Here is a 906,296-nt window from a genome sequence, read left to right as displayed (position 1 = left end):
GGCTTGTATTGTACTGCCGTCTTGTATGGTCATTGTATCTTCCGTCTTGTATGGTATCTTTCCACATCTTTTTTTTTTTTTGAGTACCAGCCTTTTTTTTCAAGGTGAGATGATGATGGTATGGGATGGTGGATGGCCGGGAAACTTTGGGGTCGAGGACACACCACACAACTCTCTTACAGTCTTACTTAGTTCTTCTCTCTCTGTCTCTCCGTGCCGCCGGGCCCAGCTTGCTCAATCTCGGTTCTTCACTCTCTATCACAAAACCAACCTCCACTATTCCCTCACCCCCCATCCCCTCCCCCTTCCCTCTCTTTCTCTCTCTCTCTTTCTCCAATTTCCCAACCCGTTTGGGGGAAATTGACAATGGGTTGAGTAAGAGTATCACATCTCACCCTCAATTCTCACCCGTGTTTTTAAAATTACATCTAAACCCCGAAAATAAAAAAAAAAAAATGAAATAAAAAAATAAATATAATTAAGAAAATAATCATTTCTTATCTAAGATAACCACCCATCATAACTACTTACTATGCAAAGCATCCGGCCATCCCGAATTCGTGATGTTCATCATGTGCAACCCAAATCTGGCGAATCGCCCTCGGGAATCAAACCTGTATGACCCAAGGTCAGCTCGACCAGCCACCCCCCATTGGTCCAGCTGGGCTTTCTTTGGTTTTGTTTTGCGAATCATGCTTTTACATAAACCAGATGGCTTATGTGACTGGCTTCGATTTGCAATCGCTGTCTTTCATCATTTCTTCTATTCTTACTTTTTCTCCTACTTGCGTTGTTGTTCGCCCCACTCTGGACGGGAAAAGCAGTAAGAAAGGCTGTTCTTCTTACGCAGATTTTTGTGCTCGGCCTTACGGAGTAGAAAACGAAAGAATAAGGTGAAACGGCTCAATGCGCAACAAACGCATATGCCACCTCGAGACGCGAAGCATTAAAGAAAAACAAAACAGGGAACGGGCTGAATAAAGTGGACAGGTAGGATTGGAAGATATTATAATATAAAATATAATAAAATAAAACAAAAAAAAAAGTTCAAGATGAAATTTAAAATTAAAAGAAAAAGAAAAGAAAAGGAAGGAAGACAAGCGCCGTGCTATCACACTGACTGACACTTTACTAATGCACAATGCAGTTTCTTGCCATGGGATCACATTGTTGTTTCTACGCAGGAAGCGCGGCTCGATTCTTGCTTTTCTTACGTACGCGTTGAATACCCCCAAACGTCAGCGGAGTCAATCGAAGCCACGGCCAGCCTCGGTTATATGACCAATCTAGGTAAGACTCCCTGGGAATCTCCATTTCCCTTGTGGCAGGTAGATAGCGGGCAAATATCAGCCGGTATGAAATGAGCGACATTGATGTCTTCGACTCAACACAGTAATTGTTGATGCTTCTCTGCATAACTTGTGAATGGAATAAAGTCACAGTGGCCAGTCTGCCCATCTTGCAGAAGAAGATTAGCCACCTCTAATTCATTTTCCCGAGATTGCGACCAGTGTGGACTACATATACTTTTAGCGGGACTCATCAACTAATGTAGGTGGATGACTCGATATATATATTTATAATCGTATCCGACATCCATCACTACTTAACCACCATTGTGCAAATCTCTTGGCTACTGATTTAGTACTACTAAACCTCAGCTGTTTACTACAAATGTTGAACTAATACAGAAGCTGGAAAATGAATGAAGCGACACTAGTATCCCTCTTCGTAGTGTTTCTGAGGTCAAGTAGTCAGGATATTCAGTTGTCGCCGGCCGAGGTCAAGTGACTTACAGAGACCTCTCATCAAGTATTAGCGTTATTAGATTTACACAGTGAAAATGGTATATTACCCAGATGTACGAGTAGCCTACCGCAGATTGAATACTGCGGATTAAGCCGCCTGTTTTCTTTTTTCGGGTTGTAGTGAACTGGTATCCATGTCCCAGTATATTTAAGGTGAATTCGAGGGACTAAGCCATTGAGTCTGCTTAATTTGAAGAGAGAAAGGCAGGCGAAATGGTATTTGACCGTCACAGTAGATTAGATCGAATAAAATTACCATGGCATTATTTAAGTCATAAGTTGCATGTTGTACAAGAAAAGCCTTATAGACGCTACTAAGACCAAGGGCCTTGCACGTGTCGTAGCCATGACGAAAGTCTCTCTTTCTTCTTCCGAGATACGGACTTCTTATCCATCCCACAGTCATTATGGCTGTCAAGAAGTACGTACAGATCTAAGCGAAAGGAGGATCTATAGAGTAGTCTACTATCAGAATGGGTTCCCTTCTTGAAGACTGACCGGCACGATGGCAAAGCAGATTGGGCGTCGATCTGTTCCACTCCACGTGTTGGAAGCTTGACCGCTTGGGTCTTCGGATGGAGACTCATCAGTCTCACAATTTATCTGTGCACTTTCATGATCTTGCCTCAACTAAACCATCACAATAGACCTTATGGAATTCTTTTAAAGCCCGAGGAGCAGGTTCCTCAGAATGGCAGGTTATATAGCAGCAACAATAACCTCCAATTGCTTGTCTTGCTTCAATCTCTTGCTCTCTCACCTGAATGGACTGCGCGGAAGGCGGCAAGTACCGGCGTATCTAAATACAGCCCATCGCGTATGCGGACCGTACAAACATACGTGAACGGAAACGCGATTACGGCATGTATATGGAACGTCCGTAATTTGGGTCGGTCGAACTCTCTCAGCACTGACTGTCATGGGGGAAGCTCGAGCCATCTGACGTCAAAGTCAACTAGCCTTTCCCCGCCACACCGCTCCTCGTCGACATTTCAGTATGAATTTAGAAATTCTTTTATTTTCTATCCCCTCCGGCAGGCTCGTTTTGATGTGCAATGTTACAGGAATGCGTCGGCGATCTGATCTAGAAGGATATCCTCGTCTCTGTCGCTCAGAGATGTTGCTTTAGCCTGCTCTATACTTTCTTAAATGACCAATTACGTATTTCTTGTGTCAATTCTCTCTCAGATTTTCCGTAAAATTGTAGTTGTATCGGAAGGCAGTGCGGTCCGTGGAAGTACCATGTCACAGCCTAAGGCACTAACAGGCGCCGAGGCTTTGTGAAGATCCCACTAACCATTCCACCGGGAACTTCTATCTACATATTCATCTACGAATGAACTCGCTTGCCTCCCCTCGATGATGGGGCATCCTTATGGTAACTTATATGTCTTCCGTGTGATGAACTGCTTCAAGCAATATATCCTCTCGTCAATTGTTATGTGCTACAAGCTAACCTCTCTCAGTGAACAACTAGGCGGCTGCCTTTTGATGTGTACATCCTCCAACCTGGTAAGCGTTGCTTTCGAGTTCCTGCTCCTACGGAGTAAGTATAGCTCGTTTGTATCATCTCTTCTGGCCTTCTACTTTACTGTCCAACTTAGGTGACTGTATGGTTTGCAGTTAAAGGACGCATGAAGACCGATATCGACCGATTTTCTTCGTGGCTGGAAATTGCCTTCCACATAATTCCTATTGCAACCCCATGCGAGTGAACTCAGTGTTGCACTAAGTGCACCAGGAATATGTATGACCCTTAATTCAGACTTTTCTAGCAGTATCATTCAACCCGAAGGCGCTTGATGTGACAGCTAACGATCTCAAGTGCCATAGACTCGGTCAATCACTACTACAAGCTTACTGATCCGTACATGAAACTCATTCTCCTGGCAGCCAAGAGCATCTTGCCACTTTGGTTCTAGGGTATGTGGGAATGTCCAGAGCTTGAGAGACCTAGGGTAGCATTCGGGGCCCCTATACTCACGTATGCGCCATGATCAACTATGGAGAAGCAGATTAACCAACACAACAACAGGGGTGGGTTGCAAGCGCACTTAATCCATGACAATACAAACGGGTTGTTTGGAAAAACAAGCCAAGAAGGTATGGTTATCGACTTTTACTGAAAAGTTGCTGTCATAATGATCACGGGGCATACCTGTGCTCCGCCAGCAGCTAAAGGACATTACACCCCTTTTGAAATGTCCTGCGACATGCTCTCACAAACGGTCTGTGAACGTCATTTACCTCCGTGGGATACATCTTCTCCAAGACAATCATGTGCAGATCTCATGATATGGCTTGCTCGGCTGTCCTCCGAGGTATAAGAGCATTCTCAGCATTAACCGGCGACTGATCAATCGAATAAAGAACCGAAGATGGGACGCAAGGAGAAGCAGATTCTTCACGGTCTTTGGTTGCGTCGGGGTTGTAAGTATCAAAGTCCGTCGCAAAGCGCGGGGCTTTACGATAGCTGTTGTCCCCTGACCTTACGTTCTGTGCCGTCCCATCCATAAGATCAGCGGCTACGCAGTGGACGACGTGGCTTACGGAGCTTGCCTAGACCAGTTGACGCTATCTGCGGACTGAATACCGGTTACAGGTCCTCGAATGAAACCAATTTTACGCCAACCCAGGTTGTCTCATGTATGCAGTGGAGGCCTCAGAAGCACGGCCTGTGAACACTCAAAGGGCCCCTTACACATTGCTATCATCAGACCGATGTCATAACATCACACAGCGAATGGCCAGGTTAAACAGCGGTAGCCCTGGCCTTTGCAAGGGGCAAAGGAATGGACAGGAAGATCTCGTCAAGTGCGAGCACCCAATAAGACATCCGTACGCCCTCTTGCTCCTCAATAGGGCAATTTCTCAATGTGACGGATGCTGCTACTGCACCTCGTTAATTGGCTACCGTGGCCTTGATTCAAACCAGGCCATGCAGTCTCGGTCCTTTTGGGGCGTATTCCTGCGTTACGATCTGTCACCACCAGCTCTTCTGGGAACCCCATTAGGCAGCCTGGAAATTGATAGCAATCTGTTTTTCAGATGAAATCCAGTGCGCCAATTTCTTGTCACATGGACGGCCACCTCCTTAAGCGCTGTATTTCGTGATTTTCTCTGAGCTGGCGTTCGGATTTCATGACACTGTTGTCGGAAACCCCGAAATTACAGATTGCTCTAATTCACTCACTAAACAGATTCCTTCGTGACAATTTAATCACTCACCAATCTCGATTACCTGCTGATAACAGGGCAGGCTCCCACTTTTTTTGCGTATTGCTCGGTAAGATTCGATAGGTATACGCTCTTTGCGTCCATGCACAACAGGTATGACGGACAAAGTACCCATGGCTTGGAGAACACAAATCTGTCGCACATTATAGGCTTGACATCAAGCCAGTAACGAGTAATAAACGACACACTAATGTTGAAGTCAAAAAGAGAGCGGGAGAGAGTCCGTCGCTATTCCTACTGCTGGGCCCAGCCGGCGGATAAAATAAGAGAAGAAACCATATCAACGATGTAACAAGGAATCTTCCAAAACAGACACTCCGGCCTGGGATAACTTTATCTCATTCAAGAAAAGACTTTAACGGCACTTTTCCTGCGGGACAAGCGAAAGTCTTTTTTAATGTACACTGGCAGTAGTAAGACCGTGGTGGTCCCATCCCCCAAACCCTCCCAGTTGGGCACTTAGGTACCAATGTACCTTCCTACCTATGAGATACATATTCTATGGCCTATGTACACCCGTTAACAAAGAACTGGCACTGATTGGGTACCAACACTGTCTTTCGTCATAAGTTGATTGACACCGACACTTTCCGCTGGCTACATGGCCATGTCTTACAGGTCCATCTTCCGGTCCACCGCAGACTGCCAGTTGTTCGTGCAGTTCTCGACCAAAACCTACCCACCACCATCATCACCCAATATACTAGGCTATTCCGTCGTCCGGTACTCGCTATAAATTGCTCAGAAGTACCAGAATACATTTTAAAGAGGTTTTGTGGCAGACTATTATCGGCGATAGTGGGATGCTGTATAAACGCAACAATCAACGAAATACTACGAAACCTCGGCGAGAGAGAAAGGCTAACACTCAAATAACTAGGTTCCCCGACATGTGAACTCCATACGAAACCGTGGCCTCACGCGTGACATCCTGAGACAAACGCAAACGCATTCGAACGAAACCAAGCTAAAGTCAGAATCCTATTCTTCCAAAATGGGCGTCGATTTTCCTTGCCAGATACAGTGCGATTAGAGATGTGGCAGTGCTGGGGAATCAACTGGGAATTTCATGGTCGCCTGTGCCATACTACTAAGCGATGTCAGCAGGGTTCCGGGTAGCTGCTCCTCGTGTATGCAGATAGGCCGATTGGGCTCCCATCCACCCTTGGTTTTCCAGCAGTGGAAAGTTTATACCGATTAATAATACATGGGTGGTGCCCGAAGAACTTTCGATAATGCGGGGTTATTTGAAACATGGGCTATGCAAACGCGTCTGGTCGGGATGGATATTAGAACTACTGTGTGGGTGTGAGAGAAGGAATTTGGATGGGTTAATCAAATGGAGAAGAAGTTGTTTTGGCTTAGGAGCTGGACTGGTCTAGAGGCCCCTATTTAGGAAGCAAATGATCGCTCAATAATATCCTTGTCTCGCCGTGTGAGAATGGTGGGCAGACAAGAACATGTGGCTTTTCTCGCGCTCATATTCTTATCTATATGACAGCGGATGTGTACCATGGCTCTGGACGAGGGGAGGCAGACTGTGCTGGAGAGCGGAATAGGCTATACCCCGGTGCTATGGACACCGGCACCCGCATGTAACCCCGTACTTATATAATCTGTAGCGAAGGAGGACGATAGCCGGCAGAGATGTTCCAGCGTTAATGTTTGGATCTATCAACTCCTATCTAAGAAGTACTAGACTACCTTACCAACCTCTGGCCTTGCTAATTGGGGGATGGAAACCCTGGAACCGGGCGGAGAAGCTTGCTGCAGAACCACCACCGGGGGACCTATTGCAGAGCCACTGCTTCTTGAATCTCAAGATCGATCAGATACTTTAAGTCCTCTGAAGCGAATCAGGAGCTTGAGCAGGCCGATGGAGAAAAGTGTGCCTGCATAACAGTGCAGGGTGAATGAGGACCGAGAGAGAGAGCATCCACTCAGTGGCAGGAAAGGGACCATGAAGAGGCTTGATGAGTCCGGAATAAATACCGGGGCTACTGATTGGCTGACCCGGGACACGGGACTGCTTACGTGATCCGCCTCGAACCCGCCCTTTCGATCCCTCATGTGGCTTTTCCCCGTGCTTGGGGCAAGGAGAGAGCGAGAGCGACCGAGTCGGCCTATCTTCCGCCTCCTCATTTCCAATCCCTTCACCTTCTGCTTGACCCAGACGATCCTGGCAACCTCCTCTAGCGGTCTGGTTGCGCTACAGACGACCGTCAACTCCCACCGCTCCCGTTATCATCGTGATTTCCCCCCTTTAGAACGCGCCGGATTGTCCGCCCGCAGAACCCCCCCGATATACATGACGTCTTTGTTGACATCCGTTTCAGACCGTCAATTCGCCAGTAACACTTTACTACAATAACTCAACTAGCATTGATCCAACTGCCGCGAACAAGGAACACATCAGCTTGCACTATCCGATAGAGCGGCGCTCCTCGTAGCGTTCGCGACTCGCGTTTCCCGCTGGTGTCGGTTCACCCCCTTGCGATCCTTCTTTTAAACACGCGGAACCAGGCGATCAGACCCAGGTGTATGGGGAGGAAGCAAACATGGCTGGTGGAGGAAATATCAAGGTGGTGGTGAGAGTGCGGCCTTTCAACAGCAGAGGTGAGTGACTTGTGGCATTGGCAATGCGACCAAGCCCCCCCTCCTAGACTGGACTGACCCTGGTGTCTTCTTCCCGCATTCTAGAAATCGACCGTGGTGCAAAATGTATTGTTCAAATGAAAGACAACCAAACCGTCCTTTCCACTCCACCGGGCGCCGATGATAAAGCCCGCAAGGCTGGTGGAGGGAAAGGCGGGGATGGAGGACCAAAATCATTCGCCTTCGACAGATCGTATTGGTCTTTCGACAAAAACGCCCCGAATTTTGCGAGCCAGGACAACCTCTTTCTCGATTTGGGTGTACCGCTATTAGACAATGCCTTTCAGGGTTACAACAACTGTATCTTCGCCTACGGTCAGACCGGTTCCGGAAAATCGTATTCCATGATGGGTTACGGCAAGGAGTACGGTGTGATTCCGAGAATTTGTCAGGATATGTTCGAGCGCATTCGCACAATCCAGCAAGACAAGAACCTCGGCTGTACGGTGGAAGTCTCGTATCTTGAAATCTACAATGAGAGAGTCCGTGATTTGCTCAACCCTTCGAATAAGGGCAACCTTAAAGTCCGTGAGCATCCGTCGACTGGTCCCTACGTCGAGGATCTGGCCAAGCTTGTAGTGCGCTCTTTTGAGGAGATTGAGAACTTGATGGACGAGGGTAACAAGGCTAGAACGGTTGCTGCCACAAACATGAACGAGACCTCCAGTCGTTCCCACGCCGTGTTTACGTTGACCCTCACACAGAAGCGCCATGATGCGGAAACGTCTATGGATACGGAGAAGGTGTCGCGCATTAGTTTGGTCGATCTTGCAGGTTCGGAAAGAGCAAATTCTACTGGCGCGACCGGTGCGAGACTGAAGGAGGGTGCGGAAATTAACCGTTCGCTGTCGACCCTTGGTCGTGTCATTGCCGCTCTCGCTGACGTGGCGGCTGGCAAAAAGAAGAACGCATCAATGGTTCCGTATCGTGATTCTATATTGACATGGTTGTTGAAGGACTCGTTGGGAGGTAACTCCATGACAGCAATGATTGCTGCGATTTCACCCGCCGACATCAACTTCGAGGAGACTCTCAGTACTCTCCGTTATGCAGACTCGGCGAAGCGAATCAAGAACCATGCCGTTGTGAACGAAGACCCCAACGCACGAATGATCAGAGAGTTAAAGGAGGAGTTGGCCCAACTCCGGTCGAAACTTGGGGGTGGTGCCGCAGGTCCTGGAGCAGGCGGCGCTGCTGGCGCTATACCAGCAGAAGAATATTACCCTCCAGATACTCCTCTAGAGAAGCAACTCGTCTCCATACAACAGCCGGATGGTTCAGTTACGAAAGTTAGCAAGGCAGAAATTGTCGAACAGTTGAACCAGAGCGAGAAGCTTTACAAGGATCTGAATCAAACTTGGGAGGAGAAGCTGGCGAAGACTGAAGAGATTCACAAAGAGCGAGAGTCTGCTCTGGAGGAACTTGGTATCAGCATCGAGAAAGGTTTCATTGGATTGAGCACGCCGAAGAAGATGCCACATTTGGTCAATCTGAGCGACGACCCGCTGCTCGCCGAGTGTCTCGTTTACAACATCAAACCGGGAACCACCATAGTCGGAAACATGGACCAGGGCAGCCATGTCGAAATAAGATTGAACGGCTCGAAAATCTTGGACGATCACTGTAGGTTTGAGAACGTGGACAATGTTGTTACAATTATTCCCACCGAAGGCGCAGCAGTCATGGTGAATGGATTGCGGATCGATAAACCGAAGCGGCTCAAGAGTGGATTCCGCATTATCCTGGGTGATTTTCATATCTTCCGTTTCAACCATCCCCAGGAAGCGCGTGCTGAACGAGTTGAACAGAGCTTGCTGCGTCATTCCGTTACTACAAGTCAACTGGGCTCGCCGGCACCGAACAAAACCCATGATCGAACCCTGAGTAAAACAGGCTCGGAGGTGGACGGCGATTCGAGCAGAGCGGATTCTCCGATGCCCTCCCAGCGTGGTAGGGAATCCGATTGGTTTTATGCTCGCCGTGAAGCTGTCAGTGCGGTGCTGGGGCCGGATCAAATCTCCCATATGCCTGACGATGAGCTGGACGCCTTGTTCGAGGATGTACAGAAAGTGCGGGCTACTCGTCGTGGACTAATGGAGAACGAGGAAGACTCCGATTCGCTCAGTTCGTTCCCTGTGCGGGATAAGTACATGTCCAATGGAACAATCGATAATTTCTCGTTGGACACTGCCATCACGATGCCGGGAACTCCGCATCCGAACGACGAAAATGACGGCCAGAATGGGGGCGAGGCTACTCTGCAATCGGTGCGTCAGGATATGCAGCGCCAGTTGGACCGACAGAAAGAAGAGTATCAGGACAAGCTGAGGAATGCTGAGGCCTCTTCCACCCAGGGAGTCGATGACCTACGCTCCGAAAAGGCTCGAATGGAGGAAGCCCTGCGAACTGCAAAGGAAGAATTCGAAGAACAACTGAAAAAGCAGAAGGAAGCTTTTGAGTCTCACATGAAGGACCTAGGCCAACCGGTACCCAGAATCTATGAGAATGGTTTTGCCAAGTTGGACGACAGGGAGCTTGAGGTCGCCAGGACAGTCTTCCGCCACTGGTCTCAGCAAAACTACGTTCGCATGGCCGAGAAAGTGCTCCAGCATGCGTCTTTGTTGAAGGAGGCTCAAGTGATGAGCCACATAATGGACAAGAATGTGGTATTCCAGTTTGCAATCATTGACCACGGGCATAACATGGCCTCGTCCTACGACCTTGTACTGAATGGCATTTCCGGAGACGAGGACGTTGTTCTAGATGAAGCCAAGAAACCATGTGTCGCAGTTCGTGTGATTGACTTCAAGCAATGTGTCATCCACCTATGGTCTATCGAGAAGCTCCAACGCCGTGTTCAGGCTATGCGACAATTGCACCAGTATATCGACCGGCCAGACTACATCCAACATTTCAAGCTTGAAAACCCCTTCTCGGAGCCATGTTCACCTCATTACTCGCTGGTTGGTGACGCTGATATCCCTCTCACGGCGGTCTTTGAGACCCGAGTCCAAGACGTTTCAGTCGAAGTCACCTCGCCATATACACAAAATGTCATAGGCATCATTAGGCTGTCCTTGGAACCCTCTTCGGCTCAGGCGCCTTCGTCTACTCTCAAGTTCAACGTCGTGATGCGTGATATGATTGGGTTCGCTGAATGGGAAGGGTCGGATGTCCACGCGCAATTATTTGTACCCGGAATTTCTGACGAAGGGGGAGCTACGACCACTCAAATGATCACCGGCTTTGATGAAACACCTGTGCGGTTCGAGAGCGTCCATAGTATGAGTTTACCGCTGTCAAGTCCACGGACTGCCGCGCTGAAAATTTGTGTCTACGCTAAGGTGACACAAATGCATTTGGACAAGCTCCTTAGTTGGGATGACATGCGCGACTCTGCCGAGCCGGCTCCCAAGAAGCGGAAAACACCGCGTATTGCAGAGACCGAATTTTATTCTGAAGAGAGACATGATGTTTTCGCCCGGGCGCAGGTACTCGAATTAGCGGAGTCCGGTGAATATCTCCCCGTTGAGGTTGTCCAGAGCAACAGCCTCGATGCAGGTACTTACCAGCTCCATCAGGGATTGCAGCGACGGATCCTGGTGAACCTAACTTACAGCTCGACTGAAAGCCTGCCGTGGGATAATATCACCAATATCCGCGTGGGCTCAGTGCGATTGCTAGATCCCTGGGGCAAGATCCCTGACCAGGACTTGCAGACACCGGACGTTGCGCTGAAGTTCGTCCAGGAGCCGAACGTGAAGGAAAACGCGGATGGGACATCAAATATCACCATCATAGGTCAATGGGACTCCAGCTTACACGGGTCTCTCTTGCTTGATCGAGTCACTGCAGACAAGTATCGTGTCCAAGTGACTCTCCGATGGGATTTGTTGTCTTCCCGTCTGCAGGATCCCGTTCCTTTTGAGATAGACCTGACCCTCCAGATTCAAGGCCGAACATACGTTCGGCCTCAATCCATGTTCAAACAATTCTTCAATTCAACGCGTATTGTGCACTCCACAGTTCGCATGTTCTCCCTAGTCGTCCGCCCGGTGTCCGCCAAACGCGCGGCTGATCTCTGGCGGATGAATACGCAAAACGACTATGTGAAGGGCGAAGAGCTCCTGGTCACCTGGGCTCCGCGCAAAGTCTCGCTTGTCCGGGATTATATAGCCGCCCGCAAACGAAGGCGACGTGTCGCGGAGTTGAATGCAGCTAAAGGGGCTTTGAGTGCCAATAGCCTTGTTGCATCACCTCCACGCAGCGGACGGTCAACTCCCCTGCGTAGCCAGGAGCGTGCCGACCGCAGGGCTAAATTGCTTCAGAAATACGTCGACCTCTGGGGAAAGAAGACCGATCCAATCGAGGCAATTCTGGTCCGAAGCAACACCGAGCCCCCTGCAGGAGGGGCGGCTTTTGCCTCGCGGGCGAAGCAGTCATCTTCAAGCGATGATGGAAGTTCAGTTCAGGACGAGGCATCATTGAAGCCGCGATTTGTTGCCAGCGTCCAAGCTCTTCCGAAGAACGATTCGTCTCTGAAGTCGGGCTATCTTTTGACTCCTGATGATACCAACAGCCACTGGGTGCGGCGTTTTGTTGAGCTTCGTCGTCCATATCTCCATATCTATTCTGTTCCCGACGGTGATGAGATCAACGCTATCAACCTGCGCAATTCCCGAGTTGACCATGCACCCGACTTCGCACGGCTCCTCGATGGCCCAGGAGCAGCCGGATCTGACCGGGGAACGTCTCCACGGGGTCGTCCGAATGTCTTTGCAGTGTACGGGGCACAGAATACGTTCCTGTTTGCGGCCCGAACCGAGGCCCAGAAAGTGGAATGGATCCTGAAGATCGATGAAAGCTATTTCAGCAGCCCCGGTGCCAGAGCAATGGCAAACCACAATGCATAACTTCATGTGACCCAGCAAGCGCTGACTTTTTCACCTGTCGAACAGGTCTCATGGAGATCCGTGATATGACGCTACCCCAACCAACCAACCCTTTGTTTCCGCCCTTGCATATAGTACCCTCTCGGTGGCTGTTAGCATTTGATTTTTAACCATACACTTTAGATTCTACGTTTATTTCTTTTTATCGCGTTTCCCATTGGCAGGCCTGGTGTTCCTTCGTTGAGCCATGACATACATCATTCATCCCTTTCCACTCCACACCCGTTCTTGATTGATTTTGAGATACCCCTGAATAAATTTGCCTCTTACGGCCTCTATCAACTCCCATGTACATACTTTTTCTTCTGGAAAAACTTTTCAACTATAGATACAGATACACACACCAGCCTGCATGCATGCTATGATACAAGAAAGGGAGGACCCGGCGTTGTCCGCAGGCGGGCAGTAGGTCATTTGTTTGTTGATGATTGCTCTTGAGAGTGAGTGAGTTAATTGAGAAATATATACAATTATTCTCGAGTGTCATATTGTGTTAGAACAGTGATACAGCATTTCGAGGCGTGACTGAACAGAAGCGGGGTGAGCTGGAGACCAAGCTCTCTTGAGTCTGCTTTTGGCGCTCTATCAATTTCACTATTCCACCCTCAATCCTTGCATGACCAGCCGATGACTCTAATATCGGGAAATCATAATCGATTGAGTGGTCAGTACTCTAGAGTGCAGATGGATGGCTTCCAGGTAGAGTCAGATTGGAACTATAGCATCAATAGTATCGGCTTTCGTTGCCATGGCGACAGGGGTTCCAGGACCACCTTGATGTCCCGCCCGATGACTATCCCAGTCCATACATACATTGTCCATCGCACAGGTACCAAGTGGGAGCACCTAAAGGGATGCAGTAATGCAATTACTACAAAGCCAGTCGTTAGGCTTTCGCTTTATAGCCACCGGGGCCGTTCTCTCCCTAATCATAACCACATTCCTTATCTTCGGCACACGATACTCCAATGACGTCGCCAAGTATGCTCTGAAGACCTCCCTCAAGTCAGCCCCGCAGGCATGCTTGCATACCTCGTCGTCGTTTGAAAAAAGTAATGCTACGACGTGGGAGTTTATGGTCGAGCGCGATGGCGACAATCACGGACTTTCAGATGAGCAATGTCGCCTCGCGTTTCCGAAGCTGTTCTTCGAGCTGGACAAATCTGCATCGCTGAAAGAAAGTCATCGCATTACGTTCAAGGAATTGGATAGTCTGCAGGTGGAGGATGGAATGGTGCGGGGCATCATTCATCATGGTGAGGTATGTGTGTGTGTTGGAACCTAATTCATCTACGATGGTCCGATGTGTCTGTCTTCTAACAACGACTTGATGCAATATAGCTATATGTAGTAGATTTCGGCGCAATGCCCGCGACATTCACACGCGGGAAAGCAACATTACACGCGCTTCATCGTGCGCTTGCCTCGTTTCCGGACCGAGGCAGTCTACCAGATGTTGAATTCGTCCTGACGACGGAGGATTATAGCACTCATGAGGGGCCAGTCTGGTCTTATTCCAAACGGGACGAGCAGGAGAATGTTTGGTTAATGCCCGACTTTGGATACTGGTCGTGGCCGGAGGTCAAGATCGGTCCCTACAAGGATATTCGCCGCCGCATTGCTGCCGTCGACGATGGCGAAGTAACCCTGGATGGGAAGTTTATTCCAGGCTTACCATTCCAGGATAAGAAGAAGCAGCTCGCCTGGAGAGGAAGCGTGGCTACGAACCCAGAGATCCGGGGAAAGCTGTTGAAGGCAGCGCAGGGCAGGAGCTGGGCAAGCATCCGGGTGATTGATTGGGACGATGAGAATGATGTCCAGTTCAATCTCCTCCCGATGGAGGATTACTGCCAGTATATGTTCCTGGCACATGCAGAAGGACGGAGCTTTTCAGGCCGCGGAAAGTATCTTCTGAACTGTCGCTCTGTGGTGGTCTCGCATAAGCTGGTCTGGCGCGAGGCACATCATGCTGCCCTCATTGCGTCCGGACCGGAGGCGAATTACGTCGAGGTCGAGCGTGACTTTTCAGATCTTGATCGTAAGATGGAGTTTCTCATTGATCATCCGGAGACTGCGCAACGCATTGCGGAGAATTCGGTGAAGACGTTTCGAGACCGGTATTTGACACCTGCTGCGGAGTCGTGCTACTGGAGGCAATTGATTCGACAGTATGCTGCATCGTGCGAGTTTGAGCCCGTTTTGTATACGCAGGAGAATGGCAGGAGAGAGCCTCGTGGTGTTCCTTTTGAGAATTGGGTCCTTACAGGTTTCTAAATGTCGGTTCTATGTGCATGTTATGGCGTTGGTAGGTGTAATTATTGTGATTTTTAGCGTTCACGAATTATATGAGTAAATATATGAATGGTTAGTCATGATAAGAATGGAAACTTGTGTCAAAAGTGCTATCATTATACAAGGAGCTGGATTACTGTGGGCGAATCTGCAAATAATCCCTCTGGAGCTGAAAAGGGACTAGGCGCAGCTGACCATCACAACCCCATTCTTCTGCCTTCTTCACCATCTTCACCTCATCCTATGGCATCATTCCGCATGTCGACCCAACAAAGCCCTCAATGGAATCCATCTGCCCGACTCTTTTCCTGCATAAAAAATCAAAATCACGGCAACTCCGGTACGAGGAGGAATCTCAAGCACAACTGGCGTCTTCGTATCCGAGACTACCCGCAGAATCTCACCTCTCACTGGCACCTCCAATATCTGGAGTAAATTACACACTACCCGATGTCGATCTCTTGAAGTCATCGTACATGAAGAAAGACCCTTACTAGCACTAATCGGGCTACCCCACGCTTCCATGAAGAGTTAGTGAGGGATATAGTTTCCTACCATCACGCCCCTCCCGGGATCTGAGACGGCCACGAGAATCTGCCCAAGAGCCGTTTCGTGATAAAATTCCTTCAATCGGGTAATACGTGCGGGGTAAGTCGAGGAGAGATTTCTAGGATTCGGTAAAAAGGTAGGATAGGATCTCACGAGGCCCACTTGTTCACCTGATGGGAACACGAGGTAGCCCTGCAGATCTCCCTGTACATCGGGTCTCAAGGGCCCAAGAGGCTCAAGCCTGGGACCAATCAGTGGATTGCCGACCGTCGACTGTTCACCGACTAAGTTGATTTCCTTGTACATCATGGAAATCATGGAAAGAAACTATTGCCCTAAATGAGGCAGATCATTGATAATCTCGTGGAGCATTGTTAGGGTGCCTTTTGCGGGAATAAGCGGTCGAAGGTAACAACTTTCCCCAGGCAAGGGATGAGGCGCAGCGCGGTTGCCATCGTATCTGTGATGTCTGGAAAGCCCAGTACAAAGCAGTACAAGGCATCGCTAAGCTCTTGGCCTGATGAGGTTCCTACACGTTGCATGTGAAGGATGAAAGTTGGGGTGCTACGTTGAGACCTGCCCGGCCGTTAAGGTTGGGACTTGAAAGAGCACCCGATGTATGCCCTTCCGGCTAAGAAACCTACCCAGGCTTGGCGGACGACCAACAAAGGGCACCAGATAACTCATACGGCAGTCAGTTCTCCTGCCATGTGTCTGGTGTCTTCTGGGCAAGTCCACTCGATGGGTTACTCGGCATGAGGTAGGTGAGCGAACGGGAGAAAAGATGGGTCATGCATCACGAAACAACTCCCATGTGCCATGTATTTGAGAGTAAGTTGGAGAAAGGAGATGAGAAATGGTGTGAGAATACACCAATGGACCGGTTGACATGAAGACAGGAATTGCACCTGCCCTAAACGCCGCCGGATATGGATTTTGGCCTTGAGTAATCGGCCATGAAAGAGATCTTGTACAAGGTTTGGGATGCCGTGTCCCAAAATTTCGATCTATGGGAATAACTTCGGGAGCGGCTGAAGCCAATAGCTGACTCCACATCCCTCCCAGGAACAGGAAGATTGAGTCATGGTGATGAGGGGCCGCAGCCATGCATCATGCTGTAAGACCAGGCCAGGGAGAATTATGCAGTCGGTTTAGAACATCCACGGGCAATTGTGTCAGCCTGCTTGAGGCACAACAGTCTACTCCAAGATCGGTGGCATGATCATACTCTCACCCCTTGATGATCAGTGCTGCCCTTGCGTCTCCGCCTCATCCGACTCTTCGACCAATGTTCCTGGAAGAATCGACTAGGTTAATCACGGTTTATCTGAGCATAATTACCCCATGAAGTGGGTCCACCCCCAGATGATCAAATCAAGACTAACGACGCTAGTAGAATATCCAACGGCCCAATAGTTGCTGCTGTACCGAGGCAACTGGCCAAGCTACTACTGTTTCCGTCACATCCAATGCCAACCGATATATCGCATTCGCCCGGTTGGGTGAACATGTCACTATGGACTGCCTGTCAAAGCGAGTCATCTCTCGAATTCTAAATGCTCTGTCCTAGTGACCGGGGGCAAGTTCAATGGCATCTATTGGCTGGTGAATCAGAGGCAGCCTTGCGGCACTTGCATTTAGATGAGAGCATCCACTTGCCACATCAGTCCTGACGCCAAGTCAATACAATATTGTCCGCTAGTCTACCTGGAAGATCCACTAAATTCCGAATATGCATATAGACGCACTTCGAGTCCATGCTAGCACCTGCCCTAGGCCAAGTTCAGCTGGGCGATGTATCCATCCCGTCCCCCCAGACCAGCAGACCAGATTTCACCCGCAACGCTGGGCATCAAATGATCGATGCTTTTGTACAAAATGGGGAATAGCACCTCATCGATCATTGAAAGCGGTCATCAGCACGGGTGGGCCCTGCTTACTGCCCTGCTCTCGACACTCAGATATAAAGCAACGGCGAAGCATCCCAGTATATAGTAACATTGCATATACATTTCTTCCATCGCACCTGAATATAACAGAAGCAACACCCCCAGCCGGGTCTGCAGACTCCTTACAGCAACACTACTACTACATATCCATTCCTCAATACCTACCTTCCCAAACAAAGACACCATGCTGTGGACCCATCATCTCCCAGCCCTCTGGGCCCTAACCCTCACCCTACTCACATGCGTACTATCCTCCCCCATCGCCCTCCGCACCACCGGACCCTGGCTAGCCCTAGACACGGACTTCCCAGACCCAGGCTTCGTCCAAGCCGACGACGGCACCTGGTACGCCTTCGGCACAAACGGCAACAACCGCACGGTACAAGTAGCCAAGTCGACAGACTTCAAAACATGGACCCTACTGGACAAAGAAGCCCTTCCCACACTAGCAGGCTGGGAGACGCAAATCGACCACTGGGCCCCAGACGTAGTCCGCCGCGTAACCACCCCCCATCCCCTCTCCATCCCCCCCAAAACACTAACAAAACCACACACAGAACGACGGCAAATACATCCTCTACTACAGCGGCGAAGCCCAATCCGATCTCCGCCACCACTGCATCGGCACCGCCGTCTCCACCACCACGGACCCCAGCGGCCCCTACATCCCCAACCCCACCCCTCTCTCCTGCCGTCTCGACCAAGGCGGGAGCATCGACGCATCAGGCTTCCTCGACAAAGACGGCACGCGGTACGTGGTATTCAAAGTCGACGGCAACAGCATTGGCAACGGCGGGGACTGCAACAACGGGATTGCGCCCTTGAAACCCACGCCCATCCTGTTACAAAAAGTTGATACCGATGGGTTTACACCCGTGGGCGACGCAGTGCAGATCCTGGACCGCGATGATAGTGATGGGCCGTTAGTCGAAGCGCCCAATTTGATTCTCCATGGGGATACGTACTTTTTGTTTTACTCGACGCATTGCTATACGGATGAGAAGTATGATGTGCGGTGGGCGACGGCGTCGGAGATTACGGGCCCGTATACGAAGACGGGCAAGCAGTTGGTTAAATCGGGCGATTATGGGTTGGTTTCGCCCGGGGGTGGCACGGTTTGTGGGTGTGGGGATCGTATGCTGTTTCATGGGTTTTGTGCCGAGGGGGATAGTAGGAGGTGTATGTATGCGGCGGAGGTGAGGATTCAGGGGGTGGAGGTTGGGTTTGTTTAGTAGTGAACTTTTAGTGAACTAAGGGTTAGGGGTTGGTGTTTGGAGTTTTGGGAAGGGGGGTTCTGCTATATATCATATACTTACATATACCACGTTCGCTTTTGGGTTTGTTTATATCGCGGACTTTATATGGTTCGGATGAATAGTATCTTCTGTTGTGTGAAGAATACTAGAATTTTGCATGTCACTCATATTAGTATGGGGCTTTCATTGAGAGTAGGGTATCTCTACTATCTATAATCATCATCATCATAACTCTCGAACCTGGACAAAGCTACAAAAAGAACACAAGAAATCTATACCTTCCCCTCCTTAGCCTTCTCCTTCCTCTCCTTCCTTGTCTTCTCTGTCCGCTCCAACCACCCCCCAATCCCAGCTATCGCAGCCTCCGGATCATCCTTATAATTCAACAGGTACCCCTGCACCTCTGCAGCGGTGAACTCCCCAGCCGGAATACCAGCCGCGAAATCCTTCGCCAACTTGACAATCATATCCGAAACAGGGGGCCGTTCTTCCATTCCATCAGCAATGGTCGTCTTCTTAACACCATTGGCTTTGCCGTCGTGGCTGGTAATAGCGTTCTTCCTCCTGTTCGGAGAAATAGAGCGCAAATCACCCTCAAGCGTGGAATAAATGGATGAGAACAATTCCCTGATGTCTTGGGAGTGAGCGTACCCAAAAGTGATGGTCATGTCCACGCGGCCGGGACGGAGGAGCGCGGCATCGAGCTTCTCCGGATGGTTCGTAGTCATGATGAGGATGCGGCCTTCGCTTGCTGCGACGCCATCGATAACGTTCAGTAGGCCGGAGAGGGTAATCCCCTTGTTATCAGGGGTCTCCTCGGAGGGCTTCTTGTCTGTGGACGAGCCAGCGGGAGTGTTGGCAGCAGTGTTGGGCGCAGCGGCAGGGTTGGCATTGGCGTTGTTGGGGTCGTTCTTGTTCTTGTCGTCTTGGGTGCTGTTGGCCGCGCGCTTGGAGGTCATGCCGGCGCAGTCGATGTCTTCCAGGAGGACGATGCAGCGGCGAGGGAGGTCTTGGAATAGAGACATCAAGTCGTCTTCGTCCAAGCTCTTGGAGCTCAGGTTCAGCAGGTATAGAGGGAGGCCGAGAAGTCCTGATGCTGCAAAGCAGAGACTGGTCTTTCCTGTTCCGGGAGGGCCGTGGAGGAGGTACCCCCGTCGGTAGGGGATGCCTCTGTTGGAGTACCATCTCCTCGTGCGGGGGTGGAGGTATTCCTTGATGTCTTTGATGAAAGACTGCTTCTGGTTCTGGTCTAGCACGACGGTGGAGAGAGGCCTGGGGTGGCGTGCCATGCAGCGTACCCAGTCAGTGTATCCGCCATTCTTCTGGCCGCGGTAGATAACTGTGCTGTTTCCGTCTCTGGCTACCCATGCCCTCTGAGCTTCCGCGAGAAGTTCCTTCAGGATAGTGGGGTCACGACCGAAACATGAGATGAACAGTCGCTCAGGCACGTATCGCATGTAGGAGATGGTGTTGTTGTTTTCCTCTTTAGCACGAGTGAAGGTAAGAAGACGACCACGGAACCAGAAGTAATGGCTTCCTTCGGCTGGGGTAAAGCGGAGGCGCTTGAACTTGTCTCGTGCAACAGTCTTGGCCCAGTAGTCGTCAAAGTCGGAGACGACATTGCCGTTCTCGTCGTATTCATCTTCGTCATCCAGGTCACCCTCGTCGTCGGAGTCGTAGTATCGTGCGCCGCTGGAGATCTTGGTGCTAGCTACGAACTGAGTGGACTTTTTCGTAGAAGGGTGTTGTGCCATCCAGAACATCAGGTAGTTGTACACTTCATCCTCGAGGCGGATCTCAGCAGTTGAGACACAATACTCGGTTAATAGCTCATGTGAGCGGGAGAACACATATCGCAGCGAAGCAACAAAGGCGACAGCCGTCAAAATCATGGGAATATATTGAGAGAGGTCGATGTGTAAATATGATATTAGGAACCGGGATATGAAGGAGTACCCCGGAATGAACATGTCCAGCATCGCGCTGTCGGAAGGATTCATATACTGTGAGGAAGATGTTGCGTTCATGACTGGTGTGTTGTTGATGGTGTTGCTGAGAAAAGCGCTTGAAGCCATGATGAGGGTTTCGTAACTGTAGGGTACTGATATATAGAAATCCAGCAATGCTAACAATGCCGGGGGCGCGGAGTTGACCTTGGAATTAATAAGTGATCTTTAGCGGCAAATAACAACAATATGCAATTATCCGGCAGCTCTATAAGAGAAAAATGGAAATTAACGCTGAAGGAAAGGTGTAATCAATTGGCATGGAAGGCTCCTGTTGTCGAGAACGAACTCTTCTTTTATACTTCTATCCCAGCCATGTCGCGCCAGGCAGGAAGGCTGACAAGCCGTGGCATCGTGGGGTTGGTAGGCATCCATCTGCGCCGAGCGGTAGGAGCAGGATCTAGAGCGAGCCTCTGACCCATCGTGTAGGCCAATGTGTAACTGACGAACGGCGCCCAACGAAGGAAGTGACTGGCGCAGTGGAATGCGCAGCTGACGGGGAGCCACTTGAGTCATAGTCCGAAGCAGGCGGGCGCCAATCCCGGCAACTCAGCCGGCGATCCTGTGGATTCTTCCTTTTCAGCCGCATCCCCATCTTCCTCGAGGCATCTCCCTGCGAACCAATAATGCCTTTCTTGTATTCAATCCTAGTCTGTAAAAATCCAAATGTGGGTATCTTGATTATGACGTATTAATGGGCCCATTATGGCCCCCCGTCCTTTGAAAAAGCCGCGCCTCGCAAAAACAACCAACAGTAAGACCACCAGAAAACCAACAAGCAAAGAAAACAATGTCACAGCCACTCGTTCTATGTCTATAATCATGATCCGGTGAAATTGTCTTTCACGGTGTCGAATATGTCGGTCGCCCACTCCTTCGCTTCCTGGAGTTTGTCCCAAAGGGTCCCCCACCAGGTAGGACCCTTCTCATCCTCGCTTTCCGGGTCAGGCTCGGGCTGAGCTTCAGGCGCCGTTTCCGTCGGGGACGCAGAAGAGGAAATCTCTGCCGACGGCATCATCGTTGGCGTCATAGTGGCGGTCGTGCTAGTAACTGGAGGATCTGGAACACTGGCCAGCGTGGGTGTGTCTTCGTCAGAGTGAAGGCCTATCGTCTTGAGAGGCAGACGCATGGTCCCATTGTTCGGGTGGGCGGTGATGCCGAGTGAGTCGCAAATAATGTTGTACACATTGATGTTTTCTACCTTGGTTAGCTAAAATCCAACTCCGCCCGACAAAGGGTCGGGGATGACTCACGAAATGCTTCCAAGCGACTGTTTGGTTCATGGGGGAATGCGGGTCCCCTGGCGATAAAAATTGCCCGCATCAAGGGGTGCTCGTGGTCATATCCATGAATGCCTCTGGGGTGATAGACCTCTCCATTCTCCAGGGCCTTCTGGGCATCAAAGTCGGCACGCTCGACGACTGCCCACCCTGTCTTTGGAATTACCCACAGAGGGGCGATGCGATCATTGTTTTGGAAGTGATAGCGTTCAGGCATGCCCTCACGTGTGTAGATCTCGACCGCATGCGAATAGTTCGCGGCCACGCTCTCCAGCTGATCCTGGAGGATTTGGAGATCCTCTGGCCGTTTGGGACGCAGCCCGCGTAACGGCCAGCCGTCGATGCGCTGGACTAGATCAATATCGACCAGGTCCTCCAACTGAACCAATCGCTCGGTCGCGGTTGTCGCCATGCCATGGTCGGAGACAATCACGATGTTCACGACATCCGTTAAATTGCGTGCTTCGATACCGGAGAATAGACTGCCAAGCATGTCGTCCACCTTAGCGATTGTGTTGCGAGTTTCAGTGCTGTTGGGGCCATAGTTATGTCCATCTGCATCAACATTCGGGACATAGGCAGCGATAAACTGAGGCCTTTGGGGCGCAATGTCTGACTCCGCTTCTACTCCCGGCATATCCAACAGTCCCAAGATGCGTTCCACTTTCGAGGAAAGCTTTTCGGACCCGTTGTATTCGTCTAGGTAGGTTGGATCTACGCCTCCGATATGTGCCTCGGAGCCCGGCCACATATGAACAGCGGTCCTCACGCCCTGATTCTCGGCCGTCATCCAGAGGGGCTCCGCGTTCCACCATTTTGGCTGCATGCTGACGGACGGGTGGGTATAGTAAAACTCTTCCTGCAGCTCCGGGTCCCAGAAGGTATTTCCAACGATTCCGTGGCTCTCGGGATATAGTCCCGTAACAAGTGTAAAGTGATTCGGGAAGGTCACGCTCGGGAAACTGGGTAGCATGTACTGCGGCGAGACGCCATTTGCAATGAATGAGCGAAGGGTTGGGGTCAAGCCACGAGTGAGAAAGTCCGCTCGGAAACCATCTAAAGAGATCAAGATCGTCGTGGGGGCGAACAACGCAGTGCCATTAGATAGAAGTTGCCTCGAGGAATGAGGGGCTCGATACTTTATAGATGCTTTATATGCGCCCAGTAGGAAGATGAGGAGAAGGATAAAGATAGCGGAGAATACGAGGGCGAGTCTGCGCCATGGAACGCGCCGTGGCTGGTTACCATAAATCAGTACCGGAGCTCCCGCAAAACCCATGAGAGGTTATTGTGTGACATCCATACCTGCATAAAAGCATATTCCTTGACCCGTGTGTCGAAGTCGGACGAAGAAGGGCTCAGGAGAGAGTGCTCATCGTCCCGGTGACCCTCTTCCATCTCGAACATTATCTCTCCGGATCCACGCGCCTTCTTACGACGCTCTTTGCGGGCCTCTCTTCGGGCCTGTTGGCGTTGTCTCCTGCGTTCCTGCTTTCCGATTCGAACACTACTACTGCTGGGGCTGAAGATGCGGCGAAGGCCATGAGTTGGACCGGTTCGGGTGAGCAGTTTCTCTGTTTCTTCTTCCTCTTCCAGTACTGTGCGATCGTGCTCGGCAAGCTCTAATGTAGTGCGTGATCTCCGAAGAAACTCGTCGTCCTCCGAGTCAGAGTCCTGCTCTGACGGGGAACGTAGCGACTCGGCATCTTCGTCATAGTCGCCAGGAGACAGCAGGGCGGAGGTGGGAATGTTGCGTCGGAGAGGCATGAGTGACGGGTGGTGGCATGAGGCCGGAGTGCAGATGCACGGAGGAGGGACCGACCGACCTTAGAGCCGGTATGGCGACACGTATGAAGTGTTGGTAAGGGAAATAGTAAGGGTCTTGGGGAATGATAAAGGATGGCGGAATCATGGATTAATTGACCTCGAGGGGGCGGCGATCGGCGGATCTCCGGGCCGGTGCCGACTGAGAACCACTGGTCCAGTTCATGTCTGTCCTTCCCCCACACCATGGATATGCTCGAGTTTGTATAACTATCAAGACTTACCTCTTGAGTTGACGGAGGATTTTGTCCATGTATGAAGCTTGATCTATATTATATCTTGACCACCTCCTATTCATCTGGTTTGAGGGATGTCTACATGTCGTCTATTCCTCGCCGCTCTGCCAAAGGGGTCCTGTTGATAGTAATCAGTGGCCTCCATACTTGAAGCTTCACCAAGAAGTCATCCTTCACGACATTGGCATCTGACTTGAAAACAACTGACTAATCTGAGTGCTAAAGCCATCATGTCTGGATTATGCCTTCGCTCCCCTGATGGGATGACAGCTTGCACATGAGAACCAGACAAAGAACAGAACTACAAAGGAGCTATCGAGCATTCAAAGAGACAGACAAACAATGAAAGGCTAGCTAACACAGGCAGAAGCCTTGAACGAGAACCCTGTTGTTGAAGAGTCTTTAGTGCATGTCTGTCGCTAAGTCCCAGCATTGGTAGTACTGAAAGCTGCAGTCGCAACGATGTCCCCAACAATCGACAACTTGCGCTTTGAATGACTAACATGACTAACGAAAGACGACCAAGTCACAAGTTGAGATACACCAAGAAGCAGCTAGATTGAGCTACTAATCGATCGACATTTAGGTGTGAAACCTCCAGTGGCACATTGCTTGCGAAACATGCCACAGTCGAGACTGCAACGTGGTGAGGTTGACGTAGCAGCATCCTGGGGATGCTTCCGTCTATTGAGAGGTTACTGCATCCTCATTGCGCTTCCTAAATGCGTTCAAAGATACTGTTCTCTTCGCAGGGCTACAGATCGTCGAGGAATGGATCAACATTCCTCAGGTGGCTGATTCCGGCCACTCGACTTCCCTTTTAGGAAGCCCTGGGGTGGCAGTTTCAAGTCACATGACACTGGGAAGAGCCCCAGTTGGATCTGCTACCAGCAGAAGTAGTTTATCTAGATCCGGGTGGCTGTCAATGCTTTGGGTTGCAGCTGTGCTATTTTGAGATCCAATCTGTTCGATCTAGTCCGGAAGCAGTGCCTGGCTTCCCACGTTCGTTCCCACACTACGGCATCCGGATCCCTAAACCTCTTGCGATTCGTGGATAATACCATGAAGAAGCACTTGTGCCGGAGTTTAAACCGACTGTCAAGCAAAGATGGTGGTACCGGAACGGTACATCAAGGAAAGCTATAAAGAACCTCAAGATCCAGCTCGATCCGTCTGCGTTGTCATGCTTCATTCTCTACCTTCCAATCCTTCTTCTTGACGCTCAGTTTTGCTGCTTGTACCGCGATAGATCTCTTTCTTCTTCTTCCTCTCCCAAGTCTCTTCCATTCACAATGCGTTACTCAACCCACGTTGTGACCGCTCTGGCCTTCGCTGCCGGCACTGTCCACGCAGCCCAGTCCGCTAGTGACGACGGCAAAGTGACAACAGTGACCGCCCAAAGTACCGTCGAAGCCACCGCTGTCGTCACCGCGGAGCCCAGCAGTGCTGCAACTGAATCCGCCGTTCAGCACCCCCCTCCCATTGCCGCATCCAGTGCCCCAGCTTCTGCCTCCTCCGAGACAAGCGTCCCAGTCATCAAGTCCAGCGCTACTGAGTCTCAGCCCGCTGTCACTGAATCCAGCGCTCCAGTAGCCACCAACACCGAGCCCGCCGCTGTTGGATCCAGCGCCCCGGCTACCCAGGCGATTGGCACCGCTGCTCAAACGAGCGTCCCGCTCATCAAGACCTCCGGAGGGGAGACACAGGCCGCTCAAACGAGCGCTCCAGCTGCTGCCAGCGTCCCACCAGTACCGATCGAATCGAACCCCGCTGTGACCAGTGCTCCTCCTGCCAGCATCCCCCCGGCCGCTAGCGGCAACGCCAGCACCACTTCATCGCAGCGGTTCTCCAACTCGACTACCTCTTCAGGGTCCTTCTCTACCGGCACCTCTGGAGGCGGTGGCGGTGGCGGCGGCGCTGCTACTGTTCCTGCTGCACCCACCTCCACGGGATTCATCTCGTCCAGCTCCGGTGCCAAGATGGTCCTTCCCGGCCTTGCTCTTGTCGGAAGCATCGCCATGGGCTTGCTTGTCTTGGCTTAGATCAGCGCTACTTTGCCTTGAGCCAAATATTGTCTCTTTCTTCTGAGATTATTCCTTCGATATCATGCATCACTAGACTGCTTGATGACAAAACGACTGCCCCTGAAACCAATACAGAAAAAATAATGCAATACAGCGAAGTGGGGCAGACCTTTTTCTTTCACACCCAGAAACTTTCAAGAAAAACACTAATACTATTGACGAGAAGTGGATCGCTTCGCTCACTTATGATACATCTATTTCTGGCTTGCTTGTTAATTCCCGGTGTTTTGTCCTTCACAATACAAATAATATATACTATGCTCTTGTTGAATTCCGATATTGTACTCTGGATGAGAATACCAGATGGTCAATCTGTTGGATTTATATTATAGAGGTATATACGGCGTTTTATCATGTTTTCATTTCTTACTTCGGTTTCTGGAGTACTCAGGTTTCATGGATTGTGTATTAGACTTTGGTGAAATTCATTCAATCATGATCCAATAGGAACATGCATTCAGCTAGATCGTAATTCTCAAGAGAATAAACATGGAAACAAGAGAAAGAAACTTTTTCATCTATTTTATTCATATCTCAGCATCTATATTAACTATACTGCATCTGCACGTGATTTTCAATCATCATCTTCGAGTCATTACTCCCCATAACCAATACAACCATACGTTATATGCAATCATCATTCAGAAAACAATCAAAAGTCAACAAATCATTTCACCTTTTCCCTTCCATCCTACGAACTCGATACCCAATTCGCCCACTTACAAGAACACCCCCCACTCCCACCATCAACACCCCCATAATCCCCCGTGGCATCCGTCGACGCATTCCCATAGAGGTCAAAGATCCCCGGGGCCGGATTCACCAGCGTGCCACCGTACGATCGATCCTCGAGCTGCAACTTGACTTCCGTCGAGTTGATTTGCTCGCCGCTCTCCATGCCATAACAATAGACCATTTTCTTCATAGCGTCCCCGCCATGGCGGTCTAGAGTTATGGTGATGGGGTAAGGGAAGGATCCGGGGCGGGTCCAGTCATTGGCGGAGGAAGGCGTGGTCGTTGCTGTAGCACTTGCGGTTACTGTGGATGCTGTTGCTGTGGACGTGGAGGTTGTGTTCTGCAGGAGGGTGTCGTTGGAGCGGGTCCAGATTTGGACGAGGAAGCGGGTCTGTGACCATGTGCAGCGGACGCGGGCGTCGGATTCGTTGGATCCGCCGTTTTGGTCATTGGCGTTTGTGTCGGTTGTATTGCCGTCGATGGGGGCGAGGGAGGAGAGGAAGATGGAGCGGTCGAAGTAGGTGTAGAAGCCGTAGTGTTCTGTGCTGAGGCCGCGGTTGTAGAGACGGACGGGTTGGGAAGAGGGTAATGGGTATAGGTCTGCGGCGGTGGCGGTTCCGTCGGAGTCTTCGTCTGGGGATGGAATTATTGTTGCGAGATTGGGGAAGGAGCTGTCGGAGGATCTTCGCGCCAGGCGAAGGGTGGATGTTGATGTTAGGGTGCTGGCTGAGAGGAAGGTCATGTGGAAGGGGGTTTCTTCGCCGGCGTAGGGCACGGTGTTGTTGTCTGTTGTGTTGCCGAGGAAGGTCTGGTCTTTCATGCTTGGTGGGGATGGGGATGGGCTGTAGGGGTTGTCGGAGCTCCGTGAGGAGAGGGTCTTGCTGGATCTTGTGGCAATCGTGGTGCTGTTAGGGTAGGTACCGTTGCGGAATCGGATTTCCACACGGAAGTTCGGCTCGTTGGCGGCGTAGGGCTCGTTGGCAGATTGTTCCTCTGGTGGTAGAGCACAGCTCCAGAGCGTGGATGGAGTTATGCATCCTGATTGCTGGACCTGAGGCTTTGGTCCGGCAATCGTTGCGATACCGGTGGGCATCGGTGGATAGCCGGTGAGATTGAGCCACTGTGATTCCACTGGAGTTGAGTCGCCTTTCCCTGTCAAGGTCATGACTAGGAGGAGGATGATCGCTATGATGATGAGGAAGGATGTGAGGATAGCCAGGTACCACCGACGTTTGACCTTCTTCTCCTTCTTGTCTTTGCTACCGAAACAGCCGTTCTTGTGAGACCGATCACCACCGCAACAGCAACAGCAGAACAACAAGCCAAACTTCTTTTTCTTTTTCTTCTTGTCTTCTGTCTCTAACGTTTTCCGTCGTATCTCGATTATCTCTCTCTCTGTGGTGGTATGTGCCACTTCCTCTCGTGAGAGTGGATGAGGCTCCATGCGATGTATAGAGGAGCTAGTGTAGTGAGAAGTATATGTAGGCACTGGTGTAGATGAGCTGTTGTAATTGGACGTGTATGCAGGCGCCAGAGTGGTATGCATGTCGGATAACGGGATTGATCCAGCCCTCTCGGTGGCTTGCTGAAGGCCAGGAGACGTAGGGTTCGGCGGCTGCGGCTCAGCCTGCTGTTCCTGAGGGAATGCTGGATGCTGGTGTCCATTGGGTGCTATGAGAATTGGCGATGGGACAGTAGCGGGATGGACATGGATAGTCTGAGCTGGAGGCGCTGGTAGTGCAACCGGTTGGGGAGCTTGCACTATTATGGGCTGAATGGCTGGCTGGGGTGCTGGCTGAGGAGCTGGTTGGACCACTGGTTGGATGATTGGCTGAAAGATTGGCCAAGATGTTTTCCTTTCATATTGACTGTCTGGAGGCGGGGCCAATTCTCCTGTTTCTCCTCCGGCATGCGGCGTTGGAAATGTTTCTTGAGGCATCCCCCGTGACACTTCATCAGAAATAGGCTGATTTGGAGTGTTGCCAGGAGGTCCTCCAGCCGAAGGGTGTTCACTTGGAGGATTTTCGCTGGGAGGATGCTCACTGGGAGGGTGCTGACTAGGAGGATGCTCAATTGGGGGATGCTCGCTCGGAGGATACTCGCTCAGAGGACGCAGGGTTGGAGGAGGTTGGATTGTTGGATGCTCAGACAGAGGTATCCCCCTTGAGCTGGCTTTCCCAATTGGATCATTGTCCTGGAGATTGTCAAGGGCGGCCTCTACTCCCTTATCCATAACACTCGGTTCATACACAGTGCGTGCCTCTGAGGTGGTGGGAACAGCTGTCGAGCCAGTACCTTTATCTTGTGGCATGTCTCCCACGTCGATCAGGAGATCCCTACTGTCTGTGGAGCTCACAGCTGTACCCTCAGTATAGCCGGGGATCTTGTCTTTGGGTGTTATAGAGCAGACGTGGTTGACGCATTCGAAGTACGGCCGTCCGCTGAACAATTCGTGGGCACAAGCTTGGTAGTATTCAGCTGCAGAGCCCTGGATTGGCCTTCCCGGGAACATGAATGATGTCGCATCTCTCGCTCGTTCGACAGGTTGGTTTTGATCACTCAGTCTTTTCTCGTCAAAGGGATTCAGACCAGCGTCTGGCCAATCGGGTGTCAATTCCTTATGGTGAGGTATTATGGCTTCTGGCGTGTCGGGCGAAAAGCTGGATACTTCCTTTTCCCACCACTCATCACTCGATGCCCTTGACTCCGTTGCGATACTGGGAACTGGTGGTCTAGCAGTCTCAGTTGGGGTGGTGGGACCCATGGCTGTGCTGTAGCGACTCAACAAAGGTGAAAGCAAGTAGGTCCACCAACCCTGGGATTGATGCCTGTTTGTTTCAGTGTTGATGCTTAATCTATCCGGAATCTTTCTGGTATTCCCGCTAGAAAATGACCGAGACCGGCTCTCCCGTCGCACATCATCTTCTTCAAACAGAGTGCCAGTTGAGAGCGAGCGCTGTCTCCCTGTTGCAAATACAGATTGCCTTCGTGTCGATTCAGTGTTCATGTTCATGCTCGGATTCTCATTCTGCTCCAAGAAGGCAAGATTCGGGATAGCAGGCACAGGCGGAATGTTAATATCACTGTCATTGTCATCGGGGTACGGCGTTGGTTGAGAGTAAATGCTAGACGCTATCCTAGGACGAGGATGGGTCGTGTCAAGGCTCGTCCAGAATGTGTCTTCCTTGGCCGGAGTCACAATTATAGACGGGGTCAGTGCCGCTCGTTGGGCATGTCCAGTGTTTACTGTTAGCCCTCTTCCTTGAGTGCTTAGCGATTCATCAGATGGCATGCTTAGTCCAATCATAATCGGCCGATCGGATGGCGACAGATCGTCATTTCCCTTCTTTTTTCGCCTGATGTTGAAGTAAGACAGTCGTTTGCTGTCGAATACGGACGGTTTCACGGACGATCGGTCATAGTCCTGACCGGGAACTTTCTTCAATATCCCTTTCAAAGTATGTGCGTTCCTTTCCTGTTCTCGCACCTCAGAGAGAGCTTTTAGGTCATTCAAATCCATTAAAGTTGGCACTGATCCATCTTCAGGCGCATTTGACGTAGAATGAGAGAAGTCAGTTACCAAACTCAACCCGACAGGCCGTTCTGAGCTCTTTCCCGTGTAGAGTCCAAGATTGCTTAGGTCCTCTTGGTTCGGATTCGTCTGATAAGAGACCCCCGTCCCATCCACTGCTTCCTGTGACTGCGTGTGCTTGTCATAACTTCCCTCGCGTATAAAAGGATTGTTCCTGCGTGTTGTCTTATTCAGAAAAGCAAAAGGTCGATTTCTTTCCATGTCATGATCCTCTGGAGAGGATGGCACCGGGCTCGGAATCTCCTCTGTGATAGGAGACGACAAAGGGAAAGTCGGAGCTGCAGGAATTCGTAGTCCTGCCGTCGAATCCTGCATCTCGGGGGCCGTATGGCCTGCGAGGCCCAAAATCTGCCTTATACTAGACCAGATCATCAGTTGGCTGGTTTCAGTAACACAGCATTCAGGGGGTTGGAGTAGGCTAAGTTACCGTAGACGGACTGGTGTAGCAGATGAAGGTCGTTTCGGTATAGATCAAGCAAGCCAGCTGCGAGATTGTGAATCCTTTCCTTGTTTAGATCGATAGTCTTTGATCGTGCAAGTGCAAAACAAAGGACGCTTGGGTTGGTATTGTTGTGATCAAAGCATCCAGGTGAGACAATCGCAAACCAGATGAAACAATGACCTTCAGAGCACAAAGCAGCTTCAGCACAACAACACAACAACACCGGCTGTTATTCACACATTCCACTCTTATGGAAAAAAGGATACAAAGAGCACAAAGAAAAACGAATAGGTCCGAACCCGTAATCTAGGTGGACAATTCAAACACGACCAGCTGGAGTGGGAGAAGTAGCACATGGACAAGCAAGGCAACAGAGAGAAGAGGAGAAACGATGGAAGAATCATTACACGACCGGCTGATGCCAGGAAGAAGTCCAAGCACCCGGTGGGTGCTAGGAATGAATGGGAGAGCTCATGTATATCATGCAACAGCCATCCTTGACCTGGACACTTTGCGGACCCGCATGGTCCTGGCTACTATTTGTGCCGAGTGCCAAATCCTCCGGCCTCAGACCGTCGAGCCGGACGGGTCGACACCATTGGTCACGGTTGCTTGGATCAACTCTGCAAGATGATGTTTGGCAGGTAGCTCCAGGGGTGGATTGGCTCCTGAAGAAGCCGTGGGAGCTCTGTAGCCGCCGATGGGGGGCACGCGGCGCTAACAGAAGCATATCTACGACGCCGGTGAGGTTGCAGAACATCGCCGGGCACCAATCAGCAGCCACGACGCCCAGGGACAAAAATAGCCTGCATCAACACGGCAGTCCACCAGATGCCCCCCCCAAAGCCAAGTAGCTCTGACCTCCTAACTAACAATATCAACAATCAACGGCGGTTTGAAGCTACAATGTCATGAGTCTCTCCGCTTAGTCGACTCAATCCGGAAATTACCAGGACGGAAACTGAGGTGAAATAGGTTCTCGATCGACATCCGTGTCGACCGGTATCAACCGATGCTTCGACATTTGATTTCCAGGTATCTGTAGAGCAAAATACACATAATAAACAAACCATGGGGATATCAAAACAATGCCACACATACACACACACTCCTTTTTCCAAACAATTGTTGTTCGTGTTTCCTTTTTGACCTTCTTCCGTGCATTCACGGTACCTTTAACAAACACCGACAATACATGATGAAGGGCGAATAAACACAGACCCCACGCCCTCAAGTTTCCATTTCTTGGGGAGGAGTAAAGAGGAGAGTAAAAACGGGTAGGGGTGAAATGACTTTGGGGAGGTGGAAGCCACCTTGACCCCGAGATGTTATGTAACGGGACATGACCAGGGGAGTAATGCGGGGGAGGTAAGAAATATAGAGAAACAGGATGAGGTATCGGTTCCCCGCCATAGGCTAGCCAAGAATCGCTGTCATGCCGACCAGAGTGATGGGTAGGATGATGAAATAGTCAAGCAAATGGACGCTCGAAAGGACGATAGCCACCCAAAACAAATCTACAAGCCAGAGAAAGAGAAGTCGGATATCACGTCTAGAGCGCGGGGTGATGTGGACCGTGTCAAGTAAAGCAACCGTCACCAATGCATTCATCATGGGCTATATCATGGGTGAAACGATCGGTGGCCCTCGATTAGCTACCGCCGTTCGTCGGTGTATTGCACGCCTTGCATTGGAGCAACAGTCCCGTTCATGAGAGGAGGAAGCGTTCGCGGTTGCTCTTGTGGCATCGCAGTTCCAGGAGCATAACCGGAAAACATAGCGCCATGCACTTGCCCATTTGGCTGTGGCGCTGTTATGGGATGATGCTCGAAGATCGACGGCTGTCGAGATTGGCCGTTGGCTTGCTGCTGACTGAGTTGCGCGCGCATCTCGTCAAGTTCGCTCCTCAACACGTCATTTTCTCTGCGAGTAGTAGTAACCATCTTCTCAAGATGTGAGATGTATTCAATAGCTACAAGTATGTTAGCACAAGAAACAACATCTAGGGCTGTGGTTGTGATGGTTTAAATTACCTCTTGTGAGAGTCTCCCATTTACTCGATTTATTGTTCTGACTTTGTGGGAGGCGGACGCGTAAAGCTTCGAAGCAATCCTTCATCTCACTGCGGCGCTTTCGCTCCGCCAACTTGTGTGTTACTCTCAGCTCGGGGGTCCTGCTGTAAGGCGTACTACCGCTATGTGCGTCTGCTTCTCCAATGAGACCGCGGACTTGTTTGTGCTGTAAGGAATGGTGATGCACATTTTGAGGGAGTTCTAAAGAAACGTCAGGAACGGTGGTTCGTATATCTTAGGGACCTAGAAAGACATACCATGCTGTCCACGAGGCAACCGTGCATCAGAGAAGACGCTACTGGCAAGCGACTCAGCTGTACTTCCTTTGCGGGAGAATTGATTGGTTGACTTCTCGGTGGTAGAAGAGACAGAGTTGGATCGCGCAACGTCGGGATCGGGGAAAGCGTATGCAAGACCAGCGGTAGGTGCCTCCGCATTGTAGATCTCGGAGCGAGGATTCGATGAGATGGCAGGTGCAGTGCGACCAGCTGCAAATCCGCGATGTTCGCTAGCCCGCGGGCCAAGTGGGGAGAGTGGTTGGCCCCCAGAGTATCGAGGGCCGCGATAGGAATTGTTCATATTCACGTCCATGGAGATACCGCGCTCTCGTTGAAGACCCGAAACAATCGACGTTTGCGAAGCATTCGTGCTATGGTAAGGAGATGCGGGGTTAATAGCAAGCGAGCTGATTCCTTGGTTCATCCTGCTATCCACACTGCTCCGTCGAGACTCAGGGGGCTCCACCATACTGCCTCGTTGAGAAGGCGCATCGTAGTTCTGGTTGATCGAAGGTAGGGTGGTGTTCGGCTGAGTCGAGCCGAAATTCGGAGAAGGCTGCGCTCCCGCAGATGAAGGCGTGTTGGTGTTAGAGTGGTCGTTGGGGTAAGGGGACCGATCCGAAACGTAGGATGCGCGATTGGGAGAAGGTTGGGAGGTGAGGAAGGAGAGAGAGGGATAGTTGCCTGTCGCATTTGTCGTGGTTGAGTAGGTAGACGACCCTAGGGGACAATCAGCCTCCGCAGGTGGGAATGAATAGGACGAAGCCTTACTGGTACTCTGAGGCATGGACCAATTCCCCGAATCACGCTCTATCGTATTTAAAGAGGCATTTCCCGGTGACTTCTCGGCCTGAGTAAGCATGCCACCGGCCATACTTGCTGTCAAGGTCGAGATAGACGGGAGAGTCTGAGTAGACGACACTGGAGGGGTTTGCGGTCCCGTGGTAGCGGGCTCCCAAGGTCGATGAGCAAGAGTAGTCTCCATGACAATCTGTTGACTGGTGTACCAGCACTCTAGAAAGGTACAAAGGAAATGGATCTCAGGGGAGAAAAGGCGTTAGAAGAGGCAATATCGCAAGGAGTGTTCTGAAGTGTTTCGAGAGCAGATGGTGTAAAAGTCAGGGTCTCTCCGCTATCTCATGTTCGGATATCGGCTCAACACGTAGTAAGACAGTGAACGTTTCAACGTTGACTGACAGACCGACTTTATGTAGTATAAATTTAACCAATCGTATGTGTTCCAATGGCGAATCCGTGGGGTGCGCGCAAGTATGACTATCCGAAAACCGAGGTAACAGCCTGGCGCGTTGATGGGATCTCGATGGGGGGGTGGGGGCAAATCCCTAATCCAACTGATTCTGAAAGACCTCCGATTCTGGTGGAAATAAATGCAAAGTGACAGAATCCAGCAGAGTGATAGAAATCTGTCTCCACTTGACAGTCAACACCGGGGCGTATAACCAAGAGGGTGGTATGCGTCAACGAACCGTCTTCGCACGGTATTGGCGAATCGGCAGACACGGAGTCAGAGGCAAGGGCGAAAAATGCTATGCGAAAATCGTGAAGGGCGCAGTGACGTCCAGGTCGCAAAGGTATGCCCGGAAGAGGGAAAATGGAAAAACTGCCGGAGAGGAGAGGAGGGCGGGAGGAGCCGTCGTGGTGAAAGCGAGCGGAAGACGGAGAGTGAGAAGGATAGGAAAGAGAGGCGGATGGGAGAGAGGTGTTAAGTGACGATTAACTGGGATCGGCGAAGGAGAGAAGGTGTATGATGAAAATCGACTTTTTTTTTTCCCCCAAACAAAAAAAAGTAGAGGAAGAGTAAGGTAGGAGAAGAAAAAAAGGGAACACTAAATGTTAAGTAAAGGAACAAATCGTGTCAGCTTCGGCCACATGGGGGGGGCTGACGGAAATTATGTACGGGAGGGCCAATGGTTCCGGGGCATGGGTTTGCGGTGCAGGACTGGATGGAGCTTACCAGATGGCGAAGGTGCAAAACGCTCGGGCGGCGCAGCGGAACGTGGCACGAGATTAAAACGACGAACAATTGGGCAGGAAGCTGTGTTAGGGCAAGGTCCCCGACCGATGGCCAGCAGAACCTTAACGTGACCGGCTAGAACGAAGGCTTGCGGGGAATGAGAGTAGTAGGAGTAGTAGTAGTGGTGGTAGTAAGTAAGTAGTAAGTAGTAAGAGGGAGGGGAGGGAGGGGGGTGGGTGGGAGAGAGGGGGCAAATGATGAGCCGGCAAAAAATGAGAGGAGCAGAGAGAAAAGAGAAGAAGGACTAGAAGGGCACTTGACTGAGGAAGGCAAGTCGTGGGACGGGCAGGCTGAGAAGTAAGAAAATCGGAGCAGAAGGGGGGAGGCAGAGAGAGGGAGGAGGAGGAGGGGGGGGGGCCGCGGTTTGAAGAATGGATGAGAGCGGGTAACAGTAGTAGTGAAAAATAATAATAAAAAAAAAAAAGTGGTGAGTAGTAAAGTAGTAGTAGTAGTAAAAGTAAGCCAGCCCGTCAGTTAACTGCAAGCTTCTTTCTGCTTTTCCCTTCTCAACTAACACCAGATAGGTGAAAGCAGTAATAATAATAGTAGTAACCAGTCAACGCCGTCTCTTCTCGTCTAGTTCGCAGGAACCAGACTGTGGCACTGGTGTCTCGTCGTTTTGGAAACCTTGATGGATCGGGCGGGAAAATGTTAAGGGAGATGGGAACTTTGCTCTTAGTTGCGGGAGCTATTCGGACTAGTTTGGAGAAAGTTGGAGCGGGTCTGGATGAGAGACCCAAAAGAGTCTTTAGAAGAAAATGAAATAGTAAGAGAATGTATGTGTCGTTTTCTTCTAAGCAAGAAGGGAAGGAAAAGTCAGATATTGAGATCAGTTCGGATTTTGACAGTGGAAAAGGCCGATTATGGGATGGACCAGGAAAACCAAGGCACTCAAGAGAGAGAGGGGAAGAGGAGAAGATTAGAAGAATAAGCACTACCACTTCTTGGTTGAAGATGTTCCCTCCTCACCTTGGGGTAAAAGGGTCAGAATGGAGTAAAAGAACAAGCAGTCTGTAAGTAATAGTACCGGGCGGCCCTGAAGCGCAAGGCAAAGGTACCGATGCTGCATAGCAAGCAAATAGAAAATGACGAGATCGAGTGACAGATGCAGTTTACCTAACGCCAAAATAGAATTAAATTAAGGGCTGGATGAGAAAATAATAATAAAAAAAATAAATAAATAAAAAATAATGATAATTCTCATGTAAAGCAAAAATCGAGGTGAGACTCGGCGACTGAAGGACAATCCAGAAAGGGAAAAAAGAGAAACTGATTTTCTTTATTTTATTTTTTTTATAATACTATTCCCGAAAGAAAAAAGCAAATAAATAAAATAAAAAAGAATAAGAAGGTTAAGAACAAAGTGGTGCCGCCGCCAACTTCCATTTCATCCCTTCCTTCCTTCCTGCAGCCTCCCTGGTAGTAGTACATGTAATAGGAGTGGGAGAAAGGGCAATAAATCTATCGATGCTGATTCAACACTTGCATCCAAGATCTCTCTCTCTCAAATCATTTCGATCTTCTTACAATATGCCTATTGCCTGTTTACTCTAATTCCATTGTCAAAGTAGATGATCAAAGCATACATTTCATGGCTGGCTGTATTGAAATGAAGATAACTCTTTGGGTCTTGTCTCTTTCGGCCTCTCTCTCAGCCACATGAGACAACCACTTCTATACGAAAGCAAAAAATTCCTCGATGGGTATAATAGACATGACAAGTACAGTCCTGTATGAAAGTAAGAGAGACATGAGCGATAAAAGGTCGCTTGGCGCTGCGTACTTGAACCGTACGTGGTCAGCAGTGGCTGCCAGCAATTGGACAGGAATTGAAGCCATCCCAACAGGATCAGCCACTAAAGACAACCATTTTCTCCGTGGCTCAAACATAGTACAGACTATTCAATTTTCCATATGACAGATAGCCTCAGAGGCGCACCGCAAGTTCGGGGACAAAAAGAGAGGAAAGCCGGCTAACATAGGTCATAAGTAGAAGGGGAGGCCGCCCGGAAAGCAGCCAAGCATTAGAAAAGGAAGGAAAATAAAATAGTAAAAACATATAATAGAATATCGAGTAAATGGAATAAAAAAATTAAATTAAATTGACCAGAAAGGAAGGGGAGCAAATTAGTCATACTAAGACTGCAACTAACTAACTAACCCAACTAAAATAAAAATAGTTAATACGACATCCTAAAGCGATTGAGTCCACCGCCACGAGGCGGCCATTTCGCTGAGGGTCCAGCTGCTCCTCATTCCGTGGGTTGCAGTTCTGCCACATTTTTAGGAGGCGACCGAAGAATGGTCGATTATTATCATCAGACTTTTCCATCATGGCTTTTATTTTCTTTTCGTGTCTCCAAAACTCTGACTCTGACGGCGAAGGTCCAGCCCAGTCATATTATCAGTCGGCTAGCGATCAGTGTAAGTGTAAATGTCAGGTACCAAACTTGAAGTTGCTTAGTCCTCCACTAGCGATTTAGCGCATCGGATAGCTCTGCTGGAGTCGAGAAGAAGGAAATCTGCTCCTCTTTCCCTTTTGTCGGCAGGATCAGAGCCACGTTTGACAGTTCCCCGGCCATCGCAGGGAATTATTGGTCCTGATGGCGCCTGGTGTCCACCCATGTCCGTGTATCAATATTGCAGCTTATCAACCGGTCGCTTCTCCCGGGCCCTGGCTCATGATACGTATACGATTACGATTAATATCTGGCAAATCACGCCGATGGGGATTATGTGGTGTGTACTTCTGTCGGTCGTTCATGATCGGACTTGGACATCTCCCGGAAACGAGCAGAGATCCGTCGTTCTTTTTTGGATCCTGGATCGTATCCGCGAAGGAGAGCTCGAATGAGCCTTGTCCGGGTTGGGTAATCAACGTTGAACCTAACTGGGGCAAAGTTGACGCAGATCGGGACCGAGGTTGCCTCACACATCAGACGCCCCATTTATTTTGCTCCCTCCCAGTCCCGTGAGGTATCTCTGGAGTAAAAAATCTCCTTTCGAAAATACATTCATCCGACTATCGGGGAGAATCTTGGTAATGTTAATGGTCCAGGACGCCTAAGAGCATTTCCTTATTCATACTGTAGGTGCAAGTCTTTTTTTTTTTTTTTTTTTTCTTTCATGGGTTATATCTAAATATCTTCGGTTTAGGAGTACTACTAGTAGTAGATACTATCCGGGTAGAATAACGAAGAAACAAGACTGTCATCGACCGCCCCACTGGTCGAGTCAAGCAGGAGCGCCTAGGCAAGTGGGATCCATAACTTTCCCATCCAGCGGGAAAACTTTGTGTCTGCCTGTTGGTAACGACTCATAACTCATATCTACTGTAGTAGTAGTGAGACGCGATGGCCCAACAGGGACAAACTGCTTTAAACCTCCACCTGGTTGCTCTCTATCTACCCCTTTGGGCGCTAAGCTAAACCAGGTTGGGGAAAATCGTAGTTCAGACCAGCCGGGAAGTGGGGCCCAGAATGGATGGGGAGTCGATCCCAGCGCGGGTGGGCGAATCAGCATTGGGGCCGCTGGCATGGCAAATGCATCCTCCACGCCTGCAAAATGTCCCGTGGGCTGAAGAATTCCCGGCCTTACTTAGCACTCGAACCATGACGGGAGAACACGTTGTTGAACGCCTGTCCCAGGCAAATCCGCGGGGGGAAGGGGCCGCTATCATGCCAGGAATATTTAACACAGTACCAGGGGTCTTTTCGGAGCAATGAGTTGCAGCTGGGCCATTACATCACGAACCAGAGTCTCTGCATCATTGCTATTCAACGCCTGTCATCCCCATCGGTCGCATGGCCTTGTTATGGCTTACACCTTCAAAACGAAATTTGAAAAATCTTCAGGTAGAATTTGAGCAACTAAGTATCTACGTTTTTTATTTATCTTTTTTATTATTATTTTAGAAGGTAAAACGGCGGTTACTCCAAATCCTTGGGCTAAACTGGATTTAAGCAGCCGCGTCTCTGACTTTTTTGAATCGGATAAGCTTTGTCGTCAATTTTCATGGTTTTCACCTGACTCGCCTTTACTCAATAGTACCCGTCTACAACAGCATATGAATCTGCCCACCGGGAGTTCATCCTGCCAGACATTTTGAGCTTGCACTGATTGGGATTGCATATCCGTTCACATCCGATACCTGAGACTCAAGGTGAGAGTGGGACAGATGGCAATGGTGTACTGGATGGGCCATCCCACGAAAGACAGGCGGTGCATCCAGATCATCCGCCTGATCCTTTAAACAAAGCAGAGGCCATCCTCGGTCGGCAACGATCTCGATGCGAACTGCCTTCACGTGGCTGCACTGGACGATCGGCCTCAGGGGTCCCACGACCGGCGAACTGCCGTAAGCGGCGTAAGCGTACCGTATTGGGCTTCCAGTGAAGGCTCCATCCACCCACGGTACCATTCCGTTCGCGCCAGAGCTGTTGGCACTTAGCCTTTTTGCTTGCATTGTCCTCCCTTGCAGACATTGGTTCAGCTTGAGATCAGGGTGAGGGCGGCAAATGCGACAGATTTCATGCTCGCTTTTATCCACAATCTATCTACAGGTGAGGAGGTTCTGAGCTCGAGTGGCCAGGTGCATGGGTCTGCTGTAGACCCCCTTTCAACAAAAGCCCCGCGGCGTGTTATGTCAGTTTGACCTTCAAAGCCCATAGGAGGAAGCATTAGGACCGTCGTCCAAGCTCCGTAGCCACGATTACTAGTCTTACTACGTGGTGCACAAGCCTAAGTGGCTGCAGCTGTTGGTTGGGACATGGTAGCAGGGGGGGTAATGGTTGTCGGTAATGGCCAACAATACCTGCCCGACATCTAGTTCACAATACCTACCACATGGCCTGATTCCAGCAAAACTATGCCATTGATTGATAGGAAACGAAAACGATGTTTCGAAGCAAGGGCAGCAACAAATTCAATTTACAATAAGATACAAGAAGAACCGGATATGTCGTCACACTTCGGAGTAGTATCATATTCCTGTTCGCTCACAGTGTCAGCGCGAAGTCTAAGTCTAACGCCCAATAAGGCCTAACGCACAACTCATTTGGCTTTCCAGCGCCCGACACATGGCAACCATGGTGGAATGATCGCCGCTAAAGAGGGGGGAGGGGGGTTCTGGACATGCGACGGTTGAGACTGGTTCAGCCACACGACGCCAAGCGTCCATGGTGTCCCCAATACACCTCGGAGGACCTCATCCTGGAAAGCACCAGAAGGGGGCAGTCAGGTCATGAGTGGTGAAGTCAGACAGCATGATAACAGCCACTGCAGCATGGGTCCTGGCTGTCTGTAGCCAAAGAGCGACCACACCCATACACCAATTCTCTTAGATGCAGGGAGGCACCAATAATCAGACACTCAATACTTGGTTTTGCTCTTGGGGGATTGGGAAGGCCTGCACGCAGCATGTATTCCCCCCGCTCCGGTGGAATGTGACCAGCCGACATGCGCATCAAGGTACATGTGGACAATGTGCAGCGTCCGCGAATAGCAGCAGCGCTAAAGCACTACGTAAGTAGCATGCACAGTTGTATCTCATGTATGATCTGCTTGGCCTTTTTCTTTCTTTCTTCCTGCCCTTGCCTGCCAAGTGCTGTATGTCGATCGCCCTCCGTGCGTTGTCTGATATGATCCCCTTTTAAGTAATCGCCATGGCCAGTGAGCTGGCTGGACGAGTCAGTCTCCCCGGAGTTGAGGTACTTTGCCAATTCCACCAGCCAGATTTATCCCTTCCTTGTCACCCACACCTTTCTGCAGCATGTCAAACTGCCTTCCACACATGGAACATGAAAGAATGTGGCGTCTATTTTGAGTGCCTGAAGCTTCACCGCAGACCTAGAATTGGTGTCACTCGAAACCCTTGCTGCTTCTGTCTTTATTTTGTGTTTTGTACTTGGACAATACCGCTGTTCTGTATTTTTGGCCCTTTGGGGGTGTTTTATCTCCATGATCAACTGTACTCGACGGGATCTCCACCCCAAGAACCACCAGGCTCGATACCAAGTCAATTAGCCGAGAATAAATATCGTCGCCTTTGCTCGCTAAGACGATGGAGGGGACAGGCACTAGTGGGCAATTAATCTGGTTGGCAGGGCGATTTTCAAGCCCCCAACATAACGGTCGATCTTATCACCGGAAGCTCCCACCTATTCTGTTCGAAGGATGACATGGAACCTGGCCGTAATGGACTATTTGATGACGGTACAAGAAATGGGTCTGGGGCCATCCATGACAGACACAATGCAGCTGTGAGGAGAACAACACTACGTACGATGATTACCATAACCTTCTTTTTCTTCTCCTTACTCTCAAAGTTCACAACATCCCCAGATTGCCCCATTGCAGATCTGGCAACAGCATTTTGCCGTTAGCGTGACCTGGGAGCAATGAAGCTAGTATGTGATGTTTGAGCGCCAAGCTGGGGTGTGTCAACCAATATCAAGGCCACCTCTCTGAATGTGTCAAACCCCAACGATGACGGCATGAACTTTCTTCCTACCCCCCTCGACACTCGCCCGATTGTTTCTGTAACCCAAAACAGAGCAGGGTTCAAGCCCGGGTGACACCAGCAACAACGGACTCTAGATACTTTTCCCACTAAGACAGGCACCTTTGTCACAGTGCCCATTAGAAGGCAGGCCAATGACGATCCATGCCGCCCAGCAGCTCCGCTTTTGCAGGACGACTAGAAGGCGCACTAAAACGGACGGCTTCAGCATCGAGCCAACCGTCAAGGGTTGGAGAGTGGAGGGCGCACGCGAGCGCCAAAGTTAGCACAGCCGGAGTCGGAGGCGGAGTCGGAGTCGGATCTGGACCGGATGGGGACTGGATGAATCCTGGCCCATGCAATGACCCGCTTCAGATGGTATTGTTATGGTCGTTGCTATTATCATTACTATCATCGTCGTTGTGATGACCGGGGCTGTTAATTTGCACTCATTTTCTTGGTGTCTTTCAAATGTGATGTTATTTTTTGATTTTTATTTTTTTTTTCCTGTTGGAGTCTCTCATCCCTCCATTAGTTTTGACTGGCTTGCTCCCTCCGTCCCTTCCCCTTCTGACCAGTTGTCCCGTGGTTACGAGGACAGCCCAATATATTCATATCCATCATAAGCATTCCGGGCAAAAGACAAGGTCCTTGACTGAACTCTCTTTAACAGCGTCAAATCTGATCGGGGATTAACTGACTGACCATCTCAACGGCTGATGAGAGATGACACACAGCGCCGCCCAGAGTTTTGATCTGATTAGCCTATACTGACAGACAGTACGGTCCTCCAATTTTCCTCCAATCTCACTAGTACTGAGAACTATTGCTACTCGATACCTGAGTAGGGACAAAGTACCTACTCTTTCTACCGGTCTAGCGCTCTTCAAGCCTGGCTAGATAGATATTCATCTACTACCAGTCTACCACTGCCGCTACTTGCCCCCGTCAGCCATATTCGACCCGCTTCCTGCAGCGTGTGCAGTGCTGGGCCGATGTGACAGGACAGGGGTCTTGTCTCCCCCATCGGGTGGAGCCGGACGCCCAACTAATCACCGGGCCTCGTTTAGGTAACACGAAGCCAAAAGAATCCTTGTATCACCGCCCCGGCCACGAGACTAATTCTAACCATCACTACACCATGCATCTCAATTCTGCTAGTTGACAGGGATGCATTGGGCCTGACCGGGGTTGCTCGTGCAGTATTGGGCCATGTGCTTTCATTTACCTGACACCGGCGGCCCCCTTTAGCACCTGCCTGTCCCGGTATAGATCCGGTGGTGTCCCCATCCATCACGGCTAGACTTGAGGCCTTGGACGCGGCCATCTCGTTCGCCTGGAGCATGGGCCATGAAGCGATCTTTCTTCACCCCGGCGCCAACTAATCTCGATGAAGAAGTTCAATCACAGTTCACCCTCCTTCTATCTATCTAGCCCCATGCCTGACGAAAGCCGCCCCTGCAGCTGCTGAATGATGTCCTCCCCGATTGCTGTCTGCCTCGACTAATCCTAGTACCCTCGGATGGATCCCACCTGCCGCTCGTGGGCTAGACCTTGGGAAAGCTGCACCGTGCTCACTCGATTAGATTAATCCCCCGCTGACATCTCAATCATGATAACAGTAAGCCCGGACGGTTACATTGGCCTTGCTCGAAACCCGTGTCAGGCTGTCAGCACCTAGTGTTGAATATCTCTCCATGCAAGGCTCCTGCTTGCCCCGTCAAACACTTGCCCACTGGTAAGGTGGATTCCTTACAATTCCCTGTCTATACCGTGGTCTACTATATGCACATCCTTTTGCCACATCTGGACTAGCTATTCTGGCATGGTTCAATGATAGAGTACTGAGTAGAGGGCTAGGCATGACGGTAAGCCAGTCCCAACCGCTGGATCCCAACATGCTCGGGCTGAACCTGCCCCATGGCACACAGCCTGGGCGTCCATGTCCCATGCAGATGACTGGACCCCACGGCTAAAGTGCGTCGTGCATACATTAATATATTAAAAGGCAACACACGCGCCTCAGCACTGGTGTCCCGCCGCCCATGAGGATTATGTCAGCTCAAACTAGCGTCGCGTGTCAAAGGACGAGGCAGAAGAATGCCGTGACTACGGACTTCTCCGATCAGCTTCGTCTCCATCTATCATCGAATTCCTTGGGTAAAAAGTAATTTATTCTCACCAATGACACATCTCACTCAATATTGGAAAAGGGTGATAACAGACCGAGGCATCCTTCGAGGGACACCAACTCCCTCCGTTCCTAAATGGACACCGGACAATGAACTAGCCGCCACGGCCGTCTTTTTGGGCCGCCGGCGCATCCTTCAGCACACTAAGCACAGGAATCGATCGATCCACAGGCCCAATAAGCTCTGCAGTCCGAGGCTAAGTCCCCAACTCGGTTTTCTCGCCTCAATAAGCATGGTTATTGAGCTTACTCTATCTTCGGAGCGACAAGCGGAACTTGTCCGGTTGCCTCATTTGCAAGCGAAGGGGTCGAGTTTGAACCACGCCCGCTGAACTTGATACAGCGCTGCCTGCAGTAGAGTATCCACGACTGAGAAGCCATGAGAAGGGCTGAGCTGGATTAAACCACCGATTTGCACCGCGCGGGCAAGAGAGACCAATTAGGACGAAATGTATCAATCATCGCCCGCGCAAAAGCAGGGGGTGGGCTTGACGCCCATGCATAGAGGGCACCTGTCACAATCTCCGACCCCAACTCCAGGCTGAGTGGGAGGGGCCGGCGACGCTTTCGAACGTCCAACGCACACCACACACACACTCAAACCCTCCCTCGCAAAGAAAAAAAAAACACTGCAGGTTTCATTTCCAATCGAACTGATCCTCCCGTCCACAGCCTCACGGAATGTGTCGACAAGTAATCCGATGCGTCCACTTTCACGCACAGAGAACCAGGTTCCTGACCTCCGAGTATACGCGGGCCAGAACCACGTGGGGTGGCCCCCAATGCTTCAGCCATTCCAATTCCTTCCCACCCCTTAGCCCTACGGAGCACGGCTTCCAGTGTCTTATTAAGGCAAGTAGGGAGTAGTTATTGCGGAAATGTCACTGATTGGCAGACTCAGCCTCGTCCATGAACCCCAAACCCGGACTCCGTTGAACATTCCGTTTCAAGCAAGAAAGCACGTCCCACCCCGCAATCCTTCGAGACGTTAACCCTTCCTCATCAACTAGGGAAATGTTGCCAAGATAGGACAAAGTATGTGAGCCCCAAAAGCCGAACTTTGACACCCAAGAAACCATGGGCCACGGTGAGGCTCTCCGGTGATAGGGTCTCAGCTCAGCTGGGATCCGCAGTTTGTGCCTCGAAATAAGGCACAGGCTGGATCTCTGAAACGCCTCCTGGTTACAGCAATCCACCAATCAGGTGTCAATGTAGCCCTACGGAGTCGTATTCAGCACATCTTTTTCAAACCCCGATGCATGCTAAATTGAATAGTTGGGATTGAATGAGGAGTCTTAATTTTGGGACCGTTCATCACAAATCTGCGGCATAAGTATAAGTCGGCTCGAATTTGAAATTTTTTTCTCACGAATGATTGGTGGTATTCCAGTAAATAGTTACTTCCCAAGTGACAAACGAACTATGCAATATGGCTTACAGTATGGCTTGCTCCAAGCAAATGCAAGATCTAGATTCCAAAAGTCCAATGCCCGGGCTTGGGAATCAGAAACAAAAAGAAAAAGAAGGTTTAAATAGCTCCTGTGACGGATGGCCAATCAATCTGCAGCGGACTTGATTCCGCGGGTGATTTGTTAGGAGGAAAAAGTATAAGTGTATAGAGGAATAAGCAAGTATACTTTAGTTGGAATAAATCAATCAGGGATAGAACGAAAATTGGGGAAGTGGGAGTGGTCTCATGATCGTGACTTATTTGTGATGTGTATCATTAGTAGATTTAAGGATTCTTTGGCGTATATCCTTGTACCCAGGGGAATGAATAGCTCGGAGATCGCTACATCCGATCATTGAAAAGGAAAATATACACTCCGTATACGAGGTAAATTGTTATGATTTTACCTGTATTTGCTTCCTTTGGTCCAGACTTCATTAGATATAAAATAGTAAGTAAATTGTAGATCGGAAAAGTAGCTACAATTGCAATGAAATACCCACAGACTCACACTATCAATAAACCCCTTCTCAGCATCGCCAAGTAGAATTATAGACTTACTCTTTCTTACATTCACTATGAGGATAAAACACCAAAGATCCCTCCCTCCTCAATTACTGTCCATTACTATTATATCCAACCAAGTGACAGAAATAATAACCTGAAGACCAACAATCCACTACACCACCCTAATGTACACATACTACAACATATTCATTAAAGGTCGATCCATCTAGTATGTATTATATTAGATACAATTTGACCATAATACTGCCAGACATGAACTATCCATCCATCCCCTGCATCAATTTCCCCCCCTCCCCCTTCTAGTTTCCAAAAATATCACCCACCGACACTACCTGTCTAACAATATATCAATAACCACTTTACTACTATACTACTGTATACTAAATATATATAGAACTACTTATATACCCTGCGCAAATCACCGCAGGATCGGATCATCCGTCCTTACTACTTACTCCGTACCAACTACTACTTAACTACCCCCACATGCTCCTCTACCTACTTACCAAATAATTATAATAGTATATGACGAGTCCACAAAACAAATAAATATTGAGTGTGCGTATGTGCACTACTCCACCAGGGAGATATAATGCCATTTCCAGGGTACTCTCGTAGAAAGGCATCGAATCATTCCTTTTTTTCCAAAGTAAGTGGGGTGTCGGGCGTTCATTGTTCGTAAGTGTTGTTTTCGAAGGATCGATTGCTGGGGTGGCGGTGCGAAACAACTAGGATCGTATATCGTACAGAGTATGTACTTAAGGTTTAGGGATCAATCCTGCGGTGTTTTGGGTATATTTCGTTGCTGCCTATCTACTACTTGTGGTTTCATTGTTGATTGGATTGAAATCGGTGTGTGGGATGCGATATGGGTGGCTGTGTGTTTCGGGGCGTTTACTGTAGGCAGACAGGAGTAGATCCTACGTAGGAGATGATTGTATCTATTTTTGTGTGTAAATTTTTGTTTTGGGGTTCATCATGTTGCGTAGTATGTACAATGGGGGAAAATATACGACTTTTTTTTCCTGTTTCGGGAAGATGTTTCGTTCACTCATCCTCCTCTTCTTCAACGTCATCATCATCCACATCTTCGTCGTCTTCATCTTCGTCATCGTTATCCTCAAACTCCACCCCCAGGTTACCCGTGATATCCCAACGGTCGCCCTTGGCAGCCTCGCTGACATACTTGACGAACTTCAGGGTACCGCTGTCCCGCAACACAATGCTGAGTCGGTTCCATCCGGCGGCAGTGCTGAAGAGAATGCCGTCATCGTCATCGTCGGCGCCTGCGGACCGGTAGATCGCTGCATCGCCCTCATCCTCGTCGTCGCCGGCCATGTAGATCTCGTATCCACCCACCGAAGGCTCCTCGGCGTCGCCGTTGGCGACGGCTCCTTCATCCTTCTTCTTCTTCGGCTTGACCGCCTTCTTCTGCTGCTCCTCCGATGAGCCCTCGCCCATCTCCTGATCCTGATCCTGATCCTCCTCCTCCTCCTCCTCCTCGTCGTCGTCGTCCTCCTTCTCCCAGCCCGGAGTGGGCGTCAAGCAAAGCGACAGCTCCAAACGGGGCTGTTCTCCATCATAGCCACTGGCCAGGGTGTAATCCTGGCCTCTGCGGAAGCGACGCGCCAGGTAGTCGTAGCTGGTAATACGGTCCGCACCGGTGATCAGAGCGAGCCACTTGCGGAATGCCCGGGAAGGGAAAAGGTCGTCGAGGAGTTCCTGGATCGGAGATTTCTGGTCCTGGGTCGCGGTGCCATGTTGCTGGAACAGGTAGCGCTGTTTGTGGGGAGGACGGGCGACCGTCCATCCGGTCTCGGCGAGGATCTCGTCGGAGGAACTGGGCAGGCCCTTCTTCTCCTGCTCTTCAATGTAGGTCCGAACACGGGTCGCAAACTTCTCCGAAAGGAATCGTTCCAGACTGAGACACGACTCGTTTTGGAAGGTCTCGGACATTTCCTCGGCGATGTCGGGGGTGAGGTAGGATGGGGCGATGTATTGGATCAGGAAGGCGAGGTCGGATTCTGTGAATTCGGGCGTGGGCTCCTCTTCTACCTTCGCCTTGCCCTTGCCTTTACCTCCTTCCTCGGGTTGTTGCTCGTCCTCGTTCTCGCAGTCGACGGTCTTGGGCTGGGGGAGGTCGTAGATGTCGCCGCGGCCCTGGAGCTGGGCCAGACTACTGCGCTCAGCGAGCTTCTCTTCCAGACCGGCTTCGTAGCCGTCTTCGCCTTCCTGCGGGATGTGGAACCAGCCGCTGATAGCCATGCGCACGCGCTTCTTGGACTTGTCTTCGTTGTCTTTCGGGTGGTAGACTTCTTCGACGTCGTGGAAACTCTCTCCGGGCTGGACGGTGAAGAAGCTGAGCTGGTTAAACGCGGGAGGGATGCTGAGAGAGTAGTCCGGGCTGGGGATCAGGACGTCGTCGCCGTTGGCATCCTTCTTGGTTGTCGTGGGGTACAGACGCAGTGCGCCACCCCATTCGGCCTGCCAGGGTTGGTCGGGGTCGGTGAGGTAGAGAATGTAGGACAGACGTCGGCTTCCGATGACATCGTCGTGGCAAAGCAAGTGGCAGCCCTCGTTGTAGACGTTGATGGCCATGTCGGTTTTTTGTCCGCTCAGCTTTCCAGAGCCGGTGACCTTCGAGAGGAACTCACGGAAGCGGGCAGAGTACATGGCGTCGCGCAGCTTGAGGATGGAGGGCAATTTCGCAAGAGAGGCATCGTCGAGACCGTCCAGGTTGGCCAGGTCGCCGGATTGGAAGATTTTGTAGATATCGGTTTCCTTCTCGGTGAACTGCACCTGGGCCTGAATTTCGTCGCGGACGGCGCGCAAGAGGGAGGGCTCGATGAGGGGGTGAATGACACCATGCTTGTACCTTTGGACTTGGGGTTAGCTTCGCTCATGTTGTCTGCCAGTCAGGATGTATGATGGGCAGCATACGGAGCAGACTGGGCATATTGCTCGGTATAGTCCTTCAGGACCGACGGCTCGAACAAGCCGTCACGGAAGCGCGCAGCGGCTTCTTCGCTCGACAAAGCGCGCTTCTTGGACTCGGGCTGGTCTTTGCCGCCGAGGGATTCTCTTCCATCAGTCTTGCGCTTCATTGTGAGAAAAAGGGGAAGGAATGCGAGTTTGAATAGACTCTGGAGAGGGTTCAATCTTAACGGAATGCGGATTTTGCCTTTAATTTTTCGAATAAATTTGGCGGTGAAAAATCTGCAGGCATCAATCAGGCCACTAGATCAGGCCATATGGTTTCCTAAAATAGACACATTCACTAAATGGATTCATTTAACTGTTTATTTATTTACTTCTTATTGTCTGCTGCTGAATAGAGATTCACTGGTTATTCATTGAGAACTATACAAGAATAGTCGATACAATAAATGTATTGTGGAGATGCACTTTCCAACCAACTGCCATCAGCATGCATTTCCCAGCCACCAACAAGCAAAGTGACTGGGGTTGATTGACTCCGCACTGGAGCCCCGATAATCGCCTTCGATAAGCGCATCCAGCACCTTCCATCGCTCTTCTGACTCAAGCATCGCTTCGTCCAACATGAACTGTCATTGACTGTCTCATACGAGCAGTATTCTTGACTTGTCACTTTCATCAGACTTGCTTCTTGACCGTCACCGCTATTACCATCCCTTAAACCTCTCAGTTGCAGGCACAGACGTCATTGCCGTCGATCATCGCATCGATCCAGCCAGCAACCCGTTGGATCAGGTTATCCTTCTGTTCCTACCACGTATCATTCCTCAACAACCCCTCCGGTTCCTGCTCTCTTCAACTTTGCGCAATGCAGCCTTCGCAGGAGAACCAAAGCAACCAGCCTGATCGGCCAGGTACTCCGCCGCGCCCGCCTTACTCGCCCGTGACTCCCGTCTTTGCCCATCTTGTGCCTGTCACGAACGCCGCCGCGGGGAACGGCGCTCCTCACCCTATTGTTCCTCCTGCTGCGTCGCCTTCGCCAACAACAAGAGTGCCCCCGTATGGTTCATCAGCGGACTTTACCCCGCCGGCTGCAGCCCCCGTGTTCGCGCCCGAGCCGGCCGCCGTCCCGATCTCGGAGAGCGAGAACCCAGATGCCATTGCTCTGCGATCCGCGATCTCTATCCTTCAGCTCCAGAAGCAGCAAAGCATGCGGGATATTCAGACTCTAGAAAAGTTCAAGAAGGCCGCAGCTGAGGATCCAGAAGGGTTCGCCCGCGAACTGGCAGCGGGAAATCTGTCGGCGAAGGATACAGGGGCTTTCATCAACTTCACTCATGACAAAGACTCGGAGGACGAGGAGGTAGAGAGTCCGAAGAGAGGCGTTTACTCTGGGCTAGGGACCCTGCCCACGCCGCAGAATGTTGTCCGCATGCCTCCCATCAACTGGAACAAGTACCAGATCGTGGGCGAACCGTTGGATAAGATGCACGAGGAGCAGCGGAGGCGGCCGTCGTCCGGTGAACCCAGACGCGACGATAGTTCTCAAAGAGCGCCGGAGCATGTTCTGGCTTCGCCGTATCGGCCTCTAGTAGACAAACTAGAGAGTCCGGGAAAGGCTAAAGGCACCAACAGAAACAAGAAAACTTGATAATCAGTGATTATTGGAAAAGCTAGTTACAAGAACCGTCCAGTGAACCGTCAAGCTTTGGTACATGAGTGGACATTCATCTTACTACGTAATTCAAAGAGACAGAATCAGAGGGTACGTCCGCCGCCTACTGACATGTGCCGGCAAAACTGACGGTGTGACAGGGAATTGCTACCACAGCAGAATCTCATGCGCAAACACCTCAGGTTCACCCATCGCCTTTCGAAGTCTGTCATGAGCTGTCAAGATTCTTTCCCAAGGGGTAGCCTCATTTTCCTGGTTTTCTTTCCCATCATCCATCACTTGCGCGGACTCCTTGGCCGCCTTCTGCAGACCAAGATTCCTCTGGTACATGTTATGGAGCGCCTTCTTTCTCAGATTCTCATGTCCATAGTGCCTCACGATCACATTAGCACGCATGAATCTGCTCATCTCATGGCTCTTCAACCACGCCTGTGCCTGGGGACAATGGCCCTTGGTTTTCCAGAGGATACTTGCGATGACGTCGTAAGAAAGAGGAGGGTTCTTATCAGTGATTCCATTTGGAGGGAATTCCGAGGATGCAGCTTCTTGGTCCACCTACTGCCCGTCAATGATTCGCCCACCACAACCGACTTCTCGTCCATGTCCTTTCTTACCTCATCACGTTGCCAAACCTCGATCACCTCTGGATAGCTCGGCAGCGGCCCGAAAGGCCTGGAGAGCTGTTGTTCTCTCACGGTCCAGTAGTTCTTCCACAGTGCCTGTCCCTGCCGTTCCAGCCACTCATCCTTTTCTTTGCGTCTCTTCTCAATGTAAGCGGCCATGGCGGGATCAACTTTGGAAATTCCATCAGCCGTGATGGGTCTGCCCCCAGGGACGCTGTCAGCAATAGTGGGTTCAACTTTAGGCACGCTGGCAGAAGTGCTAGGATCGACCTCAGGCACACTCCTAACATCATCAGTACTGGGATCCAGCTCATCCGCCTTGCGTTTTCTGCTCTCCATGTTGAAATCAAGCTGTATCTAATGGAAAGATTTAGCAAACTTTGTAATGAAAACCGAAGATAAAGATAAGTAGAATTACCTAGTACACTTGTAGATACTATGAAGTCAACAACGAGACAATATCTAAATGATGTAGTAAGCGTGATCGCCTGCCAAACCGGCCATTAAAAAATCTTGTATAAGTCTCACTTTGCGAGGGCAAGGCCCCATCCCAGCGCGGTGAATTGAAGTTCACTAAAGAAGGCAAGCAAGCGAGCGAGCGAGCCCATCATGCTGTGTTTATGAAACAAAAGTGCGTGAAGTCAGTGTGGCGGAGTATGCATACAATTAGTTCACCTTGAGCTCACTGTGTTGTGATATGTTACCGAGAATGAGGTTAGGGAATTGGATATGGGGTTGGATTACCTTGGAGAAGATAGAATAATAGAGAATAATACTAGAAGTCTACTGGGTGAGTACTATTTGTATTAGGTATGCTCTCTTCAATAATGTAGGTTGGTGGGGATAGTATAGGAAGTTGAAGTGATTGATGTGAGACAGCTATGAAGGAAAAGGAATTAAAGGCACTTTGCCATTCTCTCTCTCTCTCTCTCTCACGAGTATCAGAAGTTAGTTCCTGGCAATAGCAGTTCATCTCTTATAGTATTTCCTTAGCTGTTGCCTTTCTAGGGAGCATGTCTCACATCTCGTATTTCTCATCGGCTGTGGTCAGCCTTGTAGATTCAATATAAGTCAGCCTGGCAGTAACTCCAGCCTCTTAGAGAATGAGTAAATACCACCATTCCCATCACCCCATGTTCTATATAGAGCCTTAGCATAAATCATCTATATATCTAGCACGCCACATGCAATAATACATCACAACTTCGCCCCCTTCCTCCCCTCCCAAACCTCCACACTCTTCCTCCCAACATCCTCCATCTCGCCCTTCCTCTCCTCCACCCTCTCCCTCCACTCCAAATTTCCCGAATGATCATCCACCACCCCCAACAACCTCCGATACATCTCCTCCTTCATGACCCCGTAAATCTCCGTCTTGGGCATCAACACCAACTTCCTCTCCTTCACGAACTTCACCGTCTCCTCCACACCTCCCAGACCATCCACAATCCCCACCCGCAGCGCCTCCGGCCCAGGAAACCTCTTCGCCTCGAGCACAACATCCCGACAGACGTTCGGCGTCAACTTCTCCCGGAAGACATGCATCATGGGCGCTTGCAACGGAACCCCGAATTCGAGCTCGTTGATGCACAGAAAGCCCTTACTCGGATTCTGGATCCGGTAGTCGTGGTACATGGCCAGCATGAAGCCGCCGGCGAAGGCGTGGCCGTTTAGGAGGGAGATGGTGGGCATGGGGTAGCTGTATACCACATATAGATATATATATATATATTAGTACGGTTCATGTTTGTTAGTGGTAAGATTAAAGGGGGATAGATCATCATACGTTAATAGTCGACGAAACAACTTCCACAGCCATTTATCCAGAAACCCCTCTGTGGATTGCGCAAGTTCGAGATCTAGTCCATTGCTGTAGAACTTGGGAATCCCGCTGGTGGTGATTAACACACCCTTTTGGTAGCGGTGTTCGATGATGTCGAGGGCCAGGAGAAAGGTGTCGATGAAGGTCGGGGTGAGGCGGTTATCTGGGGGCGAGGTGAAGGTGAGGAGGTAGATTGTTGGTTGATCGGGGGATGGGTTGGTGCAGGTGATGGAGCCGGAGGTGGAAGAGATGGGGAGGGTGAAGAGTGGAGATGTGGTGGTGGACATGATGCTGGTGGTGGTACAGTGAGCAAGGGTTGTTGCTCGTTACTCGTTGGTGGCTGTGTACGTGTGTGACATGAAGCCGGGAGGAGAGAAGATGGAATGGTGGTCTTGTATACTTTGAGGGTTGGTTGTGATCAGTAATCGTTAAATTGTAATGTTTGCTAAATCCGGGGAAAGTAAGAATAAGGAGTGAGTGATTCCCGCGGTATCACATGCGCTTGAAGTATGTTCCCGATTGGGTTTATTGCATGTGGGTTATGTTTTTGTCTAGATTGTATACTTATGCTGAGGGGAGTATGTGTATATTTGCTTTTTTTTGGGGTAGCACTCATCTGACTGCGATGATCCCATGCAAATAGTTCGTTAGTCATAGTAGTTAAATCCCAACGGCGTAAGCTCCATCCATCACAGCTGTATCCGTCATCCCCACATACCCTCATCACCCATCCATCGATCAGCTACTGTGAAGCACTTTTTCGCTGTATACCAAATTTGACATCTTCAATTCCACTAACCGCTTTTATTATATAATAACATCTTTAAGTTATTGGTTGATCCCGCAGTCCTATAATGGGCCCTCCAACCCAGCCAGATGGGAATATGACAGCTAACGGCCAAGTAACAGACCACTAGCAGATCCCCTAGCGAAATCATCAATTTCTTAATCACCTCCAGCGCGAACAATACCACTAACTCCATAGAATAAAACAGTCCATGCAGTTCATAGAACCTATCTACACTATCTACTCAAGAACCAATTATTCTTCACTCCCTTAAAATTGACATCACATCATCACTGACGTCATCCCCTTACAGCTCTCTTATACTTAGTTACTTACCATCACCACCATCACCATCACCACATCCCAACTCCTCCACCCCAACCACATACAGTCACACAATAACATCCATCCATTAACTCCAATCAATCACTCAAACCAATCTACAACCCCCAATCCAACCAACAATGCAATCAACCCACCACCAACAACCCCCCCAACCCCCCAAACAAGCCGCCTACAACCAACCCACCAACCCCGTAACCCACACACCCTCCGAGCAACGCACTTCCCAATCCTCATCCCAAAACCCATCTCAATACGACCACCTCCCCCGGCACCGCGGCGACGCCCTGTCCCCCATAACCCGCAACGCAGCCTCCCAGCCCTCCTATTCCAACTCCAACTCTAACTCCAGCAAACACCAAGAGTCCATGCGCAACGCAGCCTCCACCCTCGACACCGAGTACGGAGTCGAGCAGCAGCCCGCAGAAGGGGACATCGCGCGGGCCGTGCAGGGCAAGTCGGCGGATGCGAGAGCCAGAGCACAAGCGGGGGCGCATGCGGGCGCGGTAGGCAGTGCCGAGGGGCCGGGGGCGCCGGGGTACGAGAAGGGCGAGATGGCGGATTTGGATCAGAAGAGGGAGATGCATGATAGGATGTTGGGGGATCGGGTGGGACAGAGTCCGGCGGAGCCGGAGGAGGTGAGGAGTAGGAAGTTGAGGCAGGATGAGGAGGTGGATGTGGTGGGGGCGGCGAGTAGGGGGTCTAAGGGGAGGGTTGTTTGATTGTGGTATTATTATTTAGGGTGATTTTGGTAGATTATAGGGAGGGAATAGGATAGGATAGGATAGGATGTATAGGATAATGGAATGGAATGGATGGTATGTAATGGGGTATCAGAAATCGATCAATAGCTATTAGCGTGCAGACATATGGGTAAGGTGTTTGATTAACCATCAGCATCATCGCCCTCACCGATAGACACCTTCTTCAGTGATAGATCTTGTTTCAGATCGTGAATGCGCTTGGCCAGTTTGCCCTTCAAAATGGCGTTCTGCATCTTCTCCCACTTCGCCGTCTCGGCCCGGATCAGTGCTTCCAGTTCGGCAATCTCCTCGCGTTGCTGCTGCATCTGCCGCTGTTGCTCGAGTTGCTCATCGTCCAGCTCGTCTTCCGGTTCGTCGCCATCGTCAGACCCGTCACTCTCATCACCGGATGATTCTGGCGCTGGCGTGGACGGCTTCGTTGCCATCGGTGTGCCCGCTTGGTATACTCCAGCATCTGATGGTGGCTCTGCTCCAGATGCTGTGGCCGCAGCGCCTGCCTCGCCTTCGTCGCCGGCAGCCAAGGCAGCCTCCATCTCGGCAGCGAGAGTGTCTTCAAAGTCATCGAACAGACCGCCGTCTTCCATGCCTTCCTCCATCTCACCCTCAGCATCCTGCTCATCATCGTATTCGTCTTCGTAGTCGTAATCTCCACTCTGGACCAGTCCCTCAGCCCGGTTCAATGCTGTCTTATCAACCAGCTCATAGCGGATAGGTGCCACGGCAGCCTCATCCTGGGCGATGAGATCCTCGACGGCCTTCTCGACCTGCTCGATAGTCCGCGTGCTGATTCGTTCCCGGAAACGGCGCTTTCTCACCCATCGCAACGGTGGTGTGAGACCATGTGGGTATTGCAGTGTCTTGTCATCTGGGTGTAGAATGTCCGAGGGGAGTGGGTAGTCCATGGCCTCTTGTTCATTGGCAACCGGGCCAAGGATCAGAAGCATCTGGCAGATATCTGCAGATTTGTACCACCCACGCCGGTCCCAACTCTTCATACCTTCGATGATACATGGCAAGTCGACCAGCGCTGCGGCGTATTGATGATCGCGGATCTTGAAGACGGCACGTCGTCCCTCACGGGTGAGTGGTTTGAAAGAGATCTCCGAACGGTCGAACCGGCGTTCAGCAATGGCGCGTTGTAGGTATTCGCAATCCTCTCCGGGCAGCATGCGCAGAATGAATTGTTCTTCGATCGAGGGGTCGATTTCCGTGTCGGATGCCTCCGAGTCGTAGCCAACACCCACTGGTCGGTTGGGGACCAGCCCCTTGTTCTTGATACGGAGCGACTGGACCCCCGGCTTCTTCGAGGGGTTTAATTTTAGGCGTTTAGGTCCAGACGGCTGGGCTGTCGCGACCGTGGTGGATGGTTCCTGTAACGCGGGTCCCTCTGCTGGGCGCTTCTTCGAAGTCTTCTTCTTTTTCTTGAGTTTATCATCCTCGGGCGGCGCTTCTGGTGCCGGTCTACGGGCGATCTTGAGCGTGAGTTTGCGTTGAGGGGTCTCTGTTGGCGGAGGAGGTGCAGCAGGTTGTCTCTGGGGTGTTTCCTCGGGCGCCTTCTTTTTCCCGAAGGTGAGCTTGAGGGATGGACGGGGTGTGTCCGACATGGCGAGAAGTGACCACCAAGTCGGTGGAGATGCGATGTGTAAGTGAGCGAAATCAGGTCAAAGTAGAGATGGTAGGAGGCTGGCAGATGGATGGGGTGAAGTGAAGCTTGCTGTGTTACAGCGGAGACGAAGACTCGAGGGCGGAGCCAGAAGGCGGAAGACCCCGAAAAGGCAGTAAGAGGCCCATCCATTCAGCCATTGATCCTCTCTTTGCTTCCTATTCATCTCCTAACACTCGACCTCAACAATAGCGACGCAGTGAGCCGCTCATATTCTTAGCTATATAATCCTCGTCTGCGAGCTGAAAAGCTCTTCTTGACGTCTCTATCGTTGTTCTTCATCTACAACCCATACGCCAACATGTCTGGCTCCAATCTACACAACGCTCTTCTCCGCCCGCCAATAATCCAGATCCTGCGCGCAGCAGGCTTTCATGCGACACGACCGTCCGTTTTAGACACCCTCGCTGACCTTACCGCTCAATACATCATGATCCTTGCTTCATCTACGACTGCCCATGCTGCAAACGCTCATCCACATGACCCTGTTCCGGTCCTCGAAGATATCTACCAAGCGCTGCAAGACGCAGGCGCGCTACGACCCCAGCTGCGAGAATGGGAGGAGGACTGGCAGGGAGAAGAAGATATGCGAGGTTTAGAAGGCTTTCTGTCGTGGTTCACTGGGCCGGCCAACCGGGAGATTCGACGGATTGCTGGATTTGTGCCCAGTGAAGGGGACATGGTTGATGCGGACGCTCTCGAGAAAGAAGACTTTTTGACGGCATTGAAGAAGAAACACAGCAAAACCGGCGAAGAGTCGAGATATGCGGGCACCGTGCTCGGAAAGAGCGCCGACGAGCATCCTATCATCATCGAGGGTGGCGCGCCCAGTCTCCAAGACTGGGGTTCACAGATGCGGTCGCGGGCGCCGTACATGGCTGACAGCGATTCGTCTGGTGTCAGTAGTGCGCCGAGCAACCTGTCCGATGGCGAAGGGATGGATGTGTGATGAGACGCAGACAGGTTGTTCGAAAGCGAGACCACTTCACAATACACTGCAATAAGGCTGTCGGTTGTCTGCAGCCCGACAAGCCAGACTCAAGACGCCTAGCTGCATCACAACGCCTACACCGTATCTGGCATTGGGACAGCTGGCCGGCCCAGCTTGACCACAATGACCAGCGGATCGTCCACCAGCTTGGGATTATCAACATATCACTTGCTATTGCTACAGACGGGTTGTCACAATTTAGGGCCAGAGCAGGCTGGATTTATCATTATCCACCGAGTCAGAAAACAGCATCTACGCCTTGAAACATGTGCGAAGAAGGCAATCGGGACGAATGAGGGATGGAAAGCCATCCTGCAAGCGAAATCATGTATCTACAGCATAACAGCGTATAAGCCACATGAGTTAATGAGTTCGGCCAATAGGCCCGAATTGACCCCGACGTGCTTTTCCCGTAGGTTCCAATGCAAACGAGCTTCTTGGCTGCCGCGGAGATCTTCACCTCCAACTCAACTCCAGCTCTCCCCTTCCTACTCCACTCCAGCTTCAACACCCCAATCACCACCACCATCACCATGGTTTACGCCTTCACACTACCCTCCACCTCCCATCTTTCCTTCCAGACCTTCCTTACCTCCAGCACCCACCCTTCTCTCCCCCAAGCAGCCACCACCGCCCGCCATGCTCTCCGACAAGCTCTCAAAGCACACAAGCGTTTACCCCGCGGTCCGCAGCAAGACGCCCACCTGCAGACTCTCCTCACCACCATAACCGGTTACCTCCCTTACCTCCTCGCTCTCTCCAACGGCCTCAGCAGCAAACCCGGCGACACATCTCCCACCGAAGAAATTGAAATCACCCTCCGCACCGAGATCACATCCGCCTGGCGCCCGACCCTCACCAACCCCACCACCACGCTCTCCCTCAAACAGCGGCCCACCACCACCCGCATCCAAGGACAGGGTCTCGACTTCGAAATAGCCTTTGTCCTCTCCACCCTCAGCTACGTGCTCAACTCCCTCGCCCGTATCGGCGTCACCCGCACCCTCTACGCATCCACGACCCCGACACCGGAACAGCGCACCGCCGCCATCCAAACAGCCACCAAACACCTCCTCCAAGCCAGCGCCGTACATTCGCTCCTCGCTTCCTCGCCCTCCTTCGCAACCGCAGCCCACTCTATCTGCAATAACAACAAAAATGGAACCTCTACCCTCCCGGACCTCGACCCCGCCACGCAAGCGGCCCTCTCCTGTCTCGCCCTCGCGGAAGCTACCCTCCTCGCTGTGTTGAAGGACGATTCCTACGTCGCCGCCTGTATTCAGGCGCGCAACCCCAATGACAAGGACTGGATGGTCCGCGCGCCGGAGATCCCCAAGGTCCGCGCGCACCTATTCGCGAGATTATGTATCCGGGCTGCGGAGTACGCGGAGCAAGCTGCTGCGGGGCTGGGATCTGTCCGGTCAGAGGGGCGGACGGGGATTGATGATGATCTGCTAGGGTATACACGGGTGCTGGGACGGGTTGCGCGGGCGAGAGCCTGTCGGTTCTTCGGGGTGGACGCGGAGTTGTCCGGGAAGATCGGGGAGGGAATTGCATGGTTGAAAGCAGCGAAGGGGGCATTGGGGGTCAGGGGAGCTGGGACAGGTGGAGCGGAAGCGAAGGAGACGAGTACGAAGAGCCGGACCGGGCTGTCGAGGCTGAAGCAGGGATGGATGGAGCGGCGGGAGGAGAGACGGATGGAGAAGGATGCGGGCAGTCGGGATCGGACGGAGAAGGGCGAGCTCGGACCGGGGGATAATGCAGGTCGGGAGGAGGAGAGTCGAGTGATTGAGATGCTGGAGACGAAGTGGGTGCGAATGAATGATACGGTTGGTGATATCCACATCATTGGTTTGGACTGATGTTGCTAACTGCTGAGCACAGATTAATACTCAGCTGATTCCACCCTCTGCGGACCTGCTAGCAAACTTGCCCTCCGGTCGAGATATTCATTCCGCGCCAGCGCCGTACAAGATCCCCTCTCTGGATGAGGAGCAGTTGGTGCGCATGCGTGCGCCGCCGGCGGAGGACGACTTTGGACCGGGGAGTGATGTCGAGGATAGTGATGAAGAGGCGGCCAGTGTAGCGCGTGTGTATACGCCGGGAACAGTACCGGAGCGGAGTGACAGTGCCTATTATTGATCTTGAGCTTTTCTATACAATACCATACCATAAGGCATGCCGCATACGTAGCACCAATCCAGACAGCAATCCAGACACAGCAACCCGTATAAATCAAGAGATAGAGTCCATACCCACCCATCTCAAAACATATCATACAATCACAACTCCCCACACCCCAACCCAAACCCAGAGAAAAGAGTATGAAAATAAAACACAATGCATATATTGTATATCACATAACATAACACAGAAACCAATCCAATTCAACCCATCCTCAACCCTCAACCCTCATCTAAGCAGACTTATTTCCCTCCCCAGCAAAGTAATTCTTCTCCTGGAACAAGTAACCCTTAATCTTGCGCTCACCCAGCAACTCGAAGTACTTTTCTGTATCCCCAAAACCCAAATTAGCATATATTCATCCCCATCATCACCACACCTCATCCTTTTTCAAAAAGGAAGGAAAGAATAAAGGATAAACTCACCCCTCAAAACCCCACACTTCTCCAAATGATTCACACCCTCACGAGCATAACACTTGCCCAATTCCTCTCCAACCAGACGAGACATCATACTGCGGACCCATTGTTCACGGATAATGGCGTCGCGGGCGTTGTGGACAGCGACGTTGTCTTCGAAGTCGACGCCCTCGTAGGTAGGCGGCACCGTGGGCTTTTTGGCCAGGAAGGAGGCGGATTCCGGGGTGGGCATTTTGCAATTTATTTCTCTTTCTTTCGTTTTTTTGGTTGGCGAAGGTTTGGGACGTAGGTCGGAGGGAGGGAGTAAGGTGATATTCGGAGGTCGGATTGTATCAAGTTCGATTCCGGAGGTCGCGAGAGTTCCAATTGCGGTGGTTTGATTGGCTGGGGGGTGTGGGCGGTCGGATATGCTGCGTTGGTCACGTGCGTTGATTATTATTAGTAAGCGGGTTGTGAGTGGGTGGTTGTGCACTGCAATTACGGTTGTATACTTGTTTGTTAGAGATTATGAATCGGTGAGAGTACAGTAAAAGGTCATAGATGAGCTACTAAGTCTAGATAACTATCGCTAACACCAAACGCCTCGCCAAGTACACAAATCAGCAATCAGCATCAGCCAAAAACATAATATCCTTCCATACGCCGTCACAGGTCATTATTAGTCCGCATTTTACATGGTCATTGCTCAGACCAGTCATCATCTGCAGTAACATCAAAGCAAAGCAAATGTCGTATCCAGCAACGACTATTCAACTTGTTGCTCCTCGCCAGGGAAAAGCTTCTCGTAAAGGCCGTTCAACTTGTCCTTCATCCGCTCCCACCATGTCAGATTCAGCTGCTTGCTGATCTCACGGTACTGGTACATCTCGGCCCAGCAGTCGCGTCCATACTGGCACCCGGCCATGTTGACCAGGAAGTCTCTTTCATCTTCCTGGTAGTGGACATTCGGGTCAATCTCGTCTCCACATGCCCCCTGGGGGTACGAGTTGATATATCGCTGGGGAAGGAAGCCAACGTGGCTGCGAACCCACGGCTGCGTCGCATACAGATATTCCATCGCATCCTGCTCCTTGTGCTCCCACTCCATATGTTTCTGTTCATACATGACTGGGTCCCACCACGCGTCCAGCAGGCGGTCGGCCCAGAGAGAGCGCCGAATGAAGAAAGAGCCGAGGTTGAAGCCCCCACAGTCCTGCGACAATAGCATATGTACCGATGACGGATCCCCGTCTCCGTTTGGCGATCGAGACACCTCGTCCAGATAAGCGTCGTCTGGCGGATGACTGATGTTCAACGGGTTGTAGACATTGATGTCCCGGTAGATAATTTCATCCAAGCGGTCGAATATATGGTCCTGTAACGAGTAAGAGTATTCCATGATCCAAGTGCTGAGGTCCAACCACCAAAACCTGCACATGTCAGTGACGCTCACCAAAAGAATACGGCAAACATACCATTCAGCATCAGGGTGTTTTCGCATCGTCTCCCGGATAAGGTCCACCTTCTCCCAGCTCTCGCGCCATTCGTGCGAATACCGCTTCTTCGCCAACATGTTGACGGTTTCCAATTCGTAGCCCCATCGCTCAACATAATTCTTCTTGTTCCACACGCTGTTGCGCTCGATCGCCCATTCGCGCGCTCCCTTCCACTCCATCACGCCGCCCTCTATGTTAGATTCTAGTATGATCACGAACTTGCGCCCACCGCCTAGCGGAGAGCGCCGATACTTTTGAAGAAGAGCTGCAATTGATTAGCCACCTACAGGCTTCATTCCATACGTATGCGATTCACTTACACGCTCCGAAAAACATATAGCCCAGCAAAAGAAAGATCAGCGCCACGAGCAAGCGCGATCGTCTGCGCCGCAGAACTGACCTGCCAAATCCCAAGCGCCAGCCCGTAGCTGGGGAGAGCGGCCGCCCCCGGCCAAACTCATCCTTATCGACATAGCCATTCGGAGACCCCGAGCCTAGACGAAAGCGCGGCAGAGTAGCAGAGAGCTGGCGTCTTGAGCGCGAGAAGAACCCGCTGTTCTTTGTCGAGAAAGACGGGTAGCCTCGTACCTCGTCGCTTTTCGCTTTGGCGGCGGCCCAGGAGATGCCGCTGGCACCTATAGGATTTGGCGACAGAAAGCCATTGTGAGGCGTCGTCGAGCCACTGGGCGAGGTGAGTCCAGGACTAGACCATCCTGCTCCCGCGGGGTGGGGAGAGGGTGATCGCGACAACGACATGAGCGGGGAGTCGGGACCGACAGGGATGCCGGCAGGAAGGGCAATGGCGGGCGAGCACAACGGCCCGCGGAGCAGCCACAGGCGGGCGTGATTGGGGAGTTCGTGCTCGGCAGAGGGCCGCGGTGGAGGAGGTCAATGGGATATGTCTTTCTTTGAAACAGGCGCCCGCAACTTGGGGGGAAACAAGAGCGCAGTAGAAAGGAAAAGGATGAGGTTTTGGAGCGGAGGTGTAGGAGATACGTTAGTGAAGTAACAGATCGCTATCGAACCAGAAAAATCAAAGAGAGCTAGAAATTAAAGTAAAATTACTCTTCGGTTCAGGAGTCACCAGCTCGAAACGACGGAAGAGGAATAGTATGACATGGTCGTTGATAAAAACTGGATCACCAAGTCGCCAAAAAAGGCCGAAACAATAATCCAGGAACAGAGGAACCCATCCGCGAACGGGTCTGTCCGCTTTCGTTTGGGGACTTTTCTCTTTGAGGGCCACTTGTCAGGTTAACGGTACAGTTCCAAGGGCGCGCTAGGGGGTGCCCCGGAGAACTGGTTGAAGAATGGAAGGAATGGGAGGGATCCAAGGGTCAACAACCCCCATGAGGCAGCGATGAGGGCGCGCAACTCCCTCCTCTCCCTACTCCCCTTATCATCAAGTAAGACATTCCGCGCGAGGACCATGGATAGAACCCGAGCCCTGGCTATCAGGATGACCACCCAATGCGTCGGACATTGTCATCTCGTGTGTGTGAGAGAATGAGGTGCTCCGAGAGAGCATCATTCGTTGGTGGTGGGGAGGAAGGAGATTAAACTGCAAAAAGCAGATTAATTTAATTAAATCCCAGCAACAGCCCCGCCCCCTCGCTTGAGCTTCTCGCGCAGACGCCGAAACGAACGGTTGGAGCCTGGCAATTTGTTGAGAGGAGCTGCTCATTTCGAAGGTTACTTGCGAGTAAGTAGTGAGTTGGCCACCCTGGCTCGAGAGACGGTTGTCTCACATCCGTCAGACCCCCTAATGCGACAAAGAAGCACCTTAACGGTGGAACACATTCAAGCTATGTTCCAGTTCGGAGAAGATGGAAGAACAGCTAGAAATCCGAGAGACCAGACTAGCAGGAAGAAACTAATCTCCAAGATCCACATGGAAAAAGAGTAGGACCCACTCGGTCTTTCAACTTTAGCGGTCAGGGTCACATGTGGTGCTGGTGTTGCTTTGGCTTCCTTCGTGGCTTTTTGACGCATTGGGAAACCTCCCGATTTCATGATTCGTGATCTTTGACAATATCCAGATAATGTGTTTCTCAAAACCTGTTGGACCTGGCTGCTTCCGGCGTCGCTTATTCAATGTGAATAGATACCACCTTGCGAACCAGGGAACTGCCCTTCGTATCGTTGCCGAGAGGTACAGACTTCACGGACCCAGTTGATTCCAGACCCTGAGGGTCGCTGCTAGTCTCTTCGTAGGAAAGTTTTTAAATATTATACGAGCTACAGTCTATAAACAAATGTAATTTGAGAACTATAATGGCCTGCTGTTTTTGGCTGTCAATTTGCCGCCACTGACGCAAACCCTTGTGTCCATGCACTAGCATCACTCATCTACAAGCAACTAGGCACTCAATCACCATTACTAACCTCCAGCGATACCTTGCTATAACATATTATGCTGCTGTTTGACAAGGCACTGAGAATGACTGCTTTATGAGGTCTTAACATAAATGTATGCTCTCTACACAGCAGCTTGATTTTCGTCTTCTTCTAAACCAGCTGTACTTGGCAATCTATGATCAATTATAAATAGAGTTATACTATCTATGTTCAGATTGTTTAGCATAACAGATGACCGTATGGTTTCAGAATATCGAAAGTTTTCCATTCTTCGTTGCGAAGTAACCTCATCTGATGGCTTGTTGTTCTTCAAACAGACTACCAGTCATCCAACAACAGTGGCTGTCCTGATGGAGAGACCACTAAAAATAGTCGATAATACACTAATTTTACGGACTTAGTCAAAGAATGAAGACGTCCGATTACATGATGCCGTGATCCGGTCTTACTCTCAAAGACAATTAACATCCATTAGAGTACTATGTTCAGCAACTAGCAATTTGGACGAGATAATCAACATCTAAGCTTACCCTAAAGTCACTATAGTCAACCCTGACCGAGTTGAGGAAATTAAGTTCTAGATAAGTCACACTATCTCAGAATTATTTATCCTTTCTGGTGAGCTTTTTTCCATAGTAAATCAAAGCCGTCAGATTAATTGTGTCTTCGCAAGATTTTGGATATATCATCCCACTTTCCTTTACTTCATTCCCATCCGCAACGCAGTAGAGATCAAAAGATGGCTTCCCGGTATTATGTGCAAGGAATTGTTAAATATCTTCAAGAAAGTATTCAGTGACTAAAAACTCCCAATGAGATCGGAAACTATGTGAACCGCCAAATCGGTTGAGTATAGATAATGATTTTATCGCCGCATGGCTTTATGCCGGTAGCCACTATGCCAGCGTTAGTTCTTAGCTGACCATATAACTAACCTATACCAACTGTGTAGGCAAGAAGAGACCACTATCAGTGCTATAAAGATCAAATGTAGGCACAACTCGCCCATTCATAGAACTCACACTATTTTTGCAGCTTTACTACAAACCATCCCACAACCATCTTAGATCTTAAAGATTGGAAGGTTTAATTAAGCTTCCTCCACAATCCTCAGACTGAGCCACATTGCATTGATAATAAATTCATCTTCCAATTCACGAAGAAGTGAGTGGTCCTAAGAATATCCAAGTCATACATCACTCCTCATGCTCAATCGAACCAGTATCTCAGAAACACGTATATACTCCCCCAAATATCGTCAACCTTGTTCTCGTTCTCAATCCACATATATCCCTGCAAGGCCTTCTCATCGCAGAGCATTTGACCATGTTGACATACAAAGACCAAAATACATACGAATCACAAAGCTCTTAGCGAATCCCACTCAAGCCCTTCTCTCCTCATCAACCCCCCTCCCCATGGTGCCTATGGAAGGGTACATGCGCTCGCCAATCGCCCTTCGACGATTCATTTCCTCATTGAGTCTCAGCTGCATCTGCAGATCTTGTTGGTCGGCATCACCTCTAGGAGCTGGGAAATGCTCTGGAAATCCCATCTCACACTGCTCGTGGAGACACTGCACTTGGGTGGTGTTACAGCCTTGCGAGTAGAAAAGGCGTGAGATGGCTTCTTTCATCGGCTCGATCTGAGCGATGAAACATGAACACTGTGTATGGGTCCATCCTTGGGAGTACAAGAAGTCGTAGAGTTTCTTCTGGTAGGTGGTCAGGCTCGACGGGTCGATGGTGTGAGGCTCATTTGCATCCGATATTGCGTTGGGGGCAATAGGGGGAGTTTGGCTAGTAGCAGACAGAGGAGTCTTTGCATCTATATCTGACATGGTTTGGCCGTTTTGTGAACTGTAGAGATTGGGCTGAAATAGGATTCAAGTTGGACAGGCTGGCGAAATAATGAGTAATGACCAAGACGACGTATAATGAAAGGAGAGGTGGTGGTGTTGCTTTATTTAACTTATCCGCTTAGATACCCTTGCACTTTACTCTTGCACTAACTAACTAGCACAACGCTTACAGTAATTTACTGGTAGTATTTGTACCATACGGAGTAAAACCACTTGGCTTTGGCAAAGTTATATATAGAGGACTATATGGCGTAATAGCGAGTACTCTGATTGATGCGCCCTAGCTACATCCAGGCTAGGGTTCAACAAGAATAAGAACTGGTGATTCAGTGCATCTGATCAAGACTTATTTCTCTCTCAAGTTACTCTTACTCAGCGTGCTCCCTTCATACGAATCCACGAAAATCAGGTGCAAAATGAGACTCTGGACGAACACTATCGTTGCCCTTCTGTTCAGAGGAGCTGCTGCGGCTACCGGTATTGGACCTTGCTATAACCAGTACGTCCTCTTTCTGTCTTCATTCCAGACATCTTGTTTGATCACTTCGAAGTGCATCCTAAGTTTGTTGTAGCGCAGATCCTCAACACAATATCGGCAACTACTGTTATTGTCAAGGAGATGTTGTGTCTTTTCACGTCTCTCGCTCTTTACTCTACCATCCCTGGGAGACTCGGCTTAACTTATCTCTTCTACATCACATATCAGGTGTCTGTTACTTCGAAGGTATACATAATTCATGCGACCCCCCTGGGAATGCTATCCCTGGTGGTTGCCCAAGGAATATGATACGCAGTGGCCTACGCCTGGGGACAGAAGGATGAAATGAAAGGGCCGATTGTATTTCGCCATGGTGCCTCCTAGAAATAAAGTACAGACTGACTAGAATAATGATTATTCTAGCCTGGCAGAGTTTGAATTTATATAGCGAAGACCTGTCTCAAATACAAATGCTCTTCCTGACTATCAGAGCGCGCGGGTGCTATCTAATTCTAGCCAAAGTAGCAGCAGCCTTTACTTACTACTTCCCCCTGAGCAAGGAAATAATAATGTACGAAGGTATCGACGGCACTGGGTAGGACCATGGCACTACGTTACTTCATGTATTCTGCAGTGGTCTGTCTCAAGACGTATCTCAGGTGAGCCGGTAAAATATAGTGGTATCCGTTGATAAATATCCATGCAATTGATGATCGTACATGCGTTGACGAGAGTAGTCTTTTTTCCTTTTGTTCCCCTCCAGACCCTATCTTATCCAGATCATTATGTATATGCACAAACGCCAAAATCAATACTGAGCCACCCCAGTTGTTCCCCCAAGACCAAAGGAAGATGCAACCCATACATAAGAGATACATACAACTCCAAACCACACCAGGGACATTACACCATACCTCATAGCCATTTCCAACTGAGTCAGCGAACCAAGTGCCACCATGCCGACACCTACTTCTTCCCATGCGGTACTTTCCGCGCAGGTTGTCGGTTGGCAGCCTTCTCCTTGGGCATCAAGACTTTGCGCACGGTGAAGCCTTTCTCCTCATCGGGACGTGAGCGAGCACTATCTCCATGGTAAAATTCGCACGCGAACTTCAAAAACTTGTTCCGATGCTGATAGACGGTAATGACATCGCCGGTATACAGTTTGCCGAAATGGAAGCCTTCTCCGCCATTGTCATTCTCGGGCCCACGCCGCAGCTCAGTTCCATTGACCCAGATACACTTTCGGGTTTTGGTCGAGAGAATAGCCATCACGCCAGGGACCGTCATCCAATCGTGTCCAGCGGCAATCTTGGTTTCGATGGCTGGTGCCCAAAAGGTAACTTCCAATGCATATGCAGGTATCCGTGTATCCATTGGCTCGGGATAGCATACGGTTGCTTGGGGGCCGCGGCCCCAGGATGTCATCCGAGCTTCCAGCGGAATAGTGAGCTCAAAGATGGACCCGGGGAGAGTGGTCAGCTTTCCAAGGAGGGGGCGTGATTTGCTAAGCTGCGTCACAGTATTGAGGATAGGGCCTGGAGTCTGATCGAACGCAGGCTGTAGGGAAGGCTCATTGTCTTCCCTTTTCGGCAAGTCAGGAAGTCGCTGTCCGGTTTTGGCATCGATAGTATTCGCCAACTCAATGTCGAACACCTCTTCAGGAGCAGCGTCGGGCTCAGCATGCCCATCGTTGGTCTTTCCCGTTGTCGTTTCGGGACTAGAACGCTCACTGGCGGTATCAGGTATGGGGAGTTCAATCCGCCGGTTGAATTTCGAAGCCTTAGGGGTTTCATCATCGATAGTGGTCTGCGGGGGAGCCTCTGGGGCCTTGTCCTTCGGGACTTCTGCGGCCACGCTAGTTTGCGGCCCCGGCACCTCGACGTGACGGGGAATGTTGTTCAAGCCAGGGTGCGACGAGTTCATGTTCAGCTGCCCAACAAGGTTCTCAGCTCCCATTAAGCTAGGTGCAGACCCCGCGACGGGGTTTTCCGGCAGGGAGAGGATGGAGTTCAGGCTGTTGCCGTCGCTGATTATCGACTCACCAGTGGAAGAAACGAAGTCATGGAGGCCAAAGTCGTCGCCCTCAAATGCATCAACCTTGTCGCCCAGCGCGTGAGAACTTCGAAGTATCGATGGCGTAATCTCACCGAAAAGTCGTTTTGGAGTTGACTGGGAAACTGGTTGAAGAGCCGAGAAACTGTCGAAACTGGGCAGCGATGGATAGCGAATTTCCTCCGGCGGATATTCAAGCTTGATTTTCTTGGCCTGGGCCAATTCGTCGTCCTCCTCAGCCGCGACTTCTGCTGCCGGCTTATCATTCAAAGACAGCTGAGATGCGTCTATTTCGTCCTCGAGATCCTCGCCTATGTCAGAAAGCTCATCCGGGACACCCAGAAACAAGTCCTCATCATCATAATCGTCAATGTCCGCAACTCCTGCAATCCACGGGTGCCTAAAACATTCTCGTTCGTTCGGGCGAGACTGGGGGTCACGGTTTAAAAGTCGAGCGACAAAATCTATTCCATCCTCTGAGACGCCTGCTTTGCGGAGTTCACTATAATCGGCATCCTCAGTCATGATGATTCGCAGCATCTGAGCACCACGATCATCTCCTCGAGGAGCGAAAGGGGGAACACCCGAAAGAAGATGGAAGAGAACGGCTCCAAGCGACCACATGTCAACAGATTGATCGTATGGGGATGTTTTTGGAGGCCTAATGATCAGTATAATTTCAGCAGGGCATATGTTATCAGGAACTTACGGATCACCCAGCCTGCGCCGTTTCCGAACCTCACCACGTCGGTAAGTGTCATACTCGGGGTAGACTTCCGGGGCGCAGTACAGCAATGTTCCACAGAAGGTCCTCAAAAAGGTCTCTTCCTGAACTACTTTTGAAAGACCAAAGTCTGACAATTTCACTCGGAGGGGATCAAGAGACGAAATCAAGATATTGTCTGGCTTGATATCTCGATGCGTGATCTTCCGTTTATGTAGATAGTGGAGTGCATGCAAAATCTGTCGCGCCATGGTCCTAACCTGGGCCTCTGCGATCCTGCCATGCGACTGCAAGTAAGTGGACAGCTCTCCACCGGGAACATACTCCATGATAATGTATATCCATCTGTCGTGCTCGTGATGGTCGACGTATTGAACAATATTGGGCTAAAAGTCATTTGTTATAAGTGGGAGCGTCAGAAAATTCATTTGAGGTTACTCACGTGTTTCAGATCTTTCATGATCTGCATTTCATTGTCAACTTTCTTGTCGAGTATGCCATTTTTCATCCAGCGGCGCTTGTCGAGTTCTTTGGCTGCATATACAGAACCATGCTGCTTCGTGGCGAGTTTGTAGACCGTTGCAAAGGCTCCCTTGCCTATTTGCCCCGTCACGTTGTAAATCGATCCTCCAGACCAGTGCATGCCGTACGTATTAGGTGAAGCGATCTGCAGAGTGGGCGCGGGGGTAGTACGAGCTCTGGGTTGCGCTGCACCTGCTCTTTGCGTCTCGATCTTTTCGAAGTAGCGAAGCATATTTTCGGTGTACTGCATGACAAAACCTTCCCGGGACGGCAGGCGCACAATGAATCTGACTTCCTCCGAAGACTGCCCCTCACCATTTGGCACCTGAATGACGGAACCATTGACTAGCATGCGGCTCTTCTCACGTTGAATCTTGCGAAGACGGCAGTTGTCTACGATCGTTCCATTGGTGGAGGTGTCCTCCAGCATTATGATCCCATCTTGCGTAAGATAGATGCGGAAGTGCGTGTTCGAGATACGTTTCGAGTTAGCATCGGCAATGAGAAGATCGCAGCGAGCCCTGTTCCGTCCGAAGCAAAAGCCCGTGTTTGCGTCATACACATTCGATGACAGTCTAAGAGCGAAGTCCAAAGCTGCTGTATCTGAACATTCATATTCTAGCGCATCCCTTTGTAGGATGTGCTGCGGGGCGTGGCGCGCAGTTGCGGCTACAGCATCATGGGCTGCAGGTGAATTTGGGTGTAAGATACAAACAATGTCCGTCAGATCATCCTCGTGGAGGGCCGAATTGTTGTAGCCCATGCGGCGAGGGTCCGTGCATGGCTGAGTGGACTCCTGGGTCGCCTCCATCTGCACGGATATTGATGATGACGTCGAGGGCTGACAGGAACAGTGCGACTGCCGGGAAAGGTATGAATATAGTAGAGAAAGACAGAAAAATGCAAAAGCAGACTATATGACAAGACAAACACTGAAGGGTATATGTGCGGGACTCAAGTAGAGAAATGGGAATAGAACTTTGCGTAGCCAAGGCGATGATCAACAGGACTCCATATCATAGACCTATTGGGGGTATAAGCCTTGCTAGCATTAAAGTTGATTGCTTGTATGCTCGAAAATTCTTGCAGCGATGCAGGAAGGTATGAATGACCTTACCTGGCGAGCAACCAAACGACAGCACCAGCCCGCGCAATGTTCCAGCAACCTTAGAGAGCGCACCCCGAAATCACACCCAGTTTATCCAAGGCCTGGTGTATGTGATGATAAACTGGCAGGAACGAGGCCAGTAGATGTACCAAACAAGACTTTATACAGTGTGCCTTCCAGCGATAGGCAGCGAGGTCTCAAAGTATCTCAGTCGTGATGGATAGCTCCAGGCTTGAAAGCCAACCAGATTGGGTCCTAAACTGCTCAGGAATTCGTAGTGTTGGACCATTGAAGCAAGGAGCAAAAAGGGAATCCGTCGAAGGGGGTTTGTGAGGGAGACTGGGCGTATTTCTATAGCAGGTTCCTGGTATTAGTCAAGGATGCCCATGTAACTAATAACAGTGCACAGAGAAACGGAAAGTTAGACTCACACAGTTAGCAAAGTCTCCACCAACTATCTACTGCATTGCCAGGCTCAAGAGATGCAATAGAGGGAGCATAAAAGGTGGAGCCAGAGACGGAGACGAGACAAGAGACCGTCCGACAGGAGTCGTCGTCCGAGAAACATGCAGCAGCAAGGCTGGGGTGATAAACCGCAGCTCTTTAATTTGAAAGTCCAGCAGAGCCCCAGGCACCAACAAGGCAGAACCCCGGATGGCCGCACCTGAGCCAATGAGAGTGCGCCTTGCATAGGCGGGCGGGACACACCGCATCTACCGATTCCGTGGATCCAACGCGTGACACTCGATTTCAGCTCGATTTACTTCCTAGCAATTCAGATCGTTCTATCCTATATCCACTAGTGCGATTATCCAGCGACTTCCTTATAATTTACTTCAGTCAATACTACGCTCAAACTTTTTTGCTCAAAGCTGCCTCAAACACCTGCTCGAGTCGAGAGAGGGACTCCTCGGATACCTCTGCAGTCATGTTAGATCAATGTGGGAGAGTAGTTCCCATGGCAAAGGAATACTTACGGTAGTGGACGACGATGCGACTGCCCCCAAGCTTCAAACCCTTTTCACGTCCAATCTCGGCCAGATCATCAGGCCCCAATCCCGACCCCTCAACGTCCAACCACACCATGTTGGTCTCTACAGGGTGGGATAGCTTGCCTCCACGGCTAATCCACATATCGGCAACCTTCTTTGCTCTTTGGTGAGACCCTAGAAGCTTCCCTTGCTGTCCGTTGGGGTCGGGTCCAAATGTCTCCTCAACTGCGACGCGGGCCGCCGCAGAGATGACTCCAGCTTGACGGACACCACCACCGATGGACTTGCGAAACCATCGAGCTTTCTTGATGAACTCGTTCGAGCCAACAATAATACTTCCAATGGGAGCACCTAGGCCCTTTGAGAAGCATAGGCTTACGCTGTCGAACAAAGTAGTGTAGTCAGGCAAACTACCGGCACCGGACACCACTGCTTCCCAAAGTCTCGCACCATCCAGATGGACCTTGATGTTATTTTGATGAGCCCATTCAGTGATGCGCCGAGCCTCAGAAAGTGGCATAACCAGACCATCCAACGTGTTCTCAAGACTGATGAGCTTCGTAGGACAGTAGTGGATGTTATCACTGAGTACCGCATGTTTCTTGATATCCTCCAGAGTAAGGTGGACACCATTCTTCGGGATAATGGGCATGACCGTGGCGCCCGTAAGGGAGCTTACTCCACCAGCTTCGTAGCAGATGATATGGGACCGGTGATCGCAAAGGACAGAATACGGAGGTTCCTTTAGGTGAGTGCGGATGGCAACCTGGTTGCCCATTGTACCGGACATGACCAAGAGAGCGCTCTCATGTTGAGTGCGCTCTGCCACATAAGCTTCAAGATCATTTGTCACTGGATCTTCACCGAAGACATCGTCAAGGAGTGTGGTCTGGCAGATTGCCTCCAGCATTGCCGGAGTTGGCTTGGTCATTGTATCACCTTACGACATATGATTCTCAGCAAAAGTGCACATCACAATGGCAGCATTCTTCTGCTATGAGTCATACTCACTTCTCAGGTCAAACTCAGCTGCACCGGCACCCTGCCACGTGCTGGGTCTGCTCCCATTGGAAGCTGTTGATACGCTAGCCATGGCGATCCTGGAACGGTATGCGAATCTTGGAATTGGGAGGGATGGCCTTAGAGGAAACAAGGATCGAAGAGAATAGCGGGCCAAGGATCCCATCGAGCCTCAAAACTGGAATGATGACAGGGCTGAAGCAAAAGCAAGTAGGCAGCGGCAACGAATTGGCTGTTAATCTAACGGGCATGCGGGGGACATTCCGAGGGGAAGCAAAAAGTGACTAATCACCGATAGGAACAATGGAGGAGATTCTCCGGAATGATATGATTCGACAATGAGATGTACCCCGGCGGTGCATGGTTTATACTGGATTCGGCCTAGTTTCTTTTTCACGATTAATTATTGGAGTATATGCGCTTTTCTAGTAGACTTATCACGTCTTGAGCACCACTACAGCTTGATGGATGCGGCTGGGACTATAAACTTAGATGCTAACAAACATATTGCTCAGCAATTTGCATCGTCCTCCAGCTTTGATATCTCTGACGTCTCCACAAGCAGACCTTACAGTACCATTCACCATTTGCAAGACTTCAGCAAAGCTTCACCAAGCCATGTTCCACCCTAACATCTTCTGTACATGCGAAGGATCTTAGAGAGACTTCGATCCATCCACTTAATTCAAGGTTGCGATGACAAACTACGCGCCCACTGTAGAAGAATCATATGAACTATGACAAGGCTAACCAAAAACCCCGCATGTCAAGACTACTACTAGTTTGTTTTCAGCAGGTAAAAAATGTTATAGTTCATACTCTCCTGGAAATTTAACTTCTCCGATGGGGGATGTCCGAGCAAACTTGTGATCTGACCAAGGCGGGGTCAGAAATAACGAGCAGGAGAGGGATAGAAACAAGGAATCGTAAGAGTCAGGATGTGACAGGTGTGCTGGTAGATATCTGGCAGCCTGCATGTAGGTAGTAGTTACTAGTTCAGCACTAAGAAATAAACAGGCGTTTTAGTACAGAAGTTGATTGGAAGCCTTGTTTAAAGTCTCACCTGCATATCTGGCTGTAACGGGAGAAAAGGCCAGCGCTCTCCTCCATACACTAAGTCATTAATAGGATAAGGGCATGTATTGAGGTGGAATTATTGCATAATCGAGTTATCATTTTTTTGGGAGTCTCTTTACATATCAGTAGATTGTATAATTGGTAGCAATGTCAAGAGTTTAGACATTGAAGTAGCTGAAGCTATAGTTGGCTGCTCAGGAGAAGCCATCTCGGTAAGTAACATACGTAAAAGATACGCGGAGGGGAGCGGAAGCCGGGCCCAGCCACTGAAGGAGAAACACGGAGGGCCGGGTATGACGACAGTGAAACGCGTGCGGCCCTTATCGATAGCCTAATCGGGAATGGTCGACCCGCCAACGTGTCTCCATTGACGGCTGAGTCAGCAGTCGAGATCCCTCTGGACTTTTGCGGGCAGGTTTGCGCCCTGACTTTGGTTCATCTCGCAACTTCACGCGGGCTCACGGCCATACGCTCTTTCACGGCCTGAGTTCCAACGTGCTTCCCCCCTCATGTCCACCGTCATGGATCTCTCTCGGCTTACCCGCCCGGCAATCCTCTGCCAGTGCTCGCGATGCTCGAGTTCGCTGGCTGCGCTCGAGAACGAGTGGGCTAAACTCTCGAATTCTTACTCCATAGTGGCTGGGTGGCTGAGCGTCGAGCTGCATCGCATTTCCATCTCCTCGGAGAAGAAGCAAATTCCGCAATCATCAGAGCTGAACACCCTACGAGGCCGGATCCTCCAGGAAATCTCCTGTAAGCTCTGTCAACAGAAGCTGGGCGTGCTATGCTCTCTAGACAATGGGTAAGTGGGTATCATTTCTGTTTCACGCTTCCCAGCTAACACAGAACAGCCCCAATATCTTCTGGAAGTTATCGAAGGTGTCGTTCCGGGAAATTGTTACCATGCGCACAGTGGAGCCTGTATTCAAGGAAGGATCGCTCGAACGCATTCTATGTCCGACTCCCCCCTCCCGACAAGACCGAACACCAGTCCATGCCGGGGCCCTGGTACCCACTACCTCGACGGAGCTAGACCCCTACAACTTGTCGATGGAACAACAGATCCAGCACCAAGGGCTGAGCCTCGATCACATCACAAGTTCCGTCAGCAACCTTCACGATACCATGTCCGAGTTGAAGAACGCATTCACCGCTTTGCGCATCGAATTGAACGGCCCAGGTCGGTTCACATCCGATATGGGCACCCCCGCTAGCAAGGACATGATGATCGCAACGGTATTGAAGGAACTCAGATCCAAAGCCGATGAGATCGAAAGACTGAAGCTCGAAAATGAAGCACTTAAGCTGAAGAACCGTTACGCGGAAGAGCAAACCCTCAAACAAGTACAACCGCCACCGCCACCACCCTTATATGCCGACACAACAATACTCGCAGAAGTACGAAGCCCAGGCTTACTACAAGGAAGTCGGAAGCGGCCCTGGCCAGATTCATTTCCGAGCGGACGCACCCAACCGATAGGAGATTCGTTCGACGAAGACTCCTCGGACAGCATCGCAGACTTCTCCTTAGAGGACGCAAGTCTACCTCCAGTCAAAATCCCACTGAAGGACTCCACATCCATGTCCACAACAGACAAGACAACCCACGAACCCACACCATCAGGCTCCCCCAAACTGCACATCGAAGTTAACCCCTCGCAACGACAACAACAACAGCAACAAACCCCTAACCATGATAACGACCTTAACAACCACCACGACAACAGCAACAACTCCGCCACATCCCACCGAGAAGCCATAGTAAAACGTCCGCGCCTATCTCAATCAACAGACAAACCCACAACCAGCGGACGAAGACCCGGCCGACCCCCGCGCAAATCATTTAGCCAAACCACCAAACCCGACATCACCACCAGCGCCAACAATCAAAGCCCCAAAACTACCCCACTGACCGAGCAAAACGGCAACGCGCACAAAGATTCCCAATTCGACGATTCCAGTCCCAGCGACACTCGCACTACAAAGGAGAACCGGCCCGCTCACTCGCGAAGCCTGCGCAGCAGATCTCGGCCCCCGTCGCGGCGCCAATCCGCAGCAGCCAACGCTGACACACGTCCATCGGAGCCGGAGCAAACTCCACAGAACGGGTATCAGAATGGGGACGACGTACCGGACCACACTGAACAGCGACAACAACAGCAACAGCCAACGCCCCCCTTACACACGGGCAAAGAAAACTCGCATGGCGGCGCAAACGGCGTGCACAAGCCCGATTCACGAGAGAAGCGCAAAGCACAGTCCGCAGCGCGAGACATCATGGTACGATTAGCTATGCAGCGTGAAGAAGCAATGGAAACTGAGGATTCGCGATGAGAGCGAGTGATGTGGGATTATTAAAACACAAAAAAACAAAAAGTCTTCTGTTTTGATACACAAAAGCAAGCAAGCTAGACTGACCCGCTCACTTTAATTTCCCTTTTCTTCCTTCTTTCTATCAATTGTATTATCTGTACTCTATCTTTGGGTGACATGGCATCCCCTCTTTTTCTTTCTTCTCATGTATTTGTACAAAAGTGGCCCCCTTTCTCTTGTGTTTTTTTTCTTCTACACAAACATCTATAGGATCACCCCGCCACCTTATTATTTACTAGCTCTTTCATGGCGCCCCTCTTTCTTGATTCAATTCCCCACTAGGCCGAGATTGCCAGTCTAGCTTTTCTGCACAATGATATCCCCACATTGGGTGCGATCCAGCCCAATTCTTATCCAATCAATCCAAAAATGTCCGATTTGATATGGCTCCAGCATGTCATGCCTATTTCTCCGTGATAGAACGTAATACTAGGCAGTTGAGCAGTAGGCGAGTAGTTGTCGATCAGAAGCACGGCTCGCATACCCATAATCTAGAGTTCAAAGCATGGGGAATTTTCGTAAGAAGCCTCGAAAGACATTCGTGACAAGCGAGCCAAACCACCAGGACCTGTATCTTGAACCCGGTCTGCTGCCTGGTCAAAAACACAGTCCCGTACGGAAGAGGAAGAAATAATGGATGAAAGAAAAAGAAGAAAAGAGGTAAGATGTTAATTACTTCACACACATAAACCCGCAGCCTTCTCTGGCTCGCTCACAGGCCTTCTTGAGCGCCTGTTCCTCAGTATCGGTCCATTTGACGGTCAATTCATCCCACGGTTTGCGGGAGTTGAATTCTTCGCGGAAGGTCTTGTGCATGGCTTGGAGGCGGCTGACTTCGCGAGGGTCTCCGGTGCCGGAGTAGACGAGGAATAATGTGCAAGGGGGGAGGGATTGGTAGATTTGGTGGATGTTGGAGACAGTGCGGGAGACGGTGTCGGCGAGATTGCGAGTGGCTTCTTTGGTGGGGGAGACGGCGGCGGATGTCGGAGTCGTTTCTTCAGGAGGGGGAACGAGCGTCGTCGACTCGTTCGCGTTGTTGGGGTCGGGCATCCGATTGCACCAGCCGCGGTAAACTTCAAGTTCGCGCAGTCTGGCCCAAGTGAAGTCAACACCGCCTCCGGGAATGGAGGGGTTGCTGTCGTCGCCGTTGACTACCTTGGAAATGCCATTTACAACGTCGGTGTCGTTGCTGCATCCTATCGATGTAGTCGCCTGCGACCCGAAGCCGCGCTCCGGGTTGCCCCAGTCGACAACAGCTCCAGTGCGACCTTCGTTGGTGGACGATTTCCCGGAACGCATGGAGCGTGCCAGGCGCTTGAAAATACTCTCGTTCGATGCTTCACTAGTGCCCCAGCGCTCACCCTTTTCGCACTTCTGCTTCACGAGTTCGAGCACAGCGCGCGCATCTTCGATCGAGTCGTGGCCTGTCTGGCCCTTCTGGATCTCTTTCCCGAGATACTTCTGGGTGAGCCATCTCAAACTGCACTTGAGCGGCGGTCCGCGGGGATGGGGGTAGATAAATGTGGTGTCGACGATGAATGGGTGAGTGAGTTTCAGGGCGTTGAAATCGGAATTCAAGGAGTGGCCGACGATGATGGTGCGAGGAGTAAGGAGAGAGAGAAGCTTCTGCTGGATGTCCTCAAGAGTCGTGGTGACAGGGTCGAGTAACTCTTTCGTGATACCAGAGAAACGAGTCAAATAATCGATGATAGGTCGCTGGGGTTTCACCAGCTCATCTAGTACGACTTCACCATCCCACCGGACCATGCTGATGCGCGTGAGCTCAGATTGGCCACCTTCGGTGATACACATCTCGCAATCCAACGCTAGCACATCCCGGCCTGCGGTCATGCTGCCTTGCTGGATTTCAGATTCTGGTACCTGTCCAGCCTCCAAGCTCTCGACGTGAGTATCTACCCATCCATTTTCCTTGGAATGTCCGGCACGCTTGCGATTCTCCAACAAAGTCGACTTTTCTTGTTCTGTGGCGAGCAGAGCCGGATGAAGCACATAGTCGTTCTCCCGGAGATCTTCCAAAGAGCTAATAAAAGTGGTGATCGGTGTACGCTGGAAGGCGATACTCTTGTCCACCTTGGGAGGTTTTGCTCCTTTCGTGTTACTATCCTTGCCCTTCGGTAGAGCAGATAGAAGTATGGCTTGCAGTGGAGAGTGAATTTTGTTGTACTTGGAATCACCGGGGGCTTTTACGGGCCAGGCGTGAGGGAACATATCCGCTAGCGGCTGTAGGGGTGCCGGAAGGGTATCGCGCGAAAGAGGGCGAGGATTGAACCGATGTGACCGATCTTCCAGCGGCAGACCCTGCTTCCAGCGAGCAAAGTCCTCTGCTTTTGTATCCTCATCCATTGCCTTGTCCGTACCGGCAGGTTCTTCTGTCTCCTTCTCACTAACTGAATCCGCATCCAGAGGAAGAGATCCGTCGAACATGCCCAGTTCCAGACCGGGCACCATCAGCACGACAATTTTCCTAACATGACCAGAGTGCTTGACTGAGATCCACTGCGGCGCAACGCCATCAGCAAAGCAGTAGAGTAGCAGACTCTGAAGATCAGCAATTCGGATGGATGACTGCAATTTGCCTTCGACATAGGTAAGAACAGGGTATTTTGTCTTCTCCCCGTCCACGCGCTTCTTCTTCGAAGCTCTTTCTTTGGGCATATCATCCTGCGCCTTCCCAGGTTCTTCCGAGTCGATACCGTTCTGAGACTTTGTCTTGCCCGAGTTTAGGAGCGAGAGTGTCTGAGCAATGCCAAAGCTATTCGCATCTGAGCTCTTCTTTACCGGATCCTCGTCATCTGAGCACCCAGCCTCTGTGCGCTTGCGCTTGTTTCCTCCCATGATGTTAGGGCGACGACCGGGGCGGCAAAGAACAAATCAAGACAAAATCGGGGGCTCGGAAGGCCTGCTGGCTGCAGAGGAATCGACCAGAATCACCCAATGTGCTTCCGATATCGCAATGACAACTCAGACAGTCACAAGCAGGTCTAGGCAAGGATGGGGAATTGGCGTCCAGAAGATCGACAAGAGGTCGCGCGACGCAGAATCCCGCCGACTTTTGAGGCACGTGATGATAATCTATCTGGTTACGATACGGTACGGATAGCATGCAGGGCTGGCCGACCTATCAACGGAGCAGCCTGTTCCTGCGTTCAGAAGCTGCATGAACAATCACCAACCCAATATTGAGTCTACATAGTGGAGTAGAGCACATATAGAGTCAACTGCATTAGCTCGCGAGTGACTGCTCCATAGCGCCCATTGCAGCATCTTGTTGCTGACGCAGCCTCGGAGCCACCCAGGCTCCGTCTTACGCCGAAGATCGCAGAAGCAGAAAGCGGGTATGGACCGTGTATTACAAACGGCCCCGATGGTTCGATCTGATAAGCGGCCAAAAATTCGCCATCGGCCAGCCATCCTCTGCTCCTCTCCATCTTCCACTCCATCTCGGCCACACCGTGGGGCACTTTGTGACTCTTTCCCCTCTACCTCTCGTCTTCTTTCCTCCCTGATCCTCCTCCGCTCCCAAGTTTATCTGCCTTCCATTCAACTCCACTCATCCTTTTTCAGATCTTCTCTCTCCCATCGTCACATCAGACGCCAAGTTTTCCCCGCCGAAACCCCACCTCAGTAACCCAACCGAACTATCATCATGTCCTCCCTCGTCGAAGTCGCCTCTGAGGCCGAATTCCCTAACATCATCTCCTCCATCCCCCCGTCATGCCTGCAGGTTCTCTACTTCCACGCCCCTTGGGCTGCTCCTTGCGCCCAAATGCGCGCCGTCCTCTCCGCCCTCGCCTCTCAGTACCCCGCGACCAACCCTCCCTCCATCGCCTTCCTCAGCGTTAACGCCGAGGAGCTCCCTGATATCTCGGAAGAGTACAACGTCACCGCTGTTCCCTTCGTAGTCCTCGTCCGGGACCACAATATTCTCGAAACCATTAGCGGCAGTGAAGCAATCCAAGTGCGCGATGCCGTTGAGCGCCACGCCGGTGCCGGTGCCGCCGCCTCTGCAGACGGTGCTTCTAAGACCGTCATCCCCCCACCATTGACAGCCGTGCCTCGAGAGAACGTCCCCGCCACCGCTACACAGGCGCCCGCCACGAACGGCAACGCCGCCCCCGCATTGACCCCCGAACAGTCGAAGGAGGCGCTGTTCGCGCGTCTCGCAGAGCTCGTGAAGGCTGCGCCGGTGATGCTGTTCATGAAGGGATCTCCCAGTGCGCCTCAGTGTGGATTCAGTCGGCAGATTGTGGGCATTCTGCGTGAGCGGAGCGTCAAGTATGGATTCTTCAACATCTTGGCCGATGAGGATGTGAGACAGGGCCTGAAGGAGTTTGCGGATTGGCCTACCTTCCCGCAGTTGTGGGTGGAGGGTGAGTTGGTTGGTGGATTGGACATTGTAAGCCCCCCCTCCCTCTATACTTCATGGTGTATACGCAGTACTAACAAGATATCTCTGAACAGGTCAAGGAGGAACTCGAGAACGATCCCGATTTCCTGGACCGCTTCTCCGTCAACAAGCCCGCTGCTTAAGCTATAGAACTATAAGTCGAATAATACCACGGCTTTGTCCGTATTGGATAGCTCCCCCCCCTTTTCAACATTTCCTATTCACATTTACCTTTTTCCAAACCCTCGATTGTTAGAGCTTGAGATCTAGCGGCGTCTTGCTCCTCTTCCCCCTGTGTCCATTATTGACAGGCTGAATTACATAGTACTTGACTGGATGATATCTATACCCATGCGTGAGTGCCATGGGGAATTCTTGTCGTCGTTTATATAAAAACTACCAAATGAAAAATACCACTTATGATTATTATACAAATGACTCAGTCAGCACCGTTTAGTATAAGTAGTTATGTATAATATTCATGTATCAGACCCTCAGGTCACAGCTGTATGCACATATGATACATCTTCCTCTTCGTATATAAATAGCAATGGATATCTACTTTACCCCAACCCCCCTCTCTCTCCACCCCCGCTGCTCCAAATAGTAAAAACAAAACTAAGGCAATTCATCCGGCTTACCTACCCCCTTCAACAACTTAACATGTTTACTATTCAGCCCCTTGCGCTTCAACCTCCACAGGTTAGGATACTTATTGGACGAAGTCTTAAACTCCGACAACATCGCATCTTCATCGACATATGCACCAGCGAGCCACCTCTCACCGGTACTAGTCTTGAATCCACGACGGGCATGCGCGACACGACGATTCTCAAAGACGACACATTCACCGGGGTTCAGCTTCAGCTCGAACATATACCGTTCGTCCTCAAGCAGAGAGGCGAACTTAGCAAGGGCCTCGTTCTTCTCGCGGAACTTGCGGGGCACAGGAGACCGGACCTTCCTGGGGGCCTGGAAAGGCGGGGAGTAATTGACGTGGACGAGACGGGATTTGGAGAAGTTATTTCCTTCGCGGACGCTGTCATCGAAGGTCTGTGTTTCGAAGACGGGCCAGGTATTCGTGTAGAAGTGATCCGGGTGGTTGTAGTGGTAGGGGATGTGGTGATGAAGGAGGCGGGAGTAGTTTGTGTGGTCGTCTTGTTTCATGTCGTATGCGACGCGGAAGGTGTCGACGAAGAGGGATTCGCCGCCCTCGCAGGAGTTCTTGAGGCAGTGGAGGAGTTGGTAGCCGGGCGGGTCGTTCATGTACATCAGGTCCATGTGGAAGCCGAGGAACTGGTCTGTGTAGGCGACGTTGGTGGCTTGGGGGACGCTGCGCACGTCCCAGGTGCGGCCGTAGAAGGTATCGCGGATGGGACCCATGCGGGTGGCGATCTTCTCGACCATTTCGCGTGAGTCTGGGATGTCTTTGATGAAGATGAGGCCGAGTTCGGCGAGGGTGCGCATGGACCAGGCGAAGGAGATGTCGTTGTTGATGAATTGGTCGAAGGTGATCCAGTGCTGCCAGTGTTGCATGCGGCTGTTGTCCCAGTAGGCTCGCCAGCGGTTTTTGCCCGCGGATTCCATTTCAACGGGAGTGAGGATGGGGTGTCGGAGCTGGTGGAGGTCGTAGGTGGACTCGTGTGTTGATTCGGCGGGTGCGCCGCGGAGGTCGTTTTTCCATGTTACGTGCAGCTTTCCGTGCTCGATGGTTAGATTCTCGGAGATTATGTCGGAGGATATGTCGCTTGTGCGGAAGTTGCGTTGCTTGGAGTGAGGGTCCACGCAGGTAGAGCATTTGCAGGAGTCGCGGAGAATGATGTCTAGTATCTCGATGGGCTTTTTGCGACCTTCTTGGATGATCAGGCCTCCGTCTTTGCGTGTGATTGTGTATTTGTTATCCTGGTATTCTACTGTCCCGGCGTTTGACTCCGGAGTCTTTCCCTCGTGCTGTTCACCTGCTTCTGGGGGTGAGGATTGGTTTGGCTGCGATGATGCAGCATCATTGCTTCCACTTGCTACTTCATGTGATACACTGGGTTCGGCGGTCGCATTGCTGGCTGCGGAGGCAATACTGCTAACTGTAGGAGCAGCGTCACTTGATGTGGGAGCCACATTGTTGGCGGGAGGGGTAGCATTAGCTGCTGAGCGACGAACAACAGAGGATGAATAGACACGACGGCTGAGAACGGAGGCCGGAGGGAATGAGGCCCGAGGAAGACGAAGGGCGGTTCGCAACAGACGAGACATGGCGGATACTAGCAGCGAGAAGACCTGCTATGAAGAGTTTAAAGGTGCCCGCATCCAAGGACTCCGGGTTTGGGGGGTGAAGGAGAGCTGGGGAAAGAAGTGGGACGCCAGGAGATCCCCCAGATAATAACTTATGGTCTGATGCGACTTTGTTTGTACCGAGGTTTTTCGGATGGCACCTGATTGGGCACTGACTCGCCGCCGCTTTAAAGTACGAGCTAGGCAGTAAGGCAGTCAGGCAGAGACACCAGGCATCTTCGTCCACCAGGGGATTTGCTTGCCATCCCTTGGGTTGCTTCTTCCAGACGGAGCATAATCGCCCGTTGCTAAATTAATGGAGAGTAGTAATTTTGTAGATAAACCCTCAATTTTCCGGGTGTAAACAGATTCAAGAAACTGTCCCCGGAAGTAAATCCGGCAGTTTGAAGTCTCCGAGACTCCGTCCGCAGGAAAAGAAAAGAACGACGGACACACGTCATACCTCTAGACCGTTAGCATCATTTTTACCCTTTTTTTCTTTGCCCGTCGCCTTCGACAAGGCCTCCAGCGAAACAACCACCTACACACCACCACCACAAGGAAAACCACATCAATGACAACCTTTATATAACGTCCTACCACTCGCGACCATCAATTCCACCTCAAATACCTACATCTCTCTCGACTTAACCATCAACCGTCACATGCATGTCGGCCGGGGGAGAACACCTTAAGGATGAGGTACATATCCACTCCAAATCCCCATGCACCATCCATCCCCTCAACAATCATACATACACTCCACACCCTAGCACCATCCATCACGCCTCACTCTCAATGCACAAGCTAACCAATCCCCTCCAACCACCCAGGGCACACGACGACAAGTCGTCCTAGCAGGCGGCATAGCCGGCCTCGTATCACGGTACGCCCCCAAACCTCCCCCCCTACAAACACAACCCAACCTAATCCATCCACCTCCCCCAGATTCTGCGTCGCCCCCCTAGACGTAGTCAAAATCCGGCTGCAGCTCCAAATCCACTCGCTCTCCGACCCTCCCTCGCACCACAATGTAACCGGCCCAATCTACAAGGGCACGCTCTCCACCATGCGCGAAATCATCCGTCAAGAGGGTATAACCGGCCTCTGGAAAGGCAACATCCCCGCGGAACTAATGTACGTCTGCTACGGGGTGATCCAATTCAGCGCATACCGCACAACCACACAAGCGCTGGCCCAACTCGACACCTATCGACTGCCGCCCTCCGTCGAATCGTTCGTCGCGGGCGCCACCGCGGGCGGTCTCGCCACGGCATCTACATACCCGCTGGATTTGCTGAGGACGCGGTTCGCCGCGCAGGGCACGGAGCGGGTGTACACGTCGCTGATGTCGTCGGTGCGGGATATCGCGCGGAATGAAGGGTACGCAGGGTTCTTTCGCGGGTGTAGTGCGGCTGTGGGGCAGATTGTGCCGTATATGGGGCTGTTCTTTGCGACGTATGAGGCGTTGAGGCCGCCGTTGGCGCAGTATCAGGATTTGCCGTTTGGGTCGGGGGATGCGGCGGCGGGTGTGATTGCCAGTGTGTCGTCGAAGACGGTGATGTTTCCGTTGGATTTGATACGGAAGAGGTTGCAGGTGCAGGGACCGACGAGGCAGTTATATATTCATCGCAATATTCCTGAGTATCAGGGTGTGTTTAATACGATGAGGTTGATTCTGCGGACCCAAGGTATCCGCGGACTTTATCGGGGGTTGACGGTCAGCCTGTTCAAGGCTGCCCCTGCCAGTGCGGTGACGATGTGGACCTATGAGACTTCTTTGCGACTACTCCAGGATATGGAGGTGGCTACGAGCAAGGAGGAATGAGCTTACAGGGTCCCGCGCACTCGCAACACCTGATTGTGTATATTATCTGATAGAATACTAGACTTTTCTCTTTTCCACGTGGAATACACTTTCGCGTCCTTTCAAAAGACCGATGAATTCGTGTGCTCATATTCTCCCGCAGCGCATGTATCAGTTCATTATTAGGTAAGAGCAGGGGAATCAAACAACGCTAGGGACGCATAAACAGAATGAAGGGGGTTGTCGCAAGCATTATGGACGGGGCAGACGCAATTTGACCGGCAAAGTGAGACAGACACACCAAGAAAAAGCGACCAAAGCAGCACAAGCCAACAGGGTGTGAAAGGTATCAGTACTCACCCTCCTCACCCTCCGGCTCCAGACTGTCGTTGGCAACTTCTTCATAGTCCTTCTCCAGCGCAGCCAGGTCCTCACGGGCTTCGGAGAACTCGCCTTCTTCCATACCCTCACCCACGTACCAGTGAACGAAGGCGCGCTTCGAGTACATGAGGTCGAATTTGTGGTCAAGACGACCCCACGCCTCAGAAATGGAGGTTGTGTTGGAGAGCATGCTGACGGAGCGGTCGACGGGAGCGAGCTCGGTGTCGGGAACGCGAACGGGCTTCTGGTAGTTGATACCCAACTTGAAACCGGTAGGGCACCATTCCACAAGATTGAACGAGGCCTTGGCCTTGAGAGAGGCGATGGCCTGAGTGCAGTCACGGGGTACCACGTCACCGCGGTACAGCAGAGCCACTGCCATATACTTGCCCTTGCGAGGATCACACACCACCATCTGATTATTCGGCTCAAAACCTGCAGCCTCTGTTAGCTATCCACCCACGCCAATACCTCGACGACAAGCCACGAAGAGAAATACATACACTGGAATGTGAGATCCTGCACCTTGAAGCTCTCGTGGGAGCTGCGGCTGCTCGAGACCACGGGTGCATACGAAATCAGCGGATAGTGGATACGAGGGAATGGCACCAAGTTAGTCTGGAACTCAGTCAAATCGACATTGAGGGCGCCATCGAAGCGGAGACTTGAGGTGATGGAGCTGACAACCTGGGCGATTAGGCGGTTGAGGTGCTCATAGCCAGGACGTGGGATGTCCAAGTTGCGACGACAGATGTCGTAAACCGCCTCGTTATCCACCAAGAAGGTGCAGTCAGCATTCTCAATAGTGCTGTGGGTGGAGAGAACAGCGTTGTATGGCTCAACGACGGCGGTCGACACACGAGGGGAAGGGTACACCGCAAACTCGAGCTTCGACTTCTTTCCATAATCGGTGGAAAGACGCTCAAGCAACAGGGCACCAAATCCGGAGCCGGTACCACCGCCGAAGGAGTGGAATACCAAGAATCCCTGCAGAGAGTTGCAGTTATCTAGTGTGTGTAAGCCTAGTCCCGACAGAGTCAGGTTTCAGATAAATTGTGGTAAACTTACCGGAGACGCGGCGAATGCGGTCGGCAACTGATTCAACGAGCTCCTTTCCGATGGTGTAATGTCCGCGGGCATCTGACGAGCATTAGCTTACATGTTCAGGCCGGATTAGAAGAGACGTACAGTTATTGGCGGCGTCTTCCTTTCCGCTGATCAACATTTCGGGGTGGAAGAGCTGACGGTACTGGCCGGTGCGGATCTCATCGACGGGCTGCATCATCAATTCAGCATATACGTTATATGAGAGAGGCCATCCATCTGGAAAGGTCGTACCGAAGGATCAAGATCCACGAAGATAGAACGAGGGACATATTTGCCGCTGTGTGTCTCTGTGAAAAAGGTTTCGAACGAACCACCCGAATTAATTGCGTCTTCAGCCTCAGGATTGAGCTGGCCATCGGCCTTGAGACCGTGTTCAAGGAGGTACCTGCCGTGATGGTCACAGGTCAGCATGGGGTCAACGACATCTAGATTGGGGTACCATAAAAAGCGGTGAAGACATACAGCTCCCAAGCACTGTTACCAAGCTGGATACCAGCCTGGCCGATGTGGATGTGGCAGACCTGAAGGAAAGCAATAGTTAGAATAGAGCAATGTTAAGCTTCGATTAGGCAGTTGAACGAGTGTCGGTGCATGAGGTTGTGGAATTGGATGTTTATGGATAAGGGGAGGGGGTGACGGTGCGGGGGTCCAAAGGTAAATAGAACGGGGGGGGGGGTATACCTCGCCTCGCATGTTGGAGAATGGGTCCGGTTATCGTTGTAAACAGACGCAAGGGATTCGCCCAGCGGTGTCAAGGTGATGAACTGGGATGACAAGCAGTAGACTTGCAACCCCAGAGGATGATGGAAGAAGAAGAGGGGAAAGAGATGGAGGATGAGGGAGTTTCTGGATCAATAGGATGGAGGATGGAAGGAGAGAGCATCAGTCGTTCTTGCCGGTCCAATAAACAAGACAAGGCGCATTGGACCAATCAGCTGCCCTTCTGCTCCCGACCGATCAGTCGATCAGCACGTGAATTTGACTAACTCGGTCTGCTTCCTCCCAGTATAACGGACACCAAAAGTTTTGGCGCCTCGATACTTCAGAGAATCATAGAATTACACTCTATCGACCACGGAGTTCTTTCCTTCCTATTCCATGCCTTCTCCGTCATCGCGGAATCCTCTACACTCCACGTGCCTCCTGCCGTGGAATGCGGGGAAACCATCCTTGGGAATCGTGATGTGTGACAGCGGTTTGACCTGCACAGACCAGGGGTAGCTGCGATGCCCCTGCTGGCTTTGCAATACTTATCTGTATGGAGTACACCGTAGATCTACTCAGAGGGGCGAGTAGGATGCTACGGACATCTGATGGAAAGAGATAGTATGGAAATGTTCACTGTCGATCTTCCCCGCACTCTGCCCCTACCCCATGCCTACTATGCACCCATCTACGCCTACAGATTCTTTAGTTGCACGGGCTAACAAGAGCCGGAGAACAGGCAGGCAGGCAGAATGACTAGTCACGAATGACCCGATCACAGAGTTTGGCTTGTATTGCTGGCGGTATGGAACACTTGAACACTGGCAGGTAGATGGAAATCAATGCGGCCAAGTTGTTGTTGAAACGGCAAACCGTTATCGATGGATACCCTGTTACGATTTACAGAGTGACTGAGATGGTCCTTGCGCTTCGATGATTTGAACATCGTAAGCATAATTCATAAGCTTCCATTTACGGTTATCATGGCCTTCCCATCTACCGTGCAGATGACCGCGGCGATCTTCAGTGGACATGGCGGGGCAAGACACGTCAACAGCCGGGAGCGGACCTGCCAATGGAATTCGCGTGGTCAAACGCAATGATGTAGAGGGCTGATAGCCCAATCGAGATCGACTCTTTGACAATTGTGATGGGTGAGTGGATGTTGGATGTTGCATATAATGGAGGATGGAGGTAAGCAGGAGCATAACTATGCACATACAACTGCCAATTGCACAAGCCTATCAGAATAGCGTTTTGTAACTCCGAATATCATGCTGGGTAGGTATAATATTTCGGCAGGTTAGCCGCGTCCCTCCTTTGTCACCTATCATAAGAGGCGGTCTCAATCATCCATCTAAGACTGATGTAGAGGATTGGTTGGTTGCAAAAACACTAGTGTGTAGAAATCAGGTTTTTGAGACGTCAAGACTCAGATGGTGTCTATGGTGGAATCCTCCAGGCTTAGCGCCATATACTAGTGTTGAAGCTATAGACTGCACTGACTCGCGCCTAGCAAACCATAATATCCCTATTAAGATGAATGGCAGCGAAAGAAATCGTGAAGATTTCTGCTAGGACAGTAACCGGACATGACGTCCAAATTTCTGTATAGAGTCCAGGTGAAAGACATAGGCAATCTGCGCAGGGGGCGCAAAAGATTTTCGAGATTGGTCTCCCACGTACGTAAGTGCTGACCCAAGGATCAATGAAGATGATGACTTTGTGCAAGACTTTGTGCACAGCTGGGAGGACAGCCCGGGAGTGCCTGATGTGGCGTTTCTTGGCGGTGGCCACTTTTTGCCCTTTCCACATTTATTGCGTTCAAGACTTCGGAGAATAATCGCTGGAGGAGAGATAACATCATTTTGGTCTCCCTTTCCAGACTTGACATCTGTCTGGAACCCTCCCACGGTCAGTCAGCGGATTTTGCATCTCCGAAGTGAGGTAGGAAAAAAAAAAAAAAAAAAAAAAAGTCTCCTACATAAAATCCGAATAATCTCCCTTATCTGTAAGCCCGCTGCAGGACCAAATCCCGCGAAATGCCAAGCAGCCCCCCCTCTCCCTCTCAGGTAACGCAAGTCTCGCTGTGAGACACCAGACTAAGGCTGCAACGATGGAGGAGCTAACGCAGGTAGTTTGGGTTAGCATGAAGGGTACACTGGGTCCCAGAGTTTTTCTTTGGACCCGTTTGAAGTTTCTAACGTTAGATGACTCGGACCCACTGGGCGCCACTGGGCCAGAACCGATGCTGAGGGCACGCCCACTGAATGGATAGTCTAGCAGTGGGATCCATATCGATCGAGGTCTTGGATCGTAGAATGACCGCCACCCGCGGCCACCCTCTGATAAGTTCCGCCCATTGTTAGGGTGCATGGGCTGAGATAGTTCCCAGGGTAGATGGTCAATCGACAACGGGAATTGCCGACTTTGTCCCTTGTAAACAGGCATATAGGATGGTGTTTATAAAATGGTCTTTTGAGAAATACTCAAGTGCATAACCGAAGCCTTGACTCGACTAGGAATAGAAATGGTCTGGACTTTGCCAAACCTTCAGTCATTGAATCTCCAGTTGGTTTAATTGTCCCGTGCGATCGGCATCTCGCCCGCATCGATCTCCTCCTCCTTCTGCTCTGCTGCTGTCGAATTGTCGAACCAAGGTCCAGTCTCATTTGGTCTGGTACCTTTCTGTCTTTTCTTTCTGTCTTTTTGTCTTTTTCTTTTCTTTTCACGGGCTCCCCACCCTACACTCTGTCCTATTCCTCTCCTCCTCTTGTCATTACTCTCTTTTCTTCTTCCTTCCTGCATCTCCATCTTCTCCTGCTTGTTTCTGTGCATTTTTCCTTTTCCTCCGTCTGCACAATCCTACTAGTGCCCGCTTATCTCCCGTTCCTCTTTGAGCCCACCGGCCAGAGTCAATGCATCATTAGCTTTGTTGGTTTTCGGAAGGAATTCCCACCAGTGTAGGTCAGTCGTCGCCCTTGCTCGTGCTTTTTCTCGCTTGCACCAGACCCTCTTTTATTATCCAGGTTGTTTCTCTTCATTTTGCCTATCCTTTTTATTCTTCCATCCTTCACTATGTGTTTGTAGTCGAGCCTTTGCATGGCCTCCTCTTGATCGACATCGGTCTAACTTACCCAGCATCTAGTCGATTCCGGATCAGATCGATCTATAACCTCAAGGCTGGTCAGCCTGTAATCTAGCCCTTCGCTGTCGACTCTTGGCCTGGTGCCAAAATGTCGACCTCCATGGGAGATCATCTTGCTCCTGATCATCTGGAAGAGAAGAGCAAGCACAGATCGGACGATGGAACTCCTGACTCGGACGAAGGCACTTACGTCTATGACGGTGCCAGTAACGGAAACCACCTGAGAGTGGACACTTCTTACAATGACTTGGATAGGACCGCCCTGGCCTCTCCGGTCACTGCGAGAGAAGAATCTACGCGTCTCGAAGACGACCTGGCAGTTATGGAAGCAGAACGGATGGTTTCGCGCTCCACGCAAGAGGCAGAGTCGAAAAAGAGTGTTCACGACGGCCGTCCATCCACCTCTCGCTCGCGGTCACGTTCTCGCTCGCGCCCTAACGAACATGTCGACGAGTTTGACGAGGCCACCAATCCGCTGCATGAGAAAGCTGCAGTTTACAATCCACCCGAGAATCCCAATACCAACATTGCCAGATTCGTCAAGAGACTCCATGAATCGAGTTTCATCATCCGTTACCTTACCTACATCCTGCCTCTTGTGATCATCCTACTCATTCCGTTGTTGGTTGGCGCGCTGGCTTATCCTAATGCCAGTGTCGGAGGTGTCCGGCTGGTTTGGTTTTCAGTCTGGCTGGAAATCGTCTGGTTGACATTGTGGGCTGGAAGAGTGAGTACTTGTGATATCGTTGTCTGTTTAGCCATCGCCTCATTGCTAATTCGATTCTGGACAGATCGTCTCCAAGCTGATCCCTATACCTGTGAACGCGCTCGCTAGTATCTTCACCAACAATGCGAAGAAATGGCGTGATCTTGCCAAGCAATTGGAGCTGCATGCAACTCTTTTCTTCTGGTGGTTGGGTGTCGAAATTTCGTTTCTGCCCACAATGAAGAATCATCACGTGGACGGAAATCATACTACGCGCTCCTGGGAAAATACGCTCAACAAGATTATCATTTCCGTCTTCGTCTGGACGATCCTCAACCTGGTGGAGAAATTCATCATTCAGCTTATTGCCATCAGCTTCCACACGCGTACTTATGCCGACCGAATTGAGATCAATAAGTTCCAAATTGGCAGCTTGACCAAATTATACGAATTCTCGCGGAGGAAAATCACTGCCAAGGACAAGGAGTTTGAGGAACAAAAACAGCCCGGTTCTAATAACGGCCTTAAGATCCCGTTCCATTACGCTGGTAAAGCGGGACGTCTTGCTAAGGGTGCCTTTACCAAGGTCGGTGATGTGGCCGGCGCAGTTGCAGCGGACTTCACTGGTCGCACAGCCACCAACAGCAACCACCCTTACCAGGTTGTGCTGGCTTTGCTGCGAACCACCAGCGGTTGCCAGGTTTTGGCTCGGCGACTCTACCGGACCCTCGTGCGGGATGGCTTTGAGACCGTTTTCTCCGGCGATCTGAAGGAAGCGTTTGATAACAATGACGAAGCCGAAGCTGCCTTTACTATGTTCGACAAAGACATGAACGGAGATATCTCCATGGAAGAATTGGAGTCTGTGTGCGTGGAGATTGGACGCGAACGCAAAGCAATCACTGCGTCCTTGAAGGATCTTGACTCTGTTGTTGGAAGACTCGACAACATCCTGGAATTCTTCGTGGTTATCATTACCCTGATCGTGTTCTTGACCTTGATTTCCACCTCGGCTGCTGGTGTACTCACGTCTGCAGGCTCCAGTATTCTTGCGTTGTCTTGGCTGTTCTCTGCCACCGCACAGGAGTTCCTTCAGTCGGTCATTTTCGTCTTCATCAAGCACCCATTTGATGTTGGTGACCGTGTCACAGTATATGGTAACTCTGGTGATGCGGGTCTGGGTGATGACTACTTCGTCAAGCAGATTTCTCTGTTGTATACCGAGTTCAAGAAGATGCAGGGTCACGTTGTGCAAGCCCCGAACAGCTATTTGAACGGTCTCTTCATCCTCAACCAACGCAGATCAGGCGCCCTGGCCGAGGCTGTGCCTATTGTCATCAAGTATGGCACGACACTCGAGCAAATTGATGGCCTTCGCCAACGCTTGTTGGAGTTTGTCCGCAGCGAACGCCGGGAATTCCAGACCAATATCCTTACCGAGATGCGTGAGGTGACCGAAAACTTCTCAGTCACCCTCAATGTTGTTTTCTTCTACAAGTCAAACTGGCAAAATGAGGGCCTGCGTTTGCAACGTCGCAATAAGTTCATTTGCATGCTCATGCTTGCCTTGCAAGAGATTGGCATCGAGGGCCCACGCATGAACCTCCAGGGTGCCCGTGTCGACATTCCTTTCCATGTCGCTGGGTTCCCTTCGCATAACATGGGTGCTCCTCCCGGCAGCAGTGATGGCCGGCCTCCTCCCACCCCTGTCTACCAGCATGACTCGATCCCCGAGAATACCGGCTCCAGCAGCTCTGTCCGCCAGCATTCTATTCTTCGTAGGGGCGCGGACGCCGCCGCTGCCCGGGCCCGCGGTGACTCGATGCTCACGCGGAAGCATGTTGACTTCTCTCTGGGCATGCGCGACGTTTCTTCCGGCGACGTCATGGGCGATGTCTTCGAAGACCGCGGCACTCGTGTGGATGACGTTGTTCGGATGGCCAACCGCGAAACCGCAGAGCGTCGCATCCAGGAAGAAGAGGAAGAGCAAGCCGAGCGGCAGAGCCGTGCATCTGGCTCTCACCGCCGAAGCCACTCCAACACCAGCGCCGCCCCGTCTGCAGCGCGCTCCGGTCGTCAGTCAATGGAATCCCACGGTGGTCACAGTTTGTCCTCCGTCAGTCGTGGCCGATTCTTCCGTCATCGCAACAGCATCAGCAGCCGCGGCCCAGCCGATCTGGAACAAGGGCCAACCCACGGCCAGCAATCGCCTCAGATCCGTGCCGTGTCGCCCGCTATGGACGAGAAATGATTTTATTTCAGCTAGTGCGGTGTTCATTCTGGAAATGACTGCCCTTGCACACTTGTTTATCGTCCCTTTACATACTGTTGAGTGATTTTTTTCTTGATCATATCAGCATAGCTATTTATAGATAATACCTTTCCGTACATACCAAAAGGCGGCATGTCTGTTTCTATTTGCATCATAACTGGTTAGACACGCACCAGTATACATACTGTTACGGCTGATTGGTTGAAATGTCCAATTCGCTAGACTACTAATGTTGTGTGGCTGGTATGATATCAGCTCATCTGGTCAGTGTCAGACTTGTGTTCATTTTCTGTGGCATATTCCATCGATACATAGAATTCAATAATGATGTGCACTGAAATATTGCTTGGCCCATATGCCCATTTAAAAACTACTACTTACTACTACTAGTACACAGCGCATTATCACAAATACTACAGACCTTTCTAATCATCAAACAAAAATAATCGTTTGCCATAACACTAACATGGAAACTCGGAACTGTAACCCCTTACTACGAAAACAATAGGAACCCTCCTCCCCTATCATCATGACACAATAAATGACCCAATAAGCAAACACTCAATAACATCATGGGAACTACGCTAACCCACAAAACCTAACTTTACTAGTACACTACACGCCTCGAACAAGAAGGTCTTTGAATAAATAGATCCGTACAATCAAAACTTTCATAATAGAATCTACCATTACCACTCACTACTAGTATACTACTAAGTAGTATCTCGTAACATGTGACACCTTCTCCGCACCCCCGGCGGGACGGCCCTCCCTTCCTACTACTCCCTCCGCTTAGTGGTACTCTGTGGTTGTTAACGCTCGTTTCTATACTAGGTTTATTTTAGGAACATACATCTATATATAGTATCGGATTGAATTTGTAGTTGGGTGTGTGTGTGTGTGTGTGTGTGTGTGTGTGTGTGTGTGATTTGAAGACAGAGAAGGCGAGATGGTACTTAGCTTTTGTGCTCGTTATGTAATGTAAATACTTAAGTAAAGTAAGGGGCGGTCTGGATGGTTTAAGTGCTGTAGCCAGAGAAGATCTTATCTTGTTTTTCTGCATTGGTAATTTACTACTACCGATTAGGGAATCTGTGAGGGGGGTGGTTTGAGATTGTTTTAGTGGAGATATCATCTCAAGAGGGTTGGTGGGGCTGCAGATTACTATTAGCCTACTATGTGTGATTATGAAAGGTCGAAAGATATCTGATATGATATGAATAGGAACAGAACTACAGTATATAATATACACCTGGACTGGTATGTTTACTGATGCAAAGCAGGTAGAAGAGAAAAGCTGGACTCTTTTTTTTGGGAGAAATCTGGTACGTATAGGTACACACACACAATTTTGCTCTCAAGAAGAGGAAAATTTCAGAACAAAGGAAATGGGATATACGCCTGGATGATGAGACAAGAAGAGAGTAAGTGGAATAATGAGCAAGAAAATGAAAGCCAGAAGGAGAAATCGACAAATGAGTGGAACTCAGACAGCCTGGTTGAGACGACAAACACTCCCAAACACCCGCTAGCCTTGAAACGCGTGTGGAAAATAAAGCAATATGAAAAGGCAGAAAAAGAAGAGGAATGTATTTTAACAGGTGCAAAAAGAACAATATGTCGTAAGCATGGAATGATATAAGTCATATAATCGCACACAATAGTGGACCGTACGTGGACTCTGTCCAACGCATGCCACATTGAATTGCAGTCTTTGCAAGGTCTACCTTGATAGTAAGATGGTGTCGGCTCTTTATAGGTCGGGTTGAGAATGGGTGGAACCCAAGTATGGATGGGGAGAAGGTGTATGTAATGGTCGAGGTGTGGCATCAGCATCCAGATACCGGTCAACATCAGCTTCTGAACCATATTCCGGAGCCAAATTGTCCCCGGTAGTCTTGATGTAGGGGGTTTCCGGGTCGTCTCCTGAGGGTTCAGACTCTCCGTCTTTCGTAAAAACGATAGGGGGTGTGATATGCCCAAGTTTAGGTGTTTCGACGCTGGCCTCCATGGCCTGTGCATCTGGAGTTTCTGTCGTGTACGGTGATGTTGACCGATCTGAGAAGATTGCTGGTATGTCCATTTTCGACCCTAGCTCCACGATGGGCGAATGCTTGGGGCTGTAACCTTCAACGGACCCCGCAATCGCCTCCTCGGGAATTGAAAGGTTCTCAAGATGGCTCTCCAGACTTGGACTGTGCGGAGAGCGAGTGCCAGTGCGTTCCTCGCTGTATTCACTGGCGCCGCCGGAACCTCCACTGCTCCGTCGCTCCAACGACTCCCGCTCCCTCTTGAGAAGCTCCTCGCTTCCACTGACAACGCTACCCCTGCTATTGGTTCTCATCATCTCTATACCTAGCTTAGAGCCAGGGCGACGAGATCTTTGCTGAGGGCTGCTTGATCGTGTCTGAGAGTTTCCGAGCTCTTCATCTTCATCATCGCCAGACTCGGCACACTCGTAGCGCTTGCGTTCCAACGACTCTCTCTTCGCCCTGATCGCTTCACTGGATCGCTGTTTGCGAGGTGTAAGGTTTCCAGACGTATGAACAGTGGGTGGTGCTGAAGACGCGTGAAGTAGGCTTGGGAAAGGCACTGCATCCGAGCCTGATGTGGAACTGCCATCCGTCGGTTCTTGTACTCGAGTCACATCTTCGGAAATCCCAAGGCCACCTCTATCCTGTTCCGGTTCTTCATTGTGATGACTCACGATGACAGGGCCATCATCTGGTTTGATCGACTCCGTATCGCCAAAGTAACTGCTGACGATGGAGTCCTCTCGACTGGATCCTCTGTAAGAGCTAGAAGGCACATGTGCGAACCCCGACGAAGCTGTTGAACTTGGGCTATGCTCGGCTTGCACAAAAGCCTGGCGTATCGTAGAAGGCGGAACACTCATTGACTGGGAAGGATTGTAATCCTTTGGAGGTGGCTTCCACTGACAGAACCTACACAGTGCTTCCGTGAATTTTGTCAGGGTTGGAGGCTTCTCAATGAGCGCGTCGAAATGGTGGGTTTCTGGAAGATCCTTAAGGTAGCCTGTAACCGCAATGATTGGAGTATGCCGATTCGCACTACGCGTTTCCCGCACCATACGCGCGACATCGGCCCCAGTTACCTGGGGTAGCTTGAACTCCGTCATGATAATGTCGAACTGCACTTCGCTGAGAGCGTAACGCATCGCTTCGTTACCGTTTACCGCCGTAATGGTACGACATCGCAGTTTCTCAAAGAGGCGTTCCATCACTATGCGAGAGACCGGATGATCTTCACAGATGAGCACGTCCAAGGGCCGGAAGAATGGCCCATCGGGGAAATTGATCTGTGACATGCGCCTTGAGCTTTGACGGCGCCGCTGTACTTTAAGCAAGGCTTTCGTACGCGGATCCTCATTGTCTGACGAGGAGGGCGAGATATCGAATAATTGGCTGCGGCGTTTGTAATGGCCCACGGCATATGTTTCCTTGGCTAGAGATGATGAGAGGTCCCCGTCCTGGGAGCCGATGGTCTGTGATCTTGCTCGTGAGGCAGGAGCACTGCCATGGCGCTGTCCAGAAGGTGTCTTGTCAGGCGAGTGAGCCGTGGCTCGAGGGGGCTTTATAGGAGACGATGATGCGGAGCCGTGCTTGAGACTTGCCATCCGACCTTGATCAACACTTGCGGGCTGAGAGCTTCCGGCGGACTGCGAGTTATTAGAAGATGACCCGGACGTTTTTCTGCGCTCGTGATTTTGACCGGTGCTAAATTGAACGAGAAGCGGGGACGAAGGCTGGGAGGGACGACTGGGAGACGAATTCGCCTGGCTCATGCTTGAAGGGGACGAAGGCCGGTTGTTGCCTTTGGTTTGAGACAAAGTCCGCTGTAGGGGCATCGGTAACGGGCTGCCCTCCAAAGTGGGTGGTGCAGGCTGAGTGGGGGCTTGATCCTGGCCACCTTGCGCGTGTCCCTGTTGCTGAGAGCCGGTGGGAGGAACGTGACGTTGCTGTGCTTGCATTGCCTCCTGGCGTAGTTTTTGAATCACGTCCTTGTTGGCCTTCTCGAGCATGGGAAGATTCTTGAAGGCAAAGTTGCCAAAGTCATCGGCCATTGTAGGCTCACTCAGCCTCCTGCTACGTGACTCACGCACGTGAGGTGGAATGTGCAGAGGCATCAACGGTCGCTTCATCGAGTTGACATGAGAGCGGACTTTGAATAAGGCATCATGAGGCCGATCTTGGGGGTATGCGCCAGTGGTTAACGGCGGTTGAGGTGGGCTTGCATCTTCCAGTTCTTCAGCAAAAGCTTGAAGCGTGGCACCACGAGCGTCGAAGTATTCGGTATCTTCGGGGTTCTCAATGTTGGGTACGAACTGCGCTTTGTCCTCCAGTAAGGTATCCCAGTTAATATCAGAAAACCAAGGGTGGCTCCGGATCTCTGCTCCACCATTTGGGTATTTCTCATCCACATTAGCACCTATCCGTTCACGAGGGTTCATGGTCATGAGCCTATTCACAAGATCAATAGCTTCGGGGGAAGCGTATTCCTCAGGTTCCTCCGGCCAGTTGATCCTCCGGTGAAGGATGTTGTCGAAGACCTCATCTGGAGTTCCAGCATTGAATGGCGGATAGCCAAAGAGGAACTCAAACATAATGCAGCCCAGGGACCACCAATCACTCATTTCATCCTGACCAACACCGTTGATGGTTTCCGGGGCCAGATAATCTGGTGTACCCACAAACCGCCTGTTATGGTCCTCGGGGTCAAACAGCGCCATTAGGGGAGGCATCATTGACTGTTGTGGCGGAGTACTGTAGGAGAAGGAATTGCTCATTGTGGGTTGAAGCGGGTACAAGTGAGGAGACTCACCCGCCTCGCTTTGGCTCTCCTCTTCGGGTAGTTGATGCTGATGGTGGTGGTGTTGGTGTTGGCCCGGGACGGGCACAGGCATAGTCCCAGAAGCTTCACCACCCTCGTTGACAGACAAAGTGCGGAACATGGCATTCAAACTCTCGCTGGCGCCGCTATCGCTACGGTAGCCGGATGCTCGACGTGAAGTCTGCCGACTGAGTCCGCCCCCTTGATTGAGGCTGAAATAAGATGGTTGGGGGATGCTGCTAGCAACATCTGGCGTGATCAATGGTGTGGACCCGGGGGATCCACTGCCTTGGAAATCGAAAGACGCCGATCTGGAAGATGTAATTGACGTTGCTCGAGGAAACGAACCCTGCTTCAGAAGATCGGGTGCTGGCTCATTGTTCATACTCTTGAGGACGCGTTTTTGACGCCCAACAAGACCCATGCGTGACAGTCCGAAATCAGTCAGCTTGAGATGACCCGTCTGATCGATGAGGAGGTTGTCTGGTTTGAGATCACGGTGAACGATACCCCTACCATGGAGATGTTCGACCCCGAGGACTACTTCCGCAATGTACTTTTTCGCCCAGTCCTCGGGCAGTCCACCAAGAACCTTGACAAGAGAAGCGCAATCGCCGCCGTTGAGGTATTCCATTACCAGGTAAAGGTAGTCCTTGCTGGAGAATGTCCAATAGAGCTTAGCAACAAAATCGCTTTCGCCTTGCCACATCATAATCGCACGCTCCGCCTTGACATTGGTGACCTGATTCTTCGCGACCATGTCCGCCTTCTTCAACACCTTGATGGCAAAGTATTCTCCAGTTACTTTTTTCTTGGCCAAGTATACACTTCCAAAGGCACCTTTGCTAATTGGCTTGATGATCTCAAAGTCCTTGATCGACGGCGGTGCTGGTCTCGGTTGCGGCTGGCTGGCGGATGACAAATGCGGTGAAACGGGAGGCTTTACGATATCGGAAGACGTTGCGGACGATTGACGGCGATGATGAGGGTAGTGGATTTGTGCTAGCTCTATCGCATTTGCGGAGGGAGATACTATAGGTGACGGTAGACTATCGGCGCCGCTCGAAAGACGAGCCCGGGGCATTCGTAATGGTGAATGTGGCCCCGATACCCTGGCCGGAGAATGTTGTCTGCGAGGTGAGCTAGAAAGACCGGGAAGGACTAGACTCCTTCGCTTTCTGTCCATACTGCGGTCGGACGAGGGCGAGTCGGTTCGCACGGCACCGGGGAAAGCAGAAGAAGGAACGCTGCTGTCACTGTTATCACCAGCATCCAAATCTATCAAAGAGAGACCCCGTCTGGATGGCTGCGATGTCCCTAACACCCCGGCGATACTCTTGTGTGATCTGGGTGTGGGACATTCCATCGGGCTGTTCGACCCAGTCGACACAGCGACTGAGGCTTTGCCTTCGGAGGAGTGGTTGGACTGGAACCGGTCGGGCGAATTGCGCATGGACATGGTTAAAGCGGACATTGCAGGCGGTGCTGTGGATTCGCGCTTCCCTCGTATTATCGGGCTACTTGCAGTCACGGCGGGTTCGTTGTCTTGGGGGGCGTCATCGTCTGAGGCACTTGAGTCACTGAGCTGGCCCGCCGCAATTCGCTCAGCTTTAGTGAGAGCTGCGGTGATGCACTCCTCTACCAGTATTGTGTATTCGATGCGAATCCGCTCGGCATACTCCACAATTCTTCTATGGCGGATAACCGCATCGACTTTTGCCTTGGCGACTTGTTCGGTATCGGTGCATAGGGCCGCGAGTCCTTGCTCCTGCTCTAGTGTATTAGAGCTGGGTGACTGCCACTGGAGAACCTGCGAGATACGAGATTCGGACTGCGGTGACAACGTCCGAAAATCATCACTGTTGTCCGCGCGAGATTCCTTGATTACAGGCATGTTGATTTCCAAGGCAGTGTCGCAAAGGTCAAGGATCAATTCAACGACGCGAGCTAGCGGACGCCGCACTGCGAACGATCGAGCGCGAGTATGTCCGATTCCTGAGGCCGAATGATCTCTGGATCGAGGCGGCGTGCCAGGAGCGGAATTGGCACTAGAGACTGATCCGGATGACGGTGCGGAGGCCGCTGGAGATGGCCCAATTGGTAGGCCTTTGTACTCGGGCTGGGGTGTCGGAGGGGGGTTGCTCTCCCCGAGTACCAACGGCCTGCTTTGTCTGGCTTCTAGAGCATCTAGCACTTTGACGATGGCATGACGGTGCTCGTTGAGATTCTCCTGAGCTATCTGAACATCCATCTCGGCCCGATGCTCCTGTAGACAAAGATCCGAATGTTTCTCAAACCACCATGGTGTGATCTGACGTTCACAAATACGACACAACACAGGGTTTGGAGCTGGATGCTTCGAAGGATCAGGCTCACTAGCAGCAGCCTCAGCCAGAGTGGTCAAGTAATTCGCCAACACTTCCGCTCCAACGCCCAAGGATTCGACTAGCAAAGGCGGAAGGTCGATGGTGACTTCTCTCGGTTCCGTAAACGGTCGCAACATCCACATGGTCTGCCAATGTAGAAAATATTGGTTAGTCTATATCACGTATACCACATCGACTGTTGCAGTGACTTACATGTCCAACTCCGTCAGCAGTCCGATCAAACACCATGATACCTTGTCCTTCCAGATGAAGGAGGTCATGATGGCGGTCCTCCTTCTCTGCGGGGGCTTGTGCTTCTTCTGCAATGTCGGTCGCTTCAGTAGCTTCATGCTCTGGCTCCGCAGGTCGTGGCTCTGGCGAGTACTTCAGGACCGAGTCGGGGCCCATATGGACTGCGAAGCGAATAAACCGACTGCGGGAGTCATCCTCCTTCATGCTCTCTATAGCATCGTGAAAGACGTTCTGGTTACCGACCACGATCTCCGATATCATCCGCCCCTCTATTGACACCGGTGACGTGCCGACGACCTGTTTCCATGATGGACTGACCCATTTGACGCGACCATCGAGATCCAAATCAACAATGACATTCAGGGTTTGTTCCGCCGCTTCCTTGAGATCTTCACGTTCCTGTCGCATGTGATCGACGCTGGGGGAGCGAGTAGGAGAGAATCTCGGATCGATACTCCGAGCTTCCTGCCGCAGGGCAGTCACGGCGGGAGGAGCGAGGTATTGAGCATCATCTGTGCCATTGCCCGCCATGCTGAAAAGGCGGAGCCGACAGGAATACCGAAGACTGCCCCGAGGGGAGGACGAGGGGAAGTCGAATGACTGAGAGGCGTGGGGTGTGAAATCAAGCGAGAGAAATTATACACGTTGAGCAGCTTCCAAGCAGGACCGTCTGCCAGGCAGAGCGGGTGCCCTTTGATTGTTGGTTATGAATGCATCCGCAGTATTAATTGGCCATGGCTGGATAGCGGGGGACGGTGATGACGAGACAGCAAACAACCCTATCGCAACAAAATAGACGGGGAAGTGCACTTTTTTTTTTCGTTTTTCTGGTGATAAAGAGGGAACGAAATATTTCTTTTTTTGTAGATAAAGAAAGAAAAAAAAAGAGGAGTATCTCGTGATCACGTAAGGACAGAGGAGGAAAGCGAAACGAAGAGGGAAAAGCGGCTATGCGGGGGAATGGCGCGACGGAGCGTCAACGCGAAGCCAGGGTGACGATTGACCGAGTCAACCCCCCGGAACGAGGTCGACTAGAAGCAGGGAATATTCGGGGTTGGTGAAACCAGACAGCGCTGGAGGAATAGCGACATAGAATAAACAGAGCGGCGGGAGGAAAAGGAAAGCCAAGAGGGAGGGAAATGGCGAGACGAACAAGAATTAAGGGCGAAAAATAGATGGGGAAAAGGCACAGCGAGAGTGAGTGGGAAGACAAGCCAGCAGCCAGCCAGCCAGCCAGCAAACCTCAGGAATGGCAGCGTCAGTCCGTCGTACTATTCTTGTATTCCTGTATGGAGGGAAGAACGTGAGAAACGGCAAGTTTACCAGTCTTTACCCGTTTGGTATCCACTCCGCCAAATCACACGCCGCCAACGGTGACTGCGGGTCTGTGCGGTACCGTTCGGTATGGTAAAATTGGCGGGAAAAGCAGCAGCGCAAGACTTTCGATCAACGATTGACTTTCACAAGTCCAAACACTTTCTCAGGAAAGAAAGTCTTCGGTTGAATGGACACAATCTGGATGGGTTTTAGGTTTCCCGCCTGAAACCATCGTAGCTCCAAAAGGCAGGGGAGATGCTGGTCGTCTGCTTCTAAGTAACTGCCGATTGAGAGACAGTCAGAAGCCGTTCCAACCGGAAAATAATACTTTGTAGTTACTACGTCGGAGTTGATAACATGATTCGCATTGAGAATTATTACCAAAGTTACTCCGTCTTCTCTGCTGTCTAGTACTTTGTAGTATAGCAGTATAGTAGTACACACTGCAACTAAAGTTACTTTCATCACTAATACCGGCATATTCAATTAATCTTTCTTACTTTTTCGCTTCCCTTCTCTTCTTCCCCCCTCCTCTCACCTCACCTTCCCTTCTGACACACGGTGCATCTACTAGTAGTCTTAAAGTCTTTCCGTCCGGGATTTCTTACCGCTGGCTAAGGAGTGGTGGCTCCATCTGCAAGGTGCATTAGGGTATGGATCACAGTCCATTAGACCTCTCAGAGGAGCCGCGGTGGAGGCCCGGACACACCCGTGGTATAGGCATCTAGTCACTAGCTACATCCACTTAACTGTACCTAGCTGCACAGTTATCTAGGCGCTGCTTCAACATGCGCCAGAACCGCCCATCATCTGCTGGTATTATCGTCGACATTATCCGACGGACAACTTCCATACGTCTGTTATTCGCTGGCCATCCCCCAGCTCCCTCTCCCTCACTCTAGCAACGGGGCAGTGATTCATCCTAGTCCGATGCTGCATCCTCCCCACTCGATTAACAAATCGAATGCTTGGAGAGATATTGAATTAATCCCAACACACGGCTCGTTCCTCAGGACACACTCCTCTCTCATTTGTTGTGGCCTGACGATTATCGGTCGCCATTAACATCATTGCCGTCATCATCACCCAGGAACCAGCAGTGGCCCCCCCTCCATTCAGAGACAACGCAGCATTGCCGACCTCGTACTTTCCCGTGGGTGAGATAGCGGAATTGCTTTTCTTCTTTCCTTTCGGTCTCGATCCCTTCTGGAGGGAGGTCAGTCCGAACCAACACACGACAGTATCCGCAGCCACGAAGCGCCACTCTAGACCCCGTCTCAACGGTCGGGCCATTTCCATTTGGCGCATCTCTTCGATGGGTTTCTGTTCTCGAATTCCTGTGCAACCGACCGTACTCTTCTCGCCCCTTCTAACACGCAGCCGTCGCAATCTAGAAAACCCTGTAGACTGAACTGGTGCAAATTTTTTGTCACCCCGGAAAGGATCCTTACGAGTGAATGCGACCGAGGGCGTACGTGTGTTGCCTGCAGCGTCCCATTTGCGCCAATGAATACCAGAGGGCCGACTACACCAGAACGTCACCGCCCGGCCAAAAGAAGCTGAGAACCATAATGGTTAATAATGGCAAAGAACAAGAGTCTCTCATCTGCTTCCGCTGTACCATGGATCAAGCTCCCCCAGACCCAGCGGATAAGCTGCTCACTTGACTCCCCTTCGCCCCCCCATGAGATACATCATTCGATCCGGGACAGGGGACGCTAGAAGCCCGGATTCATCTCCAGCTAAACTGACTGGGGTTCCGCTGGTAAGCGAGGCAGGTTGTCTGCATGTCTGCAGTTACACGCAGTCCGGACTGCGGTCGGCCATTGGCCCGTGACAGATCATAGTCTCAGCCCTGGATTCCGCGCATTCGTTCGACTCAGTTGCGGAATCCACTAGAGACCATCTTAGCAGTATCGGTTTGTTATCCCTTCTGCGATTTGGTGGGGATTGACCGGTAGCAGTCAAATCGGTATTGAGGTAGTATTGTTTTTACTCTCATGTCACTCCGGTTATGACCCGAAAATGGTAAATCCAGGCTCGTTCGTCATCAGGACTCCTTCCACGTACTCCCCGATGGAGGATAACACCAATCGGTATATGATAGAAGCTGAGGTGGATGTTTCTGCGGGGTAAACCAGGTGGGGAGGTTCCAAAGCTGATTGACGGCGTGGCTGGAGACCAAATGCCATCCATGACCGCAAACGATCCCTTCTTTTCTTTTTCGGTCCGCCTTTGGTCCTCCTGCTGCTACCTATCAGACCAGTAACGTCCTTCGGCTCTGCTTGACGGCTACGCAATAATATCATGATGATGACAATGATGCGCTGGTTGGCGATCCACCCCGTTTCACCTCCATTGCCTCAAAATCTCGAAAATGGCGCCCTGAGGACCTCCCCAACCCCTGGACATCGCTACAAGCCAATGACGACCGTATCCCTGGTTGTATTCTCGAATTATTCTATCGCCATCAGCCAAACATCCAAATCCCATGGGTCCCAGTCTCTTCCACCCTGCTCAACTGTGAGGATCACCGTCTGCAGGTGGCGTAGGCACGTCCGGCCTCCCGTACATGAAATTCGATGAGAGTTCCTGCACCTCCCACATCCGAGACTGCATTCCACCGTCAATCCTTACCGAAGGGGCCAAGGAGAATGAAAGCAAAGGTGGAACAAGAGCAATGATGGGCCTTTTGTCTGTGGAGGAAACAACTCCCTCCCCACACTCAGCACACAAATTCCTCCCTCGTTTGAACCACTTACAAGCTGACACCATTAAACCCAAAAATGTACTCGCCTGTTGAGATCGTCCAACATGAACAAAGGCATGAGAGGGAGGATGACAAAAGTACTACTAACTACCACGATTCTTCCCTTAAACTAACCAACCATATCTCCCATCCCCGCACACAAGACACGCATGGACGGACATTGGCCGATCCCACGAGATCATCTGACAGGGGGTTCCCAACCTAAATACGGACAGAGAAGCATGGGAAAGAAACTCAGTCAGTCACTCCAGTAACAGTAACCTTGCTTACATACCACACCACCCATACAATGTTAATGTGTCAAAACCAAAACCAACAAAGTTAACGTTCAGCCACCTCCGCCTCTAAAACCAAAAAATTCTTCCTAAGGTACCTAGTACTTACCCAAACTAGCAAGACACCTGGGTGAAAAGCAGAGAAGCAAAAAAACATAATAACATAATAAAAAAGAAAGTGAAAATGGGTCCACGGAATCAAACGACCTGGAACCCTACCACCTCATCATTGATTTGCACGGGGAGGAATATATACATACACATGCGCCGCACACATTACCATATATCTCGCTCTCCATTCAAAGCCAGGGGAAATTCCCGAAAACAAGCTTGCTTTCAACACTTGAATGTAGAAAAGTCATATACAGGTTTTTTGTCTCATCATGGCCTGATCTTCTCTTCTACGTGAAGGCGGGTGGATGACCTATCTAGACCTAGACAATTAGTAGTTTACCAGCATGTCACAAAAACAACTACCATGTGATAAGAATCTGAATTCTTAAATTTACGTTTTAACACAGACATAGACGGCATCTAGACCCCTCCCTAACTAACACCCACAATAAGCCCCATCCATATACTTCCGTAAGTATCCATCCATACCACAGTACCTAGATAGGTAGGTAAGTTCTAGTAGTTACCATAGCAGCGACCAGCCATTCTCCATCCATCCATCTGTCTGTCCACCCACCCACCCACCCATCCACGCGCACATACACACAGACACACCCTAACTCGACCTCTACCAATCCATCTATCTTCATAGCCCAAAACTACTTACCTTGTTCCGGGTACATACATACATACATACACACCCCAATAGCGAAATCTCCCCTCCCCGAAGTAAAAACCCTCTCTAAATCCAAAGTACTGCTAGTCCTACCCATCCATCCTCATTTCCATTCGTGCATTTGCACATGCATACTACATACACATTACACCCACACCCATGTATATATGGTATATATGTATGTATGTATGTTTGATTTGCCATCCCCAGCCCCCTACATCATACACATCATCCCCACCTATCCTATCACAGCATATACATATACATAATACTACTGCGTACATATACATATAATTTAAGCATGGGGGGTAGAGGAGGAGAAAATAGTAATAGTAGTTTATTTCGCCTTGCAAGGGGGCGGGGTGGGGGATGTTGGTATGATTTGGGGTAGATAGTACGATTTTGAAATGTCTGTATCGAGGATGGCTGGTTCTCATTCTGTAAAGTGATGTAAGTACATGAATGGAATAGAACAAGGTAAGTAGTACTTGTGATATGTATGTACTATTTGTGGATTATGAGGATACTTCCTTTGAATTCTGTCTGTCTCTTTGTATCCGGGGAGGTCAGTGTTTCTGGGGTATATGGTATGGTAGGAAGAGTAAGAAGGTGGAGTTGTTGAAGCATGGTTTCATCATTGGGGTTGCTTATGCGTTTAGTCGATGCATGGTTGGTCCAATGATGTGGTTTGATGCTGGGAGGATCATATGAACATTGCCTTCATTGAGTTTACAGGATGCAGGATATTCTCTCCGCATTAAAATTGTAATAATATTAGCGTGAAAGAAGGTTTATCCTTAACAATAGCAGACTTCCGGATTGCAAGCCTGAGCACGAGTGTGCGAATGGAATGATAGTGACAGAAGTCACGATTTAAGAATTACATTAATGATAATGACAAACGCAGGACGTATCGAACCAATTCAGTCCCAGGATATGATATCAGACGCGATCTTCTCGGCAAGCATATCTAAGGCTGTCAGCAGCGAATAGGGACTCTGAAACTGAAGGCCACTTACAAACTACCGATTGGGGATGTCCCGGAGGCAGAAATGGGAACGCACTGGCATCGACCACTCTCAATCCATCAACACCGAATACTCGTGCCTGGCTGTCAACCACGGCCATTGAGTCGTTGCGTACACCCATCTTGCACGTACACGAAGCATGGTAGACTGTCATAAGGGTGTCTTTAATCACTTCTAGAATCTCCGAATCAGTCTGGAACTCCTCCCCGGGAAAGTATTCTTCTCCGTCAATAATCGGTTCCATCCCCGGACTCTGGAAAATCTCGCGATTTCTTCGATAAATCGCAACAGCCACTTCTTCGTCTGTTTTGGTTGCAAGCCAGTTGGGATTGATTATTGGCAGGTCGTCTGTGTCGTCTGAAATGATGGTGACATTCCCGCGGGATGTGGGTGCGACTAATGCTCCGGCGATTGACGCATACTGCGCCCCATCTTGCGGTTGGTGTTTAATAGGATCAGAGAAATCTCCAAGATAGAGAGCCACTGGGATGTACTTCAAGGGTCCACTGTTAGCCATGCTCAAAAACTTCGTGCAGAGAGCATACCTCTATCTCAGGCCAGCCAGGAGGGAACCAGGATAGATCCCGGATCGTTTCATCCGAGAAGTGAGACCGAAGTTCATCTGGGACCTTCTCAAAAGCCAAGAAATCAATTCCCTGGGTTGTCAGTGGACCAGTACGGTTTGCTAAATACTGGACGACTATTTCAGTCAAGTAAAGAAAGTCAGTAGCAATCCTGGTGCTTGTTGGAAGCGCAACTCGGTAGGCAGGCCCGAAGAAAGCATGATCCCACATATTTTGCCCTACTCCGGGAAGGTCAACAACAACCTCAATACCATGCTCTTCCAGCTCATTAGCTGGACCAATTCCAGATACCATCAGGAGCTGAGGGCTCTGGAATGCCCCGGCTGACACTATGACTTCCCGGGTGGCTCGCAATATATATATCAAGTCCCCCGTCCTTACCTCCACTCCGGTAGCTCGCCTTTCTGTGTTGATGAGTATTCTCTTTGCCATTGTCTTTTTGTACAGTGCAAGAGTCATTAGGCGTGGTATCGGAGAGCTTTTGAAAGCGGCCTCTGAACTACTTCGGATCTTCTTGTGTGGGTCGATGGTTAGAGCACAATATTGAGCGCCCAGTAGGAACCCGCTGTTGAAGTCCTCGATCTCCGGAATGCCTACAGACTCCATACCGCGCTTTATCCAGCTCGAAAACGGTACGGCGAAGTCAGGGTAGGATACCTGCAGAGGCTCGCCCCGTTCATCAAACGCACCCAGGTTGAACGCTGCTGTGGCATTGCTATGCCGTATGTCGTTGTTGGGCGGAGTGAAGTTAGCCGTGCGTTGGAAGAAAGGAAGAATTCGGTCGAAAGTGTAGCTATTGTCGTCAACGAGCTCAGCCCATCTTTGCATTGCCTCTCTATTTGGCCTAGCTCCAATGTCAGTTCTGCCCTCCGTGAACAGCTCGGCGAGTGGTTTCGAACCTTTGATATACCATCATATTGGATCCTGTCCTGTGGAGGTGTCAAAAGAATCAGCGGTGCCCATATGAAAATGAAGACGAAATTGAGAGACGAAGTTAGCTTACGATCCCCCCAGACATTTGCCTCTGGGGTAATGAAGGTCGCGATAATTGGCTCCCGGAACATTGTAGGCGACAAACCGCCAATCCACGGGTGTCGAGCTGTTCACATCGCTCCCTATGCCTATGATCCCAGCTCCTGGAACCGCAGCTAGGGGATATTTGAGCTCGTAGAAGTCTCCAGCCTCAACCAGAGCTACTCTGTATCTATGTTGTGCGAGGCGAGCTGCCAAAGTTAAGCCCCCAGCCCCGGCACCAACAACCACGTAGTCGAAGGAGGCGTCTAGCCCCGGAACGCCTAGCTCGGCATCGTCCAGATAATCTTCCGATATCCCTAACGCAGTGGTAGCAATGGCCAATAGGACAAATATCCACGTCGTAAGGGAAGACATCTGGCCAAGGCACATATGATGAGAGCAGGCGCTTGGCGAAAGAACGGGCCTTTCAGACATCCGAGGCATGTTCCTGGTCGTTAGACCTATCACTGCATCCCACTGAATCCCACGGAATAAGTATACATGGGATCTCAAATAATAAGAGCGATGAACGAAATGATTAAGAAGAATGGCGCGGTGCTTTGAGAGACATGTAGTTGTATCACAGCGGGGGATCTATTGGTTCCTGCCGGATGAGGAAAGAATATACCTAGTATGAATGACCTGTTCCTGCGCCATGCAGTGACATCCAACAACCAATGAACGGTATCGATCCGGTCAGGTATAGCATGATCATTCCATCCTGCATCTTGCCTGTTATTCAAGAGGCTGATGACACCCATATTTGCAAGGACAGAGACAGCCAGCGCATTCTCAGAGCCAAAGAATCTAGACCTGATGCGAACTGCCACCTAAGCGCACTGCAGATTGACACCAAAATGTTTCCTTCAAGTTCTCAGATACCCGTTCAACCTCATCGTTGGTGATGTTGTGAGGTTCAATGATCATCCCTCCATGGCGACGATCATCCCCCATATCACAAGGAAGATTTCGCATCCATGCTGGTTTCCCATTTCTTCACACGAGCCCCGTAACCTTCTGTCGGCTTCCGATGCTCCAATCAGCAGCGAATCAAGTCGGCTCACATCCCAGCAGGGGAGGGGAAAGAACCGATGATATGGTGCAGGATGTGGAACCAACACGAAGGTTCAATGTATGACAGAAGAAGGGAAGTTGATTTGGCAGGAATTAGACAATCTTCGCAGATAGGGCAACATTGGAATATATAACGTAATTCACTTCCCTTCGGTCTTGCAATCAAGATAAGATCCATAGCTTCAATCATAATCTATTATGTCGTTTCGAATGTGTTTTGATCATGACCGATAGGTTTCCCCGAGAAAGCTCTACCAAAGACATCTATCATCTTTAACTCGAAAGCCGGACCAAAGATTGAGGAAATGCTTCACCGTATCTCCGGACTCGGGCATATTATTCGGCAGGGTTTGAAATGAAGTAGGCCAATCTGCTCGGGGCGTTGTTACAAAACTTTATTGAGTACCATTCGGGGCTAGAGCCAAGGGGACAGAAGCCGATGGAGTGAGTATACGAGACGCCTCAGTTGATCCCACTCGGAAGATAATGAGGGATCCCAGCATTTCAAGGGTTTCGCAGGGTTAGATACCCGGTGTTGGGTCTCATGGCCAGCCCAAAAATGCCTGGGGTCCAGTTAGCAAGGTTTTGTCCAGAAGTCCATCTGACTATATACAGGGACAACAAGTATGAGAGAACGCGCCTAAATACGGAATGAGGAGGAATTACTTATATATTACATTAATAAACATATACATCCGTACAGAAACCATCAGAGTCTAGCCCGAGATTACAACGCCTTCTTTTCACCGGCCACCCGCTCCTGTTCCACCACATACCCGACTGCACGAGCGAGACCCTCGTACACAGGTACAACAGGCCTATATCCGAGCCGGAACTTGGCCTTGTCGCATGAGTAGTAACGAGTCATACATGAGTAGCGAACGGTTCTTCTGGTTAAACGAGGTGTCTTGCCGAGAAGGCCCAGCACCGTCTCTGCAATTCCACCAATAGGGCCCAGAATGCCCTCAGGGAGCTCCCACACCTGATGAGGCTCCACAACCTTGCCAGTCAATGCCCAGGCAGCACGTGTCATGTCCCAGAAGTAGACCGGGGAATCGTTCGTGACATTGAACGCTTCGCCGTCAACCCGCTCGTGGTCCAGGGGAGCACCCTGCCCAGCTTCATACCGAGAGTAGGTAGCGAGCAAGCGGTATGCAGCCAAAGTATGAGCGTATGCAATGTTTCCAACGTACGTGAAATCAAACAAGTTGTTGTTCTCGCCTAACTGCATGCGGAGGACGGTCGGGGAGGCTTTGGACGAGTGCTCCAGGACCTTAAAGGTGAAGGTCGTATCCTTCTCACCGTAGATACCAGCCGGACGAAGGGCACATGTTACCATCGAGGTTGGAGAGGCGCGGTTATACTTCAAGACGATTTCTTCGGCGTCCGCCTAAGAGGGTGAATCCTGGTCAGTACCTATCCCAAGAACGAGAAAAAGGGGTACATAACGCACCTTGGTTTCTGAATAATACTCTTGTTGCAACGGCCCCCGGATAAGAGGCCACTCTTCGGTGACGTTGATGAGGTCACTCTGGGTATCGTGCACGACAGAGCTCGAGCTGGTGTATACAAACGCCTTGCACTTTCCGCCCCAGTCACCACGGGCACCGCCCGCAACTTCCACCAAGACTTTAGTTCCGTCAACATTGACCTTACGCAACAAGGGCTTGTTCCCTTCCAGAACGTTGGGCGTAGCGGTGTGAATAACAATGTCGGGCTTGACCGCGCGGAAAACGGCCAGCATGGACTCTTCGGACGTGATGTCGCCATCATAATACTCGGCTCCCGGAAGACGGTTGTGGGTCGTTCGCAGGTCGACAACAGCTACTTTCGCGATGCACCGAGGGTATCGATCGCCCAGCTTGGGGTAAACAAATCTGGGGTCATTCTGGGGCTTGGGAAGAGCGACACTGGGATCTGTCTCTGAGGGGAAATTGAGCAACTGATCAACAATGTGCCAACCCACGAACCCGCAGCCACCAACCACTAGGACAGTGCCCAGTTCCATTGTAGGACGTCGAGTAGACATTTTGAATATGACAGTAAGCTGTGATATATATAGAGCTAACTATCCGTGGTCGGTGGTTGGGGTAAGAGATAATAAACAGGAGAAATTGCGAGGCCTGAAGGTTTGGGGGACGACGATGGTTTCCGCCTCCGGACAGAATCTCCGGGTTAAAGCTCGGACCCCCCGCAAAGAAGCCACACGTGAGTTTCCACTTTATGGAACCGAGATATTTAACTGGGTTCTATCTGTATTGCCCATCTAATTCAGTAACGGATCTCATGTTCGATCTGATTACAATTTCGTCATTTAACGGGTCTGGCTTGCAACTTTTAGGGCCATTGCGTCAACTATCGTACTTCTTATCAACGATTTAGTAAGGAGGCAGATCTTATATGGCCACTACCATGCACTATCCAAATGGGAACTCTCCCTTCGATTCCTCTAGCACCCGCTACAGAACAGCTTAGACCCCAGTGTTGTATCCCATATCTCTGTTTCTCTACGGATAAAGCGGCTTGAAGGTCTGGGAACGGATGCTTAAAGAAGCAGTGAGGAAGTAGAGGCCCGATATTGAGGTCATCTTAGCCAAGATATCAGTCTTCAAGAAACGGAGCACAGGATCGTTCTAGCTGAGCACCCCACTGACTCACTAAGCTAGACCAATATAGGCTCAGGATTTCTATGTTTCGCTGTATTCTTTCATCAATGCGACTGTCTATAAACTCGCCAACGTGGATGGTAACTTACGCGGTCCTTTCTACTGATCGTCGCAATTCTCGGTTATACTTCCTTCGATCTTCCGGTGTTCCCCAGAATAATTTGGTTGCTTCGGGGTTAACAGTGGTTCGTGGGTCATAAGGCGGGTGCTCTTCTTCTAGAGATGCGACTATCCCCTCGATGTGATAACGCATCTCCTCAGTTCGCCTTGGAACGTAGCATAAAACTCCTTCTTTGGACACACGAATGTGAAAGAAAGACGAGGCCTCCAGAAACACACGGGGCTGTTCTTCCGGGAATCGCGGACTCAGATGTATCAGGATCTTGAACATGCCACCATCCAGTTGCGTCATTGGTCTTCCAAAATATGTGAGCCTCCACATGAATGGGTTCCCCTCGTCAAGATATAGATCAACCGTAATGTTGTTCTGATGCTTGAGGGTTTCAACAATTTGTTCGTACTGTCGTTGCAGGCTAGCTGCAATACCCCATTCTTGCTTTTTGGCCAACTGTCCTTCGACAGCCCAACCGCGTGTTTCTCGAAGAATGGCATCTCTGACCACAGCCATCCGCCGTTTTAACTCCGGATAGTCGAAATGACCATCCATACTATTGTTGCCGCCCTCAAAAGGCATGCTCTGGAATTTGGCTTTGCGGGAGTGTTTCTTCTCTGCAGCAACAAGAGATTGCATGTAGGGCTCGTAATACCACAAGAAACGTCTTTTGCGAAAATCCGCAAACGGGTCAAAAGAAGGCCTCCCATCCTCATAGATGATATTATCATCGCTTTCAGATGTTGGGTCGGCTAGCGAGTCCGTACTCCCTTCAAGTGTTATGTTGAGCGATGCCTCAAGAGGCTCGAGAACGGCGAGGCGGAGAGTTTCATGGTGTATCTGGAAACCTGGTCAAGAATGTTCTAACCTCAGAAGGGTATCTAAGCCCTTATTACCTTGGATACGTAGGCTTCCATGTTCTCTATATCGCTCGGTGACCGTGAGCTTTCATATCCGGGTTCGTTTTCGTAGGGGTTAGACGACATCAAGCTCTGAATCGAGATAAGAAGAGACTCTAAGCACTGCGCAGACGACCATTGCTCTCCACTTTCACCTCGCCAGGTTCTACAAAGATGTCCGTTAGCCAAGCTCTCGCAGTTGATATGTATAGGCATCTGTATCTGTACCCCAAAATGGATCTATTCATCACCGCTTGATTAGTAGGGATCATGAGCAACTCTGAGAGTCTCAACTCACAGGCAGACCCGGCCAGATGAATAGATGTTGGGGTTAAAGCGGCTTCGACCACCGTTAGTGGTCAAGGCGCGGACATTCGGAGATGTGGCTGGGTAGTCTGTGAAGCTTAGTCCACTTGTCCACAGGTTTATAAATTCCCACAAGATGGTGATAATATACCTTTCCCGAACTTGATAAGAAACTAAGGTATATCATGCTGGAGATTAACACAGAGCTCTGTAAAACTGATTAATATTACCGAAGAAGTAGAAACGAACCTCAAAGAAGCCGAACTGATAGGGAGTATCTGGAGGGCCGAGAATGAGAGCGCGGACACTCCGGATATCAGAGTCATCGTAGTATACAGCGAGAGCTAATGCAAAGAATCAGAATGGGAAGGCCAAAGACTATTGTAAGCCAGTGCTAGCATCGACGGGATTCGATGGAACCGATTTCCGACTACTATATTAGTAGAGTGTGGAGTACCCACAGAGGTCTGCGCCTTGCTGAATCTGCTTGATTTCCTAAGATCCCGCCAAGGTAAGACGACCCATTAGCCCCAGCGAAGCTTAGAAGAATGCGGTGAGGAGTGATACCCTGGTAATACGTAGGATCGCCTGGTCGGACATCCTGACGACCGAGAAGTTCAAAATGGGAGACGGCTTGACGGGAGGCCCGGGATCACTAGGCTGGGGTGTTGAAGAATCAGGGAGAGACAGAAGCGTGTTGAAGGTGGGTATGATCATCAACGCCGTAACGTAGTTGATGGCGGGGAAGCCAGCCAGGCAGTGCAAGCTAACTATCAGAGTGAGATCAGTTTGAGTCAATTTACCAACGGCTTCAGGAACGTAGTAAGAACAGACTGAAGATACTCAAGAACTGGCGAAGAGGCCTAAATCTGACCTGTACGAAGTACTTCTGGCTAGTGCAAAGGCAAAATAGAAGGCTGCATGCTCAGGTGCATGTAAAAAAACAATACCCCATGCGACGGCTCTACGGAGTACATGCATGAAACTATGTACTGACTTGCGTATTTAATACATGTCAATGTTCGAGCGCCAATTCACCTGAGTGAATGTCGCAGTTGCGAGACTCTGCTCAAGTCCTCTGCGTCAAGCCTTCACTTCTATGACTCCATAGCCAATACCAGAACCATCTTCAAGAAGAGCATCTAGTAAGATAAAGACGATAATAGACCACAATGAGCAAGCCACTACTAGCTGTCACAACTCTTGGCACAAATTGATCCGTACGAGGGCAATGAATACTATGGATATACACTGTGCATAGGAAGACTACAAAAGGAAGCCCAAGTTAGTAGTCCAGCAAGTTGCATATCTTCCATTAGTTCACTTCATACAGTAAGTAGCTAGTAGATAGATACTCGTCCGGGTTTTGATCGACGGATTACTCCATAGTACTTAGTAGTCAGTCTAGCACAACTCTTGCCAGGTCAAGATTGGTCAAGGGGACTGAAGGCCACGACCCCTGTCTCACCGCCCGCAGAGGTGGAGACACGGATCCGTCCTTGGACGGATGATGTTTCGAGGAGACAAAAATAAACACACCCAGTGGAAATAAAATAACTCCTCACTACTGACCACTGACAGGACCCTGGTGTTATGCCCGTTTAGGCAAGGCGGGAGGGGTGGAATCATGAATGGCTGGGTTTCCAAAGAGAAACCACCCATTCTTTTCTCTGACTCGCCATTACTACTATCTTCTACTGGAACTATCCCCCAACCCCTCTTAATCTCATAATCCACCGCGTACAAGCCCCTCAACCTCATTACAGCCAAAATCCTCGATTGGCGTGTGACTTTCGGGGTCTTGTTCAAGGCTCCTAAAATTTCTGCTATGCCGATCCTTCTAATTGCCCCTTACATCTCATCTTTTCTGGATCGACGGTGCTTGCCATGATGAAGATTTTGATGCCACCCCGACGGAGTATTCTGGAGTACAGTGCTGTTATCAAGCCCAATGAGGAACGGTTACCAACCCCGCTGCCAACCAACTTTTCAAGAATTTCCATGTACAACCGGAAAGGTGGTACACCAGCAGGATTGAGAATGCTTCAGGAATGCAAATCCGCAACCCGGGTCCCATGGGTATCAAGCCGCAATCTGGCTGACGCCTATTCTCGGTGAGAAGCATGGTTATCGCAAGCAATAAACGACACCTTGTTCCCTCAAAGTTTCTCATAGTCACAGATATTCTCGGCCTCTTTCACATATGATCTATACTAAATGAAACCACAGAAGCATGAACTGTTAGGAATCGCAAGTCAGATTGGGCAGTATGACATTTTGGTGTAATTGGCGAAAGTCGTATGGGATTAAAAACGTTTCTCAGCGTTGGAGAAAGATTTCTCGGTCCCCTATCTAATATTGAAGCGAAAATTATCCACATTTGGTGCATTGGTCAGGGTAAACGGAACATTTGTAAAATCGTGAGACACATTCGCTAAGGATTCCTAAATCAATACCACCATGAGTGAGAGCTATATTTAAGATGCCAACTCTAAGATCCGCAGTGAGCATGGTTAGTTACCCTCCATCGCTGCAGAGATTTCTCCGCCCAGTGCGTTGGTCGACAATCGATGGAAAAGAGATATGGCGCTGTACATCTTTACCTTTTATGTCAAGCAGATGGAGTGACTGCTCTTCGCTAGAAAAGGGAGGAATACAGTAGGGAGTCATTACTCCATGCATACTTGTTTGGTAAAGCAGCGTATGCTGGCTCCGTGAGTATGTGTTTGCTAAGAAAAACCGTAGTAGTCTAAGGCTTCAGTAGAATAACGAGCGATTGGGCATTCGCCCGCTTCCCCTAAGAATTAGCATTGCCTGATTAGGTAGTTGGCTCTAGCCCGTGATGAATAAGGGGAAGAAGCAGAAAAGGATGCGGGGAATGATCCAACGACCAGAAAGCCGCGTGGGAAAGACGAGGTTCGCCAAAATAGAAGCGCGTGGGTGGTAAAGGTATGTATGAAAGGAAGACCCTCGTCCTCCCCCCTGGGATGTCTGAGAGAGGGATTCGACTCTGTTCATCCTTTGGGGAAGAGCATGCACAGCGTCCATGCCGTTCACCTGCCATCACTACCCACTATGGCAGTCGGCATGATCCTGAGGTCTCCACATCCCTGGAAATTACAAGGGTCTGTTTCTGCCAGCACCTCAAAAGGTGTACTGCCGAGTACCTGGTGTTTCCTATTTTAATTTACCATGAACAAGAAAGAGGGTAGACTCAGTAGTTGATGTGCGGAGAGTTTTGTCTGTTTGATAGTATAATCCTCACCTCAAGGTAACTAGCTAATAAAAATTTAATTTTGACACGAAACACTTCTCACATCCAACCACTGAACTTGGGGTGTACCTTGGGCCTCCCCCCTAACCTCCCCCCCAAAGTAGGCTGTTGTGAACTTTGGAACGGTTACCGTGTCTGGTAATACATCCACAAGTGAAGGAGCCATGGAAGCGCCTTCTTTGGCGGTGTGCCAGGCGGTGACCCCTTTCACGTGATGGTCTCTAGCGGGCAACCAGCAACATGAAGCATAGGGGGGCAGAGCGACAACTGCCAGCAGCACACTCACTCTTCCCAAAACACGCGATTTCCTGCCCTCGCTTTCACTCGTTCGAGCTGGCATCCTAGACTCGACTCGAGCCTACTTCCCCTGCCCTGATTTGTCGGCCCGTCTCCCTCGACTTCGGATTCAGGCCGTCCACCAAAAAGTCTCTCTGGAAGGGATTAGGAATGGTTGTGATTCCAGACAGCGCACTCCGCCGCCTGTTGGTCTCACTTTGAGCTCCAACCCTTCCCCATTCCGCTTCCCTCGACGCGGGCGGTTGCGCTTTTGGAGGCACTTCTCCCCAAATCGGCTTGATATTCACCTGCTACTTTGAGCGATTTTATGGTTATACTTTGATCACGCGCCCCGATTCCTTCCATCGATATTCCCCGCAGGTTTCATCTACATGGCGTGAGGTGAGTTGCTACGGGAAAGCCGTCAATTCTCCTGGGCAACCCCGCGCGAACGAATCCCGGAAGATTGCCCCTTATGCTAACGTTGTACCCTCTGCAGAAGGCAAGTCCTTAAGTTAGACGCGCGACATTAACGACTAGCACCCTGGTTCCTCCGTTTTCGCACTAGATTCTCCTTTCCCCCTCCAGCGTCTACACCAACTCGGCCCTAGTTCACCTGATTGGCACCAATATCATCTACACTCTCGAGTATCGTCCAGACAACCCATCCAGCCAGGTCCTACTCTCCTAGATACTTAGCAGAAAGGCATAGTTCTCCACGGACATGCCTCCCGGCGACGTTCCTTTGCCGGACAGCCTCGTGCCGGGCAACGGGGCTGTCCGCCCGAAACTCAACACCAGCGGCTATGGTGGTGGCAGTTATCAGTCGCAAACGCCTACATCTCCCGCAGATAGCAATATTATCTTTGACTCGCCCCGTACAAGGACGGGAGGATGGAATGGCTCCACGAATAGCCCTGTTGAGGGGCCACAGGGCTCTGACAGTCGTATGAGCCGGCGGCTGGAGTCTGGTCACCCAGGCCCCAGAGATCCCTCAACTCCCCGGGATCGCAATGGCTACTGGGACCGATCTACGCCGCGAGAGAGATCCCGTCCGAATGGCCGGCCACCGACGAAGTCCCCAGGAAGCTCGTCTCGGATCTGCAAGAAGTGCGGCGAACCACTGACTGGCCAGTTCGTACGGGCTCTGCAAGCAACCTATCATCTCGAGTGTTTCAAGTGCGAGGTCTGTACTCAGGCTTATGAAATCTCCTTAAATCTCCGCTAACTCCATTGAACATAGGACTGCGGCCAAATCGTGGCGTCAAAGTTCTTCCCTGTCGATGCCGAAGATGGCAGTGGTCAATACCCCTTATGTGAAACGGACTACTTCCGGCGATTAGACCTTCTGTGCCATGAATGTGGTGGTGCTCTGCGTGGCTCGTATATCACCGCCCTGGAACGCAAATATCACATTGAGCACTTCACCTGTTCTGTTTGTCCCACAGTTTTTGGTGCACAAGACTCTTACTACGAGCATGAAGGGAAAGTGTACTGTCACTTTCACTACTCCACACAGTTCGCACAACGATGCCATGGTTGTCACACAGCAATTCTAAAACAGTTCGTGGAGATCTTCCGCAACGGGCAGAATCAGCACTGGCACCCTGAGTGCTACATGATTCACAAGTTCTGGAATGTTCGTTTGGCCCCGACAGGCCAGCCTCTTGAACCGCCGGAAGTCGAGACGGACGCAACGGATGAGGAGCGCAATAGGGTGCGTGAAGAGGAGGACATAATGGAAGAAAAGGTTTATAAAATCTGGAGCATCCTGTCCAGTTTCGAGGAATCATCCGCAGCCTGCATTTCAGATATGCTCCTTCATGTTAGCAACGGCACTTATCTGGATGGTGTCCTTGTCGCCAAGAGGTTCATTGGTCATGTTGATATTCTCTTCTCGGCCATTGATCAGCTTGCGGGACATATCAAGGAACAGGGCATGAAAGGTATGTTGCAATGGCTGATCTCTGCCTCTTTTTAGAAATACCAATAGTTAACATCGTTGACTCCAGATCTGGCTTACGGACGTGAGGCAAAGCTTCTGTGCAAGAAGATTGTTGCGTTCTTCGCGCTACTTTCAAAAACACAAGAAACTGGTGTCCGCAAACTCGGCGTTACCCAGGAGCTCCTGTCTTTGGTCACCGGCCTTGCGCATTACTTGAAGTTGCTTATTCGCATTGGCTTGCAAGGAGCCCTCAAGCTTGAGAGAGAGCAGCAAGCTTCTCAAGGCCTACACCATTTCCTAGACCATCTGGGAGACTTGGAGACACTCAGGCCACCTGAAGAAGAGGAGACGCTTGCTGATCTTATGACCGGTGTCGACACTCTCGCCGACCAGCTTTCGGATTGTTGTACGGCCTGCAAAGAGCCTATCGATGACGAATGCGTTATGCTGGGTGATAGCAGGTGGCATATAAAGCCACCCCATCTCACTTGTGCGTCATGCCAGAAGGAGCTATCTCATACTCTCCAGGATGCACTGTGGAATCCCAAGGAAAAGCGATCCTTTTGTACCGATTGCGTTTCTCAGAACGGACTTATGCACGACGTCCAAGGGGGCTTTACACATATCACGAAGCTCCAACAATTCGTCTTCCTCCTCAAGGTTGCTCTTGCGCGACTTCTTGCTGTTCTCAGAGCGGGTGGAAGTCTTGGTTCTGGTATGTCATCATGATTTTCTTATATCCTCTTCCTCATCATAACATCATCTCTAATCTCATCTGACTCATGTTCCAGGCGACGCTTCTCCCCCACAAGATGGCAACGATAGCGGTCGCATCCCTCCTGGCGGCGAAATGCGTCGATCAGCCACCAGATCCAAATCATACGCAAATGCCACTAGAAACGCTCCTGAGGGATCTTCACTTGAACAAACTGTCGGCGAAATGCGTCGTCTACGATCCATCCGGAATGAGCGTACCCTCTCAACTACTTACAAGAAGGCTAGAGCGTCTCGCATCATCGACGGGCCTGAAGGCCGTAGCGTACGACCTGGTTCATCGGGTGGCGAAGGATCAGACCCAAGGGGTCATGGTTTCCAGATTGTAGAAGAAAGAGATGCCAACGGGGAAACGGTCACCGAGCTGACGTTTGGCAACCAGGATGCATTGACGTTGGACGACATACCCAGAATCGTTGCTGCCGAGCAAGCTAAAGAGCAGCGTCCCAACGCCTACAAACACGCCGGCACCAAGCTGGTTGGTACCACTGAACCACTTCCCAAATACAATTATGGCCATCAGCGTGGCGTATCTGGTGCAGGTCTTGACCAGCACATTATCGAACAAGGTGGCAGGACTAAGAAGTATTTCTCTGAGCTTTCTGCTTTGGAATACTTTATTGTCCGACACGTTGCTGTCTTGTCCATGGAGCCTTTGTTGAGTGAATATTTCACGCTAGAGGAGCTACTCTCCTTGATCGAATCACGAAAGCCTACCATATGGAACATCTTCGGCCGCGCCTTCAATAAAGAAGGCAAGAAGGTTGGGAAGAAGAAGGGCGTGTTCGGGGTAAACTTGGATTTCCTCGTTGAAAGAGAGGGCACTGAATCTAGTCATGGTGTGGGTCCAGGGCAGCTTCGTATTCCCGCCTTGGTCGACGACGCTGTGTCCGCCATGCGCCAAATGGATATGTCCGTGGAAGGTGTCTTCCGAAAGAACGGCAATATCAGGCGCTTGAAGGACATTTCTGAAATGATTGACAACAAATATGAACAGGTGGACATGACGAAGGAGAATCCTGTCCAGATTGCAGCGCTGTTGAAGAAGTTTCTTCGCGAGATGCCTGATCCTCTGCTTACATTCAAGCTCCATCGTCTATTTGTTGTTTCACAAAGTAAGTGACTGACGGTCCTCGTTGATATTGTAGCCTTCATTACTTACCACTGTATCACAGAACTACCCGACCCTGAGAAGCAAAAACGTGTATTGCATCTTACATGCTGCCTTCTTCCCAAGGCTCATCGGGATACTATGGAAGTACTTTTTGCTTTCCTTAACTGGACTTCATCTTTCTCGCACGTCGATGAAGAGTCCGGTAGTAAGATGGACATACACAATCTCGCGACAGTCATGACACCCAATATTCTCTACCCCAATGCGAAAAATAGCACGGTGGATGAGAGTTTCCTGGCAATCGAAGCCGTTAATTGCCTGATTACATACAACGATACCATGTGCGAGGTTTGTTCCCTCCGATCTCGAACGTTGTCTTCATATACTCATGGTTTCTGGACAGATACCCGAAGATCTACAGTCGGTCCTTAGCGACACAACTTTCTTCAAGGAAAACACCGAAGTCACAACAAAGGAAATACTTCGACGCTACGGCGACATCGCGCGCGGAAGCTTTTCTCCCAAGGCAAGCAATGGTGGCGAAACCGTTACAATTACGAACTCGAACCGCGCTGCCAATATCCCTACTTCTGCCCGTATTGAGACAGATCCCTCCCAGGACACGGCATGGCAGATGCAAAGCTCAGTTCGCCATGTCCAAAGCCCCGGTGGTCATCAGCACTCGACCAGTGGTACTCCACAAGCTGGCACAGAACTGGCCCCTACGGCCTCCAATGACTATCGTGAGAGAAGCACTAGTAATGGCAGCCAGCAGAACCCTATGCAAGCCGAAGGACAGTCTCAGCCAATGCCATATAGGGCTCGTCCCGGTGCTGGGCCCATGGGAGTTGCTGGCTAGTTCTTCGCCATTTCATGCTCTTGATGCCAACCCGCCCGTTGCTTCTCTGCATAGTTTCGAAGACATTTACCAATGCATTACCCGCCTCTACATCCTAGTGATAGCTCTTGGCGTATTCTTGGACCGTTCAGCGTTCTTTCGATTTAATAAGGTTGGATGGAGTTTGTTCTCCTTTTGAAATGAGATGATTTCCAGGGTTTAGTTAGATGATCGGCTGACAGCTTCTCCTGATGGATCGAGGCTTTTTTAATTGCTTTTCTGTTGCGCACTGACTGCGTGGAGTGCATTGCATTCGGTTGTGAGTCTCGACATGATTCACTCACTGCCGCCTATAATTTGGATTTCAACCGCGCGCAAGTGGCCACAGGAGCCTCTGCCCGTTCGGGTTGGCAATTTCTGGGATCTGGGTGTTGTTTTCGATTCCTACTTTCCTGGCATTCTACTTGCATTAACAGTTAAGACCCAGCGTGGGCATTCTCTCCTGGCATCTTTCTTTCCTTTGCTCTTTGTTGTTCCTTACATCACTTGCGTCTTCCTGGCGTTGCGCCTCTCTTAACTTGCTACCGATCGAGATGTGAGACTATCGAGATCCTCTGTTTACCCTTGATTTCATTTGTCAGCCAGTCTGATGACTGCGAAGATACCTGTGCTGAGTCATACATTCAGTTCGTTTCTCTTTATTTTTTTCCTTCTTGCTTCACTTCTTCTACCCCCCCTATTTACATTCTACCCATACGACTTAAACTTTTTTCTTTTTCTTTCTTTTTTTTTTTTCTTTTCTTCTGATATCCCGAATTGTTCGTGACTGGTTCTATCACATCCATGTCTTCATGTGATGCTGTTTTCCTCGAGAACAGGAGGTGTAATTTACATACAATTGTGAAAGGAATGCCATAGTGCCAACTCTGTTAAGGTGCGCAAAGTTGTGTGCTGCTTGCTACTTGCTCCTTGTAAGCGTCTATGTTCGAGAAACAATGTAATCTGTATCTTGAAAGTGAGACCTTTGAAACTGTTGCTCCAATTAGTAGTTGTTGGTCTTTATTGCTGGCTAGTAACAATCAATCATGATCATGACGGTCTACGCATAGTACCCTTTAGTAACATTGGAACTGTTCATATGGAGAACCTTATCTGCAATTGCTCCCAATTCTATTACACTAGTTTGGTTATCAATGATAGTATGTAGTACTGCTACTATAGCCCGTGAAGGCTGCTTTGCTCTGCCTTCCATAGTTACGAGCAAGATCAATGAAGATGGCAATGTTTCGAATACTCGAAAGAAAGGCCACTTGAATTCGGTAATAAAGAATAAGCGGCAGAATCAAGAAAGAGACACAGAATCACAAAAAAGGCAGGACAAAACTCCAATTGTACACCAGTTATCCCTTCCATATTATGATCCCGTCCAGAGATAATACACCCCTTTACTCCATGTCCCTCCAACTAAGGCAATGAATGAAACAAAACATGCTAACTACAAATAATTGGTTTAAGTTGAGGATACAGCGCTTATGCGCGTTTCCGAAGGACTCTACGAGCTGCAGTTGGAGCTGCTTCACCACCAGCAGGAGTGGGAGCTCTCTTGCTGGTAGCGGAGGTTGTGTTTCTCTTCGCGGTGGCGGAAGTTGCTTGGCTCCGGGCGACTGTTGTCTTCTTCGTGGTAGCGCTTGAAGTCGATGCCGTCGTTGCCTTCCGCACACCGGCACCTGTTCTTGTTGGCTTGGCCACGGTTGTTCCGGAGGATGCGGACGATGACACACTGCCTCTGCGTTCGAGCTGGCGAGTTGCTGGCCTTGGCAGTGGTGAGCGCGTAGTTTTGCTAGTAGCTGTGGCAGCTCGGCTGGCGGGTCTCTTGGCCTGTGATGGGGGCCTGTTGTCCTTGATCGAGGTGGATGTATTCTTGACTGGCCGGATGCGAGTGTTGTCTCCCAGTGCGGGAATGCTAGCTGATGTGGATTTGAGTGGGCTGATGGGTTTCAGAGGTGACATGGGTCTTGCAAGGTAGGAAGAGTTCGTGGGCTTCTCGGGTGAGGCGCGTAGCGGCGAGTGTGGATATGTTCTGGAGTTGGACGTCTTGGGAGAGAGAATTCTGTAGTCTGCACCCCTCATCTCCTGGGAAACAACACGCGAAGTACCAGCAGCGGCACCAGGTCCACGTCTCTTGGGGTTCTTGAGGACATCGAGCTGTTCGCCAGCTGCAGGGGCGTTTTCCTTGTCGGAATAGATTTCTCCGTGGCTGGAGGGTCGAGTCAGCTAGGCTCAACAATACACAGTTGTACATGTTAGGCTGTACCTTTGCTTCTTGACTCTGCGGGCACTGGGGCTAGCAGCAGAGGCCTTGCGCACATTGGGGCTAACAGAAACGGTCCTAAAACTCCTTGACGCCTTGGCTGGGCTGAGGAGTTTCCGTGGAGAGAGATTCGCTTGTTGGGCCCGGATAGAGGCCATGTGTTTCTCCAGAAGCTCACCCATTGTCGCCTTACGAAGGGCAACGGGAATACGATTCACGCGTCTTTCAATCCGTGCTCGAAGGTCGTTTGCTTGGAGAGCATACTGTGCGCGAAGTTTGCGGGCGCGCTCGGTGACTGTGGCCATGTTAGTGGGATTTCAATGTAAGCGAGGTATCGAGAGAGCGCACGTTCGAGCTGCAAGTTGTCAATTAAAGCTTGCTTTTGTCTGCGGGTAATTCGAAGCTTCTTCCGAGGAGGGCTGTTCTCAGGTGTCCTTGCTTCGTCATTGTGGGACGCGTCTTCGGGAGACTTGCGTTTGGCAGAGAGTGAAGTCATTGGGCGCAATCGTGAGGAGTCGAGGTGGGTGGTGAGCAACAGCGATAAAAGGAGTAATAGTTGAGCTGGATTGCGTAGAATATGTTGTGTGGAGGAGTTGGGGCGGAAGGGATGGGAGTCGAGAGATGGAGGGGAGCGCGTTGGAGTGAGTTCTGGAGGAAAGCGGATGGCGGAGAGGATAAACAAGCGCTGACTTAATTCGTGGTTAGCTCCGATCGGGACGGTGTGACATCTGCGTCCTCAGCAGCAGCAGCTCCATCATCATCCCTCCTCCGCCAACCTCCATCATCCACTTCCCCCCATCGCTTTCCTTACTCCCACGCTCCGAGCATATACTTCTCAGAAATTCTTGCTTCTTTCCAAATTTGATTGATCATACACATACATTTCTAGCATCGACCCCGCCAGTCTCCTTCCAAGATGTCGCTCGAAGCTACCATGATCATGTCCGTTTAGCCACCTTCATCCAAGCTCTGTGCGCACCTACTAACGCCATCTACAGTGTCGACAATAGCGAAAGCAGCAGAAATGGCGATTATACGTAAGTTGCCTGTTCTGAGCTACTCAGAATCGACCGCCTGGTTCCGTTTCTAACAGCTACCAGCTCGACACGATGGCAAGCTCAGATCGACGCCGTGAGCGTCATTCACACCACTAAGATGCGCGTGCACCCTCAGTCTGCTGTCGGCCTTATGAGCATGGGTGGAAAGGGTCCCGAGGTCCTTTCGACATTTACCACCGACTTTGGTGGTATCTTGGCCGGTCTGCATCGCACGAAGATCCATGGCACTGCCCACCTTAGCTCCAGTATACAAGTTGCCGGTGTATGTTTTCAAACTACTCATCATCTCTCTCTTTAGATACTGTACTATCCGTGAGATTGATTGCTAACCTGGTGATTGGTGCAGCTTGCCCTCAAACACCGCTCCGAGAAGTCCCAGAGACAGCGCATCATCGTGTTCTCCTGCTCTCCCATCGAAGAAGACGAGAAGACATTAGTGAAGCTGGCCAAGAAGATGAAGAAGAACAATGTGTCCATCGATGTGATTGCCTTCGGAGATCTGGAGTCCGATCAGACCAAGAAACTGGAGGCATTCGTCGAGAACGTCAAGGGTGGCGACGGCTCTAACCTCGCCATCATTCCCCCGGGCCCCAACTTGCTGAGTGAGGAGCTTCAGGTCACTCCCATCCTCGGTGGGGACAGTTCCGGTGCCGATGGTGCAGGTCCTGAAGGTGGTGATGGTGGCTTTGGATTCGAGGATGCGGCTGAGAACGACCCCGAACTGGCATTCGCCCTCCGTCTATCTCTGGAAGAGGAGAAGAACCGGCAAGAAAAGGAGAAGCGGGACCGGGAGGAGCAAGAGCGCAAGGCCAACTTGGACAACATTCCTGAGGAGGGCTCCAGCGGGAGCAAAGACAAGAAAGAGGATGGTGACAAGATGGACACTGCTTAATGTGGAGACCAGAACAACCTCCTGGATGATTTGATGCATACCCGGCGTTTTTAATGTACTTTCGTTTTCTTGCTGTAATTGTAGAAAGCGGTTGGTTCTCCGGCAACTCGCTTTTGAAACGGATGCGATCTAATATGCAGATCTATCGCCATCGTAACTTGTTGTTGTTCCATGATACAAACTATGACGCCCAGATATCAAACATGTCCACGCATGCAACCGCAAAACCAAGAGCAAAATTATAAAAACAAAGAAAAGACGTCGATCACAACCCCACCACATCGAATCTCAATATAATAAAACCCACCTAGCCCATCCCATCCCATCAATCAAGTCCTCCCCCTCAACCAACCCTGCAAATTCCGATCAAACGCCTCACACCTCACGGGCATTTCCAACTGATAGAAAGGATTTTTCATAACGAAGTCCGCATACAGCTCATATATCTTCTTCATAACCACCTCGATATTTGCCATCAGCGGATCCGTAAACAAGAGGAACTTGGTGCCCGTCAACGTCTGGAAACACGTTAATCGGAACTTGTCCGTTTCTAGACACTCGAGACCCGTCGCGGGTACTCCGGGGTTCGGGTACGAGTATGAAGCTGTAGAAGAGGTAGGGGTTGATGATGTGGCGGAAGGAGAAACGACATTGTTGGGAGAGGGTGTGGTCGCGGTGGTGGGTGTTGTTGCGAGTGCTGCGGCGGGGGCGAGGGGGAGCTTGGGGGTGATGGAGCGGGTGATGGCGTGGACACTGTACAATCAATGAGAAGAGATGATTAGTAGGCTATTCTTATGAATACACATGTAGTAGGGAGGCTGTAGCTGTTGGATTGATTGGTGTGTTCGTACCCGTGAAACGTGCCCGCCAGGACGAGGTAGTCGTTTGTCGAGAGCTTGCGCAGTCCTGGTTGGAATTCGCGCTGGTAGACTAGCCCACCGGCTTTATTGATTATTATAAGGGAGAATACGGCCCTAGATGGGAATTGTTAGGAGTTGGGGTTTTGCTGGAGGGGGTTTTTGGTTGCGACGTACATTGCGGAGGAGGGGGCTCGTGATGGTGATTATAGGTGTTGGGGTTGGACAGTGATATTGTTGTCCTTCTGAGCAGAGGTCAGGATGTTGGCGCATGCAGCATCACTTGGATTTGCTTGTTGTGGAGAGGAATGGTGATGGTAGAGGCGGATTGTTTGTGTGTTTGCGCATTCACATCGTAATTGTTGTTGGTGTCATCATAGCATGGGCGTCTTTGCCGGAGACATTGCGGAGTGCGCTCGCTGCTTGTTGGTAAGGTTGTCTATACTGCACCTGGCTGCTCAGGGTGGTTGTGTGTTCACCGCCCTGAGGTTGGGGGTGCCGGCCAATAGTGTGCTTCTGTTCATACATTGTTGTCGAGTTTTAGATGGCGGCATTGTTCTCGCTGCTAAACGAGGGAGAAAGACATTCTGGAGTTACATTGCTCGTGAGCTTGTTTTCTAGGTGTTATGGCTATAATAGGTTAACTTTACTTCTACTTTAAAAATCGAGAAAATGTGCCAGTAATATCAACTCGAATTGCAAGATCAACCTGCTATCTTAACGGATGATATCAAGCTTCAAAAACGACGCAGCATACAAAAACTGTCATACATGCCACTAAATCTTAACGCTCATTATCATAATAACCAGTATCAAATTCCCTCCCCAAATCCAGACCATTACCCCCTCAAGGAGCCGCCACAACAGTAGAGACCTCCACCATATTCTGCAGTCCTAATTAGCCAACATCCACAACCCAAGCAGCGCAACAACACAAGACATGGATCCAACTTACCGGTCTCCTCTCAACAATATGCTCCGACTGCACCGACTTCGTCACATACTTCACGGATCCCTCCCCACCTCGTCCCCCAGCCCTCAAATACTCCAAATAATCCGGCGCTCCCGGAATATCCGTATTATCAGCAATAACACTCGATCCGACTCTGAAGAGACCCAGATCCTCACACAGCTGCAAATCACTCAGATAAAACTTCTCCCAGTGGTCAAAGAAAGCCATATCAACTCCTCCCTTCGCAATCTTGCCTTCCTCAACCAACTTCGCCAATGACTCCGACGCAGGCCCCACCAGCACATGCACAATGTCCTCGACGCCCGCCACGCGGATTATGTCCCTCGCTACGCTTGCCACCTCCTCGCTGACCTCGAAGGTGTAGACGTGTAGCCCCTCGGCGAAGGGACCGTGCAGGTCGCGGAGAATGGCGGCCCACGCGACGGCGGAGCACCCGATATAGGTGCCAAATTCGATCACAACTTTGGGTGGGGTGTCCATCGAGCTAAGGGCTTCTTTGGCGACGTTGAGCTTGGCTTGTTTGAAGTTCATGAGACGTGCGGTGCGGCTGAAGAGGTCGAGGGCTTGGTATACGGCCCAGGGGTTGTTGTTTAGGGCATCGCTGGGCTGGGACAGGATGTAGTCCCGGGCCAATTGGGCGTTGGTTTGAAGGATCTGGGGTAGATAGGTATTAGCTTTGATGTAAGTGTAGAAGGCCTGAGGCTGGTTTTGCTTGTTGTCGAAGACTTACGGTGTCTTGGGAGGCCATGGTTGTGTTTGAGGAAGCGGTAGGCTGTAGTTTGGTTGTTCAAGGTAGGATGTTATAGTAGTAGATGAATGTCAAGTGTTGTGAAAGTAACTTCTGGGTCAGGGTATGAGAATAGATGTAACTGTTTGGAGTAGGAGATCTTCAAATGAAACACCTATGTCTGTTGATTTTGAGCATCTCGAGGACCGGTGCTGGCAGTGGGTATTTATACCATAATGCTGCTACGTTCAACGTAGAGAACCACTATTTCCTCAGTAGGAGTGAGTCCACTTTACCATCTCTACATTGCTGCGCCACTACATCTCCGATTTTATCTCCGATTGTATCATCGCCTCGGAGGGGTTCAAGACTTTTGTGGATACCATCGGTCAGTAGATATAGCCATAGGGCTGGCTGGTCGGCTGAACGCCTCAGGCCGAGCATTTGTCGAGCCGAAGCCTAATCTGTAAGTGGTATTTAACGCCGAGCTTCCGGTCTCAAACGCCCGTTACGGATATGAACGCCGAGTAACTTGAAGCCGAGGTGGGCCATCAGCCCCGCCAGCAGTTGAGGATTCAACCGCATCAGACTTTTGGCTTGACATGAATATGGGTCATTCGCGTGTATGTGCTGTTCGGATGATATCATATCTCAGTGCTATTCCCTAATTCATTGTTTTGTAGTATTCGCGCTGAGCTAGGCAAGAGTCCGGGTCATCGATGTTCAGAGGCCATGTCCGCGGAGCCGACTTCGGGAAATTCAGTCAGGCAAGTTCCAATTTGATGTAGGTGGTGTCATGATCAAGCAGCTTTGGGAGGGTTTGTGAGACTTTCCTCATCATACTCATATCGTGACTCCAAATCCTATATGAAAAAATCAGCATACGAGCCCGCAAGCTAGTGATACTAAACTTACCCAATACTTGTTGAACCCAACACCCTCACAGACATCAGAGTACCCAAGTATCATAGGTGGAGCCCCAGTCATTAGACTGCGCTTTAGTCCATCCAAAGCCTCCCGAATGCTCTTGAGCCTTGCAGCTACCAGCGTCCAGGAGTATGCGACAGCTGCAAACCCCAACTCTGCTAGCTCCTTAGCAGATAAGTTCTCTGACTTTCCGCCCTCAATAATATTAGCAAGCAAAGGGATATCCAGTTCCTCTGCGCACTTCCTCATAGCTTCTTTGTCAGGTAACGCCTCAACAAAGACGCCATCTGCTCCCAAGCGCTTGAACTCTTTCGCCCGAGTCATCGCTTCGTCCCACCCGTGGATCAATGAATCCGTCCTTGCCAAGATAAAAATATCCCGTCCCTGATTACGTGCATCAACAGCAGCCTGTATCCTCGCGTAGGCTTCGCCTCGAGATACAACCGATTTACCCTTTGTGTGGCCGCATCCTGTACACAGCTTCCGTTAGTCTGACCCCGCTTATCATGAAGACGCATCTCCAAATAACCAATACATACTCTTCGGCCATGTCTGATCCTCGATCATCACGCCCGCTGCACCCGCCGCAGCAAAACACTCCACAGTGCGTCGCACATTCATAGGACTCCCGTACCCGGTATCTCCATCCACCATAATAGGTATACTAGTCACACGAACTATTTCCTGGATTCGGGCGGACATTTCTCCCATGGCGATGTACCCGGTATCCGGGAGACCATGAGAGGCGGCCACTGCGAATCCGGAAATGAATATCATAGGGAAGCCAGCTTCCTCTATCAGTCGCGCAGAAAGGCCGTCGTAGCCACAGGGGTGGGCTATGATTTTGGTAGGATCTCGGTGAGCTTCTAGCCACATTGTACGTAGACGAGAGGTCTGTGCAGATGGAATATTGCCGCGGACATTCTTGAGTGTCAATGTGGTGGTATTATTATGTGTTTCGATGTGATCGGAGGTGTCGAATTGGAACGGGTATGGAGTGGGGTTTTGCGAAGCCATGTTGAAATAGAGATTGAGTTAGGCTGCTTGAAGGGCCTTCAGGATCTAATGTGTGCTAAGAGGGATAATCTTCACGGATAGTATTATTTGCATTTACTGCAGAATGTTGGTTAAGTGGTGGCCGAGTAGTAATGTGCAAGTAGATAGCCGGGAGATTGGAACCCCGCGTTGACTTGGAAATCCCCGCACGCGTCATAGCCTGCCCGTCGGAGCATTCGATGGCTGGTTTCTGCCAACAGTCAACACGAGGAATATAGTAGCCAGTCTTCAACACATGGATATGGCAGTAACGACACTGGTCTGGACTGACACTGATGAAATTTCCATGGAATTATTCTCCTTCGTATCACGAATACGCTCTTACAATCTATTAGCGAGACTATTGTCTCATCCCAATGTCCCAAAGCAAGATGATCAGCCAGGGTTTGACAAGCAATGATGGGCTAGCTACACTGCCGCCACAATAAAACTTCTATGACTCCTGGTGTCTAGGCAACAATCCCATCCTATCTGTTTTCGGTACAACTATCTGCTCCTCTGGAAGAAGATGCCTAAGCCCTGTTGGTTCCAACTGCATATTCAATGGGTGTCAGAAATATATTGGCCACCGCTGCGCCCCAGAATAGCAATGGGGAAGATCGGCATTGTTCTCGACACGAGTCTATAAATCTGTGACATCACTATCATCGCGCTGCTCGGTACCAGTCCCAAAGAAGTCCTGGGCGTCTAAACAAGAGCATGGAGTATACACCCAGCGAGGGCCGAAAATAGAAATGAAAAAGTACACAAAGAAAGAAGGACACTCCTTACAGGAGAAGGATGAAGCGCGCGCGTCAGACTGGACAACTGTTTACGTACTGCGAGCCAACCCGGATACAATCCGACCACATGGCATGAGGATTCCAGAACCCTGTTCAGCTGTTATCAAAACAAGAGGGAACGCAAGGAAGCAAACAAATTCCACGAGCGACTCAATATGCATTACGACCTGATTACATACACTAGTCTCACGCTAGAACGGTCCCCGTTTATTCCAACTTACAGATTACAACGGAAAACAGTCAATTGATGCTCCCATCCAGTCCAGATGAAGGTGCATGCAGCTGACCCGCCGATCTGTATGCGAACTAAAATCTCACCCACCAGATAGTCCCCAGCTGAATTCTGATACACTAGTCTAGCTCGGCCGGCCGGCGGATAGGTTCTGGGCGGCCGATACATACTTTTAGACGCACAGAGGGAGGTCCACTCAGATACGTACGTGTTTGTAAGTGGATATTCTGTTTGCCGATCAATCTCGGTGATTTTCAAACTGTGTCCGGAGTACGACCAGGACTAACGCATTGCATTACACTATCGGGCGCATCTCTAGAACCGGTATACATGCCTACCGAGCATATCAGGAATGCGCCATGGGCCTGCACCATCGACGACCAAAAGCCACGAAGGTGTCAGCATGTATCTAGTACGAACTATCGTTTCAGGTAGTAGGCCCGTGGCATGATCCTGTGTACCCGTCGATCTGGGATTCAAGGAATTGGACTAGACTAGAAGGAAAGAAGGAAGGAAGAGAGAAAGGGGTCAGCTACGTATGTCAGTCAGTTCAGTACTATACTGATCGGATGGGCAACTCTTGTTATGGGGCGCCGGGGGTACCCGTGCCACGTGGAACGTTTCACTCCCTTTCGGGGACCATATTCCTTGTGGATTTGCAGTTATCTGGGATTGGGGGCTATGCTGACATGCACCGGACGATGCTAGTTTAGTGTCTGGGAATGATTGGTGAGGGGGTCTCTGGAAATGTGAGGCGAGCCGAATCGGTTGGCCGATCTAAGCGTTGCTGCGGCTGAGGGTAAATTACTCACTTCTGTGTTCATCTGCGGAGTACCAGTCGAGTATTATCTTATGGGAGGAGGTTTACTCTCTGGGTACTAAGTACCAAATACTAGTATCTTATGCAGTATAGTGGTAGTAATGAATATGTATCATCGCATTCTCTATTCGTCATGAACTCCTCATGCTAGAATAATGCCGAAAACCAAAACCATGTAGCTCAGCAGTCCCTTGCTCCTTTCTCTCGATATGTATGGGGTATTGTGCAAAACCAGGGGAAACCTCAAAAGGGTCCAATAAACATGACATAAACATAGTGAATACAGGATATCAGTCATCAATCATCATCTCAGTCAGTCCGCGCACATAGATGTGCAAAATCCATAACCAGTCCGAGAGTATTAAAAGGAAGTAGCAGAATAAAACAAAGGAAATAGAAACGAAATAAAGAAGAAGCCCAGAACTAGAAATCAAAAGGCTAGAGAAGAGAAAGAGGAAGGCGGGGAGGGGCAGCAGTTGGATACTTTAGGAGGAAGCAGTAGTAGCCTTCACTTCAACTTCACTTCTCGCAAAGGCCGACCAACTTCCACTGCCCATCCACTTGCCGAATGATGTCTTCTTCAATTGCCCATTGGCGCAAGAAAGTATCCTCGGCTTCATATTGCGCGTCACCTTTCTCGTAGTGACGGCCAACATGCTCCATTCGATCATTCCATTCGAGGAAATGCTGTCCACAGAAGCCACAGGTGCTCTGGGTAGGTGGTTTGCGTTGCTCATGCCAGCAGCGAGCCCGAACAGCTTCAAGGGTCAGCTCGAAATCATCGCGCTCTTTCTCAGTTTCAGGCTTTTTGCTGTTGCGCCCAACCCAGGGAGCGTGCATGCGTCGCTGGTGTTGAGTGAAGAGATCCTTTCGGTTGAAGTCGTTAACGAGATGTGTCTCGTTAAAAGAGGCACAACTGTTGTTCGCGTCCTGACCCTTATTCTTGCTGAGGTTGTCCAGACTGCAGCGTCCGACATCACAACGGTAGAATCCAGGTTGGATGTGCTGCGAGGTCACATGGCGCTTCCACTCGTTCTTCGAAACGAAGGTACTCTGGCATCCATAGTGGGAGAAACTGCAGATGAAAACCCGGCTGGTCTTTGTACCATCCTTCTTACCGCTGGTTTTGGTAGAGGCCCGAGCTGCGGAGGTAGGTCTTGCTTTGGTGGACGTTTTGCGAGGTCGCTTCTTGCTGATGCGGCCAGTGTTCGTGCTAGATAGCTTCGGCGCCTTGAACTGATTGCCGGAAGAGCTGCAGGCTTCTTGCTGAATCGTGGTCTCTGCGTATTGGCAACTCTTGATGTCACAGGAAGTGTCAAATTCATCGTGTTGGGGAGGGCCGTTATAGCAAAAGGTTCCGCCCATAACATGCTCCGAGTCTGTCTCAAGTTTGACGATAGGATCGGGGTCGGGATATACGTGGGAAGGCGCCAGCAGACTGTCAACGTCTGTTAGGGCAGATGGGGAAGAACAAGATCCGAACCCCAGTGGCGGGAGTGCGACTTCATCGCAGGTGTATGGAGGAGACATATAGCATCCCATGCTGAACCAACTCGGACTTCCGGTGGCGAGACTGTCTTTTGTTTCTGGGCTAGAGACGAGTTCATTGCTCCAAGGTGAGCCGAAATCAGAAGAAGCAGCAGTCAATGAGTCGGTGCTGTGAGGTAAGACCGGCTCGTTTGACCACGACATGGATGGGGCGATGTAAGGGTTCTTCATAGGTACGTCGACAGGAGAGAGATGGAACTGGAAGCTTGAAGGGCGTTGGATAGTCGTGGGGTCCGAATAAGGCTCGTACTGACAGGGAAACAGTTCATAATCCTGGGCCAGATCGTCCTTGGAGGATGTATGCGGGAGGTCTGAGAAGGGTTGGAAGTGGGCCATTATGTATAAGCTGCGATGTTGTGCTTGCTTTCCAAGGATCCAAAGCTATGCCAGCTGAAAAGTCGCTGCTTTATAGCAACAGAAACCAGAAGCAGTACCTCTTCAGCTGGGGGTGCCATGGTTATGTACTGGCCTACGAGGGCGGTACACGCGATGGGTCACTGCGAACCGAGAGGAGCGTGGAGTCAAGGCCATTGTTGAGCCGCATCGACTGAACAGACTGAGCCATTATTTGTCGAGAGCATCAGGTTGGAGTGCACCTTGGGAAGCCGGAGTAGTGCGCCCCTGCAGCGACGGCCGACAATCTTCTAGGCCGGGCGTCTGGATGTCAACCTACTCGAATCGGCCAGTCATATTTCGCGATTTTGGGAGAGGTCCCCCCTTTTTGGTTTTTTTTTTTTTTTTGGAAATCTCTTTTTCCAAATTTCTGCATTTTATTTTACGATCCTTGATGCAATTTAATTTTCCTTACTTTCCAGGTGGGTATCGATTCCGCCGTGGAAGGTTTGAATGGCATCGTCGTAAGACGGCGTCTCTGGGCTGCAAGGATGGTAGCCCTCGTGTTTGGGGATTGACAGAACGGCGGCATCCACCAGAGGAAATGATCGATCTGGGCCAAAGGTTGGGCCTGTCTCCAGGCCTCTCCGACCGTCCGACTCCCCGAGAGAGCCGCAAAGACGGTGAGTGCGCCAACATTACATTCGCGCTTGAAAATTGTCTTTTTGCCAGTCTCCGGCGTCAGACTATTTCCACACCCTCGTGGCCTTCGAGCCCAATTTCACGCATCCACATACCATCGTCTGATTGGCCTTGCTGCCCTCTTGTCTCTTGCCCAACACACCCAGAGAAGGGCCGTTCAGCCTCAATGATAGGCAGTGTTGGAGTTAATACTGCATTAGTCGGGCAACGGAGGGAACCACTAACCACCACAGGGTTTAGGGGGCCAAACTAAATACGGGGCCGCCGCGGGTCAACTTAGCGAGGCGTTATCATCGAGCTCGTCTGATTGTGAACCAACATTCCGAGTCATTCGCTGCATCGTCATCCTCGCTCTAATTCGGTGTCGTGGTGCAAGGATTCTCAATCAGGTAATGGTCGACGATTAGCGGAATCCTGATCTGTCCATAGTTGGTTGCCTCTTGCCCAGTTGTTGACCTTTTCCAGGGCACGGTTTGGCCCTGTCGCCCTTGCCCGCACGGCACTAAGCCCGCGCCACGCTGTTCCCCGACACACTTCTGGAATGGTGCACCGAGAACTCAGGAAAAATGACGATGAGTCTTAACTGTTAACTGCTGATCGTGGAAGACACCTGCGGATAGCCCCTGGGGTGCCACCCGCCCAGGATAGCCGCTTAGAGTCTGACAGCTCATACCGTTAGTAGTATCTGGTGGTGTCTCTCGTTAGCACCTTGGTCATCCTCCGAGCTGGGATTCGTTATCGTCGCTTTGATGGTAACGTATCACTGAAAGAGTGTCGACCCACTTCCTACTACCCCTTTCCTGTCCATTATCTGCTGGACTACGGTCGTTAATGGGGATGTACGGACTACGGAGCAATGTGCATCTTGTGGACGCAGCTGCTTGAGTCCACTTAGTGCCTATTTTTGGGGGCCGAAAAAAAATCTACTATGACACCGCTCGATGATCATGGGAGTACTTAATCTCTCATAGGACAGTTCGTTAGGGACGAAATTAAACATCGACGATTATGGATACACTACTTTGGTACTACGGGGTAGCGTTTGATCGAGTCATAGGCCGATCTTGTGATGAGCACCAATTACTGGCCAAGGCACAGTTGACTAAACAAGTTAACAATGCCATGTCGCATCGGACTTGATCCTGGCGATTAGTTCGAAAGTCGTTTGCTGTCATCCCCGTCAAAACTCTCAGACCAGCGTATCAGGCCTGGACAAAGTCGCGCTACACTCTGGCATGCTGGACAACCAACATCGGACACACACACCAAGCGGGATATTTGTGTGGCTGAGGCGCGTTGGCTGTGCCTCGAATCTGCCTTACTCCGAAGAATTGATTCGACGTCCGCCCATCTGCCATGAAGTCTTGCAAGGCTTCTTTCCATCGAACCCCGGTTTCCGACAGCATTGCCAAGTGGTCAAGACTTCTCTACCCTCCCGCTCATGGGCATCGACGATGATAACATCGATTCTTTCGATGACCAGTCTTCTACTAATGCGGAAGGGGTAACTAGTGCGGGCGAATCCCCGACCATGACTGCAGCTCCCTCGCAGCTAGATAGCAAGTGTGGTCGGAAGCTTCCGGGAAATTACTCCAGAGAGCCACATGATCGCGCGGTTAACTCCAGAAGTCAATGGAGTACGTAGTAGTTACTCTGACTGTAACTCTTACTCAATTGAGCGGACTAAACTAATTAACTAACAACCACAACTAATCCACTCTGACTCCGACACTGAGCGACACGGATGAACATCCCTGCTCCTGGGAAAGCTCAATCAGTAACAATCCCGTAAGGTAATGTATCGCCCGGAATCTTTGCCTGGTGCGACGGTAATGTTATGCATTTCAACCATTCCCCGGGGAGGCGCTCTTTTTTTTACTTCCCTCTCTTGCCCAACCGGGAATATCCCACCATCGATCTATCAAGTTTATTCATTCAGCGCGCCCGGGCGAACATCCTTCCCATGATATGTTTTGTTTTGGTCTGGTCTGGCCTGGTCTCGGTCTGCATCTCACTCAACGCCCACACCCGCCCGGGCTGCGCTCTGCGCTGCAGGCGCGGGCCCTCGGCTCGCCGCATGCGTGTGCACCACAGCCCCAGTGACGCCCTGGTGCCCTCACATGTATCATGCGGGAATATCTATGTACTCTGCTCTGTACAATTGAATGACATCATGGGCATGGCAAAGCCACAATGTAGAGTTTTGTGCGATGGTGCACAATGTGCCTTGTTGGGGTATTGTTGTATTGCTTGCGTCTAGACTCTGGTGGATGTTACCCTGGGAGTTATCTATATGTGTAAGAGTGTGAAAGTATGAGAATATGATAGTGTGGTATTCGTACTACCTCGTAGATAACATAGTCTGAAGATTACCGATGACTTTCCGACATTTGAAGGAGCTAAGACTAGTAACCATGCAAGCAAAATACCCCATATCTCCTCTACTGCATAGTAAGATGATCTAGCTCTGCCATACTAAGCCTGACTTCTTTGTCCCCTGAGATCTTAGACCCTTATTTCCTCTCCCTCCAGTAGCCTACTCGTCCTTCTCCTTAACCGACTTCTTCTTCGGCACGCGCACCAGCCAGTACAAGAAAACTGCTGCGATGGCGTTAAACACAATGAACGCGAAGAGAATACCCACATTACGCCACCGGTCCGAGTAGCTCATGCTCAGCGCGCTTAGATACTGGTCGGTCTTCGAGATCGAACACACGAGGCATTCGGTGTTGTCTTCGGGATTGAGCAGAGTCGCTTGGTAATTACGAACGTAGGTATCAAGATAACTGGAGCAATTCTGTCCCGTTGGAGGTGGGATATGCAGCAGCTCTATATCGGAGCATTCGACGTCGTTTCCTGCGATGCCTACACTCAAGACAGAGGATACCAGGTAGGTGAAGGGTGAGACCCGGTACATGAAGATCCAGAAGCGAGGAAGGGCAGATGGGGTGGCCAGGACGCTAGATTCACAATGGTCAGTCTTCCTCACAGACAAACGATGCAGTATGACTTACCCGTTAAAGATCAGGCAGAACGAGAACAGAAGTTGGGCGACGTTGCTACCTGTATCCGGTTGCTCGATGCCGGCGATAACCATGGAACTGAATGTTGAGGTGAACACCATGAAGATCAGGACGAGAAGAAACATGGTTCCACCTCTTTCGGTGACCGAGTCCGTTGGAATGGCGTTGCGGTATAGGCCAATTGGATAGTACCAGCAGAAGTACGCCGGAACTGCCATCAGTATGTTCCAGGGCAACTCAACCAGAATACTGGCTAGCATGAACGCTACCCAAGAATATGTTTTGGAAGGCCTTTCGCGAACTTCATACAAAGCTCGCTGCCTTGCGAAATATGGCATCATCTGTTGCACCAAGTTGGGAAAGATGACCAATAGCATGAAAATAGCGAACATCTCGTTCTGCAATCCTTGAAGACTGTTCGGCTCTCGCCAAAACGTAAAGCCAATAAAGATCGGCTATGGTGACCTGTTAGCTCCGCATACCGTGAGGACACGAGATACTTACTGGGATAACGCACATGGCAGCCTTGGAGTAGATGTATGAAGGACTACGCCAATATTGTTGGAACATCCGCTGCAGGCAAAGGACAAACTGCGCCCAAAGAGGCATGGCAAACGCTCCATATCCCACCATTCGAGGAGGGGGTGGCCGTTGCAGTAGTTCCTGCTTCATCTCGGCAAGGTCTAGGCGTACCTGAGCGCGCTCAGGACTTTGATTCCACACCTCCGTCCAATCGCGGTCAGCATGGGATCCTGGAGCAGCTCCGATTACTTCCAACATCCACTCGGCAGGGTTAGCGTTGGGCGGACATTTCACAGAGCCCTTCGCCTCGAAGTACCTTATCAAGGTCTCCATATTCTGGCCAAGCTCTCCAAAGTACACCGTCTTACCACCTTTTGCTAGAAACAACAGCCGATCAAACTGCTGCATGAGGATCGCTGATGGTTGATGAATGGTACATAAAATCGCTTGCCCGTGATCTGCTAGCTTTCGCATGAGGGAGCAGATAGACCATGCAGTTTGACTGTCAAGTCCCGAGGTGGGCTCATCAAAGAACAGAAGAAGGTCAGGCTTGGCCGCGATCTCTACTCCGATCGTCAACCTTTTCCTCTGTTCAACGTTCAACCCCTCACCCAAAACCCCGACAATGGCTTCTGCGTAAGCTTCCATGTTGAGCATTTTGATTACCTCCTCCACGTACGCAAGCTTTTCTTTTCGCGGTGTCGTAGCTGGCTGACGAAGCAGTGCGCTGAAAACAAGGGCTTCCCGCACCGTGGTTGTTTCCAAGTGCAAATCCTGCTGTTGGACGTAACCAGTCTTTCTCTGGAAAGAATCATCCCGCATCCTTCCATCAATTAGCATATCCCCAGTAACCACTCCCATGGTTACCCGATTGGCTAATACATCGAGGAGAGATGTCTTCCCGGCTCCAGTTACACCCATCAAGGCAGTCAAAGTGCCTGGTTTAACCCATCCATCCACATGATCTAAAATCCTGCGTGGCTTCCCTTTGACCTTGATATCGTAGCAGACATCTTGCCAGTGAAAGATGGATGTTTGTTTGACAATTGCGGCTGTATGGTCAACATTCTCGCCATCGACAGCGTACTTTTCTGAAGTCGGGTAGCTTTCCACATCACCGACACCAGGGATTCGTCTTGCAAATGCAGGGATCTTCCCGCGAGGAAATACCAGGATCTCGCCTTTCGAAGGCTTCGCGCGGACCAGCTCACTGCTAATGATGTACAGTGCGAGGGAGAAGAACAGGAAGCCCAAGAGAATGCCATAGTTGCGCCAGAGGTGCGATTTGTAGTATTGGAAAGAAACGTTCAGGTATCTGTCGCCATCAATGTAGTCTTGACCGGCTACGGCACCATTCTGGCTGCAGATCTTGGAGCTAATAGGAGCATTTTCGTAGCCTGGTCCCGAAGGTACATATACTGCGCACGGGAAGCGACGCTCACTGAATTCGTTAATCATGAGAGACTCGAAAGCATACTACTTCACTGTTAGCGATGGTCATAGCGCTCGAGTAGTGCTGATGTCGAATTGCAAGCAAGGTATGGGTGTTGTATCATTGTCCAGCTATATGGGCGCACTTACAGCTATTGGGTCCAAGTAATTTAACCATCGAAACCATGGATGCATGTTGCGGACCGGAATCGTGAAACCCGTATATATCACGAGAATCAGCATGAATATCGAGGAAGGTACCATGGCCTGGGCCATAGATCGCGAAATCGCTCCCGTCCAGCGGAAGATGTTAGACATGGTCAAAGTAGTTGTCACGGAGAATAGGTAGAACACGAAAAAGTGCCCAGGGGTACGGCGTAAATTAGACATGAAATAGAGAAATAGATTGAATACCACTGAGACGATCGCTTTCGAGGGGAGATCAACAATCATGGAGCTGATTGCCTCTGCCGATGGATGATAGAGAGCATACTTATCATGCTTCTCCACTATGGGTCGTTGCTGCCATAGAGTGAGGATCTCGAGCGCGCTTGCAAATCCATTCAACAATATTGCAAAGAAGATCAGTGCTCCTCGTTGGAAAAAGCTATCTGTCGTAGGTCCAAGGTTGTAGAACACGCTGGAGATAACCAAGGCCATGACACTATTTCCGATAACACCAGCCAAGGTCATACTCATGTCACCCTTGAGACGCTGGAAGCCCCTACGAAGACACAGCCGAACTTGCATAGGGTATGATAGCGTGTAGGGTGATTTGGCCCGTGTCCTTTTGGCCTTTTCAGCCGCGCGAGAGCGGTTGAATTCTTTCAACTTTTCACCTCCGAGAGGGAACTCATGCTGAAAAGCCTCAATGTCAGCGAGCAGCTGCCTTCTCTCAGCGCTCGCTCTCCATCGCGCAGCAAACTCATCAGGGGTGCGAGGTACCAAGCGCTCATAGCCTTTGCGGACCATTCTTTCCGTTGGACTGGTCAGGGAAGTCAGGAAATCGGCAGTGGTTTGTCTGTCTGGACAGTCAAATCCCATGTCAATGAAGAACTGCCTGGCATCCCCGGAGCGCCCGAAATATATTTGCCGGCCTTCATAGAGAACAATGACCTTATCAAATATATCATAGATAGCTTGGCTGGCTTGGTAGATTGCCACAATTGCGGTAGACCCTGTATAGTCCGTGGAAAGCCGCAACTTCCGGACGAACTCCAAGGCCGTTGAGCTATCCAGACCGCGCGTACTATTGTCCCAACATTGCAAAGGACAACCACACAATATAGTCTCAGCTATACTGACACGCTTTCTTTCCCCTCCGGACACTCCCCGGATGTACTCATTACCCACCCGCGTGTTTATGGTGTGGCTCAAACCCAACATTGCCATAACAACATCACGCATATGGGTTGCGTACTGCTCTCTGGTAACACCCGGGAATCTGTTGGATGGTGCACGAGCATGCGCCGCAAAGTGCAACGTATCCCCTACCGAGAGTTGAGGGAAGTGAATTTCGGTCTCTGCTTGGTAAATGACTTCACCCCGGAAACGGCTATGCATTTCATCCCAGGATATACCCTGATACTGAATGTCGGTTCCGTGGTCGAGCCATAGGCCGTGAGTCTCGCCTGCGATAGTCTTGAGGAAGGTTGAGCAACCACTATAAGTATCATCCGTCAGAAACATGGACTGCATAGGAATCGACACGGTGTAAGTGAGGGGCCGCAAAGCAGCACTGCATCAATTACCTTCCAGGACGGCCAAGCACAACCAGCAGCTCTCCGCTGTGGACGTATCCCTCGAAATTACGAAGAATATCAATCCTGACTTTCTTCCCATAACCGAGCTTTTCGCGAAACCAACCAAAACCTTTCAGCCACATGTTTGCGACATTTGCCTGGTAATCAGCAGCGGTTCCGTAGCCGAAGACATTCATGTTCCGGAAGGAGACACCGGCTGTGCGGCGAGGATAGCGATCTGGATCACGCGAGGTAATCCTGAGCAAGTTTTTCGTCCACTTTTGCGAGTTGAACTGCTCCGAATTGGGGTCCAGCTCGGGGTCGCTAGTAGGATCTAGGAAGGTATTTGTGCCCTCGCCGATGCCGCTCTTGCTAGATAAGTGTGAAAGGCTACGCGCCAGTGCATTAATCGCCTGCTGATCTTCCCTTCTGATGCTGTCTTCCGATTCTAAGCAAGCGGAATCTGAGCTCTCCGTCTGCCCCCCGGAGGTGAAGGCCGCGCGCATCGAACTTTCCAGCTCCGAGCCCACCGCAGCGGTGATAGCTCGGGTCCCAAAGGGTGCAGGGGGTGCTGGCTGGTTAGCCATGACAAATGTCAACAATCTGGGGTTACGCAATTCATAGTAGGGCACCAGAAAGGCAAATGAGCAACGGTAAGACAAGACACAGAGATGCAGGAGGCACAATCAACAACAAAAGAGAAGGGCAGGAAGGAAAGAAGGACCGAGGGGATGAGTCCAAGGTGGTCAGAAATAATCAAAGGGGTCCTAAAGTTTCAGTGATTCAATAAGGTTCGTTACCTGGTACATTGTCGATGGTCTCGAAACCCGGAAGACGGAAAGCCAGCATCCGAATTCACATGGCGTCAGGCTCAAAGAGCTACCTGATCCTTGTCTGGTGATGCAGGCCCGTATCCGCTGAAAGTTAGTAGATTGAGCATTCAGGTACACACGGACTCTCCTTTCCTTCCCCTGATCAAGATCAACCCTATGCTGTTGAACTGTTCTACTACGACGTCATGATCATCTCCTATCCATGATGAGCTCATGAACAGAAACAAGGGCATATATGAGGTAGCTTGTGAATGACTCGTCGGAGATTCCAAATAACAAAAGAAGGTATTTTTCCGGTTCCATCATCAAGTCGTATTCATCATCAACCTCCATTCGGTCATCGTTCATTATCTCAGCGTCACTTCCGCGGAAGGTTCTCAACGCCGGTCCTGATTGGATGCGTATTGGATGCGTATCTTCGGGTGCTTTTTAGCTCTGCATCCGCCAAACCCCACCGTTACCCCGGATCTAAACCCTTCCGAGCTGTCAGATTAGTTACCACGGATGATGGTGAGCCACTGCCACTCTACCATAATACTATTCCCCCTGTAGATGGGACAAGGAACTATGGATCGCTTAGGGATGCCTGATATTTATTGCTCTATAAGGTTACAATTCCATTCCATTCCAGGCTGTCCGTGCTTATTCATCGGCCTTGCGTTTGTACCAATACCACCCCTCCCCTAGTCAGTGTTGGAAGAGATGCCTCTACACCTAGTACCAGTCTCTCAATCATATGATGTTAGATCAAGCTGGTATTCGGAAGTATAGAATTCCGAATCCATCAGTGACAAACATCAAGCAGGTAGCAAAGAATACCCGCCACTGTTAGGTCCGATCATTGGAAAAGGGAGCTCATAGTGCTAACATCACGGTCAGATGTATTTATCCTCCTTTAATAAGGCCTAAGAATCAGGTAAGGAGTATCAAACGGACTGCTCTGATAAAGGATATGGACTATAACAATGCTCCTGGTAGTACAGCATTGATATACATCATGGAATTTTAGCTGTTCCTGAACATAGTACACCAGAAGTCGCATTAACTATCAAGGTTTGTTGGTAGTGCACCACTGTAGAAGCTACTATTATTATGACTAGAGTGGGTAAGTTTCAGGTTGAGACTTCAGCTCATGGCATCCTTGAGACTGGAATGATGATTGTGTTCTTAGTTTTACTACTTAACTATTATTAAATTCAGGCTATGAATAAGACTCACTATTGGTAGCTATTTATAACTGTACGTAGCCCTTATAAACTTTCTGTACTAATGTTTGTGTTACCCTCTTCACGCACTCTCTGACTCTCTGAGGCCCACACGTACCAGTAGTATGACAGTTTCTATATATATCTGCATCCTCGCAGTTTACTATCCGGAGGAGACAGCGAGATTAAGGCAAGGGTTTACAGTATGTTATGAGTGTCATAATACGAACCTAAGATTTAAATCAGGTGAACTACAAGGTAAAATACGGACATAAAGTTGATAAGGATGTGTCGATTCTTGACTCCAAGGCCATTTAGTCTCGTGCTCGGCTCGGGTAAGACTGAGCCTCCGCCATACTTAGCCAACTACTATGTACTAGCACTGGAAGCACTGCAGTATCAATAATAATGGTATACGCTAAGATAAAAAAGACTGCAATTGCAGCATTTTGCAGCATTTTGTTGTCAAGCTAATGGCTTGCTTGCTGTGCAATGGTACAATTTGTGGTGACCGCAAGCAAACAAACGCCGCGGATTTGATGTCCGGATCAATCAAGATTGCGTGGAAGTTCATTCAGTCTCATACCATAATTTCCAAGATTGCCACGTTTTGCCGAGTACGAGGCGATAGATAAGTATCTTCCATGTAAACTGGCTGGACCACTCGCATTCTCGCCGACAATCAGGCATACAGGCATGAAAGACCCCGTTCAGCATCAGGCATAGAAGATGGGAACTGACCGCCTACCCAACAAGCACAGCGAATTAACTGCTAGTAGTAAGAGTTAGGAGAAGAGGGAAGTGTCCACCGGCACAAAAACAACCACCAAACGGACTGACGGACTGTTACTCCAAGACCAGATCATCAATCCTCCCTCTCTCTCCCTCTCTCTCTCTCTTTTTCCCTCCGTTAATCTTTCACGCCCTTCCCCACCCCCTTTCCCCTCCACCTCATTCTCCCCCTCCTTCTGCCTCCTGGCCCTACTACTTGGTTTCAACTCGAACCATATTCTTTCCGACCGTGGGACATCCCCCTCCCCCTTGTCTGCTGGGGTATGTCTAGAGGTGGATCTCTTTTCCCCGGACCTCCTTGTTAATTGTGGTCGGCCGACGTCCGGATGAGGCTCGACCTCCTATCGTTACCAACAATCCACTGTTGGTGGTAACTGGTCCTACGACTAGTTCCTACATCTTATCTCGTGGTGGTAAGGCTGGCCTTGATCGGATCGGGGCTTCCGGTGGTCTCTGTCGGTGTCTTGAAGTGAGCCGATCTATCTTCACTCAACCCGGGAGAATTATTCCCAGGCCGTCCGGAGCCTCGTCTTCCTAACTCTCCTTGTCGCGTGCAGTCATCCTTGTCCAACCTGCCGTCCACTGCCCGCTGGGCCTCCTTGAACAACCATGGCGCATTACCAGAATGGCTATCCATCCTACAATCAACCGCCCGGTTCCCCACCGAATCCCACCCAGCACAACCGTTATGATCTCTATCCCACCCAGCCGACGAGCCCACAGTTACGAAGGATGCCCAGTTATAATGTGGGGGACGACGCGGGTCTCTTGGGCTCCCCTAATTCCCAGAACGCCAGGTCCACCGAGGCGAATGCTCGCTATCCGGGCTGGAATGCACAGGCAGAGGGTCAATCGAGTTACAATGTCATGAATACTGGACGCGATGACTACGCAGACCCTCGATACGCGCACGTCCCTGCGCCCACTTCGCCTCAGTTGTCGCGCGCCCGGGCTTCTTCGCAATCAAGTTATCAATACCAGTATACCTCGTCGGTTCCGGCTGCCACATCACCTACCCAGCATGCATATAACCCTCAGCAATATGCCTTGCCCCCTACACCATCACAGCAGCAGGTAGGCTTCAGCCCGCTGGCATATACTGGGCCCAGCACATCCTATAGCAGCGCAACAGCCACCGGCCACCAGCCTTATAATCCAGCCGCCTACCAGCCTGCTAGCTTCGTCGCATCCCCGGTGCAGAGACAGCCCACCAGCGCTTTTGCACATGCTCCCCCTACACCCCAAACTTGGGGTCCTCCCCACCCGCAGTTGCCGCCGCCTCCACCTCCTCGGGGACCGGACCATCCATATGGAAGCCGCCCCTCCCCGCAGTATGGAAATGCTTCGCCAGGTATGCAGTACGGGTTCACAACTCAGCAGGCATCATCCTCAACCACACTCTCATCCGGCTCTTTATCCTATGGCACAGCATCACCTTCTGCAACTAGTGCTACCTATATATCTGCCAACAGCTCTTCTACTGCTGGTTCTGCGAATGTTGCAAGCCACCCCTACGCTGGAGGTGCCCAAGTTCCAACCTACCTGCCGCAGTCGCCGCCTCACCCTGGAGATGTCATTACTTCGTTCGATGAACAACCTCCTGCACCGCCAGCCCACTCGACACCCACTGAGGAAGCCTTCGGCAAGCGCTTGAGTTTGACACGTCCCGGATCAGGCCGATCCCTTCCAACACCGCCGATACATCCCTCTCAAACACAAATGTCACCGCGTAGAACAGACACTTTGACCCGACACCCGCAGTCGCGCCCGTTACCTGGCCCACCGATTGACGCGGATGTAGATTCTGAGCCCTATATGGCTGCCAACGGACATGGAAGCCGGGATAGTCGACCAAGTACTAGGCCTGGCTATGATGAGCTGATGCAACAGGTCGAGGCTGCAGTTGCGGATCGACGGACGGCTGGGGAGTCAGGCTATAGCTTGGATCCATCACATGTGAATCCTCACAGTGCATTGGTCCTGGAACCATCGATTAGCGATTCACCGGGCCCGCGGCTGTCCCCTGACGAGAGACATACTCACACTAATGGCAGCATCGCCACTGGCACCGGCCAATATGTGAACTACGATGCGTATAGCGATGATAGTGATGCAGAGGCTGCTGCAGGTCTAGCTATGCTGCAAATGGCAGATGAGGAAGACAAAGCACAAGCCGAACGCTTGCAAGACCGTGCGCGACGGGAGACGACTGCTTCTATCATAAGTGCATACGGATCGCGGTCAGAGAATCGCGTACCGTCTCCTCAGCAAGACTGGCAGCAGGATGAGTTGGGGTCATATGGCGAAAGCTATCGTCGTGCTTCGCAATATGACGAGGCGGATCATTACGCAAATGGCCATAATGATGATGCTGGCCATCCTAGGCTTGCGCCCTCTTCCGGCTCTATGAGAGGTTCTAACCCCTTTGCAGACGGGCATGAGGAGTATTCGGATGATTATGACTACCCGCCTACAGCGCTCGATGAATCTGGATATCCGTACAATGACATGCAACATCATGCACGAGTGGACGCTGGTGGCACCGGGGGCCTGTCGGAACCTGGAGCGTATGGACGCCGGATGAGTTTCGATTACGGTGATGAGACCGACGGTCCCTTCTCCGAAAACAATGGTTTGCAACACTCGGGAAGTGAGAGCTCAGGCAGGGGAGAGGAACCTGGGGACCTCTTCTTCCATCCTGGCATGCGACCACTTCCACCGGCTCCCGTAGAGCCGGCAAGTAATCCGAACTTAATGTCGCATTTGATGCCGGCAGGGACATACCGGCATCACGAGCAGGGTGATGGGCGGGGCTCTACCCAGTATACATCTTCCCAATTCCCTGTTGCTCCAGATTCGTACGCTTCTTCGACCGTGTCCAGCCCTACCCAAGTTCCACGGTCGACTTCTTTGTCGAGTCATCCAATTGGACCTCGTACTGACCCCCCTATCAGATCGAAAACCGATGCAGACCGGGCGAAGTATAAACAGCAACAGGAGCTATTACGGCAGCAACAGTATGGCGCGCTCAAGCTTGACGTTTCCCCGGATGCTGCTGCTGCCATGACGCTTGATCTGCCCACCATCCCTGCGGGACGCCGTAAGAAGTTCAACCCAACAAAACTGTCTTCAGAACAATTCCGACGCTGTACGGAGCCATGGGCGTTAAGCTCCATCCTAGCTTGGATTCGCGAGCTTAGCGAAGATGAGACGGATCTAAAGGAACATGCGATTGTTGAGGCAATTGTTGCTTTGTTCACCCACAAAGTACCGACGATGAACATGGCCGATGCGGAAACTTTAGCCGCACGGGTAGTCAAGAATATGCTGGCGGAGGGAGCCTTGGTGAAGGATGAAGAATGGGTCAAATTCGGCACTGGAACGTTGTCAGGCGTTCTATTTCAGATAACGGGCACAGGGTGTTACTCCTCCCGCCTTCACGAACAGGAGGCCGAAGTGTTCGGACGTTGCTATTCGCACCACTGCATGCGCACTTTGAAAAAGGTCAATCTCAAAGCGCAGATGATGGAGCCGGAGAAGAAAGCAGAAGACTGGGTGACTTTTTACAAGGTCCCCAAGGAGGTGTGGGAGACGCACTCCAAGAAAGAGATTGATCGACAGAACAATTTGCACGAGATTGTGACGACCGAAGATTCTTACATTTCACAACTGGATGTTTTGCGCGAACTCTATCGGGATCAACTGGCAAATATGCAACCGTCGGTAATCGCACCGAAGCGCCTGAACCGGTTTTTGAACGATGTGTTTGGGAAGGTGGATGCCGTCAAAAAGGTCAACGAAGACCATCTCTTGGCTCAACTCAAGTACCGGCAGAAAGAACAGGGTCCATTCATTGCTGGATTCAGTGATATTTTTCGGGAATGGATCCGAAAGGCAAAGATGGCCTATGTCGACTACGCGGCAACATTCCCGAATGCCAATTACGTGGTGCGCAAGGAAGCAGAGAGGAACGTTCATTTCCGGCAGTTTCTTAGCCAAGTTCGTGACCACAAGCTGTCGAATCGTCTCAGCTGGGACACGTACCTCAAAGCTCCCATCACTCGTATCCAGCGGTACACCCTGCTCCTCTCGACAGTGCACAAGAACATGGTCAAAGATTCCGAGGAAAAGACAAATCTCGCACAAGCGATTGATGAGATCAAAATGGTGGCACTTGAATGTGATCATAAGGTGGGTGAGATGAGTAGGAAGGTTGATCTCATGGAGCTTTCTACCAAGCTCCAGCTCCGTCCTGAGATGAAGAAGGACGTTGAACTCAACCTGGAGCATCTGGGCCGCGAAATCGTCTTCCGGGGAGACCTGCAGCGGCCAGGGACACGAACAAGATTCTTGGTGGACACTCACGCCATACTCTTCGACCATTACTTGGTCCTTGCGAAGGCCTTCACAGCTAAAGACACGTCGAGATCTGTGAAATATGAGAGCTACGATGTGTCCAAATTGCCAATCCCCATGGATCTTTTGGTTCTTGAGAGCACCAATGATGACCCGGTCGTGAAGTCTGCGGTCCGCGGAGTTGTGGCGCAATCACCAGCCGCCGTTGCTGGACGTGGTGCTGCCGGCGGGCCTTTAACCCATACCGCCAGCGGCAATTCTGGCAGCTCGGGTAATTCGAACGGAGGCAGAGCTCTGGTACCTGCCACGGTTCTGGAGAGTTCCAAAGACGATAAAATCCTGTATCCGTTCAAGGTCAAGCATCTCGGGAAAGCAGGAACCTATACACTCTATGCTTTTTCGGCCCAAAACAGGCAAGACTGGTGCGACAAGATAACCGAGGCGAAGACCAAACATGCTGCCGCCTTGTTCGCGCAGAATGCGGAGCCGTTCAGGTTGCGTGTTCTCGCTGACACTGCATTTGGCACCTCCGACAACTCGTACATCCCTACTGGTGTAATTATTGACGGGACGCCTCTGGATCGTGCTATTAAGGACGTGGAAGAGCGGTACCATGGCTCGCCACGGCCGGCGCCAGTTTGCCGGACTGGCGTCCACTGTGCCACTGTTTTCCAGCAGCCCCCTGGTCGCATGAGATGCGCCATCGGCACTGACTATGGTGTGTATGTTTCGGACTACAATGACCCTCGTGGCTGGACTCGGGTAAGTAGCTCTTTGCAACCCCATGTGTCGTGTACACACCGTCCTCATACTAATTGTGCTTCCAGGTTATACCCATTGTGCGCGTGACACAAATTGCTGTCTTCGAAGAATTCAACGTGTTCCTGCTCATTGCAGACAAATCGCTGATTGCTTACCACCTGGATGTTGTGTGCCCTCCGAGCGGCGTTGCAGCACAAGCAACAACGGATTCCTCACGTCGGGCGCCGCAGAAACTATCAGGCAGTCGAGAAGTAGGTTTCTTTGCGGCAGGGCACATGAAAGACCGGACTTTGGTCATGTACAAGAAGCGAGATGGGTTATCGTCCACTTTCAAGGTTTGTGCTGTCGTCGCCTCCCACATTGTTTCGCATACTCATCGGTCTACAGATACTTGAACCAGTCGCGCAAAAGTCGTCGAGCAGCAGAAGCCGCCTTTTCTCTCGTCGTTCGCAGACGGAGTTCTTTCGGGAGTACGATGAATTCTACATTCCCGCCGAGAGCTATGGCATGAATCTCTTCCACTCTTCCTTGGCGATCTCCACTCAACGTGGTATCGAGATTCTCACGATCGACAAGAAACATACGTGGTCGGTCCCCGATTTCCGATCCGAAGCCCCTCCTGAAGCGCAAGCCCATCTGAGCAGTATAGCCCAGCGGATTGGTGCTCTACGCCCACTCGGCATGTTCCGCCTCAGTGACAGCGAGTTCCTGGTCGTATACACTGAATGTGCAGTGTATGTGAACAAACATGGCGATGTGTCGCGCAGCGTGGTCATGGAATTCGTGGGACATGCCCACTCTGCATGCCTCTACGGAAGGTTCCTCATCTTGTTCAATGATGACTTCGTCGAGGTGCGTAATGCGATGAACGGCCGCCTACGTCAGGTAATTCCAGGCCACGGTGTGGTCTGCCTCGACGATGGCAGCCACATGCCGGGTTCTGGTGCAAACAGCATCCCTACAAGCACCGGAGGTGCTGTCAATCTCTCCAGCGGGTTATCCAACGGTGCTTCTCTGGCAAACAATGGCCGCACCGTGAAGATATGCATGCAACATCCCGAATACGAGCGAAGTCAATTGATTCTCGAGTTGATCGAGAACGAAGGGCAAAAGGACTAATTCCCTTACTCGCGTGGCACTTGTGCGGAATGTCCTTCCTACCTAAGCCAGCTTACAGCTTCCTTCAATTTTAACCCTTTCACCTTCTCCCCCTTACTATTTCAACTTCTCTCCTACCTCATTATTATTTATTTTTGACTCTATACCCCCATTTTTCCCTTCTCAATTTCATGGTGAATATATTTCCTTTCCCCATTTTCATGTTTCTTGCCGTACTCCAGGGCAGTTTTCTTTTTTTTGGGCCATTGAGTACGGGTTTGTTCGATCTTGTACATACATAGTTGGCATAGTCAGTCAGACATACATAAGATAGCCTCGCATTATAATGCATAAAATTCAGTTTTGGTGCCCCTTTCCTCACCTCATTCGTACGTGTAATTCAGGGTACTCCCTCTGTGAAGCTTTAACTACATTGCATATTGGAAACGCTCAAGGGACGGATTGGTCTCTTCCGGTAGTAGCTGTAGCATACATTCCATTCCAGTTTGCAGTCACCAGATCAGATGAAGCCTTGCTAGTGAATGGTTATACTATGTTGCTTGGTTGCTTACAGTGTGATTACACTACATTTTTTTATTAAGTGCAAAGTAAAGTAGATCGTTGTTTGTATTGCGGAGGATGCGATAACAACATGGTACATGCATGCATACATACAATGGATCTTCCAGAAACAATCAGCAGACGTCTAAACGAGGATAGACAGCAATTGTATGGGGTGATGACCGGCAGTTAAGTAACCAGTGGAATAGATGTAAAATCATGACACAGACAATGTAGGAGATAGGAGATAGGGCGAGAGAAAGATCTGAAAGAAGATGGGGTAGGAGAGCGGCGGGGGTGATGTGATTGATGGACGGTAGTGATGGGGGTGGGAATTTACGACTCGAACTCGACCTTGCTGATGACGTTGTGTTCGGCTTGACTTGGCTCATGGGGGCTCTGGGATCCTTGTGCTGTTGTGTGCTCATGTTCATCTCTATCGTCGAGTAAGGATGCATCATCCTTGCCACGCATGCTGATGACTTCGGCTCCCTCGAGCAAATCGCGATCTGCGTCTCTGACGCTTCGTCGCTCGGGGTCTGCGCCGTAGGCACCTGCGCCCCAGCTGGAGATGCCGCCGACCATGGCGGATGCGCTGGCAACGCCGCCGCGACCGTCGTACTCCTCCTCTTCGTCTTCTTCGTCGTCGTCGCGGTTGAGGGCGGTGCGCTCCAGTTCGCGTTGTGCTTCGTCCATTCTCTTCTTGACTTCGGCGGCCATGCGGATACCATCTGATACGATGTTGTCCAGAACTCCGCGGAGACCCTTGCCTGGTGGTACGATACCGCCTGAGGCTCCTGCCACAGATGCACCGGCTGCTGCGCTGGACTGAGGTTTGGGTACGCCGATGTTGGAGAAGGTGGTGAGGTTGGACGAGAGAGAAGCGGACGCCAAAGCTTGTAATCCATGATCGGAAAGGCGGAATGATTGTGGGAAGAATGTATCGAAGAATTGCTCCAACAGCTCATCAGCAAGAATCACCATGCGGAAGGTGGGAAGGGTGATGTGTAGAGGATTGTTCGGATCGAGCGCGGGGTTTGCGGATTCGGAGACGGCACGATTATGCTGCGTGTTGGACTTGTCTTCATTCGATTGCTTCGCTGGTGTTTCGGTTTCAGCCGATGCAGTCGATTTGGTGTCTTCATTCACATCGATAAGATCTTCTTCATCATCATCACCGATGCTGAAGGACCCAAGCTTATCGGCTGTTTCCTCCGCATCCGCCTGATCCTTCTGCTCTTCAGCTGCTCTGCTGTCAGGATGGCTGGGATCTGCGTATTCGAAACAACGACGGATGAAAGAGCTGACACTTCCCAAGAAACGTTCGTCTGTACTGAGTCTATCTGGGTCACGTTCACTTGTCTTGATGTCTTCCACAGACTGCGTGGGGGAAATAGCTCCGTCAAAGCCTCGCCGAGAAAGGAATAGAAGCGCCTCTGACATGCGAAGAATGCCTTCTCTATCAACCCGTCCAGTGCCCTCGTCATCGTAAAGGTCGAAGAAGTATTGGATGTTGTTCATGATGTCGCGAGGCCCTTTAAGTCTTGCAAGGCCGTTGACTACGTTTTGCAAGCTCAGACCTTCGTCGGGATCCGTTGCCCATTTGCGGAAAAGCCGTCTTGTGAACTCATGATCTGCTGCTTCGGGCTTGTTATTCCACAACGAAGAGGATTTGCCCCAGCCCTTCAGACTGTTGAAGCCCTGCTCAGCCGACTCCTTTCGTGACGGGGGCGAGTCCGCCACTGCCCATTTTGCTGTGGCCGCGAGGAATTCCCGGAAAGCATCATAATCCATGTGAGTGGGACTGGGACCAAGACCAACACGACCGACCTCTCTATCCACAGGAGGCCCAAGGATAGATGTTCTCTCAACCCGTTTCTTTTCCTGGCGCCTCTTTTCCTCGTCCAAGAGTTTCTGCCTCTGCTGATGGTCATAGAGAACCTCGTAGTAACGGTCATAGATGACGCCAAGATCATCCATGCTCAGCTTCTTACTGTCTGGCCCGAGGTTACGGATGGATGTCCGTTTGGCGAAACTTTCAATGTTCTCCAGGACGGCATCCTTGTGCTTTTCACGCTGTTCCGTAATCGTCTGGTGAGTGATCTGGGAGAATTCTTTGAAGGCGACAACCATAAGCTCCTGGAACCGGGTGATGGCCCTCAGCTTGGGATTCTCAGACCTCGGATGGGCAGACTCATCGAGGCGCGAGAAGTATGCCTTGAGGACGGAGATAAATGAACCATCATCCTGGATATCCAAAAGCTCCTCGCCATTGATCCGAAGGATGGCCAAGCCAACCTGGAAGAGAACCTTGGGCCCTTCGAGGAAAAATACGTCCAGTACACGGAAGGCGAAGACTAACGGCATGGAATTGATGTAGAGGGAAAGGAACCATGGGAGAGAAACAACGGATAGCTGCACATCAGACTTCGTGAGGTGATCCCAGAGCACGGGCATAGTTTTCTCGACCAGAGATTCAAACACTTTCTGATCGAGCAATGTGCCATACATTGTTGTGGAGTAGTAGCCGGGAAGGAGACGATCGCAAAGTACAGACAGCAGAAAGAAGGCCTGTGCCTCGGACATGTAACTGCAAGGGTCAGCTTCACTTCCAAAATTGGTATTGGGAAACAAACATCAAGAGAGCCGCAACGACAATGTTCATGGCCTGGCAGTATCCAATCTCCGCATTGGTCCAACTGTAGGCAGTGAGGACCCTCCGAAGGCGACCGATGCCTTCTTCGCTCTGGAAACCAGCATACTCAGGCAAGCTGCGGTTTAAATCTTTCTCGATCTCATCAATCGCCAAAGACTCCTGCCCAGAGAACTTCGAGAGCGTCTCGGCGTACAACTTCGGGGATCTCAGGCGAAGGTAAAGCGAACCCGACGTCACCTCCCAGATCTCGCCGCGAAGACGATTGGGCAGACCGACTCGGATCAATTTATGGAAGGTCGGCTGACGAATGATAGTGGCATTGCGACCATTCTCTACAACATTATTTAACAAGCGTCCCAATAAATAGCACTCGGGTTGGACTGCATACCTCTGAAATATTCCCCCCACAGTCTCATCTTACTGCGATCCCGAAGCTTGCGAGCATCACCGGGATAACGGAATATCATTCCCAGCCCGGCATCGGGTGGCTGGCGCTGTTCAGTTGTCTCGCCATTTTGGGCTTTAGACTTAGCACCAGACAGTAGGTATTCCGAGTAACAGTCGTTTACGACAACACGCAGGTTCTCAATTTCCTTCATACACTCGCGCAGTCCCTTCTTCAAACCATCGCAAAAGCGTTCGCAGGCCTGCCTGCTTCCAGCCAGCTGGATTGTGAACCTTTGCGGAACAAAGTCGGGGCTTTGCTTTCCGAGCGCACCATTCCATGTCGTCAACGCAAGGGAGAAGACATGGCTAAGACTGTTGAGCCGTTCCACCCTCCGGATGCAGCAGAGCGGAATAGTAAATCCATTTCCAGAAGGACCTGTGCCGTTCGTTTGACCGGCCCAATGGGTCGATGCCCCAAGACTAGCAGAGGGCGCGAAGCTGGTCGGCTGGGTCGAGAAACAGATGAACCGCTCGCTCAGATGGAGTCTGCCGGCATAACGGTTCCCAGGGCGCTCAACAAAAGGGCGGTTGGATTCTCCATGAGACGGTGACGAGGTATGAGGAATAGGGAGAATGAGCTCTGCGGTGATCTCTTGCAGCGGGTTTTGAGAATCGGGGAGGCGGAACTGCTGGCGAAACAGGGAGGCTTTGGACGGGTTGCGATCGGAGGAGGATAGGGTAGGAAGGGTGAAATTCGCCGGGTCGATGAAGGACTGGGCTTTCTGAACGAATGACGTCCACTGCATCATGGCGCTCGAGAAACTTGGTGCGGTGGCGTGAAATGAATGAACAGGCAGGTATCCTCCTGCGTCTGGGGTGAGTATCCGGCTGACGGCCGATTCGGACGGAAGCGGGAGCTGCTGGAGCTCAAGCGGCAGTCAGGGTTCGGCGAGGAAGATGCACAGAAGCCCACAAATGATTCACAAGAGGGATCAGGGTCATCGTAGAGAGCTAGCGCAACATCGTCCGGCGAGGGCTTCTGGCTGCGACAGACAGAAGAACCTGGGGCGATGACGGTTGGCATGGTAGGAAGAGGAGGGGAAGGTTGGCGGCGGCCGTTCCTGGCAGGCGGCCGTGAATATCCTCACGTGACAAGGGTCTGTCTTGCTCTGAAACATCCACGAGGCAGCCCCAGTGCAGCTACGTGCACCCCTGCTTTAGTGTAGGTGTTACTGTTCATGCACAGTGCTTCCGCTACGGAACAACTTATAACCATATTGGAACTACATAAGGAAACTAGTGAAGTCTGACTAGTAGCTTGGTACAGCCGACAGGGAAAAGCCGAGCGCGAACTATAAATCCCTGCGGGAAACCACCATCGAATAAGATGAATTTGAAAAAGAATTTTCAAAAGAAAAAAGGAAGTTGAAACGAGAGTTCGCTTTACAATATCACCTTGAATGAAACAACGAAAAGTTCAGAGATGTATTTGTTTTTGAAGGGGTGCCCGAAAGTCTTGCCAAATCCATCATTTTGTAGCAAAGATCAAGAACGGTGCAGTATCTTAATGTGCGGTATGAAAGGGCAAATGAGAGAAAATATTATTGAGGGTCGAATTAATTCTTGGCCGAAGATACTTCCTCAGCTACAGGCTCTTCATCACTGTACGCCGGGGGAAGCTCTTCAGACTCCATCATCAGACCCTGCTTTTCAGACACGGTACCCTGTTCCAAAGACTTCTTGGGAGTAGACCGGCGGAAACGCTGCCACATGAAGACCACAATCTGACCAACCAGCATACCAAGAGCGCTCGCGGCCAGACCAGCCAAAACACCCAGCACAGCGGGAACGACAATGAAACGGACCACGCGGTGGACGGTGCGTTCCCACTGGCCATGATGCATGTGGTGCATGTGGTGGTGATGGTGGGGGCGGTCAAACTTGTCCATGTGGCCGTGGAACCCAGCCTCCTCTCCCTCCATGGGCGGCATAGGCGGCATGCGCTCAGGGTCAAACTTGTCGTCGGGGTGGTGGTGGTGGTGATGGTGAGGCCGGGGCGGGGGAGGCATGCCCAAACCGTGAGGACCACCGCAGCCCTTCGGCTTAGGTGCCATTCCAAGCATACGGGCCTTGGCCGCTGCGAACAAGGCGCGCATCCGGTCGAACAACAGCTTCCTCAGACACTTCGGCTTTCCGCGGCATTGTTTCCAAGAGACGCGGTCGGGGGTCGCTTCTTCGATCTCAGTCTTGGCGATGTACAGCTCGCCGCTGCTAGGGTCATGGAGAAGCGTCAAAGCCACCGTATCCAAGGGAACGGGGCGACTGTCGAGGTCGAGGACAGTGAAACGCACAGCGACCAAGTCCATAGGGTCCTCAGGCGGAGTGGGCAAGGGCATCTCCTCCACAGCGTATCCCAACGGGATAGGTTCCGTTTCTACGCCATCCGACGCCCGGCGCTGAACGGCAGTGATGAGAGTGGGAGGTGGCGGAGGGAAGATTTGACGACCGTTGGCCAGAAGGAAGCCATTTTCAGTGGAGAAGTCGACCAACTGCAGCGACTGTTAGCATCCATGTCCCTTCACTTTTCCGACGTCGTACTAGACACCGGCTCGGAACCACTTACCAAAGAGGTTTGGAAGCCGTCAGTCCAGCTGACCTTCCCATCCTCGCTGACTTCACGGAACGGACATTCGGTGCAGGCAAGCTCAACCTGCTCTTTCTTGGGAGCATAAACCTCCAAAGGATGGAGGGGAGGGAAGTCACCCTCAGGGGCGACGGCTTCCTCGACCTCGGGGATAACGAGGAAGGCGTTGGCGCCGAGAGCGAGAACGCTCCCCACAAGGCACGAACGGAGGTGCATGGTGGCCGAGGCGGATCTAAGCCAGGCACCGATAAGACGGGTGAAGAGGCACTATAAACTAAAAACGATGAACGGAAGAGATCGTTTGGCGATGGGAACAAAAGTTATCGAGATGGAAAACGGATGATATCCAGCTGTAAAAATAAGAAATAGATGAATGGGGGGAATGCTTTGATGATATGGATTCCACCAGCGAGCGCTTCTTTGCATAGCCAGCCAGGAGGGGGGTTCAAAGGCGAATCGCGCATCGCCCGATTTCTTTCCTGATTGGCTGTTGATGGCGCGCGGGTGGAGCAGGTGACGCATGAAATTCCCACCGCCTGCTTCTTTGGGAGCAGCTGACGCATCCGCTGCAAAATATTAGTCACGTGGTATATATTTCCTAAAATAGCGTTGAATCCCGTTCATTTCATGGTGGTCGATCAGCACCACAACTACTTTGTACGCATAAGCCATCTTGGTTATCGTAGGCAAGACACGAGGCATGGATAGAAAACTCTAGAATATACTTCCTTCACTCCCTGAGATCGCATACCCGCTCTGTACCAGCAGACCGGTTTCATCTATCATCCCACTAGGCGAGATCTGATATCGACGAATCTTGCGAAGGTGTAATCCAAGCCCTGCATCGACCCTACAACAGGGGGTCCGCTGCCCCGGACTTTAGCCAAGACATCCTCAGGTACCTCATTATATTGCATCCAGACGTCCTGCGTTCTATTTGTCTGTCCGAATAGATTTTCAACCACGGCCGTCACAATTATAAAAGCTCCCACTAAGAGCAAAGCCAACCGTGCCATTATGACAGCAGGTGGTATCGGCACTTGCTCTGGGACACTGACCTGAGGTTCGTGGTACTCTGGTGCGGTTTGAAACTCCCACTGCGACTCCGACCCTGTGCTATCAGTCTTATCATCTTCAACAAATGCTCCAGGGACGGAGAAATTGGCAAACTTCTTTCGTGTCGTTCGAATAGGTGGTACTGTCAATAACGTCGACGGGTTATATCTCTTTTCCAGATACACTGGCCATGATTCGAATTTCTGCGGTGTACGTGTGAGGAATCTTTTTGGCTTCTCTTTGGACTGTGATTTTTTTGACTGCTTGACGCCGGTAACTATAGCCTGAGGCTGAGCTTTTGAAGGATTATTAGCTGCCTGTGCAGCAGCTTTCTGATAATCATGAATCCAACTTATTTGAGGGTCCAAAGACTGACTTCCAAAGCTCGTATTGCCTTGCGCGGTCAGAGCTTGGACAGTTCTCTTAAATAACTCTAATTGTTCTTGCTGACTCTGGTTCTGATTAGTCGCCTCCTGCAACGTCTGCAAATACTTTTGGAAAAGAGTCAAGAATGAGTTGTCTGAATTGGACCCAAGATTCTGCTGATCGGCAGCAACACGCAGCCTCTTGATCGCCTCTTCCGAGCCATCAAAGCCCTGCAGGGCTTCCAATCCAGCAAAAGGTCGCTTCAGGCTGGAACTAGGTACAGGGGCTTGTCCCACATGCGGAATGGCGCCAGTTTTGGCAGCCTGCTGGATATTGCTCCAGTCCACCGGAACCGCCTCAATGGGTGGCCTAAGATTCTGAGCAGGGATCGCTGGCGCGCTGAAAATGCTGCTCATGCTGCCTCTCTGGCCCACCGGTGTCGGGGCATCGCTACTTCCAGTGCTCTGCGATCCACTATACAAGCTACTTCCCAATTCCTGCCTCAGTGTCAGAGATGGTTTCTGGAAGTTGAAGGAGCCGAAGGGGTTGCTAGCAATCAGCTTATTCTGGGTGTAAGGGACCAAGGCGGATAACATCGGGTTTGTAGGCTGTGCGACAGTATCTATTGCCATCGCAGACTCATTCGTATGCACCTGCTCCGCAAGCCTATTTAACTGCTTTCTTAATTCAGCATCGTTCCCTTTATATTTATCCATCGCCTGAGCAAGCTGCCTCTTCTCCGCTTCTTGCGCTGCAGATTCCGATTCCTTCGCTGCCAGCTTCTGCTTGAGTTCATTAAGTTCTCGACTTGCTTCAAGCATCTGCTGCTGTAGCTTCTCATTCTCACCACGGCGCATAGCCTCCTCGTCTTTCAACTTCTTTTGCTCTTGACGAAGGCGATTGATCTGGCCACTTTGCGCATTGATCTTCGTACTAAGCAGAGTATTTTCGCTGTAGGCGGCTTGGACATGCCCCTCGTTCGTCTTGACTTGGGATTCTATCGTTTTGAGATCTTTTTGGGTCTTTCGCAGCTCTTGCTCCGATTGCGCGAAGGCTTGTTCTCGCTCAACAAGCACTTGGTTCAAATCATGGACTTGGCTTGTTAGGTTCTTGTTCTCCCTTTCAAGTTCTAAGGCTTTGCGTTGTGCTTCTGTGAGTTGTTGGGTTATGTTGTCATTGTCCTGCGGCCATTCTTCGGGGTCATTTTCGGATGCAGTTATTTGCTTATGTGCTCCGATAGGTATCCTCCGTTGGTTGGGTGGTCGTCTGCCTGACATTTTGGCGAGTGTGCAGAATTGGGAGTAAGGGAGAGGGTTTAAGGCTTTTTCGTAATTAGGGAGTAGAAGTGCCTCTTTTCCTCGTGTTGGATGTGAGGCTAGATATTCGAGTACAATTTCATCGGAGAATTAGCGATATAGCAGGTAGTTCGTGTGCCAGTCTTTTATCTGTCTTGGGCATAACAACGTAGACTACCGGCATACTAAAAAGCCAGTCCATTGTTGCTTTCATGCATTAGGTGGTTGCTCAGTAATTATCTTACATTGAATGGTGCTGAAGCAAGGCATTGTCTGAAACTGTGAATAGTCTTTATTATATGTCCTGATGAAACATGGAGTCAAAGTACAGAGTTGGAGCACACTGTGCCTTTGTTCCCTTTTTAAAGACTTCTTTATCTAAAATATACTATGTACCAACCCGGGGAACAAAGAGTATTCTCTATGGGAGATAGCAAACCAAGACAGTGTCTATCCTGTGGCCAGAAAGAAAGACAGACCTCTACAGCTTAGACTTCTTTTGGCCTTTGACGTTGGGGACGGGGTTGCCTGAAAGAAGGAAATCGGGATACGCAAGTTTACCCGATGTTGCCCCAGTGGTCGACATCCGCCAGGATGCGCCGTCAACTATAAAGGTGTTAACATACTATTTATGGTGAATCTGGATAAGATGAGACTCACCCACTAGAGTTTGACCACTGACATAACTGCCAGTGTCTGCAAAGAGATAAACCGTGGCATCTGCAATGTCGCGCACTGAGCCGACTCGGCCAAGCGGCTGTGACTTGATGTAAGTGTCCTTCGTATCACTAGGAAGGAGACGATCAAGGCCCTATGATAAAAGTTAGATGTGCGTACCTATACAATATGTGGGACGAATACAAACCTCTGTCGAAGCAATGGGTCCGGGCGCAATGATATTAGAAGTGACACCCAGAGGGCCAAACTCGATGGCCACGCTGTGAGACAACGCATCCACGCCTGCCTTGGCGACTGAGACGTGCGTCTGGAAAGGAGCCGTGCGATAGTGGAGAGTGGCGCTAACAAAGATGATACGTCCTCCAGTTCCTGCTGCAGAGGGTTTGACTGATGATGGTACGATGTTAGCGCTTATCGCGAATATCGCGATATCGTCCACTTACGAGTTTCGGAGTCCATTCTGTGCTTCTTCGCCGACTCAACAAGGTATGGGATCGTCGCTTTGAGGGTGTTGTAGGATCCCAGAACGTCAATGTCGATGACCGATTTGAAAGCATTCGCCGAGAGCTGGTTGATCGAGGCTAGAAAGTTTCCGGCCGCTCCAGCACTGGGTAGTTTTAACCCAGATTAGTAGAGAACCAGCCAAAACGAAGTGACACTTACATGACATAGTCAATACCACCCAGCTCCTGGGCACAGCGATCTGCTGCAGCTTGAAGGCTGTCCAACTTTCGTACATCCACTGCACCAATGCCGATGACCTTAGCACCAGGACGAGCAGTTGCAATGTCCTGGGCTGCTTTCTCGGTCTTTTCGACATTTCGGCCAATAATGCAAGCATTTGCACCTAGATGAACCAGAGCACGAACCTGCGCGCTGCAGATGGTTCCTGCGCCTCCCGTACAGAAGACGACCTTGTTTGCTGCTGGTTGTCAGTGACCGCCGGAGCATGTGGTGACCGCCACGGGCCGACTCACTGAACAGGCCATCCTTCCACGTGTTACTTAGGTAGGCTTCTTTGGGGAGAGACATGGTAAGAATATTATGTAAGTATATACACTATATGTATGAGAAGGACGATCTTGTTAAGTCGCTACTTGGCGATTTTCAGGTTACCCCAGAGAGTTGATAGTTATAATGGAAACCCCGGGTGGTCGTTGGATGGAATCTCCGCAATCCGACGGTTACTCCGAGTCCAGCCTCGGCTTCTCGTCTTGAATACTAATCTGGTCTAAACTCTATTCGGTAGGTTAGTCTTTGGTTGAATCCACTCTTTGTGCCTCCTTTGGGCTTAGTTCCGAGAGAGACATGACTTCAAAGAGCTAGCTGGAATAGGACTAGCTTCGGATGCGTCTCGGAATGTTAACAGCGAGCTGGTGATTGGCTGACAGGTCTCCACCAGCCTCAGGCATGCAACAACGTCACTTCTTCTTCCATCGCGAACTTTTCTATGGCCTTATCTTTGCACCCGCCTTGAAGTTTTAAGCGCACCACGTCTTCAATCAGCAAATCATTCTATCAGGCGCCTCAAAAATTGATTTTCCATCCTCCTTAGGGGAGCAAATCTTTCAAGTCACAACGTTCCTCTTGCAGCATTGACTTTCGTCCCGCGATCACCATGGCGTGTCCCATCACCGTCTCGAAGTTCGTTGGCACAGTGTCCCTGGGACTGCTCACGGTATGATTTCTATGACCTGTTGCGAAGATTTTGAGCCTTCTGGGCTAGATCTCATCAAAGCTGTCCAACCGCCAACTGACGCGCAATGTATCATCTCTAGGGCATGTCATACTCCGCTTCCAGTGTCGCCATCCCCTCCTTGAGTCTTCTTCCCACTGCTACCACCGCGTCCCGGTCCCTCAACGAGGTCAAGCGGTTGAACCGTAAACATGGTCTGCGGCTGACCAACATCGCCAACGGATGTCTCCTGTTCGCGTATAGCCTCTCTTCTAAACAGCGCAAGCACCCTTATCTGATCTGGATGTGCGTTACCTCGACCGTTGGCTCTTATGTTTTCGACTATTGGTTCCACGGCCAGGATGGCTTCGTAGCTTGGGTCCAGTCTGTTCTGCAGGACACCGGATGCGGCTGCCTGACAGTCCAGAAGCAGAAAAAGGATGAGGACATCGTGGTGGTCGAGGCAGAGGAGAATGTCAACGGTGAAAGTGTACAGAAGGAGATGAACACGGAGCGTCGATTCCAGCAGGTGCGGGCTGTATTCTCTGGTCTTGCCCTCGCCATGGGTATCGTTGGGCTTTGGGGCGACCGTCGGCCTTCCATTTGATTTGGACCAACCTGGTTTCGTATGAGGCGTGCATGAGTAGTCCACATGGGCTTCACTCTATCCACTCCTCTCCTTTGGTTCTTTGCTTCTATCTTCTCTTTCTGTCTTAACACCTTTGGTCATTTGTTCACGATTGCCACGATGCGTCTGTTGTATGTATACTGGGCTGGAGATTGCCTAGTGTCCTTCCTATCTTTGATGATGAGCGTTCAATTTGGATCGGAGTTTGAGAGCTACTACCTATGTATTTGACCTTAATAAACAAATGACAAACAACCACATGAAGTATCAAGCCTGCCCTAGAGATATATAACATGACACTCAAATGAACCACAGTAACAACACTACAGACAACCCGACTATTATTACCATTATTATAACATCCCAACTGAATTCCTCTCCCACCTAAGAGAATCAACACATAACAACCCCCATAACCAACCCCAACACAACCCACCCCATAACCCCAGCTCTATACCCCCTCCTCCCCAAACTCCCACTAGTACTCTCATCACCCCCTCCACTTTCACCCTCACTCCCACTCCCACCACTTTGACTCCCACTCACCCAAGGCTGCCCCTTCAAAGTATCATTACTCTCCCTCAACACCTCCCACCCCACCCACTCATTCTCCAACACCGCACAATCCACCCTCTCCTCACTCTCCTCAATAGCATTCGTCACCGAAATCGGCAACTCAAACACCGTATAATAATCCGTCCCGTCCCACCGGAAACTCTGATGCACAGAGACATTATAATCTCCCCGGGGGGGTTTATCCCCACCATTCCCCACGAAACATGCCGGCCAGATCCAGTTCACGTGCTTGACGGTGGACGAGGGCTCGAGGTCTAGCACGGGTCCCACGTAGGTGTTGTTGGTGCTGGGAGTGGTGCCGTTCGATATGGTGAGGTTTTTGTGTGTGGTTGTGGAGGTGAGGAAGAGGTGGAGGGTGTGGAATTCGGTGGAGGAGGAGGAGCTGGAAGAGGTGAGTTGGCCGTCGCCGGAGGTGTCGATGGCGATTTGGAGGGTGTCTGTGTTTATTAGTTTTTTTGCTTAGTTGGGGGTTTGGTTGGGGGTGAATGGATGGATGGATGGATGGACGTACCTCCTCCGAGGGGAGTATAGGGCTGTGGAGCATCGATGATGGCTAGGCCCGGGGTGTAGATTTGGCCGTTGATGATGGTGAAGTTCATGGTGTGTTTGTCTGTTGGGTATTACTTGGTACGGTTATTCTAAAAGATGAGAAATAATTTTATAAAAGCTACATGGTGGTGAAGGGGGTTATTTCTCTATTATCTATCTTAGTAGTGTTTAACTGATGGACCCTGAAATTGATTTAATTTCCGAACCTCCGGGCGACCCCTCAGGGACTTGATTGCTTTTGCTTGCTTGCTCCCCACTTGGCTGTCAGACACCATCGGAATTAACCGAAATGAACGCTTAGTGGGGATTTCCAGGGACGAGAGGGTAATCTCGTATATTGGATGTTTTAATTTGTTTGCTCTTGGTCGTCTCGGTTACATACTGCATCCCCTGTCTACAAGCTAACGAGGGACTACTAGTACTAGCGGGAAATGATTGTACTTCCAATTCACATCCACCAACACCAGATGGAGTGACTTGCTAGCAGCCTACATAAAAATAGGCTGAATCTTCCCTGCTGCACGATCGGCCAGTCTCTCCGGTATCATAACCTCATATACATGTTGCGCCCATGCGCAACACACCCGCCGAGTATCCTTCGGGTCGATGATCTCCTCAACGCCAAATGCATTTGCCGTCCGCACTGGGTTCATCAACCGTCGATACTCCTCCTCCAGCTCTTTATACCGGGCTTCCTTCTGGCCTAATTTCTCCGCTTCGCGCAGCTCGTGACGATGTGCGACCTCAATCCCACCTTCCAATGGCAAGGACCCCCATTGACCGGATGGCCAAGCCACTTGCATGACCGGGTCACGCGCTCCAAGCATAAGACCTCCAGCCACCCCATAGGCTCGTCGCGTAATGACATTGAACAAGGGCATCGTCGTGGTGAAATATGTCTTGCCTAGTTCTACACCCCAGCGCATAGTCGCGGTTCGTTCTGCGACGGTGCCGATGGCATACCCCGCTGCATTGCATATTATCAGCGGAGCGTGTCTTGAAAGGGAAGAACACAGCGTATCACTTACGAACGTCAATGAACTGCAAAACAGGCAGATTCATCACATCACAGAGCTTCAGTAAACGCGCAAGTTTCTGACTGCCTGCTGCATCCAAAGCTCCCCCATTTACCTCGCAATTGAGCGATATCACGCCCACCGGTCGCCCTCCCAGGCGCGCCAGACCCCCGATAGCAGTGCGACCCCAGAGCGCACCAATCTCGAACCATGACCCCTTGTCCACGACGCTGGTAATAATAGTCCACGGGTTGTACATGCGCGTCTGCCGTCGAGGGATGATCCGGCGCAGCGCCTCATCCTCACGGTCTTCTGGATCATCAGCAGCAATAACCGGTGGTGCTTCCCGTCCAGAGTTGGGCAGGTAGCTCAATACAGTGCGCAGCTGCTCGTAGCACTCGGCTTCGTTGGCGGCTAGATTGTCGATGGTCCCGTTAGTGCAATGTATCATCGGGCCACCTAGAGTCTGGAAGTCCAGTCCTTCCTCGAACGTGGCTCCCTTCACTACTTCCGGGCCTGCGTTGAAGAGCGATCCCACATCCGCCGCCATAACGGAGAAATGACAGGATACTACTCGTGCAGCTCCCAATCCAATCTATACACCACTGTCAGCTGATACATTTACCACTCGAAGATGAATGATGATGGGTATCAAAAACCATACAGCCGGCCCAACCACAGCCCCCAAATTCGGAATTCCCTGGTTCAACTGCTCCACAACATGCCTATACATCGACACATACGGCAAATAACTCCACCCAGCCGTACGAATCGTAGTAACACTACCTCCCCCCGAACTCCCATCCACCAATTTAACAACAGGCAACCTCAGAGCCAGCGCCAGCTTCTCCAGATAGAGCGTTTTCCCATGCGAAGCACCATCCGCATGACCACTCCGGAGAGTGAAATCATCCGCAGTCAGTAGGACTTTCCGACCACGCAATTTCCCCATACCTTGGACATTGTTACTGGGTGTAAAGGCAACGGGCTTCTCGCGCATAGGCCCGGTTTTCTCCCATGTTACAGTACCCGAGAGCGAGCCGATTTCTTGGAAGCTGTCGGGATCGAGAAGTTGTTCGAGACGTTCGCGAACCCATAGCTTCCCTGCTTGCTTTTGGCGGATGTAGCCTCTGCGAGATGGGTCTGGGGTTGTGGCTAGTGTGCGGAGAGTGTTGATGTGGGAGAGCACGTCGGAGTAGTCGGGTGGTAGTACCTGTGCGGAGAGTTGGCGGAGGCGTTTGGTGGCTTGGTTGCGCGAGGGGGAGTCCTCTTTGGGGGGTTTGTCGGTTTTGTCGGACATGGTGTGTTTCAATTAGTTATGTTGTATTCATATCATATATTTAAGCGGTGGTTGTTGAGCTTATTTTCAATTGCAGGGCTTCCCCCTTGCATGTTACTGCTGCGGGCTGTCCCTCATGAGGGGTAAAGATCATATCTATGAGCGCAACGGTCTCTTAATTCCGAGGTCCGAGGGATGCAACCAACCCCATCTAGACATACAACAGTCAATCCAATCTACCTATCTATGCATTCGAATCCATCAATCTTTCACTACAACATACCAGTACCATGATGACATTCTCTAAACCCTTCCGACGACTCCTCGTCGCCAACAGGTACGCCATTGCCCAATATCCACATTACCCCCCCCAAACTAACTGTCAAGCAACAGAGGCGAAATCGCTGTGCGCATCATCCAAGCCGCTCGCGAGCTTTCCCCACCCATAGAAGTATACGCCATCTACACTGAGGACGACACCTCGCATTGTGACACCGCTCACCCAGATAAAGCACTTCTCATCCCATCAGTGTCGACATACCTCGACATCCCGTACTTAGTGCATCTAGCCCAAGAGCATGCCATCGATGCCATACACCCCGGCTACGGCTTCCTCAGCGAAAGCGCTGATTTCGCAGCCCGTCTACAAGGCGCTGGCATCACCGTCATAGGGCCGGGCAGCTCAGTACTATCTCGCACGGGGGATAAGCTGCAAGCCAAGCAACTAGCCGTGGAATGCGACGTGCCTGTATTGCCGGCGATGGCGCAGCCGACGGCAGATATTGCAGAGGTGCGGGCATTCGCGAAGCAAGTGCAGTATCCTGTTATGGTGAAGGCAGTGGATGGGGGTGGGGGACGGGGGATTCGGCTTGTATATGGGGATGAAGGGTTGGAGGGTGCGGTGAGGGGCGCGGTGAATGAGTCGCCGTCGGGGACGGTGTTCGTGGAGAAGGCGGCTGTGAAGGGGTTTCGACATGTGGAGGTGCAGATTGTTGGGGATGGGGGGGAGGTGAGGCATCTGTGGGAGAGGGATTGCAGTGTGCAGAGGAGGTTTCAGAAGGTGGTTGAGATTGCGCCGTCGGTGATTGGGGATCGGGGGCTTGTGAAGAGGGTGGTGGATGCTGCGGTGAGGATGGGAAGGGCTATTAGGTATAGGTCTTTGGGGACGGTGGAGTTTTTGGTTAATGAGGGGAGTGGGGAGTTTTATTTCTTGGAGATTAACCCTAGGTTACAGGTTGAACATACGATTACGGAGGAGGTTATGGGGGTGGATCTTGTGCTGGCTCAGTTGAAGCTGGCGATGGGGTGTACGCTTGCGGAGGTTGGGCTTGGGGGTGGGGGGTTGGATGCGCCTAAGGCTTGTTCGATTCAGCTCCGGTTGTGTGCGGAAGATCCGAGCAATCAGTTTGCGCTCAGTGTTGGGAAGGTGACTGACTTAAATGTTCCGAGTGGCCGTGGCGTGAGAGTTGATACTCATGTTCGTGCTGCTGGGGCCAGTCCTGTTGTGGTAGGGGCGCAATTGGATAACTTACTTGCTAAGATTATTGTCACTGCATCTACCTGGGAGGCAGCAGTGCTCAAGGCCCGGCGAGTGCTTGCAGACACAACAGTGGCTGGTGTTCGGACTAACTTGGAATTGCTGAGAGGGATCGTCGCTCAGGAAGATTTCCTTTCTGGAAGGATTGACACACAATGGCTGGAGTCCAGTCTGGATCAAGTGCTCCAGCAGGGAGTAATTGTCTCCCGATCGGTCCGTACTCAAGCACCTGTGCAGGGACAGCGTCCCTCTGCGTTGCCTAGCGTGCCTTCTTCGAATCTTCTATTCCGGCGAGGAGATGCATGGTCAATCAGTCTCACACCAGTGGAAGCGTCTGAAAAGTCACAGCAACATCATCTCCAACTAACACGCGTGCTGCGGAATGACTTTCCGACTTCGCTTGCAGCGGAGATCGAGTACCAGACACCCACTTCTTCCAGTGCTTATCGGCTGGAACTGGCAGCCACCTCAACCACAGCATCTGCTCTATTTTCATCTGCTCATCGCCGTGGAGACATGAGTAACCCTCGACACATTGTCCTTCCTCTATCTGGGAAGTTAATAGAAGTGCTTGTGTCAGCCGGGGATCATGTAGCGGAGAACCAGGTGATAGCGTTTATCAAGCAGATGAAGATGGAGGTAGAAGTGCGCAGTCCGCGCGCAGGTCAAGCACACTGGGTGTATGAGATGGAAGATGAAGAGGAAGATGTGGCTGAAGGGATGTTGTTGGTGGAATTGACTGACGGGTTGCAAGGGAAGCTCTAGGACAGGTGTCACTGGAACGGATAAACGTCAAATAACAGCTCTGGTATGATGGCAGAATCATACAAGAATAAACCAGTCGGTGGTAAAATATTAAAATGTGTGTTTATGTTGCTATTTTGTTGCGCGGTGTTTACTGGTGATGATGAGGTGGTGATAGATCGATGGCAGCAATGATCTCATTCCCCGGCAACGGATCCACTGATCGTCACATGTCCACCGTGCCAGCTCTCCAAGATCTCCCTCAATCTCAACCTTCGCTTTCTCTCATTTCGCATTGTACGCTCGGTCTTCGCTGTTGACTGTTGGGCATCTCATGAAACAAGATTAACTCCACCGAAACCCACCCACACAATGGATTCACTCTTACTCTACATCCTCACGTTCAATTGCGCTCGAAACCCTGTCGATGTCGACCGCTTCTCCCGCCATTTCTTCGATGCCTTACCCCGCACCGATGGTTCCAGCTCGCCCGCAGCCCCGGAACTCATCGTGCTCTCCCTGCAGGAAATAGCTCCTATCGCCTATGCCTTTCTCGGAGGCTCATTTCTAACGCCATACTTCTCGGCTCTGACACAGGTGGTGGATCGCGCAGTTGCCCAATACTGGGATGTCCATTACGTCAATCTGGTTACCGACAATTCCGGGATGACCGGTCTGATGGTCTTCGCTCGGTCGGATGTCGCTGACCAAGTCTCATCAATTGATACCGCCCGTGTAGGATTTGGCTTCCAAGACATGGGCAACAAGGGTGCCGTGGGGGCGCGCATTGCCTACAGAGGCACAGCAGGAGCCGGGGATCCTTTGGACCTCACTTTCGCTGCTGCGCACCTCGCCCCCATGGAGTATGCTGTCGAGCGTAGGAACGCAGACTGGCGCAGCTTGGTCGAGAGATTGGTCTTCAGCTACTCACCTGCCGCAGGTGGGGAAATCCCCGACACAGCCAACGCGGAGGAAAATGCGCCCCTGCTGCGGCATTCCCAGGAAGGCCATCGGGGCATCTACACGCCTACAAGCTACCTCTTCCTAGCAGGTGATCTTAATTACCGTACCTCCAACGTGTCACCACGACCAGACGACCATAGCCGATTCCCGCGAGCGGATGTAGACCCTTCCGACCCTCAGCACTACTCACATCTCTTGAAACAAGATCAGCTTTCCCGCGAGATGGAACAGTCTCGGTGTTTCCACGGACTCTCCGAAGCCCCGATCACATTCCCCCCAACATACAAGTATACGTTGGCAGCACGCCAAGCAGCAAGTGATCCAACGGCAGATAATGCACGCCCAGATTGGAAGTGGACGAGGACCCGCTGGCCCAGTTGGTGCGACCGTGTGTTGTATCTGGATTCTCCACCGGGCACGAGCAAGCGAGGTCAGGTCAAACCTCTAAAGTACGATGCTCTGCCGTTATTCCCAACCTCCGATCATCGCGCCGTCGCCTTGGCCGTATCTATCCCGGCGCAGTCCGTGCTGCCAGAAGATACGACGCAAATGGGTGTCCCTTTCCCGATCGATCCAGAATGGGAGACTAAACGAACTGCCGCGCGACGGAAGGAACTTGCGGTGGGCTTTTTGGCGTACCTGGCCTTGACCTGGGAGGGAAACGGCCTGTTACTTGCATCGGCGGTAGGACTTCTGGGGGCGTGGCTCGTGCTCCAATCGTTCTTTAACGTTTGAAGATGCGTTGCAGACCTCCAGCTCTGCGGAGTTTTCCTGAAACTGTGGCCCATGTGGATCATCCCGATCTCCCGTAGCAGATGCAAAGTCAATACGAACGGGTGATTTTCCTGGATCTTCATGGGCTATTTCGGGTTTCACCATCAAACAATGGTAAAATTTTGACTGCCGGCGAATAATCGTCTCCAAGGTCGTTCGGCGCAGCATAACTCACATCCTCGTCCATCTGAGACGGCGGCACCGCATTCAAGGCGACATCGTATTGGATCCATACCTGCAGTGGGACCCAGCAAGCTATAACATTGGATTTGCCTCTGCACCGGGTCAGCTGACTGGGAGCCGGATCTAGAACGGTCGGGAACAATGCCCAATGAAGACGGAAAGAGGAAGGACCGGCACGGATGAAGAGGCTCAAAGCAGATCGACAATCTAGACACCAAATTTCTTCCCAAGGAGTGAAGGATTCCTGGGCGGGGGTTGGTGATTAGTTGGAAGGTGTACAAGCCACACTGTGTGCTTCCGCTGCTCTGGGCTTCCGTTCTAGGATTCCCAAATTCCAGCCGGCGACACAACCTAGTAGTGCCCGGAGACGATGGAGCCGTTACAGAAGAAAGTTTGGCCCCGGTTAGATCGGGACACTGACCGTCTGACGGGCTTGGTCGTATCTAGCCTTGCGACCCAGTCAGTGGGTATGGATTCCTTCACAGATGGGCATCCAGACTCGTCTACTAGTTAGTCGATGGCTTGCCGCTTGCCGTCCATGCAAAGTGGGAGCAATTGCACGGTTGGTCGATCCTCAAGGGCCAAGCTGATGACCTGCTTCGGTTATATAGGATAGATCGATTGCTGAATAGATAGATAAAATATCTAATACATAATATTTAATTAGAAGGGCGGGTTTTGTTGCAGAGCGGGCCAGTCCCGAGGTAATTAAGAAACAAGGGCAGAAAGGCAAAATAGCTAATGAGAGGGACGGACGGGCTGCCCGCTCCATGGAAGCGAAGCAAGTGAGACCACCAAAAACGACGCTAAAGGAAGGGTTTTTCATCGTGCAGCGGAACTACTTGTGCCTAGTAGTCAATGGTGGTAAGAGATGGATGCATTTCTGAGTTGTTGGAGGAAGAGAGGGTCCGCTCTTTTTGCTCACTGGTGAAACCATTTAGTAACCGACGCACACCATTGTCCGACCGGATTCGGTTACAGCGGCTTGGTAGTGGTCGTCAGTCTGGTGATGATGAAAGATGGTGACGATGCCGGTTTTTTAATATATGCTTGATATTAATCTATGCTGCAAGGTTTAATCTATTGAATGGGTGGTAATTTGCTGCTCATTAATGGGGATTAATGGACGGTAATTTGCTGCTGGAGATGTCCACACTGAGATATCATACGGTGCGTGTGCTTGTAGTTTTGGGTCTGGTATAACTGATAATTAAGTAATTGATTCAAATCCATAATATAGAAATCAAACAAATTATCACAGGCTTCGCCAAGACTCTGCTTCGGCCCTTTCCAACTATCTTGTGATTGTGTGAGAGATAGGATTGGTCTTACTCGCCGGATGGTGGCAGGAAGAACACATGCAAGTGCACACCGGGTCATGGAATTATTGATTAGTAGTCAGTAGTATATTATTGCGGTCAACGGAGTTGAGCGTAGTCCGTCAAGACCCGGCTAGTCCTACCGAGTGCACAAAATTGAGGCAGTGGTAAAGCATCAATGAGTAGTAGTTCCTAACACCCAACTTGGAACTATAGACTGGAATCCAGAACAACTTTCTAGTACCTACTAAATATCACGGTGTAGTAAAGTAGAGATAACCAATGCGACCATCCGTGTAGCATACAGGCACATGATCCTTTGGAGGTCAAGTGACCACCATAGATCAAGTTTCCCGATGCTTCCATTTCCCCTCCTCATACTACTATTTCCCCCCTCCTCTTACTTTCCACATATTGATCAATGGATGCTGTGCTCAGCCATACACCAACCTTCGGCCGTACCGCACAATGACGGTCCAGGTCTGGACCCTCCGGCCCGGGATGTCTGCTGGATCGGCCCTGGAACAGAACTTTCTGGCGCTCGTTATGATTACCTCCTACTGTCATGTTCGCTGAAACCGATGGCTGGGCACGGCATTTCTGTGCAGGCGGACCAATTGCGGAAGCCTGGAAGAACCCAGGCTCACCTGACAGGATTTCCCTTGGGTCTGTCGGCTTCAACCTGTCCACTACTGGATTAAGCAGCACATGCTGGACGGATCCTGACCCCGATGGCCATGAACAAGGCTGAATTGCGGATCGTATTCCTTTCGCACTGGACTGAAGTGAATTGGCTGGCTGCTTCTGAGACACAATCATACCCTGCCCCTCCTCTCTCAGGCTCAGCTAGGCTGTGGGAAAGCTAGGCTTTACGGATTTACCGCCCACGGCTTTGCGGCAGGCATCAATCAGGCCTCCCCCCACTTTTGCCAACCCAGCGGTGCGGAACCTAGTGACTCCCACTTGACTCTTACCGAGACTACTACCTTTTAAACTAAAGAAAAAAAAATTAAGAGGCCCTAATAAGAGAGGCGAACAGGCAGAATGTATTGGAAAAGCAATAATGATCACCACAAAACAAGGCAATTGAGGGGTGATCAACAGAGGTAACACAACGGAAGACAAGGATGCGACCAGGGAAGACGCGGAGGACCGTTCGGTGTCATCCAGACTCTACTCAGGTTGTCTTCTGACTCACCCGATTGAAGTAACAATGAATGCCATGGATCAAGGCAATGCCAGGGTGAGAACAAAGACCTGACAGTAAAACCGCCCTTTCATTGGTCACTTCACCCGTGTCTTCCGACAGCTGACTGCGCACTAAAGAGGGCAAAAGGGGTGAGACTGAGAGAAGAGGGGGCCAACTCCGAAAGGGGCAAAGGGGGAGAGAAGGGAAACTGTGAGAGAAAAGGAGAAGAAGCTCAGTCGACGTTCCAGAAACTGTGGAAACTTTCTTGGTGCGACCGTTCGGGCCCAAGATCCAGACTCTGCTGCTACGGCTCTATTACCCTCATCTATTCGAAACTCCATGGGCTACTACGATGCCGGCTGTTGGTACCAGTGGGTCCCCCAATTATTATCTGCTTCTCTATCTTAAGCGACCAGGTCGACAATACCAGCTGCATTGCGATGCATGGTTGAGTCGTGAAAATCACTTTTTTGACAGGGCCCACGCCGCCCTGCAATCAAGTCATCCATCCTCCACTCACCCAGGGGCCAAAACTGCGAGTCATATGGGCGATCAGGTTGTTACATGGGGGCAGACTGTATGGTAGGTTCGGGAATAACAAGAAAAAAAAAAGAAAAAAATTTTTTTTTTCCCTTTCCCCTTCGCTCTTTTGCCCCCTCCCTTTTCCCCATTCCGGATCACCATCGAACAGCCAGGCGGGAAACACAAGTGTCCACTGTTGGGCATTCGAAGAACCAATGGCCCGTTGGGAGTCCATCAACATCACAGGGAGCAAAATAATTCATGCCAAGGCCAGCAGCCGGTGATGCCCAGGATAGCAAGCGAAGGCAGGCCCTTGTGGTACACTCAAATTACGAATGCTGAGATAGATTATGGTGAGTCCCGGCGTTTATGATTTGTTTACTAGTATCCATCATCGCCACCATTGTCACCAGCACCACAAGGTAGGAATCATTGACCATACACAGTCGGGTATCTAGACAAGTCTGGTTCCAATTCGAGGGCTGCATCAGAACAATATACACACGGGCTCCATCTTGCCCCGTCCCGTGGCCCGTTGGATGCCATGGTACCCCAAAATTAATATTTGTTTTTGCCTATTACGACCATTTGCATAGCTTGCTTTATATTATTTGACATTTTTTTTTCTCTTTCCGAATTTATTATCACTAATACTCGCCCGTTCTTCGACGACCCTTTACCCCGATCTTCCTGGAAGCCGTTTCGCATAGATCTCCATTACTGATATAAATCTGAGATCCCTCAAATTTACCTCCTTTTCCTCTTAGGTCTCCTCGACGTTCCATCCCATTTTCCCTCCGTGTGATAATTGACCGTTGATCGATCGATTTATCTGCCCTGCACTCCTTTTGTCACTCATTCCTTTTTGCTAGTCAACTGCTGCACGCTCTTGCAGTTTTGTGTCTCTCTTCGCCCCATCCACCACCCACTTTAGTGGCGCAGCCTAACCTCAGCGCTAGAACCTCAACGGACCCCGGCCGGTGCGCCTAAATACGCTTCCTTTTTTTCGCTCCCCTTGCTGGTGCCGCTGCAAGACAACGGCCTTGCGATCTTGACGTAATTGCCCCGTGGCTTGCGATTGGGGCTATTTTGAATTTTTTTTAACCCTCCCCTCTGTCTCTCCTTCATTACTATTCATTGTCTCCGGTGCTTTTGACACTTCTTTTTTTATTGTACTTTTTCCCCTTCCTGCTCCGCTCCGAGACAGCAAGTTTCAGCCCTAGAAAAGCTCCCTTGACGGGATTTATCTTCTTCACTCGAACCACGACTACCAAGGAAAAAACATCTACGCATTTCTCAACTTTCCCCCACAAAAAAATCGCCATGTTCTCTTGTGCCAATTATCCTCGCGGTTGCCGCGGTCGCGTCAACATTCAGGGAGGCAAATGCTCTGACTGTGTGGTAAGTCGTCAGCCCTAAACCGGACCTCCGCATCTCACTTGCATTCTACGTGAACCCCAACACTGACATGGCGATTTACAGCAATTGAAGCTGCGTCGGCCTCTTTCAGCATCTCCCTTTGCCCAGCCCCGAGACTACCGGAGAGCCCTTCCATCGGAGATCCTCAACGACTCACCATTCAAGGAGATCGAGCGCTCCCTATGACGACACGGCTACGATCCCATGGCGCTTTAAAATAGGACGGGTGCAGAGATCCCAAAGGATCACTGTGCATATTTCCAGGGGTCCTGCCGGCTGGGACCAAACCCAGGGAATTTTTTTGAGCCTATCTCGCCAACTCTTCGCTTCGCTTCTCGCTTACCGTATGCGGCTTGATGCTCTCTGACTTGATGCATTGCTGGGAGTTTGATCGATCATCTATTATACCATGGAAGGGCGGCTTTATCGATTTTATTTATCCTGGCGGTCTGGCACTGTTCCACTCTCGTCTGCCATCCTTCCCCGTCTCTTTCGCCAGGCAAAACTGCAGAGCGCGGGAAGGGTGGAGGGCGGTCGAGTAGGCTGGTGTACATGTGGGTTTGCTTCTTATTTAATCACAGGAACGGCATTTTGGTTATCTATATTTTATTAATGGGCTACTGGGTGGATTGCCGGATGGTTATGATCTGGGCCCGGAAGGGGCCATGGCGAGAGAGAGAAAAGAGAAAGCTGCTTGGGCTTGACAGTCCAAGACTGCCGACAGCAGGAACGCGCACACACCGCTGGGAATCCATCAACAGTGGACGCAGGGGGTGCCGGCTGGATCTCTCTCTCTTTCTCTTTCTCTCGCCCGGTCATTCTTCTATTCTTCTTTTCCCTCTTCCTTTCTCTCCCCCTTCCTCGCTTTCTATACCGTCTTTGTCTGGTTCCCACACCTCCGTGTACCATTTTCTTTGTCATGTCATGTGTGCTCTGTAATATCGTTGGTCGATTTCCATACCCATTCGGCTAATTGTACGATTTATTATCATCTTTTTCAAAACAAAAAATCGAATAATGCATTTGCCCTAGGTATCTACTTTCTTTTTCTTTTCATCTTATTCAGTTATATTTTTTTTTACTTGGAAGGAAGCAAGGCAGAAGAAAAAAAAAAGCAACGGGCAATGAAAGAACTACCCTAAGTAATCGGATGGATGAATGATCGGCTGACAGTCCCGAACCGTCCGTCCACTTTACTCCTCCTTCGCAACTCCGGACTCCGGAAATGTATCTAATGTCTGCAGACCGTTGTCGATCCTTGGTACTTGCTTTTTTTGGTCCCTTCCCTTCCTCAATGTTCTTCGGTGTGACATCCGGGGGGAAGGAGAACGAGAACTTGGGGGCCCAGACCCCTGCAGAGCGCGGATCCCGGATGTCAACGCTTCCCGGCTTACATGTACATGCCGGGCTGTCATACTTTCATTTTCTTCTACTACTATTAGAGACTAATTACCAGATAATTAGTTGCCTACCTTTTATGTGTTGCTCATGATATCTATTGACCCTGCGACCCGTGTGTATGTGTATATGTGTGCACGGTCACGGTGATTGACTATCTGACGTATGCCGGCCCCAGTCTTCCCGAGATGAAGCATAACGCGTCCACTGGGTTTATCGGGATGGGTGGAGCGGGTTGGATGGGATGAGGGTGTGGCGTCGTCATCGTCATCATCATCATCATTGCGCGGGAAGATTGGCGTCCGTCTCGGCTATGATAGGGACCCCGTGCCGGGATTTGTTGGTTGATAACTGTAGTGGTGGTGGTGGTGGTGGTGGTGGTGTGGCTCGGCTTTGGGTTCCGATCTTATTGCTACTTTTACAGTGGATTAACTTGTGTATGTACTAGTTAGTGGTGTAGAGCTGCCTGGGTTGATGTAAATGTAATGGGTGTATTACTGGGCTGTTGTATTTAATGGTGTGTACTCGTAGATATATATTTTCACATGTGCTAAGGAACATGTTGAGGGTTGCTCATTTAATAATTCATAGATATTAGAATCTCCTTCTCTCGAAGAAAAATCACATGTTGATTACTAGTAAGTAGTATCATATCTCTGTATGGTTGGATCGATCGGGTCCCACCAATGACGATTAGTAGAATTCTGCCTAGTACATACTGAGTATGCAATGGATAATGAGCGAATGATGGTTCGTGCGATCATCTACTAAGTAGTATCTCCAGGCACACTACCTACTACTTGCACTCACTGAAGAACCCAACTCTTCTTTTCTTGTTGTGATGTACAGACAGAAATGAATATATAACTGACAGGACATGGTATATATCATCAATAAGGCCATTGTGCTGGCACCAAAATGTCTGCAAGCTGGAAATATACCAGATACCACTTTGAGAGTGCTGGCTATCGGAAGGTTAGTCACTTACTGATTTCATTGTCTATAATGTAGGTGTCAAACATGTCACTGCCCTATCGTACTATGAATAAGGGATTTTATGGGAAGGTTTGCAGAGCGCCAGCTCCCTGACTCTCCTATAGCAGCTACTATAGTTCAATGGAAAGCCATTTGTGTCATGCAGTGATTGTGATAGGAGTGGTAGGGACAGGCCAAGTGCAACCATCATGTCCATTTTCGGCAGGAACTCGTGCCTTCCCTCTGCTCTGCCGACATAGACATCCACCTTCTCTGATAACTGCCTCAAATAGGAGCATCACCCTTACATCTCTATCATCTACTTCTGATACTTCCTTACTGAATACATCCTCCATTGGTCGTCTGTACACACCATGGAACCCCTACGAAGGTCACAATCGTCCCGGTCCATGAGAAGAAGCCATCACAGTTCCCAATCCAATGAACCTTTCGACCCAGAACTCGCTAGATTCCAGGCTACAACAGCTGCATCTCGAGCGATGCTGCGTTCCAAGTGCTCTTATGATGTCCTCGGTGGTCCAAGTCAAATGGCTGTACCACAGAGGCAACATCGCCCTATAGGTGCTGCACTCAATTTTACAAATACTTCCGCAGAGAATGAAGATCTTCGTCGGTCTGTGCTCGACAAGGCGAGCGATCTATCTCCTCCAGCTGGTCTACCGTCTATCAGGGAGTTTGGAGGACTCGATGCCGGGATCGCTACTTTGCCTTCTTCATATCGGCGACTCCGCAAGACCCGATCGATGTTCACGAATTGGCAGCGCTCCTCCCATGTATCTCGTGGCATGACCTCACCTGGATATCTAAGCAATAATTTCCCGGCAAAGAGAGAATCTCAACATACTTCACGCGCTCCTGGCACGCTGAGACGCTCCATGTCATTCTTCCGAGGGGATACTCGAGATTCTGATGCTCTCCAATATGCTAAGGACCAAGAGGCGGCGATTGAAGTGGCACGTAATCAAAACCAGCAGCCGGAACACTATCAGACTGAACTCCGGAAATCTTCACTAATAGTTCCCAAGTCAAGGCGAGAGCACAAACCCTTCAAGAAAACACTCCGTTCGGGGGTGTCAGACGCAGAGCTAGCAAGCGTGTCGCCGGCAACGCAGCGGTCCACTAACGTTATATCCTACGGCAAGGCTAGATCACTGTCGTCGTCCCTCAAGAAAGGAATCAAGAAGGTGTTTGGGCTCTCCAGACCATCCTCGGCCCGTGTGTCTCTGGGGAAATCTCCCTCAAATGACCAACAACGGACACCAGGGTCGCACTCGTCAATATCCGAAAAGCACTCGGATCTCTTGAAGTCTGGCATCGAGGAAAGCGTCCTTTTCCCCTCACCAGGTACCGAGGGAACTGTGATATATACAGGAGTCAAGAAGTCTGGAAGCTCTGAGAGCCTTGCCACAAGTCGCTCTCGCGTAACAAGCTGGGCGGACTCGACGATAGCAAACACTGTAGTAACACATAGAGCAGACGACCACAGCACTTTGTCTGTCATAGACGAACTAGAAAGCTCAGTCCTCAAGCCGGACTCATCCGAAGATGCTTCACTGGCCACTCGTCGCACTCCAAAGCCTAACTGTACGATAGACAGTCAGCGCTTGTATTCTGCGCTGATGAGGCGCATCGATGGGAACAAGACGGAGAATGCAAGCGAGGAAATCGTCCTTGGCCACGTCAAGGAACATCGCGCAATTCCGACACCTGTGTCCTCAATGTACACTCGCCGTAGTAAGAAGACGATTCGTTTGATCGCCAGCGATGAGTCACTTCAGAGCCCCGGTTCCTATACGACAGCTGATGCGGGCACAGTCACGCCCTGCGAAACAATTCCGTGTCAGGCTCAGCGCACCCATGGCCAAAAGCGTCTGCAGGACAACCATTATGATATTTCCAAACTGGCATCGTCCAAACACACTATCAAGGAGGCTTCTAGAGACGAGACTGGAAACGTGGCTATGGGAAGGTCTCAGGGCCCCGAGGAAAGCGAGGATTCCCCAAGTATATATTCTCGCTCAACAGGTGGAAACTCGCCAAGCACAGAGGACCCAAAACCGGGTGAGTATGACCCTGAACTGGCGAATGAACCAGGTGTGGCTACCATATACGCAAGTCAGCGGGCGATCTATAGCTCGCCAAAGCGTAATCCTGGCCAGGGTCCCGATGCGATGCAACGACCGAGTGGGGATTGGCAGCAATGGATGCACACGCAAATGGAGCGAATTGAATGCCTCACACCTACCAGGCGTCACTATCGAGAAGATGCCCAAATCCAAGACGAAACAGCGGATTTCGCTTACCGAACCCCATCTCGAGACAGACGAGGCTTTTGGAGTGGATCACCGGACGAAGACCTGTGGACGACCTGCAAAGTGACAGCCAGAAATAACTTCTCGCGTCCATTCAGTCGGTCATCGAGTATACGCACCACAATCATTGCCCCGAAGGAGCAACCAGATACTCTGGTTCCACCTCCGCCGCCGGCGGACTTGACCCCCAAGGTATCAAGCAGCTCCAGCGGGCATAGCTTGTTTATAAATCGGGTCGAGACACGGCCTGATGGTATGGCCTTGTCACCAGTACCTGCGCTATTAAATTATCGATATCGAGCCCCTGAGTCCCCGACCCCAAGAAGAGATGCAACGGACAAAGCCCGGTGGAGAACAGGGGGTAGAGGCTACAGTAGACAGCCTTCCAGATTGGATTTGAAGGCCTCCCAATTCAGGACTTCACGTGCACCTTATGAGAATAGAAGATTGACTGACGAGAATGTCCGTGTCGAGAGTGGGTATCACGAGGTCACCAGCCAGGACAGTCAACTGCAAAACATGTACTCCCCCATTTCGAGTAAACGCATGGTGGATATGTTTCTGGAAAGTCGCCGACGACGAGTGGCCACCGAAATATCCGACGCAGCACCATCCGAGGGTGCGTTTATTTAAACCATCGATCAGAAGTCTACATTCGCGAGTGCCCTACTAGGAATGGGTTATCTGTATTTTTCGGTTATCCTTTTGGTCATGACTGACGCTTCAAAGAATGAACAAACACCGATTGTGGCAGATGATGAGACAACTCAGTCTAGTAATAGCGTGTATGATGATAAAACTTATACCAAGTCATTGTCAGGCTGACTCGCTTCCACATGAGTACTTGCCCTCTTAATCAGAGAAGACAATCCATGTACACTGTATACACCGTATGATCCGCTCCCTAACCACTATACCCCCCCAACAAGGGGAATTGATATCAAGATATTAACTACTAAATATGAATAAATATATGGAATACATTTGACTCTGTCAATCTTCCCCTACCCCCTACCCACCACCACACAACCCATCCTCCCAGCTATGTACTTACTTCAACCACCACAAAACAATCACTCCACATAATTCGCCGGAAAACTCCCCTTCACCCCGCGTAACTCCCCCTCCCACCAATCATCCGTACTCTCCGTCTTCTTCAAAACACGGATGCGATCTCCCTCGCGGAAGGCCAAATCTCCGGCGCTTTGACCTCCAAAGTCATACAGGGCCGTCACGTACATGGCATTGTTCGAGTTAGCCCGAGGTGGGGGCGGCGGCGGGGGCTTCTTTTTCCCAGCGACTAAGGCACTCACGCCGGGGGAAGTTGCTCGGATGGTGCTGGATGGGGTGGATGAGGGCTGGATGCGGCTGAAGTAGTCGGCGCGGGCAGCGACGGAGGATGAGGGGCCCGGGGATGGGGTGCGGGCGTGCTCGGTTGCGGAGTAGTAGGATTCGGTGCCTGGGGAGGAGGATGGTTGTGGGGAGAGGTGGTAGGTGGAGGGGATGGTGAGGTTGTTGTTGGATGCTGAGGAGGCTAATCGGGGTTTGGTTTCGAAGACAGGGGATGGTTTGGTGTCGTAGGATGGTTTGGGGGGTGGGGGGAGCTTTTTGTTGCTGATTGCTGTCGCTGTAGCTGCAGCTGTAGCAGACGGTGAAGTGGGCCGTGGGGGCTTGGGTGGAGGAGTCTCGCTGTTTGTGTTTGAGTTCGAGGGACGACGGGAGAATGAGGATCCGTTGATGGCTGGGAGACGGCTGGTGAGGCGGGAGGTTCGTGATTCCTCGGGGACTTGGGACATTTTCACGGTTTTGCCGTTGACGATGCAGCCGAATGCTTCGACTTCTTGTTGGACGGGGAGGTGGTCGCGTTCCCATTCTTGGATGACTTGCTCCATTGGAGGGGCTGGGGATGGGAATTGCGTCTCCTGGCAGTAGTTGTGGACTACGGTATAGTAGTTGGCTAGCATGGTGTTTTGGATCTCAATCTGTGTGGCGAGCAGACGAGGAAGTAGCGAGAATGCAGCGGCGATCAAAGGTGGTAGGCATTCTCGCAGGTGGTCGTCCGCTGCGTGGTAGTCCTGCGACCGTTAGAGACCAAATATAGATAGATGGATTGATGGCAGATGGCACGTACCTCGGTCGCTTTGGCAAGGTCACTTTCTGCCTTGGCAAGGGCTGCATTGTCCCGGTCTGATCGCTTCGTCTTTTTGGCATAGCTGTCTACGCGCCCTTGGTAGCGCTCGAAATCCAACTAGAATGGGAATAGAGTTAGTATGGAATGGTTGCATTGATGGGCGGGTTCCTGAGCGGGAGGCCAGGAACAAGGTTCCTATGGGTCCCCCATGTGCAAGATAATGCGCACCTTTCGATCATCTCGCTTTTTGATGGTCTTCTTAACTGGGCTTATAAATTCCCTAGCTTGCGACGCAGGTCGGATCATGCGATCATCGATGGCAGCCAGGTCCCCTAGTAGATCTTTCCGGAGGTCTTCATAGTGCTCGCGGAGCTTGTTGGTCCGAGCCAGGGTGGCCTGTGGGGTTAAGGCAGGTTGTGGCGCAGAAGAATCGGATGAGCCGAGGATGGGAGCATAGAGGCCTTCGAACTCGCTCAGCATTCGATTTTGGTGCGTCAAGAGAGACGACCAAGCATCGCGCCATGCGCTGGTGGAATCGATGATCTGTTGGAATGCGGAAGAATTGCTGTCAGTTTCCAAAGATACGGAAGGATATCAACAAATCACACCCCGCAGGGGAAGTGCACGCTAAAGCATGATGCTGGGAAAAGAAAATATAATATGATGTACTACTTACTCGTCCTAAGATCTTGTCTGCTTCTTCAAAATCCTTGAGCAGAATTGCCACCTGGCTGTCATCGGCCGACCGTTTCATCAGTCGGCCAAATTGCCTCTGCATCGACTGCATGATGTGCCAATTGGGCCCCTCAGTGGAGGGGAAGAGGGGAGGAGGAGAAAGGGAGAAATGCGGAGATTGAGACGGACAGGCGGGGAATTTGTGATCAGGATAGAGAGACGGTCATTGGCGAAGAAGGAGATTCAGGGACGAGGAAAGGGATTGAAAATGACCGCGGAATCAGGAGAAGTTTAGAAACAGGGAGGGGGAGAAGAAGAGAGAGAATGAGGAATCGTGGCATTGCTGGAAAAGGACTCATTTGCGCGTGAGAACTAAGCCCAGCCGCGCATGACGCAGCCCCCCTCAGAGGGGCCGTTACTACTACTTTTGCTGCTGCTGCTGCTGCTTTCCCCAGCAAAAGGGAAAGAAAAGAGGGTCTCAAGCGTGTTTCAGCCTTCTGGCTGGATGGGCTGACGCAACGCTATTTTTGTCGCGAATAATATCTTTCTTTCTGCGGTGGGAAAGTACCTTGTCGATCAGGTTCACATGAATGGATTTCTCTGGTGATTTCCAGGGAACGGACCAGTTCCAACTAGTCGATGCACTACCCTGACGCTAAAGGATATGCCAGATATTGCTACTTTGTATGTGGGAATATGCTATTTATCTGTGTATGAAGTGTAATGACAACCTCCTTAACATGCTCTCTATAGCTTGTGCCGCGCGGTCCTCGTAATTAAGGATACACTTCGTGGGATGAATTGCGCAATTGTCTCCAGTAACCAAGTGGTACCGCCAAGGCAGACTCCGTTGCAGCCAAAACGAATGATTTGATGACAGGGAATGGCGTGCATTGCTGATATGCACGTCAAAACAAATCAATAACTAATAATGCAGATTGACTAACATGCTACCTGCCTGAGGCAGACATCCCGTCTCCGCGGCTCAGTTCCGCCAATCTTCTCGACTTTCTTCCCCGCAACAATCAATCCCTCCCTCCCTCTCTCCCCCTCTTAGATGGTGATCAGACACAGGGCCACCGATCAAGGGCCCTGTTTCTGTCTCGACCATTCTCCATCCACACCAAAATGGCCACCCCACGAAGTACCCCCAGTATGAACGTCCCCGCGACCCAAAACACCGCACCGGTGATCCGCTTCCGCTGCCTCTACACCTATGACATGCGACGCAAAGCCAAGCGCTGGCAAGATGGTTTTCTCCGATACCACACCTTCAACAAACGCATCATGGTATACGATGTCGCCGGTAACTACGTGGGCGACCACCACTGCCGACAGGATGAGGGCATCCAAGACGGTGACGAACTGGAGCTGGACAACGGCGCCCTGATTGAAGTTTGCGAACCGGTGGAGAGAACGGAGACCGACCTGTCGGGGTTGCATAGTAACAAAAGAAAAGGCCAAGGCTCGCCATCTCAACGACCCGGAGGGACACCAACCCCTACAACAGTCGTCTATAATTCCTCTACGCCCGCACGACCTTCTTTGCCCTCCCAGCAGAAACCGACCCGCTCTCTAAATGATCTTCTGGGTATCAAGAAGACTCCGACTCCGAAACAGCGCGCAGGTTCGCCTCAGACGTGTCCTACATCAAACCATACATTGCCAGTGAATAGAAAAGGGAACGAGCAGGTGGATTACCCTGCGAAACGAAAAAAGACAGAGACCGCGTCCGAGAGTGTGGCCCGTCGGCGTGAACCAGCAAGCGTCGATCTGACAGGACCTGAGCCGGAGATGTCAAGAAGACAGACAGAGGCAACATCAATCGCACACTCTAGAACAAATGACCCAAAGAACCGCACCACAGCCCCTCCCATCTCTCATTTGGAACCCACGCACCAGGCCAACAATATACCCCAGCGAAAGCAAACCGCTCCCAATCCTCCCAAGCCCCGAGAACCACCCCAACCCCAACCTCCAACACCAGAAGCAGAAGCAGAACCACCAAGAAACAACGACCCCCCAGCCAACATCCTCCGCCTCCCCAGCAAAACCAAACCCTCGCGCAAGAAGCTCATGTACCATACCATCCTAGCTCAGCAGCAGCAACAACCACACCAACAACAAGAACCCCAACAACAGCCACAACCACAACCACAACCACAACCACAACCACTTCCACATCCACATCCACAATCAGAGTCAGTATGTACCAAACCCCCAGAATGCCGAACAAACCAAACTGACCATCACCTTATACTAGAAACGACCATGACAACGACCATGACAACGACCCCATAGTATTATCAGATGACGACGATAATGATAACCCACCACCTTCGCCCCCGCCGCGCCCGCAACACAATACCACCACCGTTCCTAGAACAACTACACCAAAACCACCTCAACCCCTAAAAGCCGGAACAGAGCGCAGAACCTCCTCCCTCCAAAAAGCACACTCCGATCCTACAGCCTTTACTCGCTTCAACATGACCACCAATACCAACAATAACAATACCCGTCCTCCCCCACAACAACATCACAATCATCGCCGTCGAGCTTCAGAGAGCGGTAACAGCCCTCTAGATACAACTGACAATAACAACACCAACGAAGAAGAACCAGACACCGATGGTGGCCCATGGACATGGGAAGCTCAGTACCTGTTTGACTATTGGCCGGCTGGACGGGCGAAGCCGACTAGGACTTGTTAGTCATGACTCTTTCGGTTTTTATTACCGGTGATTGATAGATATGTTATGACCTTAGTTTATATATGATACCCTTAGATAATTATCGAAAATATTGATGAGAACTGAAATGATGGAACATTTTTAGTGGTGATTATGGGTAAGCTACTAAGGGCTAGACTCTTTTATCGTTTAGTTAGTATCTCTTCGTCTCTCTCTACGATTGGCTAGCAGAATCCCTCAATCTCACACACGATCTTCGATTATCACAAGGGTAGTCAACCTAATCAATTTCCCCAATGTAAAAAAGCACACCAGAAAAACGACATGGATACTAACTGACCAACCAATCGCATTGGTACATGCGAAGCTAACCAATTGTGTGCAATTGGTCGACAAAGAGGACAACCCGCCATCAAAATCGCAACCAATTTGAGTTCACAAAAAGGGGGATGAAATACAGCTTCGATCGTACACGGGTGCAATCCAGCACAGGTAAATGCACAGTATTCTGTTGTTATAGAAAAATGAAAAATGTAGAGGAAAAAAAGAACGAAAAATTTGTGGCAGATGGCAATCAAGCCAAGTGGGTAATGAGTGGCCCAAGTTCACAAGGTAGTAAGTATGTTAAGCTCACAATTGAGTAACCAACATAGGAAACATATGGATGGATGGTTTCGTGCGATAACAGCTCGCAAATGAATGACAACAAAAATGATGGGGGCACAGGAGAGGGGAGATGAGGTCAAGCCCCAGAGATTAAAAGGAACTAAAGTATAGAAACTGGCGGCAGTGAGGAATGTGCCCATCAGGGGGTATGCAAACTCGCGGCTAAGCTGATCCAGACGCTGATTCTGCGCTCATAAACACCAAATGAACATGATGAGGTGCCAAAATATGACTATAGTGATAATGCAAAAGAGGCTCATGCAAATGTTTAACACCATGGGAAGAAACTAGAGGAAAATCGCCAGGTAGGCCTCAGGGCCACGGCTCAGTAGATTGCTCTCGATGACGGTTTCAGTGATGGGAGTGGATTCGGTTGACACGGGGGCTGTATTTGCTGGTCCTCGACAGCGCGCCGACATCATGCTTGCCTGTTTCAAGGTCATTAGCTTTTTGTTATGATGGTAGGGCAACGGAATCGCAAGATCAGGGGGCAAAGAACTTACCATCGCAGCAGGCCCGTACATTCTCGAGCCGATCATCCTGTCTTTCCATCATCTGCCGCAGATCTTCCTCGCTGTCATGTGTATGAAGGCTTCCTTCATGCATGCTCGAGGTAGCATAGTTAGGACCCTTTCGGCCGAAAGAACCCTTGATTGTGGTGTTCAAGATTGTACTAAGACGGGAGGAAGAGCCGTGTCTCTGGTCCGAGTAATGAGACGGCGTACTCAAGGCCGGGGAACTACGACCAGGGGTGGCCGCCCGACGGTTTGACAGGATGGACCCTGCACGTTGCTTAGGCCAGTTCCGGCTTGTACGACTCCGAGAAGACGAGAATGACAGCCGGGATGTCTGACGCGACCGTGAGCGGAATCCGGGGTTGAACTCATCAATGTCTTCCAGTGAAGCATCACCCTCCTGCTCCTCACCGTTTTCCGTCGAGTTGCGCAACAGCAGATACGAGAGAGCATTGAACCAAGTCTCGTGTCTCTGACTAGTTGTTGCAGTGAACCTGATCCGGCGGCCCGGGCTAACCACTTCGAGACTCTTGCAATGAAGGCCGGGAGGATAAGGATTGTCATCTGGAACAACTCTGACAGCTTCAATCAGAACACTCTTGGTGCGGAGTTCGCTCTTGCCAGCACTCTGTGGATCTTGTTCGCTCCAGTACAACGTGCGCGTGTACGGGTGGAGCCAGAAGTAGCGGCGATGCCTCGAGTTGGAGATTTCCCCGGACACGGTCTTGCGGGTGTATTTCCACAAGAACTCTCCGATCATAGTCTGTGTGATTGCCTGGATCATTCGCGGATCTGTACCGGCAGCATAACCTTGAGGGCCGAGAGCTGGGTTCGGATGGCCATTGAACCGTTCTTCAATCTCAGAAGCGAATGATGACACAGACGATCTCCGCGACACATGGCTCTCGCGCCTCACCTTCATCCGTGACATTGTAGTTGCGGTTCCAGGTTGAAGGTTGGAGTCATTGGGAGTCCGTGGACGCTGAGCTACATTCGTCCTGTAGGCAGACGCTGGGGCAAGAGGCGGGCCCATCAGGCTTGGAGAAGAGGGGCGTTGTTCCAACGATCTCTTCTCCGCTGCCATGATGGCCTCCCTATGATCCACGGGCAAGGGAGGATGGCTCTGGATGCTAGAAGTCTGGCTAAGAGCACTTCCAGGCCTCTTGTGGGACGGGAGAGACGTTGCGGAGGGTTGGTGAGTCGGGCGAGTCCTTGCCTTCGGAGTGGCAAAGGGAGACGAATTCTGCTCCTTGGCCTTGTCGCTGTCTGGAGGAGACAATGGCCGGGCCACAATACGATCCATCAGAATCTGATCAATTTGCTTCGACGACAGAATCGTCTGGGCACCCTGATCTGCGCGACTGGAGGACGAATGCTTCCGCACGTGACGTGGGACAGCGTTCCCGGAAATGGCACTCAAGGGGAGCGACTCATCCAACTTGATGTTGGCTGCACTGTTGACTGTACTATCGTCCAGGGTATCTTCTGAAACCACAAGCGAAGGCGGTTCCATCATCGAGCTGCTATTAAGCGACTTGTCATTCGACTCTGGAGCCGCGTTCTCGTCAGGGAATTGAAGCACGGGAATTGCAGGTGGCGGGGGAGTGGATTTAACTGGCAAGGTTTCCACGGAGCTGACAGTGGACAGTGACACATGTGACACCATAGGGACTGGCAATTCAGGCACCTGTGCGGGCATAGGCTCAGTGCATTGGGAGGCCGTAGAAGAGATGGCAAGGCTAGGAAGCGTTGGCTCGGGTACAACAGCATCAATGGGCTCTGTCTGTTGGGAAGAAATGGAAGAAAACACGAGCTCAGCCTTGGGCGCCGTTTGCTCCTCGATGGCGACTACAGGGGTGATCTCCCTCGGTTCTGGGATAGCCGCTACCGGCTGTGTCTGCTGAGCAAAGATTGAAGACAGAGCAATCTCCGGGCATTCTGCTTCCACGTTTGCAAGCGCGACTTCAGGGGTTGACTCCACGGGCTCCACAAGGGCTTCAACAGGTTCTGTGTGCTGCGACAGTATAGTTGACAGAGACACCTCGGGCATCTCGGTACTGGTGCCTTGCTCGGACAACAGAACTGGGGGCGCGGGTTCTGGAAGAGCTGGCGCGACGGGCAGTGTACACTGAAAGTCGATCGCCGAGACGGTCATATCTGCCACGTATGCAGGCTCAGGCTCAGGAAGTTTTGCCTCAGCCGGCGCAGTCAACTCCGAGCAAATGGCTGACAGTGTAACCTCCGGCGGTTCGGGAACAGCGAAGGCGACGGGCTCTGTGGTACCCCCAACAGCATATGAGGTGCTCAATTCTGGTAGCCTTGGTGCCACAGGAACAGTCTCCTGGAAAGAAACCGCAGAGACATTCGTTTCCATAACAGGCATTTGTTGGCCGACCGGTTTGACATCTTGAGCATCTACAACGGCCTGGTCCTTCTCCATTTCTGCCTCGATGGGAGTCCATTGTGTTCCTGCGTGTGTCAATTGCGGCGGTAACTCTACCTCGGTCGCGGTGCTAGCATCGGACATAACTGTCTTTGTGGGAGTTGTAGGCAAACCACGAGCCTCCTCATCGTTCGTATCCTGGAGGCTAGTTGTCGTCACACTTGTGGGGACCCAAGGATCAGTCATCATGCCAGAATCGACCATAACAGGCTTGGGAACCGCGTCGAGTATAGCCTCCGAAGGTCGTCTGGAGTCAGGGGTAGGCAGCATGCGTGGGGTTGAGGACTGCGAGCCAGTAGCGAATCGCATAGAGGGGCCAAAGGCACCCTCATCTTCCTCTCCGTCTAGTTCAGCAAGCTCCATGAAGAGACTTTGACCCTCAGAGGATGGCAAGCCTTGAGTGAAGCTTGTCGCGGGGGACTCTCGCGCACTCGAAGGTCGGCTTCCAGAAGCCATCGGGGCTTCTCCTGAAGGACGAATCTTCCTCATGACGCTCCTCTTCTTCCTTAGGCGGTATCTAGGCGAGGACATTTGGCTAGGCGACGGGAAGCCCTCGTCGTAATCCTCGTCTTCATCGCCTGAGGTAGACGCAGTACTCTGGTAGGAAGTCCTATCGCGAGCTTTCGTCAATGTCAAGGATGACACTCTTCCGCGCGGTGTCCGCTGCAGCTCCTCGGTTTCCGTGAGCTCATCGGTATCAGTGCTATCGTCAGCCATGCTTTCAATTCCGGTCTGGAAAGCTTCGCTTTCGGTCGCGGTTTCTCGTTCGTTGGCCGTCTCAAAGTGGTCGTCGGCTTCGGTGGCAGTCTGGTACGCATCGCTAGGTTCGTCGGACGATTGTCCTCCTACACGGCCTTGGTGCAACTTCATGGAAGGCTTGTGAGACGGGCTGGCTTCGGTAGCATTGTCTTCCCAGTCCGAATCCTGGATCTCGATCTCTGCCCTCTTCCGTCCAGCACCCAGCAAGTCAGGCCGAGGAGCTTTTCTGGCGGCCTCAGCCTTGGTCTTCTGGCGCTTGCTTGACGGGTTCGTTGGGGCAGCGGCTTCGCGGCGACGCTGTTCTATCTCATCACGAGCTTCTTGCAGCATACGCTTGAGATCAATCTTTTCGGTTTTCTCGCGATGAATAGTGCTCTTGAGATTCTGGATCATCCGATGGGCATGACCCAGAGAACTCCGCAGCGTCTCGGTTTCCAGATGGTTGTGTCGAGGCGTGAACTTGTTGGGCGACGGGGGAGGAGAGTTCTCTGGCGTGGATTGGTCTTGATCATCCGAGTCATGGCCACGAGAAACCTCGCGAGTGGATTCTGCTTCGTGTTGACGAATGCGCATTGCCACTGCTCGCGCGAGTTCTTCGTTCTGCGAGTTCAGCTCCTCCACTTTCTTTTGAAGAGCAAGCTTCTCGGCATCTCCAGCATTGAGGTTCCTTCGCAGGAGATGAATCTCGGAATCATTGGCCTTTTGAGCTGCCGTATGATCCTCGATCAATTTCGCATTGACTTGCTTCAAGTCCTCAAGCTCTCGTTCGACGGAGCCTTTCTCGGAGGCCAGAACACCCAGGTTGCTGTTGAGTCTACTCTCTCGATCGGCTGCCTCCTTGACTGCCGCCATCAGTTCGTGGGTTTTTGTCTCCAACGCCCAGTTCTCGTCCTTGTAGCGCTCTTCGCTCTCGTCCAGAGCACGGATCCGCTGGGTGTACCCCTCCGCCTCCAATTCAAGCCTTGACTTTTCCAGGTTGAGAATCTTTAAAGCCTCCTCGCGCTCAGCAAGCAACGCCTGTAACTGGCGAACCTGGGCCAGGAGGGAGGTCGAGATTTCGGTCGCGAATTCGATGTCATGGACGCGGGTCGAAGATTGGTTGCGCTGTTTGCGAGACGGTACGCTCACTTTACTTGGGGAATTCGTTGCTTGACCGGCGAACAGGGCAGGACTGATTGGTGACTGCGAAGGATGATTAGCAACCTGCGGACGCTCAGCGGCTTATACAATAGCCTCAGCATACCTTTTCGTATGGAGTGCCCAAGTGACTGTCCTCACCACCCGCCATGCGTTTCGGGGCAAGGAAAGCCCGCGCAGTTTCCCGGCCAATTTCATTGTACTCCTTCTCCAAATCCGCGAGCTTTTGACGAAGGTCGGGCCCAATCTGGCCCGCCTCCTGCTGCTGTTCGACTTCCTTCAACTTCTCCTCGAGCTCCTTCTGCTGCTCAATGAGAGCAGTGCCGAGCTTGCTGGCCTCCTCGAGCCTACGCTCTGTCTCTGCCAGATGCGCTTCGAGGGCTCGTTTTGCCTGCGCCGGGGAGGATGCATCTAGACTGTACAGCTGGGTGTCAAAGGATGAGTACCGGTGCGAATCGCGAGGAACGGCGCCCTCCTGGGAGGCGGAAACGAAAGGGTCTTCGATTGTCGACATGTTGCCAGTTGTCCCTCGTCCACCATCGGCAGTAGCGTTGATCATGCGGCCTGAAGAGACAGCCACTCTTGCGGCTGATCGAACAGCAGGCTGTGCCTAATCCCGTAGGGTGAGGGTACAGCCAACGTCAATAGCCCGCACAGTCGTCGCTTCGTTTCTCGTTTTCTTCGTTTTAATTTTCGGTCATCCTCCGGTTATGCGACGATCTCTTTGCCGGCCTGCTTGCTTATTCTTAGTTTTCCTCTCCAATGCGAATGGCGATTCGGTGAGCCGACCTGCGACCCGATCTTCGCAACACCTCTAGGCTGGAAGAGTTCGCGACCGTCAAACAATAGGGGATGCGCGTTGGTGACCGATGATTCGCTGCGGTGGCCGCGTCGATTGCCGACCGAAGAAGACAACAAAAACACTTTGGTATCGGCGGATTACGATACCGGGAGCCGAAGGTGGGCGGTTAGGCCTCGTCTGTGACGAAGAGACTTGGGGCAGGGAAGTGAAAACCTGCTCCAAGAGAAGCTTCGGACAACAAACGCGTGCCTGTCCAGTAAACGCAGAGTAACCTTGTGCGTGTGCGACCAGATGTGCGCCTTCGGGACGAGGCAGCGGCGTGCGGGCGAAACAAGGGAGTCGCCGAGAAGCGGGCGCAGAATGAGAACCAAGGACGGAGGGAAGGAGGATCCAGGAAATTACGGGTACAGGCGGATGCAATGAAGCGTCCACACTATACAATAGATAAGATCAAAAAAGATATAAGTAGGGATTATTAAGAGTGAAAATGAGGTGGTAGAAGAAAAGGAAGGACCAAGGGTCAATGCGAAAGGAAGGGTACGTAGGGAAAGGAAAGTAAGGCAAAGAAAGAAGTTGGTTTTAAGTCCGAAGGGGAAGTAGACACAAGGAAAATGAAAAAGGGCAATTGGATGAAGGGGGAAGTTGGAAATGGTGGAAGGGGAGATTGGGGGGAAAGGAAGAGAAGGGAAGGGGGGAAATGAGGGAGTGATTCAAGGCAGAGAGTGCCAGTTGTTGATGTTGTTGTTGGTCAACGAGACGAGAGCGACTCGTTCGTTGGGCGGGGGAAGGAGAGGAGGGAGGGAGGGAGGAGGAGGGAGAGAGGGACGGATGGACGAGAGTCAGTCACCCTAACCAGTAGTAACCTAACTACCTCACTTAACTCACTCACTACTCTTGCTCACTACTAATCTTGGGGTACCCTGAGTTAGTGGTAGTTAGTACTAAGAGTCGTGAGGAACGAGGGAGACACCAGAAAAGAAACTAACTAACCAAAGAAAAGGGAGCCCACCTCGGCAGGGGAATTAATTATTCTTCGGGGCACCGTTTGCCTCAGGTTCCCCTCCGGTCAGTACCGACCGTCAACAACAGTACCTCTCTCTGTCCTCTGTCTCTGTCTCTGTATCTCTTCTCTCTTGTCTCTTCTTAAACTACTAGAAACTCGCAGCTGTGCCTGTACCAGGATGGTAAAGTCCCCCAAGGCTAACGGCAAATAATTCCAAGAATTATTGTGGGCAGCAGAGCCAAAACAAATGGTGCCTGAAGCATTAATTGATCGGATACGTAATAGCAATGCTGGCCGATTGGGAGAGGGGGAGCCGATCTTGGGATCTGGCATTTATTGATTGTTTGACTTGACACCACATTCTCCATCCATCCATACATATACATACATACATACAGAGAGAAGCCCATATCGGAATAGAGACATGGGACAAGTCACGATCTACCGGGCTAGGGGTCTGTCATCAGCTAGCTTCCCTTGGAACCAGCCAAGCAACATTGAAGGTTATTCAGATGTCCACAAAGTACAAAGTAAACCAACTACTGGAGAGGGAACTAAGTAAGCCCTCCCGCACACGCGTAGCGAACAAACAACCCATTTTAAGTTGCAAGGGTGTGACCTGCCCGATGATCACCACCACCATCACATTCCCGCTCACTGCTAAACCAGTCGGGCGGGTTCCCCCTCCCCAAAAAACCATCCCATCCACGGTACCCGGTATTCAACAAGAAGAGGTACCCGTACCACAACTTTTGCAGATTCGGTAATACTACCTCGAGGTAGCCTTTCAGCTGGGTGAGGCTGGCCTGTTTGTTAGGTTTGCATGGATGCCTTTTTTTTCTCCTCTTCCCAGTCACCTGATGCCGATCGGGACATATCTATGGTCATGTGATCTGTAAGCCGAGCAGAACACTACTCTGTACTCAGTGGCAGTTCTCGCGCACCTTTACAAAGTACTATTGGGAGAGAAGAAAAGCAAAAAGACAGACTTAGTTTCAGCTGAATGCACAGCCCCAATGCTCAAATGCTATGTCCATTGTCACCTCGATCTGTCAATCTGCAGGTCCTGCAAATGTCGCACGTAGGGGATGAACCACGTGTCAATCACATTGGATGACGCATCATTCCAGAAACTCTCTCTCACCGAGAAGGGTGAGCTGTTCATTAGGTACCGGCTGTGAGGCTCTAGTTAAGATGTCAGATGGACGAAAGGACGAGAAAGAATAATAAAAAGAAAGTTTGACTCGGGTGAGTTGTGCAATTTCGATAGCATTGAATCTTATTGTGCGCCCCTTGCTCCCTTTGTACTCGGTTGCCAAGACCGTTGGAGAATCCAATCCTGAGATTCGAGTACGATTTACTGATCTTCCACTCGAGTACTATCTTCCACTCGAGTACTTAACTTCATGGATGTAACGCTACTTGGGCATAAGTCCATGCAGTGGTGCCCATGTAGTTTTGCTATGTGTCACGGTGCTATGCAGTGGTTGCATTATCCAGTTCTTTGAGTAGTATGCAAATCCATGGATTCTGCGTAGGGAACTGAAGGAAGACCATTTGAGAGAAGATGACAGAATTTGAAAGTGCAATGATGTTAATAGGTATCATGTATTGTACCAGAGTGGTAAATCGCCTCTGATATTATATCATTGTTAGCAAATTCAACATCGGCCTCTCAAAATTCCAGGGTTACTGTTCCGCTGCCGCCATTATATAAAATACGTTGTTCATGTTATTTCGCACTTAGTATCAAAACAGATTAAGAATTTCAAGAAATGCGCAATGGCTGATCAAAAGTAGTAAAATCATCATGATCAATTCTAGTGGAAAGTGACTTAGGGGATGGTGAAAGATGATTTCTCTGGGAAAGCAACCCAGGCAACAACGTAATGAACCATGGTAATACTTATCTTTGTCCACAGCGAAGCCGAAGGAGTCCGACGGTCTTATTTTATCCGCCATCCGCCATCACAGCTTGTGAGCCCTTTGATATATGGATCCACACACCCTCTCTCTTTCTCAAGTGGAGCTGGTATAATTCACTATATTGTCTTCCCCAGACCACAGTCTATGTCTGTGCGCGTGGGTAATTATATGTGTAGAACTTCGGTTAGAACGTGTTGAAGGGTGCTGGTAGAGTTGATACCAAGTATAGTATAACAGTCGTCAGTAGTTCTCCAGGCTGAAGTATGGATGACGGAGGAGTTATCGACCACTTTCCACGTGTTTGGAGCTGTGTGCGCTGACCGTGGAGTAAGTCCAGATGGCTTTCATATGAACTAGCATGGTTCATGGAGGAGCTCAAGCTTAATATTCTAAGAGATGAAGCTCATATCGAGTCTTGCTATTCTTGCTTCGATTATTCACACTGGCGAGCATGGGTTCCTGGTGATTCATTCTCTCTAGGTTCGATATGTAGTAATACTACCATTGGCCGATACTGACGGCTGCACCTGGGTATGGCGCCCACTGAAGTAGCTAAAGTAGCACTGGGTATTGCCTGATATATCTTTCTAATGTAGTCATATGAATCCTTCATCCTGCCCCCTCCCCCGCACTACTATTCGCTTTCCTAAGTTACTGATTTAGCTACTGATAATATCCACTACTAATCCTGGGGGCCATTATCTTTCCCTATAAGGTCAGCCTGGCTAAGCCTTGCTGGGCGCCACATTGACTGTTGAGGCTATTTTGGGGTTTTCCGAAACCGGAAATGTACTGAGTAAGCTTAGTGTATCCCAAAGATAACCTGATAAAGATTAAGCGACACAAGAACCACGAATTCGAAGAGGCAGGAAAGCCGAAAAGAGTCAAGACACAGAATGGACGGGGCGGCGAGATGAAGCCGGATGGATAAAAAAAATAAAAGAAATTAGATCCGAATGTGGGTTTTGAAGTCTGACTTTGAGTCCTTATCAGTGGATAAATCCCCGAGGCACTTGTCATCTGGCGGGCAAATCATATATCCATTCCCCAGCTGTCCACGTACGTATCTAGATTGGTACGCAGTGGGCCATGGTTCTTCGTGTTCGTTTGCCTGCCCACCGGTGCATGTCTGTCTCAAATGTCTCATGGCCATTCTCTGATCCACCATGTTCGGGACGTGCGAGACAAATGTTGCCGATCCGGGGTGACAGTTTTTGGCAATCCAACCGAAGAAACTTGGAAACCGTCGAACGTTGGGTTTCGAAAGAAGGCTGTGACATGCGAACCATGGCGGATTAGCGTCGCAGCTGCGTGGCATATTTGGCCAGAGATATTAGTGGTGCCCACGTACGCGCAATGGCCCCCGCGACGTCATCCCGTCAAGGGGCAAAGGTTGACCGCCACCAGTGGTCCATGGTTTTTGCACAGCCAAGTTGAGGCATGGAAGGGCGGGCGATCTCAACTTCTTTATACGAGGGGGAGAAGATTTTCATGGAGGGGATATTCCGAGATGGGGACAAGGGATTGGGAGAGATACCGAGAGTGGTATAATCAGTAAGCCGTAATTAATTATGATATGTCTCACAAGTAACCTAAAGACAAGATGTCGTGCTCCCACACTAAACTTGGCGGCTGCCAAGCTTCCCCGCTAAGAACCCGCTAAGGAAGAAAGTGGTTCCCTTAAGGTTTGCGATTGTCTGAGGGGAACTCTCCATTCCCCAACAGCCTATGACAGTCTCTTCCATTTCCCCCCCTTAGTCTTCATCTTTGGGGAGCCAAACGATAGCAACAATTTTAACGCGTGGCCGCTCAGTGGGGGGTTACGGTTACGCCCCACTCCCTCCATCGCCGCGCCACAACAGACTCACTGAAAGATTCGCTGTGCCTGAGCGGGCGAAACAGAAGCTGGCAGATGGGGGCTGGAATTGGAAGCATTCGATGGACCTTCCTCCCACGCCTACTGAGTCTAAGTCTAAGTCTACTACTACTCGTCTTAGTGACTATTTTAGTCCCAAAGTAACTAAAAAGTACCTACTTAATACTACCTACTGCACCTACCGCCTTGGTAGGCAGACGAATAGGTTAATCCATGCTCCTCCAGTCTCCTTTCCTGATTACCTCGCCTTGACCCCTCTCGTCCGTCTTCTCTCTCTCCTTCTACTCTCGTCCTCTATCTTTCGCAATATGCTTCACATATAGCCCCTCCAATACCCTCCTTTTTTTTCTATTTATTCTTCCCCCCTCTTTCCCTTCCTTTGGATTCTTCCTCAACGGATTGACCCTCCTTTTAATGCTTGAAATTATCCTCTCCGTCTTGCATCTTTATCGGTCTTTCCCGACTCAAGTCATTCCTTACACCAAGCTGTATTGTGACAACATCAATCTTCATCAACCTCCAGTCTTGTCACCCTCATAAGAGAAGAACGGCGTCCAAGCTGTATTACATTGATTACGGTCTTACGATAATAGTCCTCGTTGGCTTTTCAACCAATTTCTTTGGATAAAGTCCTGAGTCGTGCACAGAAGCTACCGACTTTCAGCTATTCACCATGAGATGGGGCGCTCGCATAGCACTATGTGCTAGTTTAGCACTCATCTTGCCCTTATATCTCTTGAAGATCCACCTCGAGGACCTCTGCGATCAGTATCGCGCGGGCGCATACCTGATCAATTGGCTGGATTTGCGCCCGCCGATGAACAGACTAAATGGCTCCCGTCCTGTCACACCAGGGGATAAAGTGATTGTGATGGCAAAGCTACAGGAAGAGCACACTGAATGGGTCGAGGAGGAGCTACCCGAGTGAGTGTTATTGTCCTCCTATATTACCCATATGTTTCAGCGCACTGACAGCTTCTCTCCTCCAAAGCTGGCAACGAGCCATATACATCGTGAATCCCTCCAAAAAGGTCGCAGCTGACGACACGACACTTACAACCCCGCTGAACAAGGGTCACGAGTCCATGGCTTATCTCACCTACCTGATTGATCATTACGACAACCTACCGTCTACAATTGCTTTTCTTCATTCTCATCGATCGGGTTTCCTGATGGCCTGGCATGTAGATGCGCCCTTACACGATAATGTCATTGCGATGAAATCCTTACGTCTCAATTTTGTTCAAGATAATGGCTACGTCAACCTCCGCTGCAACTGGAACCCAGGGTGCAAGCAGGGCCATCGCACCAACCAGCACGTGACAGAAGAAGTCTTTGCGGAGATCTTCGAGGGCACAAGCACCCCGCCATTAAACTCCACCGGAGGCCTCACGATGCAAGATGAATACGACGAGGCTAAATACCAGAAGTTCCTGCAAATGCCGAAACAAATTGGCGCGGCGTGTTGTGCGCAATTCGCCGTGTCACGGGAGCAGGTTCACCAACGACCACGAGAAGACTACATCAAGATCCGCCAGTGGATTATCGACACAGACAAGAATGATGCCAGTAGCGGCCGTGTCATGGAATTTCTCTGGCACGTCATATTCGGCAAAGAATCAATTTAGTACGTTGCCTTTGCATCGCTCACCCCCTGAATGCATCTTGACCACTAACATTCCGCTACTCACAGCTGTCCCGACGAAGAAGTCTGCTACTGTCAAGTTTATGGACAATGTTGATCATTGTACGCATATCGCTAACGTTTCTGCTTTTCACCAAAAATACCCACGGCTTCTACTTGTATATATTACGATAGTTTCTTTCTTCCGGCGCTCTCTTGCTTGGTGTTCTCTTTCTATCTTCTTTCGACATAATTTTTTTCCCATTTGGGTCACTTTTTCCGTTCGTTTTTCAAAACCAGTTCTTGTGGATCATTACCGGCGACAATACGTTTCTACAGGGATATTACAAACAGCGTGGCGTTGCTTACAGGGACTGCTCGGTTCAAGCTGACTCGATTGACACACTCGTCCCCCATTTTCTTTTCGGCGAAGAAGCCTGACTCCTATCGTTAACGGCGAATCTGGTTGGATATTTTACGATCGTTTCAATACTATTAATTCGAACTTGGAAATACGCTACACCGGTGACTTGTTTCTGAAAGGAAACAAAAAGGCCTCGGTAACCGAATCTTAAGGGGCTTGTTCTTGGAAAAGTACTTGGACCTGATATGGTTCATATGATTATGTCTCTACTGTTACTCTGCGATTTGATGGCATCCCGGCAGTCCAGCGGACGCGATATTTTTTAATGGGACAAAACATTTACATCGCCTAAAAAGCGTTTCCATTCATGTTCTCGTTGAAGGATTCCTATTTCGACCATCCAACCCCACCATTAATTACAAGCTCATGCTATCAAATAACGACAGCCACCATTAGGGGTGTTAAATAGTGGATCAAACAAGTGCATGCCATGCTACTGCTCCAAGAACTCCTCTACCCGCTCGATGAGATCCGCTTTCTTACCGGCATTTGAGCGTCCATTGGAGGTCAAGAAATCTTTCAGGATGGCGACCGTAAGCTAGAAAACCCGCTGGTTAATACAATCTTCAGAGATAACATCATGGGTACGTGGAAGAGGTTTATGCTGGCGTACCTTGGATAGCGTCCCCTTCTGGTGATGCTTGCGGACCTCTTCCTCCAGGTTTCCGGAACCCTCCTCGACCTTGACTTTCTTCGATGGTTTGGAGTCTTCGGTTTCGCTTGCTCGGTCTTTGGATCCTCTTTTCACCAATGTGCTTGTCGGGTGAGGGGCCGCTGCTGAGGTTTTGGCGTGTTGTTTTTCGAGTTCCTCGGCCCAGGATAAAACGTAGTCGCCGGCGCGCTGGGGTTGAGTTGTTAGTTAGGTAAACGTTGGAGAGTCATTTCTTGTGTTGGGTATGGTGGACGTACCTTGTCGATTTGGCGATATTTGGGAATGGTTTTGTCTTCTGGCTTTTCAGGGAGATCCTCGTCTAAGGCGAGAGCTTGTAGGATGCGGTAATGCCATTGAAGGGCTGATCACGGGTTGTCAGCTTCTCCTTCATAGTATACGAGCAATGGATGGCAGAGTTGACTTACATGGATTGGGGTATCTGAGAGGCTCGTACACTCCCTTCGGCAGCTGCAATTGTTGAACGACCACGCGCATCTGATCGATTAATGACTCCGGGGCGACATTTAACGTGGTTTCGGGGTTCTGCCGGATATCGTCTGCGAAAGGCAGGGGAAGAATCCACATGCCAGGAGGGTACTTTTGTACGCCATTCTCATCGAGCTTTTCTTCGCCTGCGATCATCGCGGCGAGGACGGGGCCAGCACCCTTGCGGGCAATGAACCAGACCAGTGCCATCTTCTTGTTCCGCAAAAGCGTCTGGTGCAATGCAGAAAATACTCGTGAGGAACCTACATAGTCTTCCTCGGATGGATAGATAAAGTATGGGTGTTTGACGTTCGCCCAAAATGGAAGCGCAGTGATAGGCTTGAACCCTATAACCCTGATCACTGGCTCACCGAAGTCCCTGAGCGCCTTCTGTTCATCAGGCGAAAAGGTTACCTGGTCTCCACCGAACTTATATGCCTTTCTGATCTCCCATTTCTCGACATTACGGCCAGTATCATCTGCAGAATGGGTAGTCACGCCTTTCGCGACCACAGGCTTCTCGCCGTTCAGCCAGATGAAGGAGTTTCTAGCGGGCGCTTGCCTTCGTAAGAGTATATAGCCCGATACCGAGATCTTGAAGTCTGGCCCGAGTTCTAAAGGCATGTTCGAGAAATGAGTGCGACGCGGGACCGTTCTTGAGTTGATACTGGATAGAAGCGTGTTGAGAAGTGAAATACCGTCCCCTGTCGCTGTCGCCGCCTTTGAATCTGTTTGTAGATACGTAGGCGCCTCTGGATCGTTGGGCGATGACTTGTAGATAATATCCTTTGTATATGGAGTGAGTATTGACCCCTACCACTTTGCCATAGAGTATGATAGCTTACGTCATAGAACTTGCTGTTCATGAATTCATGCTTAGGACGTGAGATCGGAAACAGCTCAATGGTGACACCAAGATCGTAAAGATCCTTAGCACGTACAGTCGCGGCCGACCGTAGGGTTTTATCATCACCATGGGGGTTGTCATTGTCGGTTATGATGAACAAGCGACGGGAGAGGAAATTTGGCGCTCTGGATGTGAATATCTGGTTGGCGCAGAATAGGACGTTTGCCATAGAGACTTGCTCTTTCGCCGGAGCTAGAATATCCCTTGAGGCTCCATCATCATCCACCAGCGCTCGAAGTTCTTTGACCTCCTGGGCCGAAGGAACATCGAGGTCAGTGAAGAGGTAGCAGTTGGGGTAGGAGAGGTCTCCGCGACTGTCTTCATCTTCTTCGAAGAACTTGGACGCCTGCGTCCCAAACAGCAAAACCCCCATCATGTCTTGTGGATTGGATATGATTCGTTGTTGCATAAAGTGATAAGCGCATTTGAGCGCTGCCGTAGTGGGTGATTCTTGGGTGTGTTTCTTAGGGTCTGCTGAGGGACGAGGCGTCAACATGGAATCGCTGACATCGATTGCGAAGAGGACTGCATCTTTGACTGATCTGTAGCTCTGATCTTATCGTCAGTTCCAGACTTTCAGTCCAGGCTCATGGGTAGGATGTGCGTACAGTCTCATCAATCTCTTCCTCTTCCTCAGCCGCTTCATCTTCGCGATGTGGGTTACCGTCCGCCATACTGGTTGTGGTAGAGTGGGTTAAAGTATTCAAAGTAGTATCGAAATGAAGACAGGGAAGTATAAAGCTTTTGGATAAGTTGCATTCAGAATAAGGAACAAGTGGGGCTGTTGTGTCTGCCTGTTTGGCCTCTGCTGCCTGCAGCCGAGGGGAGATCTAATAGCAGTAGTATCTATATCGTCACTGGATCCCGTCGCGAGGGACGCGATAAAACCGGCGGGCAGAAAGACGCGGGGAGACACGAACATCATGTGATGTCCATCCGGTAATTGATGACGCTAGGTGGCCGGTCATTGGCTGTCGGGGGTCGGAGTTAGTCGTGGTATCGATTGCTCCGTCATCAAGCCGTTCTGGACTTTTCAGCTTCCAGAAGGCCTTGCGCTGTTGTATACACCCACTACCTCTTCTTGCCACTCGTCTATCAATCGATTATTTAATGCAGGCTTGAATTGTTCATCCATTTGCGCGATACGAACGGCCTTTCCTTGTACCTCCTTTGACTAGCTTACCCGATCCTACAATTACCTGTCATGGCTCTCTGCCGCCCGTTTACTCTTCCCCGGCAATTGCTGCGACCGGCATCTCGCACTCTGTTCGGATATAAGCAGGAACAAAGATGTGGGCTAGCGACAACGGTGCCTCCAGTTACCCAGGATGCAACAGGCTCTAAGGGCCCCACGGCCATGGTCTTTCTCAACATGGGAGGGCCCTCGACGACAGACGAAGTAGAGGATTTCCTCAGCCGGCTATTTGTACGTCTCCGACCATGGCAAGCTGTCATTTTGGCTGCAGTATTTCTAACAGTCTACTTTTAATAAAGGCCGACGGCGATTTGATTCCTCTAGGCAGGTTCCAGAATTACCTCGGGCCTCTCATTTCGAAGCGACGCACACCCAAGATCCAAAAACAGTACGCGGACATCGGCGGAGGCTCACCCATCAGGAAATGGTCGGAATACCAATGCGAAGAAATGTGCAAGCTGCTGGACAAGATCAACCCGGAGACTGCGCCTCACAAGCCGTATGTCGCCTTCCGTTACGCCAACCCGCTGACGGAACAAATGTACACACAATTGCTGGAAGATGGTTTTGGCAATGGCAAGGGCGGTCGTGCGGTCGCATTTTCGCAATACCCCCAATATTCCTGCTCTACTACAGGTAGCTCTCTGAATGAGCTGTGGAAATGGAGGAATCGGCTGGAGGGCAAGCGAGCAAACGGAAACGTGGACACTTCCGGAGCCATCCAGTGGAGCGTTATCGACAGATGGCCTACGCACCCTGGCCTTGTGGAGGCGTTTGCGAGAAACATTGAGGACCAACTCAAAACCTATCCGGAAGATAAGAGGCATGGAGTGGTTCTCTTGTTCTCGGCCCACAGTTTGCCCATGAGTGTTGTGAACAGAGGTGAGTCCTTGAGGAACCTGTTACGAAGTCCCGGTGGCTAACCGAGTACTTTCTCTTTTAGGTGATCCCTACCCAGCCGAGGTCGCTGCAACTGTGCATGCGGTCATGCAAAGACTCAATTTCAGCAACCCTTACCGCCTCTGTTGGCAGTCTCAGGTTGGACCAAAGGCTTGGCTGGGGGCGCAGACTAGCGATACCGTTCAAGAGTATGTGAAGCGTGGACAGACTGACATTGTCCTCGTACCAATCGCCTTCACCAGCGACCACATCGAGACTCTGTATGAGCTGGATCTCGAAGTCATGGAAGAGGCGAATCACCCGGGTGTCAAGCGGGCCGAAAGTCTGAACGGCAGCCCTGTATTCATCCAAGCCCTTGCAGATCTTGCTAAAGAGCACTTGCACAAGGGAGAGAAATGCTCGCTGCAAATGACGCTGCGTTGTCAAGGCTGCAAGAGTGAGAGGTGCTTGGAGCAGAAGAAGTTCTTCGCTGGTGAACAGGGAGCGTCCTTGGTAGTATAATAACCAGGCACTAGAGTTTCGTTTCTTTTCACAAGGGTTCTGTTCTTTGATGTGTGTATGTGAAGGCGTTCTCTGTACGATAGTCTGTGTGTCTATACAAGCAATAAGCAACGAGCTACAACCATTGAGTTTACGATTTCGGCAAATTCCTCATGTGGGCGAATAGGCTTTCCTGTGATTTAAACCAGTCAGTGGCAGGATCACCGTCGTACCAGTGTCTTGACTCCTGGCAGTTCCTATGGGGAGTTTCTGGAACTGGGAAGGGGTACACTTCGAACCTAAGTACTACTACTGTAGATAGTCGACAGCGTGGAGTGATGTAAGTGGCCCGAGGAGGCGGGTAGTCCAGGGCGTTATCGCCGAGCTGACTTGCCTTGCTTCTGAGATTTCTGAGACTTGCATACCCGGGGCTGATCCCCGAGAAATGGGCTTGAACCGTGAAACATCTCCCACAATCACCACCCACCTCCAGTCATGGCCATTTCTAGGCTGAAATTCTAGAATCACGTCACCACTACCTACCGATAAGATACTAACATGCGCTGGCATGTGTTCCATCCCAGCATTTGCTGACCTGTCGTGTGTTTCATGCCGATTGATAAGCGAATGGCTCGGAGTTTAACTTAGTAAACGGACTACCATTTATCTGGTCTCCTTGCCGGCTTTCCCCCCGCCCGGTTTTCTCAAATGTTTTGAGCCCACCTCAGGTGTTGTACTGTTTCAACCCCAGAGCAAGCAAATGTAGGCACCAGTCTAGTTGCTCTACCCATTATTCTGCTTCTAAGGTGCGAAATCGCTCGCACCATGTCCACAATCAGGCGCAGCGCATCGCCGACTGCGCATACCGAGGTTGGTCCGGGATTGCAAGCCGGACTGGACGCTTCTGCGCCAATTGATACTGGACTGGAGACTTGGGAAGACCCCATGCACACCCATGAGCGAACCCCTCTATTAGAACAAGACAACGAAGAGTCGCTACCGGAGCATGACCAGCGGGCTAACCCACCAAATGATGATCCCGTCGGCCAGGGAGGTTTCTGGCAGACATGGAGACGGCCAAGCGTGAGTCTCCATCAACAATGGACAATGATCGTGCCCACGACTTCTGACACGTAACAGATCCTTTGGATTCTTCCATTTCTTGTCTTCTATATGCTAGGTATCGGCGGCACTGCAGTGCCCAAAATCAACCTGATGATGTCTCTCATTTGCAGGGACTATATGGCAAACAAGGCGACCCAGGACCCGGGTTTCACGTATCTGCCTGTCATCATTGGAAATAAGAATTCGCAGTGTCAGACACCCGAAGTCCAGTCATTGCTTGCTCAGTTCCAGTTGTATTTCAACCTCCTGGCCGGGATACTATCTGCACTAGCATGCCCCAGACTCGGGCACCTATCAGATCGCTACGGTAGGACAAAGATACTGGCCCTCAACGCACTGGGGACCATTTTGATGGAGGCTATCTTTGTCTTTGTCTCAGCCAAGCCAGATCTTGTGTCTGTGCATGTGCTTCTACTGGCTGCCATCGTCGATGGCCTCTGTGGTTCTTTCACCACCATCATGGCACTGACAATGTCGTATGCCTCCGACTGCACCATCCCAACGAAGCGGAGTGCGGCATTCGGATACGTATACGGTTCTCTTTTCGCTGGAACCGCAGCTGGGCCTCTGCTGGCGGCTATCTTGATCAAGAAAACAGGCCAGGCACTGAGTACCTTTGAGGCCTCGTTGGCCCTGAATGTTCTCTACCTCATTGCAGTCATGACCATCATCCCGGAATCATTATCGACAGACCAGCAGCGGCAAGCGCGGGACAGTCATCGAAGAAAAGTCATCGACGAAGGGGAGGCAGGCTGGCTAAGCCTGGAGAACCTCAACCCCAAACGGCTAATTACACCTTTGGCTGTTTTGCTACCACCAGTAGGACGCCCCAGCACGCTTTTCCCCAATCGTCACGGTGCGACCCCGGCTTTGCGCAGGAATATTATTCTTCTTACAGCGATGGATACCATTGCATTCGGGGTAGCGTTGGGAACCGCTCAAGTGATCATCATTTATGCCGAGTACAAATTTGACTGGGGCAATGTGGAATCAAGTCTCTTCATATCGATTATAAGCATCGCCCGGGTCGTCAACCTTTTCGTTGTATATCCGATCATCATCGCAATCTTCCGTGAACCACCGAAACCAGATCACATCGTTCCCGGCTCCAGCACCTGCGAGATTGTTATTATACGACTTTCGCTTTTCCTAGACATGGTTGGCTATGTGGGTTTTGCAATGTCATATCAGGGTTCCATCATGGTATTCTCGGGGATCGTCATGGCACTTGGCGGCATGGGGATACCGACAATGCAATCATCTCTCACGAAACATGTCCCTCGTGAACGGTTAGGTCAGATACTTGGCACGAAAGGACTCTTGCATGCTTTGGCTCGAGTGATCTCTCCAACCGCTTGCAGCCTCCTTTACAGCCTGACGGTTGGAAAGTTCACTCCAGCGATATTTGTTGTCCTGGGGGCCTTGTTCTTGCTCACCTTCTGTACCAGTTTTTTCATCAAACCACATGGTATGTGACCTACCTACCTCATTGTCTAGGAATGTCTGCTAACAACTCTGTGCTTGACAGTTACTCTTGACGACTCTTACCCAAATAGTCCTCGAGATGAGGCTAATGACGAAGGCTTCGTGGCGGATCCTATTCTCTAGTCATGCTAAAAGTGGAGCCCAGCAGTTACTATACTACACGCGACCGCTGATCTGGCTCACGATTAGACTGATCTTCGTGAGTATTGGCGTATAGAATTGTTCAATTATATATGTGATTATTGGGTAGCAGTTTATACATTCGATAGAATTCGTCAAAGGACCATTGTAGCATGATCCCTTGGAGTAGTTGTCACAGATACGGAATAGTAGTCTGAGAAAAGGCCGGGTAAAGGGTGTTAGTAAGACGAGTGGGCACACCGGGAAAAGACCGGATGCGGTACGGCGGGCGGTAGCGACCAACTCGACCGAGCTGGTGCAAACTTTCCGACCGACAAGCTCCGAATCCATTCTACCCATCATAGAACTCCAATTGTCCCAATTGACCAGCCGGCGCGGGGTTCCTGACGGTTCCTCTGTCATTTAATCCTCGTAGCCTTCTTTTTCACTTAATGATTTAGTGGTGATCCGACCCAGCCCGCTGTCAGCGGTGCGCAAGGTTAACCACCATGGTCTCCAAACCCACCAGCGGCACACCAGCTGTGCCATCACGAAATGCCCTACGAGTCCTCCGTCGATTGGCTCTTGCAGGATCGACTGTGGGAAGCTTTTGCACGGTTGCAGCCATTACCTACGACGTCCATCGTCGGGTGCGCGTTGCGGAACGAATTGTCGAAAACAAGCGGGCCTTGCAAACCTCAGCCCCGAACTACGATGCAACGTCTGCAGCAAGGAGACTAGCACGTATGATGGAGGCGGCTGAGGCAGGAGAGTTTATGGGCTTGGAATCACTAAAAGAGCAAGATCGGAAGTTCAGAGAAGCGCAAGCTGTCCCAGCTGGGGTAGACGTTCGTGGTGACGACTTGAGCTGGGATGTCCAGCTGCAAGACCAACAACCTGCTGCCCCTGCGGAGACTTATATGAATACTGCACGCTCAAAGTTGATTGACACCTTTACTCCCGGACAAGTACCAGCCAATTCGACCTCAGCTCCCGATCTCCCTCCGAACCTAACACGATCGACCGATGCACTGGACCGAGCAAAATCCGCCCTAGCCAATGCGAAACAAAGAACAACCGAAGGACATGAGAAACAAACAGAAGATCTAGCTCAATGGCATGATTCAGTCACAGAAGAAATGCAAAAGTTTCTTGACCACGGTCGCCCTATTGATGCCGCCCATTTGTTTTTGGACGCCCACCCCGCGACGTTGAACGGCATATCTACAGATAGACGGGAGGTTACGGTCAAGACATTTTATGCGAATTGCAGAGAAGAAAACGTCATGGTTGCGAGGAATATTTTTGAACGCCTAGAAGACGTGGACAAAGTGTCTCCTGGCATGTGGAAAGTTTTGATGTTCGCGCTAGCGAGAAAGGGGAGCATCGAATCCGTCGCCACTATATTTACCCGATACATGCACAAATTCAAAGTGCCCCCGGAAATGGTCGACATCGTCCTCCGATGTTTACTAGAGTCTCACCGACTTACCACGGCGAAATGGTTTCTTCTGCGAAATCTCGAGGTAGATCGTGGCTGCGGCTTATGCGGCGCCTATCTCGCCGGGCTTTGGAAGAAGACAAGGAGTATCGAGCTTTTGAACGGGCAATTGAAGAAGATCCTGACTATCCTTCCACGCTTGGGAAAGGAACCCACCGACAAGCTCTTTAACCCCGTGATCAAAGCATACGTGGAATTCGGTCGGCTGGCTGATGCGGAAGCACTAGTTAAAGACATGACGACTAGATACGGCATTCCACTTCGCTGCCGAACAAAGGGTCTTCTGGTATTTGGAAGGGCATTAGCCTGTGATTGGGAGGGCGTGGACGCTGGGTTACAGCAGATGCATGAGCTTAAGTTGACCTCAAGGAAGTATGACTTTACGCCGATATTTGACCGCATCTTCCTCGAATATTGGGTATCACATTCCGGTGAAGAGATCCGCGAGTTTGTCTACCGTTATATCGAGAAGTTCCAGATGGTTCCCGACAAAATTCTTTACAAGCACATTCTGGAGGCATTCGTGGAAAAGGGTAATAAAGAAATGGTTGATGAATTTGTGCGGTTCGCACGTGAGCGCCGTTGGCCGAACTTCATCAATGAGCAGGAATTCTTGGAAATGCTTCGAAAGCGTCGTCACGCTCTTGAGGAAGCACCAGTGGGATTCTGGCAGATGCTGCAGGCAGCTCGGGCGAAACATGGACAAGCTGCCACATCGCAACAAGTGCTTGGATATGACCAGCGGTCATTCCCACTCGCGGAAGTCAACCTGATGCCGTACACGCAGGACCCGTTACCGTGGTATCAACGAACGCTGCAACACATGACTCCCTCGAGGCCAGTTGACCAATACCAAAAGCTCCACAAGCAGATGTCTCATTACATGCATGTCGGTAAGCTGACGGAGGCGTTGAAGTGCTTTGAGAATGCCAAGAATGCGCGGTTCCAATTCAAGCAGTTGCATGTTGAACTCGCAGTCATCTGCACTCTGCTTGAAGAGGGTGTCGGTGCTGCTCGTGCTTTGATCGACTCCGAGTGGAAGAATATTCGCCATCTGGTTCGCTTCTTCCCCCAGTTCTTCCGCCAGATCATGGAGGTCGACTCTGAGGCTGAAGGCCAGCTGATCAATATGGCCGTGCTTCGCTTCTATGAGCTGTGCTGGTCAAACAAGAAGATGACAGTCAAGCACCACATCACGGTAGCGACCAGCAGAAGACTGATCGCAGTGAAGAAGCCCGAGTTGGCTGTTGATCTGTTGGCAACCGTCTACATGTCCCGCTTCCGGCACTCGTTGGCATATGATGGTGTCTGCATGAAAATGTTCATACGTGCGTTTGCCGCGACTGGTAATCTGCATGGCATGCGGTGGTGCATCTTGACCGCTCTGGCCCGAGGAAGCGCACTTAACCGTGACTTTGTCATCGAAGCCCGCCGGGTCACTGGAAACTTACAACGTCAGCTAAGCTCAGCCGAAGGATCTAAGGATGCGTCACGGGACATGGAGAAGATCGAGTATCTGACGCATGCCGTTGAACTGCTGGAGAAGAAGAGCCAGGGCGATCCCCAGCTGTGGCAGCTCAAGACCAACCCGACGGTGAAAAAGGCCGGTCGCCGGCTACTAAAGCGCCCTCTTGATGAACGGCGCCTGTACAAGAAGGCCCATCTCCAGGAGACCATCGAGGGCTGGGATGAGGAATATGAGTTGGAGGCCGTGCTGGGCCGCATTGACATTGACCCGAAGTCGATTGCGCTTCGATGGAGCGAGAAGCACTGTCTGGGGCAGGTTCGTGAAATTGATGATCTGCTGTGAGTTCGGGGTGGCATTTGTTCTATATCACTTCTACTATTGTTGTATTATGTTTGTATTTCCGGCTGTGTGCTTGTGTATATATCCCATGCTGCCATGTTCAATACTGTGTATACTACTTGTGATCTTATCCTGCAATTGGGTTTGTATGAATATTCCTGCGAATTCAAGTGCAGACTTCATTGAAAAGCATCCTAGATGTACAAATATGTAAATCATCATTCCTAGGGTAGTTCAGACGCACTATCTGCATAGACTCACCGAGACCGTCAGGAACAATCAACGCGCATGGTTCAGTATTTTCCATCGTGTGTGGACTAATTATAGATACAAGCCCAGTTTCACTTTCTCTTGGCTTCGTATTCGGTGTCAATTGCTGTCCACCATCACAGTATAAAAATAGCTTCCAAATTATGCTAGTATGGACCTTAGTGGGTCAAATCTGGATACCAAGCAATCTGGCTCTGAAGCATCCTCTAGTATCTGTGATTCCCGAACCACGCCCTTCCAATGACACGCTGAACTTCTGATGAATAAAAGCCCGAAAGCTGTTTATTCTGTTCGCCACAACCACCCCCTCCCCCAACCTTCATCATGGCTCAGAACAACTTGACTGGCGCCTGTCTTTGCAGGAACATCACATATCGCATTACCTTGCCAGATCCAGAGACATACCCTAAGGTACTATTACCCAATTCAACTATTCACAATCACCCAATCTACTAAGTCCACCACTAACAAATACCAGCTAATCATCTGCCACTGCACCCACTGCAAACGCTACACGGGCTCGAGCTTCTCTGCCAATATTATCATCCCACAGGCTAGTTTCGAGTACACGAAGGGTACACCAAAGCTGTATACAGACAGCAGTAAGAGGGGTGTGCAGGTACTGCGCGAGTTCTGTCCTGATTGCGGAACACCGTTCACGTCACGGTCGAGTGATGATGAGGAAGTTGTTGCGGTGAAGTCGGGGACGCTTGATGATGAGCATCGAGTTAAGTGCTCGGAGTTGGAAATGGAGATTTATTATCATCGGAAGGATGGGTGGGTGGATGGGTTGGGGGGTGAGGGGGTGAAGAGGGTGGATGGGAGTATGGGGAGTTCATAGAGAGGACGAAGTCATTGCGATTCGGGTTGGTGATCTCGCCTTCTAGCAGTATCAGAAGACAGGACTAAAGATATGAGATAAGGCACCAATGCACGCGGAAAGCAACGGGCTTGCTGTTCGGAGAGCTTGTCTTTTAATCTTCTTATCTACAATATATTGAGCATTGACTAGGCCAATGCAGGTTATTGGTTATTAGCCTCTGGCTAGTCAATATGCTTAGCACTAGCGCTGATATCAACCCATGTACCCATGTCTATGGCGCGAACACAAGGGAGTCAATGGGACTATATCAACAAATGATGCTGCCTAACACCTCACACCCTCTCAGCTAGCTATTCGCTCCTCCCACCATCGTTCATCATGGCTGCATCCGAGCTCAAGCAATGGATAGCTGCAGCTGCCCCAACCGAAAGCAGACTTGAGCAGCTTCAACATCAATATTCTGGATACTGTCATGCACTTATGCCACACTTGACCAATGCAAAGAAAGTCCCAGTGACCCTCTATGAGTTCCTTGCAGCCAAACCCAACACGTCCGAGTTTATCCGACTGGTGGACCAAATCCCTCACATTAAACAGCTATTGCAAGACAAGGATTATTCCTCTACTGTCTGGGTCCCAAGCAACACTGCGCTGCAGCAACTGAGAAATGAGCTATCTAAGGAAGATGTTCTGGCTCTCCTTCAAAGACACATCACGCCATCATTTCTTCCAATATATTTCCTTCTGACAGCTCCAACCATCGACACACTATTCTATCCTGACCGATTAAATGGTGCCCAGAGAATAACAGTCCGTCCTTCACTCAACGGCCTTCGCGTGAACTCCCACGCAACTGTGATCGAACAAGACCACCTCGTGGCAAACGGTCTCGTCCATTTAATCGACCAGGTTCTCCCACCGCGACCAATTATTACAGCTTTTCTTGCTGCTCTCCCGCCATCCGATTTTGACCTGTTCCAGTCTGCAGTGAAGCAGTCTGAAGCTATTCAGAATCTTCTCCAGGATGAGTCTCGTCGCGGCGGAACTGTGTTCATCCCCACCAACGAAGCCTTCCGCAAGCTGCCTGAGGAAGTCCAGACATACCTCTTTAGCGATGAAGGAGCTGCATCTCTTCAGACTCTGCTGAGATATCATGTCATTGGGAATCAATCATTGTACTCGAACCGTCTCTACGATCAGGACTCTGCGCCAGAACATTTCACACAGACGCCAGAAGCTACGCCCGAACATACGATTCCTACTCCTGAGGATCAGGCGGATCGCTTGTGGCGTGTACTCAAGGGAGTTCGTCGTTTTACCTTGCCTACGTGCTTAGATGGGCAACATCTGACGGTTGCTGTGACCCGATGTGGGGCCTTGATTTCAATGAAGGTGAATGGAATTGCAAACGTGAATGTACAGGATGGCTTGGCTAGTGATGGAGTGTGTCATGTTGTGGATTCGGTTTTGCTTCCACCTCTACAGGATGAGGATGCAGAGGCTCAGCCAGTACTTTCTGTTGCAGATGTGAAGTCGAGACTGGGCTAGCTTGGCTTTCCATGGCAGTTGTGTCTGATTCTGTTATCAATGTGACTTTCTTCTGAGTGTGCCCTAAGTTGTTTCAATCGTATTGATACCTATGACCCACGCAGGCTTATCGCCTTCGATCATTTAAATTGAATAGCTCGTTTATATACTGTGCATGCTGCTGGTCTTCTCTTTGGCAATAACGTCATAGTACTAGTATATAGGTCTACAACATCCCATCTTGAAAGTCTATTTTAGGCCTACTACACGCACCCCCTAATCCCATCACTCCGCGACCTCAACAACCAACTTAGTACAACTCACCCCTCGACTCAACTCATCCAACCCATCATTAACAGCCTGCAACCCCCTCCCAACAACCCTTAGCTCCGGACTCGGCCTGATATACTCATTAGCCAGATTATCTCTCGCCCACGTCCCCATCCAATACCGAAACTGATCCAACCTCTTCTCCTCATCATCCATCGCCGGCACCACAAAGATGACTTCCACCCCATCCACCACGTCCACTTCAGAAGGAACAACCGGCGCGGATGCAATCTTCGCCTTCACATCCCCATCCCCATCAGCAGCCCCCACAAAAGACCTAACCACAGCCTGACACATCCGCACGTCCCCTACCGCAAGAAAACAAAACCGAATCACACAACCATCCTCTTTAGCCGTCTTAACAATTTCATCCACAACATTCGGATCCCTATGATCAAACACACGATCCGCACCCAACGACCGCACATACTCATAATTCGCCGCCCCAGCAGTAGCATACACAGCAGCAATCGAAGAACCAGGCTGATCCCGAAGTACCCGGGCAACTTGCACACCCATCGATCCAACGCTAGAGGATGCGCCCCAGACGAACAGTACCTCTCTCTTCTTCCCCATCTGGCCCTTAATCCCATCACTGGTCTGCGTATCACACACCAGCTGCAACCCCATCATCTCCCACGCGTTGAGCGCCACCTGCACAGCAACAGGCAACATAGCCGCCTCATTCCAGGAGATCATCACCCCCTCGTCCGGAAGCGGCACAACATGCTGCCACGGAACAAGGCACTTCTCCTGAAAAGCGCCATAGTCCGGATCGCAGCCCTTCCAAACCGAGGCGGAGTAGGCGGCGATGCGGGTGATCCCTGGATGGAAATGTTTGGGGACGTTGGTGCCGACGTCGAGGACTAGACCTGATAAGTCGAAGCCAATGACGGTGGGATATGATGGGATGAAGAGGCCTGTGTCGCGCATGATGGTGTCTGCTGGGTTTAGGGCGATGGATTTGACGGCTATGAGGAGGTCGTTGGGGCCTGGGGTGGGGGTTGGGCGGGTGGTTAGGGTGAGAGGGGTGGATTTGGAGGGGAGGAGGGCGGCTAGGTGGGTGGGCATTTTGTTTCTATATAGTTGTAGTAGTGTATGACTGCTGTGATGGTGGTGAAGTATGAAGCCTTTAATGGGTAGAAGTTGTAGTGTGTGTGGTATGGATGACGGGTGGGTTGGTGTCTCGAACGGATTCCAAGTTGTATGTTTGGGAAGAAGTTGGAAGTATAATTACTGGGAGAAAACCTGAGCCACGCTCCCCTTTTATATTTGAGAAAAATGTATCATGGCATGTCAATCGTCTCTAGATGTATACAATAGTAGATCATGGTGGAGGCAAGCGGCAGCCAATCAGCGATGTCTGCATCCGAGTGCGGGTTTAGCGTTGAGATGCAAGATCCGAGACACGGTTAGCTTATGACTAAATGCAGGTATTGGGGGCCATGACTACCACCCATTCCAAGTCCTTCCAGCATCCAATTCCCTTCAATCACAATGACATCGACTGACCCTTTAGAGGTACGGGAACGCCCTAACAAGATACGGCGAAGATCACGATTCGGGTGCCGCAATTGCAAGCTGCGAAAACTGAAGGTGGGTGCCCCTAGCACCTCGTAGATAAACCATCCCCACTGACCCATATCAAGTAGTGCGACGAAAGCAAACCACAATGCAAGCGATGTAATTCATTTGGGGTAGTCTGCAACTTCCTATCATCTACCACCCCCGACCTCCACCCCATTCCCGCTGACTCGCGACGGTCATGGACGGTTCGAGGTACAGCATCAGCAGCAAGCCTGCAGGCCCCTCTCAGCAATGCAATTTGGACCTCAGACGCCTCAACATTCTATCAACTAAACATCAGATGCCAAGACTTCATCACCCGATATCTAGGGCGCAGCCTCATCACCCCCGATGATCCCAACATGGGACAAGTAAATCGCAAGCTGCTAGAACTAGCCTTCACCGTAAGTCGGCCCCATCCATCACAAGTCTAGTTCAAGATACTAATGACCAAATCCTAGCATCCCTACCTAATGCACGCCTCCCTAGCAGTATCACTCACCTACGACCGCCACCTAAACAGCCCCTCCGACAGCCACCGCACTCTAGAAGAATGCTACCACTGGTCGCAAAGCACCATCCTCTTCAACAAGAAGCTTCGCGTATCCATAGAACCCAACGACAGGGATCCCATCTGGGGCACAGCAGCCGCGTTAGTAATTCTGACTTTCTCATCACCTAACGCACGCACACCAGAAGAATCATGGCCACTGAACACCTCCCCTTCCTCACATTTGGACTGGGTGCATATGAACAAGGGGAAAATGTCCTTGTGGAATATAGTCAATCCGCTGCGATCGGATAGTATCTTTCATGTTATGGCGGGGACGTTTGCCTATGTGCATTCGCCGTTGCCACAAGGAGGAGTAGAGGGTATACCTCCTGCTTTAGCGGCGCTGTGTGGTATCACGGATGATTCTACAGTGGAAACGAATCCGTATTTCCACGCTGCTCATGCGGTAGGACAGATCTTGGAGGTTAGGGATAGTGAGGTGACGATGGGTCCGGTGCAGATGTTTATGCGGTGTATTCAGGGTGGGTTTGAGGGGTTATTGAGGGATAGGGATCCTGTTGCGTTGGTGTTGCTGTACTTGTGGTATAGAAAAGCTGGACGTTGTATATGGTGGATTGGGCTGAGGGCGAGAGTGGAGTGTCCTGCTATTTGGATGTATTTGCGTCGGTATCATGGGGGAGATGATGCTGTGATGGAGTTGCTATCAGGAGGTGGTAGAACGTCTTATGGACTAGATTTGTACTAAAGGAGGAGCTTATGTCCTATGTCTTACAGGCATAACATAATCACACATAGATCCAAACAAGCAAGACCCTCTTTCAAATTATCATACTAGCTATTCAGCACCCTCTATATCAACCAACACACCAGCAGCAGCATGACCTCCCTCACTCGCTCATCTCACCCCCCATCTTCCCCCCAACCCTCCCCGCCCTTCCACCCTCCAAATCCCTACAAAAATACCAATACTCCAACCAGAACTCCCGCGCAGCACTATAATCCGGCAAATACCATCTCAACAACATCTTCCACTCTCTATCCTCCTCACCATCAGCAACCGAAGTGGCGACATATTCCCACCAAACAGGAAAATACCCAGCCGTTTCCCAACCAACAATCCCAGTAACTTCACCACGCTCCACAATAATATTCCCTATTGTCAGATCCCCATGCGTAAACGTATACGGCATAGCAGCCGGCATTCGCTGCCTCAGCCGTACCCTCGCAGCCTCGGGAATCCTCTCATCCAACCCACGCTCCATCTCAGCCCAAAGCTCGTCATCAGATGCAAAAGGACCGCGGGGAATCTCAATCTCACCAGAGGAGCTACTAGAATCATTCTTGAAGAGGAGGTTGGAGAAAACTGGACGGCCACCGAGACATTGGATTTTATCCGACTGGAGAGGTCGGAGTTGTTGGAGATACGCGGCGACTTGCTTTGCTATGGTTTCTTTTTCGTTGGGGGTTAGTTTTGACCAGACTTTGCGCAACGGTTCGCCGGGGATACGCCGCATTAGGGTGAGAGTGTGTTTATCTTTCTCCTCCCAGGATTCGATAATAGTGGGGACGGGGATTGAGGTCCGGTCCTGCACGAAGTTGATGTTTGGGATCTCGGTGGTTGGAGGGTTGGGACCGTGGTCTTTCAGGATTACCTTTGAGCCGATGGACCAGGTGCCTCGGTCGCCTGCTTCGTGGAAGGGTTTGAGGTGGTTTTTGTAGTTGCAGTGGTTTTGGCGTTCGGGGGTCCAGCTGCATGCTTTGCAGGGGGTTGAGCTCATGATGGGTGGGTGGGTGGTGGTAATAACAGTTTGCTCAGAGTTAGTATGACAATCTCGATTCGTTGACCTACATGCCTGTCTCTCGGTTCTGTGGGAACTGAGTGATCTTAAATAGATCATGTTCAAGCTTTGGGGACTAATAGTCGTCTTCTTGCTTCAATTACTAGCTAATTCTTGTATGCAAGAAAATGGAATAGATCGGTGACTATGGAGTGACAAGTTTTTAGTTCAAGTGGCTTCATTGAGGGAATCCGGGAATAACCTTAAATAAAGAAGAAATAGTAAGTAAGGTTGAAGCTATGTCCGATCAGTATTTGAGCAGTGTCTAATTCGAGTAGTATTAACCTTCGACGTGTCCAATACATGGATACAGCCGCATATGAAGATATTAGCGCAGACATATCAATTCACAATGATACAATGATAGCCTCCCACGCTACATATTTTGGACTTATTATTGGTCGTGCGAAATTAACACACCCGTACTGCATTCTGTGAAATATGGACTTTACCGGATTAAGTATAGCTCCAGGTTTGTTCTCTGGGAATATGTTTGTATTTGAGGCGATTTCAAGGTGGAAATCGAGATGTATCAGTGTGTTCCCCACACAGGGGTTGCAAAGCTATGATAGGTGGGTTTAGATTTGATGTTAATGGCGTATGAGGGAATATGGCACTAGTGAAGAGCAGTGCATTTAGGTGACAATGAATACTAGCGCCTAGTCTGTCAGTTATTCCCTGATAAGAAAGACACTACCAATAACAGATATTAACTGGGTAAACATACAGCCTTTTTATTCCCACTGAGCCCCATAGCGTAGTATAACACCAACCCCACGAACATCTAACCTGAGCACTCTACCTACTGCCCAGCATCACTATCACTACCCCCATATCCTACAATACTTAATCATCAACAATACCATCCAAAATGACCACCCCTCCAACCTCCCCCTTCCACCTCCGCCCTGCCAAACCCACTCCCACCGACCACGCCTTCATCCTGTCCGCCTTCGACTCCTCCCTCCCCTTCCTGGCCTCCATCGGCAGTCTCGACCAATGGGGCAAGACCCCCTTCTCCCAGCGAGGGGACTTCGCCGGAGCAACCCTAAAAGAACTGAATTACTCGGAAGAGTTCCGCCTCACAGGGACTAGCGGCTTAGATAGTAATCTCCGTATGTTCATCGCCGAGCGAGAACTACACCAGCAGCACGATGAAGGACAGCTTCAAGCTGAATTCGTTCGAGTGACGCCCGACGGACGGCGGTTCTTACCCGTTGGCGTTGCGTATGTTCGCGAAAACTGGGTGCCGAATTATGTGAAGACGCAGACTCATCTTCCGATGCCAGATGTGGACCATGGTGGTGGAGGGTTTCTTTACCTCGAGGTTATGGTGACGGATAATCGGGGGGATCGGAGGGAGCTGTCTCGCGGGGCCGGAGCGGCGCTTATCAGGGGGATTCGGGAGTATGGAGAGGCTAGAGGGATGAGGATGTTGTGGGTGGATGGGTGGGCGGGGAATGGGAGGAAATTGATCAGGTTCGTTTATCTCTATTTTCTATATCATTCTTTTCATCATTTTGTGCAGTTCATGAGAGTTGGAGGTGTTAACATGGGTTTCTTTGATAGGTACTATGAGCAGCAAGGGTTCCGGGCTGTCGGGGAGTGGAGTCATATGAGGACGAACAATGTGCCGTGGCTGGGAACGTTGATGTGCATGGAGATTTAGCTGTAGTTAAGATAGTTGCCTCTCTTCATTGAGCTAACCATAATATCTTATCTGAGCCAATGATTACAATCAGTATTCAGCATTGATTGTCCTGTTAACCCCGCACAGCTGCATCTGGTTCTCTCCCCGCCTCGCGTCCACGGTCGGAAAGCTTGCAGGTCATGCGATGATGACCACGGATACTATCTACTTGTCTTTCAATGCGAGCCAACTGCAAGAGACGTGGCCCAAGCTTCCAGGCCAGCTTAGCACCGCCTTGCCCCATTAGGGTAATGTTTCCATGGCCCAAGAAGCGTTACTGCATGAATCCGGGTGGAGACGGTTCCCTGGCCCGATCCCCGCCTTCCATCCGATCTGCTTGACTGTCTTATCATTCCTGCACCTCAACGGTTGTGTTGGCCTGTTTGAGTATCCATCATCCATGATCGGCTCGGCCACGGAATTGCTGCCGTTGCTGGTCCGGCCAGTCTGGCCGGCCACTGCCCTCACCAGCTGTCAATAATAGCTGGACCTTCCGCCAGGGACTGCTCACAAAATGTATAACAGATTATCTGTTCAACTTCAACGAATGAACCCCCAAATTACCAAAAGATAGAGAAGATGGCAGCGACACAACAACGTGTGGTCATCATAGGAGCTGGAATTGTGGGCGCCAACCTCGCCGATGAATTGGTCTCCCGGGGATGGCAGGACATCACTGTCGTCGAGCAGGGCCCGTTGAACTTGCCGGGCGGCTCGACCTCCCACGCCCCTGGACTGGTCTTCCAGACCAATGGTTCGAAGACGATGACTCGTCTCGCGCAATATACGGTCGAAAAACTGCGATCGCTAAGCGATGAGAATGGCATGCCGTGCTTCAATTCGATAGGAGGTCTCGAGGTGGCCACCACACCGGCCCGAGTCGAAGAGCTGAAGCGCAAATACGGCTATGCGAAGTCCTGGGGTGTTGAAGCGCGTCTTCTGACAAAGGAAGAGTGTTTGGAGAAGTACCCCCTGCTTAACAAGGATCTCGTACTCGCTGGTCTTCACACTCCGACCGATGGTCTCGCGTTAGCTGCCCGCGCAACCCAGCTGCTCATCGCCCGGACCCAGCAGGCCGGGGTCCGCTACCGAGGCTCGACGCTTGTTACAGGCATTGAAAAGACAGGATCTCGTGTGACGGGCGTGAATACCTCCCATGGTGTAATTCCTGCTGATATCGTCATCTCCTGCGCCGGCTTTTGGGGCGTCGAAATCGGTGCTATGGCTGGGGTCTCTATCCCTCTCCTACCTCTTGCCCACCAGTATGCAAAGACAACCACAGTCCCCGCTCTAGCGAACCGCGACGTTAACAACCGTCCGAACGGAATGAACGCGAGTATGCCCATCTTACGGCATCAGGATCAGGATCTATACTACCGGGAGCATGGAGATCAGGTGGGAATTGGATACTATGGACACCGTCCAATGCCGGTGGTGGCGGCGACTTTGGGTCAGACTCCGGAGCATGTGGACGAGAAGCATATGCCCTCGCGGCTTGAGTTCACGGCCCAGGACTTTGCGCCTGCCTGGACAGCCTCGAAGGAGCTTCTTCCTGTCCTCCGTGATACGCAGTTGCAGGACGGATTCAACGGCATCTTCTCATTCACCCCAGACGGAGGACCTCTCGTCGGACAAGCCTCGAAACTCGATGGTTTCTACGTAGCAGAAGCCGTCTGGGTCACCCACTCGGCAGGAGTCGCGCGAAGCATGGCGGAGATGCTCACATACGGTGCATCCACCATCGACCTCACAGAATGCGAGCTATCTCGCTTCGAGGAAGTACAGCTATGCCGGGACTACGTTAATGAGACCTCGCAACAGAACTTTGTAGAGATCTACGACATTCTCCATCCCCTACAACCGAGAGAGTCCCCCCGACAGCTCCGAGTGAGCCCCTTCTATGAGAAACAACGGGCACTCGGGGCCTTCTTCCTCGAACTTGGCGGCTGGGAACGCCCATTCTGGTACGAATCAAACGCACAACTCCTCCACGCCCTCCCAGCACAATGGCAGCCACCTCCCCGAGACACCTGGTCATCGCGATACACCTCCCCCATCACCGCCGTGGAAGCATGGAAAACCCGCAACGCCGTCGCCATGTACGATCTGACCTCATTTCACCGCGTACAAGTATCTGGACCCGGCGCAGCCACCCTCCTGCAACGCCTAACCACAAGCGACATTACCGCCCCTCCCGGCGCCATCACACACACCCTTCTTCTTAACTCCCAGGGCAAAATCCGCAGCGACATCTTCGTCGCTCGCCTTGAACCCGACCTCTTCCAAATCGGCGCCAACACCGCAACCGATGTCGCCTACCTATCCGTCGAAGCCCGTCGCCAAGGACAACACACCCCAGCCCAATGGGTCCAGGTCTCCGACATTACCGGTAACACCTGCTGCATTGGCCTCTGGGGCCCTCGCTCACGGGCCGTAATCCGCGCCGTATCCAACGACGACTTCTCCACCACCGCACTCCCCTACATGTCCGTCAAACGCGCCACTGTAGCCGGCATCCCCATAATCGCACTCCGCAAATCCTACGTCGGCGAACTCGGCTGGGAAATCCAAACAAGCGCTGAATACGGCTCCCGTCTGTGGGATATACTCTGGCAAGCTGGCAAACCACACGGTCTTGTCGCCGCAGGCCGCAGCGCTATGAACGCCTTGCGGCTGGAGAAAGGAATCCGGACATATGGAGTAGACATGACGACGGAGCATGATCCGCTCGAAGCGGGAGTTGCGCATCTTGTTGACCTCGAAAAGGCGGGAGAGTTCGTGGGCAAGGCTGCGCTTCAGAGTGCGGCGCAGCGGAAACAGCCTCCGCTGAGGCGCCTGCGGTGCTTGACTGTGGATGATGGTCATTCTATGGTTATGGGCAAGGAACCTGTCCATTTTGAGGGCAGGCCCGTGGGGTATATTACTACTGCGGTCTTTAGCTATACGACGAAGAAGCCCGCTGCGTATGCGTGGCTGCCCGGGAGGGTTCGCGAGGGGGATGCAGTTGTGATTGAGTATTTTGGGACACAGATTAAGGCGACGGTGTCGGCTGATCCGTTGGTTGATCCCAGAGGGAGTAGGTTGCATCGGGAGGATACGGGTGAAGATGCGTTTGAGACGCCGTTGAAGAATCGTCTGTAGAGTTTTGGGATTAGCGATGCGCTATATTTGGCGTAACGGGTTAATGATGAATGAAGTGAATGAAGGGATAAAGGTTTGATTTTATCATCTGTACATAATTAGTTCGTCTACAGTAGATCAAGCCACCACTGTGTTTCGTCCGCAACATTGTCATTCTTCTATATAGACTCTACCAAGACACCCTACGGACCCTCCATTCAACGACAAGTAGCAACAACAGACAGAACCCGCTGCTCCGATATATGAAGCGAGTCTCGGAATTAGTTCAACATATGGGATCCGCTTGCTTACTTATGAATGTCACATAGGTAATCGTCACGTATCTTCAAGGAAGTGATGCTGTGGTGCCTATATGTAGCTTATGGTTGCCTGTTGTGAGGAATCATTTACTCAGCTCTTGCTATATGCATGTAGTAGGGGCGCGGGGGTCGAGGTGTCACTCACAATGACAGTGGTATCTTCTTGAGCAGCTGCCGAGGAGGTTAGGAATCCAATGCTTGTAAGGAGAATATGATGTTTTCTTGCATTTTATTTCAAAATATTGAGAACTCAGCTTCGACGGATTAGATTTATGTGATTCAGAGACCGAGACAGAGATGTAGGAAGAACGAATTGCTCCGATTCTATCTTCAGAAAGTCTACACGGACATTTTATAACAGTAGCAGTTGTAAATCGAGCAGTTATTAAGGAGCAATGTGGGATATGTCGTTACTGCCTCTCATACTAATGGTGCATTTCTTGGGTACTAGACCCACAACCACCGCGGAGGCACTCGGTCGACCGTTTGGGATGACTAGGAGTGAATAGGTAGCATCTAATTGATAATGAACTAGCTACGGCCATTCCCCTCCAGTCCCAAGGGGGCAAAAAAAAAACACTCTATCCGCAGAGTAAAGCAGTGATCATCGTTGGGATGAAAAAATTCCAATGGGGCACAAATGTTGTGTAACTCCAACATGCATTCTCATTCTTCACTTCCCCCCTTTCCCCCGGATTACCCTGTGACCTTCCACCCGTCAAACACCCTTTTTCCTGGGGATGAGGAGTCCTGTTTGTCGGATGCAGGTATGATACATTTGCTCATGTCCACCAGACGTTGGATAGACCGGGGCATAACCTGTCTTGGAACAACACCTGCCTGGATATGACAGCTATCTATGCAGTAGGGTTGATGTATGTTTGGGGTTTCGGATCTCGATGGTTACATTCACAGAACAAGAACAGGCTAACACCTCAGCTACGCCACAAGTAATACACGTATGCCTCAATTGATATCCTCATTGACTGAGTCATATGATAGTATCAAAAGTCAGCCAGCCATCGGCTCTCGGCTCTGAAGTGGAATGTGGGGTCTTTTCCTCATAAATGTACATGCTACTGTCAAGGGCCAACTCCTCCTTGCTGATGCCCGCGGGACCTTAGGGCTGATGATCACAACCAAGCATGGCATATAATCTCAATTTGGTCACCGCGGGCGTCGGCCTTGTCCGTTTTTGTTTTATTATTCTCGGACTGATACGCTCTTCTACCTGTAATGATAAAGGCTAGGTTTCAGAATGACATCCATTTCTGAGAGTTCTACAACACTCAAAGTAGACACATGAGACTTAAGTAGAAACTAAACGAGCGGAACCCGCTTCTGGCCGGCCGAGCTTAAACTCCACAGCTACTTAGTACATGTAGAGAACTCCATACAACGGCCAAAGCTATCATTTTTCCCCCTTGGACAACCTAACCAACCACCCATCCTTGAGCGCAAGAGCAGCCTAGGAATCTCGATATCTAGCAGCAGAACTGGTGTTTCCCCGAGTACTATTAGCATATTGCAAGTGCTCAAAAGAAAAGAAAGTCTGATTCTGCAGCTGGTAGAGAAAAGACTTACCGCCCATCCGCCATTAACGAAGCACCCACCAAAACAGGGAGTCGTGTTGCAGCATACTTCGGCGCCATCGGCGACTTCCTCCCCATTGGCAACATCGATACTGTCGGCAACGTTGGCGTTGTTGATGCTGTCCGCGACCTTGGCCACATCTGCAACGGATTCGTCTCTCTGCTTGACAACACCTGCCATGCCTAGTCCGGCGAGGAGGGGTACAAGGATCATGGAAGGCTTCATGTTGTGGGTGGAGTAGTGTTCACGGGGGGATAAACAAGAAAAAGCGACGGTATTTGGAGGTTGATGGATTGTTGAGAGGATGTGATTGCTTCGGTTTGTGCTGGTGAGGTCCCGGATGATATGGACTCTTTTATACCTGATGGTGAGGCTAGGGTTCCTCGACAAAAAGATATTAATAATAATAAACGGGTTAAGAATGATCTGAGTCTTTTCGAGCCCTTCCTTTTGCTACGCAAGGAACGATATTGACCGCAAGATTAGTGTAACAGGTTTTTCTCTCTTTCTCAGCCGAGCCACAGGATAGTGGTGAGATACTACCGCGGGCAGTTATTCAAACAAGGTAGTCAACGAAATACTCATTTCATTCAAAGTGATGCACGTCCCTGGAGAGGTATCCCATAATGTGACTATACTAGAGGCGGCAAGTAATAACTATCAGTAGTGGTGACACGACATGTCATTGCAATTGATACTCTGTGGCTTGTTTATCAAAGGCAGATGAGTGGGTATTGGCGTCTATTGCTGTTCGTTTGATGGGCTGTCATCGTTGAAATTACCCTAGATATACCACACTTAGTTCTTCTCGGTATATATGATCTGCTCCTCATTGATTAGGTATCATCTGCCGTTAGGTGCAAGAAAATGAATTTCATCCCTTATGTTATGTGTTATTGGGTACTTCTGCCTGCCTATCTGCTTCATCATCGAGTAGTATACCGTTAGATCTTCAGCGGGCTTCGCCTCCCCATAATCCCTGCGGAGACTTTCCCCGCCTCATGCAAGGCTTGCGCAAGTCACAATTCCTGTTTGATAACAAAGTTCATTGTAGTAAAATCTATGCTATTGGCTACTGATACCTAGGAGTTATGATGCACCCCGCATGACGCATGATGTGGGGGAAGGGTTTCCTGTCTTGTTGTGTCGAGCCATAGTGACGGTTTGCGGGGAGAGTTGCAGGAAGGGTCTTGCAAGTTCTTTCTCCAGCTATCCTCAATTTACCAAATCCTTAGTTATCGAATGGATTGCTCTCCTGCTCTTCTTTACGATCGTGATCAGCACGCAGAGTAAGCGCAAGGAGGATAACTGCAAGTTCAGTCATATGTGACTCTGAGCGAGTATCAAAAGGACCAAATTCATGCATCGTCAAAAATGATCGAGGACGTTCTGGATCTTGAAAGCCATGCTCAATGTATCTGAGGTACTCATCGTCGTACTCGGCAAAGCTGAGCCAAATTTCGTGCCTGTCTTGTGAGACTTGAAAGCGCCTGAAAAGCAAAATCTGAGTTAGTTTGTAAACACGATGCAAACATCGGAACGGACTGCTTACCGGAACGGAAGCTTTCCTGGTTGTTGGGGATGACTCTTAAGCCAGGCGACAATTTGTGCACCCTCCTGCATGCAGATCGCTAAGCGGGATTCTCGTCGCAGGGCTGCTTTAACTTCGATTAAAGCACGCACCTCTCCGTCAACTTTGCCTCGAAGATATCCATCCGTCCTTGCCTCATATTCTGCATCATTGAACTTGGCTTTGAGCGACTTCCGATGAATGGTCCAGGAGCTTCCAAGATAAGGGAAATAATCTGTGAGAGCTTGGAGAAAGTTTACTAGAGCAACATTTACAATTTGCTCGTCATCGACCGGAGGGTACGTTTCGCGTAGGAGCTCCTCGGGCCCCAGAGAGCCTCCCGTTGAGATGGACGGCGGTCCGGTGAAGATATCGTCGTCTTCGTCATTTCCTGGAGTTACTGGTTCTGTTGCGGTAGTGTTCTCTTCGAGAGTAAGCTGCTCAAGAGAAGGCTGGTTCGATTTAGTCGGTGACGTGTAGGGCTCTCTGCGTTCTTTGCGTTCTCTTTCGCGGGTGCGTTGGCGCGTGTGCTTGGAGACCGGTGAGAACATGACACTGTTGGAAACTTCATTGCTTTTGACCTTTGCTGCCTCGGCTTGTGAACTCTGAACCAAGAAGAAGTTCCCTTCCTTATGTTTTCCCTTAAAGCTCTCGCGATAGGTGTTCCAGGAGGGATAAGACTGAAGCATGTCCTTAGCCTGGTTCATCCACGGTTCCAGGCCAAGCTGTTTGGGATTCAGTTTAGTCCTGTGTGACTTCTTGCGAAGAACACGAAGAAGCAGATACTGGCGCAACGTGATCTTCGATGCAGAGAACAACTTTTCCTCGTGGATGAGTTGATTGAGGATACCCTCCTTCTCTGCCAATTCAGCCCACTTGGCGGGGTTTGCAGGGACATCCTTTTGTGATTGAGTCATGACTCAAGGCACAATATGCAAAGGCCAAGTAACGGAGGGGGTCGCATGGACTATATCAATGGCTACAATCCCAGAGAGTAGCGTTGGTCAGGAGAGGAAGTAGCGAGGGGGGCGATGAAGGAAAGGACGGCGCCTACGAGGACTGCTAGTCCATGAGTTGCTATTTAGAGAGATGCCACCAAGGCTGGCGGCTTTCACACTACTACGTAGCTGTTGTGTTGGCCAGTGAAGGACCTGCGCGGCAGCAGGGATCTAGTGAAGGTGGAAGGATGCCGGTCAATTACCATGGACTACCCATAATCACTCCTCATCTCAAATGAGACAGACGCCTGATCAACCTAGTAGCTCTAACCTGTAGATTTATTCCTGATAATGATTTCCCCTCGCGGAAGTTCATCAACGATTATAATGCGACATTGAGACAGTTTTATTTAAATATCAAGATGTATCTCGAATACGCCAGTGAATGGATCGGCGCATGCATCGCAAAGAGGGGAAGAAGCTGTCACTGCGTCCCTCTGGGGCTGGAGTGGATAGTCTGGAACCGCCCAGACCCATGATACGTAGTTGCGGGCGGTAAAAAGAGGGCGCCACGGTTGCCCCGGGACCGCCCTTTATCTAATCAACATCCTCCTCCGCCGTATCAACCTACAGTTACGCCTACTCCTTCCTTCCTCCAACTGCCTTCTTCTTCGTACTCCCCCAACCACCACCTCTCCTACCATCAATTTTCGGTATTCTCTTCTAGAATACCCTGCTAAAATGCTGGAAAGTAAAGAACATCAAGCTCGTCGACATGCCATCAAGGCCGTCGCGCAAAGCATCTCGCGTCGCCCGGAAAATCGATACCAGCACAAAGACTTGGATGACCTCCCTATTCAGATCCTCCACATGCCCCTATCCGCCGATGGGACCCCATTATTCAAATCTGAATTTTTCTGGCCCTACCAGAAGCCCCTTCCAGACCCGAATGAGGAGATAGAGTTCTCGCCCTCCAGCCCGAACGAAGCTATGAATCCGCTGGACGAGGCAATGGTCCTCAGCGACTATTTCGGGGAATATATCACCGATGCCACACTTATTCACAAGGTTGATTGGCAACATAATCCCAGACAGTATGATTCATTTCCGTCCACAAGACAGAACCAATCCATCTTTCAACGAACATATTACTGATCGGTGCCCAGGACCATTGACTTTCCATGTATTCTTCACGAAATTGACCAGGAGAAGTCTTTGGACTGGCGTGTGGATGGTATAACTGGCATTCCGGGTGGACCTCGAATGAAATCTCTTCTACTCGAAAGTGTGGATGCGGACGATGAACAGATCACCCGTGGGGAGATCCTATGTATGTGTCGGATCATGACTACTTGCCTCCGTTCCAGAATGTATCGTGCCCATCAAGTCAGTCCGGTGAGTGCTGTGAATTCCTGCTTTTATCTTATTTCTATTTCCGTGGCTAATTTGCCCAAAAGGTACTACTCATTTCTTTCGTGGGCCCGAGACATGCTCGCATTCTCCTGGGCCATCATGATGGCACCAACCTGGTGATCCGTCAGTCTAAACGCTTTGCATTCTGGGAACGGAACATACCCGACATGAAAATCTTGCTTCGATGGTGGTGCTCGTCTGCGATCGGGGATACCATTAATGGGTAGGAGAGGCTTAGTACTCACCTGATACTGCCTCACATCGACGTTATGTCTGGTTTATATTCGTTCAAGCATGTTCGGGTCGGTGTTGTGGGTCCGGTTTGGTTATATTTAACGAAAGGAGCGGGATTATGGCGTTAATTGATGGGGTGTATTGTTTGTAGCCCGTCGGGTACAATAAGGGCTACGTACATCTTATATGTCTTTACGATGGATTGGAGTTGGGGAGCACTGAAGAAACCGTGGCTTTTTAAAATAGTCCCATTATTGTCTGTCAATGATATTGAGTTGATACCATCAATATTAGTTTAACTAGATACCGTATAATTAATATCATTCAGATGCTTTTATCATAGTACTATAATTGATGCCTGAAGCTGGCAAGAGTAGCCGTTTTCCCACTCCGATTGCCGTATACATGATGAACACTATCCCGTATCATTTATTGGAATAGGGGAAGGTATCATTGTCAAGTATGGCAATGATCATGCAGAGTGGGATAGTAACGTAAACGAAATGACAGACATAGTTTGGAGTACATGGTGTAGAAACCACATGATGTCTCCATGAGTTGGTAATGACATAGAATCACAGAGCGACTTCATAACCCCTGTTTATGGCGCGAGCATGGGGACTAGTGGGCGCGAGGAACGTAACCCCATGTGTCGCTGCTTTCCTTCCTTGCACCTAGCATCTCTTGTAAAGCAATAGGTATATGCCCTGCACAAAGGTTCTCCACAATTCGAGCTATAGTGTTCTGTACGAAGCAGTACTTTGTCCTTGGGACTTCCAGATATGTTGCATAAGCCTTGGATATACTATTCAGCCTATTTGGGAACTCAGGTTACCATTTGCCAATGATTTGAACACCCAAACAATAAGAGGACGTTCTCAACCAGAATTACGACAGATTGGACCACTTTTATGTTGTCGTGTCAATTCATGTTAAAGCTGTCCAAGTTGAGTATGGTTAGTCATATATCTCACTGGACGCCTTCATAGCTACCACAAAGTACAGTAATATACCTCCTAATAGAACAAAACTTGATGGGAAAGAAGAAGGGGTGGGGATCCTTCGACGAGCTTCTAACAACATACTCGTGACATGTGTGGGGATCGGGATCTCGAAATAAAAACAAATGCACCTCAGAATATCAGTTGGAGACATTAAGTGACACATGCAGGGAATTATGGTCATAAATCGTCCTTACGGAGTATGAGCGGAAGCTGGGAAAGGGAAGATTGGAGAATTGAAACGGCGACAGACTCATCTGCGGGGCTGAATGAAGTCAATGATGATAGACTGGGAAGATTCACTCCGTCTAAGAATGTACTTAAATATGCTAGATTCATGTTTCACAGTGACTTGGGCTGTTACCACCACTATCCCTTGGATACATACGTTGCGTATTCATTCACTCATGCAGTATGGTGGGTGAGGAGGGATAAATGATAAGGGATAGAAAGAGAAGAGAGGTGACGTCAAGGCGTAAGGAAGTTACTAGTTGACTGCGCAATATACTAGACCTATCGCAGTGGTCGTCTCCTAGTATTCCTACCTTAGCCCTAACATGAGAAGTCGCGGCACAAGGACGAAAAAAAGTTCTATCTTATGTGCCGTTTACCAATGGTGTGGGGCGTCTGCCCCGTGCACAAACAAGCAATGTCACCGAATGACTTTGACAGGAAATCAGATGCTCCGATCCATAGTGCCTTACTGCTGAACATGCCAGGGGCTTCTTTGAATGCGATGCCTGATACATATTTCCCCTACCACAGTACGTACCCACTTGTTTATTCCGCGGGGCATTTCCATAGGACCTGATAGGCCGACAAGCAACATCATCCACAAAGTAAATCCGGGCCGATGATCCTCTCCCAACCGAAAAGCTTCTTTCATCTATCCAGGAATCGAATTTCCACCGCTTCTTTTTTTTCCCCTCTTCCGTCACCGCAGCGATGGATACCCTATAGCACGAACCTTCCCGAGAAATAACCAAATAATAGAAAAAATATATACACGGGAATAAACAAAGAGAAAAAGAAATGGACATCTCTCAACTCTCAACCCAGCTCACCGAAGCACCAACCCCCTTCCCAAATTGTTGTCTATCAATCTCCAGCACCCTAATAGCCCACCTAGCATGGCTCCTCCCTAAGAGACCCGCGTTCACCCTATCAATAGGCTGTGGATCTGGTCTCCTGGAAGCTCTGATACTACATAACCACCCCAACGTCCAAACCACGGGAATAGAAGTCTCCACGTCAGTCAACCGCTACCTTGCAGAAGAGGACTTCGACATGGTCAGCGGGACTTGGGATCTGTATGCGCGTGCGCCGCAGGCGGCAGCATGGATGTTTGTTTACCCGCGTGAACCGAAGCTGGTTAGCAAGTATATTGAAATGTACGGCGATGGACCTGAGTCGTCAGTGCAGATGATTGTGTGGTTAGGACCTCGTGCGGATTGGGCTGATTATGAGCCGTGCTTTCGCAATTCGTCGTTCTCGGACGTGTGTATTCCTGAGGATGTGGGGATGATGGAATTTGAGATGTTGGCTGTTATGCGCAGGAGGTAGCGGTGTGTTTGATGTTTGAAGGAGAATTATTATCTATCAGCAGTGTATATATCTGTTTGAGTCATCAGACAAGGCCTGCGAGATAATCAATTTCCTGGCTGGTAGCAGATGGGTTAGGGAGATGGATCTGCGGAAGATGCCAAAGGGTTCGCTGATCGTTACTACTACTACTCCTGCTGCTGCTGTTACTACTATTTGATGTCTGATCGGTCATCCAAGGAATCTTACCGACGTCATCCTATTTCCAAGCCTTGATTTGCTACATATCACTATCATATTTTAGACATGTTAGGCTTCAGATCTATGACAATCAAATTAAGACTTCAGCAGGAGGATTCCAATCAATTTAGATTTCGTTCCCCAAGTGCTGCTGCAAGTAATAAAAGGCTAGTAACTGTATATCACATTCTATTTGGCTTCCTGTTGGTAAAAGCTCCGATTCCGCCATTTACTAGGGTCCACACATAGGTTTCTCTTAACCCTTCCCTTCTCCCTATCCCTATCATGCATCATGCGGGATGTCCACGTCACTCGGATCACAATGCTACAAAGACAGGCGGTGGCTTGCGTGAACCTTGCATGGGGGTGTAGAGAGAGCTATGCAATGAGCGACTTCCGGTAGCCAATGAGAAGCAATAGGTGTATCGATCATGCTAGAGCTGAATCGTGGTAGTAGATGAGATATAAGGGTACTCCATACGATTGTAAAGCGGAATAGAGGTAGGTCATCCCTTGGAAGCTCATTCTCAATTCCGCAACTATATTCCGTGGATCAAGGGAGGTCTTCAGATGTCCTGTGTAGTGATCTTAGCGTCGACAATTGATAGTAGCCCCAATCAATTCGCATCACGTCATTTCTAGTCTTGGAATGCTTGCGTAACTTCACTTCCCGCGTATACTGTAAATGGGCAACAATCAGTTCAACTTTTCCCCAATGATCATCCTAAATTGCTAACTATAGTCAATGCATGAGATAGGCATCCTACCTTGATGCAACCCATCAGTACGGTACCACTTTCTTGCAGAGAGAACATGATACCATCTCGTCACTTAATGACCTAAGCTAAGGAGATAGGGACAGTCTGTCACACTACATGGCGGTCAATTTCAGCCTTGCGTAGTATAGCGAAGATCTGCAAGCTACAGGAGATTCCATAATCACGGTCTACAAACTATTACTCTAAGCATCTGACCGCAGCCATAGGTTATAAAAAGGGTCTCAAACTCCCGAGAGGAAGACAGCATTCATCAAGCTCACCTCATCATTCTACCATCTCTCATTCTAATACATCACTTTGTCTCCTCTCCAACACCCGACTCCGTCTATCGAGCATCACCCTCCCAACATGAAGGTTTCCATCGCCCTTGTGCCCCTCCTTGCCGGGCTCGGAATTGCAGGCCCCATGCGCAAGAGAGAAGAGCATGTTGCCGGTGTTGCAGATGTTGCGAACAGCATCAACGGTGCCAAGGTTGCTGAGAGTATCAACGGCGCCAAGAGCATCGACAGCATCGACAGCATCAATCGTGCTCGCAGTATCGGTGTTGCGGACAGCATTGACAGCATCAACAGAAGGAGCATTGACAGCATCGACAGCATTAACGGTGCCAAGGTTGCCAATAGTATCAATGGTGCCAAGGTCGCCGGGGTCGCCGACGTTACGGACAGCATCGATAGCATTGATAGCATCAACAGAAGGAGTATCGACAGCATTGACAGCATCAACGGTGCGAAGGTTGCCAACGTTGCGGACGTTGCGAACAGTATCAACCGTGCCCGCAGTATTGATGTCGCCGATGTCGCTGACGTTGCAGGCGTTGCAAACAGCATCGACCGTGCTCGCAGTATTGATGTCACCGATGTTGCTGATGTCGCTGATGTCGCTGATGTTGCTGGTGTTGCTGGCGTCGCCGATGTTGCTAATAGCATCAACCGTCGCAGTATCAATGTTGCCGATGTTGCCGATGTTGCTGATGTCGCCGGTGTTGCTGGTGTTGCAGACGTTGCCGACGTTGCCAACAGCATCAACCGTCGCAGTATTGATGTGGCCGGTGTCGCTGGTGTCGCTGGTGTTGCCAATGTTGCTGACGTTGCTGACGTCGCCGACGTCGCCGACGTTGCCAACTAAAAGGATGAACGATTCAAGATCCTTAGTTCATTTGGTGGCCAGTCAATCTTGTTCGTTTGGTCAGTCCCTGCAATCAATTTGATCAACCTTCCAAGCTCGAGACAGCAGTGTTCTAAGAAATCTGCAGCAAAGAAAACTGCACGGTTACAACCAATTCGAACTCATCGAGGGCGCCAACATATGGATGGGATAATTCAGACTAGACGGTTTTGGTAGTTATTGAGAGTACGCTCGACTGGTCAAAACTGATTTCTCTCGTTATGATGAAATGATGATTTCCTTTGGGATACAACTAGCCATCTACCAGATCGAATATGTGGTGGTTAATAAAGATGAGCTATTTTTTTAATCTTATGCCCAGAGGCTCTAGATTTACAGCTTAATTAGACGAAGGAATCATCAGCAGAGTGCTTCATATAGGATATCATAGATCACAAACGGGACGATCCTACTATCAAGCTGTATCCGAGTATAGAGAAGCTCTAACGTCGGTTAAACATCTTATTGCTTAAACGATTCGTTCCATGGGTCTGCAATTCAATAGTCTTCTTTAAGGCCAATCGGGCTGTTAGCTTTATATTTTGACTGATAATATGGTATACCTGAATATCCAAGGTCTGCTGTTTGGGTTACATATGAATAGGACATTCTAATCCTCTGTATGCCGATCATCATATGGATACATGGTGTATAGGAAAGAAACAATATTGTGCTGAGAGGCATTAGTTAATCGGCTGTGATCAGGCCAGCACATTCTCAGAAATTTCATTCACTGGCTTACTGTAGTACCTAGTCTAACAGTTAAGCGGACTAGCCAATTAGCTAGCCTGCTATTTACACACTAAGATACGAACAACCTACGCCACTTTGAGCGTGAGCCCTATCTACTGGTTAGTACTGGCTAGTTGTGCGGCTTGGAATAAGCACTATACAGTAAGCTACAATGAGTTGGCCAGCCACGAAACGTTGCTTACACTATTAAATCCCACTCCCACTCATTTTCTATTGCATTCGAGAAACTATTCTTCGTTTGATTCCATACATGAAGCCTGAGTTGCAACCATGAGCACATCTCACTTTCGAGTTATCGAGCACACCATTCAATGTCCCTCTCTCCGGGAATATCACCATGGAGTCAAAAGTGGTCAAAATCTACAATTAGCAATCAAACAATATGTTCCTCTCAATAATTCCCATCCTGCACCGGATGATATTACAATTATCGCGGGACATGCAAATGGGATTCCCAAGGTCAGGAGGCGTGCTATCAGAATACACCGAAGTCTACCTGCTGGACAAAGCATACTAATACTCCTACAGGAGTGCTACGAGCCTCTATGGGACGACCTTCTTGCAACGAGCAAGGTGAGGATCAAGACCATTTGGTTCGCAGACTGCGCAAATCAAGGCGCCAGTGGAGTCTTAAATGAAGACAAACTGGGTGATGACCGTGAGTTACTGGCACTGTTCTCGAATTTTTAAACAGTCTGATGATTCTCTCCTAGCAAATTGGTTCGACCATTCCAGAGACCTCCTCTCAATGGTCACTCATTTTCAAGACCAAATCCAACCTCCAATTGTAGGAGTAGCACACAGTTTCAGCTGTTCGTCATTGTACGCATCCCACCCACTACCTTAAGCACCTTTCCTTTTACTTCCCTACTACCAAAGAATGACCGTCTGACCAACAATCCAGCGTCCACTTATCCCTCATTCACCCCCGTCTCTTCCACACCCTCATCTTCCTCGACCCCATGATCCAATTCGAAAGCCCCAGCAAGCCAGGTGGCCGCAGCCCTGCCCTCTGGGCCAGCACCCGCCCCGACCTCTGGCCGTCCCAGTCCGAAGCTGAAAAGCACATCCGGAGTAGCCCTTTCTGGCGCAGATGGGATTCTCGTGCGGTCGCAAAATACATTGAACATGGTCTCCGGCCTGTCCCGACGGCTTTGTACCCGCTTGATCCCCCGTCCTCTAACGGAGAGACGTCAAACCCGAAAGTGACACCAAACTCAGTGACATTGACAACAACCAAAGCTCAAGAAGCATGGACATATCTGCGCTTTAACATCACGCCATATGAAGTTGATACTAATAAGGATATGAGTAGTAATAGTGCTGAGCGCTTCCTCAGCCCAGACCTAGCTACATCAGCCAAAGAAGGCACCAACAACCATCCCAGCTACGTTACGACCTGTCCTTGGACAAGTCTCGCTTTCGAGTTTTTGCCGTATGTTCGGCCATCAGTTCTATTTGTTTGGGGAGAGAAAAGTCATATCAATACCCCCGGTGCACGCAGAGATGATAAACTGTTACGTGTTGGCACTGGGCTTGGAGGTAGTGGGGGTGTTCGGGCAGGGATGGCTCGGGATGAGGTTGTGAAAGGGGCATCGCATACGGTTTCCCTTGAAGAGGTGGGTGAGACGGCAAGAGTGGTTTCAGACTGGTTGGTGGAGCAGGAGAAGAGGTATATGGAGGAGAAGAAGTTTTGGGAGGAGTATGATAGCCAGAAGTCGGAGAGGGGTGGGTTGGCGTTGTCGGAGAAATGGATGGAGTGTATCAAGTTGCCGGTTGATACGAAGCGAGAGAGGAAGGGGAGTCGACTGTAGATACTTAGTGGTACTACTGTTAGGTGTATGCCATGTCGAAGATACATGTTGTTCCATCATATTGTTCGGAGCGAAGCGACTTCGAAGTATCTCCGTAGGAGTGATATGCTAGTCAAGGACATATTTATTGATATGCGCTTGTATTGGGTCACAATAACACGGTTTCAAGAATAAAACCAAAGACCCATTACCGCCATATTTACATTGGCCTTAGTAGCAGAAAGTCCAGCTTAACGCCATAGTAATATAGGCTGTGTGATGATAGCAGCATCCTATGGAGTACTCCGACAACACTCCGATATAGTGTGATACGGAAAGACAAACCCGCCACTTACGCATATGTGGTCGGTGCGCATCACGTGCATCCCCGCGGATGGGGCTAGACTAGCGGGAATCCTCCGATCACGGCGTCCGTTAAGCGGATGTTTTTCTCCAGCCAGCAGGAACTCTCTTTCTTACATCCCCTTTAGCAAGGTATTCACAATGGCTGCTGCTGCTAGGACGCTTCGCATAGGTCAATTGCTCCTCTATATCTCTTAATATCTCTCTGCGCCCGTCTAGTTGCTGACATCTTCCCTCATGCAGGTCTCATCCCCGGTGACGGCATCGGCCGAGAGGTCATTCCGGTGAGTCACCCCAGCGAATAGCTCACTTTAGAAACACCAATTCTAATGAAACTCTCTTCATCAGGCCGGCCGGAAGGTTCTGGAGTCTCTCCCCTCCTCCCTGAACCTCAAGTTCAGCTTCGTCGACCTCGATGCGGGTTTCGACACCTTCAAGCGCACCGGTAGCGCTCTCCCCGATAAGACTGTCGAGATCCTCAAGAAGGAATGTGATGGTGCCCTGTTCGGAGCCGTCAGGTGGGTGCTACACTGATATCCTCGTCCTCGTCTATCACTCAATCCCCTTCTAACCAGTTTCTCCACAGCTCCCCCAGCACCAAGGTCGCCGGCTACTCCTCCCCTATCGTCGCCCTCCGCAAGAAGCTCGACCTGTACGCCAACGTCCGCCCCGTCAAGACCACCGCCGGCAGCACCGACGGCAAGCCCATTGACCTGGTGATCGTGCGTGAGAACACTGAGGATCTTTACGTCAAGGAGGAGCAGACCAAGGAGACCCCCAATGGCAAGGTTGCCGAGGCTATTAAGCGTATCTCCGAGAACGCTTCCTCCCGCATCTCCACCATTGCCGGTGAAATCGCCCTCCGTCGCCAGAAGATCCGCAGTGTTGCTGGTATCGCTGGTCTCCGCACCGAGCCCATGGTGACCATCACCCACAAGTCCAACGTTCTCTCCCAGACCGACGGTCTCTTCCGTGAGACCGCCCGCAAGGCCCTCTCCGCCGACCGCTTCTCCTCCGTCCAGGTTGAGGAGCAGATTGTCGACTCCATGGTTTACAAGCTCTTCCGTCAGCCCGAATACTACGACGTCATTGTCGCCCCCAACTTGTACGGTGACATTCTGTCGGATGGTGCCGCTGCCCTGGTTGGCAGTCTGGGACTGGTTCCTAGCGCTAACGTTGGTGATGGCTTCGCTATCGGTGAGCCCTGCCACGGCAGTGCCCCCGATATTGAGGGCAAGGGTATTGCCAACCCCATTGCCACTCTGCGCAGTGTTGCCCTGATGCTGGAGTTCTTGGGCGAGGAGACCGCCGCTGCCAAGATCTACACTGCTGTTGATGCCAACCTCGATGAGGCCAAGTTCCTTTCTCCTGACATGGGTGGTAAGGCTACTACCCAGGAGGTTTTGGATGATGTCCTGAAGAGGCTGTAAAGGGTTGTTGGAAATGACTCTTGATGTATAAATAGCGAGATAAAAGAATAAGCTTTTAGAGCGAATATGATGTCAACTTCCTTATGAAAATGGAGGGGTCTGTGGTAGTAGATTACTATGATGCGTATCTCACTAAAACTACGGGAGGCTTAAGACGGTAAGGCGGGCTATGCCATTGTCTAACATCTCTGATCCCGTGAGCAGGTAATCGACAAGAGGCAGTCTAGAATGATCATGGCACGTGCCGATTCCATCTAGGGATTCCCAACACAAGAAACACAGCAAGTTGAACAAAGGTGGACAAATACCAAAGCGACACATATTTGACTGGCTGATCGCAGATGCAGTGACACGTATTGAGCCATTTGTCTGAAGGAATCTGACAGATCGTTAATTGTCATCACAGCCGATGGAGTACTCCAAAGGTGGGTTGTTACATACGATGTACTACTAAAGGCTTCGGGGAATTCTTTACCTACTAACGTTAACAAATGACTCTGTCCTCTTACAAAGATACACTCAGCTTCAGCCACCGCGATTGATTATCTCAAAGTTCCCAATCGGGTATCGGGCGCGGCTCGTCAGCTGAACTCCTTGACAAAAACGGTTCTTTGCTTTTTAGTCTACCTCCTGGTTCGTTTCACCCGGCTCATCCTCGTGTCTCGTGCTGAACACACTCCCCAGCCTCACGCTTGTGGATGTGGGTCAGCGGAGATCGAACTTCAAGTCTGTTGTCCCTGGCAGCGTTTTCCCACCAGGATCGACTGCTAAGACCGATCTAAACTAGCTAGTTTGTCAGTCAGTTGGTTCCTATGATGCGGCCAGTTGCCGCCAGAGCCCCATGACCATATACCCATCAAAAATCCGATCCAGACATCATAAACTAGGGAGATAGCGACTTTGAGACAGAGAAATTTCACCGCACACGAAGCAGTTACTCGCCGAGGAGCAGATACGAACTGCACGGCATCTTCCAAGACATAAACAAGTGTTCCAGTCAAGGAAGAACTCTCCTAGCGTGTGAGGCGGTGCACGCGGGCGGGAACGGTATAAGAGTGGAGGACATTCCTGCTGCGAGGGACGGCAAGGCCTACTATTTAATTGGGGCGCGTTCCACTTCCATCCACAATGCCAACACCAACATCACCTCAGCAAACTGTGCGGCCTCCTCGCAATAATAAAAACTCACAATTTTCATCGCCATTACCGTTTCTAGCGCGCCTCATCGTCAGGCTTCGCAATATCTGCAGCACAAATATGGCATCCTATACATCGTTGAAAGAAGTGATTGACAGGGGAAAGTTCGAATCACTTAGTGACGAACGACTGGTTGATCTCCTGTATCAACAATTTGAACCGGTGATCGACAGACTCAAGAATGTCGAACAAAATATTGAGGGAGATGATGCGCATCCCCAAGGATTACTAACCCGGGCAGGCGTTCAGGGAAAACGCGATGAAAATGATCATAATCTCACCCCCTCCCGGTATCTTTTCAACGGCGAAGATTACTCAGAGGTGAATCGAACCTTGACTAATGTTCTTGCGGTGCGATGGCTGCTCGTTGGGGATTATCACACCTTTACTTGCCATCAAAAAGGACCCATAAAGTTAAAGATAAAGACTTTTGAGGAATTTCGCAATTTCATTGACCGGTTCCGAAAAGAGCCGGGTTGGCTGATGGCCTTGATTGTGGCTCTGGTCATAGGTGACGTGGGTAAAGACGATAAGCTAGCTAAAGAGGTGCGAGCTCAAGTCAAGACTCCATCAGACGAGGAAATGAATCACGATACAGTTCTCGAAAGGGCCCTTGAAATGAACATCATCGAGTCTCCCTCTCCATTGGATTTACTGCCGCCTCCTCAACGTGATGATGTAATTAGAGGAGTGAGACTTGGTGCCAAGCTCAATATCCCACAGCTAGCCCAAGGTGAGAATGTTCCAGGGAGCCTGCAGTGTCTCCAAGATCTTCGAGGCCAGGAAAGCGCCTTTGATTTGAAATATCTTGAGATCATGTTCGACGTGGCTGGCGCAGGGGCGCATGTTGATGCTTGTGGTTCAGTCCGGATGATTGAACCAGTCTGCCAATCATTTCTACTTACTTATAAGATCCTGAAGCGCGTCATATCCAAAGAGATCACTATTCAGGAAGCCTACAATGAAGTCTTAAAAAATCGAGGCCGTATCTTATCTGACAAGGGTTATCCAGAGTTGTCAACAGACGAAAAGCAAGATCGGGCCCTCTTGCGTTTGTATGCAATGGGCAGGGTAGCAGATATCGACTTGGCAGAACGCTTCCGCAAGGCCCTTCTCGGCCTCCCAGATAATCATAGAGCTGAACTCATCAAAGAGCTTAATCACAGCGGTCTGGAAGGTGAACAAGCTGTAATTCTTTATTACATGCCCGCACTGTTTGCAGAATTACTCCGGCACACCCAACAGGCTTCTGAGGAAACGCAAATAAAGGCGCTCACGTCGTTGATGGACTTTATGAGACGCACATATATCGGAGCAAAGAATGTACCCGGTGAAACGAATCTCATTATTGCATGTGATGTATCTGGAGCAAAGAGCAAGATTCAGGCACCAGAATTCCCGGAAGACCTTACTGGGCTGAACGACTATAATCTCCCATCATTGGGCTCTAAGGATTCCCAATTCTGGTAGCCTAATTACCTCGCTCCTACCTCATGGAATATTGAGCATTGCGTTCGTTCTCGGCCGTTGTCGCGGCCAGACAATACTCGAACCTTCCTTCTGTCCACACTATCTCACATCACGACACGACTTCCTCTATGTCTGCTTGTTTTTTCGCTCCAATCTGCCTTTCCATAGAAAGCTGCCTTTTTCCCTTTCTGGGTGGAAGGGCTGATACCTTTACGATTGCTACGACGCTCATGACACGACAAACGGCGAACTCTTTGCGTCCCAACCCAATATAAGGATCCTAGAAAAAACGAGAATTTCTGGGTAGTAGTATCATTTTACATGCTCTGAAAGATACCACTAGAATGCATTGGCCACACACAGTGGGACAGTCTTGCGCTCAGCTAGCTCTTTGGCCGATAATCTACTTGCTTCTCTCCGATTTCGTAATTCGCCTCTAATAATGAAGGCATCACGGTCATCTTTAGCCCTGCTATCATTTGCTGCTACATAGAACTCTCCTAATACAAACCCCAAATTAGCCATCCGGCGCTCACCTGGCGTGCAAGCCCTACCGTCTGACGAAGCCCTAACTCATGAAGCGCACCCTCGAACTAGGTGCCGATATTTAAGACACATAGAATACATTTGACAATGCCTTCTCAGACATTCATCAATATACTTAGATTCATAGCCCAAAATCCTCCCTCACAGCCTCCGCAAACAACCTCACCCCCTCCTTCAGATCCCCCTCCTCCGCAGCCGCGAACGTCATCCTAAAATGCAGATGGCCATTTTGTTCATGATTCGAAGCGAACAGCGACCCCTTAGTCACAAGCACTCCCTTCTCCAAAGCCTTAGCAACGATTCTCTCCTCCAACCCAACTATCTGCGCACCAACCTCCTCCAGCGACAACTCAGACAAGCCCTTAAGCCGAGGATGCCGTGTCCAGTCAACTTTAACCCACAAAAACATGCCGAATTCCGGTTTATTCCACTGCACAGCCTCCCTGGGCAAGTACTTGTTGCAAGCATCAAGAAGCACATCCCGCCGCCATCGATACTCTCGCGAGAGGTGAACAAGCCACGCGGTGAATCCATCATGCCCCCAGTTCTCATCGAGCAGATGCCACAGCATTAGCTGGGAGGGGCCGCTAACAGCTAGAGTGCTTAGTTCCTGGTATGCGGTGAACTTATCGATGATTTGCCTAGGTGCAGTGACCCAGCCTGCACGTAATCCGGGAGCGATGATCTTGGATGCCGAATCGAGGCGTACCACGCGGCCGGATGTGTCGAGGGTGAGGTAGGAGGGGATGGACTCGGAATGGTAGATCTGAGCGGCTTCGTTATCAGAGGCAGATTGGTTAGCCTCAGCACCATTTTTTCCATGAGTATCTCGGTAAGGACCCATCCTCAGGAAATAGTACGGATCATCCTCGATGATTACAAGGTCATGTTTCTCTGCAATATCATAGATAGCTCTGCGCCTTTCCAGCGATTGGCTAACTCCTGTCGGATTCTGACCCGTTGGGATAGTATACAGCACGCGCGGCCTGGGAGACTGAGCATCATCCCAAGAGGAAAGTACCTCATCCAAGACATCAGGTCGCAAGCCATCCGCATCCATCTGAATCCCCTGGACGTTAACCCCATTCAACGCAGCACTTTCCAGCGTTCCGGGGTACGTGTATTGCTCCGCTAGAATGGTGTCCCCGCGATTACAGAAGATGCGAAACGCCACCTCCGTCGCGGCAGTCGCTCCACAAGAGAGGAACGTTGCCCAGTCTGCATAAGGGGGATTGTGAACGAGCTCAACGTGCTCCGTGATGAATCGGAGTAAGTGTGCTGATCCGTTTGCGAGGCAGTAGTTCATTGCGATTGAGAGGTTGTATGTTGCACCTTGTTTGGATATGGTGTGCGCTGAGTGGCATTGTTCCTGTCCTTTTGGTAGTTGTGGATTGGGTTTTGGTGTAGCTTTACTTGGAGGCTCATTCAAGGTTATAGATTTCCAAGGATAATAGTCCGCTGTTGGTCGACCCGTTCCCAAGGATATGATCTTGCGCGGGCCGCTTGGGCTGGAGCCCTTTTTCAACGCTGACCCGGTGAAGTTCCGGCTTTCGAGGCTGAAATGGTGGTCGAATCTTTTTGCTGGTGATTTTGTACGGTTGTATGGTGATTTGTACTCATCGGAGGAGACGGCTGGGGCAGGAATGAGAGGGAGAGGGGGCGCCGCAGCACGAAGGGCTTTGATTTCAGTGGACTGTAGGCGCGTCATTATGAGGTTGAAGATATTGTCTAGAGGGTTTTCAAAATGTACTTCATGATGTGAAGGGTTCTTGTCTTCTCTTATAATTCTGGGAAAGACAAGACATCACTTATCTTGATGGCGGAGAGATCGGAGTGATGTACTCGAACACTCCGATCTCTCCGGGTCTCGTTGTCTTACGCTTATCGCGCTTTTCTATTATGTCTACTTTGGAGAGTTCTAACCGGTCTTTAATTTGTTTGACTAACTATAGTGCTAGATGTATGTGCTTCAGTAGCCTCACTGGGAGTAGAATTAATATGAATTTAATGCGGCCCACTATATGGTTCATATAGTAATATATTCGCAGTGACCGACCAAGCCTGCCAATGAATGTTAGTAGTATCAATTGCAAGTTTACAGAGCCCCACTTATGTAGTGACCAAAGTAATTACTCGAGCAAGACCAGCTTGAGCCTTTTAATTGTCTCTTCTATCGGGGAAGTATTATGTCTCGGCCTACTCATTTACCCCGCTCCGAGACTCCGATAACGCTACCCACGCCTCTCCGTACTCGCCGGTCCACCCTCGAGGGTGTCAATGCAGTAATTGCACCATATTATCTGCGATTACAATGGCAACTAGATTAGCCGCATGTGAGCCTTGCAGAAGGTCCAAGCTTGCGTGCGATCATCAACAGCCAGTCTGCAATCGGTGTAGGGATGGCAACCGACCAGGTCTTTGTATCTACAGGAGTGCGCCGTTCAAAAGACGAAAGACTAGCAATGCGGTGACAGAGCATAGATCTTATCATCAGTATGGTGTTCCTAATCATTTGTACCTTTCAAGTATACATCGGCTAAGACCTAATCACCCCATTGGGTGTGACCACTTTTAGCTCTCCAGACCCATCACCCCCAGCATCATCTCCACCTCATGCAGGAGGAAATAGATATCCCAACCCAGGATATCTTGGGTCGTCCAGCCATGTCGCCATATTCAAACATATAACTTCATCAGATAGTCAAAGTGCTACATCTCCTTTGAGCCCTAACACCGCTTCGTGGACAGCATCTCTTTTCCCGCCTGACGATGATCTCGTCGTCCAGCGATGTACAGATGCCCTCAAAATGCTCCTGACGAGGTTTTCCTTGCCTGCTATGAAAGAGCTAGTAAAGCTGTGGCGGGCAAGGGGAACGAATCTTGCGATTATGGGGGCTATGGTTGATCAATGTGTTGATAACATTCCCCTACCACCCTCATCAACAAACGAAGATTGGCATCTATTATATGCGAAATCTCTTCTCACTAATTCTTCCCAGCCGCTTAGATACTCTCAGCACTCTAAATTTTCCGATTTCTGTGCTCAGTTCATTAATCAGAATATGCGATGGGAAACACTCGCGATCTTCCTGTCAGCTGTGGTTCGCGCCACTATGGATATCCAGTTCTTCCCGTCGCTGTATACGACCGAGGAGAAGAAGTATAGCCTTAGAAAGCTATGCACGAGATTAGCGGACTATGCTCTGGAAATTACTATATCCCTCGACTGTTTGAATGACCTTCAAGTCTGCTTACAGTATGAGAACTTCATCGTGCATTCCCATGTAGACGGGGACCATAGTACGTTTCGCAGGTGAATGCGCCTCATTTATGAAGAGCTAATTACGTCCAGGCTACTATTCATGGCGAAAGCTCGGAGATGTTATATCCTCAATATATGCTCTAGGCTACCATGAGAACCTGGATGAAAAGCCCGATACACCTCGCTTCTTGACCGAGCTACGCAAGGCTGTCTTCGCGCGCGTGTATTCGGCGGACAAAAATGTTGCCATCTTTGTCGGTCGACCGCCTCGCATGAATAGACAGTTCTGCTATTTCCAGATTCCATCAAGTCCGCTTCCCGATGACATTTGGTTTATCTCCTCTGAAAAGCTGGATAATGAGATCAATGATCCTTTTAGCTGGGACCCGTCGACTAAAGCGAGCTATATGGCTGAGACTCGATGGACTGCATTGTGCGCTGGGGTTAAAGAGGACATACTCAACTTGCAGAGAAGCCGGCCAAGTGACATGGAACTTTTCTATCAACGGGTAGCGTAGGTTTACTTTGCAATAAAGCGAACTCGTGTGTTTGCTGACGATACCAGCGATATAAAAGCTCGGGCTGAAAAGAATTACTCTTCACTGCCTGCGCATTTTCAGTTCCGCAACAATCTCAGAGACAGTACTCTGAGCACCTTCGAACGCGACTTTATTGGCTCAGTGCAGCTGAATCACTTGCACGCGCTCTTCCTGCTGAATCTCCTTCTGCTAAGTATCCCTACTGAGCCAGATCCCACACTTGTGGACATCGCCGAACAGATCCTCTCAGTCGCAGTGGACATGGTTCTCCTGCGTGACCAACTTACAAACTCGGGAACATGTCTCCTGTGGAAGGTATGTGTTTAATTCTCTGCCCAGCTGGTACTGTAGCCTTGAGGTAACTGTAATTTGAGCAGGTCGCCTATCACTGTCTCCCCGCTGCGGGAATCCTCCTACTGGCTCTTCTCAACGAGCGTGCCACTCCCAGCATGCCCCGTATAACACGACCCCGAACACTCCAGCACCTGACAATCCTCGCTGCGGAGATTCAAGCCGGATCGATCATTCGGCCTCAAGAACCCAACTATGAGCTAATGTCCAAGGCCATGCAAACGATCCAGAGCTTCCTGGATTCAGTCACTTCTGAGCCCATGCACCCTGTGTCAGACATGACACCCCGCAGTCCGAACCTTATTGAATGGTCCAGCTTTCCTTATCAGGAATCCTTAGACTTTGAGATTGGGTTCTGGGAGAGTCTCGCTGACCATCCGCTGCTGAGCTTCCAGTCTGGGCTGATGGCGCCCGAGTAAATATTTCGCCCAGGAAAGTCTCTGCATGCTAATACATATTGAATCCACAAGAGTGAACTGAAAATGTCCACTCCTTAAGAAACAATGTATATACCCCATGATCACGTGCCCGTGGGGCGCCGGGGTCGGGAAAACTCTAATTTTACAACACATGACGGAGGCCCGTGGGTATCCATTTAGATATCAGTAGAAACACGATTAAATATCGTCTGGATTGCAGTGGACACGTACTAGTGTTGCTTATATCCCTGCATCATCTAGAACCCTGTATCTGCACGGAGTTGGCACCTTTCGCCTCCATCCCAGCGACAAGTGTCCCAACCCGGGTCCATTTCCCCCCGCTCAATCCAGGGTGATCCACGCTCAACTGTCCACAATGGAGTCGGAACTCCAAGCACAGATCCCCGGTCTCGACCGCGTGGTATCAGAGTACTCCGTGGGGTACCTGACCCATGCCTCCAAGGCCTATGTTGAAGATGCCAACGCTCCGTCACCACTGGCCGAAGCGGCCGATATGGTCACCGAGCTCCTCGTCTCCGCATCGGGTGACTTCACCTCCGAGAATGAACAGGCCATCCGCAACTTGGTCGAAAAGTTCATCTCCTCGTTGAGTGCCGCTGATGGAGTCGACGCCGAGCGTCGCCAGATGCCCTTTGCCGCCAAGAAGCTCGACCAGGCCATCAATGTCGGCTCCCAACGCAACATGTCTTCTACTCTGGGTCTGGCCGGAGGTAACGTCGATCTGGAGTCGGCTAATGCCAGAAAGGTCGAGTCTAAGGTCGACCGCAAGAAGCTCGAGAAGGCCGAACGCAAGATTCGTGCCAAGCAGGAGAAGAAGCAGATGAAGACGGTGCAATACGAATCATCCCGTCTCCTCAACCAGCCCGACAGTACTATGTCTTACGAAGAGTTCTTCATGGCTGTCAACCCTCTTCAACTGGGCTCGGACTCCCAGTCCAAGAGCAAGGACATCAAGGTGGACAGCATCGACATTTCCGTCGGTGGTCACCGTATCTTGACAGACGCTTCCCTTACCCTGGCGTATGGTCGTCGCTACGGTCTCGTCGGTCAGAACGGTATCGGAAAGTCTACGCTGTTGCGTGCACTCAGTCGCAGAGAAGTCGCCATTCCCAGCCACATCTCCATTCTTCACGTCGAGCAGGAAATCACAGGAGACGACACACCCGCTCTCCAGGCCGTCCTTGACGCCGACGTATGGCGCAAACGCCTCCTTGCCGACCTGGAGAAGATCACCAAGCAGCTGGCCGACATTGAAGCAGAGCGATCCTCCATGGCAGACACCTCCAAGGATGCCGCCCGTCTGGACCACGAGCGCGAGGGTCTCGACATCACACTGAACGACATCCACTCCAAACTCGCCGAAATGGAATCCGACAAGGCCGAGTCCCGCGCCGCCAGTATCCTGGCTGGTCTCGGTTTCTCGCCCGAGAGACAGCAATTCGCGACGAAGACCTTCTCCGGAGGTTGGCGTATGAGATTGGCTCTTGCCCGAGCCCTATTCTGCGAACCCGATCTCCTCCTGCTGGACGAACCGTCCAACATGTTGGACGTGCCATCCATTACCTTCCTTTCCAACTACCTCCAAACATACCCCAGTTCCATCCTGGTCGTTTCTCACGATCGAGCATTCCTCAACGAAGTCGCCACCGACATCATCCACCAGCACTCCGAGCGTCTCGACTACTACAAGGGCGCCAACTTCGACTCCTTCTACGCCACCAAGGAAGAGCGCAAGAAGAACGCCAAGCGTGAATACGAAAAACAAATGGCCGAGCGTGCCCATCTCCAAGCCTTCATTGACAAGTTCCGCTACAACGCCGCAAAGTCCTCCGAAGCCCAATCCCGTATCAAGAAGCTCGAGAGAATGCCTATCCTGGAAGCTCCCGAGAGCGACTACGTCGTGCACTTCAAGTTCCCCGAGGTCGAGAAACTCTCTCCCCCCATCGTCCAAATGTCCGACATCGCCTTCGGATACACCCCCGACCGTCCCCTCCTCCGCAACGTGGACCTCGACGTACAACTCGATTCGCGTATTGGTATCGTTGGTCCCAACGGTGCCGGTAAGACTACCGTGCTGAAGCTCCTCACCGGCCAACTCCAACCGACAAAGGGTCTCCTCTCGCAACACGCCCGCCTGCGCGTCGGTTTCTTCGCCCAACATCACGTCGACGCTTTGGACCTGACCACCAGCGCCGTCAGCTTCATGGCCAAGACCTACCCCGGAAAGACAGACGAAGAATACCGCAGACACCTCGGTGCCTTCGGTATCACCGGTATGACGGGTCTCCAGCGCATGGAGCTCCTGTCCGGAGGTCAGAAGTCCCGTGTCGCCTTTGCTTGTCTGTCGTTGACGAACCCCCACATCCTGGTTCTGGACGAACCGTCTAACCATCTGGATATTGAGGGTATGGATGCGCTGTCCGAGGCGCTGCAGAACTTCGAGGGTGGTGTGGTGATGGTCTCTCACGATGTTACGATGCTGCAGAACGTTTGCACTAGTCTCTGGGTTTGTGATAACGGTACGGTGCATAAGTTCGATGGCACTGTCAATGCTTATAAGAAGTTGATTAGCTCTCAGGCTAATGAGGCGGGTGTTGTTGCTGCTCATTAAGGGGGGTGTAATGGGCTCGCTAGTAATGATAAAATGTTATGGACTATCTTCAATGATTTTTTCTCTTAAGTAGTAGCGGATTATGTTCGCTAAGCTGTGAATCCTAGTAATTGCTCCGGTCTGTACGCCGCGGAGAATTCTCGAGTAGTATATAAGCCAGTTTTTACGTTCTATCGATGACTAGTACTCGGAAGGGATAGCTGTGCGCTGCATGCTCTACTCCGAATCATTGAATTAGCCACTGCGAGGCGGAAAGAAGAGCATACTACATCTCGCTTGACTTGATAATTGTGATAATAGTAATGATTTCAATAATTGGCCCCTCTGATAGATTATATTGTAAGCACTATGCAATCATTGAACTTCACCCATTCAATCAGAAGGATTGCTCCGCTCGGATATATACTTCCGCTGTACCCCCCAACCCGTGGTACTCCTAGAGTGAGACTACTAGTACTAGGGTGGTATCACTCTCACCAGAAAAGCATTAAATATAGATGTAGTCATATGAGCCAAAAAAAAGAAAAGAAAGAAAGAAAGAAAGAAAGAAAGAAAGAAAGAGGTGTTGAATGAATTCTCTTCGTCTTAATTGGCCATAAGGAATTTCGAGGACAAAGAGGAGAAAGCGGCAAAAAAGAAAAAGAAAGGGCCGAACGCGATTTGAACGCGTGACCTTAAGATCTGCAGTCCCACGCTCTACCCCTGAGCTACCGGCCCTTCTTGTTGTTTGATTTGCTGTTTTGTTTGATTCTTATACTAACGGATGACTTGAATGCTATCCTTGCTCTTGGTCTCCTAGCATGAGGTTCAGACTACATGCAGAAGGGCAGAAGGGGTGTCTTTTCTATCCTCACCAATAGTAATTGTGATGATGTCTATGATTAAGCGCATTTTTATTTCCTGGTAATTTTCTCCAGTTGCATCATTCCCAATATTCATAGTATCTGGGTGTTTTTAGATCAATTTTAGCCATCTCTTCTACACGAAACATCCATCTATAGAACAGGAGGTGAATGACTCGTCATCTCATCTATTTGAAGACATAATGTAGTAGGATCATATATACTATGCTGATAAGTATTTACTTAGATACTATACAATCCAGCTAATCTAGAACCCCTCATCATCACCGCTATCGCCTTCTCCATCAATGTCCATATCATCATCCTCGTCGTCGAGTCCCTCGAAGCTCATGAACTGCTCGTTCTTAGCATCGGTCTCTTCCTCAACCACGACGCCATCTTGGATTTCACAGTCCTGTAAAAGAAGTTAGTAAGGAACTTATGATACATGGGTTAGCATTATTCAGACGCACCTTGAGTACGGAATCCTTTCCGATCTGACTGTATCTACCGACTATGTAATTGTCAATCACGGTCCTTATTTCCTAGAGTCATTTATCTTGTAGAAGACTTACCGATACATCCTGTAAGGACACACTTGGGTCCGATGACTGCGTTGTCCATGATGACACACCTGACTCATGTTAGAGACTAGGAAATGGACATAAATCCGTGGAGCTTACCTCGTGAGACGTGCGCCGCTGCAGATCTTGGCGTTGGCCGAAATGCAGGACTCCTTGATGACACACTTTTCCTCGACCTTTGCAAGACGTTAGTGTTGAGATAATGATAGTTGAAAGTTCAATATGCTTACCGTTACGTTGGACCCCAACAAGCAATCGCCCTTCGTGACGATAGACTTCGAAGCGACTGCTTCCGGAGTAGCAATCTTGGCGGCGTGACTGAATGGCGAGGCAGCAGCGCGGCCAACCTCTTCGACTGACTCGAGCTTGGCGAGACGCAGGGACATGGCCAACACCAGGGCGGCACTGTCCACGCGCCGAATGAGTTGCTTGGACGACTTGGTCGTGTATGCGAGGATGGGCGGAACTTCCACAGAGGACTCGGTAGATTTCGTGCTGCGGGACTCGGAACCCTGAGCGTGCGTAGTGGTCATGCTGCGAAGGTCGATTTCCTCCTCCAAAGAGTCACCATCATTGCTTCCATGATCATCTTGAGTCTCCTTCTGTCCGCCCACGATCTCATCGATGCCGAGCTTGGCGCTCAGTCCACGCTGCCACCCCGCTTTCGCCCAGTAGCCGATCAAGTCCTCACTTACGGATTCGAAGCGCTCCTGGTGCTGTGCGAGCGATCGAACCCACTTAGGCAGAATGTACAGGTGTGCATCGCGGTAGCTGGTCAACATCTTGACCGAGGCATGCTTCTCCACCAGGGTATGACGAAGCAGAAGCCCCTTATCATTCTCTACCTGCTCTTTCAAGGTATCCATGGGCATTGACAGGACGAGTTTTGAGAGCTCATGACGCGAGACAGAAGGCACCTCATCCTGGTCGAGAGAAGTAATCGCCACAAAATCGGTAGGCTCTTTCTTAATCTCGTCTTGGATGCCTTTCGCGGGATAGAACACGGACAGACCTCCTTGGGCAGCGGGTCCCAATTCACTCTGCGAGGCGAGCCATGCTTCAAGCAAATGCTCGCCAGGGATATCGCACAGCAGATCACAACTCAACAGCAAGAAATTGGATTGGATGCAAGCTTGTACTTCGGGTAGACGCAGTAGTTCCGCGGTTCCTGTTGTCATCTTAAGGTCCTTCGGGGCAATGATCGTGGGGGATGGCGAAGAGAGTGACGTGAGGTAGGGGTTCTGTTGTAGCGCGGCCTTGAGGGGAGCCAGAGCGGAGGGAGGTGTGATCAAGACGATATCTGAGCCGTTAGTCTTTCACTTCAGCAAGGACCGCAAGACCCAACGGCCTCAGGAAGGCGTATTGTCGTCGCTCACCATGTATTCCTGCGCGCTTGCACCAATCCAGCGGGTAGTATACCATCGGCCTGAGCTGCGCATCCACTGGTATTAGTGACTGCTTGGTCTGGAGTCCCGCGCGGAGAATTTGCCAATACATACAGCGATGGGGATTAAGCATTTTGGGTTTTCTTCGGGATTAGAGGAGATGGTGTTCAAGCTCTCACCAGGACCACAGAGGATCAAGGCTTGAAAGCCACTGCTCGGTACTGGCGTGGCGTGGACCATGTTGGTTTGCGATTCCGAATTTCTGGATGACTATGACAGAACCCCGCGGACAATGGTGGTGGGGTTGAAGACAGGGATTGGGAGCAATTGAAGCTGTAGGGGCTCGAGAAAAGTGCTTTGAAGTTATCCTCAACTATTGTCAGACAATTCCAATGAGCGACTGAATGATGCAAATTTGCAATGATTGTCAAATGCCTTCCGCAGGAGGAATGAGTGTGAAGCGCAAGAATGGATTGTGATAATAATTCATCTCCGCCCGAAATTTTGCCCTCGGTCACCGCTGTCATGCCGACAAACAGAACAAATAGTCTCACCGCCTAGACTATTTATACTATTGTAGTCAATTATCCTGTGAGAGTCTAGGCACTGCAGTCTAGCCATGATTTTACCTCCTTCCTGCAAGTCATGCATCCGGACTGTTCCTGTCCAACGATTGGCACCGGCCCAAAACTACTACTTACGTATTGCGCAGATTTGGCTTTTGGAGTACTTGTTCGGGCCAACTCAGCAGACTGAGCGTGGGATGCGAGTGCGCCATTTACTGACCGTTTCCTACCCCACTGTTCAGGAAAACGAGTATGTGTGTTATGATGCATTTTACCCATAGAAAATGCTAGTTTACTATTATTTCTCGCACTGTGAACTGAGAAAGAGTGGAAAGAATCCCTTGTTCTGATCTTCGCTATTTCTGATGTTGCACATAAACGTCTCTCTAGCAAGTTGAAACAGCGCTGCATCTTGCCCCCAATCCTTCCGGTTTAGTTGGGTCCGTAGTGCTTGATGAAGTACTTGGTCATGGAAATGACCGGCTCCGGCTCAAGACCCTTATCCCGGCGGGCCTCGTCCTTGAGTGACTGGCAGGTTGCGAAGTCGTCGGGGTTGCCGAAGAACCAGCCATTGTTGTTCTGGGTGTATTTGAAGACGTCCTGCAACTCAATGAGGACAGTGCTACCATGGGTTGGGAGGTCATCCGCCGAGGCCATGGGAACGTAGCGAGCTTTCTTCCCCGTAACTGCGACACCAGTCAGCAACTCCCAGAATGAGTCGAATCGGAAACTTACCCTCAGTGAACGTCTTCACCATATCCTCATATGTGAACGCATCACTCACGCACTGAATGGTCTTATTTTTCCACTTCAGCGGGTTCAGGAACATTCCGTGCACCATCTCACCAAAATCGTCCTCAATGGAGACCGTTTGGACCTTGCCTTCGCCGCCTACCAAGGGAGCATGCCAGGTCAGGTAGCCCTCATTGTCTGGGAACATAGGGAAGCCACCGAAGGCCTGCGCATACTCGGGAGTGACATAGTTCTCAAAGTACCAGCCGGGAAAAGCGCCAATGACGGCGTCGAATTCCTTGAAGGTTCGAGCATACAGCTCACATCGGTGTTTGGCTGTAGGGAGCAAAAGTCAGACGTGGAGAGGAAGAAATCGAAGGCGAACATACCATCCATTCCCGGAACGGGTGCGACGCCTTTGGTGAATATCGCAGGAGACTCGCAGGTACTGTAAATGAAGACCTTCACGCCTGCCTTGGCCGCAATCTCGATGAGGCGGTTGCCGAGATCTTCGTCAGTCGGGCCACCGGGTTGCGTTACCGCCTGGAAGCTGGCGATCAGCATGTGGTTCACGGTGTGTGGTATCTTCGTAATCATGAAGGCCACTTACTGGGTCATGGTGGTGGGTGTTGAGCCAGAATCCCCAGGCGCCAGACAGGGCATTCTGCATGTCGTTATCGTTGAATCCATCAGCCTTGACCACCTCAGCCCCTAGGCGGGCCAATTCCTTCGCCTTTTCCGACTGGGGGTTCCGAGTTAGTGCCCGGACGGCAAAGTTCTGCTGGCTCTTGAGGAGGGAGAGGGCGACGGATCGCCCCTGGACACCTGGGTAGTGTTAGACTTGTACACATGTCAAATGACGCTGCCAGCCTGACTCACCAGTGGCACCGTAAACCACGATCACTTTCTGCAGAGGAGCCATACTTATACGCTAACAATGCGAGACAAGGAGGCTGAGATGAAGTAAAATAGGAACTGCTCGAGATAGACAACCGAAGAGACTTGACAACGTTGTCAGACGAAGGCCTGAGGGGAGGACGGTATATTTGTATTCATCAAGGGTGCCACCTCGCCAGAACGTCTACCCCTGCGGTGAGACAACTTCGCAAGCCGTGGAACTAATTGGGTTGAGCAAGTTAGAGAGGGACAGGCTGTTCGGCCGACCCAAGGACGTTCAAGCCAACAGGGCGAATGGTTTCTGCATGTCGCATATGCGTGTGTGGCAGCGATGCAGCTGCGGCTTTTCCAGAATTCGGCCCCGTCGAGGAGGAAGGATGGTGGGGAGAGTCCGTCTGCATGATGAGACAGTGAGGACTTTGATCAATGGACAGATAACGCCGTGGACTTGGTTTAAAACCTGTTTTTGAGTCACAATTGATGCGCTTTAGTCCTTGGGAAGACGACGCTCGCAGACGGATGCAGAGCGAGTTTTCCTGTCCACTGGTTCGCTTTTGTAGGTACCGACTTCCTTGAAAGCTTACTGTACATGTTCAACCATCTGTCCCGGCCAAATAGCATATAATAAGGCATAGTCCTTTGTGTTAAGCTGGAACAAAATCGAGTTCATAGGCCGATTTATGATACATGTGAGTTGTACTACTAGTACTCTACCACTGGAGGCGAGGGGGAATATTCTCAGACACGCTCGATGAGATCATATGACTATTGCTTGTCTCACTAGCCCCTCTAATGCAATCATTGTATCCTAATATCCTGCTACCTGTATTTAAATTCATACTGATTCGAGATGTCACGAATCACATGTGTGAACAGTGTAAATATATAGTCGGAAACCGTCTTCTGTTTACCGCTCGGACCATCAGGCATCGGGCGCAAGCCGCAAGTATGCCTTAACTAGGTAGTTGAAGCAGAATCAGACTGGACAGTGGCGGGGACGAGGGGACAACTATTGAACGTTAACAATGTTCTGGTCCGGTCCACTGATGCCAGTGATGTGCGTCCCCTACATGATACATTCAAATATGAATCGGTCCAGCCAACAGGGCCGTCTGCCGCAGCATTCTAGTCCTCCGTGCCAGTGCTCAATTAATAATAACAGAGGTGAAGTAAAATGTGAGCCCTCAAGATAGGACTAGCGCCACAGGTGTATTACTGAGCTGAATAAAAGTGAATCGATAGTTAAGTAGTCCATGGATCACTGCTATTCCATGCTATACCACGTGACTGTTCCTATCATCACGTGCAGATACCCGCTCACGTCACTGGCAACCAGGCACCATCAACAACAGATCGCCAAACCCACCAACACTAACCGGCACAGCAACAATATCCGTCTTTCTGACGGAGTCACCCGAACGACCCTACGGTGACCACATCCATCACAAAAACCTATATTATTCTGGAAACGTCTGCGACACCGAGCCATGGACTAATCCCTTATTGCATCATCGTCTTCACACCATTCTTGCTTTCAACGCTAGCAACAAACTTGAGATCTTCGCAGCAATGGACGAGGTCAGCCCCATTGCCGAGCTTCTGGGCCAGGCCATATATCACTTCACACAGATCAAACCTTTGCTACCAACTTACGGTCATCTGCTTGTCTCCGCCCTCTTCCCCATCTACATTGGCGCCCATGCATCCCTGTCGAGACCGTCATCGGCCGCAAAACCCGAGAAATCGGACGAAGATGGAGACGAATCAGAAGAGGAAGCTGGTGGTATTCAGAAGATGGAGGGACTTGCACCAAGTGACGCATTGATGTTTCCACTGACGGCTGGCTTAACCCTCGGAGGCTTGTATCTGGTCATCAAACACATGGGCGCTGAACTTCTGAATAAGATACTTGGCTACTATTTCTCCCAGATGGGTATGCTTTTTGCTATAGCTTTCCTGAAAGACTCCTTCGCTGTCGTGAGATCGTTCATCTTTCCCCGCGAGTACAGCAGCTCTGGCAAAGTTTGGAAGACCAAGTCCACCCAACGTATCTTTGAAACCGCTGCGGAGGATGCCTCTAAATCGAAGTCTTCGGAGGTGGAGATCCGGAACTCTCCCCTTCCTGGGTTCTGGGGGTCAATCCCATTGCCACATACTGCTCGCGCAGCACTCTGGACTTGCCGTGAAATAGTATATTGGCGCGCTAAGCTTAGGATCCATATACATCGTGTTTTCCGCACTGAATGTTGGCTTAGTATCTTGGACATTATCAGCATAGCTGTATCATTTCCCACGATTGGTTACTTCACTTTCGTGTCTAAGCCATGGTGGTTGACTAATTTCCTGGGATTCAGTTTCTGCTATGGTACCCTGCAATTCATGTCGCCATCTACTTTCATCACCGGATCGCTGATCCTGGGATCTCTGTTCTTCTATGACATCTACTTTGTCTATTTCACTCCACTAATGGTGACGGTTGCAAAGACCTTAGACGTCCCGATCAAGCTCCTGTTTCCGCGCCCTGCAGCCCCCGGGGAGGCACCCGATACCATTTCCCTTGCTATGTTAGGTTTGGGCGACATCATCATTCCCGGCATGATGGTGGGTCTGGCACTTCGGTTCGATCTTTACCTATACTACAAGCGCAAGGGCCAGCAAAAGGCGCTAGCAGAGGGCAAGGGCTCGGAATTAGTCAAGCCTGTATATCAGTCCGCGCTAGGAGGATGGGGAGAACGTTTCTGGACCCGTTCCGTGGCACCAAGCAAGCCGCAGCTGGATCCTCCCTACCACAATGCCCGATCTTTCCCTAAGCCTTATTTCACCGCCAGTCTCGTTGGCTATGTCCTGGGTATGCTTGCGACGTTGATCGTAATGCAGGTATTTGATCATCCCCAGCCTGCGCTCCTGTACCTGGTACCTGGGGTCCTGATCTCTCTGTGGGGAACTGCATTGGTGAGAAAGGAGATCCACGAAATGTGGGAGTTTAGCGATGCGGAAGAAGACGAGGAAGAGGAGACGACTGCGGATAATAAGGAAACGAAAGATTCGGCTGAGAGTGGCGGACAAGTATCCATCTTCTCCCGTATCTTCTCCAAGTCCCAAGATGCCCCCTCCACCAATGCTTCCAAGGAGGCTGCGGAGAAACAGGCGTCCGAGGATTCCGCCAAAGACGAGGGTGATACCACGAAGAACTTCGAACTGTTCACTATTTCCTTGTACCATCCTCGGAAGCAACAGCAGCAGTCAGATGAGACCCAGAAATCCACGGAGCGTGTTTCGTCCCCGGAGGACGATGAAAATTGGGCCATTGTTGGTGCTGACCGTGATGCTGAACCTCCCGCAAAGCGACTGCGTCGGAGTCCCAGATACGCAGCCGGCAAGCATTAAGAGGCTAGCCACTACCAATTACGATCTAGATAACGCTAGAGTGCAAATTCACTATTAGATTATCCACTGTATACATCTTGAAAGTAGAACTGTATAGTAAGTCGTATTGGTAGACGCACGTGTGACCCCCACGTGACTTCCCCGGACCTGGCAGTGCGGAGTAAATCTAAGTAGTTCGGGAGTCTTGAATCCCCGACAGCTTCACCTCAATTCCAATCTCAACCCACTCCAGTCACTCCTACACCTCACTCTAATCGGGCACACGCCCCAATCTCACCTCACAGCCCAAGCGGCGCGGGCTACAACCCTCTTCTTCCACACCCAACATACAACACAACAATGGACTTCTACACCTCCCCCCATAACCACACCAAGAACCCCGGATCGGCCGTCTCCCCAACCGCATCCGCAACCACATCGACCCGCGAACCCAAGCTCCAACTCCCCTCGACCACCGACCCCCCGGGCCCCTCGAACCCCCCGAAGCCCCTCGTATGGCTCATCTTCGGCGCAACAGGCCACATGGGCCGGTCACTCGTCAAAACCGCGCTATCGCGAAATGACCTCGTCAGCGCCGTAGGCCGCACCTTCGAAACCACCCCGGCAGCCATGTCCAAGCTTGAAGAAGAACACCCCAACAAATGTCTCGGACTACTCTGCGACGTGCGTGCGCGCCCCACCGTCCAACGCGTCATCGACGCCACGATCGCGCGCTTCGGGCGCATAGACATCATCGCCAACTGCTCCGGGTATGGTGTAATCGGGGCGTGCGAGGATCAAGACGAATACGATATCCGGGACCAGTTCGAGACAAATTTCACAGGCACGCTGAATATGATTCAGTTGTCGTTGCCGCACTTTCGGGAGCGCGGGGCCGGGCGGTACTTGATCTTCAGTTCGACGTCGGGGGCTCTGGGAGTGCCGGGGTTGGGGCCGTACTGTGCGAGCAAGTATGCGGTTGAGGGGTTGATGGAGAGTATGCTTTATGAGGTGGATCAGTTCAATATTAAGACGACGCTGGTGGAGCCAGGGCATATGAGACGCGATGATGTGGGGGATTTGGTGAGTGGTGGTGAGGAGAGTATCTTTGGCGGTGGTGAGTATGGCGTGGAGGAAGAGCAGGATAATGCTAATAAGTTGGCGCTGGGGTCGCCGTTACCACTTTATGGCCATTTCTTGGTCAAGCCGCCGAGTGAGCCGTATAATACGCCTACGTCGCCGGCGGCGCATGCGAAGCGCATGCTTATGTGGTTGGGGGATAAGCAGCCGGCGAGTGCGGTTAAGGCGGCGCATTTGGTGTGGCAGTTGGGGCATTGTTCGTATCCGCCGTTGAGGCTGATTCTGGGAACATATGCGGTGGAGAGTATTCGGGATCGCTTGAAGTGTATTATTGAGGAGATTGAGGATTGGAAGTATCTCAGTTTTCCGACGGGTGAGCAGCAGGGGCAGCAGCAAGGGCAGGGGAAGGATAAGGGCCCTGCTTCTGTGTCGAAGGGCCGAGAGGGCGATGAGATGGATGTGAAGTGATGATATATATTCAACTGACTACGATCACAATACCTGATTGAGCAGCGAATCCCGCGATAGCAACGATGCAGTGATAGGCCACTGCATATCAGGCGCCGCTGGAGCATGGGAGCCTGAACTGGATATTGCATCGCAGTTACTATCACATGCCCCGAAAAGGGACCTGCTCGGATACCCCATGGCGATGCACAGGAACCGCCATCTACAACGCTCCGGAGAGGCAGGCAAACCAGCGCGTGCTGGTAAGACATGAAGAAGTAGCACTACACTGGAATGACTCCATGAGTAATGAAACCAAAGACATACTATACATTACACATATATCATCTACACTATACTATATACTATACTATACTACATTATACTATATTATATACATTACTACAACCTACACCTACACATCTACCCACAAACCGGCTCATCAAACCCCCTCGTCCACCCCAACGAACCCACAATAACAACCACAAACCCCAACGCAACACCCACACTCACCATCCCATAAACATACGCCGCCCATCTCTTCCTCCCCCCGGCAGCCCCAAGGGCACTCAACTCCGCAACCCAAGTACTAATCGTCGTCGCCGACCCACAAAACCCATCCATAACCCCCTGCAAGACCTGACACGCAGTCAACACCCCGCCTCCAATCCCCGCGACATGCTGCAAATCAAAACACATAGCCAACACCACCGTCCCAAAGACATTCACCACGAAAGTCCCCAAGGGAAAACTCGGCACCCTCGCATTGAGCAACAAAGACACATAAAACCGCAGAAAACACCCCAACGGGGCAAACACAATCGCAAACACCGCCCGACCACGCCATGCCTCCATTCCCTTCGCATCATATCGATCCGGCGGCCAAATCGCCAAAAACACCGCGCCAAGCCAACATCCCCAACCCAGCACCGCCATAACGGGATCCAAAACCCGTCTCGTAAACCGAAACGGAACCGTAGGAGTAACCCCATCCAGCGCCGCAGCAAGATGCGTCCCGAACAACAAAGCACATAGACTCAGCGAAACCGTACTAAGAATAACAGCCACCAGAGCCATGAAACTATACCCCCCATTCCTCGACACAACATTTCCCTCAGAGGAAGGATTGGGCAAATCATTCGTCAACGCGAGAAACACATCGCGAATAAACGACGAGAAGGATGTGAAACACCCGCAAAAGCCCGTCGTGAGACCGATATACAGCGGTATAGTCTTCTTGACGGTTTTATGTTGCTTTGCGCGCTCGGCGGCATCACTTGTATTATTGTTGTTGTTGTTGTTGTTATTGGGCGCACCCCACTCCTCACGAAACAGCCTCCGATCCTCCTGGAAAAACCCCATCAGCAGGGACCCGCCGACATTAGCCCAGAGGACGCCGGTGACTATGGGGGCACCCGGGTAGAAGGTTAGGGCTTGCAGGCCGAGACGGGCGAGGGTGCCGAAGATGGCGAAGAAGATTAGGTAGGAGATGGTGTAGAATTGGGTGAGTTTGTGGGAGATGGGGTGGAGGGTGGGTTCGGAGGGTTGCGCCTGGGGTGCGGATTCGAGTGGTGGTGAGGGGGGTTTCTCGTCTATGTTGGGGGTGTTGGTCGCGGCGGCGGCGGCGTTTGATGATGCGCTTGGGTCTGCGGGCGCGGGGGCGCCATTGGGGGTGGTGGTTGTGGGCAGTGACATGGTGGTGAGGACTGCGGTTTTTGTTGGATGTTAGCGCATTGTGGTGGTGTGGTGTAGTGTAGTGTAGAAGAAGTTCTGTTCTGTTCTAGTCGAGGGATGAAATGATGGTGTTTATCGGAGATAAAAAGTTGGTTGGTGGATCCCGCTCGGCATTCTTTCCGATGTAACTTGGTACTTTGGGCAGACTACTACTTAGTGTATACACTACAGTCTAGTCGGGGTACTCTACGAGATTCATTTGGAATCGCAATAAGCATGTATACTTAGAATCAACTATTCACTAGCACAAACGCTCACACTGGGAGTCAGCCGATTCCCGGACCGTTACATCCAACCAAAGGGGCATCGGAGAGCTCCAATTCAAGTCGGTGCATGAGAGGAATAAAGCAGATTCAAGTCATGAACTTTTCATCACTGGAGCCATCATTGTACTGTGTAGGTTCATAGAAAAAAAGGTGGTATCACAGGGAAGAGAGATGCACCAGGTTGGATTCAGCAAACAATCCAGGTATCCAATTCCAGCCCAACCGCCAGCCAGTCAAACAAGGGAAACGCCATTCATCCGCCGCACAGGAAAAGGAAAATAGTGACATGAAGGAGCGGTCAAGCTGCAGATTGCAGAACTAAATGCGATACAGTGACCAATAAGAACAACAAAGAAACAGGTTGTAAGGAAGGGAAATCAATCCTCATTTAATAAGTGAAGGACTGTCATTCGTCAGACCGGCTAAATAGCACCAGGCAGTGACCTGCTCGCACGGCGCCGAGCGCTGATAGCAAGCACCACTAAGCCTTCTCCATTCCTGTCATAGAGACATCTTGAGGGGATGGCTCCTGAATTGGGGCCTTGATGTCCGCCGGGTACGGCTCATCCTGCTCTCGGGGTGGAGCCTCGATCGGCGCTTTGCCCTCTGAGCGCTTCCGACCCAATTTCTCACACCAGTGCTCAGCGCTGACCAGGGTGTCATTGACTACACCGCTAACCTGCGACATCATGTCCAAGCCCTCCTGGGCCAAGACGAGGATCCGATGGGCGCTAACGGTGGCGTCGGATGCCGCCGCCATGGAGTCCGGCGGCGGGTTGGAGGTTGACGCGATCTGGAACCGATGCGGCAGGGAGGTCAGATGCCGACGCACCAAGTTCCGCGCATTCTCCGGGAGCGCTCCCCCGGCATATTTCGAGACAATGTCCACCACGCGTTTCAGCGTCGCGAGCACATCCGCCTTGACGGCTTGGATCCGATTCGAGAGGAGGGTAGTGCTGGAAGCGTCCTGCTCTGCAGTAGAGTCACCATTCTGCTGTCTCGAGCTATCCCATTCTTTCAGGGCGGCCTTGAGAGCCTCGATCGCTTTGTCCAGCCGTCCATTTGCCCAGCGTAGCCAGGTCAGACAATACTGCAGGCTCCGGAGCGATTCCTCACTCATCGCCACGCCCAGACCGGAAGTGGATATCATCAGTCGGCTCTGCCATGTGGACGGAGTCTGCCGCGATGGACTGTCTCGATTGATGTCGTCATAATTGGGAGACCTATGATCATCGTAGGGTGGAGGACCCTCTCCCGGCGACAGCCTCATCGCCAGTTCTGGACCCTTCTCTACGTCGACCTCCGTAGACTGTTGCTCGTTGCTCACCTTACGGCGTTTAGAGCGACTAGACTGGGCGGACGAGGATACCCGACGCTGTAAAGCCCACCGAAGGCCACTTTCCACGCCAGTCTTCCGACCTACAGTGCCAACGGTGTTGGCGACGGGAGAGCCGATGTTGCGCTCGAGGAATTCGGCGCTTGACTTGAAACGAGGGGAATAGGATTTAGAATTGGTATATGCCGACACAGAGCCGTTGATAGCGGACGAGATGAGGGGATGGGTGGAGGTGAGTAGAGATAGCAACGGCTCTGGTTGCTGCTTGGATTCGGGACGATTCATTTGCGACGTTCGCGGTGATTGACCGTAGTCTAGTACCATCAACTGTTAAAACTCGACCTGGACAGGCCAAGGGCAAGGAACGAAAAGGACATACCAGTGCGAAGGCCCTCCAGGGCTTGGGCGGCTTCGATATCATCCATGGATAGTACACTGGTGGCTCGACGTGAACGGTCGTCCGCTACGGTAGAGTGATCGACGTCCATCATGGGGGGAGGAACATGATGAAAAGGGGGATAGGCAGTGGGAGGGGCGGAGTCAGATGAGGAGTCGGTTGTTGAGGGCGAGGCCGTAGATAGCGCTGAAGTATGAGGAGGGCCAGTGGGCGCAGAGACGGCGTCTGGGCGCGCAGAGAGGGAGGTTTTCGGGACCGACCTGCCGTTGGAGCGGTGGTCCATGGCTGCCCGGAGGCCCGAAAAAGGAAAGAGGGTAATGGATGGAGCCTGAAATTGGCTCTAGTGGGAGTAAGGGGAGAATGAGAATTGAGGAGTAAGACCGGATGGCAATGGGTGTGGGAGGAGGGACGAAGATCCCTTGTCGGAAGTTGTTCTGGGTTGCGATGGGATAATTGATTGCTGCTTTCTGGCTGAGGTTGGGGCACTTTCACGTGCAATCAATCCCGCACTGGGAAATTCTTCCCCCGCGCAGTTTGCTTAGTAGTACTTTCTTTCCTCCACTTACTTACTCCGTCACTAAGTAGTAGTTGTCGGTACTGAGGGTTTCAATGATTTATTCCATTCCTTACTGACTACCAGGGTATTACAACATTGTCATACTGTCTTCACATCCACATGTACCTCTTACGATCGATGTCTGTTCCGGCACTTGCCAGAGGTTTTTCTCGTCACATGCGCGCGACTCGGAAGTCGGCCGTGGATTTTCACGTTCAGCCCATGAATCATGACTCGTCTCACCATCTGATCGTGGAAACTACTGAATCCAATCCTGCTCGGCGCCTAATTACTCCATTGTCCCAAGCACTCAGCATAATCACTAACTAATAACTTTTAACTCTTTTCCACCTTCACAACCCAATTCGATCGCTTTGACATGTGATGCCGCGTCATATTGCGCCGCCCCACCGCCTGCCTTCCTGGCGCCTTCCACATGACTCCTGCAAGATTTAGTTGACCACTTATCCTGACTCTTTCCATTTCTTGTCCTTGGATTACTCAGCCCTTAACATACACCTGTCGACCATAGTAGTTTACGGCTGTTATGTCGGCAAGTGATTGATCATTTAAGTGCCAGCCACTGATATGGATCACTACAATTGCCAGCAGGCTCACTCATTCCCTTTTCAGAGTGCTGCGTCGCCAACGTGTTGGCACGTGACCACAGACCGTCTTCCGGCCGAGTGAACTCTTAGCCGCGTGATATCATGTGCACAAGTCGCTACGATTATGCTTTGCGTCCGAGGTGTATCCCACGCTGAAGCCGGGGATGCTCTAGATACTGATGCTATGACTGACACATGGAAAGCAGTGATTTCCAGACTTTCCAGGTTTCATCTTCCAGCCAATAATCAGTTATTGATAGAGGTTACAAATTACACATCAGCCAAAGTCCCTAGCCGAACGAGGGACGGGAAAACAGATGACTTGATCAATAAGATAATCCAGGTTATTAATATCAGATGTTTGGTACTTTTGCAACAGTAGTCCCAGCGGACCGTGCATCGTGTTGAAGGCGAAACCAAATTCTTGCCTGGAGTATCAGAGGTCTGGATTGGTGAATTGGTTCTCAGTCCGTGGGGGTGTTTCAAGTGCATTTGATGAGAAAGTGCCTAGAGTGCGGAGAAAATTGGTTGCGGTTTGGGGGTAAGTTTGAGGTGTAATTTCCCATGCCTGACAGTAAATGGGAATAACTGTCTATTTTACTTGTGTCTGGTGTTCAAGGCCAAGCCTAGTCTAGATGAAGACTTGAGAATTTAAGACATTAGACAACTAATTTTACTGTGTCAATCATAGACCCGCTATGTGACTGTTATCAATCTATTAAAAGCGGAGCATGAGTCACATGGCTGCCAGTCACCTGATCCGGCAGCGCCGATGCCGCATGAGATACAGCAGAAAGTCAACAGTTTCTCAATCTTGGGTCTGCATCTCTTTGCTCCCAACGTCAATTCCAGCTGCCTGATCATCTATTGATCTTCAGGTCCCTTCGCTGGCGTCGCCTGTCTTTACCTTCCTCATCCTTTATCCGTTTCCCCATCTCCCAACCCCGTTTCCTTCCAATTCGATGGCGTTCGCACGTCTCGCCGCCCGGCGGTTGCCCGTCGCCCGTCGGCTCGTCCCCAGCATTGACTCACTGCCTCAGCAGCGATTCTTCTCCATCTCGCAACATGTGAAGTCTCAGAACAAAGCTGCTGTGCCCAATCCCGACCCTGCTGCTGACTCTGTATCCGTGGCTTTCGTCAATGATCAATCCCCCTACATGTTGCCGACCTACGTGCGGCCGGCGCCGGTCATGGTCAAGGGCCAGGGATGTTACTTGTGGGATATGGAGAACCGGAAATACCTGGACTTGACGGCTGGTATCGCGGTCAACTCTCTGGGACACTGTGACCCCGAGGTGGCCCAGATTATCGCTGAGCAAGCCGAGGTGCTTGTCCACGCCTCGAACCTCTACTACAATGCGTGGACCGGAGCTCTCAGCAAGCTTTTGATCGATGTTACTAAGGAGTCCGGTGCCATGCGCGATGCTTCCCAGGTCTTCATTTGCAACTCCGGAACCGAGGCCAACGAGGCCGCCATCAAGTTTGCTCGCAAGGTCGGTCGTTCGCTCGACCCCTCCGGCGCGAAGCACGAAGTCGTCTCCTTCCACAACTCCTTCCATGGCCGCACCATGGGCGCTCTGTCTGCAACCCCGAACCCCAAGTACCAGACTCCCTTCTCTCCCATGCTGCCTGGCTTCAAGTACGGCAACTACAACGATGTGGCTCAGCTCGAGACTCTCGTCACCGAGAAGACTTGTGGTGTGATCGTCGAGCCCATCCAGGGTGAGGGAGGTATCAATGTGGCTACCCCGGAGTTCCTCGTCGCTCTGCGCAAGCGCTGTGACGAGGTTGGTGCCGTTTTGATCTTCGACGAGATCCAGTGCGGTCTCTCCCGGACCGGCTCCTTCTGGGCTCACGCCCACCCATCTCTCGCACCTGCTTCTGGCGAGGCAGCTCACCCCGACATCCTGACTTCTGCCAAGGCCCTGGGTAACGGTATCCCTATTGGTGCCACCATTGTCTCCGAGAAGGCCGTGGCCAAACACATCAAGCCCGGTGACCACGGTACCACCTATGGTGGTAACCCTCTGGTGTGCCGTGTCGCCCACCACATTGTCAACCGTCTGGCGGACCCCGAGCTGCAGAAGTCTGTTGAGACCAAGGGAGACCTGCTTGTATCTGGATTCAAGGATCTCCAGAAGAAGTACCCCAACGTCATCTCGGAGATCCGCGGACGCGGACTGATCCGTGGTGTCCAGCTCTCCCCGGAGTTTGTCTCCAAGGCCGGCGATTTGGTTGGTGCTGCCCGGGAGCGCGGCATGCTGATCATCACGGCAGGCGAGGGCTGCATCCGCTTCGTTCCTCCCTTGACCATTACTGAGGAGCAGATCAAGTCCGGCCTCAAGATTCTGGAGCAGGCTCTGGAAGCCGTGGTTGCTCAGGCTTAAAGTGGTGCGCGAGTGTCCCTAAAATGATCTACATTAAAAGTTAATTACCGTTTCTCGGTCTGCATATATTCTACTTGTGATGTGACATGCTTCATACTATTGGATCCCGGGACATTTATATCTGTGTTGTTTCTTATTTTGATACTTGCTACATTGGTATATAGACGGCGGGATAGAATTTAGAATTGACGATGAATTACTCACCATTCCGGTATTGAATACACGTATGAGGGCACCGACATTCATTGATCGCGTCCGAACAAGGGTTCTTCACCATGCGTGGCCATGCCGCACCTAGCCCCTCACAAGCTAAGGGACGATGCCGACTGCAACCTTAAAGGACATGCATGTTTCTCACCTACCCACACCGGACTAACCGCTGCTGGCCGGACCTTCCTTAAAAAGGAACTACTTATGACATGGATGTCTTCTCCCCAAGTCTGCATTCTACGCTCTTTTCTATGTAGCTTCAACACCTAGGCTTCGAGACAAGATCGACCTGACAGCTTCTGGACAACATTGCATGTCATATTCCTCTGTCGTTATTGCTTACGGAGATGGGTTCGCAGGCAACAAATCACTGACATTCCGGCATTTGATGCCTATTATGAATACGTCGCACAAAGCACAACAGACTTCTGTCACTGCATCTAGTACTCACTTTGAAAGCCTATCGTTCATCCAGTCTACTTCTGACATATCATCTGAGGTGATTTAATTTTATTTCAAAGGTAACACTGCATAGGCTACTCAAACATGACACAACTAAGATACATGGAGAACAAATGAGCCGCTGAAGTAAACACATCCGCCCGGTCATCAACGCGCATTATCCAAGACAACGAAGGAAGAAGCCGAACATATCATAATACAAACGATGCCATAACGTTCACTGACCACCATATACACCCAATTCTTTACAAGCGATGCATCGCTCCATGAGAGCAGTACATTCCCGCCGCAACAGATCCCATATGGATAGGACGTCCATTGCTGCACATCGACCAGCTAGTACCCTCAGGGCCACAGATGATAGCCCCATCGACGCAAGGCTTGCCAGGAACGTACCGGGCACTCTCATCGTCAGCAGCGCCAGCGACACTAGCATCGTTCTGCGAGTGCGAGACCCCGGTGGGGACGGTCGCAACGCGCGCAGCCTCTGTTCCAAACGACGAGGCAACCACCTTAGCGGACGAGGAGGCCGCGGGTGTACTGCCAACAACTTGAGCAGCAACGTGGGAGGTAGACACAGTCGGCCTGGACGCAGTCGGCTTGGGGGTAGACACAGGGGCATCTTTGACAGAGCTAGAGCTAGAGCCGGAGCTACCACTCGAGCCACTGTTACCCGCATCCAAGAAGGGCGCATCACCAGTGCAAGTAAACCCGGTGTTGCTGCCATTGATACTGCCCTCAACCGAAGGTCCCGGCAGGGGGAAGTTGACATCATAATTCTCGATAGTCGTGCACTGCCCGGGCCCATTAACATTGGCGATGAAGATCGGCGGCAGCGAACTAAATGCATCTCGCTTCCGCATCTCCTCCACGTCCCTCTTCTTACTATCACCGTCCCCAATAGTAACCTGCGCACAGTTCATATACATCTCCCGGTTCCCGACCTTATTGAACCACGTCCAAGTGAGCAGCGCATCGCCTGTCGGTGCATCCGTCGGGATCGTGAACTCGTACGATTCCGTGAGAGGACATCCGCCCAGCATGGAGTGAATCACCTGGAAGGATTTTCCTGTGTCGTACGACAGCGAGATCTGGCATGACCCGCCGTCGTGGGTCGCGCTGCCTTGGAGGTCCATCTCGTAGGTGCCGCCGGGACTGTAGGTCGCTACGGACCGGAAGGGGTCATTGGCATAGCCTTTGCAGGGGTAGTCGCTGCCGCTGGAGTCGAGGGGGTTCGTGTATGAGTAGTCCTTTTTGGATTCATCACCGTTTGGGTCGAGCGGGCTGCGGATCGGGTAGGGGTTGGACATCTGGATGTGTGCTGAGACGCTTGAGGCCAGAAGGCCGTAGGCGAGGAGAGCGGATTTCATTTTGGTGTCTTCACTGATTCAATAGTTGTATAAGAAGTTCCTAATATGGTATATCCAGAGATATATAGGAGATAATAATGTCTCGAGGTAGACAAAGTAAAGACAATTAATGCATGATGAAGCAGATACAGAATAAAATTCACCATCTTTATATCCCCCAGCAGCGCCACTATCACTCCCAACCAGCAACCAAACTCTCCCCAAGGTATGCACACAGCCCACTGATAACCGCCTATTCCCCGGGGTGACGATGCATTCCAACATATCCCCCAGGTGAATAATAAGCCTTGACATGACCATCGTCGTACTCGCCATCGTGGCTCATGGCAACGACAGCCAAAACCTTTCTCCGATCCAACCCTCCCAACACTCTCACCATCAACCTCCCAAAGTAGAATTTTTCTCAAGAATGAAGGGATCCCTCCGTTTCATATTTTGCCCGTGGAATACTAGTCTATCAACAGGGCAACAACAATCGGTATGTCCGGAATGCTGGCCCCGTCGGAACTGGCATTCCACATCGTCCCGCGCCCATTAGGAACGGATGGATGGATGGATACCCTGTCAGCAGAAAGAAAGTCTGTTGACGGCAATTTTTGTCAATTGGATGGATATAGGGAATGTAATTGGGTAGGTTTTGATCAGGAGGCATCGTCAGTAGGGGTGGGTACCCGCGTGGCAACTGGCAAGGTTTGCGAGGACAGGGAATTAGGAATGGGATGGGATGGGATGGGATGGGATGGGGTTGTCTTCAGGGAGGTACTTGGTGGTCGTCCAACAAACAAGGTTGGGTGGAGTGGAAGGGATTAGTCAATGCTCTGTTTGAATACTAAACTATTGTTAGAGGGGTTTTAATTCGATGTGATTTTGTTGATTGACTTTTTGGGGATATGGCTGGGTGTTTTGGCTTAAACAGCAGTTACAAGTCATGGGCTTCGTTGCCTACAGTAATAAGTAGTGATGAATTTGCCTTGAATAATCCTTTGGTATTATGTGATCTATTTACTTTTTGTTTCCCCATACACCCATGACTCAATAACGCTCATTCATAATTCATGCACGGCTGAGGGACTCGCCCTCCTCGGCCTTCTGGAGACCGTACTTCTTCAGACTGTAGAGAAGAATAAATCAGCTTATGTTTCGATTTGGGAACGAAAACAAGTAGGGTCATACCGGATAGTCTGGATGGCAACGAAGCCGGTGGTGTCGGTGGGCTCAAAGTCGTCCAGGGAGTCCATGGAGGCCTCCTGCTCGGAGTAGAGCTTCTCGGTGCTGGAAGAGCGACCGAGGATGTAGACGTGGCCCTTGTAGCAGCGGAGACGGACCTCACCGTTGACGCGCTGTTAAGTTTGTTAGATGCGGTTGAGCTAAACTTGGATTTACGGCCACTTACGCGCTGGGAGAACTTGAGACTGTTCTCGATGAACTCACGCTCAGGGCTGAAGTAGCTGTGGGAGGGTTAGAACATATGTTGTATAGTCCAAGACTGTGGAACACGTACTATCCGTTGTAGAGCTGGATGGACCAGTTGTGGGTGACGAACTGGTCACGCAGGGCGCGGACCTGGCCGTCCAGGACCAGACCCTCGAGGTCAAGGTGGGCATCGCGGAGGATGGTCATGGCGGGGGCTGCAACATGTTAGCAAGTCCTAACTGGAAGTGCAGTGTGGAGTGCAAGACACATACAGTCGTAGCAGCCACGGCTCTTGAGACCGATGAAACGGTTCTCGACAATGTCAATACGGCCAACACCGTGGGTGAAACCGATCTTGTTGAGGGTGTAGAAAAGCTCAACGGGGTCAGTGTACTCCTTCTCGGGAGTGACAAGCTTGGTGGGAACACCCTGCTCGAAGTGGATGGTGAGGTCGGTGGGCTCGTTGGGAGCGGTCATAGGGTCGGCGGTCATGGTCCACATGTCAGCGGGGGGAGTGTGGTTGGGGTCCTCCAGGACACCTATCGACTGGTCAGTAAAATGACAAGTAAACTAATGCCAATGGTTCACTTACCAGCCTCGTAACTGCAGTGGGCGGAGTTGGCGTCTATACCAATAATTAGTACACTTGAGAGCATTAACGCGCGGAAAAGCAGTTTGACGAACCCATGGACCAGGGCTTAGCCTATATCGTACTATATTAGCCTGTATTCAACCAAAATCGTATAGAAGCCACTCACCTTAGTGGAGGTAACGGGGATGCCGGTCTGGGCGGCGTAGTCAAGCAGATCGTTGCGACCAGCGAAGCGCTTGAAGAACTTAGGGTCACGCCAGGGGGCAATGACCTTGATGGAGGGCTGGATGGCGTAGAAAGCGAGTTCGAAACGGACCTGGTCGTTACCCTTGCCGGTGGCACCGTGGGAGACGAACTGGCAGCCTTCGCGCTGAGCAGCACGCATCTGAGCGCGGGCAATCACAGGGCGAGCCAAGCTGGTACCGAGAAGGTAGCGACCCTCGTAGATGGCATTGCACTCTGCGATGTGAGATTAGCGGACTGATCGGGGCATGTAGCCGGACTAGCAGTCTTACGGATGGCGGGGAAGCAAAGCTCGGTGATGAATTCACGGCGCAAGTCCTCGATGATCATCTTCTTCGCACCGATCTTGAGAGCCTTGGCCTCGACAGCGGCCCAGTCCTCCTCCTGGCCGACATTGCCGAGGAAGCAGACGACATCGTAGCCCTCCTCTGCGAGCGATTGTTAGTCGAGTCGATTGAATTTCGACCGGAAAAAGGGAGAGAAATGTACCGATGAGCCAGCGCAGAATGCAGCTGGTGTCAAGACCGCCTGCAATGGAAATTGTCGAGTTAGTGCACCGAGCCTTATCAAGACCGCAATATTGCGGGGTCGGGCGGGCGAGAACATACCGGAGTAGGCCAGACAGACACGGGGCTTTTCAGAGGCCATTGTGATTGTGTGAAGGGGATTGGTAGGGGAAATCGGATAGACCGGCGGGAGAAGTAGTTGTTGGGCAGCAAAGAAGGATGAAAGAAGAGACTTGAGAAAGAAAAAAGATCGCTGGGGAAGATCAGTTTTCGCGATGGCTCATTCAGGCGGTCGATGCAGGTCGTTGACTCATCCGGAGTCGGAGCTAGTGCCTTACGTAACGATTTTGTCGACGAGCCAATCAGCGACTGTGGATCGCCCTGCATCGATAGGGAAGTCATTATCGCTTCGTCCGATAAGTAATCTCCGTGAATAATGACTCACTACAATACTGGGGGTAACTATGCTTGCTGTGAGTCCTGGATAGCATTGGAGGGGACAATTCCAATAGCTAGATCATACCTTCCTCCAATTCCATACATTGACCAGAATCAGTACCTTTTGACTTGCAAAGAACAGGACAGTAGAGGGGATATCTCTGTAGTCACGTGCGTCATTTCCCCGACGGCTAATACAAGCCCTCCGATATGGATCCGGGGAAGGGCACTGGTTCCTGATTTTGTCTGAACTCCCACAAAGTCAGTTCTTGTGTATTGTTGAGCGCATATGAATATATGCGAGCTAAGCAGAACAGTACAGTTAATTTTGGAATATCCTATCAGCTTATTTTGCTGCTCAACTAATTCAATTCTGTAAAATAGAGAAAGGATCGCACCCCCTGAAGTAGTAATTATATGTTTCTGCACTTGAAGCCAAATGATTCTTCATCATAATTGACCACCATCACTTTCCTGTCCTAAATTACCTACTGAGTAATAAGGCTGTCATCGGCCAGTGGAGCATCATATGAACTCAGTTAGCACTTTTATGAATTAACTATCGCCTGTCTCTAGAGTAGACCTAGTAGCTACTACTTCTCTGTCAAGATGCTCCAATTGCTCCAATTGCTCCAATTGCTTCAAACACCGCTTCTCAGTTCTGCATATTTCCAGCTGAGATTACAATCAGATAAAGTATCATTATACATTCTGTTAGCTGTTGACGATTATACCAGTTCGGTCTCACTACTAGTTCGGTTTTGTCTCTAAACCCTAATGTTCAAGCATCGATTGGGCGCAATACTAAAAGCGCTGAGAGTAGCCAAGGTTGTCTAGAGCTTCTTTAATACCCCACTACTGCAGCTAAGAATAGATAGTAGTACGAATAGCTTTCCCCAGGAAATTGGAGTGGCGCTAGAGAAACTTCGCAGAACGAACATCAATGGCCAGGTCATCTATCGATCGTTTTAGACGAGTGACGCCCTGCTTTCGTTGTAGTGTAGATGTTACGGATTGCTATCGAGAGGAGAAGAACAAGTTTAAATGTATAATTACTACCTGTTAGATAGCCGTAGGTGGTAAAATCAATCTCTGGACCAGGGCAATGAGTCACACTTGGCCGTAGAGACACTGCGGGCCCATATATCCCGTCACGAATGGTTACCGGACGATCGTTATAGCCTAGTTCGTCTAGAGTAACACCACCCAGATGAAACAGTCTATCTTTTCTCTTGTGGACTAGAGAACATCTTAGTCTGTCATTTACACATAAATCACTTCAAATTTCCCAGATAGGGCAGAGACTCTTGTGTAATGAGGCTATAGACACCTTCATGTCTAGAGACTTGCTCAAATGATATGTACATAGCTTAGGCTTTGATCAGAAACAATAGGTCTGCTATATACATTAGTACCATATAGTATAAGCTGTTGCAATGCACACTTCCATCTTTCTTTGGTTCTACAGCTCAGGACTCTTGAAAGTTCTGGATAGGAGACTAACAGGAAGCATGGTCAAGATATGCGGATGGCTGCTTTGCTGTTCCCATTTTCCTGACCAACATATTTTCAACGTCTTAAGATAATAAGGTTATTATAATCTTCTTTCTACTTTCGCTGGTACTGTGCAATTCCTTGCTATGGTGTGAAGCGTCTTCTGCTTATGCCACGAGATGGCAGTATTTATGCACATATTATGTAATCAACACTAGTCCAGATTAGCTGAACCGCGGACTTCTTCCCAAGTATTGACCTTCTTTCTTTGCTCCTCAAGCAGCATTCTTAAGATGGCGTATCTCAGATCTTCTGCGTTCAAGTCCCTGCTGAGGACTCGGGCATCCTCCCTATGCCCCCAGCAAAGGCGCTGGGCCCAAGTGCACGATGTCCGTTTCCTCGCCACACACCACGATCCCAACCAAGTGCTGGACAGGTACCGCTCGAAACTCAAGCAGAAAGCCCAAGCGTAAGTCGACCGCGACAACAGTCATGACCGGCTCACTCACTCCTCTCACCATAGAGAGGGACACCAAGACATCGATTCTCTGAAGGAGGCCTACAAGGAGAAGATTGAAGAGTTCCGTCACAAAGCAACAACTCCTCTCACTCCGGAGCCACCCAAGTCCTCGCCCTCCCCGTCCACGACCGGTCCTTCACCCCCTCCTCCTCCACCTACTCCCCAGGCTCGCGCCGCCTCCTCCGCCACATCGACTGGGATCAGACCTCTTGACTCGTTCATCGACGTCGAGAAAGTGCGCAGTCTCCCGCCCAAGGAAATCGAGGCCATCTGGCGTCTTCGTTTTGCCAACAACTCTCATTCGGTCTGCGCCGTAATCCCGGTAGAAACATACCAGCGCATCGTCTCCGCCGCACGCCAGAACCCCCAATTCGTTCTTCCCCTACCCCGTACGCAGAGTGAGGCGCAGACCGCGGAGGAGAACGCAGAAGCCGCCAAGGGCGGTGCGGACATTCATTTCCTCCAATGGGGTTTCCACCCCCCAGCGTCCCCGACCGCTTCTTCCGCTGCTTCAGCCAACGACCACACTTCCACGATCATCTTCACAGCGTTGGCTTCGTATCAGCTGCATGGCTCGTATGCGCAGCCGCATACGACGGTCACACATTATCTGGATCTGGCGGATGAGAAGGGTCTGGTTCTGATGAATGGTCAGGTGATGCCTGATTCCGGAGTATCTGCGACAGATGCCACCTGGCTGGTTAGCTGTGTTCAGCGTTTCTATGACTTTGGGGGTCAGGCGAATGGACGGAAAGGCGAGCTTCTGCAGGCGTTCACTCGCGGTGACGTGCAGAACTTCAAGGTTGAGGACTTGATGGCAGAGGCCGAGAAGTTGTAAGGGTCCCACTAGTATTGTAGATAGATAGATTGTACGATATACGTTTTACCAATACGCAGCCTTTCCCGCGCGGGTATTTAGCTTGTAATCAGCCTCGAGGTTGATGAGTGTTGGGGGTCAAGCTATCCATACCCCACAGCATTCCCGGGGAGATAGTGAGGAAGATGCAGCAGCAGCTGATGTGAGAGTGACTGGCTGTCGCCGGTCCGCCAACCAATCGGGCTTACAGTGGCTAGTAGGACTACTATTACTACTACCTTACTAGTGCTTAGTTCCTTCCCTCTTTAAAGCCCCCCTGTCTTTCACAGCCTTGTCCTCCCTAGTGTCCAATTAAATGCATGGTGTCATTCCACTTGCACTCCGCACTGAGTCAGTGAAATGCTTCGTCGCAGAGCCTTGTCTCTTAGACTGAGGCACTATAATAGTACTTCACATCTGCCCTGACTTCCCCAGGATTTTGATTTCAGTTTCGAGCGATAACTCTATAGAGCCCCAAATCTTACGAAAATATCCACTCATTTTTCTTCACAGCTTCCACATAACTTTCACTGGACTTATCTTTATAGCCTCAACTGCTTGCTCGGTTTCTCGACCATTCACTATGATGAGAGATGCAGTAAGCTTGGATGTATGGCGTCTTATCTTTGAGCAGTGCACCACTCAGGATCTGTTCCACCTCTGCTTGGTCGACAAGATCTTTAACTCGATCGCGACACCGGTTTTGTACCGATCTATCTCCCTGGTGGCTTATGAGAATCTCTCTGGCTCCCGTAGGTTGTCCAAGTCCACAGAAACGAAAACGGAACCAGAGTTGCCTACAGGCCCATGGCTTCTATTATCTCGACTGGAAGCCGACGAAAATGACACCTTACGAGCTTGGGTACAGGAAATCAATATTTCGAGTCCTTCTGCCTGGGCAGACGAGGACTTCCTAGAACGACTCCAGAGCAATGATTGCTTGGCCACACTGATTGCCCGTCTGCCAAACCTTCGACGGATCACCATCGGCTTTCCCAGTATTCAATCGACAACATTGATTCGCACCATTTATGAGCATAACCGGAAGCCAGAACTCCTCCTACTCAACCAGTATAACGAGGAGATTAACTCTAGCTTAGCGGAGCAGACTCTACCCCGTGTCACGACTCTCTCTGCATCAGTGAGCCCGGCAAATGACCGAAACAGGCCAAATAGGCAGATACCCACGTTACAAAGATTGTTTTTCAAATGCCCACATCTCCGGTCGTTCTCGCTTACTGTCATGAGACAATATGGTGGTTGTGTTATAAGGATGCCAAGGCATCCTGTTATATGGAGCTTTCAGCTTACAGGCGAAGAGACATTCCCTCCACTCGAGCATCTTTCCCTCGACGGATACCCGATGGACGATCAGCAATGGAGGTTTTGGCGTGATGGGCTTCAGTGGGACAAGCTGGTGTCACTAGCCGTAGGACCGCAGAGGTGCGCTGGCTTGTTTCGATGTCTAGTTGGCTTTACCAGATCACTAAAGATTCTTGAAGTGTCTGTCTGGGAAGGGGAAGGCGATCGTGAGCGAGAGGAACTCATCGAACTCCTCTCATCATTTGATTCTCTGGAAGCCCTAGTTTTAAAAGGGTACAAGTGTCCGATTGAGGCGATTTTTCATCACAGTAACCTATCTACTCTTTGTCTGCATGAAGAAGAATCTTCCTCCAAGGCGCGTCCGCGACAAGTCCTAACAGCGGAGGAGCTCAGTCAGCTCGATGCTAACTGTCCCAAACTGAAGTCACTTCAAGTCGGAGTCAAGAGAGAGAACGATCAATGGGTAAGCCAATGTATCCTCTGTCTTATACTATCACATGAACCGAGATCTAACCACATCATAGCCCGATGACGTCTTCGACAAACTAGCAACCGGTTTCCACAACCTCAGGAGCCTATCTGTGCACTTTGAACTGGGCCTCCCCGACATACATAACCCCATCAAGCCTTTTATAAATTATGTCTCTGTGAGGAGCATCGGCCAGAATTACTTTGACCGTAGAAAGCAGGCGGGCATTGAAGTATTCGAATCGTTCACCTTGACCGTCTGGACAGGTAAATACTTCCGTCGTTTCCCACAATGGCCACCAATGTACGCCGGTTTTGAGAAGAAATTCTCAGCGACTTACCAGATATCCTTACCGAGTGATTCTTTCGGTGAGGTCCAAGTCCGTCATTTGGAGAAAGAGCGATTGGACCTGATTCAGTCCAAGAAGATCAAAGTCCATTCCTATGAGAGGTTGCAACTTGCTAACCAGGTTGCTGCAGCCGTGGAAGGCCCAAAGGTCGAGGATTGCTCGGAGTGAGGAAGCCTTATTCTTTCTTTTCATGCTTGTACTAGGGCTGGGTATTGCCTAGCATATGTTGGTGATGATGTATATGTATTTATGCTGGTATGGAATGTCGCAGTGCATTTGTCATTATGGTACATCAGATATCTTTTTTACTTGATGTTTCTTTGTTCATGCTAATAACCTACCTTGAAATACGATATCCACATGTGTTATGTGAATAAAATATAACTACGCTTGGAAATACCCCCTAACCACAGTGACTAGCACCATCTCGCAGCCAATTAGTCCGTAAAGGCCCTCCGGATACGATGTTGTGATAGTGTGTTGCATGTGGACAAGGGCTCTGACGCTTCTGTAGATTACATAGACACAGTCCACGTTAATGTATACCATCGTATAGTATTCATATGCTATATAGCAAACATAACCTATTTACAAACCACGCTCCCCCCCACACCCACCCCACCAACCAACCCCCTGATAACCCCTCATGAAGAAAACGCCGTCTCAATCTCAAAGCTAACATCATTATTGAACGACGTCTTCGAATCAAATGTCTGCACACCACCATTGCTAGCAGCATACAAAACATTCTCATAATGCCTGAAGTACCTCGTCGGGTAACTCCACGAGCGCAACGAAGTGCCCTCACCATTCAACGCCGCCTGAGGACAGAAAGTAGCATCCTCATGGAACTGCTTCGTGCCATCATTGGCATTAAGCAACAACTCAAAGTTATAATGACGGATATAGCTACCAGGAGTATCAACCGACTCGAACGAGAAGCACTGGCTGTTAGCCAAACCAGTGACAACAGTCCAGCTAGCCTCCTCCTTCAACGTCGTGGAACTATCATCATCCACAACCTGAGTGTTCACAGTGGTATCAGTATGCGCGATATACCTCGTCGTGTACCCCGGGGTCGTGACACGCAGCGAGACCACCTCTCCAGAGGTAAACGACGGACCGCTGACCAGCGAGCCGACGACGTATTTAGCAGCGACGATGTTCTCCTGGACGGAGTTCTCGGTATCATCCGACGGATATCCGGAGGTCATGACACCCTCGTAGAAGGTACCCTGGGCGCCGTTGCTGTTATCACCACCAATACCCAGGATAATAGCACCCTCCTTGCTCATGGGATTATAGCCGGAGTAATCCGGACGGACTCCGCTATAGTACGTGGACAGGGAGCCAGAGGCAGCATTAGCGCCGCGAATAGCCCACTTATCAGCGCCGCCCTTGACCGCAGCAGTAACGAAGCGGTAAGAGATAGACGGATCACCGGAGTTATATCCCTCGTCGGCACCAGAGAAGAGGTTGTTCTCCATGTCAACCATGATCCAGGGGCCATCGCCGGCACCGTAGCCCCAGGCGGTGCTGTTACCGAGGTAGATGGCCTCCATGTGGCCGGCGCCGGTGTCGGTGCTGCTGGTCTCGGCATTGCCGTAGTCGAAGCAGCAGGCGTCGTTGTAGTGCGTGCCGTCTAGGACGGCGTACATGCCTTCGGCCTCGTCGCCGGTGGCGGTGCCTGTGGCTTCGTTGTTGCGGTAACCCGTGCCGGGGGACATGAAGACTCCGTAGGCCTTTTGGCCGTTCAGGGTGACGGGGGCGCCGATGGCGCTGGCCAGGTTGTCGTAGCCGTCGGTGTCTGGGCCGTCGAAGCCACCTGGAGGTGCTTGGGTCAGGTGGTTGCCGTTGCCGGATTGGTCGTAGATGATGGTGATCAGGCAGGTGGTGTTGGCGCAGAAGGTGTCTTGCGCGGAGGCGTCGGCGACGCCGCCGGCTGTGAGCGGGGAGATGGTGGTGGTGGTGTCATCGGAGCCACGCTGGAGTTGGTAGAGGGCGCCGCTGAAGGAGCTGTATAGAGCGCGGGTGGTGCTGTGTGCGGCTACACAGGGAGTGTCGCCGGCTTCGTAGATGTCACAGGGACCGGCGCTGACGGTGGCGGCTAGCCCTAGGGCGAGGAGGTTTCGGCGGGAGAACATGGTGGTGGATGGAGTACTGCCTGCTCAGGAAGGTCTGGGCTAGGAGAGGACTCAGACAGTAGGATAGGCCGCTTGGGGAAAGAAGTCATGCTACTATGGCGAGAAGGGGGGCTTATTTATATTCTTCACTGCAGTGCAGTGTGCATGCATGGAGTGCATGATATGGGAAGTCTAATTACATGTGTGGCTTCAGGGGTCAGGGATTTTCCTCCAATATTGGGACATCCTGTATACATTGTCAAGTAACCGGTCGGTTAAAAGGCTCACTTTGGAAGAAGCAGGAATGCGTTGTTCCACCTGATGTCAAGCGACGACGGCATTCCGGCGGGCGTGCAGGGCGTCGTGGAGTATGTACCCCGCAGGATGGGAGGGATTTAGTTGGTTTAGTTCCTGAAGTCTTGACAATGGCATTGTCCGTGCCTAGGGCTAATGCTAGTGCCGCCGGGGTTTTGCCCGGAGGGGATGCGGGGGAGGAGACTAAATTGTGTTGCCCGCTCATCACGGTTCGTCACGTTTCTTCAGGGATCTGTTCCTCCTGGATCAAGCCTCGGTAGTTATAGAGGGGATGGGGGTGCCGCATTCCTGTGGAAGTTTGTTTTGTAGAGGGTTGCTGAATGCTTATCCGGAGGCAGTGTGTTTTCGAGTAATGGGCCAATTTTGGAAGCTACAATTTGGATGCCATTACCCCGGATTGTGAGAAATGATTACCCCTGAAAAGATGTATGATGATCGGAACGAATTCCGCTTTGCAATAAGTATAGTCGAAATAACATGAAGTAGACAAAACAACCGACCCGTGTCCGTCGTACGATCTTTACTTTTGGGAAAGTGGATGGCTTTAACCGGTGCAGTGAGGGGAACCCATGTTCTTCACACCATGTGGTCATGCTACTTGAACTCTATCAGGATACTATCCAGTCTTGTCCCTGAATTAAAGCAGTGAATGGCTGCGTTTGAATGTCTAGCTTACCGGACCCACTAAGCACAGCCCAAAGGAGATGCCGTCGGTTATATCATGATGCATGAACAGCCCTGCCGTCTATTGACTTCCGGAGCGTCTGTGAGAAACGCGGACGATTACCGGACACTTTCCGAGACAATCATGACATGGCTCTCTGGATCAGCTTACATGGCCAGAATAGACATGCCCTGAACATCCAAAATGGTGAGATTGGATGCCAAGCGGCCCTCCGCATCATTGTGACCCTCGGCAGGCTCGGGCCGCCCGGGTTCCTGGGCATGTTGAACCCAAATCAAGCAGCTGACCTGGTTTGCTTGGCGAGGAGGCATTGCGTGAATCTTATTCTCTGCGTTACTTCTAAGAAGCTTATGGTATAATAATCTGCCCCCTAGCACTAATGTTGACTGTCTGCTCGCCTCAAGCCTTCCACAAGGGCATTCATATTTGGAGGACGACCCAAGAACCTCTCCAGCATCTGAAACAAATCTTGCTGGCCGCCACCGTTTTGCAGAATCTCGCGACGGTACTTCTCCCACTTGTCCTTTTGGAATGGGCCTTCAGCAAAGACAGAAAGAAAGACGTCCTGGGCCATTGCCGTGCAGCTTCAAGAGGGTTAGTCTTCACGAATGGTACAATAGAGCAAGTAGTCTGGATGGGAGAGGAACATACATGAGATAAGCATAGTAGCAGACATCATAGCCCGCTGTCAGATGACTGAACGTTCCAAATGCATAGCCGTCTCGGCAATCGGAGAAGTCCATACTTTCAATCTCCTCACGGAGGTCATACCAGAGCTTCTGAACATCCAGATCAGAAATATCTGCATCTTTCTTGAGACTATGGATTTGCAAGTCGAAGATGGAGATTGACCTGCTCAAGTTAGATTAGTTGAAGTCAAAGACATAAAGCAAAAACATACAACTGATACAAATGATAAAGCCCTCGATTCAGGTAACGATGCTTAATAAGGCGTTCGACTACATCTTCCGGAATTTTCTTTGGCGGATCGGGTGAGCTGGGATGTTGCTTGCGCCACTCCATGAGGTAATTATTCTCTAGCGTAGTATAGTGGCAGCTGAGACCCTGCAGAACCTTTTTCATCTAGCACCAGTTCTCGAGCATCATACTGGGCATCTCTCCGAAGTCAGGGGGAAGCCGGTAGCCGTGAAATCGGACGTACTTTGTTCGTGCAAGGAGATCGTGGATTCCATGACCCATTTCTGTGTCTTATGTTTAGGATAAATTCAAGCTTGTCTAATTCAGACTTACCGTGGAAAAGGGTTACCACTTGATGGTGCTTGAGCAAGGCACAACCGGTGGGGGTGGGAGTAGGGAAGGAACACATGAGGATTGTGGCAGGGTATTGCCGACTGCCATCTGGGCGGAGATAGCCCTGATGCTCTCTGTTAGTCTGGATCAAGCACGATGACACTAATTTAAGGGAGGCGCATACACATTGGAGATTCACGCTTTGGTTACCGCGATATTTGTTTTCTCTCCATAGCAAATCGAAGTAGAGATAGCCAATAAACGGCTTATCGGGCGTACTCTCCCAGACAGAGAATACCCGGACGGACTCATGCCAGAGAGACTCCTTCTCGGCTTCGACAGGTTCGAACTGGAGACCCAGAACAGAGGCAAAAATACCCAGCATTCCCATGGCTGTTTGTTCGAGGGGATAGAACTCGGATAGCTGCAGCTGGTCAACCGCAACTTCCTCTTCTACTAACCGCATGTAATAGGGTTTATCCCACGGCGGAAAACCCACACCATTTGTGTCACACTTGTCTTTTGTATCCTTCATCCTCCTCTGCTGTAACACCGCAATTTCATCTTTGCCGCGGGCGCAGAGTGTGTTCTTGAGGTTGTTGAGAAACCCACCTAGCCATTCCGGATCCTTTACCATACGTTGCTGTAGTCGATACTCGGCGTGGGTGGAATGATGCAATTGATGGGCCCGCCGAGCCCGTCGACGAATGATCTCCTCGAATAATGGCTGATTGCTCTGGAGCTTCTGATTGTCGGCCAAGAACATCTTCTTTCGCGTTTCGGGGCGACGAGCATAGGTCAACACTGCCAGTGTACCTCCATTCGCAAAGGGCACAAATAGCTTTTCATTTCCTTGCTCACCATCCGACTTCCACTTCCCCAAGTCACTCGCTGGTACTCCCTCCAACTCGTCCGGTGTAAACCATACGCCCCCATCTTCCCTTGATAGGTTCTCCTGAAACTTCCTCTCTATTTGTCCAATGTTTGCCCCTTCCTGCAAGAAGCCTTCCACCTCTTCCGCATCCAGCTCCCCGTGCCCTGCCATTCGGTATACAGTCAACTCACGTTCGAGCAAATGTTGCGATTCCGCATCCAATGACTCAAAGTCCTCTCGATTGTCGCGGACAGCCTGCAGTAGACGGAAGTAATCGCCGTTGGCGATCCATGCCGCCTGTGCTTCGGCATAGACGCTTAAGGCGGAGTGGACGACATCCTGAGTCTCCCGTAATGGAGCACCGTACTGTAGCATGTCGATCATGGCTAGCTGGCCTTGAATTGCATTTTCGGTTTGCGCCAAGGGAAGAAGAGTGTTGGCGAAGGTGGCTGTTTCTGGAGTCGTTGCTTTGAGTATTGAAGTGCGCGTCTGAGTGAGTTCATCAATGATTTGATGCATGAGGGGAAGGATTTTGTCAGTGGTTGGGACATGGGGAAGCTAAAACATGATGTATGAGACAGTTTGCAGCCAGGCCGCGAGTGTTAGGGTAGAAGATGTTTGGCCTTTTGGGAGTCCAATCTGAATCAGTCCAGGGTATTGCAATGGGGAGCAGGAAGGAATAAGGAATCGTTAATATATTGTCACTCTAATGAGACCAAAAGAGGGGAAGGGGGGTGGTTGAGGCTAGGGCCTATTTGGAGCTTCCTTATAGGGAAGAGTAACTTTTGTAGTACCTCGGGTGACTACCACTAGTGGCTTGAGATTAAATTGCTTGGATTTTCTCCCCTGTTCCTGCATGGTTAGCGCTCCGTCTAAGGCATTAGTAGATCACGCAATAGCCACGTTTCATTCGTTCATATTCGGTAGTATGGCTATCAGCTGAGGTTGTTTAATCAGACAAAGACATTGACTAGCTATGGCTTATGATTTCCGTCCAGCTTATAATTGTTACTGTTAATGCTGGTTATGATAGACAGCAGCCTCACACTTAGAAGTAATAGTGCTGCTCCAACTCTTCCCTTATTCATGACGAAGTCTTGCAGTTGAGACAGAAACTCCAGAATACCAGAGGTGCCTACGAAAATAGACACCCTGAGAGTAAGATGTCTTATATCTTCAGAGTCCATTTAGAATATTTAGAATCACGAACGGGAGAACCTTCTCCGCGTCCGATTTATACAAGTTGATACCAAGTCGTCCGACTTGATTCCACCAAGACCCTAGTACATAGATTTCGGAATTTGTCAGATTACTGAGTTTCCAGCTATTGTATAGCTACATGGCCTACAAAACGTATGCACCAGGGTTACGGGTTGCTTAAAGTATCCACGGTCTGATCCGTGGATCGGGCTTCAGGCACTTGTGCCGCGGAAAGTTGACCATCCAGAGCAATATGCTGCTTGTTGTGAGCCTATGAAGTATTGTAGAAGTAACGAGTGGTATCTCTCTAGACGACACTTGTTGTCCCGTTGTTTATATAAATAAGGTGCCAGATAGCGGAGATGAACTGGTATATTTTCTGGCAATAATCGTACTCAAAAGGCTTGTCCACTACCTTGATACAACTGATGAAGTACGTGCTTTGCATGCTATACTCGTTTTACAACACAAGATGAGTTATTAAGTCTACGTCTCATGTTTAAAAGTGAAAAGTACGAAGGGAAATCTTTCTATCGGAGTTAATGTTCGGATCCCATTGGGTGCTAAGAACACACAAACCACATGACATCAATACCCCACTTGATCGCCGAGCGGGGCATATTTGGTGCAACTTCCGAATCCCTGTTTGTCCCCCAACAATAACTCGATAACATACCAGGATATTTCACAGCCTCATCCTAGCAACCATGGCAAAGACAATTGTCGCAACTGGCATCTCATCCGGCTTGGTGTGCTCAGCTTTCCACCCTTCCATGTATCAGTTGCTAAGACACCACAGGGCTTTGAAACAATCAAGCAGTTGCTTGAGCAAGCCGAGCCGTACAATTTCATCCTGGGCGCGCGGGACACGGCCAAGGTTCAGGCTGCTTACGATAGCCTCAACTATGACACTTCCAAGCATTCTATCACCATTTACCCACTCGACCTCCTGTCTTTGAAGAGTGTGCAGTCTTTCGCAGCAAATGTCCTTTCCAGGTTGGGTTCCGAGAAGCTGGCTTATCTCTTCCTCTGCGCCGGCACTCTGGACAAGGGCGAAGGCCCCGGTCCGAATGGATCGCAATGGTGCTCGGGATATGTAGTTAACCATCTAGGTTCGTGGATTATGGATAGACTTTGAGCGTACAAAAGGGAGAGTGGATTCACTAACAATGAAGCAAACTTTTAACAGCCCCGCATTATCTGGTCCACTTGCTCCGTGATGTGCTATCTGCCTCGCAGTCGCGGGTTGTTTTCGTTTCTTCCGGGGCGATCCGTGGTCTCAGAGACCAGGATCCGGGTGAGATCCCTGCATTATCCTGGTATTCCATTCTGCCTTTTATTAACTGTTTATGGTATAGCAACCCTTGACGTGGACCTGAAAGCCAACTCTGGCGCAGGCTATCGTCCTATATACAGTGCCTCCAAGTTCGTTCAGCTGTTGGGCGCATTTTACTGGCGGCGTGAACTCCCGTCTTGCACCATTGTTGCTGTCTCACCGGGTCTCATTCCGAGCACTCCTCTCGCTTCGTCAATGGGTTTGACCATGGATATGCCCGATGCCAAGACTATCCCCGAGGGTGAGTATCACTCATAGCTTACCCTTTACGTTGACTTGCTGATGAACGTCTACAGGTGCCCAGAACCTCCTCCGCGCCTTTTTCATTAACGAATTCCCGGCAGATCCGGAACAGATTTTCTTGACTAGCTGGGGGGAGTGGTGGCCTAAGGATGTGTATGCTTTGGCTCTTGATGCTGGCCTGCAGAAGAAGTGGTGCTTGAGCAGGGAGGAGATTGAAAAGACTGAAAGCATTGCTTGAACATATCGTCGATGATAACGGAGATATGATCAATGTAGATGTGCTGGATATATTCATGCCAAGTACTTAGCACACACTTCTAACATAGAATCTTTCTTTCGAACTGCAGACACTGGATAGAGTAAGGGGTGTACTTTAACTTCTGAGGGAATCATGATTGCTCTTTGCCCTCAGGTTGCCCGAGCTCACCCGTGCCAAAATACAATGCACGCCACATTGAATGCACCGAAACTGGCTGCCTAAATAATAGTGTTGTAGAGACAACATGCTAAATTAGCTACAGCGATGAAACCTCGTATAAGGCAGTGTGCTTCGTTAAAGTCTCAGACTATCGAAACGTAGGTTACACAGCATGAATCCTTCAGACAACCCCACGCCGGTCGAACTTCCAATCTGACAGTCTAGCCCGGATGATCAAAACCAAAAAAGCAATACCCTTTGCCCCATACTACGGGTCTCACCCCGCAAAAAGCAAATGAGCGTTCTCGACCCCATCCATCCCAGTCTCACCACTCCACAGCACCCTTCACTATTGCTGCCCCCAAATCCCGTTCGCCATCTCATGAGCAATTTCATGGAATTTCCCCTCATTTAATTCATGAGCAAGCACCAACCGAATAGCATATGGGGTGGCATTAAGAGAATCAAGCTGAAGCTTGCGTTCCTCCACTACCCGCAGAATCCACGCCAGAAGCTTCTCCATACGAAAGGGGAGCTGAGCGCGAAAGATGTCGTTGGTCGAGCCCTCGTGAATATTCGTGATGATGATATCGACCGCGGGGGGTCCGGAAAACACTAAGCCTCCAGCATCACGGACTTCACCGGTCTCAGGATCGTTGTATTTCCCGTCCACGATGGGGCGGTTGCTTGCTGCATGCCAGCTGGGGGTGTGGAGCTCGTCGGGATGCTCGCGGTAGAATGGCTGTGAACGAAGATTGGCCTCAGCCAAGACTTGTGCTAGGGGAGGGTCACTTGCATCCATAGTTATTTTGATAATGGAGTTGATGGCTTGATGGAAAGAGTTTGGCTATATGGTGAATTTTGATGGAAGAGATTATTAGGAGGGTGAAGGATGATGAAAGGAAGAGTTTCGTTCAGGGCTAGTGGACTGGGAATATACTTATTGGGAGTCACATGATACCCTGCAGGGCTGGACAGATGTTGCCTACCAATCGGTTTCTCTTGCTCGTTGTGGTTCTGTCAGCCCATAAGCTGAGCTTGTTTGCTCCTGAGTGCAGTGTGTTACACAAGACCCTGGGGATCATCCAGGCAAACGGATTGTTCCCTGCTTGCGTTCCCGAGCACTCCTGCTGTCAGCCCTACAGAATCAGGGTCCGTCAACGCATCGTTCTCATGACAAGTACGAGCAATAGCTCTCTTTGATCCTTTCTTTGTCTGTGCTAGGTGTATCATTACACCATTCATTGGGATTTATGCTCTTTTGACAAGATGTGGAAGCAAAGACTCTGTCCACAGCAGTTACAGGCTACGGACAGCACTCGCGAGGTCTTCAGTAGCCTTGTCGATGTTACACAAACGAGCTAAGAATCAGGCGTGCCATATCTTAGCCTGAACTTCAATTACACCGGCTTCACTTCGAGCCGAGAAAAAGCCCAAACAAGTCATCTAGAGAGCATAGAAGTAATGCCTCAGGATCAGCGCCGTCAGCACGGTGCTATTTGGTCGACCTGCAGCAGTTCTCCAGAATCACACATACCGAGATCTATAGCACTCACCCAGCTCGAGATATAAAAGGCTCGTACCAGCCCGTACTCCGGATGCTTTCTCCCTCATCAACAGCTTCATCTTTCATTGACAACTCTACTATCTCTAAAAGCCATACAGCTTAAAAGAACCAACTCAATCTTCACGATGCGCTTCACATCCTTCGCCATTGCCACCGCCTTCTTGGCTACCATGATTTCTGCTACTCCAGTGGCCGAGCCTGAGCCCAACCCCGTTGAACTGGCTGCTCGAGCCAAGTACACCATCCACTGCAGTGGTGGTCTCAACCCTGATTCGCACTGCTTGACGCCTCATTCAAAGTGTGACTCCTACGGCACGTACCTGGTGGAGTCTGGTTACAAGGAGCAGTGCAAGAAGTGTGGCTGCGCGAAAGAGTAGATCTTTCATCCTTGAGAAGGTATATTTCAGATGCCCCAGGAACGAGAATGGGTGTTTTGCTAACATGAGAAAGTATAGTATGAACAGCAGCCTAGTTTCAGAAGGGGCACGAAGAATGATAAGGGATGTTCAAGGAAGATGTGGTGGTCTACAGTGGGAAGATGTCTGTGTGTGGAAGAACTGCTTGGGATAAAGAATAGTGGATAAATCGTTTGGCTCAACACTCATGTTATAACCTAGAGTTAGAACATCAAAATGATATCATCTACTGTTCAGATTGTGATTCTTCTGGTATGGCATGGATAATTGTCCAATGTAGGCCATCCATCTGTTGCTTACACGTACAGGCACACCCAAGCCTTAGCGTGTACAACGCTTGGTTGTTTACTGCATTACTACAGAGGGTCAGTAAAGCACAATCTCTTCGTAAAACATCTACGCCTTCGTTGTCGGAGACCTAGAAGTTACACTCGTATCATAAAATTATTCCATAAAAGCTCGTCTAAATGTACCCTGTTTGAAGAAAAATCGTCGCCGTAGCAGAAAACAACTATTATACAACAAAAGCAAAAAACCAAAGTGTATTAGCCATACAAATGGTCAAAAATAAAGCGAGTGTTGCAGCTGACTAGCCAGACGGCCAGTCAACTGCCTACGAGTTACGATTACCTCTTTTCTACTTCCATATCTTGCTTCTACAGTGTGCGTGTTCCTTCTGTTCTCCGTGCCTTTCCCGCTGACTTAAACGGGGGCGTTTTGGATTATCGTACTGTTAAGTAGTTGCATAGATCAAAAGTTAGCAGTCTGGTCTCCACTAACTATTTCTGCCCCTCCCTTGGCTTCAAGAACAATTTCAGGTTTTTAGTTTCGTCCCAATCCAGGTTCACAATTTCATCAGCCATCCAAGTAACACCAGATACATGACATCAACAATTCAACGGATTAAGCCGCAAGCACGCTTCTGCCTCCATATGTAGTAATCCTCTGTCTCACTCTGATGGCCAGACAGTCCAATCCATGCCTACGGAGCTCGTACCGACATTAATCTACCACATCAACGTCATTAACCACTCAGACCAGCAGCATTCTCCTGTATTTCGGGCAGCTGTATGTCAGTTTTCTGCGTCTGTTGAACCACCAATTATGAATATTGACCCCGTAATTCCTCCAAATCACCAGAATCCATATATTCGCACGTCTTGTAGTTGTGACATTGTTCGTGAAGTGTAACCGGCCACTACCAGAAGCAAAGAATACAGCGGTTTACCCCCAAGAGTAAGCAGCCCCGTACTGCGGCCACCCATCACGAGGCTTATTTTTCTTATCCGCGAACAAGGACTGCAGCTTGGTAGTCAGTAAATTCCCAGCCCCGACCTCGTCTTGTAATGACAGCTGACCCGGCCAGACAAGCCGGCGATGCTGGCAGTCTAGCAAGTCTCCATGCTTTGTAAACCACATCCTGCCCAGTATAATATCGTGCCGGCCGAGGTTGAAGATCAGGAAAGGTACGTCGTCCAACCGTTGTCCGTCGATGGCAAGGGTGAAGCGGATGACATGCGTTGAAGGTGTAGTAGCTTTCCCGTCAAAACCTGTGACTGTATATCCGGTCTTCAAGGGAATTATCTTGCTCTATGGTCGGTGTGCTAATTCGACAGCCAGGTCAGTATTTATATAAGCGAACGCGTTTTCTTTAGTGTCTGCTAGGGTGCAGGCGGATACTGCTAGGCCATTGTTCGATATTAAGGTCTTAATTGTAGAGCTTTCACTCTCCTGACCTAGCAGATTTTATAAATTCAGTGTACTTAAGTAAACTTCCATCTCGCCTAGAATGGAGACTTTTCCTAGACATTGTCTTTTACCTGCTCACTCTCCTCCACAGTCTCCAACTGCTTGGTCTGAGCCATTTTCTTCTTTAGGTAGTCTCTAGCCAGATGGCCCTGCTCCTGGCAAATAAAGCATCATCCTTCGGCTATCATGCGGTCGCGGTCCTCTGGCTCTAGGCTCGAAGCGCGACTAGTGTTTCAGGGGGTTCGACTACCAGTGGAGGCAGGAGTAGCAGGAGTAGCACTACCAGAGACCGCTAGCAGGGAGCGGCGGGGCGCTGAGCCAGTTCTCTCAGGGCGTTTTATCATCTGATCAAACTGCTTTATCTGTTTCAGTAAATATCAAAATAAGGCGGCTTGGACAGGCACATAAATGGTTGCGTGTGACTCAAAAGAACCCGGAAATGTGCATCTCTTCGATCAGGGATTGCTTATGTAGGATTATACCAGACGAGATGATGATTGAGATTTTGTTAGATATCTCAACGACGCCTGACTATGTGTCTAATGGCACGACCAAGCTTGCAGGATTCAGGTTTCGTTCGAATCTGACAGTAGAAGCCAAATGAATATCATACCAACAAGGTTGACGGGTATTGATCTCACTTCACAGCCTTGTTGCGTCAAGGTCGCTTGTCAAAAATCTGCTCCGTGATGTATTGATGGCATCGGTGCAAGACCTTTGAGGTAGAACACTCATTTAGTTGCTTCATCAGACACGGAATAAGCCATCTTTGTTTGAGATCTGGGAACGCGTTCACACCGATCTCATCTTCAAAGGACCCATAGTTCGCTTCTTCAACCGCGGCACGGTGATGGAGAGGAGGATGTCGAAGAGTTTATTGTACATATCTTGTATGTATGCACGCGATATGGGGTCCAGCTCATATCAGTGGAGTACATAAATCTGCCCTTGGGAAAATAGATCTTCGCCTGTTCAGAGCAAAGTCAGTCGTAAGAAAGAATGTGTCGCATAACTTCAATGGTCGATATCTGGTACCGATCCAGCCTGATATATGATTTTGTTCTGTATCCGTTGAGAAATCGACTACAAAGTATTTTTTGTAATGCCGCCGCGGAGGACCAGGAGAATAATACTATGGTGTTCGAAATACCATTGTAGGTATAGGACACTCGCACAAGGTTCAACTCTTCTTGGCAGGTATTCCATCAAAAAATCACGCGTCTTGTTCTCCTCTATGCGAAGTCTCGAATAGTGGGTCGATGGCGACAACTTGCGAAGGCAAACCCGAGAACGCACCATGGGATCGAGGTCAGATTGATCACAATTTTTCGCCATTACTATAGACCCCGTTTGTTGCAATCCCTCACATGCAGCATATATAGAAGTCAGAAGAGATGGTGCACCTGATTTGTAGTGATAATAAATAGTTGATTCTCATGCGCGTTGAATAGCTAGTCATCACGCTCCCGGCTTGAGCCAGTTTCCCCTGGTAGCCACGCCAGCCATGTGCGGTCCATTGACTGTGCCTGAGAGGATTGTGAATGCAGATGTATCTGCGTGTCATAGCAGGTTTGAAAGAAGTTGCTTGGACTGGCAATGATCGTTGCGAATTCAAGGCTTTTTTGTCGATGGCTGAAGGACGCTGCCCTTGATCAAGGAACTAGCGCAGATTGCTTCGCCAAGTAAAGAAACCTCTGGTTTTGAGCTAGACCCTCTAGTAGTGTAAAGTAAACTCAGTACACATGACAAGGACTAACAGCACTTTTGTTGTTGCGCGGATTTCATTCTTCTCTCCACCATGGTCCAGAGCCAGAAGTAAGTGAGGGAGAGATATTCTGAGGAGGTTGGCTGTATATAAAGCCATATAGGCGGCAGTGACGGCAGAGTTCGTGAAATACTAGGGTATGGTGAATATTACAACAGTATCTGTCACACTACCACTGCATTGCCGTTAATGAGCCCTGCCATAATTTTGGGCTCGGTGTCAGATGTAGAGCTTGCTGCTGGAGATTAATTCATACTCAGTGAGGGATCTGGGCGGACTTTATACCTCCCTGGAGGCAGAATGTGCCTTGGCCATTGCTACAGCCCTCAGCACACCGAGTCGCTTTTGTACTAGCCATGGAAGTTGCCACCACTCTTTATATTGTTGCAAGGCAACTCCCGATGCTACCATCTATTTTGCGGGAGATGGCGAAGGGGTTTGCAGGATTGAAGCTTATCCTTTGAACTTGTAGGTCACATTTGGTGAAAGTGACCTGCATTCGCCACATATAGCACTTCATATCTGGCAAGCAGTGCATGATGGTCGCAAGCAATGTTAGCAACTGTACTACACTAGCCACTGTTCTAGCAGTGCATGTTTCTGAATCAGTACCAACCCCCAAGTCTTTACAGTGACTACTGTTTAAATACTATTAGAAGCTGGTCATATCTCCTGATAAGATAGAGTTGAATATGCCTGTTCTAACCATTATAATTTAATCCTTCTTCCTGGGTATCGGCTATACCATCCCTGAGAGCATGATGTATTTATCGTCGAATGAGGAAATGATTTAACCCAATAACTGAAAGCTAAACGTTCCTCACACTCCATCTCACCCCGCGAGTCGTACTATGTTTCATGAACTATCCAGGCGGTAGTGACATCAGCAGCCGTGGGATTGCATGCATGCATGCTCGGACATAAGCCGGGTTCAAGGCATGGGGAAGCTTCCCGAAAGAGTATTGGTGTCCGAGCTGGTCCTGCTGGTGACCCCATATGGCTCCCAACTACACAAGCATAGGCTAATATCAGTCCCGGACCCCACGAGCTGAAGGCGGAGATGTGGGGGTGCATGGATTGAGTACGGATACATGCCTGGGATGGATGACCAAACAAGTTGGTTGTCATGGACGAGCGACACGACTTGACCCCTCGATGCGCTGTCCGGAGGACCGAGCCATAGAGGTATAAGAGCACAGTGATCACTCATTTATCGCCGAGTCCATCTTATGTCATGTCTCAAAATCAGTAACACATATCAAGAAATTGAACAAGATGAAGGGTGCCTTTCCAACGCTTAGTTGGTTGATCCTGGGCATGGCCTGTGTGGCAACCTGCACCAACCCAGTAGCCCAGACAAAGAACGGAAGTTATTATGGTGTCTACATGCCTCAGTATAATGAGGACTACTTTCTTGGAATTCCATTTGCTAAGCCCCCGCTGGCACACTTACGTTGGGCTAATCCCGAGAGTGTTAATGAGTCCTGGTCGGGATTGCGCCCTGCTACAGGCTATGCGATGGTGAGAACCTGGACCGACCATGCTCTGTGTTTAGTATGAGACTATATACTTACATATAGCACGGGTAATAGGAGTGCATAGGTTACGGCGGCGATCAAAAGGGTTATCTTCAGGTGTGGATGAATGTCACCTTCTCTACGCTGTTTTCCTGACCAGCAGATTAGAGCGAGGATTGTCTCTACCTAAATGTGGTCCGTCCCGCTGGATACGACAATGCAAGTCTTCCAGTCCTTGTATGGATTCATGGTATGTAATGAAATTCATCCCGACAATGGCAAGCCACCCCCGACGCTGAACAAATGCAACAGGTGGCGGTTTCGCACAAGGCGGCACTCCCGACCTCCGTTACAATCTTACATTCATAGTTAAACACTCACTCAACATCGGCCAGCCAATCATCGCAGTAAGCATTGCGTATCGTCTCGGTCCCTGGGGATTCTTCAATGGGGTTGAACTCGCCAATGAAGGATCGTTGAATCTGGGGCTCAAGGACCAGCGCCTGGCCTTGAACTGGGTGAAAGAGAACATCGCAGGTTTTGGTGGTGGGTTCTCATATTCCCATTTATTAGACATAGACCAGAATTACTAAGTTGTGACCCTCCTATTTAGGTGATCCAGATGAAGTCGTGATTTACGGGCAGAGTGCCGGCTCCGAGAGCGTGGGATACCAAATCCGCGCGTACAACGGGCGGGACGACGGGCTCTTCCGTGGAGGTATGATGGAGTCCGGCGCGGTGCTACCTGGCAGTGGTTTGAACCTCACCTGGACATACGAGCCCTGGTTTCAGCAGATAGCAGATGAGGCTGGATGTTCCCAGGCTGTCCGCAAGCTGGACTGTCTACGCCGCACACCCTTCACTGTCCTGAACAATATCCTGAACACAACTGCTAACGATACAACGCCTTACAACTGGAGGCCCACTGTGGACGGTGATTTCGTGGCGCGGTATCCCAGTGAGCAACTCGATAGCGGAGACTTTGTCAAGGTGCCTATTATAATCGGCTACACTACAGACGAAGGAACTACAGAGTGCCCGGAACCAGTGAACACCACTGCCGAATTGAAGAACTACCTCAGCTGTACGTATGTCCTTCTCTCATCCTTCTTTGCCCGCTAAGAAATCAACCCAGCAACAACAACCTACGGTTGGGCCCTCGACGAGCGCGTTGTATCCGAGCTACTCGAGCTCTACCCCAACACCACCGACTTCGGCATCCCTTCATCCGAAGAACTCGGCGGCAATGTCACCTTCCCACAGCCCTACGGTGCCGCATTCCGCCAGACAGCAGCATACTACGGCGACGCCCAGTTCATAGCCGCAACCCGCTACACCTGTGAGCTATGGGCAGCACATAACCTAAGTGCATACTGCTACCGATTCAACACCAAGACAGACGATTACAATTGGGAAGAAGGCGTGGCGCATTTCTCAGACTTGATTTTCATATTCAACAACCTCAATGGTTATGGGTTCAGTCCGAACCCATTCATCAATGCTCCAGAGAGCTATACTGATCTTAGCTACCTCATGTCGGGCTCGTGGATCAGCTTCGTTAGTAGTCTAGATCCTAATGCGTGGACTGGACGTGGGCGGAACGCCACGCAGACGGAGAACTGGCCCGTGTATGACCTAGAGAACCCGATGAGTATGATCTGGGATGCGAATGTCTCGTCGTATGCGGCTCCGGATACTTGGCGTAAGGAGGGCATTGCGCTGATTAATGCCAATCGGAGAGCATACCAGAGATGAACAGTGAGTGATAAGGGAAGATAGTATGCTAGTCATTTGACGCTCGTTGCGTATCCAAAAAGAACAATGTTCATCAAGTATCAAGAGAAAGGTTCGTAGTAAAATTCAAGCAACGCCAATGCCAGGTCGAGGCTAAGTCTCATACTGACAGGCCTCACGCTTTTCACCACCAAAGATCAGTACAAGTTTAGGTTTTCTTAATATAAGACGATAACTCACATATCGGAATCTCTTCTAGATGAACAGAAACACTCGAGATTTGCTGTTCGCATCCCACAAAATCGGTCTGATCTTCGGTGTATCTTCTGACATCATTCCGTGCCCCCTTCAGGCACACTGACATTCGATATCCACCATCACGGAGCGGGGTGAATGTGAAACTTTCGCACTCCTTCTGATAACCTTCAAGCGTCATCCATCCTTCGCTAGTGAAACTCATCCATTTAGCAGTACTGAGATTCTTGAAACGGAGACCATACTTTTTACTGAATGTGCATACCCACATCTGCCGCTCAGAGCGTTGCCAGGGCTGTAGCGAGATCCACTCATCACCATCAGCGTTGAACACGTATTGACTTCCAGGATTATTGAACCAGAATTTGTAGATTTTCTGTGCCTGTGGGATAACCGTCATCGTGAAGGAAATGTGCCCGGGCACTGAATGGGGCGATATCAAGCAAGGCTACGTTGTAGAGATATTTAGTATGAGTATGGAGAGAAGAATAATTGTGTACTGAGACGGCAGGCCGTGATTTGAGATGTATTGATCGGGTCTTCATGGTTATGTTACTATCAAATGGAAGATGGGAAAGGTAGACCAGAGGAATAGATTACTGAATGAGAATACATGCAATGATACCCAAAGCCATTCTAGGAGGATTGTACTTCCTAGTCTATTTTTACCTATGTTGAACAGACTATTGAACCAGGGTGATGATGAAGTAGCTGTGAGGGCCATGGGGCTCGCCGCACTTAGGGGTCTGCCTGTTACAATTGGTCTCATGTTTTAGTCCTATTTCCAAACAGCCGGCCCCGTGGTGGCATTACACCTCCTGAACAGGAAGAGCCTTGGCCGGCCCATCGATAAACATGGGAAAGAAATTAAATCAGGCGATGGGTTGTGTATCTAGGATGCGCGAGTCAGCCTACATTAAATAACACTTGCTAGGGTTGAATATTCTACAGTTTCTAGACGTTTGTAATGATAGTAACATTGATCATGATAAATTGGTAATAAAAAAGACTGGTAATCTATTATTAGATAAATGAGGGTTGTCATCTCGCCTGATTTTCGTGACTAGAAGGTTGGGTATCGATAATACTGCAAGCGAGCCCAGATTAGAAAATTTAATCATGCCAATAGAAGTGGCAGTATTCAATGTTATTACTTGGGGATGCGATTAGGAGAATATAATATGTCGTTCATGTTAATTACTCGGATGCAATCGAACCAAGAGAATTGTCGATGTAGTGATAGGCACATATAAATGCCGCTTCCAAACTGATGCAGGCTCTATGTATTTGTATACTCAGTAACCAGAGAACATACCACAAACCAGGTAGTTTCTCAACCGTACATACTGACTGCGCCTCACCGCAGTCTGGAGGTAGACTAGAACTTTTTGATGAAAGTGAATAAATCTATTTTGCTATATCTATAGTTGCCACCTAATATATTAGCTGTGGAAAAAGTGTACAGATCCGATCATTACACTTGGGATCTAGCGGCAGTTCACTCGTTTCCAGCAAGCCCAAGGTCCTTCATAATAATAGTAGCAGCCTTCTCACCAATGGCATAAGCAGTGGTAGCCGCATTTGCGCCAATGTTCTGAGGAACGATACTCAGGTCCACGAGCTTCAAGCCCTCAATCCCATGAACATTAAGCTCGGGATCAACCACGCCGCCATCAGCAAGCGCGCCCATCTTGCAAGTACCTAGTGAGTGCCAGGTGGTGCCAACATTCTTGCGCACCCAGCCCTCAATGACCTTGTCGTCCTCCGCAGTGTATTCGATGTCGGGGATGTTCTTGTCATTTGGCTTGTCCAGCCTGACAAGGGCGGCGGCCGAATCCTCAGCGAACGGCGGATGCATGCCCGCAAACTCGCCGCGATAAACGCCCATTCTGCGCACGATTTCTCGCTGCTTCTTGTACGCCCAGATGAGCTTCTTGACATCCAAATCACTCTTCAAGAATCCAGTCTCAAACGAAATATCCGCATCGGGATCGGGGCTTGTGATGTGGACGTGACCTCTAGCGTACGGGTAGACAGTGAACAAAGACGTCGCGAGGTATTGGCCTGACTCAATGGTGTGTGGCTCACCAGGGAAGCCGCCCAGCAAAGCCATTAGTGCCATGGGCTTGTTGGGAGTGGAGCGATAATCTCTTGCGTATGCCGCCTCGAATTCGGGTCCAAGAGCAGTGACATCCGCTTCGGTGGGACGCAGCTTGCAGGACGCATCTTGACCATTCCACCCCATGATTGGCGCATTGGTTTTGATTAACTCTTCCATGTTGATTCTACCGGCAAGAGGGGCGTCAAACGTCTCGGTTGGCTCCAAGGCACTGTAGTATGCCTGAATCAAGAGATGATGATCCTGGTAGTCCCGGCCGATTCCGGGGATATGGGCCACAGCAGGAACTCCAGCCTTGTTGAGAATGGCCTCGTCGCCGAGGCCAGACCTCTCGAGAAGCAATGGGGTCCCAATAGCGCCACAGGAGCTAATTACTAGCTTTCTGGCCTTGACGCATCGAACATCGGTGTTGTCTTCCTTCTGGAAGGCAGGGTTTGGCTTGAACTCAACACCCACAGCTCGTTTGCCCTCGAACAGGATCTTGATTACCTTGGTCTCAACGAGGACGTGGAGGTTTGGGTGTGCTCCATCTACCAGCTTCGGATGCAAGTAGTTGCTGGCGGCATCCTGGCGGCGGCCCTCCTTGTCAACAAAGCGGAGGGCGCGTTGAACGCCGTTGCTAGTGTCGAGGTCTTGAAGATCATTGACCGTCGGATAGCCGACCTCATTGGCGGCAGCAATGAATTGCTCTGCCGTACGCTCAGAGTAGAACGTTCCCGGGGACACAACAATAGGGCCATTTCTTCCATGAACAGAGTCAGGGCCCGGACCGTGATATGTCTCAAGCTACAATGAGTAATGGTGGGTTAGTGAACACTGTAGTCAAAAATGGCAATGCCGCAGGGTTCACAGAGTGCAGCTTTGTCGATTCGATAACATACCTTTTTTAAGAAGGGGATCATCTCATCTGTAGACCATCCGGGAGTGGCCCACGAATCCCAATCATGGCGTTGAGCACGACTGTACATCATCAAGTTGATTGATGACCCTCCGCCCAGAACTCCACCTGCTGGGACGATCATTTCGCGATTGTCCAACTGCGGCTCCGCATTTCCCTTGTAAAATAGGGTTGCGGTACTGGTTGGAAGCAGTGCAGTTGGAAAAAGGAGTGGGAACGCAATCAAGTGGTTGCCCTTGTTGTTCTGCCCGCCCTCGACCACGAGGATGGACAGTGAGGGATCGGCATCGGCGAGTCTGGAAGCAACGACACACCCCGCGGTACCGCCTAGGAGTGATCGTTAGTATAGAGTTATGATTAGCGGATGAGTAGATGGACAAACCGCCGGCGATGATAATGTCGACCTCGACAATGCTTTCGGGGAGCCGAGTGTAAATGCCCATGTTGTTGGATGTGATGGTACGGTAGAATGTGATGGTGATGGAACGAACTGGGGGCAGTGGATGGGATTACACTAGGTTTAATAGCTCCGGGTCGGTCGCCTGACTGGCATCAGCCCCACGGGACTTTATATGACGCGTGGATCTCTGTAAGTCTTTGGTGGCAATCGCTTGGATTGTTGGACAAGGCTGACTGGGTTGTTACCCACTACTACTTGCGGCCAGCAACAGGCGGGCGTCTCAGATGTGGCTCTAGGTTTGCGGGGCTAGATATATAGCGCCCACAGCTAGTAATGACTAGGTTCGTCTGGGTAACATTACGCTACGCCGTGTAAAATTGTCCCTAGTTTCACTGTACGTTTTTATGGGTGATGGATGCTACTCTCTAAAGCCTACTATACCTCACATCTTACTACGTGATTTCTATACCACAGATCCAGGTTATATACAAGAGTCTATCGTCAATCAATACGATTGAGAAAATAACAGTTGTATCATGCTAACAGTGATGTGTGCTGTAAACCTTTCTCAGCTTGGAGCAGACACGTAATTATATCATTGCAGCGCGGCGAAATCCAATTTCCGACAATTGTCCAAATCCATAGACCAACCACCAATGGATCCTTGAAGAACTGCACAGGGAAAATGCGTTCCGACGTGAAAATGTGGAATTTCTGCTGCAGGGCAAACAGGATCCATAGCACAGCAGTGGCAACGTAAAGTCCAATCATCTGGCCGCTATCCCAGCTGTGCACGACGCCGCCAAAGCCCAGAAGCATGACTGTCGACACAGCAGAGCCAAGAAATAACACAGCACCCAAATGTTCAAATGCCCTGATCACGTCCATGGCTCCTAGAGACACGCTAGGTGGCGCCGAAGGCATGATCCAGATACATGCGGGGGCGGCAACAGCGGCAACGCAGATGTTGATATAAAAAGCCCATCTCCATGTTGCAGGCGAATCAGCAAACGCAGATCCTATGACGGGGCTAAGAATAGTTCCTAAGCTCCACGCCATGCCGACAATGTTGAGATATTGGTTTTGTTCTTTGGCAGTCGTCATTCCAGTGATCATGCTAATGGTGCTGACGTAGATGCCAGAGCCACCGGAGCCAGCCAGAGCGCGACCCGCGACGACGGCGCCAATGGACGACGCTGAGCCGATAACCGCAGATCCTACTTCGAAAATAAGCAGGGCAGCGAGAAAGACAAGCTTGCCGTCGAGGAATTTGTTGAGCTTCGCCCTGTGAACAGAAGTGTTGGTAGTCTGTCCGCCAAATTACTCTGCTGCTCATTTATCTTACCAGATAGGGTTGGTTCTAACTTCACCCATGGGATACGCCACTGAAACCCACGGTAGCATATCTATGCGATTGCCAAATGTGTCGACAATGGCAGGCCGCACCGTTGCGGTCACGGTATTGTCGAAGGCATACAGAAAAGTCGCTGACAGCAGGGCAACATTGACAACAAACCACGCAACACCTGTGATCTTGCGCTCGGTCACAGCACCGGCAGACGCAGACGCAGACGGGCCACTGACAGTGGCAATATGTAGGGGCTTTTCAACGTGGTCACTTGTCGACGAAGCAACTGTCTGTGTCGGCGGCATGATGCAGGTACAATTCTGGCCAACTCGTCCGTCTGTAGTCGCATCCCAAGGATTTAAGCCTGGGAAGCAGAGTGGACTGGACTTGAGCAACCCTGCTAACCAGCTTGCGAGGAGAACAGATAATTCTTTAGTGTAACAGTAGATCAGTACGTGATGTAACGAAGTAACTGACTAAAAAACTAGTGGGCAGCGCTCGTTATCTCCATCACCATAGCCTTGTTGCGCCACCTCCGTCCGCAGATGGGAGCGCAGGGAATCAAGAGTTCTCCTGTGTAAATGTAGATCACAACATATAAGGCATGGACAACAACTACTAAAGTAGCTAACTAACAAGTTACTGGACTGCGCCCTTTATCACATCCTTGTTGAGCCCCACCCCCTTGCGCTAGTCAAGCTGCCGGCGCATCGCAATCAACTGATTGCGGGGATACTCTGTATTTCTCGTTGGTGACAGTTCTGTTGCAATTGTGGACCAACACTCACTTCTAGGGGCTGAAAAGCAGATGTTCCAGTACTCAATGTGCACATCCTGGCTAGGGTGTAAGAATATCTTATTGTAGCCTTAATGAAACAAAGGGTTGCGTTCTGTAGTCACAGCGCACAGATCACCGAGCACACCCGGTTGTTCTGGCCACAGCCTAACTATAACCCGTTATGGTTAGTGCTTACTGACCACGATTCAACTTAGTATAACCTCATAAATTGCGGTTCTTTGTTCCACACTTGGCGCCAATGCCGAATCAAGTAGGAGATGTACAGGCGGGCCGATAATGATGATCGTTACCTTAAATGGCGTACTTGAAGTCCAACGTCACCGAGGTCAAAGGAGGGCGGGCGCGAGTTGAAAGGACTCAGACAGGACAGGGGACCACATCCCCAACGGAAGAAAAGGCACTAACATGGGTAGTAGTGGCTCGGTTCACACAGCCGTTTGCCTTGGGGGTAATTAGCCTAGACACCTCGCTAACATCGGGTAGCATTGCGCGGCCGCAAGAATTGATTGAACAGCCTGGCGACGGTTGACTCGCACAGCCTGGTCCAACATTGTGATAACCCTCTCTTGCTCGGGCTTAGACGATGTGGGATGGTGGAATAGGTCGACAATGCAGTGAAAGATGACCAGATTAAACGAATTAAATGGCAATATATATATACCCGAAGTATGTACACTGATTATTCATTGCCGAATTATTCCGAATCTCAAATCGTGAAAGTGGTCGCCGATCAAAAGGTGTTCTTTCGTGTCTGCAACGCTAAAAAAGCATGGGATCGTTGGTCATTGTGTCAAAGTCCCTTTCGCGAGCAGCCAATGCCCATCTTAGTATTCCATGGTCTTGTCATATACTCAGCCCTCCTAACTGAGGATGCTGGAAAATGTTGGTGCTGTGTTCCCCATGGCTTACTTCTATATGCTACTCCCTACGCCTTTTTTGTTCCTTAAACCTCAGTTCAAGGATTTGAAAACAGTCCACTTGGTTATGAAGATCTCATAGCATATATTTTGACCAAGGTAAATGATAGGTACATTGTGACTAGGAGAGGATTTTACAGTCAGATGTATCTTTGAGTACGTTTAGACAATCTAATTTGTGCTAAAGAGGTGCAATAGATATTGTACTTGTCTTCAGGTTTCTTCGAGAATGCACAGGGGGTCAAGAAGGGGCAATGAACCTGCTTCGGTCGCCGCTTGGATGGAACAGAACATATCCTCTTACTTCTGCGATCATGTACTTTGGGTTAAGATTAAGCTTCCGCCTTTAAACTTAAACCTTGCTGTCACTTTGGTCCCCTTAATTAGGGTGAAAACTGAATTGTATCATGCTTGCTCAACATATGGACTACATAAAATGGTGTTTGCTGGGTTTCGTAGAAGCGGTGAAACTCTAGCCAGGACACCCTAGCTTGACAGAAAACCTGGGTAGCCTTATAGAAGCAGCTTCATTTGTGGAATCCAGTACAATGAGAGAGGAGCGCGAGAATGCTACAATAGGAGTAAAGTACATTCCCCGGATTACATATAAAACCCATCGAGTTCTTAGGGACAAGAACAACCAATAAGAGTAGTTGATGCAGGAGTTTGATGCACCGCTAATCCCGTTGCCAGGTTCCTGCCGTTCGTTTCGGCACCCTTCAATATTCATACAACTATTTCATGCCTTTCTCGAGCCAACGAAATATTCCGTCGCTACATGCTGACATTGACAGCTGTCATGCGCCATTAAATAGCCATGTGATCTAGGAGGAGTAGGCAGCTTCTGCAGAGGTGAAGGCATTGTCAATAGTAGTCTTGATTGAGGTAATCTGGTCACTTAGAGAAGCGGGTCCATTCGTGTTCAAGGCGTCAGCGAAATTGTCGAAGGCCGTGTGGAGGGAAGCGAGATCGTTGAGCACTAGACTTGCTCCACCTGGAACAGATGACCAAGCAGTTTCTTGATTTGCAATGGCAGTTAATACGCCCGAGAGGCTTGCGATTACCGCTTGAACGTCATTAAGAATAGCGGCTCCAGTTTCATCGTCCAAGGAGCCGGCGCTGTTGGTATCTGTAGTTGCATAATTCACCGAGGAAACAAGATTCTGGAAATCGGCGTGGATAGCCACAGCCCCGGCTAGACCACTAGAGGGGAAAGTGTTAATGTCATTGCTAAGAGTTGAGATGCCCGGGGCGATTCTTTGGTTCACATCGTCTTCGACTGTGATTGCGTCGCGGCGAAGGATAGGGGTAGCGGCAGCAGTTAGAGCCAGAGTGAGAAGTTTGGCGATGAGTACCATCTTTGTTGTTGAAAGTCGATGGGGGATAATAGTGCTAAGGTTGTGATAGCCAAGAAGATGGAGGTATGGTTTCTGAGGACATTGTTAAGGGCTACCTGGGCTCTATATATTATGCGATGAGTGAATAAGTGTAATACCGGGATGTGAGGCAGGTAAGGATCACGCATACATAGCACAGCCAGCGCCATTCTGCATATTAAAATTCGCCTTTTCTTGGTACCTATACCATTCCACGTATTGAGTGCTAAACACTGAGTCTCAAGAGGAACAAAAATGCTTTACATTCTCCAGTCTCTGTGAGACATGCTAGGCCCGGATTCTATGTAAGCAAGGGGTGCATCTACATGGAGTCAGAGAAATGATGCAACATGCCACTGGCAGTAGTGGACCAGCTTGAATATACATAGAGTGGGTCGACCGGCCACACTCATGCCTTAGTCCACATTCTTTGAGGTGTATGTGTCCTCAGAACACCAGGTTATGCATATTTCACGCTCCTACCAGTATGAAATTTGGTTCAACTTATGATGATTATCAGAACGACAACCTCATAAAGATGAACTGTCTCATTAGATCACATGCCTGACAAATCCTCATATTTAATGAAGCTGGAAACATGTTGATAGAGATACTAAGGCTAGAAACTTGTACAGGATTCCCTATGTCCTGGAAATATATGAATACTTATAATAGCTTGAACCTAAGAGCTCGGCAGAGGTAGTTCGTCTGTCAGCGGCAATAATGTAATTTACAGTGTAATGAGCCCACAGACGAAACCGATTGGCTCCATTAGAACCCCAATCTGGCTGTGTCGGATAATGTCTCCGTGGATTTGGGCTGAAGTCTTCAACGAACCAATACAGAGAGGGTTTGCTGCAGAGAGTACCTCCCCAGTTGCATCAGCTCAGCTTTGCCGTTCTCCAGAATAATAATATAAGGTAACCCTTTGTTGTTAGGAATCAACTTAGCATGGGCGAAGAATGTGATGACGTCCCCATTCGTAGGATCTGGTGTCATCCACTCATCGCCTGGTCAACAACTGCATGGAAATATAGTAGCTATATTGAACTTACATGTACCAGTTATGTTGAAGCACTCGTTCGAAGCTGCTTCTACCCACTGACCGTAAATATATTGCTCCCCGACCAACGTGTCCATTAGAGTAGGAGTCGACAGAACATGGCTCTGAGTTCATGCAATAGAATCTGGCATACGTTCAAAGGCATCAATCAAGTGGAGATGGTCTGAGTGACTATATTAATGGTTTGTAACCCCATAGTGTCGCCCAAGGACGCCATGTAAACGCAGCATGGAGCATTCCGGCAGGTCACTGCGGAAGTGGGGTTCCCCAATCTGCCATTTCGGAAGGCGAACCCAAATAATGTCCGAACCCTATTTGTAACCCGGCATTGCTTACTATTCTTCATAACTGGCCTTACCGTGAACGAAGTGGCATGCGATATTAAACAGGCGCTCCATATCGACGAAGACGTCCTCAAACCCAGCCACGCATGCCTCGAGAGCGGAATTCCCGTCCCACAGCATGAAGGGTATGCAAACGCCACATCAGCGTGGCCTGAGATCTGATATCCGAAAGCGCCTCTTCGCTGGACTTTAGTAAATAAGTATCTTCGTCTATTGTTACAGATTTGTCGCAAGACTTCAGCGGGCTTGATATAGCCGAGATTATTCGACCGGCATTCCCGGTCGTCCGAAGCTTCGTGGTCCTGCTCTTTTCGGCGTTGAAAATCTAGCTGATTAGATTTAGCGGGTAGCAAACCTGCTTCGATCCATGGTAAGTATCCGAGCGAGCAAGATATAGTTACTCAAGGCGCTCTGATTGGTGGCTTGCTGCTCCGATGGCTGGGCCCGATGGACCGCCGGCAGTTGTCGAACATTTTATACAGCTCAAATGCCTCCAATAAGTACCAATAGCAGCTAGTTCTGACTACAACTCTCGTCTACTCGCTTTGAAGGGCTCACCTTAACGACTATTCTCTCCTTGTGTCCAAACGATAAAGAAGATAAGCATCAATGCATAGTAGATAGATCTTCACGCAGTCGCCACCACCCGTGAACCTACAACGGACTTTGCTGGCTCTAAGAGAATACAAGTCGACTACTAATCACCTGCTCTCAGATGGCCTAGACACCTTAACTCCATGGGCACAGGCGGGGATGTCCGGGGCGATCGCCTGGAGTGGAAAGCCGGAAGCTGGTTCCAGCTCAAGTCGCACCAATGAATGGCAGCGCAGTGGAAGCGTCAATGAGTGGTTCTGCTGCCGGCTGCGTTTCCGCCACTCACAATGACTTTTCTTCCGCCACGCGATAAAGACCAACAAAAGAAGATATCTCCATCCTTCCCCATCTTCTGCCTCTCATGTCTGTTCAAACAAGTCGCAATGTTTCTCGACGGCCAAGTGGCCGCTCTCTCCCTCGATGAGAAGCTCGCGACATCACGCAGTGTACCTCTGCCCGACGATGACTCTCCAGCGGTGTCTCCCTCGCTCGCATGCATCTATCGCCATACCCCGACGCCGACCATCGTCCTCGATTCATCCATGACCATTGTCGAGATCTCTGATAGTCATCTCGCTTTATCCGGCAAGACGCGCCAATCTATGCTGCATGCGACCGTTCGTGACCTCGACCCAGCTGCCGTGCCCGCTCCTGACATCGCTATCCTCTGTGGCGCACTGCGTGCAGCTTGCTCAACGAAGGAAACCCAGATAGTGGAGAGAATCGTGTCCAGCGACAAATCTTTATACAACCTCCGAGTTACACCCATCTTCGACGCATTCACTCTGCTGTACATTGTATTGGAGGCGCACAAGCTTTCCGAGGAGACCGCCAGCGTTAATCATGCCTATACAAACGAAACTTACAAAATCCTCGTGGATACCGTCAAAGAGTACGCCATTTTCATGCTCGATACACAGGGCAATATCACCACCTGGAACCCCGGCGCTGCAATCATGAAGGGATGGCCAGCAGAGGAGATCCTGGGCAAACATTTTTCCGTTTTTTACAGCCCAGAGGATCGCCTGGCTGGAAAGCCCATCCGAGGTCTTGCGGTATGCTTGCGCGAAGGCCGTATGGAAGATGAGGGATGGAGGTATCGGCGCGATGGCTCGCGATTCTGGGCCAATGTGCTTATTACTCCTATCTACCAGTTCGGGCAGCACGTTGGTTTCGTCAAAGTCACTCGGGACCTTAGCGAGCGCAAAGAAGCCGAGGCCCGTATCATTGCTGCTTTCGAAGAGTCGTCACGCTTAAAGACCGACTTTCTTGCCAATATTAGCCACGAAATCCGGACTCCGATGAACGGGATGAAAATTGCCATGACAATGCTGGCTGACACGAGTCTGTCACCGACACAGCTCGAGCATGCTGCCATCATCCAGGACTGCATGTCACTTTTGCTTGAGACTGTGAACGATGTGCTTGACTACTCAAAACTCTCATCTGGCTCTTTCTCCCTACATTCCGACGTCGTTGATGTCAGCGATGTGGTCGGAGCCGTTATACGGAATTGTCGCCCATCTTTGAAGAACGGTGTCGAACTGACCACGGACATTGCACCTGACTTTCCCCGGAACCTTCGAGGAGATCCCCTACGATATCGCCAGATCCTGCAGAACTTGGTCGGCAATGCAGTCAAGTTTACCGAGAGCGGTCGTATCCGAGTCTCCACAGCGTGCTCTCCGGATGAACAAGAGGAGGGCTGTTGCATCGTGCGTACAGAGGTCGTCGACACCGGCATTGGTGTTCCCGACAACGCAATGAATACCCTATTTACACCTTTCACACGCTTTGCCAACTCGACCACCCGACAATACCAGGGAACTGGGTTGGGCCTGTCGATTTGCAAAAGTCTGGCTGAACTCATGGACGGAAAAGTGGGATATTCCCCGAACCCGGATGGCCAAGGCAGTATCTTCTGGTTCACTGCCAAATTAGGAGATCGATCTAGTACGCCATCACTCAAGCCTCGCAGTCCTGCATTAACACCCGTGGGCCACGATCTCTGCGATAAAATGCGGGCCATTGCGCCCCACAAACATGTCTTATTGGTTGAGGATAATATGGTCAACCATACCATGATGCTAAAACTCCTTCGCAGCATCGGCTTCACACGAGTGGACGGGGCTTGGAATGGCGCCGAGGCACTATCCAAGATTAAGAAGAAGCCGCTATCCTACAACGTCGTCTTGATGGATGTCTCCATGCCCATCATGGACGGCCTGGTCGCGACAGGGCACATCCGCGATATGGGGCTCCAAATGCCGGTTATCGCAGTCACGGGCAACGCCATGCAGGGCGACGCCGAGAGCTACATTGCAAAGGGCATGAGCGATTGCATCGGCAAGCCGGTTCACCGAGATCAACTACTGAGTGTTCTGTGGAAGTGGATTGGGTCATGATACGAGATACGGGTGTGAACTTGTCTGTTATTTGCATAAGCGCAGCGCAGAGTACGGCGTACTGGGCATATAAACAATCGGTCTAACGATTTTATATATATTGCTTTTCTCACTGGTCTGGTTTCGGGTTTCCTTTCCATCTTCCTTTGTGTTTTGTTCTTTTTTCTTTCCTGCTTTGTTTACTTAGTTCACTTGGCCTTTCAACTTCTTGTAATCTTACACACTTACGGTTCGAATATATGATAACATGATTATTTTGAAGCAAGAAAATTACAAGACCCCTCTCTTGGCATCCGACTACTTAAGAAGGATACCTCCAATACTATCTGTGATTCTACAAAGCCTACGTACTATGTTCGTTATTTCTCTCTTCTGCCTTCTGCCTCCTCAACCAATTATGCTTCTTAGTGGGAACACCTTTTCACAATGTTCCTTTTCTCCTTAATACATCTGCTTCGTTTGGGTGCGAAAACCAAGCTTCTTGCATATTCCGCACGTAGTACGATTTCATCTAGTCAGACATCGTCTATTCTGCCACGGCTAGTAGTATCTATATCAATGTCTCCTGTCTATGGCAGCAACAGCCCGTCTATGCCGATACCACACAAAGTCCTAAAGCCGGATAAATAACCAGAAATAATATATCTATCCCTTTTTACACATCAATACAATCCCAATAATCCTCATGCGTCGACACCCCAGTCTGCGTCCAATTCGCCTGTTTCGGGTACCTAACCAACAACCCCCATTAGCCCCCTATTCCGTCCATCCAAGAGAGTAAGACAATAATAACTTACGGGCAAATCTTCCGATTATGAAGCAGCGTCGTCGGATCCGCATTATCTTCGAAGTTCGTAGTGACCATATACGACGGCGCATGACCACCCTCTACCCAGCTAATAAGCGTGAGGAAAGAGTCATGGACATAGTTGGCAACGACGTTGGCGGGGGTGAAGTTGAAGAAGTTCCCGGCTTGGTATGGGCCCGCTAGGTACCATAGGGCGGCCATGCAGGTGGGGGTACCGCTGCAGTGTCTATCTTTTGGTTAGTCATATACCTTCGGGGGGCTTTTTTCGTGGAATGTGAGAATTAGGAGATGAGGGAAGGTGGACTCACTCTAATCCGGGAATCAAGTAAAGCTGATAATGTTGGTCGATGTCGATGCCCTTCTCTAAGGCAGCATACGTGGCTTTGTGGTGATAGTACACGCTGGAACCAGGTGAGACGACCGAGTCCGACATGCCGTGCCAGTGGAAGAATTTCCCGCCTCGGTTAAAGAAAGGTGACAGGTCGAAGTCATCCGCGTTTGCGTGGGCGGGATTACGCGCGTCTGCCTCGGCGATGCGTTCGTATGTCAGGTCCTGGGCTGTGAAGTTCTTGAAGCCGAGGACGTTTTCGATGTACCATGATTTGGAGTGCTGCTGGTTGCCGAAGGTAGTGTTCCAGGTGGGTTCGCTGCCGAACCATGCACCGGGGTAGATGAGGTCTTGGTCGAAGGTGATCCAGTCGGTGTAGATCTTGCGGAGGGTATCCAGTTGTGGTGCAGTAAGGCAGTTGGATGTTTTGTTACTGCTGCAGGCTAGGGCTTCGGGGTTGAAGAAGCAGCCTTGTGGGTTGGAGATGATGGAGTCCGTGAGGTTGTCTTGGGGATCGCATTGGCGGAGGACCTCGTCCGTGATGACTGGGTATAATGAGGGTGGGATGGAGGAGTTCGATTGGGGTGCTCCGCCGATAGTTGTCTGCTTGTAGTTGTAGAATGCTTGGTGTGTCATCCACCAGTTTGGGGCACCCGCCATAGCACCATCGTAGTCTTCGGGGTATGTCTGGATGGACTTCATGACTTGTCGGCCTCCGTCGGAGCATCCGGTGATGTAGCTGTATTTGGGTTCCACGTCGTACCAGGCCTTTACGATAGCTTTGGCGGTAAGGGTAGATAGGTGTAGTGCTCTGTGGCTCCAGTCGATGAGACCATTGGGAGTCTCCCAGCCTGAAACGTGGTCTGGCTCGTCGTGACCGGAGTTGGAGGCGAAGGTGGCAAAGGCGTAGCGTAGACCTGCACTTGCTACGCCCCATGAAAGCCCAGAGTCGGGGGCTGCCATCCTGGAGGCCGTTAGTGAGGAGTCGAGTTGGAGTGCATGATCTTTTACATACATGATACTGCCGTTGAAATGGGTAGGAAGAAGTGCTCCCAAGCCCCAAGTCGCGCCCTGTTCATTAGTTCCGTTGACACGGAACGCACATACAGGTGGGATATCGGTGGTAAATGTCGAAGCGCCAACATAGTCAGTGAACTCGTCTAGGGTTTCATTGCTGTTAATGTAAAAAGCGTACGGAACACTCAATGTCGTTCCATTGAGCCCTGGAAGCTTGTTTACAAAGGCCTGCAAGCCACTGGTGGTGCAATTGGGCGCATTGACTGCGGCGTAGGTGGTGGCGTTCTCGTAGGCACAAATATCACCTGCGGGCAAGCTGCATTTAAATTGCGCACTGGCAACGGCTAGAAGAGATGCCCATGTCGCAAGGGCTAGTGAGAGACCCATGTTGGAGAGTATGGATGATCAGCAGTGGTTATGTCTATCCGGTCATCCATGGTGATGGGAAGCGCATTTATAGCTGACTTCGTTTCCGGGCTTCGTCAAGTCATCTCGGGAGCCCGTCGGGTCTGCCCTGCTCCGAGAGGCATTTCAAAGCCTCACACATAGTGAGCTGTCCGATCATCTTGCAATGACGCGTGAGGCGTTTCGTAAATCCGTCATTTCCCCTGCAGATCCGAAGCTTAGCACCCACCTCCTGACGAGCCTGTCACAGGTCTATTAAGTGCCTTTCAATACTCACGCCATCTTACAGAGATCGTGAGAGGAAATCTGATGTGACAAGTTCCTTGAGACTTGGCAATAAAATTTCGTCTTGGCAGCCTATTCTTTGGGCATAAATCATGGTCCCTTACTCGCAAGGGTAGTTAATTGCCGGTGAAGAACAGGTCGGGGATATTTGGACATTCCCCACCCGAGGATCGACGAGATGGATCCTCGCCGATTCTCAACGAACCCGCCCCACGGACCAACGCGTCGTGTCCACTTGAACCGGCATTAACTTGCGGAGATTAAACCTCATTAAGCGTAGGCGGTTTATCTTGTTCAAATCAAGCCTGCGCTATGAAGCTTGGCCTTTCCCTTACCCACGGTCCCCATCATATCAAGGACGGGATATCAGTAAATTCAAGGAGCTTCGCCGCTAGGCAGCAACCGTAGATCTCTGATCAGGTGTCTCTGGTATACAATTGAGCCCTTAGGGCTACCCCCAACACTTGACAAGGACTTCAGTGGGTCATGGACTCTGCCCTATTGGGCAGAGACCTTGGTTAACATAACTCGAAGAAAAGACAATGACGTGTGCCAGCACATTGGATTTGCTCTAAATGGTGACCACCACCTTTGACGGGTCCCATAGAAGGAATTGGCATCTTTGGATGGTTATCAAGTCATATACCACCGCCAGTCGATGAAGCTTAGGCAGCTCACTATAAAAAGCTTTGCCCGCAGAAATTTCTCCATACTTTCTTCTGCACTTATCAGATACCCTCTCATACAAGGTTTATATATCTTTTCTAAAAGCAACAGAGATGGCTTCGTTAATCATCACGGGAAATAAAACATGACATCAATTTGACTACGAAGCCGGAATGCTATCCGACCCGATGATACAGGTGAGGGGGCGTTATAGTACTTAGGTGAGAACAAAAAGAGCCTTCCGGATTGTAATCATTCCTTTGGTTTCTTGCCACACTCCTTAAGCTATTCTTGATAATTCATTCGGATTTCTGTTAGCCATTGTGCGCCATAATGTCCACCTCTGGCTGTAATATCCTCTCCAACCCCTCCTTCGAGACAGGCTCTCTTTCGCCATGGTTCACCACAGCCTCAGATGTAGCCCGAGTCACAACCGCCACCCCTGCCTACACTGGCATTTACTCACTGTATGTCTTTTAACATCTGTATCTATCTTGGTCTCTAATGTCTATAGCAGCGACCTCACAACTGCCATCGACAACAGCCCCAATTCCTTCTCCCAGACCCTGTCCAGTCTCAACCGCAGCACGACCTACGACTTCTCCATGCAAGTCAAGCCCTCAGTGTCCGGAGCGGAGTTCTGCCATATTGCTGCGTACCTGGGATTGAACACGACTAGTGATACTATTGCTACCGCTGATCTCGAACCTAGTGATCAGTGGACCGCTGTAACCGGGGAGTTTACGGCCAATCGGTCCGCAGATGTGCTGACAATCAGTGCGGCGTGCACGTCGCCTGACAATTCGTATACTTGGCAGATGTACTTTGATGAGATTGTTGTGGAGAGGGCCGGATGCAGCGACTGAACAAGACTGGGACTTTTGAGAGACATTCTGTAGTAAAAGGTGCCCAGCTTAGTGCGTCGAGTGTCTGATGCAATTCCCATACCCAAGAAATTCGTGGCATACTGACCACACACCCTTCTATTCCAATGAAATGAGAATTTGCCTAAAGAAACCCTATAATCTAGTATTATATGTGATGCGTACATCTGGCGTTAGTACTAATTATACTCGTCTGGAAAATGTCAGTTTCTAGTTTGGTAAGCCGGTTCAATCGAGAGGTTGATGCCTGAGGCGGAGGTGGCTTCGGCCTTATCGGTCGTATCGGGCCAAGATGGGTTACGGCCGACTCCCAATTCTTTTCCAGACCAACCTCCCTGGTCTATCCAGCAGTTTATGTCGCACTGCGGAGTAGACAGCCAACCTAAAGCAATCTTCGGCCAGAATATTCGTACAATGACTAGTCCGGGCGTATCCAACACAAGAAAGCGCAGACGCCCGGCGTATTCATGTGTTTCGTGCCGCCGTCGCAAAGTCCGATGCGACCGGGCCAACCCGTGTCAACAGTGTGTGACCCAGAATATTGCTTCAACCTGCACATATGAGCAGAATCGCAATGCGCGTGTCGGTCGCGAAACGGTACCCTCTACTACCAACGAAGCAAACTATCAGAGGCAAAATGTTCTTCAGGAGGGTAATAGTGGTCAACCCTCACACACGCCTCACGCTTCATCGCAACAGGCTGCATCAACCACGGGCCAGATCCGAGGCATGGTGTCAAAGACCAGAGTCTTCGGGCAGGGACATTGGATGAATATTTTTTCATTGGTAAGTTGACTCACATATCAAACCTAAGCTTGTATTGACAACGTTACAGACAGAAGGGCTGCCCAGCTTGCAGCCTCTCATGGGCCTCTACGACACCATCATACGGAATGCAAGCCACGGCCCCTTCGATGCCATTGCTGATAAGATTGCTCAATGCAAAAGGCTAGCTCGAAGCATCAAAAGTCAGCGACCTAGTCGTAGTAGCCTCCCGACACAGATCCATCAGTCACTTCCTGGTTCCCATATCGTCATTGAACTGACCCAGCTCTATTTCGCCTCATTCGAGTCGTGCTACCGGATACTTCAGAGGACCTCCTTCATGAAGCATTGCCAGACATACCTGAATAACCACGAAGACACAGATACTTGTATAGTACTGCAAATCTTTCTCGTGCTCGCTATCGCAGGTCCCTTGCATCAGGATAACAAAATCCGTGTAGATGTGGCGTCAAAAGCTGGAATGTGGATTCATACAGCCCAGACATGGCTCTCAGCACCACTGGAAAAAAACCGCTTAACTTTGGGAGCCATCCAACTCCACTGTCTTCTTCTCATGGCCCGCCAAGTGAATCAGGTTGGCGCCGATTTGATCTGGATCTCCACAGGCTCATTGATGAGGATGGCCATGCAGATGGGTCTGCATCAAGATCCCAACTGTCTGCGCGAGATGGAGTCCACAGAAAACGAATTGAGGCGGCAACTCTGGTACACTATTCTAGAACTGAACTTACAGTCATCCTTGGATTCCGGAATGGTACCAATGATCGCAACTGGGGACTGGAATACTGAACCGCCAAGCGATCATAGCCTCGAATCCGAGCCAGAGATAGGCGAAGAGGAAGAGTCAGCGGCTCGTAAGCCGCCTAGTTTTCAACCAATACTGTCAAAGTCAATACCAGTCCGTCTGCATGCTTCCAGACTTATAAACGACTTGCGAGAGGAACCGCCATACGATGAGATCCTTGAGGTCGGTAAAGAACTAGCCTTAGCATGCCGCGACATCTCTGTCACCCTTGACCAGATTAACTCTGCATCCCCTTTAGATCAGTTCGCATCCAGCTTCTGCACCCATCTAATTCGACGCTTTACCTTGTGTCTCCACTACAAATTTGCCATCAAGGCAAGGGTCAATCCTCTATACAGTCACTCTCGCAAGGCCGGTGTCGAAGCTGCACTAGATATCGTAGCACTGGTCGAAGACGATCTGTACGCTCGTGTCCTTCGCTGTGGAGGTGGCATGTTCCGTGACATTGTGACCCGCGCGGCAATACTCATCTTCTCAGAATCCAGCCCCGATCCAGAAGCGGAGAGCTCAAGTCTTGCGAAAAGAAGAGACTATGCTCGTCAGGAAACGCTTTTGCGAGATGCCCGCTGCGTGGTTCAGTATGCAAAAGAAAGATTACACTACGGAGAGACTAACGTTAAGGTTTATATCTTCTACAATATGATGCTATCCCAAGCGGAAGCTAGGCTTAATGGTCAGTCCGAGGAGGAGGCAGTTTCAAGAACATTACATGAGAGTGTGGATGTGTGCTACAATATGATGCAGGACATGGTAGTCGGGGCATCTATCTCCGCTGGACCTAGTACTGCATCTCTCGAAGAGAGTCTCAATAGATCGAATGACTTCGGGGAATCCTTAGACAGCGGCTTCGATTATATCCACGACAACGACTTTAACTTGGACTTTCCCGATCTGCAACTCTTCTCGGGATGGTGAATTTAGTGGCGATTATCTGGGAGAGAAGATACTATATTGGAAGTGACAACAAATTAACCCCATAAAGCCCATTGTACAAGCGAGACACGCACAGCAATTAAACAAATTCTATATAAAACCGCCAAAACCGCCAGAATCTCCGACGCTTCTCAGTTGTTGACCATGTTCGGATACTCCGGCAGCTTCCAGTCCTTGTTGCAATCTTCACGCAGAACCCATTGCGCCAGGACGTCCAATCTCAAGAAGGATGCTATTGCAAATAGGAGATACACGACAGTGATGCCCAAAGTAGATGAAGGGAGCCTGCTCATGTAATCGTGATCGTCCAAGAGTCCCTTTTGGACATTCACCATGAAGGGCTTGAGCTTATCCTCATAAATCTTGAAAGCCTCCGCGATATCCTCCTTGGAACCAGTGCCCTTCGCACAACGTTTGCTTATCTCCCCTGCCAGAATGTAAGCACCAACCACGGCACACGGCGTCCCCATTCCTGTCATAGCAGATGGACAATAAGCCGCATCTCCGACCAAGACAACACGGCCCCGCGACCAGCTATCCAGATTCACCACTCCCATGCGCTCACAATAGAAATCGTCCGCCTCTTCCATACCCCGGATAATCTCCTCCGATTTCCATCCTGCATCGTTAAATACCTGTCCCATAACCTGCTTCTCCCTCTCCACATCACCCCTGGTGCAATTCTCGAAAGGTCCCGCCTTGCAGAACATATACGCCTGTATCTTGTGCGGATCATGACGACGCATCATAATCCCACGTCCCTGGGTAGTTACATACACCGTGGCGTCGTATCCCTCTCTATTCTTCAGCTCACTCTCAATCGTGAAATACCCAGCACACACACCAATCGAGTGAACCTGATCTTCACCTTCAAGCATCATCGACCTCGTACGAGACCCCAGACCATCCGCACCAACAACGAGATCAAATTGCTCTCTCCTCCCATTCGAGAAGACCACGTCAACAAACTCATCAGTTTGGTGCATCTCCACCACATACACACCAAACAAATACTCCACGCGATCCTTAACAGCATCATGAAGCATATTGCAAAGATCCCCCCTCATAATCTCATAATCGGTAGTAAAGCTCTGCAATCCTTTTCCACTTCGATTTGCAGGGAAATATCCCCATCGCTTGTTGCGGCTATCAACAAGCTGCAGACCTTGTTCTGGAACGGTGACCTTGCGAAAGGCTTTCTCGAGACCCATCCGTTGTAGGACTTCAATGCCAGGACTGCGGAGATCGACTTGGAGCCCTGTTGCTCGTAGACCAGGGTATCGCTCGATGATTGTGATGTTGTGGCCGAGTCTGGATAGCCAGAATGCGAGGGCGTTGCCGGCGATGCCTGCGCCGGAGATGAGGATTTTGAGACTGGTCATTGTTTGTCTTCAATTGAGGCTGGTGTTGGAAGGGGTGTTGGAATAAAAATGAGAAGGAATACTCAGGTCGAAGAAGAGGCACTGGCTTCATATATATACGATGGAAGGGCATTATCTTCAAGCTGTCCCTACAGCAAGGTAGTCCGGTATATGACCGATAGGACCGTTACGGCCGTTACGACCGAAAATCCCGTGATGTCCGAATGCCCGAATTGCCCGAGTGCTAAGACGGCGTAAGAATGGGGGCCAATGGGTATTAGGGGTAATTACTCAATATTATGCTTATTGTTAGAACATATTGGCTGGGTTATTGAACAATCTCGTGCTTCGCACACACCACTTACATGAGCTTCGCCGGGGCGACTGGAAGACTGCATTTTTGTGCAAATGCAGATGTCAACCATTACACTGGGATTTACGACGTGGTAGTCGGACTTGGATATATTCCAAAATGGCGCACAACCACAAGGAGCTTTGTAGGACTGGACAGAAACCCCACGATCTGTGATCAGACTTGAGTATTATCAGAGTACCCGTGAGAGTATCAGTGTGTGAGTCGGTAACTCTGTAAGATTGCGTAACTATAATGATTAAACTCAACATCAAATAAAAGCATAGACTTCACTGGCTACTAAGGGCCTTATACTAGAGTGCCCTGCCCTTCGTGAAGGTAAATGCTTTCCTATAGGTTGACCTTTTCCTAGGTTAGGGGACAACTAACACATTACACATCATAGCATAAAATTCTAAAGCATCCTGGTATCATCTACTCCCACAATCACAGTATTACAATGTTCAGCGCCGCAAGTATTACCCAGGTACGGCTTTTTCATACGCAAGCCCTGATAACTTTGTCTTTACCCAGGAAATTATCCCACTTCACCTACTGATACTGAAGCTTGGAGGCTTCTCCTTCTAAGTTAGAAAAGTATGAAGTCGTAACTCGTGCATTGGCAGTTATATAAAAGCAAATAACATTCTTTGTTTGTTCTCCATCCACACGGCGCATATAGATGGTCATTCAGTAGTAGCCTGTATTTGTCAACAAGCAACGAAACTGACATCTGCATCAACCCCTGCTCTCTCTGTAATGGTCAGCAATCTTCTCAGTAACATGTTTCCGTCTCTCATTTGCCAGTTTTGTCGACTCTGTCAATTGCTCCTCTTCACGTTGATTTGGGATTCTCATGGAGCTGGGTTCGTAAGACACCCCGCGTTTTTTGCCGGACGAATTACCCTTGTTCATCATGAATTCAGCCTGGGAAGCACTGAGGTCAAGTCGGAATGCAGCTTCGTCACGACCTGCGTTCTTGTCGCCTGAAGACATGATGGTGATTGAGTCTCGTTGCTGGATCACTAAAATAATGGCGAGTGAGCCTGAGAGATTCCTGTGTGACCCTTGGTATCAGGAGAATGCGGAGATAAATCTGAGGATAGCAGATGAGATCGAGGAAGATTGATCTGGTATCTCTGGTTAGGATCTCTTGTCGAAGAGGATGAAGATGGTTATTTATCCTCGAGATGGAAGAGCTGTTCGAAGGCTTTTTTACCCATATCAAGTGCTGTTAGGATGGTGCCGATGAGTATAGTTTGACTGTCAGTATGTCTCACGGTGGAAGATATCTACGTGCTGTGCTCAACAAAGGAATACTCCTACTAACGTCTGTATAGAGCAACTATACTATGGCAATCGCCCAGGTGAAGCCGTAGTCATTGTTGAATAGAGCCCGAAATCAGACTGAGTTGGAAGGCTATGTGATTCATCGGAGCTAATGTTGATGGACATAGTTCTCTTATTTCCTGGTCCCTTATACTATCTATCATTGAAGTTTCCTACCCAGGCATGTACTAGATGACAGCCGCCTAGGGTATTGAGTTAGAAAGGGAATGAGTTATCATCGGGTTCTATCGTTGAAAGCATAGCAGTAATAGCACTAGTAGAGATACTCTTGAAATTGGGTGTCGAAGAAGGACGGGGCTACCCTGTGATCCTTGTATTGTGTATATCGTACAACTTAAAGGATTAAGGACATGCATGAAGTATAAGGTTTTACATATTCAGAAAGCTACGAAGTTAAATTAAGCTTAAAAGGATAGAAAAGTAACTTGCCGGCCTCTAACCTACAGAATACTAGTCTACGAACCCAATGAATTTCCCAGGCACAAGAATATAGTAACAGATTTTATAGAATAAATATTAATGACGCAAAGGTCCACTCCCAGATGATGAATATCTAATTATTCAGAATACAGATCCTAGATTGAGTAGCAAAAGGACCTTTTCGTAGATAAAATCCTATAAATCTGGCAGTTTAAACTTAGGGAAACCCTCCTCCCCCAAAATTAGTCCTCGATTCAATGCCACCACTGGCGCCCTTCTACCATTGCACCACCACCTCCATTTGTGATCACGGCATCCTATCTTGTAACTCCCAGGAACCCAGTGTACTCAAACGCCAACGCTCATAGCAATAAGCCCTGGGCATGTGGCTATCACCGTAAGATCTACAGGGTATACCGGTGGGGAAAAGCCTGTCAATTAGTATTTCTGACGCTCTGTGGCTGAAGTGTATACTACCTCGCCTCAACAAGTCGACGGATTGGTTGAATGGAGCTTTATTCATGGAGTACGAAGTACAATTTGCCATATTGACTTCTCGTTGGTGTTGTGATATACAGGGCTTGCGGAAGCCCCCTCCCCCCGAGCGTTCTCAACGCAAAATTTGGACTTACACTTCATATCGAGCAAGCGAAGCACCAGCGCAATGATGTGGTACAATCTGCTACTGATTGGCGGCGTAGATATGTTGTCAGGAAGCTATTTTGCAAATTAGCAAGATCGTCGACTAACTTCATCTACTCGTGGTCGTGTTTCAGGGTCATTCCGGCTACGATGCGACGATCCCATGCCTCCCCATGTGCTCCTCAGCGCAAACATGCAAATCGTGGGCGTAACAGACTGGGAATTCTCCTACGCAGCACCGGCAGAGTTCTCGGCTGCATCGCCATGGTGGCTACTTCTCGAACAACCAGAGTATTGGCCAGATGGTATGGAATCTTGGACGGGGGTTATTCGAGCATAGGTTGCAAACTTGTATGAACGTGTTAATTGATCGCTAGGAGGCCCTCATAAACTCTGGACGCTGAAAAGAGGGACAAGGGTTCTCGGGCCTATGCAAGAGAGTTGGGAGAGTGGTGGTTTCTTGGTCAGTTATGCAGCGCAAAGGAACTTTGCTTTTGATACGACCTTCTGGCAGGATATTGACGAGCGGTTCTTCGGGCCTGCTGAGTCGCCTGAAGTTTCATGGAAAATGGCAGTCAAATTGGTTTACGAGAAGGAGAAGAAGAATGTAAAGGCATGGGCAGAAGAAGCTGGATGATATGAATGAGAGGTTTTGGCGTGGGAGTCTTGATGAATGGGGTGTTGTTTGTCGTTCATAATTTGTACGCCTTGAGGAGCAAGGTATAGGAGTCGGTATGGTTCTCAAGGTTAGGGTGTTCCAGGCAGCTTCAGCCCCTACTTTCGAGCTTCTGTATAATCACTGGCATTAGACGTTCCGGGCCAACTGCCGAAGTGATCTACATTAGCTCCCTTTAAGGGCAATGTGCGGGAGATCTTTCATCCGCTGTACGATATGCCGAATAATCTATCCGTAATATGGATAGCACTCTACGGTGAAACAACTATCTGACGGGTCATAAAGATACCCTGACCTCGGTGCAGATGTAGGCAGCAGACTTAATTGATAGATGCCTATGTAGCATTGAATTGCAGCAACGACACGTAACCTTCACAGCTCGAAGATGCAGCTACGAAAGGGGCTGTGTTGATTGTTTGAGGGGTACGGAGTAGTCTAACCTCTTTGCGAAAGGATCCGAGTCTCGTGATCAGCATCATGCAGTGCGGGATTGGATGTGTGAGTATGTGATTGGCTGTTGAGCTGCAGAACGTCTCTCCCCGCTTCCGGTGGCGGGTATGGGGTAATGATAGGTTGGTGGTCTCAAAATTGAGTCGCCAGTGCAGTAGGGAGGCACGAAACAGCATTTTCTTAGAAACTAAGACTCGGTCGGTAATTCCACTCATTTGTAAAAGAAGATAGATAGCATAAGTGCAATAACCGGCTTGCTTCTCAATTCAATGCTAATCTGTGATAACTGAACCAGCAAGTTAATGCCTGGTCAAATTCATAATCCCGAAACCACAAATCCATGCCTCATCTCTTCCGGAGAGTAAAAGGAAACCCAAACTCCATATGCGCCATCATTCATGAAAGCCGTAACCATATTCCACGCTAAGTGTGCCCGATTGTAATGCAATGTCGTTCCTTCCATCAAGGGTAATTACTGAAGGTCATAGACGACCAGCGCCCGTTCGATATCCTGGACTGTTTCTTTGTCGCCGTAGGCATCCATCAGGGCCCGGTTCTTTCGAAGACGTTCCTCTTCTTCACGGTCGAACTGGGGCTGGCGGGCTTGGTTTTCGTAGTAGTTGGCGACTCCGAAGCCTACAGTTAATGGTTAGATGGTGGGAGTGGATTTGTGTATTGAAGGGTGGAAAGTACCGAGAGCTATGGCGCCCATAAGCGGGAGATACCTGTATTCATTAGCTATGATTCAATACGTCATCTGGGGAATGAAGGCACACTCACCATCTGCTAGGCTTCTTGAATGCGGGACTTAGAGTAGGTCTCTTGATGAAAGGCTGCGAGCCAGAGGGAGAAGCCGAGACGTTCATGGTTGGTAATGTTGTAGTGATGATTTGATGTTCAATATGGTTGATTTGTCTTGATAAGTGCGAAGCGGATACTGGAGGATTCAAGTGACGGCTAGACCAAGGTTTATTTATAAGATGGGGGAGTTCCCGACGATCACCTTATTTTCGGGTATGGGGAGTGGAGAGTATCCTGATTATGGCATGATCGGGAATCGTCATACGATGGATTTGCCGATCCCCCTCAACGTCACAGCATACCTGCATCATGCAGCATATTCATCAACATGATGTTGCATGTGGGAATAGTAGATTGAATTAAACATGGCTTGTAATTATTACAGCATTCCCTACTCTTGCTTGCCACTTGGCTAGGATATTGACTGGGGAGAATGAATGCGATGTCAGGCTTCACTATTTGGTAGATGAGCGATGAATAGCATCTCTGTCCTGTCTGCTATATAATCTGCTTCCGTCTATGTCTTCTCCTCTCCTTTTCTTCCTTATCATCTGCTATGCTCAGTCCAGGAATATATACTACTACCCAATCTGATGCCCTTGCGCAGTGATATAGGGCTAAACTATATATATTAAACCCTAGCGCCCGAACGGCTTAGTGGTCGCGTGCGCTGCATGGAACACTTTGATTGAATCGACCAATTACCCTATCCCCTACTACATCATATCGACTCTCTCTGAATACGAGTTCTGACTCTCAACAATCTCCTTTTGCAACAGGCCGTCATACTCCCGCTTGACGGAATCATACATGCCTAAAGTGAACTTAGCCCTAGCATGTCCGGCTGGCGACAAAATATATAATCGGGCACTGGTGAGGCAGAAGAACAAGTATTCTTCGAAAATTTGCCAGACAACATGGGGTGGTAAGCACTTTACCTTACCACAGCCGATCATACAACGACATCGAAACCCCCAGAGGTAAGAGGTTACATAATGGCAAAGATGGCAAGAGAGGTATTGGACTTGGTCAAGTCCCAATATGACTACGGCTTGGAGAGAAGGGTGGTCCAAAATACTCCCAACCCATCGGCCGTAACAAAGGCAAATGGGACATTGGGAACCACATGGCCTGTTTCCTCTACTGGGTGAGGAATGAGAACTCGTAATTTAATGAAGTAGTACTATTTGATTCTAACTTATAGCCAGAGCAATGGGAACGGAAATCCCAGAAAACCGTCTAATCAACACAATATAACATCGGCCACAGAGAACCTGGATTGTTCCTCTAAATCTCAGCAAGACCACCATTGTCATCAACATGATAGGCTGAAATACTACCCAGCTCTCCACGAATTTCTCTTCTTCAATCAGTCTAGTCTAAGGGGTTATCTATCCTTAACCCTAATACTACCTTCTGGGGTCGGAAATAGCTGCGAAAGGGCTTTATAAGTGTCTGAAGCGATCGTACGCTCCTTGATCTCAAAGATAATCATGACATTCCTTTAATTCCCACAATTTCTTCATTGATAGGTCTCCTTACATATCGCTGCGGTACGACAAATAGGCCCGGCGTTGGAATCACTCAAATCTTTCCGATACCGAGTTCCCTATATCGAACCCCTCTCGAAATATGGAGATAGAGGGGTACATTCTCGGGTGTACAACCATTTGGAAGGCTCAAAACCCGAAGAGCCACGAACGAGAACAAGGTCTTCTGGGTTACCGGCCTGGGGACGGCGAGGACACAACCCTGAGGCACATACTTATACTCTCTGTTGCTAAGTGCACTATATTTGGGCATTGCAATTCCCTTCATGCACCCGCTCAACCAAACATGAGCCATGTTCCAGCAACCTGAGAGTACTTGAGATATGGTATGGGTTTCCACAATACGAATATGCCTCAAGATTATCAGAAAGCAACTGTTGGCATATCACTATGCCATGTCTGGATTGGAAGCGAGTACTGTGTCCTGTCCTTCTTGAATTGTGAATGTGGCAGGCTGTTGCTATTTCGATACATGGAATGTGTGGCAGCCTGAAAAGCGTTCGAATTCGAGAAGTAAGAGTGTTTCGGAGTGTTGTCCGAATTCCTGCGAATGGATGGGCATGTCGACCACGTGTATGCAGAAATGGCCGGCATTATGGCTATATAAAAGCTGCACAATGGCCAAATACAAAACTTACGCTTTCCATCTGCCGTGCCTACGTTGACACAAGAAGAGGAGGCGTATACATCGCAAACCAGACTCTTCGGATGATTTCTTGGCTTCGAAGATAATGGCAGAACCAAGAGAGCCCGAAGGAGGGGATATCTACTCGGAGAAAGAAAGAAGAGCATCTCAAGCATTGACGAACTTGGCATCTGTGTTCGAGGTACAAAGTCCTACGCAGACAGTTTATCTGCTTATATACACCAGAATCTCGGAAGCGGGCACACTAAGGAATTGATTAAAGCAGAGCACAAATGCCTACACGCTTTATTCTTCTCGCCAGCAATCTTGCCGGACCTGGATGGCTAAGTGGCGAGATTATATACTGTCTGTAAAGATAGCAAGTTACCTGGCTGGTCGGGTCGCTGTCCCACACTACATATCAAACTCTATGGGACTATTCATTCGTCTTCCTGGCTATGCGGGCCCTGTGGGGATGGCTCCATCGAAGAATCTTCGCCCGCAGAGAGACAGAGGGGCGGAATTACGAGGTAGTTGATCATGGTCTCGATCTCATGCTATCCGGCATTTGAATGCTTGGACAGACAGTTTATTCAATCTTGGGGATATTCGGCCATCCTCAGCTCCACTTATATACTCTCTGAGAAGTAACCCTAGATCTGAGAAGACATGATACTTCTTCCACGGTAAAGTTGCTCTGTGGTATGCACCGTGGCGCGAATTACATAGTTGTCGACGCCAGTCTCTTCTCCAACTGGTGCAAGAGTGGAACCGGTTCAGCGATCACAGCGATGCATCATCAAAGGAACTGGATTCCGCCGCGGCTTACACGTACACCTATCAAGACAGAACTCCGAATCTGACAAAGTGGAATTCGAGAGACTGTATTCGTCTCTACTACAGATGCAGACCAGATGAGTTCACATATCTGCACTACCGGAAGGTATCGACGCTCGGAACCCAATGGAGCGGAAGATAAGGGACCATTTTGGCACTTATTCAAGGCCTCTAAACGATGCGAGAAACTTCCAATGACAGCCTGGTTGTCCATAGGAAGTTCATTCCTAATGGATTTGAACTTCGTTGACTTGTGTGTTTAACAAAGGGAGCCCTGGAAGAGCTCAGAAAAAGCCCTTGAGGTGATACGCAACAGCTACTCGGCTGTTATCACATTGGCTATGAAGAGCGACCCGTTCGTTTGCCACATTACACCAGGCGAGAACATACATGTGTTTCTCTTATAGTATACACCCATACCCCTGATCATAAAGCTTCTGGTTATCTGGATGACCGTATCCAAGAGCCAACGAGCCAACGATCAGACTATCCTATACATTGTAGATCGATATTGCGACACGTCCGAGAATCTCGCCAAGTTTATGACTCTTGTCTTGGGATCCTGGCCGCCAAAACGCAAGGACGAAATAAATTAAGTCATACCGTGGCGTATACCTACTATGGACAACACATTCCGAACAAGGGATTATCCAGAGTCACATCCCGTTTTGGCAGAAATTGGACCATCGCGGGGCTGTCTACCTCGTAAAGGAATCTTATACCCAGGGCCATCTTGATACAAAGTCATAGCCGTTGTATAGATCACAGCCGTCAATAATGCATTTCTATCTTTCTTGAACGCCAGCCGCGGCAAGGAGATGCCAATTGAAGAATCAGAGGGGGAAACCGACAGCAGACTTTGGCACAGCTTCAGACAATATATGTCTCCGGCAATACTACATCGCATATACTGCTGGCTTGCTGGAGAGTAATCGAAGAAGAACGGCACGATGAGGCGTGCAAAATACCAAAGATCTCAAAACACAGAATATGGATAGTTTATATAGGCGGTCTGTGTTTGACTATCTTTATATCTCCGGATGTGCCCAACAACTACGGTTTCTATGCAGGATGGGCTTCGCCATATACAACTCTTAAATGTCCTATGTCACTGGCAGACGAATATAACCTTGCGTTACATATAACTCACAGCACGTGCACAGCATATTATTCTCCTCGCCCAGACCTAAATAACCGAACTAAGTCGCAGTCAATCAAACAGCTCCCTGATCTGCGGAGCACAATCATATACACCCTCCAACCACTCCACATCTACCATGAAGACAATCTGTCCATATATGAAGACAACACAAGACCCAAGTCTTTCTGAGACTTCTATTCCGCAAAGGGATATCTCAAGGGGCATCGAATATGCCATCATTTACAACTGGCGTTCGCCTCTTATACTATCTTGTTTCTACTAGACCGAGTACCATCCCGCTGTGCCTCTCACAGAATACAACCAACCCCTCATGGGTTACTACTATATATAATACTGGCATATTCGGCGTCAGTCTCTAGCCAAGATCAGAAAGACAGGCATGCCAGACGGAACCTTTGATGCAACATGCCATTGTCTTCTGACAATACCGGTATTTCTACTATGGTAGAGTTCAGACTCCACAAAGACCAACAGGTTGAAGATGCTAGTTTGCTTCGGAGAATTCCGTATACTGGGAATTTTTTTGCTGATTTCGATGATCGCTACATAATTGTGTTTACCGATTACTAGACCATGGAGTCGAGGCAAGGTTTTTCGGCCGTGTCAAGATGGTACAAGAGCGGTGTTCTACTGAGTACAAGACATGGATGGCTATCAAACAGGTACTCTGTCCCTTCACTGTATCAAAAAATCAAGAATTTGAGCGACGAATATCTTGCCAAATTCAGTTGTTTTGGTCAGGTTGTCCAAAGAACCCTTCAGTGTGCAGCCAAATATATTTTCTCCCATGAGCACCGGGGGAATTAGCAGAAGTGACATTTGGAGCAAATATCACCATGCATGATCTCCCCGGTCTCAGAGAGAGAAGAGGGTGTACTTATCATATCGACCCAAGAGCAAATGGCTATCCGATACATGTCTCCTGCATCGACGAGAACCCTGCATATGGGTTGATGCATCTTCCCTTGTTACACCAACATGGAAGTGGACACATACGCAAAACCTGGTCCCGGGGGGATGTTTTATACGATCCTAGAATCAAACCCTGAGGCAAGGATTTTTCTATGGGGGGTAATATTATCTATTCTGGGATTGGATGTCCTTAGACAGTGCTTCTTCTACACGTCGTGAGGTCTAGAGAAATTTAAGATATCCGTGTGTGGTGTGGTGGAATCAATTACGGAGGGATTGGCAGTTGTAGGGCGTGTGGGTGAGGAGGGATATATGAGTCTTTTGATAACAATACCTTCTTTCCTGATCGAGTCTTCAGTAGCTGTTGCTGGGTGGAGTATAGGGTAGAAATGGCTACTTCTGGGAACTTGCCTTTGTGTTGTTAACTTCCGGTTACGGATGCTTAACTGGTTTGTGTCTATCCAATCAATGGCCAATATGCCATTGATGAGTTGAGTTGTTGTGGTGACATGAGATGGATATCGTCGATGTTATGGTGTCGCATACTTGCCGTGGCTGTTAATGAGGTGTTGAAATGGGAGAAGCCAAGGTGGGAGGGACTCTATGAACAGACTGCTGATTTGGTGTGTATACTATTCATGAAGATCTAGTCATTCTTCTGGCTGCTTTGAATCATAGCCAGTTGCATGATGCTATCCAGATAGTGTTCAACCGATATAACCATTTAATTCATTCAACTATCTAAGCACTAACCGCGGCCTGCGCAGTCCCCTCAATCTCCTGCACCTTCGCCTCCTCCTTAACATGCTCACCCTCAAAGCTCTTCATAGGGTAAAATCCCCACTTCTCAAACATCGCCCTATCCTCATCCCACCCATTACAATCCGTCGTAAGCATCTTCTCACCCGTAAACACAGCATTAGCACCCGCCATAAAGCAAGCAACCTGCTGCTCCTCACTGAGAGAAATTCTCCCCGCCGCAAGTCTAACAATAGTAGCCGGCATAACCACTCTGGCAGTGGCCACCGTCCTCAGAATCTTATCAAACGAAATCATCTTCCTCTCTCCCAGGGGAGTCCCCGGAATCGGCACAAGAGCATTAACCGGGAAACTCTCAGGATGCTTCTCCAACCCAGACATGGTATAAATCAACCCCACGCGATCCTCATCCTTCTCACCCAGACCCAAAATACCACCAGAGCAAACATTAATCCCCGCATCCCGCACATTCGCCAACGTCTTCAACCGCTCATCATACGACCTCGTCGTAATAATCTCAGGGTAAAACTCCCTCGACGTATCCAGGTTATGGTTGTATGCCGTCAACCCAGCATCCTTCAGTTCCTTGGCCTGCGCTTCATCAATCATTCCCAGCGTCACGCACACTTCCATCCCCATGCCCCGCACCCCGGACACCATGGCTTTGATGTTCTTCAGACTGGTCTTGCGGCCGCGCATGTCGCGCCAGGCGGCGCCCATGCAGAACCGTGTGCTGCCGTTGGCTTTGGCGGTGCGGGCGGCTGTGAGGACTTCGTCGACGGGGGACATCTTGGTGGCTTTTAGACCGGTTTGGTACCGCGAGGATTGTGCGCAGTAAGAGCAGTCTTCGCTGCAGCCGCCGGTTTTGATGTTCATTAGCGTGCACATTTGGATGGCGCTGGGGTCGTGGAAGCGGCGGTGGACGGCTGCCTATATTCATTGGGGCATTGTTAGTGAGGGTTCTACTTAGGTGGGGGTTGGGTGAGGATTAGTGGGCTCTGGGGGAGCGTACAGCGGCATAGGTGAGCTGGTTCAAAGGCGTCTCATAGATCTGTTGAATCTCTTCACGGGTCCAGTTGGTGCGTGGTGCGGTGGCGGCAGTGGCTTCACGCAGGGCAGTTGGGATACGGCTGGCAATGGCGGCGGCACTGGGGGAGGTGGATTGCACGGTGCCGTAGTTGCGGCGGAGGAGGACCCCGGGGAGGGTACGGAGAGACATTGTGTGATCCTGTTGTGTTTGTTTTGTCTCTGTGTGGTGGGTGTTGTGTGTAGATGGGGATGTAGTATATGAAGTGGTGGAAAGATGAAGAGGTACTGGGGAAGAGAAGAGGGGAGATGATTGTTGACAGTGAGTGAAGGAGTGTTCCAGGCTACACACTATTAATTAACTACTACGGAGTAATTACTAGACCACACTCTCTCCATACTGCTAACTAGCTTAACACCTCGGGCGAAAAGAGGGGCAGCAGACTATTACTACTGACTATCATCTCACAACAACCGGATTAACATTAGTGTCAGACAGATAGTTGGCCAGCCAGTCAGCGCCGATCGAATGGAATTAAGCATGAGTGAGTAAGTGTTGCGGGTGGGCGGCAGCCCTTGTTGACCCCAACCGGGTGTGGTCAACCACAACATCCATACCCTAGTAATTGACCAAGTTGACGATTTGATTCAGAGGAGATAGTGGTATTGATTGACTTCGTCTCCGGTGAGATGATTTGGCTAAATTGATGGATCAACTTTTGATCCCAGATTAAATTAGGCATAGGAGAATTAATGGCTGCTCGGAGGGAACTGGCTTGGGGGGTTGGCTTGGCTGCATGTGCTTTGCTGGGGGAAGCAATCCCACACAGTCAGAGTCAACTTGCCCTCAATCCCTCCAGAGTCGAAGAATGGGGTTATGACGATGGTAAGATCCACTTGTTACGGACCAAAGGAGCTCCGCTGCAGCAACCCGGATCACATTGCCGCTGATTGGTTGTTGAGTCTCAAACATTCTGGCTCTGTTCGGGCCGTCGGTGAGGATGGGATTGTTAAGCAAAACGAGGATCGGAATCACAAGGGGGAAAACAAAACTTAATTCCTTCTATGCCAATCACAATGTCATTGTTTGTCCGTTATGTCATGTCTATCCCTATACTATACTAGTTTAATACAACGTAGTTTGTCGTTATTTATGGTGTATTGTGTCGTATACACTGTACTATAGATCTGATCGGAAGAATCTTCTTCACTCCACCAACAACGCCGCCCGCAGCACTTCCTCAATCTCCCGTAATGCCTCCGGGGTTGACGTGACACTGGCCATCAGGTACAGCACATTGCCCAGCACGCGTGAATGCACTGCAAAATGCTCCCCACCCGCTGCCAGCCGCTGCTGCAGTCCTTGGGCCGCCGTCGACGTGTATCCTGCAGCAGAGATTGTGCCCTCCGGTTAGCGGCTATTCTCGGCCAATAAACACGAAAAAAAAAGTTAATCGACAGGAGGGAAATTCAACTCACCTCCGCCCTGAGTATCCTTCAGGGCAATACTCAAAACCGTTCCTAGGGCAAATAACCCCTCCACAGCCGGCGCTTGGGACAGCTGCCCTACCAACCCATGCGACCAGACGCTCCAGACCTCCGGTCGCGCCCGGGGCGCAGAGGCGAGCGCCGCCGGCTGCCAATCCCGCCGGTACTTGTCCCATGCCCCACTGCGTTCCAGCTGCTTCATCGTTCGCAATGAGTCCACCGCGACTTGGCACCCAACCGCGTGCGCCGTGTAGCTGTGCCCGTGCAGCAGCGCATCGCTCTTGTGTGGACTCGAGAACGCCTGGAACACCTCGTTGCTCGCCAGCGTCGTGCACAGCGGTACCAGCCCGCCTGTGAGCAGCTTCGCGTTGACCGCGATGTCGGCATCCACCCCAAGAAAAGCGGCCGACGATCGCTGTCCCAGCCGGTACAGCCCGGTGAACACCTCGTCGAAGATGATTGGGAGTCCCGACCACGACGATCCCGCCGCCGCGCCTGCAGTGGCGCCAGGGGCAAAGAGCTCCGGGTGACCACGCACCACTTCAGCCAGGCACCGCTGGAAGAGGGGGTCACTGTTATTGGTCAGTATGCGGCGTGTATACTACCTATCTTGTTGTAAACAGGATGGAAGACTCACCAGAATAGCATGCCTCCCGCTCCTAAGATCACCGGCTCCATGATCAGCGAGCCAAATTTCATTCCCTGCTGCTGCACCAGCTCTGCGATCGTCCCCCGGATGTACTCTTGGTAGCGCTGTCCAACCTCCGAGGCGACCCGCGTCTCTAGATCGAACACTGCATCCAACGACGAGTACTCGAGGTCAGGCCCCAAGGCCGACCGCAGATTCTCGGGGATTTGTACCTTCCACACTCCTTGTGACATCTGCACCTGGGGGTAATCGAACCAGTAGCCCCGACCCCGGTACCACTCCACCTTCTTATTGTATGTAGAAGGCTCCGAGCAGTCCATCACTCCGATCGTATCACCGTGGTAGCTGCCCTTGAGGCCGAGGATACTAATCTGCTCTTGGCTGGCATCCCAGCCGTACCGGTCACACGCCGCCCGGAGACCCATCTTAATAGCCACCTCCATGCCCGTGCTGCCATTGTCGCTGTAGAAGACCTTCTGCAGACGCGGATTCCCGACCGTCTGCAGCAGCGTTTCCGCCAAAGTCAGTGCAGGCTCGTGGATGTTCCCGGGGAACATGACATGACCGTAGCGACCTGCAGCGTACGCCGCCGACAGGGCCAGATCGGGGTTTCCGTGCCCGAGACCTTGCGTCCACCACGAGGCAGAGCCATCAAACGTCGCGCGCAGGCCACCCTCCTGCGAGGGCTCCGCAGGCTTGTAAGTCTGGAAGAAATCGTCATACGCCGAATCAATTACCGTAATATCCTTCGGCGCCATCCCGTGGTGCTGCGTGAACGGATACCAAATGGTCTCGTGAGCCCGACCGGACATGGCCTCCAGGCGCTCAATTCGCGCCTCATTCTTCGCTGTCATCTCCTCCAACAACCCCGCTACATCGGTACCCCGCGCCACACGCTCGTAGTACCCAGCCATGGCCTCCTCATCGCGGGCCTCGGCATCCGCATCCCGCGATGCCGGGCGCGCGGGGGGCTGCGGCAGCGGCACCAGGGGGATACTCTTTTTCTGGAAATAGGTGCGCAGATACTCATGATTCTGGTAGTAATCATCCTGAAACAGCAACACAGAATTTACATCGTACCCGCGCAACAACAATGACTCATACGCCGAGATGGAGGACGAGATGCCGCCGAGGCGGGAGTCCGCAATCAGAACAATCGGCAGCCGTAAAGGCCGATACAAATCGGCCTGGGAATTGCCATTGGGGCCTGGCGAGTGCACGCCGCCTGCTGTTTCAACGAGGGCAAAATCAATGCCCTTTGCTGCCCAGTCGGAGAGGGTCTGATGGATGGAGGTGATGATATCATCATCCCGCGGAATCTGTGCTATTGTCAGCTCACTCATCCATTTGCTCGGCTGTTGGCGCATTGCACCACCACAGAGTCAGAGGGATTGGGAATCGCACCGTCAGTTGCTTCTGCTTCGCCGCAATGTGTGGGCTGACGGGCTCGTCGAATTGGTACAGACACTTGGTCAGCGTGCCCGGGGCGTAGCGCCGGATGTGTCTGGGCTAGTAGTGAGCGGGATGAAACTTGGGGCTGGGGGCCTTGATTTAGGTCGTACCGGTCATCTGCATCGTCTAATGGACCGGTTGACACCGGTTTCAAGAATGCCGCGGGCGATTGAGAGTTAAGACGTTGGATGGCATTGCAGAGAACGGTGGATACAATGGTCTTGCCGACGTCGGTGTTGGCACCGTAGACCTGGTGGGCGCGGAGGGAACGCCAAAGGGCGGCACCGACGGGGGGCATGGGAGGCAGCCAGGGGAGGAATTAGAGAATAGGAGAATATAAGAATAGAAGATATATATAAAGAAGTTAAGGGGAAATGGGAGATCAAGGAATTGGTACTTTATTATGTACCAAGTATATGGCTATCACGAAAGTCACTCTCACTCTTTTTACTAAGATAAGGCGGATTGACAGCGGGATATGCAACCTGCAAGGCGGAAAATAGCCGAGGCAATCAATGAGGCACTCAGGCAGCGGGCCACTATTCCTTAGGCATCCAGCCAGAATCTAAAATAATTAACATGATAATATAATAAAACTGGGCAGTACTTTAGTTAGTACGTAGCAGTCAACTAATCTACCAACTAACTAACCAGTTAGTTAGGTTAGTTTACCCTCCCCACCGGTTGAATCCTTGATCTTCCCAACAGTAGTCTAGTCAACCCACAACATCCGCCGAACGGGTTCAATTTCTGTTATGTTATGTGATTTCAATGCCGCATCTGCTTGTCCTTCTCCGTCCCGAGGTATCCATCCATTTCCCACCTTTTTTTTTCTCTTCTCTCCTGGATCAACTCCGAAGGCCCCATAACGCTAGAGAGCCACCAGAAAACCAATGGAAAATCTGGCAGCTCAGGCAACCAACCAGCCCATCTGTTGTGATTACGGAGATTACCTCTGTCTCCCGAAGGCTGGCTAATGCCATTCCACTACTACTAATCCAGTTGAACTCCGTCAGGCACACGCCCTGCTGGATGGATGGATCCACCCGGTAAATCAGTTGGCAGTTGGTGTGAAAATCCCCTCTCTCTCCACGCCTTTCCGGTGTGATGGGAGACTAACTGATTAGTCTAGTTCTGTTTGGTAAGGAGAACGGCGGAGATCTGGCCGGATTTCACATTCATTTTACCTATCTGTATATCTAGCTATCTAGTGTCACATTTCCCCGGAGATAGTGTTGATACTATGTTTGATATTCAATTTCATTCTCAACCTACTACTTACTGACTCACTCAGTTCAATTCAATTCCTCTCTCATTTACTCTTCCTCTCCTTCAAACAGCAATTACTATACCCAATTGCCCTCCCTCACCCTCCCCTCACATACACATACACAATGCCCCCCTCCACCCCCAATCCCAATCCCAATTCAAACCCCAGTACCCTCCTCACCTCCCTCCGCACAGCCCTCCAACACCGCAAATCCAAGAACTCCCTGCGCCGCCTAACCCTCATCCCCCCCACCTCCACGGACTTCTCCTCCAACGACTTCCTCTCCCTCAGCACCTCCCCCCTCTTCCGCGCCCGCTACACCACCCACCTCTCCAGCGCACCCCCCTTCTACCCCTTCGCCTCTGGCGGCTCCCGCCTCCTAACCGGCAACTCCCCCTACGCCGAAGCCCTAGAGACCTTCATCGCGAGCTTCCACAACGCCCCCAGCGGGCTGCTCTTCAACTCAGGCTTCGACGCAAACGTAGGCGTGCTCTCCTGCATCCCGCAACCAGGCGATGTCATCATCCACGATGAGTACATCCATGCGAGTGCGCACGAGGGGATGCGGTTATCCCGTGCCGGGAAGAAGGTTCCCTTTGCGCATAGCTGTCCCCAGGCCCTGGAAGATGTGTTAAGAAGGGAGGTGGAGAGTGATGAGAAGTTGAGGAGTGGGGAACGGAACGTCTTCATCGTTATCGAGAGTATATATAGTATGGATGGGGATATTGCGCCGATAAGGGAGTTCGTGGAGGTGGTGGAGAGGGTGGTGAAGAGTAAGGGAAATGCCAATGCGTATTTTATCGTTGATGAGGCGCATGCTACCGGGGCTTTTGGACCGAGGGGTGCGGGCGTGGTGCAGGAGTTGGGGGTTGAGGAGAAGATGTTTATTCGCGTGCATACGTTTGGGAAGGCGTTGGGGAGTCATGGTGGTTAGTACTATCCATTCCTGTTTCTGTTTGGTGTGGTGGTTGGGGGGTATGGGTTATACTGATTTTGATACTGTGTTAGCGATTGCGCTCTGCTGCCCCGACACACGCGAATACCTCATCAACTACGCCCGCAGTCTCATCTACACTACCGCATTGGGGTTCCCGTTCCTGGCATCGATTCGGACGGCGTATGAGATGTTGGCGGAGGGGGAGACCGAAGAGGTATGCTACCATCCCTAATACTTACTTTTATTGATTGTGGTGAGCTAATGTGCACAGCTACAACGCAATCTACAACACCTCATTGAATACCTAGGCAATCGTCTAGATGCCCTCGGGTCCTGGGACCCAGCTATCTTCGAAGTGGACCATTTCCCGCGCTCGCCTATCTTCTCGCTGCGCAGTCCGGTGCCGCGCCAGTTGGCGGCTGCATGTCAGCGGAAAGGGTTCATGGTGCATCCGATTATGTCGCCGACGGTGCCCAAGGGGAAGGAGAGGGTGAGGGTGTGTTTGCATGCGGGGAATACGGTCGAGGAGATTGATGGGTTGGTGGAGACGATTTTGGCGTGGTTGAATGGAAGGGAGAGTGAGAAGAGGGTGGCGAGGCTTTAGTTCACTTGCCATATCTTCTTAGATATATCTGTAGTTTTTATAGATATACCGGAGAAGATGGGGAAGACATTGGGCTGTACATATTATTAGCTGCATTTAGGAAATATCTGATCATATCATATCATATCATATCAAAGCCATGCTGTAATCCCAGTCCTGTAACTCCGTGGCCATATTCCTATTCCTCCCTCCCTTCCAGTGTAAACTCCATGTAAGCCATGAGAAGCGTAGTTCCGTGGATATCCTGCCAGTTACAAAGAAAATAAACTCCCGTGATGCATTCTATCCCTCCTTCCAGTTCCCTGCTCTCCCCTCACCTAGTGAATCCAGTAGTTGCGGCAGGTCGGGCAGGTCGGTTCCAGGGTGTCAAAGGTGTCGAGCCACTGTTCCAAGCATGCCCGGTGGTAGTTGGTTCCGCAGAATCCCCGGCACCAGACCAGCAAGCTGTGATCGTAGTCCGGACCGGCAAGCTCTTCGTCTACATTCACTGTACGTTAGCACTTTTCAATCATCAAGTTAATGAAGTCAGGAATCTTACCGTCCATCTCCTCCCAGTCATCATCCTCATCGTCTTCGGTTCCCTCATCGTCGGACATGTCGCAGCGCATGCTCTCATCCAGATAGGGGAGAAGACAGATTCCACAGTCGCCATCCACAGGGCGCGGCTTGACCCGTTGAGGCTTCGGAGACGTAGGGGAGTCGCAGTACATCGACACATTGCTTTCTCCAGACGGTATCGGTCTCGGGGCTGTTTGATGGGCGGGATGGGTATGACCCGAAGCGATCAAGGTGCTGCTGACGAGTTGGACCGCCGGGGTGTGGGGACGATGATGGAACGCAGAATTGGCGTGCGGAAGAGGCGAAGCACTGCCGGAAGCTGAAGCTGAAATAGTGGTAGCAACGGAATCACCCGCAGGACGGACGATCTCGACTCGGGGTCTTGAGTTCTGCGGGTGATGATGGTTCGCACCCATCCCGACCATGCCATGCTGGATGGTGATTCGGCTCGATGAGCTGGGCCCATGATGGCTGGCCGTGAGGTTGGTGACTGCGAGTCCACTACCCGTGGCCATGATGGTGGGGTTGGGCGGCATATGAAGGTAGCTGTTCGACATGGCTGTGGTGGGTTCAGCAGATCGCTCAGCTAGATACCGCTGCAGTTTCGCCTCCCACTGTTCGACCAGGGTCAAATATTGGTATCGGTGCTGGTTGGGACAGAGCAGAAGACTGGCAAGTTCGCTGAGAATTGGATTAACGGCGGATATGGAAGAGGTTGCTGTGAAGATGTGGGTGCCTCGTTCGATCAGAGTGTACGCTTCGTCACGCTTCTGATAACTGATCAAATTGTTGCACCGGCGATTGTAGGAGTGCGAGACACCGACACAGTGGTGATCAGCTGCAGGGTTAATTTTCAGAATGTCAGCCAACTGATAACGAGATGCAGACGCCATGATGACGGCGGGGTGATTAGTCGCTGACGGGGTGATTAGTCGGCGAGGGGGGAAGAGGAGACGAAGGGAGAGAATAACGATGCAGACGGTGCAGACGAGGATCATGAGTAGCACCGAGAGAAGCGAGAACAGTGAATGGCAGTGAATGAAAGGGGACGTAAAGAAAGCGCCACGACAGCAGAGGGGCACCCATGTGGTCTGGGTCATCATTTCTCGTACCTGATTGCTAACTATGCGGAACTAAGCTTCAAGGCCCGATGGAAATGCAGGCGAACAGCACCAGGCACCAAATTCGGGATGGACTCCGGAAAGTGGATGTTGAAAGATGACGATGAGGAGGAGAAAGGCGCAGATGAAAAGGAAGATGGGATGGTAGGGATGGATGGACTCATGCTTATGCCATAATGGCTTCAGCGCAACAAAAAGCGGAAGACTCCGAGACTCCCTCGGCGCGTGATCGAGGGGTTTGACTGAAGGGATGCAATCCCGGTTAGATGGTTGGTTGGATGGTTTAGTTGGATTGATAACACTCTTTCTTGCTTGTCGGGATAAATGCTTTTATCTGCTTTTTTATCATCTGCTGTCTCTCTCCCCCTCCTTCCTTTCTCCTCTTTTCTTCCCCGCACGTGGTCCAGATCACATTGTCAACCTTCCATCTGCCCATCACCACCACTCATATTCCATCTCCCACCTCCCCCCATGGATACTTCCCGAGACGTCCCAGACATTCTTATCGTGGGTGCTGGCATCTTCGGGGTCAGCACAGCCTACCATCTTGCTCAGCAGCTCGAGCGACCGTCACAGATCGTCCTGTTAGATCGCGCCGCCCCGCCATCCACCCCCGCGGCATCCACCGATATCAACAAAATCATTCGTGCCGACTACACCAACCCTCTCTACGTCGCTTTGGGGTTCGAAACTATTGAACAGTGGAAGTCACTGCCGTTCTTCCGAGAAGCACAAGTCTACCACCCCTCGGGATGGATCGCCTTGGAGGAGAAAGATAGCGATGTCCCCGCATTGATAAGGAAGAACTTCCGCGATTATGGTCGCGCCGACGTCATCGAGGAATGGTCCGAAGAGAAAGTCCGTCACGCATGGGGTGGACTACTCGAGAAGACAGACTGCTCCCCTTTTGGCTCATATTACTATAATTCTTCTGCTGGCTGGGCGGACGCAGGAAAAGCATTGCAGCTGATGGCACAAGAAGCGATCAAGCTGGGTGTCCGATATGAGGTCGGGGAGGCACGCAGAATCGTTCGTGACGAAGAGGGTGTCAGTGGTGTTAAAACAGCAGACGGTTCCATCTACCATGCTCGAAAGGTCTTGTTGTCCACAGGGGCATGGACAAGTCAGCTCATGTCCTCGGTGGAGGATGACTTGGACCTGCCGGGGCCAGACCGAGTAGAGCAGCAAATATCAGCAGCGGGAGTAACAGTCTCGCATTTTCAACTCTCGTCGGAAGAAAAATCCCGCTACTCGCAGCTGCCGGTATTTGTCTACGGGGGGGAAGGTGGGTTATATCCTGGCCCGGCGTGGACAAGCTGACACATCCAGGCGAGGTCATTCCTCCCACTGCGGAGGGGATCCTCAAGTTTACTACCGCCGCTTCTTTCAGGAACACCATCCGCACGGCGTCCGGACATGAAATTTCGGTGCCGCTGGTAGATCAAATTCATGTGCCTGAAGCATTGCAGGAAGATCATCTGCGCGCCATTCGACCTCGTCTGCCACAGTTTCTTGAGGACCATCCCCGTCCCGACTACTGGCGCATATGCTGGGATGCAATCTCGCCCAGCCAGCATCCCCTAATTACCCGCCATCCAGACGATCGACTGTCCAACTTGTATTTCGCAGTAGGGGGATCTTTCCATTGCTACAAGTTTCTCCCGACAATTGGCACTTACGTGGTCAACGTGTTGCACGGGGTGTCGAACGGACGCGAAAAAGACGAGGCCTGGACGTGGAAGGAGCATCACCCGGATGAAAGAGGAGTGCATGCGCATTTGGTCCCTGAGAGAGAGATTCGAGATGTTGTCTAGGACATACATGGCTGCATCCTGGTGTTTGCTGAAATCAACACCAGCGGCTCAGGCTTCCGCAACCGGACAAGCTTGAACCGGGAGAAGCAACTCTTCACCGAGGAAAGTATATATCATGCTGCATCATCCCCCTTGCGTGCATCACAACGACCAAAAAGGGGGTCCCTTGATGATTTGTCACCACTATTTCCTCCGATCTACGCCCCACCTAGCCACAAGATAATGCACAATGCCATGGTAGCAGAGTAGACAGCTAGACAGCTGGGAACAGCATCGTACGTGTTCCATAGGAGATAAAACAAAGTAACCGATCCGTTGGGGCAAAACACTGGGTCACTGCCAGACCTGGTGGGAACCGCAACGTTGAACCTCCAGAATTATGGATCCTGAAGAAGCTTCGCGACCCACTCTGTTCCAAACATTCCTCCCTTCCCCCCAAAAAAGCAATCTGAAGGCCAGCTGTTTGACCCGAGGTTGAGAACGAGAGAGAGGAGGAACTGGCCGCACCCCCCGCCGCTTGAGCCCTTGGGACAACCGTGATTTGCTCCGCAGCGCCTCCTGCATATTATCCGGATGCGGAGAGAGACACACATAGCCTGGACCGAGGATGTGGTCGGCAATGAAATCTATCTACTCCACGTCTTCCCCTCATATCTTGACAATTAATCTATCTCCATAGCATATACAGTTATTCCTCTCACAACATTTTTAGCGACATATTTCAAGTTGGCAACCGGCCTGACCATGGCGTTAGGTGATCACCCCTTACACCCTTCACCTATAGACTATGTACGTCATGTAGCACAGCACTAACATCAATGGCATCACCGCGCAGCAACATCAACAGGAGTCGCAGCCATCGCTCTAGCCGCCTACCTAGATGCCAAATTCCACCTCACCAACGATGCATCCAGCATGCTGGCCCAGCGGCGCTCCCTCCGCGACACAGCGAAAGCCGCCGCACAAGGGCAACTGAGCATGTGGCCCGTCTTCGCCGCCACGGCATCGCAGTACCCCGACATGGTCTGTATTTGGACACGCGAACAGTCCTACACATACCGGGAAGCCCTAGCCGCCGCAGCCCGGTACGGCCACTTCTACCTGTCGAAGGGGGTGCAAAAGGGCGACCTGGTAGCGTTCTATCTGCAGAACCGGGCGGAATTTATGTTCGCCTGGTTAGGGCTCTTAAGCATCGGGTGTGCCCCGGCAACCATCAACTACAACCTGACTGGCGATGCGCTGATGCATTGCCTATCCATCAGTGGCGCCAAGCTGCTGCTGGTTGACCCGGAGCCTGAATGTATGGCTCGCATCGAGGAGCGAAGATCGACGATCGAGAATGAGCTGGGTATGCAGCTCGTCACTGTTGACGATGTATTTAATAACTATTTGCTTTCGTTTCCGGCGTCTGTGCCAATGAACGGTCAGTTGGCCTCCCACGTCCCTGGCGAATTTCCCGCCATCCTCCTCTACACCTCCGGCACGACCGGTCTGCCCAAAGGCTGCGCCTTCACCACCTCCCGGCTCTATGCCACTCAGGCCATCCGCAACAGTAACATAACCAACGTGTCCGGCCCCGGCGGGGACAGGTGGTACAGCGCGATGCCGCTGTACCACGGGACGTCAGCGATCGCCATGATCAACAACATAGTTGGCGGACGAAGCATCGCCATCGCGCCGCGATTCAGTGTGCGCAATTTCTGGCCCGATGTCCGGGCCTCTCAGGCCACGGTCTTCGTGTATGTCGGCGAAGTAGTCCGTTATCTACTGGCCGCACCGCCATCACCCCAAGACCGGGAGCACGGGGTGCGCATGATGTACGGGAACGGTCTGCGGCCGGACGTCTGGGAGCGGTTCCGGGAGCGGTTCGGGGTGGCGGAGGTCGGGGAGTTCTTTAACAGCACGGAGGGGGTCTTCGGGCTGTTTAACCTCAATCGCGGGCCGTTCACGGCGGCGGCTGTCGGGCATCATGGGTTGTTATTGCGGGCAAGTTTGAGGAATACATATGTTCCTGTCGTGGTGGATGCAGAGACGGGGGATGCGGTGCGTGATGAGAAGACGGGGCTGGTGAAGCGGGCGCCGTATGATGAGGGCGGGGAGATACTGGTCAAGGTGCCAGATGAGAAGGCGTTTCAGGGGTATTGGAGGAACGAAGCAGCGACGAAGAAAAAGTTCATGCGGGATGTGCTGGCGAAAGGGGATTTGTGGTATCGGTCTGGGGATGCGTTGAGGCGGGATGGGGATGGGAGGTGGTATTTCCTCGATCGGCTGGGGGATACGTTCCGGTGGAAGAGTGAGAATGTGTATGTCTATTCTTACTATCCCTTGCTTTGTGCTTATTTGTCATCGTGGTTGGTGTTGGCTAATGGTTCATTATGCAGGTCCACGGCAGAAGTAGCCCAAGTACTGGGCCGGTATCCTGGCATCCAGGAAGCCAATGTGTATGGAGTGAAAGTGCCTCATCATGAAGGCCGTGCAGGATGTGCGGCCTTATTGCTCAGTCCCGAGGCCCGCAGCGGGTTTGACGGGCAGGGACTGGCCCGGTTCGCGCGTGCACACCTGCCGCGGTATGCGGTGCCGGTCTTCTTGCGCGTCGTGGAACAGTCATGGCATATTCATAACCATAAGCAGAACAAGGGGCCGCTGCGCCAGGAGGGCGTGGAGCCAGCCAAGTTAGGGTCGAAGGTGGTGCAGGGCCACCGCGACCGGCTGTTTTGGTTGCCTCCGGGGTCGGAGGGCTACATAGAGTTTGGTGAGAAAGATTGGCAGCGTCTCGCGGGGGGTGAGGCGAAGTTGTAAATAGTAGGCAGAAGCGTATATATGATGATTCATGACCATGCTAATCCATTAAAGCCATTTTGGACGTCTTATTCATGTTTTGGTACGATCGCGATCCGGGGACTGACTCGTGCAGAAGACTGGTCAGATAGCAACCCTAAGTCAACCAACAGATGATACCAGAGATATCTACCAAGTACTCCGTACAACCAGAGTATTCCGTACTGTTCCCGACCATGGCAGCAGAAGACAGCGATCGCACCACGGGATGCCCAATGCATCATCCCTTGCAGATCAGCACATCTTGCCCTGATTTGTCCGGAGGGAACGTCCGCCGGCCCATCCGTCAGTCACCGCTGGACCAGCGCCCGCTTCGGTTCTAGACTATCACTGACTAGGTAATTAAATTGTCTGTCAGCATCAGGACTATTCCATTCTCTTGACCGCTAGCGACCACGACACGAGGCCCGCTAAGCATTGCACGGGATGATCGGATGCACAAGGAGAGGGGAACAGAAGATCAAGTAGAAAAAAAACCACGCATGCGCTGGGGAGGAGCTTAAGCTGCAGGTCGGATGGATCCTGAATCAGGATGGCTTGGTTTGAGTCTGCGAACTAACTAGTCAAGTAATTCTCTAGTGGCAAAGACTGACGAAACACCACGCGATAGTCAAGCCCTAAGCCTTTTCTGCCTGGTGCATGCTGATGGCTTCATCCATGAGAGACAGACAGACAGACCCTCTTGGAGTATCCGCTAAGTCACTTAGTGGGTATTCTTGTCTGCCTGTCTGATTGTCACCTCCACCCCAGTGCTCCACTTGCATGGCATCTAAGAACAACTTCCACCATGGAACATTCTCCGCAACTGCTGCTGCTCACTGCTCGGTAATTTCCCCTGGATTAGCGCGTCGGTCATTCTTCTTCGGTTCTTCCTGCCACGCGATGGCTGCCACTCCACCACAGGGCACGGCTCCTCTTATAAACCCGCTGGCATTCCTGTCATCCCCATCTCGGATTTCCTCCATCTGCACCTATCCGTCATGTTCTCGGGCCTTGTCCTGCTCCTAGCCAGCCTCGTGGCCCTGCTGTCGGCCGTAGGGAATGCAGCCGTGACCATCCAGTCCTCCAACACCACCTGCCGCTGCTTCCCGGGGGAGAAATGCTGGCCCTCACTAGCCGAATGGACTCAATTCAACGAATCCATTGGCGGCCGACTAATCCAGACCATCCCTCTCGGCAAGCCCTGCCACACGCCCTCCTACCAAGCAGGGGTGTGCGACTACCTTCGCGAACAATGGACGGAGCCCGAAATCCAGTAAGCTTTTTTCGTCTTGGGTCAGGCTGACTCGCAGCCTCGTCCTCACAAAAGCAAGCACATCCGCTAACCGAGTCAAGCTATGAATCGTCCTCTTCCATTATGGCCCCCTGGTTCGCCAACGGCTCGTGCGATCCCTTCCACCCCATCGCCAAGCCCTGCACCCTGGGAAATTACATCGTCTATGCCGTGAACGTCAGTCAGCCCGGCCACATATCACGCGCTCTGGCTTTCGCAACCGCCCACAACCTCCGCGTCGTCGTCCGCAACACCGGTCACGACTATAACGGCAAATCCACTGGCGCTGGCGCCCTCGGCATCTGGACCCATCACCTCAAGGACATCGACATCGTCGACCATCACGATTCCCACTACTCCGGCAAGGCCATCCGTCTGGGCGCCGGCGTCCAGGGATACGAGGCCTGGGAGGCCGCCGACGCCCACGGCTACCAGGTCGTCAGCGGCGAGTGTCCGACCGTCGGCATCGCAGGCGGCTACTCCCAAGGCGGCGGCCACTCGGCCCTGTCCTCGCGCTACGGCCTCGCCGCGGACCAAGTGCTGAAATGGGAGGTCATTGACGGCACAGGACGCTTCATCACCGCTACCCGCGACAACGAATACAAGGACCTGTATTGGGCCTTGAGCGGTGGCGGCGGCGGCACTTACGGCGTCGTCTGGTCCATGACCTCCAAGCTACATACTGGCACGCCCGTCTCCGGACTAAACCTCACTTTCACCAATACCAATATCTCCCAGGACACCTTTTACTCAGCAGTGGGCCTCTACCACTCCCTCCTCCCGGCTATTGTCGATGCCGGCGCAATGAGCATCTGGTACTTCACCAACACGACCTTCTACATCGCGCCAATAACGGGGCCCAACATCCCCGTCCAGGAACTCATCTCCTTCCTCAAGCCCTTCCGCGATGGGTTAGAGAAAATGGGCATCAGATACACCCTCTACGCAGAGCAATTTCCGACCTACCTGGCTGAATTCAACGGCATGATGCCCAACATCCCTGTCGGGGAAGCGCAATACGGCGGATGGCTGATCCCGCGATCAGTGGTGCATGAGAATAACACCGCGTTGACGGCCGCGTATCGCCAGATCACGGAGGACGGGGCGACATTTATCGGGGTGGGACTGAATGTGTCGAAGGCGTTGGTTGGGGATGTGGATAATGCGGTGTTGCCTGCTTGGCGGGATACGCTAATTGATACGACGCTTACGACGCCATGGCATTGGGATGCGCGCCAGGATATGCTGGTGCAGCAGTATAAAATGACTTATGAGTATTTGCCGTTGTTGGAACGGTTGGCGCCGGATTCGGGGGCTTATATGAATGAGGTAATTCCCTTGCTACTTTCACTCTTCCACCTCTATTTATTTATTGTAAATGTGAAGAGAAGACTGACAGTGATGGATAAATAGGGCGACTTCCGCCAACCCAACTTCCAAAAAGCATTCTACGGAGTGAATTATCCCCGCCTACGACAGATCAAGAAGAAATATGACCCGCTGGATGTGTTTTATGCCCAAACGGCTGTGGGTTCGGATGAGTGGACGATGTATCCTGATGGGAGGTTATGTCGGGTTTCAACTTCTGATGATGATACGGATGGTTGGGAGTATTTCTAAATGCATTATATAATTTATATATATATATTTTTTTATTTAATACTTTATGATGTTTATTTATTTTACTCTGTTTGGGCATATTGTTCATAAGTACATACATACTTAGTTAGATCTTTATACACGTCCTCCTCATGAGTGGCTGGGTAACTTGCCCGTGCACCATACTTACCCACTACCTATAAAGTAAGTACTACTCGGGGACCTACCTAATCTTATTTTATTTTTATTACTGTGTTAAATCTGGGAGGATTAGTAGGTGGCTGCCAGGTTTGCGGACTTGATCGGGTCGGGTGTCGGATTGTCGGGTATTTTACTTTTTACTGTATGCTGTATGCTGTAAGCTGTGGTCCGTACGGAGTACACTCTGCTGGTGGTGGAAATGAGATATGCATGCACGGATGGGGAGGAGATTGGTGGTGATGCTGCGGGAATAATTAATAGTGCTATAATAGTGTGGGTTATAGCCGGGGTGTCCTAGTCAAGAAGTGAGTTAGTACTGTGCGCCTCACTTGTGCAGGAAGGAATAGCAGAAGAAAAGAAAGAAAGAAATGGCAATAATTGGCATAATAATCATTGTTGGATCGGATTATCATGGCTGAATAAACCTAATCAGTTTACTGTTTTGAGGGTATGATGGTGATGCTGTGTACAAAGTACGAAGAAAGAAAGAAAGAAAGTTGAAGAGGAGAAAATCGGTTACGTCCACATCCACATGAACAGAACATGAACATGAACATGCCAGCCATGCATACATGCTCAGGTCCTTGACACACACACACATAACCGCCCAAGGCAGATAGATAGATGGATGGATGCCATGGTTCCTCCGGTGTTAGATGAGGATCGACACTCCCCCAACTAAAATAATGTCCACTAGACAAGGGCCTCCCCTGCTAGTTTACTTCCTACTTCTTACTTCCGGCTACACCGACTAATTCCTACCCTACACACACAGAGAGAGCAGAAACCCCGAAAGTCCTTCTAGTTAGTTATCCAAAAGCTCACACTGAATTCTTTTCCGGTGAGTATGATTCGTGTGTTTATCCCCGACGCGATCGGGATATGAAATCACCAAAGATGCGGTACCGTGGATGATAGCTTTTGAAGGTTTAAACCTTGTTTAGTGTTATGATGGATTATGAATATGGATGTTGTGGTGACAGCATGGCATTATTCGGTGAGATGAGATATGAACTAATCAATAATAATAAAACCCTTGTCCTTGTTTTTTCTTTCTTTCTGTGCACATTGCTTTTGTTCTCTACACTAGTTTTACTTAGCTGTCTATCTCCTTGGTAGTTAGTGGACATGATCCGTGCCCTAATTAGTCTGCATAAAGTGGAACCCGCGCATTGACCGAGACTTGACCTTTCCCACCTATCATTATTCCCCCCTTCCTCGTGCACCTCCTCCATGCAGGCACATGCGTATCTCATCACGAGCCAGCGTCAGGCTCTAGCATTATGCAGAAGAAAAAGAAATGAAAAATAGTACTAAACTCTCATTAGCCTCTGCACACGAACCAGACCTCCACTCCCGGTTGTGTCCTGTTCTGTTCTGGTCCGGGTGCGGCCGTAGACCGTAGATTGAGTTCAGATCAGGTCTGGGTCGACACATCATCCATCAAAGATTCCTAATTCCTTATTTGCATAATAAATTTCAGGAGATTGGGGAGGTAAGTAGGTTAGGTTAGGTAGGGTACTTAGTGACATAGCGGTAAACACTTTTTCTTCTTACCTATCCTCTTTTTTTTTTTTTTTTTTTTTTTTCTTTTCCCTTCTTTCTTTTCTGCAGGGGTGGGAGAGAATGTACTTCTTGCATTTGCGTATTCATCATATATTAACAAACCCCATCGCTCAGCTCCGCCCCCTCGATTCTGAAGCTGATTTCTTTGGGTTGTTCTTTAGATGGATAATTGATGATTGACTTCAACATGCCGAAATGGGCTGGGTCTACAATCTGACCGTCCCTGATCCCCACAGTCATGTCTCTCGCGTCATTGCCATCTGTCTCGTTTTCTCGATTACGGCTTGTTTGGCGGTCTTCTTGAGATTGTATATTCGCATTCATACGAAGAGGTCCGCCTGGTTGGATGATTTCGCGGCGCTATGGAGTGCCTTACTGGCGATGACGTATGCTGGGATTGCTGTTGCGCGTGAGACATCCCTTTCTTCTCTTCACCATGTTGATATATTACACATACTGATATAGTCTGTGCTAGAAACAAGATGGGGTCTAGGTCTAGATGCGAAGTACTTCCCTGATCAGAACGTGGTCATGTTTAGCAAGGTACATACATCCCCATCCTAACTTACATCAACAATCTGAATAAATGGCTAATGATGTATGTAGATCCAATACGCCGGTGGCCCCGTCTACACCCTTGCATTACTCGGATTCAAAGTCTCCCTGCTGTCATCGTACCTGCGCATTGGGGGCTTCGTGCAGGCGTACCGCGTGACGATCATCGTGGCTATTGTGGCGGTGACCTGCAATCAGTTGGTGTTTACTTTCTTGCTGTTGTTTGCTTGTAATCCGGTATCTTCCCCATTCCCTTCTATCAGATATGAGTATATATGCTAATGTATGTGGGTTTGTGTAGGTTGCTCGTCAATGGGATACAAGTCTCCCTGGATCATGCATAGATACGGTAGCGTCTTATTATGGTATGCCCTCCCATATACCCGATTTATACATATTGTACTAACGATGAACCAGCTCTCGCAGGTAACCACCACCGCCACCCCGTCCACCCACTATGTACACCAGAAATAAAGCTAAGAAAAACAGGAACTAGTCTCGGCTTCGACATAATCATAATCGCCCTGCCCCTCCCCGTCCTCCTCACTCTCCAACTGCGGCTTCGACAAAAGGTACCCTACCCTACCCTACCCCATCCCTACACCACCCTTCCCCCCACACCAAACCCATTCTAACAAGAAATATATAGATAGCCCTCGTCGGCGTCTTCGCCCTCGGCTTCTTTATAACAATAATCCAAATAATCCGGATCTTCACAATCAAGAACCTAAAAACCTACACAGACAGTCAACCCATCGTCATCTGGTCGGATGTGGAAATCAGTTTGGGCGTATGTCCCCATCCAATTCCCTCCTTCTTACCTTTACCCCTACTTAACTCAATCCATACTAATAATACTTCTGTTGTGAAGGTAATAATAACCTGCATCCCAACCTACGGCCCGTTCTTCCACGCCTTCGCATCCACCCTATCATCCAGCTACAACAACAACCGCACACATACGACAAACAACACGTACAATAACCCGCATAATACCTACGCTACGCTGACGTATTTGACGTCGCCGACGACGACCACGAGTACGTCGTATCCGTTGCGAAAGACGCAGACGCGGAATACCACTGCTAGTTCGATAGTCACCAACAATGGGGGTCGGAAGAAGAGTCGTGATCTTGTGGATGCGAGTTTGGATGAGGTTGCTCGGGGGTTGGGCATGGGTGGATTGGAGTTGGGGCTGGAGAGTGGGATGTTGTTTGGGACGAGTGGGAGTGAGGAGGGACGGTCGGTCAGGAGTAGGAGTCGGAGTCGGAGTAGTTGTGGTGGTGGGAGAGGGAGGAGTTGTAGTCCGAGTGGTGGGTATGGAGGGGTGTGGGATGGGAGCGGGGTGGCGCCGACGACGACGACGATTTGTAGTTTGCCGGCTGTGGCGAGGGTGAGGGAGGGAGGGTTTGGGAATGGTGGTTGTGTTGATGAGGATATGATGGAGGCTGGGGTTGGGGGAGGGTTTGGGGTGAGTGCGGTTGGGGGTGGGAGTTCGAGTAGTATGGTTACGGGGAGTGCTGGGGTGAGTGGTAATGGCAATGGGAATGGCAATGGGAATGGGTGGAGGATTCAGAAGATTATGGAGGTTAGGGTTGAGAGGGAGTGATCTCTCTCTCTCTCTCTCTTTCTCTAGGTGATAATGGAGTAATATGGGTATAACGAGATATGACTTCTAAATGATGCTTGCTTACTTCAGGCTAGATACAACAGTCAATATACCAACTCACTTGCCAACCAGTCCCTTCAGGTTGATACTCTTCGGTCGCTCGATCGGCAGTCCCAAGGCCCGGTCCCAGATCAACTGCACCAAGGGTCCCAGGGCCCGACTCACACCGAAGGTTACCGTGTAGTACAGCGGCTGCTGGAAGCCATAGTGGTAGAACAGCACGCCAGAGGCGGCGTCCACGTTGGGGTGAGGGTTCTTCGTCTATGATGTGTTAGTCTGATACTGAAAAAGTGGTGGACAGATACATACCTTGCCATGCTGCGTCAGCACCTCTGGCGCAATCTCCGAGTTCTTCTTCACCAGTTGGAACACCGGGTTCGCCTGCACGTCTGCCCGTGTCGCCGCAAAGTCCATCAATGCCTCGAATCGCGGGTCCGGCTTGCGCAGCACGCCGTGTCCGTAGCCTGGCACCACCCGTCCCGACTTCAACGTGTCCCAGAGGTACGTGCGCACCGACTCGTCCGTCACCTGAGTGCCAATCTTCTCCTGCATCGCCAGAATCCACCGCAGCACCTCCTGCGCCGCCAGTCCGTGCAGCGGGCCGGCCAGACCAAGCAGTCCTGCGCTGTAGCTGAGGAACGGGTCGCTGAGGGCACTGCCCACCAGATGCGTCGCGTGCGCCGAGACGTTGCCGCCCTCGTGGTCGCCGTGCAGCGCCAGGTACAATCGCAGCAGGTCGTGGAAGTCGCTATGCTCGGCTCCGCCCTTGCCCAGAAGTTCAGCAAAGTTGTGCGACCAGTCCTGTGTCGCGTCGAGAGCCTGTGTCCCGACCTGGTCGATCTCGTTCGGTCTGAACACCAATGCAGCCACACGTGGAATCTTAGCCAGCAGGGAAATGCTGTCGTCGAATGTGGGCTCCCAGTAGTCTGCCTTGTTCAGGCCGCGCTCGTACGCCTTGGCGAAGGTCGACTCCGTGTTCAGTGCTGCAACCGCCACCGACAGCTGCGTCATTGGGTGCATGTCCTTGGGGAATGACTTGATCAGGCCCAGGATGTGGTCGGGGAGATGTGATTTCTCGGCAAGCTCGCGAGAAAATGCGCGCACCTGGCTAGTGGTGGGAACCTGGCCGGTCAGGAGCAGCCAGAACATGGCCTCCGGGAGCATTTCAGTTCCCGTGGTCCCCTTGGGCAGTTCACGCTGGCAATCCTTGATGGTCTTGCCGTGGAAACGGATACCCTCCTCGGGGTCGAGAACGGATCCCTCCCAGAGCATGGACTTCAGGCCGCGCATGCCGCCAATGATGTTGCCCACCTTGACTTCGCCGACCACATCGTCGCTGCGGGCCTTGACTTGCTTGAATAGCTCGCGCTTCTCGGGAATGACGGATTTCAGGGCGGTTTTAAGGTCTGATTCGGTGCTGTAGAACCGACCGGAGCGGATCCTGGCCTGGGGTTGTCAGCAATGATAGGCAAGCTATCAAGGGGGAGGGGCGTACCTGTACCAGCCGGCTGGCATGGCGGGTTGTTGGACGTATCGGCAGGGAGAAAGACATGATGAGAGTTCTAGAAGGGTGAATGTGCAAGCAAAGACGAGAGAGAGAAGAGATTATGTCCACAGAGCAGAGTACAAAGCAGAGTCAGGAGAAATTCACCGGGGAGGAGGGCGAGTGGCCGTCGGTTGGCCGCGGTGTTGAGGAGCCGAGGCAAGGAACGGCTGCATGCGGATGGTCAACACAATCAGCAATAAGCAGTCTGCGTCAATCCACCCTCAATTGTTGCACATCCTCACCGCCGATGCGAGACCGAGCCGGCTGTCGGACTAAATCGGTAGTGTGCAGTAGAGCGCGCGCTGCCTCTTTAGTTATCATCATGGTGTAATTAGATCCATTTGGCTGCAGATCCCGTGTCGCCGTGCCTCGGAGGGACCTCTGTGAGGGGTCGATCGTAGACTGCGGTGAGGCGACATCGGGGCAGAGGGAGATCCAACCGAGAGAGCAGGAAAGTGAGTTTGTCCCATGCATTCCCTTCACAAGGCCATGGGAATGGGACGATGGATGTTCGGGACAAGCAAAGGGAAGAAGGGGAAGCTGATCCTCCCAATTGCAAGTTGCAACTCAGTGGATGCGAGACTCCATTTTTGGTCCGCCGAGTGGAGCCCCCGTGCGGGGTAAGCCCAATCGGGCAACGGCGGCGTTATGGCAGCCTGAGGCATTAGTTACAAGAATTCAGGCAGAAACTGACTTTGAACGACACCTGGGGTTTCAGGCAATAATGATGGGGAAATGACACCTTATTCATCAGGCTATAAAGGGATCAACACCGCCACAGCTCAGCCACGCGTGCCTGGATGATAGGCTGTCAGCCCCTCGCCTCAGGCAGAGATTTCATCGCCGCCCGATCCAATGGGCCGCCGCCTAAAAATCCTCAGGCTCGTTATCGGCCCCGCCTCCATCTTGTTTTTCCTCTTTGCGCTCGCCTTTCAACTTCCCTCGCCTCTCCTCTCCTCTCTCCCCCAAATCTCCCCTCTTTGTTTCTTCTTCTCCTTGTTGTATACCCCGTTCTGTTTCTCTGTTTATACGCATCCTCGCCGAGGATTGCCCACTAAAAGTTTTGGTCTCTTTTCTTTTTTTCGTCCTTTTCTTTTCCGCTTTTTTTTTTCTCAGCCTGCCCGCCGCCCCGGCCGGTGTGAGAGGCCCAGAACCCCCAAACCCACAGATCCTACGATATCATGCCTCATCCTGAAGATCCCACTCCAGCCATGACTACCGTCGTTTCCAAGACCCCCTCCGGCGTTCCTCCCACTGCGGATGAGGTCAACTCCATCCTGAACACCATCTTTCAGGCTGAGACCTCTCAGCAGGCGCTCGATGCCTCCTACGCCCTCACCAACCTGTTGATCCAGAGTGTCGGCTGCTCCGGTTTCCGTACATACAACATCCTGCCCCCGATCAAGAAGGCTGCTACCGACAAGAAGAATGGCGCCCTCCGCGAAAGTTCCATGCTCATTTTGGGCGCCCTCTTTGAGCGATTCCCCCGCGAACACCCTCTGAGCGAAGTCGTCTTCCTTCTGCAGGACGGCGGTGTCCTGAACCTGGCCCTCGATCTGCTGGCCGACAAGGGTGCTGTCGTGCGCGATGCTGCTCAGTACGCTATCGATGCGCTGTTTGCCTGCCTCAAGCCCGAGGCTTTGGTCAACGCCCTTCTTCCCGCCCTCTCCGCCTATCTCAACCAGAACACAGCCAAATGGCAGGGTTTCGTCGGTGCCTACAGCCTCATCGAGAAGATGGCTACCAAGTCGCAAATGGGCACTGGATCCCTGGACGAGGAGCGCGAGAAGGACCTTTTGCGCGAGGCCATGGGCAAGACCCTGAAGGATCTGATCCCGTTGGTCGAATCCGGCATGCACGACCTGAAGAACGAGGTCGCTAAGAAGGCCATCAAGGCTATGAATGCTCTCACTACTCTTCTGTCCAACGACGACGTGGCTCCCCGCATTCCCCTTTTGATCAAGACCATGGAGCAGCCATCCGAGCAGACCTTGCAGAAGGCCATCCACGCCCTGTCCCAGACTACCTTCGTCGCTATCGTCACCTCCCCCGTCCTCGCTCTGCTCACGCCTCTGCTCGAGCGTTCTCTTAACGCCCCCACGACTCCCCAGGAGACCCTGCGTCAGACTGTCGTCGTCGTGGAGAACCTCACCAAGCTTGTCCACGACCCCGCTGAGGCTCGTACTTTCCTGCCCAAGCTGAAGCCCGGTGTCCAGCGCGTCAAGGACCGTGCCTCCCTGCCCGAAGTTCGTGAGCTCGCCACTCGTGCTTTGGATGTCATCGAGAAGGCTATGGCCGATAAGGATGTTGCTGCTGGTGTGGTTGTGAAGATCACCCCGGAGGAAGTCCTGGCCGTGCTGGAGGCCAAGATCCAGGAGCACGGCGGCCTGGCCCGCCCTGAGGACGCCACCTTGTTTGCTCTGGGTAAGAACTATGTCGCCGAGATGGTTCGCGAGGATGTCAACTGCCGCATGCACGACCGTATTCCCGCCTGCATTGCCCCGTACCTGCGCGGTCTGCTGCACGAGGACAAGCACGACGCTGTCGCCGCCGCCGTCCAGGAGCACTTCGTCGAAGAGGACCACCGCAAGTTCGGCAAGCCCATCCCCGACGACCCCAACGAGGTCGAGATCGTCAACGCCAACTTCTCTCTGGCCTACGGTGGTATGCTTCTGCTGTCCCACACCAACCTTCGTCTGCTGAAGGGTCACCGCTACGGTCTGTGCGGTCGCAACGGTGCTGGTAAATCGACGCTCATGCGCAGTATCGCCAACGAGAAGCTGGAGGGCTTCCCCCCGCAGAGCGAGGTTCGTACCTGCTTCGTCGAGCACAACCAGGGCGAGGATGCCGATCTGAGCATCTTCGAGTACGTCTCCAAGGATCCCATGATTGCCGCTGAAGGCGAGGAGCACATCCGTAGCGTGTTGCTCGAGTTCGGCTTCACGGACGGTCCTGAGGGCCGTCAGAACCAGCGTGTGGGCTCCCTGTCTGGAGGTTGGAAGATGAAGCTCGCTCTGGCTCGTGCCATGCTGCGCAAGGCCGATGTCCTCCTGCTGGACGAACCTACTAACCACTTGGATGTGGCCAACGTCAAGTGGCTCCAGGAGTACCTGAAGAAGCACACTGATATCACCAGTTTGATCGTCTCTCACGACTCCGGCTTCCTCGATGAAGTCTGCACGGATATCTACCACTACGAACAGAAGAAGCTGGTCTGCTACAAGGGTAACTTGGCTGAGTAAGTACTCCGTGTCGTTGATGTATACATCACACTAACAGTAGACAGTTTCGTCAAGGTCAAGCCCGAGGCCAAGAGTTACTACACCCTCTCGGCTAGCATCGTTCAATTCAAGTTCCCACCCCCCGGTATTCTGGCTGGTATCAAGTCCAATACTCGTGCCATCCTCCGCATGACCAACTGCACCTACACCTACCCCGGCGCCAGCAAGCCTTCTCTGAGTGATGCGTCCCTGTCTCTGACTCTGTCGTCCCGTGTTGCTATCATTGGTGGTAACGGTGCCGGTAAATCGACCTTCATCAAGATGCTTACGGGTGAAACCATCCCTCAGACCGGTAAGGTCGAGAAGCACCCCAACTTGCGTATCGGTTACATCAAGCAGCACGCCCTGGAGCACGTCGAGATGCACTTGGAGAAGACCCCCAGCCAGTACCTTCAGTGGCGTTACGCCAACGGTGACGATCGCGAGGTGTACCTCAAGCAGACCCGTATCCTCACCGAGGAGGATAAGGCTCAGCTGGCGAAGCCGGTCGACCTGGGCGATGGCCGTGGACCTCGCCGTATTGAGGCGCTCATGGGTCGCCAGAAGTGGAAGAAGTCCTTCCAGTATGAAGTGTAAGTATTCATCGAATTCTTAACACTGTTCATCGCTAATTTATGCAGTAAATGGGTTGGCCTTCTGCCCAAGCACAACACCATGATCTCCCGTGAGACTCTGCTCAACCTCGGCTTCTTCAAGCTCGTCCAAGAGTTCGACGACCACGAGGCGTCGCGCGAGGGTCTTGGTTTCCGTGTGCTCGACCCCAAGGTCATCTCGAAGCACTTCGAGGACATTGGTCTGGATCCCGAGATCGCCAACCACAACGAAATCTCCGGTCTTTCCGGTGGTCAGAAGGTTAAGGTCGTGTTGGCGGGTGCTATGTGGAACAACCCTCACTTGCTCGTCCTGGACGAGCCGACTAACTTCTTGGACCGTGACTCCCTGGGTGGATTGGCTGTGGCCATCCGTGACTTCAAGGGTGGTGTCGTCATGATCTCTCACAACGAAGAGTTCGTGGGCGCTCTCTGCCCCGAGCAGCTGCACGTCGCCGACGGTCGCATCGTCTCTCGCACCAACACCGCCATCTCGCTCGACCGGTTCGAGGACAGCGCTGCCAGCTCTCCTCAGCCTGGCAGCACGGCCGTCAACTCCACTGCCACGAGTGCGGCTGCCTCGGCCGTCAACTCGGGAGCGGAGGAGCAGGGCGAGCTGAAGTTCAAGGCTAAGAAGAAGAAGAAGCTCACCCGTGCTCAGCTGAAGGAGCGTGAGGCCCGCCGCCGTCTCCGTCATCTTGAATGGTATGTCTCACTCTCTTGTCTTAAAGTACTTCTCCCTTACTGACTCTCGCAGGCTCCAATCGCCCAAGGGCACCCCCAAGCCCCCGGATACTGATGACGAGGAGTAAATGCATTGTTAAGTTATGATTTTGTTTGCATCGGCAGCGGTGTGATTAGACATGTTCTGGCTTTGGTTCCTTATAGACGGCTGGTTTATTGCTTGATTAATGAGGCTTGACGAGTATATAGATGTAGACTTGCTCTGAATGAACTTTTTGCACATGACTTTCGTCTGAAATCGATAGTAAACAAATAGTTCGATGTTGTGTTACCACGTGTGTCCACGTGCCTGTGCGTCCCCGCTGCTACTTGCTGTTCCTGTGTGCAACTCTTTCTTTGTCTCTGCACAGGCTGGTGATCTCATCGTGAAGTCGGGCACAACCTTGCCAATGAAAGCGGGGATGCTCAGTACGGCCTCGCTCATGTCCTTGGCAACCTCGGGGTCTCCGGAGCTGACCGACAGATTGTTATCCCCCTCATGCAACTGGCTGTGTTTCTCGATCATCCGACGAGATCGGCGGGTGGCCAATGCAGGTGCAACGCCTGCATACTACGCTGCTATTGTTCCCCTCGCAGCCCACGCGACTATTTCCATCCCCTTCCCCGCACATGAAATGACTTTTTAGCCCAGAACAACCAAAACACTCTCGAGAAAATATGGAGCGACCCAAGACCAACGTGTCCGCAGTCAGTCCGGCTAGCGACAATTCTGCACACCTCGACGATGACGCGAGAAGGCTGGCGGAGATGGGCTATACCCAGGACATGCAGCGGAACTTCTCCGTACTGTCTCTCCTCGGGGTCGCCTTCTCCCTGGCAAACTCGTGGTTCGGTATCTCCGCGTCCTTGATCACAGGCATCAACTCTGGAGGCACCGTGTTGACTATCTATGGCATCCCGTGGATCGCTTTCGTTTCGACCTGCGTTGGAGTCAGCCTGTCCGAATTGGCATCAGCCATGCCCAACGCAGGTGGCCAATACTTTTGGGCCAGTGAGCTGGCACCGAGGAAGTATGCGTCTTTCGCATCCTATCTGACCGGCTGGTTGGCTTGGGCGGGCGCCATCTTTACCTGCGCCAGTGTCGCTTTAAGCTTGGCCTCTGCTGGTGTTGGCATGTGGCAGCTAACACATCCGGACTTGTATGTTTCTATTGAAGATTGGACAGCAACTTTCTGACAGTGTAGTACTCCTCAACCATGGCATTCCGTGGTAGCCTACCAGCTGGTCAACTTCTTCTCCTACCTGTTCAATTGCGTCGGCAAAGTGCTTCCCACCGTGGCCACCACAACCCTATACATCTCCCTCATCTCGTTCGTTGTCATCCTGATCACCGTTCCTGCGGCAGCTCCTACACACGGGTCGGCTGAATTCGTCTTCGCTCACTTTGTCAACTCGACGGGCTGGCCCTCTGACGGGATTGCGTTCCTTGTGGGTTTGATCAATCCCAACTGGATATTCGCTTGTCTTGACTCGGCCACCCATTTGGCCGAGGAAGTCGCGCAACCTGAACGTAGCATACCCATTGCGATCCTCTGTACCGTATTAATTGGCTTTCTCACGTCGTGGACCTACTGCATCTCTATGTTTTTCAGCCTGAACAACCTCGATGAGATCCTCAATACCCCGACCGGCGTGCCCATCCTCGCTCTGTATTACCAGGCCTTGCAGAACAAAGCCGGCGCCATTGTGCTCGAGACGTTGCTTTTTGTCACCGGTATCGGATGCCAAATTGCCTGTCATACCTGGCAATCCCGCCTATGCTGGTCCTTTGCACGAGACCGGGGCCTACCCATGTCATCGTTTCTCTCCCAGGTTCATCCCACGCTGGATGTGCCACTAAACGCGCACAGCGTGAGCTGCTTCATAGTGGGTCTTCTGGGGCTGCTGTACCTTGGTTCGTCGACCGCCTTCAACAGCATGGTCACTGCGTGCATTGTGTTACTCTATGCCTCGTACGTGGTGCCGATTGTCTGCTTGCTGTGGCGTGGTCGGAATAATCTCAAGCACGGTCCCTTCTGGCTGGGGAGACTCGGCTTGGTGTGTAATATTGTGGTTCTAGCATGGACCTTGTTCTGCCTGGTTATATATTCCTTCCCTTCGGTATATCCGGTTACCACGGGCAGTAAGCCACCCCCGAGCAACACTCCCTTATCCATTTGCCTTGAAATAACTACTAACTCGACGACTACTACTAGATATGAACTATGTTTCTGCAGTATATGGGGTAGTTGCAGTGCTGATTGCCCTGGATTGGGTGTTGCGGGGACGCCGGTCCTTCCGGGGACAGACGGCGCGACACATGGAGGCGGCGGAGGCGACTCTCACTCAATGAGCAAATTGTAACCACTACTAGCTATATGTTTACTTCAATGTATCTATTGGCGTCAACATTCTGCTCAGTATAGTTCCAAGTCAGGGTCCCAGCAAAAGTACGGTCCAGATCATGATCGGCCCGCAACGTCGTAAGCCATCAGATGGACGCCATCGTGATTGGCCAACCGCGGGGCGGGTGCCTTGAAATGATGGCTCGTATCATTACTCTTTGCGCCCAGCTTTCTCCACGTCTGGCCATCCCCATCCACTCTCTCGCCATCGCAATCTCCCCTTTCTCCCTCCTGGCCTGGTCCCTTCTTCTTTTTCTTTCTTTCTCCCCTTGCTTCCTCTCGAATCTGGAATCTATTCCAATGCTCCTATCCCCGTAAGGCACCATGCCGCTCCCCTTTCGGGACAACTCTTCCTCCGGCAGGAAATCCTCCCAGCAACAACGCTACACCCCCCTACATGAATCCATCCCCGAAGAGGTCCACGATGACCGCCGCTACTCCGAAACCTTTACCCTCTCCGACCTCTCCGATCCAGACCTCGATGAGAACTCCCGCATAAAGCTCCGCCGCGTTGACAACGCCAAGAGGTCCAACGAGGCCTCCGCCTACGCTAACCGCCGCTCCACCGATGTCGAAGCATACCTGGATAGCATTACCGAGGCGGAACAAGAGCTATTGGCGGCGGCGAGACAGTACGAGCTCACCGATGACAGCGACGATGGAGACTACACCGTGAAGAAGAAGAAGGGACATCACCGCAGAACCTCGTCGTTCCGGAGACATACTCCCCGCACCGGATGGCGGGCATACTATTATTCTCGATGGCTGTGGCGGACGCTGGTCGTTATTTTCGTCGCACTGGGTATGATGGTCTGGGCATTCTTGAATCTGGCTTGGTCGGAAGATGAGTTTGAACGGGTTCGTTTGGTATACTTGACTTAGTGGGTGTGATACTGATGTCTGTAGGATATGACGCCGGCGGAGTCTTGGTTTCCTACCCCCAAGGGAGGCGCGCTCGAAGAATGGGCGGAGGATTATAGGAAGGCGGAGGCACTAGTCAGCCGGATGACCCTCATCGAGAAGATCAACATCACTACCGGCATTGGATGGCAAATGGGGCTTTGTGTCGGGAATACAGGTATGTCTGGTTGAAGACTACCGATGATGGTTACTAACTGCTCAGGCTCCGCCGATCTGGTCAAGTTTCCCTCGCTGTGTCTACAGGACGGTCCCCTCGGATTGCGTTACGCCGACCTCATCTCTGCCTTCCCTGCCGGTATTACAACAGGAGCGACCTGGAACCGAGATCTGATCCGACAGCGCGGTGCGGCTCTGGGAGAGGAGGCTCGCATAAAGGGCGTCAACGTGTTGCTGGGCCCGTCGATGGGCTCCCTCGGCATGATGCCAGCGGGCGGTCGCAATTGGGAGTCGTTTGGCTCGGACCCTGTGCTGCAGGGTGTCGCCGCGGCGGAGACCATTCGCGGCATCCAGAGCAACGGCGTCATGGCCACTGCCAAACATTACATTTTGAACGAGCAAGAACATTTTCGGCAGCCAAATGAGTGGGGAATCCCCTCAGCCATGTCGTCCAACGTCGGCGACCGTGCTTTGCACGAGGTGTTTGCCTGGCCGTTTGCCGAGAGTATCCGGGCTGATGTGGCCAGCGTCATGTGTGCGTACCAGATGGTGAACAACAGCCATGCTTGCGAGAACAGCAAGCTGCTGAATGGTATTCTGAAGGACGAGATGGGCTTCCAGGGATTCGTGCAGTCGGACTGGTTGGCCCAGCGGTCAGGTATCAACAGCGCCCTAGGGGGTCTGGACATGAGTATGCCGGGTGATGGTCTCCACTGGGCGGACGGAAGGTCCTTGTGGGGACCAGAGCTTACCCGCGCAGTGTTGAACACCTCTGTCCCGATGGACCGGTTGAACGACATGGTGACCCGCATTGTGGCCTCCTGGTACCATCTTGGCCAGGACTTGTGGCCTCGGCCTGCTCCGGACGGTGATGGCGGGCCTACCTTTTCCTCGTGGACCAACGATGAGGTCGGATGGCTGCACCAAGGGTCGCCGGATGACGAGGCCTACGGTGTTGTCAATCGGTTTATCAATGCTCAGGGCGAAGGCGAGAATGCACACTCTATCATTGCTCGCAAGGTGGCGGCCGAAGGCATCGTGATGGTGAAGAATGACCAGAACACACTGCCCTTGTCCCGCCGGCCAGTGAGCCCATCCGGTGGTCCCTATCGGGTGGGTGTGTATGGCGACGACGCCGGACCGGCCGGGGGACCCAACGCCTGCCCAGACCGGGGCTGCAACCAGGGTACTCTGGCCATGGGCTGGGGTAGTGGCACGGTAGAGTTTCCCTACCTGATCAGTCCTATTGACGCTCTGAATACTGCCTGGGCCACCGAGATCGACATGCACTCGTACATGCGGAATGCCGTGATGCCCGCCGATGCTGCCGACCGAGATCTATGTCTGGTGTTTGCGAACGCTGACTCCGGCGAGGGATACATCTCTTCGGGCGGCATCAACGGCGACCGCAGCAACCTCTTCCTGCAGAAGGGCGGCGACTCGCTGATCAGGACGGTAGCTAACAACTGTGGCGGGCCGACCGTGGTGGTGGTGCACGCCGTGGGCCCAGTAGTCGTCGAATCGTGGATTGACCTTCCAGGGGTCGCCGCAGTTCTGTTCGCGCATCTGCCCGGGCAGGAGAGTGGCAACGCACTGGTGGACGTGCTTTTCGGGGAGGTCGATGCCAGCGGCCGGCTGCCGTACACAGTGGGTAAGAGGCTCGCCGACTACGGGCCGGGAGCGCAAGTGCTGTACGAGCCCAATGCACCGGTCCCCCAGGTGGACTTTACAGATGGTCTGTACATTGACCACCGTTATTTCGACCGTCACAATATCACTCCACGATTCGAGTTTGGCTATGGGTTGTCTTACGCTACGTTCGAGTTGGCCGAACTGCAGGTGAACGCCTTGCAGTCGAAGTCGCGGCTGCCTGCGTCGAGGCCTCCAGCCATGATTTCTCCCCCATCGTACGATCTTGAACCGCCGCGCAACGAATCATTCTTCTTCCCACCAGGATTCAACGTTATTAGCAAATATATCTATCCCTACCTGCCATCTCTAGATGGCACTGATCCCGCAAACTACACACACTACCCGATCGGCTACGACAAGCCGCGGACACCATCACAAGCCGGCGGTGGCTTGGGCGGCAACCCGTCTCTGTTCGAGGAGATGGCGAACGTGGAAGTGCAGGTCCGCAACATGGGACCCCGGTCTGGTCAGACCGTAGTGCAGATGTATGTCTCCTTCCCAGAGGAGGTGAGCGAGGAGGGCGACTGGGTGGAGGTGCACGATCGGAGCTCTAGCAAGACAAAGATCGAGCGGGTGCCGGAGAAGATCGACTTTCCGGTGCGTGTGCTGCGGAACTTTACCAAGGTGGCCCTGGAGCCAGGTGAAGCGCAGACAGTGTCGATGAGTCTCAGCCGGAAGGATCTGAGCTATTGGAGTGTGCGGCAACAGAACTGGGTGATGCCGGACGGAGATTTTGAGATCTGGGTAGGGCAGAGTTCGAGAGATCTCCCGTTGCGAGGATACTATTAGATTTGAGTATTATTAGATTTTCATGTACATATAGAATTGCTATCAATGATTTTGAAGGAACCTGCAGATCCCAGATGCGCTTATAGTTGTATTCCAGGCTTTTGGCTTACTGCTACCTCGTTTTTCCCTTCATGGTGAACCATCGTCAGTAAGCGGGGTACCTGGAAAGGACAAAGTGAACGAGCAAGGGAATACACCGAAAAGTATTATTACACCCTATCAACGAAGATACCACTTTCCTTATCACAACCAACATCTAACAGTCTAAAATCAACGCAATAAGACAGCCCTCACACAAGGCCACCGACGGATACTCCACCGTCTTACGACACAAACACAGCGCAACTGCCATGACAAGCGCGAGAAATGACAAGCGCGAGAAAGCACTACCACCTACTCTACCCAAGCCTCACCATGGGCTGCGGGGCAGTGCAACGCGCACCATCATCATGGTGAGCGCGCCAACTGCCCGCAACTTAGCAGCCCTCTCACCTTTTTCTTTCCCTTTTCGGACTAGTAAGTACTGCGCTGCATGAATCCAACGGTGTGTCCTGGTATGATTCGTTCAATAGTACCTCCCCCCTGTTGTAACTACATGAACTGATTGGTCTCTTCATCAGGTTTCCATCGCTTTCTCATGTGTGCCATGTGAGGCGAGGAGTGTGCGTGAAGACGCGTGAAAGACGCGTTTTGTGAGGGAGGGAAAGGGGTGCAGTCTGTACAGAGTAGAGTAGGGCATAAATTGACCCCCCGGGGCTTTCTCAGTTCTTCTCTTTTGACCATTTCATTGTGTCTTTCCCACTTCCATTGTGATTTCATACTTGGCTTAATTCTTCTCTCTTCTTTGCACACTTGTTACAGTATTCTTGCTATCGAAACTCATCACATCTAACCATGGACCTCACTTCCTCAATCTGGGGCTTTGTACAAGCCCCCATAATCCATATCCTCCGGGAAAGAATGAAGAACCGCGACTCGATCAAGAAGCTTCTTCAGAATAAGGACGCGATGGAGGATGTAATCCGTGGTTTGACTGAAATGCTGGATCAACTCGAAAGGAGAGTTAGCTCTCCCGGCATCGAAAATAGTACAAAGACGGAGCTGTTCAACAAATTGGAGAAGAGCGTTCGGGAGTTACATGCCAGTATGCAAGAGATCAAGGAAGCCTACCGTAATAGTCAAACTGGAGTGCGGTTTTTCCTGAAGTCAATGAAGGGCTATTGCCGTGATCGGGTACACAGAAAGTTGCGGGATCAGTTTGAGGATGTTGTGGAAGCCATCGATCATATGGAATCTTGTGAGAGGCTTATGTGGGTTGAGGGCTTTCTCTTTAGACACTTTCGTTTCTCATTTACCTTTTCCCATCTGGTGCTTTGTTTTTGTTATCTTAATATCGGAGAGAAGTATATGCTGGGGTGAAATGGGGCTAAATGAATGTGTGGATGTCTAGAATGAGTCAGGCTGGCGGCAGCAGCAGCAGCGGCATGCATGTGCATACGCCGATGGATGTGGATACCAACTCTACTACTGCTGATACCCCGACGGTGAGGGGTCACGGACGGCAGCTCCGATCTCTTTCTTCCTCCGAGATCAACAGCCAAGGAAGAGATCAGAGATTTAGCAGGGCGTATAAGACACAGAAGCCGCCGGCTATTACCCCCCCTCCTAGTAGGAGGGATCTCTCCAAGACTCGCAGAGACATGAACAAAGCTATCGCTCGCCGGCAGAGGCAAGGCAAGTGTCGTAACTGTGGGTGGTATAGCCATTGGGAGTATCAATGTGAAGAGCGCTGTGGTAAATGTTCGTATAAGTGGAGGGGCAGATAATAAGTGAGCTGACGCTGACTGACCTTGTCAGGCAATCGTACAGGTCATAAAATCTCCAAATGTCCGAGAGACGTTGTCTGCTATTCTTGTGAGTTGACTGATGAGAGAAACTGTGAATGGTGCTAACTGGGATGTTCTTTTATAGGTGGAGAAGTGGGCCATATGCAAGGTGACTGTGAATTGAACTAAGCGTTCTGGGAATATGACACCCGAGAGTATACAAGGTAAGTCCGGACTGTCTTGAGCGCAGGCTGTATTTTCTGTGTGGCTGACCCGAGAGAACTGGGATAAGATACGGAGGATTGGATGTTTAGACAGTGTCGTTTTGCTTGCTCTGCTTGTTGTGGCGTTCCGTTCAGACCAGATTGCCAGTAGTAAGAATTGATTTCAGTATGCTTTGGAAGTGGGTAGAGAAGTGATAGATAAGGTAAAAGCCGGTTCACCCCTTTTTAATGAGGCAAATAGGTTTTGAAGCGCATTGGTTTCCGTAAGAACAAAAATATTCCACCATATCAACCAGTATCACATGGAAGATCAGCAGCTATGCTAATTAGATTTTCTCCCACTGTCCCAACAACACCTACAGTAAGTTATTGAATCTCTTCTACCGCTCAACATAACCATGAGCTCATATCCATCTCCGCAACACCAAGTACATCCCCGCTGCAGGAATACCTTCCGACCCAACCCTACCCAGCACAACTGCAACACCAACCCAGTGGAATACTTCTCCGGATGACTTCAATGACGGTCACATCAACACTACTACCATAGATACTCGTATAAAAAAGCCCTATCTCAGCCCATACTACAATTTCTTCATCTACTACACATCACACTACACTCCATCCCACTCCCAAAAACACTGAACGAAGAACCAAACCATGAACCTGCTAACCCTCCTCCTAACCACTCTCACCCTCCTCCCCACACCCTCCTACACCCAAGAATCATCATCCTCCTCCACCTCCTCCTTCACCGTAACCGCCTACCGCTCCAACTCCCCAATCAACAACCTCGCCCTAACCATCTTCTCTGGCCGCTTCTACCTCGGCGGCCGCACCTCCTCCTACTGTCCACCTGGCGTAGCCTCCGAAGGCGAATGTCCCCCAGGAAACGAGACTATAATCGTCGGTGATAACGGCCTGGTACGTTTCTCCCCTCTTATCCCCTTCATCCCCCATCCCCCAATCCAACCACCAACTAACACCCCTCATCCATACAGTCCGTCTCCGTCCCCGGTGGCCAACAAATCTACATCCTCTCAACCGGCGCCCTCTCCTTCACAGCCCCACACTCAGCCTACATGCCCCCAGGTTCCTCAACCGGCCCATTCAGCTACATGCCCGGCACGCCCTACGGAAGCTGGAATTACACGGGCTCTCCGGGTGGGTTCATAGCTTGTCCTGTGAAAGGCGGAGCTGGAGGAAGTAGTAGTAGTAGTGTACCTGGTGGGTCGTCGAGTACGCCGAAGCCGAGTTCAACGCCTACGCCGAGCAAGCATTCTGGGACGCCTTCTTCGTCGTATGTGAGTCCGTCGGTGAGTCCGTCTGCGACTCCGGGGGCGGGTGGCGGTAGGTGGATTGTGTATGTCAATTGGAAGAATGCGACTGTGCCGGGGGGGAATGTTAATGAGTGTCTTGGGTTTGGGGCCAGGGCGTGGGGGAGGAATGCGAGTGTGGGGGCTTGGGAGTATATTTGATCTTTGTTTTGTTTTGGAGGGTTTGGGGGGGTTAGGGTTCGAAAAGGGGATTAGTCAGTTTGTATAAGGGTTGGGATGGACGAGGATGGTGTGGTGGTGTGGTGGTGGTGGTAGTTACTGGTTGTTCATTGGTTTGTTTGTTTGTTGTTATTGAAAATGCATGCATTTATTTTGTTTATTCGGTTATATGGTGGTTCGTGATAGGAATGATTTTCGTTAGGATGAAGTATGATAATGTATCACGCATTTAACATGGCAAGAGGATTCGTGAGAAACCAAGTAGTATCCGTATCCCTCTATCGTAATGCTCTCGACTGCGCTTGACAAACCATCCTGTCTAATTCGTACAGCAATCAGACCGTGCTGATCCGAATGTTAGACTCCTTCCCGCAAGTGATTGCAGTTTGGTTTGGAGAGCATATGTCAGTCGACGATAGGGGCTGATAGGATCACTTGGATTGATTAGCCTAGTGTTTAGAATCCCCACCAGCTGATAACATTGGTCGATCTGTTCCCGCAGATCGTCTGCCAGCTTGTTGGTTTCTTCTTGCAACCTATACTTTAACGCTGGCATGCCACCGGTCGAGGCACTTGTCGCTTCGAAGACTGGAAGAGGCATCTGGGCTACAACGCTCTCGAAAAGGGTCACAGTGTGGGCAAGGGTCGTATAAGTCAGCATTAAAAGGGTTAGACTGCGATTTTCCTCCTCCGCTTCCAGAAAGCTACCTACTACGTTAAGGGAGTGTTCCGTCGTTCTCATTATTATGTCCACTTCTGGCTTGTTCTTGGTGTAATGCTCAAGCATGTAAGCAAATCCTGCGCAGCTTAAGATGTCATTGGCTCCAGTAGGGTCCGCCGCGTTTTGAGGGTCCGGATTTGTAGGCTCTACTGCTTTCTCGCGAGACTCATTGATGCATTCGGCATACCCTGGAAAGGGTCCACTATGATAGCCGTGCAGGTAATTGGAGTCTGGGCCGGCAGCTGGTCCGCTGGAATGGAGATACTCCGTTGAGTACTCGCTGTATGCATTTGACTGAAATGAAGTGCGAGCCTGGACTGGAGACTTCGTAGCACTTTCTGGATCCCACGGGGAATATAGTAGAGCTTCAGGCTGTTCTTCCGGCTCGCGCCCGGAGGGTGTTTGGGCGATTATTGATTTTTGGATGATTGGGGAAGAGGGATAAGAAGCAGAAGGGTGGTTTATGGAATTAGCTGGGGCTGGAGTCGACAAGATATTGCTGCTGCTCTGCTCAGCGCAAGGCCTCTGTCGTCTGCCTGGCTTATATCCACCTGGAGGGTCCACGCAGTCGATGCCCTGCTTGATACAATGAGCGCAGTCACTATATTTGAACTGACATTGTAGTTAGTTCACGAATCGAACGAGAATACACAGGTGAAGTGATCTGACCATACCTTGAAACGACCGCAGTTGGTGCACTGAGATGGTGTCATGTCTGTAGTACTGGGGTTTAGATTTTGTTGAAATCAGTCAGGCAGGAGAATGTGATACTGATAACTGTAGCAAGAGTTCGTCTCGCGGTCTTCTGTAACTTGACCAGTATAAACGGTTGGTGTATAAGTGGAGAGAGAAGCATTTATACCAAAATTTAGCGGATGCAACGAGTGACTCTTCATGATCACTTACTTCTCGGTGTTTGCCGAGAGATCAAAGCTGCTGGTGAGCTGCTTGCATTCACCAACTCCAAGCTCCTTAGAGAAACATAGGACGATTTGGATATTAGCATCTTGATCGTTGAATACGAGCATTGCGGAACTGTAAATCAGGTAAGCTTGCAAACAATAGAAGATCTCCGTAGCATCGATGCACGAGCATCTTGACTACGATTAGCATCCATACAGAAGATTACTCTGTGATGAGAATGTTGTTGGAATACAGGCAAGACAATGCCATCTCCCTTCTTTGTCCAAGGTATAATGTGGTTAACTCCGCGGCTGCCTAATTGGGCTCGCATCATACTTACGTGTTACACAAAGTCTACTCGAACATCAACACAATCGACCACCATGGCACTTTCCAAGGAAATAATTGTCACCTTCTCCCATTCAAACGCTCCAAGCCCTTCCAACCTTTCAATCCACCGCTTGCATTTCCTCTGCGCAGCAGCAAGATCTCCGGAATGTCCCCAGACATCGAAAAAGCCAGAGAGCGCATCTCCCGCTACTCCAACCAGACCAAGCTGAAAGCAACACTAGAAGCATCTCTCCAATGGCTACCGGACGGCGGGAAAGAAGCCCTCGCTAGTGACATCTTAAATGCAACGACTGTTCATAAGCTTCATGAGATCTTCTTCAATATTCTCACCATCCTAGCCTGGCCGGGTAAGTGATCACTTGAGAGGATACCAGAACCAGGACCACTGACAGACAAGACAAGCCATACTCCAGTCAGAAGCAAGCCAAGTCAGAACACCCCAAGAGCAGCTTAGTCCCTTGGGAAATTACCAGCAAGGCACACAGGAAGATTGTCTGAAGCGTGATGGCTCCTGCTGCGTCGTTACAGGGGCTATGGATGTGGAAACGTATTCCGAGAAAGGCAGACCAGAGGGCTTTGAAAGTACCCATGTGCAGGTAGCGCACATCATGCCGTATTTTATTTCCTACTGGAATAAATCTGCAGTGAGTTCCCCTTATATCTATTGATTGTCTGCCAATAATACCAATAATAACATCACTGAAATACAGATGACCACCGTCTGGGAAACCCTATGCCGCTACTTCCCTGCCATTCACCAAGCTCGAATGGGGGCCGGTGGCATCAATGCCCTGGTAAACAGCCTATCAAACAGCTTCTTGATACATCTACCAACAAATCTAGTATTCAGTCGTTTCGCTCTCGCTTTCAAAGCAACAGTAAGTCTCAAATCTTACATCATTATTATTATGATTACTGCTACTTCATTATATTGATACCCCCGATCAAATAGGACCGCCCAAACGTCTACAAAACCGTACGATTCAGCGCGTGTCCAACTAGCCTACTGATACCCGATGAGATCGAGTTAAAGTCAGTAGCGGCGCCTGGTCCAGAACATCTGGAACTACCGAGCAAGAATCTCCTCGACTGCCACTACCGTCTAGCCCAGATCCTCAACGCCTGTGGTGATAAAATGGCTTTCTTACCTGGTAAATACCGGGATCATTGGGAGTACCACATCAGGTGGAATGTCCAGGCAATGCTCGATGGGGATGCTGATCTTAGCGGATATTTGGAGACAGCGCTGTGGTGGGCGTAGAGGTAGAGGGTGATACTATTTGATGCGATATCTAATTCTCAAGTTAATCTGTAGGAGTTCACCTATGTTTTGGTCATAAATTGCACTCAGTATTAGTCTCTTGCTCTCAGTTGTTGTCACACGAATGGATCCAGCTAAACTCCATTTTCTCCTCCTCTCATTAGTATTAATCAGTTCTACATATCTCGCTGCATTCATGAATGCAATGACTCTGGCTTGATAACTGAGATATTAGAAAGACAGGACATGTAATATAACAATTATAAAGTAGCAGTAACTTATGTTAATCGATACCGATGAAGTCCGTATATATCCTCTTCAAGTAAGTTGGTCTATAGACCATAAGTACTAGCATGTCAACAGCTGGACCGAATAGGACTCAACGCTACACTATTAATAGTTGTATCTCGGTCCCAGGATATGTGAAGTAATTCAATGTAAGCGTTGATAATAATCTGATAATCCTAGAGGAAATGCATTCATCCATTCAATATGTGTAATGCCATAGTAACAATCGCAAGAGCAATGATAATAATAACAATGATAATAAGTCCAGCCTATCAAACCCATCCATCCTAGTAATATGAACAATTAAAACCCATGCCATAAACATATCGTAACACCATGACGTTCGAAATCAATTGCAAGCAAGCTAGCTAGCTACTCAGCTCACAGCTTAGCAGCCGGCTCGGCCTTGCCCGCCGACGAAATCTCATTGTACAACAAACTCGTCAGGAAATCGGCATAGTCCTCGCCCGTCACCTGGCCGGCAAAGTACCGCGCCGCGAGCTGGAACTTGTTGCCCTGGGGACCCTTGGCGGCCAGACTGTCAGCCTGCTCTTGCAGGAGACGCAGAGCGTACGCCTTGTCAACCTTCTTGCCGTCGGAGGTGGTGATGCCGTGGTGTGTCCATTGCCAGAGCTGACTGCGGGAGACTTCAGCGGTAGCGGCGTCCTCCTGTTTCTTTGTTAGTATACATTCTATATTGTGCGTGAGAAAAGGGAAGGGATCGGGGCGTACCATCAGGAAGTTGATGGGAATGCAGCCCACACCGCGGAGCCATCCCTCCATGTAGGACAGACCGATGTTCAGGTTCTTGCGGATGCCGTCCTCGGTGATCTTGCCGGGGACGTTGGTGTTCAGGAGATCGTTAGCGGTGATGTGGACGTCCTCACGACGGACGAACAGCTGGTTGGGGGTGGGCATGTAGGTGTTGAAGATCTCCGAGGCGATGGAGGCCAGAGCAGGGTGGGCAACCCAGGTGCCGTCGTGGCCGGCGCGCACTTCACGCAGCTTGTCGGCACGCACACTCTCCATGGCCTTGTCGTTGGCGGTGGGGTCGTTCTTGATGGGGATTTGAGCGGCCATGCCTCCCTGCAATATAATTAATACCATGTTCATATAACACCTCGAATTTTAGGGGGGGGGACCTACCATAGCATGCACTCCTCTGCGGTGGCAAGTCTTAATCAACAACTTCACATACGCATCCATAAACGGCACGGTCATAGTAACGTCCGAACGATCCGGAAGCACAAAGTTGGGGTGCTTGCGGAACTTCTTAATGAAGGAGAAGATGTAATCCCAACGACCACAGTTCAATCCAGAGCTGTGTTCGCGCAACTCGTAGATGATCTCATCCATCTCAAACGCCGCCGAGATGGTCTCGATCAGCACGGTACCACGGATCGTTCCGCGCGGCATGCCAATGTAGTCCTGAGCCAGGTTGAAGACGTCGTTCCACAGACGCGCCTCGAGGTGCGACTCCATCTTGGGGAGGTAAAAGTACGGGCCGAACCCGCGGGCAACGAGCTCCTTGGCATTGTGGTAGAAGTACAGACCGAAGTCGAACAGACTGCCGGAGATGGGGGTGCCGTCGACAGTGAAGTGCTTCTCGTCGAGGTGCCAGCCACGAGCGCGAGCAATGAGAGTGGGGAGCACGCGGTCTGTCCGCAGCTTGTATTCCTTGCCACCCTGTGTGAAGTCAACCTGGCGGCGGATGGCGTCGTAGAGGTTGACTTGGCCGTTGATCATGTTTTCCCAGGTGGGCGCGCTAGAATCTGTTTGTTGTTAGATGCTATTTTTAGGAAAAATCTGGGGTGGGAAAGTGGGCATACCCTCGAAATCAGCCATGTATGTCCAGACATCCGAGTTCAACGCGTTGACGACCATCTTGCGATCTGTGGGACCGGTGATTTCCACACGGCGGTCGACGAGACCCGGAGCCGGGGGAGCACCCTTCCAGGCATCGTTCTCACGAATGTGCTTTGTCTCGGGCAGGAAGTCGGGGAGGTGGCCCTTGTCGATCTCGGCCTGGCGGTCAATGCGACGCTGGAGGAGGGCCTTGCGAGTAGGGTTAAAGGTGCGGTGGAGGATGGCGAGGAAGGCACAGGCGTCCTTGGTGAGGATCTTGCGAGCATCCGAGCTCACATTGCCGAGGATGACGACGTCCTTGAGTTGGGTGTCGACTTGCACCATGGTGGAGGATGGATTGAGAGTCTTTTATCTTATCGGGAAGTATATGAGGGGAAGGGTATACTAGATACTATCCGGACCGGCAGGATAGAAGTACTGGAGATGAGATGATATGAAGAAGGAAGCAGCGAAGAAGACTTCAAGAACAACCAGCACTATTATAAGCTACGAGATGTGGAGGGAGAGCAAGAGAATATATGTTCTACACAGCGACTACGTCAGTCCCACCATTCACTTCACTAACCGCGGTCCATGGGGAGTCCCGATAAGCTGGATTGAACCCAAAATGAGGGCTGCTCCAGAGCTTCCATTCCACGTGACTTTTCCGCGGGAAACCCAGCTGCAATTCGGCCGATAACGGGCGGGGCACGCCGGCTACCGATTCCGACTTACGGCTTATCGTTCAGGCCGAGTACTTCTTACTCGATACATTCGAGTACTATACTCTCTGTAGTGACCACTATATTAACGATACTATCCTGGAAGATCTCGAGATGATTCCCGACGTGGGTCGGTACTTGCTGGCTCTGTTGCAGCTGCCCAGATACACACACTGCATTGTTTACTCCAGTAGCCACTCACGCAGTCAACCGAGGATGTTGATAAGCTCCTAAACTCCCCGCAGGCCCGAGAGCCTTTCCTCCCAACCGCGGTTCGCCGCCATCCTGCTGCCCTGTACTGCTCCTCTCCTCCGTCCGTCCTGGAGCAAGCTTCCTGCGGTCCGGTCATCGCCTACACTCGACCGACTTGTCCCGATTGTGATACGGTGCTTTTTTTGATGCCGTGGAGCTGTATCATTGATGCAGTGACTCACTCATGGCTGCAAAAAATTTGAACAAGATGAGAATGCCACAGCCACTCTATGTATGCTCGTTCAATTCGCTACGCACATGCTATACGCCTACTATGAAACAAGGATCAAAAGTACATCCAGTCATCGCTTCCACATGTGAACGCATGTGATCGCTGTCAACTCTAACTCCCGCTGTGCTCTCCCGACCCCAGCTCCAGCTTCGGGTTGCCACGGATTTGTCTGCAGCCAATCTGTACCGTCCGATCTGGACCAGTCTGGGCAAAACAGGGAAACCAAAATAACAAGGTAACACGGGCTTCTAATCTGCCAGCTGCTGGCCTGTACACGCAGCTCCGTCCATCCGGTTACACCGTCTCAATATAGCGTCGGACCTCCCTATCAATAGTCAGTATCTTCATCTCACTGCAGCCAGCTCCGCCACTCACCAATCCGTGACGGCCTCCTCCCACAAGCGCACTTCATGCTCCCGCGTGCCCCCAAAATGCTCCACAAACGCATCGCCAAAGACCTCCCGTGCGACACTGTCTTTGCGCATGAACGCCGTCGTGGCTTCCCGCAGCGACTTGGCTAATCGCATTCCCTTATCGCTTGCCCCGCCCATATCCTCGCCCTTGGAGAGCGGCGGAACCGGAATCTCCAGCTTCTTCTCCACACCCCGCCATCCCAATGCAACAACTGCTGCTAGAACAAAATGCGGGTTTGCGTCAGCCCCAGGTACACGCACCTCCAGCCGGGTTGCTTTTGCGCTCGCGGTAGGTGGGGTGATAAGCCGAATCGAGGCCGCCCGATGCTCCAGTCCCCAGGAGACCGTAACCGGCGCCCAGAAGTTCTCCACCAGCCGCTTGTAAGAGTTCACCGTGGGTGCAAACATTGGCATGATATCAGGAAGACCAGTGAGGACCCCGGCTAGGAAATGTCGCCCTAGATCGGAGAGATAAGCCACATCGGGATATGGCGGGTTTGGGTCGGGTGTGTCGCGGATGAACGCATTCTTCCCATCGCTCGAGACCAGTGAGATGTGCATGTGTCCGCTATTTCCGGGTAAACCCTCGCGTGGCTTGGCCATAAAGGTGGGTGTGATGCCGTGCTTGGTGCCGATCGACTTGACGACGTATCTGGCACAGTCAGTTTGATCTTCTGTAGATTGAAGCCACTCACTTGAAAAGACCAGCTTTGTCGGCCATCTCTTTGGCCTCTCCGAATTGTAACGCCTGCTACCGTCAGCAGGGACCATAACGTCACCCAATGCAACCTACCGCCTCATAAACACCGGGACCGCTCTCTGTATGCCAACCCTCGATTTCACAATTGAACTGCTCACACGCGTCGAACACTCCATAATAGTAGTCTTGGTTGTGGATAGGACGGGTCAGACTGTATCCGAACATGCCCTCCGTCAGCGGGGGAAGTGACTCGACAGGGTTCTCCTTGAGGAAGGTGGCCGTGGCAGACGCATTGCGCTCGGGGTTGGAGTGCGTTCCTGGCGCGCGAAACTGATAGAACTCATATTCCGCTGGAAAGCCGTCAGCGAGTCTCAAGAAGAATATGACGAAAGCGCTTACCCCCCGCCATGGCACGATACCCCGCAGCCTCCGCCTTCCCCAGAGCGGACTTTAATAGCCCCCGCGGACAAGCACAGACCGGCTCATTCGTATCGGGATCCAGAAAGCTAACCAGGAAGAAGGGTACATTATTCTCCCACGGAATGCGACGGAAACTGCTCAAATCTGGAACTGCGACCAGATCGCGGTACCCGTTCTCCTTGTTGCTGATGGTCAATTCCTTGAAGTATGTGCGGTCATGCATATCCCAGCCAAAGATGACGGAGCAGAAGCCAAAGCCATCAGCTACGATGGAGAGGAACTTCTTCTTGGAGACGAGCTTGCCGCGGAGCATGCCGTCGACGTCGACACCGGCCAGCTTGACCCGGGTGTCATTCTGGAGGACATGGGCGACGTTCTCGAGGGTGACTTCGTAAGGTGGGGTGGTAGAGGACATGATGGTGATCAGGTTGTAACACGAGCAGATTGAGGATATACTGCTGGTGGAGAGAACTAACCAGCAGTGAAATTGGGGGGGATGAGGGGAATGACGGTGAGGAGGCGAGCGGGACGCAAGGACGTCAGCCACCGCTGCTTATCAGTTGGAGGACCGTCACGGGGCCCGCCATGCTGATACTTGAAGCCACAGTGATTGGGATGTTTGCAGCCCTTATCAGGTGTCTTGTCCAATGATGACAGATACAGAGCTTGATTGACAATGAATGATGAATATTCGACCAATATCAAACCGGCACACGAGCAGATGCAGTGTATGCATGGTGGCCTGCGTGCCTGACAGCTGCCTGCCTTATCGGGATCGCCATTAGATAAGCGGGCTCCACTGTCCCGCATTCCTGCTTCATCATCCCTGCTTCTCTTGCATATCTCTCTCTACTCACTTCTTCATTGTCAATTCTCCTTGTCCTCGCTGGTACTTCCTCGATTGTCTCTATCCTCAATTGGATTCACTCTATATATCTTAGGGATACCCCAAGGTATGCCAATCCCATATAGTCACCCACACTGCCATCCACTCTACCCCGCACCATCCCCACTATCCACCATCACAGCTAACACAACCCCAGAATCATGGCATCCGCTCCCAGAGGTCGTCTCCAAGGCAAGAATGCCATCATTACCGGTGCAGCTGGGTAAGCTACACGTCTCTAAACCCTCAATATCCCCATCGACCATCCCACTGACCAACCCAGCGGCATCGGCCTCGAAACCAGCATCCTCTTCGCCCGCGAAGGCGCCAACATCCTAATGGCCGACATCTCCGCCCCCGCCCTCGAGAAAGCCCTCGCCAAGGTCAAAGAAGTCGTTCCCACCGCTCCCCGCGTCGAGACCATCAAATGCGACGTCTCCAAGGAATCCGACGTACAAGCCATGGTCGAGTCCCAGGACAGCTGGGGCGGCACCGACGTCATCTTCAACAACGCAGGTATCATGCACGCCGACGATGCCGACGCCGTGGACACCCCCGAGAAGATCTGGGATCTGACGCATAACATCAACGTCAAGGGTGTGTGGTTTGGATGTAAGCATGCTGTGCTGAGTCTGCGTCGTCACAAGAAGACCAAGGGCAGCATCATCAACACGGCGAGTGTGGTCGCCTTGGTGGGAAGTGCTACGCCGCAGTTGGCGTACACGGCTAGTAAGGGTGCTGTGTTGGCGTTGACGCGCGAATTGGCTATTGTGCATGCGAGGGAGGGATTCCGGTTTAATGCGCTGTGTCCGGCGCCGTTGAAGTTAGTCTACCCCTTTCTTTGATCATAATGATGGGTATGGTTACTGACATGTTGTAGCACTCCCCTTTTGCAAGATTGGCTGGGTGACGACAAGCCCAAGCGCTTCCGGCGGGAGGTGCACTTCCCTACTGGTCGGTTCGGAGAGGCTATTGAGCAGGCTCATGCCGTGGTGTTTTTGGCTAGTGATGAGAGCAGCTTCGTCAATGGTAGTGACTTTGTTGTGGATGGTGGAATGTCCAAGGTATATACCCATTAATTGTTTGTTTGGTCAATACTAACTAGATGTAATAGGCGTATGTGACTCCAGAGGGACCGGCCACCGCCGCTCCTCAGAACCTGGGGCATTAGTATAGCCATCATACGATATATGAATTGAATGAACTTGAAATCGGTCTTAAAAAATCAGTACTACACTCTCAATCCCAACAATCAGCCTATGTAAATCAATTCATCTCTAATAATCTATCAAACAAGTCTATAACCATCATCCCAACCCAGAGAACAGAATCTATCAACTAAATCTTCTTCAACCCCAACACCCCCTCCTCCCGACTCAACGTCGTAAACCGACTAAACCCCCCAGCCCCCTTCTCCTCATCCACTCCATTCCTCCCACTCCCACCAACCCCCTGAATAGTATTCCTCTCATCCCCCCTCTTCGCCGCCCACCTCCTCACAAAAACCCTCTTAACCCACTTCCACCCCTCCACACCACCCAAAAACAGCCCCGCCTCGACAAACACAACCCCCCACTCCCACCCAATCCCAATATGCTTAAACACCACATCATTAATGACCGGGATATACAGCACGGGAAACGTAAGCACAAATCCGATCACAATGCCCCAGAAGAGGTACTTGTTGCGGTAGATGTCGGAGAGCCAGCCTGTGTATTTATTTCTAGGCTTGGAGGTGGAGGAGGTAGGGGTAGAAGAGTCATGCATATTGAACAGACTACGCCGCAAATGCATCATCTCCCAGGCCAGGAGCAGCGCGAACCAGGTCATGCAGACGAAGGTGGTGGCGCGGGCGCGGAAGACCGTGTCGCAGGGGGTCGAGTAGCTGCTGTTACATTCTGTTGCGAGGTTACCGTCGCCCCAGGCGAAGAGGACGAGGGTGAAGGCGCTGAGGCACAGGGCGGCCATCCAGATGCCGTAGACGAGGGTGTCGATGATTATTTCCGGGGTGAAGATGCCGTTTTTCTATTCATCATTCGTTGTTAGTTATTGTATGGTATAGTAGGGGATAAAAGAAGGGTACATACACTCTGCGGCGGTCTATCCATCACATCACTCGCCGCCATCTCCATTCCCAGTCCGATATCAGGCAGTCCGGATGTGATCATGATAATCCAAAGGATTTCCACCGGTGCGATAGGGAACACACTCTGGCCGTTCTCGTCCTTGAAAACCAGTCCGATTAGTAGGGTTAGCGCTAACCCTACGTTCTCAGCGAGCAGATGCAGTACGAATTTCTGGATATTGTCGAAGATGCGACGGCCCTCTTCGATACCGTTGATGATACTTGCGAAGTTGTCGTCTGTTAGGACCAGCTCCGATGCATCTTTCGCCACGTCGCTGCCTGCTTGGCCCATTGCGATTCCCACGTCTGCCCGCTTCAGCGATGGCGAGTCGTTCACTCCGTCGCCTGTCATTGCGGCGTACCGGCCGCGGCGGTGCAACGCCTCGATCATCCGCACTTTGGTGTGCGGGGCACAGCGCGCGATCACGGCGGGGAGGGTTGGTAGAGCGTCGATTTCGGACTCGCTGAGGGAGTCGAATTGGCTAGCTGTCATGACGAGGTTGTCGGCTACGTCGCGCGAGAGGAGCTGTGCGTTGGCGGGGATGATGCCGACTTGGGCGGCGATGGCTCGGGCGGTGCCTGGGTGGTCGCCTGTTACCATGTGCACGGAGATGCCGGCGCGGTGGCATTCTTCGATGGCTCCGGCGGTCTCTGGGCGAGGGGGGTCGTAGAGCCCGATCAGGCCGGCGAAGGTGAGGTCCTGTTCGACGGTGTCACGGGGTGGGACGTCGGTGAAGGTGGAGGAGCTGGTGCGGTGGGCGAGTGCGAGTACGCGCAGGCCTTCGCGTGCCAGTGCTTCCATGTTTTGGAGGATGGTGTTGCGGATGTCGTCGGTTAGGGGCACGGGTTCGGAGGTGCCGGTGGTCCAGACGATGGATGTGCAGGCTTCGAGGACGCGTTCCACGGCACCCTTGGTGAAGATCACGTCGGTGTCGTCCCGGCGGAAGATCACGGACATCTTTTTGATGGTCGAGTCGAAGGGGTACTCGGCCTGCTGTGTCCAGACGGGCTTGTCACCAGCGGTCCATATTTCACGGCCCCAGTCGAAGCGCGCTGCGAAGACCTGGATGGCAATGTCGGTGGGCTCGCCACGGGCTTGCCATTGTCCGTTTTCTTCGGAGCGGTGCACGTGGGCCAGGTTGGCCATGGCTGCGACGTCCAGATAGCGCTGCAGCAGGGCACTGTTTGTCACTATCTCTTGCGGCGTCTTGGTGTCGCCTTCGCTTTCTCCTTCTCCGGGCATGGCGTCGATGACCTTGAGCTCGCCGTCATACGGGTCCAATGGGTCACGGGAGACTCCGACTGAGACTGTACCCAGCCCTGGAACCCAGGCCTTCTTGGCCACCATGCGTCCTTGGGTGAGGGTGCCCGTCTTGTCGGAGCAGATGTTCGACACGGCGCCCAATGCCTCGAGGGAATCCATCTTCCGCACAATCACGTTCCTCTCGACCATCTGCTTCGTGCCCATAGCCATGGTGACCGTCAACACGACCACGAGACAAGCGGGAATCATGGCCAATCCGGTAGCCACGGCGTAGATGATCACTTCCTTGTCATCGCGCATGTCATTGGCGCCCATCACAATGATTGCGAATACTACTGCAATTCCAAACAACAGCAGCGCCAGCTTACTCAGTTTCCGCTGGAGTGGTGTCCCCACGTTAATTCCCAGGAACCGACCCACTGCATCTGTGCATGTCAATGTCCAAGCCACCACGTACCACCGCTTCTTGGTCTCGCCTTGAGGACCGCGACGGACGGGCCGGCGCCGCTGGTTGCCATTCTCACGGAGTGCCGCAGCAATCGCACCGATCTCGGTTTTCATACCAGTGCTGATCACCACGCCGCGCGCGCGGCCCCGGGTGACGGTGGAGGAGCTGTATGCGATATTGAGACGGTCGCCGGGTCCAGTGTCAGCGGGGAAGGTAGTAGTGGATGATTTGGTAACGGGGAGGGATTCGCCAGTAAGAAGGGCTTCGTCTGTCTCAAAGTTCATCGTCTCCACTAGTCTATTTTGTGTTAGATCATTATCTCATTATGAATGTTTCAATGGAGTGGCAAGTGTATGACGCATACCGTAAATCAGCCGGAACTGTATCTCCCACTTTCAAATCGACCATATCGCCCACGACGATCTCCATGGCGGGGATGGTGCCCGTCTTGCCGTCACGGGTGACGACTCCTGTGGGCGAACTGAGGCCGCGTAGCGAGTCCATGGTCTTCTCGGCCGCGTAGTCCTGGTAGACGCCTACGATGATGTTCAGGGCGATAACGGCCCCGATGACACCGCCTTCGATCCAGGATTCAATGCCGAAACTGACGGCCATGGCGATGATGAGGACCTGAATAGTAGATCATGTTAGCGAGATGGAAAGGCATGATGGTAAAGATTGGGCAACTTACCAGCATCATTGCGTTTGCCACCTGGCGGATGATAATCTTCGCGAGGGAGATGCCCTCGTCCCCTTCGAGTTCGTTGGGTCCCCATTTCTGAAGGCGGGACTTTGCTTCCTGGGTGCTGAGACCTTCTTCTGAGTTGACAGAAAGCTCTTGCAAGACGGAGGCATAGGGAAGGGTGTGGGCGGGGGCGGAGAGGGGAGAGTGGGAAGGGGTGGAGGCAGTCTGAGACTGTTTCTCAGTGCCCATATTGGGGTATTTGTGTTTTGTTTCTGTGTCTGTGTGTAATGCTTGGGGTTTCTCTACTAAAGGTAGGAAATCACGGAGGTGTCATGTAGAATGTATCCTCTATGGAATGAGAGTCCATACACGTGAGGCGAAGCAGTGAATTGATTTGATCTGATCTGTTCTAGATCCTGATTCTTGCTTATTTCCAATTCTAAACTCTCTCTTCGACATGATCCCGGGGAATTCATCCTTCTTATAAGTGTTTCTGTATCGCCGGACCTGGAAGTAGTCTTGGCATAGAGTATAGACACCCAAGGCCGAGAAGAACTGCCCAGCCTGCCAAGCGCCAATCACAGAACCCCCGGAAGCGATGCCTTGGCGCCAACCTTGGGCGCGAAGTCGGCGAGTCTCGCCTCTTTCGGGATTATGACGCATACGACCACAGCATTCCGCCACGTGAGCCAGTACGAGCATCGAGACCCGAGTTCGAGCGATATGATTGGTGCAGCGGCCGAGTGGCCCCAGCGGAAACGCCAAGGTGTTCCGGAGCGCGGAGACTTGGCGCCTCCTGAGGCAATAATACAGACTGCACCGCAGGGTGACTGTCCGGTGGCCTTGGCGTGCTGCTGCGCGGGGGTCTGAGGGCCACTCGCTGGCTCAACTTTAAATGCAGCCGTCTCTGTCCTCGGAGACCTGCCCCAATTCCCCCGCCGGTGATGGATCCCATTCCCAGTATCCCCCCATGCAACCATCCCCACCACCTTACCCCTGCTGACGCTGCTGATGCTGCTTTGGAAGCTGTCGTGAGGAGTGAGTCGCTGGCTTCGAGCCGATTTATCCGATGCGTCATCTCCTGAGCGCAGTTGACCTATCGATCTTATCTTTGTTGTTGTTCCTCCGTATACTTCCGATGGCTGGGGATACGCACCACACCGGCATAGTGGGTGTCATTGTGGGTGCAGTGGTGTTGTTTGTGGCCTTGAGTACGATCCCATTGTGAGTTCTAGTGTTCCAGTGTCCCCTATTGGAGGCTCAACTGCTGCATGCATGCCCTGGTGGAGGATGCTGCATGCTGGTTGAATTCCATTGTTTGGATGTATCTAACCTGACAGTATCGTGCTGTACCATCATCGTCGACGAGCAACTGCCAGACGCAGTAGCGAACTCCGCAACCTCACCGATGGCGGCATAATGCGGCAGGTATCGGTCGATCGATGGCTGGACGAGCAGACACACGCGAGCTGCGAGGATCGGTTATACGCTCAGGAATCCTGGTAAGGCTGTTCTCCTTTGGGTGGCGCCAACGCTTGGCCGAGATGCGGGGACACATTGCTGGTAGCGGTCTTGGCCGGACTTGCGTTCCATAGAACTGATGCATGGCTTCCTTGGTAGTCCCATCTGTCTGTCAACCCTAGCAGCGTCCCAAGATACCCTTCCTTTTCCCGAGCCGGCCTGGGTCGCACCATCACCCCACGACGAGCCCAACCTGCATGACACAATGGAGGCCGATCGAGTGTCTGGGAGGAGAAACATCCTGGTCCTCAACCGTTGCCACCATGTCTTCCATGCGTCCTGTCTCGCATCATGGTTCGAATACCATCAGTATAGATGCCCGATTTGTCAGACATCATATTTCAGCGAATAGCCCGCTACAACATTGCAGATAGTCAGCGACCGCAATGGAAAGTCTTTGTTCCCGCGTATATCTTTTGCCAAGACTAGTGCTATGGTTGGCAAACTCTAAGTCTGTTCATGTCCATTTGACTCGTTCGAACAGGGTCGTCACCATGACCACGATGTCACTTCAGAACCAAGCATAATCGTTGTGCATGGCAGGCCCTGAATGAGTGCGTTAATGTACGACCACTAGCTGCATGGCTAGAGCGTAGCATATGTTGGCAGTCGGGGAAGACCCCACGATTTGGCTAGGATCCTCTTCCCGAAACTTTCTAGAACACACGTCAGGCAGATCCCCGGGCTATTCTAGCCTTATCATCGTTGCCACTGGGATGCAGACATCATATCAACTCACTTCAGCGTCTAACCGAGTGCACTACTGTGCGCACAATGGCCTTCGTCCGTGCGCAAATGGATCGCCTCCTTGGATAATCTCGTCAAACCGTGCGCTGACTCGGCTGTAGTTGAGCCCGTAGCGACCAAGCTCGCGCAGCCGAAATGACACCCAGTCTTGGTATATTCTGTCGGACGTGGCAATCCCCGCGATGAATAGAGGCCACGTGATGCGCACCATCAAGTGCGGCCTGCTGCGATGTAGCTTCAAAGAAAGTTCCAGAACCTGGGAAACGGCATCATGCAGGGTCATCATCCCTGCACCCTGCAGTCCTTTGGCCAGGGTGTCTTTGAAGCACAGGTGAAAGTACACAATTGTGCCGTAGTAAGTAATGGCTGCCCAAAAGATCGTTTCCATCACGCGACGTCCGTCACCTACGACTTCACACGAGGGCGCAGACTTGGCGGAACTCAACAAGGTGTCGAATTCCTGATCAGTGGATTAGTCGCTTTCGGCCACCCATGTGCAGACATGACAGGTCATCTGCAGGGATGAGACGGATACTTACATCAGATAATACGTTGAGTTCATTAATGATCTCAAGGCCCGACTTGATTGAAGGATTTCCTTGCCGAAATAACTCCGTGATCTTGAATTGCAGTACATGACTTCGATGATACAACGATAGCCCCGGCATATTCTCCATGTCATCCAATTGGGCGGTGGTGGGGTAGGAATCGCCCCAGAATCGAGACGGGGACTGTCTGCCAATCCTATACAGCTCAGAAAGACTCAGACCCGCACTTCCTGCTTCGTCTTGCATGAAAAACCGGAACAGGTCGGCATCGAGCCTGGCAGCACCTGGGCCAGAGAGCAAAGCGCCCGGTGTGAAAAAGTACAGAGTCCAAAGCAGAAAAAGAGGGACCGCTGTATGTCGAAGTCTGTCTTTGGACAAATCCGCAGTCTGTTGCAGCACAGGGCTCTCGCATGCGCTCATGCTCTGGGCCTCATCTGCGACATTACATAGTGCAGTCGGTGAACTTGTCTCTGCATTTGCGATATTTGGAGCCTCTAGTTGTTTGAGTGACGGGACGACATGGTTGAAGAGTAGACTCTCGATTCCGCGGATGTGAATATTAATTCCAGCAGTCCCGCTGCCGAATCGGTTCTCATAATCGATCATCATCCACAAGGTAATGAAGATGGCTTCGATCTGCGCCGGGGACTTGACGTCTGGTTTCAGCGCTTCCCGAAGACCAGAGAGAGCCCGGCCATAGTGCAACCTACTGTCCATGTCGGACAAGCTCTCAATGGTACATTGTCCGTCCGTCTTGTCCCGGTCGTACAAACGCGACCGGTTGATTTCACTCGACGTAGTCGCCAACATCATGCTCATAACCATGGGTTCTTTGACTGCAATCTTATGGTATGCATAAGACACGGTAGACCACGGCCAATGCTTACCTAGGATCACGACCAGCGCAGAATCCTGAAGATAATTCAAGCACGAGCGATCAAAGTCCGATATGACCAGAGAATTGGCCGCTTGGATGCTCTTCCCAGCACCACCAGTGGGCGATAAAGAACGCGCAGGAGACGGGACAGGCTGACAGACCATCTGCGCTTCCAGCGGGCGAGTGTCTCTTCCGGGCCTTTTAGCTGGGCCCCGGGGGATGGGGCCGCCCTTCCACTCACATACGATCCGGGCCGCAGTGCAACGCCGGCATTGTGGCTCCTGCTGGCCAGGAACGAATAGTTTCTCTTCGTCGCATTTGACCTTGCGAATTCTACACGTGCGACAACCTGCGCTGCAGTAAGTCCGACCATTCTGAAAAGAAACCCCGAAAAAAGCAAACCTAGACAATTGGCGTAAGACAGAACTGGTGGGGATCCTTACCGGTCTTGGACCGAGTCCTCCTGCCGAGCCCATGCATCGTCTATCGGTTCTATCGCGTGCTTGCCGTTGCTCCACTTGCTCGCGGTGTGCCTGTCGGGGAGGAATGTCCTGTCAGACTCGACATGTAACCTGGTCAAAAGCAGGGCCATTAGAGACACCGAGCCGAGACAAACCAACCAGGAGGACATCAAAAGGAGAGGGGGGAAGAGAGAATGCGGAGAATTGAATCGCCAACCGATGCTCTTTTTTCCCTCCTGCCGCCATTCCTGCCGAGCCTCGCCCGCCGATTGGCTGCATCGGCACCGGTCATGTGACCTCGGTATCGGCAATTGTGATGGCTTCAACTGTACCAAATACAGTAGTAGATAGTCTAGTAGTAGATAAGTCACTTCCTATCACTTATCAATAGTAGATACCGATAGCCCCCTCTCGGATCTCCGCAATCAATGCGGAGAACCATCTCCACCATGCACGATCCAGCTATAAAATGCCGTGCATGCCAGTCTCCAACTCTGGCACCTGAGTAATACAATCAAACCCTACCTAGTACTTAGTACACACCAGCCACAACCATGCAGCTCGAAGCAACACAACAACGTTTTATCGCCAGTGTCGAAGAAGCCCTCCACAAACATGCCTCCGAGCTAGAAGACATCAACAGAAAGGCAAGCCCCAACACACCCACCCATACCTCACATACCTACTAACTAACCAACCCCAGATCTGGTCCACCCCGGAACTAGCCTACACAGAACACCAAGCCCACGACAACATCTGCACCCTCTTCGAAACCCTCCAACGTACCAACCCATCCTACCGCATCCAACGCTCCGCCTACGACCTCCCAACCGCCTTCGAAGTAACCTACACCCACGGCAGCACCGGCGGCCGCACCATCGTCTTCAACGCCGAATACGACGCCCTCCCCAACATCGGGCACGCCTGCGGCCACAACCTCATCGCAACGAGCTCCATCGCCGCCTTCATCGCCACCTGCGAAGCCCTCAAACACCAAGCCCCGAAGGACTCCAACTACACCATCCGCCTCCTCGGCACCCCCGCCGAAGAATCCGGCGGCGGGAAAGTCCGTCTCCTCGACAATGGAGCCTACAAGGACGTCGACGCCTGCCTAATGGTCCACCCTATCCCCATGGCCCCGGGCCATCCAGAGCTACTCAGCTTGGCCACAGTACTACCCGGTGGGTTCCTAGCGAATGATAAAGTCACCGTGACGTTCACGGGCAAGCCGGCGCATGCGGCCGCAGCGCCGTGGGAGGGCGTGAATGCCTTGGATGCGGTGGTCGCGGCGTATGTGAATATCTCGCTGTTGAGGCAGCAGATTCTGCCCACGCAGAGGATTCATGGTGTCGTGGCTAGTGGGGGCGATAGGCCGAATGTGATTCCTATGTCGGCATCAGTGGATTATTATATTCGCTCGCCGACGAAGAAGGGATTGAAGGCGTTGACGGAGAAGGTGGTCAAGTGTTTTGAGGCGGCGGCGTTGGCGACGGGGTGTGGGGTCGAGTTTGAATGGTGAGTTAGCCAGTTCCCACGGTTAATGCTTCTGAATGCTAATGTATGGTGGGTAGGGGTGTCTCGTACGACGACCTCAAAACCAATAATCCTATCTGCGAGAGCTACGTCTCTGTTATGCGCGCTATGGGTCACCATACGGTGATGAATAACGCCGGCCAGTCTGGTAAACTTACTGGCGCGTCTACTGATATGGGTACGTCAACCCACAACATCCACATCATAGTCCTAGATTCAGATTGATTAACGATGATACTTACAGGAAACGTCTCCTACGCCCTCCCCGGCTTCCACGGCCTCTTCACCATCCCCACAGATGGCGTCAATCATACTCCGGGTTTCACCAACGGTGCTGGTTCACCTGAGGCGCATAAGCGCTGTCTGGCCTGTGCGGCGGGGATGGCTGTTGTGGCGTGTCAGATTGTGACGGATGATGAGTTTGCGAGGAGGGTGAAGGAGGATTTTGAGGTCGAGGCGGAGGAGTAAATGATTCAGCTTTTATGATGGATTAGGGTTACTATGATGATTATTGCAAGAATATGAATATGTCATGACATGATTACTGGATTTTGAGTGCTTGTGTGGATACTGTGGTAGTAGCACATAGTGGCTGAGGTATACTAGATCCCCTTGATGTGTATTGAAGGCTGACTTCTCTAAGTAATGGATGATTTTATTACTGATCTGCGATCTCAGTCTCGATCCTACTAGTAACTCTGGGGCTTCTAACCTCGCTCAGTATTTATCGTTACAACTATCAATGCAGTAACTCCGTCCAGGTAACTCGACATTTACATCATATTCCATATACTAACCCCCCAACCTAGTATCTACCCCATCAATAAACATACCTAAACCCCGGATTCTTCAGATCCGTAACATCAGCCAACACCTCCCTCTCCTCCCCTTCTCCCATTCCCATCCCCAATCTATCCCTCCTCGCATTCTCCCACCTCAAGTACACCACAAACGCCACAAGATCCACAACCACGACGGCCAGACACACGAACACGGCTATAAAGCCACTCTACATATCCCAATCAACTCATGTTAGTTCATTTCACACGTAATATATATCTATATTTGGTGTGGGTCAAACGCACCTGATATCTCGGCGCCTGACTCTCAAAAAACAGCTGCGGGCCGATAATATTCCCCACGCAGTACATGATAAAGTATATGGCGCTGACGGTGGCTCGCTTGGTGATGCCGCCGATGTTGGCGCTGATCATGGCCATTGAGAGGGGTAAACTGACGGAGTAGAGGCTCATTAGGATGAGGCCGATGTAGCGGGAGGCGATGGCTTTGGTGCTGTTGACGAGGGCGGTTCCTAGGATGCTTTTCTCGTTTGTTAGTGGGGATGCAGGGCTGGGGTTGGGTGTGGTTTGATGGGGAGGGGGATGTACCTGACGCAGGTGAGGATGATGGAGGTTATGCAGCGGCTGTTGGCGAGTTTGGTCGAGGTGAAGCAGCTATAATTTCGTAGAATGTTAAATAAGGTTCATATTTAGGTGAGGGATAAAGGTGGTAGGGCATACGATATCAAGATGATAAGGAAGACGATAAATCCTCCAGGCATGCCTAGCAGTAGAGTATGTTCGGTGTCGTATCCGAAGCCCTTAAGGATAAGGCCTGAAAACTGTGTATCATCGGATTAGTCGCGCAATCTACTAACATATATGAAGAACTCACTGTCGTATAACCACCATTGGGAATATTGCAGCCCAGAACAAACACAGCCAGGAACCATGTCTTCGAGTCTGTAAACGCTTCCATAACCTGGCCCCATTCGATCTTATTGTTCTTGTACCCGGCTTTGTTTGCCTTCAGTCGTGCCAGCGCAATGACCCTCTCCTCGTCTGTTAGGAAGGAAGCATTTGTGGGTGAGTCGGGCAGGCGGAGAAGCATTACAAACCCCCAGAGGAAAGTGACAATGCCGAAGATGATAAACATCCACTATCAGAAGTCAGCTTTGCGAAAATATTCAGGGCATCTGTAAAGGTTCTACCTTCCATGATGCTAAGCTGTCCTGAATCTGCCAGATACCCACTGCAATGGCATTCCCAAGCACCAACGACAAACTATTTCCACAGAACCAGATACCGTGGCGCAGTGGTTGTTCAGACGTGCGATACCATAGAGATGTAAGTAGGCCGAAACCCGGGGTTACACTGGCTTCTGCACAGCCTAGGAAGAACCGGGCGACCATGAGTCCGGTGAAGTTCGTGGTAGCAGCATGACATGCGAGGACGACGGCCCAGCAGAGACTATAACGTTAAGCATGTGGTGTGGCATCAGGAAGAGGAAGACGTACTATGTGCACGCCAAGTACTTCCCCAAGGGAAACTTGACAAGCAGTAGTGATGCAGGATAGCTGGATACTCCTCATCAGAATTGATCATCAAGCTATACTGCTTCACGTAATGTCAACTCACCTAAACGCAAGATACCCAAAGTAGAAGATCGACGAAGTCCAACTATACTCCGTCCCATGCAGCTTCAGGTCCGTCAGAAGACCCATAATAGCAGAGTAATTCAACGTCTGCTTATCCACAAACGACATCATATACGCAACCAGCATGATGGGAAGAATCCTAAATCACCGTTAACCCTCCTCCACTCCCATAAACCACATCCAAAGCATACATACCGAAAATCAATCTTCCTCACAAGCCTCTTCTCCGCCTCAGCAGAGAACCGAGGCATCGATTCCAGCTCGATCACTCCATTATCAAAACTTGTCTTCACAGCTTCAAGATCACCATCAACACTCTGCTCCTTCTTTTCAGTCGTAAAGTCCGCCATACTGTTGAAAAAAGGACGACAGTATTCAGGCGAATACCAACACGCGCATATTCTTCCCTAAATACATCCCAACACCCACCCCAGATATCATCCAAACCCCCTCAGCATCCTAACAACCATATCTTGGCACGAAACTCAATATCATAACTGCAACACTCTCCGCCAACACGATCATTGGCTGTATCGGCAAGGCTGGCCCCGATCGACAACAGCCGATGCCGAGATAGAGTACCTTCCACTTTACCCCAGGTTTTTTTTCGCTCTTATCGAGCCTGCATTAGGCTAGCGGGTTGGATATCCGTGCGCTGCACTGATAGCAGGTTCGGGGTTGATGTGATTGGTGGTAGGGTGAGACACCCACTAACTGGTATTGTTGTTGCTCTAGGCAGTAGTGCTAGATATTAGGGCCTGTCTTATCGCCGATTCCCTATCGATGATGGCTTTGGTGGAAGATGATGGGGAAGTCATCTCCTAAGTTGTTAACGTTCTGAGTAGTGTACATGGATGGTATGCAAGATTACAAAGTACTCTCAATTTAGGATGTTGATGTAGAGAGCAAGTAGGTCTTGTATAACAACAGACTCGACTGTGGGCCAGACAATCTGGTTTCTGCTGCACTTAGATGAGTATACCCTGTAAGTATGATATCAGCTGTGTGTATGAGGGCATCGACTATGGCGGCTACTCTGCAAGATGATAACATGAGGAGGGTCGGCAACGTCTTGATCCTGGCTGATAAACATGGATCGTGTTGTTGGTGGGTTCGGCAGCATATTGCATAGCCGTCGGCAGCGAGTCCATCCACTAGCATCTACCCTAGCCCAGTCTCTGGTCATTTTAGTACCAATCTGCAGAATCCTGATTCTCTCGGTCCCACCATATCGTAACTCTAAGTATTCTATCACTGGCTAATTCTCGTTTATCTCATACACGATATCTTCAAAATCTCGCTTCAAATTATGGTATAATATCTCCATGTCGCATATACAATCATGACTCTACTGAGATGCCACAATCTGGTCCTTGACATACAGGTCGACGTACTGGTCGACATCATAGCCCTCGAGAGCGGCCCGGTCCCAGCCAATTTGGATCAGCTGGTCAATACGGGCCTGGTCAAAGTGCGCCTCCAGATGACGCTTGTACTTGGCCAGAATCTCCGGCTTGGCCTCCTCACGCCGCAGACGGTGGCCCAAGGGCGCCTCAACAACCACCTCATCAAGCACCGTTCCGTCGTTCAGAGTAACGGTGAGGGCGTTGGGGATGGTGCGCTTGGCAGGGTCGTGGTAATCCTTGGTGAACTGGGGGTCCTCGACACAGTAGATGCGCTTCCGCAGGTCATCCAGGAGCTGAGAGGTAGCGGCCTCCGATCCGTCGGCGTAGTCGTTGGCAGTCAACCGGTTGAAGGCCAACATGGTTGCGACCATGTACTGGCGAGCTGTCAGTATGCGGGGTACATGGCGAACAATGTTTGGATCCGAAATAACCTACCTGGACACAGTGATCACGATCGGCAAAGTTGTCCATCGGCTTGAACTGCTTGTCAATGATACGGATGCATGCCTCGTGGGTGCGGTTTCTGATCTCCTTGATGTCGGCGGCGGTCTTTCCAAGAGCCTTGAGCTTCACGTTGACGATCTGAGCGGCCTCAATCGCGGTCTGGGAGTGGAACTCGGCTATCAGTGCAACTGTTAGTATTTCCTCCATACTGATGTTCGATGCTAGACTTACCCGGGTAGGAGACCTTGAAAAGAACATTCTCCATGACGTAGCTACCGTAGGGGCGCTGGAACTGGAACTTGTTGCCCTTGAACAGGACATCGTAGAAACCCCAGATGGGGGCAGACAGGACGGTGTGCAGGCCACCCTCGCCCTTCTGCACCTTCAAGACGAGGTTGACGGCCCGCTGGCATGCGTCACCCGCAGCCCAGGACTTCCTCGACATGGTGTTGGGGGAGTGTCTGTAGGTACGGAGCGACTGTCCGTCCACGAACGCCTGGGTAATCGCGTCTGCGGTCTGCTTCTCGCTGAGACCGAGCATCTTTGCAACCACGGCAGTGGTGGCAACCTTGACCAGGACCACGTGGTCCAAGCCGACCTTGTTGAAGGAGTTCTCCAGCGCCAACACACCCTGGATCTCGTGGGCCTTGATCATGGCCTCCAGGACATCCTTGACCTGGAAGATCTTGCCGCCGGCGATGTTTCCGCCCGCACGGTTTGTGCGAGACACCCAGTCGGCGACAGCCAGAATACCACCCAGGTTGTCCGAGGGGTGACCCCACTCAGCAGCCAACCAGCAGTCGTTGTAGTCCAGCCAGCGGATCATAGCACCAATGTTGAAAGCGCCATTGACAGGGTCCAGCTGGTAGGGGGTTCCCGGAACACGAGTGCCATTGGGGACCACGGTGCCGTCCACCACCGGGCCCAGGAGCTTGGAGCATTCCTTGAACTTCAAAGCCTCCAGACCGCAACCCAGGGTGTCGAGGAACACCAAACGGGCGGTGTCATACTGCAAGTCAAGACATCTGCAATTAGTCCATCGCACACAGAAAAAGAGTCAAGCAAAATACGGGAGAACCATCGTACCGCCAAGTCCGAGTTCACATTGTAGTTGTGGATATAGTCGGCCATATCCTTGATCTCCGGGTCGTACGGCTTATCGCCGGGAACGACGGGGGCAGCAGATTGGAGGGGAGACATGGTGGAAAACCGAGAGACGCGAGAAAATGTTGAGGGTGTTCTGAGACTGGGACGAGCAACGGAGGAAAGAGAAGATGCAGGCCTGGAGACGGAGGAGATGCGGGAGGGCCAAGTGCGGGGAGACCTGTGGGTCAGCCGTCTCAACGCTGAACAAGAGGCAGACATGATGATGATTGATACCCAAGACGAATGCAATTAAGGGAGGAGGATGCAGCAATGCCGCCGGGTTGTGAAGGAAGAGAAGAAAAAGAAGAGGAAGGAAGGGCGGAAAGTACGGAGAAAATAGTAGACTTACGTTGCTGGGGGCAATCCAAGGGAAGAAGGGGAAAAGGAAAGGGACGGTGAGCTAAGATCACCCTGATCTCATACCGCCCCCGGCCTTGGACCGAGGCCATTCCTCTCTTCCTCCTACAATCAATCCGGGCGGTTATTGCCGGCTGTCCGGAGACACATGAAGCGGGGAGGGTTTCTCATCATTTTCTCTTACTACTTTGTTACTAGTCTTACTGATCGGAGAAGTCTATCGGCGCCTTTTCGCGTGGTCCCAATATTTAGAAAGTCAATGGCACTCAAAAACCAGTTTCAGTGCGACCGGTGCCTGACCCAGAGTTTTCTCCTCCTCAACACCTTCATCTCGATGAATTTCTACTAAACTACTAATAATGTTGGCTGAGCCCCTCCGTCTCAACCTCAGAATGCCCGGTCGAGAACTAGTGCTTTAGTATCATGCAGGAGGAGCCACCTTGCATGTCCTACGTTGACCGGATCCTGCATCTCCAACGCACAATTGAGATCATCTGGAAGCAAATTTATTTATTATCCGCATATCATGTTCCTCCTCTAACGTTTCTAAATATTCTTTCCCCCAAACTCGACCACTATCGTGGCGATGGCTGGCCCCCTTCTCTCCGCGGTTGGACGGCTTCATGCCTTCCCGCGGCTATCAAATAGAGGCAAAGGCATGTGGATCTCCTGGCGGATCATCCCCATCTTCCCCCCCTCAAGCTCTGACAGTCGGGACTCCACTCACTGAGGGTACCCGAATTCCACACCGAGGCCCGAAACACAACAAAAGCCCACCAATGCTGTCGAATTCACTGTGGGAAGGAATTGCATAAGATCCACGAATTCTTGCAATCATAATGAGAAGAGATCATTGAGGTTTTCCTAATTGAGAATATATTTCAATAAAATGCATGGACGGCATTTGACAAGAGCATCAGGGAACGAGGGAAGATCTGGAATCACACGTGATGCCCAAAAAGAGACACAATGATCAGCCAGAATCAGAATGGCCCTCGCCGCTCAGGATTAGCTTCCTCCTCATCCGTTCGCTGCAGCGAAGCTTTCACCGAACGGTATATGGCTTCTGCCAGCTTCGGCGGCACTGCATTGCCTATCTGTTTCCGCACCTCGCGAGCCCCGAAGCGGAATCGCATAGGGAAAGTCTGCAGGCACGCAAACTCTCTGTTGGTGAAGCCTCGTCTGCCCGATGGATGATAATTCTCGCCGCCGCCACAGGTTATCGTTCGTGCCTGTCTGTTGGCGTCGAAGGGTCGTCGGTGAGTCGCGCTACGTTGCAGCGCGCCCTCGACATCATGATCGGAGGCTCCCCGAGGAATTCGCGAAATGACCTGGTTAATCGTCACGTAGTCCCTGAGTCCGGAACCAGGAAGCCCATGCGTTGCTTCAGGAAAGGGCGGGAGTGTCTCCCCAGGACTATCAAGGCCATCAGATCAAGTAAACAAGAAAGACGCGATATCTACTTACCCAGATGCGATGATTACCAACCTCCTCCGTAGCTGTGGTACTCCGAAATCTGCACAATTGAGGATTGTCCACCGAACCGAGTAGCCAATTTCGATAAAATCCAGAACCACCCGATGGAAAGTTTCTCGATGCCGGTCATATAATCCGCTCGTCTCCTCCATTGTATGGACTCTCGGCTTTGCCTTCCGAACAAGCTCCGCGCAAGAAAAAATACATGCGGAGTTTGCATCGTCTGTAGCGCACTGTACAGTCTTAGCTGGTGAGAAGGTCTGGCATGGCGGAGACCCGTGCGTAACATCAACTTTAAGAAAATCATAGTTGTTCGTCAGAAAGGAAAAGACATCCGACTCTTCGCACTCGGCATCTCGGAAATTGAGACTATACGTATTCACCGCGTGTCTGGAATTATCAAATGCCCAGGTAGGGCGCAGACCAGCTTTGAGAGCACCGCAGGACACTCCGCCGGCGCCACAGAAGCCGTCTCCAAACGTGTACTGCCGACTGCTCTTGTTATCGGTACTTTGCTCAGTCAGATCAATCACGGGCCCCTCGAGATCAATTGCCTGCGGAGCATCACTCGCTCCAAAAGAACGGGTTGTTCCTCTCCACGCCTTGCGCAGACTGCTCGGATAGGTCCTATACCCTTCATCTGCTTCGTCAAATGAGAGATATTCCACAGATGCAGGGTCATCTGGCTTGTCACGGAAGTTCTCCTTTAGGCGGCAGAACAGGGCGTGGGGGCGCCGTTTCTTCAGGGGATCTTGCTCCACATGGCATGCATTCGTGAAGATGACACTTACAATGCGCTTGATTAAGGGCAAGCCAATGTTTCTAGTGTCATTTGCGATCCAAATGAGCTCGTTGGGCCACTTGGGGATATAAGTGCCCTTGTGACCGGTAGCGCGGACTAGGTGCCTCCCAGTGAAGAAGATCTCTTTTGACACAACGTGCTGGGATATGCTCTCTATCCGAATGAATCTTCCATCGAAAATTTCAAGGGCTTGCCCGGGCGTGTAGACGATGCCGTTTGCGCACCATTCTTTGAGAGGACGCTTGGCTGGTGCGACATCAATGAACTGCACGTCCTCATCAATATCTTGTCTTCGGGGGACGTTGTTCCAGTTTTGTAGTAATCTATTGAACGCAGCGTCGGTCAGGTAGTCTTGTTCATTGAACCCCTCTTCGGCGTCAGAGTCGAGCTCAATAATCTCGTTGAACTCAGTGGGGGAAGAGTCGTTCTCGGTTGCTGGGCCGGAGCGATATCCCGTTTGAATGTTCAATACCAGGTCAGGGTCGTTTTCAACAGTTACACTGCTGCGGTCTGAGTCTCCATCAATAGACATGGCGTCTGATGGCCAGTCATCGTCGCTCTCGCAAAGATGAGGTATGGCAAAAGAGAATGGAGCCATTTTGTATGACAGATAGATAACTAGGGGGAGTAGATAGATAGAGGGAGATCCTTGCAGATGGAAGAGTGATAGAGAAGCGAGAAGCTGATAGAGATAGCAGAAGATTGGCAAGAAGGGGAGATAGAGGTAAAGAAGAAAGATGCAGAGGAGAGAAAGTTGGAAGAGAAGAGAAGACATCTTTATATGCAATGGGATGGGCAGGAAAGGGCAGCTTGCAGGTAGAGTGAATAGGGATTAACACATGAGACAAGCCTGGATAGACGACATCGTGCAAAATAACACGCTTTGCACACATAGGGCAGATGAGATATACCCAATCAGGGGTTGGGGATGTGAATGGAGAGTCTGATTGGCTACGAGGGGGAGAATTGCTACAGTAGACATGATTAAGAAGTGGAGGAGGGTGTGAGCGTGTGAACATTAGGTAGTTGCATGGACTATATAGGGCTATGAACATGAAGCTATTCCGAGGTGTAGTCTAGAAGCACCTGACTGGTGAATGGGACATGAGGTAGATTATGGCTGCTTGCTAGTCTTGCATCACCTTGGCTACACAGCTCCCCCACACAGGTCTCACAAGCCTAGTTCAGTGAGATTGAGTGTGACTAGGCAGCAGCCACAGCAGTCTAGGCAGGTCAGCATTGTAACAGGAATGTTCCGAGTGAGAAGTAGTAAAATAATGGCAACAGCCTGTGCTAACACAGCTACTAGTACTAGTAGTTCTCTATATTCACTGTAAAGTATATAGATAACACTTACCTAATCGGCACACTCATCTCTGAGTGGTCGAGACCAGCAAAGCATGGATCAACCAATGGTAGGAACGGGCGGGGAGCTGAGTCAGGTCCGGCATCGGCATTACTGGAAAGCCGGGGCAATCTCCGGTTTGATGAAATTTTTCTTTGGTTTAGCGGCTACCCGCAAAAATTCTTCCCTTTTACTCGGTTGGCAGTGGAGAAGAACAGGAGAAATAAGATGCGAGATCCCTCTCTCCTCTCTTCCTCTCCTAAAAAAACTCCTTTAACCATGTTATTCGCTTCACTTATCCCTCCGTGGGCGTGACATTGGCCATTATCCGCCACCATTACTACCTCTGCATGAGTCTTGTTATGTCTCGATAGACGTTTCCGGCTCTATCCCATCTTTTTACACCCGTCCAATTCCGTTTTCTACCCCACCACACTGTGTGTGTGTGTTCCCCCCAAGTCTTTCTCTACCCGTTCTGGATGTGAGTATAGGATCGCTTTCCTTTATCTTCCCCTTTCTTGTTTAATCCTCGCCTTTTCTATGATGAATTTCGGTTTTTTTTATAGATGTTAGACTTCCTAAGCATCATTGCGGATATTTTCCGATCTGACTATACTTACATTGCCACTGAAATTTTGCCTTGCTGGTCATTTCTTTCGGGAAGCGCGTGCTAATTCTCAAGCTTCCAACTAGAACATCCTACCGTCGACATAATGTGTGGTATCATTGCTCTGATTCAGGCGAACCCCTCGTCGTCCGCTGCCATCGACCTTCATGAGGCACTGTACCTGCTTCAACGTGAGTTTTAGCCCCTCCAGACTGCGGGGACTATCCGCTGCTTGAGAAACACCCACTAATATTCGTCCGATCGTAATTAGACAGAGGTCAAGATGCAGCAGGAATTGCCACGTGCGCAACCGGCGGTCGCATTTATCAGTTGAAGTCGAACGGTATGGCCGCCAAGGTTTTCAACGATGGCGCCAGGGTAGCAGACCTGCCGGGTTCTATGGGAATTGGTCATCTGAGATATCCTACTGCCGGGAGCAGTGCCAACGCTGAGGCTCAGCCATTCTATGTGAACAGTCCATATGGTATCTGCCTGGCCCACAACGGCAACCTGATCAACGCTCCCGAGCTGAAGAGATATCTCGACCTCGAAGCCCACCGTCACATCAACACTGACAGCGACAGTGAGTTGATGCTGAACATCTGGGCTGACGAGCTGAGCGAGACGAAGAAGGCGCGTGTCAACACTGAAGACGTCTTCTCCAGTCTCAGCCGCATGTATGAGAGATGCCAGGGTGGCTGGGCTTGCACTGCTCTGCTCGCGGGCTTCGGTCTCCTGGGTTTCCGTGACTCCTATGGTATCCGTCCTCTCGTCATCGGTTCTCGGGCCTCCCTTGACGGTGAGGGCACCGACTACATGATGGCGTCCGAGTCGGTCGCCCTCCACCAGCTTGGATTCAGCAACATCCGCGACATCCAGCCTGGTGAGGCGGTCATCATTGAGAAGGGTTGTGAGCCTATCTTCCGTCAGGTCGCTCCCAAGAAGTCCTATGCTCCTGACATCTTCGAATACGTCTACTTTGCTCGTCCTGACTCCGTCATCGACGGTATCAGCGTGTACCGTAGCCGTCAGCGGATGGGTGATCGTCTCGCTGCCAGAATCCTCGATGTCCTCGGACCGGAAGTGGTCAAGGATATCGATGTCGTTATCCCCATCCCTGAGACCTCCACGACGTCTGCGGCGGCCGTTGCCCGGTATCTGGACAAGCCTTACTGCCAAGGTTTCGTCAAGAACCGCTACGTCTTCCGTACCTTCATCATGCCTGAGCAGAAGACCAGACAGAAGGGTGTCCGCCGCAAGTTGAATGCTATGCAGGCCGAGTTCAAGGACCGAAATGTCCTATTGGTTGATGATAGTATTGTGCGAGGCACGACCAGTCGGGAGATCGTCACTATGGCCCGGGAAGCCGGTGCTAAGAAGGTTTACTTCGCCAGTTGCGCTCCAGAGATCACGTAAGTGGTAACAGTCCCAATTTGTACATCTTCAGTTGCTTACCATCTTTACAGACACGCTCATATCTATGGTATTGATCTGGCATCGCCTACCGAGCTCGTCGCGCACAACCGCGACACCGAGTCTATCGCCAAGCACATTGGTGCTGACAGTGTCATCTACCAGACATTGGAGGACTTGAAGGGTGCCTGTGCTGAGATTGCTCAGGAGAATGGGTTGTCCGAACCACGCGACTTTGAAGTCGGTGTCTTCTGCGGTAACTACATCACCCCGGTTTCCGATGGCTACTTTGAGCACCTGGAGAAGCTCCGCGGCGAAGGTCGCAAGATCAAGGCGCTGGACCGTGCCAAGGAAGCTGTCACCCACGGCTTTGCCAGCGAGAAGGACTTCCGCATGGCAGCCAACGGTGTCAAGCTGGATGGCGCGGGCAACATCATCCCCGCTCAGGACCCCAGCGAGTCGGAGGTGCCCCAGGTCAGCGTGTGCACCACCCGCAAACACAAGGAAGAGGAGCACCCCAAGGTGAAGGATCGTATGGACATCAGCATCCATAACATTGCTGATCACGCATGATTATGACATTATGGCCTATCTAAACCATTTCATGGCATTTATGTGGTCTGGAGTCTTGGAGTTCGTAGACGGTGGACGATAGATAGGGAGGCCATTTGCTTTGTTATCAAAGACAGCGAAGGGCTGAGATACCCTGCGTTTAACGAATATATAGACCACCGATGAAAATTCTTGTGCAACCGGACATATGTTCATAGGATGACGTAGATGCAGGACGGCCCTGCAGGTTCCCCGATCATGTGACGACGATTGATCATCTCGCGTGGCCACCACCTCTAGACTCTTGCATAACTATTACGGTGATGACTTGAAACACGATTCAATTGGCGACTCCTGCGTCATGCAGCATCTTTTTGGCCTCGTCCTTCAGCCAGCGGTACGCACCGTGGTTTGAATCGAACTTGCGCGGTATCTCCAAGGTGCCGGTCGGCTTCTCTTTTTGCCTCTACCGTGTGAAGAGTACACTGTCGTCCATCCACTATATGTCATTGATTGAGTAGTTATGGCTCGTATGACACGATCCGCCACTGCGCGGGAGACAGCGCTGCTTGCTGCTCAGATGCAGCAAGCAGAGGCCCAGCCATCCAAAAGAGCCACCACCGCTACATCTGGCGGTCGACCCATGAAGCGCAACGGAATAGTGGGCGAACCTGCCCACAAAAGGCTAAAGACAAACGGCAGAACTACAAGAAATAATGATACTCAAGAACTCCCTCACAACCTAGGTTCGGCTACTCTGCTATCCGAGCTGCAAGACAAGACCGCTCCAATCAAGCTAGACAACCGCGACACCTCTATAAAGAAAGAAGAGATAGATGCACTTTCCAATGCACTGCAGAGCACTGTTGACAAGGCCACAAAAGTGGCCTCGGAACCTAGAGAAAAACAGAAGAGATCCAAAAAGACTAATACATATGGCCTCACACCTGGAATTAGCCCATTCCCAGATTGGGCGCATCCCACCCCTGATGAATGTGAAGAAGTCAATCGACTGCTCTCGACTGTACATGGAGAGATTATTGCGCCTACCACTATCCCCGAGCCATCTCTCACTGTTACCGGCTGTGGCGAGGTTCCATCAGTCCTCGATGCTCTCATCCGCACTTTGCTCAGTGGAGCAACAACAGGCAATAACTCCGCAATGGCCTTTAATGGTCTTGTCCAGAGGTTTGGTATTCTGAAAGAGGGTGTTGGTAAAGGAAGTGTGGATTGGGATGCTGTCCGTCGGGCGCCACTCAAAGATGTCTTTGAAGCCATCAAGCGTGGCGGCTTAGCAGACGTCAAAAGCAAGAAGATCAAGGCTATACTAGACATGGTCTACGAAGAGAATCAGCAGCGCAGAGACATGCTGCTGAAAGGTTCTCAGGACGCACCACAGGATCTGCTTACGAAGTCCGAAGGTGGCAAGCAGTATGAAATTGCATGCGCTGACCAGAACTTCCTATCACTGAACCATCTTCACAGCCTTGCTACAGAGGACGCCATGGTGGAGTTGGTCAAATACCCCGGGATTGGTCCGAAGACTGCTGCTTGTGTCTTACTGTTTTGTTTGCAACGCCCTTGCTTTGCGGTTGATACGCACATCTTCCGTATCTGCAAATGGCTGGGCTGGGTGCCTCCGGACAAAGCCACAGAGATTACGGCGTTCAGCCATCTCGAAGTACGCATCCCTGATCATCTGAAGTATTCCCTTCATCAGCTCCTCATTCGTCATGGTAAGTCTTGCCCACGATGTCGGGCGATTACTGGGCAGTCATCTGCCGGATGGGAGGAGGGTTGTGTGATTGACCATTTGGTGAAACGTACTGGAAAGAGGAAGGGAGGAAGCACGGAATCAACGGAGGATGTCAAACCAAATGGACGGAAACGCCGTGGTTGAGCAGAGATGCTAGCCTCAGCACTATGTGTGGGATTCGTACGGAGTAGTTTGCTGTTTATGGGCGAGTTGGTGTTGTCACTGCTTGTATAAAGTAGAGCTAGAATCCTTTTAGAAGATAGTACTAAAATCCAACCCTTTCATGGCGACGATGAATTCCAGAAGTATCAGTAGCAGTAGGACAAGCACTATATATATCCGATGAAGATCTACGTCTGGCAGTTCAACCGACTTTCTGAGACACCGCTTGAGACGAATTTATAAGGTAAAATAATTAAGCCCCGAATGACTATGAAGCCCTAAGAACATATAAATGAATTGTTTTTTCTAATAGTTTTCTATCTTTATATGTGTCCATGACCTCTCATCAATTATTCACTACAAAAAGCTGGATGGAACCCGCCCCCTTGGCACGTGCACCCGCATATCGGAGCAGTGGATAATCGATCGAACCACCTCCGGACAGTCCTTAAGTCCCCTCTCCCTTTTGCCCTTTCCTGTCTTTTCACACACGCAGAAGGGTCTGGGAAGCAGAGCATTGAGTCAATCGCCCCGTGCGACTTTCACCATGGACTCACTCAACCAATTCATCCCCCCGGCTCTCCTGCCTCTGGTGGACCATCTCCAGACCCAGGGCCCGTTACTCGGCGTCACGTTGCTCTCGCTCGCAGCCGCGTACCTTGGTTATCTCTACGTTCTGGGCAGGAAGGAAGCTGCCGTTACATTCAATGTGCCTATTCCGCCAGAGATTCGGGCCAATTGGAAGGGCGAGAAGTGGGACAGCCTTCAAGGGGAGGGAAGAAAAGTGCTGGAGGGACAAGTTCGGGGGGTAAGGCTGCCTATACCCTCTCCTTTACAGAACATACCTGCCTCTAAATACCTTGACATGCTTCTGACGTCTTTCTCCTGCGCAGCAATGGAACGACAACCTGATCATGAGCTATTGTCCCGCGGACGGACGAGTACTCGGCAATGGAATCAAACCCGCAACTCCTGACGACGTCGATCGCGCAGTCCTGGCTGCGAAGAGCGCACAACTGGAATGGGCCAATACTAGCTTTGCAGAGAGGAGGAAGGTCCTGAGGACGTTGCTGAAGTGTGTACTCATCCTGCCATGTCAATTTTCACCCACCAACGCAAGCACTGACCTTGAACCCTTCATCCAACAGATACGTCCTCGACCACCAGGATGAACTCGTGACCGCTTGCTGCTTGGATTCAGGCAAAACCAAAGTCGACGCTGCATTCGGAGAGATCCTCGTCACCGCTGAGAAGCTGAAATGGACCCTCGACCACGGTGAAAAGGCCCTGGCACCGGAATCGCGCCCGACAAACTTCCTCATGATGTACAAGAAGAACATGGTCACCTACGAGCCTCTGGGCGTTGTCTCTGCCTGCGTCTCATGGAACTACCCCTTCCACAACTTCATCTCCCCTGTTATCAGTGCTATCTTCGCAGGAAACGGTGTCGTCGTGAAACCCTCCGAACAAACCGCATGGTCCTCCGCTTTCTTCCTCGAGGTCATCCGCGGCGCCCTCTCCAGCTGCGGCCACTCGCGCGACCTCGTTCAAAGCATCGTCTGCCTCCCTAACGTCGCCGACCACCTGACCTCCCACCCGGACATCTCCCAATTGACCTTTATCGGCTCCAAGCCCGTGGCCCACAAAGTCTGCGAGTCCGCCGCTAAATCTCTCACCCCGGTGACCGTCGAACTGGGCGGCAAGGACCCAGCCCTGGTTCTCGATGACTCCCGCACCGTCAGCGAAATCCCCGCCATCGCCTCGATCCTCATGCGTGGTGTCTTCCAATCCGCCGGCCAGAACTGCATCGGCGTAGAGCGCATCATCGCCTTGCCCAACGCATACGACAAGCTCGTTGAGACCGTTTCCTCCCGTATCGCCCGTCTTCGTCTCGGCTCCATTCTTCTCGACTCCCAAACCTCCGCCGGAACCCCCGACGTCGGTGCCATGATCTCCCCGGCCTCCTTCGACCGCCTGGAATCCCTCATCGCCGACGCCGTCAAGCAGGGCGCTCGTCTGATCTGCGGTGGAAAACGCTTCGAGCACCCCGAGCACCCTCTCGGCCACTACTTCACCCCGACTCTCCTGGTAGACGTGACCCCGACCATGAAGATCGCCCAGCAGGAGCTCTTCGCTCCAGTCTTCCTCGTGATGCGCGCCTCCTCCGTCCCCCACGCCATCTCCATCGCCAACTCAACGGACTACGGCCTGGGTGCCAGCGTCTTCGGCTACAACCAGACTGATATCGCGAAGTGCGTGGCGAACATCAAGTCGGGCATGGTGTCGGTCAATGACTTTGGCAGCTACTATGCGGTTCAATTGCCGTTCGGTGGTGTCAAGGGATCCGGATACGGTCGGTTTGCGGGCGAAGAGGGCTTGAGGGGTGTCAGTAATATCAAGGCTGTCTGCGTGGATCGGTTCCCTAAGCTTATGGCGACGAGGATTCCGCCCAGAGTGGATTATCCTATTCGCAAGGGTGATGGTGCGAAGCAGGACGGCACGGGTGCATGGGAGATGTGTAAGGGAGTCGTGGAGACGGGGTATCAGATTACGTTGGGCGGGAGAGTGAGTGGGATTTTGAGGCTGTTGACGAATATGTAGGTGCATACATACCCAACTTAGTAGCTGAGTGGGTGGATGATACGAGAGGAAAGGGATGTGTAGATTATTGATATGGTGATTGATGGTAATGTGTACGATAACATAACAGAACATAGGTAAATAGATTCTTATATAATGACATTATGCATGCATATATTCCTTCCGTCTCATTATATTCTAGACAGTCAAGTAGATAACATCGATATCCACAGTCAAGCTATCAAACAAAGCAAACACCATCCCAGGGCATTCCCTCTCACCTGACCACCCCTTCCCAATCCATCACCATCAAACCCTACCACTAATCCCCATCCAGCCCCCAAGGAACCAGGGGGGAAATTATAAGTCATGACGTCACAACACCACCCCCTCCCCCTGTTGAACTGTCAAACCTACAGGGGAAAAATCAAGACCAGCCATAACGTCAAGGGTCTCAGCCTTATCATAAGTGGCAATCAAGTGAACTGAATCCTTCGTCACATCAAATATGACCTAAAGAAAAAAAATTAAATTAAAGTAAATCTGAATGGGTACTTGATCCGCACCGGAAATTCCCCCTTTTGGGCGGGCACAGAGGGAAGGGAACATCAGCGACTGTCGTCGGTATGACGGCATCTCAAAGCAACAACGGCATGATGGAAGAGTTTGGTACTAGGTTCCAAGGAATTACTGTGTAGTGTAAAAGATGAAAACTGGGAATATTAATATGTAGGGTGTATGTCGATCATATTATTTTTGGCTATTAATCTTCTTTCACTTGGACAAGCCACTGGGGAAAAAAAAGTACTACTTGTGTTAAGACACATACATCATCGATCGTCCCCCTTGTACTTCTTCATTCACTTGTCGCAGCACGACATATATATATCCCCGTGTGATACTTTCAAGTTCTTCGATCAACATGCGTCCTTTCAGTGATACTTCTACTCATACTCCTGCTTCTTCGAGCTATAATTCTACGGTGCCGAAGGGATCGAAATAATTTCCATCTATCATCCATCTATCATACTACTACTGCATACAACTACTACTGCTACAACGGAATACGTTGAGTCGTCAATATGGGTGCTGTGGTTTCTTGTGTATGTCTTTCTTCTTTCTCTTCTCTTCTGCTTCAAATCCAAAGTGGTGACTGATGATTGGCTAACATTACTCCATCTATACAGATCACTAGTATCTTCCACGCCATCGGCGCTTGCCTGATGGGCATCGTCAACACAATCGGTGCTGTCTGCAAAGCCATCATCGACGGTGTCGTTACCCTCTTCGACGTGATCATCTCGTGCCTGACCTGCGGATCCTGTGGTGGAAGGAGGAGAAGAACGCGGAGGTCAAGAGTCTGACATTAATTAAAAACGAGACATGTCCAACTTTGACCTCGACCTTTTGACTTGAACGCCATGACGTTATGACGGATATGAATATGGATATCAGTTCGGAGTTTTTGTGGTTCCTTTGGATTGCTGCTGCGTTTCCTTCTCGTCTTATTTGCTGTGCCTGATATCCTGTGTCTCCATATCGAGCAATGAAATCTTTCACCAAATTATAAAATGTCGAAGTAAATTGGGCGTACCCCGTAGTTGTATACCGTGTAAGTCCTGCGGACTGAGGTCATCCTGGCAATTTATCCCGAGATGCCTGTCCCAAGTTTAGCCATCAATTGATCCTTGAGCTGAAAGTCGTCAGTTGGGATATCCTCCCATCGCTGACTCACCAGCAACCGGACGAAAGGGTCCTCCACCTCGTCCGCATACTTCAACGCCACGTAGAAGTGATTTGGCAGGACCGGCCACCGAATGGGGTACTTGTACCACGGCACACGAATCCGCATGCTCAGCAATCGCTTAAACGTTGCGAGGTCACGGTCTCGAATCGTCTGTCGGAGGATTCGCTTCGCGCGCGGGTGCTCGGGATCCTCGTCAAGATAGCCGTCCATTGAGAGCAGCTCGAGGAAGTCCAGTTTAGAGTCGGTCCAAGGAGGAAAAAGTAGCTTGTCCGGGACCTGGACTGGTAGGTTGGCTGCGAAGCATGGTAGCCGGAAGATGTCAGTCTCCTGGTAGATCTCGCTCGATGGACGGATCTGAACTGCGCCAGCATCGAACCACACTGCAACTTTGCAGTCCACATCCGACTTTGGGATTTTGGCTTTGAGTATTAGGTCGCCTTTGCCGCGATGACCATGGGGCGTTTCATCAGGCGTGGATTGTACATCCTTGTCGAATTGCTCGCCAATAGCTATGAGAATCTGGCGGTCTTCGGGTGACAAGTCTAGCTGTAGACACTTGCGGCGGATCGTATGCTCGATGTAGTCCCTCTGGCATTTGCGGATCAGAGGTAGTGTACACCAGCGACAACCGAGGATGACGTTTTGCAGGTTCTTTCTCTCATTGGGGGAGATGGCGAAAACATCAAGAGGCCAGGGAAGGAAATCAGGTGTGAAGAAATCCTGTCTTGCGCTTTCGTTGGTGCTGCTGAAGACATAGCGAATGACCCAGGTGTATAGGACCGTGTTGGAGAGAGCCCGGGCGATGTGTATGGAGGCTCGTGGGAGGTTGACCTCGAGACAGTGGAGGAAAATCTCTTGGATAATTTCCACCGGTAAGCTCTCGAGTGCTGATAATCCGGCTAAGGCCGGCTGCGAGACGTTAGGCATTGTGAACTCAATAGTAATGGCCTTTCAAGTAGCAGCTATCCGTATACTGGCGGGATTATATATTATGAAGTCCTGAGGGACGGTACTTGGAAAGGATGGCCTGAGCTCCAACAATCATCCTGGCGATAAGCTTACCATCCTGAATTTAAGTACTTGTAGACTGACAGGGCCATCGGTGTTTAATGGTCATAAAAATAAGGTCTAGACCACTGAGCCTCTCAGCTGAGTTCCTGGCGAAGCAAAAATAGGGGCGCGAATCTGTCAGAGTGGAGATCGTAATTTGATTGAACCGATAACAAATAGGTTCGCAGTAGGTAATCTTAAGCCTCTGACTTTAACGATTTGGCTTTGTGGCTCATAATCGATCCATCACGACGTGGATGTGCAATCCAGAGTCAGCCTTGAAGTGCGGGATTCCCTGTGTTGTTTGTTGTTGGCGCAGAGAGTTTAGGCTGCTCGGGATCGGCTAAGTCTCGAGTCTAATCCCAGATGCCTTGCAAACTACGACCATGACAAACAAACTGGTTGCTCAATGCGGCAATCAAGACCGAAATTGGAAGCAATGCGATCGGAGTGAACTGGGTCTTGAATTTGGGGAAAAGGCGGGGATCGTTATAAAGAAGCATCTAATTTTATCATCTTGACTGCCCTTGGTGTTGGCATGGGACTAATGTCAATAACACGTCGCACTGGGTGCCCACTATTCGCAATTTCCTTGCGAAATGCTACGATTCATTTGCCCCGAATATTGGTGCGTGCGTATTGAATATCTTCAATGGTAGTAATAGTCGACTGCTTGATATGGAGCGTAACATAGCGGTCGAGGGCCGATATACAAAAACGGTCCGGTGGTGAGAGAACCATCTAAATTCAACATTGTTTCTATACATGACCCTACAACCGACATCACACTGCCAGAGAGCAAGGGTATCCTAACTGGCCAACATGCTTGACAACAAAGGGTAACTTCGTGTGATTATACTGGTCGAAGGATGGAGAGACGTAAATAGGTACAAAAGATGTGACCGTTTAAACAACGGACATGTCGCCGAAGCGCTCCTGTAATTCAAACATCCATTAGTTTCACTCGTCGCAGACTCAGGCATCAATGCAGGTATTGTATCACGCACCTTGTAACCAGCCGGCATCCATCTGCCCTTGGAGACAAGGGAGGCGGTCTTCTCGTCGATCTCGGGCTGAGCGGCGGCAACCTCGTCCTAAACAGAAAAGAAGAAGAGACATTAATAAATCTGTACCAAAACCCTGCGTACTCCAACTCAGGAACACTATAACATACAACAGTGAGGTCCTCGAAGGGACGGGCGGTCTCAATGTTCTCGAGGGTCTTCTGGAGACTGCGGAGCTCGGACTCAACCTTGCCCTTGGTCTCCTCAGCGCCCTTGACGGCCTGAGCCTCGAAAGCGTCGATGGCCTTCAGCTGGCGGCTGACATCGTAGGTGGCGGGCTTGAAGGTCTTGAAGTGGTTCTCGATCTCGTTGACGATGGCCTGGTTCTTCAGGACCTTGCGGTAGTGCTCGAAGTCGACAGTCTGGGCCTGCTCAGACAGGATCTGAACCTTGCGGCGCGCATCGTCGTTACGCTTCTTGAAGGCCTGGAGGGAAGCAGCGGTCTGACCGCGGAGTCCGAGGGAGCTGGTCAACTTGGCCCAGTCGACCTTGAGAGCGGCGCTACGCTGTACACCAAGCAGTTAGCTGACACATTTCTCTCGCCATCCGAGACAATTTTATGACAAAAACAGGATCCCCACATACAGTGGCCATTTTGAGATGTGGAACGGAGAAGGTTGGGGGAGAGAGGGGAGTTCAACGTGCGAAGCTGGAGGTTCCGGGAGGGTGAGGGTTGAACTCGGCAAGATTTGGAATGGGGATGCCCTCACGTGACCACGGCTTTCCCGTGTTCCCGAACTGGCACTACACAAGGGGAGTTCGCAGGGGGCGGGTGTGCGTATAGATAGTCCGGAGTGCTTACATGTTTATACTTTCAATTATAGCCCGAGGATTTTTTGATATTTCTTCGAATTTGAATATAAGTCTCCGGTTACGGAATAATTTGTGTACTTTTTTTAATTTAGAAAATATTCCACCCAAATGGAAGGTGCCAAATAGTGCTTCACATCATTCAATTCTGCTTTTGGCTAAATGATTTACACTATGGGGCCTGACAGTACATGCATCCTAGGGGATATCAATCTGACCTCGCACCCAAAATCCATCCTGCCAGCAGGGCCAAGAGACGCCAGCCACCGATTCATGCGTTCATTTCCGGCGGTGTTCATATGCTGAGAGCCATGATGGAGTTGACGATATCGTTGTCGTTCTCCCGGAGAGCCTTGACGGCCTTCTTGCGGGACACATTAGCCTGGGCCATAACCAGTTCGATGTCCTTAGCCTCAAGACCAGACTCATCGACCTCCTCGCCATCATCCTCTTCCTCCTCCTTCTTGGCCTCAGCCTCGGGGGCCTTGCCCTTGCCGTGGTCGTGCTCGTGGTCGTGACCAGCGTGCTCGTTGGCAGCAGCCTCAGCAAGCTGCTGGGCAGCGGTAGCCTGAGCGGTGGCGTTCAGGTCCTCGATCTTGGCCTCACCGAAGATGCTGTCGCAACAATGTAAGCTTGATATGATTCATCAATTCGTCATAGTCTAAGGAGACACATACATCCAGGTGTTGCTGGAGGGGGAGCGGTAGACATCGGGCTGGTTGATGACGAAAAGGATCTATATGCGTATAGATTAGCCTCTGCGGTCTGAGAAAATCCTTCGTCGCCCACAATAACTCCACGAGTGCAGGTTTTGTTGAGCGTCGCACGGGAAGGAGGGACAGGGCCGTATTCATACGTTCTTGGGGCGACGGAGAGTGACACGAGTGATGCCGGGAACGTGCTTCAGGCCGAGCTTGCCAATGGCCTTGCGAGCCTTCTTCTCGTTGCGAGAGTGGATGGTGACAGCGGCACCACCGGGGATGGTGGGCTCATCGCCAGCCTCAGACTCGGAGGAGCTGCCGGCATCCTCAACGTTGGTCTTGGGAACCTCCTCGTCGGGGAGCTCTTCAACACGGGGGTCGGCCATTTTGTAATTCGAGTGAGCCTAGAAGGGCTGTAGAGTTGATGGTCAGCAAATCGCACTGTGGGACGTGACTGGTCGCTGAAGGTGGGAGGTTCGAAGATGTCCCTCTCAGACCGTGGTACACCCACAAATCTGCGGGAAATCGCCAAAATCGACCGTAAAATTGAACTTCGCGGCAAGGAATTCCATTTCAACATACCTAGACGCGGAACAAAGGGCTGTGGTGGATGAGGGGGATTTTTTTGCCTTGTTGTAGTTGGGAAGTCGCAAAGCTGTGTGAATGTCATCCTGCCGAAAATCGTTAGCGAGCTTATTGGGACCCTCACCCCGGACACACAGAAGCGATGCATCTACAGATCGTAGTACAACCACCACTTCTACTGACGCAAGTGTTCATTCTCCATTATTTAAATATAATCTAATCTGCAGCAATTCATTGCACCGTATCAATTCTACTGTTTTGATTTACTGGAACACATTTGGCTTTGTGGATTGGTTTTTGTCTAAGTTGATGACCAGGTCATGTCAAGATCATTAATACCCCGAGATACCATTTGCCATATACTAATTGCAAGGCGTTCCGTGCCGCCCTCCATCTTTCATGACGTACGAGGATAACCTATGCCAGGATATCAAAGGTTCTTGAATCATTTTTATGCTGTCAATAATGCGTACAGCCCATTTTGCTGAAAATAAATTAAACCATCAGCAAATAACCCCGTCCCAAGGCAACCCTGTCACTCTATGCACCGAGCCTCATGAACCGTCTATGACTTAGGAGCAGCCGCCCTGAGCTTAGCGTGAGCCTTCTGGACCTCGTAGCGAGCCTGTAAAATCCAACATGTCAGCACTTGTTCCTGCAAATCCATGCACATCATATCCCCGGCTCTTTCCCAGTAATCGACCAATAGTCCCGACCACTTTCATATGATTTTCCTCCATATAACCCAATATTCCGTGCATGTCACACCATCGCGATTCGTAAACGTACCTGCTTCCGGAGGCGGAGGACCTTGAAGCGCTCGAAGTCGGACAGATTCTTCCTGCGCTCAGCGCGCTCGGTCTTCTGGGCGAAGTTGGACTTGGCCCACTTGCCATCGATCTCCTCCTTCTGCCAAAGCTTCTTCACGGGGCCAGTACCGGCAGCACGGGGCAAACGGGGGATGACGAAGTGAGTGAGGGTGGCGTGGGAGAGAGGAAGGACGTGGCGGGGAACGATCTTCTGCTCCTCGGTGGAGGGACCGTCAACCAAGACCTAATCGATGCAACACTTTTGTCAATATCGCGTTTCCTCCTAATGTATAAATCCGATTCCTTCGCGCTCGTAGCAACTCCGGTATATGCGCAAAAAAACGTACACGCTTGTGGTCGACAATCTCAACAATGGCAGCGAGCTTGCCGGTGTAAGGACCGCTGCGGATCAGCACAACGCGGCCAACCTCAACCAGCTTCCATTGAGCAACCTGAACATCGATATCGGCCATGGCGAAGGCTTCCTAGAAAAATAGCAAAAAAAGGGACGTCTTAGTTGAAGTCTTGCGGGGATCACGGTAAGGGCGGACAGCAACTCACGGTCGACAGACTCCGGGAGGACGGTGTTGATAATTTGTTGTCGAAATGTCGGGTTGTCGAAGTCGTCCGAAACGCACAAGTCGCTCTGGTCTGCTGGATAGCGAATTTCGGTGCTGCGGCCCTTCGCCCACAAGAGTCTCGCTTAGCAGCCAGTAGCAGCCCACCCAGGGGCGTTTGCGTGCGGCCTAGGGCTGCCTCCCGGCCTTAGCGCGCTCCATCGGAGGTCGGATATTATCCGCTCCGATGGAGTTGCTTTTAAGCTTCAAGTTTTCAACGCGATCTACTTTGCTTGTTCCTCTTGCTATCATGCAGAACTTAAAAGGTCCAGACTCTGTCGACCTTTTCGCCATCTTGCATCAGAACATAATGTCGTTCTGTCCAGAACTACTCCGCCATCTTGTTTACTAACTCAATCTCCACCAGGGAGCTGGACTCTCCACACATTAACTGGTAAGCTCTTTCTACCTTGAAGCTTTCTATGTTTACTCTCCCCCCCCTCCTTACATGATGCGGTAATTTGCGATTGACCCAGTGTCTGTGAGCCCTCGCCGGGGTTCTTATACAGCACTGTCGCATGATATTCAATTTCTTACATATTCTGATATCCTCACTTCTACATCGTTCTTGACACCATATATACCTTCATGGAGTCTCATCGCTAACATGTTGAAGACTAAACAGGTTTGTGCATTCATGCCACTCGACTCTACTGTTGCCAACAGCTCGCTCTTTCGGTACGTTGCCATTGCACTTCCTTACTTGCACACCCCCCTCCAGTGATTAAAAAACTTTATCACGCCTAGATAGTAGTTGATGCCTTTGGCAATGAAATTTACTTCATCACCAAGATCTCTGAGGAGCATCTCATTCCACAATATTGTCACTCATTGCTTGTTTGACTGAGTTCTAACTCGTGGATTATAGGGTTTCCGATCGCGCTGCTATACAGCCATTAGCTAGAAAAATATGAAATTGAATCCTTTATCACGAGAATTATGGACATTTTTGAACTTGTAGAAAATTTATGTTGTAGAATCGTTGAGACCCTGCACCCTTCTGATCTATTCTGACCCCGTCCGACCAATGGCTTTCGTGTATGATCCGTCCTCAGGTATGACTTCATGTTCTGCGTGACCAAATGCAGGTGAACAATGTCACCATATGCATTCCTGATCTATGAAAATAGTGATTTAATTCGATTTTACTGCTCTCCACAAAACGTACATGAATATGAACTAATATCCCTATCCCTTTTCATGAGGTCCGTCTATATCATTATGTGCAACCCGGTACCGACACGACCCTACGCTGAACCAGTTGCTCCACCACGAGATGCAATCGCCATCGGCCCCTCCCGACTCAGCACCCACATGAAAACGAACTGGATGACATAGGAGTAGATGAACAGGAACTGAGTGCGACGGTTACGCTGCGAGCGAGCAACCGTATGCATAGAACCAGTGCGCATAGACGCATCACTCGTAGAGTCCGGGAGAAGAACGTATTTCAGGGAACGGAGCTATGATGCGTCATTAGTACAGTCGTCAACAAAGCATACTGCCATGAACGTACCAGAAAGAAGGCATTAGCAAGGAAGGTGTAAATGAAGACGACCCAGCCAACCCAGCCGCCGGTTCCTCGGCCTGGCGTGAGGATCTCAGATGTCAACAGAGTGACAATGATGCCGACAAACTTGTATCCCGAATATGCCACCAGATCAAGCAGCTGCGACTCGTTGTTGATGCTGAGGATGTACATAGCCAGCTTCAAGCACATTATCTCGAACAAAATGACGGCGATAGCTGTGGTTGTGATCGAACCAAGCAGCTCCGGATGGAAGTTACCGCGGAACCCGGCCAGCATCGCTGAGAGAAGGATGTAGGTGACCAGTGCCATGACGGGAATGTACATGTCTGGAGAGTTGAGATCGTCACGCGGAGGCAGGAACATGGATGAGTATTGTTGCTGGGATATCTGGCCATTGGGGCCCGTTGAAGCTGTTGTAAGGCGTGCCTGTTGACGGGACCAAGGCTTGTGCCGCCAAGGGAAGAGAACGAGGGACAATTTGTTCAGGACATAAGAGTTGGAGACGTTGAAGTAGTGCTTGAGAGCTGGTATAGAGACATAGCGATTGAACTTGGCGCGTAGTTAGCAATGCTTCATCTATAGGCACCATTGAAGCTGCTGCTTACGTTCTGCTCCATATATTCCTGTCCAGCTGCCATGGCGGTCTTTCCGACCTGGAATCCCATCTGCGCGGTGGGATCATTGATGAATCCCCCAAAGCCAGGAGCATACGTTCCGCTGCCCCCCTGCGCAGGGGCGGGCTGATATGGGTTGCCATAGCCAGAGGTCTGAGGCTGCTGTGATGCCGGAGGCGGCGGCGAGCGCATCATGGGGACGGTCGAGACATGCTGAGGCACAGGATGGTGAAGGGGAGGGGACTGCGCCGGGGGTGGAGCGAACGACTGGCGGTACATGGTTCTTGGGTTGTAATGAAACTAGTTAAGAGGAGTTCAATAGTTAAAGATTGTCTTGCAAAGCTCGAGGGGTTGCCGAGACGGCAAATCGGGGGTGACTGGAGCGCAGAATGGGAGGAAGGTTGAGGTGTGTTTCTACGTGGCTGAAGTCCTTCCCTTCGGATCACCGACAGATCAGCTTGCCGCCCGCAAATTCCCCACTGCGCGGATCTCGCCGTCCACTCCAACATTATTGTTCACTCGCCTCCGTACCCCAGTTTCACCAATACAGCATATCCACTTATCAGCAGCATGTTGGAAGCATTCGAGATCTTGACTGCCTCAGGGGTAGTCCTGTGGTCGAAGTCGTACGCGCCCGTCGGGGCGCATATTGTTAACAGCCTTATCAGTGATGTCTTCATTGAGGAAAAGGTCCAGCTTCAGGCAACGAGCAATGCGGCCCCATCTTTTAAGAAGGAGAAGTACACTTTAAAGTGGAAAAGGGTGAAGGAATTTGACTTGATCTTCGTGGTATGTTGCTGTCTCCGACCTCGTCTCAGGTCTTCTGTCTCTGACCGCAACTCGCTCTAGGCCGTCTATCAGTCTCTCTTACAGCTTGGTTGGATCGATAAACTCCTGGACAATATCTCCACCCTGTATATCGATTTGTACAAGGACCAACTACGAAGTACCCGCGCAAGGATAGCACAATACCCCTTTGACAAATACTTTGACCAGCAAGTTCGGGAGCTTGAGGATAAGTCGGGGCCTATCTCTTCGGAGGCATTCGTGGCTCATGCGGTTGATAAGAAAGACCCGCTGGTTTCGTCTGACAATGGCGGCCCCCCTCCGCCACCAGTGCCTGGTCTTCTCAAAGGTATGTCTCCGAACGGGCTTCATAGATTGTAATGATGCTAACATTCCTAAAGCGCAGCATCAAGCTGCGCTAGCCGGGGCGACCTCTGATGAGAGTACGCCACCACACACCCCGGATACATCGCGGTCATCCACCCCTGTTGCGAACCACATCATAACTGCCAAGGGAGGACCAGCTGGCCGAGTTTCGCGTCGTGCACGCAAGGCCGCTAATGCCAGCGCCAATGCTTCCTCAGGCGACGAAACCCGCAAAGGAAAAACACCCAAGAGCGGCAAGAAGATGCGCAAGTGGGATGCCGATGGGTTTGCCGATGAAGATGATGGTCAGGTCCTCGACTACTCAGCCCATGCTGACGGTGAAGAAGCGGCTGCTCCGGCTGTGGAAGGCGTGTCGCAAGATTCTTGGGGACACAGAACTGGCAAGGGCCAGTTCGTACTGAAAGATCTGGGAGATGAAGTTCACTCTATTTTGGAAAATGCAGGCAGCGACAAAGCGAAGGATGCGTCCTCTGCTGGCTTCGTCGGTTCAGGATTTAATGCAATTGGAGGCCTTCTGCGCAACATCGTGGGCGGAAAGACCCTTACCGAAGCGGATTTGGAGAAGCCCTTGAAGACCATGGAAGATCATTTGCTGAAGAAGAACGTCGCACGCGAGGCTGCGGTCCGGTTGTGCGAGGGTGTCAAGCGGGAGCTCGTGGGGAAGAAAACAGGCAACTTCCAAAGTGTGGATGCTGCTTTGCGCTCGGCCATGGAGTCATCTCTTCGGAAAATACTGACGCCTACTTCCTCTCTCGATCTGCTTCGCGAAATTGATGCAGTTACGTCTCCCACTAGCAAGCAGCAGGCTCCTCGTCCTTATGTTATTTCGATCGTTGGTGTCAACGGCGTTGGAAAGTCAACGAATTTGGGAAAGATTTGCTATTTTCTGCTGCAGAACAAATACCGTGTTCTCATCGCCGCATGCGATACCTTCCGATCTGGAGCTGTGGAACAGCTACGTGTTCATGCACGGAACCTCAAGGAACTCAGTGCCCGCGAGAACGCTGGCGAGGTTGAGCTGTACGAGAAGGGCTACGGAAAGGATGCAGCGAACGTGGCGAAAGATGCTGTCGAATACGGAGCTGCCAACCAGTTCGATGTCGTTCTTATCGATACTGCCGGCCGCCGGCACAACGACCAGCGCCTCATGTCCTCGCTCGAGAAGTTTGCTAAATTCGCTAACCCAGACAAGATCTTCATGGTCGGCGAAGCCCTGGTTGGCACGGACAGTGTGATGCAGGCTCGCAATTTCAACCAGGCCTTCGGTACTGGGCGAAACCTTGACGGCTTCATCATCAGCAAATGTGATACAGTTGGTGACATGGTGGGCACCCTGGTCAGCATGGTGCATGCTACGGGTATTCCCATCGTCTTCTTGGGAGTTGGTCAGCATTACGGTGATCTGAGAGGACTCAGTGTCCCTTGGGCTGTCAATCTGTTGATGAAGTGATTGGCGCGCAGGTTACATTAATGCAGTTACCGGCGAGTAATGAATAAGACTATGATGAAGAACCATGAAATTCCTACGTAGGCTAGTTCACTCTGTTCATGATCTTAATCGGGTGACAGTGCAACGTCGCTTCTAAGACCGCGCTTTATGATAAGCCATGGTAATGGTTCCGGCAGGAGGCTACACGAGCTGACCGTGCATATCTGCAACGGAATGATGGATGAAGACGTAGTAGATGTAAAATCAAAAGAGAAAAAAAAAAAAAAAATAAATAAATAAAAGAAAGAAAAACAACATAGAAATGAAGACAAAGATGCTTCTTAGGACTGAAAAATAAATTACTAAAAAGAATGACCTACGCAGGATTCGAACCTGCAATCTCTTGATCCGTAGTCAAGCGCCTTACCATTGGGCCAGCAGGCCAGCTGATATATTTGGAGGTATATAAAATGCTCTAAGTTAGAGTTTCACAAATGTAACTGCTTCAATTTATAGATTCCAGTTCACTGAAGAATCGCAGAGAAACCCTTGGTTTGTAGAGACACTTATCTCACACCTCTTGGTATTTCTCCTAGAAAGCCCTTAAAACAGGCGGGTTTTGCAATCCGTAGCCGGTTACCTCCTGGGGAATGCCACCGGCGCAGAGGTCGCAGCACTTCGCCGCTTGCAAATGAGTCAGTCCATACCGAGGACACGTAAAGCCCTGAGACATTGGGAGTAATTTCCCGTGTCGTAACCGTCATATACATCATACAACTGCTGTTGAGAACAGTTCACTATCAGACCTGTCATATCAATCCAGTCGACAGCCACCGGATGACTCAGCCGTGGTTCTTCCAGTCCAGCCAGAACGCTTACATCATCTGCATGGGTTTGCCGGGGCTCCTCCGCACTTGACTATCCAGGCACCTCTTCCTTGTTTTGACATTCTCTCGACTTTAGACAGCTTCTGCTTTGCTTAGGATCTTCATCTCCAGTCTCGAATAATACGTGCGCGTCATTGACTTCACTTGCGACTATAGTTCGCTGCTGTTGCCCCGGATCCACCCCCGAGTCTTCTTTTCTGGGGGCTCCAACGCCCCCCGCATCGCGAACGAGGTAGTGGCAATTGAAGCCCTTCGTCATTGCTCCGATTGTTGGTGAGGCTCAGCCACCGCCTCTATCGCGCTGTTCTCTGGGGAATACCTGATAATCGCTATACGAACTCGCGTACTACCACTGTTCTGCCGAGATGAGGACAGAAGAGCACAATCCGCTGAATCGGCGACATTCCTCTACGCTACACTATCAGACCTTCGACACCCCGCCGCCGAAATCTCGCGGAAGACCGAACTCCGGCCAATCTGGATCATCAGGCGACGACTCGCATCACCAACCAAGCGATTCTCAAAATGGATCGGGACATGGATCTCCCCTGCCCAAGAAACAGATGGCGGTTCTGGCGATGATATCCCTCTGCGAACAGACGGCCTTTAACTCCGTCAGTCCTTACCTACCCGATATGGCGTCCTCCTTTCCCGAAGTCGAACCGGATATGGTCGGTGTATACGTCGGAGCAATTGCTACTGCGTTCGCAGTAGCACAGCTGATCACAAATTACTTCTGGGGCTGGCTATCTGATAGGATAGGACGGAAACCGGTTATTCTGCTGGGTACAATCCTCACGGCGGCTTGCTTCTGCGCTTTTGGATTTTGCAGAACGCTTTACCAGGCGATCGTTGTTCAGGCGATGATGGGCGCCATCAATGGCAACCAAGGTCTGGTGTCCACATGCTTGGGCGAGATCACTGATCGGAGCAATCAGTCGAAGGCCTTCACCTATCTGCCCGTTCTTTATGGTATTGGTGGCATAACTGGACCTCTGTTAGGAGGCCTATTGGTCTTCGAGCGGAACCCCTTTGACAAAAGCCAACCCAACCCCTTCCCGTACCTCATGCCGAATCTGCTCGCCGGTGGAGTCTTAGTTGTGGACTTTGTCCTGTCGATATTTTTCCTCGAAGAGAGCTTGGAGGACGCAGAGACCTTACCCGATTTCAAGCAGAGAGTCCGTGCTTTATTCGCGTGGTTGTGGGAGTGGACCAGCTCTGCAAAGAGCGCGAGTCGGGTAAAACCACCACATGCTGGCAATTATCGCCACCTTCGTACGAGCTCGTACGAAAGTCAGGATCATGATAGCGAACTAGACTCGGCGTCTGAGGTATCGGAAACTCACCAGACCCACCATGAGTCGTTGACACGAAGTGAGATTTTCAATCGGGATACTGTGCTGCTCCTTTTGACCTATCTCATTTTCGCTCTTTGCAACGTTGCTTTCAACTCGTTGTTTCCTATTTTCTCGCAAGCCCGTCCCCCACTTGGGCGTGGCTTGACCCCTTCGGAGATCGGTCTTGCTCAAGGGTTCTCTGGCTTTGTTACGATCATTTTTCAAATTTGCATTTTCGGCAAATTGAGAGATAAAATGGGAAATCGCTGGTCTTACCGAGCGGGCTTGTTTGGCTTCGTCATTTCGTTCCTGCTCATGCCTTTCGTCGGATACAAGAGCAATGGGGCCAATGGAATAAGCGGGAAGACCGCGCTTCTGGCGATCGAGTTGTGCTTTGCGTTGCTCGTCAAAACAGTCGCCTCAGTTGGCGGACTGACAAGTGCACTTCTACTGGTAAGTAGCTGGCTATTTGTGTCATGACACAAAAAGAAAGAATGTCAGGCTAACTCTGCCCAACCTAGGTTACCAACTCCGCCCCGGATAATGCCGTCTTAGGATCCCTCAACGGACTGGCTCAGACCCTTTCAGCCGCAGGCCGTGCAGTGGGCCCATTCCTATCCGGCAGCCTATTCTCTCTTGCATCCAGACTCAAGCACAAAGGAGAAGCCATGCCATTCGGCGTTTTCGCCGCCGTCTCCTTTGTCGGGTTTATCCTGAGTTTCGGCATCCGAGGCCGCTCCCTCGAAGCGGAAGACTGGGAAAGCGACAGCGACGACACGTACAAGTCAGACGATGACGAAGCCGACGCGTGAGAGGGGCACAGCGTGCACCCTTATTATTCCTACCAATCAATCAATTACCGTTCCTTAAAACCGAGCTAAAACAAGAATAATCTTTACGACCTCACGATTTATCACTTACATTTCCGTTCCATAGACAAGAGCACGCCTTTCGCTGATTACCTTCCTGGCCTCGAGGACCTTACTATTTGAGCACAACATTTCCATGGTGCATTTTCATTCATCCATTCTTTCTTTTCCCCAATGCATACAAACATGCATGGTGTTTGGCGTCGTTATATGCGCGCATTGTATATGCTGGTCTGGAAGACGAGACTTCTTTTGATTTGGACTACGGATAGATATTGATAGCCTTGGGTGTTTCTTTTTCGTTGACCTCTACTACTACTACTACTACTAGATAGACCGGTCGTGTCGTGTTCCAGTCACGCTTTTTTACTTTCTTTCTTTCGCCTCTGATTGGCAACTGTATCAATAGGATTTAGATTATGCGTTTTAGCTTATGATTTACCCTTGCCTTTCTTGTTAGAATTTGAAACTCGATCACTGCTTAATTTTCCATTGCAATTTACCCATTTGAACATACTTAGTGCTCAACTTTTTCCAAATGCTCAATGTACATAACATACAACAAACAACATTGAAAGCCAGTAAAAACCACATAAGAGATACACGTACAGAGTGTACAGATATCTGACATCAAGAAGAAGACTAAAATTCAAATGAAGCTTCGACTGACGCCGAACGAGGACGATCCAGATAGCCGAGGAAAGGTGGTAGTATAGACTTATAGGATAGAAGTAAGGAGAATGAGAAATGAAAAATGAAAAATGTCAAAACAATGTGATCTCAGCATTATATGTAAAATCTCGGACATGATAAATCACAGACACTGCACTCATGGAGAATCACACATAGTAACCAACAACACATGAAAAACACGGTAAGAAACTTCATATGTAGTAGCAGTAGTAGCAAACACAGAAATGAAACACACAAGAAACAGAACGAAGGGAATCCCGAGAGGTTAGTTCAATTACCGATATCATATATCTCAATGCGATGACATTTCGACTCTATTCTTTCCACACCCATTCAAAAACATACATGAACGGCTCATACGGATAATCATTTAGGACAAGTCCCTGAGCGTATTCGACCAGGTCTTCGTTGGGGATATCAAGGGCTCGGAAGCGTTCCTTTTCGCCGCCGCCGCCACGGACTCGTACGCGCTTATCGACCAAGGCGCGGAGCATTTTCTTCCCCGGGGCGACGAGAAGGTATCTTGCTTCTTCTGTTGGGTCAGAGCCGGGGGATGCGGGGGCGTAGAAAATGGATTCCTGACGCTCTGGGGTGGTCCATTGGACTTTGCTGGGTGGGAAGAGGTGTGGAGGGTTGTTGATCATGGTGTAGCGGATGTCGGATTCGCGGGCGAAGACGATGGCTGTGTTAACGTCTGGGTTGAGTTTCATCCGGAAGGTGGTGAATTTGCGATGATCGAGGTGGTAAGCGGTACTGGCTGTTATATTGACAGGTCGGGTGGTGTCGAGTTGGCGAATTCTGGTGATCGCAAGGTCGCGTGCTGGGACGGGGCATTTGTGCTTCATTCGGATGGACTTGGATTCGAGACGGGTGATGGATGGGATGCATTGGGGAGCATGGGAGGCTGAGGCAGCCTTGTGGCATGTATCACTGCAGAAACGGAAAATCTTGCATGCTGATTGTTGCATATTAGGTTATCATTGCGCGTGGGAAAGGCAAGGGAAGGAAAACCTACTGTTGCACAAGGTGGTGGTAGGGGTGCCGCACTTCTCACACGGCCCGGGCTCATGCAATGCCCAATCTTGCTTCTCAGCTGCGAGCATATTTCTTCGTCCATTGAGGGCCAAAATCCTCTCCTCGGCAAACCCTATCTTCGTCTGCAGGTAGCGGTCTTCCGGGGTTCGTCGCGCCATATGGACTAGCTGTTTGTAGGCAAGTATGGCCTTGTCGATAGAGTCGAGGTGTTCGTGGGAGACACAGAGGGCGCTGAGAGCATCATACGTTTCGATTGCTTCTGGTCCCTTGATGGCCAAGAAGTCTTCGACCAACGATTCGAAAATATTCGCGGCATCCCGATTGAGGCCAGCGTTGATATACGATCGTCCTAAATGTTGGATGACCCGCAGGGCGTCTGGTTCCCGAGAGTGTTGATATTGATCAAGAATATCATTTATTTCACTTGGAAAGTCAAAATTCTCAGAGCATTCAAGATACCGAACGACCGCTTCTCGTGTGATAGGACTGGTAATGCCGAAGACTGCCTTGTAATGTGGGATCGTTCGGCCGCAGATCATTTGCGCCTCCTTATTCAGGTCAAGTTTGTGGTACAGGAGAGATAGTTGGTTCTTTGCAGTCAATGTTCTTTCATTATGCAGCCCAAAAACCGTATCGAGTGCCGGGGCTGCTTTCTCCAGAAGGAGGAGGGCCGATTCCTTATCACCTAAAGCGACCTTCAGCGTGGCAAGGTCCTGCATGCTCTTCAGAGTCTCTGGGTCGTTGTGCCCCAATGTCTTCAAGCGACCTGCAAACGAGCGCTCGTATAAAGCTGCTGCTTGTGTAGCATATCCATCCTTTGAATCGAGCGCTCCTAGGTCATGCAGAATGGCGAAGTTATCGGGATGGTCGCGCCCAAACGTCCGCTTGAATAATCCAAGAGCCGTCAAATAACAGACAGTCGCCTCTTGTGTCCTTTCCAAATGGCGATATACCCGTCCCAAGGAATGGAGAAGTACAGCTCGACAATGCTTGTCAATATCTAATGCTGGACACTCATCAAGCAATCTCAGCGCATTGTGAAATTTGCTCATTGCAGTTTCCAGATTCCCCTGATTCAGAGCATTCTGGGCTCGCATCTGTTCGTGGAGGATACGAGACCAAACGCTTGCAGCCGAGAGCTCGTCTTTAATCTGTAGAAAAAGTTGGGCAATCTCATCAATCTTCAAAATTCTTTGACGCCCAGATGCATCGTGAACTATAGCACCGCCCGAGATATGCTGGGTGTGGATGAATATATTCTGCGTTTCCCGTAGCAAGGCCATGTATTCGGTTTCCGCGACAGATTCCTGCGTAGGCTCAGTGACCTGCGTCCGGCCATCCGTCGAAACCACGTCACTCTTCCGGGTCGTTGCTGCTCTTCTTTCGCTTCGCGTGTACTTGGTGACGAACGAGAACCGTATGGTGTTCGCTCTTTTGATCAACTTCTTACCGCGATCTGAGGTAGATCGTGCACGCGAGACACCTACAGTAGTGAGTGCTAATTCGGTAGACTGGCTTCAGCATACTGACCTTTGGGGACCTTGCGACCGAAGAGTCTCTGCAAGAATGATTGCCTCCATGAGGCTCTTTGTTGCGCTTGCGGGCGTTCTTTCTCAGCCTGGCCATTCCGGAGCTCGTTCTTAGGGCCCGGACGACCGCTTTCCTCTTCACAGAGCGTCCGTTTAGACTCCACTATGGAGCCATTATAATTAACTCCTATAGACAGAATGTTAGCTGAGCTTCTGGCTGTCTAGTCGGCTTAATATATACCATTCGTAGCGTAGCTCATTGTTGACAGAGCTGTTCCCGGCTCATTGTTGCCTTCAATTTGCTGATAGATGCCGTGGGGGGCGTGTACTGCCAATCCAATTAGCAACTAGAGATATTCAGAGAACCTGGCGGCATACCTCGTTCCAGGTCATATAGCCCCGAAAATCCGATAGCGACCAGCTCATCCTCCTCTCCTTGTGAGAACTCTTAGCTGTATTAGTACGGAAAGTATTCAATGACTGATTGGGAAATAGCATACTTCTGAGCGACCATGAATCACGTATCTTTCGGGCTTTTTTGGAAAAGGACTGGTCTCCAGCGCCGTTCGTTGATGGGACTTTGGAACCCATGGAGCCTTTTTGCGTAAAGCTAGAACTTCGACTGTGATTAGCACTGGCCATGTCTCTCGCTGTGCCCCTAACAACGATGTCGTCCCGCGGATCGTTCAAGATCGGCTGGTATCTGCAGTCCCCACGTCAGAAAAAGTGTCCACTGCACACCTAGAAGCTCAAGCACGAGGAAATACTGACGAGACATTGCATGGTTCACCACAATGCTTGCAGTCAACAAAAAATGGCGTATCTGAGACTCGGTTAGACCCCGCTAGTGATACAGACAGCGGCGGATCATACTTCGTTGCCGATCAAGCCCTTCCTCCTCACCATCGCCAAATGTGAATGGCCTTTCACAGTTGCCACAGAAAAAGCAAATTGGCCGGGAGTTGAGCGGGATGAAACGTTTCTCAACACGGTAACCTTTCGTGATTAGACTATAACTCCAGTCAGCAATTCTGTCTAAACAAACTGGACAAGGATCAGATACCGGTCCCGCGTCATCACATATACGGCAATTGCAGTGCCAGGACAGTATTTCGTTAGATAGTGATGTTTCAACTCGCTTCTGCATGACATGTCAAAGTCTGTACCGATCAAGGGGAATATCAGGTTCGGCCGTACAGCGAAGAAAAAACCGCATTGCAGTCGGGACAATTAATATCCACTGCACCGAATATAGTCCCATCATCGTCTCTGAACGGAGGAAAACAACGCAAAGCCTCCTTCGTATCTGCAACACCGGGATAAGCATCATCCGTCTCTGCCAAACAGATTAATCCCAATTTTAGCCGATGCAAATACAACCACAGGCTGCACCCATATGTAGGTAGCCGGGGGGCAGCATACCGCTCGTAGACCTGCCGACTAAAGACAGCAGCACGTCTGAGGCTCTTAGAACACGGCCTTTGGCCTCGAACCTATTGGGAGCACCCTGTAACGAATTCCTCAGGATGATATCTGTATCGAATTGTCGCTTTGCCTCCGTCTGCAGCCCTCGAATGTCGCCGAAATCTCTGACCAATCGATATCGTGGGTTAGTTGTTGATTGATCTGATCACCCATACAGGCTGCAGCCATGACAGCTCAGGAATGCGTGAACTTACCTCTGAACCGACAGGTTAGCGTCGGGAACGGATTCCGTAGCCATCTTGGGGGGAGGTGAAGAAGATGCACAAGGACAGGAGAATGAGAGGAAAAAACGACGTTGAAGATGTGCGGCTGTCCGTTTCAAACAAAATGTCGGGAAGAGATCAGACCCTCAAAAGTCAGGATGAGGCGTCAGTTTTAATGAGCTGTTGGACATGCTGGCGCAGATACATACATATGCAGGTCAGCCGGTGGTCTTGTCTAGAAGTAAACGGCGGTGCCCCATTCTTGATGGTTTCTAGGAGGGACTGGGGAAGTTTCTCCTCTAGCGCTAACGCTTGTCATCCCTCGCATGTTAGTCTGGAACAAAGCTTGCGAAGGAGAGGCGCTTGAGTTTAGTGAAAATTGATATATTGGACGATTGATCGATTGAAATGCCGAGGGAGGGATGGACGACAGGGTTGGTTGGTAGGCTTTGCCGCTAATTTTCTTGCATCACCAGCATCGATAACATTATCTTGATTCCACAAACTGACGGACCGCCTTGATGCAGCCAGTGAGTGCAATGCCTGTGTTCCCCTCGTTTTCCTCCCTGCAATAAACAAACCGACCCCCCTTGCGTCGAACAAGTTCGAGGGTCAAACCTGTCCGCGCCTCTCTGCTCTCACCGCATTATGTCTGTCCCTAAGTCGAGCCATAGATATATCATATCATATCGATCTTTTCTTTCCCTTTATTTGCTTTGCTCATGATTTTTCCCAGTCTAAGCAATGCCATTGGCACATCATTCGTCAGATCTCCCAGGCTGAGTCGTGCTTCTCGGCGAAGACTCGCAAAAAGCAAAGGGAAGCCTCGTTTGCGATCGTCGGGGGCCCTTCTCTCCTCCCGAGTTGATACATCACAACCGCGTCAGGGACGTTTCCAATAATTGGCTAGACCACGAGATAGTTCCAGCAATATCCATGCCAGTCGAACTGCTTCGAAGGACATGTCAAGGTTGGGGACTCCAATGAATAAAAGAACATGCTGGGTCTTTGGCTGTCAGCTGAAGCACGTCCGGACGTGCGTGCAAGCGGGATCCATTCAACCTCACCGTGTCCATGACAGCTTGCATAAAGTAATGAAGCTTCCTGCAAGTTAGGAACTATAATAGAACACCCGAAGAAGCACCAAGGAACCGGGTGGGATGAGCGTCGAAGGCAGTTTCCCGAGACAATAGTCTGGAAGTTTGTTTCAGGCCCGATTTGTCACATCGGAAATAGTTATAATTAACCATTAAACTTTCACCCTTTTGTTCGATGCTCTGGCCACTCTCTCCAGGGCGCCAGGGAAAGAACGCCCGCCGAAGCAGATGGCCATCGAAAGTTGAGCTGGCTAGGATTTGGCTTGCAGTGGGTTGAGACGGGAAGGTTCGGGATTTCCGCTGGCCTGTAAGGATAGCCTTCACCCTCAACACGGTCCGTCCGCCCTCATACAGTACGTGGACTGGCGTGACGTACCAGCTGATGGACAATCTCAAATGCTCTCGACACAGAATAGATGATCATTTTGCCATCATCCAGGGCTCCTGCTAGCATTCCGTCCATCGTTGAGCTCCTTGCAAATCGGCTGACGAAGGCCGCCTTGATTTCTAAAGCTGCGCCATTTCAGCACTATAAGCCTGGGTGAACAGCCTCATGAAGGGGCTCCGGAATTGCTACAAAATGATGCTGGAATCTGAAAAGTACATCCCTAAGAAGGGGAGGGGGTTATCCAGTAGATCAACGGGCGTTCTTGTTAGCTCCAGCTCCGCTAAAAGAGGAGTCTAGAACAATGTCTAATCATGGTTCTTCAGAAACTTGGATGGTCAAGATTTGAATGGTAAAATATGGCTATACACGCTTGTAGTAGAGATGAAAGTAACAAAAGTTTGTGGTACACAGTGGTATCAACCCAAACAACAACGCCTTAGAGTCAAAGGAAACCCTTGGAAGAAGGCAGGCCGTAACAAAATGCAATTATGAAACAGAACGTACAACAAGTGCAGGACTAGCTGCCATTGATGTGAAGATAAAGCGACAACAGTAATTGAGGATGTATTGCTGCTCAAGCCCATTTCCAGCCTGAATGTCTCGACTCCGGACTGTTGATGACCGAGGAGAGAAAGCTTTTGCGCTTCCTCAGGGAAAATCCCCTGCTGCTCTGCTCATGGGTCCTGCGTTCCCTGGTGAGTAGAGATATCGCCGCATTCATATTTATACCTTCGCCACTGTCGGTTATCTTGAGGGCCCACTTGGCATCCTCTTCCGCAAAGCCAAGCTCTCGAACCATGATGTCAATGGCGTGGTCAACAGGGTCGCGAACCTGTGGTGGGTAGTACACTGGTGTGACTGGTTGGAGGGGTTGCACATAGGACACGTTTGTCACGTAAGAGTGGGTAGTAGGCGGTATTTCTATCCTTGACACAGACATTGGCGGCTGAGGCGCGGGCGGAAGGCCTTCAAGGCGGCTCATGATGGTCGCATAATGAGATATGGGCCGTTCTTCAGCAAGCATAGGATTGGGTGGACTGGGCTGCTGCTGCCTCTGATTCCTTAACTGGGCAGAATAGGCAGCTTGCCGTCGGCGATGGAAGTCAGGCGAAGACTCTCTCTCACCGGGAACGTTAGAAGTTTGTGATACATCATGCGACCCCGAAGGCTGAGAGCCAAAGCCAGGAGAGCGCATTGACACCTGAGAAGTACCACTTCCCCGTGGCTGGCAAGCTTTCGACACAGCCTCTCTCAGGAACGACGAACGGCTCGCACCAGTGTCAGATGCTTCCCAGTATGTCAAGCCCATCGAATGGGCTCTCTGGAAAACAGCAGTAGTGTTGTCATAGGGATGAATTGAGCCAAGCACCAAGACTGCTGAAAGTCCAAGTGTGAGAATGTAGTAGGTCCACTCCTCTGCTCAGACGAGTTAGCGATTTGGTAACAGGGAGACCGACGACAACCTCATCAAGGTGAGATTTTTGCTTACCTAGAACTGCTTCTTCCTTGGCAGAATCGTTGGCCTCTACATTATGCCCGTCGAATACTCCGGTTGCTCGTGCTTCAATACACTTACCATGCATTGGCTGGAGAAGCACACCTAAGCAGGTCCATATCTCCGTCATATCAAGAAGCTGCTCCTTTGATAAACCTCCTGTATTGCCGTCCCCGAATCCCGCAGGAGGTTCGAACAGAACGCTATTCGCGTCATATGGATCGGCTATAGACGTAAATTCCGAGACACGTCGGTTCCTGGCTACCTTGCCACCCCTCAACCAATCCAACTGCCCCGCAATGTCTCCCTCTCTACCTTTCCCGGAACCGAAAAGGCGACAGAAAGTCCAAACCCGCCAAAAGGCATCATCGACCTCGGCGGCACGAACATCGTCGGTGCCGGATAGCCCACGGATGGTCTCGGGACGCAGAAAAGTCCCACAACGAGCTAGTATAAGCGATTTGAGATGAGCCAGTGTGTATATATCCTCAGCATAGCGCTTGAGATAGCGGCTGGGCGTGTACTCAGGCACAGGGGCGTCAGGATCCAACACAAATTGCCATTCGGTATCCCATGGCGGGCTCATTTCGCGCAACTCCCACGCTGGCGCAGACATGGCGAATACAGCTATCCTCATAAGCTTCAACTCGTGCTTCTTAAACACCCGATAGAAGTCTCTGCGGGATACCGCAACATTGAAAAGGTCATCAAGGGAGGTGATATGCTCCAAGACCGTTAGAATAACGCGGTCAGGCAGAGTACCAGGCATTGCTCCAACAGATACACTGACAGATAACCTGACAGGTACATCGATCGCAGTGGTGGTATCGCCTTGCAGCTCGGCTGGCGGTTGTGGGGCACCGCCCTCCAGCTCATAGACCATCGCTGAAGTTTGCGAAGTTTGTTGATGTTGACAAGTTGCTGGTATACCGTCGAGTTTACTGTACGATACGAAGTACTTATCGCCGACAGAAGCGCCCCTCGCTCTCCCATGCGGCCTTCTCAGCGGTTCAGGGCCTTCATGAGTGCTGTGGATGTTGTCTCTTTTCCGACCGGACTCCCCCATTTCCTTTGTCTGAAGGCGGGGAAGCCTCATCCGAAGTTCCTTCTCCCCGCCGGCGGAAAGAGGTCTCTCACGGAAACCAATGACTGAAGATCCCTGTAACTCAGCGATCTCGCCGTCTCCAAGTTCTGTGACAGCTGGCTGATGTAAGATGCTGGCCCTGTAGGATTCCGGTTCTGACTTGGAGCTGGTGTTACTGGTGGATCGCTGATGGACACGACTCAGTTTCCGACCGAAAGCTGGTACTGAGAAGGAAAAGGACGGTTTGTTCTTCAGCGATTTCTTTGTTTGTTTCACATCTTCGCGGGATTTGACTTTGTGGATCTGACGATTGTTATGCACGCTAGCAGGGGGTCGAGGGGCTGGTCGGGTCGCAACCATGTCCATATTGCCTCTACTAATCTGCAGAGGCCCGTCTAGAATCTGAAGAGGACTGCGAGGAGAGAGTTGCGCGGGAGGCTGCTGCTGCTCACCGAGTCCGGCTAGAGTCCTCTCCAGGTCGTTGCACGCCTGCGACAACGTCGGATGATGATGGCTTGCATGCTTCTTTGAACGTGGCGGAGGGTCCAAGCGACCAACATATCCGGGTCTTCTATCGTGCATTTGAGGGGTTTTATGGCGGATTGAGAGTGGAGTCAACTCAATAGGGGGTTCCTGAGGCAGAGGCTTGTCTTTGGACTGAGCAATTGAAGAGCGGCTCGGGAACGGCGGAGGAATTTGATGCGCATATTTTGACTCGTCAAAGACGCCAGCCTTTGTGGGTGACGTTATGTGAAGACTATCCACCAACTTATGAACTGGTGATGTAGCTTCGGATCCCTGACTCGTCAAGGAAGACCTGCTAGTGTAACTTGATGACCTGTTATCCGCCACATCTTCAGACGACAGAGAAGAAGGCCCTTTACTCCTTCTTTCCGGTTGCTGTGAGGGACCGTCAATATGGGGCGGGCCCTTCGTGTGAAATTGCGGAAAGGGCGGGTTTGTACTGTTAGTAGGGGACGCCAAGGAGAAGTGAGATGACAGCTCGGGGAAAAAGCGAGCCCAGCGAGTTCCAGACCATGGAGGTGCTCTCTCAGAAATAGGCGAAATAGAATCATCATCGTCGTCTTCGTCATCTCCAGCAAAGTCATCGTCCACCATGTATGGGGCATCCGACGCCTTCTCTTCAGGATGGGGAGATGTTGGTCCCATTGCGACAGCGGTGGGTTGTGAAACGGGTGAATTGCGCTTAGGCAAGTCCAGCACCTCCATCTTTGGGATAGAGGGGGGCTTTAACTAGCCCTATACCAACTCTTCAAAGCCTGTTTGCTGTAGGACTGGCTTCCGCACCGCACCGAGCCAACAGTCTTTCCCCTGGGGCACCTGGAAGGTTCGATAATAACAATTGGCTGCTACCTATACACAAAGTCCGTTGTCATATGGCACAGTGCACCCGTCCTTTGAGGGACATGTACAACATGGTCTTAAAGACGCCCTTGTTGTTATCCTTTGTTGGGTCCAACAATGTTATTTCGGGGTTTGTTCCGTATATTTAGAAGTACGACTGGCCGAACTAGGTAGATACTCCCAAAATCCGAACGAGCAGAGTCCGAAATGGAGGGCCGGAGATGAATGCGAGAAAGCCGTCTCGACAATTCAATAAAAGGTTGGACCCAAGTTTGCGTGAACCCTTTCAGAAAGGGTGACAAGGATAGCGAAAGGTGGCACCCGACTGTTCGCGACGGATCAGCTCAAAGGGATCACGGAAAGCACCGTGTTGGGTTCAGTATAACTGACAGTCAACGCCGAGCGGGCGAACAAAGAAAAAGAGTTTTGATGGAGCAGATGACGCGCGACCGACAAAGAGTCTTGAGATGCACAGCTACGAGTATATGAGAGGTTGTAGCAGATTAGAAATGGCATTGAAGTCCTACCCAAGTAAGACTGGAATGAAATCTGACTCGAAATCCTGGTCGTCGCAGTCTCCACGTGCCGGGGGGAGGTGCTTTTCTTATCCCTAAATCGGAGGGAATGCGCGTCCGGGCAGTTGGGGACATGACGCCAGCTAATAATTAATGGAGTAAGCAGAGGTGGATAGGCACAGCGATAGGCTAGGGAGACGGTGGCACGAAGAATGGATCGACTCTAAACCGCGGGGGCCAAAACTACTCCTAGTAGGGAGTAGATACACACTTTAGTGAGGGAGACTACTGTAGTTGTCCGTGCCACTATCTTTTTCCTGGGGAGGAAAGCGAGTTGTTTCTTGTCAGTCAGTCTCCGCCCGTCTTTCCGGATCCGAGGGGCCAAACATCCTCCCCTGGTCACACTCTTTCTCCATCATGATGACAACAAATTTCATAATCTGGTTTCGCCTTACGAGGATATCCCTATAGCAGATAGATTTCCAGCAGAATGCCTTACACTCGAGGGACTACTCTATCCTGAAGCTGTGGAATCTGCAAAAGACCCAGATCGTGGCTGCGCCATCCACCAGCCTTCTGATCGCCAATCCTCCCGCAGTCCCCATTGTCTCTTCAGCTCGTATGACCGTTACCGAACTCTGCTACAGCCACAGCCTTGATCTATTAATTTCTCCCTTTTAACCCACCTTAACCTACATTGATCCAGTGCAGACGCTAAAATGCAACGCCATTCGCTGTGGCTTGGGAACCAGGCAGTGTCTCACGAATGAGATACTAGGGAGCACACTAAACCCGGACTGGGATGACGATTCCCAGCAGATTGCGTACGCCGTCTCTCTCCATCCCTGTCTGCCTCATGCAAACCCAGGTAGGTGGGTGCCCAGCATCATGGATTCAATTATGTCGCCGGCCTTCGGACGTTTCGGAGCACACTCATGCCTGCATGCAATGAAACGGATCTGCGGGTACGTAAATCCGTCTTTAAACTCCGTAAATCTACGGAGTCGTTGAGCCCAAACGAAGCATGTTTTCTTAGTAAGACTCGAGGGATCGATCCATCCATACGAACGGTCGCTTGTTATTCGGTTCCTCGAGTCCCGGGATCAATGCAAATGTGTTTGAGACAGCCGATCACTTAGCTAAGACGATCTCCCAACGCCTCAGTTGCTTCCGCGAATGGATTACTATTTTCATTACTACGTAATTGCTCGACGAATAAACACCTGGTTCTGGAGAGCATCATGGTTCAAACTGGCGTTGGTTTCATGGGAGTTTGCAGCCATTTGAATCTCGTCTGGAATGAATCTTCGTTTCGGCGTGTCTCACGAGGCACATAATGGCCCGTGGATAAGAGCCCCAGGCATGTCACCTGACTATAATCTGACAGACTCCTGTCAAAGGCTTCATAACAGTGTGATTTCTCGACACCTCCTGAACTAGCACAAGGAAAGTTGACTACGTGATGATTGCCTAGATCATCCTAGTACTCTCAAGGTGGGTTCGAGTTGCATTACCATGCCGTATCAGGTTATGGTTCAGGTACACCCGCACTGGACCGTACTTTCCTCTATCTACCTGCAAACGATAACGCTCGTCGCCCAATTAACAGCAGAAATTCGGGAGAACGGGCTACAGAGACTGTGTCGTGCCATGTGTTCTAGCCCCTAAATCAAGGTGGGCCTGCAGCTCAGCTAGGCTTCCCTATTGCAGCTCTCGGATACTCGGGGGACGGAAAATGGGGGCCAAATGGAACAAACGGGTCGCTCAACAAACCATTCAGTAATCTGAACGTTGTCTGGTGATCATGCGGAGCATGGTCCAGTAACTACTTATCTAGCGCACTGCCGTCATTTCACCTCTGGCCCCTTTTTATCTTTGATTTGATCAGGCTCCTTCCTTTTGCGTACACTTGTCAGTTCTCTGTCGCCCCCCTGACGAGCTTACTCAACGCGGTAGGATCAAGTAATGAATGTCTCAACTTTTATATACTAGTGCTCTAAGAAGCACAAGTTGCGAATTTTGGGATTCGATGTCAAACTAATTGCTAAACCAACGTGAACACCACCCGCAGGTCCCAAGTCCCCAGCGCCCAATCTATCTTCCAACATAGACTAGACTAGCTAGCCTGGCAATCCAGGGAAATCCTCAGACGACCTATTACAACATCAACCAGACATCAAACTCAAATAAATGGCCCAGATCACACCAAACAGACTGCCAACAAGCAGCCGTTTGTCTGTTGGTACAACTGTGAAGTTCAAGATAGAGACAATAGGCCACAGCTTGAATCCCGCGATCAGAATGGGCCAGAAATCCTGCCATGTTAGGTCAGCATCCAACGGATTATAGCACCATAAGCCTAGAAACGAACCTTCTGAATTTGCAGCGTAATGGCATCCCAGCTCTGACCGCGCAAAAGTCCCATTGTCATGATAAAGGCTACCGTGTTCCAGGCACCACCAATAATCTGATCGATGACAATCTTTGCCACAGTATTCGTCACATTCAGTTTAGGCTTGTGTGCCTCCTTCTTCTCCGTCTTCGGCTTGGGAGCAGAGCTCTCATCATAGCCTGGGAATTTCGCCTCGAGACCCTCAAGCCACAAGAAGGTCAAGGGTGAAATAACAAAGGCACAAGTAGTGAACTGAAACAAGACTTGAGTGTCTAATTCAAAGGGTCTCTATAGGCATCATAGTATCGGCAATCATGGGGTGCACAACCCTCACGAATTGCCAATGAACCGCGTCCATGGTCAGTGAAGCTGTAACCGAACAGCAGTAGCTAATACTCCACACAAGAGCGAATAAATCACTAATCTCCGGCCCGACATCATCGCCAGCCAGTTCACTTTTACCGAGGGAAACAAACAAATCAACATACCTCATCCCTATAAGCGCCAATAGCCTGAGCCAGAACATTGGAACCAGCATTAATCAGCGCAGCTTGCAAGGTCGCCCTCGCTATCGGAGGAAAAGCCATGGGTCAGATACTAGATACTAGTAAGATAAGCCGACGCGCGTGCCACACAAGTTCGTATAGTCTGCTCCGGCGTCAGCTCGCAACCACGTGGCCGGAAATAACAAAGTCTTTCTCCGTACTGGCCCGAGAGGGATAATGGGCAGTCTGATCGGAGATGCTGTTTGTTGGCGATCTTCAGCACTTACCTCGTACCGAAATCGTGTCAGGATTTTTAGATCGATCGATCGGTCGGCCCAGAACCGCGTGGTTTTAATTAATTGAGAGCTGGGGGCTGAGAAATGTGTTCCTGCGTTAAGGGGATTTTGAAGGTTGAGGCTAGAGTTGATGGAGAATTCCTGGAAAGAGTTGTGTTCTTTCTGGCCTGGAATTGAATATTTTTTTTATAAGGGTCCGTGGAGTTAAATTGTAGATGGCGGCCCTGATCAACACTACTGAGTATCGGTGAGAGGTGCCAGGGAAGTGTGGGGTGGGTTTCAAGGGAGAAAAGGGAAGGTTTACACGCTGCCGCTGCCACTGGACCCTTGGGGGATCCACATTGACTTTCGGTACGAGCCAGCCAGCCAGGAATGTACATGCGTAGCTCTCTACTTACTCCTCTGTCATTAATAGTAAGCAGTTCCATCCAGCCTTATGACTTACTCGCATCACTTATACTACTAACTGTCCAATTTCTCCCTTGCAGTTCTTGATCCGTAAGATTGTTCGACTACTATTTGTTGTGTTCGTTCTACCAGTACCGATGAAATGAAGTTTGTTCCCCCTCCCCGCCCAGTCTGAAACCGCTGTGTTAGACTAATTAGATGTTATCCCTTGAATCAATCCATAACATTGTTTTGCATTAAATATCATTGAAACCAATAGTTAACTAACTAAATAACTTGATTCGACTGCGTCAGGTAGCCACCAGGACCACTAACTAAAGCACAGTATTACCTCATCCTGTTCGTACCTGTGCTATGTATTCTCACCAGGCAAGACTCTTGCTGTTCCACGTGTCTTGGCAATTTAGGTCTTTGCAAACTGTACTTACAATTTAGTACAGCAGAGAGATGTAATATGGAGGGGATTCAACTAACTTTGTTCAGCCTGCTCGAATCGTGCATTGGTTCTAGGTCTCCTCGTAGCGGGAAAGATCTCGGTTCCTAGTTGTTTTTCTAATTTGGCGTGGGATTTGATGACCTCGAGGATTTCGATTTGTGTATCTGGACGTTGTTGGTAAGACCTATGTGTACTAATGAGTAAGGGATTGGGTTGGGTTGGAATTACCTGTGCAAGCTGGGTCTGATGCTGATGTGATATAGGTGGGAAGCCTAGAGATGTGATTGCTTAGTTCTCCATCTCATTTTCGCGTTTGTGAACGTACGCTACTGTTTCAGAAAGTGACTGGAACTGGGTTTCCAATTCTCGGATACTGTTCGACAATTTGATGAAGAGTGTTTTTGCTGTTGGTGAAAGAGTAGGGCTGTCCATGTCTTTGTGGGAGTATAAGTCAATCCGAACCGAGGTGCTACTTTCGGACAGTGGAATGAAGCTCAGGGAGTACCATATCACCCCTCCGCGGACGGTATGAATCGTAGTAAATGGGAAGACTCTAACATCTTCCGAGTGCATTCGTGGTAAATTGAACAAGCTCAACAACAGCGCTTTATACTTTGGCTGTGTGAACTCGGTCTCCAGTTCCGTGTGGTCGATGAATCTCTGTAACCTCACTTATCTCGAAAAGTTAGATGGTTTTATGTTATAGAAAGAAATCGGGAAAAGAACTTACAACCAATCTTCCAATTAAACTGCCCTTCCACTGTCTGCCCTCCCAGCCACGTAGACTGTCGTCCGATGCCATGCCCGCCCGCAAAGGAATCAAGAGATCTTGTCTGCAATGGCATCATCGTCGGGGATGCATCCAAGTTCACGAATATAAAGCCAGAAGGTGTGGTTGTGATATGAATCGAAAACAAACTATTCTGAGCCTTGTCAAATCCGGGGACATTGTCAAAGTGAGGTGCCTTGATGAGCTGTCCCTTGGTATTGTAGCTCCAGCCATGATATCGACATCCGAGAATCATAGACGAGCCACACTCCTTCCGCGTGACTGTGTATGCTCGATGGCGACAGACGTTATGGAACGCTCGCACGACGCCATCTTTCCCCAGTACCAGGAAAATTGGGATACCTGCCACTTCGAAGGAATGGTAATCGCCGGGTTTGGTGAACCGGTTACGGTGGGCTAGGTAGAGCCATCTCTAATTGATTCTATGTGAGTATTATGTTCGAATTCATGATTTCATAAGTGAAGTTATATGGCGCATAGTACTTTACTAAAGATTGCCCGTCTTTCTAGATCAAAGACTTCTGAGCCAGTCCACCAGTTTTGTGGGAAATCCGATTCCTTGCAGACAATATTTTCATTACCTTCGGGGAGAGGATCCAGCTCGGTTTCCGTCGGCTTAGCTGCACGCAGGGACTTATAACCCCGGAAGATGGGCCGTGATAAAGATTGAAAGAGAAAAGCTAGCCCCGCTAACAATGAAACCAAAACCAGGGCCGATAAGGCGGGAGGCAGAGCCGGATACTGTTCTTCTATAGCCATGTTGAAACTGTGCTGTCCGCCATACCTTTCTACAGGGGATCAGTTGTTTTTATGCGCTTACTATCGCACGAAAAGACATCCCGAGGATTTAATCAAGCAGTATCAGGAACAGAGCACTGACCCTGTCACCTCCACAGGTTCTGCATGACTCCCGCTTCCCCGTCCAGTGAGAGAAGAGGAAGTCTTCAGGTGATCATGCACTTAAGTAACTATATCTACTCCAAGCTAGTATTGACCTTCCAGATATGGTGCTCTTTTCCAGTAACTTGCGCATGAATGACGCTTAAAGTATGTGCTGGGCCGATCCTGGCCAAGGGTTTATCTGATGCCACACCTCGATGGGGATCATTTACAGGAACTATTGCAGGAGCCAGTCCGTGCAGAACACTGAAATCAACGCCACTGATAAGATTGATCATGTTACCGAGTCCCGAAACCACGGCTTAAACAGCTTTGTATTATGCAGCTGTTGTGATACGTTGCAGACCCCTCTTTTGAGTATCATCTTTCGCACCTTCCATTTCCCTTTCTCGTCTCTCTGCTGCGTGCTGCTGACACACGAGCTCGAAGACTCGGTCTTGATAATCTGCTGTCTGATTAGCTTACTGTAATCTGGGCATATAGATAGTTTCATGTGACTCACATGAAACTCCGCTCTCTTTCTCCGGGTTGAGGATGCCTTCGCTATAGATGCCTTTAGTGAGATTGTTCTGAGCCTTCTCACACAATTCATAGTCCTCCATGGCCACTTGCCGCACAAATTTGAAGTACTCGTCGAACTTCTCGCCCGACTCCATATGGTAGTAGTCAAACTCCATCCTCGTCACATTCGGGTCATCTGTTGGGCATACTCGGAACGAGGACATTCCTCCACCATAGACATTCAGAGTGCAGTTGGGGAAGAAGTAAAGGAATAGACCATCATCCGGCTTTTCCGGGTCGGCGATATGCTGCGAAAAATTCTGATGATTGTGCACCGCGTACGAGGTGGGCGGGTAGTATACGGAGAATGACGGGTGCGTATATTGACAATGCAGGCATTCCTGGTAGCCATCGACCCTGTCATGGAAGCCAGGTCAGGGAGACATGATCACTTCCCGAATACGAGGCAAAGGTATCAAATACATAGTCTTCCAGTTAAATCGTCCTTCGTATTTGATGCTGTGTCTGTACGGGAGCTTGGTAAAGTTCACCTGTTGGAGCAGTGGCTCCAAGTCCGGGAAATACTCATGGAAGCTGGGCGCCTCGTCTGATAGAGTAGCGAAAACGAGGCCGGTTGGCGTGACGTGGTGCTTTAGACGTCGCTCCTAATGCTGATCAGGAACAGAATTTTCGATAGACATATTGCTCGGGGGATGGAACGCATTCCCAGTCTGATGTCTGAGATGATGCTGAGCTGACCTACAGTTTTCACGCAGATTACTTGGATCTCGTCCTGTCCAGGAAAGGGACCCTCCCCCGAACACCGAACAACATATATAGGCTGCTGAGCTATTTCATACTCAACCTTGGCGCCTATGTCACAGAATCTAGTGACGGGTCCGACAAGATACCACGACTGAGAAGCTTGTGAGTATTCCAATATCCTCGACGATAGCTTTTGATCATACCTTTAAGAACACTGCCCTTCTTTCAAGCTGATAGAGAGGCGGGCTGCAATACCAGGAGGCCGGCAAAGTGCGCATAAGTTCGGACATTGCTGCGAGTTTGAATTTGCAGTCGACGCACGACTACAGACTGCATGAAGCAGCTGTCTAGTATTTATGGATGCCGGTGTCCAAAGGCAATGAAACTCTGTCATCCTCAAGTACATGAAACCATTATCTATTGGATAGCGAATCATTTCCTGAAGAGGGTATAAAATCCCGTGCATTAGTAGCGATGATAGTATAAGCGTGGTCCTTTGTACCGACGAATGACTGAAGGCCGACAGGTCAGATGAAACCGGTCCAGACGTAAGGTTGCAGTCCTGTCAGCCAGACACGTAGATAGGATTGTCCGCATTAGTCTGGTCATTCTCTGCTTGAGATGACTGGAGGTAAGGGTGTGAAGCCGATAACAGTTCTGGGGGTTTGGTATAATCAAGCTAAGAGGGTACTTTTGAGTGCAAAGTTTCAGGGTTAATCAGGGCTATCAACTTTAATGGTACCAGACGTATTGATAAATGCCCAATCTAGCACTCTTTAGAACTCCTGCCGGATGGAGTGCTGATTTTCTGATATAAATTATTTCTCCGAGCAGACAACTCGTTACTTACTTATAGGCGGCAATTCTATTTTCTCTGGAATTGCTACGAAACGAAGGCACTGCTGGTTACGGGAGGTATGCTAAGTACTCTCTATTGCCACGCCCGTTGCTCAACAGAAGACAACGCTTTTCATATGTCGGCGCTATATTCTCCTGACAATGATACATGAGTTTTCCACCGTGCTTGCGCTGATTAGAGCTGCTAGTCTCCCCGCTTGCCAACTGGTGACTAATTACTACGATATCAAGCTCAAGTTGGTCTTGTGGTTTAAGGGACCTGTCCAGTTCAGTGCATAACTCTGTATATTGTGCCTATTGCGAGTGATGACTAGATATAAAGTCCTCGACGCAAGCTTTTGCAGCGCAAAATAGTAGGGCCAACTGAAGAAATACTGCGTGGGCAACAGAATTCTTTTGCTATTGATTGATTTGATAGCGGATTATCAAAGATATGATAGTTTCGCTGCTGCCTGGGCGATTCAGTCATCGTTTTTTATCGGTGGCGACGATGGAGGTGCTTAGTAGCAAGGTACTGTTGACCTACAAATTCAATCCAGCACTGTATTCCAAGCAGACTGTTTGATATCCTGTGCAATATAAAAAAAAAATCTTTTGCAAGGTAAGTTGCATGAATCACTCTGAGATGTGAAGGCGATCACATGGAAGCGGTGGACCCCACGATTACGTCGTGACCGGCGGTCGTGACTTGCTTTCTTCTCCGCAATCATCACTTTGCCGACCGGCGCTGACTTTCCGGACATTCCAGACCAGCTTCAGGAAAATCTAGTTTCACTTTCAGTTCGCATTATGATCAGGACCTAATCACTTTAATCCCTTGAAAAAAAAGTCACCTCTCCGCTTCCTCCCTTCGATATGGCAGGCAACGGAATCCAATACACCCCTCCTCCTTCGCCGCCCTCGCCCACGGCGTCGTACTACGACGTCAGTGACGATGAGGAGGATGAATACAACACCATTTCTCACTCCACCTCACGCAGAGGAGTCAAACTCTTATTCTCCAAGAGCAAGGTAGGCTTATCTGCAAGCTAGCAAAATGAACATCTCGCTTATCCATTCGGTTCCGAGCATTGCAGGTCTACGTCCATCCAACTCCTTCCTCGAAAGATAACATCCCCGGATTTATTGCCCTCGTCCAACAAAAGCCCCTCCCCCCTCTTAGAGAGACCACTTCCGGAAACTCCTCATCAGACCTCTCTTCCTACCTGCTAGCATGGGTGCCCGAATCTTCCCTGGGTGATGCATACAGTACCTATGTCAAAGTCGATCTATCCGACGGTTCTTCCCCTCCGCGACAGAAATACCTGGTCCCCGCTCTTCCGACGACAACGACCTATAAGGACCCGATCGGCCTCTACGCATTTGCGGTTCCTCTGTCTGAAATATATTCACTCCTTGTACGACCTCCAAGTCTAGGCTGGTGGTTTGGAAGTCTTGTGATCAACACCCGCGCAGGCGACAGTTTCCCCGCGCTGTTCTTCCATGACACGGAGTGCGAGTCAACAATCCTGCAGAAGAAAAAGCGAACCAGGGAAAGCTTCGATCCATTTGGCGAGGACGGAAATGTCTTCTGGGGCGGGGATGAGGTTCTGCGATGGCTTCGGAAATACGCTGAGGTCCAGCGCTCGGCCGTGGACAATAGTGTATATCTGATTAACCCATCGGATGAAGACCGCATATCATTTGGACGACCTTTAACTGCAGATGGCTCAACTGTCAAGGCTCAAGATGAACCGGCTGCCGTTGCTCAGGCCAGCGGAAGCGGCCAACGCGATGCGGGGATGGACCCCTTCGTGAAAGCGCTGAAGGAGACGAGGTGGAAGGTCCTTGAGCAGCTGAGCAAGATCACAACCTTCACAAGGCGTACCGCCAATGAGTTAGCTGACAACCCTCGGATACCCCCACAAGTCCGCCGTCTGATGAGGACACCTGAAATTCAGACTTTACAGGACGAGTTCGATAGCGCTAGGCTATACTTAGCACGGTGGGCCATGAGCATATCAGAGCAAAGTGAACGCGAAAGAAACCAACGGATATACACTGCCCAAGATGTCCTTAGCATGGAGAACAGTTCTGTTGGAGATTTCGAGATCCTTGACCTCGAGACAGGTACCATGTCTATCCAGGACCGTCGGAAGACACTCACTCTGAAAGAATGGGAGGGCTTCTTTGACCCGACTACTGGAAGACTGCATGTAACCGTTGACGAAGTTAAGGAAAGGATATTCCATGGTGGATTAGATCCGAATGATGGTGTTAGGAAAGAAGCATGGCTCTACCTTCTAGGCGTATATCCGTGGGATAGCAGCCACGAGGAGCGACAAGCGTTGATGAACTCGAAGCGGGATGAGTACATCCGGCTTAAAGGCGCCTGGTGGGAACGGATGATTGAAGGCACTTCTTCGGCGGAAGAGTTTGATTGGTGGAAAGAGCAGAGAAATAGAATAGGTGAGTTCTTCTGCAGCCCAAGCATCACGCGCATTTACTTACATAGGCGCGCAGAAAAGGATGTTCATCGCACAGACCGTACGATACCCCTGTTTGCTGGAGAAGACATTCCCCACCCGGACCCAGATTCGCCTTTTGCGGATACTGGCACAAATGTGCATCTTGAGCAGATGAAGGATATGTTGCTCACATACAACGAATACAACCCGGACCTGGGCTATGTGCAAGGCATGAGTGATCTTCTAGCCCCGATTTATGCTGTCATGCAGGATGACGCAGTGGCATTTTGGGCATTTGTTGGTTTCATGGACAGAATGGTAAGCTCCATGGCAGCCAAAACTACTTCTTATCATGCTGATGCGTACAAACAGGAGCGGAACTTCCTCCGCGACCAATCTGGCATGCGTGTACAACTTCTCACTCTAGACCACCTCGTTCAACTCATGGATCCTCAACTCTACCTCCACCTCCAATCCGCCGACAGCACGAACTTTTTCTTCTTCTTCCGGATGCTCCTGGTCTGGTACAAGCGCGAATTCGAATGGCCAGACGTCTTACGTCTCTGGGAAACCCTATGGACCGATTACCTGTCCAGCAGCTTCCACTTGTTCATCGCACTTGCAATCCTCGAAAAACACCGGGATGTCATAATGGACCACCTGAAGCAGTTCGACGAAGTCTTGAAGTACAGTAAGTCAAACCAACCACTTCCACAGAACTCAAGAGACAAGTCTCTAACACAAATACCACGCAGTCAACGAACTCTCCAACACAATGGAACTCATCCCCATCCTCACACGCGCCGAATCCCTATTCCACCGCTTCGAACGAGCCGTCCAGGCCATCGACAAGAAAAACAACTTCCCTGCACCTGCCGCCCACCAACGCAAGCCCACACAAGACTCCTCCGCCAGCACAAACAGCAAAGGCAAATCGCCCCAACGACCCCAAAGCACCGCCTTCAGCAGCGGTGTCAGTGCCGGCCCTAGCTCAGCACCGGACAGTGAAGGAGAAACGAAAGTCGTCTCCCCGGAACTGAGGGAACTGTTTCACAAGGACATCCCATGGGCACGTAAATCGCCCCCGAAACAGCAGCAGCAGCAGGAAGAACCTGCAAAGGGAGAGTCGTCATAGAGTCAGTATACTACCGTGCTCTCCAGTCTGGACTAGCTTGGACGCCTGTTGTCCAAATCACGAATTATGCCCCGCTTGTTACGTTTCGTTCATTTTTATAACTCCTCATTTTGTATCATGTAATGAAATGATTGATGGATGCTTGCTTATTATCTGGATACTGCGTTCTCGTTCGGGTTTGTTCGGTTCGGTTCAATTGGTATGGTATGGTGGCGTTCTTTTCTTCTTTCCTTTCTGTTTCGCGTACTGCTACTACTGTCTACTTGAGCTCTTATCTACTTCCTTACTAGTCCCTCTGATATCAAGAATCTACTGGTTCAACTTTAAACGGAATATGAATAGAAGTAGTAGTATCAACAGATTCAGTATAAATCCCTCACTATGTACTAAGTAAGTAAGTAATCAAACAAGTCAGCCAGCCAGCCAGCCAGTCCTTCTTTCTATCCAGCAAGAGGGACAGACGGACGGACGGACGACACCAACAACAGCGACAACAACAAAAGACCCAAGCCTACCTAAGGGTATCTATCTACATACAAATCAAGGGCTAAATATAATAATAATAAGTGAAAACACGAACAACAGACAGACAGACAGGAGTCAGACGAAAGTAGAATAGAAAATGCGGTCAACCAGGACCGGAAGGTTGAAGAAATCATCTCCCAAGATAGATGGGAGGAATGGGTGAAGAAAAAGAAGAAAAAGATATGATAAAACAAGAATGAAACCCGCTGATGCATGCAATGGTGGGAAAAAGATGAAGGTAGATGACCAAGACATGAATGATTCATGTCTTGTTATGAGAAGGTGGAAAGAAAGAAAGTGTAACGTTCGCCCGATAATGCAACCGAAAGAAGATGGAAACGGACAATGCATGTAGCTGTCTAACACTTTTAGTACCCCGTGTGTCCAAACCGAGAAACCCAGGAAAACGGCAAAACGCCAGTACTAGTAGACAATGCAGGTGAGAGGAGGGGCGGAGCGTGTGGGAGAAAGAGTGTGGATGGGGTGGGCGTTTGGAAGGATTAAGATTAGGGTTAAGGTGTGAGTAGGTTTATCGTTTTGCAAGTCCGCGTAGTGCGACGCGTCTGCTAGCACCCGCCATTCCCAGGTCGCTGATACTTCTCGACTTGGGGATGGTTGGAGCCTTGGTTGAAGCAGGCTCCGGGTCCTGGGTGGACAGGCCATAGTTGTAAGGCCTTAAGGACGAGCTCCTCCGAGCTTGGCCAAGAACATCTTCAACCCACGCCTCACTCTCCGGGCTGATCGAGACATTTCTCGACCGCGGCTTCGGCCCTGCAAGGCCGAGTGGGATGGAGTGAGAGTTGCTACCTGCAGCAGTGGTCGAAGGAGAGTATGATCCGTGACGGAATTCACTGGCTGAAGAGGCGGCGCCCATTGAGGCATTGGATGAGGCTGATAGTCTTCTGCGAGATGAGACAGTCGACATAGGCGAGTACGAGGCAGTGAGTGAGTCGCCAGCTGCCTGCGCCGCCCGGAACTCGGTTACATCCGACACATTCGAAGTACGTCTGGTCTTGCGCACAGCCAATGAAGAAGACGGCCGATTGCCAATGACAGACCGCGGTCGGGAGGGAGTGCGGCGCCCACTGACGGAGTACGTGGGAGAGGTACGCGTGGACAGACCCTGGACTTCGACACGAGGGGTATCTGAAACATGCCGGCGTCCATGGTGGATGGCATACTCCCTCAGGTATTCAGCCAGGTCTGCCCACCCACCGCCAACTCGGACCATAACGCGTTCTCCTTTTTCACCCACTGACCGAACAAAAAGCTTGGTCGGGGCAGACTTTCCACCTCGATGCAGGTGGTAGAGCTTCACAGAGCTCTCCTCTGGGGCGTGAGCGTGAGAATACCTTCTGCGCGAGGGCGCAGCTGTCAGGGTCAAGGATGGCGTGGGCGTGCTGCTCCGGGACGGCGTTCCCTGGGGTGATATGGAACGGAATCGTTCCCTAGCCTTCAAGGGAAGTGACGTCGCCACAGACCCTGCATCAAAGTCTTGGCCATCAGCTGACATCAGATGGATCCGAGCAGGAAGGGTCGACAAGATAGAACTAATCTTCTCGTCGAGATGATCTTTGGTTCTTCTCAGCTGCGAGCCTGGAGTGGATGGTCGAGATCCGGCCCTGGAGATAGCTGTAACCGAAGACGTGTCATCGCCAGACCGGGCGTTGGATCTATACGCCCCAATACTCTCGAGACTAGGATGCGAAGTCAACTGTCTCCTCAAGCGGTTGGTGCTTGAGTGTACAGGCGGTTCCGGTTGCAGACCACTACGGTTTGCATTCTTCGGAACGGAGCCCTTCTTGTGCTCCCAGGCCTTGGATAGAACTTTGGCGGTGGTGCCATTGGTGACCGGTCTAGGGCTGCCTTGACTCGGAGCATCCAAAGGCTGGGTTGCTGAGCGCTGAGCGCTATTGGAGGGAATGGTGAATTTGCTGATGTGTGCAGGCAACAGTGCCTTTTTCTGGCCCAGCCGTAAATCCGCATACACGTCCGTGGACTTCCTATTGGAAGCGACGCCATCCAGGTCGCTGCCGCTTTCGTCATCGTAATTCATCTCCAACCTTTCGTTGATGAAACGCTGCAATGGAAGACTGAGGTTTCGATTATGCGCGAAATTGGCACGTGGGGATGGCTTTTGGTTGTCCAGACGGAGTAAACGATCTTCTCGCAACGTGTGATCGCTCCCAGGTGGTACGGGGTCGGATGACTGGTAGCCATCCTGAAAAGGTGGAGGAGTCTCAAGCAGCAGAGGCGTTCCATTTGAGGAGGATGTACGGGGCTCGCGAATCTCAGGGCTGGAGACGAGCGATGGATAATCCGAACAAGACGAATCAGTAGACGTGCGCCGGCCTCGAGATTTCTTTTTCTCCTTTTCAAAGGATAAGCGTCCTGGTCGAGACTTTGATAGTTTGATAGGACTCTCCAGAGGCTTTTTGGGCGTATTGCCACCACGGGACTCTTCATGCACATTCTTTGCAGAGTGACTTGTGGGCTGCTCATCAACTTTAGAGATTGCCGAGCGGACGGGAGACCCAAGGACAGCATTCGCAGGCACCAATTGACAAGAGTCTTTCCAGCCTCCTGACTGTGCAGCAGGACTGTCAGCGGAATTGGTTTGGGCCGCCACACTGACTGGGCTAGCAACTTCACTTTCAACAGGAATAAGCTGCCGTTGCTCGCGGCTTTCAAACACGGGACTAGGGCTGTGAGCATCAAACGTTACCGCTTCCTTATCCGCGGGAAGCTTTTCCTGTTGGCTGAGAGGCGATTGGACTGGACTGGTTCGTCGACGTACGATCACACTATCGGCATCCGATGATGGTGTACCAGGGCTGGCAGGGGTCTGCAATTTCACTTCGGGCGAAGAATGACGAAGTACGTCAGACCCCGACGCCGGCATAACATCGGCGTACTCTTTCTTCTCCAACAATGCAGGCGCATCTGCAGCCTTCTTGGTAGGGTCGGTTGAGACTGCCTCGCGAGCCTGGATATCTAAAGAAGCCCGGGGTGTCACGTCTTCAAGTGGGCTCGGACAGGTTTCGCACAAGCTGACAGATGGCACAGAAGTGATCGCCTGTTGAGGAACAGGCGGCAAGAAATGATGCTTGGAATCGGGATGACCAGGAGGCGAGTCATTGCATGCGTTCGTGTCAATACTCGTCTCCGGTCCCTCCAGAGGCTGGGTAACCTCCGAAATGACCGGCTGAAGCGCCTGGGTATCATCCGACAGGGCATCGATCTCTTCTAGGCCATCGGGAGAGGGAGCAAGGGCGTTGACGGTGGAGCTAGATGCCAAGGGTTCCTGTGGAGAGGCAATGGACACAGTGCTCTGAACAGGCTTGATCGAAGAGTCCGTCGCATCGGATGTACCGGGAGATGCAAGGTCGTCGACAGCATTATGAGTAGCAGGTATGACGGTCGGTTCCGACGCCGTTATTTCCTTATCATCCTGGGCGTCATTCGAGGGTGACGGCTCGACAGGGCTGCTAACTTCTTCCTCGGCAATAGTCTCCATTGGAAATAGATGGCCAGCCTGTGACACGGGCGCAGACGTATTGAGGGCCAGCTTTTCAGGTTCTCTAGTCTCGGGTGGTGCTTGTGTCGGCGCTGTCTCTGGTGCATTGTATTGGGCATCTTTTTGAGCAGTGACAATTGACCGGCGCCATTCATTTTCGACAGTACGTCGTTCGGCTTCCATGACCCATGTTCCGAATTCTGACTCGATAGCCTCTAGTTCATCAATCCAGCTCTCGGGAAGTGAGTCCTCACGTCCTTCCAGCGCATCGAGTACGCGGTCCAATTGTCGACCAGCAGACACAACAGTCAGTTCCAGGGTAGCCCTTTTGGCATGATAGTTAATGCGAGAGTACAAGGGGCCATCTTCGTCAGGAAGAGTGGGCGACTTGATCAAGTCCAAGGCAGAATCCAATTCCGAGCGCGCCAGACGCAATCGCCGGAGCAGTTCAGGTACCTGGCGCAGAACCAACAATCGGACGTCCCAGGTAGACAAGAGACTGTTCAAGCGCGAGAGAAGCGGCAGAGCGCGGAGAATGGTGGCGGTGATGACGGCCGTGAAGTCACTGAGTTGGACATAGCTGAGTGGTGGAGGTACCGATAAGGTGCTATTGGCGGACGAAGGCCGAGACCGGGCTGGAATGTGGGCATTGAGGACGTGCTCTTTAAGCTCATCCACATCCAAGACATCCATACCATCCCGGATCTCCTCAATCCGCTTTTCATGCTGATCTACTACGGCTTTAGGAAGGCTTCCGCAGTACTCCTCCGCGGCAGCGCCTGGAGGGGGGACGAAGCCCTTGCCTAGTTGAATGTCACTCCGTTTCGGCCATTCCCAAGACTGGACTTCTTTGTACCATAGGTTGAGCTTCTGGGCTGCAATGGCTGCGCGGATACCGAGGGCGCGCTCCGCTGGAGAAACCTGGGAGATACTTTTGGAGAGGATATCGTGGGCGGCCTGTTCATTCCGGGGCACGGCGTCGGTTGCGGACAGCGCTTGGAGGGTTGATTCGGGAGACAGGTTGCCGAGTAAGGGATCGAGATTCTGATAGTCCAGCACCGCCGGACGGCCCGGGGATTGGGACCGCGCGGTGGTGGGCGGACGAGTGGGTGGGTGAAGGGGGTTGACGCGACTGCTGGCCATGTCGGAATAGAACGGCAAGCTCCGGGAGGACGACAGCTCCCAGACAAGCGGGTCAGGTCAGTCGCGGAATAATCAATAACGGGTTCTCGGTGATGGGGGTCGAGCTGTAGTATCAAGTGTAAAAGAGAGTGGGTGTAGCTGAAGAGCGAGCATGCTGACGCGATCCCGCCAAAGCTATATAAAGGTGACAGCCAGAAGGTCGGGGGTGGTGGGTGGGTGGTGGTGAGATTGGGGATGAGCTGGTACAATCGCGATCACCGGATGGGAAAGTTGCGGAGGTGCAGTGAATGAATCAGTAGGTAGGTAGGTATATGTCGGAGCACCGTGAGCAGACAGGACACCGGGGGAAAAGGTCTGACAAAAGAATGAAGAAAAGGAACTAGGGCGAGAAAAAGAAAAGTGAGGGAATAAGAACTCTGGAGGAGCAGAGTTTCGGCGGATGATGATAGATCACACTGCAGGGCCTCAAAACGGCTGAGGGGAGCCCAGGGCGAGGGAAAGTTGGGTGGCTGCAGGAAGAGCCCGATAGATAGATAAAAAGAACGAGGGTGGGATGATTAGGGTGATCGGAGAGACCAGCTCAGGTTTGGGCCCAGATGGAAAAAGAGTGACGAGACCAGAAATGGCGACGATGATTCGAAGACGGGGGGATATGCAGAGGTGAGTTGGTGATGGCGTGGACGGAGACGCGCGGGTTTGGCGATGCCAGAAAAAAGGGTGGAGCCGCCGCCAATCGATTAAGGGGGAATTTAAGACCAGACCAAGTTACTAAGTATACACTCCAGTTAGCTAACTACTAACTAACAAACCCCAATTACTGAGCTGTGGATTCTCCGTTAAGATGTCAGTCATTTTATTTTTATTCTCTTTTTCTTCATTAATATCATGATTATTATTTTTGTGATCATTTTTATGATTATTATAATTATCATAATTATTACATTAATAGGCTACCAGTATTATTACTGTGCTGGCCCTGTGAAATTGGCGACTAATTAGCCTCACCATCTGCCAACTGTACTACTACTGCCCTTCCCTTTTCTCCCCTTCTTATTCGCGCCTTGTTTTTTTTACTAGACCAACCGGAAGTAATCATCCTTCCCCCTACCCTCACAAATTGAAAGCAGAGAATATTCAGAGAAATCTCGATCGATGCAGCATAGTTGGGATCTCATGTATCCATCCATTCTAGGAGGATGCCAGCATTTCAAAAATGCACATTTTCCTGTGCGACATCGTACTTACAGAAGGGAAAATCTCCCACCCCCTCCTTAATGTCTCACACACGAGGATCCAGTCCCATGCAGCAGCAAAAGAACAGACACATTCCCCCTCGGAGTTGATGCGGGTCCTTCTTCCCCCGTAAAGATCCGCTGTCTGACTTTTTGTTCTGTGTACGGTCATCAGAATAAATGGCCGTGCCTCTGTTTTAATCCGTGGGAAATCAATTGAATTGACAGTCCATGAGACTGCGGCCCCAAGTGGTCGTGCACGATGAAAATAAAAGCAAATTGACTTCGACCGCTTGTCAATAATCTCTTTCTGTTCTTGCTTCTGATTGCTCGAGCGCAGAGTTTATCATACGGATAGCAGATCAGTGATCGACCCTCCCTTGCATATCGTATCTGGCTGGTTATTGGAATTTGTGAGCTGCCTTTGGGGTCTGACTGTGTCTGTGTCTCCCTTCCGTGCACTTCCGCCTACCCACGTACCCTAACACACTACCCACTGTGTCTTGCAGCCGTTGAAGTGGTCTTACCTTCTTCGTTCCTCTATATCCGAGGTTAATCGTGTTTGGTCCGCCACTTCTACTCGTTCATTGACGTGTACTTTGCTACATTGCGACTCCAGCTGGTTGTCGTCGTGGTAGAACAGATAACCACCAGGCGACAAGGCAACCTTTCCCTTCGTGAGCCTCCACACTCCTCCAGGATCAGGCAAGGATCCGAAAGAAAGGCATAAATAAGATACTATACATAGGTCGGTCCTGCGACAAATAACAGAGCCCCTCAGTGAGCAGACATTGTAGTCGAACCCAAAATACAACCCCATTAACAGGGATACTAACTCATCAATGGAGGAAGATCCTTTGGTGCCTGGACTTCCCTTCCCAAAAGGGAGCAAGGGACGGACACCCGTTCGTGATCCCTTGAGATGAAGGAACCTAACCATACAGTAGTCCACCATTGTGTCAGTAAGGACGAGACATGTAAGGAACATGAAGCAATCGAGGAATGCTACGAACCACGTGGGAGGCATCCCCATGGAACCATGGATACGACTGTTACTACTTCAGGGGCCATCCCACTAACTCGACAGCCGCAAGGAGGAGTGGGAGAAGATGGTACCTTGCAAGTTCTAGCACACGGATCCAGTCTAGGCCATAGACATTCTATGATTATGAATCCAAAAATAACAAGGTTGGTCCACTGGAAGCTCAGTCTCAGTCCGAGATGGAGTCGATGAGGCGCTGAGCGCCACCCCGAAGTATGCGGAGATATGTCCGTGAGAGATTACTTGCTTACATCCCGTAGACAGACTGAGTTTGCTTGATGTTTCATCGAAATAACATGGAATCTTCTATGCAGTTGTTATTGTGCTTGCGCTGTTCGTGGCTAGTATACAGACCTCGATGCTTAGGGATCCATTGTATGCCTCGGTGATATCAATTGAACATGCTGATAGCGATCAATCTTCCGGGATATCACCCAAGTAAGTCTCATTATGTGATCTCAATCATGGAAGTTCATATACATAGCTAAATATCAATCATCGACATAACGAGTAGTCTGTTTATTCCCGCCGCAATGGCGATCCCCTTTTTTGCGCGAAGTTTGGTTCGCGGGTTAGCGGGAAATCCCCACCGGCGCGGCCGATCCCCGAACTTATCATCGATAAGGCACCTCTGCTCGAGTCTCGACCCGTCTCCGGCTTCAAACCGGTGGACTAGCGTAGCATCACATCTCTATCCATGCAAGTAATTCCCTGGCATCAAGATGCGTTTTCGAACCCAAATAGCCAACGCGTCTATCTTCTCCAGTAAGTGACCGTCCCATCACCTATCCCTTTCACCTAAGCTCCCCCAGTCAAATCAAACCAACCGTGTCTCATCAAACCGCCGCCATCACCATCCCATACAATCCAAGTGACCCCCCATACTAACTCCACATTCCCCTCCTCTCCCCAGAACTAACCGCCTCCCTCTCTTCCCTGGGAAAGGTATGTTGGATGCGTCTTGAGAAAGACTTCATCCGCTTCACCATCATCCCCGACCAAGGCACACAAGTATGGGCTCAACTCCCGATCGTACGTCTCCCCTCTTCAATTGCCCACTCTTTCAAACGTAAACTAACGATCATCAGGACACCATCTTCGAAGAAGAATCCTACATCTGTGAATCCAACACTGGAGCAATCAACCTCGAAGTCCCCATCGGCGCTCTTCATCGCGCCCTACGCTCCGCCGTATCCGCCAAACTATCCAACCTGCGACTGACCAAAAAGGGCAACGTACCTCTCCTAGCACTAACTATTCGCGCTACCTCCTGGACCACGACATCCAATGCCCTCGACATCCCAGAAACAGCAGCAGCAACAGATCACTCCTCATCCACCATCGACAACAGCGCCACCACTGCCACCGCCACTACTAGACCCTCCGGCACCGGGCCCCGAGAACGCGAAACAGTAATCACCCAAGAAATCCCCATCAAGGTACTCCACGAATCCGCCGTGGAAGGACTCCACCAGCCACGGTGTCGAGACCCAGATGTAAATATCCTTCTGCCGAGCTTGATCCAGCTAAAGAGTATCTCGGAGCGGTTTACGAAGTTAGCTACCACGAATTCTTCCAATAAAACATCGTCAGCAGGAATAGGATCTGGAGCTGGAGCTACTTCAACAACAACACCATCACTATCATCACCGAAGCTAGAACTCTCCGCTAATATGCACGGCTCGCTCAAAGTAGCCGTCGGGACGGACGCGTTCCGGATCTCGAGTGTCTGGACGGATCTGTTGAATCCGAGTTTGGATCCTGGGCAGTTGGACGAGGGGAGGGAGTTGGGTCAGTTGCCGAGTGAGCGGATGAGGGAGGTGCCGGCGGATGATGAGGCTGGATGGGCTAAGGTGAGGATTGATGGGAAGGATTGGAGTCGGATTTTGAGTGTGGGGAGGTTGAATCCGAGGGTTGTGGCTTGTAAGGATTCCTTTTCCTTTTGCATTTACTTCGGTGGGGATATGGGGCTAATGAATGAATGGGGTTAGCGTTCATTAATGAGACAGCTCTGGTGCTGTATGTCTTCTTACCGGGGAGTTGGAATGAGCAGGATTCGTGTTTGACGGTGAGTTACTTAATCTCTTATTGAATTGTTGTGGGGTGTCGCTGACTGGGTTTTGTGCAGTATTATATTACTTCTTATGCGGTTTAGATGGAAACACGGGGTATACAATATTACATTTATCATGATTATCTTACGACAAAACAGAAGATCAGTGCTCATGCAGACTGCATGTATGGCAACATGTATATAAAAGTTACCTAGTACTAGGAGTGAAGGTAGCCCTGAGTACTACTTTGAAATATAACCAGTGAAGCATCGTATTAATTAATCATGCACAAGAGCCATATAGTACACTTGCCACGAGGCATCATGATACCTCCGACATCAAGTTCGGTTTCGTCCATCTCCATAATCCGCATCATCAGAGAGAACAAAGGAAAATAGAACAAAGAAAAAGAAAAACATAAAAATAATAAAAACGAATAAACCATAATATATGCACAAATACAACATACAAGTAATAATAATAATAATAAAGAAAAAGGGGTTGGGTTCATGCAAACAACTCCCGAAAGAAGCCGTCTTGCTCTCGGAGAAGACAGCATGCAAGACTTTTGAGGGTCTAAAAACCAGGCAAAAGCCAGGACGCGCTTCATAAAGTGTCAAATGCAAATGGTGAATCGAGGAGGAGATTCGTTAGACATTATCGGATAGTGAGGTGATATAAAATAAGCCGACACTGGGTCCGGATGTAATGGCCGCAGTGTTTTGAGGTTCCGTCGATTTGACAAAGTGGGGTGTAAGATGGGATTATTTTGCCATTACGTCGACATAGCGCCCCTTCTTCTTTCCTTTGGCGGCTGCGCCCTTGCGAGCCGTTGGTGCTCCAAGCAGGTCATCAATGGAGCTGGCGTTGCTCAAGGAAGTTGCTGGCCTGGGGGGTGCTGCTAATCCGCTTGGGGGCGTGGAAACAGCGGCACCAGTAGAGACGGACCGTTGGATTGAAGGCGGGGGCACACCCAGAGAAGACAGAGCTGGACTGCCTGGAGGAGGAGGCATTCCTGTAGTAGAAGGCGGCCGACTACTGGGAGGCGGCATCATTGGGGATGCACTGGCCGCAGGTGGTGGTGCTGCACTGCTACCGCTGGCCGTTCTACTAGGAGGTCCTGAAGCACGCGGCGGCGGCGGGGTAGCGCGCGCAGCGGTAGCGCTGTTGGGGTCCTTCTTGTTGACCCATTTCTTCAGATCCTTGTCGTAGTAGAATGAGTTCTCCTCACCGAGCTTGGCTCGAATAGGCTTGTTGGGGTTCAGGTCTTCCTTCTTGCCACCAGCAGCACCTCCGAACCAGCCTCCGAACCAAGACTTCTTAGCGGGTGCAGGTTTTTGGGCTACAAGTAATAGGTTAGTATAAATCTCATCTTGAACAAGTTGACGAGTACTCACCATCCGCTTCTGCAGCCTTTCTGAAAGCTTCATCCGCTTCGCGATCCTTGCGTGCCTTTTCAGCCTTCTGAATGGCTGCGGCACGCGCGGCGATATCATCATCGTCATCATCATCCATAAAGGACTTCTTCTTCGCTGGCTCTTCTTCGTTGACTTCTTCCGATGGTGCCGCTGCAGGTTCTGCGTGGCTTTCAATGGCAGGAGGCTCATAGCCGCTGCTCACACCTGGAGGCATATAGCCACCCCCGTCTGAAGGAGCCTGGTTCATGAATGGCTGGTCAAAAGAGCCATAACCTGCGGGCTGATACGGAGATCCGCTGCCGTAAGACTGTTCTACAGAACCAGTCGAGGCTTCGGCATGAGCTTGAGGAGCCAGGTCTTCCTTGACCGGTGCAAGAGGCATGTAAGACGTTTGAGGAGGGGTCGACTGATAACCAACAGCCGGCGGGGAGTTGTACAGCATTCCTCCTTGGTACATGTTGCTCTCAACCGGAGTGGAAGGTTCCTGCGAGCCGCGTCGCTGGGCCAAACCAAACCCATAGGAAGAAGATCTTTGGGAGTCGAGAGACGATCTGCCACGCAACTGTTCAGGCGAAGAAGTTGGAGCATACTGGTTATTTGGCTGGTAACGTGACGGGCCACTACTGTAGCTCGGCTGCGCAGAGTACGACCCGTAGATATCCGACACCGATGGCGAGCGACTAACAGTAGGGGTACCTGCGATCTTGGCAAAGGGGCCGATGTCTCCATCGCCAGCCTTTGCTGAACCGGCAGACCCAGCTTCGTTGTCCTCGCCGGCAACAAAACTGTTGAACTTAGCCCACATTGAGCCAGAGACCTTCTCCATGCTGGGTCTGGAGATCCAGGATGAGCCTCCGTCGCTTGTTGTTTGTCTGAGACGTGCGGAAAGCTCGTCAACGCCGAAGTACAGGTGCTGATGTTGATAGGGCGATGGCTTAGTGGTTGCCTTCAGGGTAGCTGCAATCGCATCACAATATTGCTGAGCTTCCGATTTGCGGCCTTGATCCGCCAAAGACCACGCATACACCAATTTAAAAGCAAGCAGATGGGGAAGCGTCGGCTTAGGAGAAGCCGAAAGAACAGAGGTGGCGTACTCATAAGCTTCAGTCAGAAGAATAGAGTCCTCATCCTGTAGAGCAGCGAGAGACAAGTGCTGATGATCAGCGCCAAGGAGGACGACGCTTGCCTGCGGGTCATCCACCCCGCCGAACACAGCAGCTCTGGAGAAGATGAAGCAAATGTGCGCAGCCTCGGTCCGGCCATACGACTGTAAGAGCCTGCCAAGAGCTAATAGCGCCTGGTAGTCTTCTGAACTGCGGTTACTCAACACCAGACCGAGGGTATCTCTCCAACTGTCGAGGCCATCCAGCGCATTCTTAGATGCTCCTTGTCCATCAACCTTGCTGACCATCTGCAATCCAGCTCGGGCAGAGGGGGGTACGAGCTCGTCAACGCTCTCTTCGACATTGCCGGCAAAAATCTCATAGAGCGCTGCAAGTGATTCTGTGTTACCAGAGGCAGATCTCACTTCGCGTCTTACGAATTCCTGGACAACCTGCTTCCACACAGATTTGTCCATTGTTGACGCTATGATCATGGCATGTCCCCAAAGGCGATGGTCAACAGCGCCCCAAACGGCTTTTTCACGCTCACCCACCAGAAGGCTGTTGCGAATGCTCTCGACCGCTTGAGGATCGGCGGCATCGGGACGAGAAGGAGCATCCAACGGCTGGGTTGTGCTGAAGGATGGCAAGCCATTACCATAGGGCTGTGTGGAGTCAACATCCTGCAAATGCGGGAAGATGATTTGGCGTAGGGACTTCTGAATTTCAGGCGATCCTTCCAGAACACCGTCATGTTCAATCAAGACCCGAACGACCTTCCACAGCAGTATCTTCTCTTCGCTTCTCTTCTGTGAGTCCGCATGCATGTAGACAGTCTGGGGGATGCCCTCATTTTCAAATGCAGCGATCTTGCTAGAAAGCCAAGCAAGCAGATCCTTCTTCTTGGACTTGGATTTCAGCGGCCCTGGATGACGCGCAATAGTATCGGGTACAAGGATCCAGTCACTGAGTTGATGAGTCTTGACCTCTCCAGGAGTAGACTTGATCTTCGGAGTAGCTTGACCGGCAGAGTATCGAGGAATATGCTTAGGGAAGCAGGAAAGGACTGAGCCACCGAATCCAAATTTGACAATAGGAGCCCCCTTCCAGCGCTCCAGGGGATCGAACTGTTGATCATCGGTAGGAGGGATAAAGTCCAATGACTGAGAGGCAACGCGGTTATGTGCAGACATCGGAGCTGGTGCGTAGGGGTTCACAGCCTTGGTGGGAGACCCCGCTCCATGAACAGATGCAGGCCTCTGTAGGGTATCCACAGATGGCACGGACAACCTCGGCCCAAGCGTTTGCTGACTTGGCGACTGTGTCAACGACCTACGCGGAGGAACGAAGGTCGGATCCGATGGGAGCACAGGCGCTGGTGGAACGTTGGCAATAGGGGCAATGCGTTTGGAGAATTCGTCAACATAATCAGGAGGAGCATACTGGTTCCTAGGAGGCGACATCGGCTGCTGCGACATTTGATGCACGCTGGCACCGATGTTGACAGCTTCCGGAACGTGCGCGGCTTCAGGCGGCTGAATGGGGGAATACTCAGCAGGGCCAGTCGGGTGCGATTGTAAGTCGACAGGAGGAACGATAGCTGGCTGTTCCATGGAGGAACGTCGTTGTTCTGATTGCTCTTGAGGACGATAAGAGACCTTTTCATGGTAAGCCAGAGGGCTTGACGTGCGAGGCTGGAATGGAAGTGCAACTCCCTGCGAGGGTGGAGCGGAAGGTTGAGAAGCATAGCGATTGCGTGGCGGGGGAGCGGTCGCCGGGGGAGGCGCCGGCGAATATCTAGGCGATGACGGAGGCTTGATTCCGGCTTGCAGAGTAGGTGGCTGCGGCGAGTATCTCGAAGTAGCACTAGGAGGAGCTGGGCCGCTTGGAGCACCGGGTGCGGACAGGCTTGCATACGGATCTAGCCGCTCAGGCTGCTGAACTTGAGGCTGGGGATAAGCATCAGCCGCTGCCGGGGGAGCAGTGGAAAGGCTAGCATATGGATTGGCCGGCGGGGGAGGCGGATGAGATGGCGCGGGTGGCATTGCGTTGGCACCAGGGGTATACCGTCCCGAGCTAGCTGGCCGAGACTGTGGCCGAGGCGGGGGTAGAGGGAGCTCTTCATAGAAGTTCTTCGGCGCGGCTACCTTGACTGTCGATTGTGCAGCATCCGGCTGCGCTCCCAAGGAAGGTGGTGGCATGGAAGTTGACGGCGGAGGAACTGGAATGCTATTGCTTCGTGGGGGAGGTAGAGTACTACCCGGCTGTGTAACAACTGGCTTATGACTAGCCACGGGCCGTCGAGGTCGTGTGAGATCCTCCGGGAGATCATATGGTGACCTGTAGCCTTCCTTTGCCCGTTCGGCAAAGCTTTCTGCTTTGTTTGCGGTGACTTTTGGTCGCGGCGGTTGCGTAAAGTAGTCCGCAGAGGCGGCCATGTTTGCCGGAGGCGCTGCACCAGGCACAGGGATCCCTTGAAGCAAGTCCGACGTGGACGGCTGATGCGGCGTATAAGCAGTTGCTGTTGCACTGGGTCTGACAGAAGACTGTGGGGTCCCGAAAGGACTACTCAATCCTGGGACAGCAGCGCCGGCAGTGGCCCCATTGGTATCCTGACTCGTCGGTGCCTGTTCAGTCGTAGCTCCTCCGATGTCATCCTCTAGAAGTAGGTCGTCGTCATCATCGAGTTCCATCTGCCACCGCGCAGCCAAGTCGTCTTCGGAGGGAGCAATCTCCGCCTCTTCTTCAGCAAGCTCGGCCTGCCAGCGCGCAGCCAGATCCTCTTCAGAAGATGACTTTTTGACGGTATTATCCGTTGCTGCTGCAGCTAGAACATTATCGAACTCCTGCGCAGCCGGGTCCTCTTCGAAAGCTGAAATCTCAACATTGTTGTTGGTTGTCGCAGCAGCGAGAACGTTATCGAACTCCTGCGCAGCCGGGTCCTCTTCAAATGCTGATATCTCAACGGTGTTATTAGTTGTCGCGGCAGCGGAAACATTGTCGAGCTCCTGCGCAGCAGGATCCTCCTCAGGAGATGGCTTTTCAGCACTGTTGTCTGAAGCCGCAGCAGCTAGAACATTGTCGAGCTCTTGCGCGGCCGGCTCCTCTTCAGATGACTCCTTTATACTGTTACCCGTTGCTGCTGCAGCGAGAGCATTATCAAACTCTTGCGCAGCAGGATCCGCTTCGCTCATCGGAGAGTCCAAGGAAACACCGAGGGAGTCCATGACCTGGAAGGTGCTCTTGCGCGTGATATGCGACGCTGGTTGAGATTCGTCCGGAGGCGGAGCACTCTGGACAGCCTTGAAAAACCCATCATCTTCGTCATCGTCGCCGGCAAAAAAGTTATCGGTCTGACTTTCCTCTACGGCAGTCGGCTCAACTGGCGATTCGGCACTATCATCCAGCAATGGAACGCCCTCTTCGAAACGAGATTCATTGTTCTCCGGAGGCACGTAGATGGGCTTCGTCTGTGTTTTCAGCTGGTTGAAGAAATCATCCTCCGCAGGTTCCTCATTGGCAGTATTTCCCCAAATGTCATGACCGCTCTGGGCCTCACCATTGGTATGTGCGGGTTCAGCCGCATCCTGTTCGCCGGCGTGAGGTGTAGTACTTTGTTCCTCCACACCCATATCTTGCGCGGCGGTAGCCTCGGTCGGGATAGACTCCTCGGCTTGGGGCTGGGCGGCCTGGGCTTCCGTTACCTCGTCCTTCGGATCATCCAGAGGCACATCCTCAATGTCCTCAGCATATTCCGTCTGCGGTGCATCCAAACCAGGGGTCTCGTGGTCGTCGCTTATCTCCGGTGTCGCCTCAACATCGCCCGAGGGAGCTTCGGGCACTTCATCGCGAGCTGATATTTGATCGGGGTTTGGCAAAGACTGGGTGTCAATCATATCCGGGCTAGCTGCTTCTTGTGGCGGGGCAGCAGTGTCGGAATCCGGGAAAGCGATGTCGCTGATTGAATATTCATGAGGTGTCTCCATAGGCGAGCCGAGAGGGATGGTGGTGGCCTCTATCGAGGTATCGATCTCCAAACTTGCCGGGCCAGTCGGAACGGGGGTAGCATTGTCGTCTGATCTGAGCGCCGGATTCCATACGGCTGCCACGTCACTCTGCGCCATACTTGCCAAAAGCTGGGGGTTTTCACTGGGAAGCAATCGTCAGACCCAGGCCGCATATAGGACACGTTTGCAGATGCACTCACCCGGAAACCCGACGGGGAGATAAACCGTAGATGCTAGAATAGGTGATTTACTGGAACATAAAATAGAATAAGAAGGACACAGGAAACCGGGTCCAATAACAAAGCATTACAAGAAGTAAGTGGAGTATAAAATCATGACTGCATCTCCGGAAGTTGTCTGTCTTTTTTGTCTTGGGGGGAAAAGCCAGACAAAGTGCTGCAGTGCCTGGGCTGCGGGCTTATGATGCTGCTGCACACCGGCGCTGGCTGACTGGCTAGTTAATAATAATAATAATAATGACCTGCCCGGCTTTGGGACGCGCCCGTCATCCCGGGGCTGGAAGATTGGTTGTCCCGGGGCGGAAGTGCCACCTTACCTCTTTTCTACGCTGGGTCACGTGGTGCATAGCCCCGATCCAGAGATGGAGCTGATTGAGCTGAATAGATAGAAGATAGAGAGAGAGAGACTAGTGCTGCATGTTCGTCAACTCTTTTACCAATTTGAGTAGCCATACAAGTAGATCGGACATTCCTCTTGAGAGACCCCCCTTGGTCACCGGATGAAAGCCCGTGCATAATGCTGTGTGAATAGGAAGCCAATAATGCCATCAATAACCATTATCTATTCTACAGCGTATGATTATGTTGCCATTGACTCCGCTGATGACATCGCCGTTTCAGATAACTTAAACTAATAATACGGGCTAATTGACCAGTTGGTCACTGCGCCACAACCGCCCTCTCCTTTGGTGGCTCCGACATCATGTGATCCCGCCCTGTCTCCGCCTGCCATCGCAACCGCTTTAGGCCACCAAGATTATCCCCGTTATTCTCTTGTTCCTCGAATGGTTCAGACTGACGTCGTGGTGGACTCGAATTCTTGGGGGATGTACACTGTGCTGACTATATACCAACCTACTTTGTCTACCTACCCTCATCGCCATCTATAGGTATCTCCGTTTATGCGCATCCGAATTCCGACTGCATAAGTCCGCCTCCCAGCCAGCTATACCGAGCAATGGTGCCTCGGAGACACCTTGGTTACCGCTCGGCGTGACATGACACTTTTCTTGTCGACACAGGAGCCCCCAGATCGCTCCTTGTACATGATACAACCTCTTTGACTTCTTTCCGACTGTCTTTACTATGCCTTCCTCGTCCGACTACCTCCACCCACATGGTCGTGCCAGTATCGCGGGCGACTCTGGTTCCGATGACGACCTCGATTTGGAGGAACTTGATCCGAGCAGCACCCACTTATATGGATCTCCTCGCCGTTCACGAGATGAATCGAATCGCCAACGGAGTCGCGGTCCCGGCATAGCTCTGCGGAACTTACGGGTTGGCATGGGAAATCGAGTATGGCGACGAAACGCTTCCGGAGCACATGGGCCATCGGAGGACACGGCTGGCCTTCTGGAAGAACGGGAGGAGGACGGACTCCGCAGGTCGCACGCGAGCTCCCGCAACTTCACCGACGATGATGCTCCGCTGCTGAATGAACGCCGGCGTAGCTCCGCTCGCTCGTTAGCGGATTTGGAACGGGTGTCGCAAAGGGGGTCGTGGATTAGGATCCCGGGGATCAAGGCGGCCAGCTTTCTCTTTGGCTCAAGCCGTGCAGCAAGGCTTGATTCTGAACAAACCGAGACAAAACCGCCGCGTGATGTCCTCGTCGGCCAGACGCAACGAATCAAGTATCCCGCGAATGTCGTATCGAACGCAAAGTACACTCCCTGGAGCTTTTTGCCCCGCACTCTGTATAACGAATTCTCCTTCTTCTTCAACATTTACTTCCTCCTCGTCGCCCTTTCACAGATCATTCCGGTCCTCCGAATAGGTTACATGTCATCTTACATTGCACCTTTAGCCTTCGTTGTTAGTATTTCGCTTGGAAAGGAGGCGCTGGATGACATTGGCCGCCGTCGCAGAGATGCCGAAGCAAATGCTGAGGAATTCACTGTATTGAGTTTCGATGGGCCTAACGGGGTGCTGGAGGTTGTCAAGAAGTCCCGGGATCTGAGAGTTGGTGACGTCCTGAAGGTCCGCAAAAATCAGCGGTTGCCTGCGGATGTTGTGATTTTGAAGAGCATTTCAAACGACATTGTGACTGCTCGTCAAAGCTCCTTGGCGGAAAGACCGGCGGAGGTCCCTCCGCAAGAAGAAAGCTTATTATCACCTACCACCCCCGAACCTAGCTCCAGCACTACGACAAACGCAGCTAATGTCTCGTCGGCCAGTGACACATTCATACGAACTGATCAACTGGATGGTGAAACTGACTGGAAGCTACGGTTGCCTTCTGTTTTGTCGCAAACCCTGCCTCTTAGCGACCTTCCAAGGCTGAAGGTCACTGCAAGTGCACCTGATAGACGAGTCAATGAATTTGTCGGTACTATCGATCTGGGTCCGCCGTCCGGGTTTTACGATCCTCATGTCGACAAGAGGGACAATGGCGGAGATTATGAGACCTCTGACACCCGGGCCACCTCTGCTCCGTTAACGATCGACAACACCGCATGGGCCAACACTGTTCTTGCCTCCAACACCGTCACCTACGCTACCATCATCTACACAGGGTCTCAGACGCGGGCTGCCCTTTCGACCTCACCGTCTCGCTCGAAAGTTGGCTTGCTGGAGTACGAGATCAACAACCTAACCAAGATCCTTTGCGCGCTGACTCTGGCCTTGTCCATTGTTTTGGTTGCTCTGGAAGGTTTCCAACCGACAAATGACAAGGTCTGGTATGTTGCAATCATGATCTACTTGATTCTCTTCTCGACGATTATCCCCATGAGCTTGCGGGTCAATTTGGACATGGCGAAATCGGTATACGGGCGCTTCATCGAACGAGACAAGGATATACCAGGTACGGTTGTCAGGACCAGTACTATTCCTGAAGACCTGGGTAGAATTGAATATCTCCTTTCCGATAAGACAGGGACTCTGACCCAAAACGGTGAGTATTTCGATAGGCCGATGCCCGCTCCTTGTTAGCTAACGGAAACAGAGATGGAACTGAAGAAGATCCATGTTGGGACGGTCTCGTATGCCAATGACGCTATGGAAGAAGTGGCATCCTATATTCGACAAAGCTTCGTCGGTGACTCGCTGACCACTCCTTCAACCGCATTCGGAGCTCAAGCTGGACTTGGTACTGCTCCGCGTACGAGAAGGGAGATTGGTTCCCGTGTCAGAGACATCATTCTGGCCCTTGCTCTTTGTCATAATGTCACTCCTACTACGGATGAAGAAGACGGTGTCAGGGTCACCAATTACCAGGCTTCCTCCCCCGACGAAATTGCGATTGTGAAATACACTGAAGACGTTGGGCTCAAGTTGGCTTATCGCGACAGACAGTCTATCGTCCTTGAGTCTACCCACACAGGGAAGGTCGTTGTTCGGGTCCGTATTCTTGAGATTTTCCCCTTCACTTCAGACAGTAAGCGGATGGGAATCATCGTGCAGTTTGAGACAGATGAGGACATACTGGACTCGTCCAAGAACGACAGTGAGATATGGTTCTATCAAAAGGGTGCTGATACCGTCATGTCAACGATCGTTGCGGCGAACGATTGGCTCGATGAGGAGACCGCTAACATGGCTCGCGAGGGCTTGCGAACTCTGGTCGTGGGCCGACGGCGGCTATCATCGCAGCAATACGAAGAGTTCACCACCAAATACAAGCAAGCCTCTCTCGCTCTGCAAGGACGCGATGTCGGCATGGCTAAGGTGATTAGCGAATACCTGGAACGAGACCTGGAACTTCTCGGCGTGACGGGTGTAGAAGACCGTCTCCAGCGTGATGTCAAACCCTCTTTGGAGCTGCTACGCAACGCCGGTGTCAAAATCTGGATGTTGACGGGTGACAAGGTCGAGACGGCACGCTGTGTAGCCATTTCCGCAAAGCTGGTCGCCCGTGGACAGTACATTCACACGGTTGCTAAAGTCAAAGACAAGTCTACCGCTCAGGAAACTTTGGATTTCCTTCGCAACAAGACCGACTGCTGTCTCCTCATTGACGGCGAGTCCCTGTCCCTCATGCTAGGTCAGTTCCGGACAGCCTTCATCTCCGTCGCCGTCCTGCTCCCTGCTGTCGTTGCCTGTCGATGCTCGCCAACCCAGAAGGCCGAGGTAGCAGATCTTATCCGCCAGCACACTAAAAAGCGCGTTTGCTGTATCGGTGACGGTGGAAACGACGTCTCCATGATCCAGGCCGCTGATGTCGGAATCGGCATTGTCGGTAAGGAGGGTCGTCAAGCCTCCCTGGCAGCCGACTTCAGCATCACGCAATTCCACCATCTCACCAAACTCCTCGTCTGGCACGGCCGCAACTCCTACAAACGCTCCGCCAAACTCGCCCAGTTCATCATGCACCGTGGTCTCATCATCAGCGCCTGCCAGACCATGTACAGCATCGCCAGTCACTTCGACCCCAAGGGTCTCTTCATCAACTGGCTGATGGTCGGCTACGCCACCGTCTACACCAACGCCCCCGTCTTCTCGCTCGTCTTCGACCGTGACGTCGACGAAGAGCTCGCCAACCTCTACCCCGAACTCTACAAGGAGCTCAAAACCGGCCGCAGCCTCAGCTACCGCTCTTTCTTCACCTGGGTCCTGGTCTCCGTCTACCAAGGCGCCGTCATTCAGGGCCTCTCCCAAATCCTCCTCGACACCATCACCGGCCCCCGTCTCATCAGCGTCTCCTTCACCTCCCTCGTTATCAACGAGCTCCTCATGGTCGCCATCGCCATCACCACCTGGCACCCAATCATGATCTTCTGCATCATCGGCACGGCTCTCGTCTACGCCGCTAGCGTTCCCTTCCTCGGCAGCTACTTCGACCTGCACTACGTCATCACAGTAGACTGGCTCTGGCGCGTCTGCGCCGTCTGCGCCGTCTCCCTCATTCCAATCTGGGCGGGTAAACTGATCCTGCGATCGTGGAGTCCACCCAGTTATCGGAAAGTGCGGGGTTAGCTGTTTACCATCTTCTGCGTGTCGTACCCTTCACCCATCCCTACATGATATTTCGTCTCTTCGCTTCTTCTTCTCCATCAAGCATATGGCTATACACCTGTATATCACCGAACCAAAAATCTGGTCGTTACTTGCTCGCTGTCTTGCTTGTTATCCATTGCGTGGTATATAGACTTAGCGTGAATTATATGCGATTCATTATTTTCTTCCCTCATTAGTACGGTGTCTGTACATGACTGTAGGCCAAGCAATAACTACTAGTCTGGTTGGTCTCAGCCACGTGCATTTGAGTTTAAGACATGAATGAATGTTCGAGTTGGGAGGCTGGGCCTAAAAGGCCATGTTTCTCATTGCGCGCGTAGCTGCAAAGTCAGATTAGTAATGATTACAGGATATGCATGTATGTGCTCTTTTGAGAGTCAATACTGCAGATCTAGATATAGATCTAGATATAGATATAGATATAGATATAGATATAGATATAGATATACATGTACATGACAGAGTGAATAAGGGTATAATTGACACCATTGCAAGAAAACAAGCAGTAGTACGTAGTAGTAAATTACATTAAGGATAGAACTTAAAATAAACACACAAGACCATCATAAACCCATTATATAATAAAGTGGCGGGAAAATACCCAATTTTTTGTTTCTGTTTCTGTTTCATCTTCAGATCATCCTATATTAATCATAAACATATACATCATCCACATTGACCAATCAACTCAACCTCATGGACGGAAAGTACTACTACTCCCAACCGATGAATCAATCAATCAATCAATTAGTCCTCCTTTGGCGGGGGCGAAAACACCTTCTTAAAGCGCAAGTGGAACAAATCATCAATGACCTCACCCGTACTCTTCAGATTCTCCTTGACAATAGCAGAAGTGGGACGGGAGAAAAGCTCATCGATTTCCTCGAGAGACTTGTTCTTCGTCTCGGGCATGAAAATGATCTGGTAGATCCAGCCGAGGAAAGCAATACCACCGTAGAAGCCCAGGGTCAGACCGATACGGGTCATGGAGTTCATCATGCGGGTGAAGTTGTAGGTGACGATGAAGGAGCAGAGGAAGAGGTTGGCGTCGGCGGTGGTCATGCCGTAACTACGCAGATAAGTGGGGAAGACCTCGGCGGGCACGACCCAGGTGAGACAGGCGTAGGAGCCAAAGAAGGCCTGGTAGAGGACGATACCGGTGAGGTAGATGCCCTGGGCGGCTTTGGGGTGGGTCTGGTAGTTGATCTGGTAGCCAATGCCGACCAGCACTAAGCCGATGAAGAAGCCGGGGAGCATCGCGTTGGCCCAGTAGCGGCGGCCGAAGCGCTCCATGTACAACACCGCTGGGATGGTGCCGATCAGGAGGGAGCCACCACCGACCAAAGACATGAAGACACTCTGGCGCTCGTCGAAGCCGATGGCGCCCATCAGTGTGCTCATGTAGTACATGATGGCGTTGACACCGGTGAACTGGCCAAGGAAGACCATGATGTTGGCGTAGATCATGGCGCGACGGGCGCGCGGCACCGTGATGAAGTCCATCCAGGCGTACTTCTTGGTAGCGGCTTGTTCTTCGCGCTCGGCCTCCACGGCCTGGCGCATGCCCAGGAACTCGTCCTTGGCGTCGTAGTCGTTGAACCCGCGGATTCGCTTCCACACGCCATAGGCTTCCACGGGCCGGCCCTTGTGCATGAGGTAACGGGGACTCTCGGGCAGGAAGATCATACCCACCAGCAGAATGGTCGAGAACACCAGGGATGATCCCAGGATGTAACGCCAGTTACCCTTGACGTCGAGGAAGATGGCGGCCACGGCATAACCCAGGACTTCTCCGAGAGCGATGTTCAATTGGTACAGTGAGACCAGGTTACCACGCATCTTGCGGGGTACTGGAGTGACGTTAGTCGATGATGGTGATGTAAAAAGGAAGTAAGGGGTGAAGGACATACCAGACTCGGCGACATACACAGGGACTGTACCACCTTCCAGACCCACACCCATACCGAGCACGAAACGTCCAGCAAAGATCATTCCGAAGCTGATGGCGCCGGCCTCCAAGGCGGCACCGATGGTATACAAGATGCAGGAGACGATGATGGCCATGCGACGACCCAAGTACTCGTTGGCGGGGGAGAGGATGAGGGCACCGGCCACGGCACCCAGAGGCATACCAGCATCCACAAGACTACTTTGGTTGTCATTAAGGTGCAATGCATCGGGCAGGTAGATGTTGGCACCACTGATCAGAGACTGGTCCAGACCGGAGAGTAGACCACCCATGGAGGCAAAGGCCACTAGGACATAGGTATACACAGATGGGTTGGAGAAGCCCACGAACCAAGAGGGCTTCCTGCCTTGCAGCTGCTCCTCGAGCTGCAGCAACTCTGCATCCATGGCAGCTTCGTTAAATTCCTCGATGGCCTTGGGGTCCTTGAGGACATCGTCCATCTCCAAGGCGGTTCCCTCCTTGTGGTCATCATGGGAGGTGTCCAGGTCGTGTACGACACCCATGATTGGAAATGGAAAGTGCGGTGTGACAGCCGCTTGTGATATTAGAGGGAAGTGACTTCTTTATGATATGTACAAGAGAGGTACAATCAGGGCTAAAAGAGCATGTGGGAGGGGCGGGTTATTCAACTCTCTTTGCGGGTGGGAGAGAGGGTGTGAGTAAAGAGAGAGAAGATACCTCCCACTACCGGGGCAAGGATCTTCTGTATAGAAGAGAGATAGATAAGGTGGGGATAGAGACACACGCAGAAAGGAGAAGAGAAAGAGGTAGAAATATCTGGGGAATGCCAGAAGGGGGGTATTTAAAGGGCACACATATCGGCCCATAGGCCTCCTCCTCCTCCTTCTCCAACTACAACTACGTACGACTCAGACTGACTACTACCTCATCATTCCCCAGAAGCGTCATCGGCGTAATGAAGAGAGAGAGAGGGAAAAAAGAAAAAGTCAGAAAAGAAGCAGGACCCATCATGAGGACCGGGTTTGACTCGTTAGTATCGGGCCGTGGAACCAGTCAGGGAAGCCGACCACGCGAGGGCCAGCCGGGGGAGGGAGAAAAGAAAAGGAAAAGGAAGGGAAGATGCAGAGGTGGGGAACGGCATGATGGGCAGCTAAACAGAATCAGCAGCAGCAGCAAAGATGTCTGACCATTAAGCAACAACCCGATGGAATGAGTGGAATGGAAGGAATGTCTGCGATGCTGATTCTTCCCCAGAAGAGAAGCGGAGGAGACAATTTCCCCGTGGGCAGCACCCATTACCTAAGCCGGTGGATTCTCGGCGATACTCTGACCAGTCATCGTTCATTGAAAAATACCACCATACGCTTATTCTGGTTAGCCTCGTGGGGTAGTCTACTTTGTAGTTGCGCCATTTATTCCACTTTCTCTCTTTTCGGGGCCCCGTGACTCTTTACACTACTGACAGAGTACTCCATACTGTTACAACTTAGTGTCGATTCCCCATAATCTCTGACTGGTCTCGCTATCTTACTCCGATTTCTTCCTTTCCTTCCCCCCAAAGGTTCCAATCCTCTTCCCCGTTCCCCGTTCAACTCTCCACAAGCCCGAGTCCCTCATTCGTTAACTTTCCCCTACACCCCCGACACTAGTCTTAACTTCTTGCTGGGCCGTGACAACACGCGCCCCGGGCTGAAGCGAAACGCAAAGAAGGAAGGGAAAAGTAAAAAGTCAAAAGCATGGTCTGGATGCCCTTCCCCACTTCTATTTCCCCCCGGCAAAAAGGCCTTCCTGGCCAAGGGAAGAATGTTTACGCCCAGCTTTTTCTTACCTCACTCAAGCAATGCCATCAAGCAACAAGCAATTCGATGGACAGCCAAGACGGCACGGGAAGGAAACATGGTTTTACTGGTAAGAAGGAAAAGCTTGTGGCATAATACAGAGTTTATATTATAGTCTCTCATCTTGAGACCTGAAGATAAAGGTAAGGTACACGAAGGCTCAACCAGAGAAGACAAAAGCAGGAACAACTCCCAGAGTCCCAGTCCCAAGTCCCATGACAACGAAAACCATGGAAAAGTCCAGTCCACTAAGATAGATTAGCTTCCTCCTCTTTGCTCCTCTCTTTCCTCTTTCCTTCTCCCTCTTCAACTTCATCATCCCGCCCTTTTTCCCCCATTCCGCGGACTCCATCCGAATTACCACAAGACAAGACACTAACCAGCAGTCCCCATCTTGCAATGAGCCCCTGCAGCCACTAATTCCTCTTCCTTGCCCCCTTCGTTTTCCCCCACACACCACCACCCCAGCCCAAGGTAGTACGGCGTACTCCGTAAATGGAGTAAAAAGTAAATTAGCCTAAACGTAAACGAAACTAAAAAAGCAAAAAAAAAAAAATCCTGCCCGACCATTATCGTCTTCCCGGCATGCCTACCGGTTTTCGTGCACTAGGATCCGCTCCCCCTCCAACATATGGCGAACCCGGCCGACTACCACTAGAACTGCCCGGATTCTGCCCGGGACTGGGAGACCGGCCCCCATGTAATCTAGCTCGCAGTCTTTCTTGGGCCGACGCCGCTCGCTCTAGCCCTCCACCTGTGACTGGGCCCGAGATCGTCTGATACGACCCGGCTCGCTGGCTAGGCAGCGGTCTCGCTGACCCGGTCGGCACACCTGCACCAGGTGACGGACTATGCGGTGATGCAATCATCCCCGACGGTGCGCTGGCCGTGGCGGCTAGAGGCGCCCCCATGTTTCCACCACTGCCGGGTGTCAACCGACCTCGACGCAGACTGGCCGTCTGCGAGGCCGGCGCCGTCGTTGAACCCGAATCTCCCCACAAGTCTCCCAATCCGCCGCCTCCGCTGCGTCCATACGCCGATGCTGCTGGACCACCGCCGCCGCCGGCTGCTCCTCCGGCCTGCACTTGTGTCGTCGCGATGACCCGTGCCGGCGCTGGTGTTGGCGCTTTCGGATCGGGGGGCAGCCAGTTCGGGAAGGGCCGTCCTTTCTCCGTGTAGTAGGCGCGCAGCACGTTGGAAATGTGCGAGCAGTCTTCGTTGTCTGGATCGTCGGCTTCATCGCCTAGGGTGATGGCTCGTCGGAGGGAGGTGAGCCGCGTGCCTAGGTTCGAGATGGCGGAGGATGAGGTCAGGGATGAGAACATGATGGTGATTCTTGTTCTCCTTCTTCGTTCGTTTTCTTCTTGTGATTCTGGTTTGTTTTGTGCAGGTTCCCCCTGGCTGGTCGGAGATGGGGTCTCTCAAAAGGAGGTGAGTTGCTTAGGTGGGGTCCGCGGTTATCGGGGGGTTCAGGACACGAGAGGCTGATGCTGGTCCGCGGGGCGAAACAAGAGCCGAGAGAATTAGCTGCAGCGGTGAGGAATTAAGGTGTTATTGAACACGGTATCTCGAGCCGACCAGCGTGTAGAAGGGTGATCAGGAGGTATTGGTGCAACCCCTTAGGGGAGGTTTGACATTGATTGATTGATTGACCTTACGGCGGTTGTTGGCGATCCACTCGGTTTCACTTCCCCCGCTGCACGTGAGCTGCTCCAGTCGGTTTCTTTCTTTCCTTCACCATCTGACACGGCCAACTGGTGGATCTTGTCGCAACATTTGTAAATTGGTTTCTGACCTTCATGTAGTTGTGATGTACATAGTCTAATGTCGCAGACCAGGACTTTGGTGAACAGTAAATTCATATATGCAATGGCGGGGTATGCATGCCCGATCGCAGCAGAGCAACAGTAATAACAGACACAAAACAACTCTAAACCAGACAACGCCATACAGTACACGAAAGCAGCAGCAGCAACATCAACATCAACAGGAACCCGTGCTTTTATGTTCAATGTCTCACTCCCTTCAAGCCATGATGCTCTCCTTACCAGCACCCTCGGTCTCGTACTCGATCTCAACACGGGGACCCTTCTTCCTCGGCTTAATCTGAGGAGCAGGACGCTTCCGCTTGAATCCAGGCGCAGGCTTCTTAGCCTCCTCATCAGAGTGATGGCTGTCATCCTCATCATCCTCATCACTGTCCTCCTCCTCATCGCTCTCATCATCATAATCGTCACTGGAGTCTCCAGACCCCTCACCAATCCAATCCTCAATATCCTCCAGATCCTCCTCATCCTCATCAATATCACTAACATACTCGACCTGACCAACACCCTCCTCCTCTTCCTCCTCATCCTCGAACTCAATCTCCTCCCCATCATCAAGATCCTCATCCCTCTCACCCTCTCCACTCCTCTCCAACCCACGCAACACCTTCTTCCAGATCCCCTCCTCAACATTCAACGGCCGATCTCCATAAGCACCACTCCTCAACCGCTCAATCAGCTCCCGCTCGATCGCCCTCTCAATCTTTGCCGCACTCTCCGCCTTGCGTTCCCTCGCCTCCTCTCTCCGCCGAATCTTCGGCGCCAACTTCGTCACCACCTTCTCCCCAAGCCTCTCGTCCTCCTTAGCCAACTTCTTCATCCGAATCGCAACCTGCGTCAACCGCGTCAGACGCTGCTTGCACTTATGCACCAGGAACTTCGGCCAGTAGATCAGCCGCTCGTCCAACTGCTCCAGCGCCTTCGCGTAGTTCGAAGACAATCGTATCCGCTCCCACCATTTGCTGGGCATGTGCGCCCGTTCCACCGTCTTCATGTACAGGTACATCGCGCCTGTTTCGGGGTCTGACCGGATCGTGGCGTACCGCGAGTTGGCGAGCGGGCACGATTGCCGGTTGCAAAGTCCGCTAACGTTGTATTCATTTCGGCAGAAGTTTTGGTTCTTGGTAGTTCTATTCCAGAAAGAAAAAAATGGCGATTAGCTTTTATTTAATATACTTGTGGACTATTTTCTCTCTTTTCTCTGGCGGCTCTGGTTGTGATGTATGTGGTAGGCGGAAATTTTTTTTTATAGCGCGGATGGATAGTAGAGACTTACTTGAGCTTGTAGGCGCAGAATTGCTGGTTAATAACCTGCCAGACAATTTCGTCGGACGACATCTTGCCAGATACTTCTCGCGGTGGATTGGTTTTATCCCCGCTACAGTTAAACTTGGTTTCGCTGGGGAGGAAAGGAAAGAGGGAGGTGCTGCTTGGCCGTCAAGGTGATGATTTCTGCCGCAGAAAAAAAGTTGCCGCAGTGATTGGTCACGTGGGGGTCCACTGGGCTGCTTATCGATAAGGATGGTCTGTCTGTTCATCCATTCAAAACATTGCAAATGCTAATATATGAGTTGTAACGCAGGAATCTGTGTAGAAAAGAGTGTTGTGCAATTGGGGTATTGTTCATTCATCACATAACGTTAACGTCTATCGTATGTACCAGGTCTAATAAATATCATAGGCTGTGGTAGTAGGATTACCATCCTTCCATTTGCAGTGGAGCTCCGTCCCATTCGGTCCCCGTTCCGTTCACCATAGGCCCGCCCATCTCAGCGTCGTCGCTGCCTCCAAAGGATTCTTCGCCTGCCATGCCCCATCCCATTGCTTCGAGCTCCCGCACGAAGAAATCCCGCTCTTCTTCCATCATGGATGCGCCTTCTTCACCTCCCATCACGTCCTTGTACCGGCGCAGATGCCACCAGTGCGTCAGTCCGCGCAGTGCCTGCTCCAGTGGCAGTGCTTCTTCCACCTCCGAGTCGATGTCTCCGCCAGATAGCCAGTCGTCGCGGAGCTCTGGTCGGCAGTACAGATAGATCGCCGTGATCACCCGCATATTACTCTGTCGCCATTTGCGTCCACAGTAAGGCACCTGTGATTTGAAGAGCTTGAGCGTGTAGAACCGCAAGTGCGGATCGGGGATCTTGAGCCCTTTGCGAAGGATAGTGCTTGACTTGTACTGCACCAGGAGGAGGCATCGATGGGCCTTGTCGCGGGTGATCTTCTGCATGATGTGGAGGTAATTGATCGCTGAGAAAAAGTTGCGGAATGAGAACACGGTAATCGGCTCCTTAGGTGGGGGAGCTGTAGGGTAGCCTAGCTCGTCAACTTCCGGACGGTGAGGCCCTTCCATAAACTCAGGAACAGATACTTCGGGCGACACTCCGCGTACTGAATTGCCTGTGTCCTGGCGATGTCGGGTGATGGGCGGAGGGACAGCTTCGTCGTCACTAGGTGAGGAGTCCTCATCCAGGTCGGTTGTCGATTCCGGCGGTTGGTTCGAGTGGATATGGCAAAACCGGAAGAAGCTTCGTTTTTGTTAGTATATCTAGATAGCTGTTTCAGAGGAGCACCTACCCCAGTTCCTCTCGGTCATTCTTCTGCGCTACTGCCTGATCCACATCCTGGTGGGCAAACATCTTCAGAATCAACGGCAGGTAGTTGGAGTCGAGTAACAACTGCGTCATATACTCGAACTTCAAGATATCTGGGGCCTATTAGCACTTTCTTCCACAACATTCAGATCGGAGTAGCTTACGAGATCTCTTGAACCACTTGACGAGCAATAACAGAGATCCGGAGATCGCTTTTCCGGTGATTTCCCGGAGTCGAATGTTGTCGAGCTCGTCGATGGCAGCTTCGGAATTAAGATCAATATGCCCGTTGATATGATTGGCTGGGAACCCATTGATCACCGATCCATAACCATCACTACATATGAGGCATCAGTATATGCTAGGCAATGGGAATTACAGGTGTATCACATACCCCATGGCCTGCGCAGCTTGTCCATTGGCCTGGCTCACCATGGCGCTAACATTCGTTAGGATTATCTTCAGAAAGACAATCGTTATAGACTGTAGATGCACCAGTGCTTGTCTCTGCGAGTCGTAAGTAGTTGTTCCGTCTCCTGGGGCACCACGTAAACTCACGTAGAACGATTCAACGGCATCCAGGCGTTGCTGAATATCCGCATTCTCAGTTTCCTCTTTCGGTGTGCTATCAGTACTAGGCCTCTTCTCGGAGACATTCAAATCTTGCAGCTCATCTGCCAATCCACCAAGGGCGTTCTCGTTCAAAAGAAGCTGGTTTTCATCGGGATACCAGCCGCGGTCGTATTTCATGAAACGCTCTCGTTCTTCCCAGAGTTGCCGCATCGCCCTTGTCATCTTGACATGGGTTGAGAACAGCCTCCCAGCCTCGATGATGGACGCCGGAACATCACTGCCCTGCCACTTCTTTCCCACGAGATTATCTTGCAGCTCTGTGGTGCCCTTGCCTCCGAGGTCATTACTTGAATCATCTAGAGGAGGGTACATGAAAGGAAAGTTCTGGTTTGTCTGGTAATTTTGCTTCTTCCCCGCTTTGCCGCCAGGGCCGATGGGCGACGGTGGAGGAGAGGGTGCCGGGGTAGCGATGTGGACTGGGTGATGGATGATTGAACCACTGCCACCCGCCACGGAAGGGCCAACTCCAGAGAAGGGACCCGCAGAAGAGCCGATCCTGCTGGGATGTTGCGGGAGTGGGGGAAGAATCGAATTATTTTCTAGCTCTAGGGGGACCACAGGAGGTGGCGGATTATATGCAGGATACTTGGATGTGATCTCCTGTCGAAAGTTGTGGTAATCCAAGGGCGAGGCAGTGAGGAAAGGGGTCCTTCGATTAGTGGCTGTTTTTCTTGCCTCGAGGGTCGGCTCCAGTGCTTCCTTGGCCTCCTTCAATTTATCAGTGCCTCCGAAGAAAAGCAGCAAAGACTTCCAAAATAGAAGAATGACTCTGGTCAGCGGAACATTGGCAGAGTCGTCCCAACGCAACCGCGCAATGATTTCCACCAGGAACACAAGCAGATTGGGCTCCAGACTCATGAGAGTATCTCTCAAAGGGGCATTCCGGGTATCAAGAGCGTCTTGCTTGCGGCCGACTTCCACAGACAAATAAAGAGCCGTCAACACCAGATTTGCTTCTCTCTCCAGAGCAGCAACATAGGCAGGGTTGGCGCCTTCTTGTGCCGTGCTGTCCGCGTCCGGTGCGGAGGAACTGCGGTGCCTCTCAAAGACACAGCATAGGCAGTCCATCAGTGGCTGGATACCTGAGCATTCTTGGAGCAGGCAAACATTCTGTTCAATCCATTTGATCTGAAGTGACTGGCTTTCAGCCTCTGCACCTGGCTGAGGACGACCCTCCGGGTGCTCATCCACAACTCGACCGGCCGTCAGGCCCCAAACACCAGTCAAAGCATAGCATATGGCCTCCAAGGCCTCAATTCGGACAAGGACTGCACGGTCACCTAAGTTATTAATAAGCTGGCTCATAAACGTCTTTCGTAATTCATAAGAGGCGGTGATCCAGGACTGCATAGCACTGTCCACAGACTGGTCTTCGCAGAAACAGCTCCATCTATGGTCAAATGATGACTTCATGCCAATGAGCATGACTCTGTCGAACTCGCTGTACTGGAACCATTCCTCGACTTCCTCGGCGAATGGCTGGGAGTCTGCATACTCGAAAGCATAGGCAGGCTGCTCAACCTTGGGCATCTCCTGGACCAGCTGTTTCAGCTGAGCAAGACTCAATGAATCAGATGGTCTTTCCACATGTTGCTGAACCGGAGCTGGAGGCGGTGGCTGTAGAGGAGGCGGTGGGGCAGAAGCATCCCGACGCAGCTCAGGGCGTTTGGGTGCTCTGTGAATCTCTACTGGTGCTTCATTAGGCGCAGTAGATACATTCTGCTGTGACTGCTCCTGGCGTATTCCCTCAGCTACCTCCTCCATCAACTGGTCATCCGAAACGGGACTGATGTCCGTTCCAGTCTGGTCAACTTCATCTGCTTTAACGAAATGATGCTCTTGCATGGCACTATCCGCAGGCTCCGATGCATCATCCATGTTTGTGTAACTATGGGACAATGAAATTCTAGAGACGACAAATCACAGAAGAAAATAATGAAGTAGTTCAGGAACAAAATCAAGGGTATCAGTTGGAAGTGAACAGGGGGGGAAGCCCGGAAGAAGTTAAAAGAGAAGGTTAAAATCCAAGCGACAAGGCGGGGTGGAAGAGAGAATGTCAGAGACTATCCAACATGGTTATTTAGTCAAGAAAAGGACACATGGTGTCTTTTATGGCGGTTCTGAGGCAGCTCTCTCCGCAGTCTTTGTGAATCGACGATGACCACGCGAGGAGTTTCGGGGAGCTGTCGATCCGCGGGAGCTGCTGGTCACGTGCGAGGAACGCCCCTTGAAGTGGATCTCTCGTAGTAGAAATCAAGAAGCAAACAATAAGAAGGTTTGTTCTCGATTCTACGATTTTAAAAGATCCAAACGCTATTATATTGTCCCTGCAATCTTTCTAATAGTAGAAGTTCATCTTCAAGGCCACGTTCCCTCCCGAGCACTAATTACTTTGTAGTAGTGCTTAGTCCCCGTCTTCCGGTAATATATAATCTGCGGATCTGCATCATATTCGATTTGGTATCATCATAGTCATGTCCAAGAGTTACTATTACTGTAAATCCCTCAACTTTAACAAACTAGTATTAGTATGTTGTACGACCACCCTGCTAACACGCTGATATATTGATGAAGCCTATAATAGTAGTACAGAGATTTGTAATTGTATTATCTGTGACCCTGGGTAGGATCGAACCAAAACGAGAGACTTTCACTTTGTAGGCCTTGTATGAATTTATGTATCAAGGACGGTGAGATCTATGGGTATCGCTGAGATTGGCACGTATATGGGATTGCTCTTCAAATCCGCCGCATTGACATCTTCGAATCGCACTATTCGTTTTTAGATGATGTCTGACCACTGGGCCCTTTCCGCTTCAACTTCCGCTTAGCCTCCCAGCGTTGCCATCCGGCCTCGGCGAGATCTTCGTTCACCACCAAGTCTCTCACACGAAAGAATCGAAAGACCTCGAGATTCAAGGCCCAATCAATCCATCCTTGCGATCGGAGAAGCCCGGTGATAAAGAACCAAGCGAATGCACATATCACACCTGCGCCACATCCAGCCAGGACCTGCCTGGGGGTGTGGTAGTTCAGGTAAATGCGGCTAACGGCTACTGCACCAGCACCGAGACACAATACCAAGGAGATCAACACTCGCATCCAGAAGTGAAGGGCCGCTCCTGACTGCGATAAGCTCGGGCTGTGTCGGTAAATGAGGAAGAGTGATGTATAGACGGCGAGATAGGCCATAAACTGGGCATGAGAAGATGGCATGCCGTAGCCTTTACCCAACATTTCTTTAGAACGTCGTTAGTTACATCCGTTCAGTATCAGAATGCAAAGATCTCTGCACAGGACTACCTACGTTTTGGCCTTTCCTCTTTGACAATACGCTTCAGCACGAAATTCAGTGCCTCGCAACCCATCTGACCCGCAAACATCAAGACCACCTCAGCTTCCCTTGAAGCAACGATCAGGGTAGCATAGCTCACGCATAGCGCTTGTGGCACCAAGGCGAGCCAGGCAGAAAGAAAGGAAATTGGATCACTAGGGTCCTATTGCCATTTGGTGGGTTTGGTTAGCGATGGTCAGGCGTTGAGATTCGGGCTACTCTGGCTATTAAGGAGCATTAACAAAGGAGAACTTACGTAGTGGACGTGAGTCAAAGACAAGGACGCCAATGGTATATCAGCCATTTTGTGTGACTCGAAAGTGAGACCGAGATAATGATTGAGTGTTGTATTCCTCTATATAGCCTTGTTGGGAGCTTGCAGACGGCGGGTAGACAAGAACAAGACGCTACCCAGAATTACAATACCAACTGGCAGAACGAGCTAAACCGAATCAGAAACCGGATCAAGACCGATACACAGACATAACGGTTGAGAGACCTATCCGAGGTAGATGGATGTTGAGATCTAAAATGACCCTGCCTGTTGATCGGGCCGATAATTTTCTAAATCAGGATGGCGAATGTCTGATTGTGACCAGTCTAGGCGATATCATCATCTTTCCCAGGAGAGAAAGGTCACGCGTCCTGCGGATGGTGGCATCGCCGCTTTTGAGTCGCAAGCCCAACACCGCCTTGGACAATGGGCAGAACTAAAAGCGGCGAGAGGAATGAGGGGGAGGGGAAGATCGGGAGTTGGCCTCAGGCTGGCAAGGCTGTCGAGTCACCCAAAAAATAACGAACAATCGAGAACATTTTCATTTCGTTTCATTCCATTTCATTGAATTTCCATCATTCAGTTTTTTGAAAATGATGACCAAACTGGGCAGCAAATCCCGTGCCTGATGCCCATCCCATCTTTTTTTCCCACACACACAACCATGTCCTTTCCTTCTTCTCCTGTTCGGTCCCAGCCAGCTCTTTAGTTCTTGCAACCATCTTCTCTCCTGTTCAACTGCTGCTGCTGCTGTTAATCCTCTCTTATCTCTATCTCGAGTCATCAAATCATGACGCACTTCCCCCCAAAGCCTCGTTCTGATTGCCTCACCTCCTGTATATCTGTACTACAAACCACTACTAGAATAGACACTGCTGCTTCTTGTCTCCTTCAGTCTCGCCCGACCCTTCCCTTCTCCTGTGTTCGTCTATCGGCTCCACTGCCTCCATGACTATTGCCTGGTCCGCAACCATCGGCCGTACCTGAAAGGTGCACCTCCCTCCGGATCTCCGCCACCGGACTTCCTGATTGATAAAACTATCCCCTCTGGCTAGATGCTGATCCATGGACTAGTTATTCTTAATTCTTTGCTCTTTAAACCACCTTCTCCCTCACCGCCCTTAACCTTTTTTTCACTTCGATTGCCTCCCAGGGGAATGAATATTATAGAAAGATCGAAACAGTGACACTACCCGGGGTATACTGCGGCCATACCGTTTCGGCCTCTCTTCGCCGTCAGGCCTTCCTTGCCACCCAACACATCCGACAATTTGCGTCGATCAGCTGGGAGGATTTCGAGGCTATTGATTCATTCCTTACACTGCGGCGGATTGTTTCACCATGACAGAGCTGGACTCGTTTCCAGAAGATGAGCGCTCGGTGGAGTTATCATCCATTGCCGCCATCTACCCAGAGATCAAGTTAGATCCGTCCTCGCCATTCAAAGCATCCCTCACTTTACCGGTTAAGCCGTCTGCTCCCCTGCGTGTCTGCTTCCAGCAACAGTCTGAGACAGAGTTCCCCGCCGTCCTAACTCCTCCCACCTCCGTTGATGCCAACGATCCCGGCTTTTCTTTCAAGACAGGTGACCATAATTCCGCTAGCCTCAATCGCGATATTCATACACTCTCACATCTTCCACCCCTCTGTCTCGAAATCGAGCTCCCCCAAGGTTACCCTACCGAAGAAGCGCCCATCTTCAGGCTTGAAACAAGCCCTCCGTGGTTGCCACCTTCCGTATTATTGGGTCTCTTGGATGACGGAAAACGTCTTTGGGAGGAATGTGGCAAGGACCTCGTGGTATATACATATATTGACCATCTTCAGCAACTGGGGGAGTCGGCTTTCGGGGTTGGCGACATATCCGGTGGCGAAGTTCAACTTCCCCGTGAGCTAAAGATCGCATTGCTGGACTTCAACAACAAAGCCGAACGGGAACGGTTCGAAGAGGAGACTTTTGAATGTGGAGTCTGTCTCGAACCCAAGAAGGGCACGATTTGCCACCGACTCGTGCTCTGTGGGCATGTCTTCTGCGTGCCATGCCTTCAAGACTTTTACAACACTTGTATAACGGAAGGTGATGTCGAAGGTGTCAAGTGCTTGGCTCCTGGCTGCGGTAAAGAATCAAACAGTGCCTCTTCCACCGATGCCCGCCCGAAGAAACGCAAAAAGCAAGATCGAACCCTGAGCCCCAGCGAGCTCCTTCAGATCCCATTGGAACAAGAGACAGTGCAGCGTTATGTTTTCTTGAAACGGAAGAAGAAGCTCGAGGCCGACAAGTCGACTGTGTATTGCCCACGGCAGTGGTGTCAAGGAGCTGCGCGATCCAAGAGGCACCCTAAGCCCGTGGATCCAATGACAGACGACCTCGACGCCTCCGATGATGAAGATGAAGAGGGACCCGTGTTCGACCCCCTAGGGGAGGAAGCTCAGCTACCACCAATGTCCGAGCGTGTGGCCATCTGCGAAGATTGCAACTATGCCTTCTGTTGTGTTTGCAAGAAGGGCTGGCACGGCGAACTCGTACGGTGCTTTCCTCGCCGTGAAGCAGAGCTCTCCGCTGAGGAGAAAGCAACGGAGGAGTATCTGCGTATGTACACCTCGGCATGTCCGACATGCGATGCTCCATGCCAGAAGCAAATGGGTTGCAACCATATGAAATGCTTCAAATGTGACACCCACTTCTGCTATCTCTGCTCTAGCTGGCTCTGCGAAGACAACCCCTACCGCCATTTCAATGACATCAACAGTGGATGCTTCAACCGGCTGTGGGATCTGGAAGGTGGCGACGGCATCAACCCCGATGGAGCCGCAGCCTTGCATCGTGTTCCCGACGAACTGCTCGATTTCGACGATGGCAGCGACGACGAAGACCTCGTAGCTTGGGAGCTTGGCAGACGACCTCCACCCCCTGCTCCGGTCCCTCCAAGAGTCAACAACGTCGCAGCCGGGGGCAATCGCCATCGTGGAAACAACGCCAACGATCTCGACGCCGCAGGCCGAGCAGCCGCCGCCGAAAGGCAAGCTCAAGCACGAGCAATGGCCGAGGTTCGCCGTGGTCCAGATGGCGAGCCTCCCCAAGTCAGACGCCCGGGACTCCAGAGGTTTCTGGACCTGGTCCTGAATGACCGGGAAGACGAATGGGACAGTGACGAGCTAGATGATGATTTCTAGCAACGCCCCCGTCATTTCCACGGGTCTAACTATAACGGAACCTCTCACCACGACTATACCTCTTCTTGGTATCTATACTTCTTATTCATGGATATACCGTATCACGACTCATGTACGTTATGCGAAGCTGCCATTTATCTAACTATGACCTTGACGACTATGACTATGCATGCATCCTGCATTAGCGAAAATGTTCATTGGTATTGGACATCCTTTATCTGTTTTGCATCACATTGCATTTCAACATCCAAAGTTCAATTCAAAGCCGTGTTGATCTTCGTTGGCATGTATATCACGATATGTTCTCTGTTTTAAAAAAAGAAAGCAATTTCCATTTAATCCTCTACTCTGTTACATTTCTTCCCAATCTGAACATTACATCTCCATTACACCATAGGGTAAAGTAAGCCATACATCCGTACAAACCACATAGATACACACACATCGGAGTCAAAAGATGTGTCCATTGAGACCACGGAAATAGAAAAGAAAATGGTGAGGGGCCTCAGATCCCGAAATATAAGAAACCAAATAACAGAGAGGAAAAAAAAACTTCCATCGAGTAACGTAACCCAGTCTTAGATAGAGGACCCCAGCACCCCCTGGACCTTCCTACTTCGAAGAAGATCCATGAACACACACAGCGCTGTGCTAAACAGTTTCAGTGACATGAATAACAACAACAACATCAACGCGCTCCAAATAACGCCCCTTTTTTCATGAATGCGAAGTGAGGAGCGAAACGATCGATGATTCACACGCTCACGCTCACGCTCACGCCTTAATACTTTTCATCATACCATTTTGAATTTTAATATCAGAATTGGTTGCATATAAGGGCCAGAACAGGGCCTATACAAGGAGAATATCATCTTCCTCGTCGAGATTCTGCCCGTTTGGACCACTATCTGTAGTGTTCCACTTATACCAGAACTCGTAGCTCATGATGGTGTGGTCTGCGTACATGAGCATGAGCCGGTAATGGCGCGATGGGTTCCAGCCGCGCCAACTTTCCTCGGGTTGGTAGGCACTACTTGCACGGGCGTGGCATTCAGGTAAGCTGAGCGGGGGTGGTTGGGGGCTGTCGTCATCGGCAGCGGCAGTTTCACTGGGATCGACTTCGGAGTTGTTGAGTTCTTCGTTGAAGGAATTCTGTTGTAGCATGACGCTGCTTGATAGGGAGGAGTTGTGTTCGTCGTGACTTAGGTACTTGAACTGGAAGGCGAGGTCGTCGGGCTTGACGTCGCGGGGGATGTAGGGCACGTCTGGTGGAAATTCGAAACCTTGGATGGGACTGACGCACATTCCTAAGATGGGGATGAGAGGACGGTCGCCGTATTTTTCTTGGCTCTCGAGTGGTACGATCCAGTCGACTCGGAATGATATGCCAGTGGTTTCGGATTCCGTGAGGGCTATGACGGCTGCGCGGCCTTTTTGGGATGCGGCGATCACGATGCCATGTTCTGGGACATACTTGACCATGTTGAAGCGATCGCAGGCTCGGATGGAGACGACGGGGTGGGTGAAGGGTTGTCGTAGAGGGTCGCCGCAGACGGCTGTGGCGTAGTTTGCAAATGGATGGGGTATCAAACGGATGTCTGTCTGTGAGAAGTGTAGGATGGGAAATCGGGAACCTGCTGGATTCGTATCAGAAATGTTATCAACAGGACAATGTCTACAGGGGGGGGAAGCTGAGAGTATACCAACTCACCGTCGAGTAGTGGGTATGGGATAGGTCCCGCTGCTGATGTATCGCTATTGTAGGAGGAACTACTGTCGGCATTATCCAGCTCATGATCGGAACTGTAAGTGCCTCCAGCCAGGTAATAATCTATTTCGTCCTCATAGAATTCGGTGCCGGGAGCTTCGCCGCCAAGAGCCTCGAGAAGTGCGAATTGAAGGAACTCCGGTGTGGTCAAGGGACCCGGGCCTATATGAAGAGCGTCAACTCTCTGAACTGTGCGATTTAGTGACTGGAAATGCCCATTACCTGCTGCATTATGCGCCCCAACATCCACATCGGAGCCGTCGCGGCTCAAGTTGTCGCCATATACAGACCCGTTGACGGCTCGGTGGCTGAATGTGTCGGCAAAATCAGAGGGACGAATATTTCCCGTGGCCGTGGACAAGCCGTTGGCATCGAGAAATTCTGCAGACGCGCCATCGCTTGGATACCGACGAAGTGCCGCTGAAGTGCCGTCAGCAAAAGCAGCCTGGGAGGCGCCGTTTCGTCTGCTGATGCAACAGTCGGCTCCAAATATGTCGGGCAAAACAGGTTCCTCTGACTCGATCTTCACTGCGGGTGGGAAGAAGTTGTATATCTGCGAAGCGTTCGGTATCCGACTGTTCGCTCTCGTCAGGTCATAAACGGTCCGGCCGTTCTTTGCCCGGCGAATGGGTGGGCCACCGCAAGCTTCTTCAGTAGACTTAACACGATGGAAGGTCCGCGGGTCGAGGGCAATTACAGACCAGCCACGCTCACTATTTCCTTGTCAGTGGTCTGAGTCCTAGTGCTCAAGCTGGGGATGGAGCTGTACTCAGAACGTAGGGTCTCTGGGAAGAACTTGAAAGAGACATCATTGAAGTGATTAACGTTGAATGGGCCAAGACTATCCCATACCCGCCATACAAGCAGCCTATTGTCGATATCTGTGCTGACCATCCAATTGCCGTTAGGGTCGAGATCGCACTTCAAGAAATCAACACAAGGGATATTAGCGTAATGGCCGGTATAAGTCAGCTTGACATTTCGTGTGCGGTGTCTGGCTGGCATCAGATGCCGCAGCTGATTGAACTGGTCCTTAGTCCTGACCTCCAGCCAGGTCTGGCCGTAATCGATCATATCATCATCTTCGTCTGGGTGATAGCTCGAGCTACTGCTATCCGAAGTGGGATTCACGAGTGCAAAGGCAAAAACGGTTATGAGACCCGTGTTCGCGCTCACTGCAATGAGGCGGGCGAATTTATGGATAGCCAGGCCCCAGGCACTAGCTTGAACAAATTCCACAAAGAACGGATCCACCTGGGATCCATCGAGGGGACGCTCTTCCTTATTTTCTGCCGCTCGCTTCAAGGCAGAGAAGATGGCCTCGACCCGGTAACCGCAGACGTTGCCGGAATCAGTGACAAGTAACAGGACCTCGTCTCGACCTAAATCATCCACAAGGAGATTGTTGATTGCATGTGGCGAAGCTGGTGCAATATAGCCGCTAGCATGAGGCACTTTCATTACTGGAGTTATTATCATTTCGGGTTTGTTTCCCAGCGTCTGAAACGACCCTGATGGCTCCCAGACATAGATTTGGTGACTACAGGCGACGAACAACAAGTTTCGGCGTTGGGAAAGCGCCATCTTCAGCAGGATTAGCACATGGAACTCACGCAGAATAAGGAAGGCAGCAATAATACCAAGTTGTTCCTCCAAGTGGCGGTCTGAGGAGGGAAGGTATCATCTGCGCTGCAGTTTCGTTCAGCATCGCCAACAGACAGCGGTTCGGATCATGGCAGCAGTAAACATACGAACAGTACTTGGCGGGAGGGTCAGCAGGGCTTGTAGGTCCAGTTGCGCATTGGGAGCAGCTTTCATGACGGTGGAAGAGGGGTAGCAACATACTCTTTTGGACCCTTTCTCGACATTCAAAGGCCGAAGCTGTAGACCATCTCGAGGCCGCGCTTTTGGCAGCTTACCAGCATCGCTACCGAACGCCATGTCGGCAGCCCGCAGTCGCTTACGGGGAGGATGAGATGGGCTGGATACAAGGACAAAGTGTGCCGAAGTATAGTTCCGACGATCGACCACTCACGTTTGAGGTGTACGGATCGGGGGAAGTTGAAGGCGGCAAGATGACTACCGACATACACAGGCGTCGAGGGGCAGTTCTGGAGTGAATAACAAGCTCGGTGACATCACATGGAGTCGAACGATGGCCGGGTTTGTTGTCCGAAGCTGCGGCGGGACTGGTGAGTCTGGCCAAGACACATACCACAAGAGTAGAGCGATCTAGAAGTTCCTGCTCAGGAACTCACCTCCGGGTAGATGACCATCACAAATCGGATTGTGCCTCAAAACAGCCGGGCTGATATGAGGTCACCTTCAGCCCGTCCTGGCTGCCTTAGGCACAAAGATACGCACGTGCCACCGGTGGTTCTCCGGTAGCTTCAGCTTCAACTTCCCCGATTCATCCTGGGATACTTCCCCGACGTGTTTCAAACCACTACTTCCTGTTGGGTTAATTCTCAAAAATGGATCTCGTCGCAGGTGTTCGGAAAGAAGGCAGCCGGTTAGTCACTCCAATTCTACCCACCCTTATCATGAGATAATATCCTAAACTAACTGTCACCCCCAGCGGCGGCCGCGGCGATTTCAAATGGTCCGATGTCAAAGATTCCGCGCATCGCGAGAACTATCTCGGCCACTCAGTCATGGCTCCTGTCGGACGCTGGCAGCAGGGAAAGGATCTAATGTGGTACGCAAAGGGAGACGGTGATGACGAAGATCAGGCCAGAAGGGAACGTGAGGAGAAACAGCGCGTCAAAGAAGCTGAAGAAGAAGCGATGGCACGAGCTTTAGGTCTTCCGATACCGCCGAAGGCGTCAGACAATGCCAACTTGGTGCCTCTTGGGGACAAAGATGGACAAAAGACAATAAAGGAGGAGGCTACAGAAGATCACGATGAGGAAGAAGGAAAGGGCCTTGGGTATGGCTCGTCCCGACGCAGCGGCCGTAGTCGAAGCCCGGGGAGGGACCGAAAGCGAGACCGCCCAGGCGACAGAGATAGGGACAGGGACAGGGAACGAGAGCGCAGGCATCGCAGGCACGGTGAGGAGCGTGAGCGACGTCATCGCAGTCATCGCCACAGATCTAGAAGTAGGTCGCGCGATCGTGATCGCGAGCACAGAAGAAGACGCTCGCGATCACGGTCAAGGAGTAGAGACCGGAGACGTGACGACCATAGGAGACCGCGAGAGGATCGTCATCGCGCTCACCCGAGAGAAAGGGATTCTCCCGACCACCATCGACGACGCTGAAACTAGAGTCGCCAATCCTCGATTTGCATGACTTTCTCGGCGTTTGGGATTTAACATTGTACAGACTTTGATGATACTCCAGGATATCTAAACTATACCATACATACTTCGCTTATATGGACTTACAGCTCATCATGGCCCTTCTGCGCGCTGGCGGGCAGATCGGGCATGGACATCATCTTCACCACCATACTGGTCCAGCCGGTGAAGTGCTGGGCCCGCTGTCCGTTTCCGGTCTCGGGGTTATATTGCTCCCAGGCAAATCCGGTCTTCTTCCACTCCTGGAAGACATTCTCAACAAGGTTCTTGCGCAGGTTGGAATACAGCTCACGAGCCTGTTCCTTGTGAGGGCCGGAAACGATGGCAATATCCTAGAATGAAAGGTTAGCATTATTGCGACAGTTGTGTCTGGAGTAGATAACTACTTACGTAGAGGTTCTTAAGCACCAAGTAGTTAATGTTAACCCAGATGGGGCTTCTCCAGTAGTTCTCAGCAGTACCGTAGAACTGGTCCTTCTTGCTCAAGCTGCGAATACCATAGTCGCTCCAGAGCTCCTCCGGGTCACCAATCAAATCCAAAATGGCCTTCAAGCGGGGGCTATCCGGGCCCAGCATGCCAGTGAGGAAGGGGAAGATAGAAATATAACCCTTGTGGCAAACGTGGACGTGCTCCTCGTATTCATCGATAGTCGCATCGCAGTAAGTACGAGCGTCATCATCCCAGTGCAGATCATCAATGTTTCGCTCGATGGCGGTCTCGTAGGTCTTGAACACCTCGGCGTCCTCTGTCTCCCCAATGGTCACCGCAATACGACGAAGAGCACGAGTCATCATGCCCATCCAGCTCATGAGGTCGACGTGCAGCTCACCAGGGTGGGGAGGTTGAGGCCGAGGATAATCATCCAATCCAGAAGTCAGGATATGCTGGACCGAGCGTCCTCGCCAGCGGTAGGCTTCCCTAGTAGAGTATGCCTCACGGTCGTAGGACTTGATATCGCCCTTCTGGGTGCTTCTGTACCAGTAGTAGTGCTTCTTGAGCAACGGGTAGATTGAACGGATAAAGGCTTCACCCAACTCGGGTTGGTCGACAAAGATAGAGCGGAGGTTGTCAGAGGCTCCAGAATCAGCGTATGTCTGCATCGAAGCGTTCTTCTTCGCATCCAGCTTATCGATGAAAGCCTCGAGGATGATGAAAAGAGTCGGGGGGTTGGCATAATGAGGGTATTGGATCGTGAACTCCGGAGGAACCTTGCTGCGAGCCTCGGATCCGAGAATCTGCTCTCTGGCAATCCAACCATCTTCATCCATCAGGTTAAGCCAGCTCTTGACGATCTCAAGCCTTGTTGGAGTTAGTGGGTTTGCAAGTAATGCTGTGAGACCTGGATTTCGGAAACTTACGCAAGGTCTGTATCCCAGTCAATAACAGGAATCAGGTGGAAACCTTCATCCCAGAGGAAGCCTCTAGGGAAGAATGGGCGGGAGGGAACGCAAGTGAAGAGATCCTTCGGGCCTTCAAGAATAGGCTGTGCCCGACCCCTAGCCTCTGCAGTTTCTTCCCAGAAGCCCTCATTCTCCTCGTCATACTCCGGTGCGGCCGAACGATCAACGATGTCTGTTCCGTGGAAGAATCCAATGCCACCGACAAGGTTCGAGAGCATGGACTTGGAGAATTCGGTGTATTCCGCAGTATCGAATGGCGCTTGCGGGGGGTGGATGCTTTCAAACCGTTCAGAGAACTCAAGAGAGGCGCTTGAGATCTGCTCAGTGAGAAGCTCGGCTGTTAAACAGACTCGTTAGTACAGGATAAACATCCAGGTCGAGGGCAAAATGTCTCACAAGTCATAGGCTGCGGGGAAGATGCAGAAGAGAAAAGAATATCGAACTAGCAACAGTGAGTAACAATCTATAAGTGGGGCAATCCTGCACAAAATACCTCGAAAGAGCCCTTGAAGACCTTCTGCACCAGATGCATATTACCATCCCCAGGCTCATTCTTGATGGTGAAGAGCTGGTAGGGAGGGGGAGGGTTCTCCGATCCATACTTCTCGACCATTTCGTCGACCTCCTTCTTCATCTGAGTGAACATGATAACTGCGCATAAAGTTAGCTGTTGTTACCCAGAATGCATGTAATGCAACATCGAGCAATGGGAGCCGAACCTTTAGTCTGCCAGAGCTGCTCCGGGTGCATGGTCAAGCTCGACACCAAGGTACGGTCCAAGGGCTTCTCGTCATAGGTTGGGTGACCATGCTCCGGGTACTCGTTGCTCTCAGGGCCAGAAGTAACATCGATCGAGAAATCACCGAGATCCGTTGTAAAGCCACCCAACTTAACATCACCCGCAAAGCCGTGAGGATCTTCAGGTTGGCCCTCAACGCCCAGGTTGCCAAGTCCCTCCAAGCCTGCATAGAATAGAACGGTTGTGGGCTGATCGGGATCAGCATCTTCGCGGGGAACACCCTTCACACGAGCAGCCCAGCTGCCTCCATGTTGTCCACCGGGGACCTTCACGAAATCGATGGTCAGATCAACGGAGTTTCCGGCATCATGAATTGTCTGGCGGCCACCCTTCCGAATGTCGTATTCATCCCAGCCATAGCCAGCCATGCCTTCATTCTGCTCGCAGGTATGTCTAAAGTCTTTTGAAAAAGGTCAGTTCACAGTTGGGCGGATGCAATTGTTAGAAGGAAGAGACCGGTTTGCTTGTTCCGGACACATACTCTGTTGCGCCGTGGCATAATTGTCCACCTTTGCCCACATCAATCCTGCAAACAGACTGTTCGGGATGCGAGGGCGAACCCCAAAGTAGAGGTTCGGTTTATACGGGCCCCATAGTAAAGACTGGTTGTTGGCTCTCGCTACCTCGCTGCTTAGAACGGAGAGATCATCGGCCGGAGCTTGACTAGAAAGCACCGCAGCGGCATTGAGTACCGGCGTTAAGAATGCGGATATCTTAGAAAGATGCATTTTCTATATCGAAAGCATCCAGAGCTAAATTCAAACCTCAGAAACTGAGGATAATCATGGAGGGGGCAAATTGACACCGATGCGGTTCAGTTCATGGGAAATGCGCGTTTGTTGTTACTATCTGGCATCTGCTGGAGCGGCCGGCCTCCGCTCCGCAAATTACGTGGCCCAAGCTCCACCCCCCGACAATGGGTCCTGCAGCCTGCAATAAGCTCCTGCTAGAGAGAACTATAATTCTACCTGCAATTTATGCATTTGACGTGCAGAATACTATCTACAGGCTTCTATTCTACAGGAAATTCCTTGGATCCAGTGAACCGATCTTCGCACTTTTAGCTGCACCATCGAAGACGAATTCGCTGATCAGCTTGCCGGTACCCGGGGCGTTTTGTATGCCCCAGCAAGTATGGCCAGCAGCAAGGTATAGCCCCTTGGTGCCAGTATGACCAATCAATGGACCCCCGCGTGCAGCAGCCACATTAGGCAAATAACAAGCTTGCCGGGCTAAGACTTCGCCATCACGGAGTCGATCAGAGATGCTGCCGACCTGGTTGATGATATCCTGGCATCGCACTTGATCTACTTCCACATCTGCGCTGGTTTTCGGAAGCGGAACAACGTGATCGCCTTCACCACATGCATAAACTGTATTATCTGGGCGAGCATAAATCTCCGGCGAGGCCTCATCAGGTCGAGATGGCTTCGTCGGGTCGAAGTTGGCCGGGAGGTCAATGCTGGTGAAAAGAGTGTATGCGCTGACTGGCTCAACTGGCCGGATAACAACACTGTGTGCGCGAGTCGCCGTGATGGGGGCTTCTGGCAAGACCGACCTCGTCCAGGGACCGGCAGCAACAACAACGTCTGTTGCTGAGATGCTGTGCGATTCACCCGTCTTCTTGTCAGTATACGATACTGACTGGACCGCATCTCCGGAATAGTCGATGCCGGTAACGGAGCCCAGTATTATCTTTGCACCCTTCTCTTCGGCGAGCTTAGCGATAGAAGTCGTGAAGAGATAAGGATGAACCTGGGCTGTCTCTCCGGGATCACTCATGCTTGTGTAGCTTCTCACAGCCTCAGGCTCAAACCAGTCTAGATCCTTGGGAAACTTTGCAGCTTTTAATTTACCCATGGCATCGGAGCTCCGCTTCTGTAGTGACACCGAGCTCCCACTCGCTCCTGCGCTGGCGTCTTTCTTGTCGCTGAGAGGACGGCCCTTAGCCATGAGCTGTCCGCAATTGACTTCTCGATAACCCCATCGATCCTTGCCATTATGCTCTTTAGCCAAGTCCGCATGCAACTTGTAGCTCAGTGGGACGATGTTGCTCGGGTAAGCCCACAATGCCAGAAGGCCTCCTGCTTTGCCCGACGCCCCTCCTGCGATGTCGGATGCTTCAATGAGGGTCACCGAATGCCGTGAAGGGTCAAAAGAAGGATGTCTGGTCAAATAATAAGCTGAGCAGCATCCGATGATACCACCACCTTAATGAAAGAGCCATTAGCACGCATATTCCGGGCTGTGCGGGGTAGATAGAGATAAGTAGATTGATGCGCATGCGGCGCACACGTACCAACGATTACAATTTCACGACGTTCACCAGAGGCTGACATCTTGTGGTATGGCGCAATCCTTGATGCTAAAGCCCTCAGAGAAGCCACGACGGCGAGATGACGAGAAATTCAAAGTAAATGACGGGGAGTCGAATTGGTGTCGGAAGCCAGTCTTTTAAAGAGGGGCCTATACGTCACAGAGGTCATGTGCCGAGGATCCTGATAAGTCTTGATTATATTACATCTGCCTTGATTCGACCTACTAAGAACCAATGCAAGGATATAGACAGGCTTTGAAAGGTATCTTATTTGCTTGAAAAAAACAGTCGAGCGACAACAAAAGAAAAAGCCCTCCATAGATCTTGACTCCAGCCATGCATGAAAATTGATATCGCCCCAACAAAAAAAACATTTAGAGATGTGGAATAAATGGAAAGTGCAAATTTAAGAAAATGAGCAAGCGACGACCGATGATATCGTGAAGGTAGCCAGGAGACAGAAGCTTTTGGTCACCTCGAGGGACTGAGAGGTCTGTTGAATCCTCCGACACGATTCATGTACTGTCTGTACTCCGTCTTCTTCTCCTTGCGGACGCCATAGATGTCGTTCCCGGGAACCTTGGTGTTCTTCGTGCTCCTGAATTTCGTGAATCCCATGCTGCGGCGCATCATTGCCTCGACATCGTCTTCTCCCACAGCACCGTCACTGTCCACATCCATCTCATCTTTGTGCCGGTTCACACCCGACTTCGCATCCGTAGCACCGTTTGTCTGCCCTCTATGATCTCTGCGATCGTGCCTGCGGTCATTCCGGGGTCCGCGAGGTGGCGGCGTCCGCGACCGGTCCCTGTTGCCGTTCGGAATAGGTGATCGCGACCTGAACCTGTCTCCTTTCGAAGGGTAGCCTTCAAGCGTTGTTAGCATCTGTAGTTCAGAGGGATTTGGTTTTAATCTTGGCATACCGCGTCTATCATAGTGCCTATCCCGACTGACACTTCTTTCTCTGTCCCTCATTCCCCGTCCATCTCTGTCTCTGTCTCTGCGGTCGCGGTCACGGCGATCCCTCGACCGGCTTCTTTCTCGCCTCCTGTCCCTCCTATCTCTGGAACGAGAACGATATCTCCGGTCATCGCGAGGCCCATCGCGTCGTCCATCATCTTTCGCAATATGCTCCCGGCGAGGGCTTCTGGTATAATCTGGTTCTACTTCGGGTGAACGTGTCCTCCGGTCGTCTTGGTCCCACATGGCTGAGCTATCGACACGGCGAGCACGTTTCGCTGGTGGTTCCGTCATCTTGAGGCCGGGTATCTGTGGGAATTGTTGTGCTGATGGAGTGTTGTTTTCTTCGTGCACGTGTGATTCCGCAGGAGCGGTTCAAAGGGAAGGGGGATAGGGGATGTGGCGGCAGGTAAAGAGATATCCAAAGTAATCAGTCCATTACCCTTTCTTCCCTGATTTTCAATGTCAATTGATAGAGATAAGCGCGCCACGCAGTGGTTGTAGTCTTGACTGAGAATGAGAAAAAGTGCTCCGTAAGTCAGGTCCCGAGATTGAAGGCGTGAAGATTATTACGGTAGCCGGTTTCGACCTACTGCGCGGCTAGTCCGATGGCCTTGAACCACCGCCGATTCTGCGACCCAGGCCATTCACTAGATAAATAAAGAAATGGATAAATTGTTTGTAGTATTATGTTGCTATGATATTCTATAGATTGGCGAGTTTCATTCACAAGAGGGGAGTAAGCGCGAGATTGAGACACACAACCAAGTTGTTCAGGGAACTGATGCGGCCAGCTTATCGTTGCCGGAGATATGCGATAACCAAATTCCTAGGTAGGTCCAGTGGCTCGTTGATACAACTCCCACTATGGAAGTCTCACATGACAGCTTGAACTGACTTGATACTAATTTGGGGGTAATTTCTCAATGAAAAGTAATTCTGATAGCTGAGACAGGTTTCAATTGTTAGCATGTGGCCGCTCTGGCCAACTTGGTGATCCAGTGAAGTATATTCTTAATTTGAGACAGTGGAAAAGCCTCGTAAAGCTTTATTTCGACGACACTACTAGTAAAAGTAGTAGTATCCGCAGCACTAATTTTGCATTTAGTACGGCGAGAATGACCAGTGATACTACTTACTGAGTGTTGGGCTTCAACCTCAGCTAGTAGTGGTAGTAGTATCGATAGTACACTACATCACAGTAGCCTGGTCTCCGCAAGTTCATATAGACCCTATTAACTCAATGACTATAGAAAGAATCATCATAGTACTATTCAATGAGTCAGTAAGAGTGTCTATAGTGACACATATGGTTATGGCAAAGAGGATTTCTACTACTTATTATCACCTGTGATGTATGTTCTCAATAGCAGGTCACAATTATTTTAAGCATAGAGAAGATCAAAATTGGAATTCTGGTAGAAACATACTATATTTTATTGGAGTATAAATTGATCCCCTTGTAAAGCTTTTGACATCAACCGCTCTAAATTCTCCGAATGTTATTGCTGTAGTACGTACATCATGCGGGTGGGCCGACAGCCCTGAGCTTAAACGCCAGCGAGATCGCTCATTGGAAATCCTGGGCGCCCCTCCATAGCTCGATTGATTCATGGACCCCGCAATCTTTTGTGCCGAACCGAATCCGATTTTCTTCAAATTTCCCATTCCCGATCTTCCGCTGCATGTCGCCCTTACCTAACTTCCAACTATGGCGCCCGCAAGCACTTCTCACCGACAGACCCATAATTTGCTCTTGATCTCAAAGCTTCTTAGCCTGAGGGACACTGCATCACCGCTTACTTTGGTCTTGGACTCACTAGAGCAGCCCGCGACCCCACTGACCAAAGAATACATTCGACGTGCAAAGGTAGGCCTTCTATTTGCTCTAAGCACTGTGAAGTTGTTTGTACAGTGGAAAGTCGGCTACAGAGGCTTCTAAAAATGGCCTCCATGCCATTGACTAATTGCCTGTTTTGTCATCCTTGCCGATCTGGCTAACTGTCGCAACAGCTTTCCAGGACCCATGTAACCCTCCTTGCCTTTGAAACATTGAAAGCCCCAGACGGTGTCGATGCATTCATCTCCGCTCGCCGGAAGAGTCCTTTGGAAACCCTAAGAGCAGTTGGCGCTGCTTACCAAAACGTCTCGTCGAACAGCCCTTCTCGAAGTATGCCTGTCCCGAGCTTCTTCCCTTGAGCTTGTATCGTGAAGCGGCTAACATATCAAAGGGAGACTCATTCTCATCGACGCCATTAACCCGCTTCTACACTCGAAAAAGAATGACCCTCAGTTCCATATATCACAGTTCCTCAGCTCCTTCCTGATCCCGTCGAATCCCACGGCTCCCAAGGTGGACGTGTCGCTCGTGGTAAACTTCCATCAGGATGTTCCCAGCCCACCTGCTCTCTCGCCTTACGCACCTTCGCCCTTCTCGATGCTCACGTACCTTGCAACTACAATCATCACACTCCATTCATTCTCGCATATCCTCGCACAGAAAGCGGCACGTGATCGGAGTTTGGCCGCGCCTGTTTTTGGTCTTGAAGAAGAGCAAGATGGCGTGCTCCTTGGCCGACTAGACAAACCGAGTGGCCACGACGCATCAGAGGGGATTGTACTTGAGCTGGAGCACCGCAGGAAGAGTGGTCGTGGCGTTCTGGAATGGTACTTCCTTCCTCCCGCTTCTCGTTACCCTCCCCAATACCTGAAGGAGATTGTGACGTTGCTGGACGACCATCCCTTGTACCGCCCGCCACAGGAGCCGGACGCTGGTGCGGGCGAAGAAGAACCCGAATCAACATTCGAACTGCGCCTTACCGAAAGACAGAGACGGGATCGAGAGGGTGTGGTGCTGCCGTACTTCGATGCCCAGCAGGGCGACGGTCCTGGTGAAGGAGGACGCATCTTATACGACATGGGTGAAGAGGACGATTTTGACGAAGAGGAAGATGAAATCTAGGTTTACCTGCCTCGAGTTATTCATCACCCAGGCCCCTCATATACGCCACGAGGCACCATCCGACCGTCTGCGGATTCTCCTTAGGAAGACGTCATTTGCAACACGGGCCATGTGCGATAAAAGGATACGGATTCGCTGTTCAAGCTCTTACAACTATGCGACGACTTAAGAATATACAGTCCAACAGCTCTGCCAGATATTTGTTCGAGCTGATTCAAGTCCTGGGCTTATGGGGATGGTGTCCTGCAACCACCAGAGACATTATCTATGCATACAATCATATTAGCGGGTATCGAGTTCGGAGCCGTTTTGCCCGCAATTAAAAGAAGCGCCACCAAATGAGGAAAAGAAAGATAAACCCAACACCCGCGACAGGACCATACTGCGACAAGTTAGCGACAAGTCTGCCGTTGCCTCAAGACTTGAACCTACCTGCTTGACCAACAACTCCCAGTTGATCCGTACCGCGGCCTTCCTGTACTTCTTGCTGTCTTCTCGTAGACGGCCCGACAATTCACCCATTCTCTCCAAGCTATCGCCTCTGTATAGAAGGTCCTCGATGTTCTTGGTCATCACCTTTGTCACGTCCCGGAGCTCATCGTTCAGACGGTCGAGATTTTGCGACGCGCGACTATCCTGGTAGAGCTTCTTGGTGCGCTGGATGAAGGTGTCGAATTCCACAAAGGCGTATGGGCGCAGAGTCGGGGATTGATATTGTGTCGGGGAATATGTGGTAGTGAACTCGGTTGCGAGATCGGCCAGATAGGTGAACGCAAGCTTGCGCGGATAGGAGTGATCGCATATGCAAAGGAAGCAGATATCATCCTTGATAAGATAGCTAACTCCGGTGGTCAGCCAACTTGCACCGAGTAGTTTTGCGTCGTACAAGTTTCAAACACCAAAACATACTGTAGATTAAATTGACCGGATTCAATACTGGCTTGCGGCGCCGAATTGCGATTCAATCGGCGAAAGATCATCTTCGCCTGAGACTTGATCTCAGAGAGCTCCACTTCAGCCTGGAGAAGAACACCAAGATTCCCTATTGTCAGCTATCAAGCAACAATGGTGCAGTGAATGCGCCCTGAACCAAACTAACCTGCTCATCATCCACGGATGCCGCCAGCATCAAGCCTGTCTCGTAACATCAGCAAACGGCACACTTGGCTCACCCCCTCACTCTTCCTCCCCTTGAACAAGCACCGGACAGCATCTTACCATCAATTCTGGCAATCTGTGTTGACCTGACCATCGTGGCGATACTTATTTACCGTCTTAGCACCAAATCAAGCACTCCTTCCGTGGACGCAGTGGTTAGTTGGTGACTTCGGGGTATTGTCCAGATCTCCAATCCAGGCCCGCGGAACAATGGCCCGCCCTCGCAAGGCGGTCGACTGCGGCAGTTCAGCAGCGAAGCAGCAGTCAACAACAAGGTACGAATAAACCAACTAATGCTTGCATTCTCTTCTTTCCCTCTTGTGTCTGGAACAAGACGCATATAACGACCGCTGAGGAAGGCCGTCACTGACTTAGTGAGAGAGCGCTGACCTCGAGAATGTTTCAGAAGCCGCTCCTCTCGCTCTGTGAATGCGGCTGAACAGAGTAATGCCGGCGAATCGAGCTCCGCGATGCCACCATCTACTACTACTACCAATGCTAGACCGAAGCGGAATCCTAGAAGAGCCGCGAAGGATCCGTGGGAGGAGGAGAAGGTGATGACCAGTACGAAGTCACCGTTGGTTGATGCGGATTTAGTGGTATGTTGGAATCGCTAGATATGGCACTATCGATAGTGCTGGCGCAATGTTGGGAATGGCATGCTAATGACCAATATTGAACAGGGCCTACTTGCCAACCCCAAAGCTTGGGACTGTCTCGAAGAGAGCGAAAAGCAAGAGATCATAAAACTTCTTCCGGATAGTGTACATCCGGACCCTAACCCGCCAACGGATGATGATGCCGATGTGAAGATCCCCCCTCCTCCGCAGGAATTCTTACGCTACTCGAATAACTGGCGCGAAGGTATTCGGCAATTTCAAGTGGAGCTCCAGAATGGTTTCCATGATCCGGAATGGTTGCGCCAGGCGGAACTGGCTATGGAGGAGAGGGCCGCGGGCGCGTTTGACAGGTTTAAGGAGGAAGAGTTCGAAGAATTCTGGGGACAGAAACAGAAGATGGACAAGACACTATTGGCAGGACAAAGCTCTCAGGTGAAGTTGAAGACGCTGATTGACCATAATGTTGTTCGCGAGGGCGATGTTTGGAAGTACTCGCGATGCTTTTCCAAAGGTGCCGACAGAGTTCTGGTAGAGAAGGAGGCTAGGGTATGTGGAGACTTTATCGCATCTTGATTCGAACTTGACAGATTTGCTAACAACTCGCTAGATTGTGGGCATTAAGGGTGCGCGGTTGAGCTTCGTCATTCCTCCTGGACAGCGTGTATTTCTTCCCGTTGCTTCAAGCGGGAGCAAGCAAAACCAAAGCCATGCGGATGACACAAAAGCCGATGTGGAAGCTGGTGACCGGCAGCAAGATAGTGATGCTGTTGAATCCGACTCTAACGTCCAACGGAATATATGTGCCACGGCAGAGCCTGTCTCTCCCAAGAAGCGCAAATGTGAAGATGAACACGGGGACTGCAAACGACAGCGTTCGCAGCCTTCAGAAGCCGATCTCCAAGCTGAGTCACCTAGCGAGGTGCCTAAAAACATGACAGAAGCGGCAGCAGAAACCGCCAGCCCTTCAACAACGGCAGAGGCCGTTTCGTCCGCAGAGGTTGCAGAAATCTCCACAGCAACAAGTGAGAAGCCGGACAGCGCGGGCGAAGCATCAGACGAACCGTCCGTATCAGTGCCCGAAGCCCCTCAGGAATCGACAGAAGATACGGAGAAGACACCGCCTGCGAACGCTCCCGATGCCAATATGGACGAGATATTGATTGAAAATATTCAGGGGCTTACTTCACTTGCCTCGAGGATTATAGAAGTCGATGGTCGTATTACGGACATTCCTAATGGGAATGCTTGGAAAGAGTTCCGTACGTATCGGAATAACCAGGATATGGGTAGTTTATGGGAGGTGAGACAAGCTTGGTTCCAACGTGCTGGGAAGTAAATAGGATGGCTGGTCCTTCTATGTACGCGCCCAACATACTAATATGCTTTACTCTCTCCCTGTTTGGACATTCCTTTAGATCATGGCGGTGTCGCCAACATAGCTAGTACAAGTCCCTCATGATACCTCTACCATAGACATGAGTGGACTCCTCATTCATAATATTACCTATCAATTATCCAAAACACGTCAAGAAACATGAGATCTCATGCGTTACCACTAAAATCCCTCATGACCAGTCCCCATACCCATGATCATACCTTCGTCCTTAGACGACCGACCAGCCTCATCAGCAGCATAATCCACAGCAAAGCTCGCCTGAATAAAGTCCTCCAACTCTTCACTAACCGTCTTAAGCTTCTCCTTTACACTCGCCACACCCTCCTGTCCCACAATATGTCGTGACGGGGGATTCTCATGGCCGGCGATAGCTGTGATAGCGTAGACAGTTTCACTCACCAGCACCTCCATATGCGCCGAACTGAGCGGGGGATACGTCGATATAACCTCCGAAGCCGAGAACGGACCGTCTTCGATAGAGTTCCCTTGGTTCGATCCATTAGATGTTTCTGCGGATGATTGCGTGTTGCTCGACAGACGTGAGACGAGTCGGTTCATGATCCCGCGGAATAGTGGTGCCTGATTAGCTGAGGATGAGTATACGGGTCCTATGGGTGGAACGCTGGTCACTAGGTTTGTGAGAATACCGATCTCGATGCTGCATTGGAATATGGTGAGTTTTATGTTGAATGGGGCGATCTCGTATGCGAGACTCTGGTGGATGGGTTGGTTAGCGATAAGGTTGGCATGGAGCATTGCATGTGGTGAGGCTTACGTCGCAGAAGCCTTCGAGAGCCCATCCGGCTGCGCAGTACATTCCCAGTCCGGGTGTACCTATGTGAGCGGCTGTTCTTTTGGTCAGATACTGTATGATGTATGTGGGAGGTAGGAGTTGTGCTTACTGATGCCGGAGAGGATCGTGATGTGTCCTGCCTTTTGCCTTCGCATGTGCGGCAGCGCTGCTTTGATGATGTTGAGTGGACCAAAGTAGTTGCTCTCAAACTGGTCTCGGACGAGATTTAGTGTCTGCTGTGAGGCCGAGAGCTCTTCCACTGTTCCGATGAGGGCTACGATGCCATTTAGCGATGTGCAAGATGTAGGTTTGGAGGCTGCTGAAGGCTAACCTTGGCTGGTGCAGCATAGAAGAACGTCTACTCTGCCAAAGGAAGCGACTGCTTGCGCCACTATGGCCTGGCACTCGCCGACCATTCTGTAAGATAATAATAAGCCTATGTCATATGGTCGAGAGGGTTCGAGATCCAAATCACACCTTATGTCTAGAGGCAGTGCCTTGAATCGCTTCCCCCAACCCTCATTGCTTTCGATTTCTGCGAGAAAAGCATCGAACATATCGCGACGACACTCATCGCGATCCAGGTTCGAATGCGCCAGTCCAACCAGGGCATAGTCGCCATGCATTAAAATCTGGCGCGTCACAGAGATGCCGATGGGGGAATCCCCGGCTGTGATAACCCACACCCGCGGCTCATTATGAGCAGGAAACTGAGGGCGGGAGTAATCGGGAGAGGGCTGATTGTCCGCCATTGGGATAAAAACCGACCTTCATGAGGCTAACATGCCCATTGCGCGACTCAGTGCTTCTTCTCCAAGTTAGGCGGATTCGTAGCAGATCGGTGATGTGGAGAAATCCGCGGAGGAGGGATTTATGACATGCTTTCCCTTTCCCACTTCCGCCTGGCTTATCGCCGGGACCCGCCAAGGGCCAAAACGCCGCGCCTTTTCTGGGCCAGAACCAACCAACCAGCCGTTAGCCTTCGTGTTCCTTCGTGGCCTCTTTTCTTTTCCTTCTCCTCTTTCTTCCCCCTCTCCCTTGTTTTTCCATCTTTGCTGACCAGGTTTGCTATTAACGGGTCGCAATGCCGGAACAACGTCAGCGCAGGGAGGAGCCGGAGCAAAGCGTGCGTATGCTTCAATCTGCTTTTGTTTGGTACTGGATTCGATGGTTTAGCTGACAGTCGCTTTTGCTTGCTTTAGTCCGGCTTCAAGGGTGCCCTTCAGGGCCTGGCTTTCTTCTTGTTGGCGCAGTTCGTGATGAGCCAGTTCTTTGGGTCAAAGAACAACGCCGGCTCAGGAGCGAAGCCTAGTGATGTGCCTTCTTTCAACACGCGTCCGCCTCGCAGCGAAGTGTCCAACTACAGTCCCGTCCCTGATCTCGTTACCCCGATTTGGCCCTCCGATAGTGCCTTGGACCTGAATATCTACGTTTCGCCTTCGATTATTGTCCCTGGATTCAAGTCTTTCCCATCGGATTCGCTCGTTCTGGAGGAAAAGAACTTTACTATCGGAAACTACAGTGACACTAGAGAAATTGATACGACCATCAAGATCCCCAAGGAGGTTCAACGCAATGGAACTCTCTGGGCGCATTTCTTTGTCGGACTCACCGGACACCAGCTCGACCCTACCGCCAAGGATTATAGCACCGATAGTGCCGTTCATTTCTTCCGCCCCTTGAACCAGTACCTCCCCAAGAAGAAGGTGAAGAAGTTGAAGAACCTGCTGGCTTCGTCAGAGGAAACCCAGGAAGAAGAGGATGATGGCACTCCCGATGTCTCCATTGCGTCATACTACCACCCGAACTTCACCGTGTCTGTTGTTCCTGACTCCGGTGCACAGAAGTACCGTCAGGTTCACCCCGCTGTTAGACAGCATATGCAGCTCGAAACGACTGGCGCGCGGGATGCCACCGGGCAGAATGGCTGGTACTATCCGATTGTCTTCCTGAACACCTTTTGGCAGCTCAGAAGCCACATGATGGAGCTCAACTCCACCGTCGAGACCGTTCCCATGCGTATCACTCTTAACAACTTGCAGAACTGGAAGTTCAGCATGATGGCAAGTGTTGATGAGAACGCAAAGGCAAACGCCAAGCAGGCGGCTTTCGGTGGTCAGACACCCGGTGGCGGCGACGGTACTGAGTTCGAAATGGTCAAGGAAGTCCTGCTCGACACGAACATCTACCTGCTCTGCACAACTGGTGTGGTTACGATCCTCCATATGGTCTTCGAAACTCTGGCCTTCAAGAACGATATTGTAAGCTTATCACTTCGTCCCCCTTTCGGAGCCTTTTTGTTTCAAACGCTAATGGGTATGTACTCTAATTAGTCTCACTGGCGCAAGAAGAAGGATGTTGTCGGTACCTCCGTTCGTACCATCCTGGCGAACGTCTTCATGCAGGCGGTCATTTTCCTCTACTTGATGGATAACAGTGAGAACACTTCTTGGATGATCCTCGCAAGTCAAGGTTTTGGTATCTTGCTAGAAGCCTGGAAGATCACCAAGACAGTAGACGTGCGCTTGCGTCCTCCGCCGGCTGGATCATTTTTCTCCTTCCTGCCTTATGTTATTGTCTTTGAGGACAAGCACAAGCTCAGCGAGACGGAGCAGAAGACCAAAGAGTATGATGAGATCGCATTCCGCTGGCTGTATATCATTGCCGTCCCACTCTTGGCCGCGTATGCTGTGTACAGCTTGATCTACAACACGCACAAGTCGTGGTACTCCTATGTCATCGAGACGCTTGTTGGCAGTGTCTACGCCTACGGCTTCCTGATGATGGTGCCTAGTTTGTACATCAACTATCGGCTGAAGGTATGTTTCCGTTCTTGCACCCACTCTTGTAATGACCTTGCTAACTCACTATGATAGTCTGTCGCTCATATGCCCGGAAAGGCACTGACGTACAAGTTCCTCAACACCTTCATCGATGATCTTTTCGCTTTCACCGTTAAGATGCCTTGGCTCCACAGATTGGCAACCTTCCGGGATGATATTATCTTCTTTATCTGGCTTTACCAAGGCTGGAAGTACAAGGTTGATTACAAGCGTGTCAATGAGTTCGGTCAGGGAGGCGACAGTGATGAGGAGGAAGAGGAGCCCACACCGGCTGAGGAGCCCAAGGCCAAGGAGACAGCGACTGCCTCCGGAAAAGCAAGCTCTAAGCAGCCGGCTAGGAAGAGGAAGTAGACGTAATTGGCTTCATTCTTTCTAGATGCATTTCCAAATTACTGTCCATAGTTGAGATGTTGGAGACATTTATGGGCCATACCTTTTTGTTCCCCCCACGATGTCCATTACTACCAATCGCATAATGAGGAGCTGTATACAGCTCAAGATCATCTAGATCGAGATTTTCAGTATAAAGTAAACTAATTCCTCTGCCACCCAAAGAAGGGCGTCAGAAGTCCAGTTTAGCGCATATGAAGTTAAGATATTGACTGTAGGCGGCTATCACCCATCAACTAGCTGCGACTAAGGCGCCTTGGAGAAGCATTAATGTAAGACATTTGTACGGACCAGAACAAGGTCTCACGAGGCCAAAAGTTGAGATAATTGTGAAGTGTCCATGGTGTTCGCAGTTACAATCCGCGACGCTGGCATTCGGCCTGGAAGTGGTTGTGTTGTTGGACACCCGAAATGGTAAAGTTGCGCTCTCAGTCAGGCTCCATTTCCCGCGATCAACTGAAACAGTCCCACGCGACGGAGGTACATATTAAAACCACTTACCACAGCAAACAACGATTCCAACATCCGCGTACTGTATCCCTCGCGCTAAAATAGCAAATTATCGGGCGCTTTATGGTAATAGAGTCTAGCGAGCTGTTTACTCAGTGCGACAGTCTTGGTCTTGCGCGTGATGCGCCTGGTGGTGCGAAACACTTAAAAGTCTAGCACGGCTTCAATCGGGCAGGAGGACGAAAAACATATTGATTGATTCATAATATTGATAAGCTATTTGCGAAACAGACATGTCGTCCGATTCCGAAAGAGGTTTGTCGAGCCTGGTTCGTACACGATCGAGTTGCTGATGATGATACTAGACACTGAAGTCAGGCCCAGTAGCCTTGAAGATGCGATCCAGCACCTTGAAGCAGGTAAACCCAGTGAACAAGGCATGATTCTAAAAAGTTCGCATCATTAATGTATACCCAGTTGCTTTCGTACCTCCAAAACAACGTTATACGGATGCTGGCCAGTTGGCCAAAACAATAGCAACCCACGCGTACGAGAGCGGCATACCGCAAGCTGCCCTCGAACGCTTGTTGAAGCTCCTCACGACACACAATGCTCTTGATCAAGGCACAGTTACCACACTAGTCAAGAACTTGTACCCACTGGAGAGGGTATCCTCCAAACTAATCACACGAGTTGTGTGCTGTCTTGGTCCTGCCAAAACAAAGCCCAGTCCTGCGACCCAGGCTCTGCTTGTGCGATGGCTCATTCTTGTATACGATTACCTTGATGACAAGTCTCATCTGGGAAAACTATACGCTGTGCTGTTCAACTATCTGGACATGATCAGTCTACGCAAGCCTCTATGCCAATTGCTTTCGTTCATCACGAGGCGCAAGCATGTCAAGCCCTTTCGTATCCAAGCTCTTATGGAGCTAGTCAGCCTTTCTGGTGGTGAAGAGAAAGAGCTCTTGATTCTACTTAATGTGTTCAAAAACTACTGTCCTGATGTTATTGTTGGTGACCTCGGTTTCACGGGAAGAAAGGCATCCTTCTTCAAACATCCGGACCCTGAATGGACCGCTCATGTCAGGGAAATTCAGGATACCCACCTTGAAAAGTTGCAGGCAGTGCAGCCATCGACATTCCAGGTCGTACATCGCGGTCTAGCAAAGAGAAGCAAGGTAGAGGCCATTGTTCCTGATGTGAAGACATCAAGGGTGTCTTATAGCCACACTTCTTTGGAAGAACTGCGTGGTGTTGAGCATCTTGTTGACAAGATTGACAAGATAGAATTACCTAACCAGATCATATCCATGCTGGGGAATAACCTAGCGCAGAAGTACCTTTTTCTGGCTCGTTCTGAGGTTGCAGATCGCCGGTTGAATGACTGGCTCAGAACGTTCTTAAATGACCAATTGGAAATCGCGCGGGCAAATGACGTAGAAGACCATGAGAGCTTGGGCTACATATTGGCTTTGGCGGTTGAATATGCGCAATACACGAAGGTATTCCCCTTCAGTCACTACTGACCTACCTTGGTGGCTTACATGGGTACAGGAAATACCGGACGCTTTCACATCGTTTCTCAAAAAGTATCTCATCTCCTGGAATGGCGAAGACAACAGAGAGCAGATACTTGGGCTTCTCGTGTATCTTCCCGTTCTTGACTTCGATACTCTGAGCAGTGATTTCTTGACACCACTGGAGAGAGCACTCCTCAACGGAGCCATTTCATCAAGAACATCTCTGCTTGATTTCTATTCGGCCTTGATCCGTCAATGGGGAATCCAGTTGAGGACCAATTCACAGACTACAGAGGAATTCAAACCATTGGGCCGCCTGATATCGCACGCAGAACTTCTAGCCTTATCGACGTTAGAGTGCCTGACCTCAATGCCGGATCTCACAGATGCCCAACATGAGAAACACAAGCCCGCCACATTGTCCATCTTGGACTTCTACTGTACCCTAGCCGAACTTTTCACACACGCATCCACGAATGGGAGCATTCGACTTACTGTCCCGCTAGCTCCTACAGTTTATACACTTGCCTTCACGCCCATCAACTCAGTCATCTCCATCATGTGCTCAGTGCTTGCCAGCTACAAGTCGTCCTTTGAGGCTTCCCTCACCTCTCAGGTTCTCCGGGTACCAAACTCTCAAGACTCGCTCTATCCGACAGAACTTGTGGGTCAATTCAATGGTTATATCATGGACATCTGTAACCTGATATGGCGGAACCGAGGTCTCAACTCCGAAGACCCCAACGCTGTGGGCTGTTTAATACCGGCCCCTACCATTGCTGCGCTGACGCGATTCATTCGTGAGTACAATGAGAAGGAAAGAAAGCGCGATTCCTCTTTCGTCTACACAATCTCCTCGGTCTTCTCTCTCAGTCACCATGTGGCACTGTGCAACTTATCTGCGGCTTGCTTCTCTGACATCGAAGATGAGAACAACATTGGCGATGAGCAGCCCAAGCTGAGGAAGCCAGTGACGCAGAAGGCACTGAGTGCGCTGGAGAAAGAAGGAGGCATGAAGATGGCGTGGCAGGAGTATAGAGTGCGGATGCTTGACTGGCTTGACGCGACAGGAAGCGTTGGAATTGGTAATTTGATGCGGAGCACGATGAAGGCTTTGCGAAAAGAGTAGAGGTGATATCAGAAGTAAGCCCACTTATGCTTTCCTCTTGGAAGAATTCGAAATCCATACACCAGAGTTATCATAGTTCGTAGTTATATAGTACAGAAAGGGCTCGCCGAGCCGCCAGTTCCGAGCTAGTGTACACTGTAAGGTAAAAGGATGAGAAGGCCCAGGCTGTAGCCGTGAAAGGCATCGAACGCCAAAATCGAAAAATCATCAAAAGCGCTGAACCGTGTTCAGGTAGATATCTCGCAGACTCGGCTCTTCTCGAAGGTCACTGATGATATCTTCCATTTCTGCGACTTGCGCCTCATCCTTGAGGTCGACTATTGTGTCTTGGTTGGGATCCCATATGATATCCAGCTCCTCAATTGGAATGTCAATCATTTTGCTGAGGGCTTCGCCCACACTCTTTGTTTCTGTAGGTTCCGTGAAGACAAGGAGCCGGCCTTGTTCATCCGCCGTGATGTCCGTCGCACCTGCTTCGATAGCCTGGTCAATATAGTTGTCGGGATCCACCCCATCCTTCTTCTCGAAGATGATCCTGCCTTTCTTTTCGAAGAGGTATGTAGTAGGTGTGACGATGCCCCCTGCATCTTTGATAGCATGTCGAACGTCTTGCAATACGCGGGCTTTCTGGTCGGTCAGACACTCGAGAACGGCCGCGACTGAATGAGGGAGGATGGCTTCGACCGTGACCTGCTCCAGAGCTTCACCGGTGACACTTATGCCTTGTCCTCGAGCAACTGCCGCTTCGATCACAGTCTTAGGAATTCCTGCTCGCTTTGCATTCGAAAGGGCGAGGGTAAGGCGCGGGTTGAATTTAGGATCGGGACCCCACACTGCTTGAGATCAATACCAAGAAATGACGTGGAATTGATTGCCGAAACTCTTCAAGTACATACTCTGAGTCGCACTGCTGATTTCCTTGCCGATAAGCTGGCGTTCCTTGCTTTTGGCCTTGTCATTCTTGGCCTTGTCATGTTTGATCTGAGACCATCGATTGTGTCCTGCAAGCCACGGAGCGCTGGTGGTGAGGGTACGGCAACCATCGCTCACCACCCAACTCGCGCGGGCAACCCGCTGCTGCACCAGGCGTTTGCATACGATCGTCGTCATTGCAGAAAGCTTCGATAGAACATCCCCGCAAGCGCGTCAGTCCCTGAAAAAGTGTCTAGAATCGCGATCTGATAGCGGGGCCGGTGCAACAGTTTCTCCGCGACCGCCCCCGGACGGAAGTTGAGGCCAAGTGCCCGCTTAAAGGGGGGGGATCCATCCCATCTCCATCCCATAGAAAGTCTGGCCGACCTGTCACACCAGATTGTGGTCGCATCGTGTTCACCCTTTCGCATCTCACCTCTGTTCATTCCTTGTGAAAGGGAACCCTATGGGTGACCCTTTAGTCGCCATAGTCGATCCCAATGTCTTCATCGGAAAACGCTACGTCTACTAACTCCGACAACCATGCGGTCCCCCGAGCGGAGCTTGATATCACCAAGCTCCATGCGCTCCCCTCCGAACAACAGGACCTGTACCTCCTCACCTTCACCTCCGATCTGGTTCAACACATTTCCGGCCTCGATAAGGCTCAAGTATCGTCGCAGCAGAAGTTCTTGAAAAAGGAATTGTTCAAGATACTCACGCTTTCCTCGCCGACCATCACGCGAGTCATCCGCAATAACCTGGGCAGGTGTTTCGGGGCAATCTTCAGCAAGGGTGATCGTGGCATACTGTTTGAGACGGTTACCGAGTTATTAGGGCTTCTTAATACCGGCAAGAGCGATGCGGAATTAAAGACTAGGTTCGCTGTGGCCCATTGTATGGGCGAGGTCTTTGCGGTCGCCGGAGAAAGTGTCTTTGCGCAATCAGGCGTTGTCGTTGCAAGCTTGCTCAAACTGCTCAAAGCGTCTAGCAACCATACTGGATGTCGTGGGTCAACCTTTGCCGCCCTGCGAAAGGTGGTGGTTGGCACTGGAGTTCCCGTGGACGAAGGAACTGCGCGCGACATCTGGAAACAAGCTCGCAATGCCGCAACCGGGGACAAATCAACCTTCGTCCAAGTACATGCCTGTCGCTGCCTGGAGCAGTTAGTAAACACGACACCATACTTTGACAATACGAACGACTTCGACTACCTGAAGACCTTGGTATGGAAAGTCATTGACAGCCCAGTGGCCCCGGTCAGACACGCGGCCGCGGCCTGCTTGGCTCGTGCGCTGGCTAAGTTGCATGCTACCGATACCCCGATCATCTCGGTCCCGAAGTCGAAGAAAGCAAAGAGATTATCAAAGAAGCCGACTGCTAAACCTGGAGAGGATGAAGAAGAGGCCGAAATCTCAGAGTCCTCTGCTCCCAAGAAGGCAGAGCCACGTTTGTTCTTCCTCCTTCCTGACCTTCTTCGTCAGCTGTCTGCGCAGTATTTACGGAGCACAACTTCCAACCGGGCCCGCGCAGGTATTGCCATCTGCTACAAGCATGTTCTGCGGATCCTTGGGGATAAGATCATTGAGGAACGTTACGGCCAAATCGCGAATCATCTGCTGTTTGATATTCTGAACCACCCCACGGTCACTTACAACCGATTTAGACTCCTTATGACCAGAAAGTATGTCAAAAGTGTCCTTGAGGATACTGTTGGCCGCGAATCACTCCGGGAGACTAGTCAGCTCAATGCGGCCAAGTGGCTTATCAATGATGTTCTCAAGGATTATCCTCAAGTAATCCAGGAACGCCGTGAGCCGAGCAAACATTCCCTCACGAGCGCCTTAAGTGCACTGTCTTCTCTGATTGAGTCGCTTGGTTCTGCTTTCGGTACCCTGGCGGAACCGTGTCGCGAAGCTCTGCTCCAAGTGCTACCGCATCCTAGCTATACTGTCCAGATCCATACAGCTCAATGCTTACGCAACTTCGTTCTTGCGTGTCCGCACCAGTTGTTGTCCTGTGTCACTATTTGCCTCAACAGCCTGAACCGAGAAGTGGGACAGTTGTCAACCCCCCGACAGTCCCCGCGTCGCTGCATCGGTTATGCCAATGGACTCTCTGCTATGCTAAGTACATCTCGGCTGCAGCCTCTTTACGGCTCAGTAGAGGTGTTCTCGCGTGTCTTCACCCAGGCGACCGATCTCCTGAAGACTAGTAGCAACTCGGAATTACGTGCCGCCAGTACACAGATTCAAGTTGCTTGGATCCTAATCGGAGGGTTGATGCCACTTGGCCCTAGTTTCGTGAAGATTCATCTCTCTCAATTATCGCTACTATGGAAGAATGCGCTTCCCAAACACCTCAGCCAAGAAAATTCTGGCAAACGCGGTATATTGGAATTGAGTTTCCTTGCGCATGTGAGGGAATGCGCTTTGAGTTCGTTGTTGGTGTTCATGGAGTTCAACAGCAGACTAATAACTGCCGACGGCGCCAAGAGAATCGCCATTATGCTTCAAAACACAGTTGAATTCCTGGACGATCTGCCCCGACAAAAGACTGCCAACGAACTGTCGCAGCGACTTCACCCATCATTGCAGCTTCATGATATCGAAACCATGGTCCGGCGCCGTGTTCTGCAGTGCTTTACTAAGCTACTCCGGGTTCATCCTGTTAGCCATGCCGATGTCATTTCTCAGTCTAGTCTATTGAGCTTGGCCATCTCCTCGTTTGCTGACCCCGATGCGGCCCAGGCTGGTCCATTGGAGAGCTCAATCGCGGCATCTACCGCGCAGTTCGAGACTTTGTGGGATCTATGTGACAACTATGGCTTCGGAATGACAGGCCTGGCGAGAGAGTACGTGCGTGTCACCCTTACTGGCAAGCATGGTACCGATAACGGACCTGCTTGGTCGGCCGTTGATTCAGCGGATCAGGCTGTGGATGAAGCTGTGAGTTATATGCGTTTATCTCAGATCATATGTAATAGGACTAACATCTTTGCAGTTGACTTTCCCTATATGCCAAGCAAGCGAACATGATTCTCTACTTTTGTACTCGAGGAGGGAAGAAGATTCTTCTCTGGCCGACCCCCATTCCACTGGTGTTGTGAATGCTGCCATTGAGCTATTCTCTGTCGCGATCCCCCTGCACACCCCAAGGGTCCAGGAAGGTAGCGTAGAACAAATTGCAACCTTCCTCTCATCCACCAGTCTCCAGCGTAATCCCGGGCGCAAGGCTGCTATGGTCGTCAATATCGCTGTGGCACTACTACATGCTCTCAAAGTCTCCGTGAAAGAGACCGGTTTCACATCTGGGAAGCTCAATCCAGCAACTGATAAGGTGTTGCAGGAACTTGTTCAGGTAAGTCTCGTTGGCAGAGCTATAACGGCAAGTCTATGACAGAAAGCTAACTGACGCAGAAATTCGTAACCGATGCTGATTTGACTGTCCGCACAATCGGAGTTGAGGCACTCGGACGTCTTTGTGAGAGCTCTGGGACCGCTTTCACCAATACACAGATCAACTGGCTGGTCGACACGATTGTGGAGAACCGCGAGCCCAATACCCGTGCTGGCTGTGCTGCTGCCTTGGGTTGCATTCATTCCCAAGTTGGTGGTATGGCAGCTGGTCTGCATCTTAAGACCATCGTGGGCGTTCTGATGTCCCTGTGTAGCGACCCTCATCCTGTCGTCCACTTCTGGGCTCTTGGTGGTCTCGAAAGAGTTGCCAACTCTGCCGGACTGACCTTTTCGCCCTTCGTATCAAGCTCCCTCGGAATGCTGGCCCAGCTATACAACGCGGACACTCACAATGAAGAGGCGGCAGCTTTAGCGACCTCCAACATCGAAATGTCCTTCCTCACCCCTGTCGTGATCAGCCGCTGTGTTGACTCCCTTATCAATGTTCTCGGACCGGATCTTCAGGACATTGCTAAAACACGAAACCTCATTCTTACTCTCCTTCGTCAATTCCAGCTAGAGGACAATTCTGCTCTAGTCACTGAAAGCTCTAAATGCTTGGATCATCTCTCCCTGTATGCGCCGGGCTACGTTGACTTTTCTGGATACGTAAAGCGCTTGCAGAATGAGCTCAGCGCTGGCAATCCATTGATGAGAGATGTGGCTATTCGGGGGTTGAGTAATCTCATGAAGCGTGACGCCGGAGCTGTGCTCCGCACTGCCACTCCGACCCTCGAAGAGGAAATCTGGCTTGCATTCGATGATACTCCAGACTGCCCAATACTCAGAAGCATGATCCAGGATTGGCTGCAACAGACGGCCCTCGTGGAGACGGAGTTATGGATACAGCGCTGCCACAACACGCTGACCAAGACTCGTGTTAAGGTCGAAGATATCCCATTAACATCTGCAATCAGACCTGCTGGAAATGACATGCCAGATGATGAAGTTGCAGGGTTTGCGTCCGCAATTGCGGGTGCTGGTCAGACAGAAGAGGCAAATGGCGCTGTCTCTAGTCAGGAGCTTCTCAAGTGGCAGACCCGGAATTTCGTCATGAGCTGTCTTAGCGAGCTTTTGGCACTTGTACAAGAGGCAATTCTGCCCGATCAGACCATCCCTGCCGAGCTTGCGCTGCAGCAGAAGGTTGGAGATATCGTCCGAATGGCTTTCTCAGCATCCACTGCCAATGTAATTGAACTTCGAGTCTGGGGATTGCGGATTATCGATCAAGTTCTCAAAGTATGTTGACCTTGTGCATGGTGAAATAGTCACCCTCTGAGCTAACAACTCTATCAGATGTTTGGCAAGACACCCGATCCAGACTTCACCGAGGCATCCCTTCTGGAACAGTACCAAGCCCAAATCGGATCGGCTCTGACCCCTGCGTTTGCTGCCGACTCGTCTGCGGAATTAGCATCAGAGGCTATCAATGTCTCTGCGACATTCATTGCTACCGGGATTGTGACCAATGTTGATCGAATGGGTAGAATCCTGAAGCTCCTGGTTCTTGGCCTTGAGAACTTTTCTAGTAAGTGCCATATGATCTTGCAGTGGAATTCCGTTAACAACCCCCAGAAAACCTTGACACCACCGAGATTGGTGACCTCAAAGGTCTCAACCCGAATGCTAGGGTTATGGTCAAGATGGCCTTGTATTCTGCCTGGGCACGGCTCCAGATTGCTAGTATTGAGCAGGACTACCTGAACCAAGTCGTTCAACCGTATCTCACGAAGCTCACTCCGCTATGGTTGTCTTCGCTCCAGGAATATGCCCGGCTGCGTTTCGAGCCGGATATCTCAGGCAGCTTGGGTACTGGCCCTATGAGTGGGGATTTGGACGAGGTATACGCGGCATTGAATCGGGAGACTCTCTTGAAGGTAGGACAATACTGGCAGACGAACTTACTAGTCAAGATGTTGACCATAGTTACAGTTTTACCAAGACTCCTGGTTGAACCTTGTCGACGCTATTGCTGGTCTGGTCGAAAAGGACATCGACTTTGTCTTTGACGCATTGGACGGCAAGTCGGAGTTGGAAGAATCCGAGAAGACACAAAAGGATGACGAGCAGAAATCCAGCGATGAGCCAAAGGGCAAGGGTGACAACATCAACTATCGTGATGAGCCTGTTGCGTTCTTTTTCGTTCTCTTTGGTCTGGCATTTGAAGCTCTCGTTGACCAGTCTACAACCCCATCCCAGAGATTGGAGATTCTTCAGGCTCTTAAGAGAATCTTGAGGCCGGTCATCTCGGGTAATGCGATCTATCAAGATGCTATCTTTTCGGAGACTATGGACTCTCTGGACCGTCTCGCGTTGACCGAAACAACCCCCATTCAAAATGTCATCGTGGAGATCGCACGAAACCTGTCTTTGGACCATCCTTCTGCCAAGGACAGCGAGGGCCGAGACGATCATCTGTCCGATGACATCGAACAGCTTTTCGAGCTAACAAGGAGCATAATTCTCGTGCTCGCAGGGCTCCTGCCTAATCTTCGCGAGTCCACACCTCTTGCACGATTCAACGTTGGATCGGATGATGCCTTGTCCCTCATCCGGCTTGCGCTCTCATCGCTGGTTAACGTCGCTTCGATCTTCCCCTCAATTATCCGCAATGACCTCAACGCATGCATTCTACACATCTTCAGCACTATCTTGGCGACAGGGCTGTGCCAGGCAGAGGTTGTGCCCCAGGCGCTTCCGACTTTCAAACACTTCATCAGCAGCGTAGCGAACTCTCCCGAAGTCAGTCCAGAACACCCGGAGAATCTTGGTGTTGTCTCTCGCCAGTTGCGTGGTTGTCTTACACGCTTCCTCACTACCCTAACTTTTGCGCAACGACGAGAGTCCGAATCCTCCCTCCCCTGCGCGAAGAACACGCTCCTCGCCATTGCCATTCTACTAACGAGCGGCGGACACATTATTCCACCTCAAGATCCTGTCATCTTCCGAGTCCTGGACGAACTCCTAGACTGTCTTCAGGATGTCGGTCTTGCCAACGTTGCCGCCGGTTGCATTCGCTCCATTCTCCTGACCTCGAACCCGAGATCACCTACCAGCGAAGTCATCGCCCGCTACCTGTTACCCCGACTCATTGCCTTCTACGTCGGCTGTCCCACAGACAATGGCGACGTCCCCAGCGACCCCGAAAACTCCAAGACCGTCATTGCGCGCACGCTCGTCGCATGTGTCAGCAATGCAGTTTTCCCTGCACACGAGATGCCTACCGCCATCTCCCTAATCATGTCAACGCTACTTTCTCGCGCGAAGCGTGACGGACAGGCCGTCTACCAGGAAACCGCCGTTCATCTGCTGGAACTGGCCAAGGCCAATCAGCTCGTATTCCGAGCGCTCGTGGCTACCATGAGTCCGGACCAGAAGACACGACTCGAGGAAATCCTCCGCAGTGCGGAAGTCGGTTCGGGAGCCACCAAACATTCCCGCGAGAGCACGCAGTCCAGCAGTGAACAGCAAGCCATGCCTAGTATTGCGCTGAGGTTCGACTTTTAGTATACTATTTTTGTATTCTTTGCGTCGTTGCTTTCTTCTTATCATGTTCTCCTCTTTACCCTTTGTTGTCTTTTATTTCGTGTTCATCTTTTTGCTCATGTTACAAACCACCCCCTGTATAAATTTAATTGGACAGGACGTGAGTGTCTCTGGCTCCTGCCGGATGACATGTCCTATCATGCATGCATGGCACGAGGTGTGATGATGACGACAACGCAGGGATAAATGGCTAGTCCCTGGAAGGAAAGGGTCCCGTGCACAGGTCATGATGGCGAGCGTTGCGTTTATGAGGTACATGTCCCCATACTACTATTTGCATATATAGAGTTATTGTTTTAAAGATCATAGAGAAGTATAGGTATAGGTACAATGAGGAATGTTGACATGACATGTCATGACATGACAAGGATAATGAACGATGATGGAACTCGTCTATATGTTGCAATCGTTTCCATCCAGGAAATAGAGCAGAGAATTGAAAGGGACAGAGAGAGATGAACTCAAGACAAATAGATGCGTAGGGGTATCGAGATGTCTCACCAACCAAACCAGGAGGGAGATAAATCAATGTGAATGTGGGGCTAAGAAAGCAAAAGAAGAAGATCTATAGCTGATATGGGAATGAATGATATACAGGATAAGTAGGACATGGATGATTTGGTTGTTGTTGTACAGTCGAGAATATTTGATAAGAGAATGTATAAAAGGAGGGTAGATGAAAGCTCAGCCAAGGGACTCTCCGAGATGAACCCCGGGGACTGGCGCCGACTTGGGCCGGAGAGGATCCTGGGCGGCGGCGACAGCTGCTGCTCCGGCCTCCTTAGTTCCGCCCTTGGTCGGGAGTTCTTGTTCTTTCTTTTTCTTGTCCGCGCTCTCCTGCGCCTTGCGGACGGAGTAGTATTTCAGGAAGCAGATGATCATGACTGTACGAGATTAGTATTGAACTTGAGGGGGAAGTGTAAGGAGGGTATAGAATGTGACTCACAGGCACTAGTGGCGACGGCCATAGCAGCTCTCCTTGTTAGAATCCAGCGCAGACCCTCGATTTCGCTCTTGCCGTCACTGTTCAGGGAGACAGTGATTTTGTAATTGAGTTCTTGTACGGAGGTGTCGATGCTCCGCTGTTGTTCGCGGGTCGTCATCTTGTGGTCGTTGAACATTCCCTTGATGTCGTCTTTCAGACCTGCCAGTTCCTGGTTCAAGCGTTGAGATAGAATGTCGGACTCGTGTTGTAGTTGTGTTCGGGAGGTCCGCTGTCGCTGCATTTCGGAGTTTCTGGCTGTCTGTAGGGAGGATTGGAGTTCCGAGCAAGCGGCTTTGAAAAGGTAGGATTCGTTCTCCACGTCCGACTTGGAGGTCAAGCTTTGGCGTGCAAGATCGAGGTTACTGTGTAGGATGGTCCGGACTGCCTTCATGATGGTGACGGACTGTTCTTCGGAGAATCCACCGGTGGAGAGGTCGCGAACGAGCGAGAATGTGTCGAAGTGATGAACGTAAGGGGCTGGGGCGAGGTTCGGGTGGTTGTTTTCTGAGGCGGGTCCGCCGGTTGTGGTCAGGTAGGAGGAAGGAGATGGCATGTGAAGGACACCCTCGAGAGGGTTCTGGTTGAGCGGGTGGTGAAGATGGATGGGTTCGTCCGTGGGTCTTTCGTTTGATATAGCGTTGACCTCATCGGCATCACGGGCATCGAGTATGGGTTCGGAGTCTTCACGGGGCTCTTGTTCTTGTGCGGATTTCTCCTCGTCTAGCAGTTCTGTGTCTGCGGAGGTGAATTTGTCTTGTTGCGAATGTGATGAGGCCTCTGAGGTGGTTTCGGTGTCCTTTGGCTGTGATTGCGCTGGTGGGGCTTGATTCGGAGACGAGGCAGCGTTGCTGTCCTTGTCTTTCTCGGACGGGGTATTGGTGGGCTGTTGACGAGGTGGTTCGTCTTTCGGTTTAGACGGCGGTGGTAGATTTGCTTCTGCAGCAGGCCCGTATCGTCGATGATAGGTTTCTTGAGTGCGTCGTGGACTGGTGTGGAAGGGAGCGTGCTGGTTGCGGGATGTAAGGCGAAGAGAGCGGTAGGTATGGGGTTCGCAGGATCGAACTGCGCGCATCAGGTTTGGGTAAAGGAATGGAAGCCTTGGGGCCGCCATGGTTGCCGCGTTGACAGGAGATTGAGGGGAGATGAGGGAGAAGGTGCGAGGACAAGAGGTGCAACAAGACAAGGCAGCCGGTCAGGAGAGAAGAGGGAGATGAACGATGAACGCATCTCGTTTTCCCGCGGCCAAGTCGGCGTCACCGCCGGAAACGTGACGTGGGCGGTGAGTAACCCCCGCGGCCGCTAGGCCCCATGAGGAAGTTTATACATACGCGCGCTCATTGGCCGGTCACAGGAGGTATGAAGGTGGTATGAACTGCATTGTCCGATGATGATATGCTTATGATTTATATACATTGTTTCATGCTAATGGCAGCCTGCTTAGTGCTCAGCTCCCACAGTCAAGAGCCCAAATAATAGCTGGGTCCGTGTCCAGTACTCGTGCGCAGCGTTCTCTAGCTTCTTCGTTGCCTTCTCAGGCAAGTCGAGGCTGCTGCGAAGTGTATCCAACACTTCTGCCAATTGGCTGCGTTCAGAGTCTCGAATCGCAAATGCATCATTCAGGTATACGGTGTCGAAGTAAAGCTGGATCCTTCGGTCCTTTATATCATCGGCATCGTCGGATTTGGTGCTTTCGGGTTTCGGTTTCGCCGGCTCGCCATTCTCGCCATTCTCGCCGTTCTGTGCCGGTTCTGTCTCTTCCTCATCATGCGAGGCAGGCTTCTTGCTGCCCTCTATTTCGGCAGGTGAGTTGAGCTTCTCAATGGAGGATGTGACAGACTCCGAGAGTCCCTTGGTCATGGAAGATTTTAGCGTCTGCGTCGTGGAAACATCCCAAAGTCCAGCGCCGTACTGATCCATAGATCGCACAAGTTTACGCAGGAATTTGAACGACGATGGTGTCGGTTGGACAGGGATTTCAGGATCACCCTCCCAAAGCGTGCGACCTGGCACTTTTCCAGACTTCGATTTCGAAGTAGCCGGAGACTTCCAGGGGCCTGTGCGGCTGATTATGTCTGTAGCAAGGATTCTCTGCAAATCCGGCACGATACTTTGGGACAGTGCATAATCGCTCGCAATGAACTGGACAGGCAGATCTCTTCGAGCCAGTCGGATAGTCTTCAGCATAAAAGCGGCCTCGCCGCTTTGTCCCTGCTTTTCGAGGGTTTGAAAGGTTGTGCTGAGCGAACTTTGGAGTGTGTCGAATGCTTCTCCAATTGCCACCTGAAGGGCTTCACGGAGCAGTCGTGGATCGTCGTCGTTCAACATGGCAGAGACATCAATATCGAGATCCTCGTCCTCACCTTCATCCAGGACGTCGGACCAACGTACTTGCCGTAGGCCGTCGATAGACTCCCTGGACTCTTCAATGACAGACAACCATCCCTGGTATTTCCCCAGGACAGCGGATACGTCATCATCACGCCCCAGGAGTCTGTCCGTGACAGCTTGCTTGAATGCAGCAGAGCCATTGGAATAGTCATGTGAAATCAAATCCTCGCCCCAAAGTGACTGCGAAGCCGTGTGGGCTCTGTCACCCCAATTCGACACTGCAGAGGCGACACCTTGACCAAATAGGTCCAATGTCTTGGCTTGTTCTGACAGAATAATCCTAAGTCGATCATTGAAAACTGACCTAATTCCTTCCAGAACTTGTAACGATGAATGGGTGGGTGTCGAGCTTCGGGAAGATAGCCAGAGCTCCAATGTTTGCTTGCGTAATGAGAGAAGCTTCGAGAAGTCTACCCAGTTTGTAAGGGTGCCCCGGCATCCACTTAGGAATTTGTCGAAAGCCGGTTTCGACCATTGTTTAATCGTCTTCTCGGCGTCCGACTTTGATAGCTCACTGAGCTTGATCCATGGTGTGAAGTTGTTAACATCTGCAGCAACCCAGCGTCCCAGAACACCGAGGTCTAGGTCGTCCAAATTCCGTACTTCAGGGTCTGTCAGCAGAGGCCGTGCTTTCAGCTTGCTCAGGACATCTGACAATCGACGAGATAGCAGGATCTTAGAAGTCTGGAGTGTCCGAACATATAGCCGTAAGCTGCTCAGAACATTCTCGCCTGACGGGTCGACAAGCTCCAGCTGGCTTCCAATGCCATCTAAGCGAACCCGGTGAAAGTAGCGGATGGCGTCATCCGATGAAGAGCTAGTTGTAAGACAATATGCCGCCAAAGCCTCAATAATCTCGTCAGCCGTATATTTAGCAGACGTGAGCCGCTTTCCAAGCCTCCTCAATAAACTTCTTTGGAGGGATGCTAATTGATTGCGTAGGTCCTCCACAAATGGTGGCACCGTCGCCTGCTGGGAGAGAGTCTTGTGTAAAAGACGAGAGATGACCATAAGCTTGGCCACAAGCAAGACGGAGCCGCGTCGACGCAGAAGCTTAGAGATTGACGATGCGCAGCGATGAAGTAAACCCAGTTGCCCTCCGAGCGCTCGTTTCGCGGCATCTATTTCCCATCAGCTGTTGGTTATAGACCCAAGCCACGATCACACTATACCATACCTTCATCATGACTATCCTCCTTTATCTGGTTGTAATGCGTGTACATCTTCTCCATCAGGCGTGGATTGCATCTTCGTCCTATGTCGGCCAGCGTCGAATCCACATCCTCCATTTCGCGATTCATCGACACGATCGTCTCAGCAGTACCAATGAGTTCTCGGTATCTCGTACTAGATGCGCCAGATTTCATTAGTCCTTCCTATAGTAAATTAGGGTGTCGGCCTTCACATACCCGACAAGAGCCCTGAGCTTCTCCTTATTGCTTGCGATGTCCCGGCGCAGCTCCTGCTCCACGCGGCGCACAGTAGGAATTGGGTAGTGAAATGCATCTTGCCAGGATTTCAATGACTGCGGATCCGGACCATCGGACGCCATGGTGAAGGGAAAGGACGCTGGCGGGACAAGCGAACAATGCAGGGCATCAATGCCAGCCGGAGCACTACCTGGAATGATGCTACGCAACCCGTAATCACTGGATGACGATCCATTGTGCCTGAGGCAGCACGTGGCTTCAATACGGTACGGTCATGGCTGTATCAACCATACTATTTCGGGTAAGTGACTTGAGTCATCCCCAAAAAAGAAAAAGACCCCGCGGACTTTGCGATCGACGAGATAACTTTTATCTCCATCTTCACCATCACAATCTTCCGAACTTGTGGCGCATACAACCAATATGCCTCATATTGACCCAGAGGCGCCAGCTCCGGCGGCCGAAGCTTCTACTGAGCAATTAACAAGACTGCCTTTCCCTCCAGTCACTTATTCTCACATCTTACACTGCTCTTATCACCACTGGCAGCCTCGGTATGTCCCCGATATAACCCCTCTATACATGAACGAAGATTCTAATCAGACAACGCCCTCGCAGATACCGCACACTTGTCCCCAAGTCCCGTGCTATCCGTCTCACTGCCCCCTTCGTTAACTACCTCCGAGCGGACGGTATCGTCCTGCCACCCGAAGCTGCCCCGCCAACAGACGACGACGACCTCGACACATTCTCCGATGATGGCGCAGACGAGGAGCCCGATCCATCACTCGAATGGCCTGAAATCCACGCCCAAATCAAATCTACAATCACCGAATACGGCGGTAAAGTGACACCGAAGCTGAACTGGAGTGCGCCCAAAGATGCAACCTGGATGTCCGCCACCAACGACACGCAATGTCGCACAGCCAACGATATCTACCTCCTCCTGAAAAGCAGTGACTTCATCAGCCATGACCTGGAACACCCATTTGACGACTGCGTTCCTGACACCACCACCACTGACGACTCTTCCTCCTCAACACCCCCCGAAATCCCCTACTACCTCGTCCTCCGCAAATACGTCAACTTCAACCCATCGCTCGAGTTCCGGTGCTTCGTGCGCAACAGAGTCCTCCTGTGCATGTGCCAACGCGATCAGAACCACTTCGACTTCCTCTTCCCCATGCGGGACTCCCTCCGGTCTCGGATCCAGACGTTCTTCGATGAAAAGCTGAAGGATACGTTCACGGATCCTAACTTTGTGTTTGATGTCTATATCCCGCCGCCGCATGATAGGGTGTGGCTTATCGATATCAACCCATGGGCGGAGAGGACCGATTCGCTGCTGTTTAGTTGGATGGAGATTCTGCACATGAAGGATCCCGTGGGTATCCGGGAAGAAGACGACAACGGGGAAGAGCAATTCGTGCGGCTTTCTCTGAATGCCAATGGTGATCTGGAACCAGTTGCTGGTCCAGATGAAGAGTCCGAATCCGAGTCTGAGTCTGCGTCCGAAGACGAGAACGCAGATGATGCGCCATTGTTCCCGGAGTTCCGGCTCATCAAGCGCGATGACCCGGAGGCGTATGCGTTCACGACCCCGCAGTACTCAGCTCACAAGCTGCCGAAGGAGGTGGTCGACGCTTCTATTTCCGGTCCTGGAGGCATGAGCGAGTTCCTAGGAAAGTGGCAGGACATTCTGGCGAAGCAGGCCCAGGAGTCCGACTCGGACAATGAAGCCCAATAGAGGACCCAACCATACATCGCATGTATACTTAGTTACGAACATACCAAAGAGCGCAGCTCAGCTCAGCATAATAAGGCGGCGTTAGGACTAGCGGGACCACAAAAACCGAATACTAAAAGTGATGCATTAACCTTCACCTCTCTACCATCTATGCCCTATATACTACTACCACTACTATATACCCCCTCACTCAGTCACCCAGTCACTCACAACTTATGCTTCTTCTCCCCACTCGCCACCCTCCTAAACTCCTCCTGCGGTACACCACTCAAAAACCTTTCAAGCCCGCCAAAAACCTCCAACCCATTCTGACGATCCAACACCTCCCTCTCAGGCCGTCTAATCAACTCCTTAATCTTCAGCAAACTATCCTGATTCAAATGCAACCCCAACCTCTCCTCGACCTCCTGCAACACCAACCCCAGGAACCCCTCACTATCATCACTCTTCCCACTCGGCGCCGTAAACACCTTATTCACGAACCCCGTGGCCACCAACTCCTCACACGTAATCCGCTTACTCATAATAAGCGCCTCGTTGGCCTTCGCGATGCCCAACCGTTCCACAAACGCCCGCGACGACCCACCCTCCGCGACGAGACCCAGCGAGGCGAACGGCGTGAGGAGGAAGGTGTGCGGCGCGGCGTAGATGAAGTCCGCGAGGGCGATGAGGGCCGCGGAGAGTCCGACGGCGGGGCCGTTGAGTGCCGCGATGAGGATCTTTGAGTGGTGCGCGAACGTGTGTGTGATGTCGTAGTTGTTTATTACGAACGATCGGGCGAGTTCTCGTCGTGCGGAGGTGCCGAGGCCGCCGCCGGGGCGGGTGGAGTTTACGTCCGCGCCGCTGGAGATGGAGGGCATTAGTTTCGATGCAGTTGGGGAAGGGAGGGGGAAGGGAGGGGCGAGACTCACGCGGAGAAGTAACGTCCTGAGCCCGTGAGAATGGTGATGTAGATGTCATCGCGCTTGTCTACTTCGCGGAGACGTTCGCCGAGGAGGTAGTAGAGATCTGCGTCTAGGGCATTGAGTTTCTTGGGCCGGTTGAGGGTGATTATTGCCAGGCGGCCTTGGTATGTGAGTGTGATAGGGTCTTCGGTGGTGGTAGCCATGTTGGAGATCGGGGTGGTTCGTGTGCTGTGCTGTCACAGAGAAGAGTGTGTAAATAGTAGGAGATAGGGGTTACGCTAGGTATAGAACTTGTTGGATAGTGACTATCGGAGACCCGGAGGGTTTAAAGCCGCTTCAAAAGAAAGAAACAAGGAGATGCTGTGTAACCTTCTCTAAGTGCACACTTGCAAGGTCAGATGGAAGTATTCGGCGACTGACATTTCTAGATAAAAAGCAATTCCAGGAAACCCTCGAGTCTTATTAGTCCCTGGTAATATGGAGTCTACTAACGGGGATCTGCTAACCTCCTCCATCCAACGCCTATGCGGGGAAACCCACGGACCGAGGCTTAGGAGCCTCGGCCCACGGCAGGCCGCGAAGTCGAGTCGAGTCCTGCTGAGTAATTCACATCACCTGACTTGCACGGCACGTGGGAAATATTTGCTCTGTTTGCAATACATGGTCCGGCATGGCATAGTCAGAAGCTCCGTGATAATAATCCGTCCGTACTTAGTATCGGAAACGATCAGCCCAGATTAATTTGTTTCGTCGGTGGACGGATCAGGAAGGATACCGCAACTCTATACCTCGACATTAGCATAGTTTACTCTTTTGCTCCCCTCATATACAACCACATCAAGGAGAATCAAAGATTAAAGACACACTCACTCACTCACCACCCGTCCATCCATCCCACCACCAACAGCAACAGCCCACCATGTCCTCCATTCTCCGCAGACTCCAGGGAGGCAACCTCGAGGTGTTCAAGGTATGCACAGCACCAATTTCTCACTCATTCCATGCCCAGTGGAAGAGCAGCAGAGTCTAATCCCATCTAGTTCGGCATGTACATCATCTTCCCCATCGGATGGATGTATTACTTCGGCACGAATCTCGATGACCGCTTCAGCGTCCCCGGCTTCTGGCCCACCACCGAGCAATCGCACAAGATCCCCCTCGAGAAAGAAGAGATTGATCGTGAATTGTCGCGCATGCGCATGTTGGATGCGGTCAAGCGGGAGAAGCGACAGCAGCGCGCGGCGTTGGAGGCTGAGGCTCAGGCTCAGGCTCAGGCGGCATCTTCGAATGCGGAGTAAAAAATGGACTACGAGAATTCAATGATGGGTGCGGTGCGGCGCGGGTGTGGTTGTGGTTGATATATAAGGGGTTATCGGTGATTGTCTACACAGACTATGGATTTGGGGTGGGATAAGTATCTGTCTAAGCGGGGGGAATACACTGGCGGATCTGTTCGGAACCGGCATATATGTATACTTTTATATGCGTACCGCACATTTCCTATGTGTGTGTATGTGCGACGAAGGTGAAAATGGGGGCTATGTTGCACGGTGTCCTACTCCCGTACCTACGATTGGGGGGGGGGGCTCTTTTTCTGGTTTTGTATAACACTCTTCTCTGAGCATGGCGGGAGTTGCATTTGGTTGATTGATGGGCTTGATGATTGGATTGGGTATATTTGTGTTTATATTGTTTTACTTCAACTTATATGTACTTCTATCTGGCGCAATGTCAAAGCAAAAGTTTCTGCTCGGCTGAGCATATTGGTGCAAGAAATCGTGGCATTCCAAAGCATTCGGTGCTACCTCCGGCGTTACTGTCGTGCTCCGTACAGAATTAAAAATTTATATGTTAGAAAATGTGCAGTCCGTGGATCTCCAGCGTCCAGTCGCGCAAAGTAACACGAGCAACCAAAGTATGTGATCGTAACAATGATTTGCCTCGATACGGTATAAACAATATGCGTGAGGCAGAGTATGAACCAGGGGAGGAAACAAAACGAAGATGATGAAACTCCTAGGATGCGCCGGCCCGCTCAGAACAGTATCGCTCAAACTCCATGAAACAACTTCACAACGCCGATAGGAACCGTTCGGTGGAGGAGCAGTGCGGTGAATCGTGAAATGCTGATGCAATCCATGCTCGAGGACAAGAGAGGCATGCGGTCATAGAGGATAATTAGTGGCAGCCAGTATGCGGATACGAATAGCGAAATGCAAGAAAAGTCCCGATGGTATCACAAGGAGAAACAGAGAAGCCAGATGACCCAATCCAGCAGCCCACAATCGTCACCAACACCGAGAATCCAACCCGTATTGTTACTGTGGCGGGGGGATATCACAGTTCGGCGATTGGGGCAGTGGCCGTCGCAGCAGCATTCTTGGCCGTCTCGTACATCACTTCCAAAGTCTGGGTACCGGTCTCGCGGAATACGGAGCTGATCGATGGAAGGCTCGCAGAGATAAACGGACGTTCGCCAGCCCAGTAGTAGTAAAGGTGGCTATAGATGGATCGGATGTGGTCGGGAAGGTAGACATAAATGCCGGTTACGATCATTGAGAGGAGAGTGAGGAGAAGGGAATCTAGAACGTTCCCCGTTAGTACCATGCGGCTTTAATGCAAGAAAAATGCAATCTCGAAACTTGAGGGGGGGGGGGGGCGCTCAATGTCAACCAGGTGAACATACTAAAAATGAACTTTTCGGTAGGCGTAAGCATGTACACGGCGAAGGTCACCTCATATTGATATATCTTCAAGCGCACCCAGCGCATAAAGGAGTTCAGGATCCAGAAGAGAGACATGGTGGGAGGGTGGCGGGTTGTGAAAGGATTGAACGAAAGGGGGACCGGCGGCGAGCCAGGAGAAGGTCAAAGAAAGTGAAGAAGCGGAGAAAAGCGCGGAATACGAGGGTGATGAGGGGTGGAATTAGCTCCTGCCCCGGAAAGTCCTTAAGAGTATTATCGCAGTCGCCCACTGAGGTTGAAGTAATTGGTCCCGGCGCGCTGGGGAAGGGAGGAGGAAAAGTAGTAGGAAGACGGAGATAATTTTGTTGAAGTTCAACTAGGCTTCCATGATCTGTCCAGTCGGTTTGCTGATGGAGGAAAAGATAAAGTACTAAGCCGGCAGGTCACAGAGGGGAAAAAAGAAAATAAGTAATAGAATAATTAAAAAAAAAAGAAAAGAAAAAAAGAAATAATACTATCAAGGTGTGGGTTGATCGACAAAGAGCTGATCAATTCCAGTCGGTGAAAGGGACAGAAAGTAAGAGGGAGAAATTTGGCAGGAGGCTGTGATGGTTGAGAGAAAAGTAGAAGAGTAAATTAGCCCCCTCAATGTAAAAGAAGCTCAGATTAAGTCCAGGGGAACAGGAATGGGGGAAAAAAGTAGGTAGGATGGCCACCCCAACTAAGAATAGCTTCACAGCCGGACGGAACAGATAGTCATATAATTTAAAGTCATGAAGAACGAATACGAATTCAGATAACTAGAGAGTTAGACCGGCGCCCCCGTCAAGTCCATGCTTGCGATCTGGACACTGTTTCAAATCGGCCGCCGAGACTAAGTCAAAATCAAATCCACCGCCACGGGAGAGAAGCAAACCAAAAGGTCCACTTCCCTCTCCCCTCAGGGTCCAGCCGAAGGATTGCAGCGTGCAAAGTTTCAGACTCTCATCCAGTTCACTGGAAACAAATGCCTACCCTGCCTGTCTTTGCCCTTCATGGGGAGGATTTTCCCGCGCGATCTGACACTGATTGGCGTGCGACGATGGCTGTCGTCCGCGCATCCACTGGGCGGCGTACGTCACCCTCTCCGCTTGGCCAATTTTCCCCAGGCCTATCAATTACTTTGTAGATTCAGGGTGAGAAAGAGGTGAGACAAATCCAATCCCAATCCTCCATATTGTTTGGAAACCAGAGAATCAGTTCCGATGGAAGAAGAGGTGAACCGCAGTTGGAGTACGGAGTTGATAGTAGTAAGTAGGGCAATAGGAAAAACCAACTAGAAGAGTTATCTGGTGTGGTGCGAGACTAACTGTCTTAGTCACCGACCAGTGAATGGTAAATTATGGTATGGTATTGTAACACGGGTCCAGATCCAGTGATGATTTCTTGCCCATCCCGGCAGTACTACTAAGTAGTACTTAGCAGCAGCAGCAGCACTCCGTACGTCGCCGCCAATTACACCAGCCAGCTTCATGTAATACTAATCAAGCAATAATAGAGTACTCCAGATGGAACCTAGTAATAGGCGCCTCAGATCACCATGTTCCGTCCCCTCCACTTGACCCCCTACATCACACGCCCCTTTCTCATATCCAATTACCTCCCCACCCTCCCAAGATTCTTCACTCTCTCTGCGCTCTCCCTCGCCGACAAAGCCTTGCCTCCCCGCCTGAAGATCCAAGATGCCGACGTGACCATCTCATACCTTAAGGGCACTGGCCCTGGAGGCCAAAAAATCGTATGTCAACCAGATATAATATCTCCTATCCCCCCACCCCAATTCTCACTCCGCTGGTTAACTTTATTATCTGATACTTACTTTCTTCTTTTCCAATGCCTAGAATAAAACCAACTCTGCCGTCCAGATCATACACAAACCCACGGGTGTAGTGGTCAAGTCTCAAGCCACAAGATCCCGTTCCCAGAATGAAAAGATTGCCCGTCAGCTGCTTGCTGACAAGGTCGAAGAGCTCTTGAATGGGGATCAAAGTCGTGCGGCCATCAAGGCCGACCGCGCCAGGAAGAAGAAGGCCAGTAAAATGAAGAAGAGCCGGCGCAAGTATCGTGAGCTCGAAGATGGCAAGGAGAGTCAAGAGATAGAAGAAGCAGAAGAAGAGAACGATGCACCGGAGTCGGCTGATTCAAAGCGTGAATCAAAATTGGAGGCAACAGACATACAAAGTCCTCATCAGCTGTCCGCTCAACAGAGTCTACAGCAGAACCATCTCCCAGATATCGCGCAAGGCCAGAGGTAATGTGATCCTCTGCATCGCGTGCGCCGCTATTCTAGCGTTCGCACACGGGATCAAGGCACATTGTCTGTCGCTCTCCCAGCGTAGTTTAACTTAAGAAAGAAAACGTCAACCACTAGTCACTTGGCAACACGACTACGAGGAAGTTAAGGCATATCAGTGTCATCTAAATATAATTCAATTCATAAGGACATGCAATGGAGTGGTTGAAGCTAGCCAACACTTTCTCCATGATTTCTTTTTGGCATAATGCAGAGACGGTCGAGTTATCAGACATAGGATTGTTTATACATCCCAGTAAATGGTGCAAATTGCTCCATTAGCCTGCTCATGCGATATAACTAAGTAGCACTGTCTTCGCCTCGGCTCCAAGACGCTCCTGAACAAAGCCGGAAATACGCCCGTTGTGCTTCTTGTCTGCTTCCTTTAGGTACTTGCCAGTCCAGGCCTTCAGGTCGGCGCCCGTGTCGGGCCAAGGGTCCCTGGTCTGTGGTCGCACAGTGTTCAACGCTGTGAAACCAACACCGAATGCCATATCCTCCACGTCATGCTCGGCGATGATGTCATCCTTGCTGGCAGGGAGAGGAGGCAGCTCAAGAAGCTTGAGAAGAGCCTCACATGTGAAGCCCCATCCCTTCTTGTACCGGTTAGCAAAGGCTTCCGAGTTAGCAAGAGTTTTAGTGAACGATAGCACTGCGGTCTTGCGGTCCAACGGACGAGCGAGCTTTTGTGTTTCAGGAAGGATGATGTTCAGATAGATGGGAGTGAACAGCCTGGAGGCAGTTAGCATGCTAGCTCCCACGGTGAAATTGGATTGTACATACTCGGGCTGGACCTTGTCGATCACTTGGATGACGAAGTCAGCACTGTAGCCCTTGTCATCCTGGGCAGAGACGAAATGATAGAAACGGACGAATCGGAGGGTCAGGTTTTCCGTCTTGGAATTCTGGAGGCGGGTAAGGATAATCTGCATGATGGAAACAAAGTATTGTTCCAGTGTTGCCCTGGAGTATAATTAGCAAATGATCGTATCAATGATCATACCGGGGCTTCGCGTACGGAGGGAAGTTTGCAACCACGGACTCCAACAGGTCGAATCCATAACCTTCATTGGTCTTGGTCGAAAGCAACTTCTGGAAGATACCCAGAACAGGAGCAATTTGCTCATTCTGGATGATGTATTGAGATCCGCGGTGGATGATGCTCGACAAAAGTCGCACAAGCGCAGGGATGTTGCCCTTCGACTCCCACATGACAGGCATCAGGATCGGGGCAATCAGGTTCTGGTAGTAGTCAGGGAGTGTTCCCGAGGGGTTTGCCTCAAGAAGTGCAGCAAAGAGTTGGAAAATATAAGGCATGAACTCTAATCATACGTTAGCCACAGCTCATAGTGCCGTTCCTTATGGTTTGCAACTGACCTTGCACATCCCCTGAGAGGATCTCTGCGAAAGGAGCGTAAAGAGCTTGTTCGAGTTTGTCGGGGTTGGCAGGGGCCGCAAACCTAGAATCTATCGGTTAGTGACCGTGTTCGAGCGACTACCGGAAATCACGTACCGGATAAAAGCTCCAAGGGCTTCAAAGTGGAAATAGTAGAACCTAGGGTTGCTTGGGTTGCTGCTGATGATTTTCGTGATAGTGATCAGGTGCTGAAGGACACTGTCGGTGTGCGGCACAATGCCCTCCTTGATGACGATCAGGACTCTCATCGCACATCTCATCAGGAACTCGTTCTCCTGCACCTTCTGAGGGGCCTGGTCCTTTTGGATCAGTGAGAAGATGTGTTCCAACAAGTCCTTAGACAGCGGTGTAATAGTAGCGGGGGAAATGATCGGTTGGCCTTGGCTGTCGGTAAGGTAGAGGACACGCTCCACGGCGATCGCCGCATAACTGTAGACAACATATTCCGAGGAGCCGAGGTGCTTGACCAACATAGGGAGAACTTCCTGCCACTGCTCCTTGGTGATAATGCTTCGGAAGAGGTAGAGGTACTTGATGGCGTCGACCTTGAGAATGGGATGTACACCCTCATCGTTAATCAAATCAGCCGCAAGGTGCTTCTGGAAGAAATCGGTAATGCTAATAAGTTTGTTCGTAGCAGTCACACCGTGGCTTGACGTAGCAGTTCCCTTCGCTGCAATGGCAGAGAAAAGATAGGTTGCAGTGTCCTTGGCCTTCCAGTTAGTGGCGGGAGCCTTGGCGTATTCAGAGAGGTAGTGCTCAGTGTATCTGAGAACAACGCTCGTAACGGATTCCTCAAATCTCTCGGCAAGCCGTCTCAGGAAGTCGGTTGCGGCACGCCGTCTAGTATCGCTGTCTGAGCCTTCCAGGTCGCGACGAATGAACTCAATCGGCTCATCCTCGAAAAGCTCCTCGTCAGATTCACGCAAACTGACATTGGGGAGAATGACCTTCTCGATAATTTGGCCGAGGGTGCCTTCGGCCTGGAATACGGCCGCATGTTCGGTCATGCCCGCAATCGAAGTCAAGAATTGCAGAGCCCTGCTGACCAAAATGTCGTACTTGGTTTCCTGACCGATAAGTGTCAAGAAGCTCCATGAACTTTCGACAAATTGTCCAATATGAGGCTTGAACTCATCCATGTACTTTTGCACGTACAGAGTCAAGACTTGGAAAATCCCAGCACGCGCAAATTCCAGCTGTCCTGCCTCGGTATCGTCATCAGTGTGCAGGAGTTGGTTATCGTAGGTCAGATACTTGAGCAAGAGCGAGGCTATCCCTGAAATATTTTCTTCGAACATCGGAGGAAGATCGTGGCAAGAAAGGTCATACATCAATTTGATCATCAAATTGAGTTGCGTGAATCCCTGAACAAGATTGTCTTTGTTGGATTTGTTCTCCTCAAGGTAGGCATCCAGTCCCTATAAGGAAGTCAGTTTGCTGTCAGAAAACCCATTGCCTCGACAACACGATTGGCGCATGATTTTGAGCTCTGAGTAACCCACCTCGAAAAGAGCCAAGAAAGGGCTGCCGAATCTTTCGAGAACATGATTGATTTCCAGGTACAGCTGATCCGACCGGAAAAGGGGTCTCCATCTCTTGAAAATCGAATGTGCGACTTGGAGTACGCCATTGTTGACAGCGGGGTTGTTCGGCTGGAGTCGAGAAACGAGATCCTAGGGACGTCAATTGACCTGCCGGGAACATGACACTTCTCTAACTTACATCCACAAGTGTATCCCATCGCTCCCAGAAATCACTGTCGGCGATAACGCTAACAGCTTCTCCCAATTGTGTTTGAATGCCCGTAGGGACGGAGATCATCAGGCTGATCAGCTCCCGCTTGATGGTAGTTACCTCCTCCGCCTGGAGCTTGTAGTTTCCATCTTCATCAGTCCAGTTCCTCTTAATAAAGTTCTTGAAGCATAATGCGCTAGCCAAACGGGTATTGTAAGGGTAGGACGCGGAAGCCGTGATTTGGAGGAGCTGCAGAGAGTAGTTCGGTTTTTTTTCCTCCTGGCGAAGAGCAAGTTCGGCTGGTTTCACAATCAGTTGAGGTTTCTTTGATTAATGCAATGTAAAAAAAATCAAAGCCTCCAAAGGACTCAGAAGTGAGTCTGTGAGGTAAAAGGCAGAGAAAAAGAAATCACCGACCTTGCTTGTTCTGCCTGGGATCCAAGCTTGCCTCGAGGAGCTGCGCAACAGCCCCAAGACCATCAGCCATTTTGAAGCGGGGGGATGTAACTAAGAAGCCAAGGGAGTGATATGGGTGATATATGTGGAAAAGTGACACAAATTAGGGGGTAAATGCAGATTGTTGAAGAAGAATGAGGGAAAGAGCTTGCAGAGCTAGAACGGGTTAATCTAGAGAAAGAACCCAAGGGTATAATAAAGAATGGCTCCAGTAAAAGCCGGGTGGGAGCTCGATTCCTGGACTGGCAGTTTGTTTGGCGGTTGCTTTGCAAAATCCAGGCGGTGAGTGGCGGTCGCGGGGTGATTCTGCCCATCAGGTGACCGGGTGCGGATCAAAGCCTTGCCGACCTCCGCCAGATCATCATCATCGCTGCTCGGAGGGGAAAAGTGGCTTGGCGCACTTTTGCTCTGATTATATCCCCAAAGTATCAACTTAGCTTCCCTGTCTCTTTGTTCACCCCGGCTGTACTTGTTCGGCAACCTTCCTTTGTCTGCCTAAGAGTTGGAATACATGCTTTGACCGATTCCCCGATCCCGGTTGTCCGAGTACTAGTTTCCCACTGATATGCCGCTGGGAGCAGCTCTCCGAGTGTAACATTCGGTAAAAGCCTCATATATACGCCTTCTGCGGATCTGTTCTCGTCCTGATCCATCCATATGACCTGCCAATGGTATGTGAGATCTTGCGTAAAGTGGATCGCCGATGTAGAGCTGGTCAGTTCCAGCTGACCGGTGACCTTCCGTGGCCTCTAGTCACAATCCCGTCGCTGACCGGTCATCGGACAGATATAATAGTCCTCTGCCCTGAAGAACCCCATACGCACCCCCTCGTCCGCTGGGACGCATGTCTTCTGACGATGCTCAATCCCCGTACTATACCAAGCACGCAGCATCAAGTTTTGTCGACGTACTCAAGTCACTAAGCATTTCCCGCCCAAAGTCACCTTCCCCAATTTCGCTCCACGATAGCAGCGATTCCTTATCGCATTCATCGGATGGACGCAGGATCAGTCGGACTGTACTGGGATTTGACTCAATGCATCGCGGTAGCGTCGTATCCAGTTCCTCCGACACCTCTGGTGCACGGGATTTCGATACGGCAGTCCGAACATTGGCTCAGAGGCAGTCTCTAGGCCACGCTGTAGAAGAGGCGGAACAAATATCAAAGTCACTCCAGTGGTTCACTCCGGAACAATCGCTTGCTCTTTGGGAAGCAGGGGCGTATCTTTTCCACCATGAAAGCTCACCCGAAGCTCGACGGAGCGGTTCGATGTTGTTGGAAGCCGTTGCCGCACGGCAAGACCTGTCTCCTGCAGCGCGGCGCATCGTCTTCGATTCAATAGCAAAACCATCAGAAAATGACGTTGTTCCCGCGCGTGTGCAGTCCTTGATAGCTCTATCGGATCATGGCCGAAAATTAGAGTTTGCAGCCTCGTCCATTCTCCCTGTGATATCGTCTTGCTTGCTTCCATTATACGAATTGGTTTCATCTGCGCGGTTGAAAGCTAGGAAAACCAAAGTTGGCAAAACAAATGGGTTAGGATACGATGGCGCTGTATTAGATGACCTCCTACAGTTTGCGATCGATCTTATCACACTACAACGCAAGCCACCAAGCGACGAAGAGGTACAGACGTTGTTAGATCAGACTTTCACGATTTGCCGAAAGACAAGCGTTGCCGCTGACATCAAGAACTCCCTGGGCGTTTTTGATGCTGTGATACTCTATGCAGACGTTCCGGATGGAAGCTTCGTTCCCATGCTCGAGGTATTATGCAGCATTCATGCATCTGTCAAATCATTGTCCGGTCCGACGTCGAGAGCTGTGCGGAATCTAGCAAAGTCGAAAAGGCAGTCCGAAATGATGGACAACCTACATGCTTTTCTAAGGGAGTCCTGCGGCGAAAACTCTCGTAACCTCAACGTTGTTCGGGGAGCGGTTTATGTTTTCATGGATCTTGTGCGCGCGTATGGTCAAGATGGGATACCCAGATTCCAGTTCGGGCATCTGATAGAGTCGCTCCAGGTTGTTGTAAAGAAGGACGATGGCCGGTTGGAGGCAGATATCTTGGAGCTGTGTTTGAATGTTTTGGAAGGTGACTACGTTCACACGGCCCTGGACAATGACTGGAGCGAGTTTGTGAATTTATTGAATACATGCTCTCTTAGGGCCGTTGACGAACACGAAGAATCTTCCTTCACAATGCCTGATGCGCAGCCGCGCGGCAGCGTGTTAGATGACACACGGTCTAACATCCTGGCAAGCACCATTCAGATTGCATCTACTTTGGAAGCGCTTTGGGATCGCTTAAATCATCAGCAGCGGCTAGACGCCACCCGTTTCCTAATGAATGCCTGTCGACATATCGAGCCTCCCCAGGCTGAGCTCGTTCTCAACACTATCCGCACCGAAGGATTTTGCTCCCCGGAGAGCCCGGATTGGGTACAGCAGAACCAACGTCTCATCCGATGCTTCATCCGCTCCCGCAGCAAACCATCCGACGTTCGGATCTTGGCTTTGGATACTGTGAAGGATTCTTTCTCAACATACGATTCTCTGGTTCTCTTCCAGGAACAGGGACTCCTTGACCTCATGCTGGAAAGATTTGCTGAGGAGGACGATATTCTATTTCTAGAGTCGTTGGTCTCTTTTCTTGTCGACGCTTCTGTGCTCGTCAGTGATAATGAAAGCTTTAAACGTTTGGTGACAGTGTTAAGCTCGCCCATGAGCAAAGACCTGGACAAAGAGGGTATGATCGGCTCTGAGACTTCGACAACTTTGTCTTCGGAACGCCGTTCTTTTAGCAGTGTTATGGAGCTTTCCTTGGCCAATATTTGCACTATTGGACTTGTCAGGATGTTCCTCCGATCCCTAAACATGTCAGCGACTAAGGCGGCTTTGGTGTATGAAGCACTTCTGAACATAGCTCAATGCTCAGAGAGGCCGGTGGACTCGCGTTTGACATCACTGAAGCTATTATTCCGACTCCGATGCGATTCGTCAGGCTCGATCACCGTGACCTCCGTCTCTGAACAGGATTTCATGATGAACGTTTCCGGGCGAAATGTTGAAGCAGGTTCAAAACAACAGGGCGAGCCGGCTGGTGAACATAACGTTGATAGCGACCAAGGGCGACCAGCAGCCCATGCAAGGCATTCGGCGCGGGAGCTATCGGTGCTTTCTAGGTCGTCAGGACGTAATCCAAGCATTCCCATTCGGGCCTCCAGACTGACGCCTCCACTTTGGACCTTCGCGACCCCGCAGGCCCTTCCTGAAGCACCCCCCGATGAGTCGAGTCCTTTCGTATACGCGTATGCCACGCCAGAAACGAGTCACCACATAGAATCTGAACCTGCGCAAAAGGTTGCATTGAAGGCGAACATGTGGCTTGAGACTGTCATCTCATTGCTGCAACGTGAGTCTAACTGGGATCTCTACAGCTACGTTCTCACCCATCTTGCAAGCCAACTTCAGAATAAAGATCTCTTCAGCAACGCAGTTCCCCAAATCAAATTACTGCGCAGTATCCTTTGCGATCAGGTGAAAAATGACACGTTTCGTGAGCCTCCACCGTCCACAGGTGGAAAGAAGACCGACGTGGCTGGTTACATCTTCGAATTTCTTTGCTCCCTAGTCAGCTATCATGAAAACTTTGCCAAAAGCGAAGAAGACGAGCTTGTCCGTGCATTCATGATGGGTATCATTGGATCATGGGGTGGCACGTCTCGCGGATGCATACATGCGCTCTCTGTCTGTTGCCATGAAATTCCCCTTTCGGTAACTAAGTCACTCAACGGAATCCTTGACAAGATGTCCAAAGTGATTACAATGTCTAATCTTGCTGTGCACATCTTGGAGTTTTTGGCTCTTCTTGCACGCCTTCCTGATGTCTATATCAACCTACGCGAGGAAGAGATCCGCACTGTTTTTGGCATCTGTATCCGATTTCTACAGACTTCCAGGGAACAGCGATTCAAGGCTTCTGAGTCGCCCACCAGGAATGTTCAGGTTCCAACAAGGCTTGGGAGTGGTGTCCGAGATACTATGGCTTCGCCCGCAGAGTCGTCTGATTCTTCACTCCAGGACGGGATGTCAAGATACATATATACTCTTACGTATCATGTCATGATCTTCTGGTTTCTTTCATTGAAATTGCAGGATCGAGCCAAACACGTGAATTGGATAACTAGCAGACTCATATATCGGGATGAACACGGTAGAGAGACAGTCGAAGAGCCAAGCCAGGTCTTCATCGACTTGATGCAGAGAGCGGCCTTTTCGGATTTGGGGGACACTATACCCTATCCGACCTTTCCCCCCACGCCTGAAGATGGACCTGCAGTGAAGAAGTCTTGGATTGTAGGTATGAGCATCGTGACTGTTGAGACGGCTGGAGTATCAGGCTTGACTCAGGTCACCAAGAGGCAAGCGTCAGGGACTACCTACGCAATGTTTCAGCAACGAACTGCACCTGTTCTTCCTCACCAAGTCCCACCTACGCCAGATGCCCACTTACATTCTGACACCATGCGCACTGCTGTCCTCCCGAGCCACATCATGCTTCAGCTGACAACCACGGCTTTCCCGACACCTACGGTGATGCAACCAATTCCTCTTCCCGATGATGACATCACACGCCGAGCACTGAACACCTTTGACCGAAATGACATTGTGGATGGACACAAGATTGGTGTCATATACATCGACAACGGTCAGACCACTGAAGCAGAAATTCTGTCGAATACCAGCGGCAGCCCAGACTACGAATACTTTCTGTCAAGACTCGGAACCAAAGTACCGCTCCAGGGTGCTCGGTTCAATACCCAAGGGTTGCATGCGGACTTCGATGGCCAATTCACTTATGCATGGCGTGACCGGGTGACGGAGATTGTCTACCATGTTCCGACCATGATGCCTACGAACTTTGATAACGATCCTTCCTGCATCAACAAGAAACGCCACATAGGAAATGATTTCGTCAACATCGTGTTCAACCGGTCGAATACACCTTTCAACTTCAATACGATACCCTCTCAATTCAATTTCGTCAACATTGTTATCAACCCTGTGTGCCGTCTCACCAATGATCCTAGCAGCGCGGAGTCGAGACGGACCGATTTTGAGAACATGTTTTACCAAGTGAAGGTGATGAGCAAGCCCGGGTTTCCAGAAATATCACCTGCTGCGGTGCCAAAGCTTATCTCCGGGAAGAACCTGGCCCCGTTCGTTCGGATTCTCGCTCTCAACGCGTCTGTTTTCTCGCTTGTCTGGCACAGCCAAGGAGGCGAGCATATTTCATCGTGGCGCAACAGACTGCGTGAGATCAAGAGACTTCGCGAGCGAGCGCTAGGAAACCAGGCTCAAAGTTCTGAGGCTGCCGAAGGGACTTATCCCGGTCAACGCCGCAACACCAAAGCCAACATATTCTCCGAAGAAGTACCCTCGCGCAACACCTCTGTCCGGACCGATTTTGCGACCGATTGGAATGCGGCTGCAGACACGAATATCCTGCAGAACTTGGACTTTTCGCGCTGGGGTCGTTGAAAGCCACAAGTTATCTTGGTTTAGCTCGACCAAATCATGAATGGAAAGCCCGGGGCCAGAAAAGAAAAACGAAAACGAAACAATAATACTTCACCTGATTTTCATTGACTCACTTATGACCCCTTTGCCACGACGGATGACTGTACATCTTAACACCCATGCTTTGCGACTTGTGTAAATACCCCTTTTGCCCTGCAGCACGCAAAACAAAAGTTCACTGTCCTCAGAAAGTTTTTCTTTTCTTTTTACCTCATGCTTCTTTCTTTGCGATGTTTTACTGTCCTGGTCCACTCAGGCATACCTTGGGAAATGAAATGAATAATCAGATGTAGTATCGCACCACTTTCAGCTGCGTAGACTAGAAACGTAGTTATGACGTTAGTGTTTTTCAAACCCATAAAAAACAGCTTATCACTTCATTGATGATCAATTCTGCCCTTAACACCGTCTCACACATTGGTAGTGAATCACCATTTGCTTTCACTCTGCGGTAGGAGAGCAGTGCCAAATAAAGTTCATACAACTAAATACCAAGACGTCTATGACACTACATAGGAGATAGTAGATAGATACATTGACTGATAGCAGACCCCCCACTTCCCGCACCCGCCCTGTAAGTAGAGTAGTTTGTTTATTATACCTACAGTAGTTCACATGGTATATCACTCATCTCATATAACTACTTAGTTCAAACTATCGGCCGCGAACCTAATCGATCAACGCCACAGCATGATGGCTAGGTCAGTAACTACGATAGTGGCCTGAGTCATGTTCTATTTCAGTCTGAGTACAGGATCAAACAGTGGAATAACTCTGTCAGTCGTAAAAGCGGGTCCGATAGGCTGAATTACGAGAAGATGTGTGTGGTTTCAGTATGGATCTGGGATAATGAGTGGAAGTTCTTAATCTATGACCATTTCACAGGATCTGCTCCATAGTACGCATATTGACAGCGTACGGCTGTTCTCATGGGTACTGAATATCCGCTGAATGTGTCTGACGGGCTTGCGCTACCAACATTGACTTGCTTGGGGCGTGGTAAGCTGTATAAGATTGTGTGGAGTCTCGTGTATGTAAACTACTATACCCAGCATATAGAGGAATATTGTAGGGCAAAACAGGAATAAAGTATGACATGTGATCTTTTCTTGCGTTCTAGCTAGATTATCAAAGGAAGAAGATGAGAAGAGAAAACATTAGTGGTAGAGGTGGTGAAGGGGCTTTTTCTGCCTGACTACAGTTCGACAACTAACAAGCACTGGGTTGTGCAAGAAAGAGATGAATCGAATGCTTGTGGTAGAGAGCATTGGTGTTTTCTTGGAACCCAGAAGGGCCAAGGTAACCAAAAATCAGTCTTCCTGTCTCAAGATGGAGTTTTCCAGATGCCGGAAAAGAGTTTAACGCATGTGTCTGGGTTTAGGTTGATATGGCGGTGCATGATCGCTCTCGATCTTCTAGAACCTACAGAGCACACTATGAGGCGCTTCCGGCTATCGCTCATACCACATGTGTAGCTCACGCCACTCATATTCCCTAAGAAAACATGCAAGTATGGACCTACCCAGTGACGACAATCCCCAGCCGTATGAGACGAATGTTACCTAAAATTCCCCCTTTCTGTTTGAGGCCCCCTATGAGGCTTCCGTGTCTAGAATAGGGTTTTAGGCGTACATGCGACCCCCTTGGTAAGATGCTCCTGGGAGGTAGCTCGCGCAAACCACTGTGGCTCTTACTGTGGCGAGACTTTTGATTGCCGTAGACTTTGTCAAGCATTCTTTTAGTTACTGGATCTGGCAGATAGCTGTTTGTCATCAAGCGACCTAAGAGACAGCATTTTGTCAGTACCAGAAAATAAGATTGGTGAAAGAAAAAGGGGGAGCATGTAAGAAACGCCACTTATTGAGTTTCTTGTGGGAGGCCAGTGGCGTCAGCCAAACGAGGAAAAGAGGTAGGTGTCTCGGGATAGAGAAGCCATGGGTCGGAATGAAGGGAAGCGGAATGTAATCTAAGCGCTATCTAGGCGTACCAGGTTACGATGACTGTCGTAAGTTGACTGGCGGCAACACTTAGCAAATTTTCTGGGTAAAGCCCACGCAAAGCCTGAGCGGATGATATTTTTGTAATACTCTTGTTTTGGCGGATTTGGGGCACGCGCGATCAGGTGATTGCACCTTCCTTTAGAGGTCGATGTACTCAGTGCCTGCCTCTCCAAAGTACGTTGCTCAGAGTTGCCTCACGTTTCTACATGAAGCTTTCGTTAGACACCCACTCACCCCCGGAGTATCTCTTGAGCGAGACATTTGGACGTTCCAGATCAGTTCGCTGTCATTCATTCGCCAGTCATACTCTCATAGATGCTATCTCCGCCCAGTTTGACGATCAGAGCCATCGGCTGGCTGGACGCCCATGCTGGCCGGGCCCGAGTGTCTGTTCATATTAAGATCCAACTATCAATCGCTTATGAATGAACGGTATCTGCTATTACGAACTGGAAGTCATGTTTCAGGAGATGCGGAACTTCTCTGAAACGCCATCCTTTCAAGCGCAGGTCATCCTCCCATCCCCTTTTTCCTTTACCCTGGGGGTTGTGATGTCTGAAATGGCACCCATCACCAACTATAGTTGAACTGTATTACCATCATTCGTGATGTTGGGACTTCCATTCTGCCAGACTAGACCCCCTGTCTATTGAGTAAAAGGGAAGAGTGACCTGGTGAATAGATATTGTCTTGGAAATACGGATCACACGCCCTCCGGCGTCACTTATCCAATCGAACGGTCGTTCATTGAAGGCCCCAACATCAACAATGCTATGCGACGGATGGCGGTCCTCCCATCGGCAAGACTACTTTCGCTGCCTCCTTAGACAGAAGGGTATACTGTTACCCGTGCTTTTTCTCCTTTGAGGGTGACCCTCCATTTTTTTGCCGCCTATACACACTGTCAGGAAGCATTATCGCCGTTGAATAGTTGCCTTGTCGGTGTCTACCATACTTCGTGTCCCTACTGTCCCGACAGCGTCACGAGAAGTTCTTTCCATAGCCTGCAACGGATGTAAGCCTTGAAATCCTTCATTTTTCTGACGTGTGCTTCTCCACGGGTCGGGACTTTTGACAGTCTTGTGTCACTGGCCTCAAAGGCCTAGAATTCATCATGCCCAAGTCGTCGCGTATCTACACAGCCCTCCAAGAAATGGACTCAATACTCCACATATGGATGGCCCACCGATAGGCTTACTTCGCATTGAGACCTCTTATGACGAAAGCCACAGGAAAATGCCCGGGCACTCCGTTCATTAGAAAGGTTCGTTGTAATCTGACTTTTGGGTTGACTTTCGGCTTGGGTTCAGTGCATCTGCAGCAAAACACAATCGGGACACATGTTGAAGGCAACTATGTCTTTCAGTCACGAAAATAAATGACGACAGATGTATTGTTTCTCTTTCCCCTACGATATGTTAACGCCAAAGGCCACTTTGTTGATATAAAACATCGATCCAGCCCAACTGCCCGTTCATAAGCTGTGCTCTCTAGGTATCATTTCTCCTACACACTTGTTCATACGCACAGTCCTTTTACCAAGAAGTATTCTCATCTACACAACAAACTCCCTATCATCTGCAATGCATCCTTTCGTTGAAATCATCGTGGAATTCATCTCACATTTTATCTTTAAGGCAACTGTTTCGTTCCTTCAGCCTACTAATGACATTACTATTAATATGTTCATGCAGTTCATTACATTACTTATGACTGATCCAGTCCTGCAAGCAATTGATGACTTCGACGAGCTACAATGCCTCATCGTAGGAGACCTGGCAGTCCACTGCTACATCCGCGAAGAAGAAACAGAGGCAAGCAGAATACTAGTAAGGGCTACACAGGATATATGCTGACCAAGTATCGCAGACTTTGGAAATCGCAATTCATCCCCCCAAGTTGGCCCGCAAGATCAAAGCAAAACTGGCCCAGATCAACGGTTTCGAGCGGCCGACAACTTTGCTATACTGGAATATGGCTCTCGGCCGTCCCCGTATAAGCATAATTCCGACAAATGAGGTAAGCAATTTTCCAGGTTAGAAGTCCTCTCCTTTCGATCCTCAGGCGGATCTCTACAATGGGGCAAATACGGTACTGATAGACATATTCGCTTCTCTCATTTATATAGTTGCCGTATGTCCCCACAGGCTTCCAGCCCCTTCAGCAGTTTCATCACACCAGGCTTCCGCTCATTGATAAACTGGACCTCATGGTCTGCAAGGCCTATACTTGCGGCATGAGATCCCAGGAGCAGAATGAGAAAGATGCCGCCGACGTGGTCAAACTTAAAGAACTTATCAATGTCGATCACAATTACACTTCTCGGCATCGTCTGACGTCTGATCAATTGAAGATTCTGAATGATTCAAATGAATATCTTGCCAATTTTGGGAAAGTCCCGAAATTCGATTGGGAGGTTGTCTTCGATAAAACACAATCCCGCAGGGGCTTCAGTCGCTCGCTTGTGTTCTCTGTTGTTGTTGTGTCTGTTTTGTTCACTGTCTGCTGTTTAATGTGTCTGTTGGCTTTTCTTATTTAAAAACCAGAAGAAAAAGTTTCTTTGTTTGTTTGATCTATCTCTGTTTATTGCTTACATTAATCTAATTCTTGCCCTGCCTGTGTCTACCGTCTGCTTGTCTTTTTGCTGAGATTTCTGCTTACATTTCGGTTCTTTTGTCTCTATGTACCTATTTGTTTTGCTGTTACTAAAGAAACTTGGAGAAAAGTGGTGGAGATGCATGCTTTCGATGTATGCTATGCACACGGTGTCATACTTCCATTGTCAAAGGGTTACAACCTGGATTTCGGTAGCACTTAGAAGTAGCATACAGACTATTAATGAGTGTAATGATATATGCAAAAGGAGATAGCAAGAGAATGGGCGTGTATGAGTGAAGGATAGCAATCAAAGATTGATATAGAGCGATAGGATGCGTGAAGCGAGCTGATTCTCACGTGAGTAGTGCATCCGGAAACAAACCCCTAGCCTCTGCAATTGCCGAGCTCAACCCTCTAGTTTGTAGAATTTCCTTTGTCTCAGGTGGTTGAAGCTGGCCCTTTTCCTTCAGATCAGCATAGATCATGACCTGGTACTTGCGACCTCGCCAGTCACCCACGCGGTCGCTATGACTGCGATCAACGTTTCGCCTGCAATATTCATACCATGGTTCGTCAAGGTCGCTCAATTGTAATACATCGACAAACCTATCGCCCAGGAGATTCATCATGCGATAGATTTCCGCGTTCCAAAATATACTCGAATGCTGCCCTTCAATATAACGGACAGCCAGCAGACAAATGGCCTCCAGATATCTGGCAGGCTTAGGAACGATAACAGGGTACTTTTGCTCAGACGAGCGCTCACTAGCATCAATATTCCAGTCTGGGAACCGTTCGTCGGAACTGAGCATATAGTATCTGTCATTAGGCTCCAGGTCGTGAAGCGGCGGATCAGGGAGGGATGGGAATAGTCGGGACTTCCGGTACAAATAGACACCGCTAGTGACACTATCTTGTTCATAATTGTGGTCTGTGTGGTAGTGATGGTCGGGAAATGGGAGTTTAGTGTACTGAGGGTCAAAGACCGTACAACGAAGGCCATTCTTGCAGGGTGGGAATCCAGCCTTGTCGAGCACTTGCACGGCCTTCTCCATTTCCTCATCCTTTACTGCCCAGAGGTGGTACTGTGCAGGTTATTACATTAGCCAGCTGAGCTGAAAGTGGTGGTACAGTGTGTGAAGGGATATAGGAAATTTTTTCAAGATTACTTACTCGGAATTTGTTCTTGCTTCCGTATATCCGGGTTATCTCGGGCCCCCATAGAAAGGCAGGTACCTCGGCCTCCCTCAGCAGCCATGCCACGTATCGTCTCAACTCGGGACTCGGGTATGCAGGGAATTTGGCAGGGTTGAGGAAACTGAAAGACAAATCTGGTGGCAAAGCCGGGGCAGGAACTAGAGCTCGAGCTGTGTCTAAAGCTATGGCCAAACCCGCCCTAAGAGAAGTAAGCATCGAAGCAGAAGCTGGAGCAGAAGCTGGAGTAGAAGCTGGAGTAGAAGCTGGAGTAGCCATAGTGCAAGGGAGTAGACTGAAGTGAGACAAGATGAGATGAGAGGCGATGAGATGGATTGAGAGGGGTTGAGTGGTAGATCTCTTTTTCTCCAATCATTCCGTGGATGTAACGGGCATCTTTATAGGTTAAGATTGTATCATCAGTGCTGTTTCTGTTGATCTTGGAGAATACGTTTCTCGGTCTCATCCATCTGGTCACAGAGTATAGCCGATCGAGACCTCTTGGTAATGACCTTGTGACCTGCTGGTGTCTTGAAGAAGATATCTCTTGCGAATCAAACGAGACGGACACAGCCGTTGAGGTACTTGTCTTCACACTGTATTGTATCCATCATCTTTGTTGTTGTACCTCGTGCATCTCGTGAATCCGACTGTCATTGAAGGGCTTTCCTCTCTGCTCTTTCAGTCAAAGCATCATGTCTCAAAGTCCAATCCGCTTTCAGCAAACTCTCCATCCTCTATATTTCTGTGCGGTGGTCGAACCCGAGGTACCTGAAACCATAGAGTCATCAGTATCTTGTGACTTTCACTACACCAAGGGAGGTACCTCTCTATCTATTCGTGCTCAAGCTATCTTCCTAACAATCTCCGATGTCGAAGAGAGCATACCACATCACCGCCATTGAAAGCATATCACGCGGTGACATCTGAACCTACTTACCATAGCAAGAGACAAAGGAAGAACAAGCATGCACTTTCATTGGATGGCACATCATTATGGTAGAATCCGTCTTGTTTCGACTTCTATCATAAGGTAATTTCCATGAAGTAGATATTATCTGCGCTCTCCTCTGCCTGATTATAGCAAATGGCGGAGGCTTCAAATGGTGAATGAGGCGAATGTTGGGATGCTCGGTAAACTCCTTGTCTTATCTGGCAATAGCCAATGATATTCCCACGGATATTGGGGTCTCTGGCTATCAACAGCTTGGGTTGACTGAAGTGAGATGGTATACATGATGAAGAGTAGAATAACCAACTAACTATAAAAGTTGATCGATATCGAGCCACTTATATAAGCTTTTATGCCCAACATAACTAGTATCCACGTGCTGGCTCAATACAATAGGGAGATAACGAACAAGATCAAATCCAATACAATCGCTTTGTACAACCTGCATCAGAAACTTAATACTACTCAGCTGCATAATTAATGACTCAAGTCCAAAACCCTATCATATTGTCATAAGAGTAACCCACTACATCTTTACCTCTACGAATATAATCTTTTCGTATCCGCGAAGGTACAGGGCAAGGCTAACATCAATGTGTCTTAATACATTCGATGATCTATTTTTCTTGAATGAGAAATAGCTTGCCAAGACTAACTTGGTATAAAGTAACTTTTAGCTTCAATTCCCGCCCCTGATTCCAGTCCCACGGCGAGCGAACCCTGTTCTTTGGTGGAATGTTTCAAGAGACCCTTTCAGGCTTTGTTTGCCACTCCTAAGGGCAAATAGATTCGGCTGGAAGACAAAGGGGTTCTCTCCTTGTTTGCCAGGACCATTAATGGTGCGAACGGCTTCTAGACCAGTTTGCCTTTGAGTAAAGGTGCTAAACTGATTTCATTGTACATCTTCTCTTGTAAGCACGGCTGAACCAAATGTCACTCCTAGGTCAGAGCTTATGTCACGTGGACGGGTAGACACCAGTCCAATATAATTGAAATTCGTCAAGTCGCTGATCAAGAGTTCATGTATTTATCAAATAAACGCATTCATTGGGGCTCACACCTCGTGAGGCGGCCATCCAATGCAGAGTCAGACTAGGTACATACATTATCCAGCTGTAAGACACCCCTGAACGCAAACCCGAGACTTGTAGAGGGCGAGCGTGGGAGAAGAGAAGGGTAAGATAAGAAGCAAGTAAGAATGCAAAGGAGAATGAAAACTTCAACCAAACCAATGCGTAACGTCTCTTCAACCCTAGTGACGTGGCAGGGTGAAGAGAACCAAAGTGGCCAAGCACAAGAAATGAACGCCTTATCAAGGAGAATAAAGCACAAAATATCAAGGAAAACCAGCAAGCCTTGCTGTACAGAGGTCGGGCCAGTAAGCACAGATCGGTCAGTTTATAACTTGACGCGCTTGAAGTTTGGTCGAGACTGAAACCCAGGGTCAAACGGCGAGCGTGGTGGCTAAACAGGACGGAGTATTTGCGTATGTGCAAGTCGCGAAGGTAATATGAAGCAGAGCGGTCTAAATACGGAGATGGAAACGAGGCAAATCTTCGCCGGGATATCGTCATGCTTTTCGAATCTCGTCCAGGTGCGACAAACAAGCGACGTCGGTCATTCGAGGGGGTATCAGTCGATGGGAAGAATGAGCAGATGACGGTTTGTCGTTCAGAAATTCGATCCTTCTAAGACCATCTATTGGTGGCTTCCTTTTCTTTGAGCCCACCCATGCGCTCGATATCCAACGACTGGAATCGCTCCGCATCGCTGGACTGATACGGCGGAAGTTCCTCGTTGCAAGGCTCCAAGCCCACTCCACCTGCGTCGGTGATTCTCACAACCACAACTCGACCCGACTTGCGCTTGCCGGATTCGTCCTCCTCCTCCGGGAACGTGATGCGAATTTCGGGAACCGGACTGGGCGGGGGACTCGACGAATTCTCAATGAGACTGCGCTTCTCGTCATAAACCAGAACGGACTCTGTCTTGGCGTTCGGCGAAGCAGAGACGGTGAATCGACGGTGGTTGGGCACGCATTGCCCGTTGTGTACAGGAAGTTCGGATTGTTCGCGGTTCAGGCGCTTGCGGCGCAAGACAAGAAGAGCACCGACCAGGGCGAGACCGAGCAGAATGAGAACCAGCAGGGAAATCAGGAGATCGACCATGTAGGGAGAGAGACCATCGTTGCTTCCAGAATCACCGCGCCGAACAAGCTTCGAAATAGGGTTGAACATGATTTTCATGGTTGGATTTTTTATGTTTGATATGTCTTCGGATGCAATCCGAATGAAAGAGTTTGGATAGTAACCGCGTGCTTTTCGGTATACGCGAAGTTATTTCAAGAATTGAAGTTGTACTATTTCCTCCGATACCCGGGTCAATTCTGGATATGGCACACAGCACAGCGGCCTGTCGTCGACAGTCACTTACAATATGTCTCAACAAGGGTCTCGTGGCGATAGAATCAGATTGTCGGATCTGCTTTCTTTCTTTTCCGTATGGAAAGACCGGTTGGAGACGGGATCGTTGGACAAAAGGAGGGAATGTATCAGGTCGGTAGGATCAAGTAGTCAAGGCGAGTGTGGGGAGGTTGACTTCAACTGGGGTGATGGAAATCGACCAGGTTGGTTATAGCGAACGAACGGACAGCAAGGTGAGCAGCTGAAAGAGTGAAGCCGACACCTGCTTAGGGAAAAGAGAACGTGACGGGGGTGGAGGAAGGAGGAAGAATGAGGGGAGGGGTTGGTATGGGGGTTGTCGCCTGGGAGAATGGAAGAAAAGGAACAAAGGGAAAGAAAGGGCAGAAAAGAGAGCGAGCGCAGGAAGGGTGAGAAAGAGGAGACGACGGAGGGAGGAGGAGAGGAGTGCCGGGCAGGGCAGGGAGAGAGGCAGGCCGGTGGACGCCGGCACGACAGGAACGAGGCGCAAGGGCGCTTAGGCGCAGTCCAGACCGAGTGCAGGCAGGGGTGGGTGGACAGTTGGCCTGGGGCAGAGTTTACTACCAGTACTATTCGCAGTTAGTCTAGTCAGCTGTTTACTCGTCCTCGACCAAAAGGGGACTAAACTCGTCTTTGGCCCTCCACTCAAGCGTGGTCCAAGACTCCGCTTTACGCCTAGTCGGCCTTGGCATGGTCGCTGGCGTGGTTGCTAAGGTTCGCCGGTAATTTCCCCATTCCGGCCATCTGGCCTATCACGCGTCGACGGTGCCTGAGTTGGCCCATTCTTTGCCAACTAAACCCTTCATCATTCGTTGCCCACCCCTGTGCAAAAAAAGACTAACTGGTACCTACGCTAGCTAGATCGGTTTTTTCTTATTTCTGTCTTTCTTGTCTTCCTGCACTTCCCCTCTTTTGTCTACCTTTTTTTAGGTCATCTTTGCGCGCCCCCCTGAAAGCGAAAACCAACAAGGTCTCAGTGCCCCAAGGACCACAAGGCTAGCAGTAGCACTTACTTGCAGTAGGGAGGGGTAAGACAATCTATCGATCATCTAAACTATCTAGTTTGTTCTCCAGAACAGAGGACCCTTTTCGGCTTATTGTGAGAAGCCATCCGTGGCGACGCTTCTATTTTAACTTCTTCAAGTCTTCGTCGAGGGAATGGAATGACGTTTTGGTTCGCCAAGCAATATCTTGCCAGCCTGTTTGTGGTAACTTCCGAGAGTTGATTAGATGGTGGAGAAAACAGCCGATAGCCCGGGAAAACATCCAAACACAGCAAAAGCTCTGCTGGCACCAGCAAAGGACAACAACGTACCTGCCTACTTAGCAGTCAGCCGTTGGTCTCATCACATGTGATGAAGTTTACCATACTACTGTAAGATCTTACGGGCGAGCTGAGGTGTGTCTCCTTCACATGACATCAGAAACAACCTGTCATGTGCTAGTCAACTAATGCAGGGTCCATCTGTCACCAATGGTGAAACACAACGGACGGTTAGGCACCTCCGTATTCCATGCTTTGACAGCGGCCTATCCATATTCTGGATAGAGGATACCGCTCTTTCTTGCTATGGAAACTATACTCAGTATGTTTAGGCATATCGTACTGTAGTAGTCTGTGGCGGATGAAGAACTCGAACTGGACTACCATAACCCCCTTGGCTTGTATCTGAGGTAACCATCGCCCATTCCCTGTTAAAAATAAATAGTACACAGCGGGAATGACTATCGTATGTGGTCAAAATGTATCCTCGAGCTGACAGCCTTGAATTCCACTTTAGCCTCATATGCATAATTTCAATCTAAGGCTCAAGAAAACCGAATACATATCACGTGTTTTTATCACTATCATCTTCCCCACTTTAAACCTCACACCAAAATATATATCCTCGAAAACATACGAGTAGCTAACCACAACATCATCCCCTCTCTCCCAAGCCATCCACTAAAGCCTCCCAGAATCATCAATAAGACCCATCAATCAAGATCGAAAATAAAACCACACTCCTTAACAAAACCTCCCAAAACAACCCCCACAGCAACGTCCACTTATCTGTATATAGAACTGAAACAACATACATAATATGTCTGAGATCACTCAATCAACCATGCCGTTACTAAATATAAAACAAGCACTCGTTGGCCGAACCCGACGCTCGCCACATTCCTGAAAGCGTCACCCCCACCCCACATCTCTCTCTCTTCTGCAGAATACCAAGTTCACGTCACTGTCGCAGCACCAGGTATCTGGTATCTCTGGTGATCTTGGTATGTCGATCGTTCGACTAGTCAGGGGTGGCTAATATACAAAGGGGATATATCTATGTTGTATATTTTGTGTTGCGCCCCGGTTGCTTTGACTATTGTAGAGAGATAGAGTCTTGGAATGTGTCTATTTTTAGGGGTATTCGGTTCAATACGATCCTGTGGAATGATTCTGTGAACATGTGGGATTTGACAGGCAGGGGAATTTCATCTGTCAGATTGTTGCTGGGTAGATGTCAGGGAAGTCATGCTGTATGGGCCGGTTGTGTCATTCCTTTAGTAGTATGGCTGCATTAGCTATTGAGGGGATAAGTGCAACTAGGGCGCAGCTGTTTCTTGTGCGAAATTATACTATAGGATATCTAGACTCCTTCTCGGTAGAAACAAGGAGCCTGACTTAGCCTTCTACTAGACACTTTTGAAATATATATACTATGTTTGTTTTTACTGGTCGTATATTCACTTCCTACAAAAAAACACAATACTATCCCTTGCCCCAACCAACGGGGATGCTTCAATTACTTCTCTTGCTAGTCTACTCCGGTGTATAATTCAGGTATACAAAAAGATCTCACCTAGTAGCCATGTTTAACGCCAGTTCTCCACACATTATTATGCGGATGAACGAAGCTGCACAATTCCTATCAAAAAGCTGTAATTCTCTTCTTGCCGGTACATTCCACTGAATCTTAGTACACTGTTCAACACAACATATACTCCGACGACATGTTTTTCGCTAGCCTTCGAACAATATCTTCGGTGTATGTAACTCAGCACCAAATCGACATCAGTGCTGGGAAGTAGTAGCAGACCACCGGCCACTGATATATAAAGACTAGCTTGGTAAAGAGCTCGAGAATATTTGTGGTGCAACTAGATCTTTCTTTTCAAATAGTCCAAAGTCTTAGGAAGACATGATCTTTGAGCTGACGGGCTCTCGTCAGAGATATCAAAGTTGTGTATCTAACTATGACATATCATGCAATTAGCTGCAGTGTAGTAACTACGAGAAAGTTGATATCGAATAGTATATGAATTTACCCCGTGTCGATTACCTACTAGCCTTTCAAGCACCTTCGATCTCATCGCAGTTGTGTCTAGTAACAATATCAAAGAATCTGAGAAGAATATGTAACCCTAGCTGGTGATTATCATCTCTGATTCTTTTTTTTTTTGGTAGGGCCTACTAATATCCTATAATGTGATGATGTTGGCGTTATGGGTATACTGCTTGATGGGTAGAACCTTGTATATAATTACGAGCCCAGACCCCTTCTCTCAGAGCAGGACTTGGGTATCTCGCAACTGAGAAGAACATCTCAGAGTTTTAAGTGCCTAATCATATCTTGTGCACATTGGTCCCCACATATAGTAGTCGTTTTTAAGTTGGAGGCTTGGGGGAGACTTGAAACTTATATTGGATGTCTGGCGTAATCCTGCGCCTTCTATATGGAAGTGATGGCGGAGAACAGACATGACCTTTCCATTCCCAGATATTATATATAATTGACGAATAATAGGAAATTTTGGTGGGTGTATTCTCGAATGTTTGTCAAATACACGGATACCGATTGGCTAGGGACGAGTATCTTTGCAATTGCGCAGAAAGAACTCAACTTTGTTATACTTGATAGACCAGGCACTGGAATGGTATTTACCAGAATGATACGGCACTTGCATGGTCTGGAGAAGAGATTGTCTGGTCTTCTTTGACTTCCCTAGATGTAAGGCGGCTGTCCGAAGCTTCTTCGAGGGAACATTAGCGCATTCAGAAGCCGCTCAATATTCGACCGAGATAATGACTGTGCCAAGGTTAGATTCCTAAATGCTTGACGATTTCTTCCTTAAAACTTCTGGTCTCAAGTATGCCTTCATACCATAGCTTAAATAGCCTGTAATATAACCACGAGCAATGTGTGTCGGAACAATTATGATCAAAATATTGTCGCTAGGTTTATATTGCCACCACTAACATATGTGTATGGCGGACCTAGTCGCAAACCCGGCTGCGATTGCAGCGTCGATGATGTTTTTACCTAGGCTCTCGGAGGACTACGATGGGGTATGTCTATAAAGATGACGAGCTGTACTTAATAAAAGATAGATAGATACAGCACTCTACCGGTGAGGAAGTGTGCCCATTATAGGTAGTACTAAAGGCGCTCTGTTGCCGAATAAAAGTCAGCATTATCGTAAGTAGAAGATGGAGGTCAACTCGACGCTGGATGGATGACAATGTACAATCAATGGAAGGAAACGTGATGGGCGTTAGAACTAATTCTTTGTTCTGCCAAGATAATATTGCGTTCTGAGTTTCTCACATAGTTGGCACCCCTTGACATGAAAGCGCATGTCATCTTTGCGGGTTCGCAAGCCTTGACAAAAGGCTGCCGCGTGTGGCTTTGTCCCAGAATTGGCGGCAAGTCAGTGGTGGCTAGCGTTAACAACGCCCGCCACTTCATAGTAGCCCCTCTCAGAGCTCACTCCTAGCAGTTGATTCATGCAGAGGTGGGTGTAGACTGACTCGTTGAATCCATAATGATTTCATTGTCGCAGTCTATATGGGAAGGATGTTGTTTGTAGTTACTTTGGGTAAACCAGCGAAATGACTGCATGAATGCAGAGCCATTAGCGTATGTGGTAGGGAGTGTCTTGAGAAACCAACAAGTCGACTTCAACTGGTGCAAAATTGCTAAAATATTTGGGGTTATCCCCTTTCAGCCTTAGAGACACGGCATCCACAAGGCGGGTGGACTCCCTCGAGGACATGCAAGGGCAGACGATAGTCTGATGTACAGACAGGAACAACCGAGACATGTCTCAGCCTGACGTGGGGTATGTGAGAACCAACGCGGATGTTAGTATCTGACAGCAAGGCAGAGTGACGTGGTACCAGCAAACACGTTGAGGTCGTGGGATATGCCTGTGCTGGTTGATGGGGAAGGTTTTCATGGTTGACCAGCCGCGCTACAAACCTTCCTTTACCCCAGCGGGATTGAAACGTGTCGAGCGGAGAATAGTTGGATGTGACTCATAGCAATCAGTATGACAGCATCGATAGGATTTGTTATTCCGCTTGGCAGGTGTTTTCCGTCCACGGAACTTTCTGGCTTAAACAGTTTGGTCGCCCACCTGGATGGCCAAACAGCGGCACGTGTGATATTTGATGCGTGTGGCATGACAATGATTACTGTATCTGGCACTGTCATAAGAGCAGAACACTCCTGGTGCTAGTGTCTCGAAGGCCGTATCCGTGGACACTTTGGGGGCTTAGATGCACTAGCCTCTCGATCATCCAGAAGCAGGAGAGACACGAGAACGCCAAATGTACGGAGTTCTGACAATGCTATTATCATGGAGCATCTATCACGAATACGTCGTGCTTGCCATGACATGCGCGTCGGAGTCCGGTCCCACAGCAATTCCCAGTGGTGGCATGGATCTGCAATCCTTGTACGGGGTTGTGGATTGCTGGGTCAAAAGGGAGGACGCCAGGAATGGTTGGAAATAATTCCCGCTCAACTCCCCACGATTCTAGTCTTTCTTTTCTTCGTTTGGTAGTATGTATTGCTTTTCCTGTTTGATCCACTTCACAAAAAGAACGGTTAATGTCCTGGAAACAAAGAACTAGCGGGGTGCCACTAGTTGATGTGCATGCAAGGCAGAAGAGTTGTATGCGGATGGCCTCTTGCAACGGCCCGCTTTGCCTCTTTATCGATCATTATATGGGCATGTTTCGCAATCAATCGTATCGTTCATCGACGATAAGGTCATTTTCTTGGAGTCGACACGAGCTACACCACATACATACATGCATGCCATGAGATCCCCCAATGGGCAATCCGTGATAAAGCAAAAATGGCCGGCAATGTGAGCTACGTTCAGAATAACAACCCCTGTCTTCCGCGGCCATTGTACAGGCAGGGCGGATGAAACCTAATTCGCTGTGATTGTGTCCTACTGGGATGCAAGGGATACTACAGAAGGCCCGCCGAGCTAAATTGTTAGCCAAGCGTGCTTCTACTACCTGAGGTTGGCATAGAGGGAGAAACCGAAGAGTGTGCTAAGCAATGGACTTTCAAATATCTAGACGGGAACATAGTCGATATTGGGATATTCAGAGTGTTGCTGTGCCTACTGGGGTTGAAGTAGTTGGCAAATTTGAATCCAAGGCCACTAAGGCATGCATCCTGGAAGGGATAGCACATTAGATGCAATGTCCAATAAGATGCAAGTTGGTAGCAATTGCGCCATACTGTTAATGGTAGAGGTAGTTATCTGTTGGTATTAGGGCGAGCATATGGTCGCTGCAGGGCTCATGTTGTCATGGTCATGCAACGAGTTGATTGGAAGTTTGGGCGCTTGCATGTATAGTAAGTAGTAATGATCATATTATGGGACTATTATGGAATCCAGGAAGATGATAAGCACTAGTTACTACAGTTGTAGTGGACAGTGGCTCATAGTAGTAGTAGTAAGACTCCTATTTCAACTACGCCCGGTGATGATCGAATTTATCATACAGTTTAACATCCCGCCCCTACATAGGAATAAATTAGTGAATGATAGCGTAGGTAATTTATCACGGACCTCACCAGGCCATTGTTAACTGTTGGCGAGGATAAACTCTGATTCATCACCAGAAAACAAGCTAGTTTAGTGGATCCGATCGGTCGGGCTGGAGCGCAACTTAACCTTTACCGCAAATCTTCAATGGGAGCCGTGGCCCGTGATTATCCAAGGGACGGTCAAATGAGAATTCGGAACCTCTGGAATTATCCCCAGATGCTACCCCGCTTCGATCATCGTCAGCATCGGAAGAGTCTGGAAGCCAGTGGTGGTCAGTTGGCCAGCAGATGAGTCAAGCTATTCTGACAAAGTTGGCTAGGAAGTCATGTCCGATGAGGCTGAGTTACTTAGTAGTAGCAAGTAATCGACAAATGACAGCTTCTCGGACGTTCCAAAGATATTCCAGACCATGGTCCGTCATCTCGCCGATGGAGGACGTGATCAGTCAACAATTTAGAAACCGATATAATGAAGAATAATCTATTACGCAACAGCGAGGGGTAGATTAGCAGATGAGTCTGTCGAAAAGGTTAGAGGGTGAATTTTGTAGCGGTCAACCAGAGATGCCTGCTGTTGGGTGGATGTCTCCGATGTGGTTCGTGAAACCATGAATTTCCCAAAGAAGAACTACTGAGAGAGGAGAGACCCGGGTCGGAAAGGGATTCCAGAGAGTTAGAGGACGGTCGCATATCAGTGGATGGAAGTATATTTGTAGCGTAAGTAAGTATCTAAGTAGTACTAAATACTAAGCTCACAGTGATGGCAGCGACCGATCAGAGAGGGAGTAAAAACAGCCCTAAGAGGAAGAGAGAGGGGCCGCCTAGATTGAAGCCTAAAAAAGAAGCGGCGGGAGCGAATTTGGGTGGCCCCAGATCCAGTTGTGTATCAGACGGGGCCTGGTGGGCAGAGCGATACGCCCGGTACCTGCCCAGCAGCGGCGATGGCCGTACGCCTGCCAAGTACCTGATGGGATCGACAGATCGTCTGGTATTGTCATCGCCGGTAAGATTACCGATGGGCGCCAAAAGAATCGGTCGTTTGCCGCAAGACACGCAGCATCTTTTTTCCAGCTTGACCTGCCCAGCTTATCTATCATCTCCAATCCTCATCCTCGAATCAATCCTGCGCCCTGCCAGAAAAGAGGTCCGTTGGTGATTTCTTTTTTCCCTTCTTCTCACTGTCCTTGAAGCCTGCAGGTTTTCCCCCTGTTCCTTCATCTGGATTTTCTCTCGCCTTTTTCTTTTTTCTTTTCTTCTTTCCCTCATCATCTCCTCTTTTTTTTAACCACCCCTCTCCTCATCTCTCCCTTCCCTTGTCATTCTTCGCAAATCTGGGGGACCTTTTGGGGTGCTTCTTTTTTTGTGCTACCAATCTTGGTCTTTTCTCTCACATTGACCAGACCAGACCCTTATTTTTTTTTCTTTCCCGTTTTCCTTAATTTGATTAAATAACCTTTTTCCCCCATTTCCTGCTTTATTTCGACCGTCACTCTCAACAAACCTTTTTTAACTTTTTCCTCTTTTATATTTTTTATATTTTCCTTTTTTAACCTCCTCATTTCATCATTTGATCGTTTTCTTCCCTCTCGCTCTGTCATCATATTATCTCTACTCTTCGGTCATTTATTGTCGTTATTCCCTCCCTCCCCTCCACCCTTCCAAACTTTCGCCATCCAGCGCCCAGTGGTGGAGGCCGAACCGAACCTGCGACAAAAGGATAAAAGGCCTGACTGATCTGCTCGGAACCACTTCGGGTGTCATGCTTGCGCTTGTCTGTGTCACAGCTGGATTATATTAATGCTGGGCCTTGTCTCTCGTCCACATTCCCATCCTTCGACCCTCCACTAATCACGTCTTTTTTTGCGCAACAAGCACATTCTCCGCCCATACCAACTGCACCCTCTCTCTAACCCTTTGTCCCTCCCCCCTTGCCGCTGCGATTCGCCCGAGCTCCTAACGTCTCTGTCTGATTAAACGAAAAACCCCCCCGTGTCGACCATCCCTCCCTTTGCCTTCAAAGGGCACATGAGGGCGATCTGCAAGATTCGAACTTCCTGGAGCATGCACGGAGCATAGTAACGTCGCAATACTTACTGCCGATTTCGATCTACGGCTACTTGCTGGGCCGTGGGTGGACAAAGCAAACCGCTTTTTATCAAGCTCTTGTCACCTTGCGTTATTGACGGCCTCCCTCCCTCCTTCCTCCGCCTAGCATTTCTCGCCTGCCACGCTACTTCTCCCTTTCGTTGCCCCCCTTCGATCCTGTATAATTTGTACAGCGCCTGACCGCGTCTATTCTGGACCCGTTCCAAATCCTATTCTTCGGCAACGTCTTCGCTGCCGCCCTATCTCTCCTCCATCCCTTTCCTTTGGTGTCCTGAATCTTCGCTCCTTTGTAAGTTTACACCTCATCGAACAGTTCGCGACTGGCTACAGGTGCTTTGATCTCCAGTCTGATCGGATGGCTGACTCGTGCAGTTCGATATTCACCAGTCACCTCGTGCCTCGATCCACCCATTACGGGGCGTATAATTATCCGTATCACTTCAGCCTCATTGTCATCTAGTGTATCAGGAACGATAGTGCAGGGATAACGACATCATACAAGACCCTTACAGTCGGCTACGAACGACTATTCATACGGTGAACATTTACGGTGTGGTTCATATCTACGGGGAGGATTCATAATGGCTTCCAACCAGAATTCAGTTCATAATGTACGTGGTGTCCGGACAAGCGGCAAGTGGACTGGCTCGTTGACTGCTACACAGGTTCGTTCAAGCCGGTCGGGGAATATGAATTCATCGGGGTTTAATGGTGAGAGGACGCGAGGAGCTCCCTCGAGTATGGGGACAGGCTTCGGTGGTGGAAACGGAAACTGGAATGGCAGTATATGGGCAAGCGGTTTGGATGGTACGCAGCTCCTTGGACAGTTGTCTACTTGGGATATTGCCGCTGACATGGACCTTATAGACCAGCACACTGTGGAGAATGCTTTCGAGGGCAAGGCTGGGTCAAGTTCTTTGCTCTCGTCTTCCGAATCCGATGGATGGAATAGCCGTCCCAACCTCCCATGGACTACGATCAACACATCGGCGGCCACCTTGTCGCGAGCTCCGAATAGCGGCATGACTACATCTCCCGTACAAACACGCGCCAATGAGCGCAGCGCGACTGGTATTCCTGATAGTACCGACTCTTCTTCATATTTTGCCCTGCCCAAGTCGGGGATTGGATCAAGTGGCGGTGCTGGGCATAAAGCTTACCTGAGCACCGGGTCGGACGGCATCTCGCCGTCAGGCGAGGGCATGAGCCTTGGCAATTTCGGAATGAGAAACGCTGATGGCAGGCGGCAGGTGAACACTTCTGCCTTTGGCGGTAGCCCTGTGGGATCTGGGTTTCCGATCAAGGCAGGGTTCACAAGCCCACTGGACAATCAAAGATCAGATGATGTGACCACGTCGATGGGCATGTCAACCCTGCAGTCTGCTCTACCCGATTACATGACGCAGCACATGGGCCGCAACTCCTATTCCCATACTGCGCATAACTCGGCTTCCTTCGCACCACAACGACCATCTCACTCCACCTACCCGTCTTTCCACTCCGAGAGCCAGGGCTACGAGGGACGGTCTGGTAGTGGCTCCGTCGATCTTGGCTCTGGTTTTAACAAGCTGCAGCTGAACGAGGGCAACTTCTCGGGACATCCGGGCCTTAATCGTCCAGCCTACTTACCACACAAATCGTATGATGCCAGTCTGACGCGCTTGAAATACCAGAACGGTGGTGACGAGAGCGAGTACCAACTTCCGCCCGGTTATGGTAACGAAGGTGTGCCGACAGAGCTACCATTGGGATACCAGCCGAGTAGATCTCGTGTCCAGGACACAAACCCGATATCTCCTACTGAGTATCGCATTGACAGCCCCTTCTATGCCCAGGATAATGGCGCACACTTTCGGACCGGTTCCGCAGGTCAAGTGACGGGGAATGCAGCTGCCCTGCTGGAGCAGAAGCTACGAGCCGAGCAGGAGCTTTCGCAGCAGGCAGTCAATCCACTGCACAGGGTCCAAATTCCTCCTGCTTATGATCTTGCGGGTTATCAAGCACAGAGACTCAACGCCCTCTCGTTTTACCATCCTGTCGCCCAGATTGGCGCAGCAGCCCTTGTCTCTCGGGGTCATCGTGACCATGATCCTTCACAAGTGGTCAGGAGTCCAGTGCTAGAGGAGTTCAGGGCTCAAAACAAGGGGAACAAGCGCTACGAGCTGAAGGTGAGTAATGGTCAGGTCGGGTCTCGGAAAAAGTATGTTGCTAATTTCGAGTCAGGATATCTATGGGCACATCGTGGAATTCAGTGGCGACCAGCACGGGTCGCGCTTCATTCAACAGAAGCTAGAGACGGCCAACAGCGATGAGAAGGAACAGGTGTTCCGCGAGATCCAGTCCAACAGCTTGCAGTTGATGACGGATGTGTTCGGCAACTACGTTGTTCAGAAGCTCTTTGAACACGGAAACCAGACCCAGAAGAAGATTTTGGCAAACCAGATGAAGGGACACATCCTGTCCCTGTCTACCCAAATGTACGGGTGCCGCGTGGTGCAAAAGGTAAGTGTCTTCTGCTCGGCTCCCAATACGAAATACTAATCTGCGACAGGCATTGGAACACATCCTCACCGATCAGCAAGCATCAATGGTCAAAGAACTGGAGACCCAAGTGATTCGCTGTGTTCGGGACCAGAACGGCAATCATGTCATCCAGAAGGCCATCGAGAGAGTCCCGTCTCAATACGTCCAGTTTATCATAAATGCCTTCAAGGGCCAAGTTGACCGACTGGCTACACACCCATATGGGTGCCGTGTCATTCAGCGCATGCTGGAGCACTGCGAGGAAGCGGACCGGGAGTCTATCTTGGGTGAACTGCATGCCTGCACGTCAAAGTTGATCACGGATCAGTTTGGCAACTATGTCATCCAGCATGTCATCGAGAATGGTGAAGATAAAGACCGGTCTCGCATGATCACAGTGGTGATGTCGCAACTCTTGACTTACTCCAAGCACAAGTTCGCCAGCAATGTGGTCGAGAAGAGCATTGAATACGGCGAGGAGTCTCAACGTCGGCAGATGATTAGCACGCTGACGAGTGTCAACGAGCGCGGCGACAGCCCCTTGATCAGCCTCATGCGTGATCAGTACGGCAACTATGTGATCCGTAAGTTGCATTCCAAGCCGCCCATGTTATGACTACTAACTTCCGTTACAGAAAAGATCCTTGGACAGCTGGAGGACACGTCCGAAGAGAAGTACAGTCTGGCCGTACGCATCCAGCCGATGCTTGATCAATTGAAGAAGTTCAGTTATGGCAAGCAGATCGTGGCGATTGAAAAGCTGATTGGGGGGGTCATGCCACCCGCCGGCGCTCCCCTGGCCCACGCAGCCACATCGACGACGCCTCCCAACTCGCACAAGTCCTCCCCCCAGCCTTCCAAAAGGGCTGTGAATGGTGTCGAGAACTGCCGTGCTCCTGTGGTTGGCGCCGCTCCCCCGACCCCGCCTCCCACCGATACGCAGAGCAATGCTGATGGCTCCTCGGAATCTAAGCATACGGCGAAAAGCACGGTGACGCCCTTGGCGGAATGCGAGTCGGCCAACCCGGTCACCAGCGACTCTGTCGAAGTCACTGGCAGCACCTAGGCCTGTTACGTTCCGAACGTTATTCTTACTTCTTATGAAATATATCTTTATAACTGGTCACGCACATTCTCCCAACTTGCTTCTAATACTTGGGGATATACATATTATGGGCGTGAAAGAGGCTTAGAAGCGCGGAGCTTCATTACCTTCATGCCCAGCTTCATGGCTTTATGGCGCTACAACGAGGGTGACGGCGGAAACTGATGTCTTTTTTCTATTCTTACATTGCTTTCAATTTACGCCTCCAGCCCTCCTTTCACTTCTTGATACTTTTTTTTCTACCCCTCTACCCATTTAATTGCTTGTCGATGTATTCCCCTTCTTCTGTTACTCTGAAGTTCGACGTCATGAAAATGAGGACACGCCTCCATAGCTTATCAATGTTTTCTGTTTCTCTTTGTCCACACACACACACGAGGGGCCGGCGTCTTTATTGGTGAATAACGGGTTCATGGGACATCGCGCTTGATTTTCCTCGATGGGTTACAAAACGGGACCTTGGACATGGACATATGGGAGACCTGGAAATAGGGAGAATATAAGGGATGCCTAGAGTATGTAGAGGCCTTGCTGTCTCGGTATACAGACGATCAAAATGAAAAGCATTGCCGTTGCTGATTCAACTATCGCATTCAAGTAGTTATTGTAGAGGAACTGCAGTAATTTCACGTAACTAACCAACCAACTTTGTTCTCCCTCCGCTCCCACCTTATCACTCCCTTATCGTCACGTGACACTAAGCTCCCTCCATCGCCGCATGACTCGCCGATCCAGACCTTCGCCTCTCCAGCAGCCATAATATCTACCATCCTCAACCACCACACACCCACCTTCCACACCCATAAACCAACCCTCACAACAAACTACACAACACCTCACAACCACAAGGCCCAGAACCAGACAACTACAGAAAGAAGACCACAAAACATATAAACAAAATGTCCTCCAACGTCGGCCTCTCCACCCCCCGAGGCAGCGGCACCTCCGGCTACGTACAACGCAACTTCGCATTCATGAAGCCCCGCAACGCCGGGTACGGCGCGCCCTACCCACCCGTCAGCGGCGCGAACTCCTCCTCCGATCACCCGTTAGACAAGCCCTTCAAGCAGCGCCAACCCGACAAGCAGATCCTGGAACATGATCGGCGGCGCGCAATCGAAGTGAAGGTTATGGAGGAAAGGGAGAGGTTGGAGGAGGAGAATGAGAGGATTGAGGAGGAGATGGGGCAGAAATCGAAGAAGAAGAAGGGATCCAAGAAGGAGGAGGATGAGGTGAAGAAGGAGGAGGGTGAAGAGGATGAGGATGAGGAGGGTGAAGAGAAGGTGTTGACGGAGGAGGAGATTGATGAGAGGTGTGAGGCGTTGAGGAAGAGGTTGGTTAGGGAGATGGAGGAAGAGGAAAAGGAGAGGGAACGTGGAAATGGAGGAGGGAATGGTGGTGGTGGTGCAGGGAGACGCGGTCGTAGGGCGTGGGATTTGCCGCCTAAGGAGAGACGCCAGTTTAAGAGTTATCAGGTGCATGAGTTGGCGGAGGCGAAGATTGAGGAGAGTGAGAGGTTGAGGAGGGCGTTGGGGATTAAGGAGGAGAAATAGGTTTTTCTTTTTGATTGATTTGGGACATGGGGTGGGTTTTATGATTTCCAGTTGTTCTTCTTCTTGTTGTTTTATTATGGTGTTAGTGGTTGGTATGGGTGCTGGTTACGTTTTCATTATTGTTATGGCTATGGCAGATTCATATTTTTGCATCATCATCACTTTTGTAATTGTAAGCGTCTGGTATATGTATATACATTATGCGACAAATTTTTCTATCACCCATCCCTCCTTCGCATCCTTTCTCTGGATGACCTTCTTGGCTGGTAGTGGCCACCGCGCTCCGCCGGCCTCACCCACCAGTGACGGGATCACCCAGCATGATCGCCGTTGAGGAATACCCTCGATCAACTCCGTCTTGCCAATTGGCTTGCCGTACTCGATCAATGGCGTTCCGTGTGCCAGCGCAGAGAGCTGCAGCCCGCTGGGCGTGGCGAGAGGATACATCCGGATCTTAGGGGTCTGGTCTGCGGACACGATGGATGGCGACGATTGCTGGAGATGCGAGTAGACAATGTACTGGGGCATCTCCTTGGCGGAGAGCTGCGCAATGACAGACGACGGGTGCACATAGACAACCTTTTCGTCCAGCTCCAAGCCCGGTCCGTCACGAGACCTCATCAGCGTGAAGTAGGGAACATCGATGGCTCGCTTGGGGGTACGGTGCATCTCAGGCGGGACGGGCGCAAGGTCCGCGCGGAGAGCAACATTGTCGATGAACCCGGCCGTGATGATCTGCTTGATGGCCTTCACCTGCTTCTCGGTCGGTTCGGGCAAGCGTGCCTGATAGGCTTGAACCAGACCCGGGTTGTTGCTGCGCACGATGTCCGTCAGCTGGCGACGGAGCTGCGTGGCTTCCTTGAAGGCCTTTGCGCGCAAGAACATCTTGTCGCAGAACGCGTCGCCGTCGGAGGCGTATCCGTAGGCGCAAATTGCCGATAGGTACTTCAGTGCGTCGGATGTGTCATCGTGCTTGCTGAAAAGACGGTGAACCCGAGCGTAGTCCTTGTGGCGCTGCTCCCGGGCGGTGTCTTCGAGACGGTCCGCGTTCGTGTATACACCGTTGCGCTCATTGTCGTCCTTCGCTGGTGTAGGATCGATCTGGTTCTCGGGAACAAACAGATCGCCGACTGCGAGGGCGGAAACAAGTGCGATGACGTACGGCATACAGCCGTGCTGGTGGCCGACGTACAGCATCTTGCCGAACCGGGGAGACAGAGGGTATGTCGATAGGCGGTTACCTATTTGCGTGATCTGGCCTTCGGATGTGAGTGCGCCCAGGTTCTTGAGGAGCTTTTCAGCCTTGGCTAGACCCTCGCGGCTGGGAGGTGTAGGGAATGGGAAGTTGATGACATTGTGAAGTCCCATGCTCTTCATCTGAAGTACGACACCCTCGATCGGCGTCCGCAGAATCTCGGGGTCAGTGTATTCGGCGAATTCGTTCTCGTAGATTGCCGAAGAGTACAGACGGTAGCAATGACCAGGTCCAGTTCTACCAGCACGTCCAGCTCGCTGGTTGGCACTGGCCTTGCTGATCCATTCAATTTGGAACTTCTGGACACCTGTTGCGAGATCGTACTGCTTCTCCTTTGCTCTACCACAGTCGAACACGTACTTTATACCTGGGATTGTAAGACTTGTTTCAGCCACGTTGGTGGCTAAGACAATAAGTCGGGAGCCTTCCGGCGGGGGTTCGAAAACCCTAAGTTGCTCCTTGGTAGGAAGCTGAGAATACAATGGAAGCACGTGAACTCGTGTCGTCGAGCTCATGGCCTCTTCACCCAGATCAAACTCGTCCTCATCTTCCTCGGGTTCATCCAGTCCAGTGATTTCGTAATCACTCTCGTCATCTTCCTGGTTGCCAGCAAGTGACAGATCGGTACCGCCGATCTCGAAATCTTCCGCCTCCAGTGGTGCATCGTTGGCAGAGATCTGGACCCTGGCTTGAGTGGCTTCGCCGCGCTGGGTGGGTTTGAAGGCCTGCTTCAAACGCTTGGACAGCTGACGGATTTCGTTCTGTCCGGTCATGAACACAAGCATCCCGCCCGGAGGCAGCTTGCGGTGACCTCTCGACACCTTGCGGAATGCCTCTTCGATATAATCGCGGTTGGTACGTCGGGAGAAGTGGATGGTGACAGGATACTGGCGACCTTGTGCTTGAACCAAAGGTGGCGGTCCTTGACGGAAGAGGTTCGGGTTTTGTGTAAAATCGGAGATGCGCAGGGTGGCAGACATGACCACGAGCTTCAGAGGCTTGACGGACGGGTCTTCCTCCTGCATAGCCTTCCGCAAGTCGACAATGCGGCTGACCATTCCAATGAGAATATCGGTGTTGACGCTCCGTTCGTGGGCTTCATCAATCACAATGACCGAATACTTGCTAAGGGAAAAGTCTTCGGCAATTTCACGGATGAGGATACCGTCGGTCATGAACTTGATTGCGGTCTTGCTGGATGCCGTACTCTCAAAGCGAATCTGGTAGGAGACTTGGTCGGAGAATTCGCCCAGCTCTTCGCCTACACGCTTCGCCATACTGACTGCTGCGACTCGGCGTGGTTGAGTTACTCCGATCATGCCTGGATTGGGGCTATTGGGGTTGCCATAGCCCGCTTCGAAGAGGAATTGGGGAAGCTGGGTTGTCTTTCCGGAACCAGTAGCACCCCATATCACGATCGAGGAGTTATTGTAGATTGCTTCCATGATCTTCTGTTCCTCGCCAACAACCGGCAGTCCCAAGCGTGCATTTTGTATTTCCTCTGACCGGTTGACCTGGACACTAAAGGCTTTCCGGTTGGGATCCCCCGTGGTGACCTGAAGTTCCAAGGGCAAGGGTTCCTCCTCGGCAACGGTGTTCCTGACTGGCTTCTTGCGTTCTGGAATGAACGCCTGCTCCTCGACGACTGGAACAGTGGTAGGCTTGAAACCGATGGCATCATTGATCTGCTGTCTGGCCCAAGATTTGAAGGCGGATTGTCGAGGTTGGCCCACTTTATGCTTCTCTTCCTCTTCGCCTTCTTCGTCGTCATCTTCCTCACTCTCTTCATCGTCTTCCTCGCTATCATCCTCATCTTCGTCATCATCGCCCTCACCCTCACTGCCGCTTTCGTCACTTGAGCCATCGGACGATGTTCCCTCTGAATCTTCATCTTCGCCCTCTTCGGATTCCTCGTCTTCGTCTTGATCCTCATCTGAGCCAAATCCTTCCCACGGCACTTCCGGCATCGTGATGGTTATCTCTGGTTTCTTAGCAACCTGCTTTCGCTTCTTGAGAACCGGAAACCCATCCGGACCGAGTTCCAGAGGGCGCTTCAACCCGATACCGGTCGCTGGGTTCTCTGCGGGCTTTTGCGCGGGGGCTTCGGATTTAGATTCGTTAACAGTGGTCTTCGATTGGGGCAACGAATCGTCCGAATCGTCGTCCGAAAAGTCTAGGTCCTGATCCTGGCGCGAGTCGTGATCCGCGGTTCTAGATACGGCCGGTACTTCATCTTGTCGCTTGCGCTTTCCTAGTTCCTTGGAGCTCTGGAGGGCCGAGGTATCAACCTTGGATTGCGCGAGCTTTTTAAGCAGCTCGAGATTCTCTTCTTTCTTCAGCTTGTTTTCCTGTCCAAAGTGTTAGATATAACGATAGAGGATGGCCAACATAGAGGCGCACGCACGATATACTTGTCCAAGCGCTTCTGCTTCTTGGAAGAAACCTGAGCGTGCTGTGCTCGCAATTCTTCCTTTAGCTTCTGCCGTTTAGCTTCCTTCTCATCCTTGGAGACGGGCGCAATTTCGGCAACATTGGTGTCTACCGGAGCGGTTGTTGCCTCCCTCTGCTTGTGCTTTTGCTTTCGCTGGCGGGGGACAAACTTGGGCATGATCACTAGACTTGACCCTTTGTCTTAATTGCAAGACAAAATTAACCAGGTCCCAGACTGAAAGTAAAAGTGAAGAGCGATAAGAGAGTGCCGTGAAAAAAATCAGGCGGCGGCCACATTCTGCCCGCAAAGCGGTGAGTATAGCCTCACCGCCTAGGATGTACTTCACGGCCAGTCACCCCTCTTCACTCTTCTCTCTCCTCTTCTTCTGCTTCGTCGCGTTTCCTTGTGTTTATCACAGTGTTATTGTTCTATTCTTATCTTTTTTCCCATCATCCTAAGAAGAGAACTTGTGCATCACATTGCTTGTCAGGGTATCTCATAAACTTAAATCACATTAAAAACAACCATGGATAGTGAACCTTTTGACATCAACCAACTCCAGGATCTAAACCTGCCCTACCCCGCAGTCACGAAGCAGGTTGTGGGAGATGTCAAGGGTATCCAGACAAATGTCACCTTGATCAAATTCAGTGATAGGATTCTAATCACTATCTCACAGAAAGGCCGACTAGGACATTGGGTTAGTCAATGATCATGCCATGCTCTTCTCATCTCAACTAACCTACTTCAGCTGCACGTGCCACTTGAGAACAAAAACCCAGGAACAGAGGGCTTTCACACCATCTCCGAGCCTGCTGAGGACAGTCTTCTTCCTATTGGCAATCTGACTGCCACGTCACTCCTCGGTGGCCGGGCTCCTGGACATGAAGTAGTTGGTCAGCTTTATGCTCGTCAAATCGCCAGTGCCATTGTCACCAAGACGCCCAATGAGAAACGTATGCTCGTTTTGGGGCTTGGGCTTGAAACTGCCGACGCCGATCGAGATGTTTTCTTTGCCGTCATTGACCTCGTGCTGCAATGCATCTAACGAGCCAATAAGGTGGCCCAATGACATGACCAAATCTATGCCAGGAACTACCACTTACCGAACTATATCCTCAGCATCATCCCTACGTCGCATGAGCTGCACGCACGGGTCCTGCCTCGCGAGTATTAGGTTGGTGAGACGTCTTCGCTCCATTCTAGTGAAGCCCACGAATATCAGTCTTCCAAGGACCGTGAAGGCCCCACTGAATAGAGCCTGGACCAAATCTTTCTCGTCAAACCCGGGGATTTTCCAATTTTCAGTGACAGCGACGGTCAGATCATGGACACGCAAGGGCCCCTCCATTCTCAAAGTGGTAATGAAGAGCGCAAAACCCCAGCGACGTCGAACTGCCGTCTCATGGTTCTTGTCACCAAGTGAAAGCACAAGCGATCCAAACGTTCTTTCTTTATCGCACTCAATGTCGAGACAGATGAATCCTCTACGCTTATAAATGCATCGATCCAGCTTCAAGGGGACACTTTTGAGATAATGCGCGGTAGAGCCTCCGTACTCCTTGAGGACAATCCTGCTGTATGCAAGCGAATAGAAGAAGACCAGCAAGGTTTCATGGAAGATCTGATGAGAGGTCAGGAAGATAGCGAGGCCCGTTGTCGTCTGTGCGAATTCCTCCAGCTCCACGGTGCTCCAGTTGTGCGGGAATAGGCATTCCCATATTTTTAGTCTGACTTCCAGGGGGAGACGATACAGGAGACACTTCGACATTGGCTGTGGGTCAAACCGAGCTACTCTCAGCATCCTAGTGATCTGTTCATCGGCTACCTCACGGTACTTCGGCTGCTTGTCATGTTCTTCGAAATCACTAACAGTCCCCGATTCTTTGTCGTACAAGGGCTTGACAAAACGAACTACTGGTCTTGCCGGCGTCCGATGTTAGCAGCGAACAAAGTCCGAGATTGAAAACAAGACGAGCATGACTTACCCACGATTTCTGGGGTCATGGCGGTTGTGCTCTTGCACCAGACTCTGATACAAGCCTTGGCTCTCAAGAGCTCCTGACGGAACCACTCCCGCCATGTCATCAGGTGAACAAATATGCGCGGGAAGTTTGGAGATGTTGTTTGATTCTAGATCAAGCAGCAAACTTGAGGTCAAAGCTAGATGCAGGTATTGGCAGAAGGGGCCATCTGTGCTAGTCGGGAACACCGTGGTCTGGAGCAGCTGTGCATGGCCAACTGTTTGCATGTGTGTCTTATTAGCCAAACGCAATCAAACATAAGTTACTGGTAGTGAATGCTTCCACATAGTTAATACTCTGAGTTGTAGATCCAGTAAATTACAGCTCTAAATATATCCCCGTTTCCTCTCACTATAAATATTTAGCAGATATCCTGCATCCTTCTGCCCTGTTGGTGCATTGGGGGTTCAACTGGTGCTCTCCAGTTCAGCCCGTCTCGGTCACGTGCCAGCTGCTAGGATCCCAGGGTGTGAAATGAACCTGCACTTCCTCTCTCCTAACAACCTCCTCCAAATCCATTCAACCTTCTTACTTTCTAACTGTAATACTTCTTGCTTAGTTCTCAGGTCATTTGTTTGATGAATACAGCGTTGCGCTTGTTTTGCTGCGCTGGAGCATCTCTAGCGTCGGCCTGATAAACAGACAACCTCCGGTACAAACTACCATCAGGCCTTTATTTATTCCGCTAGTTGTTACCGACTCATCCCCTCTTTACCCTCGCTATCATTCTATCCTCTTTCTTGGATTTATCATCTCACTCATTATATCTTCTGGTATTAAAAATCATTCAATATGGCTCCACATGAAGGGGAGCGCCAGTTTGAGACATTTGATCTAGACTCTGAACCCGATCAGCGTCGCAGCTCCGAGAGACAGGTTGTCGATCTTACAGCAGAGTCCGATTCAGATGACGTTGTACCCATCTTTCCGAAGTCGCGGTCCGTAATAGGATCTGACACTGATGATGAGGCGGGTGATGATGATCAATACGATGAAGATTTGAAGAGAGCTATCGCGCTCTCGTTACAAGAAGCTCAAGGAGGCTCGGGAGAATCCTCCAGTCCTCTGCAAATTAGCGACTCTGAGAAAGGGGAGACCCAGGGCACTGATTCTCCCTCAGTAAAAGAGGTCGAAGAGAAGACAAACGACCAAGAACCTGCTAAGTCCATGGGTATCTTTGGTCTCGATCGAAAGCAGATGGAGCAAGAGCGTCTCGCACGACTTGCTAAGAGAAAAGCCGAGGATACTAGCTCCATTGATCTCCGTGAGACTAAGCACTCGAAGATCGACTTAGCTCCAAAGCCCACTGTCCAACCCACTGTGGCCACTAAAGGTACGATTATGTCTGCATCACAGCCTACAAGCTCTAGGTCGATCCCATCTGCTTCACCGTCGGTTCAATATCCAGAGGGTATTGTCAAAAAGACATGGGCCTTTGGATGTCCCCGGCAAGGGGACGATATCAAGATTGAAGAGGTCTTGCAGAAGTCTGATTTAGAGCTTGCCGTTTTGAGCTCGTTCATGTGGGAGATGGATTGGCTGTTTAGTAAATTCAACATTGAGAAAACCCGTTTCATGATGGTCATGCAAGCCGAGGATGAGGCTACAGTGAGTATTCTCCATTGTCCTTTGCACCCTGGAATCGAGCCTTGTCTAGAACAAGCTAATCACCGGAGAAGAAACGTCAGTACGAATCAGAGACGGCTACCATGCGGAACTTGCGGTTGTGCTTCCCACCAATGGGTGGGCAGGTTGTTTGCATGCACTCAAAGTTGATGCTGCTCTTCCACCCTGGATATCTTCGCCTCGTGGTACCGACAGCCAATCTAACCCCATTTGACTGGGGTGAGATGAACGGAGTCATGGAGAATGTAATAAGCACAAGAGCGTCTATCCCTGGAGAACCCCTGCTGACACACCTCTAGAGCGTCTTTCTCATTGACTTACCGAAAACGAATGGCGCCGAGAAGCCTACAACCCATTTCTACGAAGATCTGGTTCATTTCCTCAAAGCCAGTACTCTTCATGAGAACATCATCGCTAAGCTTGATAGCTTTGACTTTAGCAAAACATCGAAATATGCCTTCGTTCACACCATGTATGTCCCCTTCTCCTACTAGCCGCATCGATAGATCTAACCGTCCCAGCGGTGGCTCTCACACAGACATGGCGTGGAAACGAACAGGCTACTGCGGCCTAGGTCGCGCAGTGGAAAGACTGAACCTTCGTACATCCGTACCACTGAACATCGACTTCATCGTAAGCATCTACCCTTTGCCACAACCATCTGCTACATGCTCACAAGTCAAGGCTTCATCCGTTGGCGCTATAACAGACCAATTTCTCCGCTCCTTGTACCTCGCTTCACAAGGTAGACGCATTCCCATATTCCTTGTCCCTACCCATAGACCCGATAACTAACACCTAAATCTCTCTAACCCAAAGGCGACGACGGCCTTACCGAATTCACAATCCGCTACGCCAAATCATTCCCAGTCCCCCGACGCGACGACCCCTCCAAACTCCTCAAGAAAGACACGGGCACCGAATGGAAGGACCGATTCCGTCTCTACTTCCCCTCCCAGAACACCATCGCAACATCAAAAGGTGGTCCCCGCTGCGCAGGCACCATCTGCTTCCAATCAAGATGGTACAACGGCGAGAATTTCCCACGCCATATACTCCGAGACTGTGAAAGTCAAAGAAAAGGCTTGTTGATGCATAACAAGGTGCGTATCCCACCCTACCCCCTTCCTCTTACCCTACAAATGCGATATCTCTAACATCCCACCCCACACTCAACAACAGATCCTCTACATCCGCCCCGACGAACCCATCCCTCTCTCAGAAACAACCCAATGCCGCGCATGGGCTTACGTCGGAAGTGCCAATCTATCCGAAAGTGCCTGGTACGTATTTCCTCATAAATACCACATTCATACTTAAAATCTTCGGTTTCACCCATCCCAACACCCCCTAACTCATGTATCTCTCTTCCAAACAGGGGCCGCCTCGTCCAAGACCGCTCAACGAAATCCCCCAAGCTGAACTGCCGAAACTGGGAATGCGGCGTAATAGTCCCCGTTATCGAAGACAAGACGGATACCTCAGAAGTCAAGGATAAGATGTCCGAAGACAGAGATAAAGGTAAAGGCAAAGCCTCTGAATCAACCTCGTCGTCATCTACATCATCACCGAATGTTGATGACGACGGGACAAACCTCCCCGCTGTATTCGGGGATACTGTTCCGGTTCCGATGCGGGTGCCGGGGGCGAGGTATAGTGGGGGGAAGCCGCCGTGGTTTTTTGCGGAGAGTCAGAGTTGATGTTGGGCCCCAGTTGCAGTGAAGAGGAAAGTGTGTGGTCTGGATGTTATTCTTGATAAGGTTAGGTATAAGGAGTTTGTGATATGTTGTGGGTAGATGTATGTGCAAGACATTTATCGCGGTTGATAGTAAGAAACATGATCTAACCCAATCTGATACACATTCCCTACTACTATTACTACTCCTAGCCAGGATAATATAGAATATATCTATAGAATAATATGCATTATGTACCTATTATGGATCAAAATATAACCCAAAATAATAGAAAACAACATGAAGAAAAAGGCATGACCAAAAAAGTCAAGCCCACCCGACAAACACACACGCTGATGCATCTCTATCTATCTGCATGATAATATAAACCAAGAAGAAAAAAAAAAATGTAAATCCGAACCAATATGCTTTTCTCTATCCTCCTCCTGCTGCTTCATCTCGTGTCTCGGGCCACATAGGCCTGTATATATCTTTTTTTTCGATGATAATTTGTATTTTGTTTTGTTTTTCTTACTCTCATGATTTATCACAAGAGGAAAGTCCCACACACCAGCATCCATCAAACAGACGAATACTGTGGCTGTAAAGAAACAGTGGCAAAGCCTCAGCTCTAAGCCTTGGGCGATCTCACAAACAGCTTCTTGATGCTACCGAAGAACATTCCCAGCGCAGCGAAGACGTAGCCAAGTCCAAAAGACCAGCCACGGACACGCACGCAGTAGATCATAAAGTAGACCAGGAACCAGTTGATGATCACATAGGCGAGGAAGATACCGAAGCAGCGCCACTTGTCGCCGTCGTGCACATTGAGGGTGTGCATGTACTGGGAGCCGTTGGCGTAGGGGCAGTACTGGCAATCCGAGGTGGCGTTGGGGTTGGAGAGGTAGCCGACGCCGGCACTCGAGACCCAGTCGCTGGCGTACTGAGAGCAGGTTTGGCCGGGGGGAGGGTTGAAGTGGGTGGTTTCCGAGGAGGCGCATTCGATGTCGACGGTGGGGAAGACGCTCGAGATGACACCGCGGAGCCACCAGGTGACAGGGTTGACGTAGTACATCCAGTACTTCCAGAACACGGGGTACGCAGAGTAAGGACGGACGACACCGTTGAACAGGCCGGTCATGACGAAGAAGAAGGGAAGGGTCTGGTGAATGTATTAGTTGTTTGCTTTGGTTAACTCTGAAAACGGAATAACTTACATTGGAAATGACGGTGAAGGACGGAGCAAAAGCACAGATCCATTGACCCCAGCTGGCCTGGAACAGGAAGAAAAGCACGGACATGAGGAAGACGTATCCGGCATTACTTGAGTCCGTAGGGAAACCGGCCGGGTAGTACCACAGCAGCCAGTAAATCAGTCCGGAGATGATAGCCATCGGGATTTCGCAGATGATGTTGGCCGTGCAGAATGCGATCCATCCGTAGATTCGACTGGGGTACTCGCGAGCTTCCCAAAGTGCCCGATTGATGTAGAACTTGGGGACCAAACTGTTCAGGACGATAGGCGGGAGGAGGATAATCAAGAAGATCGAGAACATCCGGTCCTGCATGCTAGAGATGGTGTTTCCGAGCATCCAGAAGGTCTACATGGATTAGCAAGTGTGCATGAGAGGGCTGATCCAAGGGTACTTACAAATCCGTTGAAGATACCAATGATGACACTGACGAAAAGCTTTCCATAGTAGTAAGAGGGATCTCTCCAGTACTGTCTGAAAAGTCTCATCATGAGGAGGTAGGTTTGGGTCGTAACAGGAGCAGCGAATTCATACGGCACACCCTGCTCATCAAGCGGGATCTTGCTGCGCTCCTCTCTGATGGTCTTGATCTCGTCCAGAATTTTTTGGTTTTGCTCCGAGTTCCTCCATTCCTCGTTCCAGTCAAAGCTCTTGCCATCCTTCTTGGTCGCCTTAGCTGCCGTCTCAAGAATGAACTCGGCGACGTTCTTCGAAGGGGGGCAGACAACACCGCGGTCGGCGAAGTACTTGATCACGTCGCGTCCTTCATGACCGACCGGGCCGAAGTAGAAAGTGTTACCGCCAGGGTTCAGAGCCAAGATCATGTCGAACTGTTGAATCAGCATGGACGAAGGCTGGTGGATCGTACACACGATAGCCTGTCCGGCTTGAGAAAGCTTCTTCAAGAAACGCACGATGGAAAAGGCCGCTTGACTGTCCAGACCGCTAGTGGGCTCGTCGAGGAAAAGAAGAAGACTGGGCTTGGCAGCCAGCTCGACACCGATGGTGACGCGCTTCTTCTGCTCGACGTTGAGGGAGCCAATGATGGCATCCTGAATTTCCTCGAGTTCCAAAAGGTCAATGATCTGGTTAACGTAGGCAAGCTTTTCCTCATCCGGAGTGTTTCTGTCCTGACGGAGCAGCGCGGAAAATTCGAGAGCTTCGCGAATGGTAGCGGTATTGTCATGGAGATCCATCTGCTCACAGAAGCCAGTGCCTCGCTGGAAGTCGGTGCCCAGAGGATGGCCATCAACAAGCATATCGCCAGTGACCACACCCATTTTCTGACGCTGAGCCAGAGTGTTCAGGAGCGTAGTCTTACCAGCTCCGGAAGCACCCATCAGGGCAATCATGAGTCCGGGTTTAGCATAGCCGTTGACACCATTGAGAAGCTTCCTTGTGCCATTGCCGTAGGGAACCGTATATTCAACGTTGGACCAGGTGAAGACGCGGTCGCTAGAGGAGATGCGGTTGAACGAGTCGCTGTTGCTGTTGGACTGGGCCTGAACACCAGCGCCCTGGGTCTTCTCTTCGTCACTTCCCTTGCCGCTCTGCGCCGTGAGCTGCTTAGCACGCTTGGAACGCTTGAATACCAAGGCACCGCCGCCACCACCGACGAACGAGAGAAACTCGGCAGCAAAAACGGTCACCAGGATGTAGAGCACAGTGAAGGCAATGACGACACCGAAGTTACGCCACATGTGATGGCGGGTGAACTGGTAGGCGGTCTCGATGTAGTTGGAACCCGAAACCTGCGTCTGCCCGAGCTGAGATCCGGTGAGAGAGCATCCCTGGTACCTGGGATCCAAGTCAGAGCCCTGGGGGACCAACATCGATGAGGCGCAGTCCATGAGTCGACCAGCAAACTCGTTGGACAGAACGGCTTCGTAACTGTAGGACAACGGGTTGACGTAGAAGAGCCATCCGAACCAGATCGAACCATCGATGAGAGATTGCTTGGGGATGACATAGCCAACGAACAGGATCAACACGTTAAGCGCGATACCACTGAATCGGACAGCGTCGTCAATCGATGGCGAGAGCGCAGCGAACATGCGATACATGGACGTGATGCAAAACGTCGTCGTGTACACGAAGAGGAAGTAGATCCAGAACTTGGAAGCGGTCACGTCGAGTCCGGACATGAAGTAGACGATAATGGTGAAGGGAACGACCATGCAGAAGATGGCTGGGAAATCCACAACCACACGAGCAATGGAAACAGCCGACGGACGGTAGAAGGCGTAATCCTTGTGACGGGCAACAATGCCACGACCACTGACCGCCGGCATCAGTTCCGTCAATTGCAACCAACCCAGGAACAGAATCGAGAAGAACAGAGCACCACCACGAGAGAAGGCGCCGCTGGTATTCAACGATTCACCATAGAACAAGGACGAGACAATCAAGCCGTTAGAAAGAATGATAAAGTACTTGGTGTAGAGCGAGGTCTTGTCACCCCAGAGCAGCCAAAATTCACGACGCACACAGGCGGCGACCTGGCGGACCAGAGAAACGGTGTATGGCGACTTCTTGGACACGGTCTTACTCTTCGACTCGGCGACCGACTTCTGGAAACGACGGGTGCTCTCCTGGTTGGTGTCTTGAAGCTGCTTCTCGTAGCCAGAAACATCGTCCAGGATACGCTGGTAGGCACTGCTTTGTCTGAATACGGACTCGAGCTCTTCCGCGGTCTTCGGAGTCGAAGCTTCCCGGCCGGGTTGGAATTGACGGGCGTTGGGGTCGCACAGGGAAGTCAAGAAATCGGCCGTAGTCGACTGTTCGGGGCAGTGGAATCCAAGGTTCACAAAGTATTGTCTCGCCTCGTTGGCGGGACCTTGATAGAGCATGCGTCCCTGGTCGATCACCAGCACCTTGTCCATGAGTTCGTAAATGCTCTCACCGGCCTGGTACAGGGTAACAAACGTGGTCCGCTTGCTGATGTCGGTCATGATGCGCAGGGACTTGGCGTAATCCAGGGCGGTGCTGGCGTCGAGACCTCTGGTGGAGTTATCCCAGCAGACGACGGAGGATTTGGTGGCCAGCGTCTCCGCGATACTGACACGCTTTCGCTCTCCACCGGACACACCACGGACATACTCGTTGCCGACCACGGTGTTCTTGGTGTGCGAGATACCGAACATCTTCAACAGAGCATCGATGATGATTGGGATACTCTCCCTGTCGTGCTTCTTGGTCTTGTTAATGAGGGAAAACTTGAGGGTCTGCCAAACCGTGAGGTTGGGGAAGTGCTGGTCATCTTCCTGGTTGTAGTTGACCTCACCACGGAAGTGCTTATGCTGCTCCTCCGCGGACATACCGCCGTAGCTGATCTCACCCTCGACGCCGGCGAAGGCTTCTCGGTCATTGGCGATGGTCTTGAGGAAGGTGGAGCAACCGGCACCAGGTCTTCCCAGCACCAGCATCATCTCACCTTCCCGCACAGCACCAGTGAACTCGTGAAGCAAGTCTCTCACGGGGGGCTTGCGACCAAAGCGGAGTTTGGGGGCGAATTTGCAGACAATGTTGTAGAGATCGGGTCCAAAGGTACCGATGACGGCGTCCGGAAGGGTACGAACAAAAGACGCACCCGTCTCGACACCCTTCACGGTGACGTCCTTGAACACCACACCCACCTTCTTAGCGGGTTCGCCTGCAGTCGTCCGGCGTTCGAGGTGGCCGCCCATCAAGAACTCGCTGAGGTCGAAACCGCCATAACCGCTGTCCGTGGTGCCGGACAAATCGTCGTCGTCGTCTTCCATAGCCTTCTCCTCATCGCGCGCCTGGCTTGCGCGCGAGCGCAGTCGCTGAGCTTCTCGAGTAGCGGAACGGGTTTGGTGCAAACTGAGGCGGGTCAATTCCTTGCGCATTTCCTCAAAATCCTCCATGGCGCCGCGACGAGAGACAGGCTCCTCTTCCTGTTCTCCCCAACGGCCATCAGCGGATAGGTCGGTCTCGCTAGTCGACTGAGAGGTCACGGTTTGGTCGGAAGCGATAATGTGGGAGCTTTCTTGGGCGTAGGAATGCTCCTGGGTGATAGTCGGGACATTTTGCAATGCATCCGGCTGACGATGTTCGTCAGCCATGGTGGAAACTGTGGCGCCTGTCGTGAGGGAGGGATCTGCAAGTCGGACGTAAGGTGATGGTGATATTGTAGGCTACCAACCGAGTGGCGCAAAAATAAGGCGAACCCAAAAAATTTCTTGAAGGTGTGAATCTCCGATCGAAGAAAGGAGAACGGGGAAAGGATAGGGATAATAAATAGATATTAATAGGTAATGCCACGAATACGGAAGGCAAGGGATGTTATCAACGTTTAGCTGGAGTATGTATGGAAGATATGTACAGCCAAAGATAAAGACGATGATTAGTGCAGTTAGGGGGGTATGTAGAGGGTTGATGCGGCACGGGACTGGGGCGCTCCAGGAGCTCCAGCACACGCCTTGAGAGGAGTGGAGATTGGGGTGAGGGTGGAGGAGGAAAGAAAGAAAGACCGTAACCGACTCAAGGGGAGAAAGAAACAAGAGCCATCCACTGACACTAAGGAGGGGGAAGAAAGATAATAAATAAGTCAGTGGAGGAGGGGAGGACGTTGCATCACGGGTATAAACGATATTGGCGGCGCCGGCGTTATCAGACGCTAACGCCGCGGGACCACTTTGGAGAAAAAAAAATATTCATGAGGGAAGAACTGGAGAAAGACAGGCAAGATTGGAGGCGGATTTGTCAGGATTGCAAACGAGCATTGACAATAGACTCGGCTTGTAGCCATGCCAAATGGACCCGAAACGGACCAGGGTCCATATCCGTGGCGGCGACGACAAGCAGACGGAATTAACCAAGCAATCAGAGAGCGCAGAGAGACGGAAGGACCAGGTAGCGGAACTGAATCGAAGGAGTGGATTTGCTGACAATTGGAACTGCAGCAAGAAGGCGATGGAAAGCTGGACATTCCATCGGGTGAACTGCGGTGGGTCTTTTTTTTCATCTTGTTCTTCTTTTTTACTCATGAGTCAAGATGAGGTCCACGGATGTCAGTTTCTAGAAATGTGATTGGTCACGGGAGCCATGGATTCAGGGGTCGGCTGGACCCGAATGGCTCTGGAAGCGGAAGGAGCGACGCGGATTCAGCGAGGAAATCATCTTCCTGGCGCACTTTCCTCGTTTTGACTTTGATGTTTGGGCTGTTTGTTTGGGCTGCTTGTCATCATTCTTAACGGTGGGTCGGAGATAAGCCTACTTTTCTCTTACTTCCACTTACTTCCTGTCCGGCGTTAAGTTTTAAACATCTGAAATTTCGAAGCGGGGTCTCTTTTCGGTTAGTCCGAAACAACCTCGACTCGATTATTTCCTCTTCTGCTGCTGCTGCCTATCTCATATAATATCTCATATAATAAGACAATTAACTCATCATCTTGTAGATTATCCTCGTCATCATCCATCATCCATCATCCTTCTCTTGGCATAGGAAGCTGACTCTTATTATATTATTAATCACAGTCACTACTAGTTAAGTACTAAGATTACTTGTGATCCATAACAAGGCTCTGTCTGACATGAGCTCATCTGGTTAGTTAATTAACTATAAGTAGTAATAGATATACGTAGATAGTTATCTGGACGCCTGATGTGTACTTGTGAACTGGGACGCAGGGGAGCTTCCAGTAATTTCTACTAACGTGGGTACTATTTACTTTTTTTTGTGATACCAAACGGATATTATTACTATAATTATTGCTATCATTATTAATCAATCATTGAGGGTGACGATCTCTCACATTCTCACTCTTACACTCTCGGTTCTGAGCTCAATCGGCACTACTCCGGAACGGGGTCCCCGGCACCCTCGAGTCAGCCTGCCGACCACTTCCCTACCAAACCCAGTCAGCCAACGATTCAGTCAAGTGGGTTTGGCCACAGGCTCGGAACCGACTATGGAGTAAGCCTGCTGCTTGTTGCTGCTCTTGCTTCTTGCTGCTGATGATTCCTGCAAGTCCAGCCACAATTTCCAGCTCAAAGTTGCACGATCGCTCTCTTTTATTTTTTTTCCCCTTCCGCGTACTTTTTCCGGCCGTGGCCTCTGGTTGGTTCTCATCTTTCCATGAAACAACTTGAACCTTCTTGGGCAGGAGCTTGGACTCGATTAGCCACACCTGATTCACCCGGGACTGCCATGCCGACCGGGTGCGATCTGTCAGATCTGATGGGTGCCGGTTCTCGCCCTACTCGTGTCGTTTCCAATTGGGATTCCGAGGCCTTTTCGGATCGCCTTGTGCTCTTGATTTCCCCTTTTTCCCTGTTTGCTCCATTTTCTCCCATCACACCGCTTGGGCCTCACTCACACCCTCCCCCTCCATCTCCCACATTTTTTCCTCCAAGCAACAACCCAACCACCATTTGGGCCACCAGCTGACTCCTTAGGATTACCGCGTACAGGCAACAACTTCACTTATCTGACCAATAATGGCCGTCTTCCTGTTCACTATGGTATCAGTCTAGCCCTTCCCTGCACGGATCGCCTCCACTCCCAAGCTCAAGCTCCCCATCTGGTTCTTGCTGAGCTTCCAGTGGACTAAGAAATATATACCTTTGACCACTTTCCAGAGATTCCCCCTAGGCTGATATTTTAGACTGATATTTGAACATCCCCCGCCATCACAACCTGTTTCCTAGGGTGGAATGTGCTATTTTCAAGCATGCGCTCGGAAAACTGAGCATCACACGGCACCGCACTGCATCGCCTACACCGGAGAAATTTCAGACTGCGGGGTTTGGATGCAAAAGTCCACACGTAATTAGCGCCAGTCTTGGATCTGTGCATGTGCTCTTCCAGTGAAAACTTGAGTATAGCAGCGGCAATCTCGGACAGATCCATGCACAGTTTGCGGTCAGCTCAGGCAGCTACGCAAAGCGCGGGGTGGCTCGTAAACTTTTAGTCTCTTGCTTCGTTTTCACTCCTCGATTTTGTGAGTATCTATCTATCTACTGTGGCTTTCTTCATGCTTAGTGGCTCCCTGCACCTGGACGCAAAATTGCGATGCCAGCCTGCACGTTGCTCGGTGAGAGTGCCTAGTTGGCACTAGCCCCAAGTATGCCCGGTCACTCTAGGCCAGGGTCCGCGGTCTTTCGCACCGCTGCATCTCAATCCAGCCACTACTATCTTCCACGGTCCAGCCTGCCCGGCTGCTAGCCACTCGCCAATAGCTTTCCGTTGCCTTTTATATTCTTGGCGTGGAACTGCCTTGCGGCCACCGGTGACACAATCCGGTTTCTTTGGAACAGTTCACCTGGCGTTATACCCTCGTGTCGATGTTATGGCTTGCCGTGTCTTGATCGACGTATCCTGTCTATCTGCATCATCTGACGGATTAGCATGCGCTCTGGATGTATGGTGGTTGATGTCCAAGCCGCGAAACCGCCAGATCCACGTGTTCGACGACGGGTATAGGCTGGTCGAGTAACCGAGTCTCCTTCCGGAGCAAGACCGTCTTGTCCGCTGTCGATGTGATTCTCAGCTAAAGTCGCATTGACCAACAATCCCTGCTTTCTTTCAACATCGGATAGCACGGCTATATGCATAACCTGCAGGGAAGTACCCCACAATGGCGTTGCTCTTTCGGCATCCGTTGCCGGTTCACCCCAACCAAATCCCGATTGTCGTGTCTATGAGGCTGTGGCATCGCTCTTGTGTGGAACAAAATGCAGGATAGAACTACTGTAGTAGGAAACAAACCATGCTGTGTCGTTGCCATCAGATCTAGATGCAAATTGAAATGAAGCGGATCGGTGCAACAATCAGTACCGAGTATATCTTTCGATGCATGGAGTTGGACGTGTTAGGGCCAGCTCCTCACTGACCAACAAGGGTGATTGAGTGCTGTCAACCATGAAGCCTTCCTGCTAATCAATACTAGCCCGTTGCTAGCTTGTCCTTGGGATGGATCGACACGCGCTTATTCCAGCTACACACTGCTCGCGAACCAGCATCGGTCGATCATGAAACATGAGTTACCCTGGTACGCTTCCATCTTCTCACTTAGTGTATTAGAGTCCTGCATGGTGGCTGGACTGGGCCTTGGCAGTCTAGACCGGACACGAGACGACAGTATATTATATTTAGGGAGAATGGATGAACCTGTAAGCAGCGGTCTGTACACGTATTCCACGGCCAAAATGCCTCATTGAAATAGACCAATAACGGCATTCTCTATCATAACGGTGGTAGCTTGTAGTCAGAGAGCCTGATACGAATCTCCAATGCTGCCCAAGCAACACCTCTTCTGGTCACAGTCAGCCTGGAGCAGGCCGTCAGGAATTGCAACTGTTTCTATGATCAGACAATTTCAATAAAATGGGATATTGCAAGTTTGTTCTGTCTGCCTGGTGGTTTGCCGTGAACGAACCTTGTTAGTTATAGATCACGATACACGCTAGTCATGAACTGTAGTTGAGTCTCATGGCGATGCCTCCCTCTATCTACCTATGATCCACACGGTGACTCAAACCAACAGGTTTTCAAGCAGACACTGGATCTCTTTAGATCGCAAGATCAGACCTAATAACTGGATCTTGCGGTGGATAACATCAACTGGATCTCCTGATCGTTGTAGCAGCTGATAGCGATGCGACTACTATAGGAGCTGGATATCTGGATTAGCGCTGTTTTAGTAGCGATTAGTAGAGATCAACCTGCGGCCCCTTGCATAGTCTGAGATCAGATAGATTAGCCGTCTGATAATGGAGATATTGAAGCGCAGTAAGAAGTTCCGGGGGCGATGGAAATAAGGTTCCCGTGACTGGATCCGCCTCCATCATTCGTTCCGACTCCACAACTATCTCATTTTCAACCATCCTCCATGCTGCCTCCCCTTCCCTCAACTCATCACCTCCGTCGAGGTCAGTCTCTCATCGAAAGACCCTTTTCTTTCACCTGACAATGGTCTTCGTAATGATCGCTGTCGACTGATTCTGCTCCTCTTGGCGCCCGCGACCCATGCGGCCATCGCAGACTTCCAGCTGACCCGCGCCGCCTCTCTCACCTGATATAACCTCGTCCATCTGTCGACTCGTTTGTCGTCATCGTCCTTCCCCAACGCTGGATAAAATGGTCTCGCTGATAAGGTCGCGAAACTCGGGCATTCCACCCGCAAAACGCACCCATCACTTCGACATACCATAGCACTTTTTCCTCCGACCTCCTCCTCCGCACTCCTTTCTGATGGAGATCCAACAACAATATCGCAATGGGTATTCGGGATGACCGCGATGGAGGAGAAACACCATCCTTCACCATGGCGCATCCTACAATGGCCATGGTGACAATCGACCGTCCTGCCGCTCCAGCGCCGGACTCTTCGTCCCCCCTGAAGCCAGCCGGCCAAGCTAAACAACCACCCTCTGACCCAACAGCCACCCCGGACCCCAACCTTGTCAACCCCCGTCTCCTCGTGAATGGCGCTTGTATCTACGAGCGACACCTTCCAGGAGATGCGTACATTACTGCACACGTGCAGCGTCTTCAGCACGGGTTCTACGCCAGTCCCGCCGTGTCCAACCAAGACCACAACCACGTGGACTTCCTCGGTATCACCTTCGTCTTCCACTCGCCCAATACACTCTCCCATCGCTTCAAAGCAGCCACCATTCGGGCCTCTGTTCAGAGCGCAAGGGAGCAGTCATCGTCAAGCAACCGGACCCGCCATCCCCGCTTCCTCATGCATGCCCCGCACCTCCTCTACGGCGCCGTTTCCCCTGAAACCCTACAATGGAACTACAGCCTCAGCGGCTCGCTTGGAGTTTCTGACCTCCCTCTCGTCGCGAGTCTCTCACCCAGCGGTGGCATGAACGGACGTTATAAGCGGTATGAGATGATGCGGATCCAGGGGTCGGTGCGATCGCTCAGAAGCCCGCGCGGCCGAGCCTTCGACGTTGAGGGCGGCGAGATCGTGTGGACCCTAGAGGAGAACAACCTGCAGCGATCGGGCCTGCCGCGCGAGTTCACCTTCGCCATGCTGATCTCGAAACCCCGCGCGGAGAGCCGAGTTCAATTTGCGCTGGACATTGCTCCAGTCGTCCAATGCTGGTGGTCGAGTTACCCGGGGCCCCTGCTAGCCCTACCGCGATACAAGCCCGTGCGTCGACGGCCGGTGGATTTCCGGACAGAAGTGGGCCAGCGTTTCGAGCCCCTCACGGCAGACAAGGGGTTCAATTTTGCGGCCCTAGAAAGCTCGTTCGATGATTACGTGCATATGCCGGGGCGGAAGTTTTCATCTGGCGTACGTGGTACCCAATTCCCTTGAGCATACATTGGAAATCCAGAGTCATGCAGGAATATATACTGACATCGGAGTTTGCTGCAGATCTCCCCGGACGGCGGAATCGCACAAGACGACAACGAAGTCCGACGCGACGTGACCCGCGATTGGACGATGATCGAACCGTTGCGTGGAGTTAACAAGATCCCCGCCTTGCTGCCGGGCAAATCGGGACTCAACCCCAACCAGCCCATTCCTGCAATACCGGGATTCGATCCGGGAAGTTTCACAATGCGATTACTGTTGGATAATGCACATGGGTCAAGCAGCAGGTACGCGCATGTGACGTCGGAAGTGACCAACGTACGAAATGGGCAGCGAACCGAGCGACGAATGGAGCGACGAAGCAAGGGAAATACTAAATAGCATTTAGCATGGAGTTGGCTGTCTGATTTGATTGTCTTGTCTTTGTTAGCGACTAGCATGATACCCGGGATACAAGAATGATAGAATTGGGTGATGCGCAGTGATATAATTCAATGTGAAGATACTGTCTAGTTCACCTCCAACTTATACTATACGTCATTATAGTACCATTATCACTCACAGACCACTACGAGATGAATTGCTAATCCTCGACATCATTCTCCAATCTGCACAATTTGTCGAAACCACAAGATAGTAAATACTAGATAGTTAGGATATATACACCGAACAACTAATCACCACCACCATTATTCTTACATCGAACCTACCAAACTAGCCTTAACAGACCCCTTATATAATCACCACCTAGTACTTTGCTAGTATAGCACCCAACGTAAAATATAAACAAACGGTGAAGAGGAAATGACTACATCCATACAACGAACAGAACAACTAGATAATACTATGTAAGCAACTACCCCGGTAATGTTCTTACTGTATTGTATAATACGGTATGGTCACGTAAGGTTCTTGGTAAGTAAGAAAGTAGTGACGTAACAGCCACCCATCTACAACTCACACATAACCACCACACAGATTAATTGAGTATTTACTAAAGTGACTACTGCTAATAGTATATACGAACCTCATAGTTCTGAGTATATAGTAGATTGAGGGATATAGAGCATTTTCTACAGACTAGACTACCACCTAAGATTATCTAGCCACAATCAAACCCTACTACATGTAGTTTACACACATATAATTTCATGATGTGTATAAAGGCGTACATTTACCTAGCCCAGCTGAATTTAAATACTACTAGTACTAACAATATATTCTGTATTAGATTATATATATACGAGAGCTGTTCGTATGTTACTAGTATACTGATATTAAAGAATAGAATATAGTCAGTAAGTACATAAATTACACAGTTACATACTTACTTAAAAACATACAAGTACTTATTAAGAACTTGCAATGAACTCATTATTATCATCATTATTAGTATTATCGGAGTCAGAGATGAGCCAAATTATATAGAGAGTCCACCCAATTATTTAACCTATACATCAATAATCAACTCAGCACATAACATACAACCCTCAATTATATTGGTGAGTAGAAGGAAGAGAGAGAGAAAATTACAGCAGTGGTCTAGATCCCCTCGCAAGTAAGAAGTGGAGGTGTCCACGGTGGAGATAGCCAAAAGCAAAGTGTCAAGTGTCAAGTGTCACCGTGACATTAAACTTCTTCACCCATTTCCCACATCCACATCCACCCATACTATCTACTACCACTGCCTTAAACTTCCCGGTTCGGTTCGATTCGATTCGATCGATCGGTCGCCTCGATCTTAGTTACTACTACTACCTTATTACAACCCAATCCACTATGTACCTTCTCTTTCTTCTGACTACTACTCAATTCCTTGTTTTTTCAACACATACCAATATACTAGCTAGTAAGGTAGTAAGTAGATGGGTCTAGACCATTAGAGATATTGAGTGGCTTCAAATTTATTTCATGTTACGTATATGTACACTACAAGTACACAGTTCAGGAAGAAGAATCATATGCATAGTCAGCCACTGATTGATTGATTGATTGAATCTTACAAGTTATATGCCTATAACTCAAGATGATCGTGGCTATAGCGAACTACTGCATTCTCATAGATCAATCAACCGAACGAGTGAATGAATAATCATCCTGTCTAGACCCCGACAATGATGTGATGAGATGATAATTGATGATATCACCAACTTATCCTTCCCGCACATGACAAGAAGAAGCCCTTCCGTAGCATCAAATCGAACCACAACCACAACCCATTAATATTTGCCAAGAACAAATCCAGCTTGAAACCCAGGATTGATTGATTGATTGTTGATTGATTGATCGATCGATTGGTTGTATGCATCACCGATGGGATCATCTCGTCAAATAGTTTCCATGTACACCACTAAGAACCCATGGTTTCTCCCATATGTAACAACTAAGGATATGATGATAGCGGACCAAGCACACAGACACAAAAGCAATGAGCATCACGTAGAGTAGCACGTAGCACGAACAACAAAACAAAAACAAAAGTGTTGACAGATAGCCGCCCCAGAACCATGCCACCCAAAACCGTCCCATTGCTCATAATCGCATGAAAAAGACAGAAAACCAATCCACACTCGCAACAAATCATAGACCACCAAACAGCGAAAACACAGAATAAATCCCAGAAAACCCCCCAGGGTACTACCCGCGAACAGGCTAATAAAAATATAAAAAAAAAAAAAAGAAGGTATTTTGATCGACATCGTATCATCGTAGGGGTAACAGAAGCAGCAGCAACAAGGAAAAAGCCACCCATGTCTCCTCTAAGAGCGTTTTCCCACCCGGGTATTCATCCACAGCGTATATGCATAGTCTATTCCCAAATTGCCGCCCTTCTGAGAAACAACAGAAAAATAAAATTCGTACGGAAGAAAATAAAGAGGGGGGTGTGAGAAATAAAGTTAAAGCGAGGGTAAAACCACAAGTTATGGTCGCTGGAGAATTCAGAGTCATATCTGAGGCTGCGCCGGAGCAGCAGCCGCTGCCCATGTCGACACGGGGTAATTGGCATGAGCTGCTGGCGCGGTAGCGCTCACGTAGTACGGATGCCGGTCTGCGCCCGGGTAATAAGGCGCATGCATCGGGTTCGACTCCCGGCGCGGGATGCCCGGGTCAAACGCAGACATGCCACGCTGTTCCAGTGGTTGATGCGGTCCATCAAGCGGACCCAGGCTGAAGCTTCCTCCGCGTGAATATGTGGCCGGCGTGGCCGGATCGATGGGCGAGGTCGCGTCGGTCGCAACGCTGCGTGAGGATATTGACGAGTTGCGATAGGCCGAAGGGCTGTGATCCGACTGGGATCGGTTGCGATCGCTCAAGGAACTCGGAATGCCCGTGTTGAGTGCAGAAGGGATCGACGACGACAGCGCATTGTGACCCAGAGCATCGAAGCTCGTTCCATACTGAGTGGGTGTCCGGAATTGAGAGTAGTCGTCTGGCTTCTGCGGGATCTGGGTAGGTGCAGACGGCGCGGGGAGATACGGGTTGGAAGCTGGCTGCGCCGAAATCGACCCTGCCATCGAGTATCCCGGGATGGCCGCAGTCTGCGGAGCATGCGTAGCAGCATACGGCGCGGGGTGCATATAGAATTCGGGATGAGGATTGGGGATCGCATACCCGGGCGGTGCTACCAACTGAGGTCGGTATCCGTAGATCGTATGGGGGTCGTTCGGGTTCTCTAAGCCTCCTGATTCCAAGTCATCGATGGGTGCCCGGAAGCTTTGCTTCTGCGTCAGCTCTGCACGAGGCCGAATGTACCGCAGCGAGTCGACCATCGATGGTGGGTTCAACAGCCCGCGCATCACGTCCTCCACGCTGTAATACGAGACCAGGTGGTGTGTCACCCCCGAAACCGTCACACTCATCGTCTTCTTCACGAGTCCCGAATCCTTGAAGCCATACGAGTCCACCAGCGAGCCCACCAACGCTCTCTCCACGTCCGACTGGTGTGGTCGGTCTCCAGGATACTGACCGGGTGTCGAAGACGGCGAATAGCCGCCGTTGCTGTCCTGTCGCGGATACGGCTCCCCAGGTCTCGTGGAAGGCACCGGGCGTCGATTGGCCTTCTTCATCGCTCGCTTCTTTTCGCCGGGAGGAAATGGCTTTTCCAGTTCGCGGTAGACGAGAAAGTTGCCCAAAATTCGACTGGGACTCCAGGTCACTCCATCCGTCCATCGCTTAATTCCCGACGAATTCTCCTCGTAGATGAACACACTGCCACTGCGGACCAGGTGACCACGTTCGCGATCGTGGGGCCGACGGGGCACATGGTGCAACACTCCCGTCAGACAAGCCTCGAAAAGAATCAGCGCATCCTGTGTTGTCGCGACGTATCCCGTAAAGGTGGGCTCCAACACCGTAGCGGTGCCGTTGACCATTGTTTTGCGTTTGTTTGTAGGTTCGAACCTAGTTGAAAGGGGGGCAAAGAGGTAAAATCAATCAAGGTTAACACCACCCTTGATCAAGGTTTCCCAGTAACTCGGCTAGACGGATTGGCCAGGGTGACACTGGCGTTTCGACACCAAGCAGAGGAAGAATAGCAGTGAATAGGATCAGAACAATCCCGCCTGACAGGCTGTCAGAATTTCTTTTCTTTGTTATCGGCCGTTGCAGAAAAAGCTAGGACGATGTCCCGAGCTAAAAAATGAATGGGATGGGGGGAGGGAGGGGGGAAAAGGGAGTGAATCGGGGGACTCCAGAAAAGCAGGGAGGGGGAGGCAAATAACCTTTGGGGGGAAGACGAGGAGTGGGAACCTCTGGTGCGAAGGTGAGAGAATGACAAGTCGAGAGAGCTGACGGTGATGGTTGAACCGTAGAAGAGGGCCGATGGCGCGAGTTTAAAGCGCCCCCCTCCTTCTGAGTTTAAGGGCTACTACCAGACTTGGGCGAGCCGGATCGACAGCGAGCACGGGCCCGTCCTTTTTCCCAAATCCTCGCACAGGGAAAGGGTTGGATCTGGAGAGCAGCGTCTGGCCCTAGTGCAGCTGGGTCGACTGGAGCTCCGGTTCCACGGATAGCGATCGGATCGAGGTAGGTTGAGTCTCCAACCAAACCAGCTGCGGGAATTCCCAAGCTTTCTGCTTGCAAGGAGAAACCCGTTTTGACAGGGAGTTTAAATACCCTGGGCGCGGGAGTTTCTCTTCAACCCAAAAGGCTGTTGCTGATGCTGCTGCGCAAGACGATGCGGAGTTTCGGGAATTGTTGGTATGGGCAACAATCCACTGCGCGAGAAGCGATAGTGATGAGGGAAAGAGAGGGAGACCAGCTCAGCTTACGCCGTATGAGCTGTTCGGTGCCTGTTTCGGAGCAGGTATGTAAGCCGATTTATCCACTTTGGAGCTTCACGTAAAGCCACCCGGGCCATGCGAGAAACGAAGTGCGATGAATTTCCAAAGGCAAGTAGAGACCAGGAATGTTTCAAAGTGAATGGGGATGCTTGAAGGGAAGGAGTGTGGTGGACTCGGAAGACAAGAGGGGACAATAGTTGACCTTAAACATCCGTGGAACGAGACGGGGAAAGAGGCAGATAGAAATAAATCAGAAAAGGGAAAATCAGGTATATAATAAATTAGGAAACAAAAAAAAAAAAAAAAAAAGGGAAGAGAGAAAAAAAAATCGAAAAAGTGAAGAGGGAAAATTAAAAAATAAGAAAGGAAAAAAAGAGGAAAAGGGAACGAAAATTAAAAAATTAGGAAAAATAAAATAAGAGCGAAAAAAAAATAAAATAAAAAAAAAGGAATGCAATCCCATCCCAATGGAAATTATGGAATAGTTGTATGGGGGAAGAGCAGCAGTGCCAAAAAAAAATAAAAAATCGAAAAAAATAACGCCAAAAAATCATCCCAATTCCCAGAACATTGGCAGGGTACCCATGTATGGTATTGTAAGAAGCATCGTGTTTTTTTACCCTTTCCTCTCACTCTCACACCTTTCCCTTCCAAAAGATAGGGAAGGGAAAGAGTTGTCCGGGGAGAGAAAAAATAGAGATAAAAAAATCATCGAAAATAACACGAAGAGACAATTAAACATAGGAATAATTATCTAACTTTTTCTTTTCCTTTTTTGAAGCAAAAAAACCAACAGGGAAGGTAGGTAAGAAAATAAGGAAAAGAAAAGAGGCGGCCCTCATCCCCCCCTCCCCCTTCCTGGTGATCAGGAAAACCAGGGAAGGGAAGGGAAAATTACCATGGCCAGTCCAACTAGACCAGAGCCGGGCATGGTGCGGGTTGCAGGGAACGCCAAACGGCCAGGCAGACGGAGGGAAGGACATGTTCAGCGAAGGAAAAAAAAACATCCTCCGTCATGAAGAGCGACCGGGCTGCAGGCGGGGCGACCCAGACTGGTAGGCCCGAGCAGTGCCAGAGAGGGAGAGGGAGGAGGCAGAAATTGGGAAGGACGGATGGGGTGTGGGTGCAACTAGTGATCCCAAGGAGCAGGACAAGCCCGCCAGAAGCACCGCCGCCGGTGGATCTCTCCGGCCATGAGGCAGAGGCCATCGGCGGGCTCCATCTTTCATTCCTTTTCGCCAAAAGATGCGCACCACACCACACACACCCATCTCTCCTGCTTCACACTCCTTTGGGAGGCAACATCGAACGACAGACGGCAAGAATGGACTAGTGTGGGTATGGGGCAAAAAAAAAATAATAACGAAAATAATAAGAAGTATAGAAATAGAAACAAAGATAGAAGGTAAAGAACAAAACACGAAGAGGTAAATAAAATACAGAACGAATATCAACAGATCCACTGGGGAATCCAGTCGATGCAAATTGCAGATCCAGTCAAATGGTAGTTTTAGTTAAGCATAAGAAAAGAGTATGACACAAGATAGGCTTTGGGGAGGAACTAGGATCGAAGGAGGAACAGGGGGGAAATTGAGATAATCCAAACATCCACCACCACACCACATTCGGTAGTCATGGATGTCTACAGATCAATCTCGCAGCAAAGAACAACAAATAGGCATAACACTGGACAGTCATGGTAGGAGAATGTATGTGTTGGCACAGGGTATGTGTGTGTGGTATTGTGGTATTGATCCAATCCTGGTACATACTTCCCAAGGAGCGACAGACACAAGAGAGCAACTGACTTACCAGGAGTAGTAGTACTGAAGAAAGTGTGAATCCACGCTGGCGGGGATGATGAGAAGCAGGTACCCCGTTTCACTTTGCTGGGGTTGGTTTGGTTTTGGGTTGCTGGTAACTACTAAAAGTAGGTCCCAACCTTAGCCGTGGCAGCGGAGTGACGTTGACTTTATCGGCCTTGTTGCACACACACAATCAACTCAACTTGGACTGCGTCTTCTTTCTTATCCCACTGTGTCTGCTGCTTCTGCTGCTGCTGCTGTTGTTGTCAACGTCGGTTTAACTTGCGGCTCTTTCACTTGCTTTCCCTTCCAGATAGACTCGTAAACTTTGGGAAATGTAAGGATGACCAAGATAAGATCCTCCAAAAGACGCCAATGCAGGGAAAACAGTCAGTAGTGGGGAACAAGTCATGTAACAATCCGAGATTCAAGACGAGAAGAGTAGGGGGGGAAGATTTTAAGATTTAGGTAGAACAAGTGAAAGTCAAAATTGATGAAAGAGGGGTGGGTGGAAGGAGGTTAATGAGGGGACGGGAGAGTGGATCGGGGGGATCGCTAAGGGACCGCCAATTCGAGACGAAATCCAAGATGAGACGGACGCCCCAGGACGGTGTGGTGAATCGCAGGTACCTGAAGGATGGATAAACGGGGCATGGGATTGGAAATTATCGGGTTATTATCGGATGAGGGGGTTTGGGATTGGAGATGGGAATGACGGATAGACTCGGGTAAAGGACACGCGCAGTGCAAGTCAGTCTTGGGAGGGGGATGTGGGAAAGGGGAGAGAGAAGGGAGGGAGGGATGATCAGATATAGACCATAGATATAGAGAGAAAGGATACGGGCTAATTAAGTATGCGCCAGTGTGATTTTAAGTACGATGTTAGGTAGGTAGGCAGGTAGGTAAAGTAGGTAACTAAGTTAGCTAGCCAAACTAGCTAGAAGGAGTAGTAGAAGGGGGAGGCATGTCAGCCAAAGCCGGGGTAAATCGAACGAGCGTGCGCGAGCCGCGTAGGGGGAAACGAACAGCAAGCTAGCTATGGACATAACAAAAGCCATCCTGGCTGGTATATCCTTCCGACTACTCTCGAATCCTGGATTTATCACAGTAGATCGTATGGAGTCACTACCCACTAGCTAGTAAAGAAAGTAGTAGTTCACCAATAACCAGACATGTTTCCACGACTATCACCCCCGCCATAAGCCCATGAGAAGGAACGAGAGGGAGAGGAGACCACGATTAACGAGGGATATTAATGCCATCATATATCTACTTAGTGCGGGAGGGATTTTCGGTTGGGAGAGGAAGGATTCAACGAGGGGGGGGGAGGCTGTGTCAAGTTAGGCGTGAGCCGCCTGGACCTACTACGTACTTACTATTACCTACACCTCTTTTTGGGAGGGGGAAGTGGGAAAGAAACACAGGAGGCGGGAAATAATTCGACGGGAGGACAGACGCCCCATGAGGGATCAGTGCTACTACTAACTAACTAACTAACCAACTAACTACATCCGAGCGTGTATTCCTGGCGGCTCAATGACTACCGTGCACGGTCGGGATGACCATCCCATGCCATCCCACCGCCTCGATAACTAAAGGAGGGAGGGGGGCGGAGCGCTATGAAGTGTTGTTGTCAAGATATCCACCGGGTCATCATCCTATAGCGGAGAGAGGAGAGAGAGGGATGGAGGGTGGAAGGGGAGAGGGGACTCACTCAGGAATGTTGCAAGCGATTGATTGACTAACCGACTAGCTGACCGATTGATTGATTGCTTGATTTCTCCATGATGGTCGATGGTTGAGGAATCTTATCGGGTCGTCTGCCATTCTCCGCATTCTTTTTCTGTTACTACTAGTAGAGGTCTACATAACAGCCAATTGGCAAAAACGTCATATGAAAACCCCCCAATCATGTTTTGCTATGTTATGTTTCTCATCCCTTCTTTTTGATTCCTCCTGATCATATGAAAGGTAGAACCATGAAATCAATCCCATGATACACTCCCACAACTCCATTCAACTGAAAAGAACTGAACTGGAACTGATTGAGGGGTTGGCTGCAGGGGTGGGGCAAAAGCGGTCACTTCAACCACGGCTCCGCCCCCTGACGAAAAGAGAGTAAGTTGTAAGTTGATTTGATTTGATGTGCACCGGTCAGTCATGGATCGGGGAGGCCCAGAAATCTAAAAAAGAATCCACTTTTTGCCTTTTTCGGGCAGAGTCGATCGACCAGCTCTTTTGCTCAGTATCTAAGTAGTAAGATATGTAAATGGGAGTGTTCTTAAGAATCAAGTAATATTCAACATGGTATACTACAATCACTATATAGTATAACACACTCAAATAGTCTGACAACAACAAGAAAGAAAGAAAACTAAAAAATGAAAAATGAAAGATGAAAATGGTATACGGAGTAGTGGACGGCCCTATTCCCCATCCGTCAATTCAGTAACAATACGGGGTTAGTCAGTTTCTCTTCCTCTTGTTCCTCTCCTCCATGGTCTTGTTTCCCTCTCGCTGCACTATTAAATCATCACCCATTCTCACATCGTCATCGAGCAGCTGCCATTTAACTAAGTAAGTAGCTAGTTAACTTACCTAATATTTCCCTAGTGGGCGATCTTTAGTAAGCCCAGCCAGCAAACCACCACACTTACTTACATAACTACTACTTACATACACACCCATACATACTTCGTCCCTCTCTCCAATACTACCCGATCTATCGTCATAGCCCATCCAAATCAAACATCAGGTTCCTGAAACCCGTACGACCACCATCATCCCAGTAACATACCTAACTTAGCTCACGGAAGGAGGAAGGGGCAAGAAAGTAAAACCAAAAAGACAAAAAAGGACAACTCAATCAAACGGCCGCCTCCTCTTCCCAGGGCTCAGATCTCGGGGGTTGTGAGAGGACGGGTGATTATTGCATGGCGTCAAGGCGGCACCCGTTCGGATTGGTCCCAGAGAGTGAGAAGAGGGTCTGGAGAAGATTTTGGGACGCCCCAGCAACTTGCATCCCATCCAATTGCTACACATCGAATCGGGTATGCTCTCGACCCGGCAACTGCTCCATCCCCCATCTTTCTGTCTCTGTCTCTCTCTCTCTCTCTTTCTCTCTCTTTGGGCCTCCTCCGGCTGGATTTCGTGACCCTCCCAATCTGGCAAACGCGGTCCGAGCTCTGCGGCCCATATGCGCGCGCCTTTTCACAGTAGCTCCCCTCCCCTCTCTTATCCTCTTCCGACACTTCCCTCGGGCTCTGATCATCTAAGCCTTCGTAGTCATTATATCCAGCCTACACCACAACGCACACTCACAATAAAATCCTTAGAATGGGGTCATTCAATATCATGCTCATACCAAGCACTTACCGGATGATGGGAGGGCAGACACAAAGAAAAGGGGAGAATGGAAGAGCCGAGAGAAAGAGGAACATGGCGCACACACATGGATAGTCGTGAGGGAAAATGATCGATGACCTCGGTTGTCATCATCACCGCCCATCATCATACCCGCACTTTAGTCGTCAACGATCCATCCCGGCCGCACCGGTGACCTATTTCCAACCCAATAGAACCCTCTCAACAATAAGACCAAAGACCACTGGTTTCGTCAGCTTCCATAGAACATTCATAACCAGTAGAGGACAGCGCAACCCGTGGTGGCCTGTGACGAGTAGACGGAACCGCATGACGACCAGATGCCCAAGAGGAGGACTGTGCGCCGCGTCAACTTTCCTCTGTACCAGTCTGCCTGCTTCGCTCACATCTCGTCGGCTCGTCCGTCGCTCCCGCCACTGCGGCCGGAGTCCAAGGAGATGGCCGTCTGCTCAGTAACCCTGCTCCACGGTTCCGACTGACCGCTGACGTTCATGTGCCCAGTTGATCGACTTTCTGGTAGGAGGAAAGAAATAATAGTAAAAAAAAAATAATGATAAACAAATCAAAAATATAATTAAATCAAAATAAAAAGGAAAGAAAAGACTTAACGTGCCTGTCAGCAAGGCAGCGTCGATGTCTAGATTCGAGGTCTTCCACTGGACCGGTCGACGGTTCCAGTCAGGCTCCGTCGGGATCCGTGCAGAATGTCTTTGCTCCAATGTGCCAGCAGGGATCCCCCGGGGATGCTCGATCGGGATGAAAGAAGGCAGAAGCGGAGCTTTCCCTTCCTAAACAAAAGCCACCCCTCCCCCCAAAGCCCCAAATGGTCCTGGTCCTCCATGACATATACCGTGCCTATGCCACGCACGCTCGAATACGAAGGGCGTGGAGACTGGGTGCAGGGAAGGGGGTGGGCAAATAATAACGATAATAATAATAATAATAATAATAATAATTTTAATCAGAAAAAATAAAAAAACAAAAAGAAAAAATCAGAGCGGAACAATAGGGAAGAAAGCGTCCCACACGACGGCGATCATCTTAAGAGCCCTCAGGCCAAAGCAGCAGTAGGGGCCGGACTAGGTCGCTAGGAGAAAACCAATAAAGCCCTGCCCAACTCTAAAATGTTTAGAGTTGAATCGACTGGAATTGTCGGTAACTTTGTCAGGATTCAGGGGGGCACCGTTCCTAGAGCTTATATTGGACCGTCGCCAAAACTTTCGCGGGAGATCCCCAGCAGATCCAAAAGCCATAGGCGACTGCTGCTGCTGCTACTGCTGGGGCTGTGAATCTGAGCTATCTTCTTGTTGCCCGGCGAGTCCACCCACGGAAGCGCCGACAGACGCGCGAGCACGACTCTTGGGCCTTTTTTCCCCGTTACTAGCATGGTTTTGCGGCTCATCTTTGGTCAACAGCAGGTGCAATTCTGGTAGGAGATCGTCCTTCCAGACCGGGTGGTAAGGGACTGGTCCGATAGTAAGGTCCCGACAAAGTGGGTGAGCAGTAGACGATCGCACCGGTGGGTGCTTGTCGAAACTCAATTCCACCCTGGAAGACCGGGGGGAGGGGAATAAAAAAAAAAGCATCCATCAAGACTAGTCTTACAATAGGCTCTACCACAGTGGAAGATCGCACTATTCCTCGATTACCCGGCACGAATTGGATTTTGATCGTCAGGTAACCCTCGTTGACAGGCCGGTGGTGGTGGTGACTTGCTTGCTGGCTTGCTGACATTTATTCCTCCGGGGGCGGTGGGCCAACAATGACAGACCCAGTGCCAGGAAACTCTAAGCTGGGTTGCTCTCGAGCCTCAGGCACTATGTGTGTTAGTGGATATCGCATGATGGTGGATGATCAATTTGCATGTTGAGAGATGAGGAACGAGAGTAAAGAGGGATCTTGGAGAAGTGACCTCCGTTTGCATGGTCAATCCATCCCGTAACAGGAGCTACTAGGAAGCTGCGACAGACTTGGCTTCATACAAGCCGTGCCTGCCTGCCTGCCTGACAGGATTTTGGTTGTGACGAGGAAGCCCTTACTATACCCAGAAACTCAAATGGTTACCGAGAGAGGACCCATACATATAGTATTGCATGCAGCTGCAAGAGCCACCGGGGGAAAGATCAAACTCTTGGGTGCCTGGTGCATACATGGGCCGATGGTCAAGTGAGGATGCACCTCATGTACTACTACTACGACACGGTGACTGGTAACAAAAGTCTACTTGATCCAGGTAACTCCGATGAAGGTCCTGTTCAGCCAAGTTGATGATCAGCGACCCAAAGCAGGAGGCAACCCTAGAGAAGAATGAAAGGTTCACTTGCTGCACTCCAGACAGGCTCTCAAGCTATATGCTATGCTATGTTGGCAGTCTAGGATCCTGCGCATTCATCAGCTAACTCTACAGTAGTGTCCAATCCAAGGTGCCCCAGCATGGAACTAGGAGGCATATAGCTCGAATCCATACCTACAGCTTCCAGTTAGTTGCCATCATCCCTTACTGATGGGTAACGAAGCCTCGTATTCCGAACCAGCGCCCCGGGACGGGTTCGGTTAGAGAGAGCGAAGAAAAAGAAAAGGTAGACTGGTGTGAGAGCGGATAGTAGTTAATTAAACCCCATAGAATGACACATCTTTAATATCGAGTTCGTTAGTCACTGGGTATTCAAGCGATCATGTCTTGGAAAGATATTCATAAGTAGGTAATAGTAATAATTGCATCCTAACAGGCAAAGGAGAATGGCATTGATTGCGTGGCAGATGATTCGACATACTAAGCAGGCATGTTTCTCTCTCTCTCTCCTACCTACGTGGACGTACTGCTTCGTATCCAAGGCGAGTGGGAGGAACGAAACCGACCCGACCGGTCTGGGTCCGGTCCCAGGATCCAGTCAGTGTCCGTGCCATTTTTCTGGGCTGGCAGTGCCTACTTTTTTCCCCACCGAATCTGAGTCACTGGACTCCCTAGTTCTCCGTATTCCACAATCCTGAAAGTCCCCACGTTCTTGAGGACTAGTACTAGTATAGTAGATAATGTGGCCCTTGTTGCATGTCCGCTATGTGTGGCTAAATGGAGCGAGAGCGAGACCAAAGAGAGGAGCCAACAGAGGGGATTCGCACAAATAAAAACCAAAGAGACAGCGCGCTAAGTTGATTTGCCCGGCTCCAGATGCATCCAGTAGCGCCACGGACGGTGTACCGTAGACTTGGGCCAGGAAATGAACGCGACCAGAGAGTGTGGTTTGGGTCATGGCTAGCTCAGCTAGTTAGTTAGGTTAGTTAGTTAGTTAGGTCGGTCGGTGGAAGGTCTTGCTCCGGTCCGGGAAGTTGGGTTTTCCCCGTTTAGGTAACGCGGGCAGGCACCATGTGAATGGTGATTGGAAGAAATGGGGTTCAAGACAGGCGGGTTGTCGGAGGAGAGAAAAAGGAGGAGATTGGGGAAATGCTGCTAGATTACTAGTATCTCGTAGGTTGTTGTCTGAGCGGATCGTCCTAGCAAATAATAGTAGTAACTAGTAGATGGTATCAAAAGTGGTACCAAACGGGGAATGACTATCGACCCAGTCAACTAATGTTACCAATGAGTATGTACGATGTACTTAGTAATTATTCCTCCATCATACATATTACAGTTATCAGGTGCTTCAAATCCCCCGAGAGAGATGAGAGAGAGGAGGGAGAGAGAAGGAGAGATTTGGAACTGTAGACTAGCAACCAAAAGGGAAGCGTCAACAGAAACAGTGGACGCGGCAGGTGGCGCTATCCTTGACAGAAGAAGAAATGCCGCACAATGACAGGGTCGTCTGGATCTAACAGGCGATCATCGCCCCCCCTCCCCAAGAATGTCGAACCAAACAGGCCAGAACGGGGGGGCGACGTAAGTAAAAAAGCAGCAGACACGAGTTCGGTCGCTGTTACCAAACCCCCACCACTAGTATCAACTAGTACTAGCCGGTACTGTATAGTAGATCATTGTAATTAAATGAAGGTGTGGTTCCCGTTCCAAACCACAGACTGGATGGAGTGCAGTAAGTAATGAGAGTACTCCGTAGAGAGAAGACCACACTGGCGCACTACTAATCTATTTACATGGGGGTTTTCTGGCTGATCCAAGTACCATTTAACGCCATGACGGAAGGGATGTCAGTCAGTGACAAAAAAAAAAGAAAATAAAGATTTGAAAATGGGGGATAAGTATACAGTAGAAATCATATCTACTGTAGTTCATTATCAAACAAATTCAATAACTATCTAACCTAAACTCAGCCAGTTTCTAAATCTCTTTCATGCGTGTGAAGAAAACATGGAGAGATGTCAGTGGCATTTCCCATCCGGGAATCAGGATTCGGAATCCCATGCAGGGCACAGGATACGGTGCCTTTTTCCCCCCTCTGCACGCTTAACGCAGGTGGCCTATTCGAGTAATGGGAGGGGAGTTCCTGCTATGTGTCCCTCCGTATTGCCCCTGCACCGGATTATACAGGAAGTAGTCCGTAGTCAGTAGTCAGAAGAGATAGGGCATCCCGTGTGCCAACATTTCAACAATCCCCCAACGCACTTGGTGCATGAGTGACCGCAATTCCATCTTCATTCATTTCCGCATGCGCCACTACTACGGGGCGTCCCTGTCCCCTCCCTCCTACTACTGACTAGTTACTACGTAGTTATACATATGCAAAAGACGAGGAAAAAAAGGGAACCAAGCGCCCACTTTTGCCCGTCCCTCCCGGGCGGCGGCGGCGGCGACGGCATGTTGGCCACGCACGGTGCGCATTGCCAGAAGCCTGAGGTCTGTCTGAAATGGATAGCCAGCAGCCGAACTGATCTGATGATAGGTTCCCAGATGTGTTATCCTGCATAAGCTAGGATGCACTGTGCCACGCCTCGAGCTCGTGTAGAAATATGATTTGGTCAATGGTGGCAATCCCCAAAAAGGGCGCCAATCGGCCGGGGAAAAGGACCGCATTCAAAGGATTCTCATTGGATGAAGGAAAAGGGAGGGAGTGATTTTCCAGTACTACGGGGGGCTACAGAGCCTGAGGATGGCTTCAAATCTTCCCAAACAAAAACATGTCAGGTGGCTCAACATCATCATCATGCAGTCGAGTTCTATCGTGACGGGATCGTTTTCCAGAGCGTAGGTAGGTGTTGTAATCAACATATGCCCCATCTTTGCGGGTTAAACTATTCAGGTAGGTAGATACATACTTCGACCCATTGATTCCTTGCGATCCCCTCAACCTGGATACTGGGAACACCTACATATTTCCTCCCCCAGTCTCCTTCTTCCCCTTCTCTCCAGGTGCCTGTACCTACGTCGTACATCAACGAACTACTAGTTGCACACATGGCCTGGTACCCACCCGACTTGCTACTTTTACTGCTAGGCCACACTACTCCATCTAGCACGCTGGCTTGGCAATCATCCGAAAATCGGGGGAAGGGCATTCATCGGGTTTACGAGGTTTGGACTTAGCTGCCTTCCACCTCCGGGATAGTGAGTCTGGAGACGCCCCAGCAAGAGTGGGAAATGATAACCAGAGGCCCTTTTCTGCTGGTCTGGCGAATAAGAATGGGGTCCATGATAATCAGTTTCGGAATGACTTCCTCTAGGCTCTAGCGAATCTCCAATTACGGCGATCGGTCGGGCGCTCCCAGGACATGGGACCTAAATCCAACGAGGGATCCACTGATGGCAATAGTTCCGGATAGCGCTTGTCCGCGCTGTTTACTTACGTCTTTCCTACGATCATCCACCCTCCACCCATTAAAACGGGTCACGACCCAAACCATTCGTTTCTGCGTGGATGGTTCGATGCGGAGAAAAACCAGTTCTGTCAGTCACCCTTTGACGATGCTGCACTAATACACTAGACTAGCTGGGGGCATTTATTCATTCCTGAAGGTCGACAACACTACTACGTAGTAGTTAGCCGCTATCTCCGGCACAGCTTTAGGTAATAAACGCAGGATGGAGATCCCACGGGATACTGTCTACCGGGATACTGACTGGGCGGTACGCTTTGGCAAAGCCATCAACCGCTCACTAGTCTTCCTTAGCTCTTGACCCCTACCAGCCATTCCGATCGGGGGATGCCTTCTTTGGCACAGCGGGACTGGCGCGCGCACATACACACACATACACACACACACACACAATGCAACGCGCTTCGTCATGCGATCGATCCTGTAGGCTGTAGTGGACTGACTCGACCTCATCCACCGGGACATTGATCCCAGCAATAGAATCAGGGATGGGAGGATCAGGACCAGGACACCATCCGTGCCCCAGAGACGAGGCAACCAAAAGGCGAGGATACAGCAGCATAATAATACATGACACAGTAAGTAGCAGGTACAGTAGACCCGAACCCCCACACCCCATCCCTTGACTGTGCACTGCTCTTTGAGGATCAGCCGGAATAATATCATCAGCATACCTATTAGAGGGATGAGGAATGACTGGTCATAGGGTTGGCGACGTGACCTGTCGTGGTTTTCTTTTTTTGCTATTTTATTTTCTCTTCTCATCACTTTTCTTTCTGGCCGTCCTGCCGTCTTAGTTGGCCCTGCAGGATGAGGGCGACGCTAGACTAGGGCACCTGCTGGTGTCAGAAGTGTGTCCTCTGTTTCACAACCTCAGGGAAAGGGTTAATCAGGAGCTCAGGCTTGCTTGATGCACACCCAGATGAGGATGGTAACACACGCTCAGGCTGTCTTGATTGGAAAAGCCCATTGTCTGTGGGCACCAACCTGGAATGGGGGCTTTTGAGTTACGGCTGATGGATCATGGATGTCGATCAGCCATGGCCATCTTCTTGAGAGTCTCCATCGCCCGCCATTCCTCGCCATCTCCCTTCTTCTCCTCATCATCTCGGGTCCGACCCTGCCATGTTCCCCTAAATAACTCCGTGGTAATTTTAAAACTACGTAGTCATCATCCCATCCATGAATTTACTAGTATCAAATTGGTCTGTTCAGAGCTCGGCAATAATCCAACAATCATGCTATTCCTTGGCATCAATCCATGCAGTGCCCCCCCTCGGTAGATGTTAGATTAATTTTAATTTAGCATGTCGACCATTTTTCCAAACCATGTGGCTCATCCTCACAATTGACCGCAAAATGGCTAGGGGTAACCTGGCTTGACCAACTCCGGCGTAGTCTGACTGAGGTTGTCCGGATGTCCAGTGAGAAGTCCTGGTGGCCCATCCGCTTGTCGCTGCTAACCAAGAAGCCATGGAGATTAGTGGCTTCGAGTGAATGCAGTGTTGATCCCCATCGATGGTATCTTTCTAGTCAACGATACCCCTACGAATTTAGCGCTATCCTTTAGGCACATCACAAATCGTCGATTAATTTTCCAAAAAATGTTCCCACCCCCTACTAACGGAGTACTACTACTAGTATGAAGGGACCCCAGCCGCGCGCACATGGAAGAAAGGACCCAGTATTCAGCAGGACTAGTTCTGCTCTTAGTCGCTTGCTCTTTGACCTATTCATGCCACTTCTCACACCGCAACCAATATCGCCTTCAGCTTGGGTCGTCATTCTATGGTAGCGGTGTTATTGCTTTTGCCCGTCTGCATGCACCCCATTCCGATGAAGGCAGTATCTATCTAGACGGTCGCACAGTCTTTTCGTCCCTAGATGCTTTGAGCAAGCTTCTAGATCTCTTTCTAGGCACCAAGCCACTCCCCCTTGCTTGTCAAAATTTATTTTCTTTTTCTTTCAGCCTTTTCCCTTTCTCCTTCCTTTTTTTTTCTTTTTTATGTAATTCTAATCTTCCAGTAGACCTTCCATTTCGAATAATTTCCCTCCCCTTCATGCTCTCAACATGACTTGCTGGTTCTCTTGCCGGCTCATTCCATGGCAGCCCACACGTTGATTCTTAACTAAAACTGCATTGCTCAACGCCTTGTCAGCCACGCTTTTGGGTCGATGAGTGGAGGAGAGGAGAATAAAGTGGACCATCCTCATCTACTCACACTACTTACTCTTTTCAGCGCAAGTGCCAAGTACTTCGATCCAATTCTTTTCTCTCTTTACACCGCGACCACCACTTGATACCGATACTAGTAGTAAGTAATTACATCGCCAGCCTTGTTCATGGATATTACCATGATGTAGTCTTCCCCCCCTTCATCCCGCCTTTTCCACTCCCCTCAGACTATGCAACTAGACCAGGTACACCCATCCCTAATAGTCACTAGCCCGGTTATAGTAATCAGTAATATAGCTAGCCACCTGCGAATTCCCCCACAGTCTAGCCAGGGATCCAGATCCCGACCACCACTCAGCCTAGCAGCAGCACCACCACCACCACCATGCCAGAAAAAACGTGGCTCGGGGCCATCGGCGCGTGTCTTAAGATTTTTTTTATTACTTTTGCGGAAATTTCTGCGACAGCTTCAAGACATCAGGCCTTTCTTCCATCCAATCCGTCAGTCAGTCTCCGTCCTATGACGATTTTGAGGAATTTCCTTCCTTCCTAGACCCTATCTACCTACCTACGTTAGTAAGAAAGATGATTAGTAGTAGTTGAGTTCGGAGCCAAGTTACCTCACCTCGCCTATCCCTCATTTCAGCTCTTCCTCCTCTCCCCCCCTTTCCCCCTGGGCATTGAGGTCATGCTTGGCGCGCCAACCTCGCTGACGGGTTGCCATTCTTGCTGGGGCCGGTTCGTTAATTGACGGCCGGCCGGTCCGATTTCAAGTCCCTGTCTTACTACTAAGTTAGTTTGAGGGGTTTTGCTCGGGACACTAAGCTAGTAGACTACTATCTAGGCAGCCAGGCATGTGGTTTAGTTAACTTTCAGTTTAGTGTGCTTCAAGTTTTCTAGTTATTACCTTCCTTGTTCTTATTTCCGAGGTGTATATTCTTTACTATTATAGACAAGGTATACACACTTCGACTTAGTCCCACTCCCGTACGTACCTATCTTAAGTAAGTAGAATGGGGGGTTTTGTACTACTTACCCAGATAGACACCCTGTCCATGTACATACTTACTTTCTTGTTCTACCCTACTTTTGTGTAGTACCAAGATGTCCTTATTATGTATATGTACCCATGGCGTATACTCCGCTGCCTTGTCCATGTGTCCATTTACCACCCAATCACATCTACACTTGCCATGCACAACGATATCATACCACAGCACCGGACAAGACGTTGACGCTTGCGTAGGTACTCACTTTGTCCTACGCTACATCTTGTTACAAAGCAGTACTACTTGATTTTTTCTTCTTTCTTTGCCCCAGTGGATTCACGCTGACTAGTAAGTAAGTGTAAGTAGACAGTATGAAAATAGCAGCAGCAGCAGCATCCATGCAGTAAACAGTAGGCTAAGTGAGAAAAGAAAAAAACCTAGGGATCAAATTCCTAGCGCAACGCCACTAGTTCCAGAATATCCGAACTTCTTCGTTTCGTTCGATAAGGGGGCGGCTTTTTTTCTTCATTCCTTTTTCCCTTAGACGCGGCAGCGGCAGCGAGCGGCAACATCATCATCGTCATCGCGACCTTTTTTTTTTTATTTTATTCTTTGATTAATAACTATATTAGTAGAATGTATTATTAGGTGAATAACTACTAACTAGACAACGTAGCTAGTTTTCTACCGTAAGTCCGCAATTTTCTCATCTCCTAATTTAGCGTCTGAGCCACTGGTTCTTTGCGTCTCTGCTTACGGACTAGTTCGGGCGCTGCTAAATGTAGATCGACATGGTATGTTTGGAGATTTGTTTCACTCTTGTATCTAGCAATAGCACTACTTTACGACGGAGTGCGGAAGGCCGGCTGGCTAATTACAAAGTAACTAGTTGCAAGCAGTTAGTTACTTGGTTAGTTACTATTATTATGATTATTAATTTTGTCGGGTGCGCGGGGCAAGGAATTTGGATCTTGTGATTTCATCGATGATGATGATGATGATGATGCTGATGAGTGAGGTGGTCTTCACACCGTATTTTGTTCCTCAATTACATACAGTATGCATGTTTTGTTAGTTACACACCCTTCTTGTCGGGTTATCTATCTATCTATCGCTCTATCAGAAGATCAGATATCAATGTCATCGTCATCTTTGCTAGAAAAACAAATAAGTCACTTACAGTATCTAGATGAAAGTTAACTCTACTACTACTTACTTTCTTAACCACTAAACACTGAGGAGTTTTAATTCTTTAAGCTTTGAAACGGGCACTTAAGCAATGCTCAACAGACCAATTTCCCAACTAGGCAGGTACTATATGTATTACACCGTACAGTAAGTAGTCGTAGTGAGTAGTTATCTGAGTGCCCGCGGCTCTCCTGATTACTTACTCGCATTACTACTTACAAGATAACCAACTAACTACTAGTTATCCAGTTATTCAGACAACGAAGTGACTAAACTAACTTACTCCTAGTATACATCACTACCAATCTCCCGCCAAGTGCCAACACTCTTCTTGCCCCGCTCGCTCGCATTTGCAGATGATGATGGCCAAAGAAGAGGGAAAGGAGGAGGAGGCTCAGCTGAAGAAATCCTTCTCTCTTTCTTTTTGAGTCTTCTGACATACTCACACTCATCTCGAAAATGCATCCTGCAGATACTATCTGGACTGACTGCCGAGTATCTCGGGCCCGGGTTTCGGGGGGGAGAAAAATGAGAGAGGCTGAAGACTCCTGCCTGGTACAGTATGGTGCAGAATTCCAAGTTTCGTCTAGGAGATACTTAGTCAGTTGCCTGTGGCTAATGACTTGTTTTCTCAATAGTGCAGAATCCCTACTTACTCAGTAGTACTATCTACTTACTTACTTACCTGCCTTCCTTGGTCCTGGTGGATATGTGCCGATTAGTATCATGTATGTGGGTTGGATAGCTAGCTAGCTACTTACTAGTACTAACCAATAATTCCAGGAAAGAAAGAAACCAACATATCCCGGGACCACTTTTCGACGCAAATATGGTCAATTTATTATTTGTTATTCCAAATGAGAATTCCGCGATGGCAAGGCAACACACAGACAATTCCTTCCACAAATTTTGGCTACATATGTATACTATACCAAATGCACGGACATTCTTCGGCTAGTACACAGCCGGCTATAGAAAGCGGCAACTAATGAAGGTTCAGGTTTCACGGCTTTCTTCGGTAATCAGGTTGGGTGCAGGTTCGACAGACAGACGGTAGACTATATGCATATGGCATGCAAGATTCCCAGCTAAGCGAGGTCAATGCCTACATATTATCAGGTTTATTATTTTGTTTTTCTTACTATCGCTGTGAAGATACCAGATAGCGTGGCTCATGAAAAGGAAAAAGCAATGCAAGGGGTAAAGTCGGTAAGTAAACCCCAGCCGGGATATGATCGGGATTATTTTCATTTTCTACTTTTCCTTTTTTTTTTTTTTTTTTTTTTTTTTTTCTGAGGGTGGCGGTTTCTTCAGACCCGAGACAGAGACAGAATGGGTGCGTGTGTGTGTGGGGTGGGAAGGGAAGATGGAATGAGATCGGACATATCATCTACTAACTTCGACTCTTACATTTACTTTGCTTTACCCTGGGGGAATTGGGATTGTTACTGGGTGGTCAAGATATACGCTGACGAATCAAGAAGTGACAGTTGGTTCACTTGGTATAGTAGTAATAGGTTCGGTTAGATCTACACTGCAAAGAGCCTTTCAACCCTTGCCTTAACCTGCCAAGGTAGATTAGGTATAGATGGGTAGATCTGGTTGCGTTGCCTGTGTGGATACCCAACCCCGATCGATCCATCATCATCATCCACCCACACATAACCCTCAGAGACATACACAGCAGATGAGATCAGATCGCATCGTCTGGTACTATGCACGTCCTACATACTATGTACGTATCACCCTACGTACCTACGGAGTACATTGCGATGAGACACGGTAGAGCCGTTTTCTTTCTTCCCTTCCCTTCCCCATGGGTAAAGGACAGAAAAATAAACGCAAACGCAAGGTTCTTCTTTCACTTTCCATTCTTTAACTTGACACTAGCTAACTAACTATATGTTCAGTCGGTCCTAACTTACGTATACCCTAACTATCCATATTCCGTATCCATCTTACTTTCCCAGCACCCACCACCCAGACTAGTAATATCATTATCTACTAAACTACCTACCGAATCTTAGTACCAAGTAAATCGAAAATACACTACATGCCACCCCGATGAAAAGGATGCCGGGGACCCTTCCCCGAGGAATGTACATACCTCCCATCAACCTAACCTAAGTAGTAACCATAAATACATAGTTTCCACGAATCTGCCATTTCCCCCCTCAAGAATGTAGAATGTAAGAAACGTGTGTATCTGTATCTGTATGTGTATGTCTGATGGCTGTGTCAATCACATGGCAAGTAAAGTTTGGAGGAAGGAGATCTTTGTCGACATTCTTCCCTTTCCCTTTCCCTCATTTCCCTTTTTGTCTCTACCGCACAGACATATGAGGCTGGGTCGGCATGGCATGGCATGATGGCTGATGACATACGTATACGTACTGCTTTGCTATGTTGGGCAGGTAGGCATGAGGAATGTGGCTGAGTACGGCACTGCGCTGTGCTGTACTAGGCCGCGCTCGTGCTCGCTTTGCCACAGGCTAATTGATGTAGAGTTCTGGACTATTGTCTATGTATGGGGTTGGGTACCTTGCTTGATTGTCGTATGGATATTAGATAGACTAGGATGGGAAATGAAAGGAAGGATAGGATAGGATACCCTTGCTGGAAGGAATATGCTGTACCATCTTAAGGATTCGGATTCAATGAGATGGATGGATGGATGAATGGATGGATGGATTAGTGGATAAATGATACATCATCGGGGGATTTCTCCTTTAGGACATGGGTCATGTTGTGTGAGTATCAACACGAGCGGTGGTTTGTGTTTGTGTTTTGTGTCACTGGTAATACTGGGTTTGAGGGTGGGAGATGAAAGCGGGAGGGGATGTAAGGTGCGGTGCAGTGCGCTGCGCTGCGCCATTAGTAGTGTATAGATTGGATGAAAGGGAGGGACGGAGGGAGGGATCTATGGGTGAAGTAGAGTTTCGAGCTTCTGCGTTTGTTGCGTCGGATTTCTTTTCCTGGTGGTGTAGCTGGGGAGGTGTGAATGGTCTATACTAGCACTACTTGTGTAGATGTATAAGAGTATGATGGCTTTGCTGGATGGTATTTACTGGTGTCTATGTATATGTGTAGTATGTTAGTACTGATCGAAGGAAGTAGTGTACTTGCGTGGTCTACTAGTAGTAGTAAGGTGAAAGTACTTACTTCACTATATTTTATCAACCGTGATACTTTCTCTTGTTCATCAATACAGTCCACTCTCTCTTCAACTAGAGTATAGTTTCATCAGTAAAACGCATAGATACCCAGCTAGAACACAACCAAGCCTCTTACGAGCTGAACTATAGTCTAGGCCCACTATTCCTTTTTCAAAGACGCAATCTGTCTCAGAAACCAACTACCATACTACCATTATCCTAGCCACCTGACTTCAGTATCTGAAACAAACGCGTACCTCAGTTACGAATTCGATCTATCGACGGACAATCTCCAAAGCGAGTATGTATACACGATACCCCAGATACAGCCATACCTTAACATCCAAGACATATACGAATCAATTCAATAGTAAGGACTGATGTCTCAGCCATCATTGCACCCTACTAGTGTAGCCATGGACATGGCGGTGGACATCAAGATGAATAAAAAGAAATAAACGAGAAACGAGGCTATCGATAACTTGTGTTCTGCTTTCATTGGTTGGTATACCGTATGCCGTGTGCTGGTTTGCCTGTGGCGGGTTTGCTACGTCAATGATAGTGCTGGTGGTGGTAATTAGAGGCAATGGTCCAGAGCCTACGCAGAGGTCTGGTAAATGGAACAAAATGTTTATACTGATAGACTGCACTGATGTAAAACGTTGGGCATTGCTATCTCTCTAACAGTACGGTTTCAGCTTTGTAGACCGGCGTGTGAGTTGTAGCTTGGCTTGTGGCTTCTGTTGTGCTATTGTGGTTGTTGGAATATAGGGGCTTGTGGTTTTGTGTCATGGTGATGAGTGATCAGTCTCAATGCGCTCTTGCTAGACGAGACGAGTGGGATTTATATTGTGATGAGGGGGTATTTTGTGTAACGTGCTGTTTGAGATGTATATACCTGCTCGCTATTGGTGATATTTGGTGGGATGCGGCGTGGAGGTTGATATTGGAGCTTGATAGGGATTTGTTTTATGGCCTTTTGATAGGAGCAGCAAGTAGCGAGCTGTTTTGGGATACATAGCGTGTAAATTATACAGTGGGAATACTTTGTATATGTGGCTAGAAGAATCAGGAGAAGGTTGGTTTTGATTGAAGCGGTAATATCAAAGTAGGCTATAGGTTACAGCTTGGTTTGACTGGGCCAGCACACGGTATGATATCAAGCTAGATCAAGCATATTAGAGTCATATCAATCATCGGTTGTCGGAAATAGGAGTCATTTGTTAGCGGATTACCTGGCATAGAAGCACTGGCCCCAACTCCGGCATATAAAGCTCCTTGTGATACAGTAACTGAGTCAGTTGGATATTTCAACTGAATGAAAGTCTGATTGTTGTCAACTTCTTGAGTGAATGCCAGGGCTATGCATTTGTCTAGCCAGATCTGTTTCGGTGGTGACCAGCATGCGACAACCTTTTGCATAGCCCAGAGTCCAGCATATATCTCCGCCTCTCCTTGTATCCTAGGCGCCCATTCATAGCCCTCAACCCGATGAATACAGCGGCCATGTATCATGGGGCCGACCACAACCAATACTTGCTTGCGTGTGATACAATATTGATCGATTAGAGGGGGCTAATTCGCAGTTTGTCACTTTCCGGTTGCAGGCGAAGGCGGTTGACGGCTTTCAAAGTTCGGCCGGGCTGATACCTTCTGTATGCGAAAGGATCGGATCTAGTCTAGAGTTGGAACTCATATATTAGCATTCTAAAGTGATGAAAGCCACCGTATGGTTAGCGAAAAGGTTCGTATAGCTCTCAGGATATAGGAATTGACCTCACTTCACTAGGCAGACTCTTATTCCAATTGAAGAGCGCCCCAAGCAAACGATGAATTGTACTGAGCAAGCGAAGCCATCGGCAGATTCTATTGCTCAGTTGGATTCATCTTTTTAACTCTGTAAAGGCCTCTCTTGTTATCGGATTCGGTTATCTGAGACTTGCTTTTATAGGATGGGTATCGGCTCGCGGACTTCAATCGTTTCATTAGTCGTCCGGATGGTGACCCTCCGGTGAATCTCCGCATAGACACATTACGGATGCTTCTCGAGGCAGACTGTGAGAAGTGTGACACAGACTCCTATCGACCCGACTCGCGTGAGACAAGGTGCCATCATGAAAATCGAACGATCCAGTCAGTGACACCAGGGGTAAGTCGTTCGATGTAGACACTGGCATCTGGCGATAAGCTCGGCAAGAATGAGCTCTAGAATGGAGGCTTCTAGTAAAGAAGCCTGGTGTGTTTGCAAGATACATGCTGTTCGGTGAAAAGGGTGAGGTGTGAGGGTAACAACGGAGTTCGACTAGTTAGCGGGTGACATCCCGATCCCGCTCCTCTCCCCTTCTCGTCTTCGCATACGTTCAACAGCCTGGCCTTGGTCCCGAAAGGTCTGAACTAGCAACATTTGAACCCTACTATTCTTCTAATGTCTCTGAATAACATAACTACTACAGTCTGGCCCACCAGACTTGGTTCATACGAGCTCAGCTTACTGCAACAGGGGCCAGCCATTTACCGTCCATTCCTGTCCTGGCCGAGTAGATCGATGCGAACGATGGGTCTTTCACTCTACGAAATCCTGCAATCAATGCAGGTTTTAAGCTATCATTGCGCATCATGAGCTCTCGTCAGGTAGTCAAGGTGACAAAGATGAACTTCAAGTGGGGAATCTAGCGGTAGAAGCACCATCAGGGGCAGTTCGTGAAACCTCGTCCATCAGCCCCCGTCGCCTCCTCACAGTTTGTCTCTTCCCCTCTTTCTCTTTGACTCATTCCATTCATTTACACATTGGCATAAATAGCACACAATCAGACATCTATTCCTTGACGGGCGCCTCGTTTCTGGTCCAGGGGGTTTTCATAGGAGCTGCACCACGCTTGTGCGATCTATGAGCATCTGCCGTTTACGAGTTGCATATTCTGGCTCTCTTCAAACACCTAACTGTATGCAAGCTATTGTCTGAACGTGAAGGCAGCCATGTTTCTAGCATTCGCCGTCCTCATAGTCGCCGTTCCTATACTGGCAATGTCAGACACATGGTACACGTCCACAACGATGAAAACGGTGGTCACAACAGCCACAGATGCACAGGTACAAGTTTTTGAGGGGAGTGGGATAATTTACGACGAAATCTTCGGGTCCCTTGCCGGGAGCATCGTGGATGTGAATACCGTGGAGGGCCAGACTACCATCGTGATGAACTGTATCGAGAGCCCGCCGGCTAGATGCGACTTGGAGGCCGACAGAATCCCCCGTACGATAACCATAGGTCCTTCAACATACATACACAGCTCAAGCGGCACCGAACAAGACCCCCAGAAGTATACCATTAGTATCGATTCAAGGGCCTGCAGGATCTTTTCTTCAACCCAAAGAGCATCCTGCGAGACCTATATGAGCTCCTGGTATTCTGACCCTACAACCATTATGTCCATGGAGACAATGCGTACTACAATCTTGGGACCTGGAGAAATCACTTACCACCACTTATCAATTACGGCGGGTGTTGAGAAGCTTCTATCACCGGTGACTACAACGCAGACCCAGAATAAGACTGCTGTCGCCACTTCCACTGCCTTGACCTCTACAACAGCCGCTGCCTTCACAACAACCGCTGCCCCTTCACCTAGCCAAACTCCAGAGATACATTCCTCAAAAGCGTGGATTGCTGGGCCGGTTGCGGGAGCTGTGGCTGGCTGCGGCCTGATAGTAGCTGCGGCATACTGGTGTCTCAGGGGAAGAAGGCAAAGAGAGCCATCGGCTGATTCTAGACCAATAACCCAGGATCCTTCAGAGGAAATCAAGAGACTCGGCAGCCCTGTTAGGTATGCATACAAGGTAGGTATGGCAGCGGAAACTCAAGGAACCCCTGTATCCGAACTACCGGCGGATGAGCCTTCATGCGTTCAACATACTGCCTAATATTTCTTGGGGTCAGAACAACAATGGACAAAGCTGAATATTGCAGTGGGCGAAATTCGTGCTCAAACAGTTCTATTTATCCAGATTTAGGTCGAGCCTGTTAGTGTGGTCCCGGTATCAGTAAAAACTGTGGGGAATATGTATCATCACTGACAATGGTGTGGGTCTTTTCCTATATCTAATCATCTCAAATCGAAACGACTTATGTGCCAAATCCTACCCGGAAATATTCCTCGTATGATAATAGCTGAGCGAGTTGAGCGACTCATATACAACAAGCACTTACCCACTTCTACCTCCCTATATATGTCTCTATTATGAGTACTGCCATTCAACCATGCTATCATGGACTGTTTCTCTCATAGCAACTCTAGTCTGCCATGTATATATAGAGTCACATGACCTCGGAGGAACCAAAACTCCGTCGGCATTTTCTCCCATCGCGAGTCTCGACCGAGGTCTATACTCTCCTTCTCGTCCCCCTTTCGCTTCCTGTCGAACGTCCGGTCCTTCTCGCGCTTCATTGTCTCGAGTCATCATCATCCGGCGTCGTGGATGGCCATTACTCCGCCAGTTGGATTGATCGCCGCCTGACCCGAGACTCACGTGCCCAGGAGTCTCGCGGAAGCCGGATAATCTCGCCGTTCAGACAGTAGTATACTTCGTTCATTCCAGTCTTGAGAAGCCTCGGATCCTTGGTTACAAGCGACACCATTGAGTGTTGGTTGCAGGGTTTGTTCTTTCGTTTCCACGATCTCGCCTTCTTTCCTTTCGGCTACTTTTCTCCTGCGTCACGTGGTCAAATGGTCAGAACGTTTAATATTGTTCTATGACATGACTACTTTTGTTGTTTGCTAGTACTCTGCACCATTGAACTACATCGACTGGCTCTATTTCACCTACTGGGCTTCTGGAAAGCATTGTCTGTTGGGAACTATTCACCAAATATACTCGCTATATCTGAGCGATACCGCGCGAGCATCATCCGGATCCTTTCATCATCTACCGACTCACCAGCTTCATCATGACAGCGATTGCAATGTTGCCAATGCCTTTACGTGCATCCAGGCAATGCGCTCGGCTATTCACCACCCCGCTGGTGAACACTTCCCTCTCCCAGCGAGGATGGCAGATGTCGGTAACAGAAGCACGCAGCTTCTCGGCGATTACTCTGGGTAGTCGCTCAAGGATTCAGGCAAAGTACGAATTAGCTGGATGTGGCCATTGGGATAAATCGCTAAATCAAGGTTCAGCACACTACGAAAGAAGACCAGCCTTTCTTGCGCTATAGACTCGCAATTGGTACGAAGTGTTGGCCAACAAAAGCGATACTCTGCACAAAAGCCAACGGATCCAGACTCTTCAAGGTGAGCACTCACCATTACGCCTGTCATACGTTCAGGGTTATCGAGGGCTGCGCTCTGTTATCAGCCCCTCCCGAGTCCTAACCGTGTCATATCTCTCGAAACAGCCTCAAGAAGTCGCCAATTCTCGCCAAGCTGCCTCGGACTCATGAAAATATCTACACCGTCCCCAACATTCTCACGTTCACCCGTCTACTTGCGGCGCCTATGGTAGGATACTTTCTCGTCCATGACCACCACGTAGCCGCACTAGGTCTGTTCGCATACGCCGGTATCACAGATCTCGTGGACGGCTACATTGCACGGCGATGGAATTTGCAAACCGTTGTCGGAACGATCATCGACCCGATGGCTGACAAGCTGCTCATGACCATCGGAGTCACCTGCCTGGCCGTGAACGGGTCCATCCCAGGTACGTTGTGTCCCCAAGGCATAAACCAACGACGAACCTTCGGCTCAATTGGCTAACAAACCCAGTCTGGCTCGCTGTAATCATCCTGGGACGGGATGTCGGACTAGCCATTTCCGCAATCTACTACCGATGGATATCCCTGCCACCGCCCAAGACCATGGCCCGGTACTGGGATTTCTCGCTCCCCTCGGCCGAAGTGAAGCCCACTACGGTGTCCAAGATCAATACGGCCCTGCAGCTGCTCCTAGTGGGTAGTGCGATTGCGCTTCCTGTACTTCCCGAGACGGTCATCGACGCTTGGAGCTTGAGGGAAGCAATGACCGGATTCCAGTGAGTGGCCCATTTCATTCCCCAGTCATCATTGTTACCCTTGCCCCGTCACTATTGTAAAAGTGTGTGCGCGTAAAGCGGGAAGAGGCCTATGTAAACCCGTTCTGGTGTATGTCTGGTACATACGACCACAGGGTGTGGAAAACAGGGCTTCCCGTCCGCTCAGCCGTACTTAAGCCACACGCCGGGAGGTTAGTAGTTGGGTGGGTGACCACCAGCGAATCCCTTCTGTTGTATGTTTTTATTTTTTCTCCCTATTTTTTCTATTCATTTGAAAATACTTACAGAAAAGAACTTACGATGAGATTCACTAACGGTAATAAAAGGTATCTTGTCGCCGCAACCACCCTCTGGTCCGGCCTGAGCTACGTCTTCTCCAGGGACGCCGTCAAAATCCTCTCCAAGGAAGAAGTCCAGAAGCGCATTGCCCGCGCCGCGGCGGGTAAGAAGCCTTGATTAACCTCCCCAACCCATATAGTTGTCGCATCATAGAAGAAGTCTGTGTGAAGGTGTATGTATGCATGTATGTATATATAAATTGAGCATTGTTATCAAGTGATTTTGCATTGTATAATCAGTTGTGGGATCCGATACTAGATGTTTAACTTCATCGGTCGCTAGTGTCGCTGAAAATTATAATATATATCCGGTTGCAGTCCCGAGTAAAATATTACGAAGATAATAATACTTGACTCCAAACTGAACGTACTGACGACATCGTCTCTACAACAGTATCTCACACTTTCATTTCAATAACTAAGAACAATTATAAGGGCTCAAAGGGTGTGTGGTGAATGTAGTACCAAATTTGGATATAGTTTATGAAAGTTATCAACGGTCGTAAATAGTTGCCAACAGTTATAGATAGGTAAAACATAGTTAAGAAAAATTCTAGTCTAGCTACTAAGCCCATATAAGTTAGCTACTAATTGATATTTGCATATCAGTTTTTTTTTTTCAGTATACATTGTACAGAATACTACTTGTTTCAATCTCCACAGGTCTGAATCTAAGTTTAGAATGTCCAATCTCACCACCAACCATATCATTCTACCGGTCGCCTACTCCATACCAGATAGACAAGAAGAGAGATGAATTGGTATATGCATGTATCCGAGGCCCTTAAGGCAAAAACTATAGTACACAAAGGCCTCGAGAAGAAAAATATGAAAGGTATAATGATAATAATATACATAAGAGACCTCTAAACCAAACCATCTTTCGATTTTAATACAACCCTCGAAATGACACCGATACGCCTCGCCTAGTCCAGTCGACTCGATTCGCCTGTCGCTGTGATATGCAATAATGTAGTATAGTCGTCGTTCAACACCATTTCCCAATAAACACGTCATCAATGATGGCACCACTTTTAAGGCGCCTGGCTGATAACATCATCAGGGGTCTCCTCAAGTCCCTCCGATGCGGGAGCAGTCCTATCCCGGCTGGTCCTGTGCACGTGCATAAGCACCCTCAGGACACCGGATGGAGTAACGCCCTCGATGCGTCTCGCCATGCCAATACTGACGGGACGGACGCGCTCCAGGGCCTGCTTTTCCTCGATGCTGATGCCTTTCACGGTAGCATAGTCCAGATCAGCGGGGATAGACAAGTTCTCGTCGCGGAGGGATTTCTTGGCTGCGTTTTCCTGGCGGATCACGAAGGGGGCGTAACGGCCTTCGATGGAGACGCGGTTGCGGATCTCCGGGGGGAAGGAAGAGGCGGAGTAGACGGTGCCGGTGGGGGATTCGATGTGCGGGATGAGAGAGTCGATGTCGCTTTCGCTGAGACACAAGAGGTCGAGGGCGGAGCGTTGAGAGGGATCGATGCGGGCTTTGAAGCCCTTGCGCGCCCAGGCGTAGGAGGACATCTTGGTGTTCTCGAGGAGGGTTTGGAGCTCGTTAATCTGTGCTTCTGTTTCCGTGAAGTGGCGCCAGCGCTTGTCGGAGACGATTCCGGCCTCGCGGGCCATTCGGGTGAGACGGAGGTCGGCGTTGTCGGAGCGAGTGGTGATGCGGTATTCGCTTCGTGTCGTGAACATGCGGTAGGGCTCAGAGACGCCCTTCGTGATGAGGTCGTCGATCATTATGCCAATGAATGCGTCGGACCGGCGAAGAGTGAGCGGTTCCCGACCTTGGGCGGATAATCCTGCGTTAGTACCGGCGATGATACCCTGTCCGGCGGCTTCTTCGTAGCCGGTGGTACCGTTGATCTGACCAGCGAGATAGAGACCGCTGATAAGTTTCGTTTCGAGCGTGGGGCGGAGATTGCGCGGGTCAATGTAGTCGTACTCGACTCCGTATCCGGGTTGAAGCATGGTTACGTTCTCGAGACCGTGAACCTTTCGCAGCATGGCGTACTGGGCGTCGGCAGGAATAGTCATGGAGATACCATTGGGGTAAATGACGTCGTTTGGCGCGAAACCCTCTGGCTCGAGCCAGATCAGATGGCGCTTCTTATCGGTGAAGCGGATGATCTTGGACTCGAGCGAAGGACAATATCTGGGTCCCCTAACAGTCTCGCGGATGTGAATGGTCTTGTCCAGGTTCGCCCGGACAATATCGTGAACGTCGTCATTAGTGTAGGTCATCCAGCAAGTAAGCTGAGCCTCGTCGTCGACCTGAACCCTGCCATTGAGATACGAGAACGGACTCGGGGGGTGGTCACCCTCCTGGACTTCCAACGGCGCAAAGTTGATCGTCTTCCTATCCAACCGCGGAGGTGTCCCCGTCTTCAAACGACCCAGCGTGAACCCAGCATCCCGCAAAGACTTGCTAAGTCCAAACGTAGCAGCCTCGCCCATCCGACCAGACGGGTACGCTTCAAGCCCAATATGAATCTCTCCACCCAAAAACGTACCCGTCGTAATGACCACCTTGCCAGTCGGTATAACCTCGCCAGACTCCAGCCTAACACCAACAATCTTGCCCTGCGCCCCAGGAGTATGCTCGACCCCATCCTTCGACACCACAATATCCGCAACCTTACCCTCCACAATACTCAATCCTTCCGTTCCCTGCAGCTCCTCCTGCATGTACTTCTTATATAAATCGCGATCGATCTGTGCACGGGGACCCCAAACCGCCGGGCCCTTGGATCGGTTCAGCGTGCGAAACATGATACCGGCCTTGTCGATGATTCGTCCCGCGACACCATCCATCGCATCAACTTCCCGGATCATAGTACCCTTTCCGATTCCACCGAAACTCGGATTACACGAACAAACACCGATATTGGATAGCGAGGGCGTGATTAATGCGGTTCGGGCGCCTGAACGAGCAGCCGCGGCACAGGCTTCGGAGCCTGCATGACCTCCTCCAATGACCACCACATCGTATGCTCTGTAAACAAGCCAGCCAAGATTAGCATCAAACCACTGCATACACCCCAGTATGGGATGAAGAGAAAGCATACCGCGTCCCATCCGACACCGTCGCCAACCCACGTCTCCTACCCAACACATTCAACTGTGATGATCTCGGCTCCAACCCCCAACGAAGAAGGGCAACGGAGCGAGCCCGAAAAGCCATTGCGAACGAACGGCCTAGAGCGTCAAGGGATGGGGGGGGTGGAAAGGGGAGAAGCTAAAAAACTTGATGCTTCCGCAACCGGAATCTCACTCACTACTAAACTAATCCCATAGATTAATTAACCTTTTTTTGCCCCGGAAAAAAGAACTCATATCCGCATCACGTGCGCGACAAGCCAAGGCCAAAAAGCTTAAATCCGAAACAAACTCCGAAAGGCGGTGAGGTGATGTGCTTTGCTGACGTAATGACGAAATGAGCCGAAGTTTTGCATTACAGCCAATCACACGTGGGGCTTATTTCACGGCGCCCCGCGGCGGGCTTTATTGGCTTTGGGGTGGACTTATATTCGCCGTTGATCCTCGTTCCTGGTTGTTCGTTCTTGTTTTTGTCGAACTTGTGTGGATTTCGTGTGCATTTTGTATCTATTAGAATCTGTTCAAAATGAAGGCTTACTGGTACGATAACAAGCCGGTGAGTTCGTCCTGTCTATATATCCCGCCTTGCACCCCTCTCCACCGCGCATGGTTTCGTCACTTACCCCTCCATTGGTTACCTCTATGGCACCGACTGACATTTCATGATTATCAGGGCGACCAGCGCGAACCCCACGACGACGGTCGTCCCGTCGATGAAGCCTACCTCGCCTCCCTGGGTGTTTTCTACAAGTACTGCCCGAAAATCGAGGACGTCGATGCCCTGGCCGCCGAGCGCGGATACAAGAACCGCGATGAGGTCACCGTGTCCCCCAAGACCATGGGCGATGTGTACGAGGAGAAGGTGAAGATGTTCTTCCACGAGCATCTCCACGAGGACGAGGAAATCCGCTACATCCGGGACGGTGAGGGATACTTTGACGTCCGTGGCAAGGAGGACGAGTGGGTGCGCATCAAGTTGGTGAAGGACGATTTGATCATTCTCCCCGCGGGTATCTACCATCGCTTTACGACGGATGAGAAGAACGTAAGTTTGCCATTGTGTAGCTGTGGAGTGGAATGGGTGCTAACGGGACTGTCTGGGTTTAGTACGTCAAGGCTATGCGTCTCTTCCAGGAGGAACCCAAGTGGACTCCCTTGAACCGCAGCAACGATCTCGATGAGAACCCGCACCGTGTGTCGTACCTCGGTAGTCTGGGTAAGGCTGCTGTTGCTGCTGTTTAAAATGATTTCAAGGGTGGCAATGTAAAGCTTAATGTGACGACTATGTTATATACCATGGCAATGAAATTTTATGACATTTATTACCTGTTCGTGGATAGACTTTGTGTTTGTATTGTGCGCATGGTGATGTTCAATTCCCCTATTTACCTAACTCCGTTCGTTATGTAGGTCGGATACTTTTTCTTCAAAACTCGTACTCATCTATGGTACACGTAACCAAGGAAAGGTAGCTTGCTCAGCGAGCAGCCGCGCCGGACAAAGAGCCAGGCATCTGAAATTGTTCGCTAAGCGCTCCTGAACTCTCCTCTCGGACTAAGCTGGGACTGCGCAGGTCCCCTGTCTCGACGTTGTAGCTGCTCGTTCGCGAGACGCTGTCGAATTGAGGCCGTGAGGCAAGTCCACCCCGGAACCGTAGGCCCTCGGGTTCCCGATCCCCCAGATGATGATCTCCAAGATCAGCCGACATGGCACTCCGAGATGCCGCATTTGAGCCGGTTTCCGAGTCATCACCGGTACGGACGCCTGTCCGTCCCATGCGGGGCCACAGATCAGGCAGCCCGACTACTTGTACTCGGGGCTCAACCACTCGCTCCTCAAACCACGCGTGCACACGAGCTTCGACTAGCTGAGCCACCTTAGGCACGTCTTGGAGCCTGCTCCGGGAGCCGATGAGGGATCGAACGGAGAGATCCAGCCGGTAATCAGGAAGGAAGGAGAAGGCAACATTGCTCTTCGGGCTTGACTTTGGTGGGAGTCCATCAGCTTCATCGTCAGCTGCTTGTGCGTTGGAGTCTGCGGTTGCCTTGCCGCGCGAGTTCCCATCAGCGGTGGGAGGGGATGGGGATGGAGAGGGAGTGTGGAGGGGAGGGGTGGATGCGGGAACAAGAGAGATACATAATGTGCCCGAAAACCGGACAACAGAAACCGAAAGCGCCACAGGAAGAATCGCGGAGCATGGCTTAGGATAGTTAAGCAGCAAGGAAGTTTCGATGGCGATCGACAAGTTGTCGTCGCTCAAGTCGACGTCCATCAAGGCCTGGAGTCTCCCGCCATCGGAATTGGGGTCATCGACAGCAATGATACGGCAATTGCTGAAAATGGGAAATTCTTCACCAAGCGAGATATCCGTGACGTTGATTTTGTCAATGAAAGAGGGCTTTTTCTCGGGGTTGTTGAGGGCCGCATTGAGCGAGCTGAGGATCGACGACGTCGGAGAGTCCTTCAACGAGTACGCTGTTTGTCTGTATTGAGCAATAGTCTGGGCAATCAACACATTGAACCAGTCGAGAGACTCTGGCTGATGTGACGAATGATGAATCTTATGCCGGCCATGTTTCGAGGGATTTGTAGGAATGGCGCTGTAGTAGGTTTTGCGGAGGATAGAGCGGGTATTCGTCGAGGAGGAAGGCACCGGACGGAGAACATTCGAGTTCGACGGCTTCTCCCTCAATGACCGGTTATTGGCCTCGTTAGGGTTGATTGTATAGATGGAATTGGAACGCCGATGGGTAGAGGCTCGATGTGAAAGGCCGCGGGAGGGCGGCGGAGGAGCTTCGCCGAAAATGAAGAACTTGATGAAGGCTCCGATCAACAGCACCACGGACAGCTGCCCAAGCAAAAACCCCTGCGTGAAAGATAAGCTAGACTAGTTCGTTAGCCCTCTATGGGAACAACCAAGGGGGATCAGGCCATTAGTGACATACGAGGATTGAGCCGGAACGGGCACCGTTTCACCTGGTTCGTCAGTTAGCTTCAGGCAGTCCTTAGCAGAGAGGGAGAATGATTCGATCGCACTTTGTTGGAAAGACATTGTCCGCCACTGTAGACCTCAACTTCTGCCCATCGCCCATGACCACCACAGCCGCGGGATTATATAGAAGGGGCTGAATGAGGGTGTCTTGGAGAAATGACGAAAGAACCGGAAAATGGCGAAGGTCGAGGTTTCCGCTGCGGTGACGCTAAGCGGTGATCGATCCCTCCTCCACCGCGGGTCCAACACAATCCAGATCGGATGCAAGAACCGCCCCTCAAGCTGGTTGTCTGGGGAGGACACATTGAATACTTGCACGTTCCAGAATCCCATATTTGATCTGGAACTAACTACTGAGGGAAATCCGATCCAGCTCACAAACCAACATATTGTACTGATACCACGTCGCCTTACCATTGCTTGTGTGCCATTCTATCTAGACGCCGCATCCATCGTCGGCAGCATGCTCATGCTCACTCTCCACTGACACACACACGCCAAAGCTACCCATTTACAAAAACCCTCCCACAATGTACAATCTACTCATCCGACAGCTCCTCCTCTCCCTCCTCCTCTTCCCATATGCCGCTCTCTCCGACCGACCGCCAGGCAAAGACGCCATCCTCCTCTCGCGCGTCCGGTCACTCACTCTCCGCGGAAACCGTCTCACCACCTCCAGACGAGTATCTCCAATCCCGCAGCTAAAATGCACCGGCCCATCCAAGCGCATCTGCAATATGTACGAGATCGACACGATGCGATGCACAAACGAAGGCTACGACTACGACGAAGAAGACGTCCAATGGACCTGCACTGCGTCGCTCCCACAGGAATTCAAGCTCGGAGCTACAGACGTAATCTGTGAAGGTTACCGGAATGCCGACGACAAGTGGGTATTGAAAGGGAGCTGCGGAGTCCAGTATCGCCTACTGTTGACGGAAGCGGGAGAGGAGAAGTTTGGACACCTGCGCAATGAGAGATCGAGCTCTTCGAATGATGAGCTTGGCCCCGTAGGCAAAGTGATCTTCTTTGGGTTTATGATTGCGGTTTTTGTGTTCATTTTGGCGGCATTCATCAACGAGTGCTGTGGGTCGGGGGCGAATCGGCCACAGCGACGACGCCATGGTGGTGGTGGGGGAGGAGGAGGTGGTGGTTATGGGGATGATGGGCCTCCGCCTCCGTACTCAGCCTCGCCGCCTCCTTATACTCCTTCTTCAGACCCTAGCGAGCGTTGGAGACCTGGGTTTTGGACGGGTGCCATGAGTGGTGGGGCGGCTGGTTATGCGCTGGGAAGAAGAAGCGCTGGGAATCGGTCTAGTTCGTCATCTACTTGGACCCGGCCTTCCTCGTCCAGAAGATATGATGACCCTGGGGAGGGTAGCTCAGGATCGCGCACCCCGCAATTCTCCAGCAGCACTTCAAGTACCGGGTTTGGCTCAACACGCCGCAGGTAATAGCTACAAGGAGCAGAGTGTGCTAGCTATAAGCCTTTGATTCTTTTGATATTCTCGTTGTAATGGCCGACCACTAAGATACACGGACCAAATCGTCGGATAATTACCACTACTTCAGCCGACCACGGTGTAGTAAGCAAATAGAGTAAACAAACAGACATTCATCATCACCGGGGGGCAAAAGAAAGACGAACAGAAACCCAAGTAAACTCCTGCGCCAGGCAGTATAACTGGTCTGGTCTGCAACGCCAAAAACACCTGTATCCCCGCATGGTATTGAAATCGGCCGTTAAAATAAATTTATCGATCCTGTGTACTCAAGGTATATCATCAATGGTGCCCAAAACTTCTTCCGTGCCACCGGCCATGGCCTTCATGGCTTGTTTCCTGTTGTTCCGCTTCGCTTTGACAGGCATGTCGTTGGCTGGAGTGCCGTCGGCACCACCAGCCGCACCGTCAGGATTACGAAGCATCTCTTCCTGCGCTTCCTTCTCTTTAGCGTGCTGAGCCTCAATCCGCTTCCGCTCCTCGTCCAACTCTTGTTGAATCAACCTGGGGTCATCATAGACAGTGTTGGTCATCTCCGAGTAGGTACTGATGTCAATGGTCTCCCGCGGGCCCAACAGTGTTTCTTTAATCCGCTGGGGGTCACGACGTTCTTCGTTGTTGAACTTGAGCTTGATCTGGCGCCGGGAACGGCCCGGGAACAACTTGCTGATCATCATGAAATCCGTACCAAACATGCGCAAGCCCCGATAAAAAAGATCGGTCATCTCCTCGTCCCAGGATTCGGTCTTGGATCGTTTTCCATATGTTGCCTGGTTGATTTTTCGAGTAAACGAGTTTTCGATAACATCCTCGAGGTCCCCAGCGTTCCTCGCGGCGTCGGCATGGCGATCCACCTGCAATGAAGCAGTGTCGAGCACAATCTCTCCGTTAACAATCCTCATCACTGGTCCAGCTTGGGCCTTGTTGTCTGGGTTCTCATCCTGGTCGCCCGCGGGAGACGCGTCGTTCACATTCTGTTTCACCGGTGCCTCAGTATCGCCTTCCTGCTGGGCTTTTTGCTTACGCTCCTGCTCAGCCTGTTCCATGTTGCGCAGCTCAGTCTCACGCTTGGACATTTTACCCGTGCGCAAATCCTTGCACAGCTCCGACATCTTGACCATTGCGGGGGCGATCTCGACAGATTCGGCGCCTTCGGGGGTTGGCTCGCGCTTCTTGCGTGTTCGAGGCTTTCTTTCCTTCTTCTTTGTCGCATTTTCCCCATTGACATCCTTCACTGATTTCCGTCTAGTCCTCGTTGGCTTTCGACCTTGTTCGGCAACAGTAACCTGCGAGTCAGTTCTAGGGCGCGCATCTGTTGTCCCTTCGCTATCAGTGAGTGCCGCCTGCGTTGCTGGAGGAGTAACAAGTTGGGGGTTGGCGTCTATCGCAATTGATTCGGTGGTGCGCGTAGTCGTAGCAGGATGAGGAGCAGCAGCAGCAGAAGGAGCGGAAACGGTGGAGACAGCATCGGTGGTGATGGCGATGGATTCTCCGGTGGTCTTGGGACGTTTGGATGGACGAATCACTGTCGCGTCATTATCGGGGCGGGATATCTGTGTCTCGGGAACAGCAGCCGCAGTATCGCTCACAGTCGCCTGTGTCTGCTCAACTTGGGGTTCTGGCGCGGTAGGTGTAGGCGGGGTAGGATGAGGAAAGGTTGAGATCTGTTCTATGGTTCCCGGGGAGACTGCAGACACCGAAGCCTTGCGCTTGGGACGGGGGATTGGAATGGCTGTCGCAGACTGAGGTACGACGACATTCTCCTTAGGAGAGACTGCTGGCTCCTCCGGGATTGAAGGTGCAGTAGGAACGGAGGCCTGAACAGCGGGGGCGTGTGGACCGGGTTCGGGAGTTGCTGTCTCTGTCGGCGGTTGGGGAGTCTGAGAGGCAGATGGCTGGGAGGCTACACTAGGTCTTCTGGGGGGAGCGGAGGCTGGAGGACGGCGAGCGGGCGCCTTGGGGGCAAACTTCTTGCCCGACTTATCTGTAGAGGAGGCATGATTAGCAGTTGAATGTATAGAAGGCGGGACGGGACACGGGAAGAGGGGACAAAGGAACGTACTAATGGCCGAACTGGAAAAGGACTTCATTCTGCATGCTGGTCATCGCTGAAGCGAAAGGTAAGGAAGGGATGAAATGAGCAAGGAGAGATAGTAGGGGGGGAACAATAATGATGAAGTGATGGTGGTTTAGTTGGTGGTGGTGGTAGTAGGTAGAAGAAGGGACCGAGAGAGAGTAATAAACCAGCAAAAAGTCTAGATTGGCGGGCGGAAAGAGCTGAACCTGAACCTGAACTCCTGGGGAAAGTGGGCGCGGTCACGTGGGAGGCGCGAAGGGACGCTAAACTGGCAGGCCGAAAATCCTCCTGGCTTCTCTCTGCCTGGGAGTCTTTGCTTATCTCAACTCATTCCCTCGCCATCCCCCTCTTCCACCTCTTCCTCGCTTCCCCCCTTCCACCCGCCTTTTCTTCCACAACAACCACCCACCGTCACGTCTTTCACGGTCGGAGATTGTTACGGTCCCTGCTTTCGGCCCGTTGCTGCTCAGTGGTGACGGCCTCTTCTGACGTATGCCTCTTTAGCCACTGATGCCGGCCGCCGAAGCATCCCCCGTCGCATCTTCCGATTCCGGTTTTGTCATGATGGAAGACCGGAAGAGAGCCGCTGCCTACGACCATAATGATTCTGCTCCACCGTTGAAAAAGCAAGCGACTTCGGTCAATGGTGGTAGCAAACCCCATCCCGACGCTGATATGCCCTGGAAAGATGACCTGGAGGTAAGTCCCCGATCTGCCCACGTGGGTGCCAACTTATCCCAAGGGTTCCCCTAGACAGGAATGGAACGCCATAGTCGAGTCTACCGCTACCCTCCAGGTGACATACTGACGTCTTTTCGTCGCAGCGTTTCCAAAAAGACGCAATATGGCGCCAGATGCAGGAGTACAAACGTGAGAAGGTGTCGCTCGAGGCCAAGCTGAAGGAGATGTCCAAAGCCACCGCCTACCACAATGACCATCTCCGTATCATAGATACCTGGTATAAGCAAGTGAGTAGATCGTTGTATTTTGCTCATCCGGTGCAGATTGTCTGACGAGTCGACAGTTGGTCGACGAGGTCAAATTGCTCATGGGCGCTGCCGAAGAGGATGCCAAGGGTGGGTCCCACTCATGCCGGCTTTTGGTTTACATGGAAACGCTAAACAAAATCCCAGAACGCCCGGCTTTCCAAAGCAGCCTGCTGTTCGATGATGTCGACAAATTCGAGAAGCACTTAAAGTCCCGTTCGGAGGATATCCGCCACGTCATCTCTAGCTTACTGTCCAAATCCCCCAGGACCTCACCCGAGGCTTCAGAGTTACAGACTCAACTCGCCAAGAAGCTTGCTGAGGAAAAAGCCACCATCGCAGAATTAGAGAAAGCTCTATCTGAAAAACAGCAACTCGAAGAAAGTCTCGAAGAAGCCTCTTTGCGGTACATGGTAGCCGAGAAAAAGCTCGATCGTGCAAGGAGCTTGACGGTTGCCAAATTAGAGAAGCAGTACATTCTAGGAGCCCAACGCCCCGGCGGCGATAGTGCGTCTGCACCCAAGGAAGAGCCTTCCGCGTCCAACGGCGCGACCCCTAGCGGCGAGCGGAGTCCTGCCCTGGAAGAAGCCCACAGCAAACTCGTGGCCGTGTCTGAAAAGCAGAAAGAACAGCTTCAGAAATTGGAGAGTGAAAATGCCAAACTACTGACTCAAATAACGGATCTCAACATCAAGGTACGCCCACCCGGTTGGACCAGCTAGACTCGAACAGTGCTAACGTGAGACGGCAGCATTCACGACTTACTGACGATGACTACGCGCACACGGACTTGTTCAAGCAATTGAAATCCCAGTACGATGACGTTGTTACTCGGATCAACCACTTAGAAGCGACCAACGTGCAACTGCGAGAAGAAGCGGCAAAATTCCGATCGGAGCGAACCGCCTACCGCAATCAGGTTGATGAAGAGGCACAAAATGCGATCGCCGAGAAGGAGATGCAATTAATGCGGGCAGAAACAGATCTGGCACGGATACGCAACGCGCGCGACGAACTTTTGGCGGACCAGCAAATGCGGAAGGCTGCGCAAGAGCAGGAGAAAACTGCGGCTACAAAGGTGCAAGAACTTGCAGATGCTGGACAGGCTCGGATTACGGCGCTAGAGTCCGAGGTACAAAGGTTGCGTATGGAATTAGATAAGGAGAAGAGCACATCAAAAAGCGTTGATGAGATCCCGATCGAAGAATTGCGTGCTAAGTTCAGCAACCTGGAACGTCAGTTTTCGATGCTCAATACCGAACTATCCTCGATGCAAGTCGCCTGCAAGAAGTACTCGTCATTGGCATCACAGAAAGTTACCGATTTCAGTGTCTTGGAGGAGAAGGTTGCCCGGCTCATTGCGGAGAAGTCCAAGGCCGATCAGAAATATTTCGCTGCAATGAAGAGCAAAGAGGCCAGGGATGTGGAGGTCCGCACCCTACGCATGCAAAATGCGAAAACTTCGGACATTGTGTCGCAGCTGAAGGAATCTGAGGCAGCCACCCGTTCTCTGCTGGCCAACATGGAAAAGCAGGTTAGCGAGACTAAGGAAGCACTCAATTCGATGATGAACAAGAATTACGCAGCCCAGCAGCAAGTCACAGAGAAAAACATCACAATTGAGGGCTTGAACCGGCAGGTGGCCGAACTCAAGGCGTTGTCAGCTTCCAAGGACTCGACATTGGCTAGCGCCTCGAGTGCTTGTCGCCAAGCGGAAACGGAGGTGGAAGGTCTGAAGGTGACCCTGGCGGATACCAAGAAGAGCCTGGAGAACTGGAAGAACAAGAGCCTCGGGAACTCCTCGTCCGAATATGAAATGCTGAGGGTACGGTTATATCCCATCTCTATTATTTGTTTTTTTGCCATATTGGATCATCCTCGCTAACGTGCCCTACAGACTCTGGCACTCTGCACTGTGTGTCGCCGCAACTTCAAGAACACGGCCATCAAGACATGTGGTCACGTGTTCTGTAAAGAATGCGTGGAAGAGCGCCTCACATCTCGGTCTCGAAAGTGTCCCAACTGCAACAAGTCCTTCGGTAACAACGATTACATGCATATCACACTGTGATTTGCTCAGAACCCAGCATCCTGGGTTCCTACCCTCAACTTCGTGTATCATAGTCTCTTCTTTTCCTTCTTGCCTTTCTCGCCTTCCCCCTTTCACTCACCTACGTCACTTTATTACGGCTTGATTTTTCTTTTACCCATTGCGCTCCATAATCATGGAAAAAGGCTCATGGTGCGGTGTTTTACTGTGGTTTAGCAGGACAGGATATCAGAGGGCCGGCGTTCGATCTAAATCTGTTCCTATTGATCGGATATTTTCTTTGCATAGTGGCCGGGTTGTTTGGTCTTCGGGTTACCGGTTTTTCTTTTTGTTTCCTTTTAATTTTCTCTTTCTCTTCGTTTCTCTTTGCTGCCTTTTATTCCTTTTCTTTTCTTTTCTTTTATTTCCCCTTCTCTTTTCATTACCCTCCGGTCCAGAGGAGTTGTTTTTGGATACCCACGTCAGTGTTCGAGCGGCACCTGGGTGGGACAATACGGTGCATGTTGTAGGATTAACTAGGAAGTCACGGCAGAGAGAAAGATGATGAATGCAGCTATATTCATACAGGAATGTCACCTTTGACTAAAAAGAAAGGAATCAAGAGAGCTATCGTGGTGATCTATGCATTATGAGTTGAAGATTCTGCTATATAGAAGTTCATGTCGTCCCACCCAGAGATCAAGAGGTGGGACGATTTGCCCTGCATCTTCGACGGGAGTATCCCACTCCCGCTCTATACGTTGAGTGATCATGCTTTGCAGGCCTTTGCTGGCCAAGATGTTCTGGGCCTGATAAGGGCCCATGACGGACGCACGGACAGCAGCGCTAAGGACTGCCTTGGCATGGTTCAACATAAAGACATAAGCAGTCTGGTGGGCGTCCATGCCCATGGCCAGACATACCACCCCCCACAAAGGCGCAAAGTGACCTTTGGGGCCTAGTTCGTCAGTACCCAGCGAGGTCTTCAGTATGTCGGAGAATTCCTCTACCACCTTCACTGCCTCAGCAGCGTTGGGGTTAGCGTGGAATGGGTTGAACGCATACGTTTTCCGGAAAGCGCGTTCCCAGACCCCGAGCAATGCCCGCCCTTGGGCGAGACTCGCCCGCTGGGCAACTATGCAGGGGGTAGACGCATCAAGGTCATTGTCCAGGGTCTCCAAGTCTTCTGGGCGTCTGTATCCTGCCAGAACGTATGGAAGTGAGGTACTTGCCATAGAAGCGATCGAGAGCTTCAGGAAGCGTTGGAAGGATGCAATTGGGGTCACCGAGCGAGGAAGGGGCTTGTTGTGCGCCAGATAGGACTCGAGACCGCTGGAGTAGGCGAACGAGCCCAACGGAAGGGCTGAATCCGAGAGGAGAAGCAGTGCATGGCTGGGCACTATTCCCGTAGCATCTGGAGCGTAGGAATGGACGGTTAGTATCTTGTAGATAGGTGGTGGAAGTTGCAGTTGCGAAAGAAGAAGTATACGGGGAAGACATCCGCGGGGGCAAACACACCCTCCGGTACCGGTAGATATGAACCCCCGCCCTTGTGCGACGCAGAGGCCGACGCTAGACGAGCACGTGCATTGCGCAGACGGTCCTCGAGATCCACGATCTCTTGCTCGATATCCTGCACGTTGGTCTTCACTGTCATTTGCCCTCACCAAACAAGTTAAGGCGGCCGGTACATGGCGGTGATGAAGAAAGGGAGACCCGCGGGAGGAACATTCGCCTTTAAATACTATTCTTAGTTTTATCCGGTCGGCTGTCTTCCTTATCAGTTGCCTCCGGACCTCTCCGGGGCGCGGTACCGCCCGGCAGAAAACCACCGCGGCTTTTCGAGGCACGAGATGCTATCCGGTTTGCTCTCGCGCTCCCCCAATTGCTTCAATTTCCATCATTATGCGAAGACGGTAGTTTGGAGGCCAGCCCGGGTTTCTCTGCTACTTTATCAATCATGTCGGGCAAGCGTCTGTTCGACGCGATCCAACTTTGCAATGTCGCCAGGTCCGTGGCCGTGAAGCACCTCGAGGTGCGGCAGCGCCAGTTAGACCTATTTACCAGGACTTCATCCCTCACCAAGGGCATCAAGAGCCAGGTGGATGGCCTCTGTATGACCGCACAAGCTGCGGCAGCCTTAGCAAAGAGATTCAATGATGATCCTTCTCCCTCCCAAGCAGCACCCGCACCGTCACCCCGGCCCCCGAGCTCATCCCCCACGCACACGAATCTCTCGCCGGATGAGGCCAGGAAAGCACAACGACAGGCAGAATCGCAGATACCTTCAACGACGGCGGAACATGCCGGTTACGGAGCTAGTCAATTGGATGTTAGCCAGCAGCAAGATGTCTTCTATGAACCCTCCAAACAGACGACCCCCGGCACGTCTGGACTTCCTAGGGTTAAACTACCCAAGACCTCCAGCGACACGCAAACAGGCATCAACACGGAAATAAATGCCGACGTATTCCACTCTCCCGTCAGTGCCGAGAAACCGGCGTCGTCAACCCAGCCTACGGAACAACAGGAGGAGATTTCGGAGGATATGATGAAGGAGATATTCCACAGCCCAAAGGTCGCTAGGATGCTGTCTCGGCAAGCTGCTGCGGATCTAAAATACAAAGGAAAGACTCCGATGCCTCCACCTGACGACAAACCCTTTGGGAAGGAGGGATTGTCGAAAGAAGAGGCTCAGGCCGTGGAGGACATTGTGTCAACAACAACAGTGAGTGCACGCAGTCGGAGCCAATTGGACGTTTATATCTAATAAAGTGCCCGCAGGTGGAACCTGAGACTGCCGCAGCCATGAAGCAGCAGGCAACATACCAGATGATCGAGTCTCGCGTTCCAGCTTCCCGACTAGGCAGACTATGGCAATACGGTGGCCTAGCCACATCCATGGCCTTTGGCGCCGTCAGTGAAAGCCTACGACGAGCCACTGGAAGCCAGTCCGAAAGCACCGGATCCCTCATGTTCAGCGCCGGAAACATGGAACGTCTTGTCGCCAAACTCTCCAAGATGCGCGGAGCGGCCCTCAAGCTGGGGCAGATGCTGAGCATCCAAGGTACACACCATCTACCCCATTAACCAATCCCCCTCTAACATCACCCCAGACACCAAAATGCTCCCCGACTCCATCCACGAGGTCCTCCAACGAGTCCAAGACCGCGCAGACTACATGCCCGCCTCGCAACGCGACAAGGTGTTAACCGACAACCTCGGTCCCAACTGGCGCGACCTCTTCTCCTCCTTCGACGAAATTCCCATGGCAGCCGCCTCCATCGGCCAAGTGCACGGCGCCGTCCTCGCCTCCACGGGCCAACCCGTCGCCGTCAAAATCCAATACCCAGGCGTCGCCGACTCCATCGACTCCGACCTCAACAACCTCTCCATCCTCCTAACCGCCTCCCGCCTCCTCCCACGCGGCCTCTACCTCGACAAAACCATCGCCAACGCCCGCACCGAACTCGCCTGGGAATGCGACTACCACCGCGAAGCCACCTGCGGCGAGCACTTCCGCTCCCTTTTGGCCGACGACCCCGTCTTCCACATCCCCGCCATCATCCCCGAAGCCTCCGGCAAACAAGTCCTCACAATGGAACGCCTCAACGGTATCGCCGTCACCAAAATCCAAAACTTCACCCAATCCCAACGCGACTGGATCGGCACCCAAATCCTCCGTCTCTGTCTTCGCGAAATCACCGAATTCAAATACATGCAGACGGACCCCAACTGGACGAACTTCCTTTACAACGCCCAGACAAACAAGCTCGAATTACTCGATTTCGGCGCCTCCCGCGAATACCCCGACGAATTCATCACGAAGTATGTACATACGCTGATCGCAGCAGCGAGGAACGATCGTCTGCGCTGCGCGGACTTGTCCCGCGAATTGGGATATCTTACCGGCCATGAGAGTCAGGAGATGGTCGATGCGCACGTTACTTCCGTTATTACTATCGCGGAGCCGTTCATGGAGTCGTCGCCCGATGTGTATGATTTTAGGAATCAGACTATTACGGATCGCGTGAGGGGGTTGATTCCCCTTATGATTCGGGAGAGGTTAACGCCTCCGCCGGAGGAGACGTATAGTTTGCATCGGAAGTTGAGTGGGGCGTTTTTGTTGTGCGCGAGATTGGGATCTAGAGTGCCGTGTAAGGAGATGTTTAGGGAGGCGGTTAGGAAGGCGCGGGTTGCGGGGACGATTGAGAGGGAGTGAGTGTATTATTAAAGGGTTGTGGGGGTGGTGTATTATTCTCTTCTCTGGAACTGTATCATTAGCTTAGATTGTATGTATAGAGATCTACATCAATGGGTTGTATTTATAGTAGTGTATGGGTATTGGTATATGGTACATGAAATGAGTAGCAAAGCTGGTGGTATGGCATGACATGGCGTGAAGAGGTATTTGTGAATATGTGTATGTTATCCAGGATAAGATCCTGAATTTGCCAGTCGCTATATTTATAGAGGGGTATCCAAGGCTGGTCCAAAGTATCTTGGGGTTCGTGTCTCCTTGATGAGACATGGGCGTAGACATGTCGTTCCTATTGCTGTAATATAAGCTGAAGCGTCTTCGTCACTGCGTGCTTCGTTGTGCTGTTGCTTCATTCTGACAGTAACCCGGACACCAACTCAGATACCCACGAATATATTGTCTCGTGGGGATCGTGCACATGGGTAGGTGATGATAGATACACCTTACACATCTCACGGAGCGACCAGCACCAGTAAGGCTGAAATCGGGAAACCGACCGACCCTAACTCAACGAGAATGCCCGATACCGAACATAGCATTCCAATAATTCTTCACCCCCTTGCAGATGCCCTTTTTATCCTTCCAAGTACTGAATTTATCCTCAAGTTCGCACGCCGTCCAGAGAATCTCATCCCAGAAGCGTTTCTCGATATCAGTGCCGAAGGCCTTGATCACCTCGTCGGGAATCGTCCATGCGCGCGTGTAGCTCCCGTCATCCGCGAAAGCCGGGTTCACGGCCTGTTTGTCGAACACAGTGGCCGGGTTGAACTTGGGGAAGTTGGCGTGGATGAAGAATGCTCGGGGGGCAGGCGCCTTTGATCCATGGACCCGCCACTCGCCCTTCTGCGTCAGAGCGTAGTCTTCAATGGGATCGAATTGCACCATCGCGGAGCCGGCCAAACCGCCCTGTGTGCCGTGGCCGATGGCGCAAATTGGCTCCGAGACCTGGTAGTATGGCTCCTGAAGGGTCATGGCGGCTGCGACGAAGGTTTCTTTATCGCCCTCTCCGGCTGCGCCTTGCGAAAGCAGTGGGTAATAGAAATCGGGACCCCACATGTTGTAGTAGGTGCTGAGGAGAAGGGTCTTCATGTGCGACTTCTTCGAGATGAGGACCTCTCCGGATTCGCTGGACTGTCGGACTGAGTTCTCGGGGTACGGCTGAGAGGCAATTTCATAGTAGTAGGACGAGATGGTGGATGCCCAAAAATCGGGCCAAGTGACCATGTTCTTCGAGGGAAAGGGGCCATTGACGAATAGCATTTCCGGTGGGTGAATCGGAAACGCATCGGCGTCTAAGAAGAGGATTTCTTCGAATGACGAGAACAGCATTGCGAGAAGCTTGAACTGGTATTTCTCGACCTTCATATCGCCTGGGACGGCGTCGAGAATTTCCGACAAAAGCACACATCGCGCGTTCAGCGATGGCAGGACCACTTCGCAGATATGATCCTCATATTCTTCTTCATTTGCGAGAAAAACTTCAAGAGGTAACTTTGAGCCCGTTCTGCGAAGCATTCGAAGCGAGATCACCAGCACCGGTAGGTAAGAGCCCCCCGCGGTGGAAACCAAGCCTCGCGTGTTCTGTGTATAGTTTAGTTGGGGCGGGTTGGTATTGATCGCATCGACAAATCCGCTGTGCGCATTTTTCATCGTATCCACGTCGAATGGGAGCATGTCCAGCAGCTCCGGGCGGTCCTCTGGGTTCGATTGTTCGAACCTAATTGATGGCGCCGATCCTAATCTCAGAGGTGGCTCGCATTTCGGCTCATGAGCGGTCAGAAGTGGCTGGAATTGACGCCAGAATTGGATGTGGCCTTCGGTATGTCTGCGATTCGAGGGAGTCGCTTGGTGTGTTTGTATGGATGGGGCTTGCTCGGTCAGAGGATAGCTGCGCCATCGTGAATAGGACCAAGCGAATGTTAATAGGATGAATATTGCAAGTAATAGCGAGCGCACTCGTAAGAACGCTCGAGAGGGAAACATTGTATTTGGAATGTTGCGACAGGAATGTCAACGGCTGTCAATGGTTTCGTGGTCTCGTTAGGATCGCAAAATATAGCACGGAGAGTCTGACGTAGTCGTTATATCGGAGAAGACACCGTTAGCGCAGGGGGAAAGGCATTGGAGGCGTCCGGGGAGGCGTCAGCAAGGCTCGAGAGGAAATGTAACGAGGCTGATAAATGGAGAAGACATGCGTGTCGGAGAAGAAGGAGCTGCAAAGTACCTTTGAAAATAGAATCAAAGGATAGGAAAGAAGAGTGTCGGGGGAATTTGCGAGGGAGGAATAAAGGACGGAGATGAACAAGCGAAGCGAACCCTGGACAGATTGCAGGATGGTCCGTTCGAGACCGAGGGGTTGTTCTTGTTGATTGATGGTTCGAGAGACCCACAGCACGATGTTCGGTGATAAGGCAATCCACTTTCAAAAGGTAGTTTGTCCTGAGTTATAGAGTGATAGTATAGTCGCAGGGGTATGATTCATGTCAAGTCGAAACAAACAATCAGGAGTGATGATATCGGTGTTACTGAGTGGACCATGGTTAGAATGGACTGCGGTGTAATGCTTAAGTTGATATTTATACTTTATTTTTCCCCTCCAGTAATTCGTATTGCGGTGAGAAGAGGCGGGAAAAAAAAAAAAAGAAAGAAAAAGAAAGAAAAGCAAATTAAATGAACAGATGATTAATGTCTAGGGTAAATAATAACAAGCAACTGTCCATAGTAGTAATACTACTACAACTAAATTAGTGGAAATTGGGGGCCATTCTAATAAATTCATTAAGATAAGATGAGGGGGAGTCTTTTTGTCTTTTGAGTCTCATGGAAGTATAATTGCAGTGGGGAATTGGATGAGCGGCAGGGTCCATCCAGACTGTCGCGGATTGATTGCGTCAATTATCCCGGAGATTACCAGCCCCATCCGCCAGCGAGGATCCGTCTGCCTCCGCTAGTATCTGTCATGCATTCGGTCGAACCGCTCAGAGGCGTAATAGTCTACTGTGAAATAAGCTAACACATGCTAATGCTAAAATATATAGTACAGACGTAATCACTACACTTTCCGCTGACATGCCCACTACTATGCTCATGATTTTTAGTAGTTTAAAACGTTCCGTCATTTCTCGGCCCGGTTGCTGCTTCTTCCCCTTCAAGGATCGTGTAGACGATGCCAGGTTCTCATCGGGTTGAGCCTATCCCTCGCGTCGGTCTATCACTCCGGCATATTCTCGTCGGACGCATTGGAATCGCTCGGAGAAGTCCCTCTTTTGACTTTATCAAGTAGACGTCCATGAAAACTATTCCGCCTAGGGCGAGCTGGGTCATACTTCAGTGAACCAAACCATTGATGAACCGCCTCCACAGTAACCGACGACGCATAATGAATTGATATTCCCAGGATAACCCCCATCAATGCGGCTACTGTGAAGTAGCTAAGAATGGCCTAGGTAAACCATAAGTGTTTATTCCTTGGGTTGCGACCAGTACTTGCTAGAAAGGATGGAGGATCTATCCATTCGTACCTCGAATTTGATTAGAAGCCTTAGTGGAGAAAGGAGCACATAGAGGATGGCATGGGCTAGGATCCACATTGGCGAGGCTAGTACACTGAACAGCCCATAGACCCAGGAAGCCAGGTAAGCCAGAGCATAGAGCACGGCACCGGAGCTCGCTGTCAAGGCGGTAACCCAATCCATTCGCGTGGCTAAAAGTGTTCCAGAAGCAGCTGGTTGGTTACATAGAGCATTCCAGGTGCGTCAGCTGAGGCAATTTATGACACGGCCTTGCTGTACAATGGGAAGGGATACAGCAGTAGAGTGAACTATACAGAGTAAATAATGCTTGGATGGATGATGGCGCTGCCTGTCCGGTAAGCGGTCTGCAGTGGCAGAAATGGTATGGTTGAATGACTTGTTTTGGTTCATCGATTGTTATCGTTATAAGTATGTACTCCTAGTATTTATTTTATGGGGTAATCAACATTCCTCTTTCATCCATGGGACTGCCTGAATCTTTCAAATGTGCTAAAATTATTAGCAAACACGGTGAATATATCTCGCATATTCCCTCGAAGATGATGCAGTATACTACAGTTGATATACCAAGTCACCATCGGAGATGACAGCCGACCGGCCGTCGGGGAAAAACCAAGGAGGGAAGCCCTAAACCCTAAGGGGAACTTCTCCATGGGACTAGCCCGTCCGGGGTCGACGACATCGACATCATCAACTCTTACTTGGCTGCCCATCGCATTCTTTCTCTTCGATCCTCGTCCGCTGCTCTGTTTATATACTTCTTTCCACCCCATCCTTGAGCCGGCGCCTTTCCTATTTCCGTCAGCATATTTCCTAGATCACATCTGCATCTGAAGGCCTTTGTCCACCCGATATTTTCCCTTCGCCCCGATTCCCTCTTTATTTTCCGTTACCCCTCCGCCTTCAAACCCCGACACCATCTGATGCTGGCATCCCAACCCTGATCACGGAACTCACAACTCGTCTCTCTTGTCTTCCACACGGCATCGAACCTGCCTGACTCAGTTTTCTTTCCTTCCTACAAGCGCCACCTACCGGCTTCCTGTTCCAGATGGGCAACAATCCTTCCAAACCCCCTGCCGGAGATGCCCAATCGCCGTCGGCTCCCTCGGCCGCGGCGGGGGACAAGAAAGTAGCTCGCCGGTCATCGATTCATACACCATCGGGCACCACCAAGGCCTCCGCAGCCGACCCCTCCGCCACCAGAGAAACTGCTACGGGCCTCCCGACCTCCCAAGTTCAGCCTTCCGTCCAGCAGCGTTTACAATCCCGCAATGTCACAGATTTGCCGACGCGGAACCTAGATCGGCCAGACCGTCAGGTTCCAAAGAAGCCAGATACTCGCTCCAGAGACATTCCTGCGCCTGATCCGTCCAACCCCGTCCAAGTTCCGGGATCCCGGGCGGCTGCAAAACGTGACCCTGTAGCACCCTCTGGCCCTCCTCCCCATGCCTATTACAGCGCCTCTGTTCATCTTCAGCGCCCACCGCGGATGCCCCTGCCCATTGGAGATGCCACGGCCACCCCCGGTTCGCCCATCATTGGTCCGGAGGACTCGTATATGGGATCGGTTGCACCCGACCATCTGCTGGATGAACACCGCGATTCGAAACAATCTGCCGTAGCTGGCGCCACGGTTGATGACGATGAGGCATTGGATGAACTTCAACCCTATACTCCGAGCGGCGTGGGAAGAGCTGTGCCGACCCTGATAGAATGGACTGCTCCTGGTGATAAGGTCTACGTTACGGGAACGTTTGTGAACTGGGAGAAGAAATTCCGTTTACATCGGAGGTATGTCATGTTGTCGCGTCCGCTGTCCCATATGTCCAGTCGCATTGCTCGTTATCTGGGCTGTTTTACGTTATCAGAACTAACTGGAACCCTGCATAAACAGTGAGAACAACCCCGGCGTCTTGTCCACGAGATTGAACCTCCGTCCGGGCACGCACCATTTAAAATTTATTGTCGATGGTGAAATGCGCGCTTCAGATAATCTTCCCACAGCAGTCGATTTCACAAATCATCTCGTCAACTACATTGAAATCAGTGCTGATGACGTCAATCGGTCACGGAGAGAAAGCGATAAGGTCCCTGATGGCGTTCGACCTCCGCAGGTCATTCCTGGACCGGTCGGGAATGATCAAGTGGGGTCCACAGTGGAGGAACAGTCAGACAGAGAAGAGCCCGAGGAAATCCCGTTGGGTGACTTCCGTGGTGTTATCCCACAATTTCTGCTTGATCTAGATCGTGAGGAAGAAACACCCGAGTACCAGCAAGCTGTGAATATCGTTGGGGATGCGCCTACACCGCCGAGCCTTCCGCTGTTCCTTGGCAAATCAATCTTGAACGGCACCACACCCATGAAGGACGATAGCAGTGTTCTTAACTACCCTAACCACACCGTCCTAAACCATCTCGCCACTAGCAGTATAAAAAATGGTGTGCTTGCCACCAGTGTAACGACCAGATACAAACGGAAGGTAAGATGGCACCTCTTTGTCACGAAGCCACGGGAATTAACGGTATGCAGTACGTCACAACGATATTGTACAAGCCGACAGACGATATTACAGGTTAGCCTGTCAATGGGATAAGGTGCCCTGCACGTCTCTCGTGCCTTTTCTCTAGCCAGAAGGGGATTGTATTACTTTGGCTGCCGGAGCGGGGCCGAGCACCCCGCATGTCGACCGTATGCTATCTGCGCATCGAACTGGAGGATAAGGCATCGAAATGGAGGATAAGACACTGAAGGCCCTCGCAGAGGCAGGAGAAATAACAACAGATATCACCTTTGGGTATATCTTTCGACATTGCAGAGTTGCACAGAGCCGGAACCCAAGCTCAAGCCACTTTGTATGATTCACGTCCTTATGGTTGCTCGATGTCCGACTATTTGCGGTGCAGAAAGCGCCACTATTAGACCATTGTTGTTGTTGTTGGTGTTCGGAACGATGCATGGCTAGCGACAAATCTTCGATAGCTAAGCCCCTGTTGTCAACCTTGCTTGCAGCTGAAATGCGCGGCTGTTTTACATAGGCGTTGCTGCTTTCGGTCAGCCAGGAGTGTGTGATGTACGCCCTTGACGCTTGCTTCCACCCGTCGGAGGGACAACTAGTCATAACCGACTTGATATTCTTAATCCCAACCTGTCATCTGTGTCCGTGGCAACTGAGTCAAACTGCGCCAAGCGTTACTCGGTAGAAAGAATGCGATCAAGCGGGCTCCAATCCATACTAGCCCTTGCTCCAGTTCGTCTGGATGCACGGATGCACTCCGGGTGCCGAATCCCGTACTATCGGAAACCTTTGCTCATGACTCTATAGATTATATTCATCTCATTCATCTAAATCATCATCATCCAATGGAACAAGAATAGAAATCAATCCCTCCATTTGACAAAGACATCGTCTGTCCGGAAGCGCTGGGTACAAGTGGAATCCATCAAGGGCGTTGTGCTACCGGACTTATATGCCAGTAATCCGGCCTGCGCGATCATGATGCCGTTATCAATACAGAACCTCTCGTCGGTCGCATGAATGGTACCACCGCGGTCGCGAGCCATGATGCCCATCATTTCCTGCAGGCGCTCATTACAGCCCACTCCACCGACGATCAGGACATCCTTGGAACCGACATGTGCCATGGCGCGCTCTGTGATCTCAACCAACATGGAGTAAACCGTTTCCTGGAGCGAGAAGCATAGATCTGCGCGCGTCGGCTTCGCGTTCTCCAGATCCTCCGATGTAGACGCATTGTTAGCGACATCCTCGTCGTCATTCCAATCCCCATCCAAGCCATACTGCACGGCCAGTCCATCAATGGCCGCCAAGATACCGGACATGGAAATGTCCATTCCCTTGACCGTGTACGGTAGATCGACCAGTTTCCTACCCTTCTTGGCTAATTGTTCGATGTTATATCCGGGGGCGGGGTCGTTGGAAATGCGCAGCGTGCGCGCAAAGCGGTCTAAGCAGTTCCCTACTGCAATATCCAAGGTTTCGCCAAAGATGCGGTACCGTTGGGAGCTGTATGCGATGACTTGGGTGTTTCCTCCGGAGACATAGAGGACGACGGGATTTTGTGCACCGGTAATCAAACGACCCATTTCGATATCTATATATACAGCCGAGGCATGGTTAGCGATGGTTGCAATAGGGAGGTCAAGCTAAGCAAGGGATGACACGGGTCAAAGGGTTTCCCCGCACGGTGCAGATAGGATCGGGGACTGATAGATAAATAGAGCAGTGAAGTACTAGGCATAACACATACGTCCAACACAGTGATTCACGCCCACCAATTCCTTGCCCCATAGTAGACTCAACATGCGGGCCGCAATGGCGGCGCTCTGAAGAGGGGCACCCATGCCGGGGCCCTTAGTGAAGCAAATGCAATCCACATCCTTGGGGGAGATCTGAGCTTCGCGAAGAGCCTTCTTGACCAGCTTCACAACCCAGGCGCGGTGATGACGGGCGGTGTCCTTGGGGAGAAATCCTTCACCGGGAGGGGTGACATAGGTGTGCCGAACATTGGCCAGCACCTGCGGGGGCTTGCCATCGTCGGGATGCACCATGATGCCCACGCCCAATTTGTTGGCGGAGCTCTCCAGACCGATGGAGATCATGATGTGCAGGGGGTATCTGGGGGGTTATCTGGCTCAATGACGGAAAAAGAAGGTCCCAATATCTCAGAAGCGGTGGTTACAGGCTGGTCAAAATTTCGAGACCGCGGACATGAGCCAGTCGCGGAGGGGCAAATTCGGTGCTGGTTCGGAAGGTTATCAGGCGTGTTATCGATTGGCCCGATTTGGTCCGCCGCAGCGTTTATCCGACTGTCATTTTGCTGGAACACCAGTTACTGTACCATACTTTCCATACGCCCGTTTGCCTGCCAACTAATTACTACTAATTAGTTACTTTACTTACTACCGGAGGAGCACCGCCTGATCCCCTCAACTTCCCCCCGTCAATCTCTCACCCTCCCACACCCTCCCCTTTTCTTTCACCACCTGGCTAGCTGTTCCAGCAGCTGCATCTTCTTCTCTTTGTTCGGCTGTCAAACTGCTATCCTTCCCGCTCCTTTCACTCCTGAGCCGTCCTTAACACAGTAGTGGGTGTGGGGTGCCGAATTTCCTTTTTCTTAGGTCGACACTATTCACACAATCTCTCCTCCATCAACCCCCCAAATGTCTTCCACCACCCATTTTCCCGACCCGGGAAACTTCCAGCACCAGTCAAATGAGTTTCTCACTTGGCTGGCTGGCAAGCCCGGCGTCAAAATCAACCCCAAGATCCAAATTGCAGATCTGCGCTCCCACGCTGCTGGCCGAGGTGTCGGTAGGTTCCCATCCCAGACGAGGTTTTATCCCGCTCGTGCTTGTCTCATGAAACCCGTTTTTTCTTGGAAGTGACTCCCTCTCTGATGTCCTCGTGTCACTCTACCAGTGGCTCAGTCCGATCTCGACGAAGGTGAAGAGCTTTTTACCATCCCCCGCGCACATGTTCTCTCGGTTCAGAATTCCAATTTGAAGAACCTGCTCTCCCAGAACCTCGACGATCTTGGCCCTTGGTTGTCTCTCATGGTTGTCATGATCTATGAGTTTCTTCAAGACGATCAGTCTGCGTGGGCTCCATACTTCCGGGTTCTTCCTCGCAATTTTGATACCCTCATGTTCTGGTCCGCCTCCGAGCTTGAGGAGCTTCAGGGCAGCGCTATTGTCGAGAAGATCGGGAAGCAGGGAGCCGAGGAATCCATTCTCGAGTCCATTGCTCCTATCGTGCGAGCAAATCCTGCCCTTTTCCCTCCCATCGACGGAGTTGCCTCTTACGATGGAGACGCTGGGACCCAGGCCCTTCTTCACCTCGCACATACTATGGGATCGCTTATCATGGCCTACGCTTTTGACATCGAGAAACCGGAAGATGAAGAGGGTGACCGTGATGGTGAAGACGGCTACTTGACCGATGAAGAAGAAGAGCAATCGTCCAAGGGCATGGTTCCTCTGGCCGATCTGCTCAATGCGGATGCCGATCGCAACAATGTGAGTTCTGTTTGCTCTTCGATTCTTGCTACATGATCGCTGACTAAGGGTTTCCATTCAGGCTCGTCTTTTCCAAGAAGAAGAAGTCTTGGTTATGAAGGCTATCAAGCCTATCAAATCGGGCGAGGAGATCTTCAATGACTATGGGGAGATCCCACGTTCTGACCTCCTGAGACGGTACGGTTACGTGACTGACAACTATGCCCAATACGACGTTGTCGAGCTCTCATTGGACCAAATATGCCAGGCTGCTGGTCTTGGAAGTGCCGATATTGAGACCCAACCTCCGGTAAACAACTAACATAAGACCCACCTGGCACCGGAAACCATATGCTGACCTAACGTTAGCTTCAATTCCTCGAAGACTTGGAACTTCTTGACGACGGCTATACCATTCCAAGGCCCTCTTCCCCTGAGGATCCATTGGCTGATATTCTCCCGGATGAGCTCTTGCTATTGTTGAAGACCCTGTCGCTCCCGTCCGACCAGTTGGAGAAGCAGCGCTCGAAGAACAAGCCTCCCAAGCCTTCCTTCGGTGATGCGGAAGCCGCCATCTTTGCCAAAGCTCTGCAGTTGAACCAGGCTCAGTATGCGACGACCATCCCCCAGGATCAGGAACTCCTGGCCCAGTTGTCGCAGCTTGAAGCTTCCGGCCCGGTGGAAGGATCTGTTCGTCGCAAGAAGATGGCGATCCAGGTCCGCCTCGGCGAAAAGGAGATCTTGTACAACCTGTCCTTCATGCTCGACAAGCAGTTCGGGGCCGCACTCCAGAGCAATCCTCTCAAGCGTGCAGCAAATGGCGACAGCGACGAACCGCAGAGGAACAAAGCTCCGAGGACTTGACGCTTAAATCTCGAAACCGAAAAACTGTTTTATTATGATGGATAAGACCAAAAGTTTGATTTTTTCTCCTTTTTCATCTAATTAATATTGATTTTTGTTATCTTCTTCGTCGCTGACCTCATAGCCTCACTATCCGTACACGAGTCTATCGACTGCTCGGCTGAAAGAAAAGAAAAAAGAGGACAAAACTGGCTATGTACACTAACTTTCGCATAATACCAGGGTCATGTCATAAACAAAGCATCATCCGGCAACATCATCCTGAGGGTCGAACGCTTTGCAGCGCTCCGGAAAGAAAAGATATTCGGGGTATGGGGTAAAGAATCAGGACGTCCAGGGGGTAAAAGTACAGGTGAGGGTAAGAGAATATGTCGAAAGAACAACGCCGGCCAGATGCGAAACATGGGGTGAAAGATTAAAAACATAATCAGAAGGGAAGAGAGAGGGGAGAAGAACAAAGGCCAGCTTAGGTCTCTGAAGTGGAGGCAATGGCGCCAGGCCCGGGATTGGATCCCATGGTTTGCCCTCCGCTTGGTGGATTGGTCGCCGATGTCTGTTCGGCCTGCAATCGCCGTTGAGCCTGAGCTTGAGCCTGTGCTTGTTGAGCCTGCGCCTGCGCATGGGCTTGAGCTGCCGCCGCTGCTTGGTCTCGGGCTTTGGCTGCCATGATGGCCCGATGCTGCATGATCTGGATATCGTACTGGTCTCCTTCAAATTCGAGATCCTCGTCCGAGTCCTCCTGATCATACTTGAACCGATCGGCCTTCCACGGGTCCATTTCGACTCTACAACGGGACACCAGATTTCGACGATCGATCCACAAACGACCGCCGCGCCCGATACGTCGTCTGAACGAGGGCATCTTGCTGGTGTCCACACTCAATTCCATGGCATGTGGAGCTAGTTTATCTCGGAGAGCAATGGCACTCGTGGTATCTAAGGGCGAATCCAGCATATTGTCGGATGATTCCGATGATGGCGGCGTGGGCAGTTGAGTGGTGATTGCAGGGCGGAAAGAAGCAGCATCGAAAGTTCGCTCTGGCGACGGGGAGAGTGGTGCTCTTGTGAAATCCACATAGCCCTCGTTCCACTTGACGTGCTTGGCGATATTCTGCTTGATGTCGCGCTGAATCTCGTTCTCCTTCTCTGCCTGAACATCCTCCAACAGCTGTAGGTCTTCTGCAGCTTGTGTACCAGCCTTGGGGGGCATGCGCAGTTGAGGCGCAGCCGGGCGTTGCACAGCTGGTGCTTCTACAGGCTTCTTCTTCGGCTTTTGCAGAGTCATCAGCATGTGCAGCAGACGGTCGTGGGACTGCATAGGGCTCACCTTCTGGTTGATGAGGTCCTCATCATCGTCCTTGATGTTGAGCTTCCTCTTCATCTCCTTGACCTCCGATCTCTGCAAGAACACTTGGCGTTCGATGGCCAGCATCTCCTTCCTCGCTAGCTCGCGTTGGCGCACCAAAGCGACCATCTGTCGAGCATCTTCCAGCTCCTTCCTGAGTCTCCTCAGCTTGTCGGCACTCTGCGCATCCCTACCACGGGTCTTGCGCGTCTGCCGCACTTCACGCCTACGGAAGCAGACATACGGGTCCGTATCATCGGTGTCTCGACCAGCCTCAACCTGCGGTAATCGGTTAGCACTCTGGTGTTGCCAAACCTCATAACTGCCGTTAGCGAGGGGACTCACCTTCGGTGTAGGTAGTAGGGGCTCGTTGCCGTTGCTGGTCCTCCTGGACTTCCAGTATTCATAGATGTCCTTGGCGAACCGCTTTACACTCTCCTCTACAGCTGGGTCCATCGCTTGTTGGAATTCTTCGAAGCTCATGAGGGGCGAGTTATCTACAAAGGCATATGGCTGCTCCTTTCGCGACGTGAGCTCGAAGAAGCTCATAACCTCTTCGAACTGGTCTTCGGTGCACCGACTACCCGCATCGCGTTTTTGGTTGAAGATCTTGAGGAAGACATCATCTTCCTCGTCCATGCAGTACGGGGCTCCGCAACAGTCCTCTACCGTAGCAGAGAAGCGAATGTAGGTCGCAGGTTGCGAGAAGATAGGCGGGTAGAGCTCATCATAGCGCAGGTTACTGAGGACCGTCTCCGGCGTCGGAATATGGGCATCTTTTACTTTTCCCTGCGCAGCGGCATTTATGGCGACCTGGAGATGGAATTCCTATACAAGAACAGGCGTTAGCAGGCGCTGTTGCGGTGTTTCTGCCGAGGTGCGAAATTTTCACGATGGGGTGAGGTCGGGATGATGTCACGTGATATGCACAGGGATGCTCGCAACGGTCGGGGATGAGGCATCACTTACCGATTCCTCAGCCTTTTCCACGCCGGTCTCGATCTGTTGTAGGGCATTTTGGATTTCATCGTCGATGAGATCTATGTCGTGCTCCCGGACTATGGGGATGGAGGCCTTGGAGGTGAGCTTTTTCGGGCGCGTCCTCCCCATTCCCCCGTACCTAGTCATACGAACTTTGGGGCGCGGAAAAGGGCAACGACCATGGGCGAGGGGGGCTAAAATTGGTATCAGGCGATAGGGCCGATCATGCGAAAGCGCGTAGACGTAGTTTCGTGATGAATGTCGATGGTGATGGGATGATATCGACGCGGGAAATCTCGTAGTATTGGCACTGGCGGATGAGTTGACGTTGCAATGTCACCCGGCGGTGGCCTGTTTTGGCCCGGCGCACGGCCTCAGGGGTTCGCTTGCCTGTCCGTTTCCGGTTAGTGCGGGGCTGCCCGATATCAAATTGCCGGCTGGGGGAACCTCGTTGCTTGCAGTGATTGATATCAATCTATCTATCTATTGTTGTTCCCTCGTGATCATTCATTCCCCCCCCCAGAGTTTCACTGTATATTGAATTGGTGTGGGAACTGCTTCCCTTTCCTCTCTCTTTCTAAACTATTGTTTTCTCCACCTAGTCTCTGGTTCTTGCCGTTGCCGCTTCTGCTTCTCTCCTTCCCTGTGATCGCCACATTCCGCTCCCCATCATGGATCATTCCAGCGAACCCAACAACGCGGCCCTTTACGATGCCCGGAGACGCAGGGGCTCCGTCGGAACTTCTCAGCTCTTCGAAAACATTGTGTCCGCCTCCAACTGTGGGTAGCGGTCGCGTCTGTAAAATAATTATCAATCGGGGTGTCCGGCCTTGCTGACTACATCATCGGAATCTGGCAGTCGATCGCGATGAAGTGGACCGTCTCCGCAAGCGCTTCATGAAGCTTGATAAGGTACTGCCCCCTTCTCCACGTTATACCTTATTTTACCCTACCTGTTCTATAGCTAATCATAATGCCGATGTATACAGGACAGCTCCGGCACCATCGACCGCGATGAATTCCTCTCCCTTCCTCAAGTCTCCTCCAACCCGCTCGCCACGAGGTACTCCCTCCCCTCCCTTCCCACCCTATACCACATTTCCAACAACACCACGCCGAGTATGGAATATGAGAAACATGATAATAACAAAGTGATTCAATAGAATGATCGCCATCTTCGACGAAGACGGTGGCGGCGACGTCGACTTCCAAGAATTCGTCTCCGGGTTATCAGCCTTCAGCTCCAAGGGCAACAAAGAAGAGAAGCTGCGCTTCGCATTCAAAGTATACGATATCGATCGCGACGGGTACATTTCCAATGGCGAATTGTTCATCGTGCTGAAGATGATGGTCGGAAATAATCTTAAGGATGTGCAGCTGCAGCAGATTGTTGATAAGACCATCATGGAGGCTGATAAGGATGGTGATGGCAAGATTAGCTTCGAGGAGTTTACGGATATGGTTGAGAATACGGATGTTAGTTTGAGTATGACGTTGAGTATGTTCCCTGATACCGTTTATACTCTTTTTGCGGGGTTGAGGTTTGCTGACTGTTTTGTAGACCAGATCTGAGGGGGGTTTCGAGTTGTGGATGAGGGTATCTACTTGCTGGGTATGGTAGATAGGTTGGTTGGGTGGATTGGGGTATGAGGAGGGTTATAATTTCTTACTTATTATCTTATGATTATGATGACAGCCATGACGAAACTGTAGTTTACTTTCCCTTTTCTTTTGCTTCAGGGTCGGATTCGCTACTAGTCTATATTGTTTTAGGTACATAGTGTACGGATTACTATACGTGCTGTGCAGTAGTTGTAGTTGAGAGTTGCGAAGCATATGAGGATCATGAAACATTCATGATCATTAGCAGCAGTAGTAAACATTCGCAGATACGAGGATATCCACTACTGAGATATAGGTTATATCGAGTCCTATATATGTTAAGATAAAGTTCAGCTTCGCAAACCTACAGCCTTGCGGCTCACAACGTTATATTATGATGATTGTTTACGTGATGATATCAAGTAAATAAAGTACTATTTAGATAACATGTAAACTAGTACATCAACTTAAATTATGGCTTCTCAAGACCAGCAATACTTCATGTTCATGTTACCTGGGGGAACTAAGTACGTAGTATCTACTTGGATAATAACTCGCTGTTAGTATATTATTTAGATGTTTGGCTGGTTAATCTGATTGGTTCGTATATTTAGCACATCACTACGTACTAGTACTCCGCTTCGCTAATCTACCTTTTATATCATTGATAGTTCCTTCGCATCATCAGAGATTTATCTAGTTTGCCAGGCATAAATAGATAGCATGACGTAGTAATATGTCTCGCAATCAAGATCAAAAGCAGATCATGCGCATCCACCTTTCTAGAAGATGGATAACATGTTCATGAACTTGAAAATGCCTACCGTAAATGGTCACAAGTATTGCCAAGACACCCATATAACGCGTAGCGAACCTCACAACTCCACCGCAATAACCATGCCGAGCATCTTAGTCGCATCCGGTTGATTCTCCAAATTGCGACTATATCATAGAGAAACCTCTTTGTTATAGATACTTTTTAGTGTTATCTTACTCTGATCGTTCGATAATTGATGGATGCGTGCTTGCTTTATCCTGAGCACTTTTCCCAACCCAACCAACTAGTCGAGGCGAGTATATGGAGAAGCTCTTAGAGTTAGCCCCTAATGAGCAATAGACACCTTAGCTGGACTGTAATACTAAGACAGCTCACTATCCCTCCTCAATCATTGAGGAAAGGGTGCTCCATCAACTCCCGAGCCGTCTTTCGTTCCTCAGGCAACCAAGTGAGCATCTGTCTGATAAAAGATAGGAAAGCTTTCTGTCGCTCGCTTCTAGGGATGGGACTGAATCTTCAAGTTTTTGCGCGGGTATCAAATCGTTGTAGAGGAATTTGCCTACCGTGATATGGATTAGGGTCAGAGATACGCATATATGCTGTGAAAAAAAAAAAAAATAAATAAAAATAAAGGAAAGGGTATCAATACCTTCTTCATCAAAGAAAGGCCCACCAAAGTATTCCCTGTTGTTCTTGAATATCTTACCCCTTTCATCAGTGATAGCTGGTGACCACTCAACCTGTGCCATGGACTCCGATATCACAAGCTATTTCTTAGGCGGGGGCCCAAGCAGGGCGATCATTTCCGCGAGGTGTGCTTCTGGGAGGTAAGTTCCCTCCGTATCCTGTACCTGGGTGAACGGCGCCATCATCTCCACCGGTGTCGAGTAAAGTAGCGGCGCCAAAGTCGGTTATTTGAGGGTATATATTCCCTAGTCCACTTGGATCAAGAGGTCCGAAGTTGTTGTGACAGCGGTAGATGACGCGACCGGTTTCCGGATCTGTCTTGCATTGCATCGACTGAGTATCTTCTTGTTCTTTGACGAATATCGGAAGGATGTTCTCATTTTCGAAGGTTATGAGGACATTGCCGAGTTTCAAGTCTGACAATGGTATATTAGGTTAATGGATTTTGGTACCAGGTGGATATTACATGCCAGTATGGACTACCTTGCACACAGAATGTAGGTAATCAAGACCAGCCAAAATAATAAGAATATACGCTTTGACCATCGGCAGGGTGAACCTGTCGCCTTCGAACCGTCTCTGGTATAGCTAGAGAGGCTCCCGTGCTGGCTCGTAGGCTAGACAGATATGTTTGCCGATGGGACCTGTAAACTCAAAGCTTTCAAGGTAACTGCGAATAACCGGACGACCGCGGTGTGAAGGAGTTTGCTCAGCGATGTGTTCTTCAATACGACGCTCATGGTCGGCACCCTTGGCATTGTTGTTGTTGAGGATTTTGAGGGCTACAATGCGTTCAGTCTGCCATCGATATCTAACCAATTGGTTCGAATTGAGGTTAGAAGTGCGCACTTTAGCCGCAGGTATGTATGAAAGTTAATACATGCCTTGCGACATCTCGGGCGAGCCACACTGTTGAACCGCTTCCCCATCCAATCTTGACCAGTAATCGATAGTGATCGGCGAGGACCTCCCCAGGTTTTGCAGGATAGTAGTGTCTGGGATTGTAGCCGGGGCTGAGCTCCTCGTCCACAAGTACGTGTTGAGGAATGGGAGCTGTAGTAGATGGGGGACGTGAGAGCTGGAGCGGTTTGGCGCGAAGGAAGGATATGCGCTTTGGTGCACGGATTTTGGATTGCATTTCGCTTAAGATAAGGTACTTTGTTTCTAGTCGAAGCTGTAGAGTGAGTACTAAGGCACTGGCCTGCAATTGATGATAATGTTAATGAGGACCATTTAGCGCGGTTGGCGCGGCCTGGCAAACCTGGCAGTACTAGACAGTGGTGATGGATGTGATTATACTGTTAGATACAACAAACGGGCTTGTACATGGTATTATTATAAGATAAAATGGTTTAAACTCGTGCAATTATAATGTATGTAGGTTACCAGATGTAACGGAGCGGGAGTGGTTAGATCAGCTATGTAGATCGGATCGCGTGCCAAAGAATGAGGATGACTCCTCCAGAGTGGTTGGATAGATACAACGCGATATACCTTTAGAAAGCTTAGAATTTTCTTGTAATCAGAATGCGCTCACGATGATCATAAGGTGGTCTACAGAGTTGCTAACCTCATCCATATCCTGCACGCTCGGACACCAAACCGAGGATCACTCCACCTTTGAACATATATTAACCACTTACTCACTGTTGGCATCTTACGAGTTATGTACTAACCCCTTACTTAAAGATTATGATAGAAGATGATAAACAGTATCTTAATAGCAATATCATTAAATAGCGGTTTAACACTTCACTTAGCACATACTCCCTCACAGAAGCAAATCCACTTCTCACCCGTAACCCTAATTCATCCCCTCATCGACCTCAAGGATCACGTCGCAACACCCCATGACAACCCCGCGTGAAACCCCCAGCGTTGAACTGCACCCTATTATTATCAAAGCATCTGGGTCCCGTCAGAATTGGCGTATTGAATTTAACCACCCACTCATTTCCATCAGAGTCCGGATGATCCAAATACTGAAAGTCCCATCCCGTAAGTCCATGTCCCACGCAGCTTATAATAGCCGGCTTCAGCGTATCCTGACCCGCATCCCAAGTTGCCCATCCTCTGCCTCTCATATCATACCTCTGGTACCAAAACTTATAACTGCTATCGCAAAAACCCCCAACTTCTCTCGTTGGCGGCCAAGGTCTCTTGAACGAGTTCGCAATGTTAACTTCATACGTATAGCTCCCGCGAGTCCAGCGACCCCCGAATTTCCAGTTCATCGGATTTTTCGGATCATTTCCATCGCAGGAGTTGATGATACGTTCGAAGGACTCCATGCAGTGGCCTTGGTCGAAGTGAGTGGCGCCGTCGCTGAGTTGAATGCTGAAGCTGTGCGTTTCTGGGGTTTGTTGGTGGAACCAGCGCTCGTCTTTCCAATTTGCCGTTTTCTTGGGGGGTTTTACTTCCTTGCAGTAGGTCTTGTAGTTCTTGTTTAGGAGGTCCGCGCTTGCGTAGTCCTTTCGGCCGTCGTTTTGCCAGCATCGGAACTCCTCGAAACCGCGAGAGCAGATGGGGTTCCTCTTGCCTAGGAAATCAGCCCGTGCGGCATATATGCCATCTAGCACGAAGGAGGCAATGGTCTTGTGGCCGAGCTCGTTTGGGTGGAAGTATTTGCCCCAGCGGTCGGGGAGCCCGAACCCTATACCATTGTCACCCGGGCAGCCTGGGGGTAAGGTTACGCCGGTGGGATTCAGCTTGTAAAGGGCAGCTGCAGCCGGGTTGGGAGAGCGGTAGAGGATAGAGTCGTAGAAAGATGAAAGGGTGTCATTAGTATCGGCGGAGGAGGAGAAGGAGGTGTCGGTGATGTTGTCGCGCTTCGCTTTCAGTTCCGTGTGGCGTTCATAGGTGGTGTCTGGCTTGAAGAAATGCAAGTTCGGCTGCATGGGATCGGGATATTTGCCTGTTGATTCGGGCACGCAGTACTGTCCTTTGAGGCCGTCTTTCATGAAGTCATTCCAATCTGCAGTACGGATATGCACTCTTGGGAAATACTTTCCCTTATCCATGACAAAATCCTCGATGGTTTTCTTAATGACCTTGTTTGTGTCAGTAACCAGTTGATTGAGTTTCTCGCGACGCTCGCGAGTCAAAGGCAAAGCATCGAATGGAGCCAGACCAGGGAAGGCCCAGTCCTGATTCTTCTCGCAGTCATCAGTTTCCGTGTTGAAGAACTGGCCGTAGAGAGCCCAGACAATGATGCCAAAAGCATTCACCTTGCTCACAGCGACTTCGAGGATCCTGCGAACGTTGTACCCCAGGATAAACTTGATGTTCTCTTGAGCCAACTCAATGACCTTCTGACACTTCTCTTCGCTATTGAAAGGGAGAAAGATGCAGGTGGTGATGATATCGGACTGGCCAGGTAGTCAGTTAGAGGCTCACTATAGTGAGATGAAGGAGAGGCTAGCATACCAAGCACAAGTCATTTCCTCCACCGGTCAGGACTATGAGGTCGTGGAATTTATCAAGGTCCTGGGCCTGGCTGTAGATGTCGCTAGTACGAGCGCCACTGCATGCCGTGTATGTGAAATTGGTCACTTGTGGACCCAACATATGCTTCAGAAGTGCTACATATGACTTGTCGTAGCGGGAGCATTTGGTGTCTTCTTTTTTATCGCTCCACAGATCACCGGCACCAATGCCTGCTGTGTAGCTGTCGCCAATGGCTGCCCATTTGCGAACGAAGGTGAGGTCTGTGATGGGTAGATCAGATGAGGGAGGATCATGTGGAGGAGTATTAATGTCAGGACTGCCAGTGACAAGAATCACCAGTAGAAATATGAGCCAAAACATCCTGGAACGGACAGCGCGAAGATGAGCCGGGGGATGGGATGGAAGAGGACAGGAGGATGGAGGAAAAGCTTTGGATGAGGAGATTTCCGAGTTTATATCGAGGGAGCATGAGCCGGGAACTAGACCTAACATCTCAAATCATTCAGGCATATTCACGAGCACACAAGCACGATTCACGAGCACGATTCACCTTGACAAATGTCCAGAACAATCCTCCATGACAAATATCCATAAAAATTTCTTCTCTGTTACCGTGAAGTTCTATGAGAAGTGAAAGACATGCAGAATATGAAGTTCCCGTGAACACACGTTGGCCCGAACTCAGGTCAATCACTGTCCCTTTCCTTTCCTTCATAAAAAGATGGACATCGAATCGATATCCCATCTTCAAAGAAACTCTGCTACCAACCTTGTCGAACCACCGTTGCCAACATGTCAGTGTTTTCGGCATTTCTGCTCTGCCTGTTCGGTTGGCAACTGACTTCTAGCGCTGTCTTCGCGCACAATCTCGCCTGGGGAGCTCTTCCGTCGAATCTTGACCCTGTCTATCCTTTCCAACTCCTTCCCACTTCCTCTACCAGTGATGATGGGTACAAGTGTGCCAAGGATAAAGGATGTAAAATAGGATGCTGTGGACCTATGTGAGTCACCTACCATATAAACTTTGTATTCGATCTAAACATTACTGACCACTGGAATAGTGACTCCACTGGTTCGGGTTTTTGTGGTTTTGGTCCTGAATTCTGCGGCAAAAATTGCACCTCGAACTGTGATCGCAAGAGCGAATGCGATCCTGGTTGGGGTAAAGAATGGTCTCAAGCGTCCACTTGTCCGCTAAATGTTTGTTGTAGCAAGTTCGGCTTCTGCGGTGGGTTCCTACTCTTCATCTTTCATCTCAACCTCACCTAATTATCTGCTACAGGAACCACCAAGGACTTCTGTGGCGATGCCACCGTCGTGTCTCCCCAATGCGGCGGCACCAGTGCCAAAAAGCGTACAGTCGGGTATTACGAGGGGTGGAACTTGGAACGCCCATGTGGAAGTGAGTTGCTTGAGACTACTCCTTCAACTCATCACTAACACAGCTTCTTACAGAAATGGGACCAGCCGATATCCCTCTCGGCTTCTACACACACATCAACTACGCATTCGCTTCGATCGACCCTCAGTCATTCCGCATCACTGCCATGGACAATCTCACTGCGTCATTGTACCAGGGCGTGACGGCACTCAAGCGCCAACAGAGTAATCTCGAGGTGTGGATTGCCATTGGGGGATGGGCATTCAATGACCCGGGTCCCACTCGAACCACTTTCTCTGATCTGGCCGCTTCCGAGGCCGCTCAGGATACGTTCTTCGGATCCCTGATTAGCTTTATGCAGAATAATCGGTTTGATGGCGTAGATATCGACTGGGAATACCCTGTGACAGATGAACGGGGCGGGAAACCCGAGGATTATGTCAATTTTGTGACTTTGGTGAAGAGACTGAGGGAACGGTTGAACCAGACAGGAAGGAAGTATGGAATTTCCATCACTCTGGTAAGATTGTCTCTCCTCCTGATAAGCATGGTGTTAACGTCCTGCAGCCGACATCCTACTGGTACCTGAGGGGATTCGATATTGTCAATCTCGAGCCGCATGTGGATTTCCTTAACGTCATGTCTTATGATATTCGTAAGTGAGATGCGATTCTGGATCAAATTAAACTTAACCTCACTGACTGATCCACAGACGGCACTTGGGACTCCACGAATAAGCAGCTTGGACCGTACGCCTTCGCACACACTAATCTAACAGAGATTAACAGCGCCCTAGAGCTTCTCTGGCGCAACAACATCAATCCGAAGAGAGTTAACCTTGGACTAGGCTTCTATGGCCGCAGCTTCACGATGAAGGATCCCGGGTGTAAGAAGCCTGGCTGTGAGTTCTCTGGAGGGGCGCGAGCAGGCGAATGTACCGGCACACCAGGAGTGCTGGCCACGTATGAGGTCAACAAGATCATTCAGAAGGGTGGTACCGACGTGACTCTCGACAAAGACGCGGCGGTTACCATCGTAACCTGGGACAAGGATCAATGGGTTTCCATTGATAACCAAGAGACCCTACGGATGAAGATGGACTATGCCAACAAGCGGTGCCTTGGGGGAACTATGGTCTGGGCAATTGATCTGGATGATGGAACTATGATCGACGCTCTAGGGGGTGCTATGGGAAAGAACAAATCAAGGATTCTCCCTGCTCGGGGAATTATTCTTCCTGAAGCTGGGAGAAGAGATGTTGATGATGTTCTGGGGTGGAAGAAGTGGTGGAAGGAGCATAGAAATGAACTGTGAAGGACGGCTAGAATCTGAGGGGTGTATGCATGTTATGGGTGGATTTTCAAGATAACTAATGGACAATTGAGACTGTTTAGCTTATGGATGTTATTATTAAATTTGAACCAGCTGTTTATTCCGCTTCATACACCAGAGAGCACAAGAACGAACTGTAAATGAAGGCTGGCTATGATGGGATCAGGCAAGTTATGCGTGGATGTCCAGACTGTTGGAGAATAATTGTGACTGTGTAGTCTAAATATGTCATTAGCAAGCTTCTGCGAGCTCAAAATAACTAATAACAAGAGATTATCTCCAATAATATCGTGAAGCTGTAGAAGTGATGGAAGGAGTACAGGAATGAACCGTGAATCTGGGTTAGAATAGTATGAAAGTTTGCATGTTCAATGTGACTTTCCAGACTTCTTAAAAGCGATTCACACTGTTTACCCTACAGATATGATTGACAAATTCGAGAAAGCTCACGTTAATCGACACTTCCAAATAGCTATCGAACTATGAGCTATATTAGAAAATATCCAGGCACGTGCATGTCTGTGAATTGCTTGTAGTGAACCAACAACCAGTTTTCCAGTATGTTGGAGAGACCGAAAGTGGTTTCACATTCTCTATTTATTATGATTGTCTTCTTCTATACCTTCCGTCTTGCCATTACGCCCCAATATCTCTCTCCTCCTCAAGTTCACCATTTCGAACCGTTCGAACACCATGCCACTTCCAAAGATGTGGGCAATTCTCCTTCCAATTCTCCTTCTTCAACTACTCAGTTCCCCCACGGTCAATGCTGGCCATCCTGAGTGGGAGCATGCTCGGTTCATGCTTCCCGAATGGTTGTCAGTCAAGCCAGTAGAGCCCTGGAGCCGCCTCTGGCCCGACAAGACCATCAAGCTGTGCTACGAAAGCGAGGCAACCTGGAGAAAATATCATAACTACTTCCGGAATGCGATGAGATTATGGTATGCGGCAGGGCTGCCTGAGGATTTCAAAGTGAGGGAGGTTGGCGCAGATGGATGCCAGAACACGCCAAATGAACAGTTGCTGGTCATCGATACCCCCGAGTTGTTTGCCACAGATGTTGGCTTTCCCACTCTGTCCTACCTGAACCCGACCAATTATCCGAGGCCTACGAAGCCTGCAATGTGGGTATCCTTGTACTACAGGGACTCAGAGTCGTACCGAATCGCTACCTTTGCTCACGAGCTCGCACACTCATTTGGGATGTATCACGAACACCAAAACCCTTATTACTGGATACCGGGGCGCCAAGTGTTCGCCTTCAACTGTGACCAATTGAAGGATTTCACAGAATTGACCCAGGGGATGTCACAGGAGCAGATCTGGGGAGACAATGGTGTCTGCACGAGCTGGAAGGCGGCCCGAGCCGTTGGGTTTCCAAGTTATGATTACCTTCCTATGCCGTTTGATGAAGTCATATCTCCCCATGGAATATGGTCAAACAGAGCCACCGTTGATTTTGACTCTATCATGCTTTACGGTTCTCACCTGGGCGGGCAGTTTGATTATTCAGTGGTCATAATGTTGGCGGACGGGACAATTTTCCAAGAGACAGAAGACCCCAGTGTTGAAGATGTAGATGGCTTGAAGCTTCTCTATGGTACTGTGTATGGAATTCCAGTAAGGACTCTGTACAACGATCCCAGGAGCCCTTACTTCTCGACATTCAGAATGTACGCCGGCTGTTCGAACTAGAAGTCACTCTTCGCCAATTGGGTGTGGTAGGAGACGGAAAGTGTGGCTTTACATGTTCTTTCACTGTTGGGGGGAAGGAATTTGGAAGTATGTAGTTTGAGTGAATGTGGGGAATGGCAAAAAGAGGTTGTAGTTAATCAATTTATTACCTGCTAGCCCCGTGATTCTGGCTTGATTTCACCCCTTCACATATCTAGTATTCACTCTTTCTCACAATTTTACCTCTGTAAAGCTGCCATAAATTCTACTGCTTTTTACTCCTCCCTCCCTCTCTTTTTCTTTCCCTCACTACTTCCCTTTTTTCTCCCCTACAGTCCCTACAGTACCTACAGATTCTCTCACTACAACACCGACCAGGAACTATCCACCATAATGGGTACTCTTCCTACATGGCTGTCTGCCCTGCTGCTACTGCTATGGACTGCAGCTGCTCAATCCCCAGCTATCGATGTCGCTGGCATTGCAGCAGATCCCACCCCTCATGGCCCAACCATGTCAGGAACCCCAGCTGATTGCAACCGATGGTTCACTATCAAAAAGGGTGATACCTGCTATGATTTGGAAAAGGCGTTTGGACTCACTCCTCAGCAATTCCAGCAGTGGAACCCTGCAGTCTCCCGTGATTGTCTGGTCAACTTCTGGCCGGGCTACGCATACTGTGTGGGCGTTGGACCAGTAGCGATTCCAACATCTGCAGACACTGCTCCTCCTGCTCCGACCATGACTGGTATCGCGGCAAATTGCAACCGTTGGTACACTGCTCAGAAAGGAGACAATTGCTACGCAGTGGAGAAAGCATTCGGGCTCACTCCGCAGCAATTCCAGCAATGGAATCCCGCCGTCTCCCATGATTGCCTGGTCAACTTTTGGCCGGGTTACGCATACTGCGTGGGAGTTGGACCGGTAGCAATTCCGACATCTGCAGACACTGCTCCTCATGCCCCAACCATGACTGGCATTGCAGCAAATTGCAACCGGTGGTACACTGCCCAAAAAGGAGATTACTGTTATGCAGTAGAGAAAGCATTCGGGCTTACTCCGCAGCAGTTTCAGCAGTGGAATCCCGCTGTCTCGTTGGACTGTCTGGTCAACTTCTGGCCCGGATATGCTTATTGCGTGGGTGTTGGGCCGGCCGCAAATGGTCCTCATGGTCCTACTATGCCAGGGATTGCCCCAAATTGCCTTCAGTTTTATACTGCCAAGAAGGGTGATACTTGCTACGCAGTCGAGAAGGCTTTTGGCATCACCCCCCAGCAATTCCAGCAGTGGAATCCGGCTGTCTCTCAGGACTGCTTGGTCAATTTCTGGGCAGATTATGCGTACTGCGTGGGCGTTGGGCCGGTTGCCCCGACTTCGACTTCGACTGTGACAGCGACAGCGACTTCGGCTTCGACGACAACGAGTTCAACCACTTTGACTACGTCCACTACTTCGACAACTGTCCTTCCTACGTCTACTATCTCAACTACTTGGACTACTGGTACGTCGACCACTTCGACAACTTTCCTTCCCACATCTACTACCGCGAGTACGTGGACTACCGGCACGTCGACCACTTCGACTAGTTTGTCCCCTACGACTGTTTTCACCACATTCACCACCACGCTCACTTTGACCACAACCTTGACTTCGAATGGTCAGACTACGGTAATAGTTACTACCACTGTGACTACAACTGTTAGCCCGTCTACAACTCTTGGTACTTCAACTACATTGACAACGGCCCTGCCCCCATCGGGCACGTCTAGTACCACTACTTCGACTTCGAGTGTTCCCACTACTTCTACCTCAAGTGCTTCGACCACGTTGACCACTTCAACCACCTTGAGCACGCCCAAACCTTCTACCACTTCCAACCCACCCACGTCAACTCCAAGTACATCCCGCACTTCAACTACGTTGACCAGTCAAAGTACTCCTGTCACTCCCACCACTCCCAGAACTTCAACCTCTACAATCCCCCGTTCGCCCTCTATCACACCTACTCCTAGCTCACGCCCACCAATTAGCCCCTTCCCCAGCACAATGGTCACGACCAACGTGACCTACTCAACCCGCAACCCCATCACCTCATACAACCAGACCATAACTCCCATTGACACCGCATGGCCTCCGACCAAGACCCATCCTGGCCAGCCCAAAGACTGTGACAAATGGTATTTAGTTGCGCCAGGAGACACCTGCAGGTCAATTTACCAGCGCCACGGCAACAGCATTACCATGGACGAGCTGTAAGTATTCCTCCTTCCCACCCGGGTCAGCCCTAACTAACATGCACAACCACAGACTGGAATGGAACCCCGACCTTAAAGCAGACTGCGACTACCCCATCGCCGGCTACTGGGTGTGCGTGGGTATCAAACGCCCCGCCCTAACCATAATCTATCCCACCACCAACGACACAGTCCCCGATCCCACTCCCTGGACGCCGCGTCCCACTCCAACGGAGACATCCGTCTACCCACCCACCAAAACCCAACCCGGTCTCGCCCCAAGCTGCTCTGCCTTTTACGAAGCTCAGCCTGTAAGTCTTATGCCCCCACACAAACATACATACACACTAATACTAACCGACAAAACACCAGTCCGACACCTGCGACCAAATCCTCGCCAGCAACCCCATGCTGAAATTCCCTCTTCTGTTGGAATGGAACCCAGCCCTGAAAGCAGACTGCTCCGGTATCCTACCAGGCTACTCCTACTGCATCGCAGCCTACAACGACACCAACCGCCCCTCCCCGCCCACCGTCACTACTCAGCCCTATCCGCTAAAGCCAGGCACAGCCAAGAACTGCACGGCCTGGTACAAGAAGGATGATGGTGATACGTGCGACTTGATCGTGGAGATGTTCGGCACGTTCGATAAGGCTCAGTTCGTGGCGTGGAATCCTGATATCGGTGTTCATTGCTATGGTTTGGAGGTGCGTTATTTTCCCTTTCCTTTCCCACTTCTTCCTTTACAATCTACAACCCCCAGGTCTATTACTTTGATACGAAGTCATGAGCTAAACACAAATGAATAGAACGGCTATTACTACTGCGTCGCCGACCCCAGCACTCCCAAGACCCGAACAAGGCCCGTAATTACTGCCATGAGCTTCCCCACGGCCCGTCCGCGTCGTCAACCGGGAGTTACTAAGGACTGTATTAAATGGTGGCTTGTGTCGATGTGAGTTAACCCTTCTCTCCATTTTACCCTCATTGCCCCACTCCCCAATCAGCACTATGACTAACTAATATAATTTGTATAAACAGTCACGACGACTGCTACGACATCATGCACTTCAACGGCATCACTATGGCAGATCTGTATACATGGAATCCGGCTCTCTCGGGGAAGAGAAACTGTCTCGAGGGGTTGGTTCCTGATACGGAGGTTTGTGTGGGAGTTTCGTCGTCGTCGTCTACTACTGATACTGCTGCTCCGTCGAGTACAGCTCCTGGTGCTTCTTTTAGCACTGGGTTGGTTACAGTTATTGGGGGAAGAGATTAATGGTAGTCGTTCTTGGGTATGAACAGTATTCATGTGGAGGATGGATAATTTGTTGATACATTGGTAATATGTCGCTATGAGATAATACAATTTTGTATTTTCGTCTCTATTGGTCATTCAGTCATGTGGTGATATGTAGTTACTGCTCAGCAGCATAGTAGATCTGAATTTAGGTGTACATCCATGTCATCTTCCTCATCACTCATAGCAGTAGCCTGTGCAGTATGGCGTCTATCTATATTCAGATCCATGAATCAAGAACAATCACCAATACGTCGTCACAATCTCTCTCCCTGGCCGGCCGTGCAGCAGATCCTCCCGAGTGTGCACCACAGTCCGCGCCTGCCGATCATGAACCAGGAAGAACTGTAGCCAAGTAACTCGATGTTTCTCACATATCCACTTCCCACGAGCGCAAGCATTTTCAGGGCTAGTTAAACATTCCTCTTCAATCTCCATTACTCGTTCCGCAATCTTCAGGGCTGCCATGCCTTCGCAGATGCCTTCGCGCCTTGGGTACTGTCTGAGAAGACGGATCGCCTGCCGCCTGATCGTGGGTTCTCGACAGCGGAGTGCAATTAAGAATAATGGCTCCGTCGTTATTGTCTCCAGATGGAAGCTCATGTTTTGTGATTGGTCTATATTTGCAGGCTGGCTGTCTAATGGATCCATGGGGTCTCCTAGAATGTCGCCCATCAGTTCGAGCATGTATGCATAGTCCTCGACGAAGTCGTCGTGGGCTAGTTCGCCTTTAGTCAGGTCCATAGAGAGTGCCAGTTGTGCAAGTCTGCGTCGGACATAGAGAACTTTCAGAGGCCTCTCATCTTCTAGCTGCGGTATTATTCCAAGATACTTATCAAGCCTGGTATCCCATTCAGTAAGACCAAGAAGACACTGTTTTTTCTTGATCTGCATCACAGCATCTGGAACATCAATATATATTGAATTGTTGGTAAATATTTGCATCATCCTGTTAAAATGCACCTCCAAATCAACACACGCCTCTAGCAGAGACTTGAAGGGGGTGGTAGACGACGACAAAATGATCTGCTTGTCCGTCCATTGAAGGTTATTCGAAAGACTAGGAAGATAGGGGCGCGCTTGTGAGTCGAGTTGGGTAAACAAGACCAGCAACACATCCAGATCTGAATTCTCATCTCTCTTTTCTTCACCTCTGTCCGCCAATTTCCACTGGTGAATTAGCTTCAGTCCGCCGTTTATGTGCACGAAAGCCTGCCACAGACGGCCCTGCAGACTTGACATGGTAATGAATAAGATGCAAACACTCAGGATGACCAGTCTGTCGAACTTAGTTAAAGCCTGTCCTGACAGCAGTTCTTGCAGACTTTGGATGGATTTGTTCCACTGTTGCAACGCAAGCCTCACCTTGGGGCTATCCTGCATTCTTGACATGGTAATCGGCGTAGTGTTGACCATGAAGTCTCGATGAATGCAGGCCACCGCTGTCATGGCATGCCACAGGGCCGGGTACTGGTGCGACATTTGAAGCAATCCGCAAGCCCAGCGGCCCTGGTCGAAGAAGCCAGCCAGATTGGGGGTAGTGACTGAGTGAAAGAACCGAAAACACTCAGTTTCTACGCGGTTACTTGATACTACCTCCCAATAAGAAGGCATCTGTATCACGCCGAGGACCGTAGTGGGCGGCTCTTGGGCGACTGAATTGTAGCCATCGCACTTTCTTCCGGTAGAAGAGCATCGCTGGCAACTGCAGAGTCACAACCGTCAGCGAGCTCTGACTATAATAGTTTGTAATATAATCGGCCAGAGAAGCCTACTGACACGGGTTTTGTCTCGTCACATTTCACTCTCCGGATCCTGCTTGTGTCAACAACTCATGTTCCAGCAGCAGAAATGTAAGTCTTACCGACAAGTCATACAACCCGTCTTCACTTTCGGAGCCCAGTGCCTTATGCGAGCCTTTCCTGACCGGTTCAGACGCGAATTACTCTCTTCGAGTCCACCAATCAGGGACTTAGTAAGGTGTGTATTGTTCTTCAGGCATTGAGGATTCCACATCTCGACATAGTCAGGATGGAGGAATCAGAGACTTATATTCAGCAGCAGAGCAAATTGCTTAGTGCATCAGACACCACAACAGGTGCCAGAAGTTTCGAAAGGCATATAGAATTAGAATGTCTAGGCTACGTGTGCGCATGTCGCTGAGTGAGCAAGGATGGGACTATCTAGACCGAAGGATCCCCGCTAACCGGATGTGGTAAAGTGTTTACTACTGCTGGATTGGGAAATCGCAGCCCTCGAAGATGCAGTTTAGGTGCGCCTCTCTATTCGTTTAGAGGGGGTACCACGTTCAAATGAGTAACATACACTTAAAACTTTTTCTAATTCATGTTTAGTAGGTATGTTGAATGTATGTAAGCCTGCACTCACGAGAAGCCTAAAGGGACAACCCCATACTGTATCTTCTGAGAACCGATTCGAAACAGCAATAAGCATAGAGATGATGAAAATACCAACAGTCCTCGAATGACCCTACTAGGGCCCATTCTCAAATAGGAAGGATCTCCTGGCCCCCGCTGATGTAATCTAGGATGCGGGGACGTTCTCCATAGTAGTAAACAACTTACTATATCACTTCTCTCAGCCTTGCCGAAGCGCCTATACTCTTCCTCCTTTCTCAGAACAATCATTATGAGTCCGTCAAGGTCCGTTTCTTTTCCTATTTGCACCCTGCCAGCTGAGCTGCTGCTACTTATAGGCGCCTGCCTAGACTGCTCAGCCTTGTGTTCTTTCCGTCTCACCTGCAAAACCGTTTACGACTGCACCTTTCCTCTATTTCGCAAATACCTCGAAAACTTAAAAACAGACCTGTCTCTTACATCACTTCAAAAACTTGACTCGTTATCGCGGAATCAAGAACTGTGTTCCCTCGTCCAAACATTAAGTATCGATGGCACAGAGGAGGATATCATAGGATCGGGACTTACGTGGGAACATCACCGCTCTGGACTCCTTGTTATTCCACAAGAATCTATTCAACGGTGGCAAGAAGTATTGCTGCGCCTAGTAAATTGCCGATCTTTTCGTCTGCACAAATGGAATACGCCTGATGGCCCTGACCCGTTCGATAAAACAACCCCTAATGATACCATCACAATCCTGCTCAGCATTTTCATTGCAATAGAGCGTCCGATACGAGAGCTTCATATCTTGTTCAAACGGCCAAATATCATTTCGCTCGACCAGCTCGATTTGTCCCGCGTTCACAACGGCCTCCTCCACGACCCAAAGTTCATCACTACATGCTGTTCTACTCTGGAAGCCCTCACGTTCAAGTTCAAAGTGGAAGAAGAAGAAGAGGCTAACTTTGTGGTACATTTCATACACCATGCGAAGAGTTGCCTAAAACGACTGACAATTAATTTTTCTTATGGCGAAAGCGCGGCGCCTCTTATGTTTCAAGTATCATTGATGATACGGCCTCCCCTGAGACTACAAGAACTGCATCTGGTGTGTGGCAACGTAGACTCAGACCAGGATTTGATCAGGTTTTTATTCTCTTCCAAGCGGACCTTGGTCAAAATACACCTCGGCTCTTTCACAATTCGTTCTGGGGCGTGGGCAGCCATTTTCAGGACTCTTTCCGAATTCTCATCACTCACCGAAATCTCCGTGAGTTATCTGATGGGACATAAGATGCAGAGGGAATATGGAATCATACGTTTTCCTGCGTTGTTGCGGGACCCTATCGTTGATCCTGTGCTGGGTACAAAGTGCTCTTATACTGTTAGAGGGCGCCCAGAAAATCCGATAGTGGTTGGGGTTCAGTATTCCGGACGAAGTATGGATATTGCACTACAGAAGTTGGCTGAATATGCAACATTTTTGCAGGGTCGGGACAGCAACTAATCCAGTCCCCACAGCTGCTACTCTGGAATTGCTACGCCTGGACGCCACATCCTCCTTCTATGTTTCTTATTTATGCCCAAAATGACACAATCAACAGAGATAGTAATTAGGTAGATACCTAGGCTTCATTTTCTTCTCATCTTACTGCTGTATTTCAATCCCAATCCCTGCTCAAAACTACGATAATTGGGATGAATTGTAGTACCTGTCTAACTCAGCTATACTAGCAAATCCTAATACCAAGGCGATCTCTTGTCTACCCCGTACTTCATGAATATATATTTATCCCATAGACTATTACAGATGCATATTAACTCACTCCATAACCACCTACTCGTATTCCTAATACTCCCATAACATAAATACTACCCACCTCCTATCCTACCGAACTAAGCACCCCAAAATCTCACTTCCTGCCCAACCGCGACAACCCATCCATAGTACCCATCTCCCTAATCATGCGTACCCACCAAATCCAGCCCCATACCTTTCAATCCCCACCCACTCCACCCCAGCTGAACACAACACAAAAGTACATGTAAATTGGTACTCAGCCTTAAAGTTTCCCACTACTGCGACTATTCCCTGATTCCCGGGTCCGATCCTTGCGAATATATGATGAGTATTAATTCTTGACGTTTCCATGATGATGTACTAGTACTGGCTGAAGAAGTACCTTGCATGAATAACTACGTAGTTGTTACTATTTTGTAGTTAGATGATGATCTCATGCTGCATATGTATGTATGTATGTTGCCTTGCTTGCTTGCTTGCTGGCTGGGTGCGTCTGCAGGATCTAATCTTGCGTACTTTTTTTCCTTCTATTAGTTCTCTAATCCTTGTCGTTATGTTTGATCTCTAGTTTTGGTGGGATGGTTGGGCTGTGAACCAGACTAGATTAGAGAGCTAATAAAGTACTAATACTAGGTTCATTATAACTACTAAGTTGGGTATCTTGAAGACTAAACTAATACAAAGGAAATCAAACAAATGAAAAAAGGGGACACTATTGTACAAGGAATTGAATCCCATCCGCCTGAACTGTTGAGGTGATCCCGGGCTCTCAATGAAACAGTAGAACAATCGAGAACATCAGCCCCGGTCAATTGCCTGTTTGTCCATCGTCGTCGGGCATCAATTCATCACTCCTCGGGTTTTGACCGAAGATGGTAAGAAGGATGAATCTCTGGTCGCAGGATCCGGTCCGGTTCAGCCGCACTTAAGCCATCACATAGCGTAACACACAGCCACCAACGACCTTTATCCCAACCAAGTAAAGCAGTTCACACCCCCCGTCCAGGTCTATGTCCTGAAACCTCATTGCGCCCGACCTGATCTTTGCCCCCCCTAAATGCGAAACAAAGATGTGGAGTGTTCATAACCCTTCAAACGCCATCTAGGCAGCAAGTAGTGCCCTGTTGGTTTTTCAGCATTTTTTTGAATTTTGTTTTTTCGCCCAGCTCTTTTCCCCATTAGCTGTCATACTCAGAATCTTTCCTGCCAATAGGGCGGAATCCTGGCCCGGGATATGATCTTGACACGAGGGACGAGCATGAAGTGGGGGCGGTGCCTGAACACGCCCGACGTATCCAAAACTGTGGATAAGACTTTGGGGGTTACCGACGGCCTGGTCAAGAAAGCGAAAGAGGAAATAGAAGACCAAGGAAAAGTCGTGAGCCACGAGTCGTGACGAGGCTTACTCGGACGCCGCGATCTATCAATCGATAGTCCGCGCTGGGCGTCGGGTTGGCTTTGCTCCCATCCACTAGACTAAACTAGTCCCTGCGTTAGGGGCCCTAAGCCCGCCACCATCACAAAAGTACGATCCAGCCGAGTCTGCGCTAGGCGTCCAGCATCCAACCCGGTTATGCGCACCCCCAGGTTAGGATTCCAATGCCCGTCATCGCGAAGCGGTTTAAGAGCGAAAGACGTCCGGTCGGCCTTCGACAATATCCAGACATTGGCCCATGACTATCAAGCGCGTTAGAACCCGTCCACGGTGTGATGGGAAGAAATGTTTCTAGAGAGTCACTCACTGGAAAGAATCTCCTCCTCCCAAATCCCCATTTGGTAATCAACTAGCCCATGGGGCTCCATACGATCGCAGAGCTGGATCAGCTCCTTACCCATATTGTCCATCGCGTCGCCACTAAGAAGACTAGTTTGGGGCGGCTGACGACCGGTTTGCAGCAGTTCCTGAGCCAAATCTTTCTGCTTCTGGCATACCGCTAGCCAACAAATATTGAAATCATTCCAAAGTTGTAGTCGATCCGCATGTAGCATTTGATCATCCCGAAGGATACCTATTGATAGACTCGAATTAGCCTCAGGGTTCACAATATAGTCGCTCAAACCCCGGTCTCGCTGTGTGCGTCAAGCAGAGTGCGAATCAAGAACCATGCTTTTTTAGGTGCATGCAGGTAGTGTCCGGGCCAGGAGCTAAAGAGGGGGGAGGGTGGGTAAGAAACCCATTGGCGTGGGAAATGGTGAAAACGCTAAGGGGACATACCGAGCTCCCGCGCATTAGTCACAAGCCACTCGGAGATTTCCAAGAGTGATCTACTAGCTTCTACCAATCGGCCGGCGCGCGTACTATCGAATGTCTCTCGTAATGCTCGTTGGAATTGAGCATACGCTTCCTTCAGGCCAGTCGACTCGGACCCCACCCGGGACGGTGTTTGTAGGTGTTGTTGTTGTTGCTGCTGTTGTTCCTGCGACGGCGACGGAGGCTGCTCCAAACGTCCAGACGCTCCCACTGGAGTCAGTTCAGCCATAGCTGCGGGAAAGACGTGCGGAGCGCTCGAGCGTCCAATGGCGCTGGCTTGGTTATAAGCGGACAAAGGGAGCTGCGATGACAGGTAGGGCGGACCCATGGCCGGAACCCCTGTGGCCGTCGGTTCATTTGCTGGGAAATATTGTGGAACACCAAACTGACTAGACAGTGCTTCCATCGCTGCAGATTGCCGTGCCGGGTATGGTGGGACGAGCTCGTACGGGGCTTGTCCCGGGTCCTGCTGGCTGAGGTTGTATACCATCTCGGAGTCATAAGAAGCTAACGGCTGGTGTACCGGCTGATGCTGGCGCTGTTGGTCGCGCAACGTCGGTGTGTATGATTGCAACTCATCCCCCTGCAGCGAACCGCCCTGAAAGGAAGTATCGGTGTATCCATAGTCTATGTACGTTGGCACTCGAGGACGCCCGGCAGTCTGAGAGGGATCTCCCCGTGCGGATGGCACCCCAGTCTGTCTGAAGCGATCCGCCGCGCGGCGGGACATGCCAGCTCTGGTCGCAAAGCGGTTGTGAAGATCATGCTGCTTCATGCGCCGGATCTCGCCATCCATACCCCCACGCACTGGATCGAGGTCGAGAGACCAATGCGCGAGTGGGGAGAGTGGCGGGCTCACGTAGGATTCCAGCTTGGCGGGAGGGCGCGATCGGCTGTTTCTGAGGTAGGAGGTGGGATGCCCTAGCTTATTCGCTCGGTGGCTTTTCTTGCTAGCAGGGAATTGAGATCCAAGCCAACAAGAATCGCAGGTAAGCGCGCGGAGGGTCTCACGGTTTCACTTCAGCGCAGGGACGCGGGTACAACCAGCGCACGCGATCTAGATAGTCACCCACCGATCAGTCGTCGCAAACCCACATGAATGCAGAGGTATACCTGCAGGGGATATTTGCCTACTATGGAGGTTTGCGCACCTTGTAGAAAAGCCAGAAATGTGTCCTAGACGATGGTTTGACCCTGGTTTGGGGATGAATCGCACAACCCTGGTTCGATCTATGTGGAAGACTGGGATGGCGGGGGGGAGGACAAGCGAAAGGAGGGGTATTTCTAACCCACTCGGAGAGAGGAAAGAAAGCCCGATATAGGATAGTCCACAAGATGAAAATGGAGACTGATAGGGTGATGCCAGGAACTAGGAACCTAGTGGGGTCGACAAGAGAGGGACTTGAGATATGCTTATGCTCCAGATCTCAGTTGAAGACCAGTACTGGCTGAGAACAACTTCGGATCTTCTAATCCTGAATACTTAAGAGATAGATGAGGAGGGTGAAGAAGAAGAAGTAGTAGTAGAAGAAGAAGAAGAAGAAGAAGAAGAAGAAGAAGAAGTAGAAGAAGACAACGCCGACAACGACGATGACGACGAAAGAAGAAGATAGATGAGGGCAAGCGAGGAGGGGAGAAGTGGGGGATTAGCGGACCGGGAGAGGATTGGGATGCACGGATTACTTATAGCATCGAGCAACCAGACTGATGGGACAAGAACAGGCCGGAAGATCCGCAGGGAATTATTGGAAAGCCTCTGGGGCCGGTCGATCAGGTTAGTCGGGATGGACAGCAGGAAACCATGAAACAGAAGAAAAAGGGTGCCAGTATCAAGTCGGGTCAGCTCAAATCAGATCAGGCCGAATCAGGTTCAGTCCGAGTCAGTAGTCAGTCAGTCAGTCCCTCACTCACTCTCATTCAGTCAGTCATCTCTCTTGTCGCTTCTCACCCACCCCAAGTGGGCACCGGAAAGCCCAAGAGACAGGCTGAGAGACCCTCCTTCACGCGCGCATAATGGACCCATCCGAGAGACTTGCAGACCCGAGAAAAAAGTAAGAAACGAATAAGACATCAGCGATGACTAGAACGCGACAGAAACGAGGGCGAAAAAAACAAACGAAGCCCACCGAGATGGAAAAATTCCCTGGGATGAAGGAAAAAGAAACGAGGGAACGCAGAGACTAATCCAGCAATCAAACCAGATGCAGGAGGGCTTTTTTTTTTTTTTTTTTCTTTCTTTTTCTTCCTTTTTTTCTCCTGCCATTTTCCCTGCAGTGGCTTGTTTCTTTTTTCTAATTCCATTTTTTTAATTATTTTGAAATTATTTTATTATTTTTATTTCTCCGAATTTGAGTGGAGAATGGATAACATTTGAATTTCATGAACAAATAAATTTTAAATCCTCTGTTTTAATTCTTGGGGGGTTTTTTGGGGTTTTCTTAATTTGTATCATGTCATATTTGGATCGATTATTTAGGTTAAAATGTAGGGGGGATGTTTGTGTGTTTTGGTCACAAATAGATTGGCAGGCTGAGCCTAATTCAATACCTGACAACCACAGCAGAGGCAGCAGCAACAAGAACAACAACGGAAAGAAAGCGGAAAGAGCAAAGCATCATTGTTTGTATGGTTTAGTAATTATTCTACTCTCTTTCGTTCATTGTTTATCATCATCTTCCTTGAATCCCCCCCCCCTTCTTCTCTTCTTCCTCCTTAAAAGAATCCCCCACCGCGGCAAAGTGGAAAACTGATTGATCCATCCAAATGGGACGCACTATGTCCCGAAACGGTATCAGTCACTGATGCGAACCCAGAATGGCTCCTTCTGCTGAACTAATTGATCAGCTCATATTCCTTTTGCGGACCAATCCACCGGGACGATGGCCAAAGGATGCGAGAGAAGGTTACGGAAGATGGATGGTGCTGAGACAGAAAAGTGAGAGTGTGTGAGAGAGAGCATGTGGAGCTAGAGTGGGCGACAGACAGGAGGATCACTAGGATCACTTCATAGTTACGATGGTGGCCCCCACAGGAGCCGCCTCAGATCCATCGCATTCCTGCGGAAAGGAAAAAAATAAAAAAAAATAAAAAGTCTGGAGCCAAGGAACTTTGCAATCGTGCTGAAGATCAGTCAGACACGAGGCGCGCGGGGCTATTCGGGGCTGAAAAGTACCTGCTCGAACCCGACTCTCCAGCATCTAGTAGTCTACATCTCCATATCACACTATCCGTTCATGCACCCAGCCAGCACTTTCTCGTCTTACTGTCCGCTCTTCCTCTGATTGCTTCCTGGAGGATTCGATTAAGGTTAATTGTCCCAAGAGGGGACGGCCCATAACTAGTTAACTACATATGTACTGACCCAGGTATGATCCTCTAAGTCCTCTCTAGTATCTACTAGTCAGGGACTAAAGCCGTCCGAGCTAACCTCAGCTTTTCAATTTTCCACCACTACCTGAGAATCCCTGGTCCTCATTCCAAATTCGGGGATTCGTCCACGCGCTCTATAATCAATGGATCGATTGATCAATCGACTGATTCCCACCTACTGGGCCGAGTTCCCCGAACAGCCTTTAAAGTCAACTTTAAGCCCTTCCGAAACGCTATTTGGGTGATCGTCTTCTGGTCCATGCACCGAACCGTGTACCAGTCTTCTGGATCGGGTTTGCAAGCCGGGGAGATCTACGCCCATCTGTATTGAAAGGAGTAGAAGAAAAAAGTAAATTGGATGCAGCCGAAGGAACACCCAGAACAAGGCAAGAAGCAGTACTACTTTTGCAGTCCGGTTCCACGGAAACCCACCGCCATGGCCACTGAACTTTACGAAGATCGGCTTAGGACCACGGGAAGAACCGCTTTCTGGGATTAGACGACACCGGGGAGCTGGATGGTGGATCGATCAGTGCATTATTGTGTACCAAAATGCTTAAATACAGCGAATTGTGATGTCCCAGCAGCATAGACCAAGTATGGAGAACCGGGTCGGGAAAATAATGGTCTTTGCATTATGCAGCCATCCAGCTACCACCGCCCAGCACGGTCCAGGTTTCGCAGGAACTTCTGTCGGTTGTTGCAGACTTCTGCTTGGTCCTATCCCGATCAAGGATCACCCTACAGCCACTGAAGTCGCTCAATCGATGGTTAAAGTCAATGATCGTGCCGTGCCTGGCTAAGCTGCCGGGTCGCACACCTTCCGGCCTGCTGGGAAGGTCGTGCACCTTCAGCGACCAATCGAGGCCACGCTTGTCGGGGCAACAGGGGGGATCTGCAGCACTGCAATTGGAGCAAGCTAACTTTAGTCTGCAGCGCAAGGTGACCGGGCTGTCTGATCTTATTCCTTTTCCTTGTCTTATTCTGAGTTAGATGTGTTCTACTTTCTGATTTTTAATTGTTTTCTGTCATGGTTTTGGGGGGAATATTCGCACTACCAGCACCAGCGGAGCGCTAAGTGGTAGGGCGTGACAGGGAGGAAAGCCCGGCGTGCACTAGAACGGCGTCCGAAGAGCCGGCGCCGCTTTTAGGGCCTGTCAGAAACTAAAGCCAGACCTGGGGGGCCGTGATCCCCACGCACGCGCAGAAAGTACGGCGTCTCCACGTAAAGAGATTCCAAATCATGGGTCCAAGTCTTCTTGAGGGATATACGGAGCTCATAGGACATGTTTTCCAAGGTTCAAGGGAATGAAAGTGAGGCGGGTCCAGCCTCACCACTTTCACACTAGATTTCAGGATCGCAGTCATCAGTCGACCATCGCCTCCTTTAGTGGCTATTCAATGACGATGATCTTCAAGTCCAAGTCCAAGACAATGGAACAGGCGACATACGATGACCTTGCCTCGTGCTTATTCTGACAGCTGCTCCTCGTGCCAGCCGTGGATCCGAGTGTTCTGCCATTATCCCAATGAAGCCGCTGACTCAGGGAGCTACGACCAAGCAGGCGTGCAGCAGTATAGTAAGGCGCTCTATACGACGCTAATCTCGGCGATATCTGGAGATACAATCTCTTCGGTATCAATCGGAAGCTTGTCTACACAACTGCATGCGCCTGATTATTAAACACGCCCACTGACAGAGCTGGAATGGTCTGGTGAATAATGAAAACAATGTACCAACCAAACGTATTGCATGAATTCCAATTATCAACTTATCCGCGGAGAGGCCATAATGCGATTATGCGCGGGACTATCATCTCCACCTGGTTCGCACATTGGCGGTGGGCTCAACTCCACACACAAGACCACTTCCCTTATTTTCTCTAACTACCCTATTCCTCCGGTATAGTCATCAGTATTATCAATTACCATCAGCATCGTCAAGGCAGCTCTTTTACTCTTCCACCCCATAGGTCCGCGCAGACCGATGCTGCTTCCACCTGGTCCAATTGGTTGACCAACTCCCTGGCTGCTCCCCTCCCTCCGCCACACCCTGACGAACACTCTAGTTTTAGATCTCGATCGCATCGTCCAATAGAGTCACTTCCAGGATCCCATGACTTCCCAAGACACAAGGATGTAAGATGACGCTGGCCATGACCGCAACAGCAGCAGGCAGATAAATGCTCGCCCCAATCATGATGGAGGTAATTCCCAATCGAACGGATGACGACACAACCAACCTCACCCATTTGATGGATGATCCGGCCGTATATACCTTCCTATCGCGTCGTCCGGGCCCCGGGAGTAGTAAAAAAGTCTCATCTCGTTCATCTGGAGCCTCGCTTCGCCCTCTGTGTTACCACCATCAGGTTCCAGCCCGTCTCCTTCAATTCTATAGGGAGGGAAATAGGAAAGGCAGTGGAAAGCAGAGAAAGTCTTCCGGTTCATTGTCTTTCTCTCTTTCCAGTCCCCGATCAATGGGGCGCCACGTTATGGATAGTCGCGTCCTGGGGTTCGACACTACCGACCGCTTGGGGCTCCCTGTGTAACGAGAGATTCTGGTCGCTACTATTATCAGGCTGGATTCAATTCCGCAACCTATCTAGGCGATCATCAGACTGGCTAGCTACCTATGAGGGTCTACTAACTCGCCTGGAGCGTTCAATCTGGTAAAATGATCTTCGGCGCCTTTTCTCTAGAGGCTAACGGTGTTTGCGCCTACTATACAGTAGATTATGTACATCTGGATCGCGTTATGCCCCCCTTTTACATTTCCCCTATATCGACCACGGGTCTGGCCGTCCTGCTGGCCAACAACTGACCTCCCTTCCTTCCCACGGAACCCCCCTTTGTCTTAAGGAGGGGTGGTGACAAGACGGTCGGAGGAAAGAGACCATTCTCATTGACCACAAACCCCAAGTACTGTTGGACAAACAAGTCACCCTCGGATAATCCTCTTTAGTCAACGGGGCATTTCTACCACGTCCAATTATGCTCAACACCCCCGTCGCACAGATGGTCTACACTTATAGTTTCGGTTCAATTGTTCAACGCCAATAGTTACATGCTTGTCGCCGAGAACATGCAGTGTCGTGTCCTGAAACGAACCCTCGTGACACCGGGTTGAGATGCTTGCAATACAGGATATACTTTCGTCGAGAATCACAAGGCCAAGTGGAATAATACAATCAAGGAAATTAAAGGGGAAAGGGGGAAAAGGAGAACAGGTAGAGAAACAATCCCTCCAAAAGGCCAGAGAGGGGGACATGAGTAATGAAACAGAGGGAGGGAAGAAGAAGCTGGACGTAAGGTAGGCAGGTATGCTTTCACCGCTTGACCCAGGTGGGCATTTTGCGGGCCTTGACATGACCGGGCTTCTTTCTCTCCACACGACGGGCATCCACGGTAACCACACCAGCTGTAAGAAAATAAATCGGTCAGCAATTCGCTCCACCATGACCCAATTCGTTGGGAGTCGGAGATACGTACCCTTCCGCAGGATAGGCTTAAGAGCAGGTTCGTGAACCAGCAGAGCCCGTGCAACAGCCAGTGTAATAGCCTCCGCCTGACCGGTCACTCCTCCACCGCGAACGGTAGCCCACACGTTATACTTGTCCAGCCGTGACGTACACCGAAGAGGCCAGACAGCACTCTCACGGTCATGTAGACGGGGGAACACCTCGTTCAGCGTCTTTCCGTTCACCAACACTTCACCCTCACCCTCAACGAGGTGCACCACCGCCGAGGACGCCTTGCGCTTGCCCTTACCACGGGCCTTGCCCTGTTCATCCACCGTTCTGGGGGCGGGCTTGTTTCCATACGGATTACCCGGACGGAGGAAGAAGTTGAGAGCCGTTCGCACCTCCTCCGGGGCAACATTGGGGTCAATGCGGTTGAGACGCTGCAGGAGCTTGATGAGGCCCTTGTACTTCTTGGTCGGGACGGGCTCGCCCACGGCATCACGGAACTGGAGCAGCTTGAACCAGGCCATTCTGGGGGCTTCGCTGGGGGACACCGTGGGTAATGCGGCATACTTGGCCAGAAGAGCTTCCAGCTTCAGCATATGGTCGAAAAACTTGGGGCTGCCGGAGAAGTAGGCCGGCGACACGGGGATGATGCGGGCAGGCCTGGTGATGAAAGTGTCGAGGTCAATGGGGGGAGCAGCAACGGGTTCTATTTCTGTCGCATAGCTGCGGGCATTCTTGCATTGCTGGAGGAGAGCCGGCGTGGATGGAGAGGAGACCGGGGATGATGCGGAGATCACGGAGCGCTGGATAAAAGGCCGCAATTGAGCAGCTCGACGGATGGAGTGCATGGCGTGCACAAGGCCATTGGGGCTTTGCCAGGCCATGATGCTGCAGACCGGCTGGCAAAGGGGAGCCTGGAGGAATGTGAGGTGAAGAAGAAGAAGGGCAATGGGGGGGAAGGGAGCAAGAGGACGAAGAACACCAACGGACCCAACCGACAAGATTCGCCGGAACCTTCAACTTTCTTACTATCCTGAGGTTTTTCGCCGGAGAGATCACGTGCATCCGGCAGCAAAGGTTGCTCCGGGGCCGAAGCGGTCTGATTCGCACAAATTTGTTTCGAGCCCCTCGACAAGCTGCCGCCGCCTTTTTTCTCCCTCTTTTTCCCCTCCCCTCTCCCTTTTTTTCTCTTCTTCTTCTTCTCCCTCCTCATCTTCCTCCCACACATCCTTCACAATGGCCTTCGGAAAGCTCTACGGTTCCCCTGTATGTGTTTCCGCCTGGTTCAGGAAGTTGTTCTTCCCATCCTAGGGTTTAGAATAGCTTCCTTTCTGCTATGCTGAGAACACCTTGCTAATTGACTCCATAGGAGAACGGTCGCACCATTGCCTGCCTCGTCGCGGCTAAGGCCAACGACGTTGAGGTTGAGCTGGTCAAGACTGAGGCTAACTCTGCTGCCTCTTTCAACCAGTCCGCTGAGTACACCAAGCTCAGCCCCCTCGGCAAGATCCCCGCCTTCGAGGGTGCCAACGGCTACACTCTGTCTGAGGTCATTGCCATCGCTGTCTACCGTACGTTCTACCCTGAATACGCCTTGCGCGTTGCCATTCCCTTTGTTTCATGATGAGCATTTTATTTCAAGTTATCCCTGTCAGAACTGGTAAATAAATAAATAATGTTGATAACGTTTGACTCTGAAAATCATCTCTTACCCCACTTTGGGGTAGTGAAGAGATTTCGTTTTGATTATTTGATGATCACGCAATTGTCTCTTGGTTGGACCTCATGCTGACTCGAATAAAAGTGACCTCCCAGAACGAGAAGACCACCCTCTTGGGCAAGACCAAGCAGGACTATGCTTCCATCCTCCGTTGGTTGTCTTTCGCCAACTCCGAGATCGTCCCCCGCTTCGGTGCCTGGTACCGCCCTCTCTTGGGTCTTGACGGCTACAACAAGAAGAACGTCGAGGATGCTGCCAAGGCTGCTGTGAAGAACGCTGGCGTTCTTAACACCCACCTCACTGCCAACACCTTCCTTGTTGGCGAGCGCATCTCCCTGGCTGATTACTTCACTGCCGCTCTCTTCACCCGTGCCTTCGCTACCGTCCTGGACAAGAAGTACCGTGACGAGAACGTTGCCATCACTCGCTGGTACAAGACCATCGTCAACCAGCCCGCCTTCAAGGCTGTCTTCGAGAACCCCGTCTTCGTCGAGGAGTGCATCAAGTACACTCCCCCCAAGAAGGAGGAGAAGCCCAAGAAGGAGGCTGCCCCCGCTGCCGCCGCTGAGCCCAAGCCCGCTGAGGAGAAGAAGCCCAAGCACCCCCTTGAGGCTCTTGGCCGCTCCGAGTTCGTCCTGGACGAGTGGAAGCGCCAGTACTCCAACGAGGACACCCGCCCCGTTGCTCTGCCCTGGTTCTGGCAGAACTACAAGCCCGAGGAGTACTCCCTCTGGTCCGTTAACTACAAGTACAACAACGAGCTGAAGCTTACCTTCATGGCCAACAACCTGATCGGTGGTTTCCACGCCCGTCTTGAGGCTTCCCGCAAGTACCTCTTCGGTGCCCAGGCCGTCTACGGTTCCAACTACGACTGCGTCATCCAGGGTGTCTTCCTGGTCCGCGGCCAGGACTCCAAGCCCGCTTTCGAGGTCGGCCCCGACTGGGAGAGCTACGAGTTCCGCAAGCTCGACCACACCAACGCTGAGGACCGCAAGCTCATTGAGGACCAGTGGGCTTGGGACACCCCCGTTGTCATCGAGGGCAAGGAGTACCCCTTCGCTGACGGCCACGTCTTCAAATAAGCTGGTGCGTTAGACGTAGCCAATTCATGATGATGATATCCCACTTTTTCCCCCTTCTTCTCTCGTTGGGTAGTCGTCTGAGATGAAACTCGACCTTTAAATAACCTCCGTCTCTTTCTCCTCAGACCGAGGTGTGGGAAAGTTTTCGTGGGGATAGTATGTTCAGGGCGCTATTTCCCGTCCGGTCAACATCTATCTCATCTGATTGCTTTTTCCCCACCTTGGTGTCATTTACCCCCGCCCTTTTTTTACATATCCACGCTACCCATGATGGAACGGTTTACGTGTTTTCATTCTTCGTCGACTCCTTCCAAAAGAAAACTTTTTCTTCCTCTATTTATTTCACGCGTAATGCCACGCTTACGATTGATATGGACCATAGCAGTAGCTAGTCAAAATTAAACCCACTAGCACCTTTGTGCTTTCCATGATCATGACTTCCTCTTCTTCCTTAGTAAATCAGTATTGTAATCATTGCTTGGTATATGTTGCTCTATATGCCATATCAACATCTCGTATGTACTTCATTCATAGTAACCCCTTCGTGATACAAAACTATGTGCATACCCATACAATAACCTAGCTGGTCCCAGCCCAGCCATCCTTTCTCTTAGATTATCCCCCCAACTCCTGCCATGAGTGAATGCACCATTACCATATCATGTGGAACACCCACCTCGCACAATACAGAAGGTGATATCAAATGCAGACAGATAATGAAGAAGGCAACACAAAAAATACCTCAACCCCTCAACCGGTTTTCAATGACTCCTCCAACCGATCCAAAAGATAATTCTCAGACTGGGTCGAAACGGCAGGTGATGGCGAACGATCACTTGCATCACCGTCACCTAAAGTATTACTGACGTTTTCATTTAGATCAAGTCCGGATGGTATGGCAGTGCCACCCGGTGTCGAGTCAGAAGAAGGCGATGATGGGGAGGGAGGAGGATATGAGGAAGGGTCTGTACGTGGTGTGCCGGTATTTGTTTCATCGACAGTAGAAGAGACGGCGGCGGCCACTGGGATAGATGTAGGAGGAGGTTGTTGCTGCTTTTTCGCTTTAGCGGCAAGACGATCTTCTTGCTTCTGAATCTGGCGGGCCCTGGCTTTCTCGGCGGTCTTTTCGCGCTTGCGGGCTTTGCGGCGTTGTTTGCGTGCCTCGGCGATTTCAGCTGGGGTGAGGGGAACGTCGTTGGGTTTGGGTTGGGGTTGTTGTTGGGTGGTTTCGGGTTGTTGTTGTTGTTGTTGGGCTTCGGCGTCGTCTTGGAGCTTGATGTCGAGACACAGGTTGCCAGTTTTGGGGATCGAGTTGTACCATTTGTGGAGGACTTGGCTGACGTCGTCGTGTAAGGATAGCTCCTCGAGCATTTGCAGAACCTTTGTTAATGTGGCCGCGTCTTCTGCGCCGGAGTGTCCGTCGAAGGTGGGGATTTCGAGGAGATTGCTTGGTTCGCTGCTTGCTTTGAGGCGGGTGTCGTCGATTAAGATGGTGTTGGTTTGGTCCCAGCGGGTCTTTTGGAAGGTTCCAGGTACGGATGAGCCCAGGCTTTCGGGGCTGGGGTATGAGGCTTGGACCTTTTCGTCAGCCCAGACGGTACTGAGGGTCTTGTAGACCTGAATTTTGGCATCGTATTGCTGTGGTGTGAGGTTGAAGTGTTCGCGGTGCCATTCGGCGACGATTTGCGTCCGGCTGTCATTGATGAAGAGCTGGCGGCAGATGCCGTCGACGGTGGGGGGACGGGCACTCGACCATATCATGACTTTGTATTTCTGCATCAATGTCTGTATAAAGATGTCTAGTCCCGCTCTTCGCTTGAATCGAGGCGGCATGTACCGGTCAGGCCGATGGACGAGCGTGCCGTTCAAGTCCAAGATGACTAGTAGAGGCTGTTTCCAGGAGTTCCGTTTGGCTGGTTTTGATGACTGCTCAAGGTAGGCTAGTGTTGGAAGAGCTCTTTTAGGTGGTGTCGGAGACTCGAACCTCTTCGAACGAGGGCGAGGACTAGCGCGTGCCTTGGATGAAGACCCCGGGCGTGGCGATGGAACCTGACTGGACATGTTGCGGGTATTGACTCCAGCAGAGCCAGCTGCTTGGAAGGTCATGGGCCCGAATGGCGGCATTGTCATCAATGGATTCGTTGGCGCAAAGTTCATGAATGCAGGCGGGAACATGGGAGGCAATCCACCAGGGAACGCACTCATGTCATTCAACGGAGGGAAACCGAAAGAAGGATTAGTGGGCTCACCCAAAGGAGCTTGAAGAAGCTGTTGCTGTTGCTCCAATGGGAGCTGCCAGAAAGGCTGCTGAAACCCTGGAAAAGTTTCGTTTGGCGCAGCCATGCCGTTCTGGAACGGGAGAAACATAGGTGCCAGATTGAAGTTGTCAAATGTCCCAAAGCTGTTCTGGGATGGATGACCTGGTGCATAGGACGCTGTATTGGCAGACTGTGATGCTTGTGATTGCATCTCTTCCCGAATGTTCTTTTCGGCTACCTGTTTGCTCCGTCGTGGTAGCTTTTGCCGCGGGCGAGCAGATGGGGGAGCATTTCCCGGAGCCGTCGTGCCGGAATCCTCTGTGCCGTTGCGCTTGGTGTTCCTCATTTTCTGACGAGCCCAGCGGTCTTTATACGGTCTCCAGGCAGGCTTATCATCCCCTACCACGGAAGAATTGGAACCATCATGACAAACGCGACTGTCCATACTTGAGGCGTCGAACGCCGATGCATTTGTTGACTCCATGTCGGGCTCAACGGACTGGTTGTTGCGGACAGAGAACTGGGGTGGATTCGAGGATTTATGATAGCATGTGCGGAAAGTGACAGGAGTATAATGAGTGCTGATTGTTCCCAGAGCAGCCTGTCCAATGGTGTTAGCAATACAGATATTCATATATTCGGACAAAAAGTGCACACCTTGGAGGACACCCCACTATGAAACTTGCGATCAGGAGAGGGGACTATCGGGGCGGGGCGGGGCTTTATAGCAATCGGAGACAAACGAGGGAATAGGCAGCATTGGCGTACTCGCAACATGAATGGAAGATTCCTGGAAGATGAGCGACCGAAGTAGGAATCCGCCGCGACACAAGAGAGTGAAGAGGATGAGAGCAGCCAACGATAAAAGAAAGATAGAAGATATGCGGAGGCAGAAAAAGTGACCTACTTATCGGGGGATCTGGCCAATCAAGGTGGTGACGCCCTGATCGCCGCCTTCCAGGAACGGCAGAACGACCTCATTTTTTTTCGGCCGCCGATCTCACCGCCTGGCCAGCTTGGGTTTTCATCTCACCTTGCTTGAACTAAATACACTTATACATCCCCCATCCAAGAACTGCGAAATGGCTATTTCAGACCTATTGAATCGCCGCGTGCGAGCTGTCGCTCAGGATGACGAGGAGCTCTATTCTGACCAGTCTGGCTCGGAGCAGGCGAGCGACGATCTCCGCTCTGACGAGTCGGGCTCAGAGAGTGGCAGTGATGGTTCCCTAGACGAGGACGACGAAGACGATGTGGTTGGTTCCCTATTCTTTGGATAGATGTCGCAACATACTGACTATTTCGCAGTCTCAAGTCGACCCGGAAGATATGGATGATGACGAGGAGGACGACGAAGATGACGAAGACGACAGCGACGATCCCCAAGACGACGTTCAAGCCTCACTAAGCAGCATCTCATTCGGCGCATTGGCGAAAGCACAAGCATCTATAGGCCCCAAATCGAAGCGGTCATCCAAGGCCTCCAAGACAGAAGAGGAGCCTGCCGCTCCTTCCCCCTTAGACGACATTCGAGCGCGGATTCAAGAAGCGCGCGAACAGAAACGTCAAGCGCTGTCGAAAAACAAGGACTCTGAAAAGCATTCCCGTTCCTCCAAACATGCGCCGGCCGTACAATCCTCCAAACATGCCGTCTCCCGCAAACGGACAATCATTGAGCCGCCGAGTGTGCCCAAGTCGCGAGACCCCCGCTTCGACCCGACTGTCTTGAGCCAGGGTGGCCGTGGAAACCCTCAGGCAGCGAGCAACGCATACGCATTCTTGGACGAGTATCGTCGGGATGAGCTGAAGCAGTTGAAGGAACAATATGCCAAGACAAAGAACCAGGAACAGAAAGAAGCTCTGAAGCGTACGATTCGGTCGACTCAAGACCGTCTTCGAGCGATGGAGAACAGGAAACGTGAGAAGGAGGTCTTAGCGGAGCATAAGAAGAAGGAGAAGCAGCTCATCCGTGAAGGAAAGAAGAGCAACCCGTACTTCTTGAAGAAGTCGGACCTGAAGAAGCAGGTGCTGCTCAAGAAGTACGAGAACATGAACTCCAAGGACCGCACCAAGGCACTCGAAAGGAAGCGCAAGAAGACTGCAGCCAAGGAGAGAAAGGAGATGCCCATGGAGCGGAGAGCCTTGGCTGGCGACGATGCGCCGAGTGGCGGTGGAGGTGGTGGTGGCTGGAAACGCCGCCGAGTTGCATAGATGCTGGAGCTTGTCTGATCCTGATGCCTGGCCCATCATATTGTATATAGTTCACAACTGCATAGGCATATATTCTCTACAAAATTCATTTCAGAACATCATTTCCACGCCGACAGTCCGGGAGTGTTTATATAGACACCGTATTACTTATCATTATCCAAAACCGACCTTTTCCTTCCAGGCGTAGTTGCAGCTTAGTCAGAGAGAAAAAAAAAAAAAATGAAGAACATATTATCACTGCCAGATGGCGAACAACCAACATCCAATAACTATTGCTGTACCAAGATAATCAGACGCGTAAGCACAAACAAACAATCAAATGGTATCGCAACAAGCCATAAGTCAATGACGCAAGGATCACCGAAATCTGAGGTCCTCGAAACAATATAGACATGATTCTTCGAAGAACATGATCTTTAAACCCATAACAAAATAACGCCTCATGTCCAGAACAAAGCCAGTTCCCCTCGAGGGGACGATCGGAGAAAAAGGGCAATGAAAGAGAAGAGATTGAGTAATGATCGAATAGAAATAAACACTGGAACCAATGGCAAACAATGAAGGCGTCTGGCCTAACATGGTATAAGATGCAAAAAGGGTAAAAGGGATGAGATTGAAGGGACGGGATCCACCCTTCCGTTCTTTTTCAAAGAGCGACTGTTCATGCGGTTCATATAGGTAGTCGTGTAGTTCGGCATATGCATCATGTCTAGAATAAATAATATTCTTCAGACACACTCCCTCCACACGTAAAATCTGCTGTTTTTGTGGGCCCGCAGTTCAGCCGGGGGTGATTGCTCCCAAATAAGCACCTTCTGCTGGGTCATGCCTATCCATAATTTCTCAAGTACTGACCACACCGAATAGCGCATGAGAGAAGATTGGCGGTATTTGAGAGTGCATTCATAGCGACGGGCCAAATCAGATCGCATAGGGAGACCCTAAGCAATTGGTCATGGTTTAAGAATGGAATAGGTCCCAGGCTCGTGCGCAGAGACTAAGGAATTCTTCCTTCTTTCTGCGCTGGGTCTCGGGCGAGTCTCTCCCAGCCCCAAATGGGCCATAGGTGGCACTTGCACCAGAGGCCAAGGCTGGGTTAGGGCGATAATGTGGGTCGGGGCCGTGGCCCAAGGGCGGGCTGCCGTGCTCATGTTCGTACTCGTTTCTCGAGCGGCGCCGAGCAGTACCCTCGGATGGATACAATGACGGCTGCGGGGGGTGCGCGTTCGCCATGGGCGTAGCATCCGAGTGAGGCACTCCAGACTTTGGTGGTCCGTTAGCCACACGGGGAGATGGTGGAGTCGGGGGTTGGTGGCCGCCGTAATGTACAATGCGCGGCAGAAGCTCCTCGCGCCCACCTGACAGTTCCTGGACAGCTTCCTCGGCGGAACGGTACTCCCTGGGGCGCTTGGGAGGTTGAGCGGCATCCCGGGAGATGCGAGGGGAGGGAATTGGGGGAAGATTGTTCGATTGAGGCGGGTTTGCAGCTGTCGCGCTGGGGTAATATAGTCCCCGGTTTGCCTCGCGATCGCGGCCCAACGCCTCATTTCCAAAGACGTCAGAGAGCGGGGGCAAGCGATTGGTTGTTTGCGTAGCAGGGAGGTGATGGATGTGAGATGTGGACCCCAAAGTCGGGCTTTGGTTAACAACATGACGGGTTAAGGGCTGCGCTTCGTTTCGGCCCGTGAAGGTCTGATTCAATGGCGCGGATTGGATGACACGTTCACTAGCAAATTGGGCTGCGGAAGGAGGCACGATGGAGAGGCCAGGCGGGGGTCTTCTCTTCGATGCACCGACCCGGGGGAGGCCGAATGATTCAGATGGCTTGATTCCATCGGGCCCGTCATCCTTGGCGGACTTCTGTAAACGCGATTCGATTATTGAGCGCTGCTGATCCCGAACCGATAAGCTCCGCTGCAGCTGCTCCCTCATCACAGGGTCATGTGTTTGGAATCCCGGGGACAGGCAAGCGATCCCGACCTCTTGCATGTTGACACCCTCTCTCGCAGTCATCGGGCCGCCAGGAGGCCGTGCGGACAAGCCCCCCGAGGTCGGAAGGCTACTGGAAAGGTCTAATCTGCGAGGGCGAGGTCTAGTATGAGACTGCATTGCCGGGGAGGACGGAGGTTCCTTTTTCACGATAACTCGACTCGCAGTGGATCCGGCCTGTGATCTGCTGAAAGGTCAACAATCTGCATCGGCGATTCAGCCAGCGACTGTCGGGTAAGATACTTACGAAGGCGAGGTCGGTTTCTTTCCTGCAGGCGAGCTTTTGGCCGACGACACATCCCGAGAGACACCGGATGGGCGCGGCGGCGTGGTACTCGTCTGGTTACCTGAAGATGCAGGCGCCAGTGTTGGGCAATTTTTCGGACTGATATCGCGGGTCATACGCGGAGACGTGAGCGGAGCAGCCTGGGCAGGCGCAACCGCGGTCGACATAATGACAACGAAGGGTGACGGATTCGACAGGACACAAAGGAGCGGGAAACTCCTTGGCGAAAGCACACAGCTGACCAGGGGAAGCAGTCGAATCAAAGGGACGGTGCAGCCGTCAAACCGATTTAGGCTGGCGAAAGAGAAAAAGAAAAGAAAAATTCCCCCTCGGGAGCTGTCTCACACAGCCACCGACTATATAGCGTGTTCCTGTACGGTGCTAAGAACTGTGCCACCCAACGTCTCACAGCCTGGAGCAGGTGGAGTATCAAGCTTTCTCTAACAAGCGCTGGAATTATGGGGGTGGTAGGGCGAGATCGGATGAAAGCGCGCGCGGATTTGGGAGCTCGGTAGCGGAGGCGGCTAATATTGGTCTTCGGGGGGAGGCGAGGTCGAGGTTGAGCTCTGGAATGGGGGCGGAAGCAGCTTTCAAAAGACCGACGGATCCAGCCCGAACAATGGAAAGGCACGGAGGACGGAGGGGAAGAAGGAGGAAGAGATCAACGTTCAATGTGGCACCCCAGGAAACAGTCGTCAAACAGGTGGTGGGAGGTGACAACGACGGGGAGTGGTCAGATACTTGAGGGAGGCGGTTAGCTAAGGCTGGCCGGCGGCAGTGTGACAACGGTTAGAGGTCGGTCAGGCCGGGGGGGTGTGGTGTTCCAGAGCGACAAAGCGATAGTGTGTGGTGGAAGCGGATCTCGACAGGTCTGGCCCCCATGCGAGGTAGGTAAATGGCCCGAGAAGAAGGAGGGGAAGGATGGAAGGAGGGGGGGGAATCAATATTGAGGATATCACGATGATGCTGATATAATAATGATATTCAAGGAAGAAATGAGGAAGGGAAAACAAAAAGGAAGCTAACAAGAAGTAGAGAGAAGGAAGAACAGGTAGAGAGAGGGAAAGTAGAAAAAGCAAAAATAACAGTAAAAGGCAAAAATGAGGAAGAGGGGAAGAGGAAGGAAGAAGAAAGGAAGAAAAGAAGGCTGAGAAGACCAGACCCGAGCGAGGGAGGATAAATTGTATGGATGATGGAGAAGAAGAAGCAGAAGGTGGACTAACTAGTAAGTAAGGTAGGTATTAGTTGGGAGGGCGGTATGGGGCAAAGTTGTCTGGTATGGAAGCGGGATGGATGGATCGGGGAGGGCGAAGGGAAATCCAACAGGTCGATTCAATCTCGATGAGACGGTGGCAGAAGAGGGTTGGCACTAGTAGCCAGAACGATGAAAGGGCTATCAGTTGGACCGTGCCATTCAATCCGAACACGCGGCAGGGTTGGAGCCAGGAAATTATGATTGATAATAAGCGAAATAAAAATAAGGGAAAAAGGGAAAAAGGGAAAAAAGAAATGAGAAACACGGAAAAATAGAAGAGAGAAAAGAAAGAAACCTAAAACCCAGGACGGAGAACAGGCGAGAAACGAGCAGGAGAAATAATCATCATCAAACGGGGGAGTGGGAATTAATTGGGCTGCAATGGAGGCGACCAAGACCTTGAATGAATGGATGTGGGGAAGAAGACGAGACTTGGACTTACTTTACTAGAATTATCATAATAATAATAAAAGTAAAAAAGAAATGGAAAAAGAAAAATATGCGAAAGTATTAATTAAAAATAAGAAGAAAATAATGGATACGATATCAAGAACCAGAAGAGATCCTGGTCGCTAGGAGCATTAGGGACTCTTAGTTCGAAACCACTGAAGGAGAAAGAAAGAAAGAAAGAGAGAGCATGTAACAAGCAGGTTAAAAGAATACCTACTAATCTACGGAGTACCTGAGAAAGGAAGGTGAACACCTAGTAATCTCTCCTAATACGAATTTACTATAACAAGTAAAATAGAAAATAATAAGAAATAATAATGAAGAATTATCTTGTGTACAAGAAACACAAGACAGACAGACAGACAGACAAGAAGAGAAAAATAGAAAACCGGACTGGGATCCATCCCAATAATCTCCTGAAAATGCTCAGACCAAGTGGAGCAGGATTCCCACTTGATTGGCACCAGCTGAGACATGGTTTGTTTCCGCCCAGGGCTTGTCCGCCGATGATGTGACACTTTTGTGACAATTGGCGGTTGCTGCTGATCGCCTCGGGTTCACATCGGTTGGACTGTAGTACCACACACCTCTTTCTTTTTTCTCCTACCTACTCTCTTGTGTTCTTGTCATCGGGCTGGCATGATAAGATGACACCTGGGAGTTTTTATCTCTCACTTTTCTGATGTAATGAATGTATCTGTAGTCTTCACATTAGGTGTTTCCAAAATTCACACCCTGGCCTACTTTCCCTTATCTCTTTTTTTCTTTTCATCTTGTTTTTTGCTTCCCTGTCTATACGTGTTCAGGCAATATACTACTATCATGTGTTGGACGATAAAAGAGGAGGGGAGGGGAGAGGGGGAGAAACAAGAAAGAACAGAAGATTACTTTGAAGAGTCCAGACACGCACCAGACAAAGGTACAACTTAACCAGTTTAGTTCGTCTCTTGGCCCGACTATCGTGTTCCATCCAACTGAAGACAAGGTAGGGGCTCTTCCCTGCGACCCATCCGGGATCCGGCCTATGGAGATCCAGGAACTGCCGCTGGCCTGTGAGACAGCTGGAACATTTGGGAATTCCCGAGCCAGTCACCGGCTAGGAATTTTGCACTCGTTTTGAGAGTGTAGCAGATGGCACAAGATGATTCTTCCATGTTCATTCTCATCGCTACCTTTCTTTTCTCTCCTACTAAATACCATATTCTTGCTCGAGTGAAAGTGGTGAATATGACAGCCTTGTTCTGTAGTGGAGGGTACTTACAGTAGTGGATGACTGACACACAGCCATCCATCCATCCATCCCGTGCCAACAAACTATCGTGTCGGCGTCCGACGCAGGGTGGATAAAATTGGGGGAAAGGAAAAGAGAGCCTGGTTTGGTTCCTTCCCCCCCTGGTGGCGACGCACCTGCGACACCAGCGTCCCTCACCATCCCCGAATCCACCGGCGCCAAACTGGTGGAAACAATAGTCCCTGCCCCGATCCATGAATCCACTCTTCTGTCAGACATAATACTAGTAATCCTGTTAACTCACTAACCACAGTTTCGCTTCTCGTTTCCACCCCTCCGACTTGCCCACTTTCTCCCCCCCCCCTCCTCTCCTCTTCTTAGACTAGTCTGCAGTCAGCAACAGCCTCTCTCTATTGGGGGCTTGACAAATTAATCCGAAAAGTTGACATCTCACATTTCCCCACGTTCCTCTCTCTCTCAGTCTCAGTCTCTGCTCGCTAGTGTGGAAAGAAGTAGATGAATTCTTGGTAAGGCTTCCCTTGCTAACCTTGGTAACTAATGATATGATAAGCAAAAAGAAGAAACAAGGTAGGCAACCAGGTCTTCTACAGATGCCTCGATCGATCATCCCGCGGCACAGTCCGACGACGACGACGATGACGATCGGCCCTCGTTCTCGTTGAGAGTGTCGCGTTGTGACATGCCCGAGACGAGCCAACAGTCGCATGAATGGATGAATAATTTCATCAAATGCTCCAGACCGGGAAGACCAACTGTTCGGGTAGGAGAAATAAGAAAAGGTATAATAATAACGATAATTATCATCATATTACTCCAACAACAACAGCAGCAGCAGCAGCAGCAGCAACAATAACACATAACACATAACACATTACATGATAATCAGATCGTCATGTCTGACTACATTGCGAACTGCACTCACTCATTTCTGCCCCCAACAAAAAGTAACTTTCTACAATATGAGTAAGACTAAAATGATCCGACACGGGCTTCTTTCTACTATTATCGCAGCCTCTTCTTCCATCAGGGCCGGGATTTCCGCGCCCAGCCGGAGCAATCCACCGGAAATCAGTTGACCTTGCTCGGTCGCTACTCCCAGATAAGTAGGAGTAACAACACTCCAACTGTAGATACATACTAAGAAGCGTAATAAGGTATGTAGATACTGTATGTAGAGTCAAGAGGGAGAAGTGGATAGAAAAACACCTACCTACCTACTACTCCTACCTTGCTCACCCGCACACATCCGCCTCGAAAGGTAAAATTCTAGACATGATCGCCCGGCACTGCTTACCTTGCGACATCCCAGGGGCCCGAGCCACCGAACTACTGTAAGGCAGAATTTTTCCCATGCCTTCCATTCGACTTTTCGTGGTCAATTCCGCAGGCCCATTTCAAGCACAGCACATGAACCTGCGAGCGAACTATTGGGAACAATGAAGATCGACTTCTTTCCCAACCTAGCCCGCGCCCCTTCGATCACGGGCTGGGGCGGAAATGAGAATCTCTCTCTTTCAGACGATTAGCTCGCTTCCTGCGACAACACTATTGTCTCAATCAGATTTGCAGTGCAGGATGAGACGGGCAGACAGGGCCCGCGGAGTAATTCTGAAGAGTTTAGATAATTAGTGAATTAGCTAGTTAACCTTACCTTGATAGCCGAGATGCCGTACCAGTGTAACAGTAGCAGCAGCAGCAGCAGCAACTGTTGGGGATGGTTTTGAATCCCAGCCCTCGTGCAACCAAGACCCAAGCCTCCGGCCCTTTTTTTGCTCGAGTCAGAACGGCTTGACTCAAACAAGGCCTCAATGCAAAACATGGGACCTGTCAAACTTTTTTTCTGCTGAGTCAAACTTAATTAACTTGCTGTCTTCGAAACAGACCTACTATTCAAGCCAATCAATCGATCAATCACCAGTAGTAGAAGCAAGCCACATCCATTCTTCTAGGTAGTGATCTAGCCCAATGCGTATACACCGTCCTTCTCAAAATCGATTCCCAATACATTCACAAGAGTCAAAACTAACGCGCGGAACCACTTCCCGACAGCCTGGTGGGTAGGGAAAAAGAGTTCGGTCACTCCTCATGAAGGTTTAGTAAAAAAGTCAAAGCATGCAGAGGGCTCCATCTTGTATCGACTTCCTGGGATATTAGATTTCAATCCCTGCTACAGTTGCAGTGCTGATACTTTGCAGGTACTACACACTACACAGTAGTACTCCGATCCAATGCGTGGCCTGCTTACACGGCTGGGTGGGATGTGGATCTGACAAATTCATTTGCAGCAGTACTCGCTGATGGCTTAGTAGATAGTATGTATCTATCTATCCTCAACAACTCGTTCCAAGGTACCGATGATGGGAGTTGACATTATGGATTACTTCCATGATGGAATACTTACAGACCTTCCTAATTAAGGCCCGAAATCATCTGCGGATAAGCCCGTTTGCGAGAGCCAATCATCAGGGCCGATCTCTTCTCCCCTCATTTCCCACTCCACGAGGTAAAGTCATTGTTAATATTAAATGGGACCGCCTCATTAACCCGGGGATCACGACTAGTGAGATCCGGCTTACTACTAGAGACTTAGTAGCTACTGAATACTAACTCAATCACCAGGGAAAAAAGTGCAGCTAACGACCTCGCTGATAAGCAATGCCTACAACTATCCAGATGAAAGTACGGTGGAATCTCTATTGTACAATGTGTTAGAAAATAATACAAGTCCGCACCCTCGCATAAAAACCACCTCTCCTATTTTTACTATAACTCGTTAGTCTACTTTGGTATAAGTTCCCAAGTTCCAACCTCGGCCTGGCGGGCCCACGTGTGCTCCTTGCAAATAAGATTAAGGAACGGCCTTGCCATCCAGTCTTGATGAACCACTAGTTTATGGGTCCGGCCTTGCCGTCTCCAGAAATTATTGACCTGCTGAAGTGGTACCATGGATTGTCATATCACAAAGGGTCTACCAACTTAACATGTTCATGGTCAACCTGTTGAAATATTTTATTTCCAGGAGGGTCGGTGTATTTGATCGTTGTGGCTTGCTCGGCAAGCTGAGATCCCGATTTCGTGGATACTATTTATGCATCATATCTATCATGGACACGGTGTGGATACTACTCTGTATGTATATTGTTTCTCTCCCACCGGAAGAGTACGAGATAGATTATCGCGTGTGGTTACTCGAAACGAGAACCACCCATTTATCTTTCCGTAGTAGTACTACACACGGGAGTTCCTCTATGTACCCTGCCCTGTCCTGCATATGCGAAATGAGCGTTGATTATTTAACACTACTACTTCCATGCGCAAGGAAGGGATTGTTCGAGGATTTAACCGACCCGGTAGGTAAATAGTATACTCCATCTTCAATATACACAGTACAACATCCCGCCGATAGATGTCTCCAACTATGGAGTACTTAGTACGGAGTAGACAATCCTACTATTAGCGATGGAGCAAATGGACACTCGGCAAACAAATATTTCAATCTCCTAATCAACACCAGATCAATTAGTAACTTCCCGTACGCGCCATCCATTTCGTCACTCATCTATCACGACATCATCCATTACAACCAAGTAAGTAACAACCGACTCCGAGTCCGAATCCGAGCATAGTACTTACTATACACTATCTACATAACAATCTATCTATCTGCGCACTACCTAACAACCGAAGCTCCATACCTGCAGTAGCGAACCCAGCTATCTACACTGCCAAGGCAATAGTTTAATATCCAAGTATGATTACACCCCGAAATCTTGAACGGTTGCATCGTCACGTTATCAAAACTGTGTGTCATAAACACACGGTCGGTGTTGACAGATTGATTTAAATTGCCAGATGGCAATAGTTAATAATGTTATTAATTTTATTAGCACCCCGTGTTAAGCCTTCCTCAAGCCCGAGTCTAGTCTCAACGGCGTTGCCTCTGCACGGCCCCCCCCCTGTTGCTAATATTGGTTCTTCCATGTGGGAAGAAAAGAAAAAAGAGGGGGCGTGCTCCCCAAAGGCAAGCGATATAGCATCTGGTCGATCGTAATAAGCCATTGTCAATAATAGTAGTAATTTAATTAGTACGTGGTTATCAGTGTGTGTGTTTACTGTTTAGCATGTATGTATGTAGCCTGGTCCCGGTCGCGTACTTACTTGGCTACTACGGAGGATTAACGTATTACTCCTATGTACTAACGAACTGAACTATTGATTGGGGAAGATTAAGAATAATTACACCGTATTACTACTACTACTTTAGTAGTTGGGTTTATGTAGGTGACAGCGTTGCACTAAAATATTCCCTGGTGCGGACATTAATTGCACTCAACTGCCCCATGGCATACATATTTATAGAACTCAAAGACTGCCTGGCAGTTGAACCCAGCTCTTCGGAGCATTCTATCTCCTCCGTACCAACACGAACCAAGCCATTAAGGAATAAGACCAATCTAATAGTATGACTACTGTATGTCCAGCGACATAAGACTCATCTCCAGTAAGGATTAATCAAATAGTCGCCTACTCGGTCGGTTACCTGCAGTATCCATCCATCCATCCATCCGGAGAAAACCACAGTAGCACCGCACCAGCACTACTCTGTAGCTGTTATGCAAGCAAAGCTCAATTCTGCAAAGAAGAAAGACAAGCGACGGAGAGAAGAAGAAGAACGGGGGGAAATAAAATCCAGCCACAGTTGCACAAGGGTATGCATAGTGGTAGATCATACCGTGTGCCCGATGTTTGACACAATCCGGATTGCTATATTTATGCAGATGATTTGAAGTAACCTGACATTGACTAGAAGCTAACTACTAGATACTACTTCGTACCCAGTGTCACACACGGCCGAGAAGAGCGTTCGTTCACGCAGTGTACGGCGTATATGTACGTATCCTGCCGTTGGATATAAGTCATGCAGAGTGCTTGAATAGGATATGCTGTGCGTTAGCTTCTGCTACAGATTGGTTAGCTTGCAACTCTTTACAAATGACAGGTCATTTACTTATGAGTAGATAGTTAGTAGCACTCGTGAAGATGTAGTTTTCAATAGATCCAATCAAAGGCAAACATACATCGCAGCAGCAGCAGCATACAGAAAATAGAATAAGGCAGGCGGTAAGGATATGCCCTCCTCCTCCGAAGGCGGTGAGATATCGATAAACCGTTTTTCTCATTTTTCTCCTCATGAGCAATTAAGCATCTGGTGATTTGCGAAACTTGACGCATACGACTCTTTTGATTTCCTATTCACTTTTAGCCGGGAATATACTATCCTCTGGACTCTGTTTCTCTAAGATATCCCGCATTCGCGACTTGCGTTTCCCGCCACTAAGTACTTCTCTCCTCCGCTCTACCCTCAAGAATCACCACCACCACCTACCCCCTCAGTATACACCTCGAACGAACGACAATATACCAGACAATGCGCTAACCAGATCCGCAGGATCAGTACCTCAAACCTCTTTATAATTTCATTCAAAATGCCCGCCTCCGTCCACTCCGAAGAACAAGACCAGTCCATGCTGGACGCCTCCGCGCCCCAGGAAGAGCAGACCGACGTCCTCGAGCTGGACGAGAAGCGCATTGTTGTCGTACGTATACACTTCATACACTGTTCATATGAATAACTTCCGACCGTATGCTAATACCTGATGAATGGGATAATAGTTGCCCGGCTCATCCGATACCGCAGCTTCATTCCAATTCGAGGGAGAGGGTCACACTCTGGGTAATGCGCTGCGATATGCGATTATGAAGAAGTGCGTACACAACCCGCCCTTTTAATTACACTGCTATGTTGCATCTTGCTAACGGGGTGGGTTTTCCTTGGGTTATAGCCCCGAAGTCGAATTCTGCGGTTACACTATCCCCCATCCTTCCGAGACGAAGATGAATCTTCGCATTCAGACTTATGGTTAGTAAACCTCCTCCCTACCTCCCATAGGGTTGAGATAGAATGAAGACAGCTGATATTGACTGTGATTGTCAGAAACAACCACCGCCGTCGAAGCCCTCGAAAAAGGTCTCGACACTCTAATGGATCTCTGTGATGTCGTTACGGATAAGTTCACCACTGCTCGGGATGACTTTAATGCTGCGCAGGCGGATCGCATGGAGGCTTAGGCATTATTTTTTTATTATACATATTATAGACTCTTGGGTGGTTATTGGCTTTGATGCTCTCTCTGTGTGTGTGTGTTATGTTTTGCTATTTGATGGGATTGATGGCGTTGTGTGTGTGTAGAAAAGTTATACCTTTTCCTTCTTTTTTATTTTACTTTACTTTTCTTTTCTTTATTATTTGGGGGTGGTTAGGTGGGGTGTATTTATTGGGTGGGTGGGTAAGGTGCTGTGGTTTCGAGGGGGTGGATGGAGTGAAGGGTATATAGCATCTACTACAGTACTACTATATGCTCATAGATATGTGGGTTGATTATGTGGTCTGGGCTTTGTTGACACTTGCTGGCTGTTAGCCCTGTATGTATGTATTTATCGGCTGTTCGTATCAAACAGTCCAAAAGCCTACAGTAGTGTCTTTCTCATACGGACCGCAATCAATTCAAATACAGTCTACATGCTTACTACACAAGCAACCTCGAGTGATTCAAAAAACATCATGTAGTCAGACAATATTTACATAACACTCACACACACTCTATCAGCGTTCGCAGCCGTCAGAGAACTTTCAATGCTAAGGGATACCAGGAGTATAAAGGAGATAAATAAGAGATGATGGTGGGTGATAATAATTTCACAATTTCAATTGCGGCCTTCCAAGAAGCCCGAGATGAAGTTGGGAGGTAGCCGAGCACCGGGGTCCTCCTCGGGGCGGAAGTACTTCATCACATGCGACAGCTGCTTCCAGTAGTTGAGGGTTTCCTATTGATGTTGGTCAGTAACACATTATCCAGACCATGATATGTGAAACTCAATTGGTTGATGTAGATTGTATCAATGGCAGCAATTGAGCATCACTAGGCTGCCCAATTCTCATAACTCACCTGGAACTCAGCGTGGCTCTGGTACAACAGCACATCAACAACGTTCAGCTGGTTGACGTAGCGGTGCTTCTCGAATTCCTGGCGGATCTTCGTACGAATAGCGGAGACGGGGAGGTTCAGAGAGTACATAGTCTGAATCTCGGGGGACTATATTATCGCAATTGAATGGAGTCATGTTAGTCTGGATGTTTCTCGTAGAATAGTAGTCATCGAATTTGGTGTTATGGTCCGTCGCAGGGTCTGTCTGGTAGACGCGGAGGGTCGACGGACGACCACACCGGGAATGCCAGGCCATTGATGATCGGGAATAGGTGATGGAGCATAGGTATTATCGAGTATAAGGATCACTGACCGCTCTAAGCCATTCTCTGTAAGACTTGAGGACACGGTGCTTCGCATCACCCCAGTTGGCAGCTACACAAGGCGAGAAAAGGTCAGCTCGGGATTCCGGCCATTGACGTTGCGGCAATTTCTAAAGGGTCGGACTTGGTCGGGACAACCGAGTCCTGAGAGGTAGGGGAAAACGTACAGGAGCGCGTGCGCTGAGCAAGGAAGGTCGGGTTGATAGTCATCTTGAACAGTGGCCTAGTGGTGAGGCTCGACAATGGCACACCTGGGATGAGAGGGGAGAGAAAGACGACGGTGGGGGGGAGGGAGAGCGAATGGGGAAAAGGAAGGGAAGTTCGACGGACCAACCTTAAGGTGACGATGCGAGGAGATCGAGAAGTGGTGGAGGTCCTGCACTTCCCGGGTTGCGGCTCACCGCCTGCCTGTTTCAAAAAATTTCTCTTTCGGAGGCGTGATCTTGGAGGGTCCGGGGCTTCATTCGTTCCAATTCTTTTCTTCGGCTTGGATTCGGTTTATTTACTTGATTTTCGGTATATCTGAGGTCCGTGATTTTTGTGCTATTTAGGCGACTGGATTTTTGTGGCTGGTTCTCCCGCTCCCCCACCATCGCAGGCGACAATCCAGATTTTCTTGTCTCCCTCTTTCGATACTCTCCATATCATCAATCCCGACACGCAGACTTGAACCGAAGCAATGGCGCCGACCAAGGGCCCCGCCGCTGGCAAGGCCTCGAACAAGAGCGACGGAAAGAAGAGCAAGCCCCTCTCGTCCGCATCGAAAGTGAACAAGAAAGGCGCCAAGCGCCCGCCGCCCAAGGAAGTCAAGGCGAAGGCGCGCACGGAGTCTAGTCTGTTGAAGAAGACGAAGAAGAGAGAATATACCGAGGAGGAACTGGGACTGCCCAAGCTGAATGCGATCACCCCTGTTGGTGTGGTGAAGCCCAAGGGTAAGAAGAAGGGCAAGACTTTCGTTGACGATGCGGTACGTATTCCATCTACTTTCTAGGCCGTTGGATGATTGTCGCATTGACTAACAATGTTGCAATAGGAGGGAATGATGACCATCCTTGCCATGGTCAACGCTGAGAAGGAAGGACAGATTGAATCCAAGATGATGAAGGCTCGCCAGTTGGAGGAGATCCGTGAGGCTAAGAGAAAGGAGGCAGAGGCTAGACAGGCGCAGAAGAAGTCTAAGCTGGTGCGTATATATGCCTATGATTTCCCAGTTGTCCTGTTGAAGGACTTTTATGATTCAAGGGTTGCTAACTGGTTTGATCGGAACAGGAGGAAGCGAAGCAGTCCATTCGCCAAAAACGCAAGCACAAGGGTGGCTCCAGCGAGACAAAGGATGAAGCGCCCAGCAGGGAGTCGTCTTCCAAGTCAAAAGGAAAGAAGAAGAGTGTTGCGTTTGCTTGAAATTCTATGTACAAAAGTAATTCTGTCTATACCGGGTCTATGTAGTTAGATGGGTCTCTGGCGTTATACTGGTCTATGTCTTCCGAAACAACGGCGTGCATGACACATGATGAGCATCTCTCCAATTGAAGCACTGATCCTATCAATGGGAGCAGTTCGGTTATGCAATATTTGTTGACTAGGGCCTGATTTGCAGGTCGAGCTTGCGTTGCGCAGGAATGAATTTCGGCTTTGGTGCCGTATCTGCGTCCTTTTCGGGACCCGTATGGTGGGCAAGATGACCGGGAATCTTCTCGGGATCCTCAACCTTGAACGGCACGGTAAGGTCGACCTCCTTCGCCATGAGGTTAAGGAAATTCGCCACCTGGAACAGTTAGATGTAAATAGACAACTGGCAGGTAGCTTTCACATACTGGCTTCACAAACCACCTCCCACCTCCAAGCTCAAACCAGCCAAGATGTCCACCCCAAGAGGTAGTCATCATCACACCGTACGGGGTTTGCGTCATCTCCTGGAATGGCAGTGCGGCAGCGCAGGCAATCTGCTATCGGTTAGTATACGGAAGTTCACGTCCGAGAACCTGGACTCACCGGGTCGTCTTCGGCTTGTATAACAAAGAATGGAATACGAATACCGAGCATAGCATCGGTAGAAGAAGCATCGCGATAGTATGCTCCTTCAGTAGGGTAGCCCCACGACGCACATTGCAAAGCCCTATTCGTGTCTAACGTTAAAACCATGCAGATGCAAATATGCTTGTAGTGATACTTGCCGGTCGAACTCATGCAAATAAGTAATATTCCTCACCTCGTCAACGTCGATTCGCGGGTTCTTGGAGACCTGCTCCACGTGCCTGATGGTCTCGAGTCAGATGCAGAAAAACCAATGATTAGATGGATTTCACCTACCGTTCGAACAGATCCTTCATGCTCGTACCCATTACCTTACTATAGACCTCGCGACCAATCAAGGTGCTTTGCAGGTTTAAGGAGCCAATTTCGAGGTTCCAAGGACTAGCACAGAGTACCGCGGCCTTCAACTCGCAGGCATCGCCCTCCTCACCCAAGTACTGCGATCACGTCAGTCAATCCTAGTTACTTATGCCTGACATAGACTTACATTAGCAAGAATGTTCGCGCCGAGCGAGAAACCAATTCCAAACAAGGGGCGATTCGGAAAAGTCTTCCGTAGCCATTTGACAGCCTGACGAATGTCCCAGGTAGCACGAGCATTGTAAAGCACACCAGTCGTAATCTTGGTTTGCGAGCAGCCTCTGGAGTTGACGACACAAGCTTCCCAGGTCTGATCCTTGATAAGAGGTGCAATCACATGGCGCAGATAAAGTTCATGTGATCCGCCGCTTAGGCCATGGAGAACCACGAGCATAGGCTTGGTGTCGTCCGAGGGAAGCGCAGCAAATTCATACTCCGAGAAGAATGACGTCCGTTCGGGTAGCCCTGACGGCTGAGTATATTTTCTCTCGCTATCAGTCGCATGAGCGTCGCTGGGCGGCTCATACGGATCTACCACGAAGTCTATCGCAAAGTGCCCAGACAACATCGGGTTCTCAGCCTCGAACATCCAGCGCTTGTAGTGCACCGGAACATTATCAAACTTCGCGGTCGTCCAGGCAGTCTGAAGATGACCATTGAAAAGGAAGGGGTTCAGCTGGCACGTCTTCGGAGTGGCAGTGCGACAGAGGTCTGCCAGAGTCACTTGCGCCTGGGATCTAGACTTTCCCGCCTTTGTGGCCAGTAGGAGATTATTATCTTTCGCATGATAGTATGTGATCCGGCCATTAGGGCGGATCCATGAGAGCAGGCCCATTCCCAGCAGGCCCGCCACAAGAAGCGGTATGGAGAATGTGCTTAGTAGGCTGAGGGGGGTGTCAACGAATGACATGGAGAACCGGATCTGGATGAAGTGCAACGCCAAAAAAGAAGAATCTAAAGAACATGCACTAGATAGCACGCTATAATCACCTGCAGGTCTAAAAAGGGGAAACGGGAACCACAGGCGACACCGAACAGTGAAAGATGGGATGGAAAAAGACCCATCGATCTTGATTAATGCCTCGGCTTGATTGCCTCATCCAGTAAGGCTCATCTGATGTGCTTATCGGGACAGGACCTTATCGTTATCGCGCCGATCAGTCAGCAGTACTGAATGACTCAGCGGGGAGGATCATGAGGCACCCTCCACAAGATGAACACCCTCCCAGATCTCGACGTCACTTGATGTTGCATCTTTCATCCCCCATCTGGTCGTGCTGTCCCGGAAAACGGTGTCGCAACAGACTGCTGAATTTTTAGAAGCATGAACATTCTTCAAGGGTGGGTTTGCGGGTCGCTGCAAGATCGATGCGGTAAACACAGGCCCGGATGCGGAAGCTCAGTGTAGGCCTTGATCCGATAGCATCATAGACTTCCTTAGCCGTTCCCCAGTCGGGCGAAACCCTTCCTACGGACTGATACGATAACAGTCTAGATCCGTAGACTGCTTGGATACAGTCGCCAATAAGAAGCTTGATCAAACAATCGGCCTTTTGCTCTTTGGTCCAACGGAAAGGCCCATTTTGTTGTATGTAATCCTGACGGCCTCTACTACGCTGTGACCCCGGCGCGTGCTCCGTTTGCGTGCGAATCTACAACCTTTGCGAAGGTTACTTCTTGAAGGTCAAAAGGCCCTCTCTCCCGTCTTTCTCTTGACAACTTATTTTGTCATGTGGCTCGCTGTCCTTTATATGTTCTAGGACACCATGATGCCCCAAACCCAGCAGAAAACGGGCTGGTATTCTCTCATGTTCTGAGTCCTTGTTGAATTCTTGACTATAGATCACAGCACATATACCTTAATTTCTTGTTACTTACACACAGACGATACAGTCTGCCACGACCGACGAAATGAGGTCCGATCTGCCGGTTGATATGGGATCTAGTTTCCGCCGTGCTGGGGAACGATTAAGGTCCATCGCAAAGATGAATCGCTGGGCGAAAACCCAGTTTGAAGGAAAAGCCGGCGATAACGACACCATTACCAACTGCTATCTCCTTGCGCTACCGACAGAGCTGCTCCTGGAAATCATTTCTCACCTGTCTGTGCTGCCCGAGGCATGTCTGGCGCTGACCTGTAAACGCCTCTACTCGATATGCGGTGCTACCCTAGGCGCCAAACCCCTCCATTTCAGTCGAGACTTTGCACCGCTTTTCCACCACTACCGAAATGGACACAATTTCGTCACACCACGTTGGCAATTTATAAACTTGCTAGAAGATAATAGGTGGCGGGCATGTTCTCGATGCTTGAAACTCCACCCGCGGAGCTTCTTTCCCGCGCGAGAGCTGAAACGAAAGTCCGAGGATAGATCATGCAACCTAGGAAGTTCGGCAGGCATAGTAGACCTGTGTCCTTGCAAGAAGTTGACCTTCCAGGATAAGGTGGAGCTTGTCGAACTCTTGAGGGTACGGCGAAAAACGATCACGGATTTGGCGATCCAGTTTGGTTCCGGGATGAAGCAGCAGCGTTTCTGCTGGCATAGTTGCACTGAGGACTACGGATCGACGCAGCTAGATATTGAAATCTACCCTGAGCTGGACGACGAAGACCAATTGAAGATCAAGACAGAATACCGCTTGCGCACGGGTTCCGGCCAGCTCGGCAAAGAGGAGCATATGACGCCGCGATTTGGATGTGCTCACCGGTCCGTTGACTTATGGCTTTCGAGTGTCTGCCAGACGACTCTCTGTCGCCTTTATGACAACCAGTGCGCGTCCTGCAAGCGAATATCCGTATGTAATACATGCAATGCCTCACTCAGGTGTCCTCGCAAACAGCCATGTCGAGTGGACGATGAAACGGGACAAGCAACATACCATTTTTATACTGAAAGGTGCTTGGGAGGATCGGGGCCTGTACCAGATCAGACATGGGCAGCGCAGCGAATCCATCCCGCGGAGAATCTGATAGACGTCGCAAACTGCAGTGAGCTATGCCCGTGGACGATCCGAGAACATCCGCCTCTGGAAGAAGCCCCGTCTTTGGAGATGAATATCCTCAATCCCGCTATACAGGATCAGTCGATGAATCAGCTGTATACCTCGATCAGTATGATTTAGGGTTGGTTGCTGTAGTCACGAATCTCATTGTGTGTGATGCGTTCTGGATGGACCTGGTTTCGGCGTTATGCAAGGACTCCTGGGGGTTGAATAGCTTGGGTAGTAAGGGTGTATAATGGCTCGATTATTGATTCAGGGTGGTGTTGGGCTTGTTTGTTATAGAGGGAAAGGGTTCGGGATATAATTAGTATAGTATAGTTAAGCTAGAGAGGGTGTCAACGGAAAGACCCATACAATGCACATGATATAACGCTCTGTATGCATTTTCGAAAGAATGGATAGTCCAGATATTCAGCTAACACGGGTTGTTCCGTCTACTGAGTAAAGTACTGGAGTAATGTCATGTAGCAGTCAAGCCATGGATGGTAGAACTCACCTGATCGCGCCTCACCTGACCGCCCGGGGGTTTCTCCGACCCGACGCGGAAACGGAAAAGGCGGCGCGATCCAGAAGAACAAGAAAGATAGAGAGTCATTCCCAAAATTTAGAAGCATCCTCGTCGTCTCGCTATATATACTTCCCGGGAATAGCAGAGCGCAGTGGATTGATGAGCATTGTCTGCGTCCTGGGGCGATGAGCTACCCACCACCCCATAACGGCCCATATCCTTCGCAGTATATGCAGCAACCCCCCAATCTGCCGCATCACCAGCAGACCATCCACCCGCAGCAGCTACTGTACAACAACAATGTCAACGCGAGCGCTTCGCCATATCAATATGGGAAGCCGGTGGTCTACCCCCAGGTCATGATCCCGGCGTATCCTGCTTACGCGCAGACTTATAACCCGCAGCCGCCGCAACAACAGCAACCTCCTCCTCCACCACCTCAACAGCCTCCACCCCAGCAGCAGCCGCAACAGCAATATGTCAATCCGTCGGATCTGTTCAACCCACCACCACTTGCTTCTACCTCGCCTCCTCAGTTCACCAATAGTCCGTCTCAATATGCCGCACAACCAGCGGCGTCTGTTGCAGGCAACAGCCGCTCCCCAGTCCTCCCTACTTCTACCCCCCCCCAATCCACGTACTATGCCGCCCCAGATCTAAACCAAGCGAATCAAACCCCCAACAATTACCCTCAACCTACATCCACTACGCCCTCAGTTCAAGTGCCGACTCCCGCTGCTGCTGCCCCTGCGGTCGCGGCCGCGGCTGCGTCTCCTGCCCCTGCTCCTGCTGCTAAACCGGTTGCTGCCATACCCGTCCCCGTTAAGCCAGCCGCGGCCAAACCTGTCGCTCAAACTCCCCCGGCACCATCCCCTAAGCCTGTACAGGTGTTAATCCCAGCTCCTACCCCAGAAGTGCAGCAGAAAATCCAGCGTCCTCCCCCCAAAAAGCAAGCACAGCGACAAACTGGCCAAAAACCTACACAAAAATCAGCAGGCGCGCCGATCGACTATCAAGTGCTGCTGTTGGCCATGGCTGATGAGTATCTGAATGCTGCCCACAGTCATGGCACGTTGGTAGCCTTGTTAAGACGGGAGATGGAGATGGACGAGTATTACAAATTAGTTGCTACAGGTCTTGGTTGCTTGGAAGCTGTTCTCAAGGTACGCTGGGACTCTTGATCCTTGACGCGAACGCATGTTGCGGTGATGCTGATTAATGTGGCGCAGAACTGGCGGCTTCAGCCCCGGGTTGAAGCTCTAGTCCGATTACGTTATGCCCGTATATTGTTCGAGGAAACAGACAACGACCTTGAAGCGGAGACAGCATTAAGCAAAGGTGTACGTTTCATTCCTGCCCTACATCTTGTTGCTTTTGCTAACTTTGTTGTATAGATTGACCTTTGCGAAAGGGTGAGTTCTTTCATCTTTTCCATTCGTGGAGCTATTGCGATAATGAGGTACTAATAAATGCAGAATCGGATGCTTGATCTGAAGTATAGCATGCAGCATCTGTTGGCGCGAATGCTGTACAAGACGAATCCAAAAGCCTCGCTGAAAGCTGTTGATGGGATGATTCAAGATGTCGAAGCGTATGTACCGTGGACGCCATTATATCAATTTTTTACTGAACTCATTAGGTATCGCCACTCCGCCTGGGAATACGCTTTTCGTTTTCTTCGAGTGTCTCTTTCACTTTCCTCATCGGCCCATCAAGATTCAGTGTCGGCACTGCAACACCTTCACAAGATTTCCACCATGGCCAGCCGCAATGGCGATAGGGCTGTCTCAGCCATGTCTGCGATAATCGAAGCTCTAGCGCACCTTCAGCAAGGATCCGGGTTTGACTCGGTCGAGCAAGCCCAGCGTGCAGTAGCAGTAGCGCGGAGTCACCAACTTAACGACGAGCTCCGACATATCCCACAGCTAACGACTCTAGTCCAAATTGTCGATATTTGCTGCAGTTTACTTGAATACGACATCAATCAATCATCGCAAAAGCTGAAGATGCTGCAAGATTTGATGGACGAACGCTTAAACGACTCGAATTGGCGCAGCGATGGATCATTCTCAATTCCATTGAATGGCAAGTCGGCCGGACCGTCTTCCATTGACACCGGGGACATCCTCCAGGTCCAGAGTGGCACGCTGCTGTTAAGCTTTAATTGGCTACCTCAGCACGATCTCTACGCGCTTTGCTACTTCCTCAGTTCGATCACACTGAGTTGCAAAAACTCGTATGATGGACGTAAGGCAGAGAAGTTCTTGCAGGAGGGCACTCGTATGTTAAAGGGTTAGTACACCTGATTTGGCGAAGGTCATCTCATTTCTTCTCAAATGTGTTATTGACGGTATTGTCACAGGAAGTTTCAAGGCGCCACAAGAGATCACAGAATCGGTGGTTAATGCGAACAGACGCGTTCAGTGGCGCAGGATTCTATACTGCAACCTGCTCGTTCAGCAGGTTTTCCTTGCTTGCGGTCGCACAGATTGGGAGCTAGCCAGCAAAACATTGAAGGAACTTCAAGAAGAAGGTCAGGAGCTTGGCGACCAGCTCCCAGATACCGTTGAGTGCCTAATGGAGTATGCTACTGGTGCTATTGCGCAAGCAACCGGCGACCTCACCGCAGCTCTGAACGCCTTTCAATCCCCTCTTCTCTCGTTATCCACGAACTTCAGCAAGACGGCGCGCAATGAGCCACGCCGCGACATCGCCATTCTCGCCGCTCTCAACACCGTCCTCATCCTCCGCGATCCCACCCATCCCTCTCACTCCCACCTACCCGCCGTCTTATCTACTGTGGAATCCTTCTGCACTGGCAGTCCCAACAAGTACATCCAAGCAGCATACTACCTGGTCTGCGCCACCGTCCAGACTGAGTCCACGATCCAAACGAAGCAATACCTACAACAAGCCCTCCAATCCGCCACGGCAATCAGCAACAGCCAAATTACCTGCATGACCCTAACCTTCATGAGCTGGAAATACTTTCGCGGCGTCGTCGGCGAACAAGCCGAGAAGAGTGCCCGAGCGGGCCGCGCCATGGCTAAGAAAGCCAACGACCGGCTCTGGGTCAGCGTCACCGACGAAATGCTAGCCGAAACGCTAGAACGTCAAGGAAAGAACGAGGAGGCCAAAGGCGTACGGGAAGAAGGTCATCGCGTAATGATGGGATTGCCGTCTGCTTTGAAGAGGCCTGTATGATGGATGCAGGCTTTACCTTGGTCCTTTAACTTTCTTCTTCCTCCTTTCTACCACTTGTTGTTGGTAGTGGCGGTTGCTTGACTTGCTATTTAGCCCATTTTTTTGTAATTTCTACCATACCTCTTTTCCACATTCCCATCCTCCTTATTACCTCTGCCCCCCTTTCATATCCTTTTTCTTTTCTTGCTTTCTATATCTCTGTAGTGTGGTGTTTACGGCTGAAGTTCAGTTCATGATACCATGTTAGGGCTGTTCTATCCATGTGTCTTATCTGCTGCTCTATCTGTCTGGGACTGTGGGGGGTTGGTTGTTATTAGGGTGTTTGGCGTCATGTGATGACATTGATAAAAGGGAGTGCGCGCGTGTGAGTTGTTCCATTTTTGTGTGGAAATAAATAGTTGATACAATAAGATCCCGGTTTCAGGTGACAATTAGATATTCGGTATTTGATTCATAAGATCAGACATCCAGGCATATTCATTGATGATAGCTTGACATACACAGGATGATTGATCTGGTCTGTCTGACTGGCCATATATGAGAAGGATGGAATAGATAGTACACCTTTCATGTTCGATTCAACGGACATAATAAGTAGGTTGTTGTGTTGTTATACACGCACACGTGACAGAGCCGGTAGTCAAACGGCGTTTGAGTCAACAGTTCATCAAATCAAGAGGTAGGTAGGTAGGTAGGTGAGATCAAAATCGGTAGACTTTGTAAACAGCATCAAACAACGGCTTCAAAAACAACAAAGAAAAGACCCCGCGGTTCGCCTCAAGACCCCGTAACCTTTCCATACGCCTGAGACCCTATACAACACCAAGTGGTAGCAAAAAAGACAGAGAAAGATGTTGAACGAAATTTCCCCACTGTTAGATTATAACAAAGTCGGAAAGGAGAGAAGTAAGACGGAGAGAGATGAAATCAGAGAGGTGGTGAGGTAGAGTAGGTAGATGGTGACAGTAGACAAGAAACTGGCTTTTGTTCATGGGCGTTTTGTCTCGATTTCGTTCTTTTCTTTGGACTTCTTCTCCTTTTTGAGTGATAGAAGGGGTATTTATTGGTGTGACGTTTAGCCCAAACCACCCCAGACACCACGGATGCGTCGAGCAAGTTGGATATCTTTCTGCATGATGGTCACGCGCTTGGCGTGAATCGCACAGAGGTTGGTGTCCTCGAAGAGATGTACAAGGAAAGCTTCGGCTGCTTCCTGAAGCGCTTGGATCGCATGCGACTGCCACCGCAGCTCGGCGCCAACTTCTGAAGGGAGGAGGTCAAGCGCGACCTCGCGGACCAGCCGAGCGAAAGGAAGCTTTTGGATAAGCAGATCGTACGAGCGCTGGTACTTGCGGATCTCCTTGAGAGCCACGGTTCCGGGCTTGTAGCGGCGTACACGTCCTTGTGGTGTGGGGTCACCAGCTGCGAGGATGTCAACTTCTCATTCTTCAAGAGAGAGCGGAGCAGAGTGAGATCTGAATTGAAGGTTGTGGGAGGAGGTACGCACGCTGAACATCGGACTCTCTGGGTGCCTTTCCAGCAGGCCTTTTCCCACCCCTAGTCGCTCCAGTGGATTTGCGCACTTTCTTGGCCGCCGGCGATGCCGTTGTAGCTGCTGTTGAGGAGCTTGCGGCAGCACGGTCGCCAGCTGTTGATTGTCGCGGCGCCGCCGTAACGCTCTTGCGACCGCGACCGCGACCGCCTGTCTTGGGGGGCATGTTGACTTCCTTAGCGCTTGGCGAGCAATTGGCCGGTTCGGTGTTCAAGACGAGAGGGGCGAAAGAGGGGTAGCTTTCTGGAGCTCCTTCGCACCGGGCGAGTCAATGACACTTGGGAGTTCGGTGGTGTAGAGTGGTGCGCGAGATCGTCCTCCGGCGGCCTGAGGCTTTGTATAATGAACTCTAGGTGCGATTGAGTGTCACGCTTGAGAAATAAGCTGCAAGGTGATAGCCGCGGAGGAGGGTTTGTCAGGGATGAATTTGCATGCGAGAGGGACCCATCCGGGAGGCCGAACGGACTATGAAGTGATGGAATCCCCAGCCATCCGAATTCCTGTCCGAACGCGTGCGAGGCGCGTCTTGGAGGCGTCGAAGCGCGCGGGAGTGACACGTGACATATGCGCTGGGGGGAGTGACAGGTGACACCTGAGGCCAAAAGGCCAGCTGGAGCTCGGCGATTACGGCGGAAGTAAACTGGCAATTATTTAGTTGGTGATTCGACATCATCCCCTTATCGATCATACTTGCCCGTCTTCTCGAGTTCTTAACCGCCAAAAGACAACTGTCTGCATCCTCGCTATTTCGCTTATCGCATCGTATCCGCCAACCGAATAGCCTCCCCTCGCTGAGTCTAATCGCAACGTTCGCAACTCTATCTATCTATCCTCGATCATGGCCGCCATCTGGGGTAACGGCGGGCAGGCTGGCCAGTTCCCGCTGGAGCAATGGTTCTATGAAATGCCCCCTGTGACTCGATGGTGGACAGCAGCCACCGTTGCCACTTCAGTATTGGTTCAATGTCACGTCCTCACCCCATTTCAGCTGTTTTATAGCTTTCGCGCAGTCTATGTCAAGTCTCAGGTGCGTCGCAGCTAGGCCTTCCGTCCACATGTATGAAGTAGACGAACAATGCGGCTAACCATCGCATAGTATTGGCGTCTATTAACGACCTTCCTATACTTCGGACCACTCAATCTCGACTTACTATTCCATGTGTTCTTCTTGCAGCGATACTCGCGCCTCTTGGAGGAATCATCGGGGCGATCGCCGGCCCACTTCTCGTGGCTTCTGTTCTACGCCATGGCCTCTCTTCTCGTCCTCTCGCCATTTCTCTCCCTTCCCTTTTTGGGCACGGCCCTCTCTTCCAGTCTGGTCTACATCTGGAGTCGTCGCAACCCGGAAACTCGCCTCAGCTTCCTGGGGATGCTGGTCTTCACCGCCCCATACCTCCCCTGGGTCCTGATGGCATTCAGCCTGGTCGTCCACGGCATCGTGCCTAAGGACGAAATCTGCGGCGTTGTCGTCGGCCACGTCTGGTACTTCTTCAATGACGTCTACCCTTCGCTTCACGGTGGCCACCGTCCTTTCGACCCCCCTATGTGGTGGGTGCGTCTGTTTGAGTCCGGGCCTGCAGAACGAGGCACCGACGCGGCCAACGTCAACGGGGACTTCGCCGCTGCTGCTGCACCCGAAGTTCGGTGAGCTATTTGCGTGCACCCGCTAGGCATTGTTACATAGCGATCTGAGAATCGTCCGCGCAATCGCCCTGGAAACGTCAGCCTATACGCATGTACTGCCGACAGCTCGCTCCAACATGTGCAGAGCATGAGAACATAATACTGTCGGGATATAAGCAAGGGCCACGGCGGCAAATCTGGCGAACTTCTTATCGTGTGGTTTGTCTTGTCTTGTCCAGGGAGAGTCATTTGATCTACCCCCACGCTGCCGTGGCTGGTTGCGCTCTGGCCTCTACCAGAAATATCACAAGGGTCATCAGGATCCCGAGCATCGACATCCGAGAGACAGAACAACAAACATATTCCGCCAACCAGTGAAGGAGTTGGAATCACTTGTGGGGAAGATGTGGAAGAAAGGAAGCAAGAAGTATCACGAAGGTCATAGCGGGCGCTCAACCTGCGAGTGTTAGTAATAGGCATCTCCGTAAGAGAGACAGACTAACTATCATGGCGATCAATCAGCTAGTAGTTCAATGAATATACCCAAACCATATTTCAAACCTGATAACAATTTACAGGAGGGGCAAGGGAGGTGGTTCGTGTGAACGCATGGACGCATGAGGCTGCCTCCTCCTATATGCAGTAGGAATACCGTAGTACCTAGCATTCCGATTACCTGAAAGGGAGGGAGGGAGCGAGGGGGGAAGAGCGGCCCACGTGTCGATCCAGGGTGTGCAAGCAAGCTCGAAGGTTGGGGTGAATTCTCCGCAATAATGTCTATCCTAATGTCGCTCTTCTTTTTTACTTTCTTAATCGCTGCTGCCTCTTCCCACTTTTAATCAATGCCATACAGACTTGTAGTTTGCTAGGATCTTGGACCCTGAACCATCCATCGGGTAGAGTATCGTATCATATGATTTAATCTATTTGGTTGATCTGGTCTATTCTTCTATCTATTACCCGTGTTATGTAGCACAGACGGTATAGTTACCATGGATTCAGGACTACTACTACTCAACTCAGCTCTGACGTTGATCAATAAGACAGAAAATGACGCTTTGGGCCGATCAAAGATAATACAGTCTTAATTCTCTCAGCATGAAGCCTCGCTATCTACTATACGGAGTACAGTGCGGGATTAAAGCATGCTCTGACCTCATCCCACTTACAGATCATCGGTTGAAAGTGGGGGGTGATAGACATGAACAAATCAACCACGGGGCAGGGGGCCTTGATGGTGCATATCCCCTACACAGTAGGCTGGGTTATTTACTTGTGTGTTTATTGGGTGAAAGGTCCGAAACGGTTCTGAATAGCAAGATAAGTAGGTAGGTAGGTCATTCACTAAATTTGGAGATGGTGGACGTTAGTAGTAGATGAGGGCTGGGCGAGGTCAGGCCTCTCGTCTGCCTGCGTGTAAGCATATTGGTGAGATGAAATGGGTGGTTTCTTTTGATGGACTCATGATTTGTTCTGTGTCTTTGTGAAACGTTAGTACTATTACTTTAGGTATTCTATTCTTAACAAATCAGTCAACATTTTGATTGGATTATGAAAGAGAAGAGGAAGATAGGAAGCCGAGTACGAGTACGCGGAAGCCCAAACAGGGGACAAACAGGGAACCACCGGGGCTCGTTTCTGGTCGGTTGAAACACACCACAAGAAACAGATAAATGTAGCACATAATTAACTCCTGCTGCCATCGACAAACCAGGATCTGGCACAAAGGTACATGCGATTCGACAACCGCGGGTCGTTGCCATGCATTCCATTCCCTACCTAGTCATTTTCTCCTCTTCCAGTGGACCTGAGCATGGAATGCCAGCCACTCAGTCAAGATCGGTTCCTTTCTTGCGCCAATCTGGATATGTTGAAAGGTCTGATTGGATGTGTCTCCTGGTAGCATGGATTAAGGCCCCCCTCTCTCCATGTGTGGATGTGGGTCCATGGGTTATTTTCTCTAACCGTCGAATTTTCCTTTTCTTTTTCTTTTTTTCTTTTTCCCTTCTTTATCTTTGGTTTGGAAAAGACTTGGCATTTCTCTGGGGAAGAAATCCAGATTGGTGGGTGTGGTTTGCTGGTCGGATAAAGTGTGAAACGGCCCCCAGTTTGGACGGATAGTGGCAAAGCATGGCTGCATGAGACTGATCTTAGTAGCCAGACCACTTTTGTACTATCTTGGAGTTGGAGGGTTCTGTGTCTGGCCCATTCTTTTCTCCCCGGGCTCTGTTTGAGCCATTTGCCCTTTCACATGGGAAGGTTGCGACGACCCCACGCCAAAAATACTTGTGCAGTATCCACCACTAACCCACTCCATAGCCCGCCTAATCTGTCAAATCTGATATCAGTGGAGCTCGGATGAATTTGCCAGCGAAGTGCCCACCAAGAAAAAAATCAGTGAGGATATACGGTGGTGCCTGTGGTGGTCGGCGGGTTAACCACCGACCGCCGATTCTCCGTCTCTCAGCAAACTCACTCGTACTCGTAAATCCGGCTCCAAGGGAACTTGGAAATGGAAATCCCGACCAGGGTCCATGGGGTGCAATCAATGGCTGTAACAAGCTCGGCGGGTAAAACGTTCTCCATCCATCCCAGTTGTTTCCAAACTATGCCTGTGTCCCAGCCACGAACCTCCGACACCAGATTGTGGCTGGACAGACACCCTAGGCAACTGAATTAATCCATTAATCCAGGTGGCGAGAGATCTCTCTTGTCCGTCTTACTCTCTTCTAAATATGGATCCTCGAACGAATAAACAAGCCTTTCTGGATGGATAAAGCGCTTCCCACTTCTGCCTGATCGCCTCGTTTCGATGCGAAGGAAGGAAGGATGGATGGATGGGCGGTGCTGGGCCCCGCTGTGATTACTCGCTCATTGCCGGGCACATCAGATATGATGTTATACATCGGCAAATGCCATTCAATCACAATCAATCGTCTTGCTCTGTTAGACGCCAAAGTTTGGGCTGAGCTGTGTGTTCCACCGAGCCTTGTCTGCAATCTACTGTGTGCTGTGTATTGGACCTGCCTTAATTGGTAATTGCCTGAAACATTGAGCAGTTACTGGCTAACAGTGTGGTAGGGCAAACTGACAGGAGGACAACTCGACTACTGTAAGTAGGTACGGACAGATCACATACTGCTAGCCACTTAATCCTGCGTAAGTGCACATGGTATATCTACAAATCACTACTTTGTAGATTACAGCTTGCATCATGTCCAATCACCGTTGCAATTGACGGCTGCCGCCGGCGTCACCACTAAACACACAGTGCATGGACTACATCTGGGAAGCAGCCAAACACTGGCGATAGGCTTACTTATGGAACCATTACCAATGAACTGATCTGGCCCTGTCACTTCAATGCCGTCGATGCTGCAGCTGCCGTGTCACACAAGGACAATTGTTTTTGTCGAGATGCAACCTGGAACTTTATGCACGGGCGGCTTCGACAGCAGCGCTCCGCGGTGTTAACAAAAGGTAGACATTCAAAAGTACGAAAGCAGACAGAAGTCAAGGAAAACCACACAGTAGTACAGAGTAGTTGAAACGGCAGTGGTTGTTGAGTCGTTGACACTTTGACTGCAGTACTGGGAACTACGGGTCAAGGGAGATATGGAGCATGGCCTGAAATTCTACGACGGAACTAGTACCTGTCTAGTTTGATGAATCCATGCGATCCAAGCCGACTATCACACTTTCCTGTAGTCCCTAGAACTGAACTTTTGGACGTAGCGTGCAGCGCTATGGATTTAGTCCAGCTAGTTACTCGCGAACAGAGGGTTTGTTTGGTTGTTCAACTTGCCCGTGTTCCCCAACAATTCTCAACAATCTTTTCCACAATACTTCCATACTATTATTGTTGTTGCTTTTTTGTCGGGAAATTTGCTTTTCCTTCTGCGTAGTCCGCATTGGCACAGTAATAGTCGCGACCGTTATTAGCTAGTTAGTTAGCTGGACGTGCAAAAACCATAAATTAGGCCAACTCCGTCATCATGGTGGAAGGCCGCGTCTTCTACCCTAAGTAATTGGCTCGCCGGTGCGAAAAAGAGCGCATCACCGATTGAGCGATACCGAGGAACTGAATTAGGCAACAAAGATTCTCACGATGCGGCAATGATGAGGGGACTGGGGAGGGAGGATCGAGTGGTGGCGTCTTCGATTCATGTTCCGAACCAACTAAAACGAATTTAACTTACTCTTTTCTGCCTGTGTACCAGATGCCACAGATCCATGGGAAAGAATGCCAGAAGCATATTGGGGGTGAAACCACCGAGGCCTGCGTAATCGCCCCTCAATGGTTTGGCGGAGGAGCCACTTTCTTACTAGCGACTAGTGACTTTGTGGTTAGTCTTCTTCTTATCTGTGAGGATATCCGTCTTTTTACTTTTTAATTATTGCTTTATTTGCTCTCCTCAATTACCTTTTTTTTTTTTTCTGCTTTCCCCCTCGCTTTCCTCGCCTAATTGGATTAGCGTGGATGGCTGTCGGCCAGTCATCGTCGGTTACATAAGCGGGTTTACCTTTCCCCGTGGCCCCGTGGGATTGCCAATGATGGCCCCACAGTCCGACTGGTTGCCAACCACTGGTTTATTTTGCAGTAATTAGTGGCCCGTCTTTAACGAGGCTACTAACCTAGAATGAACCGGAGAGCTATTGATTTGGGGGAGAGAGTTACTGTTTAACCGCCGGCCGAGTAGTGGCTCAGCCATTATCTTCAGGCTGGGACTCCCTTTCCAATCTCTCATTATTTCCCTTCCGGAAGAGTAGTAAGTTTATCTGTCAGCTGGAAGGATGGACCACGAGGTCCTAGGCGTCATCGATGAACATGGCTCAGAGGGGAAGATAATGGCAGTGCGAGATGATGATGAGATCACCAGGTGCTGATTCCGGAGTGAAAATAGAAACCACGTACTACTACTAGCTGGTAGCTGGATATACTTTGATGGCGGTGCAGTGTGTCATTGGCACTGCAGTGAGGAGGACCTATTTCTCTCTCTCCTCATGTACAGCAGTATTGTTCTGGATTTAACGAGGTCTTCTATAGCTATTTAATTTGATTACTATTTATTATTCAAATTAATTATAATATTAAATAGTAGTAAACTCCTCAACAAGTTACGAGTCTCCCCGACATGGCTAGTCCCAGTCGGCAAATGGGACTAACCAAACCAGGCATCGAGACGACTGAAAGAGTCTTAGTGGCGGAGGCTTAGCAACTGGCGCCAACCTAAAGCATCCACACCAGTATCTCCACTTTTCTTTGGCTTGGTGTCTCCCCACTGTTTTGCTCGCTCTGTCTCTCTCTCTCTCTGTTTGTGTCTGTCTCTCGGTCTCGCTTTCTTTCCCCCAGAGAGGAGGCGCCTTTCCTTAGTTTCTGCCCCCCCTTTAACCCGAAGCTGTGTCTCCTGGCGCTGATGACGGTCCATTCAGCACAATTCCGACCATTCAGGGCTCTCCGTAACCATGGGCCGTTGTTGACACTCGCCGCCCGCCTCCTCCCCTCTCCCTAACTCTCTCTCTCTTTCGCTCGCTCGCTGGCCTTCTCCGTTCTCTTTCCCAGTTCCCCAGGTACCCTCGCAAAGGGATTACTTTCTCGACGGCTACACTGCCCTCTTCCTCGTTCCCTACTCCTGCTAGTAGTACTTACTTACTAGTTGATGCCACGGCTTTGTTGCTAAGGCGTCGTTCGTTCCTTCCACACACGCACCCCTCAAGTACCTGGCTCTCTGCCTATCAACTTCCATTCCTTCATTCATTATTTTATAATTCTTTTTTCCCCTTCAGTTCCCTTTTTTTGTTTCCCACCCTTGCGACCCAAGTAAAATCACGCACTCCCTCTACTTAATTGTTTTTCAATCTTCTTGTCTGCTTTGGGTTACAATTACTTAAACAACGCCTCTGTGGCTTCCTCTTTTTGTCACTTTTCCCAATAAATTCCCTCCCCGCCCGTCCAGTCCAGCGCCATTGGGGCTTCCGATCAACCTCCCCTACTACTACTAGGCCATTCCACCACCACTACTACTGCTTAGTTCTATACTACTACTAAGTGGTCGTCTCTTGGTCCAAACTTTCTCTTTCACCCTTGCGCCGGTCCTTTCCTGGTTCAGTTACCTCGTTCGCGCTTTATACTCTTAGACTCAACAATCCGTCTGCAGAGTAAACTAAAAGCAGAAAAGGGGAAAAAAAAAGAGCCAACCAGCCAGTTCCACGGCCGTTCATTCCTTCAGTCAACCTTGACGACCCCAGGTCATTATCCCTCCGCGGACACTCGCGTTGCAATTGCCTAAACGTTGCCGGTGCACCCACTCCTGTCCTACGAGTCTATGTTGGTAGTACTGTGTTGAGCCTCGCATCTATTTTCCGCCGGTGTACTCTTATCGCACCATCCCCCCCAGGCCCTTCCCGTGGAAAAGAGCAGATACCGTTCGATTAGGTCTCAGTCCCTCACGGCCGTCTGCACCTTTCCTTTCTCTGTGACACGAATTTACGAATTGCGATAAATCAATCAGAGGATTAGTCCTTGCATCAGGATACGAATCCGCCTCACGTCTGTACACTTGCGCACTCCCCTATTGAGCAGGTGTCGTTCAGGGCCCCTGCACCCTCTTTCAATATGCGACGTGGACTTCTCATTTTCCTCATCGCGAATCTCATTATCGTCACATTCCTCGTGCGCAGCGTCTTTACACTACTCTCCCTGCTAGTGGAAGATGCTTCCGCCGACGCTATCCACCGCGCCGAGCTCCCCTCGCCAAACTCCAGTTTGATCGAGCAACGTCCTCAGATCATTCCCAAGATCATCCACCAGACATACAAGAACGAAACGATCCCGGAAGTGTGGAGGGAGGCTCAACAGAGCTGCATTGATTTGCACCCGGACTACGAATACATTGTATGTGCAGCCTGGTCGATGTACGACTGTCGTTCACATGAATACTCTTACTAACGCGCATTGAATTAGCTCTGGACCAACGAAAAGTCGCGCGAATTCATCGCCAACGAGTACCCCTGGTTCCTCGAGACGTTCGATGGTTACAAGTATCCCATCCAGCGTGCTGATTCGATCCGCTACTTTGTCCTCGCACACTACGGTGGCACCTACATTGACCTTGACGATGTGCGTATAGTCTATATTATATTAGTTGTGAAATTTTCTGACTGTATCTCAGGGATGCAACCGCCGGTTAGATCCTCTCCTCGCCTACCCTGCCTGGGTCCGTCGCACTGTTCCTACCGGTATCTCCAACGACGCCATGGGATCTGTTCCTCAGCACCCCTTCTTCCTGCGTACGATTGAGCTACTGCAGTCGTACGACCGCCATTGGCTCCTCCCGTACATCACGGTTATGTACTCGACTGGTCCACTGTTTTTGTCGGTGATCTGGAAGGAGTACATGCAGACCAACCCCAGCGAGTCTGGCCGTGTCCGCATCTTGATGCGCGATGAGTACAACCGGTACTCGTGGAGCTTCTTCACGCACCACGTGGGCAACAGCTGGCACGGCAAGGATGCCCGCTTGATCTTCTGGATGGGCCAGCACTGGGTGTTCCTTACCGTGTGCGGTTTCTTCCTCGCTGCCGTTGTTGGCTTCGCCCTCTGGTGGTTGTATGCGCGCATCATGCTGTTGGGATCGAAGTACCGTTACCGCTACTCGAAGATTCCTTCCTTTGTTTCGAGTTCCCGTCTGTCTTCGCCGACAAGGATGGGGCGGCGCATGATGCCTACCCTTCTTCGTCGCGTCAGCTTCAAGGAGGACGAAGAGGCTGCCGGCGTTACTGAAACGTCGTACGAACTCTACAGCAGACGCGATTAAGCGTCGCCCTTTGTATCATGTTTTGTGTGCCTTTCAGCCTTCCAGCGCCCTGACACTTCTCCACCTGGCCGTTGTTCATCGTGCCCGTGGAGTAGCCGCTCAGGTGTGTTTTATATCATCCGCTCAGGGAGTTGTATTTGATTTCTGGGGTGCATGTACGGAGTTTCGGGTATGGATTAACAGCAGTGCTTCTCTTGAAGCACATGACGGCTTGTACATGTTTTGGCAAGATTCTTTGATCTGTGCGAGGCAACCTGCTAGGCAGCGCGCTCGCCTTGTATCTGTCTTTTCTTGGATGTCCGGATTTACCTTTCTTTTCTTTTTCTTTGACCTTCTCTTCTTGAAACCACAGTTGTTCCTTTCGCACCTGTCTGTTTACACCTTACATCTTTTACTGTTACTACATAGACTTGCTTTCGATTTTGGGTAGACGGAACCGAATTATCAGCTCAGACGCCTGGAGCTAGCTGGACGGCAAAATAAAACTAATATGTGATTATCTCGACACTACTGTGTTAACTCCTTGATTATGTAATATTATGTTTCATGCTTCGTGAGGCTAACTCCAACCATCAACACGTCTAACGACAAATGCAGGCCCTGAAGAACGAGGCTTCAAAAGGCAGTCTGCAGATCATATTTCGACACGACCAATCAAGGTGTCTGGTGGTCGGATAAGCACAACTGGTCATGGAGAAGATTTACGACGGGCGTTTCACATTTGCCGGAGGTTCGCCAGGATCCAATCGCCGTCAATATCAGCACAAGGAGGCATGATACATGATACATTTGGGCAGAGGCATCTCTGGCAATCTCCGGACATGCCAACGCAGTGTCGTCAGATGCAACAAAAGTCCAACCAACAGGTGGCAACGGGCCAGGCTATGTGGGATGCCTCTGGCTGATGAAGGACCCTCCAGACCCTGATCCACCCTCAGGAATGCGGAGTCGATCAGGCATGCTGGGTCAACAATGACATGCTCTGAAAGACATATAAAGGGGCTGTCCCTGTCGATGATTCTTGTTCTTAGGTACTTGTGCAGGCTCACGGTGTCTTTTGTTCTTAACAGTCTTGTCCTTTGTCCTACTTCACTAGGGGTCTCAGCAACATGAAGTCAACATCAATCTTGAGCAGCATGTGCATCATGCCCCTGCTGGCATATGCATCTCCGGCCGGCCGGATCCTCGCCCGAGATACTTCCTCCCTCACCGTGGCGCAGCTCGAGGCTATTGCTCCTACGTCCAATACATGCGATAATCCACCTGCAGCCGGGGAATGCGCTACTGCGGAGCAAGCAGTCCCGCATATCACCAAGTCTTTTGACACTTATGGCGTGACGTCTCGCGCCGAGCAAGCAGCCGTGATTGCACTCATGGCATTTGAAAGCGGCGATTTCAAGTACAACAAGAATCACTTCCCCGGTGTTCCGGGACAGGGCAGTACGTACACCCACCTTCATTTTCTGCCTGCCATGCCAGATAGAGAGATAGATGCTAATGATGGTATACAGCACGAAACATGCAATCGCCCTCTTACAACGCCGAATACGCGGCTTCTATCCCCGCGCTCGCGAACCAACTCCCCAGCGTATCCGGAGACGTGACGGGGGTGCTGAACCTCTTGCTCTCAAACGAAGACTACGACTTTGGCTCCGGTGCGTGGTTCCTGACTACGCAATGCTCGGCTAGTGTGCGGTCCCAGCTGCAGTCAGGGTCCGAGGCAGGCTGGGCAGCATACATCACCAACTGCGTCGGGACCAATGCCAACGACGATAGGAAGGCATACTGGACGCGGGCGACACAAGCCCTGGGTGTATCTACCTGACCTTCCACCTACTCATACAACATCACACATAGTGTATAAATAGTATACTATATGCATCCCATTCAAACCGACTGTAGTCAAACCAAACACCATAAGCATCATACCATCCATCTACACATAAAATATTTAAAGAACCCCCTTCGTACTAACCACATCCCCGGCGCCAACCTCCCCCTCCACCCGTCTCGTACAAGCCGTCCGAATCGCCACCGCCAACGCCTTAAACGCACTCTCCGCCCGATGATGATCATTATCACCATACGTGCACCCCACATGCAGCGTCACTCCCGCGGCCTGCGCAAAACTCTGCAATCCATGCGTAATCATCTCCGTACTCAAATCCCCAATCTTCTCCCTCCGGAACCCAATGTTAATCACCGCCCACGGCCGACTCGACAGATCAATCACCGCCCACGACAACGCCTCGTCCAGCGGCGCATCGCCCCGTCCAAATCGCGCTAGCGATTGTCTTGCCCCGAGTGCTTCGGTGAATGCGCTGCCTAGAGCGAGGAATGTATCTTCCGTTGTGTGGTGGTCGTCGACTATACCAAACCCCCATATTAGCATATACATCCCCAGATAGATAATACACAGAAGATAGTGGGTGAGAACATACTAAAAAGATCCCCCTTAGCCCTCACAGCCAAACTCCACCCGCCATGCTTCGCCAACGCATGCAACATATGATCCAGGAATCCGATCCCCGTGTTAATGGTGATTTGCTGCGTCGGGGTGAATTGTGTGGCGTGCGGTGAGGCTTTGTTTGGGATAATCCCCTTCTTGCTTGCCTCGGCTTCGGCGGGGTCTGAGGGCGCCGGGAAGTGAGTGCATGGTTCGTAGGGGGGCAGGATGCCTCCGTCTAGCGAGAGGGAGATTTGGATCTTGGTTTCGTTGGTTATCCGGGTGATGGATGCGGTGCGGGGGGGGAGGGGGGGCATTTTGATGTTGATTGATATTCTCGTTTGGGGGATGAGGGGGTGGGTATATGTAGTGTGTGGTGAGTGTGATTCTGGGTGAATTGGGGTTAATTGAGTAAAGTAAGTAGGTAGTAGAGTTGTAGAGAGTGGAGGAGGATAGTTGGTAATCTCTTCCGCTGATTGATCAAGATTCTTTTTTGCCAAACTGCGGTTTCGGACCCGCGGAGGCAGTTATCGGTATTTGGTTTACTAATTTACAGTACGGTGTGGTTCTCGGCATTTCGTTGACCCGAGTCGTATGGGTTGAATGGTTGGTTGTGCGTCATTGGTTTGCAGAACTGCCATGCGCCTGTCTGTCTGTCTGTCTTTTGTCCGCTGTGCATGCATTAACTACTCTCTTCTTTTCTTTTATTCTATTCTATATCTACGGAGTAGCATACATCATGCCTCCCCCCTCGGATCAACGTCATAATGTCGACCCCCCGGAGGAGATCACCTCCGAGGCCGTTCGCGGCTTCTTGACTGGTGCTTTTCGGGTATGTCTGTTCTTTTACTTCTATAGGGTTGCTCCCACTTTATCTTGAGTGGGAGCCGCCCGGTGTATCTGGGGGCATGGTATTGACAGAATAGTTCGGCTCGGTCTCCATCCTGGCGCATATGATCATGATCCTCCCTCATCCTTTCAAGTTCTCGTCGCCCTCGTCTGCCCCTGTCCCATCGCAGTCCCCGTCGCAACCTCCGCCTAAGCAATCGCCCTTTTCGAAAGAGTTCATCCGCTCGCGACTCTTCTATCGCCCGTTAGAGGGCTTCTCCGAGTGGCTGTCCCCCGCTTCGAAGATCTACCGCGGCTTGACGCCCCAATTCAAAGTGTTTCTCCATATCGGGGCCATGACGCTGGGTGGATGTATCTGGGCGGAGCGCCGAGTCGATGAATACATTAAGTATATTCGCAAGGTCAAACGGCTCGAAAAACTACAAGCGGAGAGAGCCGCGCGGGGACTGGAGTAAGCAAAGCGGTAGTCTAGGCATAGATGGGATGCCGACAAGGTTGAATTCCGGAGTGAGGATTTATAGTTCCAACATCAAACAACGGACCCAGTTGTCTCATGTCATTCTTAATGTCAGTGGTTTGTGAGAGGCAAAATTACCGGGAAGCTGTCGGTCGGGGCTTTGTCTCGCTTTGCTAAAAGTATGTCCTGTCCGGAGAGGCTGAGTCCATTTCTTTCTCCCTCAGGATTCTACCCGGCTAGCTCGGGCGTCTGAGGTTCTCCACTGATCTCAACCCCCGTGTTTGAAGGGTTCAGGCGAAACACGACGATGGCCCAGTCTGGAACGTACTGGATACCCTTCGGGCCAGGTTCGGGTTGTGGACAAGCCCGTTCGAGGGGGGTGGAGGGGGGAGGGTTTGGCTAGGAGTAGTAGTAGCTAGCTAGTTAGCTAGTAGTAGCCTAGCAAAGTCCAGAAGCGATGCTGCAGCAGTCTCCGAACGGCCGCGGTGGGGATACGGGAGGATCTCCAGATTGGTGAATCGGCCGCTTGTGTACACCAGTAGATCTCTAATTAAAATGACGACCGATTTCAGGGGCAGTTGATCCAGTTGACAGGGTGGTATCTGTTTCTGAAGAACTAGAACATTGCGCCCTTTATCTCTTTTACCGTTCTGTCGTCTTTCCCCCCTCATATTGTTCTAGGGTGTAGGGTCGGTCCTAGAGTCCTAGGGAGGAACAAGGGGGTCTAGATCATGTGGTGGGAAGAGGGGGAATAGATGCAAACAGACAGACTGGTTGGGAGCAATGTGCACACCACACCGTAAAATGAAGAATGAACAAGAAAAAGAAAATATGAACCCAAATGCAGGCGACCTCCCAATCGGTTGATCACCCCGAAGTTCATTTTACCCAGCTGTCAGTCAGTCATGGTGGCAGCGCTCCAGACCGTGGCCAACTGGAGCTACTCCGTAGTTACTAAGTCATCTCGCAGCATTCTAGCTAGCTGGTTAGACAGGGCGAGAGAAGGATACAAGTGGAGCTCGAGCTCTGAAGCAGGAGAGAGAAAGCGAATAGGTGTGAGCGAGAGAGAAAGGCGGCCAGTCCTGCATGGGTTTACGCGGCTGGAGATCGGCTTCTCGAACGCGTTTCAATCCACCGGCGATCGGCTTCATAAGAGCTCCATCTGGGGAGGGGGCAAAATGGTGGGACAGGGAAATGAGTATCAAAGACAGTTTAGTTGAGTGGATTAGTGAGTTATTAAGTAGTTTAGTGATTGGAGTCGAAGAGAGGAGAGAGGGCTGATTAGTGTCGTTCTGAAGTAATCAGTATTTGCCATTCGTTCTCTTAATAGAGTACTCTCTCTGTATGGAGTAGTGAGATGCAAGACAAGCAATCCCAGAGAGGCGGACGGGTGAGGCGGCGGTTTAGTTGGCGGCTGCTTCTATAATAAACCAGCCAGTGGGATGAAGTGGAAGGAGAAGTAAAGTTATTACATACGCTCTCTTCATCCTGCGCATCCTTGTGGTGCATCCTGGTAGTTCATTTGATCTTCGTTAGATATCTTAGGAAGTAGCCAGGTAGATACTCCGTAGTGATTGTGTAGGTAGTAAAGAGAGAGAGGAAAAAAGAGAAATCACCTCCAAGAAAAAGTATCTACTGCATTCGGCGAGCTTGGGATGATCGGCTTTCCGGAGAGAGTAACTGGAGGGTGAGAAGTAACTAAACTCTCTTTCCTCCCTCGCCTCGTCATGTCAATCCATCCACATTGAGCTCATCATTTATTTTATTTTATTTTATTTTCATGGTGTTGTGTTTCGTTGTGCTGTTGCATTGCCACCTTTCCTTCATCTGTCTGCTCCCTTCTGTCATTCTTCTCTTTTGTCTCCATATTGCCTCTCCATCCATCTCCATCCATCTCCATCTGCCCCCCTGATCCGTCATTTCCCTCGTCCCTTTAGTCTCTATTCCCCACTCTTTTCTCTCTTCTTCCTCTTCCTCCTCCCATCTTCCCTCCCATCTTTCTTCCCTCCCTCCCTCCCTCCCTCCCTCCCTCTCTCTCTTTTTAGGGAATTGTAAATTGGACCATCCTCTCCTCCTAATTAGTCAACTAGTTTGTACTCATTCAGTCTCTACACTTCTTCTTCTTTTTGTCATCAGTGACACAGTCATCGGAATTCCCGATTTATTATTATTATTATTTTCAGCGAGATCCGAAGAAGCTCCGGGCGCTGACATCATAAACCCAAAAAGACGCGCTGCAAGTTAGTCTACTTAGTTCACTATTAAGTTCCTGAGCTCATTTTTCTCCGGATTGCCTGCCGTTCAGGAACTGGTTCGATCCAATCTTTTCACCTCACTGGATCCGCTTAAACAATCGCTTTCTTTGGGTCGCTGAGACGTTGACGTTGTAAACACGACAGGGAAGAATAGAAGGGACAGAAAGAAAGAAAGGCAAAGATAAGCAGCCAATATCCATCTTGTGCGCCTCGTCCGCATTCGTCTACTTTTACTCTGTCTCTCCCTCTCGTGTCTTCCCCTTTCCGGTGTTCTGGTGGTGAGGTTGTTGCGTTGTCTCGCCCATTGACACGGCCTAGACTGTAACCTTTTCTTACGTCCCTGGTTGCCCCGGAGTGTGCTTGGACGTTCTTTCTTCCTTCCCCCCCCCCATTTCTCCTCTTCCGTGCATCTCAATCGCCATCGCATTGGTGTTGCTGCAATTTCGTACTTTTTTATTGACGTCCTCCGCTCACTCGCTCGCTACTATCGGTCTCAAATCTCAACCCACCCCATTCTTTTCCTTCCTCTCTCTCCTCCCTCCTCCGTATTCTTTAAGCTCTTCTTCTTGTCCATTGTATATCTGGTTATACTCTCTCTCTCTCTTCTTCTTTTCTACTTTAGTTACGAATTATCCTAAGATTGTCTCTTGTCGCCTTTTATTTCATCGATTGTCTCATCTGGTATCGAGACTTTTCCTTGGTCTTCTTTTGCTTCCCACTTCCACCCTCTCTCTCTTTTTCTCTCTCTTTCCAAGCGCCCAATCTCAAATCGCGCCATTTTCTCTCTTCTCCTCCCCCCCGCCGTCTCTGTTGACTTCTTTTCCCTTCTTTTCCACCTTCCATTGCCACGTCAAATCGTGCCGCTTTCCTGCGCGTCCATCTTGATTCTTCACCTCCTATCGATGGCAGCTGGCCCGACTGCTGTATGTTCCACCTGCCTTCCCTCCCCCTCTTCCCTTCCACAGCTCCTCATTTGTGCTCCTTCGCCCTGCTCCACCCCTCTAGTTCACTAGTCACCACCGGGGTCTCAATCTCCTAGGCTAGGCCTGCAGCCATGTCTATCCATCCTTATCGTCCCATCATGCTCCTCCTCGTCCCCCAATGTTCGGTGACCTTGTTTTTTTCTTACGGGTTTTCTTCCTTTTAGTGACCTACCCCCCCGCGACCTCGGCCTCCTCGATGTGGCACTTCGTCCTCGACTTCCAATTTGCTCCTGCTCCTCTCGCCCTCTAGCGTTCTCGACCCTTCCCTGTCCTGTCTTCTCCGCCCTCCTGCTTCCCCCCCGTCATGGCCGAGAGTCTGGGGAAGAAAGAGCGGAGAAAGAGCCTGAGCGTCTTCAGCCCATCAATGACTACCTCTTCCCTTCCCGCCCCTGCCGCTCATGAACGGTCGCCCTCCGATGATGCCCAGGTTCTGAAGAAGAAATCGCGCCGTAACTCGGGTTTCTTTGGGGTCCGGCACCCCAGTCCCCCGAGAGCCACGCCCACCCGTGGCTTACGTCGTCCCGGCACCGCCGATTCGGAGTCGGCCACCTACGTGACCGCGCTGCCTACCGTGGCGCTCGAGGGCCCTCGCAGCCGCCGGAAATCCCTACAGAAACGACGAACCTCCGTGTTTGGTTCCCTTCGGTCGCTACATTCCCAAGAAGATGACGACCGGTCGCTGGGCCGCTCCAAAGGCTCGTCCCTGGACGAGGACCCTCCCGAGCTGCGACAAGGCATTGGCTCCATCATCCTGCACCATGGAGAGATCTCCATCACCGGGGGCATGTGGCGCAAGAAGAGCCATTACCTGGTCCTGACCGACACGCATCTCGTCCGGTTCAAGAACCAGAGCAAAGCCGCCGATATGTTTCCCTCGATCCCGGCTTCCTTCACCTCCCGCTCAGTGGCGGCCAACCGCCAGTCCGTCGCCTCCATCAGTTCCCTGCAGGACCCTCAGCTGGCCGCGGCGAGCGAGTCCATTTCCGGCATTGCCTTGAACAGCATCATTGCGGTCTACATGTTGGACGATGGCCGACCGTCGTCAACGGTGGAGGTGGCCTATGTGGATGAACGGGCTCAAAAAGCAACCTTCATCCAGATGCAGACCCCCGACTTCCAGGAACTGAATCTGTGGATGGTGGGCATACGCTCCGCGGCGGAATTGATCCGCGGAGCCGACCCGCTGGTCTTCGATCAGAAGACGGCGGATTGCGTGGTCCGCATGCTCGAGTATGAGCGGGACTATGATCCAGAGACCTTTCGAATGTTCCGGGTCATCCAGATGGCGTCCAGCAAGTCTCCTGCACGGGCATCATCTGAAGATCTCACCAAGCTGTCACCGACGGGCTGTTATCTCGCCCTTGGGTCGCACAAGCTCCACTTGATCCCGTTGCACAAGATCTCCAGCCGCAGCTCCGTGGTATCCTTGAGTGACCTGGATGCGGCAACCTCTTTCGGACTGATGAACCTGACCTGTCTCTCCATGGAATGGGGCGACGATAGCCTGCATCTCACGTTCCGTGTGCCAACGCGGAAACCGTTCTCGGTCTTCCTCGCGTCCGTGCATTCCGTGGAGATTGCCTTTTGGATTCGACAACAGACCGAGTTCCTACGTCCCTTGTGGATCAAACAACCGTATGACTTCATCGTCCCTCGGGACCTGGACAATGAGAGCAACTTCCCTCCGGTGAGCTTGGACGAGGATTACGGTTGCTTCGACCGGACATTGGTCGCCTACTCGGCTAGCTACGACATCGACACTTCCAACATCCGATATACCATTGATGTGCAATGCGATGACGCCCCGTGTTTCAGGCTCCTGCCGCCCGCCTCCGCTCGGCAGAAGAAGTATACCGCTCTAGAGCTGATCGCCGTCCTGCGAGCACTGCGATACAACGAGTCCTTCCGGTCTATATCGTTTAGTGGTGTCAGCCTGGATGTTCTGCAAGGCCTACGCGATATCTATGGCCCGGATAAAGACGCCCTGCTGAGTCGTGCCGGGGCGCCGATCCATATCCCCGGTCAGGAGAACCTATCGGTGTTGTCCCAGGAAGTGCGTGCGTTGACTCTGAAGAGCAAGTGGCTCCGACGTCTGGACTTCTCCTATACTCTGAGCCGCATTCCGAAGTCGGATAGTGAAAGTCACGATCCAGGATGTGGAATCCCTGAAGCCATTTTCCCCATTTGCCGACGAGAGCTGACGAGTGTTGACTGGGTGGTGTTGAACGGTATCAAGCTGGGCGATTCGGATCTCGACTACCTTGTGGATGCCTCGTCTCAACGGTCCAGTCACATGCGAGCATTGGAAGTGGGCAACTGTGGCTTGTCAGTTCACGATCTTGACCTTCTCCTGTCCACGGTCGTCGCCCAGTCCTCGACTCTGGAGGCGATGAACATCTCGGGTGTTCAAGGTCGCCTCAGCCCCGACATACTCCAGCAGTACCTCGGCTATTTCAGTCAGATCAAGACGCTCGACTTGTCTCGTATCTCTCGCACATCGGGCACAGAGCCTCTCCTCACTTCCGAGACGTTGTTCAACTGGCGCCTGGAGGAACTCTCGCTGAGCCGGACCCTCGTGAACCGCGAGACCGTCGATGCCATAGCCACATACCTGGCCAGTGATCGATCTCGGGGCCTGCGCGTGCTTCGCCTGGACCAGTGTGGACTCAGCGGTCAAGACGTCGCCATCTTCCTGCATTCCATGACAGCCAATGGGTTTCCTCGCGATTTGCATCTTCATGTCAATGAGAACCGACTTGACCAAGGCTGCTCGTACCTCTTCAAAGCCATTGCACAAAACAAGACGCCAACTCATATGTCAATGAGGATGATTGACTTCAAGAAGGAGGAACAATTCCAGCAGCTGGTGGAGGCCTTGCGAAAGAACCGGACCCTAAAATGTCTAGACATCTCCAAGGCTTCTCTTCCGTATGATGCTGGCCCTGAGACGTGCAAGGCGCTCCAGCTAATGTTCGAGGAGAACGAGACGCTTGAAGATTTGGATATCAGTGGCGAAAGCGCTCATTTGGATGTCGCTCGGTTTGGAATTGGTCTGAATCTGGCCCTGACAGGTCTGAAAAAGAACAAGTCCTTGCGAATCCTGAGGATCGAGCATCAGAAACTGGGTTTGCAGGGTGCAAACACCCTGGCCTCGGTGCTGGAAGACAATGAATGTCTACGTGAAGTATACTGTGAGAACAATGACATCAACTTACAGTCGTTCACGGTCCTGGTGAATGGACTGCAGCGGAACAGATCCCTATTGAGTCTGTCATTTATGGATCGTGACCGCGTCCAGTCGCTCGAGCGGGTCCGGCGTGAGATCCGGAACGTGAAGCGGGATGCAAGCCTGGCGCAGAGCTCGGCAACCAGCTCTATTCGCCGTTCGTTACATGCCGCCATGAATGGAAAGACGAGCAGCAAGTCATCAAAACAGCAGCATACGTCTGGTCACCGCTCCGGTGCCTCAGTAGCCTCGAGCCTTAGTGCTACTGCCGAGACCTCACCCCTCTTGCAGCAAGACGTGGAGGTTATTCTTCAGTCGTTGAGCCGGAAATGGGATGGTGAGGTTGCTCGTCTTCGTCGATATCTGTATCGAAACTACAACTTGGCTCACGGTATCGAAGATGATATGGCCGGGTTGGACGATGACACTTCGAGCGACGGACGCCCCACGACAGCCGGCAGCCTTGGGTTGATGCTGGACCATTTGAAACTAGACGTGTCAGTGTCAGAAGCTGAAATTCAGCCACCACCGGAGCTTCCCGTGCAGTTGCCGCCGGAGATCGAGCCCACGAGCCCGAAAGACCATTTGGATATGTTCAAGGGACTTGATGCTGAGAGTAGTCTGGTTGCTGAGCTCCGGCAACGCCCGCAGACGGCTCCTTTCTCAGTCCCAGGCTATGCTCCTCACATGCTACCACCAGAGTATGCTGGCTCCAGCACATCGTCTTCCCGTCTGGCAGTGCCTGTGCCTCCTATACCATCTACGGTCAGCAAGTCCAGCAGCGTCCGCAGTGCCCGCAGTTCCAGTACGGTCTCCACCAGTACTCGGGCTAGTGCGCGGAGTACGTACGGAACAGCCTCATCGACGCTGCGCGGCTTTCTCAGTGGCAGCGCCTCGAAAGAACGCAAGAAGCTGGAGAAGATGAGATCTGGCGCTGTGTGTGTTTCATCAGACCGACCTCCGAAGCTGGAGTGGGCGCCTCCTCCCCTTGACCTGGGGAAGTTCGAGTGATGCCCCGCTAAGGAGCCGTTCGTTCTTCGCTCAAACATGATTAATGAATCAAATCACGATACCTTGCAAGCCCATTTTCGCTAGTCGAAAATATGCCTCGTGTTTTAGGCCGTCACCGTTCGGCTCTCCATCTACATCCATCCCTTTCCTCTTTTCCTTTCCCTCCATCTCCTTACCGAAGCACCGATTCCCCACGCAGTGGACGACGCCGGTATCCATTCCTCTCCTGCCTCTCAGAAAGGGCATCGATCCTTGACCATCCGTTGTTTCCTTTACCTCTTCTCTTTCCTCTTCTCTTTCAATCTCGGTTCTGTGTCCTCTCTCGCCAGCTGGTACTCAGAATTCTGGCGTGTCCACCGGACACATACCACCTCTTTCGTGTCCCTCTCTCATCTCCGATTTTCCTTCTATCATGTGTTAGCCTCAAGGGGCAGTTGCCCCAGGAAAAGCAAGAGCACTTGGTTTCGCATCTTGCTGTTTGGCGCAAGGGCTAGGTGGCGTTCCTTTAAATTTCCTTTTCGAGAACCCTGGGTTTTGATGGTGCTTTGCGGATCTATCGCCTTTGTTTTTTTCTTTTCGTTGAAGCCCATTGATGCCCTAATTGTTAATGTCATAGAGAATATTCTCCGTCATGGAGAGGATTGACCCGCAGGGGGACAAAGACCATGTGACCCATGAATGAGTGGCCTGTAATTGATTATTTCTTTTCTTTGGTCGGGTCAGCACAGTCGGTGTATTGTTGATATGATGTGTAGAGAGCAACCATCTGTGAATACATGTGTATACTACTTACTACAATGGGATGATATCTCGGTTGATTTTATACTTGATGTCCTTTCTGTTTATCGTATCGTATGCCTATTCTTACTACATCTATGAATTACTATATACTAAATGCCACTATCAAGTAGCTACCAAACAATATCAACGGTATCTACGATGATGAATCGAAGAAGAACAGACAGCTTCAGAAGAAACAACACCCAGCAGGCTACAACAACAATGCTTGCAGCCGAGGTGTGAAAGGAGAATATTTGAGATCATTATAGTATACATACATATAAGGTGTAAGGGAGCATGAGGTATCTATAGAGAGTATTGATGAGGTGAAGAGTAGGTATCGAAAAGAGAGGCGGAGCAGCAGATTAGATCGATTGACTGATTGATTAGATAGATAAAAATGCCTTCTCGCGCCGCGAGTTGACCAATCTATCAGTGAATAAATCAATCAATCATCTTCAATGCACCGTTCCGCCTAGCCGAAACAGCAGGAGACAGAGGAAAGAGGTAGTAAACAAAGCTTAATCGCGTAAAACGACCAGCTTCTCCTGCTCATCCAGTTTATTCTGCTCCTTGCGGTACTTGCGACCTTTCTTGGCGTATTCGCGGAGACGGCGAATATACGTATTGGCCGCAACGTCAGTTTCGTCCTCGCCGCGGCCGGAGAGAGCCTTCCGGCGACGTTCCTGGCACGCGTTGTAGAGTTTCCAGCACTTGTTACTGTCGAGGTGGTTCAATTCGTAGTCCACGGACCACTTGTTAGGGGATTGGAACTGGATCGGGCGGTCCACGTATTCGCCATCCACGATGTTGCGGACGGTGAGGGCAAAGCCCATGATTTCTTTGCTTGGGGTCGTCTCGGCTTCGTCTTGGGAGGTCTCGGACTTGGTCGTGGCGGAGTCTTCGGCCAGGTCGTCTGCGGAGATGGAGGACTCGAAGTCGGCGGGGATGTCTTCAGTATCGTTGGTGGTTGTTGTTGTGTCGTCGTCTTCGTCGGCGCGACCGGGGAGGTCGAGTACGCGGCGCTGATAGGCGTCGATTTCGGCTTGGTTCTTTGTCTGAATTGCGTGGATTTCCTCGTCGGTGACGGGCTCGGCGAAGATGTACATGTACGGTGGTCCGGCCGTGGAGTCACGGGTCTCGAAGTGGAAGCGGAGAGACTGTTTGGGGAATCGGGCCGTGACCTTGTTAAGAACCTTGTTCCAGAGCTGCAGACTCAGGAGGAACTCCCGGTCTCCCAGAGTGGTGTCGTATTGGCCGTGCAATGCCATGTCTAGTTCGGGCAAGCTGAGGTACTGGAATCCGAAGATGCGCTCGATGTTGTGGAAGGCTACGAAGATGCCGTCCATGCGGCCGATGCGCACCTGGAGGGAGTACTTGAGGAGCGCGGCCCGGATCATGTCGTAGTACTCGCGCTCATATGACTCGTATGTGCCGTGGGCTTTCCGGATCTCGTAGCCCAGGCCGTGCTCGAAGTTCTTGGCGTCCATGCGGATGGATGCCACCGCCCGGGTCTTCAGATCGAACATGCCGGTGCCGGGGAGCCGCGGGTCGTAGGCATCCAACTGTGAACGCATCAGGAAATCGCCGTATGTCGAGTAGTGGTAGGCTTCGGGCACTGCCTGCTCCTCTTCGGCGGAGATCTTGTTGGAGCTGGATCGTCGATAGCGCTCGAATTCCTCCTTTGGCATAGTCAAGAGCTTCTCCATCGATTTACCCAGGTTCATGAGAATGTTGGCCGTGTCATGCTCCTTATCGGCATCGATGGCATAGACGCCGTTCTGGTAGCGCAGGAACATGGCCGAGGGAGCTCGCAAGAGCCGCGTGAAGGTCCGCAGCCTTTCCTGAAAGCCCCGGGATACTTGTTGGATGTTGACCTCTCTCCAGTAGGACAGAAGGTAGTGGAAGTGCGACAACACGGATGTCATACTGGAAGAGGAGCCAATGTACTTCTTCTTCTCCTTCTGCGCCAGGCCCCGTAGCTGCTCGTCCTTGGAGGAGGTGATGTATTCCTTCAACGCTTCGAAGTCGAATTCGGTGACAGGCATAATGGAGCCAAGGTATGGATCGAAATTGTAGACGCGCGATCGGGGATCCCGAAGATGGTAGACTCCCGGGCTGTATGTGACAGTGGCTGTCAGCTCCGCTTTGTTTTCGATCGTTTCTTGGGTGAGAGGAAGCAACTTACTTGAACAGCACTCTGTCCAGGCCATAGGCCAGTTGCGGGACTTCGGGGGTCTCGACATCCAGGGCTTTGCGCTAGTTAGTGATCCAGTAGGAGACTTCACAAGTCGCTTGAGGAAGACGCACCTTTCACAGAGTCTCGGTCTGCATTGATCTTTCCGGTGTCCTTTCCGGTGATCGGAACAGGAAGCTGTAATTTGGTAGACTGTTTGTTGGCCTAGCATGGAGAGTTAGACTCTGGCTAGTCCAAGTGGGAAGGTGAAGCTGACTGACCAATACCTGCGGTTTGGGAGATGTTGAGGAGTCAGGAGCAGTCTTCTGCTGCGCGCGAGCTTTTTGGTCCTTCTTGTCCTTCGGCTCCGGTTGCTTGTTCTCCTCCTTCGGAGTCTCGTTTGCAGGGTCCGTCTTGCGCATTTTCATCGCTTCTTGCTTGGCGGCCTTTCGGACCGCTTTCTTATCCGCATTTTGGGGTGACTTGGAGTTTTGCGTCCGAAGGGACTTTTTGACATGGGTGGGTGTCCTTCTATCCGGGAGGTTCTGTCCGCAGCAGCAGGCGGTTAGCATTCACATGTTTTCAAGCTTCCGCTTATTGGCTCTTCATGGGAGCATCTCAATGTCGCATACGTACCTTCTCTAGTGCCTTCAGCTGCTCTTCAATGGCGACAGTGGAAGAAGTCTCGGTGGCCTGGGAGCGCAACCTGGGCGCGGTGTGGAAGCGGCGAGCCCAGGGCTGGGCTTCGAGGCCGCGAGCTAAGCATGAGAGACAAACATGCTCGCGCAAAGGGTCTGAGACAGACCGCAGGGTGGCCCGATACATTCGGGCCAAATCAACGAGCGACAATGGAAGAAGAATGCAGAAGCAGCCAAAGAAGGATTTGAGGGATGGAAGGGACGCTGAGAAGGAATGAATTGAGGAATTGATCGAAAAGCTACATTTTTTTTGCCTTCGAAGCTTCGCCGCGCTTCGGCTTTTCTGCCCGTCGGGGTGTGTTCACCGCCCGGGGAGTTCATCTAATACTCTGTTTGTAATTGGTATGATCAATACGGAAGTAAGATACATGTCTGGATACGGCGTGGTATTTGTCTGTCCATACAAACGGGTATCGATAACAGGCAATGTACCCAGGAAGTACCAGGAAGTACCAGCCAGTAATCTCCAAAGTACCCGCGGAGTATAGCTGAGATAGTGCGACTCGACACATGAGAGAGATCTTCTTGGATGTGAGATATGAGAATAAAAATGATTCGGTCTCTGTTACTCCCTATAATTCTTTCTTACACATATCAATGTCCAAGATATCCAACTAAATAGCTATTTATCATACTCTGTACCATGCCTACTGCTGTACTCCGAATCCGGGGTCGGAGGTGCAATTGATTGGCCCCGCCGTGCCGCCAATCGATAAAAAAAGTCAAAAAAAATTCCCAGCGACAAAGTTGAGTTTGGTTTTCTTGTTTGCTCCCATTGCTTCTTTCGCTCCTCATTCTCGCTCTTCTAGCTCTGTGTGCAGTTTGGTCTCGAGGTAAGTAAAGAATTGTTTTACTCTTTGCATGGAACCCTCCACAATTGGACTTGTTCTGGGGCATTTGACCGAAAGAAACCATGAGTCAAAGTATCCCAATGGGGGGTTTCACTTGCCCCTCCATCCACTCCATCTTCTCCTCCACACTCTCTCTTCCTTTCCCTCTCTTTCCTTCTCTCCTCTCACCACCCTCTAACCGCACATTTGTGCTTCTTCTCTGACCTTATTCTTGTCAATCAGGTCCTCAGAGAACCCTGCACCTTTCACCATGACTACGGAACGGTTGCGCGTTCTCATCGTCGGCAATGGCGGCCGTGAACATGCGCTGGCTTGGAAACTGACCCAGTCTCCCCGCGTCGACATTGTCTACGTCGCTCCCGGCAATGGAGGCACCGCTCAGGGTCCCGACAGCAAGATCCAGAGCGTCAACGTCAAGGGCAATGATTACCCCGGTCTCGTTGCTTTCGCCCAGCAGAACGGTGTCAACCTCGTTGTCCCCGGTCCTGAGGCTCCCCTCGTCGATGGCATCCAGGGCTACTTCCAGGCCGGTGAGTCCGTCCTTTGACATGGAACAATCGCAGTCCCATGTGTAACTGACCGTGAATCGCCCGAATCTAGTTGGCATCCGCTGCTTCGGTCCTTCCAAGGCCGCTGCCCGCATGGAGGGCTCCAAGACCTTCTCCAAGGACTTCATGAAGCGTCACAACATCCCCACCGCCGCCTACGAGAACTTCTACGAATATGAGCCTGCTCGCCAGTACCTCGACTCCGTCTCTCACCAGGTCGTCATCAAGGCCGATGGTCTGGCCGGTGGAAAGGGTGTCATCATCCCCACTACCAAGGAGGAGGCCCACCAGGCCCTCCGTGAAATGATGGTCGAGAACCAGTTCGGTGAGGCCGGTAGCGAGGTCGTCATCGAGGAGTACCTCGAGGGTGACGAGCTCAGTGTCCTGACCTTCAGTGATGGTTACACCATCCGCTCCCTTCCCGCCGCTCAGGACCACAAGCGTATCTTCGATGGCGACCAGGGCCCCAACACCGGTGGCATGGGTTGCTACGCCCCGACCCCCATCTCCTCCCCGGAGGTTCTCGCTCAGATTGACCGCTCCATCATTCAGCCCTCCGTGGATGGCATGCGCAGAGATGGTCCGTCTTTCCCTATATCCGTTTCAGTCTACTTTCCTTCGCTGACCACAATGACTTTATAGGATTCCCCTTCGTTGGTATCCTTTTCACCGGTCTCATGATGACCAAGAATGGCCCCAAGGTTCTCGAGTACAATGTCCGCGGTGGTGACCCCGAGACTCAGACTCTCCTCCCTCTGCTCACCGACGACACCGACTTGGCCGAGATCATGGTCGCCTGCACCGAGCACTGGCTCGACGGTGTCACTATCAATGTCAAGCCCGACTTCTCCACCACTGTTATCGCCGTGGCCGGTGGCTACCCCAACTCCTACGCCAAGGGCAAGAAGATCACCCTGGACCCTACCCCCGAAGGCACCTTGATCTTCCACGCTGGTACCAACCTCGTCGGTGACGAGCTCCAGACCGCTGGCGGCCGTGTCATTGCCTCCACGGCCACCGCATCCAGCCTCGAGGAGGCCGTCCGCAAGAGTTACGAGGGCGTCGCCACCATCCACTTCGAGGACATGTTCTACCGCAAGGATATCGCCCACCGGGCCTTCCGCCAGCGGGATGCTGCCGCTGCTCAGCAGGAGTCTCTCACCTACGCCGCCGCCGGTGTTTCCATCGATGCCGGCAATGACCTCGTCCAGAAGATTAAGAGCTCCGTCGCTCAGACCAAGCGCCCCGGTACCGACGCCGTCATCGGTGGCTTCGGTGGTCTCTTCTCTCTGGCCGCCGCCAACTCCGCCTACCACCCCGAATCCCCTACCCTCATCGGTGCCATTGACGGTGTCGGCACCAAGCTCAAGATTGCCCACGCTGCTGGCGTGCACAACACCGTTGGTATCGATTTGGTCGCCATGAACGTCAACGACCTGGTCGTCCAGGGTGCGGAGCCCCTCTTCTTCCTGGACTGCTACTCCTGCGGCAAGCTCGACGTCCCCACCGCCTCTGCCTTCGTTTCCGGTGTCGCTGAGGGCTGTGTCCAGGCTGGCTGCGCCCTGATCGGTGGTGAGACCGCAGAGATGCCCGGTCTCTTCATCGATGAGTCCTACGATGCCGTTGGTGCCGCCGTCGGTGCCATCAACACCACCGGCCCCAACGCCCGCACTATCCTGCCCGACACCACCGCCATGAAGGCTGGTGATGTCCTGCTGGCCCTGGCTTCGTCCGGTCCCCACTCGAACGGTTACTCTCTCGTCCGCAAGATCGTTGAGCGCTCGGGTCTGTCTTACCAGGACCCTGCTCCCTTCACCATGCCCTCGGCCACCGGTCCCCAGACCCTGGGCCAGGCCCTGCTCACCCCTACCCGCATCTACGTCAAGCCCCTCCTGAAGGCCCTGGCCACCTCTTCCGCCGCTATCAAGGGTCTTGCTCACATCACCGGTGGTGGTCTGCTTGACAACGTGCCCCGTATGCTGCCCGCCACTCTGGCCGCGCACATCAACGTCTCCACCTGGGAGCTGCCCCCTGTCTTCCGCTGGCTGAAGCAGAACGGTAACGTCACCGCCATGGAGATGTCCCGCGCCTTCAACTGCGGTGTGGGTATGATCCTGGCTGTGGAGAAGGGCTCCGAGGGTGCCATCACGGAACTCCTCCAGAAGGAGGGCCAGACGGTCTACCAGATCGGTGAGCTCCAGGTTAAGCAGGAAGGCGAGGAGGGTTGTGTCCTGACTGGTCTGGAGACCTGGGATGCGTAAATATGATAATTTTGAGACTTCAGATAAAGATAGTTATGTTATGATATGATGTCAAACTTAGATAAAATCACGGAGGGCGGCGGGTTGGGATGATGGGAGATGAAATCCATAGAAAAGCAGGAGGGATCCTCCCTCCCCTTTTATTTTTCCTTACTCTTTTGCATTATTTTGATATCATCAAGTTACGTTTTGAATGAATGAATACAAGATTTCCACTGTTCACATACTCCATTTGTTTACACTGTATAAGTAGATGTGCCTCACATACCAGGCACAGTACAAAGTTACCAACATGACAACCATCTTATGACCTGAAGAGATATCTCCCATCGTATCTATCAGCACTTGCATCTATCCTCGTTTAGGCTCTAATCAAAATAACAGAAACTCACACCCTAAAGGATCCTAGCCAGTACTACCATTATAGTAAGTAGTAACTATAGCGCTTTCCATCCAACAACTGCACTCCCAACTCCTACCGATTGAAGCAAACATACGCACTCGCTACAGAGTATTATACCTGAAACTAACAGTTCAAAATCATCTACTAGTAGTAAGTATTACTACACTATGATACAAGGATTGAATACGCATGTGTAGTGTGCAGGCGATACCTTGCCCGCAGGGTTGTATCATAGTCCGAACAACTTACTATATCCTAGGCAACATGGACCGACTACCCATCTGGCTTAGTAGCTTACTACTAGTTGGGCTGGGCTGAAACGGTCGCCAGATCGGACACCTCCAGTTTCATTCCCCGCGGTCTAGAAGGCCTGGCATGACATCATGGTCGAAGGTCTGGGTGGCCTCTCTTACCTGTGACAGGTTGACATTGTGTCCGGGGGGTGGCTGGATGAGATCTAGGCCATCCCATTACCTCTGGAGTTGTATACAGTAAGCATTACTGGGAGAAGTCCTACGGAGAGTCCAAGTTGAGGCCGTGAAAAGACACCAGGTCATAGATAGTCATACGAGCTCAATGGGCAGGCAGGAATCAAGAAAGGGAAAACAAAAGATAAAAAGCAGACCGGCTCATCCACAGAAGATCGACATTCGCAGCAGCATTTTTAAGCTATAACCAGCCCGAAGGCGAGAATGGCAAAGAAACGGGCCCAACAGGAGAGAACAGGAGCCAAACACGAGGTCGAACATTTGAAGGAAAAGAAGAGCTTCCCATGTACATTCCCTCGCCTACACCGCTTCTCGTGCCCTTCCGGTTTTCTTACTCGTTGCCGCCACAAAAGTGGCCTGCTGCCGTAGTGACACGCGTTTGCAAAAAAAATAAAACCTTCTCTATTCCACAGCTAAAATAAAAGTTCCTTTTTCAGGCGATCTTCCTCCTAGTGCGAGTCAGAGAGGCCCGCAAGTCACCAGTGTCTCCGGGCTTTTTAATACATGGGGGAATACGAGAGTACGAAACGGATCACGCGCAAGAGCTAGATAGAAACTCTATTAGCAAGATCTGACATGATCCCTGGAAGGCCAGCACATACCTTAGAAGCACTTGCGGTGGACGATCGAAGGACCGCTCTCGTCGTACTCCTGCTTGGAGATCCACATCTGCTGGAAGGTGGAGAGGGAGGCCAGGATGGAACCACCGATCCAGACGGAGTACTTGCGCTCGGGAGGAGCAATGATCTTGACCTTCATGGAAGAAGGAGCAAGGGCAGTGATCTCCTTCTGCATACGGTCGGAGATACCGGGGTACATGGTAGTACCACCAGACTAAGGGGGGTGTTAGTGATCAGGACAACTTCATACGCATCAAGGAGGCTGAAAACATACCATGACAATGTTGCCGTACAGATCCTTACGGACATCAACATCACACTTCATGATGGAGTTGAAGGTGGTCTCGTGGATACCACCGCTCTCCAGACCCAGGACGCTAGGAGCGAACAGAGCCTCAGGAGCACGGAAACGCTCGTTGCCGATGGTGATGACCTGACCGTCGGGAAGCTCGTAGGACTTCTCGAGGCTGGAGCTCTGGGAAGCGGTCTGGATCTCCTGCTCGAAGTCGAGAGCGACGTAGCAGAGCTTCTCCTTGATGTCACGGACAATTTCACGCTCAGCGGTAGTGGAGAAAGTGTAACCACGCTCGGCAAGGATCTTCATGAGGTAATCCGTCAGGTCACGACCAGCCATGTCGACACGGGAGATGGCGTGGGGAAGGGCGAAACCCTCGTAGATGGGGACGACGTGAGTAACACCGTCACCAGAGTCCAGAACGATACCGGTGGTACGACCGGAGGCGTACAGGGACAGAACGGCCTGGATGGAGACGTAGAAGGCGGGAGCGTTGAAAGTCTCGAAGACGATCTGGGTCATCTTCTCACGGTTGGACTTGGGGTTGATGGGGGCTTCGGTCAAGAGAACGGGGTGCTCCTCAGGAGCGACACGGAGTTCATTGTAGAAGGTGTGGTGCCAGATCTTCTCCATGTCATCCCAGTTCGTGACGACACCGTGCTCAATGGGGTATCTGAGGGTAAGGATACCACGCTTGGACTGTGCCTCATCACCGACGTAGGAGTCCTTCTGACCCATACCAATCATGATACTGTGGGCGGCATTAGACAAAACTGATCAACCAGCCTAGCAGGCCAATTAGGAGAGAATAAAGGGGAGCTTTACCCATGGTGACGGGGACGACCGACAATGGAGGCTGTACCGCAAGTTAGTTCACTATTCGAACTGGTGCTGACATGGCGGGTAATTCACCGCCCCCACATGAGCTAGCAGCCCGGCGCGAAGACGCAATGGGTGGCAATTGCCATGAAAGAGCGGGAAGAATCCATCAAGCCAGTAGGTAGAACGTCCAGCACAGTGGACAAGGAGGGGGTTGACTTACGGAAGACGGCACGGGGAGCATCGTCACCGGCGAAACCGGCCTTGCACATACCCGAACTGAGAACACAGAAGTTAGTATAATCGAGCAAACCACAGCCTCGCGGGCCAGTCGATCGAGCTGTCCCAGTTTCTTGCCATAAGCGCCAGAGGGAGTGGGCAAGTAATGCCAGCGAGATTCCCAGTCAAGTTCATCTTCGCGACCAAGCCCCAAAAGGGGACATATGTTTTGCACCATCTCCCCTGGACTTGGCGAGAAACCACAACAAGCAGGACGAATCCATCGCCAGAATCATCGAAAACCCAGAGTAACATACCCATTGTCAATGACGAGAGCAGCAACTTCCTCTAGATGGTGGAAAAATTAGATGTTAGCCAAGTTGTAAAGGTGGGCGTTGAGGGGGGTAACGGAGGGGGGAGGGGGAGCGAGCAAGCTTGGGAAGCGAGCAAGACGCAAGGTGGCAGGAAGCCCTTACCTTCCATGGTGACTGTGTGGGATTAAGAATCGGACTACGGGGAATAAAAAAAGAGACGAAGAGAAGAAAGAGAAGAGTGAGATGGAGATGGAGATGGGAAGGGAGGAGTGACGGGAAAGAGAAGAGGGAAGTAGTAAGTTCAAGAGAGATGGGATGAGTTGAGGTAAGTAGGTTGGAGAGGGAGGAAACGGGGGGAGGAGTGGAAAGTGATGGAGGCCGTCGGGTTAGTAGGGAGTCGGCGGTGGTGGAAAGCAAGAGTGGGTGCGGGTTGGCCTGGTTGGGTTTGGTTCAGGTTGGGTTTGGTCTGGTTTGGTTTGGTTTGGTTTTGTCTGGTCTGGTTTGGTTCTGGTCAGATTGACTGGTTGGTACGTACTCAGTAGGGGGAGGGGGGGGTGAAAGCGATAGTCAGTCAGCACATACTAACTTCGCTGCTGCTCAAGTATCTTAGATAGTAACTATATATGATCGGTCAATTAGGGGCGAAAAAAAGTCCAATTTTAATTAATGAAGTCTCCAGTAGGCACCACTTCTACGAATACGGAGTCACGGATGGAGGAAGACAAGACCAGGAAACCTGAAAGGGGAGAGGCAATACACACCAGTCAACGTTCTTCCAACCAGTCTGGAAGGTCCCTTTTTTACGCCAGATACACACCAACTTAAGGGGGAGGGGGAATGACTGCGAAAAAGGGAGAGGTTGGACTGGATCAGGCGGGGTGAAGTGGATCCCACTCTAGGCTTTTCCGAGTCTAGTCCGGGTGTTTCGGCAACGTTGATTGCACCGCCGGGAGCACTAGTGCCGTTTAGTCCCAGTGCTGTCACCGCCACACTTTCACGCCGAGTACCGCTCGTCAGGTAAGCGGGTAATTTAATACACTCAGGGCGCTAAAGGGGGACCAGAACGTGTACTTGTTGCTAACGCTGAGAAGTACTATCTGGCCGGAGAGAGATAGAGAGATCTGATGTATGTATATCAAGACAATTTAGAGAACGAGGGAAGAGATAGATAATGGTGGTTATGGAAGTATGCATTTCCGTGGATGTACTCTTCCACCATTGTTTATATACACCCAATCTGATGTCAACCTTCCCACCATGGTTGCCTCCAGGCAGAATGATTGTGGCCTTCCTACAATCAATCAACTTGTCTTCCCTTACTGTTCCTCTCACCCGAACATTCCGTTGAGGTGGCCCTTCCAAAGGGCTGAGAAAGAGCAGGCAGGAGGAAAACCAGAAGGAGGGAAATAATAATCACGATGGCAAAAACACTTGCGCACCCTCGTGGGGCTGAACCCGACCCAGGGTTGCCGCCGTCAATGGCTCAGCCCGAATGTGTACCACTGAACAAGGTTGGAACAATAATAATCATGGCCCGATGATGATGATTATGATAGTGATGATGATAGCCTACAGCGTTAGCTTACCCACGACTGGATAATAATAGCACTGCCCGCCTTGGAGCCGACGGGCCAGGGAACAACCAAGAGCTGAGAATGGGCGATGACCATAGCCCGACCGGTCCAAACTTCAGGCTTCTGGATCCTTCCCCCCCATTCACTAAATCTGAACCACTTGGTCTGTCCGGCTTTTTAAGGGGTTCGTACTCTTTTGCCCCTCGTTCGTGTCTCCTTAGCCTCTAGCGTGGCCGTTTCTTATCCCTGAATTTTGTATCCTCTTTAGTTAATAATGCAATTGCCTGATCGTCTCCGTGTCCGCTGTTCTCTCCGTACTCCGTCATATCTGTAGTATCCCTAATTCCACGTCAGGTAGAAATGATCGACTGATGCCCTTCGATTCCGGTCAATTCCTATGCGCTGTCAGATTTCTTTACCGCCGTTTTCCCACCGGGCCCCCGAAAATGGGGACTTCGAAGAAGAAAGCCTAGCCAGAACTGATGCCCGCCCCATGGAATGTCAATCGCATAAGGGCCGCGTTGATTCTTCGTAAGCCGATCTTCATTGGTGGTGCAGACCAGTGAAGAATGCATAGTCATCCAACGGCATCCTCGTGCCACGCGCAGAAATGTCTCGGTCGGTGAACAGCAGCCAGAAGTCACTGCATATCGGGCATGTATGACCGCATCGCGGGGTTATCCGAGCATGGCGGGGTACACTGCAGCGCCGCTGGCTGGTCGTGATTTGATCAAGATAGCCAGCTTTACAGAGAAGATACTATCGGTATGAGGATCCAAGCAGATACAGCATATGGCTCTGTCAAGTAAAAGTAAATGGGACAGCAATTGTTGTCCCCTTCACTCGCAGACTTTGAGTGTCAGCGTTGCGGTGGAAGGAGGTGGAAGGCCGTCGGAGCCGCATGAACCCTCTCGATTCGTCCAGAACGTCACGCTTTTTCTTTACCTTCATAGAACACCGGCGCATCTTTTTGCACAATCACATCCACCACCATATTCGTGCTATAGAGATCATTTCATAGTGATTGATACAATCCACATAATCTTACTTTCTGCCTATTGTCCTTTTTCAACAACCCTCAACCGTCATCTAGACACCTCACCACCTCTAACACAAATTTTACTCTCCACCACCGAACCATCCCCCACATCAACACCATGGACCCCAACATGAACAGTCTCCTTAAATGGAGTATCAAGGCCGCTACCGAGGAGCAAGCCTCCGGTGATAAGAACGACTCTGGCAACAATGCCCCCGCCGATCCCTCCCGCGGCCTCACGCCGCAGATGCTCTCGACGCTATTCGGCGGTCCCTCCGAAGCCGACCTGATGAAAGCCGCCATGGAAGCCCTCCGCTCCGATGAAGTCGACCTGGAGAACAAGCTGATCGCGTTTGACAACTTCGAACAGCTCATTGAGTCGATCGATAACGCAAACAACCTGGAGCCTCTGGGTCTGTGGACCCCTCTGGTCGAGCTGCTTGACCACAACGAACCGGACATTCGTCGCATGGCGGCGTGGTGCATTGGTACGGCTGTGCAGAACAACGAAAAGTCGCAGGATAAGGTATGTTATTGATGTCTTATTTGTCCCCTTTCTGTTGAAATTCCAAACAAAACTAACACATATCCCACAATAGCTTATCGTCTTGAACGCCCTTCCGAAGCTTGTCACCATTGCCACCACGGACACCACTCCCGTTGTTCGCAAGAAGGCCGTCTACGCTATCTCTTCGGCAGTCCGCAACTACCAGCCCTCCATGGACGAGGTGACTAAGAGTCTCCCCGAGGGTTACTCTCGTGACAAGATCGACGCCGGAGACATGGATGCCGTCGATGCGCTCATGGACAAGCTCCGTGCTCACAAGGTCGAGGCTTCTGCTTGAAGAAAAGTCAAATCGACATATGTGAGATGTACTGTTGATAGGATGCTGTAGCCTAGCGAGCCTACTTCGTCGTCATCTGGCTAGCACGTGGCCGATGTCAAGAGCAGAGCCCTCGAGGCATACGTGCATTGCGCGTATACGTAGGGATGATCTTCCCCGGTATGATGTGGCTGGGCTAGGCAGTCGACTTGGACAAAGTTGAGCGACGATTCTGGCGCAATGATGGCATGCCGTGATAGGCACCCGCCACCATGTTGAGGCTCACGGTTCAGAAGCTATGGGAGGGTTCTCACCCCACTTGATCCGAAACAGATCAGATGGAACATGGTGCATAGCTAGATGCGATTTACCGTCCTTGGCAGTCCACATGGCTGCCTGGAATTAGATACCCTGCGCTACTTTGATATGACATGCGCCCTATGCCTATGCCAAGAAATATATAAACATTAAACATGATATCACTTCATTGTTACAAATATAAACATTGGATGCCTGTAAATCATCTTCTTAAGATAGGATAGTTTACTTTGTTGCCTGGGTTCCCCATCCATAGCTAACCTTATCTTGGCAACGCGTGTACTAGGCTCCTGCTGTAGTACATTAGAACCAACACCGGAAGTGATTATATGGATGCCTATTATCAGATTCCGCAAAGGAACGTCATTCTACTTTCAGTGAACTACAGGAAAACTCCAATTCTCAGAAAGATATCCATAATCATAACTTATAACAAGCATGCTAAAAAGAGAAGGAACAACTACCTAATAACCAAACAAGCACAAAATGCAGACCACTCAATGCGGACATTGCTTTATACAATAACACGACAACCCTCGTAAAGAGTAACTGAACTCCATGATTCCATCAAGGAACGAGAAGTAATAGTAAAGACCGACCACAAAAAAGGAAGCGCACATTCATAATACAATAATACGTCGCGGAGTAGTAGTAAGTATCGCTTTCGTCTCATACCAGCCAATCAATCAATCAATCAGTCGACAGAAGAACAGGTACCACGACTGAACACCTGATAACCATAGCCCATTTCATCTCATATGGTATATCCATCCATCACAGAGCAAGGTTGTAGGTGTAATCGTCTTCTATATTCTGGGAGATCCATAGGACGATGGTGCTGTAATCGCAGAGTTCATTAGCAAGACTGTTCATGCACTGCTTTTTCCCCCAACAAAAACATATGGCAGAATACACACCTCAGCATAACCAGTCCATTCGCAATAACGTTCGCAATACCAAAGTAAAGTGTCGGAAGGGGATATCCCTGGATCAGGTACTTGAGTACCATGACCGTCTATATTCCCATCAGTTAGCCATTCCACTCCACTCCACTCGAGCAACCCCAATACCCCAAACAACATATAATAGAGTAACAAGGTAGGGTAGGTATGCAGGTAAATACTAACCACACTCCCAGCCAATCCACCCGCGAGCAACGCAAATCCCAAGAACAGCACAAACCTCGCCTTCCACGCGACCCCACTCCCACTATAACTGAAGCTATCGGCATGAAGACGCGACTTCTCAATCGAATTGATAACGAGCATTCCGAGCGCGGAGCAGATACCGGGAATCCAGTCGACGAACTTGACGTGCACGAAGGAGCCGTTGCGGGCGCTGTGCGAGAAAGCGGCGGCGTCGATGAGGAAGAAGAAACCCAGGGAGAACTACTGCCATGTGAGTGGGTTGTGTTGTTTGATGGTGGTGGTGACGATGGGAGCTTGCTTACCAGTGCGCCGGAGGTGTAGACGCCTGCGTTGCGCACGGCGGAGTTGTTAAGCCATTCTGGCTTAGACCAGCGGAAAAGACGGTTGTTTGAGACGTCCATTGTAATGCGGGTATATTATGAGTATGTGTGAGATATGATTCCGGGAGATGGAGTGTGTGCCAGCACTGAAGATGGTATCACTGTATGGCTGGATCGGCGGGTTGGTTGGAGCTGTTCGGGGAAGCCGGCGATGATGCAGTGCCGGGGCCGGAAAATCACCTGCCCGATCTATGCTATCTACTATCTACAACTCAATGTCAGAGGGAATCTGTCATGCAGTGCTTTTGGTTGTATATTCTACATATTTAATCTTAAATTCACATAAAGTAGTATGGTATGATTATTCCCTTGATCGTGGCATGTATACCATGCTGCGACGAGGCGGTATACACCTTAGGTAAACATTGATAGTTTCCTGGCTTCAAATAATATCGCTATGCTATATACTTCGTAACTCATCACTCGTTATCTGTGCCAGACAGACTCAATTCTCCTCACAAAACAGTTTCAAAAACTCATCGATGTACGTCATTGCCTTCCCCTTCTCCAACAGTGGTGGCTTATTCGGCGAGCCGTCTTCGCCTGGAGACGGCTCTTTCAGATACTTCCGCAGTGCAAAGGTCGATGCGCGATAGGTCGCATGGTACATGGCCTTGAATTCATCTTCATCGGTGTTGGAAATATCCTCCCCATTTGCAGGGGCCATATCGTGGCTACCGGTCCCGGTTTGCGGCCTGCTCGAGCTCGCGGAGCGCGCTGTAGCACGGTTGAAGCCATAAAGCCGCATGCAGGTCAGGATCGTCCGTGTTATCGTGTTTTTGTTCTCGGAAATGATGGTTTCTGCATCCTTGGGCGCAGCTGGAGACTCAAGTTTCCCTTCAGATGGTAATTCCGGGGACAGTTCTCTTTCCTTTCGTAATGATGACTCCACAAACGGGTTTGGCGTGCCTCGCCGTGAGTTCAGTTCGCGCACGTAGCCCCGTCTGCTGCTAGGCCGTGACTGCTCCGACCGAGCTTCCAGAAGTTTGGAGTTGAGATTCGCCCCGATAGATACAGACCGGGACCGTTGTGAGGCGATCCGGTCCAACTGAGGAAGAGAAGGCTCCTCTGACTCTCGTTTGACCCGAAGACCTTGCAATTGCTGGGACGACTGGGAAAGTGATCGCGCCATTAATTGCGATACAGCCTCACCTCCCTTCTGCCGTACCCTTTTATGATGCTGCGCCACTGATTCAAAGAGCGTTGCTACACGTCTGCGCTTGGGGCTGGGCGAGCGAATGTCCGGAAGGAACTGAGGGGATCGGCCGTGGCCATCGGTATCTTGTGGAGATGGGAGAGACTGAGTTTTGGCAATGAGATGTGCAGAGATCGGAGTGGCGTATATTCTCAGTTCTTGTCTAACAACATGGGACGGCTGGTGGTCTAGCTCCGGTGAAGAGACAGGCGGGGTGGGCGGTCGTTCATAGGAAGTCGTCATGGACAACATCCCATGTATCAAGAGATCGGTCGTGTTGGTTTCAGAGGGCTTTGTCCGCCCATCATTGTCAATCCCCACGAGCAGCCCAATTGGGCATTGTAGGATCTGGATCCGATCCAAATCATCATCTTCCAACCAGATAGTGCCCGTCAGCTTGTCCTTCAGCCATTGCGAGGTCTGCGGGCTATTCGTGTGGAGTTCGAGGTTGGGACCACATCGCGCATAGAGTGGTATGAGGGACGGGTTAACGAAACAGCGAAGATTGAGCGCGGAGTCTCTGCCAATGTCGGATTGCCAGTTTGACGACCGGTCAATTAATTGTAGGCCTAGCTTTGGTGATGAATAGGGCGAATGTAGCCAGGTGGTTGGCGGGGCTCACCTTGGAGTTGTGTGCCTCCATCCAGCGATATTGTGCCGGACCATACATTCATGTTAGAAGGACGAGGGATCACTCGTTCACATATTACTCGTACTTGTGATGATGTTATCAGATCATTGTTGGATGTTCACTCACCAGTCGGCGCGGGTAATTTTACACGACGCGCCCAAGGCGGCGCGCCCCCACGTGACCGGTATCTAGGCACAATTACAGAGCGGAAGACATCGGCATCTCCAAAGATAAAGTGAAGGAGACGGAGGTATGGGTTTATGCATCTGGATAAAGGAATGTATCACACTGCACTGGCAGAGTTTCTATATAACCTCGTACTGGCTATAGTACATCAATCGTATCATTGAACAACGAGAGTAAAATCAACAGCGACTCCCGGGGCATCAAAAAGCACATCAGTACGCCTAGCATACGTCAAATCAAAACGATGTCTCATAAAGGTGCATTGGTCAAGAACATGGAAGGCGGCTTGCTTCAAAAGGTCGATCAACAATCTGCGAGCGGGTATCCAATGCGAAATCTGGTCTTGCAGATATCGGTGCGCATGGCAATTTAAAAGTCTTCCTGTTCCCTGAAGAACATGGAGAAACTGATGATGGTTCCGTAGATCAACAGACCGCCAATGATGGACATGATCATGGCGGGGATCTCGATAGCGCCGCTGTGCGCAAGAACGGCGGGGAGGGCTAGTGAAGCAATTATGGTCAGCCGTAGATCGAGAGAGTCAGGAAAAAACAAGGGCATATATCTCCAGTCGCAGCACAGTCTGCAGTCGCTTTCAATGGTAGGGATGAATGCGACCGCCGACCTGGCCCGCCTATCCGAGAAATCCACTCACCAATACCCATCAGCACCAGGAAGCCCGTCAGGAAACGACCAAAATCAGCAGCAGCATTGCCAGAGCTGTCCATAAAATCATCGGGGTTTGCGCATCGCGAGCAGATCCAGTTGGGCAGGGGAGCAACCACGTAAGTCGCAACGACGACCAGTGGGAGGAAGTTGTGCCAGAGCGCCGATGACAGGATAACAAGCAGGAAGCCAATGGCGAGAACCTATGCCGGGATTACAATTAGCAGGAGTCCAAAGCAGCAGAAATAAAGAAGCTTCATTCTAGCTCCCAAGAAGACATACAAAGGAGAGGGCGATGATCGTCTTGAGTCCAGCGGTCATGATTGCGGAGTAGGACTGTTCAGGTCCAGGACAACAGGCAGAAGTGAGAGGAGCTTCGCACCAACGAAGCTTGACTGGTAAAGCTTGTGGGAAAGATAGCAGAGTCCAAATAGCATGGGTATTAAGACGGAATGGCGACGAGAGGAGCACCGCAAACCGAGGACGGCCAGAGCCTGGATGAAGCAGGAGATTGGAATGGAATGAATGGATGGAAGGCAGTGACGTGCAGCGGAAGTGGATGATGGGGCGGGCGGCCTGAGGCAGCGGGCCAGCCAAGCAGTGAGAGCTTAGCCTTAAGCATGAGTTACTCTCAGTACTACCGCGTCAGTGCTTCTCTGCCTGCCCTCCAGCTCCATATCTCTCTCCCATCCACTCCTGCTCCCTACTTCATCGCCTTGATTCCTCTATTCCCCCCGTTGAGACTCAATATACTATCTGGTCTCTTCCATTGAACTGACAGAGACCCCTATTCACCCCCCTTCCGAGTCTCTCTACCCAAGCTTCCGCCATGTTCAGAAACAACTACGACAACGATGCGGTCACCTTGTATGGACCTCCCCAAGCTCCCTCATCCACCAGAACAAAGCTTTGTCTTCCCTAGTATTTTCAGATTACTAACGAAGCTCTTTACAGCTCCCCGCAAGGCCGGATCTTCCAAGTCGAATATGCACAAGAAGCCGTGAAGCAAGGTTCCGTCGTGGTGGGACTCGTCAACAAGACACATGCCGTGCTGGTCGGCCTCAAGGTTCGACATCCCACTTATCTCCTGGCTCTTTTCTCTCGGGGCACATCCAGCTGACAGGAAAATTTCCAGCGTAATGCCGAAGAGCTCTCCTCGTACCAGAAGAAGATCATCGAAGTCGACTCCCACATGGGCATCGCCATCGCCGGTCTAGCATCGGACGCTCGGGTGCTCTCCAACTTCATGAAGCAGCAGTCTCTCAGCTCCCGCATGACCTACGGCCGCCCGCTCCCCGTCGACCGCATTGTCAGTCAGATCGGCGACCGCGCCCAAACGAACACTCAACATTACGGCAAGCGCCCCTACGGTGTCGGTTTGCTTGTCGCCGGTGTCGATGACTCCGGCCCGCATCTCTTCGAATTCCAACCTTCCGGTATGACCCACGAGATGGTGGCATGCGCCATCGGAGCCCGCTCCCAGATGGCTCGGACCTACCTGGAGCGGAACCTGGACAAGCTGGAGTCCACGTCGCGCGATGAGCTCATCACGCACGGCCTGCGGGCACTTAAGGAATCCCTGTCTCAGGACAAGGAGCTGACGGTGGACAACACATCTGTGGGTGTGGTGGGACTTGCGGGCGACGGTGCCTCGGGGAAGATCGAGAGCTTCAAGCTGTACGAGGGGCAGCAGCTGGTGCCCCTGCTGGAGGCACTGGAGCAGGCGGATGCGGGCGAGACGAAAGAAGAGGAGACAATGGAGGTTGATTCATAGGAGCAGCAAGATGCAACAGATACATCATTGATTTGATAGTCACGATTCCGGAATAATATCACGTTTCCCACACCTGATACCATCTATATATATAACCTAACTCGGCTTGACCACATCTACAACTAACCTTGCTACTAACCACTAATGACACATCACCTATTCCTCCCCCCAATTCAACCTCATCCTCCCATTACTAACCCTATACCCCTTCAACCTTGGCCAAACATCCTTAACATCATTCACCTCGACGAGAATCCCCCCATTCTCCTCCCCAATATACCCCTCCTGCACGGCCTTCCTCACCCACGCCAACACCCCATCCCAATACCCATCCACATTAACCACCACCACCCCAGCCCCATGAATCCCCAACTGATTCCACGTCGTCATCTCCATCACCTCCTCAATCGTCCCGAATCCCCCCGCCAACGCCACAAACCCACTCCCAGGCCCTCCCTCCTGCACCTTCGTCGCCATAAGCCGCTTTCGCGCATGCATATCAGCCACGATCGTGGTCGTCCCGTACTCGGATTCCTTGAACATAGACTCCTTTGTCTTCGCAGTAGTGCCATTGGTAGTGGTAGTAGTACTAGCGGCTGGGATGATTCTTTCCGCGTCCTTGCCGGACCGCGCTTGCTGGACTCCTGCATTTGGGTCTGTGTCTGCGGGATGCTCCGTTGCATTGTCGTACCCCGGTTCTACCTTTACTAATGCGCGCGGGATCACACCGTGCACGGCTTGCGGGCCGGAGAGTTTGACCAGTTCACGGGCTATCGTGCCCATTAGACCTGCTGTGCCGCCGCCATACACGAGGTGGATGTTGTTCTTATGGAATTCGTGCGCGAGTTGGCGCGCGGCTTCCATGTGGCGGGGGTTGGTGCCGGAGACGGAGCCGCAGCTGTAATGGGTTGGTTAATTTGATAGATCATTATATTGGTGCGTGGTGGTGGTGATGGTGTGGATTTTAAGTATAAGTATGAATGCGGGGCGAGGCGGACGAAACACTATATAAATTGATATGATGATATATTGGTGACTTACAATACGCAGACCACTGCGGGCTTAGTCCCATTCACGGAGCTCATGATGTCGTTGAAATTGTTGAAACTACTTGCTACTGATGAAGAAGACACAACGCTCGCTCTTGTCGCTTTTTCAGAATGAAGAGGAGAAGTTCAATGGGGGGTTTGCCCCGAGCTCAACGGTTTAAGATGTCGGTGCAGTGATGTAACCGATTTCTTGAAGCTGCGGTTCTGGATCCGAATGCGGACAGACTGCACAAAACATTGGGGAATAAAGTGGCGGTAGTAGTCATGATGGGGATGGAAATCTTAGCTGGATTATAATAGCATGCGAGTAAAAGGAAGGTTTGCAGTGAGGATTTGATATGAGTCAGAGATACTTGTTGACTGTCACTGGGATTGGATTGGGTGGCCGGAGGGGTTGCTTTGCTGTCCTTGCTTAGTTACAGAAAAAGGTCTATAGAGATAAGCTGGAAAAAGAAGGAGCTGATGGCAATAGCCAGCTGCACTTGTAGAATGGTTAAGAGATCTAGCTATCCATGTCTAGAATGGAATCGGGATGAGAGAATCCTGCTCTCATGATCATTAGGGTATCATTATTCTGTCCTTCCACTTCAACTGCCAACCTTTGTTTTCTTCTTCCGCATCTTACTCTCTTCGGATCCTGATGGCGTCGCCCCCTTCTCTGATACCTTCCCTGGCGTATCAACCCGGACCTGCGGCGTTCCAACCTTCGCGGCAGGGGCTGGTGGTTTCGCTGCTGATGTTCGGTCTGTGTCATTGACACGGGATAGGATGAACGATCCCGGCTCTCCCACCAACGGATGCTCGTCCATAAACTCCTCCCCATACCTTCGGAGCAGGTTGAATGACTCCGCGAGTGTCCGTGTGTCTTGCAGGCTGGAACCAGTGCCGACCACCTGTGAAGAGCCAACGAGCGAGGGCTTGCCAGCTGCATCGGCGTCCGGTAATGGGGTGTTCTCCTTGCTCTGCTGCGACTGCGTGCCAGGTTGACTTGCATCGGCTTGTTTGAGCGCAGGCGGCATGTAGGTATGGCCGTGGGACGGGGTGAAGGTAGGCAGTGTAGATGCTGTCTTTAGCAAGCTGGTGAGAGACGTAACTGCGGACAGCTGCGCAAGAAGTCGGAGTTAGCATCAGCAATAGAGAATGACTAGGAAGCAAAGGCACAGGAAGAAATTGACGTACGATGCGATTCCCCACAACACTCGCAACCGAGGGGGCCATGTAGATGCAGTCTCCGACGATAAAGTACGTTGATAGAACTACCACCTCATCTTCCAGGCCGGTCCTCTTGCGCCGGTTCTGCTTGCGAATCACCCAAATGTTTGACGGCTCGTGCGCAAATCGACCATCAGGTTGTGCTGCTGCCTGGATGGGATCATATGAAACCACGAATTCCAAGCCCTGCATAGTCTTTAACCGGCCCTCGAAGGCCTCGCGCGTCTCGACAAAGTGCCGGAAAGCTTCATTGTAGTTTGCTTGGATGGCAAGTGAGGCGTTGTTGGATGTTGGGTCAAAGAATGGCGACTCTGCAAAGTAGAAAAGAACTGCGCACACATTAAGAGTATTAGTAGGCCGTTTTAGTCGTTAATGGGTTCTGAATTTCGTACTGTTGTTGGAGTGGAGGTATCCTCCCATCATCTGGACGTGGGGCGGGGACCGCCAGAGGATTTCCTCCATGGAGGCATCGGGTGTGCCCGCCATGAGATCGCCGTCTGAAAAATGTTTCTCGCTTTGAAAATCGGCAGAGATTGCTACAGTAGGGATGACGCAGCTGAATTGGGAGCTCTGGAGAGATCAAGAAGATCGAAGGCCCGCGCATCTCTCCGCGGAGGTAATACCGGTGTTTGTCCGGTTTGCATCACTGGCTATAGCCCGAATGGAACGGTTGGGACACTACAGAGTACACACTGAGAGAGATTTGATGAGAGATTAGAGCGACTAGCTGTCTCGTAATATGTACATGTCGGCGCCTGGCCGTCTGTAATTAGATTGATATACAATAAATCCTATCCAAAACCGAACACGTTGCTGGACTAGCCACTCGGTTCTGGAGCAGCTCTACCTGCGCTCGCGAGCTTGGCTGTTATCTTGGGGAAATATTGCGCAACAAAGCTTTCGCTAGAAACATTGTAAGCCATGTTATCAAGAGCAACTAAAAGAAACGAGGCTATTGCGGGAGCAAACTTACGTATAGTAACTGTGGGCAGAGCTATGGTCTCCCACCAGGTTATGGGCCAGTTCGTGGCATAGGATCACCCACCAGTATACAAGTGCATCTGCTCGGTCGGCAGTCGGGTTTGCAAGCAGTTGCTTCTCGTGAAGCTGTTGGAAGTAGAAGTAATTGCAGAATACACTGCCCGCCCGGTTAAAGGCGATCGTTTTGCCCCCAGGATCATAGAAGATACTGAGGATGTCTGACCGGAGCGAGAATACCCCAGCACAATCCATTAACATCGAAGCAAAGACATTAATGCCGACGCTATTCTTGGCTAAGAATTGACTGCGATCCGGGAGGTTCTTCACAAATAATACGTGAATCCCACAGGCAAGTGTCGCGACAAACTCTAGATCATGACTGGGCTTTTCGTCACAGTAGGACTTCTTCTCGGTGATCTGGTTCGTCTCAGGCCGGCTATAAACATCAGAAGATCCATGGGGCCGACACGCCTGGATGGCGGAGAGCAGCTCCGACTGAAGTCGATGGGGTGAATTGACAGTGACAGGAGCTTCCGAGCGAGTCTTCTGCTGAGGATCTTCAGCAGAGTAAGGCGGGGGAGGGGTGGCAGTCTCTGAGGATTCAGAGCGGGAGGGCTGAGATGACTCTCCGTTGACAGCATTGAAGGGCGATCGATTGCCCTCGAGCCCAAACCGCTTGGAGAGGTTGGCGAAGAACCCGCGTGGTCGGCGATCTTGGGTTTGGTCAGGTGTGTCCGGCTGGATGTCACGGGTGCTGTTCTTGCCCGACGGCGAGTCAGGGAAGTCTCCCGGCATTAACTGCTCTCGCTCGTCTTGAACTTGATGAGGTTGTGCTTGTATCTGAGCTTGTTCCTTGGCCCACGCAGCTTCTCTCTCTTGCAGACGTTGACGCTCTTCTTCCAACTGCTTCTGCCGCCTGTCCTCTGCCATCCTGGCTTCGTGTGCCTTTTGTTTAAGGATACGCTCCACGTTGTACCCGCGAGCCTTGAGTTCCAGCAGATCAGTCTTTAGCAGCATCTCCAAGGTAAGGGTTGAATGGAGCTTCGGCCGAACAAGGATTAGGTGGACCAGAGCCTGGCTGATCTCGTAAAGATCATACTTGCCCGGGCAGATCCACAAGAGCCAGTCTCTTCCCTGTTGAGTGATGATTGCGCTTCGTTTTTGCGTGTGGGATATCCGACGACCCTTGAGAGAGCGAGTTAGGGAGATGGAATGCACCACCTGCACTTGCAAATGCTTCTCTAGCCACCGCACATCATGCCGGATCAGATCAGGAGACTGGTCATGTAAGAACAGCCGCGAGCGTTCACTGATCAGCTTTTGCAACTTGGCGGCTGGACGTTGGTCAGCAGCTACAGCGCCCCAGTGAGCACGCTCTTCGACAAGGCCGCTCAGCGGTTGAGCCCCCAGAGACTGATAGAAGTTCTCTAGCATTTCTTCCTGAGGCGCTGCGAGTATATGCTCCTTGAAAAGATTGAAGCTCTGGAAATCATCCACCACGACTGCGTCCTTCGCAACAGTCAAAGTCCATTCCTTAATGCTTTGATCTTCCTCATCGTCAGACAGGTGATCATCCTTGGCAGCTTGCTCCTGTGCCAGGGAAGTGATATCCCTGCTTGCGAGCAGGAAGGCCGACCTCTTCATTTCCTGAAACAGTTCGCGGTCCTTCTTCAAGGTTGAGACATGCTCGGCAAGTGTCCTCAGCAGTTTGAGATATTTGTCAGCACTTTGGAAAGAGGCTGATATCCTTGCTGGTTCTTTTACAAGCATGCGTGCAATCTCCACCTTAGTGGGCTCACGTTTGGATCCGACGGCCATGAGAAAAAGGTTCGCCTCTTGACCAAAGTCGACGAAATCGAAAATGTCTTTGTAATCCTCACCGTCACCAAGATAACAAAGTCTGGGTGCTACACGACGCACAACTTTCTTTTCCATCTCATCTTGCGTAGTCGAGACGGGGACTACCTGCGCACCGCCAACACGATCTATATCCCGCCCACTCAGTTCTGACACCCTCCCGGCTAGATACTTGAATACGACCCTTGCGTCACGCTTCGTGGACGGTGGCTGACGCATGAGGCAATCGATGCATTCGCTCAGTGCGGGATGTTGTTTAACCCCAAACTTGGAAGCATGAGGATGCAGATCCGTGCGAAGGATTGCGAACCCAAACAAGGTGGCACCATCATCAGTGAAGCACTTACTCGGAACAGTCAAACCCTGCGATCCTTCGACGGGCAAGAACGGAACAGCCACTGTACCGCAGTCGAACATCGCATAGCCACTTGTATGAAACTCGGCGATGTAGTATGACATCGCTTTTGTATGGAGAACCCAATTACCATCCGCGGCTGCCTGGGCCATGATTTGGATAAGCTCAGACGCTGACGGGAAACTCCTGAGTCCCAACATTGACAGAAACCTTCCTTCGTTGCTACTGGGCTGATACCGACCTGGCCATTCAATGATAGGCAAACCCAGTGCCCTGAGCGAGTCCTTCGGTTCGAACAACTCAAATATCTTATAGCGCTTGCGATTCGCTGCTTTAAGATCACCATTTCCACTGCCGTCAATCTGTTCGGCAGTGCATAAGCTGGTGTTTTTGAGTCGTTTGATATCATTCGCAGGGATATCATCGCGCACGGAAGCTAGATATCGTATCAAGTCGACGTGACTCCATTTCCTCTGGTTATTGTTAGGACCATCGGGTGCTTCCGTGGTATCGAGGAGACGCTCGAAGATGACACCGAGTTCGACAGTCTTACGAACGCCAAGCGCTGCCAGAAATTTCTCTTTAACTCCATTTAGGCCATGTATGACGGGAAGGTCATCAAACAAGCGGACAGAAGAGAAATAGGTCTCGGGAGGCATCTTCATCCCTAGTTTAGTCGGTATCACAGTATGTGCTTGTAACTGAGTGATCACTGATTGTTTCGCTGTCTGGCTTAGATACTCCCATTGCTTCGAAAGAACCGGCAAGACCTGAGCAGAGAACGAGGGACTCTTTGTGATATCCTGATCCAAGGGCAGGAGATTTCGGTTAGCAGAATTGCAGACTAGCCAACGCACCCACGGAACTATCTGAAGCTCCGTCCAGCCTAAAGCCTCCAACTCCTGCTTCCCTAGAGACTTAGTAAATTTGAAAGGCGCCACAGTGGGGGGAACAGGCAAATTGACGGGTATCTTCTGAGGGCTTAGATAACTGTCGATGCTTCCGAAAACAATCAATCTATTCTGGGGGCTGCTCTCGTCCTCTTCATTTGCCACTGCTACACTCAGCAAGCTTTGGATGGAGTATAGATCAAGCTGGCCCGAGGCAGCCCTTTGACCTAACCAAGGAAGGAATTCAGCAGCCTGGCTGGACCGTAGTGTGGTGATTTCAAGTTCCTGTTTTATGTCGGAGACCGTAATATCGGTAACCAAACCGAAATCCGTCAATTTCTTGACGAACTCCCTCGCACCCGAATAGAACTCATCAGGCAGGACTGGTATCGAATCCATGAAGCTGAGATCCTTCGGGGCAAGGCGTACCTGATGGCTCTGGATAACACCGCATGTTGAAAGAACCTCAATGGATGCACTCTTGTTACACGTCCAGAATGCGTCTTCGATGGTTTGCCCAAGAAGTGATGATGGCGTTGATTCACGGAATACGAACTGCTTTGCAGTGTGGATGGCTTCTGGAAGAACACCTGCTATATCATCCTTCCGTACCTTCATGGATTTCGAGAACTCCTTCCCAGAGGATATCCTAGCTTTGATGGACGCCATTTCGGCAGTCCAGGCGATCCGGCAAACAATTCCGGCGGCCCTCAACATCTCCAAATTCCACTTGCTAATGTAGCGAGTATTGAGATCAATACTTTCGCGCTCCACTGTAGGAATGACGGAAGGAGCAGAGATATGGGCATTGAGACCCGTTGTTTGATGGGTTGGAAAACCTATGAAGACCCTGCCACCCTTAGAAGGTAGAATGGAGGAGAGGACCTCAGACTGTAGGCCAGAAGCACCAGAAGCTAAGGTAGTATCGTATGAGGGGGTCAGAATGGCGATGGTGGATCGCTTAGGGGGAGGTTTTCGCGTAGCTCGTTCAAGTTCGCTACTTAAAGACTGACTGACGGAAGCTTGGAGGCTGGCGGTGTTAATATGTAGGAAGACAGAGGCGGTTAAGGTCTTGGTCATCTCTCCGGAGTCAGTGGAGTTATCCTGTTGTTCGGGTCTCGCTGGCTTTTCGGGGGCACTCTGGCCTGTGAGCTTGGAGAAGAAGGTACGCAAAGAACCCGTAGTATCTCTGAGTCCCTCCCGAAAGATGCTGGCATTAGGGTTCCACTCGATGACACGCATCCACGAAGCATCAACCTGAGCAACCTCTCGAGTGACATTCTGAATTTTCATCAGGCCTTGCGGCGTTTTAGTTTCAATATCCCTCGGGATGCTGAGATTGACGCTTGGGGCAGTCTTCTTCGTGAGTCGCAAGAGATTCCAGTCGTCCAACCATAGTTCTATACCCTCCAGACTTACGAATGTAAGGCTGCTGGACAGAAACTGACATAATTGCATCAATGAGGGGATCGGTGACGTATCATTGCGGTAATCTAGAACGAATGTAGTCTCCGGATTGGCGTCTTCATCCAGCTGTAACCGACGAGTAAAGAGAGCGTTCCCTTTCCAATAGAAGGCCATGGCCTCCTTCCCAGATGACACGAAGGGCTCTTCGCAGTCATCGAATACACTGTAGAAGCCGACTCCGAATGCGCCGATTTTGGTCTCATCCGGGTTGCCATCAGCAATGCGCTTTAGCCTTGCCCAATCCTTCTCACTAAAGGGTAGGCCATTGTTCGATATCAGAAGACGCTTGAGAGTATGATTAGATATAGTGTGCTTGATTAAAGTGCTCTCGTCGGCAGCTGGAGGTAGCGGGACCGTCGTAGACGGTAGCGTTTCGAACTTGATCGTTACTTTCGTGGCGTTAGCATCAGCTGCATTCTGTATCATCTCTCGTAAAACAGTCCTATGTATCCCGCTTTAGTAAACGCCACTATAGTATCAGATGCCCCGGATACAGACGTACCATTTCCCAGAGTAGCGCGCAAGGACTTTGGAAATCAGACCCCGTGTGTCAACTGTGACCGCTTCCTCATCGTTCCCTGATCCCATAGTACGCGCCCTGAGGGCGTTAAAATCGATCTTCTGTGCCATGATTATAGTTGAGGAAATTCTTCTAAACCCTCGCTCCCCAGATACTCCGTGACAAGCAAACTAGCAGTTGTGAAATCTAAGACATGGGTCTTTCGAGGATGCGGTCGGTCAACGGGCGGCGGTGTTCGATAACACTGTAACCTAGACAACAGAGTGTGGTCTATAGATAGAATTTATCGCTCACAAACCAAAAGACCAAAAGATCAAACGTGCAATAATATGAAAGAGCGCAGGAGAGGTAGGCCTGCTTAGGGAGATAAAGACCGCGAATACTCGAGAGAAGAGGCCGAGAGAAAGTGCAAGAGAAATAACGGAGGTAGAGGCGATGGTAAGTGACTGGCCGGAGACAGCGCGGAGTTAAAGTTATCGGGCTTATCAGATATGCAACGCTTATGTCATCAGGGCCCCCCCGTGACATCGGGGGGTTTCCTTGGGTTTACTTTGGGGTTACGGCGGTCGACAGGCACGCCCGATGCCGCGATCTATCCACTCCGCGCTGCTACTTTCTGTCATTCTTTGTTTCTAGATCTTCTTGTGGGAGTTGTTTCTTTCTGCGTGGTCCAGGTGACCAGAGGTCACGGCTCTGTTTAGCGGACTTGAACGAAATCGCGAGCGGAATCGTTGCATTGCCCATTCGCCCGCGTCTACTCCGTCTGTTGGTTGTGCTAGCGCTTCGTATGACTTCCGGAAGCTTGCCCGCCCTTTTGGAAGCAGTTCTGAGCAACTCGCCGACTGCTCCCCCTCCATTCGGTCGCAGATGATACGATGGGTGTCGACCCTCTCTCCCCTATTGCGCCCGTGCGCTTACGGGCGCTGCTGCTACCCATTGGCAAGATCAAGCGCTCGAGGTTCTTGAGCTTCGCCGCAAGGCTTCAAGCCGAAAATGTTGTCCGCTTGAGTGATATCAGTCCTGATGCGCGACCCAATCGAAGTATGCTAGCACTCAGTATCCCATTTCTGCAGCAGGATAGACTTGTTATCGACATAATGGGTACAGTGGTTGACTGATTCTCGACATAGACATGTTCTCCCCGCTCGCCTTCCCTACCGGCATGATACTTTACGACTTGTCCTACTCCGTGCCCCCAACATCTCACCTAGACCTCTTCCCTTTCGAGATATACCGAGAACCCCTGGTCATCATCGCAATCGCAGACGGTGCAGAACTTGGCGAGAATGTGAAGAAGAGTGAGACGGCATCTGCGGCAGATCAGCCGCCCACTCCGGGCGAGCTGGAGCAACTTCGACAGGAACTCGAAACACTCAAGGAGAGCAATCCGAGAGCACTAGTACATCAGCTCCTTATCTTCGATTATGAAGGGGTGAGCAAGCTCACGAATGGCCCTGGGGACGTTTCCTGGATCCCACGACCTCAGGCGTCGAAGGCCACTACAATGAAGACAGTCCTGTGTGATATTACGTCTCTCCTGCTTTCGGAGCTAGACGAGTTCGCGAAGACTATTCAAAGCATACCTTCCATCGAGTCACCGAAGGCGTCATCCTGGGGGCCCCATCGCGGCCCTGACATTCGCCCGCGGCCGACAGACAGGCTCTTTCACCGGATGACCCTGCCTACACATCTCCCATCCAACCCCAATGGCGCACCTGAATCTCCCATGAGCTCCAAACAAGGATCGCCTGCGCCTAGCGACCATGAGACTCCTACAACTTTCGATGAGATCACCCGATCGATACAATTGGCCAACCGATCCAACTCACTGGGCAAGATACATTCGCTGCCATCGTCTAAGGAGCATAGCCGGGACCGTCTGTCTGTGAGCGGTATGAGCGCAACTGATCGGACCAAGAACCGGATCAAGGGACGCTCAGGTGTTGTTGTTGGGAACCTGTTCCTTCTCGCCGGAAGATGGCCAGATGCTTTGAAAGAGCTGGTTGAAGCTGCGTCTAGTGCTAGAGCAAGCAGTGACTACGTGTGGCATGCGAAAGCACTCGAGTCCATCCTTCTTTGTCTATTGATGGTCGCTTGGGCTGGAATGGACTTTCAGGTACGCATCACCTGATGCTCAAGGTCGGTATGATATGACTAACTGGTGGCAGATCCCTCCTGTATGCTACCCTGTCGCCGATAAGTCCTCAAAGCTATCATACAGCAGTAGCCTTGACACGAGTCTGTCTTCTCCTGGAAACCGTATTATTTCGCTTCAGAACCTTTCCAACCTATTGCCTGACCTGGCGAACAATATCCTGAATCTCTATAACCGTGCCGCCAACATTACGGATGAACCTCTGCCTCAACTTGTTTACTCCGAAACAGTAATCCGTTTGGCAAGATTATTAGCGGCAGCTCGTATTCGCGACGGTGCCTTGGACGACGTTGCCCTGAAGCATATAGTCATGAACGAGTCCCTTCCACCTTTGCACCGGCCAGAACGGCCTCGTGGTCTCAACATACTTCGGAAATCCGACATTGGCAATTTTCTTTTCCGCGCCCTGCCTCTTTCTCCTAGCTCAGACTTGCCGGCCACGGACGCCATACCTATTATTGTTGGCGTAGTTTCCGTTCTGAACGTGCTCGATTTACCGCGAAAGAAAGCCTTTATCCTAAGAGAACTTTTGTCCATCATGGTCCCAACGCTTGTCCAAGCCCGGAGGATTGGCGCAGCAGAAGTGGGCGTTCATCCTGCTGCTGGCTTGGCATCTCTCAGTGACACGGCTTTTGATATCAATGCCCTTGATCTGGGGCCGGGGAACATGGAGGAGAGCATGCGCTCGCTTCTTGCCACTATAGGTGACATCTATGGTGTCCAGCCATCTTCGTTCTACGAATGGGAGAAGAGACGATCTTCCACTGCGAGTGGGCAAGATGCCTTGCCCGACTATGATTCGATAACTGCTATTGTCGAACGGGCTTTTCGGCACGCCGTTCTGGATGGCTACGGTGATCTCAACCTGAAAATTGATGTTCTCAAAGCGTGCATTAGTTCTTGCGAAGCGCTTCCAGATTTTACCGGCGTCCTTCGTTTCACAGTAGAACTCCTGCAGACCATCAGAGGAGACTTGATGCTTGGATCTAACTACCAGCCACCGTACCTACCTCGCGACGAACAGATCCGACTTCTGAATAATATTAAGCGGACTGTCGGCGCAGCCAACAAATTGGGCGCTTCTGGGCTTGAGGCAGAGTACTGGGATGATTTTCTCATCCGTGGCGTTCAATTGCTTTCTCTTCCAGATCCCAGACGACCCGTTCGCCGCTCAAAGCCTGACTTGGATGCCGTTACAGCTGATCGCGAAAAGCCCACAAAAGACCCTTTTCTGTACAACCCTTTCTCCAAAGCAAGCAATAAGGCTGCTGAATCATTAATGGTTGCCGGTGAATACGCAGCATTCCAAGTCACACTTCAGAACCCTTACGAGTTCGATTTGGAGATCGAAAAACTCACCCTCGACAGCGAAGGTGTACCTCTAGAAGCCGTGGCAGAGTGGATTTTAATTCCTCCGCTATGCTTGCAAGACATCACAGTCTATGGCAAAGCTACTGGAGAGGGTGCACTCAAGGTTACCGGCTGCATAGTGAAAGTCCGACACTGCAGAGAGCGCAGGTTCCCGATATTCCAAAATCCCTGGAAGCCGGAAGCCGAATGGAAATTCAAACGCACTGGGCTTGCGGCTAAGAGGCCTTCTGTGGAGCGCCCACTATCGTGGAGCTCAACAACCTCAAGAAATGGCAAACAACTTCCCAAGAAAGGCCCAGACACATCAGTGTGCGAGGTCAAGGTCATTGGCCAACAACCATCATTGGTGATTGAGTCCCTGTCCCTGTCCCAATCCGCGCTGATGGTGCTGGAGGGTGAGTTGAGCTCATTCAACATTACACTCCGGAACACATCGCCTTGTCCTCTTGATTTCATCCTTTTCACCTTCCAGGATTCGACAACAAGACAAGTGCAGTCGGCCCTGAGCAATAAAGACTTACTGCCCGTCGAAATTTACGAGCTGGAGCTAAACTTAACCAGACCAGCGTTGCGGTGGCGCCGAGAAGGTTTAAATCCCGAGGACCACTCTATTCCAGCAGGCCAAAGTGCCACGTTCACCATCGATGTTGTCGGAAAACCAGGTCTACAGGACACTACCGTGCAGATCGACTACTCGTGTATTGGATCCTCGCAGGAAGGCTTGCCTGATGTGTTCTATACCCGCCAGTTGTTCGTCCCATTGACTGCCACGGTCAATGCCAGCATAGAGGTCGCTCGCTGTGACATTCTGCCACTCAGCAGCGACTTTGCATGGTGGAACAACCCTGAGGCGGAAGCAGAACCTGACCAAATCAGCACCAATATTCTACCCCCATCCGCGAATGGTGATCCGTTCTCACCTGTGCTTTCCCACCTCGCCAGGGGTGGATACGGCCCTGATCACTGTATTCTTCTTCTTGATCTTCGCAATGCCTGGCCTAACGCCTTGTCGGTCACCTTACATGTGGGCGAAAAGGCAGTGGAATCCGACATGAAGTGGCCTCCAGAACCGCCCCAGAATGGGGAGGGCCAATACACTGTTCACGGGGAGCTCCAGCCAGGCCAGATGTCACGATTCGTTCTTGTCCTCCCTCGAGCCTATCTCGACAATCCTCATGCATCTATCCCGATACTTAACACCGGTGTCAAGCGGCAGTTTGTCGTAAGTGCCAACAAGCTTACCTTCGAAGCCGAGGCTGCGACACGCGAAGCATTCTGGTACCGGGAAGAGATTCTCCAGCGAGTCTGCGGGTTCTGGAAAGAGAAAGCAGGCGTCCGTGAAGGAATAGTCGACCTGCGCAACCTTCGCTTGAACGCGCGCATGGTTGACTTCTTCCGGTTAGAAGACGTCGGCGTGACATACTCTCTGGAGCCCGCTTTTCCCAGTGACACAAAGAGCGTGGTACAGACAGGACGCTCAAAATACGACGTCCAAACCGACGACATGCTCAACCTCACCGTCACCGTCCTCAATCGTTCCTCTCGGCCCGTCCACCCTCTACTCCGCCTCCAGCCCAGCCTCCGCCACCAACCCAGCAACATCGCATTAGATCTGTCGCGACGCCTCGCATGGACCGGGATGCTCCAACAAGTCCTCCCCATCCTGCATAGCGGCGAAAGTACTACGGCCACCGTTGGCGTCACCGTTCTCTGCCGAGGAGAGTACGATTTCGGCGCAACCGTCGAGGAACTACGGTTGCTGAAGCCGGTAACGGAGTCCGAGGACGAGTCTTCCAATCCCGCACAAGCGCAGGCAGCTTTCCATGATGACGAAGGAATCATCACGGATACCTTCGGGGCAGATGTGGCCAAGAAACGACGAATATGGCACGCCAAGGAGACTTGCGTTATGAATGCTCATGACTGAAACGCTTCTCATACAACTTTAGTGGTGAGAGTAGAGGAAGTGGGGAGGATCTGTTCATTTCAGCAAGCAATTTTCTTTTTTTGTCCATATTCGTTGCATTCTCCGCCACGGGAAACAACTATCTTAATCACGACGTAAATGCAGACATAGAGAGAGAGAGGGCGCGCGCCCTTTGTGTATATGTATAGTTCAAATGTTGTTTTTTCCATTTTCTGCATTCTCTTTCTCTACTATTCCGACAACCTTCCTTTTTATGGGAATGCATATACGACACGGATGAATCATGTATTATGTAGGGAGTTAGTTGTGCGTCTCATTGTTTTTCGCCCCTCTTTTTTGCATTGTTATCTACGCGAAGAATTCCCTGTTCGATAGCCTGGTGTGTACTTACAGGATAGAGCGTCGCTATTGTAGTCATGTGTTGTGTCGCTCAATAGAATGAATTATTAACTATGCACGCGTCTTGGCCAGGGTGACCTGAGGTACCATTTACGAAGCATACTCTAAGTAGCTTCATTCCTTGTATTTGCAAAGTCATAATGATGATCTGCGGAGCGAACTCTTGTGATAGACATAAAATTGGCTAACAGCTAAAATTTCAGGATGTATTATAATGATAAGGAAAAGCTACAGATACACAGAAGCAAAAGCAGAGGCTAATGTCCGACTGCCCTCTGAAGCCGACCAGCGGCGGACGAGGGGGCGGGCTCAGGCCAGCCGCTCACTGCATCATCGACTTCCTCGAGGAAGCTGGTGCTATTGTGAATGGAGGTACCTCCCAAGACGACTCTTACTCCGGGTGAGCTGGCATTGACTTGGGCAACCATTTTCGCTTCCTCGTACGTCGCTCCGCCCACCATGAAGATAATGATGTCTTGGGGCTTGTCTCGTGTATGGCCCCCGCCTTCGAGGAACGGGTATTGCAGCTCCTTCAGGCGGCCCTTGATCAGATTTTGTAGAGTGGCTTCCAGGCGAGGCGAGTGCTGCGTGTAGACGTTTTCGACGCCCTTCAGACCCTTGAACCGGTCTCGGGCCCCGGAGAAGAGGGAGGTGGACTCGAAGAGGTCGGAAAAGCCACCCGCGACCGGCGGGGCTTGCAAGGAGTGGTGATAGGCAAGTAGTTTGGGGATGATGTTGACTTTGTATGATGGGACGTTGCCGGCGGTGACAAGGAGATCGAGCAGGATCGGGAGTGCATTGTTAGGTTGCTTCTCGTAGCGGATGGCGTACAGAGCAACCAAGCGCAGCTTATTCTCTGCGGGAACGCTAGGTAGTTGGATGATCCGTTGTAAGTTCTACACAAGAGACAGTGTCAATAGCTGGTCTGCTGCAAGCTCCGTCCCCGGAGAGAGAAGAGGTCACATACCTTGAGGTCATTGGCGTGGTTGTCATTGCAGGCCAAGCTCTGCTCCAACTCACTGACGTCGAGCAGGTCATCCTCACCCACGCGCCGACTCAGCTCCCCAACCAGCGTGACATGTTTACTCACATTGCCCGATAGTTTACGAAATTCGGGGTAGTCCTCTACGAAGCGCTTCATGTCTGCGATGGACTCGATGTTCATCGTGTTCTGCGTCTTGACCTGATACTGCTCGACATACTCCTTGATGTTCTGACCCAGATCACCAAAGTTCTGGTACATGTTCTTCTTGAAGAAAGGATCCTGATCCTGAGAAAGGACGATTTCACGCAATTCCGGCCGAATCTCCGGCACGTCCCGGAGGTCCACGCGCCCATTGTGAATGCCCATCAACTCATGCACCATCGCTTGGTAGGTCCACTGGGTCAGTAGCGGAGTGATCGGGTCGTCTCTGCGGTCCAAAATCAGTAGGATCGGGGGTGTATCGGTCTTGCGGAAATTGAAGAGCTGCTCTTCCTGCGTCACTTGATAGCGGACCTCTGTGGCCAGCTTCTTCGCCAGCAGACTGTTCTTTTCGTAACGGATCAAGGGGTTCTTCTTCAGTGCCAACAACATGGCAATGACCCCCTCAGTGGCTCTCTGTAAGGCATCCGCATTCCACAGATCTGGCGACTGACTCCACAAGCGCTGCTGTGGGAAGCCCAGGTTCAGGGAGCAGAGATCGGGATTGATCACGAGGAAGTCGGCAAAGTGTTCCTGCACCACGCGAACTACCTCGTGGGAATCGGCTTCCGCGAGTCGTTCGAGGGAGGATTTGCGAATGATGTTGGTGAGGTAGATGTAGTATTCTCCGTATTTGGGCTCGCGGAGCTCGTCGATCAGGAATTGGATGGAGGTGGGGGAAGGGCGCACGAAACAAAGGCAGCGGAGGTGTCGCATACGTTCGCGAGCGGCGTTGTCAAGCCGATCGATGAGGTAGACTTCATGGTTCAACAGAGCGGACTGAGTGATGGCGGTGGACACAATGGGTACCTGGAAGGGGTGGATTAGCGCACAGCTTCCACGGGGATCAATGAGAGAAGCGCAAGTCCCACTGTCTCACTGTCGAGAAGTAATATCTTCATCTTAGCCGATGAGGAGCTGGAGGAGCCCGTCGCCGAAGGGTCCCCCGCGGTGACCATCTTGGAGATGTATCCCGACACCGCCGCGACGACATCCATATTGAATGAGGGGGTGTGTGGAGAGAGGGGCAAGAGGAAGGAAGGAAAAGGAAAAGTTGTGGTCTAGCAGATCTGTGGAGATTGTTCTAGACTTTCAAGATCGGCCAATGGAGATGATACATCAGCATCAAAAATGTGGTTGATCAGAGGAACGTGAGTTGACTGGGGAAGGCGGATGGAATGGTTGAGAAGAGACACGCAGATGATCGGAGAGCTGCCATGTGATATCAGACCGTTGAGATACCCGTCCTTCACCTTTTCTTCTTCATCTTCCCGCCCGCCCTATTTTTTGTTTTTCCCCTTTGCTTCTCTCCAGCTCTTCAACCACTTCATCTCTGGGCTCGATGTCGTGCCGACACAGCTAATAATCGGCCTTGGTGTTTATTCTTTTCTTTTCTTTTTTATTTATCGTCCTTTGCGGCGATTTGCGTCCACGATGTTACCATTCATCAATCAAAGTATGTTGGAAACCTTCCGTCGCAGCACTGGAAAATGCGCGCCACTCCTCCCCGCGTGAAGATCATGCTAACGGTCTCTCTTTTTAGTCTTCGAGTATCCAGCCAATGCGACTGGAGCTTCGGTTGATGAGCGTATGCCTCTCCCTCCCCGTCCTGACCCTCGTTCGTACCCAAATCAGTCCCTCACCGCTGAACAGTGAAGCTCATTGCGTCATTCCTCCTCTCGTATCCCCTCGCCGGTCTGTTGAAGAGAATCCCCGACGCTCAACCCTGGAAGAAGAATGCCTTCATTATTTCGGTCTCCTTGTTCTATCTCGTCGGTCTCTTTGACCTATGGGATGGTCTTCGCACCTTATTCTATAGCGCCGCCGGTACCTATTTGATCGCCTACTACATTGATGGATCGTTGATGCCCTGGATTGGCTTCATCTTCTTGATGGGCCACATGTCCATCAGCCACATCTACCGCCAGATTGTCAACGACCCTCAGGCGATTGATATCACCGGGGCCCAGATGGTTCTTGTCATGAAGCTTACCTCTTTCTGTTGGAACGTGCATGATGGCCGACTTCCCCAAACGCAGCTGTCGGATCCTCAAAAGTATGCCGCGATCACGCAGTTCCCGACTATCCTGGACTACACCGGCTACGTACTATTCTTCCCGGCTCTTTTCGGTGGTCCTTCCTTCGAATACGTCGACTACCGTCGCTGGCTCGACACTACTCTTTTCGAGGTCCCCCCGGGTACCGACCCGTCGAAGGTGCCCCCGACCCGGAAGAAGCGCAAGATTCCTCGCAGTGGAACTCCTGCCACGAAGAAGGCCCTGGTTGGACTGGGATGGATTCTGGCATTCCTGCAGCTGGGATCTTACTACAATCAGGAAACCCTCCTGAGTCCTAGATACATGGGCTACTCTTTCCCTCGACGAGTCTGGATCATGCACATGGTCGGGCTAACCGCACGCCTCAAGTACTACGGCGTCTGGTCCCTGACGGAAGGTGCTTGTATCCTGTCTGGCATGGGGTACAATGGGTTCGATCCCAAGTCCGGCAAGGTCTTCTGGAACCGATTGGAGAATATCGATCCTTGGGCTCTTGAGACAGCGCAAAACTCCCACGGATATCTGGGCAGCTGGAACAAGAACACCAACCATTGGCTGCGGAACTACGTCTACTTGCGCGTCACCCCCAGAGGGAAGAAGCCGGGCTTCCGTGCCAGTCTGGCCACGTTTACGACCAGCGCTTTCTGGCATGGTTTCTATCCGGGATACTATCTGACCTTCATTCTTGGGTCGTTCATCCAGACCGGAGCCAAGAGTGAGTTCACCCAGTCAACCCACCCGTTCACTGAGCTCTCATACTGACAATACGCAGATTTCCGTCGTTATGTGCGTCCGTTCTTCCTCACTCCGGACGGAAGCAAGCCTACACCCTACAAGCGTTACTATGACATCATGAGCTGGTTCGCGACTCAGGTCACCCTGTCCTTCACAGTAATGCCCTTCATCTTCCTCGGGTTCAGCGCCTCCATCAGCGTCTGGCGGAGCGTCTACTTCTACGGGATCGTCGGCAACATCCTCAGCATTGCCTTCTTTGCCAGCCCCGCCAAGGGCATCCTCATCCAGAAACTCAAAGCCCGCAACCGGCCTCATGTCACACGCTCAACCAGCTCCGACAACCTGCAACAGCCGACACTGGGCCTTCCAAGTGACGCTGTCCAGGCCTTTGACGAAGCCGTGCAGGAGATCCGGGGTGAGATCGAAGCCAGGCGCAGACGCGGCAGTGCCGTTACCATGCCGAGTGGAGAGGAACTGAAAGCAGTTGTGGAAAACAAGATCGGCCGCAAACTCACATGATTGCTTTGATCCTGTGACTTCCCATGTGACCCCCCAAAGAAAAAGGGTCTTACGACCTCAGGTCTAAGGACCTACTGCCGGTCTGGCTTACAGCCAATTAATTCGACACGTGTGAACGAGGATGACTGACGGGGTTGATGATAGAATGTATATTAGACTGTTTGGCTGCTCCAAAGCGGCTGCGTGTTTTTTTTCACTCGTCGTTTATGCTCCTTAGGATGAGTGACATCCTTATGAATCATTCGTATACTATTGTTATGTATGCTTTTTTGGCGCTGATGCACCTTTTCGTTTTGTTCGTGCTTATATGCTAATGAAGCCTCCGACAACAAGCGTAACCAGCAAGATTTACTTTCTTTTGCATAGTTGAAGCCAAGGGAAATATTTCAACAATATCGTGTTTTCTTAGCTCTGTCGGTTTTATCAGGATGTTGGTACCTGTCTCAAAGGGATAATAATCATTTGTTTCGAGTTGAATATGAATTCGATTTTGAACAATCATAACAACTAAATAAAATGGGTACGAATTGATGCTCAACTAGGATGATCAGGCTGATTTACAATGGGTGCAGAGAGATTACTATATGAGTATAATTTCATATATTGTCTATTTTTGGTCAAGAGCAGCCACGCAGAGCGCGACAACCACTTGTATATATACTGTGATAATGTTGGTCACGGTGTCATAAGTAAAACATGTATCCATAAGTAGTACATGGGGGAGAAGTGAAGATATAGGAAAATAAGGAGAAAAAAAAAAAAAAAAAAAAAAAAAGGAAAATGACATATATCCATGCAATGTCGTGAACCCTTGATTAAATCCGTCGCCTCACGCTCCCAGATTGAACCACCCCATTGTTCACCAAATAATGGTCCAAGGGCGGGCTAAAATAGAGTCCAGAACACCAGGTGGAATATAAGGCACAAAAGAAAAGAACATTAGAAGCATTACGTCGTCCAATCGTGTCGAGTGTTTTGAGAAAGGTAAACAAACCAAGCAGCCGCAGGGGGAATAGAGATGCGGCGGTATCAAGCGCGCAAGGGTATGTGGGGGGAGGTAGCATGCAAAAGAAGAAGGGGGGTATAAATGGAGGAATCGACTCCGAACGGTGAAAGCAAAGATCGATCCAATCGAGAATAGGCGCCGGCATAGCCGGCGAGAGAGGGCGTGAATAAGGGGGAAATGGTAGTACAAGCAATAATCGTGGAGGTCATGGACAGAAGAGCACAGCTAGACACGGACATGCTGACGCTATAGGAGCCAGATGTATCGGTCTAGAAGCCGACTGTGGTACCCACAACAGCCAAGGTGACCTGCGAAAGTATGAGCATCGAATAGTCAACGGAAACTGAAGAGAGGGAACATACAACAATGGTGATAATCACCAACCCCAAAGGGTTCATCCAACGGTTGAGGTTTCTCCACCACCGAGCGTTTTCGTGTCGCCGTGTCTCCAGATCGAACAATCGCATTCGAAGCGTCATTTCGAGCTGTGACTCGACGTCGGCTTCCGGAATAGCGTCCGGTTTCGTCGGTAAGGGGAGGAATGACGCAATTAACCAGGCTAGTGTACACAGTCAGTTGACATGTCAGGCGACTATCACGGGGCACAATTGGGGCATACCGAGAGGAAACACAAATCCAACACAGAACGACCACACTTGGATATTTCTTCGCCCAAGGAGTGGTTCCGTTCTTGAATCCAGCGACGGTGCACCCCAGGTACCTCTTCTCGGATTAACCGCGCGCCGGTCGGGAAATAGATGAGGGGACCAGCTATGTCGAAGTCGATTGCGGGATGGTTCCCGGGTCTGTGATTCGGGATCCCTTACCCAGTGGTTCCGTGGATCGCGCGGGTCAGGTTTCCACCGCAGGGTTTCTCGCATTTCGCTGCCAAACGTCCTCGTCCTCGTCCGGCTGGTAGCGGTCGGTAACCGGTTGAGAGCATTGGTGTGGGAGGTTGAGGCGCGCGCAGACGGTGGCCGACTGATTTCCGCACCAGATAAGACAGAATCCTCCGCTTGCTCGCCAGCGCCATAGTACATCTTGGCCCAGTTTGGCAGAAAGTGGAAGGAAAAGCTTCCACTGGTGGGAGGCCGCATGTTGCTCCGCATGCTGCTCTGTCTTGACTCCGACGAAACACTGCAGGGAACCGCCGGGTTTGTGGGACGCGCTGGCAAGCTCGAAAGATTGTCCATCCGCTCATCACCGTCCGAATCGCTCACTAACCACATCGAAGACGACGTGGGTCTTTGACGGACCAGCGCCGCAGAAGGCCGTTTAGGATCCATCTGGCTGTTGACAGAGTCAGCGGCCGGAGATATGCTTCTAGAGTCACATTCGGCGGACCACATGGAAGGAACTGTTGACAGGTGAGTTCTGAAACGCTCCGAAGAAAAATCCGTGGTGGGTTCTTGTGGGTTCTGATCCGATGCATCTTCTTCCGAATGTGACACGTCAACTCTAGAGCTTGACGAAGATGGCGCCTGGATGGTCGGGTATTGGATGAATACGCCGCTGTCAACGATGGCTTGAATGTCTGATGGCGGTCCGCTACGCGACGACGAGGTGATAGAGCGAGAGTGACTGCGTTCGCGAGCTTGTGTTGAATTGGATCGCACGGAAGGCACCCGATATGGAGGGTTAGAGCGGACCGATTGCGAACGCGAGCGCGAGCTGGAGTGTTCTGAAGACGAGCCATGCGTCCACTGAGCGGCTCCAATGTACCGGATCACTGTTCCCAGGGAGTTTAGCGAGGACAGGGAATTCGAGCGGGTGATCGAGGCCGAATTCGAGGATGCACCCAGAGGAACGAAGTTCAGACTTGAGCTGTCGAGCGCGACGAAATTCGGACTGGAAGGCGGCCCAATTGGCACTACATTGGGGCTGGAGTTGCTCGAAGCCAGAGTCTCGGGGCCCGAGGGAACGCGTGACGGCGTCTGCGATACGACGGTTTTGATCGTTGGGACGGCTCTGGGCAGGCTGTTGGGCTCCTCATCTGAGTACGCGGCGACGGAACCTTGATCCGATTTCTGATCGGTCGGCTTGGATTCGTGGAGGACCGGCTCCGGAAAGGAAGACTTGCTGGAGGACGGATCGTCTTCCCAGACCTGCGACGGGGTGTTGGCGGCATCGAACGTTGAAGACAAGTCCCAGGGATCGCTAACCGACTGGTCGATCAAACTGCTATCACCGAGGTGGCTGAGTTCCGTGGAGGTATTCCCGTGATAGTGATCCGGCGCTTCATCGACATGGAAGCGGGAGTCCGGAATGAAATCTTGGCCTTTCCCAGGACGCGGTAAAAGGATCTGCTCCGGCTTTGTCGGGTAAGGCGTGGAGGTGTACACGTCGGGTTCTTGCTGATCGTTGTACTTTTCGCTGACGGCTCGCAAGGATGAAGGCGGGGAGTTCTCATTCGTATGGGAAGGGGTGCGCTCATGAAGAGCTCTCCGTTTGGGAGACTTCGTGGTAGGTGCAGCTGAGCGCATGTTGGGAGTATTAGTTCATTATCAGTCAGTAGACACCAAGATTAAGGAGCTTGTAGAAAGATGGGGTTCCCCAGAAGGACCTGAGGGAACAAAACAAAAAAGAGATCTCGAAAAGCGGCTAAGCAAAGGAGCACCCCCGCTCTATAAGGCACTTCGGAGGGGAAGAAGTGGAGGAGAGGAGGGGGGGGGGAAAGAGATCTAGAAGAACACAAGATTCAAGACGATGAGAATGATCATCGACGACTGCTCGGTTTGGGAAATGAGAGTAAAAAGCAACAGCGGCAACAACAATGACCACTACCACCGAGGGGGGCACGTCTCAGGGCGAGAGAGCAATGGCCGCCGAGGGTGAACCGGGGAAGAGTAACAGTGCCCAGTCGGTGTTTGCTGTCTAGAATTTTATGATGCAATAAAGAATGTCTCGACACAAAAACGACGGCAAGAGAGCGGATAACGCTGTCCAACGGGCACACGAAGCCAAAGAGAGTGAGTGGATCCGACCGAGAAAAAAATGCCAGTAGGTTAAGATTAGCGAGTCATGTCGACCGGCGGGACAGGTTCGCAACCAAAGAACGGATTACTACGGAGTAGTAGTAGTAAAGAAGAAAAAGAGCGTCTAACCCGAGACCAGAAAAGCACCGCAAACCAGTTCCAAAAGAGCGACGAAAAGACACAAACGAGTGGAAGCAAAGGGATCCTCCACCTGAAACGACGAGCCCGGGCGTAGTAATATTTAAAGGAACTCCCCCCGGACATCGGCCCTCCTCCCACTTTAGACCAGCCAGTTGTGCAGCGGCGGTGTGAACGGCCAGTCAATGGTTCCAATGGCTGATGGACGATCCAGGGGCGCTGCAGGCTGCATGCTTTAGAGCACCACTTTGAAACCGCACGATTGGCGGATAAGGAATGGTCCTGCAGCTCGTCGCTTGTCCACCTGCATTGGGGAAAGACGCCCGCCTCCCAATTCGCCTGGTTAAGTTAAACGGGGATCGCGGGATGGCCGCCAGGAGGGTCTGGAACTAGTCTTGTAAGCTCTGCTAAATTGTCTTGGGAACTCCAGAACGCTTTCCTCGTCATCCTCCTCCAAGACATCGTAGAGTCATAAGGCCCCCCCGATCGCCAATCAGCTCTAATAATATAATATGCCTTTTCATAATAAAATGCTGTCCACCAGATACGAAAGTTGTGCTCATTCAATGCCCTCCCCCTCCCATGGTTTCATCATCCGTTGTGCTTTGTCTCCGGTGGCAGTGGTGGTGTTGCTCTAATAATATCCTCGGGCAGAGAAATTAGGACCAACTCAGACTAAGAAAGAATTCAGCGATTGTTCCGGAGAGCAAGCAGGCAGGCTCTTTTCGATCCTCAGCCCACAAGGAGACACAAACATCATCCTCCCCTAACCTACACACATGCAGGAACAAGAAAGATGAGCACGTAGTAGGCTGGTTGGGACGCAACTCCCCACGGCTGAAATGCAAGGTCTCGCCGTCGTACATAATAGGTGCAGCGCATGTGCCGCAGGCACGATTACTTTTCCACCCACCTGTATGTACCTACAAAAATTCAGGTACCAGTTCGTCTAGTACTCGTCACATTTGGGGTATCCTTTCCATCGGTCCCACGAGGCACCCATTCCGATTGTGACCAGTCCAACCAGTGGAGTGCGAGGCCTCGAGGAGAAGACGACAGGAACCGGCGATCGAGATCCACTGAGATGATGTGGCTGAGGGGTCACGGTAGGCCGGCCATTCCAGAAGGTCTTATTGGCAGTGGAGAGGGGAATTTTGGTCCTTTTGTCACGGTCAAAGCCCAATGATAGGGGCCAATTGAGAGAAAACCTGAAAGGCAGAGAGAGCTAAGGATCAACCCAGTTCCTAAGGTTGCCAACTCATCCCAAGTGGAGTCTCTGTCAAGCCGGTTTGGATTAGCGAGATGAGCTACCATACTTGCTTAATATTAAATCACTTTGCCCAAGGGGTGACGGTGGGTGGTGGGGGAAACAAGAATTGCCCGTTTTATGGCCTCAAGACATGGCTGACACGGGTGGAATCTTCCAAAGTACTAATAGAAACCCTGAACCCATGGTTCGTGAAGGGAGAGAAATGGGGATTTCATCTCCGCTCCGCCCACCGGATCCAAAGATCGAAGCGGGAACGGCCAGCAGAAGCTCTGGGACCTGGGTTCAAATCAATTAATCCATCCTCGAACCGGGCGGGAGCTTCGGTGGAGGGAAAAAATAATAAAAGGGGAGAAATCCGTCCGATCCCGAGATTCCCACTTGCCGCCCGTGACCCCTTAATTCTTGCCTGGGGATTCAGGCACAGTTGACTCTTCCGCTCCCTATCCACGCGTGCTGCAATCAAATTCAGTGACGACGGAGGTGCAATTCCGACAGGACGGTCAAAAAATAGACTGCTTTGCCGATCGATCTACGTACATATTTCGAGGCGATGCAGGCTCCCCTATATCTATCTCTGCATCGGCACGCTTCGTGGTTTACTCCGGCTCGTGTTTACCCCCACTGTTGGCCGTAGATGTATCGTACAGCAGCTCTGCACAGCACGAGCGTCATCAACGCGTCGGGAGTAAAGCCCACGGCTGTCTATATTACCACCATGTCTGGAATAAGTTGCCGGCTTGCTGAGGTGGCTTGCTGGTCATCTACATGAAGGCCCGGTTCGTGTGCCACCAATAGCTCGGTACGCACACGAGAGCGATGATGCAAAGGTTCTAGAGCGCTATCCGTCCTTCAGCCGCAATATGGAACCCTAAGGATAGAAACATTTCCCCTACAATGGCTCTCCTTTTTCATTTACCCCTAAACGGACGGACTAGTTAGAGGAGCTGCCATCCGAACAAGCGATGATTCACACTGGAAAAAGGAGGCCAGTTTCCTCATAGAGGTCCTTCCGTGCCGAGGGTGGCTGATCCAGAAACCGAGCCTTCATAAACTGAGTCAGAAAATAGAATCTGCTCGTGATTCTCTTGATCGATCTGGAAAGTCACACGGAGTACTCCGTGAGTGGAGCCCCGTAGTAGGTACTTACTCAGTTGGAATGTCTAGGCCACCTGGTTAAATTCTTCAGGGCGTGATTCCGTGGAACAGGTGTTCATGAATACGTGGGCCATGAGATTCACGATCCCGCGTCTAAAGAAAGGGTCTGGTCAAGTAAAAGCAGATGGGATCGAGACGGGAAGCTCTATCTAGATCCAATCTTGGCGATGCGGACGGGAATTCCAGTACATGCGGTGGGTGGATGGCGAGTCGGAGCTCGAGAATCAACGAGACTACGGCAAGTCTCCGAGCCCGACGGATGGGTGCGAGATTCTAGATACTACTAAAGTCTCTAGGTACAACGGGTACCTGCCGAGCCTGCAATCCCTTGAACTTTAGACGATAGAGTCCTCATCGTTATTGGTCGCATTCTTTCTTCTCTCGTCATGATCTTCCACAAGGTGATCTGATAGCCAGCAATTTGGCTCTGATAATGGTGCCCTAGTCCAACCAGCTACTTACGAGTTCTTTTCCAATCCGAGCTTCTCAAGTCCGTCAATGTGTACACTTTTGTTACTCTGTAGGTGATTATTTTCCGACTCAATGATTCTAGTTTTGTCAATAGATGCAATCTCAACGTCATAGGCACTCTGCAGCCCATGGCCGTACAAGAAAAACATCACGACTTCATAGGGAAGCACAAGAAATTCACCAAGAAGCAGCTCTGTTATTTCGGGCGTTAGGCGTGTTCTTCAAGCTCATTATCTGCATTTGGAGGGTGTCATGCACGACCAGTCCATCGAGAGTATGGAAGTGTCACTGATCGGAATGTGTATTGGTTATTGCTTCTTCACTGGAGTTGGTCACGTGTGGAATACTGGGATGCTTACTAGTACTCATACCTATAATGCATGTTCATGATATTGGTAGTAGTTGAGTAATATCATTGGTGAGTCCCAATGATTCAGTCTCTTCTTCAGTGTTGCTACAGTACTAAGTAGCTGTGGATATATATTCCCGCAGGAAACTTACCTATAACTAGTACCAGTAGTAGTAGATTCGCCTCTAGTAGTAGCCGTGCGATGATCGAACAATTCTACAGATTATTACTACTAACTAGTACTAATCTTACGTGACGCTCATCAAAAAGCTACAACAGGGTTGTTTAATCTATACTGTAACTTCCTGACAGTCTCATGTGTCTACCAATGTTGCTTGTTTGCTGACACTATTCCCTATCGGGCGATGCCGATCCGCCGATATGACTTCAGCCATCCGATCAAGAAATCTTGACGGAGATTCCACCTCTGCCAGCTCTCCAACCCACCAATCCACGCCAGTCAATGGCGCAACACTCCTATCCCATGGCATAATGATTATATGACCAACATGCAATCCCTACTACGTTTTCGATTGAGCCCGACACGGTCGGCGCTCCTACACCCAGCCCGATGGAACTGCGCATCTCGTCCGATTTCACGACCGACCGGTATTCCGTCTCGTTATGCGACAACCTCCGCAGCTGCGACATCAGTTTCCAAGAAACTCGACCTTTTAGCCCTGGATAGAAAGTGGCAGGAAAAATGGCACACAGATTCATTGAAGCCGCCCTCCAAGGCATCGGCCGACGGAGACGCAAAACCCAAATCATACATCCTGTCAATGTTCCCCTACCCGTCGGGGACGTTGCACATGGGGCATCTGCGCGTGTACACTATTTCCGATGTGCTGGCTAGGTTTTACCGGATGCGCGGACACGAGGTTCTCCATCCAATGGGTTGGGATGCGTTTGGCCTGCCGGCGGAGAATGCGGCGATTGAACGGGGGATAGACCCTGCGGAATGGACAGAGTCGAATATAACGAAGATGAAAGAGCAATTACGAAGTATTTCGACCTCTTTCGATTGGGATCGGGTATGTGTGTTGGATGTGCGGCCCAGATGATTACCAGCTTTGCTGACATGTTGGTTGTCTATAACGCAGGAACTAGCAACGTGCGCACCCGAGTTCTACGAACATACCCAGCGGATATTCCTTATGTTATACGAGAAGGGCCTTGCATACCAAGCTGAGGCGTTGGTCAATTACGATCCGGTTGATAAGACAGTGCTGGCTAATGAGCAGGTGGGTGTTATGGCTTGGTTTACACACGGGATTCAAATGGCTCACTCTTGGTGCAGGTCGATGCCAATGGCTTCTCTTGGCGCTCGGGAGCAAAGGTCGAGAAGCTGAAGCTGAAGCAATGGTTCTTCCGTATCACGGATTTCAAGGAAATGCTTCTGAAGGATCTTGACTCTTTGGCGGGCGGCTGGCCGGAGCGTGTCCTTTCCATGCAGCGGAACTGGCTTGGAAAATCGCAGGGTGCCAAGATCAAGTTCCCTGTGGCTGTCAATGGCAATAATGGCACAGACATCGATATCAATGTTTTCACCACGCGACCAGATACTCTTTACGGAGTCGAGTACCTCGCTCTTTCTCTGGATCATCCTATTGTCCTGGAGGCAGCGGAGACGGATCCGGAACTGCGCAAATTCCTGGATACTGCCGCGTCGCTTCCGCCTGATTCCAAGGCTGGCTACAAATTATCCAGTGTCACTGCTTCTCACCCTCTACATGTTATTGACAAGGAGAGCCCCCATGTCGCCCGTCAGCTGCCCGTATTCGCAGCACCCTACGTCCTTAGCGACTACGGCGAGGGCGCAGTGATGGGAGTCCCAGGCCATGACGCCAGAGACCTTGCATTTTTCAGAGATAATGTGAACCCCGATTCCATACCCGTTGTCGTTGGACCCAAAGGGGAAGCCGGGGCAGACGGCGGTGATGCGAGCATTGCTCCCCCCGCGGATGCAAAGGCATATACGCAAGAAGGGTATCTAAACTCTTTGTGCTGGAAGTACGAGGGTCTCCACTCTAGCGAGGCAAAAAAGCAGATTGTCACCGATCTGAAACAGGTCGGACGCGGTGATTTTGTCGAACAATGGAGGCTTAGAGACTGGTTGATCAGCCGACAGCGCTACTGGGGAGCTCCCATCCCTATCATCCACTGCGGTGATTGCGGCCCTGTACCTGTGCCAGATGACCAGCTCCCTGTCAAGCTGCCCAAGATTGAAGGGGACTGGCTAAAGGGTAAGAGAGGAAACCCTCTCGAGTCATCCCATGAGTGGGTGAATACGAAATGTCCGAGCTGTGGCGGGCATGCTAAGCGGGATACGGACACCATGGACACCTTTGTCGACTCTTCATGGTACTTCCTCCGGTTCTTGGACCCGAAGAACAAGGCACAGCCGTTTTCGCCGTCAGCGGCACGCCCGGTCGATGTCTACATTGGCGGTGTTGAGCATGCGATCTTGCACCTGCTTTACGCCCGATTCATCTACAAGTTCCTTTCCCAATCCGAATTGTTCCCGGAAATCGCCCGAGCTGGAAATGTCGCGACGCCGTTTGAACCATTCAAGACTCTCCTCTCCCAAGGTATGGTCCACGGCAAGACGTATTCGGAGCCGTCTACGGGGAGATTCCTGCTCCCCTCCGAAGTGGATCTTTCCAGCCCCGACAAGCCACTGATCAAGGGCACCCAGATCACGCCCAATGTGTCCTTTGAGAAGATGTCCAAGAGCAAGCACAACGGAGTCGATCCGACCGGCTGTGCACTGAAATACGGCGCCGATACCACTCGCGCCCATGTCCTTTTCTCGGCTCCGGTCAGTGAGGTGCTCGAATGGGACGAAACGAAGATCGTGGGCATTGAGCGCTGGTTTGGTCGACTCTGGAAGTTGGTGAACGATGCGCAGCAGAGCCTGGCTTCGTCCTCGTTTACACTGCAGCCAGCCGACTTGGAGGCCTCCTCCGGCCACGCGACCGGCTTGCCCAGCTCTCTACAGGATCTGAGCGACAGCGATGCGGATGCTGTGCTTGCCACCCACCGCACCATTTCCTCCGTCACCAGCTGTATTGAGAAAAATCCATACGGGCTGAACACAGTCATCTCCGACCTGACCAAGTTGACCAACTCGTTGTCGTCGTTGACGCCCACTTCGCCGCAGGTCCTCTACCTATCTATTTCTTCCCTGCTCCGGCTGCTTTCGCCGATCGCGCCCGCGCTGGCGTCCGAGTGTTGGGAGATCCTCAATGGTCCCGTGACTGCGGGGAAGCCATCCACCACCACCAATGTCCCCGCCATCCTTGACTGTCCCTGGCCAACTCCTCTGCTGAAGCCCGAGGAGGCCGACATTCTGTCTGCCCGCGGTGGCCAAGTGGTCGCCGTCCAGATCAATGGCAAGTTGCGATTTACAATCACGATCCCTCGGCGTCTTTCCCCCACGACCGCGCCCGAACCTAGCGGTACGGTCACGGAGGAACAAGACTGGATTATCAACCGGATCTTGGAGACGGACGAAGGACAATTCTGGCTGCGAAAGAAGAACGATTGGGAGAAGCGTAGACGGGTGATTGTCGTCAAGGGCGGCAAGTTGGTCAATGTGGTGTTTTAGCGCTCAGGGCCGCCCTACAGTGTCCGGAATTTCGGGCTGTTGTAAAGAAAAATTAATCCTCCCCTGGGGGAGCGCGCATGTAACTATAGACCCATGCATGTATATTAGACGAAAGGCAACAAGGCCAAAAAATAAAGTAACCATCTCCTCTGAGACACTGACGATCGCGACAATATTTGATAGGCCTAACCCGCGAAGCCATTCAACCAGTCAGTGTGTATATGCGCATAGTTGGTACCTTGGCCAACAAAACAGAAGTTTTTGGAAATTGGGAGGCCGTTCGCCCGCCCGACGATAGGCGCGCATTTCCTATTTTTCGATCAGTCGAGCTCCGTGAGGCCGGAAGCCGTGGCTAAACTACCCAACAACTGGTAGTATTTTCCTACCCCTCAAAAGTTTGGGCCAACGAGGGTTCCATCGCGTGATGTGGCCGGAAAGGCGATACGCCGTTCCAAAGTGAGGAGGTAGTGGAGCCGGGCTTCCCCTCATAGACGCGCCTCCCCCAAGGTAGTGGTGGTGGTGATGTATTTCTGACACTTGACAACACTTGACAGGTGGATCTGACTCTGCCTTGTCTTCCTTCCATCTTGTTGTGATGGCATTGTTCACGGTCGCGCAGGGGCACCCATGGTCCGGCTGAAACACGGGAATCGCTCGGTGCTTGGATTTCAAGTTGTTCCAAGATGGAAGCAACTTTTTGGGGGAGTGGACGGACGGGCGGGTTTATCTGCGGAGAGACGAGCTTTTGAGAGCAAGTCGCATAAGTCGAATTCTGGTCCCCTCATGTCAATTCTCTCTCAATTTGGACAGATTAGAGAGACCTGGCTAGACTGAGATAGATAGATCACGCTATCAACGGCACCTGGGATTCCGAGTCTCGGGTAGATTGAGTAGTCGTAACAGCAGCAAGCAGCAATTCGACTTAGTCTCCCAGTCGGTGGGATGGATGGCCATGCCGGTTCCTATTAGTTTGTCTGTTTGGCTGTTCCCAATTGAGATGAGGGGTTACCCCTCATGCAGCGTTGCCACTAGTCTAAATATGGACTAGTGGCAATGCAGAGATAACCCCTCGTGAGGGGGAATAACAGCTATTCCAATCGGGAAAAGAAGTCAGCAGAAGCAGTAATTCTGTCCGCAGACATCGGTGGATACACTAAATGGCAGGAGTGGATAGCAAGAGAATTGACTGAATTGAGCTAAAAGATCCTCCCTCAACGATACCCGTAGGAAAGGAAGGTCCATTTGGCCATTGTCACTTGCGGATGACAGACAGGCTGGCAGGTTTTCCGTTTCCCCATGGAAACTCTACGCCCGACATACCTCCGGCCCTGCAGGCACTCTCGGCCCAGGCTCGGGTTCCCCTCACGAGCCCATTAAGCATGCCATGCCATTTCTTTTTACCCGATAGTTTCTAGATTTCTGAAACCCCGCATGACCGTGGGCAATCCCCTGCAGTAGGACATATGTTGGGATGGCAATTAATCCGTGACCGAGATTGGGGTTATACAATCAATAGTATTGTTGTATTGGTTTTCAGTTGCTTTACCGCTATGATACCACTGCTTGCATTTTCCAATTAAGGCTCATCTACTAAGTAGTTTAGTAGTTCAATACAAACTAACTAGTATACTCCGTAATGTGTCAACTGCCCGAGGTGTGGATTTCAAGCTTTCGACGGTATCGATCTATACAAACCTAACCCAGAGCCATCCGACCATCCGCGGCTGTCTATGTGCTACTAGACTAGTTTACAGTAGTAGTTGTCCCGCGTGCGGAGACAACAACTGGACCGAAACGTCGTCCGTGCCGATGCGAAACTGCCGCCAACCCGGACGATCGCCCAACTTCAATTGCTGGCTGGTGGGGTTCCAGTTCCTTGCTCCAATTCTCGGGGCTGATTTGAGGGTCCCAAACTATCCCCCCCCTCTCCTGCCACTTTCTGGGTCAGACCCAGATGATGGCCTTGTGCTACTACTGCCTGCTTGGTGCCCTCCTATCCGGATTTGGCGCCATCCTATCGCAGATGTGGATGGAGCACCCTTTCTGAATATGGGCCAAGAGGGGATGGAGGGGGGGCAATTGTGGTGCTCACTTACATAGTACTGAATAAAAAAAGAGGACCCAGTGAAGTCTATATATTTGGCTAAATTCCCCGTCCTTGTCAGTCTCATTCCATCCTCATCTCTCTACATCTGCATCTCATCACATCACAACTTGTCTCCTCATCATACTTCGCTCATCCCTCTCCAAGGTTTCTTGAAACTCCACCGCCGCTTTCGGTAAGCCACCCCTGCATCATCATCCTCCATCTGGCATCGGCTCTGCCCTGTGGCATGCTTGCCTGCCATCCATAGTTGCTTCTCCACACATGCTTTCTGGTCTCCCCGCTTCCCCTTGTTCGCCGTTGCTACTGTTGTTGCTTGCCGCTCATTCGGCTTCCCCGACTTTGCAATCCGATGCATCTACTACTACTTCCCACGTTCTCCAAATCCGGGATGTATTTAAACCTCAAGCTGACCCTCCTGCCATAGGTATTTTACCAGCATCCAACTCTCCCATCTCTAAATCATCTCATCTCATTTCACTTAACTTATCTTCACAATGGTATTTATGCGCTCTTTCTCCCGCCAACTTCGGCGACCTGCCACCTCCCTTCTGTCCAAGGGAGCCTTCGCGCCCGCGGCCAGTAGCCCATTCCGGGCTGCTCCTCTGGCTAACTCGATCGCTGGTGCACGTACGCTAACCGCCTCCGCGAATCTACAGGGCAAGATTCTTATGGTCCTCTATGACGTAAGTACCCGAATAGCATCACTTTCTTCTGCTCGCAAATCACCAGATACTAACCATCTCCAAATAGGGCGGTGAGCACGCCAAGCAGCAGCCCGGTCTTCTGGGTACCACTGAGAACGAGCTCGGCTTGAGGAAGTGGCTCGAGGAGCAGGGTCACACCCTGGTCACCACCTCCGACAAGGAGGGCGAGAACTCGACCTTCGACAAGGAGCTCGTTGACGCTGAAGTCATCATCACCACTCCGTATGTGACCCACTTCACTACCCACAGTTATCCGCCCAGGGAACTTGGCAACTACGGAAACTAAATAGCTGACTGGTTGCCCGCAATAGCTTCCACCCCGGTTACCTCACTGCTGAGCGTCTGGCCAAGGCCAAGAACCTCAAGATCGCCGTCACTGCTGGTGTCGGTTCCGACCACGTCGACCTGAACGCTGCCAACAAGACCAATGGCGGTATCACCGTCGCCGAGGTCACCGGCTGCAACGTCGTCTCCGTCGCTGAGCACGTTGTCATGACCATCCTGACCCTGGTCCGCAACTTCGTTCCCGCCCACGAGCAGATCCGCCGCGGCGAGTGGGACGTTGCCGCTGTCGCTAAGAACGAGTTCGACCTCGAGGGCAAGGTCGTCGGTACCGTTGCCGTCGGCCGTATCGGTGAGCGTGTCCTCCGCCGTCTCAAGCCCTTCGACTGCAAGGAGCTCCTCTACTACGACTACCAGCCCCTTTCCCCCGAGGTTGAGAAGGAGATCGGCTGCCGCCGCGTCGACGACCTCGAGGAGATGCTCGCTCAGTGCGATGTTGTCACCATCAACTGCCCCCTGCACGAGAAGACCCGCGGTCTGTTCAACAAGGAGCTCATCTCCAAGATGAAGAAGGGCTCTTGGCTCGTCAACACCGCTCGTGGTGCCATCGTTGTCAAGGAGGATGTCGCCGAGGCCGTCAAGTCTGGCCACCTCCGCGGATACGGTGGTGATGTCTGGTTCCCCCAGCCCGCCCCCGCCGACCACCCTCTGCGCACCGTCCAGGGCCCCTGGGGCGGCGGCAACGCCATGGTTCCTCACATGTCCGGTACCTCCATTGATGCCCAGATCCGTTACGCCAACGGTACCAAGGCTATCCTCGAGAGCTACTTCTCCGGCCGCCACGACTACCGCCCCCAGGATCTCATTGTCCACGGCGGTGACTACGTTACCAAGGCCTACGGTCAGCGCAACAAGGCCTAAATGGAAGACGATGATGATGAGATGCATGGATCGATCTGTATTCGGCCTATTTCCTCCCGTTATGATTAGCTTATGATACCTGAAATCAAAACTTTTTCTTACTGTTCAAACCTTTTACTCTTCCAATTTGTCTCACTAACGTAGACTCGTAACTCTTCGGACTCTCCCCGCGATCATCCAGCGCCAACACCGCACTCCAGCCAGACTAATAGTCAATAAAACCCCCCCCCAAAAACCAAAACCAATCCAGTCGGCAAACTCAACAATGGACTCGTATCGAACACCAGCTCGTCATTTTAGTCCAACATTTTTCATCATTACCATATTCAAACCCACAAATTACTCCCCACCAAGCAAAAGATAAAAGCAGATAGTGGGGCGCCGATCCCCCCCAAAGCACAAAGCTTGACCACAGCAAACTTCCCAGCACTAGCAGGCCAGAACCACGGACCAACCTCTGATTTAGTGGAAGACTAGTATACACATTACGATTTTTTAGCTCTATGATTATTGTTTGCTCTGGTAGTGATATTTGAGTTTGCATAGTTTCGGATGATATACTCTTGTTGGTTTAGTGATCTGCTCTTTTCTTTCTATTTCCCTTGTGTTATGGGTTTGATTAGGTCGGGATGGGTTCGGCTGGGGGATCTAGGTTAGTTAGTAGTTGCTTGTGAAGGGAATTAGGGTATGTACAGTAGTACCTTCTTCTTTGGGTTGTTTGTTTGGGGTTAATTTGATTGATGGGGGTTTGGAGAATTGAGTTACGACGTGGGGTTGGTGACGAAGTAAGGGGTTGTTGGTAGTCCGGACGGACGGAGTTGATATTCCATTGTGGTGATTATCAGTGCATGCATTGGTCTAGGTATGTACGCATGCAGGTAGTTTGGTAGTGCCCATTGAGTTTATCTCGACGGACATGCATTGGGCTCTATCTGTACTACCGCAAAGGTGAATTCAGCAAGAGTAGATGTCTATTATATTTATTACCCATCCCAAACGCCAATGGTTCCTTACATGATAGTGTAATATGTACAGAAGGAACGAACTCAGCGACGTGACTGAGAATGGGCATGTCCCTCGTCATCATCACTATCATCCATGAACCCCGCTTCGAGTTCACGACTCAAGCGACTCTCCGCATCCCCGGCGGTGCTCCGTCGACGCTCGAGCGCTTCTCGCCGTGAAGGGTCCATGTCCATCCCTACCATGATCTCTCCTTCTTCATCGTATATACTGATGTTGTCGTGCTGGTCGAATTGTGATTGTCGCCAGACCGACGGAAGGAATCGTCGCATCAAAGCATCCGCGATACGATCCCGGAGTGTTGTAGTATGTGCGGAGATAGTATGGAGCGGAAGGTACTGGGAGTATCGTTGATGATAGCGACGGAAGAAGGGGATGATCACGAAGGAGAACAGGAGGTAGAGCGTCAGGGAGATCACGGCGGGGATGATGATGGTCTGAGTAGAAAGTGTCAGTTAGAAGAAATTCGGAAGAATCAGGAGAGTTCGAGAGAGGGCATACTTTGGCAAAGTTAGTTGCGGAACCCATCGTGGCGTGTGGTGCTCAGCGCCTTTCCTGTAACGATCTTGATCTCGAGAATGCGCGGCCAAGGCAGCAGCGGAAAGGAAGTAGATAGACAGGCGCCAAACACACGGCGCCAAATCAATCCAATAAGCCCCGATTAACAACGAAAACTCGCCATGACCTGTGACGGCGCTTAGAGTTGTCCAATGTGACTGGCAGGCTGACCGTCACCCGACGCTGAGTTACCAGTTGGTCTTCTGCAGCAACGGCAGCAATCCGGGGTCTGCCCTGAATCTGACACTGACAGCATCTCCGAGAGTCTCCGGCATGAGACAGCTCCACGTGATCGGAGATGGAGGGCCAGTTTCCTGAGGCATGCATGGTGTAATTCACGTGACACCTCCGGCCCCTACCGCGTTCTAGAGCCGCCTCAAGTGGTGCTGCCCCCCCTGATGCCCGTGCTTCCACGACCTGACGTGCAAAAAGACTCCAGCCACTAAAGCCCGATCCTGGGATTTGCCAGAGTAGGATAGCCCTACTGGGAGCCGTCATTACAGACCGCTCCTTTGACTCTCATATCTTCAAGTCACCTTCTCCATCTGTTTGTTGGGAGAAGCGTCCGTCTTTGGTGGCATCCTTTCCCCCCCCCCCTCGTGCCAACGCTGCTCCGCAGCGGCTATTAATTAGTGTTAGTCAGGAGTGTCCGGAATAAGTTGTCGCCTTGAGCTGGATGTGATCCTGGCCTTCGCAGAGATTGAGAGCGACCGATTCTTCTCAATCTACAGCCTCCGACGACTGTCTGCCACCTCAACGCTCTTGCCCCAGCGGATTACGCTCATGCTGCGCCCTGCATCTCCCCAGCGACGTCCGTCAAGATGCCAACCACCACGTCCGCGCCTGACAAATCGAGACAGACTTCCGCTGGGAAATCGTTCTTCGGGAGGAAGCTGCACAAGGAGAAACCGGTAGACGATCGCCACGATGCCCATACAGGCTTCGAGACCCTCGCGCCTCCTGGAAGCGCCCCGGGTTCTCGTTCCTCTCGCCATTCCAAGCGATCCTCCGTCCAGTCTATGGATTTTTCCAACGACATCGATCCTGCAACGCTGTCAATGACGGCCGGTGTGATTACCTCTATCCCCTATGAAAGTCTCCCCGCCGACACCAAGTCGCCGATTCCTATCGACTATCTCTCTAAAGCCGAAACCTCGCCACGCAAAGAACCATCCCCGAATCATCTTGCCAAGGGAGGCAGTGATTTCCATCAGTATCCCGCTTGGAACCCGGCCACTATCCGGGACAATAATGTTTATTCTCACCCCACCGGCCCTCGTCCGCCGCCACATGCGTCTAATGTAACAATGGCGGGAAGCTCTTCGGGGGACAAAGGTGCTCGGTATCAACAATGGGGACGACCGGGTAGCTCGGCTGCCAACACGGGGTTCAGTCACAACTCTTCATCTACGGTAGATTCCTCGTCGCATTCCCGAATATCGTTCGACCAAGCTAGTGTCCACTCTTCACTTTCCTCCAACACCCGGGACACTAGAGGTTCGAGCTATTTTTCGTCGGACGGATCTTCTCGAACACTAACAACCTCGCACTCTGCCGACCGCAATACCTACTCATCTAATGGAACCTCTAGCCGACTCTCTAATGCGCAGGCTGCGTGGCAGTCGGCCCAGCCCGCGCAACCCGCGAAGTTACCAGCCAACCCCGAGCAATACCTGACACGTCCAAGGGACGATCGGATTGTGGACCAGCTTTTCCTGGAATTGATGCAGAAGCGAGGTTGGCAGAACTTGCCTGAGCAGGCCAAACGGCAGATGCTTGCGTATCCAGCCTCGAAAAAGTGGACGCTGGTTCATCAAGATCGGTTGACGGAAATTCAAGGCGAACAGAAGCGCAGGCAGAATGCCCGGCAGACCCATGGTCACGATGGGCCGTCGGGGATTCTGGAGCGGGCCGATGAAGAGGGAAGCCCGGAGTGGTACGTGAAGAAGGTTATGGATGATTCAATCACGTCGAAACAATTAGCTAGTTTGAGCGTCAGTCTGCGCACACAACCAATCAGTTGGGTGAAAGCCTTTGTCGAAGCACAAGGCCAAATCGCCCTGACCAACGTTCTTGCTAAGATCAACCGGAGGAAAGCTTCAGGTCCTGTTCCCGCACCCCCGACTGGTGACAAGGACTTGGATCGTGAATACGATATTGTCAAGTGCCTGAAGGCTTTGATGAACAACAAATATGGCGCAGATGATGCCCTCGCTCATCAGCAGGTTATTGTTGCGCTCGTCAGCTCGCTGCTGTCTCCCCGATTAAATACAAGGAAGCTTGTCAGTGAAGTCTTGACCTTCCTTTGCCATTGGGCAGAAGGCCAGGGCCATCAAAAGGTCCTCCAGGCTATGGACCATGTGAAGAACCACCATGGAGAGACTGGTCGCTTTGATGCCTGGATGCGTATCGTCGAAGTGACGATCGATGGCCGTGGAAAGATGGGTAGTTTGGTGGGCGCGAGTGAGGAGTACCGCAGTGGTGGTATAGGCATGGAGAACCTTCTCATGGAGTATGCCGTCTCAACCATGCTCCTCATCAACATGTTGGTGGACGCCCCGGAGAACGATCTACAGCTGCGCTGTCATATTCGTGCGCAGTTCACCTCTTGCGGCATCAAGCGTCTCATGACTAAAATGGAAGGTTTCCAATATGAGGTCATTGACAAGCAGATTGAGCGCTTCCGCGAGAATGAGGCCATCGACTACGAGGATCTTCTGCAGCGTGAGAGTAGCAGCGTGAAGGATAGCATCGAGGGCGAGGTCAAAGACATGAACGATCCTCTACAAATTACAGACGCTATTGCTTCAAGGATTACAGGTACTCGAGCTCATGACTACTTCCTCTCTGCTATGCAGCACATGCTTCTTATCCGGGAGAACTCAGGTGAAGATGGTCTCCGGATGTATCAGCTCGTCGATGCCATGCTTAGCTACGTGGCCATGGACCGCAGGCTACCCGATCTGGATCTCCGCCAAGGTTTAACATTTACCGTGCAGAGCCTCTTGGACAAATTACATACAGATTCAGAGGCAAGACAGGCGTACGATGAATCCCTAGAAGCGCGCCAGATTGCGGAGGCTGCTTTGGCAGAGCGAGATGAGATGAAGGCGCAGATTGAGCTGGGTGCAGACGGCCTAGTAAAGAAGTTGCAGAAGCAAATTGAAGAGCAGACTGGCATCATCGAACTTCAACGGAGACGGGAGGAGTCAGTACGGGCTGAGCTGGCCGATGTTCAACGCTTGCGTGCTCAGGAGTTGCAACGGAACGAACTGGAAACCAGAGAGCTCTACCTGATGCTTCGAGATGCCCAGGACATCGCTGCTTCAAATGCCAAGAAGAACAACCTCGCAGAAGTCGATCCGTCCCATATGAGGGGCATCATGGACCGCGAAAAGCTCCTCGAGCGGTTGGAGATGCAACTCGAACGCACCAAGACCCAGTTCAAGTTGGAGGGCAAGGTATGGGGTCAACATGTGACCTCAGACCGGCTGCGCGAACTTCGTGAGCAAATGGACGGCGATTTTGAGCCGCAAGATGGGTTCCAGGACCAGGCTCATCACGTTGCGGGCTTGGGATCTGTTCAGCGCAAGCGCAGCCATCTGCCCGGCATGGAGAAGGATACTGTCGAGGGTCAGCAGCAGGAGGGCCAGGTGGACGAGAACGGAGAGATCATTTATGAAAAGGCGCGTCTGGTCGACCTCCATCGGCCACGACTCAACCCTAAGCAGGCGAACGGCCTCCTGGGAGAAATTGCCTCGAAGGTACCTAAGATCGACGCAGACGATAACGAAGCTATACCTGTTGTCCCCGAAGCCACGGCGCCTGTCACCGACGAACCCAAGGTTGAGAGTGAAATTGAGAAGCCCGAGGCCAAGGGGGCGCCCGCTCCACCCCCGCCGCCGCCGCCACCACCACCACCTCCTCCTCCAGGAGCTGTGGGAATTCCTCCTCCGCCCCCTCCCCCTCCACCGCCACCACCTGGTGGTGCTGTCGGAATCCCTCCCCCTCCGCCGCCGCCTCCTCCGCCGCCGCCGGGAGGAAAGGTTGGAATCCCCCCTCCACCTCCGCCGCCCCCTCCTCCAGGCGGTGCAGGATTCCCGCCACCGCCTCCCCCTCCACCAGGTGCTTCATTTGGTGCCCCTCCTCCCCCGCCTCCTCCTGGCGCAGGCTTTGGCGGATGGCGAGCCAACTACATGGCCTCTCAAGCCCTTCCTCAACACAAGACAGCTCTTATGCCCTCTATCCGGCCAAAGAAGAAGCTCAAGGCTCTTCACTGGGAGAAGGTTGATGCTCCACAGGTAACGGTATGGGCGGCCCACGCTCCCACTGCGCAGGAGAAAGAAGAGAAATATGTGGAGTTGGCTAAGAAGGGTGTGTTGGATGAGGTTGAGAGACTCTTCATGGCGAAGGAGACCAAGATCTTTGGAGGCAATGCAGCAGCCAAGCAGCGCAAGGACAAGAAACAGCTCATCTCCAACGAGCTGTCCAAGAACTTCCAGATCGCAATGGCCAAGTTTTCGCAATTCCCTGCCGACGATGTGGTGCGCATGATCATCCATTGCGATACAGACATTCTGGACAACCAGGTCGTCATGGAGTTCCTGCAGCGGGACGAGATGTGCACAATTCCGGAGAATATTTCCAAGTCGATGGCGCCCTACAGCAGGGACTGGACCGGCCCCGATGCTGCTAGTGCGGAGCGAGAGCAAGACCCCAACGAGCTTACGAGGGAAGATCAGATCTACCTATACACCGCGTACGAGCTCAACCACTACTGGAAGGCGAGAATGCGCGCTCTCGCGTTAACTCGGTCCTTCGAAGTGGATTATGAGCACATCTCCGCCAAGCTGCAACAAGTGGTCAAGGTCAGCGAATCTCTGAGAGACTCTGTTTCTCTGATGAACGTCCTGGGTCTCATTCTGGACATTGGTAACTTCATGAACGATGCCAACAAGCAGGCTCAAGGATTCAAGCTGAGCTCTCTTGCCCGGCTGGGCATGGTCAAGGATGACAAGAACGAAACTACTTTTGCTGATTTAGTGGAACGCATTGTCCGTAACCAGTATCCCGAATGGGAGGGCTTCGTGGACGAGATCAATGGTGTCGTTGCTATCCAGAAGCTCAACGTCGACCAGCTGCGGACGGATGCGAAGAAGTACATTGACAACATCAAGAATGTACAGGCCAGCTTAGACGCCGGAAACCTCAGTGACCCCAAGAGGTTCCACCCCCAGGATCGCGTTAGCCAGATCGTCCAGCGGAGTATGAAGGATGCTAGACGCAAGGCCGAGCAGATGCAGCTCTACCTGGATGAGATGATCAAGTCCTATGATGACATCATGGTATTCTATGGAGAAGACAATTCCGATGAGGGTGCCCGCCGAGACTTCTTCGCGAAGCTGGCTTCCTTCTTGCTAGAGTGGAAGGTGAGTTTGATTGCCCAGTATCACCTAAGAACGTTTGCTAACCAATGGTCGTGTAGAAATCTAAGGAGAAGAACATTTCGCTGGAAGAAAGTCGGAGACGCACCGAGGCGTCCTTGGCTCGCAAGCGGAATATCAATGCCGGGCTTGCTAATGGCGCCGCCTCTGCTAGTGACGCTCCACCGTCGCCAGCTACAAGCGGGGCCATGGATTCGCTGCTGGAGAAGCTCCGCGCCGCTGCGCCGCAAGCCAGAGACCAGCGTGACCGCCGTCGTCGTGCTAGGCTAAAGGAGCGACACCAAGTTCGTGTCGCTTCCGGCCAGAAGATGCCGGATGTTGCTGGAGCTGAGGCACCGGAAGGAGGGAACGAAGCCGAAAATGATGGTGGCAACAGCAAGGCGGGCAACGACAATGATAGCGACGCAAATGCCGCCGCGTCAGGGCTGCTGAGTCCTCCCCTCCTTGAAGCAGAAACCTCTGAGAGCAAGAAGGACCCGCAACATGTGTCGGAAAGCGAAGACGTGGCGGATCGTGCCGCGAGCATGCTGCAGGGCCTTCGTGATAACATGGACGGCGACCGCATGAGAAGACGCCGAGAAACAGCGGAAGAAGAGCGCCGGAAACGCAGGTTACGGAGACGAAACGGAGGCAGCACCAGCAATAACAGCGCCGAGGGTTCTGCGGCCACCTCCGTGCCCGAACCCATTTCGCCTCCCAGGACAGATTTGGAGCCGGATGATGCTACAAGTCCTCGATCTGGAGACGATCCCCTTCCACAACCGCCCCTGACACCGGCAATCGTGGTATCACCAACAGCAGACCAACAGCTTCGGTCGCCTGGTGATGATGAACTGATGGAAGGCTCACCGTCGAGCAGATCCATTGAGTAGTTGGGCAACTATTGCCTTTCTACTACCATCCTTCTTTTATTGATTTCATTTTATTGCCCATTTTTTCTTTTATCTTGCATCCTTTCCTCCTTGCCCGCAAGGAGTGTCTTTCCTCCCCTCTTTCCTAATCTAATGTTTGATAGACTAACTCATGTCGTCTCGGAAAGATCTCATTATGCTGTTTTGAGTGTATACTATGCCAGGATGAACTTACCCCCTTTTTCTCTGGCTTGCCTGGCTTTCTGAATTTCTTCCTTTCTCCGGGCATCCCTCCGCATTTTCTTCGAAGGTACATTGTTCCCCTTTTTCTTTCCAGCGATTCCCAATCACCCTTCATACTTCTACTTTATCCATTGCTTCTCACTGTTGCTCCGGTCATTTCTTTGTGTACATACTTCCTTTCGCTCTGCTTCTTTCTTCATTCTCCGTTTATACCTGCATGTCGTTCGAGCCGCTGTTGCATTTGGGCTACGGGGAAGGAATCCGTGGCGCATGGCCGAGGTTTTGTGTCTTTTCGGCGCGCAGGCGTGGCGAAGGGGCGCAGTGCCCTTGTGATCTGGCTTTCATACATCTACTGGATTCCTGGATCTGTCTACATGAATACCTTGTCTTGCATAGGCTGCTACTGTAGTTCTTGAATTCTACCTGCCATACACTACAGCATTCTTTCGTAATCTAAAATCCACTTCTTCCTCCGCGGTGATATCACGTGACCTCGGCGATGCGGCGAATCTCCTCGATGAGCCTCTCCTTCTCTCATGCCTCGAAAACCAGCGATTGCTCTTCGCTTGTTCATTGCGCCTGTTCGGGTTCATCTCGCGTATGCGATCATCGGCCGTCCGGACCCTACGGTGGGCGACACCCCTCCGCCCATCATGGAGTAGGTGCTTCACCGTGGCCCGGCAGGGCGCTGGTCCAGCTCTCCATGCCCGGAGCCCATCTCCGCGTGTACCTCCACGACGATACCTCTCAGTATCCTCACCAGCTCAATCTATCTTCGATGCCGATTCCACCATTTATGCGCTTTCGACAGCATCTGGACGGGCTGCCATTGCCGTTGTGCGGGCATCGGGACCTGCATGTGTGCAAGTATGAGAGCTAACTTCCGCCATTGAATGAGACCCAGCCCAGCAGCAACAGCAACAGCTAACCGCAATCGTTCACACAGATCTACAAATCTCTCTGTCCAGAAGCACCCCTTCCCCGACCCCGCCTCGCAGTCGTCCGCACCCTGTACGATCCCTCTCAAAACCCCTCCCCTAATACCGTCCTCGACGCCGGCGCCCTAGTCCTATACTTCCCTGGTCCGAAGACCGTAACTGGCGAAGATGTCCTCGAGCTGCACCTCCACGGCGGCCCAGCCATTGTCAAGTCCGTTCTGACAGCCATCTCGCGTACAAACACGTCCGACTACTCAGTTCGCTACGCCGAACCGGGCGAATTCACCCGTCGAGCCTTCATGAACAACCGCCTGGACCTCCCGCAGATCGAAGCCCTGGGTGATACCTTGTCCGCTGACACGGAGCAGCAGCGCCGACTTGCAGTCCGTGGTGCCAGCGATGCTCTATCGAAGCGGTACGAACAATGGCGGCATCAATTGCTCTATGCGCGCGGCGAACTGGAGGCCTTGATTGACTTCTCGGAGGATCAGCACTTCGACGAGTCCACCGAGGACCTGGTGTCCTCGGTTGCGGCTCAGGTGCGGGCTCTGCGGGCCCAAATCGCCCTTCATATCCAGAACGCGTCGAAGGGTGAGCTCCTTCGTAACGGTATAAAGGTCGCTCTTTTGGGGGCTCCGAATGCGGGGAAGAGCTCGCTTCTTAATCGGATCGTGGGCAGAGAGGCCGCCATCGTTAGCACCGAGGAAGGCACCACGCGGGATATCGTGGATGTCGGTGTCGACATTGGCGGCTGGTACTGCAAGCTTGGCGATATGGCGGGGATTCGCTCGGAGCCTAACGATCCCACAGGACAGAAGAAGACAGTCGTGATTGGCGCCGTGGAACAAGAGGGCATCAGACGGGCCAAGGCTCGTGCCTTGGAATCGGACGTGGTTATTGTGGTCGTCTCAGTGGAAGAAGCCACCGATGGTGTAGCGACGTACCGCCTCGCAGTCGAGCAGGAGGTCGTCGACGCTGCCAACGACTGCGCCCGCGCTGGCAAATGCGTCGTCGTAACCATCAACAAGTGTGACCGACTACCGGAGGGTAAACTTCCCCCGCAGCTCATCGAGACAGTCAGCCAGCTTTTCGAAGCGGTCCCGGACTTGCGCCAGCGCATCTTCGGCATCTCCTGTCTAGACGCCACCAAAGGCCTGAACCTAACCAGCCCCGGTCCCAGCCAGGCCTCCGATCCCGGCTACATCCAGCAATTTCTACAAGGTCTGATGACTACATTCGAGGAAATAGCCTCCCCTACAGGCATCGATGGAGATGAGAACGGACAATACGATCATGCATATTGGGAAGATTCACTGGGCGTGACGCATCGCCAAAGTTCTAATTTACAACGCTGTCTCGAACACCTAGATGATTTCCTGACCCAAACTCAACCGCAATATCAGACGCCTATACCTTCATCATCTCGCCAAATCGCTCGTGAATACCCAGAAACAGACATGGACATGGACATCGATATCGTCACCGCCGCTGAACATCTGCGCTCTGCCGCTGATACCATGGCGAAGATCACGGGCCGTGGGGAAAGCGGAGACGTGGAAGATGTTCTGGGCGTTGTGTTTGAAAAGTAAGTTTTATGCTGTATAGTGTAGTATTATGTGTGTTGTTGTTGTTCTTGTTGCTGACCGAGTGGAATAGATTCTGTGTGGGCAAGTGAAAGAGGCATACATGATATCATCGAAATAATAAACACATATTCTCTCCCATCCGGATGATGTCCTCTATAACGCGTCGTATGCTACAACGCCTCTGCGACGGGTTGCTGCTCGTTGTACCCGCCACGGCCCTGCAAGAGCAGCGGGCCAGAAGAAAGAGGTGACAGCGACAGCGAGAGAGATAGAGAACGAGAGGATGAAGTCGGCTGCGCAGGCTTCGGCGCAGTAGTCTCGGGGGTGTTGTATCCTCCTCGGCCCATGGTGATGATCTTGTCTGATCAGAGTTGTATAATAGATGGTGGTGATAATGTATATGATGCAGAGAGCGATGTACGTATAGTATAGATTCCGCACGGATTGAAGAGAGCAATCACAATCCCAAAGAGTTGATGTATATCAGTTGACTGATCAAGAAACAGTTGTAGCGAGCGATAGTAAGTGTATTATAGTATATTAAGCAAGTAGTAGTAGTAGTAGTTAATAATCTCAAGCTTCATCCATCAGGACACCAGAACCCTCTATATATACACCTCTCCAAGTACTACCTTTCGATCTAAGCCCCAGCAACATCCATCAAGAACATACTACCACCACCACCACAACCAAAACGAAGAATCCGAAGTCCCTCTAGTAATACTACATACAACATATCAGGCCCGCATCATCCCCATAACTGATGATAGCTGAATCCCCCAATCCCCAATGCTACCGTCGTAACCAAACTAACGAAGATAACTACTAACAAAATGTGCTAAATATAATCGAAGCCTCAGGACCAATACCTCCCTCCCGTATGAGAAAAATTCCCAAATGCTTGATAAGACGGGGGGAATCCGAGCCTGGATTCGGCTTGGTATTGTTTCTCTTTGCTTTTTTCTCTCTCTCTGCTTTTATGCTTGAATGCATGACTCAGGTTATAGTATGACCTTTTGGCTTATTTACTACTACTAGCGTTGGGTTGGTTTTTTAGTCTTGCCTGGTTTAGTTGTTGGGTTTCATCCTATCATCTGGTATGGATATCTATCTTGCCGGGATGGTTTGTCAGTAAGGTCAGGTCAGCTGATTATACTTCGTCACGGCATCATACGCACGGCCTGAAGTTTTAAGGTGACAGTTAAGAGAGGGAGGGATTTGCGTCAGCATATCCGTTGCGCCAATGAGGCTGTTCCGTCCCTGAGAGTCATTCTACACAGTACATAGGTGTTGGTGCTCTCGCAGTGGCTGATTGGATGCGGAAAGGTATGAACCATCGTCATCCTCAGCCACGTTTCATCCTGGCGGTTGACTAGAGCAATCAGCCTGAGGCTTGCGGAAGATAATCAACGAGTCTGAGACATGTCTCTCTTTTTGACTTTGATGGGTCAAGGCTTGCTCCCGGCCACATGGCGATGAGATGCCATGCGATGCCATATGCTTATATTGCTGCTATTTTTGGGTCAAGTGCGGGAGTGACTCAATCTGATCCATAGAAAGGGAGCTCTCGTATAGAGGTGGCCGTAAGGCAGATCTCTCTCTCCCCCCTTCTCTCTGATATATGATCTAGCTACATTGTGATGTTATACGATGTGAATCTAGGCGGCAAGCTCCGCCACATCTTCCTCCGGTGCAGTGTATACTGATGATATAGAAGACTCCGTGTCCCATTCTCTTTCTTTGTTTGGAGCCTGAGTCTCCCCACCTAGATGGCTTAGGTGTGCTGTCCAAGATGCGCGCGGAGGGTTAAGCCCGTGCATATCTGTCAAAGAGACAGGCGAGTCCGTGGGGCGAACCCCAACCCTGTCGCCCGCATGCGAAATGCTTGGACTAGTGTTACCTCCGGGCACCTCGAAGTAATGTCGTGCCTGAGGCATCGCGATCTGTTCATTGATTGGGGCAAAGGCCCGCTCATTGGCCTCTAGAATTTGCGGGACGTCGCGAAATTCAGAGTCTATGCGTTGATAAACGCTACTTCCTCGCCGCATATGTTCTGGCGTTTGAGACCGGCTTGCCGGGAGCCCCTGTTCTAAGGTTCCGGGCAGCTCCTGAGGACTCGTTTCTGCTGTAGGAGACGGCTGGATATGGTATACGGCGGCATCAGACATGAATCCAGAAGGTACCGGGTGCTGCTGGTTGGGCTTTAGCGGAGAGGACCAGACCGGGGAGCCTTCGGATCCTGGCTGTGACGGGTGCTGCATCTGATATAATAAGCTTTGTACTTCCCGCTTCCTTTCAATCGAAATATCCGCAGACGGCGCAAATCCGATTCGCTCTGCCGTGAGGCCCAGATCTGCGTCGTCTTTGGCAACCATGGGACTACAGGACATGAGCAGGCGGAGCGCACTTGGATGGCCATAGTAAGCGGCATAGCGGTATGGCTGCCACCCTCGTTCGTCCCGCTTGATGGCTGACGCCCCTCGCTGGAGAAGAAGCGTGACCACGGGCACATGCCCTCCCATGGCGGCCAGACACAAGGGCGAATCCTCTTCCGATCGGACGCCATAAGACAGGCACACAGGGGACCCACGATCGAGCAGGTTCTGAACGGCAGCTGCATGTCCGTACCGGGATGCCACACAGAGCGCTCGATCTCCCGCGGCGTCGCGGGCGTCCAGAGAAGCTCCTTTGTCACATAGTAGATTAAGAAGTGCCATCGACCCACGAACAGCTGCGAGGTGGACCGGTCGACGTTGATCCGAGTCAGCCTGGGCCTCGATGTTGGCGCCTGAGATAAGCAAGAGTTTCGTAACCTCACAATTATCAGCCATGCACGCGTAATGAAGCGGCGTGAGGCCCGAAAGGCAGCGATTTTCTAGTGGCATATTCTTTCGAAGGAGCAACTCCACCACCGCGAACTGTGACTTCATTGCAGCCAGATGTAGGGCCGTTCGTCCTGCAATATTAGATTTGGCCAGCAACCCTTTCTTCTGGCTAAGGAGGTCAACGATCTCGGTGTGTCCGTTATAGGCAGCCCAGTGCAACGCCGTCATAGCGGCATCGTCGACCGATCGAGTGGACGCCTTCTTTTTGAGCAGGAGCTGCGTCGCCGGCAGCTGGCCCAGGGCAGCTGCACATATGAGCGGCGTCCTGCGGTCGCTCCCAGCTGCGTTAACGTTCGCCTTCTCATTGAGGAGCAGCTCAATAACGTCAAGATGTCCCCCTTCACAGGCATAGTGTAGCGGCGCCATCATAGTTCCGTCCTTGGCTTCCAAATCGGCGCCGTTTTGTATCAGAATCCTGGCTATTACTATATCGCCCAGTTTGGCGGCTAGATGTAGCGGGGTCGCTTGATCATTAGCTCGCGAATTGACTTTGGCGTGGCAAGCAAGCAAGAGGTTTGTAGCTTCAGCTTGGCCATGATATGCTGCTACCCAGAGAGCAGTCTGGCCGTTGGCATTCCGTGCTTCGAGATCCAAGGACTCAGGAAGAAGCAGTTCTAGCACCCTGCAATGACCGCGCGATGCCGCCAAGTGCAACGCGGTGGAACCCGACTTGTCGGTAGCATCCACTCTAGCGTTTCTTTGCAGCAGTAGATCCAGCACGTCTTCATTCCCGCAATGGGAAGCTACTAAGAGGGCAGTCCTGCGGGTTGAGATATGACGGGCTTCAATGTCATGGCCACTTTCCAGGAGCCTTTCGACATCGGATCGACTGCCCGACTGGGCTGACTTGATAATTGGCGGCGCAGACGCTCCATCCGACGATGCCAAATTGATGCTAGTATTCAGATCTCTTTCGTACAGCCGACGCTCCGACGGACTTCGCCCCGGAACTCGTACGGAAGCTTGCGTTGCTGACCAGCTTGGACGCCTGAGTTGCCGAATGATGGACCGAATTTTTTCACGCCGTGACCCTGATGAGCGACTACCCCAGGAAGTGCCACTCGCATCCGACTGCCACCTGCGGACTTGAGTCGGACTCTGCGGTAAAGGGGTCGGTGCGAACGACACGCTCCTACTGTGGCCATGGCCAGAGTCGAACGACGCAGATGGATGTATTGGAAGAACTCCATTTGTTCCGGGTGGGCTTGCACTGCTCACAGTACCACTGCCATACCCTTCATCTATAGGCGGGCTGTAATTGCTGCGGTTGACCGCAGTTTGCGTCGGATGATGGGTCCGTGGTTGACCGATTGCGCGTCTATAGGGAAGGGAAGTCACCACTGCCCTATCGAAGTCAAAAACCGTGTCCCCCACGGAGGATGAGCGACGAGTCAGGCTCGGACTCTCCGCCCGTGAGGGTACGTAGCTGTAAGCGGACCGTAATGTTGCTGTATCGCTGGCGACTTTGGCAATTATCTGGCGATTTTCTGCTCTCCGTAACAATTCGACTTGTTCGGTTGATGTTCGACTAATGCACGATGTTTAGCATGCAGTAATTTATTGCTGCTTCGGTACCTTTCAAGACTCACCATTGGCAGGCTTGAAGCAGGAGCTGCAGTGCCTGAACCTGCGCACGCAGTCGTTCCTGATGAACCTTCATACTGTCCTCGCTCCAGACGACCTTTACCCGAGTACGAAATCCGACCCCGGTGTCACTTAGCATTGCACCCCTTGTCAGAGCTGAAACCTCGTCCGAAAGAACCTCCATGACAGCGCGACAGCCGTCCAATGCGACTTCAAGTCCCTCGACATACTCGTCTGGTTCGGTTGAGTCACGAACATTATAGCTAGCCCACTCATGTAGCTGCGTGATGGCCGATCGGATGGTCGTCAGCTCGCCGATAAGCGATCGGATGGTGAGGTCGGCATCCTTGAATTTGCCGTATAGATGGGCTAGTGCCCCCGCGGTGTCTTTGACGTACTGAGCGATCTGAAACGCACCGGAAAGCAGACCGATTGCGGTGACAGGATCCATCGGCAGTGTAGTGGCCACAGCTCATTGGAAGGGCATCGGCAGCGTAGCGGGGCTGAGCATACGATCATATACAACTCAGAAGTCTTGGGTGCTCAGATCATACATGAGATAGGAGGAAGGACCGTGAAGAGTCCATCGATAGTAAAGGAGGAGAGCAGAATGAAAAGAAGAAAACGAAGTCAGCTGAAGGAAGGAAGCCAGCAGAGGATTGACAGCTGAAGGCATCTGAGCTGGAGCGAATCATGGCAGGCTCAGTGAGCCGTGCAACTGCAGGCCACCACGCCAGTGCCCGTGTTCTAAACCTTCTAAGGCGATCGTCCAAAAACACCGCCCCCAAATCTCGTCTGAATCCCCGCAGCAAACAAGGCAATCCTTGCTCCCCTGGAACTGACATAGCCACATTCATGGTGGGAATGGCGGATGCAGAGAGATAAGGAAGGAAGTGGATGAAGTGGATGAAAGATGATGCAAAAGAGGGTACAGAAGTGACCAAGCAGGACATGACCACCCAACCTGGTGCGCAAAATCACGTTCTCCCTAGGCACCTTGCGAGAACTGGAAGGAAGACATAAAAGACATAAAATTAGAAATAGAAATACATTGTCATGAATTGGAGTACATCTAATAAAGAAAATCTCTTTTTTCTATACATGCAGAGTCATCTTTTGTCTCTTTTTTTCTCCATGCGTATCGTCTCTGTCCAAGAAACATCCACGCCGCAACCCCATAACGAAGACTGGAAGGCTTGGGTATCATAAGAATCACTTTGTCGACAGTCATGCGAGTTTCATTTCTGCTGAACCACTTGCTCTACGCCTCAATGGCGTTCTTGACCCATTTCTCCAGACCACCCTTCGCAATGATCTCCTGCACGTTCGGCGGCAGCTCGCCCACCTTGTGAGTCCACTTAGGTCCATTCTGACCTTCCTGGATCTCAATCTGACTGCGCCGGACATCCCAGGTCAGAGTCCAACCGGTCCGGCGGGTAAGCTGCTTGTCGCCGAACTCCTCGCGCAGACGGCTAACCAAGCGAGGAACCTCCAGACCCATGAGAGCATTGTTGATGCTGTTGCGGGAAAAGATGTTGCCAAAGCTACCCGACACAACCAGGGGAATCTGCTTCGCCAGGAGAGCAGTGGCCGCCTGTTCACGAGAGCTACCACAACCGAAGTTGTATCCGACAACCAGGATGTCACCCTCCTTGGCAATGGAGTGGAACTCCTTATCATAGTTGGACATGCATACTTCTGCCATCTTCTCCACGGGGACATTGTCCTGGTAGGTCCAGTAACCGGGATAGATGGCGTCCGTGTTCAAGTTGTCAGCGTCACAGAACACAATCTCGCCAGAGACACGTTCAGGGAATCCAGGATACACCTCAGTCAGGCCACCCTCTTCCTCAACCTTCTCCTCGGGAGCGAAGCGCTTCTCCCCGTCGGCGACAAGGTCATCCAACTGGCCAAGGAGCTTCTCAAGAGCTTGCTCGGTATTGAGCATGCGGTCCTCCTCGCGGATACCATCGCCCTCACCGCGGACAACTTCAGTCCACCCTTCAGGGGGCTGGTACCAGCCAGGACCGCTCAGCTTGCCGCTGAGAGCACTGGCGGCAACAACTTCGGGGCTACCCAAGTAGGCCTTAGCTTCAGTGCTACCCATACGACCCTTGAAGTTACGGTTCGACGCACTGATGCCGACCTCACCGGGCTCCAGCAATCCCGTTCCCAGACCGATGCAAGGTCCGCATCCAGCGGGGAGGGCCGTTGCTCCAGCATCCAGAAGAGTCTGCCAGTCACCGGCTCCTTCGGCAGCGAGCTGTTCGGGAATAGACGCGGCAGCAATGTAAAACTTGACGCCATCAGCGATCTTCGGGACCTTCCCACCATTCTTCTCTGCGGCATCCTTGAACACCTTGGCAGCAGCGGCAATGTCCGAAGCCCGAGAGTTGGTGCAGGAAACCAGATAGGCCTTGTTGACCTTGATATCCTGGGCTTCCAGCTCCTTCAGGGGTGTGGCAATCTTGACCGAGTTGGGGCCGGAAACGTAGGGAGAAAGAGTCGAGAGGTCCAGGAAGAGCTCCTTCGCATACTTGGCACCCTTATCGGCAGTGAGAGGGTTCACAAAAAGCTGCTCGATGGCAGGGTGGGTGAAGTTGCGAGCAGCCAGGGTCTTGAACGGCCCATCAGCCAATCCCATGGCCGCAGTGGTAGCCTTGCCCTTCATCCAGCCTTTCAGAACACTGTCCATGGGGAAAATTCCTGACAGGGCACCCCACTCAGTCGTCATGTTGGCAATTGTCAACCGGCTATCCATGGGCAAGCTTCTCATGGTTTCCTCAGAGCCGGTGAACTCAATTGCATGGTTCAGAACATCATCCTTGTCGAACAGACCGCACAGAGCAACGATGACGTCCTTGCCAGTCACGCCGGGAGGCAGGATACCGGTAAAAGTAACCTTGGCCACTGGAGGGATCTGCCACCACGTCTTACCGGTAGCCCAGATACTGGCCGCATCGGTTCTCACGATGGGCGTTCCGACGGAGGCCACCGCACCGTAGGTGTTACTGTGACTGTCCGAAGCGACCACCAGTGTGCCGGGCCAGGCAAAGCCTTCTTCAACCATAATTTGGTGACCAATTCCTCGACCGGCGGGATAGAACTCGACACCGTGTTGCTTAGCAAACTCCTCGATTTGGCGGTACTTTTGCAGGTTCTTATCCGTTTTGTTCTGGACATCGTGGTCGAGTGTCATCACGACCTGATCGGGATCGTGCATCTTGGAGGCACCGATCGACATGAACTTCAATGCGACGGGCCAAGAGTTATCATGGGTCATGATCCGGTGGGGAGCGATGGTCACATAGTCGCCGGACTTGACGAACTTGCCTTCGGGCAGTCCTACGGCATATTTCTGAACGATCTTTTCCGTCAAGGTCTGGGGCACGGCCCGGGAGGTCTGCAGGGAGGAGAAGAGGGCGGCGGAGGAAGGGTCATCCAACTGGGACTGGAAGACATCCTGGAAAAGGAAGCGGGTGGAGGCGAATGCTCGTCGTTGAGGCGTGCTCGGCACGCGGAGGGAGATCCAGCGCCTGCCAGGGCCGGAGGGCAACAAACGCGACTGCATCTTCAGACAGAGGCGTCAAGGATGGGGGGAGGACAGAAGAAAGAAAAGGAAGAAAGTTGAGTGACTCAAAAGTTCACACTTGAAGGCAAACTAAAGGGAAGCCCCGACGCGGACCCAGACCCGATGATCGACCAATCACACGGCACGCATTATTTCTTGCTCCGCGATCGGAGGATTCTGGGGTAAAAGACGGAAGGTCTATTGTGTCTTGTCTATATACTCTTTTCTATCGTACATGAAATTTTATATTTATGTTTACAATTTCCACACGGCCCAATCCTTTAGGTCCAATTCTTTGAGAATTCCCCGGAGTGGCCCTTGCAATTCCATTCCTTGAGCCCAGAGCTTTGGTCCTGCCATATAGCTAATGAAGCCCTCCGGTCCGGAGACCAGAATTAGGTTGTTTGTGTTCTTGCTTTCTTCCGATTCCTGGGAAGACGGGCCACTGCGGGTGGAGTCCAGGATAAGCTGCTTCCCGATGCTGGTGCCTTCCTCATCGACGAAGTAATCCACGGTCACCTGTCCAGGGTATTGTGACCGAAGAGCCTCCAACTCACGGACTATCAGCGAAGTGCCCGTACTGCGGGGTGCTTCAACAGGGCCGCCTTGGTTGTCCTTCGAAGACGTGAAGAGTCCAGAGAACCACGACCTCGAGGGTGCTGTTGTAGTTGCATTTGTGTCACTCACGCCACCAACGCAGTCCTCCCGCCTTCTGTTGGCCCAGAGGATATGTATTCTAGGCTTATGTGTTTCGTTGGTGCGACGAAGAAGCGTGTGTCCAGCTTGCAGGGCAGGGGCAATTCCCGTGCCTCCGGCGATGAACAAGATCTGCTGCGTATCCGGAGGGATTTCACATTCGATTCGCGGGCCACGTACTTCAATGGGTGCTCCGATCTCTAGACTGTGCAAATAGCGGGAGACCTCGCCGAACGGGTCCTTCCGAATGAAGAAGCGCAGACACTCGTCTTCTTCATCTTCCGAGCAAGTGGCTGGCAGTGGTGTGTAGTCTCTCCCAATCTGCAATTGTGGCTGTTTAAACATCACACTCCAGACACCAGTCTTCCATGCTTCCTCGTAGACGGCATGATTGCTACCATCGGCTGCGGGCGGTTGAAGAACGAAGTAGCTCCCGGTCGACGAGACCGGTTCGCGGGATACTAAATAGTATGGTGTGAACTTCATCTGATTTAGGGTTGTCGAATCTGGACCCTGTTGCGACCGGACCAGGGCACCAATACCCGCCGCAGCGGCAGTTATGAAGGCGAACCGCAGCCATCGTTGCTGCTTCGGCGGCGGAGTAGACGACGGAGAGGAAGTAGAAGACGCCGGCGAGGTAGACGCATGGCGTCTGGAGGGTCGGATCACGAGCCTCCCAACAGTGGGCGACTCATTAAATCGGCGCAACAAGCCCTGAGGGAAAGCGCGGGGCTTCATGGGTGTAGGGGAAAAATTGGGGCAATGAATGGGGAAGTGGAACATGACGCTATAAAAAGCAGACCGGAGATCTCATGGCGCTAAGCCTCATTGGGCCGCGGACGCAGGGAGTCGCATTTCCCTTCATCTTTCCTTCTTTGTCCATCAATAGATCTTCTTCAATACTTCAAGCTTCTTCCTCCCCAAGCCGCTAATTCTTGTCTCTTTCTTATCTGCTAATCCCCATTGTTTTTATAGGGGAGGAGGAATTGCCCGTCCACTCGTTGCTCCCGGAAAGTCTCCCCCCCCGTGGCATGGAACACCGCCCCGTGCCCCATCCTTAATTGCCCGCTCTTGTTCTTCCACCTCCCAACCAGCATTTGTTTCGATCTTCTCTGAGCGGCATGTCCCATATAACCTTTTCGAATTCCGAGTCCAGGTCGGGCAATTATCATGCTCCCAGGGATTCCCTTGAACTGGCGTCCTTAGCCTCTTCGCCCGACTCCGCCCCCAGATCCTCCCGCTCCTCCTCTCCCTCCGGCATTTCGTCGTCGCGCAAGCTCTCTCTCGAAGATGAAGACCCTCTTTCCAGCTCCCATCCACAGTCGCAGGGCCCGTCAGGGCGTCCCCGCTCGGCTCGCTCATACTCGATATCTTCAGCCTTTGACTTCGGGGCGACCTTATTTCCCTTGTCGCAGACGACCGGTGGTTATGCTCCGTTGGGGGTCTCGTCCGCAGACCGAGAGGCTGGAATTGCTGATGGGTCCTTGGAGAGGAACAAGACATTGACTTATATGAACGGTCTATCTCTCGTGATTGGGCTGGTGATCGGCTCGGGTATCTTCTCATCTCCCAGCCAGGTCAATGTCAATGCGGGGTCGCCAGGTGCATCGCTGATTGCATGGGTTGTTGCTGGCTTACTCGCTTGGACGGGGGCAGCCAGCTATGCAGAGCTCGGTGGAGCTATTCCCTTGAATGGAGGCTCCCAGGTGTATCTCTCCAAGATTTTCGGGGAGCTAGCGGGCTTCCTGTTCACGTGGTGCTCAGTCTTGGTCTTGAAGCCGGGAAGTGCGGCCATCATCGCAATTATCTTCGGAGAATACGTCGTAAGAGCCTTTGTCGGCGCAGACGTGGAAGCGGTTAATCCCTGGATAAACAAGGCTGTTGCGTTTGGCGGAATTTTCGTGGTGACATTGTTGAACTGTATTTCAACGAGAGTGGCTGCGCGCATTGGTGACCTCTTCATGTTTTTCAAGTTTGTCGCATTGCTGGGCGTCACCATAATCGGTATCATTGTGGCTATCACAGGTCACTCATCGACTGGCAGTGCCAACAAGGAGTGGAAGACTGGCTGGTTCGAGGGCACGAACCTCGACATATCCGCCTGGGCTGTAGCTCTGTACGCAGGTCTTTGGGCCTTTGACGGTTGGGACAACGTACGTCTTTTACATCCCCAGTATCCCACAATTATCTTTTACTGATTCCACTTAGACGAATTACGTGACTGGTGAATTCAAGAATCCCAACAAGGATCTTCCACGTGTGATTCACACGGCCATGCCACTAGTCATCCTCTCCTATCTCCTTGCTAACATCTCCTACATTCTCGTTCTCCCTCATTCCACTATTGAGGCGACTAATACCATCGCCATTCAGTTCGGCGACAAGGTATTTGGTCACGTGGGAGCCCTTATATTTGCGCTTATCGTATCCGCGAGTTGCATTGGCGCCTTGAATGCCACGGCTTTCACCAGCGGCCGTTTAGTTTATGCAGCCGGAAAAGAGGGCTATATCCCCTCTATATTCGGTAAACTATGGACTCGAGATACCTCGACCAACCGACTCCAGCGCCGCTCCTGGGCCACCAAGGTTTTTTCGCGTCTCTGTGGAGACGGCACGCGAATTGGTTTCACCCCCATTTACGCCATGGCGCTGAACAGTACACTCACCCTCATCTACGTTATCGTCGGCGAGTTCAAGACCCTTGTCACCTTCTACGGTGTAGCCGGATACACCTTCTACTTCGTGACGGTGCTAGGCCTGATTATTCTTCGCGTGCGGGAACCCTACCTGCATCGCCCCTACAAGACCTGGATATCCACTCCCATCATCTTCTGCTGCGTTAGTCTCTTCCTCCTCAGCAGGGCCGTCATTGCAGAACCGCTCCAGACATTAATCGTCGTCGCGTTCATCATTGCCGGTATTCCCGTCTACTACTGGCGCATCTACAAACGCGATGGACGTAAAGCGTTTCCGAACTGGAAATTCTGGCAGCGCCAGTGAGATCCATCCTATAATTTCTTCATGACCCCTCAACAACAACGAGAAACAGCCGGTAAATTAGTTATGATATGACCACTACTATTTATGTTTTTTTCTTATAATACTTTCCCTTTATCTCTTCTTCTCGGGATGTTTGTCTTCTTCTTATAATGTTATTATATTTTTTTATGTCATTTTTCTTTCTTTCTATTTTCCCCCTTTCGTTTCTTACATTCATGGCAAACTATGCTATATATCGGTTGGGCTTGGTTGGATGGACGGTTCTCCCATGATAATCATCTGCTATGATACCCATTCGCATATTATCCGGGGTTATTTTGCATGACGGAAAAGCCGGTTCAAGTGGGAAAAGGCTTAAGGCATTTGCTTTCAGCTTTGCATATCATCATCGAAGTTATGGCGATGGATGGAGTCTTATCTTCCTTTTCTTTCTGGTGGTCTTTTTCTGGGGAACGGGGTCATATGCCATATATACAATCATATTTAATAGAAATTAAAACGAAAAAATGAACCGAGGCTTCTGCATAACTATGGCTAGTACCATAGATATCAGAGCTCGGTGTCATGATGGTTCTATAATTCTATAATTCTCCCAAATCTAGCCTAACTACTCTGTCATGTGTCAGTTACCATGAATTACAATATGGTATCTCACTCGCGCGTCGAATTGTTCCTCATTCTCAATTGCTCGATCAACGAGACACGATCAGGTTTATCGAGGCCCAACCCAACCCAACTGTCTGCCTGCAGAAGCATAGCCGGAGGATCATCATGATTAGTCTCTCCCTCAGCGAAGAAACGCAGTTCACACTGAGAGGCTTGGTCAGGTTGCAGATAGATGCGGGTAGAGATGACGGTACGCTCGTTCACGAACACTTCGAGCACGCTCTTGTCCCAGAATGCGTGGATTTGTAGCGTCTCTTCTTTTTGTTCGCCGGAATGGGTTTCAAACGTGAATAGCGTATGAGGAGCAGTCTCTGGTTCATGGTTAATGCGGGAGTCATGCGGAATTGGTCGTTGGATGCAGAAGGTTTCGCTGGCTGGTTCCCAGTAAAGAAGAGTACGGCACGGTTGGTCTGCATGAGCTGGTTTGTGGTGGTGGGCTGTTAGTGGGGGTGAGGATTGAGAAGCCTAGGATGTATGCCGGTGTGGGGGGAAGGGATAAACATACCGAGGCCATGGCGAATTTCTATGCCTACTCTGCCGCATCGGTCGCTGACAGAGAATTCGGTGTCGATCTCCCATTTAGATGTTGTCAGAGAAAAGTGGGCTTTTGGTGGAGAGATACAACTGTCGAGTGTGCTTAGGGGCAGATGCTCAATATGCATGCTGCTCGTCTTACTGCGAAGAGCTTTAAGTCGTGGGTCTGGGACAACACCCAGCGTCCGGATGGTAAACGTTTCCTGGCTCTCCTCTTGTGCTTCGATCGAGGTGATAGCACTCAACTCTGAGCGCCGAGCTTGTTTGACATGGCGCAGGGTGATCAGTTTCACTACCCGTGGAATGGACAACATGCTGCTCCATCCTTGTTTGTGCCGTAAATCATCTGGCAGGTCATCTTCTGTAATCCAGCAATAGACTATCTGTTGGCCTGTGACTGGGTCCCAGAAGCTATTTGCCGCATAAGCGCAACCGTGATCAAAGACCCCAGAAAATGCATAGGAAGCGAGAGCGTCGGTTGTGCTACGCGGTTGGGTGCTGGAGCAAGGCTTGATGGACATCCAAAGCTGTGCTCGAGGCGTCTTTTTTCGGCTTTTGTCGGGTAAACGACCTCCCTCAGCCCCCATGAGGATAAACAATCGAGTAACATCCTCGTCGTCGGTTATGGGAAGCCAGTTGACGACTTCCCAGTTGACCCCCAAATCGCCGGACCAACGGGAAGGTTGGAAATTGAGCCCAACGTCAACTAGCGGTCCCAAGTACTTCCATTGTCGTAAGTCGTGAGGATGGATGGAATACACAAAGGCTGTTGGGGTCTGTCCGGCGATCCCTCCGGAGATAAGACCGCAGAGGTCGGAGGATGGAAATGCCTCCGGCTGTTCCTGCATGAACTGCCAGACGCCAACGAAAGGATCCCGCCAGCCTGTTACTTTGACATTCGGGGGAGAGCGTGGTATAACTGGGTTGCAGTCAAGACGCTGCCATGTCAAACCCTGGTCATGCGAAGTGGCTAAACTGACTGACTCGGAGCCAGGCACATACGGCAACGTATAATGAATGGGAAGGCGTTTCACTGATGTATATATAACAGTAAGGGCATTCGGGACCCCATCTACGGCATTGGGTCGGAAACAGCCTGTAAAGACACCGCACTGGTCATATTCGGTGGTGGGCTGCAGACATGGCTCGGGGTAGACATCCCAATAGAGCAGATCATTAGAAACCGCGTGCCCCCAAGACATATTTCCCCAGTCATTGCCTTTCGGGTTCCACTGGAATGAGAGGTGATAGAGACCGGTTGCAGGATCATGGCCCAGACCGCACGGATCATTCATCCACCCGTGGGGGGCAGTGAAATGGTAGGATGGCTGCCATCGCTGGGCGTCATCCGAGTGGCTAGTTTTCTGCTCCATTCGATTTGATCTCGAGTGGAAACTGGAAAAGCGACAACGTTGTGGTTGGTTGCAGAGACGCTTGGAAGTGTCTCTAGGTTGAATCGCTTTGTAAATTTCCAGTAGTACTCTCTCCATCGGCAAGCAATGACGGGAATTCTCCTATCAGGCAAAGAAGCAATCAGTCGTCGCTTTAGTGACGCCTTATCAAAATATCTCCCGATAAAGCCCAAAAGGTCCGGGAGTTAACGGCGGCTGCAGCAGAATCCGGTCCAGCCGAGCTTGTCTGCCTGTAGTGAGTGGACGACAAATCTTGCTCAAATTGTCGCGCGTCGTGGGGCAAGGCATGATTCAATCAGTCAATCAATCAATCAATCCCCGGAGGATCTTCGGCGAAAAGAACCCCAGACTTCAAGTCAACTCCCACTCTATTTCAAACATGGATATCCAGCATACTGTGGGGAATAAAAAGGTATCGCTACACCAAGTTGTATCAATCAACGGGAAGAGTCTGTCCCCAGGACTGGCACAATTGAATCCAAGCCTGTCCTAAGGTACTAACTATCATTTCATCAATTCTTCCCCGTAAAAGATCGATCCAATGATAGAGTTTAAGCCAAGGGACGATGGCTGGAGATGGGATCCACTAGCGTGGCAGGTGGAGCCACCAGAGAGAAACCCTGCCAGTGTCTGCATCCCATCTTCCACAAGAGGATTGCTTGGTAGGGCAATAAATAGAATCCCCCATGGGCCTGCGACAACAATTTTTCTGGGGACGGGCTGGGTGACGCGTCTTCCCCCCTTGACATTCTACTAGGCTTGTTTCTTGCAGATATTTCTCTTACCAGCCTGATGGGGTGTTCACCATTAAGGAGATCAAGAATTATAATGATTGATTGGCGTCTGCGATGCCATTCAATTTCTTGCGTTTACATGCATGGGCACAATCACAATGTCCAATGAATTGGAAACCCATGCCCCTGACACCATAAAAGATGTCAGCCATGTACAGCATGTTGATTTCGCCTCAGACAGCAAAACCTCCTCCAAGGAGCGTACAGTCAATTTCTTTCTGCTTCTGACCTGCGCTGCTTTCGGTTCGGCTTCACTGGTGTTCGGTTTCGATGACAAGATAATTTCACCGGTAGCTGCATTGGCGCCATTTGTAAGTGTCAATGAACCCTTTGTGAAACAACGTCACAGGAATGGTTCCATTGGGCTAACGGCATGATTAGGTCGACAAATATCAAGGGCCTGAGCCACTAACAGGAAAACTGGTCCTGACGGCTCGTAATCAAAGCATTCTATTCTCCATCCCTCTAATAGGCTCCATCCTGGGAGGTTTGGCTGCCTCTCCGCTGAATTCAAGGTTGGGTCGGAAGTGCCCCTTGTTAATTGCCTATATCATCTCCATCGGCGGCAGCTTGCTCCAGGTCCTAGCCCCAAACCTGGGGGCATTTGTTTCTGGTCGATTTATCAACGGAATCGCTACAGGGATTGCCAATAGCACGGCTCCCTTGTATCTAGCAGAGGTGTGCATGCCGGTGCTCTAGGCTTTCTGGGAGTCTCACTCACCGTATTACAGGTCGTTCCTGCCTCTATGAGAGGCAGAAGTGTATCGCTGATTAATATTCTCACCCTGGTAGCTGGTGTCCTGGGCACCATCGTGGTGTTGTGCACTCACGACTTGAGGGGCTCGAGTTCGTACCGGATTCCTTTAACAGTCCAATGTGTCCTTCCTGCGTTGCTATTCGTCTGGACCTTGCCTTTGCCCGAGAGCCCGCAATGGCTTGTTTCTAAAGGCAGGCTGGACGCGGCTCGCAGCAACTTGCGAAGACTGCGCCGCTGCAGTGAACAACGGGTCGACGAGGAGCTTCGAGATATGGAACTTTCCGAAGGACACGCTTCTGATGTGAACGTGTCCTTCATGGAAATATTCTCGAAAAAGCACCTTCAGCGCACTTTGACTGCCGGGTCTTTTTACTCTCTGAACCAGGTTTCAGGCATCATCCTTTCAACAACATATAGCACGGTCTTCCTGTCCGGGATTGGAATCGGAGACCCATTTACATTAACTGTGATAGCTTCTTGTTGCACTCTTGCGGGTACAATCGCTGCGCCGTTCATGTTGGACCTGGCTGGCCGCCGCCCTACCGCGTTAGCGGGCATGAGCATCCTCTTCATCATCGACCTTGCGGCTGGTGGTCTGGCGTTCAACAAGGGGAACCGTCATTCAGCCATAGCAATTGCGGCCTTGTCCTTTGCATTCAACTTCTTCTGGGCCTCCTCCTTCTCCCCAATATCGACGCTGCTGCCTTCGGAGATGGCTACTCCTAAGCTTCGTCACCACACCATGGCATATACAATCGCCTGCGCCCAGACCACCGCAGTGATCACGACTCTGGTGGTGCCCCAGCTAACAGCACCCGATGCAGCAAATCTGGGGCCAAAAACCTATCTTGTTTTTGCCGGCTGCATGGCGTGTATCCTGATCTTTGCCTATCTTTGCATCCCAGAGACCAAAGGCCGCACATTCGTGGAAATTGACGCAATGTATAATGCCAATATTCCTGCACGGAAATGGAGGCAGTATTGGTCTTCGCTCGAAAAGGCCACTGGCTCTGATTCCCAAGGCTCCACAAAGCCTCCATAGCGGCAGCTTGAAGAGAAAGCCGACTTAACCAGTGGGTGCTGTCATCGGTGTAGGGAATACGAAGCTGTAACGCTTATTTCTATGGCGCTGTATTTTATAGTACACTATAGTCTGGCTGTTTTCAGTATCAGGGCGTGGTGTGGTGACCTTCTATTGTACCAAAGAGTGCGCTTAGACCAAACCAAAAAGATAGGGTAACAGTTTCCTGAACCACTTTGTGATAAAACCTAGAACGCCAAATATATAGTAAGGACACAGAAGAAGAAAAGAAATTTCAGGATAAGCTAGGGAAGGCATGGATGCCGGCAGTATGCAAGCTCTTATTATTGTGAGCCCCAAGCATGACCGGTACCGTCCAATGAGCTCAGTAATGTTCGATACCTTTCCATGAAAGGATGGTTTCCACCTCGCAGACTGTTCAACAGTAAGAGAAAATCTTCCGTTAGAGTTTTGGAGACCAATTGACTACCAGCCATTGGTATTTGAGGGCTGGGCATGGTTCTCGCTGGTGATGCCAATGTGGTGCCCTTCGCAAGAGGCATCTGGACATTGAACAAGACGCTAATGGCGCCGACTGCAATGTCGTACAACTTCTCAGCCTATTTTTGTTAGCAAATCTGCTAGAAGGATATTCAAGGTTGTACATACAAGTCCAATTCCGTGAGCTTCCATGGAGCTCAGCCGCAAGGATCGACAGATGTCAAGCGTCTCTTTTGCAACAGATACGGCGTAGTGAAGCCCGAGTTCATGGTGTTCAGATGCAGGCCGCAGTAGCCCATGAGTGGAACAAAGCACCCAAATACGATTCTGAAGCCATTTTTTGGTGATAAAGACGTCTGCACATTGAGTTTCTCGTAGACCTATTGCCGGCCGGTTTCCCTGGTTATCGCCCAGGGATGACTTAGAGCGCTCAAACCAGTCGTAGCCTTTATATCGTTCCGACTCGCTAACTCGGCTAAGATTCTGATGGATCGTTAAGGCCTTGGCTTCCGTAAGCTTCTCGCAGTATCCAGCGCTGATGTTGCATCTTTGGTTCCAGCAATCGACAACATCCTCGTCAATAGCATCAAACAATTCCATCAGACGAGCGAGGCCCATCATCCCCTCGGCATCTTTTTCGTTATGGACGATGATGCCAGACACCACACTATGGGTGGCAGTATGAATGAAGTCATGAACAGGTCGCATGCTGAAGCCTGGTCGACCCCAGAAAGTGATTGGATGCCTTCGCTGTAATGCATACGCTCTGTAAGAGTTGTTAGTTGGTGACAACTCAAAGAATCCCGATCCAAATGTACAGTACCTCTCCGTGATTGACAGAACTAGATACGTCCGTAAGCGTTGACCCTTCTCGTCGCCGGGTAAATCTCGATATGAATCCGGGTTGTTCAACCCCATTGTAGCAGCAAGGTCGAGAGCCTCCCTCAGGCGGAGCCATGCGGCGTTATGCTGGTTGCTGCCAAACAGGCACCCGAACAGGAAGAAACTGGTAAGGACCGCTTCAACTGTCGGGTGTTCTCCGAAATCAGAGCAGCTTCGCATCTTGGTCGCTTCGTTCATCATGGACCGAGCTTGGTTGGCTCGAGAAGAAGACGTCGGTCGCTCGGCGATTTCAATTGGTTGGGTAAGGGAAAATGCGCACAATGCGAGAAGCATTGCCCCAAATTGCGGGTTTCTGCGATGCTCCTGGGACAACATTCGGATGAATAGTGATGAACGGTTTAGCACCGGTAATGTTGGATGTAAACGATCAAAATAGACGTCAATCCAGGGTATCATGTTTGCTTCCACAATGGACGAGGGCCAGAGCGTGTTTGTTTCATTTGGCGGCGGGTGGAGGACACTGGGCCCGGACATGGGTACACTTGCTGCCTCCACTGGGTGTGACTGTAGACCTGCAGAAGCAGCCTCTGTTTGAATGATAGATGGAAGCGAGGCTTTCAGGTAAATATTACTGCCTGGGAAATCGAACACGGGTACCTGAGCATCCAGTGTATCTGGAAGCCAGTATTCGACATCAGTGCGCTCATTCCAGCTGACGCCACTATTACTATGAGAATCAATTTGAGGGGCCCCGGAATTCCAATTAGGTGCAATTGGGGCGGGTGGTTGAGGATGAGAAAGCTCCACGGGTACCGAGGAGGCCTCACTATGCATGGGCCAGTGTGTGGCATCTTGAATTGGCTGGACGGCATTAGAGCCCCCATCTCCCCGGGATGGTGACTCCGTTTGATAAGCGAAAGCACCTGGGAGGGGGTTGGAAGCTACTTGGCTCTGTGAGCTATTCAACCCCGGTAAGTTGGTCTGCTGTTGCCGGATTTGAGACACACGGCTTTACATACGCAACGGATTAACATGGTTAGATTAATGAACATCCAAAAAGGGAGGCGAGTCAAAGCCAGGCAAGCATTCAAACTCACTGTCCAGTGGGACCACGTTTCTTCTGCGGTTGAAAAAAGGTGCATTCAAAGCCCATGGAAACACATGCCCGGCATGGTTGGGATAGACTACACTGCAGTTACTGAGGCGATTAGCTCGGCCGGCCAGACTCGGAAAGACAGTCAGAGTGTACGCGGGTGGACCTCGGAGGTTTTTCTGGGAAAGATTTAAGGAAATAAAAAGCAGACAGGGGGATCCCAGATCGGAAAGGGGTCCGTAGGAATCTAAGTATATTACTTGCCTTGATCTTGCGGAACTTGCATTGGTCGCACGCACGTTTCGCAATTGCGCCGGAGGACTTCTTTCGGGACTCGGTGCGGATGGCACCGGTCATCGCTGATGTTGCAGCGGCACCAGAGTCGGGGGGATTCATGGTGGCATGTCCTCCAAATTATTGAGGCTGAATGGTGGAAGGAGAGAACTTAGTAATCGAGAGACAAGTAAAAAGACAACATTGAACAATGCATCTCACGAGTCATGAGCATTGTTGGTGAACAGGTCAAAATTGTTTTCCAACACGCCTCGGAGCTCACAGCCAGTGATGGAAGGCGTCGGCAGCTGAGTGAGGAGAAACGGGGAAATTCGAAGGGGAAAAGCTGGCCGGCGTGTGGCCGGTGTTTCCAGTTGTGGATTTGACCTTGGTGGGGATTCATTCCCCCACCCCAGTCCTAATCCAATCCTTTTTCTCTCTCCATCTTAAACAGACCCAAAAGCTTCCAACCTGACTTTATTTCCGAAGGGAGTATTGAATACAATTACAGTTTCCCCAGATTCTTTTTCGGGATTGTCTTTTTCAAATACGTTTTAAACATTCTCTTCCGCTTGGACAGTCTCCCCCAGAAAAAAACATTGTCCGGTTGATCAGCGATCCCCCGGAATTACTTCGGCGTGCCTGACTAGCCAAGGTTCAATCAATCCAAATGCAGTCTAATCCGTTCTGTTAGAATCTAATCTAGCGATGAGGGTCGTTTTTTCTTATCAGGACTGGATTCCGATTACTCCGCACGAATGCCTGGCTTTGCTATCAAATGACCCTTGATTCCCGTAGTTAACCCCACCTTCAACAAGTTGTTACTGCTTGACTTTTCCGTATCTGCTCCGAGAGCTGCCAGATCCCTACTAACTAGTTGATGACTCCGATTTATATTTGGGGCCCGCACTAGCAGATAGTAAGTTCTGGTGCGGGCACCAACTCATAACTCTGACATTAATCCGTACTATCATATATACTACTATTAAGGGAGGAAGTGACGACTCCGTACGGGCACAAGACCTTTTGTTGCCATTTGTCCTTCGATACTAACTAGTTAACCATCTTGAAATATTTTTGCCATAATGGGAAGCCTCCAGTCGTGGGAGCAAATTGTTTCCCGGAAGCGTTCTCTACGGAATCAGCTCCTGAAGCCGTACGAAGCCAATGATATCGACCGGCGTTTACCCCAGCTGCTCTCTGTCCAGGAGCGCACGTGTATCCATGGAGATCCTGCAATCCAGGAGATCACAGACATCGACAGCGTGCCTAGGCTTTTCGAATGCCTGAAATCGGGTAAATACACAGCTGAGCAGACGACATTAGCTTTTATCAGAAGGTAACCTGCATTGCCCTTTCTAGCTTTGCCCCCACTCTGACTGACTCTCGTAACACCAGAGCTGTGGTAGCTCATCAGTTGGTAAGTGGAACTGGCATAGAAAAGTTTCTGAAGATCACCACTAATTAACATGATCCGACAGACCAACTGCCTCACGGAAATCGTGTTCGAAGATGCCTTAGAACAAGCCCGGCAACTTGACCATGCTTTTAACCAAACCGGTCAAATCAAGGGTCCACTCCACGGCATTCCGGTTACAGTAAAAGATCAGTTCAATGTCAAGGGTGTTGACACCACACTTGGCTATGTGGGACGTTCTTTTGCTCCCGCTACAGAAGATGCAGTCCTAGTGCAAATGCTGAAGGATATGGGCGCTATTGTGCTGGCGAAAACCAATTTACCACAGAGTATAATGGTCTGTATCCACCTACCTCGTCAATGAAGGCCACGGTTCTGACCTGTAACTTAGTGGGCTGAAACAGACAATCCGCTTTGGGGACTGACTGTCAACCCACGGAATCCTGAATTTACACCAGGCGGTTCTACCGGAGGGGAAGCTGTTTTATTGGCATTGCACGGCTCTATCCTGGGATATGGAACAGACATCGGTGGCAGTGTGAGGATTCCTCAGAGTCACATGGGTCTGTATAGTCTGAAGCCTACTGTAAGCCCAACTACCTTCCCAGACCTGCTAAGGTAAAGTGAACTGACCTGACTGACAAACGCTATAGAGCAGTAGGCTTCCGTATCATGGCGTACCGGTGTCTACCGAGGGGCAGGAGCATGTTCCCTCTTCAGTTGGCCCCATGGCACGAGATCTATCATCTCTCTGCTATGTAAGCCGACTAATTGCTGATGCACAACCGTGGCAGTTAGACCCCAAATGTACCCCGCTGCCCTGGAATGACAGCGCACACGAGGAGGTCCAGAACCGGCCTATGGTAATCGGACTCATTTTAGACGATGGAGTGGTGAAGGTTCATCCTCCCATCGAGAGAGCGCTCCGGGATCTTGCCGCAAAACTTGAAGCGCACGGCCACGAGCTAGTCCTCTGGGATGCTTCCGATCATCTAGAATACATCCAACTCATGGACGCTTTCTACACTGTGGATGGGGGTGAAGATATCCGCCGCGATGTGGAAGCTGCTGGAGAGCCTTATATTCCCCACGTGGAAGCATTGGTGAATCGCGGAAAAGCCATTTCCGTCTACGAGTACTGGCAGCTCAACAAGAAGAAGACTGCGCTGCAGAAGAAATACTTGGATAAGTGGAACGCAACACGTTCTCCCTCTGGGAAGCCCATTGATGTACTCTTGGCCCCGACAACGCCCCATCCTGCTATTCCCCACCGAACGCTGCGGTGGGTTGGATATACCAAAATCTGGAACTTCCTCGATTACTCCGCTGTTACATTACCAGTGGATCAGGTGCGGGCTGAGGTGGACGAACTGCCAGCAGGATATCAACCGAGGAATGAACTGGACGCATGGAACTGGGGGCTTTACAATGCGGAGGCTATGAATGGTCATCCGATTAATGTTCAAATCATCGGCAAGAAACTAGAAGAGGAGAAGGTCCTAGGAGCAGCGACTGCCATTGAGAAGATCTGGCGCAGCTAGTTTGAGACATCTATAGCATAGTCCATTAGTCCACTTTCGGTGTGTCTGATATGTAAGCTGTATCTACTAACTAACTAGTTACTCGAGTTAATTATCTAGATATCTCCAATTCTCCATCGCTCCGAGCGCAACCCCCACTTTTCCGCGAGCCTTACCCCAACCGGGCTGTTGGAGACACTGCCAGAAGTGGAGGCGTCACTGTTGGAGTAAGCCAACATACTGTGTTTCAGTCCAGAGCAAGTACAAAGTAACTACATAGTTCGTATCTAGATAGCTAATATACTAGTCAAACTAGGTCGTATCATGACTTTTATCGACTAAGTAATACTCAGTCCTAATTGCTGTAGCCCCAACTCTCTCCATGCCTGTTATCGCGCCTTATCTCCTTCCCCCCTCCGATTATTTATCTCAGATGACCGAATTTGTCGGTTTCCCCCCCCCCCTCTCCCCCTCTCCTCATCGGTCCCCTCCTTGATCGACTACCATATAAAAGAAAAGCCAATAACCAAGGTTGGAGGGGAGAGAGAGTTACTCCTCGGTTAAATCTGTAGACTTGACTTCCTGCGTCTCACACAACCCACTTACATATCCCACACATAAGTCTACCACATCATCCCAGATTCAACCCATTTTCCCCAACACAGAAAAAGAATACCAAGGAAATGGGCAAGAAGCGCGTTCTCGTCAGTTACGGCGTCGATATCGATGCCGTCGCCGGCTGGCTGGGATCCTACGGCGGCGAGGACAGCTCCAACGATATCAGTCGAGGTAAGTAAAAGCCAACACACACTTTCTATACTACACTCAACGGATAGTAGTGGTAGTACACTCACTCACACCCTACAGGACTCTGGGCCGGCCACATCGGCACCACACGTCTCCTCAAACTCTTCTCCAAATACAACATCAAAGCCACTTTCTTCATCCCCGGCCACTCACTCGAAACCTTCCCGGAAGAATGCGCCATGGTACGAGACGCCGGCCACGAAATCGGCCTGCACGGCTACACACACGAAAACCCCTCCGACATGACCCTCGAGCAGCAACGCGACATTCTCGATAAGACCTATCACCTGCTGTACGATTTCACTGGCAAGCCGCCGCGGGGCATCGTTGCGCCATGGTGGGAGACCAGTAAAGAGATGGCCGATTTGTTGCTCTCCTATGGAATCGAATATGATCATTCCATGTCTCATCATGATTGTCAGATGTATTGGTTGAGGACGGGCGATACATGGACTAAGATTGATTATTCCCAGAAGGCGGAAACTTGGATGAAGCCGCTGGTTAGGGGCCAGGATACGGGGCTCGTGGAGATCCCGGGCAATTGGTATATTGATGATTTGCCGCCTATGATGTTTATCAAGTCCGCGCCGAATAGTCATGGTTGGGTGAATCCTAAGGATGTTGAGGAGCTTTGGAAGGTGAGTTTGCTTTTCTTCTGTCTTAGGGGGTTTGATTCGTTGGTTCTTGGGGCCTTGTGATGTAACTGATGTTCTGGCAGGATCATTTTGACTACTTCTATCGCGAGTACGACGAGTTTGTCTTCCCCATGACTATTCATCCTGATGTGTCGGGTCGTCCGCATGTTCTTCTTATGCATGAGAGGTAAGTTGGGTGATTGTCTGGTTCGAACTCTCATGTGGAGTGCCTTGCTGATCGGATCTAGAATCATTGAATATATCAACAAGCACGAGGGCGTGGAATGGGTTACTTTTGAACAGATGTGCGATGAATTCAAGAGCAAGAACAAGCCGCCGGAGGGCGCTAGGATGCCTTCTGCTCCCATGCCTGCAAGGAAGTGATCCCAGTTCTATGATGTATGAACTGAGCCTAATGAATGATACCGGGAGTCTATATCAATGATAACTTGAAAATCAAAAGTGTTCGACATGTGCTAGTTACCCCAGGGCTTGATATAGCCTTGCTTTGTAAACGCCCCAAACTCCAAGTTATGCCTGCATCTATTTTATACTTTCATTTTCATCTCAGTTCTTCGGTGGCTCAAAGAGCTGCGGCTTCATGTTGATCTTGCAAAGCTTCGCAACGCAGCCGCTGAGTTGGAGCAGTGACTGCACGCCGTCTAGGATGCGCATGTGCGTGAAACCAATTTCCCGGATGAATTCCAGCTTGGAATGTTCTGACAGAGTGGGAATTGTCTTGGTGACACGGAACATGGTGCTGATGATATCATGGGAGGAATACCCCAAATCCCTAAATAATAGTCAGAATACATCCACACCCGTAGAACTGGCAGACTGCACCGCGACACATACCATAATTCATTGAGTGTCTCCAACGCCGCATCAATCTTGCCTTCCCAGCAAGCCTTGATCATTGCCTGGACCTTGATCGGGTGCGGGCTGTCGACTACCCTGAAAACATTGTCCCCACTGACGAAACCAAAACCAGACCATGTACTCTGCAGGTTGTTGATAGCCTGACGCATGTCTCCCTCAGCACTGAATACCAGGGCGGCGATGCCCTCTTCGTTATGTTCCACTTTCTCGGCGTCGCATACTTGCTTCAGGCGCTTGACGATTTGCGCATCGGTCAACCGAGCATAACGTAGGATAGCGCATCGCGACTGAATCGGCTCGATGATTTTGTTTGACTGGTTGCAGGCAAATGCGAAGCGTGTCGTCGACGAATAAATCTCCATTGTACGCCGCAATGCTTGCTGGGCACCTGATGTCATACTGCATCATGCGTGAGCATCCAAGACAGACGATATAGCTCATTGTCCAGTACGTACCTATCGGCTTCATCAAGAATGACAAGCTTATGGCGACCAGGCGGCAAGGTGACTTTCTTCTGGGCAAAGCCCTTAATCCGGTTTCGTACCACGTCGATACCTGTAGAGCAGATTAGATTAAAGCCGCTTCTCGTCTCCCTCTCATAGTGCGGTAGGAGTACCTCTTTCATCACTAGCATTGAGCTCCAGAACTGCCTCCTTATATGCGTCTCCCAATAGCTGTCTCGCCAGGCACAAGATCGAAGTTGTCTTTCCAATACCGGGCATGCCCGAGATGATAACGTGCGGCATGTTTCCATCCTTAGCGATAATCTTCAAGCGCTCGACTGTTTCTGTGTTTCCAACAATGTCATCGAGGAATACCGGGCGATATTTCTCTACCCTATTTCCAGAGATTGGCAGTTAGACTCGGCATTCTGAGCTGGCCTTAGTGCTGGAACCTGGTGTACGTACCAGGGCAATTCATAGTCAGGAGGGGCGCCGGCCGTATGCGCCTTGAGGCCATTGCGAGAGGCACTGGCTGAGGATTCGGCTTGAACCATAGCGAATAATAACTTGATGTAAATTATATGCAACCTCAGACTGAATGGTTTCGTTGTGTGCTAGACCGAGAGCAGGAGCAAAAGCGCTGATGATGGGTTAGAATTGAAGAAGCGGGAGACGCGAAAGTCGAGGCGGAGACGCGTCGGCATAGATTTGGCCCAAAAGGGTAGTTATTGTTCGCCGGTGCTGAAGCCAAAAGCGACTGGACTCCTGCACGATCCCAAAGAATTTCATTCGTTACGATGGGAAAATGCAAATAATACCCGTTGATACTATTACCAAGCCAGGTATAGAAATACCGGCTTTAATTTGCTCAAGCACACATTTGTTCTTAGAGGCAGCCAGTTGACTGATGGGTTTTGCTGGTGATGCCTTTCGGAATCCCGCCTTGCAACTTCAACCTCAATACGTATCTAGGGTCCTCTGTATTCACGCCCCTTAACCATAAGATATCGCTCCAGGCCAGCAATTATTATGCTCATTCAAACTCCTACGACGGATATTCTTAGTTTCACCATCCATTTCTAAATTCATTTACTCAGTCCTTTCGGTTGCTTCAACATCGACCTCACGACTACCGACACCAGTTTTGCCTGGGCTCAAAACACATTGCTAACCAGCTTAAAGGCATCCTTACACATTATACCTACCTGTGTACACATTCAGTATTTCTCTATCCCTACGCCCCCGCAATGGGAACAACCTCCGTCCGCCGCAATCTCTTCCACCACCACATTAGCAAACGCGCTGGCTCGACTGGCCCCGCAGGTTCTTCTGCACAGGGCAAAACCAGCAACGGAACCTCTGGCCTATCATCGCAGCTGCTGCAATCAAATTCGTCTGAAGCACCTACATCTTTAAGCGCCGGATCCGTTGACAACGGGGAAATCGTGGTTAAGGACAAGAACGGTAGCTACAAGCTTGATGTCCCTGTACTACCCCCCTTGATTGGTGAAGATGGTGAGGAAATGGAAGGTATAGAAGGTGTGGGTGCCGGCGATGGTTCCGGCGCAGCAGGGGGCAATTTGAGTGCGCAGGAGAAAGAGAGTAGGTGGAGATTCAGCTCCGCGCCCCGATGGCCCAAGTTAGGCGAGCTAATTATGGGTTAGAGATGGAGGCAAACCTTGTTGAGATGATGTATCGGAATCGAAACCGACAAATGAGTATCGAGCCTGCCGGTGAGCCTCGATTACATTCCCAGGATCTATGTTGCGATGCGATTCGGCTGATGTCTATAGAAATACTCAACCGTATACACCAGAGCCTTCGCAATAAGGTTGCCGCCTTGGAGGAAGATAACTGGATGTACGAGGCTGAAGTCGACTCGAGGGCCTAACCGATTCGTTTGCGATATGATGGTCTATACTAATTACTATGCGTGATGAATGATGCGTTCAGACTGCAGCCTACTACAACATCAAATTCCCTTGACATCCCTCTAATCGAGCTCCATACTCGTCGGAGGCGCTTCCACCCGCTTCGACCCTCCTCTGCCCTGAGGTGCCATCCGGGCACCAGCACCATCCTGACCGCCACCAAAGAACATGCTTCCCATCATATCCAGCAGCGGGTTGCTCTGCCTTGGGATCTTGATTGCGAAATATTGCTCGCCTATCTGAGACAGGGCGTCATCCCAGATTCCGACGTCTCTGATATGAGATGCATAATGCGCCGTCAACTGCTTATACAAATCCGAACTACCGCGCTGAATCGTAAGGAGCAGCATGCTGATGAAATTCAACAATGGCAGCGCGGGGAAGACGCGTACGTCAGAGCTAGCGCTGCTGACATCTTGCACACCGAGTGAGGGGTTTGTGGAGGAAAGCTTTGACGTGAAAATGAGGAAGGCTTTGTTGGCGCTGCGAAGGTTTCCGATCAAGAGATATGGGAATACCGCGCGAGAGGCATAAAGTGCGGCAGTGTGCGGTTCGTCATGGGTGTACCACTCGAATTCCAGTTTGGCCAGAGTCTCAGCTGATTCCGAGGTACCAAAGATGAGATGCTTTTCCGCGTCATAGGGTTCGTGGTCTAGAGATAGCTGTTATGAAGTCGCCCTCGAAATCAGAATTAATATGGGTCTGCATACCTTCCGCATATACCGATCCAGCGGCATGATGCAACTCAGGGTCGCCGCGTTCTAAGGGTCCAAACCTGCCACTCCAACCGATCATCTCCTGGATAAACCTTTTCCGGGTAGGCTCTTCGGGCGGGAATTCGTGCAGAAGTTCGATTAAGCGCTCTGTAGATAGAGGGAGCCCTCGGTCAGTCCGCATACTTTCAAAAAGGCATCGTAATACATCGGCAACCTGGCGCGGCGATGTATAACAGGGCATAGGCAAGCACTCACTCTTCCGAGCCCGCCCCTCCGCATCGTCATTTCCTCCAGTGATCTCCCACCCCGCCTTTGTGTAGACCTCAACCACCAACATGATCGCCAAATCGCCGCCACTGGCAGAAGCACCCTGTTGAGATCCAGCTTTCAGTAGTGCGGCGGCGCCGCCAGCAAGAATCTCTGCCGCCGCATCGTAGTTCGCTTGCTTGATATACCGGGCAGCGATGACCCGCAGTTGCTGGTGAGCTTCATAGTAAGCACCAGAAGCGATCCTTCAGGAAGACAAGATGCGTCAGTTATCATATTCTTTTGGCAAAGCATGTAGACATCAAGAAACTACTCTGTGGGGGGGAAGCAAGGTGGGTTTGGCTCACTTCTCTCGTTGTCGAGCAATTGTCTTGTCGATACGTGAGGTCATCTTGAACGGATGAATCACCAGGGGCGACTGTTAAGAGGTCGGAGATGCAGTGAGAAAACGATGGCTTGCTATAGCAATACAGCCACACAAAATAGTATAAGTGAGTAAAAGCGAAGATAAAGCGGCCACAACAAGTGCGACAGGCCTGAACGGGGGATGGTTGACGATGTCAAGCCAACTTGCGGCCGGGAAAGTTGATGGCCGGGCGACTTTTGGTGGGGACGCGCTTCGGTTCTTCCAGAATGACGGGAGCAGCTGGACTGAACTACTGCAACGACGATCTAACTTATTTCTTCCACTCCGCATTTACGAGCTGCAGGGTTCTTACCTAGCTATATTTGAGGTGGATGAAATTCAAATTGTTTTCTTCCCAAGCAACATCAGTACACCTCTGACACTTTAGTTCATGCGGTCTTAATCTCTGGTATCATCTCGTGAAAGGCGCGCGCGCACGGCAGAAAGAGTACATAGAGTAACCCTTTCTGCGCATTTACATCCCAGTCACCAACCATACCCGGGCAATATCTCAAAACATGGACCGCAAGGCCTTTGATATTCAGCCCATTGGTCGCTTCTACGAAGCTAGCGCTGCCATTCGACGTCCGAAGGTAAGCTTAGTATATCCATTTCCTAATGCCCAAAGTCGGCCCTTAACCGTTGTCCAGGAGATTGCATGTTTCTCTTACGATGATGAGCATAAGTTCCATCTCGGAGACTCATCGATGAAATACTACTATCCGCCATGCCTTCCCGCGGACCTGAATCGCGGCTTCGAGTCATTTCAAAAGCTAGATGATTCAGCTGATGAGCATCTAGACGCTCTGCTCGAAACAGTCATGGCTCTGGAACAAGAAACCCAGAAGAAATGTGAAGCTGATATCATCACGTGGAGAGGCATGATGACCAAGGTAGACACCTCCTATAATGTGTACCATTCATATGGGACCGAGAGATATGCTCATGTTCAATTTGTCTAGATCCTTGCAGCTCCTTTTGATAACTTGAATGGGTGTGTACTCTCAATTTGTCGCCTTTCCTGCTTCAGCCATTGATTTGCGTACAGGTTTGAAATGAACGCGACCTGCTTCCAGGTATGTTATTGGCCATCGGATCGGGGGCTCATTGCTAATGTACTTCTAGGGCACAATGTTGGTTAATGCTAGCTTGCTATATCTACTGGCTCTCGACTCTAATAACCGTCTAGATTTATCGAAGAGAACAACAGCTACAAAAATGAGCAGAAACGAGTTCAGAAGAACCAACGAATGCCTCCGGGAATGGCGTCTCAGGATCTGATGGCCTACTGGGGTGAGACCTCACTTCTCCTTATTGCAAGAAATGTTATTGACCAAGTCAGGCTATAAATTCGAGACTCTGTCAGTGCTCGATCAGCCATGGGACCCGACTCCTCGCAGAGAGATTGAAAACCGAGAGGAGCTCATTGTAAACAACAATGCCCAGTATTGTTCAGTGGTGCGCACTGCCATCGGCCGCGCACGCCTAGTTATTGGTGGGGAGGTAGATGCAAGTATGTCATAAGGCCACCTACCGCTCCATCGCCACCACTTTCAGCAACGCATATATATGTTCTAACGCATTCTATTCACAGTCTGGGATTGCAAACCTGATCGAAAAGAAGATCCTATCCATTGGGTAGAACTGAAAACTTCCGCCGAAATAAGGAATGACCGGGACATGGTCAAATACGAAAGAAAGCTTCTGAAATTCTGGGCCCAGTCATTCTTGCTCGGTGTACCCAAAATCATTGTCGGCTTTCGGGACCAACAAGGTATCGTCCATCGTCTTGAGGAGCTCGAGACTTCTGCCATACCCGGAAAAGTCAAGAAGCTTGGCCGTGGGACTTGGGACGGAAATATTTGCATTAACTTTGCTGCCACCTTCCTTGAATGTGCGTATACCTTCAATCTCGCCTGCTAGAATCAAAAAGCAAAGGACGGAGGATGTAAACTGACTGATGCAGGGCTTAAAACTACCATCCAAGAGGAAGGCACATGGAGAATACGCAAACGTGAGAAATCGTCACTAATCGAAGTCTTTAAGGTGGAAGAGAGTGGAACTGGCGATATCATCTCACCAGCATTTTCAGCCTGGAGATCCAAATCTTGAGCCATGCAAACGCTGAATCATTGACGATTTTCTCATTTCCAATGGTCCTGCGTCTGTGGACTACTCCAATGAAAGAGAATGTCGGTTCTCACCCAGTCGCGCAAAAGTGATAGGGCTGCTATCAAGACTGCAGATATGAGTATGCATGCCTCTTGACTTGATGCATGGGGATTTCGCTTGCGACATCGTCTGGACCGACTCGGTCACTGGATAGACCTGATCAGTACAGTGGCTAGTATGGGCCGTGCAATCACTGCATATAATGCTTTATATTTGACATCTATTTGCTGCCCCATACGCCAAGCCCCATACCAAACTCGACCCGATGTTATGGGTTCTTCAAATGATGTCTTGATTGCACCCGCTATCTGCAAACATTTACGGTGTGAAAGCAAAGATGCAGATGGGTCTGCTAGCATGCACTGCGCTGAAGTGTCTCTCTACATAGTTACCCAAGGGTATCACAGATACATTTGCATCTAAATGCAAGGCACCTCGGTGCTGTTGGAATTCTCTGAGACATTTATTGTTTGTCTATCTGTCTTGAGGGGACGGGGGGGGCTTGTAAATCTGGCTCCGCAGGAGATTCAGGGCCATTTTCCTGGCCCTCGTGTAGCAGCTTTTGTCGCTTTCGTAGATATTCATCACGCGCGGCCCGTTTGGCGGCGCTCTTAAGAGCTCTCCTATGGACTGAGCCGTTGATGTGTATTTGCCATTGCTCATCACCCATCATGGTCTTGTGGCAGATGTCACAAGTCCTGCACTTGGTGACGGATCCTGACTCTTTCTGCGGCTGCGACTCCTTGGCGCCCAACACTGTCCTCGCGAGCTCTGACAGTGATTTCGGGTCGGGAGTGGGTTCGTCTTCCAGCAGAGCGCGGACAAGACGTTCGGACGGCTCGGTAATATTCTGCTCCCATGCGTCGACATTGGTGCTGTCAAGGAGGTAGAGACGATTGGTCGAGCTTGCGTCTGCAAGGGCCTGCCATAACTTGTTTCTGATCCATTTAATTTGAGACATGGCATACTGCCGCGTTGCAGTCTTGATCGACTCAACGCCAGATTTCTTGAGGTTCTCTAGCTCGGCCTCATCCACCGAGCCTGCATATAGTGCTTCGAGATAGGGTGCTAGCTCTTTGTATCCGATAGACACCCATACGCCGCGACTCTGGTCAACGGAGACGCCCTGGGCTTTCTTTCCTTGGAGGTAATCCGACATCTGCCGGGCTTCTGTCATTAGCCCTTGCTCTAGCATTGCATCCACCCGCTTGTCCAGTCGCGTGTTGAGCGTCTCCTTCTCTGAGTGCACCCAGAATATCATCGTCGGGAATCGCAAGTGGCCGGCACCTGTAAGGGAGTCATCCCGAGTCAGGGCTGCCTGCTTCGTCCGCTGTTGCTCCGCGTAGATCTCCGACGCGGGCCTGCCGGTCTGGAAGTAGATCTCTAGGGAGCGGCGGATTTTGCGTGCTTCATTCGGATGCCATCGATCCGCCATGACCGGATCGACCTCTCTCAGCTTCTGCAGAACCACCTCAGTAGGAGCGTCGAGAATGGGCCATTTAGTCGAAGACTTCGGGTTGTTATCTTCCGTCAATCGATTTTCCGCTTCCTCCGGCACATCGTCTGCAGTGGCATCCTCGCCAAGTAGCTGATCCTTAAACAGGACGGCTTGTGTATAGTAATGGGTACCGCCGACCAGAACGGGAGTTTTCCCTCTGGCGTGAATATCGTCAATGAGTCGGAGACTTTCGCTTCTGAATCTGCCCACGAACCATGGCTGTTCGTCCAGCTCAACACAGCTAATCAGGTGGTGCGGGATACCGTTTCGCTCCTCGACGGGGATCTGGTTGGTGATGATAGGGAGACCGCGATACATTTGCATGGCATCGCCATTGATGATCTCCCCGTTAAATCGCGAGGCTAGGTCCACTGCAAGCTAACTACAACCGTCAGTAAAGCAATGCCTCAGAAGAAAAAAGACAATCCCAAGATCCTGGCGGAGTAAACGCTCTCACCTTTGATTTGCCCGTGCCCGTGGCACCGACGACAGCGATGAGCGGCTTCATAACGGAGGGGCGTTTGAGAGACATAAAGCGTCGGAGAAATGGTTGCATGAGAGGAAATTGAAATAGGGCCGAATTAGCATCTTTGCCTCGACAAATGCATCTGGCAAAGAAGACCGCGAGCTGATGGGCTCGAAGGGAGGTAATTCTGGCGGTGCGGCTCTGGAAAAATTCCCGGCGCAAATTCCCCCGCCATCGCAATCCATTATTACCTCATCGGGTCTTATCGCTCCTCCTCCAATTCCTCCTCTTCTTCTTCCTTTTTCTTTTCTCCCTGAACTTTTTCACACTTTGCACAGTCTTTATTTCCTTCCTTTTTATAATAGATCTTCGTTCAGACCGTCAATACATATATACGACGACATAGACCGGAGTGATCCACACTACTAGTTAGATAAGAGCAGTCTGCTATTCTACTATCAACTTAACTTACCCCTCATCTTTTTTTCCCTCTTTGCATCTCTCGCCATGACAGACAATAACGCCCCTTCCCCCTCAATTGAGGTCAAGAACCTATCCTTCCAGTTCCCCGATGGTTCTGCCGGCTTGACCGATGTCAATCTCCAAGCCCCCGCCGGCAGTCGAACCTTACTTATCGGAGGTATGTCCAATACACTGCTACTGCATATATCAACCAAACTAACTCCTAAACCACTGTCAATAGCCAATGGCGCAGGAAAAACCACCCTCCTCCGCCTCCTAGCCGGAAAACGTCTAGCTCCCACAGACACCATCACCGTCGCAGGCAAAGACCCCTTCAAGGACGGCCTCGAAGGCGTAACCTACCTCGGCATGGAATGGGTTCTTAACAACATCGTCCGCACCGACATCGACGTCCCTACCCTCCTCGCCTCCGTCGGCGGCAATGCATACCCTGACCGTCGGGATGAACTCGTCGACATCCTCGACATCGATCTCAACTGGCGCATGCACGCCGTCTCGGACGGCGAACGTCGTCGCGTCCAGCTAGCTATGGGCCTCCTCCGGCCCTGGCAAGTCCTCCTCCTGGATGAAATCACCGTCGATCTGGACCTCCTCTCTCGCGCCAATTTCTTGGCCTTCCTTAAACGTGAGACCGAGATCAGACCCTGCACTATTGTTTATGCGACCCACATCTTGGATAACTTGTCGCTGTGGCCTACTCACCTTGTCCATATGCATTTGGGAAGCGTGCGTCAGTGGGGTCCCATTGAGAAGTTCCGCGAGGAGGTTAAGGAGTCTTCAGAGAATAGTCAGCTTGGTGTGCTCGTGCTGAAGTGGCTCAAGGAGGACTTGCAATCTAGGGGTCCGAGAAATGGATCTACTAGTCAGGCTAAGACTTACCCGACGCTGGAAGGTTTGGGCGGGTATGGCTTGGAAAAGCGACCTGCTACTTGATGACATGCAAGTGCGCCTTTTCATTGGTTTCATCTGCTCTTCTTATATTTTTTTTTCTTTGGCATCGTTCAACATGATTGGTTCAACAGCCACTATCAATGGATATGCATAGCAGGGGTTCGGAGCATCATTCAACTATTTGTGTCTCTAGATGGATTTCTAGACTCGGGAGGGATATATTCAACATTTCAGGAGTCTGGGCTTTCAACATTACGCAAGATTTCAACCCATGGTATTATAATTTCTTTTTTTCCTGCTCATTTAGTTTTTGGTTCTGTACATATATGGCCTTTTTGGTTATGAGACCATGTCCGAAAAACTATATATCCGAGTTGAAGTGTCCTCGCTTGCTACCGCCAGTGCAAAATTCCGTATGTCGGCATCAGGAACCGGCCGCCAGGACAGCTGCGTGATCGCCTTCGAAGGTGATGCAAGCTTGTCGATACTTGACAGATGGCTGGCTTCCAGGCTGTCGACTGCAACCTGGTAGACAGACACCGCCCCGCTTTCCTCGCCCGTGGCCACAAAGAAGGAGTTGTTGTATATCTGCGGAAGGAACGCCAGTGCAGTGACAGGCGTTGTCAGCGGGATGGTAGATTTGCACTCGAAAGAGCCTTCGGTCATTTGCCACAGCTTCACTGACTTGTCCCGGCCAGCGGTTGCGAAGATGGGCTTGCCCGACGCAGGTGCCCATGCGGCATCGAGGATCATTCGGGAGTGGCCCTTGGGGTTCGAAGTTAGAAGGGAGAATGTAGAGGGGTCCTGTTCGCTGCGCTGATAAACAGCCCATTGTCGGTCACGCCCGACACTCAGAAGGTACTGGTCGTCACTGGAGAAAGCGAGACTAGTAATGGTCAAGGTGTGCGCGGCAAGAGATGGACGAATCTCGTGCCAGTCCGACGTGTCGTACAGACGCACCACGGCATGATCAATCGAACTCGCCTTGCAAGCGGTGGCAATTAGTGTGCGGTCGTGGCTGACGGCCACGGCTGAGATCTCGTATCCGTGACCATACAGCTTCTCATGCTCTGGCCATAATGTGTAGCGGGCCAGCTGATCTTCCAATGGCGGTTGGTTTGATTCCGCCAAAAGCGCCTGATTAGCCTGAGCTTTTCCAACCTCCTCACCCTCCACTCCGTCTTCACCTGTAGGCGCATCATCGGCCGGGGCCTGGTTCGACAATCCCAGGACGGGGATCTGTGCTGTGTCTGGTAGTGCTCCTTCGGTCGTCTGCTTGAAGCCAGAAAGCTTCTCTAGGAGCTGTGCGATAGGCCCAGGCTCATTGAACACTCGCAATAGCTTCTCTTCGGCACCGGACACGAACCGAGCCGGGCCCAGAGTGTCCACGCAATTCAAATCGTAGCCATGGATCTGAGGTCGTGAAAATTCATGCCATGACTTTAGTCCATCGCGCAGCCACTGGGCGTGCAGACGTGTCGTCTGATCCGCACTTGTCGACAAGAGATATCCTCCAGTAGGCTCCCATTGGACCCCATTGGCTGACCGCACGTGCCCGGAAATACCCAGGGACTGCGCCCACATATCGGTTTCCGCATCGTACTTCCACGAGCGCCAGCTTCCAGTGCGGCCCAGACTTACAACTTGCTTGCCGTCTGGGGCCCAAAGACCAATCCAGAACCCACCAGTACTACCAGTAGCTGTAGTGGAACCTTTCTGAACACTGATCTCTCCCATTCTTTCGGCAGAAAGCCACACTCCCGAGACCGGATCTTGTTCCCAAATGGTCAATGTGTTGTCTGCCGAAGCAGTGAGAAGTTGCTGGCGCTCTGGGTCAGGGTTCCACGCAGTCGTGTAGATCCAGTCCTCGTTTCCGAACAACAGAGCTTCGAATGTAACAGAGTATTTGATCCCTGCCGTGGTGAACTGATGCGCCTTGTTCGATAGCGTCGGCTCGAAGCCGCCCAGCATAGGATCGTCATCACACGCCGGCGTGGCCTGAGTAACCTCTCCACGTTGGAACCGCCAGAGTCGAACATACTTGTCTTGACTGGCCGAGGCCAATAGCAGATCACCCGTCTTGCTCTGCTTGTCCGACGTGAAAGACAAGGAGCGCACCCACGCCTCGTGTCCAGACAGCACAGCCGCAAGCTTGAAATCGGGGTCGACAAGAGTGTTCTCTGCTACATATACCTGCACAATGTTTGTGGTCCCTGCCACCGCCAGAGCCACAGGTCTGTCATTCGACTCCGTTCGAAGCGGTGTCAACGCCAAAGCCAACGGAAAGAAGCGTGGCTTCATGGGAATAGATCTCAAGAGCTCGCCCTTCGGCTCCCCCTGCGTGCTGATCTTCCATATCTTCACAGTAGCATCAGCTGCGCCCGATGCGACGATGTCCAATCCTTCAGCTATGGCGATGGTATTGACTGAGCCGGTATGTCCTTCCAAAGTATGCGCGTGGACGAATTGGCGGGAGTTTTCTGAATCGGGGCGCCATAACCGGACCGTATGATCAACAGAGCCAGTCAAGAGAAGTCTCGCTCCGGTGGAAGGGCATGTGTAGAACCGAACGACACTGACCTTGTCGGTGTGGCCGACAAGAAGCGAATAGACCCCGCGCTGGGAGCTCTCCTACATCATCACCCAAGGCCCCACCATCAGTATCAAAACTAACACCATATTGGAAGCAAACAAGCGGATCTTGAGGAGTAACTTACTCGAGGATCCCAGAGAGCTACATTGTTATCTGCGCCAAAGGCAAGCACGCCTGACTGGACGTCCCAATCGGCGGCGGCGGGATGCCTATTGCCCCCGACGCTGATGTACTCGGTCGTGATGGAGACCATGAAGCTCGTCCAAGTCGGAAGTTCGAGCAATTAGTTTAGGTTATATTGGAAAAAGATCAAGCAGGCCAGCAGAGCCACAGACAGGGAAGGAAGTAAGAGTGAGGGGTGGGCTTGTTCGTCACCAACCAACCATGTTCGAATGGATCGCACAGCCAGCCGACTTTTTGTGCCGGCAAACTGGGCGGCTTATCGATAAGCAGCGAGAAATCCGGACCCCGTCTTTTGCCAACCCCTCCATCTCCATCCTCGCCGCAATAACTAACGCCTTGTCCACGAGCCCTGACGAGCCCGCGCAATCACCAATTCATTACCTCGCCTTACTAGCGCATTAGTTATACCTCTCTCTCTTGTTTAATAACATGGCCACGAACCCTGGAGCCCCTGAGCTGGGCAAAGATGGCGCCGGTTCCATTGCTATTACCGTTGAGTTCACGTTCGGCTCTCACCCTTATCATGCAATCACCCCAGGCTTCTACTCATGACTGACTTGGCTTGGTTTGCACAAACAGAGGTGGTCTAGAGATTCTGTTTGCTAACGAGCGCAAACACCACGTCACCCTACCTTCGCACCTTGACGACGGCAGCCGGCCAACTATCAGCTACCTCCTGGGTCATCTGGTGAAGAACTACATGAAGGATCAGAGGCAGGAATTGTTCATTTTGGAAGGCAACGTGTACGTTCCATCTCATCGCATGGGAATACAGTGTAACGCGATCAGGCTGACCTTGTGCGACAGACGACCGGGAATCTTGGTCCTCATCAACGACGCTGATTGGGAGCTCGAAGGCGAGGAGAATTACGAACTTCAGCAGAAGGATAACATTGTCTTCGTTTCTACGCTTCATGGGGGCTAGCGCTAATGACTATCTACGTTCACAATCGTACCGACGATATTCCTACGGGCAAGCGGTCGCGGGGTCCTATATACAAGATGGAATGCGAATCTACACAACATCTTCCACATGCTGCTGTGAGATCCTCTCAGGCTCCCGAGGAGTTCGAAGGCCGCTCTGCGGCGTTGCAAGGCCTTCCTTTGGGCTGCCAAGTCCCCCAGCCAGCGGGGTCATCATCCCACTCGGCGGGACGGGAATCTTGATGTCTTCGGGTGAGCCAGGGATGATCTCTTTGGGTAGACCAGGGATGTGGATTCGGCGCGCCTCGTTCTGATAGCTTTCGGGTATTATCTGAAGAAGTCAGTTAGCTGAGGTGTTCAACGCCGTTAAACCTGTAACAATCGCCTCACTTCAATTATCTCGTCCCGTGGGAACTCCAGGAATGGAATGTCGGCGGCATTGCATGCCATCAGGTATCCATAAAGCACTCTTAATACGCTCTCGTGCGCGATAATCAAGAGATCATTCTGCTCGCGCTCAAGCTCCAGGATAATCGGCTCCAGCCGTACCGCAAGGTCATGATAGGACTACCATTCTAGTCAGTTTCGGAACCCTCCATGACTAAACGAAAACAAGGACACGACCTACCTCTGCTCGAGGGTAACGATGGTGATAGGGGTCAAGATCATGCTTCGCCACTTCGTCCGGATACTCCTGGCGGATTTTTCGTTCCGACATCATCTCGCATACCCCAGGGTTCAACTGGCTCATTTGTGATCGCTGCCGTACTTTGTATCCTTTCTCATGGAGATACTTGGCGGTTTCGACTGTCCTCCGTCGCGTAGACGTCCAGACTGTCAGCGGCTTTAGTTCGTAGTCTGTCTCCCCTTGGTCGGCCATAGCTTGTCTTTCAGCCTCCCTGTGCTGCAGCAAGCACTCTGTCATCTTTTTGGCGTACTCCTCTCCTTGCTCGGATAGTGAGGCATCCGCTTTGTATGAGCCTGCTTCCAGTGAAACGCCAGCCTAGTCACACACATATTCGTCAGTAACTTAAAGATCTCCCGTCAATATGCGTCGCAACAGGCAGACTGACTCTGGCAAAATACGTGTGTCTTGATTTGATATGGAGGTTCAGGAGGTAGAACACAATCCGGTTAGAGAGGTAGCCAAAGCTTTTGTTGTTTACAATCAAACGTTCACCTGCGTTGATCATCTGGTGAGATATTAGCGAAAGGGAAGCTGCATCATGCAGGATGGAGCAGATACCTTGATGTAATTGAGGTCCGTCTCCTCCATAGTCTGGAATTGGGGGATACGGGCAGCTATCCTGGTCAAGTAATGTTTGACCGCGTCTTCTGAAGACCACCCTACGTACTGCCAAGGGTGAGTATACGTGATAGAATCGGGGTTCCATGGTAGCTACACGTACGTCGGGTGAGGATATCTTGACCCGTCGGACATTCTCCTCGATTATGCGTTCATCGTCACACCACGATTCAATGAACAGAGTCTGGATTTCCATGGAGGGCAGAATTAGCAAATGTGTGATATTGAGGGTAGGCCGATTTCGAGTACCTCTATATCATGCTTGGAGAATTCCTTGGCGAGTGACCGTCGTCCCGAAGCGATGGGATTGACTGCATCGTATATCGCTATCTGCCCATTCTCATGATTCAAGAAGTGGTATATATCTTCGCGACATCGCTTAACAATCTTCTGCCTTAGGAGCACAGACGAAGCCGACGCTATATGTTCGATTAGCAAGCGAAATGTTTAAAATAAAAGTGGTCAGCCCCTCAGGCCGGCCACGGTACGTCTTCGTGGATATAGAGGCCATCGCGTACCGTTGACAAAGAAGTAGTCATCAGGGATATCTTGGCCGTAGGGGATGGTAGCACGTCGATAATCGCCGAGGTGGAATATTCTTGTCTTGACACCTAACCTGCGATGATGTCAATCCGGCTCTGCTAGCAATAGAGCCATGGGCCGGATGGTGTACTTACCAGCGAAGGTAACGTGCCAGAGCGACCGACATATGCCTGACCAAAGGTTAATGAATGGAGTGGACCAATGACGAATGGGTTTGGTCAAACGAACGTCTTGCCTCTTGCCGGTAATCCTACCGTGATGATGACAATGCGGCCGGAGTGGAAGAGTCGGCCGGATTCGGTGCTGTAGAGCTGCGCGGGAGCCAAATCGGCCTTTTCAGGCAGGTCGTGAATTGCATCGACGAAAGTCGACGACTTGCGCCGAAATCGCGGGGAGTTGGCAACGATATCCGCGGTTCTAGGAGTACGTTAGAGCAAGTGGAATCGATAATCGGGAAAGGTTCAGCGGTATCGCAAGTACTCCGGACCCAGCACGACGATTCGGAGAAGATGCGAAACACATCGAGGAAGGAAGGACTGAGTCGAGCTTACAGTAACGTATCCATGGCGGTAATGATAATAATGGCGAGATGGGATGGGATGGGATAGTTCGGGGAGAAGGAAGAATAGTAGAGTCAAGCTTGGGCTGGGCTAACGAGGGGTATCGGTAGAGAGCAATAGAGACGAAGGAAGGCGCTCAGCACATCCCCGCACAAAAGCAAGTCCCAGTAATGACGGAAGATTAGGTGGTAGAAGTAATAAGTACTGCTTTTTGCAAGGAGACAATCTCAGGGGAAAAAAAAGCAAGACAGCCCAATCGGGCGGCAGCAAAGACAAATCAAGTTGTTGTAACTGTCAGTAAGTCAGTGATGTGACTACCTGACTACCAAGTAGTAAGTAGTAGTTAGTTAGTTAGTAGTGTACTAGTAGAGCTGTACACCGTCGGTGGTATAAACTATAGACCGATCCACACCCGATTGGTTGCTCGTCTCCGAGAAAAGAAAAAAGAGAGAGAGAGAGAGAGAGAGAGAGAGACAGAGATAGGAAGGGCTTGAGACAAAGTCGAGACAATTTGAGCACAACAAATTTACCAAAACAAATATAATAAAGGATCCGTGAGACCTCTTCTTCTTTTTCTTCTTCTTCTCTTCTTCACGAATTGAGGGAGATGAACTAATAACTAGATAGGTTCGAGGATTATATCATCGCCGGCCAAACTAAAGATCCCAATCCCGGCGCAGCCCGAAGCGGGCTAAACTACATTGAGGGAGTCAGTGACTACGGCGCAGCACAGCGACGGCCCAGCGCAGCCGGGGCGGAAAGGCGCCAGTCACTTTTTTCAAGCCGAAAGCTCTGGCAGTCGAAAGAACGCCTGGAAACTGAACTTCCCCATCACCATCTCATCCATCTCCCTCCCCCAATCCATCTGCCCTGGTGTTCAACCTCCCTCCTCTCAACTCCCCAGAGCAGGTCGGACACAACCTTCACTCCTCAATTAGCAAGAGCGTCGTGTTATCCCTCACGTTGCTCTTCGCCTTTCCAGGTTCAATTTCCGGGCTGGTCTCAACGAGGTCTCTTCACTTTTCCTCCCCCCAACAAGGACGAACCGCGTATAACGATCATCCTCCGTTTCTCTCCCGTCCTGTATAACGACTTTTAATATCTCCTCAGACTTCATAATGTCCGACTCTCTAGCTTTGCCTTCCTTCCTCACGGACAATTCCGTGGCCGCGGCCTTCAAGGATGCATACACCTCGTTCTCCGAGCGCAGGGCCGCCCTCGGCCTTCCCAACCCTGGCACCCTGGATAACATCTCCCGGGAGGTGCAGAAGGATGTTCTGCTGTCCAACTTCATGTTCACCGGTCTCCGGGCGGACCTGACCAAGGTTTTCGGCATGTCTCCTCTGTTCCGTGTGTCGCATGCTTTCTCCATGGGCGGATCCGGCAACATGCCCCCATACAACTTCTCCGCCATGTACGGAAGTCCTAAGGTAAGGTGCAATGGTTATATGTTACCTCTGAATACATAATCTGTGTAGGTGGCTAACAATTTCTCTCGTTGGGAATTTAGGTCTTCATGCAAGGCAACCTCGGAAGCGATGGAGGTCTCGCTGCTGTCGGCAACTACCGTTGGACCCCCAAGTTTGTCACCAAGACCAACACTCAGATCATGCCCGGTGGCCAGGGCTTGATGCAGCTTGATAATGACTACACCGGCGACGATTTCTCCGCCTCTCTCAAGGCTTTCAACCCTTCTTACTTGGAGGGCGGTCTTACCGGTATCTTCGTCGGAAGCTATCTCCAGTCTGTTACTCCCAACCTGGCTCTTGGTTTCGAGGCTATCTGGCAGCGCCAGGCCATGAACGCTCGTCCTGAATCTGCTCTCTCCTACGGTGCCCGCTACAAGACCGCCGACTGGATTGCCAGTGCTCAGCTGCAGGCTCAGGGTGTCATCACCGCCTCCTACTGGAAGAAGCTCTCCGAGCGTGTTGAGGCTGGTGTTGACATGAACCTCCAGTTCGCTCCTAACGCTGCTGCTGCTCTCATGGGTGGTCCCAGCCGTGACGGCACCACTGCCATTGGCGCCAAGTACGACTTCCGTGCTTCCACTTTCCGTGCTCAGGTCGACAGCACCGGAAAGGTCAGTTGCCTTCTGGAGAAGCGGATAGCTATGCCCATCGCTCTTACCTTTGCCGGTGAGATCGATCAGGCCAAGGTGAGTTTCACTTCCTGCAGTGTCCCTTCATTCCAGGTGGATGATTAGTGACTAACATGTTGTTCTCTTTGTAGCAAACGGCCAAGCTCGGTCTTGCTGTTTCCCTTGAGATCGCGGGCGAGGAACTGATGGAGCAGCAAGAGAAGATGAGCCCTGAGGACATGGTCCCTCCTCCCTTCTAAGCACGCTCTGACGTGCAGCTGGGGCTAATGGGGCCCACCTGAAAGTGGGAGGACAGAAGCTATTGCTCTGCATCCGCCCTCGGCTTATACCTTTTTCACTATTTGTTTTAGTAGCTCTTCTCTCTCCATGTGCATGTTTGGACGATGGTGTATCACATCGGTTATCCCCACGAATGCGGTTTGCTGGTCCAGGGAGGCAGTCGTTTGGCGCCACGGAACCAAGTTTTGTATAGATCCATCTTCGGTCCAGTCGAGATATCATTTCGATTTTGTCTATGCCTTCATCTATGAATGTACCCCTGTCTCTTTTTTTTCCCGCTGTTCTACTTTTTCTTATCATTTTTATCTCGACGGCAACCTTTGGCCGATGGACATGACTGCTAGGCATGCATGGAAGCATCATCTGCGGAAAGCTGTTGCGGTGTTTGTTTTTTTATCCTTAACGCATCATAGATGGGGCAATGTAAAACACGTTCTGCTTCTTATGACATGGAAAATCGAAGTGAGAGTGACGGACCTTGTGATGGGATGGACTCCTTGCGTCGCTGAGGGACCCGGGTCATTCATCAGGGTCACCTGCGTTAGTCAAAGACCTTTTGCAACGAATGGAGTAAGAGCAAGATTTTATCAATTTCACGGGACATAGCCGACGCTGCATCGGGGACACCTTCCCTCATCTCGTATGCCATTGCCGGACGAGGGTTCCTGAGATGTCTCCTGGCAATACCCGTATTCTGCGCCAACATATCCAGTCTCCCCCAGCAAAAATAGCGGCCACTTTTGCGCTATGAACATGTAGCGAAGATATTTGGACGAGCATGACCTTTGCACGCCCTGATCATCTCTAAACCACTTGACACCTCGTGACTGCTACACGAAGGTTATTGTCAATAGTTGTAGCTCGATGAAGGAAATGCCAGATCAGACGATCAAAATAGTTCCCCGACGACAGAGAAACAAAGAAGTGATTCAGCAGTCGGACAGGAAAAGTAGGAAAGGAAGGGCAGCGGAGGACTAAAGAGTCCAGAACCACGATCACGATGATTATCTAGATAGTTGGTTGTCAATCAGAGCCACAACTAAAAAAGGAAAGATGATGAATAAACCTATACTAAATGTCAAGTAAATAGTATACCTCTTGCGGGTGAGCAACGTCATGTAACAAAACTACCATATGTAGATAATGCTATGCAGATACAAGGATAAAGGATCCATTCACTTCTCCAGCCCATTACCAAAAACAGTATACTCAACTCAACTCAGTCTCTCTCACTCTCTGGCCCGCCACAGCAAAGACGCCGTCTTGGACGCTAAAAAGATAGCGTGGTCGTCTGTTTGACCCAAACACACCATTCCTTTTTTTTTACCCTTTTTTCCTACGGAGCAGCAGGGGCCAAACTGGGATGGTAGTGTCACGCTTAAGTGGGAATCTGGTGGGTTCTCTATAATTATGGTCTGGCTGTAATTAGGCAATATTCTGGACTAGTGGATTAGTTGGGAATTGGAGGCACGCAGGTTAGTATTCTCCACCTTTACTCCGTAGTTAGTGTGAGGGGACTCCATTTTCTCTTACTCCATCGTTATAAGCTGTGTTGGGCAGGTGACTTCGAGGGATACTAAACACTGTTAGATACGTAGTAGGGCAACCTTGATTTTTGGTGGATGATACAGCATTTCAGTTACTGTTGTGCCTAGTGATGGCATTGTGCCCCGAGTAGACTAAATCCTCAATGAATGTCTAGACTCTAGAGGGACTTAGTGGGTAGTAAGTACTAGGAGGTATGGAGTCTTCGTTGTCCATCAAGAGTGGAATATTACACGACCTAATGCAAGCATCTCCTTACTGTATAGAATAATAGAAAACGGGAATACTTAGTACACAGTAGTACCTACAGGGTCAACTGCCTCGCAGATAACTTTTTTTTTTTTCCGGCGAGTCTAGGGCCCATTAAAGATGGTACTACATGAAATATATCAAGATAACCTAGACGATTTACATTCGTCACGGAGAGTCGGAAAGGAAGTAGAGCCATCGTGCCCGGTCATTAACTAGTCCATGTAATTTCAATCCCGCCCGATGGCACACACGTCTTGCACTACTGCGCTTTTCCCCCCGGTTTCTCCTCACTCTGGAGACTCCAGTGCTGCCTACTCCCCCAATGTAGCAGCTATTTTAGCCTCCATTCTATCTACTTTTACCTACAAGTGTCCTATCCTTCCACCTTTTCCTAGCTCGAGATCTGGAAAAGATTAAATCACGGAATCAGACCCGGTTACATGGACCTACTACCCACCAAGGTCCGATTCGCTCATCAGGCCTCACAAAAACCCCAACTGGTTGGGCCTCGTGCTGGTGGCAATCCTTGGGTCTAAATGCGAGGAGAAACCCATGGTTGAAGGTTCACGATGACCCTTTGCTGGCGGAAAGAAGGCCAACAGTTGCCCCACGGTGACATCATTCCCTATCTCTTCGGTTGGACATGAAATTATCTCGCTCGCTCGCACTCTCTTTCCCCCCCGTCCCTCTCCTTCGCTCTTCGTCCTTAGTGCTGGACCTGCTTGTGTGGTGGGTTTCTTGGGGGTTCTTCGTTGTTGATTTCAATAACAGTGGTGGTCATTGGGTCATGTTCCCTTGTTTCCACTTTTCCTGCTCCTGTGATTGTCCTTCAATGGTCGCCCAAGTAACTCTCACGCTCAAAGAGAGAGGGGGAGAGAGACACCTAACTAACTACCCCAGTCTTATTGGACGCTTGATCTGGCTGACACAAAGGCATCTCGGGACACAAGGAACAGGTTTCCGCGGCTGAATTCTTCCCAAAGTCTACCGTGAAGGGCAATAGCCAAGATGACACAACATACGGAGCAATCTTGACTCTTGAGAGACACAAATGTGGTGTTGCTATAGGGCCAGGTTTCATGGACAAGATGGCCAAGGCAGGGTTTGACTTCTGTGATAAGATCAGGTACATCCGTCCTTTGGTACACAGTAGAGCTGGGTTCATGCCCTGGACGATACTAAGTAAACGAAGTGCCGAGCTACCGCTATTGGCTCAGCCTTGGAGATGGCCGAAAACGCACCTCGGATACTTTTGGGGGGAGGGGGGGCTGGGCTGGTAATGATGTTGATCTCGGTTAAGGCAGGCACATTTCTTTGATCCTCCTGCCGAACATCTACAGGGTTGTCTTTTCCGAGAAACAAGCCTTGATGGTATTGAGAAATGTACTAGTCGTAGTGGTGGACACCAAATGTTCACATATATCAACGCTGTGAGTGATATAGTCCTGCCAATATGTACCTTAGTAGTAGGGTTTCAACGTTGCGGACATAACAGGCTCTCAGCCTACATAGTACGACCGAGGAGGTAAAGCATAAATTGCAGCAGGCCTTTCCGAAACAACAATGATGAAAAACAAAGCCATCGATGTCATCCATTTTACTGGTCTACCGTTCTACCCCTGCTTGTTGGCCTACAGCAGTCCTCATCATTATCAGATAGTAAACCATCATTGAGTCTGAACTACTAATTAAGAGCTCGGTATCACTTGTGTCCCAGCAGGGCCCCTAGTTTGTTTCACGAAAATCACATCATGATCTATGGAGGGATATCTGAAGCAGTGGTAGAATTGACCATTTGGTGGCCAATGGTTGTTACATGAGCTGCCTCACCGAGACAGCAAAGCTGCAGTCACCTGAGAGCGGGGGTAAAAAAAAAAAAATAAAGGAAAGAAAGAAAAAAGTCACCAACAACTTGAGCCAGTTGAATGTGATCTGCTGACGCTGTGTGGCCCCCCGGCGATCCGCAGTAACCAAGCAGCATGCCTTTTAGCTGCCTGCCGACCGGGCCAAACTCTGAAAACGAGAGCCAAGGATCAGTGAATGAGGTAACCCACCTCATGATTGCAATGGCCCTAAAGGAAGAGCCCTACATATTAATAATGTTTCATGATTCGTAGGAACTGTTAGCCATGGTATTATTGCCTGTCTCTCCTTGTTGATGGGTATGGTATGTCGGATGGTATGCACAGTGGCAGGGTGAGGCTGTACCTAGTAGAGCCTAATCCAAAGCATATGAACAAAATTGCCTGCACCTGAATTCACAAAGTCATGGTTTGGTAGATCTTTTTGTCGTATCGTTTCTTAACAATCACCTGACCCCTCGACTGTAAACAACTTATTTAGCTAGTCACGGTGGGTTCAACTAGGCCTCATTATAGACAATTATCGATACTTTGTCGAGGCATACATAGCACTCCCAGACTCTCAGCCTGCCAACTTCTGTGGTGCACCAAGCGCACAAATACGCACAGGAGGATTTCTTATGTGCATCAATCAGTTTGGTCCTCTTTGAGGTACCATTGAGTCGATGTGGGGCAATTCTTATATGATACTTGTTAGTGTGAATGCCAGGTATTGTATCTGTATTTCGAAACTTGAGGTACGTCAAGCATCAGCAAAGAGATAATCACATGTGGTATGTATGTTATTGGGTACCTACTCCCAAGTACGTGCATGCTCAGCTTATATACACACACACACCCCTCCCAGCAAAGTTCAATGAGATGTATAGACTGTCTGCAGTGTCACCGGAGCTATAGCCCGCATATAAACTACATATGTATGATTGATGCTAGATACGTAGAGAAAAAGAAAAGGGGGAAAAAAAAAGAAGAAGAATGAACCCAACGGATGTGCGTGGTCTCGAATTCGGTTTGCAGCACAGCTACAGATAGCTCGACTAGTCTATTATTCTTCCTCTACATCCATTCTTCTCCTACAGCTCATGAACGCAAGAGCCTAATGTCATTATGATTGACATTTTCTACCCTTTGTCAATATGCAACATACACTCTGACCTCGTCTTTAATTCGACGACACACCTGGATGAGTTTCGAGTGGCTTACCCCGACGCCTCCGAACATTAGATTTTTCAAGCCCTTCCCTGTCTCAGCTTGGTATGTGGCTGCAATTAGTCCCTCAAGTAAATTCAGTTGATGTAGTTAAGGTGGCAAATGAGAAGGTTATGGCTCAAGAATGGCATGCTCTCAATCTTAAGTAGGAGCTTTTCAAGTCGTGTGTTATCTGGGATTATGGTCTGCTGAGACCTACTGACCGTAGTAGCTGATACGCTTGCAAGTCTGCGCGGCAAGGGGTTTGCATAATCTCCCGTGCCGGTTCTCTGTGTAAGTGTTCTTGCTATTCTTACGCCCCAAAGTTCAGTGACTGTTAAGCTACTATTGAAACAAGTCAGAAAACAATTGCGAGAGATGTCCAATCGTGTCCAATTTCCAATCCCGACATGCCTCTGTGAGTCTCATAAGCAACCTACTTATGTCCATGTTTCTGAAGAAGCAAGCTGCAAGGATAGAGGAGGTAAGGGAGCTAGGACACGGCACAGAGCGTTTCTAGATAGTCCGACAACTGTTGTGTTGAGCCGATGAGTGAAAATCCATGTATGTCGGGCGGTCGTACACGATCGAGATGCATACATGCCAAGCCTTATAAAGCGGAATACTAAAAAGGAGAAATATGGAAAATGGTATTGAGGAAAAAGCAAAATTCCAAAAGGCGGAGGATTTTGTCTCTTTGAGCTACCGGTGACAGCTAAACGTGTGAAACATGAGCTTCACATGATCGCCTTTACTATCAGAACTACAATGACCCTTGCTACTATATTAAGAAGCCCAACATTAGCTGCTCCTAGTACTAAGTGGATAGATCATTAGTACCATATGCGCTTGCCCTAGTCATTGTGGGGTTGGCTGTAGAGGCGTCGTCTCTGATAGTTACTTAGTAGTGTAAGTCTGTTCTCATCCCGTGACTCTTCTTTTTTTTTTTTTGGATGATGTAAATTTGTGATATGTCATTCGCTTCCAATACGATAGATTTGTAACCCGACGAGAGTTTATTGCCGCTAAGCAACATGCCCATGCAAAGCGATGGCTGAGCTTACAAGAGACCGTTCGGATGAATGCAGAGTGGCAATTGCATCATGCGGTACGAATATATACAGCTAAGTACTTCCTCGACTGAGTACTTCATTTTCTGTTGAGGCGCTGCAGGAAGTACGAATCTCAACGATGTAGTAAATAGACTACTAAGAATACTCAACGGCTACAAGTATTGGTCTACTACTCAAGCGTGGACACGATGAGCATGGACCACGAAAGTGCACGTGGGCAAGGCATCGCCCACTGCATCCAGATCGTTTGCAGTATACTTTTCCTACTCCGTAGAACTTGAGCCAAGACTCTGAACTCTACACATGCGTTATGCATTGGCCTATTTTCGACACTGGTCAGACATGATGCCCTTATGATCCCGTATTGAGATGGTGATTATTGCTACGTCATGGCAGTATTGACATAGGCTCAAGCATCCTTTGTTGCTGTACCTGTGGCGTCGGACATAAACAGTCGCATGGTGACATGTTTATGGCCAGTCTTCCCGAGAGAATTCCAAGCCGACCTCGAACCCGACCGCAGTAAGAGTCAAGAGTACAGCAGGAGTACATATGCAGCCGGCCCTGGTGAGCAGCCCACCCGCCCTCCAAATACGTTGAAGTCTAGATCCTGGTCAAATATGCGGCGACCGAATACACACCCGCCTTCCTCCGCACTACTACTATCCTACCTTTTAGCACTTAGCACTTAACCCTAGTTTTCCGTCATTTTTCTTGGGTTGCGTGGCTTGATCTGTATTTACCATACGTATGCAATAGTACGGGTAGCCAATGAACGGGTTTCCAGTGAAAATCGCGGCTGGTCACTTGACACCCAGGGGCCAATGGCAGCACATGATGGCAGAACTACCCTGCCTGTCACCGGAACCGCCCAGTGGACCTCCTACCTCACGACCTACTTACTTTACTGTCCATGTCTGAAATCTTCATCGGGCTATGACATGGATGGGAGGTACTAGTGATCCAGGCACCTCTTCTGTGGCTCGCCTTTGGCTTTCCCGATCGGCATTCTACGGGCCGCGGGAAGAAGTTCTGAGATGGTTTGAAAGGCCTGGATCCCTCCAAAGCCTAGAGCTAGTTGTAGCTAGCTATTGAGCTCAACGGATATGACTTTCAAGATACACTAGATACGCCCCTAATGTCGATATAGGTTATTCTCGTCCCCAGATAGGGGGGAAAGATTGTTGAGGCGCGCGACTCACCGAGCCCTAGAAGAGCGTTGGTTTCTCTTCCATCACTTACGTACAAACTCAGAAGTACCGCCGTGGTTGCTAGTTAGTTAGTTACGGAGATCTCCTGACCAACCCCTCCTTTCTCTACTGCAGGGACAAGGAAGATTTGGTCTTGCTGGTCTTGTTCTAGCCCACCCCCTGTAAAATGCGATGCCAGGAATGGTAGGAATCAAGGCCATTGATCCCGAGCGTGGTCTGCTTGCATTGGTGGGGGAGTTAACAACCCAACATAACTAATGAGAAACATTACGATTGCGATCCAAGGGTGTTCGGGAATGGAGATGCACCACTTGCCCGTTTTAAGCACCACTAGATAGTCAGATACTGAACGACAATATTAATGCTAAATCTCGAACCCAAGCGCTCGGAGCCAAGGTCATATGCCCATTAGGAATGGGCCCTCATTCTCTCAATCCCAGCAGCAGCTGTCTACCTCCCGCCCAATCTGGATGGTTCCACCTCAAGTCCGTCATCATTATTCTCGACCTACTGATCTGCTCAAGTTACAAATCTACCATCAGATGTAACTTGTTTTAATGATATTTGTGTTTTATCTACTGTATACTTCTGGGCCTACCGTTCCGTTTCATATTCGGCCTAGGAATGACGCCAGCCGCGGACCCAAAAATGCCTCCTTTTCTAATCTTGAAGTGGGACATATACCAATCAATTATTTCTCGATTGACAGGCAGGGGTGTGTCACTTGGTGGGGAGCGGAGCAAGAACAGTTTCAATGTACAGGATATAGAATCTAGGAAGTGACCATCATACGTAGAAAACCTCATCAAATGTGTATATAGTGACATATCTTAGCGGCATCATCTAAGATGGGCAGAAGTAGCATCGCACCGCCTATCTACTAGCGGTACCCAGGTACCTTGCTTCCGGTAAGGGCAATAGCGTCATAGCCAGACGCAAAGACCTGGGGCAGAGAGCGGCCGATCCGGTATTGTATTGTATCAATACCTAGGTATACAGACACATTATTTCCATTCATTACGCCGCTCTCTCTGTCTCTCTCATTTTTTCCCTTTTCTACAATAGTTCCCTTAATTTTTTATTTTCCATTTTCTTTCATTCTGGCTATTTAATTTTCTTGCCCCTCCGGGGCCGAGCCCACAATATACCCTCATGCCTATGGAGTTTCATCATTAGCTACCAGTTGCCGTAATGGAATGGGATAATTAAAACAAGATAATAAAAAAAAAACAAAATCAGATTAAAATGGAAGGAAATGGAGTAGAGTGCTAAGATACCTATAGCTTTATATGGGGTACTCTTGACTAGGCTGGTGGGCTATAGGTATAAGTGCTCTCCTTATTATTATTAGTCCAACTGGGGCATTATTGTTCGAACGGGAATACTACCATCTCTACTCGAGGACGAACGCTACTGTGTAAAGAATGGTTATTCTTATGCCGGCGGCCATAAACAGCAATCCCTCAGGTTCTCTGTACCAATAATCCCAACCGTCATCATCCACATCTCTGTTGCCTCTCCACACACTGCCATAGCTCCGTGCCCATCGGTTGTTACCCAGGCTTTCTTTCTTTCGGGAAAGGTAAAGTTACTAACTGCTGTAAGTTGAACCACTCCCGCCCCCCTCCTCCTCCTCCTCCCCTCCTCCACCCCAAGCCAAACCCAAACGTTGCCTTCTGGGGCCTAACGGACTAGTAACAGACAGGGAGAGAACAGTAACAACTTAACCACATATTGAGACAGGCTGGTTTTTGATCGGATGCTAGTAATCTTCTCCCTCCTTTTGGTATTGGTATCTTCCTCCAAGAGTCAGAAAAGCGCCCGTGTGCTCCTGATTCATTGATTTCATTATTAGTATTATTACTTCTCTGAAAGAGAGGTCCCTCTCTTTTTTTTCTCCCCCCCTTTAACCTTTTTTATTTTTTATTCTACTTACTGGCCTCCCTGGTCAACGACGTCTATTACTATTCTTACTGATATCTCTTATTTGCCCGGAGTTGGCTCGTGTGTTCCTTGCCTTCTTCCTCTCCTCCCGGTGCTTTATTCCCGCGTTCCTGCAGCCCTCGCGTGTTCGGGCTTCGTCGTTCCATCAACGTCACCTGCTCAAGTCTCTCCTCTCTTACTATCCTCTCTTCCCACTTCCTTCTCCTCCGACCGACCATCCCTCCCTTTTGAGAGCCTGAGCTTTCTCTTACCTACACTTACTTATTTTACCCGCCTTTCCTTGAAATTCCACTGCCACACTTCTGCTGAGGCGTGAAATTCAATACCTACACTTTACACTCCTCCCTCCTCGAATCAGCTGCGGTTCGGTACTCTCTTAACTACTAAACTGCTACTTGCTACTGCTGCTGGTTCTTTCACACATAACTTCACTTTTTTCTCTTTTCTCTTTTCCTTTCTATTTTATTTTTTTTTCTCCTTCTCTTCGAGAAACATTTGTCCCTTCTATCCAAACCCTCCTCCCCTCCACCACCCACCGCTGCCCACACCAACCCCCTCCTTCATCTAAAGAAACCCGCTTCACAATCTTTGGGGCGTTCATTGCTCAGGTCTTGTGTCTGCAACTCTTGGCACGCTCCCCAAGTCCATTGGTCCCCTTGGTCTGAGCCTTCCCTTCTACGATTCGCCCGCCTGCTTCTCAACCTTTCATCTCACGCGCACCTCCACTCAACATCCACCGTTCGGATATTCCGCCCATCCAGAGCACCCCTCCCAACTAGTGCTCCACCGAGTACAGTCTGCCCAAAACGGACCTCACGCCTTACTTTTGCGTCCCTTCCCGACATCCGCTGTTGAAGTCCAGCCCTCCTTATTCTCGATAGCATCGCCCACGTTGCCGCCCGGTGTTGTCCCCACTAGCCGTCCGTGATGTCACAGAATAGACCTGGGGTCTTCTCGAGTCTGCGCATGGGTGGTAAGAGACGTGCCGTTCTTTACGCAATTGTTGCTGAGCCCATCTGCTGGACTCGATTGCTAACCTTTTCCTTCTTGTTTGCGATCATATAGAAGTCGTCCGCGAGAAAGTCCAGGATGGACTTACGGGAGAAACCAAGGAGATCTCCTATTCACAATGTAAAATCGTTGGCAATGGATCCTTCGGCGTCGTCTTCCAAACGAAGATGATGCCCAGCGGCGAAGATGCTGCAATCAAAAGGGTTCTCCAGGACAAGCGGTTCAAGGTATGCTAGGCCACCAATGCTCGTCATCGCCTACCCGGTCGCTAACAGTACCCCCTCCCCCCTCAGAATCGTGAACTTCAGATCATGCGGATCGTGCGCCACCCGAATATCGTAGAACTAAAGGCATTTTACTACTCTAACGGAGAAAGGGTATGTCGCTCTCCCTTCAACACCGCTTGCCTTCCTCTTGCTTCCCCTCAGTTCATGCTGCAACCCGTCTTGCTCGTCGTTTTACCTACTTGTCTGCTGACCATGCCATGGAAATGTCATAGAAAGATGAAGTGTACTTGAACCTCGTCCTCGAATATGTACCAGAGACGGTGTATCGGGCCTCGCGTTATTTCAACAAGTTGAAGACAACCATGCCGATGCTGGAAGTCAAGCTCTACATCTACCAACTTTTCCGTTCTCTGGCCTACATTCACTCGCAGGGAATCTGCCATCGTGACATAAAACCTCAAAACCTGCTGCTCGACCCGAACACCGGTATTCTGAAGCTGTGTGACTTTGGATCCGCCAAGATTCTTGTCGAGAATGAGCCTAATGTTTCATACATTTGCTCCCGCTACTACCGCGCACCTGAGTTGATTTTCGGCGCAACGAACTACACCACGAAAATTGGTATTTCTCTCAAATTCAACCCAGGGGCTCTGCGTATGTACTAATATACATCAGACGTATGGTCTACTGGTTGCGTGATGGCCGAGTTGATGCTAGGACAGCCACTCTTCCCAGGAGAATCTGGAATCGACCAGCTCGTGGAGATCATCAAGGTCCTGGGCACCCCGACGCGGGAGCAGATTCGCACCATGAACCCGAACTACATGGAACACAAGTTCCCGCAGATCAAGCCACACCCCTTCAATAAGGTGGGATCCCTTAGCGGAAACAATCTCGAGCGAAAAATGCTGATGTCCATCAGGTCTTCCGGAGGGCCCCCCATGAGGCCATCGATTTAATCTCCGCCCTGCTGGAATACACGCCGACGCAACGTCTGTCAGCAATTGAAGCGATGTGCCATCCATTCTTCGACGAACTTCGGGATCCTAACACCCGGTTGCCCGACTCGCGGCACCCGAACGGCTCCACGAGGGAGCTCCCTAATCTGTTCGACTTCTCCAGGCATGGTCGGTCTCCCTGAAATCCACTTATTTTGGTTGCCCCCCATACTGACGACCTGACACTGTCATAGAACTTTCTATCGCGCCCGCAATGAACAGCCGGCTGATTCCCCCTCATGCACGTCCTGCACTTGAGGCTCGCGGGTTAGATATCACCAACTTCAAGCCTCTTACGAAGGAAGAAATGATAGCGCGTCTTGACTGAGTCAACCCGTGCAAATCTGACGAACTACACGCCCTTACGTGTGCAAATATGTTTGCACCTGATTGCGGAAATTTGATGTCATGCCCTACGAGCTTATCTTCATGCATCAGGCGGTTCTTGAACTGGGGAAGGTTTATTCGAATCTGTAGACCTAATCCATAGGCTGGGGCATCCGGGAGCTGGCTTCTGTATGGCAGAATACTGAAAGACAGTGTGAAACGTGAGCATGAGGAGCGGGAGAAAGGAAGTTAATGGAAGAAAACAAAACAAAATATCAACAAAAAAAGGAAAGGGAAAAAAAGCAATGAAAAGAAAAAGAAAGGTTTCCATGGAGAGGGAGAGAGGTGTGCCGGGATCTCTGGGAGACTAGGTGGAGCAGAGGGAATTGTGACTCTTGACGACCACAAAAAGTTCTTAAGAGTGGGAGGTTTTAGTGGATCATGACCGTTTCACGCAAAGGGGTTGACGGGATGGTATAGCCTGGAGTTACTGAGGTGTCTGAGACAGCTCTTGGGAGGTAAAAAAGTGATACCCTTATTGCGTGAGTCTGCCTTCCGGGATCAAGTCTGCATAGCTTCATATCTCGATCGAACGGGCTCTGTTCACAAATTGCCGCATGTTTTATTCACAAGGGCGGAAAGATGAATATCCTACAAATGCGTCAGATATCTTTGAGGATTTCTTTGTTTGGATGCGCCATACCGCGTGCCTGTCAGTGTGCTTGAATATAGGTATTGGAGGTCTTCTTTCCCGACTTGCCGCGCTAGAGGCCCCGTTCATGCTGTTTCTGCTGTGAATTCATATCTCTTCGTCTCCGTTCTCATATTCTCGTGGTTCCTTCCTCTTACCTCTACCCTCACCTCTCTAGTCCGCCCCTTTCCTCTCTTCTAAGCCTCATACACTTGGCGTCGACGGCCATGAAGCTATCCAGACGATTCACCTATTTACCTACTTGCTGCTGTTCTTAGTCATTTATCCTAGAGGCCCCAAAGAACATTGCCTGGATACTCTCGTTCTCGTACTGTGTATAACCACAGCATTCTGTATCTTCTCTTCGTTTGACCTCTTCTGGCTTGCATGCTTGCAGTTTTCTATGGGTTACAAGTATGCTTTTGTGTTTTACTGGGATAGCATATACGCGTATGGGTATTACTTTGGTTTCAAATGTTCTTCAGCCACCGTAGCTGTGACATAGATGACACAGTCAGAACCTTCTCATTAAGTGTTATATATCAAATAGTAGTAGTTGAGTCCTCTCTGAACGCAGCACAATTTCCACGGCTCCATTGGAGCTCTGGTTGTGAAGACAGAAGGAACATGGTTAGATAATCAGCGGGACGGAGGATCCCGAGTCCCGACCAGCAGCTGAGCACTATTGATGTTTTGCTTCTTAGACACATGCCCTTCCTATCGCGACGGCATTACCGATATAGAGTTCCTCGCTGCTGCCGCCCTTAGAAGCTGTGCTGCCTACAGCTTGGTTTGGCTCCTTATTCTACCCAGAAGCAATCGTTGCGCGAGACATTTCGTGTGGACATAAGGCCCGCTAGCGATGGCCGACTACGAACGCCGACCTCATGGTCCCAGGGGTGGTGGGCGGAAGAGGCGCTACAGAGGTCAGTAAAACATGCGGTTCCGCTGTGATCGAGTCCTTGTGTGCAATTGCTTGCTTGCCAATTGCTATCATGCCCCCAGACTCCGTCTTTGATTTCTAGCTGGAGCTCCCCTCGTGGCCACTCACCATTAACAATTTCTTGGGATCTGCAGAAGATGATGACTATGACCGCCGCCAGAGGCGTCGATACGAGGAACCGCTTATTGTCAAGGTCCGGAGGCAATTGCTTACGATCGCTGAATCTGTACGAATACCCTCTTCCAAAAACTCGATAAAGTGTGGCAAGTGCCGGCACTCACTGCGAACGTTCTTTAGGCTGCCAGACGAGCAGAAGATGACGCTGTGAGCATCGCAAAAAGTGTGGCGGATAACTACGAAGATCAGGAGTTTAGGAACTCCTTTGTCGATATTGCGCTTGACCTGTATGGCTTGACTGGCTTGGCTGCCCCCCTTTGGCCTGTTTGAACCCCCGCCGAGCTCGGAGCTGACGGTGTTTCTATTATACTAGTGTTTTGGAGCAGCCGCTAAAGATCCCTTTCGTCGCCGCGACCGTTCTCATCGCAAATTTTCAGAAATCCGAGCTCGTGTCCGACGTTCTCAGTAGGTCAGGCGTGTGCTTGCAGAAGTACATTGACGCTGGCGCGTGGCGCGAGGTTAAGCTTCTTCTGCGGTTCCTGGGGTGTCTCCAATGTGTCTTCGAAGGGGATGGCATCTTCCCGGTACTGGAAGAGCTCTTTGCGCGCGCTGTCGACCTTCAAACAGCATCCTCGGAAGATGTAAGCGACGCCGATAAACCGACAGTCCCAAAGGGTCGCAGGTTCGCTAACGATGCGCATACAGTTGATCGGTCTGGAGCTGGTGAAAATTATCCTTTTCACCATTCCCTACGTAATGGCCTCCCCAGCAGCCGGTTTCGAGTCCCAGGCCACCGCACTTCTGGAGAAGACCGATATCATTGCTTCCACCCCTCATACTCTTGTGGACCTGGTTAATCCTTTCGGCCTTGAGAACGGCAAGCCAATTGCTACGCCAAGCGTTATCAGCCTCATCCAGAATCAATTACAGAAAGAGTCCGGCCGGGGCTGGGAGCTCGCGTGTCTTCCTAGGCCATGGAGAGGAGCGCTAGAGGCATTGAATGCACAAGAGCCCGAGGAAGCACAAGAGGGGCAAGAATCGCAAGAAAATGGCGCAGAGCCGAAGACTTATGAGAACGGGCCAAAGCATGCATTCCCTCAAATCACCGTTCCGAGTCCGGTGAAGAATGGAACAAGGGCAATTTTCCCTGAGGCGTACCTTTCCGTGTACGCGAATCAAGACATGGAAACAGTCCCTCCTACATCAGATATCGCATCTTCCTTGCTGCGTGATGCCCTTGTCGACACCATCAACATTCTTGATTTCAACCGCATTGCGACGGCGAAGTTCTTGATTGATGTCGACTGCTATTTTACTCCACACACCTTTGTGAAGCGGGCGACTCCTTTTGATAGGCTGCGCGATCTACCAGGAGACATTAATCTCTGGAAACCCGAAGATGTTGCTGTGGACGCCGTGTTTTCTCAACTATTCCAGCTGCCATCTCCCGAGCACAAACTGGTTTACTACCACTCGGTTCTCACGGAGTGCTGTAAGATAGCCCCGGCCGCTATCGCACCGAGCTTAGGACGTGCAATCCGTTTCTTGTATCGCAGCCTAGAGACAATGGATTTGGATCTAAGTCATCGATTCTTGGATTGGTTCTCTCATCACCTGAGCAACTTTGGGTTCACTTGGAAATGGAGTGAATGGTAAGGCTCATGAGCAGGCAGAATGCAGTGCAGATCGGCTAACAATGGCTCAGGATTGATGACTTGGAGCTGCCTCTCGTTCACCCCCGGATGGCCTTTATTAACGGCGCCCTTGACAAGGAGATCCGGCTGAGCTTTGCACAGCGTATCAGGGGCACTCTCCCTGACCCATACCAAGACTTGATCACAGAAGGAAAAGAGAAAGACACCCCCGATTTCAAGTACTCGTCTGATTGTAAGTTTTTCCCTCCCTTCGCTTCAGGTCCACTCTTCTCAGTCACTCCTATTTACAAACTCGACTTTGGCTGGGATTCAAAACGATTGGCTAATTTATGTTTCGTTCAGCCACTCCGTATGCGAATGAAGGCAGAGAAATCATGCAACTGGTCCGTAAGAAGGCTAGCGACGAGGAGATCCAGCCTTTTATCAACGCAATTGAAGAGCAAGCCAGATCTCTCGGTGTCGAAGACCCGCTGCTGCCTTCAACTGATGCCTTCGTTACGGCCATCTGCTTTGTTGGCTCCAAGTCTCTGTCTCATGTACTGTCCTGCATTGAACGGAACAAGGAACGACTCCTGGCCATCGGACCCCAGTCTGCACAGGCGAGGCGCCAGATTATAACCTCCGTCATGGAGTATTGGGTTGACCAGCCCGGCGTCGGAATCAACATCATTGACAAGCTTCTCAACTACACCATCTTGACTCCACTGTCAGTCATTGAATGGGCGCTGGTGGACAAGCTAGAGGCAGGAACCGTTCTTGCCAAGTCCCACGTGTTTGAGATGATCTCCGCCACTGTTGGAAAGGTCACCAACCGCCTGCGCCAGATTGTTGCCGCACGTACTCAGCCGGGACTTTACGAGCCGCAGCTCAGCGTCCTCGATGAGACGCTCAGTCGTGAGAAGGTCGATATGCAATCCCTTTTCAAGGTCATCGAAGACTCCATCGTATCAGTGGCCGGCGGAAGCAACGACGAGCAGATGGAAAGAGGAGATGGAAGTGGAAACTTGCCTGAGGATGAAATCATCCGGCAATGGGGCCAGCGCTGGCTCAGAGTGTTCCGCAGGAAAGCTGGCGTCGAGGAATCTTTCATTGCGGACGCCATGGCCACAGCTACTCCTGTCGGCACGGTCGCTCCCCCTCCGGCCCCGGAAGAGACTGGCGCTTCAGAAAGTATCCCCGCAGATGGGGAAATGGATATCGCTGAAGCCGATGCGAGCGTGGACATCGAATGAGCGTGGGAGCTTGGATCAGGCTGTAATCGGATCAGATATGCTTGGGGAAGGAGACCTTCAATCTTCAACTCCAGGATTTCTTTCCATTTTTCTCTTCGCTCTTCTGTATACATACATAAGTTAGGTTGTGGCACTTGTTTTATCTCGACCAATTTCAGCGGGTGAGGGCGTTCAAACTAAAAATCAAAAAGAGTAATATAACCACTAAAGAGGAGAAAAGAAAAATTAAGGAATAGCTTTAGTTCACTGAATCTTCTTGTGATGTTCTGCTAACATGAGTTTCTTGGTATTTCCCTGCTGCCTTTGTCAACTGAGAGGTGTTGTATCTACACCTATACATACATACAAGGACATATAATAATAACGTAATGTAGTGAATTTTTAGATTAAAATGTAATGTTGAAATCTCCGCTCCCCTTTCCGTTGATCGATCATATATATGTACAAAGCAAAAAGAAAACAAGAAATAAACGAACCAAACAGACAACTGGCCGGTACGATTCCGGTGTTCCTTCACAAGCAGGGGCATAACCAGTGACTCGAGGTTGAATTAATATAGACGTCTATAAAGGGGGCTGGAACAATTAATATACTAGGATCCGTGTTATACAAGACGTAGTCAGGGCGGCGTAGCGTGAGAAGGTCGAAAAATAGGGGGAAGCCATGAACTCGTTATGTGAAGTCTGGGCCCGGGAAACAGAGATAATCTCCATGGACCTGTGAGGTTGAGAACAGATCCCGTATTGACTGGTCATGATTCCCACATTCACAGGTTCTTCTTGGTCTGAGAATCAGCCAGGTACGCCCGATCATCGTCGCCTTCGACATCCTTGAGAATGGTTTCCATCTCCTTGGTCTGTCGCTTCCACTCCTCCTCGCCATTCTTTGTGTCGCGGCGGAAGAGCTCCTCGTTGGGCTTGCGGTAGCTACCGCCCAGACGATCCCAGAGGGTTGTGAACTGGCCATAATTGTAGTTGAAGTACAGGTGGTGCATGGTGTGGCAGGCCGCTCCGTTGATCACTGGGCTGTTGGCAACGTACTCGCCGTCGTGAATCAGCACGGTCCAGAGGTTGATGAACCCGAAGAGGAAGACGTAGGCCAGCTTCTGAAGTGGGAAGATGAACGGGAATACGTGGTAGGGAACACTCTGCGACCAGCCATCAAGCGGGTGAAAGGCGTGGGAGGCGAAGGGACTAGGCATAATCCACTTGTGGTGAGGCTTGTGCAAGGTCTTATAAATAAGCGGGTGGTGCAGGCCGCGGTGAATCCAGTAGATGCAGAGGTCGGTGAACATGATGAATAGCGGGAATTGCAAGATACTGTAGTAGGGGAATGGCTCTTCGGAGAAGGTATCATAGAGCTTGGCGTAGCCACGGACTTCGGCAACCAGAAAAGGGGCAGTCAACAAGGACATAACCGGCATTGAGCGCATAGTCTGGGCGATTTCCATAGGGATTTGGTTCTTGAGGTACTTAGGGTGGTGAACGGTGGTCTTATCCCAGATGAAGATGTAGGAAAGGCTTGCGGAAATGAAGTAGACGATAATACCGAAAATCCTGATCAAGGCGCACATAATGCGCCCACACAGTTAGCCAAAGGAAAGATTGGAAGGGGGGGAACGAACACCCGAGAAAAGAAGGCAAGTGCACATACCAGACGATCAAGAAGAAAGAAAGGAACTGACGATAAATATTGTTCCTTGGCCAGGCGCTCAAATAGGCAAACTTGGAAGGCTCCAAGTAAATCAATTGAGTAGCCGGTTCGTAGACAAAGGGCTGGGTTGCGCCAAAGAACGACAGGGTGCTGTTGGTGACGGTAGTGAAGCCGGGGAGCGAGGCGGATGAGGCAAGAGATAGAGGGAGAAGAGAGGCGTAGAGGCGATCACCAATGAAGGTGTCCCAGATTTCGAGGGCGATATCCATGGTGCCCGGATTTGAGCGGGTGATAATACAATATTATAAGGGTGGTATGCGGAACAAGGTGTTGAAGAATCGGGGGAGAGTTCGGATGGTTCGCGGGGGGAGGAAAGGGGGAAGGAGGAGAGTAGGGTTAAAAAAAATGATTGAAGTGCCAGCCAGTAGTGGTTGTTGGTAAGTACTACTTTTTAGGTTGGACAATTTGGGCGGGGGATCAAAGGGGGAAAGGAAAGAATGTAAAATTGGCGAGAAGAAGAATAGTTAGAAGAAAGGAAGGGGTAAAGAAGATGAGAAGAAGATGAAGATGAAGAAGAAGTTAAGTAATATAATTTGCAGAATGGCACTCATCTGCGATTTGGTGAAGGAGGAGCCTATCAGATGGCCGTGAGGATCACACCAGGCGGAACGAGGCCTGCCGTTCCGTCTGATTTGTTGTGAAAAGGGTGGAGATGGTCTACTACTGAGTAATGTATAGTTGTCTACATCTAACCAACTATAGTGATTAGATCTACAACATAAGTAAATTGTAAAGTGTTCTATCAGCGACTTAAGTGGGATTCTTGAATAGTACTAGGTAGTGATTTATTTGTGTTCCTTATCCCCTTCCTAAGGAAACTACAACCGCAGAAGGGGAGAAAAGAAAAAAGAAAAAGGTTCCAACGTGTATCTCCAGTTGGGGAGTAAACTACATCCGCAATTCCGGCCGATCTGATAAGGTCACGGGATGATATGGTTTAGTAACGTATGTGCAAGTTGCACACTTTCTGTATTGTTGCAGTATTGCGGCGGCTATGGCTGCATTTAGGTGAGAAGTCTATGTTTAATACGGTCACACTAAGCGCCGTACCTTCTTTTCTGTCTCGACAGCGAGTCAGTTAGCTTATTTCCAGGAGATAGTGGGTACTAGAGTGTCAATTGTGAGTCTTTCCGGACCTTTAACTACGAAGCAAATAGGAGTATAGATTTGTGCCTCAACATGTTACTTTTAATTTGATATATAGTATGTACGAAGTAGACTATACTTCAATGTCTGGCCTACTTGGGACTCGCTTCGGGCGGCAAAGCGGGCACGTCCATTGGGCGGTGGTGGTTCTCCGGACCCGGAACAGCCGAGCGTGACCCGGAGGAACCTTACCTAAGAAAGACTAACGAACTCGAACCTGAACTGAACGGACCTTCAACTGTCACTTCATCTCGCTCTCCTCCTCCTTCAGCCTCAGCTTCTGCTCCTCCTCCCCTCTTCCCTTGTCGTCCCTTTATCGTCTCGCCTTTCATCCATCGTCCGCCCCGGATCGTCGTCCACGCGCAATTATCCCCATTCAACATCCTTTCCCCCATTTTTTTCTACTGTTTTCCCCTTTCCGACCACGTTGCCGCGCCGAGTCCTCAGGGGCGCGCTGTGATGCGGCTGCGGTGATCGATTTCCTCACACCAGTCTCTGTCGCCTAACAGCGACTCCCGTCGCCCATATCTTCTTTTTTTTTTACCCCGGAGTCGCGGATTGCTCTTGCCGTTGAACTACTTATCCCTTCGGCGTCGACCACCAACCATTCCCCCCCACCACAACCACTGACTTTCCGCCTAAGCGACTTTCGTTCCTACGTCTCGTTGTTCGGATTGTCCACCCCTCTATTGTTGCCCAAGCGAACACGGGATAATAACAACACAAATATTTCGCGCTATGTATAATACTCATCGCGGAATGGTTCCGGCTCCCAACTCCCGTCTGACGGAGTTGTTGGACCAACTGCGCCAGGAATTCGAGAATCAGTCTCGAAGCACTGGCGAGTTTGAACATCAGCGTATGTTTTGTTATTTCCTTGGTCCTCTGTGCTATTTGGATTGGCTTTGCGACGAGAACTTTGCTTGTCACGGCGCGTTTCCGTCGGGTTTCACCTTGTGGCGCAGGTCAGCGGCGTACGGGTGAACTCCGGAGTTTTAATGCAATGGAGAGCATCTTGTGTCGCCCAGATTTATTATTGTTATTGTCATTTCCCCCTTTGGTGTAAACTGCTGACGCTTGGTTTCTACCACCCCTAGTAACCGGACAGCTTCAAGAGATGGAGATGATCCGCCAGAAGGTCTATCAACTGGAACAGGCACAACTTAAGATGAAACAAGAGTACGTTACTTGGGCGGCTCATCTTACCCAATAGCTGTACTAACGCCTTATCCATCATTGTAGTTACGAAGCAGAGATTCGGGTGCTGCGACACGAGCTTGAATCTCGTGGTGTTCAGCCCGTGTCATCTCACATTGCCGGCCCGGCCCAGCACGCTGGACCTTCTCAGGCCCCGCCACCGGCCCTGGGTCACGGCCCTAGCAATCTGTTTGGTGGCATCATGACCAACCAAGGAGGTAGTGGCCCCGGTCTTCCAGTTGCCCCTCCCCCTCCCCAGGATCAGCAGCCTCCCCAGCATACCCTTCAACAGCCTGCTGCCGCGGCCCAGCAAGGAGCGCCGCAACCACCGCAGAGCTCTTTTGGAGGATATCAGCCTGGTGCTGCTGTGAACGGTATGTTATGACTATGTTTGAAAGACAGATTGCCTGACCTCTGACCTTGTGATCGCCTCGATCTCTAAACAGGTTATGGACCTCCCCCTCCTCCTGCTGCCTCCCCCGGCCCTGGCAAGCGGCCCCGTGCTCCTCCCGGTCCGGCCACTCCTCAACAGACCCACCAGCTGGCCTACACATCCGATCCCCGCGTCTCGTCGCCGCAATTGGCCCGCCCCACGCCTCCTAGCCAGGCTCTCGTGCGAGATCGTCCGGGAAACATGCTGGCCAATTGGAATCCTGACGATCTGCCGGCGTCACAGAAGCGAGAGGGTGCCGATTGGTACGCCGTGTTCAATCCCGAGGTGCAGCGCGTGCTGGATGTGGAACTTGTTCATCACCTTGTCCACGACAGCGTTGTGTGCTGTGTTCGTTTCAGCCGTGATGGCAAGTACCTTGCGACCGGCTGCAATCGCTCTGCGCAGATCTTCGATGTGACCACTGGTCAGAACGTTGCGACGTTGCAGGATGAGAATGTGGACAAGAACGGCGACCTTTACATCCGCAGCGTCTGCTTCAGCCCTGATGGCAAGTATCTTGCGACTGGCGCAGAAGACAAGCAGATTCGGGTACGTGGTCCTGCTTTAACATCACTAGTATTATTGTTGGCCGCTTTGGTGCGCTGTTATTCGAATGATTTCGTAGCTAACCCTTTTTTTCCTCTTTTCTTACCGTTAGGTTTGGGACATCAATGCCCGGACGATCAAGCATATCTTTACCGGTCACGAGCAGGATATCTACTCTCTTGACTTCGCTGGCAATGGTCGGTACATTGCATCCGGGAGTGGAGACAAGACTGTTCGCCTTTGGGATATCCTGGATGGCAAGTTGGTCTACACCCTGAGCATCGAAGACGGTGTGACCACCGTGGCTATGTCCCCAGATGGTCACTACGTCGCCGCAGGCTCTCTCGATAAGAGTGTGCGTGTTTGGGATACCACTACCGGCTACCTTGTGGAACGGTTGGAGAGCCCCGATGGACACAAGGACAGCGTGTACTCGGTTGCCTTCGCCCCCAACGGCCGCGACCTTGTCAGTGGTAGTCTGGACAAGACCATCAAACTTTGGGAGCTCAACGTGCCCCGTGGCGCCTACCCCGGAAGCGGAGTTAAGGGTGGTAAATGCGTCCGCACTTTTGAAGGTCACAAGGTAAATACATACTCTCCGTTAGCAAAAGGCCAAGACTCGTTTCGTGGTTGCTGACCTCATGGATTAGGACTTTGTGCTCAGCGTCTGCCTGACTCCCGACGGACATTGGGTCATGAGTGGTTCTAAAGACCGCGGCGTTCAATTCTGGGACCCCATCACCGGAAATGCGCAGATGATGCTCCAGGGACACAAGAACTCAGGTGCGTACCTAAAACCTCCGAGCACTGTCTCTTGCCAGGTGGTCTTGGCTTTTGCTAACTCAGTAACAGTCATCTCCGTGGCGCCCAGCCCTACTAATAACCTGTTCGCCACTGGTAGTGGTGACATGCGGGCAAGAATCTGGAGGTACGTTCCTACTGGCCTACAAGGCGTTCATCGTCCTGGTGGCTTTCTGTTTTCTTCTCTTCTATCATGAACATTGTTGACAAGGTCGCTCCGAACAGATACTCTACCTACACTGGACGGTGATGAGAATGATTTGGGAAAGCTTTGGCGCAATTATGGAATTATGTTTCTTCTTTTCGAATCTCCCGTTTCCGATTTTGTCTGCGTGCCGCGTCTTGTTCGACGTCACTACCGGGATTTGCGTTGCAAAAGGCCAATTGCTTTATTGTCACAACTCCATGCACGGGGAAGTGACCCTGGGGTTTTTTTTTTTCTTTTCCAAAGGAGACGAAATGCTACAAGCGAAGCGAAACAAAAAAAGAGGAAGAAAACGAAGCACGATAAAATGGCTGTACTGGTAGTAATTTCGCGCTGATTACGTGGTTGTGAATTTATTCTGAGGAAGCTGAATGCAATTATCACGAGAGCAGTGTGATGATCGGTAGGGGTGCAGGCGCTTCCTTAGCGGTTGCCATCGCGCAGAGATGACGACAATCCAGAGGGCTTGTTGATTGCGGCATATTGTAGTCGGCTGAAAGACTAGTCACCCTCCCCGTTCTTCAGTTGACTTCATAGTCCGTACAATTGACCGGCGACAACAAAGTAGACATCGGAGAGCACAGGGATGTGCTCCGTTGGTTACCTATCTCCATAAGATCACCCTTCAATCGGGATATCCGCAGTCCCCGTGACGGGCACCTGCACGTTGCGGGGGAGTTGAGTTCAGTAGTCGGCACTACTATTCGGTCACCGTGCGTATGAATGCATACCCATAGATCTATGCTTGTATTGGGCATCCACAAAAAAAGGGCCGGCAGCGCCGTCACTAAGGGGCATAGGCTGCCATACGATCTCTCGGGGTTGAACTAGCATCGGTAGTAGATGCAGGTTGTTGAGTTGGTCACGGACCTATGTCCTCGCATTATGAATGACTGCAGTAGCGGCGTACATCGCATTGGACATACATATTGAGAATATATAAACTCCGTGGTCCGTAGGGAATCCACTCGGTGATCTATGGGTCTAAAGCGAGATCGATACCTGCCTAGTTGGCCAGGTCCACGGACTTTTCCGGGAAGGCTAAACACAGCAGGTGCACCAAACTTCAAGGCATTGGCGTAGCCGCCGCCACTAAAGGGAAATCATAGGCTTCCGTCATGAGCTAAATGGAGTTCAGTGTTGAAATGTGGCAAGGATCTCTGGGTCTGTGTCAACCACAAAGACATAACTATGGAATTCAATTGGCAAGCATCAAGACGGTCAGATCAGCACAGAAAAACTCTTGTACATACTGCATTGTGAATAGTAACAGCTTGTAATTGTTCCGATCAAAATGGTGCATCGCCATGGTCATGCTCTGCCTGTGTATCTCGTCGTCTTGTGCGCATACGGCACAAATCCCTTAGAGGCAGTAAGTACGAGGTGTGGACTCGGCATGGCTTCACTGGTCTAAGGGCAAGCAAGACAGGTAGATCCCGGACAGTATTCGGTAAAAGTCACGATCAACCAGGGCTGTACTCAATCGTCCTCAGTGTAGGAGTACGTAGTTGGTTGGAAAACAAGTGGGGGGAGGAGCTCTGGATGGTCTGCCTGCGGATGACGATCCTCCAACTATATGGATCCTCCCTGTGGGCTTTTTTGAGACTGCTCCCACTCGCAGTGTCCGTCGAAATTGACATAAACGAGGCTCGGTAAGGGCCCCCGGAAAAAGGCCACTCATTGCGTAGGCCATGCCCGCGGTGTGATGGGAACAGACATGCTGCATGGGCATGAGACAACCCAGCAGGTGAGATTAGTTATAGGTTAGTAATTGCGAGGGCACAGACATGACTAGCTACTACTAGTCAGTTAGTAGTGATACCTACTGTGGATTAGTTAGTAGATTGGTTAATAGTCATTTAACAAGTAACTAAAAGTAGAGAATTAATGTGTCGATTCCGGGGATCCATCGCACCTGCTCCACTGCCCCGTTAGGTGCTCCGTTCCTGATTTTCCAGTCCATGCGGTGTGGCCGATGGTTCCTTCCTTCCTCGGGGATAATGTCACGTAACCTTAGTGGTAAATAAAGTAAGTAAGCTCGTATTTACAAACAAACCAAGTCGTGATTTTTCCCCCTCCAAAGTCGGTAATAGTATCTAGTCAATTGCCTCTTAACACAGCAAACTGAAGTATGTGAACAAAATAGCACCCACCCCCATGCAATTGGATAAGTCTATACTGAGTTAAGGCCTTCATATATGTATCTCTCTCTCTCTCTCTCTCTCTCTCTCTCTCCCTCTCTCTACTCAATCATTCACTTTTTTAATTTGAAACATAGTAATGAGTAAGAAAAGCCGAAGCGTGTGTGAACAAGTAATTTTAAAAAGAGCACCCTCCGTAAGTCATGTCAAGTCAAAACCATGGTCACAAATGTGACATTATCAGGTACCGTCGCGATACGAGTCGAACCGACTTTCAATCGGCTTTTGTTCGTCACAGACCCGGGCAGTGCTAGCCGGCACTATTGATCGGACGCGATTTTCTCTCCTGCATCTTCTGACAAGCAGCCCCCTGCGATCACGAGGTGGTGAAGAGGGTGGTGCATTGGGCAGTCGACCTACATCATGCGTTACGTGCTGCTGCGAGCAGGCACCAGCCGGCGCCTATATCGCCGTGGGGTGTCAAATCTGACTTTTGCTCCCAGGCTCTCCTTTCCCTCATTTCTTTTTCCCGAGCAGGAGCCGTGATGATCGACTGGCGGATCTCGCTCGGGAAGAAGGGGAGGAAAAAAGGTGGAACAGGGTTGGTGTGGCTTGGCGGAATTTCAACCTGTACGAGTTTCTTGTGCATCCTCGATAAGAAGTACAGATTGGGATTATAAGAATCAAGTAATAAATTATTTAACGATATTGTTTATCGTGGAATCCGCGGTCATGCAGTATAGTTAGCACCAATGTCTTCTCCTGACTTTTCTCTTGAACCCGAAATTGATTAACAGTTGGGCACTCAGCATCTCCTCAATGATATGAGCGTTGCTAGAATAGATCTGATCATTACGGGATAGCAAATCCTGGAATATAGAAAACTCGTTGCTGTGCATGATGGGAAAAGTGGATCAAGCAGACAGACACTGAGGCTGTCTTTAGAAGCTGCTGACTCCCATGAGAGGATTGAATGCCGATGTACCAGGGTGGATCATCACGACTAAACTTACTTGTGCATGCCTGCCTAGTATCTAGGTAACTAAACTAGTCCTCACGAATCCGGAGAAGGTCAGGTTCGGCTAGCTCTAGACTGGCCTGAGCTAAGCTGCTGTGTTTAGTGTTGACACATAATTAATCTGTATCATCATGGTACATACATGCAGACTGTGCATGAACCATACTTGATGATTTCGGGTCTTCACGGGAATGGGCATCTAGAGAGTAGAGAGTAATATGAGTAAGCACCTAGTATTTATATGATTACTGCCTGCGCGCAACAGAAACAACGAACCCTGAGCATATGTTGATTACCAGGAAAAAGACCATGGATAAGTAAATCTTCAACATGCAAAGACACATACAGTTAAAACCGACTAATGGTTGTTCCTATGATGTCACCGATCATCTCACTTTCTTCTCCTGACACTGCGTGAAACCGCAAATGTGATACATCTCACGACTGTCAGCTTTCGCATCTCCTTAGATCCCATGTTTGAGATTCGATCGTTGTGGATCAGCTGCCGTCGCCTATGGATGTGCGAGTCACCACTCCCTTCACCCGATCCAAACACGCGAGGGATAGTATTTTTCTTTTTCTTCCGTTTGTCATATTTTATAGTTTCAAAATTTTAGTTCTTAGTTATCATTCATATTTATAGACACTTTTTTTTTCCTTTTTCCCTTGGGGTAGTAAAAAAGATTGTAGTTCTGATATCCACAAATATGTCTGCTTATGTAGGTATGTCTGTCTGTCTGGCTGGCTGGCTGGTACCTACAGCCCGTGCAGTAAGGTTACTGTATGTAAGAGTAGTAGGTTTGAACTTTGCCGCAGTCTAATCCAATAGATCCTCACTAGGGGAATCCTTGGCCCTCGGGCCCACAATGTCGGGAACGCAGTGGTCGCTGTCCACGATCGATGAGGCCGGGAATAGGAGTTTTACTTATTACATGGTATGGAGTAGATGATTTGTATGGCTCTTTGGCCCCAGCATCCCCTCGATGTGGAGGAGCACGGTTCAGCTGGAGCACGGAGTGATTTCTCAGAGGCCTCACCTATCTCAAGACCCTATTGAGTTGGGATCAGTAACCAAGTCAAAAACTTTGCCTCATAGAATTAGCGTGACCTAAAGAGGTTGGGCGATGGGATGGAACTGTCCGTCACCTGTAAGTGTAAGATCCACGGGTCATGGCTGAGTTTGAGCGGTTCCGAGATGAAGGCCCGGCCCGTCACAGCAACGGACAGGTAAGGATAAGGGAAAAAGTCTCGCCTTCAGAGTACATTCAGTTCTTTATTCATCATAGTCAGATGTATCTTATTCTTAAACCACAATTTTTCCTTTACCCCTTTGTTTGAACTTGTATTCATAATCTAATTCAGATAATTCATCTTCATCCCTTTCATCCCGCGTATAGTTATACATCAAGTCAGTGTAATCCTTCCGTAAGGAAAGAAAAAAAAAATTCCTTGTTCAGCAGCTCTACTAGATCCGATTGATTGATCGTTCAATGACAGCAGGGCGTGCTCCATCAGACCTGAACAGTGAAACTTCAGTGTCCAGTCATGCGAGAGGATCCAATGTTACACAGAATCAAGGAAAAACGCAGAGAGTGCAATGAGTGATCGGACACAGTCTGTCAACCTCGGACTTTGGGGACGACAATTGCATTTTGAAATTATTAGAATACAATCCCGTAATAAATACAGAAAGCACTGGCCAAGTTAATTGATACGTCAGGCACTACAGTCTGCACTACCTTAGTGTGGTTAGTTACCTGCCTAGTACCCACATTAGCATGTTCCCTATTTCTCTAACCTTACTCGCCCCTATACTTCTAGGTTTGCCTGAACCGAAACGAGGAAAGCGAGGTAGATCTAAGAGAGAAAGGAAGATACCAAACAGAAAGAAAAGGCTAGAGCTATGGCCAACATTTCTGTGGTCAGCGACTGTTTGAGTCTAATACAATATTGGTACCTAAAATTACTGTTCTTGTCAGCCATCCATCCAACAGCACCAGCGCGCAACAGAGTCTTGCATGTTTCGACCTGGAGGTGAACCCACTTTTTCAGGGGTAAAAGCATACAGAAGTACATGGTATTTCATAAAGGAATTCAGATGATGCAGCATTCGGTGCTAAGAAAAGAGTCAGAGTGGGGTGGGTCATGGATGGGGGGGAAAGACAACTGGATCTCATTGGTGTCTACCTTTTTGATAAGACAGGAAAAGGTCCTGCTGGACTGGCCAAGATGTGTTTTGAGCCCATCAACCATTGAGATCTTTTACGTTCCCGATGATATTTTACTCCGGATAATACCCATCAGTTGGAATTCTTGTAAGGTTCTTAGCTTCATCCTGACCAAATAACAACCAGTAATACTAGGTTACCGGGCCAATCTATCAGCACGGTAGGACAAGCGGGGGATGTGTTGGGATTTCCAAGTCGCCAGACGCGGCTGTTGCAAGAGTGAGGCACATCCACGCCAAGGAGAGGAGGGCGACAGTGGGGAGCTTGACAGCAAATGAGCGGCTGGCGATTGCTACACTATTGATCGCCCGCGAGCGGTCCGTTGTGTAGCTCTGCCGGGCGAACCCTGTCATGCTTTCCCTCGCCTGACCAGAAGTACTGAGGTATTATCATGTCACGTCTCCCTTCCCGCAGATATAGCCCTTTTGAAATTTGGATTGCTATTTTATTTTTATTTTATTTTTCTTATTTCAATGCCTTTGTCTTGTCCTTTTAAAGACCAGTGTAGTAAAAAGTCGAATAACTTCATTCATGTCCACCATCACATTGAATCTCACACCTTATTAACGGAAAGGTTTATTGAAGACAATGTGATCAAGTAGGTAAGACCAATGGCATAAGGTACAACTAGTTGTTATTTACTTGCCGCTAAGGCAGGTAGATGTGTGTGTGCCACAATCTACTGTCAATAAGGATGAATGGAGGACGATTCAGCTCAGCCAGTTCCTCCGATACATAATAATAGTACGTACTTACTAGTACCTACTTACTCTCTCTCCTACCTAAGCCCGTCATCGGAGTTCTCGGGCGCCCCGGCAGCGAACCAGCATCCAGGATAAAAATTACCGCCCGCTCCTGCAACCGAATAGCGATATCAGTGGGATGGGTTTTTCCATGCCTCGCAGCCGCGGAAATCCCACGGCGCGTATAGCCAAACAACCGACAGCCGTACTATCATCCCCTTAAGCACCCCTTGGTTTTGATGCAGGGTACTGGGATCATGTAGCTCGTACATAGGCAACCCCAAATCCTTTGCTCTATTAAGCTTGGATGCCGGGAATAAGTTTTGAGGGAGCCTTAGGGCCGGTTAGTGGCTCTCTTTGCTCACGGATCCATGGGCGAACCCCCATGGGCAACGAGGTCCAGTCGTAAAGATCTACATCCATCCAGGTGACGATGAAGATCCTTCGACCGGCAAGGTTGTCCGGTATGAAACCGCCTCCTATTTGCTGAAATGAATCCCAACAGCTCAGGTGCCTGCGTGGATGACGAGGGTATCCTGGTTGTTTCACTAGCAGCTAGTAAGTAGCTGGCTGACAACCAGAAATGATACGAGAATGGTAATGGAGCTGTGTCGAGCAGCATTAGTTCCCCGAGTAAGAGCGATGTACGGCACTATTCTCTCCCCTCCCTTTCCTACCATAATCAGCCAGAGACGACATCTAGTAGCTGATCATCGAGTTCGGACATGGGGAATACTAGTCAGGTACTACATCAGCTCTATCTAACAGGTGTCAGAAGAAAAGCGCCTACTCCACTCGCTCTTTGAATTAGTCGAGGTCAATGCCCTTGGCCCAACCTCCTGGGTCAGATGATATGACTACTCGTGGTTTGTGGGATGTCGATTACGAGTTCGCATTCCATGCTTATGGTAGCCTGGGCTTCTGCCGTTCTTCTCTCCTATCTAGAAGATGGTGGCGGCATTGCCAGCTCTACTTATGGTTGCCTCGTCATGCTTATCCGCTCTGATGCTGATTACTACTAATTAGGGATACCGAAACTCTCAGTCATACCAGTTGACTGATGTCTTAGTAGTGTGTAAATATGGGAGTTTACCCCGGTAGACTAGTTATATGCGTACTGTGACAGGGGAGCTGAATAGTAGTAAGGAGGCGCCACTCGTTTCTATTATGCGTGTATAGGATAATAGATATATGAAGGGTTTCATCATACCTTAGGTAGACTGAGTCGGCAGCACAAAGTGCATTAGTCCTGATTACTACGGGCGATCAATACCTAGTACACAGTAGGTATTTTGTTCGTACCATCCATGTGGTGCGTGACTGTCAGCCCGATCGGAAGGTGATTAAGCCTTCCGCGATTGGACTGAAGGGCCACCCCAAAAACCGAGTGGACCCCGATCCCCCCGGGAGAGCATCCATGGATCCTCATCTAAATCGGTGCTCTCGCGGGAAAAAAAAAAAAAATATTAAATAAAATAAAATAAAAAATGGGTATCTTTTTTTATGGACCTCCTCGTATTATGGGAAGAGGAGGAGTATGGTTGTCGACGGAACTAGTAATTTATCGCCCCATTCTCCGCTTAGAAGAAAAGGGACCAGATGGAACTTCGTGGGACTCAAGTAAGATGTGTCAGCCTTCTCTGGTGGCTTGGGTGTTCGGGACTGCAATGTACATGGATGGGGCAACCGCGATTCAGAATAATTGCATTCAGCTCCGTCAATCAATCACAAAATGCATGACGAGACGAGTGGAAAATAACCTATTGTGACCTTTGCGGCTTGCACCTCAATTTCGGTGACTGGATGGGGGTTTCGTTTTGGAAATTAGACATACTACTGATGGGAGCGGTCTTACCGTGAGCATTTTGCAAAAGAGAGAGAGAGAGAGAGAGAATAATTCCCGATGACTATTATTCTAACTCCGATGTATTTCTCATATCCAAATGGTATCGTCATTAGCCTGTCATTCATTCAGTCATTCATCATTTGCCTCCCCCTTTTTTTTTCCCCGAGAGGCTTCGTATTGAGATCCAATACATCCATGACAACTGCTGTCGTACATCCATACATCCAATACGTAATTGTTTAAATACAACTCCATAAATTCATACAATGATACATAGTCATACATGCCTATCCACACCCACCCCCCCAATTCAAGAAAAGAAACCACCCCCATACCTCAGCTGCCTGTTACTTTTCCTATTCTGGTGCGTACAAGCCTTCAGCTTGCTTAGCACCAACTAAACTAGCAGGCCAGATCCCTGTCACTGGCCACCCCGCTGCTTCCACTGCTCTGGGACACCGAGAAAGGGAGGGTGGATGAATGGCTAGCGATGTATATCTAGTAGTAGTTTAGTTCTAGATCACCGACCTCAATCTTTCCGGAGGGTCCAAGGGAACTAACCAATGCAAATTAGTATATTTATTATTTTTGTTATTCGTGTTGTTTTCTTCCCTACTCTTCTTCTTTCTTATTTCATATTTCTTTTCTCTTCTCCCGATTCAACAAATAAACTAAAGAGCAATTAATTAGAAAGGAATCAAGACGGCCCGAACAAAATAAGTGAAATACACACAGAGAGAGGAAAAGAGAAGGGGTAAAAAAAAAAAAAAAAAGGGAAAATAATAATAAAAAAAAAAGCCGAATAAACCTTACCCAAGAAGACAGGCTGAAGAATCAAGCCATATATTTGCTTATTGGTGATCCCCCATTGTCAAAATCAATGTCATAGCCCACCTCGTTGCGACTGCCGGCTACAATCCATTGTCCCTCTCTCCACTCTTCTTTCTTGCCCTACTCAAGAGCTTATATACATCTGGAGCCACTCTGGTCGATTCTTCCTTCAGGGACACGCTCAGCTTGTGGGGAACTCAAATTCCATTGCTGATGCTGATGTTTGCTTTTTGAGATCTTGATCTTGATCTTGACTTGATACCCTATATATTTTATTTGCTTGTTCCCGACCTGTTTGCTTCTTCACTTCATCATAACCTTCCCTTGTTTTGTGTCATTATCAACGAGCAGTCGAGGCTCTGTCTTTCGAAGAAAGTGGGTGAGTGACAAGTCTTCCAACTCAATACGACTTACCCCGCGAGGATTGCTTCAAATATTGTAGATGGGTTACTGAGACGTGATAGCAGGCAGTATCCTGTTCTTCTCATCGGTCCATCTAGCTGTCTCTGTTTCCTCGCTCATCTTGCTCTCCAACCGCTTGCAATCAGCTCAGCAAGAGATAAAGGCGCCTTGAGGCCCTGTGGTGGACAGAACGCAAAGTCCAGCAACCCTATTATCGCCATTTTGTCGAGATGGAAACTGCAGAACCAGTGTCATACGAATTTCCCGGTCATGCCGTTGGGGCGGTTGCGCCTCGTCCAATGATGGGCTCGAATGTCGGCCACAACTTTCCCTTTTATACCAATCCGACTGGTGGCTATACGCTTCCATTCCATCAATCTTCGTCCCCTGCGTATAGCTTCGGACACACACTCAACCACCACCATCATCACCACCACCATCATCCGGGCTACCAGCATTATTTCGTCGCCGGCCAGCAACCGATCAACCCCCAGCCGGTCCGTCTATCCTCTGAGCCACCATCCATCCAGCAAATTCCCGATATTCGGCCGGCCAAAAATGCCGTTAACCGGGTAGCCAGGGATCCTCTAATGAAGATCGAGCACAACGGGGGCTCACAACAACCTCCTGGAGCCCAGTCCTCGAGTAACGAAGGAGGTGCACAGGGGAAGAGCTCCAGCTCCAACGAGGTTGAGTTCTCCACGGAAGTAGATATCTTGATGAAGGCAATTCAGGCCAAAGCCAGTGCTCAGTCACCAGGAGTGCAGTCTCTGCCACCACTGCAACAGTTGACACACGGGGGAAGCACCGGATACCCGCAGAGTTATACGATGCCAGTGACGACCCCAAGGTGCACTGTTGTGGTCGAAGAGGCTCCATCGAGATCAGGCAAAAAGCGCAAGTATGCCTGCACTTTACCACAGTGCGGCAAGAGCTTCGCGCAGAAGACGCATCTGGATATTCATATGCGGGCTCACACGGGGGACAAGCCCTTTGTAGGTGGCATGAGAATCGAGAATTTTTGAGATATGACACTAATATTTTACGAAAAGGTGTGCAAAGAGCCCTCATGCGGACAGCGCTTCTCTCAGTTGGGTAATCTGAAGGTAAGTCATGGGATGTTCCCCAAGATAGTTTCCTATAAAGGGAGCTTCAACACCATCGAAGATATTGCAGATTTTCTAACGGAAACAATTGGTAATTAGACTCATCAACGACGCCATACTGGGGAAAAGCCATTTTCCTGTGATATATGTCAGAAACGATTCGCTCAACGAGGCAACGTTCGTGCTCATAAGATCACACATCAACATGCCAAACCATTCACTTGTCTCCTGGATGACTGCGGAAAGCAATTTACCCAGCTTGGAAACCTCAAGGTGCGGAGACCAATAATCTTCAACCCTGAAACACCTTCAATAGTAGCTGACTAGTATAACAGTCACACCAGAACAAGTTCCATGCCACAACCCTACGAAATCTTACTTTAAAATTCTCACAAGTGACAGAGGGAGATCACATGAGCCCACAAGACAGGAAGCTCTGGGAATACTTTGCTACATTGTACAAGAACAGCAACAAAGGAATCAAGGGGCGCGGGAAAGATCGCAGGATCTCGCCTACTTCACGGTCTGATCCGGGCTCCGACTCCCGCAGAAGGATCCAGCCTCTCAGCAGCAATGATGACAAGATGCGCCGAGCAAGCTATGAAGATACATCTATGTATAACGGGGGTTCTAGCAGCGATGATGACGACGCAGAACCTTATTATATTGAGAGGCAGGCTCATTGACATACCATACCGGCTTTCACATTTTTAGAATCTTGTCGCATCATTTACATTGCCCTCATTTGTTACTACGATACCAGTCTCGTTCGTGTTTATTTCATTTTGTCTCATATAACCCGCATATCATGTTGAATATGATGTTCGCCTGGTATAGGGCTTTCCCAGATGTTTCGTTCGGCCTGAAGACACTTCTTATGTACATCAGCGTGGTTTCCCCTTTTCTTTTCTTTCTTTTCTGGACATATATACCTGTGGCGGGTAAAGCCCGTTTAGTACGTTCTGGTTCTCAACATGTTGATATATATGATTATATTACAACCCCTACAACCCCTACAACTCCAAATATAATACATGCCAATTTCTGGCAAATAGACATTATTGATTGCAGGCGACAGGAGCCTTAACGCATATATATACACAAAGATCATATAAGGTACAAGGTACAACCTGCACACGAGCCGGCGGATGCGAGATCTGAGCAGCTGTGACATATGTCCGATAGGTAGACGCAGTTGCCTCCGCTTTCCGCGCGGATAAGGCAACAAATTCCTCTCTATCAAAGATTGGATAATAACCCTGGTAGGTACGCTCTGGTATTTTCATACACCAGGAAAGTGACCCACGTACTGGGCAACACGCGCAGCAAATTGGGGCCAAGGCCCTTGTAGAAGCCAGTGATACCTTCTCTGGCCCAAATCTGAGCAACGGCATCCCTGACGCCCGAATACACGAGGTGAGCATCGTATGTCTGCAAGCGAGACCGCAACACCTGATACGGATAGGTAACACACCCGGCGAACAGTTTCGACAAGCTGGAGATCACGAATAAGTCTACATTTCCCAGCTCCCGTATCCCCGACCGGGCCGCGTCCGATGACAGCGACGACACATGACTCGAACCAGCATCTCGTTGAAGGCCAGTTGTTCCGGCCGGAGGAGCCATGCGGGAGCGATACAATTTCAATTGCTCGTACGCCATGAATTGAAGTGCGCCATGGCTGACTCCAAACAGAGCTGGAACCAGGCCCCGATAGAAGCCCGCAATACCCTCCGAGCGAAGAATCTCCTTCGCTCCCGTTGTGAACGACGCGTATGCTCCGGGGCTCTGGGATCCTGTTGATAGCATGCGGGTTTTTATCACCCAGATCGGATTGGTTAGCGCGGACGTCAACATCCCTGTGAGAATCATAATTCCGCAAATTAGCCTCATCTGCCGTTTCAGAACTGCCTGATCGGTGCTTTCTTGGGGGGAAAAGCAATCGCAGGTCTGTTTCCTTTTTGCTTCTGGAGCGTACCTGCAGATCCTGAGGCTAGGAAGTAGTCGGCCGAGGTGAGGGCCTGGTCTTCAGAACCACTGCGCCAGGTGCGCATTACATCCTTGATGTTGCCGTAGCACAAGAAGTACAGCGCCCAACTTGTGGAATTCCCAACTATGTTGGGTGTCAGACCTCTGTAGAAGGCTTTGATGCCGCCCTCATTCTGGAAGATCTCGCGGATTACTGGGACTGAACCGCCGACACGCGAAGAGGATAATCGGTCGACTAGAAGATATAGCAGATTGATACTACGTCAGCCATAGCTTCAATACTGATTTGACATTCGTGATTGATTCGCGCTCCACGTCTTGTCTTTTTTCCCGGAGAGATGAAACACTAACCTTGAAGCCGAGTCTTGATCAGATCTAGCGGATGCAGGCAGAGCGTCGAAGCGATTCCGGCCGTGAATCCCGCTACGGTCTCCACAAAGGACGAGGACAAGCCATCCTTGCCAGTCATTAACCCTTCAAGTCCTCCTGGAATGTGCCGCTTGCAGGGGTTTGAGATTCTAGCCGGAAGTGTCGGGAGGATTGGAGAAGTCCGGATTCGGTCCGGAATTCTTTTGGCCAAAGATTTGAGCTGGAGCTAAGAGTCGAGTTCAATTGCGCTTGGCGGGCCGAAGCGCCCCAAATGTCCGAGGGAAACAACCGGATACTTCTGAAGAGACATTTCCTACGACTATCACTACAAGAAACAAGATCATATATATCCTAGTCTTTGGATCTGGAGTCTGCTTCAAAGTGCATCAGTTGAGCTTACGCAAGTCTTTATAAATGTAGTGTTCCGGAAACCCTTTGCATGTATCCTCGGTCCTGCCCTGGACCTGTATATGAAATTAAAACATTCGCGTTAACCAATACAAAGCATGAAAACTGATCGTAGTTTAAAAGTACATGTGCGTCGATGTAGACTTCAAGTTGTCAACATCGACCCGAGGGGTTGAGGTGGAAGAGGTTTCTCAGAATCTGCTAGTATTCCGACAGGCAGTCTTATTTGTCTGTCTAATTGCAGAGTGAGACTTCAGGCGTTGCATGTGTCTGGTGGATGGACATTCATCGTTTCCGTATTCTGAAGCAACTCATTCCTCTAGGCGAGAGGCGAGAACAGCCTATATGTAGCGTTAGTGGGTTGGAATCGTCGGGGAGCGTCGGTAGGGCGCAGTCGCTCATACTTGAACAGAGAAGGCTTGGGTTCACTGTAAGTGTAACCTATTCCATAATCGTTAGCAACGAAACTTCCATCATAAAGGCCCCGGACGGGTCCATAGAATAATTATTCCATCACACGTACCGAGATAGACAATCAACGGCAGGTATCCACTTATGCAAACATAACCGTCAGCTTTGGTCAGGACACATTAGTCGAAAGGATCAAGATGCGACGAACTAGTGAATGGCAACTCTGGAGACGTCAATGACCTTGGAGATACGCTCCTAGATAAAAGGCATATCCGTTAGCATACCGAGATCAAGCGTGACAAGTTATGTAGGACGTGCAACAGAGCACCGCAGACTAACCTTGGTTTCCTCGGAGAACTGAACCATATTGCCGGCTTAAACTTGCACGAAGGCTGTGATAATAAACACGAGAATTTCCCTGCTGTTGATGTCCGTAAACTTGAGATTGGGAAAGGCGGAAGGGTTGACGGAGTGACGGAGTGACGGGAAAGACGGGGGAGGTGAAGCTCAAAGTTTTCCGGGGCTAAAGTTGGATCAGTAAAAGCTCCGCCGATAACCTGGAGTCCGAGTCTCCAGCGATCATCCTTCCAGCCCTTGTTCTCCCAGTACCTTCATTTGACCTCTCAACATATCCTGACTACCCAATTCTTTCATATCAATTTGTAGTCTCCTTCTAACTGATTCAAACGCCTCTTCCATCTTTCTGTTCCTGTTCATTCGCTTTCATCCAGTCGAGGGGGCTCTTCAAGAGTAATACCTAGGCGCTATGTCCGGCGCAAGGCATTGGTAAGTGCTTCTCCTCACTCCATCTGGATATACATTCTCATAATGCCGGTACTTACAATTGTTGGAATAGGGAGCAAGACAAAGAGGCCACCGTCTACATCGGAAACCTCGATGAACGGGTCACAGATAGCCTGGTATGGGAGCTGATGCTGCAGGCCGGGCGCATCGTTAACGTTCACCTACCGAAAGATCGAGTCACACAGTCGCATCAAGGCTACGGATTCGTGGAATTCATCAGCGAGGAAGATGCTGAATACGCGTCGCGAATCATGAACGGAATCCGCTTGTATGGAAAGCCCATCCGCGTCAACAAAGCATCGGCCGACAAGCAAAAGTCGGTGGAGATTGGAGCAGAGCTATTCGTCGGCAATCTTGATCCCATGGTTACGGAACAAGTTCTTTATGATACGTTCAGCCGCTTTGGAAACTTGGTCAATATTCCCAAGGTAGGATCTCTTCGTCCCTGCTATAGGAGTGCCATGCGGCACCGTGGCTTTCGAGTATTTTACTAACAATTGCTGCTACATAGATTGCGCGAGATGATAACAATCTGTCAAAGGGCTATGGATTTGTGTCTTTCGCCGACTTCGAGTCTTCAGACGCGGCCATAACCAACATGAACGGCCAATATCTTATGAACAAGCAGGTCTCCGTGCAATACGCCTATAAGAAGGATGGGAAAGGTGAACGCCACGGTGATGAAGCAGAACGAATGCTGGCAGCACAGGCTCGCAAACATAACGTGCGCCCGCCAACCCAGCCGCTACCTCCTCAATTCTCCAACCCAGGGACACCTATGGTGCCTGCTGCGATGGCCAATGGTGACAGCTCTCGGCCAATGAGTACTAATCCACCGGACCTTAATATGGGCAGAGGCATGGCTCCTCCGAATGTACCGTTCCAAAACGTACCTCCTCCACAAGCAAGCCGACCTGTTCCACCTCCTGCTTCTCTGGCGAACCCACCCCCCGGTTTACCAGCACGGCCGCCGCCTTCTCAGGCCGGATATGGGGGGCCGCAGGCTTTCCTCCCACCGGGATTCAATGGTGCTGGTCAACAACCTCCCTTCCCTCAAGCAGCACCTCCGCCAGGCTTCGCTCCCCCAGGGTTCGGTTCACCGGCAGGAACTCCTGGTCCTCCACCTCCGTTGCCCCCGGGATTCCAGCAACCTGGCTATGGGCGCGGGCGCTGAGCATCCTAGGTCAACTACCTTGATTTGAACCGAAGACTAGGTGGTACTTTAAAAGAACAATTCCATCATTGTCAACCATTACTTGGATCGTCGGATGATAAATACTCGACTTGATGTAACGACCCACAACCGAGTAGCTGTTATGTCCTACGGAAGAATACAAACCGCGCCCGATAATGAACGGCTCAAGATGCCTCAACTTACGGGATAAAACTGACATATCCGCTTGTTACACATGGCAAGATTGAAATGCCAATCAGCATTAACGTTCAACAAGGAGGAATGTGTCTGAATAATCAAACCTGATGTCCACAGTTCTCGATATCTCATTTATGCTGAGTGGTAGCAATGAATACAAAAATTGAAACACTACAGCATTTCAGATGCCCATGTATGATAACTGAGAGTTAGTTGCCAGCAGTGATCCACGAAGTCATAAATTAGAGTTGACACAAGATATCAAGTCAATCTTCAAGCAGGGAGGCCAACACTATATTTCGACGGCAATAGTAAACATACTCTACACGCTGCAAAGGAGTCTTGAAATCATTCAGTAAAGGGAAGGGTATAAGTAGAGGAGAGTCTGCTGGTGAGAAGCATATGTCGAAGGAAAACAGGAAGAAGAACGAGGGCAAAGTGAAACCAAGCGACTGTGATGCAAATGTCATCAAGAGAACGACACGAACTTTGGGTCCCTAGGTCGGCCATCGGGACCGATATTGTTCTTGGAAAAGCGCTGCTCCATGTAGATCCGGCGACCTTCGTTGAAATCCACTCTTCGCCGTTTCATGATCCGTAAGATTTCGCGTTTGGCCTGATCATCCAAGCCCGCCCTGGTGTCACCCTCGGCAACATTGGCGGAGATATCAAACTCGGATGAGACCAGACCAGCTTCCACATCGCCAGCAAACGTCGAGGGGAGGCGATCGTAAATGTAGTCGGGAACGGGCAGTAGATGTAGCCATCGGGACCGGGTGAGGTAGAGCGCTAAAGGCAGGTCAGGAAGGAAGGCTTGGACGACTTGCAAGATTGAGGAGCTGGAAGCTTTGCATACCTGTGCCACACACAACAACCGATATGGTGAGGAAGTAGAGAAGGTAGTAAGCCATGGTCAATGAGGGTTACCAGGCGCTGCTAAACCGCAGCGGGGATTAGGCTAGATGTGTAGATGAAAGCGTAGCGCGGCGGGGATTCAGGCTTCAATTCCCCTAAAGCGACAGGAATAAGACCATTCACAGGGGTAAGCGATATACAGTATTCGAGTCTGGCCGGCGTCTTGCCAGAGCCTGCTACTTAGGAGGCATTTAGACAACAATGATAGACAGTCGGGTCATACGTAAGTGTACGCATATGGAAGAGCGCGGAAGGTGTAAGTGGGTCAAGGGCGCGGACGCGGCTGGAACGACAGGCGGCGGCCCCCGTTCTCAGGCAGCACTCACGGGCATGTAACGAACCGCCTTGAAAATGGGTCTATTCCTAAAGCGGCCCGCTTAGCGAGGCTCTCAGCGTTGGAATTCTTGGCGCTGGCACACACAACTGAAACCTTCTAAGGGCTAGATATTAAGTCGTAGCTGGTATATACCGAACGGACTTGCGACGATTTGGAACTGTCCTCATCCCCCACCCAAGCTTCGAAAGAGACATTCACAATGGCCGCCAACGTTTCCAGCGACCTCATCTGGCAGCTCACCCGTACGTCACTAGCACCTTCCTACGCATATTTTATCCCAATGGAAACCCTAGGAGCCGTTTCGCGCCTCGTCTTCTCCGGCTAATGTTACGACTACCTCAACAGGCACCCAGAATGCTTATCTGGTCAAGCGTAACAGCGGCGGTGGTTCTCAGTTCTCCCGTGACCCCCTGAACCTGCAGAACAAGCACTCTTTCAAGGTACGGACCCTGGACATAAGGTCTGGGTTATGTTTTCGTGCTAATGTCGAATCACCTGTTTAGTACGCCGGCTATGCCAACACCAAGGTACTTTACCCGCGCTTCATGTCATAAGGATTTTTTCCGTTCGGGATTGGATGTTTAACGCTGCAATACACAGGCGGTTGGTGTCCAGGCCACCGAGAACGGCGGTGTTGCTGTCATCACCAAGAAGCCCAGCAACCCCCAGCAGCCTGCCAAGAACGTCGTTACCGTGACCTACGGCCCTAACGCCTCCACCCGCAAGTAAGTTGATATGAGCAGTTGGCGTTCTATGATGTCCGTGAGGGAGGCGCGACAGTTTGCTGATACTGCTCTCGCATAGGATCTACAAGGGTGTTGCCGACAAGACTGCCAAGAACGGTTACCGTGCTGATGTCCGTGAGGACGCCGTCGCCCGTGTCAGCGCCGTCCGTCGCTCCCAGAAGGCCAAGAAGGAGACTCCCGCCCAGAAGCCCCGTGGTGCTAAGGCCAGAAAGGCCGAGGAGAAGTCGGAGTAAATGCCAACTATCTCTTTTCCGGGAAGGGCCAGGAGGCATGATGTCATGAGAGCTGGTCGGAATGATCGACCAGAAAAGCGCCGTGCTGGCCAAGGGCGGTAACATCTATGTAATTTAGCAATACTGCTACCAGGGGGGCATTGTTCTCCGGCCAGGCCATTCAGAATGGAAACCAAAAAAAATCTTGGGAAATTCAACAACAACAAAATGAATGGGGAAATGGAAGAATTGCCATCTTCAATTGTGAACACAAGTGGTAACAATCGGACTGACGGGAAAACAATCAGCCTTCCGCTTGCAACTGCCTGTGATGTCCCCTGGCCATATTTTGGTAGGCTGTTTATTGCCGCCTGTCGGGCCGAAGTAGAATGTAGAACCGATGTCGTAAGCACGTATCTAACCGCAAAGTTACCGTGAGACAACTTTGATATCCGCCTTTTCCCGAAACCTTGATGGAATCCCCGGTCAAACCGGTATATTCCTTCGCATGTGGACTCTGGAACGAAGGAGTCGACGAGAATTGCCGGAATCTGGGGCGGCGTGTTATGGGGGAGGACTACATCCGAGGGATGAATCTGAACGACTCCAGAAGTGACTAAGCAACCGTGAACCGGAAGCAACAATCCAGCTCTCAAGGCAAAGATAGAATGTCCGGGACTACGGAGGAAAGATTTGGCGTGTGCCTGATGACTTTTGTTCCACATGGGCCCGGGGAAGGTTTGTAATGGTAGTAATGAGGTGCTTTGGCCTTGATTAAGCACAAGTCAGCTTTGCGGGAACTACATGCTTGATGGTGAAGTATATCATGTACTGGATGGAGCATAATTAGGGGATGGGTTCCGTAGAAATGTGTAACAAAATCCACTCGACTTGATGCCCGCTGGGGTGTATGTAACTATGTCGGGTGAGTTGCCGAGTGTACTTACTACTAAAGGCGACTGGATGTTTGGGGAACAATGCTATTGGGGAGGGGCCCGGGCACCCTTTGGGGGACACCCGCGGATGGGCTGGATCTCGGTCACTGGAGAACATAGCCCAGTGGTCCAGTGGTCTAGTTAGCAAGACAGCTTCATTTGTTAACCCCACATGTGATCCTCCGTCCGGTTTCCGTAGTATATAATGGTCCTGGAGCTTCTCCCTCTGTCGATGCGAATTGAAAATTAATTTGCCCATCAACATATTTCTTATCTATCTATTCATTGTTTCTTGCCCATTATCATCTCTCTCTCTCTCTTTCCTCTTCGGAAGAAAATACTATTAGTAAGTATGATATGAGCCCAGGATTGAGCCAGTGATCCCCCGATCCTTCCTAATCCCTGTGCTGCCACTTGCCCCGACCTGTTCACCGTGACCGTACCACCACCACCACCAGCAGCTGCAGCAACACCACCCCGCCCCCTCCTCAAACTAAACCCCTCCCTTTCCAATTCCACCCCCTCTTCCCCTCCCTCCCCCTGTTCATTCGTTTATTTTTTCTTTTTTTTTATCATCTGGGTGTTCCCCCCTCCTCCCTACTAGTTCCTTCCCAAACTTCTTCTCCTCTTTCACTCTTGAACATCTCTCTCTCCCTTCTGTTTGATACCCACACTAATCTTGCGTGCTCCTCTTCACCTTTGTGTATAGATTTGTCACAGTTACCACAAGAGAAGTTCTCAAAAATCACAATGGTTAAAGCGGGTGAGTGGTTTTCACGGCACCTGCATTTTGACCCCGCTTTTCAAAACGAGAACGACCCCGGACTAAATCCATTTCGACAGCTGTTCTTGGAGCATCTGGTGGCATTGGCCAGGTACGTGCCCCTCATTCGCCCTTACCAGAACTGCAGCCCGCGATGCAGGCCTGTTACCTTCTTTAACTTTTACTGACTGCCCATGTGCTTCTGATTGATTAGCCTCTGTCTCTCCTGCTTAAGACAAGCCCCCTGGTTGACGACCTCGCGCTCTACGATGTTGTGAACACCCCCGGTGTCGCTGCCGACCTTTCTCACATCTCCTCTGTTGCTGTATGTGTGGCCGTGTCACAACCCGCTCCCTATCTCCACAAATCAATCTGGCTTTATTTCTGACATTGTCGATAGAAAATTTCCGGATTCCTGCCTAAGGATGATGGATTGAAGCACGCCTTGACCGGTGCTGACATTGTTGTCATCCCTGCTGGAATTCCCCGTGAGTGAAACCACCTCTCATGTTCCGAGGTGCTTCTGACTGACAAAGTTGCTGTAAATAGGCAAGCCTGGAATGACTCGTGATGATCTGTTCAAGATCAACGCCGGTATTGTGCGCGACCTGGTCAAGGGCATCGCCGAGTACTGCCCCAAGGCGTTTGTTTTGATCATCTCCAACCCTGTCAATTCTACTGTTCCCATCGCCGCAGAGGTCCTCAAGGCCGCTGGCGTCTTTGACCCTAAGCGTCTCTTTGGTGTTACCACTCTGGATGTTGTCCGCGCGGAGACCTTTGTCCAGGAATACTCAGGCCACAAGGACCCATCTGCTGTGCGCATCCCAGTTGTCGGTGGCCACTCGGGAGAGACTATTGTTCCCCTCTTCAGCAAGGCAGCCCCCTCTTTCCAGATCCCCGCAGACAAGTACGATGCGCTCGTCAACCGTAAGTGAACTGCGCAGACTCTTAGCGATTGAAATGTTTACTGAACTATATGCAGGCGTTCAGTTCGGTGGAGATGAGGTTGTCAAGGCCAAGGATGGTGCCGGCTCCGCGACCCTGTCTATGGCCTACGCTGGCTTCAGGTTTGAGTCCCTCATTTACAAACTTTTGGTGTCAGAGCTAACCTCATATTAAGATTCGCTCAGAGCGTTATCAAGGCTTCTCAAGGCCAATCGGGTATCGTCGAGCCTACATTTGTCTATCTGCCTGGTGTCACTGGCGGTGAAGAGATTTCCAAGGCCACCGGCCTGGAGTTCTTCTCTACCCTTGTAGAACTTGGCGTAAGTCATTCATTACGTCATATTTGAATATCGGACATCACTCTGACTAGAAAAAACAGACCAACGGAGCTGAGAAGGCCATCAATGTTCTTGAGGGCGTGACCGAGCAGGAAAAGAAGCTCATCAAGACTTGCACCGAGGGCTTGAAGGGCAACATCGAAAAGGGTATCGAATTCGTCAAGAACCCTCCACCAAAGTAAACGCGCCCACCCCAGTCCCTGAGTCACAGGATTCCCAATCATCAATAGGTGATATGCCAATATCGCACCTCTTTACCACCGGGGAGATATCTTTCGGTGGTTGCATCACAAGTTCACGGACATGGAAGGAGCCCTGCTAATCATTGTTATCCTGGGGAGATAGGCTTTGAATATGTGACTCTGCAGACGAATGGGCGATGGTCGATGGATTGCTCTGACTCAGGATTTATGACTTCGAGATACGAGTGACCTGTTTAAATGATAAAACCTTGTATTCTTCATGCCCGCACTTGAATGTAGGATTACCCAGCAATCCGTCGGGGAGAACTGTAGCTCCAGCAGATATCCCTGGAGTGCTGCATGTGATTGTCATCCAAGCCCTCCTATGATGAACGCATATCGTACAATTGGCGGTCTGAATGAGGTTCAAAGTCGCCAATGTCCGAACGTCTTCAGGGCTTGGGATTGACGGTTTTGATTTGGAAGGTTGCGCCTGGAAGCTCTGTAGATTCCGCTTGAACAGTGGTTGTAATACCGAGGTTTGATAAAGCACCGCGAATAACGCCGCATGGAAACCATAAATACTATATATAATACACCGCAAGTCGTTAGATCATGTACGGCTGACCCTTCGGGAAAAATGTATATTTTGGGACAAACGTACCGCTTGAGCCATAGAAACCGCCTCGCTTCGCACAGATGTACTCATTCTTGCAAATGGTCGAAATGAGTTGTCAGTCAAGACATACACGCCCTGACAGTGCACATATTAGCCTCCCCAAAAAACCAACCAGGGCACTTCAAAGGGATTTGAGAGCGCATTTGGTTCTGCCTACCCGGTGATTCGTTTTCAGGTTATCCACCTGCTTCTTAAATAGTATCGTCCACAAGTCCTTGCACAGAAACTTTATGACATCCAGGTTATCTGCGAATCGTGGGCGATCGCGGGAGAATCTGCTCCGGTGGACAACGGATACGCGTTAGCTGCGGGACTTCGATCAATGGCACACCTGCGAATCTGTCGGTGATCCTGTTTCACTGATGCGCACTCTTGCGGCAGATAGTTGCATAACTTGGACGACCGAAAAGACGTCTCAAACTCAAATCGCGGGGTTTCAAGCGTACCGTTCAGCCAACCCTTGTCCAACCCTGTAACCTAGAGATTCGAGGCGAAAGAATGTAGTTTCCCGGATTTCTTCATCATCTGGTAGCTTATCTTCTGAAGCAAGTTCCTTCGCTAAACGCTCCGCCATAGGGACGAGCTCTATCAGGAGGAAATCAAGGCATGAGGCACCCAGGAGCCGCGCGTGTGGATCTGAAGCATTGAGGGATGAAGCCGGTGCATCCAACGACATTGTAAAAGGTGTTACGGTGGCCACGTTTGTGGGGTAGCCTGATTATTGTAAGGTGGTCTGGATGACTCGAATAAAGTGAACTCGGTGAATTTGTGATAGCAGATAACTGTTGTACCCTGTTGTTTTGCGGAGGTTATGCGGCTCGGAGTAGGCCAGCCAAGCATGGTGACCGCCGACATATCGCAAGCTCCGACGGAGCGGCCCCTATCTACTTACGAAGTACCTTCCAGTCATGCCGACATGCCCCCTTACTCTGATGAATAAGCCGGCATAACGAGTGCTTTCCTTCTACAATGAAGCACTAGGATCCAACGCAGCAAAATTATTTACAACGGAGACTTTTAGAAGGACTCCGCTAATTACGTAGGTTCCCCGTAAGTGACGTTGTGAGACCGATAGATATGGCTGTTTTTTTGTTTTGTTTTTGGTGAAACGAAGATTGGATCTAAATGTTCGTTGGCCATCGAAGTTGAAAGAACATTGTTTCCCTATTATGCTTTGTCCAATGCTCCCAATAGATTCGCGTAGTGGATATACCCATGAAACCGAATGCGCCCAACACCATGCAAGTATGCTTCAATAACTGCGTGCATCATAACCACCGGCATGACTAAGAAAATCAGAACTAGGCTGGCTGGGTAGTTGGATGTCTCCGTTAACATAGCCACCGCTGTAAGGGCTGCAAAAATCCTGCTGAGACGAGGGCCGGTTAATCTGATTAAACGCTGGCCGCTTTACAGGTCTGACCGGAGTGTCATCCTCCTCATCACTTCCTGTAAGGTCGATCACCTGGGCAGCATTACGCTTGTTTGTCGACAAATAAACTGCAGATGACGTTGCTGAGGGTTCTCGGGACTGAGTAGGTGTTTGGTGTACGTAAAGAGATGTAGGTGGGAATGACTCTCGCTTGATTGGCGTAACCCCGGGTTCCCTTATTTCAATCAACTCGTCGTCATCATCTGTCGCCGGAGTAAATCCGCCCACTTTGGCAGAGTCTTCCTGGTTGGGGCTAGACCATTGACCATCTGGCTCTATGATAACTTGTTCGACATCTAGAGATGTTGAACGAAGTATATCATCGACGTACCTATGTAATAAAATGTCACTAACTGCACAAAGATTTTGAGTCAAGAGATTCCGACTTACTGGTCAATCTGCAGCGATTCAAAACTCGTCGCTTTAGAACAGACAGGACACGACCAGGTTGGGGCCTGTTCCTGGAGTTGCAAAAACGAAGATGCGTCAAAACATTGATTGTGCGTGCAAATTACAGAACGACAGGGAACCTCTATTCGGAGTGTTGATAAAGGGCACTTGAGCGACATAACACTGGATGTGGCGACAATATCTGAATCCCCAGCTTTATTCCTCACTGTAGAGCATTAGCAATGACCCCGTCAATGATAGTTCCGGGCGCGTACTTTCTCGCAAGACCTGCTCCTTCGAAATTGTCTTCCTCCGTTTCAATTCGGCAACAAGCTCTTCGACCGGATGTCGCTGGACAAGGTTGACCAGAACAAAAAAGCGCTAAACTCTGTTAGCTAAGCTTCTTATGGTAGAGCCCCAAGTTAAAGTCCAGCGAGTATCATGCTGTGAAGGTGTGAACGGGGGTCCTATACTTGCCTTTTGCGTAAGGGCGTATGTCATGACAATATTATTCGGGTAGCCTGGTTTCTTGCGAATATATTGTGTTACATCTGCTGGCCTTGTTGTACCGGGCTTATTTTTCAAGCCCCTTAGGTTGGCTTTCACTTCATCCAGGTTGGCCTTTAGTTCAACTTGGTGAGGAAATGCGATGTCGGATTTGGTATACTGATTAAGACCCGTGTCTGCAGCACAATACACCATCACCCGAATATTGGGGTCCGCCTGTAGCCTAGTCGCCACGGTTGGTGTAAGAATAACTTTGAGTTCCACGCTGTCCCTAGTTTGTTCGCGTACTGAAAGAATTATTAGAAGTGATCCGTCACTGAAATAGGAATAGACTGCCAGTGTCCCACCTTTGCATTCTGAGGCAGAAGTCAACGGCTCTATGACGGTATAGAATGGGCTGTCTTTGAAAGTTAAACGACCTGTATGAGAGTGAGAAACCATCCCTGCCGCAAAGCAAACGAACATATAAGTGGGTACCAGATGTGTGTCCATGCGAAGGCATTGGTATGCTCAAAGGTGATGGTCTATGCTGCGTGAGCAAAGGTTGATTGACGGTATGTGGTTGATAGTGTTGGCTGGAGACTGCTTGCGTGGTTGGAGACGTAGGCATTGGCCGACGTGCCGTGGCATAGATGAATTTCCTCAAGTCATCGTACTGTTCAACATGGCCTCCTTGGTTGAGTCTCTCAATGTCTATTGTGTTTCAAGAATAGTTAACAACTTCGCAAATATTATCTTTGGACGAGGCCTAGAAAATATAAGCCTTATAAAACAAGGTATAACTAACAGTCAATGATCCGTAGCTGCAATGAAGCTTTCACTCCTGAGACAGCAAGCCCTTCGTTCCTGAGAATATCCTTGAGCTGCGCGTTGGTCAATGTCTTGACTAGGGCAACAAGGCTTTGTGTATCTGGTAATTGACCAGTAGAGGCCATGGCTAGGGTTTAAAAAGAAGGCTAGCCAGTGACTATATGAGCATGCAGGCGTTATCTCAGGAAGAAAGATGGCTCAAGACAGTTGCGCTATGCTCAACAACGCTGTTCAGAGACATCTCAATACTCCAGGAATTTAAACAGACGGAGACGGGGGGGGGCGTGGTTGCTCAAGTCCTTGACGAGATATTTGAGGCCGTCAAAAGATAATAAGAAAAGTCACTGACTGAGCTAGATGCCAATGACAACCTATACGATCGACCAGGCCGGCGGCGATTGCGGAGGTGAGAAGAGCCTCTCAATGTGATGACATAAGATTATCCACCGCGCTTATGTTACGAAGTCCCCTCCCAAAGAAAAAAAAAAGTGGTGGAACAAAAAAAAAAGGCAAACCGGCAAATAGAGGCGGCGAATCTTGCAAAAACTTTGCACTACACACACTTGATCTCTGGATGAAGATTCCAGATTTCACATAGTATCGATCATTAATACCGCTACATTTGCTTTTCACAAATTTTACCTTACCCATAAATCTCGTTGGCCATTCCGGTTCTGTTGACGAGCACCATGGCAAAGAGCGTCCGGGCGAGTGTCACCAAGCGCAATAGAGCTAAACTCCGAGCCACAGTCTTTGGGCCAGCTGTCGATGCAAGGACCGAAAGACTTTCTGCGAAGCTGCAAGAGCTAGCTTCTCAACCTCGGCCGAACGAGGAGAAGTCAAGCATGGAATTGGATGATGCAACCACAAGTATGTGAAAGTTCCCCGAGATATTCCAACTACAGCTGACGTGTTACGTGCAACTTAGACAACAACAGTGACAAAAAAGCTAGCAACGTATTGAATTCCACTGGAGGTAAGCTAGGTGCAATTTGGTTTTTGCGTTTTTGTTATCGTTTCTGCCCATCAGTTTATGCCAGCTGCCCCTGCTAACCTAGCTCTGTCACAGACATGGATATCGATCAAGGAACTGCTAAGGGTGGCCATGCTCACACCAGGAAGTCGGGACGAATTCAGAAACGTCATAAGAAAGCCCGCTCGTCCATCGTTTTCCGTCCTCATCCATCAAAGGTCAAAGGAAATACGAAGAGACGGTGAAACGCGTGGCATGTTTTGCTTCATTTGTGGTGAAATAGTCGGGCCTTTGTTCAATTATGGAGTTTGGCGTTCTGTGGGAGAGATGGCCATATAACTACCACTGTCTTGGTTGTTTTTGCTTCCCTGTGGCATTTTAGGAAAGGAGCAGAAAACCGGACCGAAGTCGAGCGATAGCATCTGTGGATGCTTTCACGCATCTAATCCCCTGTATTTCAGCCGTAGAAAGTTTATATGAACATAGATCTTAGCTTCGTTAAGGCCGATTAGTATATGGCTACCATTCATCTATAAGCGGATGCTCAAGACTTCTGCTCAAGACCTCAAGGAAACATTCTCTGCCATGCACGAGCGTAATACAAAACTTGTTTGCCGAAGCTGCAAAGCATCAGCAGATGCAGTGTTAGAACAAAGGAGCGTGGCTTCAGTAATGCTCGTGAGACACCCACTATGAAGTGCTATCTAGATGCCTGACAATAACCCCACAAGTCCCAATATAGTAGGCGGTATATGGTATCAATATACACGACTGCCCCCTTGGACGACGGCAGTTACTACTAGTAATCATAGCATAAACCGAATGCCGCACCTCACATGAAGTGGTGGCCTCGGATGTCTGGTTTCGAGTTGTTGCAGGCTATTCATAGGAGAATAGACACTCAATGGCCATCCTACCACGAAGTTGGGCGGTAATCATCGCCAATGTATTAACCCCCTTAGCAGTCTTAGTATTTTCCTCTGGATTTTTCCCTTATAAGCCATTGATACCAGGGCTTGCAAAATTCGAAGATGGCGGCAACTACACTGCAACTCCAAAGGCTTTTGACAAGGTCATTTTCATGGTTGTCGATGCTCTAAGGAGGTATGAATGTTTCGAAGTGCTCCCGGCTTTTCGTGCCTCCAGCTGAATTTACTCAGTGACTTTGTCTACTCTAATAATTCCGGGTTTCTATTTACCCAAAGGTCAGCAATAGTAAATCTCAAACAAGGTGCTGTCCGTCTAACCTATGTTCCTATAGCCTGATTCGATCAGGAGCTGCACTGCCATTCACTGCTTATGCTAGTTCTCCAACTGTTACAATGCCTCGTCTCAAGGCAATAACAACTGGCTCAAAACCATCTTTTCTGGATGTAATCCTGAATATTGCCGAGTCCGATACTTCATCGACTCTAGCATATCAAGATACTTGGTTGGCACAGTTGAAGGCAAACGGAGGCCAGCTTGTCATGTATGGTGATGACACTTGGCTCAAACTCTTTCCCGGGATGTTCGAAAGAGCAGACGGTACTACGAGTTTCTTTGTGTCGGTCAGTAGATGCCAACGGTCGGATTGGTGCATCCAATGGGAGAGCTAAGCTAGTTCGCGCAGGACTTCATCGAAGTGGACAATAATGTAACTCGTCACGTCTCTACTGAGCTTTCCCGTGACGACTGGTCAGCATTCATCATGCATTACCTTGGATTAGATCACATTGGGCATAAAGCCGGTCCTCAGAGGTAAGGTACCAGCCAGCCTTTGGCTTCGGGGAGGGCTAACAAGTACTACATAGCCCTTACATGACAACAAAGCAACAGGAGATGGACTCCATTGTCGCCAATATATATACCAGCATGGAGCAGCAACAACATTTGCAGTCCACTCTTTTTGTCTTATGTGGTGACCATGGGATGAACGATGCCGGAAATCATGGCGGTTCATCCGTGGGTGAGACATCGCCCGCATTGCTCTTCATTTCTCCTAAGTTTCAAGCCTTGGATATCCTCAGACAGTCTCCGACAGACTCGCACAGCGACTTCCAGTATTACCGAACCGTTGAGCAAACAGACATAACTCCAACTTTGGCAGGGCTCTTAGGCTTACCGATACCATTGAATAGTCTGGGTGTATTTATCCCAGAACTTCTCGACTTGTGGGAAACGAGTATGTGCACACCTTCCTTGCTAGTGCGCGCAAAATGTCAAGCATACTTATAAATAGCCGGTTCAGGATCGCAAAGAATCGACGTGTTACTCTCAAATTCCCGACAGATCTTGAGAAAGATGAAGGAGACGTTTCCTAGCCACAGTTTTGATATCAACTCGATGAATATCGCCTGCGATACCGGGCCTTTAGCCGGCATTGATCTGGCGCTCTGTGCATGGTTTCGGGTCAATATCTTGCTTCGAAACTCCGGCGGAGCCGACAAAAATGATCTTCATTCCGAGCTTGAGTCTGCCCTGTTTGAGTTCTTGAAACATGCACAGAAGGTAATTAGTAGCGCAGCTAGCGACTACGATCTGAGAAATCTTCTTCTGGGCTTAGCCATCACTTCTTTCGTTGTCCTGCTTCCTCTCCCTACGATTTATACTCTGCTCTGTAGGTCTTGGTGTGCTGGGGCATTCTTTGCACTGTGTCTCCTGAGCTACGGTGGCATGATGTTCGCTAGTAGCTATGTTGAGGAAGAGCAACAATTTTGGAATTGGATGTTTACTGCATGGGTATTTTGCCTACATGTAAGATCATCCATTCTTCCACGTTGCTCCATGCCCTCCCAGGAGAGGAATACAAGATTCTATCGCCTATATGAGTTGTGTTGTTCCAACTTTGGTGCGTTGGCGCTGCTGCTATCACATAGGGTTCTGAGGCGCTGGAACCAAACTGGTCAGAAATATGCTACTGAACCAGACATCGCTCGGACATTTTTCCCTTCCCATCGGCTAATACTCTGGTTTCTCGTTATCTTAACATATGCCAACACTTGTAGGCATCTCTTAGCCCACCGTCTGTCAAAGCTTTGGCAGCTATATTGTGTCGCAATGGCATTGAGCGCATTTTTGTTGAAGCTGTCATATGTGGCTTCAGATTCCCCTGAACTTCTCCCTGAAGCTTTGCTTGTCCTTTGGGAGAGGGGGGTCGATGGAGGGTCTACTGTCCTCTTTACGCGGCTGGTCGTAGTCGGGATTCTGTTTCTCGTTCCATTCTCGATGTGTATCAGAAACACCCCGCAACTGCGTGAGACGAGAGGCAAGTCGAAATCAATCGCGCCTCGGATATCGGCTAACATATTACAGTGGTCCCGAGTACCGTCTTCCATGACGCCCTCACCCTTTTCTTGGTAACTCAATCAAGAGCTACGAACATTCCGATATTTCTAATACTCAGGGCCCATGCAAGTATACTTGCTACGATGAATCTTTCTGCCCTCGAGCTAGCTATCACATCTTTGATCGCGCAGTATATGACCTTCTTCGCATTTGGAGGTTCGAATTCAATAGCCACAGTCGACCTTTCCAATGCATATAATGGCATCGGCACCTACAATGTCGTCTTGGTTGGGATCTTAACATTTATAAGTAATTGGGCAGGACCAATATGGTGGGTATCAGCTGCTCAGGTTCTCCGGCTAAATCAGGCTAGGCATGATAGAGAGAGTCACATGGCTGTTCTCACATTCCACATGGCAGCCACATTAATGTCGGTTATGGCTGCATGCACGATCCTGAGGTCGCATCTTTTCATCTGGACGGTCTTCTCTCCCAAGTACCTCTATGCAATGGCGTGGGCCATCCTCAACCACTTGGCCGTTAACTTGCTTGGCGAGGTCTTGCATCTAATATCATCCAAACTGGCGAACCATTTAGCAGTGGGGTTGTTATAGTATGAAAGCAGACGGAAGGATTCTACTGAGCCGAAGCCGGAAAATAGGAAAACTGCATATATAGGTTATGCTCTTTAGGATGTATATCTACTAGCTACCGTTCGAGGCATGTCAGCGAGACCCGCTATTTGCACCTATAGAAGGCTATCAAATAGATCATCGATGGCATCCTTTTTCCGCTTCTTCTTTCGCATGCTTTTCTTTTTTGAGCCTACTGTGCTTTCCGGAGCCTTTAGAGACACCTCATCATGGGCTCGACGTGAAACCTCCGGAACTTGAGTCTCAGATAGCAGCGTTGGTGTTGAAGAGCCTTCAGGGCGGCAGAGGATGACTCCCATATCCTCTCTTCGTTGCGCATCGATGCCAAAGATGGGGCCAGTAGAAGCCTTTTCTGTTTGTGATGACAATCTCAGCTCCTTATCGATCCCTGTGGCTTTTGCCAAACGGGCAAGGGTGGCAATCAAGACTGTCCCCAGAGTAGAAAACTGTCCATCGGCAACAACTGCGGAGAATGCTCTGGATATTAAATCAGCAAGTATCCTCGGCGATGTCGCATGAAGCGAGGTTATTTAAATTTCGTCTGTTAATCGTTCTCCTAACTTACTGATAGCACTTCGGCATAAGGTATGTCACCAAATGATGTCTATGTTGATCAGCAGGAGACTCATCACTGCCAAATGGCTGCCGACTGTCGAGAGATCTGGCGAACTTCAAGGTAACTCGTTTCAGGATCGCCAACCATTTCCACCACTTAGTCCCTCGATGTTGATTTTTATTTCGATGAAATATCAAATGAAGTATAGAATGCACCGCATAAATTCTATCCACATCAATGTTCATCCTCTGCCGCAACGACGAGAAGAGTTAATAATTAGCCTGGACGTGAGTTGGGCGGTCCTGTGTTGTGTCAAACGGGGTTTTTGTTGCACAAGGAGAGGAAAACGCAACAAGTAAATGTAGCGCTCTGAATTGTGTAATAATAGACTTTGGTCTCGGAGCCTACTTGATTGTGTAGACTTCCCGACCCGTGGGTTAAGAGTGGTGAATTTGAACGACGATGGATATCGAAATATATGAGAGTAGCCGCCGCTAGGGATTAAATTACTTAGTCTTTGAAACCTTGCCGAGAGTCGACAGGTCTAGCTCCTTCGGGGAGAATACCCGAGTACCGACCTCCTAGTCTATGTAGCAGCATTCAAATGTACTCCATTATCCCCGCTTCACCTATAGCGCCCCTGGATTACAGTGACCTCGTGTGAGGCCCAGAACGCAATTTTCACCGCCACATCGGGAAAACGAGAAGGCCATGCAACGAAGATGATTTGATTCTTCTGGATGTATTTGAAATCACAGATTACCAAACATCTGAAGGATCAATGAACAGTAGGAGCAGGGCACCGAAATCTTACAGAGAAAGGGTTCCAACATTTAGACACAATTCGAGACACCGTACCAAGCCAACCAGGGCCATAAGGTTTTCTCCCATGGGTCAAATGCTGGCCGTCGCTCCAATCGAGCGCTGGTATTCGACATAAGTAGAACAAACAAGCTGAAAACATAAACGGGGAAGATCTAACTTGAAAGGGTGGGATAGCGATTGGTAGGAGTTGACTTTTACCAGTACGCTTTCCAGGGTCGCAAGCGTAGGCACGGCTATGTAGGCAATTTTCCTTGGTTATTTCCCTAGATTAGATGAGAGTCCAGCTGGCCAGTAAGCAGCCCTTGAGTATGGTGAGTTGAAGGGCTTAGGGTCCGCTTTCGTGCACTGATTCATGCCACATCTTCATACCAGGATAAGTACAGGGGCCACTCCTGAGACCATTACCGACACCGTAGGGACGTCTTGGTGCGAATGTTCGGACATATACTACTTCGCGCTCGGCTGCAGTGGTTCCACGATCGAATTGAGAACGGCGACGGCGCTGCTCGTCACGGTACTGCTGACCGACGCGCGGAGCAAATAGTCCTAGAGATGCTGATGAGTGTAGTTCTTCCAAGGCACGCAGATATGTGCTCTTACCAACATGTTCCGCATTTTCAATGCTGCGACGCATTTTGGAAGGGTTGTCTGGTCCAGGAAAGCGATCCTCGGTCCCAGCAAGAGGGCCTGTGCCGGTCTGGAAAATCTGCGAGAATAAGCTTCATCTCTAAATTTACGTCGACTGGATGGCAGGGATGATATGGACCTTTGGTCGAAATGATGGATGTTCCAGCATGACGGAACTATTACGGAACTTTTGCACCAAGCAATCTTTTCCTTGTATAGCTGACCTGTGGTTTTAGATAATCCATAGTCTGCTAGGGATAAGCGAGTACGAACTTGCATAAGACACTTCAGCCACCTTGTCACTGTTGAAACAATTCCTGTACATCCGTTAAAAAATGGACATGTGGTATTTCCTTCAGGCTTGGCATACCAGGTTCGTCCCGCTCTTGCATTGATAAACTACATGGAATTAGTGGTTTCGATGAAGAGAACCAGGACGATACTAACATCAATGATATCAATCGGCTAAGGATCTGTCAGTAGTGGCTGCCGGGGTCGGTGAGATAAACTCACATCTTCGAAATTTATAAAGGCGTACCCGACGCTGGCAGAGACAATGTCAGATACTGAAAATGGCGGCGTTCCATATATTGGCAGTCATACTTGCAGTTATTTGCGAAATCTGCAGGGATGGCATGGGGGTTAGTCGGTTCAAATCGACCTGTTTGAGCTGGGATATCAACTCACCTATCCGTAAGTACATAAAGTCATATTTTCCATGGCTTGTCTCATCCACAATAGCTTTGAGCATAGCCTTCTCTTATTAGAATTTCCAAGTCTGCATATTGACAACAGTATCCTTCCAATGGAGTTTTGCTCACCTGGTCGATTTTATTAGGGATGTTGCGGAGCATTATCTGTGAATGAAGGCGCATGTCAGTTAGCAAACTAGGGAGCATGAGCCGGTGATAATACCGTCGTTCGGACATCCAAGCCGAGACGTATTCTCTCTATATCGACTGCATTTTGGCTGCCCATGCGTAAATCAGGATAGCGGCTAAGTTCGCGGCGAGGAGAGGGGAAGATCCTTTCACCAGCCTTAGACATCCAGTCTATGAGACTAGCATGTTCACCTGGGGGCACTGTGGAACGACCGGTAGGGCTTAATTCCATGAAGGAAGCACGGCCCGGTCTAACTGAGGTCCACGATGTGGACTTTGTGAAAGAAGCCTCCTCGGCTGGAGGGAACTCCTCTCTTGAAGATGTTTCGGCCGTAAATGGCAGCTCGCACTTTCTCTCTTCTATATCTGGCCTGAAAAGAGAGATGTCTAGGATGCAATCCTTTAACGACTTTTATTAGCCACTTGGAAGCAGAGAAAATGGGTTGTCTGCGTACATCAACCGACGTCCCATTGAGGGTGGTCAAAACGTTCTCAGCATCACGCGTGTTGAAGTACTCAATATGAAATTCGCCAATATTTTCTTGCTCAGTTGGCAAGGATGTGAAAGACCTTATGTCACCGAATGTCATAGAGAGGGTTTCAAGTGAGCGAGCAATAGTGTGCTGGTTGAGGTTGGGGTTTCTGCCGTCATAATAGACGGTGACAAGCAGCTGACCCTCGTAGTTAGAAGTCTGTGGCAGAAGAGAAGGCTCAACATGCTTGACATATTCTTTAGGGGCAATCGTAGAAATGTGCCATTCAGGCCTCAGGACTTTGACCTTTTCTATTGCCTTGGTCGCTTCCCGACTGTCCGTGAATGCGACATAGACCTTGCCCATGGAATTGAGTTCTGAAAGCACGGGGCCTCTGAGGGAGCTAAATTCACGACGCTGTCCAACATCCAATCAGTAATGTAACTTTCTATTCACCGATCTTGATCAGGGCAGGATATATATGTTTGTTCTTCCTCCTGAAATTGGCCACTTACATTGAAAAATCCAGCCAATGACATATAGGTAAGATTTTTCGGCACATTTTCAATAACCAGGGCTCGGCTATGGCTCTCGCTGCCGAATGTCTGGTAGTCCATGATATTCGGACGGTTCCTCGTATCAGCCTGACTATTGCCTATGACTCCATAATTCAGTGGGTATCTGTCCGAGGCCTGGAGAGGGCCATTCCTAGCTTCGCATGGATCAATGTCCGAGCTTGCTGTTAGATAGCCAACGCCGGAAAAGCCTCGAGACAGTGAAGGTGCCTTGCTCCTAGATAGAACGTTGTCTGCCGCGCTAATTGGTGTGAAGCTTGCTGCTGTTGGTGAAAGTTGAACACGGGTAGAAGTGTTCGTCGACACCAGAAAGGGGTCAGAGGATGAGCTGGTCTTGTCACTGACGGGTCTGAAACCAAGATAGACATCGTACACTTACGTCAGGTATAACTTTCGTTTGCCAATGTCGCCCAATGGATCACCAACATTGGAGTCAGAGCGAAGGCAGGTAGATCGCATATCCTCAGGCGAATATGCTGTAAGCTTGGTGTCAGGGGACCCATTGGCAGAGCCTATGTCATTTGTAGAAACAGGACTGCTCAAGCTGTGGGACGTATCGTTCGGCCTCATGCTGTGAGGATGTTGATAGAATTCAGTTGAATATAGGATATTTCTGTCTTATCGGGGGTGGTCTGTCTTGGAGAGCGAGCCCAGACTCACACAGTCAGATGTGGATAAAAAGCACCTTACAGCAAACAAACCCAGGAAAACGTGATATTGAAGTAGAGGCCTCGGCCGCCTAGAAGTCTGCCCGAAAAAGCAATCGAACAAGAGATAAACCCTCTGTCACGTCGAATATCGGAAGCAGAAGGAGAGTGGGATAAGACCAACAGAACACGTCTCAAGGGGAAGATGTGGAATAGCACGTCCCACAGAGCGAGATAAACCCCAATAGCATACCGCTTCTAGAGCCTGTTTTTACACATACTGCGACGGGACTGGAACCACGAGCACCATCCCCAATCTAGGCGCCAAGGGTGGAGACTGAACAGTTCACCAATTTACACTCGGTTAATAACACAGGGAAATTGCCCCTTGTATATCTCATCTGTTGTAGAAATCACAAAACATGTGAAATGCTGGTAGGTACTCGGGAGATAGTCAAGATGCAGAGAACTTGTAGTGTCACTCCATTCGAGCTAAAGGGTTGTTAAAGCACTGTGTACAGTAAGAGGTTGAATCCCAGACTCATATAAACTGCCCTGATACCAATGCCCAAAGAAAGAACATGGGAGAAACCTCTCACTTGATCCCCTCGGTTGCGCAAGTGGCCCATGGTAAGACGTTTCAAGGGTTAATATTGAACCAGAGAAGGCTGGTGTCAAATTGCTACTTGATGTTCATACTTGAGAGGAACCCGAACACATCAGCAATCTTCCCTCACGGTTCATCCACCTCTTGATAGCTTGTTTTAAATGGGCTTGGAATACTCAGTATCCTGGCTTTGCAAACGACTCCAAGCCTCTTTTCAGCTCAAGAAAAAAAAAAATGCTAGTATCAGTGATATTTTTCTTGGAAGGTAAAAGGTAAACACAGAGCAGAGTAAGAAACAATAGCCGCCTTCAGGTCTATGCCAGCTGAACATACAGACTACTTCGAAGTCTTTATAGGAGAGAGAATTTGAAACTCTTGAAGTCTACTCGGTGGGAAATCTTAGGGGTTAAACAAACCAGGAATATGAGGAAGCGGACAAAATGATCCTTGGAGGACTGAAAATGGAGACAGTGAAACCCTAGCTGCTCTTAGCAGGTATGAATTTAGTCACTAGACAACTCAAATGCCTAAATTTGATATTCCTTAGAGATCATAGTTCATAGTAGTTCAATCAGAGTACCTGGTAGTAGTAAACTGAGTCTTGAGCGGCGAGCTTCACGCTTTCATTGGATATTGGACATAACTAAGTTTGGCTGTTTCCAAAACGGGCTAGAGCAATGTATGCCCGCGGCCCCATCTCGTGGAATCCCCGCAACGGCTGAGGAATCGGAAAGCTGGCAGGGAAACGTAATATTAAGAGTACAACTTATCACAAATCATGGGGGTTTCAGCATACTGTGTAACCTTACCCGCGCAAACCGAGTGACTCTTCTGTGTCCGCGAATAATTGACTCGCTTCTTGCAGTTCCTTTGAAGTCTTTACTGCCCCCTTTTTCGAGAATTTGACGCGCGTTTTATCTTTGACAGTGAGCAAGTTGTCACGTCACGCCAGTCGATTGGTTTCTGTTATCTACCGCAGCCGACTCCCACATACAAACTCGTCGCAATGCCATCAGTGGCACCATCTCGCAATGAGTCTTCATACCTCCTGAATCAGGTACGCATGGGAAAAGGGTTTGTGCGACGGGCTACTAACTAATACTCATGACCTTCATAGCTTATCATATCTCCCTCAGACGCGGACTACCTCGACCAATTGATTCCTTCCATCAAAGAGTACAGCGTCGGCAACCGAACATCACAACTATCACAGACTTTGTCTAGATTTGCTAGTGACAAGGAGGCTGAGATAGAGACAATATGCAATACCAATCACCAGGAATTCGTAACATCAGTGAATCAACTTTTGCGCATCAGGGAAGGTACAGTCAGCCTGACTGCTGAAATATTGGACCTTAACCAATCGATACAAGCAAGCACCGAGAAGCTGGCTGAACAAAAGAGAGCTCTGGTAGAGTCACGGAGTCACCGGCAGAACATCGATGAGACTTCTAGAGCTATACAGGACTGTCTCGAGGTGTTGCGTCTCGCGAATCAAGTTCATGATCTACTCGCTAAGAAGAATCATTATGCCGCACTGCGCGCTTTAGAAGAATTGCAAAATGTCCATCTTAAAGGGGTGACGCAGTATAAAATCGCGGACATGATTCAGCGCTCAGTCCCAACAACACAAAAAGCAATAGCTGAAGCTGTCATGTCTGACCTTAATACTTGGCTATACAGAATCCGAGAAATGTCGCAGTACCTCGGGGAGATCGCTTTATATCATACAGACTTGCGAAAGACCAGGCATAAGGAGCGGACAGAGATATCTCCATATCTTGGTCAATTCAAGCTCAATTCGGCAATTGAGCTGGTATCCGACGAGAGCGAAGAGTACGATCTTTTGCAAAACGAGGAACTTCAAGTGGACTTTACGCCTTTATTTGAATGCCTCCACATTCATCGATCATTAGGGCATATGGATAGATTTCGAGTTGAATACGCTAATACTCGGCGTCGGCAGAAGGAACTTTTGCTACCAGCCTCCATTACTCTTGTTGATGAAGATGGGGCTAGTCTGCACAATCTTCTCGAAGAAATGGCAGGATTTGCCATTGTCGAGCGTTCTACAATGAAGAGGGTTCCGGACCTGAGGTCTTCTGTTGATGTGAGTTTGTTCTTTGAATGAACGGGTAGATTTGTTGGGCTGAACGAATTGGTGAAGGTCGATGAATTATGGGATTCTATGTGCCAAACAGCTGTGATCCTAATATCGGGGGCTCTCCATGAGGTTGACAATGCTGAGAGCCTACTGAAAATAAAAAATCTCATCGCATTGTTCATGCAAACAATGAATGTCTGTTGACCTCTGAGTCTGAATGTTGGCGAGACATACTAACTAATATGAAAATAGACATGGGACTTTCACGTCGGGGTGTTCGATGACTTTCTTTTGATTCTTTTTAGGAAATATGCCGACCTTCTCAAGAAAAGATTTAGTGACGATTTCCGAGAGGTATGTTTCCTTACAAATCGGTTCGGTTTCTCTATATTAAACCCCGTGAAGATAGTATCGACCGATGATTATATGCCTATGCCTATCCAGACAATCGAGGAATTTGACAAGGTACTGAATGTCAGTTGGTACAGCCCTGACAAGCCAAGGGAGGAGCAAGTGTACGTTCCTACTATCAACTTAAGACACTTAAATCAATCATTACTAACGATAGCGCAGGTTTCCTTGTGTCTTACCATTTTCCCAAATGTATCCCTTATGCTGCATCGACATCCGCAACTTTCTGAACCAGTTCTACTTTTTTGCCAATGACGATTTCTCTCACCCCAGTCTCATTGACGAAACCCTAAGGGATGTAAGTATGCTATATCACATATACCTTCACATTTCTTACCATTCTAGGCACTGGATGAACTCCTATCAGACAAAGTTTGCGACACCCTTGTCGAACGTCTTTCCTCACAATATCTGGGGCAGATTGTGCAGATTCTGATAAACCTAGAGCATTTTGAGCTTGCCTGTCGCGAACTTGAGCTGTTACTCGCTGCTGCTCGATCACAGAATGTCTCCGGTGACGTGGTCACTTTGAACGCTACCGAAAAGTTCAGAAGCAATAAGAAAGCGGCAGAGAAACGTATCTTTGAAGTAGTCAATTCCAAGATTGATGACCTCATAGAAACGGCTGAGTACGATTGGATGGCATCTGTCCCACCCGCAGAGCCTAGCAACTACATGCAAACACTAACACGCTTCTTGTCAAACATCATGAACTCGACGCTCCTCGGCTTACCGACAGAAATCAAAGAACTTATCTACTTCGACGCTCTCAGTCATGCCGCGAATATGATTCTTGTAAGTAGCGCCAAGCGATAAATCCACTGTATATCTGCTAACCTCCGTCAGGCACTCCCTCTCTCTCCGGAGGTGAAAAGGATCAACCCAAACGGTGTAATGGCTCTTGCAAAAGATGTCGAATACCTATCCCAATTTGTTGATGGTCTTGGTGTTCCCATACTCCGAGAAAACCTTGACGAGCTGCAACAGACTGTGCAATTGATGCAAGCAGATAACACTGACGAGTTCTATGATATATCTACGCGGAACAAGAAGTACGGTCGTGTGGACGCTATTCATGGTCCCGTCCTGTTAGAGAAGTGCGTTACCAACCACCATAGCCTGGATACTATTACTAACCAACAAGAAGGATCATACGTACCGTTCAAAGTCCTGTAAAAGCAGATAAATTCTCCACTCTCTCCTCGAGATTTGGCAAGAAGTCATGAATTGTGCTGACTACTTGGGCTACTTCATTTCTATGTACCATCGAGCAAGTGCACCAATTTTATTCAGGAAGAACGTGTTGAAAGATATGTGGGTATGAGATCTGCTTCACGATAACTCCGTAACATTTGCAACGCATAGCTGTTGCTACACAGTACATAGCTGGTCACTTCCTTGACCGGGTAGCGGATACGATGGCATAGTGCCGTTGTACTTATAATTCTCGTGTGCCGCTCAGGCTGTGCCTACTTTTGAGTGCCATCATCACTCACTTATTGGTGTCCAGTGCATTAGTCAAGGTTAAGCCAATGTAGATAACAGCTAAAACAATAGGAAAAGGAAAGAGATGAGAAAGGAGGTGTTGTTCTCGTGATAATATTAACATACCTGCTGAGGTGGCAGATGCGGATATGCTGCATACATTCCTTCGAACATTTGAGGCTGATGCTGACCATAGGCAGCCGTGGGGTCAGACTGCACAGCTCCAGCATACATCGTCGGCGGCCGATACTCTTGATCTTGGAGCCCATGCTGACCCAGGGTACTATAGTCCGGCGGAGGCATGTGATGGGGAACACCGTGTTGAGATGGTGGCAGTTGGCCGGTGGCTCCTGCGGGGCCAGGAACGCCTGCAGAAGCTCCAGCTGTCTGGCTAGACCTCTTCGCATGGGACGTGGCCTCCTCGCGAGGTACTATATCAATGAGGAAATCGAACATATCAGACTTTGATAGTGCTGCTGCAATATCAGACCTCTGTAGTGTACGGCGCTTGTTGTCCTCGGCATGAATCCATGCACGCATGGTCAGTTCAGTGATAAAGATATCACAGCCTTTGGCAAAAAGTATTGGTGCCTCCGCTGATATCATTTTAACCTCTGGGTCAGCCTTCATGACCTTTTTGATGCGAGCAAGTGGTAGCTGGTGTATCTTATAATCATGGTTGTCCGATTCTAGATGGTTGATGATGTGCTGCCAGTATGTTGTAAGTATATCACGGGCGGTTCCTTGCAAGCCTTGGTTGACCTGGCGGAATGTCAGTCATGCTATATTCTCTACCAATGTAGAAAACTCACATTCGCCCATGTCCCGGTATAGAGCTCGGCAACAGGCGCATAGCCTTGCGCAGAAAGCTAGACGTATATAGCATGTTAGCCTTAAGAACGTAGGCGTACTCGTAAGCTTCTGAAGGCGACCATACCGCTGCGCTAGCACCTAAGGACATGCCATCAGCCTTGAGCGTGAATTTTCACGTGTATATGTGTATGTAGACATGAACACGCGTAGGGGATTTTGAGGAATATTTACCATAATGCCCACCATTTCGGGTGTCGTACACAGGCTGCTGCCTGCCCTGCTGTGTTCCAGGGGTTTGTGCAGTTTGCTCCATGATTAAATGACTAGCCCAGCCACTTGTGATTAGATATAAGACGTGCGCAACAGTACTGTCACAGACTCGTCTGGCAAATGATGAAAAGGCGATCTCAACAGGCGCGATAGCGGGGTGTTGGGACGCGACAGACTAGACAGAAGCAAGCCAGCTGGTTTACCAAGAGGGTTAAGGGGTCGAAGTCTTAAAGTAAAGCGACCTAGTGAGCTTTATGAAGTAGCAGATCAATAATGGAGATAGAAAGCGCCAAACAGATGATTGTGCTTCGATGCCTTTGTATGTAGGTAGCGTGCAACCATGGCAAAGACGCGGCGCCAAGCGTAGCGCAGCCCGAGTGACGCTAGCAGAAGCCTCTTGGCATTCAGACCCTGCGGAGGTCGATGACATCCCACACTTTCTACTCTGAACATAGTAGTACTCCGTAAGATCGGTGCTAGATATAGGAGATCCATGATTTCGTTCCTTTCTTTTCCAGTGAGCTTGGATAGTTTTGAGTTATGTGTCAAATTTCACAATCTGGCTCTTTAAGTTCCAGCCAGCATTACGACATTTAAGTCAATGCATTGATTTTTGAGAACACGATTTGATACTTATACATCGGGCTGATCGCTTACAATATCCGGACAGTGTACAAATAACCTAACTGTACAGTCACTAGAAAATGGCATGACTTTATGAGATCATGACGCTCGTATGCCACATTGGTGCTCTGCACTCAAATGTTATACAAAGCAACTGGACCGAGCGACACTAGCTCTAAATAGTCAGGATCTTGCAATATGGGCTATACACTAGCATCCATACTCGACCAACCATTGACATGCAATCTTCACTATGTAGTAACATGATGGATAAGTACTACATTTGATTTTCGACACCTTGAAGTGGACTGTTAGATGGCTGTAGCAGCTCGGAAGAATTTCACTCTACCGCCGGAAAGTGGCAAGTTACAGAATAGATGTGACAAATTGTATATTCACGCACAGTTTGAAGAATATTATCGGCCCTTCTTGTGCATGCAGAGCCAGTTGGTTTGTTACATTAGCGGTCAGCAAGACAATTACTACTGATACCAAAGCCGTTCTAAAACGAGACTATAGGGCAGGAATAATAATAACCCGGTATTGCAGGCATATCTCCACATAGGTACTAGTTGCCAAGGGGTTAGTTAAGGTGAGGTTCCGCCCCACAGCACAAATTTTCCATCGAGCTTGCCATTGAACTTCTTCCACAGGAAAGTAGCCCTGAATTTACGCTATAAATACCTACCTTGTGGGCTTCCACTTTCTGGTCTTCCTTTTACCTTAACTTGTGCACACCCGAGTTACCTGAATCCTCTACTATAGGACATGACAGGTGCAACATGCATTGAACTTACCAGTGTCCCACCACAGGATGAGGTCAGGTTAAATGATGAAGATATTGAACAGTTGCTTTGCGAGGCTGAGGATCGCTTGAGGCCCAGTGATGCTAGGGTCAATGCTTCCAATGCCGATAGCTTGACCAATGTGGGTTTGGAAGCAACCTCAGTTCAGTATGTGTACCCGTCAAAATTTGTACGCCTTCGAAAGCTAATTTGTTGTTGCTCAGTATCCCTAAGTTGGCCCCAGGAGGCTCCCTAAGGCCATATGTCCGTCAACAAGATGATGTTGCAGTTGTGGATGGTGCCATCGGAGCAATGAATAGCCCCAGCGTCAGATCGCCACTCGAGATGCGACCGACTGGATCTAAATCAAAGCCAAGTTCCAAGGTGAGACGCGTTACTTCCCCTTGAACACCTTTGTTGTGTCGTTTGTCACAGATGCTATGAGGAAAATTAATCCCATCGCGTAAGCGCTTGATGCAGCTAAACATCCCGTACTGGGATGCGCTGTGCCTATGAGAGTACACATTTTTGTTTCATAGTTACTCTGAGCATCATCCCCATCATTACTATCCTGCTATTTTGCCTATATGGGTGACGATAGCTAACTTGTCTTCTTTTCAGGACAAACCCACAGCTGGCAGCGCTTGGTTCGACCTTCCAAAGACGGAGTTGACCACAGAACTCAAGAGAGACCTGCAGTTGCTTCGAATGCGCTCGGTATTAGATCCAAAGAGGCATTACAAGAAGGAGGGCGGCAAAGCACGCCCTCCTCAGTATTCTCAAGTGGGAACCATCATCGAAGGTCCGACTGAGTTTTTCAGTAGCCGCATCGCTAAAAGGGATAGAAAGAAGACTTTCGTTGAGGAAGCACTGGCAGCGGAGCAAGGAAACAAGCGATTTGAGGCTAAGTACAAGGACATCCAGTCTCTCAAGCAGAGCGGCAAACGTTCCTACTACAACAATTTGCGAGCGAAACGGAACACGAGGAGCAAGTGAATCAATTGGCTTCTGTTCAGACAGTCATAATGACCAGTCTCTGGACAAAAGAAACCTAATTTGAAGTCTCTGACATTGCCGGAGCGTCTAGTTGTGCCCCAGTGCTCAAATAGTCCTCCCCATCCGCGCTGACTCACTGACCACCGATCGTACCTCCATACGAGCCTGATTGAAAGACATCCGCGATGGTTTGTATAACAAGCTTCTTGAATTGATAGTTACTATCAGTGCGCGAAAACTGGAGGGGGTCATGCGGTGCATACCTGCATGTCCGTGGCGGCGGAGCGGCCTGCCTCAAGGACTTCCTGATGGTCCGCTTTTCCTTCTTGCAAAATCTCACCGAGCTCTGCTACATCTTTCCCATCAAGACGGTGGTCGTCTCCGCGAGGCACTGGTGAGAGAACCGCGTTATTCGTTACCAGGCTCAAAGCTAGGACTCTAATCCCGCAATGCCTGGCAACAACAATCTCCGGTACGGTCGACATCCCGACAAGATCGGCGCCTAGCTGGCGAAGCATACGGCATTCTGCTCGGGTCTCATAACTGAATTCTTCAGAATTCTGGTCATTAGCTCATCAAGATGGACAAAGCTTACCTAGGACCCCCGACGAAGGCATACACTCCCTCATGCAGTCTTCTTTTGCTTTCTACATTTACAATCTTGGCCCATGCTTTGTGGACGTTACAACGCAATTGAAGGTCGTACGCATCTGATAGAGGTGGAAACCGGGGGCCAAACTCCTCCGAGTTCGGACCGCGTAGTGGATGAACCCCCGCCAGGCCAGCCAAGAATATGTGCTAGAATTGAATGTGTTAAGCCTGTGCTTGGATGCTGTCAAGTAGTGATAGACTTACATCATTCAGCAGAACAATATCTCCTACCATATATTCAGGATTCAGTCCCCCGGCGGCGTTGGTTACTATAAACCAGTAAACTATCAGTAGTACATCACTTGGGCTTCGACGAAGAAAGAGCATATAACTGACGGATTATTGTGTCAACCCCCAAGAGTTTGAAGACACGTATAGGAAATGTCACTTGGTCAATGGAATGCCCTTCGTAATAACTTTTGGAAAGTTTTATTAGCAAGCTAAGTAAATAACCCCTTTTGATGGAGGAGCCTCACTGAGCACGGCCAACCATCAACACTGTAGGTATATTTTCACTGAGTAGTCCAAAGACTAGTTTTCCTGCATGGCCAGCAACTTCATAAATGAGCGTAAAGCGTCACGGCTTTCGAATTATGAGGACACGGCTACCTGTTGAACGGGGAAAGTGGGGTATGGAAGCATAATCGAAATCGACTTGAGGCAAGCGATCAATGGTACTTGCGAGCCCTCCCAAACCAGAGCCACAGATTATTGCAACTCGAGGTGCTTTCAATGAATCCGGTAGGCGTTCCTTCAGGAATGAGCATGCCTCACTCGCATGTTGAAATGATGAGCTGCGAGAGGATGCCATGATTGCTTGAAGTATGATTCTCGCTCCAATTTCACGATAGTAGTTGTGGTGGGTAAGCTGGTTGTCAAAAAAGGTCCACCGGGGCCATAAAATATATCTACAGCGTTAGGATCAACTTGACTGTGCTCTTAATTCCCAAGAAAGCACGATTTATCATCCACAACTAGTAGTATCAGATGCCGATAAATAGTCATGTGATCGGATGAGCAAGCAAGGCGGTCAATTTTCGTGGCCAATCAAGGGTGGCCTTCCGCTCGCTATCCTTGGGGCCCTGATGGAAAAAAGATTGAAGGTATTCAAGTGAGTATGTACAAGGTCCCTGCAATACTACGGACCTAGGGATTTGGCGCATTGTTCTTTGTGTTTCATTTATTCAACTCTTCCAGACATTGATTTCAACCATGACATTATCCCTCAACCCTCGGCTACTTAAATGCACTGGCAGGCAGTTCCAGGTAATCTTTCGTCACCCCATCCTACCCTTTTAGCGAAACCATACCAACAGCTTTCAGTTACTAGCAGGTTTTAGAGGTTACAGCACTTCCTCTGGGATAGCCCATCATGCACCGTCAACGAACGATACTCTCCACCCAGCAGGCTCAGCCGAATCCAGTGCACTGTTAGCGCTCTCACGACCACCTTGAACAACTTCGAAGAGCTGACTTGTGTGTTCGTACAGGAAATCGACCGAGACGCAAACGAAACAATGGTCTGAACTTTGATTTATATCTCCAATGAATTGCTCTCGATGACATGCGCTCACTCATGATTAGGAGAGAACGCCTTGAGAGCATTAATGATAAGGCTCGACTTCCCAGGAGCGTCCAAGCTGTGTACCTACGACCCCTCCGGAGGAAGGCCGAATTTGGCCTGCCAGTTTGTGATCTTCAGTTGAGATCTTACAGCGTACGGAACGTCGAATTTTTCGCCGATTTTGCTGTGCGGGCGGCTTATTACCTGAACCTCCCTGTCTCGGGGCCGGTGCCCCTGCCACGAATTGTTGAGCGATGGACCGTTCCTAGAAGTAACTTCGTGCATAAAAAGAGTCAGGAGAATTTCGAAAGGATTACGCTCCGACGCTTGGTACAAATCAAAGACGGCAACCCTCAGGTTGTACAGACATGGCTAGCATTCTTGCGCAAGCATGCTTTCTACGGAGTCGGCATGAAAGCAAATGTTTGGGAACATGAAAGCCTTGGTATATTGCAATTCTTACCTTGCTTTGTCTTCGATTTTGTTCGCCACGTCACTAACTATATCGTGGTCACAGACGTAGCTGCAAACATGGACAGCACTCTTCCAGAAGTCGAGAAGTCGCTTCAGCCTTACCTTTCACAATTTGGTCATCGGCAAGATGCAACATCTTGTGACTCGATTTCGGATATCCTGGACAACGAACGATTCGTTGCATACAAGGGCCCCTTAACTACAGCACGCAAGGCATAAGCACCGTGTCATCCAATACTCTGTATAATATCACATAGTTGTCATCATCTTGTACGATTTTGCCAATTCCCACAGTCCCACTTTTTATAGTAGCTTTGTCTATAAGCCTTCCATAATGAGTTCTTGCTAGGGAAAGATGTATTGGTGTCATGTCTTTTGTTGCGGCTTATACGTGCTTTATGAGATTCATTGAGTAGCCACTAGACAATCTTATTCAACACCTGGGCCAACTAGTAGTCTAGTTAATCACGTGACTGAAATTGTCCAAAGCACGAAACAACCTCGGACATATACCTCCTTGGGACGGGCTTCCATGTGATGAAAAGAACAGCCATGCATGTTAACATATGTCGGTATAGCCGCATCCTGACAATAGCTCATCGGCCTAGTTCGATTCAGCCCCAACTGGAGGTTGTGAGTCGGAAGCCGAGTAGTTTCAGCTTCCGAAGATGGAGTAGTTGCCAAACTCCACGCTCACCATGTTTTGCTAAAACAATCTTCTCCGGGATTCAACCCACAGGTGTACCGCATTTAGGGAATTACCTGGGTGCCCTAAGAGAATGGGTAAAGCTACAAGATGACGCGAGTGATGGGACGAGATTGTACTTCTCCATAGTTGACCTGCATGCATTGACAGTACCCCAAGAAAGCGCCCAGCTGAGACAGTGGAGAAAAGAAGCACTTGCTACTCTAGTAGCTGCTGGCCTTGACCCCGATCGCTCAACCATATTCTACCAAAGTTCTGTATGTGATTAATTGGCTTTAACAGAGTCTCGCGCTAAACAGTACTAGGTAGCAGCGCATGCGGAATTATTCTGGATCCTGTGCACAGTAGCCTCCATGGGATACCTGTCACGAATGACCCAGTGGAAGGTAAGCACACATGACAATTAAAATATTACAGAAAGTGTTGGGGATCTTCTGAGGAGGTTAAAGCCTTAGCATTGACACGGATTAGAGCAAACTCCAATTGCCTGAAGACACAACTCTAGATACTTCAGAGGCCAGGTCAAAGCTGCGACTCGGCCTTTTCTCGTATCCTGTTCTCCAAGCTGCGGACATACTAGTACACAGGTTCGTTATTACGACATTTAGTTTGATCACACACTAACGCAACCCAGAGCTACACATGTTCCCGTCGGAGAGGACCAGAAACAGCACCTTGAGTTTTCCAGAAACATAGCAAACAGCTTCAATCACGTCTATGGCACAGTGTTTCCAGCCCCAGAGTCACTTATATGTGTGTCCTTCATACGATGGTTTCATTGCATGCGGCAGAGAATATTGACTAACTTCAATTTCATCTATTAGCACCTGCAAAACGAGTCATGTCTCTCAAAGAGCCAACATTGAAGATGTCGAAATCTCATGTAGACGAACGGTCGAGAATCCTGCTCACTGATTCACCTGGCCAGATCCACAAAAAGCTTAAAGCGGCGCTTACTGACTCTGAAACAACAATAACTTACGACCCTCTTCGCAGGCCGGGCGTCTCTAATCTTCTGGAGCTTCTTAGCCACTTCGAAGGACGGTCGTGCGAAGAGTTAGTTCTGGAGTTCCAGTCAACCAGTCTGCGAGCACTTAAGGAGAACCTCGCCCATAAAATATCCAATCACCTGCAGCCTGTAAGAGAAAAATATTTCTCGCTGATGGAGGATAAGACTGGCTACCTTGAGGACATATCAGAGAAAGGTGCTCGAGCCGCTCGAGCCAACGCTGAGCTGACCATGACACGAGTCAGAGAAGCTATGGGCTTGTGAGGGTATATTCTGATGCGACGTTCCGTTACGCCTTTTCATTACGTCCTCGCTGTTTGCGCACTTGTTTCTCCAATCTCTAGCCCTCCCCCATTTCTCCAGATGTACATATGATTCCTGGTGAACTAGCCATGCTGGCAGGATTGTTGGCAATGTGATTACCATGCGTTACTAATTCATATCATATTCTGATACATGCTACGAGCTGCCCAAGGAATAACCGACGAAGTTTGCCAAACAGATGTTGTAAGGCTTATATGACTTGACACACTGTGTTCAACCAATGATTGGTGGCGGCTCTTTTAGGCTTCAGGATTTCAGTTTTTCGGTTAGCGCTGGGCCAGAACACATGTTTCATCGCTGCTGCCTATGCCAGCATGCTACATCACTACAATACGAAACAGACAGCAAGGCAGAAGTCTCATTGAGTGCACACAGGCTAATGAGACTCCCCGTACCACGTGCATGTTCAGGGCGCACAGTACATCTCACATGCTCCACTTCAAATGACGACAAATTATATCCCTTGCTACTTCGTTGTATACGTAAACATGTGGGCTATCCGACATTATTCGGTACTGCGGGTGAACGGCATAGCCAATATCTATAGCAATATGCGCAGACTGGTTGTATAATGTGGCGTCCATCCCACCAACAACATTAAATCCATAGCCATGATACGAAGACGTTTTTCATACGGATCTCAGCTTCGAAAACGCTTCTTTTATAACAACCACTAGGTGCAAAAGTTGACTATTATCTTAAGAAACTGTAGACCTAAGTGCAGATTTCAAACATGCATTCACTAGTGATCTGCCCACATACACAGTACATGCAGTATATACGGGTGCTCCAAGGCCGCCATACCAGTTACAGAAATGAAAGGACTACTAGGTAGCTAGAATTCAACTCTATGAGTAGTCATCTAACTTTATTATTAACTCGCACGTGATATATCGGTTACAGCCTTTATCAGTCGATTGTGGCTGCGGAAAAGGTAATCTGATCATGGCGGTGTACACCGCACCTGCCACACACACTTCAGTGTTCTCCAAACCGTCTGCCCAGTTACTCAGTTTACGGCTGAACATTACATAAACATTTTGCGCAACCGAAGAGTTGAGACTGTTAAGGTTCTCCTTTCCCGCCCGAGCTAGCCGAATCAATGCCGGAATTGGCTTGCAAACCAAATCCGTCCGGGCGTGCCGTTTTCGCCCAAATGGCAGTTCCATTGAAACTTCCGTGTCCATACTTCTAACAATAGTATGCCAAGACCCAACACAATAAAGAAGCAACTGTGGCGTAGAATAGGGAGTCTCTTAGCTTACACTATTTGGGCATGACACTTGGTAGAAGTTTAGGCTAGGTAGCTTGTACAAAGTACTATCTTGGACCAATGATGGGATCCTGTACTCCGTGTACAATACTACATTGTATTTTAATTGAATCACCCTGTATGCTTATGCGTCTCTCTAGAAGAGATCCGGAATTAGTATCTTCTTGGACCCACAGATGATGACGACAGCAGAATAATACTGTCCTGTCCGAGAGCTCAGCCTAGAATAAGTGGGGCATGGAGATCTGGGCCCGAGTCAATCAGCCGACTAGTCCCGGACCAACAACTGAAACCCAGTGTGCCTACTGCCTACTACGTATTATGTTCCAATATAATAGCAATATGCCCCCTCTCCTCAAGCATGTGTGGAGGTCTAAAACAGAAACTATCCGTTTTCTCATTATTAGATTTTCTCTATTGCGATATAATATCGTCACAGTCCGCTTCAACCTCCTATCCTATCCCTCTAACCAACGAACGCCGGAATAATCACCCTGTACCAGCTCATTTCCAGCACCATTAGTGAGCCCACACTGGAATTTTATTCCACAAAATAAAAGTCGCAACTTTGCGGCACCTGAGCGATTTTGAGCCCGGAGAAGAAAGGATAGAAGGGTGGGGGCCACAATGTGGAGAGTTCTGTCTCTCTTGCTTGCTGTGTCTTTTGTTCCACTCGAGACAGTAGAGGCCTTGATACTTCAGCGAAGAGAAGTGCCCGCTGTTGTGACCCTAGATATCAAACGCAACGATGTGTCAGATCCTGTAATGAGGGACCGCGCAAGACGCAAGCGAGATACAACCACTGTTTCTCAGGCCCTGGATAATGAGGTATGCGAAGGATCCTGGATTTGTACCAGTGCGTGTTGGCTTACATGTCAATGAAAGGAAACGCTCTATTTCTGTAATATAACCCTTGGAACGCCGGAACAGAGCCTACGACTGGTTTTGGACACTGGGAGCAGTGACCTTTGGTGCAACGCAGCGAATTCTACGCTTTGCTCCTCGTCGACAGATCCGTGCAGTACATCCGGCACTTACGATTCTGACAAGTCTACAACGTACACATATGTCTCGTCTGACTTCAATATATCCTATGCGGATGGAACCGGTGCGGCTGGTATTTACGCAACCGATACTCTCCATATAGGTGGTTCGACGTTGGAAGATTTCCAATTTGGTATCGGGTATTCATCAAGTTCCTCCGGTACGTGGAATTCCCAGTTACAAAATTCTCATGCGCCAACAGGCGCTCGTTTTTGTGTATCATCAACTGACTCCTGTCTATAGAGGGTGTTTTGGGCATCGGCTATACTTCGAATGAGGTCCAAGTCGGCCGCTTCGGTGATAGCGCCTATCCTAACCTTCCTAGGGCAATGGTGAAAAATGGACTGATAAAGTCCAATGCCTACAGCCTATGGTTGAACGATCTAGATGCCAATACGGGTTCCATTCTTTTTGGAGGCGTAAATACGAAGAAATATCACGGTGAACTACAAACCCTTCCAATTCAGAAGGTTAATGGCATCTATTCCGAATTCATAATCGCTCTTACTGGAGTCGGCTTCACTTCGGGATCAAGCAGTCGCAATTACTCGTCAGATGCCCTTCCGGCTGCCGTTTTGCTTGATTCTGGTAGTTCCCTTACATATCTTCCAGATTCCATCGTCGAAGACATCTATAATGATTTCAGTGTTGTGTACGAACAATCTTCTGGTGTTGGCTATGTGCCTTGCAGTCTGGCACAAAACAACACTAATATCACCTACACTTTCTCATCGCCTACTATTGCTGTTGGGGTAAACGAGCTTGTTCTCGACGTGGGCGATCTCTTATTTCAGGACGGAGAACGCGCTTGTGTCTTTGGAATTGTCCCCGCTGGTGATAGTACCGCTGTCTTAGGGGACACCTTTTTACGCAGTGCGTACGTTGTCTACGACCTAGCGAACAATGAGATTTCCCTCGCCAACACTAACTTTGATGCGACGGGAAACGACATCTTGGAAATTGGAACAGGGGAAGACTCTGTGCCCGGTGCTACTAAAGTCGCTAATCCTGTCACGACGGTGGCAGTTGATGGCTCTGGTGCAAGGATTGGTGGCCCGACTGGTGCAACTTTCACTAGCATTCCATCCGCAACGAGTGGAGGCCATGCTACAGCAGGGTTGATGGGTGCTACAAAACTTATAGCTTTTGCTGCTGCTGTGATTGGGTACATGCTGACTTTCTAACCTTCCTTGATGCACATTCACTTGGAGGTGACTTACTGAACATCTCCTCTTTGTATGCTGGCTTGCCCTTCTGTACATGCGCCAGTGGCCTTGCCTACTCGGTATGCTTTTAACTCGCGATACCCATGGCTTTTGATTTCAGACGCTTATTTTCTGTGTTCCTGGTGGGACACTTTATCATATTGTGAAACATATTGTACGGTCTCGGAAGGATCCGAATATATATTATGATTATGAGTATGGATCGCGAATTCGATGATTAAAACAGACTATATTTTGGCGATACAGTTGTTTATGAGACTTACTGGTCCCTGTGGTAAGAGTAGAGACAAATCAACATCTTCTTTGACGCCCGGGGGAGGCGCAGGTCTGTGACTTTCCCCGTTCGTGTAGTAAATGATATCAATAGGCTGCGGGAGTCTCAACATGAGGCCTAATAGATTTAACACGGTATACTATAACACAATGTATACAGCTCCCATGTAATTATTGTGTTCATATCCAACAATTCCTTTCTGACCTGCCCAATGTCACCACCTGGGGCATCCATACGAATAATGGCACCGGTCAACATGGATAACCGGTTTAATCCTTCATCAACGGATGGTATAATAACCTTTTATTGTATCAAAGGATCGCACCCAGGCTGCCCTACATCATGATAGGGTATTTGCTCTGAATCCCCATTAGCCACTTACTGCACAGTGCTTATTCCCTTCTTATCGATAGAAGAGTATACAAGTGAGTCCTCGGTCATCCAATTGACATGACTGCACTTTGGTCCCCACTTTGTATCATGCTGAGCCAATGTGCTTTCACTTTGAATCAGAGGTGAGGTTGACCACAGGTCGTAGTATTCCCCAATCCAAGTCTCTGTACTATAACCATACATGGCTCAGAAACCTCATGAGTGCTCTTGTTCAAAGTCCCATCATTAGCTGGCCAAATACTGATGCACAAATCATCCACTTGTAGATATTGTGCTGCCAAGTCACGGCACAAAGCCGCCACACGCTCACCCTGTGAATGGTCACCACATTCGAGCATTACAAGTCTTACCTTCATCTTGAAGGAAAGTGACAAAATATGGTAGTAGAAGATATCCTCCTGCCGGTGCAGCGGTATTTTCAGACCGTCACCGAACACTGGAGGGACCAATGCAATCCTCGGCTCGTACATCCGAACACTTCGTGCAGTGGTCCCATTACCATATGATTTCTCAGATATATACGGTGGGTTTGATATGATCACATCGAGATGGCACGCTGTACGCAGCGTTGATTCGGGAGTATCGCCCAGAGCTTGCTCCACATTCGATGCATCAACAGGTGCACCGCAGAGGACATTGCCTTTCCTGAAAGTAATATCCGCCATCGCTCGATCCAACAATTTTCCTTGTCGGATATTGTATATTAAATTCCTTCTCGCCAATTCAATTGCTGTAGTACTAATATCAATCCCGACGATGGACAAGCGCTGTACATGTGGCGCGACAAGAGCATGCAAAAGGAGGGATATGCATCCTGTTCCCGTGCACAGGTCAATCACACGTACAGATATAGCATGAGGGTTGAGCAGAGATTGACTGGCATTGACGACATTGCGCGAAATCAGGTTGGCAGCGTGAAAGGTGAATGTCTCAGTTTCGGGCCTAGAAAGATAATTACCCACTTAGCACATTCTATACAGGAATGGTCGATCATGTACAAAGTACCTAGGTATCAGGACTTCTTTCCTACACAGGATGTCCAAGTCCCCAAAGGGCTGGTCACCAAGTATGTACTGGAGAGGTTGGCCTCGAGACCGTGCCCGGCACATTGATCTCAGAGTACTTCGCCATCCCCGGTGAAGTTTGGGTTTGGTGGTCTCAATTCTTAAAGGGTTTGACTGGGCTTTAGAAACAGCCCGATTCCTCATCCAGCCCAATTCACTTTTGGCCAGATCAAGGGAGCGACATTCCTGTAGAAGCAATGGAAGAAGATGATCCTGTCGATGTGCATCCAGAATTGTTCTACTGGGTATTCGTGGCATAGCTCCCTTTGGTCCAACTTGGTGTGATGCTTCTCGCATACCATCGGGGAGACTGTGAGGGTCGGGTACCTTACTGTTATATGTGGGGCAGCTGTCAGGAACCAATTCTGAATACTCTAGATTCAAACTACTCAGCTATCTGGTAAAAGACGAGTATTATGAGCTTATCAGCATAGGACATATATGATTCATATAAACCAAAGATTGATTTAAGGTTTTCTATGTCATTATACCAGTCTGCCTTGGCTACTATCAGAATTTAATCTAGTATACTTCAGATAGTAAAAAGACTAGAACTTTTTGTCAGTAAACTTAGTATAAGAGCCAATCAAATCTATCTAGATTAGCATATATAAACTAAAATATTAAACATAAGAAGAGAAAGAAAGATATATAAGAAATAATATACAAATAATAAAAATAAGTAAATAAAGCAAAATAAACATAACAAATAGATTTAGTACTCTATAATCTGGCTATATATCTCCAAATACTGCTTGATATTGTATTATTTTATTAGAATAAGCTATTCTCAGTTAGCAGAATATTATTATGTATAATGTTTAGTATAAAATTATGAGTCTCAGGTTCTCAGCCCCAATGAGTTACTGTAATAATTATGTAAAGGAACTAAAATAAATAAAATTCTTTATATATAATTCTACAGTCTAAAAAGGTAATCTTAAATTCCCAACAAAGTTTACATAATTTTCTTAAGAAATTATTGTTAACTACTCTATTTTTCACTTATAAATAAAATAATATTTACAAGTAATTTATAGATTATATAATAAAATTAACTAGATCTTATAACAGAACTATTAATAATATAAATATTATCAATGTAAACATTATTTATGATAATTATAAAAATTATAAGAATTTAAATATTTATAAATATGTTCTTAGATCTTGGACTTTAAGACTACAGGTATTAATAAGAATTTTAATAATTAATCTATTTTATAATTCTGTTTTATAGGTTTATTTCAAAATAATTAAAGAACATAATATTATTTATAATAAATTAAATATCATTAAAATCCCTGCTTATAATCCTTTATAAAATATTAAGTCAAAAATCTTTTTTTCATTTTATAATATTTTATAAGACTTCTTAATAAAATTTCTTTATAATATGTTTTTTAATTTTTTATACAGATTATCTTTTTCTAGAATTTCTTTATAAATATTGAAATAAGAACTTCTTCATAAGTATTTATTTATTAAAAGTTTTTATAAGTCTTATAAAATATTATTTCTTTATATATAAAACTCTAAAGTTTATTATAAAATCATGAATTTCTTATAAAGTTTTCTCTAAGACTCTACAGTACATATATCAATAATAAATCTTTAATAAATCTTTATTTAAAATTATAAACCTGGACTCAGGACTCAGGACTCAGAATTCTTAATAAATTCTGATATAAATTTTTCTATTTAGAATTTTTAATCCTAGCTTTCTTTCTTTCCTTCTATGAAATTTCTTGATTAAGATTAAATTAATAAATAGAAGAGATATTGCAAAATAACTTACATAAATAAATAATACTAGTTTTTAAAATCTATAAATTATAATATTTTTTTATTCTATAGCTCTGGTAACTTATAGATTATTTCAAATTTATTTAAATTTTATTTATATATTTTTACAGCTGATAATAAAAACTAAAAAATTAATTTCTAATTTTATTAAATCTTACTTTAGTTTATAGATAATTTTGTTCTTTCCAGAATTTATCATATTTTATAAATCTATTTTTAAATATTTCATATAAAATACTTTTTTTATTGATAATTTTCTATAGTTTTTATTTATATTAAGCCTCGTGGAGGTTAAGAAGTAAATTACAATATTTTTATAAAATATTTAATATAATTGTTAATTTATAATAAAAGATATTTATTCTTAATAATCTATTTATTTGATTTATAATAATTAATATGATCTTATAGGCTTTTATCTTTCCTCTTTATAAATAAAATTAAAATATTTATATATAATTTTCATAAAGTCTTTTATTCTGCAGGAAATTATTAGTTTATGAATTAAGGTTATATCAGTTTACAATTCTCTTTAAGTTTAATATTAAAATTCTGATTCTAATATATAAAATAGATATAATATTATTCTTTTAAATGAAGATTTTATTTTTTGTAGAAATCTTGTGTAAATCTTTATGAAACTAGTTTTTATTTTAATTTTAGCCTGTCAGGGAGGACTTATTTAAATTATAAAAATTAATTTTTATAATTATTAGTTTAATATAGAGAATACTTATTATAAATCTTTAATATATATATATATATATCATAATTCTAATTTTATTAATTTTTATATAATTACTCCATGTAGCTTATACAGGATATAAAAAAACTTTAAAAAATAATATCATTAAAATTATAGAAGGTATCTAGTATTATATATTTTATTACATTATTAGAATTCTTTATATAACGTCCTGTGTAGCTTTCAAAATTAATTTTTATATTATATTTTTAATCTTATTTTTAAATAGGCTATTAAAAATAATTATTTATAGATTCTAATATTTTCATTTTATTAAATTAAAGATTTTATAATATATATAATTAATAGCTAATTATAAGGAAGAATCTTAAGTAAAATCTAATAGTTTGAATAAAAACTTAAAATAAATCTTAGTCTCTGGATAAAAATCTAGATTTATTTAATTCAAAAATTATTAATTTTATAATGATTTTTTAAATAACACCCGTTATAAACAGTAATTATAGATTTAATAAAAATACTTAAATAATATTAATAATTTAATATAATTAATTTATTATATATTTATACAGATAGTAACAGCTATAAAAGTAATATTAATATAATAATTATTATTAAATTCCATAGTATTTACTGTTCTGTAGACTTCGTAAAAATTTATAATAATATTATTATAAAAATATTTAATATTAATATAATTTTAGCTTTTATTAAATAACTGTATTTTATAAATTATATTATTAATGACTATAATCTTATATTTTACTAATTTAGTATTTCTGAAAACATATAAAATAATTATTTCTATTGATAACTAGATTATTATCCAGGTTTATACTAATTTTTTTAAATTTTATAAATTTCATAAAGTATTATTATATAGATTAATTAATTCTAATATTTTAACTGGATGATTTACCTGTAATAATATTTTGATTACAAAAGAATTTCTAGTAATAAGTATATTAATTATCTTATTAAAATAGATACTGAGACTACTATATAAAAGTAAATTATTAATATTAAATATATTAATAAATTACTTTTATTTTTAATATATTATACACAAATATAAAAAATCTAGTAAAAATTAATCTATATAACTTGGATATATAATATATTTTTTGAAATTTATTTTGTTTACAGGCTTTACCAGGTATAAAGTTTTATTTTAATATTAATATAAACTAGAAAGATTACTTTTATAAGTTATTTTAATATTATTAAAATTATAAAATCAACTAGATACTCATATAAATAAAAAATAATTAATTAAATATATTTTATCTTCATGCATACAACATACAGATATTCATATATATATAAATATTTAAATATTCTATAGATAATTACTGATAAATATTAAAAATTAAATTCATTAATTTAGGGTACAAAGTAATATAATTCATTATTATAATATTCCTCTAGAGGGCAGTGATAATTTTATTTTTTTACATATTTATTTTTATAATTATATCTCTCCAGCTAGTTATACAGAGGAGGATATTATAATAAACATATCTACACAAAAATATATAATTAAATAGATCTTATAGTTTCTTGCTAAAAATATGTTCTGTAAACAAGATCTCAGGCAGATAAATATTTTTATATAAATTAAAAAATTTTTGATCTACGTGGCCACGGCACACAAAGATAAGTATAAAAGAATATTAGAAAATTATAAGTATTTTGTCTCATATAAATATCTTTATATATATATTATATAGTTTTAGTTTTAAATAATTTTAATATTTTAATTCCTGTATAGCTGCTCTATATAACTTATATAAAATATAAATAAATTATTAAATACAGTTATCTGTAACTTCTAATATTAATATCTTATTAAATACTTTATAATATATATAATTAATAATTAATTATAAAAAAATATTAAATAAGATCTAATATTCTCTCCTTTGTAAAGACTTAAAATAAATCTTATTTAATTTTTAAATAAAGATTCAGCTGACCTACTTAATCTTAAAATTATTAATTTTATAATAATTTCTTTTATAATAATTTCTTTTTTAATAAAGTCTACTATATATAAAGATTACATAATTAAAAAATACTCAAGTAGTATTGATAATTTAATACCTTTATATAAATTTATATGAATAATAATGATTACAGAGACAGTATTAATATAACAATATATATAAGATTATAAAATTAGCTGCGTAGTAGACTTTAATATAATATATATAATATATACTAAAGACTTTATTAACATTAATATAGCCCTGGCTTTTATTAAATAATCATATTATATAAATTATATCAATAATTATTATTTTCTTATCTTATTAATCTCTATATTCTCAGGAGTATATAATATAACTATTTTTATTAATAATCAGATTATTATCCAGGTCTGTATTAATTTTTTTAACTATTATTAATTAGATTAATATATTCTATAAAATATTATGATATAAATTAATTAATTCTTATATTCTAATTTAATAATCTTCCTGTAATAACTTCCTGGTTATAAAAAGATTTCTAATAATAAATATATTAATTATTTTATTAAGACAGGCACTGAGATGGCTGTATAAAAATAAAATATTAATATTAAATATATTAGTAAGTTAATCTTATTTTTAGTATATTATATATATTTCAAGACCTTAGCTGATAAAATATAAAAAAATCTAATAAATAATTGATTTATATAATTTATATATATAATATATTCTTCTAGAGCTTATCCCTAAAATATTTATATTTATTTTTATATAAGTTAGAGCCCCCCTGATCCATGTAAAATAAAATAATATATTAAAATAAGTATAAAAAGGTTTAGAGGATTATAAGTATTTTATATATATATCACATAGCTCTAGATGCGAGTGATTCTTCCAGCTTTTCTGGTAATATAATATCTGGCTGCTAGATTAATACCATCTGCCACTCAGCCGTAGGGCTGACATAAGCATGTATGAATAAATCAAACAATCAATTACTCAATCAAATATATTTATAATAATAATAAATTTAAATATTAACTATTTATATCTTATTATAATTATTATATAATTTAAGATTCTGTACCATATTATTACTTAAATCTTAATTTGATTATTAAAATTAAGAATTAGTTTTTAATGAAATCCTGTATTTCAATTATGATTGATAATTAATCAGTTTATATTCTGTGAAATTATATTATTCTTATAATTGAATAAATATAAAATAGATATATATAATAATATTAAAATAAAAATACTTTATGATGAAAGATTCATCACTGCTGCTGCTAGTATTTACTTTTTAGAAAGATTTATAACAAAATAAAAGGTTATATATACAAAAGATATTTTATTAATTACTCTGAGTCACTTTATAAGATTTATAATATTTAACTTTATTAGATCATATCTACTTACAATATTATCCTTAATAAAGCACCTGTTTTATTATTATTATTATTAATACTTATATATAATTCTAATTTTATATATTATAATAGGACTAATACAGAGACTCTAGTCGAAAAATTCTTATCATTAATTATTATATTTAATATTTTTTTAATATCACTAACCTGTTCCTGTCTTTTTTTTCTAGTTATTCCATTATTAATACAAAAAAGAAGTTAGATTAGTTATTAGAATATAAACTGATATATTTTTATCTTTATTTATAATCAACAATATTATTTATAATATTACATCTGAACGAGTAATAATTATTAAAAATGATAAATCTAAATATTGATTAATTATTATAAATTCTGTTATTATTAGTGTCTTCTGTAAAGAATGTATTAACTTTAATATTAATTCTATATTATTATCTGAATAATTATAATACTATTTATATATATTTATAGATTTTTATACATATTTCTCAAGTCTCTGAAGTTATATATCATTAATATAATTGATAACCTTTGTCTAAATATTAATATTTTCATGAATTATATATTAATAATTATCTTGCTTATGCTCTGTTCCTGAAAATTATGATTATAAATTTTTTATAAATTTTCAAGTTAAAAAGACTAATTTTATTAGAAAATAAATATTGTAATTAATATTGTAAAATACTAGTTATATTTTTGTTTCATATACTCATATTATAGCCTGTACTAAAATATTTAAATAATATAAAATAGTATTTATAGGACCCGTCTTATTATTAAAAGCTTCTAATAATTATCTATATAATTATTTCAATATATATATATAACTATTATTAACAATATCAGTAATTTAGAAAATAAAATATATTAAACTGACTATTCTTTTATTCTACTTAAATATTTAATAAATTTCTTAATTTTAAAAATATCAAGATAATTCATAAGAATAATGTTTTTAATTTATATTTATTTTAAAGCAGAGCTTTATATTTAATATATATATATATATATATAATACCAGCACCTTAAGCATAGACTCTAAAAGAATATATTATATATATTATGCATATAAATCAATTTTCTACTAGATCTTTTATATTTTATTAGCTAGAATTCTTGAATATATACAGTATATTAAAAGCAGGATTAATTTACTAATATTGATATCTCTTTTCTAGGGAGTATCTTCAGTACTGGTCTTAGTAAAATAATTAATATATTTATTACCAGAGATTTTCTTGTAGCCAGAGAACTACTGCAGGATAAATGTCTAGCTGAAATAATATAATATATTACTTTATATAATAATATCTTATGGAATATACTAATTTATTTAATAATAATCAAAGAAATCAGTACAGGCCTGGATAATAATCTAATTTTTAATAAAGATAATTATTTTATATACTTTTGAAGCACTAGAATCAGTAAAATAGAAAATTATAATTATTAGTAATATAATCTATAAGATACAGCTATTTAATAAAAATCGGGATTATATTAATACTGATAAATTCCTTAATATATATTATATAATATATTTTAAAGCTTATAAAGTAATAAATACAGTAAGATCTAATAACTATTATTATATTAATATTATTTTTATAAGTATTATTATTTATATAAATATGAAAAAATAAATATATTAAATTACTATTATTATTCGAGTATTTTTTTTAAATATTTCATCTTTATCTATAGCAGACTTTACTAAGTAAAAGTATTATAAAGGTAATAATTTTAAAATTGAATAGATCCGCTCGATTTTTATCCAGAATTTTAATAAGATTTTTTTTTTAATTTTTATAGAAAAGAGAACATCAGATCTTATTCAAAATTCTTGAATTATGAGTTATATAATTACAAAATATTAATAAAATAATAGTATTATAATCTACAGGTAGTTATTATTAGTAATTTACTTAAAAATAGGTTAAGGAGGCATAATATAAAGATAGATTTTAAAAGGTTATATAGAATATTATACAGAAAATTCTAATAGACCAGTAGAATATACAGTACAGGATAGATATTTAGAAAACCAGCACCCCTGTCAAAGCACGCCTAACAAGGCTTTCTAGAGATCAAAATGCTTGAAAAATTTTATTTGATTATTCTTTAACACTGTCTACTGTCTTTTCCAGTACTATTTAGTATTATATAACTATAATATTATAAAAAGCTATTAGAAGAACTATGTAATCTTAAGTAATTAAATTAATTATATATAAGAATTTATATATTCAAGCAAATATCTTACTAAATAATACTAATAACTTTAAATACTTTTAGAGAATTAATAATAGATATAAGCCTCTAAAAAATCTATTTTCAAATTGTTTGAATATTATAATTATATTTATAGAAAGAATAACAGAGACACTCTTTTTAAATATAATTATAAAAGATCTTATAAAAATTAAAATATTATATACTTATAATAAGCTGATCAGATTAAATTAATTGAATTTATTATATATATTAGCAAACAGAGGTTTTATATCTGTTTTCCTATTATAATTATATTTAAAGATAATAAGATAATGAATTAGATTAATGTGTAAATTATATATATTTAACTAACGTAATAAAATATAAAAGATACTAATCTAATTTAATTAACTTTTATAAGAATGTTTTAAATTGTAATTAAATTAAAGCTTCTAGCAGAGAACCTGGAATTATATATAACGTAATCCACAGTTAGGCGGCCCACCCCTCTGCCCGAACAGCTCGATATCTTCAAAATAAAGCCTTTAATTCAACATAAACACTTATAAAAATACTATATAATTAAAAACTAAGTGGTTTTGAACACTGCGTACATCAGTAACCAATAATAAAATAATTACTGCAGTATAGAGACACGCGCGAGAGAGTCTTTATAAATAAAAATTAAGATTTAATCTTTATAATTTTATTATTTTATATTTTATATTTTTATTGAATTATATCCTGAGCCTTCTTAATAATAGTATCTTTTATATAAACTATTTGCTTCCTCAAATGCTTTTTTTTTATAGCTGCTTTATATAACTAGTATATAATTTCTTATTCTTCTTAGTTAATATAATTAAGTTTATTATTACTAGCTCGCACCCTTTGAGAAGTTGACGTAGTATAGAATAAGTAAATAAAGTTAGACTTGCTTGCTGTTTCTAAAATAATTATTCTACTATATTCTAATACTTTAAAAGATATTTTATATTAAGTAGTATTTAAAGTACTGAGCTACTTAACTGACTATCTAGAATAAATAATATTTTAAAATAAATATTAAACTAGAAAAGTATTTTCTCAAGATCTAGAAAAATAAGATCTGTTACTTTAAATCCACTGATAATATTTAATTTTATTAGAAATTATTAATATACTTTAAAATAAATCTTTAAAAAGTTAAGCTTATTAATATAATTATAACTATATTATACTTACTTTTAAATCATATTTCTATATATATATTTAAATATACTAAAATAATTAACATCCAGAGGTTAAAGTAGATAAGATAAATATATAAATATATAAATAAAAATAATATTATTTTTAGTACAAATTTAATTAAATTTAAAAATTAAATAATTACCATAGCTATCAAGCACTAAGAGATTATATTTATTTATTATTTTATCTTTAATCTACAGAATATAGTATTTTTGAAGCTATTAAAAACTAATTATATTAATAATCTAATTATTATTACTGATTTTAATTCTCTAGATAAAGAGAACGGATTGACTTTTATACTAGATCTTAAAATATATTTTACTTTTAAAGATTAAAATTGAAGGCAGAATTACTCTATTAAATTAAATATATTTAATTAAAATAATCTATTTCTGATTTTTTAATTAAATTAAAGACAGCCAGCCAGCTCTCTAAAAATTAATTATTATTTTAGCTATAATAATAATTCCTATAATAAATTTTATTTTATTAAAATTATAGATATTATCTGATAAGATCCTGTACTCTTATATAATCTCTTAGATTTAATTAAATTAATTTTTTATAATTTTAGAATTCTCTATTCTAATTTTTTAATAATTATATCATCTGGTATAACAGGTGCGGAGAGTCTTATAATATTTAATAAAATTATAGACTTAATTAATACCTACTTTTTTAGAAGTTATATAATCTTATTTAGATAAAATTATATTAATTATATTTCTAATATTAAACAGCCGGGGACTTGTATTTTATTTATCTAGAAATAAAATCTATTTAATAAATAAATCCTTCTTATTTTTTAATAATTTTTAATATTTATAAATTATATCTTAAGTAAAATTATATCCAGATAATTAAGCATAGAAGATAGTTTAAGGAATATTATAAATATATACTGCCTTGTAAATACTGGTAATTTAATTTTTCTAAATAATTTTAATAGTAAGAAGAATCCTGTCTTTCTGTTCTACCTGTACTTTTAATGAAATAGGCATTTTTGGTAGCATCTCTGATGATCAAATAGCTTCGGGTAGGAATTCAAGGTAGTGTTTTTAATGGGGTGGGCCGCCTAACTGTAGTGGGCCGCCTAACCGTGGATTACATTATATAAAAATTCTTAATATAATCAATTATTTTAACATAGAAACCAGAATTTAATTAATTATATCAAAAAAATATGATTATCTGCAGAGACATTAAAATCTTGAACTATAAGATTATAACTAGAAAGTTTTTTGTTAAATAGTAATATATACTTCTTATTATCTATATATAAAGAATATAAAATATTTTATATATATAAATACTTTCTAAATTAAAATTTTAAATATAAATATAATTATAATCAAGACAAGTAATCTCTTAAAATATTAATATAAATTAATTAAATATTTATCTATTATTAATATTGATTATTAGACTGTTATACTAATAGATATAATATACATTAATTAAATTAAGATCCTGGAAGAATATTATTTAAGAAAATATCTTTTTATATTAATAATAAAATTCAATAATAATTTTAATACTATAATTCATAAACAGAATCAGCAAATTTTATAATATTATAAATATTAAAGTTATAAATATATATATTAATATTATTATAAGTATCCAGTCTGTATGTACTACACGGAAAGTGTTGCCGAACAAGGCGGTGTAGGGCACCTGGCCCTGGCAGTTCAATCCAAACTAACCACTATGCCGGGTGCCCTAATCCTATATTATAGATCAGGAACTTGCTTATTTTTTTATACAGGCTATAAAGAATACCTGTAAACAGCTAGATAAAAAATATAAGTAATATAATTAATCTTATACAGCTAACTGGTTAATTCAGTAGATATCAGTAATATATTAAATAACAGGTTATGAGCCCGGAATTATTTAAATAAAATATTATATACTGAGATACTGGAACCCCTAATTATCAAGACAGTTAAATAATATAATAATATATATTTTAATATTATATATATAAAGATTTTCTAGGTTTTTAAAATACTAGTATTAAGATTTTTTATAAATATCTTACTTCTCACCAAAATCTGACTACTAGAAGAATTTTATAAATATAAAATCAAACTACTAGAAGCAGTGTAAGTAACTATTTTAATAATTATGTAATATATTTATTTAGAATATTATACTCTTTATTAATATCAGTGAAGAAACTGATCCTAAAATAATTTATATATATAGAAATTTCTAAGTTTCTAGAAAAGATTTTTTAGATTTTATTATTAAATTTAAATATATTTCAATTTATATCTCTAGATGGGACTTCTTGTATTATAAAATATCAATTGATAACTTTATTTTTATATATATCAAGAAGTTCAGGGGACCTGATAAATATAAAAAATAATATAAAATAATTTAGAATATTATATAAATAAAAAGATATAGTTACTTCTTATTAGTATAATAATACTAATAAAATCTTTTTTAATTTAAATAATATAATTTAAATTTGGAATGGCCCTCCACCAGAGCTTATTAAATTTTATATCAATTAAAAGACATTAGATTAAAAGATTGAGGATATTTTAAAAATATTAATATATAATAATATAATATTTAACCTGACAGATGACATGAACTGCTAGAATATATATAAATATTTAAAATAAATTAACAGATAAATAAAAGCTTATTATTAAATAATTTAATAAATAAATTACTATTTCTATAGCTAGATAATTTTAAATTAGTTATTGATTATATAAATAAATTTATTATAATTTAATAATAACTAACTGCTATCAAGTTATTAGTAAAAATAAATTTTTAAATAATTAATATACTTTCTTTAAAAATTTATAAATATTTATAAAATTTTTATTTATTATTATAGAAGAATAAAAGATTATTAATCCTGATAATCTTATATATTAAAATAAATTAATTTATAAAATTAAAAATTATATAATATTACTAAATAAGAGTCCTGAAATAATTTTAAAAATATTATATTCTATATTATTATTTTACTAGACTTTATAAAAAATAGCTTGATATTATACAGGTTCTATTAATCTAAAATAATATAATTAAATAAATATAATTTTATTATAATTTTTATAAATAAATTAGATATCAAGAGCTAGGGTACTCGAAGAAATAAAAAAATTAATATAAAAATAATAATTTCTAAGTAAAAGAAAGCTGAAACTAAAACTGTAAAAAATTTTTAAAGAAATATATTTAATAATTTTATATAAAAATTATTATGTTAAATTTTCTCATATAGCTTTTCTTATTATAATACTAGAAGTATATTTATTAAAGAATATTAAATATTTTTTATTCTAATACTTAGATTCAGGTATCTCCTGGTATATATTTCATAATTAAAATTTTTTTTAATATTATTATCTTTACTTTTTTTTTATATTTATATAGCAGAAAGTGAAAAGCTGCTTATATATAATAAAAAAATTATTTCATTATATATTTTATATAACAGATACTTATACTGATTTCTAGTCTATAATATTCTTTATATTCTGATACTGAGTATAAATTTTTTATTTATTAATATTCTAAATAAGTAAAACTACATAATTATCTTTATAAAAAAATTAATATTATATAAAATAGATTAATTGTCGCCACAGCTACTTGAAAAAGTAATTTCTAATAATTTAATCTTATTATTTTGATTACTATAAAATTATATATAATTTTATTTAATATTATTTTTAATATATACAGTGTCAGTATAGATAATTATTTCAAAAAAATAAAGTATTCTTAAATCTTTAATATGAATATGTAAAATATATAAGTTATAATAATATTTTATAAATAAAAAATTTAATAAATAGATTATATCTGATCTTATAAGTTAATATTTCTTGTAAATTATATTTATAAATAAAATTATATAAAATATAATTTATTACTCTGCTGTAACACGCCGGTGATTCCTTTATATAAATATATATAAATATTAATTTCTCTCTTATAAAGGGCATCTTTGGTGATATATATTATATAATATTAATAAATAATAATATATAAATTATATAATTTATTTTTTTTAAATAAAGAAAAATATCTTCTAGGTCTTTTAAAATTAATATATATAAATTATATAATAATATAATACCTGTATCACACACATTTATTAGAAGGCCCTTTTCTGTATATAATACTTAATTAAGAAATTAATAAAACATCTGGTAATATAATTTAATAATATTAATAAATTATTTCCAGGTATGTCTTTCTATATTTATAAATATAATTCAAAATATAATATATATAACTCTTTTTAATATTATTTTTATAAAAATAATTAATATTTTTATAATCTTTTATATAGTATATACAGACCGGGTACTTATAGTAGCATTAATATATATATTTATAATTTTAATATTTAAATAATATAGGATGTGCTAATCTTAATCATAAATTATAATATTAAAATTACTATTATAAAATAAGATCTCTGTATAAATAGCCTGGTTAATAATATAATTATTATTAAATTTTATTATTACTATAAAAAACAGTTTTTTTAAATAATTTTTTTCTAAATTTTATCTATTTAATATATATATCATCTGTCAGTATAGTAGCTTAATAATAAATATTACTAATAAATAAATATTTAGCTAGCTTATATTAATATTTTAAAAAATTATTTTTTCTGATTATATTAATATTTATATTGATAAGAATTATAATACATTTATAATAATTAAATATTATATTTATATTCAGGGCTTTAATCCAGGGAGTAATTATATAGTTAAAATATTTTATAATTTTTATATTTTATATAATAAAAAGTATATTATTACTTAGAAGAGTTTATCTAGTTATAATCTTGCAGTTTAAGATCTTGGGATTTCTATAAATAATAATATTTTTATTAATTAGTAAATTAAATCCTGATTCCTGTGATGAAATAGTTAAATTATCATATTAAAAATCTTTTATATATATAATTCCAGATTCTCTATTAGAGATTCTAGTTTAATTAAGATTGATATCTTTATGAAAATTAATTAAATTAAATCAATATTTTTTATCTGTATTCTATCAAGCCAGTTAAATATATATCGTCTAGAGGTTAATATGAATTCTTATTTTATTATTTTTAAATATAAGTATAGTATTAATACAGGTATAAAGTTCCTACTTTTTAATATTATAATAAACTTAATTAATTTAACCTAGTTAGCTTATTATAGGTATACAGTATTTTTAATCTCTGTAAGATTCTTTATAACTATATCTAAGAAAAAAACTTAGATTATTCTTTTTATAAATATAATTATAATATCTAGAAAATTTAGAAAAATACTCTTTAGAGATCCATGTCTGTTATTACTTTTCTAAAAATATTTAAAATTATTAATATTGTCGAATAAGATATTTATTTGATTAAACACATGAATTTTTATATACAGTTAATTTAGTTATTTAAGATTATATAATTTTTTTTAATAATTCTTTATAATGTTAAAACCACAATATTATAAAATACTGGAAAAGTAATATAGATAGTGTTAGTGAGCAGTTAAATGTGATCTTTCAAGGATTTTGACCCCTAGAAAGCCTCGTGGGCATGCTTTTGCAGAAATGCTAGAAGGCCCTGGATTTTTTAGGGTGTTAATCTACTCTAAAAATATATCCAAGGAGGAATTACTCTACTTTAAAAATATAATTTATCTAATATTATTTTTAATATTTTAGTATCCTGACTTTTCAGGGCCCTACTAAAAACAAAATTATTTCTATATATAATATTTATCATTGTAAGCCATGAAATGATATCTTAACATTAGAAATGTTTTATATAATTATAAACATTATAAAGTTTATTTAATTATTACTACGTATAATTTATACTATCTAATATAAATTATATTAGAATATAACTGCCAAGATCCTGAGACAGAAATCTTAATCCATTTAATTAATTATTATAATATCAGCTTAAAGCTACTATTTTCTAAGTACAAGTAAAATAATTATAAGACTGGTATTAATAAACATTATATAGATTATATTTTATAATTTATAAATAAATAGAAAAATATTTTTTATATAAAATAATATCTGTGAAGTATTTCAGATTTCAAAAAATTTTAATATCTATATTTATATTAATATAATATAATTTATTTAGATTTATACAGATAGAAACTAATACTGCTGATAAAATAATAATAGAAAACTTTTTAAAAATTAATAAAATATATTACTTTATAATTTATTATTTCAAAATTATATTCCTGTCTGAGTATAATTATGAAATTTGAAATTTTTTTAAGTCTTATACTTATATAAATTCTGATAGACTACCATACAGAATTAAAAAAATTATAAGACCTAAAAATTTTAAAATCTTATAATTACTAAATAATTTAATATCTGGTAAGCCTGCTGGACAGAGATATTTTTTTATTATTATTTTATTATTTATTCTTATTTAAGAAAAAGTAATATCTTAATTAATTATTCTATTTACAAGAAATCTGTTACTAGATTACTAAAGAATTATTATTTCTAAACATCATTAAAATTAAATTAATTAGAATCAGGAATTGCTCCCAAATCTTAACTTAAATCTTTTAAATTTTTAATAGTAACAATTTTTAGGAAGCTGAATCTTTATATAATTAATTATATTTTCTACTGGTCTCTCTCTCTATATAATAATATATTTTAATAAATTTTAATTTCTTTTTGAAAAGTTATTCTGGCTGTAATATAATCTTTATTATAATAGATTATTTTAATAAGTATATAGTTTCTATTTTATATATTAAGTAGATATTTATATAAAATATATATCTGGATAGGATTTTTAAACATAATTATTTTTAATTATAAAGATTAGTTTATAATTAAATTTATAGAATGAAATTTTTATTATCTTATAAATTAAATTAAAGTTTTTTATTATATATTACTTCCAGATGAATAGCTAGATTAGATTTATTAATCAATATATAATTCAGTAATTAATCCTATTAAAAATTTTTTTAACTATTTTTAAAAAATTAATTAGAATTATTATTCTTAATTAATTTTATTATTATTATTTTTTAGATAAATCTACTGAATTTCTATTATTTATAATAAAGAAAGATTTTAAGTCTAGAATATCATTTACTTAGATATTTTTTATAATTTTTTTATTATATATAATTATCTCATATTAGGTATAAAATTTTATTTCTTAAATGAGTAAATCTAGTTTTTTACTTAGACAAATATCTAAAAAATCTAAAATTAAAATTTAATAAATAAATTATTAATATTATCTAGAGAATTTTAATATTAGTAATAAAATTTTTATGAATATAAAAAACTAGTACTAGAACTAGTTTTTATAAAATATATTATAAATAATTAGTATAAGTCTATTTTGATTATGAATAAAATCAATAATATATATAAAATTTATTTTTAAGGAATATATATATATATTTAATTTCTTTTTAAGAAATATTATATTTAGAAAATTTATCAGAGGTTTTATTTAATTAGATTTAATATATTTTTATTTCTATTAAAGTTAATAATTAAAAAATAGAAAGTTAAAGAGATAATAACTAGCTGCTTGTATTATAAATACTTATATTAGAAATTTAAATAGCTAACTTTAAATAAAGCTGATTATATATAACATTTACTAGAAATTCTTCAAAATATTTTATTTTATTTATAAAATTCTTATATTAAATATCTTATCTGCTCTGGACTCTCTAAGTAATAATAATAATAATTAATTATTATTAAAGTTTATACTAGATTATAAAGATAATAATACATTCCTGGCTGAGGGTAGCTAGTTTTCAAGAGAAAAATAATATAATAATAAATAATATAATTAAGATATATAATATGATCTTTATTTATCTTATTAATCATATAGAATCCTATTTATCTATTCTATTTCCTTTGCCTTGCTTACTTATTTTTATTATTTATATATATTTTCTTATACTTCTTTCCTTTCTTCTCTTATGTTTGATATTCTAGTTTAGATACACTAAATAAGATTATTTGATTGGCTCTCACATTTTATCTCTGAAAATCAGAATTAAGAGTAGAGTTATTCTATTAAAATAAGTTATTTTGAAGTTTTTTAGTTAAATTAGACACGGCCAGTCGGCTTTCCAAAAATAAATTATTATTCTAATTATAATGATTATTTTCAAAATAAAACCCGTTTTATTGAAATTATAGATATTATCTAATAAAATCTTATATTCTTATATAATCTTCTAAATCGAATTAAATTAATCTTTTATAATCTCTGAATTCTCTATTCAAGTTTTTTAATAATTATATCATCTAATATAGCGGGTTTAAAGAATCTTATAATATTAAATTAAACTATAGATCTAGTTAATACTTATCTCTTTAGAAGTTACATAACCTTATGAAAATAAAATAAAATTAATTATATTTTTAATTTTAAGCAGCCAGAGACTTGCACCTTATTTATCTAGAAATCAAATTTATTTAATAAATAAATCTTTCTTATTTTTTAATTATTTCTAATATATATAAATTATATTTCTAGTAAAATCATACCCAGATAATTAAGTATAGAAGGTAATTTAAATAATATTATAAATATATATTATCTTGTAAATACTAGCGATTTAGCTTTTCTAATAAATTTAATAACTAAAAACATTCTGCCTTCCTGTTCTATCTGTATTTTTAATGAGGTAAACATTTTTAATAGCATCTGTAGTGGGTGAATGGCTTCAGGTAGAAATTTAAGGTGGTGTTTTCAATCGAGTGGGCCGCCCTACCATCAATTATATTAGCTGAGATTCTCTTATCTCACCAGCCTCAGAGCTTTTGAAAATATATAATATAATTATTTTTATTAATCCAAATCTGAATTGATTTCTTTGAATTATTAATTAAAATAATATATTTCACGAAATAATATCAATTAATCTTAAAGGTTTAATTAAAAAATTATCCTGCAGTAGCTTTTTAATTATAAAAAGTTTTTAATAATAAATATATTAATTATCTTATTAAGACTACCACTGAAGATACTACCAAGAAAGAAGATATTAATATTAATAAATTACTTTTATTCTTAATATATTATATATATTTTAAAGCCCTAGCTAATAAAGTATAAAGATTTAGAAAATAATTAATCTTTATAATTTTTATATGAAGAATCTTTCTAGAGCTTATTTTTAAGATCTTAATTTTATGTATAAACTTATACTAAGTATAAATCTTTATTCTAATATAATATAGATTAAAAAATATTGTTATAAATAATTTTATTATTATTAAGATTACAGAATTAACTAGATACTATATAGAATAAAAAACAATTAATTAATATATTTTATATATATATATATATATATATATACATGAATATAACACAGGTGTATATATAAAGATATTTAAATATTTTATAAATAATTATAAATAAATACTAGAAATCAGATCTATTAATCTAGTCTATAAAATAATATAATTTATTATTATAATATAAATCCTGGGTTGATTCAGGGCTTGACTAGATGAAATAATAAAAGATAAGAATAATAATAATTTAAGATTTTATATATCTGTTTTAATAGTCATGCCCCCCCTGGCGGCCATATTAAAAAATATTATAATAAGGATAGCTAATATATTTCAATAAAATTTATATCTTCTCAGTAGCAAGTACATTGAATAAATAAAATCTCAGGTAAATATAATGGATTTTATATAAATTAAATGTAATATTTCTAAATCTATATAGGCAAACCAATATATTAGAATAAATATAAAGAGATATAGAAAATTGTAAGTATTTATATTATATAAGTATTTATATATATATTTACATATATACACTATAATTCTAAATATAAATGATTTTATTAATTATCCTGGCAGTGTAATACCTGGCTGCTAGAATAATAATATTATTATTTAATTATATAACCAATAAAAATCTATATAAATAAATCAAACTAATTGAATTAATCAATAATATATTGAAATTAATATTATTTTTAACCTTTGCTATGATTAGGATTAATTTACTTATTATATTAATAATAATTTATTAATTTAATCTTATAACTCTTAGCAGCCAGAGATCAAGTATAAAATGAAACTTATTATTTATATTTATTATTATTTTATCTACAATTTTAATAGTTAAAACAAGTACTTTCTATGAGGATTAATTAAAAATCAATTGTTTAATTTTTAAGAACAACTCTATTTATTTTTTATTATAAGAAATAAACTTTTATTCTGAGCTGCTATAATCCTTTTTATCTTTAAAGGAATATAATTTTTTTAATATAATATAGTTAATCAAGTTATGAATTATATAAAATAATATTATTATTATATATATTGATTATAATAAATCAAATAATTTACTGGAAGAATCTTTTCCATATATAATAACTAATTAAAGAGTTAATAGAAAATTTAATAGTATTATCCTTCTATACAAAATAAATTAGACTCGTATTTCTAATATATATTTTATTATACTAGTTAAAAATATATAATCTAGAAATCAATATAAAGCTGTATGTTATTATCTCTAAATATAATTATAATATTAAAATAAATATAAATGTAGATAAAGTTATAAGTAACCTGCTTATCAATATTACAATAAATTTAATCTAATATGATTAATTTACTATAAATCTATAATATCTCTAACCTCTGTAAAATTCTTCATAATTATATTAAAAAAATCTATATAATTTTTCTTATAAATATAATTATGATATCTAGAAAATTTAGAAAAATACTCTTCAGAGGCCTGTGTCTATCATTATTTCTTTAAAGATTTTTAGAATTATTAATATTCTCTAATAAAATATTTACTTATATATACTGATTCTTGTATAGAGTCAATTTAATTCCTTAAAATTATATAGGTCTTTTTAATCTTTATAATAATATAGCTATACAATATTAAAAGATACTAAAAAAATAATATGAATAGTCAGAAGTAATAATAAAATATAATTATTCAGGACTTAT

General features: G+C 49.8%; 297 protein-coding genes and 3 non-coding genes across 300 annotated transcripts; 143 read left to right on the top strand and 157 right to left on the bottom strand.

The window, feature by feature from the left end:
* Nucleotides 1-7,603: 7,603 nt before the first annotated feature.
* AtWU_02190 (kinesin-3 motor protein uncA) lies at nucleotides 7,604-12,613 on the top strand (the record flags this gene model as incomplete). Its single annotated transcript, XM_035497304.1, has 2 exons — nucleotides 7,604-7,661; nucleotides 7,746-12,613. The coding sequence occupies 2 exons, from the start codon at nucleotides 7,604-7,606 to the stop codon at nucleotides 12,611-12,613; spliced, it is 4,926 nt and encodes a 1,641-aa protein (XP_035353197.1).
* A 901-nt stretch (nucleotides 12,614-13,514) lies between these two features.
* On the top strand, nucleotides 13,515-14,926 carry AtWU_02189 (DUF821 domain protein; the record flags this gene model as incomplete). Its single annotated transcript, XM_035497303.1, has 2 exons — nucleotides 13,515-13,913; nucleotides 13,994-14,926. The coding sequence occupies 2 exons, from the start codon at nucleotides 13,515-13,517 to the stop codon at nucleotides 14,924-14,926; spliced, it is 1,332 nt and encodes a 443-aa protein (XP_035353196.1).
* Nucleotides 14,927-17,626: 2,700 nt separating this feature from the next.
* AtWU_02188 (glycoside hydrolase family 43 protein) lies at nucleotides 17,627-18,674 on the top strand (the record flags this gene model as incomplete). The annotated part of the gene is made up of 2 exons (XM_035497302.1): nucleotides 17,627-17,941; nucleotides 18,000-18,674. 2 exons carry the CDS (start codon nucleotides 17,627-17,629, stop codon nucleotides 18,672-18,674), a joined length of 990 nt encoding a protein of 329 aa, XP_035353195.1.
* Nucleotides 18,675-18,970: 296 nt separating this feature from the next.
* Nucleotides 18,971-20,773, bottom strand: AtWU_02187 (BCS1 and AAA domain-containing protein; the record flags this gene model as incomplete). The annotated part of the gene is made up of 1 exon (XM_035497301.1): nucleotides 18,971-20,773. The coding sequence occupies one exon, from the start codon at nucleotides 20,771-20,773 to the stop codon at nucleotides 18,971-18,973; it is 1,803 nt and encodes a 600-aa protein (XP_035353194.1).
* Nucleotides 20,774-21,524: 751 nt separating this feature from the next.
* On the bottom strand, nucleotides 21,525-23,751 carry AtWU_02186 (alkaline phosphatase family protein; the record flags this gene model as incomplete). The annotated part of the gene is made up of 3 exons (XM_035497300.1): nucleotides 21,525-21,901; nucleotides 21,958-23,221; nucleotides 23,290-23,751. The coding sequence occupies 3 exons, from the start codon at nucleotides 23,749-23,751 to the stop codon at nucleotides 21,525-21,527; spliced, it is 2,103 nt and encodes a 700-aa protein (XP_035353193.1).
* Nucleotides 23,752-25,336: 1,585 nt separating this feature from the next.
* AtWU_02185 (uncharacterized protein) lies at nucleotides 25,337-26,086 on the top strand (the record flags this gene model as incomplete). The annotated part of the gene is made up of 1 exon (XM_035497299.1): nucleotides 25,337-26,086. One exon carries the CDS (start codon nucleotides 25,337-25,339, stop codon nucleotides 26,084-26,086), a length of 750 nt encoding a protein of 249 aa, XP_035353192.1.
* A 733-nt stretch (nucleotides 26,087-26,819) lies between these two features.
* On the bottom strand, nucleotides 26,820-30,827 carry AtWU_02184 (uncharacterized protein; the record flags this gene model as incomplete). The annotated part of the gene is made up of 1 exon (XM_035497298.1): nucleotides 26,820-30,827. One exon carries the CDS (start codon nucleotides 30,825-30,827, stop codon nucleotides 26,820-26,822), a length of 4,008 nt encoding a protein of 1,335 aa, XP_035353191.1.
* A 1,725-nt stretch (nucleotides 30,828-32,552) lies between these two features.
* Nucleotides 32,553-34,232, bottom strand: AtWU_02183 (putative HLH transcription factor (Hpa3); the record flags this gene model as incomplete). The annotated part of the gene is made up of 4 exons (XM_035497297.1): nucleotides 32,553-32,869; nucleotides 32,931-33,170; nucleotides 33,227-33,967; nucleotides 34,019-34,232. The coding sequence occupies 4 exons, from the start codon at nucleotides 34,230-34,232 to the stop codon at nucleotides 32,553-32,555; spliced, it is 1,512 nt and encodes a 503-aa protein (XP_035353190.1).
* A 12,765-nt stretch (nucleotides 34,233-46,997) lies between these two features.
* AtWU_02182 (oxidative DNA demethylase) lies at nucleotides 46,998-49,054 on the bottom strand (the record flags this gene model as incomplete). The annotated part of the gene is made up of 2 exons (XM_035497296.1): nucleotides 46,998-48,825; nucleotides 48,891-49,054. 2 exons carry the CDS (start codon nucleotides 49,052-49,054, stop codon nucleotides 46,998-47,000), a joined length of 1,992 nt encoding a protein of 663 aa, XP_035353189.1.
* A 701-nt stretch (nucleotides 49,055-49,755) lies between these two features.
* AtWU_02181 (uncharacterized protein) lies at nucleotides 49,756-50,538 on the top strand (the record flags this gene model as incomplete). Its single annotated transcript, XM_035497295.1, has 1 exon — nucleotides 49,756-50,538. The coding sequence occupies one exon, from the start codon at nucleotides 49,756-49,758 to the stop codon at nucleotides 50,536-50,538; it is 783 nt and encodes a 260-aa protein (XP_035353188.1).
* Nucleotides 50,539-50,709: 171 nt separating this feature from the next.
* On the bottom strand, nucleotides 50,710-51,524 carry AtWU_02180 (uncharacterized protein; the record flags this gene model as incomplete). The annotated part of the gene is made up of 2 exons (XM_035497294.1): nucleotides 50,710-51,117; nucleotides 51,177-51,524. The coding sequence occupies 2 exons, from the start codon at nucleotides 51,522-51,524 to the stop codon at nucleotides 50,710-50,712; spliced, it is 756 nt and encodes a 251-aa protein (XP_035353187.1).
* Nucleotides 51,525-52,382: 858 nt separating this feature from the next.
* AtWU_02179 (enoyl-CoA hydratase/isomerase family protein) lies at nucleotides 52,383-53,294 on the bottom strand (the record flags this gene model as incomplete). Its single annotated transcript, XM_035497293.1, has 2 exons — nucleotides 52,383-52,884; nucleotides 52,972-53,294. 2 exons carry the CDS (start codon nucleotides 53,292-53,294, stop codon nucleotides 52,383-52,385), a joined length of 825 nt encoding a protein of 274 aa, XP_035353186.1.
* A 964-nt stretch (nucleotides 53,295-54,258) lies between these two features.
* AtWU_02178 (uncharacterized protein) lies at nucleotides 54,259-54,858 on the top strand (the record flags this gene model as incomplete). The annotated part of the gene is made up of 1 exon (XM_035497292.1): nucleotides 54,259-54,858. One exon carries the CDS (start codon nucleotides 54,259-54,261, stop codon nucleotides 54,856-54,858), a length of 600 nt encoding a protein of 199 aa, XP_035353185.1.
* Nucleotides 54,859-55,022: 164 nt separating this feature from the next.
* On the bottom strand, nucleotides 55,023-56,504 carry AtWU_02177 (transcription initiation factor TFIID subunit 7 family protein; the record flags this gene model as incomplete). Its single annotated transcript, XM_035497291.1, has 1 exon — nucleotides 55,023-56,504. The coding sequence occupies one exon, from the start codon at nucleotides 56,502-56,504 to the stop codon at nucleotides 55,023-55,025; it is 1,482 nt and encodes a 493-aa protein (XP_035353184.1).
* A 360-nt stretch (nucleotides 56,505-56,864) lies between these two features.
* AtWU_02176 (Bromodomain associated domain protein) lies at nucleotides 56,865-57,512 on the top strand (the record flags this gene model as incomplete). Its single annotated transcript, XM_035497290.1, has 1 exon — nucleotides 56,865-57,512. The coding sequence occupies one exon, from the start codon at nucleotides 56,865-56,867 to the stop codon at nucleotides 57,510-57,512; it is 648 nt and encodes a 215-aa protein (XP_035353183.1).
* Nucleotides 57,513-57,976: 464 nt separating this feature from the next.
* Nucleotides 57,977-59,696, top strand: AtWU_02175 (pH-signaling protein PalC; the record flags this gene model as incomplete). Its single annotated transcript, XM_035497289.1, has 2 exons — nucleotides 57,977-59,383; nucleotides 59,439-59,696. The coding sequence occupies 2 exons, from the start codon at nucleotides 57,977-57,979 to the stop codon at nucleotides 59,694-59,696; spliced, it is 1,665 nt and encodes a 554-aa protein (XP_035353182.1).
* Nucleotides 59,697-59,970: 274 nt separating this feature from the next.
* On the bottom strand, nucleotides 59,971-60,389 carry AtWU_02174 (putative NADH-ubiquinone oxidoreductase 12 kda subunit; the record flags this gene model as incomplete). The annotated part of the gene is made up of 2 exons (XM_035497288.1): nucleotides 59,971-60,065; nucleotides 60,164-60,389. The coding sequence occupies 2 exons, from the start codon at nucleotides 60,387-60,389 to the stop codon at nucleotides 59,971-59,973; spliced, it is 321 nt and encodes a 106-aa protein (XP_035353181.1).
* A 513-nt stretch (nucleotides 60,390-60,902) lies between these two features.
* Nucleotides 60,903-62,388, bottom strand: AtWU_02173 (putative alpha-1,6-mannosyltransferase subunit; the record flags this gene model as incomplete). The annotated part of the gene is made up of 3 exons (XM_035497287.1): nucleotides 60,903-61,566; nucleotides 61,612-61,897; nucleotides 61,953-62,388. The coding sequence occupies 3 exons, from the start codon at nucleotides 62,386-62,388 to the stop codon at nucleotides 60,903-60,905; spliced, it is 1,386 nt and encodes a 461-aa protein (XP_035353180.1).
* A 2,986-nt stretch (nucleotides 62,389-65,374) lies between these two features.
* AtWU_02172 (bromodomain associated family protein) lies at nucleotides 65,375-65,830 on the bottom strand (the record flags this gene model as incomplete). The annotated part of the gene is made up of 1 exon (XM_035497286.1): nucleotides 65,375-65,830. The coding sequence occupies one exon, from the start codon at nucleotides 65,828-65,830 to the stop codon at nucleotides 65,375-65,377; it is 456 nt and encodes a 151-aa protein (XP_035353179.1).
* Nucleotides 65,831-67,295: 1,465 nt separating this feature from the next.
* AtWU_02171 (serine/threonine-protein kinase) lies at nucleotides 67,296-70,441 on the bottom strand (the record flags this gene model as incomplete). Its single annotated transcript, XM_035497285.1, has 3 exons — nucleotides 67,296-69,045; nucleotides 69,094-69,494; nucleotides 69,551-70,441. 3 exons carry the CDS (start codon nucleotides 70,439-70,441, stop codon nucleotides 67,296-67,298), a joined length of 3,042 nt encoding a protein of 1,013 aa, XP_035353178.1.
* A 1,149-nt stretch (nucleotides 70,442-71,590) lies between these two features.
* Nucleotides 71,591-72,823, bottom strand: AtWU_02170 (threonine aldolase GLY1; the record flags this gene model as incomplete). Its single annotated transcript, XM_035497284.1, has 3 exons — nucleotides 71,591-71,658; nucleotides 71,716-72,669; nucleotides 72,742-72,823. The coding sequence occupies 3 exons, from the start codon at nucleotides 72,821-72,823 to the stop codon at nucleotides 71,591-71,593; spliced, it is 1,104 nt and encodes a 367-aa protein (XP_035353177.1).
* A 1,525-nt stretch (nucleotides 72,824-74,348) lies between these two features.
* On the top strand, nucleotides 74,349-76,161 carry AtWU_02169 (uncharacterized protein; the record flags this gene model as incomplete). The annotated part of the gene is made up of 2 exons (XM_035497283.1): nucleotides 74,349-74,629; nucleotides 74,679-76,161. The coding sequence occupies 2 exons, from the start codon at nucleotides 74,349-74,351 to the stop codon at nucleotides 76,159-76,161; spliced, it is 1,764 nt and encodes a 587-aa protein (XP_035353176.1).
* Nucleotides 76,162-76,872: 711 nt separating this feature from the next.
* AtWU_02168 (RNA exonuclease) lies at nucleotides 76,873-79,056 on the bottom strand (the record flags this gene model as incomplete). The annotated part of the gene is made up of 1 exon (XM_035497282.1): nucleotides 76,873-79,056. One exon carries the CDS (start codon nucleotides 79,054-79,056, stop codon nucleotides 76,873-76,875), a length of 2,184 nt encoding a protein of 727 aa, XP_035353175.1.
* Nucleotides 79,057-79,867: 811 nt separating this feature from the next.
* AtWU_02167 (PICOT family protein) lies at nucleotides 79,868-80,751 on the top strand (the record flags this gene model as incomplete). Its single annotated transcript, XM_035497281.1, has 2 exons — nucleotides 79,868-80,617; nucleotides 80,683-80,751. The coding sequence occupies 2 exons, from the start codon at nucleotides 79,868-79,870 to the stop codon at nucleotides 80,749-80,751; spliced, it is 819 nt and encodes a 272-aa protein (XP_035353174.1).
* Nucleotides 80,752-81,226: 475 nt separating this feature from the next.
* Nucleotides 81,227-82,858, bottom strand: AtWU_02166 (putative Gamma-butyrobetaine hydroxylase subfamily; the record flags this gene model as incomplete). Its single annotated transcript, XM_035497280.1, has 1 exon — nucleotides 81,227-82,858. One exon carries the CDS (start codon nucleotides 82,856-82,858, stop codon nucleotides 81,227-81,229), a length of 1,632 nt encoding a protein of 543 aa, XP_035353173.1.
* A 687-nt stretch (nucleotides 82,859-83,545) lies between these two features.
* Nucleotides 83,546-84,704, top strand: AtWU_02165 (thiamine transporter TPC1; the record flags this gene model as incomplete). Its single annotated transcript, XM_035497279.1, has 3 exons — nucleotides 83,546-83,578; nucleotides 83,710-83,762; nucleotides 83,825-84,704. 3 exons carry the CDS (start codon nucleotides 83,546-83,548, stop codon nucleotides 84,702-84,704), a joined length of 966 nt encoding a protein of 321 aa, XP_035353172.1.
* Nucleotides 84,705-85,032: 328 nt separating this feature from the next.
* AtWU_02164 (tubulin alpha chain) lies at nucleotides 85,033-86,864 on the bottom strand (the record flags this gene model as incomplete). Its single annotated transcript, XM_035497278.1, has 7 exons — nucleotides 85,033-85,499; nucleotides 85,568-86,071; nucleotides 86,133-86,204; nucleotides 86,253-86,340; nucleotides 86,403-86,556; nucleotides 86,634-86,692; nucleotides 86,853-86,864. The coding sequence occupies 7 exons, from the start codon at nucleotides 86,862-86,864 to the stop codon at nucleotides 85,033-85,035; spliced, it is 1,356 nt and encodes a 451-aa protein (XP_035353171.1).
* A 3,248-nt stretch (nucleotides 86,865-90,112) lies between these two features.
* Nucleotides 90,113-92,981, top strand: AtWU_02163 (Mechanosensitive ion channel family; the record flags this gene model as incomplete). The annotated part of the gene is made up of 2 exons (XM_035497277.1): nucleotides 90,113-90,751; nucleotides 90,816-92,981. 2 exons carry the CDS (start codon nucleotides 90,113-90,115, stop codon nucleotides 92,979-92,981), a joined length of 2,805 nt encoding a protein of 934 aa, XP_035353170.1.
* A 1,774-nt stretch (nucleotides 92,982-94,755) lies between these two features.
* AtWU_02162 (protein kinase RIM15) lies at nucleotides 94,756-101,002 on the bottom strand (the record flags this gene model as incomplete). The annotated part of the gene is made up of 2 exons (XM_035497276.1): nucleotides 94,756-100,365; nucleotides 100,433-101,002. The coding sequence occupies 2 exons, from the start codon at nucleotides 101,000-101,002 to the stop codon at nucleotides 94,756-94,758; spliced, it is 6,180 nt and encodes a 2,059-aa protein (XP_035353169.1).
* Nucleotides 101,003-106,546: 5,544 nt separating this feature from the next.
* On the bottom strand, nucleotides 106,547-108,624 carry AtWU_02161 (GMC family oxidoreductase; the record flags this gene model as incomplete). Its single annotated transcript, XM_035497275.1, has 5 exons — nucleotides 106,547-106,593; nucleotides 106,643-107,144; nucleotides 107,197-108,079; nucleotides 108,135-108,164; nucleotides 108,239-108,624. 5 exons carry the CDS (start codon nucleotides 108,622-108,624, stop codon nucleotides 106,547-106,549), a joined length of 1,848 nt encoding a protein of 615 aa, XP_035353168.1.
* Nucleotides 108,625-110,050: 1,426 nt separating this feature from the next.
* AtWU_02160 (C-3 sterol dehydrogenase/C-4 decarboxylase) lies at nucleotides 110,051-111,352 on the bottom strand (the record flags this gene model as incomplete). Its single annotated transcript, XM_035497274.1, has 2 exons — nucleotides 110,051-110,713; nucleotides 110,777-111,352. 2 exons carry the CDS (start codon nucleotides 111,350-111,352, stop codon nucleotides 110,051-110,053), a joined length of 1,239 nt encoding a protein of 412 aa, XP_035353167.1.
* A 658-nt stretch (nucleotides 111,353-112,010) lies between these two features.
* AtWU_02159 (ubiquitin-conjugating enzyme E2) lies at nucleotides 112,011-114,023 on the bottom strand (the record flags this gene model as incomplete). Its single annotated transcript, XM_035497273.1, has 9 exons — nucleotides 112,011-112,020; nucleotides 112,079-112,941; nucleotides 112,998-113,166; nucleotides 113,229-113,240; nucleotides 113,299-113,395; nucleotides 113,458-113,479; nucleotides 113,556-113,650; nucleotides 113,768-113,801; nucleotides 113,874-114,023. The coding sequence occupies 9 exons, from the start codon at nucleotides 114,021-114,023 to the stop codon at nucleotides 112,011-112,013; spliced, it is 1,452 nt and encodes a 483-aa protein (XP_035353166.1).
* A 3,557-nt stretch (nucleotides 114,024-117,580) lies between these two features.
* AtWU_02158 (GTPase-activating protein LRG1) lies at nucleotides 117,581-121,548 on the top strand (the record flags this gene model as incomplete). Its single annotated transcript, XM_035497272.1, has 6 exons — nucleotides 117,581-118,042; nucleotides 118,100-118,802; nucleotides 118,869-119,516; nucleotides 119,593-120,690; nucleotides 120,751-121,037; nucleotides 121,093-121,548. 6 exons carry the CDS (start codon nucleotides 117,581-117,583, stop codon nucleotides 121,546-121,548), a joined length of 3,654 nt encoding a protein of 1,217 aa, XP_035353165.1.
* A 1,509-nt stretch (nucleotides 121,549-123,057) lies between these two features.
* Nucleotides 123,058-124,334, bottom strand: AtWU_02157 (uncharacterized protein; the record flags this gene model as incomplete). Its single annotated transcript, XM_035497271.1, has 3 exons — nucleotides 123,058-123,784; nucleotides 123,842-124,133; nucleotides 124,187-124,334. 3 exons carry the CDS (start codon nucleotides 124,332-124,334, stop codon nucleotides 123,058-123,060), a joined length of 1,167 nt encoding a protein of 388 aa, XP_035353164.1.
* Nucleotides 124,335-124,754: 420 nt separating this feature from the next.
* On the top strand, nucleotides 124,755-125,788 carry AtWU_02156 (proteasome regulatory particle base subunit RPN10; the record flags this gene model as incomplete). Its single annotated transcript, XM_035497270.1, has 4 exons — nucleotides 124,755-124,780; nucleotides 124,837-124,875; nucleotides 124,939-125,158; nucleotides 125,243-125,788. 4 exons carry the CDS (start codon nucleotides 124,755-124,757, stop codon nucleotides 125,786-125,788), a joined length of 831 nt encoding a protein of 276 aa, XP_035353163.1.
* A 329-nt stretch (nucleotides 125,789-126,117) lies between these two features.
* AtWU_02155 (trafficking protein particle complex subunit 4) lies at nucleotides 126,118-127,173 on the bottom strand (the record flags this gene model as incomplete). Its single annotated transcript, XM_035497269.1, has 3 exons — nucleotides 126,118-126,541; nucleotides 126,640-126,762; nucleotides 126,998-127,173. 3 exons carry the CDS (start codon nucleotides 127,171-127,173, stop codon nucleotides 126,118-126,120), a joined length of 723 nt encoding a protein of 240 aa, XP_035353162.1.
* Nucleotides 127,174-127,492: 319 nt separating this feature from the next.
* AtWU_02154 (putative O-methyltransferase) lies at nucleotides 127,493-128,366 on the bottom strand (the record flags this gene model as incomplete). The annotated part of the gene is made up of 3 exons (XM_035497268.1): nucleotides 127,493-127,531; nucleotides 127,601-128,272; nucleotides 128,349-128,366. The coding sequence occupies 3 exons, from the start codon at nucleotides 128,364-128,366 to the stop codon at nucleotides 127,493-127,495; spliced, it is 729 nt and encodes a 242-aa protein (XP_035353161.1).
* Nucleotides 128,367-129,145: 779 nt separating this feature from the next.
* AtWU_02153 (isocitrate lyase/PEP mutase family protein) lies at nucleotides 129,146-130,289 on the bottom strand (the record flags this gene model as incomplete). Its single annotated transcript, XM_035497267.1, has 3 exons — nucleotides 129,146-129,208; nucleotides 129,261-129,742; nucleotides 129,812-130,289. 3 exons carry the CDS (start codon nucleotides 130,287-130,289, stop codon nucleotides 129,146-129,148), a joined length of 1,023 nt encoding a protein of 340 aa, XP_035353160.1.
* A 2,392-nt stretch (nucleotides 130,290-132,681) lies between these two features.
* Nucleotides 132,682-134,046, bottom strand: AtWU_02152 (putative C2H2 finger domain protein; the record flags this gene model as incomplete). Its single annotated transcript, XM_035497266.1, has 1 exon — nucleotides 132,682-134,046. The coding sequence occupies one exon, from the start codon at nucleotides 134,044-134,046 to the stop codon at nucleotides 132,682-132,684; it is 1,365 nt and encodes a 454-aa protein (XP_035353159.1).
* Nucleotides 134,047-137,281: 3,235 nt separating this feature from the next.
* Nucleotides 137,282-142,050, bottom strand: AtWU_02151 (pleiotropic drug resistance family ABC transporter; the record flags this gene model as incomplete). Its single annotated transcript, XM_035497265.1, has 5 exons — nucleotides 137,282-137,705; nucleotides 137,760-138,223; nucleotides 138,273-139,766; nucleotides 139,872-141,384; nucleotides 141,473-142,050. The coding sequence occupies 5 exons, from the start codon at nucleotides 142,048-142,050 to the stop codon at nucleotides 137,282-137,284; spliced, it is 4,473 nt and encodes a 1,490-aa protein (XP_035353158.1).
* Nucleotides 142,051-144,902: 2,852 nt separating this feature from the next.
* AtWU_02150 (putative Rho guanyl nucleotide exchange factor) lies at nucleotides 144,903-150,530 on the top strand (the record flags this gene model as incomplete). Its single annotated transcript, XM_035497264.1, has 3 exons — nucleotides 144,903-149,411; nucleotides 149,477-149,746; nucleotides 149,799-150,530. The coding sequence occupies 3 exons, from the start codon at nucleotides 144,903-144,905 to the stop codon at nucleotides 150,528-150,530; spliced, it is 5,511 nt and encodes a 1,836-aa protein (XP_035353157.1).
* Nucleotides 150,531-151,406: 876 nt separating this feature from the next.
* On the bottom strand, nucleotides 151,407-155,197 carry AtWU_02149 (GTPase-activating protein; the record flags this gene model as incomplete). Its single annotated transcript, XM_035497263.1, has 4 exons — nucleotides 151,407-153,660; nucleotides 153,707-154,058; nucleotides 154,115-155,033; nucleotides 155,087-155,197. 4 exons carry the CDS (start codon nucleotides 155,195-155,197, stop codon nucleotides 151,407-151,409), a joined length of 3,636 nt encoding a protein of 1,211 aa, XP_035353156.1.
* A 532-nt stretch (nucleotides 155,198-155,729) lies between these two features.
* AtWU_02148 (uncharacterized protein) lies at nucleotides 155,730-156,973 on the bottom strand (the record flags this gene model as incomplete). The annotated part of the gene is made up of 2 exons (XM_035497262.1): nucleotides 155,730-156,662; nucleotides 156,737-156,973. 2 exons carry the CDS (start codon nucleotides 156,971-156,973, stop codon nucleotides 155,730-155,732), a joined length of 1,170 nt encoding a protein of 389 aa, XP_035353155.1.
* A 566-nt stretch (nucleotides 156,974-157,539) lies between these two features.
* AtWU_02147 (uncharacterized protein) lies at nucleotides 157,540-159,456 on the bottom strand (the record flags this gene model as incomplete). The annotated part of the gene is made up of 1 exon (XM_035497261.1): nucleotides 157,540-159,456. One exon carries the CDS (start codon nucleotides 159,454-159,456, stop codon nucleotides 157,540-157,542), a length of 1,917 nt encoding a protein of 638 aa, XP_035353154.1.
* Nucleotides 159,457-159,955: 499 nt separating this feature from the next.
* Nucleotides 159,956-161,184, bottom strand: AtWU_02146 (SDR family oxidoreductase; the record flags this gene model as incomplete). Its single annotated transcript, XM_035497260.1, has 6 exons — nucleotides 159,956-160,080; nucleotides 160,135-160,285; nucleotides 160,340-160,539; nucleotides 160,596-160,759; nucleotides 160,816-161,074; nucleotides 161,130-161,184. The coding sequence occupies 6 exons, from the start codon at nucleotides 161,182-161,184 to the stop codon at nucleotides 159,956-159,958; spliced, it is 954 nt and encodes a 317-aa protein (XP_035353153.1).
* A 586-nt stretch (nucleotides 161,185-161,770) lies between these two features.
* Nucleotides 161,771-162,434, top strand: AtWU_02145 (uncharacterized protein; the record flags this gene model as incomplete). The annotated part of the gene is made up of 2 exons (XM_035497259.1): nucleotides 161,771-161,830; nucleotides 161,931-162,434. The coding sequence occupies 2 exons, from the start codon at nucleotides 161,771-161,773 to the stop codon at nucleotides 162,432-162,434; spliced, it is 564 nt and encodes a 187-aa protein (XP_035353152.1).
* A 414-nt stretch (nucleotides 162,435-162,848) lies between these two features.
* Nucleotides 162,849-163,630, bottom strand: AtWU_02144 (propionyl-CoA carboxylase beta chain, mitochondrial; the record flags this gene model as incomplete). Its single annotated transcript, XM_035497258.1, has 2 exons — nucleotides 162,849-163,468; nucleotides 163,543-163,630. 2 exons carry the CDS (start codon nucleotides 163,628-163,630, stop codon nucleotides 162,849-162,851), a joined length of 708 nt encoding a protein of 235 aa, XP_035353151.1.
* A 438-nt stretch (nucleotides 163,631-164,068) lies between these two features.
* On the bottom strand, nucleotides 164,069-165,896 carry AtWU_02143 (acyl-CoA carboxylase subunit beta; the record flags this gene model as incomplete). The annotated part of the gene is made up of 3 exons (XM_035497257.1): nucleotides 164,069-164,547; nucleotides 164,609-165,191; nucleotides 165,261-165,896. The coding sequence occupies 3 exons, from the start codon at nucleotides 165,894-165,896 to the stop codon at nucleotides 164,069-164,071; spliced, it is 1,698 nt and encodes a 565-aa protein (XP_035353150.1).
* Nucleotides 165,897-166,165: 269 nt separating this feature from the next.
* On the top strand, nucleotides 166,166-168,177 carry AtWU_02142 (putative pyruvate carboxylase; the record flags this gene model as incomplete). Its single annotated transcript, XM_035497256.1, has 2 exons — nucleotides 166,166-166,212; nucleotides 166,269-168,177. 2 exons carry the CDS (start codon nucleotides 166,166-166,168, stop codon nucleotides 168,175-168,177), a joined length of 1,956 nt encoding a protein of 651 aa, XP_035353149.1.
* Nucleotides 168,178-168,528: 351 nt separating this feature from the next.
* Nucleotides 168,529-169,854, top strand: AtWU_02141 (putative inositol 5-phosphatase; the record flags this gene model as incomplete). Its single annotated transcript, XM_035497255.1, has 1 exon — nucleotides 168,529-169,854. The coding sequence occupies one exon, from the start codon at nucleotides 168,529-168,531 to the stop codon at nucleotides 169,852-169,854; it is 1,326 nt and encodes a 441-aa protein (XP_035353148.1).
* Nucleotides 169,855-174,429: 4,575 nt separating this feature from the next.
* On the top strand, nucleotides 174,430-174,711 carry AtWU_02140 (carboxyl transferase domain family protein; the record flags this gene model as incomplete). The annotated part of the gene is made up of 2 exons (XM_035497254.1): nucleotides 174,430-174,507; nucleotides 174,589-174,711. The coding sequence occupies 2 exons, from the start codon at nucleotides 174,430-174,432 to the stop codon at nucleotides 174,709-174,711; spliced, it is 201 nt and encodes a 66-aa protein (XP_035353147.1).
* A 2,561-nt stretch (nucleotides 174,712-177,272) lies between these two features.
* On the top strand, nucleotides 177,273-179,864 carry AtWU_02139 (uncharacterized protein; the record flags this gene model as incomplete). The annotated part of the gene is made up of 1 exon (XM_035497253.1): nucleotides 177,273-179,864. The coding sequence occupies one exon, from the start codon at nucleotides 177,273-177,275 to the stop codon at nucleotides 179,862-179,864; it is 2,592 nt and encodes an 863-aa protein (XP_035353146.1).
* A 440-nt stretch (nucleotides 179,865-180,304) lies between these two features.
* Nucleotides 180,305-182,149, bottom strand: AtWU_02138 (BAR and SH3 domain-containing protein; the record flags this gene model as incomplete). The annotated part of the gene is made up of 4 exons (XM_035497252.1): nucleotides 180,305-181,306; nucleotides 181,363-181,479; nucleotides 181,591-181,905; nucleotides 182,039-182,149. The coding sequence occupies 4 exons, from the start codon at nucleotides 182,147-182,149 to the stop codon at nucleotides 180,305-180,307; spliced, it is 1,545 nt and encodes a 514-aa protein (XP_035353145.1).
* A 1,016-nt stretch (nucleotides 182,150-183,165) lies between these two features.
* Nucleotides 183,166-184,751, top strand: AtWU_02137 (DNA helicase ZGRF1-like domain-containing protein; the record flags this gene model as incomplete). Its single annotated transcript, XM_035497251.1, has 2 exons — nucleotides 183,166-184,238; nucleotides 184,301-184,751. 2 exons carry the CDS (start codon nucleotides 183,166-183,168, stop codon nucleotides 184,749-184,751), a joined length of 1,524 nt encoding a protein of 507 aa, XP_035353144.1.
* Nucleotides 184,752-185,683: 932 nt separating this feature from the next.
* Nucleotides 185,684-190,764, bottom strand: AtWU_02136 (putative nuclear migration protein (ApsA); the record flags this gene model as incomplete). Its single annotated transcript, XM_035497250.1, has 3 exons — nucleotides 185,684-185,824; nucleotides 185,919-190,295; nucleotides 190,357-190,764. The coding sequence occupies 3 exons, from the start codon at nucleotides 190,762-190,764 to the stop codon at nucleotides 185,684-185,686; spliced, it is 4,926 nt and encodes a 1,641-aa protein (XP_035353143.1).
* Nucleotides 190,765-195,048: 4,284 nt separating this feature from the next.
* On the bottom strand, nucleotides 195,049-195,356 carry AtWU_02135 (uncharacterized protein; the record flags this gene model as incomplete). Its single annotated transcript, XM_035497249.1, has 2 exons — nucleotides 195,049-195,252; nucleotides 195,333-195,356. 2 exons carry the CDS (start codon nucleotides 195,354-195,356, stop codon nucleotides 195,049-195,051), a joined length of 228 nt encoding a protein of 75 aa, XP_035353142.1.
* A 1,174-nt stretch (nucleotides 195,357-196,530) lies between these two features.
* Nucleotides 196,531-197,599, top strand: AtWU_02134 (DUF3431 domain-containing protein; the record flags this gene model as incomplete). Its single annotated transcript, XM_035497248.1, has 3 exons — nucleotides 196,531-196,781; nucleotides 196,849-197,484; nucleotides 197,551-197,599. 3 exons carry the CDS (start codon nucleotides 196,531-196,533, stop codon nucleotides 197,597-197,599), a joined length of 936 nt encoding a protein of 311 aa, XP_035353141.1.
* Nucleotides 197,600-198,338: 739 nt separating this feature from the next.
* Nucleotides 198,339-200,624, bottom strand: akuA (putative DSB repair complex subunit Ku70; the record flags this gene model as incomplete). Its single annotated transcript, XM_035497247.1, has 6 exons — nucleotides 198,339-198,443; nucleotides 198,519-198,746; nucleotides 198,815-198,918; nucleotides 198,983-199,829; nucleotides 199,889-200,500; nucleotides 200,559-200,624. The coding sequence occupies 6 exons, from the start codon at nucleotides 200,622-200,624 to the stop codon at nucleotides 198,339-198,341; spliced, it is 1,962 nt and encodes a 653-aa protein (XP_035353140.1).
* A 530-nt stretch (nucleotides 200,625-201,154) lies between these two features.
* Nucleotides 201,155-202,546, top strand: AtWU_02132 (ferrochelatase HEM15; the record flags this gene model as incomplete). The annotated part of the gene is made up of 3 exons (XM_035497246.1): nucleotides 201,155-201,376; nucleotides 201,445-202,027; nucleotides 202,089-202,546. The coding sequence occupies 3 exons, from the start codon at nucleotides 201,155-201,157 to the stop codon at nucleotides 202,544-202,546; spliced, it is 1,263 nt and encodes a 420-aa protein (XP_035353139.1).
* Nucleotides 202,547-203,350: 804 nt separating this feature from the next.
* Nucleotides 203,351-205,258, top strand: AtWU_02131 (putative tetracycline-efflux transporter; the record flags this gene model as incomplete). The annotated part of the gene is made up of 3 exons (XM_035497245.1): nucleotides 203,351-203,608; nucleotides 203,666-205,118; nucleotides 205,179-205,258. The coding sequence occupies 3 exons, from the start codon at nucleotides 203,351-203,353 to the stop codon at nucleotides 205,256-205,258; spliced, it is 1,791 nt and encodes a 596-aa protein (XP_035353138.1).
* Nucleotides 205,259-205,764: 506 nt separating this feature from the next.
* AtWU_02130 (pentatricopeptide repeat protein) lies at nucleotides 205,765-208,566 on the top strand (the record flags this gene model as incomplete). Its single annotated transcript, XM_035497244.1, has 1 exon — nucleotides 205,765-208,566. One exon carries the CDS (start codon nucleotides 205,765-205,767, stop codon nucleotides 208,564-208,566), a length of 2,802 nt encoding a protein of 933 aa, XP_035353137.1.
* A 591-nt stretch (nucleotides 208,567-209,157) lies between these two features.
* On the top strand, nucleotides 209,158-209,674 carry AtWU_02129 (GFA family protein; the record flags this gene model as incomplete). The annotated part of the gene is made up of 2 exons (XM_035497243.1): nucleotides 209,158-209,244; nucleotides 209,312-209,674. 2 exons carry the CDS (start codon nucleotides 209,158-209,160, stop codon nucleotides 209,672-209,674), a joined length of 450 nt encoding a protein of 149 aa, XP_035353136.1.
* A 360-nt stretch (nucleotides 209,675-210,034) lies between these two features.
* Nucleotides 210,035-211,204, top strand: AtWU_02128 (fasciclin domain-containing protein; the record flags this gene model as incomplete). The annotated part of the gene is made up of 1 exon (XM_035497242.1): nucleotides 210,035-211,204. The coding sequence occupies one exon, from the start codon at nucleotides 210,035-210,037 to the stop codon at nucleotides 211,202-211,204; it is 1,170 nt and encodes a 389-aa protein (XP_035353135.1).
* A 264-nt stretch (nucleotides 211,205-211,468) lies between these two features.
* On the bottom strand, nucleotides 211,469-212,584 carry AtWU_02127 (alcohol dehydrogenase; the record flags this gene model as incomplete). The annotated part of the gene is made up of 1 exon (XM_035497241.1): nucleotides 211,469-212,584. One exon carries the CDS (start codon nucleotides 212,582-212,584, stop codon nucleotides 211,469-211,471), a length of 1,116 nt encoding a protein of 371 aa, XP_035353134.1.
* Nucleotides 212,585-213,010: 426 nt separating this feature from the next.
* AtWU_02126 (C6 finger domain protein) lies at nucleotides 213,011-214,216 on the top strand (the record flags this gene model as incomplete). The annotated part of the gene is made up of 4 exons (XM_035497240.1): nucleotides 213,011-213,109; nucleotides 213,166-213,483; nucleotides 213,541-214,114; nucleotides 214,182-214,216. The coding sequence occupies 4 exons, from the start codon at nucleotides 213,011-213,013 to the stop codon at nucleotides 214,214-214,216; spliced, it is 1,026 nt and encodes a 341-aa protein (XP_035353133.1).
* Nucleotides 214,217-214,480: 264 nt separating this feature from the next.
* AtWU_02125 (kinase-like protein) lies at nucleotides 214,481-215,371 on the bottom strand (the record flags this gene model as incomplete). The annotated part of the gene is made up of 1 exon (XM_035497239.1): nucleotides 214,481-215,371. One exon carries the CDS (start codon nucleotides 215,369-215,371, stop codon nucleotides 214,481-214,483), a length of 891 nt encoding a protein of 296 aa, XP_035353132.1.
* Nucleotides 215,372-216,302: 931 nt separating this feature from the next.
* On the top strand, nucleotides 216,303-217,100 carry AtWU_02124 (uncharacterized protein; the record flags this gene model as incomplete). Its single annotated transcript, XM_035497238.1, has 2 exons — nucleotides 216,303-216,910; nucleotides 217,001-217,100. The coding sequence occupies 2 exons, from the start codon at nucleotides 216,303-216,305 to the stop codon at nucleotides 217,098-217,100; spliced, it is 708 nt and encodes a 235-aa protein (XP_035353131.1).
* A 600-nt stretch (nucleotides 217,101-217,700) lies between these two features.
* AtWU_02123 (GcvT family protein) lies at nucleotides 217,701-220,262 on the top strand (the record flags this gene model as incomplete). The annotated part of the gene is made up of 1 exon (XM_035497237.1): nucleotides 217,701-220,262. One exon carries the CDS (start codon nucleotides 217,701-217,703, stop codon nucleotides 220,260-220,262), a length of 2,562 nt encoding a protein of 853 aa, XP_035353130.1.
* A 1,783-nt stretch (nucleotides 220,263-222,045) lies between these two features.
* Nucleotides 222,046-222,379, bottom strand: AtWU_02122 (fungal Zn(2)-Cys(6) binuclear cluster domain family protein; the record flags this gene model as incomplete). Its single annotated transcript, XM_035497236.1, has 2 exons — nucleotides 222,046-222,075; nucleotides 222,146-222,379. The coding sequence occupies 2 exons, from the start codon at nucleotides 222,377-222,379 to the stop codon at nucleotides 222,046-222,048; spliced, it is 264 nt and encodes an 87-aa protein (XP_035353129.1).
* A 1,006-nt stretch (nucleotides 222,380-223,385) lies between these two features.
* On the bottom strand, nucleotides 223,386-224,641 carry AtWU_02121 (phosphotransferase enzyme family protein; the record flags this gene model as incomplete). Its single annotated transcript, XM_035497235.1, has 2 exons — nucleotides 223,386-223,644; nucleotides 223,707-224,641. The coding sequence occupies 2 exons, from the start codon at nucleotides 224,639-224,641 to the stop codon at nucleotides 223,386-223,388; spliced, it is 1,194 nt and encodes a 397-aa protein (XP_035353128.1).
* A 762-nt stretch (nucleotides 224,642-225,403) lies between these two features.
* On the top strand, nucleotides 225,404-226,302 carry AtWU_02120 (FAD dependent oxidoreductase family protein; the record flags this gene model as incomplete). The annotated part of the gene is made up of 3 exons (XM_035497234.1): nucleotides 225,404-225,756; nucleotides 225,829-226,057; nucleotides 226,120-226,302. 3 exons carry the CDS (start codon nucleotides 225,404-225,406, stop codon nucleotides 226,300-226,302), a joined length of 765 nt encoding a protein of 254 aa, XP_035353127.1.
* Nucleotides 226,303-228,342: 2,040 nt separating this feature from the next.
* AtWU_02119 (aminomethyltransferase folate-binding domain family protein) lies at nucleotides 228,343-228,873 on the top strand (the record flags this gene model as incomplete). Its single annotated transcript, XM_035497233.1, has 1 exon — nucleotides 228,343-228,873. The coding sequence occupies one exon, from the start codon at nucleotides 228,343-228,345 to the stop codon at nucleotides 228,871-228,873; it is 531 nt and encodes a 176-aa protein (XP_035353126.1).
* A 1,346-nt stretch (nucleotides 228,874-230,219) lies between these two features.
* AtWU_02118 (amylopullulanase (plasmid)) lies at nucleotides 230,220-230,999 on the top strand (the record flags this gene model as incomplete). Its single annotated transcript, XM_035497232.1, has 1 exon — nucleotides 230,220-230,999. The coding sequence occupies one exon, from the start codon at nucleotides 230,220-230,222 to the stop codon at nucleotides 230,997-230,999; it is 780 nt and encodes a 259-aa protein (XP_035353125.1).
* A 1,062-nt stretch (nucleotides 231,000-232,061) lies between these two features.
* On the top strand, nucleotides 232,062-233,605 carry AtWU_02117 (toxin biosynthesis protein; the record flags this gene model as incomplete). The annotated part of the gene is made up of 4 exons (XM_035497231.1): nucleotides 232,062-232,250; nucleotides 232,320-232,449; nucleotides 232,505-232,613; nucleotides 232,696-233,605. The coding sequence occupies 4 exons, from the start codon at nucleotides 232,062-232,064 to the stop codon at nucleotides 233,603-233,605; spliced, it is 1,338 nt and encodes a 445-aa protein (XP_035353124.1).
* A 483-nt stretch (nucleotides 233,606-234,088) lies between these two features.
* lysB (homoisocitrate dehydrogenase lysB) lies at nucleotides 234,089-235,377 on the top strand (the record flags this gene model as incomplete). The annotated part of the gene is made up of 4 exons (XM_035497230.1): nucleotides 234,089-234,119; nucleotides 234,191-234,231; nucleotides 234,296-234,465; nucleotides 234,534-235,377. 4 exons carry the CDS (start codon nucleotides 234,089-234,091, stop codon nucleotides 235,375-235,377), a joined length of 1,086 nt encoding a protein of 361 aa, XP_035353123.1.
* Nucleotides 235,378-236,505: 1,128 nt separating this feature from the next.
* AtWU_02115 (uncharacterized protein) lies at nucleotides 236,506-238,044 on the top strand (the record flags this gene model as incomplete). The annotated part of the gene is made up of 1 exon (XM_035497229.1): nucleotides 236,506-238,044. One exon carries the CDS (start codon nucleotides 236,506-236,508, stop codon nucleotides 238,042-238,044), a length of 1,539 nt encoding a protein of 512 aa, XP_035353122.1.
* Nucleotides 238,045-238,711: 667 nt separating this feature from the next.
* AtWU_02114 (aminotransferase-like domain-containing protein) lies at nucleotides 238,712-240,298 on the bottom strand (the record flags this gene model as incomplete). Its single annotated transcript, XM_035497228.1, has 1 exon — nucleotides 238,712-240,298. One exon carries the CDS (start codon nucleotides 240,296-240,298, stop codon nucleotides 238,712-238,714), a length of 1,587 nt encoding a protein of 528 aa, XP_035353121.1.
* A 1,354-nt stretch (nucleotides 240,299-241,652) lies between these two features.
* AtWU_02113 (fungal specific transcription factor domain-containing protein) lies at nucleotides 241,653-243,161 on the top strand (the record flags this gene model as incomplete). The annotated part of the gene is made up of 4 exons (XM_035497227.1): nucleotides 241,653-241,890; nucleotides 241,943-242,366; nucleotides 242,418-242,706; nucleotides 242,769-243,161. The coding sequence occupies 4 exons, from the start codon at nucleotides 241,653-241,655 to the stop codon at nucleotides 243,159-243,161; spliced, it is 1,344 nt and encodes a 447-aa protein (XP_035353120.1).
* A 376-nt stretch (nucleotides 243,162-243,537) lies between these two features.
* On the top strand, nucleotides 243,538-245,793 carry AtWU_02112 (putative AAA family ATPase GCN20; the record flags this gene model as incomplete). Its single annotated transcript, XM_035497226.1, has 1 exon — nucleotides 243,538-245,793. The coding sequence occupies one exon, from the start codon at nucleotides 243,538-243,540 to the stop codon at nucleotides 245,791-245,793; it is 2,256 nt and encodes a 751-aa protein (XP_035353119.1).
* A 645-nt stretch (nucleotides 245,794-246,438) lies between these two features.
* Nucleotides 246,439-246,510, bottom strand: AtWU_t49. Its single transcript has one exon. It is a non-coding gene; the product is annotated as a tRNA-Cys (tRNA).
* Nucleotides 246,511-246,903: 393 nt separating this feature from the next.
* On the bottom strand, nucleotides 246,904-248,844 carry AtWU_02111 (translation initiation factor eIF-2B gamma subunit family protein; the record flags this gene model as incomplete). The annotated part of the gene is made up of 7 exons (XM_035497225.1): nucleotides 246,904-247,050; nucleotides 247,109-247,149; nucleotides 247,211-247,269; nucleotides 247,319-247,395; nucleotides 247,450-248,519; nucleotides 248,596-248,650; nucleotides 248,719-248,844. 7 exons carry the CDS (start codon nucleotides 248,842-248,844, stop codon nucleotides 246,904-246,906), a joined length of 1,575 nt encoding a protein of 524 aa, XP_035353118.1.
* A 758-nt stretch (nucleotides 248,845-249,602) lies between these two features.
* On the bottom strand, nucleotides 249,603-250,824 carry AtWU_02110 (NmrA/HSCARG family protein; the record flags this gene model as incomplete). The annotated part of the gene is made up of 5 exons (XM_035497224.1): nucleotides 249,603-249,856; nucleotides 249,906-250,238; nucleotides 250,292-250,445; nucleotides 250,513-250,727; nucleotides 250,782-250,824. The coding sequence occupies 5 exons, from the start codon at nucleotides 250,822-250,824 to the stop codon at nucleotides 249,603-249,605; spliced, it is 999 nt and encodes a 332-aa protein (XP_035353117.1).
* Nucleotides 250,825-252,368: 1,544 nt separating this feature from the next.
* On the top strand, nucleotides 252,369-254,186 carry AtWU_02109 (aspartic endopeptidase; the record flags this gene model as incomplete). The annotated part of the gene is made up of 1 exon (XM_035497223.1): nucleotides 252,369-254,186. One exon carries the CDS (start codon nucleotides 252,369-252,371, stop codon nucleotides 254,184-254,186), a length of 1,818 nt encoding a protein of 605 aa, XP_035353116.1.
* A 339-nt stretch (nucleotides 254,187-254,525) lies between these two features.
* AtWU_02108 (SDR family oxidoreductase) lies at nucleotides 254,526-255,713 on the top strand (the record flags this gene model as incomplete). Its single annotated transcript, XM_035497222.1, has 1 exon — nucleotides 254,526-255,713. One exon carries the CDS (start codon nucleotides 254,526-254,528, stop codon nucleotides 255,711-255,713), a length of 1,188 nt encoding a protein of 395 aa, XP_035353115.1.
* Nucleotides 255,714-256,115: 402 nt separating this feature from the next.
* AtWU_02107 (FluC/FEX family fluoride channel) lies at nucleotides 256,116-257,387 on the bottom strand (the record flags this gene model as incomplete). Its single annotated transcript, XM_035497221.1, has 1 exon — nucleotides 256,116-257,387. The coding sequence occupies one exon, from the start codon at nucleotides 257,385-257,387 to the stop codon at nucleotides 256,116-256,118; it is 1,272 nt and encodes a 423-aa protein (XP_035353114.1).
* A 786-nt stretch (nucleotides 257,388-258,173) lies between these two features.
* Nucleotides 258,174-259,708, bottom strand: AtWU_02106 (putative clock controled protein (Ccg-8); the record flags this gene model as incomplete). The annotated part of the gene is made up of 2 exons (XM_035497220.1): nucleotides 258,174-259,342; nucleotides 259,408-259,708. The coding sequence occupies 2 exons, from the start codon at nucleotides 259,706-259,708 to the stop codon at nucleotides 258,174-258,176; spliced, it is 1,470 nt and encodes a 489-aa protein (XP_035353113.1).
* Nucleotides 259,709-261,551: 1,843 nt separating this feature from the next.
* On the top strand, nucleotides 261,552-262,976 carry AtWU_02105 (acetylornithine transaminase; the record flags this gene model as incomplete). The annotated part of the gene is made up of 1 exon (XM_035497219.1): nucleotides 261,552-262,976. One exon carries the CDS (start codon nucleotides 261,552-261,554, stop codon nucleotides 262,974-262,976), a length of 1,425 nt encoding a protein of 474 aa, XP_035353112.1.
* A 917-nt stretch (nucleotides 262,977-263,893) lies between these two features.
* AtWU_02104 (lytic polysaccharide monooxygenase) lies at nucleotides 263,894-265,018 on the bottom strand (the record flags this gene model as incomplete). Its single annotated transcript, XM_035497218.1, has 1 exon — nucleotides 263,894-265,018. One exon carries the CDS (start codon nucleotides 265,016-265,018, stop codon nucleotides 263,894-263,896), a length of 1,125 nt encoding a protein of 374 aa, XP_035353111.1.
* Nucleotides 265,019-266,071: 1,053 nt separating this feature from the next.
* AtWU_02103 (argininosuccinate synthase) lies at nucleotides 266,072-267,914 on the bottom strand (the record flags this gene model as incomplete). Its single annotated transcript, XM_035497217.1, has 11 exons — nucleotides 266,072-266,129; nucleotides 266,192-266,358; nucleotides 266,412-266,466; nucleotides 266,520-266,646; nucleotides 266,704-266,970; nucleotides 267,024-267,056; nucleotides 267,116-267,134; nucleotides 267,190-267,482; nucleotides 267,539-267,694; nucleotides 267,756-267,794; nucleotides 267,875-267,914. The coding sequence occupies 11 exons, from the start codon at nucleotides 267,912-267,914 to the stop codon at nucleotides 266,072-266,074; spliced, it is 1,254 nt and encodes a 417-aa protein (XP_035353110.1).
* A 2,083-nt stretch (nucleotides 267,915-269,997) lies between these two features.
* On the top strand, nucleotides 269,998-271,062 carry AtWU_02102 (ATP11 family protein; the record flags this gene model as incomplete). Its single annotated transcript, XM_035497216.1, has 2 exons — nucleotides 269,998-270,173; nucleotides 270,228-271,062. 2 exons carry the CDS (start codon nucleotides 269,998-270,000, stop codon nucleotides 271,060-271,062), a joined length of 1,011 nt encoding a protein of 336 aa, XP_035353109.1.
* Nucleotides 271,063-271,663: 601 nt separating this feature from the next.
* Nucleotides 271,664-273,389, top strand: AtWU_02101 (uncharacterized protein; the record flags this gene model as incomplete). The annotated part of the gene is made up of 3 exons (XM_035497215.1): nucleotides 271,664-272,221; nucleotides 272,387-272,866; nucleotides 272,928-273,389. The coding sequence occupies 3 exons, from the start codon at nucleotides 271,664-271,666 to the stop codon at nucleotides 273,387-273,389; spliced, it is 1,500 nt and encodes a 499-aa protein (XP_035353108.1).
* Nucleotides 273,390-273,865: 476 nt separating this feature from the next.
* On the bottom strand, nucleotides 273,866-275,365 carry AtWU_02100 (alpha-L-arabinofuranosidase B; the record flags this gene model as incomplete). The annotated part of the gene is made up of 1 exon (XM_035497214.1): nucleotides 273,866-275,365. One exon carries the CDS (start codon nucleotides 275,363-275,365, stop codon nucleotides 273,866-273,868), a length of 1,500 nt encoding a protein of 499 aa, XP_035353107.1.
* Nucleotides 275,366-276,720: 1,355 nt separating this feature from the next.
* AtWU_02099 (M3 family metallopeptidase) lies at nucleotides 276,721-278,988 on the bottom strand (the record flags this gene model as incomplete). The annotated part of the gene is made up of 6 exons (XM_035497213.1): nucleotides 276,721-276,928; nucleotides 276,996-277,196; nucleotides 277,246-277,381; nucleotides 277,454-277,546; nucleotides 277,596-277,719; nucleotides 277,780-278,988. The coding sequence occupies 6 exons, from the start codon at nucleotides 278,986-278,988 to the stop codon at nucleotides 276,721-276,723; spliced, it is 1,971 nt and encodes a 656-aa protein (XP_035353106.1).
* A 1,388-nt stretch (nucleotides 278,989-280,376) lies between these two features.
* AtWU_02098 (short-chain dehydrogenases/reductase) lies at nucleotides 280,377-281,486 on the top strand (the record flags this gene model as incomplete). The annotated part of the gene is made up of 5 exons (XM_035497212.1): nucleotides 280,377-280,418; nucleotides 280,469-280,781; nucleotides 280,859-280,966; nucleotides 281,028-281,246; nucleotides 281,302-281,486. 5 exons carry the CDS (start codon nucleotides 280,377-280,379, stop codon nucleotides 281,484-281,486), a joined length of 867 nt encoding a protein of 288 aa, XP_035353105.1.
* Nucleotides 281,487-282,015: 529 nt separating this feature from the next.
* Nucleotides 282,016-282,468, bottom strand: AtWU_02097 (putative alpha-L-arabinofuranosidase B; the record flags this gene model as incomplete). Its single annotated transcript, XM_035497211.1, has 1 exon — nucleotides 282,016-282,468. One exon carries the CDS (start codon nucleotides 282,466-282,468, stop codon nucleotides 282,016-282,018), a length of 453 nt encoding a protein of 150 aa, XP_035353104.1.
* Nucleotides 282,469-283,358: 890 nt separating this feature from the next.
* On the top strand, nucleotides 283,359-283,610 carry AtWU_02096 (peptidase M3 family protein; the record flags this gene model as incomplete). Its single annotated transcript, XM_035497210.1, has 1 exon — nucleotides 283,359-283,610. One exon carries the CDS (start codon nucleotides 283,359-283,361, stop codon nucleotides 283,608-283,610), a length of 252 nt encoding a protein of 83 aa, XP_035353103.1.
* Nucleotides 283,611-288,438: 4,828 nt separating this feature from the next.
* On the top strand, nucleotides 288,439-290,435 carry AtWU_02095 (carboxylesterase family protein-like protein; the record flags this gene model as incomplete). The annotated part of the gene is made up of 5 exons (XM_035497209.1): nucleotides 288,439-288,684; nucleotides 288,849-288,930; nucleotides 288,993-289,226; nucleotides 289,294-289,764; nucleotides 289,816-290,435. The coding sequence occupies 5 exons, from the start codon at nucleotides 288,439-288,441 to the stop codon at nucleotides 290,433-290,435; spliced, it is 1,653 nt and encodes a 550-aa protein (XP_035353102.1).
* Nucleotides 290,436-290,622: 187 nt separating this feature from the next.
* On the bottom strand, nucleotides 290,623-291,069 carry AtWU_02094 (uncharacterized protein; the record flags this gene model as incomplete). Its single annotated transcript, XM_035497208.1, has 1 exon — nucleotides 290,623-291,069. One exon carries the CDS (start codon nucleotides 291,067-291,069, stop codon nucleotides 290,623-290,625), a length of 447 nt encoding a protein of 148 aa, XP_035353101.1.
* A 1,098-nt stretch (nucleotides 291,070-292,167) lies between these two features.
* AtWU_02093 (GMC family oxidoreductase) lies at nucleotides 292,168-294,129 on the bottom strand (the record flags this gene model as incomplete). The annotated part of the gene is made up of 3 exons (XM_035497207.1): nucleotides 292,168-293,574; nucleotides 293,670-294,013; nucleotides 294,069-294,129. The coding sequence occupies 3 exons, from the start codon at nucleotides 294,127-294,129 to the stop codon at nucleotides 292,168-292,170; spliced, it is 1,812 nt and encodes a 603-aa protein (XP_035353100.1).
* Nucleotides 294,130-294,620: 491 nt separating this feature from the next.
* Nucleotides 294,621-295,739, bottom strand: AtWU_02092 (MFS general substrate transporter; the record flags this gene model as incomplete). The annotated part of the gene is made up of 2 exons (XM_035497206.1): nucleotides 294,621-295,371; nucleotides 295,432-295,739. 2 exons carry the CDS (start codon nucleotides 295,737-295,739, stop codon nucleotides 294,621-294,623), a joined length of 1,059 nt encoding a protein of 352 aa, XP_035353099.1.
* Nucleotides 295,740-297,974: 2,235 nt separating this feature from the next.
* On the bottom strand, nucleotides 297,975-298,508 carry AtWU_02091 (cell wall mannoprotein 1 family protein; the record flags this gene model as incomplete). Its single annotated transcript, XM_035497205.1, has 1 exon — nucleotides 297,975-298,508. One exon carries the CDS (start codon nucleotides 298,506-298,508, stop codon nucleotides 297,975-297,977), a length of 534 nt encoding a protein of 177 aa, XP_035353098.1.
* A 2,402-nt stretch (nucleotides 298,509-300,910) lies between these two features.
* AtWU_02090 (histidine kinase) lies at nucleotides 300,911-302,932 on the top strand (the record flags this gene model as incomplete). The annotated part of the gene is made up of 1 exon (XM_035497204.1): nucleotides 300,911-302,932. The coding sequence occupies one exon, from the start codon at nucleotides 300,911-300,913 to the stop codon at nucleotides 302,930-302,932; it is 2,022 nt and encodes a 673-aa protein (XP_035353097.1).
* Nucleotides 302,933-303,587: 655 nt separating this feature from the next.
* On the bottom strand, nucleotides 303,588-305,472 carry AtWU_02089 (tannase and feruloyl esterase; the record flags this gene model as incomplete). The annotated part of the gene is made up of 4 exons (XM_035497203.1): nucleotides 303,588-303,663; nucleotides 303,730-303,966; nucleotides 304,049-305,032; nucleotides 305,084-305,472. 4 exons carry the CDS (start codon nucleotides 305,470-305,472, stop codon nucleotides 303,588-303,590), a joined length of 1,686 nt encoding a protein of 561 aa, XP_035353096.1.
* Nucleotides 305,473-306,774: 1,302 nt separating this feature from the next.
* On the top strand, nucleotides 306,775-307,307 carry AtWU_02088 (carbohydrate binding domain protein; the record flags this gene model as incomplete). The annotated part of the gene is made up of 2 exons (XM_035497202.1): nucleotides 306,775-306,908; nucleotides 306,959-307,307. 2 exons carry the CDS (start codon nucleotides 306,775-306,777, stop codon nucleotides 307,305-307,307), a joined length of 483 nt encoding a protein of 160 aa, XP_035353095.1.
* Nucleotides 307,308-307,739: 432 nt separating this feature from the next.
* Nucleotides 307,740-309,831, top strand: AtWU_02087 (putative C6 transcription factor; the record flags this gene model as incomplete). Its single annotated transcript, XM_035497201.1, has 2 exons — nucleotides 307,740-308,111; nucleotides 308,161-309,831. 2 exons carry the CDS (start codon nucleotides 307,740-307,742, stop codon nucleotides 309,829-309,831), a joined length of 2,043 nt encoding a protein of 680 aa, XP_035353094.1.
* Nucleotides 309,832-309,980: 149 nt separating this feature from the next.
* On the bottom strand, nucleotides 309,981-311,231 carry AtWU_02086 (monooxygenase; the record flags this gene model as incomplete). The annotated part of the gene is made up of 1 exon (XM_035497200.1): nucleotides 309,981-311,231. The coding sequence occupies one exon, from the start codon at nucleotides 311,229-311,231 to the stop codon at nucleotides 309,981-309,983; it is 1,251 nt and encodes a 416-aa protein (XP_035353093.1).
* Nucleotides 311,232-314,167: 2,936 nt separating this feature from the next.
* On the top strand, nucleotides 314,168-314,611 carry AtWU_02085 (phosphotransferase family protein; the record flags this gene model as incomplete). The annotated part of the gene is made up of 2 exons (XM_035497199.1): nucleotides 314,168-314,279; nucleotides 314,352-314,611. The coding sequence occupies 2 exons, from the start codon at nucleotides 314,168-314,170 to the stop codon at nucleotides 314,609-314,611; spliced, it is 372 nt and encodes a 123-aa protein (XP_035353092.1).
* A 961-nt stretch (nucleotides 314,612-315,572) lies between these two features.
* Nucleotides 315,573-315,966, bottom strand: AtWU_02084 (uncharacterized protein; the record flags this gene model as incomplete). Its single annotated transcript, XM_035497198.1, has 3 exons — nucleotides 315,573-315,736; nucleotides 315,794-315,825; nucleotides 315,881-315,966. The coding sequence occupies 3 exons, from the start codon at nucleotides 315,964-315,966 to the stop codon at nucleotides 315,573-315,575; spliced, it is 282 nt and encodes a 93-aa protein (XP_035353091.1).
* A 5,762-nt stretch (nucleotides 315,967-321,728) lies between these two features.
* AtWU_02083 (biotin synthase) lies at nucleotides 321,729-322,965 on the bottom strand (the record flags this gene model as incomplete). Its single annotated transcript, XM_035497197.1, has 2 exons — nucleotides 321,729-322,676; nucleotides 322,759-322,965. 2 exons carry the CDS (start codon nucleotides 322,963-322,965, stop codon nucleotides 321,729-321,731), a joined length of 1,155 nt encoding a protein of 384 aa, XP_035353090.1.
* Nucleotides 322,966-323,979: 1,014 nt separating this feature from the next.
* On the bottom strand, nucleotides 323,980-326,659 carry bioDA (adenosylmethionine-8-amino-7-oxononanoate aminotransferase; the record flags this gene model as incomplete). Its single annotated transcript, XM_035497196.1, has 5 exons — nucleotides 323,980-324,158; nucleotides 324,252-324,832; nucleotides 324,898-326,228; nucleotides 326,314-326,413; nucleotides 326,472-326,659. 5 exons carry the CDS (start codon nucleotides 326,657-326,659, stop codon nucleotides 323,980-323,982), a joined length of 2,379 nt encoding a protein of 792 aa, XP_035353089.1.
* Nucleotides 326,660-327,755: 1,096 nt separating this feature from the next.
* AtWU_02081 (aminotransferase class I/II-fold pyridoxal phosphate-dependent enzyme) lies at nucleotides 327,756-329,172 on the top strand (the record flags this gene model as incomplete). The annotated part of the gene is made up of 3 exons (XM_035497195.1): nucleotides 327,756-328,560; nucleotides 328,640-328,782; nucleotides 328,840-329,172. 3 exons carry the CDS (start codon nucleotides 327,756-327,758, stop codon nucleotides 329,170-329,172), a joined length of 1,281 nt encoding a protein of 426 aa, XP_035353088.1.
* Nucleotides 329,173-329,489: 317 nt separating this feature from the next.
* On the bottom strand, nucleotides 329,490-330,623 carry AtWU_02080 (uncharacterized protein; the record flags this gene model as incomplete). The annotated part of the gene is made up of 2 exons (XM_035497194.1): nucleotides 329,490-329,650; nucleotides 329,711-330,623. The coding sequence occupies 2 exons, from the start codon at nucleotides 330,621-330,623 to the stop codon at nucleotides 329,490-329,492; spliced, it is 1,074 nt and encodes a 357-aa protein (XP_035353087.1).
* A 699-nt stretch (nucleotides 330,624-331,322) lies between these two features.
* On the top strand, nucleotides 331,323-332,665 carry AtWU_02079 (NAD(P)/FAD-dependent oxidoreductase; the record flags this gene model as incomplete). The annotated part of the gene is made up of 2 exons (XM_035497193.1): nucleotides 331,323-332,136; nucleotides 332,181-332,665. 2 exons carry the CDS (start codon nucleotides 331,323-331,325, stop codon nucleotides 332,663-332,665), a joined length of 1,299 nt encoding a protein of 432 aa, XP_035353086.1.
* A 744-nt stretch (nucleotides 332,666-333,409) lies between these two features.
* AtWU_02078 (putative very-long-chain acyl-CoA synthetase family protein (CefD1)) lies at nucleotides 333,410-335,464 on the top strand (the record flags this gene model as incomplete). Its single annotated transcript, XM_035497192.1, has 3 exons — nucleotides 333,410-333,419; nucleotides 333,501-334,968; nucleotides 335,047-335,464. The coding sequence occupies 3 exons, from the start codon at nucleotides 333,410-333,412 to the stop codon at nucleotides 335,462-335,464; spliced, it is 1,896 nt and encodes a 631-aa protein (XP_035353085.1).
* A 1,019-nt stretch (nucleotides 335,465-336,483) lies between these two features.
* On the top strand, nucleotides 336,484-338,396 carry AtWU_02077 (FAD-dependent oxidoreductase; the record flags this gene model as incomplete). Its single annotated transcript, XM_035497191.1, has 3 exons — nucleotides 336,484-336,758; nucleotides 336,839-338,105; nucleotides 338,190-338,396. The coding sequence occupies 3 exons, from the start codon at nucleotides 336,484-336,486 to the stop codon at nucleotides 338,394-338,396; spliced, it is 1,749 nt and encodes a 582-aa protein (XP_035353084.1).
* Nucleotides 338,397-340,337: 1,941 nt separating this feature from the next.
* Nucleotides 340,338-342,306, top strand: AtWU_02076 (putative integral membrane protein (Pth11); the record flags this gene model as incomplete). Its single annotated transcript, XM_035497190.1, has 8 exons — nucleotides 340,338-340,551; nucleotides 340,618-340,685; nucleotides 340,749-340,934; nucleotides 340,999-341,062; nucleotides 341,115-341,123; nucleotides 341,187-341,269; nucleotides 341,347-341,487; nucleotides 341,569-342,306. 8 exons carry the CDS (start codon nucleotides 340,338-340,340, stop codon nucleotides 342,304-342,306), a joined length of 1,503 nt encoding a protein of 500 aa, XP_035353083.1.
* A 117-nt stretch (nucleotides 342,307-342,423) lies between these two features.
* mcsA (putative citrate synthase Cit1) lies at nucleotides 342,424-343,918 on the bottom strand (the record flags this gene model as incomplete). The annotated part of the gene is made up of 3 exons (XM_035497189.1): nucleotides 342,424-342,627; nucleotides 342,676-343,812; nucleotides 343,862-343,918. The coding sequence occupies 3 exons, from the start codon at nucleotides 343,916-343,918 to the stop codon at nucleotides 342,424-342,426; spliced, it is 1,398 nt and encodes a 465-aa protein (XP_035353082.1).
* A 1,175-nt stretch (nucleotides 343,919-345,093) lies between these two features.
* On the top strand, nucleotides 345,094-348,595 carry AtWU_02074 (putative mRNA-nucleus export ATPase (Elf1); the record flags this gene model as incomplete). The annotated part of the gene is made up of 4 exons (XM_035497188.1): nucleotides 345,094-347,150; nucleotides 347,199-347,765; nucleotides 347,814-348,488; nucleotides 348,541-348,595. The coding sequence occupies 4 exons, from the start codon at nucleotides 345,094-345,096 to the stop codon at nucleotides 348,593-348,595; spliced, it is 3,354 nt and encodes a 1,117-aa protein (XP_035353081.1).
* A 589-nt stretch (nucleotides 348,596-349,184) lies between these two features.
* Nucleotides 349,185-350,859, top strand: AtWU_02073 (choline transport protein; the record flags this gene model as incomplete). The annotated part of the gene is made up of 3 exons (XM_035497187.1): nucleotides 349,185-349,666; nucleotides 349,712-350,649; nucleotides 350,723-350,859. 3 exons carry the CDS (start codon nucleotides 349,185-349,187, stop codon nucleotides 350,857-350,859), a joined length of 1,557 nt encoding a protein of 518 aa, XP_035353080.1.
* A 376-nt stretch (nucleotides 350,860-351,235) lies between these two features.
* On the top strand, nucleotides 351,236-354,469 carry AtWU_02072 (beta-glucosidase; the record flags this gene model as incomplete). The annotated part of the gene is made up of 3 exons (XM_035497186.1): nucleotides 351,236-351,769; nucleotides 351,818-351,989; nucleotides 352,035-354,469. 3 exons carry the CDS (start codon nucleotides 351,236-351,238, stop codon nucleotides 354,467-354,469), a joined length of 3,141 nt encoding a protein of 1,046 aa, XP_035353079.1.
* Nucleotides 354,470-355,363: 894 nt separating this feature from the next.
* Nucleotides 355,364-356,484, top strand: AtWU_02071 (uncharacterized protein; the record flags this gene model as incomplete). Its single annotated transcript, XM_035497185.1, has 4 exons — nucleotides 355,364-355,779; nucleotides 355,920-356,269; nucleotides 356,327-356,383; nucleotides 356,441-356,484. The coding sequence occupies 4 exons, from the start codon at nucleotides 355,364-355,366 to the stop codon at nucleotides 356,482-356,484; spliced, it is 867 nt and encodes a 288-aa protein (XP_035353078.1).
* Nucleotides 356,485-357,179: 695 nt separating this feature from the next.
* AtWU_02070 (putative IgE-binding protein) lies at nucleotides 357,180-357,997 on the top strand (the record flags this gene model as incomplete). The annotated part of the gene is made up of 2 exons (XM_035497184.1): nucleotides 357,180-357,443; nucleotides 357,521-357,997. The coding sequence occupies 2 exons, from the start codon at nucleotides 357,180-357,182 to the stop codon at nucleotides 357,995-357,997; spliced, it is 741 nt and encodes a 246-aa protein (XP_035353077.1).
* Nucleotides 357,998-358,334: 337 nt separating this feature from the next.
* On the bottom strand, nucleotides 358,335-359,449 carry AtWU_02069 (uncharacterized protein; the record flags this gene model as incomplete). The annotated part of the gene is made up of 2 exons (XM_035497183.1): nucleotides 358,335-359,348; nucleotides 359,411-359,449. 2 exons carry the CDS (start codon nucleotides 359,447-359,449, stop codon nucleotides 358,335-358,337), a joined length of 1,053 nt encoding a protein of 350 aa, XP_035353076.1.
* Nucleotides 359,450-360,135: 686 nt separating this feature from the next.
* AtWU_02068 (uncharacterized protein) lies at nucleotides 360,136-361,251 on the top strand (the record flags this gene model as incomplete). Its single annotated transcript, XM_035497182.1, has 4 exons — nucleotides 360,136-360,337; nucleotides 360,393-360,634; nucleotides 360,701-360,868; nucleotides 360,943-361,251. The coding sequence occupies 4 exons, from the start codon at nucleotides 360,136-360,138 to the stop codon at nucleotides 361,249-361,251; spliced, it is 921 nt and encodes a 306-aa protein (XP_035353075.1).
* Nucleotides 361,252-361,920: 669 nt separating this feature from the next.
* AtWU_02067 (malate synthase) lies at nucleotides 361,921-363,729 on the bottom strand (the record flags this gene model as incomplete). Its single annotated transcript, XM_035497181.1, has 4 exons — nucleotides 361,921-362,208; nucleotides 362,272-362,625; nucleotides 362,686-363,311; nucleotides 363,369-363,729. 4 exons carry the CDS (start codon nucleotides 363,727-363,729, stop codon nucleotides 361,921-361,923), a joined length of 1,629 nt encoding a protein of 542 aa, XP_035353074.1.
* A 1,155-nt stretch (nucleotides 363,730-364,884) lies between these two features.
* On the bottom strand, nucleotides 364,885-366,538 carry AtWU_02066 (glutamine synthetase family protein; the record flags this gene model as incomplete). Its single annotated transcript, XM_035497180.1, has 5 exons — nucleotides 364,885-364,915; nucleotides 364,966-365,655; nucleotides 365,699-365,751; nucleotides 365,797-366,053; nucleotides 366,103-366,538. 5 exons carry the CDS (start codon nucleotides 366,536-366,538, stop codon nucleotides 364,885-364,887), a joined length of 1,467 nt encoding a protein of 488 aa, XP_035353073.1.
* A 632-nt stretch (nucleotides 366,539-367,170) lies between these two features.
* On the top strand, nucleotides 367,171-368,180 carry AtWU_02065 (putative short-chain dehydrogenase/reductase family protein; the record flags this gene model as incomplete). The annotated part of the gene is made up of 4 exons (XM_035497179.1): nucleotides 367,171-367,232; nucleotides 367,293-367,832; nucleotides 367,890-368,073; nucleotides 368,124-368,180. 4 exons carry the CDS (start codon nucleotides 367,171-367,173, stop codon nucleotides 368,178-368,180), a joined length of 843 nt encoding a protein of 280 aa, XP_035353072.1.
* Nucleotides 368,181-368,347: 167 nt separating this feature from the next.
* Nucleotides 368,348-371,780, bottom strand: AtWU_02064 (sodium P-type ATPase; the record flags this gene model as incomplete). Its single annotated transcript, XM_035497178.1, has 4 exons — nucleotides 368,348-369,034; nucleotides 369,097-371,143; nucleotides 371,211-371,476; nucleotides 371,538-371,780. The coding sequence occupies 4 exons, from the start codon at nucleotides 371,778-371,780 to the stop codon at nucleotides 368,348-368,350; spliced, it is 3,243 nt and encodes a 1,080-aa protein (XP_035353071.1).
* Nucleotides 371,781-372,109: 329 nt separating this feature from the next.
* On the bottom strand, nucleotides 372,110-373,137 carry AtWU_02063 (uncharacterized protein; the record flags this gene model as incomplete). Its single annotated transcript, XM_035497177.1, has 2 exons — nucleotides 372,110-372,557; nucleotides 372,938-373,137. The coding sequence occupies 2 exons, from the start codon at nucleotides 373,135-373,137 to the stop codon at nucleotides 372,110-372,112; spliced, it is 648 nt and encodes a 215-aa protein (XP_035353070.1).
* A 675-nt stretch (nucleotides 373,138-373,812) lies between these two features.
* Nucleotides 373,813-375,704, bottom strand: AtWU_02062 (uncharacterized protein; the record flags this gene model as incomplete). Its single annotated transcript, XM_035497176.1, has 3 exons — nucleotides 373,813-374,259; nucleotides 374,339-375,573; nucleotides 375,668-375,704. 3 exons carry the CDS (start codon nucleotides 375,702-375,704, stop codon nucleotides 373,813-373,815), a joined length of 1,719 nt encoding a protein of 572 aa, XP_035353069.1.
* A 535-nt stretch (nucleotides 375,705-376,239) lies between these two features.
* On the top strand, nucleotides 376,240-377,686 carry AtWU_02061 (M20 family metallopeptidase; the record flags this gene model as incomplete). The annotated part of the gene is made up of 4 exons (XM_035497175.1): nucleotides 376,240-376,332; nucleotides 376,389-377,200; nucleotides 377,257-377,396; nucleotides 377,463-377,686. The coding sequence occupies 4 exons, from the start codon at nucleotides 376,240-376,242 to the stop codon at nucleotides 377,684-377,686; spliced, it is 1,269 nt and encodes a 422-aa protein (XP_035353068.1).
* Nucleotides 377,687-378,038: 352 nt separating this feature from the next.
* On the bottom strand, nucleotides 378,039-380,005 carry AtWU_02060 (putative MFS allantoate transporter; the record flags this gene model as incomplete). Its single annotated transcript, XM_035497174.1, has 9 exons — nucleotides 378,039-378,227; nucleotides 378,304-378,538; nucleotides 378,607-378,672; nucleotides 378,739-378,839; nucleotides 378,893-379,156; nucleotides 379,209-379,467; nucleotides 379,515-379,574; nucleotides 379,636-379,794; nucleotides 379,851-380,005. The coding sequence occupies 9 exons, from the start codon at nucleotides 380,003-380,005 to the stop codon at nucleotides 378,039-378,041; spliced, it is 1,488 nt and encodes a 495-aa protein (XP_035353067.1).
* Nucleotides 380,006-381,003: 998 nt separating this feature from the next.
* Nucleotides 381,004-382,705, bottom strand: AtWU_02059 (putative 2-methylcitrate dehydratase; the record flags this gene model as incomplete). The annotated part of the gene is made up of 4 exons (XM_035497173.1): nucleotides 381,004-381,435; nucleotides 381,497-381,681; nucleotides 381,737-382,514; nucleotides 382,592-382,705. 4 exons carry the CDS (start codon nucleotides 382,703-382,705, stop codon nucleotides 381,004-381,006), a joined length of 1,509 nt encoding a protein of 502 aa, XP_035353066.1.
* A 1,286-nt stretch (nucleotides 382,706-383,991) lies between these two features.
* On the bottom strand, nucleotides 383,992-385,884 carry AtWU_02058 (DNA cytosine methyltransferase; the record flags this gene model as incomplete). Its single annotated transcript, XM_035497172.1, has 2 exons — nucleotides 383,992-384,424; nucleotides 384,476-385,884. 2 exons carry the CDS (start codon nucleotides 385,882-385,884, stop codon nucleotides 383,992-383,994), a joined length of 1,842 nt encoding a protein of 613 aa, XP_035353065.1.
* Nucleotides 385,885-387,344: 1,460 nt separating this feature from the next.
* AtWU_02057 (amidophosphoribosyltransferase) lies at nucleotides 387,345-389,224 on the top strand (the record flags this gene model as incomplete). Its single annotated transcript, XM_035497171.1, has 3 exons — nucleotides 387,345-387,429; nucleotides 387,510-388,650; nucleotides 388,705-389,224. 3 exons carry the CDS (start codon nucleotides 387,345-387,347, stop codon nucleotides 389,222-389,224), a joined length of 1,746 nt encoding a protein of 581 aa, XP_035353064.1.
* A 502-nt stretch (nucleotides 389,225-389,726) lies between these two features.
* On the top strand, nucleotides 389,727-391,103 carry AtWU_02056 (endonuclease III domain-containing protein; the record flags this gene model as incomplete). Its single annotated transcript, XM_035497170.1, has 1 exon — nucleotides 389,727-391,103. One exon carries the CDS (start codon nucleotides 389,727-389,729, stop codon nucleotides 391,101-391,103), a length of 1,377 nt encoding a protein of 458 aa, XP_035353063.1.
* Nucleotides 391,104-391,668: 565 nt separating this feature from the next.
* AtWU_02055 (aldehyde dehydrogenase family protein) lies at nucleotides 391,669-393,722 on the top strand (the record flags this gene model as incomplete). Its single annotated transcript, XM_035497169.1, has 3 exons — nucleotides 391,669-391,929; nucleotides 392,015-392,196; nucleotides 392,270-393,722. The coding sequence occupies 3 exons, from the start codon at nucleotides 391,669-391,671 to the stop codon at nucleotides 393,720-393,722; spliced, it is 1,896 nt and encodes a 631-aa protein (XP_035353062.1).
* A 1,624-nt stretch (nucleotides 393,723-395,346) lies between these two features.
* Nucleotides 395,347-396,375, bottom strand: AtWU_02054 (uncharacterized protein; the record flags this gene model as incomplete). Its single annotated transcript, XM_035497168.1, has 1 exon — nucleotides 395,347-396,375. The coding sequence occupies one exon, from the start codon at nucleotides 396,373-396,375 to the stop codon at nucleotides 395,347-395,349; it is 1,029 nt and encodes a 342-aa protein (XP_035353061.1).
* Nucleotides 396,376-397,404: 1,029 nt separating this feature from the next.
* On the bottom strand, nucleotides 397,405-398,156 carry AtWU_02053 (F1F0 ATP synthase subunit d; the record flags this gene model as incomplete). Its single annotated transcript, XM_035497167.1, has 4 exons — nucleotides 397,405-397,434; nucleotides 397,506-397,592; nucleotides 397,673-398,068; nucleotides 398,148-398,156. The coding sequence occupies 4 exons, from the start codon at nucleotides 398,154-398,156 to the stop codon at nucleotides 397,405-397,407; spliced, it is 522 nt and encodes a 173-aa protein (XP_035353060.1).
* Nucleotides 398,157-398,667: 511 nt separating this feature from the next.
* On the bottom strand, nucleotides 398,668-399,459 carry AtWU_02052 (nascent polypeptide-associated complex subunit alpha; the record flags this gene model as incomplete). Its single annotated transcript, XM_035497166.1, has 3 exons — nucleotides 398,668-398,986; nucleotides 399,050-399,108; nucleotides 399,229-399,459. 3 exons carry the CDS (start codon nucleotides 399,457-399,459, stop codon nucleotides 398,668-398,670), a joined length of 609 nt encoding a protein of 202 aa, XP_035353059.1.
* Nucleotides 399,460-400,223: 764 nt separating this feature from the next.
* Nucleotides 400,224-401,378, bottom strand: AtWU_02051 (60S ribosomal eL14 domain-containing protein; the record flags this gene model as incomplete). The annotated part of the gene is made up of 5 exons (XM_035497165.1): nucleotides 400,224-400,283; nucleotides 400,448-400,711; nucleotides 400,815-400,952; nucleotides 401,029-401,149; nucleotides 401,368-401,378. The coding sequence occupies 5 exons, from the start codon at nucleotides 401,376-401,378 to the stop codon at nucleotides 400,224-400,226; spliced, it is 594 nt and encodes a 197-aa protein (XP_035353058.1).
* A 953-nt stretch (nucleotides 401,379-402,331) lies between these two features.
* On the bottom strand, nucleotides 402,332-403,508 carry AtWU_02050 (protein transporter YIF1; the record flags this gene model as incomplete). The annotated part of the gene is made up of 3 exons (XM_035497164.1): nucleotides 402,332-402,547; nucleotides 402,601-403,164; nucleotides 403,221-403,508. The coding sequence occupies 3 exons, from the start codon at nucleotides 403,506-403,508 to the stop codon at nucleotides 402,332-402,334; spliced, it is 1,068 nt and encodes a 355-aa protein (XP_035353057.1).
* Nucleotides 403,509-403,799: 291 nt separating this feature from the next.
* On the top strand, nucleotides 403,800-405,852 carry AtWU_02049 (signal recognition particle receptor subunit alpha; the record flags this gene model as incomplete). Its single annotated transcript, XM_035497163.1, has 3 exons — nucleotides 403,800-404,018; nucleotides 404,079-404,364; nucleotides 404,417-405,852. The coding sequence occupies 3 exons, from the start codon at nucleotides 403,800-403,802 to the stop codon at nucleotides 405,850-405,852; spliced, it is 1,941 nt and encodes a 646-aa protein (XP_035353056.1).
* A 351-nt stretch (nucleotides 405,853-406,203) lies between these two features.
* On the bottom strand, nucleotides 406,204-406,275 carry AtWU_t48. Its single transcript has one exon. It is a non-coding gene; the product is annotated as a tRNA-Arg (tRNA).
* An 808-nt stretch (nucleotides 406,276-407,083) lies between these two features.
* Nucleotides 407,084-408,867, top strand: AtWU_02048 (MFS transporter; the record flags this gene model as incomplete). The annotated part of the gene is made up of 2 exons (XM_035497162.1): nucleotides 407,084-408,508; nucleotides 408,577-408,867. 2 exons carry the CDS (start codon nucleotides 407,084-407,086, stop codon nucleotides 408,865-408,867), a joined length of 1,716 nt encoding a protein of 571 aa, XP_035353055.1.
* A 1,064-nt stretch (nucleotides 408,868-409,931) lies between these two features.
* AtWU_02047 (tetratricopeptide repeat protein) lies at nucleotides 409,932-413,904 on the bottom strand (the record flags this gene model as incomplete). The annotated part of the gene is made up of 12 exons (XM_035497161.1): nucleotides 409,932-410,572; nucleotides 410,633-412,135; nucleotides 412,183-412,368; nucleotides 412,423-412,509; nucleotides 412,560-412,628; nucleotides 412,682-412,884; nucleotides 412,953-413,004; nucleotides 413,055-413,191; nucleotides 413,245-413,322; nucleotides 413,379-413,517; nucleotides 413,604-413,770; nucleotides 413,861-413,904. 12 exons carry the CDS (start codon nucleotides 413,902-413,904, stop codon nucleotides 409,932-409,934), a joined length of 3,306 nt encoding a protein of 1,101 aa, XP_035353054.1.
* A 2,024-nt stretch (nucleotides 413,905-415,928) lies between these two features.
* AtWU_02046 (F-box domain protein) lies at nucleotides 415,929-419,163 on the bottom strand (the record flags this gene model as incomplete). The annotated part of the gene is made up of 2 exons (XM_035497160.1): nucleotides 415,929-416,770; nucleotides 416,844-419,163. 2 exons carry the CDS (start codon nucleotides 419,161-419,163, stop codon nucleotides 415,929-415,931), a joined length of 3,162 nt encoding a protein of 1,053 aa, XP_035353053.1.
* A 2,815-nt stretch (nucleotides 419,164-421,978) lies between these two features.
* AtWU_02045 (Mpv17/PMP22 family protein) lies at nucleotides 421,979-422,792 on the bottom strand (the record flags this gene model as incomplete). The annotated part of the gene is made up of 3 exons (XM_035497159.1): nucleotides 421,979-422,128; nucleotides 422,185-422,493; nucleotides 422,694-422,792. The coding sequence occupies 3 exons, from the start codon at nucleotides 422,790-422,792 to the stop codon at nucleotides 421,979-421,981; spliced, it is 558 nt and encodes a 185-aa protein (XP_035353052.1).
* A 964-nt stretch (nucleotides 422,793-423,756) lies between these two features.
* On the bottom strand, nucleotides 423,757-425,379 carry AtWU_02044 (putative iron-sulfur cluster-binding protein; the record flags this gene model as incomplete). Its single annotated transcript, XM_035497158.1, has 6 exons — nucleotides 423,757-423,812; nucleotides 423,869-423,994; nucleotides 424,059-424,102; nucleotides 424,156-424,501; nucleotides 424,561-425,032; nucleotides 425,104-425,379. The coding sequence occupies 6 exons, from the start codon at nucleotides 425,377-425,379 to the stop codon at nucleotides 423,757-423,759; spliced, it is 1,320 nt and encodes a 439-aa protein (XP_035353051.1).
* Nucleotides 425,380-425,837: 458 nt separating this feature from the next.
* Nucleotides 425,838-427,076, bottom strand: AtWU_02043 (aromatic ring-hydroxylating oxygenase subunit alpha; the record flags this gene model as incomplete). The annotated part of the gene is made up of 5 exons (XM_035497157.1): nucleotides 425,838-425,965; nucleotides 426,023-426,438; nucleotides 426,505-426,686; nucleotides 426,785-426,937; nucleotides 426,990-427,076. The coding sequence occupies 5 exons, from the start codon at nucleotides 427,074-427,076 to the stop codon at nucleotides 425,838-425,840; spliced, it is 966 nt and encodes a 321-aa protein (XP_035353050.1).
* Nucleotides 427,077-428,499: 1,423 nt separating this feature from the next.
* On the top strand, nucleotides 428,500-431,226 carry AtWU_02042 (GTPase-activating protein GYP7; the record flags this gene model as incomplete). Its single annotated transcript, XM_035497156.1, has 5 exons — nucleotides 428,500-428,655; nucleotides 428,721-430,092; nucleotides 430,147-430,409; nucleotides 430,464-430,782; nucleotides 430,847-431,226. The coding sequence occupies 5 exons, from the start codon at nucleotides 428,500-428,502 to the stop codon at nucleotides 431,224-431,226; spliced, it is 2,490 nt and encodes an 829-aa protein (XP_035353049.1).
* Nucleotides 431,227-432,280: 1,054 nt separating this feature from the next.
* On the bottom strand, nucleotides 432,281-436,411 carry AtWU_02041 (GAS2 domain protein; the record flags this gene model as incomplete). The annotated part of the gene is made up of 1 exon (XM_035497155.1): nucleotides 432,281-436,411. One exon carries the CDS (start codon nucleotides 436,409-436,411, stop codon nucleotides 432,281-432,283), a length of 4,131 nt encoding a protein of 1,376 aa, XP_035353048.1.
* A 2,996-nt stretch (nucleotides 436,412-439,407) lies between these two features.
* AtWU_02040 (checkpoint protein HUS1 family protein) lies at nucleotides 439,408-440,840 on the top strand (the record flags this gene model as incomplete). The annotated part of the gene is made up of 5 exons (XM_035497154.1): nucleotides 439,408-439,450; nucleotides 439,599-439,717; nucleotides 439,774-440,608; nucleotides 440,677-440,753; nucleotides 440,814-440,840. The coding sequence occupies 5 exons, from the start codon at nucleotides 439,408-439,410 to the stop codon at nucleotides 440,838-440,840; spliced, it is 1,101 nt and encodes a 366-aa protein (XP_035353047.1).
* Nucleotides 440,841-441,503: 663 nt separating this feature from the next.
* sec16 (COPII coat assembly protein SEC16) lies at nucleotides 441,504-447,384 on the bottom strand (the record flags this gene model as incomplete). The annotated part of the gene is made up of 2 exons (XM_035497153.1): nucleotides 441,504-442,081; nucleotides 442,137-447,384. The coding sequence occupies 2 exons, from the start codon at nucleotides 447,382-447,384 to the stop codon at nucleotides 441,504-441,506; spliced, it is 5,826 nt and encodes a 1,941-aa protein (XP_035353046.1).
* A 1,208-nt stretch (nucleotides 447,385-448,592) lies between these two features.
* Nucleotides 448,593-452,423, top strand: AtWU_02038 (aminophospholipid-translocating P4-type ATPase NEO1; the record flags this gene model as incomplete). The annotated part of the gene is made up of 2 exons (XM_035497152.1): nucleotides 448,593-450,402; nucleotides 450,454-452,423. The coding sequence occupies 2 exons, from the start codon at nucleotides 448,593-448,595 to the stop codon at nucleotides 452,421-452,423; spliced, it is 3,780 nt and encodes a 1,259-aa protein (XP_035353045.1).
* A 789-nt stretch (nucleotides 452,424-453,212) lies between these two features.
* Nucleotides 453,213-454,937, bottom strand: AtWU_02037 (putative MFS sugar transporter; the record flags this gene model as incomplete). The annotated part of the gene is made up of 2 exons (XM_035497151.1): nucleotides 453,213-454,315; nucleotides 454,376-454,937. The coding sequence occupies 2 exons, from the start codon at nucleotides 454,935-454,937 to the stop codon at nucleotides 453,213-453,215; spliced, it is 1,665 nt and encodes a 554-aa protein (XP_035353044.1).
* Nucleotides 454,938-456,802: 1,865 nt separating this feature from the next.
* Nucleotides 456,803-457,558, bottom strand: AtWU_02036 (uncharacterized protein; the record flags this gene model as incomplete). The annotated part of the gene is made up of 1 exon (XM_035497150.1): nucleotides 456,803-457,558. The coding sequence occupies one exon, from the start codon at nucleotides 457,556-457,558 to the stop codon at nucleotides 456,803-456,805; it is 756 nt and encodes a 251-aa protein (XP_035353043.1).
* A 700-nt stretch (nucleotides 457,559-458,258) lies between these two features.
* Nucleotides 458,259-459,397, bottom strand: AtWU_02035 (ribosome biosynthesis protein MAK16; the record flags this gene model as incomplete). Its single annotated transcript, XM_035497149.1, has 2 exons — nucleotides 458,259-459,189; nucleotides 459,336-459,397. 2 exons carry the CDS (start codon nucleotides 459,395-459,397, stop codon nucleotides 458,259-458,261), a joined length of 993 nt encoding a protein of 330 aa, XP_035353042.1.
* A 358-nt stretch (nucleotides 459,398-459,755) lies between these two features.
* On the bottom strand, nucleotides 459,756-463,161 carry AtWU_02034 (FAR11/STRIP family protein; the record flags this gene model as incomplete). The annotated part of the gene is made up of 5 exons (XM_035497148.1): nucleotides 459,756-460,584; nucleotides 460,634-460,763; nucleotides 460,815-460,987; nucleotides 461,045-461,157; nucleotides 461,209-463,161. 5 exons carry the CDS (start codon nucleotides 463,159-463,161, stop codon nucleotides 459,756-459,758), a joined length of 3,198 nt encoding a protein of 1,065 aa, XP_035353041.1.
* Nucleotides 463,162-464,055: 894 nt separating this feature from the next.
* Nucleotides 464,056-464,921, bottom strand: AtWU_02033 (phosphatase PAP2 family protein; the record flags this gene model as incomplete). Its single annotated transcript, XM_035497147.1, has 3 exons — nucleotides 464,056-464,522; nucleotides 464,591-464,780; nucleotides 464,874-464,921. The coding sequence occupies 3 exons, from the start codon at nucleotides 464,919-464,921 to the stop codon at nucleotides 464,056-464,058; spliced, it is 705 nt and encodes a 234-aa protein (XP_035353040.1).
* A 1,311-nt stretch (nucleotides 464,922-466,232) lies between these two features.
* On the top strand, nucleotides 466,233-468,065 carry AtWU_02032 (RBR-type E3 ubiquitin transferase; the record flags this gene model as incomplete). The annotated part of the gene is made up of 1 exon (XM_035497146.1): nucleotides 466,233-468,065. One exon carries the CDS (start codon nucleotides 466,233-466,235, stop codon nucleotides 468,063-468,065), a length of 1,833 nt encoding a protein of 610 aa, XP_035353039.1.
* Nucleotides 468,066-468,917: 852 nt separating this feature from the next.
* AtWU_02031 (uncharacterized protein) lies at nucleotides 468,918-471,774 on the bottom strand (the record flags this gene model as incomplete). The annotated part of the gene is made up of 7 exons (XM_035497145.1): nucleotides 468,918-469,699; nucleotides 469,777-469,995; nucleotides 470,056-470,546; nucleotides 470,603-471,417; nucleotides 471,474-471,522; nucleotides 471,585-471,592; nucleotides 471,679-471,774. 7 exons carry the CDS (start codon nucleotides 471,772-471,774, stop codon nucleotides 468,918-468,920), a joined length of 2,460 nt encoding a protein of 819 aa, XP_035353038.1.
* Nucleotides 471,775-472,307: 533 nt separating this feature from the next.
* On the top strand, nucleotides 472,308-473,124 carry AtWU_02030 (MMtag domain-containing protein; the record flags this gene model as incomplete). The annotated part of the gene is made up of 3 exons (XM_035497144.1): nucleotides 472,308-472,345; nucleotides 472,412-472,762; nucleotides 472,818-473,124. The coding sequence occupies 3 exons, from the start codon at nucleotides 472,308-472,310 to the stop codon at nucleotides 473,122-473,124; spliced, it is 696 nt and encodes a 231-aa protein (XP_035353037.1).
* A 91-nt stretch (nucleotides 473,125-473,215) lies between these two features.
* Nucleotides 473,216-476,060, bottom strand: cwh41 (mannosyl-oligosaccharide glucosidase; the record flags this gene model as incomplete). The annotated part of the gene is made up of 7 exons (XM_035497143.1): nucleotides 473,216-473,464; nucleotides 473,523-474,432; nucleotides 474,492-474,870; nucleotides 474,930-474,975; nucleotides 475,027-475,184; nucleotides 475,253-475,732; nucleotides 475,814-476,060. The coding sequence occupies 7 exons, from the start codon at nucleotides 476,058-476,060 to the stop codon at nucleotides 473,216-473,218; spliced, it is 2,469 nt and encodes an 822-aa protein (XP_035353036.1).
* A 289-nt stretch (nucleotides 476,061-476,349) lies between these two features.
* Nucleotides 476,350-477,671, bottom strand: AtWU_02028 (NAD(P)/FAD-dependent oxidoreductase; the record flags this gene model as incomplete). Its single annotated transcript, XM_035497142.1, has 2 exons — nucleotides 476,350-477,542; nucleotides 477,632-477,671. The coding sequence occupies 2 exons, from the start codon at nucleotides 477,669-477,671 to the stop codon at nucleotides 476,350-476,352; spliced, it is 1,233 nt and encodes a 410-aa protein (XP_035353035.1).
* A 449-nt stretch (nucleotides 477,672-478,120) lies between these two features.
* AtWU_02027 (SNUT3/LISCH7 family protein) lies at nucleotides 478,121-478,903 on the bottom strand (the record flags this gene model as incomplete). Its single annotated transcript, XM_035497141.1, has 2 exons — nucleotides 478,121-478,515; nucleotides 478,573-478,903. The coding sequence occupies 2 exons, from the start codon at nucleotides 478,901-478,903 to the stop codon at nucleotides 478,121-478,123; spliced, it is 726 nt and encodes a 241-aa protein (XP_035353034.1).
* A 1,417-nt stretch (nucleotides 478,904-480,320) lies between these two features.
* Nucleotides 480,321-481,571, top strand: AtWU_02026 (Elongator subunit IKI1; the record flags this gene model as incomplete). Its single annotated transcript, XM_035497140.1, has 3 exons — nucleotides 480,321-480,479; nucleotides 480,623-480,779; nucleotides 480,841-481,571. The coding sequence occupies 3 exons, from the start codon at nucleotides 480,321-480,323 to the stop codon at nucleotides 481,569-481,571; spliced, it is 1,047 nt and encodes a 348-aa protein (XP_035353033.1).
* A 319-nt stretch (nucleotides 481,572-481,890) lies between these two features.
* Nucleotides 481,891-482,823, bottom strand: AtWU_02025 (SNAP receptor SEC22; the record flags this gene model as incomplete). The annotated part of the gene is made up of 5 exons (XM_035497139.1): nucleotides 481,891-481,953; nucleotides 482,004-482,409; nucleotides 482,481-482,590; nucleotides 482,671-482,705; nucleotides 482,790-482,823. 5 exons carry the CDS (start codon nucleotides 482,821-482,823, stop codon nucleotides 481,891-481,893), a joined length of 648 nt encoding a protein of 215 aa, XP_035353032.1.
* A 116-nt stretch (nucleotides 482,824-482,939) lies between these two features.
* On the top strand, nucleotides 482,940-484,685 carry AtWU_02024 (ASXH domain-containing protein; the record flags this gene model as incomplete). Its single annotated transcript, XM_035497138.1, has 4 exons — nucleotides 482,940-483,004; nucleotides 483,136-483,328; nucleotides 483,413-483,895; nucleotides 483,957-484,685. The coding sequence occupies 4 exons, from the start codon at nucleotides 482,940-482,942 to the stop codon at nucleotides 484,683-484,685; spliced, it is 1,470 nt and encodes a 489-aa protein (XP_035353031.1).
* Nucleotides 484,686-484,904: 219 nt separating this feature from the next.
* On the bottom strand, nucleotides 484,905-486,290 carry AtWU_02023 (short chain dehydrogenase/reductase family protein; the record flags this gene model as incomplete). The annotated part of the gene is made up of 5 exons (XM_035497137.1): nucleotides 484,905-485,459; nucleotides 485,521-485,591; nucleotides 485,648-485,812; nucleotides 485,870-485,955; nucleotides 486,016-486,290. 5 exons carry the CDS (start codon nucleotides 486,288-486,290, stop codon nucleotides 484,905-484,907), a joined length of 1,152 nt encoding a protein of 383 aa, XP_035353030.1.
* Nucleotides 486,291-486,622: 332 nt separating this feature from the next.
* Nucleotides 486,623-488,732, top strand: AtWU_02022 (CLPTM1 family protein; the record flags this gene model as incomplete). Its single annotated transcript, XM_035497136.1, has 4 exons — nucleotides 486,623-486,664; nucleotides 486,741-487,799; nucleotides 487,872-488,357; nucleotides 488,415-488,732. The coding sequence occupies 4 exons, from the start codon at nucleotides 486,623-486,625 to the stop codon at nucleotides 488,730-488,732; spliced, it is 1,905 nt and encodes a 634-aa protein (XP_035353029.1).
* Nucleotides 488,733-489,514: 782 nt separating this feature from the next.
* On the top strand, nucleotides 489,515-491,873 carry AtWU_02021 (Mis6 domain protein; the record flags this gene model as incomplete). The annotated part of the gene is made up of 4 exons (XM_035497135.1): nucleotides 489,515-489,536; nucleotides 489,587-489,640; nucleotides 489,699-490,726; nucleotides 490,779-491,873. The coding sequence occupies 4 exons, from the start codon at nucleotides 489,515-489,517 to the stop codon at nucleotides 491,871-491,873; spliced, it is 2,199 nt and encodes a 732-aa protein (XP_035353028.1).
* A 207-nt stretch (nucleotides 491,874-492,080) lies between these two features.
* On the bottom strand, nucleotides 492,081-492,983 carry AtWU_02020 (post-initiation translation factor DPC29; the record flags this gene model as incomplete). Its single annotated transcript, XM_035497134.1, has 2 exons — nucleotides 492,081-492,706; nucleotides 492,770-492,983. The coding sequence occupies 2 exons, from the start codon at nucleotides 492,981-492,983 to the stop codon at nucleotides 492,081-492,083; spliced, it is 840 nt and encodes a 279-aa protein (XP_035353027.1).
* A 302-nt stretch (nucleotides 492,984-493,285) lies between these two features.
* Nucleotides 493,286-499,750, top strand: AtWU_02019 (AP-1 complex accessory protein LAA1; the record flags this gene model as incomplete). The annotated part of the gene is made up of 6 exons (XM_035497133.1): nucleotides 493,286-495,733; nucleotides 495,789-496,145; nucleotides 496,205-497,482; nucleotides 497,540-497,771; nucleotides 497,819-498,120; nucleotides 498,176-499,750. 6 exons carry the CDS (start codon nucleotides 493,286-493,288, stop codon nucleotides 499,748-499,750), a joined length of 6,192 nt encoding a protein of 2,063 aa, XP_035353026.1.
* A 723-nt stretch (nucleotides 499,751-500,473) lies between these two features.
* AtWU_02018 (CCDC90 family protein) lies at nucleotides 500,474-501,885 on the bottom strand (the record flags this gene model as incomplete). Its single annotated transcript, XM_035497132.1, has 2 exons — nucleotides 500,474-500,673; nucleotides 500,736-501,885. 2 exons carry the CDS (start codon nucleotides 501,883-501,885, stop codon nucleotides 500,474-500,476), a joined length of 1,350 nt encoding a protein of 449 aa, XP_035353025.1.
* Nucleotides 501,886-502,211: 326 nt separating this feature from the next.
* AtWU_02017 (uncharacterized protein) lies at nucleotides 502,212-504,714 on the bottom strand (the record flags this gene model as incomplete). Its single annotated transcript, XM_035497131.1, has 3 exons — nucleotides 502,212-504,283; nucleotides 504,340-504,509; nucleotides 504,572-504,714. 3 exons carry the CDS (start codon nucleotides 504,712-504,714, stop codon nucleotides 502,212-502,214), a joined length of 2,385 nt encoding a protein of 794 aa, XP_035353024.1.
* A 301-nt stretch (nucleotides 504,715-505,015) lies between these two features.
* On the top strand, nucleotides 505,016-506,339 carry cdc123 (cell proliferation protein CDC123; the record flags this gene model as incomplete). The annotated part of the gene is made up of 2 exons (XM_035497130.1): nucleotides 505,016-505,146; nucleotides 505,211-506,339. The coding sequence occupies 2 exons, from the start codon at nucleotides 505,016-505,018 to the stop codon at nucleotides 506,337-506,339; spliced, it is 1,260 nt and encodes a 419-aa protein (XP_035353023.1).
* Nucleotides 506,340-506,545: 206 nt separating this feature from the next.
* Nucleotides 506,546-507,447, bottom strand: AtWU_02015 (dodecenoyl-CoA isomerase; the record flags this gene model as incomplete). Its single annotated transcript, XM_035497129.1, has 2 exons — nucleotides 506,546-507,182; nucleotides 507,251-507,447. 2 exons carry the CDS (start codon nucleotides 507,445-507,447, stop codon nucleotides 506,546-506,548), a joined length of 834 nt encoding a protein of 277 aa, XP_035353022.1.
* Nucleotides 507,448-508,163: 716 nt separating this feature from the next.
* On the top strand, nucleotides 508,164-508,542 carry AtWU_02014 (uncharacterized protein; the record flags this gene model as incomplete). The annotated part of the gene is made up of 2 exons (XM_035497128.1): nucleotides 508,164-508,214; nucleotides 508,285-508,542. 2 exons carry the CDS (start codon nucleotides 508,164-508,166, stop codon nucleotides 508,540-508,542), a joined length of 309 nt encoding a protein of 102 aa, XP_035353021.1.
* Nucleotides 508,543-509,581: 1,039 nt separating this feature from the next.
* Nucleotides 509,582-510,045, bottom strand: AtWU_02013 (serine palmitoyltransferase small subunit family protein; the record flags this gene model as incomplete). Its single annotated transcript, XM_035497127.1, has 2 exons — nucleotides 509,582-509,826; nucleotides 509,931-510,045. The coding sequence occupies 2 exons, from the start codon at nucleotides 510,043-510,045 to the stop codon at nucleotides 509,582-509,584; spliced, it is 360 nt and encodes a 119-aa protein (XP_035353020.1).
* A 1,462-nt stretch (nucleotides 510,046-511,507) lies between these two features.
* Nucleotides 511,508-512,222, top strand: AtWU_02012 (peptide chain release factor family protein; the record flags this gene model as incomplete). The annotated part of the gene is made up of 2 exons (XM_035497126.1): nucleotides 511,508-511,705; nucleotides 511,809-512,222. 2 exons carry the CDS (start codon nucleotides 511,508-511,510, stop codon nucleotides 512,220-512,222), a joined length of 612 nt encoding a protein of 203 aa, XP_035353019.1.
* Nucleotides 512,223-512,547: 325 nt separating this feature from the next.
* Nucleotides 512,548-515,901, bottom strand: AtWU_02011 (putative chromosome segregation protein Cse1; the record flags this gene model as incomplete). The annotated part of the gene is made up of 8 exons (XM_035497125.1): nucleotides 512,548-512,992; nucleotides 513,044-513,223; nucleotides 513,279-513,582; nucleotides 513,638-513,720; nucleotides 513,774-515,098; nucleotides 515,183-515,353; nucleotides 515,403-515,713; nucleotides 515,832-515,901. 8 exons carry the CDS (start codon nucleotides 515,899-515,901, stop codon nucleotides 512,548-512,550), a joined length of 2,889 nt encoding a protein of 962 aa, XP_035353018.1.
* Nucleotides 515,902-516,714: 813 nt separating this feature from the next.
* AtWU_02010 (putative GTPase activating protein (Tsc2)) lies at nucleotides 516,715-521,415 on the top strand (the record flags this gene model as incomplete). Its single annotated transcript, XM_035497124.1, has 1 exon — nucleotides 516,715-521,415. The coding sequence occupies one exon, from the start codon at nucleotides 516,715-516,717 to the stop codon at nucleotides 521,413-521,415; it is 4,701 nt and encodes a 1,566-aa protein (XP_035353017.1).
* A 3,622-nt stretch (nucleotides 521,416-525,037) lies between these two features.
* Nucleotides 525,038-525,993, top strand: AtWU_02009 (uncharacterized protein; the record flags this gene model as incomplete). The annotated part of the gene is made up of 3 exons (XM_035497123.1): nucleotides 525,038-525,283; nucleotides 525,324-525,473; nucleotides 525,583-525,993. The coding sequence occupies 3 exons, from the start codon at nucleotides 525,038-525,040 to the stop codon at nucleotides 525,991-525,993; spliced, it is 807 nt and encodes a 268-aa protein (XP_035353016.1).
* A 412-nt stretch (nucleotides 525,994-526,405) lies between these two features.
* Nucleotides 526,406-527,525, bottom strand: AtWU_02008 (uncharacterized protein; the record flags this gene model as incomplete). The annotated part of the gene is made up of 2 exons (XM_035497122.1): nucleotides 526,406-527,137; nucleotides 527,226-527,525. 2 exons carry the CDS (start codon nucleotides 527,523-527,525, stop codon nucleotides 526,406-526,408), a joined length of 1,032 nt encoding a protein of 343 aa, XP_035353015.1.
* Nucleotides 527,526-529,886: 2,361 nt separating this feature from the next.
* Nucleotides 529,887-530,444, bottom strand: AtWU_02007 (uncharacterized protein; the record flags this gene model as incomplete). The annotated part of the gene is made up of 1 exon (XM_035497121.1): nucleotides 529,887-530,444. The coding sequence occupies one exon, from the start codon at nucleotides 530,442-530,444 to the stop codon at nucleotides 529,887-529,889; it is 558 nt and encodes a 185-aa protein (XP_035353014.1).
* A 9,715-nt stretch (nucleotides 530,445-540,159) lies between these two features.
* Nucleotides 540,160-543,167, top strand: AtWU_02006 (mRNA-binding protein PUF3; the record flags this gene model as incomplete). The annotated part of the gene is made up of 6 exons (XM_035497120.1): nucleotides 540,160-540,189; nucleotides 540,244-540,385; nucleotides 540,446-541,746; nucleotides 541,802-542,080; nucleotides 542,130-542,685; nucleotides 542,737-543,167. 6 exons carry the CDS (start codon nucleotides 540,160-540,162, stop codon nucleotides 543,165-543,167), a joined length of 2,739 nt encoding a protein of 912 aa, XP_035353013.1.
* Nucleotides 543,168-544,105: 938 nt separating this feature from the next.
* Nucleotides 544,106-544,759, top strand: cwc21 (U2-type spliceosomal complex subunit CWC21; the record flags this gene model as incomplete). The annotated part of the gene is made up of 1 exon (XM_035497119.1): nucleotides 544,106-544,759. The coding sequence occupies one exon, from the start codon at nucleotides 544,106-544,108 to the stop codon at nucleotides 544,757-544,759; it is 654 nt and encodes a 217-aa protein (XP_035353012.1).
* A 198-nt stretch (nucleotides 544,760-544,957) lies between these two features.
* AtWU_02004 (ATP-dependent RNA helicase ECM16) lies at nucleotides 544,958-548,622 on the bottom strand (the record flags this gene model as incomplete). Its single annotated transcript, XM_035497118.1, has 2 exons — nucleotides 544,958-548,362; nucleotides 548,419-548,622. The coding sequence occupies 2 exons, from the start codon at nucleotides 548,620-548,622 to the stop codon at nucleotides 544,958-544,960; spliced, it is 3,609 nt and encodes a 1,202-aa protein (XP_035353011.1).
* A 349-nt stretch (nucleotides 548,623-548,971) lies between these two features.
* AtWU_02003 (proteasome assembly chaperone 3) lies at nucleotides 548,972-549,493 on the top strand (the record flags this gene model as incomplete). The annotated part of the gene is made up of 2 exons (XM_035497117.1): nucleotides 548,972-549,145; nucleotides 549,197-549,493. 2 exons carry the CDS (start codon nucleotides 548,972-548,974, stop codon nucleotides 549,491-549,493), a joined length of 471 nt encoding a protein of 156 aa, XP_035353010.1.
* A 54-nt stretch (nucleotides 549,494-549,547) lies between these two features.
* On the bottom strand, nucleotides 549,548-550,696 carry AtWU_02002 (uncharacterized protein; the record flags this gene model as incomplete). The annotated part of the gene is made up of 2 exons (XM_035497116.1): nucleotides 549,548-550,367; nucleotides 550,434-550,696. 2 exons carry the CDS (start codon nucleotides 550,694-550,696, stop codon nucleotides 549,548-549,550), a joined length of 1,083 nt encoding a protein of 360 aa, XP_035353009.1.
* Nucleotides 550,697-551,261: 565 nt separating this feature from the next.
* Nucleotides 551,262-553,795, top strand: AtWU_02001 (uncharacterized protein; the record flags this gene model as incomplete). The annotated part of the gene is made up of 8 exons (XM_035497115.1): nucleotides 551,262-552,077; nucleotides 552,149-552,340; nucleotides 552,395-552,567; nucleotides 552,617-552,728; nucleotides 552,780-552,840; nucleotides 552,915-553,198; nucleotides 553,278-553,378; nucleotides 553,474-553,795. The coding sequence occupies 8 exons, from the start codon at nucleotides 551,262-551,264 to the stop codon at nucleotides 553,793-553,795; spliced, it is 2,061 nt and encodes a 686-aa protein (XP_035353008.1).
* A 607-nt stretch (nucleotides 553,796-554,402) lies between these two features.
* On the bottom strand, nucleotides 554,403-559,109 carry atrF (ABC drug exporter AtrF; the record flags this gene model as incomplete). The annotated part of the gene is made up of 3 exons (XM_035497114.1): nucleotides 554,403-554,933; nucleotides 554,989-555,372; nucleotides 555,423-559,109. The coding sequence occupies 3 exons, from the start codon at nucleotides 559,107-559,109 to the stop codon at nucleotides 554,403-554,405; spliced, it is 4,602 nt and encodes a 1,533-aa protein (XP_035353007.1).
* A 5,157-nt stretch (nucleotides 559,110-564,266) lies between these two features.
* Nucleotides 564,267-565,703, top strand: AtWU_01999 (uncharacterized protein; the record flags this gene model as incomplete). The annotated part of the gene is made up of 2 exons (XM_035497113.1): nucleotides 564,267-565,298; nucleotides 565,383-565,703. The coding sequence occupies 2 exons, from the start codon at nucleotides 564,267-564,269 to the stop codon at nucleotides 565,701-565,703; spliced, it is 1,353 nt and encodes a 450-aa protein (XP_035353006.1).
* A 2,564-nt stretch (nucleotides 565,704-568,267) lies between these two features.
* AtWU_01998 (camp independent regulatory protein) lies at nucleotides 568,268-569,695 on the bottom strand (the record flags this gene model as incomplete). The annotated part of the gene is made up of 1 exon (XM_035497112.1): nucleotides 568,268-569,695. The coding sequence occupies one exon, from the start codon at nucleotides 569,693-569,695 to the stop codon at nucleotides 568,268-568,270; it is 1,428 nt and encodes a 475-aa protein (XP_035353005.1).
* A 6,274-nt stretch (nucleotides 569,696-575,969) lies between these two features.
* On the bottom strand, nucleotides 575,970-576,286 carry AtWU_01997 (uncharacterized protein; the record flags this gene model as incomplete). The annotated part of the gene is made up of 2 exons (XM_035497111.1): nucleotides 575,970-576,129; nucleotides 576,180-576,286. 2 exons carry the CDS (start codon nucleotides 576,284-576,286, stop codon nucleotides 575,970-575,972), a joined length of 267 nt encoding a protein of 88 aa, XP_035353004.1.
* Nucleotides 576,287-592,043: 15,757 nt separating this feature from the next.
* Nucleotides 592,044-592,988, top strand: AtWU_01996 (uncharacterized protein; the record flags this gene model as incomplete). Its single annotated transcript, XM_035497110.1, has 1 exon — nucleotides 592,044-592,988. One exon carries the CDS (start codon nucleotides 592,044-592,046, stop codon nucleotides 592,986-592,988), a length of 945 nt encoding a protein of 314 aa, XP_035353003.1.
* Nucleotides 592,989-594,012: 1,024 nt separating this feature from the next.
* AtWU_01995 (cardiolipin synthase) lies at nucleotides 594,013-595,550 on the top strand (the record flags this gene model as incomplete). The annotated part of the gene is made up of 5 exons (XM_035497109.1): nucleotides 594,013-594,188; nucleotides 594,242-594,355; nucleotides 594,460-594,764; nucleotides 594,830-595,094; nucleotides 595,421-595,550. 5 exons carry the CDS (start codon nucleotides 594,013-594,015, stop codon nucleotides 595,548-595,550), a joined length of 990 nt encoding a protein of 329 aa, XP_035353002.1.
* On the top strand, nucleotides 595,219-595,334 carry AtWU_r20. Its single transcript, XR_004775200.1, has one exon. It is a non-coding gene; the product is annotated as a 5S ribosomal RNA (ribosomal RNA).
* A 916-nt stretch (nucleotides 595,551-596,466) lies between the features above and the next one.
* Nucleotides 596,467-598,624, bottom strand: AtWU_01994 (tRNA modification protein MTO1; the record flags this gene model as incomplete). The annotated part of the gene is made up of 2 exons (XM_035497108.1): nucleotides 596,467-598,435; nucleotides 598,509-598,624. The coding sequence occupies 2 exons, from the start codon at nucleotides 598,622-598,624 to the stop codon at nucleotides 596,467-596,469; spliced, it is 2,085 nt and encodes a 694-aa protein (XP_035353001.1).
* A 441-nt stretch (nucleotides 598,625-599,065) lies between these two features.
* AtWU_01993 (acireductone dioxygenase (Ni2+-requiring)) lies at nucleotides 599,066-599,781 on the top strand (the record flags this gene model as incomplete). The annotated part of the gene is made up of 3 exons (XM_035497107.1): nucleotides 599,066-599,095; nucleotides 599,213-599,584; nucleotides 599,647-599,781. The coding sequence occupies 3 exons, from the start codon at nucleotides 599,066-599,068 to the stop codon at nucleotides 599,779-599,781; spliced, it is 537 nt and encodes a 178-aa protein (XP_035353000.1).
* A 235-nt stretch (nucleotides 599,782-600,016) lies between these two features.
* On the bottom strand, nucleotides 600,017-601,591 carry mmm1 (ERMES complex subunit MMM1; the record flags this gene model as incomplete). Its single annotated transcript, XM_035497106.1, has 3 exons — nucleotides 600,017-601,421; nucleotides 601,485-601,515; nucleotides 601,576-601,591. The coding sequence occupies 3 exons, from the start codon at nucleotides 601,589-601,591 to the stop codon at nucleotides 600,017-600,019; spliced, it is 1,452 nt and encodes a 483-aa protein (XP_035352999.1).
* A 470-nt stretch (nucleotides 601,592-602,061) lies between these two features.
* On the top strand, nucleotides 602,062-602,985 carry AtWU_01991 (DUF1183 domain protein; the record flags this gene model as incomplete). Its single annotated transcript, XM_035497105.1, has 1 exon — nucleotides 602,062-602,985. The coding sequence occupies one exon, from the start codon at nucleotides 602,062-602,064 to the stop codon at nucleotides 602,983-602,985; it is 924 nt and encodes a 307-aa protein (XP_035352998.1).
* A 317-nt stretch (nucleotides 602,986-603,302) lies between these two features.
* On the bottom strand, nucleotides 603,303-605,123 carry AtWU_01990 (transcription factor TFIIIB subunit BDP1; the record flags this gene model as incomplete). Its single annotated transcript, XM_035497104.1, has 2 exons — nucleotides 603,303-605,017; nucleotides 605,096-605,123. The coding sequence occupies 2 exons, from the start codon at nucleotides 605,121-605,123 to the stop codon at nucleotides 603,303-603,305; spliced, it is 1,743 nt and encodes a 580-aa protein (XP_035352997.1).
* Nucleotides 605,124-605,620: 497 nt separating this feature from the next.
* AtWU_01989 (E3 ubiquitin-protein ligase BRE1) lies at nucleotides 605,621-608,167 on the top strand (the record flags this gene model as incomplete). The annotated part of the gene is made up of 6 exons (XM_035497103.1): nucleotides 605,621-605,809; nucleotides 605,935-606,078; nucleotides 606,135-606,186; nucleotides 606,244-606,791; nucleotides 606,848-607,921; nucleotides 607,994-608,167. 6 exons carry the CDS (start codon nucleotides 605,621-605,623, stop codon nucleotides 608,165-608,167), a joined length of 2,181 nt encoding a protein of 726 aa, XP_035352996.1.
* A 605-nt stretch (nucleotides 608,168-608,772) lies between these two features.
* Nucleotides 608,773-609,782, bottom strand: AtWU_01988 (urease accessory protein UreF; the record flags this gene model as incomplete). Its single annotated transcript, XM_035497102.1, has 2 exons — nucleotides 608,773-609,539; nucleotides 609,644-609,782. 2 exons carry the CDS (start codon nucleotides 609,780-609,782, stop codon nucleotides 608,773-608,775), a joined length of 906 nt encoding a protein of 301 aa, XP_035352995.1.
* A 303-nt stretch (nucleotides 609,783-610,085) lies between these two features.
* AtWU_01987 (protein kinase COQ8) lies at nucleotides 610,086-612,347 on the top strand (the record flags this gene model as incomplete). The annotated part of the gene is made up of 3 exons (XM_035497101.1): nucleotides 610,086-610,853; nucleotides 610,910-611,192; nucleotides 611,242-612,347. The coding sequence occupies 3 exons, from the start codon at nucleotides 610,086-610,088 to the stop codon at nucleotides 612,345-612,347; spliced, it is 2,157 nt and encodes a 718-aa protein (XP_035352994.1).
* A 546-nt stretch (nucleotides 612,348-612,893) lies between these two features.
* Nucleotides 612,894-614,369, bottom strand: AtWU_01986 (alpha-mannosyltransferase; the record flags this gene model as incomplete). Its single annotated transcript, XM_035497100.1, has 1 exon — nucleotides 612,894-614,369. One exon carries the CDS (start codon nucleotides 614,367-614,369, stop codon nucleotides 612,894-612,896), a length of 1,476 nt encoding a protein of 491 aa, XP_035352993.1.
* A 1,228-nt stretch (nucleotides 614,370-615,597) lies between these two features.
* AtWU_01985 (DUF21 and CBS domain protein) lies at nucleotides 615,598-616,081 on the bottom strand (the record flags this gene model as incomplete). Its single annotated transcript, XM_035497099.1, has 2 exons — nucleotides 615,598-615,828; nucleotides 615,908-616,081. The coding sequence occupies 2 exons, from the start codon at nucleotides 616,079-616,081 to the stop codon at nucleotides 615,598-615,600; spliced, it is 405 nt and encodes a 134-aa protein (XP_035352992.1).
* An 889-nt stretch (nucleotides 616,082-616,970) lies between these two features.
* AtWU_01984 (putative Snf1 kinase complex beta-subunit Gal83) lies at nucleotides 616,971-618,500 on the top strand (the record flags this gene model as incomplete). Its single annotated transcript, XM_035497098.1, has 3 exons — nucleotides 616,971-617,713; nucleotides 617,817-618,402; nucleotides 618,453-618,500. The coding sequence occupies 3 exons, from the start codon at nucleotides 616,971-616,973 to the stop codon at nucleotides 618,498-618,500; spliced, it is 1,377 nt and encodes a 458-aa protein (XP_035352991.1).
* Nucleotides 618,501-619,301: 801 nt separating this feature from the next.
* kae1 (O-sialoglycoprotein endopeptidase) lies at nucleotides 619,302-620,543 on the bottom strand (the record flags this gene model as incomplete). The annotated part of the gene is made up of 2 exons (XM_035497097.1): nucleotides 619,302-620,035; nucleotides 620,192-620,543. 2 exons carry the CDS (start codon nucleotides 620,541-620,543, stop codon nucleotides 619,302-619,304), a joined length of 1,086 nt encoding a protein of 361 aa, XP_035352990.1.
* A 561-nt stretch (nucleotides 620,544-621,104) lies between these two features.
* AtWU_01982 (ribosomal lysine N-methyltransferase) lies at nucleotides 621,105-622,802 on the top strand (the record flags this gene model as incomplete). The annotated part of the gene is made up of 4 exons (XM_035497096.1): nucleotides 621,105-621,255; nucleotides 621,364-621,959; nucleotides 622,021-622,248; nucleotides 622,308-622,802. 4 exons carry the CDS (start codon nucleotides 621,105-621,107, stop codon nucleotides 622,800-622,802), a joined length of 1,470 nt encoding a protein of 489 aa, XP_035352989.1.
* A 466-nt stretch (nucleotides 622,803-623,268) lies between these two features.
* On the bottom strand, nucleotides 623,269-625,257 carry AtWU_01981 (enhancer of polycomb-like protein 1; the record flags this gene model as incomplete). Its single annotated transcript, XM_035497095.1, has 3 exons — nucleotides 623,269-624,426; nucleotides 624,493-624,975; nucleotides 625,117-625,257. 3 exons carry the CDS (start codon nucleotides 625,255-625,257, stop codon nucleotides 623,269-623,271), a joined length of 1,782 nt encoding a protein of 593 aa, XP_035352988.1.
* Nucleotides 625,258-625,799: 542 nt separating this feature from the next.
* cnaB (calcineurin regulatory subunit B) lies at nucleotides 625,800-626,700 on the top strand (the record flags this gene model as incomplete). The annotated part of the gene is made up of 5 exons (XM_035497094.1): nucleotides 625,800-625,908; nucleotides 625,988-626,040; nucleotides 626,118-626,191; nucleotides 626,292-626,626; nucleotides 626,690-626,700. 5 exons carry the CDS (start codon nucleotides 625,800-625,802, stop codon nucleotides 626,698-626,700), a joined length of 582 nt encoding a protein of 193 aa, XP_035352987.1.
* Nucleotides 626,701-628,282: 1,582 nt separating this feature from the next.
* On the bottom strand, nucleotides 628,283-629,333 carry AtWU_01979 (kinase domain protein; the record flags this gene model as incomplete). The annotated part of the gene is made up of 3 exons (XM_035497093.1): nucleotides 628,283-628,611; nucleotides 628,840-629,006; nucleotides 629,080-629,333. The coding sequence occupies 3 exons, from the start codon at nucleotides 629,331-629,333 to the stop codon at nucleotides 628,283-628,285; spliced, it is 750 nt and encodes a 249-aa protein (XP_035352986.1).
* Nucleotides 629,334-630,021: 688 nt separating this feature from the next.
* AtWU_01978 (SGNH/GDSL hydrolase family protein) lies at nucleotides 630,022-632,002 on the bottom strand (the record flags this gene model as incomplete). Its single annotated transcript, XM_035497092.1, has 2 exons — nucleotides 630,022-631,563; nucleotides 631,622-632,002. 2 exons carry the CDS (start codon nucleotides 632,000-632,002, stop codon nucleotides 630,022-630,024), a joined length of 1,923 nt encoding a protein of 640 aa, XP_035352985.1.
* Nucleotides 632,003-632,434: 432 nt separating this feature from the next.
* AtWU_01977 (chitinase) lies at nucleotides 632,435-634,337 on the top strand (the record flags this gene model as incomplete). The annotated part of the gene is made up of 6 exons (XM_035497091.1): nucleotides 632,435-632,643; nucleotides 632,704-632,870; nucleotides 632,925-633,044; nucleotides 633,098-633,543; nucleotides 633,591-633,678; nucleotides 633,736-634,337. The coding sequence occupies 6 exons, from the start codon at nucleotides 632,435-632,437 to the stop codon at nucleotides 634,335-634,337; spliced, it is 1,632 nt and encodes a 543-aa protein (XP_035352984.1).
* A 726-nt stretch (nucleotides 634,338-635,063) lies between these two features.
* On the top strand, nucleotides 635,064-636,050 carry AtWU_01976 (lysM domain-containing protein; the record flags this gene model as incomplete). The annotated part of the gene is made up of 1 exon (XM_035497090.1): nucleotides 635,064-636,050. The coding sequence occupies one exon, from the start codon at nucleotides 635,064-635,066 to the stop codon at nucleotides 636,048-636,050; it is 987 nt and encodes a 328-aa protein (XP_035352983.1).
* A 372-nt stretch (nucleotides 636,051-636,422) lies between these two features.
* AtWU_01975 (lysM domain-containing protein) lies at nucleotides 636,423-639,543 on the top strand (the record flags this gene model as incomplete). The annotated part of the gene is made up of 5 exons (XM_035497089.1): nucleotides 636,423-638,281; nucleotides 638,337-638,574; nucleotides 638,636-638,971; nucleotides 639,074-639,219; nucleotides 639,306-639,543. 5 exons carry the CDS (start codon nucleotides 636,423-636,425, stop codon nucleotides 639,541-639,543), a joined length of 2,817 nt encoding a protein of 938 aa, XP_035352982.1.
* A 264-nt stretch (nucleotides 639,544-639,807) lies between these two features.
* On the bottom strand, nucleotides 639,808-641,580 carry AtWU_01974 (Zn(II)2Cys6 transcription factor; the record flags this gene model as incomplete). Its single annotated transcript, XM_035497088.1, has 4 exons — nucleotides 639,808-641,108; nucleotides 641,161-641,269; nucleotides 641,340-641,379; nucleotides 641,429-641,580. The coding sequence occupies 4 exons, from the start codon at nucleotides 641,578-641,580 to the stop codon at nucleotides 639,808-639,810; spliced, it is 1,602 nt and encodes a 533-aa protein (XP_035352981.1).
* Nucleotides 641,581-645,346: 3,766 nt separating this feature from the next.
* Nucleotides 645,347-648,594, bottom strand: AtWU_01973 (uncharacterized protein; the record flags this gene model as incomplete). Its single annotated transcript, XM_035497087.1, has 4 exons — nucleotides 645,347-645,402; nucleotides 645,468-645,734; nucleotides 645,941-646,926; nucleotides 648,524-648,594. The coding sequence occupies 4 exons, from the start codon at nucleotides 648,592-648,594 to the stop codon at nucleotides 645,347-645,349; spliced, it is 1,380 nt and encodes a 459-aa protein (XP_035352980.1).
* A 4,080-nt stretch (nucleotides 648,595-652,674) lies between these two features.
* Nucleotides 652,675-653,699, bottom strand: AtWU_01972 (mitochondrial 37S ribosomal protein uS9m; the record flags this gene model as incomplete). Its single annotated transcript, XM_035497086.1, has 2 exons — nucleotides 652,675-652,766; nucleotides 652,838-653,699. 2 exons carry the CDS (start codon nucleotides 653,697-653,699, stop codon nucleotides 652,675-652,677), a joined length of 954 nt encoding a protein of 317 aa, XP_035352979.1.
* Nucleotides 653,700-654,051: 352 nt separating this feature from the next.
* On the top strand, nucleotides 654,052-655,617 carry AtWU_01971 (putative translation elongation factor eEF-1 subunit gamma; the record flags this gene model as incomplete). Its single annotated transcript, XM_035497085.1, has 3 exons — nucleotides 654,052-654,081; nucleotides 654,185-654,386; nucleotides 654,620-655,617. The coding sequence occupies 3 exons, from the start codon at nucleotides 654,052-654,054 to the stop codon at nucleotides 655,615-655,617; spliced, it is 1,230 nt and encodes a 409-aa protein (XP_035352978.1).
* A 750-nt stretch (nucleotides 655,618-656,367) lies between these two features.
* On the bottom strand, nucleotides 656,368-658,652 carry AtWU_01970 (NIF domain protein; the record flags this gene model as incomplete). Its single annotated transcript, XM_035497084.1, has 2 exons — nucleotides 656,368-658,476; nucleotides 658,533-658,652. 2 exons carry the CDS (start codon nucleotides 658,650-658,652, stop codon nucleotides 656,368-656,370), a joined length of 2,229 nt encoding a protein of 742 aa, XP_035352977.1.
* Nucleotides 658,653-658,957: 305 nt separating this feature from the next.
* Nucleotides 658,958-660,086, top strand: rrp36 (putative pre-rRNA processing protein; the record flags this gene model as incomplete). The annotated part of the gene is made up of 2 exons (XM_035497083.1): nucleotides 658,958-659,131; nucleotides 659,184-660,086. 2 exons carry the CDS (start codon nucleotides 658,958-658,960, stop codon nucleotides 660,084-660,086), a joined length of 1,077 nt encoding a protein of 358 aa, XP_035352976.1.
* A 960-nt stretch (nucleotides 660,087-661,046) lies between these two features.
* AtWU_01968 (uncharacterized protein) lies at nucleotides 661,047-662,528 on the bottom strand (the record flags this gene model as incomplete). Its single annotated transcript, XM_035497082.1, has 2 exons — nucleotides 661,047-662,259; nucleotides 662,323-662,528. The coding sequence occupies 2 exons, from the start codon at nucleotides 662,526-662,528 to the stop codon at nucleotides 661,047-661,049; spliced, it is 1,419 nt and encodes a 472-aa protein (XP_035352975.1).
* An 8,276-nt stretch (nucleotides 662,529-670,804) lies between these two features.
* On the top strand, nucleotides 670,805-671,447 carry AtWU_01967 (DNA-directed RNA polymerase core subunit RPC19; the record flags this gene model as incomplete). Its single annotated transcript, XM_035497081.1, has 4 exons — nucleotides 670,805-670,915; nucleotides 670,992-671,083; nucleotides 671,162-671,238; nucleotides 671,314-671,447. The coding sequence occupies 4 exons, from the start codon at nucleotides 670,805-670,807 to the stop codon at nucleotides 671,445-671,447; spliced, it is 414 nt and encodes a 137-aa protein (XP_035352974.1).
* A 636-nt stretch (nucleotides 671,448-672,083) lies between these two features.
* AtWU_01966 (putative NADH-ubiquinone oxidoreductase B14 subunit) lies at nucleotides 672,084-672,897 on the bottom strand (the record flags this gene model as incomplete). Its single annotated transcript, XM_035497080.1, has 4 exons — nucleotides 672,084-672,203; nucleotides 672,326-672,472; nucleotides 672,678-672,739; nucleotides 672,855-672,897. The coding sequence occupies 4 exons, from the start codon at nucleotides 672,895-672,897 to the stop codon at nucleotides 672,084-672,086; spliced, it is 372 nt and encodes a 123-aa protein (XP_035352973.1).
* A 469-nt stretch (nucleotides 672,898-673,366) lies between these two features.
* loc1 lies at nucleotides 673,367-674,088 on the top strand (the record flags this gene model as incomplete). Its single annotated transcript, XM_035497079.1, has 3 exons — nucleotides 673,367-673,654; nucleotides 673,721-673,870; nucleotides 673,957-674,088. The coding sequence occupies 3 exons, from the start codon at nucleotides 673,367-673,369 to the stop codon at nucleotides 674,086-674,088; spliced, it is 570 nt and encodes a 189-aa protein (XP_035352972.1).
* Nucleotides 674,089-674,266: 178 nt separating this feature from the next.
* Nucleotides 674,267-675,991, bottom strand: AtWU_01964 (putative hydrolase, alpha/beta fold family; the record flags this gene model as incomplete). The annotated part of the gene is made up of 6 exons (XM_035497078.1): nucleotides 674,267-674,452; nucleotides 674,502-674,630; nucleotides 674,680-674,803; nucleotides 674,862-674,942; nucleotides 674,998-675,158; nucleotides 675,209-675,991. The coding sequence occupies 6 exons, from the start codon at nucleotides 675,989-675,991 to the stop codon at nucleotides 674,267-674,269; spliced, it is 1,464 nt and encodes a 487-aa protein (XP_035352971.1).
* Nucleotides 675,992-677,067: 1,076 nt separating this feature from the next.
* On the top strand, nucleotides 677,068-678,204 carry AtWU_01963 (F-box domain protein; the record flags this gene model as incomplete). The annotated part of the gene is made up of 1 exon (XM_035497077.1): nucleotides 677,068-678,204. One exon carries the CDS (start codon nucleotides 677,068-677,070, stop codon nucleotides 678,202-678,204), a length of 1,137 nt encoding a protein of 378 aa, XP_035352970.1.
* Nucleotides 678,205-678,777: 573 nt separating this feature from the next.
* On the top strand, nucleotides 678,778-681,796 carry AtWU_01962 (uncharacterized protein; the record flags this gene model as incomplete). Its single annotated transcript, XM_035497076.1, has 6 exons — nucleotides 678,778-679,755; nucleotides 679,822-679,932; nucleotides 679,987-680,004; nucleotides 680,068-680,183; nucleotides 680,232-680,884; nucleotides 680,955-681,796. 6 exons carry the CDS (start codon nucleotides 678,778-678,780, stop codon nucleotides 681,794-681,796), a joined length of 2,718 nt encoding a protein of 905 aa, XP_035352969.1.
* Nucleotides 681,797-682,871: 1,075 nt separating this feature from the next.
* On the bottom strand, nucleotides 682,872-683,514 carry AtWU_01961 (histone H3 family protein; the record flags this gene model as incomplete). Its single annotated transcript, XM_035497075.1, has 2 exons — nucleotides 682,872-683,218; nucleotides 683,304-683,514. The coding sequence occupies 2 exons, from the start codon at nucleotides 683,512-683,514 to the stop codon at nucleotides 682,872-682,874; spliced, it is 558 nt and encodes a 185-aa protein (XP_035352968.1).
* Nucleotides 683,515-684,186: 672 nt separating this feature from the next.
* Nucleotides 684,187-684,996, top strand: derA (putative ER-associated proteolytic system protein Der1; the record flags this gene model as incomplete). The annotated part of the gene is made up of 2 exons (XM_035497074.1): nucleotides 684,187-684,375; nucleotides 684,445-684,996. 2 exons carry the CDS (start codon nucleotides 684,187-684,189, stop codon nucleotides 684,994-684,996), a joined length of 741 nt encoding a protein of 246 aa, XP_035352967.1.
* A 6,591-nt stretch (nucleotides 684,997-691,587) lies between these two features.
* On the top strand, nucleotides 691,588-692,788 carry AtWU_01959 (glycosyltransferase family 32 protein; the record flags this gene model as incomplete). Its single annotated transcript, XM_035497073.1, has 3 exons — nucleotides 691,588-691,866; nucleotides 691,936-692,091; nucleotides 692,144-692,788. The coding sequence occupies 3 exons, from the start codon at nucleotides 691,588-691,590 to the stop codon at nucleotides 692,786-692,788; spliced, it is 1,080 nt and encodes a 359-aa protein (XP_035352966.1).
* A 1,109-nt stretch (nucleotides 692,789-693,897) lies between these two features.
* AtWU_01958 (uncharacterized protein) lies at nucleotides 693,898-694,613 on the top strand (the record flags this gene model as incomplete). The annotated part of the gene is made up of 2 exons (XM_035497072.1): nucleotides 693,898-694,228; nucleotides 694,300-694,613. The coding sequence occupies 2 exons, from the start codon at nucleotides 693,898-693,900 to the stop codon at nucleotides 694,611-694,613; spliced, it is 645 nt and encodes a 214-aa protein (XP_035352965.1).
* Nucleotides 694,614-694,739: 126 nt separating this feature from the next.
* On the bottom strand, nucleotides 694,740-695,551 carry his3 (imidazoleglycerol-phosphate dehydratase HIS3; the record flags this gene model as incomplete). Its single annotated transcript, XM_035497071.1, has 2 exons — nucleotides 694,740-695,155; nucleotides 695,230-695,551. 2 exons carry the CDS (start codon nucleotides 695,549-695,551, stop codon nucleotides 694,740-694,742), a joined length of 738 nt encoding a protein of 245 aa, XP_035352964.1.
* Nucleotides 695,552-695,973: 422 nt separating this feature from the next.
* AtWU_01956 (uncharacterized protein) lies at nucleotides 695,974-696,538 on the top strand (the record flags this gene model as incomplete). The annotated part of the gene is made up of 2 exons (XM_035497070.1): nucleotides 695,974-696,066; nucleotides 696,161-696,538. 2 exons carry the CDS (start codon nucleotides 695,974-695,976, stop codon nucleotides 696,536-696,538), a joined length of 471 nt encoding a protein of 156 aa, XP_035352963.1.
* A 3,544-nt stretch (nucleotides 696,539-700,082) lies between these two features.
* On the top strand, nucleotides 700,083-704,015 carry AtWU_01955 (uncharacterized protein; the record flags this gene model as incomplete). Its single annotated transcript, XM_035497069.1, has 1 exon — nucleotides 700,083-704,015. The coding sequence occupies one exon, from the start codon at nucleotides 700,083-700,085 to the stop codon at nucleotides 704,013-704,015; it is 3,933 nt and encodes a 1,310-aa protein (XP_035352962.1).
* Nucleotides 704,016-705,316: 1,301 nt separating this feature from the next.
* On the bottom strand, nucleotides 705,317-707,796 carry AtWU_01954 (mitochondrial mRNA processing protein PET127; the record flags this gene model as incomplete). The annotated part of the gene is made up of 5 exons (XM_035497068.1): nucleotides 705,317-706,913; nucleotides 706,984-707,047; nucleotides 707,106-707,196; nucleotides 707,253-707,516; nucleotides 707,608-707,796. 5 exons carry the CDS (start codon nucleotides 707,794-707,796, stop codon nucleotides 705,317-705,319), a joined length of 2,205 nt encoding a protein of 734 aa, XP_035352961.1.
* A 516-nt stretch (nucleotides 707,797-708,312) lies between these two features.
* On the top strand, nucleotides 708,313-711,329 carry ade1 (bifunctional aminoimidazole ribotide synthase/glycinamide ribotide synthase; the record flags this gene model as incomplete). Its single annotated transcript, XM_035497067.1, has 5 exons — nucleotides 708,313-708,347; nucleotides 708,479-708,502; nucleotides 708,743-709,050; nucleotides 709,121-709,648; nucleotides 709,711-711,329. 5 exons carry the CDS (start codon nucleotides 708,313-708,315, stop codon nucleotides 711,327-711,329), a joined length of 2,514 nt encoding a protein of 837 aa, XP_035352960.1.
* A 1,494-nt stretch (nucleotides 711,330-712,823) lies between these two features.
* act1 (actin) lies at nucleotides 712,824-714,656 on the bottom strand (the record flags this gene model as incomplete). Its single annotated transcript, XM_035497066.1, has 6 exons — nucleotides 712,824-713,054; nucleotides 713,115-713,886; nucleotides 713,961-713,991; nucleotides 714,178-714,233; nucleotides 714,491-714,521; nucleotides 714,650-714,656. 6 exons carry the CDS (start codon nucleotides 714,654-714,656, stop codon nucleotides 712,824-712,826), a joined length of 1,128 nt encoding a protein of 375 aa, XP_035352959.1.
* Nucleotides 714,657-717,218: 2,562 nt separating this feature from the next.
* On the top strand, nucleotides 717,219-717,945 carry fes1 (Hsp70 nucleotide exchange factor FES1; the record flags this gene model as incomplete). The annotated part of the gene is made up of 2 exons (XM_035497065.1): nucleotides 717,219-717,626; nucleotides 717,700-717,945. 2 exons carry the CDS (start codon nucleotides 717,219-717,221, stop codon nucleotides 717,943-717,945), a joined length of 654 nt encoding a protein of 217 aa, XP_035352958.1.
* Nucleotides 717,946-719,016: 1,071 nt separating this feature from the next.
* AtWU_01950 (UPF0220 family protein) lies at nucleotides 719,017-719,791 on the bottom strand (the record flags this gene model as incomplete). Its single annotated transcript, XM_035497064.1, has 4 exons — nucleotides 719,017-719,080; nucleotides 719,160-719,257; nucleotides 719,370-719,630; nucleotides 719,693-719,791. 4 exons carry the CDS (start codon nucleotides 719,789-719,791, stop codon nucleotides 719,017-719,019), a joined length of 522 nt encoding a protein of 173 aa, XP_035352957.1.
* Nucleotides 719,792-720,215: 424 nt separating this feature from the next.
* On the bottom strand, nucleotides 720,216-721,639 carry AtWU_01949 (uncharacterized protein; the record flags this gene model as incomplete). The annotated part of the gene is made up of 2 exons (XM_035497063.1): nucleotides 720,216-721,534; nucleotides 721,588-721,639. 2 exons carry the CDS (start codon nucleotides 721,637-721,639, stop codon nucleotides 720,216-720,218), a joined length of 1,371 nt encoding a protein of 456 aa, XP_035352956.1.
* A 512-nt stretch (nucleotides 721,640-722,151) lies between these two features.
* Nucleotides 722,152-722,769, bottom strand: AtWU_01948 (Vps55 family protein; the record flags this gene model as incomplete). The annotated part of the gene is made up of 3 exons (XM_035497062.1): nucleotides 722,152-722,285; nucleotides 722,438-722,651; nucleotides 722,731-722,769. 3 exons carry the CDS (start codon nucleotides 722,767-722,769, stop codon nucleotides 722,152-722,154), a joined length of 387 nt encoding a protein of 128 aa, XP_035352955.1.
* Nucleotides 722,770-723,277: 508 nt separating this feature from the next.
* Nucleotides 723,278-724,222, top strand: pre5 (proteasome core particle subunit alpha 6; the record flags this gene model as incomplete). Its single annotated transcript, XM_035497061.1, has 3 exons — nucleotides 723,278-723,315; nucleotides 723,403-723,514; nucleotides 723,584-724,222. 3 exons carry the CDS (start codon nucleotides 723,278-723,280, stop codon nucleotides 724,220-724,222), a joined length of 789 nt encoding a protein of 262 aa, XP_035352954.1.
* A 156-nt stretch (nucleotides 724,223-724,378) lies between these two features.
* AtWU_01946 (LOG family protein) lies at nucleotides 724,379-725,307 on the bottom strand (the record flags this gene model as incomplete). Its single annotated transcript, XM_035497060.1, has 2 exons — nucleotides 724,379-725,120; nucleotides 725,264-725,307. 2 exons carry the CDS (start codon nucleotides 725,305-725,307, stop codon nucleotides 724,379-724,381), a joined length of 786 nt encoding a protein of 261 aa, XP_035352953.1.
* Nucleotides 725,308-725,858: 551 nt separating this feature from the next.
* Nucleotides 725,859-732,663, bottom strand: AtWU_01945 (histidine kinase-like ATPase domain-containing protein; the record flags this gene model as incomplete). The annotated part of the gene is made up of 6 exons (XM_035497059.1): nucleotides 725,859-726,374; nucleotides 726,451-726,812; nucleotides 726,876-726,980; nucleotides 727,331-727,386; nucleotides 727,457-732,475; nucleotides 732,536-732,663. 6 exons carry the CDS (start codon nucleotides 732,661-732,663, stop codon nucleotides 725,859-725,861), a joined length of 6,186 nt encoding a protein of 2,061 aa, XP_035352952.1.
* A 765-nt stretch (nucleotides 732,664-733,428) lies between these two features.
* AtWU_01944 (TRAPPII-specific subunit TRS120) lies at nucleotides 733,429-738,006 on the top strand (the record flags this gene model as incomplete). The annotated part of the gene is made up of 3 exons (XM_035497058.1): nucleotides 733,429-733,594; nucleotides 733,684-734,669; nucleotides 734,722-738,006. The coding sequence occupies 3 exons, from the start codon at nucleotides 733,429-733,431 to the stop codon at nucleotides 738,004-738,006; spliced, it is 4,437 nt and encodes a 1,478-aa protein (XP_035352951.1).
* A 656-nt stretch (nucleotides 738,007-738,662) lies between these two features.
* AtWU_01943 (Sec1 family protein) lies at nucleotides 738,663-740,586 on the bottom strand (the record flags this gene model as incomplete). The annotated part of the gene is made up of 3 exons (XM_035497057.1): nucleotides 738,663-739,301; nucleotides 739,373-740,398; nucleotides 740,461-740,586. 3 exons carry the CDS (start codon nucleotides 740,584-740,586, stop codon nucleotides 738,663-738,665), a joined length of 1,791 nt encoding a protein of 596 aa, XP_035352950.1.
* Nucleotides 740,587-741,022: 436 nt separating this feature from the next.
* AtWU_01942 (lysophospholipid acyltransferase) lies at nucleotides 741,023-742,899 on the top strand (the record flags this gene model as incomplete). The annotated part of the gene is made up of 4 exons (XM_035497056.1): nucleotides 741,023-741,044; nucleotides 741,132-741,176; nucleotides 741,242-742,360; nucleotides 742,418-742,899. The coding sequence occupies 4 exons, from the start codon at nucleotides 741,023-741,025 to the stop codon at nucleotides 742,897-742,899; spliced, it is 1,668 nt and encodes a 555-aa protein (XP_035352949.1).
* Nucleotides 742,900-744,174: 1,275 nt separating this feature from the next.
* Nucleotides 744,175-746,388, bottom strand: AtWU_01941 (putative serine-rich protein; the record flags this gene model as incomplete). Its single annotated transcript, XM_035497055.1, has 3 exons — nucleotides 744,175-744,213; nucleotides 744,268-744,464; nucleotides 744,525-746,388. 3 exons carry the CDS (start codon nucleotides 746,386-746,388, stop codon nucleotides 744,175-744,177), a joined length of 2,100 nt encoding a protein of 699 aa, XP_035352948.1.
* Nucleotides 746,389-750,772: 4,384 nt separating this feature from the next.
* AtWU_01940 (leucine--tRNA ligase NAM2) lies at nucleotides 750,773-753,873 on the top strand (the record flags this gene model as incomplete). Its single annotated transcript, XM_035497054.1, has 3 exons — nucleotides 750,773-751,297; nucleotides 751,367-751,507; nucleotides 751,564-753,873. 3 exons carry the CDS (start codon nucleotides 750,773-750,775, stop codon nucleotides 753,871-753,873), a joined length of 2,976 nt encoding a protein of 991 aa, XP_035352947.1.
* Nucleotides 753,874-756,474: 2,601 nt separating this feature from the next.
* Nucleotides 756,475-757,887, top strand: fdh (formate dehydrogenase (NAD+) FDH1; the record flags this gene model as incomplete). The annotated part of the gene is made up of 3 exons (XM_035497053.1): nucleotides 756,475-756,663; nucleotides 756,731-756,906; nucleotides 756,996-757,887. 3 exons carry the CDS (start codon nucleotides 756,475-756,477, stop codon nucleotides 757,885-757,887), a joined length of 1,257 nt encoding a protein of 418 aa, XP_035352946.1.
* A 1,046-nt stretch (nucleotides 757,888-758,933) lies between these two features.
* AtWU_01938 (uncharacterized protein) lies at nucleotides 758,934-759,438 on the bottom strand (the record flags this gene model as incomplete). The annotated part of the gene is made up of 2 exons (XM_035497052.1): nucleotides 758,934-759,347; nucleotides 759,412-759,438. The coding sequence occupies 2 exons, from the start codon at nucleotides 759,436-759,438 to the stop codon at nucleotides 758,934-758,936; spliced, it is 441 nt and encodes a 146-aa protein (XP_035352945.1).
* An 851-nt stretch (nucleotides 759,439-760,289) lies between these two features.
* On the top strand, nucleotides 760,290-765,784 carry AtWU_01937 (formin sepA; the record flags this gene model as incomplete). The annotated part of the gene is made up of 2 exons (XM_035497051.1): nucleotides 760,290-764,897; nucleotides 764,954-765,784. The coding sequence occupies 2 exons, from the start codon at nucleotides 760,290-760,292 to the stop codon at nucleotides 765,782-765,784; spliced, it is 5,439 nt and encodes a 1,812-aa protein (XP_035352944.1).
* Nucleotides 765,785-766,542: 758 nt separating this feature from the next.
* AtWU_01936 (tRNA modification GTPase) lies at nucleotides 766,543-768,619 on the top strand (the record flags this gene model as incomplete). Its single annotated transcript, XM_035497050.1, has 4 exons — nucleotides 766,543-766,604; nucleotides 766,669-766,873; nucleotides 766,953-768,529; nucleotides 768,601-768,619. 4 exons carry the CDS (start codon nucleotides 766,543-766,545, stop codon nucleotides 768,617-768,619), a joined length of 1,863 nt encoding a protein of 620 aa, XP_035352943.1.
* A 1,569-nt stretch (nucleotides 768,620-770,188) lies between these two features.
* Nucleotides 770,189-773,450, bottom strand: AtWU_01935 (ankyrin repeat protein; the record flags this gene model as incomplete). The annotated part of the gene is made up of 2 exons (XM_035497049.1): nucleotides 770,189-772,943; nucleotides 773,005-773,450. The coding sequence occupies 2 exons, from the start codon at nucleotides 773,448-773,450 to the stop codon at nucleotides 770,189-770,191; spliced, it is 3,201 nt and encodes a 1,066-aa protein (XP_035352942.1).
* Nucleotides 773,451-774,260: 810 nt separating this feature from the next.
* lysF (homoaconitase LysF) lies at nucleotides 774,261-776,570 on the bottom strand (the record flags this gene model as incomplete). Its single annotated transcript, XM_035497048.1, has 1 exon — nucleotides 774,261-776,570. One exon carries the CDS (start codon nucleotides 776,568-776,570, stop codon nucleotides 774,261-774,263), a length of 2,310 nt encoding a protein of 769 aa, XP_035352941.1.
* A 255-nt stretch (nucleotides 776,571-776,825) lies between these two features.
* Nucleotides 776,826-778,049, bottom strand: AtWU_01933 (cytochrome b5 reductase family protein; the record flags this gene model as incomplete). The annotated part of the gene is made up of 1 exon (XM_035497047.1): nucleotides 776,826-778,049. The coding sequence occupies one exon, from the start codon at nucleotides 778,047-778,049 to the stop codon at nucleotides 776,826-776,828; it is 1,224 nt and encodes a 407-aa protein (XP_035352940.1).
* A 338-nt stretch (nucleotides 778,050-778,387) lies between these two features.
* On the top strand, nucleotides 778,388-780,266 carry AtWU_01932 (putative amino acid transporter; the record flags this gene model as incomplete). The annotated part of the gene is made up of 2 exons (XM_035497046.1): nucleotides 778,388-779,419; nucleotides 779,475-780,266. The coding sequence occupies 2 exons, from the start codon at nucleotides 778,388-778,390 to the stop codon at nucleotides 780,264-780,266; spliced, it is 1,824 nt and encodes a 607-aa protein (XP_035352939.1).
* Nucleotides 780,267-780,917: 651 nt separating this feature from the next.
* AtWU_01931 (glycoside hydrolase family 32 protein) lies at nucleotides 780,918-782,839 on the bottom strand (the record flags this gene model as incomplete). Its single annotated transcript, XM_035497045.1, has 2 exons — nucleotides 780,918-781,369; nucleotides 781,438-782,839. 2 exons carry the CDS (start codon nucleotides 782,837-782,839, stop codon nucleotides 780,918-780,920), a joined length of 1,854 nt encoding a protein of 617 aa, XP_035352938.1.
* A 931-nt stretch (nucleotides 782,840-783,770) lies between these two features.
* Nucleotides 783,771-785,471, top strand: AtWU_01930 (sugar transporter; the record flags this gene model as incomplete). The annotated part of the gene is made up of 3 exons (XM_035497044.1): nucleotides 783,771-783,983; nucleotides 784,054-784,350; nucleotides 784,404-785,471. The coding sequence occupies 3 exons, from the start codon at nucleotides 783,771-783,773 to the stop codon at nucleotides 785,469-785,471; spliced, it is 1,578 nt and encodes a 525-aa protein (XP_035352937.1).
* A 323-nt stretch (nucleotides 785,472-785,794) lies between these two features.
* AtWU_01929 (CeGAL family transcription factor) lies at nucleotides 785,795-788,283 on the bottom strand (the record flags this gene model as incomplete). Its single annotated transcript, XM_035497043.1, has 5 exons — nucleotides 785,795-786,070; nucleotides 786,120-786,717; nucleotides 786,775-787,803; nucleotides 787,892-787,983; nucleotides 788,152-788,283. 5 exons carry the CDS (start codon nucleotides 788,281-788,283, stop codon nucleotides 785,795-785,797), a joined length of 2,127 nt encoding a protein of 708 aa, XP_035352936.1.
* A 962-nt stretch (nucleotides 788,284-789,245) lies between these two features.
* Nucleotides 789,246-791,118, top strand: AtWU_01928 (amidase; the record flags this gene model as incomplete). Its single annotated transcript, XM_035497042.1, has 5 exons — nucleotides 789,246-789,499; nucleotides 789,559-789,580; nucleotides 789,642-789,914; nucleotides 789,969-790,163; nucleotides 790,231-791,118. The coding sequence occupies 5 exons, from the start codon at nucleotides 789,246-789,248 to the stop codon at nucleotides 791,116-791,118; spliced, it is 1,632 nt and encodes a 543-aa protein (XP_035352935.1).
* A 662-nt stretch (nucleotides 791,119-791,780) lies between these two features.
* On the top strand, nucleotides 791,781-792,923 carry AtWU_01927 (polysaccharide deacetylase family protein; the record flags this gene model as incomplete). The annotated part of the gene is made up of 4 exons (XM_035497041.1): nucleotides 791,781-791,886; nucleotides 791,965-792,542; nucleotides 792,623-792,726; nucleotides 792,788-792,923. The coding sequence occupies 4 exons, from the start codon at nucleotides 791,781-791,783 to the stop codon at nucleotides 792,921-792,923; spliced, it is 924 nt and encodes a 307-aa protein (XP_035352934.1).
* Nucleotides 792,924-793,106: 183 nt separating this feature from the next.
* Nucleotides 793,107-794,415, bottom strand: AtWU_01926 (replication factor C subunit 4; the record flags this gene model as incomplete). The annotated part of the gene is made up of 5 exons (XM_035497040.1): nucleotides 793,107-793,332; nucleotides 793,395-793,817; nucleotides 793,874-793,973; nucleotides 794,035-794,255; nucleotides 794,327-794,415. 5 exons carry the CDS (start codon nucleotides 794,413-794,415, stop codon nucleotides 793,107-793,109), a joined length of 1,059 nt encoding a protein of 352 aa, XP_035352933.1.
* Nucleotides 794,416-795,108: 693 nt separating this feature from the next.
* AtWU_01925 (uncharacterized protein) lies at nucleotides 795,109-795,752 on the top strand (the record flags this gene model as incomplete). Its single annotated transcript, XM_035497039.1, has 3 exons — nucleotides 795,109-795,463; nucleotides 795,526-795,594; nucleotides 795,655-795,752. The coding sequence occupies 3 exons, from the start codon at nucleotides 795,109-795,111 to the stop codon at nucleotides 795,750-795,752; spliced, it is 522 nt and encodes a 173-aa protein (XP_035352932.1).
* Nucleotides 795,753-795,854: 102 nt separating this feature from the next.
* AtWU_01924 (protein GET4) lies at nucleotides 795,855-797,166 on the bottom strand (the record flags this gene model as incomplete). The annotated part of the gene is made up of 4 exons (XM_035497038.1): nucleotides 795,855-796,444; nucleotides 796,503-796,655; nucleotides 796,764-797,020; nucleotides 797,123-797,166. The coding sequence occupies 4 exons, from the start codon at nucleotides 797,164-797,166 to the stop codon at nucleotides 795,855-795,857; spliced, it is 1,044 nt and encodes a 347-aa protein (XP_035352931.1).
* Nucleotides 797,167-797,699: 533 nt separating this feature from the next.
* AtWU_01923 (DXO/RAI1 family decapping nuclease) lies at nucleotides 797,700-799,293 on the top strand (the record flags this gene model as incomplete). Its single annotated transcript, XM_035497037.1, has 9 exons — nucleotides 797,700-797,774; nucleotides 797,832-798,074; nucleotides 798,144-798,175; nucleotides 798,230-798,257; nucleotides 798,307-798,314; nucleotides 798,371-798,474; nucleotides 798,524-798,694; nucleotides 798,776-799,075; nucleotides 799,148-799,293. 9 exons carry the CDS (start codon nucleotides 797,700-797,702, stop codon nucleotides 799,291-799,293), a joined length of 1,107 nt encoding a protein of 368 aa, XP_035352930.1.
* Nucleotides 799,294-799,816: 523 nt separating this feature from the next.
* On the bottom strand, nucleotides 799,817-801,407 carry AtWU_01922 (tRNA dimethylallyltransferase; the record flags this gene model as incomplete). Its single annotated transcript, XM_035497036.1, has 2 exons — nucleotides 799,817-801,229; nucleotides 801,309-801,407. The coding sequence occupies 2 exons, from the start codon at nucleotides 801,405-801,407 to the stop codon at nucleotides 799,817-799,819; spliced, it is 1,512 nt and encodes a 503-aa protein (XP_035352929.1).
* Nucleotides 801,408-801,824: 417 nt separating this feature from the next.
* On the top strand, nucleotides 801,825-802,733 carry AtWU_01921 (putative ABC transporter; the record flags this gene model as incomplete). The annotated part of the gene is made up of 2 exons (XM_035497035.1): nucleotides 801,825-801,957; nucleotides 802,021-802,733. The coding sequence occupies 2 exons, from the start codon at nucleotides 801,825-801,827 to the stop codon at nucleotides 802,731-802,733; spliced, it is 846 nt and encodes a 281-aa protein (XP_035352928.1).
* A 297-nt stretch (nucleotides 802,734-803,030) lies between these two features.
* AtWU_01920 (Elongator subunit ELP2) lies at nucleotides 803,031-805,537 on the bottom strand (the record flags this gene model as incomplete). Its single annotated transcript, XM_035497034.1, has 2 exons — nucleotides 803,031-805,322; nucleotides 805,409-805,537. The coding sequence occupies 2 exons, from the start codon at nucleotides 805,535-805,537 to the stop codon at nucleotides 803,031-803,033; spliced, it is 2,421 nt and encodes an 806-aa protein (XP_035352927.1).
* Nucleotides 805,538-805,896: 359 nt separating this feature from the next.
* On the top strand, nucleotides 805,897-806,392 carry AtWU_01919 (ubiquitin-related modifier 1; the record flags this gene model as incomplete). The annotated part of the gene is made up of 3 exons (XM_035497033.1): nucleotides 805,897-805,970; nucleotides 806,047-806,211; nucleotides 806,275-806,392. The coding sequence occupies 3 exons, from the start codon at nucleotides 805,897-805,899 to the stop codon at nucleotides 806,390-806,392; spliced, it is 357 nt and encodes a 118-aa protein (XP_035352926.1).
* Nucleotides 806,393-806,482: 90 nt separating this feature from the next.
* Nucleotides 806,483-808,805, bottom strand: AtWU_01918 (bifunctional fructose-2,6-bisphosphate 2-phosphatase/6-phosphofructo-2-kinase; the record flags this gene model as incomplete). The annotated part of the gene is made up of 11 exons (XM_035497032.1): nucleotides 806,483-806,722; nucleotides 806,782-806,958; nucleotides 807,020-807,394; nucleotides 807,465-807,584; nucleotides 807,638-807,745; nucleotides 807,801-807,881; nucleotides 807,947-808,116; nucleotides 808,216-808,313; nucleotides 808,375-808,410; nucleotides 808,469-808,657; nucleotides 808,792-808,805. The coding sequence occupies 11 exons, from the start codon at nucleotides 808,803-808,805 to the stop codon at nucleotides 806,483-806,485; spliced, it is 1,608 nt and encodes a 535-aa protein (XP_035352925.1).
* A 1,113-nt stretch (nucleotides 808,806-809,918) lies between these two features.
* Nucleotides 809,919-811,137, top strand: tom40 (TOM complex pore protein TOM40; the record flags this gene model as incomplete). The annotated part of the gene is made up of 3 exons (XM_035497031.1): nucleotides 809,919-810,230; nucleotides 810,311-810,955; nucleotides 811,030-811,137. The coding sequence occupies 3 exons, from the start codon at nucleotides 809,919-809,921 to the stop codon at nucleotides 811,135-811,137; spliced, it is 1,065 nt and encodes a 354-aa protein (XP_035352924.1).
* Nucleotides 811,138-821,179: 10,042 nt separating this feature from the next.
* On the top strand, nucleotides 821,180-822,816 carry AtWU_01916 (GSK family serine/threonine-protein kinase; the record flags this gene model as incomplete). Its single annotated transcript, XM_035497030.1, has 7 exons — nucleotides 821,180-821,225; nucleotides 821,318-821,490; nucleotides 821,557-821,640; nucleotides 821,763-822,111; nucleotides 822,166-822,359; nucleotides 822,413-822,617; nucleotides 822,683-822,816. 7 exons carry the CDS (start codon nucleotides 821,180-821,182, stop codon nucleotides 822,814-822,816), a joined length of 1,185 nt encoding a protein of 394 aa, XP_035352923.1.
* A 1,552-nt stretch (nucleotides 822,817-824,368) lies between these two features.
* AtWU_01915 (NCBP1 family protein) lies at nucleotides 824,369-827,453 on the top strand (the record flags this gene model as incomplete). The annotated part of the gene is made up of 7 exons (XM_035497029.1): nucleotides 824,369-824,432; nucleotides 824,584-824,675; nucleotides 824,747-824,853; nucleotides 824,940-825,207; nucleotides 825,272-826,218; nucleotides 826,272-826,453; nucleotides 826,564-827,453. 7 exons carry the CDS (start codon nucleotides 824,369-824,371, stop codon nucleotides 827,451-827,453), a joined length of 2,550 nt encoding a protein of 849 aa, XP_035352922.1.
* Nucleotides 827,454-828,219: 766 nt separating this feature from the next.
* Nucleotides 828,220-829,375, bottom strand: AtWU_01914 (sterol desaturase family protein; the record flags this gene model as incomplete). Its single annotated transcript, XM_035497028.1, has 2 exons — nucleotides 828,220-829,009; nucleotides 829,107-829,375. 2 exons carry the CDS (start codon nucleotides 829,373-829,375, stop codon nucleotides 828,220-828,222), a joined length of 1,059 nt encoding a protein of 352 aa, XP_035352921.1.
* Nucleotides 829,376-831,071: 1,696 nt separating this feature from the next.
* On the top strand, nucleotides 831,072-833,539 carry rcoA (putative transcriptional repressor TupA/RocA; the record flags this gene model as incomplete). Its single annotated transcript, XM_035497027.1, has 8 exons — nucleotides 831,072-831,171; nucleotides 831,410-831,491; nucleotides 831,555-831,883; nucleotides 831,956-832,491; nucleotides 832,601-833,071; nucleotides 833,139-833,271; nucleotides 833,341-833,416; nucleotides 833,515-833,539. The coding sequence occupies 8 exons, from the start codon at nucleotides 831,072-831,074 to the stop codon at nucleotides 833,537-833,539; spliced, it is 1,752 nt and encodes a 583-aa protein (XP_035352920.1).
* A 9,394-nt stretch (nucleotides 833,540-842,933) lies between these two features.
* On the top strand, nucleotides 842,934-844,495 carry AtWU_01912 (C2H2 transcription factor; the record flags this gene model as incomplete). The annotated part of the gene is made up of 4 exons (XM_035497026.1): nucleotides 842,934-843,698; nucleotides 843,756-843,809; nucleotides 843,909-844,082; nucleotides 844,145-844,495. The coding sequence occupies 4 exons, from the start codon at nucleotides 842,934-842,936 to the stop codon at nucleotides 844,493-844,495; spliced, it is 1,344 nt and encodes a 447-aa protein (XP_035352919.1).
* Nucleotides 844,496-845,048: 553 nt separating this feature from the next.
* On the bottom strand, nucleotides 845,049-846,267 carry AtWU_01911 (putative mitochondrial folate carrier protein Flx1; the record flags this gene model as incomplete). The annotated part of the gene is made up of 3 exons (XM_035497025.1): nucleotides 845,049-845,668; nucleotides 845,788-846,033; nucleotides 846,150-846,267. The coding sequence occupies 3 exons, from the start codon at nucleotides 846,265-846,267 to the stop codon at nucleotides 845,049-845,051; spliced, it is 984 nt and encodes a 327-aa protein (XP_035352918.1).
* A 1,485-nt stretch (nucleotides 846,268-847,752) lies between these two features.
* Nucleotides 847,753-848,964, top strand: AtWU_01910 (U2 snRNP complex subunit HSH49; the record flags this gene model as incomplete). Its single annotated transcript, XM_035497024.1, has 3 exons — nucleotides 847,753-847,772; nucleotides 847,843-848,218; nucleotides 848,302-848,964. 3 exons carry the CDS (start codon nucleotides 847,753-847,755, stop codon nucleotides 848,962-848,964), a joined length of 1,059 nt encoding a protein of 352 aa, XP_035352917.1.
* A 667-nt stretch (nucleotides 848,965-849,631) lies between these two features.
* On the bottom strand, nucleotides 849,632-850,073 carry AtWU_01909 (DUF2015 domain-containing protein; the record flags this gene model as incomplete). The annotated part of the gene is made up of 2 exons (XM_035497023.1): nucleotides 849,632-849,951; nucleotides 850,019-850,073. 2 exons carry the CDS (start codon nucleotides 850,071-850,073, stop codon nucleotides 849,632-849,634), a joined length of 375 nt encoding a protein of 124 aa, XP_035352916.1.
* A 540-nt stretch (nucleotides 850,074-850,613) lies between these two features.
* AtWU_01908 (60S ribosomal protein L28) lies at nucleotides 850,614-851,393 on the top strand (the record flags this gene model as incomplete). Its single annotated transcript, XM_035497022.1, has 5 exons — nucleotides 850,614-850,656; nucleotides 850,760-850,854; nucleotides 850,918-850,941; nucleotides 851,015-851,139; nucleotides 851,219-851,393. 5 exons carry the CDS (start codon nucleotides 850,614-850,616, stop codon nucleotides 851,391-851,393), a joined length of 462 nt encoding a protein of 153 aa, XP_035352915.1.
* A 1,664-nt stretch (nucleotides 851,394-853,057) lies between these two features.
* Nucleotides 853,058-854,535, top strand: AtWU_01907 (malate dehydrogenase; the record flags this gene model as incomplete). The annotated part of the gene is made up of 8 exons (XM_035497021.1): nucleotides 853,058-853,070; nucleotides 853,151-853,182; nucleotides 853,285-853,395; nucleotides 853,471-853,558; nucleotides 853,620-853,997; nucleotides 854,053-854,137; nucleotides 854,191-854,335; nucleotides 854,395-854,535. 8 exons carry the CDS (start codon nucleotides 853,058-853,060, stop codon nucleotides 854,533-854,535), a joined length of 993 nt encoding a protein of 330 aa, XP_035352914.1.
* A 452-nt stretch (nucleotides 854,536-854,987) lies between these two features.
* Nucleotides 854,988-855,890, bottom strand: AtWU_01906 (trafficking protein particle complex subunit; the record flags this gene model as incomplete). The annotated part of the gene is made up of 4 exons (XM_035497020.1): nucleotides 854,988-855,119; nucleotides 855,200-855,289; nucleotides 855,372-855,489; nucleotides 855,661-855,890. 4 exons carry the CDS (start codon nucleotides 855,888-855,890, stop codon nucleotides 854,988-854,990), a joined length of 570 nt encoding a protein of 189 aa, XP_035352913.1.
* Nucleotides 855,891-856,466: 576 nt separating this feature from the next.
* Nucleotides 856,467-858,478, bottom strand: AtWU_01905 (Siz/PIAS RING finger protein; the record flags this gene model as incomplete). The annotated part of the gene is made up of 7 exons (XM_035497019.1): nucleotides 856,467-856,977; nucleotides 857,037-857,262; nucleotides 857,312-857,417; nucleotides 857,514-857,830; nucleotides 857,891-857,962; nucleotides 858,021-858,236; nucleotides 858,331-858,478. The coding sequence occupies 7 exons, from the start codon at nucleotides 858,476-858,478 to the stop codon at nucleotides 856,467-856,469; spliced, it is 1,596 nt and encodes a 531-aa protein (XP_035352912.1).
* Nucleotides 858,479-859,042: 564 nt separating this feature from the next.
* AtWU_01904 (GPI ethanolamine phosphate transferase 2) lies at nucleotides 859,043-863,207 on the top strand (the record flags this gene model as incomplete). The annotated part of the gene is made up of 11 exons (XM_035497018.1): nucleotides 859,043-859,223; nucleotides 859,282-859,329; nucleotides 860,340-860,430; nucleotides 860,487-860,531; nucleotides 860,588-860,876; nucleotides 860,939-861,066; nucleotides 861,120-861,490; nucleotides 861,557-862,062; nucleotides 862,185-862,210; nucleotides 862,314-862,561; nucleotides 862,621-863,207. The coding sequence occupies 11 exons, from the start codon at nucleotides 859,043-859,045 to the stop codon at nucleotides 863,205-863,207; spliced, it is 2,520 nt and encodes an 839-aa protein (XP_035352911.1).
* A 134-nt stretch (nucleotides 863,208-863,341) lies between these two features.
* On the bottom strand, nucleotides 863,342-863,828 carry AtWU_01903 (uncharacterized protein; the record flags this gene model as incomplete). Its single annotated transcript, XM_035497017.1, has 2 exons — nucleotides 863,342-863,723; nucleotides 863,812-863,828. The coding sequence occupies 2 exons, from the start codon at nucleotides 863,826-863,828 to the stop codon at nucleotides 863,342-863,344; spliced, it is 399 nt and encodes a 132-aa protein (XP_035352910.1).
* A 1,124-nt stretch (nucleotides 863,829-864,952) lies between these two features.
* On the bottom strand, nucleotides 864,953-867,753 carry AtWU_01902 (putative meiosis protein MEI2; the record flags this gene model as incomplete). The annotated part of the gene is made up of 14 exons (XM_035497016.1): nucleotides 864,953-865,173; nucleotides 865,228-865,333; nucleotides 865,394-865,473; nucleotides 865,528-865,571; nucleotides 865,625-865,653; nucleotides 865,702-865,719; nucleotides 865,768-865,798; nucleotides 865,858-865,876; nucleotides 865,942-866,008; nucleotides 866,076-866,111; nucleotides 866,170-866,535; nucleotides 866,591-867,025; nucleotides 867,124-867,511; nucleotides 867,563-867,753. 14 exons carry the CDS (start codon nucleotides 867,751-867,753, stop codon nucleotides 864,953-864,955), a joined length of 2,031 nt encoding a protein of 676 aa, XP_035352909.1.
* Nucleotides 867,754-869,443: 1,690 nt separating this feature from the next.
* Nucleotides 869,444-872,128, top strand: AtWU_01901 (Rab GTPase-binding exocyst subunit SEC15; the record flags this gene model as incomplete). The annotated part of the gene is made up of 8 exons (XM_035497015.1): nucleotides 869,444-869,494; nucleotides 869,555-870,547; nucleotides 870,605-870,736; nucleotides 870,794-870,895; nucleotides 870,947-871,056; nucleotides 871,115-871,250; nucleotides 871,298-871,747; nucleotides 871,799-872,128. The coding sequence occupies 8 exons, from the start codon at nucleotides 869,444-869,446 to the stop codon at nucleotides 872,126-872,128; spliced, it is 2,304 nt and encodes a 767-aa protein (XP_035352908.1).
* Nucleotides 872,129-872,554: 426 nt separating this feature from the next.
* On the bottom strand, nucleotides 872,555-873,563 carry hapE (CCAAT-binding factor complex subunit HapE; the record flags this gene model as incomplete). Its single annotated transcript, XM_035497014.1, has 4 exons — nucleotides 872,555-873,199; nucleotides 873,250-873,306; nucleotides 873,375-873,388; nucleotides 873,482-873,563. 4 exons carry the CDS (start codon nucleotides 873,561-873,563, stop codon nucleotides 872,555-872,557), a joined length of 798 nt encoding a protein of 265 aa, XP_035352907.1.
* A 1,349-nt stretch (nucleotides 873,564-874,912) lies between these two features.
* Nucleotides 874,913-875,925, top strand: AtWU_01899 (Fcf2 domain-containing protein; the record flags this gene model as incomplete). The annotated part of the gene is made up of 3 exons (XM_035497013.1): nucleotides 874,913-875,097; nucleotides 875,154-875,313; nucleotides 875,551-875,925. 3 exons carry the CDS (start codon nucleotides 874,913-874,915, stop codon nucleotides 875,923-875,925), a joined length of 720 nt encoding a protein of 239 aa, XP_035352906.1.
* Nucleotides 875,926-876,058: 133 nt separating this feature from the next.
* AtWU_01898 (purine-nucleoside phosphorylase) lies at nucleotides 876,059-877,387 on the bottom strand (the record flags this gene model as incomplete). The annotated part of the gene is made up of 7 exons (XM_035497012.1): nucleotides 876,059-876,130; nucleotides 876,189-876,468; nucleotides 876,521-876,723; nucleotides 876,781-876,845; nucleotides 876,913-876,992; nucleotides 877,053-877,131; nucleotides 877,186-877,387. The coding sequence occupies 7 exons, from the start codon at nucleotides 877,385-877,387 to the stop codon at nucleotides 876,059-876,061; spliced, it is 981 nt and encodes a 326-aa protein (XP_035352905.1).
* A 401-nt stretch (nucleotides 877,388-877,788) lies between these two features.
* On the top strand, nucleotides 877,789-878,833 carry AtWU_01897 (mitochondrial 37S ribosomal protein uS10m; the record flags this gene model as incomplete). Its single annotated transcript, XM_035497011.1, has 5 exons — nucleotides 877,789-877,842; nucleotides 877,900-878,006; nucleotides 878,067-878,096; nucleotides 878,161-878,585; nucleotides 878,658-878,833. 5 exons carry the CDS (start codon nucleotides 877,789-877,791, stop codon nucleotides 878,831-878,833), a joined length of 792 nt encoding a protein of 263 aa, XP_035352904.1.
* Nucleotides 878,834-879,166: 333 nt separating this feature from the next.
* Nucleotides 879,167-880,593, top strand: AtWU_01896 (tryptophan--tRNA ligase MSW1; the record flags this gene model as incomplete). Its single annotated transcript, XM_035497010.1, has 5 exons — nucleotides 879,167-879,577; nucleotides 879,626-879,706; nucleotides 879,792-879,907; nucleotides 879,955-880,073; nucleotides 880,145-880,593. 5 exons carry the CDS (start codon nucleotides 879,167-879,169, stop codon nucleotides 880,591-880,593), a joined length of 1,176 nt encoding a protein of 391 aa, XP_035352903.1.
* Nucleotides 880,594-882,553: 1,960 nt separating this feature from the next.
* On the top strand, nucleotides 882,554-884,154 carry AtWU_01895 (pepsin-like aspartic protease; the record flags this gene model as incomplete). Its single annotated transcript, XM_035497009.1, has 3 exons — nucleotides 882,554-882,754; nucleotides 882,812-883,130; nucleotides 883,214-884,154. The coding sequence occupies 3 exons, from the start codon at nucleotides 882,554-882,556 to the stop codon at nucleotides 884,152-884,154; spliced, it is 1,461 nt and encodes a 486-aa protein (XP_035352902.1).
* Nucleotides 884,155-884,979: 825 nt separating this feature from the next.
* On the bottom strand, nucleotides 884,980-885,972 carry AtWU_01894 (S-adenosyl-L-methionine-dependent methyltransferase; the record flags this gene model as incomplete). The annotated part of the gene is made up of 2 exons (XM_035497008.1): nucleotides 884,980-885,805; nucleotides 885,869-885,972. The coding sequence occupies 2 exons, from the start codon at nucleotides 885,970-885,972 to the stop codon at nucleotides 884,980-884,982; spliced, it is 930 nt and encodes a 309-aa protein (XP_035352901.1).
* Nucleotides 885,973-906,296: the final 20,324 nt, after the last annotated feature.

Source organism: Aspergillus tubingensis (assembly GCF_013340325.1).
Source record: "Aspergillus tubingensis WU-2223L DNA, scaffold_3, whole genome shotgun sequence".
Classification (NCBI taxonomy): domain Eukaryota; kingdom Fungi; phylum Ascomycota; class Eurotiomycetes; order Eurotiales; family Aspergillaceae; genus Aspergillus; species Aspergillus tubingensis.
The sequence above is the reverse complement of the archived record's forward strand: the minus strand, read 5'-3'. Positions and strand labels throughout refer to the sequence as shown.